This window comes from Aethina tumida, chromosome 1 (genome assembly GCF_024364675.1).
Source record: "Aethina tumida isolate Nest 87 chromosome 1, icAetTumi1.1, whole genome shotgun sequence".
Classification (NCBI taxonomy): Eukaryota; Metazoa; Arthropoda; class Insecta; order Coleoptera; family Nitidulidae; genus Aethina; species Aethina tumida.
This window is the reverse complement of record NC_065435.1, coordinates 42,347,837-43,484,299: the sequence shown is the minus strand read 5'-3', so window position 1 is coordinate 43,484,299 and position 1,136,463 is coordinate 42,347,837. Positions and strand designations below refer to the sequence as shown.

The 1,136,463-nt window shown below is 30.5% G+C and overlaps 64 protein-coding genes, 3 long non-coding RNA genes and 4 other non-coding genes across 124 annotated transcripts; 34 read left to right on the top strand and 37 right to left on the bottom strand.

Annotated features, from left to right (window-relative positions):
• Nucleotides 1–356: 356 nt before the first annotated feature.
• On the bottom strand, nucleotides 357–3,979 carry LOC109605171 (la-related protein 6). Its single transcript, XM_020021744.2, has one exon. The coding sequence runs from the start codon at nucleotides 3,771–3,773 to the stop codon at nucleotides 2,367–2,369; it is 1,407 nt and encodes a 468-aa protein (XP_019877303.1). The 5' UTR covers nucleotides 3,774–3,979; the 3' UTR covers nucleotides 357–2,366.
• Nucleotides 3,980–67,204: 63,225 nt separating this feature from the next.
• On the bottom strand, nucleotides 67,205–76,944 carry LOC109604625 (DAZ-associated protein 2). The gene is made up of 5 exons (XM_020021148.2): nucleotides 76,780–76,944; nucleotides 70,780–70,878; nucleotides 70,300–70,427; nucleotides 70,088–70,237; nucleotides 67,205–68,916 (listed from the first exon to the last, which is right to left on the bottom strand). The coding sequence occupies exons 1-5, from the start codon at nucleotides 76,793–76,795 to the stop codon at nucleotides 68,734–68,736; spliced, it is 576 nt and encodes a 191-aa protein (XP_019876707.2). The 5' UTR covers nucleotides 76,796–76,944; the 3' UTR covers nucleotides 67,205–68,733.
• A 3,344-nt stretch (nucleotides 76,945–80,288) lies between these two features.
• Nucleotides 80,289–81,021, top strand: LOC109604812 (NADH dehydrogenase [ubiquinone] 1 beta subcomplex subunit 9). Its single transcript, XM_020021349.2, has 3 exons — nucleotides 80,289–80,496; nucleotides 80,559–80,701; nucleotides 80,781–81,021. Exons 1-3 carry the CDS (start codon nucleotides 80,399–80,401, stop codon nucleotides 80,966–80,968), a joined length of 429 nt encoding a protein of 142 aa, XP_019876908.1. The 5' UTR covers nucleotides 80,289–80,398; the 3' UTR covers nucleotides 80,969–81,021.
• Nucleotides 81,022–81,944: 923 nt separating this feature from the next.
• On the bottom strand, nucleotides 81,945–87,373 carry LOC109604660 (uncharacterized). The gene is made up of 5 exons (XM_020021191.2): nucleotides 87,107–87,373; nucleotides 86,801–87,056; nucleotides 84,531–84,641; nucleotides 84,407–84,478; nucleotides 81,945–84,350 (listed from the first exon to the last, which is right to left on the bottom strand). Exons 2-5 carry the CDS (start codon nucleotides 86,921–86,923, stop codon nucleotides 82,023–82,025), a joined length of 2,634 nt encoding a protein of 877 aa, XP_019876750.2. The 5' UTR covers nucleotides 86,924–87,056; nucleotides 87,107–87,373; the 3' UTR covers nucleotides 81,945–82,022.
• A 4,152-nt stretch (nucleotides 87,374–91,525) lies between these two features.
• On the bottom strand, nucleotides 91,526–91,599 carry Trnat-agu (transfer RNA threonine (anticodon AGU)). Its single transcript has one exon. It is a non-coding gene; the product is annotated as a tRNA-Thr (tRNA).
• A 1,694-nt stretch (nucleotides 91,600–93,293) lies between these two features.
• Nucleotides 93,294–95,423, bottom strand: LOC109604772 (uncharacterized). Its single transcript, XM_020021310.2, has 8 exons — nucleotides 95,264–95,423; nucleotides 95,020–95,211; nucleotides 94,684–94,969; nucleotides 94,450–94,616; nucleotides 94,099–94,394; nucleotides 93,913–94,042; nucleotides 93,691–93,861; nucleotides 93,294–93,632 (listed from the first exon to the last, which is right to left on the bottom strand). Exons 1-8 carry the CDS (start codon nucleotides 95,366–95,368, stop codon nucleotides 93,396–93,398), a joined length of 1,584 nt encoding a protein of 527 aa, XP_019876869.1. The 5' UTR covers nucleotides 95,369–95,423; the 3' UTR covers nucleotides 93,294–93,395.
• Nucleotides 95,424–107,065: 11,642 nt separating this feature from the next.
• Nucleotides 107,066–228,153, top strand: LOC109604489 (orexin receptor type 2-like). Its single transcript, XM_049961819.1, has 7 exons — nucleotides 107,066–107,286; nucleotides 147,408–148,021; nucleotides 189,557–189,704; nucleotides 200,016–200,240; nucleotides 214,685–214,859; nucleotides 224,173–224,285; nucleotides 227,152–228,153. Exons 2-7 carry the CDS (start codon nucleotides 147,653–147,655, stop codon nucleotides 227,328–227,330), a joined length of 1,209 nt encoding a protein of 402 aa, XP_049817776.1. The 5' UTR covers nucleotides 107,066–107,286; nucleotides 147,408–147,652; the 3' UTR covers nucleotides 227,331–228,153.
• LOC109604526 (uncharacterized) lies at nucleotides 148,534–150,171 on the bottom strand. Its single transcript, XM_020021064.2, has 2 exons — nucleotides 150,045–150,171; nucleotides 148,534–149,987 (listed from the first exon to the last, which is right to left on the bottom strand). Exons 1-2 carry the CDS (start codon nucleotides 150,073–150,075, stop codon nucleotides 148,615–148,617), a joined length of 1,404 nt encoding a protein of 467 aa, XP_019876623.2. The 5' UTR covers nucleotides 150,076–150,171; the 3' UTR covers nucleotides 148,534–148,614.
• Nucleotides 178,386–178,819, bottom strand: LOC126264327 (uncharacterized). Its single transcript, XR_007547080.1, has 2 exons — nucleotides 178,709–178,819; nucleotides 178,386–178,645 (listed from the first exon to the last, which is right to left on the bottom strand). It is a non-coding gene; the product is annotated as an uncharacterized LOC126264327 (long non-coding RNA).
• Nucleotides 228,154–228,245: 92 nt separating the features above from the next.
• LOC109604573 (microtubule-actin cross-linking factor 1) lies at nucleotides 228,246–395,048 on the bottom strand. Of its 12 annotated transcripts, none has more exons than XM_049961749.1 (38): nucleotides 321,775–322,164; nucleotides 315,779–315,840; nucleotides 296,188–296,247; nucleotides 295,929–296,018; nucleotides 288,705–288,875; nucleotides 275,236–275,518; nucleotides 274,005–274,197; nucleotides 272,864–273,953; nucleotides 272,743–272,766; nucleotides 272,192–272,433; nucleotides 271,909–272,137; nucleotides 270,616–271,857; nucleotides 270,204–270,287; nucleotides 269,015–269,242; nucleotides 259,870–259,985; nucleotides 250,876–259,633; nucleotides 248,598–249,167; nucleotides 248,176–248,541; nucleotides 247,031–248,117; nucleotides 241,490–246,951; nucleotides 241,275–241,429; nucleotides 241,052–241,063; nucleotides 240,163–240,521; nucleotides 238,101–240,105; nucleotides 237,826–237,894; nucleotides 237,484–237,522; nucleotides 237,026–237,103; nucleotides 236,329–236,609; nucleotides 236,044–236,273; nucleotides 235,870–235,987; nucleotides 234,194–234,351; nucleotides 231,544–231,805; nucleotides 231,339–231,486; nucleotides 231,014–231,079; nucleotides 230,259–230,351; nucleotides 229,861–229,911; nucleotides 229,366–229,428; nucleotides 228,246–229,049 (listed from the first exon to the last, which is right to left on the bottom strand). In XM_049961749.1, the coding sequence occupies exons 1-38, from the start codon at nucleotides 321,908–321,910 to the stop codon at nucleotides 228,893–228,895; spliced, it is 24,837 nt and encodes an 8,278-aa protein (XP_049817706.1). In that variant the 5' UTR covers nucleotides 321,911–322,164; the 3' UTR covers nucleotides 228,246–228,892. The 12 variants fall into 12 exon arrangements, with proteins under 12 accessions (XP_049817706.1, XP_049817710.1, XP_049817742.1 ...); XM_049961753.1 differs by lacking the exon at nucleotides 234,194–234,351 and adding an exon at nucleotides 233,073–233,218; XM_049961785.1 differs by lacking the exons at nucleotides 241,052–241,063; nucleotides 272,743–272,766; nucleotides 321,775–322,164 and adding exons at nucleotides 383,342–383,465; nucleotides 394,570–395,048 and having other exon boundaries at nucleotides 259,090–259,633.
• Nucleotides 389,747–391,121, top strand: LOC109604581 (sperm flagellar protein 1). Its single transcript, XM_020021124.2, has 4 exons — nucleotides 389,747–389,864; nucleotides 389,920–390,279; nucleotides 390,340–390,488; nucleotides 390,545–391,121. Exons 1-4 carry the CDS (start codon nucleotides 389,771–389,773, stop codon nucleotides 391,031–391,033), a joined length of 1,092 nt encoding a protein of 363 aa, XP_019876683.2. The 5' UTR covers nucleotides 389,747–389,770; the 3' UTR covers nucleotides 391,034–391,121.
• Nucleotides 395,049–401,296: 6,248 nt separating the features above from the next.
• Trnam-cau (transfer RNA methionine (anticodon CAU)) lies at nucleotides 401,297–401,368 on the top strand. Its single transcript has one exon. It is a non-coding gene; the product is annotated as a tRNA-Met (tRNA).
• Nucleotides 401,369–402,915: 1,547 nt separating this feature from the next.
• LOC109604596 (protein Cep89 homolog) lies at nucleotides 402,916–405,393 on the bottom strand. 2 transcript variants are annotated; one of them, XM_049961739.1, is made up of 7 exons: nucleotides 405,332–405,393; nucleotides 404,521–405,177; nucleotides 403,948–404,447; nucleotides 403,720–403,900; nucleotides 403,504–403,671; nucleotides 403,218–403,449; nucleotides 402,916–403,161 (listed from the first exon to the last, which is right to left on the bottom strand). In XM_049961739.1, exons 2-7 carry the CDS (start codon nucleotides 405,114–405,116, stop codon nucleotides 402,946–402,948), a joined length of 1,893 nt encoding a protein of 630 aa, XP_049817696.1. In that variant the 5' UTR covers nucleotides 405,117–405,177; nucleotides 405,332–405,393; the 3' UTR covers nucleotides 402,916–402,945. The 2 variants fall into 2 exon arrangements, with proteins under 2 accessions (XP_049817696.1, XP_019876685.2); XM_020021126.2 differs by lacking the exon at nucleotides 405,332–405,393 and having other exon boundaries at nucleotides 404,521–405,237.
• Nucleotides 405,394–406,497: 1,104 nt separating this feature from the next.
• On the top strand, nucleotides 406,498–413,686 carry LOC109604610 (uncharacterized). The gene is made up of 14 exons (XM_049968179.1): nucleotides 406,498–406,646; nucleotides 407,220–407,455; nucleotides 407,589–407,715; nucleotides 407,774–407,895; nucleotides 407,949–408,147; nucleotides 408,197–408,397; nucleotides 408,452–408,766; nucleotides 410,109–410,306; nucleotides 410,359–410,664; nucleotides 412,255–412,481; nucleotides 412,534–412,657; nucleotides 412,709–413,017; nucleotides 413,074–413,265; nucleotides 413,321–413,686. The coding sequence occupies exons 1-14, from the start codon at nucleotides 406,643–406,645 to the stop codon at nucleotides 413,653–413,655; spliced, it is 2,895 nt and encodes a 964-aa protein (XP_049824136.1). The 5' UTR covers nucleotides 406,498–406,642; the 3' UTR covers nucleotides 413,656–413,686.
• On the top strand, nucleotides 410,092–410,734 carry LOC126264315 (chymotrypsinogen B-like). Its single transcript, XM_049961736.1, has 2 exons — nucleotides 410,092–410,306; nucleotides 410,359–410,734. Exons 1-2 carry the CDS (start codon nucleotides 410,288–410,290, stop codon nucleotides 410,685–410,687), a joined length of 348 nt encoding a protein of 115 aa, XP_049817693.1. The 5' UTR covers nucleotides 410,092–410,287; the 3' UTR covers nucleotides 410,688–410,734.
• Nucleotides 413,687–420,127: 6,441 nt separating the features above from the next.
• Nucleotides 420,128–438,644, top strand: LOC109604547 (sodium-dependent neutral amino acid transporter B(0)AT3). Of its 3 annotated transcripts, XM_049961393.1 has the most exons (11): nucleotides 420,128–420,653; nucleotides 427,609–427,841; nucleotides 429,096–429,317; nucleotides 429,379–429,489; nucleotides 430,381–430,622; nucleotides 432,049–432,193; nucleotides 432,253–432,454; nucleotides 432,842–433,164; nucleotides 433,431–433,631; nucleotides 433,870–433,957; nucleotides 436,759–436,890. In XM_049961393.1, exons 1-10 carry the CDS (start codon nucleotides 420,377–420,379, stop codon nucleotides 433,954–433,956), a joined length of 2,043 nt encoding a protein of 680 aa, XP_049817350.1. In that variant the 5' UTR covers nucleotides 420,128–420,376; the 3' UTR covers nucleotide 433,957; nucleotides 436,759–436,890. The 3 variants fall into 3 exon arrangements, with proteins under 3 accessions (XP_049817350.1, XP_019876642.1, XP_049817349.1); XM_020021083.2 differs by lacking the exon at nucleotides 433,870–433,957 and having other exon boundaries at nucleotides 436,759–438,644; XM_049961392.1 differs by lacking the exon at nucleotides 436,759–436,890 and having other exon boundaries at nucleotides 433,870–434,041.
• A 4,259-nt stretch (nucleotides 438,645–442,903) lies between these two features.
• On the top strand, nucleotides 442,904–447,059 carry LOC109604823 (fatty acid 2-hydroxylase). The gene is made up of 8 exons (XM_049961305.1): nucleotides 442,904–442,994; nucleotides 444,401–444,483; nucleotides 444,769–444,998; nucleotides 445,201–445,426; nucleotides 445,487–445,647; nucleotides 446,492–446,624; nucleotides 446,674–446,793; nucleotides 446,855–447,059. Exons 3-8 carry the CDS (start codon nucleotides 444,774–444,776, stop codon nucleotides 446,938–446,940), a joined length of 951 nt encoding a protein of 316 aa, XP_049817262.1. The 5' UTR covers nucleotides 442,904–442,994; nucleotides 444,401–444,483; nucleotides 444,769–444,773; the 3' UTR covers nucleotides 446,941–447,059.
• A 46-nt stretch (nucleotides 447,060–447,105) lies between these two features.
• Nucleotides 447,106–463,101, bottom strand: LOC109604846 (nucleosome assembly protein 1-like 1). Of its 4 annotated transcripts, none has more exons than XM_049961303.1 (4): nucleotides 463,037–463,101; nucleotides 458,486–458,559; nucleotides 447,783–448,235; nucleotides 447,108–447,731 (listed from the first exon to the last, which is right to left on the bottom strand). In XM_049961303.1, exons 3-4 carry the CDS (start codon nucleotides 448,227–448,229, stop codon nucleotides 447,255–447,257), a joined length of 924 nt encoding a protein of 307 aa, XP_049817260.1. In that variant the 5' UTR covers nucleotides 448,230–448,235; nucleotides 458,486–458,559; nucleotides 463,037–463,101; the 3' UTR covers nucleotides 447,108–447,254. The 4 variants fall into 4 exon arrangements, with proteins under 4 accessions (XP_019876953.2, XP_049817261.1, XP_049817260.1 ...); XM_049961302.1 differs by lacking the exon at nucleotides 463,037–463,101 and adding an exon at nucleotides 460,575–460,700; XM_020021394.2 differs by lacking the exons at nucleotides 458,486–458,559; nucleotides 463,037–463,101 and adding an exon at nucleotides 449,119–449,233 and having other exon boundaries at nucleotides 447,106–447,731.
• Nucleotides 463,102–463,512: 411 nt separating this feature from the next.
• LOC109595130 (V-type proton ATPase subunit G) lies at nucleotides 463,513–464,621 on the top strand. The gene is made up of 3 exons (XM_020010429.2): nucleotides 463,513–463,669; nucleotides 464,065–464,264; nucleotides 464,354–464,621. The coding sequence occupies exons 1-3, from the start codon at nucleotides 463,588–463,590 to the stop codon at nucleotides 464,420–464,422; spliced, it is 351 nt and encodes a 116-aa protein (XP_019865988.1). The 5' UTR covers nucleotides 463,513–463,587; the 3' UTR covers nucleotides 464,423–464,621.
• A 786-nt stretch (nucleotides 464,622–465,407) lies between these two features.
• Nucleotides 465,408–466,448, bottom strand: LOC109595128 (dolichol-phosphate mannosyltransferase subunit 1). Its single transcript, XM_020010425.2, has 3 exons — nucleotides 466,224–466,448; nucleotides 465,961–466,171; nucleotides 465,408–465,905 (listed from the first exon to the last, which is right to left on the bottom strand). The coding sequence occupies exons 1-3, from the start codon at nucleotides 466,442–466,444 to the stop codon at nucleotides 465,495–465,497; spliced, it is 843 nt and encodes a 280-aa protein (XP_019865984.1). The 5' UTR covers nucleotides 466,445–466,448; the 3' UTR covers nucleotides 465,408–465,494.
• Nucleotides 466,449–466,650: 202 nt separating this feature from the next.
• On the top strand, nucleotides 466,651–467,655 carry LOC109595129 (NF-kappa-B inhibitor-interacting Ras-like protein). The gene is made up of 3 exons (XM_020010426.2): nucleotides 466,651–466,790; nucleotides 466,845–467,111; nucleotides 467,167–467,655. The coding sequence occupies exons 1-3, from the start codon at nucleotides 466,692–466,694 to the stop codon at nucleotides 467,410–467,412; spliced, it is 612 nt and encodes a 203-aa protein (XP_019865985.1). The 5' UTR covers nucleotides 466,651–466,691; the 3' UTR covers nucleotides 467,413–467,655.
• Nucleotides 467,656–470,289: 2,634 nt separating this feature from the next.
• Nucleotides 470,290–473,843, top strand: LOC109595127 (G protein-activated inward rectifier potassium channel 3-like). The gene is made up of 5 exons (XM_020010424.2): nucleotides 470,290–470,519; nucleotides 470,574–470,857; nucleotides 471,857–472,065; nucleotides 472,507–472,745; nucleotides 473,169–473,843. The coding sequence occupies exons 1-5, from the start codon at nucleotides 470,413–470,415 to the stop codon at nucleotides 473,746–473,748; spliced, it is 1,419 nt and encodes a 472-aa protein (XP_019865983.2). The 5' UTR covers nucleotides 470,290–470,412; the 3' UTR covers nucleotides 473,749–473,843.
• Nucleotides 473,844–473,923: 80 nt separating this feature from the next.
• On the bottom strand, nucleotides 473,924–476,059 carry LOC109595097 (G protein-activated inward rectifier potassium channel 2-like). The gene is made up of 5 exons (XM_020010380.2): nucleotides 475,959–476,059; nucleotides 475,691–475,906; nucleotides 475,357–475,639; nucleotides 474,267–474,508; nucleotides 473,924–474,216 (listed from the first exon to the last, which is right to left on the bottom strand). The coding sequence occupies exons 1-5, from the start codon at nucleotides 476,057–476,059 to the stop codon at nucleotides 473,958–473,960; spliced, it is 1,101 nt and encodes a 366-aa protein (XP_019865939.1). The 3' UTR covers nucleotides 473,924–473,957.
• Nucleotides 476,060–478,297: 2,238 nt separating this feature from the next.
• Nucleotides 478,298–479,188, top strand: LOC109595111 (uncharacterized). Its single transcript, XR_002191288.2, has 3 exons — nucleotides 478,298–478,602; nucleotides 478,662–478,707; nucleotides 478,764–479,188. It is a non-coding gene; the product is annotated as an uncharacterized LOC109595111 (long non-coding RNA).
• Nucleotides 479,189–492,631: 13,443 nt separating this feature from the next.
• LOC109595098 (membrane-associated progesterone receptor component 2) lies at nucleotides 492,632–501,639 on the top strand. 11 transcript variants are annotated; one of them, XM_020010386.2, is made up of 3 exons: nucleotides 495,022–495,139; nucleotides 498,180–498,257; nucleotides 500,033–501,639. In XM_020010386.2, exon 3 carries the CDS (start codon nucleotides 500,041–500,043, stop codon nucleotides 500,488–500,490), a length of 450 nt encoding a protein of 149 aa, XP_019865945.2. In that variant the 5' UTR covers nucleotides 495,022–495,139; nucleotides 498,180–498,257; nucleotides 500,033–500,040; the 3' UTR covers nucleotides 500,491–501,639. The 11 variants fall into 11 exon arrangements, with proteins under 11 accessions (XP_019865941.2, XP_019865942.2, XP_019865940.2 ...); XM_020010382.2 differs by lacking the exons at nucleotides 495,022–495,139; nucleotides 498,180–498,257 and adding an exon at nucleotides 492,632–492,850; XM_020010383.2 differs by lacking the exons at nucleotides 495,022–495,139; nucleotides 498,180–498,257 and adding an exon at nucleotides 493,266–493,484.
• Nucleotides 501,640–508,389: 6,750 nt separating this feature from the next.
• On the bottom strand, nucleotides 508,390–711,461 carry LOC126266430 (uncharacterized). The gene is made up of 6 exons (XM_049970331.1): nucleotides 711,019–711,461; nucleotides 562,359–562,573; nucleotides 556,092–556,227; nucleotides 534,908–535,041; nucleotides 512,712–512,934; nucleotides 508,390–508,885 (listed from the first exon to the last, which is right to left on the bottom strand). The coding sequence occupies exons 1-6, from the start codon at nucleotides 711,074–711,076 to the stop codon at nucleotides 508,803–508,805; spliced, it is 849 nt and encodes a 282-aa protein (XP_049826288.1). The 5' UTR covers nucleotides 711,077–711,461; the 3' UTR covers nucleotides 508,390–508,802.
• On the top strand, nucleotides 537,445–537,524 carry Trnal-uag (transfer RNA leucine (anticodon UAG)). Its single transcript has one exon. It is a non-coding gene; the product is annotated as a tRNA-Leu (tRNA).
• On the top strand, nucleotides 549,953–550,883 carry LOC109595112 (uncharacterized). The gene is made up of 2 exons (XM_020010401.2): nucleotides 549,953–550,379; nucleotides 550,441–550,883. Exons 1-2 carry the CDS (start codon nucleotides 550,187–550,189, stop codon nucleotides 550,584–550,586), a joined length of 339 nt encoding a protein of 112 aa, XP_019865960.1. The 5' UTR covers nucleotides 549,953–550,186; the 3' UTR covers nucleotides 550,587–550,883.
• LOC126266431 (uncharacterized) lies at nucleotides 611,235–611,587 on the bottom strand. The gene is made up of 2 exons (XR_007548805.1): nucleotides 611,427–611,587; nucleotides 611,235–611,366 (listed from the first exon to the last, which is right to left on the bottom strand). It is a non-coding gene; the product is annotated as an uncharacterized LOC126266431 (long non-coding RNA).
• LOC109595132 (uncharacterized) lies at nucleotides 662,307–663,154 on the top strand. The gene is made up of 2 exons (XM_020010432.2): nucleotides 662,307–662,468; nucleotides 662,523–663,154. The coding sequence occupies exons 1-2, from the start codon at nucleotides 662,316–662,318 to the stop codon at nucleotides 663,045–663,047; spliced, it is 678 nt and encodes a 225-aa protein (XP_019865991.2). The 5' UTR covers nucleotides 662,307–662,315; the 3' UTR covers nucleotides 663,048–663,154.
• Nucleotides 663,648–717,026, bottom strand: LOC109595134 (uncharacterized). Of its 2 annotated transcripts, none has more exons than XM_020010433.2 (2): nucleotides 716,938–717,026; nucleotides 663,648–664,205 (listed from the first exon to the last, which is right to left on the bottom strand). In XM_020010433.2, exon 2 carries the CDS (start codon nucleotides 664,135–664,137, stop codon nucleotides 663,712–663,714), a length of 426 nt encoding a protein of 141 aa, XP_019865992.1. In that variant the 5' UTR covers nucleotides 664,138–664,205; nucleotides 716,938–717,026; the 3' UTR covers nucleotides 663,648–663,711. The 2 variants fall into 2 exon arrangements, with proteins under 2 accessions (XP_019865992.1, XP_049826291.1); XM_049970334.1 differs by lacking the exon at nucleotides 716,938–717,026 and adding an exon at nucleotides 683,491–683,502 and having other exon boundaries at nucleotides 663,648–664,223.
• LOC109595131 (uncharacterized) lies at nucleotides 703,841–705,079 on the top strand. 2 transcript variants are annotated; one of them, XM_020010431.2, is made up of 2 exons: nucleotides 703,841–704,050; nucleotides 704,180–705,079. In XM_020010431.2, exons 1-2 carry the CDS (start codon nucleotides 703,878–703,880, stop codon nucleotides 704,967–704,969), a joined length of 963 nt encoding a protein of 320 aa, XP_019865990.1. In that variant the 5' UTR covers nucleotides 703,841–703,877; the 3' UTR covers nucleotides 704,970–705,079. The 2 variants fall into 2 exon arrangements, with proteins under 2 accessions (XP_019865990.1, XP_019865989.1); XM_020010430.2 differs by having other exon boundaries at nucleotides 703,841–705,079.
• Nucleotides 713,156–713,986, bottom strand: LOC109595133 (membrane-associated progesterone receptor component 2-like). Its single transcript, XM_049970332.1, has one exon. The coding sequence runs from the start codon at nucleotides 713,742–713,744 to the stop codon at nucleotides 713,220–713,222; it is 525 nt and encodes a 174-aa protein (XP_049826289.1). The 5' UTR covers nucleotides 713,745–713,986; the 3' UTR covers nucleotides 713,156–713,219.
• Nucleotides 717,027–717,793: 767 nt separating the features above from the next.
• On the top strand, nucleotides 717,794–719,601 carry LOC109595095 (tRNA (adenine(37)-N6)-methyltransferase). 2 transcript variants are annotated; one of them, XM_049962225.1, is made up of 6 exons: nucleotides 717,794–717,943; nucleotides 718,006–718,320; nucleotides 718,371–718,618; nucleotides 718,705–718,948; nucleotides 719,022–719,220; nucleotides 719,272–719,601. In XM_049962225.1, exons 1-6 carry the CDS (start codon nucleotides 717,855–717,857, stop codon nucleotides 719,464–719,466), a joined length of 1,290 nt encoding a protein of 429 aa, XP_049818182.1. In that variant the 5' UTR covers nucleotides 717,794–717,854; the 3' UTR covers nucleotides 719,467–719,601. The 2 variants fall into 2 exon arrangements, with proteins under 2 accessions (XP_049818182.1, XP_019865937.2); XM_020010378.2 differs by having other exon boundaries at nucleotides 719,010–719,220.
• A 1,094-nt stretch (nucleotides 719,602–720,695) lies between these two features.
• LOC109595115 (rho guanine nucleotide exchange factor 18) lies at nucleotides 720,696–781,336 on the bottom strand. 2 transcript variants are annotated; one of them, XM_049962224.1, is made up of 26 exons: nucleotides 781,204–781,336; nucleotides 734,308–734,664; nucleotides 734,170–734,199; nucleotides 733,203–733,382; nucleotides 732,759–732,870; nucleotides 732,519–732,705; nucleotides 731,332–731,486; nucleotides 730,587–730,685; nucleotides 730,123–730,183; nucleotides 729,960–730,071; nucleotides 729,837–729,910; nucleotides 729,682–729,782; nucleotides 727,721–727,780; nucleotides 727,423–727,666; nucleotides 727,160–727,370; nucleotides 726,521–727,062; nucleotides 726,309–726,466; nucleotides 726,147–726,256; nucleotides 725,893–725,913; nucleotides 724,225–724,406; nucleotides 723,919–724,170; nucleotides 723,638–723,867; nucleotides 723,399–723,585; nucleotides 723,073–723,340; nucleotides 722,561–722,838; nucleotides 720,696–722,507 (listed from the first exon to the last, which is right to left on the bottom strand). In XM_049962224.1, the coding sequence occupies exons 1-26, from the start codon at nucleotides 781,247–781,249 to the stop codon at nucleotides 722,277–722,279; spliced, it is 4,488 nt and encodes a 1,495-aa protein (XP_049818181.1). In that variant the 5' UTR covers nucleotides 781,250–781,336; the 3' UTR covers nucleotides 720,696–722,276. The 2 variants fall into 2 exon arrangements, with proteins under 2 accessions (XP_049818181.1, XP_049818180.1); XM_049962223.1 differs by lacking the exon at nucleotides 781,204–781,336 and adding an exon at nucleotides 748,938–749,020 and having other exon boundaries at nucleotides 730,587–730,673.
• Nucleotides 778,711–784,162, top strand: LOC109595114 (uncharacterized protein C15orf61 homolog). 4 transcript variants are annotated; one of them, XM_020010404.2, is made up of 5 exons: nucleotides 779,218–779,349; nucleotides 779,398–779,474; nucleotides 781,782–781,917; nucleotides 783,715–783,898; nucleotides 783,960–784,162. In XM_020010404.2, exons 3-5 carry the CDS (start codon nucleotides 781,792–781,794, stop codon nucleotides 784,085–784,087), a joined length of 438 nt encoding a protein of 145 aa, XP_019865963.1. In that variant the 5' UTR covers nucleotides 779,218–779,349; nucleotides 779,398–779,474; nucleotides 781,782–781,791; the 3' UTR covers nucleotides 784,088–784,162. The 4 variants fall into 4 exon arrangements, with proteins under 4 accessions (XP_049818183.1, XP_019865963.1, XP_019865964.1 ...); XM_049962226.1 differs by lacking the exons at nucleotides 779,218–779,349; nucleotides 779,398–779,474 and adding an exon at nucleotides 778,711–778,729; XM_020010405.2 differs by lacking the exons at nucleotides 779,218–779,349; nucleotides 779,398–779,474 and adding an exon at nucleotides 781,206–781,338.
• Nucleotides 784,163–785,916: 1,754 nt separating this feature from the next.
• On the top strand, nucleotides 785,917–793,376 carry LOC109595125 (transcriptional regulator ATRX homolog). Of its 3 annotated transcripts, none has more exons than XM_049966957.1 (19): nucleotides 785,917–785,986; nucleotides 786,345–788,071; nucleotides 788,235–788,493; nucleotides 788,548–788,619; nucleotides 788,684–788,743; nucleotides 788,797–788,933; nucleotides 788,995–789,036; nucleotides 789,127–789,273; nucleotides 789,383–789,473; nucleotides 789,647–789,739; nucleotides 789,797–790,627; nucleotides 790,685–790,990; nucleotides 791,389–791,723; nucleotides 791,777–792,167; nucleotides 792,221–792,342; nucleotides 792,393–792,607; nucleotides 792,664–792,824; nucleotides 792,884–793,050; nucleotides 793,109–793,376. In XM_049966957.1, the coding sequence occupies exons 2-19, from the start codon at nucleotides 786,351–786,353 to the stop codon at nucleotides 793,164–793,166; spliced, it is 5,208 nt and encodes a 1,735-aa protein (XP_049822914.1). In that variant the 5' UTR covers nucleotides 785,917–785,986; nucleotides 786,345–786,350; the 3' UTR covers nucleotides 793,167–793,376. The 3 variants fall into 3 exon arrangements, with proteins under 3 accessions (XP_049822914.1, XP_019865982.2, XP_049822922.1); XM_020010423.2 differs by having other exon boundaries at nucleotides 785,929–786,021; XM_049966965.1 differs by lacking the exon at nucleotides 788,995–789,036 and having other exon boundaries at nucleotides 785,929–786,021.
• Nucleotides 793,377–796,351: 2,975 nt separating this feature from the next.
• On the bottom strand, nucleotides 796,352–799,676 carry LOC109595094 (potassium/sodium hyperpolarization-activated cyclic nucleotide-gated channel 1-like). The gene is made up of 10 exons (XM_020010377.2): nucleotides 799,538–799,676; nucleotides 798,539–798,602; nucleotides 798,246–798,487; nucleotides 797,966–798,193; nucleotides 797,750–797,915; nucleotides 797,525–797,661; nucleotides 797,305–797,474; nucleotides 797,046–797,251; nucleotides 796,777–796,986; nucleotides 796,352–796,730 (listed from the first exon to the last, which is right to left on the bottom strand). The coding sequence occupies exons 2-10, from the start codon at nucleotides 798,578–798,580 to the stop codon at nucleotides 796,461–796,463; spliced, it is 1,671 nt and encodes a 556-aa protein (XP_019865936.2). The 5' UTR covers nucleotides 798,581–798,602; nucleotides 799,538–799,676; the 3' UTR covers nucleotides 796,352–796,460.
• An 8-nt stretch (nucleotides 799,677–799,684) lies between these two features.
• On the top strand, nucleotides 799,685–800,701 carry LOC109595107 (vacuolar protein sorting-associated protein 28 homolog). The gene is made up of 4 exons (XM_020010398.2): nucleotides 799,685–799,833; nucleotides 799,894–799,954; nucleotides 800,011–800,206; nucleotides 800,259–800,701. Exons 1-4 carry the CDS (start codon nucleotides 799,824–799,826, stop codon nucleotides 800,628–800,630), a joined length of 639 nt encoding a protein of 212 aa, XP_019865957.2. The 5' UTR covers nucleotides 799,685–799,823; the 3' UTR covers nucleotides 800,631–800,701.
• Nucleotides 800,702–802,999: 2,298 nt separating this feature from the next.
• Nucleotides 803,000–815,824, top strand: LOC109595122 (inositol hexakisphosphate and diphosphoinositol-pentakisphosphate kinase). Of its 3 annotated transcripts, none has more exons than XM_020010415.2 (21): nucleotides 803,000–803,159; nucleotides 804,414–804,608; nucleotides 804,664–804,895; nucleotides 804,954–805,108; nucleotides 805,400–805,501; nucleotides 805,587–805,869; nucleotides 806,067–806,256; nucleotides 806,310–806,498; nucleotides 806,552–806,637; nucleotides 806,706–806,846; nucleotides 807,546–807,780; nucleotides 807,839–808,047; nucleotides 808,146–808,372; nucleotides 808,425–808,922; nucleotides 808,977–809,188; nucleotides 809,245–809,414; nucleotides 811,693–812,850; nucleotides 813,365–813,586; nucleotides 813,671–813,791; nucleotides 814,466–814,626; nucleotides 814,674–815,824. In XM_020010415.2, the coding sequence occupies exons 1-21, from the start codon at nucleotides 803,046–803,048 to the stop codon at nucleotides 815,627–815,629; spliced, it is 5,856 nt and encodes a 1,951-aa protein (XP_019865974.2). In that variant the 5' UTR covers nucleotides 803,000–803,045; the 3' UTR covers nucleotides 815,630–815,824. The 3 variants fall into 3 exon arrangements, with proteins under 3 accessions (XP_019865974.2, XP_019865972.2, XP_019865971.2); XM_020010413.2 differs by having other exon boundaries at nucleotides 803,001–803,159; nucleotides 806,709–806,846; nucleotides 813,356–813,586; XM_020010412.2 differs by having other exon boundaries at nucleotides 803,001–803,159; nucleotides 813,356–813,586.
• Nucleotides 815,825–816,263: 439 nt separating this feature from the next.
• Nucleotides 816,264–826,913, bottom strand: LOC109595123 (uncharacterized). Its single transcript, XM_020010421.2, has 9 exons — nucleotides 826,806–826,913; nucleotides 826,325–826,744; nucleotides 825,921–826,166; nucleotides 824,614–824,806; nucleotides 824,364–824,556; nucleotides 824,203–824,312; nucleotides 823,468–823,866; nucleotides 822,325–822,736; nucleotides 816,264–820,995 (listed from the first exon to the last, which is right to left on the bottom strand). Exons 2-9 carry the CDS (start codon nucleotides 826,525–826,527, stop codon nucleotides 819,530–819,532), a joined length of 3,222 nt encoding a protein of 1,073 aa, XP_019865980.2. The 5' UTR covers nucleotides 826,528–826,744; nucleotides 826,806–826,913; the 3' UTR covers nucleotides 816,264–819,529.
• Nucleotides 826,914–828,814: 1,901 nt separating this feature from the next.
• Nucleotides 828,815–829,854, top strand: LOC109595108 (uncharacterized). Its single transcript, XM_020010399.2, has 2 exons — nucleotides 828,815–829,083; nucleotides 829,132–829,854. Exons 1-2 carry the CDS (start codon nucleotides 828,864–828,866, stop codon nucleotides 829,731–829,733), a joined length of 822 nt encoding a protein of 273 aa, XP_019865958.1. The 5' UTR covers nucleotides 828,815–828,863; the 3' UTR covers nucleotides 829,734–829,854.
• A 3,265-nt stretch (nucleotides 829,855–833,119) lies between these two features.
• LOC109595103 (peroxisomal membrane protein PMP34) lies at nucleotides 833,120–834,899 on the top strand. 2 transcript variants are annotated; one of them, XM_049961341.1, is made up of 5 exons: nucleotides 833,120–833,233; nucleotides 833,473–833,630; nucleotides 833,715–833,775; nucleotides 833,829–833,898; nucleotides 833,967–834,899. In XM_049961341.1, exons 2-5 carry the CDS (start codon nucleotides 833,571–833,573, stop codon nucleotides 834,634–834,636), a joined length of 861 nt encoding a protein of 286 aa, XP_049817298.1. In that variant the 5' UTR covers nucleotides 833,120–833,233; nucleotides 833,473–833,570; the 3' UTR covers nucleotides 834,637–834,899. The 2 variants fall into 2 exon arrangements, with proteins under 2 accessions (XP_049817298.1, XP_019865953.2); XM_020010394.2 differs by having other exon boundaries at nucleotides 833,130–833,630.
• A 116-nt stretch (nucleotides 834,900–835,015) lies between these two features.
• On the bottom strand, nucleotides 835,016–836,883 carry LOC126264272 (uncharacterized). Its single transcript, XM_049961339.1, has 2 exons — nucleotides 836,571–836,883; nucleotides 835,016–835,940 (listed from the first exon to the last, which is right to left on the bottom strand). Exons 1-2 carry the CDS (start codon nucleotides 836,773–836,775, stop codon nucleotides 835,033–835,035), a joined length of 1,113 nt encoding a protein of 370 aa, XP_049817296.1. The 5' UTR covers nucleotides 836,776–836,883; the 3' UTR covers nucleotides 835,016–835,032.
• A 1,167-nt stretch (nucleotides 836,884–838,050) lies between these two features.
• Nucleotides 838,051–845,937, bottom strand: LOC109595136 (F-box/LRR-repeat protein 20). 6 transcript variants are annotated; one of them, XM_049967485.1, is made up of 9 exons: nucleotides 845,842–845,937; nucleotides 844,457–844,609; nucleotides 844,115–844,312; nucleotides 843,529–843,780; nucleotides 843,258–843,467; nucleotides 843,011–843,202; nucleotides 842,831–842,932; nucleotides 841,027–841,239; nucleotides 838,051–840,946 (listed from the first exon to the last, which is right to left on the bottom strand). In XM_049967485.1, the coding sequence occupies exons 1-9, from the start codon at nucleotides 845,911–845,913 to the stop codon at nucleotides 840,839–840,841; spliced, it is 1,500 nt and encodes a 499-aa protein (XP_049823442.1). In that variant the 5' UTR covers nucleotides 845,914–845,937; the 3' UTR covers nucleotides 838,051–840,838. The 6 variants fall into 6 exon arrangements, with proteins under 6 accessions (XP_049823442.1, XP_019865993.1, XP_049823453.1 ...); XM_020010434.2 differs by lacking the exon at nucleotides 845,842–845,937 and adding an exon at nucleotides 845,266–845,396; XM_049967496.1 differs by lacking the exon at nucleotides 845,842–845,937 and adding an exon at nucleotides 845,094–845,148.
• Nucleotides 845,938–848,916: 2,979 nt separating this feature from the next.
• Nucleotides 848,917–850,563, bottom strand: LOC126264234 (uncharacterized). The gene is made up of 6 exons (XM_049961100.1): nucleotides 850,443–850,563; nucleotides 850,216–850,389; nucleotides 850,035–850,160; nucleotides 849,370–849,543; nucleotides 849,234–849,316; nucleotides 848,917–849,183 (listed from the first exon to the last, which is right to left on the bottom strand). Exons 1-6 carry the CDS (start codon nucleotides 850,554–850,556, stop codon nucleotides 848,946–848,948), a joined length of 909 nt encoding a protein of 302 aa, XP_049817057.1. The 5' UTR covers nucleotides 850,557–850,563; the 3' UTR covers nucleotides 848,917–848,945.
• Nucleotides 849,713–849,795, bottom strand: Trnai-aau (transfer RNA isoleucine (anticodon AAU)). Its single transcript is given in 2 exon segments — nucleotides 849,713–849,746; nucleotides 849,758–849,795. It is a non-coding gene; the product is annotated as a tRNA-Leu (tRNA).
• A 57-nt stretch (nucleotides 850,564–850,620) lies between the features above and the next one.
• Nucleotides 850,621–854,153, top strand: LOC109595093 (coiled-coil domain-containing protein 113). 2 transcript variants are annotated; one of them, XM_049961097.1, is made up of 9 exons: nucleotides 850,621–850,799; nucleotides 850,849–850,974; nucleotides 851,028–851,226; nucleotides 853,062–853,190; nucleotides 853,247–853,479; nucleotides 853,531–853,730; nucleotides 853,790–853,885; nucleotides 853,946–854,019; nucleotides 854,077–854,153. In XM_049961097.1, exons 1-9 carry the CDS (start codon nucleotides 850,754–850,756, stop codon nucleotides 854,108–854,110), a joined length of 1,137 nt encoding a protein of 378 aa, XP_049817054.1. In that variant the 5' UTR covers nucleotides 850,621–850,753; the 3' UTR covers nucleotides 854,111–854,153. The 2 variants fall into 2 exon arrangements, with proteins under 2 accessions (XP_049817054.1, XP_049817053.1); XM_049961096.1 differs by having other exon boundaries at nucleotides 852,951–853,190.
• Nucleotides 851,403–852,307, bottom strand: LOC109595104 (AN1-type zinc finger protein 1). The gene is made up of 2 exons (XM_020010395.2): nucleotides 851,927–852,307; nucleotides 851,403–851,869 (listed from the first exon to the last, which is right to left on the bottom strand). Exons 1-2 carry the CDS (start codon nucleotides 852,305–852,307, stop codon nucleotides 851,444–851,446), a joined length of 807 nt encoding a protein of 268 aa, XP_019865954.2. The 3' UTR covers nucleotides 851,403–851,443.
• LOC109595105 (anaphase-promoting complex subunit 13) lies at nucleotides 852,307–852,651 on the bottom strand. Its single transcript, XM_020010396.2, has 2 exons — nucleotides 852,568–852,651; nucleotides 852,307–852,516 (listed from the first exon to the last, which is right to left on the bottom strand). The coding sequence occupies exon 2, from the start codon at nucleotides 852,514–852,516 to the stop codon at nucleotides 852,307–852,309; it is 210 nt and encodes a 69-aa protein (XP_019865955.1). The 5' UTR covers nucleotides 852,568–852,651.
• Nucleotides 854,154–855,732: 1,579 nt separating the features above from the next.
• LOC109595091 (ionotropic receptor 40a) lies at nucleotides 855,733–858,831 on the bottom strand. Its single transcript, XM_049970624.1, has 16 exons — nucleotides 858,678–858,831; nucleotides 858,422–858,535; nucleotides 858,253–858,347; nucleotides 858,104–858,199; nucleotides 857,913–858,049; nucleotides 857,698–857,863; nucleotides 857,543–857,646; nucleotides 857,407–857,494; nucleotides 857,192–857,350; nucleotides 856,974–857,136; nucleotides 856,783–856,911; nucleotides 856,632–856,732; nucleotides 856,422–856,584; nucleotides 856,273–856,369; nucleotides 855,986–856,218; nucleotides 855,733–855,932 (listed from the first exon to the last, which is right to left on the bottom strand). The coding sequence occupies exons 1-16, from the start codon at nucleotides 858,817–858,819 to the stop codon at nucleotides 855,733–855,735; spliced, it is 2,187 nt and encodes a 728-aa protein (XP_049826581.1). The 5' UTR covers nucleotides 858,820–858,831.
• An 895-nt stretch (nucleotides 858,832–859,726) lies between these two features.
• LOC109595090 (brachyurin) lies at nucleotides 859,727–861,121 on the bottom strand. Of its 2 annotated transcripts, none has more exons than XM_049970413.1 (7): nucleotides 861,060–861,121; nucleotides 860,891–860,994; nucleotides 860,760–860,837; nucleotides 860,539–860,636; nucleotides 860,322–860,488; nucleotides 859,915–860,192; nucleotides 859,727–859,855 (listed from the first exon to the last, which is right to left on the bottom strand). In XM_049970413.1, exons 2-7 carry the CDS (start codon nucleotides 860,930–860,932, stop codon nucleotides 859,748–859,750), a joined length of 771 nt encoding a protein of 256 aa, XP_049826370.1. In that variant the 5' UTR covers nucleotides 860,933–860,994; nucleotides 861,060–861,121; the 3' UTR covers nucleotides 859,727–859,747. The 2 variants fall into 2 exon arrangements, with proteins under 2 accessions (XP_049826370.1, XP_049826371.1); XM_049970414.1 differs by having other exon boundaries at nucleotides 860,891–860,980; nucleotides 861,060–861,087.
• Nucleotides 861,122–861,904: 783 nt separating this feature from the next.
• LOC126265718 (brachyurin-like) lies at nucleotides 861,905–862,975 on the bottom strand. The gene is made up of 6 exons (XM_049968122.1): nucleotides 862,934–862,975; nucleotides 862,791–862,880; nucleotides 862,629–862,732; nucleotides 862,406–862,572; nucleotides 862,080–862,351; nucleotides 861,905–862,022 (listed from the first exon to the last, which is right to left on the bottom strand). Exons 1-6 carry the CDS (start codon nucleotides 862,973–862,975, stop codon nucleotides 861,921–861,923), a joined length of 777 nt encoding a protein of 258 aa, XP_049824079.1. The 3' UTR covers nucleotides 861,905–861,920.
• Nucleotides 862,976–864,143: 1,168 nt separating this feature from the next.
• On the top strand, nucleotides 864,144–865,803 carry LOC109595106 (uncharacterized). Its single transcript, XM_020010397.2, has 2 exons — nucleotides 864,144–864,188; nucleotides 864,240–865,803. The coding sequence occupies exon 2, from the start codon at nucleotides 864,250–864,252 to the stop codon at nucleotides 865,609–865,611; it is 1,362 nt and encodes a 453-aa protein (XP_019865956.2). The 5' UTR covers nucleotides 864,144–864,188; nucleotides 864,240–864,249; the 3' UTR covers nucleotides 865,612–865,803.
• A 409-nt stretch (nucleotides 865,804–866,212) lies between these two features.
• On the top strand, nucleotides 866,213–866,845 carry LOC109595101 (protein JTB). Its single transcript, XM_020010391.2, has 3 exons — nucleotides 866,213–866,333; nucleotides 866,390–866,535; nucleotides 866,589–866,845. The coding sequence occupies exons 1-3, from the start codon at nucleotides 866,278–866,280 to the stop codon at nucleotides 866,843–866,845; spliced, it is 459 nt and encodes a 152-aa protein (XP_019865950.1). The 5' UTR covers nucleotides 866,213–866,277.
• A 2-nt stretch (nucleotides 866,846–866,847) lies between these two features.
• LOC109595100 (glutathione S-transferase C-terminal domain-containing protein homolog) lies at nucleotides 866,848–868,616 on the top strand. Its single transcript, XM_020010390.2, has 2 exons — nucleotides 866,848–868,003; nucleotides 868,059–868,616. Exons 1-2 carry the CDS (start codon nucleotides 866,848–866,850, stop codon nucleotides 868,598–868,600), a joined length of 1,698 nt encoding a protein of 565 aa, XP_019865949.1. The 3' UTR covers nucleotides 868,601–868,616.
• A 1,124-nt stretch (nucleotides 868,617–869,740) lies between these two features.
• On the top strand, nucleotides 869,741–993,911 carry LOC109595116 (thrombospondin type-1 domain-containing protein 4). Its single transcript, XM_020010407.2, has 14 exons — nucleotides 869,741–870,133; nucleotides 907,253–907,346; nucleotides 913,681–913,835; nucleotides 922,850–922,937; nucleotides 923,938–924,037; nucleotides 926,294–926,457; nucleotides 987,895–988,099; nucleotides 990,552–990,718; nucleotides 990,899–991,163; nucleotides 991,648–992,048; nucleotides 992,104–992,443; nucleotides 992,498–992,713; nucleotides 992,768–992,926; nucleotides 992,996–993,911. Exons 1-14 carry the CDS (start codon nucleotides 870,108–870,110, stop codon nucleotides 993,118–993,120), a joined length of 2,505 nt encoding a protein of 834 aa, XP_019865966.1. The 5' UTR covers nucleotides 869,741–870,107; the 3' UTR covers nucleotides 993,121–993,911.
• On the bottom strand, nucleotides 887,546–888,376 carry LOC109595120 (uncharacterized). Its single transcript, XM_020010410.2, has 2 exons — nucleotides 888,208–888,376; nucleotides 887,546–888,155 (listed from the first exon to the last, which is right to left on the bottom strand). The coding sequence occupies exons 1-2, from the start codon at nucleotides 888,328–888,330 to the stop codon at nucleotides 887,631–887,633; spliced, it is 648 nt and encodes a 215-aa protein (XP_019865969.2). The 5' UTR covers nucleotides 888,331–888,376; the 3' UTR covers nucleotides 887,546–887,630.
• Nucleotides 890,260–891,617, bottom strand: LOC109595118 (uncharacterized). Its single transcript, XM_020010409.2, has 2 exons — nucleotides 891,447–891,617; nucleotides 890,260–891,391 (listed from the first exon to the last, which is right to left on the bottom strand). The coding sequence occupies exons 1-2, from the start codon at nucleotides 891,576–891,578 to the stop codon at nucleotides 890,867–890,869; spliced, it is 657 nt and encodes a 218-aa protein (XP_019865968.1). The 5' UTR covers nucleotides 891,579–891,617; the 3' UTR covers nucleotides 890,260–890,866.
• LOC109595117 (gustatory and odorant receptor 22-like) lies at nucleotides 901,175–922,959 on the bottom strand. Of its 2 annotated transcripts, XM_020010408.2 has the most exons (7): nucleotides 922,829–922,959; nucleotides 905,040–905,225; nucleotides 904,585–904,890; nucleotides 904,297–904,534; nucleotides 903,423–903,768; nucleotides 902,628–902,986; nucleotides 901,175–901,831 (listed from the first exon to the last, which is right to left on the bottom strand). In XM_020010408.2, the coding sequence occupies exons 3-7, from the start codon at nucleotides 904,881–904,883 to the stop codon at nucleotides 901,688–901,690; spliced, it is 1,386 nt and encodes a 461-aa protein (XP_019865967.1). In that variant the 5' UTR covers nucleotides 904,884–904,890; nucleotides 905,040–905,225; nucleotides 922,829–922,959; the 3' UTR covers nucleotides 901,175–901,687. The 2 variants fall into 2 exon arrangements, with proteins under 2 accessions (XP_019865967.1, XP_049818024.1); XM_049962067.1 differs by lacking the exon at nucleotides 905,040–905,225 and having other exon boundaries at nucleotides 922,829–922,933.
• On the top strand, nucleotides 927,816–928,447 carry LOC109595121 (uncharacterized). Its single transcript, XM_020010411.2, has 2 exons — nucleotides 927,816–928,143; nucleotides 928,196–928,447. Exons 1-2 carry the CDS (start codon nucleotides 927,945–927,947, stop codon nucleotides 928,351–928,353), a joined length of 357 nt encoding a protein of 118 aa, XP_019865970.1. The 5' UTR covers nucleotides 927,816–927,944; the 3' UTR covers nucleotides 928,354–928,447.
• Nucleotides 993,912–994,807: 896 nt separating the features above from the next.
• On the bottom strand, nucleotides 994,808–998,053 carry LOC109595089 (protein regulator of cytokinesis 1-like). Its single transcript, XM_049961435.1, has 7 exons — nucleotides 997,887–998,053; nucleotides 997,297–997,635; nucleotides 996,528–997,238; nucleotides 996,197–996,473; nucleotides 995,910–996,126; nucleotides 995,394–995,509; nucleotides 994,808–995,264 (listed from the first exon to the last, which is right to left on the bottom strand). Exons 1-7 carry the CDS (start codon nucleotides 997,922–997,924, stop codon nucleotides 995,097–995,099), a joined length of 1,866 nt encoding a protein of 621 aa, XP_049817392.1. The 5' UTR covers nucleotides 997,925–998,053; the 3' UTR covers nucleotides 994,808–995,096.
• Nucleotides 998,054–998,884: 831 nt separating this feature from the next.
• Nucleotides 998,885–999,902, bottom strand: LOC109595088 (transmembrane reductase CYB561D2-like). The gene is made up of 3 exons (XM_020010372.2): nucleotides 999,542–999,902; nucleotides 999,299–999,491; nucleotides 998,885–999,241 (listed from the first exon to the last, which is right to left on the bottom strand). The coding sequence occupies exons 1-3, from the start codon at nucleotides 999,704–999,706 to the stop codon at nucleotides 998,934–998,936; spliced, it is 666 nt and encodes a 221-aa protein (XP_019865931.1). The 5' UTR covers nucleotides 999,707–999,902; the 3' UTR covers nucleotides 998,885–998,933.
• A 131-nt stretch (nucleotides 999,903–1,000,033) lies between these two features.
• LOC109595110 (transmembrane reductase CYB561D2) lies at nucleotides 1,000,034–1,001,575 on the bottom strand. The gene is made up of 3 exons (XM_020010400.2): nucleotides 1,001,213–1,001,575; nucleotides 1,000,744–1,000,945; nucleotides 1,000,034–1,000,379 (listed from the first exon to the last, which is right to left on the bottom strand). Exons 1-3 carry the CDS (start codon nucleotides 1,001,378–1,001,380, stop codon nucleotides 1,000,069–1,000,071), a joined length of 681 nt encoding a protein of 226 aa, XP_019865959.1. The 5' UTR covers nucleotides 1,001,381–1,001,575; the 3' UTR covers nucleotides 1,000,034–1,000,068.
• Nucleotides 1,001,576–1,001,727: 152 nt separating this feature from the next.
• Nucleotides 1,001,728–1,003,168, bottom strand: LOC109595087 (glycine receptor subunit beta). The gene is made up of 4 exons (XM_020010371.2): nucleotides 1,002,916–1,003,168; nucleotides 1,002,508–1,002,796; nucleotides 1,002,323–1,002,454; nucleotides 1,001,728–1,002,264 (listed from the first exon to the last, which is right to left on the bottom strand). The coding sequence occupies exons 1-4, from the start codon at nucleotides 1,003,087–1,003,089 to the stop codon at nucleotides 1,001,801–1,001,803; spliced, it is 1,059 nt and encodes a 352-aa protein (XP_019865930.2). The 5' UTR covers nucleotides 1,003,090–1,003,168; the 3' UTR covers nucleotides 1,001,728–1,001,800.
• An 802-nt stretch (nucleotides 1,003,169–1,003,970) lies between these two features.
• On the top strand, nucleotides 1,003,971–1,008,616 carry LOC109595137 (ankyrin repeat family A protein 2). Of its 2 annotated transcripts, XM_020010435.2 has the most exons (5): nucleotides 1,003,971–1,004,181; nucleotides 1,004,452–1,004,600; nucleotides 1,005,864–1,006,541; nucleotides 1,006,603–1,006,750; nucleotides 1,006,809–1,008,616. In XM_020010435.2, the coding sequence occupies exons 3-5, from the start codon at nucleotides 1,005,999–1,006,001 to the stop codon at nucleotides 1,006,859–1,006,861; spliced, it is 744 nt and encodes a 247-aa protein (XP_019865994.2). In that variant the 5' UTR covers nucleotides 1,003,971–1,004,181; nucleotides 1,004,452–1,004,600; nucleotides 1,005,864–1,005,998; the 3' UTR covers nucleotides 1,006,862–1,008,616. The 2 variants fall into 2 exon arrangements, 1 of the variants encoding a protein (XP_019865994.2); XR_007548835.1 differs by lacking the exons at nucleotides 1,003,971–1,004,181; nucleotides 1,004,452–1,004,600 and having other exon boundaries at nucleotides 1,005,992–1,006,541; nucleotides 1,006,809–1,007,180; nucleotides 1,007,574–1,008,616.
• LOC109595138 (peroxisomal membrane protein 11B) lies at nucleotides 1,004,825–1,005,849 on the bottom strand. The gene is made up of 3 exons (XM_020010437.2): nucleotides 1,005,721–1,005,849; nucleotides 1,005,552–1,005,661; nucleotides 1,004,825–1,005,499 (listed from the first exon to the last, which is right to left on the bottom strand). Exons 1-3 carry the CDS (start codon nucleotides 1,005,774–1,005,776, stop codon nucleotides 1,004,967–1,004,969), a joined length of 699 nt encoding a protein of 232 aa, XP_019865996.1. The 5' UTR covers nucleotides 1,005,777–1,005,849; the 3' UTR covers nucleotides 1,004,825–1,004,966.
• Nucleotides 1,008,617–1,010,075: 1,459 nt separating the features above from the next.
• LOC109595102 (membralin) lies at nucleotides 1,010,076–1,092,397 on the top strand. The gene is made up of 10 exons (XM_049966516.1): nucleotides 1,010,076–1,010,248; nucleotides 1,010,446–1,011,031; nucleotides 1,011,410–1,011,661; nucleotides 1,011,715–1,011,955; nucleotides 1,012,096–1,012,186; nucleotides 1,022,211–1,022,268; nucleotides 1,030,517–1,030,600; nucleotides 1,056,745–1,056,877; nucleotides 1,089,432–1,089,531; nucleotides 1,091,836–1,092,397. Exons 2-10 carry the CDS (start codon nucleotides 1,010,488–1,010,490, stop codon nucleotides 1,092,244–1,092,246), a joined length of 1,914 nt encoding a protein of 637 aa, XP_049822473.1. The 5' UTR covers nucleotides 1,010,076–1,010,248; nucleotides 1,010,446–1,010,487; the 3' UTR covers nucleotides 1,092,247–1,092,397.
• Nucleotides 1,017,586–1,018,385, bottom strand: LOC126265375 (uncharacterized). Its single transcript, XM_049966618.1, has 2 exons — nucleotides 1,018,323–1,018,385; nucleotides 1,017,586–1,018,261 (listed from the first exon to the last, which is right to left on the bottom strand). Exon 2 carries the CDS (start codon nucleotides 1,018,219–1,018,221, stop codon nucleotides 1,017,706–1,017,708), a length of 516 nt encoding a protein of 171 aa, XP_049822575.1. The 5' UTR covers nucleotides 1,018,222–1,018,261; nucleotides 1,018,323–1,018,385; the 3' UTR covers nucleotides 1,017,586–1,017,705.
• A 2,769-nt stretch (nucleotides 1,092,398–1,095,166) lies between the features above and the next one.
• Nucleotides 1,095,167–1,102,960, top strand: LOC109594353 (dentin sialophosphoprotein). Of its 6 annotated transcripts, none has more exons than XM_049966548.1 (10): nucleotides 1,095,167–1,095,238; nucleotides 1,098,146–1,098,292; nucleotides 1,098,491–1,098,643; nucleotides 1,099,095–1,099,247; nucleotides 1,099,701–1,099,853; nucleotides 1,100,304–1,100,456; nucleotides 1,101,503–1,101,933; nucleotides 1,102,065–1,102,329; nucleotides 1,102,569–1,102,696; nucleotides 1,102,750–1,102,960. In XM_049966548.1, exons 2-8 carry the CDS (start codon nucleotides 1,098,153–1,098,155, stop codon nucleotides 1,102,103–1,102,105), a joined length of 1,224 nt encoding a protein of 407 aa, XP_049822505.1. In that variant the 5' UTR covers nucleotides 1,095,167–1,095,238; nucleotides 1,098,146–1,098,152; the 3' UTR covers nucleotides 1,102,106–1,102,329; nucleotides 1,102,569–1,102,696; nucleotides 1,102,750–1,102,960. The 6 variants fall into 6 exon arrangements, with proteins under 6 accessions (XP_049822505.1, XP_049822509.1, XP_019865133.2 ...); XM_049966552.1 differs by lacking the exon at nucleotides 1,095,167–1,095,238 and adding an exon at nucleotides 1,096,644–1,096,687; XM_020009574.2 differs by lacking the exon at nucleotides 1,095,167–1,095,238 and adding an exon at nucleotides 1,097,412–1,097,498.
• A 4,933-nt stretch (nucleotides 1,102,961–1,107,893) lies between these two features.
• On the top strand, nucleotides 1,107,894–1,108,458 carry LOC109594330 (uncharacterized). Its single transcript, XM_049966623.1, has 2 exons — nucleotides 1,107,894–1,108,005; nucleotides 1,108,066–1,108,458. Exons 1-2 carry the CDS (start codon nucleotides 1,107,961–1,107,963, stop codon nucleotides 1,108,396–1,108,398), a joined length of 378 nt encoding a protein of 125 aa, XP_049822580.1. The 5' UTR covers nucleotides 1,107,894–1,107,960; the 3' UTR covers nucleotides 1,108,399–1,108,458.
• Nucleotides 1,108,459–1,136,463: the final 28,005 nt, after the last annotated feature.

The window sequence follows — 1,136,463 nt, the reverse complement described above, 5'->3', positions numbered from 1 at the left end:
TACATAAAATTGATTAGCTTCAATAAATGACAATTAACAAGTTCAGAACTTTCAGAATATTGCTGCAGAATCGCATACATGTACCGGTTTTATTTATCACACGAAGATTATTATACAACTATTCAAATTTAATGTCTTTATTACGTTCCTTGGCGGAAGTGAATTTTAACGACAAAGTAATAGTTCATTTTAATTACAAAAAAATTGTTTAAGTTGGCGAAGCAATTTATGGTCTAATTTGTTACATTCAACTTTCTGGTTGGGCTAAGCTGGCTGGTAAAAAGTTGATCTTACATAAGCATACTTACCCAGTTAAACGTATTATCTGCAGAAGTGGTTAAGAACAAAAACGAATATTATATATTCCCCAGAATTTATTGTAAAAATAACAAAGCAAATAAATAAACAGACATTCATTCACACACAAGTCTTTCTCAACACGAAATAAATAAGAGACAATAAATACATAACTATATACAAGAACAATTTTTCGAACGTTACACAAGTAAAAATTTCTAAAGTTTAAACTGGAAGAACATGGATTTTAGTTTGCTAACAGTAAAATGAACAATCTTGGTATAATTCCATTCAGAAAACTATAGATAAGATGAAGTGCAGCTGATAAATTGGAAGTACCAAGACTGTACATACTCCAAGGTAATGTAAAACTATGTAAACACATTTAAAATTAATATAAAACATCAAATACAATAAATAATGCATTTTAAACAGTTAATTACAAATTAATTATTCCTAATTACTTAAACATACCTACATAGCAAAAAATAAAACAGAAGCTGTTTCTAAAACAAAACAACTTAAAAAAAAAGAACATAAATTAGAGTAGTGGAAAAAGTAGGTGATTACTAATAATTAAAATTATTAACTATAGAAAGTTAAAAGATACATTATTGAAGAAGTAAAAGGAAAGCGGTTGAATATACAATAAAAGAAGTCCGTAAAACATTCTACACCATATAAACCCAATAATGCAATAATTAAAATTGCGGCATTTTCCAATGCAGTTAGATAAAACGACGACCGGAGCCGCACTCCATAAAACCTTCTCGATAATTAAATCAACATAATCCAATAAATGTCGCCGTCGCACGAAACAAAAGTGCTAAAATGTGCGTTTCGTCGTTTATCCAATGGAACGCGGTGAAATTTCCAATTTCACGTGGCGTTTGGGACGCATTAGCGGCGGCAAAAAGCGTATCAAACGCCTCCGATGCGGGATTTCTTTGTGTACGTACGTAAAAGAATAAAGAAAAAAAAGGAGGTTTCTAAAATTCGTCTGCATCATTATAAATTATTAATTGCGGAGCGGCACAAAATAAATTCGGTGAAAGTCGCGATAGGAAATCTGGGGCATGAGCTCAATCTGTTCGGCCCGAGGCAAGTTCAGCAGTCTTCAGGTCCTGTTATTGTATGTGTGTGTGTGGTTCTCTCACTACGAAAATCATTGAACCAAACTCTTCAAGGTTTCACGGGTATCCAGTTATATTAATTTAACGTCGTGAATCACCCGGTGATTTCCTTGCGAATTCGTCGGTTTTTTTTTTGCTTGTTGGTAGATCGTTAGATCGTGGCTAATTAGATTTTGGGGCACATAAATCGTGTGTGTGTGTGTTCTTAATTAAAATTTAGAAGCTCCCCAGGTGGAAAATGGAACACTTATCTGTAATTTACATCTTAATTAAGGCTAATTAATAATTTATAAAGTCGAGTTTAATAAACCCTCGCAACGGAGATTTGGGAGCATCCAAATTTCGAATTAATTTACTGCAAGGATAACCGTTAGAGGAAAGTTATTAACAATATCTCGACGATCTTTCTGCATTCAGTTAATGGCAATCATTAAAAATTGTTGAACCTTGATTGGCACAATGGTACATCAATACAAATAACCTTACATAATGAAAATGACATTGACTTTTTTCCTCGTACTTCCTAATTCGTAACAGGCCGATATACTGGGTGTTTTCAGGCACGACTCGAACCGTGGATTAAGTTATTGATCGTGTTTGTTTATGATTTGTTTCATTGTGTTTACATTTTGAATGGCATATTAAATAAATTAGCAATAAATGAGTCATAACGTACTTGTATTGATTTTTTAGCACTTTTACGATCGATAGGTAAAAGTATTGCATCAAGGTTTAAACGGTCATGTTTTATTTTAAGGACTACTTTTCTTGTTCACGACAAAACATAAGTACAAAAAAAGTATGAAACCCAACATTTTTTTACGTCAGGCTTATTGCGAACTTGTTATGGTAATAAAAAGAACTATTTCAATAATACATAATAATGAGCATGAATTACACTTATTCGATGATGTAACTGTGATCGTGTGCATAAATCTACTGAGCAATACCTGCCAGACTGCTTCTCTGTCTGAATCCCTTGCTGCCGTCCGGCCCTTTGGGCATCCTCAGCACGTTCTCGCCGGTTTGAAAGGCGGCGCTGTTGCTCCTGCTCCTGGGGTTGCTGTACTCGGACGACTGGCTGCCCGACGAGAACCTCCTGCTGAAGCTGTCGGTGCTGGACATGCTGCACGCGCTCATCCTCCTGGGCAAAAACAGGCTCGAGTCGCTGGAGTCTCTGCTGCCGTAAGACAGACGTCTCGGCATGTAGATGAAATTGGCCTCGGTGCTGGAGGCTGACAATCTTCTCTGCAGCCATGCGGCCGGCTCGATGTATCTGGATGGGAAATGGGCCGAAGAGCCACGGCGCATTTTGTTCCTGGGATCGAACTTTTTCATGTCCTCAGCTTCTGAGCTGCTCTGACAGGACGTGATGTACTCGGAGGACTCGTTCAGGTTCTTGTGCTGGCTGTTGTTGTTGTTGTTGTTGTTATTGTTGTTGTTGTTGTTGTTGGCCTTCTTGTTGTTAGCCTTCTTCTTCCTCTCTGGATGCGGGACGTTGTTGAGTTCGTGCACTTTCATACCTTCCACGGTAGTCTGCATCTGCATGGCGTTCCTCGCCGATTCGGAGTTGACGAATTCGACCAAGGCGCACACCATACCGGCCAAAGAAGGGTTCTTGTTGATGAACTGTCTGACGTCGGCCGGTACGGGGTTGCCGGGTCTCAGGATGCGGATGAGGGCGATCTCGCCGCAAGACCTGAACAACTCGGCCACGTTCTCTATGGTCGGCTTTTCGATGGGCATGTGCACGGCCACCACGGTCCTCGACGGGGTGGTTTCGTCGTACTGTGGCAGGGGATCGAGCCTACGCAGCTTCGTGCCGGCTTCGTTGATCTCCAATTTGGTGGACCTTTGCAGGGCGTGGGCCACCACTCTCCAGTCCTTGGTCAAGTGCTTGACTCTCTTGAAGCTGGAGATCAGCTTGAGGGACACGTAGCCCTCCTTGTTTCGCTTGACGTGTTTTAGGAGGAAGGCGTCCTTGGTGATGTTGGCGTCGGAGAAGTAGAATTCGACTTGTTGCACTATTTTGTCGGCCAGCTCTTCGGACGGTGGCGTGAACGGGGGCTCGGTAACTTCGGGGGTCACCTCGCAGCCTGAATCCTTGCCGCCACCCTGGGAGCCGGTGTCGGAGGAGCTGTCGGACAGATCGGCCATGTGGGCGCCCTCGTCCTCGTTCTCCTGCGGCGTCTCCGTCTTCGGGGTGTCGAACGACAGAGACACGTCGCTGTCGATGGACGAGATGCTGTCCCTCGTCTCCAACATTTTGGCGCTGAGTTCCGGCGTCATGTCTTTCGTTTCGATGTCGGCTTCGTTGATGGTGTCTTGCACTGGAGCGGGCATTTTGACGAAACTTATACAACTAATATCACAAATGTTATCACTAAAAATTTTCAGTCTTACTTTAAGGCACAAATCACTTGAATTTAGTTTAAAAAAAAAGATATATGGACGGAACAAATCGATGAACTATTTTTTTCTAAGATGGTACGCGTGTGAAAAACTGGGTCACACGTGTCGGTCAATTGCTACTGCCACAATACCTTGCAACCTAGCTTAGAGCATACTAAAGTCGCAGCGGCAGCGGACGCCGGTTATATAGAAGTCGCGGGCTTCGCCCCACCTTCCACCTAGAAGATAGCGTATCGCCGTGCCTTACTATATGTAAAATCGGGTGCTCCGGTGTCTTTTCACCTTTCGGAGTGTCACGGTCGTGGGTCTGACCTACCTCAACCGAACCGTGTTGTTTGTTGGCGCTGTGATTTGTATCGCGACTTTTCTGGTCGAGAACCCATTTTTTTTCGTATGTTGATCTGACGTGCGTTTGATTTGTTTACTCCAGTTATTTGGCATGTTCAGTGATTGATGGCTTTGGAATACTTGGCTGGTTGTTTCTTTTTTTGTGAGTTGTTATTAACAAATCAACAGTCACTTTGTAAACATTTGGCTGAGCTCATGCCGACTGGCTGACTGGCTGGAAAATTTCAATAATAGTGATTATAAAAGTAAACAAAAACAGGATTTAGAAAATTTTATTGCTTTATAAGAAAAGATAAAAAATGCTTTTAAAATTTTTATATAAAAGTCTAATTGTGCCAATTCGGTAATAAATACAATAACAAATAAATGATAAGTAAATAATAAATATTTGTAATCAGTTTTGATAATTCTCGATAAAATTCACAGTAATAAGTAGTAGTATTAGTAGTAAGTAGTATTATTCACGACTTCACATTAAAACTAGATTAAAGTTTTATTGCGGGAAAAAATTGGAACAAACATAAACAAATTGTCAATATTACTGTGCCATACAAAATTTCAATATAAGCTGTTTTGAATAATAAACTTCCACAAATATTTTATTTTAATAGGATAGTTTTCAATTTTAAATATAATATTTAAAAAATATAATAAAGGAACCACATTAATTCAAATTCTCAATCTATTGCCATAACGTCATTCTCATTTCATTTGTTTATAATTTTTTTCTAAAGTAATTTCAGACAATGAAGTTGTGCCATCTCAACCAAGAAACTAGAGATTTAGAGTGGAATCTAGTTCTTAGGAAGATTTCATATCACAATATGTATTTTAAACTATAGTTAATTGAATTCATCATTACATGTTGAGTGGAGTCCACACCAAAGGAAGATTTCAGACCATAATTTATATTTTAAGCAATAGTTGAACTCCACAAATCAGAGCTTTAATCTGAATCTATATCTGTTGCCACAAAGTAACTGTTTTCAGTTAGTTGTAGTTCACCTTTATCTTCATTTTTACATTAAAAGATGAAGTGATCTCATCTTCCTGATTAAACTGTGCAGGTTATTTAAGTTGGATGGGTTCTGGTTGTATATATTGGACCCGAAATTTATCTTCCAATTGTGAGACATGTATGTAATCCTCCAAGCTATTTTAATTATCAGTCTACTTCTTTTTTATTATTAAAAAATGAACAAGTACTAAATGATCTTTCAATTTACCAGACAAAGGGATTGTACCATACAATGGTCTCCATCTAGAAATTAGAGATGAAGAGTGGATTCCATTTCAAAGGAAGATTTTAGACTATAATTTATATTTTGAATAATAGTTAGTTTAATTAGTCATTTTATGTTCCAGAGACAACTTTCAAACTGCTACTTTATATATGAACTCCATTTTGAGTAAGGTTTGTAGCCTATATTAAATCAATACTTGATTCTGAATCTATATCTATTGCCACAACGTCATTATTTTCAGTTAGTTGTATTTCACCTTTATCTTCGTTTTTTACATCAAAAGAGGAAGTGTTCTTATCTTCCTGATAAGCAGATTATTTAAGTTAGATGAGTTATGCTTATTACTCCAATAAATTGAACCAGAAATTAACCTTCCAATCCAACTGGAACGACTAAAATTTCTATAGGAAATTCAGACAATGGGATTGTACCATACCATCATCTCCATCAAGATATTTGAGAACAATAGTCAGCTAAATTAATAATTACATGTTCCAGAGAAACAACTTTCAGCTGATACTTTATGTATGAACTCCATTTTGAGTAAGGTTTGAACCCTATATTAAACCAGAGTTTGAATCTACATCTATTGGCACAACATTATTGATTTCAGTTAGTTATAGTTTATCTTTATTTTCTTTTTTTTTCACATCACTCATCTTCCTGATAAAACTGTATAGATTATTTAAGTTAGATGAGTTCTGGTTGTTGTTCCAATATATTAATCTTTCCTTTAAGTCTTTAAGCTCTTTTAGTTGTTAGTCTATTTTTTTCTTTATTTATTAATAAATGAAAGAGTGCTAAATGATCTTTTAAATTTTGCCATCGAAACTGGAGCATCTAAAATTTTACAGCAATGTGAGACAATGATGTTGTACCATAGAATCCTCCCCACCAAGAAACTATAAATTTAGAGTGGATTCCATACCTAAAGAAGTTTTTAAACCATAATTTGTATTTTGAACAATAATTTGCTAAACTAATAACTCCAGAAAATCAACTTTCCTGTCAGCTTCTACTTTACGTATCTATTTGTTGTTTTTGAGTACGGTTTGAACCTTAATTTGATGATCATTACTTATTTTCCAAATTTTACTCCCTTTTCAATCAGAAAAGTTTTCAGCTAAATACTAAGTATTTTTTAATAGCCCTTTGGTACTACCCACTGTTCATCATTGTTAATTATAAAGATTATACGCAAAAACATTATATTTAATTGTTTTTTTATTTTTTTGTACATATAACATATTCAAAATTGTTGAGCATTTAATTCTTTACATGCCATTAAAATTAGGAATGCAAAATACGTAAAAATGTTAGTAAACAACTGCAAATTTTTCATGCTTCTAATCAGTTCAATAGTATATTTAATTAATTGAGATTTTAATTAGACCAATTAACATCTTAAACTTCCTACCTTTCAACAGGATACAGCTTTTTACTTTAAATGCCAAAAATAAGTCAAAAATAACTTTGAACTATATTTTAATTCTTTTTTTATCACCACTAGGAACTGCTTAAAAATAACTTACTTATTTAAATTAGACCTTAAAAGGCAATTTAAATATTTTTATTACAGCAAACACTTTATACATATTCATTCATGACATAAATTTATGATAATCAGAGTAAACATTTTCTTAAAAATGGCGAAGGAGCCAATTCAACTGATCATGAACTACGTTCATTACTTTTACGATTGTGTTACTTAATTGTCAAATAACCAATTGAATGTGTGTAATTTCCTTGTTGATCACTATAAAACGCTACATAACTTTATGCTGTGACGAACCCGGATTTTAACTTTCCAATCCGTTTACAGTGTTGCTTCTATTATAAAAAAATTAACCAATTAAGTAATTCTTAATTTTACTAGTGATTTAACCTTTCAATCAAATGCCTTTTACGAATTGTACACTTGTAAGTGTATGTAAATCGATTGCTTGCCATGCATTTTGACCTTAGCTAATTAACTAATAATAATTGGTCGTGTTGTTTACGAAACCAACAAATTACCCATACAAATAATACATATTCCAGATAAAAATTCTAATTTACCCCACGTGCTAATTAAAATACGGAAAATTAATCACTTCACCCGAAACACTATCTGGCGACTGGATTGTAAATCAAGCGATATGGATGGAACGTCTTATCATATGCGATGAAAGCACCCATTTAATCTATGATGATTTGACGAGCAATTTATAATAACTTATCGCCGCACAATATTAAACCTAATTGTGGGACTGACGAAAACAATCGTGACACGTGCATTCGGATATTTACGTTCAAAATAGCTAATTTTTTTATTTTGAACTAATTATCTTCAACTAACGCCATTAACGAGTTAAATTGTATATTGATTACGACCATTTTAAACGAATTGAATTCGTATTTCACGCCGCATTTCTTATCTACATATGAAAATTATCGATTGTATATTTGATTTTGCAATTATTCATATTGTAAACAACATTATTGTATAATAGTACAATTTGCTACAGTATGAATTAAAATGAGTTTCGTGTTATTTATTCTATGTCAAGATCATTATTTTCATTTTGCACCAGAATCTCAGGTATTATTAACCTGATTTTTTATGCAGATTAATGACAAAAAATTGTTTCATTATTTACGTCTAAAATTATATTTCACATTCTCGCTATTATTATGGAAAATATTGTTTCTTACAGACTAATTACTGGTAACAACAGGTGAATGTTTATTGTTTGAGCACAAAGAACTATCAAGTATGATCAATGCTTAACTGGAGAAATATGAAAATTAGCATTAATGAAAAATCTAAAATTTTAATTTGAGCTCAAACACGAATAGTGATATTTATGATTATTATACGCTCACGAATGATAATATCCTGTAATTACCAATAAACAAATCAGGTAATTAATTATGATTCAAAAAAATGGCTATAAATTATCATTAATTGTGTCAAAACTGTACAAAGACATACAGTCGAATGATAACTTTTCAACTGGAGTTGTCAAATACCATAAACTACAAAATATTATGAATATTTTGTGGTCCTGAATGAAAGGTAGAATATATTTTTTAAGTTTCAAAGAACATTTTTTTCTAATTTAACAATTATAGATATATTTAAGACATTTGATTATTTTAATTTTGAGAACATTTACTATATTTTTATTATGATCTTAGTCTCCAGGGCTTTAAATGTTGAATAAATGATTACATGTATTACCTTGTGAACATATATTGTTGTGTTTACTTTAATTTTAATTTAATAAACTGTTAAGTTTTTTTGTCCTGTTCCTGAGAATCTGGTAAAACATTCACATTAGGTGGATGTAATGAATCACTCATGCGTATACGTCAGAATCAAATTATCTGGTAATTTTTAATGCTTAATACTGCATTGTAAACTCGTAAACCTAAATATTTAAATTAAAAAGTTATTGATAAATTTACGGTGTTCATTATTCATAATTAAATATGTTTAATTTTTTAATAAATACTTAAGTGTTTGTTCATGAACTAACGACATTTTCGTAATTGAACTCAAAATATACGAAGATTCTTTTAAAAAAATTTATACAACTTATTTTTATATTTATAATATTTTAAATTAATTAATGTAAACTTAGGACATATAGTAAGTGTTTGTTCGAGTAAGTGACTGAATTCTCACTATTAGATTTTACTAGATTCCAAATTTGCATTAGCAAATTGTATATGTACGTGCGTGAGAGTTCTCTTGTGTTAAAGAAGGATGAACGAAGATGACCCCCAAAGTAAGCGATGGATGGTCAACATTCAATTGTTTGGAAAGAAGAAGAGATAAATATTAGATATTTGTTGTCTAAGAAATGTTTAAATAATGTTACAGTGACCATTATTACTTTAACTTTTTTGTTTCATTTTATATTCAACTATTTGGTAATTTGGCTTATTTATTTGTGGTATATTACAATTTCCTTCATACTTGTTGTTTACATTAGTTTACAGCAGAATATTGAAAGTATTTTTTACATATTTTTAAGGTAATTTTTAATTAGTTTTTTGTTTTTTAGTTTCATCTTTTACTCAACTATTTCATAATTTGTGTTATTTATTTATAGTATATTAGAAATTTCCCTCATATTTGTGGCTTACATCAGTTTACAGCAAATATATTGAAACTATTTTTTACGTAATTTTAAGACACAATAAATAAATAATAGTAGAACATCATTTGTTTTATTTAACCCTTCTGACAACATTATAACTTCTAACAAATGAATCAACATTTCACATTCTGTTAGAAATAGAAAAAATATAGGCACAATAAAACTTAATAATACATATAAGTGAATATAACGAATCACTCATACTCATGCTTCCAAAATAAATTTTACTCGTGAACCTAAAAAATTTAAATTACCATTAAAAGTTATTTATACAACTTACGGTTTTCATATTTCTAATTATGTGTGTTTCATTTTTAATTGTCCCTGCAAAATAAAAACACAAAGAGATAGATATTCGTGTTAGTTACCAATCATGTAATTAAAATGTTAACAATTCAAATTTTACATTTTTCAAGCATTCAACAGTTTTTCTAGAATTTTAGAAGGGGTGCTAAATCTGAATATTCGATGTTTTGAAGGGTGTAATATTTTTCTTTTTTGGTTTAATGTTATCTTTAACTATTTCGTTTTATTTGTATCATTCCATTGACGGGTACAATTTAATTCTACCAGCTAATTTATTTATACAACTAGTTTTTATACTAATAATTATACATTTTTAATTGTTTAATATATACTTATGACAGGTCTCAAACATTGATTCATGTATGTAGTCTAAATTCTCTCTACTCAATTCTAGTCGAAGCAAAAAATGAGTTTTATCCCATCGAGGGTAAAAGAAACAGAAATACAAGTCTATAAAAGTTGAAGGGGGCATTTAATTGTTATTAGAATTGCAGTTTTGGAGAGAAGAAGAGATAAATATTAGATATTTTTTGTTTGGGAAATATTTCAATAATGTCACTATCATAATTTTTAATTATTAGTACCTTCTTATATTCAACTATTGCACATATTTATGTCATTTATTAATGGCGTACTTGTGGCTTACATTAATTTGCAGCAAAAATATAATTTGGATGTGCTGAGAACGAACATCATAGTAATTTTGTTTTTCATTTATTTTTAGTTATATTTGCTATTTGAGAATGACACAAAGGTAAATCCAAATTTACCTAACAACTATTTAAATATATGATTTTCGAAAATTTCTACATTAAAACCTTGTTTTTGTTTTTTCCTTGAAGTTATCAAAATTCTTTTTAATTGGAAAATTTTATCAACAAAATTTTATTATCATCTCATAAATTTTCATTTTATGAAGGTGTTCGTTTACGTACCGCCAATAACATGGTTATTGTAGCTCCGTATACTGACGAAAACACGATTATTTCGCATAAATACAACGTTACATGTGAACGTAAATAAAAATATTTTCAAAAAAATTATTTATTTATTCGCTCATTGCGGTTATTTGTTCATAATCCATTCAAATAAGTTTTTTTTTCTCATTACAGTACCGTTTTTGTAAAAGTATTTGCTTCTTCACTCACACCCAGACAGCCATAAATTAATAAATTTCAAATCAAAACCATTTTGCATATTACATGTGTATGACTTCAATGCCACAATAAATTCTTTCTGAGTGATTTATAAAACTGTTGTTTTCTATTCATGTTGTAATTCTCATAAAGGCGGATTAAAGAAGATGTATGTGTGCTTAAGATCACTAAATTATTTTTGATAAATAACAGATTTTATTTAATGCAATAAAAATAAAACTTCAATGCCAAAAATCTTAGTTAATGATTTATAAAATTGTTGTTCCACTAAAATAGCTTAAAGATTTGATCTGTATTTTGTAGTTTTTTTTTTTTTGTAGATAACCGAAATTTTCCAGTTATTTACTGATAACAAATAATTACTTAATGTTTTGAACAATTTAGATTTTGCAGGTCTATTATTAATTACTTTTAAATATATTTAGCATTTATTAAAAAAAACCCATAAACGAATATTTTTAAATGACGCACTTCAAGTACATATTTGTGGGTGGTATTTTACCGAGTTTATTTATGGCTAACAATAGGATTATCTTTAAACCTTGGGGAGACACTCAAAAAAAATGCACTGCGTATCAAAAATCGCCCTTGAGTGCATTTAATACTATGTATTAATTTTAATCATTTTATCTAACAGTCAAGTACAATTATAATACGCCGGCATTATCATAAAATGAATTAAATATAAACGAATACATTTTTTATTAATTATTCTAATTCGGCTTGCATCATTTTAGACGTTATCAGAAAAAAGCACATTAGAGTTAATTAAATAGGTTTCGCAACGGTTAGGAAGCTTTACAAGACGATAATCAGTCTTATTCAACTTTAAAGGAAGCTGTATAAAGTTGCGTCGTGCAGGACACAGTTGTCACCTCACATTTTGTTTCATGTGAACAATACACCTGTGTCTGATGTAAAATTGATGTTAAATATAGAAATTGTTTATTATTTTTTTTTGGGCAGCAAAATAGCCTTAAAAAATGTAAATCGCATAAGTTGAAACGAAGCAATTGAAATTATTATGTAAAATAAGGACATTTTTACAAGAATTGCGATAATAATGGAATAATTGAACGAACTACGTCAGTTGTGACTAAAAATAAGTTTAAAATTTATTTCGTTAATTGCATAGTTTGATTATAATATATTATATGTCGCAATTATGTATTGTATGAGGACGTGTTTATATTTTTTAAATGGTAAACATTTTTCATGACGAAAACTTGTTTGTACGCAAATTTGTATTTTATATATGTAAAAATAAATTATTTATTTGTTTTAAGTGAAAATTTTTTTTTAGTCAATATTAATCTATATAAATTCAAATTGATTTTCAGATTAAAATGTGACAATTGAATGGATCTTCAAATTTCATTAAATCATTTAAAGTGATGAATTAAAAAAAATTAAAATAATTATTCAACAAAAATATTTTTATATATTTTCGACGTTTTTACAAATAAAATAAAAATTAATATTCATCCTTCGTTTCAAACGTCCCATTCTGAACCATCTTTTTATTGTTTTATTATAATATAAATAAATAAATTAATAAATATTTTATCAATTTTCTAAAATAATTGAATGAAAAATAATTGAGGAACAGCTGATGAAGTTGATCTGGAATGTTCTTCACTTTAGATGTTGATTATGATTGATCATAATATGAACGATCATAATATGAAAATGGCCTTAAAATGTTTAAAAAAAGTTTATATATCTTCACCGTAAACTAATGTGATAAAAATAAAATAAAATTGAAAAAATCTTTTTCTAATTAAAGAAAAAAGTAACAGAAAAGATTTCTGTTTTATTTGTAAAAAAATAAAAATTAAAATTGATGAAATTTGAAATATTTAATAATTTTTTTCAAGAAATTCAAATATTTTGAATCTAAACAAATTAAAAAAAAAATAAATTTTCTAAAAGAACGTGTATAAATCAGATTTTGAAACATTCATTTTTTAATGATTTAGTAAAAAATTAGAAACTATAACAATAAAATATATTGTTCTAATAATAAAAAATAATAGGAAAAATTTTTGTTTTTCTTGAAAAAATAAATATTAAAATTGGCGAAATTTAAAAAATACGTACATTGGTCAGTTTTTGAAAAAATAATTTTGAAAAATTTATTTTTAATGATTTAGTAAAAAATTGGAAAACTAACACAAAAAAATATCATCGAAATCAAAAATGTCGAGTTCAATTGTTTCTAATTGAGTTGGACTTAATAAATTTAATTTGGATAGGATTTTTATTAGACTACGTGAATAAATAACATTTAATTTAACCTTAATACTTTATATAATATCCTTTTTTTATAATTTTGGCACTAATTTAACCAATTTTTGAGTATACGATGTGACTATTTTCCTTAAAGCTTTTTGAGCTGTTGTGAAAAGTTCCTGGCTATGTAAATAAGTTTCCTGTATAATTAAAAAAAAGGAGAAGCCGATAGATATGAAAAATATTAGAAGAATATTAAAAGAAAATCAATAATTAGATCATTTTAATCTCAAACTACAATATACATTTATTGTTAACTGTGGAAATGGGACATGTTGGGATAAGTTCAAGGACTGCAAGAAGAAGGTTAGTGGATGGGGATTTGTTTGGCCGACAGAAAACCCCGCATTTTACTAAGAATGAGGAGACTTGATTTCGACCTGCTCAGGATCACGTTCACTGGATTACAGGAAGGTTGAAATGGGTAGTTTTTAATGATGACTCTAAATTTAGTTAATTAAAACGTGACGATCTTGCTTACGTTTGACGTAGAAGGACTACAGAGGAATATATTAAACTACAATTTGTTTCCATATGTCAAAGACACTTCACATCAATTCAAGAAACTTGGAGAACTATAAACATATCGTATATTCTGAAATTTGTTGTGTTTAAACTAACTAATTAAATATATGTAACATCTTATACAGGTTGGCCCTAAATTGAATGCACAAAGATTAACCACTTATTCTTGACCACAAAATCGACAGAGTCGACTCAATTTGTCTATATACCAATACGCTGGATGATTATTATGAAATATCTCAGAAACTAACAAAGGTAGAATATCGAAATTTTGTATAGTTATATAACTTTTTAAGTCTAACAAAAATAGGACTGAAATGATTTAAAAACTTTACTACAGGAGTGTTGGAGGAGATGAGGAGGAGCATCACAATATGAAATTTTAAAAGTTTTTCCCTAAAAATGATCCTCTTGTTGAACTTCGATAGTATGGACCAGTTCCAAGCAAAATCAATTTTGATCTTTCACCTCTTAATAACAAATATATTTAATTCAAACACCCTGTATATAAATATTAAAAAATTAAAATTGATTTTGTGAGACTTGTATCTCTCTTAGGAAGCACATTGGTATGAAGGCCTATTTTGAGGTCAAGGATATGTAGCTAATTTTTATGCATTCAAATTAAGGACAGTCTGCAGAATAATAATATTAGTTTTTGGGGTATAAAATAATATCAGAATATTAATATTAGCAGTCACATTAAATAAAATAATTATAGCTATAATATTTAATATTTTAAAAATGTTTCTGAATTACTACAACATACTAAACATTTTTTGACAAACAAATGATTAATTTTGCCACCTATTACATGCAAAATCACAGGATCCGACTAAATAGATACATGATAAACAAGTGCATTAATTGAAGAAGAAAAAAATAGAATACAGTATCATAACGGATCTGCAGAATCAGTGATGTAACACCTCAGGTTCTTTACATGACTCAATGTGTTATAACGATTTTCCCGCAATCAGCATAAATTTCTTAGGAAACTCATTCGAAAGTAAAACCGTAGCATTAAAACCATCAATAAAAATTTCAAGAATCGCACTACGAAATTTCGCCACGATACGATGAACCTTTCGTTTCGGCAGTTCATCGGCCTCTTATGTAAATCGATAACATCAATGGGTTTACACGAGCCGATCGTAGAAAAATATATGTATCACTGAAATTCCGAAAAAAAAACGCACATGGAATAAATTTATTGCAGGATGTCGCGGGGGAACTTTCTAATGCCAGTATGTGTATCGGGCACTGCGCCCGGCGTCTAGAGAAAGGGTTAGCTGAATGTTACGGGAAAAGTATGTCGCAATCGCAATTTGCCCGTGTTAATTATTGATTTTTGCTCTAATTGGACAGCAACTTGCATCCTTAATATACGAAACGTCGATATAATGGTGTGTGGCATTTTTCGAAAACACATGTGATCTTTGGAATTTTCTAAATTACTCGCAATTAAACTCTAAACAAAACTTCTAATTACCGATGCAATAATTATTATGTTTTTAACACACGTAATACACATATTTTCAATTACTGTAATTGTCAATTATGTAACTGACATTCTGTGATTAACTAAATATAAACCAGGAACAAGGAATCCGACGAACATGTAAAAATACATGCACTGTAATTTTTGATGAATAATGTAGGAAATGGAAAAAATTGTCTGTTATCTGAGCATCTCACAATCACCTGAAGTGAAGTGTTTTCATTAGTTTTAAAGCCGTGGTACACATTGGGGCTAATATTTTTTATTATTCGGATCATTAAATGATTATAAATATAATAGTTGGGATAAACAAAATCACCATGTGTTTAATTGCCAGAGAAATTTCTAGCACATCTAATACCACAACGGAATTTAATTTTTTACAGCCATCGCATTGGTTAAAAATAAATTCTCATGGGAATATTTTTGTATGCTTTAATTGCTTATTTATTAAATTGAATCGGCAAGGTTCTGGCCCGCGGTGAAACACTGTCACGACATTTCAAGATTGAACGGATGAAAGACATTATTGTTCGATTGTTTTAACAACACATTACCAGATTTTTCTGGATTAAGAAAAAAAAATGAGAATGGAAACTCATAAGTAAGTAATTCGATTTTCTCCTCCAGTCCTTCCCTTCTGAAACCGCAGGACGAGAAAAACCACCTGTCCACAAAGCGTCAATCACGAATAATCCAGATCAAAAGAATACATAAAGAATTAGAAATCCGTCTAGTTAATTCTGTCCCGGTCATTGGCTACTTTTTCTCTGACGCAATTAAATAAAACATGACATCGATTTGATTATTCTATTGTAATCAAATTACAATTTGCGAAAGGAGAGCGTTGACTTCATGAATCGATTTAATTTTTTTTTTCTATTTCACTGTGCCCAGTTAAGGAAGTATCATTTTGTGTGCTGTGTGATTTCTGTCATTACGGTCGAAAATTTTGAACGCAGATTACATGGAAATTGCCGCAAAGTCGGATTTAATAACGCGTCCGTTATTTTTTTTCTTAAAAGAAATTTAAATATTTTCAATGATGATTTGTTTTTTAGGTCGCTTAGTTGCATTCACTGGTGTCCTAAGGTGTATTTTTTATGCAGTGAAAAGAAGTTTACTTTTAGTAAATGTTAATGAATTTTCTTGTTTGTCCCAATTTTTGTAATTTGGTCAAAACTATTATATTTTTGACGGCTGAAACACAGTATGGTACATATGGGTCTGTAAAAATAGTATTTTTTATAGTTTTTCACTCTGATTTTTGTTTAATTCTAGAACAAATAATAAACCAACATTTTAAGACATTATATGTCCATGTAACTATGTAGCTATGTAGTTTTATGTGTCTTCTTTTCCATTTTTCTTACTTTCAAACATAAAGAATCACAGAAAAATAGATCAAAACTGATGATTTCTTCACTTGACTTTATAGAGGGCTGTATTATGGACCTTTGGAACCTATTAGTCATAACTTGAATAAGGTCATTTTACTGAAACAGTGTGAAACTTGTTTTTTTTTTTTACTTTTCTTTTTCTCCATCTCCATTTTAATGTATTATGTTTACAAGGAATATTTTTCAAATTCTCCGTCCAATGTCAAGATTAATATACCAATGAGTAAAATCAGAATATTATATACGTTCAATTCAGTCAGTAAGAAAATCTTTTGAATATTGCTGCTCTTACTGAAACAAGTAGAGCTACGTTAATTAAATCCTTTCCTTATAAATCTTGGCCTAAAAAAATTGAAAACTTATTAGAAGTACTGAAATTCAATAATTTATCACCGTTTTTCCAAAACTAACTTTCTGAAAATGGTGCAGAAAGGTAATGAACTTGTCCAGAAATTTAATGCAAAAGGTGCCAATCTTGGTAGTTATTTAAGGTTATTTTTTGGAAATAAGAACATTGACAATTATATAACAATTATTAAGAATACTACTTTCAAAATTGTAAGGCTTTAAGTGTCAATATGTACTTATAAATACATTTTATGCAGTCTTTTCTAGATTATTACTCTCCTGAAAATGGTGAACATTTTGTCATTCTTCTGGAAGAGTGAGAAACTTGTTTTATTAATTTTCTTTTTCTCCATCTTCATTTTTATGTATTAATTTCTGGTTTACAAGTAAGATCTTCCAAATTATTCCTCTTTCTTTGTCATCAAGCTTAATATTTCAGTAATTAAAATCAAAATATTTTATGCGTTCAATTCAGTCAGTGAGAAATTTTTTTGAATATTGCTGCTCTTATTGAAACAAGTACAGTTATGTTAATTAAATCTTTTTCTTATAAATCTTGGCCTAATAAAAAATTGAGTACTTATTATTAGCTCTGAAATTCAATAATTTATCACCGTCTTTCCAAAACCCTGAAACATTAAAGAATATTTATTTAAAAATACTATTTTTAAAACAATAAAACTATAAATGTCAATATGTATTTATAAATACATTTCCTGTAGTCTTATCTGGATTACCTTTCTCCTGAAAATGATGAACAAGGTGAACATGTTATTCTTCTGAAAGAGTGTGAAACTTGCTTTTTTATTTTTCTTTTTCTCTCTCTCTCAATATTTATGTATTAATTACTGGTTACAAGGAAGATTTTCCAAATTCACCCTCTTCATTGATCATCAAGATTAATGGGTAAAATTAGAGTATTATATACGTTCAATTCTGTCCATAAGAAAATTTTTTGAATGTTTTGAATCCTTTCCTTATAAATCTTGACTTAAAAAATCTGAAGACTTATTAGTACCTCTGAAATTCAATAACTTATCACCGTTTTTCCAAAACTCTTTCTGAAACATTAAAGAACACTTGTTTAAAAACCCTCAAATCCATCAGCTGATGTAGAAAGATGATGAATTTGTTTAGAACTTAAATGCAAAATATGTACGATCTTGATAATTATTTAAGGATGTTTTTTGGAAAAAAAACGTAATGAAAATTATATAAAAATTGTTAAGAACACTACTTTTAAAACTATAAGGCTAAAAGTGTCAATATGTACTTCTGAAGTTTGTCTAGACAATTTTTCTCCTTAAAATCATGACCAATATGAAGATCTTCACCGAAAATTTGTTTCCTATGGAAATAAAATGTCTGTACTAAAGGACAGTTAAATTTATTATAAGAAGTACAAAGAAAATCCCATTAAAAACTCTTCTTTTACAAACAAATATATGATTTCATATGCTGCAATTTGCATAAATGCTACTGTTTATGGAAAAATTTATTCTAGAAAATCTGGGTTTTGAATGCATATGCAAAATCAGAAAACTGGTGTAAGTGTGCGATTAGGTGTGACTTTTCGACGGGACGGCTTAATGAGCACCGTAAATAATAATTAAACACCTGGTTTCAGCCTTTATTAATCGATCTACTTAAAGCTTTCTCTCTGGGTCAATGCAAAATCATTTTTTTTTTCCATTGTTGTTTCCTTTTCTCGGGAAAAAAAATACAGCGAAATGCCTTTGTGTTTTCGTGTGAGGTGTGTATTACTTCATAGTGAAATTAAGAAGCGTTCATATTCCTATCGTTGTGGCAGCGGATTCTTCCAATTGAATATTTATCTATAAATTATAATAAACTTGGACGTTGATTAGTCTACTTTCTCCGTATATTATTGGATAGTGCTGGCGTCCCATAACCAAGTTGACCTGTCAAACATTCAAGTATATGAAGATCGACAACCACACCACACACACGGTCGTACGAAACGTCGTTTGGTGGGAATTGTTTTCTGTGTTCACAAAACTAATGTAGTATAATAAAATAACTACTGAAATGAAACAATGGTCCTAATGTCCAACACGTTGTTCCCCCTGGTTTACTTTTATTTGAACTTTAACTTCATTTTGACTTTAACAAGACGACTCGTATTATTTCTGGGCAAATTGCAGTGCGAGGCTTTTAATGCTTAATTATTTTTGTCTAAAACAATTTTAGCTTAATTAAATTTTAGAGCTATTCTGGTTATTTCGACGTTTGTCGAGAACTACTCCGCCAGTTATACATTCGAAGCAATCGTGCGGTGGTCTTGACTTTCCCGGTGAAATTATCTAGTAGACATGCACGCGACCAGAACAGCAGAACAGCACTTTCAAATACGTTCTCTTTCCCGTTTATTGGCCGATCTGTTATGCCACTTTGTTTTATTTAATTGCGAAATTGAAATGATAATGAAAAATTGTGTTTGAACGGCGATTCCACCATCCGACCCGTCCATGACTAACGGTACCCATTTTATTCAGTTATTGGCATCAATTGGAGCATTTTTTTCATTCGATTTCAGCTCAGAGATGCTTTTTTTTTTAATAATGCGAACCGTTAAGTCAATTTGGTGTGATGACAGTTTTTGGCAAAAAATTCTCTTTTAATTAACCTCGCCGGTTTAAATTCATTAAACTAATTAATTATATATTTCATGTTTTTAATTGAACTGTTATCGGCCGAAATGCAAGGTTACAAATTCAATCTGGTTAGGCTTGAACTAGATTATTTAGAAACGATTGTGCACAATGAGCGTCAAATAAAACATAAATAAAACGGTTATTTATTTTTAATAAAATTAAATTTCTACAATGCACAAATGGGGGACTTGATCCTACTTTTAATTTATTGCACTCTCTATTCGAACGTGCTTTCCAAATATGCGTTTATCTAAACGTGTAATAAATTTCATCTTGTACACCCAAACGTATCGTCCAACATTTGTTGTCACATGTTCAGTTCCTGTGATTAACATTTCAAGAGAAAATGCATAAATTTTATTATTCTAGAGAAGAAAAAGTTATTTTTTATGTGTTAATGTGGAAACGAAAAGAAGGTCAAGATAAAACTATACATTAAAGAGATTTAAAGTAAATTATGAATCATGTTGTTACCTACACAACTATAAATCATGATATTTAAATGAAACTACTAGACAAGTACGCGATTTCAGTAACCGACCGTTGCTGATGAAATTAGCACAAATCCTGCAAAAGTTAAAAGCGGGTTTTTGCCGTAAAAATGGATGTGTTACTATAAGAATGAAATCAACGTTTTCATCATCTTTATTGATGACGAAATTGGTGCAGATCGTGCGAATGCCATGAGCAAGATGTAACTGTAAAACATTTAACAAATGTATTACGGTTTTATTGTTTATAATCTTAAATAGACAATTCATGCATAGTTTTTGTACAATACCCAATTCTCAGAGAATTAGTCTAAGTCTGGAAATACCATGAGCAAAATGATAAAACTAATACAATGTTATTATAATTTTTGTTATCTGTAATCTTAAAAACACAATTCAATTATAATTTATATCTCCTGAAGAGATTAGTTAAAATCCTGCAAATCCCATAAGTAAGGTGAACTTGTAATACAAACTAATAAAATTATTAAATGTATTAAAATGCATTTTCATCTTATTTTTTCTTATAATTTTAAAACTATTTATTAATTAAATCCTGAACAAATTAATATTTGTGAATGAAATTTGGTGTACCATTTTAATGTAATTAATATAATTACTAAAGCTTGAGCTCTGTGTATAACATCCTATTTGATCAATAGTGCCATCATGTGGATAAGAAGAAGTTTTAAATCACATCCCATTGAAACGTTGGCAACATCAGTTCGAGTGTTATCTTGTTAAAACTGGCCTTGAGCATAAGATATGGCTCATAATACCCTGAATTAACACAAGGCAGGACCTGTTCCCCAAATTTTTATTCCCATTGTTTGAGCCACGTGCTGTTCTACAGATTATCCTATATACACTATAGCTCTTTGTAGAGTGACAAATTAAAAAGTATAATCATTTTATTAAAGTAATTAATTTAAATTAATTTTGTAATTATAAACTGTCTACACATTTCGTATCTTCCTTTACTTACGAATATCTTTATTTACATAGTCTTTATATAACATTTTATTTGGTATATTCAATATAGTTGATTTTATAATTTATATCTGTGTCCGACATCGTTCTCTAAAGCTAAAAATGACCATTTATCATATATCATTTCGAGGACGTTCCAATGTTAACAGAAGGAATACACTGGAAGGAGTTCTAAAATCAATTCTATTTATTGTTCAGTTCATTAAAAATTAATATTTTTAAATAATTGCTATATAAGCAATCTACAGACGACTCTAGATATCCAATATTTGAAATATATATTAAATAAATTTCAAATTTTGATAATTATTTGAATAATTATCAAAAAGTTATGAAACTAAAATAAAAAAATTTAATTAATAAATTAGTTAATGATTTCCAGATTATTTATTAACTGAAAATAAGTTCTTTGATAAAAAAATCAAATCTGTTTTTTGATTAGTTCATTAAAAAATTACTATTTTTAAATAATTTTTATATAAACAATTTACAGAGGACTCTAGAAATCCAATATTTGTAATATATATTAGATAATTGTTAAAATTTAATAATAGTCTGATTAATAATAATAATAATAATAATAATAATAATAATAATGAAAAATCTACAATTATATAGATAATTCTCAATGTTTAAATTTTCAAAACCCTCGTATTTTATTTTAAAGAAATCTTGAATAGTTAAAGAAAGTTAATATAAAAATTTTAACTAATAAATTAGTTAATGAACTAAATTAAATATGTTTTAATCAATTTCTTATTACTAGTACGTTTATAATTCTAAAATAAGTCTCAAGTTACAAAAAATATTTAATTTAGTTCATTAAAGGTGTGATGAATTTTTTATTAATTTATTATACAATTAATATTGGATAAAAATTTAAAATAATAATTAACTGAATAATTTTAAAAAAACTTTAATGTATATATTGCTTATTTTAAAGAGATCTTTCGTTGCTAAAGAAGATATAATATATTAAAAAATAATAATAATAAAAAGTTAATAATTATCTGAATGTTTATTTGATTAAGAAAGATTTAATTCTTTGTTTATTGTTTAGTTCATTTAAAAAATAATTAAATTTTATGTCATTTGTATGTATAAGTTCCGTAATGGTGAGGAGCAGAGTAAAATTGCAGTTGATTTAAATTTAACAGAAGGGATACACTGGAAGGAGTTTCTAAAAGTGGCAACATTCTGAAGAATCATATGCTTCCATTTGCCGAAGATAACATGAGTTTAAGGTGGTCATTTCAGCACGATAATGATCCGAAACTAAGTCTGAGTTATTTAAAGAATGGTTCGCTTCTCAAGAAGTACTAGGTTGTAAATAAAGGAAGGCTAAATATACTAAAGCTTTATTTTACAGTTGCTCTACTTATGTGCCTTGAATTTTTTTCAAATAATACCAAACAAAATCTACTTATATCACTTTTATCAAGACAAATGAAATTTTCTAAAGCTACTCTACATTTGAGCGATAGTGTACTTTTTTATCCCTTCTGACGAGTGAAACGTCTCTATCCCATTCACCATCGTAATTTGTTAATCATGGCATCATTCCAATCTTTGACGCTGATGTTTGTGGGTCAGTGGAAGCATCTAATGTGGGTGCTAACATGTAGCAATTGGTTGAGCCATTGCATTACGCCAAACAGCTGCCACACGATTTGACGACACATGGCGGTCTCTAAAAGCCAATAGTCGCAAGTATCCATATTGTCTTTCTGATCTCTTGGTACTCCAGGGCCTCTGACACGACCTTCTTTCGTTTCCACAGACTGTTCTAGCAGTTTAATGAATGAAATAAATAAAGTGTAAAATAAAAAAGAACCAAATTAGCTAAAATAGTGATGTACAAATTATTGACAAAAAGTTTGGTGATGAATTTGTACAGATCCTGTACAAAATATCAGCTGAAAAGGGTCAATATAACAAAGTTTCTATGATTTTTATATTCTGAAATCTTATATAACACACAATTTCGGTTTCGTTACGTGTTACAGGTGGTATCGATATAAATAATGCAAAAGTTAAAAGCTAGATAAAACTGCAAATCCTGCAAATAGATAAAAAGCCGTTAGAAATATCGTTTTTATTGCCTGCAATCTGAGTTACGCGACACATACGTAATTTTCGTACATGTCATTGTTTGCGTGGAACTCAGACAAGCCCGAGATATTAAATTCAGGTTAACCCGATACAGTTGCTTTATAAATATGGATAAACATTTTCGCCTGTGCACAAGTCGGAGTCGCGCGACTTAATTTATTTAAATAGAACGAAAATTCATAAGCGATTGTCCAACGATCGCAGAATTTTTTTTGGAGATTGTTCACCTGCGCACGTAGATGCCGTCGTGGTGGGTTGTTTGCAAGGGAAAAACGAAGACACGAATTTGAAATTGGTTAGGGACCGATTCACGTATAATTTGAGGAACATGTGCCGAGGCGGCGATGCGTTTGGTAACCTGCAGCACTCGGCGAAGGAGAAAAAAAAACGGTGCAAGAAACGAAACGGCAATTACCAAGCAGTCTGCAACGCGTGCTGGTCCGTCTGTGTATCCGTCTGTCGGTCGCCTCAAACCTTCGAATCCAGATCAAGGATGGCCAGGTGGGCCCGGCACCCACCAAGGATGATTAATTTATTAAAGTTGGTCCTAGCGATCGCAATTTGCCACCTAGTTATTTTTTTTTCCATGATCGGAACGCAAAGGAAGTCATCGGGATGACCAACGACGTGGGTGGTTTGGGGGTTTCACCCGCCAATGGTCCGTTCGCGGTGGTACGTGCGAAACGTGCACGTCGGTATTCGGCGAGACGATCCTTGTTGTCAAACGGCGTGTGTAAGGACCATGATACAATAATGAGAAAAGTGTCGTTGACTCGAGAAAGGCGACCGCTTTATTTAGGAACGAGGTGAACAGTACACCTCGTACTTGTCTGCTCGGTTTAATCTCATGGGTTCAGTTGAAGTGCCCAACCCAATTGTTGCTTAAAATCCGATTTTGTATGGACGATGTGTGGTTGTCGCGCCTTTTGATGATACCACATGACAAAAATTACGTCTGCCACATAATTGTTACCCAAATGCGAAAGGGGATCGATCCAACGAACCAATTTGCATTTCAGCTATGTGTGTGTGTCAAGTCACGGTTCGTTGATGTCACTAATAATGATTAACGTTGTATTTATGTCTTGATAATTGTTGAATGATAATTCAGATAAAAAACTACTTAAATCGGTAGTTTAATTGTCAGGAGAAGAAACCTAAATCAAATAATAATAATAAAAATTTTTTATTAAAGCATCTGAATCTCTTATAAGTAACCTGTTTCGTTGTCTTTTATTATTATGACCATTAAAAAAGCCTTGATTCATAATTACTTTTCATTAAAAATGTTATAATTTGATTTCTTTTTCTAATTATTTAAATTCATATTGTTTTACTTAGAATAACTGTTTATTTACTAAAAAGACTAATTGTAATTTGTAATATGGAATGTTTAAGGATGTATTAAAGTTTTATTATCTTATACCAACTTTAACATATTTAAAATAGTAAAGTAAAAGTTTGGAAAATACGAAAATTGGTAATCATCAGCACAATTATAATTTTTTGATAACGTAAACCTTGATAATTATATATTTTTTATAATTATAGGGATAATTATCAACTTTTGTTAATTATGCAATATATATATAATAAATATGGGATTTTTAGAGTTCCTTATATATAGGACATATAAATGAACTAAACAATAAACAATTAATTAAATCTTTCTTAATCAAATGAACATTCAGATAATTATTAAATTTTTAAATTAAATATCATATTTTAACATATTTATTATATTTTCTTTAGTTATGCAAAAAAAAAAATTATTTTTATCCAATGTTAATAATTAATAAGGAATGAATCATAAATTTAATGAATTAAATTAAATATTTTTGTAACCCGAGACTTATCTGATGAATAATAAAGAAACATCAAAGAACTATAGTCAGAGTTCTATATACAAATGACATACAAATTAATTTTTTTTTTATATGAATTAAACAATAAAGAAATAATTCAATCTTTCTTAATCAATGTATTATTCAGATAATTATTAACTTTTTCAGCTTCAGCAAGATCTTTTTTAAAATAACCAACATATATATTAGATATTATTTATGTATATCATTCATTTAATTATTTTTTTTATTATTTTTATCCAATATTAATTATAAAAATGGATTTATATAAAAAATAAGAAATTAATGAAGTAAATTTAATATTTTTTGTAACTAGACACTTATTTTAGAAGAAACATCAAAGAACAGAGTCCAATATACAAATGACATAAAAATTAATTATTTTTTAAATGAACTAACAATAAACAAAGAATTATATCTTTCTTAATCAATATTATTAACTTTTTATTATTATTATTTTTTTAATATATTATATCTTTTCTAGCAATGAAAGATCTCTTTAAAATAAGCAACATATACATTAAAATGTTTTTATAATCATTCAGTTAATTATTATTTTTTTATTTTTATCCAATATTAACACACTATAGGCGGGTAGTAAAATAGTCCAAACCAACTTGTTGAATGACAACAAAAAATAAGAGATAATTCTTTCAGTTCCGTATGTAAACCAATAGAGTAAAATCATCTCACCCCGCTTTCAAAGTAAGTACTTTCAAAAAGGTAAAAAATTAAATATTTTTGTAACTTAAGACGTATTTTAGAATTATAAACGTAATTTAGTTCATTAACTAATTTATTAATTAAGTTTTTTATATTAGCTTTCTTTAACTATTCAAGATTTTTTTAAAATAAAATACGAGGATTTTGAAAATTTAAACATTGAGAATTATCTATATAATCGTAGATTTTTCATTGTTATTAATTATTATTATTATTATTTAGATATTTATTAAATTTTAACAATTATCTAATATATATTACAAATATTGGATTTCTAGAGTCCCCTGTAAATTGTTTATATAGGAATTATTTAAAAATAGTAATTTTTTAATAAACTAAACTATAAACAAGATTGATTTTTTTACCAAAGAACTTATTTTCAGTCAAAAAATAATCTGGAAATCATAAGTTTTTGATAATCATTCAAATAATTATCAAAATTTGAAATTTATTTAATATATATTTTAAATATTGGATTTCTAGAGTCCTCTGTAGATTGTTTATATAGAAATTATTTAAAAATATTAACTTTTAATGAACTGAACAATAAACAGAATTGATTTTGGAACTCCTTCCAGTGTATTCCTTCTGTTAACATTGGAACGTGCTTGAAATGATTGATTTCAATTATTCTACAATTTGTATCGATAAATGGGCACCTGTAGGTATTTTTAGCTTTAAGGAACGATGTAGGACACAGAAATAAATTATAGATTTAACTATACTGAATATATGGATGGTTGCTTTACTTATGAATCCTGCTCGAAAGAAAATGTTATATAAAAACTATGTAAATAAAGATATTCGTATACAATACGAAAAGAGTTTGATGCATCTGAATCCTGAAAGAAACATTATGTAATACATACAATAGAGACAGTAAATCTTCCGCTATGAGACAGACATCTACTGTCTCTGTCATGCATGATGTCTCTCTCTAAATTCAGATGGGTCAAACGCTTTTCCTACTGTATATAGTAAAGGGAGATACGAAATGTTTAAACACTTAATGATTATAAAATTAATTTAAATTATAAGAATCGTTTCTTTACTAAAATGATTATATTTTTATTATAAAAAATTCCTCTCCCAATGGAACTTCTTGAAATATGTAATATTTTCGACAATTTCGTGGAATTTCTTATCTGCACCAAACAGGTACAGTCTAATTCTTCTTTCATCTGTGAAAAGAATAGTTTTTCAGTCTTCCATCCAGTGAACATGAAATCTTGCCCATTCCAATCGTTGTTGCTTCGCAATGGTCTTCGTGAAGCGTCCCCGTACTGTAACTGAAGAGATACGAGCTCCTGTAGCGTTTTCCAGCTGATCAGCCAGATGCCGGGAAGATAATAATAATAATAATAATAATAAACTACCATTAAAGTGGACCCATTTCAATGTATAAAAATTTAATATTCCTAACATTTGAACATGAGTTCACTCATTTGAATTGGTTAGGTGAAACACCCTGTAAATTATATGTATACATTTATATTAAATCAATAAACAATTACTGGACATTATGTACCCACAGCTGCGGTTTTCACGTTGTGCAACGTTAAACCATAGCTTCCTTACTTTTAATAAATTTACCATGCAAGTATTTTTTTGGATGGATCTTAGATCACCAACCGTTCAATAAATAATATAAATAAAGCATCTGATTGCGTTTTAATAATACAAATTTAAGAGGCCATGACCATTTACACCACGTTTATGTTTACATCATCCATATTAGGTTAAAAAAATCGTATTAAATCCCATAATGCACAACCTTGTATTCGCAAAATATAGTTTAATTGTAACCTTCAATTTTCGCTACACCTTTTTTGTTTTATGATTTATTCGCTCTATTCAAATTACGGCCGGCGATTTCTGACATTGAGATGTCTTATTATTAAACAATTTAGGCGGATTTTTAGGTTAATAAGTTTGTTTGTGGGAGATCCTTGATACACCAAATTGCAATTTCGGTATTTGCTATTAAAAAATACGTGTTACGTATCAAATTAAATAACAATTGACGTTCTAAGTGAATAAACGTGTTGGGTAACGTTTTGCTTCAAGTTGAGATCGTTGCATGGATGAAGATATTTCTTACTTGGCACCTTCACATTCCCCTTTTGAATTATTAAACAGTCATCTTTTATTAATTTTATGAATTGAATTAATTACAAGGAGTAACATCCATTTAAGTCACTTTTTGCCACCTTGAACTGGAAGATTTTGATCTAACTTTAATGTTGCAGTTGGCTCGGCTTCGCAATTAGTTTTTAATGTTAATATATGTTGTATGTTTGAATTTGTTGGTTTCAAATAATAAAAATTTGAACTTAATATGGGGTATTCCTTTGTTCATACTCAAAATTTGGGTTTGAAACTCAATTTAGTCCATATTTTACCAAATTTCGAGTAGTTCGAAAAACCCATGAAGGATATACGTCTGTGTAGGTTTTCCAGTATTAATCTTACGTATAAGATGACTTTAATCAATATGTACAATGAGCACTGATGACGTCAGCGGATACCTCGTGATGGACATATCTCCTAAAATACTCAACGTATTTAAGTGAAATAAAGGCCATTCTTTTTGTGATATCCATATTTAAACTTATATCTCTCTAGATGCAATAAAAGAGAGTGGCCCCCGAAAGGCCAACTTGCCAAATTCACTTGGCAAAAAAAACCCAACTCTTTAAACCACATCTGAAGTGCATCATCCCACAAATCGCATACCGTCGAAACAATAAGACTATAAAATTTAGTAACACAATTGAATTGAATAAATTTAGATACTATCACCTCGATTACAAAACTTTTATGGCATGACTAATAAACTGTAAACAAACCGACCAATCGAATTGTGTCAGATCCTTTTGAGACCAAAAATAAAAAAACTCTGTTGGCAAAAAAATCGACAGAGGAAATAATCACCAAGATATAATAGTGTAGTACTTTCACAAGCAACGACGTAGATCGCACACATACACAAAATCTAATCTGATTCGCTTCCGTCCTTGCAGCAAAATCAATTTTGATAGTTTCTCTTCGGGCCCACCGAACAAACATGTTTTCGTCCAGCATCCTATTTACAACGGCACGAAACGGATAAACAAATTTTTTTTTTTACACACACGAATTCGCACCGTTTTAGTCATGCACAGAGTTTAGAACGGATATGTTTTTTTTCTCTCTTGTACGGTTCGCATTTACCGAACTTGTAAATTGGATAATATTTCCGAAGATTGTAGATCAAGGGCAATGACTTAACTAACGTATTTAATAGGCTTGTAATAAATTAATTATGGCAACACGATTTTTTCCGTTGTGTTCGCTACAACAAGAGGAAATGGTTAAATTTTAATGCCAGCTGACCACGAATTAGTTACAGCGAGTCTTTTTGTGTTTCGGCACTGAGGAAAATATTCTAAAACTACCAATAAGTTCTGGGAATTCAGTTATCGTTGCTTAGCTTATTGTTAGTTTTATTTACAACTATCTGTGGTAAACATATTGTGGATAAGGCTCACGGATATATTATTTACGCATATCCAGTTATTTAAAACTAATTATACGCATAAATTAGCAGTTTTTTAAGATATTGAAGTCATATTTTTATATATGTTAATTATGTAGTAAATAGATAAATTCAAATCTTGACTCATGTGTTTAGTCATAGAAAATAATACCTAATTAAAAACATTGTGATAAGCACCATAAATATGAAGGACTAAGTATTTTTAAAAGCAATTTAGATTAGTTTTTTGAGAATTAATAGATTAAGGATATAACTTATTCAAAATGAAATCCATGAGATCAACATTTTATTTAACTGTAACACATATCAATTTAAACTAGTGTAGTTAATAAATGTTATATTAATCAAATTTCAATTAATTAATTAAAATTATTTATATTTTTTTTTTCATTATTCACCTAAAATAAGTCACTTAGATTAGAAAAAATGTTTAATTTAGTTCATCAAAGAAAATGATTTATTTAACATATGTATTTATATATAAACCAATAACTAAAAATTCGGTGTTTATGATAAATATTTGATAATTATAACTATGATCATCATAAATTTTTATATTTTCAAAATATTTATTTTGCTTATTTTGAAAAGTTGGAGAAGATATAATATAAAAAATATAAATGAATTCTTAAACTTCTTATATAACAAATTATAATTAGTCTCATTAAAATAAAAAAAAACAAGGTGATATTCTAAAAAATCATACATAAAATGAAACAGACATTTTTTTAACAAATACTACAGATATGATTAACCTCTTAATTAATTTGTACAGATCTCTATAAACAGGGCTCTAAACGTCCAATATTTATAATAAATAATAGATACTTTTTAAAAATTGATACTTCTCCGAGTTATTATCAAAAATATATAATTATACAAATTAATATTTACGTAAAATTAATTATTGAAAAAAAACAGTTCTCAGAAAACTCTCATTTTGCATATTTTAAAGAGATCTTGGAGAGTTATAGAAGGTATTACATAAAAAGACTTTAATGAATTCTTAAACTTTCTTTATTACAAATTATAATTAGTCTAGTCTTAATAAAAAGCAAGCTATTATTGTAAAATATTAGCAACAATAATATTATGAACTAAAATATGAATTTAAATTAAATAATTCATAAACAAAGAGAAAATTAAAAGTTTTTTTAATAATAGTATTATTGATCTAAAATGACTATTGAACAGAAAAAAAATATTTTAGTTTATTTACTAAATTCTGTTTATGAAAAATTTGTTTAATTTCTTATGAATTTGTCCATAGGTTTTTTATACAGGGCTCTAAACCAATATCTATTATTGAATAATTTTCAAATTCTGATAAATAATTAGTTATCTAAAAATAAGTCCTTTGTTGAAAAAAAAAATCAATGCAGTTAATTGTTTAGATTATTTAAACATTTTTCTTTTTTAAATAATTTGTATATAGGAAAAATACAGAGGTCTAAAAATTCAGTATTTGTAATATATATTAAATAATTTTCTAATTTTGATAATTATTTGAATGATTCTTAAAAACATATAATTATCTAAATTATTTATTGACTGAAAATAAGTCCTGTTGTGTTTATTGTTTGGTTCATTAAAAAATTACTATTTTTAAATAATTGCTATATAAACAATTTATAGAGGACTCTAGAAATCCAATATTTGTAAAATATATTAGATAATTGTTAAAATTGTCTGAATCATAATAATAATAATAATAATAATAACAATAATGAAAAATCTACAATTATATAGATAATTCTCAATGTTTAAATTTTCAAAACCCTCATATTTTATTTTAAAGCAATCTTGAATAGTTAAAGAAAACTAAACTAAAAATTAATAAGTCCCAAGTTACGAAAAATATTTAATTTAGTTCATTAAGGGTGTGAATAATTTTTTAATAATTTATTATACTCATCAGATATTTACAATTAATATTGAATAAAAATAAAAAAATAATAATTAACTGAATGATTATAAAAAAAACTTTAATGTATATGTTGCTTATTTTAAAGAGATCTTTCATTGCTAGAGAAGATAAAATATATTAAAAAATAATAATAATAAAAAGTTAATAATTATCTGAATGTTCATTTGATTAAGAAAGATTTAATTCTTTGTTTATTGTTTAGATCATTTAAAAAATAATTAATTTTTGTATATAAGACAGTTTTTTGATGTTTTTATATAAACACATCAGATATTTATAATTAATATGGATAAATGAAAATGGATAAAAATTAAAAAAAAAAAATAATTGAATGAATGATATACATAAAAAATATCTAATATATATGTTGGTTAGAGGACTCCAAAAATCCAATACATACAAATGAAAATTTCAAAAATGAGTCATAGTGTATATCAAGGCATGATGACTGGTCCTACATACGCAAGGAACATCGTTAAAGATATATTACCAAATTTTCCAACTGCTTTAGAAAAGAACTTATTAAAGTACTTTTAATTAAAAAATTCTAAAAGATACAATAACAATAAAGTCAATGGCAACGTGATTTTGATTTTTCTTTCAGTATCCTTAACTTTTGAACATGAGTTTACATGGCTGAAATACAAATATGTCAAAGCTTCAGGGACGAGTACTAGAAAATTCTTTACATTCTTCAGATATATGAAACATACAAATTAAACATTAATTTAAAATATTCATTTATTATTGTTTTCATCATAACATTTTGTATTTGATCTTGACCTCCAAAGGCTATTGGACATTGGAATTCTTCGATGTCGAAAAAAATTGACAAAACCTACAAGGAATTTGAATTTCCAATATCTGGAACTCAGCTATTTGTCTTCCATTCGAAATCAATTATATACCGTTGGATGCATTATTTACTCACCTTTCTCAATCGGAACGACCCATTAGGTAAACTGATAAATCGAAAAACACCAATTTGCCATTACCAGATGTTCGTAGTCTAACACCTACCTTAAAAAATACATTTTACGTGGTAAATTTGTTAAAAGTAGGAAGCCACATTTTAACGTTATACAACGCGAAAACCGCAATTGTGTGGAAAAATTTAAAGATGTCGTGTAATTGTTTATTGATTTGATACAATACGCGATGGAAAAAAAGTTACCTCAAGCTTTCACCCATTCAATTCTTATTGTACTAAAGCCGCGGCGAATATTAATTTTAATAAGGAAGAACACACTTTACATAATCGGCAAACACGAAAAAAAAAAAAAATGCAATTTGATGATGCATTCCGGTTTTGGTTGTTGCCATTGCCAATCCAGAGTATGCACCATTCTCCAAAAGTCAATAACATTAAATGCTTCAACCAGTTTCGAAACGATAATCTATTTTAATAACACAAATGCCAACTTGTTACTATATTTGTATTTGTCAGTAATTTTTCAGCATATATTTTATTGCAATAGCAGATTGTGTACGTGCACTTCTAATGGCTCGCTTGTCCGTTATAAATCAGTGGATACACATAAAACCACATTAAATAAAACTAATGGAATTTAATTGTTGCTAATCGCATTTGGTGCATGGTTACCAGTTAATAACGATTTTGAAATACCTGTTGCAGATCCTTAACTTTAATAGTCTCAGTTTCCTAAATTAACTGGAAAAATTTAATATGAACAAAAATGTACACGTGACGACATCCTTTAATTGTCCAGTCGTTTGTTTATTGATAAGCTTTTTTCGTGGCCAAAATTAAGAACATGGAAATGCATTATTTATGTTAAACACGCATGTCGAAGGCTTATTATGATACACGCGTTGATAATAATTTATTTTTTAAATTTTAATTAACGTGTTGATGGAAACCTTGTTTTGTACACTGACTCATGTTTATATTGTGTTCAAAATAAGTTAAGTTCACACGAAAGTAGTCAAAACTGTGTCACACACACACACACACACTATATTATTAATTAATGCACCTATTCATTCATTAGGTTCTAATGCGAGAACTCATTAATAACAAATAAAATGAGAATATATGTACAAGAACAAGTTTACTAACTTATATTAATTTTTTGCATTATTTAAACAAGTGGAACGAATTAATTAATCAAACAACTCAATCTTGGATTTATAAGTTGGCTAGTTAGTTACACAGTATTAAACATAAATTCTGGATTATTGTATTTTTAACCTCTTTAGAGGCATAATAACGAAGACATTTTATTATTATTTATATATATGAAAACACAAACACAATAAGGAATATTTGGAATTTGAATATATTTAATGGGCAAGAAAACTAGCTTGTATTATTTTTTAACATTATTTTAAAGTAGAACGAATTAATTAATCAAAAAACTCAATCTTAAATTCATAAGTCAATTAGTTATACAGTATTAGCCATAAAACCTGGATTATTGTATTTTTCTCATTAGAGACATAATAATATTTTATTAATATTTTCCTATATCAAAGATACACATCCAACAAGAAATACTTGAAATTTGTACATATTTGATGAACAAAAATCTAACTTATTTATTATTTTACATTAGTTAAATAGCAGAACGAGAGTTATAGAAGGTATTACATAAAAAGAGTTTAATGAATTCTTAAACTTTCTTTATTACAAATTATAATTAGTCTAGTCTTAATAAAAAGCAAGCTATTATTGTAAAATATTAGCAACAATAATATTATGAACTAAAATATGAATTTAAATTAAATAATTCATAAACAAAGAGAAAATTAAAAGTTTTTTTAATAAATAGTTCTTCATTACTGATCTAAAATGATTATTGAACAGAAAAAAATATTTTAGTTTATTTACTAAATTCTGTTTATGAAAAATTTGTTTAATTTCTTATGAATTTGTCCATAGGGTTTTTATACAGGGCTCTAAACCAATATCTATTATTGAATAATTTTCAAATTCTGATAAATAATTAGTTATCTAGAAATAAGTCCTTTGATAAAAAAATCAATGCTGTCTATTGTTTAGTTTATTTAAAAATTATTCTTTTTTTAATAATTTGTATATAAGAAATCCACAGAGGTCTAAAAATTCAGTATTTGTAATATATATTAAATAATTTTCAAATTTTGATAATTATTTTAATGATTCTTAAAAACATATAATTATCTAAATTATTTATTGACTGAAAATAAGTCCTGTTGTGTTTATTGTTTAGTTCATTAAAAAATTACTATTTTTAAATAATTGCTATATAAACAATTTATAGAGGACTCTAAAAAACCAATATTTGTAAAATATATTAGATAATTGTTAAAATTTAATAATTGTCTGAATCATAATAATAATAATAATAACAATAATAAAAAATCCACAATTATATAGATAATTATCAATGTTTAAATTTTCAAAACCCTAGTATTTCATTTTAAAGAAATCTTGAATAGTTAAAGAAAGCTAATATAAAAAAACTAATTAATAAATTAGTTAATGAACTAAATTAAATATGTTTTAATCAATTTCTTATTACTTGTACGTTTATAATTCTAAAATAAGTCCCAAGTTTCAAAAAATATTTAATTAATTAATGCACCTATTCATTCATTAGGTTCTAATGCGAGAACTCATTAATAACAAATAAAATGAGAATATATGTACAAGAACAAGTTTACTAACTTATATTAATTTTTTGCATTATTTAAACAAGTGGAACGAATTAATTAATCAAACAACTCAATCTTGGATTTATAAGTTGGCTAGTTAGTTAGGATTATTGTATTTTTAACCTCTTTAGAGGCATAATAACGAAGACACATTTTATTATTATTTATATATATGAAAACACAAATACAATAAGGAATATTTGGAATTTGAATATATTTAACGGGCAAGAAAACTAGCTTGTATTATTTTTTAACATTATTTAGAACGAATTAATTAATCAATCAAAGAACTCAATCTTAAATTAATAAGTCAATTAGTTATACAGTATTAGCCATAAAACCTGGATTATTGTATTTTTCTCATTAGAGACATAATAACAAATATATATTTTATTAATATTTTCCTATATCAAAGATACACATCCAACAAGAAATACTTGAAATTTGTACATATTTGATGAACAAAAATCTAACTTATTTATTATTTTACATTAGTTAAATGCAGAACGAATTAATTAATCAAACAATTAAATCTTGTATTCCCAAGTTAATTAGTTCTATAGTACTACCCATAAAACCTGGATTATTGTATTTTTAAACTCTTTAGAGACAACAAATATACTTTATTAATATTTGCCTACATCAAAGACAGACACAACAAGGAATACTTTAAACTTGATGTTTGAACATATTTGATGGACAAAAATCTAACTTATATTAATTACCTTACAGTATTTAAACAAGCAAAACGAATTAATTAATCAAACAATTCAATTATTGATTCACAAGTTAGTTAGTTAAATAGCATTAGCCATAAAACCTGGATTATTGTATTTTTAAATTCTTTAGAGATTTAATAACAAAGATACATTTTATTAATAATTTCCTATAACAAAGACATACTTTAATCAAGGAATGCTTGAAATTTGAACATATTTGATGGACAAAAATCTAATTTATATTAATTATTTTATATTATTTAAATAAGCGAAACGAATTAATTAATCAAACAATTCAATCTTGGATTCCCAAGATAATTAGTTCTATAGTACCACTCATAAAACCTGGATTATTGTATTTTTAAATTCTTTAGAGACATTATAACAAATATATATTTTATTAATATTTGCCTACATCAAAGACACATACAACAAGAAATACTTGAAATTTGAACATATTTGATAGACAAAAATCTAAATTATATTAATTATTTTACATTATTTAACTAAACAGAACGAATTAATTAATGAAATAATTCAATCTCGGAGTCGGAAGTTAGTTAATTATATAGTATTAGCCATAAAACCTGTATTAGTTTATTTTTAAACTCTTTAGAGACATAATAACAAAAGTATATTAATATTTTCCTATATCAAAGACACACATCCAACAAGAAATTTGAACATATTTAATGGACAAAAATCTAACTTATATTAATTATTTTACATTATTTAAATAAGTAGAACGAATTAATTAATCAAATAATTCAATCTTGTACCCGCAAGTCATTGAATCTGGATTATTGTATTTTTAAACTCTTTAAAGATACATTTTATTATTATTTTTATATATCAAAGACAACAAGGAATATTTGGAATTTGAATATATTTTCTGAATAACTATCAAATTAATTCAAATATTTTGTCCAAAGTTTTTTTTAATAGTAAACTAAACAATTATAAACAAATCTAATAAATATTTCTGTGTACTGTTATTACTGTATTTGACTCAATAATCAAATATTTAAATAAATTATAGAATGTAATTATAAAAATTCCGTATTAATGTCAATACCAAATGTTTCATTTGTTACGACAAATTTTTGCGATAATCCAAATAATAAAACAATAAGAAATGTGACACGGTTTATTAATGAACCAGTTCATTCATTACACTTTAAATACAAGTTCATTAAACCCACCATTTGCCACTATTAATATTAATAATAAATTTACTGTTACAAGATTATACGTGTATATGTAAAATTAAAACTGACTGTGCAATTTTTAAAATGGTTGAAAATTAAATTAATTAAAAAAAAAGCGTCATAAGATTTAATAACATATTTATTAGGTATAAGTTTTTGGTCGACTATATGCAATAAACTTTCGCTATTCCACTTTCCACATTAACTCATTAAAGTTTAAAACATGCTTAAGAGAATCGTAAAACATTTTGCAGAGGTTAAAAATGACATGTTTTAGAAAATGTGCAATTAGACAATTACTATTTTGTAAAGTGCTGCTGAAAATCTTATTGTACCCCGTATTGCGCAAACATAAACACCTGTATCGAATATAGGAGTAATACTTTCATGAATATTCTCGCTGTGCACTAAATGTAATTCTCGTCTGTAGGTATTTCTTATATCTCGATCATGTCAAGGTATTCTGGTGACTAAATCAATAAATCATTTTTTACTAATAGGCTCAATTGTAGAAACAACTGTTGAAAATCCACGCAAAAAAAAATAAAATAAATAAATAAAACCAAAAGCGTTCGTGGAAGAGTCTCAAAGTGACCTCGTTACGAATTTGACGTTGAAACATCGCCATCTTCCAAGAAGCATTGCAGCACGCCTCCGTTCAATTATCATTGTTTAATCAAAATCGTTACACTTAATTTCCCCGAACGTCGTTACTTAATTTCAGAAAAAAACCGTAAAATTTGTGTTCTGTAATGCATATGTACGTATTAAAGTTTAAGGTTGCCAATTTATTTTGGTTGACAACGAAGGTGCGGTTCGGTAGCTTCGAGGACCGAAACTTTCTAAAAATTGACAGTTTAAATGAAAAAAAAAAAAAAAACTGATTGAATACTCTTCCATGCTAGTCCAATTAGAATAATTAATATTGATTATAGGTGTAAAGGCAGAAGAAATTATTGCTGCAAACTGTAACCAACCCAGAATAGAAATGAAATGCAATTATAATTTATAATCTATTCAATTTAAAATTAATTTTTTTTTTTGTTGTAAATTGGTTGTCTTTGGTTGTTACGTGTATTTCCTGATAAAAAAATTGATTTAAATTGGATGCTGTAACCAAATTTGATATCTCCGTTTCTGAAATATCTCTTAAAAGTTTTTAAAAAATGATCATTGATTTGTGATTATCAATTTATAACAAAGATATAACGATATTTCTGGTAAATTTCGAGATATTTAAAATTGTCGTGTGTGAAAAAAAGATTAAACTAAATAATACATTTAAAAAAATAAGTAAAATTAATAACTTAAATTTAAAAATAAATAAAATTGGTTGTTTAAATTAATTAAAATCAATCAATCTTAAAAAATTCAACAATTGAATTAAAGAAAAGGGATTATTAGTGATTTAAAATTACAAAACTTAAAAAATTAAAATTAAAAAATAATAATAAAATTAGTAATTTAAATCCATAAAATTGAAATAAATTAAAATTAAACTTTTAATAATTAAAAACAAATTGGGCATTTAAACATATAAAACTTAAAAAACCATTCTTAAAAAATTAAAATTAAAAAAATAATAATAAGTTAGTAATTTAAATTTATATAATTTAAAAAATTAATATTGAGCAAATCTATTTATAAATTAATATTATATTTATAAATTAAAATTAAGCAATTGAATTTACAATACACAGTACACAATACAGTAATCAAAACTGAAAAATTTAAACCTAAAAAATTGAAAATATTATATATGAAAAATAAATTTAAATTCAAAAAATTAAAAAAAAAAAAATAAAATTAAACTTTTAAATTTAATAATTAAAAATGAAAATTAGTCATTTAAATTTAAAAAAAAAAATAATCTTAAAAAATTAAAATTAAAAAAATAATAAAATTAGTAATTTAAATTTATATAATTTAAAAAATTAATATTGAGCAAATCAATTTATAAATTAATATTAGTGATTTAAATTAATACAATTAAAATTAACCATTTCAATTCAAAGTATAAAATTAGTAATTTAATTTCATAAAATTTAAAAATTTAAAACTTAAAAATTAAAATTATTTAATTAAATTTAAAAAATTAATCATTTAAATTTAAAAAATATTTAAAAATTTTAAAATATTAAAATTAAAAATGAGTAATAAATTTAGTAATTTAAATTTATATAATTTAAATATATAAGACTTAAAAAAATTTAAATTTATAAATTAAAATTAGCGCATTTAAGTTTATGAAATTAAAATTAACCATTTAAATTTTAAAGATGTTATGTTCACAAAATTTAAAAAATCATACCTAAAAAATTAAAAAAAAAAAAATTAAATAAATTGAAAATTAGTGATTTACATTAACAAATAAAAAAATGGTTGCAATTTGATGGAAAAAGTTTGATAAATTTTAATTTAGAGATTCCTCTCAATAATCGAGCTCAAATTAAAAGTAATACTCAGTTTTGACATTATTATAAAACATTCAAAGTTCAACTATTTTTTAGCTTAACTATAAATCAACTAATTCAATTAAAAGAATACTTCAACAACACAAAAATTATAATAATAGTATTAAGTAATATAATTTATCTTAGTATAAATAATGCAAATTTGAGTGTTAACAGTTTACGATACCATGATTAATCAACGTGAGCGTTAACAATAAATACAATAATTATCTATTTATCAACACGCAAAATTACAGCACTTAATTTGTAAAACCCACAAAATATGCGTGTTTCGCTGTAATTTTTCGTCGGAAAGGTCGAATCGAATTATTATTCCAGCGATTAATTTACGGGCAACGCCTGTAGCATGTGCTAACCGACTTAAACGATTCACAGTTCATTATAAATCTATTCGGATATTAATAATAATTATTTCGCAGGTAAGGTCAGTCCCAAACAATGATTGTTTACATTTTCCATACCGGAAACGGGATAAGCCGACACGATTTTTCATTGAAATGAAAAAGTTCAAGGCGCAGACTGAAAACGAGTGAACTTCGTTAATGATAATAAGAGCCTTTATCACACTTTCTACATTTACGGACTGTAAGGTTACCAAGATATCAAAGGCTTTCAACCACTTGTTGATTGATTGCTGCGCTTTTTTTTTTAATTCGATTCGATCTTGTCCGGACGAAAACATTAAATTTTAAATTTATTTTTGGGTGAAAACCATCGAAAATAATTAAATAAATTGGCTGTTAGACGACACAATGTAACTTTTAGTGGAAATTTTAAAAATATTATAATTAACAAATTAAAGTTTAAAACTAATATATGTAGTTTTTGGTAATTATTATATTTGACTGACAAATTACTTTTATTTACATACGAAAACTCTATAGGCACGATGAGTCAGTCTTATTATGCTTGTTTAAAATTAGAAATTATTTCTATTCAACAATTCATGTATGGATGAATCATACAATTTTAATTACTAGTTAAAAAACGAGACTCAACATGGATTTTTATGTTACAAAACTTGATTATGGAAATTATTACTGATTTTGCAGCAGATTATTTATTTAACTTACTTAATTTGGAAATTTTTTGAATATAAACAACATATGCTTAATTAAAATTAATAAAAAATGTTCGATGATTTAAGAAATTAGATAGTTTTACGGACTTTGTTTTTGAAGAAAAGAATTATTTAAAATTTTAAATATAAAAATGACTGATATTCCAAGAAAATGATGAAATACGAAATTTTTTTCCAAAACTTTCAATTTGAAAACTTATCTTTTATATTTTATTGAGTTTAACAAATGGATTGAACTAACGTTTACGTGATTTTAAAATACGAAAAAAGGGAAACATTATTAATACAAAAAAATTAAAATTATTATTATAGAAAATATTAATATTAATAATTTAAATTTCAAAAATTATAGAATTTTATAGAATAAATATTTTATAAATTTTTAAATTTAAATTAAATATTTTATTTTTTTCAATTTTAAATTACATATTTCAATTATTTTTAAATTTAAATTTATTATTTTATAATTTTTTTTATTTAAATTAAATATTTTATTATTTTTTAAAATTTAAAATAAATAAATTCTAAACATCGGAAAATTAAAATTGTTACTGTTTTCAATTTTAAAAAATTACTTTAAAACATTAAATTTTATTACAAATCTGAATTTTCATTAAATATTTTCAGTTCTAATATTTTAATATTTTTTTATCTCTTTAAAATTAATTGCAATAAATCTGAAATTGAAATCTTATTTTGCTATTGAAAAATGTATTAATAATTAAAATTTTCGAAAATTATGAAATTTTATAAAATAAATATTTTATTTTAATTTTAAATTAAATATTATATTATATAACCTTTTTAATTTTATTGTATTATTTTTTTTTTTTTAATTTAATTATTTCAATTATTTTAATATAAACATAATTTTTTAAATTTTGAATTATAATGTTTTAATTTTCTTAATTTAAATTAAATATTTTATTTTTTAAAATTTAAATTAAATAAATAAATTATAAATATAATAAAATTAAAATTATTACTGTTTTCAATTTAATTAATTTAATTGTTTATTTTTTATTACTTTTGATTTTGAAAGATGACTTTAAAATATTAAACTTTAGGTATAAATTTTCATTAAATATTTTCAATTCTAATATTTTAATCATTTTTTGTTATCTCTTTAAAATATAAATAAATCACAGTAAACTGAAATTGAAATCTGAATTTACTTGTAAAAAATGTATTTAGTACTTTAAAATTTCAAAAATTATAGGAATTTATAGAATATTAATTTTTTTTTAGTTTAAATTAATATTTTAATTTTAAATATTATATTATATTTTCTTTTTTTTTATAATTGATATTAAATATTGTATTATTTTTTATTATTATTATATTTTTAAATTTATAAAATTAAAATTATTAATGTTTTCAATTCAAAATTGTATATTTTTATATAATTGCTTTTAATTTTGAAAAATTAACTTAAAACACACTTGAACTCATTAAATATTTTCAGTTTCAGTTGTTTTGTTACTTATTTAAAATTAATCGTAATAAAACTGAAATTGATTTGACAAAAAAAAATGAAAAGTTTACATCATTTCAAAATCTGATTTTGCTTGTGAAAAATGAATTAATAATATAAAATTTCAAATATCATTAAAATTTATATGATAAAAGCAAAAAATATAATAAACAAATGAAAATTAAAAGTATTATTGTTTTAAATATGTAATTGTATATTATTATATAACTCTTATTATTTAATGTTTTTAATGAATTTTTAATTAAATGAAAACATGAAATTTCATTAAGTATTTCCAGTTTTAATATAATTTATTATTGAATTGATAATTAATTTAAAAACTGAAATAATTTGCTTATTTTTAAAAATGGATAATACTATTTAAAAAAATAAAATTTTAAACTCTAATTTTTCAATTAAGTCTTTCAGTCTGAACATTTACTTGGTTATTTTTTTTTGCTTACAATTGCAATGTGATATTTAAAATTTAATATTGTAATGTAATATGTGGATTTACAATAAAAACATGTTTTCACCTTTAGGAAATTATGTTGAATGAACTACGAATGATGTACCAATTCGTAATAATATTTATAATCCATGTATATTTAGGGTGCGGTAACATGTTCGTTGAGCTGTTTTGCAACGTTCTTTATTAAACGTTTCAAAACTGTACGATACTGAAATTAATTGTAGAGTAGTACACGTGTGGATATACCATAAAAATATGTAAAATAAAATTGTTGAATCATGTAAATATCATACCGCGAAATGTGTTCGATCGCTACAGCCAACGTTTTATTGGGTCAAGAGCGACAACATGATAAGTGGGTACTTATGTGGCGGTTTTTTTTCTCTCAAATAAATCTGAATTGAATGAACAATCAAAACGTATAAATCTGTGTTACAGCCATTGGTGGTGTGACACTGATTTATCTTGCTTTCAGGCTACCGAAATGTGTCAGCTAACGCTACCGATATCGACTGACGTCTATTTTTTATTATTGATATAATTTTTTTTTTTTTTTTAATGTCTGTCGCCGATTTCCAATGGTACTACGCGACCGGACCGGGGAATCGCGTGCGCGACCGGACTTCTAGTCGGGCACGCGATCCTTTAAGAGGCCGATGGTTTCGGTCACTCATGACTTGTCACAATGCGTTTTATATTTAATTAATGGAAACCCAATGAACACTATAAACAATGGCAATCTGGTTGAACGAACTGGTCGTCGGACCCTGATCGGCTCTAATTGGCGTTAAAATAAAATTAAGGTTTTCACTGGCACTTAAGCTGGTATCGTGATTATCGATATTAATTAAGAGACACGTGAGACAAATTGCCGTTCGGCTTGTATAGACATACGTGGGAACATCAATTTTTATTTATTGTGTATCATGCACTCGGATATGTTTGTGTAGGTGTTGAACTGGTCTTAAAAATGCAATCAAGATTCTACAAGATTTGCAATCAGAAATTACAGATCGACCATTAATTTTCACGAAAATTTTGCGAATTATTCGAAAGAGCTATCGCTCTAATATAGAGTATCCAATTAAAAAACATAATCGTTTTAATTTAAATTAATTTTATAAGTATTAACTGTCTAAAAATGTCACATATCTTTATTTACATTTCACAGTTGATTTTTTGACATTGATCCTAAAGCCAAAAATGCCTAGAGATGTCCATTTATCGTTAAAAATTAAACAACAAATTGTAGAAAAGTTCCGGAATGATAAAAAACAGAGTCAATTTAAATTTAAACAAATGGATCATTTCGAGGACGATTTCCAATTTTAACAGAAGGAATACACTGGAAGGAGTTCCCAAAAATGGCAGAAACGCAGAGCAGCGTCGACTGAAGAGATGGGCAATGGAAAATAATTTTGTTTTCCGATGAAAGTCGGTTCCAATTATTCAAATCTGATGGCATTTCATGGGTGAGAAAACTAAATAATGAATAATTCCAAGTACACTAGACTTACTGTGGAGCATGGTGGATAAGTCGTTATGGTTTGGGGATTTTTTCTGAGTTTGTCATGGTTAAGATAAACGTGATAATGGGTCATTTCATTTATCGTGACATTCTGAAGAATCATATGCTTCCATTTGTCGAAAATATATCATAAGTTTAAGCTTGATAACGATCCGAAACAAAGTCCTTGAATTAATTTCAGTCTTATTTCCTCCAAGAAAACTATAATTTCAAATGAAATTTATACACTATCGGGCAAAATTACAACGACTTTGTTTTTGTTTCAATACTAAACAATATATACTTATGGAATTGATTTTTCTTCTATTAAATAATAAAACACACATATATAATGGCATAAAAAAAATAAAACCAGAAAATTAACAATTTTTATCGCCACAAAATTACAAAAATAAAAAAGAATAAATCCAATGTAAATGGCCTATTATTTAATATTTCATACAGTATCCCTTAAGGGTTATAATATCCTTACATCGTTTTGGCATAAACGAGATTATATTGGAAATTATTTCCTCCTCTATATTGTTCCAAACATTTTTGATTTGTTCAAACAAATTTGCTTTATTTGTGATGCAATTTACTCTAATCGTCTTATCATCAATCTTCCACAAGTTTTCTATTATATTAAAATCGGGAGACTGAGCTGCCCACTTTAAGACATTTATTTTTTGTTGATCTAACCATTCTTTAACAAGTTTGGCAATGTGTTTGGGATTATTTCATGCTGAAATATAAATTTTCCATTCACAATGGGATACACAAAACCATCCATTTTGCATCCTATTTTGTAAATCGGGCCTATACGGTAAACGAGAAGACAACCCCTAACCATAACACTGCCACCTCCATGTTTAATAGTTGTTGTAACATATTTTCGATGAAGTCAACTATCTTTATGACGATGAATAAATCATCACTTCCGAAAATACTAAACTTTGATACGTCCTAAAAGGGTACTTTTTTACAATTTTTTGCTACTCAGTTCCGATGCCTATGAGCATAAAAAAGTCTTGCATCTAGACTCTTTTTTGAAAGATAGGTTTCTTTACTGGACGTCTTCCTTGCTGCCCTACCTCCACTAACCGTCGCTAAATTGTCCTCGAACAACTTGATTTATCTCCTAAATCTCCTAAAACTTGAGTTGCGGACATCTTTGAATTATTTCTTAGAATTTTATTCGATGATATAATTCTCTGGAGGTTTTGCTCTTTCGCCCACCTCGTTTTCATTTTTTCACCCTTCCAGGTCGAGACCTTTTAATTGTTTTTGATACCACTTAATTTGATACAAGAGATTGTTCGCTTATAACTTAACTTAAACTTAACAACACTTTTATTTTTTAAATTCCCCACAAATGTTAACCACGAGGTATTGTCCTTAATGTAAACAGAATATTCAAATACGACCTTTTTTTTGGTTTTTAGAAATAATTGAATTAAAATAGTTTGAGCGTAAATAGATGTTTTACAATTTAGTCTTTAAAATTAGATAGTCGCTCTAATTTTGTCCAATACGATATATATCATGTATTATAATTGTCCTTAAAGTTTTATTTCGACTGATGATTAAAAATAATTTTAATAAGCAATAGATAGTAAATAATCGTCATAATTTTGTCCATTGAAATATAAAAAAGTATGCAATTTATTGCTTTAGATTGACCAGTAGCATAATAGACACAATAATAACAAACAAAACAAAATTATAAATACTGTCATCCAATTCAAGTAGTACTACTATTTTTAATATATTTTAAGTTACTATAATTATGGTCACTACTGTACATCTAAAATTTGTATATAGATTATTATTAGATTTTGTTACAATTTTTAAATAATAAATTATTTAGCAATAGAACAACATTAATAAGTTATTCTTATTTTCAATCTCAGCTTTTCTAAAAGAAAGGAATTCCAAAAAAAGAATGAATTTTGTAAATCGTATTAGTTACAAGTATTAAATAATACAATGTTTAGTTATCCAACAACTCTAAGAAAAAGCTGCTTGTATACTATCACAAAATGAGTTAGACGTCATTTATTTCCTAACTGGCGTAACATAATAATAAAAAAAAACCAATTAAAATTCACATCCTTATAATTAAGCTAATCCGAATTGTATCAATTATGTAAAATTCTTGGGTTTCCCTCTTACTCCACCATTAACATCACTCATCCATCTCGAGAGCGTTGCATTAGTGCAGCCTCATTTGATAATTTGACAAAAACTGTTGTCGCGAAACCGTTAATAGCGACATTCAGCTAATTAGCCGTCAAATTATTTTCTAGTCTATTAGTTAGAGTTTAATTAATTTATTTAAGTAATTGCTGTGCGTTTATTAATCGTAATCATTCATTATCCCAATACATCTTATACGTTTATGGATTTCTCTCATTACTATTCAAATTGGCATTAATTATACGTTGGGCAAGAGACATATTACAGCTTCGGATAATCCGTAATATGTTGCTACTGTCTTAAATTAAATATGCAACATTATCATTAAATTATTTCTATATTATGAAAATAAAAAATGATGTACTGGCATTTTAATAGTCGTTTCTCGTGTTGAAAAATGTGAGAAACACCATTGTGAACATCAAATGGATGTAATTTATTTGAAAACGAACAGCGATCCTTGTGGAAGATAAAAACTAATGTTCTTGAAATTGAAGAACACCATTATGACCGTGAATGTCAAACTGACCACATCATCTATAATAAATTATAACTGGTTGCTGTAATTGAGCTACATTTTGATGATCGGCAACAAAATACATGTTAATATTTGCAAATTACAGCTGTAAACTTGATGAAGATTTTTCTTGCATTAACCTTGACTTGATTTAAAAGTAAAATGTAATCTTCACCTTAATAATACGGTGGATGGGATCATTAAATAGTCGTGAAGATTAAACACTGTTGCAAGATACAATTAAAAGTGCAACGATTTGACTTCGAAGCCAATAACCCGGAGAATGTAATCGCTAATTTACGACCCACAATCCACCCGGACACCTTGATCACCACGAAACGCCAGAAATTTGAAATGCATGAATGAATCCCAATCGGAACGATCCGATCGGAATGGAAACACGTTGGCAGGACAGATTGAGTCACAGCCCATTGTAACTAGGAAACAGACGGTCGCAGACGTTGCTTATGAATAGGAATTGTGGCCTGAACGTGGTGGCGTCGCCTCGAACTTGATTCAACGGTTGGTTGGATGTGCTGCACTTGAGGATTTGAATAAGTTGTGCACGCGTCTCGCTAAACTGACCACACTAACGTGGGGTCAACGCTTGGTCTGGCTCGTGCTCCTTGTTTCGCCAACGAGCTATCGCTAATTGCCCACCAATTAACGACGAATGGGAACAATGGCCGGGCTGAATGGAGCTACAAAAATCCTGCTTTGGTTTGAACGTTTTCGAGGAGCTACATCTGGTGTACTCTTCTTTTGTTGTGCTAACGCACATGGAACAACTTCAACCCACGCAGGAAGTATTGATGAACTAGACACGTTTTTTTACAATGTTTTACAGTCTTTGGATGTTAATCAGTAGTTTTACACTATTAACATGTTTATAATGAAGTGTTGAAACGTGCTGATTCCCTTAACAACAAGAGATACAATGAATCGAAAATCATGGAAGATATTGAAAAAAATTTGCTGAATACTCTGAACGTTTTCTTTAAGGATGCAACGATTTGTTGCAATAAATTCAGTCCAGTAACAAGTCAATCTCGTTTTAATTCCTTTAAATCAAAATTTATTAAGTAAATAAAAATATTTTATTATTTTACAAACTAATCCCAATTGACCAGAGTAAAACCCAAAAATTGTTTAATAATTATTATTTTTTATTATAAAAATTCACATATTTCAAATAACACATTCAGTTGACACATTTTTATATCTCATATTTCTTGTCTTTATTACACAAGTCTAAAAAAATCACTTATTCGTGTTTTTAAATTTCTTAATTAATACTTAATTTCTTAATTAACACTTTTTATGTTTCATATTTTTTGTCTTTATTATACAAAGTTTTCTTTAGATATTTTCATTTCTAACATTAAACATTGTCAGATTTATGAAAATAAGTAATGAAAATGGATTAGAAATTTAATGGCCCAAATATTAATAAATATTAAAATAATTATATTAAAAAATTTTTTATTTTATTAAGCTTAATTAAATTTTTTAGTTGTAGCATTTAAAAATAGTTACAGTTTTAAAATCTGGCTTTGATTGTAAATATATATTAAGAAATTAAATTTTCAAATTTTTACAAAACCTTGATGTAAAAAAGTAATAAAAGAAAGATTAAAATTAATACTTTTAGAATATATTTAATAATAAAAGGAAAAATGTATAAAGATGTATTGTTTTAAGAATTTTTACTATAGAAATTATAAAATTTTAAGTAATACATTTAGTAGACATTTTTATGTTTCATATTTCTTGTTGTTATTACATCTAAAATTTCTTTAGATATTTTTATTTCTATCATTTGTCGTTGACTGACTTGTAAAAATAAGAAATGTTTATGGGGTTTTAAAATCTAATTTATAAAAATGGATTAGAAAATTAGTGGCCCAAATATTAATAAATATTAAAATAATTATATTTATGTTTCATATTTTTTGATTTCATTAAGCTTAATTAAAAAAATAATAAATATATATATAAAATATTAAATGTGTTATTTTAATGAATTTTATAAAATATTCTATACATTCGTATTTTTTTAATTTTACCATAGAATTTATAAGTTTTCAATTAATACTTTTAGTAGACATTTTTATGTTTCATATTTCTTGTCTCTATTACACAATATCTAAATTTTCTTTAAATATTTTCATTTCTAACATTTGTCACAGACAGATATATAAAAGTAAAAAATGTAAAATTTAAAGGGTTTTAAAGTCTAATTTATGAAAATGAATAGAAAATTAATGGCCCAAATATTTGTAAATATTAATATAATTAATATATTACTATATATTTATGTTTCATATTTCTTGATTTTATTAGATTAATTAAATAAATATTTTCAGTTCTAACATTTATAAATGGTGTTACTGTTCTAAAATCTGATTTTAATTGTAAAAATTGATTAAGAATATAAATTTTCGAATATTTGATGTAATAAAAAATTATTAAAGGAAAAATATATAAAATATTATTTGTATTATTTTAATGAATTTTATAAAAAAAATTCATAAATTCTTATTTTTAAGATTTAAATTAATAATTTTAGTAGATATTTTTATGCTTCATATTTCTTGTCGTTATTACACAAAATCTAAATTCTCTTTAAATATTTCCATTTATAAAATTTGACACTGATAGATTTTTAATAAATAAAAAATGTGAAATTGAGAGGGTTTAAAAATTTGTATTTATGCATATTTTTAAAATTTTAACATTTAAAAATTGATTTATTGTTTTACAACCCGCTTTTGGTTGTGAAAATTGATCAAGAATATAAATTTTCAAATATTTTGAGGACCTTAGTGTAATAAAAAATAATAAAAATAAAATATTAGATGCATAATTTTAATGAATTTGATAAAAAAAAAATTATATATTCGTATGTTTTTAATTTTTCTATAGAATTTATAAGATTTCAATTAATACTTTTAATACATATTTTTATGTTTATTATTTCTTGTCTTTATTACATAAGGTCCAAATTTTCTTTAAATATTTCCATTTCTAACCTTTGAAATTGATTTGTAAAAATAAGAAATGTAAAGTTTAGAGGAATTTAAAATCTGATTTAAGAAAATGTATTAGAAAATTTAAAAAAAATAACAGTTCTATTTTATGTTATTATATTTAAAAATGGATGTTTTAAAATCTGATTTTGATTGTGAAAATAGATTAAGAATATAAATTTTTAAATATTTAGAAAACCTTTAATTTTACTATTGAATTTATAATATTACAATTAATACTTTTAGTTGAGTCATTATTATCGTTCATATTTCTCGTCTTTATTACACAAAAACTAAATGTTCTTTAAAAATTTTCATTTCTAACATTTGACATTGAAGATTTTTAAAATGTTATTATTTTAATATTTCTTTAGTATTATAACTTTAAAACTCTAAAAGTTCGTTTTTAAAAATTGAGCTGACTTAGGAATTTAATTTTTCTTGTGAAATGAATAAAATTAATTATAAATAATTTAAATAGACACATTCGAGAAAAATAAAACCCACTGAACTATTAAACATTTATTTGACAACAATACGCACGATTTCGCCATCAAAACCCTGATCTAAACCGATCGAAATCCAGAAATTTTGCAACACCTTCAATAACTTCGCCTTGAACACCTAAATAAGGACCTGGAAAACAAACCCAAAACCGCCGGTTATCAAAATAAACGCCATTCATCGGCCAAACAAAACAATTTTATAAGGATATAAACGGTTCGAACAATGACTGGTTAACTTATCGAATATCCAATTTGTCTGAGCAATCACAGTAATTACCGAGCGATTTTGAAAGTTTGCGGATATCACCTTGTTCCAAATTCTAACTTTGCCGTCGTAAATAAGATGCTCACATTGTATGGTAATGTCACGAGCGGGATTATTAGCAAAATACTAGTTTGTGCGATTATATGCGTACAAATTAGGTGAAGTAAATTGTTGCCGTGACTGGTGATGTGATCGGCGTCATTCCTTGTCCCAATTATTAATTTTCGCCTCGGAAACTGCACCAACCTGTTGAATTATCCTAATTGAACCGTGAGCGGTTAACATCTGTAACTATCTATTTTGGTCAATCGCCGTAAGTACTTTTGTCCTGCAACCTGCATTTTCCCCGGTGCTATTTTTAGACGAACATGACATTATGGCATTGATATAATTACAATGGAAACAAACTAAGTGCACTATCACCATCATCTGACCTTAGAGCGGATCCAGGAAGAATGTTAAGATTTGCATATGGTGGTCACTCATTGTTTATATTAGTTATTTATATACATTATTTAATCGAATTATTTTTTTTTGATTCCAGAATACACCGTCAACGAAATGTTTTATTAATGAAATCGGGCCTGAACATGCTGACATGGTGTAAAAGTCACAAAGATTTGATACAGATGTATCAATCAATATTGGTGGCCTTAAAACGGCAAATCAGAGTTATGGTTTTAATTACCCATAAATTATAATTGCACACATCTCATGAAGCCGTCAGGTAATTTAAATGTTATGACCTTACTACTATTTTTGAATAACGCTATAAATTACATAAGTCAATTTAAAATTTTAATCACTGCCAGCGGTGATCGATTACGTGATATAATAGCTCCAATAATAACGATTTAGATCGATCATTGAACATTTGTTTTAATTATGACCATTATTTATTCATTAGATTCGATTCCATATCAGAATTGTCCTATTTCTATGTCTTCTGTTTCGTTGCAACAATTCCCATTGGTTGTTTATGTAAATTCTTATCGCTAAACGTTGACTGGAACCCAAAATGTTGTGGCACCTTGTCGGTACCAAATATGGCATACCAAATTTTTACTATATAGCTTTCAGTAATTAATAATTGTTGTCATAATTAGTTCTACAGTGTCCTACATTGTTTAATCATGTATAGGCAGTTAATTATTGTTGAAATATTTGCATGTTGGGCGTTCCGTTTCGTAATATGACAAATTTGTTTTCCTTTTGGCGAACACCTCTGCAATTAATTTTTGCATTGTCCTCAGAAACAATTAAATTTCATTAAAGAACCGACTCAATTAATCCTATTAGTGCAGAATTAACATATAACGTCTATAACATCTAATTTATCCGCGATCAATCAAAGCCAATTAAGATTATAATGGTGACAAGTCAATGGTATTATTTAGGGCACATTTTCTGACAATTCCTCCATTCCATTGGCCTTGGTCAAGTACCATATATTAATACGTACACATTTTTTTTTTAAACTTTAATTAAATCGGAAATGGAAGTAGATGACCTCCGGAAGTCGTACAAGGTTGCCGATTTATTAACATGAAAACGGCGCGGCGACCCTCACTTTAACTTATACAAACATCGATTTTACCATTTAAAAACCTTCGTGATTTTTCATTTTATTTTCTCGCCCGCAATGTCTGAGAAAACGGCCAATTACCGAGTGCGATCACACTTCGTCACGCGCTCGGACTGTGAAATGCTGGGAGCCCTGGGACACGGCACCGCAAGCTTTTAACCTCCACCTTTTTTTCGTTTGTTGATGTTTGTTGTTAATATTTTGTTTGGACGATTTTATTTATTTATTTTTTAATCGTTCAAGTACACTAATCAAGATTTATTGGACTATAATGGTGAAAATTGAAGGAATAAATAATGTGATAAGATATATACAAATATTAGTCGGATTTAGAAACATTTATTTTCTGTTGTTGTATAAAACAGTTAGTCGTATTATTTCTTTTCTTTTTCACCTGCACCGTTCACCTACATAATGACAAATTTGTGTTTTTTGGTTCATTCTAGATAATGCGCCGTCCAGAATGAACTACAAGCCCGATCGAGATTAATAATACTACATTAGAAAGGTGAGTAAATTATCCATCCAACGGTGCTTAATTCATTTCGATCGGAAGAAGAATAACTGAGTTATAGTTGTAGAAAGTTCAAATTTCATGGGATTTTTGACCATTTCCAGTCACTTTCGCCATTTAAGTAAATTTAGCAACAGATAATTCTATTATCCCTAATTTTAAACTTTTAATCGTTAGTTTATTTAATTATTTCAACCCCTAAGTGGACCTAAATGGGATAAAAATTGTAAATATTGTGATGAAAAGTAAAATATACAAATAAAAGTGTATAAAGAGCATTGTTCTTCCCTGAGGTTTTACCTCTTTGATTACATTTTATGGGAAAAGAAAACGAAATGAATGAATAAGAAATTAATCTTAATAATCGTTTTTGGACCTAGAAATTGAAAATAAGTATTTTGATATGAATATGAATGAATGAGTATTTATTGAGCACAAGTCACAAGCATATAAATGGACATAACTGGTACATTTATGTCCCAGAAGTTTATTAACGACCCTCTGGAATGCTCCCAAGTTTCATTCATTCAATAAAAATGAGTGCACAAAAACTAACAACATATTCTTGACATCAAAATATGCTTCCTAAGAAAGCTACAGGCCTTTAGAGGTTCTTCCAGTTGCTGTAATGCTCTTAGTAACTGATCTTACAAAATTCTAAATCAATTTTGATTTTTTATTATTAGTATACAGGTTGTTTAAATTACACATATTTATTTTTATATTAGAATATTCGATCTCCTCGAATTTATGAAAAAAACCTTCAAAATTGACTTTGCTTGAAAACGATGCATTCTATCGAAGTTCAACAAGAGGATTATGGTGTCAAAGTTAAAATAATCTTACGTATGAAAAAGTTAGGGGACTTTTAAGTTCTTCTTCACCTCTTCTAACACACCTATTGTAAAGCTTTTAAATTATTTCAAATATATTTTGTTAGAGCTAAAAAGTTATATAACTGTACAAAATTTCGTTATTCTATCTTCATTAGTTTCTGAGATATATCGTGATAACTTCACTCAGTAAGTAATCTTTGAAGACCTGTATCTCTCTTAGAAAGTATTTTGCTTAGGTGGTTAATTTTTCTGCACACAATTTAGGGAGACCCTGTATAATTTGATGCTTGAAAATTAATTTGAAATCTCCAGTTCAACTAAAATTGTTGGTAACATTCAAAATTTGTTTTTCAGGAAACAGATACCATTTAAATTCCATTTCAGTTGACCAATTTTCCTAGATTTATATGAATAAACAATATCCAGATTTAGAAGTGAATTCTCAGTCTTCTTCCTCGTACTGTCACAATGTTTGCATCTTTTATCCGATATTGGGCTACAAGAATTTCATGTGATTGAAACTAAGAATTAATGTAGATAGATAGAGTTCGGAAGACCAGAACACCTTGTTAACTTGACATTAAATTATCGTTTTCAATCAAATACCAATACATTTGCAATTATAAAATCAATTCACAAAATTTACAATAAAAATTGTTTTTTACTGAAAGTCTGTTGTTCTCTTATGCTGGAATCTTTAAAGACTCTCTTTGATTTTAAGGTCTGGTCACTAATATCTATTTCAAAAATTGGAAGTTCAGACAACCAAATCCAAAATTACAGACCAATATCCATCCTATCCAGTGTCGTTATTTCTAGAAAACGTTTGATAGGATTTACCACTCTATAATTCTCAACAAATTAAACTTTCTTGGATCTAACAATTCTATTATTCAACTCCTGTCCTGTCCTGAGAAAAATCAGAAGACAGAAAACACCTCTACGGGTACCGATCCCGAAGATCATAACCCGAAGAAAGACGCATATTCCAAGCTAACGCGGGTGAGTTGAACCAGAAGACATAAGGGTAGCGTAGATGCCAGCCCCCTGTCAACTGAGTTTGGAGAGAGCAAGACCAATCTGAGGAAGATACGAGATTTTCCTGTGGAAGGATTGGTCTTGCTGGGTTGGATCCATGATACACTGAATATAAGGTAGGATATTGCGCATGGTGGGCGGTGCTTATTTTAGCGCGAATACGTCACGCGTAGAGTAGGTTTTGAACTGAACAATATGATTTTGACCTATAATCTGCGAATTACTATGCCCTTTGGCAATTTTGTTTCAATAAGCATTATTAAAAGTAAATAGTTGAATATACATGTTAGCTTACGTCTTCACCTTCACCGATGGACCAATGCGACGTGCTCACATCTATTTAGACTAGTTTTGTTTTATAAACAAATCTGAAGTATTTGTTTACATTTAATAATCGGGGCAGTTCTTAAAAAAGAACCAGGCAGTCAAGCTTTAGATGTAGAGGGTTAAAGTACGTTTGTTGTAATAAAGCGTATTATTGTGAATTTAGTGTTTTAATCAAACTAAAAAGACAGATTAACAGTCGCTAATCTATCATACATATACTTATTTAACATATGTACGGTATTCTTTTCGGCGTTTTGTTTCTGTGTGTATTGTTTTTTACATAATTTCTGGATTAAATTTGTGTATTAAAGTGATAAAAATGCGGTGTGCTGTTGTAGGATGTAATTCTGACAACCAGTCTAAACGTAGTCCTATCGGAAACGTTAGATTTTTTAGATTTCCTAAAGACAATAATCTATGCAAAACGTGGTTACATCTCACAAAGAGAAAAGACAAAGTAAACACAAAAAACGCTGTAATGTGTTCCAAACATTTCTGTGAAACTGATTACAAAGTTATCTTAAAACATATCCTTCTGGGTTACACTCCTAAAAATTTTCGCGCACTGAAAGATGATGCTGTTCCTACGCAAAATTTACCCCAATCAGTTGTACAATCACCTTCAACTTCTGGAGCTGGAAAAAGAAGAAAAGTTGCGTACAAAAAAGAGAAACAGCACGTTTTATAAAGAACATGCTTGAGGCTGAAAACACGTAAGTTTTTGAAATATCAAATTGTGGTGGTGTGTTGCTTTGATTGTATGAGACTAGCTTATCTTTTTGCTTAACAGGGTTGGGGAAAGGGCAGCTCAGCCTGTAGTTAGTAATGATTGTAAGGTGGAGGAAAATTTAGATAATAATATGGTAGTGGAATCAAATATTACTTTGGAAAAGGGTAATGGTTTTTCTATAAATCATTTATCATATCATTTGCTTATGTGTTAAAAATTTTAGTGTTCAAACAAACGAAACATGGAAAAACTTAGATGACCTCGCACTTGAAAATGAACAACTTAAAAAACAACTTGCTGCAATTAAACGGGTTTTTAGTGAAAATGACGCTTTACAAAATTTGGCAGGGTTTGTTTGTTACAAGCTAAAAGATTCCACCTTACAAAGTCCAAGTCAATCATGGTCATGGATTGATCACCTCACTGAGGGTGGTTTATCAAAACCATCGTTAAGTTTTATGTCTCAAGTTGAAGAATTAAACAAAGTGTTTCTCGAAGTTAATGGTGAACTCATAGTAACCGAAAAACAGAATTTTATCCATGATCTTTTAATGAAAAGTAGTAAAATTGATTGTCCCATACAAGCAAAACAGCTTTTTTTTAGAACTAGAATGTTCTTCAGAATTAAGGAACTCAACAGGGCTTTAAGAGACAAATCAATCGGCAAAAGAAAATGGAAAAAAATTGTTTCGTAGATTCAAGTGTTAGGTTTTTATGTTTTTTGTTCTATGTTTACCTGTCAAAATGTATTAATAAAAATTTATATTTAAAACCATGGTTGGTTATCCTTATAAACTTTAATATTGTAATAAACTTTTAAGTAAAAATTTTTTTACGGCAACAGTAATGCATCTTATAGCACAGTTACGCTAAATTTTTTTATCTTTAATTTATAAAATATGGCATAACAAGCATTTTTTATATTAGATTTTTTTGTAAACTATGAAAATAAACACATTTCTGAGAATATTCGTATAAAATTCATATCTCCGTAATGCAAGTTACTCTACGCGTGACGTCATGCGCGCGGCCGACCTAAAATTGAACACGGGAGTATCCGGCACTGGGTTGGATCCGTTGGCTTCCCACTGCCACTGGATTGTGGAGCGGTACTGAGCCCCAGGACCACGACAAGGTGGATCCATCCTGGGGTTTATGTCTACTATATCATCTTCTTCATCAATGTGTAAAAACTCTACTAAAATTTGTTCTTTCTCTGATATAAAATTAAATAATAAATTTAATTACTGTTTTTTCTTTTCAATTTTGAATTATGTTTATAATTTCTGTTTAAATTTAGCTTCTGATTTTACATAATTTAAAACAACTTTATTGGTATTATTATTATTATCAAAAAATGTGAAACTTGGGTTAATGTAATTTATAGTTGACAAAAAAAAAATGAATAGGATGGGTGGTGATCAAAAATATGTAGAAGAAAGTGTCTACATTCAAATTCTAAACGTTGTAAAGCAGTGTAATGGTACAGTGTGTGCCCATCCATCAAGTTGCGCAATGTTTATTCAAATATAATAAATTCTCACTCTCAAACGTATTAATAACAAATCAAATAACATTAATTTAAGTATTTTAACGATAACTGAATTACATTTAAAATAACCATATAAACAGTTTTCATGGTTACCGTTTCGCATACGAACATATATATCTATGGCTAACATTATTATTTTATGTGGATCTTAAATAACATTTTGTGATATACCACGTAATTAAATAATCTTAGTTGCCGCACCGGTGGATTTTAATAACCCTATTTAATTGATATTCGAATTGTTAAAACGTGAGTGTATTGAACTTTTTTAAAACAATTCACGGTGCTTATTTTAAATGCCAATTAAGTTATAATTTTACGCTTTATAGTAACGTGCAATTAAACATTTATTATTTTGTTTTGAACCCGTTTGTGGTAATTAATGAAAATCCGGGTTATTTTATTAGAAAAATTGTTTATTCATGGTATTTACATTTAAATACCTTTTTGCATATTAATTTCGTCAATAAAAAGTAAATATGCATAAAAAAGTGTGTGTATAAGGATATAAAACAACGTGTATTTAGTTCACTTGCTGTTTATAACGAGTATGTCATTATACAGGGTGATAAGCATTTTGCGAAAAAAATTCCACGAGGGAAATATACTAATGGCAATATTAGTACCCTTACTTCCTTCCCTAGAGTGAAGCGGGGGATTCATATTTCCTACTCAAAGTTACTCCTTGCCTGAGAGATGGGAGTAGGGGTATTAATTTTAGTATTAGTATATTTCCCCTGGGGGTGCTTATGCCTCCAGACCCATTAACCTTTTAATTAAAAAAAAAAGCATCCAGGGTATACAAAAAAAAAAAAAATCTTGCTAGTTTAAAATGCAAGAAACCTAAATGATAAAGTGCGTGATTCAGTGATATTTGCGGTCTTTTTATGCACGCTTCACATTGACACACATTTTGAGATAATTCATGTGACAGTACTAGGTTGGCTATATTTCATTTAAAATGCAATGTTCAATCAAATATCACTCCACTCTTAATATTACTAATAAGTTACTATTGTTGCATTGACACAAATATGTAATATTTCCTGTCGTATTCATTAATCCGTTTGTACGTGATTTAAATGCTAATGCAAGAACGTTTATTTCCAATTTGAATTTTATGAAGTAAAATTAGTACATTCTGCAGCAGGTTTAGATTATGATATATATGTACCATTTTAAATTTTATGTTTGGTTGTTGTATGGTATTATCTTTCATTTTTTTTAAATTAATATTCAAATTACCTAGTTATAATGTAAAACTAGTATTTTTTAATCATTTCCATTTAAATATAATTCCTTAAGAAATAATTGAGGCAAAATGACACAATCACAATATGCATATATTCACATTATATCCTTTCAATCCTACAATAGTAAATTTCACTGTAAAAGTTTTTTAATAATATAAATATCAGTATAACAAAATAAAGGGCACATACCAACACATCTGTTGGTGATCCATTCTACATAAATCAATTGATTATTCAATTGATTTTCTATGTTAATTATTGACTAGTAAATATATTACAGACTGCAGCCAATGTTTTCTCATTTACTCTGTATAAACAAAGAAAATCTTAAATGGGCGAGGATTCAAATATAAATTAATATCAATTATTCACATAGAAGTGATTGTGAAATATATTTGATTATTAATTTATTCAAAAGTTAAATGTTGAAGTAGATGTTGAGACTCATTAAAAGTTATCTAACAGACCTAAAAATTTTATTCATAAAGTACCGATTGTATTTTATAATTTCTACGAAAATCGGAAAGTCGTCAATTGAACAACAAAATTCAAGGAAATTTAATTCACAAATTTTATATAACGTAATTAATATATAAAAAAGAATATTTGTACAAATAATACAATTTTCCCAAAAAATCGTCAACACCACTATCTTAACATATTTTATTGCCTATAGAAATAAGGCAAATTCATAATTTATTTACCTTTTAATAATTAAACAATGCAGTTAATGATGTTAAGAGTAAATATTTCAACAAAATATGAACTGATTTTCTCTGTATAAGTAAAGAAAATCTGGAACTCAAATATAAATTAATATCAAATATTCACATTGAAATTATTGCCAAATATATTTGATTATTAATTTAGTCAAAAGTTAAATGTTGAAGTAGAAGTTGAGACTCATTTAAAGCTATCTGAAACTTGTAACAGACTTAAAAATATCTTGTATAGAGTACTGATTGTATTTTATAGTTCGAAAGAAAATCGAAACGTCGTCAATTAAACAATAAATTTCAAAGAAAATTAACTCACAATTTAAATAAAAACGAATTTGAAATATTTTCTTAGACTGTTAAAATGTTATAAGTTCATGTCAGTTTTCTTCTGTTTATTTATACAAACTAAAAGAAAAACGTCATATTAACCAATATTTTTGGAAAAATTTTAATGTAATTAATATATAAAAAAGGATTTATGTGTGAACAATAAAATTTTCCCAAAAAATCGTCAATACCACTATCCTAAGAAATTTTATTGCCTATAGAAATTATTTCATTCATAATTTATTTATCTTTTAATTAACAAAAAACAGTGTAGTTAACAATGTTAGGAATAAATATTTCAACAAAATATAAACTGGTTTAACTTTATTGCACTCTAATTTTTGTATCAACGAATTACTTTATCAAAAAGCAATAGACAATAAAAAAATATAATAAAAATATAAATCATGTGTGGTAAAATATTTAAAATAATATAAATATAATATAATACTGGCATGAATACTCAGAAATAAACCCTACAATCCAAGATTATAAATGATACTTCATCAATAAAACACTTTTAATCGATATACGTATCGAAAATATTACCAAATAAAGCCAACACTTGATTGTTTATGTTAATTATATGTAATGTAATATGTAACAGGCTGCAACCAATGTTTCCTTTATTTACTGTGTACAGAGAAAATCAGATACTAAAATAGACAAGAATTCAAATAAGAAAATATTTATAAATTATTGCCAAATATATATTTTATAACTACTTCAATCAAAAGTAGCTAAAGAGAAATTCAGACACATGAAAAGCTCCCTAAAATTTATGACAGTCATCAAAATTTTGTAATAAAATGTTTAAATATTTAATTTTGCAAAGGTAAGTAGCCCTAAAAATAATAATTATTACAAGTAATTTGTTTGAAAACTCATATTTTGTTATTAAAATGATAGTTTTATTGGATTCTTGTGCACGCAAGACATGTTTACAACGTATTAGCTAATATATCATTGTTTTATCTCTTGTAAATTATTATGTGAGTCATTCCTAGTAAAACATATTTGCATGTATAATGTGACACCAATTATTCTAGTTAACAATTATTAAATTCATTACTATAATTTATGTGTGTACCTAGGCTATTTACTAAAACTTTAGAATAAAATTAACAGTTTTTATTATTTATTAATTCTCTGTAAAATTCCCCAGATTTAAATTTATTATTTTAACATTGTTAACAATTTTTTAAAGTATGTTAGAGATAATAATGAAAATAAAAAAAGTAATTTAATAATATATTAACATTACCACAGCTAGTAGATAATAATAAACGTTGCAGGCATAAAATCATAAGAGCGTCTAAGGTAAATTATTACAAGAAATTGATTAGTTGTCTTGTACAACAAACAATTGAATAATTATCAATCAAGGATCGTATAGCCTACTTCTCGAGATGATGACCTTTTTAAATACTGCCAAGTATACTTATACCCTATATGTACTAATATAGCTAAACTGATCGTTTAATTAATCAAATAAAAGGTTAAGCTGGAAATGGTTCACAGAAACAATTACTACGTAAAATAATCATTAGTGCCGGGCATGAAACTGAAGCCACATTGTTGGGATAAAACATTATTTTGATGGACTGAAATTAGATTGACATTATAAAAACTATTGATTAATCGAATAAAATGTTTCCTTGCCAAATAACATCCTTGAACTATTCGCTAAAAATTTGGCTAAATTGTTCCCATGTTATATATATTTTTTTTAATTAAAGATATCCTGTTACAAATTTATTATCAGTCCATGAATTTTACTAAAACATAATAAATTAGGCACGTGTTTAGAAAAAATAAATAAATGGGCAAATGCGAAATTTATTGACGTCGAATAAGGATACAACAACCGTCTAGTGCATGTAACAATTAAAGTAATGCTTATCGTTATAATGAATATACATAGACGTTCCACATTTCTGGAACGATAATTGATGCCATGAAAACGATCGAAACAATTAGACTATTGCTGTAATTACGGATGTAATTTGGGAAAGAGTTTACCAGTAATTATGTAAGGGGAATAAATCAGAATTTATTATCATAATGAACGTTTTATTGTTGTTTAAAGAATGAGGCCACTGACTTACTGTCCATTAAAGTCTATTTTTATTAGTAAAGCCATAAAATAATTTGCATATAAAATAAAAATACACTCAGTGACATATTATGTTGGTTTTGTTAATTAACTAAATAATAAATTAATAATTTAATGAAAAATTAATATTAAACGTGCAGTTATAAAATAAATAATATTTACATAGGCACGTTTAATTGTTGTTGTGCTAAAATGCACAACGTTTAACATTCACAACCGAATAAGCGAATCGGATATTGTCAGGAAACATTGAGTGTGTGTCAGCAAAATTTCCCACCGACAAAACTCGATTTGTCTTATCTGACCCAATTGTTCAATGCTCCTTCCGATTATGTCTTCCTGAAACGCAAGGATATCTGACAAGACACCTGAACAATCGGCACCGATGCATACGTGCAGTCTTGGGGGCCTTGTAGGTGACTTCCAGACAACTCGGAAGTAAATATATTCAATGTCGGTACTGATCGTTAACTATAAACTCGAATTCGAATGGTTTTATTGAGAATTCTTTAATTGATACGACGTTTATAGGTCACCGACGTATTATGATTTTTAATTAGCACTTTTATTATCGATTGAACCATTTTTAAATATTAAACATATTATGTAATTGTTTTTTACACTTGTACTTGTGTTTTGTATTTTTATAATTGTATGAATTATTCATCAACTTTATTCAATTTAATATGTAATTTTTTTATGCCTTCTATTCAACAAATTCACCATTATAATCAACAATTTGTTGTTAATGTTCAACAAACAAATTCATTTCACGAGAAGAAACAATTTTGGGTTCTTAGAACTAAGGAAAATATCAATCTCAGCTTTATTTTCGGTTACGTGTTTGGCATCATGATTTTCGTTCTCTCATAAAACATTATTTTTGAGAGGCAAAACGGCGAGGGAAACAAAAGAAAAGTTGGATAAATATTATGGGGCTAATGCTCCTTCAGATTACACCGTGAAATATTGGTTTCGAGAGTTTCATGGTGGCCGAAAACTCCACTGCCGATGAAGTCCGTAGCAACAGGCCCTCCGATGGGATTATCATGACATACTCTTAGTGGACCAGCTCGAAAAAGGAAAAACCATAAACAGCCAGTATTACTACGCATTATTGGAGCGATTGAAGTCCGAAATCAATGGGCCGGCACACATGAGCATCAATTTAAGGCTGCAATTGCTCCCCCATCCACCTTATTCGTCAGAGCTTCATCGGACTATTATCTCTTCCCAAACCTCAAAAGATGGGTCATCAATAAAAGCTCGCGAAGGACTATTTTGCAGACTTCCCGGAAAATTAATTTTTTAATTTTCGGACAAGATCAAAAATTGAAAAATCGCTGGAATAAGTGTATCGATCTGAAAGGACGCCCTCAAAGGCAATTATATTGAATAATAAAATCAAATTCTAAAAAAAAAAAAACATTTTTTCTATGCCAACCTACACACTTTTCAGCCCAACTGTTATAGTCATCAAAATCTTTTTAGACTAAGACTTCTTTAACGTACTGTTTCAACAGCTTTAATTTATTGTCAGACTGGCGAGAATTGTTGAAATTAACCATTTTTCCTCACACAACAATACAGTCAATAAATTGCGTACGAAGAAATAGTTGTCAATTTATGTACAATTCATTTGTTCAACGTTTTTACGAAACTCATTGCAAGAAACTTCTTTCTAATGGTTGATTTATCGCAGTTTATGACTAGCCTATTTCCAAACATGTTGCACATGGGCTTGGCATGAGATATTCCTTCTTCTTCAGTGGAAGATGTTTCAGGACGACCTTGACGTTGTTCATCTTCAATATATTCATTGTCACTTTTACACGGATGATACCAACAGCATGAGACTTACACCAGCTTCTCTAATATACACATTTTTTAATCCAAAAAATGTTTTAAATACAATGAAGACAAAACAAAAATAAGTTAGAAACAGCATAAATAACCTTTCAAATATTATAATATTTGTAGTTTAATACAAAAATGTTAAAATATATAAATGTTTCAATAAATTATTTACCAAAAATGTAAATTATTTTTTCCGGTACCTGATATTATAGTTCTCGGGTTACTTATAATTAATTACCATTGCCCATTGATCATTGTCGAAAGACGCATTCCTACTGGTCTACTTAAACGGCCTCGGACTCTTTTGCTATTGTAGATAAGGATATAAAACGTGCCACGAGGGTGAAAAAGAATTTTTCGACACTTCAAATTTGTTTATTAAGGAGACGCAAAAAGCATATCAAAACCTTCAAGCTCTTAAGTTTACCTCCAAATTTTTTCAAATGGAAATGGGTGTCGAATAATACTTAATTAAACAGGTATTTTAATTCCCTATACTTTACTGCTTAGTTTTTGAAAATCACTTCTTTAGAAAATTATTAGGTTTTGAAATACCAACAATATGTTTTGTGAAGGTTATTCTTGAATTTGTCAATATAAAGTTCTAACAATATAAATATTACATAACTGTCAATAATAACAAGTAAACAATGATCCATTCACCACAAAAAATCTCACACTTGAAAAGAAAGTCTAGTTTGACATTGCCCAAAGACATTTTCCAATTAGACCGTTTTAAGGGCTTCTAACTCTTTTCTCACTGGGGCTATAATCTTTTTATTAACACTATGTACCAGTGGTACAGACCCTGTGTATTACTGTTTATTTTTATTACATTTAATTTCGCTAGTTACATTTCACGTTTATTCTATGTTATTGTACAATCACCAAAAGATATGTAATTCATTAAATATAATTTAAAGTGAACACATTTTCATAAAAAATGTGTATATTAATGAATGAAATTATTAAATATAATTTAAAGTGAACACATTTTCATAAAAAATTTGTTGGACACATAATTCATTCACAATTTTTATTCTATAGTATATTAAAAAGCAAATTATCCATGGTCGAGTAAATTCAATAAACTAATAATGTATAACAGTTTTAAAGAATTAATAACCCGAAGATAATTTATGGCCTGGCTTCGTGCCAGCTTTTTCGTATAATTACTTTGCTAAATATGTCTACGGACTATTATAAATAATTGTATACAATTAGAGGAAAGTACGACCGCAATTAACCATCGTTGATTGAATTTAACACACAAATCAACCTCAGTTCTATTCGTTTATATCATTATTTTTGATTGAGCGGTTAAAATAAATAAAATAACTGTGCAAGTGTTTAATTCTGTGACGGTACATGAAATTAATATGTAGTATAAATTGTTAAAATAACATAGAAATTGATTTATTACAACACAAGTGAAAATTGTTCATATAATAACACAAAATTAGCTATTATAAGAGAAATAATTGAAATTGTTGCGTGATTACAAGATGATTCTATAGTTATAGTTCTGAACATTCTTGGCAAATTATAAGACGTATAAAATGTGAAAATAATTAAAATTGCAATTAGACAGAGATTGTTTAATAATGTCACAATGTAATTTTAGTACAAAAGAGCAGATACAAATCTCCTTGCTAACAATAAACGGTTAATTGTTTCCCTAAGACTATCATCCAATGATTGACAGGTCGGTGGTTTGTATTTCACGGCGATTTCAACATGTTTTGAATGGAATTAATTTCCTGTATGTTTTATAAAATGAAAATCTTGACATTGTTACTTGAAATTCACTTCCTAGGCAATGGTCATACTTCAGTTGGCACAAGGCTTTTAACACCATCTCTTCACGTTCACATAAGTAGGGTATACAAATTAGCATTTAATGGCTTAAAATGGTACTATTGTTAATCAGGAACTAATTGTATGGATTTATCGATAGTTTCCTATGTTAACCTCCGCAAGCTTTTCAACTCGGATTGTTGTTATTTTCGGTGGTCTTACAGGAAACGAACCGCAGCATCCTGTTTTCTATAATCAGATATGTTATTATCGATCCACGTGATTGCGACGTGGATAAATTTTCCAATTTAAACGCAGAAATTATGATTTTTGTTTGAGCCAATGCCAGTAAAAGGAACGAACAGGCGTAGTTCCTCAGACCATCAGGAGTGTTCCGATAAAACAAGAACGACCTTCGGACTATTAATCCATGTGAACGATTGACAGATTAGCACCGATGATATAATCAAGGTGAAGGTCGGAGAATTAAAAGTGTTGGCCTCCATTCCGGCACTGCACACCGCTAATCTTTTACACATGGGGTCGTTTACGTTAATTAGTCCAACTATGTCACTTTTGATCCGACGAATTTATTTATTTTATTGCAATTAGATCGATTGGACGGATTATTGATAGATAAAATAGAATCGGCCGTGACATTATGATGATAATTAATCGAAATGTAGCACAGGTTTCGTCTATGGTTTGAAGGCACAGAACGCTGCGTGCGATACTTACATATGAACGAGAAAAATTTTATAACAATTTCTAGTAATGCTGCAATTTAGCGTTTATTTAATTAGTCGTGGCCTGAAAAGAAATGCTTCATTAATTTATGACAAAAGCCATTATCTAATTTTATAATTTTCATTAGAAAAAGTACAAATACAATTTTAGTAAAGGACTAAGTAAATTTATACAAGTTAAACAAACATAAAATTGTTTACCATTTTTCTATATATTATAATAATAATACAATATACATAATAAATCTTGACATTTTACATATTTTAAATTACAGAAATGTAAATTATATTTTTTTGTGAAGTATATACTTATATTTATTTAATTAATATTTAGTGATTATAGACTTAGAAGGTAGTTAAAACTATAAACAAAGTTTCCTTTTACTTTATTTAAGCAAAAAAAAATGCCTGACAAGATTACAGTCAGTAAAATAAACAATAATTCCTGAAAATCATTGAGAAACAAAAGGTAATTTGGTCGAATAGAATAATATTGATATAAACTGAAATAAATGATAAAAAATATTCCTAAAATGTTTGGCTAAACTAAACAATAATTGTTATTGAGTATCAGAATTCGATTCTGAAAACTATTTTTATTTTTTTTAATTTACAAAAAAGAAAACAAGAAAAAAATTGATCATCAAGCTCAATTTGCCATTAAAATTTTAGAAAGTGGTCAAACATACTTTTCGACTCACTTTGCTTATATAAGTAAAATACAAAACATTTTTACTTTGAAATGCTTTTTTAATATTTTTCACTGTAAAACATTGTTTTTTCATTTGTTTATTATAACAATGAGGGTCAATTTATTCAAAACTTTGACAGATTTTTAATTAAAAATATGTACTAAAATCCCACCAATAAGGTACAGCATATGTTGTAGTTCACACAACCAAATAATAATACTAATGATATGGTATTAAATCGTTATAAATGACCTTTAGGGCAATTTAAATCACCATTATTTTATTCATATTTGAAACACTGCAAAATTAGGCGCCGTTGAGGTAGGCAACCATTGGCGCTCACAGGTAGATGTGTTGCCGGTCAGGCTTTCAACTTGGGTTTCAGAATTTTAATTGCGCACGCATACAATATGAATTAGTGTGGAAAGCGCACTGCACAGGCGCAGTAGGAACCCTGCATGTAAGGTGCTACATCGAAAATTTAAATTTTTTGAATTAATACATAACTTATCTACCTCTAATAGAAAAGCAGGTATTTTGAATTAAAAATATTAACGTTTAAATAAAAAACGCAAAACGATTTAGTCACAATATATATTTTCACAATAGATCTTTACAGTCTTACAATAGTAAATTTCATTGTAAAAGTTTTTAATATAACAAAAATATCAGTACAACAAAAAAAAAATGGCAAATACCAAGACATCTCATTGGTGTTCCATTCTACATAGATCCATTGTCTATATTCGATTGATTTTCTATATTAATGATTGACTAGTAAAAATATTATAAGCTGCAGACAATGTTTTTTTCTTTTACTCTGTATAAACAAAGAAAATCTGGAACTGAAATGAGCGAGGATTCAAATATAAATTAATATCAAATATTCACATAGAAATTATTGCCAAATATATTTGATTATTAATTTAATCAAAAGTTAAATGTTGAAGTAGAAGTTGAGACTCATTAAAAGCTATCTGAAACTTATAACAGACCTAAAAATTTCATGTATAGAGTACTGATTGTATTTTATAGTTCGAAAGAAAATCGAAACGTCGTCAATTAAACAATAAATTTCAAAGCAATTTAACTCGCAATTTAAATAAAAACGAATTTGAAATATTTTCTTAGGCTGTTAAAATGTTATAAGTTCATGTCAGTTTTCTTCTGTTTATTTATACAAACTAAAAGAAAAACGTCATAGTAACCAATATTTTTGGAAAAATTTTAATGTAATTAATATATAAAAAAGGATATTTGTGTCAACAATAAAATTTTCCCAAAAAATCGTCAATACCACTATCCTAACAAATTTTATTGCCTATAGAAATTATTTCATTCATAATTTATTTACTTTTAATAATTAACAAAAAACAGTGTAGTTAACAATGTTAAGAATAAATATTTCAACAAAATATAAACTGATTTAACTTTATTGCACTATATTTTTTGTATTAACGAATTACTTTATCAAAAAGCAATAGACAATAGAAAAATATAATAAAAATATAAATCATGTTTGGTAAAATATATAAAATAATATAATATTGACATGAAAACTGAGGTGTCTCAGAAAGAAAGTCTACAACCCAAGATTATAAATGATAGTTCTTCAGTAAAACACCTTTCAGTTAAACCTAACTAGGAAACCAATATCCAGAATTGTACTTGAATTTAATAATATTGTTGAGACTAATTTGTACAAGTCCAAATTTAAATTGATCGTTCAACAAAACAATATTTGACATGAGATCTGTATAATTGTAGCTCCGTACCTTTAAATTTTTGGGTTAACTGAATTCGTCAATTTTTAACTGGCACTTATCATAAATATCAAAACCATCAAACCTGCATTAGCTGGAAATAATGCACGAAACAAAAATCAACCTCCTTTGACACTTTGACTACAACAAAAGAAGAAACGAAAATATAAAGAACAAAGACTAGACGAGCACCCCGCCTTCGTGATTCAAAGAGGACAGTCCTAGAAAAATCGACGGAGGTTTTTGTTGTTTGTTAATATTTTTTGCATTTTTTTTATGTTTTTGAAGATCTAGTCGTCTAAATTAAAGAATTTCGTTTAGCCTAGAGTCCACGGGTGTCTCTACCAGAACGCGTAGCCGCCATCGGATCCGCCGGCGATGAAGCTGTTCTTCTTCTGGCCGAGGGCGACCGGGTGACCGGCCATGGCCGCGATCTGGGCGGCGGATGGGGGCACGCCGGGCGGAGCTGGAGGCAACACCTGTTGTGCGATGCCGTCGAAACGGGCCCCTGTGTCGTACGCATTCTAAAAATTAATAAACGTATATACACCACATACTTATACGAGACATATACATACATATATCTCCCCATGACAAATAACAGATAATTCTCAATGGGTAATATCATACATTTCATAGTTAATCAAAAAATGTTATTGACCTAATTTTTTCTAGTTTCTAATTTATTAAAACATTTTAAAAACATTTACTTGAAATCTTATAAACAATGTTTTACTACTCCAGAAAAGAATACTTAAAATTTCAAAAGGGTATTTTTGTTGTTTCTCATTGACCATGAAAGTGAAGCATCTAGTTTATCATTTTGCTCTTAAATATTCACAATTAGATGTTTCATTCTTATAAGAAAAAATTATATGATAAAATCTATTATACTTATTCATATCATTTACAATAGATTTATCACCTTACAGCAATTATAATGCACAAAATGCTGATTAATTCAAGCTACAGGTATCAAAGACATTCTGTGTGTATGATATATATCTTTGTCATCATATATAATAAATTAACTTAAATCGAAAACTTATGGAACGACATGAAATCTCGATTAAAACACCAAAATAACCATCAAATTTCGATTAATGGTGAATAAAAATGGCAATCCAACAAAATATTGACAATTTTTTAAGGATAAATTACTTAAAAATCTATATTTATTATGCTATTTCTGTGATCACCCACATTGAGTATTTATTTTGTTTAAGATTTATTCTAAGTAAAAATTATTTTTAGTTGGGTAGAAAATTAACAATAGTAGGAAGAATAACTATAATAATAACTACATGTTAAATAAAATTATATAAAACCATCTCTTTGATATTATGATCATTCTCAATTATCCGTTTTAGTTTTAAAGCTACATAAACTTTTAAAATGAACCAGATATAAGTATCATAAAATTTCAAATATTTTTCATTATAATGGACAAAGGTGGCTATTTATTTGAAATTTGATTTAACACTTAGACCAGCAAAAACAACAAATCACATTCAGTAAGTTTCTTACTTGGGTCTTATTAGAAATTCTTCTTATTAGAAATTATTATTATAGAATTTGACTTTGGTAAACATTTTTAACTTATTTTGTAGAAAATATTCAATTTATTGACTAATTTCATAGCAAAAACACAATACATACTTCATATCAATTTGTTGTTTACACATTGTAACTTACTGGGATCATAATAGTTGGTCTTATTTGAGCAGGTTGCATGGCATAAGAATAAGCTCCTAAGGATGGATAATACTGCATTGGAGCATAAGTAGGATACCCCAAGTATGCAGCAGGATAGCCAGCAGCGTACATAGTCCCCGGTGGATACATCTAAAGGAAGGAATAAAAAAAAGTTCAAAACGTAGTTAACATCTAATCGAACAGGAACTTACATGTTGACCGACAATTGTGGCGGGATGGGTCAAAGCTTGATCGTATGTCGGCGGAGGACCCTGAGGGTAGATTTGAGTCTGTCCTGGCAAGGTCATGTACGGGTTACCACCAGGCATTGCGGGCATCACTGAACAAATAAAAATAACGGCGAATTAATTTTATTGACATATTATAAAACGTTGTAAAATGTAACTGCTCAAAACACAGAATTATAAAAATAGACAATGCCAACGTCGATCTCAACGAATCTCTACACAAAGGCAATGGAATAATGTATAAATGTCACGGATGAAATAAAGCATCTTTATTTGAAATTTTAACAAACCTCAAATCCAACTCTTGTCGCCCACTAAAACTGACACAATTTTCCCCGTGCATCGCGAATCGATACACGTGTTCCGGCTTGCCCCCCATTCACCGATACATTTTTAACGTCGCAAGCGACAACAAATCGCACTTTTCAGACGGCACAAACTCACCTCCGTAGGGCTGGGGCGTGGGCACTTGGTTGGCCTGCGGCGGCGGCTGGGGCGTAAATGTCGGGGCGGACGACTGGGGCGGTACCGCGCCGCCAATTGCTGCAAAATTCAATTAAACACATACTTAGTCGTTATTTACACCATATTTACACTATAACTTGGTTGTTTATTTGTTTAAGGTGAAAAATAAATAAACCGAAAAAAATAAAACGAACCAATCTAAATAAAATTTAATTTAAAAACTTTGTTAAGTGATTAAGTATGGCGTTCGCAGCGGTGACGCACCGAAACGGGCATTGTTAACAAGTTTAGTTTCACTCGTAAAATAAAAATCAATTGGGTATTAAAAAAAAATTATACGAACTGTTGCATTATAGTTTATAGTTTCGTACTCGATTTTATTGAAAGATAAACTATTAGTTCGAGATATTTTTAGCAACCTTTAGAAACGGTTATGAATATTAAGTTTTAGTTACGAGTCTGAATTATATACTTGCTATTTTTGTACATTTTCAGTCAGGTACTCGGTCAAGTTACCACATTTTTACCCATCGAAATAAATTTAAAGCAGTACCTTTAGTTATATCTTCCTTTTAGATGATACAGACGAATTTCCATAACTCGAACCCTGATTTGTCAAAAAAATCTATTTATGAGTTATAAAATAAACTACAAAATAAGTGTGAATGTACCAGGTTCCCAAACAGTAGAGGTCATCGCCCATATCTCAGAAACTACTAATTGAAAAAGTGTAAAAAAATATTAATAAATCTAAACAATGTTTAAAAATATTTTTAACCTTAAGATAATCACTAGAGGTATTAATACCATTGACTCATCAGACAGACTCAAGTTTTCTACCAAATTTACCAGTTAAAGGTGTATTTAGGACCTTTGATTATTTATCTTGAAAACATATGCCATATTTTTACCACATTTTGCTTGTTTTGGTAACACATTAAGCATTGAAAAACAAAAATCAATAATCTTCCATATTTTTTACCTCTTATACATCAACTATTACAGTCAGTAATATGGCTATAAAATTAACATATTTTGTAATGTTTGTTCACCTTTTTAAAGATTTTTAAAAAATAATATTAGCTGTTCTAAATCATTAATTTAATACTGTCTGATTTGAATCATCAAAATTCATTGAACAGAATTAGGGATTTCCCCCAAATATTAGCTAGAATTTAGAGGCAAATATTTTGTTAAAATTGTTAATTCTCAATGCTGATGTTATTGCCAATCAATTTCATTCGAGTTATCGAAATTCCACTGTAACATTAAAAAATAAATGTGCATATTTTAAGTTAAAAATAATGACGCACACCAAAACAAATAAACTGACTTTACCTTATTAATTTTGGAAAAAATATACGTTTTTAATAAGTATTGTTCAGTGTGTTGCGTTTACATAAGTTTTAATCACCACATTATTAAAATAAAAAGGTCACCCTGCGAACAGACTAATTGCAAATTCTTTGTTGTAGCCATGATTGTTAAAAACCACTTTCCAATGCAAAAACGTTACTTTATTAGTATTAAAAATTTAATGTTTATCGATTTATAGATGGTAGAAAACTACACGCACAGAATTCACAATTGATACCATAAAATCTCTCTTAATTTTCTATTATGTGAAAGAACATTTAAAATAGTGACATTATTGTTTATGAATATAAACATTTAATTTAGAAAACATTCGCATAGCCCATCACAAGGAGTTTACGCAAACATCGTACTTTGCAGGTTTTTCAGTAATGTTTTAATTAAATAATGGTGGATTGCGTCAACTTCTTGAATCATTAGGCGAAGTATATTACAATTATTCCTAGGTCTATATTACATGTAGAATATTTTCTTACTTTATATTCATATTATGTTAGATTTAGCGCTATCTTAAGGCATGCAATGGATATATTGTGCAATCATAAAAATTCAAAAAATATCATACAAAAATCAATTTGATCTCATTATATTCACTATAGGATGACAAAATGATGATGCAATATGACTCTATATTTAGAATCGTGTTTTTTTTATGTAAATATGTGTATTTTCATCAGAATCTGTAAAATTTTCTAATGTAACAGACCAAAAATATAGGATTACATTGCATAACTTTAGAAATAAAGCTCCTACTCAAATATTTGTATAATATTTTAAAAAATCAAGATACATTATTAACCCAATATGCATAACAGTAAAAAATACAATTTTTACATAAGTATATAAAAATTACACAATATATCTTAGTAGAAATTGAAAAAGCATGCAAAATTAAAATAACACTAAAAGCATATTTCACCTTTTAATAATTCAAAATCAATTAAATTCGAAATATGCTTTTATCAATTTTTTTGTTTCAATTTAAATTAAACCAAAAACTAAAACTCATGCTAAAAAGAAAATAAAACCCAATTATGCTGTCAACAAACCCAACGTTAGGTATTTAAAAAAAATGATCATGGGTTTGTTAAACTATTAAATTTTTTTCTGTCATGCCAGTTTTTTATATCAAGCAATTACTTTCAATTTTGTTTCGAAAATAAAAAAAAATACCTTATCAAAAACATGTTCTACAGATTTTTCTTTAGTTTAAAAAACCTGTCGGAATAAAAAGAAAAATAAAATTGAAAATAGCTACATGCCCTATAAACTACAGCATGCTACAAGCCAGGACCACGACGTTTTAAATTAATTAAAGTACTAAAGGTTTTGTGTTTCGCACGAACGAAATGGGTTTTATAAAAAAGTAAAACGTGGCGGTCCCGCTCATTTCTATGATCTAGTGAAGTTTTATACTTAATCTAGATTAGTCACATATTAATAATAGTAAATCAAACATTGTAAATACAAAATTCCGTAGACCTGTGTTGCAATATACTGCCTACCTATTAAACTTCTTAAAAACACTCATCGTAAAACTGCCATTTAATAGGTAAGAATTTCAGTATTTTTGTTTGTTTGTTTGTAGACCCATTTTCACGAAATTTGCTTGCGTAGCCCGCGGCATTTTTTTTTTGTTCGAAGTATATCAACGTGTCGTGCAAATTTCGTGAAACAGAAAACTATAGTAAATATTAGCGACGTAGATGTGCTGCAGCAGTTTAGCCAACATATTTTGTAGCAAACACCGGGTGAATCCAGTAGGTATACCACCCTACGACCACACAAAAAAAAAATCGAAAAATATGTAACGGGCCGGCCGGAACCGTCCCACGTCGACAAGTGCAAAATTAATACATTGGTCACGTGTTACGCGGGAGCTGGAAGGTGGTTGCATTCGATCCGTTTTGTTGATGCAGCGCAGAACTCCTCGAACTTGTGTTGTGGCACGGGATCGCGGAAATCTGGCCCTGCCTCCCTGCCCGCACCCGCGCCCCTGTGCCGCCGGTAATCCATAATACTGCATTTCGGGGCAGCGCCTATTGATCCCGTCTCCGCCATCTGGGTCATTGGTTCACCCAAACAGACGAGAACGGCCAAAATTTTCGTTTGCACGCGCGTTTAACGGGTGAACACACGATTTTTTCGGCCTCCCCATGCGTCCCTGGGACGGACACGGCCGGAAATCGAAGCGGTGGGATTCCGAGGAGGAATTGTGTGGTCGAGAATACGAATTTCGATAACGTTCACACTTGTCAAAGGCTTAATAGATTTATTGGCACTGGTCGCGGCCGAGTTACATATTTTTCTCAACTTCATCATGCAGTGAATAGACCACAAAATGACTAAATGTTGGACCACTGAGAATTTTTTTACATCTTCAGCTACAGTAATTGGTACAACCCTGCATTCTACCGCAGTTGTATATACAATGGGGGGCTGGATATGGTGGTGGAACGTCGTGGTTTATAGTTACAGGTATCCAAGTTTGGACAATGCAATAGTTACAGTTAAGTTTTCGTAAGAACAAGTACCATTATTGTACAATGATATTCAACACCGTAACAGAACTAACTTATTTAGCCCGTTACCCGAAAATGTTACATTTAATGGAATAAAACCATAACTTAATTGAAAGTTGATCCTATAAATTGCAATAAAAAATTGGAAACTAACAATTCACTCAACTTTTTAAAATAAATGTTATCTAGACCATTAAACAACATTATTTATTCTGATGCGTGATAAATGTGAAGTATTCTAATCACACGACTTAATAAATTAATTAGTAACTGGGCAGGGCAATTAAAGAAATGTTAATAAAATACTTATCCACAATTAATAGAACTCACGGTGTGTTTCTAGTATGAAATTGAAGTAAAATATTCATTGTTTTTGTCCCACAATCAATAAAACAAATTAAATTGTCTGTTTTCTAAACAATAATGAAGTATTCTTTATAGCTACATGTTACAGGAGAACCATTGTTGAAAATCATCCAAAATCTATTGGAGAAACGTGCTGAACCGAAGCTTGATTATTATTATAACTACTTTTTTTGTTAGTACCAAATAAAACTTTACTGTCAGGTAATAAAACTGCTGTTTTATTTATGCACTTATTACCGTGTAATTACAGGAAAAACTTTATTATTCAGTTATCTAATCTAGGAATTCTTATCAAATGTATATTCGCCTTGAGATAACCCGCAGATGCATTTTTTATGGCTGATCAAAAATGTGCCCAAAAAATTTGACCATTAAAAAATGCACTTCATCGTAGAATTTATAAAAAAGTTGTTTTAAAACATAATTTGCCATATGTATTTATTTTTGGAGTTGATTAATTATTCTTCTGGGCATAAATTAATTCATTTTTTATTACTTATTGTAATGCACGTGGCATTTTATGTACTGCAATCTGAACACAAAAAAAAGTGTCATAAAGTATCTGAAATTAAAAAATAATAATTTCACACTTTAAATTTGAACAATACAAATTGCAGTTATGTTTGTTTTAAGAAACATTAAAATGTTTAAACGAATTTGCGCCTAATAATTAACTTATCTTTTGTATTACAAGTCGTTTGTTATAAATATATGCTATTTTTAACATTAACCTTTACTTTATTCATTGATTTGGTGGTTTTAAAATATTAATATAGTTATTATTTCGTGTTTTTCGATAGAATCTGGAATTTTGTGAACTGAGTAAACTAATTGACCTCCGTTTTTGCAGGTGGATTATTAAAAAATTGAATTTGTTCAGTTATGTGCCAAAAAAACAAAAATAAAAAAGAAAGAGAAAGCTCTTGATGTGAAATTATGGAATGAACAGATGTCCAAGACAAAAGTATATTTTCATACAGTGAAAGAGATTTTCTTTGTCGATAAAACACCGTTTCGTTATTGACTGTAACTATAACAAGATTATTGACATTGAATTTTTATCTGGCCAATTCTAATTGGATCCTGTTAAAAACAGATGACAATAAACGAGCAATGAATGCAGAGTTGTATTCAATCCCAACCAAAAAATCTAGTGAAGGTAAAATCGTTGAGCGGGAATATAACCAACAAGCATTATCAGCCACTGTATAAAACACATGAAAATAAATATGTACTGTTTTTTTTCTGAAGTCCGTATCCTTGGTTGGGTCGTCCTCCTCTATAGTTACGGCATTTAAACCAGGTGCTGGAAGTAACATATAATTTTTTATGATAAGAATTGCCCTATATTCGTTTTCCCTAACATATAGTATATAGGTAAAATATGTACTGCGGTATTTGCAATGTAGGACAAGGCTATCAAAAAAGACACAGGATAGACGAAGCTAAAACATCTAGGTTACCTGGATAAGACAGAGATAACCTAACTGTTGTATTGATTGGAACATCCTGCATTATATTATGCAATTTTTATGGATATCTCGCCCGAACTGCCCCCGCATATTAATTGACTGACTCCCGAATAACTCGAACTGGGCATATTCGCCGTGAAAAAAGGGGCAGCCTCACTTCCACTTTATTTTATTTTTTTTTTTTCTCTTTCGTTTTCAACAATTTTTAGCCACCATTTTATAATCGTACGCAGCAGAACACTTACCCTTTTTGTCGGTCATCTTTTGTTTCCGCACTTTACAACAATAAATTAACAACAAATGTTACGTGTGTCGAGTAATAACAAAACCACTACACTTACAAGTGAAATCTCACTTACACAAACGTCAAAATTTGTCACAATACTAAAGAAGGACGACCGTCGACCAACCAGAGAAGCCGCGGCGACGTTGCCGCGCCGGCCCGGATCTCCCACATCTTGCCAGCCTGCTAATCGCGGCATCCCGCGGTACTAAATTCACTGTATCCGAACGTCCATTGGATTTTTTAAAATAGCAAAGAGAAAATAATTATGTTTTTAAATTTATCCTATTTAAATCAATTATAAGTTATTTTTCGTGTCAAGAAGAATAGAGGGTCTCAAATATTGACGATTATCATTAATTATTACAAATGGTTTAAGTCTTCACACCATGGGTTAAATTTTATCTGATGACCTATATTCACTAATGGCACCACTCCATTATACATTTTTAAAAGTATTTTAATATGCAGTAAACTGTTTGTGAGTACTCCTTTATCAATATTTGATATTTTCAAATATTTTGATACCTCATTACATTAATAAAGAAATAAATTCAATAGAAGAATATTATGGTACAGTATAAATGTGTAAACAAATTAGTTTCGACAATCATTTTATAAATTTATTTTATGTATGAAGAAAAAATGTATCTCAAATATTATTGTTTCTGATTGATTTTCACAAATAATATAATAATTCTCACTACAAATTAAATTTTACCTGAGTCATATTCACTGAAATCACTGTACATTATACTTCTTAAAGATATTTTTTTAACAAGCAGTAAACTGTTTGCAAGTTTGTGTTTGTCACTATTTGATATTTTCCAATATTTTGACACTTCATTGTATTGTTTAACAAATGAAATAAATTCATTAGTAGAATACTATGACAGTAATATATAAACAAATCAGTTTCAACAATCATTTTATAAATTTATTCCACGTATTAGTTCCCACAAATAATATAAACACACAAAACGTTATACATCTTAAAGATATTTTAACAAGCAGTAAACTGTTTGTAAGTTTGAGTTACTTATTTGATATTTTCAGATATTTTAACACTGTTTGTTTAATAAAAGAAATAAATTCATTAGTAGAATATTGTGATAGAAATATATGAAGAAATCTGTTTCAACAATCATTTTATGAATTTATTCCATGTATGAAGAAGAATATCTCAAATATTATTGTTTCTGATTAGTTCTCACAAATAATTAATTATTCTCCCCACAAATCTTAAAGATATTTTAACAAGTAGTAAACTGTTTATAAGTTTGTGTTAGTCACTATTTGATATTTTCAGAAAGTTTAACACTCCATTACATTGCTTCATAAAAGAAATAAATTCATTAGTAGAATATTGTGATGAAATATATAAAAAAATCAATTATTTTATGAATTTATTCCATATATGAAGAAGAAAAATATGTTTCAAATATTATTGTTTCTAATTAGTTTTCACAAATAATATAATTATTTTCACCACCAAGTTAAATATTGTATGATACACTATATTCACTAAAGACACCACACATTATACGACTTTAAATAAAATTTAACAAGTAGTAAATTGTGTGTTCACTCTTAGATATTTTCAGATCTTTTGACACTTCATGAAGGATATTATGATATAGATATATATGAACAAATCAATTTCAACAATTATTTTATAAATTTATTCTTTGTATGAAGAAGAATAATGTGTCTCAAATATTATTGTTCTCACTAATCATATAATTATTCTCACCACAAGTTAAATTTTATCTGATACCCTATGTTCACTAAAGTCACCTCCTATTATAGGTCTTTAAAGCTATAAGCTGTTTGTCATTATTTGATATTTTCACATCTTTTGATACACACACACATGGTTAAACAAAATACGTAAATTCATTAGAAAGAATATGATATGATAGAAATATATGATCAAATCAGTTTCGACAATCATTTTATGAATTTATTTCCTGTGTGAAGAATATGTCTCAAATATTAGTGTTTGTGGTTAGTTGTCACAAATAATTTAATAATACTCACCACAAGTTAAATTTTATTTGATACCCTATTTTCACTAAAGACACCACCCATTATATTTTAACAAGCTGTAAACTGTTTGTGAGAACTAATTAGTCATAGTCATAGATATTTTCAGATCATTACAATGATTAACAGAAAATAAATAAATGCTTTAGAAGGATATTATGATAGAAATATATTAATAAATAATTTTCGACAATCATTTCAGAAATTTATTCTTTGTATGAAAAAGAATTTGCTTCAAATGCTATTGTTTTCCATTAGTTCTCACAAATATTATGATTATTCTCACCACAAGTTAAATTTTATCTGATACACTACATTCACCAATGACATCACCAATTATACGTCTATTGTATATTATATAGTCACTATTTGATATTTCCAGATATTTAACCTTCATTACATGATTTCACAAATGAAATAAATTCGATAAAGGATGTGTCTTTTGATTTTAAATAATACTATATTCAATTGATAACTTTAGACGACATAGAAAACAATTTTCATGGCATCCAAAAAAATTTAGTGTGAATGCTTGTTAAGGTAATGAAAATACAATAGTTATCAGTTTGATATTTATGTATAATAAATAATTTCTAGTAAAAAAAAAAATAATTACCTATGGTACAATTAATTTTTAATTATTATTAAAAATATTTTTGCAGGTTGAGAACCAAATTGGTGTCTTTAAACTTTTATTAAAACTGGTATTTGAGTTATTTAAGTATTTATTTTGTATTTTTCGCTATTGACGATCATTCTAACCGAATAAAAATAATTGAATTAGGTTTAAAGTATAACATATTTAATGTATTTAAAATTGAATTGAATACAAAAGGTGAGTATTATGTTTAGGATAACATTCACTTGGGATAAGGGTTGGTTTGTAACCCATTTTTTTAAACAATACAGGTTTGGTCCTTTGAAACCAGTTAGAATCCATTAAGACCAGTTTGCTTCCGGGACAAATATAATTTTTAATTAGATGACCAAGGGGTTTTGGCAAAATTTATCTTTAGAATTAAAACGACATAATATTATCCTGTGAATTTTAGTTTGAGGGCTATATTTTTTGAAAACTCACTCACTCACTAAATGACATGTTGTATACATTAATACAAATTAAATTTAATATATTTTGCTTTTTTAAAATTTTGTATTTATATATTTATTTCTATAATTTTTTTCTATATTGTAATTATCTATTTTGTCACTAATAAATAAATAAAGCAAATAAATTGGGTGGTTAGATACAACAATTTTGAACTGCTCACTATTATTTTTTCGCGGCAACGGCGTGAGAATCTCGCGCATGTCATTTGTTTCGACATTAAAAAAAAATAAATTGATTTATTTAAATTATGGATTATATCGTAAATATACAAATATATAAAGCAAGAGTGCATTCACTACTCAAAAAACACAAAAATTTACATGGAAAAAAATAAAAACAGCAAGTAAGTAAAGTCAACGGCCACTAGATGTCGAACCGTCCACCTTTGACAGCTGATACTTAGAAAAATAATAATCGTTCAAAAATGGCTAGCTTGCCAACGGGACTGGTGTCCCACACGAGAAAAGTGCAAAGCTTGTACAAAAGGGCCCTCCGCTCCTTAGAAAATTGGTATGACAGAAGGTACAGTCGTCGCAGTTCCATAATACGGAGAGGTTATGTCTTATGTAACTTGATTTTTTCAGAGAAGTTTACAGGTATCAGGCTGTATTAATGAGACAGAGATTCGACCAAAACAAAGATGTAAAAGACATGCGAATCGCTAAAGACCTGATCGAACAAGGTGAAACGGAACTATTCAAAACCCAACATTGGCATCCCAGAAAATGTAAGTAGCAATTTTGAATCACAGGTGCCATGAATTTTTATCTAACACTTGCGATTGTTTCGTAATATTATTATTTTAGTCCCCGAATCCCCTGGTGGTGTTGCTTATGGAAGAGAAGTGATTCCTCCAGATTGGGTTGTCGATTATTGGCATCCACTGGAAAAGGCCCAATACCCATCATACTTTGCTCGAAGAGAACAGAGGAAGAAGGAATATGTTAAAATGTGGGAAAAACTATATGGTAAATCCACTCCAACTGCCCATTAAATCTTATTGTTAATAGTGTAGAATGTATTAAAGAATATATTAATTTAAATCTTGATTGTTGTTTTATTATTTTTCTCATATGTTTAACTTATAGATGTAAAAATTAACCGCCTTATGGGTATCGGAATAAACGGAGTTAAGTAAGTTAACGGTTGCCTTTAAAGAGCGTTAATCATATTGAAGTGCTACAACAGCTCGGGAGGCGATTTTTGAAGAAGAGGAAGGTAGATTATATGGAACTGGAATGGTAAATTGGCTCTAAATATGATATTTTCATAAGAATGAAATCATTTTATGTTTAAAGCGGAAAAAGGTTTAGTTTGTGTATGTTTCTCTATACAATGATCCTCCGTTTTCCCATTGCATAAAATGTGTAACTTTGGTAGGCCAAAAATCATCAAATTTTCAGGCAAAATTCGATACTTTAGAAACACTGCCATTTTGTTAAATTTTATTTTTTTTTTCCCGCAATCGTGGGTAAAGATATAGATAATACCTTCTAGTTTAGAGGATCTTTTTTTATTTAGTATCTTAGAAGATAGCGAATAACTCGCTTAAAATTAAACATTTTCATTTGAAAATTTCACTGTATATTCATTATTTATATGCAAATGTATCCTCCAAACTTTAAAACTTTTGATGCAATAGTTTTCTTTAAAAAAAAAAAAACAAAAATCACCTTTTTTAGATATCACACTCGGTGTGTCCCTTAAGAATTGTACTTGAATCACTTTAAAATAAGCATAATCAAAGTTATCACCAAAAATAGTAATGAATAGCTTTAAGTGAATCATTTTCATAGTCTGAAAATCTGTATTAACCTACAGGACTATAATGAAACTAACTGACTTGGGACTTATCTATTTCTATGTAATGAAATCTTTGTAACTCCTTAAATTATTTTCTAAAATAATTGTTCAATTATTGTTTTTAACAATAATCAATTTCAGGGTGAAATGTTGGCAATAAAAAAACATTGAAAAGTAGTAATTTGTGTAATTCTGTTTATAATAATAAAGTTCAAATAGTGTTGTTAAAGTGTGTCTCCAACAGCTTATGCCATAAGATCTGCCAGATTACGGACTCGTAAAACCTTAGTCGTTGTTGTTGCAGGAGCTGGTGCTGCTGGAGCAACACTGGTTGGTTGACTAATGGTTGCGGGCACAGTCGCAGGTGTCGGATTAACACATATCACATTTGATTGGCTCACAGTCTGCTTCTGATTGACCTTAGCAGACTTTGGTAAAATAACTAGTTTCTGATTCGGACTCTTCGCCAGTTGTGTGGGATTCCATGATGAATTGTTAATGGTGGCTGTTGTAACTACGGGACCATTAGCAGACACTGCTTTAAGAACTGGAAAGGAACTTGCCGGCATAACATAATTTAAAACTTTATTGTTTTGCGTTGCCACTGATACGCGTGACTGTTGCGATGTATTTAAAAATGTTATGTTGTTTTGTGTTTGAACAGAAGTGCGTGGCTGTTGGTATGTGTTTGTAAGTGTAATGCGAGGCTGTTGAGAAGTATTTAACACAGCTTTATTATTTTGTATTTGAATAGAAATACGGGGCTGTAGGGAAGTATTTAATACAGGTTTATTGTTTTGTGTTTGTTCATAACTACGCGTCGGTTGGGATGTATTTATAAAAGATTTACCGTTTTTCGTTTGCACGATAATACGGTGCTGTTTCAATGGATTTGCAACAGTTTTGTGGTTTTGTGATTGCATAAGAGCTTGCGAATATTGATGAGTTAGATTGTTCTGAACTTGCGCAGAAGTGGTTGATATGCATAATGTATTTGTTTTGGTTGCGACAGCACTTGCTGGGACAGTTTGTGGAGTCTTGTGGTTTTGTGATTGTATAAGAGCATGCGAATATTGAAGTGTTAAATTGTTCTGAGCTTGCGCAGAAGTGGCTGGTATGCATAATGTATTTGTTTTGGTTGCGAGAGCACTTGCTGGGACTGTTTGGGCCGTTTTAGCCTGGAGATTCTGCGGATAAACAAGATCAATTGCTTCTTCAACCCACAAATTGAGTTTCTTCTTTTTGGTTACTTTTTGTTGTGGATAAACGAAACTTACATCGAAGGGTCCATTTCTAATCTCTACTGGAACCTTGTAAATATTTAGTTGACTTTTTATATTATTTAATTCAAAAGTTCTACTGTCTTTGTTGTAGGAAACATCATCTAATTTTGGAACCATTGGATCAGTACCCTTTTCAGAAGTTAGATTATATAACTTCTGTTTAATTAGTAAATCTTTTATAATTTTTATACTCGAACTTTTATGGTCAATTGGACTAAGAAAATCATGTTTTAATTTTATGTTTGGTTTAAAGTTGAAATCGTCACCGTTATCGGTTGTGGTAACTTGTGTCGCAGGTATGGCAGGCAACTCATTATTTGTCGCGGGAATATCAGATTGAGGTATATCGCATTCCTCTTTAGAAGACATGGAGTTGACCTGTGGACTTACATTCGTCTTGGTGGCAGGTGTTCCTGTATCCGAAACCTTATCTGGATCTTTAGTAAACATTCCAGTTTCTTCATTTAATATACGATTTGAATCCGTCTCAACAGTATTTTCTTCGTCAGAAACAACAACGACTGACAGGTCTTTGTCATTTTTATCCAGTGCTTTTGTAATTTCATCCGAAAGGGGTTCAAAATTTACGAATGCGTTGCTGTACTTCTTCCGTACATTTCGATCACGTAATATGTCCGGTAGTGACACATGCGGTAAATTTGTCATCATTTTATAAATCATGCAGTCCGAATCGACGTGTCTCTTCTTATTAAAGAGAGATTTGAAGCTCTTCTTACAGAACTGACATCTCATATGTGATCGTTGATGGCTTCTCAAATCTTTAGGTGTTGAAAATACTCCATTGCATATTTCACATTCCAAGATTCTCACTGACTTTTCCACATATGACACAGATGTATCCAATGAACTCGGCTCTGCTAATTTAATTTTCTTATTTACACTAGGTCCAGTATCAGAATTTTTTCGTTTAGGGGGTTGTTTATCTTGTTGGGGTTCTAATGCACTAGTTGCATCAGTCTTAGGTAAATTATTATCCGGTGTTAAGTTGGAGAGAGACGATTGTCTTTCAGATACGTTTAGTATCGGCTCGTCAATACCATTTACGTCTGTAGACTCTTCAATAGAATTGGAACAATTAGTTCTCAATTCCATCAGTTTATCGTAATCAGTTAGTTCTACCTCCACTATCGGGTCTATGTCAACATCTAAGCACATGGCAGGTAACTTTAATATAGGGTAAACTTCATATAATTGTTGAATAGATGGATGAATTTTAATTGAATAACCCTGTTGCTCTTCTGTTGTTACTGCGATATTTTCTGTTTCGTCCTAAAATAATATAAAATAAGTCACGGTTAATTGCAAACGTGCGTTAATCAAATTACCTCCAGCGGTGAACTTTCTATGTCTATCTCAGTTTTTATAACCACGGCGGGTTCTGGTGGTGGTGGTTCACTCTACAAAATGACAATTAAAATACAGAATTAAAAATATATATTTTATACTTACTTGAAGGGTTTTGTTATTCTTCTGACAATTATGGCGATACTTGTACACCCTTGTAACTATTTCTAAGCACTTTGGGCAGATTCTTTTAGATACGTGGTCAGTCTCTTTTATCTAAAATTAATGAAACCATAAGTTTAATAATGTATTCTACTGGTGTGCACACAATGAAAATTCAATATGAAATATATTAATAAACAGATATTTTGAACAAGTTGTTTTGGGGTTTGAATATTTTTATACAAGGTGTCATACATTGAGGTGACATACAAATATTCAACAGGTTTTTAGACCTTTTTCTTCTAAACCAAAATAATGAAATTATTTGGCAACCTAATATCTTGATTTTATTCTTATAGGAAATACATTAAAAATTGTAAAATAAAAATTTAAAAATACAGTCGAATTTTTTCATTTAGTATCTCAAAATTGGATGGATATGAATCTGGAACGTACTGTATCGAAGAAATTAATTATTATTTTGTTAGAAATAAATATAGTGACGGATATATTACACAAATATGAACATTTAAGCATTTGTCTTATGATGAATTATAGTTTACTCAAAAAAAATTATCAACATGAGTCTTTGTCTGGAATAAAATGTAATTTTTAGGTCTTGTTGTTCTACTTTTCCTAAACCAAATTATTAAATTATTTGACAACCCAATGTCTTGATTTTAATCCTATAGGAAATACATAAAAAATCGAATTCTTCGATTTAGTATCTTAAAATTTGATAGATATGAATCTGGAACGTACTGTACCGAACAAATTAATTAATATTTTGTTAGAAATAAGTAAAGAGATATTTATATTACACAATGAATGAGTTTGCTAGAAAAAATCTTAGAATAAATTGTTATTTTTAAGCCTTTTTGTTCTTTTTTCTCTAAACCAATTATTAATCCTATAGGAAATACATCAAAAATTGTAAACGAAATTTTAAAAATACAGTCGAATTTTTCCATTTATTATCTCAAAATTGGATGGATATGAATCTGAAACGGTACGTTCTAAGAAATTAATTAATATCTTGTTAGAAGTAAATAAAGTGATGGATATATTACACGAATATGCATTTTATTGATTAGATTTATTAAGGACTTCCATTTTTTTTTAAATCGTTGTTTGCTAGAAAAAATCTATCAACATAAATCTTTGTCTAGAATAAATTATGTCATTTTTTTGTTTTACTTTTCCTCTGAACCAAATTGTAAAATTATTTGACAGCCCAATATCTTGATTTTAAAATCCTATAAGAAATATGTAAAAAATTCTAAGCTGAAAATGTTAAGATGTTAAAATATCATCGAATTATTCGATTTAGTATCTTAAAATTGGATATGGATAAGGAACGTATTGTCCCGGACAAATTAATTAATATCATGTTAGAAATAAATCATAATAGCAATGGATATGTTATACAAATATGAACATTTAAGCATTTTATTGATTATATTCCACTTGTCTTGCAATAATATATATAATAAATGGTTTAAACTAAGAACTAAGCATTTGATTTTATTAAAAACAAAAAGAAGTCATGTTAAATTAGTGTTTGTGTAAATAAATTGCAATACTTTTACGAATTAGTTGGGGGCCTACGTATATAAGAATGTTTAACATTCCACCTGACAATGATTAATAATAATCGGGTGGAATTATTAAAGGATTGCTTTAGGCACTCTTCTTCGTAAAAATCCCCTTTAAAATTACTTTATTTGTCGCTGTAAACTGTTTTTAATTAACCAAAAAATCAATAGCATCGATTGTGTTATAAAACACTCATTGAAATATCTTTGTTGTATATTGACCCTGTAATATTTTTCCAATATACCCAAAAGATATTCCTACTTAAAACAAATAATAATTTAGAAGAAATAGCTAATATCATAGATAAATGTCTTTGAATATCTTATTTTAATGGAATGAACATTGATACACACAAACAGCTACGAACAATACTATTCAAATGAGTTAATTCGACAGCTGAACGTATTCGTTTACTAATTATTCGAGTCATTCACTTAACCTAACCTAATAGTTAAATACTTTTAACCAGACATGCGCATACACTGAGAGCATTGTAACCGCGACATCTATTTTCTAAAAAGTTTTTCTCACGTCGGTCATAGCTGCCGTTTCATTGGGCAAACGTCCCGGCTAAACTTATTCAGGGCCGTTAACATTTACGAAAATAACGCATGCGTACGGTAAACATCGAAGCGCAATCTATACCACTAAACAACACAAAAACATAAACAACTCACCTCAACTCCTGTCGCTTCTAAAATCATCACTTCAAGGCTTACTTGGACGGCGATCCTCCTGTCGAACACGTCCATTGTGTCGGCGTCCGCCAAACACAACCTGCACACGTTGGATTCCGACATTTTGCGCGAGGCGGGCACGTCCTTCTGCAAACCTCGCTCGTTGTTGTCTGCGAACTGAATGTGAGCGCCGGCGCTGTAGCCTTCAGCGTTGCCGACCTAGTTGCGTTCGCCGCGAACGAGGGATTATTCGAACCTGTTTTACACGTTTTTAATAGTGTCTGTTTGAATATTGTTATTACTTACCGCTATCATCGATTTCTTATTATATTAATGACAATAACAACACTGAACGTCGTAACATAACGCGCACAAAAGGTACGTTATTTAAAATGGCAACGTGACACTACCGATAACGAACGTTCGCTGACTAAGGAAAAGGCGGTTAAATATATTGCGATGGCGCTTATCGCTTTCGTTTTTTCATCTTAACCGCCTTGCGTTACTTGTTTAGGACGGTCCTAGAACACGACGTTATTACATTTTGTTGCATTACAATTTCACTGCACGTTTGTTAATTTGTCCATCCGAGTTGGTCGTGTCAAAGAATATAAGAATATTGATGAGTGTATGATGTCACCGTTATATACTTTCTAAACCTAAACTTGATTGCGCTTGCGTTAACTTTTATTTGAAGTGGGGGATTTTAGAAAGAGCGGGTTTTTCGTAATTTACTAAATTGTGTACTAAAATTTACATTTTAGCTTTATATTTAAATATTCGTTTTCCTTACAAATTATAAGTTGAAGTCCCCTCGTTTTTTAATCTATTTTTTTAAATATTCTAATCTTAGAAACTTGTAGGGATTTTTATGCGGTTATTACTAAAATATAGAGTAATTCACTAGGAAGGTTGGTGGGTAAACTTAAATTAATAAAATAAATTAAATAAATATTTTATGCAAATTACTTGGGTAATTATGTTGTTTGTGAATCAAATCGTGGAGGTTAGAGTGTCAGTGACACAAGATGAGACACTTATTAATATAAATTTTCTGTTTCGTACTGACAAGGTCGACTCACTTGAGTAACCGTATTGAACAAGAGCAATTTTCTTAAAGAAGCAACTTACCAATATATCGCCTTAATGGGGAAATCTGAAAATTTAATCTTAAGTTGATCTGAATGTACGATGTATCGTCCTTCCGGCGTTTCCTAGTAAAGGTGGCAAACACTGTAATCAAATGAAAATTCTCTTAATTCTCTTTGTTTTTTACCAAATTAGTAAACAAACATACGTCATACGGTGGAACAGGTACTCGCTTAGCCGATTGCAGCATTTCACGTAAAATTTCAAACAAGAGAATGCTTATTTGATTACACTGTTTGTCGACTTTACAGAAAATGACTACACTTTGTATTCCCCCTTTGTGCTAATATCTGAAATTTAGTTATCTCCGAAATATAGTAGTGAATGTTTACGTTCTCTCTTATTTATTAGCAGTTGTGTATTATAACTGGTACTATTCCTTATCATCCTAGTCCTAAAAATGTTCTTCCCTTGAAAATACCTAACCCATAAGAGTTGAAGGAGATACGCTCTGTATCTTATCAAATATATTAGACTCTAGTAATTAGAAAAGGTAACATGCGCCGCCATAATAAAAACAATGAAATAACCCTTATAGTCAATTGACCATCATCATCAGATTATATATTGACAGGTAGGGACTTAACTGAAGTCGCAATGTTGGTTTTACTAGACATTAGCAAAGCCTTCTATACCCTTGATGAAAAATACATTACTATCATCTATTTAAAATAGATAATTTTATATTACATAGGACTGGATCAAGATGCGATAACTTTCTTATCATTCAAGTTATTCAGTTCTATTATATTCAGGATATCAAAGTTAGGGGGAGATAACGAATGCACATATTCTTGTTTAATAATATGTGGGTGGCAACATTGCTTGTTTCTCTTTCTGTGCTTCCCCAATTTATTTATCATACAATAATTAAGAACTTTTTTAATTTGTAACATTACATATAGATATCATCATATACAATTCATCACTGAACTACTTGTGCTTTAATTTTATTAATTATTGTAATGGTGGGTGTTTGAGAAAAAATAAAATTGACCAAAAGTGCTTGAAAGTGTGCTTCTTCCAGGGTTAATAGCAAAGAAAAGCTAAATATTATATTTTCATTACGCTCTATATGTATAAAACTACAATAAATGTTAGCTCAAAACTTAAAGTTAAAATTGAATATTTTAGTAACAATATTAAACAAGACGTTTGTCGAGACAAGAAGTCAGGATCTTGTTTATATATATATATATTTATTATCGATACACACCAAGGTCGTTTGACTCATAATCAGACAACCGAGATACACGGAGAAGGTGCAGTGTGGTTCATGAGTTAAATATGTTAGGTTGTAACACTAGACTTTTAAAGATAAGAACTGGACGTCAGGCAGACTGTAACGCGTGCGCATTACGTGCTTTCTGATATCATGTGACGATTTAATTTTAATTTTTTTTATATAGTATATATGTATATTGTGTTTAGAAATTGGGTGAGTATGATTAGGGGGAGAGCCAAAAATTAAAGTAATTAAAATAAAGAAAGCCGTGTTACAAAGTGTGAAGGAATAGTATAAAGAGGTAAAAAACGATATTTATGACTGGGGGTCTTTAAGTATTTCTATCATATTTCTGTTAAATAATTCTTAAATTTTGCACTTATATACCAATGGTTCTATAATTAATATATTATCGTAACTTACATTACTTGGTACTTCCACTGGCTCCGGACGATAACGCCAAACGTTGGAACTGTGTTGCAAACACATTTAGGTTAGTCATTGGAACACATGATTCTTTCATGATTCAGCTTTTGCTTTGGAATGTATGTAACACAATATAAGCATTTTATTATTAATATAGAAACACATTTCGTAGTCTTTCCAAGACTTACATAGGGAAAAAATTTAATAAAAATATAAAACCCATCTTCCTTTCCTGACCTTCCAACTGCTGCTAGTTATTAGGTCAGTTTTTTTAAATCAGATGTATTTCAAGTATGACAGATTAATTCGAGTGTTAGGATATAGCTCATGTTAAGAGTCATAACATCTGTAGCCTTTCCAGTAGTTGTATTAGGAGATTAGAATGTGTTAATCTTTACAGGTTTAGTGGTGATGACAATATTACCTTTATTGACCCTGAGTTCCACATCTACTTTGGTGATATGTTGGATTTGAACACAATTTAGTTATGAGTATAACAGCCTGCACAGAAGAAATAATTTTGTCATCACAAATAATTATACCGGATGGTCTATTCTCCTTCAGTAGTGGTAAATGCGTTTTATGCATCCAGAGAATTTTTGAATCAAGCATTATATTTTTGAGTATCATTACATTATCATGAAATTACTGCACAGACAGTATGAAAAGTGTCTTCTCCATCTGAATTTTTAAAGAAACAACAGGCACGACAAAGACAGTAAAACTTTGTCCCGTGGTGGGAGTCCCCACACTCACAGATAATGTGCTCTGCTGGTGCGCGCTGGCACACAATATAAATTCATCTTTGTGAATGCATATACTAACTCTCCATATGCGTTGGCGTGTAGTTTGAGGTATATTGATAAGTAGGGATGAACTGGGTAACGCCCACATTTTCTTTAAACTGGGTATTCCCTTTGAAATCCTATATTGAGTCACTCCTCGTTGCATTATATACCGTATCAAAAATGATGAGCGTGTCTACTCGCATATTGAGACGGAACATCAATACCCCTTTGTAAACAAAAAGGAAAGATATACATGCAATTATGTGGGCGGGCCGAACTGACTGGAGGGGATCATTTGGTTTTGCTGCGTTTAGCATGCGGTTCGTCTCCGCAGACGTTGTTTTTAGTATATTTTATTTAATTTTTGGGATACATTTTTATTTTGAAAAAAGTAGTTTATTTTTAGAATACTTATTTTTGTTTTTGATATACCCTCAAAAAATATTTCATTTTACAGATTGAAAATTATACAAAGTTACGGAATTTAAATGGAGCATCCGAAGAACTCGAACTACATCCCTACGCATACGGAGAGTTACTAAATGCATTCGCAAAGATTAATTTAAATTGTGCGCCGGCGCGCACCAGCACGGCGCATTGTCTCTGAGAGTAGGGATTCTTACTACCGGGCAAAACTTTTCTCTCTTTGTCGTGCATCCATCTCTTACAACATCCAGACACGAAGAGCATTTTTCGTACTGTATAGTTCTAATACAAGGGCAAATATTGACGAGGTCCTGAGGTCCAGTATCACTCTTGCCAGTGATGGAAGCTAACGGATTTCAACACAATATCAATCTCTTCGCTCGAGCTCAGGTAGGCGGGAAAAGCACTTAGCACCTGCCTTGCCTTTCGTCCTTTGATCTCAGCTTTACCCATGTAAGTTTTCTGACGTTATTTTCCTCTTTGATTATGGTCATTTGGTCGGACTGGTGTCTTGAACTCCCTAAATATATTATAGCATTACATTTTCATATAAAGCTCCATTATGATTTGTAGATGAACTAAATAAACATTGATTAACATGACCCACTAGTTTCGAATTCTGAAAAAATAATAATTATACATTGTTTTTTGAATTAATCTGTAAAAATATTTTAGTTTCAATATGCTATAAAAAAAGTTTGGAAAAAAGATAGGCCCCGGCGAGATTCGAACTCACGATCTCCTGTTTACTAGACAGGCGCTTTAACCAACTAAGCCACGGCGCCTTGTGCAAGCAACTTGAATACATATGTATAAAAGTAACTTACTCCCTTCAAGTTGTCAATGGGGACAAAGGCAAAATTTTTTTATTTCCTTAAATAAAATATCTTGATTTCACTTATATTGGCAATGTCTTTTCTGTAGCACTCGAATCGGATTAAAATTTAAAGTTGTTACTCTTATTTACGTCTAAAAGTAAATAAATATATGTTAGAAGTGCTTCATGAGCACTTGAAAAAATATTGTCCCGGGAACAGGTTAACTTGGTTGCTGGATAATAGAAATAGCGGGGTGGGGGCGTGACAACTAGGACACTTGAGAGTCGGTTTCGACTAAATATTGTACATATATTATTAAATATATGTTTTAAAGGTGTTTTTGCTTGCCGTTAGAATATTTAATATTTACGAAGAAGTAGTTAGTGGATATGGGTTTGTTTGACCCAAGACCTTCACAAGATTTTGCTTAGGGCCACATTCACTGGATCACAGGACAGGGGGGACGAATAGTTTTTAGTGAGGAGTCTATATAAAAATGATGGTTCTGATTATGTTAAGCATCCTAAAGGGACAAAACGATACAAAAAAAATATTTCACACCCGCAGTGATGGTTACAGTACAATTATGCTATGGGGATGCTTCAATTCTTTTGGCGTAGACCCTTTTGAACTGATTTAAGTACAGGGATATATTAAACAACAAATTCAAAATTGTGACGAATTAATTAAAATACCAAAACTTCGTAGTTTTGTCTTGCCTATCTCAAACTCTAGTCATTAAACCTATAGGAAACGTGGGGGATCACGTTTGTAACCAGACTAGACATAAATATTTTACAAATTTAATTCATCACAATAGTATAGTATATTATATTGTCGTATATTCGAAACATGACCAAGTCTATCACACTGAGATTGGACAAAATTTTAGAATAAAAAGGATATTATACGGTGTTCATCATTCGTCATAGATTTCTATACAAAATAACTTTTGTCAATATTTGGTAAGTTGAGACAGAATGGGCACTAATGACGTCAGCAGATACTTCGAGCTTGACACCACGTGGAAATATAAGATAAATTGTATAATAGTGATAGAAATGGAAACATATATTTATTAAAATAAACATCAAGATTTCATATGATCGTTGAAGAAATTTTTAAAAAATTCCTCATATATAATAAAATAAGAGATTAAATTAATTTCTAATGTTAGACAAAGTTATTTTAAACAGATTGGGTACTAACTCTATTAAAATCTTTTTACAGTTTCCTATTTAGCCGCTCGTGTAGTTCCGAGTCGCAATATCAGATGGCACACGAAGAAGCGATTTGACTTCAAAATAACTATTTAATTAAATTTCAAGAATAATAAAAAGTTAATTATATAATAAATATATAAATTTTATATTATAAACTGTTAAAATAAAATTGTTACTTAATGAAATCTGGTTAACTTTCAAACATAAATGTGTAAATATAATCATGCAATTCTGAGAAAGCCGTAAAAATGCATATAAAAACGCGGCGTGAGTTTTGATAGTTATTGCCAGTTCGTTCAACAAATTAATTGTGAAGTATTGTGTTATGGCCGTACCGACTTTTGTGAAGGTTATGTGTTTATTAGTCAGGTTTTTAATTTATTATTATCGTGATACTTAAGAAGCTAATACAATTACGTTAATGAATTGCGTATGATAGTAATTTAACCAGTGTTATATTTGTTTATCAGAAATACAAACTAAATCCCATCAAAAATGTATTGAAATATTAACAGGGTTGCGAAAATGTCAGTATTAATCTTAGCACTTGCTTTCTGTTCTTGCATGCTTCGGTTGTTTATGCAATTTCTTCAAAACCTTAAGTTTATCTTTGTTGTTCTCCAGAGACTGCATCAGTTTAGCAATCTGTTCTTCAACAATCTTATTATTATGCTCAGATTTGCTTATAATATCCTTCAATATTGACTTGTACTTATCAAGTTGAGTGTGAGTGTTGTTCACCTCTTCTGCAAGCAATTTGCCTCTCTTAGCTTCTTCCTGCAAAAATAAAAGTTCAACAAATTTTTTAACATCAAGTTAATAAGAATGTTCTCACCGATATTGTGTTGGACATTTGCTTAATCATGTCAGACAATTCAGTTATGCTCTTCTCGTTAGCTTGTGCAGGTGGTACGCGCACTTCATACAACTTCTTCTGGTAAATTTCGAACCTCTTCTTAACCAGAGCCAATATTGCGTGGAATTTGTCATGTTCTTTTTGAGCTTCCTATAACGGAATAATAAATAGTTTATGAAAACGACACACGTTAAGGCTTACGCTAAGTTTCATCATATTCTTGACAATCGCGTCCGAAAGCTCACTTTGCATCTGGTTAACGATCATCTCATGTCTGTTCTGATATCTCTCCAGCAAAATACCTTTAGTGTATCTCAATAGTACCAAGAATCTGAAAGTAATTATAATTTTTAATGGCACAAATAAGTTTTGAATTCTTTTTCTGACCTTTCTATGAGTTGTTGCGGATAGACATCGACCAACTTGACCATGTTCTTCTTGGCTGGTACCTGTGCGGCCGCCTGTGCCCACAGCTGGTCGGACAATTTCTGACGGTCAGGTAGTTGCGGGGCCGAAGGCGAAAGGGTGGCACCCATCGGTGGTCCATGGGACACAATCGGGGGGCAAGTTTTGCTGGGAGGCGGACAGGTGGAGAACCGATCGTTTTGACGAGGGAAGGTTGTGGGAGCGTTGGGGTAAATCTTGTTCACCAAGCTGTCCAGGGCCTCGGTACGTTTCAACACCTGGAATTTATTCAAGTAACACCGGCATTATTATTAGGGGGCACGAAGGAGCTACCTGTTGTTGGGTTTTGATGACTTTTTCTTGTAGTACTTTCAGAAGCTCCGTCCTTCTCTCTTTGTCTTCCATGTTTGCGTAGCATGTGTATTCGTTTTTCTCTTGAAGGTCGGCGATCATGCTCTCCAGGCAGTTGTCGACGACCTCATTTTCGTCGACTTGTTCACCTAGAAATTGAGAATGTTTGTAACATCTTTTCATTTTTGATAGTTTGAAGGGTCTTGTCAAACACACCTTGCAATTCATTTCGAATGCTTTGTAATAAAACGTCGAAGAAGTTGACGCAGTTTTGTCGTTCCTGTGGGGTCTTTCTCTTGGACAAAACCTTTTGTATTGGAGCCAGGTCTCCACCCCCTTCGTTACTCATCCATTTGGGCTCGCATTCTGACAACGACAATCCCAAATAGGCGAATGCACCTTGGCCATTTTTCAATGTGCGAGACGCCACAATTGTGTTTCCTTGTTTCCTTTCCATAACGTCTTGTGGCGCTTGAAAGTCCACATCCTCGGACCAAGCTTCCTAAAAGCGATAATGTGACTATGTATTGCGTTGTTGAATTTAAAACTTACGTCGAGATCCTCCGGTATGGGCTGAAAGACGTCCATTGCACCAATAATGTCGACGTCTGTCGGTTTCTTAAGGAATTCCCCTTTTAGTTTTCCTTCTTGCATTTGTAATAACAGCTGGGCCAGATAAATATTCCGACATCGTTTCCTTTCTATGCCCACACATCGCTCGCTGCATAACTTGGTTAACCACTCCTAAAATAATAAGTTGATGAAACGTTGAAATATTTATGTTGTTTTAACTTACTGTTGCCAATGTTTGGAAATTTTCGTCTTTTAGCTTCTGATAGTACGTACTGACAAAGTCTAGGTAGAAAAGGAAGTCCTGGTCAAGTTTGATTTCTAAAGACATGTTGACTAATAATTTATAAATATTACTGAAATTTAATGGAAGTAATTTCACTGGCGTTCAGAAATGTCACCTAGACATTTGTGAAACCTGTCTGTTTGTTTGTTGCGAACGCATCGTCCGTCCACTATTAAAAACGTACGTGCATTTTACATTGTAAAAATGTTGGAGCTTTTAACAAAATTAATTGCACTAGTTCTTATCAGTAGATTAAAAAATCCGATGCAGAGGGGGAATTAACGAATTAAAGGATGAACTTGTTCAGTTAAATTAAATTAAACTTGTCACGTCTAGCAGCTCTCATGGTTGTATAATCCTGACCAGCTCTAATTAGTTTCTATGAATCTGCCCACGAGACCGTTAACCCATTAAATTTAATTTTTAGTAAATGCAAATCATGTTTAATGTTGAATATATTGCAAGTTTCATTTCAGACAGACACACTTAAACGGGATATGAAGACGAAGGGTTTGAAATGTTTCATATACATGTGTATTGTATTCAATGCTCAAACGTGCTCAATAAATTTCCAATTTCCTTTGTTTTGTAAACTTCCATTCTCGTTCCTATTGACAATTATGCCCTAACTAAATGTTATTTGATTTGTTAACATGTAAGATTTCGGTGTGGAATATTAATAAGTAACATGTGTCTCACGTGTGAATTGGCACGTACATGCACATTGATGAAATTGTATCACTAAAACAAAATTAACATTTGTTCTTCCTTGGCATTGACGACAATTTGTCGCTGCTAACTCAAACATCTCCGCCATATGGTCTTTATGTTTTCAGAATGTTAATGAAATGAAAGGTCCACTCATTAAAACAGTCCGGATCCGCCGACTTTAGACCCCATCAGAGACATGCTCCGTGCCAAAACATTTCGAATAATTCAACTTACTTGATACACACACACACTCAACAAAGAAAGTAACAGTGTTACATTTCTTGATACAATCCCGGCATAATGTAGCAATTTGATGTTATTATCTGGGACACACAGGAGTGTTTGCAGCTGTCAATCATAACTCGCACAAGTTTAAATTGAATTGTTCCATAATTTGGATATGAACTAGACCAAAATAATTCGGCAAGTAATGTGTACATGTCTGCAAAGTTCTTAGATTTTCTTTAATCCACCCGTGAAACTTCACCGACCGAACGGGACGTGTTGAATCTAATAACGTACGGTTTTCATTTGCTCCGGCTTCAGCTTTATTTTTTTCACACGTGACTTTAAGCAGAACATATTTTTGATGTGAAAAGTAATATTTCGCGTGCCTTTTAACTGGATCAACTGGCCCCGTTTTACCGCCACCAAGTTTCGGCTTTACAGACTTTACGACGATAATTTCCGTTAAAGACTTTTTTTTTCTAAACTCGTATCATCTGATTGTGTGGGAGCATAAATAAAAACCGGCCCGAAACGTTCGAAAGAAGTGCTTAATGTACCCCTTGGCAAGTTAAAAAAAAATAACTCGAAACTTTTTTATAATCAAGGGTGTGATAATTTTGATTGAAAACATAAATATGAACTACGTGATACAAAACTTGACGCCTTTTGGAAAAAAAGTTGTGACCGCCTCGGGCGCTTCTCAGTTTTCTTTTTATTTATTGTGTTTGGTTACCTTTCAGACTGGCAAGTTACCTCGTCTGTCTGATTTGTTGGGACCGTTCGCCCTCACCGATACAATCAATTTACGTGCATTCTTTTCACAATTTCGGTTGAATGCGAAGCTGTAAGTTTATGGGATTTCGGCGAGATAAGTTATATCCTCTGTACAGTTTTTATCGACAATTTCTTGCTTCATAGTTGTAAGGAAGTTGCATTAGTGAGATAAGTTTGCTGCCAAATGAAAGTTTAGATAGCGCACTAGCAAGTTTTTGGGTGAAGTTTAAAATTTATTGCACATTGAAAACAATTTGACTGGGACGTTAGGGTTTATTTAAACATATTGAGATCATCATTTCCTTTTTACTAAATTGCCATTTATACGCGAATGCTGTTCTCGACTTGAAATACCTGAAATACAGTTAAATTTCTGATACAAATTGTTTCGGAAATTAAACTGCTTTGATACGAAATAAGTTAACAATAGACTTGGGTCTGGTGATTTTGGAATTGAGTCCTTGGCATTTCGAGTGTTCCTGGCTGCGATTTTTTTTTGTTGAAATACTTAGCACAAGGGTCGTGGTTTTGTTTGCCTTTTTACATGTGTGTATACATTTTGTTCGGAAATAATTAAAGACTTCATAGGGTGGATAAACTGTAAGCATATTTTTTATGAAGTGAATTTGAAGGGGTGTTATATTGTTCAATAAAATTGTTCAGAGACTTACGGCATCAATTTTTGTGATATGGTTGTATTTTCAGGAAATTACTACCGTGAAATATGAATGTTTGCGTTTGCCAAACAATACACAAGTGGTTTAAACGAATCAAAGGGATTAAAAGGGACTCAAGAATTGTAAAATAATGGTTAAAAAACACTGAAATTTGGGCGATTTTAAAAATGTTATTGAGCTTGTTTGATTGTGGATTAAAACTGGAACAATAAAACTCTTAACTGTGATTTGATATACTCATTTGCACATAGATATACTGTAAAAAACATCCAGAAAGATATTTTCATAAAATTTTGGTATACAAGTGGGTGCCTATTGAAATAAGAAATCATTAAAATTTGAAGTCAATCGGAAGACGTAATATTTTTTATTCTTTTTTCTTCCTTAAGATATCTCTAACAAGCGTGTACTTAGATTTTGTTACAATTTATTTTATTTAGTAATTTATACTAAACGTTTAACATGCCTAGAGTATGAAGAAGAAATAATTTTACCCAATTAGCGAGTTTGATAGAGGTAGAATAGTGGGCCTGGATGAAGCAGGAATTTTGTTTCGAAAGTTTGTATTTGAGTATTGTTATATGATGTTGGCAGTCTTGGAGTGGAGAGGGCAGAAGAGATACAGCAAGAGGTTCCGGAAGACCCAGAGCTACAACAGAGCCACAAGACCCGTCGTCTTAGATTGTTGGCTCTAAGGGGCAGTATGAGGTCAACTCGGATGATTGCTGATGAATTTTTTGCCGATGAATGTAGGCTAATTGGTATTCGATTTGTTTACTTCCATATAAGGTCTTTTGGCTTAGGAATTTATCGCCTTTTTGGACTCACTTATACCAGCAAACCATAGGCTCCAACGCAGTGACTGATTGTGTTCTGCTTCCCTATATAAGAAGTAATAGGTTAATATTTTTCTAAAAAAAATATAGAATAAATCAATTTAATTTATTATTTCACCATACAATCAAATACGATATTGACCGGATAAATTGTTAAATTTACTGCGTATGTTGTTTATTCGTTTTATTTATTATTGTAGACGCTATCACTAGGACATTATAGGCTTCAATTGTGTGTAATGTGTGCTAAACATTAAAACAAATTAGACATAAAAATAAATGATGATTTAAAATTAGTCATTTTCTAAAAGAAAACCTTTACTTATTATTAACGCCATTTAATTTGGAATACAAAAGTTTGACATTTTCTTTGACATAATTCATCATTAACCCTCGTACAACAACACGATTTTTGTTTTTATGTAAAACAATAATTTCTCAATGTTTGTTTCCAATATGACACATAATTTTACCAACTAAAACACGAGTTTTATTGACATGAATTAAATTATGACTATAATAACTTACCATGTTAAAATCGATTTACCCGGTACAGCATTATCACAATGTTTGTATTTTTTGATTTATAAGTGGTACCACTAACGTTGGTTTATTCAAAATTAAATTCGGTTGTGCACACAGAAATTTATTTGTATTATTATCATGCCACTGTCCAATATTTTACTGTGTTTTGTAAATTCAAAATGTGCCAATACATAACTTTTAATATTTTCACGCCACAAGGACATCTGCATGAAAAATAATTGTGTGCAAAATGAACCGAAATGAGGCCCTAATATTTTACGAAAAAGACGGATGTACTTTAAGAGGTGTTATATTTCTAAATTAAATTGTTTAGTGGGTTACGACGGGACGTTTGTTCAGGAAATTTATGTCCGTGAAATGTGAATGTCAGTTTGTAAACAATACGTGGGTGTTTTAAATGAACCAAATAAAGTAAAAGAAATTTAACGAATTTTTTAAAATGGACAGTAATAGTAGTAATAACTGATGTGTAACGTAACGTATATAAACGGTCTGACAATGATTCTAATTTATTCTATTTAACCATTAAATTAGATAAGCTTTTGATCGAATAAATTAGTGAATTTACTGCATATATTGTTTATTGGCATTATTTATTATCATATTATGTTAGTACTAGGATATTTTAAGCTTTAATTTTGTTTGAATAGTTTGCAATAAACAATTTAATTATAATATCTATTTCACACATCAAAGTAAATTGAACATAAAATTAACTATTTTTAATTATCATTAAAGGTGCTTTATTATTTTTCTCAATGACTTTTTTATAGTGCTAACTCAAATATTTTATTAAATGTTGTAAATTTTGAAATTAACAAATTAAAATACTTGATTTAAGCTCCACCTCAGTCTATTACTAGGATTATAGAAATGATTCCCATCTCTGTAACTAGGATATTATAAGCATTAATTTGGTTTGTGTAGTTCGTGATAAATAATTTGACTATAATACCTATTTTACACATGAAAGCAAATCTATCTATAATCTTTGACTATATGTAAAGCTTTGTACAACAATATTTTAATATTTCTAAAAAGTTCAAGTTTAAGTGGTATGATTTAATTTAAAAATTTTTAATAACTCACCTATTTTATTAAACGATGTAAAATTAGAAATTAACTTGTTAAAATACTTATTTTAAACTTTAACTCAACTTATTATTGGGATTAGAGAGGAGATTCCCATCTATGTGACTAGGAGAATAAACTTTAATTATGTTTGTATAGTTTGTGATAAACAGTTTATTTGTAATGGCCATTTTACACATCAAAGTAAATCAATGCAATGTTTGATTGAACGTAATTTAGTATTAAATAACAAAATATTCTTAATTTTTAGGTAAAGGGATATTTTGGAAAGGTTCATTTTTAAAATTTTTAAAATATAAAGTTTCAGTTTTTGAGTAACTTGTTACTAAATATATTATTAAATGATGTAAAATTTATTTCAGGCTTCAATTCAACTTATTACAAGCATCATAGAAGTGGTTTCCACCACCATGAGTAGGATAATAAATTTAAATTATGTTTGTATAGTTTGTGATAAACAATCAAAGCAAATTGGTACAGTCCTTGATTATATGTAACGTATTATGTAGTTTAGAAAACAGGATTGAACGTGTTTTATTATTAAGCCCCAATATTATTCTTCGTACAGCAAAATGTTTTTAGTTATTTTTAAAGGGATGTTTACAGAAGGTTGATTTTTAAAATTAAGTTAAGTTGAGTGGTACTGATTTAAACATTCCTTTTGATTTTTAACTGAAATATTTTTTAAAATAATGTCCCGTTATTAAATATTTTATTAAATGATGTAACATTTGAAAGGAATATGTGAAAATACGTTTTTCAAGCTTCAATTCAGTCTTTAAGTTATTTTTCGTCCAGTAACTTTTTTTCACAGACATTTTTATATCTCGATCATATTTGTATTATTCACTGTGGCGCATTTTCGTATTCATCCGTTTAAATTTCGAAAGAAGGGAAAAGCTGACCATGTGCAAAAAATAAAAAGAAAAACACATACACACAATTCGCTTCCAGCATATCGGGGGGATTTGTAGCTTTACTATCGTAGAATAAAATGGTTTTTGTCTACATAGTTTGTCTGCCGGATCAAATTTTAGTCTTTACGGCGAACTTTTATTATAGAAATAAAATTCTTAATTTCCCCTTCGGTTTAATTTTCTAAACTCGTGTGTAGAAATGCAATTACGAGTGGGTATGCCGTCCGAATGTTAAAATAGGTTTCGCACATTGTTGTAACGATTTGTTTTACTTTTTAATTATTATTTTAATAATAAAACAGATACTGATTATTGTTTGTGTATTGTAGCGTAAAATTAAACATGGATCAGCGTTTATTGCAGTGTGTTAACATGCGGTGGAATGGAAATATATTTGTGTATTTCAATTTATTTATTTTTATTTTTCTAAGACAGTTATAATTTAAACTGAATTATTGTTTTCCAGGAAAAATAAACAATTAGAAATGTTAACAAAATTGCAATAACTCATTGGAAATATTAATAGTTTTGGTATGCACATGATAAATAAAACGAGGCGAAACATTACTTACTACACATTATAGTTTCTGACAAATAAAAGCATACTTAACTGTAGCACAAATGCGTCAACATATTTCTAATTGTATATTGTCAAGAAACTAATACTGTTTATTATAAAACAAATTATTAGTTTCGAAAATAGTTATGAATACATTAAGTAAATATAGTCTCTTACTGGGTGTCCCAAATTGTGTATTTTTTAAACATTGGTATTTCCAGACATTCTAAACATCAACTAACTCTGGTTTCGATTTTAAATAAGCAATTGATAATAAATATAGTGGTAGCCAAATGTATGGCATAATTTTAAGAAATGATTTATTGTTGTTAATCTCGTTTTATTGACAATTCGTCATACTGCTTTAATATATAATATATAAAGATTTTTTAAATTTCCCAGAAATGAATTCTGTTTTCTATAAACATTGAAGCATTGAGTCTGTAAAGATGTTTAATAAAAAGACTTCAAAAAATGTATCCTTCATTTTCATAGTAATGTCATAGTCTGATCAAGAATTGTCTCAGAAATCCAATAATGTGTAAAATACAGGGTATTCTAAATTCGAAAATGGAACCATTTCCGGTGAAACCGGAAGTGACCGAAAAGTAAAAAATATGCGAAAACTCTCCTTTCTTCATACCATTTACCTATACCAGATCTCATTTTAATATACCGAGTGTCCTAGAAGTTATGCCTTGTCTAATGGATTCGTTAACACCCGATATATGTATCTTATGGACTGACCTCCACCCATGTGGAATATAATGTTGTGAAGTGATGAAATCAAGTATAAATTGATTGGATCAGACTATTTTAAGTACCAAAAACCAACAGTTAAACACGGTGGTGGAAACATTATGGTGTGGGGATGTTATTCAGTATAAGGTACTGGTCCTATAGTACGAATTGAAGTCAAAATGGATCGTTTTGTCTATAAAGATATCTGGTAAATCATATGCGCCTCTTTGCGGAAAATAATTTGTATTCAGTTCAACAAGATAACGATCCAAAACACACATTTGGATTTTTAAAAAATTAGTTTTTAGATCAGATGGTGAATGTTCTCCTGTAGTCCACAGAGAGTCCGGAGGTAAATCTAAATGAACATCTGTGGCAGCATCCTAAATTAAAAAATTGACAGAAAACATCACCAACAAAGAGCATTTTATATTAGAAGAATAGGCAAATAGGTCGCAATCTTGTTGATTTGATGAAGAGGTGATGTGTAGAAGAACAAAGTGGTTATGCTACCAAATATTAAATAAATAAACTATTTCCAAATTTATTTCAAGTATTCAAGTTGTGTCGTGGATGGTTATATGTTAGTAAGACGGCGACATGGGAAAAGACGTGATCCTAGCTTTGCTGTGGAGAGTCATATTCATAACACTATAGGCAATATGACGTCCCAACAATGTGGATGACGTTTCTGAGTCTTATTTTTATCTCCACATAAGAAGAGATCTCGGACTAATTTTTCAGTAAGATAATGCCCATTCACATATTGCTAGGAATACATTAAACTTCCTAGAAGCTTTCCATATGAATTTACTGCCTTGGCCATTCAAATCTTCAGACATTTCCCCAATAGAACATGTGTGGGATATGATGGGGCGAATTTACAGCGCCCTCTTAATAAACTAAGAAGTCATATTTAGTTCGTGTGGGTTAAGATACCACAATCTATGCTTCTATGATTTTTGTCTAATTTTTTAATTATTATTATTATTCAAAATAAAAATCAATTTTTTACATCAGGTAGACTCATCAAATTTTTTATAAAAAGGCAATTTAAATAATAAAAAAACACATTTTACATACACGAAATATTCACGACTAAATATCTGGTCCAGAAATACTTCTGCTACCTAATATAGCCAAAGCCAACCAATTTGAGATACACGGTACATATTCAAATAAAATTGTTGTATGCATACGGTAATAATAATTAGTTCCGAAATTTGAATGTCATTCAATAATATTAATAGATTTTTCATTGATGATATGTAAATAGTTCTCCCGAAACACGTTCTAACCGTTTCCCCAGTGGCATTAATCGTGACGTCATTCGATTAAAAGTGCAATATTGGACTATTTTTAGTGAATAGCGAATTCGATATCGGACGTGGAATTTAAATGACTGCACGAGATTGTATCAGCGTAATATTGTTATTTAGTATAAACCCCATTTATGTGCTTATTTATTAGTTTCAATTCGCATTTTCCTGTTGGGTCAGATAACGAGATAAATGCTAATCCGTACTTGGACGGGCACCGTTAATGTTTCACCCAAATTTCCTGGACGGCACTTGTAAATGAATTGAAGGTTCCAAGCCTATTGACTGAATGGGAAATTTCGTTCCAATCCTTGGTTGTTAATAAATTGTGCTTGTTAAGGATCCCAATTGAGATCACCAGAAGCGAGATGAATACAGTTTAATAATGCAATAATGCGTTGGCTAAATCACGAGCCAGGTGTTAAAACTAATCGACCATGATTATCCTCATTAACATTGCATCATTAACAACAGTTGCCGCCCGTTTTGGTCAATATCAATGCGGAATTTTCTGGATTCAATAAAGGAACGACATCCGTGTTTGATACGGTTGCGTCGAAACTGTCTGTCATAAAGTTTTTTGTTTTTTTTGTTTTTTATTTTTTTTTTTGTTTTTTAATTTAGTGCATGCACGATGGCACCGTAAATTTCACGTAGCTTTTATGTACAATTTTGTGTAAGTGTGGAAACCAGTGAAATACGTAAAACCCTTCGACGGGCTTTTTACGTTAAATTTAACGTGTGGCTGGCTTTGAGGCTGGCTTTGAAGCTGGCTTGGATAGCTGCACATTGATGAAAACAGACGAACTTCGATAACTGGAATATGAGAAAGTATTGGATGGTCAAATAGTGGAGGTCGTTATCCACATTTCAGGAACTATTAATTCAATAGATGAGGAAAAAATGTGATTAATAAAAATGGGTGTGAAAAAAATGTGGGAAATATTTTTTAGTTTATTAGAAGGCTCTAGGAGGCCCAACCCACTGATTTATAAGAAAAATCAATTTCTTCTTTCTAATTTGGCAGTTTTTATTATAATCTTCTTGCTGCATCTGAAATAAAGTGGTGGTAACATTTTAAACACTGAAAAATATAAATCTCTATATCTTTAATTTGGTTGAAAAAAAGTAGACAAACGCATTAAAATAAATAATTTTTTAATCTGTTTCATACCATTTTACATTAACGTTTAAAGAAACTGTTATTATTTTATCAAAATTGGCAAATTTTGTGAAGTATGGAAATCAGTGAAATATGTAAAAATCTTCGACGGGTTTTTTACGTCAAATTTAATGTGTGGCTGGCTTTGAGGCAGGGTTGGAGAGCTGCACGTCAATGAATACGAACTCGAATAAGAAAAAGTATTGGATGCTCAAATAGTGAAGGTTGTCAGTCATCTACTAATCCATAAATATCATTAATAAAAGTGGACCTGAAAAAAGTGTTGAAAACATTTTTCAGTTTATTAGAAGGCCTCTACAAGGCCTAAACCACAGATTTATCAGTAAGATCAATTTTTCTTTCTAATTTGGCAATTTTTATTATAATATTTTTGTAGGATCTAAAATAAAATAGTGGTAACATTTTAAACACTGAAAAAGATTAAACTCTGTAACTTTAATTTGGTTGAAAAAATACATCAAAAGAGATAATTTTCTTTAATCTATCTTCTACATTTTATACCTTTTTTTACATTAACCGTTAAAGAGACTTTTATTATTTTATAAAAATTGACAAATTTTGCGAAATGTGGAAACCAGAGAATTACATAAAACTCTTTGATGCCCTTTTTATGTTAAATTTAATGTGTGGTTGGCTTTAAGAGCTCCACGTTAATGAATACAGGAGAATTTCGATAACTCGAATGAAAAAATATATTGGATGGTCAAATATTGGAGATCTCAGAAACTACTGAAAAAAATGTGGAAAATATTTTTTAGTTTATTAGAAGGCCTCTAGAAGACCTCTCTAATTTGGTAGTTTTTATTAAAATCGTTTTGTTACATCTAAAATAAAATTGTGGTAACATTTTAAACACTTAAAAATAAATAATAATAAAACTCATAACTTTAATTTAGTTGAAAAGAAGTCGACAAATGCTTCAAAAGAAATATTGTTCTTTAATCTGTCTTCTATATTTTATTCCTTTTTTAGATTAATTATTATTATTTTATAAAAATTATTTTAAAAAGATTTTGTGAGGTGTAGAAATCAGTGAAATATGTAAAAAATGGTGGTAATATTTTAAACACTGAAAAAGACAAAACTTAATTGTAAAAATTGACAAAATTGTGAAGTTAATTTTTTGTTGTTTTTCAAAGCCCTGTTAAAATTTGTTTCAAAAGAATATTAGCTGTTCTAAATTATTATTTAAGTACTGAATTCTTTCAGCCATCAATATTCATAGAACGGAATTAGGGACTTCCCCTAAAAAATTTACATATCGAATTTAATATCAAAAATATTATTCGAAATATCAAGACATCCAGTTGTTGTCAATTGTTGTATTATTACCAAACAATTTCATTCGAGTTATCGTTTGAGTTTGAATGATACATTAAAAAATAAATGTGAATATTTTAAATAAAAAATTAAGATACACAGTAAAATAAATAGACTTTTTTTGTCAAATCCTTTAATCATTAGGTAAAGTATATTACATTTTTTCCTAAGTTCTTCCATAGAATATAATCATATTATGATGATGATGTTATTTTAATGAATATATTGTGTAATCATAAAATTCAAAAAATATCAATTTGATCTGATTATATTTATTATAAGACGTAGAAATGATTGTAAATTTAGAATCGTGTTTTTAATGTAAATATGTAAAATTTTCTATTATAACAGAACAAAAATATAGGATTACATCGCATAACTTAGAAATAAAGCTCCTACTCAAATATTTGTATAATATTTTTATAAATCGAGATACATTATTAACCCAACATGCATAACAGTAAAAAATACATTTTGTACATAAGTTGAAGTTAGTGATTTTAATTTTTTTTTGTTGTCTTCGAAACTTCCCCCAAAGATTTCGTCAAAAGAATATTAAATATTTTAAATTTAGCCATCAGAATCCATAGAAAAAAAATGAGGTTTCGACTTTATTAACGAATATTTTGTGGGAATTCTCAAAAATAAAATTTATACGTTATTCCCACTCTTGACGCTATCGCCGACAAATTTGACTCGAACCTGCGAAAAGTTCGTGTGTATGTTGTGTGCAGTGGATTAGGAACGGTCGTAATGGTCAAGACGTCGTACAAAAATTGTTGCAACAAATATAAAGGGATCGTGATTTGCGCGGCGTTGTGCGGAACGCGTGGCACGAAGCTACCGATTCAGTGTTGTAGCGACACTGCGCTCGTTCAACAGGCTAGAGAAGCGAGAGGCGAGAGCTTCGTATATTGTGCCGACGCGTTTTGGAAGTTGTGCGAGGCACTTTTAGTGGCGCGAAACTTCCGACGACGCTCATTTCGAAAGCGCGTAGCCGGCTGATTATTTTCGAACGTGACCTGTTTCGTTAGGTTTGTGTCGTTCCTTCGACTTTCTGGTGAGTCTTGTTCATGTATACTTTTATTCTTAATTTTAATTTTTTTTTTTTCAAATGAGTTTAGGTCAGAAACTTAATGCGAAACGGCATGAGAAAATTTTAAATTTTAAATGCAAAATATACGTACGTGTAGCATAAAATGCGGTTTATTTTTATCTACAGAAACTTTTACGATCTATTCTTTGCTTGGTGTGTAGATAAATTTTATACTTATTGGTGAAGAAGATAAGCTTGTGATTTTATTGTTATTCATTGTTGTTGTTTTTCTTTACTTTGCGTAACAAAGTAACTAAATATTTAACTCAATGAATGGAACGTATATTCATATTTTTTAACCATTTAATTTTTTATAAATAAAAATATTTTGAGTTTAAGAAATGGTTTAATAATTGTTACTAAAAATCAATTACGTATTAATTCAGACAAATTAATTTTAATTTATATTATTTTCTAATAATTTTTTTGTAAATTTAAATTGATTTAATATAAAGTTTTTTTTGTTAAACTGTGGAAAAATCATAAATATTTTATTTTCATATAATGAAGTAGAATTAAAAAATAATCTTTAGCAGCTGGTGTATTTTTATTTTCATTAAATTAATTTAATAAAAAAATACAACATAACTTTGATTAATGATAGTTATAGCTTATATATTAACCAAAGATATTCATTTCTTACCAATAAAAAATCTAATGATTTTTTACCATATGTTATTTGTTTAGTATGAAGATAAATTATAAATAAATAAAACTATTGGTGAAGAAGATAAGCTTCCTGTTTTATTGTTACCTATTCTTATTTTTTTTTTATTTTGTGTTTATCTGTTTTAACATATAATTTCTATATTCTTTTAATTTTTTTTTTTATATTGTAAAAAATATTTTGTGATTAAATTTTTTAAATAATTTTTATTAATTGATTATGACATTTAGTTTTAATAAATAATTTTCTAATAATGTCTTTTTTAAGCAAAATTTAATTTTTTTTAATATCACCATTTAGAAAAATTCGAAAATTTTATGTTTTATTTTAATAAAACGAAAGAAATTATAAAAAAGAGTCCCAACAGCTGGTGCATTATTACTTTTATTAACTATTAATTTAATAAAAAATATACACAACATGACATTGATTTAACAATAATTATATTATATATTTTTTATATTAAATATAGTAATTTAAAGATTTGTATTAATTATTTCTTGCCATTAAAAAGAATCCACAGATTTATTTTATACATATTGGTAAAAAAGATGAACTTCTGATTTTATTTTTATCTATTCTTGTTTTTTTTTATGTTGACTAAAAGCTGACTAAATATTTAACTCACTGAATTATGGTATAAAATAATATGTTCTAACATTGTATAATTTCTATATTCATTCAACTATTAATTATTTTAAAATCAAAAAAATATTTTGTATTTAAAAAATTGTTTAATAATTTTTATTATTCAATAACCCAACTCAACTTCCAAAACCTTCACGATCTATTTTTATATCTATATATAAATTTTATATCTATTGATGAATAAGATAAATTGTTGATTTTATGATTTTCCATTCTTGTCTTCCTTTATGTTATATATTTATGGGTGTTTAACTTCAAGTTTTATAAAAAGATCTAATTTAAGATTCTATAAATTCTTTAACTATTTAATTTTATTAAACAATTTTCTAATGATTCATTTTTTAAGTCAAATTTAAATACATTTAATATTATTTTTAAATAAAAATAGGAAAAACTCAAAAATGTTATATTTTATTGTAGTATAATGAACTAAAATTATAAAAAAGTTGGGGTTACTAGATTTTACTAAAATAATGAACCGTTACTATATTTACTCATTAGTAAATATAGTAATGGTTCAACATAATTTTTAATTAATAATTATATTTTAAAATATTTTAAATATTTTTTAATATTAAGTATAAATATGAAATATAATATTAATAATTTATTTCTTTGTCTAATAAATCAACAGAAACTTTAATGATCTATTCTTTATTTGACATGTAGATAAGAAGATAAGCCTGTAATATTATTGTTATCGATTTTTGTTTCTCTTTGTGTCGTATCCGCCTAATTTATAAAAGGAGCTATTTAAAAATTTTTGTAATATGTACGTACTATTTATTTTTTTAAAATTTTAATAAATATTCATTTATTTATTTATTTTTTCGAAGAAGAAGTTGAAGTATGAAAAAGTCGAAAATATTAAGTTCATTTTCATATAATAAAATATAATTAAAAAAATAATTACCGACAGCTGCTGGCTTTTTATATTCATTAATCATTATTTTAATAACTGAAATGAAATAAATATAATGATTATCTAACATTACTTTTATTTCTTTCTCTAATAAATCAACAGAAACTTTTATGATCAATTCCTTATTTGGCATGATAAATTTTATATTATTTGGTGAAGAAGATATGCCTGTAATATTATTTTTGCCAATTTTTGTTTCTCTTTATGTCGTATCCCCCTCATTTGTAAAAAGATCTATTTTAAAATTCTATAATTTTTATAATACGTATGTACTATTAATTATTTAAAAATTTCAATAAATACTTTTTCTTTCTTCGAAGATAAAGATGAAGTAAGAAAAAGTCGAAAATGTTAAGTTCTCTTATTTTCATATAATGATATATAATTAAAATAATAATTACCAACAGTTGCTCGATCTTTTTTATTCATTAATCATTATTTTAATAATTAAAATGAAATAAATATAATAATTATCTGATGTTCACTTTGACTTACAATCGTAATTTCATTACTATTATTATTTTTTAATTGTTTTACACTCCCAAAATTATTTTGGTTCAAACAATTCTAAATCAATAAATTATTTATATAGTATTTTTATAAATAATATTAGGAGAAAACATAACTTTGTTTATATAAAATATTAAATTTAAAATATCAAAGTAAAATATTAACAACATATATAAATGAATGTGCATGTTGTTCTAAATTACAATAAACCTACATCACCCATTACTAAAAATGTGTATTTTATTATATGTATCCTCTTTAAATATTATAGAGCATTTTTTTACACAATGAAAATATAATAAAAAAAGAGATGAACATTTTTAGAGGTTGTTGGGAAATTTTGCATTTTTACTGTTAAAATTACGCAACGTCTAATTAACTAATTATCCCGTTTATTCTTTAGTTTATTCAGTTTTCTTATATATTCTCAACCGTTGATGAAAACAAAGTGAGATAGAAGTTTTCCGGTCAACATTTATTATTGAAACTTAAAATTTCGTTATAATAGGGTAAATAATAATTCCTGAATAGCCGAGTTAAATCTATGACTATATTTGGTACAAATATTTGTCTTTCATTTATTCGGCGCGGTTGCTAATTGCAAAATTGCAACTCTGCAACGTGATTTATTTACATAATAGATAAACCGAGTTAAAACTATCTTGGCTAACGGTTATACCGTCATACATCATTTTTCTTTGTGTCCAAAACTTTGCACTCACTCACAGTTCGCCAAGACAATGCACAATGTACGAAGAACCATCTAATTGTCCCCGCAACGTGTCATCTATTTTACGATAAATAACGGGAAAGATGTCATTTATTCATGCCCATAATTAATCATGACACCAACGAGGTTTGAACTCCGAATTCCGCATTTCGGAAAACAGATAGTCGCCGAATTAATAGCATTTTTTCAATTCAATTCCAAACCGATAAAGTCATGCTTGTTGGAGCGATTATGAAAATGATTTTTCCAATGGTCACAATTATTCAGAGATTTTCGTATAGATGGCGGCACGGGAGATTCGAATGAAATTTTTATCGGATGTGTTCGTTCGAGCTTTTCTCCTCTTAATTTATTTCGACTAAATTGGATCCTTAAAATTCGCCCATTAAATTGGTTTTATCATTGAATTTGTAAATTTACAAAATAAAAAGAACAACGTTTAAATGCTTTAATGCATTCAAAATAAAATATAATTGACACCTTTATAATCAATTTGAGCGACACTAATCTGTTTTTATTAATGCGAAATGGTAAATATAAAGCAATAATTATTGATAACGGGATTATATTGTGGATAAATATTTTTAGAGCTGAACAATGTTATATTATGACAAGTTTTTTGATGTATAGTAGTTGTGATTTTGAACGATTGTTTTGCACTTTCCTGAACAATAATATATCGGGTTTATGTGAATAATTCAACCTTGATGATAACGAAGATACGGATTTAATGGAAAAATGAGTTTTACTGCCATTATATTGCGAAATAAATTTTAATTTATTTTAGTTAATTTATTTTGCTGATAAATAATACAAAAAAATTATATTTTATATTTATATTTTAATGACTAGTAGAAAAAAAATGTATGAATACCACTAGGAAAAATTCTAGGTTATCTCAATAATTCAATCTGTAAAAAAATGTTTTATTCATTAATTATTATATATTAAGTTTTAATCTTTCTTAGTCCATTTTTCATCTTGTGCTCCGCATAAATGTCGGTGTGGTTATATTCAAATTTAAATTAATGTTGCTGAAGTAATTTTGTCAATTTAGTTCAGTAAAGTAAAAAGTATCATCGTTACACTAATATATAAACTTTGTATGGAATATTCATGGAAGTTTTGTGTTTTTAAGAATATAAATATATAAATAGACATATATGAAATTTTAAGGAAATAACATATATGTGAATTTATTTAAAGAAAATATTTTAGATGATTTTGTACAATTTTTATAGTTTTGTATTTTAAAGAATAAAAAATATGTTTAAATTCGATCGAATCGAAGTCAGTTTAGTTATTTTATAAAATCTTATGATTTAAATAAATATAAAATTATGCTTAATTATAATACTATATATCAAAATTGTTTTATTTATTGAAATTTTCCACTTATTTTTGGCTATAAAAAATTGAAAAAACGACATTTTTTTTTTCAAAATATTCTACTCTTCGGCGAATGTTTCGATAAAGTAAAAAAAATAAGATTTCTTAGAAAAAAATTAATTTTAAATTTGAAAAAATGCTGATTTTTGAGTTTTTTTACTTGAAATTTTTATGAAAAATTTTTTTTATACAAAATTTTTTTAATTATGTTAATAATTCTTTAAAAATTTTTTTCAACAACTTTGATCTGTTGATGGTAAAATAGAAATTTTTTAAAATGGAATATTAAAAATTTGATTTTTTTAAATCAAAATTTTTCGTAAATTTATAATAAAAAAATACAATATTTTAAAAAATTCATAAAAAATTCAAAAATTACAGAATTGACTTTTTTTTTTGAAGGCATTCTATTTTTTGATGAAAAGTTAGGTTTCTGTTTCTTTTTTGAAAATATTCTATTTTTGATGAGCTCTCTGAAAAAATGGGCATGCAGTATAAGAAAAATGATAAATATTTTTGTTATTGTTGTGTCAACTATGTATCTAATTAATGCAAAAAATTATAGCAACTTTTTTCTTTATAGTTTTTCATTGCCTTCTGTGAATTTAAATCGATTATTGATTAGAAGTCTTTTTTATTATAATTTTTTATAATCATTTATCATTGGTCGAAGTAAACCTGTAAAAAATATATAATTCAGCGTTACCAATACCGAGAGAAATAAGAAGAAATGTGTAAAAATTTACAACTAATTAAGTCAATCGTTTCTCGTAATATTATAAAATATGGAGAAACTTGTTCGAAAAACTCGGATGTCAAAAAACAATCCAATCTTATCGTCTACTGAAACTAAAGCCAACCTAGAGGAAATGTTACTTGCTGAAATTAGTTCAAGGTCTGTGAGAAGATGGTTAGTGGATGGGGGTTCGTTTGACGCCAGACTTATAAGAAAAACTTTGGTTTCTACCACAAATGTCAAAGTCCAATTTTTACTTTTTCAGCCACACATTCACTGGACCAGAAAACAATGGGGACGAGTAGTTTTTATTCCAAAATTGTGACGGATTGGTTAAAAGATCAACGCATCGATGTTTTGCCTTACCCGTTCCAATCTCCTGACGTCAACGTCAACCCTAAAAGGAACATGGGGGATCACGTTTATAACCAAATGCGACACATAAATTTTATAAATTTGAAGAAACTCATCACAATAATTCAATAATCTTGAATGGATATTGATTTGTCGTATATTCGGGAAATGGTCGAGTCTATGCCACAGAGATGGAACAAAATTTTAAAACAAAAAGGATATTATACAAAGTGTTTTTATGTTAAATATTAAAAATCCCTTTCAAAAGTTGTTATATATATGTTGTTTTACATTTTATAGAATAAGAGTAGAGTAGTTTTTAAAATACTGTATAATATAACAATAGTAAAAAGATATTTTTTTAACATTTCACATTAAAAAAAAGAAAAAATATGTACTTATTACATTAATTCTTCTAATGTGTCTGAAGTATGTTCGTGAAACCATTTCAGCACAATTTGAATTTTTTTAAGGTTGAACTAACATTATAATGTGAGTTATACTAATGTATATCTTGAGCCATGATAAAACGTTCGTACTATTCGAATACGTCACGCTTGAAATTACTCCAACAGATTACATTAAACGATCGCAACGTTGAAAGTTTGTTCCGCCAGAACATCTATTGTCAAATCCGAAAATCAAATATTCACTCTAATTTTTGTGTCGCACAAGAACTGTGTATCCCGCTGCCTGACGGCCGTATAAAAATATGGAAATTTTAAAATCGTAATGATTTCTGCGAAAAAAAGTTGCAATTTTCAACGCTCCAACATCGACCGAACCTGAATACAAACTAGAAAAACTCTAATAAACATAATGGCCGCGTTCCCTTTTGTATGTTTGTTCGTCTATTAGATGTCGCAACGCCCACACGGAACGATCATTTTTCTAGCTGTTACAACGAAACAAAAAACAAAAAAAAAAAAAAAAGAAAAATTTCGAATGCGTCGCGTTTACGCCGCGAACAACACGAATTCCATAATCGTTATTTAATGCGGGGAACCGAAGTCGGGACCGCGTGCAACGCAGAAATATGGAATATGGACCGCGTAATTGAAACGGTTCCGCGAGATTACGCTCATCACGTGCTGATGCCCCGCGAAATTAGGTGAATGTGGATGGTGCCCAAAACTGTTTGTTCTGTTTCATTGAAACGAATTACGCTAATGCAAAGTCGAAAGAGACGAATTTTTATCAAGTTGTCGCCGTTTTTGCGGTTAATTTGGCACATTTAAAACGTGTAAATTTAATTCCGTACGGGTCGTTTTAAAATGCAGTGATAATGGAGTTTGTTGTTCATTTGGATTTGTTCGTTAGCCGGAATGGTCGTCGTATTTTAAACTTAATTTATACGTACGCCATAAAATTTTACACATGCACGACTGTTATTTTTGTAGTTTTATTGCCCAAGTAGCGAAACCACTGCAGTTTAATTATTGATTTTTAACTGAATTCTAATCGATTTATCCGTAAAAATATTTTGGTCGTGGTTTCTATTCAATTTTGCATTAAAAAATACAATTAAGTTAATACAAATTAATAGAAAAATATATAAATAATATTTCAATATCAATTTTTAATAGAAAATCTAAAAATGTTATGGTAATCCTTTATTTTCGTTATAGATCCAATTTACAGTGGCCGATTTTTTATGCAATTTTTTTTGTGACAGAATCTATTGTTCTGTACGCTTTGTATTTTGTATTGTTATCAGAAATTAAACCAACACTGTACATAAAGATAATTTCATCAATTGAAGACACAAAAGGGAATTGTTAAAAGTGAATTACAATCGTTTATGTTTCATTTACATTTTTATCTCTAATATTCAAATATTTAAAAATTTACATGCATATATTTGTATAAATATTAAAAATTTATACAAATAAAATTTTTTAATAGGATTAACGTTCCCTTGTTACAGACAATTTTGTAAATATATTCAATAGATAAATGTTTTGGACTCATCTCTAATGAACTTTTACATTTTATGAACTATAAATGAATCCTCATTTTATTCCCAATTATCATGAAAATTATTGTTTCTCTGTTATGGTGGGTAGGGATTCCTTTGTCAATTAAATGATATTCGGAAATTTGTAAATATTTTACTGGGATTATTTACTTTTATATGATGACTATTTTTAATATAAAATTATAAAAAATTGTCTCTTACTAATGAACTACTTCTCTGTTCTATGGAGTTTGTCTATATTACTAAATATTATTTTTGAAAATAATTGTTTCCTATAATACTATTATAAATTCAAATATTATAAACAATAATAACTCATTTTCAATTACTTAAACCAATGTAGTTAATGTACGATCTTATGGAGTGGAATTACCGGAAATTCTTCTTTTAAAGTGGATAATTTTAATTATTTATAAAATTAGAGTATCATTATATTGCAACAAATGCACTGTTCAAAGAAATTAACGCACCACCTATAATTTAATTTAAAATATTTCGAAGTAAATTGATAAATTTTGTTAATTTAGCTCTTATCAAGGCAAATAGAGTTATATTAAATCCTCTCCACTTGTCTTGGTCTAATTAAAATCTGAAGACTTGTGGTTAGTAGCCCATCATATTCATATCTATTAAATTCAATTCAATTATGTAAAAAATGTTAAGAGTTTACTACTTCTACTATGTTTTAGATGTCTATATGTCCTTAAAACACATTTCTTGTACTTCCATCAAGATTAATTTCGTCCTAATTTAGAAGCTGAAAATAGAGAACAAGGTGAAAATTTTAACTAAAATTTAATTACTATGAAAATAAAGTGTCAGGATCATTGGGAAAAAGGGTATTCTACTAGGAGATTATTGCTGGCTAGTTTTAGAAACTACTTATAAGAGTACAATTAAAAATTGAGCACATACACTTTTGTCAGTAAAAACAGTGAACATAACTGACATTATTTTGTACTATTATGTCAAATTGAAAATAAAAACCGTTGAAATGTAAAAAAAGAAGGCGATATTGTTTTATTTGATTTAGTTTCAGTTATAGCACAAAATCAACGAAAAGCAGGATAATAGACTATTTCGGTTAATGGTCTGTATTTATCCAATGGCTCATACTAGATATACGTCTGTGGACTCAAAATGTTCGTAATGGAGGCCTGTATGCCACCATTTTATTTACCATTATAAATTTTTTATCTGTAACTTTTCTACTATTTTTAATGCTTACAAGTTAGAGAATATGGAATAAAGAGGAAAAAATAATTGTACTTTTCCTGCCTACTACACTGTTCCAAGAAATTAATTTACCACCTACAATTTAGTAAATAAATTTAAATAAACACCCTCTTATATGACTTTTAAATAGTGTGGTAAATTAGTACAATGGGTTAAACTAATTAATTTTCACTAGTTGTCAATGTGCAACGGCTACCTAGAAATTTAACACGCGATGAGAATAGCCAACAATACATGGAGACTGGTAACGATACTAGGAGATCTGGTCATGGTAGAAGTTGTGCTACAACTCCTGCCCAAGATGATTTTTTGAGACTTAAGTGTAAGACAATGGTTTGTGACTACAAGAAGTGTTCAGTCTCAGTTATAAAACGTAGAAGGGGTTCGAATAAGTATTGAAACTACTCGACAAAGTCTTAGGGAAGATAATTTGCAACCCCGAGTTCCTGTTCGAGACCCGACCCTAACCGTGCATCATTGGAAAGCCCGGCTAATTTTGTTAGAGAACATGTCAACTGGGTAGAAGCGGATTGGGAACGAGTTCTGTTTACAGATGAATCTAGATTTTGCCTGAACCACGATGGACGCGTTCGTGTGTTCCGATAGGCAAATCAAAGATATGTTCAAGTAGTTTCGTATATACCATCTTACTTGATGGAAGCTCAACTATAATGTGGGGAGGCATTTCTTTAACAGGTGGTAAATAATGGGAATCTAAATGCTGAACATGCAAGACCACATACAGCCCATGTTGTCCGAAATTATCTTGTTGACGTTGGAATTAATGCTATGGCCTGGGCAGCTCGCAGCTCAGACTTTTACCTAATGAAACATATCTGGGACATTCATGGGAGGCATTGAAGGGACCATCCTAACTGTCCGAATGAGCGTCTTCTACTCGAAATTTGAGATAATTTGATTCAAGATTTTGAGTATGAACAAGAGATGTGAGGCTGTCATTCGAAGTGGTGGAAATATCCCATATTAAGTTCAAACTTTTATTTTTATAAATTAATTTTTTCAGAAAAACAATATTCCGGAACAATTAAAAATAAAAACGTATTTTTAAATAAATATACAAAGAGTGTATACGTTTATTTTTCCCGTTTTTGTGATGTAATAGAAAAACATCATCTATAATATATAATACTTTAAATAACAAATACTTTTAAGCAAACTTACATTTTAGTGCTCTTTGTTTTTATATTGAGTTTTTCTTTTGTACAATAAATAGATTATTCACTCTTACATAATATTACTTTAATATAAACTCTCGTCTATAATGGACTAATTTTCACAGTGCCCCGGGGACCATTATAAGCGAGTTCTACGGTAATTCACTAAATTCCTAAACATTAGTCAAACATGAATAATTTCAAATAGTTTTTTACAATAACTCTCTACTCTCTAACGATATCAATTAAACCCGTCATGCCTCCTCTACAATCATATAGCCATATCATCGAGACAGGACACTAGAATTCAAATTAGTTTTAATTGCTGTTCCAAAACTTAGGATTACTTTATATTCTAATTACTCTCCTCAGACTTGGGACATATGAAATAAAACAAATTAAAACGATTCTCATAACTCATACATTCTCCATTAATATTGTCCTAGGTTCTCAATTAAGACCATCGTCAAGTTCGGAAATATTTTTACACATTGTTATTGCGTAAAACGTTCCGCAAACACTTTTACTACTTTTCACACATAATACGGGTATTTAGCTGCACTTTGTGCGGAACACAACCAGAACAAATATGTATTCGGTCACGATTTATGACTGGCAAAAAGTTCGTGTTGCCGTTACAAAAATATCGTTACTCCCCAGGTGAATTGACTTCCATTAAACCTGAATAAAATAACCATTTCCTTATGTTGGACGCATTGTTTCGCCATCGGAGTCATTCGCAATATGTGTCACGTTTTTCCAACTTTCTTAACTACGATCCCAAGTGGATGTAATCCACGTGATGATGCGAGCGACCGGATAGACTGATGGGATTACCGTAAATTATTAATCGGGCACTGAGTTATTGTTTAGTTTAGTTAAAATAGTGACCCTTTCTACGCATTAGATATTTATTTATACGGACTTCGTCCAACCGTTTATTGTTAGGCTGTTCATTTTATTTATAAAACGACGTTTATTGTGTTTGCTTTAATTTATTGAGTCGGGTTTTATAAACTACTGTTCAAAAGTTATGTATATTAAAAAATGTATGTGAAAATCTTTAGACTTTTAGATTTTTTTACTTAAAATGTGTGAACATACAGTAGTGGACATTTTGGTCATAACACTTTTATTTAATGTGAACTGTTAAAGTTCAGTTATTTGGATTTTTAGTAGAAACCAGAGTTTTCCCTGTAGATCTGGGGTCAAACGAACCCCCATCCAGTAATTATCGTTTTACTTCCACCAGGTTGATTTCAGTTGACGATCAGATTGGTTTATTCTTTGACATTCAAATTATTCAGTTACCGATTTTCTTTCAAGTTTTTCTACATATTTTTTCAGAGATAAATTTCTTAATAAAAATACGGGAAACGATTGAGTTATTTAGCCGTAAACTCTTAGCCATCTTTTCTTGTCGTTTTGTTAAAATTAGACCACTGAATTGTGTTCTGTTTTCAATTAAATAGTTTGGCATTTAAAATTGTTTAATATAAATAAATTACAATTATATGTTTTTGTCTGTATTAATGGCTCATTAAAATGATTGTAACACATTACCTCCTTTATGAGCTAATAGTCGTAAAAATTTAATGGTGAAACTATAAACAGATTAAGCGATCTTAAAAGCAGTAAAATATTGAACACCATTAAAAACCATTTATGTAACAAATTGTTTGTGGGTTTCAATAAAAACATTTTTTTTTAATGAAGTTTATAATTGAACCCCAACCACTTTAAGAAATTAAAGTAAAACTTCTCCTAATTGCAGATTATGTAACGGCGTCAGTATCTAATGGGTCAGAACTTCCGACGTGAATGTTTCTAATTATCAAAAATCTGATATTCAAATTAAAAAGTTTCAGCAGTAAAAAATTACACCCCACTCACAAAAAGTTGTTTTTTAAATCCGGTTTATAATAGTTTATCACCGGTTCCGAAAATTTAATATTTACATCTCCGAGAAACGATTCATATTTATTTCGACTCGTCGACAATTGTGGCTGCTTGTAAACATCCATTCAGCAATCCGTAACGGAAATTGTAACTGGACATTTAAATACGTCCTGGAACTGGTTTTGTTTTGTCGATGCAGAAAATACAGCCACGTAGGGATAATCTATAAAATAGACTTCCTCTATAAAATGGATTTGGACATAATTAATGGGCACGTGGTCCTAATTGGATTATCTGCAAATCCCTTCGTAAAACTATCCCAATTCGGAATATGTGTAACGTTTAAAAGTCACATGAGTAGGAGTCGGGCAAAAATAAAATGCCTCGGCCTTAGTGCCGGTTTAATTAATTTTTAATTTTGTCCGGGCATCGTCGGAGCTTCAAGCAGTATGAATTATTTATAGATATCTGTGTACGGATTAAATTCTGTTTATGTGAGAAGTAACAAAACGTGCAATTTTTAATTTATTCCAGGTGTTAATGTAAAATATAACTGCAGTCGGCGTAATTTCGTTCGAAAAACAGCTTATTTAAAATCAAATAGAATACTTGTAAAATATGGCTGCGTCATAAATTATTACACGAACATTTTGGCAAATCCAATTTAATGATAGCGAGAAAGATTTATTACGTGCATATACAAAATCTATGTTAAGTGCAGTTTATAAATTGATTTCAGGTCGTATCCATCGTGAATTTTTGTTGCGCACTTTACGATTGATTTATCGAAATACAAATTGATATTAATTGTTATTGTTTTAACGTAAAAATTGTTTCATACATAATCCGGCACTAGTTCGATTGACCAGTACGTAGCGTTTCCCACTGCGTTATTAATAGACAATCATTTTAAAAATGGACCGCTTAATTGTTTCAGAATCACTTTAGAAGCCGTCCGCACCGACAAAAAATAAAAGTGTCTCTTCGGATTGCTTTAAAAGTAAATCGAAACGGACAATGGTGCAGATAAAGCTTTTAATTAAAACCAGTTTTTTTTTTAAATATTTCCATTTATTTAAACGGCGAGTTGAGACGTGGAAAAAGGATATTGAAAAATGAAGTTAAATGAATTTTTTTAAACAAACGTAACGCAAATTACATTAAATTAAATGAAAAAATGAATCGCGTTGAAACGAATTAAGAAATGGAAAATGTTAATTGATGTCTTAAGATAGCCCACGTTTTTGAAATGTCGCCAGAAACATACATTTTTGTAAATTGGAGTAAGTAACTAATTTATTAGTCAGACAGTTAAAATTCACATTACAATGTATAAAAGTAATTAATTATCTTAAAACTAGGTTACAATCCAATCATTAAAATTATTATAAAAATATTCCTCTATTGAGTAAAAACACAATTCAACAAATAATCCTTAACAACGTTAGCAAATTTCTCGTGAGTCAGACACTTAACTGTAGAAGGCAATTTATTATAAAATTTTATTCCAAAAATATTGTAACTTAATCGTCAAGATTCTTAGTTGACCTGGATCATGGTCATGGATCGAACCACGTGTCGCTATTGACAATCAAAAATAGTAGCGGTCCAAGGACCGATCCCTGAGGAATTCCATTGGATATTCTTATTTTATTAGACGTTTCATTGTTGCAACGAACTCTTTTGACACGATTGCCCAGGTAGATACTAAGAGCTTAGTACTTTTGGGATGAAAACCGTAGTAAAATAATTTAAGCAACAAAATCTCATGTGATGCGCAATTAAAGGCCTTACTTAGGTCCAAAAATGAAGTCTTTGTTTTCAAATGTCTCAATAACATTAGCAACAACAATAGATGTTGTTTCAAACATAAAGACAGATCAAAAATCATGAACATTTAGATCCTATAACCTATATTAATTTCTGATTTGGCTTTTCAAATTATCCTTCTTTGTTTGTGATTGAGATTAATATTTCAATGAACAATATTGGAACAATTACATACGTTGAATTCGGTTATTTAATTTAAAATATTTCGAAGTATATTGATCAATTTTGTTAACTTAGTTCTTATCACTTGTCTTAGTCTAATAAAAATCTGAATACTTTTTGTTAGTATCCCATTATTTCAATATCCATTAAATTCAATTTAATAATGTGAAAAATGTTAAGAATTTACTACTTCTAAATCTACTATGCTTTAGATGTCAATACATCCGTAAAATACATTTCCTGTACTCCCATCAAGATTAATTTCGTCCTAATTTAGGAGCTGAAAATGGAGAACAAGGTGAACATTTTAACTAAAATTTAATTACTATGGAAATAAAGTGTCAGGATTATTGGAAAGAGGGTATTATACTAGGAGATTATTGCCGGACAGTTCTAGAAACCAATTATAAGAAGTACAATTAAGAATTGAGCACATACACTTTTGTCAGTAAAAACAGTGAACATAACAGACATTATTGTAATGTAGTTGACATTATTGAAATGTAAAAACAGAAGGAGACATTGTTTTATTTGATTTAATTTTAGTTAAAGCACAAAATATGCACAATGCAGGATAATAGACTATTTCGTTTAATGGACTGTATTTATCCTATGGTTCATACTAGATATACCTTTGTGGGCTCAAAATGTTCGTAAATGACGCCTGCTACCATCAAGTTATTATAAATTTTTATTACGTTTTCTATTATTTTTAATAATATAATAATATTCAGTTAAAATTTTTATTTTTTATGAACATCAAATTTTGTTAATTTTTAATTTAATTCATAAAAACAATATTTTTAAAGATTTTCGTAACAATTATAAATAAAAACTTATTTTTAAGTAAATATACAAAGAGTGTATACGTATATTTTTCCCATGTTCGGAAAATAAGTGCCATTTGCAGAACTATTACTTTTTACAAGTATTTCAGTCTAACTTTAAAAAACTATTAAGATTATCTAATTCTGCTGGAAATTTTACGCCTGGAACTTCCTGTTTCAGAAAATCCGTAAGTTAGTGATAATTTAGTTTATTTTTAATTAATTTAAAAGTTTTCCCTTACATTTTTATGTACTCTAAAAATAAATCTATTAATTCAGTTTCATTGTGTGCAGCGGAATAATGACAAATGTAATTTGATACGATCTACTTTTTTCGTAACGTCCGCGAGTTGATTCGTTAAACAAATGGAAACCTTAATGGTACACAAAAAACCTTTTAATTACAATTCAGATTTGTTTTCCTCAATATTCCGTTTTGTTTACTCAATTCATTTGCAATTGGTCCATTCCAATTCTTGGAACAAACATTTTACGTCTGAACTATTAATTGCGTGCGACGTTCATCCTTATTCGTTCCAATTATATTCGATGCACAATTTTTAAGTGAAACATTGGTGTGATGACGGCCCCATCGGCGTCTATTTGAGCCGACATGAATAATTTATGTTCCAAAAATTTTCTGTTTACGTTTCCGGAATTTTAATATTTCGCCGTCGTGCCGAAATAAAGCTGATATATAAAACAAACTGCATTAAGGAACTGTTTTTTTTTTTTTTTTTTTTGGAAAATTTGCTACACCAAAGGGAAAGTGTTTTTTAAACCGGTTCTGATTTAATCTATTTGATCATTGTGCTGCTTAGGCGGTCTCTGATAATCTGTCGTCGACGAAAAAAAAAAACCGACTAGATTTATTGTCTTACGAATTTCCTCGGGCGATAAAATCGGACTCTTTTCTTTTGCAATTCACCGTAACATGATTTGTGCCGTGGAAATTGCTGTAAACATTCTCAGACTTACTGAAAAATGTAATATAAAACGTCTGGGACAAGTATACGGTGGAATCCGGACAATTAATTAGATTCTTGTGGAAGTTGTATATATGTATATATCGAGAAATGAGTTTCTTTTGCTAAAATTTGTGCGGCAATTCGTTTTTGCAATATTCTATTGATGCCCCATAATTGAATTTGCTAACGGAAAGTTTTTGTTAAACAAATTCTTCATTACGAACAAGAACCTGAAACGGCATTTATTTATTAATACAGGAATGAAAATCCTACGGGCACACAATAAACGGCGAACACATTTAATTTCAATTTTAATTTACCCGTCTCGATAATTCAAGACTGTACGTGTTGCATTCGTGTTGTTGTATAACAAATAAAATTATTTGTTTTTCAGGAATTAATTAAACAGGACGAAGTTCAACGACGTATTTACAGACGACGAATATAAATTTACTATTCAGTTTAAATTAATTATAATTATAAATATGAATGCAGAAATTTATTTCTTATTTTTCTGTATTTGTAAAGGACGTTTAATTAATTTAAAATTTCGTATTATTAAAATAAAATAAAAGCACTTTAATTAGTTAGTTTTGAAATAAATATTTGATGATATTCTGGAATAAAAAAAAAATAGTTTTTAAATTAAATTTAAATTAATCATAAATATGAATACTGAAATGTTAAATATAAAATATTAACGATTCTTTTCTCTTACGTGAATTGTAATAATATTAATTTACTATTGTTGTTTTATAATATATATATTATAAAAACTTGTATATACTTACTCTATATATATATATATATATATATATATATATATATATATATATTATTATTAACATTAACACAACAACTTTTTTTATAAGTAAAACTTTTATTTATCCTACCTTGCATATGTCTTGACAACTTTATCTGTCCGTCTTTTAATAGTAGTTTCCAGTGAAAATATTTAATGAGGTGCATTCACCTAGTTAACAGTATATAATCTTAGTTATTAATTTTATATTTTTAGTTAAACTATTATCCAAAGTCATGGACAATCATGGACATATTAGTAAGAATGATATTTGTTAGAAATTATGCTTACAGTTGTCCTAAAGTTGTATTGAATGACTGACAAATAGCTGACTTACAGTTGATGAAATTTCAACTTAATTTGCAGATTCAAATATAACAACTGAATGGAACCGGAAATTTAATCAGCTGTAACTCAGTTATTTTTCATTTGATCGAAACGATTTTAGAATATTTGGATACGTAATTGAATTACCTTTCTAACAAAAATAACTCATCTTAGTCTTAGATTGCCCTTCATTCAAGGAGCTAGTTTAAGTAAAATAATTGAAAAATAGAAATATATTTGAGCCACGAATGAGAAAAAAATTAGTAGTGATAGGACTTTTTGCATTAAACGAAGTTGAATCAAAATTTGACTTATGACAATCAAAAATTTAAAACGAAGAATTTGAAAAATTAGTAATTTCTTTGAAATACACAAAAATCAAATAAAGTGCAAATTAAAAGAACTTTAAAAAAGTAGGTTATTGATTAATTAATTTTGAAAAAAAAATGGGACGTATCAAATAGGATATTATAACACATACAAAAAATGAGAAAAAATATTAATGATGGGAAATTAAAAAAAATATACAACTTCAAAAAAGGCTATATATAAAATAAATGACGTCTTCTTTTCGTCTTTTTTTTTGGTTGACTGAATAATTTTGAAAAATAATTCAGAGAAGTAGTAATTCAGAGAACTCAAATGTCTTCAGGGGGTGTGACATTCTCGTTATTCCATGGATGGTAATTAAGTTTTATTCTTGAATCAAAATAGGGATAATTTCCTCTTGTATATTGTCCACATGGTGAAGACATAATTATGTATTTACCAGTGGCGAAATTACATTGCGGAAGCTCACCCATATCTTATTTCATGAATTAATTCTCCTATTCAATATAACTGATAATTAATATGAATTAGCATGATGTAGGACGAAATTAGTTAGCATGTGTGTATACTCAAATGTATAATATTGTTAATAAACATACCTACGAGCGATAATATGCCAGATCTATCAGTTAATGAGCAAGACATGTTCGTTAATATGAAACTTTGATTGAAATGTATACTATATTAAGCATCTCGAATATAATTTACTGAAGCTTATTATTTGTTCAATCCGTCTTAATTAATTCAATCCTTAAATTTATACGAATAGAAAAGTTGCGTTAACTTGGAACTCGCTTTAATAAAGTTTCGAGTTTTGTAATTAATTAACGTTCAAAATAAATGTTAATTTAATAACCCAGATACACTTTATCAATTTTAAATACACAAACGAAAATATATCAAATTCGCATTTTATGAATAATTAACGGCCAAACTAATTTCGGCGCTAATTTACCTCCTTTTCCGTGAAAGACACGTAACTTGTTGACTTCCGCGTACTTCCGTCGAGTTTTATTAAGTTGTTTTGCCATACTTCGGTACATTAAGAAAGTTAATATAACGTTTTAACGTAAGATAAACGGCACCGAAAATCGCGTTGTGTTATAGATTAGTTTCCATTCTTAATAAAAATAAAGAAAGAGGTGGAAGAGCCGGAGTCTTAAAAGCGTTTAAACTTTTGAACAACCTTTTTCTCTGATAATCCGTTGGAAAGGTGATTTATGCGATTCTTTATACGTATATAAAAAAAATACTTGTCATCCATTGAGAGAGAAGTTGGTGCAGATCTTCAGTGTTTTCTTTGTTCGCGTGGAATTTTCGAACCTATAAATTTCAACAGGTGCGTTTAAAAGCTGTGCACCCCCGGAGAGTTCAACAGGAAATTATGGTTAACGCACTCACCAGCCGCAGACTTCAAGTGGATACTTAGTTTGGAAAGTTGCCGCAATGGATGGGATGCTACTCAGTGGGTTGAAGTTTTGTATTAATCTTGCGATAATAGGGTTTGTTGGCGAAGTTCGGGGCATAAAGAATGACAAAATTAATTTGGGAATTGGTATTAACTGCTATTCTCCGAAGGTATATAAATATACAGGCTTGAATTATTCGACTATTTTGTTTTTTTAATGCCGTGCAATTTAAAAACTATTTTCCTTTGTTCTAGAATAACGTGAAATAAATTAGCTATTTAAATTGGTTTTATTTATATATTATTTTTTAAATTAACCTTTATTATCTCAATGATATTGTAAATTAAATTGTCTATTATAGGACGAACAAAATTAATTTTTACTTTCATTGATCTCTGTGAATTTAAATCAATTAGTTCTTTTTTGCTTATTATAATTATTTAATTATTGGTCGAAGTAAAACTGAAAGAAAAATTATAATTCAATTATCATGACTGAAAGAAACAGGAATAGACAGCTAAGCATTTATAGTTAAATAAATCAGTCAATTTAGAGAAATTGGCTAAGTGGTAGCTCCCAAAAAAATTATCTGAGATCTAAAAACTTGAAACTAAATCGATGACTGGATAATTAGAATGTCAAATATCAATCAAATCTTATCGTTAATTGGAATTAAAGTCAACTTTGAGGAATGGGATTTGTTGAAATTAATTTAAGGACATTGAGAAGATGGTTAGTAGATGGGAGTTCGTTTTGACTCTAGGCCTACAAGAAAAACACTTACTAAATCCAATTTTATCTTGCAGGATCACATACACTGGACCACAGAGCAGTGGGGACGAATAGTTTCTTGATTTATGCCGGATGTGCTGATAAAAGGGTCGCGAACAATAAGCATTTTTATTTTTCTGTCCACGGCTCTGTTACTCTTGTGTTTTCTACCACTTTTGGCAACTCCTTTCAGTGTATTCCTTCTGTTAAAATTGGAAATCGTCTTCGAAATGATCGATTTGATTAAATGTAAATCAACTAAAATTTTACTCTGCTTTTCACCATTCTGAAACTTTTCTACAATTTGTTGTTTAATTTATTTTTATAAATGGGCACCTCTAGGTTCTCTGATTGCTTTACTCATGAATCCTGCTTAAAATGAAAAGGTATATAAAAACTATGTAAATATAGATGTATAGGTATATAAAAATTAGGTACGAAATGTTTAGACACATATAATACGTAATAATCGAAACATAATTCGTTATTATTCATGCAGCTCTAATAATAAATTTATTAAGTTGCTTCACGAAACAGCACTCTGTTTATTAGACAAGATTATAGAGCACTGACAACGAATTCGTGGATTTCATCGATGATTTACAGGCTTTCAACGATATAAAATCACGATTAATTCTCATACATTATTAATAGTGTTGTGTGCAAAATGGTACATTGACGGATAAATCAATATGAGTGTATGAATGTAATTTAGTTTTTCACTATCCGATAGTACTGTGTAAATAATAGTTTAATTACTGCTTGACTGACGCAGAATTTATCTAACAACTTGTTACTAATTAGTTAAATGGATTTGTTGGATTTACAGCTCACACATTTAATACTATTCAGTAAAATATTCGCTAATTGTTATGATCGATTTTACACAATTAGCCTAATTATCTAGTTTGCTTTTGTCAATGAATATATAAGAGAACTATTGTCCTAAGCCAGCCGAAATTGATAACGTAAATACGTTAAATAAATTTAATGTGTTTTATTATTAAATATTTACAATTCTGTTTTAGATACAAAAAGATTTGTTTATGTAAGTAAAATTGTGTGACACTGTCAGTTAATTATAATCATTTTGTTTACGAGTTCTTTTTGTAGGTAAAATTAATTTTTGTGTCAAAGTCACTGTTTATGTTATTTTTAGCTCTACTGAAAATTTACTGTAAACTGATATTGGAAGTTTAACAAGAACACTAAAATGAGTTTTATGCACCTGACAGCTTTCGTCTGACATTGCATAACCGTTTTGGTTTAAACGGAGCAAAGGAAACCACATTCATCTTAACTGGATTATGTATGCACTTTCCAACATATTAAATAATAACCAAAACATGCTGTTTCACAGTCAAATGAGCCTTGCCATTAAATCAAAATTACTTTATAAAAGTGCAAAGAAACTATAGCTACAGCTCATTAAACAAAGATGAAATTCGTTTGAACGATTTCGATTTTAAATCAACAAACTCGTTACTGTCCCTTGTTTTAAACATAAATTACGTTCCATCGAAAATTTATTGCAAACCGATCTTTAAAAGGGAATAAAAGAACAAAAAGCAGTTTCATGCATCTGACTGAGCTCCAACCTGAATTTGCATTTGCATATATTAGAGGCCGGATAGGAATAGCGGTTTGGCGTCACGGGAGCAGAGAAAATTACATTTTCTTATAATCAACTGCATCATTTTAATACAATTTGCTGTAACAAAATTTCTGAGTCGGTTATATAAACGGGCATCTGTTCACAGTTGCGTGTTATTATAGGTTTCTATATATGAAAGGTTAAAATGTTAAAATGTCGTTTCGTTTGATAAAAATAAATTTGTTCTGGTTATTTCATATCTTTAACCTTTGTAAAATATAAAATCGTTTATGTTAAAGAATTTAAGATAGAATTTCTTCTTTATTATTATTGTTATTACAATGTAAAACTGTGTTGTAACACAATAATGTTACTTTGTGGTGAGAATTTATGAACGTATCGATTCAGTTTTTATTAACAATAAGAGGTTGCTAATATATTTAGCTTATATTTCACTTAACATCTACAATTTTAGAAGTTATTAGTATTAACTTCATGACTGTAAGACAAAACACTAATTTATTAGAATGTTTAATATTTTAAACTTAAAGTAATGCTCCAAAATTTTAATTAATTCTTATGTGAAAGCCCCAATTTTTAAACCATGATTTGTGCACAGAAAATAGTTTGAAAAATGTGACGTTTACATTTAAAAACATTAGTAACATATCTGTATTCCATTAATCTATTTTTAAAATAAAACGCATTCACCAAAATTTTAAAAACATTAATAATTTTAGAGGTATTTCTTATTTTTTTATCTTCATATATTATTAAAAAGAAATTTTAACTGTACTCATTTATTTTAAAAAATTTCAATTTTATAGTCATTACTGTTAGGCAAAAGACGAATTTTTTTTATTCCATTTTAATATATATAAGGTGCGCATTCGCCATAATTTAAAATTAGAAATTTTGACCTAAAATTTTGTATATGGCAAAACCGTAATTTTTATAACAATTTATTAAAATATTCGTATTTTTGAGGAATGATTATTTTTATTAATTTATTCAATAACCTTACAATACAAATATTTATTGAAAATGAGATTTTTTAAATGTATAAATCATTCTAATTTATTCTAATCGATTTCATTCAATACAATCAATAATCAATATTTTTTATGTTTTTATGTAGTAAATTTTAAAAAAAAATTATATATAATATAAATATCTAAATAATGTTAAAATTATTACAATTTTAATTCGGTTATTTTTCTTAATTTTATTGTAATCATATTATAATTGACATATAAATCTAATATTTGGAGTTTTGGTTCATTTTTACCGTCAAAATATTAAAAAAATATTAGAAAACTCAAAATTCTTCTTCATTTTGTTTAATTAATTGTAATCCAATTAATATTAGTTTTTATATATTATTTATTATAAAAATACGTATAATATTTTAAATATTACAATTTTGAATTCATATAAAGAGAAAATTATAATTTTGTTGTAATTATAATTAAGTTATAAAATATTTGCAATCATCAAAATTTCAAAAAAATGATAGTTTTTTAGTTTTAGTGAATATATCGTTAGTCAAACAAGTTTATATTAAATAATTTAAAATTAATATTATTTTTTAATAGAGGTTTATTGTAAATCATTGCAATACATATTAATTGTTAATAATAATTTGGTTACTTAACTTATGTCTGATTTTGCATTTAAAATTTAGAAATTTACATTAAGGCTTTAATACAAAATATATTGAATATTGCTGTATTTAAATTATGTTTTCGTATTCGCCAAAACTTAAATAACGTCAGTATTTTGATATCAGTATTTTGATGATTGTGTTACGTATCAATAACTTTAAAAAGTAAAGTACTTATTCCAGAGGTTTTCTGTAGAAAATTATTAACAATATGTGAGTAGATATTATTTGCTTTTATACACAGATTTAAATTATATATATTTTGCTCATTATTTTTTTATATACAATATGTAGAATATTTTAATTTCCATAAAAGGTAAAATTTTGGTTTTATAGCACTCAAAATTTAATTATAAAACAGTTTTCATTCCCCAAAATTAAAAAAAAAAATGTGTCATGTTTTGGGTATTTGTTTAATTAATAAAAATTCAATCAGTACTGATTGTTTGTATAGTTATTCAAATGTTTGCATTACATTTTTTAATTAAATTAAAGTGTTAAATTTGTTCATAATTAAATTATAAAATAGTTCCAAAAATTGTAATTTTAATGAATGTGCGATAAGCTAATCAATAATATATCGACCAACATCAGTGCTTTTAAAAACATGAAAACTAATTAACTAATGAATGAATGTAATGAGTTGACCGTGAAAATACAAGGTCAAGAGCCTTGTCAGAGGCACAATGTCATTACCCCTTTCAATTAAACGACCATTAGGAAATCGGATTTGAAAATTATATCGAAACGAATGTAAAACACAGTTAAACGATGCGATCTAATTAAGTTTTTCGTCGGCGGGTCGAAATTTTCGCTCAGCAGATAATTCGGTCGGACGTTGATTGGTAATTACCAATTCAATTACATTGGTGGAAATTTCAGGCTGTCGAGTGCACTTCTAGAGACGCTACTTAAACGATTAAGGAAATTTGAAGCCGAATCAAAGCGGAGCCACTGTCTAAGCGTGCATAAGACGCTTTGCCAATTTATTCGAGCAGCAACCAAATAAGAATCCAACCTAATTATCCGGCGGCTACGTTTTTCAAATCTTATCGATCAAACGATGCGACAGCCACAATCTTATTTGGGGGCTTATTAATATTTTTCGGGGATCGAAAAGTCAAATAAATGTTTTTCAAACTGGATTCATAAATTTGGTGTGCCATGTCCTATCCTGTCGACGTTAATCTTTCACGAAAATAAAAAATAAACTTTTCCTCGTCCGTTTCGACGAGGTTAAGAGATAATTTCGTGTACAAAGTGGGGCATTATCATGTTGTCGTGACAAGGAAAAGCTGAATGAGAATTTATGACTCAATAAAACATAAACTACAAATTAAAATTCAAATAATGGTGATTTATGCGTATTTTGCTTAAAACTTGTGCCATAACAAAAGATTATCCATTTTTAATATTGCTTTATTAGGCGCACTCACAAATTGGCTGTTTTGATGAGGGGGAGAGAGGTAGATTAAGATTAATCGCTTAACGAGTGATTGAGTAAGGCCTAAAATTTATGGTTACCGACGTCAAGCATGATAAAATTTAAATTTATAAATACGGAAGCGAGATTTTATGACGAAAATGAACTGATACCGGTTCTAGAATTTCTTTATTGGCTCCTCGAATCCACCGGAAATTCTTGTCAATTTTAAATTCATTACGTGTTATTGTTGAATGGAGCGCTTTATCGAATTCTTATCTGGAAGCTTTATGTTTTTATTTCTTACCGGGTCGTTCAGATTTAATCGCAATTTTTATTTCGACTCTGCGTTTTAAAGAGCGGTACTGAGATCGTGTTGATAAATTTGTTACAATTTGTTACAATGTAACCTGGATAGCCATATTTGGATATGGGGTGATATCTTGAATAAGGCTACAACAGTTGCTTTTGAAACTGGTGCTGAAACAATATGGTATAGAATTCTTTAGAGCACATATTTCTTTTTAATTTTCGCTAATTGTCAATATGAGTGTGCCTAAGCGGTTATTTTAGTGGAAGAAGATCGGAGTTACCACAAAATAGCCGAAAGGTTTAGAGTATCTCATACATCCATTTCTTGTATGTTACAACGGTACATGGAGACTGGTGACCATACTAGGAGACCAGGTCAGGGTAGAAATCTGCTACAACTCCTGCTCAATAGTTTTTTGAGACTTTTAACTTTGGGACAACGGTTTGTAACAAGAAGTTTGCAGCCTCAGTTAAAAAACATAGAACGGCTTCAAATATGTATTGAAACTATTCGACAACGACTTAGGAAAGACAGCCTATATGTAGAACATATTTCGGACATTCTTGGGAGATGTTTAAGGGATCATCCTAACCCGAATAACTTAGAGGATGTCTTCAACTCGAAATTTGAGAGAATTTGGATCAAAATGAAATTCGAACCCAGATTTTGAGTATGAACAGAAGGTGTAAGGCTGTCATACTCCATATTAAGTTCACATTTTTATCTTTTATAAATATCAAATTTTATTAATTTTAAATTTTTTTAGAAAAACAATATATTTTATGATTTTTGTAACAATTATATGTAATATAAAGTAAAACCCTATTTGTAAATAAATATACAAAGAGTGTATACGTTTATTTTTCCCATTTTCACAAAATATTAATAATAATCAACTATTATTGGTGTGGTGCGTTAATTCCCTGAAGCAGAATATTTGAAATTTTGTATTATTCGTTTTTGTATACGACAATATATGTTTTATAACTAATTTAAAGTTTTCTTGTTGATGTAATTATGTTTAATTTATGCATTTATTATGTATTAAAACTTTTTTGATAATATACAGTATTGGTCATTGTTATAGCAACTTATTAAAGTAATATTTATTAAATAAATTTAATTTGGTTGAACAGTAAAGTTAACATTTCTTTTCTTTTTACGTCGGCCATTAGATTTACTAATATAAACATTACATAAAATTGAGAAAACCTATTTTTCACTCATGAAGCTGTTATCAACCAATCGTTCATTTGAGTTATCAAAACTTCGAGTTATCGAGATCTGACTCCATAAACATCGAGTGACATTGAAAACAGTAACCTACTAAACGAATTGTCTGATACCGTGACAAGCTTGCATAAAGAGGGTTTTCAGAATTGAAGATCAGATTTAGATAAAACTAAATTAAATGGCTAAAACCAACGTTTCATAAAGCACCTCGAACATTTGAACGTATCTCGGCCCGTAATTGACAATGAAAACGCTAAATCACAAAAAAACCTCGTGTTACTTGAAGTCCACATGGCCGGAATGCAAGCAATAACATTAAATCCACTTAATTTAATGTTCGGTTTCGGTGCAAAATGGCAGTGCTAAATGTTAGCACATATTTTTAGTTTAGTTTGTGTGAATGTAAAATATTTTAAACTACTTTATGTTTATTATCCTCCGATCGCTACGGGGGACAACATAATTAATAACATTAAGTGCATTAGTTACGGTTACGGTGATTTTTAAATGTTTGCGATTCACTTTTATTACAATTGTCAAATTGATAAAACCGAAAGAGTTTTTTAATTTAAACTCGTGCAAAGTTATGCTAAATAAAAATTCAAAATAAATGTTTTGAAAACTTCAAATCTGTAGACATTGGCCAGTTTAGATGTTTGCGATTATAAGTAAGTCGGTGGAATAACAAACTTTTAATGAAACAATCCCAGATGGAAATTAATTTACATATTTTTGAATTTCGAATGTAGCGGCTAATATTAAGCACCATTTGAAGGGCTTTTGATGTTGATTGTGAAGTCTTTGAAATGGGGGAGATAAATATTAAATGTTATGTTGGTTTGCAAATATATCTGTTAGTCTTCTGTAAGCTCATTAAACGCAAACAAATGAAATTATTCTAGCTACTGTACTCACATTCACATTTAATCACTATAATATATGATATAAACTTTATGTTATAATTTATGTCGGACCGGTAATAACCGTAATCTCAACACATGCAAAGCGAGAAACAAAGTTTATCGTGATTATGTTGAAATGAAATTATTCGTTGTGAAAGCTTTATTGCAGTCATTGAAACTTGAAAAAATATTTATGATTTTCAGTTATTTCACACGTCGACAATTCAGATCTGCCTGATATATTTACAACATTTATCAATTAAATTTTATTAAAACTAACTAAAATGAACTAATAAAATTATCGATCTTTAAACATTTTTATGTTAAAAATAATTTATTGGGGCCTATTTTAATATCGTGTTGAAAGTGACAATAACTGTCACATTTGTAAACGATTATAAAAAAATTCTCAATAAAATATTAAAATTTAAAAATATCTATAAAATAGAGAATGTAAATTTAAAATGTATTTTGTTTAAAAATATCTTTTTTTTACTTTTTTGTATGTGTACTGTAATTTATATATTATATACTTAAAACAAATAAATATTAAAATATTAGTAAAATACAATAAAAAATACAAAATATAAAACGTAACAATAAAATTAAACGAAAAAATATATTTAAAATATTAATTAATTAGACTTTGAACATTTGTTTTGTTTTTTTAGTCATGAATTTTCTGTAAAATTTTACTGATACTGATTTTCAAAATTTTGCTGTAAAATCCTGCGTCACTAAAAATTACTCATACTTCTGTCTTATAGTCCAGAGAATGGGATCCTAAGTAAGTCAAATCTAGGTTCATTTTATATAAATTGTAATATGTTTCTAGAACCTAAAACTTATTATTACTTGTTTTAAATTTTATGATATAATATGTATTAGAGTAGTAATAATTGTTGATGCTGATAGTTAAAACAAAAACCTCAACAAATGTAAAGCGAGAAACAAAGTTTATCGAGATTTTATCACAATAGAATTATTCCTGATGAGAGTTTTATTCATTGAAACTTGAAAAAATAATTGTGAATTTCAGCAATTTTACACGTCGACAATTCAAATATACTTGAAATATTTGCAACATTTATAAATATTATTAAAATTAATTCAATTGAACTGTTACTAATAAAATTATCGATCATTGAACTTTGAACTTTTTTACGTCAAAAATAATTTATTGTAGTCTATTTTAATGTCGTATTTATCACCACCTTATGAAATTCTTTCATAAAAAATTCTCGATAAAATATTAAAATTTAAAATATGTGTAAAATTAAGAATTAAAAATTTAAAATGAATTTTTTTATAAGAAATATTTTTATATGTTTTGTATTTATTCGTATATAAGAAAAAAGAATTACCATATCATTATTAAATATTAGAATCTAGTTTTTTTAATTTTGATAGGAAGTAATTAATAATGACATTTAAAACAGTAATTAATTGTACTTTCATCTTTAGTTTTTAAATAATTTTGAGTATTTTTAATTTTATTTTCTTATCCGAAATTGTCTCAGACTCAATTTCGGAGTACATATTTTCCGGACGTATATGTATATCTCAAAAACTACATTTTGCAAATTTATCATGTAGACTAAACTTTTTCAATTATTCAATTCAATTAAAAAAAGTAAAATTAAATTAACAGCAATTTTTAAATGAAAATGAAATTACTTTATAATCTCAATAATTAAAGACGTACAAATTCTAATACAAATATATAATGTTAAATAAATGTTAAAATGTCTATCTTAAATCATTTAAATAACTGTATACCATATTTTAGGGAAAAAATTAATGTTAATGTTCATTTTATATAGACTTGCTTTAAAAATATTTTTTAATTTTAGCTTATTGAAAATTACTTCGTTTGAAATTTATAATTATGTTGATTTTTTGTATAAATTATAACATCACAATGTCTTTCAACAGATTCAACATCAACGTCAACATAAATACAGACAAAATGAACGTTTGTGAGATTGATTGGGAGTCTTATTAATAAATTCGGCGACCTTTGAACTTAAAAACTTCCCGACACTGAAAAATAATTTGTTTGCTCCTTTTTAACATTTCGTTCCCGTAACATCCAGCTAACATACAAATTGAAGCCGGGAGTGCCCGGATCGAAAATGGTAATAAGCTTTTCGCTTGCGTATGACTCCCAAATCAATTTCGGCGTACCTAGCGAACTGCACGGGCCCATAAAAGGGATGTTATAAATTCGATGAAAGTATATCATCCTCCGGTGCGGATCCCCAAAACGAAACGTCAGCCGCACGAACGAATGAACGCGCCTAAATCAACCGGCGGGAACATTGGTTCTGCGGTGCCGGTGTCATACTAATGACACCCGGTCGTCGGGAATACCACTGTCTAATAAACTCCGACATTCAATTGTAAGTTGCCACTAGCGCGTCGGCAATAAATCCTGCCCCACGCCAACATGACTCGACGAACTAAAAACTAACAATCGACGTGTCACGTCCATGCAAATATTCGTTTAATTGCCGCCTAAGTGCTGCCGGGGGTCTTTATTAGTTTCAAAGACCGTCTGGATTACACCGCCGACCATAAGTCACATATATTAAAGCGACCTTCGGGATCAACAGGTGGTGCGACGTGGTCGGGGCAAGTGCACGTTGTTATTTGCCCCGGCTGTTCACATTTGTATCTTCGCATTATCCACCCCCGAAATAACGGTAACGAATGCTGTGTTAAGATAAATATTTTTCTTCCTTGAAATTATATTAATTTTCAGGACTGGATAATATTATTTTTATCTGTTTTTTCTAGCTTTTTGATGAAATTTGATATAATATTTCTAGATTATTTCAGAGTTAAATAAATAAAAGATGTAGGTCAAAAAAACTGAGATGACGAGGACCTCCCTATTAAAATTAAGAACGCATCTTTTAAAGATGTCTAGGAGCCAATTTTTCAGTGTTAGAAGTAGTCGATTTTTTGTGTACAGTATGGGACAAAATTAGAGCTTAGACTTTCTTTCTGTTTATATACTAAACTATATATATATATATATATATATATATATATATATAAATTATATTATTTATTAACGAAACATGTCACGTTAATGATGACATAAATAATAAATAAAATTAGAAAATTAATAATTTTTATCTCGACAAAATTAGAGCGAATCTTCATTAAAAATTAGAAAAAAGTAAATACAACGTAAATGGCCTAATATTTAATATTTCGTCCAGTGTCCCATATTGGCCATAAGATCTTTACGTCTTTTTGGCAAAGACGAGATTAGATTGGAAATTATTTTCTCGTCTATATTTTTCTAAACATTTTGTTCAAAGAAATTTGTTTTATTTGTGATGCACTTTGCTTTAATCTTCTTATCCACAAATTCCTACAATTTTTCTATTGGATTAAGATCAGGAGATTGAGATTTACTTTTTACTGTATTATAAAAATATCTAAATCTGTGTTACTTGATTTAACATCAACACTTTGTATAATATCTTTTTTATTTTATAATTTTAATTCATCCCTGTGGCTCAAGCTTCTTGAATTGCTGTGACCAATTTACTTAAATGTGTAAAATTTTTGTGCCTAATTTGGTTGTATATGTGATCCCCCATATTTTCTGTAGTTGTAAATAATTGATTTAAATTGACAGGGAGCAATGAAAGACCATAAAGTAAAAAGTTGCTATAATTTTGTTCGTTAAAAATTAAAAAATAGACAATTTTTTGAAAAATTAAATTAGATTGACCAATTGAAAAGAAAAAAAATAACAGAAAAAATAATAAATATGCGTTTAATTTAAGTGATATATCTCACATTTTTAATATATATTAGAAGTTAATTATGGTCACTACTGTTATGCCTACGTTACAAATTTTCAAATATAACTTTTATTAACTTCTTACGACATATTTGTCGATAAATTGGGTCGTACGACATTGAAAAATTCTAAAAGTAAATAAATTGATTCACAAGAAATAAGTAATTTGTTTATTTATTATTTTCATTTTATGAAAAATATTGTTAACATTACTGTTACAGAGATCTTATGATCTTTTTTTGGGTATAAATTAAGTTAGTCTTTTAACGGAAAATTTTAATAAAAAATCGATAAAACACATAAAATATTTTGACATAGGATACATTCATACCTCCGGCAATAAAAATTGAGAAGAATTTCCTGGGGAAATCCAAAAAATACACATTTACGCGCATAATATTTTACAATATTTTATGGACCAGTCTAGACGCACTTGAATGCACCGTAACATAAGAAAAATATATAGCATATTGATGTTTCATCTTAAATTTATTGGGTACAAGAAAAATATTCTTTAAAATACCTATAAATCTTTAACGTTGAGATTTTATAGTCTAATAATAAGTTTAGAATCGTATCCTCGTATCCATTCAGCTGCTTCTCGTCCTACAAAAAAAATGTATAAACTGATCCTCAACAGTTTCTGTGTTCACAGCCGTACCAACATAAAGTCAGTTTATTGCTTACATTATACGTTATATTTTTTTTCATGATCTGCCACCGGCATAAAAAGGCAGAAAGTATCGTGTATATTTATTAAAGTAATTGAAACGAATTGCCGACATTGTCACATGAATTAATTCCTCGCCTTCCCGTTATGGCACCTGAAACATGAAACTAACTGAATTTATGCCGGACGTTTAAAAATTAAATGTTGCAATATATCCCACCTACAATATTACGTTGGAACGTTGAAATAAAATAAACCACCCGTGTGTGTATGTGTGTGTTTTTATGTGTGCAATTCCAGTAGGCGAGCTTCTTGCAGTAAAAACACCCTTTCGTTTAATTTAAAACGTAAAAAACGTTCATGATTATTTCATTCGGATGAGGATCGGGTTAAGGCGAAAAAAATTGAGGTGTCCGCCATGCCTTCTGTCTGGCCGTGTGGACATACAAAACATCGTTGAATGTGCAGCTCAACGTACTATTAAATCATCTGTAATGCCTGTGTGCAATAAATTCGGCCAAATTGCTTGTGCTTAGATTTTTATTGGACGCCATTTATAATTTTACTCGGTGCCAACGGACGAAGAAGTAAGCCAACGATTAGTCCCGCCGCGTTGTCTTAATGTGATGCACACTGGCTTCGGTTTTGCTGGCTTGTTCACTAATAATTCAAAACGATTTTTGCTTGACAAATTAATTGTGCCGTTCCGTATCCTCATAACGCACATAATTGCCTTCAAGATTTCCAAACAACTACCCCAATTTGGCACAGACGAGTGTAATATTTCGTTTGTTATTCACAGTGAACGCTCCCAATGCCTCAGATATCCTTTCGCCCAATTATGTCGCCGTTTGTGCAATGAGGATAATTTACAGTTCCAGATAATTTACACATATCGGGAAAATTAATTATAGCGCGAAACAATTGCGGGTGGCGTACACAAAGGGCCGCATCGAATGTTAGTTTTCGGTGTGGGTAAGTAATTGTGACACACGAGAATCCTTGTATTGACAACTATTTCGCGAAAAGCTCCTCTACAAACTTCTAAATACCGTGCAAGGAAAACAGGCACCCAAACTGCTCCGGAATCCCGCCTTCAAAACTGGAATATTTAGTTACAACTTACCTGGTTGGTTCGTGCCGTCTACGGGAGATAAGGCCATCGGAAAATCAATAAGTTTCCATTAATTAAATCTTGTGAAACAAAATTTTTAATTACTTCTCCTTTGGCCGGACTAAAAAATTAATGTTTACAAATAAAACAGTTTTTATTATTTTATTTGTATTTTTAATTAAATTCCTTACAACTGAGGTAGGACCTATTGAATCGTACCCGATAATCGGGATGATTTATGTGATTTTATTTTGTACACTATACATTCTCGTGAAAATCAATGGACCGCCCCAGTGACCATTTCATTCATAAGCGTCTGAAACTAGTACGCAGGTTCTCTTCATGAATGAATCAGATGTTTAAATATGCCTATGTCTCGCCCACAAGGATCGATGATGGAGCTTTCACTTAAAAAAAAAACCTAAATATATTTCACACCGAATCCGAAAATATCTAATCGGTTTAAAAAACCTGAAGAGTAAAGTGAAAGTTATGAAAGGCATAAAGAGTTTTATGTATGTACATCGCTCATGGAGGAATTTGAAAGATTAACCTGTTTGAATTTGAGATCAAAGCACTTTAATAATTAACAATCCAGTCAAGTTTTGGGTGCATACACGAATTAATGTATTTACAGGAGGTAAATACTGAATTTTTTGGGTACATGTATTAATGTTGAAGTATTTTCTGAAAATTTCCATATTCATTTCCATTTCGCAGCTCGACATCTAGGAACTTAATCGATTTCAATTATTTTGAATTGAAGTCCTCCATTCACACGTGGGCTATCACCAATCGGATTTCGCTGTATCATCTGCCGTTTGTGTATTTTCAAATCAGGAGAAAAAATTTTCGTTACAACGTCACAGATTCGGCTTAATGTTGACAAAGGCATCGAATTCAAATCAGGACATTCTTTTTTAATATTTTTTTTGCTTAGAATACAATCAATATCGTACACCCACTTTCTCCTTTGATATAAGTTTCCATATAGTCGCAGTTTTAAGTACATCCTTCATGAAAAATTACCTTTTTGAATGTGAGATCAAAGCTCTTTAATAATTAACAATCCGGTCTACTCTTAAGTGCACACACGAATTAATTAATATATTTATAGCAAATAAACAGTGTTTTTTGGAATCTGTAATAATATAACCATAAAATTATTTCATGAAATTTCCAAACAACTCGACATCTAGGGACCTAATCCATTTCAATTCCGTTTATTTTGAACTGAAGTCCTCCACTCTCACGTGAGCTATCGCATGTTGTTGTGTGAGCTGCCATTTGTGTATTTATCAAATCACGAGATAATAAAATCTTCGTTACAACGTAACAGATCGGTTTAGTGTTGACTTAGGTACGGAATTCTAATAAAGAGATCTTTTTTAATTTTTTTTTCTGTGTCTAGTAAAACTAATATTATAGAAGCACATTTTCCTTTGGTGTAAGTGTTTACATTATCTAAATTTTATGTACATATTTCATGGAAGAATTTGAAAGATTAACCCGTTTAAATTGGAGATCAAAGCTCTTTAATAACTAACAATCTAGTCCAGTTTTTGGTGCACATATGAATTAATGTATTTATAGGAAATAACACTGAAATTTATTAGAGTGTGTAATATTGTAACCGTAAGTATCATTTTCATACTTATTTCCAGTTCATTTCAATCGAATTTTGTTGTGTCAGCTGCCATTTATGTATTTATCAAGTTTCGAGATAAAATCTTCGTTACAACGTAACAGATTCGACTTACTGTTGACAAAGGACAAATTCTAATCGGAACATCTTTGTTTAATTTTTTTCTCCGTGTCGAAGGAAACCAATATTGTATGCGCACGTTTTCCTTTGATGTAAGTTTCCATATTGTCTCAGTTTTATGTACATCCTTCATCGGGAAATTTACAAGATTAACCTGTCTGAATTTTGCATCAAAGTACTTTAATAATTAACAATCTAGTCCAGAAATAATGTATTTACAGGAAGTAAACAACGTAATTTTTAAACCTCTAATAATGTAACAGTAGGAGCATGAAAGTTTCGGTATCCATTTTCAATTCACAACTCCACTAGAAACCTAATCCTCTTCAATTTTATTTATTTTGTATTGGAGTAGTCTTCTCATCACCAGTTGGATTTTGTTGTATTAGTTGTCATTTGTGTATTTATCAAATTACACAAGAAAATCTTCGTGATAATGTAAAAGATTTGGCTTAGTGTATGGACTTTTTTAAATTTTTTAAGTCTACGTCGAATAAAACCTATATTTGATATGTTTCCACGTTGTCTCAATTTTATGTGCGTCTCTTATGAAGGAATTTGAATAACTAACCTGTTTGAATTTGAGATAAAAGCACTTTAATAATCAATAATACAGTCCAGTTCTAGATGCACATTCTAATTAATGTCTTTACAGAAAGTAAACACCTAAATTTTTTGAAACCTGTAATAATGTAACCGCAGATGTATTTCCTGAAAATTTCCATATTCATTTCCATTTCACACATCGACATCTAGGAACTTAATCGATTTCAATTCTGTTTATTTTGAATTGAAGTCCTCCACTCACACGTGAGCCATCACCATACGGATTTTGTTGTGTCAGCTGCCATTTGTGTATTTATCAAACCACGAGAGAAAATCTTCGTTACAACGTAACAGATTCGGCTTAGAGTTGACAAAGGCACCGAATTCAAATATACATCATTATTTAATATTTTTTTCTTTGTTTTGAATATAACCAATACTATAAACGCAGGTTTCCCTTTGATAAAAGTTTCTACATTGTCTCAGTTTTATGTAAGTACATCCTTCATGCAGGTATTTGGAGGACTAACATGTTTGAGTTTGAGATCAAAGCTCTTTAATAATTAACAAACCAGTCCAGTTTTAGGTGCACACAGGAATTAATGTATTTAGATGTAGTAAACACTATAATTTTCAAACCTGTAATAATGTAACACTAGAGTTATTTCCTGAAAATGTTCGTACTCATTTCCAGTTCACAACTCGACAACTAGAAACCTAATCCATTTCAATTTTGTTTATTTAAAATTGAAAGCTCAAACGTCAGCCATCACCAGTCTGATCTCGCTCTGCCATTTTGTGCATTTATCAAATCACCAGGGAAAATCCTCAGCTTAGTGTTGTCAAAGGCACCGAATTCGAATCGGCACATAATTTTATAATATTTTTTCTTTGCGTTGAATAAAACCAATATTATTCACGCACGTTTTCCTCCGATATAACTTCCCACATTGTCTCAACGTCTTCGTAAAAGTTTAATGTACTTCCCCTGTTATACAAAACTTGGAGACCGTTATACGGTTCATTAAAATCGCCTTTTATACTTCCAACAAGACGTGATGAAATTTAATCATTGAATCTGTCGCGTTCGGATTGAGACCGATAAATCCCCAGCGGATCCGTGATCCTTAAATGTTTTCGGGGGGGAATAAAAAGCACTCTTTAAAGATATTGTAGTCTGGAAATCGAACAATTTAACCCTTGATATTAAAAGGAACAGGAAAATAGTTCCTATTACTGTTTAATAATATTTAAATGTAAGTTCCATGGAGACTCGAAGGTCGCGTGAGTGTCACATTAAAATCGCCTCCTACTTACGACGGGATGTGATGAAATTTAATCATGGAATCTGTCGCGTTCGGACGGAGCACGATAAATCCCCTAGTGAATCCATGATGGTTAAATATTGTCAAGGAGAATAAAAAGCTCACGCTCAGTTGAGACAGATTGTAGTCTCGAAATCGGACGTTTTGATCCAACATATTGGCAAGGATGTATAATGTCTTTCTAACACAAACAAAAGTAAATTTACGTGATTTACTATCATTGCCGATTGGTTTAAAGTCTGTTTTATTGAATGGGTCTTACTCGAACACAAAATGAACAAGAGGGTGGAAAAATATATGTATAGCTCTGATGCGATAATAATCAACTGACGTTTATAATATCAAAGTTAATTTTGCTCTATTATACTTCGTAAATTGAATTTTGAAATTATGAAGTATTTATTTTCACTAAATATTAAAAGCACTAATTAACTTTGTAACAAAATATGTTTACACAAAATTATAATTTTAAGGTAATATTATCCAATTAAATTTTATAAATAAAATTAGATTTGAATATTTCCATTTACTAATTAATTCAATTAAATGAATCGTCGTCATAGTCGAATCATTCGTTTTGTGTTCTATATCTTTTTAATTAATTTTTATTTGAATAAATATTGCACTAATAATGGCCGTAATTTAATTTAGTTTATCGAATTTGTGACTGAAATATCACGGCAATTCGTCACGTGTGTCTGGGTAAATTCTACTGTCGGTTAATTAGGCCTTCATATTCAGTTAAGGTGGTTGGATGATGGAACGTATTGCTCGGAAAATGTGGGTTATGCAAAATTAACTTCTACATTATCTGAGTGATCTTCAAAGGACCCATTAATGGGCGGTCATACAGTCGAAATTACCTGAAATGCGTCCCGCAAGACCGGGTGTCGGGCACGAATTTATGCTGTACAAAATTTAAGTGTCACTTCCCTTTTATTTTTGATATTCGATAAGTTGAGACGGCATGCGGAAGGGAATTGTTGACGTGTACTGTACATTTCTACGGTTGAGTGTTTCCTTAGGAGACGAGCCAAAATATTGACTTTAGGCGAAACGTATAAGAGGGATTTCTTTCAGTCCAAAACAAGTATTGTTTGTTTCTTGACGCCATTTTTAAATTATTCGTTTTTTTTTTTTTTGTGAAAACATTTGTTGTGTTGGTGTAAACGTGTTGTTCCATCTAACATGTTACACTCGAAGTGTGTCGACTGATTAATTAACAGGTCAGACAATTTAATTAAATGTCCATGTAGCAGCATATAATCAAATACGTCGTAAGTCACATGTAGGTGCCTAAATTCAACATATAGATATAGTGAACTTGGTGTGGTTTTGGTTGTTGTAATGCCGATCTAATTACTCCTGTCTACCAGGAAGTTAATTAAGTCTAGGTATTAGTTTACTTTAAAACCATCATTGAATCAAGGAAGGACTCAAGCTTCTCAAGTTTACATGTTGCGGATCTGAACTGTATATTAGAGTTTCATTGATGACCTTCATGCACCAGATTGAGATAATTGAAATTTTGTTCATGTTGCTAGAACAAACCAAACTCAATTACACATAATTCTCAATGTTAATGTGGTGTTTGAAGCAGCGTCTTCAATTAGTGCCTTGAGCTAATTCCATTTCATATGATTTACTTATACTTGAAATTAATGTTAAAATGTTGGGTATAATCTAAAATTCTCATTGCCATTAAATTGTAGTTATTTTAACAATTTTTGGTCAAATTTATACACGTTAAATAGTTGGATCATAACTCTTTTATTTATTGTGACTGTTGAAATAATATTAATTTACAGTTGTTCTTTTATTTTATAAAAACTAGTATATTATTCTATATTTTTCTGAATTCAGCTTGACATAATATTGAAAAAGATTTTTTATGGTTAAATATGTATTATTAAATTTAACATATGATATATAATTTTGGCCCAAACATTGATGTTTGGTCTTTTAACTAATCCAACACAATTTTGGGGATTTGTGTGGGATCATTTTCATGTTGAATCATATTTATTAAGAGCATCATTTATTTAACACATGGAAGCTAAATGTTGCTTAATACAAGGGATATACCCCGTACATAAATTTAAGGGAGCCTACGCCAGAAGAATTTTAGCATGGCCATAGATAACATAATTGAACTGGCACCATGACTCTGTGGGTATAACCATGACTAATATTAGTCATCCTACCGAGCTAAAAATACACAAAAAGTTGATTATACCCACAGTGTCAATTCAATACAAGCAGAATCATATTTTTTTAACAAATTAGATTTAGACTCGTCAGAGACCAATATTCTGTGGTTCAGAGAATGGGAACCAGAGTGAAATTAGTACTTTCACATTTATTGTAGAAATCAGCGTTTTTCTTGTAGGTCTAAGGTCCAACGAACGTTTATCCACTATTTATCTTCACACAGTCCGTCAACTAATTTCAACAAGTCCCATTTCGTCCAAGTTGGCTTAGTTGGCTTTAATTTCAGTTGATGATAAGATTGCATTGTTTTTTTACATTCGTTTTAGATTTTCTTTCAAATTTTGGAACTGAACATTTTTGATAGCTACCAATCGACTAGTTTCTCTATATTTTTAATAATATGGGAAACGAATGACTTTATTTGCAGTAAATTCAAAATAATCTCTTCTTGTTTTTCTCTATTTTGGTAAAGGCAAATCATAATTTTTCTTTCTGTTTCACTTCGACCAAAGATTTTATAATAATATCAGGACCGTCAGTAAATGGTTAATTTAAATTCATGGAGAGTAATAAAAAAACATGAAGTAAAAAGTTGTTTTTTCCATTGAAAGATAAAAAAAGTACATAATTTTTTAAAGAATAAAATTAGATTGGCCAGTAGTACAGTAAACACAATAATAACTGGTACTGGCATTCAATTCAAATACTATCTTCATATTTTTAATATATTTTAATAAGTTTTTGTAATTTTGACTACTACTACACTCATTGAGGCATCGTGGCATCGATCTAATGACATTATCGACATATTCTTGTGGTATCTCATGCCACACGAACTATAATTTCCTTAAGCGTAGCCCCATCATATTCCACACATGTTCACTTGGGGAAAGGTCTGAAGATTTGGGTGACCAATGCAGTAAATTTATATGGGATGCTTCTAGGAAGTTTAATGTATTCCTGGAAATATGAAAACGGGCATTATCTCGCTGAAAAATTACTCCGAGATCTCTTCTTATGTAGGGATGAAAATAAGGCTCCAAATCGTTATCTACATGTCGCTGGGACGTCATAATGTCCTTAATGAAAACTGAAGGTGACCTGCTGCCATAAGCAATACCATTAAACCCACAGTGGCAAAAAATTCATCAGCAATGATCCGCATTAAACTTTTCCTTAAGGTCAATAATCTAAGACGACGGTCTTGTGGCTCTGTGGTAGCTCTGGATCTTCGGAAACAACACTTACATTTCTGTTCGAACGCTATTTCTCGAAACGAAATTTCTGCTGGACCACTATTCTAAGTCTAAAGTTGTTAAATTGGTTAAAATTATTTCTTCGTACTCTAGGCATGTCAAACGTTTAATATAAATTAATAAATAAAATAAATTGTTACAAAAACTAATTACATGCTTGTTTGAGATACCTTAAAGATATGAAGAAAGAAGAACATTGACTTGACAAATTTTAATCATTAGTTAGTATAATAGTCAGTGTCTATGTACAGAATCAAGTAGAATTAAAGTAGACTCCTTACTTTTGATCATGTTTACAAACTTAAATATCAAAATACATTATTTTCCCAACCTTGGATAATTTGAATAATAATAAAAACAAATGGCAAACAAATTTAGTTTCATGGAACAACATATTTCAGTTCCATGAAAATATTTATTTAATATAGTCATGAGCAGAATCTACCAGTGGACTAAAACAAAACCGTTTTATTGTAAATTTATCTAATAGAAAGATGCTTATTTTAAATGTGAGAGAAAACTTGTGTTGAAAACACAAACAAATTATCATAAATCTAACTGAAATCCATTGTTTCAGGTTCAGGGAGGCGAAAATTTGCAAACGGCTTAAGTGCAAATGCTGATATCCGAGTTCTCCGCGACTCGAGTTGATTAATTTAGCCGCGTGAATAGAGTTTGGATTCAGTGAAGAGACTATCCGAGGTAACGCCGCCGTCGCCGCGAAAACGGTTAAATTCGACAGAATGCACATGGAGTAAGTGATTCCGCCGGAAGCGGAATTCCTCAACTGCCCCGGGCTGCAACCCCCAATCAAACGCGGAAATGGAGGAGAACTACGTGACGTACGCCAACGACGGCAACGTCACCGACGACTACAACTACACCTTGTACAACAATTCCGAGTACAAAGACGAGGACTATTTGGCCTACATATTCCCCAGGCCGTGGATGTGGCCGTTGATATTCTTTCATTGCGTCGGTTTCGTCGTCGGCATCGTGGGCAACTGTCTGGTATGCGTGGCGGTTTACAGGAATCACAGCATGAGAACGGTGACGAACTATTTCATTGTTAATCTGGCGGTGGCCGATTTTCTCGTCATACTCTTCTGTCTGCCGCCCTCCGTTGTCTGGGACGTCACAAGCACCTGGTGGTTTGGCACTGCCATGTGCAAAATTGTTCTGTACTTACAGGTAAGTGTCGTTCCTTATAAAATCCTCTAGTGTATTGTCGAAATTAAATCAACCCACCACTCCCATCGGAACGATAAACGTGCAGATACAAGAAGGATAAAACATTATGAAACAAGTTTACATCAAATAAAGAACGATCTGAGAGCTGAACTTGCCTCGTACACTTCCGCCCGCTCTATTTTACTTCATCGCTTAACAACCCCCAGTTTAGATTACTGGTTGCGGAAACAAATTTCATTCTTAATATTTGCTCAAATTTGCTTTATAACCGAAAGTTAAATAGAATTGCTTGGATGTCCTTAGAACTTTACTGTTTACATTTCTTTCTAAGTAACTGGTTTAGTGGGTCAACGTTTAGAAATACTAAAACGTGAGGGGTTATGGGGACGAAAAGTTTACCGGGTTCAGCATTCGATAACTATTAAACTATAGTCGGAACGTTAATGTGGTAACTAAAATTGTTACGGAAATTAAACGGTCGTTGTAGTTGAGGAACAAAATAAAACAAACACTATGACAAAAACTTTATTGTATCAAAATTGCTGATAATAATGGGAAAAGCTGATAACATCACAATGAACATGCAAAAAAAGTTAAAATCTAATACGACCTTTTAATTTTTTGACAGTTTTATTAACATTTTCTTTTAAATTGTCATTGGCCTTGGATAACTCACGTTTGATGTTATCATTCACTTTATTTATTTCACGGGACACATTTTTCTTAAGCCTGTCGTTAGCCGCAGATGCAATTTTATCGATGTCCACATCTTCCGTTTTTTTCTGGAGCTCCTTTTGGCTTTCTGTGATTGTTACTAATTGGTGTTCAATTTCAGGCATTTTTTCAATAATAACAGTTTGAGATTGTTTTGTTACAATGACATCTTGATGTATCTCATCCAGCTTCAAATGGATTTTTTCTTGAGAAACTACAGCCTCCGTTTGGGAATCTTTGATTTCTTCTATAAGTTTAATTTGACTGTTGTTTGAAGCCGCAATTTCGGTATAAGAGTCCTTAATATTGAGTAATGTTTTGTCAATCGTTTCTAGAAGTTGTTGGTGCTTCTCCTCATTGTCTTTAATGAGACTGTCGTAGTAAGTTTGTCTTTCTAACTGGGCCTCCTCAAAGGCATTTTTGGACATTACGTATTCATTTACATTGGCCACATATTTGTCGGACATTTCTAACACATAGCTAATTTCGTGACCTTCATCTTCTTGCCAAGTGTTTTTTATATCGTCGGGGATTTCCCAGAAAAATAATCGCCGATGTCGGTACTTCTTGGTATTGGTGTCGTCATTTTTGTAAAATTTATTTTCATTCTCCAACACTACGCCTACTTTTGCGAAAATTTTGGCAGTCTTCCATTTAATTTCGTTGTCCGAAACAGTGCCACCCTTTCTTTGGCCAGTTGTTCCCAACTTCGATTGTCCCAACAATACACCTCTGGTCACTTCCTCCCTGTTCAGTTCTTTGCTCTCTTCGGTGTTCAAAAAATACGCAAACGATCGGTGTGACGCGTCCTTCGCCAACTTATACATGGCCCTTTTTTGGCCGCCATTGCAGGTCACCCTCTTGAACTGATCTTCGAAACACAGGAAAACGTCTATGGCGGACTGAATTAGTAGTTGACGAACGGTTTCCTTGTTATCGAAGTAGTAGTAGACTAGATTTGATAAAGCTATCGAGTTCTTTTTGTCCAACTTTTTTAGTACGTATATTTCTCCGCTGGTGACAGCCGATCCGATGCCTTTGCCATAAACTGGAATTGTTGATGCCAATAAGCTGAGCACTTTGCCGTGAATGGTGCCCTCTTTGTTAGGAACAGGTTTTTCCTCCAGAAGTTTATAGTAGAACATCAGATTTAACTCGAAGATCTCCACGAAATTGTAACAGAATTTTTTTAATAGTTCTTCCACCACATCTGCACATATTTCTTCTGTTGTTAACGATAGTACATTTTCTTCTGAAAAAAATAGTATTTACTTAATTTGAATTTTTTAAATAGATATATAATAAATACCTTCACTCTGTAATGTGTCAGTTTTATCCATGTTTACAGGCCAACGTAAAATAATTACGAACTAATAATATCTAGATAAATTGCACTGAATCCGACTCCTCCAACAACCGGTACACAATGAACTGTGATTTTTATATGCCACAGATACAATCACTTTTATTAATACTCGCAAACTGACGCCAACAAAAATAAAGTAGTTCCCCGTATTGACTCACTGTTCCTGCGGCGAACTCGGACGAGTTTTCACGAGTGTGAGTACTACTCAGTCGAAGCGAAGCGGAATATGCATAATAATTCTTATCTTTGTTGTTATATCCATTTAAAAGTTTAAATTTAGAAATATACAGTTTAAATAATTTTTGTTGCACTTCCAGGTACATGTTTTATTTATTTATGGAATGATTTTTACATTAAACAATGTGTAAACAAACGATAAGATTATAATAATCAGTAATAAGACAAAATTGATAAGTAACATACAGAATTGTAGATAAAACAGGTTTAGAATATTTTTGATGTGTTGTAGCTGTGTAAATCATACAAACCTTTTTCACACACTTTGCAAAAAGATAGTGAATAGTGAACCAAGGGAAAGAGATTATGTTTACAATTTGATCTACTAATGATTTGAAGGGAACCACGAACCCACCACAATGGTCTCGTAAATATTAAAGGTTTTAATAGGAACAATAGACACCAATGGATAAATTCTAATCAAGATTCAGCAAAATTCTAATCAAGTCCTGTACCCATTCACTTATTCAGCAGAGTCTTTGGTAGGTCAGTTGGGATAGAGAAACATCAACGTCTGATGAAGAAAAGGACAGTGGCAGTGTTTTAATCAGTAGGAACTAAACGATTCCATATTAAAAATAATCCTCTATCTAAATAAAAATTTCATAACTTTATTACTATATCCAGGTTTAATAAAAATAATCCACTTTATCTTGGTATTAATATAGAAAAGTTATTAGGGATTGTACCTCTATTGTCTTAAGAAAATAATTTGATGATGATCGGCTACTGACGATAATACGGATGATGATACTGATAATTATACTGATAATACAGGTGAAACTGATGATGCCTACTGTTGGACTCTTCAGTAAAAATATCCAAGTAAACTAAATGTTAAAAAAGTGATACTGTAACTACTCTTTGAAATGAATATTTAACTGTGTATTGTTGTCGTTGTCTTTTTTTAACTGACACTTAAAGCCCATATAAATAGTAATAAAATGAGAAATAAAAATTTGACATTATTTTTACTTGTATCCAGGTAATAATCCATTTTATATCTTGGTATTAACACTGAAAAGAGGTAAGGAATTGTACCTCTTTTGTCTTAAGAAAATAATTTGATAATTATTGACTTCTAACGATAAAACTGATGATGATACTGATGATGATGTTGAGGATTACTGATGATTGGACTTTTCAGAGAGAATATCCAAGAAAACTCCATGTTTAAAAAGTGATACTGTCAGTAATTTTTGAAATAAATATTTAACTAAGTATTGTTGTCGTTGTTTTTTTTTAACTGTCTCTCAATCCCCATATAAATAGTAATAAAGTGAAAAATTAATATTTGACAATCTTGTTACTTTTATCCAGGTTTGACAAAAATAATTACTTTATCTTGGTATTAATATTGAAAAGAGATAAGAAATTGTACCTCTTTTGTCTTAAGAAAATAATTTAATGATAATCTACTACTGACGATAATACTGATGTTACAGATTATGATGCTGATGAAACTGATGGTTACTACTGTCGGACTCTTCAGCGAGAATATCTAAGTAAACTCCATGTTAAAAAAAGTGATACTGTAACTACTTTTTGAAATACGTATTTAATTGAATACTCTTGTTGTTGATTTTCTTTTAACTGACATTCAGTGCCCATATAAATACGAATAAAAAAATATCATTCTATCTAAAAATTATTTTTAATTCTGCACAAAAATATTGTCTAGGGAGAGAAAGTCGTTGGCACCTAAATGTCAGAAAAACTAATTATGTTGATTAAATTAAGTGTTTCACAGGAAATTATTGTAATTGGATATTTATGAAGTTTTTTTAATGTTTAAATTATTCATCTAACTGTAAGTGTTATGCGTACAAATCGTAGTTATATAGGCAAAGAAATCCGTATGAAACGAAACAGGAGGTGCAAATGCATTTACAAATTCCATACATAAATCATACGTTTTCCGCGTGGATCTCCGGTGAATCGTATAATACAATCCGATAAGAATTTGAATGTCAGCAACGGATTGAAATGACAGTTCATCTGACTATGAAAATAATTTAAACTTAGCGCATTTGCATCGACGGCCGTACGGACCAGATCCACCAACAATAACAATGTACGTTGAAACCTTTATCGGTGGAGCCCACCATAAATTTTCGTGAGGCCAATTTAGCAACTAAATCTAATTTTACCGCACGCTCGTAAAACAAAAAAGAACCTTAAAAGGAACGACGCAGAGTGCATCTTTATTAATTTTTGTGGGGGGATTGTTTTGTCTTATTAAACTAGAATTACAGTCTCCCGCTACTTGGATATATGTGTGTGTGTGTGATCGCATTTTATTTATGTTGTAATTTATTCCGCAAGGTTCGGTATTAAATTTTATCTTCGGCTCAAAGTGAAATATTGTCTACACTGTCAATAGGGTTTTTATTCAGTGTATTTTTTTATAAAAGCGCTTTTCACCACACGTCTGCATATTCCGTTTTTTTCAATTAGTTCGTAATGCGTTTTTGAAAAAGCCCACAATATTGATTTATGAATGTCAGACCGTATATTCAACTTATGGCCGTCACAAATTGGACTGGCTACCCCATTGACTATTTTAGGAGTTTGTTTTTTAATAAACATTGGGTTGTATGGCCAAAGTTATGACCAAACATTTTATTAGTTTCCAAACTACCGATATGCAACCGTGGTAATAAAATTGGTGGTAGGGGGAAATTTTGATCAATAATAGTTTCAGATAATGCGGAAATGCTGATTCGATCAGCGGCGGTTTATCCTAAAGGAACTACAATTTGGCATTTAACGTGACGAAATAAATACATAAATAAACCCTCAATTGTAAGTAACATTAAATGATGTACCATTATGGAAACCTGGTTTCAAACCATTAAGTGGAGCCTTGCACGATCAGCAATGGTGGAATTACGCCCTATCAATAAAATGTCTCCATTTCCTCCCGGGTAGTATTTTACGACTTTTCTTTCTCATTTAAGATTCCATGCCCGGAAAAGAATTAATGCACTTGATCGCGTAAGTCAGATAAAGCGATCGAACAACCTATTAATTGCACCGACTGAAGTACTATTAATTATAGAAAAAGTCGACACACACTTAATTAAATCTAACGGTACACAGACAAAGTAAATAAAATAGGATTTCATTGGGATAATTTCAGGACTCATCAGCCGTTGAAATGTGCCCAGTAATAAATGGAATCTTTCTTTGTCTTAGTCTTATTCTGGCCAATTAAACATCAATGTGGTAAACGAATAAGGCTTTTCTTTTGCCTCTTTTAATAGCCCACGCTCTAAATGGAAAAAGATTAAGAATACGTCTTTAATCTATTAAATGTCCCACAACGTTCAACGTCACGCATCCGGCATCCGTTTAAAACATTAAAAAACGTATGCACTTTTATCTTTTCCACGTCCGTCACGACACACGATACTTTGCAGCATCATTGCGGCACACAAATCGTCGCATCTTAACTGCCGATCATTAATTGGCACGGCAGCGGTGCGGAATAAAACTTAACGCGTATTTAGTATTCCCCGTGCACCGTATCACCGACTAAATAAATTTTGAGCCGTAAAAACCTCCGGTAGTGTGCCGCGAAGTGAGCTTTCTAATCTCAAAGGATAAACATCACAGTTTATGGAATCAAATAGAGAAAATATCACTGGCCGCGATAAAAAGTGCATCAGTTTATTTGCGACGTTGATGTTCGAAGGAAATGTTTCCACATATTTTTACGCGTGGTCAACAAATGAAAATTTTACATTCGCCCTCGACGTCATGTGGTTGCAATGGCAAATAAAATTCGGATGGACATTTACTTTATTATTATGGTGCACTGGAAGTACTTCAATTTGAGGTTAGTAGTTTTTGGCAGTAAAATGTTTTAGTCCGTTAATGGATCAAAAATATGTATATTTTCGGATGCAACTGCCGGAATTAATGACAAAAGGAATTTCCGTCGAGACTTGAAGGATTTGATCCGACGTGAAATTTAATAATGTCCAAGACACGATCCTGTACGTCGTCGTAAACTGCATTGCGCATCTTTTGAAGTGGTATTTGCATTTCTTATGTTTTGTTGTTATGTTTTATTTTGACCAGTAATATTATTTGAATATTTGCAGCTAGATTTACAGATAGAGCATTTTAAATTTATTTTACATCTTATATAAAGTGATCGTAAAAAGTTGTCTTATTTTAGAAGCAAATGATTATTAATTAAAAATTAAAATTGTAATACTTTTATTACAATATCAGTAAGAAATTAAATCATAGGCAACTTAAAGTTTATTTTACAAAATAAATAAGAAATGTTTTTCCCACGTATAAAATGAAAAACTATTTTTTTTTAATATCAAGTAATTCCATCTCTGCTTCCTATTACAGCTTGTACCCTACGTGACATACTTTTTATCAGGTTATAGAGATGATTTTGATCTAAAGCGTCCCATAATTCTGGAAGAGGTTGTCTTAATTCTCTGTCAGTAGGAGCAAGCTGGTGAACAATTAATGATCTTCGAAGCATATCTCAGGCATGTTCTGAGATTCAGATCAGGCAACAAGGGTGATAAGGACGGACGATCAATTTGGTTGAGTTTCAGGACAATCCTAGATCTGTGTGGTCTAGTGTTGTCGTTTAAAAATCAAAACTTTGGTTCCAAATTCCATTGATAAAGTCCAATTTCGATTATCGATAATATTTAATGCACAAATTTTACTGGACATGCTATGGTCGCAGATGTAGAGCTTCGTTCTCCCTCTTTATTCTTTGTTTTGGGAGTCTCCAGACCTGTACACACCTATCACTAAATACTCCAAGTCTTCTTTCATCTGTAAACCTTACAGTATTCCACTCTTGTAATTCTGCTGCAATTGTCTTTCCTGGCAAGAAGATAATCTCGCTGCACGATGGACCGTTAATTGTTGAACAGTTAGAACCAAACTGAATATTTTAATATCGACTGAAACCCATTATGCGTTTTGAACCTCGTTGTTTCTTATCTAAGGTTTCATTGTTTTCATTTTTATGTTTTTATTCATAAATAAACAACAGATGCAGGGCATATAAAAATATATGGTTAAATTAATATTTTTGTCAAAATATGTTAATATGCTTAACATATTTCATGTTTTGTAAAATTTCCAATAAAAACCATTTTATGAATTTGAACATATTTTATTCTGTTCATTCTTAATTTATATCTCTATAGAAGTGGAGAATGTCTCAAAGAAGACTTTCTTCTGAAGGGTATTTGAACTAGTCTTAGAACCAGAAGACGTCTTCGACCCTTCTGTTGAACAGAGGACATCGGGTTAGACCAGTGAGCTTAAATACACATTATATCACTCGGAATATGGACCGTCCTCAAAGATACTCGAAACCACAAAAGAATGACAAGCTATAGATCAAGAAATTATTCGACTATGCCAGGGAGGGTGGAAGCTGTTTGTACAGAAAGGGGCCCAACCAAGTATTAACTGGAAAAATATAGTAGGAAATATTCTGTTCTTTTTTTTTTAAATTGTATTTAAATACTCAAGAAATTTGGTGATATTAGTTTTATTAGTGGTATTATATTACATTGTATTTATGAAAACTCAAATTGGTCATATAGTTGTTGCAATATAATGCCATTAGTATTCTGATAATCTGATGTAATTCAAATTATCCACTTCAAACGGCGAGCATGTATTTACCTGCAAAATTCAGAGAGGAAAACTAATTAGAGTCAATCGGAAAAAATTGCATATTACTATCCCCCAATGAATTTCAATTAAATAATCCGGTATCAAAAAACGGAAGAGAAATTAAAAAACTTGCCTCGTGTCCCGGAACATAAACAAGAAAATTTTCATTTAGTACTCGACTGCCTCTTGACAGTTTTTATTTGACTTGTAATTAGGAAAGTCATTTAACTCGGATTACGTTCTCAGGAACGGTTTTGGTAAATTGCCCGTAATCGGTTTCGGCGAAAACAAAATTTTTAATGGCCGATTCATCGATCTATTCATATTACATATGTCGTGTTTTTGTAAATATCGAAAACACACTCGGAAACTGATTAATACTTTTTTTCATACGCTGCGTGTTTGGCATTTTCAATGTTTATAAAATCGAAATAATAATGGGAAATTAATATAACAGTTGCAGTGGTATGAATTAATAATTATAACAACGAATAATTAATTGTATTTTGAATAATTTAACGCTAAGTTAATTTATATTATTGCAAATACTGTATAATAGAGGAATTAATTATTTAGTTGCTATCACATGTTAAATAAATATAAATGTTTATGTCCGATTTCCCTTCAAATTGCACAGTTCCCTATAATTGTGACTGAAAGTTGAAAATTAAGCTTTCGCATTTTCCACCCTAGTGGAACTGTCCGAAAACAATAAATTCACATCCCATACAAACAAATAGATTTCCCATAAAAAAACGTGTCGGGTAAATTGAATGTTGAGTGCGAGTTTATTCATTCGAAAAATTTAAATGGTCTCATATAAATCAGAAACGGAGAAAAACCTAATATGGATTTATTGTGCCCATTTATTAGTCTGATGTTTAATGAGATACTGCGGTCGACTATCAAAGTTGAATTATGAATAATGTAAAAGCCGATGAATCAACGCAAATCAGCCGAATGTAATCATAATTCGTCAGGTGTATTCATCAATTCGTACCGAAACAGATACATATGTATTCGAATAAATACATGTTTTCCAGGTAGAAGGACTAGGAATTACAATGTTTGTTTGCATGTTAATTTATAATCCCATTGATATTTAATTATGTTGTGCACAACTTATGGTATTATATTTTTTATCGACATTAACCTGTTCTTAGTGCCCCAGTTTACATTTATATAATTTCTGGCAAATTGTTACGGTCCATGTGTGACTAATGTGCGTTGCTGTAATCGGCTAATGTCCATTTTATGCAAAATCGCTAATCATTGTATTCAAATTATGCCAGATACATGTGTAAGCAACTAATATAAAATCCACCAATTATAATAATTTTAGAAGTAAATCTTCCATTTAGCACTTCATACAGGTACAGGTAGAGGAAATCAATCAGTGTTTCTAATTAAATACGGTGAAAGATACGGAATAGGAACAGCCGAGTGATCCAGAAAATTAGTTTTCTTTGGTGCACCTAAAAATATAAATTAAAAAGAGGTTTATGAAAGGAATAATATTTTTCCAATTGCGTCTATTCAGTTTCAGAACGTCGTAGAAATGTGATTTCCTATTATCAAATAGACAGATCCTTTTACAGTGGCGTAATGTGGAAATTGACCAAATTTCTTCGCAAGAAGGTTAATTAATTTGAAGTAAGCTTTTGTTTGAGTTAATTGTTTTGGCGAAAGTACGACAGATACTAATAGAAAATGTGTTAAAATTTAATAAGAAGAATATTGGGGGCCACAGAAGTATATTTATAGATATTATGAGAGACATTTTTGATTCCGGGGGAAAAACGGGAACATAAGTGAAGCAGAATCAAGAAAAAACTGCATATTAATAACTACACGTTCTTTCAAGCGATTCAAGACTAAAAATAATCTCAGAATGTTTATAACTCTAGGTGGTCAGTATTTTCAATTTATTTAACTTTTTACATATTTAATAGACGTAAAAATAAACAACTTTCTATTTATTCTAAAATTTTGATTTCTTTTAATTTAATTAATTATGAAATACCTGAAAAAAGATTCTCCTAAAGATTTTGCCGGTATAATTGCAATTTTGGAACATGGCAATCTGAGACAACAAGTTCATTTTGGACAAGACCAGACAGGGCAGTTTACTGATTACTTCTGTCAGACAAAGTTTCATATTATATACATCTACTATCAGAAGAACGTTGCATGAAGCTGTACTTACAGTTAGAAGACGTTCCCAACATCATCTATTAACCAAAGTTAGATAAAGGGATCATTTACTAATGTGACGAGAGATACTTGGGATTATTGCTTTTTAGAGATTGATAAATCATATGAGCTACTGAGCAGTGTAAGTTCTCCGTAATAATCCATATTAGGTGCTTCCACTGACTCACAAATATTGGCACCATGATCGAATGAGATGGTGAATGAGATAAAGATGTCATGTCTGACGAATCCCGGTTTCGTTCAGGGAAGATTGATGAATTTGTTTAGGAAACTGTACTTATTTACTATACTTATGTTGAAGGTATTCCAAATGCCAGATTTCAGCATGATAGCCACTTTGCAGTAATTTTAGAATATAATAGACTCTACAAATTCGAATAACATGAGACTCTTTGATCCAAAAACAGATTGATATGAATGAAAATTGCAGGTTATTAAATTCCCTAGATTCCATTCTAAATACATAAATAATATATATTAATAACATCAATCAAGTATGGTCATATGGGGAGAATGAACCATCCAATTTTTTTTCTTTTGAAAATTATGCTCCATTATGTAAATGTGAATGAAAGAAACATGATGTAATACGTTAAAACGGAGATTATTTGGGGAATGAGGAGATCAAACCCTGTTTTATGTCAGTGTATTCAAAAAAACTTTTTCATCGGAGACCTGCGTTAATGGCACATCGCCTCAAAACAAAAAAAAAAAGTAAATGTCGTTTAATCTGTATTTTAATGTGTATCAATCTAATCCTCGCCAAGTTAATCCTTTTAAAAAAAAAGCCGTGCAACACACTTCCGTTATGTTATGTTCTAGGTTTAATTTAAAACTTGTTCGAAATTTTAATTAAACGTTGACAGTAGATGTTTTTCATTTCGGCTGGACTTATGCAAATCCAGTGAATACATCCTTGCAAATGATATCAGTTTAATTGCCCTTTTCATTTTGTCATTAATTTCTATATTGGATTTTCTGCACCCTAATGGCGATAAATTAGCCAATAATTCGACCGGACTGTATTGAATAACAGTAAGAAATAATTTACAATGAAAGTTGGACAATAAATTTCGTGGATTAAGAAACAACGCCTAACAATCGATAATGTTGGCTAGGACCGTTTTCAGGAACTTGCTAACAATACTAACATTCCCGAATGACTGCCATTTGGTTTTCCGGACAACTAACTTTATTGACGACGAAATACTTGCCCTACATACTCCAGAAACTGCCCAAGACCCCAAGAATGCCATCATATTTGTCAATGGTCAATTTTTGCACGGCATCATATTTTAAATAAGGTTAATTTGGCTTAAAAAAAAAAACACATATTGTTGACCCCCGTTGAAGTCACCGATTTACAATGGAGCAGTTAAAACGGTTGACGGTCTATGTACTTTGGCAATTCATAGATCAAAATGACAAATGAGTTTTAATACAATTTCGGCTTGTGAATTAATTATATTTGCCTGTCAGATGTTGATGAGACAAGAATTGATTACAATTGATATGTGCGAGTGTGCAAAGGTGATACGACAATCAACATTTCAAATATTTGCGTTTCAGTCCTCAAATTATCCATTTACTTGAGATATTTCCACTCGTTAGTATTTTAAGTACCTAAAGTGCATTATGTGACTCTTTAGTAAAATATAATTTCCTTAGGCACGGTTACATTAACTGCTAATAAATAAACGGGCGAACCATATTAGATTTTCATTTCACACGTAAATTTCTGAGACCCGGTTAACTTTCAACAACACGATTAATAGCACGGACTAATTAACTAATGCACACTGCGCATATTAAGTTAGCACTTTCGCAGTTATGCAAATCAGCTGGTTTTTCTTCGGATGAAGATTGTTCTGTAAGGAAATACAGCCAGTTTGTTAATTGCGAGGAACACTAAGATTTAAAGTAAATTTCCAACACGGTTTGTTTGAAAAATGAAATGAGGTATTTTTGTCGAGGGAGGCGATAAATTAAAATGTCTTGTTTGTTTGAATTGTGGTTTTGTTTCTCTGGAGTAATTTTTTCATTTTACATAACTTGCTGATACCCAGACAGGTTTGAAATTATAGTCGATTCGATATATATTGTTTCCACATGAAGAGTCTACTCTACTCTAAGAAGATAATTTTAATGTTAAATATTATAAAAAAATATAGTGGAGTCGCACAAGTCCTCCCTTAATGGGCTAAATATAATATTAATAAATAATATTAATAAAACTTAAATAAGTTTAATTAATACTAAATAATACTGGCAAAATATCATTAGATAATAAAAATACCTTTCAAATGAGGTATCATAAGATGAACCTTTTTATTCAGTGTCAGTGCCCATATAGAACACTTTTGATTTTGTCAACTTTCTGGCAAATTTAATTAGATTGACAACATTTTAAAAGGTTTTTGTTTAAGATAGATATCTTCACCCATTCAAAAGATGTCAGATATTTTAAGACCTCTACTACAAAATCAATTTAAAAATTAGCCAGGAAGTTACTTTTTACACAAATTAAAAATGAGCATATAAATCGTTGGTAGCTTTGTTATTTTTTTGAATGCGATGAGGTATGTCTGAATCGATCAGCATTCAATTTGTGTGTCGCATTATGAGATTAATTTCCGAGGCAGAAAATGCGAGTTGTGAAATCGACTCTTAAATCATACGTAAACTTCGTTTCCTTCCAGACGAGATAATTCTCACAGAATCACGGTCTGGCTCCATTAGCACCGACGTTTTCTACAGATTTAAAAATATACAGTGCGTACAAAGGGAACAAACGAAACCGCACTGTATACCGGCAAATTTTAAACCATCATTTAACTGAGATCGGATTTAATTGTGCCGTTTGTCGGTTTAACTTTCGGCGTATTTATTTAACAAATACAAACGTACGGTCTACAGAAGTTTAAGTAAAACCCATTTCCGTTTAGTACAGTTTTACTGAAACTCGGATATTCCCAATTATGTAGTTATTGCTGTAGCGGGTGTAATAACGCGAAACAATAAAGTAGACGTTTTCAGATAACGCAATAATTTCAAATTATTTTATATTGTAAGTTCACTTATATGCAGGTTATCTGTGCAAGTAACATCGTTTAATTCACAGTAATTTGTTTAATTTTTGAGGATACAATCTCGGAAGGATATTATTATAGTTAATAAGACGGATAATTATGTTGGGTTGTATGGCTTTATTTGTTTGGAGAAGTTGTTTATGTGGGTGAAGTTTGTAGTGCCCCCCAGAAGTCCCGTAAGATTCCCTTTAATGTTGCTGCTGCTTGAAACTCTGTAGTTCTTAAGGCTGTATTACAGGTGTAACAGGATTCTGCGTCGATTCTTTTTAACAAGTAGTCATCCATCCAGTTTTTCGTAAATTACTTGTTGGTGTTTAGGGAATATTTCCTTTAATTTAACTGAATGTTTGAATGTCTTGAGTTATTGTATAGTTACATTATTGTTGCCATTTTTCCATTATTAGTTGTTCGTTGGAATTTAGTCTTTATGCTACATTTTTATGTCCCTATCATGGAAATTTCTTTGGCAAGGGTAGCAGTGATAATGATGTATGATGCGGTGCAGAGAAATATTACGTTAAGATTTTTCATAGTAACTTTATTCAAAAGATTTTTAATGAGTTGCTTAATTAGCTTTCTTGGATAGATTTGTTTATGTAATGAGCTTATTGAGTTTGTAATGATTAAACTTTTTAGTTGGTTTAAACAGAAAGTAAGTTAAGTTATTTTCGTCGTTTCTACTCGTTCTAATTATTCTGGAGCATCGGTGTTCAGTTGTATTAGTTTGTATTCATTATATTTGCTTATTATGACGTTAAATACGTTGATAATCTGAATGTAGTATTATTATGATATTTTTTTTTTTTAAATTTCAACTAATATGACCATTAGCTATTACTTTCTTGGAAAAGTAAATTGTCAGTGGTCTCCTAGTAAATTTAGTATATTGCTCAAGTCTCTTGGTGTGCCATACCAATAAATAACTGTTCACTAGTGTGGTTGATATTCTTGTTTCATTAAATACTGAGAAGTAAGTTTTGAATATCTTACATATCATGCATGGAGTTTACTGTTGGTTAACTTTCACAGTTGTTGCCACTTCTGGTGTAAGAGATGCATTATTTCGTTGTGTAGACAGTGTATATTGATTGGGTTTCATCTAGCTGGCTATTTCACTTGTCTTTTTTATTTTTTTCATTTCCTACATTAATTTCTTTATGTGTTTGAGCATAAGGTTTTTGGGAAGTAAGATAAGTAAATGACCATAAAACGTCTTTGTATTCTATGATCCCTGATGTAGCAAGGTCTAATTTATTGTGCACAGCTCCATAGTGTGTACCCCTAATTGTTGGCAGAGAGTAGGTCCCTATAGTGTCGTTAACTGTGAATGCTGAAACTGTTCCTTCTGGTCTTTTTAAATATGTAACCCAAGTAAATAAAACGTTTCATTATGCAGAACACAATTTTTTTTAGCACCTACAGTCGGGGAAGTATATTCTGACAGTAACATTTAGAACAATTACCCAGAAAAATGGGCGCATCCAATTATGCATTGAAAAAAAAAGGAGGACAAGAGAACAATATTAGATTTTCGTGTACGCCTAAAATCCTGAGCGCGGTTCATTTCCAACGACACGATTATTAACACGATCCAATTAAGCAATGCACGTGATTCGCAATATGAATCTGCACTTTTACGTTGATGTAAATCAGACGGTTGATGCAGACAGATGGAAATTCAGGTAATTTATTCGGTCGTTTCACGTTTGTTATTTAATTAATACACCGGCATTTCGATGATGCGATACGAGATTTAATCCTCGCTGCTAGTCAATTATTATGTGATCCGTAATTTTTGAATAAGTGTCTTAATTGGACAAATATCGCATCGAGATTAGGACTGAGGTAATGCAAGCTGCGAAATCGTCGCTTGAGTCGTACGTAAGCTTCGTTACACCCAGACGTCGGTATAATTCCCACTGGATGAGCACCAGACTGCATTAGTGTCGGGGGTCTCGCAGGGATTAGTTAGAACAAATTATTTCGACTAATTTTCGAATGCTCCAAGTATTTATTTGCCCGTTGAATTCGGTTCATAATTTAGTTTTCTAATAAACAGGACAAAAAGTTATTTTGTTCATGTTTGCCTTTCGATGTTATTGTTTGTTTAGCCCACGTTAGCATCGTTGTTGGTAATTAAGATGATACCGAGTGGGAGGCGACAATAAAAAGCCATTATGACGTTTTTTCTAATGTTTGATGTGGTAAATTTACTGTGAAAGATTATACGTACGAGGTATATAATTTATAACAGGAAAACGATCTTTTTACGGCAACTAAATAAAAAGGAGGATGGGTATAATTACGATAAATAAGCTTTTAATTTTATCCAGGATAGGTTCGGTGATTTAGTGTTTCAAGAATGTTATTAATTGCTTCAAATAACTGTTATAAATTTACGTTGCCAATATTACGGGATTTTTTTTTTAATATCAGACCAGTGAGAAATGCTTCATAAATTTCGTCAAGGCGACTTTTTAATAAAGACTTAATTAGAGGTTTTTGTCTGCGAAACAATACCAGCAAAGTAAAGTATTCTCTTTTGCGCCTTCATTTATACACTGGAGGCTTTTAATAAATTCGCAAAAGTTAAAATACACAAGTCGTAGTTTACTATTTCTCTTAAACACTCTGTTATTTACGGGTTCGCCGACAGTTAGAAAGGAAGTTAGTATTATGTTTTTCCCCAAACGTTGGGAAAATAGCTCAGTCTCAAGTTATCATTCTAGACTATTTCTCTCCTACACTTTATGTTATAATTAAGATAAAAGCCGGTGGGAGGTGACAATACAAACGTATTATCACGTTTCCTTTAATATTTACTAGTACAAACATGCTAAATCTGCTGTGAAAGATTATACGCATAATATGCCAAAAATAATTTAACTTGGGCAAACTTCAGGCGTTAGGAAGGGAGTTTACAAGTTATATTTTGCCGCATTTTAAAAGTTCTAAATGAGAAATGTTAAATGAAACAAATATTGATTTAATTTGGGATTATTTTGTTTTTACAGCAGCGTGCTGTAATTGGAATATGGCTTAGGGATACGAAAAAATGAAATGATCATTAGGACAATACACAAAATTAGTTGACAGCATTAATGAACAACATTAATTAATGACTTCCTCCAAACATATCCCTGCATTCTATGTAAAAATAATTATATACACATTCACTGGTTAAGCAGCGAATCGTTGTACCTTCCTTTCAATTATCCCTTTATTTATTCTCTTTCCTCGTTTTTATAAAGCACGCCGCATTTCTAATTAGAAAAAACACGCAGATTAATAAATCAACCTGATTACTAAATCATTAAGTATTCCGGAAGTTCCTTAAAAAAATTTGCACCCTCATCGTTTCCTTCCTGTTCGGTGTAAGTGAAATCGAGAATCGTTCTGAATTCAGTCGAGCGGCGACGAAGCCTTCCATGTAACTTTAATATCTTGATGGTAACACATACGGGAGAAGTTGCGACCCTTCCAATAAATGTTCATTTTGTGTTCACACACAACCCTTAAGAGATTTGGAAGACCTGCGTCTTTTTTTAATCAAATACTAGACTGAATTCGGGTAATATTATTGTTCCCCAGACATTCGCCATCCATTTGCGGTTACCATTAATTGCTTGTTGAATTTCAAATGTACGAAACGGTAAAAAAACTATTTCTTAAAATATTATTCGAACACTGCGTCTTCCAGTGTTGCTTTTTAATATCGTGACAGGAACTTTTTGCATGCTAGGAACTGTTGAGTATTTTTCAACGCACGAGGAAAGAAATGTTCATTTTCCCCAGCGAGGATTTCAAGTCACACGTCTTTTTTAATCAAACACTTTCTTGAATGCTAAAATTATTATTTTTATTCAAGACGCGTACGAGGAAAGTGTATGAATACATAACCTTATGGCAAGAAATGTCTGTATTCATACTTTAAAATACATGGATATTTAATTCTTATTTGCATAATTTTGTAGATTTTTCAAAATGATATTTTAATATTAAAGGTTTCGTCAAATCAAAGTGTCAAAGAGTCAAATTCATTATTATTTATTGGAAAAGGAATGCTTGGGAGGCGATGTACGACACAATTTTGTAGATACAGTTATATACAGTGGTTGTTAAAAATATGGAATATATTTTAATTTAATTAGATTTATTTGTATTTTTATATGATTTGTATGAGATTAATAAATTTAAATTTCTTAAAAAAATATTCCATACTTTTTTCCATCCCTGTATATATATTTGAGCCTTTGTAGGAATTGTTTTATTCGTATAAATTTTATTTAATTTTACATTGTTTTTCTTGTTGTCAGAACTTGTTTTAGTGCCATATTGTTGTTATTTAGTAACAGCCAACTTAAGTACATGATGCAAAATAAAATAAGGCAACAGATGCTCTTAATATGTTGTTACAAACTAATTATACTTATAAGATTATCTTAATAAGGGTTTCTGTTCAATTTAGAATTTGCAGACCTTGAGACTATTAAACAGGCAATTATCATCTTCCATTTTTCGAACTGTAAAATTCCCAAAGAAGCTTACCAAACTGTGAAGCGGGCAAGAAATTAACCGTAAAATAAAATGCCCCCAGAATGTGTGAATTGATAAAATAAATATAGGTGATAATCGACCATTAAACATTCACGATCGAATGAAAATTCTCGCAGTAAATTTTAAATTAGCCTAACGACTTTGTAACAAAAGTTATATTCAAATAAACCACTTTACATTCACCTGGTGCCTTTGCTAATGCCTTTTTGTCTGAAAAATGTATTTTATTGTCGTGAAATATTAGTGAGGGCTAGTGTCTCTCAAACGTAGTTGTAATATTTTAACTCTCTCATCGGATCTATAACATTGGTCTACAAATTTCAACTTTTGGAATGTAGAAATGTTCTCTTGCTTTTTTTGGGGTAATTCGGCTGCGTTGAACAACTAAACTATATAATTTTTTTGTCCATTTAGGCCATTCACGTAAATAATGGCAAATTGTGTTTTTCGATTTATTTTATTTGGAGCGACGTCGAGAATTAACAGCACGCATGATTGAGATAAATAATATTTCATTAGATAGCTGATTATAGCTGACGTTTCTATCGAAAGAAAAATAGCTGAGTTACAGCTGATGAAGCTGAAATGAAAAATCATAGAATTTTTTTACGATTTTTATATTCGTCTTTTGAGTATTTTTTTCAACAACAAATAAATAAAATAAGAAATTAGATTATAATAGAAAGTTGAAGAACCTATTGTATAAATTTGCTGTTAAATTTCGATATTTTTCATTCACTGAAGTTAATATTTCAGAATGATCCTTAAATTGTTACATTGTCTAAACGAGAATGTATTTAATGAATGTTTAAAGGCAGTTACTTCACTTAGAAGTATTCAAGGGAGTCAAGTTTTTAGGATAATACAAATGTTCTAATTACTTGAAAAGAATCAATACATTGTTACAAAAATTAAAGGCAATTGATGACAATGTTTCAATTAATACAGCATCATTTTAAGTCATATTGATTCCAAAATATTAAATTTCCATTTTCAAGTTCAAATAAGACAATTAAGATTAATTTTCTTTTCAATCATTTTTTTTTCTTTATAGTAAATCTAGGTGGTCAAAGCTATGAACAAGGTGAATACAGAGTTTCAGGAATGAGCAAATGATGATGAATTATCACTTTCTATTTTGTACACGATATGTTGAAAACATAAAATTTTACTCTTTATAAAGCTAAAATAGTTCAAGTGTAGGAGTAAATTTAAAATATTCCTTTATCCTTCTTCTAAAATAAAATTTTTATTTCTCATCCTATTTTCATGTACTTTATTAATATTTAAACAAAACAAGCATCATTAGATGCATAATTTGCCCATCTTTCTACTGAAATATTATTCATCTTGATCATGCTTGCCATTTATTCTGGACGCCACATTAAGTAAAATGATAACTGAAAAACAATAATTTGTCATATCTAGACGAATGGCCCCAATGGAAAAAAGTTTCTATATTTTTGTCGTAGACTAGTGTAATCTATTGCGATGTAACTTATGAAATCCAAAAAAACACAACGTCGGTTACATAAAAACTCTTTATAATGTTTTCGTCTAAACATCTAAATTTTAATAAACTTAAAATACTCTTTGAGCTGAAACCGTCTTGAGACATGGGAAATCATCAAACACGGTTTCAACAGTAAAATTTTTTACGTGTTTGAAGCATTCAAATTTTATGAGGGATAAATCTCACAAGGTCCCATAAAAAGATTGTAAACAATTCCTTTGCACATACAAATAAAAAGTCGCGTACGTATAATATTTGCGCTCGTTATTATTTACATTATGGATCCTTGCAGTGCTCAGTTTATTGGCATTCCTTTAAACTCCTGCACCATCACCGAAAACATCTCGTCGTTCTCGCTGATTTAGAGAACGAATGTTACGCCGGAATAAAAGTGTACGTCCGGTTAATGGCACACGTTGGAGGCTTGATTAAAGAACTTGCCGGCGGCCCGATGTGTGTGTGTGTGCGAATTAAATTTACAATCACGAAGATCGTTGATGGCCGCTGTAAAAGTTTAACGACCCTTCAACGACTTTTGCTTGTTTTATAATTTTCTTTTTTTTTTTTTTTTGGTTTTTGAATTGTCGACAAAATTTTGTCGGTTTAATTACTTTCTGCGTCTGTCGTCGGCGCTTAAACGTTTGTCATATTAAGTGCAGTTGCCATCGTGTGTTTATGATGTGGTTTATTTACAGCGCTAAATAGGCGTTCACGTTTGCGGCACTTAATAAAGCTCTCCCGCTGAACTTTTGTGCAATCCTTCATTTATTACGTCAGTTTATAATTAAATAATAGGGGAGCGAATAGGCAAATATGTTTTTATAGTTTAAGTTTATAAAAAACATATATAATAATAAGAGAATATGAAAAAATTCTTTCATTTAGTTTATTTATATGAATTAAATAAGGAAATTGAAATGTTTATTTACTCGAGGTTCATTTAAATATTGGTAATATTGTTTCTTCCTACAATTCCCAGAAATTACCAAATTATTAGTTTTTTGTATTACAAAAAAAATTATATTTTTATTATTAAAAATCTATCTATTAAAAATTATTTTGTACTGAAAACTTCGAACAAAATTTGTTTGAAAATTAGTAACCAGTTATCTATACAATATGAATGTGAATTGAATTTTAAAGTAATAAAATTTCAATTTAAAATAAAATGTTTAGTTCGGTCACGTTCAAATATTTTTTCAATCAAAATTCCTCGTAAAAATATTGTTTTTTGTACTTCATAGCAAAATTCATAACGTTTCAAATATTGGATATATTAGCACATTCTTTTAATAATTATTAACCACTAACTTTTTATGAATTGAAACGGAAACAATAAAATTTCATTTTACCACAAAAATATTCATGTAGTTGAAGGATATTTGTATATTGATTTTATCCAGATTGCCATAAATAACAATTTTATTTATATTTTATAGAAATATTTAGTGGATGATATTAGTTTTTTTTTAATAATTGACAATATTTTTGTTTTGTAAAATACAGTAGTAATCATTATTTTGTTTAATGTGAACTATTAAAATAACATAAATTTATTACTGTTGTTTTATAAAAACTCTACATTCTTCTATAAAATATTGAAGAATTGAAGCACAACCATAAGATAATTGAACACTGTATAGTTTTGTCCCTGTAAGATGCATCATTTTTATAGAAATCAAATTTAGACTCGTCACTAAAAACTATTGATCCCCACTGTTCTGTCGTCCATTGAATGTGATCCTAAGCAAGTCAAAATTGGATTTCACATTTTTAGTAGAAAAGTTTTTCTTGTAGGTCTAGGGTCACACAGACACCCACTCACTAACCATCTTCTCACAGTCTTTGAACTAATTTCGGTCCTATTTCCTTCAGGTTGGCCTTAATTTTAGTTGACGATAAGATTGGATTGTTTTTTGAGATTGGAATTATCCAGTTATCGATTTTCTTTCATGTTTTTGGAACTCAGACAAATTTTATTGTAGTTGTCATTTGTTTAGTTTCCTTAAATATTTTAATAATAATAAAGTCTTAGCTATCTCTTCTTGTTCTTCTCGGTCTTGGAAAAGTCCTCTAATAAATAACCGACTTAAATTCACAGAGAGCTTATAAAGACCATAAAGTAAAAAGTGTTCATTGAAAAATAAATTACTTGTAATATTGGTTTTAGTCAAAATTCCACAAAATAAAATATTTGTATTTCATAACAACATTTATATTAATATTATTTTGTTTGTTTAATTTCTCTGTTTATTTAAATTTATTATTTACCATACAAAAAAGAATTTTAATAAATTAAAACACATTTACCCTTGTTAAATAACAACATAATTAAAATAATGTAATTCTAAGAAAATTTCATTTAATTAAAACCATTTTAAACCATTCATTTATCGCTCCGCCAATTATGGAAATATATTTCTTTGCAAAGTGGGACGTTCCAATCAGTTTAACGTATAATTATGTTCGTACGTAATCTGTGAGGGGTGTTTTTCCCCACTTATCTTATTTTGCCATCAAGTCCCCACAAAAAACAGTTCTCAGCATCCCGCAGTTGTACATTGAAACGACGATATGCCTCAAAAGCCTTTTCGTTCTAAAATGTTTTTCTTAACCGTTTGAATTATTGGCCTCATTTCGTCCAAATGAAACATTTCACATTCAGAACGGATCCGCTATAATCTCGTTTATGTTGAAAAATAAAAAATAAAAAATACTGTTTGTGACGATCTAAACAAATTGATTTTGGCTGGTAAAGCTATATGAAAATTGAATATGGGATTCGTCGAGTTATTTTTATCGGGAATGCCCATCTGAAATCGAACGTCAGCTTAGGCGGCTTGCAATTTTCCCTGTCACGTCCCGTACCATTCGTATACACAAATTCCTAGATAATTGATGATAATTTACACCTTGCGGAACTCGTATATTTCTATTTGTGCATAATGAGATTGGAATTAATTAGATTGTTTTTACCATTGTGAAAGCGGCATTGATCTATGCAGTTTGTACCTATTTAGCAACACACTTAATTATAATCGGATCAGGGTTGTCATGTCAGCCGTGACAGAGACAGATTGGTGTGCTCTCGTAAACATTTGGTCAGAACATGCTGTTTAATAAAATATTTCCGAATAGCCACGTAAATAAATAAACACACATGATGCTGGAAACAAAAGTTATCTTGTGCTCCCTCACTTCCAGAATATAAATAGATGCTTTGTGAAACAACCTCTTGTATATGTTCTTATTTTCGTGAAACTTTCATTTTATGAGTGGTTGTGGTCTAATTATGTTATTTCTATCGGTTTTTATTGTTTGTAATAATCTAAAATATCACAAATATAATTTGGTGTGTACTTTTGTACAAAATATAATAAGATTTTAGTGATTGTTTGTTGAAGAATTTTTGTGGCATACATATGAAAAAGCTTTCAAGATTTACGCTTTAGAAATTTAACCCTACGTGATCCCTTTGTGAGCACTCGTACAATAGTCAACCAGTTGTTTGTAGAAGGAGCAAGGCTTCTTATTATGCGAAGTGTTCACCACAGAAGTCAGTCAGTGGAAGATTTGACACTCGGCTAGCTTTAGGATAAGACATGGAATAAGGTAGTAGTTATACTAACTCTTTTCTGTGACAGTGGAAAGCCGCTTCCATCCGAAGCGACTACGAACGATGAGGGTGGTGGGTTCTTGTGCGAAAAATTATCACAATCCTGATGAAAAATTTTTCAATAACCAGAAGGTCTACACGTAAGAAAAAGAGAAAAGCTAATGACCGTCGTTGAAAATTTGGTGAATGCGCAAAAGTACCGTTTTGTTGCATGAAGGTCTTGGAATAATTGGTTGTTAAAAGGACTTTGGCTGGAGGTTGATGTCAAAAAGTTCTTGTATCAAGGATGGGTAAATTTCAAAAAGACACTTTCAACGACCTTTGGTTATTGACGTTTCACTTGCCTAACCTAACCTTTTGGTCATTGCATACTTCTTTATTTGCTGCCTATTCTTAAGATAATACCAATCCACATATTTCGAAAATTACTTTACAGTGTAATAATATTCCGACGTAAATTTGTCAACAAAATGACATGACATCACAGACACACATTCAGCCCTCTTTTTAATCATTTATTACTTTTTATTACTATAAATTGTACATAAAAAATTAATGAAATCTGACCCCTGGATCTTTTTATAATTATTTTCGTAATATCTAAATCAACATCAATTTAAAGCACTGCTACTGTACTATTTTTTAATTATTTATTAATTGTTAAAACAACTTCATTAATCATAAAAAAATATTCAATTATTATTTAACTGTTTTCTCTAGTAAAACTAACACAAAGCACTTAGAGAAAACATTTTATCGACGAATACTTTTGTAAAACATCAAATACTGCAATGCAATTGTACTAAAAATAAAAGTTTGAAATTGAAGTAAATCCCAGAAAATAAGTTCCGATTGAAATGCCATTGCCAAATGCAAGTTGGGTTATTTAAAATCACAACAGGCAAAATTTGTTTGTTTGTTGCAATTTGTACTGTTACCTTTTGCATTATTAAATTAAATACAGAGTTGATAAATTCGTTGATTTTGACTGTGACGAGTATCTAAAGATAAACTTATTGAAATTATCCAGATATTTTATATTATTATAGCATATCAGGAATAAAATAAATAAAAATTTTACAAGAAATTAAATATTATTAAACAACGAGCCTTGGACATTTAAATAAGATTTTCTCTCTTCGGTCTGAAAAAGACTCGTAACAACAAAGTGAACCAATTACAGGGACACCCTGTACGTTGCACAATACTGAATAAAAACAAAAAGTCCCCACCCCACAGCAATTAATTTCAAGGAAAGCCAGATACATACGAAAATTTTCTTTCGTCCAAACAAAACATTACTTTAGAGTTAAAAAAAAAATCTACCCCGCGAAATCTTTTAGAGGCAAGATAAACCGTTCTGTTCGTGTCAGCGAAATTAAAATCAGACCTGTTTTGCATCGGCAAGCAACAAAGGAGAATTAAATGTTTTATTTGTAAATACGGTGCTTCGTTATTAGTCCGCCCCTCGTGTACATTGTTGTTGTAATTATAATTGCGCCGGAATTATGTTGTTATAATTTATTTTTTTTTTTTTTTTATTTTTCACGTCCACTTAGGTTCTCGATTATTATTAATAAAAACGGTTTGCTTGCTTTTTAATTCGGTTTTGGGAATAAAAAAAATTGCGTTTCACGAAAAGTTAACGGACCATTATATTCCATAAATTTCATTTATCTGAGTCCAGACGCCCGCATTATAAATCGCATTCCGGAAAAGTGAAGGTTTAATAAATTTTGTAATTGTGATTTATGTTGTTGGGAACGGTATTTTTGCGATCAGTCACTTACTGTTTACGAACAGATTTAACAAGTTGTACGTGCAATGTTGCCTTCAAGTAGGAAACAAGCAGAAGTGAACAATTAGAATTCCGATATAATGAAGCGAGACCTTTTATTCAGCCTACACAAAACGGCGTTTACAATTTTGAATGGCCACTTTGTTTTTATTGTGGCTCGTTTTTTGCGGTTTTGAATGTAAAAGACCCAGATATATTTAAATGCGGCTATTTTAATACAAAGAGTCGTTTAAATTAATTATCGTGCATTTGTTTTGGACGAGAATTTCAACCATTTATATAAGTCTTGTTCGTAACATTTTCAAAAAATAAAATATTGATTATTATTATTATTATTATTATTATTATTATTATTATTATTATTATTATTATTAAAATACTATGAATGTTTGATTTGGGTTTAATAGAGGGTAATTAAATTAATTATATCAGTTATATTTAGAAATTAGGCTTCTAGACTGATGATGTTAATTTGTATCAAGCTGGGGTTGTAATTTGTCACGGCAACATATTTGGTTAATGTCAAGTAAATTTGTAATTTACTTTATACGAAAATACTGATGTTGACATTTTATTAAGGCATTCTAAATTTATTATTAATCTAGTTTTAATATTAATTTTCAAACAAACCATTTTACACATAAATATATTATGTATATAATATTTGTTTTATATGCATTGTCAAATATAAACATAAATTGTTTTTGATCAGAGTGGTTTTGCAATATCATTAATCGTTTACAATGGCTGCTAATTAAAGATACAAAATTACAATAGTAACACTTTTCAATCACATACACGTATAAAATTTATTTTGAAATAGTCACAACAATGTTATTCACAGTATTTAATTAAATAAATGGTATCTAGTACAATTAATATTTAAAGACTTTTTTGGACTCACCCAGTATTTTCATAAATTAACAGCAAATTCTTTCATCTCGTTTTCATATAAATGTGTTGAAATTTGTTTCAGGAAGTTAATAAAAGTTTTATTTGCAAATCAAACTCTCACACCCCTTTAAAATCAACCATGTTTATGGAGTTGAACAGTTTTATGTTGTAAAATAAAATTTAATTAAATGTTCAGATTTTAAAATTTTAAGCTGGCTCAAAGAAATTATTTTAAATTATTCTTATTTCAGTACTGATAAAAGGGTGTATGTTTACATGTTTTGTAAAATCTTGTTGTATGTCATTTGTAAAAATGGTGGTGTCACCTGGGTTAAATACAGTGATGGTTAGAAGTATAGAATACTTTTGAAAAATTGATTATTTCTGTACCAAAGTACCAGAAACGAACAGTTAAACAAATGGATTGTTTCATCTATAAAGATATCTTGGAAAGTCATATGCTGCCCGTTACAGCAAATAATTTGCCTGTAACTTGTAAGTTTCAATCAGATAACACCCAGCCAGAAATCTAGGCATTTAAAAAATTGGTTTTTGTATCAAATTGGACTTCAATCTAATTGAAAATTTATAGCAGGATCTGGAATTAAAAATCCCAACAACTGACATTTGTAACAAGCTATGGGCAAACGTTCCTGCGGATGAGTAATTAGACGTGGCCCAGGAAATGTGATGGTTTGGGGATGCTTTTCTGGTAGTGAGCTTAGCCCTATATTAAATAATATGACAATGATCCAAAGACAAAAATAGTCAAACAATGGTTCCAGGACAATAAGGTTACAGTTTTGAAAGGGCCAGCACATAGTCCGGATCTTAACCTCACTGAGAACTTTTGGGACATGGTGGATAAGAAAGTTCGATCCAAATATAAAGAAAATTTCAAAAATTCGGAAGAATTATTTAGTGAAATTGTGTCAGGATGGAATTCTATTCCAAGGGAATACATTCATCACCTTAATAGCAGAAAAATAGATTATAAAATTAGCAGAAAAATAGGTTATAAAAAATAAGGGATGTGCCACCAAATATTAATATAAAATTAAAAAATATTTGTTTCTTTACTTCTGCTCCCCCATATTATGTTTATTATCATTTAAATTTATATTTGATGATGAGTGAAATTATTAATATATGTTTAAAACTTTATTTATTTTGTTCTTTTTATTGTTGACATAAAATTAATAATCATTTTATATTTTTATAAACGAAATATTACAAAATAAAAATATTTCTTCATGTATGCCCATGATCACTTTTTATTTGAAAGTATTTTAATGGAAAATTAATTTTTTTGATTACCACTGTATATATAACGTAATTAAAAATTTTGGATTGTGGTTGTTTTGCCGTAACATTAGATGTTGACAAATAGTGTATTAAGTAACAATTTTGTCCAATACTTTATCTTAAACTGAAAACAAAAATATATATTTTAATTAATATCTAATTTATATATATATATATATATATATATATATATATATATATATATATATATATATATATATATATATATATATATATATATATATATATATATATATATATATATTAATGTTTCAAGTTTTTTTGTTTTTACATATCTTGAATATACTGAGAAGAAATATTTAATAATTAAAATCTCACATCACTTTACAATGAATCATAGTTGAACAGTCTTATTTAAATAGCAGAATATGAAAAAAAAATATTTATATTTTTAAATTTTATTCTGGCACAAAGAAATAAATTTAAATTTTCAATTAGTTAAGTATTTTGAAGCGTTTATTTGATATTTAAAAAAATGGCGAATGCGTAACCAACTGTAAACGTCGAAATATAAATATAATACATTTTATTCTGGTACATAGAAATAAATTTAATTTTTTTGTCGAAATCACACTATCTCACTACTTCTAAATGTTCACGTATTTTATTATATTTTAATGGTTGCTTTAATTATTTCGCAAAAATGGTGAATGCGTTGTTAGCTATAAACTTTGTCAAATGTAAACACCGTGTAATTAGACAAGCTTATTTTAAAAGGAAAAAGAAAAACAATGAAACGACATTTTTATCACTAAATGTTTATTAAACTGAAAAGAGAAACATTGTTATATTGTATCATTATTTTTGTAAAAATGGCGAATGCGTTTATTTGACAAAAATGGTGGATGAGCATCATATTAATTTAATTAATTAAGGTGAATTTTGTCCCTTTGAGTATTGTGCATGTATTTTATCATATTATGTAAACGTGAACTTTGTTCCTTTGAGTATTGTGCATGTATTTTATCTAAACCTATCATATATAAAAGTCTTCTTTTGTTTGTAGTAATGGGACATTACATTACAATAACGTATCATTATTTTTGTAAAAATGGCGAATGCGAATTTCTGGCAAAAATGGCGGATGAGCATCATATTATTTAATTAATTCGGGTGAATTTTGTTCCTTTGAGTATTGTGCATGTATTTTATTTAAACCTCCCATATATGAAAGTCTTTTGTTTATAGTAATGGGACATATACTAATGTTTATCTAGTTTAATTATTTAAAAATAAATTTTATTCTTTGTTCATATATTCTAACTAAAACAAAAAGCAAAATATTTTTCAGAAACATATTCCAACATTAAAGTCTCGTTTTTGAACATAACGTGTTAATGTCCTGCGTTCATTATGCATCGTGGCTGATGTAAAAATCCCGTACGTACTGAAAGGCCTAATTAACGGACAATGCACAAATTCGCGCCGAATTAGTTACAATTGAAGAGATGCAAAATAATCTCATTTAACGGCGAACTTTTTGTTTCGCACGACGGCGTCTGGTTCGTTCGTATTACGCATAGAATTAATCATTCCAGTCTAGTCCGAATTAGATTTCGTCCAATTAACTGTGGTCAATTTTATTAGGTATCGACTGCGGTGTCCCTGTGCATTGTGTCGAACGAATTACACGAAACAGAACAAAAATAAACTTGAATTTGGCACGACGGGCCAGTGCCATGTGTGTGACGGGGTTGTTACCCCAATGTCGTTTAATGTTGTTTTTTTTTAAGTTTTTAATATTCATTTATTGCATTAATAAAGTTGAAAGGGTGGAGCGCAAGTTTGTCTTGACTTTAATTAAATGTGCGAATATTTTCCTTTTTTGTTTCGCGACACTAGGTCTTGTGAAGGCATCACCACAATAAAAATCTTCAAGCTGTTACTTATGTCGTAAAAACTTTTGTCGCGAAACTAAAGGGCGACGTCATCAGCCTTGTAACTTTCGCCAATGTTGATCTTAAACTCAATAACGCCACTTTGGAGATGTGTGACGACGTTTCACCCATTTAGTGCGTGGTGACAAGAATAGAACCACAGCGGACCCGGTTTGTTTAAGGTGTTTGTCTACGGCCTAAAAGGTAAATAGGAGCTATGTTTGAGATTCCTAATTCGAGCACCCCGGGCTTCCAGTGGTGCGGATTAATTTATTAAGGGCGACAGCTTTATTCCCGCCACCGTTACACAACATAATTTTTACATAAGGGTTGCGTGGCCCTTTTCTTTTCCGTTGCGTTTCGCGGCTCCTTCGCACTGTTGGGGGGGAATAGTAAGAATTGCGGGCGGGTTCGCCAGGGATTAGCATCTACAAGGTGAAAAGTAATTTACATGGCATATCAAGCTGGTTTTAAGAACTCTCCGAACTAATTAAGACGCGAATAGGAAGTTCATTATGCAAAGTATTGTGTTCAATAATTTAAAACTGGTAAATTAATTCGTGCCCTCGCTTATTGATTTATTTACTTTGCATTTTGTTTTTAGATCATAAAAGTTTTTTAATTTCCTGTGCTAGGCCGGGGTATAGGAAACAATTAAAAAATTTACATGTGAAATAGGCAATTCTAAAATTGTAAAAATCGTTGGTTGTTGAAAGTTGGGGATAAATTTCATTAAGCAACTGCACAATTTTGTTCAATTAAAATCGAATAAAAAAAAAATCTATTTGGTACGTTCGGCATTCAGGCGAGGAAAAACACGTCCGAATTATTTCAAAGTGGCTTTTCATTGCATTAAACTAAATAAAAATGGTAATCAGTTGTTAAATCATTTTGATGTTTTGTGTAATTTGTTGGACTCCTCTCGAATTAATAAATAAAAAATAAACGATGTTTTTTTACAAGATTCTTTCACAAAGGTTCTCAGGTTATCAAATCTCTTAGCAAATATTTCACTTAAAACGCCGTCAGAGCCTGAAAAAATATAAATTTATTTTGATATAGTTATAATAAGTATTTAATTAGTAAATTGCATACCTCAATCATTTTAAAGAGATCCCGTGAATTTTCTTTTGCTTGTTTTTTCTTCTTATTTTAGTCTTTTAGTAAATAGTTAACTGAAAACAGCATCAACAGTTTTAAATAGACCCCCTTTAGTCCCTTTATTCAGAAACATATAAAAATAAATTAATGATTTGATTTTAAAACCTGTATTTTTACCTAAATGAATTAGTTAAATTTAGTTAAAATTTAGTTGTGATGCTTAGTCAATCATTAGGATCTTAGAAATATTTTCAAAATTTTCCTTTTTAATTAGTTAAAAAGTTTACCTTTTAGATTTTTAATTTTTTGAAAAAAAAAAAAAAAAGAAAAAGCATATATTAATTATTTCCAAATGATCTTTATTCCATGAAACTAAATAACAAGAGAAATCAGTAGTTGTGGGCTTTTAATCTTAATTAAATTATTTTGGTATTTTGGGTAATTTGTTGATTTCCTGTCGAACTCTAAGGGGGATAAAAGAATCCCTTTGTGTCCTCCTCTTCCACGTTGACTCCCATGGACATTCGCAAATTCTACAATCCGAACATTTTTTCTTTTGAAGATCAGTAAAGAATTCTTCGGTAAAAGTCCCTATGTCGTCGGGAGGAGGGTCTCTCAACAAATATTTCACTGAAAACAGCGTCAGTGTCTGAAAAATTATAAATTTACCTTGGTATGGTTACAATAAGTGTTTGATTAGAAAACTACACACCTCAATCAGTTTACTGAGATCCTGAAGATCTTCTCCTGCTTGTTTCTTCTTTTTTTGTTCCATTTTACTGAAAATATACACTGAAAATTTTTCGCTTTTACTACTTTTGACGTCTGTGTCACATAAAAATAAACATTCGATTTGACATTTTAATTTTTAATTAAATTAACATATTTGACATATTTTTTTATTATTAAGTTATAATATTAGTATTAAGATATTTACTTCTAGTTTTATATCAACTCGTTTAATAAACCTATTTTTCATAGAGCACCAAATATAATAATGAAAGAAACTAATCTATGGAATGAACAAATAACGAATTAATTTAAAAACCGTTCATTAATAAATTCAAGTGTTCAACAACTCAGTAATATCCGGGCTAAATAAACGGTTCGTGGAATAATTCAAGCAAATTTTTGAGCGGACTGGCCCCACTTCTATTAATCACCCATTATTAAAGACGGAATTTAATCACAACCGGTCGCTAATAACTCGGATAAAAATTTAATAAGACTTAACTCCATCGTAGTGCTGATGAAACTGAACGACTAAAATAATTCCGCAGAGGAAATTGGATGATGACGAGCGTTGCAATTCGTTCTGCTTGCTTGTAATTTGATTTATTCATTTCTTTTTCGTCCGCGTTTCCTTGTGTGACCGGAGCCTCAGATTAAGATTTATAAAGTCGCATCACGAGTGACTTTAATTCTTGTCTCTTTTACTTATGTATGTATGCATGTGTGTTCTCTATTTTTATTTGTAGGAAACACCTGTTTACTTATTTATTTTTGTTTTCGTAGGGAAATACGAGATTATTGGTAATATTTTGAATCACATATATTATTTTGAACTCTACGAAATCAATGAAAAAAGGTGTGGTGAAGTTATTAATAATAATGGATACTAAATACTAAATAAAGAAAAACCAAATGTACGTAACGTTATTTTTTTTTTTTTTAATATTAATAAATACCCAACTAAACCCACTAATAAACAATTATATCACCATATTGTTATTATCAAACATATTGCGTAACTTAATAATAATATGGATATTTAATGTACCCTTTTATCAATGCAAATGAACATTTCCAAAGTTGTTCTACATATGAGATGAGCGACATTATATATTTCTCTGAAATGAGATGGACATACATATGGCAATTTTAATTTTGAAAGGGGTTTATAATGAATGGACGAATGAAATATAATGTTAATACCTGAACATATTTTAAATTGAACAAGTCAGTATACTGAAATAAATATTTGAAGTACCAAAGTAACCAAATTTCAATTGAAACGATTTTTTCTAAAAAAAAAAAAAAACGAACACGATAAAATCAAAAGTGGCCTGTTAAGCTGTTCGTAGGTGTCCCAATCATTTCCACAACACGGCTCCGAGCCGGCAAAAGAAAAATACGGTGCGGTCTCGAACCGCAAATATAAAACGCCGGGCTTTGTCAGAATAGTTTAGCAACTCCGCGGTTTTTCAGACAAAGGCGGCAGCAAAAGTGTTATCAGAAAATGCGGTTGCAAAAAGACTTTTTTACCGACGTCGAAATAATCCGTTAACCGCAGAGAAATGGCACGCCGAAGTATGAGTTACAGGCGTGCGTCAATTAGTAGTTTCGTTTCTTTGTTTTCAGCAGCTTTTATCTAATGGTTCTCGAGCATCAATCCATCCGTCCGGCTCTCCAGTTTGGAAAATACACCTGCGCAATTTTTTCACTGGAATAATCTCGATTTCGCTTTAAATTAATGACTTTTCTAGTCTCCCACCCACTCTCTCTCATCCTGATTCAGACAAATTGTATAATATTTTTTACCAAAAAGGCATATTTTTGATAGTCTCAGTCTGTAAATTTCTTTTAGACCTTAAGACGGTTATATTGATCAAATTAATTAGTACGCCTTATTTAATGAAGTGTTTTATACACAGTAATACAGTTGAGAATTGAAATTACAAAGGATCTAATATTTATTGTTCCCCGGATTAAATCTAAACTCTTAATTACTTCCCAGTATTCAGTTGAGAAAGCTTACTCAAATGTAAAATTGAGTACAAAACGTAGAAAAAATTAAATTAAATCTATTTAATTTGACGAACGTTTTTATTTGAACACAGTTATCGGTTACATTTTGACACCCCTATTATTTATTTTAATATAAGAATTACAAAAAGGTTTTAAATATCATTTGTAATTTTTATGAAATTTTTTAGTGCTGTAAATTGTTAAAATAATTTCAGTTTATGTAAAGAATTCTTTGAAATTTATTATCTTGAAAATTTCAGAAAATAATACTGAGTGTTTCCTATATACAGTTGTGGCCATAATTATGGGAACTTGTTAAAATATATTAAATTTATGAGCTGTACCACTTAAATTTGATGACCTATAATATTTTATCTATAATATTGTTTTTTCATGAAATTTTTATAAAAAAATTATTTTATACAATATGTCTATTTTTTCAGAAACCTCATCAAAAATAAAATATTTTCAAAAAAAAAAGAAATAGAAAGTTAACCTAACCTAACCTACTTTTTTTCAGAAAGTTCATCAAAAAGAGAATATTTTCAAAAAAAAAAAAGAAATTAAGAAATAATAATAATAATTTATCAATTTTTTATAAATTTTTGAAAATTTTGTAATTTTATAATAATTTAATAAAAAAATATTTATGTTAACTTATATTTATTATCGACTATATATTGTTCATTAAAACAAATAGAATTTTGTTATTAAAAATAAAAATTGTTAATTAATTGATTGTATGATATTGTTTATCGTTTATTTATTGTTATTTAAGTTTGAATTTTTTTTTCAAAATATTCTATTTTTGATAAGCTTTCTGAAAAAAGTAGGCATAGGGTATAAAAAAAATTCAAATTCAAAAGGACATAACGCCTAAAAATAGAACATTTTTTTTTTTATGATATAAGAGATGTTCAATTTTCAATAATTCATAAAACTTTTTGAAATAATAATATAAAAAAAATTGTTCATAAAAATTTCAACCAAAAACAGAAAAAATCAAAGAATTTTTTCAAATTTAAAACTAATTTTTCCCTAAGAAATCTTAATTTTCTCTTTAATGCACCGAAGAATATTTTGAAAAGAAAATGAAAAAATGTTTCTTTTTTCGATTTTTTATAGCCAAAAATAAGTGAAGCCGCGATTATAAACAATTACCAACATTTATAATTGGATATATGGAATCTCAAAAAAAATCCAATCTTATTGTCAACTGAAATTAAAGCCAAATTGGAAGAAATGGAACTTCCTGAAATTAATTCAAGGATTCAAGGAGAAGATAGTTAGTAAATATGGGTTCGTTTGTACCAAGACCTTCAAGAAAAACCTTGATTTCAACAAAAAATGTGAAGGTGGATTTTCACTTACTTATGATCATTCACTGGACCACGGAACAGTGGGAACGAGTGATTTTTAATTACGAGTTTAAATTTAATTTATGAAAAATGATGAACATGAAAACTGTCACAAACACAAATCCAAAATAGTGACCGATTGGTTAAAAGACCAAAGATCGATGCTTTGTCTTGCCTGTTCCAATCTCTAGACATCAACCTTGTAGAAAATACTATAATCAAACTCGGTTGACTTTTTCCGATCTAAATTCTAAATTATTCTCACGGAAAACTAATTTTAGATTTATGTGTCCGTGGATATTCTGATTTTTCTTAACCAAATAAAGAAATTGATCGAAATAAATTTTTCGACATTTCGACATATTTTATTTAAGAGCTTGATAAATTTTACATTTCACCTTAAACCGCTTATTATTCATTCTCAATACGAAAACGGTTGTAAAATATTATTCTAATTTACCATTTTCATGTGACATCAGCTAATACATGTATCTAAACATCGACAAGCAATCTCCCATCCAAATCTCAGGACTCAAATGAGCTTGTCTATCCGGCTAAAACACAATCCCATCCATTCGTTAGGAATGCGCGGATCATTTGCTAAATTCGTTCCTCTAGATTGTGTTTAGCCTATAAAACGCGAGCGACTTTTATTTTTAGAATTTTAAACCACTATTTCAGTAAGTTGGTGCTTTTAAAAAGAGAAGGTTCAACAATTAATTATGTTATTTAATCCCGAATGTAGTTAGTTTAAACAGATAGCCCTGTATTAACCAAAATGGCTGGTTGGTTTGTATCTAGACCGCATAATTTATCAAGGCAAATGACCTGCCTATCTATGCAAAAGATAATCTAATCTACTCGCATTTGCTAAACTTCCCGCCGACTATTTACCTGATGCCTTTAAGGTCCTAATTGGAAAGTGTCTTAATTTTTACAAGACGACGGGACCGAACGCAGATACCGGAGCCTTTGTTCCGGCCACGTCTGATAAAAATTCAGCCGGAACAGAAATCCTTATTGTAAGAGAAAAATGCTGTGCAAATCGTCTCGCAACGCCTTCTTTGTTTTCGTCCGAGTTCCTGGTATTTAATGTCGAAAACTCGACGAACAAACTTACAAAGTTTATCATTTACCAGCTTCCGTTTGAAATTATGTAATCGAGCCGTGTGAGGTATGCTGTTCATAAAGAATAACTGACACACTTGGCTCGTACAAATCAATTTCGCCGAACTGTGAAGAAAATGGAAGTAAATGACTCAACTCATTCCGGTCCGAATGAAACTGTGGAGTTCCCAAAGAGTTTTATAAACGTATGAAAGTCACGTGTGACAAATTTTCGCCCGGAGTTTTCTTTATACAGTCCTTGAGGTATTGTTTTTCAGTTGAATTCCTTTAATGGAAAATATAGATTCCTTTTATCACACAACGTGACGTGTTCGACGCTTTACCGCCTTTATTAAACGGATTTTGTGGCACCGTAAAGGAATCGGTTAGCTAATTAAATCAGAACAGTCGCCCGTTTTACATTCTTCATCGTTTTTACCTTCGACAATGGTTACGAAATCTAATAATTAAAGTCGTGCGGGGGAGTCGCGGACTGCGACTTTTTTTAATATTTATAAATTATTAAGGCAGATTACGGGGAGGGTTTTGTTAAAATTCTGCGGCAACTTCTCACATTATATGTTGTATAAAATCGTGCAGGCGGGACATTATCAGATTAAAATATTATGTTTAAAGCTTTACATGGATTATTTTATACAGCGGCAACTGTGAATGAAGCCAGCCGAGTCTTCATTGCCGGGCATCATTTGCCGAGATTAATCCTCCGGAATCGAAAGTTTTCAAATAAATATTCATGATAGAGACAATGCAATAAATTTTAATCATGCTCCGGATGAAGTTAATGTGTTGGGGGGTGGTAATAGAATTAATGCATTGCAAGTTGTAGACATGTTCTTTGTGTTATTAATTATAACTGCGAGAAACTTTGTCCGCCGCCGGATTAATTCGCAAAATTATGACACTGGCGGAAAATATTGCTGCATTAATTGGATTCTTCTTTCCTCTCTTTTACGAATGTATGTGACGCGTACAAAATGCGGTTTTGCCGTGTTCAATAATCGAATTATTTGCACCTATCGTCACATGGCGAAAAGTAATGAACCGAACACACGCCGACTCGAAATATGTTTCAAGTCAATGCACACTTCGCACGTACGCGGGTAATAAAAATGCAAAATTATTTAAAACAACGTCGACGCCGTCAAAGCCGACGCTCGATTCGCATAAAGTTAATTAAGTAAATAAAATTTTACATTGGATGATCACATATTTATGCTTCCACCCTGTGCACAAGATTTGTTTACAAATAATTATTTGTATTTTTAATCTGATTTTATTTATTGAAGTTTTTAATTTACAATTATCACAGTCTGTTTTATGAAATCGTGTGTAGGTGAATAAAATTTATTTATTAATAATTAGTATAGTATTAGTATTTATTAATTTCTAATATTAATGAAATTTAATGATACATACAATATTATTCTAATTATATTAAATGCTCATTTTACCAGTTAATATTCCACAATTCTGATAATTAGACATGCATTTATAAACAAATTAATATTGTTATTGGTATTTCCCACACAAAAACGTATGAAATTTATATTCGTATTAATATAATTAGAAAATATGAATAAATAGTAAAAATAAAAATAATGAAGTAAATTCTTTATTTATGACATTTCTGAAATATTTTATTTTTTTAGAGGATTTTTCAATTTTTTTGAGTCAACCAAAAAAAAAATGATTTTTTCAAAATACGTCAATAATTTTTTAAAATAGAATAGAATTTTATTTTTGAATGAAAAAATAAATTAAAAATTGTAATATATACTCGATAAAATCGTTGTGTTTTTCAAAAAAATTGTTAATTTATGTAGTTTCCACCTCTCCACCTCAATTTTTTACATTTTTACATATTAATCTTTTCTTCGGTCTATAGGCCCCTTCCTGTGCACACTTTATTTTTATTTTATTCACATTTTCCTATTTTAATTTTGTTTTTGTTTTATAAAAATATTATTATTAGTTTACTATTCCTTTTTAAATGGATTTTACAAAAAAATAAATAATTTGTGAAATTTTCGAAAAATTCTATCATGGTTCCACACTCACTTTTACAATATTTTTCTTAATTAAAAGCATTTTATTTTTCTTTTTCTAATTTAATTTTGTTTTTAAAAACATCGGTTTGCTATTTTGTAATAAATTTAACAAATTAATTTCCCTTTTTTTCAAGAGTTTCATTTTTAAAAGAATTTTTCAAAAAATAAAAAAATGGGTGTATCATAAAATTTTAAAAAATACATATTCATTTTTCTAATTTTTTCCTATTAAAATATTATTTTACTAAAATGGACTTCTTATGTAACAGTGTATGTATGTGGCCTCTTTCCTAAAATTAATTGCATTCTAGTTAATTATTGTTTTAATTAGTTAATGTATCATTTTTTATCACATTTTGTGATTAACCTCAGGTCAAAACGTTTAGTTTTAAATACATAATGTCCATTTGTAAATTAATATGTGGTTTATTTTTGTTTATAATAATTAATCTTTATTATTAATGACCCAAAGAATAATATCGAACAAATATATAATAACAATTGTTAATATTATTCAAATCATACTAAGTGCCCAATTTACTAGTTAATATTTTACATTAAACTCTAATAATTAGTCATGCATTTACAAAACATGGAATGTTGTCATTGTTATGTTTATGATTTATTGAATAAAATGTATTGTGTATAATTATTGAGCAAGGATATTTTTAGACAGCAAACCATAAAGCAACAAATACCATTGTGACAGGGAATTTTAATTATATAAAATATTTACTAATAAATCACGTTCCTAATTCGGGGTGTCATTTTGCTCTGTAGGTAACCAATATTTCGGTTCTGTATATATACTTCCAAGGCCGTTAATATATGGAATTCATTACGAAATTTAATTTCATAAATTTGCATGTTTTCAGAGGTCAACTTTGAAAATAACAAATGCACACTGGTCTGCAGTTATTTGTAAGGACAATAATGGAGGCTGTAATTTATGCACCCCAAAGTTGTCAACACATGCGTCTATAGGAAATTAGTGTCGTTAGGCTTTGACACCCACATAATGTGGATAAATGGATAAAAATGATATTCGTGTCCAACGCAATTTTTTTTTCCATTTTGCTACTAATTTTTTTTCAATACGGCTTTTCGAACACGCCACAATAGCTGCAAGGTATTTCCAGTCGAAAAATTAGGAATGTAATTACGTACAGGAGTTGCACAGGTGCCTGAAATATTTTGCTTATACAAATCTGGTTTTGATCCATACTTTCTGTTTGCTCAAAGTGAAACTATTTAATAATAATTTGTGAACGGAAGTTTTCCGCCACTATAGTTTTAATGTTGTACTTTTTGCATGAATTGCTGCACAAATGGGTAAAATATTTCCTCTTTATTGTGCTGGATAACAGTTACGAGTAGTTAGCAGTTTACAAATAGAGAAAAACTGACTTGATTGTAGCAAATTGCATTTTGATATATCTGTCCATTCCTGGAATATCTGCCAAAAGCCATACATTTCGATTTTTATTTATTTATTTAATGACAAACTTTTTTATTCCAAATAGCTAATGAATAGTTGAATTTCTCAAAAATTGACAAAACTAAACTTAATATTTCCAAAATTATGTAATTTGTGTCACATTAAATTGTCTTTAGCTAAAATGTTTGCTTCAAAAACTACATATCCTTTAAATTTCGAGAAAATGTATTTTATTTTACTTTATTTTTATCTTTTAAATGAAAACCATAACTGAAATTGTCTTTAAAATATCAGAAAAAATGTAATCTAATTTGTGATCTATTAATTTGTCTGTAATTAAGATAAAACGATATTTCATATAGAAAATAGTATTTTTCATAAATAACAAGGTTGACAGATTCCGAAAAAAATATATATTTAATTTTTTTCGTCAAATAAAGAATTCTACAGACATTTCTTTACGTAAGATAAGCTTTTTATCTCAAAATTATATGTCTCGTTATTTTGAGATGTGTACAACTTTTTTATTTTTTTTTATGAATTTCGATATAACATATTATGTACAATATTGAATTTTCTTTTAAAATGTCACATAAAACTAAAGCTTTCCAAAACTGTTATAATATATTAAATTATCTTTCATTAACATTGTTTACGTAAGATGAACTATTTAGTCATCTCCTTATGTTGAGATACGTATTTTTTTTATTTTAGATAGAAACCATAATTGACTTAGATTTTCAAATGTCATACAAATCTTAAGTTTTCTATAAAATTCCTAATTTGTGATATAAAACATTAAATTTTCTTTAAATTTCGAGATAATATATACAATATTTTTTCATCAAATTGAAATCATAATTGAATTTGCCTTTAAAATGTCACACAAAACTCAAGACTTCCATAAATTTTATGATATATTAAATTATATTTTATTAAAATTTTTTACGTGAGATGAGCTATTTATTCAAAAAAGGTATGTCTCTTTATTTTGGGATACGTACTTCAGGCAGAAACCATAATTGAATGAACTTTTCAAATATAATACAAAAATTTTGTGGTATATTAAATTATCTTTAATTAAGATATAACAATATTTCTGATCAATTTCGAGATATGTAATAAATATATATATATATATATATATATATATATATATATATATATATATTACAAATTATATATTTTTGGAAAGCTTTATGTTTTTACAATATTTTAAAGGCAAATTTCATTATAGATTTCATCTAAAATAAACAAAAAAAACATATTTTTTTAGTAGTAGTTTGTATTACATAAAGTTTTCGGCACTTTCGGATTTTTACTAATAAATTTGCCAAAGAACATTTTTCATAAATATTTCAGAGACTGTCACAGAAAGTTTTAACTTTTTATCAAACTAAATAATAATAATATTTAAAAAAGCTTTTCTGTCTGCCTCTTATATAGAGACCTATGAGAAACAATATGTTGAGATAAGTTGTTGCATATATTATTGTAAAATTTAGAGGTAAAATCCAGTTTACGATAAACAATGATTAAAAAACATTGAGGCGTGGTCACTTAAATCAGTTTCTCTCAATCTAATCAGATAATACTAAACAATTTGGGAAAATTTGTAGTTATTGAGATTGGATTAATTAATATTACCAATAAAAATTTAAAACGTAATTACGTAGACAATTTTAAAAACTCGACTGAACATCGCACTGTAAAATCGCTAAAAATTCATGGACCATTACTCAATAAATCGTTTTCCATTCAGACCATTAAAAAACATATAAAAGAACATACTCTCCATTGAACTGTGGCTTAATAACGTTACCGAATTGCATAATGTTCCTTACTTGCCTAGCGAATTTAGCGGGCGCGTTCGTACGAAAATATGGCAAGCGCGAAAAGCAAACACGTCAGATCCAACGTCGCGATCAATTTGCTTTATTGCCAGTTGTTGTGAATGAAGTGAAATATTGAAAGTTCAACTGATCATACTTACAGATCCAATCTGCAATACGTATTTACAATAGTGATTTGTCGGGTGCGAAATTCAATTCATGTTCGATGGTTTTATTTGAAGGATTATGGCGTTTTGCACCAATCGACGATAAAAGCTTGATGTCTGTGTGAAAATGACCATCGACTAAAAATGGAACTGAACAACGTTAGTCGGAAACTGCAGATAGAATTTCCCCGTTCAGTTTTAAACTTTCGCAGAACTACCATCCGAGTACATGGGTCACTTGCAACTTGCAGATGTCCTCGACCGAAACTTTAAAGCGTTAAGTATGTAATATTAATTTCGATGTGAGATTCTTAGTCCGGACCTTGATCAATACACTCCCGTTGCACTCAGACTCTCGTAATTGCATTGTTTCCATATGCGTCGCATGTTTACTGGAATATGACGGTGCAGCTATTAGAATAGTTTCGAATATTCGCTGTATCTTTGGATGGTAATTAAATTTTAAATTAGTTCCAGACAATGGAAGGTGGATATTTAATTGCGGTGCTTTATTGCAACATAATTTTTATGTGGGCAAATAAAAAGGCGTGGAGTTGAAATCCGATGCTTAATTTCATTGCCAGCATCCGCATTTAAATGTGTGATAAACAGATTCGAATCCAATTTAGTTCACTTTCCTGGAAACTAGTAATATGTATACTGTATTTTGTATTCGAACGTGACACTCGAAACTTTTCTGCGTTTGTGCCAGACAAATCTCGGCGTGCTTTCGATGGCAGTGGAAATTTTTATTTATCCTTAGATTGGGGGGAAAAGAAATGGAAGTCGCCCCAAATTTGTTTGTCGTGAAACACTTTCTAACTGTATTTATCCGTTTCAGAGTGTTTCGGTGACAGTGTCTATCTTAACGCTGACATTCATCTCGATCGACCGCTGGTATGCCATCTGTTTTCCGCTCAAGTTCAAATCGACCACGGGCCGGGCGAAAACCGCCATAGGGATAATCTGGATAGTGGCTCTGGCTTGCGGTAAGTACATCGGCTGACTGACTAGGCTCTGTTCGCGTCGCGTTCTGGCTTCCGAATATCTCTGTCCCTTCAGAATGTCCCGGTCTATCATGTCAGGAACTTTAACGCGGTTAATAATCTCGACCCGTGTCGGCATCGTGGAATTTTATCATCCCCGCACAATCTCTCTCACACACACATTCACACAACTTGTGACGCATTAATTATTCAAGCCCAACGTGTTCGTATTTATTTCGGAATATCCGTTTATACTTTTTAAAATCGAAGTGTCGGGGCAAAGTTTTATGGTCTCGAGGCAACCTGTTGCTCCCAGCCGGCACCAAAGGCAATATTTGAAGGCTTAACGACTAATCAAACTTCTAATTTAAGTACACATTAGCACAAGTTTTCGTTAACGGGCGTGGAAAACTTGGAAAACCAATTTATAACACACTATTTCTTTGATTACAACCAAACATCGACGCCAGCCTGGGCTGTATCAAGATTTCAAAGGAACAAAATCGCCACGTGTATCAAAATCAAATCGACCGCTGCAGCAAACATTGGATCCCGCTCACCCACTTCGCATTATTCCATCTGTCTAACAAATATTTCCGATGGAGTTCTCGTCGGTCCGTCAAGTTGATTGAAACGTGGAGAGTATGGAGATCCATTGTCCTAAATTTGTATACGCCGCGTATGTTTTATAAATGATGCTCCGGACGCCGGATTAGATGAAAGGCCGCTCGGACTGTATCGTTATGTATTTATGCATTTCGCATGAAAAGAACAACATTGCTCGGCTCATAAATCAGGGAAGCCTTTCGTTGCTTTCTTCAACAAAAATAAAAACGCCAGAAAAACATGTTACACGGACTCCTTTAAGGAAAATTAAAACTATAAACAATCTCGATGTAATAGTAATTATCGATTATTTTTTTATCTTGAGCAATTTGAGCCGGAGTTGTTGTCGCTCGCAAAGTTCTTCCAAAAAGAAAAGTTCATATCACATCACATAAAAAAACCTCTTAATAAAGTTGTTATTTAGTTTACTAATTCTCTTAAGCTGTGCTCGACATAAAGTAAAAAGTTATCTTTTTTAAAAATGTAGTTTAAGTAATATTCCATCTCGGATAAATTTATCCCATTAATGGTAACTAAATTTTCGTCATTAGGAACTTTTCGCTTGCCACATATTTATTTTAAGCTCTTTATACAGTCCATTTTTGCTCAAAATATTAAAATATACCTTGATTATTCAGGTGAATTGCAAATTTCCAGTCTAATAGAGTTTCTCAAAACTTTGTCACCAACTTTGGTTTACGTTTTTATTTCCAGCAACACAAAAGATAATAAAGGTGAATAATTTCCATTTATAATCGGACGGTTTTATTTAAATAGTGAATTCCATTATTCGAAAACAACTTTTTACAATACAGCTTAATTGGGTGATTACCGAACAAGGTTTGAAACCCTTTAATTTGACTTAAATTTATAAATGTTCTGCACTAACGTCATTAGAGTCCTAGTGAAGTTCATAAGCTTTGTCTGAGGAAGGAGGGAAAATTACTGCGAAAATTATCAAAGTTTTCACTTAACAGTCTCAAGTCCAATTACCTCAACTGAAAAAAGGTGTATATAAAATTATGTTCCATCGCATTTAACTAAACAATTAGCGCACGATCCTCGGGGATATTGCCATCTAACGTTAAATATAATTTTAATGGGATTTCTTAAATTAATATTCGAAAGTTTGATTCGAGTTTCGGGAGACGTGAGCCTCCTTTACGCTATCCTAATCGAATAACTGTCACTTACTAGCACTGGTTATGTGAGATTAATTCTGCTTTTTGATGAGTTCAAGGGAATTTTCAGTCAGTTTTATTTTCCCCCGAGATAATTTCCCCATTGTGCACGGACCCATTAATGAACTGTTATTAAAGCAATTGCCGAGTAAAAATAGAACATTAAACCCGACTAAATCTCGATGGCAATTTTGAGGCCATCTGTGTTACATAAATCGGAATATTTAGGCAAATGAAAGTTTGCAGTTTTAAGTTCGACGATAAAATCTATCGATCGACAGTTTAAACTACACTTAATCTTTGTAAATATTTCCGCAGCATGCAAACAACAACATAGTGGTGTGGCGTGGCGGATAATCTAGTTTCGGGGTTTTCATTCCGCAATTTCCGAACACATGTAAATGACAATTTGTGACCCACACATCCTATTATTCGAATTTAAGTGATATAAAACGAGGCCCGTATAACCATTACTATTCTTCTTTGTTTCTACTTCTGCGGCTAAAAGACCTAATGGCACGTTGATAAATAAAAGTGACCCGAATAATTCAATAATGGAGAGCGAAAACAACCGTGACTTATTGCTGCTACTTAACTTAACTGAATGCATAAATATACAATTTTAAAAAATGTTTTTAATAAATTAAATAAATGTTTTAATAAACAATATAATCCTCTGCAGAAATTAAACCATGGAATGGAAAGTTGTTTATTTTTATTGTCTATAAAATACATGAAAAGCAAAGCAAGAGTATAAAAGACCGGATTCTACGTACCCTTCATATGATAATAAGCCTTCACTCTTCTGTAAGTCACAAGTTGGAAATTACACGAAAGGTGACAAAAAGATCTAAAGCTAAAGTTCTTAACCTTCTTCAGACCACACTCTCCAACAAGTCCATACAGAATTTCGACTCCAGTTCTTCCTATTGGCAATTTCCACGAACTCTTCTCTTATAATAATTCGCCTTCTATGACACTCACTTAGATGTCTAAAATTTGTAAGACTCAATACTAGCGACATTTATGGTATAATGGAAATCTTCAAAATCTCTATCATTTTTTACCCTCATGTTGTAAGACTGTACCCAGTATATTCTGCTAAAATTGGACCTCTGAAGTTATATATTTTCTCTGTCAAAGCTTGGACAATTTTGTTGTTCTGTGAACCACTCCAATATTTGATGACGATTTTGCTGTCTGGAAAGAAGAACACACTGAAGACGGTAAGAGTATAAAAAACCGTATTCTACGTACCCTTCATATGATAAGAAGCCTTCACTCTTCCGTGAATCACTAATTGGCAATTGCACGAAGGGTCACAAAAGGATCTGAAGCAAAAGTTCTTCACCTTTTCCAGACCATACTTTCTAATAATTCCAGACAGAGTTTCGACTCCAGTTCCTCCTATTGACAATTTCCACGAACAAAAGTTCTTTCTCTTATAATAATTCGCCTTCTATGACACTCACTTAGATGTCTAAAATTTGTAAGACTTAGTACCAACGATATTTGAGATATAATGTGAAAGGAGTACTCAAAACAAACTTCAAAATATCAATCAATTTTTATTTTTATGTGGTACGACATAACACATTTTGCTAAAATTGGACCCCTGGATTTATATGTTCTATTTACTATGTTAGTGAATATTTTCAGTTAGATTACAGAAAACATTCACCTTATGTGTGTAATTTATAGTTTCCTCAAGTCTAGTTTATTTTGAATACTAAGTTGTATCAGACGAAAAGTGTCAGTATCAGATAAATGTACTGGATCATTATTATTTACAAAAAAAAGCATTTTATGTCTCCTGTCCGATACACGATGTTATATATCTATCCGAAAAACAGAATGATTTATTGTTGCGTATCCAAGATAAATTCCCAGTTAGTTTACTGGCACATGGAATCTCTTTATCGAGGTGTCCACAATAAAAACGAACCTATTTGAGCAAAACCTGATAAAACTTTCAATGAAATTTTTATTATCTAATAAATGCTGGAAAAACTGCTTTTTGCAGATATCAACCGCCCGGTTCCATTGAAACGTGTCTGGATGGAGTTAAAATTGGTAAAAGCAAAATTGCAATTGTAGACTGGTATAAAAAATAAATGGCGAAAACAATTTCAATTCTTGTATTAACATAAATTTAATTCGGGCACACTTATCAGAAGCGAGATATCAAAAAAGTTAAATTATAGGGAAACTCAATAATTCATGATTTTAAATTATAATTAAGAGGAAGTTTTAATGAAAAGCATGCAACTTATCCATAATTCAACACTTGCTGGGTGAAGTGTGGAAATTTTTGCATGATAAATGCTATACGATGAAATTTCACGATCAAACGTAATACCACAAGATGTACTTGTTAGTTTTAATTACTGAATAAATTTTGCTGCACAAAAATATGTTATAACGAAGTAGGGGATAATAAACAAAAGGAGGAAAAAGCTAAATTGTAATTTTATATTATGAAGTTTAAGTTATTTTAATAACAATTGAAATTTTAAGTGATGTCACTAACGCGAAGCTCTCGTCCCTCTAAGTTTTCAAAGAGGAGGTGGTTCATGTTCAGAAACATCACACACAATGATAATTGAATCAAGATTATGCGACGGCTTTTTATGAAAAAGATCGCAAACTCTTTGAGCGAAATGCTAACACAACTTAATTATTCCGTTAATTTTGACACGAAAAATCCACACTGCAACTGCATTTCCGCATTAAAGGGCTTTAAAAGTTTTGCCATCGCAAAAGTTGCGCTCCTCTCCTTAACTTAACCAAACTATTAAAATTTAATTTTTATTAACACTTACACTGAATAAAACTTTAATTAGTTCTAAATATTCTATTAAAGAAAGTAAATTAATACGAAAAGTCGACTTTGTGGTACTAACTGGGGTATCCCGTTATATTAATTTTCGCCAAAAATTATTCGCATCCATTCGGGAACTTTTCTGATTTATGTTGGCAATTTTCCACCGGGTTTTAACACTAATTTCTCAAAATGATCTCCAGCTTTAAATTAACATACAATCCTAACCGTTTAATTATTTACGAAGGCAGTTTTATAATGTGGCTTTTATCCACCAAATGAAATTAATAATTCAATCAACCGAACCCGCCCCGTCCGATGTACGTATTTAATTCCGGTGCACTAAAGGCACATTTCATTTGTCCAATCTCAGTTGCCATTAACACGTGACAATTAAACGAGTTGCCGGTTCCACTTTTGCCCGACTCGGTTTTATATCCCTGCAATATTGATAAAACCCCATTGTAATTAAAGTGAAAAGTAAAACGGGAGTTTCATGAGACGGAAAAAAACACCCCAAAAGAAACCCCCGCTGCTCTCTTTTAGCATGGACAATTGTCGACCGGAGGACAAGCAAACTGTTCAAATTGAACTTTGTTCTGTTTGTTTATTTGATCTCTCAGACAATTCTCTCTGGTATTGGATTTGCTCTTACACCGAACACAGTTCTTGATGAGTTTAACACGATAAAAATTTTTCCGTTATCTTTCAGTCCCGACTTCTCTGTAATAACGCCCCGTTTTTTTTTTTTTTTAATATTTGTGTATTGTTACTTTGAAATTATTGTTTTTTTCTCGGAGTCTTAAAGAATTAAATCCGTTGTTAACGAAGTGAGTCACGTAGCCGGCTGTTTTCATTAAAGTATCACCTATCAAAGTTAACTTAACGATTTCACGTTTAGTTGAGCTGTGTCCTTTCGCACCAATAAACGACTTAGTAAATTACAAATTAATTGTTTCCTTAAAATTATAAATTAGGTTGCCCCCTCCGGTGAGCAACTTAGTACTATATTCTTGTGATTACACCTATTTACCAAATTAATGGACCTTTATATTTTCATTTAAAACAACCCTTTGTAACAGACAAAAGGAAGATCGCTTTCTTACCGTGAACAAAGCAAACGTAATTTATAATTGGTGGCGACCGAAGTCGTGAATTACCTGCTCCACCACGCAAAATAAGATGTAACTCAGACGGCCACTTTTCTACCTATTTCACCAACAGATTTAAACAAAGGTCGAACGAACGGCACGATAGAAATGAGGCGGAAGACAACATAAACCTCCGGATTCAACTGCATTGTTCTGACACCTGACGAACAGAACGTTGCAAAAAACATATCCTCCTCCATAAACTTTAGTATCCAATGCGATGCAATATATTATGGCTCGTGAAAGAAACATTTCCCTTTATCCGCGGTCTTGTGTGCATCATGTGCAATTCCTAGGCGAGTTCTCTTAATCGTGGCCGGCGATGTAGTGCAATTTTTTTGATAAATGAAGGAGAACTTTTCGCATTTTAAAATCTCCCAGGCACCCGATGAAAAATGATCTTCGAGAATATCGTAATTAAACTTTATGCATGCAATTTATGTTACTTCATATTTATTAAAATCTAAACCATTCCGAATTCCGAAGTCGACATAACAGGCAGTTTCGTAAGGCACGACTGGGATCTATGAATCCATTAAAAATGGCTCGTTAAACATTAACGAACGGTTTTTGTTGTACTTACGTGGACGCGATCACAAAGAGTTAACTTTACATTCAATGAAATAGGAAAAGTTTTCGTTGAAAAGTACTTGGGGATTTTCCGGAGTGGACATGCCTTCAAACAATTTATGATGCGTATTGCTAATCAGAAACTAGTTCGAGGGAAAGTTTCATTAACTTCACAAACTGAATTGTGTACAGATGGCGAAATTCTGTTTCACTTGTTTTGAATGTTCAATCCAAAATTTCAAATTTGAGTGTGAGCCTTTATATTGTACATATCGAAATATAAGTCAGTTTAACTGGGATAAAAGGAAATCTCTGCAATAAATTTTGATGGAATTATTTTCGTACGGCTTTAGTGGGCGTATTTCAATACACGTTATTGTGCTGAGGGTACGGAAGCTATTTTCGGTCACTGGTAGTTACTTTCAACAGTCACGATTTGGTTGCAAAGTGTTAATGTAATAAATTATTTTATATCAAAACGGTCAGGTAATTTATGACCAGTTTGATTAACATCCCAATTCGTTTAAAGAAACACAACGACCCTTCTCAACAATGACCCTGTCTGGGGATGAGTTTCTATATCCTATTCAGGTGCGACGTACTTTCTGAATCGAAAACAACACAGGCCTTCATCCCGTTGTAATTTTAGAGGATTTTGTCGCCACACGAATACGTTTGTCATGACCACAGTCTGATGACCTCGTTAACTTTTGTAGAGACATTAACGCGTGTTTCGCCAAAATTAAAGCACTTTGTAAAGGGGCATGTTTCCTTAGTTTAAAATGGAGGGAACCGATTTCAGGGACTGTAACTAATTGGAATCTAATTTTAGGTACACTGGTAGTCAAAAGTAAGGAATAAATTTTAATATATTTTTCTTTCCAATAGATTTAATTATTATAGTAATTATAAATGTTTATATAATTTATAGTAATAATTAATTTTCTAGTAAAATACACTATCACTCATATATAGAGCAATATTGGAAATTTTCATTTGTATTGATAGAAGTGTACGTTTAAATATCCATATTATTGTCAGTTATGCTATATTTGAGTTATTAGTAGTTAGGTATTTATTAATATATATAATTAATATTTGATAAAAATTCAAAGGTCACAAGTAACTAAATTCTAAGCTAAAAAACCTTACGTACATTTAGCCTTCCTTTACTTAGATCCTAGTAGCATATCCACTATTTTTAATAACACCTTTTTTCATTGATTTAAGTAACTTTTCAATATCATCATTCGATATTTCTTTCCACTGATATTGAACTTCTTCGAGTTCATTCAAATTTGACAGTCTTTTTGCATGAATTTTCCTATCAATTTCATCCCAAAAGTTTTCAATTGGTCTCACTGGGCTTTGTACTGGCCAAGACACGTATTCTCTGAAAAGCAGAAGGTATCCCGTCTATCTTAACCAGAGAACCCATGCCAAACCCAGAAAAACATACCCAAACTATAACTCCTCCTCCACCATGCTTCACAGTAGGTTTAGTGTACTTGGGATTATACCTTTCATTAATTGGTCTTTCATCCCCATCTGTCTCTCTGCTCTATTTTTTGTGGAAATGAAGGGCTTGTTTGTTGATTTTCTACCACAGAGTCCAGCTTCTTTTAATCTTCGTTTTATGGTACTCACTGAAACACTAACTTTATTTCTTAATTTATGAGGGATGCGCTGTCCACAGCTGTTTTCTACCACTTCTGTTAATATTGGAAACCGTCCCCAAAGTGATCGAATTGTTTAAATTTAAATTGACTGTAATTTTAGTCTTCAATTTACCATTCCGAGACTTTTCTACAATTTGTTGTTTAATTTGTATAGATAATTAGACACCTCTGGGCATTTTTAGCTTTAAGGAACGATGTCAGACAGAAATAAATTATAAAATCAACTGTATTGAATATACGGTTTGATTGCTTTACTTATGAACCCTGCACAAAATAAAAGGTTAGATAAAAACTATGTAAATATAGATATCCGTGTATAAAATGAGGTATCAAATATTTAGACACTTAATAATTATAAAATTAATTTCAATTAAAAAGAATTGTTCTTTTAATAAAATTATTGTTTTTTAATTTGTTGCTCTATATGTGAACCATAGTGTACATTTAAATAAAAATGGAGATGGACATAAGTACGGAATAATATATATACATGACATGAATTTAGAAATAATTTATTTATTTGATTTGATTTGATAGCACAATTAACACAACACACATTAATAATCGATAAGATTGTGACACAGTTCCACAAGCATTTTTGTCCATCCTTCTTATTCATTGCCATAAATGTTCTTTGTTGGTGACGTTTTTCTGTTGAATTTTCAATTCCAGAGAGTACCACAGATTTTCTCTTAGATCAGAGAGAGTGAAGGTCGTGGAAGAAAATTCGTCATATTATCCAAAAACCAATTTTTACAAACTTGGATGTGTCTTTTGGATCATTATCTTGTTGAAATTTCCAAACTACAGATAAATTATTTTATTTTATATGATTTGTCAGATATCTATATAGATAAAACGTTCCATTTTATCTTCAATTCCTACTATGAGACCAGTACCAGATGCCGGAAAATATCCCCACAATAATTTTCCACCACCATATTTAACTGCTGGTTTTTAGAACTTAAAATCATTCCAACTGAGGCCAGTTACATATTGCCAACCATTTAATCCAAAGACTTGGATCACTCTTTAGTACTAAATTCCACATAGGTGAGTTCCAGTCCATATGATTTCTGGCAAACTCCTTAAAAAGTATTCAATTTTTTTTGTCCAACTCAAAAATAATAATAATAATGTAACGGCAAATAATATTGAAATACACAACCTGACAAAAATATTGACTATCTTTGAAAATTCAGTTCTTTTCCGATATTTTAAAGTGGCATAACGTATTTTCAATAAAACGAGTTTAATAAGAATAATCAATTTCTGAAAATTATTCCATACTTTTGACCACCACTGTACTTATGCCTCCAAATAAACCAGTATTTCAGGGGCGGTAGACTTAATTTTCCAATCGTCACGTATGTTCTCGTTCTTGTAAAGATTTTACGGCCGACAAATAAAGGGAAGTTTTTATTAGATTTATGCAAAGCATTTTATTGGTTTTGTATAAGTTCTTAGAACTTTTTATCACTCGCATTTTACTGGTTTTCGTACATTATCCGCTCAAACGTCTTTTGATATATTCAGAAGCCATAAAAAGATAATTTCATGCGAGCGATGATTTGGAAGAACTGTTCGTTAAACTCAAAACAATCGGGCACTAATGTAAATTGTGTTATTTTTTTGGTTGTTGCTTTATTAACACGGGGATGATTATCGTTGGCGCTCATTAAATCAAATTCAGTGAACCTATTTAACAATGACCGTCTGGGTTGAATTTCTATATCCAATTTGTGTATAGAAACGTAATTTGAAGTGGAGTCTGAATTGAAAACACTTCATTCCTTTGTGCCGTTGTAGTTTTGCCCCGACATGAATACGTTTGTTCCGACTTTAGTCTGATAGCCTCGTTAACTCCTGCAAAGATCGTTTAACGCCTGTAATGCTGATATCGAAGTGTTTATTTTTTTTTCGTGGGCGGCAGTTTATTAAAGGGAATAAAGTTAAATAAATGGCTTTAATAAAAATTTTCAATTTAAACTAATGCCACGGGGCTTCCGCCGGACAATCCGGGGACGGATCCAGACCGCCGTCGTTATTTCCATTTTTTAGGAACTCCTTTCAACGTTTGTTGGCCGTGACAGTTTCCGAAAATACTAGCGTTTTTTATACGCGATGCAAACGGGCTTTTAACTTTCCGTCAACTTTATTAGTGACTGGGACATTTCGAAACGTACCGCCCAGTTTTTATCTCTCGCCGCTGCCGTTGCAGAGGAACGGGCCATTTTTTTCTTGCGGGACAGTTTAATTATGTCCGACCATCGATATCCGCTGTGTGATTTTTTTGTTTTTTGCAGAGGTACCGGAAGGCATGTACTTAACGGCGAAAGCGTATCCGGATTTCCCCGACAAGATCTATTTCACGCAATGCCGTCCGACTTGGTCCGACGAAACGGATACAATATTTATGATCGTTAAAATGGCGGTGTTCTATTTGCTGCCGCTGCTTTTTATGTCCGTGGCGTATATTCAGATCATCCGTGTTCTGTGGAAGTCCGGGAATGTGCCGCATCAGGCAATGGGTAAGTGAACTATAATATGTATGTGAGTGTTTGCATGGATCCGGTAATGGATTTGCCGTCGTTCTTTTGCGCCGTTTGATGGTTCGCATTTACATGAAAACACTGGGTGCTACGCCACTCGTTTCCTGCGATGTGTGTCTGAGATGGATGACTGTTAAAGATGATGTTTCCAAACAATTTTCAGCGAACACTTATAATTCTATTTTTACTTTGCAATCCATCAGTTAATTTTTTTCTGTTATTAATTAATATTAACGATGGAGTGTGTTTCTTATTGGAAGGAATGTTTTGGTGAAGAAAAACCTAAGACAAATAATCCAATTCAAGTAGTATCAGCACCCTTGTTTTATTGAAACTAATGAATTGTCCTTTAGACATTATATTAAGACGACATCCACTTAACGTAATGGTGGAACGTTTGCAGTAATTTGTTTTCTAAAGTGTATTAAACTTCAGAAAATACTTGATAATATTTTAAATGTGTTCTTTTAATGATACCTTAATATAAATTCTAATGTAACACAATTACCTTTTCCAACGACTTCTGCTATAGGATCTTGAGGAGCATTTTCAACGTTTATTTTGGATTCTATAAATTTTCTTCATTAACATCGTCGGATAGCCATACTTATTTTCCATTTAAATCTGGTTAGTCAAGTCAGACAATCAGTCAATCAGTCCAAATTTAGTTGAACGAATCGTTGTAGCAATTTTGCTATAATTTACTTTTATTTAGAAACAGCTTCAGGACAAAGAAATTGCAACATCAAAAAGGGGGTGTTCAAATTTAATATTCTTTTGGTGAAACACAGAAACGATTAAAATTTGGTAATGTTTTGGTAAGCCCCCATAAATTTTGGAGGTTCTAAAACATGAAGTACATGTAGCTTCTATACTTCAAAAGAAAATAGACCACTTCATTGAATCAATGCCATGTCTTTTGAGGAGTGTTCAGATAATCTCGATAGACAAACATATTTTTAACTAAATTATACAAAAAAACCTAAAATCTTTGATATTTTGTTTTCAAATTGTAATCGTTTACTCCTTGCTATAATATCTATGTTTTAGCAAAACAATATTAAGTTTGAACACCTCTTATGTCTTTGTCACTGAGTATATTTTTTACTTTAATATTTATAAGAACTACCGTGTGATCTGTAAAATTTTGTTTAAAATTTCAATTTTAATGAATAATAGCTCAAAAACTCAATAATTAATAGAGCTATATATAATAGTGTAGTGGCCACTCTTATAGTAACTTATAATATTAAAATATGTACTGTAGTACTTAAATTAGATGCTAATACCTATACTGTTTATTGTCTTAATTTTGATTACTTTTTTATTTTTCAATGGACAAAATTATAACAACTTTTTACTTTATGTTCTCCGTGAATTTAAATCGATTCTTTACTTACTATAATTATTTTTTATTAATGGTTGAAGTAAAACTGTAAAAAAGTCATAATTCAGCGTTATCAAGACCAAGAGAAATAAAACCAGATGACTAAGAGTTAAGTTAAATAAGTCAATCGTTTCCCGTATTTATTAAAAAATTAAGACAAATTGGCTATCGAAAAAAATTGTCTCAATTCGAAAAACTTGAAAGAAAATTGATAACTGATACTATGAGGAGATGGTTAGTGGATGGGGGATTGTTTGATCCTAGACTAGAAAAAACTCTAATTTCTACTAAAAATCTGAGTCCAATTTTGACTTCTTAAGAATCACATTCACTGAACCACAAAACAAACAATGAAAACGAGTGATTTTTAGTGACTAGTCTAAATTTATTAATAAAAAAAAAGATTATGTAAACATCCTACAAAGACAAAACTACATAAAACGTTTGTTATACCCACAATTATGTACAGAGAAATATTAAACAACAATTTACTTTTATATATTGATAAGATATAATGCTCTTAATAAGTGTGTTTTAACATGAAAACGATACCAACACAAATCTAAAATTGTGACGTATTGGTTAAAAGTCCAAAGCATCGACGTTTTGCCTTGCCATAGGGGATCACGTTTATAACCAAATTAGACATAAATATTTTACAGATTTAAATGACATGTTTTTGAGACTAAAAACAACAACTAAATTTGAAAATATATATTTAAAAAAAATTGATTATACCTTCAATTGTTCAGATATATTAATTATCTCGAAATTTTCCAGAAATATTATATCTAAGGTAGTTTCACAAATTATCTCAAAATGTTAAAAATATTTTCAGGTAAGTATCTTACACTACTTAAAAAAGAGCCTAAAAACCTTCTTTACTGACTGCAGAAAAAAATTAAATAAAAAAAATTTTACAAATGACAGTTCCTATATATTTTAAAAGCGGTCAAAGATATTAAAATGTCCTATGAACTAAGAATAGTTTGTAACAGTCAAAATACACGAATTTAAGACACACTGTAAATCAAAATCCAATCCAAGTCCAATTTAACTAACTAAACATAGTTATACTTCCATATAAAATTGTATATTGTTTTAATATTAATGTATAATCTTAAAAATTAATAAACCATGTACTGAACACTTCCCAATGTTAATTGATAATTAATTGCTTTTTTATTGAGAGGGGAAAGTCAGAAGACAGAAAACCCCTCTCCGGGTACCGATCCCGAAGATCATAACCCAAAGCGAGACGCATATGTTCAGCATACGCGGATGAGCTGAACCAGATGACGTAAGGCTGGCGTAGATGCCACCCCCCTGTCAACTGAATTCTGAAAGAGCAAGACCAATCTCAGGAAGATACGAGATCTTCCTGGGGAAGGATTTGTCTTGCTGGGTTGGATCCGTTAGCTTCCCACTGCCACTGGTTTGTGGAGCGGTACTGAGCCCCAGGACCACGACAAGGTGGATCCATCCTGGGGATAATTAATTGCAATATATAAGTAACTTCTATCAGAAACATCTGGCATTAACAGCAGTGACCGGGATTACAATAAATCCCGGGCTGTTGAAACTGAAATCGCCACGGTAGTAACGAATGAAAATTCCCGTGTCATTAGCACATTCATTCACCTTGTTAATATTTTAAATCGTTCCCGATAATTTATTGAATCTATAAATTGCAAACCAGTGCAACCGGTACGTTGTAACAGTCGCCAGATAAAATCGCCATATTTCACTAGCATTTGGCTGCAATCGAGACCGATAAGTAAGTAATAATTGTCCATTGTTTCAATTTGACGGGGAATAATGTTCTATCCGGGTGTGATTGATATCTATTGCGGATCGATGAAAAAATTGCACTGGAGGAGAGTTTGACGGTGCTGAATTAGTGCAAGAACACGTAGATTTTTACGAGGCAAACGCAAATTCTAATAAAGTTCGTACGACGAATAAATATTTTGGATCGATTCATTTTTCGAATTTATTTAACGATGTGTTCAAAGCAATATGCTGGAAAGAAAGCACAAAGTTACGACGTCAGCAATTTTTCTATTAAAGGTAATAAATCCATCAAGATTTTCGGAGAATGTGGTGGAAAATTTTAAATTGGCGGTATTTTTTGAAGGAATTTAATAATCCCCGAAAACAGCTTTGAACTTTATTACACCCGTAATTAACCTTAAATGGATTATGGTTTCTTAAGAGGCTAATAATTTTTTTACTTTATTATAATTTTTGTTGCGCTCGAGCACATAAACTCATCTAATTGAATGCTTTATGATTTAAGGGTAAACACTTAAAAATGTTAAGGATAAAGGATACAAAATCTTAAAGTCTGCAGGTTAAATTTCAGGTTTATATCAACATTATTTGTATTAATTAATACTTGTGAAATTGTTTTTACAGATAATTAACGTCTGTACTTCATTTGAGATTTAATCCTTAATTAACAAGAATATTTAATCAGAATTTATCTTTAATTAATGGAAATCATGTTCGAAATAAGTGGAATAATAAATATAAGACAATTAACTCTAACTCTAACTATAATTTATTTTAAATTCTATATTTAATTAATTATAAATTATTTAATAATAATTTGCCTCTAAGTGATGTTATCAGTTTCAAACGAGTTTGCAACTTATAACACATAGATGCTGTGGTTCAATTTAAAATTTAAATTTGGTGTGTACACTCGTCCATATAACGACAAGAAATGATTAGATTCTGACCCAGATGGCGACAAGAAGTGTTTTTAAGCTACACATTTTTAGTCATATTAAATTCGTATAATGTCGACACAGTATTCGTTTCACATGTGTTGCGTTTAATGGGTTATTTCATTAATATCAAATATCGTTGCTGTGGGATGTTTCCTATTTTCCCTTATAAATTTATAGCCATATATAGCAAGATTTTCAAACTTCACTGATTGAGTAGGCGAGTCAATCAGTGTCTGAATTATTTTGAGAGTCCAACTCATGATTAATTTAAAAGCATGATACTGATCAATATTTTATATCCTTTTTTTTTGAATTTTTACTCTATTACTCCAAACTGTAGATGAAATGTGACCACCTATTCTATTTTCTAAGTCAGTGAATAAAATTATGACAATTTCTCTTCATTAAGATACAAGACCTTAAATTTTGAACAGGCAACTCTGGTTTATTGTGGAGGTCCAATTCACGATTAATTTAAAATTATGACACTTATCAATATGTTCTATACTTTTGCTTGAATTTTTAATCATTTAAGGTTTCTATTACCTCAAACTGTAGACCAGAAGTAGAAGAAATGTGACGACAGGATCTGTTTGGCCTATTCATTGAGTACCTATAATTATGGCAATTTCTTCCCTATTTTGTCTTCATTAAGATACAAGACCTTAAATTTTGAACAGACAACTCTTGTTTATTGTGGAGGTTCAATTCACGATAAATTTAAAATTATGATACTGATCAATATGTTCTAGACTTTTGTTAGAATTTATAGTCATTTAAGGATTCTATTACCCCAAACTGTAAACCAAAAGTAAATGAAATATGAGCAGTGGAGCTATTTGATCTATTTTCTAAGTCACTGAGTATATATAATTATGACAATTTTGACCATTTACTGTATTTATTAAGCCAAACTGTAGACCAAAAATAAATGACATTTGACCACTGTGTTTATTTGTTCTATTCCAAATTAATTCTGCAGTTTAATTTTTTCAGATTTATTTAACATTTTTTCCATTAACATATATTTTAAATTTTATGCTTTATTCAGATTTGTCACTGATTAATGTAATTAATTTTAAGGAGATAGTAATATATTATTAAACATATTATGATCAAAGGTTATATTAAAAACATTACTGAAACTTCTTATACTTTTCATATCTTTATACATTTTTATGATAAAATGATATTAGTAATAAAATTTGTGAATACATAATAAATTCATATAGCCTTTTCAACCATAAATATTTCATGTACCGAAGCAGCTCCTCAGATGACATATCACATATGAAAAACAGAATAAAGGCATCATTAACATTATTTATAGTATGGGAAACGAAGCTACTTAAGGCAAGTGGTTTAAAAAGAACGATACAATCGACATATCTCATAAAGGCGACCTGAGTGCAGTAAATTTCATATATCGTACTATTTCCGCATTGGAATCTCCTTTACAAGAATTCCGCACATGATTTAGTGGTCCATTAAATCAATACCCGAACAAGAACACACCGTCGCCAGATTTATTACGATCACGGAAATGGAAGCGATTCAGGGTGATGTTTTTCGGCCTTATTAAAAAAAGGAATTGAACCGCAGATAAAGGGACGAAAATCTGCGCGAGCTTTAACTTAATTATGTCTATTTATGTCTTGACTGCTTGTCGCAAAAACCCGTGAACGTTCTTGGTTCACAATAAAAAAATGAAACCGGAGTGATTTATCTGCTGGTTGTATGACGGATTCGAAGTGTTTTCCTCGAGTGCGTCATTCAAATAAGACATAATTATTTACTGTAACGTTAAATAAATACGTTTTTTCTCTTCAGCCCCGTAAACACGTCCGTGTAACCGATGGCGAAAGAAAAAGGCGACGTAGTTTTGTGTTTTATTCTTTTAATATCACCGTAACAGCTATTTCATAACAAAACCGAGTCGTATAAGGAAAGCGAAAGAGAAATGTTTAAATTTCGAGACCGACAAAGCCCTACGGATCAAAGGACCGCTTGCTTCTATCCAGCATTAGATTTGAAAGATAATTCGATATGGTCAATAAAATTTAGTGGTATATAATGTTGGAACGAAGCCAATTATTTTGGGATCGTTTTCACAAGCGAATAAAAAAATCTTTTCCATCATGTGCCAGATATAAATAAAGTAGTTGGGAATATTTGTTTTGTATTCCAATATATTTAAATATGTGCTGTAGTAATTCAGACTGGAATGAAACTGTCACGTAACTTTTGAATTTCCCCAGAATGATTACAAACTTTCTCGATTCCGTTTCTAAAACAAAATATTTTAATAACCAAGTGCTGTACATGTTCGCGTTTGAATAATACATACAATTAATTTGAATTTTGAGGCAACAAAGCGCCACGGATCAAAGAATTGAATACTTTGATCCCGCATCATATTCGATAGATAATACGTTGTGGTCAATAAAGTTCGACGAAGTGGATGGAACGCAATTATAGAAATCCGCTTTTATATCAGTCGCAAAAAATGTGCTTCATAATACATTTATGTATTATTAAACGGTAATCCGATTTTCGCTGAAAATCGCTTTTGAATGCATCATTATGAGCTGCATCCCATTTTAAAATAACTGGTAACGTTTGATGTCCAGAATTAGTACAGCAGCCGTCATTCCCTTCCTTCTATTGCGTAATTAAATCTTAATATGGTTCATTCAAATTTATTGCCATCTAAATAATTAATTCTTTATATGGACTGTTTTAAACAGGTCGAATGCAACTCAGGGGGAAATTGAAATAAACAAGGAAGTGTTTAATTAAATTTTCTGCTTGTGTCGCACCATCTGGAATCGTTTACAAGAAACTAATGAAATATTTTCGATTGATCCTGGTGTCAAGCGTAATTATTGTTTTATTAAACAGTTGTTTTCATTGACACAAGTTGTTTGGTTAACCTGAAAAGGTTCATGGATTTTTCATCATATTATATTTAGTCAAAAATTCTTTATTTTAGCCAAGATTCTTTTTTAATTATTAATTTTTGAATGTATTAACAAAATATAAAAAATATCTGAACTTATGCTCTATTTTTGAGTTTTTAGAAGAAAAATATTTATTTTTAAAATTTTCATTTTACATTTGTAGTTAAATTAGAATGAAGTGACCCATTTTAAATTCAAATACAGAACAGAACATAAATTATTATTATTATTCTTTTAATTCAAACGAGAACAATTTGAAAAAGTTAATAAATAAACAAAACAATTGGAAAAAGCACAATTTTTGATTGGGTTTAAAAGTCAAAATTAAGTTGAGAAAATTTGGATAAATCACCTGATCTAGTTTCAAAAAATAAAATAGAAGAACATATCGGTTAATGATGGGACTTGTTGGATTTAACGAAGGGTGAATTCAAGTTTCAATTGTAAAAAAAAATCAAAAATTAAAAATGGTCCCATTAATATATCTTTTTCGAAAATTTCAAAATTCTTATAAAACATAAATTTTTATTATTATTCAAAACAGAACAATTGGAAAAAGCACAATTTTTGATAGGGTTTAAAAGTCAAAATTAAGTTGAGAAAATTTGGATAAATCACCTGATCTAGTTTCAAAAAATAAAATAGAAGAACATATCGGTTAATGATGGGACTTGTTGGATTTAACGAAGGGTGAATTCAAGTTTCAATTGTAAAAAAAAATCAAAAATTAAAAAGGTAAAATTAATATATCTTTTTCGAAAATTTCAAAATTCTTATAAAACATAAATTTTTATTATTATTCAAAACAGAACAATTGGAAAAAGCACAATTTTTGATTGGGTTTAAAAGTCAAAATTAAGTTGAGAAAATATGGATAAATCGCCTGATCTAGTTTCAAAAAAATAAAATAGAAGAAAATATCGGTTAATGATGGGACTTGGATTAAACGAAGGGTTAATTAGATTTTCAATTGTAAAGAAAAATAAAAAAAAATCAAAATGCTTATAAAATAAATTATTATTATTATTACTATGATTTTTCATTCAAAAGGGAACAATTTAAAAAAGGTCCACTTTTTAATGAGTTTAAAAATCTGATGAAGATCTAGTTTCGAAATAAAATAGAATAAAAATTCTGTCAATGATGGATTGTTAGATTAAATGGAGGGACAATTAGAGATTGAATTGTAAAAAAAAAAAACAAAAATATATATATATTGTTTTTAAAAATTTCCTAGAGTATAAATTCAAATTTTATGTTTATTATGTTTCTTGAAACGCCTCTAAAACTTCCTTTTGATGAGAAAAAAACTTTATATGTAATTATAATTTTTTTACCACTTGAAAATTTTTGAAAATGGAACATTGTTATTATTACTATTCTCAAATTTCAGCTAATGGTTTCCTGAAAAATTTAAGATGTTTCGTTATTTGAGTTCATGTCTTAATTTTTCTCATATTTTGGACATTTAGTACGTCTATGAACAGTATAATTATATTTTGTTTTTGAGTTTTTATTTATTTGTGTTCTAAAATTATTTATATTTCGAATAAAATTGTATTTTCCAGAAAGAATTACCAAAAAATTAACTAGACTGTTTTGATTAAAAAATCATAATGTTTTCTCATCAAAAAAAAGCTTTTTAGGGGGCGTGGCAAGAAATTAAAAAAATATGCAATTTGCTAAAATTCTGAACTACAGTTCTTATTGAGTTGTTTAGTTGTTCCTTAAATATAATTTTAATAAATAAATACTTAAATAATAAAAAAAAACGAATTTAGACACTAGAAAATTTTATTAACAACCAATATTCAAATTAAAAATCAAGATGTATCAAATAAGTTACTCCCTACTATTTTTTTATTTTGAATGATTTTGTAAAAATATTTGAAAAATTGCACCCATACGAATTTTTTATGTTCATGAAAGTGGCGCCACTTTTTCGGCCTAGGATGATAATAAAAAATTATAAACTTTTAACAAAATTTGCTATTAAAAAAACATTACATTTAAATCATTTTTTTCTTCGAATTTTTATAAATATGTTACTGCAATTGGATCAATTTATATGTTTTATTGATTTATGTCATAAATTATTAAACTTAAGTAATAACTTTGAATATATATCGTATGATAAATTTCCGTAATACTTTAATCTCACCTCAAAATAACTTATACCTAGTTTGCCTCTAACACAATTTCAGCGTCGCGTACGCTATTTCTAAATTCCGGGTAACTTTAAAGATATTTCAGACTAAACAAAACTTTACCCAAAAATATACTTTCCCCCTTACGAAAGTTTACAACTGTAGTTCGGTCCAACCAAGTGTGTGTCATAAAATTAGATCAATATTTAACGATCTGGAAGGTGCAGTCTACTCTAAAAATAACAAAAACGTTTAGATATTAAAAGGTCAAAAAAGTCTGCTCCCTGCGGACATCGAAAGACACAATCAAAATCTTAAAAAAGCTTTACAGCCTGCCTCAAGTGTTTTTCTGGCTCAAAGTACAATAAATATTTATAACCTCTTTTAATAATACTTGGAAATAATATTTCGTTTACTGCCCGCTAAGCCGGCACAAAGTAAAAAAAAAATTCCGAGGCGGCAGATGTTTGAGTTCAACATTTACGACTCAATATGAATTTACGATATATTGAAAACTTTCATTTTCCGAAATAATCCGGCGTAAGTTAGTGGCGTTTTCAGCGAAACGGGCCACTGGGTTACGTCGCCGTACATCCTTCGACTCTTTAGCCCGGAGGTTTCCGTTCTACTGCGAAGCTCCTTTTGCGCGATAAATATTTTATTTTATGCGCCTTCGTTCGACGGATTTACAGTATTCCGTAGTCGCCGTATTTATATTATAATGCAATTATGTGCATCAATTTCCTGCCGGAACGCGTACGACGGGGAGGTTTGTTTGCATTAATTGCAGATACCGGAACGTGGATGGTCATAAATGCGAATTAATAATGTCAAACGGGTTGACATTAAAATAAAATATTTTGAGCCGTCCTGACAAGAAATTGATGACGAAAGTTTTGGCTTACCACTTCATCAAAACGTTTCCCGTGCAAATATGCAAAATAAATCAATAACCGGTGATCAATCAAACGTCTTTTCACAATTTACAACTAAACATAAATCACTTCAATCGTCATGTCGTCTCTCAGTTGCGTTCATAAAAAGTGCAATTTATTTGATTGTGCCTTGACTGCGAACATCCCTCCACCAAACACCAGATACTGATGGACATCCCCATTTTGCAGGGCCACTCCAGAAGAAATTAATTACATTACAGTAATTAAGCAATTGCTATAAACAATGAGATGTTCTCTTTTGAGGTTTCACCACTGTTGGAGCTTCCTCTCAACATACAGCTTCCACCGGTTTGTGATGAGGATGCACCCACTGATTAATTAATATTAATTTTTGTTACACACAAATTTAGAAGTGGTTGCTTTCGACGTATCCAGTGAAATTTCGCCAACAATGTGGTGATTTATTCGTTGACCTCGCTTCACCTATGCACACTAAACTAGGCGATAAATCAGATCAGTGGGTTTTCGATGTCACGTCGAACAATTAATCTACATATGGATTTATAGAAATTTATCATTTCCAACAGTGATCTAATAAAAGTGACATTTTTTAAATGATTCGACATAACTACATTTTAAATGTAAAATCGATGAAAATTTGCTTTAAATGTTAATTATAATTTCCCACAATCAAACAAAATATAAATTTGAATTTCAGCCCATAATTAGTTTGATTAATATCATACATTTAAAGCAATTAAATACCATAAAATTTAAATTAAATATAAATTATTCAAAAATAAATATAGGTAATACGACTGTATGCATGAAACAAATTGAATTTTTTGATATACACACATTTGAGCACAATTTATGACGCTTAAATGAAGTGTAAAAATTGGTTTATTGCTTTGGATATCAATAAATTTAATTTTATGATGAGTTCAACCGTGTATATATTTTATTTTGTGGAAAAACTCAACATCCAGTACTTCTTTAACTGTGTGTAACAAATAAATGAAATGACATGAAAGATTACAGCTGCTTTTTATTAAAGATATTTGTACAAACTACCTTTTTATACACGAGCATCATAAATCAATTCATCAATCATAACCAGAAATGGAGAAATATAGGATTTTATTGTGAAAGGTCAAAAACCGATTAATAGTTAGATACATCATGGTTTTGTGACTGCTGTACACTAAATTAAATCTTTATCGTACTTTACCATTTTTGATTTATTGCTTCGTGAATTTTATCTCAATTTATTTAATGTAGTGGTGTAATCCAGATTTTCTTGTTTAAATATCAACTATTTATTAGTTGCACAGGTTTTAAATTAAGCTTAATATGTGTACAGAATTGTTTTTCAATTGAAATTTGTTCGTTTTATTTGTCAAAAACCTGTTAAAATAGTTGTTAACTGCAACAGTAGCTCTATTTAATAAATATGCAGTTTTACTGCAACGCAAGGGAATTTAATTATGAGTTTCAAACTGGAAGTTAAATTTCGAGTTTGCAAATATGTGTTTTTACTCGTTTAACGGTTTTGTCGTTTTACCTTAAAAACACAGGTAACATTTCCATCAATTTCATACGTAACATTTTCGTATTGATTTGTTAATCTACACATAATGTTGTACCTTGGCTTTCGCTTTTTACAGCATTTCACCTCGTATCATAAATGTTGGAGGACGAGTTTGAAATGACCCTATAAGGTATTATAATGGTAAAATTTGTCTGAACCTTTGTATCGACGACCCAAATTTCGAGTATCGATTCAAATTATTTTATATTTCAATGAGCAATAGCTGCTTTTTATCGCGCTCATAGCGAAGAAAAGTGTTTCCAGTTTATTATACATTGGCGCCTCTGAAAGGACCCACTTTATAAAATGAAATTGCTACTTGTTTCCCAATTGTCAGATTATGTTTGTGAATATTTTATGTTTTAAGGCTTTTACTTTCTTTTTTTATGAATATGTTTTGGACTAATCTCGCTTGTTAAATTCTGTATGATAATCCTAAACTAATTGGGCTCGAACATATTTTAACCTCGTTTGTTTATTATAAAAAATGTTATTTGGTGATTGATTAAATAATGGACAAACATGGTTTGTTAAAGCACTGTGTCCTGGAAAATTTCATTTACGTTTTTGGTTCATGTATTACAGTGGTAGTCATTATTATAGCAACGTAATGTTAATAAATGTTATATATTTTAGACATAACTCTTTTATTTAATGTGAACTGTTAAAATAAATATTAATTACTATTGTTGTTTTATATAGTATTATAAAACCTATATTCTTATTCTATAAAATGTTACATACATTTTTCTGAATTGATCTGGACATAAAGATAATAAATTTAATTTTGAAAGGGATTTTTACTGATTAAATCTGTACTATTTAATTTAATATTAACACTTTGTCTAATATCCTTTTTGTTTTTATAATTTTGGTCCATATCAGTGGTATAGACTCGACAATTTTTTGAATATACGACAAGTTTTAAAACTGATCCTTCATGTTTTCTACAGGGTTGATGTCTGGAGATTGGGACGGGCAAAACAAAACATGGATACTTTGGTCTTTTAATCAATCCGTCACAATTTTGGATTTGTATTTGGGATCGTTTTCATGTTGAAACATAATTATTAACAGTGTCATTTCTTCAGTCTACGTAAGCAAATTATTGTTTAATATATCCCTGTACATAAATCTGTCTAAGGGGGCTAAAAGAATTAAAGCATCCACATAGCATAATTGAACAGCAACCACTATGGGTATAACAAACTTTTAGTGTAGTTTTGTCCCAGTAGGATGTTCAACATATGTTGAACCATAAATTCAATTTAAACCGTCACTAGAAACTACTCGTCTTCACTGTTTTGTCTAGTGGATGTCAAAATTGAACATTTTCACTGGACACATTTTTAGTAGAAACCAGGGTTTTTCTTGTATGTCTGGGGACAAACGAACCCCCTCCACTGACAGCTTCTCATAGTCCTTAAACCAGTTTCATCAAGTCCCATTTTTTCCCAGTTGACTTTGATTTCAGTTTACGATGTGATGACATAATTTTTTTATGCTCTATCTATCTTTTTTCCTATATTATATTCAAACAGTAATTAAAAAAGCTCAGCAACAAATTAATAAAACTTACTTAAACAGTTTCTTAAGTCAATAGAAGAAACGTTCTGCTTCTTCATAATAACACAAGATCATATATCACATAAAGTTATAAGGTGTTTATAACTTTATGTGATATTTGTTTGTAGGTAAAATTAATAAAGGCCATGAGACGATAAATATACCGAATTGGCCCCAGAAAGTAATCGGACTCATAATTTCAAGAAATAAGTACTAATAAGATACTTCGATAGTGCCAGTTTCAGGTCTTTATCGTCCCCCAAAACATATCCGGCATCTAGATCAATCGATTCACACAGTGCTGAGAAAATTATTTTTTCCTAATTTTCAGTATTTTTCGATTTACTCAGAAACGGTTATAGATAAAGACCTGAAACTCGCACTATCGAAGTATCTTATTAGTACTAAGATTATGAGCCCAATCTCTTTCTGGGGCCGATTCGGTATATTTGTCGTCTCATGGCCTTTACCCGAAAATAAAAAGGGATTTATGTATGAACATTATTTTCAGTTAATTATAACAATATTAAAAAAAATTTAAAAGCATAAATTGAAAAATAAATGCCCTGAAAATACGATCTTTAGTTTTAGGTACACGTAAATAAAAAAGGGGAATTAGGTACGCACATTATTTTCAGTTAATTATAATTTCATGGGAAATTATAAAAACAAACGGAGTGTGCGGCGACAATTGCCAAGGCACGGCGTGTAATTGTCGTCACCTTTTGTGTTAATTCATTTAATAAACCGTCGCCGACACGTAGGCACATAAATATTACCGGACATGAAATTTGAACTACCCTAATTATCAATTTATCGACCTACATTCCTGCACCAAAACCCTCCCCGTGTTTTTTTCTCCTGTTTACCCAAGGGAAACGGTTGAAACGGGTCTTTTCCAAGACCGCCTTCTTGTAATCACGTTCAACATGAATCTCTCGCTTTATCATTTAGTACACGTTTGTGCGTTCAGGGGGGTGTTTAATTAAGGGAAGATTTCCACATGCGTGGGTTTCCTTGTGAGAGTGTTTGCACGGAAAATTGGGAATTATCGTTTCCTGTGACATTTTTATGAGTCGAATTCATTCGCACCTGCGGACGTGTCAAACTGCGTTGAAAGTCGTGTGTGTTTGTTTTACAGACGTCAGCGGCAACCACCGTGGCGGCGGCCCCATGGTGAACACGTTCGCGATGAACATGAACACCAGCACTGAGGGACAGCTCAGGTCGCGTCGGAAGGCCGCCAAGATGCTCGTCTGCGTCGTCGTCATGTTCGCCATCTGCTTCCTGCCGGTGCACTTGCTCTCCGTGCTCAGGTAAGCGACCACCGTTGGGGATATTCATTACGTCCTGCAAGGATCGGTTACAAAAGCCACTCGGCGACACTCCAGCTCCCGCAGTTTCGTGCTGCGGATTATGAACGCGGCGCCATATTTTCATTATTTTTTTTTTTCTTAACTGGCTGGGGTATTGTACAGTTACACGGGGTGTTTAGTTTCATTGTCGGACCACTTGATGCGAGACTTCTAATTGTTCGGTGTACAGTCGCAAAATTATTAACAACCGGGACACTGAACGTTAACCTGGAGTACATTTAGTGACTGACTAAATCTGTGCCTTTAATTAAGGATCACATTTACTCGGATGTCTTTCGCCAACATTCTATTATGCTGTTTGAATAATGTAGTGTGTAATACTAGTGTTATTTTTAATATATTTGCCTTACATTTAAACCGACAAATAATAATAATTTTCATAAATCAAATGTTATCTGCATGACCCCGTGTAATTTTGATACGTGTAAAAAAGATGAATTATAGTTTTTCCTGCGCACAACGGCAACCATTTATTATCATGTCTCTTCAATGGTTGAACAGTAAATATGGCGGAAGAGTAAACACATCATAGACAGGAATATCAACTGACAAATTTGTCATATTTACATTCTGTCATCTTGTATGTGGAGAAAGTTTTTGCCGCATTATTTGACTTGGATGCTGAATAGATATTGTATACATCAGCATAGTCGGAGACAGACAGACAAATTTGTAATTGGATAGATACATTTACAAAAATAAAACTTAATTAACCAATATAAATGTTTGTGTCTTTGTATTTCAGGCAATATAATCAGTTTAATTGTTACTTCAATAGATTTTTAGTTTTAGTTTTTAAAATAAATATTAGGTACTGGAAAATGTACCGTAAAGTAAAAGATTTTCAAAAGCTAAATAGCAATAATACGTTCAGTGAATTAAAAGCCCTCTTTAATGAGGTGATCCCCATTCTTGTTTGAAAAAAAAAAAAATAGGGGATGCTACCTGGGAGGAGTGCTAACTTAATTTTATTCTGAAAAATTACGTTTCCCGTATTATTGAAAAATTTAGAAGAACTACTGAGATCATGGCTACGAAAAAAATTATGAGAGTTTGAAAAATTTGAAGGAAAATCAATAACTGAATAAGACATGCCAAAAGACAATCCAATCTTATCGTCAACTGAAATTAAAGCAGGACTTTATGAAATTAGTTCTAGGGCTGTCAGAAGTTTCTATCAAAATGTGAAAGTCGAGTTTTGACATTGACTGAACCACAAAACAGTGGAGACGAGTAGTTTTTATTGATGAGTCTAAATTTGGTTCAGTTTATGTTAACCATCCTACAGGAACAAATGTACACGAAGTTTATACCCACAATGAAACATGGTGGAGGTTGAATTATACCATGGGGATGTTTCAGTTCTTCTGGCGTAGGCCCCTTAAACTGATTTATGTACAGGGATATATTGAACAAGACTTTCCTTCCATATATTGAAGAAATAATGCTCTTAATAAATATGTTTCAACATGAAAACGATCTCAAAATGATTAAAAGATGAAAAAGTTGATGTTTTGCTTGTCGATAATGTTCAACAATGTTATCGAAAATGTCTGTTACATAAATTAAACTTCCTGCACATGAAGTGGATTTATTCTTTGACTTGGAGGTCTCCAAATTCTGACTCTCTATCTCTAAATACTCCAAATCTGCTTTCATTTGTAAACATCACAGTACTTCACTCCTCATTCCACAATTCTCTTTCCTGATACCAAGTTAATCCCAAGTTAATCTTACTCCACAATGGGCAGGCTGGGGTAGCCACCTTATGGGTCTATTTAAAACTATCCTTGAGCTTATATGACATCCTGTAATCAAAATCAGGTCTTGTCTAAGAAGTCAGCAGTTTCTTATTGGGTCCACTCATGCTTCTCTGATCAATAGTCTTCCAGATTAAATGTAACTCTTAGTCGACCTCCTGTAGGAGGATCTCGCAGACATCCTGTTTCTAGAAACCATTGATAGACCCTGCACACCACGGATTGGTCAACATTAAATGCAGCGACCACATCAGCTTGTTTTAAGTCAGTCTGAAGCATTCCTACAGCACGATGTCGTTCAGCTTCTGACAAATGACGTCTCTGCATGATTCTAAGAAAATACTATAGAAATTGGTTGTTAATTCTTGAACAAAGTTAAAATAAAACTGAATATTTAAATATTGACTGAAACCTATGATCCGTTTTTTCGACCTCGTTGTTTTTTGTCTAAGGTTTTATTATTTTCATTTTAACGTTTCTATTCACAAATAATCAACGTATGCAGGGCATATAAAAATGTGTGATTAAATTTATATTTTGGTCGAAATATAAATTTAATCATCATAAATAAGTAACTTTTTTCGATCAGTTTAAACTGGTCGTATATTTGGAAAATGGAGGAGTCTATACCATGAAGAGGGGCAAAATTATAAAACAAAAATGATATTATACAAATTATTAATCACATCTTCAATCATTAAAATTGTCTTTAAAAATGAAAGTTACTATGTTTATGTTCAGCTCAATTCAGAAAAATATACGTAACACTTTATAAAATAGTACACATTAAATAAAAAAGTTATGGCTAAAATATTTAATATTTTAAAGATTGCTGTAATAATGACCACCATTGTACATGTTCAGTTGGCCGTTGAAACGTTGGTGATTTTTGTTTATAGCCAAACAAATCTACTTACTTTACACATATCGCTTCCTTGACATGTGAAAATGCCGAATGGTGGCTCGTCGCAGTGTCACATCGTGGTGCAGAACTCCGATAGCGCGTCGCATCAACCGGTTTTATAAAGTTTTTATGCTTTGTCGGTGTGCGGAAAGCGCTTGATGTCAAAACGTCAACAGATTTATTAAAGTAAATAAGAAGAGGAGGGGGGCTGTAAAAATCCCCACACAAAGTAACCGCGATAATGATTTCATCTTAGGCAAAGTGCATAAGATTTACCACGTCATAAACTCGGAAAATATTTTGTAAAACTCCCACATTTCCTGTCAACGTTATTCCATTAGCGTTGCGTTGTCTCGTAAATCTTCATACGCGACTCCCGACACAATTTCGGAGTCGCAATATGTATGTGCAACTTTTCGCGACTAATGCAAGACATCTTACAAATGGACCGGGGAGTTCGTGTTCCTGTTATTAATAACAGAATGCCCTGATGTCATAAACTTCTTATAAGGATAGTGTGTTTTTGAATTTTACAGGTTGTAAGAAACGCAATTTCTTTTCAATTTATCATTGCCAAGCTTCTTATTCAAGGAAAGAGATAATGTTTCAGTCACATTGCATCATCATCTTTTAGTTAATAAAGTCCAAGTTTCAGTTAATAAAGTATGCATCTGTCTAGAGCTTCTTGAAAACTTATATACTCCAATGCAACCCGAGTTCTTAAGTACAAAAATCTATTTTCTGGTAAAACGATGATTAAAACAGGCATCTGGAAAGTCGTTTGTATCATGTTACTCGAATAGCAGCTAATATTTATTTCAACATCTAATTTTATTTTTCTTCAAGTAATGTTCATTCATTTAATATACAAATCATTCCAGTTTAATGTTGTTAAAGTCATACATTCACTGCACATATTTTCATGTTGATAATATATTTATTGCTCTATAATGCCACTGATATCCTGATTTTAGAGATGATTCAAATAACCACTTTTATCAGTTAATGAATCAGGAGTAATCTGGTAGATTACACTAAAAACCGTTCGAATATAAATTTGAACAAATCTGTATAACGGCATGCTGGTATTAATTGGACGCAAGAACTAAGTAAGTGAGATGTGGGAAGACTGCACTTCCAGTAATACAAACTAAAAGCAATTATTAGTTTGAAAGTTATGACCGGGATGCCCCATTAAAACAAAACAATGTTAATAGCCGATACAGGGACAGGTAACTTCTAATACAAATGTAAGTTGAACTTTTCGTAAATGTCATGTAAAGACATCATTTATCATTAATTATTCTCTGGAGTTTGGAACTGTCAGTATGATAATTTTATAGTCCCATCTCCCCCTGCGTTTTGTAATATTAATCATACATGAACGTGTCAAATTTCCTAGTTTAATAAAAGGTTAATTCGGTTTTCCAGGATGTACTTAAATAAGATGCGATAATTCATTTGACTTTCTTAAATATCTTTGTCGATATTGTGATTTAGCAGGAGGCGTTTAATTTTTCAACTGACTTGTTCCACGCTTTGTAAAATAAAGTGATATCCAGAGTCCAAATGATGTAATTTAAATCCTCTCAGAAATGGAAAATTAACTAATAATAAGGGAAAATTTAATTCCATGCTGAACAATATTTCTTAGATTATACTCAGTTATTTTCTTAGAAGTGCTTAAAAACAATAGTTTACAAGATCGTCAATTTTATTTGATCCTTAATTAAAATTAATTAAAATTTCAATTTAAATACGAAAATTAATTAGTAAGTGCTTGTATAAAATAAAATCACAACGACTAATTAGGGTTTTTTTGAATTAAAGAAATTGGATGTCGATCTTTTATAAAATTAAATTTTCACATGAGTCGAAGTAATTTATCAAATTCTGAAATTTTTACACAGTCATCCAGCTAATTGTCATGTTATCTACATCTCCCATATTAATCAAACATTAACCTTTGCCTAATTTACGCTATGCTAATTAATGTCCGTGTTATACACACAATACTACCATATAAAGATATTATTAACGACAATATAGGTATTGGAACAATACAATGTAACACATTGCCATTAATTGTGACTTTCAGATGACAAAGATTTATAGACGTCATCCCCAGTTAAAGTCAAAACACATTGTGTTTTTTAAAATTTAATTTAATTGTTATAAAAACCCCTTAATGCTGAAAACAGATAATCAAATTAACTTATTTCATGCTGCTTAACTTGTTTTTGTCGTCAAAGAAAAGTAAAACATTTATTAAGACATTTTAATTGCCTCATTTTTTTCGTTACCATCGCCCTAAAGGGGGTGTTTTTCCGCCAAGATGCACCGTTTAAAAAGGAAAAAAAATTATCCAGCATCATAATTACGTAATCTCAATCCCTTTAAAAAATGAGAAATATTGTTGCCAACGAGGTATCACTTTCCGCATCGCCATACTTTCATAAAGTGGATTATATTAAAAAGGAGGTAATAAATGTGTTACAGATAATTCCACTTTGCATTAACTAGTTATGGAAATTTCGCATTAACTTTGTTTATGACCCGGAAAAGTATAATTAAACGTATAGAAATTGCGTGACAAGTGAGTTTATACGGATTTTTATTCATACGAAATCCGTCACAAGTTCGCTCATATACTGTGACTATTTTTATTTAGTTAAACATACGCAGATGCACCGTATTATCCCACGTATTATGCATTTCCACATGCCGTCATGAATATTTCATAGCGAAAACGTTTGTAGACATCCGAATGAACTTTTTCTGCTCCAGTCAGTTTTATCAGCGTGTTTTTCGAGAATAATTACGGTTTTATTAAGGGACCGGCATTAAATGAGCAGTTTTCATTTTTAATTAAACTACGACAAAAACGGTTAATCACGTTAAATCCGTTCAAGTTGTTGCGTAAACATTGTGAAAATGATGTTCACACGTTCGACGTCAAAAAGGCGGAGAGATCGAGATTTCGTTTGAATAAATCTGGAACCGATCCGGCATGAAATATTCAGAGAGGCGTATTCGTATTTTCGAGAACTTCAAATAATTTCGATATGAGGTGCTGGTTGCACTGTATGGTTGTGTTTATGACGAAATGAAAATAGGCAACGGGTAAAAGGAACGAGCATCGATTTAACCGAGTGATACTTATTGTGTGTTTCGAATTGAATTTCGGGTTAAGCGACAACAGCAAAAAAATATTGCTCTTGAAAAGTACTTTGTGTGTGTCTCTCTTTCATGCAACTTTTGCATTACGAGTTGGCGCAACTTTACACTCGCATAACGAAAATATTTGTATATCGAATATTGTGTTTCGAACGTCGATAACTGTGGAAATTAAAAAACAGGCCCTTTAAAGTACGACGGACGTATTGTAAAGTGTGATTTTTCTTTATTTTCCCTTGCCGTTTTTATTGAATTTTTTTTGGACGTTTTAAATTTATCTCCTCTCAACAATGTAACGGATTATTGCTTCTGGAAGATACTAATCTTGCACAAAAAAAGCACGTTTTGGACGACTTTGATAAGAAAAATTTAAAATAGGACAACAATGAACTTAATTTTCCTTTTCCCCCTGAGACGTTTTAAAATGCAGAAGTTATCTTAAGATTTATATTTCTTACGGGATATTTTAAGATGTAGCTACAACCTGGAAAGCTGTCCAAAAATAAACATCAAACAGTCCTTTTTATGATAGTGACTAGAATATTGATTGCAATGTTTGTGTAGTTTTTCTTGTAATATCTGTTACACATTGTGCAACGTGAATAGCCGTTAGAACAAGGACTAGAACAGCAGCTTTGTTAGGTGTACTTAATTACTAATAGATCCAACAATGTTATTGGGATTCTGACATCACCCGGTCTTTAAACAGGAAGGACGTGGCGCTACATAGAAACAATGGCCTAGTAATTAGTCAAGTATTCAACCAAAATTACACGACACAATTTTGTTCTGCAACATTATCAATCCGGTCAAGTGAAAAATTTTCGATTTTCGTTCAGAACAAAGGTCACACAATGTGTAAATTAAATTTCCTGTGGGTTAAAGTAAATGTGCGGGGGTGGTTAATCTGTTTTGTTTAAATTAGCCTTTGAAACATGAGCGACAACACTATAAATCTGGCATTGTATTTATTTCCCACTTCTGGTTGGTGGTGCACGTTAATCGAAATTCGCCGGTTTAATTGAGACCAACACAACAAACGCAACGTCTTTCTAAATTTAGATACGCCATTAAAGTCCAATTGAGACTAATGTACGGAGATGAATTGAAATTATTTTTCTACGAATAACATATGTAGAGCAACAAATTAAAAAACATTTTACTAGAAGAATGATACTTCTTAATTTAAATTAATTTTAATTATTTACATAGTTTTTACATACCGTTTTATTTGGACCAGGGTTCATAAGTAAAACAACCAAACCGTATATCCAATACAATTGATTTTATAATTTATTCCTGTGTCCAACATCGTTTCCTAAAGCAAATAAGGCTTAGAGGTGTTTCTATATCAATACAAATAAAACCACAAATTGTAGAAAGGTTCCGGAACGGTAAAAATCAGAGTAAAATTGCAGTCGATTTAAATTTAAACAAATCGTTCGTTTTGAGAGTAACACAGCAGTGGACAGGAAAGTAAAAATGCTTGCTGTTCGCGACCCTTTTATCAACGCACCCCGCATAAATCAAGAAATAAACGAAGTCAGTGTGTCGGTGAGTACCACAAAACTAAAACTAAAAGAAACTGGTATCTATGGTAAAAAATCAGCAAAAAAACCTTCATTGCTGCAAAAAATAGAGCTTTTTGCAAGAGATCATATGAAATGGGCAGATGGGCTATGGAAAATAATTTTGTTTTCCGATGAAAGTCGGCTTCAATTATTCAAATCTTATGACAAATAGTGACATTCTGGAAAATCATGTGCTTAACGATCCGAAACACATATCTAAGTTAGTTAGAGAATGGAGTACGTGTAATGTACTTTGGCCAGCACAAAGCCCACACCTCAATCCAATTGAAAATCTTGGAGAACATTATACATCATTTATTTATATAGTTTTGAGATTGGTCAAGTAGTTCAGATGCTAACTTAGAAAGTGCTGTAAATTCATATACCGTGCAGGGAGTAGGTAACAGAAATCACAAAAATAAATTAACTTTAATTTTTTTTTTTTCATAAAGATGACACTTTTACGAAAAAAAAATAAGCTACTGAGAATGAAAATCGGGCGACAAACTATGAAGTTATGAATTTTAAAATGGTAGATCAAGATTCAGCGTTTTACTTTGGCATCTGAATTACTAGACCAATCTCAAAACTATAAGAAAGTTATAGAATGGTCATTTATCTTCAATTTGAATGTCTGTTTAGCCAAATCGGTCAATTAGATCTTGAGTTATACTCAAAAATGTCGGCGCAACTCGAAAAAAGGAGAATAAAAATTAAAAAACAAAATATTTTTTTGAGAATGCTTTCATAAAAAAAATTTAAGTATGATTCTGGAGTTTAGTAAGCCAAAATTTATGGAAAAATGATAACCTAGTTTTTAACAAATTTACAATCTTACAATCATTTCCATATTGTCATAATTTGTTATAGTTACACGATTGTTAAACAGCAATTGATTGAATTTTGTCAGATTTGTCATAACGTGACGCACATTAATATTCTCCCTCTCACATTGCTTATTTAATCTCGATGTCCATCATAAATATCCAGAGTTTTGATGGCCAGCTGTTCGAAGTCGATGGCGAAATCGTTAGGTTCTCCCCCGCCATCAAAAATAAGCTGGATTTGAACGGCGAAAAGAAGGAAGCGTTGCGTCTGCCCTTCAAGCCCGAAAATCTGAGCGAAGCCTTCGAATGGGCGAGCCGTCATTTGGATGAACCTCCGCAGGAGACTAGTTCAGAGGCAGGGGACGACAAGAAACAGGAAAAGGGACCGGAGGATGTCGCCTCCATGAACGTCAAGTTTCGTCGTTGTCTAGTCGTCAACGAAGAGTCGCTCATTAGTATGATAGATGCTGCGGCTCAGTTGGATAAGGATGAACTCCGCGAGCTACCTTGCAGAGACAAAGGAGAAACCGTGCTGGTTGAAACCGCCGAGAAAATTTTCTTTGAGAATTAAATTTCTTGTCAGATGTACCTCATCAAATAAACTCCTTTGATATGTATGTTTTTTTGTTTATTTATCTGTTGCGGAGGATTTAAAATTGTATCATTGGCAGTTAAAATGAATAATTTGTCTTTGCGTTGTGAACAGAATTAGTTCTCTTAATACGCTCAGTTTGACTTGACCATAATAAAACGGTTAAAGTTTCCCAAATCAATGAGACATAAAGCTATTGTAAAGTAAATCTACGCTCAAAACATTATGACTGGTTATTCGATAAATCTCCTTATAATCCTGCTTTTAGCTTGCATTGTCCATTAAGGGAAACTTTCTGATGTAAATGAGGTCATTACAACCGTGTAAGCCTTCACAATCCTAAACCGATGATTAAAGGCTTGCTCGGCCGCACGTACGTAGATAAATTGGATTTTTTCCTAACGTGATTAATTTTATTCTAGGTTGACGGTGAAACTGACCAACAGCGAAATGAATCAGGCCTTCTCACTGATCTCACACTGGTTATGTTATGCTAACAGCGCTGTTAATCCGATCATATACAACTTCATGAGCGGTAAGCAACTTTTAGTGTTATAAATAATATTTGCGGTACTTACAATAAAGACGTTTTAAATTTGGCCTATAAATAGGTAAGTACCAATAAATTTCTAATAGAAAATTTTAATAACCCTTAAACAAATTCCAATAATAATAAATAATAATAAGACAGTTTTACATTGTTATTTTTATTTTCTATTTAAGTGTTGTACATTAAATTCTATTAGAAAAAACTCTTCCATTTTTGGTCAACATCATTCGCAATTTGCTTATTGCTCTTGACAGATTACTTTGACCATTGCCGATGCAATGTCTGTATATAGTGAAGTAGTTGGTCAACACTCTAAGGCGATGCTCCTGGTCCAAATCCCCGCTGCGGAGTATCCATCTGTATAGAGTCAAAACTGTTGACTCGCGCAAGAAGTTTTCCGGTGACTGACGTACGTCACTTTTCTCCACGTGCGATTTATAAAGGCGCTGTTCACGTAGCAATAGATCTATTGTCCTAATTCCAGTACTACCTGAGTTGGAAATTAATGGTTTCTTGAAAGCCGAGAACGGAGCCTCGTCAGAAGAGTGGTCACAGTACTTATTAAATATCAATTTTGGTCCAAGCACCGTTGTCAATGGAGCAATAGGTTGGGCAGGCGTTTTTGTGCTGCACTCACCATCCTTACCAGGACTGATCTGATTGAAACTGGTCCTGAATGGGTTAACGAGACGTTCATACAGACTCATGACTCTGAATGACTGTGATCAACTTCCACCAGACTGAACTGCTAACTAAAATCAAATTGTATCCTAGCAACATATAATTTAACATATTGGTTCATTTGTTTTAAATAACTGAATAGTTTGCAAACAAATTCGGGTATTGAGGACTAGATGTAATACATTTTAAATTTTATGGTCCATATTTTTTCTATAATCTTTTTCACTACATCACCATTTGACTTTTACGTTAGCCAAACCATTTGTTCCACCCTAAACCATTTCAGTTACCTCAATTTTCTCTCCACCATTCGCAGTTATTCATTTCAGCATGTGTCTAACCCCATAGCCCATATATTCCGACTAACACTGTGTTGTTTTTGGTGGCAGGCAAGTTCCGCAAGGAATTCCGCCGGGCGTTCGACACTTGCTGCCAGAGGCGTGGCGCCAAACGTCGCACGGACGACTTCCATTGCAGCACTTTCTGCAGCCAAAAACAGCCGAACATAGCGCGCGGTGATTCCGCCCTGCAGTCGACACGGTCCGGTACCAGAACGGAATTCGGCGTGCAGCGCCTCAACACTTACACCGCCGGCTATCTCAACAGGAAGGCGACCAGAAACACTGTGGTCCAGGCTGAAATTTAAGCGTTTTCAGTAGCTCGGATGACGAAGATGCTTTTTAATTTGTTTGAAATGAAGATTTCGCTCATTGTACTTTCAATTGGCACAACTTCATCTAGTTCTACTCCGTGTCCCTCTGTCCAAGATTAGAGCTGAAATAAAAGGCACTAATTCATAAATTTGTAGTGTAAAATCATGCATACCACAAAATCTGTCATTCTTTGTTGCTACTAATTATTTCTAAACGTTTTCTTGATTAGTTCTTTGTCCAGCTCTATCTCCAATCATTCAGATGTGTAAAACTATGAATTGAAATAATTTGTTCAGAACGTGCTTACAGGGGAAATGATTTTTAAAGAATCAGGTATACGTATCCACGTGGATTTATTTTACCAAGCATGATTGATATGTTGGTAAGTGACATACGAAATTCACCTGTCTAAATAATAATTGCAATCTAAGTAAAATGTGCTTAAGAGGCGGAAACCATTTCTAGCATCTACCGGGAATGTCTATTTTTGCGAGTATTTTATTCTTATCCAGTTGCGCTATAAACATTTATGTAAGCCATAATGGTTGTATCATTATTTTTTACGGTTGGGGAGGAATAAATTTGAACGAAGTAATATCAAGAAGAAGATTTAGGATATCGATAAAAAACAATGGGTAATATATGATATATATATGATAAAATTTGAAGGTGAATCATGTCCGAAGACCATAAATTTATCTATGCATAATTAATAATCTGAACATCTTATTTCAGTCACAAAAACATGGATCTGAGATACACGTGATGGAAAAGCGCAAATTATTCACTTAGTTGAATTGCTTGTGTTGGTTGCCACGTGTCATCTCGCAGATTGTCTTTGTAAATATGTATAAAAACTCTCTCTCATATTCTTCTGACCCATTTCACATCCCCAATTCTTGTACATACTTGCGACAATCATTCATAATGTGTAAGACCGTTGATGTATGGTGTAAAAATTTTAAGAAATGTTACTATTAACAAATTCTAGTTAGACTCCTCTGTAAGACTGAATTTTATTTTGCCCCAGGTATTTTTCTATTATTATTATTATTGTTTTGTAAATATTTAAACGACATTTCACTCAAAGAACATGTAGTATTTGTAACTGTAACCAACAATGTAATCAATCCTGCAGTCTATTAAGTAATTGATGGTGTCCAATGTTTTGTGTTTCATCACCACATTAATGTAAGTGTTTGTTTAAATAAGAATTCTATAAATGAAATCAATGAAAATAATTCGTCAGTAGTGATTTCTTCTTGAAAATGTAAATGAAGGGGAATATTAACGCTAAATAAATGTTTCTGTGTTAAATATAACAATTTTCTTCACATAGTATAATCACATGGATCGATCATTTCAACAATGTGTATTGCTGTAAACAATAAATGTTTCCTAAATAAAACTATAATGTTATTGATGGTTTTATTTGCCATGATTATATTAAGTACTTCAGTAGAACCGACATTATTATAATATTATTATCATTTGTTATTTCTGTTTTCCTTTTCCAGGCAAATTCAGAAAAGAGTTTCACTCGTCGTTCGCCAAGTGCAGCACTCAAGATCACTCCGAATTTAACGGCACAAGAAACAGCACTTACATCTACAGATACACCACAAATCAAAGTTGCAGATCGAGAACCGAAATAATTCCCTTGAGCAGTGTACATTACAAGTCGAAGAATTATTAAATCAAAAGGTCATGTAAATGTTGATGGATGTTAATGGATGATTATTTCAAAAGTTTGGACCAATTCTAACAAATAAAATTAAATCACAACATATTTGGCTCATACTGTGTAAAAATATTTTGGAGATTCAATAGAAACGTCTTTAGAACAACCTATTTTTCTAATTACAAATGCAGAAATCTAATAGTTCCTACAACTTGTTTTTCCTTCTTGAAAGATATATAAGAGATATAATAAAGGATATTCAAAATTGTAAATTAAGCGTACTTATGTAGATAGTATTGATGTATATTTATGTAAAATGCACTGATATATTAAAATTTTTCCTTTTCAAAGTGTTTGGCTAGAATGTAAGTCAATTATCATGATGAATAAGAAAATCTACTAATTATTTGTATACAGAGATGGACAAAGTACTCAATAGAAGCACTTCAATCTGTAACTATTCAATACACACAAGTACTTTCCATACATCAATTGTAAAATTTTAGTATCAGTACTAGAAGTAGATAAAAAGTATTTGAAATATACAAATAGTACTTGGAGTTGTATTATCATTTAAACACGACTCTTGCAAAAGTGCTTTTAGATGAAGTAGTGACCAGCTCTGCTACTATATCACAATGTTGGTCTCAATTAAGTACTGTACAAACTTTCATGTTAGACTTAATTATTATTTGATTAAAGTAAGGCACAACTTAATTATAAGTGACAAAGGACTGTGTAGAAAAAGAAGAGAGGAAAATATCATATTTTTAAGGTTTTGTTGGATATGTGGACGGCAATGGTGATTTGTATAACTGTGCAATAAAAATATTTGATGAAACAATACATATATTATTTGACATGCCCTTGAACACAAATTACATACAATAAATTTGGAAGAACAAATGGGATCAAATTGAAACGACATCATATTAATAAAATTTAGTTTTTATTAAATAACAATTATAATATGTAGTTAAATAATACAAAAGCGTTACATATAAATTAAGTTCTTATAAAGCTGACCTTTTACACTGGCGAATATAAAAGATAAGCTAAATAACAATGGTAATCACACGTTTTCATCATCATCCTATATTCATTTTCATTAATATCAAAAGAAAATTGTATGAAGCGTTGTTAAGTGAATTAGTAAACTAAATAAAATAAAAATAAATGGTCCCTTTTAAACCAATTTACAAATCTATATAAATCAAAATCGAACAATTTAAAAATGTATCCATTAAATAAAACAGAATCTTCGATTTTGTAATATGGCAACTAATTACAAAAAAAAAATTATTCATAAAATCACACATATCTAAATAAAACCAAACCAATTTGGTATAATACTCGAAAAAAAATAAACTGGTGTGATTCATACAACTAATCGTGATTTACACAAATCGGCGTTGTCGAATGGGAACTGGCGATTTCCCATTCGACAAACGTACCCTCAATAAATTACTTTAATTTTTACAAAAATATGAACAATTTGAATCTGCATACAATAAAAGTTACAACGTAATGTCAGTCATTTGTAAATTGTGGAATAATAAGTTAAATGTTCAGGCAATTTATAACCTGAACGGCTCCCTGTGTTCGATGCTGGTTTTTCGCTTAGCACCCATCCTGGGAGTTTCACCGGCTGCCGTAGACTTCTTCAACAACCTAGAAACTGCAGTTGGTTGATCTAATGGTACGGGTGTGTTGGAGCCTGAAGGTGTTCTTGTCCTAAACATTAAACATGTTTAAACATCCGACATAATTGTTAATTTTAGTTCGATTGCTATTGCTGTAAGTGGACGTCAAGATAAGCCTGGTATTTAAACAGCAAGGCGCATTTACAAAGGCAAATTGCAACTGCTAGCACGGCCTATGTTGATTTTCTCCGGAAAATCAACATTCACCTGCCACTAATGAGATTATTGTTTTCTATATGTACAAATAATTAGCATTGATCCCACTTACGGCAATACAACGAATTAAACACACTACAACTCTTCACATCTAAGCTAATTAATACGGTTAAAGTTTACGGTTAATTTACCTAGACGCCGTCCTTAAATTGGGAGCATTTGGAATTGTCACTTGTCGGATTTTGCCAGCACTCCTAAAGTTAAAAACACACATACATGCCAGTTAGTTAGGTTACAAAATTAGAGTTTAGCATAATTACTATGGTACTCATACATTTCATAGATAAATTAATAAAAATATAATACAGCCACAAAAGTTGTCCACTGTTACTTGCAGTGGCATTCAATTTGAATTAGGAAGGCTTCAACAATTAGTAAATTATAGTTTTGTGTAGGTTTTAATACAATTCGACAATTTTCCATATAGAAAGAAACCTTCCCAACCTGTCATATGAGGCTAGAAAGCAAAACCGTTGCAAAAGAACGAAATTAACAACCACATAGAATCATACACAAATTCTGATCAACATCTACAGAAAAACAAATCGGAGAGTGAAACATGCAAAGTCCATTAAGAACAAATATGTGCTGCTAAACAGAACGTGCTAAGTAACTTCCCACTTTACCTAGAAATAGGTATTTTCGACTTGCTAGAGCGCGAAGCTGTTGACTTTGTTCTGTTAGTAGAAAAACACACAAAATGTTAGTAATAATTCGACAACACTTAAAACACACTAATAAATCTACAATTGTTAGTAAAACTTCAACTACGACTTTTGTGTGTAAATTTATTAATTTTTTGCACTTTGTTTGTTGATACTAGGTACGTATTAGACCACTTTAAAACAACATGCTATAACGAGGAAATTTATTAACCATGCATCTGGAAAGGATTTGATTCTTTGGGATTCAACAAAGAGGTCAACAAACAAAGTTTAGAATGCACTGAAATATAATTTATTTTGTTGTACACACAAATAGTAGACCACACACACTTGTCACATGCAGAAAACAATAGTTTTACCCAGATGAAAAGCTTATAGAACATGAGCTTGACGTAGAAGGTGATTCGGGGTCAGTGTCCCCGCTAGTTCCCTTGTACACAGGTATGCGAGACCTTTTATCAACATTTACCAATTAATAACTGTCTCTAAAATTTCGTAGAAAATGGGTTTGCCAAAAATTTTGTCAATCTTATATAGTTCGGTCAATAATATTTACAGATTTGTCAGTGGTTAGGCAAAAAACTACCACGTTTAAGTTTTTGGGTTAAATTTTGTTTATTTAACCGTACCCAATAGTAAACTGAAATTGAAAATACCTAATGATCTGGACAACAACCGTCTTCGTGTTTCAGTCTGAAAGGTACGTGTTTTTTCCTGCAAATTTTATTCAAATAATCGATAAGATTTTTATTTAGTTCAATTATTTGTTGAATTAGTACTATGTTTCTTGTCCAGTGTTGTTGGATATTATTTTTTGTGTAACTTGTTTTGTGGCACACCCTTTTTCATGCACTTTTCCAATCTACAAATCTACAACTACTTTTGGTTTTGATAAAACTGCCTTAGAGAATATTAATGGAGCAGTGGTCACTCTAAATATTTTAAACCGTTGACGAGAATCAAGAACGCAAAAATAGATAGAATGACCTAATTGAGGTTACTGTAATTTCAACTGTATTTTGTGTGAACCAGGAAAACCTGTGTATTCAAAAAACCATATGAATTACCACCACCAGAAGAATGAAAGATGATGATCATGAATGAAGTTATTTACCTGGTGCCAGTATTCGTCAGCCCCGTTAATGTCGGTATGCTTGATGCTCTGGGTATGCACGATGATCTACCGGGTCATTTAAGAAACGTGCGGAAAATTAGTAACATTAAAGTTGGATGGGCGCATTACTAAGGTTATTTAACAAATGAGAAATGTGAGATCTATAGAGAGAAGATGGACTAAAAAGCATTTCTCCTTTGTTGATTCATTATCAACTGTAGATTAATACTACTACATTCTTTGTGTTGTTGATTAGATTTGGTTTGGTTTTAATGTCCTAATCCATTCAGTACCGATTAATGTGTGTCTACGTCACGAAACTCACCTGGTAGCAGGACTGGCCGGAGAAATCAACCCTGAGGGTGTCCTGGAGCCGGCGCTACCGTTCAACGTTTTTCTCGCAGACGATACCGTGGAGCCTGTGCGTCCTGAGGTAGGTGTTCTTCTTGGAATTCTGCTTGGTGTCGCATCATCTAGCAAAAAACCGGATGTTAAGTCCAAGTCGCTTCTCCCTCTCAACCGGTCATTACCTGTGCTGTCGAGTGAAAGGTTGGAACCGTGCCTGGATGGGGGTTTACTTCCTGGTCGACTGCCTGTCCTGGAGGCGGGCCTGGAATTATTCTTGGAGCCGCCCGGTGTCAGCTGCGACCTATTGTAAGAAGGTCTCCTTGGCGTACGGAAGGCGCCGCTTTCGTTATCGGACAACGAATCCGGTGTGCCTGCTGATAATGAAGACTTGTGCGTTCTGTTCAAGCTACCCATTGGCACGGATCTCTGTGAACGTTCTCTGACCTAGGGGTTTTTGTCATTATTAGTTAAATTGTTGCTTCGACATGTTTTAAAATATTAGTTGGGTGCTAGGATTCGTGAAGCTTCAATTTGTGTTGATGCTCCACGAATGTACTACAAAACTGGAAACCTTCTTATTGTGGCACATAAAACTAAGTGAAAGTGCTAACACTAATTTGTGAATAAATTCTTTCCAAATAAAGGACAAACGTTTGTAACAATTTTGGATTTTTGACTTTGAGCCATGGTTACAAACGATTGTGGCCCTATCATTTATAAAAAATATAGGTCCATGTGTACTATTTGCTTTAAAGTGTTAGTTGCCATAGACGTATGTAAGAAGGTTTCTTTTGCAGATTAAACAAAAACAATCTATAAGCAGAAAACATCTTCTGGTCTCAAATACTTACCAAAATTGTCCTTACCTGATCCGGAGACGTTAATACGATCTTCAATAAAAATGTATGATAATTTTACGACATGTTTTTTTAATGAATTGGGTAATTTACTAATTTTACAGTTGAAAATAAAGGTAAAAAATAAATAACTAATGAAAATTTCGACTAGACTTGATTTGGTTCTTACCTTAGGGATACCTACCAAAGGAACTTGGGACAGATACAATAATTTGTGATGATCTTTCTCCGGACCAATAACAGCAACTGCATAAAATCAATCAAAAGTCCACCATTAAAATACCCAAATATTAACAATATTATTTGTGTATCGAAATGGTGCATCATTCATACTTGAAAGTTCGAAAGATAAATCAAAAAACTATGTATTAAAAGTGTAACTTAACATTTCAAGAGTTACAATTTAATACAAAGTTTAATGTATGGAACGATAATGATTTTGATGAATTTGCAGTAAAATCTGAAGAAGGAAAACACTCATGCTCATGCAAAGAAAACACTTGTATGTACAATTGTCTGGTGATGTTGTCAAACAAAAAAAAAAATACTTAACTAAGACTGTTATTTACACAAAAAACAAACAATAACTTATTTACACAGCGAGTGGATTGGTCTGCGTTTGTTGGACAACAAAATCAGTGTAATTGTACACAACAATCTGGCCACTAGTCAAGAAAAACATCACTCCAAAACACAATAAAAACCCCACACCGAGTGTGTATAAAGACGGACATAATACAGACACGTCATAACACTGTTCTCGATGAATTAGTGGACAACATCTTTGCAGTTCATCGAATCCAGGTTTTGAACAGGTCTGTCTTGAGGTATATCTGCGTGTGTGTATATATTACCAAATAGCAGGAGCTGGGGTTAACGTGACCAGTGTGAATCGTTGGAACAGCATTCGAACCGATGTGCAAGGGATACGCATTGCCACTTTCTCCTCTACTCCTTATTTGGTTTATTATCTTTTCCAGGTGCTCCATATGTTCATCGGCTGAACGTTTTCAATAAAAAACATGCGGAAAAAATTTGTTTAGGATATTCACAGAATGGTGTGTGTGTATGTGTTGTGTGTAAGAAATATGAGTAATCCTTGCTAACTGTGTAATATTTGTAAGAAAATGAAATGTAAGGAAACAAGATATCAAATTAAATACATTGGATGTTTTTAAATCCTTTAGAAATATTAAATACTCTTTTATATATATAGAACCTTGATCAATGAAATTAAGCACTGAACTAAGTAACTTTCTAAATAATTTTGCAAGCCGCAATAATAATAATGTGCAAATAAAAAGAAAGCCAAAAAATAAATGTGCTTGTGTTGAAAGCCAAAAGGGTGTGAGACTGTGTTTGGCGAATGATATGAGAACTCATGTACTACATACGGGGGATATTTTTAATAATAATTAACAGGTAGCCGCATAAAATGTAACCAAAAACATAAGTCGACAAATTATTCCTATATCTGGTTCTCCTGAGGTTAGTTTTAAAACGGTGGTCACTTACCTTTGGTGCCTGCGCATTACAAATAGATAAGACAAGTGCAAAAACATGCAGGTATACTTACTAGTGCATGGTCAAACTATAAATAGTACAACAAGCAGTTTCTACCATACGGGAACAATGCAGTCAAGTCAACTTCTTTTCAACAAGACAGACAGAGAAAAAATATACACAACACTAACCCAAAACATTCAGTTTTCGCTATGCTAAGTTGCCAATTGCCAAAGTTATGTTGAATTGTTTGTATATGTTTTTCTTTGCCATCGACATTACACCATTACAGTTAGGTTATTGAGCATGAATAGAAAACCATAATAACATAAATTGGGGGATCTTTAGCCTGCATTTATCTACGACACAGACGCAACTTCATGCAGGAGTTTCCGGATGTTATTATGGTTTGTGTCTAGACAGTGCTCGGTATATTTCGGGGGAGCTGCGTGCGCAGTCGATTAAGTAGTACCTTGGTGATCGGTCCCTGGGGAGTGCGCAGTGACGATTGCGAGGAACCGGAAGTGGGACTCGAGGCGACCGGCTTCGATTTGAAAGCAGTCATGGTCTGTGACACGCCGTCCGCGAGTATGAATTGCTCGCGGAGCTCTATGTTGGTGCGTCCCTTGGCTGTGAGTGTGAATGGGATTGTTGATTTCGGTGCGGGACGGGAACGGGACACGGTCGGGTAATCGAGAAGATTTCGAGAGAAAGAGGAAAAACAAACAAAACAAAATAAGCAAAATGTACTAATAAAAATACTATGCATGTCCACGGAGGAGTCGCAACGATGGAAACTACTACCATCCTTGTTGTTCTCCGCGTTTTCTTATAGTATTTTTGTTAAATTAATTTTGACACTTAGTTCTTAATTTAAAACTATGAAATAATTACTAATGAATAAAAACGATTATAGTGTCCCACAAGTCAGTACTGTATTATTTATAATGACGAATTCAATTCCAATTAACAAAAATACTATAGTGTAATAATAAATAAAACTACAAAAAACGTGAAAAATTAACTATACAACATAATCAGTAAAAACGTCACCACAAGGAAACAAAATTAGTCTGAACTGTGTTAATGTCATCACATGCACAAATAAATCGTTCATTTAATTTTATGTTACTGTGAAAATAATAATAAAAACAATAATCGACAAAAATCGGTGTAACACAGTCTGCAGACTTCAAACACAAAAACAAAACAAAACATGTTGTACCCCCGAGCGGGATTATTCACAGACTGATGTTTCACCAAATGTTTTGCGCATCTTACGGGAAAAATTAAAATTCGATAAACTAATTGCAAGTGCGGAACTGAAAAACCATCGTGCATAAATCTTACCGAGCGGACACCATGGCTCGTGCTGTTCCGGTATGTCGGGATGAGGTAACGGTAAAACTAAAGTGACTGCGTGTGCGCATTTCGTGTGTTAAATGATTACGTGAACAGCGGTGCAAAACAACGTACACATAGCCGCACATTGATTTAAACAAATATAAGGTAGAAACGAAAATAAGAACGGCAATAAAATAATTGCAAATAATTCGTATAATAAAACATAAAATTAAAATCGGGGATATTAGTTTTGTTAGGAAGAATGGAAGAAATTAAAATTCAATTAGTAAATGCGAATCAATAAAGCAATCGAACACGCAAGAAATATATTTTATGGTTGGTATGGTGTTGTTACATCTTCATATCTTTCTTGCATGTCACATATGAATATTACTGTCTTCTAGCAATATTAATAGGCAGACAAATTAAAAATTTCGATGATATCTGTAGTATGATACACATGAGTTATAAACAAGCAAAGCTGTGTGCTTTGACAACTCTCAGGAGACGCAGTTCAGTAGATATTAATACAATGAGTTAATGTTTTAGATGACATCGATCTCGTTTGGATAAGTTGTAGCTGGCATTTTAGTTTGCTTCGTTATTAATCTTTTTTACACCCTGTTAAGTTGTTTAATTATTATTAACCCCCTGTTCTTGTTATTGTTTGTGTGTGGTATTTTTTTTTATTTCTTTAACGGAGCGTAAATATACAGATGTTAATATTGTTATAAGCGGGTTCATCGACGAGTATATTTACACTCTGAGAGATGATTCGATATGTGAATGAAATCTGAAACTTACCTCTGCATGGATCGTTCTTCTGCAAGAACTCATCTAAAGCAACCCAACCTCCGCCTACACGTACCATCACGGTACTTCTCAAAATACGGACAAGGCGAAGTTTTTGACTTTCACCGAACTGAAACAACCAACATCATAAACTGATCCTGAACACATCAATATCAGTACACTTACTCTGTATTTTCCTTCTCCAACTTGCATAACCTTAAACCGTTGTCGACAGGTACACAACATGACCAGCCTCTTGACTTCGTCATGGATCTTTTGGGCGTCGGTGTCGGGTGCCTTTTCTTCCCAATCGGGCCTCAAGGCGGCGATGAACTTCTTCCAGTCGATCAAACCTCGGTTCTCGAAGTCGAACATGTCAGCCACGTGTTTCATTTCCAAACGTGACGTATCGAATTCTACAAAAGACAATGTAAACCGTTTGAACCCAAACTTATTAATATTTGAACTCACTGGTCTTAATGATGCCGTCAATGAAGTCTTCCCTTGGAATAAGCTCGTTGTTATCTTTATCCATCTTCCTGAACAGATCAGTGAGCCTGCTCTTCTTGTAGTTCATGAACTTGAGGAACCTCTTCCTCCAGTCGTCCCATGAGAAGTTATCTGCCTTCTCCTTCTCCTTCAAGTAAGCCAGATGGTCATGGAGCTCGCGTTGACGCTCCCACGACATCATCCACACGTGACGCCATTTGTCGTACAGGAATTTGACTCTTGGTGACCGGAATTCCGGTTCGCTACATCATAATTTTGTATGTTAAATATGAGTCACCATTGAAATGAAAGGAGATATTAAAGATAATAGACCACTAACCCTTCAAGTAAACATGCATGAGTTTTATTCAAACATGTTATACAGTTTGAAGTATAAAAGGTCTGAAGGGTTGTTAAACCTTACCCTAGTTATTTATTTATTTTTTAAACTGAAGATTTAAGATAAGTTAAATACAGAACAAAAATACTTCTACTATTATTAGGCTACAAATGTCATAAATCTATTAATTACTTTTCAAAAATTCTACGTACATATATTAACTACATTTTTAAATTAGTGTTTAGAGTATGTGTGAATGAAGTTTAACAAAAAAGATGTGCGATGTTAGTTATTTTGAAGTAACCATCCCCTATTTAGTAACTATGGAAAAAAATGTACCTTCCAGTAGGAGGGAACCTGGGCCCAATGTGGGGCAATGATGGGTCTGGGCTAAGTTCACGGCCTGGACTTGCACGACTGTGAAAAACAAATAATAGCCACATGCAGCACTCCGAGATATATAAACTACAGTAAATGAAACCAACTAAAAATCTAAATAGTAACGATATTTCTAAAAATGGAGGAAAAAAAATATACGAGTAATAAACTTTCGTTAATATTAAGATTTCTAGTTTAAATAAGTAACAATAAACTCCACCAGTTGTTAAAACACTGGAATTCTTAACAATTAAATGCAGATTAATTGTATATCAAGATACATACAACATTCAGAGCATTCGTAAAATCAGTTCATAACAAATTATAAATAATCTGCTTAGGTTGTTAAAACACATTCAACATTGATGAAAGATGAGTTTGTAAATTAGTAACAAACGTAAATGAAAAAATGAGCTAACCTTCCTCTTTGAGACAACAAATCTCTGGAACCTTTGAAGCTAAAATGATAAAACATAACATAAGCATAAGCTGAAACAAAGTCATCAGGGACAAAACAATTTCTTTATCTAAAAGTTTTATAATTGTACTTCTATCTAGGTGTGCAAAATGTGTAAAGAATACAGAGTTAGTAGAAAATCATAAAATTATTTACTTATTACCTTAGATCAACTCAATACATCAAGTACTGATGTTTAATTATTTTCTGTTGTCTAAAGTTAATGAGCTGATTTAAGGAAGATATATGTAGTGAAACTTTTAGATTGAAAAGAAAATTGGTGCTTGAGGATGGGAAGACATACCTTTGTTTTCTGCCAAGAGAGCCATAAGTGTCAGGAGATTGTTCGCGAATATCGTGCTGGGATCCACGACTAAGAGAATAGAGGGTGAAAAGACAAACACAAATATAAGTGACATGCCAAACACAAAGTGCAATGAACACAAAAATGAATAGTGTAATGTGTGTTTTAAGAATATAAATTCAATATAGCAATCACTAGTGCATCAACTTTTTCTATGAAATACAATCTATTATATTATCAAGCAAAAAACACACATGCAAAAAGGAAATACTTACATGGATCCTTTGCCCTTTCCAAACTTCTTGGGATCTTTAGGACCCTGAGCAGCTTTAACCTGTTTAGCTTTGCAAATCTTGTCGACCTCCGACTGGCGTTTTTGTGTATTTTCCATGAACTCCTTGTGGTGTTCGATGAGTTCTTCTGTAGCTGGGATGTTATCAGGCAATTCTTCCCTCTTGAGAGCGTTAAGAGTGTTCTCCAGACCCAAGAGCCATTTGATAAGTTCCTCTAGATTCTCATCCAAGTCACGCAGTGATTGCATATGTTGAGACAGTTTCTGGTGTCTGGCCAAAGCCCATTGGGATACTTCTTCCCATCTGGTTTGAATGACCTTGATCCAGTTTTTGATGGTGTTAATACTGTCTGGATGTGCCTTTGCCAATATTTGATGGGCCAAGTTCAATGTTTGGTCTTTGTCGACTTCCTTCTCACTGAGTTGTGCTCTGAATTCATCCAATACTCTCAGTTGCTCGTAAGCAGTGGCTTCGTCTTCCGGTGTATTGCCTACGAACCTAAGCTTATGTTCAGCTTCGGTAAGCCATTCGAGAATCATATGAACAGATTTGTGTAAACGTTCAGCTTCTCTGAGAGCGTCCTTCAGTTTGTCGGACTTGGCGTATGTAAGGGATGTGACACTTTCCCACAATTCGGAAAGTTCAATAATTTGAGCTTTAATGTGACTAGCATCGCTACTATTGGCCTTACGTTCCAATTCCTGTCCAGTTCTAGTTACAGATTCCATTTGTTCGTTACGTCTTTCAAGTTCACCTTCAAATACTCGGTGAAGATCAACAAGATGGTTCACTGTGTCCAAATCACCATGGACGGGAGTATCAGCAGATAAATCTTTTTGAGCCTTCTTCAGCCACTGCATAAGAGCCGCAATAGCGTCCTTGAACTGACCTGAGTACAATAAGGCTTCTTCCAGTTTTCTTTGTCTGTCAACGCTCTTATTGCACACCGCAGTCCATTTGTTTTTCAGTTCTGTCAGCATGTTTTTGATGGTTGGCTCATCCGTCTTTGGTGCCTTATCCTTGAGTTGTTTACCTGTTTTCATTACGTTATCGTAAGTACCTTGTTTAGCGGAAATGGCTCTCTGGAATTCCTGGTGTTTGGCCAGCCTGCTCTTAATCTTTTCTGGATCATTTCCGACAGTGTCGTTGACTAGATCATCCAGACTTTGTTCAGTATCGTCTAACCAGTTCATCAGACCAGACCAAGCATCATGGAATTCCTTGGCCTCCTTGTAACCAAGATCTAAGGCTCTTGTCCTTTCTGCAGTCTTGGAGGCAACGCGTTCCCATCTGTGTTGAACACTAATCAACAGATTTTTGATTAGAATTACATCTTGTTTTTGACTGAAGTATTTAAGGTGTGTTCCCTTCTTGTCCAAGTTCAACATGATCTCACGATGGGCGTTAACGTCCTTTTGGAAGACCTTGTGTTCTTCGATTTGGTGTTGAATGGAATCCAAAACTCTGGAAACGGGTTTGAGATTTGTAAGGACTTTCTCGGCGTTGGTAAGCCATTCCACAAATTCTTGAAGAGCTTCGTGGAACTCAGTGGCTTCTTTAAGAGCAATTTCCAATTTGATTTTCTTGTCATTGGCCCTTGCAGTCACTGAATCCCAGCGTTGTTTCAATGTGCGCAAATTGTGCTGCAAGTTTGATGCAGTATTTGGACTCTTCTTCAGATATTCTTGTCCCTGGGCTAAAACTGTTTCAACTTTGGGCCTGGTGTCTTCAATTTCATTGTACACTTCCATGAACCTCTCGAGTTGTTCGGAAGCGGTCTCAGGGAGGCCACCAACAGGTTTACTGGAGGCAATAATGCTGTCAACATCACCCAGCCAAGCCAGAAGGTCTTGAATTTCGGCGTTGAATCTCTGGGCGTCGTTAAGAGCATCTTCCAGCTCTCTCTGCCTATCGGCAGCTTTTTGCATGAGAGCTCTCCATTGAGTGTTAAGTGTGTTGAGTTTGTCCTGAGTGGCATGAGCCTCATCTAAAACATTGTAAGTAAAGTTAAATAGACAAATAAATTAATAACAATATTATTTACCTTCGCCGCTTTCGATAATCTGTCTACCAGCGTCATTAAGAGTGTCCACGCTGGTTTGATGGGCTTGGATGTCGTTGATCAACACTTTGAGCTTAGCAAGTTCGACTTCCAGCATTTGTGGATCGCCAACAATTGGTTTTAGCTCGTCCAATGTTCTGTCGGTCTTCTTGATCCAAACCAACAGTTCATTAAGAGCATGTTGGAATTGTCCAAGACGCAGGAGGGCATTTTCAAGTTGTCTTTGCCGTTCAACAATGCCGCGCAACAAATTATCCCATCGTCTGTTGACCGCTGCCAATGGTTCCTTAATTGCCGATGCTTGATCAGCCGTTGTTCTTTCAGTTAGTTCTTGAGCTTGCCTGTACGGAAAATGTGAATTAAAACAAGAAGAGGATTTCATAAAACAAATAAACAAGCAATGCTAACATTCCATAGTTGTTTGGTACCACAAACAAAAACCTTTAAAGCGCTGTTGAAAAAGCAAAATGAAATCAATTCAATTGTTTGCTTTTTTCTGCATCGTGCAAAATATTTATTTAAATAAACGTCGCAAGCAAATCTCAAATAGGCTGAAATAGCAATGAAAGCAGGGATGTTTTTGGATAAGGTTGGTGGACAAAACTGTTTATTGACAAAGTGTGAGGTATAAGCAAAAAGTATATGTCATACATACTAAATGCTTTAACCAACCAATCAAATTCTCTCGACGTAATTGAATTCATATATTAAATAATAAACACTATTTTATTTAATCCAGAAAAGAGAATTTGATTGAACACATTTTTTCATGCTGAATAACATATATTGGAAACAACAAATGACTGCATGCTGACGTATTGGTGGCGTTAAACACAAAATAGCAATGCAAATATTTATAAACTATTCTTGCCTTATAAGACTCCTGTACTCCGGGGGAAATGATAGAAAATAAAATAAAATTGGTTAGTAATTGCCATAATACTATTCACAGTATAAAGCACATATATAAGATTTTGAAATAAATATACTACTACATTTAATAAAAGAAAGAAAAACCAATGGCAAAAAAACTATTCTGGATAATAATAAATGAAAATCCCATTATAAATTTATTACTAAAATCATGTTCGTACCTATTTAGAGCTTCTACTTTAACCATCTGTGGATCAACCTCCGATTTAAATCTGCTCAGTTGATCAATTTGCTTCTTAACTTGGTCAATGTCTGAACCAAGAGGACCCATCTTTTCGAATTTATTTTCTGCTTTCTCCAAGAATGCCAACAGGTTCTGGAAAATATCATAGATGACTTTGAGACAACACAAAATAATTAGTTACAATAAGATTACCTGGAGTGTTTCATGGAATTCCATTGCTTTCTCCATGGCATCAATCAGATTCTCTTCGCGCTTGGCATATAAGGCAGTAATGTTGTCCCAAGCATTATCCAGGTCTTCAATGTGCTTCTTAACTTCCGGTTTGTCGGGTTCTCCGCACAACTGCATCAATTTCTTGCCGCTGCTTCGTACTTTGTCTACATCAGGTTTGGTCTGGTCAATTTCGTGTCTGATTTCTTGCAGTGCCACTTGTTGTTGTTGAATCTTCTTGGGCTCAACTGCTGGTGGTTCTTGGCTGATCAACGAGTCTTCGAGATCCTTCAGCGTGGCCATAATGGCATGCAACTCGGTCCAGAATTTCTGAGCCGCCTCCAAGGCATCGTTAAGAGATTTACCACGGTCTCCGGTGGCTTTTTGTACATCATCCCACAAGTTCTTCAGTTTGTCGAGTTTGCGTTTGATGTCCTTAATGGCAGGATCGGCGCGGTTGCCAGCCTTGTTGATGATATCATCGGCGGCACGTTTCACAGCAGCGTACGCTTGCTTTCGTTTGTCCAAGTCGCCAACGATAGCATCATTGTCATCGATTTGATCCCTGATTTTAGGAACGTGAGCGGATATTGGCTCCAAGTTGTTGACTTGATCAGCTGTGTTACTCAACGCACGAAGCATACCTTCAAGTTTATCGGAGAACTGAGAGCTATCCTGCAGGGCTTTTTCTAAGGCTTCCTGTCTTTCACGAAGTTCAAGTTTCAATGCAGAATACCTGGCGTTATCGCTGTCCAGTAATTCTTGTACTTTAACACCGTCATCGTCGTTGCACAGACGGATAAGAGCTTCACCAGTTTTGTTAAGCTTGTCTACTAGTGGTTTATGTTCATTGATGGACTGAATAAACATTTCGTTGCGGTCTTGTTGCTGAGCAATCAAGTCCGGTCTCAAACTGGGCATGGAGAGCATTGCGACTTGTTCTTCCATATCAGATAACCAATTAACCAAGCCGTTGTGGGTATCATGGAAATGATCAGCGAATTGTAACGCTTGTTCTAATATTCCCAATCTGTCGGAGCTTAAACCAGATACAGAGTCCATCGTTTCCCGCAAATCTTCCATTTTTTCTCTGATAAGTGAGGTGTCATCACTTGGAGGACTTTCCCTAAGCACTTTCTTGGCAGTGGCTAAAACATCGCGAACGCGACCTCTTTGACTAGAAATATCATCATTAAGTGCTTTATGTTCTTTAAGTTGGACACGAATAAGATCCGGTTCAGCTGATGGTTTATCGGCATCTCTAATTTGACTTTCAACTTCTCTGAACCAGTCCAGTAGTTCATCAATATCAGCAGTAACCTCAAGAGCACGTTGTTTTCCAAGAGTGATTCTTTCAGCACGTCTCTGAATTTGTTCGGCAATAGCATCAAACCGCCTATTGTCTCTCGAGACCAATCCTTCAATAGTTGCAGCACCTTCACCTGGACTGACTTGGCACAATTTTGGACCAACGATGTTAATGGTTTCCAAAACAGGTCTCAGTTCTTGCAATTCGATTTCAAGTTTAGCGATATCGGATTCCTTTGGATCACCAGATTGCAAAATAGATTCTGCTCCTTGCATCCAATCAACAAGATGGTTATGATTTTCATGGAATTTCTGTACTAACGGCAACATTGTTTGGGCTTGTTTCAAAAGATCAGCGCCACGTCCTGTGAGTTCATTGTATCTTCTTTGTAGAGAGTCGAGTTTATCTTTAAGCTGAAGCGCTTCATCTGAGGAGATGTGACGCATAAGATCTACACCAGCGTCAACTGTTCCATCGACATCCCCTTGGCGGTTAGCAATTTCTTCTGTAAGATCAGTTAGATGGTCCATTTGTTCCAAAAGTTTGTCTTTGTGGACAGCGAGGACGTTGTATCTATTTAATTTGTCGTGCATCTGATCCATCCAAGCGGCAAGATCTTGGTAAGTCAGTACAAGATGTCTAAGTCCTTGTCTTGAAGCAGCAAGAATTTCACCAATGTGTTCACTGGCTTCAACAAGAGCTCCATATCTGTCAGTCACTTCTTGCAGGTTGTCGGCAAGTATTACACCCTCATCTTCACCAACTAATCCCATAAGATTAGAGGCGATATCAGCTAGTTCGCTAAAGTCAGGCTTCTTATCCAAAATCTCATTGTGTAATTGGTCATGTTCACGAATTCTTCTCTGAATCTTTTCTTCGTCTGTTGGGATAATTTCCATATCTTTGACGGTCTTCTCTGTGCGATCCAGCCATTCTTGTAATGGAATCAATTTGTCTTGGAATTGCTTAGCAACACGCATAGCCTGTTCTAGATCCAATGTACGTTGTTGAGCACCTTGAGTGAGAGCATCAAAACGTCCCATCAGGTCCTTGAGTTGTTTTTCAATAGCCTTGCGCTCAGATGGTTCAGCTTCTTTAGCTATATCGTTGCCCATACCGAATAGAGACGACATTGAGCCTTGACGGTCCAAAAGCATTTTCTTCAAGAACTTCTGCTCTTGAAGTTGTGCTTTAACCACCTTGTAGTCGGAGGATGGTGGTTTTTGATTTGCCACTAGTTCTTCGGTGTCGGTCAACCATTTGGCCAGACCATCCAAAGCTTCTTGGAACTTGCCTGATTGTAATAGGGCAATGTCCAATTTTCTTTCGCGGTCATTGATTCTTTGTTTGAGGTCGTTCCATTGGTCATTCATTTTTTCTAAATCTTTCTCAAGGGCTGCTGTGTTAACTCCATGACCAGCAGATTGGACTAAGCCTTGACCAAGCCTGTTGCAAGCATCGATTTCCTTAGCCAGAGGTTCGATGGTCTTTGCTCTGAATTTTTTAAAGTCTTGTTGTTGCGTACGAATGTTGTCCACGTCTGAAGCCACTGGTTTCATCTTGCGGACTTGATTGTCTGCTTCACGGAGATCTTCCAAAGCATTGGAGTGATTTTGATAGAAGTCCTCCAATTTTTTGAGGGTATTTTCAAGATCTCTTTCGCGATTTTGTGCACGGTCATCCAACTTGGACAGTTGTTTCTTGAGTGTTTCGACTTGTTGCCGGGTTTGTTGAGTGTCAGGCGCGAAACCACTGTCAACTAATCGCTCACCATCGTTTATTGCGTCGTTAACAGCATCAGATGCCTTGCCGATTTTCTTGATAAATCTATCAACCTCATCAATTTGATCGCGTACGGTCTTAACATCGCGACCTGGTGGCTTCATGTTGTCAAGTTCTGTTTCAAGTCCAGATAAATCTGTAGTGAGACCCTTGACTTTGTCGTTAAATTGGGTGACTGCTGTAGCGGCAGATTGTAATTGAGAGCATCTGTCGTCTAGTTTACCTTGGAGTTCATCAATACGATCTCCCAAACCGTCAACTTCATCTTTGAGATGAGTTGCATCAATTCCGTTGTCAGCGGCCTCATGGACTAAGTCATCAGCTTGTTGTCTTACTGCTTGTAATGGTTTCTTCAGTTTAGCAGCTTCATCTCTAAGAGCCTTGATTCTGTCTAACAATTTTGGATCTTTGGCAGCTCCACCAAGGGCATCATGCGAAGCAAGTTTGTCCTCACAACGTTCCAGTCCGTGCTGAAGATCTCTCATATTTTCGTTGAAGTCAGCTAATTTTCTGGATTGATCTTCTAAAGCTTGAGTGCGCTCCAAAAGATCATTGTTCAATTTATCCCACCTTTCTTTAAGATCTTGTAATTCGTCCTTCACGTATTCCTTATCGATGTCGCAAGCAGATACGAATGAGTCTCCCAAAGTACGAGTATTCTCGTATTCTCCAGATTTCTTCCAAACCTCATTTCTAAAGTTTTGCAGTTCCTTAAGTTGTTTCTCAATATGTTTGCGTTGGAAGGATGATGGTTTAAGTGTATCCAATTTGTCTTCAGCCTGTCTTAACCAAGGTAAGAAAGCTTCAAGTACATTGTAATATTTGCGGCAATGTTCTTTACATGTTTGTAACCTGGTGTGTCTTTCAACGGCTTCCTTACGAAGTTTCTCCCATTGTTGGTTGATCTTGTCGATGTCACGTTGTAGAGATCTGACATCGGATTTGTGATTCTTCGCAAGTATATCGCGTCCTTTGTTAAGAAGCATAATAACTTCATGCTCCCTAGAAAGTACGTCTCTGTAGACAGGCTCATGCTGATTGACCTGTTGTTCCAGAACATCGCGATTGGCGGATACCAGCAGTTTTTCTGTGAGTGATCCAAGTTGGTCGGTGAGCCATCCTAATGTCTTGGCGCAAGAGGCTTCAAATTGTCTTCCATCGCGTAACGAACCTTCAAGTTCTGCCTTCTTGTGTTCTAATTTCTTTTCAAGTGCATTGTATTGACGTCTAACTTGATTAAGCTTATCTCTGATATCTCCATGGGATGCAGGGTCGCTCAACACTTCACACAAACTAGCACCCTTGCTTTCCAAATCGGCAAGAAGCGGTCTTTGACCTTCCAATTGCCTCTCCAGGTTTTCAACCTTGCGCAATTGTTCTTCGGGATCTTTGTCGGCTGGTAAATCATCCAATTCGTCAGAAATACCTTGAAGACCATCGCGGAGGCGGCTCAGTTGAGCATCAAATTCTCTGCTAGTGTCAGCGGCGGCACCCAAGGAGTCAGCACGTTCCTCCAGTTTGCTTAATAAATCAGCCCACCTTTGTTGGATGTTAGCAAGCTTGTTATTGATCTTTTGATGGTCAGGTGAGCCATTATCCAGATAAGACAAAACGGAGTCACCGACATTGATGAGATGTTGAAGTTGTGGTTGCTGAGTTCTAAATTCTTCGCGGAGTACTTGCACCTGTTGCACCTGGGATTGGACCATACGTGGATCACTGGAAATTGGTCCCAAAACGGTCAACATACGATCTTTAGCTGACAACCAGGAGGACAAGGAGTCATGGGTTTCGTGGAATTTGTTCATATCTTCCATGAATTTGATTCTGTTCTTTAGATGATCACTCAAACTCTTCCAGTGAGATACCACATCCTCCATTTCATCGTTAAGGTTATCTGCACCGATGGCACCTGGTTTACGCCTAAGTAAGTCTTTTACCTGGCTCTTAGTGGAGTCCAAAAGAGACTGTTTTTCATACATTTCTTCGAGAACTTGCTTGATTTGTTTGTTGAGTTTGTCAGCTTCGTCTTTAGTGGCTGGTACGACATCTTTGGGCAGTTGCCTTTGAACCTTGTCCAAGAATGCACTGAGTGTTCTGAGATTATCCAGGTATTTCTTGACTTCATCCCTGATTGAGTCAATTTCGGAATGGCGGTCGTTGATCTTGACACCTAATAAGCTGTAGCGATTGCTAATTTCAGACAGTTGTTGCTGAACAGGAGACATTTCTTCCAAATGGAATCCATCTTGGCTGCTTCTTCGGGACGAAAATCCGCTTGAGCCACCAGTGGACAATGGACTTAAGCCCTTGGTAGGGGATGGTGAACGACCATCTTGAGATGGACGGCGATCTAAAAGAAAATAATGTTTAGGTTAATAGCTTAAAGTCTTTATTTTATGTATTTTAGTTCAAAAAGCAAGATAACTTACTTGATGATGGGCGTTTAATTGGACTAAACGCTCCTCGTCTCCTAGATGGAGAATCTGGTCTATCACTTCGTACTAGATTATCGTAGGCATTTCCGATATCGTGGATTTTATCTATGGTAGGGGCATAGTCTCTGTAATCCTTAGAGATTGGTTTCAGTTCTTCGGCTTGCTTCTTCAGTGTGTCTAAGTCGACAGCGACAATATCCAAACGAGCAACTTTATTTTCCATTTTAGATAACCAATCCAGAACTTGTTCTCTTAACAATTCATACGCGTTCATTTGTTCTGATCTCAATTTGGATAATTTAGCTTTCTCATCCAGAATATTGTTAAGTTCTCTCCATTGATTCTCCATGGACTTGACCCTTTCTCTTACATTGGCAGTATCAGTAACATCCCGCTGACTAAGGAGATCTTTTCCTAGACGAACGGCGTCTTCGAATAATTGTTGTTTGCTGTCCCTGTGGGCCGCGATTGTGTTCATACGGCTGGCATATTCCTCAATGGACAGTTTAGAGAAGTCACGTGAATCGATCATCTCTATGATGCCATTGTACCAATTCTCGAATTCGGAAGCTTGGTTATTAAAGGATGTCAAATTGTGATTGGTTTCTTCCAAGAAAACACCACGTTTCTGGGTACGGTCGAACAGTTTTTCGAATCTGGATTTGACGTCATTAAGTTTGGATTCGATTTGTTTGGAGACTCTGGGGTTACTGGAGGAGCTGATCAGTTCACTTGCAGACAAGTAGACCGAGTCGATAGAGGAAATATGCGTATCAATGTCTGATTGGAAGACACGGTGTTCACGGAGTTGTTCGTCTAAACGTTCCTTTATCAAGGATGCGGGTCGCTGCATGTTCTTGAATGCATTCTCTGCGGAGTTCAACCAATCAATAAGACTGTCAAGAGCATCTTGTACGCCTTGAGACTGTACAAGAGCTGTGTCCAATTCCTGACATCTGTTGCTAAGGGCATCGCTGAGTTGTCTGTATTTGTTCTTCAGATCAATTACTGGTTGTTCGAGACGAGACATTTCTGAAGGCGACAGTTGTCCTTCCAATGATTTTAACAGGCAGTTGGTGGCCTAATTATAATTTAAAAATTAGTTCCAATATACATAAATAAATTTATTTAATACTTACGTCTTCAGCATTGTCGATGAGTCTTCCGTTAGCTACAAATTCATTATTGAGAGTTTTGGCTCTGTTTAATTGGTCCTCAACAGTTTTCGGATCACCAGCAATTTGTTCATTGAGCAGTTTGTGGGCTCTTGGTTCAGCATCTCTGAGCCATTGCTTGGCTTTGTCGAGAGCATCGGAGTACTCCCGTTGCATGCTTCCAACTCCAGAGAGACGGTCGGACAAGTTATTGGCACGACGAAGGAGGTCATTGTACTGTTTAGTTACTAGAGAAACGTCTTGTCTTACTGGTGAATCTTGAGAAGACAAAGGCTCGATGTTGTGCAAGCGCAGGTTGGCACGAGTGTTATTAAGAATAGTTAGATATTCCTGAAAACGTTAACGATGTAATATTTCGTTGAAAGTTAGGAAAAAATTAAACTTACTTTGCCCTTGTCGACAAGTTTTTGAGCAGACATGGTGATGAACCTAAGATCGGCTTGATGAGCGATGACATCGCCAACGAATTCTTTGACGCCATCAGCGCTGGAATCCAATCTTTGAAGGTCGCTAAGGGCCCGTTCTTTGTCTTCCAGAGTTCTGCGGGCTCTGCCCAACCATTCAGAAAAGATTTTCAGTTCGTCCCTCAATTTCGACAGTTCATCGTTAGCTGCCAATAATTTGGTGAGCAGTTTTTCAGTACGGTCCACTGCGCTTTCGTAGCGAGTTTTCAGGTTGCGCGAGCTCTTTTCCAAGGCGGAAACGTCGCTCTTGGATAAGATGTCGCCGGCTTTCAGCACCAATTGTCTGACTTGTTCACCGCAATGGGCGACTGGACTAGCATGTTGATCTAAATCGTCCCTGATCTGTTTCATGGTATTGATTTGATTCCTGAGCTCTTCTTCGACTTCGTGTATTACATCCTGGTTGGCAATGCGATTTTCCACGTCGGAAATCCATTCCAAAAGTTTAGCCAAAGTTTCGTCGCACAAACGGAACTTTTCTTCGACGGCTTGCTGCAAATTGCAAGAGTTTGATTATGTGCATGCAACGAACGAACAACTTGAAACATACGGACACTGACAACAGAACATACAAGCAATAAAAGAGTCACAGATGTTATGACCTGTTTAGTTTAATTAAAAATGATGTAACAAAAACGAATAGATGTATTAATTATGTTTCACATTTTAATATCCTATCAGACTTGATATACATATCAAAATCAATAATAATTTTAGGTTGTGTTGTCAAATGTTCGTAGACATATTTAGCATAAGCTAAAGGACCCTAAACCTAAACTTTCATGCATTCAAAGCACACACAATGATCATCGTCAACTGTTGTGTTAGTAAATAAAAACATTTTGATAATGTTACCTATATCAAATAGAAAAAAACCTGTAAACAAACTGATTTAAGGCGAAAACAATACAAACAAAATATCAGAAAAAACATTTGATTAATTGGTAATTTATAAATATTTTGTTGTAAAAAATTATAAGGTAGATCAATCACTTCAACAAAATATTTAAACACAACTCAAATAAAATCTTAAGTCTAAAGTTCTTGTTAATTTTACACCGTTATAAATTATGTATTAATAATCATTAATTTGAATTAATTGTTACAATATAACTAACTACCTATTTAATTAATTAATTAATTCCGTCAGGTTTCAAATTAATTAAAAAGTTGTAATTAAAAAAAAATCGATGGACTAACCGATTAGGTGGTTTAAAACTTTGAAACTCCATTATCAAACAATTTTTCTGAGACGTGTGAACGACAATGAAAATCTGACAAGCAGGGCAATGTGGTTAAGTGATATCAAGCTCTTCAAACTTCATCTCATCAGTCACGAAAACTTTTACTTTGCTGGCATGATAATGGAGTGGAAATTTTCCACTACCCACATTAGGTTTTTTATTTAAATGAAATGGAATCTCATAATTTTATTAAACAAGCACATACAATAACAAGCTAGCTGCATTTTTGATTAGCCTTCTTTTATCGCTCGCAATTTGGAATTATTGTATAAATGCAAAGTGAATGACATGCAAGATGTGATCATTCCCTGTTTTGTTGACTGAAACTGTGCGGAAATCCTAATCAAAGCTTAAGTTTCAGTTAACAAATCAGCGGAATATAATGCAAGCGACCAAAGATGGTGGACGATAAGGGGGGGTTCGTGCATGTCTGGCCCGTCATAATGCCTTTGTCGATGCACATTTTGTTCATCTCCGCCAAACAAATATGAAAAACTGTCCGGGCGAAGCTGCAAAAAATCACGGTCATAAGTGTCAGTTTATGAATATGTCGGCATGTAAGATGAGTTTTATTAGTCATTTATTAATTTTATTATTGATTATTACTTTATGTGAGAACAATGAAACTATCCATTTTAAAATTTGTCGAAAAAAACTGTCATAAGCACTCACAGGTACTGTCACTAAAGTGGAAATAACGTGTGTGCCAATCTTTGTTATACTTGTCTGTATGTATTCGGAAAAAACAATTTCAATAGTGCTGATGGTGCTTATGGGAAGTGTCAGTCATTGCGTACAATTCAAAATGGATAATAGAATGACAAACAAGCATGATTGAGCCATGCTGTAAGCTATCGAGCAATTAATTAAGTATAACATAAAAAGCGAACTATCTCAATGCAGAACCAAAACCTCTGCATTCTCTTAGTTAAATAAATAGTAACAAGCAGACTTACCCATTGCTCTGCTGGTAGTAACAAACCCCTTTCGAGTGATTTCAAGAAGTCAACGTTTTTCTTTTCAGCTTTGTCGTATATCTTTCCCTCGACGGGGTCGACGAGTTTCGCCTGTATGGCGTTCAGCAGTGGCAATACTTCACCCGTTTCAGTGTCTTTGACAACAGTGCTACTTGGGTCTATTAAATTGTTTTTAATGGCATCGCCCAGTGTGATCTTTTTCCTATTTATTATATCGGTGTTAACAAACGGATCAGTGAAACACCCAGTTGTCGGGTTATAGAAGTTATAAGTGATACCTTCGATCAAAGTGAAACTTCTATTGGGCGTAACTAACAACCCCGTATCTAATGCAGCCGGCAAGGTATGTAATTTGGACGTTGCAGTGTCCAAAATGTTGGCCTTATCGGCGTCAATGAGACCCTTCCTAAAGCCTTCGGGACATTTAATCAATTTCTTTTTGTTCGTGTCCTTAATCAGAACGGAATCAGGATCAATGAAACCTAAACTGATGGAATCCTTCAAGGTTAAAACTTCGTTGGATTGTGGTTCAGTGAATTTACCAGTGTTAAGGTCGAGGTGATTCTTTTCAATGGCTTGAGAGAAAGTCAACGGCTCGCGTAAATAAATCGGAACGGCTTGATCGTAAGTAACGACGACGGAGGCAATTTTTTCTTTTGGTGGATCGAAAACTAACATTTTAGACACTTGTAATTGGTTGTCTTGTATCGCGTTAGAAACTGGAATGAAGCGACCCGTCTGCCTATCTTTGGTAACAGCAATTTCCGGATTTAATAATTCAAACTTAATGGCTTCCTCTAAAGTACACTCGCGGGTGGTCTTTACTTCCGTGGCTTGAGTTGCGAACGATTTTTGTACGAATTCTTCCTCTAAGGGTTTATCAAGAGTTATTAAAAGTCCCTTCTTAAGAGCTTCGTCTAAATTGTAAGTTTTCTTTGATTTTGAATCTAAAACGCGACCTTTCTCGACGTCAATTTTACCTTGTTCGATGGCGGCAGGCAGAGATTTAATAGTATTGTTAGTTAAGTCCTTCAGAGCGGTAGTTTGAGGATCGATAAATTTAATTTTCAAAGCCTGTTTCAAATCATAGAACTCTCCATTTACTGGATCGGCGAATTTGCCAGAATCAGGACGGTAAAGAGCTTGTTTAACTGCTTCCTCAACCGTAAGAGGTGTACTGGCTGTTACAATCAATCCCTTATCTTTAGCAGCTTGGAGGTCAATGTTCTTACCGTGGGGGAATATGTAAATGCTTTCTTCTGGATTTATGATTTTCATTTCAATAGCTTCGGGTAATTTAACATATTTATTGGTTTGGGTATTTTTAATAATTGACGTAACAGGGTTAATAAGTTCATTTTCGCAAGCATCGTGAAGAGTAAATTTACGACCAGTGGCGGGGTGAATAAAAAGACCCTCATCGGGAATATACAGACCTAAAGATATAGCTTCATAAAGACCAAAGTTTGCAGTTTCAATATCTACAATAAGACCTCTGCTGAGAGCTTCAGTTAATTTAATTACTTCGTCAGTGTGAGGTACTTTGAAAGTACCAGTAAGTTTATCTATAATTCCCAATCTGCAAGTATCAGTGAGACTGTATAAGACACCTGTTTTCTTGTCGTAGTAGCAAGGCAAAAGAGGATTAATATTGAATTTGCGTACAGCTTCGTGCAAGGTAACTTTTCGATCAGTGGTGGTATCCAATATTTTACCGGTGTTTTCGTCATATAAACCTTGATGGATGGCGCGTTGTAATGAAAGTGCAGCTTTATTGTCTACCAAAATGCCCAAATCAAATGCTTTTTCAAGTGACACTTCATAGTTATCACCTTTGGAGAAGTCCCTAACTTGACCAGTATTACCATCAACATAGTTGTTTAGGATAGCATCAACGAGAGATATTTTTCTCCAAATTCCAACCCTGGTATCTTTCACGCTCACCGATTCTGCATCAATTAATTTAATTTCAATAGCTTCCATTAACGTCAAGTATAATCCGGTTTGTGGATCAAGGAACAACTGTGATTCCTTATCGTAAATTCCTTTAGCTAATGCCTCACTAATTGGAATTGGAGGACGTACTTCCACCAAGAGACCACGTTCAAAGGCTTCGTTGAAATCGATTGGTTCTTGTTCACTAATAACGACACCTTCGTTTGTATCAATTATACCTTCCAACACGGCTTGTTCGAATGTGACGATTTCTTCGTCGATGGTGACTAAAGTGGAGCCAGTATCTACGAAGCCTCGGTTTATCGCGCTTTCTGGTTTGAGACGTTCTTTGCTCTTAGGATTGAGGAACTTACCAGTCGATGGGTCATAGAAGCCTTTGAATACAGCCTCAGGCAGAGTGATTTGAGTTTTGTATGGAACGATGATACCTTTATCTTGTGCTTCGTACAAATTCATTTCTGTTTTGGAGCTTGGATCAAATGCCTGTCCCTTGACTGGATCAATGATTTTCAGTTTTATGGCGTCATTTAAGGTTATAATATCTCCAGATAATGGTTCTTTGACAGTTAAAATGTTTGGATTTATGACACCACCTTCTATGGCTTGAATCATGTTAACATTATTGTTATTAATCGTGAATTGACCTGTCTTTGGATCATATACATTTTGTGCTAAAGTTTCTTGGAGTGACCAAGGTAAGACCGTACTAAGAATGTATCCCTTGAGATACGCTTGATCTAATGGCAAAATAGGATTAGTGAGAATACCTTGTTCAGCATCGACTAATTTGGTCTGAATGGCTTCTTTAATTTCAACAATTCTTGCACGTTTATCGTCTTTAATTTTTGTTGTTTCAGGGTCAATTAATTTGCATTCAATAGCTTTTTGAAGAGTGATCTCATCACCTGTCATTGGATTTAATAATCTGCCTGTTTTCGGGTTGTAATAATTCAAAAGTATAGCTTGTAAAAGATTAAATACGATAGGTTTGGTTTTAATAAGATTCAGTTGCAAAGCTCTATCAAACGGTACTAGTTCTCCAGTAGCAGTATCTTTTAGTTTACCTTTATCAGGCAAGATAAGGTTAGTTTTAATAGCTTCTTCCAAAGGTACAAATGTGTTAGCTTTGGTGTCTTTAACTTCACTGATCTTGTCGTCAATAATTTGTCTATCTATAGCTTCAGAAACTGTGATCATTTGTTTGGTTAGACCGTCTGTAAATTTACCTGTTTGAGGATCATATTGACCTTTATGAATGACTGCTTGCAAAGAAATTGGACGAGGAATGCCTAAAACGTAACCTTGAATAAAGGCTTCTGGGAACTTGATAGTTTTCTGAGTAGCTGTGTTAACTATAAGGCCTCTTTGGGGATCTACAATTTGCTTGTCTACAGCCTCATAATAAGGTACCAACTGCATATTCTTAGGGTCTTTAATAGTAACAGATTTGGGATCTACAATATTTGATGTAATTGCTTTGATGAGAGGAAGTTTTTCTTCGTTACAAATAATTTCCACAGATTCTGGAACAAAGTTTTCAGAATCTACAATCTCGGTAAGTGTCAATGGTTGATATTTGGCTTTGGGAAGATCATCCTTGTGCACAATCCATCTTAGCTTAACAGCTTCAAAGAATGCGACCTTCTTACCAGTTCTAGGATCGACCATGTAACCGGTGTTACGTTCAATGAGATGTTTTCGTAAAGCATCATTTAAGGTGACATAACTGGGAGTCTTTTTGGATAAATCTTTGACATAAATAGAATCGGGATCAAATAAGTCTAAATCATAAATTAGTGTCTCAAATTTAATATATTCACCTGTTTTAGGATCGTAGAAGTTTCTGGTCTTAAGATCGAAATAACCCATTTCAGCCAATTTTTGAGGTGTAATATTTTTAGAAATAATAAGTCTTTCCGGTACATCAATGAGTACTACTGTATGATTGTCAAGAATTTGTATCATATTATCAAGAGAAATTCGTTTATTGTCCAAACCATCTTGAATGGTGTAAGGAAGAACTGATCCTTGATATTTGATGCTACATATTTTGGGTTCTATTCTACGATCACTAATTGCCTGTTTGATAGTATATGGAGTCAAATCTCTAGTTTGATCGATTGAAATTTCTACAGTTGGCGTTACCACTTTTGTAACCACACTAGTAGTAGTTGTTGTAATATTTCCAGTTTCTTTCTCAGGAGTTTTGTCTTTTCTCTTGGCGATCTGTTCTTTCACGGCATTAACAGCTGCCGCTCCAGCTACGACTGGCAATGCAAATGGCAAAGCTATGCCACCAACCACAGCGATAAGACCCTTCTTAGCAGCGTCTTTGAAGTCAATGTTTTTACCTGATTTCTTATCTTTAATCTGACCAGTTTTAGGATCAAGCAATCCCTTCTCGACAGCTGCTTGGACAGGTATTGGTTTTTGTGAATCAACATCATATACGACGGACTTGGGATCAATGATTTCCTTCTCTAAAGCTTCTTCGAAGGTTAATTTAGAAGTTTTATCATTAGGATTAATGAAAGTGCTTGTCTTTTCATCATAGATCGTGTCCACTTCACTAACCTTAATAACTTTTGTTTCTTGAGTTTCTGTGGTGGTGGTGGTGGTAGTTGTACCTGTAATAATTTCTTCCTCACGTGCCTCTTTGATTGGCATCTGTTCAGTGGTCCCTGAGTCAGTAGCTACGGTTTCAGGGAACTTCAGTTTTATATCTTTTACAACTGTGACATTCTTCGATTCATTTACTTCCACAATGCCTCGCTTCTCTGCCTCTTCGAGAGATATGATCTCGCCAGTATGGATGTTTTGTACCTCTTTGGAGTTTGTCATGATGTAGTCTGGTGAAATATTTATAGTGGTAGTGGTTACAATGTGGGTTGCGCCATTTTCTACGGTCGTAGTTGTTACAAATGGTAGAGCGTCTGTGAAATAAAATTGTTCAGAAGGATGTTTAATAATTAGTAAACCTCTTTCAACAGCTTCTGAAATAGGGAGTATGTCGCCATTTTTGGGGTTTGTGAATGTACTCTTGTCTAAATCTATTAATTTAGCTTCCAATGCTTCTTCCAGAGTTATCGACTCGGGACTAACGGGATAAGGCACTGACATAATAAAGTCTTTATCAATAGCCTCCTTAAGAGGAATGTTTTCTTTTGTTATTGGGTGGGTAATTTCCTTCTTATCTGCAACTACTAAACCTCGTTTAACGGCTACAGGGAATGTCATACCTGCTGGAGGAATGTTTTCTGGTCCAGATGGAATACTATCATCGAATATATTTTCTTTAACAGCGTGTTGCAGATTTACATTGCCTTTGGATGTTTCGACAGTAGATTTTTCATCGTCCACCACGCCCGTTTCCAAAGCCTTACCTAGTGTAACTACATCGCCAGATTTTTTAACTAGAGTACTTAATGGATCTACAATATCACAGACAATAGCCTCGCGGAGGCTCAAGTGAGCACCAGTTTCTGGATGGACTACTTTTTGACTCTCTGGATCTATAAGGCCCTGCTGGAATAACTCTGGAATGGAGAGACTACGATTTAAAGGCACCAACAACTCATTCGTACCCATAGGGTCAAGGATACCTCTGTTCATGGCTTCATTTATGTTAACCAAGTCACCTCTTTGCGGGTCTACAATTTTTCCTTTAGTTCCATCTACTTTATTACTATCTACAGCTTCTTGTAATGTTATAACTTCACCGTCTGGTGCAGTAAATATTTCTCTCTTTTCTAAAATGGTTGCCGTTTCTTTGTCGATCATGCCTTTTTCTACAGCATCCTTCGGTCTTACAGATTTCTTACGCAATTTTTGCAATACGACTTGCTTGGCTTCACGGTCTGGGCTGAGAGACTGAGCCCTGCCGAATTTCACTTGGAAAGACGGCTCCACTGTTATTCTGGCGCGTGTCTTATCTGCTTCCGAAGGCATGTCTTCGTCGTCAAGTGATATCGTATCGGTCTTCAGTGTCTTGATATGAACAGTTTCCGGTGAACCTAACACGGAAACAATGCCGAACTTAGCTGCATCTTGCAGTTTGATTTTTCTACCCGAGTTGTCTGTGTAGTCCCCGGTCACTGGGTCGACTATGTTCTTTTTGAAAGCTTCGTCTATTGTTATTTTTTGTCCAGTTGTTGGGTCTTTAACTAATACGAATGAGTGTTGAATTTTGTTTGCGACAACGGACGCCACCAGGTTAGCGGTTTCGTTGGTGTCCGTAAATGTAACTTGGGCAGTTGCAGGGTCGTAAATTACACCTGGTTTTATTTGAACCGGTTCTGAACTGTGTATTTCTGAAATTTTGAGTTCGGTGTACTGCGGTGGGTTTTTATCTATGACGTCAGATACTTCGACTTTGGCGGGTTGGCCGTCGAATTTGGTTACTTGTAAGAGTCTCTGGTTTGATTGATCTGTTTCCATGGCTTGTTCTGGGATGATGAGCTGTTTGGAAATGGCTTCCATCATTGAAATTTTCTTACCATCCGCTATGTAATGACCGGTAGGATCTAAGATTTTCTTTTCTAAAGCGCGAGTGATACTTATTTTACGTTTACTTATGGGATCGATAACTGAGGCAGATGATGGATTAATTATTTTAAGGTTAACACATTCCTCGAAGCTGGTGAGACGATCGGTACCCGGAATAATATACAGTCCAGTGACCGGATCGAAGATCTTAGTGGCTATAGCATCAGTCAAGGACCAGCCTTCAACTGGGAGTTCGTATACTTGTTTTTCTAAAGATGATTTTTCATTGGTAATGAAATCAATAGTAGCTGCAGATGGTCTAGGAAGCGGAGTTTCTTTCTTACTAACAATAGTGATTACGGTGGATGATGGGACTTTAGGAATGGCACCGGTGTTTATGGTAAGATCGGAACTTTCGGAATCGGGGGCTAGTTTGCCATCACTGATGGCTTGGACAATAGGAACGATTTCATTTGTTTCTGGGTCTCTAAACATTTGTGTTTCATTGTTAATAAGACCAGCTCTTAATGCGTCTGTATATGTAATAATATTGGTTTTAATTTGTTTATTAGTAACAGTGACATAGCGTTGCACTATAGTACCAGTGTTCTGTGTATTTACAATTATATTAAGCAAACTATTAAGCAAAGAGGCACCTTCGGGAGTAATTAAATTTTGTGCAATAGCATCATTAAGATATACTACTTTATGTGTTTTAATATCTATAAGATTACCCGTTTTTGTATCAATATATCCGCGGAACACGGCTTCGAGGACGGTAAGTTCTTCTTGATTTTCATAAATACCTATTTTCTGGGTCAAATACTCCAATACTTTCGGTTTTACCTCGCCAGATTGTACACCGTCAGTAAATGGAAGCAGTTTTCCGCTCTTTTTGTTAACCAACAAGCTACCGCCGTCTTTTTGGCTGATGAAACCTTTAGAAACCGCCGCGTTGAAACTAATGTGTTCTGATTTGTCTGGTGGTTGGAAGCCGTCTATATCAAATATTGATTTTACAACTATAGAATGGATGTATCCCCGACTGACGGCTTCCGGGATGCTGATAATTTCGCCAGTGACTGAGTTTCTAAATTTGCTATCGGGTAATATAATACCGTCGCGTAACGCTTCGTTTAAAGTGATAAGCTCGCTCTTCCTAAAATCGAAAATTGACCTAATTGAATCTGTATCTAGGACGCCGCGATTGGCAGCCTCGGGAAGCGTTAATTTTTCTTGATTCAATGGCGACAATATGTACCCTTGAGGGTCCATAAGATTGTCGTCCACGACTTCTTTGAGAGATTTTGGTTTTACTATTAGTTGCCTCCGTTTGGCTTCTAGGAACGAGATTTTTTCATGACCTAACACATATTTACCTAGTTTACAGTTAATAATACTTTTATCTAGTGCTTCCATCACAGTGACTTTGTTGTCGGTTTTAGGATCGACTATTTCACGAACGTCGCCGTCAAGTACGTTGCATTTAATGGCCGCGTCTACTTGATACTTATTACCGGTGTTCTTATCCACAATCCAACCCGTTCTTTCATCGATCAGACCTTGATTGATTGCATCAGAGAGCGGTACCGCGCTAGTCTGCAGTTTAACTTCCCTGTGCTGAAGGAGGTAGCCCTTCTTGATCGCCTCTTGTATGTCAATCAATTCGCCGCTTTCGAGTCTGTATGTGCCGTTATTCACATCGATTTTTCCATCTTCAATACCCTGACCGACCGATATGGTGTGAATTACCTTGGCACGTTTCTCGGATGGATCCATCGCCATTATCTCGGCTTCGTGGATGCCCCGTTGTATGGCCTCCAAAAGCGTCAGATTCCTGCCGTGCTCTTTCACCCCGCAGGGTCTTTGCAGGGCTTCCACAATCACAGTCTGTATGAGACCTTGACGGTGTGCCTCCTCAATGGTCAACTGAGTACCGTCAGGCTTAGCTATTATTTTACCGGTCCTGGTGTCCAGCACTCTAGACTCGATGGCCTCTTTAATGGTCATCCATTCGCCCGTGTACGGGTTCATGATGCCGGCCACTTCAAGCGGGTTCTCGGTGCCGATGCCCTCGTTCACCACGTGCACCCGCTTCAGCGATCTGATCTCGCTGAACTTCATCGTCTGACCCCATGGCTGGGGCTCGGGTGTGATTTGGGTGAGGGTGGTGTGCTTGTCCGGCGGACGACCGTTCGTAATTCGGTCCGTTTCGTCGTGTATCACGTTCGGACGGTCGTCCGTTATTTTAATTGTGGTGCCGTTTTCCGTTCGTGTCGACTTCGTTTGTGTGTACCTAATTTATTATAGAGACGGTTAGGAAGCTGGCGACGCGATGCGGCACGGAGATCGTGCCACATTTGTGGATTGAACCCGAAGGCCAGATCAAACTGTTGTTTTCTTTATCAGTATTGATTGATGATTTGGGTGTACGGATTTGATTATAAGCTCGGGCACGTTATCAGCTTCAATCAATATGATATATCGAAAACAAATATTTAACCTGGCAACATGAAGTAAATATAAACTTACTGTTTGCTGTAGTAAGTCGTTGTGGTGAATGTCGATGTGTGTTCATTGGCACTGCTCATATGGAATTCTGACCTGAAGGTTTTAAATGGCTGAGGCTCACATTGTTCCACGATCCTCTGCAAATGATCAAATAAAATTTATTAGTATTATAAAACTAGTAACAAAACAACAATTAATTTAAAGCAGTTATCAACGTTTAGAAATTATTCTTAACAAATCGGTATAACTAAAATATCGCGCGTATATAATTACATATAATTAAGTTACATAAGAGTGAGGAGATAAACAAAATTAATTATCATCATTCATTCCACTTCTGGATGGTCAAATTTGTATTATTCCAAATATTTTGGATACGTCTCTATTTCTGATCACCTTATCCGACCTTCAATAATTTACATTAAACAACTCAATTATTTTTACATGTTTTAGTTGTGTAAATGTACATATTATTTTATAATAAAATAAAAATAGTATTTAATAGTCAAATACATATAAATAAAATTTTGTTGTTGGACATATGAGTCATTCAAGAGAGTTTATATATTTTAAAAATTCCTATATTTTTGTTGCAAATTTTGTAATTATTGTACAAATAAATTCCACAATGTTATGACAGAAATTGTCAATATTTTAACCTTTGAATTTGAAATTTTGAACAAATATTTTTATGTGTACTATTATAAAATTATTTATACTAAATTTTGGTTAAATATAAAAAAATAACATTCATAAACAAATATTTATTTAATTTCATGTTTATTAATATGTTTTTATGATGGTTGTTACATAAATTTAATTTAAATAAATATAATAACTAGAAACAAGCTATAATTTATACTTAGAAAAATAATATTATAATTACGATTAATTATTGCTTGTAAGCACATAAAATTGTTATTTACAATTTTATAATAAATACCATAAATATGTATGTAAATACACGAAATAAAAAATATAAATGTTATTCAAGCCAGAACATTTTTTTAATAATATGTCTGAACAAGTAATTTTTAATAATTGTGTAAATCAAACTAGATGAAATAGAAGATTTTGTCATGAAAGAAACCATCAACATTTTCAAACATTTAATTTTAAACCAACAAATATTTTTTTTATTAATTTCATGTAAACCATATAATATTATTAAATATAAAAAACCTAATTTATCTTTCACAAACGAATGTTTTACAATGTTTATTATATAAATTTAATTTTAAAAAATATTATCATTGCTAATTAATCATTACTTGTGAGTACATAAAATTAAAATATATAAATACATTAAATAAAAAATGAAAATGTAAATGTAAATGTAAATTCAAGCTAGAACATTATTTTAATAATATTTCTGAACAAGTAATTTTTAGTAATTGTGTAAATCAAACTTTTTAAAAATATTTATTACCAATAGAATTGGTTGACAGGAGTATCAACATTTTACCTAAATAATTTTAAACCAACAACTAATATTTTTTACTAATTTCATTGAAATTATTTATACTATAATATTATTAAATATAAAAAAACTATTTTATCATTCACAAACGAATATTTATTCATGGTTGTTAATTAATATGTTTTATAATATTTTTTATATAAATTTAATTTAAATTAACTAGAAAGTGGCTATAATTTATATTTGAAAAAACAAAATAATTACTAATTAATCATTACTTAAGTATATAAAATTATTTACAATTTTATAATAAATACCATAAATATGTATGTAAATACATGAAATAAAAAATATAAATGTTATTCAAGCCAGAACATTATTAATTAATAACTAATAATATTTCTAAACAAATAATTTTTAGTAATTGTGTAAATCAAACTTTTAATAAATATTTTTTGCCAATAGATTTTGTTATGACAGAAAGTATCAACATTTTTAAAACATTTTACCTAAATGATTTTAAATCAATCAATATTTTTTTACTGGAAATTATTTATATATAATTATTATTAAATATAAAAAAAGAACAATTTTATCATTCACATATGAATTCATGATTATTAATGTTTTATTTTAATTAAACAGCTCCTGTTGCTGTGTTTTATTAACATTATTAATTAATAATTAATATTTCTGAACAAGTAATTTTTAATAATTGTGTAAATAAATATGTTTTACTAATAGAATTAAAGTAGTTAAAGGAAAAAATTAAGGTTATATAAAACACAATGTGTGTCTATCGGTTTATTTTCTTAATTATTTCAACAATCTCTATAAATTAGATGATATTCAACACATCAATTGGTACTTCTATCAAACACTTAATACTAATATCTCTCGAGAACGATTAAATCTCTTCAACACCATTAAGACAATAAAGAGAAGAGTTATTTCCGTGGATTCGCCTATGCAGACACCGGATATCGACTCGAGAAGTTCCCTAACCTAAGACAACTCCCATGTTATTGATTAGATGCGTCAAGAAATATAAATAGACCAGCTGATATTGAGCCGAAGTGATATAAAATCGTGTCTGTGCGAAATCGAACGTGTCACTCTTGAAACGCGTTGGTTACAAATTAATTATGCGTGGCGCCACAGAACTGGTTCCACGTGTGATCGATGTGGGATGCGCTTAAATAATTAATCGATTGGTGATCTACAGTGTTTGCCGTAAAATTGCCTGTGACGCCGAGATAATTTGGTTAATTTTTAAATAAAATATACTTATTGTGCCGGTCTATTTTTAAACATTACCAAACGTTAGTTGGTTAGTTAATAGCGTATCACAATACACATTTGATAAAACTGTATAACATCATGTTTATTTATGGGTATCTAAAAGACGATCTTGAAAATTAAACGCTATTCATAAATTTGTTTACAGAAAAATTTAAATAAATGCAAGGTTGGGAACCGAAATCCTTAAGGTTACCATCACAAATCATTCTAAATAAAAGTGTATTTGTTATTAGGCGAATTTTTATGCAACACCGTTCGCGGACGAGTTAACAATTTTAAAAGTTATTTCAGCTATGGTCAAACATTTTTATAAGTCAAGGTTAGCCGAATAAAATGTGTGTCCTCAAGATTCGTATCTATTAATATTAAAATTGATATTTGTGTGTGTGTGTGTGTGTGTTTGTGTGATGATGAAATTTCGTTGCGAAAAAAATATTTTTAGTTAATTATTAATTTTTACGGCTCCAATAAAAATAATCTGTCGTCGAGCTTAATTATTTACTTACAAATCCTTCACTGTTATGACTTTGGGTAACTGAATAAAGAAATATGCCAAACTTAAAACGTTTAATGCAAGACATGTTAAACAACTGAATTATTTGAAGTACCGAATAACAATAACTGAAATGTCTGAAAATTTATTTGGGCAATGATAAACAATATAAACAAGATTAGTTTTATTAAATATTTTAGTATTAACATTTGCTTGTCTCATCCGTGAGAGTTGACTTATTTTTAACTATGAGATGATGTTAATTAGTCAAGATTAGGAATACAAACACTTTAGATCATTGTTTACGTGCTTTTAGTAACGGTTATAACATAGTTATTTACACTTAGTCAAAGAATTGTTTAGTTTTATTGCCCCGGTTGGCGACAACAGCAAATAACAACTGTTTGAATATCGCTAATTTCAATTTTAAATTAACCAAACGAAAACGAGAATAAATTACATCAGGAAACGCCAAAACATTCAAATTTATTCGAAACGAAAACGAAACGCGCAGCTGCGTCTCCGGGCGCATCCGCCAAATTTCAAACAGGAAATTTTCGTCCAGATCAATCGGCGGTGTTAATTCGTCGTTGCAGGTGTTTTCCGCGAAACAATGCGATACCTGTCACCGTTTAAATATAGAAAAAGTCGAGAATGATTCGAAGTGTGTGCCGGCAAGGTTATGAAACGTATCGATTCGACGGTGGAAATGTGTCGGGAAAAACATGGCAAAAGACTAACCCTGTTAGCGTAGCCGAGCTCGTGGCTGAAGTCGTATCCGTTATCGCACATTTTCACTGATTAAAGAGAACCCAAGACAGAACTGACACGCCACCAGAATTAATTCAATTAACAAATGCGGACGATCGAAACACCGCCACGTACCGCGCAACGTTCATATAATATTATATGACGGCGGTGGGTAAAATTAATAAACAACAATAATACTATAACAACGAGATGTGCGGCTCTTATCGCATTTATCGCAACTTCTCGCGGCGCGACACCGACCAAAACTAAACGCAACAAAAATTCTAATCGTTTGACTAGTGGGACGGGACCGCGGACGGAACCGATTCGGTACGATCGCGCAGTCAGTCCCGGAATTGAATATGATTTAAAAAGCCGGTTTATTTTTAAACGCGAATACTTATTGTCGGTGAATTTAAAAATACACGCGGATTGATCCATTTCGTCTCCCGCTTGTCTCACCGATTGATGTTGGTGCGGGGTCGGTGCGTAGGGCCAGAAATAGGCACAGACATGCGAAAGATGTCACCTAGAATCACCGGAGCTGAATTATTAACCGATATTATGGAAGGACGAAAATAGCTTTTTTGTTTTGTAAATACGCCGCACAAAGTACGTGTCTGGAAAGGTTGTTTCAGAAAAATATATTGCGGTAATTATTTAAGACAGTAAACAAGCCGTGTTAGATACATAACCGTTTTCACTTTCCTTTGAACGGTATCACATTAACCCAGTTTCACAGCATATTATTATCATTATCGTTAGTGAAATGCAGTTTTTTAATTGGTGAAGGTGATTTAAACGGATTTTAATGGCATAAAGCAATATTCGTGTCTCTACCGAATTATTTCTAAATTTTTAATAAATCGTTCGAGATTTGATATATTTGTTTAATCTAAAAAAATGTAATTTGTTATGAAATTAATGACATAAATCAATATTGATATCTCTACTAAATATTATATTTCAAATCAATCAAAACACATAATTTTTCTTTACTAAATTATTAATAAAATGATTGATGATGATTACACCATTTTCTTTGAGTATGAAAATTATTGAATATATTTGATTTACTTGTTTAATCTAAAAATTCTTATAAAATTATTTGTATTTGTAATAAATATTTTCCTACATGATAAATAAATATTTTATATATGTTTACAGTTTTATTTTTATTATATTTTTATTTTTTATTGGCTGTTTAATTGTTAATAAGATATATATTTTTAAAACCAGATTATATCTTTCAAAATGTAGTTATTAAATTAAATTGGTTTAAACAAAGTTTAAGGACATTAATCTCTCAACTAAAAATCAAATTTGCAACTTCCTGTTTATTTTAAAAATGTGAAATTTCTTAAGAGAAACACCCTTATTTAAACAATTAAATAAATATTTACCTACATGTTAAATATGTTTGTCCAAATTTATTGATGGAATCATATTTATTTACTATACAATTGAAAATAAGATATATATTATAAAACAAAATTATATAATTTAGAATGCAAAATTACTAATTAGATTTACAGTCAAACAATAAAATTATTTTTTATAAAATTTTTAATAAGATTTGTAAGATTAAGATAATTTTGTATGTTATATTTTTTAATCTGAAAGTATAATTTATTACAAAATTATTTCTCATTTAAAAACATTTTGTTATAAATTCATATTAGTTAATGGAATTTTAATAACATAATGTATGTGCTAAATATTATATTTGCAGTCAAATAATAAATGCTTTTCTTACTAAAATTATGTATATGTTAGATATTTCTTTATATTTACAGAGAGATTAATTAATATTTATATATTATGATTTATTATTATAGTGTTGAAAAGGAACATATAATAGACTCAAATATGTATTTTTGTCTTATGACAATATGAGTAATTAGTGTAACAATAATTAGCAGTATATATGTTAATAAGACATATTTTGTAAAACCAAATTACATTTATTTTATAATACCGTTCTTAAATTAATTAGTCTGGTTTTAAATGAATATTAATGATATTTCTGTATATACTTAAAATTACTTTAGCAGTCAAATATTAAAATCTTTCTTAACCAAAACTATCAATGTTCAAATTAAAAGTGTTTAAATACATTAATCAGTTATTGATTTACTTATTTAATTTCTAATTTCATTTATTTTAAAATTAATTAAATTTCATTTCTTATAAAATTATAGTAAAAAGCATTTATTAGAACAAATGTAATAAGTAATTCAATTATTGAGGCACTTATATAAATTACTTATTTTACTATATGTTAGGTATTTCTAATATAAAAATAATATTTATCTTTAATGATAAAAGTGGTATAATAATAATTGAATATAAAAATATATTAATCTAATGATATGGGATAAGCTATAAATTACAAATTATTCCATAAAATCAAACAAATCTTATTAAATAAGGAAAAAAATGGTTAAAATGTAAAAAGAATTCTTTCATAGTTTCCAGACTTCTTATACCTAGCAATATTTAATAATTTAATATCTTTAAATTGCTCCAATCTGTGTTAATATTGGGCACCGAAGAGAGAGAGAACATTTTTCTGGTTTCGACGAACATAATTCATATTCATAACAACAAATCAAACATATTTCTCAATGTTAGTGTTTGTAGAACATGTGTAACTTTATACATTAATTGTGAGATATGCTTCGCAAAACCTAATGAATATCATATATTCTTAATATAAAGCACAAAAACTGGCTTTACTTATAGAGCCCCCCAGATAAGTTAACAAAATATTGACAAAATAATAAATGTATATAGCCGAGTGTGGCTAATATAAGTATATATAATCGAGTGTGGCTCAGAAGTAGATATTTACCGCACTTCCTTCCTGTGCAGACGGTTGCGACTGTAAGTAACCTTTGCGAATGGTGTGCACTCGATTAAAATTCCCGTTTCCAACGTAATAAAAACAAATTGCGGCCCACGTTAAAGAGCCAGATAAGGTGGCGCAGAACATAATTGAATCCATAATCAAGGACTGAGCCCACAGGAACGCCCACATGTCCAACCAGCCCCCTTAACCCCTCGACGTGTGTGTGAGTGTGTGAAATTTGTACATGCATATTGCGATATTTACGGAAACCCGTCGGAGACGTTTTGTAGGTTTTGGTTGTTGTTTTTTTTTTTTTCTTCACAGGCGGCATGTGTAAAACGGTTGAATGAAGTCATGGTGTGTAATGTAATACGACAGGTTCTTTTGATGACCTCCTGCTACGTCGCGTTGCGTCACTGATACCGAGAATATGTGTGAACCGACAACAATATTTAGATGGTGACAAGAATCATTTGCATTGCGAATGGCGACTGTATGTTAATTGGTTAATTGACGAACGGTGAACGGCATTGTTTGCCGCTGTATGTCATCGTTTTATTTAGGTATATTTAGTGCAATCTGTCTCGGGCGAAAAAAATAAATAACAGTTGCATGGGGCACACGTAAATTACAACTCGTTTTATCTTTGGAATATTTTTAGCGATCTGGACTTTATCATCTCCTAAATTATGGAGCAAAACAACATATATAGAAATGACATAACAGTTAGCACAGTTTTATTTTATAATTGGAACACCACCACATTTAATGATAGGGAACTAAATATATAAATATTGAATGTTGAAGATTGAACCGTACATATCAAAGAAATTCGAAAAGTACCGCAACACATAAAAAATAAAATTGAACTTTATCTTATCTCACACATATGAAATATTAATAATAAACACGATTAGATCAACTAGTATTTTCGAAAGTGTCTCTATTATAGTTGTGGGCAGCAATAATTCCATGTACAATTAATCTAAATAAATTTATGCCACCTTCAATAAATATTTCTATCGTCTGAGGTAATTTCCAAATAAAATCTAATAGAAAAATTGAAACCATTAATTCAAGTAATAAATTTCAACTAAAACCAGATGGAAATTGTCGCAAGGTCAGAAAGATAATGGGGTCAAATTTATGTGGATAAAAATGTCTATTAATAAATCAACATTCATTCAAAGGTACACATACGAAAGGCGAATTAATAATGAATGTTTTTTACATAGGATACTATTTCGTAACGTTTTGACGTAATGGATAAAACTATCGGTCTCCAACGAATTTCATTAATAGATCGTGATTTATCAACATAACAAGAACTATTTACAATTCTATTTAAAAAACGATTATTATTTAATAAAAATGTTGGCAATTAAAATAAATAGTTTTTTCATTATCCATTCAGACAATAATGTCTTACTGTGTTATCTGAGGAAAAATGCTAATTAACCACAAAATGTAGATTATATCATGTAACTAAATTACAGGTTATTGTAAAAAACTAATTAACAAAATTTCAACTTTTTAATGTGACTATGCAACACAGCTCCAGGCAGATTTTGACACAAATTAGATCATCATTTCGAAACCACAACAGCATGGTCTATTTTTTTTATATTTTTGACATAATATTACGAGAAATTTGCATCTTATGCAAAAGATGGACATAAATGTCAAGGCAGTCACAAAATTTATATCGGCCAGTCTCAAAACTTTTGGCTTAGAGGGTCTTGTGCCGTTCACGTCTAAAAATAGACTCGGCAATTGTGAATTTACATTTGGAATACATTTAGACCATTGAGCAATCGAGGTGTAAACATCGTGTGTGCTAGCAAATTGTGTTGTTTTCGTTTTTAATTAAAAACCGGCTCGTAATCTTAATTAATGGGAGCTGCTTGTTAACTATAAATTTGAAAATTATTCAGAATTTTAATTTGTCTGAAAAGTTCATCATATTTTAGATTTGTAAACAGGAAATTGCTTGGATCCCAATTAAACTACATATTTAATTTTTATAATTATTATAATTGCAAATAACCCATGTTAAATAATTAAAAATAAAAAATACACTCCAAAATAAAACTAAATATTTTCTTCGTTGATAACTTCTTTCATTTATTCATTAAAATAATATTAATAAAAAATAAAATTGGTTACATTTTTAGTTAAACATTTTATAGAGGACCAGTTCAGGTAAAAAATAAAGTACTAGCAATAAACTTTTATGAATTTACCTCGATATATATAATTTAGCTAATAATACCTTTAATACCTGGCAATAAATAACTCCCCCATAAAAGTTATTGACTTAAAAAACATAAACAAAACAAAAACGACTTACCAAAGTTACTATGTCACCAGGACAACGGTCAGCGATGTCCCTGAGCCGATCGTACAAGGAGTCCAACAGGAATTGATAGCGTGCGTTGAACTCGTCCAGCTCCTGCGCCACCTGATCCGCCCCCGTTGGGCTCTGTCCCCTGGCGTTGCGAAAGGCGGTGTTGGCGTCGAGCGACGGCTGGGCCTCGAGCAGAGCCTCGCGGAACCGCTGCAGGCCCTTGCTCCAGATCTGGCGGTGTTAGGGTTAGAGGTTAGGCGTGTCAATTGGTTAGTTCGGGTGAGTGCGTGAGTGGCATTGTTTTTTGATTTATTTAAATTTTTATGTATTTCGACATGAAAGCGACGAACTGTGTGTGTGATGATAAGATGACAGTGGTGTCGGGTGAGGAAACGAGTGGTGGGGTTTATTGAGAACTAAGGCACCAAAAACTTCTGAATTTACTAGAATAAGTCGAGAAAGTAGAAAGTATCTAGAAGATACTAAAAACAACAAACATCATCATCATTGGGATATGGGTATATTGGAACTGTTTCAAATTGGATACTCTGGAATACTAGGAATTTGTTTGAAATGAAAATGCTGATTATTTAGTGATGTAAGAACCAATTAAAAAAAACTATTTAACTAAAGTCAATTTATTACATACTAAGTTCTAAAATGGAAACAAAATGTAATCTTGCATCACTAAATTAAACCTTTCAATGTCTTATGTATAGAATGAAATATATACTTAATGTATGAACATAAAAAACCAGCCAATATGGAAACCAAAAAATTTGAAATTAAATCTTAAAACGCTTTCTTAAAATCAATCATTTCCATGAAGACTAGCCATCATGACATGAATTTAAATGAAAAACTATCTAACACAAATAAATTTGGAAAAATAGAAGAATAAGATAAAGAGAGCATATAAGCAGGGCTGGGAAGAATTTTGCATATTGAAAAAAAAACACTGCCACCACAGTAAATAGATTTAATAGATTACCATTTAGTAAAGTTATACACATTTAATGTGGCATGTTCGTAGCGATGTACAAAGTTAAATATATAAATAGACATTTAAAGCAACATCTATCTACGATACTACATCAGACATTCATACGTTCCAATCACACAAAACTAACAATAATCCTAGACTAAAACTAGACTTAAAACTAATGAGAGGTGATGAGTTCAGATTATTTACCTTGCCTTCCCTTATAAATCTACCGCCATTGACATTAACTTGTTCAATTTTGGGGGTACGTTCAGTTACTGTATTTAGTAGGTTCTGTAAAAATATAAAATATATGGAGGACAATTTTATAACAAATTACTTAAGTAGCAAAAAGTTTCTGAAAGAAAAAGGGGGGAGTGGAAGAAGAAGCCTCTGAGAAATGTCATTGGCAGAAACCAAGTTAAACAGTTAATAAATAGTTAAAGTTAAATCTTCTAAAGTTAAAATTAACAGGTTTTGTACAGCTTCATGAATCAACTTCTGATTAATTCAACTGCTAAACCAAATTTATGTTCAAAATTGAATCAATCCCAAAATTATTCATGTGGCTGCACTGAAATGAAATTAAATGAAGCATAAATGATAATACTACCACACTTACCCTTGTGGCGTCGAGCTGTTCTTTAGCTCTGTCTTTGATGGGTGCTAAGTTCTCCAATTTACCGTACTGTTCGTCCAGCCAACCGTCCTCAACTTGCTTGGCTTCTTGGTAGTTCTTCAGCAGGTCGTAGGCTTGAGTGCATCCACGGAGCCTATCCGCCAGCTGTGAGCATACGTTGCTCCACCTGCTGTTCAATTTCTGTACGTCCTTGTCCAATCTTTCGACATCGGCGTGAGGACCGCGTTGGTTCAGACGGGACTTCTCCGTGAGACGTCTGGTGTTGTCGAAGTCGTCGTTCAGTTGATCCATGGCGATTTGTTGTTGGCCAACAGCCGATTCCAGTTTCAACAGATTATCATGAACATTTTCCAAGCCCTTCTTGGTCTTTGGAAGCTCATCAAACATGGCAAGCTTGTGTTCGAATTCAGAGATGACGTGGGAGGCTTCTTCCATGCCGTTCAGCACAATTTCAATGCATTTCAAGCGTTCTACGTACAAATTGCTGGTATCCCAAATGTACTTCCATTTGTCCAAGACCTTTTCCAGGTCCTTTTTGTGCTGCGGCGTTTTGAGAGTGATCGACCTGAACGTGTCTTTGACTTGTTCAATTTCTGGTTCCAGATTTTGTAACCTCGATTCAAATTCCTTATGTTCTAAGACTAGATGCTGCAAGGTGTCGATGTCCCTTGGCAAATTGGCTGCTACACGCTTGTTGATTACTCTCTCGGCTTCATCTAAGGCCTGCTGCAAATTGGATATCTGAGTGTTGAACACGCGTGTCTGGTTCTTGCTTTCCTCTTCCGCACGCGCTCTCTTCTCGAATTCGTCGAAGAGGCGGTTGACTTCATCCATTTCCCTCTTCAATCTCCTGAGTTGTGGATCTGAGGGATCACCTTCAGCCATCAACTTGTCAGCGTCTTCATTCAGAGCTCTTCTGATGGCATTTCTTTGTTCGGCTCCGATGGCAATAAATTGTGGCAAGTCCCAGCTCTTCACGACCTTGATGGTGGCGAAGATCATGTTCTGACGCATGCGCAGTTGTTTCTTCTGCCACAGCGCAATGGATCTGTCATACTGACGTCTTAAACGGTCGACGGCGTCGAGAGCCTCTTTATCCGGTGGTGGAATTACGAAGCAGACTCCGGGCACTTGGGCTTCTACGCCCTTTTCGTTGTGTACGCGCCATTTAATGCGACCCGAGTTGTCGGTAAGGGAGCACTCTCTGTTCTTTTCGATTACAAACTGAAATAAATTAGTTAATAAGTGAGTCAGGAAACAGTATGTGAATCTTACATTGTTTTGTTTGTAATTGCAGATTGCGGTGACATTGAGTGGCCTTGTTACGGGTTGTCTGCGTTGTTTCAATGGAACAACTTCTTGAGCCCTGTTGCTCAACGTCTGCACTTGATCGCCGAAGCTGTTTAGTTCATCTCTTAAAGCTTGCATGCCTTGCAACAGTTTTTCGCCAACATCCAGAGTGAAATCACCTTGGCTGAAGTCATTGTTCATGATATCGTCTTTCCTAAAATAAAAAAAATGAGATTCTAGCACAAGTTGTTTGATTAAAAGTATTTACTCTTTAAGCCACTCTTCGGCAGTCTGTACATCTCTGTAGAACTGTTGGTAAACTCTGGTATTTTGAAGATGGGTTTCCAAACAGTGTGTCAACTGAAGAAGCCAAGCCCATTGGGCGTTTATAGCAGCTACGTGTTCTTCGATGGCTTTTGTAGCCGGGTGGTTTTGAAGAATGAGAGCTTCACCTCGTTCCAAAACTGCAGTTACTTGGATTTCTCGTTTCTCCAAATCATTCATTAAGTGCTAAAAATTAAATTATGATTAGTTCAGTAAATGGTTCTAATTAATGCATTAAACAATAGAGAACAAACAATACAAAACACAATTGAAGGATTAAAATAACAAATTTTGGGTGTGGTTAAGATATCAGTTGTGTACAAACGAAAAAGCACTAGACAAACGATTAGTTGTTAGGAAAATTTCATGTGAACACTTCAATTAGGAAGTAACTACAATTATTATTGTATTGCATGAAAAATTCCCAACGTCAACGTGAATTCGATTGAAAAACAGGATAGTGAACAAACAAGCACCGACAGAATTTTGCTTTACCTCTCCTCCGGAATTATATACTTGCTGTAATAAAAGAAAACGAAATAGAAAGTTACTAATTTGTTAGTAAAATTGAAAATAAAGTTAATAATATTCGATGTAAATGTTATGCCAAACTCACTTCAAAGTATTTTTCGATGGCGTTCACATTCATCTTGGTGTCGCTCCAGTCTCTGGTAACTTCAATTTCTTCTTTCTCGTTGAGCCACTGCAATTCGTTGGTGGCTGATTGAATGAAGTCCAGTAAGGTCTCCAAGTCGGTCATTCTGTTTGTAGAGAAGGTCAACAGTTCAGCGTAGATTTTCTGAAGCTGACCCAAGTGTTGATTGTACAAATTCAACTCCTCTCCGTTGAAATATTGCCTGGCCTTTGCGGCGGCATCCACCTTGGAGTGGAATTGATCGATTGTTCTGTGTTCGCGCTGATGAATGTCGCGTTCGGTTTGGACGGATGGTAGATCAGTACCATAGTCAGCCTTCTTCAGCTGCTTCAATTTATTCTTGCACCACTCGATGTGTTCCTGCAATGACCGGAAGTGCGGGTTGGTCTCAACATTCCTGGTTTCCTGCACGGTACGGATGTGTTTGGTGACAGTTCTCTCTTCCATGGGGAAGCTCATGTTCGCCAGCTGTCCCACAATCTTATTGTGCAACATGTGTCTGAGGCTAACCCACTTCTCGTGCAGCTTGTTCACCCTCCGGTCAAGTTCGCCAGCATTAGGATAGCGGCCGTTCTTGAGCGTGTTCACGTCCACCTTCAGGGACTGGATGTTCTGCTCGGTGATCGCCAGATCTTGGTCGATCTGATCGGCCAGTTTCTTCGCTTCGAGCGGGTGCAGTCGGTCGATTTTTCTCGCTTCGGTATCAATGTTCTTTTCGATCGTGTCTAGATTGATCTCGGTTTGCTTAATTTCCCTGTGGACTTTCTCGGCCAGTCGTTGGAGCTTCTCGAGCCGCTTGATCTCGTCGTTGATGTGGCCGTGTCTCTCGTCGTGGGCTCGCATCAGTCGCTGCCAGTTGCGCTCGATGTTCTCGATGTGGAGCTCGGGCTCGATGTCCACCTCGCCGACGCTCTTGAAGTACTTCTCCAAGTCGCGGAACATCTGGTGGCAATAGTTCTTGTCCCTTTGGCGTGGCGGCACCTCGTCGGTACGGAACCTGTCCGACTCGGCGGCCAGCTTCTTCATTTCGATCAGAGTCGGCGGGAAGTTCCTAAAACAGACGTTTGAAGCATTTCCTTGGACGGAATAAGGGACGTCTTACCTGTCTTGCATGAGTGTATATTTTTCGCGAATCCACACGTGCAACTTGGTGGCCACTTCTCTGTATTCGTGCACGCGCTCCTGTGCCTGGGGGTCGTAAAGGGGGTGAATTGTGGGCGGTTCGGGGAACACTTCGTGCAACGACGAAATGTAGGTGATGAGTGACTTCTCATCTGGTTCGTGAGTGTCAACATCTGAAAAATTGACAGATTAATTAATACGATTGTTGTGTTTGATGAATTGGGCTGAACGCCTAAGACAAATTAAGCCCGCTCAGCATGTAAATCAGTCCGTAAACGGACAATCGCCATTAATTCTATTACTTCATCTGACATAACAAGGGCGTATCCGCCGATATCCACCGTGCATTTCACGATGAAATCGGGGCCCGGGTCAGGGCTATGCCCACACCGAATGACATCACGTTGCGCCGTGAGAAAACATACGAAACTGCGATAACTATTGTTTTTAACGTTCCTTTCTTCTGGACAATTGCAGTGGCCGTGCCGCACGGCGATTATTATGCAATTATGATGTCGCAGTGCCATTACGGGATGTACGGTGGCACGTTCGGATGGTTGCGACCTTGCGGCAATTTATTATTTAAGGCGAGGATTACGTGTGCATGGGTTTCCGATGCGGAGTCGCATGGAAATTTCAATTCGTTCCGTCGGAAGTTCAACTGTATACCGGGGCTGACCCGGAGAAGAAAAAAACACTTACGACGCCGTCCCGGGCTTCAACCTACTTCTTGACGGGATAATGACGGGAATTATGTAAACTGGCATTTAAAATACGAAACTTGTGCACATGGTAAAAGTTAATTACACGTATATGTAAGTGCTTTACGTGCTAATTAGTTGTTAGCGCACAGCATAAATAAATAAACAGTAAAAAATGTTAAATCAATTAATTTACAGTTTTGTAGCAAACGTATAATTGAAGCTCTGGGTTTTTTATAGGCTTGGGACCACCGTAATTTATTTTTATATGATCAATTTGCTTCGTTATTTTCCAGAATGGAGGCTTAATTATTACACAAATTCATGTAATTGCGCAAAGGAAAAAGTACATATAAATCAACAAACAATTAAATTATATTTGCAAGATTTTATCAGACGAGATAATTTAATCTGATTATGATTAACCACGTCAAAAAGATTCACCTCAACATCTGTGCATCTCTATGCAATGATTATTCAAAATTATACGAATTACGTGGTGATGGTTACCTTCTGGATCCAAAAGCCTGGTGACACCGTATTCCTTCTCGGCGATGTAGAACACCTTCTCCATACGTTCCCTGGGGCGCTGGCTCTTCGCCTGTCTGAAGTCCAACAGATCGGGACGGTTGCGGTTGATGATGGCGCTGAAGGCGAGACCGTCGCGCCAGGATTTGGAGAAGTCCTTGACGGAGACGCCGGGATACTTGTGTGTCGTTTGCTTCGCCCATCGCAGCAGATAGTCCTTCGCCGAAACGTTCGGTTCCGTCTGGCCGACGATTATGTCGGAGATCTGCAAGACGAAGAACAGATTAATCGTCGATTCGCCAAGGGCGTAAAAAGGAGGTCGGCACAATTTTCGAAGCACACTTAATAGTAAAAGAATCGACCGTATCATGCGGTGATTTAATTGAAACACAGAACGGAAAATGCAGCTTTTTATTGCAGTTGCAATTATTTTAATGGCATGTGAGTTTTGCCGATTGTATCTTGGTACGTATTCACTGTACTTGAGAAAAATAATTGGCCCCGTCGCTGAGTGGAAGTTCTTGCGTTAAACGTGGCCAGAAGTAAAAATCTTATTGTGTTACAAAGACAATAATGAATCATATAAAAAATGGGACAACTACTTTTTCCGCCAGAATGCAATACAACAATTCCCCGGACTGGCAAAGTTGCGCCATCGCCAAATGGAATCTGCCTGGTGGGATCGCGGTAGCAAAACGAGATGCTGTTTAAATTGAATCTTAATAACGGATAATTAACAATACAAAGGCTGCCATTGTGAAGCCTACGGTCCACTGCCAATCAAACACAACATCTATACGAAATTTTCAAATCGTGACTGGAACTACGATCTGGTGCCATTTAATGGAACATCCATAGAATTATGGGGGATTAAAAAAAAAACTAATGGCGACAAAACAATGTTGTTTGGTAACGGTACACGGATTAATTGGCCGACTAACTTTTCGAAGATACACATTCCAATCGTCTCCGACTACGATAATTATCAGCTGAATGTCTGCACAAAGAAGAGTAATTCCAATATTGAATTCCACACTTAGTAATGTGTGAACGAAATGAATCGAAACACTTTTAGTCGTCGAATTTCCTGGGAATTTGTCTAGTTACTTTTTCGAATTAGGAATGCCGGACAACTATTTACTGTCTAATTAAAAGGCCACATGCTGGCCGGTTAATGCAGCCGTGACAACACACAATGATTTTTATTTAAGTTCGATTATTTCCGTGCTTTTGTTGGGGAAAATATTTAAAATACGCACAGTGAACAAACATCCCAAATCTTCCACAGTTGTTGCATTAAAAACAATGATGGGCATTTATTGAGATCTTATTACTTATTTGATGTCACTGTAATTAATTGCAATCTATAATTAAGTCGTGAGATGGACTACAACTTTTGCTTGTGTTGTTGAGGATAATTACCAATGATCATTGTGTTTCATTAGTTGGCCCGGTCGCCTTGTAGACAAAATAAACTGTTAGTAACTGTCGACTGTATAAATTAATAGGTTTAACAATTTCATGTACTCTTTACGCTTCAAAAAAATAATTAACTAGAACAAAGATATAAATCTTTACATGAATTAAGCGCATAATTTTGCCTTGAGGACCGTTACTGTCCACCATATTCCGTCGTCATTTTTACAGTATTTAATAGATAGATAAAGTGCAGTTATTTCTATAAAAACATTTAGATCGATAATTCTGCGATTTATGGTTGTCCATAAAAATACAGTTATTTAATCCATTGGCCAAAACTCAGTGAATTTTGCATCCTTCATCCGTTTCAGTAACACAGATAAAATGTCCATCCTTGGCTAATATTTTTAAAAGTCATTAATAAGTTCACGAGTGACCTCTTGAATATTTAACCTTTCTAGCAATGAAATGTCAAATGCAACGTCATGACTCATTTTCTTGCAATTTCTTTAACATTACAATCTAGTTGTTTTCTCGGAAACCTTATCGATTTGCTAAGTGTATCAAATTTCAAAACGTTAATCCTACTTCGACTTGCAGGCTTCCCATTTTAAACGCTTATTATCTTTAATTAAGAAAAATTACTAGGATTTAATTGGGAGTCTACGAACTCGTTAACAGGATGGTTTTAAACAATCTCATTGTAAGTGTAACAAGGCTTCAAACATCAAAACCGGCCACGCCAGAGGGAACGTTTAGTATTTACTCTTACACTTAAACAAATATTTTTATGCATGCAACAATTTTACTTTATATGACATTTTATTGGCCTGACTCATTTTAATAACGTACATAATTGTATAATGGTCGTATAATTTTACAGCAATTTTTGCTTTCAATATTTTCAAGGAAAGATTGCCAAGTTAAGAGAAAATATTTGTATCGTAAAACTGGTGATAATGGCCTGGGTAAACCTCCAGCAACCAATTTCTCGTTGTTGCACACATTTCAGTTCGGTTTAATTGGACTGATTCGAGCGAATTAACCCCATTACATATCTCAAGACATTCCTCCGTTGCAGATCTGCAATCGGCATTCCATCCCGGGGATATCCGGCTACTGAATTAGCATTTCCACTCGAATGACGCTCAAAAGTTTCACACCAACACGCGGGACAAACTGATTTACGAGTCGCTCGCCTTTTCAACATGAATTATGCGACTGCATTCTTCGCCCGTCGTTCATTTGTGAAACCGTTTAGTATTCTTCTGGTGCCCGTGTACAGTTACGTGCATGCGAGTATTCGCTCTTGGACACACATAAAACCCCGATTATGACTGACCCCACGTACCCGACACACAAATTAACGACTCCTGGATCTCGACAACGCGGCGGACGACGAGAGGACGTCGTGATCGGCAAAATCGTTAGCACACTTTCACTCAACCCATGCCCTTTTTCGTCTGGAGCACCGCGATCGTTTTGAGTTGTGTGGCGAATACGCGGTAAAAGGATGTGAACGTTGCGGCGAAACACCTTACCCATAGACGGATATCGTTGGAGCATAATGCGTACATCATAATCCTTATTTCGCATCATAATTGCGGCAGTTAGGTGCGCTTTTTTATATATGGAAATGGCGCATAATTGACGTTAACGCTTCTTAAGTTACTCGCCGGAATACGAATGGTTAAGCTGTTGTTTCCTTGATCAGCAGCCATTGCGCAATTTAATAATGAATATACAGGATATTCAAGAGTCATCATCTAATTTAAATGGCAACACAATAGAATACACTATATAATGAGATTACTTAACAAAAATCAATTATTAAAACAATGGTTTCATTAATGTTGATAATTTGAGAAGTTATCGACTGATAATTAAAAAAAAAATGAACTTATGAAATCATTAATAGATATTACATAAATTTATGTATAAAGGATATTCAGATATTAATTTAAAATATTAATTAAATAATGTAATATAAACGAAGAATTATTATACGAAATCATAATATAAATTATACAAATTTATATATAAAAATATTAAAATATTATTTTGGAATCCCACTTCTAAAATACAATATAAGTTGACAAAAATGAATGCTAGAAAACAGTAGTTATAAACGTTGATAATTTGGGAAATTGTCGATGAGTAATAATTGTTTATTATAGGAAATAATGAAATAAAATATACTAATTGATGTATAAAAATATTCAGGTATTAATTTAGAATACAACATAAATAAGTTAACTTAATACAAATCAAAACAATGGTTTTATCAATTTGAGAAGTTATTTATGAGTAATTAGAAAATTATTATAATTATAAAAATATTCAGGTATTAATTTAAAATTCGCCTTCTAGAATACAATATAAGTTCACTTAACAAAAATCAGTGCTAGAAAACAATAGTTTCATAGATGTTGTTAATTTGAGAAATTATCAATAAGTAATTAGAAAATTATTATAGGAAATTATAAAATAACTTATAAAAATTTATGTATAAAAATATTTAAGCATTAATTTAAAATCCCACTTCTAGAATACAATATAAATAAACTAACTTGACAAAAATAAATGCTTAAAACAATGGTTTCATCAATATTGTTAATTTGAGATGTTATCAATGATTAATTAGAAAATTATTATATTAAAACATACAATAAATTATACTATATTATATATTAATTTAGAATACAATATAAATAGGTTAATTTTTAGAATACAATATAAATAGGTTAACTTAATAAAAATCAATTTTTGAATCAATGATTTCATCAATTTGAGATATTACTTATGACTAATTAGAAAATTATTATATGAAATAAAATAAATTTTGCAAATTTATATATAAAAATATGCAGGTATTAATTTAGAATCCCACTTCTGGAATACAATATAAATAAATTAACCAAACGTCAATACTTAAAACAATAGTTTCTCAAATACATGTGTAATTAGAAAATTATTATAGAAAATTCTAAAATAAATTATACTAATTTATGTATAAAAATATTGAGATATTAATTTAGAATCCCACTTTTATAATACAATATAAATAAGTTAACTTAATAAAAATCGATGTTTAAAACAATAGTTTCATCTATTTGAGAAGTTATTTATGAATAATTAGAAAATTATTAAAAGAAATCATAAAATAAATTAAACAAATTTAATAATTAATTTAAAAAAATATGCAGTTATTAATTTAGAATACCCCTTCTAGAATATAATATAAATTCATTTAACAAAAATCAATGCTAAAAAACAATGGTTTCATAAACGTTGATAATTTGAGAAATTATCGAAAATTATTACATTGAAATCATAAAATAAATTATAGAAATTCATGTATAAAAATATTCAGGTATTAATTTAGAATCCCATTTTTAGAATACAAAATTAATAAGTTTGTTTAATTTGAAGAATTATCGATGAATAATTAGAAAATTACTATATGAACTAAATAAAAATATTCAAGTAATAATACAAAAAAAAAACGTCTAAAATATAAGTTAACAAAAGTCAATGCTTAAGACAATGGTTTCATTAATGTTGATAATTTGAAATGTTGGAAACATGTAATTGGAAAATTATTATAAAAAAATGTTCAGGTATTAATTTAAAATCTCGATTCTTCTTAAGCTTTTAAATAACCATTAAGCTACTATTTCTCATGTACACGTTTGAGATGAGTTTTTGAATCATTGTTAATATTTATAGATTGCTATGTCTAATTGATTATAAATGGATTTCCAACGCATAAGTAGAGAATGAGTCTATTAAACAATTATAGTCCATAGAGCAGAATATAATTCTATAAGTAAAAAAAAATAAAACTTATAATGGCCAAAAATGTAATTTTAAAGTAGTGTATGAACAGTTATATGCTATAAATATTTACTTTAATGTGTAAAGTTTGACAATAAAGAAAAGAACATGTATACATAAGTGTATAAATTACTTAAATTATAAAATATTAGAGCAGTAAAGTAACAAATTAGAAAAGTCGAACGAGATTGCAGTGCCAAAACAAACCGTTCAATTTCCAAATCAATTCAACATCACCATAAACTGGTATAATCACACATTAAAATCTTCTTTACCGTTAAAGGTGTAAACCAGAATGTCATGTTGATTTAAAAAATTAGATATGCGTAATATTCATTCATGTATAACTTCAAATTCACGGTATGTTTTATCTTTGACATTGACACAATTGCAGGCCTCTCCCTGTTGTTCCACGGAACATGTGTATACCCATAATGGGACACCAGACCTTTCCTAACTTAGTCCATGATATTTAATATTCAAGTAAACAAAACGAAACCAAGTAGGCAGCGTGAAAAAATTAAAGAATACCGTTGGCAACGTGTTATTTTTAAATAAATAAATAATTAATCGGGCCCATTGCATAATTATATTATGGGTGTTTGTTAGAACTGCGTCCCACCGTAAAAACTACGTCACATCCCTCAAATATTGATGCTGTAAATAATGTAATAAAGTGTAAACAGAAAATTTTCAATATCGTCACCTTGATCATATGTAAATGGTTGTACGGCGTTAAATAGCCACGAAGGCCCGATTTGGTTCAAAACCTTTAATTGCACGCGAAGGTTTTGGGGAAAAATTTGGCTATTGGCGAAGCCTTGATCTAGAAAAACAACGTGGGATGGAGCAAAATGGATCGAACCAAATATGAATTGTTTCAAGATACCATCTGAATATCGAGAAACGTAAACAACGACGGAAAACGATCGATACCAGCAGCACCTTGAGCGTATGTTAATTCCTTCGTTAAAACAGAGTACCACTTGCGTTGTGTCGCCCCGGATACGGGCCCGTCACGGTGCCGTGAGTTAGTTCATCCCTCCGGTGAAACAAAACTGACCTTGACTCGTTTGGCGCAAACTTCCTGAATGCTCGGAGCCACATCCTGGCTGCTGGTGATGCACTTGATCTGCGACTGTTTCATTAAATTCTCCTGCCGCGCTTGTTCCTCACCCCTCGTCAGGGTGGTGACTTTCCTCACGATTCGCGTGGTGATTCTCCTGTAGCCGTCCTCGTTCCTCTTGCTGGTCTTGGTCGACTCGAACGAGCTGCCCAAGACCTCGGTGGAGAGTCGCTTGTTGGTGTACACCGCTTGTAGGTTCTCCATCTCTTCGGGGTTGGAGAGGTTCGTTACGATCGGCGGCCCCAGTTTCGGGGTGGTACCTTGCACGAACAGTCTTTTCTGATTACCCTGGTTGTCATCCTTCACGAACCGATACATTATTGTTGGTGGTTAGTCGTTTTAATCGCAGTTAGCCCAGGGGTGGTTTGACTAAAGGAAGACTGGAAGGCGAAACCTGTGGATGGTACCGTCACACTGGACACTCGGCCGATCGCATCTCACAAACGGTTGATTGTTGTTAACAAGTTCGAAATTCGCGGTGGACGGCGGTTCACGTTTCGTTTCGTGTTTTAGCGGACGGGACAGGTGAGAGAGTTGCGTTGCTGGTTGCACGCCGGTGTACACTGACTGCTAGAGTCGCGGCTTGTTGTTGTTTAGAGGGAATTCGCCGTGTGTAGGTGAGTCAGGGCCGTACCGGTGGGTTTTCTAGCCCACTTTTCTCGCACATGCCGATCAATGTGATGCCGCGTGAAAATAATAATAATTGTGGCGATTCGCCCAGCTATTGCCTTTTTATGGGCCGTTGTGCAAGGAACGTGTCGACTTGGGCGTACTGTTTGTTTTGGTTATCGTCGTGCAGAGACGTAATAACACATATAAACAATTTCGTTTTCTTTTTTGTGTGTTGGGAAATGCCATAAAAATTATTATTTATACATAATTTTTTTGAAATCCATACGATTTTAATATTAACATTTTCAATGGCTTGTTTGCTCATTTTTGGACTTGGACATATTGAATACACTTATTTGGTGTACATATCTCTGACATTAATTAACAAAAATTTTATTGTAAAAAATTATGTATCCAAAAATATGTTAATTTATTGTAAATTATCAAATATCAAATATTATCAAATAATATTTAATTTTCAGAAATTTAAAATGCAATTTTTCCTATATTAAAAATCATATTTTAAAGATAAAAAACGATAAAATTTATTGAGTAAAAGAGATTTAGTCAGATTTTTCCATTAAAATTCATAAAATTCAACAATTTTTTGAAATTTACAAATAAAAATAGTTTCTAATAGTTTATTGTTTCATTTTTGAATTTGGTACACTTTTAAAACACTTATTTTGTGTATGTATGATGTTTATAAAAGATAATGCATCAAATAATATTTGATTTTTAGAAATTTAAAAGAGCAAAACTCTCGAAATATAAAGCTGTTAAAAATGCAAATTTTCCATTATTTAAAACATATTTTAAAGGTAAAAATAATAAAATTTATTGAGTAGTAAAAAGTTAGACAGATTGGTTTATTAAAATTTAAAAAATTCACATATTTTTTAGAAATATAATTTTTTAATGGTTTTTGTATTGTAACTTTTGTACATTTATGACATTATGTGTACATATTTGATATTAATTAAACAAAATTATGGGCTATCGTAAATTTGTTTGTAAAAGATAATGCGTGCAATATATATTTAATTTGCAGAAATTTAACATAAACACTAGAAATATAAACCTGTAAAAACATGCAAATTTTCCAGTATTAAAACATATTTTATAGACAAAAAATAATAAAATTCATTGAAAAGTGATTTGAGCAGATTTGTACATTAGTATTTATAAAATTCACACATTTTTTTTTAATTTAACAATTAAAAATATAGTTTTTAATATTTTACTCTCTCATTTTTGATCCTGGTAAATATTTAAGACATTTATTTTGTGTAATATACGTCTAATATTAATAAACTAAATTGTGGGCTATCAAAAAAGATGTTTGTAAAAGATATGTATCAAATAAGATTTAATTTTCAAAAATTTAACACAAGAAAACCTTAGAAATATAAACCTAGGAAAAAATGTAAATACTCCAGAATTAAAAATATATTTTAAATACAAAAAATGGTAAAATTTATTGAAAAAAAGTGATTTGAGCAGATTTGTATATCAGTATTTATAAAATTTCACATTTTTTGTAATTTAACAATTAAAAATATAGTTTTTAATATTTTACAGACTCATTTTTGATCCTGGTAAATATTTAAGACACTTATTTCTTGTATATACGTCCAACCTTAATTAACAAAAATTGAGGGCTATCAAAAAAGATGTTTGTAAAAGATAATGTATCATATAATATTTAATTTTCAAAAATTTAACACATGAAAATATTTGAAATATAAACCTAGCATAAAATGTAAATTTTCCAGTTTTAAAAACATATTTTAAATACAAATTGATCAAATTTATTAAATAAAATTAATTTGGGCAGATTTATACATTAGTATTTATAAAATTCATATATTTTTTGAAATTTAGCAATTAAACATATAGTTTTCAATATTTTATTGTCTCACTTTTTATCCCTAGTAAATGTTTAAGACACTTATTTTGTGTACATAAGTCTAATTCTATATCAAAAAAGATGTTTGTAAAAGTATTAAATTATATTTAATTTTCACACACACTAAGTATATAAACCTATTTTTTCCAGCATTAAAAATATATAAATTATTGGATAGATTTGGCAGAATTGTTCATTAGTATTTATAAAATTCGCACTTGTTCAAGTTTAGGAATAAGAATATAGATCCCAATAATTAATTTTCTCATTTTTGTCCTTGGGAAACATTTAAGGCAATTATTATGTGTACGTATGTTTGATATTAATTAACTAAATTTGTTGGCTATTAAAAATTTTGTTTGTAAAAGAAATTCAACATAACAAAACACTTGAAAAATAAAACTGTCAATAAATAAGAATTAAATACAAAAAACAATAACTTTTTATTTTAAAAAATAATATTTAATTTACATACAATATTTGCAGTAAAAAACATTTCATCACACACATATTTTAAAGACGAAAAACAATAAAATTTATTGGTACATATAGTCGTAGTCATAATTTAACAGCAACAAAAGAAATTTTCATTATCAAGACAATACAATGGTGTATGTAAAGTCTCCCATGAATCATCCAAACAAAAAATTTCAAAAGAAAACTGACAAATAACAATATTGCACCTTGACAGTTTAAAAATATAACTTATTCAGTGATAAAAGTGAGGAATTGCAAAACAGCTTTTTTTTCGTAGGTGATTCGTAGTTTCGTGCCGCAAGTGATGATGCCAGTGGATGGTAATTCGGCGATGTGGTAGCGCTTTGTTAACCATCTGTGACCGGTCTGCAAGGTGCACTCTAAATGACCCTATTGTTGTTGGTTAAAGCACTTGCTACGTATACACCATATCGCACAAACTATTATCCCCATTTCAATTTTTCTACTTCGAAACGGTAAATGTTCAAGCTCCTCTCGGAGTACCTCCACGTAATTAATTGGTCCATCCAAGATTAGATAAAAACCCAATCCCCAAACCGTGGCGCAACGTCACAGGGCCTCCGTCTTGGACTTTAAATTGCAAATTAAAGAGGAAACTAATTAAAAACACAGATCTTAATTGTTATTTTGCACGTCACGTTCTGAATTACAAACAGCCCAGCAGCTAAATTTATACCGCAAGTGTACTTAAACATGACAACACAATGGGCTTGGAATATGAAGATTTATCGTTCACACAGGAAACGTAAAAAAAAAATGAAAACTATACACACGAAACGGATCCATTTCCAAAGTTACGGAGACCCGAACGTAAGGCTGGACGCGAAACCCGTGCCCGGCCGAAAGGATCAGTTGCACGTCATAATGCACAGTCCAACATTCGATGCAAATCGACTATTTAATTAATATTCGATTAGTGGGTTTTTCGCCTGGGCATATTTTAAAGCGGACTGTTTCTGGATTGCCTTATATGTAATTATGTTCACCAGCCTATATCCGGTGCGCACGGGAGTTTCCTGCCCGACAGGTGACATACCGCCGTTCCAATACGCATTTTAAGCTCTCCTTCGCCTTCGGGCGGAACGAAAAAACGTCCATTTCGTTCGGTATTTACAGAAACAAGCGACAAGAACGGATATGAAATCACCTCTATAAATACCCGAACGATTGGAACCGAGAAAAAAGGGTTGACGCCCAAACAAAAGGACTGAGAATCCAGATGAACGTGGCTAATTTGCAATTGCATGATTTCACTTTCCCGTGTGAATTCAGGCCCGAAGAAAGGGCGCCGAAGCTTCCGATACGTCGACGGCGAACCGTGATGGACACGTTTCCTACGTGTGCCGATCTCGCCTGACATATGCGTCCGACTATTTTTCGGCGCCCACGTTATCTAAACACAGGTATTCGCGCGAGAAGAAATAGCGTTGCCGTGAGATCACTGCCATGACATCATCTCGTACATTCGGCTACGGGGACAATGGGATTTATGTTGTGTATGCGGCAGCATTTTCGGCACGTTAATTAGACGATGTTAATTGCCTTCCATCTGGACGGATCTGTGCTCCAGTTTGTGTTTAGTGGCCTTGTAAATATGAACAATATGCTTAACAGTACATTCATTTTTTGGTCACAAACCGGCTGTTTCGAGTGTATCGAAATGGCTAATGCAGTTAACGTAGGTGAGGAAAAACATCTGTATCAAGCATAAATTATTGTATTTTTTTCCATCTCGCTCAGGCTGCGGTTTAATGAATTATGAATGTGGATTTATCGAAAGAAAAAGTAATTAGACACAACCGTGGGAGTTCACATATGCGACGGACTCAAGGATAAATACACTTTTTGTTATCCTTTCGAATTAGCTTAATTTTATTCATTAAAACCCGTGACTGCAACAACAAAATTAACAGTCCCATCTAACAGTTTCATAAAAAACAATTACGGTTAATTTCTGGAGCAGATAATCAACGCAATTAGTATACACACAGAAAAAAAACGACGATTAAAACACGGCCGCAGATAATTGATGTTATTTACTAATCCCCGCACACAAAAGCCCGGGAATCCTATTAAAATCGAACGATTAAGGCTGCAGAGTGGATGCCAGTCATCATCATCTCCGATCGGCCAACAATAACAAACTGGTTTAATTTAAATCGAACGGCAAATCGGAAATACTTTCGTGCGACTCGTGTAAGTAGGATGGCACGAAATCTCGATCTCACGAAAAAGTCGACGGTGCACACGGGTCGTCGTGGTATTCGTAACATTAAATGATTTACCGTTTAATACCCGAAAACCAGCTTTTGCCCCGCTAATATTCAGCAGATAACCGTACCAATTTGAACTTTTTTTTACTCATTAACTGCTGTCTGGGTGACGCAAACACGATTGGCAAAATTTTCGAGTTCAGGTTTTCGTTCGGCGCAGGATGTTGCTCAAATTAAGCAGTTTCCGAAATGTTCGGTTGCACAACAATGGGACCGAGGTTTAATGGTATGTTGCGAATTGTGGTGAATTGTTTTATTGTCCCAGAATGTTTCTTTTAATTTGCACATGATAAATCTGTTTAGCAGGCTTTCTACGGCAAACCGTCAACCTCACAACTCAACGACGGTTCACCGATAAATCGCGTAATTAAACAACAAAATTGTGTTATTAAATTCTATCAAAAGTTACATAACAGACATCGAATTATTTTCGAAATGACCATATGGTTGTGCGGCGTGTGTGTAGGCACATTTTCCAGAATATTGATACGGTTGCTTAATATTTTCGCCAAAATAATGTCATGCCGTATCTCCACCGATTCCATATATGGGTCGCGATGTTAAAATCGGCGTGGGCCTATCCGCTTAACATTCGATCAAGAGAGATGAGGCCCCTGATAATTGTGTTGATGACGATCGACATTTAATAATTGAATTAGCACGACGTTTTCGGCCACGAATCGATTTGTTTTGCAATCTCGAATGTCAACGATAATTGAGAAAACAATCTGTTTTAAACCGGTGTTTAAATTTTATAAATCCGTCGAGTGAGGAACGTCGATCTGGTCGTATGGTCGTACTTTCGTTTTTTTTTTTATTATTATTATTGGTGAACAATCACAGGTTTATGTCACAATGGCGCATTGTTATTTATTTTTTTGAATAACTCAATTGTCGGCCTTTCAACGATTCACTGTAAATGGTATTTGTACGTACGAACGGACGACAATCGTTTACCGAGACCAATTTTAATAAGGTTGTCGAGTCAGCGCCTCAACTGAAGACATTTACGTTCAGCTTCCTGGCCGTTTTGCAACAAGTCTTTGACTATCGTATTTTTTTTACAATATCCGTTTTGCAATTGTGTAGGTGTGACCGACAGTTTGCAACAATTTTTTACTCGCTAATAAATTAACATTGTAAGTCAATTACTTTAATTGCCCTTGTTTTTCTACGAAATCAATTAAGTTGCTTACTTAAATTATGCACCTTCCTGTTTTATTGGTTAATGAGGATTTCGATTTCCTCTCGGCGTTTAAATACTCATAGTTAATGTAAATGCATGCGCCATCTCTTAACTAATAGGAAAACTATATGAAGATTACTTTCCATTGAGGCCAATGACCGCAGCGCACTGTACTCGAAATTCATAATCTCAACCGTAGTGTGGCGCTAAAGCTACATTGTAACCGGGTACTTTTTACAGAGGTAAGTGGTGGTTCTTACCTTACGAGCCTATTTTGTTAGCATTAAAATAGAAAAATAGGAAATCGCATTAAAAGTGGTGATTTAACTTTAACATGCTAACAATTTTGCCACTAAATAAAAACATAAATCAAATGCACTTTTTTTACTGCATTAAATCACTAAACCCAACATGTAAAGTGTTTTGATGTTTATGTGTAAGTGTGAACTGGTCTGGTTTAGATTTAGTGATTTGTCCGTACGTTCCAAAGGTTTTCAAAAGCTCGAAGCTAAAATTTCTTAGCAAAGGCTCCAATTGGGTGAAATTAAAAGTATGCGCCTTTGGTTTCTGACATAACTTATAGACACTTACCTGGAAGTGGAGGATGATTGTCCATATTAGACCTAATATGAGCTTCGGGTTGCCGTCTACAATATCTTCTGATCTAATATTGACTAATTTTATTCTTTTGAACCGTAAGAAATTCAATACGGTATCTATGTTGTGGAGCATGTGGAACCTCATTTGACCCCTCTCCCTTGGCTGTAACAAAGAAAAAAAACGAATGAATAATTGTTTGTTATTGCAAATATTAGATAAACAACGTTAATTACTGTAAATACAGGTTATATAATTTTTACTTTCTTCGAAACCTTTATATAATTCTGTAAAGAGTAAAAATAGCTATTCACGTAAAATCGAATAATCACGTAAGTACATGCAATCTGAAATTTAACTTTTGTAGAAAGTTGCAAGTAGAAAAATGTGTGCACAATATTAGTAATCAGTAATATAAGCTAGCTCAAAACAAATACACTCATTTAAATTTCGTACTCCTTGAATTCCAATGTCAAGAATGTTTATTGCTTTTTTCTGTTTTTGTTGTGTCTACAATGCATCTCATCAATCTAATTTTATTCTTTAAAAAAATACTTTTTTATTTTTCAATAAGCAATTATTCATTGCTCTCTGTGAATTTAAATTGATTATTTACGAGCGGTCTTTTGTTTATTATAATTATTTAACCATTGATCGAGGTAAAACTGTTAAAAAAATTCAGGGAGAGTTTACGGCTAAATAAGTCAATCGTTTCGTGCATTATTAAAAAAATTATAGAAACTGACCAAGAAACTGACTTTGGATAATTCGAATGTTAAAAAACAGATCAATCTTATCGTCAAATGAAATTGAAGCCAACCTGGAGGAAACGGGACTTGCTAAAATTAGTTCAAGAACTGTGAGAAGGTGGTTCCAGAACTACAAGAAACATTTTGATTTAATTTAAAAACGTGAAAGTTCGATTTTGATTTCTATAGGAACACATACATTGGACCACAAAACAATGGGGCCTAGTTTTTAGTGACAAGTCTATATTTAATTTATAAAAAAATGATGGTTCTGCTTATGTTAAACGTCTTATAAGGACAAAACTACACAAAAAGTTTGTTATAATCACAGTGAAACATGGTGGGGGTTCAATTATGCTATGGGGATGATCAGTTCTTCTGGTAAGGACCTCCTTAGACTGATTTATGTACAGGGATATATTAAACAACAATGTGAAAACGATCCTAAACACGAACTCGAAATTGTAATTAACTGGTTAAAACACCAAAGTGTCATTGTTTTGTGTTGTCCGTTCAAATCTTCAGACATTAACCCTATAAAAAACATGAGGAATCACGTTTATAACCAAATTTGACATAAAAATTTGACAAATTGTTAAATTTGTGTTAATTTTAAATTAAATAACAGATTTAATCATTAAAAATCCCTTTCAAAATTAAAATTAATTAGTTAACTATTTATAGAATAAGAATATAGTGGTTTTTATAATAATATAAATAAATTAATTAAGAAATATATCAAATGTCATGAATATTTCAGAAACGGTTATAAAGATGTGGTTTGAGGCAATCAACGTTTAAGATAAATGTGTTCTTGACACTTAAGTCAATTTTTTCTCTATATGGTATGGAAATATTCATAACAACTAAAAACAACCAATTTAGAACACCCTGCATATTATGAAAATTAAGAGCTGATAAAATAAATGTACAATTAAGGTTTATAATTACAGTCATAATTGTAAAGTTTTTGTAATACATAGTATATATTAAAATTGTTATTATACAGGTGTAAATGTATTTATAATTTACAGTCAGTGGGTTAAACTAAAATGGACCTGATCATATATGTCTAAAATTAATTTAACTTTTTATGACCCAATCCATTGTTTTCCCAACACACTGCTTTTATATTAAAATTCGATTAGCAACAATTACGAAAAGTGTGTGAATGGACCACTCCCCCGTAAAAAATAAGTAATCCGATTAGTGTAACCGTTAACGTTTCTAATCCGAAACCATCTCCATAAAAAACCGGCACTTAAACAAAATAATAATGATAAAAAGGCACCAATTTCTTCGGATGATTCATGGCGATGTTTCCCAATAGTACACGTACGTATCTTTGCCAACAACGAAGCACCTTGGCCGTTTCAAAACAACGAGATTTCGTGCTAATTAATTTGTCAGTAAAATTTCGAGAAACGTGCCATAATAAGACTTCGAATTCCTATGGACGAATATGGAATCTATTAGTTTACGATTTCGCAACCGTCGACGAGGTAAATAATACGCAGGGTCGTATTCCGTTCGGGCACGTAAAAATCCTGTTGCAATTAACTTCAGCAATGTAAACAACGTTTTATTATTGAATGTTTCAACTAGCATGTGCTGCAGCTGGAAATAATTTAATGAGGCGGGTTTTCGCAAACAAATTATATTCTGATTATGCACACAACATCAACATAAAATTAATATTGGATAAAGTACGCATCAGAAATTAAAATGTCAGGTAGATTAGAGAATTACTTCCTCGATCATTTTTCGGTTCGTTTAATAAAGATTCATAATTAATGACCATAAATCAATTTCGCTTGTTGTTATTAACTAAAAAAGTCCGTTGGGCAGTTTCGTCACGAAACTATTAAACTGTAGTTTGGTGAATGCGCAATAAAATCTAATGGACTTTTAATACTTAACATGTGTGAAATACGCAATTAAACACGAAAATTTTAAAAGTTCTGAAATCACTCTATGTAAACTTCGTGAGAAATCACATATAGATATTTTAATGTCAATCTCAACAAATAAAGAACCTCATTAACCCATTAAAATTGCTGATATAGGTACTTCCCTGTAATAAAATCATAGAAAACAAACGGACCCATTACATCTGCACACTTACATCTATCGTTTATTGCTGTAATTAAGCTTTTATTTCTAAACGCTCATTTCCTGTACAATATACCAATCGCCATTTCGTCGCAACCATAGATTTTCAACTCGAGGCGAACGAAAAAGAAAAAACTGTCGCAAATCACGACACAGTGGTTATTTTAATTAAAAGATCCGTAGCTTAGACAAATGGTAATACAGTGTATAATTGGTTTTCGTTTCCTGTAGCGGTTTTACAAACTGACTCACTGATGTGTTCAATGAATATCTTATTTTAGATCGGATCGGTAAATAATTCATCTCGCATTCTAGAATATTAAGTTAATGGTGTTTTTGCGAACGACCAGTAGGCATGCAGAGCGATTTTATTAATCTAATGGGTCCATGGGCGTAACGACTGCATATTATCGATCGATAATTATCCTATTAGGGGTAATAAATAGCAGTTGACCTAGATACATGTTTAATAGATTGGATAAACTACCCATTTTTAAGGATTAGAAAATATTGCGTTTAAATATCTTAACGATTGGTTCAGGTTAACACCATTAGATATAATAGTGGAACACAAAGAGCCCAATTTTTAAGCAAAACAACACGACGAAATTGTTTGATACGTGTGTTATTTTGCGTCTGAGCAGTTTATAAGAAATAATTAAACAGGAACAGGAAAATTGAACATTCACACACTAATTTTTCAAGAAAAAACATGATGAAGATGATGGATGTATCAAAATTAGCACCACTTTAAAGGTGTGCATGAAAATGTTCCAAGATTTCTAGAGTAAATAAATCTCTTGACGACTGGTTTAAGTCTCCATCAGTGGAGTTTAGAAAAAACAGTGGATGTAATCAATCTGTCAAAAGATCATGATGTATTATAGACATAATTGAAGATTAACACACTAATTTTTCAGGAAAGAACAGGATGAAGATGATAGATATATCAAAATTAGCACCACCTTAAAGGTGTCCATGAAAATGTTCCAAGACTTCTAGACCAAATCTCTTGACGACGGGTTTAAGTCTCCATCAGTGGAGTTTAGAAGAAACAGTGGAACACAAGAAGAGCAATATTTAATAAAAATAAGGTAGAAGTAATCAATCTGTCACACGATCATGATGTATTATAGACATAATGGAAGATTAACACACTAATTTTTCACGAAAGAAGAGGATGAAGATGATAGATATATCAAAATTAGCACCATTTTAAAGGTGTCAATGAAAATGTTCCAAGATTTCTAGACCAAATCTCTTGACGACGGGTTTAAGTCTCCAACAGTGGAGTTTAGAAGAAACAATGGAACACAAGAAGAGCAATATTTAACAAAAATAAGGTAGAAGTAATCAATATGTCAAAAGATCATGATGTATTATAGACATAATGAAAGATTAACACACTAATTTTTCAGGAAAGAACAGGATGAAGATGACAGATATATCAAAATTAGCACCACTTTAAAGGTGTCCATGAAAATGTTCCAAGATTTCTGGACCAAATCTCTTGACGATTGGTTTAAGCTTCCCTCAGTGAAGTTTAGAAGAAACCGTGGAAGACAAAGAGTGTACATGTAGATATAGTGGAACACTAACACACTAATTTTTCAAGAAATAACGGGATGAAGATGATGGATGCATCAAAATTATCACCTATTCAAAGGTGTCCATGAGGATGTTGCAAGACTTTCTGCCTTCCAAACACCTAACTACACCATAATAGTTAATTGTTTAGATACGAGTTATTAATAAAGCACTTGCATCTGTTCATGAAAGCGTAATCTGAACGTTTAAGAAAGTATCTTCACCCAACAATAATGTATAGAAACCAACTAATCTTGTGGCATTAGATAATAGCCGTGTTCACACTGAAATCCGTTTTCCATTAGACAGACGACACGTGTCGAACGGCGGAAACAGTTTTTCTAAGTTAAAACGATAGCACGCGACACAGTTAGCGATTAAAAAAAAAACAAACCAAAAAGCTCAATTAAAAAGAAAGCACACAATCGTAAAATAAGAGCTAACGGACACATCTTACTTACGCACACGGTAAGTTACTTAAGTCGACCGGCCATAAGTGCTGCCCGCGCTCGCCGTTGCACGCCTTTTATATTTATTTATTTATTTATTTACTTGTAACCGTATTATCGACACGTAAAGTAGAAAACGAGAAACGAGCCGTTTTTCGATTCGATCTCGCCACTCGGATACAATGCACAGCATTCATTCATGAAATATTCCCAGGCGTCGTCATTCATTCAAGACAGATTTAGTTCAGCGTGACCATGTCCTTGATGGAGTTTCTACTTTCTTAGCATAATAATAATACGCGCCGTAATGTGTACGAACATGGGCGGGACACTAAAATTATATTTAAATTGGTCAAATGTGATTAAGCTGCCTCGCGTTTTTGTTGGGGCGGAAACCGAAGGTTTCTGTTAGATGTGAAGAGGTTGATGGGGGAAAAGCTTCGTGGAAACACTTACGACAATTGATATGCAGGTCACAACGCATTTTTTCTTTACAACTGAACCACACGGAAGAGAAGGAATAACTCTCTTGTTAATACTTTCGTCATTGTTCAGCTTGTCGAAATTGACAGGGCGTTTATGTCACCACCAACTGTCACTTTGCAGAATGTTGGTTGTGTCTAATATATAGGTGGAGCAGAAAATGGAGAAAATTAATTACTTTAATTATTGGTCATATTTATAAAAAATCGAAACACGTTACTTTTTTCCCATATTTTTAAATTAAAAGGGGGATGTTGTGACACATCATTTAAAAGGTCTCTTCAGTCTCTATTTAAAAATGAAAATCAACTTTTTTTTATTTATTAACATGCTCAATAAATAAAATAATGAATTTACTCCGTTTGACTGTTCCACACTGCATAGAAAATATATATATAATGCGTAAACAATAGTCATGCGTTATTTACGCATAGTAAACGTGATTGTCAACAGGGCCCTATTTAATACACAAATAATATTTTTTGGAGAAATATTAAAAAATTATTTGGTTCTCAATAATTTAACATAAAAATGAACATTATAGTTGGTTTTATTTACCGTAATTGAAAATTAAATAAATATATAACCGGAATGGCACTATATTTTTTATGTTTGAATGTTATCCTAACAAAATTTAAGTATGAATCTTGTGCTTATCATGCAACTAAATTTATTTATGTTACTTCGTACCTAGTTTGAATAGAATATAGATTTACTTCAAGAAATTGACATTTATTATAAAACAGGGGTTGCTGATTAATGATTATAATCTGAACAGTTATAATAATATAATAATATCAATGCCTTTATAATTATAAAGTGACAATAATATTAAGATTGATGAAGAAAGTATGTGTTCCTCCAAAACTTTTTCTAAGAAACCTTCAGAAATAGCAATTTTTCAAAGAAAAAACCCAACGCAAAATCATCATATTTTCTAATTAAAAAAAGAAGATTAAAAATCTCAGAATATTTGTTAAAAAAATGTTTATTATATCCTAAATATTTTGATAAAAAGATTTTTATTCGTCTAAAATACAACGTTGACTTTTCTATCATTGTTTAAATTGAATTTTTAGAAAACTTCAGAATTAATTAAATCATTTTTCACTTTATTTCTTCTTCAACAATGTCAAATCTCATTAAAATAAGAAAAATACGAGTTTTGAACATGTAGAAATTGATATTTTAGTTAGTTTTTAGAATATATTATATTTAATACTTACAAGTTAGAGAGTGGTCATAAATATAAATAAATATGTAACTGGAATGGCACGATATTCTTTATGATTGTTACCCTGGCAAAATTTAAGTATGAAGAAGGTATCGAGATGAACGAACCCTTCCAAACATGACCAATGGAAATAAGAAAAAAAAACGTTATCCATCAGCTACTTCATATCTAGTTTGAATGGAGTATAGATTCATTTCAAGAAATTGACATTTATCATAAAACAGGGTTTGTTGATGACGATAATATTGATAATGATCTGTGCAGTTATTATCATATCAATTTCTTGATAACTGTCAAGTCACAATAATATCAAGATTGATGAAGAAATTTTGTGCTCCTCCAAAAATATTTCTAAGAAACCTCCAGAAATAGCAATTTTTCAAACAAAAAAAACCCAAATCTTCCTTTATCACTATTTGTTATTTGTATTATTTTATTTATATTTGATAATATTAATATTTAAGTTGAATTTTTAGAAAACTTCAAAATTAATTAAGTCATTTTTCATTTTATTCCTTCTTTAACAATTTTAAATCTCTTTAAAATAAGAAATATACAAGTTTTGAACATATAATTTTTAGAATTTATTATAATTAATACTTACAAGTTGTTCGCCAGTTAGAACTTCCAAGAGGGTGATCAAGTTGTGTCCATCTCTTAAGTCCTCAAATAGATCCGAAATATTTCGTCTAGCCTGAAAACAAACAGTCAAATATTAAACAAGATCCAAATTCAACAAAATCATGAAAAACCATGCAAAAACAAACAAATACGTCAAAATTTCACTATCAATAAAAACAAGTAGGAACAAATCCATAAAAAAATTTCAAAAAACATCCATGCTTAATCACACCGAAACTTACAGATGGGGGACAGCATGGAGAATTGTTGACCATAACACATACATGAATGCATGTGTAGTTCTGAAAAAGAGAACAATCCCTGATGAGAATTTAATTGACGTCAATTCCGAAAATTCGTGTAACAACAAAAAAAAAAAACGGGGTGACACAAATCCATATCTAACGTGAGTTGCAAAACGATCGTGCGTTGTTTGTCTGGCGGCAATTCAAAGAGGCAGCGAATCGCTACGCCTCCAAACCAAATTACAGTTTTCATCTTAATCGCTCGGTCGTAGTACAAACAGCGTTCATTTATTTTTCCCCGTTGCTGAATCGCAAAATGATCGGGTCCGCGTAATTCGTATGGACGCAGCACCATTCAAGAAACGGAAGAATGTGTGCTAATGCATTCATTAATGCAACCGTTTTATTGCGGAGCCTGTTGGAATTGCACGCACGAAGCGATGCATGAAACACTTAGCGAGAGACACCGCAACCTAATTTTGCGGGCTCGTGTGATCCAGCCGAAAAAATTGAAGCGCAGCTAAACGGGAAGTTTAAGGCGAAATTTCTATTAGAAATCCAATAAAACCGGCGGTCGCGTTAAAAATGTTGCGAGTGTGAAGGTTTTAATGTGTGTGGTCAGTTTGAGTGTGAGAATATGAAAGGATGTTGATGTGTTGCACGTGCTGATTAATCTAACACACGTGAAGGCACCACGAGAATAACTCCGTTCCACCTGCTGTTTAAGAAAGCAAACACTCAACAGGACTGTTTACAATGTGTTTACATCGGAATGTTTTGATAGCGTGGCGCAGGTTCAGTCACACTCAAGTGGAAAATATAGATTTGATGAGGTTTAATCGGTACGGTTTCAGGCCGCGACTCCACCGACTGTTATCTCAATTCGGATTGAGGAATGCAAAGAGAGGAGCGCGATGGAAGTGGACGTTGAACGGTGGACAATAAGTCGGCGTTGAGTGAATAATTGTGGCTTAAACGCCTTTTTTAAAAACCGAGCCGTTACAGACAAGTGGGAGATCGGGCAAGACCTCCATGTATGAGCAATCAGGTTAGCCAGTCCAAGAGAACAACGGATAATGGTATTCGTGGCTCGAAAGACGGACGGCACTTCTTTGGATGATCGTAAATATCCTTCATGCTCGTTAAACAACAATTAAATCGGCACACTTTGATCCACATCTGATTGCCGGTAATGGAAGACCACAATTGGCGAAGAACTGGAATGGCCATCATCCAGGATCGTTGTTTTAATCGAAACGTCCGGGTACGTTTCGTTTCGAATAGGTTTCTTCTGTTAATGAAGATGAAATAGACTGTATTAACAATAAAATTGTTCAACCTGAATCGCCGGTGCAATTAAAACGAAATTATATGTTAATTTTCTACCTTTTAGCGATAATATGAACTGATTTAATTAAAAGGAGAAACCCACCGAAGAGCAATTAAAATTCTCGGACAAGCTGATTGACAAAGTTTACCGCCAACGGTGGCTCCCACAAAAACGTCTTTGAAACCACGGCATGGGAATTCGACACGTCAGCTTCCTAGTTCAGACCATTTCCTACATGTCCATTTATCGGCAATCACACCTGCGTGTGGACATACACGAAGAAAAACTCTTTTGATTCATGCCTGACGTGTCTCATTAATTCTCGCTTCGCATTTTTTTTTTTTTTTGTTTTTGCGAATTTTATGCCATATTCGTAGACGGCCGCGTCATACATACACACACGGTGGAAGCAAATCGGTAACGGCATTGGCCTTTGGGAGGTTACGACGAGTTATAGTTAGACGGGGACATTATTTTTAGCGGCGCATTGTTAATGCTGTCAAGATACACGCACCGCTCCAGACACCGGTTACAAAAATAAGATCCTTGGTCCACATACTCGATTTTCGGCAGTCGCACAGATACTGTTGAACATCGAGATCGAATCGTTGTGATTGACTGGGACTTCCATTAAGATAATATACTATATCAGAAGATTCTTTAAACAGGAATAATTTTAAATAAATAATTGAAGATTTGAGTCTGGTCATGATTTAATTCTTTATTTTGTTCTAATAGCAATTTCGGTAGGCACATACTTTTTCTTCTTGATCAAAACAAAACAAAATTTGGTAACTTGAATTTGTATATAATAAAAAACATAATTTTAAATAAATATTAAGGAATTTTCACAGAATTATAAATGCAAGGAATGAATCACTCTTTTACTTCGAAGTTTGAAGAATTAGTCAAAAATTATTTATAATTAACCTCGTTATTTCAAATGAGTCACCCTCTATATATTTATATTTTTTAATTGCTCAAATTCTGAGTAAAATGGAAATATCATATCTTGTACTTAAAGTTTAATGGTCAATAGTTTTCAACTTCAAATGTTGAAAAATTAAGTCATTTTTTTAAAAATATTTTTGATTGTTCCATATTGGAGAAGAAACACACATTCATTTGAACCGATTATCAAAAAGTATTTAATATTGATAACGATTTTCATAATTATTCTGATATTCAGAATTTGATAACTATCAATATTGTATTTCCTCAAAATTCTTAAAAAATCTTTAAAATCAGCAGTTTTTCACAAAATCGTAAATCAAATTTATCATATTTATTAGTACAAGAGATGAAATTCTGAATATTTATGTAAAAAAATAATATCCTAAAATAGCTTAAAAAATACTTTTATTCATCTAAAATGAAATTTTTTCGCCATTACTTTGGAAACATGAAAATATATACTTAAATTTTAATGGTCAATAGTTTTCAATTTCTAATACTAAAACATTTTATAAAAATTGTATCATTTATATCTTGACAAAAAACAAGGACAAATTAGGCCTTTCCTAAAAAATGAAAAGTTAACATAATTAAAGTGTCACCCACCCCAAACATTAAAAAAAAGTAGTGTAAATTCATCAAATTTTAATGAAACTATAGACATTATAATTTCAAAAATCAATAGAAACGTTCGATTTTTGCTTGTAAATCATTTTTTTTTTGTTTCAATTGTGAGAAAATGTCAGATTTAGATGCAGTCTTTACAAACAGAATAGCTTTAAACACGTTGAATATTTCAGGAGATATATGGTAAATTATTAAAATTTGGCTAGACTTGGAGTATCTACTGACGTCATCAGTGCCTCTTACTAGTATTGTTCCATGTGGTTAAGTGAAGATTAATAGTTAATATTTGTTATTTATTTATAATGGCAAAGAAAATGTATTGAAGCATCTTTGTAAATCTTCGTAAATATGGCTAAACTTTAAATGTAACAAGAGGTCAAGAAATAATATTTAATTATTGTATTATTTAAAAAATACAGTGTAAATACATTAATTTTTAGTAAAATTATGGACATTAGGAACAAAAGTTAATAGATACTTCGATTTATGTAAGTCATATTTTTTTTTAATCCAAAATATGTGCCTATGAATATAAAGTGTGAAAAAAATATTTCATTTCAATATGTTGAATATTTCGGGAGATATAAATTATTAAAACTTAGCACATGACTAGACTTGGATCTGATAGTATCTATTGACGTTATCAGTGCCTCTTACTAGTATTGTATGCGATTAAGTGAAGATTAATAGTTAATACTCAGTAGCGCTGTAAAATAGGATAATTTTTTGCATATACATTTATTTAAATCTATAAAAAATGCAATTGCAAAGAAAATATTTTGAAACATCTTTCTTCATGAATCTGGCTAAATTTTAAATGTAACAAGAGGTCAAGGAATAATATCTATCTATAATATTTAATCTATTAATTAATTTAAAAAATACAGTGTAAATTCATCAATTTTTTATGTAATTTTACAGACAAAAAAGTTAATAAAAACATTCGATTTGTACCTGTAAATCATCAGATTTTTATAATTAAAAATACGTAGCTATAGAAATAACAAAAAATATTTAATTTTTCTATTAGTTCAGTACAGACAGGAGTCATTAATTTCAGTATGTTGAATTTCTTTGGGAGATATAAATTATTAAAATTTAGCACATGGCTAAGACTTGGACATTAGAGTATCTAGTGACGTAATCAGTGCCTCTTATTAGTATTATTCTGTGTGATTAAGTGAAGACTAATATTTTGTTATATAAAATGTTTACTTAATCTTATATTTAAAGGAAAGGAAATATTATTTACTAATCCCGAAATATTTATATAATACAGTTAAGTAACAAATTTACACAAAATAAATTCTAACATTCGCTGAAGTACATGAGCACTGATGACCTCAACAGTTGGACACAGACTCCCGAGTACGTGGTCTATTTTAGAATAGAACAAAAATCAACGATAAGTTAAATAAACATCTTTCAATTAGAGAAACAAAAACGAGTATTTCCTGATTGCTCATGGAACTTGAATACCAATAAAATTCGAAATAATGACCTGCATCAACCGTTCGACTTCTAACGAAATAGGTCAAGATTTAAAACAAATAAGTGATATATAGGCGAAGCGAATTCAATTGGAACTGTGGCGTAAAATTGCCACATAATAGTTGGAAATGGAATGGAAAAGGTTCGCCACAGTAAATAAAACGTTTTGTCGTAAATAAAGGTTGCATAAATATAAATCACATATCGGGCACAAATCCTTATTAATTAACAGCGATTTTACAATTATGCATGCAGATTAGCCGCATAAATATAAACGTAACAAGTACGCGGACAATTTATAGGATAATTTACACGTAAACTCGGTGCATAAATGTCGGCGAGGCGATGCCGGCCGGCACAAGGCTCCTGGATCAGAAATTATCTGTCCTAAATACCGTTGTGAACGATGGAGAAAAATGGCCGATGCATGTTTACACAATGTTTCTGCGAACGAATTATGCATTCCCATTAATTAATAATAAAATCGCGACCTGAATAGCGACCGCTCGTTTTTCGTTATTTCAGCACGCGACAAAAATTCGGAATTATTTAGTTAAGTGGATAATAAACCAGAAGGTTGGCTCTTTGTTGCGCTGACATAATCATAACACAACCTTTAAATCGCCATAAATCGTTCGCGCCATTAGTTTAATTGGGTGTAAATTCAAACTGATTGGTTTGGAAACGGCCGCTCATTTTTAGCACCAAATCTCCAACGTTAACGATTTACATTAAAAACGATTAATTGACAAAAAGTCACATGCACGACTTGTAATCACCCATAAACGCAAATTTGTGACGTGACACAATGGCTGGGAAATCTAAGGAGTAACTAAACAATACGGTGATTCGTGATGTGTAGTCGACCTAAATCTGCTAAGTGCGAACATGACCCCAGCCATCGAATGTTGCAAGTAATTGAGTATTCAAAACTACAGGTCCGATAACGATCTACAAATATACCGGCTGTGCACAGACAAAAAAATAAAACACGATTACAACAGATTTACATCAAAAAGCACACGGCAACATACCTTCATGTATCTCCAATGCTGCGAAGCATGAAAAAATGACAAAACAACAATTAGAAATATGGTGGTTGATTAATTTGTTCCTTCAATTTATTATTGTGTTCTTGTGAAACAAGACCGGGATCCGCGTCCGGCACAAAAGAATACAAATTGATGTTTATTGTGGCTACGAACAAATGTTTAATTGTGTGTTTCGCCAAATGAATCGTGCCCCAGATAATTTGCCATGGGCATAATTAAATCCATCGGCGATTGTTACATCTCAAACTACAGTCGAACTTCGGTCACTCGAAGTTCTGATGATTGGAACAAAATATTTGGTACTAAATTCAATGAAAAATTGAATTTTTGGAAGGAATTCCTAATTCTGTTTGATGGATTTTGATTTACTGTATAATAATAATATAATAATTTTTTTTGGTGTGGTTATTTGAGTCTGCCTAATATAAGGGTATAAATAAAATAAGACAGATAAAGATATAAACTAAAGACAACTCTTTCTTCTAATGCTAAATTTACCTACTTTTGTCCAACTAAATTGGGGTTATAAAGTTTAATCTATTACATTGTTTAATGATTATGATTAAATCTAAACATTCTATTAAAAAATCAAATAGTGTGTTTAGATTTTCACATATTTTACAATTTTTATGCGGGTTACTTTCCCTTCTCTAGCGTTCTTCTAAAGTTTTTCAAAAATTATTATTGGCCCCTAAAATATTTGCTTAATATTATAAGTATAAGTACACCGCATATTTCAAGTTCAAAATAAGTAAAAAATGGTCAAAAATATAAAAAATTATTTAAAAATGTCTTTTTAGAATCTCCTTTGTTACATTCGCCAGATTTTTAAGGTGTGAAAAGTCTCCTTTCTTTCTCTTCTTTGTTTATGTATTTTAGTGTGTGTGTAAGTTTTGAAAAAATGATAAATATCCAATAATCAACTAGCTCGAAAATTGATAATCCTAAAAGAATATATGATATTAAATTTGATTTGTCAAAGTTTTGGATGGATTTCTTGATAACGTTATTAAAAGTTCGACAGATTTTGATAACTGATTGAGTCATAGATTATATTCTTTTGAAAAAATCTTTGAAAGGATTGAAAAATATAAAAAAAGTTTAATGTGGTTGAGTCTCTCTAATATATGAAGAGGGTATTAAATAAAGACAGATAAAGATAAATTGAAGAAAACTAGTTATTTTGATGCTAAATTTATTGGCATATAAATTGATTATAATAATTTTGTTAAACAACCAAATAGTACTTCTACATTTTCACTATTTTACAATTTTTATGTGTTTGTTACTTTCCTTTCTCAAATTTCTATTAGTTTAAAAAATTATTATTTATCATTAAAATATTTGCTTAATATTATAAGTATTTTTACACCGAATAGTTCAAAAACTAGTAAAAAATGGTCAAAGAAATAAACAACCATTTAAAAATGTCTTTAATGTGTAAAGAGGTTAATAAGTCAAAGTTTTGGAGGGAATCCTTGATACTGTTGTTAACCATTCGATAGATTTTGAGATATTGTATTTAAATAATAATTAAGAATAACTTATATTCTTTTGAAAAAATTTTGAAAGGTCTTTGAAATATATAAAGAAAGTTTGGTGTAGTTATTTAAGTCTTTCTGACATATGGAAAGGGTATAAAATAAATATGGAAAAATATAAACTAAAGAAAACTCTTTTGATGCAAAATATTTTAATTTTAAAAAGTATTCCTAACAGCAAATAAAAAAGTATAAAATACAGAAGATAGATCTAAGATCTATAGATAAGTTAGTTAGAAAAATTGATTTTTCTAATGATGCAGTAGATACTTGACAAGTCAACATTTTGTGTGGCAAGTCACGGTACGACTAATCGAAGTTCGACTGTATCACAATCGACGAGGGAAAATTAAACAATTACGTTCGATCCTTGTTTTTATGCAATTACAGTGTTTACATATGCAAATGTACTTGTTCCATGCAAAATTAATAACTTAATAGAAGTGGCCACTTAAACCGTCACCTAGGTACGACCAATATTCCGGTGATCAGCAAACCGTGATAATGACCCGTAATGTTCGATCAATTAGTGCCAATGCGGTGAGTCGATGGTCATAAACACCGATCCAGGCAGGCCTAGCCTAGAATATTAATTAAACAATTGGCAAACGGTCTGGTGACTCTGCGAAGAAAATGGGAGTGGCTGCCGTAACAGGGTCGTACCGAAATTTGCTCTCCGAGTACTGATTTTATTAATTTCCAGGTCTAAGAATAAGTATGACATCGGCCGGAATGCGAGATCGTTAAATTCTTGCTCATTGACGGAATGGCATTTTCGAAGGGGACAATTTAAATTTAAATTGGTTTTGGTCGCATTTACATATAATTACAATAGGATGAAAACAGTAGCGGCAGAACAATGCGAACGAAATGACGAAACGACGAAAGACGATCATTTTGGTGGGCGATAAAAATAAAATAGAGTCACTTTTTATTCAAGAAGCATTACTTAAACAGCGTTAATATTCCATCTCGTAAACATCGCTTTCCTTGACACCAAAATTAATCATCCACTCCGATAAATCATCGGGCCCGTTCTTCAATTGGAAACACCTTTAACCCAATTTTGGGTTGGGGGAGGCACACTTGTGTGCCATCCGTACAAATTGAGGCGATCACGGAACGGTGTAACATGCGAAATCGGTTAAAAATGCGAAGACGGCACGGCACGGTGTCGTGAAGTTGATTAAATAAATCTTCGCCATAAAGGGGCATACAATTAAAGGCCGGACCTTGGAAATTTTCGGTGCGTTAAGTAATGGAAAATTGTGTAAACGTATTGTCGACGGAATGACACGAAATTCGATGGCGAAAATAGAAATCATACGAAAAACGATCATAATAAATGAAACCTGTGATGGTATCGTTGAATAATTAATAACGTGTAGGTAAAGGAGAACGAACAAATTTGAGAAGCAGGCACATTTAAATGTTAAAAATAGTCTTTAGGACACTCCGTGTCGGAGCGTACTTCTCAATTGTTCAGACAAGCAAAGAAAAAATGGACTTAAACACATAAACTTTTTGACATAACCATCACCAAATTAATAATAGGTAATTAAGTTTTATTATACTTGCGGTTTGTTTTCTTTTGGCAAACATTTACCTGCAACAGAAAAAGACAATTAGGAAAATATTCAAGTACGTATATTAATAATTAACATAAAACAAAATTTTCTGTCTAACCGTTTTAGTACTACTGCACTCTTCAATATTTATTGATTATTTATTATCATCAATTGTAAAAACTAGAAAACACACAACAACATAATTGAAGAAATCAAAATTTCCTTTGTAACAGATGTTACAAAAATTCAAATTCAAAAGCTATATATAATAAATAGAAAAAATAGTCTAAAAAAATTTGATGGAAAAATATAAAATAAAATTCAAACACGATTTCACCAAAGGTTATGGAAATATGAGAAAGGAATAATTGTTGAAATTTAAATTTGGTGAGCTCCAAGGGAAATTAATTTTTATTTAAATTTTCTTCATTATTGAACGAATTCTAATTGCTCCCAAATTTTGATTGTTTTAGAAACATCTTGTACATAACTATGTTACATATTTTTTTCTTACATTGTATTTAAAACATTTTGGATAAAAATGTAAATTTACTTTATGATAAAGTAACTTTGTCGGTTTAAAGAGACAACGAATACATTGAAAATGGACAACGTCAAGGTCGTCCTGCAACCTGAACCAACAAATAAAATAAGAAAATCTCCTGCAAAATCCTCGTGGAACATGTTTGAAAATAGACCAGATGTTAAAATGTGATAAATTTTATGAAAGGAACAGATGGATTTCGAAAAATTAAGTGAAGTTAATAAAATTAGGCGTTTGACAATGTCCAATTCTTTCCTTGCATGTAACGCAAATCAGCTTTTTGTTGATCATATAGTTATAAGCGACGAAATTGGGTATTCTGTCCAATCTAGACAGAAACTTGAAACTGTAAAAACATGGTGGAACTTTTACAAAATTGTAAAATATTATTTAAAATTGACTTTAACAACTTTTCTTTGTAATAAAATTTTACTGTTGATATTAGTAAGTTCTTAAAAAATGATAAAAATACAATAATTAAGTGACTCGAAATCAGAGAATTTATCAGTTTCAAAGTTATTAGTCTTTCCAAAACCTGATAAAAAAGTATAAAATATAGAAGATAAGTGAAATAAATCTCTTCCTTTTGATACTAAATTTATTGGCTTGAAACTGATAAACATAGTGGAACAGTAGTCAACAATTATACTATTATTTGGTGTCAATTAAAAAATCAAACAAACTTTGTGGTTTCAGCTACCCACAACTGTGTACAGTGAAAACAAACAAAACCTAAAAGAAGTGACGAACTAAACGAACCAAAAGATCAAATCCAAACAAACGCCATTAATCACCGATCCAAAAGAGCGTTTCAAAGAATCAAATGGAACCCGAACAGTATTTAAGACAATGATTCAGCACGCATTTTCTAAATAGATCCCCGTGACCGCGCTAATTCTAATACGAAACGGTCACAGCCAGTTGTCGCTAAGCATCCATTGTCCGCTGGCACAATAAGCAATAAAACTAATTGCATGTGACACAAGACGCCGGCTAAAAATCCGGCGACTGAAAATTCGGCGCCTGCATTCGGTGCAACCGTTTTGGCCACCGTCCAATAAGGCGCACCCAATCCTTTGGATGCGAGTCACAAATTCACGGTTTTATTGCCACGACAAACAGGGAAATCACCGATGGCCGTCATCAATTATTCATGAGCGAGAGATTCGGCCAAGCCCGAATCGCTGATAAGAACTCAGAGATGGGTTAACTCATCGGTGTCTTGTTTTTATTTTAAATTTTTTAACTACATAGATTATAGTTTATAGTTTTATAATATTTGCTTGGGTGAAGAGTTCCTGTTGGAATAAAATATTTTTTAGTAAATATTTGGTTGTGATTATACACTCAGTGATATAAAATTTATAGATCCGGCGATTCATTTTTAACAAACTTTGTTGTGTACTTTTTTCTATGTGGAGATAAAAAATGATTAAATTTTGAAGGTTTTTTGTGCCATATAGTTTTTGTGTGTCAAATACATACAATGAAGCATTTATTCCACTTTTGAAGTGCTTAAAGGGTTCTTTCATACATTTCAAATGCCATTAGTCATCTAATTTAGTTTGATTATTGGCTTAAAAGAGGTTGTACATTTGTTTATTGAAACTGTCAATCGCATAAACCTGAGTCGAAGCACTGTCTGGAATTATTGGAAAGAGTAGTCCGAACGTGTGTCGAGTTCAGAATGTGTTTAACGTAGAATCTCGTCTTTTGGACTTTTGAAACATCGTCGACAAGGTTTGGAGTAATGCAGAGAACGACAGTTTTAGAATGTGGAATGGAATGAGGTCGTCTTCAGTGATGAGTTCCAATTATGTCTGGCCGTGTACGTGTCAGAAGACACTGCAGAGAAAGGCGAAATCCCTTTTGTACGTTGAACAACTGGAGAGTTTGGGGCGTCAACGTATAATATAATCTTTAATTTTCATTGGTGGCAAAACTCCATTTGCTGCCTTCTTCTAGGAACCTTCAAAGTCCTGTTTTCCAATAGGATAATGTTCGATCTCATAAGGTTGCTTTGGATTGTTTGAAACACCTGGAACGTCATAGACAAGAGACAGATTTTTGTGGTTCCTCAGAGTTAAGTATAAATGAAACGGAATGGAAGTTGATCATCCCATTATATCAATGCCAAGGCAAACGAATAAGTGTCTGGATCATCGAGGACAGCTTTATTAGTTTAAAGAAATGATCCACGTCTATATGCAATAAAAATTTGGCATACCCCACATCTAATAAGAAGGCGACGTGTGTCTGGCAACTATTTGGGATCGATAGCGAGCCGGTGTGCATGCGGGACGAGCAAACGGCACAGATATGGATAACAGTGCAAATATGACGTCAGTATTGGAATGTATTGACGGATGCTGCGTTCGTAGAAAAGCGCTAATAAAGAGCCGCGGAACACGGAAAGTACAAAGGCTGACCGTATGAATAATGAAACAGATGAACAGATAAAGGCTTCGTGCCTCGGCATTTATAAATGGCAATTATCGTACCAAACTCAATTACGGAACAATTTCTGATACAGGTAAACAAAATAGATCGTTTATCGGACCACAAAAAAAAAGAGAAACAATAACAAAAACAAAATGAACCGATTATAAATTGCCGAACAATGAGAAACAGAAAGTGTTATTTAAAATAAAAAATCACCTCAGTTGCCTCATTCCTTTGACCTAAAAAGATCGTTTGTCAACATCGAAACGAAAAGAACCAGAATAATGTGGGCATAGTTAATATTTAATGCATGATATATGGTAAGCGCTCGCCAAAAAAGGAGCGAAATCTAATAGACATTATACCAACATGTACCCACAAAGTTAATATATTCCCACAGTAACTGATCACAAGTGTGCTCGAAGAGGAAAAAAATAAACAGTTCTAAAACGTCTCAAGTGTTCGAGATAAGAATAAGTGAAAGCGAGAAGTTTATGTCGACAAACCAACATTCTATGTAATTACTCGAAATTAAATTGTTCCTTTTTATGATATTTTCAGTTGTTTTAAGTAAAACAATAAATGCAAGGTTCGTAGACAATGGTATACTGTAATAGACATCAGACTACAAAAGCCCACATGAATAATCTCCGATAATGCAACATTACCATTGTAAAATATAGTGCAATATTCTAATAAGAGATAACCAGTAGATACAAATGTTTTTACGATGTACTACGGCCATTAAATCATTCAAATTTAACCCAGGAATTCACTTTAATAGTTAAACAAACTGATAATTTACTATATACACCTGAATATTGCGTTTGAACCGATAAAATTTATCAATAGCAAAATTTCTATTAGTTTTACTATCATATGAAATTTTATTATAGTCCTTCTGAGTTTGAGTGATTAGTTAGATATTAAAATTATAGATAAAAATCAACGACAAATTATTATTACGTATTATACAATATATATTATCCACCACAAAAATAGAAACATATAAATTTTTAATAACAAATCATAAAAATTATGTCATAAATATTTTTATGGCGTTAATTATTTTATGAGATAAAAATAACAATTAAAGTAACCAAATTAAAATAAATTAAATAGTGTAAATAAAAAAATATTATTATTATTTTTTAAATACTTAATTACAATTTAAATCTTAATAATTTAATAATAAAATGAAAAATTTTCTTCTTCAATCAATTAATTGATTTAAAATAACGAATGATTTCTGAACAATTAAATTATAATGAATTAATTAATACTTTTTAACATTTTAAGATTTTTTTTAATAAACAGGGTGAGTCTCTTTAATGTATGTGACTTTTTCTAATTATAAATTAATCATAATTCCAATGCGAACACGATTATTTTAAGGTTGAATTGGTTTGAATTCTAGATATAAACATTTTTTCTTTCTACCTCAATAATTAGTTACTGAAAAGGTCCTTTAATCAATAAATTAATTAAAGACAACAAAAGCAAAAATTACAATCTAAATATTAATCACTTAATAATAATAAAATATAATTTTCATAAAAAAATATATTATTATTATTACATATTTCTTATTGAAAAATTAAGTTTGTAAAAATAATTCAAAAAAGATCTCAATTTAATTTTGAGGCACAAATACGAGTGTAGAACTAACTTTCTAACAATAAATTCTTAAATATTAACAATACAAATTATATCATAAAGGCTTTTATGGCATTCCTTATTTTATGGAATTAAAATGTAAAGTACAAATCATTAAATGTCACTAAAACAACACTGCATTATATGAAGTATAATTATAATACAATAAAAAATTAACATAAACTCAACCATATATATTAATAAAATTTATTTATTTAAAATAGAAACAGTTTAAATTTGATTATGCAATTATTATTGTTGTACCCATAGTCTATTAATTTATGTAAAAATAAATGTATCCCAAAATATAAATTAATGTTGTGTTACATAGCGAAGTAAAAAAAATTAAATAAAAACAATAATTATGTCATAGAATTAATCTTACGACATTCCTAAGTTTACTTGATTAGATATACAAATTCGAGATAAAAATGATTAAATTTCACAACGTGATAATATTTTAAAAAATTATTAATTTTTAACTACATTCTAAATAATAATTATTTGTTAATTAAAAATGTAACTAGAAGGTTGTTTCTGCAATTTATTTATAGCATTTCAATATCTTATTATTTTAAGTAAAAATTCAATTCAACCTTCAATTTACAACACATTAAATTTTCAGAAACTACACAACAGTAATAATGACTTTTCTATAATTATTAATCACTGCATTTTATAGTGCTAATTTCATTTAGTTAATGATCATCAAAAATGTATTCTTCTACATAACAAACGTTCCAGAAAAGAAATATGCAAATTCATAATCTAATAATTCATTTTTTCATATCACTGTGGAGATTTTAATCATTTTAATTGTCTTTGCAAGATTTATTATTGAGGTTACTGCAAGTGTAGATTATGTTTGGCATTTTTCCGCGGGATTTCAATATTATGAAAGGATCTTAACTAAAGCGAAACATTGTAACACGTTTTACAGTTTCAAAACGGTCGCCATTCTCGTTACAAAATATAATGTTTCACATATTCTGTTGGTCAAAACATCTCCGTTGCACATGTCATCTAAAAATATCTTAAATATTACGGAATTGCTAGTTTTCAAGAACAACTGACTAATAAACGTTCTTGTAACAAAGGATGTGGTTTAAAGAAATGACACGTCTTAATATACGTACATTACTCCTAAATGGACAATTAAAAGAGTCATGGACGGAGTCGCGAAATTATTTTAAACATTTACTCATTCCATGTCTCGTATGTGTTTATGTTTACTTTCCAGGGAACTATAATTAGTGATGTCATTGACATGGTAGCAGAAAATTCGAAAATCTGTCCAGACCTGAAGCCTATTACAACAAACCTTGCCTTCCTGTTGCCGTTTTAAAAATAGATCCATTCAGTTCGGAGATTGGGCCAGCGACATTTCACAACCTCGCGACTGTGATAAAACGTTGTGATGTCAGCTTGACATTCAGATTCGTGCGGAAATTGTGGAATGTGAATTATTGGCGACATTGGCGTTCTTAACATTTCGTAAAAATGTTGTGATACCCGAGGCTAAGACACGGGTAAAATGATACCGTACGTGGTATGTGATGGGATATTTAAGAAAAAGACAATATTTATCATGCACAGCATTCCATTTAGCTTTAATAAGATAAACACTATAATTTTGTTGCCTTTTTTTTTCTTCGGAACATCCTCCACAACAGATTAAACAAAACGGTTATTTGTAAGAGCCATCGGCTAAATGTTTCACCTGAGAATTTCCAATTTCTGTTGATGACGTAGGCGACTTGACCATTGTTTATCTATGAATCACACTGATTCATCTGTTTAACAAAACGTCAACGCCATATTCGGTCATTAACAATAACTCTTTCGGATCGGTATTCCGTTATTGATATCGAAAGCGAATATGGTAAACAAAGTAGTCACAAAGGATAATTTTACTAAACAATGGCGATTGTCTCCTGGTTTTATCACTTTTACCATTCAATCGATTATGGAATATGTTTCAATAAAACTTTATCAAAAAAAAAAACAATGAGAAAACAATTACCTACAGCAGAAGGATTAAGTAATTATGAATTAGTATATCTCAAATAATTGTTAACCGTAGGTTTAAGCATTAATTATTATATTAATCGTCAAGACAAGAATTATAATTTCTATAATTTATGTGAACCTTTCCAGTTTTAAATTATTCATTATTCTAGTTCCAACATGATTATTTCAAGAATGAATTGGCTATTAAAAAAATTACGATATTCTAAAAAAATCATTAACCAATAGCTTGTGCATTAATTATTTAGATTTTTCCCCTATTTTAAAAATCAGGATAAAAATAAGAATTTCTATAATTTACGTGATTCTTTCCAATTATAAATTAATCATTATTTTAAAATTGAATTTGTTATTCTAGACAGCAGAAAATTTCCTTCCTTACTCGGTCATTGGTTATTGAAAATATCCTTTAATCAGTTTATTAATTAAAGATGATTCTGCATGTTATAATTATAAAAAATTAGAATATTCTAAAAATAGTCAAATTATTTTAATTTTTTCTCTTCTTTTTTAATCAACAGGATAAGAATCAAAGTTTTTATAATATTTGACTCTTCCCAATTGTAAATCAATCATCCAGTTCCAATATGATTATTTTAAGTCTTTTGATCTGTTAATTAATTAAAGATGACAAAAGCAAATTTAGGCTTCTACATGATTAAATTTTAACGAATTAAGATATTCTGAAAAAATAATAGGCAAATTATTTTAATGATTTATCTTCTCTTTTAATCAACAGAATAAAAATCAAAGATTCTATGATTTATGTGACTTTCCAATTATAAACTATTCATCGATGAATATTTTAAAATTGAATTGAAGAAAATTTTTTCTCTACCTACTAGTTATTTAATTGATTAATCAATTAAATTTGAAAGAAGCAACTATTCTCTCTCTCTAACTTATTAAAATATTATTAATCAAAAATTTCAGCATTAATTATTTTGAATTTTCTTTCAGCAATAATCAGGATTCATTAATATAAACTCGATTTTAAGATTAAATTAGCCATCTAAACAAAAAATTTTCTATTTCTGTGTTTGGAGATTGGAAAGCTTTTTTAGTTAATTAAATAATTAATTAATAACATGTGACCGAAACAATTGCTTTTTATTATAGTATCTGCTTAATTAAATTGAATATTTCCAATAATCTAATCAATGATTAATTAATATAAATATCAATTATTTCAAACTGTCTCCCATCAATTGTAGATCATCAAGATAAAAATGGGAATTCTTTTTTTTATTAGTTCAAATACGATAATTTTAAGATTCCAGAGTGTACCTCACTGCACCAAAGCAAAAGAAAAAAATTGCCTCGATGACTGAGACGATCCTCTCTTCGTACTCCATAAAATTTCAATTCACCTTTTAAAACCGATAAAGGTCGTCTGAAAGATTGTTTGTTGTTCATCGGCGGGTTTCATTATGATCCGCGACCTTTAGTCTTCGGCACACGGTAATTGGTTACGCCATTTAGCTCGGTCGGAAGACAATGCCGGAGGAATCGTGTGAAAAATATATGGGTAACTGTTTGTGTTGTTCCCTTATTATATTCTAATCCGCGGAACTTCTTTTGCATCACGGGATCCGTTACGTTTTGTGCTTGGTTATTTTTATTAAAGCCGGCCCCGGCTGCACGTTACCAATGGTCACATAATAATAAAAACGCTACATAAAATCAATGACACACTTAAAATATTTATTAAATCGCGCCCGATAATTTGAATATCATTCATTTGTAGACTATTTTGCATAATAAGAACGTTATAACGTTGCTTGCACCTTTCTACATTCGAAATGTAATCGTAAAACATGCCTAGGCTGAAGTGTTAATGATCATTTCGCTGCCCACTGTTCTTTTATAGATTAGATTGCGTTAATACACTTTATAGACCACTCAGTTGTTTACTGTAAATTACTATGGAGAATTTCAAATTTAATGCTTTAAACAGTTACGGATTAAATTATTAGTGTCAAAACTATCAAGCTTATCGGTCTAACAAATCTTTGTCTCTAACACACTTATCAAAGATTTGTTACAAACCATGTCAATCACAATTTTTAGACTAAACTTATACCTAACATAAATTAATAATTATGTAAAAGAAACAGAAGGACTTTCCATTTTACTTTTCTCAAATTAAGATTAGAATTACGTATACGTAAGAAAACAGAAGTGATGTTTATGTACAAATCATTTCACAAAATTTAAAAATATGTATATAAATATTTATTTTTAATAAAAACACTTTAAAATACATGTGTGGCAAAGATTTCATAGTATCTAACTGAAAGAAATAATTTTATATTATTGAAAAACTTTGGCAATGGACAAAGACAACCAAGAATTAACATAAGAAAACAAAAGTGATGTTTGTGTACAAATCATACCACAAAATTGAAATATATGTCTATAAATATTTATTATTGATGAAAACAAATTAAAATACATGTGTGGCAAAGATTTCATAGTATCTAACTGAAAGAAATAATTTTATATTATTGAAAAACTTTGGCAATGGACAAAGACAACCAACAATTAACGTAAGAAAACAAAAGTGGTGTTTGTATACAAATCATTCCACAAAATTGAAATATATGTCTATAAATATTTATTTTTGATGAAAACAAATTAAAATACAAGTTTGGCAAAGATTTCATAGAATCTAACTGAAAAAAAAATAATTTTTTATTATCGCGAGACTTTGACAATGGACAAAGACAACCAACAATTAACGTAAGAAAAAAGAAGTGATGATTTTGTACAAATCATTCCACAAAATTTAAAAATATGTCTACAAATATTTATTTTTGATGAAAACAAATTAAAATACAAGTTTGGCAAAGATTTCATAGAATTGAACTCAAAAAAAAAAATATTTTTTTATTATCGAGAGACTTTGACAATGGACAAAGATGACCAACAATTAACGTAAGAAAACAGAAATGTTGATTTTGTACAAATCATTCCACAAAATTTAAATATATGTCTATAAATATTTATTTTTGATGAAAACAAATTAAAATACATGTTTGGCAAAGATTTCATAGTATCTAACTGAAAAAAAAAAAATAATTTTATATTATTGAGAAACTTTGGCAATAGACAAATATAATCAATAATTCAAGTAATAATTCAGAAGTGATGTTTGTGTACAAAATCATTCCACAATATTCAAAAATATGAATATAAATATTTATTTTTAATGAAATCAAATTACAGTACAAGTTTAGCAAATATTTCATATAATATAAATGAAAAACAATAAATTTATTTTAGCGAAAATCTTTGACATTGGACAAAGGCAATTTACAATAAAAAAAGAGGACTGAAATGATGATCGTATACAAATTATTCCACAAAATTTGAAAATGGCTGTATTCAATGATAAAATATTCTAATACCAAGATAAAATAAGTTTTTAACTGAAGAAATAAATGTGATGTTACCAAGAAACTTGCTGGTCAAAGACAACTTCCAATTAGAGAATCCAGAAGGAAGTGATGATGTAGAAATAAAACAGATACAACACTTCGCTGGTAGCTGCGATCGCAACAATTGAATTTATATTGGATCATTAGGGAAGTTAAGAATTTAAGGTGACAATAAAACGACAATCGATTATTCATTGTCGCAATAAACAATCGTATGGGATCCATGCGTCTTCCAGCATGTCTCCGCGTATTTCATTAATATATCACTGTAACACTTAACCATACCCATATAAGTAAGTATAACAGTAATTTATTGCGAATCGCAGCATTCGGTTAATGATAAAAATGATTCGTTTGGTTCGAGTGCACGGCACACAGGATTGGTCGATATTAATTAAAAGGCATTTTTCCAACTTTGTCGGTACACCTCTGCAAAGGTCGTCTAGCCCCGTCCATTAATAAGATAGATTATCTTTAAATTGTATCTTTGTTCGGTCTTGATTTATTTACATGTGTCGGAGCATTTTTCGCGACGTGATGTAACCATCAATGGAACAAGGGGGAATTACCAATAATTTACGAGTGCGGATAATCACGGTCAATTTTAAATCACGCCGTGCTGAAATTGCCCGCAGTTTTTTCCACATGCCACGAACATCGAGTACTGTTTTCTTATTAAAGTCTGCGAGCTTGAAATTTACTCGAAACAACCGTAACTAGTTTCAGCAACATTAAACATCCTGGCCGGCCGTTCGAGTGTCAAATCAATATTTAGAAATGCGTTATTAAACCGATAAGTTCTAATCTCAATCATCGACGTTTCGTAAATAACAACACGAACAAGTGCCAGTAGTGACTCATTAAATCAAAAATTCTCGGTACGCCGCTGAACAAAAGAGAGAAATTCCTCCTTACCTTTTTGAGATGTTTGTTGACCCATTTCGTGAAGGTTTTCTTTTGGACAGCGTCTCGCTCATCTGGAAAAAAACAACGAAAACGAAAACGTATTAAAAATTTCATGTTAATGGCGGGTACATTGTGCAACGAAAAATTATTAATTGCACGTATGCGACGCTAATGGGCCGCACTGTGCTGATGAATTCTTTTTTTTTTTTAATAAGTCGCCCATAATAATGCGACATTTCGGTAGGTTAATTAACGGTGTCGGATTGCATAAACATTAAATTTATGTTAATTTCTAGGGTTTCCAAAGTGTGTGTGTGTCTTAAACTGTGTCTTGCGACTTCGAATCGTAACATTTTCATCTTGCCACATTCCATGTTTCATAAGTGACATTAAAGATACGTTTTAACACTAAACGATAAACATTTACACGTAAACATTTACAATTAAAACTTAATTAAATTTATAAAAAATCACATAAAATATTCATTACACCGGTTTACAAATTTCAACTTTTGAAATATAGAAAATGTGTTTTTTTCGGTCAGTTAAGTGCACTGAACATTTACGTAGATAATGGAAACTTTTGTTTTGTCCGATTAAGATTAATAAGTAAATAAATATTTTGTTAGAAAGGTAAATTATACGTCCAACGGTGCCTAAGTTATTTAGATAGGAAGAAAAATAATAATAGCTGTAGAAAGTTCAATTTTCATACATTTTAGCCACTTGAGTAATTTTTTTCAACAATAAATACTTTCAATATCTCTGGTTTTACACGTTAAAATCTAAATATGGATATTTTTCATTCAAAAAAAAGTGTAAACTGATGAAACTGAAATTCCTTGTAATTTCAATTTTATAGGTGTTATGTTTATTAAATAGTATCAGATTCCTGAAATTTTAGATATTATCAAAAAGTTCAATTAAATAATAATGTATCTAATAAATCCTGAACGTTAGGAGCATTTCAGGGAGTCGTAAACAAGTTTTTGAACAAATAAAATGTTCCAATTACGTCGAAAAGCTACAAAAATATGGCACAAACATTTAATTTTGATTTCCAATTTCACAGGAGACAATTAAGTTTTATTTTTTCTTCAGTCATTTGGTTTTTCTCCCAGAAAATCTAGGTGTTCAAAGCGACGAACAAAGTGAAAAGTTTCACCTGCACATGGCTGAAATTGAAAGAGGATATCAAAGCTTCAGGGACGAACAAATGATGGTAGACAATCCCTGGTTTCTTATCCGAGAAAATCCGACAGACAGAAAACGTAAAAGTTCAAGTAAAAGCTCTTTACAAATGGATCAAACATAGAAATATGAATAGTCGTTTAGTTTTCTTTTCATCGTAACATTTTCATTTAGTCTACCAAAGCTTGAAATCCATGATTTATTTGTTGCTGAAAAAAATACCCAAATGACTAGTGCCTGAAAATGGACAAAAATTGTATGAAATTTAACTTTATACATCTATAACTCCGACAAATTTCTTCCGATCAATTTTATAACACAAATTTGCCAAAATCTAAATAAAAAAATAGTAATAACAATGACTTTCGTGTTCTGCACACATATATAAGACAGTTTCTATAATTTCGCTGTAAACTAGTGTAATACACAACAATTCATTAAATAAATGTCAGTTCATAGAAAATATGTTAGTGTGCAAAGAAACACGCAAAAATTGTTAATAAATTAACATAAATTTGCATGAAAAACACCTGTTGCAATAAATTTAGATTAAATATTATTCGCATACAAACATTCATTTTTTTCAGTCAAATAGTTTTCTGAAAAGTGAAAATAATGTTCTCAAAATAAAATTTCGTTTGTTTTAATGTTATTTCCATGTTACACAAACAACATTTATAAACGTTTATTTTATTTAAAAAAATATTTATACGTAAATATGTATATTTTTACCTTTTTTCAATTAATTTTAATTATAGTTTATTATTAAAATTGACCATTTGAATATTTATACAACAGGTCTAGTTTAATACCGTAGACACGTTTTGTAAAAAGAGGCGATCAATCATTGATACAGTAACACATAATTTTAGCACAGTTCCATTAATTTCATTGTCACTGCACGTCACGAATACAATCACATCGAAAATTAGACGTGGGTGTAAAAAGCCTTATGTAAAACACTTACAGATTGCATTTCCTTGAAAGTAATTAAATGGAAATTAAAATTCTGAATGGCTGATTTTATTGATTTTTTTTTTAATTAGTTCCTAGATTAAGCAACTCTCGAGTATGGTATAAATTTAAGGCCCCATTTGAAAATGTTAATATGGTATATTACGACATGTTTCATATACTGCACATAATGACATCAATTTTCATTATCTAAATGAGCGCGTTTTAATAACTAACTGTTTTGCTTAATGCCCAACTGGATTTGTGCGTAAGAGTCTTTAAGTACAGCTCAAGTACTAAATTCGATGCGAGATACGGGCCGAACAAGACATCTTTGTGAACTCGCGCTAAGTGGACTGAAAATAATTCGGCCCCGCCGCATTTGGCGGTGGCAGAGTTCTCATAGTATTAGCACGAATTAGTATTTTTGTCATGACAAACTCCTTTAGACGACAACAATTACGGACTGACATAAATTTCAAAGCGCCTTATTCTATTATAAATAATTGTTCAATTACTTCGTAATATTATATCATTGTTCATTATCGTGTGAAACTGGTATCTTATAAAAAGGTTTAACGTTACATTATACAATTACGACATACTGTTACAGGAACGTATCAATATTTTATTGATGCATTGTATGCTGATCAGCTGTTGTACATAATTGGGATCGACGTCTCAGTCGATCTTATGTTAGAAAATCGGAAGAAACCCACTCGAAAATTACAAAAAAGTTTAACAAAAAATTCAAATACCCTTCACCGCATGTCGAAGCTGTAATTAAATACGCAAGAGCGTCAATAGAACACGATTTGTAAAAATGTACGCTTATCAAACACTAACTGATGTGCGAAGATATAATAAATGTGTGCATAAGTAATATTTGTAGACGTTGGTCACCATCGAAAATAAACATTACACCGTTTGATAGGAGGTGTAAGAATTTTACAGCAGTTATTCCAACTTAATTTACTCGTTTTTATTTATTGGTCAATTGTCTGTGGTTTAAATGAATTAATTTAACATTTGTGCAGTATTATAATATATTAACAATTTACATACCTTTATATTTTTTTAACTGAAATTTAATTTTAAATATATTCAATATTATAAATTATATTATGTATACAAGATGCTTATAAAACAGGTAGCCAATATTTTGGAGTTATCTAAATAATTATTTTTCCACTGAAGAAAACCAAGCCCGTAAATTTAAATTCAAAAATTTTTGGTCCAATTAAATTTACTATATATTATCCAAAATACATGGTAACAATTCAATGTAATACACTTTAATTTTGACTAATACAGCCGGTTTTGAATCATTTTAATTTAATGTTTGAAGAAAGTAAAAGTGAACTTTAAAATTGGAATATCCCAGAAACGTATGTGATGATTAATATTAATCAAGAGTACCTTTTTTTAAATTGTGCAATGAATATGAAAAGCTTAATAGTTTTAGACAGTAGTGGCGTAAAAAATAAGGCAAAAGAAAAGGGAGAACCCCCCAGGATCTACGCTACTGTGACATTATGGTAAAAGTTATTGCTTGGGACTGTAGGTATATATTTCAGTATAATACATACCAAATTTAAAGACGATTGAACCAAAAGTTACCGAAATATGAGAAAAAAACAATTTTTGATATTTAAATGTGAAGGGTAGTATTTTCTTCCAGGAGAAAGTTTAGAAAAAAAAAAATATTTAGATTATTTTCATTATTGGACCTGTTCTTAACTGTTCTAAAATTTTCATCACCCATTGTAGACACACCTTGTATATATTAAACATATAACAAATGGATATTAAAAAAAAATAAAATCTTCCAATATTTTTCTTAAGAATTTTGTCAATAATTTAAATGTAAATATATAAACAATATCAAATTTCTTGTATATATGATTACATTCAGTCTTACTTTTGTAATATTTTACCTTGAATATATGATTATAAAAGGAAAGAAAACTTAACATAACGGTTGTGCAGTTTAATAATATTTTTTATATGAAATTTAGTGGTAAAAACAACAATTTATGTCATATTATTATATTATTAAGTAATTGTATTATATATTTGTAATATTTTATATTTAAACTCATATAAAGTCAAGAATGTATGAATGAATCCAAAAGAAATTTTTAAAAAATGGTCTTGTGATACTTCATTTGAAAGGTATTTTCATTCTCTACTCAATTGCATTTTGTTGACTAAAATTTGGTGAGTAGGTACTGAGTAGATATTTGTTGCTAAAAAATTTGAAGTTTTCAGGAATGGTCTATTTACGACCCCATAGGTAAATTCTGAAAATTAAAAACGGTATGCTTTTACTCTTGACAATCCCAAATATTTTTATCAATAATTGTACTGAGACACCTCTATATCAATATAAATAAAATAAATATTAGGATGTTTATTTTAGAGCTTTACATGTGTAATATTCGGCCTTGAATGTATGTTAAAAAAGTAACGAGATCATGGAAAATTTGAGTAATGAATTCTTATAGAATTGTAAAGGCAAACAAGATCAAATTTTTCACACAAACATAAATAATAACAAATCAATCGAACTTTTCTAATTTAAACAATTCAAATAATCTCCATGGAATGTCCCCGAATTATTATTATAAACTGTGTGATTAACGAATAGTAGCTAATGTGTTTTCAACGACAGATCGAAGGCCATATTAGGTAAAACAATTGGTGGGATGTCGAATCGTTTAGCTGGAAAACTATAAACTGGATATATTTATGAAATGTGATCGCACTTGCGTGGTATTTCAGACGGGCATAAAGATATTTAAATTGTAAATACTAAACTGGTCTTCAGGAGATACACATTCTGATATTAAAAACCAAATGTTCAAGTGTTTGGATAACGATCTATTGCCCAAGACCCGCTTTTAGAACTATTTACAACAAAATGCACCAACAAGACCATCTATTATTCTTATAAAAGTCTTCGATGATGTACGAACGGTTCCTGTTGTGAATATGATTATTTTTGGAACGAAGTCTAGCGTCTGATTGTTCAAAATCGAGATGAAAGTAAAAGTGTTTCTGTCTCTTTCACAGATTTACATATTAAACGTGGGCATTGACAAAAAACGTTACAACGTTTACACTATCAGTAGATAAAATAAATGTAACTTTTTTGCGTTCCTTCAACCGCGACCAATGATGATAAACTGCTACGGATAAGATAAAAAACCTATTTATTAAAAATTTACCACAAGTATTTTATCTCGTGGCAAAAAATGGAATTCAAGGAAATTAAAGGCTTTTAAAATTCTCTTGAAAAAGTAGAACCAACGGTTATCGTTTGGCGAAAATTTAATCCTACCGATGACCAGGCTTGAATGCCAGGTAGTTTTTACGGCTTCTAAAGGCGATTTGACATTTAAATACAAGTGCAGCTAGTTATTGATCAATAACGTCATAAAATCATCAAGTACAACGGATAATTGTCCATTTATTTAAACGACGCACAATTCCGTGCGACGACTAAAAACTGTGTCAAATCATAATTTTATGTTTACATTTTTTTATTGCGACGAAATGTGCTACATTTTTTCCTCTAATATTACAAAATTATTTTAATAGCAACATATAAACATTTAGTTGCGTCATTTCAATTTGCGAAATGCCGCAAATATTATATCGGATCGTAAACGCAACATTCACCGTTCATGCAAAATTGAAATTACTCTCGTTTTTTGTATGATAAGCTCCGAAAAACGGTTAGCATACAAACCAAACGTGTTAACATCGAGAAAACCGGACACACTCCATGCTTAGGAAAAATTAGAAACCCTCCACCGTACCTGATGTAGCCTGTATAAATAATTCCCAAATAGTACCTTTGAACTTGGTCAAATTCTCTTCGTATCCCTGGGGCGGCACGTCCTGTCTCCTGTACTTTTCCGGCGGTCCGTCGTTGACCGTTTCGCGGGGATCGAACCCCAATTTGTTCTTGTAGTAGTGTTGCGGCAACATTTTTTTATTTCATATATTTTCCTTTCACTCAAAACATTGGTACGTACACAGAACTGAACTCACTAACGTATGTGTGTGTATTTTTATATGTATTTTTTTTTTGGGGGGGTGGGTTAGGTTTAGTCGCGTTACTTCGTTACTAGGGGGGTTAGATTAATTAAGTCCTATATTTGAGCCTTCTCGAGGAATGTATTCGTTTTCGATGGGGGGTCGGGGGTTGGCTTTTACATGTACTAAGTAGCTGCTTCGATTAGCTATAAACAAGAAACAAAAACATTAGAGTCTGAAAGCTAATTTTAATATTGAATGACTGGTCAGTGTTGTGTTGTTCCATCAAAATGGGGGATTAAGTTGTACGTTGACTGCATTACAAGGGTTGTTATGATAATTGTATTTGATCGTAACAGGTAAATCGCCGACGTCCTTACGATAATTGACTAATTTAAATCCGAATTAACTGCGACGTCGGTATTGACGTTGGGCGCCAATTTACAAACAGCCATGAGAAATGCAAATGGACAATTTTTCATCAAAATAAACTATACTTCGACGATATCAGCTCTTTTAGTGACAAAACAAACTGAAAAGTAATATAAATGAAATGGTACCGCGTTTCCGGTTGATCTTCTTATCTTAAAAACTTATTCTTAGATAAAAGATGTATAAATATTTATATTTTCATCATCTTCAAGGTTTGTCCAAACCTGTTTCTCACGAATATTGAGGTGTTTATATAAAGGTTTATCATTTATTACTTGCGAAACGCGATTTTCCCCAATACGTCCTTTTTTAAAGCAAAAGGAAAAACAAATATCATTCACCTTTTGCACTCATTGTGAGACCCGTAAAAAGTCTCCACTAATAAACATGTTTACAAAATGTAATCGTAACTTTTGATTTCTATTAATTACATTTTTATCAATTTTAACGTTATAGCCATAAAAAAAAATTAAAAACTACTGTTATTTTTTAAACTGATTGTGACTTTTAAATTTCCTAAATATATAAAGAAAGTTTAGTAATTTGGAGATGAAATTTTTAGGTATATAATTTCCATGATAACCAAAGACTTTCCAGCAATTAATAATAATGGTTGTCGTTAAAGACATGAATAATTAATTCATTCGTATTAACTAATCTTCAAGAAACTATAAAACCTAACTAAAAATGAGGAAACACAATTTGGTTTAATTTGCACTTCTCATATCAGGTTGAAATATTTCCTGGTTGGTTGGGAAGAAAATATTAAGTATATATAATTGGGAGTAAAGTATAAAGTTTAATTGGAAAATGGAAACAGATGAAATATTTTCCAAGTCTTACTAAATAAAAACATTGTCACAAAGTCGAAGCGTTTGAACACAACGAAGTCAAAAGACTGAAATTAAATAAGTAGAAAAATCTGACACTTGATTGTAAAAATCCTCAGTTTCTAGTACCTTGCAAGATAAAAACACCATCGTAGTAGCAAAATTTTCTGATCACCAACGAACAACACAACACAGATTCGTTTCGAATAATAATAAAACTTTTTAAAAAAATGAAATGATGTAGCAGAAGATATTTGGTAGAGAGCGATGATCACTTACAGCGCTATAATAATTACAGATGATATGGCACACAATGTAAACAAGTGAAGAGAGCCGTAGAGAGAGAAAATACAAACGAGCGTCGCGCGCGACCGATCGACTTCCACTGGAGGAACCAACTGACAATCGTCCAAGAAACAATTGCCGAACGCATGGTACATGGGCGGCTGATCCTGGCCGCCTGGCCGGCTATGGTAGTAGCGATAGCAGTCGCCCGTCTACGTCACCAAGTAGGTGAGAGATCCGAACGAAAAATGTTTATTTTGTTTGGGCCGGTGACACAGTCGCGCACAAGAGTACCAATGGGTTGGACGGGGGGACTTTAGGGCACGATTGTTTCGACAAGTGAGCGCGTGATGTATCATTGACTTGTCAGATTCACGGGACGTATATGGGTCTGTAAGAAGTGGGTCAGCGGCGACACAAAATTTATAAATGTACCCGAGATCGAAAAACGAAATTGTAATTGTTTTGTTGGCCAAGGAAGGTTGCATTTATATGGAAATGGCATTTTTGTCTTGCATTTAAAATAAATAACTCGACGTAATTAATAGCAAAATCTCGATTCTTGGATTATTGTCGCTTATCAAGGATTTATTCGTTTTCATTTTTGTTTTTCATTGAAATATTGGTTTAATAATATTTTATTCTTTGTACTTTTTATACTGTGTCTACTAGAAGAAGGCTACTTTAAGATGTCTTTATTATTAAGTTGTTGAATGAAGCTCTGTGGTGCATTTGATGGATTATCTACCTGTTAAATCAAATTTTAGATAGATCGTCACCTTTATGATGGAAAAATAGAAAATATGACAATTTTTTTCTTGAACTGATAAGAAATTTAACAAAACTAACACATATTCATTGTCTCTTGAAGCTTGTCAAAAATAAATTTACAATATTATTGAAAACTTTAGTTGTCATAAATTTTTAATCTATTAAATATCAGTATTAATTTAGTATTTATTTATCAAAATTAAAATACGTGTGTCGTTGATTTGTTTTTCATATATTTTTGTTCAAAAATTTAAAAATTAATTAGGTAGTTTAAGTAGAGAAGAATTGTTAAAAAATATAATTTTATTCACATTCATAAAATAGTCTGTAATGCAGTTTTAGTACAGGCTGTTAAAATAATTTTTTAATAAATATTTATTATTAGAAGAATAAAAATTGTTATTTTTTTGTTGTATATCTAATAAACACATTTTATTCCGGTAATAAATGTTTTATATTTATTTTTTGTTTTTTTTTTTTGTTTTTAGGAGCTTTAAGTACTAAAGTACGATGTTTTTTATGTATTTTTTAATCTTAATCTTAATAGTTGAAAGTGAAATATTTTAGAATTTCGTATTTATAATTACTAGAACATTAAACAAATTTTATTCCAGTTTTATTACATTTTCAGTTTATTACTTAGTATGTAACTAGTTTTTAATGCTTCTGGTTCAGTTCAAGGAGTACTTCAATTTCTAAACTTATCGTTCATTCTTTTCTGCAAAAAGTAAATATTAAAAAAATATTTTTATGAAAATGTAAAAGTGTATTTTTAACAAAAATGTATTCTGTTCAAAAAATGTTAATATTTATTATTTTATTACGTATATAAACATAGTTAAGTACTTATATCATGTTTTTTTTAAACAAATTTTAGTTGACTAGAAGTGACATTAAAACTTACTTATATTTAATAAAAGATGAAATAATTCAGTTTTAACTTCTCATCAGTTTTGATATAAATTAAGTAGCTAATAAAATCATGTAAGTACTTAATCATAATATGTTGTTAGATATTATAATATATTCATACATTTTTTTTGTTTATAAATTAACTAAAAATGTAATTTTTAAAAAATTTTTATTTGCCTTTAGTAGTCAGTAAAATCAGACATGTAAGTGCTTAAAATCATATTATGTTGGTTTTATAATTATTTTTTTTTTCATAAATATTTAAAATTAGTTAAAAATTCATTTAGCAAAAAATTGTATAATTAACAGTTTTTCTTTAGTTTTGGCACAGATTAAGTAGCCAATAAAATCAGACATATTAATTATATAATTAACATTTTTTACTTTTCATTAGTTTTAGTACAGATTAAATAGTTAATAAAATCAGACATGTAAGTACTTCATTATAATACGTTTTTATATATGTTTCGCTTACAAATTTCAGAAGTTGACTTAAAAATTCTGAAGTTACATTTAGTGAAAAATTATATAATTAACATTTTTTACTTTTCACTAGTTTTAGTACAGATTAAGTAGTCAATAAAATCAGACATGTAAGTACTTAATCATAATATGTTCTTATATATTTTATTGGTTACAAATTTTAGAAATTGACTAGAAATTTAAATATTTAAAAATTGTGTACTTACATTTAATAAAAAATTAATTAATTACTATTTATTAATTTTGGTATAGATTAAGTACTCAGACAAAATCAGACAAGTATTTATATTAAAATATTAAATCTAATCATATCATATTTATCTTTTTATTAGATAATATAACATCATTATTTATATGTATCACAAATAAAAAATCTTGTCATGTAAATTTATCTATAATTTGAATTATGGTATAATAAAATTCTAAAATTATCAAAATCCTGCAATTTAAATAAGCAATTAAATTGCTAGTTTTACTAAAAAATAGATTTCAAATAATGAAAGTAACTTTTTCTTCCTTGTTATTGTATATGATTATTCTAGTTCCATTCCAGCAATTAAAATTTGTTTAAATATATGTACATTTAAAACAACCGTTCTTTATCTGATCATCAAACACCACACGAAACTTGCAATTATACTGCATAACATCTCTGCATTACTTTTAAACAATGATAATAGAATTCTCAGAACCATAAATTCAAGTACATCTCAATTTTAATTCGAAATCAACGATAAAAAAAATGCACATTAATTTTCATTGTTTTCATCCTTGACTTTAACGGTTTAATGCAAACAACGGAGCTAATTTTAACCGATTTAAAACATGCAATTTCGCATCTTCCACCTTGGAATCGCAAGAGGACAATCACTGACGGTGCCGTAAAACCGACTTGTGACATAAATTTTAATTATAAACCCTTTGATCTGTTTGTTGACAGACTACGTCTGCCAGCTTTATCGTTACATAAAGCGCTCTAATGGTTTATGGTATATCCCAAACCCAATTTACCCCGATAACAGCCATAATTTATCTCGCGAAACGTTTAATTTGAATCGATGTACGTTATTAAAGGCGAGTCACGTACGTATTGCCTTTTAGCCACTGCTATATCGGTACCAGAAAGTTGATTAGCTGGTATTCTCATGGGACATACGTGCTCTCGACTCGGAATAAGAACCCAATCCCATGGGACGGCCGTGTTAGATATTACAAGCGAAATCTAATTGCGGCCGCACAATAAATCAGCGATCCCAAATAAAAAAAAATAAACGGCAACAACTAACTAACTGGCGGTCGTACCGTTTAATTTTATTGTATGGGATTGTGGGTTTTGTCAATTGTGTAATTTTCGGTTTCATTGTGATCGGTATATAAGACAAGGACGGCGGATTTGTGAAGAATTACACGGTTCATGTTTTCGCCGCATGGAATTACCGATTTTGCTACCATAACAGACTAAGGTCGTGTGGCGTGTTTTAATTAAATTTCCTTCTATAATTAGATAGATTTCGTATGAAAAAGGCTATATTAATAATTTCATTTCCCCCATATTCGTATTCATGTTATTCATATTTTACAGGTATGTACATATATTAACCTGATATCTTTGCCGGGCAATGACAATAAGCGATTGGAAGAAAGCCTTGATTGTAACTGTGAGTAATAAATCTATATATACCATAGGAAATAAATGCCTACTGGACGTGACATGAATGCTAAAACGTTCAATGGTAAAATAGGTGAATGCACTTAACGAGATAAAAAGTCGGATCGTATTACTGGCCGCTGTTAATCATACGTGCGTTTGTAGGAGGATTTCTTTCATTTCAGACAAATTATTGCATTACACTGTTTATAGTTTAGTAAACACACTGATTTTTAAGTCACCAAGTCGATAAGGTTTTAATAAAAATATGACAGATTGATTTATCAGCAATCAAAATTTAATTTTCCATAGTTTACACAATGATACATCAACATTAAAGGATTAAAATTATAAAAAATATGGACTACGTTTAAAAACAAATGATGTTTTTATACACAATTATTTTTTAAACAGAAACTGACAATCTATCCAAAATTAATTAGGGTAATGAGGTACATGAGTACTAAAATTGGTACTCTTCCCCCTGTCCTTAAATAAGATAGTGGGAAAACAAATATTTTTTTATTTCTTATTACACATTTGAATATAAATAATATAAAAATACCAAGAATTTTCAAAAATATATATTTTTGTAATTAATAAGTGATAGCAATGTGCTAAAAAATATTTTTTTATTTGTCCTATCGAGAAATTCAAGTTGGATCAAAATTCATTACCTTAAAGTAACTTAACCTAACCTAATCTAACATAACACAATATAACCTAACCGGACTTGGTCTAACTTTTTTGAAACTTCCTCGAAGAAAAAAAAACATAAAAAGATGTTTCACGCAAATCCTAGAAATTTTTATCTGCCAAATTCAAATATACAGTAAAAAATAAGAGTACCTATTTAAGTTACCCTTCCTCAACCTAAAGGGTGAGCGTAGTAACTAACTTTAGTATTAATGTCTTTCATCAACTAACAATAATTTTAAATATAAATAAGATTTTCTGAAAAACACATTTTTTAACTCATAAGAGATAATAATATACTAAAAAATCTTCTCATTTCTTCTATCGTGAAATTCAAATAGATACACTTCTCAATTGAAACGCGGATTAAAAACTAGATTAAAGTCGAAATTCTATTTTCTGTAGTAATTTTAGTTGAAACTGATGAAGCAAGGGGACTAAATAACTTAACCTAATCTAATCTAACCTGACTTAATTTTTGGAGAAGAAGTCTAATTTTCTCGAGTAAAGCATAAAAAAATTTTTTTAGACATTTTTATCAGCCAAATTCGAATATAAAGTAAAATATAAGAGTACCTATGTAAGATTTCATATAAGAGTACCTATGTAAGATTTCAGAGTTACCCCTTCAGCACCTGCAGGGGGTGCGTAGTGGTTAACTTTAGTATTAATGTCTTTAATTAGTATTATTGATTAAATTTTGACTGAGGATATATTTTTAGAGTACTTATTAGTCGAGAAATTGGGAACCTCCAAATAAAAAAATAATCAAGTTTGTTGAACGCATAATTTATTTAATATCAAATCAAATTTCGACTTTAATAACTTAATCAGTACAATATTTTATTACTGAAATTTGAATATTGCCAATTTTTGTTGCATAACTAAAGTTTATGCATACATTTTGACTCTATTATAAATACAAAATCAATTCTTATAAATGTACAATATTTAGATGCAACAAAACGTGATCGGTGCTTTGATAAACCATTTAAGGACATTAAAAAAACTAGTTTTATGCGAAAATTATTATAAAATCCAAGTGACATTTAGAGATAATGTGAAGCGTTTTAATTTTTGTGTTTCGGGTTTCGATTAAAAAATTATAAACATCGGTGATAAAAAAAAATCAATCACGTCCAACGACAAATCGACGGCCCGTAAAGCTCGCACATAACGTGAAATTCCCAATAACCGTTAAAAAAAATTGATCTAATTTCGTACCAAAACAGCACAATAACAATAATTTAATTATGTTTATCGAAAGCGATACGCGCAACATTCCACAATTTCACTCCTCAATCAGACGAAATTAATTAACTTGATGTCCATATAAAGCACGATTTGTAATAAATGTATTATGTAATGCGGTACGAAACCTGGCAAGCAAAACCGACAATTGATTAACCGTTCATATTCCGTTTAATTATGATTTTTTTAATGCACGCCATCGATCACACAAGATATCGACATACGCGCCATTTAATGCATATCGCTCAATTACAGACCGAAGGTTGTAAATGATATTGATTTATAAAATCATTAAGTTTAATAGTTATTAATATTTATAAACAATATTAATTGGGCCTTTAGTAGAACACTTCTAGAGATAGCGCCAATTGAGAGGTCACAATAATAATTCCTGATTCATGTTATGGGTTTCAGTTAATTGATTTTAATAATATGCATATCTATAGAAGGTAAATATGTCTAATCTGATTCTTAAAATTACCGAGTATTTATCATTTTATATGAAATCAGGTATTTCACATAAATTATATGAATTTTTTGAAGTGGATAAAATTATGTTCACTTTTATTTTAGCCTTAATAAACATTATTAAATTCTAACTTGAAATTTTTTATTTAGATGTACAACTGCCAATGTACTTGTCTTTATTGGCATTTTATTTATATTGAGGTTACTCTGTAATTTGTTAATACAAAATTCTAACTATATTACTATTAAATAACTGTCAATGATGACAAACATTTTGACAAGACACTACAGTGGTACACTTATCTAAAAAATCTTACATCTCAAAATAAGATCCAATTTAATATTGACCTCTGGGTTCAAAAAGCATTCTTAACAACTTCAACAACCTTTAGAGCTCTTCTCTAATTGAAACTACAACTTTTTTATTAACACTTTTACATCAGGAATGTGCCCCCAACTTGATATGATAAAAATAATATATCTAACTCATTCAAAAATGGATTATTATGATAAGGTAAAAATTTGTTACATATTATTGAAAACAAAAATATCTAATCTAACTCTTGGTACTTATAATTTTTTATAATATCAGTAACATAAATATTACGAATTTGTTAGATTACTGTAGGTACATTTTCGATGAATTCTTACTAGCTTAAGCAAAATTTAATAATTTTAATAAATTTAACATTTTTAAGATAAACAATATTTTTCTTATGCATTTCATTGGAAAATATAAAAATATATAATTATAATTTACATCACGTTTAGTATATATGTTAGTGTAGCATTGCATATAAAACTATTTAATATAGAATTTATTAAAATACTTCCTATATTTTTAATAGACTATTACAAATTAAATAAAAAGTTTATTGATTTGCAAAAATAAGTTTCTCTGAGTGAATCACAAAGTCATTTAATCTATAAAAGTAATTTTGCTAATACAATATTCAGAATAAAAGTTTGTTAACAATAAACAATTATAACTAAATAAAAAAAATATATTGACTCACTTTTATAAATGAATTTTTTTTCAAATAATATCAATACATATTTTATCATAGAATATAAAATTTACTACTTTATATAAAGCTGTTGACAATTATAAATAAATTAATCCTCATCCATTGTATTCAATGTAAAAACACAAAATTAATCCTTGATTACTATAATTAATCTAAATTTTACTATGTTTCATAAAATGAAGTATTTTACTGTATTTGTTGTATAGCATAAAATTTACTTAACATACTTTACTTACTTCTTTATTAATATTAATATTTAAAGTCCTATTAAATATAAGAAACTTCAGAATTTATTAAAACATAAATTATAACTAAATCAATCAATCAGTCAATATTATTAATAGATAAGAAAAATTCTTAACACACATTTTATAACTATATTATTTAACACATTTGATAATACATAAATTAATCCTCACTCCATGTATTCAAATAACAAAAACATATAAATTTTACTTTAACATTTTAACGTGTGCAAAAAATCCTACAATTTTTTTAATGAAGTTTTATTAATTTTATTTTATTGACTTGTAAAGTCAGAAATAAAAGAAAATATACAATTTATTAAAATAAACAGTCAATAAATTATAACTAATTAAATAAAAAAATATTATTTTACTTTTGTGGATGAATTACAATATTATTTAATAGAATATTCATAAAATACAGTTTTAACATAGAATATAAACTAAATTATTTAACACTGTAGACAATTATATATAAATTATTTATTGTTCATTGGATTTAATTTACAAAATACATAAAAAACAATATTAAACTACATATCTGTAAAAGAATAATAATAAAAAATAACATTGAATCCAAGGAGGTTCGTCCAAAACATGTACGACATTATGATGCCTCTTATTATTCTCTCCTTGTTAATACTGTTTATTTTTAACAATAAATTATTGCTTACCTATACTTAATACCGCGTTATTACTAATTTATGAATTTTTATGTTAATCATATTTGCTTAATTAATTATGAAAAAAGATGTTGACATCCTTAATGTCCGTGTTTACAGAGTCATCTTTATGGACCTCCATTACATTTCGCGCATAAAAATTCCCGTGAGAATTGTTGCAAAATCGGCATTATGAATTGTAACAAGTAAAAAAAAAATGATAAATTTTTATTAATGACATTATCGAACAAAAACAACATTTACGAACAGGTGTGTTGAAATTGAATCGACATAAACAAGCCATACAAAACACACTGGTCTTTCGGCAGGTGAAATAACTGGATAATTATGTTTTTGAGTGAAACACCAATAAACCTTCATCGATAAATTTCCGGACCATATGTGCAGTCGTGACGTACCAGCTAGATAACAATTTTGTAGTTATTTGGTATAGTAAAACCCACGTTGTTGTGACGTTACACTATGTTACCAATATGGCCGATTACTTTCTACATACATATGTAATAATCTGACGAGACCCGATACCGACTAGGTAGGTGTTTATATTATTTGCCATGTTTACTTTTGTTGGTATTTCAAAAAGCGATCCGGTGGGCGTATCTTGGTTGGATTTTAAGAAACGGGTATTCGGATATTATTTATTATTGCCAAATTTTTCACGCCCATGCCTTATATTTTGTGGCCTGGTTCTCAAGAACGCGATATTAATTTTAATGCGGTGTAAAAAATGGAGGTGATCGAGATGGATCTGTTTGCAACACACAATTGAGAAATGTTTACGTATGACTAGCCGGCAGACCATCGCAGAGCTGCAACTGTAACTCTTCCACAGTTAACGACACCATTGTCTTAAAAAGATCCGGAACACAAAATCGGGCTTTAATGGACAACAAATGTGGGAGTGTTTGCTCAATGTGTTATCCGTAATTCCTGTAATTTGGAAACAGCAAATCCACCGATGGCTCCGGCCATATGTACCAGTATCTTATTTAAAACATTCCACGAAACGATTAAACCGTTGCACCAGCGACGATTTTATTCGTTTGTTTCGTCTCTTTGCATTACATCATCATTGATCTAGAAGTGAGCAATGCAGTTCTTGGAAATGCCCCGGCGCAGCTTATTAATGAACGTGTGTGGTATTGTTATCAACGACTCGAACAAAACTCATTGATCCGATGATCGTGGGCCGTTACTAAAAAATCGTATTATTAATAGCGAACCGTATTTTTTCAACGGACCAAATTTGGTCGATGCCAAACGTGTCCGCGGACAAGATACGTGTACAATATCAATATTCATTCGTTCCGCGTAAAAAATTCTAGAACGTGGTCAACTGACTGGCCATTTTCACTGTTTATAACTAGTTTGACGACCCAATGTGGTCGTACATAACACCATATAAATGGCGTGGAGCGTGTTTCACGATTTTAAACACTTTTAAAAAACAAAAGTGGTCATTATGAATTCACAATTTTCGTTACATCATTTACAAGCTCGTTCTTCTCTGGGTTTTTGTGTAATAGGGAATAAACAATGAGGATGAGCAAATCCTTTTAGGTTCTTCGGCATGTAGGAGGAAGCAATCTTTAGCAACTGTTTCTTTATTACTAAAACATATTGTACACACCAGGAGGAGACAAAACACAAGGTCTAAATTATTCAATTCTTCATCTATGTGGAAGAAAGACTTTTAATCAAGATCAAGTGTGTCTTCCAAAATAATTAAGTAGTTAAGTTCAAAGCATAGTAATAAATATAATAAATATATCTAATGATTGTTTAATTTTCAGAAATATTGAAACATGGTATGCCAAATCTTGCAGTTCTTCTTGGATAATGCGACTAAAAATTAATTAATAAACCAGTTCTTTTCTGTCATCTCATAACTCATCAAAACATAAATTAAAATTTATTCTATGAAAAAATATATTAGACTTAGCTATGATCTTCAAAACTGAAACTTAGGTAACTCTTATTTTTTGCTTATTAACTGTTTCTTCAGGAATTCTTACTTGCTTGAAAAAGCAACAGAAAATAATACCCATAAATCATCTAAAATATACTGTAACTTTTTTACTATGAATATTTATTACACTTAGCACTGATTTTCGTCCTCATTTCAGACAAAGAAATTAATATTTATTAAACAATAGTGTTTCTGCAAGAACTAATTTCTTAAAATATCTTCAAGCCTTTAAAGAATTGTGTATCATCGTATTTATAACTTATGAATATCATTGAATCACATTTAAATATAGATCAGAAACTGAATGATTTTGATACTAAAAATTTCTTTGCTAAACGCGAAGAAACTCGCAACATTTTTCAATTATCCTCTAAAATTAAAATCGATAAATGAAACGACCTGATCAAATCATTTTACTTTTCTCATCTTAAGTAAATACTGTTTCTTCAAGTATTCAAACAAGAAGTAGATTGTTGAAATACTCTATAATTTATGAATATCCTTGAAACTCATTTAAATATAAATCAAAAATTGAATGAGTGCTAAAAATTTTGGAGATGTATCTTTGTTAGACGAGGAGGAAAAAAGGAAAAAACACTGGCAACATTTTTCAATTATTCCTCTATGTAGAAGAGTTAAATTTCTGTTCTTTTGATCAAACGTCTTAAAATTAATTGAGGATGCTTCTTACTGAATATTATGAAACTTTAAATTATTTTTAAATGTTTCTTCAAAGAGATAAGTCTAAAATTGATGAAAGACTCATAAATCATAAAAAAATATACAATTTCCTCCTAGGGAACTTTGGAAAACCAATTAGTATTTGTATTACCATTACAGATTAATACATACTGAAATAATCAAAAATTGATTAGTGGAAAGACCTGAACAAATCATTATACTTTTTTCATCTTAAGCAAATACTGTTTCTTCAAGTATTCAAACAAGAAGTGGTTTATTGAAATACTTTCAATTCTTTATAATTTATGAATATCCTTGAATCACATTTAAATATAAATCAGAAATTGAATGAGTGCTAAAATTTTGGTGATGTATCTATGCTAGACGATAAGAAATAAGGAACAAAAGCTGGCAACATTTTTCAATTATTCATCTATGTGGAAGAGTTAAACTTCTGACCTTTTAATCAAATGTATCTCAAAAGTTAATTGAGAATGTTCTTAATCGAATATTAAGAAACTTTGAATACTTTTTAGTCATTTCTTCAAAGAGTTATGTTAAGTATAAAATTGAGGAAACATTCATAAATCATCAAAAAGATTTATTATACAATTTCCTGTTAGAAAATTTTGGAAACCAAGCTGTTTTTTTATTATCATAACAGATCAACACAGATAAATAGATACTGAAATAATCAGAAATCGATAAAAGAAACGACCTGAGCAAATCATTTTAATTTTCTCATCTTAAGCAAATACTGTTTCTTCAAGTATTCAAGAAAGAAGTGGTTTGTTGTAATATCTTCAAGTCATCTTGTCTTTAATTTATGAACATCCTTGAATCACTTTTAACATAAATCAAAAATAAGTGAATAATGAATACTTTTGGTTCTAAAAATTGTTAATTAAAAATTAATTGAGGATGTTTTTTATTGAATATTATGGAAATTTAAATGATTTCTGAATACTTGAAGATAACATTTATGTAAAAACTCATAAATCTTCGAAAAGATGGTACAATATCCTACAAGAAAAATTTGTACACCATGTTTAACTCATCAACAAATAAATATAAATAAAACAACCGGAGCAAATTCTTTTATTTTTCCCATATTAAGCAAACAGCGTTCAATATTATGTCGTCAAAAACTCGTACCAAAACGAATTCTTCGAAATACCGTCAAGGCTTTAAACGGGTATAATTAGCGAACATCCTTGAATCAGATTTAAAAATAAATCACAAATTGAATAATACACCCCCGTCACTATACTTATTCAATTAGCATACCCAATTAAAGTGATTAACCCCGGGCAGACCCCGATCGGCGTACCTAATGCGAACCGGCATAAATAACAATTAAATCTATGTAGGTAATAATTTTCCGCGACAATTAAAGGCGAGAGCGCCAAGGCGACACACAGGGGACCCGTCGACGAGGAGGCCGCGAGGTCCCACGGACTCGTGTGTGGGCAGTAGAGCGGCCCGTTGCAAGACCATGGGCACGTACCAACGCCGACACGTTCGATTCGCGACCCATTTATGGGCCTTATGCGGCCACTGGACCAAACACGTCACCGGGGTACGAGAGGATCATCGATTTCGGTGCCCTAAATCGCCGGCGGAAACCGAGAGCGGAGGACCGTTTCCACGCGGAAAGCCTCTTAATTGTTGTTTACGCCTCGCGATCGGCCTGAGGACGGACATTTTAATGGCGCATGTAAATCAGCGGTCGATTTTGAATTATTGACGGTCGGTTTTTATGATGAATTGTGATTAGTCATCGGATTGCATTGGGATTAGTTGACGGTTTTACCAAATATGTACAGGACTCGACTAAGTATGAGACCGCTACCGCGGCAACTTTCTCCCATCGAAAATTCGTAATAACGTCATTTCGTTGGGAGTTTGCAGATTCGAACGAGTACCTTATCGATGTGATGCGTACTTAATGGATCTAGTCGCTACTGGAGCTAATGGTCTTAATTAATTTCTTGCATTCGTGTGATAAAATAATTTACTATATACCTAGACATCACGGGTGATTAATCACGTTTTAATAGTCACGCATACGTTAACTGTAAAGATATTACCCGCAGCCATTTGTATGAAATACCGATATAATTTTTTTTTTTCGAAGGCGATTTTAAGAGGTTATTGAAACAGCCGGCCTGTTTTGGTGTTAGCACTAATCGTTGATTACAGAGCGGAATTAATTCAGGTAGGTATTATTTATCGTAAATATGATATATTTAATTGCTCAATATCGAGATGAAATTTTATACTTATTTTGTAAACAGGTCGATGACTTGTTCTTTCGGTGGCTAATAATGTAGAAAACTATCCCATTCACTCACAATGGAAAGAGGATGATTTCGTACCAGTAATTTATATGTAACTGTTTTAAGACAAATTATTTTAGAATGGAAGCGTTGAAGAAACAGATTGTGTGCCATTAAAATAATGTTATATTGTATAATTTCACAGCTATTTTGGCAGCCACCTTAAAATTTTATTCCAATAAAAAAGAATGCAGAGGATTTCTAATTTTTAAATATTTGTACACATTATTATACTTCAAATTAAGATTTTTGTTATTAATTTTTGTCCAGAAGAGACAAAAAAATATTTTATTGAAATTATAACAATTTGTTAAAATATAAAACCAAAATTCAGTTTTTTTTTCAATAGCTTTCAGGAAAATATTAAAAATCATACCAAAAATAGACTTCGGCTGACTTTTAACGTCAGAAGGAGATGGTATGCAAAAAGGTGCCTCATTAGATTAATGTCTAGAAGACATTGAAAAAATAGATTGTGTTAAAATAATTTTTAAAACTGATAAAATATTTTAGAGATATTAAAATTGTTCAGTCAAACATGAGAAAATTAAAATATTTTATTTGAAAAGATACAATTTATTATGAAAAAATATGTTACGCAATAAAATATATGAATTTTTATTTTCTCATTTTTATAAATTTTTTATGTGCTTTATTTTGTATTTTAAATTAAGATTTAAGCTTCAAATTCTTGTCAACACACCTACATAGAAAAGTGTGACACTATATTTAAAACAATTCAGAAACGTTAAAACATGGGATCAATTGATTTCAGACAAATAATGAAAAACATCAAAAATCAAATAAGAACTTTTATTTTTCCATTCTTATACATTGAGTAAAAAAAAAGTTATTTAAATTGACATTTTCATATTATATTTTCTAATTTTTTGAGTTTTCTATCATTTCCCAACACACATAAAAAGTAAATTGAAAAGCATTAATAATTTATTTAAGTTGTGAAAATTTTAAATGTGAAAAAAGAATATATTTCTATATTTTTATGATTTGCTGATAATTCATGATTATTTCATATTATTCCAATAAAAATTCAGTAATTTTATATTTGATTTTTTTAACAGAATATAAGCAATTGATGTTACTGAAATTAATATAAAAAATAATTAATAATAATATATTTTTTAATTTTTAAATATTTTAATCTATTTCATACCTTAAATTAATGTTTAAAGTAGAAAATATTTAAAGTTTTAAAAACCTTTAAATATTTAAAAAATCTACTTTTTTATTTTTAATGAAATTAAATTATTTTTCTTAATTAAAAAAAATTGCTTAAATATTTCCTTGTATATCTCAAATTTTGTAGAATTATTGATTATTAATTTTAAAGAAGACATGTAAAACTTATATTACAAAAAATAAATATCTTATTTAAAATAGATTTAAAGTTTTCTAACAAAACAACTAAACAGTTATAAAACATCATCCCTCTAACAACATTTAACATGATCCTGCTATAGGGTTTCTTTTATTTGATTATAATGTCTAGTAAATTATAAAAAAATAATATAATTTATTTAGATCTTTTAATCCTATTCCGATAGTAAAGTAAATTAACGATGTGCGTTTAAAAACTTGTTTAATCGTTAATTTAAGAACTTGTTTAAATTAAAAATCATAATTTATACATTAACATCAATATTTATTAACACAATATAAATATGTATGTACCATTTGAAAATCCTCATCTAACGAAATGATTATCGAAAACAATAACAACTGATCATGGGGCTAAATTATATTTTTCCTACATGATCCGTTTAATTATTTATATTAATTACAGCAATTTTAAAAATTAATTATTTCAGATTTCCCAATAAGTAAATATTTATCAATTAACACTGTCACAGCCTATTTATATAATTGTCGCAATAATAATTCATTAAGCAGTTATAATGGTTATGAATTCTTAGAACCAAAATAAAATAATAATAAAACCAATAAATCAGATAAGACCATAACATAAATAGAACCGACAAAAGCGTAGTTTGTTTAAAACAGAACTCACAATTAACCGCCTTAATTATTTTATCACCATTTTTTATAGCCTTTATCGTTACCCACTACTTTCAACGTTTCGAAACACAAGATTTAGGTATTAAACTAGAAATCGCTTTCAATTAAACAATTGTTCACGTGGGCCGATCGATGAATGCAATAAAACCGTAATTGCCCAACAATTAACAACAATTTGTCGTAATCACGCCCAAAAAATTAAAGCAACATCGAATCGAGAAAGAATCGGGAAATCGATAAATCTACGATTGTGACCCAAATTCACACATCCTCCATGTGGTTACGATAGTGTGTGCCAAACATTGCCGGCACCCATGTACACAAATTTATAAACCGATGCCAAGGGGAAAAAAACGAGGAAATGACACGGTGTTTATTGTCGTAGGAATTTTTATTTTTGGTACGGTGTGCTCCTTGGAGTTCGTCTAGTTCTAATTTGGGAACGGGGGGCCGGTGATTCGGGTCTTGGAAACGGATCGGTAACGTGCCCCCGGTATATCAGGTGACTGGAACGATGTATGATAAATTCCAATTAGTTATGAGTGCATAAAAAGTGTGAAAGCAGAAACGGAAGCCGGTCATTAAGATTGTTTGTGTACGTGTGTATGCCGGCCATGTTTTGTGTTTGCGAAAGATTTTGCGTTAATGCGGCAAAAATTTCCTCGATTATGGGAGTTTGTTAACGAACGGGTTATTAAATGATTAGATAACGTGCTGATAGAAATGAAGTAACGTACTGAGTACACATATAAAATAGAAAATATCGATTCAGCCGTCCAAGTTTAATAAAATATGGAGTATATATATATACACTCTTTCATATGATGAAAAATATATATTAGATTTTTAAGGTTGCTACCAGAGGGCAAATTATTTTACTTATTTATTTATTTTATTTGAGAAGCTACAATTTATAATGAAAAAAACAAATATAAATTACACAATAAAATATATAAACTTATATATACATTATATTTTCTAATTTTTAAATTATTTCAACATCTACATAGAAAAGTGACACACACAGTATTATAATTTATCTAAATTGTAAAAATTTAAAACTGAAAATGGTTTTAAAAGGAATAAAACTAACAATTTTTTATAATTAGAAACATTTCAGAGATGTTAAAATATGGGAAGTACATAACAAAATTTTCAGTTTTTTCAATGGGTTTCAGAAAAATAATAAAAAAAAAAATATACCAAAAAAAGACTTTGGCAGACTTTCAATGTCAGGAGGAGGTGTCATGCAATGAGATACCTCATTAGATTAATATCTAGGAGACATTGAAGAAATAGCTTGTATGTCATTAAAATAATGTTATATTGTATCATTTCACAGGTATTTTGTCAGCCAGCTTAATATTTTACTCCTAAAAAATAGAATGTAGGAGATTTCTAATTTTTAAATATTTTTATGCTTTATCATATTTCAAATTAAAATGTTTGCTTTAAGTTTTTCTCTAAAAATATATGTGGGATAAAACTACCAACTGTACGATTAAAAATATATTTAAGAGATGTTGAAACTTTTCAGTAAAACATTAAAAATCAAATGTGAAAATTTATGTTTTTCCTATTTTATTTGAGAAGCTTCAATTTTTTATAAAAAAATATATATTAAACAATAAATTATATGAACTTTTAACTTTAATTTTATATATTTTCTAATTTTTATATATTTTTTATGTGCCATTATACTTTAAATTAAGATTTAAGCTTCGAATTTTTGTCAGCACACCTGCATACAATGCGAGACTGAGACTGAAAAGCATTATAATTTATTTAAATTGTAAAAATTTACAATTGAAAAAGAATTTAAAAGGAATAAAACTAACAAATTATAATAATTGGAAACATATTTCAGAGATGTTAATACATGGGAAGTATATAACAGGGAGAGCCAAAATTTTCAGTTTTTTTTTTCAATTGGTTTCAGAAAAATATTAAAAAATATACAAAAAATAAACTAATAAAAAATAAAATAATTTTATATTGTATGATTTCAAATGTATTTTGGCAGACACTTTAAAATTTTACTAGAAGATTTTTAATTTTTAAATATTTTTATGCTTTATCATACTTCAAAATTTTTGCATTAAATTTTTGTCCTTGGAAGGCTAAAAAAATATATTTTATTGAAATTATAATAGTTTAAAATTGTAAAAAGATTTAAAAGGGATAAAACTTTATTTGAGAAGCTACAATGTATTATGAAAAAAATATATTACACAATAAAATATATGAACTTTTCTTTTTGATTAATATAATAACATTATATTTTCTAATTTTTAATAATTTTTTATTGTTATTATACTTTAAATTAAAATTTAAGCTTCGAATTTTTGTCACACATCTACATAGAAAAGTCAGATACTGAAAAGTATTATAATTTATTTAAATTATAAAAAATTAAAACTGAAAAAGGATTTAAAAGGAATAAAACTAACAATTTTTATAATTGGAAACATATTTCAGATATGTTAAAATATGGGAAGTATATAACAATGGGCCCCAGGAATCTAATCAAAAACATACCGAAAATGGACTTTCAACATCAGGAAGAGGTGGCATGCAATGGGTACCTCCTTAGATTAATGACCAGGAGTCAATGAGTATCTGGATCATCATGGAGGTCCAACTCATTATTGATTTAAAAGAATAATGCTGGTAAATATGATCATCATCTAATAATACTTCAAACAGTAGGCCAGAGATCAATGGAACCTGACCACTGAAACTACATATTCCATTTTCCATGTCACTGAATACATTTTGTAGCTTTTTGCCGGATGCCACACGGACATAAAATCCTGCACCACCACAAAGCAACGCTCGAAATAAATCACGTCTGTTCCTAGTTCCTAGTTCGTTAAAATCGTAATGTAGTGCAGAAGTTGGGCGTCAGCGTTTATAAATCAAAGACGTCCCCGCACGTTACTAATTAACTCGTTGCTCCGTCGAGACAACGATCCGGGAATCGGCTAATTAAGCTAATTTTTACGGTAAACCGCCAGAAATATCGGCCAGAAATCAAGATCTCATCCGTCACTCGTTATCAACGGCGATGTTTTCGCACTAATTACAGTTTACACTGCGCTAACCCTCGTGTGAATTCGTCGTGGTGCCTTGCGAACTTCATAAGTGAGACGCATTGTGACCTCTCTCGCATAACGCCTGCCTTTATGCCGAGTGTCGATTTTTATCTGCTTACGAATATGTAAATTTTATTGAATAAACCGGACGACCTTGAAATACCGAGCCTGTATTTTTCAATAAATTTTCGTCCACCCCTTGAACAAACACGTTCGCGGGAACGGCGTACCCGCCACTCTCTAACCAGACAAACGTGTTATCAATGCGAACGTCGGTGGCGGAATACGAATCGGCGTCCGGTCCAGGATGCGACCCCTGTGGTACACAGGGTGTGGGTTTCTGTTTTATTTTGTGAATGCCCGCACTTACGGTTATATCGTGTTTGTTGTGTTCTCTGAGGCTATAATAATTCAAGTTATTAACCAGCTGAATATAATTATAATCACAAGATATCGTATATTAATTAATTAATTCGCTAATAACTGCAATATTTATTGGAATTACCTGGATAAATAGCACTGTCTAACAGTGAATAAACGTCGATTTGAATAACAAATTTGGCGTTAATGTGTTACGCTATTAAAAATCAAATTTAAGCAACATGTGGTGCTTTTTGTTATTTGTGTGTAACACACACACACACACACAAGTTGTTATTCAATCGTAAAATTGAATTATCATATTGGAGATATGTGGGATAGGTCACATTGGTGGAAATGAAGTAATTAAAAAAGAGAAAAAGGACGTTTTGAAACCGCAACAACACTGACAGTCATCTGGTGAATTTTGTAATTCGAAACCGAATATGTTTGAGGTATTGGTTGGACATGAATTGTTGTATGATGAACGGCGACCTGTTCAAAAATACACATGTTTAAGTCTCTTAAATGTTTTTATAATTTTTCTTCTTTAAAATGAAATTCGAGCTACAAATTTTGATCTAGATTGTAAAGATTAAATAATTTATTAATCAATATATAAAAACATTTACTAAAAAATAAGCATGATTAGAATTTAATCAATGAAAAAAAAACAATAATTTTTTTATCGTTCTAATTCTATTTTATTTTTTTATAATTCAGTATGATTAAAGATATTTAAGTTTAGGCTATAAAAAATATATCGTTATATAACACAATGTTGTAAATCAATATTTTATATAATAAATTAATTTTTTATAATCTTACCTCTATTTTTTATTTTGATGATAAAATGTTTATTTTTAGAATAAATGACTTAATGATGATCTAATTTATGAGAATTATTTAGAAAGTCACATTTTAAAGAATTTATTTAGATAATTTTAATCTCATTAGAGATGGAACATAATTAAAAGGAAACGTATTGGATATTCATGAGGAAATTCTTGGAATCAGTAAATCAATTTAAATATGATTATCCGATGGCGACATTAATTGGCAAAAGAACAAATCAGAAAGTCGCATTGATATTTTTGAAACAGGCTAGCATAAAATCTGTGCCACAATAACATTTACTTTGTATGACCTAATCTAACTTTATAGAGATTGATTACACCACACAACGTAAATAACATTGTTTATTTTTAATTTGTATCATAAAAATTACAATGTTCAATTAGGTATCCTCATGTGACACTTTTTTTTTGAGCAGGTCGCAGCCACCATAATTGACAAAAATCCTTCGGCGGTGTCGCAACCGAAGCCCACGGTACCAATAAATTAACCAATGGAAAGAAACATTCGGCACGGCTTACTCACAACCGTTCGCCTACTAGGATACGAACCTTAACCTAACCTGCTTAGATCGTAGTAAAAACAACAGTCTGAGCACTGGCGCAGCATTCCAGGGCATTTTTCCGCCGTCGAATCGCACACAGCTGATTTTTACAACACTGCACACAGTTTCCGCAACACACGCACAGTTGTCAATCGTACGTTGAGCATGGCACGCCGTTTCAACTCACCATATGCACATTTTTCGCAACAATTCAACTCCATTTAGCCCACGTATTAGTCCAACATGTTCACTTGCGTTCCAACATTCAGATTCGATTCGACTAAGCTACCTGGGCGACGTTGCCTGCTCGATTATCTACGTTCAAATATGAGAATAACCGTACTTCGTACAATTTTAGATTGTAGTCCCAACGCATAGAGGCTGTGTACGGACGATTTTGTGCGGCTCTTCAGTCTCTAACTGCATGAACCACGCATTTGTAAGGTCTATTAAACAAATGTGTGAATAGATTTGATACAATCTAATTAACCTATTTGCGTATGATAAGATATACATAAACTAGTCACGTCTATTTTAAAGATGAAAGCTTTTGAATATATAGTTTCAGAGTTTGCCAAACCATTAGTTTCCTGCCCTGTTCCTTATTACTAATGAACTGTGTGTAAAGCATTATTGGAGAAACTTCAACATTTTTTCATTGATGAAAACAGAAGATATGAATCAAAATTGTTGACAGTCAGTGATAGATGTTTTGATTGAGTACCTATTGTTAGGAGATTATAAAAAGTCCAGAGTACATCACATAATTATCATAGATAAACACTAACATTTCTTTAATTTCCAGATTGCTAGAAAAAGATAAATGGATGATGGACCTAGCATCTTCGAAAATCATAATAGACTGAGGAAGAAGTATTATAGTATAAAACTAAACCATCCAAAACTTAATATCATCAAGAGTCTAGTAAGTGAAGTGATTCTGTTTAATTTCAAAAGTGCTTCGAAAACACAACTGGATGATGATCATAATATCATGTTGGGGATGAGAGAACATGATGATAGATGACTCTTATTATCAATAGTCAGTCACTCAATTGGTACTTTCTAATCTTAAAGGGACTGAAGGTAAATGGCAGATAATAATAACTTCTGTCTACAATCTAAAATTGTCACATTAATAACGTAGTGACTGAATTCTCTTTAATTTTAAATTCACTTGAAGCAGGTAAGAGTGATGAAGAAGCAGGAGCACATAGTATCAGGAACATAATATCATCAATAGTGATTAATCTTCTCCTTTATGAGACAAAATAATCCAAATTAAGTAGTATCCTAATACTTCCGCAATACTTACTAGTTGTTGTTTATAAAATAAGTAAAATGTCTAAAATTTATAACAATAATAATGTTTAATTGAATAGATTACCATAAATATAGATTCTCAATTTTTAGATGGCTAATCCACACCATTTATTAAATTAATATGTAGCTTTCTAGGATATTATTATAGAGAACAGATCAGAGACGATTAACTCCAGTTAATAAGTGTTAATTAAACCATAATGTAATATTCACGGCAATAAAGATAAATTATGACGCGACTGGATAAAACGTAAAATGACGGTCCAACAAACAATACAATAAAACAACCGAACCGCATTGGAACGGATACCACAAAACTTGCCGCGAATTCCAATACCCAATAAGCTGGTAATCCAACCGGATCGATTTGGCAACGGGGCAAATGGTAGTGGTCACAGCGCAGCCGCAGCCGGCTTATGTAACACCGCTGAGCCGGCTAACATTATCTTCGTACTTTTAGATGTTTACGATACAGTCAAAGGAGCCGTGAATGCAGTTATGTGACGGCCGGGGGATCTTCCTAATATTATGGGGCATTTGTCCGTGAATTGAGCCGTAAACAGCCGGTGGATAATGTTGACGATTGACAGTTTGGTGGCAACCGTATTTTTTTTAACTGTTTTAGTTTTATCGGGTCGGTTATCGGCAAGGACACGAAGGCGGATATCCTTTCGGTTCAAACGTTTCACTGCTTCCTATTCCACATGTCTGGGATTTTTGTTGCTTTTCTCTTTTCCTTAATTAACAGTTGCTGAAGTTTCAATTCGGTTTATTACAACTATAAATATGTCTTAGTTTTAAAATAAAACAAAGGTTTAATGCACATACGTCATTGCCATATATTTGTGGTATGCTAAGAATAAATACATAACTTCCAAACATTCTGATGTTGTACATTTGTACATTAGTAATATAATATATATACACGTTCAAATGATCATACAAGAATTTACTTGCAAAACAAATTGCTGCTTCCTGAGGTGCATCTGTTTATTTGTAAAACATTCCAAACTTACTGATGCTATCGTTTATGTATATCTAGACTAAACAGTTTGCCAATTCAAGGAACACTGCACCATGCAATTTGTGCATGTTTATTGTTCGAGAACACACGTTGGAAACCCTACAGACTTACATTATAGCCTTTGAGATCGAGTCCATACCTAAAACAAAAGATAAAATTATTTTTAGTGCTACTTAAATTAGACATGTATCATTATTAGTGATAATTAATTAATGATTAGTCTATTGTGTATATCATTACTAAAAATATGTATGCAAAAATAAAAATTTTATATAAATTCAAATTATATCAACTGTGTTATTTGAAGAGTAGAAGTTTTTATTTATAATTACAATTATTATTAATAATAATAAAATAATTTATTATTTAACTATTAATTTATTAAAAACGCCGATGTATTAAAAATAGAGTCAAGGAATTATCTTATTGGAGATATAAATACATTATTGAATCAATGCTACAAAAATGTGTTAAATTTAAAAGTTCTAAGTTACAACATTAATATCATTTTTATGTAATAAAATTATAGTATCTAACAGTATAAAATTTGTGGCCATATATATAAAAAAACAAAATTAAAAATTATAAATATTGACAAATTGTTTAATATAATTAAAAAATCAATGAATTCTATTTTTATTGAAGATACAAGTTCATTTTTGAATCAATACCACGAAGTTTAATCTGCATAAAAACTTCATTTTTCAATCTTTTACCTTCTAATTTGTTGTAACTTTTTTTTTCTTTCAATAATTGAAATTTTAGTTGATAACAACACATTAAGTTAGGGCTGCTAGTCGTGGATTGGAAGAAAGAAATTTGAATGGGCAACTCTATTGAGAATCTCTGGGCAAATGTAGAATAAAAAATCAAAAAATAAAAAATATTTACGAATTATTTCTATATACTATAGATACGAGTATATTTTTGAATCAATACCACGAAGATGTGAAAAAGTGATAAAAAACAATGAATTATCTAAAATATATAGTATATGTCCAATAAACCTATACAAAAATTTCATTTTTTTAATGAATTTATTCAATTTATTCCAATTTTCTCTTTCAAAAAATGGAATTTTTATTGATAACACCACAGGTCTTTCTGTTAGGGCTGCTAGAAGTGGATTGGAAGAAAGAAATTTGAATGGGCAACTCTACTGAGAATCTCTGAGCAGATGTAAAAATGAAAAATAAATAAATAAAAAATATATACGAATCATTTAATAAAGATACAGATGCTATTCCCTTCTTATTACAGATACAAGCATATTCTTGAATCCAATACCACGAAGATGTGCAAAAGTGATAAAAAACAATGAATTATCTAAAATATATAGTATTTCCAATAAACCTAAATAAAAATTTCATTTTTTCTTTCAACAAGTCGATTTTTTGTTGGTAACACCACAGGTCTTTCTGTTGGGGCTGCTAGTCGTGGATTAGAAGAAAGAAATTTGAATGGGCAACTCTACTGGAATCTCTCAGCAGATGTAAAAATGAAAAATAAAAAAATAAAAAATATATACGAATTTTTTTAAATGTATTTATTTAATTTATAACAATTTTTTGTTTCAAAAAATGGAATTTTTCTTGACAAAATCACAGGTTAGGGATGAATTGGAAGAAAGAAATTTGAATGGACAACTCTATTAAGAATTTTTGGTAAGATAAAAATAAACTTAAAAAAAAAATAAAAATATTAACGAATTATTCAATATAATTACAATGAATTATTTTTATATTGGAGATGTAAGTACATCCTGAGGTAAATGAGAGGTAATAAATGCAATATATATTCTAAAATACATTTGTCTTTTTTTTATTTATATATTCTCCAAATTATTGGGAGAATTATTGTCTTTTCCTACTTATTCTGAGTTCTTAATGGGTACCAGTTTCACAAGGTTTGAGGCCAAGTTAGGTACTATCAAGACACACCAAAAGAACCTCAATGTTCCAAATTTCACAGTATGAATGTAAAGATGGTTATCTCGTCAAAAAACATTCTTAAGCCAACGCCTCGAGGCTTATCGAAACCACTCCAAACCGTACCGATCTAGTTCTAGTCATCCGAAATTGCCGAAGACCGGCGCCGTCAAAGGCCGCCTCCGCGGCTCGCGAGCCGCCGGCACGGGGCCATCGGCGGCACCGCGCACCAGAGGCCATCGACCTTGAGATTGGCGCGTTCTGGGGGGCGACCCGCACCGCCGAATGTGTTGCCGTCGAGGACCGCGGCCCGGATCCGAAACGTCTTGCCCGAGTGGCATCGATTGCCACCGCATTTTGGACCGCCGGCTCGCTTCCTGCTCTTCAGACTTCGGGGACGAAGCTCCTCGTGTTCCGAAACCAAATAAGACCTCTCGCAGTAATCACGTTGTGTTAGAAAAATGCAGGAAGAAATTCATTTACGGTGACAACCCGTGAGAGATACACCTTATAGAAAGAAATTGTGTGCAAGTACCGTTGCCTTCAAGTACTGCTTAAGGCATGAGTAAATTCTGCATAAAATAATGGCGCTTTCTAATAAAACACTTCACACCGTGGCTGATGTACGAGGAAGCTCGCGGTACGGCCGCGGCCTTCCACGTGAGCACCATCGGGAAAATTGTGTTGCCGGTTCTTCGAAATCGGCCGAGCTGAATACAAAGGATCTATTTTTATATTTGCGCCGCCTAAGGATATCACATTCTAATATATAATCAGATCAACGCAACAGCTGAGTCCACAAGGCATCGACATTCCTCTCGTGCTTATATGGTCGATTTCATGAAGGAAAAAACTCTAATTTCTATGCGATCCATAACAGGAAATATTATTTGATTTGAGCACACCGCTTACATATGTATGGACACATTAGCCGGCCACGGCATTAGCCCAATATTGATGATTGCAATTAATTATAATTAACACGGATCCCCTGTCGCGATTGTTTAATGTTTAATGGATCGTAAGCCACCAACCAACCCATGTTTTTCTAACGATCAACCGATTATATTAACAGTAAACGTAACGGTTTCTTAGTTTTTAACTTAAAAATTTTCAATTCACGTCCAAAACGACTTTTAAAACGAGTAACACGGCCTGATGGCACATGCATGGTGGTACCGTATGGGTGTACATTTTATTCGATTTAGTCGATTTTCGAGACGCACATCTTCGGGCCGTATCTGGACGAGCTCAGTGCCGACGTGCGTGTGGTCAAATTACGGTTAACCGGGTGCACCTACGTGATATTTTGGATACACGAGTTTGCAAGGTAAGAAGGAACTGATAACTTATCGAAACCCTTCAAAACTTAAACCTACTTATGCACTTCTATCGTCAGATGTGTGTTTCTAATTTCGTTGCTTATTCATTTTATTAAATAAAAATATTCTGCTGATTTTATGGCGAAAAAACATTGGTTATTTTAGTTGAAGAAAATAATAAAACTGTACAAATTATGTTTTAATGAGATTTTTAAGTTTCTCCTTAGCCATTAACATAATTTATGTTATTAACTTAACATTTTAAAACGTTTTCCCAGTATTATTTAAAGTTTTCTAATTTTATTTGTTTAACTCGTTGAGGATAAATTATTTTTTGAAATTTTCCTGCACACAACATAATAAATTCGACGGTGGGTGTCACCCTGAATGCCGCAGTTTTACTTAATTATATACATGTTTTTCAACTGAACATTAAAATAAAAATGGGTTAAAGCAATTATTATTTTGTCATTGACACTCGATCAAACTTAAACGACTAATAAAGTAAACCGTACGAATACACCGTGTACAATTAACGTAGGCACTTGTGGTGTGTGTGTGTTTTTTTAAATGACACTGTCACGATAATTTCGGTCGAAATGTTGCCATTTTAGGTGGGACGCCGTAAATTTTGTTATTAAATGGTGTGTTTTGCTTTTTTGCCGAAACCAATGTGGGCCGTTATTGCTAATTGAAGTATTTTGTATGGAAGAGATAAAATGTTTATGCATGTATGTTAAACAACCTGACGACATATCGAATGTGTTTAGATGTTAATTAGGGCGCGGCTTTATGGGGAACACATGCAAAACTATTTTTCTGTTTCCGATTCATTATTATTTTAATAAAATGATTGTTTGCAGGTAGGTATGACAGAATAATTTAATATATAATTCTACATTGTTTTTAATGTGGTATTACGTATCACAAGATTTTACATTAAAAAAGTAGTTGATGGGTTCTATTAACTGGTACTGGTCAATTTTAGACACAATTTTTTGGCCAAATTGAGATTGACAATATTTTGCATAATTGGAGTATTACAAAATTAGTGGTTTCATCAAAAAGATAGAACACGATATTACCCATATGGTATTGGGCAATTAGACACATGTCAACTTTATGACAAAATTTAGTTCAATTGAAAATTTTTAGTTAGTTGAAGAATCCAAGATTACGTTTCCCATCTAAAAAAAGTTAATAATATCCATATGGTACATGGCAATTTCATGTGTCACATGTCAAATTTATGGAACACTTTAAATAGCTTAGCTAGGATTTTAGCTTAGTTTTTAGTTAATATCGATATCGAAATATTATCAGAAGAGGATACTTATCTTGGTTAGAGTCTAAATTAATTTTTAGTAATAGTTTGATAATTATTTTTTATATAAAATTACACAAATATTTTTGATCACAAGAGTAAATATAAGAAAATAATTTAGTACATAATTTTAAACAATTTAGCTTTACTTTTATTGTAATATAAAATTTATTAATTATTTATTTTTAAATATAGATTTTTAATTACCAGTAAATATGGAAAATTAAATTACTAATTTTTTTTTAAATCCTTATGCATTTCTTAAATAAATTTTACTTTTAAATTTATTATTTGTTTTTAATTACTACCCATATAACATTTTTATTATTCCTTAGAAGATGAAGAACAGAAAATGGTACCTTTTTAATTTATTTTTAACAAAATTTCATTTCCGGTTTCCCCGGAAGTGACATGAACTTTGCTATTTTCAATGAAACTCTGTGTATTTTTGGATTTTTAATTCTATATGTAATTGCAAAAAAAAATTGTTACACTATGAGGGTACTTATTACTATTTTGGTCAGCGTCTAAATTAATTTTTTATAAATAGATTTATAATTATTTTTTTTATATGAGATTAAACAAATAATTTTGATAATAACCAGACACAAATATTTTTGATAATTTACTACATAATTCTAAATAATTCTGTTTTGTTTTTATTATAATAAAATACTTAATAATTATTTCTTTTAAATAAAAAGTTTTTTAATTACCACTAAATGTGAAAAATTAAATTACTACATTTTTTTAAATCTTTATGCATTTCTTAAATAAATTCTATTTATAAATTTATTATTTGTTTTTAATTACTACCATAACATTTTTGATTGCCAGTGTGAAAATATAATTTACCATAAAATTCTATAAACTTATTGTTTTTACCATTTAAGTTGCATTTTTTATTCATTTTTATAGTTTAATACTTATTATTACTTACTTTATATTATTTCGAACAATTTGATTCACAATTATCAAGTTGCAAATACAAAAACAACAAAATAATATAATCATTATATAAAATATTTACATTATGATTAAATACAACAATTAAATAATTTTATTTAAACACAAATTTAGAGAAAATTAAATACAATACTAATTTCCCAATAAAAGATTTTAAAACATGCAGCGCCATATATTAGCCAGTAGCTCAACCACACAAGCCGGTATAGTAGGTTGCTCCTACCAATTAACCCAACGACAGGACCGTACTGAGGGTATTTCTTGTGAAAACTTATCACGGTCGGATTATTTTTCACTGCCGTGCTCAAATTGAACGTCACCTGTACGGCACTTGTTCCGGTGTTCGACGAACCACGGTTAATTCACATAATAAATTTCGCCTTCAATCGAATTGACCATTTAAATAAGTGGTGCCATTAAGCGATTTAATTCAGGTGTAAAATTAATGTTCAGAACGTTGCATACGAAATCGCAAATTCAAGGCTGGAACCGTGCGATTTTTCTAAGAAAAAAATCGCTGCAATAAATTTTACACCGGTTGTGAGGACGGACGTTCATTTTTTTTTCTAATTATAGGTTTGACTTCATGAATCGTTTATTAATTAAAACGAACGCCCCTTGACTTGATGAATTGCAAATAACTGGTTTTTAATTGCAAATGTTATTTATTGTTTTTTCTTGCGGTTGCGAATCTCTCAAAATAATATTATTGGACGATGACGGTTGACATACCGATAATTACCGATTCGTTTTCATAAATAAGTGACCGCCGATATTTTAATAAATTTATTAGAAAATTACAAGAAAAAAACACCGTCCACGATCTCCACCCATTTAATTAAAGCGGCCACAAAACTAACAGAACAAAAACGAAATTTGTTTACACACACACACACACACAAGCATCAAATTAATTAATGGCTAGCGACTTTTTGTAACGACCTTGCGGCCTTGGTGCCCAAATAGTCCGCTAATAGATACGACTTTAAATAGAAATAAATTTTGCACAATCATCCGACCGCAGGTCCAATAATACGTTTTGTTCGATAGCACATGCAAATAGATCGGTCGCTCGTTACCCGAGCTCCGATCCGTTTCTTTTGCCCTCATCGCCATTTGAATAATGGAATGCATCTTGCAACCAGTCGATTAACTTGTCAGTCGCGTTTCCCGACGATGTCAGGATGAAAATTGAATGTTCACTTTTTTTAGTTTTGTTTTTTTGCTTCATCGTTGTCGGCGATTTTATTGTGTGGGCTTTAAGTACGTTCATCCTCCGAGCGAAGCCGGAAAGGATTACGGCGAAAGAACAGTTTCGATTAGATTGTTGTTATCCTCTGATTACGATGCATTCTTTTGTAATACTGTGCCAAAGCGCAAGAAGAAATTTAAATTAAAGAACACTATGAATTTTAACATGCCAACTATTATTTTATACGTTAATCTTCATTTTATTATGTAGTTGTGGTCATTATTTGTTATATTATGGACTTTATACAGATGTATCAGCATCGAAGCCGACGGTCCAAATATCCGACAAAATTACTCCGGTGTATCAGAATTGTGCCCATGTTTTTTGACTTGATTTAATTGATTAAATTACTAAGGAGTATGTTACTATTTTTTAAAATTTCTCCTTTTGTGAACTGAAATACAATATAAAACATTTAATCAAAAAAATTAATTATAGAATATTATATAGACTGTTTTCTTATAAATTTAAATTAATTTTTTTATTAGTTAATAAATATTAATTAATTATAAATACATAATTTATTATTCTATTATTTTTACTGAACATATTTTAATAAGATTCACAAAACACTTACTTTTAAAAAATATTAAATTAATAAGAAATTGGATGGTAAATTTTCAAAAAGTAGAAATACTTACTATCCAATTTGTTATACAGTGAGATTCATCCAACTTATTATGTAATTAAAATCATGATCATCAAAAGTGTTAGAACGTTTTATAAAAATATTGTAAAATTATATTAAGTCATTCATATAGTTAAAATTCATAAAACATTTTTTAAAACGTTAATAAAATAAGAAGAATTCAATTTTCAACGAAACACTGTATATTTTGTGATTTTTTAAAACTTCATGTAATTGTAAATAAAATGTTTATACCATGACGTAAACCTAAATCGAATAGTTTTGGAGTTATTAATTTTTTCCGCGTTAACCAAGACCCATCCTATAAAAAGCCATTATTAGTTCTTCCAAATTGTATACAGGGTGTTCGTTTTTATGGTTTATTTTATATCATGTATATTTTAGCATATTAAAAATTGAACATTAAAAAGCTTTCGATTAGTATAAACTTTTTTTATGTAATTCTCTACGAATAATAACAGTGATGTAAATGATTTAAGATGCACATAATCAAATGTAAATAACGAACACCCCGTATAAAATTTAGAAGCACAAATAATGGCTCCTTATAAAATGATCCTTGGTTAAGGTGTATGCCAAAAATGAACTTTCCTGCATCAAAATTAGTAACTTTATAGACATTTTAGTTAGACCAAAAATAAATTTGGAAAACAATTATTAACTCCAAAACTATTTTATTTAGGTCATTTGGGAACATTTTATTTGCATGTAGAATTAAAAAATTCAAAAATATACGGGGTGTTTTAGTGAAAATAACAAAGTTCATGGCACTTCCGAGGAAACAGGAAAAGAAATTTTGATAAAAATAAATTAGAAACGTAGTTCAAATCAAGATATAATGGCTATAAAAATTCAAATCCGTATCATTTTCTGTTCTCCAACTTCTAATAAATTAGTTGGGTTGGGGTGAATCATCCTGTATATTATATATTTATGATATTTCTTATCTTAATAGCTAAAATATTTTGAGAATCTTAACTGTATGAATATCATTTTATAATATTTTATAAAACTCTCCTTGAAATATAAATAAAATTAAAATATTAATGACAATTATTTATAATAATAAGAAATTGGATGATAGTAAATATTGGGAGAGCAGAAATATTTTTCTAAAACCAACAACCGTCGGATAAGTGAAAATGTAGTCTGTCTTAAATTAAATAAATTTATTTCGTGCAGCACAACTACAAATCCACTTATTAATGATTGAATAGTTTTATGTAATGGTATTTTATTTATAATTAGATCCAATAATAAAACCTATTACCTTAAATAATCCAATAAATTAATTCCATACTTACAAATCTATAAATACATGTTTACATGACATACCTGCAAATAAAATATTTATTATTATTCTTTTATAAACAAAATCATGGTTATTCTGGGAGATGATTGCCCAATTATTAATGTGCAATAATTAGAAATAAATCTTGGAATTTTTATCATTATCAATTGCCATTAAATTACTTTAACCAAAATACAAAATATTTGTATCATCATCAAAAGAGAACCGAACTAAATGAGCCGTGTCATATATTATTTATTGTTAACCATTTCGTCATAAGTATGTGATAAGTTATAATTTAAATAAAAACTTATAAAAACCAAATAGTAAATACATTGCGCAGGGTTAAGTGTTTCCTAATTTAGATAATGAGCTAATTTAATATGCTGTCCGAATGGTATAAATAAAATTAATTACAACGCACCGTCCCAAAAAAATTAACATTAATTAAAAATTTATATTCACGGATTAAAAAAAAAAAATACACACATACGTCCATAAATTATGAAATTTATCGTTCGAATTGTAAAAACCTACGACTCCAGTAAACTTATGTCCAGCAAAACACATTTCGAATTGAAAACAATTCGGGTAAATTGATTTCAATGCGAATGGCATAGGACATAAAGCACGCATATCAACAACTATTGTTGATATAAAATCCCCGATGTGTTCGTATCGGTTTTGGCTTTTATGGTTTTGTTTACCGTGCTTGCGGAATAATGTGAGATCTTGTGTGTGTGTTACGTAAGTGCGCTCGATAAATAATTCTAGTTCGGTCTGGCCGTCCGGCCTTTGCAGAATGCTAACGTCTAAACGTGGAATTTGATACATTTTAATATCGCGACGGTTAAAATCGCGGCTCCGCTTGGAACTGTATTAATTTCCATATTTGGCGGACGAGCGTTAATATGAAATTATAATGGGGCAAATTATTGAAATGTCTGCGGGATATATAAACGTGAACTTCCTCTGGTAGTCATCGTAAATACGTTTTTGTGCCAGATCAATACGGCTAATTAATATGTAGGCACGATAGAAAAAACAGATCAGGTTTGCTAATTTAATCGAATTATGTGACAAAAAAATTCTCATGAATTGTGAAAATTTTTTAAACAAAGGTTAATTTGAATTTATTATTTATTATTATTACTATAAATTCTATAAACCAAAAATATTGCGATTTTATTTAATATTTACCAAATTATTATTAATTATACCCTTTTTTGTGTGTATCTATAAAAGATATAGTTTGTTAATATTAAATATAATTTTTCCCACATTTCAAATGGTGAAATCATAAAATTATTCGGTTTGTAATTATATTAATTTCCATAATTGGTGGATGAACTTTATAAAATTATATACATATATAATATTTATTTAAAATAAGGAAGTCATTGACAAAGATACAAATTACCTAATTTATCACACATTATGTGAAAAAATTTCAATTAACTATAATTAAAATAATTAATCATTTTTTTTTTCTTAGTGTATCTTTAAAAAGTACAGTTTGTTAATATTAATTTATTCATTTTTAAGGTTATAAAATTGAGCTTTATTGAGTTATATTGAAGAAAATTTTAATCTGATAAAATCGTTATATATATTTAAAATAAAGACGCAATTTATAAACATATAAGCTAGCTAATTTAACAAACTCATGTCATAAACAAAAAGTAATAATTAATTGTCTTGAATTGCAAAAAATTTATAAACAAAAGTTAATTCGATATAATTATTTATATATTATTTACCAAATTATTATCTTAATTCATATTTGGATTAATTATTATAAAAATAATTTATTAAATCCCTTTTTTCCCAGTGTATTTTTTAAAGATTTTTTTTGTTAATAATAATATCAATTTTACTACATTTAAAATAAGGACGTCATAAAATTATTTGGCTTGTAACATAATTGGTGGATGAACTTTATTAAATTAAATTCAAGAAAATTTTAATTTGATAGCAAATTTAACAAAATCATGTGAAAAACAAGAAGTAATACATTATTTTCTTAAATTGCAAAAATTTTATAAACAAAAGTTAATTTGATATCATTATTTATAAATTATTTACCAAATTGTTATCTTAATTCTAAATTTGGATTAATCATTATTAAAATAATTTATTAAATCTTTTTTTTTCCTTGTACCTTTAAAAGATATAGTTTATTAATATTAAATATAAATTTTGTTACATTTAGAATAAAAAAAAAAATCAAAAAATCGTTTGACTTGTAGTTAGGTTAATTTCCATAATTATGGAGCTTTATAAAATTATATTCAAGAAAAGTTTAATCTAATAACACTATTAAATTTATTTAATTAAAAACAGGTTAATTTGACTTTAATATTTATATATTATTTAGTAAATTATTACATTAAAATAATTTATTAAACCCTCGATTTCTTTATTTTTCAGTATATATGTCAATATTTAACATACATTTCAAATAGGAAAACCATAAAATTATCTAGTTCGCAATTGTATTAATTTCCATAATTGGTGGATGAACTTTATAAAATTATATTCAAGAATATTTTATTCTAATGAGACATTTAATTAAAATCAAGACACAATTGATAAACATATAAGTTAATTAATTTTACTAAATTATATGGCATAGAAGTTTAATATTCTTGAATTGCAAACATTTTGATTGATCTTATTTACTTAAATATTATTATTCCTAAACTATAACATATAAAATGATAGATTATTATTGAAGTAATTTAATATATAGTTTTTCAATGTATTTTTATATTTTATACATTAATATTAAAAGTAAACTTCGTTACATTTTAATCACTTGGTCTAAAATTGCATAAATTTCCACAATTGGTGGAGGAGCTTAATAAAATTATAAGACCAATTAATACAATTAATTAAAATAAAGACGCAATTGACAAACAAACAAGTTAGCTAATTTAACAAAATTGTATGACACACAAGTAATTATGGAATTAAATTGTCCTTTGCTTTGATTATTGGAGGTGTCAATGTGACATTGGAATTTGCCAACAAATTCGTTGTATTGAATATTAATTTTATTCCTTATTCTAATTTAAAAATTGACTGTTATTAGGACATCAAAATAATTTATTAAATCCTCTCAGAATAATATATTAATATGGGAATTATAAAGCTATTTGACTTGAAATCGTATTAGTTAATTTCCATATGTAGTGGATGAACGTTGATATAAAATATACTAATCAAAGTTTTGATTTAATAAAAAATATTATAGTTAATTAACAAACGCACGATTGACAAATAAACAACACTGTTAATTTAACAAAACTGTATAACTCATTTCTCACGACACTTTCTCTATTCTTACAAATTGCACTTGGTTTTCATTGTTAAAGGAGTAAATAAATGCGGAATTTCTAACTGGAGATTATATTGTTTAATTATTTTTTTTAAATTATTATCCTAATTAAAAATTTGACTGTTATATTATCAAATATAAAAGTAGCCCATTAAATTATAGATGTTACTATTAACCGTAAATTTTGTTACATTTTAGTGCGGAAATCATAAAATCACTTGGCTCGAAATTGTACTAATTTATGCTTAATAAAAGTTTGATTTATCTGTAGGATTTATGAGGCTATTAGTAACAGGCTTTATAAATGTGCATTTCTCCTAAATGTGATAAAAATATATTCGTAAATAATCATGAGAAATATATAATTAAAATGTGGATATATTCATTATCAAGTTTGGTAATTTATTATTATTATATGACAAATAACAAACATTTGCTTAATTTAATTTTAATTGAGTCTTTGCGATTATAGAATAATTAAAGGCTTCATATGGTGTTTCTTAAAAGAAGATAATATAGATTTTATTATTTTTATATTACAATTTGGTAATTAACAATAATGTAGACATACATGTTTTCAAATTGATGGAAACACATTTTTGCATAAAATTCAAAGAACGAAAACGTGAAAAAAAATTATACCAAAATCATAGGTGTAAATTATTTCAACTGACAAGTTTAAAGTGTTAAATTAGATAACTCCTAAAACATTTTAATGGAAAATGAAATGCTTTCAAATATCAGCGAAAAAATGCGGTCCGTAAAGAATCCCACCATCCTATGAGCAGCCGAATCCCAGCAAGTTTTCACGAAAACAATAAAAAGTGGTGCCGCTTCCGAAGGCACTTGACAACGGAGTACCGGACACGACGAGCCGGTCGTAAACGTGAAGGAACCACTCGCGTGTCGCGTGGAACGAGAGAAAGGAACGGACGCGGCAACGTCGTCGATGCATCCGCAGAAGTTGGCAAGGTCAAGGACCGTGATAGAAAGAAAGGAGCCGGTGCTTCCTTTCCACGGTGCATCGGACCAGCTGTAAGAGATGCACCGCGGTAACAGTTAATTGTTTGTTCCACCTGTGGAAGTAAACCACTGTCGCTTTCGGACGGATAATGGGCCCTCTCTTCGTGGCGTCGCCACGGTTCACGGGAAAATGCTGGGGCTTTTAAATTTTTCGACTCGTTTCTTTCGCCGTTGTTCCCACGTCGTGGTCGGTGCTATGAGAAATGGTTGCCACTAGACGGTTTGTCGATTTGATCGATTGTCCCATTGTCTGGGCTTTGATTGGTGTTTCAATCAGACGAGATGGGTTCTTGATTAATCAAATTTATCTGTATTGAACGTCCAGTTAGACACTCAATAAAATGTGGACCTGTTATCAACCAAAATTCGTCTCAAGTTGATATTTAATTTATAATGAATATTAATTTATTCGTTATTATAATACTATTTTTGACAACTCAGAGAAGGAATTAACTTAAAACAAGAGAATAAGACATATCTATTTTAATTAAATAAAATCTTTATCTTACAATTGTAAAAGGGCTACTAAATATGTTATACGTAAATTAACTTTTAGAGAAATATTACTATTTGACAGTGATTAATTTAATTATGTTATAAAATATGTTGTTATTTAATATTAAATTTCATTATTAAAAAATAGTAATAATAAACAAATATTTTTTTAATTTAATAATTATATTTTTACATTTTATATAATAATTAATATTCTTAATATATATCTTAATTAAAATATTTAAAAAAAAATAATTTCGTTGTATATTTACAAAAATTCTTAATCATTGTTTCTCGTTTTAAAATAATTAAAAACACATAAAAAAAACTATGATAATTAATGTATTATTTATTTTAAGCTATTTTTTTTTAAATAAATTTAATAAAAATTTAATTTAATAAAAATATATAATATAATTATACAGTGTGGTCCTATAAAGCATGTCTTAACACTAACATCATGCTAAAATAATTAAAAATCTGTAATTATTATCAGTTTGGAATATTGCTAAAACTATAATAATTAATTTATTATTTATTTCAAAATTATTATTTTTAATTAAATTTCAAAGATAAATTTGGAATCACAACTTAATCCTGTTTTCAAAACAAATGTACAGTGTGGTCTTAAAAAGTATGTCTTAACACAAACCTCATGGTAAAATAATTAAAAATTTGTAATTATTATCAATCTAGAATATTGCTAAAATTTGATAATTAATTTATTACTTATTAAAAAAATATATTAAATTTTAATACTAAATTTGTTATTATAGTTTAATCCTGTTTTTAAAGAAAATAGAAATATATAATTATACAGTGTGGTCCTAAAAAGTATGTCTTAACACTAATTTCATGTTAAAATAATTAAAAATTGTAATTTGGAATATTGCTAAAACTATAATTAATTTATTATTTATTTTAATTCAATTTTAATGCTAAATTTGTTATTACAACTTAAGCATGTTTTTAAAATAAATTGAAATATATAATTATACAGTGTGGTCCTAAAAGGTATGTCTTAACACTAACCTCATGCTAAAATAACTAATTATTATTATTTGTAATTATTATCAATTTGGAATATTGCAAAATTTTTCTTAATTAATTAATCTTTTATTTATTTAATTTTTCTAATTAAATTTCAATGTTAATTTTTTTATTACAACTTAACCTTGTTTTTGAAGAAAATAGGAATATATAGTGTGGTCCTAAAAAGTACGTATTAACACTAACACTGTTAAAATAATTAAAAAAATCAATTTAGAATATTGTTAAAACTATAAAAATAACATTTCAAAATAAGTAATATATATTTTGAAATGTTATTTTATTATTATTTATTTAGTTTCAATCATAAACTTAATCTCCTTTAAAAAAATAGAAATATATAATTATACAGTGTCCTAAAAGTAAGCCATTGCTCATGTCAAAATAATTAAAAACTTGTAATTATTATCAATGGTAAAACTATAATAATTAATTTATTATTTATTTTTGTTAGTGTAATAATTGTGTTAAAGATATACAGAGTAATCGTGAAAAGTACGGATGGTTTTACAACCTCACTGTATATTTCAACTTATTAAAAATAAAGTAGGATCAAAGAAATTAAAATTCCGCATAGTACATGAGTATGAATTTCTAGAATAATGAATAAAATTAAATGCCAGTTACAAATAAAATTATGAATGATAGTAAACCTGTATTATAATATAAAAAAATTAATCAACTTTTACGTCCGTTCTCAATAAAACCAACGGCCACATCGAAGCTATGGCTGATCAAAATGGGTTTGGCCGTCTTAGTTTACTAATAATAAAAAATTGTCACGTTTTCACTTTTCGGTGACTCCCCAATTGACGGTATTCATCACGTAATGCCGCCGTTTCCTTTCCACGAACCACGTTAGTCACCGAACAAACCCCAAGGAAGCATTAATTACTCGCACTTTACGCAACAAGACTACGCTTCTTTACACATTTCAGTGCAAGCCTTCCTAGAAAGCCAGTTTTTCATGACCAAGATCTCCTGGGAGATCATATTTTAACGTGGGAACAGAACTATACCGCTGCAGTATTGCCGGAGACGAGCAATTTAATGAAAGAAAAAAAAAGAAACGCGACGCTCGACAATTACACAAAACGAGCCCGGTTTGCGACGAAAACGACGGTACTGTTCGCCGCTGTTATTTACGGAGTGCACAACAGGAATTTAATAATATTTTGTTTGAGATTGTGGCGGATGCGTGGGTTTCGCAGTTCGTTCGCTTAGTTCGTTCTAGAGATGGGTTAACTCGATGTTGAGACATGGGGTTAACTCGAGTCGTGGTTAATTCGAGTCAATTCCAATCAGGATTATTACTAACTCGAGTTCTTATGAGTGTACACTTTTAATTTACTGGTAATTCTCTACAGGGTTACAGAAACTGCTTATAACACGAAAACTCTTTGACATTAATATTTCTTAGGTTTAAATTAACATCTTGTATTAAAAATACTGAAAGTAGCTACTTATATTGATACAATATAAAAATCATATTCCATCCCAATAATGCATAAACTTAAAAGACATAATATATAGTGGTGGCCATAATTATAGTAACTTATTAAAATATATTAAAAATATGAGCCATACTCTTTGAATTGGATGTCAGTATATATAATGTTTATTGTTTTTTTCTGTTATTGTTGTGTTTTGATATGCAACTGGTCAATCTAATATTATTCTTTAAAAAATTTCGTACATTTTTATCTTTCAATGGACTAAATAAAGTATACTTTTAACTTTATGGTCTTTAATTGTTCTCTGTAGATTTTAATCGATTATTTATTAGCGGTCTTCTATTTATTATAATTATTTTATTGTTGGTAAAACTGTTAGAAAAATTATAATTCAACGTTGTTTAAACCCAGAGGAACCAGAAGAGATGGCTAAATAAGTTAATCGTGTTCAAGGACTCTGAGAAGATGGGTCAGTGGTTAGATGTTCGTGTCACCCCAAACCTACAAGAAAAACCCTGGTTTCTACTAAAATGTGTCCAATTTCGACATGTTTAGGAACACATTCACTGGACCACAGTGAAAAGTGACGAGTCTAAATTTAATGTATAAAAAAACTTATTCTTCTGAAGTAAGCCCTCTTAGACTAATTTATGCACAGGGATATATTAAACAACAATTTGCAATAAATTGAAGAAATTATGCTATTAATAAATGTGTTTTAACATGAAAATTACCTCAAACACAAATTCAAAAATGTGAAGAATTAGTTAAAAGAACAAAACATCGATAATTTGTCTCGTTCGTCCTAATCTCCTTATTTATTAGGGACTCAATTATGGTGTGGGGAGGCATATCTTTAACAGCATATACCGTCTTGGGGGTGATAAATAATGGCAACCTCAATACTGAACGTTCCATTTGGACACTCTAGAAGAACATGTCCTGTCATGTGCCCCTTTATAGGCCCAAATTTTTTACTAATGCCAACCACATACAGCCCATGTTGCTATGGTCTAGCCAGCTCGCAGTCCAGACCTTAACCCAATAAAACGTATTTGAGACATTCTTAGGAGACGTTTAAGGGACCATCGTAACCGTCCAAATAACTTAGAGAATGTGGAGAGTCTTGTGCTGGAAATTCGGGAGAATTTGAGCCAAAATGGAATTCGAACCCAGATTTTGAGTATAAACAGAAGATGTAAGGCTATTATTCGTAGTAGAGGTGGAAACTGGCCAAGTGGTAACTACAAAAAAAATTGTATGACTTAGAAAAACTTGAAAGAAAATAGATAAATGGATAATTCTTATCGTCAACTGAAATTAAAGCCAACGTGGAGTAAATGGGTCATGCTGAAATCAGTTCAAGGACTGTGAGAAGATGGGTCAGTGGTTGGATGTTCGTGTCACCCCAAACCTGCAAAAAAAAGAAACCCTGGTTTCTACTAAAATGTGTTCAATTTTGACATATTTAGGAACACATTCACTGGACCACAGTGGGGACGAAAAGTTTTTAATGACGAGTCTAAATTTAATGTATAAAAAAATTATGTTTCTACTTATTCTTCTGAAGTAAGATCCTCTTAGACTAATTTATGTATAGGGATATATTAAACAACAATTTGCAATAAACTGAAGAAATTATGCTATTAATAAATGTGTTTCAACACGAAAACTATCCCAAACACAAATTCAAAAATGTGAAGAATTAGTTAAAAGAACAAAGCATCGTTCGTCCTAATTTCCTTATTTATTGGGGGCTCAATTATGGTGTGGGGAGGCATTTCTTTAACAGCATGTACCATCTTGGGAGTGATAAATAATGGCAACCTCAATATTGAACATTTTGTGCATTCTGTCGTGCCATATGCCCCTTTATAGGTCCAAATTTTTTACTAATGCAGGATAACGCACAACCACATACATACAACCACCCATGTTGTTTGAAATTATCTTGCTGACGTTGGGATTAATGCTATGGTGTGTCCAGCTAGCAGTCCAGACCTTAACTCAATAGAACGTATTTGAGACACTCTTGAGAGACGTTTAAGGGACCATCCTAATCATTCAATTTAGACCAAAATAAAATTCTAACCTAAATTTTGACTATGGACAGGAGATGTGAGGCTGTTATTCGTAGAAGAGGTGGAAACATCCCATATTAAGTTCAAATTTTTATTTTTTATAAACATTTTTTTTTTAATTTTTTCAATAAATATACAAAGAGAAAATATTAAAAATAATCAATTATTACTGGTATGGTGGGTTAATTTCTTGGTACAGCGTAGTTCACATTAAATACAAGAGTTGTATCTAATATATTTAAAGTTGCTATAATAATGATAACAATGCTGTAGGTAAAACAATTAATTATTAAAAACTTGTATAGAATTAATATTTTACTAAGATCAGGTGTTAAGCCTCATTAAAATATTAATTAATACTCTTTCAAAATAATGTTGTCCTTTCCGGACACCTAATATCAACTCAGTGATCCATTCTACTCAAAATTTCACACCAACGACTCAAACAAACACAATTCAGAGTGATCCTGCCAACTCTGAGCTGGCCCACCTCTAGTCCATTCCCCAACAACCGTTACGGCGACTTTAGATGCGTTTAAGACCCCCTGCCAAGATCACGTAAAAACAACGCATACATTAGCAATTAATAGTATAATTAGCGGGCTCCAATAAGGCACCCATCCAAACGGTGCAACTTTGTATCGTCGGCAAAGTGCATGTGCGCTCGTTATAAAAGTGCATTCTAGCGAAAACGATACTCGGGCCGTACGAACAATTAAAAAATAAGGGAGCAATTAGGATAATTGAAAAAAAAAATCGCCTTCTTAGAACGTTCATGCTTTCACGATTCCTTTTTCGCAATTAATATAATTTCGAGGCGGCGCGCGTACGACGTGCCGCGCTAGCGAAAAGGAAAAAAATAATAATAAATAACCGCCGGGAATCTAGAACATTTGAAATTATTAAATCATCGCTTAATTAGTCGGAGGAACCGTTTACCAGCGATGCATTTTATTGCCGGGCAAATGGATAATTATCGACACGCGCGATTTATAGGTTTGTTAAAAACACTGTTTCCGAGACAAGGTCTACTTCGTATCACACAGGATATGCAGATTCCAGATAGAATCGTACGCGAACTGGGTCGACGGGGCAATTAAAACGAATTTAAAACAAAAAAAAAAATACTTCTCGTATACGTATCATTATTTGGTTCGATGTGAGAAAATTGTCGGTCCATTCAATACGTTCGTTAATATCCCATTTAATCATTGGCACACACCTTAATTTTTTTTTCTTCCTTTCATTTAATCTATAAATTATCGTGTTTGTTACGTTCGAGTTCAATCAATAGGCGTTTTTTTGTCTATTAAATTTGTAACAACAACGGCGTCTTGTTAACTGGCCAAATCGTGGCTATTAATAGAATAATGGATTGATTACAGTAAACTAGTTTACAGAACTAATTACAATAATTTAATTATTGATATGTATAATTAATGAAGCATATTTTGTAGATACATACTGCTTGTTGATTTATCTCAGTTTATGGATAGATAGTGTTTAATATTATTACAGTAAAAGAAATAATTAATAAGATATTTTAACTTATCTTAATGTTATACCATATAATATACATATTCAATAAGTTAAAGAGAGGCTAATGGAATACAAATGAGTATGTGGAAGGGAATTGATGAATGAACTGTAATTAACATTGAATGGATATTTGTAGATTTATCATTTCTAAATTACTATAATAAATTGTACGTCTTATTAATTTTTTTATTTATTTTTAACAATTATAATATTTTTTTACAATTTTATATATGTTATCAAACATGTGAATATTTTATATTTAAAAACTTAATAAATATATCTAGAAAACAAAATTATTCAATCATTATTTAATCCTTTATTGGATTTTTTATTTTTATTTATTTTTTAAGTATGTCAAATATTATAAATTTTTCTGATTACTTTTATTTAAAATAATAATCGAGTTACATTAAGTAACACATTAGATGATTTTAATATTATAATATGTTTTGAAATATTTTTTTTATAATTGTAAATAGTTGTATTAGTTTATAAAAATTAAGCTTCAAAATATTTAAGATAAATAAATTTAAATATTCAATTTCAACATTCTTAAACATTTTTAAAATACAGATTTAATAATAATGTATATTATATTTTAGTTTCAGTCTTTATATTAATTAATTTTATTTAAAATAATAATCTAGATATTTAGGATAAAAAATTAAATCTTTAACTTTTAATATTTTTTTAAGATTTTTAAAATTACAGATCATTTTACTATTATAATATTATTATTAACATTATATTAATTTAATATCTAATCTGAAATTAATTAGTTTTATTTAAAATATAATCAAGATACTTAATAAAGAAATTTAAATATTCAATTTTAACATTTTTAAAATAAAGATCTAATATTATTTTATTATTATTTTTTTTAATGTTTATTATTATCATTATTATTAATTAATTGTATCACTTTATTAAAATTAATTCAGATAAGATATTAATTAGTTTTATTTAAAATAATCATCAAATTACTTAAATTAAAAAAAATTGATCAATTTCAACATTTGATTAATATTTTTTGAACTAATAGTATATTTGATTATTATTTTTTAAATATGTTTATTGTTTAGTATTTTGATTACTGTTAAGAACAAGAATAAATTACATTTATTTATTAAATTTTGCCTTCTGATAAGATATTAATTTTATTTAAAATGATAATCGGATTACATAATATAAAAAAATAAATGCTTTATTTCAATACTTTTTTAACATTTTTAAAATTACAGTTCATTTTAATAATTTAATACGTTTTTAAATATTTATTATAATTCTAATTATCATTATAATTAATTGGTTTAATTAATTTATTAAAATTAAGCTTAAACTTTTGTATTAATTAATTTTATCTAATTATCATTATAATTAATTGGTTGTATTAGTTTAAAATTAAGCTTCAGATTTGATATTAATTAGTTTAATTTAAAATAATAAATATTTTTTATTTTTTTGTTATTCTTAATTATTATTTTATTATTTGTTAATATTAAAAATATTTTTATGTTTAATTTCTACATCTTCTTTTACATTATAATTTTAATATTTTAATATATTTATAATATAATAACAATAAGTACAAAACTTCATGTTCATTAATTAAAACAACAATAAAAATATTTTTATTCAATAAAATTTATAACAATATAATTATATTATAATATGTTAATAAAAATGTGTAAAAAAAATTATTTTCTTTTACAATTAATTATTTATTAAATTAGTTTTCTTTCAGGTTTAATAATTTTTATGGAAATATTACTATTATCTAACAAAATTAATTTCATAATATTAAATTGTTGCATTAGATTACAACATAGTTACAATAATATAATTTCCTTAATTAAAAAAAATAAAAATAAATATTTTTATATACACACTACTATAGGAAATTACTTACTTACGTTTTGATTAAAATACTTAAAGGAGGTTCTCGATTACTTAACAGATATGATTTCAAAATTTCTAAATGACTTAATTTTAATAATGTATTAATTAAATTAGTTTCAGAACATAAATTGGTTGTTTACATACAATTTTAATTGGTTTCGATTTATTTCATTAGTATTAGATATTGTCAAAAAACCATTTTAAGTTAGTTAATTTAATCAAACCTTAAAGGTATGTGTCATAACCTTCACAAACAATTTAATAGATTAGATATTAGATTTCTCATAAATGTTTTATCATGTCTAAAAAACTATATTTTGGCAACGTTATCAATTTCCTTGAATCCAAATGGAAACTTTAATGTTTTCGTCAACGTTCCGACTCTCTATTCCTAAAAAAAACTCAAATATCTGCCCGTTATTGCGCAGCGGCCTCTTCGCCCAGTTTCCGGAACGTCCCCACCGACGAACGTATCTCGTCCAATTTATCAAAACCGCATGCACGCCAGAAATTCCGGGAAATAAAACATAATGCGACGTGGAAAAAGAAAAAGTGCACGCAGGTGTACACGGAGAGCGATCGCATGGGAAGCAATAACGAAGTGCACGCTGCCATTCGGTCCACAATTAAAATGCTCGATCATCGTGGTTCGTATGTAGCGAGTTTCTGCCCGATTTACGACGCCAACGTGCCGGAGACGGGCTGAAATCGTTCGCGGCCAATTATCACGGAACCGGCCCGTCCCGATTGGTTTCGACGTCGAGTGCTGCTCCAGTTCGGAGTGGCTCAATCGCCGCGACCGGCACGGGGAGGAAACGTCGAACGGAACACGGACGGGGCCACACCGAAGCTTGTTTGGTCTAGACTCCGGAGGGACAACGGTCGACGGCGATCGATCAGTCTGTGCGAAGGACTGGATATGAACCAAATCAAACTTTTGTTGAGTAGAGTTAACCGGATTGGAAATTTGCGTAAACCGGTTTCTGGCTCAATCCGAATTGTCAGGATAGAGATGAGATGCATTGAGAAATTTTGGGTCGAATTGATATTGCAGACATTAAGTTTCATATAAAAACAATATGCTGAAAGATTAGCATTTATTACTTTAAAGACTACAAGAAAATATTGAGACAACCACCATTCCAAATACACATTAACTCTATAAATGATTTTAGCAATTAAGCTCGTTACGATACCTACGCAAACATATTAATGGCAGGTAATAAAGATTATTTGTATATAATATGGTTTTTATATTGTACTAATAAAACAAGCTATTTCCAGTTTTTCTATATAAAATGACTCACTCAGCCTGAGAAACTTATACAAGATAATTATTTACGTCTGTGCCAAATCTAACACTTTTGAATTGGTGTAATTATGCTGTGGGGATTTATTAAATTCTTCTGGCTAGCTCACAGTCCAGATTTTAACCCAATAGAACATATCTAGGACATTCTTGGGAGACGTTTAAGGGACCATCCTAACCGTCCGAATAACTTAGAGGATATGGAGCGTCTTCTACTAGAAATTTGGGAGAATTTGGACCAAAATGATATTCGAACTCAGATTTTGAGTATGAGCAGAAGATCAAATTTTGTTAATTTCTTCTAAATAATATTTTGTAAGATTTTTTGTAACAATTATAAATAAAAACCTATTTTTGAATAAATATACAAAGAATGTATTATACTATAGTGTAACAAAAATTCAACGATTCAACCAAATAACATAGGAATTAATAAATTACATAAAGAAACTCAACTGATCAACTCGAGTGAGTAAATTCTAGTACTTAAGTGACTCGAATTAACCACAATTCAAGGTACAACATCGAGTCACCTCATCTATATAAAGAACAACTGAAGACTCATCCACTACTCTTCGTCGAGACACATTTTACGACTTCATCTGACGAAAGACCGCTTCCCCACATTCAGAACTTTCGCGTAACGAATCGTGCATCTGGCAAAAAGCACGTTAGTACACCTAATGGCGTAATGTAACATGTGCAGCGATTAAATGTTCTTGTGCAAATCCGCCGTGAGGAGCGCAACAAATTAATTTGCGGTCGATGTTTGCATATGTTTATCGGACGATTGGGATAGCGGGGCACCGTGATCGTTTGAGTCTCCATCGGAGCACGGTGCCCTGAACTCGAAAACGGTCGTCTTCCTCACTGAAATCTGATTATGGCCAGGTGGCTGTCGGTTTTAAATGTCGCCACTTCGATTATTTTACGGTGGTCGGTCTCGCATACCGCGACTCGCTTAGCGTTTCGCTGATTTGTCGGAAATGTTGTGGATTTAGCGGAAATGGACAGTTTTGCCTTATTGGACCGTTTTGTTTTGAACAGAAAATATAAAATACAAGGTATATCTGTTAGATACAAAGTGACAGATAAAGAACTGAAACAGTTTGTCTATGTTAAAGGTTAAAGAAACGAATACAAATTAAAAAACAGCTCAAAAATATTTATTAACAATAATTTCATTTTTACCACATAATATATTAAAAAAAGTTTAATGGATGTTTCATATATTTTTCATTGTGGGTATAACAAACTTTTTGTGTAGTTTCATCCCTGTACCCTGTACAACCATAATTTTTTTATAAATTAAATTTAGACTCGTCACAAAAAACTATTCGTCCCACTGCTCTGCGATTAGGTCAATTTGACCTTAATCACAGATGTATTCAAATTTTTAGCAAAAACCACAATCATTTAACTTTATTATTCTTTAAATGGTTAAGATCAAAAAATGTCTTAAAAAGTAGTTTCTAGGAATTACTTTTAATATTTCCAAAAATGGTATTATTGGCATAATTAAAAATCTATTTTATAATTCAATAAAACACTTCCATAAAAATTTATTGGCCAATTTATTTTGTACATATTAATTAAGATAAACCACTTTAAATATTTTACATCCTGTATAAAATTAATTTGCTTTTATTTTTAAAGGAAAAGTTTTTTTAACTTGTACTTAAAAATGGTACAAAACATTTCTTATATACAAATATATAAAAATTATTTTAATTAATAAACGATATTGACTTCTATTTAATATCCATTATTTGTTAAAATTGCTACAATTTTAATAAATACCACCAAAAAATAAAAAACTCCATTATATTAATCACAGTAATAAACAAAAGGAAATTTCAAAAACTAAATGAATCTATTAACAAATACTTATATACTAATATACTCATAATTAACTATAATTACCATATATTACCTTTTAAATTGGACCATTTTTAGACGATGATAAAAACACCCAATTATAAAAATTACGAAAAATTATGAGAATTTGTATACATATGCATTTAATTATGACTGTTTCCTAATAGTCTGAACTACAATTAATTAAATTACGGCTAATTTAATATTATTCATAAACCTACAATAAAAAACGCTTAACTTGTGTTAATATATGAACGTAAAATTAACTGGCAGCAATTGCGTGGTTGCATATGTGCCCTATTTGAAACAATTGAGATAAATTACAACTAAAAACTAGATATAACTTGACTATAGTAAATACTCCATTTTAAATTTTATATAATATATAATAATTGTATTTAAATTTAATACTTTTAGTATATCAAAGATTATTTTATTAGTTTAATACGATGATTGATTACAAAAATTATTAGATTATTAGATATCTTTATTAGTACATTTTCAAAAGAATTATATAAAATATCTCGTTATTAATTTAAATAATCGAACAAGACACTTTGTGTAAAATATATAATTAAGCTAGTATATTTTTTCCGCTTATTAACTTACTAAAAACTTATTTTATACAATGTATAACACGCAATTTTTTTCAAACTAGTTGAAATAACTTAAAATAATGGTTATAATTATTAAAAACACCGTATATTTAAAATTCTCATAATGGTTCAATATTCGAAAGTTATCCAAAAACATGTGTAATAAAAAAATTAATAATGTAATGTTTCGTGTAACGTGCCAGTTTACAAACACCACTTCTAGCCAGTTTTATTACAAGCAATCGGAAATGAAACGTCTACTTTGACACAATCTTGTTACGAGTTGGAAACGGAGTGGGCAAAAAAGAGCCATCAAACTCACCCAGATTACTCGGGATAATTTCTTATGAACGTACCTGGAAACAAAGTTGGAACATTAAAGAATTCGTTTTTAACAAAATTAATTGCTTTATAAATGTAGCTTCCTGGACTAGAACAATTGTAGTAGAAAATAAAAATCTTCCCACAGATCTCTCTCTCTCTGTCTCTGAGAAACTGCTTCCGTTTCGATGCTATTAAATTATTACATTACTTTTCGGCTCATGTTCAAGGACTCAAAAAAAATAAAATAAATACCAGATTATGGACTGAATCAGTGTGTTGATGGTACATAAATTTTGGTCACCAGATAACTCGTTTTCGGAATAATTTCGCATAAACAATTACGTTCGTGTTAAAAATATAAATCGTTCAGAAATGTAAGCGTAAGTCAGTTGACCACGTTATGATGTCACTTATGTTAATAGTACATAATTAAGATCATCTAGGAATAGCAATAAAAGTGTTTTTGGACCGAGGTTCCATGTCACAACACTATTAGTATTAATATTAGGAATTTTTTTTTTACGAAGACCTTTTATTAACAAATTTTACGTGCTGACTAATAGTGCTTTTGTATAAATCGTTTGGTCAATTCGAATGCAATATCAAATGTTCAAGGACGTTTATGATAAATAAACCGACGGCAAAAATTGAGGAGTATCAAATTTAAATTTATCTTTTTATATCAATATTTAATGATGTAATTAAGTTGAGAATATATATAAAAAAACTATAAATTTAGACTCGTTACTTAAAGGCTACTCGCTACTTCTGTGTTCCAGTGAGTGTTATTCAAAGCAATTCAAAATAAGACGCTCATATTTTAGTAGAAACCAGGGTTTTTCTTGTAGGTCTGGGGTCAAACGAACCCCCACCCACTAACCATCTTCCCTCACAGTCCTTGAACTAATTTCAGTCCCATTTCCTCCAGATTGTCTTTAATTTTACCCATTTTCTTTCAAATTTTCAGAATTTAGACAAATTTTTTCGTAGCTATCACTTAACCAGTTTCTCTATATTTTGATGAAAGTAATAATTGCTATAATTATGATCAATACTGTATGCATTAATTAAGCTTTTATTTAGTATATGTGCTAAAAATGTTACTGAACAATTATTTATTGTTGAACTAAAAAGGACAGAAATCCATTAAATATTGTATGAAAAATTTTACAAATGTAACTCAGTCACTTTTCTTCCAATTGAAACTAATTACAGTATCGGACAAAATTAGATCTACTTTCCTTTTGTTTAAATACTAAACAATAAATAATAAAACACATATATAAATTATGTTATTTATTGGCGAAACATGTCACGTTAACGATGACATAAAAAAAAAATAAAACTAGACAGACAATTAACAATTTTTATCACGATACAATTAGAACAACTCCTAATAAAAATTAAAAAAATTAAATCCAACATAAATGGCATAATATTTAATATTTCGTCCATAATCCTTTATTGGCTATAACATTTACACAACACTTTGGCATATACGATATTTGACTGAAAATTATTTCCTCGTCAATATTGTTCCAAAAATTATTGATTTCAAACAAATTTGCTTTATTTGTTATGCAATCTGCTGAATTAAGGTCGAGGTATTGAGCTGGCTACTTTAGAACATGATTTATTTATAATATTTAAGATAATCGCTCTAATTTTGTCCGATACTGTAGGTACCGTTGATGACTTACTCAGTTTTCTAACGAAATGTTATTCATCTAGATTGAACTTTCGTTTATTCTGGATGACTCATTAAGTAAAACGATAAACCAAAAATTAACCAAATTATCTAGATCAATGGACTACAAATAAAACTTACAAGTACATAAAGATTCTAAATGTTTGCTATGAACTAAGATAATTGATTGATTCAGATTCACCGATCATTAATTATGTACAGGTTGCATTTATAATTCCATCATTAATATTTATTGTAAAAATCCTGTTCTTATTCATAAAAAAAAATAAAAGAATGTTGTTAGACAATTTCAGGTGACCTATTTCGTAATATTCAAATTAACATTAGTTGCAAGATTTGGCTATAACCTTGCCTCGTTTTGTTCTACATACATGTTCCATCGAAAACGATTACTCTAATAGAACAATAGATAAATTCAGTATTGGTGACAACACTAGTTTTATTGCAGAGTAACCACGAGACAACAATGCTTTGTCGGAACGAACAATTAACAATATGGTACACGAAAGTACACTTAAATCAACAAATTATTTTTTTATTTTTACCATTTTGTGCACGTATATCGTCGACGATCCGAAATGATCGGGGGGATTTTTGCAACGTGTGTATTGCATCCTTCAAAAACAATTGGGAGCTTTATGAGTGTCTAAATTGGGGGCAATTTGAAGGCAATTTAAGCACAAACTGTGTCGGAATTGTATCCCGCAGATCTGCTAATCAAACAGTTTACGGGCAGTACACATGCAATAAATATATTCCGCATAAAAGTGATTCATTAATTTTAATCGGACGATCGCGAGCTGCGATTGGTACGAAATTGATTTTAATTCGAAAAAAGCCAATTTAGCATAAAAACAGGCCGCCGTCACAGATAAATTTTACATGTGCATTTGATAAGAGCCGCGTGTTGCCAAGGAAAATGGAAAACACGTATACACCTTATAAACAATTTACGCCATTAGTCGACCTACCGTTAAATCCCTACATCGCAAGTAAATAAACAATTACACATTAAAACATTGCATTACATTTTGCTTACTTATAATAATTTCAAACGGAGTAGCAACAATCTCGTGCGAATCAACGGTAATGCCCATTCGGCATGAATGTTCGCGTGAGCGTCATTTTTAATTGTTCTATCGCTCACGTGGTGCTTTAGTTAAATTAAATTTTCGACGGGATTTATAATAATTTGTAATGCCGCCAGATTACTTGTCCCTGACGTGCAATGACTGGCACGACAATCTACAAGCAGATTACGTTGGGTCGTTACAGAAAATTTGTTTTGTTTAATGTACCGCAAATAACTAAATTTTGTCACAGCACTCGATGTTCTTTTTTCTGTGCATATTTAATACAAGGTAATTTTTTCACACAAAATTGTATTTTACTACTATGTAATTTTTTAATTTAAAGTTGTCCCAGAAAATATAAATACATATATTTAAGAAAATATAATAAAAATGAACCATTTTGAAATATTACTAACACTGCATAACCGCCTAAATATATAAACCTAATTTGGTACAGTTGAAGATACTTAAATTTTTATTATTTTTTAAAAATATTTATGTCTAGTATATAAATATACAGAAAAATATAGTTAAACTGTTAAGAGTTTAAGAATGCTATAATAATTATGATATTTATTTACAACACAACACAAACAATATAAAACTATAATTAACAAGATAAAACGCGATCCCGAAATTAACTCTAGTTACCTAAGTGATTACATGTTGTTTAATGCACTGTATATCGTTCCATTTTCTAAATAATTTAATTAATTAACACATGTGAAACATATAAAAATTAGACCAAAAAAACTTAATTTTTTTGTACAAAATTTTACTTTCAAATTAGAAATAAGCAAATACCTATAATCAAAATTCAATTTTTTATCGGGGGAAGTTATGTTAGAGAAAGAAATTACTATGAGAAATCGAAAAAAAAAAATACCGAACCGAAAATAATATTTTAAACAAACTTAGTTTGAAAACTCGAATTAATATTAAAAAGAGGGGTTCTTAATTATGATTTCAAAATTATTATTTCTTGTAAAGTATTTATTATTTAAGATATTTGAAAATTTAAATTGGAATTCCCCTTTGAGATTTCAAGGTTGTCCCCTTTAATCTAGAATGAGTATATTTTAATTAAGGGTATTTTTTAAAATGTAGTTGCTACTGGACATGAAAGCTTCAAATTTCTAAAATTATTATTTATAAAATATATTAATCTGTAAAATATATTTATAACTTTTTTAATTTAAAATTTTTATACCAAATTTGACATTTTGTAAAATTTTTTAGTATTTCAGAAAATGTAAAAAATATCTAAATTGGTGTGGTGGAAATTTAAAATAGAATTAAAATGGGAGACTTCAAAGTTGCCCCCTCCACTGTAGAATGAATAAATTAATATTATATTAATAGTATTTTTTAAAATGTACTTATTATTGGACATATTTGAAAGCTCCATGTCTCAAAAAAGTCACTATGTATACAATATATTAATCTACACAATAGATTTTTACCTTTTTTTTTAATTAAAAATTTTTATACCAAAATTTTAGATTTTGTTTGATATTTTGTAATATTTTTTAATATCCCAGAAAATTTAAAAAATACCTAAATTTCGTGTTGAATGAGTAAATTTTAATTATGGGTATTTTTTAATATACTTATTCTGAACATGATGGATTCACGTCTAAAAATCACTCTGAATAAAACATATTAATTATAAAATATATTCATATCTTCTTTATAATTCAAAATTTTTATACCAAAATTTTAGATTCTGTTTGACATTTTGTAATATTTTTTAATATCTGAGGAAATGTAAAAATACCTAAATTTCTTGTGGTAAAAAATAAAAAAAAAAATAAAATTAAAGTTCCTATTTGAGATTTTAAAATTACTGGATATATCTGAAAGTTTCTCGTCTCAAAAATAAAATATATTTGTATAACTATTTTTTTTAATGCATAAAACTTTTTGTAACATTTTTAATATCAAAAAAAAATGCAAAAAATAATGAAAAAATGTGTGAGATAAAAATTAAAAAAAAAAAACAAAATTCTTGTTGATTTTATAAATAAATAATAAACTGTTATTTATACTTTATTTAAAAAATTCAAAGCTGATTTAATTGGACATTTTAATTTTTTTTATGTATATTTTATTGTAATCTCGACTTATTTTTGTCAGTGTTTAGTAGCACTTTCTCTTTAAAGAAAAAACAGAACCTATACCTCTTAAAACAAACAACAACAAGGTGAAATTTAATTTAGGGCCTCTCAACTATTATTCAATAGAACGCTTATGTAAATAATTAATTAGAATCTTTACGCCTAGGAAGTGTAAATAATAAAATTCGAAGTGCTTTGCAAATAGTCTTGGACGTGGACTTATTATTGTTTGTACAGCAACAGAACATTATAAAACTTTTATGGTAAATTAATTTCGTAACATTATGACATTATGAGTGTCCATTTCAAATCATTAACGACGCAAAAATAAATCAAACTTTATGATCCTTTTTTAAAACAATAAAATAAAAACTACAAAGATAATTTTCCAGAGTTGTTATTTAGAAATAAAACTAAAGTTTAAGCGACATTTAATGTATGCCTGAAAGGAAACTATCCGTAGGAAATGTCGCTGGGAAATATACATTTTTCACGTGGTCGTTTCTCTCGCAGGCCCCCAACCTATACTTACACGCCAGTCCGTAAAACCATAAAACAATACACGAACACAGAGAACCTTTGTAGGTGAACGTCTCGACAATGAAAAGGCAGATCCCACTAATTATTTTATGATTGCACAGTACACGCCAAACAAAAACCGACCTAATGCAATTCCAGGTGCAATACGAACGGATGAATATTCAATATTTGAAATTGTCTGTTTGTGGGCACGGGAAATTGCGAAATTACCCATTTAAAACCGTCCGGCGGTAGGCAGCCATAAAAATGAAACGCGTACGCGAAACTGGAAGCCGATTTATTTGGCGGCACACACTCGCTCGGTTTATTAGACGGATTAAACGGGTAAGTCGGTAGTAAATCAAACTAATCTCTAAAGTGCCGTACACGATATGCATTCGTAATTTCACCGGAAATGCAAGCCGCGAATGTTGTTGAGCCGGCAACAATATTTTTTTTCTCATCAGATCGTAAACAATAATTATGCAGAAATATTACGCACAATGCAACATTAACAATAAGTATGTTGCGGCATTAGTTTCCATTACAGCTCTTCTGAATTGTTATGTGATAAACATTAATAGCATGTGTGTGGTCATCTATACAAATGTTAAATAACATTTTTCTGAGCCTTTATTAAGCACTCCTACAACAAATAGGAAAATTATAAATAGAAATAAAAGAAATATTTTAATTCAAAGTTTCTTCTTTTAATTTACTCTCAAAAGTATTATTAGTATATTTTCAAAAAATATGTAATACCATAAATTATTTATTACCATTACGATTACAAACCTATCTTCTATATACAGGATGTCATTTAACTAACTGCGATTTAACCAAACTTACCTTATTCAAAAATTAAGTGAAATATGAGTGTCAAATTTAAGATTTTATTTTCGATTTTATTAAATAACTTCTATATAAATGAATCTTTCTGAGCAATTTTTTTGTTACAAAAGCTAAATTATTATCACTATTTTGTTATTAACTAAAGGAAATACCCCGTACGACATTTATACGTATTTTATAACAGTCGTAACATTTTTATTTTTCGAAATACATAATTTTTTATAAAAATATTGTTTGTTCAGTCGTTCGACTAGAAAAAGGTACAACCTTATAAATATATTTTGGCGTGATCATTTTGGAGAATATTTTAAAATGAGTTTTTATCTCGAAAAGTCAAATTTTTATCATTATTTTGATGTAGCTTGAAATGGATACCTTTTACACTTCCTTTAAAACCATAACTTCCTTGTTTCTTGAAATATCTTAATATTCTATAAAAATATTGTTTGTTAAATTTTTTTAAGAAAAAAGATAACTTACAAACATCTCTCAGAGTGACTATTTTCGAGATATTTGTAATTAAAATATTCGATTTAACGAGTTAAAATTATACATTTTTACAAATTTCTTAGTTGACTATTATTTTCTGTCATTCAAGTTTATCAGAAAATGAATATTTGTCTAGCAATTTTGTTGTTAGAAAGTCGATTTAGTGAAAATATTACAACAACGCACAATTTTCAACTGCTACATCGAATTTTAAATGTATTTTAAGTAATAAGAAAAATTGTATAATCTATTTATCAAAAACACGGTTATATCTTTTAGTCAAAAATATTCTATTAAATCTTAAATTATATTATAATAATTATTAATAATTTAATCCATACATGGAACAAAATATTTTTACCCAAAATTGATTGTTTAATTGAAATATCTTTATCAAAAGAAATAAAAACTAGAAACAACTGGATAAATTATCAAATATAAATTTCATCTGTAAATAATTGACTACAAAAATTTATGGACCACATCTTGTAAAAAATATTCAACAATAATTTATATTATTGATATTCGTAGATGACACAAAATTATATTGTTTAATTGAAGACAACATATTTTGACCAACACAGAGAAATAATTGTTTAAACCATCACATATAAATTTTACTTCTTAAAATCTGACGAGCATCATTAGTAATATTTTTACCTTAAATATATTTTAAACGTTAAGAAATACATACATATTTTTTAGACCTCGCTGTATATAATATGTGCAATATAATAATATATATTATTTATTATGTTTAGAAACTTCACCTATTTTCAGCCATAAATAATTGAAAAATTGAGTTTTAGAGAGCACTTTAAAGAGTATTTTTTGATCGAGTAAAAAAAATGATCATTTCTTAGAGAAAAATTAATTTTAAATTTGAAAAGGAGCCGATCTTTGAAGCCGAAATTTTATTTTTTCCCCAAAAAAGGCAGCATATTTAAAAAAAAAAAAAACAATTTTTTATGAATTTTTGAAAATTTAATTATAAAATTTAACGTTTTATATCAAAAAATCAATATTTTTTCATATTTTTTTATTAAATGTTCTATTTTTAGACGTGATGGAGTCTTGGTCAATACAAACAAAAATTTTAAATTTGAACAATACTGATTTTTGAGGTTTTTTCCTGAAAGTTCAACAAAATAGAATATTTTCAAAAAAAAAAGAAATAGAAAAATTTTTTAAATTTTCAAAAATTCCTAAAAATTTGAAAAATTACGTTAATCGTATATTTTTTTTAATTTTAAAGTTAATTTTTATCTAGGAAATCTTAATTTTTTTTACTCGATCAAAATATATACTATAATGTGCCGAAAAAACAATATGAAAAAATGTTAAGGTGGACTCACGAATCTAAACAATTACCGACACAAAATTATATTGTTGAATTGACAAGCATAAAGAAACAATTCGTTAAACTCATCTGTTTCTTAAAATCTGACAAACATCATTAATAATATGTGTTAAATTTTATATAATAATTTATATTATTCACTATATATTTTTTGTCAAACATAGAAAATAAATTTTTAATATTTGAGCTTATAAAATCTGTCATCTTCATCTTTTTATAAAGAATCATTAAAAACAATACTATTTACTTTAAATACACTTTAATGGAAAAAATTATACGACGATATTTTTATTTATTTATTATAAAAATAATGTTTCTTAATTCTTTTAAATTATTATAATATATTATTGGATCCACATAAAACAACACATTACCATTGAGAATATTATTTTTCCTCACGCACGTAGAACTAATTCGATAAATCATGAAACACACAAATCTTAAAATATCCCATTGTGTTTTGGTCTCTTTCGGCCAACATTCACAAAATCAATAAATTTAATTGGATATAAATTTATTAGACAGAATCAATAGTCGAATAGTGGCAACCGACCGATCGGCCACTCACGGCCACGACTAAATTACAGTCGGACTCTGACAGCCAGAAGTCCATCACATCACGCTCGTCTAATTTTAAAGCAATAATATGTATAATTATATTATTAATATGTATACAGCTACTGAATTCACTCAGATTTTTTTCAATGATGAATTACGACTCGAATCGTGGATACACGCAATAAAATAAACCAGTATTTTCCATTCTGGTTGCATTTCCTGCACTGTTAAATTACGGGTTACGATAATAAAAAAAAAACCGTAGGTGACCGACTATTCAAATTTCGACTGATTTAATGTGCTTAATATTTGTTTACTAAATCACTTTTAAGTGCAATGACTCAAGTTTTAACGACCGCATAAAACCGGCGGGCCAAATTACTCGCGACGTTATGAATAGGCACAATTCTTCAGCCAATCAACTCCTTTAGTACTGATTGCGATTATTATTGCTCTCAATGATGTTTAACTCGGCTCGTGTCGTTGTAATCACCGCGGCGATTTGTTTTAATTATTATTACGTATGGGCCTGTGCATCGACTGTCCAATTTCGACCGACCTCGTTGGATGATTAATTATTTGGATTTTAATTAATTTTTTTTGTGTTCAGCGCGCATAAAGGATGCTGGAATGTGATTATATGGTATAATTCGAGCCAAGTAAACAGAATGTTTGTGGCAATAAATTTATGAATCAAACAGAGATAAGAACGTTTTGATGTGACTTGTCAACGCTTTTTTTATAATACACCATGAATTTTTTCTTATAAAAACATAATGATTTATTAACAATGACTTTGGATGCCTTTATCTAGCTCCTCCTTTGAACTTAACTGCTCAGAAAAAGTCTATAGAAATTTTCAGTTGTCTTGATAAGATTAAGAGTCAAAAGTAGAGCAACTATAAAATAAAACAACCTTACATACATTTGGCCTCCTTTTATTTAGTATTTAGTAGGATATCCATTATTTTTAATAACTTTTAAACACCTTTTTTCATCGAGTAGTTTTTCAATCTAATCATTCGTTATTTTTTCCCACTGATTTTGAACATTTTAATTTGACAGTTTTTTTGCATGGAGTTTTCGAACAATTTCATCCTAAAGGTTTTCAATTGGATTGAGGTCTGGGCTTTGTGCTGGCCAAGACATTACAAGTACTCCTTGAGGAGCGAACTATTCTTTAACTAACTTGAACGTGCGTTTTGGATGGTTATCGTGCTGGAAGGTCCACTTTAAACTCTTGTTATCTTCGGCCAATGGAAGCATATGATTCTCCAGAATGTCACGATAAACGAAACGATGGATTATCCCATTTATCTTAACCAGTGGGCCCATGGCAAACCCAGAAATACGTCCTCCACTGTACTTTCCAATAGGTCTTGTATACTTGTGATTATACCATTCATTAATTGGTTTTCTCATCCATGATATGCCATCAGATTTGAATAATTGGAACTGACTTTCATCGGAAAACAAAATTGTTTTCCATTGTCCATCAGTCTGCTTTATTTTATGCAGAAATGAAGGGTTTCTTTGCTAATTTTCTACCATCGAGACCAGCTTCTTTTAGTCTTCGTTTTATGGTACTCACCGACACACTGACTGAAAAAAGAGTTGTGACCAGCAAGCATTTTTATTTTTCTGTCCACGGCTTAGTCTTCAGCGTTTTCTACCACTTTTGGGAACTCCTTCCAGTGAATTTCTTCTGTTAAAATTGGGAATCGTCTTCGAAATGTTCGATTTGTTTAAATTTAAATTGGCTGCAATTTTACTCTGCTTTTCACCATTCCGGAACTTATCCACAATTTGTTGTTTAATTTGTATCGATAACTGGATACCTCTAGATATTTTTAACATTTAAATAAATTATAAAATCAAATATACGGTTTAGTTGCTTTACTTATGAACCCTGCTCAAAATAAAAAGTTATATAAAAACTATGTAAATAAACATATCCATATATAAAGGGAGGTACGAAATGTTTAGACACTTAATAATTATAAAATTAATTTAAATTAAGAATAGTTCTTTTAATAAAATGATTACGTCTTTTAATTTGTTGCTGTACATATGAGCAATAGTGTATATCAAATTAGAATGCTCCTCAATTGCCCACTTGCATCAACAACTTCAAATTCAGCCCATCAACATGTTAACACATGATAAAATATGAGAAAAGTTCCGATTAATTATTCAAACCTTACAATATGCGACATTAATAACCATGACTCCAATCCAGCACGTGCGGCTTATTAGCGCCTCAAAAGGAAACCAATAAAAAAAATAAACGATCTAAGGTGATTAATCGCGGAATAGTAAAGAGCATCTTCAATTTGCCCGTGTCCAAGAGAGTGACGACCGTCCATCAAGATGGTACGGCCTATAATTTTCTAGGAGCCCGTGGCCGGATAGCGTCTACCCAATAAGGAAACACCCTGCAGTTATGCAGATCACGGTTGTACGCGTGAAAACGTCACAAGTGGTACCTTTGGCGTTGCGCCGGCCACTTCCAGCACAATAACCTTTGGTCCGAGACGATAATCGAAAATTGTCGTGTCGATACAGGCACTTGGTGCTAATTTGACGTTCGTCGTACCACGCATAAGGACGACGGTGAAGGTTACACGTTGATTCGCACGTAATTCGAGTTTGATGTGTTCGGGATGAAAGTGACAGCAAATGTGTCTTCATTTCATCAATTTTAATTGATTCGTTCGTTTATTTATGCGGTAGTCATTCAATTGCTGCTTTTGCCTAGACATATGGAAATGTTTAAACGCCGACCATATTTGGAGCGAAAGAAATTGAAGGAGCTTCTCATATTCCCAACGTACTTATTACACAGATCAATCATAATCTCGACAGTTTTCTCAAAATAAAAACAGATTAGTCATTATTTGCCATTCATACGCACGCAAGCGTTATCTTGATGGATCAATCCACACATGCTGCATCTGTGCTTCGTTACAGTTTTTACTGATGAAGGCATTTTGCAGTGGATGAAGACCATAAAAACCATCATCAATACCTGCTATTCGTAGCACAGCACGGTCCGCACTGTCCAAGGCAAGAACGGATAGTGGTTGTTCCCTGGTCCATTCTTGCAACGTCGGATCCTTGTCAAACTCCATGCTTCAGTTCATCGTCTGTCCCTGGAAAAAAAATGCAAACAATGTTGTAAACCAAATTGAAACATAAGTGATGATTAAGTGATGTAAGAGCACTTGAACGACCGATAGAGGCTCGTGGGCAGGCTGAGAATTACAGGGTAAAACGATGGAAGAAGTCAACGGCATAGATACGGATCAATTCAGCCTTAAGTGAAACTATAAGTGTGGAATATAAATCGCCACGCCGTGAACTACAATAGATCTTAATATTAATAACAATGCCCATGTAGTAAACATAAAATTAATAATCGATGCGTATTCACGATTGTATTCCACACAAGGAATGCCTTAATGATCTTGAACCTGCTCTATTCAATAACAGTGTTTTCAACATAGTTGTACGCTTCCAGACATTGTGATAAATTGTATTTATTCTAATACAACGATACGATCTATTTTCTAGGTGGCATAAATAAATCGGGCATCCGTACGATTCCTGATGCGACAATGCTTTCTTATTTTGCACCGGCTATATTTGGATGCTATTCATCCAGCTGGGCGACACGTTCCAATCAAGCAAAACGATTCCAAGAGTTATTTTTACCCTAAAGTGCACATTGACAAAGGAACAAACGGGTGAACTTCTCAAAGACAATACTTTTAACCAGATAGAAGAGACATCAATTCGCCAATGTTTTAACTAATTGAAAATAAATCTCTTAAACAGATTAATGGCCCATTATTTAAGTTAAAACGCTGTTCTATTTTTAAAAAAATTTTGCAAGGTCTGAGTTATGACTGTATATGCAAATTCAAATACAAACAAGCATTTCATTATTATAGACAGTGGTAGTTATCTATTATCATTACGGTTTTTGTTTATCTGTTGCATATTGAAAGGGACCGTTCAACTTTTATCTTGTTTTCGCTTACGTGTGTTTAAAACAATGTTTTCCAAATATTTGGGTCGATAAATTACCGTACATGTGAAAACATTGGAGGAGTTTACTTTTCTTGCGTTATTAAAATTGTTATGGAGATAAACTGGTCCTAAAATCATAAGTTACCACGGAGTTCTGCTAAGTTTGTTTATAATTCTTTTTGAATTTATTCGCGGATGTTTTAAAAATAGACGAGTTTCAATAAAACGTGCTTAAGCAAATGGAACGTGGAAAAATTATAAGGATGGAGGAAACGGTCGAATTACTTTGAAAACAACATGACTTTTCACAGTATTTTTCCTGTGTACAAAAAATGAGATAAATTTTAGAATTCTGAATCATTTTATTTGATATCTTGTAAAACATATATCCATTAAATCAATGACATTAAATAAATATTCCATATTTAATGATGACAAACAGATACATATTTTTAATCATTGAGAAGATGGCGATAAACGAATTTTTATCAAATGTTTACACAAACTATTGTACATCATATTTGTTTATACAAGGTGTTTCTAAAATGGATGGCCAAAATTTGGGGCCAGCTAAAACACGTCTAATAATGAAAGACAATCTAAAAATCATTCATCTCTCAAATTTTAACCAACTATTTAAGAAACACCTCGTATAACTGGAAATTTATATACTACTATTTGTAGATAACAATTTGTTGCAATTTGCAATGTTGACTTTTAAATACATTAAACTTAAACTTATTCAATATTTATTTGTGTGTTTCATTTATATATTTAACTGCGTGCATAATTGGACTAATTAATTTCTATGACTTAATAGTAATAATAAAAACACATTTAAATAAAATATGTACATATAAGAGTTACCTTGATCTTAATGATTTTCTTATTATATCTAATTGATTAAGACGTGTAATTGTTACACAAACCAGGAACTGTTAAGAACCATTACATTTTCTTACCCAGCACCATAAATACATCAATACCATATTAAGCAAGTATCTATTAACCGACGGGATTACGTTTTTTAATCCGGGATCCGCTGATTTTGTCATCAATCAAGACCACAATGAAATATCCCATAGAAAGCGTATCCTTTTGAATTTAGCAACTTTTAGTTTGGCTAATAGAAAACAGGTAGCGGAATTTATTAAACATTATTTAACCATGAAGAAAAATTCGTAACATGGATTAGCAACTGGTACATACTTTATCGATGATTGGTTTCGCCATGCTCTGTTAAAATGCAAATGAAGCAATGACTATTTAGTACTTACAGGTGTAGATAGCCACTTGAATAAATTATTAACTATCGACTTAACCATAAAACTTGATCCCACCCAAAAAGAAAACTAACAATCGATAGAGTAAATATTTGAAGATGGGGCATTTTATGGACGATAAAAGGGTGCAGTAATGTTCATTAATGCAACAAAAACGAGATCCGATGACATGTGCAAATAACCGAAGGAAAATATGTGTTTGTTTTAGGTAAGACGATGACAATCAATTCAAGAATGTCAAGAGGAAGTTACAGATGGGGAAAACATGTGACTGCCGTTATTAAACTGAGTATCCGGGATAATTTGCAATCTCATACCTCGGGAATGTGATCCTTTCTTGCGTATTTCAATCCACGTTTCGATTGGCAATTAAAATTTGTATAAAAATATACAATCTATCGCCGGCTCTAGATTTAATACGACCACAAACATGCCAATCCAAATACATGACGTTACTTCAGAGGCGCCGCTCTTAAAATCGATATCCTCTTGGATACACATCTCTAAGTACACTTACATGTGAAGGCATTATTAATTTGGAATAAGCTTCTTATGAAATTAAGTGTATATCTTGCCCAACTTAACATATGACTGTGATGTTAGAACTGTTATTCTACCACATATTTTTCTTAACGAGCAACTTTTAACATTAAATATTAATAAAAAATAAAGTGAAAAAGCATAAACATGCGATAATTTCAAAATCGATATGCTGTGGACATGACTGCGTAGTGAAAAGATCAAATTACCCAACAATAAATGGGTTATTCCAAGCTTCGTATAACGTATTATAACGGATAACGACAATAAATCTGAAAAAAAAAATGATCTGTGTGATAAATCACATAAAGTACCTATAATTAAGGCCGGAGAATAATTAAAATGAAAAATTTTTCTCATCACAATAATAATACCTCTTTGAATAAAACCGTGATTTTCCAGCAAACATCTATATCAAACAAAAAAAAAAACTCTTTCAGATATTCAAAGGCATCTAATTATAACACATTAGAAAAACACTTCATCCATAGTATCATTATTTATCTGTTGGATTCTGCCTTAATTAATACAAACGTGCTGACGTCCAACCATAATGAGCTGCCACTGGGAACTGATGTCGAATTAAGACGATAGTAATTTCATTTTCTGCTAATAGCCAAGTAAAACTGCCGCCTGTCAATGCGTTAATCAGGTAATAGGAATAATCCAACTGGTTTTGCTCTCGAACTCGCCATTAGAATGACTAACTAGTTTTTTTTCTTATGTGTGGAATATTATTATTATTGACGAGTTCAGATATCATTTCCTACGTACGCCGAAGACCGCAAAGTTTTGTGAATAACCCGCGGACATCCGACTCAACTAGTGCCAGTTGTGTCCGACGCAAGGCATTGAATGACGGTTTATCTTAATCACGTCTCTACACAATTAACCTCTTAGGAGGCATTCATTTATTATTTAGCCTGTGGTCAAACCTGACCTGTCGCAATTTGTTTTCGTTAGACACTTGTACATGTAAATAAAACTTCATGATTCATGTGTTAGCACGTGGTGAAATATACCTAGGAAATGATGGTTTGAAATTTGAAAACTGTATTTTAATTATGGTATCTGTGATGTTTAATGACTAATCACCATTAGAGTTTAGGTTTTACATACTTAAAAGAAACAATTATATAATCTTGTTGTTAGCTATATTTGAGTTCTAACAAAAACAATTCTTAATATATTTTGTATTAACTTCTTGGTCTCCAGTTCAAGTTCAAATTGCTCCTCCAACTAGTTTGACAAGGAAAGTACAATTGGACATTCAATATTGAATGGGTGATCAACAGAGTCTTGTAAATTATTGGCAAGCAGGATTTCCAACTTTTACAAAGTGGGTACTACCTCCAAAGATTGGAAGAGACCTTGCTTAATTCTATTTAGCAGGTCCTTCACTGTGTATTCACCAATTATTCTTGCATGTTCATTAGAGACGTCTCCTTTGTGCTACACCACTTGCTCTGAATGAAATAACTATCACTAATTGCCTGGTCTTACTCCATATGTAAAAGATGATGACAAATCACAAACTATGAATCGTGGTACACAAGTTTACTAGATCCTGTTTCGCTAGAAAACGTGAGTTACAGCACGCTTTTTAATGAAACAGGATCTTGTCAACATGTACCGCGATCCATATTTTGTAATTTCAAAATATCCGTTATATATGGAATGAGAACAGACCCTTACAGATAGCTACAGCACCCGGACAAGTAATATTGTAAACCAGTATACTGGATAGTTAATTTCTACATTCTATACAGCAGGTTCTTCAGTATTTCCTTGTCAATTGTGAATTATTCCGGCATAGTTATTGGTGAAGTTTTTCCCAGACATACTCCGGATGAAGTGACTGTTCATAAGTACCTGTTCTTAGTCATGTATCACGGATGGTTCCAATTCGCTGATTATGAAAAGAGGTACCAGAGTTTGCCAGACCTTGTTTTCTTCTGTAAACGTTAGTTACAACACCACGATTTTCAATGAAACTAAATCTGGAAAACTTGTACCACGTTCCATAACTTGATATTTGAAAATATCCGCTACAGATGGTGAGAACAGACACTTACAGGACAATTACTCACCCTGAGCAAGTAATATTATAAGCCACTATACAGGTCTATTAATTTCCTCATTGTATCCAGCAAGTTCTTCAATATTTCTTTATCAATTGTGAAGTTTCTGGCATAGTTATTAGCGATGTCTTTCCCAGAAATTACTTACTCCGGATGAAGGTATTGTTTGTAAATACCTGGTCCTAGGCAAGTATCACGGATGGTTTCAAATCGCTGATTATGAAAAGAGGTCCTTGAGTTTGCCAAACCTTGATACTCTGAAAAACGTCAATTACAACAACACGATTTTCTATGAAGAAAAATTTGGCAAACTTGTACCACGTTCCATAACTTGCCATATGAAATCCGCTGCATTTAGTGAGAACAGACAATTACTCCACCGGAGCAAGTGATACTGTAAATCAGTATAGAGGCCTGTTTCAATGTCCTGATTCTATTCAGCAAGTTCTTCAGTATTCCTTTACCAACTGTGACGCACATTATTTGAGTAACAACACATTTTTGAACGAAACGGGATCTGGAAAACATATTTGCTTCATGAATTATGCTTTATAGATGAAATGACAGTGAGCACTTACTGACAGTAGTCCTTTAAAACCTTCAAAATCATAAATTTCATCTAATATCGAATTTTGAGGACTATGGCTGAGCAACTTCAGTACTGTTTCGGCCACTGTATAGAGAAAATGTTAAGAATTTCTGTTACTGGAACTGCAATACGAGATATTAAGGCTGTTTAGAAAACAAGGCGTTTGTCATACCTGCATCGAAGCGATCGTGGTTGAAGAGCTTCTTATGGGCGTAATTCTTGGCTCATCCATCTAACTCAATACAATTTTTGAGGACCGTTGTTCACTTGGTAAAACATCATGTGAACAAAAAATGCTTGTCGGCGAATGATTTAATAGTTGTCAAGGTAACATTCATTCTTTTTTAATCTCCATACACCCTTGATTAGTTCGTTCAATTTTTATTTACTATAAATCTATAAAAAATATAGATTACATAAATCATATATAACTTCCTGTGAAATACTAGACTCGGCTTTTTCGAATAAATATTGCACAACAGGAAAAGATAAAATTTAAAAATGTCACTTTTAGATAATTTATATATTCTGATATGGGCACATTAGCAAACAATATTGGATGAACGGAAAACTTGATCATAAAAACAGGACCAACAGGATCTAATAGTTGTTGCTAGTAAATATATAAAACATATTTGTACAACTTAGGACGTTTTATTTGCTCTGAATGAATGACCACCTAATTAACATTAATTTGTTTTTTTACTATTTAATACTGATTAATTATATCATATTTCAATTTATAATACATGCACAATCAATACAATTGAAAGGAACAATACAATAGCATTTATGTGACTATAATCAACGAAAATTAATGAAATCTGAAATATATGAGACGTCTTTAGTTTCTAAAAGTATAATAATAGTTACCTTGACAACATCAAATCATTAATTGCCAAAAAATTTTGAACGACATAAATTTTTACAAAATGGACAACGATTACGAAGAGTTATATAGATGGGTAGATGAGCAAGCAATTTCGCGACCTAAGAAGCGACTCAATCGCGACTTCGCCGATGCAGGTATGAATGAGCGAACTCCTGACATATCAAACATCCTTAATGTCTTGTATTGCAGTCCCGGTAGCGCAAATTTTAAAGACCTACTTTCCTAAAATGGTGGAGATGCACAACTACAGTCCTCAGAACTCGGTGCAGATGAAAATGATGAACTGGAAAGTTTTGAACAAGAAGGTTTTAACGAAAATTGGACTCCCTTTAAGCAATGACACAATAGAGAATCTAGCCAACGCTACGCCTGGTACCATTAACAGATTGTTGATGGATATCAAAAAGAAAATTGACCTGGCCAATCCAAACTTGCAAAAAGGCGGCAGTGACTCACAACTTAATACAGAGGAAGATGTTATTTTTGAAACGGAAAGCGAAGAGTTTTCTGATGATGCCACTCTCTCTACGGATTCCAGTGATGATAGAGGTACTCTCTTTAAATTATTACTTTTTTCCTTATACTTTATTCTAACATGAATGTCATTAGACGAAGAATGTGGCACTATAATTTTGATGATGGACACTGATGTGGACAAGATGAACGAAGATCTCATCATGATCAGTGAACAAGCATATCATAAAATGAAGAAGGAGGCGAAGGATTTGGATAACGAAATTGAAAAATTAAAAAACAAAGTAAAACAAGCCTCCATTAACGGTTATATTGAAAAAATCATGATAAATTTTTTCAGAAACAACATTTACAGAAGCTCATTGCAGTCAAAGATGACAGAATAAAACATTTGAATCGCCAACTGGAGTTCGTGAACGCCCAAACAGACATGACAACTGCATCGAGTTATTTTCCACCATTGTCTCCGGAAATTTCTCCGAAATCGACACCAGAACACTCTCCGATACGTACACCGACACAATCACCAGAATCGACGCCACTATCGACACCAAAATCGACACCAAAATCGACACCAAAATTAACTCCAAACACATCCCCCAAAACGACACCATACCCAACTCCTTCGACATCCAAGGAGACTATTTCGAAATTATCCGTACCGAAAACGACACCTGAGGAAAGGTCGCCACCAACGACTCCGGAATCGACGCCCAGAACGTCACCCATGTCAACACCATCAGTGACTCCGAAAACGGTAAAGAAATTCTCACCGACAATAATGAAGGCACCGAGGAAGAATCTGTCGCGAAAGAAGTTGCTGCTGTAAATGTCCCGAACTCAATATTTTTATATAATTCTTTACATAATTTTCTTAAATTGACTTTAAAAAAATAAATTTCATTTCTGGTTCGAAACATTATTTTTTAAATTATTGGTAAATAATAAAGTCAAAATTTAAAAAGAATTTTATGATTTTTGAAAACGATTCTAGTGAATATCTAATTTTTTATTCGGAACACATCTTCACATTTTATAAAATTTTTTTGATAGTTACTAACTTTTCTTATAATGAATATGTAAAAAAATCATCATTACAATGAAATTGTTGTATAACTCGATTTTACTTAAATAAATGGTGGTAAATGTTGTACACTCTTTATTTAGGTTAATTAGTTAATTAATTTGTTTTAAATTTTTTTATGAAAATTAATGATAAAATAAAACATCACGCAGATTATGGATAGAAAATTAAATTCAATAATAAGTAAATTTGTATTATTAATTTTTAGCAAAACTCACAAACAATAAAGAAAATATATACAAATAATATTTTATGATTTAAAAAATTCTTCATGATTTTTTTTATTTAAAATACATGTACAATAGTGGACATTATCTTAGTAACTTTTTAAAATGTTAAATACTTTAACCATAAGTATATTATTTAATCTGAATTATTAAAATAATATAAGTTTCATATAGTTATTATAAAAACTAATATATTCTTACTTTATAAAATGTTACATATATTTTTCTGTATTAAATTGGATATAAATATAGCAACTTTAATTTTGAATGGGATTTCCAATGATTAAAATTGTTATTTGTTGACAAATAATAAAGTCACAACTTAAAATGAATTTTATGATTTTTAGAAAAGTTTCTAGTGAAATATATAATTTTTGATTCGAAACATATCTTTCTGTTTCTAGAAGTTTTTTGGTAGTAAATCATTAATTTATATCAAAAATTTTCTAATGACTTCTAATTGATCATTGATAAATAGAACAGTAATAACATTTTACTTACAATGAATATTAAAAAAAAATAATTGCAATAAAATTATTTATAATTTAGGTATAATTAATTCATCATATTTTTAAAAAATTAATTATGAAGTAAAATATTTTTTCATTTTAAGCGTCACGCAGATTATAAAATATTACACATATTATTCTGTATTATGCTTGACATAAATATAGCAACCTTAATTTTGAAAGGGATTTTCAATGATTAAATTTGTGTTATTTATTTCAACGTTAACATTTTGTATAATATCTTTTTTGTTTTATAATTTTGGCCAATCCCATGACATAGACTGGATCAAGTCTATATTCCTTCTACCTCTTAATTTGCTGTGATGAATTTATTTAAATCTGTGAAATTTTTATGTCTAATTCTCCCTGTTTGCTTTGGTGCTTTAACCATTCCGCCACAATTTGATTTGGATTTGTGTTTGTGTGTTTGGAATCGTTTTCATTTCTTCAATATATAGAAGCAAATTATTGTTTAATATATCCCCAAAGTTTCATTGTGGGTTCTTCTGTAGTTTTGTCCCTATACAATGTTTAACATACACAGAATCTACTCCACTATTCTATGGTCTAGTAAATGTGATCCTAAGCAGGGTTTTTCTTAGGTCTGGGATCAAACAAACTCCCATCTACTAACCATTTTCTCACAGTCCTTGAACTAATTTCAGCAAGTTCCAATTCTTCCAGATTGGTTTTAATTTCAGTTGGTGATGGGATTGAATTGTTTTTTGATGTTCGAATTATCCAGTTATAGATTTTCTTTCATGTTTTTCGATCTCACACATTTTTTTTCGTAGATACCACTTGGCCAGTTGCTCTTAATTTTGTGATATTACGGGAAACGATTAATTTATTTAGACGTAAACTATTAGACATCTCTTCTTGTTTCTCTTGGTCTTGGTAACGCTGAATTATAATTTTTCTTACAATTTTACTTCGACCAATGACTAAATAACTAGATCTCTGTTAAGTAATCAATTTAAATTTACAAAGAGCAATGAAAGACCAGTAAAAAGTTGCTATAATTTTATCCATTGAAAATAAGAAAGGTGTGCAATTTTTTAAAGAATGAAATTAGATTGACAGTTTCATAGTAGACACAACAATAACAGAAAATACAATAACTATTCTAGGTATTCAATTCAAGTAGTACAGCTCATATTTTTAATATATTTTAATAAGATTCTATAATTATGGCCACCACTGTAAGTGGCAAAAATTTTCAAAGAAATTTTTAAAAGTAACTGATTCATTTATAATGAAAATAGAGAGTTTCAACATTTTATAATGAAATAAACTTTATAAACATTTTCTTTAATTCATATTATAAATATAAACCTAAAATTTTTTAATGGTACTAATAAAATATTGTTATTTCTTTATTAATACAAAATGTGACTTTAATTATTGATAAATAAATAATTAAAATATGTCTACAAATGACATTTTGCAATGACTGACTATTAAAAAATAATTAAATAATTGCAATAAAATTACTTTTGTTTCAAACATAACATTTCTTATACATAAATGACGGATATTTACATTGCTGAGTGACATTTTAGAATGAATATTAAAAAAATAATTGTAATAAAATTGTTATATGTATACATAAATAAATGATGGTAAAAGGTTAATTAACTAATTAATTTATATCGAAGATTTGTTAATATATTTAGATATTTTTACTTAAACCAACTAAGTTTAAATATTTGAAATAAATCTAAAAAGTTTTTGGTAAATTTTCACATGAAAAATGACTATTATGTAAATAGTGACGTTACACAAATTTTTAGGGGGTAACTAACTTTATAATAATAAAATAATACACAATAAAAGTAAATTTAATTTTAAATGCAAATAGTATTGAAATACAAAAAATCATTAACACGTTTTAAATGTTCGTCCATTTAAGGTTTTTTAATTTAGTATATTTAAAATGTCAAACAAGTATTAAAATGAGAAAAGAACCTTTTCCTACAACAAAACGTGAAATGTTTTATTCGAATGTTATGTTTATAAAAATCGTTATCACAATTTAGATAAAGATTCTCTCGACAGGCAAAATTATCTATTTAATGATAGATTTATCTTGGTGAAAATTGTGTAATAAATATAAATTTGCTCACATTTAATTACGGTACACATACGAATTAAATTTCGTTACAATTCGAAGACATTCCGATTCTGTTCCGATAAGACTCGAAAATCGAATGTCGTCCAAACATGTAAATATAACCCCAGATTCTAAACATAAACAATTTTCGACATGTTTGCGTCGATCATTCACTTGCTCGAACAAACCCAACAAAAACCGTTTCACCACTGATAAGCGGTAACAGTGTTATAGGTCAGAAAAAACAGATTGGCAATACAGCGACATTTAGCCGCGTTATTAATAACGCTCGCACCGAAACTGAATGAAATCGGCGCAGATTTAAAATTAGCCACGAAAAGATGCACATGATTCACACGCCAAACGAAAAAACTAATAAAAACAGTGCGTCGTGTCGTTTGTGTGGAAAAATTCCGGTTTTTGGATACTTACACGCATCAACGTTGGCCGTGACACTGGCAGAACGACATAGCCCCTCTTTTCGAAAAATCCCACCGAAAAACCGCAGTGTAAACAAAACGTCGGATCGCGGCACTTTCGATTCGGACGAGCGACAAAAAAAAAATGCACCGGCCGTCACGTACGGAAGATGCGACGACGTCCAGAACCACACGCCGAGCAGCAAACTGACGACGACGGCGGAAACTGCGGCCGCAGAGGGTTGTCGAAACGAACGCACACAGGGGTGAATCACTCGGCACCGTTTTGGAGGTTAGGAATAAAAATCAATAAGCGAAACTGGCACATTGGCATCGTCCGGCGTTGTCCAAGCGTTCCGATCGTCTCGTGCTTCTCGTGCGTTCGGCTCGGTACTCGAATTTGTTTGTTTCATTCACCGGTACCGATTTTTTTTGGTCGGCATTCGACGGTCCGATCGGCAAGTTCAATTGTTTATGAGTGGCGGAGCGGTGTCGGACGCATAGCCCACTGCGTTAGAGCAAGACTGGCGAGTTGCATGCGATGTTGCCGCGCGCCGGAACGACAGTCCTACCACCGCGATAAACCAGTTGACACCGTCCATCGGGAGGGAGTACGGTTTTGTTTGTTTCGTTTGGCTCATGGTGTTCTTTCGGCGGGGTTGTTTTCGCTTCGGTGGGGTGTCATAAGTTAATTTATAATTCATGTGCGAAATAAAATATTCCGAGATACAGTTTTTCCGCTGATATGTCGTAAAATATCGTAGAGGGGTCTTATAAAATTTATTCAGTGCTTAATTTTCCAGAAGAAATATTTCTAAGGGCAATAGTTTCCGAGAAAAGTTGTGCAATAGTATAGTTAAGTCTACTGATAAAATCAAGCTTGTAGTAGTAATAAAATAAATAAAATATTTATCAACTAATAATCTTACACCTGATTTTTTATAATAATTTTAATTACGTCATATAGAAACAAATCTCCAATTATCATTATTACTATTAAATGTTACAAAATATTACACATAAGTAAAGTAATTAGATTAAAAAACATTTTATAAGCTTAAAACATACAATATCCTGTTACGATTAAAAAAATTTTCTTATCACCTTAAAAGGTATGACGTAAAATATCACAATTATAATATATTCCAGTTTTTATCATACAAAATTACTAAAGGATGGTACAAAATTATTTGTTATTTTGACAGACAAAAAAAACTAAAAATATTTACATAAGACTTATATTTGATTATTAAATTAATTCATATGATTGATATTATTAATAAAGTAGATTATTTAACCTTACCTGGATGTACTATTAATCAAAATTATTTGTAATATTAAATTTATAAAATTAATTATTATTTATTAATTAGTAATTAAGTCATAAGGTTTTTGAATTTTAATAATAAAAAATTAACATACATACAAATAATTCTCTAGTCAATTTTATTTGAGATTATCTTTCTTTTGGTATCACGTGGGATATTGAGTTTATGTATTAAAAAAATATATGTTGTAAACTACTGATTTTTCGTTAATATAATACAATTTATTTACTGCTTAATCTAGTAAAATAAATTAATCCAATAATTTTTAATTAATTAATTTATTTAATAAAATATATCATTATATATTATCCCTCTAGCTTGAATGGCAAATAATTATAAAAGTTTTTATTTTTAAATTTAATGTCTATAAGTAATAATGTAAATTTATTGGATAAAATTCCAATAAAATTATTATTCCAATTCCTTAATTTGTACATTCAACACTTTTTAATGAATAATTTTAAATTTTTCTGTCATTAAAATTTGAAAATACGTATGAAAATGAAATAAATGAATTAAGAAAATACAGTGTAACTGAGTAAACTTAAACCTAAAATACTCATGTACAGAAGATAAAACATAATATTTTTTATCACATTCAAAAAATCTATTAATATAGTTATTATTAAAATTAATCTAGTCTATTGAATTTATCCTTATCTCTATTTTGTTATCACATCTAGGACATCCTAAGTTTATGTATGTGAAATTTATTTTTCGTGAACATGTTGTAAACTACTGATTTTTTATTAAATCTTTATATAATTTATTTATTACTTAATTTAGCATAATAAATGTTCTAAAAAAATAACACCAATAGTTTTTGTGATATTATTAAATGAAAGATATTATTATATATTATTCCTCTCGTTTGAATGACAAATATAGTCAAATTATAAAATTAAATTTTATTTTTAAATTTAATATATGGATATTACCTATAGAGGTAATAATGTAAAGTTATTGAATACAAATTCTATTAAAAAAAGTTTATTTGTATATTCAACACTTTGAAAAAAAAAGAATATTTATTTGTAATATATAATATTAAATTTTTCTCTCATTAAATTTTGATCTGTTAATATAATTACTATTAAAATTAATCCAGTCTATTGAATTTGAGATTACCTTTATTTTGTATCATAACTGGAACATTAAAAATTTATGTATGTGAAAAAATATTATTGAAATTTGTTTTTTTTTGAACATCCTGAACTACTGAATTTTTATTAAAATAAGAATTTATACAATTTATTTATAGCTTAATTCTGTGCGATACATGTTCTAAAAGAAAAAATAGGACCAATAGTTTCTGAGATATTATTAAATAAAATATATCCCTTTAGCTTGAGTAACAAATATAATCAAAGTATAAAATTAATTTTTATTTTTATATATATATTATCAATCTAGTCTATTTGATTTAAGATTATTTTTATTTTGTTATCCCGTCTAGAACATCCATGTATGTGAAAAAATATTATTGAAATTTGTTTTTCGTGAACTTTTATTAAAATAAATTATTATAAAATTTATTTACTGCTTAATTCTGCACAATAAATGTTTTTAAGTTCTATATCTATAAATAATAATATAAATTTTTATATAAAATTCTAATAACAAAAGTTATTATTCATTATTCCAAAATCTTAATTTGTCTAATATATTCAACATTTTGAGAAATAAAGAACATTTATTTGCTTATAATTTTATAACTTTGTCTAATTGGATTTTGAAAATATGTATTAAGAAATTTCACTGAACAAAGCTTAAAATATTAATATTTTCTTACAATTTAAAGAAAATAAAATATAATTACAATATTTACAATACTTGAATCATTTTTGAATATTTAACAGATACCGAATTTTTTTTAAATAACACTAATTTTGTTAAATAACCTAACCTGTACCCACTTAATAGAAATAACTTTATTATTAAAATTGAAAAAAATGTAGAGTTAAATTGTTATTTAAAATATATTATAACAGAATAAAATAATAAAAAGAAAAAATATACGAATATTTTTCAATAATTTTTTAGATGCAAACTACATTTTAATTACAATTTTTAGAAACAAATTTATAAAGATTATAGTGTTTCTCTCCTACGTAACAACAATTGAAATTACGGATCAAATTAGAATTTACATTGCAATGACGAATAATCATTTCAAAATGGACTTTATAAACAACAAATTGATGCAATTTCATATTTAAATTGGCTATGGCAAACACAAACAAATTTCATATCATTGTCTTTACCTACGACGTTATTAATGAGCCTTTATGTATCCTCTGTTAACAATTCCCATCACATTGAATTCGTAACAAATTGTTGGAAACACATAAGTTGCAAGTGTCTCTTATTTTATTTTAAGAATTTTATCCACATTCTCGGTTCCCACTGGTGGTACGACGAACAATAGTGGAATATTAAAACGACGTTGTTTTTAAAACGAAATCAAATTTCTTTCATATGCGATTAATCAATTTAAATCAATAATAATGAAACGCTTGATCATTGTTCAATGCCTAATCAATACAAAACAAGTTTTTATTCTATAAATGAATAATTACAGTTGATGAAAGAATAATGAAGAGTTCACAACAGACGTGGTCTTAATTCCCATCTCGGGTGCAGCAAAATTTCCAGTCGGACTTTCTAACATCATAATAGTAATCCATTCATTCACTCATAGCAATAATCTTGCAGTCCATAATTTAGCATGCACGTCTTCATTTTATAGGTTATTGACTGGACGGTGGTATAAAATTGTTTGTTTTCGAAATATGACTCTTTACGATTGAAATTCATATTCAATGCGCACATACGCAAATAACATTGTAGGTTTTATTCGTATGAAACTGGTTAAATTTAAATAACCGACGATTACATAAACAACATATTCAGGTAATACATTTAACCGGAATGTAAAAGCCAAGAATGGTAATAGAATTCATTTTAATACAGAATTTTGTGTGGGTGGAATTGATGCAATTTATTTTATTATTCAATTAGACGACGTGGTTATTTCACATTGTAAACATGGAACCGATAGAATTTTTGTTCACACCTTGAGTTTAAAATGTTAAATATGTGAACCTCGAACTGTTCCATGTGCCTTGGGCGATATTGATATTTAAATTTTTAAGCTGTTTTCATGGTACTCAGCAAAAATATGGTAATTAATTAGGTGGGGGGTATATTTTGAGCACACCCCGTACGACATCTCAACCCTCAACCCAACCGAGGGCCGGTTAAAGGTTGTTTACCCCCGAACGCATGCCACATCCAGAAATGAGGGTCAGTATGTCGCTGCGAACCCCCGGTTAAAATACGTCAGTATTACGTCATGTGCTACTAAAATTTGGGGGTTAAAAATCACACATGTTCTATTATTTAACGACCTGTCACTAATTAGTCGAGCAAACATTGCGAAGAATATGTTTGTAAAGTAAATTTGTTACCAACAATTTTTATTAATTAAATCGTTCATATAATAATCGTTGGTACAGTTGATAACAGCAAATTGCTTTCAATCTTAATAACTTCGTCCTTTCAGATTACTAACGTTGTGATTTGATGTACGTTTTACTTTTTCTAAAAATAGTCCATGAACGACAATAGGTAATAATTTAGTCATATGCAGTCTTCAATTAATTAATACCGTATAAACTGTCGGCTAGCCTTTATTAAAATTGTGGCGCCGTTCTGCTCACAAATTGCCATCGCATCCACCAATTATTTTAAACTAGAAATTTCCACCGGTGTTCGAGCGTCAAATAATATAATGATCTAATGTGGTGGTCATTTCTAAAAATGCACATATTAAATTATCAACGAGGGAGTGGATGTCGTTTTTACCTGACATTAAAATGTTTTACTGTTAGTACAGGGTCAAATATATTTACATAACTATTTACAATAATAAATTTCACTGGTTTAGGTCACAGGACGCACGTTTTCGTTGTATGTCAATATATCATTGTAACCATGCATTGCGTTCATTTTTCACAAGCACTATGTGTTTGTCAATTATATTTTGCCATAAAATTTAAGTACATATTTTATGTAAATTAAAAAATATAATTATTTGTCTTTTTATGTAATACATTAGACAAATATTTATAAATCAATAAGATAATATATTCGTTGATATATTTTAATAGCAACTACTAATCATTAATTAATTACTTTTTCAGTTATTTTACTTCAATCAAAATAATAAATTATAATATTTGACATTTATTTTCGGGTCCTAACATGTGACACAATATAAATGCCTACTTGAATAGATAAAAAGACATTAATTTAAATGAAGTTGTTCCAAAAACACGTTCACATATAAGTAGTTTCGCAAAAATGTCAGATTGTTTACTTTAAACTGGTACATAACAATTGATACATAAATTATATATTTAAATAATCGTTTTGTTTTTATCTACTTAAAAACGTTTTCATTAAAATCGAAAATAAATTTGATGGTATTTGATATGTGAAAGATGACCTCCCGTTTTTAAATGTAGTAATTTGTTATTCAAAAAAATTTTTAAATATAAATTAACATATTGTAATTAATTACTCTGCAGTAGAATATCAGAAAATTATTTATGATCTTGTTTTGTGTGACACAGATTCGTAAAAATTAAAATTCAAATATTAATCATTTTTTAAAATTGATTAATTCGCTTGCGTATCAGCCCAATTGGTGTATTAATCTTGTAACACACAGACAGAAATTTTTATTAATTAATAAAAATGTAAATGAATATTTAATGAAATATCATTTGGATATCCCAATTTTAATATTACTGTCTAATACTGAAATATGTGGCGACATCTAATGGAATTTGGTGAAATGTTGAAAAGCTACCTTGGTGGTAGCACAGAATAACCATAACCGGATTGAACTTGCATCTATCCGAAAATTTCCCGGGATTTATACATATGTGAAATGAGATTACTGAGAGCGACTATCAGTAAGTCACACTTGGATATAATGCAAGAATAATTATGTTTAATAAACGTATATATTTATACTTTGATATAATGTGATAACCAAAAATAATGTGCGCCTGCGATCACACAACCCACTATACATGAATTAACGTGCTGTACCACCCAAACTTATTACCTATGTCAGAATTATAAAAAGCATAACTTTTTGTTTATTTTTTTTTATAAATGGTAAAAACTCTACAGGCACTCTTTTAAGTAATATGAACTGCTCACCTCAGAAAACTATATCACTAAATAAATTCGAAATAATATGTGTAATATTTTAATATATATTTTAAATGGAAACATAATCAAATTTTTCGTTAAAATGTTAAAAGATGATTTTCACAATCCATGATTTGTTACTGAATTATTTGTTTATCAGGAAATGTATAAGCAACAATTAACAAGAGCAGAGTGGCGCAGTGGAAGCGTGCTGGGCCCATAACCCAGAGGTCCGTGGATCGAAACCACGCTCTGCTAATAACTTTTTTTGATCATTATTTATTAATTTTATAAATACCTTTTTAGCAGTGTAATTAATTATAACGAAATAAACTGTTTACAAGTTATATTGAAAAAAGTTTCTTAGACTTAATGAATTTAGCAATCGGCAATTTTTAAAAAGTATACATACATAAAATTTAGTTCACTGTGCTCCATGAGCATCGATGATTGCTTAGCAATCCCTCAGCATACTTTTTGTGAGGTCATTCAAGTCATCTTAGGATATACTGTCCCAGCTTGGCTAAATTACAACTCGAAGCTTTGGATGATGTATATCCCATATACAGTATGAAAAGAGTTTGATCCATCTGAATCCTGAAAGAGACATCATCTACAGTAGAGACTGTATATCTCCCACTATGGGACAGACCTCTACTGTTTCTGTCCTGCATGATGTCTCTTTCTAAATTCAGACGGGTCAAATGCTTTTCCTACACTGTATACTCGGTATGGTTTAGGTCAGATGACAACAGAGGAAGTTTTCAATACTTAGTGTTTCGAGTCACAATTTCTGAGCAATGGGAATAATCATTTTCGATAATAAAAACGAAATTAGCAACTTGAAATTTTGGTAGTATACCATTCACAATGTCTGTTGAATACATTGTTATCACACCTTGACAATTTTGTACGGTTATTATAACAAATTCCTCCTCATACCATACGGAATCCGCCTTAAATGGTCAAAATTCTCGAACTTTTCGACTATTTTGTGGAACATCTTGTCTAGACTAAAGGCAAACTCGGCTCTGTACAGCCTGTATACACTGTATAATATCTGAAAAGTACAGATTTCCAATCGTTTATTCAGTTAACATGAGACTTTGCCCATTCCAGTCATTGTTGTTCATGGTGATGAAAGGAAATCTACATTTGTCAAGCGAACTACGAACTTTGTAACTGACTACCTGCGAAGACACTGTAGGTTCTGTCTACCTGCTCTCAATCGAAAATATCTTCATTTGCGGTAGTTTTGCTTGATTTACCACTTTTTGGCCATTCTAAAGTGGAGCCAGTTTAATAAACTTGAGTATAAATGATTTGACTGACCCCAGATACCAACATTCTAATTCCAATACTCCTCTCTACTCTGTAATTAAATTACGTTTAAACAATTATCAGATCAAATTTTAATTCATAAAATTCATTCATTCTGAACATAAGTTTATATGTTTCCAAAACGCATATTGAAAATTTATGAGGCTAAATGGGCTCCATAAACTATAATTATAATGAAAAATTGTTAAATTATACTTTTCAGCCAATGTACTACGGATCATTTAATCTGCACATCCAAATTCAAACTACCTTATTATCATAACAAATAAACATCCATCAAAATGATTTGCTGTATGGCGAACAACCTCTCTAAATTAATATATTGATTACATTTTGTGGTAATAATAGAGATGTCATCTGCAATACGAGCCTGTTATAATGTACATAACGGTATACATTGTAATAACGTTTATTCTGTTCGTAATTAATTTTATTACACTCTCAAGCAAATAAAACAACATATATAAATAATAAATCTGTATATATTAACCACCTTACTTATGCTTATTTCTATATAACACGTAATGAGGTACTGGAACCATTTTACCGTTCTTCAATTTATTGTTTACTTCTTCGTGTTCCCTGATGATCTGGTGAAGTCGTTCTATTTCTTCTTCGTGTTCGCATTTCATGTTTTCGATAGTCATTTCTTGGTCTTGTATTCTTTGTTCCACCGAAGAAAATTCGTGCCATGCACATTTTTGTACGTCCTAGAAATACTGAACGGTGTTAAACTTATCGTACCGACTTAATAATGGTTACATACTTTCAGTTGTGTTCTTAACGAGTCCATTTTGTTAGCCATGTCGCTGCCAATTTTTTTCACCGCTTTATTCTCGAGTTGTCGTTGATTCAAAGCATTTAATAATGTCTCTTGTTCTGCAACCATGTCTTTGGCAAACAACATGGCTTTATGTAATTGCTTTTTGCACGCACTTCTAGATAGTTTCACTTCATTAAGGGTGTGCTCCAGTTCCAAGTACCTCGTCTCATGCTTCCTGAGTAAAAAACAATACAATCAGCTGGATATTTAATACTTGTCTTCGACCTACTTTATATGTTTCTCCAGATGAGCAATTTTTGATTCCAAATCATCTTTAAATTTTGCTAGAGATTTCACCTTTTTTTCTAATTCGTAAATCAGTGTGGATTTGCTTTCTAGGACCTCCTTCATTTTGCTTTTTTCTGCCTCGTATTGAACCTTCAATTCTTCATACCATCTGTAAAACCTCTTATTAGAACTATGAAATTAATCTAGGATAAAACACCTTTTGCACTCGTTGACACTGGCAGTATGAACTGATATAGGTATATAGTTATGCCTTTCGTTCTTTAAATCTTCTTGTGAATCCGTTAACGCCTTGTTTTTCTCCCTGGTCATTGTTAGTTCACTGCGAACACGGTAATATTGTTCCTGAGCCACATTATAATCCCTTTTCAGTTGTTCCACTACAAATAAACGTTAGATTTGATTTTAACAGCTAAATTGCAATTACCTTTGTGTTCGTAACATTTAATAACCTCTTCAACTTTATCTTGTTTCAAGGCACATTTTTTAATTAAAATATCATTTTGTTCCCGCACGGATTTCAGTTCCGACTTGAGATTAATAATTTGTTGCTGCAGTTTAACGCTACATTCATCGTCCTCAGTGAGTCTCATATGTAACGCCTCGTTTTCCCTGATTATTTCCTTCAATCGACCCGTAAAGTCCGACATTTCTATTTCATATTTGGAAATTAACTCTTCCTTTTCAGTGACGACATCCTGATAAGCGTCCAATAGGGGACCAAGCGTATGAGAATGCACGCTTCCCCAAGCTATTGGGGTGTGTTTGTGGTTTCGGTGACTCTCGGAAATAATCGTGCCTAGTACAATTGGAGAGCTGGGTGAGGTCTCCAAGACTGAACTGCACGTCATTGGAAGGGATGGCATAGGAACTTTTAAATTGTTCTTTCGCAACAACTCTTGATATCTCTCCAAATGCATATTTAATCTAAAAAATAATTAGTAGAAAATAATTAGTTGTTAGAACTAATAATAAAGACTAACTTCTATAATTTTATTACCTATAAACGACGTTCTTTAACATATTTAAGTCTTCACTTAGTTCTTTTTTGTCGTTGGTTAACAGGCCATTTTCTTGATTGAGTTTCTCGACTGATTGCTTTAATTCATCGCAGTCGTCGCAATGTTTGGGGGCTCCCAATTGTTCCTTAGCATCTTCGAAATTCTTTAAAAGCTCCCCATATTGTATCTTAATAATTTCATTCTCTTTAACAAGGTTGTGATTTAATCCCTGAAGCGATCCAATTTTCTCCTTCAATTTGGTAATCTTCTTCACCGACAGTCCTTCTAATTCGTTGAATTTCGCCACAATATCTTCGTTTTCTTTGGACAACCTCTGAATTTCTTTGTGCAGGTGTTTCTTATTAGCCTTTGTGTTTTCAGAATCGGGAATTTCCAATATGATTTCGGCGAATCTGTCGTCGTTGGGCTTTTGTCGGCAACGTCGGGAATTAAAGTTAGCGCTGTAGGTCCTTTTGATGCTCTCCTCTTGCTTCTTGTGTATCGGAACTTCCACCCTCTTTCTTCTGGGTTTGGTCGGCGGGTCGTTCATTTTATCCGAACACGCCGTGGTTACAATATGGAAAATTGGAAGCATTGAATTTGATTGGATTTGATTATTGTCATATTTTTTTATTTTGTAGCGATTCAGTGATTATCTAAAACATTTTTAGTCATTAGAAGTTGAAATGCATGATTTCAATGTAATTTCGTTATTTTTTGGCATATATTTAAATTTTTTATAATGTGTTTACGTGGCGGAGTAAAATCAATAAAACATTCATTGAAATTCTACTACTTCAAGTGACTTACCTAATATTTACGTATTTCATAGAGCAATATTGACATAACAAAACAATTAAAATCGATAAACGTCAAGATGTGCAATTTATTTGACACTAACATGTTTACAAACAAAAACTTTATGTTTACCGCTGATGCCATGGTTACGGGAAAAGGGGCGTTATCTATGAATCAACGTCCAAAACTCATTGTAGACACAGATGGCGCATGGAGTACAATGTAGTAGAGTTCTTTTTTTTCTCCTACCTACATATATACTATGTTGTATTACATAATTAATAAAAATATCAAAAATGGTCAGATTTTTATGTTACAATTTTTGTGTTAGCTATTTTTTTTTAATTATTAACAGCAACATATTTATCCAAGTTCTATAAGAAAATTATTATATAATACAATAATAATTAATAATAATAATTAAAGCCAGTATTACTTCAATAATATTAATGAAATAGAGCCATTAAATACTATTTACTAATTATTGATTATCTGTATTATTCTCATCATTTGTCATTTTTATCAAACATTAGTTAGTAATTGCCACACTATTAGATAATTTTGGTATATGTACTTGCGTTAATTGATAACAAAAAAAAAATAATTACTGGAAAACTTAGGTAAAAAGTTATGTAATATTCAATTTGTTTTCAAAATACATTTTTCAAATTTCTTATTGAATAAATACATTCAATTTTAAACAGACATTATAAATATAAGTAATAATATAGTTTGTTTTCTTATTATACATAATTAATTTTATATTTTATTGTTTCAGGTATCAAAGGATTTATTGGTCACCATTATAAAAAATGTACACAAAATAAACTACAATTAAGTACTAATTACTGGAGTTTTATTTTAATTTACGTAAATGCTAATACATTCTTCTAGTTATAGGAAACATTTTTTGAATTTTATTCTATTTTTCAAAATTTTATATTACGTCGGTTGCGTCCCTGAGTGTAATTATTCACAAATGGAAAACAAATTGTGACATAAGTATAAAATACAATGTATTGTCACAAAAATTTAATATTTTACAGATAAATTTGTTGACTATAACGTTGGCAAGTCGTTTGAATCCGTTACTTCATTAGTTCATAATTGTGTTACAAATTCATAATGAAATTATGTATTTAAAACACGAACTGTTATTTATATATTTGCACTAGATAATTAACAATATGTAGATAAAAATTATAACAATAGTATAAATAATGGGTTCTATTATTATTATCAATTTTTTAAGTTGAACTGCGTGCGAACTGTTGTGTCGAACGTTCAACATTTTTATGCTAACCATTGCCAGTGATTATTGAAATGGGTAAGAATTTTGCGACATATGTGTTGATTTTTGTCAATCATATAATTTTTAATGCCTTTTTTATGCATGATTTTTATAATAATCATCGAAATTTAAAACATTATGTCAAGATATTGACTATAACATATTGGGATTTAAATTATTTGTATTCAACTTAAAGAATTTTTCTGATTTTATTCTCATTCTTCGATATACGGTATAGATGATATATTGAAAAAAATACCTGTGTAGATAGCATTGTTCGCAATACGGATTTTTATAACTAAAAAAAGACTAATAATGTAACAAAGTGTTTTTCCTAATCATTGTTTTGTAGGTTTTTATTACCATCCATAATATATTTATTGCTCTATTGTTATATGCAATGTAAATTAATTGTTTTTTCGAAATTTAGTGTACGGCGAACTTTATCTCATTTGGTTTGCGCAAGGACCGCAAATAAAAAATAAATTAGAGTTAAATGATAAAACTAATGCGTTTTTAAATAAATATAAAATGAATGAAGTAAATTGTATATTTGCAAGAAAATAACCTTAACTGTTATATCTTTTGTAATAAGACGATTAACTTTAGGTCTTCTGCGATCCATAATGGCCCTTTCGGGCATCCTGAACATCTTCATGCCCATGACAATGGCCATAGATCCGGCGTGTGACTTTTACCAGGATATGGCAGCTGGTCAAGTCTACTATATCTATAACCAAGAATATCCCAACTCCTACGGTCCATCAACATCTTGCAGATGGATGGCCTACAGTCCAGTCGGTACCAGAATTGTCATTTCTTGCGAAGACATTACTTTGCCGAGTGTAAGATTTTTTTTTAAATAAATATTATGGTTCAATGAACCCTTTTACACCAAAATAAAATACACTTGAATGATTATTCAAGTGGTTTGTTGTGACTGCAGATTTTATCACGTAAATTTTGTCAAATAAACAGACCCAAAACTGTGCCGGAGACCGCCTGTCCATTTCACAATCCGGAGACCCTAACTTCTCTGACGCCAGAAATTACTGCGGCCAAGGTAGCGTCACTCTTGTGTCTACCAGCAACTCGCTGGTTGTAGGTAATATTATTTCACATGTTAAAAAATAAACTGAACAATGATACGAAATGTTTTCCAGGATTGTTTTCCACCTGGAACACGGCGGGAGGCAGATTCGTGTGCTCTTTAACGTCAATTGATGATGGCTCGTCTACAACGACCCCAAGACCAAATCAGTGCGACTGTGGTTGGAAACAACAGGTACCATTGCGATTATTTAATACGTATTCCCTCTGTTACTTGTCGATTTTAAGACTCGTATAGTTGGTGGACACGAAACCGGCGTAAATGAATATCCATCCATGGCGGGACTTATAGACTTGAGCAATAGGAATTTGTACTGTGGATCATCTATCATATCGGATAAATACGTCTTGACTGCAGCTCATTGTCTCTACAACAGGCAGGCGTCCAGTGTTGGGGTTCTAGTCGGAGATCACAACGTCTCTTCAGGTAAGTCCGCATCATCATGAAGCAATGTTTTGATATTTAATGATTTCAGGAGCCGAGACTGATCATTCGTATCTGTATTCTAGTGTGAGATTAATAATACATCAAAGTTACGACCCCGATAATCAAATTAACGATATCGGCCTTGTTCAAACTACGAAAATTATGTCTTTCAGTCTTTACGTCGGACCTGTGTGCCTGCCCTTCAGATACACCAGCACAAGTTTTGCAGGAAATACTGTAACTGCTTTAGGTCAGTCCAATCTTTACTGTTTGTTCATTTAATATTAACTACCCTGTTGGATAGGATGGGGACAATTGGAATTCTCCGGCCCAAAATCGGATACGTTGCAAGAGGTCGACCTTAACGTCATCACCAACTCGGCATGTCAGTCGCAAATGCCCAACAATATAATAACCAACGGACAGATTTGTACTTACGCACCTGGAAAAGATGCCTGCCAGTACGATTCAGGCGGTCCCTTGCTTTGGATGGACGGCGCAGTCAGGAGGTTGCAACTGTTGGGGATTCTGTCGTATGGTATTGGATGCGCCACCACCAACCCCGGTGTCAATACTAGGGTTACTTCGTATCTGACCTGGATTGTGAGCCAAACAAATGGTAAATAGACTAAATAAATTATAATATAAATGTCCTCAGGGTTGACATAAGGGGACATTTTTTCCTCAGTAAGAATTTTTTATTGGGGAGATTCAGTGACTGATCTTTTCTTCTTTTTCAGACGCCAATTATTGCATAAAATAAACGGAAACGGAAATTTATTTTTGTTATTATTTTATAAATAATAACCTTATGGAACTATTGTATTGTTTTATTTTCTAATTATTACTTCCTGTATAATTTATAAAAAACATTCAAATTATTTGTAAGTAGAAAAAGCCAGCGTTAACAATGTTCCAAACAAATTCAAATTAGCAATTCTATATATGAAAATCCATGTACTAACAAATGTAATTATTCATATGCTCTGTTCATTATTCATAAGATTGCCACAATATTTGGTAAAAATATCGTTCTTTATTTAAATTGAAAATAACAAACGACTTTGAAGATTAGTTCAAGTGTACTGAAAAAAAGTTTTAAAACACTTTTGTAATTTAAGCATTGGACTATTTTATTATGTTCCCTACAAATTTAACAATAATTATTCAATTTGTATGTATTACTTTGGGTTGCTTGTACGAACTAAATTTAGTTCCATATAACAAATATTTAATTTCGGACAAGGATTATTACCATTCATCTACATGCAAATGGACAGCCAGAAGTTATGCAGGAACCAGGATTCGTGTTCTGTGCAATTTGCATTTGAAATCAGTAAGTAGTTTAATTTTCTGCTCTGATTATCTTCATTAATAATTTGTAGACAAAATTTTGCGAAGGTGAGCATCTCGCTGCATCACCTCGTGGCAATGTATATAAAAGTGGTGTAATTTACTGCGGTAAACAATCTGTTACCATGAACACTGAAGCGAACGTTTTCGAAGCTTGTACGTATAATTTAAATACACTGTAAAATACTGACGCATTTCAAGTATTTATGACTAGATTCTCCAAAGCTGGAACACTAAAATGTTCTTTACAAGCATATAGAATTCCCCAGAAGTGCAACTGCGGGATTCCCACATATCAGGTGAACAATAACAACAAATATTTTATCACTTACACCAGTTTAATGTGTTTCAGCCTAAAATTGTTAACGGTAATGATGCAAATACAAAAGAGTTTCCCTTTATGGCGGGTTGGGTTCAACACTACGATTCACCTTATCCAACCATCGTGGCTGGGGCCACGATTATTTCCAAACGTTACGTTCTTACTGCCGCACATGTTCTTCATAAAAGAAATTATTCAGAATTTGCTCTAATTGTTGGAAGTGTTGCCTTATCGAGTCTGTTACGTTTTTGAATTCGTGCCATTGATTAATTATAACATTTTACAGTTGAGGACGACCGTTCTAATTTATATAAACCGAATAAAATTATAATTCATGAGCTCTATAATGACAAAACCTATCACAATGACATAGCACTAGTACAAACCGAAAAGCCGTTCCAATTCGGTGATTTGGTGTTCCCGATATGTTTACCATTTTTACAGAGACAACTCGACTACAACAAGATGTACGTGACCGCTTTGGGTGAGCAAACATTGAAGAAAACTACACGATTAATTAAACAATTCGAATTCAGGTTGGGGATTGACGTTGTTCACCGGCCCGAAAGCAGACACCCTCCAAAAAGTCACGTTGCAAGTTGTCAATAACACGTACTGTCAAAAAAGTCACAACGTTGAGGTCCCACCAACAGAAATTTGTACGTATAGTAGTGGAAAGGACACGTGTACTTTTGACTCAGGTGGTCCTTTGGCCTGGTTCGATAGTCACAATAGAAGATGGAAATTAGTGGGTATACCATCTAGTGGTATTGGTTGTGCCACCACTCTACCATCAATTAATACCAGGGTCACTTCGTATCTGCCCTGGATTAGGATCAACAGTAAGGGTGCGTATCTAGATTGATATTCATTGACCTTAATAATACTTGTAAAATAAATTTCAGATGCAGAATATTGTGCTTTGTATTAACCACATTTTCAAGGAACATTTTTATGTGTGCAGTATTTTTCGCAACATTCTTTTTTAGACATAAATTATTTGATAGACAACATTCTTTTTTTAGACATAAATTATATGATAAATTAATATTGACCTTTAAAAATTCACAGTCTTGAAGTTGTTTAATTAAAATTATCCTATTCAAATACTATTTTATTTATTCAACCTAATTAACTTTTTCGTGCAATTTAAAATTTAGTAGTAGTAATTGACAGTAAATTGTAGTTATTTTACTTTACAGTTGACGGGAATGGTTCTAATTTATATAAAGCAAGTCGAATTATAATTCATCATTTCAAACCATCATCATTTCAAACTATTGACAATGACATAGCAGTAGTACAAGCTAAAAAACCTTTCCAATTTGGTGATTTAGCGTCCCTAATACGTTTACCATTTTTATTAAGACAATGTGGCTATGGCTAGACGTATGTGCAAGGGGCACTTCGTAACTGTTCTGGATTAGGGTGAACAGTAAAGGTGTACCAGGTGAGCAAGTTTAAAATGTCGTTTTCTTTATGAAAAGTAAGCAACTATGGGCAATATATTCCATTCCAAACAAGATCTCATATTTCATTGAAATCCATTCAGTTTTAAGGTATTGTTCAGCCAGTGCGTGTGCCATCGATAAAAAAATCATGTTTTAGAGTTTAGAGAGATTTTAGCCATTTTTTGATCAATGGATGGTTCAAATTGATCATTTCTTGTCGGGAACGGACGTAATACACTACCCCTTTCTGATTCCATCACCCATTCCATCTTCCCAAATCAATCTGGTTTTGCATTTAATGTTGAAGGTTCTCCTGGAGTTACCAATGATTTTTTAACCCTTTGAATCCTTCCCATGGCTTTTAGGCGATTGTAAATAGATTCCTGAGTGAATTTCAACTACTCCGCCATCATTTAATGTGTTTGTACATCGCCTTCGTCCAATAATGCTTGTAATTCATCTTCTTTCAACATCTTTGGTTGATTTTCACAAGCTTAAACAAGAAAATTATAAAATGTCGCAAATGCTGTTTATTTGGCTTCACAATCGACGTGTTTACCAAGGAAAATAAGCAGGGTACTAACTCGTAAACAACTAAATGAATATGACGTTTTGTAGCTGTATAAATTGCTAAGAAAACAGCCACAGCTCTTTCAAAGCGTTCTTCATATACTTCAATAGGTTTTATGTAGCAGCTCTTGATAATAAAACGACATTTTAAACTTGCGCACCTAGTACATCGTGTTGATGCCGATTGACCTTAATATTTACTGCTTAATAAATTTCAGATGCAGAATATTGTATACTTTGTATTAACGGCCTTTTCAAGGAACATTTATAACTGTGCAGTATTTGTGGCAATTATTTTTGTCAAAATAAACATTTTTATATTAACAATCTTTATAGTTGTTTAATCAAAATAATCCTGTTCAAATACTATTTTATGTATTCAACCAAATTAACTGTTTCGTACAATTTAAATTTTAGTAGTTACTCTGACAATAAATTGGTCGTTCGCAATGTATAATTTGCCAATTTTTATACTTACATTTGTTTTTATAACATTTTGTGGTATATGTGACATTTTAGAAACCTCTTATATATATACATTTAGTCATAAGGATTTCATCTACAATCCCCGACCTATAATTTTTAAAAGTCATCCGGGCACCAGGATGCTCTTAAGGTGCAAAATCAACTTGAGTGCAGTAAGTATTTCTACTACAGCGTTATTTGTTTTAAAGATACCTATTTTTTCAGTCCGCCTTTTGCGAAAATGAATCTCTTGTGATATCTCCTACGGGATCCATAAGCCACAGTTCAGTACACTACTGCGGCAACAAATCATTCAGAAAAAGAAGTCAAAGCAATTTCATCGAAGTTGGTAATTTAGCTTTGCATTTATGAATGCTGGTGTATATTTAGATATTTTTAGCATTTTCTTCAACGTCAAACGGAACGTTTCGTTGTAAGATTAAAGCTTATTATCCAAATAAAAAGCTTCAATGCGGAAACGGGCAATATAAGGTGGACACGTTCAAGGATCCTATTAAAGGTGGCACCAATGTGAAGCTGAAAGATTTCCCTTTTATGGCAGGTTTGATCGACACGTCCAAGAGTAACAGTTCTATTTTCGCCGGAGCCACAATCATATCAAGTAAATACCTCATTACAGCAAAGCATGTTTTTGAAAGTTCTGTATTAGAAAATCTGAAGATTATTGTTGGAACATGTACGTTCGAAGGTACGTTGCTTTTGTTAATTTTTGTTACTGTATTAGTTGATATGTATGTGTTACAGGGGGTGACTTATCCAGATTCCCTATTTACACACCCATTAAAACATTTTTCTTCGAAAATTGTACGGACACAAATGATATAGCTTTAGTAAAAATAAATGGGACGTTTAAGTTTGATGATCTGGTGTATCCAGCATGTATACCATTTTCCCATAAGCACAACGATTTTAACAATGAAAATTTAATTGCTTTAGGTGCGTAAATTAATATTTTTTTAAATTTGCAGTAGTAATATACGATATATTTTAGGGTGGGGTTCCGAGTCCCTTAGTGGTCCCACCTCTAAGCAGTTGAAAATGATTTCACTACCAGTTGTTAATAACACCTACTGTAAAATGAAACATGAAAAAACACAATACGACAAAATTGATGACACTATATTGTGTACGTTTGGGAAAGGAGATGTGGACACGTGCGTGGGAGATTCTGGGGGTCCATTATTTTGGCTTGATAAAACGATAGGCAAGTGGTATTTGGTCGGGATTACTTCTGAAGGCGTCGGCTGCGGTTCTGACCTTCCAAGTATTAATGTTAGAATTACGGCATATTTGAAATGGATAAAAAATATTGTGATTAACAATTAATTTGTGTCCGTATTAATAAAAAATACTATAATAATAATAGAGGTGTCATTTTTAATATATGTCTGTGACACATCCAATGTTACTTAACTGGGTCTCTACGACGTTACATCAAAACCTACTCATTATTATTTTACAATACCATCTATATTTCACGGAGAGTAAAATATTGATAAAACAGTTCGCAGACATTTTGCAGATGTCACTGCTGTATGAAAACTTGGCCCAGCTACAGTTTTCAGGCTCCGGCATAAAATCAATAGCCCACCCCCATAAACAGAAGGCAGCACTGGGTTACGTGGGTTTTAATCCTCATAAATTTGAAGTAATATTCAGTTAATTGAAATTTGTATACACTGGAGTAGTCAAATGTTTACACTTTTATAAGGATTAATTGGAATTTACGTCTCCCGAAACATTATCAGACTGTAAAATTTTTATGCACGTCCCTCGGCCGTAAAAATTACAAAACAATTAATTACTCGGCGTTTGCGGAAGTCAAGTCGGAGGGAATAATTCATTTTTAAATTAATTCTGTGACCGCAACAACATTTATGTGTTGAACAATTAATTTCAAATGAGCATCAGAGTCGGCCCACACGGGATTTGTGGCGAAACAACTTAATAAACTGATGAATGCGACGGAATTAAATGTGGAAAGTCCCACCGATACTGTTCTAGAAAGGCAATCGTTCAAATGGGGGGTACGATTCCCCTCCGGAATCTTTGTACTCGAATCTCCTGCATAATTCTACTGTACATCACATCGGCCCACGTACAGGTCCGTCCTTCCTCCGCCGTAGCTCGAGCGGGTCGTGCAATCGCGTCTACCGCCAACATCGATCGGTGGCAGGTTTTTGGGGGCGTTATTGTCTGACGTCACTGTGACGACTGGAAATGCGTCCGTGCAACCCCCTCAGCCCCACCACATAGCCGGTGCGACAGACGGCCGTCACCGGTTTAAACCCTCAGACTGTTCTCAATCTGAACTATTTTCAGAAATATATCGATCGGTCTTATTTATAATATGTACGGCAATTGTCTGCACTTTAAATTGTTTATTGTTTTCTATTTATAATTCTGTTTTTTGTCCGGTTCCCCCGCAATGACATTAACTTTAATATATATATATATATATATATATATATATATATATATATATATATATATATATATATATTATATAATATAATTTTAAAAATTCATAACCATTTTAATTGATTTAAATTTGGAGGGTGCTCAAGTGGAATAAAAACAAAATTAAGTTGAAGAAGTTCTAACAGCTAAATCAATTTTCAATATAAAAATAAATAATAATAATATAAATTAATTACAATAATTAACTTATATTAGTTTTTGCAAAAATATTAAATAAACAGAACAATTTTGTCAATATTTTAATAATTTTAAAAAATAACAAATTCTAAAGAATTTTTAGTTGATTTAACAGTTTTAACATTTATAATATTATTGAACCAGATATTAAACTGGATAAATATTTTAAGGATTAATATGTATTTATTATATATATCATCAATCAAAATAAACAAAGCAATTTTTGAAAAATTATTTAATTTTATAACTTAATATCTTTGAAATATTTTATTATTATTATTTTTAAAAATCAAAATAAACAAAGCAATTTTTCAAAAATTATTTAATTTTATAACTTAATATCTTTTAAATATTTTATTATTATAATTATTAAAAATAATAAACTAACTTTAAAGAATTTTTTGTTGATTTTAATTTAGATGTTCTGACAGCTACAAAATAATATAAAAATATTGAACCAGATATTAAACTGTTAAAATTAAAATTAAAAAGTTCAAAAACAATTTTCAATATTAATATTTAATTTTATTAATTAAAATCTTTGAAATATTAGAAGGAATATAAGAAAAAGCAATTTAATATTGTTTAAGTATTTTTATAAATAATAAGTAGACCCTCAAGAAATTTTAAGTGGTTTAAATCGTATTAGTTTAAGTAAAATTAATAAATAATAAGGTTTTAAAATTTTAAAAAATAATATATATTAATAAATAAATTATTAATTTATTTAAATTTGGAGTGGACTCTGGTAATTCTGACAGTTAAAAATAGAAATATTCAGTCAAACATTGACTGGAGAATAAAAATAATTTTCAAATGAGGAAGCCATCAAATGAGTTGAATCATCATCTATTAAATACATATTTATTATACAGTGAGGTAGTAAGAAAGCCCCCTACCCTTGATAGATCTTATAAGCATAACCGACACTAAATAAGGAAATCAGATACTAAAACTGTCTTCTGTTGTATAAATATTGACACTAATACCTATTTTTTGTAGGAAATTTAGAGGTTTATTTAACACATTAAATGAATTGTTTATAACTCTGTAAAGATGAGGTATTACAAAACCACCCTGTTAAAAAATCGCAAATTTAGCCAAATTTACTGTCTACATGTTTTATATATATATTTTTTTGAATATTAAATTCGTTAATTAAAATCCTTGAAATATTAGTTTAATAAGTAAATAAATAAATATTCTTAATAAATTTTAAATTTTATTAAATTTTAAAATGATTACAAATGATAATGACACCCTCAAGAATTTTTAATAACTTTTAATTGATTTAAATCTGGAGGGGAGTCTCAAAATATATTAAATTTTTGAATAAAAAATTTTAAAAAATTAATAGTTTTGCAATACTTAATTATTCAAATTTTGATACTGTTACTTAAAGAATAACAGAAACAAAACAAAAATAAACTACCCCAAAAGGAGTATGTTTACTACATTATTAAAATGAATGGTCCACAGGATAAAAAAACAAATCCATATACACGTACGCCTAATCAATCAAAAAAAAAGGGGGAAAGAAAAACAATGCGAGATTTGAATGGCCATTGTCATATGTCGTACTCGTCAGAAAAGCGTAAACAAAAACCACCTGAACGGTTGACGAAACGCTGGCTGGGACGAGTGGAAAATTCCACGTGCGTGAGTAAGTGGTGGAACCTTAACCCGAATACGAGTCCGGATATACGCAAACGCTTGTTCGATGTCTGGGTCCGGGAAAGCCGAAAAACCGTCGAAAGGTCCCGACCGCCTTTGTCGCCGGATCAATAACGTCAACGTTTCACACATGGCACTATTCGATTCGGCGAACGGGCTTTCTGACTGAAAGCGGGGAAAGCAGTTTCGGCAACCGGTGGCGGTTGTAAATTTTCGCCCGAGTAAATTGAAAGCTGACCCTGCCTGTGCCTTCACGGATGGGGTGTAGCAAGGAAATCGATTTTTGCAAAGTGGGGTGCAAACACCGACTGCCATTCCAGCATCCTAGAATCAATCTTGGACGGCTCCGTCGTCCACACAAAAAAAAAACTTTTTCGCTCATTTGCTTGACGTCACTCTTCTGTGATTGATCGAAGTTGATTGCGATGTGAAATATTTGCATGAGTGGGAGTGTATTTGTGTTCGACAAGTTCTATCTTAGACAAATAAAAAGTTGATAAACCTTCAAAATGTCATTTTACGATAATCAGAAATGGACTACTACACTATACTACTAATAATAAACATTTTTATTGATTTTTTACTTCATCGTAAAATTTGTTTGTTATTTAACAACAAGTAAACTTTTTATTATTGAAAGTGATAAGGCAAACATGGAAGTACGAATTAATTAATCATTGATAAAATATTTTACAATAGAATTGAACTTTCAGGGATAAAAAAACGTCACTGAAAATTCCTAAAATTTATTTTAAAATTTCTAATATTCAATATAAATGAATTAACATTGAATTATAGAATAAAATTCCCGCTAAATTTGTGTGTTTCAATTTTGTAATTATCTTTTAAAACATTAAAAATAAAATATGTAGGGAGGTGTTAAGACGCATAAAAATGAAAAAGAGTATAGAAAAAAAAAAAATGTATGAAACAAAATTATAATAAATAGAAATTACAATATAAAAATTTTTCGTGTAAAACTATTATTAGATCTCCGTATACAAATATATACCGGGTTATCATATATTTAATTTTTATACACATATTTTCTTTTAATCAGAGCTTCAGACAACATAAAAAAATACTGATGTGGACCAGGAATCAGCGATACCATCAGAGCTTTTGTTAAAATGAAATTAAAAATTGCCAAAGAAGAATTTCACGTGATATACAAGTTCAACTTATAACAATGACAATCCAAGAATCTTTTATTTCTTCACAATTTACATTGTCCACCAATTTTAAGCAGATCTTATAATTCTATTATAAACCAGAAAACAACGATACTATCAGAGCTTTTGACAAAATAAAATTAAAAATTGACAAAGAAGAATTTCAGATGAAATACGAATTAAACTTACGACACTGACAGTACAAGAATCTTTTTTTTCATTATAATATTCATTGTCTACCAATTTTAAACAGACTTTTAAATCCTGATATGGACCAGGAATCATTGATAGTATCAAAGCTTTTAATAACATGAAAATAAAAATTGTTAAAAAGAATTTCATGTGATACACGAATTAAACTTATAACAATTACAATCTAACAATATTTTCTACCTTCATAATCTCCATTGTCTACTAATTCAGCGATACTATCCAGAGCTTTTGTTAAAATGAAAATAAAAATTGTTAATGAAGAATCTCACGTGATATACAACTTCTAACAATAACAGTCAATGAATCATTTCTTTCTTCACAATTTATATTATCCACCAATTTTAAGCAGATTTTAGAATTCTGTTATGGACCAGAAAGCAGCGATACTATCAGAACTTTTGATAAAATAAAATTAAAAGTAGTTAAAGATGAATTTCAGGTGATACGCGAATTAAACTTATGGCAATGACCATCCAAGAATCTTTTTTTTTTACAGTCTCCATTGCCTACCAATTTTAATCAGACTTTTAAATCCTGATATGGACCAGGAATCATCGATAATATCAGAGCTTTTGGCAATCTAACAATATTTTCTTTCTTCATAATCTTCATTGTCTACCAATTTTAAAATAAAAATTATTAAAGAAGAATTTCACTTTATAGACAAATTAAACAGTCCAAGAATCTTTTCTTTCTTCACAGACTCCATTGTGTACCAATTCTAAATATTCATATAATTAAACTTGAACGAGATTTTCTGCATAATGCAAATAAACTACACCAAAAGGAGTATATTTACTATATTATTAAAATGAATGGTTCACAGGATAAAAAAACAAATCCATATACATGTACGCCTAATCAATCAAAAAAAGGGGGAAAGAAAAACAATGCGAGATTTGATTTTAAAATATAAAATGTCAAAGAAGAATCTTACTTTATAGATAAATTAAACAGTCTAAGAATCTTTTCTTTCTTCACAGACTCCATTGTGTAGCAATTCTAAATATTCATATAATTAAATTTGAACAAGATTTTCTGCATAATGCATTTACAGATATTAAGGACCTATTATCCTAATACAAAGCTTAAAAACATATTAAATATTTTATGCATAATGTTAAGAAATGTCAAGAAGACTTATAACACGAATAATTATCGAAGAAGTACATAATAAAAACAAAAATTTCATCTATATTTCCATTTATATTTAAATAAAACTTGAAATTCAAATTTAATGACTGTAGATATTGCAAGATTTTCAGGAAATGTTACCCCTTCAATAGTCAATGAGAAAATAGGTCAATACGTGGATGAGAAATATTTGCAGTTATTACAATATCCTCCCTTCCCAGAATTCTCCTCCATCCATTTTAAGTTATAAAATTATTTATCAAGTCTTAGTAAATCAATTTGCTTCGATAGTATCCACGTCACATCAATTAACTTCAATGGAACGGAACAAATACGAGACTCATTGATGAAAATAAAGAGGGCAGCGATTCGTTGCATCACATATTAATCGGTGTATTTTTTTTGTGACTGACCACAACACGCAATCCATTGTTAGTGCACGGGAATGCACATGGTGCATAATTACACCCCCGTTAGGATGAAGGTCAGTCGTAATCATAACCTAACCTTAGGAGAACGGAGTCGAGCCTCCAAGAGGCACGATACAGACACCGAGCCTCAAAACTCACTTCCCCACCACGCACAGTGTGACGAATGGGAGGCAAAATGTTTCCATTCCGACTCCTCCATCGAACGAAAGTATATTTAACTGGACACGCATGTGGAAAAAGTGGTGGAATATTACCAACGGAGGCACCATTTAATGTTCTTTAAATAAAGATGCCGTCCGCAATCGATAATCGTTTCATGTGCCATTCGCAGTAACGATATTGTATTGTCGGGGGGTATCAAATGATGCGGTGTGGGTGTAATGGGAATCGGTGCTGGGTTTCTCCTCAACGTGCGTCGTTTCTGCATTTGCGTCGTTCCGAACAGGCGTCTCGACGATTCACCTCAACGCGACTCGATTCAGTGTCCTGCGAGCCTCGTGGTTAACAACAGGCCAATCCACCCCGTGTTTTCAGAGCATAAGGGCGAGAGTCCCTTGCAACCACATGCTACGTTATTGATTCGTCGAACCGACAGAATTATAACCTATATATGCAATGGGTTAAGAGGTTATAGCACTCAGGAATTGAAACGATTTACTCACGATTTAAAGTGCTCTGATTACGACGTCTGTCTTCGGAAAGTGTTCTTCCAATTATTGAAACATTTAGTGATCAACAAGTTTGAGATATATTTAAGGAAAAACGATGGCAGGAAAGGCACCCGAATTGTCCAGGAACGGTCACGAGCTGGCTCCGCTGAATAACGCAAGGAACGGTCCGGAAACCGGTAAACCTGGTGTGACTATTGTCCTTCAGGGTCCGAGGGGTTCGATCATTTCACGTGGTAGCAACCAGGCTGATGGGGATCCCGACAGGGCAGCATGGTCCGGAAAAATGCAATTCTTCTTGTCAATTATCGGTTATTCCGTCGGTTTGGGCAACATCTGGAGGTTCCCTTATCTTTGCCAACAAAACGGAGGAGGTAATACAATCTTTGCTCTGATAATAATACTGTTATGTAATGTTAGTATTTTTTGAAAATTAGTTAGCTTGATTATAAACTGAAGCACTGAGTTATTTGTTTATATCATAGTTTATAGAGTATAAACAATGACACATTGAAAAACTAGCGGCAGAAATTAAAAAATTATATTAACTATTACATTTTATAAAAATACATTTTTAAAAATTAACTTTTCTAATACATAACGTATATCAAAATAAAAATTATATATATAAAATATACTTAAATAAATTATTTAATTTTTGCCGACGGTAAGTATATTTTGAATTGATATGAATATTTTTCTATTTTTTAACCTTATATGAAGTTCCATCAAGTTTAATAAGAAAAAATATTATTATTATTATATTATATTTTTAATCAAGTTTTCTTCATTTTACGATAAATTTACGTTCTTTTTTTGAAAATTTAATAAATATTAATTAAAATAAATATATATTATATATTTTTCTTCATTTTATAATAAATTTTCTACCTCTAAAAATGTTTTATGCTTTCTAAGTGTTATATTTTTTTGAAAAGTAATTTCCTATCTCTAAAAGTAATAAATGCTATTAAGTGGTCTTTTTTTGAAAAATTTGTATTTTTAATTACAATATTTAAAGAAATATATATTTTATACATTTTACAATAAATTTCCTTTTTATAAAAATAATAAATTCTTTTTAAGTGTGTTTTTTTTTGAAAATTTGTTATTATTAATTACAATATTTAAAATAATATATATTTCTTCATTTCATAATATTTTTTTTACCTCTTTTACTATAAATTTCCTACCTCTAAAAATGATAAATAATTTTTAAGTGTTCTTTTCTATGAAAAATTATTATTTTTAATCACATTGTTTAAAAATATATATATTTTTTCATTTTAAAAACAATTTCGTATTTAAAAAAAATGACAAATACTTGTTGTTGTTTTCTTTTTTGAAAATTTATTTAATTACAATATTTCAAATAATATATATTTTTCTTAATTTTATAACAAGACTTTCTACCTCTAAAAATGTTATATGCTTTTTAAGTATTATATTTATTGAAAAATATACATTTTTAATTACAACATTTAAAAAATATATACTTTTCTTCATTTTATTATAAATTTACTACCTCTAAAAATTATAATACTTTTTAAATGTCTTTTATATTATTAGAAAAAATATTATTTTTAGTTATAATGTTTTAAAAAATATATATTTTTCTTTATTTTACAATAAATTTTCTACCTCTAAAAATGGTAAAAGTTTTTAAGGGTTCTTTTTTTGAAAAATTATTAAATTATTAAATTAAATTACATCAATTTTGTTATAAAAACCGTATTTCAAAATATATATTATTTTAAATTGTATTCATATATTTTTGCATATTTAATTTAAAATTGAATTTTTTAACATTTTTCATAAACTATTTATTTTTACAGATTAATTAAATTTATTTTTTATGAAAATTCATGTAACAACCGTTAGATATCTTGTAACATGTACATTATTCTCAATGACTCAAACAAATCGATTTGATTAAATATTTTTTAGATTAATTAAGGTATTATTGACATCTCAAGTCGTTACTCCAGTTCTTATAAAATTTATCGTTTGTTTAATGACACATAAATCCATATACTCTTTAGGGCTTCCTAATGTCAACACGATGGAGATAAATATCGTTGTTTACATTGTTGACGTTTACTTTATTAATGATGTTCTCAATACAAACAACATCCCAAACAGAGAGAACAAAACAAACGGAATATGTAAATATTGAAACGCGTAGTTTCTTGACTGAAACGGGATTAAGTCATTATTTAAGGATCTGTTTATTAAAATTTACGTACATAAACCTAATTTTGGTGCGAAATGATCTAATTAAATTTTGGGTGATGTATGAATGAAATTAAATTTTTGATATTTTAAAATGATGAAGTTTCGTTAAATATTGAAATTCAGGTTCGCGGGATGTCTCAAATTGTTTTCAGCTTTTACGAGTATTTTCAGACCAGATCATTTTTTTATATAACGTTCATTATCGCAAACTGCATTTTGATATGTCTGACCCTTTCTGAAATATCTTCGAAAACTGACACTTTTCTGATAACTTATTTATTTAATTTATTTTTCTAACAAACGATAAAAGCTTTTTTCGCAGTACAAGATATTATACTTATTTTTGTAATTTTGAAATATGTACAAATATTTTATTACAAATGAAATATGTGCTGTATTTGCACTCAAAATGTCGGAAAAGTTCAAGAATTACAGAAATTTATAATTTGTGGTATAATAAATTATTTTAAGATGAGATACAACATTTGAAAAATAATATTTTTCGTACTATTTATGGTAAATTACCGTTTGCAGTGGTCAAAGTGATAAAAAATTAGTACTTTATAATATTAAAATTTAGTTTCGTTTTAATTTGATACATCATCCAAAAGTTAATTAAATTATTTCATGCTAAATTTAAGTTTGTGTACGTAAGTTTAATAAACAGAACTTTAATAATGTAATAATATAATGTACCGTATATAAACTAGTAATTTTTGGCAGTAATTATTTTAATATTGCGCAATGTATTTTAATATTTTATACAATAAATATTCTAAAAGTCACAACACTTCAGTTGTTGCTTGATTTGTCTGTAAAAATATTTGTATGCTGACAAACTGAAAAATTAAATAACATAACTGTGATACGGCACACCTATATTAAAGCAAGTTAGTTCACACACAATTCATTTATTATCTACCGGTTACTGAAACTATGAGCAAGAAACACAAACAAACTGAGAACGCATATCGCCGAAGTTCGAACTAGTTAAAACAGGAGGAATGAGCAACACACATAAATTATTCAGGATTTAAACAAAGTTGCAGGCGAATTAAATTCGCATTAAAATTCTATTTATAGCCGACACTTTATTTCGATGCGTCCTACTTTCCCCATAAGCTCGTTTGTGATAACCGAAAATAAAAGAAACTGAATGTGACATCAATTACGGACGAATCCATATTAATTTAATCTTTCCAGTGATTTTCTCCCTCAGCCGTGACATTTGAACCGAGAAAATAATAAATGTATATCCCCAATTAACCTAGATAGAAGGAAAATTTCAGCCGGTCAGGGGTTATAAAACAAGTCTTAACATAGGTTTTTCCCCGAAGGGAATTGCGAACGGTTCCATTATGCGGAGCTACTTCGACGTATCAAATTTTATCGGGTTCCAATTAAATGCATTCGTGCTTAATATGAAACTAAATATAACCTGGTTTTAATTGGAAATTTAATTGGCGCATAAAGCGGATCAAATTTAAATTGCAAAAATAGTGTTTGTGAATGAAACGGTCATAGAGGAAATAAATAAAAAAAAAAACATGTTTTGATGCGTGATTTCGTGTCGCAATTATAATTAAGCTTTCGGATCATTAATTCGTGAAGCTCGTTAGCGTTCCAGTGAATATTTTTACGTAATCGATATCAATTTGATATTGAATCTCATGTTTAATTTGGCCGTTTAAATCGATAACGGTCTGTTGAATGTCAAGGAAAAGGGTGTAATTAATTTATTTTTAACCCTGGAAATAGTTTTTATTTAAATTGTGGCCGTGAAATGATTTGTGTTAATAAAAATCGATTAACAATAAAAAACTGAATCATCAACAGAAGAATATTCATGTACTAATAAACAACAATATGTAAATAAGAATTCAAAGATTTCAAATTATTATTACGCAACAAATAAATCTCGTTATATGATGTTTCATTTCCGATACACATCCGAATGAAATTTACAACAGTAAAACGTCGAAACATGTCGATTCAAAAACTGAATTTCACATTTTGACGTTCATAAAAATAAAATGAATCTACCCTCGTGACCCAGTTTGTACTAGACACAGACATTAGTTGTATTGATTAAAAGGATGAGCAGTTTAATGTCGCTGGTAATAAAAACTTAAAAAGCTACAACGTAAAAGCTTTTAGCTGATAAAAATTTAAATTGTGTGTCGATAAATTACATTAAAAAGTATCGTATTTGTTTAGGTTTCCCTCCCTAATATTATTTATCTATATTTGGGTCATTGTATGCCAAATCCACGACTTTTCAACCCTACGATTTTGAATTATGCCAAAATTTTTAAGCTTGTGTGCCAATTTTATTTCTTTTGTATTTGAATTATTTAAAACATCACTAAATTCCTTGGAAAATTAATAATTACTAACAAAAATATAGAATATTAAAGGTTACATTTTTCCAGTCAGTACATTGTTGGTCCTCCTTTGCTTTACGAACAGCTTCCACCCTCCTTGGCATATTCAAAATTAGTTAACGAATAAATTCTTGATTTATGGTTCATCATTCTTCTTTAAGTGTGTCAGCAAGCTTCTCCTAATTTTGAGGTTGATATTTTCTAGTGTAAATTTGTTTTTAAAGGCGGTCCCACACATGTTAAATTGGACTGAAGTCTGGTAGACGTGGGGGCTGGCTCCCATGCAACTTCCAGCGTCCAACGTCTGTCAAATAAAACTTTCTTCATTCGTTCTGTCCTATCTTGGAACAAATGTTTTCGAACTAAAAATAGCACTTACAGCTGAAAATTTTATAACCGTCATTCTGCAAACTGATTTAAAAATTCATCAGCTGTGGAAAGGTCATAAATTTAAAATCAATACAAACCAGAGTCGGAGACGTATTTGGCAGAGTACTACAACATATAAATATTTCGACGAAATCTAAGGGGGTCGATTTGGTATGGACTACCTCATATATACTTTTTTCTCTCTATCAACAAAAGTTTTTGTTTGTTTCGTTTGTTTGCCGTGTTATTTCGGGATGACTTTGAATTCAATAAGAACCAAATGTAAATATGGAAAAAAATGTCCTAAACTTTAACTGAACTTAAATTGCAAAAGTTTTGTGAAAACGTAACATGTGGAAGGGTTTCCAGTAGTTATTATGAACACTTTTATAACTTTAAACACACCCAAGCAACTCGGAAAATTAGTGTGTTGTACTTTTGCGGGAGAATTATTCACAATAAAATCACTAACGTGACACGCGTCTAAGAATAGCGGCACCGCATTTTAAGTCTACATCAATATATTGTATACTTTGGGGTGTGAATTTCACCCTTAAAATAAACATTTAATCCTTACACAATTTGGAAGCGCCATTAAAAGTTTTCAGGTAAAATTTTGCACCCTTTTACCGTTAAACTTTTAAATTAATTTGAAAACTGGGTCATTTTTATTAAATATTCTGACGTTAACTTGACGCTCCCACTAATTTATTTAACTTGTGACACGAAGAGCACCTGTTTAAGTGTATTATTTATAATTCATCGTTCCTCCGCCGCCACCACATTGTGTATCGACAAAAGGGCCCAGCATCCGTTCTATTGATCAATCGTCACGTGTCTTGACCGACGACCTTGGACATACAGGTCTTTTATTCATTAGATCTGCCGTTTATGCTCTCCTCCGTCTAATTAAGTGGATACGGCTCGCGATTTAAGGGTCGGAGAAGAGGCATGTATACAAGTGACTAACGAAGATGTCTCTTTTGCTTTGGGGGGAAGGCGACATCGAGAACTTACAAGGCTGTTATAATCGGAACGTGACGATCGGATCTTAAAAGCTTTTCCGAGTAAAAATGGGACACTTGGAGTGGCGTTTTAGTGTTTACTTTGCCCGCTGCTTACGTCTCAGTTGTAACAACACTTAATACTTATGCATGTCATTTCTAATGAAATTTTCCCAGGCAACAACACGTTTTTAATGTTCAGCCAAGATTTATTTTTACTTAAATTTACATGTTTATTATGCAAAAAATATTTAATAAAATAAGTGTGAATAATTATTATTATTCTTACGTATAAGAAACTTACTGCTTTCATTTATATTAATGTATAGTGGAGGTCAAAAGTATGGGGTAAATCTTAATTTATTTTTTGTTTCCTTAAATTTGTTTATGTATTTTTTATGTTAAATAAAAACAAATATCTCTATCGCTTATATGTATGCTAGAGCAACAAATTTTAACATAATCACATTACTGAAAAGATGACTCTTTTCAATTTAAATTAATTTTTAAATTTAATAGAAAACAATTTTGTTTTCCGATGAAAGTTGGTACAAATTATTCAGATATGATGACATTTCAATTAATAAAAGGTATAATCCCAAGTATACTAGTCCTAATGTGAAGCATGGTGGAGGAGGCATTATGGTTTGGGTCTGTTTTTCTGAGTTTGGTATGGGCCCGCTGGTTAAGATAGACGGGATAATGGATCATTTTGTTTATCGCGGCATTCTGGACAATCATATGCTTCCATTTGCCAAAGATAAGATGAGTTTAAGGTGGATCATACAACAGGATAACAATCCGAAGGACACGTCTGTTGTTGTTATCAAACATACTGCATAACGGACAATAATATGGATATTTAAACATACACTTTTACCAAATGATGTTTAATGAAAACTGAATTCATTTCTTGTTTTTAAAAAGAATTTCATTTTTTTGTCATCGTCAAAATTGTAAATAATATTAAAATATTGACCATCCTATAAATATCAGTTCTGTTACGGTATAGAGAATTTTCACTAAACCAATAATGACAAAACTAATCAAATTCCTAAAATTGTTCCTTACTTTTGACCGCCACCATAAATATGTTTCTAATGTAGTTTAATTTTAAACTAAAATGGTGAATGCGCCGGTAATTCCTATTAACACAAGAGAAGACAATCCTTATCAAAAACAAAAAGGATTGTCAATAAAATTTCATTAGTTCCTCATTCCTCAATATCTGCAACAATTTGTATCAAAACAATTCCCTTACTTTACCTTCAAAACTATTCCCCGTTTCAATTAAATTAAACCGATAGTATAATTAAATTGTTTCAATTTATTTCCAGGTGCGTTTCTGATTCCGTTCGCTGTGATGTTGATATTGGAAGGAATTCCGCTATTCCTAATCGAATTGGGAATCGGTCAGAAAATGCGGCTGGGCTCCCTGGGGGTCTGGAATACCATACACCCCTGGCTGGGGGGCATCGGAATCTCCTCCTGTCTGGTTACGTTCTTTGTGGCGTTGTACTACAATGTGATTATTACATGGTGTTTTTACTACTTTTTCAACAGTTTCCAGGTGAGTGTTTAGATAATTTTTATGTAACATGTACGTATTAAAATCGATGTAAAAGCTCCACTCTAACATAACATGATAAACATGGTGATATCCGTAAAAAGATAATGTTCAATTTGGTAATGGTACATTGTTGTTGTTATGTTATCCTTGCCACTTAACTAATATTTACAAAACGAATAGTAGTTTTTTATTCGATTACGTGAATTTCCGTTTGTACAAAATAAATACACAAGTCTCATTAATAATAACTCATAATAATGGATCTGAATGCTTCTGATAGCAGCTCGGAAGCTTTCAAGTCGAGATATTGAATTTGTCTTTTAATATCCATTAGTTTGAAAGCACGTTTAAACGTATTCCAAAACAACTGCAATCATTCAATCGGTGCTTTCATTAAAATCAATCAATAGCGTGGATATCTTAATATTCCAGCACTGTAGGAAATTTGTGCCTGTCTGTGCTCGAATGAGATGAACGCATCACAAAGGGTTTAACAATAGAAACTTGGCTTTGCCGTGCAACATACATGAGCGGTTGTAGTTGAATGTACACGTGCGTAAATATGTAACCCCTCTAACGGAAACTGGGGTCATTGTTTATACAATTAGGGCCTTGTAAGCTGTTTAATAGAAACCGGCGCATCCGCCATTGTCAATAGATTTGACCAATTAAACATCGTGTTGACTTCCAAGCTCTATTGTAATTAAATGCTTTGTAACATATAGTTTGATGTACCCGTGCCTTAAATATAAATTAAGTTTGCGATTGCGATTAAAACAGACTTCTCCTTGTTCCCTCTTATTGTATTACGTAAGTCTATGGATTGCCTTTGTAACGATTTCCATGGGTAATTGTGATCAAGACTGTTCAAAAGCTTTCTTTCGTCGTCAGAACATCCTTTGTAACATGTCGAAGCAAGTTACTTCCGAGAATCCGAACAATAATACAACAAAACGTTTTATCTTACAACATTACATAAAGCTGACATTTTTAATTACAACTTAACGTTCCACCGGTAAATGGTATTCACCGAAGGGGCTTCTGCATTTGATACTGTCAGATAAACTCGATCGGGAAGATGCTTTTGCGTTGCAATTATGCTCGAGGTAATTTGATGTGCACGTGCCCGAACATTTAACGGTTACCGTTACGAAACTGGGTTAGCCGAATCGGGACCGCGCATCCACCACAATCGATAAACGTTTTAATTGAAACAAGGGCGGCATTGCAAAATTCAATTGTCTATTGTTTCAGTATCCGTTACCGTGGGAACACTGTCCTCGCATAAACGGCACCGTGGTTACGGAATGCGACAAGTCTTCGGCGACAGCGTACTACTGGTACCGCGTCACCTTGGATGCCTCCCCGTCCATCGAAGATCCGGGCATGCCGAAATGGTGGATAGTACTGTGCCTCCTCCTGTCCTGGGTCGTCGTCTTCTTCATCGTGATGAAGGGCATTCAAAGCTCCGGAAAGGTAAGTCTGACGTCACGATGCGATTGTAAAAGTTTGCCGGCATTTTCGTTCGTTGTTCCAGGTCGTGTACTTCACGTCGATGTTCCCGTATATCGTGCTAACAATATTCTTTGTGCGCGGGATCACCCTGCCTGGCGCCGGAGCCGGCGTTACTCACATGTTAACGCCGAAGGTAAATATGAAGCTTTTATTAAATTCTTTCCGTTTCCGTTTTCTTCGAGGTGCGCCGTAGCCGGCTTTAAAAATCTGTCGTCACAATGAGCTTTGTAAATCTTTTACGGCATGTATTTATATTCAAATTGGTATTTAATGATGAAAAATCTAATGGACGATAAAGCAGCGGCGTTAAATTCAATATTCCAGCTTTATTCCACCGACTTTACATCCAGTGAATAGCAATTGGGCCGGCCCGGAGTTCAAGGTCTGCAAAGCGACGTTCCATAATTGAAAGATCGCTGATTTAATTTTCCTGGAAAATATTAAAGAAATGACTTAAATTATTTACAAGCAAAGCTTATTTAAAACTTTGAAGCGCATTTAAGACTGTCGATCAATAGCTTTAATCACGGGAAACACGGAAAATTTTATTGCGATCCAAACAAATTCAATTAAGTCAACGTCTTGTACGAGACAAAAAAGAAATAAATTAGTTAATTAACGTTCGGCCAATAATTCATTTCCCTCACTAAAATTCTTTTAATCTCACCAAATATTCGTAGCAGCAAAAATGAATTTCTTTTGTACGAGATTTTGGAACATTACCAAGAGATTATTGATTAAACTTCTTTACGGCGAATTAAAAAACTTGGTCTTTGACGTATTGCACAAAACCACAGCGTGTCAACAGTCACGTAAGACGTTTTATTAAAATGCGTTTAAAGCAAAGCAATTTTAATCGTTTACCAGTTAATTATAAACCAAATTAAAACGTACAAGCTTCACTGGCACGTTTAACAAACTAATCCCGTTTTTACCGACCGCCACCACACACATTAACAAATTCTATGCATTTAAATGCAATAAATATGTGAATAATTAATTTTAATTTGCCTCAATTTCCCAGGTGGAAAAGCTGTTGGATCCGAAGGTGTGGCTGGACGCGGCCACCCAGGTCTTTTACTCCTTCGGTCTGGCTTTCGGATCGCTGATCGCCTTCGGCAGTTACAACACGCCGAAGAACAATTGCGTACGCGATGTGATTCTGGTGTCCGTGTGCAACGCTATCACGGCCATTTACGCCAGCGTTGTGATCTTCGCCATCCTCGGTTTCAAGGCCGTGAGCAACGTCAATAAATGCATTGAAGAGTGAGTAATAATGATCATTATTTAAATTAATTTTGAGCTTAGTCGATAGATGGAAGTAACTCTAACTATGGAAGTTTGAGCAAACATGGTGCTTATTATCTCGTGGTGTAATGTTTATTTGTTTGGCTGAATGGAACGTTTCAGCTTTAGTTTATAATTAATTTTGTTTTGTCTGTTGGCGAATAATGTTTTGTGTTTGTTTAAAGTGGAATTCAAATACATCCCATTCAAGTCTTCCATTAGTTAGCTATGTAATTATAACTTTTTGCAATTAAAACTTTCGGTTAATTATAAGCAAAATTACTAATTATAAATGGCATCCTGGTTTCGAAACATCAAACAATAGCTTTGAACATTACCTTTTTTTACTAAATTTGTTATTAGTTTCAAATTCCATTCGACTTTTGTCTTGTTTCATTTGAATTGAAGAGATTATTTTCCTATGAACAAAGCAGGTTCACTGGTAAGACAACAATAATAACTGTCTTGTTTTTATTTACAAATATGCCTTTAATATAACTACAGTCAAAATGTCCAGGGAACAACCAAATATTTTTAAATTATTTCAATAAAACCAAAAAAACAAATGTGAATTAATAAAAAGAAGTATTTTTTACTAATTAAATAAAAAATATATTGAAAGATGATTTTACAAACCCTTCAAAAATAAAATAATAACACCTACCAAATATCCAAATATTTATTATTATGTTATTTATAATAATTATGCTCCTCGGTTGTTTACGACGTTTACTACATCGATTTGATATACTCAATATCAGCCTGTCGAGTAGGTTTTGGTCCAGATTTCGCCATACCTTCTGTATCGCCAAAATTATTTGCTGGTGGCCTCCATAATGGTTTTGGCGACTCAAAAGTCTTCTTTTTATAGCATCCTATACATTTTCTATTGAATTAAGGATTGGATATATTTGTATATTTTTTGCATTAAAAAAAAAAGTTAAATTATATTCTAATTTAATTTAATTCGGTTTTTCTGAATGTTTTCTAGACACTTTGACTCATTAAAACTTACTAATGAATTCTTGTGATGAAACCACAAAACCTGACTACAGTAACTAAAGTAACTAAGAGTTCAATAATTTGAAATTTTCAACGATTTTCAATAAAAAATATTGCGTTTTAATTTAAAAAAGCCATTAATTGTTTTTGTTGATATTTATCTTGCATAAATTACTATAATATCTTTCGTTTTATCGGTAATGATGTTGGTTATTCATATTACATAGACACATTAATTTAGCGACCCTTTCCGGTCACGGAAATATTCAATTTGTATTTTACGAATTCATCATGTTTTCTAACTCGCAAAAGAAACCAATTACATATCTTTAATATTCAAGGTTACCGCTTTTATTTGCCGGCAATCGATTCAACATTTACATATACCATCATTTTTTTCCAGCAATAAAATCCTACTTATGAATAACGCCATAATTTCCAAAATGGATCCGTCAAAGGTGTCCGATGAAATTTACGAAAACGCCATATCCAAAGTCAACTCCACCCTCGGAATAAGACCGTGTTCTTTGGCCCGGGAACTTGATGCGGTACGTATTGAAACCACCCACAAGTCTTCCACGACTTTATCGCGACGTTTTCCCAACAGGCTGCCGAAGGAACAGGTCTGGCTTTCATTGTCTTCACTCAAGCCATTGTTGAACTGCCCGGTGCACCATTTTGGGCCGTCATCTTCTTCATGATGCTTCTCTCTCTGGGCATCGGGTCACAAATTGGCATTTTAGAGGGGATGCTTTGCACCGTCTTCGACATCGAGATTTTCAAACGGATAAGCAAGCAGTACGTCACAGGTAAGTCGTAATTTTTAATGGGCATTGATTTATTTTGGTTAATCCGTTAAAAATTTAATTGCATTATAACCTTTAATTTTAATGAAACATGAATGAATGAACATTCATTTAAAATTAACAAAAATATTAATTAGTAAGGTATCAAAGAAGCTGAGCAAATTCTTTGATGATTTTCTATTCGAGGTCGGCGAACTTGATAAAAGGAAACTTCCAGACAGGCAAAAAACCAATTATCTTTGCATCAGCCATCTGATTCTGCCATAATAAACTGAAATTGTGCCGAGGCTTATTCACTGCCTTTCGTGTAAATATCAATACCTTAAATAAAAGACCCTATTAAAGAAATTCGATCTTAAAGCACGGAATATATTTATATTTTTTTTACAGCTACTGTCTGCATAATCTGCTTCAGCGTCGGAATAATATTCACGACGGGAGCAGGAGAATATTGGCTTAGCATGTTTGATTCCTTTGCCGGAACGATTGGTTTGGTTGTGGTGGCTCTCCTTGAAATGATATCGGTCGTTTATGTATACGGACACGAGAAGTTTACCAAAGACATCCAGGAAATGACTGGTGTGAAACCAGGACTATATTGGCAAATTTCCTGGCGGTATTTGGCACCTGGTATTATGGTTGTTATCCTCGTATCCTCTATTATTTCCATGTCCATTAATCACCCTTCGTACGCCGCTTGGAGCGCAGAAAAGGTAAGATTACGTTATGTTTATTGGCAATTCAGTGTTGTATACACTTTAACACCTGTGACATGATAAAAATACCTGTACCCTGTAACTTACATTCTATAGATAGATTTTAACCTGAGTTTACGTTTGTTATTGATCAAGCTGTGTAACCAAACAATGATAGGAATTCTCCCCTGTTTGCTTTAAGGTTCAAGGTCAAGGCGAAACGATCCATAAAGCAAATTAAGCGTAATAATTTGGAAAATTGTTAAAGTCATGCTATTTTCCAGGGTGACGTGGTGAATACGCCGTACCCCGGTTGGGTGCTGGCCATTGCCATATCTATGGTGCTGGCCGGCATCCTGCCGATTCCGATAGTGTTCCTGCTGAGACGGTACCAGTGCTTGAAGATGGACATCAACATACACGAGGGATCGATAAGGAGAATCGATACGACCGTCTCAACGAAAGAAATGATCACGGACGTCGACGTAAGTGCCCATTATTTTGAGCCTATCTATGTAAATATTACCTACAACTTGTGTTCTCGTGATGCACAATTCTAATAACGTCTATATCTTGGTAAATATTGACGAGCAGATACACTTTATTCCGTTATCAGTTCAAAGAAGTACCAAGGTCGAAATTTTGTCAAGGTACAAAAATCCTGGAAATAGACGTTTTTGTAATAACCCAGTGTGGTTAAGTAAAATTGTTGTTATTGGCTAGGAACAATTGACAAGTCCAGATGGGCCGTGTCTCACCGCTACCAACACGCTCAAAAATAAATTCACTATCGGCGATTTTGAAGTTTAATGTAAGTGGAAATTGTTAGTGTGCTGGATCGAACTTGAAGACTTAGGAAGAATTACTTATAGCTGTGCATGATCACTGTTGCATGGTTTGTTGGAATTACGGCGTTTCCGGTTTTACATACCGCATTGTATACGTCATTTGCATGAACTAGCTGAATGTGTAGCTTTTTATAGAGGGTGTTGCCAAACTATTATTATCATTTTAGGCGAGATGAGTTACGTTAGATAATCGTTCCCGTACATTATTTTAAATATATAGATATAATTAATCAACTAAAAAAATTCAAGGGATCAAATAAGATAAGTTATCGCAAAAAAATCACCTTTCAATAAAGATAACATACCTGTTTATTTACAAATTCATAGAAATGTAGTTTAAAAAATGCTCTTTGGCACGTATTCATTCTTTATGAATATCATAATAAACAAATATGATTTAAAAAATAAATGAATTATGTCACATATAGATATTTGGATAAATAAATTGTCTTACTTTTCTTGCAATATAATTTATGTTCTTAGTAGTTTTATTTTTCAGTACTTTACTATTTTGAGTACGTAGTTAGTACAATAAGTTGCATGGAAATGAAATGAAATATTTATTTGAGAATGTTATTTCTTTTTTAGTTTTAGAACAACTATTACATTAGTATTAATATACTTTATTAATAAAAAGCTTATAGATCAATCATACATTCTTTTAACTAATGCCATAAAATAAAATTAGTACTTGAATTTTAATTATATTAATATATAACTGAAGTTTTATTAATATGTTTTTAAATTATCTCAAATTTAGTATGTGTAAAATTAATCACAATTTAAAAATAAATTAAAATTGTTTTAATTGTGAACGTAGAAAAAAATGCAATTACAGTGTTCCAACACAAATTCGAAATTATGTTAAAAATATTTTAACTTAAATTTTTTAACTTCTTATATAAAAGTTATTTTTTATTCCTGATTTTAAAAATAATTATTGTTTGATTGATAAATGTATTGGGACTATGCTTAAACTATTACTCATAATTAATCATATCTAAAATTAGTGAGATAAGAAAATAGAAAACGTGGATTCTGAGGTCCATTTTAACAAATATTTGTTTTTTGTTGAACGGTTTCACTTTTGTGAAGTCTGATAAAAGACGAATTACTGACTTAAAAGAGATATATTATGGGATTATTTGGAATGTCTGGAATTGTTGGAGAGTATGGTCTGAAGGAGGTGGTGAATAACGCCTTCGGACATTAAGTTTTCGAGATCATTTGTGCCACTGCCTATCAATGGTTTGCAGAAGGAGGAAGACTTGTATACATGAAGTGTTTGCCATAAAATCTTGTTCTTTGGACTCTCTCTTACCGTTTCTATTTTGTCCTTCCTCTCGCATTATGATACAGAGACTAGAGTGGTATACAGTATGGTAGCTCTGGGATCTTGAACTGAGTAAAGTAGTCTTCAGTGATGTATTCGGGTTTACGTGCATCGGGGAGAAAGACAAAGTCAACAATTTCTTGTGGCTGTTTTAGCTAAGGATAGTGCTCTACCCTATGGGAAGGGTTACTTCCGGGGGTTAATTATATTAATATAGAACTAAACTTTTATTTATATACTTTTAAATTATCTCAAATTTTAGTACGTGTACAATTAATCACGATTTAAAAATAAATTTTAAGATTATTTTAAGTATGCACGTAGAAAAAAATGTAATTACAGTGTTCCAACACAAATACGAAATTAGGCTAAAATATTTTAACTTAAGTTTTTTGGTAACTTGTTACATGAAAGATATTTTCCATTCTTGATATTAAAAATAATTGTTATTTAATTTATAATTAAGTTGGGACTAAACTTAAATTGTTACGTATAATTAATCATACCTAAATTTAATGAGATAAGAAATTAGAAAACATGGATCTTAAAGTCTAATTTGGATAAATATTTGTTTGTTTGTTGAATGGTTTCACTTTTGTGAAGACTGATAAAATACGAATTACTGATTTAAAAGAGACACATTATCCAATCATTTGGAATTGAAGCAATGTCTGGAATTGTTGGAGAGCATGATCTGAAGAAGGTGGTCGCCTTAGAACATTTGCAGAAGGAGGAAGACTTCAACACATGAAGTGTTTGTCATAGAATCTTGTCCTTTGAACTCTATTACCGTCTCTATTTTGTCCTTTCTCTCACATTTTGATATTGTCGTCAGAGATTGGAGTATATGGTATAGAATATGGTAGCTCTGAGAGCTTAAATTGAATGAAGTAGTATTCAGTGATGTGTTCGGATTTAGTTGCATACATTATGGTTGGATACGTGCACCGGAGTGAAGGACAAAGTCAACTATTTCTTGTGGGGAGGACTGTAAATTGAATATCCAGGAAATTGGGAATGCCATTTACTGTTAGCTTAGGATGGTCTTTGACCTTATGTTGGAAGGGTTACATCCGAGTGTTTCCAAAATTCATATGTAAATTTGTTGCCATGGCTAGTAAGATCTCTTCACTTATCACCGATTAAACACATTGGAACATCATAGACCGAAGAATTGTCACTTGAAGAAATTGACCAACACATTGGATCAAAGGCCAAGGCCAGATTATTTAGTGGGAAAAAAAATCAATACATCCAGAATTTTTCCACACATTCGAAAATATACAGTATAAATTAATGAAATGAGACCACAGGATCTACGTGTTCCATTTTTTATGTCCCTGAGTTGTTTTTTTTTTTCAGAACATCGAACAACAATGCTTAAACCCAAACATTGTTGATTCCAAGTTATTTAAACTCATGCATTTACAGATTGATTTCGACGAGTGTGGCCTGGGGGCGTTCCACGACGTGGACGACAGCAGCGACGACGACGACGGGCCGCAGCTGAACACCAGCCTCGGTCGCAGCTTCCGTGCGGAGCACGCATGCCATTATTGAAAGAGATGTCTTTATTAATCTCGTGGAAGATGCCAATTCCACACGACAATATGTGATACGACACGTAGGTTTTTATTCGTGGTGATTTATATTGTTGATTGAGTTTACCGGGGTGGGTCATGAATGTAAGTTTTGTTTTGTTTTCTTGGCGCTTCATGAAGTCTGTAACCGTAAATTTAATGGCTATTAAACCATATTGTGCTGGTTTTGTCGTTTATAGAAAGGTTGATTTCGATTTATGTTTTAATGTGTGTGTTGTAAATGATGATGGTAAATAAATAGTTATGTAAAAAAGGTAATTTAAATTTAATAAATATGGAACTGGAACCCGTATCTCAACTGTTATATGTAGAAAATATAGCTGGTAAAATAATATAAATAATTAAACTAGAAATAATACAGTAGAAAGGAGTAAGTAGGAAAATATAATAATTAATGATAATTAATTTTCGAATTTTATCTTTCTTTAAACAGAACTGGCAAACAAAAATTTTATAAAACTGTTAAAATTGAATAAACCAGTATCATTTTTAGTTCCAGTAAAAAATGTGATACAATTCTATTAAACTGTTATAGAGATCTTGTGATTTTCTATAGGAGTTCGACAAAAAAAATTCAGGCACTAAATGAATTTTCTGTGAATATACATTGTAAGTTTATACAATTTTTAGTGCCTTTACAAATCAAATGCGTTCGTTAAATATATTAGGGTCCCAGGTTTTTTATATTTTTCGCAGACTGTTAAAATCTATTGCTGAAAAACAGGGTACAGATTTTTCTAAATTTATCCGAAACTTAAACATATTGTTGCACACCAACTTTTATTTAAAGATTGCACTCTCAATAACCGAGTCAATTTTTTAAGGACATCTCTTGTACAATAATATCCTGTTGTTAAATTTAGGTTAGTTGTTGTACACAATTTAAATGTAATCTAAATGATGTAAATAGTGTATATAAATATTTATTTTATTTAGCATTGAGACTACATAAAATGTATTAAAATAAAACGTTATAAACGTATGTTAATATTAAATTTTATAGTATAGTGCCAAAAAGTTGTAAATTTCCGTACGATGGTGAGATAAAATTTAAACAGATAATATTAGTAATACAACAGAATGATTTTCGGTGTTATAGTTTCAGCAGAAAAGTCTCACAGTGCGGAAGTAACCAGTTGCATGAATAAGTGTTCCTTTAATGTGCTTTCCTATTAGTCACTTTCGTTTAATATTATATATTTAGGTGATATAATTACAACTTTGGCTCAATACTATACACAAGGAATTGCACACCAAATTAATAAATAACAGCGGATTTATGATAAAATCTGGTGGTATTTTGTTGTGCAATTTATAATTTTGATAGTAAAAATGAAATTGTATGACAACTGTCCACTAAACCAAAGAAAATTGTTACCTAGTTATACAAAAGAACTATATCAACGTGATCAAATTGTTTCTTTAGATATTTATTTATTGTTTTGTCTATTTCTTGTGTTTCCATATATTTAGGCGTAGTCCTGTGATTTTGCGGTTATTCATTAATTCGGTGTGATACAATCCATAGTTTTAAGAAGATGATAAGCTTGTTGATATTAGCTATAGTGAGGCAGCCTTACACTAGGTTGTTGATAGGCCAATTATCTGAACGAGAAAACAATAATTAATATTAAAATCACATAAATGTAGTGTCCATTCTCATTTACATTTTTCTTTTGATTATTTCCCTGTCGGTGAATAAACTTTATACTTTTCTATCATTTGTATTAATGTTTCTGTTCGTTTACTGACACATCATACACCCTTAGGTCCCATTTTTTATAAAATTACGTGCCTATATTAGAATCCGTGTTTTCGAAAAGTACAGTGTTCAATATGGTGGCCGCAATTTAAGTAAAAATTCGCAACTATGAATTGTAATTAAATTTCATGTAGTGTGAAAGTTGTTTCGTTCCGAGATTAGTCAACAGTTCTTTTGACGTCTGTATGTAGAACTAATTGTCACACTACCGTTCAAACTATTAAATCAAAAATGATAATAATTAATTTAGGATGTATATTGATATATAATAATTATACGATATTTTAAAAAGATAAATTAGTTTGACATTTTTGATTATTCAAAGTTGTTTCCTGATTTATCTTTCAAAAATAAAACATTTGCTGTTTATATTTAAGAATTTTGTCAATATTCCATCTGTTCGATATACATTCCTTCACTGTTTTCATTCCTTCACTGTATTTGACGAAAAATTTATGTGTTGTTATATTATAAATGTTGATAATAGAGCACTTTTTATTTACGAGCACATTTTATTACTTGGCTCAAAATAAAATAATTTGGAAGGACTGATACTATTATTTATGAAATTCATTTTATGGAAGCAAATTTAGTATCAGTATTTTCTAAACAATTTTATTCTGAAATTTCTTATACAATTTAGTGTATCACTAATCATTTAAAATAATAAATAAGTACAATACAACCTATTTGCTCAGAAAATAGAAAATGATATTTTCTGATTGTGAAAGATAATTTAATAAATATACAAATTATGGATAATTTGGAAAAATTCAATCATATAATATAATCCTCCATTTTATTTTAAGTTCAAGAGTAAAAAATTATGCCGAATGAAATACCTCTTTAGAATTCCAAATATATATTACCTATATTATAATTATATGAATATGCTTTAAATTTGTTGTATGTTTGTGATGTGATTATATTTTTCCAAAAAACGCTTAATTATACAATTTGCTTAGCTCGAAGATAAAAAACAATATTTTAGATCAAATAAATTATATAAAAGTGGTTCAGTAGCTAATTTTTAAGGATTAGTTGTTCCTGTTATATAATGTGATTTTTATTATTTAATATATTTAAAAATAGGTTGTAATATCATGAATAAACGAAGTAAGACTGTGTCAAGGTTAAGAATTGTCTTTAAATTCTTAAGTATCAGGAGAGGAAATTGTGTATTTAGAAATAATAAAATTTGCAAAATATTTTGAGTTTCATTTAATTTGTTTTGCATATTTTTTTAGTATCCCAATTATATGCTCAGTGACATAGAAAATAGAACACATAGATTCATTGTAGAGTTTGGGAGTAATAAAGAGTAATAAATGGTTAAAGATTCAGACGAAAATATTGAATTACTAATCAGTATCATTTTTTTAAATTGGTAATGCGTTGAACCTTCACGATGATCCAGACACACTGACTCGCCTTGACATTGATCTAATGAAGTAATTAATTTCATCCTGAGGTACTTCAACTTATGCCATCTCTACTTGACTACTGAATTTCAAGGTGTCCTCCATATGATGGTCCATACATGTAAAATTAATGATAAGACCTATCATCTTTCTAGCCATGGCAACAAATATACATAGTTGTAAACACTCTAAGATAACCCCTGCATTGTAAATTGTTAAAAAAATTATCATATAAAATATAATTTTTTCCTTGAATATACAATATTGGACAAAATTAGAGCCACTTTGAAGAAATGTTATCGCGACAAAAGTAGAGCGACACTTCATAAAAATTAAAAAAAAAAAAATTAAAAAATTGAAATAAGAATTTTAAAAATATTTTATATTCAAATAATTTTTTAATGACTTCCCATAATATCCTATAGGAGTGGGCATAATTATAGCAACATATTAAAACATATTAAATATGATCTTTAAATGATGTTTGTAACCAAATTTACAAAAGAAATTTAAAAGAATCACAGCAATTCAAAAAGCTTGAGGGAATATAAACTTGTCATATATTTGGAAAGTTGTCAAATCTATGCTATACGAAGTGTTAGTGTTAAATCGAATAACATAAATTTAATTATTAAAAATCCTTGCTATATTTATGTCTAGCTCAATTTAGAAAAATATATGTTACATTTTATGAAATAGGAATGTAGTTTTTAATAAAATTTGTTAACAATAGTAAATTAATTAATATTTTAACAGTTCACATTAAAGGAACGAGTAATGGCTAACACTTTAAAAAGTCGCTTTAATAATGGCCACTAATGTACATAAATAAACAAACTAAAGATCAAAATAGTTTATCAAAAATTAAACAGACTGATTAACTAAATAATCGCTCTGTTGATGAAATCAATTAGAATCAAAAACACTAATAAATAATTCACGTAAATTTGGTGTTGAAGCAACAAAAACTTGTCCAGCTTGACTTGTCGCACAAAGAAATGAAATATTCATTTCTATCAAACAACCCTAGTTTTCCAGATTCGCCCGTCTCTGATCGAACAGTCGTGCGTGCATTAAATAAATTCCATTTCAGCGAGCTGCGTCTTGGAGGGGGGTGGTGGCGGCGATGGTATATTTGTTTTAACGTAATTGGATTTTATTCGATCTCCTGATGGAATTTATCGCACCTTCTTAATGGATGTAATAACCAAATAATTTACCGTATTGTTTTATTGACGGCGGAATTAGATCATCTCTGTTATTGTTGTGTTTGTGGTTAATTATTTTACCAATATAAACTGTGCTAACTAGGAACCTTCACTTTTGCTCTCGACTGTCACGCTTATCTGCTTAATGGTAATCAAGCATATTACGGCCTCCACTTTCTGTCCCGTTTTGCTTTGACAATTATTTTGTCTTTGCCTAATAACTAAACATAACCAACATACTTGACGTGTAAAATAGTATATTTTTCAAATAATAAAAAGTAAATACAACAACTCAACATTTGATTGATTTATTGATAAACGTTGTTTAAATATTTTTATCATTTGTGCGTGCGCCACTTTAATTTAGGAAAAGGTATATTTCACATTGACGTTACGAGCACTATAAATAGATTATTTTCTAAACACGCTGTAAAAATTAATTGCAATTGGAGTTTTTTTGTTATATGTACACACGACAACAAGGTTACTTTACACTTATTGAATCAGTCACCTTGATTACGTTAGGAAAATTGGTCTGGAATTTTGCGGGCAGTGTAGCAAATGGTCCGACACAATGGAAGCGCACGCCATTCTCGTGTACCCGGCGGGAAATATTGTGCTTCAAAGTTCGTCAGTTCGGTATTGACAACCAAGCGAAAAAATACGTAATTATCGGTGAGAAGTAACAGGTACAAACGACAGCGGAACGGAATTTTTGAAATGGCATTCATGAATTTCGTACGCTCATTTATGGATTTGGTTCGTTGTTTTACTCAGTAAATGCACACAAGGGTGAGTTAATAATTAATCACGCAATTATTTGATAGATAATAAACTTCGATCAAGAATTAATAACAATATTTCTCTATAGTAATAGTTTTAGTGTACTATAGAGGTTCGAATTTAAGTTTATCAATCGCATAAACTTAAAATTTTACAATGCATTAAAAAACGAGTCAAATTCTATCAACTTGTTGAAGCCTTGAAAATAATTATCATATTTTGTTTTAACTAATTAACTTTTAACTAATTGTAAGGATGATATAAATTAAATAATTTGCAATTTTAGATGACAATCTTTTTACACTTTGTAATAGTTCAAATATTTTAAGTGTCACACCTTTTTAAAAATAATTTTAATAGTTATTTAATCTGATCTGATACATTATTATAAGTGGTATATTATTTTTTTCTTATTCTGACCCACTCATTCACTCATTATATTTTTTTAATTTTAAATAAACACAAGTTTTATGTAATAACCTCATAATTTGACTATTTACTATTTGATTTGTTTTCAATTGATTGACTGCATTTAACCGATAGTGTATTTGCATACAGTGTGATTAGCAGACTAATCTAAGCACGTTTTATATTTTCCTAAGATATCTATTCTACTTATGTGAACAGCATAAAAATTTTCAAATTTAATACTTGGTCATCTTATTTTTTATCATATATTATCAATTTCACATTGATAAAAATCATAATATAACAATAGTATGGTTGTAAATACCTTCAAAATGAAATAAATACGTATCGTTAACCAAACATTGCTATCTACCCTTTTTGAAAAGATAACTAATTTCTATAAAACTTTATTGAGTGTTAACTAGCAATGAGATAAGTCTAATTGTGAGTGTTGTGTCAAAAAATATTCTGGATAACGAGTTTGGTATGGTATACATTTTTTTTAACATTTTAAGATAATAAACAAAATTAAATTATAAAAATTATGTTGGTTTAGAAAAAAATATATATTTTTAATTAAAACATTTTCTTAGAAAAAGTTCTTTAATTTTATTTTAAATAAAATAATAAAAATAAAAAATTTCTTGAATAAAATTTGTGTAAATAAAAATATTTTGTCGTAATAATTAGTGCCAGTTAATAAAATATTGTAATCATTTATTTCATTTTAATTATTAGTAATTTAATGAAAATTGTCACTACACTGTATTGTATACATTTGGTTACAAATTATTATTCGACTATTGTGACACAAAAAAATTATTTTTGTATATTTAATTTTAAATTAGATCCAATTATTTCACAATTCATTAAATGAAATTCATACTTACTCATCAAATTACCAGATAAGATCCGATAAAATTATGTCAATTTTTGTTGCATAATTGAAAAATTTTTGAGGATGTGACAAAATGAACAGATACAAAGGTGTACACATAATTTAATTGTTTAAACAGTCTAATTAGTGTATTTCTTTATCTATTTTACAGTGCGCCATTGCTTGGCATTTGTTTAATTAACCAATATGAAACACATGCAATTGTTTTTTGGTCACAGTAAACTTTACTGTATTATTAAATTAAGCAAGTTTTTCCATTTATATTACACACGGGGATTGACTCGTAGAAAAAATGGGAAATTAATTATTGTTTGTTTTAAACATTAAGTAAATCACACTATAATCGTAAACACATTAATAAATTTAATCGATCCAATATGGCAGGCTTCAATAAATTATTCACATATCGTTTCAAAATGCCCAATGACTATTGTTGCGTATTAACATAAGGCCTGGACGTTATTTCGCTCGTCTCCTCCTTCTGCTCTGGAAGTTTAAACAATCATTTTTTCATGTTGCGTGACAATCCATCAGATCGAAATCCATGTACTTCCGATAATTGGTTACGCGAAAATCAATAGGGGAGTTCAAGAAATGATTTGTGTTGTCCTACATTTGTGGACACCAACATTTAGATTCTGATGAAGATTGTATCGATTCACGTGTCCACGTCCGTTTCACCGCTCAATTTAATTATCTGATACATTATTTTATTTACTTAACATTACCTGACCGGTTACGTCAATAACTCAATGTTTAGACCAATCTATCAAACTCCATTTGAAAAATGGCCCATGATAATCGATGAGCGTATTTTGCCACCGCAAGTTTATTCGAATTCAAACAGACAGTTAAATAATCCTTGGTTGGGCATATGTCTTGTAGTATTGGTGAGTTTCTCAACTCTGATTTCAATTTATGTATTTTTATTTTTATATCAATGTACCCCAATAAAATTACTTTACCTAACTTTATTTTTTTTTATGTCGCAGGAGAATTTAAAAAATAGTAATCTTCGTCCTTGATCCAGTTTCCCCCGTCTTACATGATAAACGGAAATTGTGGGGTTCGAAGGGTAAATAGACAGACATTAATCGATTAGTCCAATGCACTTTGAAATGTAAACATTGTCACATAAAGAAAAATTATCAATTATTAAATGTTCCGATAAAACCATACCTTTGCATGACATGGGACTTTTTGTAATTACACGATACCGTCTCATTAAGTTTTTACTGGTCTTCCTTTTTCAAACATTAATCGAGTGCCAAAGCATGCAATGAACCAGTTATGGAAATACAATTTAATCAATTAATTTACAGCATGTCCGGACCGGACTAACAGTTATTAACGATTTCAGAAGTCATGGGGGTGAAAAAAGATTTTAACGTCAAGTACGATAGCGTGGACTACAACGTGTACGCGTTCCTGAACAACCACCCGGGCGGCATTAACTATGTCAAACCGTACAAGGACAAGGAAATTTCCAAGAGAATGAAGGAAACGCACCACTCGGCCGCAGCTTACTATTTAATGCAGGAGTACCGAAAGGGGGGAAGGAATAATCTCCCAGAAAATGAAAATTTAGAGGTATATCAGGTTTTTTGTAAACACGTGGCGGATGCGCCAGTTTCATTTTTATCTTGATGGATCTGTAATATTAGTCATATAATAAAAAATATTATATTATAATATATTGGTTAGATTACAACGAAGCAAAATAATGTGCCATAGATAATTTAAATTTGCCTAGCCACTTTATTTTGTTTACAATTAATTATGAATGTTGTAGAAATTGGTGGATTGGAACAAGCCTATGTTGAGTCAAGTAACGGGTCTTGGGGAAAAATACAAACAATGGGTAATTTCTCCGGTAGATAGGGAATTACGCTTGTTTGAAAGTAACATTTTAGAATGGTTGACAATAACACCCTGGTATGTGGTACCAATAGTGTGGATTCCAATTATAATATACTTGGGACATTACGGTATAAATGTCTATCAATCTCACACAAACGGTACACCCGTCACATATCAAAGAAAGTCATTTTTATTTATGACTTATGTTTTATTTTTAGATTATGCCCTGTTAATGCCAGCAATACTAGTAACATTAGGTATAATTGCGTGGACTTTGGTCGAGTATTCTCTACACAGATGGGTCTTTCATATGGAGCCGTCGGGAAAACATAAAGCCACGATATTTTTTCATTTTGCAATACATGGACTTCATCATAAAGTAAGTTTTGTTCACTTTTTAGTTTAACGTACTGTGACAGTGGACTGTGACTATCCTTTGTTTACTCTTGATATGGATAAGTTTTCTCAAGGCATTTAAATGTACAAATACACTTACATCTTTACTAAACAAGAAAATACTAAAATGATTCCGTTAATAACCTTATATTGTTATATGGGGTGCTCTAGTATTAATAAAAGGATAACGTAAATTATTCATTAAATTTAAAATTCATCTTAACCTACTTACCTAATGCAAATAAAGGCCATTAAAAATTTAAACATTATTAAAAATTAAGGAATATTAACCTAATGAATTATAAAAGTGATTCAGATAAGCAATTTATTAGAAAATCATTAACTATATAATCCTGCTAAAGGCAAGCTTATTCAGTTTGTTGAAAAACTACCGTAAATAAAAAATGTTAAATATAACAAGCATGTATGTTAAAAGAAGTGTAGTAAATTGTCACATTAAGATTAAACAAGATTACATTGATTTTATAATAACGAACCCTGACTTTTTAAATGAGTTAATATTTTCATTTAAAATATATTAAGTGTTTAATCAAATACCTTATGACCAATTAAATTACAATATGAATCACTGTTATTGTTATGAATAGAAGTTACGAAGCAAATAAACTGTTCAAATATAAAATCAATATATCGACATTCCATAAAATAAATATTAAATAAATTATAAGTTGCATTAACTAATCGAGTGTATGGTAAAATTTTGTCCACACAATTTGACGTATGTTTGTATTGTGCTGTCCATGGTTATTAACTGTTTTTTGTCTATTTAGTTGATAATGAAAAACATCATCAATAAACAATTTTAGGTGCCCTTCGACTCGAGACGATTGGTATTTCCGCCATTTCCAGCGGCAGTTTTGGCGTTTTTAATTTATAAACTTTTCTCAATTGTTGTTCCTGAATCCAGCATTATTTTGGTGATGTCTGGGGGACTTACAGGTAAGACATGTATTTAAGTAACGTGCACGGTATTAATTCGTAATTTTAGGGTATGTAATTTACGACATGATTCATTTTTATCTGCACTATGGTGCACCGAGCGAGATGAGTTATTTTTATCAGCTGAAACGGTACCACAATCAACACCATTTTGCACATCATGACAGTGGTAAGTTGTAATAAATTCACAAAAAAATAATAAATTTATAATACTTATTTTTATATTTTAGGTTTCGGAATAAGCAGTATGTTTTGGGACAAAGTATTTGGAACTGCCATAAAATTACGAAACTTAGCACTAGGAATAAAATGGTGAAAGACTAATGTTGTCTCATCGCCTCTGTTCGTTTGTTGTGTGACTTGTACAGTTATTTATTACATATTTTTTAAAATTTATAAGTTTTTTAAAATAAAAAGATTATATGTGTTACAAGCTTTTATGTGTTATTCACATATTCCCCATACTTAGATAGAAAACATGTTGTAAAGCACCTATTTCTTTATTAAATTTGACCTGTTACAATTTTAAAAAATTATTATGGAAAATTATATTTTAACATTACAGTCAAGTGATTTAAATTCAAAATAAAAATTATACCGGACAATATTTGTTTATCACCATACTTCAAGTCAAGCAACAGGTTTAGCATCATCAGCAGAAGCATCCTCCTCATCAGTGTCATCACCAAAGTCGTAGAACATAACCTCGTCGGTCATTTCACCGGTGAAGAACAGGACCGCTTTAGGAATAATGCTATCCTTAAAATATAGACCTAAAGCAAAATCATTTTTCATTGCTAATTTAATGTGCTTGGCGTCAGAATCTTCAGGTAACTGGGGCGGCGTGAAGAAATGGAAAAACGATGCCTGTTTTACAGTTACCGTAACGAACTTAGTGGTGTTACCAACTTTCTCCCTTTTTTTAATATATTTGATGGTCAAAGCTTTGGTTGGGAACCAGTCAATGATGCATCCCTCAGATTTGTAGAGCTCTAAAGGCTTAGTGGTGTCGTCTGGATTTTCCGGAGTTTTATAGAAATATGTTTTCGTAAGAACTTTATTGGAAAAGAAGTCGTTGTCATCAAAATGGTATTCAAGAACAAAGCACTAAAAAATAACAAGCTATAGTCAAAATTGTGATACTAATACAAAACTCACCTTTGGATTTTCCTTTGTGACTACTTTTACATCAGTCAAATGTTTCAATATTAACTCATCGTGATTTTGCACCAGGTCGCAGAGTATCCCCGTATTACGAAAGATACAAAGCCAAAAACACGGAATGCCACTCTTCTTGATGCCAAATTTTTGTCGGTAATACAAGTACGTGCAATAATCTTCACAGCCTTGACGTAGTGCATGGTCAGTCTCGTCGTTGGAAGGTTTATAAGCACCATTTACAATGGCTGCCCTTTTGTCAAACATATCTTCCTTAGCCTCAGATCCAGATTCGACTTTTTGATCACTTGCTTCGTCGCCAGTTTCATTCGTAGCCAACTTTTTAAGAGCTTTTATGCATGACTCGACATCTTCGTCCACCTTAAACTTGTCACATTTGTGTTCCCGTTGTTTACACCTTTCGGTATGGTTCTCCTTACTACACATTTTTAGCTAAAATAAAATATAATAAATAATACATATTATACAGCAACAAAATTGATTTCAGTACACAACTTAAAATAATTAAAAACAAATTTTGCGTTTTTTTCTTCAGTTTTTAATTTGATGAACTAGAATTTTGATAGATTGTACATCACAAAATAATTTAATTTTTTGTCATTATAGGAAAACAAATTATTAATATCATAAGTTGTATACTTACTAAAAAATGTTGAAAAAAACGACAGAAGAAATGTGACACTTTCAAAACATTCTATTATACTGGTTACTATGGAATAATAATTCTATTGTTAATTTGTTTTGTTCTAAAGAGTTTTGTAAATTTTTTTAGATTAGATTTAATTAAAAAATAAATTTGATATAAACATTAGTTATTTCCAATAAGAAATAGTCAATTCTCAAAAAAGAGTAATGATCTCAACATGAGGATCACTTAACGTGATTAGAACTGTAGAGTGTGAGGGGGGGGGGAGTGTTCTAAACGCTGAATTCAATATGCATAGTGAACAAAAATGAAATAATAATAACCAGCCAGACGCTATATGATTTTGGACATTGCATTTTTGAAATTTCTTAACATGTTAAGACTTTGACATGAATGAAAAACAATATCAAATTAATTTAAAGACCTAAACAGCAGAAATTAGGAAAACCGTACATTGTAATTGAGTCAGATAAAAATTTTGTCTAACAATAATATATTAATATTATATTGGAAAAATAAAAATAACTTTAAATTGTAAAAAGTCAAATGTGACAAGTAAAATCTAAAAGTCAGACAAAACCTAAAGATACAAATTATTATTCAATGAACTGTAGCTATGTACAAATTAACTTGAAATATTAATACAAAAAAGTGTAAAAATATCCATACCTTAATGATTTTCACCACGAGCCTAAATTCTGGGACGTGCACAAATAAGCAGTTGAAACCGGAAAGAACATTGACACTATGTAACATCCGCTTGTCAATTATTTATGTCAGTTAATAACAAACATCCAAAATAATTATATTATTAATATTACATTACTGTAGGTAAATAATGGACTAAATAAAACAATAATAACTGAGTATTCAAAAAAATTAAATTGCAGTATACTACAATGAAATCGTCGCAATGATATTGACACTGTTTGGTCAACAGAGGTCGCCTGCTGTTAGTAGCAGGACAGAACTTCAGATCAGATATAAGGTAAGAGCAGGTCAGAGGTTGTCGGCAGTAATACAGTGCGTGTCTTTTGAATTGGATAATTTGAATTTCTTAGATTAAATAGATTTAATATATATGTTTTATTTCATACAGTAATATTATTTGAATATTTGAGTTTTAGAGGATCAGTATTTTAAATTTATTTTACTTTTTGTATATTTAAAGAGATAAAAATAAACATTTTTAATTTCAAAAAACGGATTTTGTGGATTTGAATATATTCTATTCGAATCATTTTTAATTAAAAATCTGTTGTTTAGCACCTTGAAATCTCTCAAAGAAGACTTAAAGAAGAGAATATAAATTCTTTTCAAAATTAGTTTGTATGATTAGCGTGATTTATTACGTAAATACATTTTTTGAAAATGTGTTCCTTAATATTCTGGATATTTTTTATTTTAGAACTGTATGGCCATTCAGTAAGCCAACTTTTTCGGGTCTAAGACGATTTTAGAGTGCTCGTTTTCGTTCACTGCGTTCGGCACGTATCGGTTTGATCGTTTAGAAGCTATCGGTCGTCAAAGTTATACAAATTTAAGAAAAAATTCCTTTTTACATCTAACTTTTATAACTCTTAGATAAGTAAATATTATAAAATGCCCAAGATATATTTTCATAGGAAATTAAACGTTTTACAAAATTCCTGTGGTTGATTTTAATAGTTTTTTTAATAAATATTTTAAATTTATCCATTTAAGTCATAAATTTTGTAATGTTCTTAAAAATTTGAGTTTATTTAAATACAGTTTCTAAGTTATGCCGTATCTTTTGTTTTGGAATATATTTTCTTCCATTCAATGTTTTCATTTCTTTTCATAATTTTGTTTTTATTACAATTTATTATCGTGATTTAATACAACAGATTTATTTACAAATAAAAAAATATTTTTCTCTTTTTGTAAAGCTTTCAATTTCCTACAAGATATATAATTAGAAATTTTCTGTTCGATCAATTAATGACGAGTATGGATTTTTCCATATGGAAAACTGAGATAAAAAGGACCTTGCTATTAAAATTAACAGCTCATCTTTGAAGAACATTTTTTAAAGGTGCCTAGGAACCAATTTTTCAGTGTCGGAAAACAAAAATATATATAGAAATTATTAAAATTATTTATTTTTATTTAAGCTTCTTCTGTCGGTCTTACAGTGTTTATATTAATTGATGTATTTACAATAAGAATATTCTGAATATTACTATATGTAGAGTTAGTTTTTATCCTAGTATTTAGTCACTTTGTAGTACTATTTTGTTTTATTTTACTTTTATTTTATATTATTAGTAATAAAGTACTTTGAATAATTTCTCCTTTTTCTTAAGCTTTAAACTTATGTAATATACATAAATTAACAAACGTTTTATGGAAATTAGTTTCTTAAAACAACATTTTTATTAAGAACAATTCAAATAATTCATTCTGAGTTTGAAAATAGGTCTGAATAATTATAAATTATTTACATTATAAAATTATTTTTAATAACAAAAATATCAACGACTGTGAATTTCGCGATTTATATATTAATTTCAAATTATATATCAAAAACAATGTTGGGAATTCGCACCGAATTTCATATTTCCAAGTTTATGTAATTGGTATAAGAACACTTCTTTACTTCGCGGTTGATTTAAACATGTGATTCCGATTCAGAAATCGAACCGTGCCGAGTCCAAAGGTGCCGAACGTGTCTAACGAAAATAATAAGTTTACAGGAAGCCGGTTTGCTGAATGGCCATACTGGTCCATATTGATATGGGGTGGTATTTTTCTAGGAGATAGAACGGTGCGCTACATCTGCGATCGTAGTTTAGGCAACAAATATTACCGATAATATGAAGTTTATTAGTATTGAAAACGAATATATGTTACTTCTTTTGCAATAAACAGGCTGTATTGTTCATTAGTATTCCTATTAAAATTATAATTAATAAATTTATTTGATGCATATTGTTTTATTTATATTTATTTATTAAATGTCACAACATAGCATTATTTTGGTTTTTGCCGAATATAGTGTGACTCATCCTAAACTGCAACATCCCCGTACCTTTTTTATTTATAACTCGTTTTTAATGAATAATTATACAAGAATACTTTAAGTTATAAATGGCACCATCTATTTATTTTTTTTTTTTTTTTTCAATTGGACCGTAGAATAAATGTATGTTGTAAATGAAAATATCACTATCACTTAACGTATTATTTTTCAGATTAATGCTTGTTAAATGTTTTAATAGTGTATAATTAGGTGTGTGTAGTGTATTAAGTCACTAATTGATATTCTCAGATATCTTTGACACTTTTTTCTGTTGAAATATTTTCATTAAATAATGCGATTTTCAACTTTAGTCCATGTAGCAGCAATATTTCTTTATGAGAATTGGTATGTACCAATTCTGAAAGTTGTTAAATTTAATGGACAACTTGTGAGGCTTGTGATCTTGTTGGTACTAATAATTTAACTGTCTGTGAGGAGAACTGTTAAGTAACTGAAGAAATAAAATCATAAGAATAATCAGATTTTTAACTTTAGTCCAAATAATAACCAATATTTCTTTATAGAAATTGGTATGTACCAATTTTGAAGGTTGTTAAATTCAATGGAAAACTTGTGTTTGTTTAAACTTAATATTACATCCTTCCTATTCAACTAAACTATGGAATAAAGTGTCAAAAATGTCTGAGATATCCTTATTCCATGCATTAGTTACACAGAAAAAATAAATTTAGAAGAATAATGAGATTTTCAACTCTGATTCAAATAATATCAAATATTACTTTATGAAAATTGGTGTGTACCAATTTCCAAGATTGTTGAATTCAATAAAAAACTTTTTTTTGTTTAAATTGAAAATAACATCCTTCTAATTCAACTAGACTATAGAATAAAAATATCTGAGAATGTTCCTACTAATATATCATCAAAAGTGTAGAACTGAATGGTATCATTAGTAAATTAACTTATCAGACAAAATTGGGTTTATGGTCTTGTTGGTTCTAAAAATTATACTGTTTGTGAGGAAACCTGATATGTTAAATCACTAATTAATATTCTCAGGTAATTTTGTTACTTCCATGTATTGGTTACACAGAAAAAATAAATTTACAAAAATGATGAGGTTTTCAACTCTGGTTCAAATAATATCAATTATTTCTTTATGAAAATTGGTATGTACCAATTTTGAAGGTAGTTAAATTCAATGTAAAACTTGTTTTTGTTTAAATTGAACATAACATCGCTCTAATTCAACCAAATTATAGAATAAAGTGTCAAAAATATCTGAGAATGTTCGTATTAAAATATCATCAAAAGTGTAGAACTGAATAGTTTCATTAGTAAATTAACTTATCAGACAAAATTGGATTTGTGGTCATGTTGGTTCTAAAAATTAAGCTGTTTGTGAAAAATACTGATATGTTAAATCACTAATTAATATTTTCAGGTAATTTTGTTACTTTATTCCATGTATTGGTTACACAGAAAAAATAAATTTAGAACAATAATGAGGTTTTCAACTCTGGTTCAAATAATATCAAATATTTCTTTATGAAAATTGGTATGTACCAATTTTGAAGGTTGTTAAATTCAATGTAAAACTTGTTTTTGTTTAAATTGAAAATAACATCCTTCTAATTCAACTAAACTATAGAATAAAGTGTTAAAAATATCTGAGAATATTCTTGTTAAAATCTCTTCAAGATTGTATAATTGAGTGGTATTAATTGTAAATTAACATATCAGATAAAATTGGATTTGTGGTCTAAAAATTAAGCTGTTTGTGAAGAAAACTGATATGTTAAATCACTAATTCATATTCTCAGGTAATTTTGTTACCTTATTCCACGTATTGGTTACACAGAAAAAATAAATTTAGAAGAATAATGAGATTTTCAACTCTGTTTCAAATAATATCAAATATTTCTTTATGAAAATTGGTATGTACCAATTTTCAAGATTGTTGAATTCAATAAATTTTTTTTCTAAATTGAAAATAACATCCTTCTAATTCTATTAAACTATAGAATAAAGTGTCAAAAATATCTGAGAATGTTCCTGTTAAAATCTCTTTAAGAGTGTATAATTGAGTGGTATTAATTGTAAATTAACATATCAGATAAAATTGGATTTGTGATCTTGTTGGTTCTAAAAATTAAGCTGTTTGTGAAGAAAACTGATATGTTAAATCACTAATTCATATTCTCAGATAATTTATTTACCTTATTCCACGTATTGGTTACACAGAAAAATAAATTTAGAAGAATAATGAGATTTTCAACTTTGTTTCAAATAATATCAAATATTTCTTTATGAAAATTGGTATGTACCAATTTTCAAGATTGTTGAATTCAATAAAAAACTTTGTTTTTTTAAAATTGAAAATAGCATCCTTCTAATTCAACTAAACTATAGAATAAGGTGTCAAAAATATCTGAGAACGTCCCTGTTAAAATCTCTTTAAGAGTGTATAATTAAGTGGTATTAATTATAAATTAACATATCAGATAAAATTGAATTTGCAGTCTTGTTGGTTCTAAAAATTAAACTATTTGTGAAGAAAACTGATATGTTAAATCACTAATTCATATTCTCAGGTAATTTTGTTACCTTATTCCACGTATTGGTTACACAGAAAAAATAAATTTAGAAGAATAATGAGATTTTCAACTCTGTTTCAAATAATATCAAATATTTCTTTATGAAAATTGGTGTGTACCAATTTTCACGATTGTTGAATTCAATAATTTTTTTTTTTAATTGAAAATAACATCCTTCTAATTCTATTAAACTATAGAATAAAGTGTTAAAAATATCTGAGAATGTTCCTGTTAAAATCTCTTTAAGAGTGTATAATTGAGTGGTATTAATTGTAAATTAACATATCAGCTAAAATTGGATTGTGGTCTTGTTGGTTCTAAAAATTAAGCTGTTTGTGAAGAAAACTGATATGTTAAATCACTAATTCATATTCTCAGATAATTTAGTTACCTTATTCCATTTATTGGTTACACAGAAAAAATAAATTTAGAAGAATAATGAGATTTTCAACTCTGTTTCAAATAATATCAAATATTTCTTTATGAAAATTGGTATGTACCAATTTTGAAGGTTGTTAAATTCAATGTAAAACTTGTTTTTGTTTAAATTGAAAATAACATCCTTCTAATTCAACTAAACTATAGAATAAAGTGTTAAAAATATCTGAGAATATTCTTGTTAAAATCTCTTCAAGATTGTATAATTGAGTGGTATTAATTGTAAATTAACATATCAGATAAAATTGGATTTGTGGTCTAAAAATTAAGCTGTTTGTGAAGAAAACTGATATGTTAAATCACTAATTCATATTCTCAGGTAATTTTGTTACCTTATTCCACGTATTGGTTACACAGAAAAAATAAATTTAGAAGAATAATGAGATTTTCAACTCTGTTTCAAATAATATCAAATATTTCTTTATGAAAATTGGTATGTACCAATTTTCAAGATTGTTGAATTCAATAAATTTTTTTTCTAAATTGAAAATAACATCCTTCTAATTCAATTAAACTATAGAATACAGTGTCAAAAATATCTGAGAATGTTCCTGTTAAAATCTCTTTAAGAGTGTATAATTGAGTGGTATTAATTGTAAATTAACATATCAGATAAAATTGGATTTGTGATCTTGTTGGTTCTAAAAATTAAGCTGTTTGTGAAGAAAACTGATATGTTAAATCACTAATTCATATTCTCAGATAATTTATTTACCTTATTCCACGTATTGGTTACACAGAAAAATAAATTTAGAAGAATAATGAGATTTTCAACTTTGTTTCAAATAATATCAAATATTTCTTTATGAAAATTGGTATGTACCAATTTTCAAGATTGTTGAATTCAATAAAAAACTTTGTTTTTTTAAAATTGAAAATAGCATCCTTCTAATTCAACTAAACTATAGAATAAGGTGTCAAAAATATCTGAGAACGTCCCTGTTAAAATCTCTTTAAGAGTGTATAATTAAGTGGTATTAATTATAAATTAACATATCAGATAAAATTGAATTTGCAGTCTTGTTGGTTCTAAAAATTAAACTATTTGTGAAGAAAACTGATATGTTAAATCACTAATTCATATTCTCAGGTAATTTTGTTACCTTATTCCACGTATTGGTTACACAGAAAAAATAAATTTAGAAGAATAATGAGATTTTCAACTCTGTTTCAAATAATATCAAATATTTCTTTATGAAAATTGGTGTGTACCAATTTTCACGATTGTTGAATTCAATAATTTTTTTTTTAATTGAAAATAACATCCTTCTAATTCTATTAAACTATAGAATAAAGTGTCAAAAATATCTGAGAATGTTCCTGTTAAAATCTCTTTAAGAGTGTATAATTGAGTGGTATTAATTGTAAATTAACATATCAGCTAAAATTGGATTGTGGTCTTGTTGGTTCTAAAAATTAAGCTGTTTGTGAAGAAAACTGATATGTTAAATCACTAATTCATATTCTCAGATAATTTAGTTAACTTATTCCATTTATTGGTTACACAGAAAAAATAAATTTAGAAGAATAATGAGATTTTCAACTCTGTTTCAAATAATATCAAATATTTCTTTATGAAAATTGGTATGTACCAATTTTCAAGATTGTTGAATTCAATAAAAAACTTTGTTTTTTTTTAAAATTGAAAATAACATCCTTCTAATTCAATTAAACTATATAATAAAGTGTCAAAAATATCTGAGAATGTCCCTGTTAAAATCTCTTTAAGAGTGTATAATTGAGTGGTATTAATTGTAAATTAACATATCAGCTAAAATTGGATTGTGGTCTTGTTGGTTCTAAAAATTAAGCTGTTTGTGAAGAAAACTGATATATTAAATCACTAATGCATATTCTCAGATAATTTAGTTACCTTATTCCATTTATTGGTTACACAGAAAAAATAAATTTAGAACAATAATGAGGTTTTCAACTCTGTTTCAAATAATATCAAATATTTCTTTAAGAAAATTGGTATGTACCAATTTTGAAGGTTGTTTAATTCAATGTAAAACTTGTTTTTGTTTAAATTGAAAATAACATCCTTTTAATTCAACTAAACTATAGAATAAAGTGTCAAAAATATCTGAGAACGTCCCTGTTAAAATCTCTTTAAGAGTGTATAATTAAGTGGTATTAATTATAAATTAACATATCAGATAAAATTGAATTTGCGGTCTTGTTGGTTCTAAAAATTAAACTGTTTGTGAAGAAAACTGATATGTTAAATCACTAATTCATATTCTCAGATAATTTAGTTACCTTATTCCATTTATTGGTTACACAGAAAAAATAAATTCAGAACAATAATGAGGTTTTCAACTCTGGTTCAAATAATATCAAATATTACTTTATGAAAATTGGTATGTAGCAATTTAGAAAGTTTTTGAATTCAATGTAAAACTTGTTTTTGTTTAAATTAAAAATAACATTCTTCTAGTTCAACTAAACTATAGAATTGTCAAAAATATCTGAGAATTTTCCTGTTAAAATCTCTTTAAGAGTAGATAATTGTGTGGTATTAATTGTAAATTAACGACACAGACAAAATTGAATTTGTGATCTTGTTGATACTAATAATTTAATTGTTTGTGAGAACTAATGTGTTAAGTCACTAATTGATAAGAATGGTGATTGATAACATATTTTTTATAAACGTTTTATCCGTAAAAAATCAACTTGAATTAACATTTGACTTTATTCTTGACCTACAACTCATCAAAACCGAGTCACAAATAAGAAAGTTACGGGGGTGTACCCATCATAAACGAACCAACCACGCTCTATTTTCAGATAACACAATTAAACACGCAACCAACATTAATTGCATCAGGCGACCGACCAAAAACTCACTTGCCCCTCGAAAGAATCGAGCACAATTCGGCGACTATCCGAGTAATGTTTAAAGATTATGGAGGATAAAAGAAATGAAAAAATAAAATATTTAATTTAAAAATAAAAAATTGTTAATTTAAATTAAAAAATATTATATTAATTTAAATGAAATAAAATATTCAATTTAAAATTAAAAATATGAATTATTAAATTTGTGTGAATTAAAATATATAATATAGAATTAAAAAATATAAAAAAATATAATAATTTCAATGTTGCCACATTTATATAATTTAAAATTTAAAAATAAAATATTTAATTTAACCAAAATAAAATAAAATATTCAATTTGAATTAAAAATATAAATTATCAAATTTAAATTGCAAATATTAAAATATTTAATTTAAAAATAAAAAAAAAATATTAAATTTAAACTTAAATAAATTAAAAAAAGAATCACATTTAAATTAAATTAAAGGAAAAAAAATAAATTATTTAATTTTAAATAATAAATGAAACAAAATATTCAATTTAAAACTATTATTAAATTTGAATGAATTAAAATATTTAATTTAGTATATTAAACTATAATAAAATTTTTAATTGAGATTTTAAAAAATTAAAATATTTTATTTAAAATAAGAAAATTATAAAATACCTTATTTAAATTAAGAAAAATTAAAATATGTATTTTATTTAGATTAAAAAGTAGAATATAATAAATTTAAATATAAATTAAAAAAAATAAAATAATTATTTAAAATTAAAATATATATATATATATATATATATATATATATATATATATATATATATATATATATATATAAAACATTTTACTTGAATTAAAAATAAATTAAATATTTTGTTTAGATTAAAAAAATAAATTTTTAATCTAATTTATATTAATAAAATTAAATATTTAATTCAAAATTAAAGAATGAAAAATGACTGAAATATCAGAAAATGAGTATATAAATTAAAGAAAATTGTAATTTGTTCTGTCTAGAGCAAATACCTTAAAATCGACTGACTCGATCAAAAACTGATTGTTGATTCGTTGTTAAAAAAAACCCAAATAATGTAATGAAATACTTACTTTGCATTGCCAGTTACCAGGTTAACTAGTTTCGTTCTAATAAATATAATTATTATTTATTACCTTTAATGCTCTTTCCCTGTTGCCTTATCGTCTCTCCAATGTGTGGTTGGGTCGTTACAGTCCAGGTCCAAGGCCTTAACAAAAACATTTTTTAACCATTCAATTAACGGGGAAATAAACAACAAATCTTCCTTGAATGTTTTAACTAAAGAAGGGACAATGGCAGCAATTTAATAATACAACTAAAAAATAAAATATTTTGAAAATACTTTTTATCTAAATATTTCTTAAAAATGTTTCAAATGTTGAAATTAAAAGAATAATAACATAACTTAATAGAAATAAACCAGAGACACGAATTTTTAACGAAATAGATACTTTATTTCAGTAATTGTAAAGCATTGTTCATTCAATAGTTAAAACGATGTAGGTCGATTATTTATCTGAAAAATTATGAAATTAAAATAATAATACAAAAATAAAAAGAAATAGTAGTAAATTTATCAAAAAAAAGTAGTACAAAGTAGTACAAAGTACCCACGAATGTTTAATGGAATAAATATTTTATTTTAGTAATTTAAAAAAATTCTTTCATTAGTTTAAACAATAAAGTCAAATATTTATTTCATATGTGTTATAATTAAAAAAGAATAAAAGTAAATTTATTTAAATAATGTGAAGAAATACAATTTAGTAATTGAAATAAAACTGTTTATCTCAAAAGATTTAAAATTAAGAAAATAATAAAAATAATCGAAAGAAATAAAAGTAAATTCATATTTAAAGAAGGGTTGCAGTAGGTTTACTTAAATATTACTATACAATTATTTTTTAAATAATTAATTAATAAAATATTTTATACTCATTTCGATTAAAATAATTAAGAAATAAAATAAAATAATTTGAATAAAAACAATTAATAAACTATTTAAAATGAACAAAAATATTCATCAATCAAATCTTAAAAGTGTAAAATAATAAAATAAAAAGAAATTTAATACATTTATTAAAATATGTAAAGTATTAAATTGTGTTATGAAATTATAATGAAATATATACACTTATTTATTTTAATTATTGTAAAAAATTCTTCTTTTAATGGTTCAAACTAAATTCAAAAATAAATATTTAAATATTAAACTGAAATTTTTAAATGAATTTGAACTAATTAAAGTCTATATTGTTCAATATAAACTCGATTATTTTAATTTGAGGAAAAACATGAAAATATTAAATTATTTTAATAATTAAATTAATGTTGAATTATTTTCTTAATTGATTTTTCATTCACTGTTAAGTTACTTAAATAATTATAATAAGCATAAATATTTAAAGAAGGGTTACAGTAGGTTTACTTAAACGTTGAAATATTTTATTCTTATTTAACTAAAATAATTAACAAATAAATAAAAAATAATTTGGATAAAAACATAAGGTTTAACAAGAAAAATGTAGAAAAGTAAAATAATTTAAACTCATTTTAAAATAAAATTTAAATAAATAAACAAAAACAGTGAATAAAATATTTCAAAATTAACTTTAAATAAAGTAATTTAAAAATTAATTAAAGATGTTTAAAATTAAAGTAATTTATATTTATTGTAAAATAAAATTTAATTAAATAAACAGAAATAGTGAATAAAATATTTCGACAATAAGTTTAAATAAAGTAATTTAAAGAGTTAGAAAACGTGGAAAATTTAAATAATTTTGACTTGTTTTAAAATAAAATTTAAATAAATAAATACATTAAATAAAATATTTCCGCAATATGTTTAAATAAAACAATTTACAAATTAAGTAAACTCGTAGAAAATTAAAATAAATTAGACTTTTTTAATATAAAATTTAAATAAACAAAAAAAACAGTGAATAAAGTATTTCAACAATAAGTTTAAATAAAGTAATTTAAAAATTAAAAATAACATGTAAAAAATTAAATAAATAATTTAAAAATTAAGAAAACATGTAGAAAATTATTTTAAAATAAAATTTAAACAAATAAACAAAAACGGTAAATAAAATATTTCAACAATAAGTTTAAATAATTTTAAAAATTATTAAAATGTTGAAAATTGAAATAGTATATATAGACTTTGATGATTTAAAGATTACGTAAACAATTGGTTTTTAATGAAAGTAAACCTACCTTCGAAATCTGTATGTAGAAAATTCATTAGGGCATTAGACAAAACACGATTAACCATAAGAATCACTGCACAAAACAACCCAACCGCACCACCACCCATTTACTGGGGAGGCGGGAGCGCGCACCACCACCCATCCGATCGATACTAGAGTCGATAATAGACTGACCGGTTGATGGTGTGTCACTCTGCGGGGGTGGTGGGAGTATCACCTCATGCTAGTGATTGGTCAACATACGAGTTTATGTAATTACAAGCACATCGCGAATATATTCAACTGAAATTCAATTTTTCCACTCAAATTTCTGATTTATTTATTAACAAATCTTACAGATTGTTTTATAATAATCGTTTAAACATTGTAATAATTAATGAATATAATTAAATTCACATGTTGATGAAGTGCAGTAAAAGTCACGTGGTTCTAATTGATAAATTTTAAATTAAAATATGATAATTTATAAAAACATTATTAATACAAGAATACTTTTTTCTCTAATAATTTAAATATAATTAAAAATTTACTACTGATAATTACATGTAAATATTTCAATAAACAAAGATTATAGGAAATAAATTAATTTTTGCTTTTTACTATCGACTATTCCAATTATTCCAAATTTTCATAAAATCATATCATATTTTTATAGTTACTGGACTGTCTTTTTCCAGAATAAACGGAGTAATGAAAATATATAAAAAGAAAATTTATTACTTAAATGGATAAATTTAAAATATTTATTAAAAAACTATTAAAATCAGTACACATTCGATTAATCAACCATAGGAGACTTGTTTTGTAAAACGTTTAATTTCCTACGAAAATATATCTTCTAAACGGTAAGAGCTATGAAAAAATTGAAATTTTCTATACGATCAAGTTATGTAAGACATTGATTGCGAGAAGAATCTTCTTATTAAAATTAAAAGCTCATATTTGGGGTGTCTACGAACCAATTTTTCTGTATCAGAAGTTAAAAAACAAAAATAATGGATTGTCTGTGTAGTCGAACCGGAAGGGTACTTTTAAAGGAATTTAAAGAAGAATCAGAAAATTATACCTTACAATATTAAAACATGCTGATAGGTTCAATTTTTCATTAATAATTTGTGTAACCATAGAAAGTGATTTCCAAAATCACACATGAAAAAGTGGTATGTGAATTTTTTTTTAACAGTTTTATATAAAATTCATTTGTTTCAGCCGATTATGAAACATTTGATGAACACACAACTAATAGTGTCTTTATTTATGTTGTTGTCCCAGTTATCTTATTCATGATACATATTTATAATGAATTATTTTTATATATCATTTAAACTTAACGGAGCAAACATGGGTCGTGCGAAACATTTCACTTCAGAAAGGCTCATATTCTTTAATACTGAAATCAAAAGAAAAATTCTTCATTCATTGAAAATGCATTAAATTATTCTATATGTGTCATTGTTCCAAATTTAAGGAAACAACCTTAACGAATGAAGTTATCTTCATTATCTTGTTTAGTGATGAAATAAAAATAAATGTTTATGAATCTGATAGAAAACATTACGTTAGATGAGAAAAAAATGAAGTATTTAATTCTGAAAATACAATAGATACTATGAAGCACGGCAGAAATACTAAAATGTAGTTTTTTTCTTCTAGTGTGTACGTTATACTGAATAAAAAAGCATTTATAAGGAAATATTAAAAATAATTATGTTTACTATGGCAAGATGAATATGGTAGAAGAATAATGATCCAAAACACAGAACTCAAATAGTAAAGCAATGGTTCGTAAAAAATATAATATAATAGGTTTTCGTTTAATATTTAAATTAAACACAATATATGTTTTTCAAAATATCTATATATAATACTAATATTTGGAATCAGTTCAATCAAATAAATACTATAAGTTTATTTTCACTTTTAGTTTTTATTAACCTGAACTAAATTGTTATTATTACCACTGAACCAGTCACGATCATTGAGATATTTTATTAATAAATTAAATATAAATTTTTCACTTATTTTTCATATATTCCATTTCTATTATGATAAAAGTAAATTTATGAAATGTTTTTATTAAAACAGTTTTTAACATTTACTTATTCTGTTTCTATAAAATTATTTCTAATAGTTAGATTAAATATATTATGTATTTGAAATATGAACGTGCATACACTACATTTGTTTTAAATAATTTCGAATTTAATGTACTGTGAACAATATTGACATTAACAAGACGCTTATTTAATTAACACAATTGTCATTGAAATCAAATTCATAGTACTTCTCTCAGAATTAATTTATTGTATAAGATTATTTTAATAATTATATAATATGTTTTTACAATTAATTTAAACATAAATAAATATTTATTGTTTATTATATTATTATCATTGTTTATTTTATAATTGTAGTTATATTATTAATTTCATATAATTATATTGAAACAAAAATGTTCTATACTCACACCGAATCCATAATTTTATCCTAATAATGCAAGGTCGTCAAATAATGCCGACCACAAATCTTATTTAACACGCTTTGAACGTAAATATAAAATTGAAAAAAAAACAATACTAAAAACTGCATACGAATCCACGGCAGTCGCGTTTCGATTCGGAAACCGATACGCACCGAACGTAGTGAACGAAAACGAGCACTCTAAAATCGTCATAGACCCGAAAAAGTGGGTTTACTGAATGGCCACACTGGCACTACCCATGTTACGTTGTCGTGTTAAAATGGTTGCATATATAGCACAGAAATGCAACTAAATACTAAACTTAAAAATCTATATATTCATATTCATTATTTAAAAATAAACATGCATATTATACAGATAACATAAATATATTAATGAAATATTTATAATTATTAAATTTATGTTACGCAGATAGGATGTGGCGCCATCTTAACATTGAGAATACACATTTTACAACCGATCATATGACTGGACTAAATTTTTCAGTCTGGTAAGAATTTCGTCAAACGCAGGATTGTGTTTTTGAAAGTGAGTCGAGATGGCAAGCCAGACCCAAGGAATCCAACAGCTTCTAGCTGCAGAAAAACGTGCAGCTGAAAAGGTGTCCGATGCCCGCAAACGTAAGTAACATTAAATCCTATTTTTCTATTAAAAATCGATGGCACTTTGTTTTTGGGTGTAGCATACCAAATCACGAGTTATGTTTTGGTCTCGTGAACTGATCACCACATATTAATTAACATTAATTTTCGGTTATTTTTTATTAAAGCCTTGCTTGATTTGTTGCTTAAATGGATTATTAATCCTGTATATTAAAATTTTTCACATGGAACAGGATAAATTTCTTCAAGATTGAAATAAAAAAAAAAAACGCGAACTATATTATTCGCTACTATTATTAACTACTTGAATGTTTTTAATTTTCTTTAATGTAATTTTCGGATTTAATTAATAAATAATAATATATCACGAGACGAAACACCTTAGTTGAATTTTTTTGTTTCATTAATTCAAGGTAAAGCAAGGAGGCTTAAGCAGGCCAAGGAAGAAGCTCAAGAGGAAATCGAGAAGTACCGCAAAGATCGTGAACGTCAGTTCCGCGAATTCGAAGCAAAACACATGGGATCCAGGGAGGATGTTGCCTCTAAAATTGAGCAAGATACCAAGCTGCGCATCGCAGACATGAACAAGGCTGTAATCAGTCAAAAGGCTCCTGTAAGTCCGCCTAAATTTGTCCTTTATTTATTGGCTTATTATGTAATTGTCCACATCATGTGACTGATTATTGATATTGTTTCTTACAGGTTATAAAGGAGGTCCTTTCTCTTGTTTATGATATCAAGCCAGAGATCCACAAGAACTACCGCGCATAAATTGTTCAGTATTTCAGTACACGTTATTACTTAAATTGGTATATGTGGTTAGTTGTCATTCCATTTGTTCTGTAATTTAAAACAAAGTTTTTTAGATATTCGTTATACTCACGCAAAAAAAGAAATGCAATACTATTACTACTTACTAAACTTTATTGTAATGGATTGTAATATTGTGAATAAAAGAACTTAATGTTTATGTATTGTTTATTAGAAATAAAGTATATTGTTGTTCCCTTAAAGTTATTGCTGTATATTTTGAAACTTTCTTAAATGAAGAACATATTTATTATTAATTTTTCCATCTCATTTACTTCCAAAAATTAGTTAGTAAGCTTAGTAAACAAGATACATTTTTAATAATACTATTAGCTATAATAAGATAAATAAGATAAAATTAATTCTTCTTAAACAATAAACGATAATTTCAAGCACAACGTAATATATACGTTTAGAGTTTTTTTTATTAAAATGCCTACCCAAATGAAAGTGTTCAGACACTTCTTGAATTAATTGTGATGCGTTTAATTCACGTCACTATTCAGCAATATCCAATACAAATGCAGGAGCACTAAAATCAATTATGAAATGGTAATAAAGTATGAGAGAGCAAATAAAAATGGAATCAGCTGCTCCGAAAATTGTTTATCAAAGTATGCGTTACAAAATTTAAGGGGACCTCTAAGGAAATGATCAAAAATGACTTTTAGTTAAAGATTACAGTCTAACTAATTAAATGGCTTGCAAAACTAAAAAAATTAAATATAAAATAAAACAATTGTATATATTTTGATTCAAAAAAAGTATAAAAGCAAACAACTAGCAGTCTTTAGACGAATTATTTTTTAGAACTATGGTTGTCTACAAATATTTGAAAAAAATACATATATCATCAAGATATTTAAATCAGTGAAACCTGATTATTTTAAATTTTATTAAATGATAGATGTATTAATATTGATATTTTTAATTACATTTATACACATTTTAAATAATAACTTTTATTAAAATATACTTATTTTACAAAATAAATGCAATGAAAATAAAATAAAATGAATATTTGGAATAAGACTTAAGTTGTAGCAAATAAATACAGAAGTGCCTTGGCAAATTGGAATATTTCAGAACCACCCAGTTTTGATTCACCATAAACCCTATCCACAAAGGTAATAGGAACTTCACCAACAGTATAGTTAAATTGCCTTGCCCTAATAATCATTTCCATTTGGAAAACGTATCCTTTAGATACGCAATTATTTATTATCTTCTCCAGTACATCTTTTCGATACAACCTGAAAGAACCAGTTAGGTCTGAAGCTCCAGGACGAAGAAGTAACTGAGTCAGGAAGTTTGCACCTCTTGAGATCAGCTTTCTTTTGAAATCCCATCCATACACGCCTCCAGTACCAACGTACCGCGTACCAGAAACAATATCAAAGTCGTTTTGGATTTGCTTTTCTATCATTTCAGGCATAAATTTTGGCTAAAAATATATTAGATTAAAAATTGAAACAGTTCTTAGTGAATATATTTCTTACATGATGACTAAGATCAGCGTCCATAATAAATATGAAGTTGCCTGTGGAATATTTGATGCCATGAATGTAAGCCGTACCTAATCCCAACTTCTTTTCTCTGGGTTTTAGGACAATTTTGTCTTTTCCATAAATTTTCTGAAGTTCTTGGGCTGCTTCCAAAGTTCCGTCTGGACTTCCATCATCAATGATAATTATTTCAAAAGGATAACCACTACAAAAAACAATTTTATATGTATAAAAGTGTTGTAATTTAAAAGTTGTACCTCTTTGTCATGTGTTTTACAATAAGCCATGTGATGATGGGTAAATTCTCGACTTCATTGTATGTAGGCAAAAGAATGGAATATTTATTTTCAACGTTTTTACTTTTGCTGACCATTTTGTTATTCCGAATTGTCAACGTCAAATCTTGTTGATAAGATACCTCTAGGTTAAGAAACAGGGCTACCAAGATAGCCGACAAAACAACCACAAATTTTATCATTCGTTCATTACTTTTTACTATTTCTTCTTTGATAGTTTGCTCTTTATAAAATTTTAAATTAAATTTTAATTATTGCCGCTAAATTGCTTACATAATAATAATAGGCCCTCGTATTTTTTAATTTCGTCACAGTTGTCAATCTTTGACAATGAACCTGATTATTGAGGTTAAAATAGTTTGACGTTTACATTGTTTACATGCAAAATTACATTCAAGATTTACCACTTATATATGATAATATATAAAAATGGGGAAAACAGCTAAAGTTGTAGTGTGTGGCATGAAAGGTGTTGGTAAAACCACAATTTTGGAACAAGTAATATATGGACATGTAACTGACCAAAATGTAAGTTAGTCATCAAATACAAAATAATATTTTTACATTATATATTGTTTCTAGAATTATATTCCTACTATTGAAGATATATATGTAGCCAATGTTGAAACTGATAAAGGAACCAAAGAGAAACTAAGGTTTTATGATACGGCAGGAATAGACCACTCTCAAATTAGTACTGCAAATGGAATGACTAATCAACAATTACCTCGACATTACCTAGTTTTAGCTGATGCCTTTATTTTAATATATGATACAGAAAAGAATAATTCTTTGGATGTATTAGTGTCCTTAAAGAAAGATATTGATAAGAATAAAGATAAAAAGGAAGTAGGTATACAAATCCTTACAATTGACACATTTATTAAGAAAATATTTGTTTTAGGTTACAATAATAGTGATAGCAAACAAAACCAAAGAGACAGAAAATAAGGAATTTGATTCTACTATAAGCAAGGCCTCAGCATGGTGCAATAGAGAGAAGATTAGACATTTTACTGCTTCTGCTATTCATAGATCAAGTCTATATGAACCATTTGTATACTTAGGTAGTAAGCTAAATCCTCCACCAAGTAAAAGTACTTTTACACCTTTATCTATGGGTAGGAAGGTTTTAAAAGATTCAGGATAAATTGCATTAGAAACCAGTGTTAACATTTTAGATAATTTTATTAAATTAATTTGTGTTTAGAAAAATAAGCTCAACTGTTTTTACATATTTGGTTACAACCTATTTGAATCTCTGTTAATTTTTTTAGTAATTAATGACATTCTTATGTGATATTTATATAAAACTTATTTATAGTAAAATTTTTGATATAATAATGCTATTAACTTTTTGTGGCAATTGTACTTAATAAATTATCTCCATTTATGTTTGTTTAATCATTTAAATCCCTTCCTATATTTAACAAATTTTATTGTTTACTATATATAAAATTAATATATGAAAACAAATTTATTTCTACAGTACTGTTTTAGTTTTAATCTATTGGGTAAGCTGTTCTTAACAGAGTTTTTGGCATAAATTTTACTCTGGTTATAAAGAAATTAGCTAAACCACCATTAGGATTAGGATTTTGCAATATGTTAGAATCTGAATTAAATATAATTACTTAAATATATCAAATTATAGGATAAAAATGATTTTATCTTCTGAAATTATTCTGTAGGGAAATGTTTCTAGAAGAAGCTAATTATGTAGGGGTTGTGACTTTAATTTAAAATTTAAACGGATTTTCAGATGATCCAGCGACACAGTTACGTTAGTATCCATATATCCAGAAAATTCGATGGATGTATCTTGTTCTGTACTGCGAAATTCGGTCCCTTAAATCTGACGTCTTGCCTAAGAATCCAATCCAACCTTTGGAACTTATGATTATGAGCCATAACCATCAACCCACATATTCAGCAAACCATTATTGGCAGTGGAATCTCGTCATACCACCCACGTTGAGGAAGCGGTCATCGTTGTTCTCTTTACAAGACATGGTCTGAATTCACAATAAGGAACAAACAATCCGAATGGATGTCGATAAGGTCTGAGACACGACACATAGGAATTGGCTAAGTAATATAGAAAAGTAAAAAATATTGCACGCAAATATAAATTAATTCTTTCCTTCTTTTTGATTTGTGTGGTATTTGCATCTTAATATATCAGGCTTGCTCCTAATTTATCTAACGTATTCATCTTAATTTGGTATTTGCAGCTGTAAAAGTTTTTATATTTATAATCCATTTGTAACTTTTTTCATTTAATTATTCAATGTATTTTATAGAGATTTAATAAAATTATTTAAGCTGTTCGTAAAATATTCTGTTGTCCGTATATTTTCTCTCTCACTATATTTGCCCTATAAGGACCCTGAGCCAGGATAATCCTCTATTTTACCCAATTATATACTTCTGTTTAGTTAAGCTACTCTGATGTAGATGGTGGAAGTATTCACAGTACCTCAAATACTTCTATAGACGTATTCGCAATATCTTCTAGAATTATGTTATACAAGAAATTATTCCAATGTAACGCTTACATTACCTAAGAGAATTTAATTTTTTCAGTTTACGAATTTATTTTTATAAAAAATAATTTTAATGTGTTATAATTTAAAAAATAGTTAATCAATTTATTTCAAAAAAACAATATACAATACGATTTTTTTGTTACTACTTTTAAAAGTTAATTATTAGTTTATTAAATAGAAATGTGTGAATAATTTTGTTGTATATTTACATTATTTTTAAATTCAATTGCATGTTATGTTAGTAGCAAATCTAACTTTGAAATAAACATGTTTATAACTACAGTTAAAGAAACTTAATTTACAATTCTTATAAAACCATTGTAAACTGTATAAAACTTTGTAACAGTGTTTGTTTATTTAGAATGCACATTTGAACTACATATGCATGCTTTTAACAAAAACAATAATTCCATTTGAACTCAATAAAATTCCAATGACACGCCGCGTAGAATGAATAAATAAAAATAACTAGATGGACGTTTAATCACAATCAAAAAGATAATATCAACGGATGGCAATTTAGTAAATATTCCATTATTTCAATTTTGGGCAGGGATAAAGGGCAAAAATCGTGCAATTTAGATGATTAGACCATTAGAAAAACGTGAGTCTAATATCTCAGTTTCCCTACAACGATAATCGTTCAACATAAACGCTGTTCTCGACTTGCTTTACCAGCATTAGTTTTAATAGGTCGTTTATACTTTTTTTTATCTACATCACCGTGAGTATCGAGGGACAGGGATTCCATCTTACAAATCACTTCCGTAATGATCACAATTAAATTTTAAGCCCAATTGCCTCTACTATCGGATTTCCCTAATATGGTACAAGTCAATTTGCCAGATCAATTAAAATCGGCTATTAGGGGTGGGATTTACTTAATATGCTCCCATAACCGGAAGGTGAACGTAATGAATTAAATTTTCTAAAGCGGTTTTATCAGATTTTAGAAGTTGTGTTGCAGTAAATTACTTCAGCTCACACAAAACCGTGTGTAAAAAACGTTATATAATAGTGTAATTTTAGGGTCATATAAAGCTTTGTTGTAAAAATAATTTATTGTTGCAAATATCCAATTTTTCATAAATATCGTATATTAAGTTAGGTCGAGTCTCAAAGATTTTCAAACACAGTTTTTAATAACCATAGTTGCACAAAAGATCATTCTCATTTATTAAGAAGTATACAATGAAAATTCTTCTTTTCAGCTCATAGTTAATAAATCTTTTCACTTGTTGCGCTATTGTTTGTGTTTAAATATCCTGTCTAATAAAAATATTTTTTTAAAGGGATGTTTACCATCAACTTTTGTGTCATTCATTATCGGATAGGGGCAAGAGAAATACCTGGATTTTCTTGTCACTCCCACAAATTACTCGCCTTATCTACATTTAATATTTGCACGCTTTATCGTTGCGTGATAAACATCTAATACACGAGCTGTATGTTTTCTTTTAAAATGTCAGCCATAATATGAACGGATGTCCGAGAGAAAAGTGCTGTTGTTGTCGTTGTCGGCACTTTCTGGGTTTTGTAGCGAAAATGTAAACAGGGGGATAGTTAAAACGATGTGCTAAAAATGTAAATGCGGTAGAAAAATGTCACGGAGTTTGGAGAATATCTGCATCGACAATGCGACCGAGTTCGGGAGCACGCATAGTTTTCCTTTTTATTTGAGCAAGCGCACGGCCAGAAGAAGATCCAGGTAATTTGTGACCGTTCATTCGGTTAATTCGTTAATTCGAAATTGATTTTTCAGTCAGTTGCATCGATCGTGCAGATTGGTGCGGCGTCTGGTAAGGAAAAGTGGCAAATCTTCCATATATCAGGAAAAGAATGAGACCAGGGCGCTCAGATATTTTATGGATCTGTCCAATACCCTCATAAACAGTCAATGGAAGTGGACGTTGTTCTTCATGTCTTTGGGATTTGTACTAACTTGGTTTATATTTGCTTGTCTCTGGATGATTATATCTTTGGATAATGCTGATTTCGATCAGACTGACGCTGAACCATGTCTCAGTGGCATTGTGGGGTTTGCTGGTAAGCGTCCTAGACTATTTGAGGTGCTTTTTCTAAATAAAAAATAATTTTGTGTTGACTAACTAATTATACATAGCTATCATTAATGAGTTTATTGCTGTACTTAATTTTATTACCCTTTATATTTTTATAGCAGTAATCTAAATTACATGACATAACATAAAATTTTATAAATTTAAAAAAGTATAATTTTCATTATTAATACCATTTTAAATAAAATTTCTTTCTTGGTAAAATAGGGGATTATAATTTGTTATGAGAAAAAATAATGTTACAACTTTGATTTAAGAATTATATTTTTTTTATAACATAAATAGTTAATTTTATTAACAGAATATTAATTAAACTAATTTTCTATCTATATGGAATTTTGGAAAACGTTATGGATAATTTTGTATTAAGGTTTAAGGGTTGGGTTCGCAGAAGGAATTTAATTAATAATAGTATGTCAAGGGAACGATACGTTGTATTTTGTGCCTTGACACAATGAAGATATAAAATTTGCATTTTACACATACAACGCGAACGCCCGTCATCGAAAAATAGAATGATCCAACGAGTTTTATGATAAAAGCTGAATATAATCTCGAATGTTTTCAGGTTATCTATTCACAAAAATTGGATGCTTTTTATAAAATCATTACACAAATTAATACTGTTGTGTGTAATATTTTTTTTTAAATGCAGCTTTTTAACTCAATGAACAATTATCTAAATTTCAGTGAGGTTAATTAAAATTTAATTATTAAGCTATTCAAACAAGTGGATAATCCAATTATTCTTTACTATTTTGTTACTGACAACAATTTATTTATTTAAAATGAATTTTGTTTTTCTCTATTTATTTATTTTATATTTGTATCCTTTTGTACTTCAGTTAGGTGTATTTCTAAATAACGATATGATTTAATGCACAACTTCATTCCAACACTAATCGTTCCCTCAATGATTTAACCAGTTATCTGAAAATCGATGGCAATTAAGACGTGTAACTTTCAGGCTATCTACTATTCAGCATAGAAACCCAGACGAGCATAGGTTACGGATCCCGTTTCATAAACCATTACTGTCCGGAAGCGATATTTCTGATGTGCCTCCAAATCGGCACGGGAGTCTGTATCTGCGGCAGTTTAATTTGCATTGTCTACGCGAAGATGATCGGCCCCAATCGGTTGCATTCCACGAATTGTTTCAGTAAACACGCCGTGGTGAGTAAATACCGTCAACGATCGAATCTATCTATTAATTGTTGATATGCCAGTTAACCTCTCTGATTATATTTGGACAAATGCCTGTCCGTGCTTTACTGATTTGTCTAATTGATAACTTCATTTTACAATATGGTTAATACGTTGTAAAATTCAACAACATCAACGTAATTAAGAACAGTTGACTTCAAAGCTAGCAAACTATTTTGCGTGTAAGAGATAAATTATAATTTAAAAAATTCCAGGACTGTTGGTTTAGTAGTCTTCTAATATTAATGTTTCAGCACTCTTTAATTCTATGACAAACAAACGGTATAATTCCCATTTAAGCATTATCGCACACTTAAATAAATTGCTGGCTAGAAGTCGACATTTATTGTCAGCGCCCATGATAAATAATGCACACAAAAAGAGGCACATACATATATTTTTTGTTGTTAGATAAACCAGAGAGATGGTGTTTTATGTCTGATATTCAGGATCCGCGATTCGGGAGCAAGATACGAATGCCTGACGAAAGTAACGGCTTATTTGGTGCAGAGAAGGAAGGAAGAAGTTTGCCTGAAATCCATAAAACTGGATCCGGTCGGAATATTGATATGGCCCGTTGAAGTTGTCCACAGGATAAATGAGACCAGTCCATTCTGGGACCTCTCGGCCAAAGATCTAATAATAAAAAGGTACATAATCCAAGGCTGGTGAAATATTATTTTTCATTTTATTGATATGTGCTATAACTTCTTAGTTCTGAATGTTATGTCTATTGTTTTGACTCGCCTTAGGATATTCGGACGGGTTTTTATTGCGTCCCGTCCTTGTTTTTGGCACTGTAAAAAGCTTATCGCAAAAAAATTTAATTGAATTCGACAGTTATTGGACTTTTTAGGCTCATGTTCACTTCTTGTCAACTGAACCTTTTGTGTTTTCATATCTAATTTATATGTCCAATATTTCAAACACCCCTACGATTAAAAATTCAGAGGCTCCAGCCACAAAAAATTGTTTGAAACAGAAGGAATTTTGCAATTTACATGTCTTATTTTCTGAAAAAATCTATCCCAATGACTAAACTAAAGTTTTTTATCCTGTAAATGTTTTTTCAGGTTTGAGATAATCATAGAAATGGAAGGAACCTCATCGTCAACGTCCCGCCCCTCCAAAACCATAACGTCTTACCTCAGCAGGGAAATACTTTGGGGACACAGATTTGTGCCGTGCATCCAGTGGGACCGCGACAAACGAAGTTACGTGGTGAAAAGGAGTGCCTTTAACAAAACTGAAGAAGTGGTGACTCCGCTGTGTAGTGCGCAAAGATTACAAGAAGTGTACGACGAACTGAACGTATGCAAAAACCAGGAATTCAGCTTGCCATCATCACCAGTTGCCAGTAACAGGACGACAAGTGATTATGGAAGTCTCAGTCCCACCACAACGTTATCTCCAGTTACGGTCCACGTGGATGAGCCGTCCAAATTTAGGAAGCTGTTCAAGGTCACTCCGGCATCTTCGTCGTCCTCCTCTTCGGAAGGAGAAGAGGCGGAGTTCACCTGTGAAGGCTTGTGCACCAAAGATCTGTCTTGTGATGATTTGTACAAAAGTTTAGAACAGTTTGTCATTCAAAGAGGCAACAACAAGGAGGTTATTGATAAACATCACTTGAAATACAATGAAACTGCATTTTAATATTGTATAATCACAGCTAGTACTTTCTGGGAAAGCAATTTACGTTATTGTTGTAAATATTATTTATTTTATATGCATAGTCATTGTTGTCAAATCGTTGTAACTTATAAAACTAATATAGTAAGTTTTTTTTAAATGTAGCACAAAATCTTTTCAAAATATGCATAAGTTCAACAGGTATTAAAGCACACCAAATGATAAACTCTTTGTTATTCAGTATATGTTATATTTGCTGTTTGGGATTCGAACTGTTTCAGTTGCTTGGCACTACATAAAGGTGTGTCAAATGGAATAATCGTCTTAAAAGATTTATAGTCTACAATCCACTTGTTGGAGTGTTCATTGAAACTGACACAGGGACAAAATCTGTAGCCCCAGAAAATGTCCGTCCTTATATATGAGGTTCGGTTTTGAGACACTTGCCCAGTTATCATTGAACTACCTTCTGCCACAGCCACTATTTCGTATCTAAAAAATATGATTTATTAATAGGAATTTATTAATAAATTGGTCATTACTGTTTGGTGGCCAGGTCTTCAGGGCTAAATTCCCATAAGGGACTGTCTTCGTCAATGGTGTGCACTATTTCCAGTGGGAATATCAGAAGACCATAAGGCTGAACTTTCATTTGTTTAAGGGCGAACGATTTATTTTCGTCTTTGTCTATGAAATATAGGTAAATTGTTGTGCCACACCAAATTTTACTGGTGAAATCGTTTATTCGAAATATAAAGCACAGTTTGCCGTCTCTTAAACAAACCTGAAAAGTGAATAAAATTTTATTAATGCACAAAGCCATCCCCAAAGCGTTGTTGTTGCGTGCTTTATTAATATTTACTCACGGACAAAAGTATTATAATTACAACAAACAAGTGATGGTATGAATAATTTCAAATTAAATAACTGCAATGTAATGCATTCAAACTGAAATAAATGGAATAAATGATCAAGTTAAAAACGTACACCTATTTGTACTGATAACTTGTCAACAAACAATTGATAAATTACGTTTTACAATTAGGTTAAATAAATAAATGGCATAGGATATGAGCAAATTGTCCATATTTTCAGGTAAATATATTCAGATGTTCCGTAGTCACACAAATGAATTATGCCATTTTATATTACATCACAAACTGGAAACATTTATTTTTATTTTCTGTCAACAATGTTTTATAAAAACGTCCATTAAAATGATGAAAAACATGATTCACATTGAAAATTATCCCCTTACTTTTCCGTATTTAAAGGAAAATAATGATGGAATCAATTATTTAACTTGATATCCAACAGCCAATTAAATTCGAACGTATTGTCACAAGGTGAAGAAAATCCTCTTACACAGCTATTTACTTTCAGTTTTTTCCCGCTGATATTACACCATAAAAAGTTATATCTGACATTTTCTTTATTGAAGTTTACTACATGCATGATTTCACACCCCAATTTATGTTTATGCATGGTATTTCAGTAGGTGCGGATCGCAAGTTTACAATCTAAATATCAATCTTTATTAAGTCTTACATACAAATTTTAGAGTAATAAATAATGATTACACCACCACGAAACAAACGAAACGGGACGGGGTTTTATTAAAAGTATACTTACCACAGCACTTTTACTGAAAATACAGTGCAGTACTTTTTTTACGGGCATAGTGATCTTCACATAAACAGCACTGACTAAAATGCCCTGAAGAGCGATGTTGCAAAGCGCCTGGAACACATGAATCAACCACACTTCCTTGCAACTTTCAGTGGGATACCGGTATCCGTATCCTATAGACGTAATCGATTCAATACTCAATAATAAATATCCCGTGAAAGTTTTAGTATTGACCACACACGGTTCTTTATTGTCCGGCTCAAAATCACCACTGACATGGGCGAGCCTAAACGAAATAACAATCAGCAATTTAAACCGACCTAATAAATTAACTTACCACATCCACAAAAAACTAAAAAATATGTACGTAACTAGATTTACAATTCCGACAGTCAGTAATATCCATCTCCATCTAGTTGTCAATAACGTATATCCGATGTCTCTTGCATATTCATGCAAGGGTTTGTGTGTACGAAATTTGAGGAAAATGTTTATGCGACCGTAATGTTTGATTACTCGAGCCGTGTCATTAATTTCAACCAACGTTTCTTCGCTGAAATGTTAAAGGTGTGAGGGAAAAAAATATTGGATGTTAAAGTCTTTACCTACTACTGCGGTTGTTAAGTTTTCGTAAGGATCTGGCACTTTCGAAATCATTGAAGTCTATTTCGGAATATTCGTCTAAGGCGCTGTCATAGCGTAGCATTTTCACCGTGTCAACATTTAAACTGATTAATTACGATAATTTATTAATTGCAAAAAACTCACACGATAAGATTTGTTTAAGTGTAATTGAGATTGTTTTATAAATCTCACCTTCGTGATTTAATTAAATAACAAAACTCTCAATGCAGATAGATATGAATTAAAATAATGCGATTAAAGCAAATCACTGATAGTATCGTAAGTACTTCAATGTAAAAAAATGTCCTTAATGTATTCAAGATAGACGTTTCATGGGAAAATACTTTTGCTTTAAAAACACCAAGGTAGACGAAAGTACATTAAAGTGGACTATAAATGTTGTATTAACCAGTTGTCAAGATTATATGACTTATACATACTATCACACAACATTTGGAACAAATAATCCTTTAAATTCAGTGTAATGCACTTGAAATTAGCATTAACAGCTTTATAATGCACTTACTCAGCAATTGCATCAGAGACTGAACTCACAAAACTCAATTATGTAAAGATTATATCGTATCAAATGTAATACAGCATCCACTTCGGAGAAGTTAACGAAACACCCTACAGTTTAAGTCGCATTTGCATACTCTGGAATCATGGGTCATCTGCTATTGACCCCCTTTGGAAAGTTATGAGAGGGAGGAACCGAAGTGCAACAAGACAATAAGGGAAATGGAACATGGAATTGGCCAAAGAGCGTGACGTAACAAATGTATTCGGACAGTTCGGAAATATTTCGAAAGCGAGAAATATATGTACATATATGACAGTGGAGTTCCTTTTAATATATGTAAAAGGGCTAAAGTTATTCGTTCGCGAACAACTTTTCTTTCACGTTCTGAGTAAATTCAAATCTGTTGTGTTTGAATTGTTTAATATCTGGAAAGATTAAAAATAACAAGCAAGGTACGAAATGTTAAATTCGTAATATTTACCAGACGACCAATATTGGAACTGGAATATTCAACAGATGGTAATTGTAATTCATTTACATATATTTTTTTTCTTTTTGCCCTGGAGACACCATAAAACAACATTATTTGAACATTTTTGCAAGTATTTTTTTTATTTGTTCTTGAAACATCTGCCTTAATGTATTCTCGTGTCACGAAATATATTTCATAATATAAATGTGCTACCAGACCAGTCAATTGTGGACCAATTTCATGGTTGTCAGTTATATCGATTTTAAGTCATTTTAAAATGTATGCATAATTTATATGCCGATATTTTTTGGATTTACTTCATACATTTATGGCATCTGTTAAATTTACAATATTATTCGTCTCCACTCGAGTGAGCCGCACATTTGACAGATTTATTTAGTGGGTGTTTGTTTGGTGAATATATGTATGTACACAGACATACGAAAGTTTTTACTGATGATAAAATTTAATTATATTTTTCATAGATAGTGAAATTGTTTTTAAAAACAACAAACATTTTTTTAATATCACGAGACTTGTTAAATTATTATAAAAATAAATAAATTTTGTTAATCTATACAGTTTAAAAATCTTATTGATTTATTTTGTAGTATTTTACTTTTTACAGAAATAAGCTTATTAAAGATTGCCCACGTAATTGTTGTACCTTTTTGATGTTGCAAAAATAATGACACTCCTCGTGGACGTTTAAATATTGCTGCGTTGTAAAAAGGACTATTAAGCATGAGTAATTTTAACACATTATTATTACTGTTTGGACTGCCAGTGGTTTGTTGTATCATTTACAAGTTTGCATGTAGATTACGCATACGTAGACCACAACGTACTATAGTAAGTAAAATTGGTAAAATATATAAAATTTTAATATATTGTAATTTTTTAGAAGATAATTTTATTATTTTTCAAAGTCCTTTAAAAAAATTTCAAAGAAATATGTGTCTGAATTTATCAAGATTCTAATATCGAAATTAGAAATCCTTTCAAAAATTGAATCTATAAATTTACTACCAAATAAATGTAACGATAAAATAATGTCGGTGATATTACATTGGCCTATGTTTATTGAAACAATTACCAAATGACAACATTCTGTATATACAACATATAGTGGTTGTCATTATTATAGCTACTTTTTAAAATGTTAATTATTTTAACCATAACATATACAAGCAAATTGTTGTTTAATATATCCTTGTACATAAATCAGTCTAAAGAGGCCTATGCCAGAAAATGTTTATCTTGATTAAATCATATTGTTACAATTATGGCCACTACCGTATGTTGAGAACAATAAAAGGCAAAATTGTACATCTAACATATAACCAAAAAATACGTCCGCGTTGGTACTTCATCCAAAAATGTACCTGTTAAAAGTTTAAACTTTATACTTTCAATAACCAATAAGATGCTTATTGGTTAATAAAAGTAATAATTTTAGTAAATTATTATGTTTCAACACCGTGACAGTCGTCTGTAACTTTTGTGTGTTTGTGCTGTAAATAGATTTCAGTGATGTATAACATAAAAGTGTATTTATTAATTGCGGCGATTTTTATTTTTTGGATCGCGTACAGAATTGCACGTAGATTACGTATTCCGAGGCCACGAAGTAAGTTAAAAAATTAAAATTTGTATAAATATTTTTTTTGATACATTTTATCTGTTTAGTTCGTGCAAATGATCTACAAATAATATTTCGGACTTTGCTGCAATAGTAAGAATATGAAATTTATTATTTAGTTATGCTTAATTAATTATTTATAATTTTAGTCCAACTGGAGATGGTGCCCAACAACGATAAGGATAATTTGACCCACCCATCGAGTTAGTTTTTCAAGTTATTATGCAGTTGTGTGCGTTCTGTGGTTAATATAAGTATAAATACATTAATTAATGTATTTTGCTTTATAGTTAACCACATTTTAAATAAATAAATGAACATATTATCATCAAAATTCAATCTAAAATTTTGTATAATTTCTAATGTATTCATTTTTGTTCTTTGTCAGTGTTAATAAATATGTTTGTACATTTTAAAACTTAGGGGTGGTATAAACAAATTGCAAGACAGTCGTTCAAAGTGAACCGAACTCAAATCAGATAACCTAACCTCAATCTCAGTTAGTATTGTTTGTTACTTTTACTATCTTTTAAAAATTGTCTATATAAATAAATTATTAACAGACTATAACGATTTTTCAAGTTTAATTGATCCTGTCTTACACCATACAATGCCTTTAACGGGAGTTAATCCGTATATCATTCATGGACAGCAGCAAGCTGTTTTGGATGACATCCACTATAATTGTGTCTAATGGAAGATGAAGATCAATCCTCAGAAATGCAGGACTGCAAAAAAGACGAATACACTTCCCATCATATTGTTATTGATGACTGTGAAATTGGTTGGTCAAAATCCATTAAATATGTGGGAGTTTGTCCTGACTCAAAGTTGAGTTGGAAAATTCTTATTGATATTTCAGAAATAAGAAACGTATCGTAGGTAACTTGTAGAGCTATCGCTGATAAGACTCATAGCAAGGAGTTCTCATCTCATCTGTTTGGAGTTAGGCTGCCCAAAGTCACATCTTGAAACTCAGTAGGGTGGAAAACTTAATTATTTTATGTTCATTAGTATATTTTTGATACTGTTAAAAGGATTAGATAACGTTAATTAGATAATGTTCACTGAGTAAGTGTTAATAAAATGTTTTAATTATTATTGATTTATTATTAATAATTTTAACGTAACAGGTGCTTTTCAACAAGAGGATTAATTTAATTAATTTCTATTTACTTGTTTACAAACGTGTAATTTAGTTAATAAATTAACGTATTTTTTACTGTAAATTGTTGATTTATCACCTTTATTCATACTTTAATGAGAAAGTATAAGTATTTTAATCAGGGTACAATAATCAATAATATTATTGTAGCACATTTATTTTACAATAAATTATATATAACATCGTGACATTTTAAAAACTAATTCACACCAAAATCCTTTCATAGCAGGAAGCTTAAATTAAACGTGGTGATATATTCGTAAGATTTTCTTGCATTAGAATAAGTATCCAATAAATTTTCCGAAGTGACATATCATAAAAAAACCTTAATTCGAGGATTTAAACGAAAATTTGCGAATGCATCTGTTTAAGAAGATGTAAAATACAAAGAAACCGATAAAACGCATGATAAGATAAGGGTGGAGAAAAACCCTTACATCTTTATTACATTCTACGATACAACATGTATAATAGCAAAATAAAATCATTTCTGTTTTTAACATACATGTCTCATGTAATTTACATGTAAAATTAACAGCAGTGTAAATCCTTCTTTAGCTGTCAATATTAGATGGCATTGATCCCCTTGAACGGCAAAGGTTGCTCTCCGGCAAATTGTGTATTTTGTTAAAGTCGGCACTCTTCTGGGATACTGCATTTCAACAGGAAATAGGGAGACATTGTCAACTGGAAACAGTAAAATTTACATAATGCCCTTGCGACACCCTGTGACATGTACATGAAGTCCAAAGTGAAAAATGATACTCTCATCAGTGGCCAACTGGTGGAGTATAAGATGTTATGGGGGGGATGTTACCGGTGTAGCAGTAAGAGCGTCTGTTCAGCACAACAGTTAAAATTTTAAGGGTTTTGTCCTGCTTACTACTTACCGGGGCATGCAAATTTTATAGATGCTTTAAGGCTTCATGCTTGTTGAATATCGATGTGGTTAAAATTTTCACAAATCACAACCGTGCTAATGTTACACGTTTCAGGTGGCTGGAACCAGGAACTTTTTCAGTGGTTGCGAATTAACAAGTGACTCATTCTGAAGTACCAATAACCAGCTAGGCAGGGAAGTTCATTGTATTGTCATAATAATGGCGAGGGGTGAGCACCAACGCAGAAATCATCTTCACGGAAAATAACCCGGTGCATAAAATCTTTTTGTAGTAAATTTATGAAGTATGAACGCTATTAGTTTTGCACCTAACTACTCATATGCAAAATGCAATTAAATTTTCATCCGAAGTGCTATAAACACCATTGTATCCGGACATTTTTTACACAATGCAAGGAGTATGTAAGTGTCATCAGCAAACAGCAACCACTCGGGAGATTAATTCCTAGTAGATGGCGTGACAATCCCCAGGACAAATAGCTGACAAGCATTCTACAGATCCTTGCCGGAACGAAAGCCCCAGGATAATACTGACTTTTTCAATCTTTCGTCTCAGGCATTCGTTCAAATTTACTTTTACCTGTGTTATTGACTTTTAGAAAATTCTCACACGGGTTTTCCCCACCAAATCTCTATTACCTGTCTTATCAATATCAATCTTTATATTTACGGTCATTTTTTACGTTTTTTGCTTCAATTATAGGAAGTTTTCCTTGCTTTTTATTAGTTTACGACCAATGTACACATTGAACGGTGGTATTATGTAGAAAGTTGGAACGTTTAAACTTAATAAACAGTAATGTGATAATCTCGGCAGTACACACAATATAAAATATGATGTAGGCATTATTAGTCCGGACTCGTAGACTTATACTGTAAAATTTTTGACGTGATATCGTATTCTTTGGAGCTGCGGAGTATGATCGAAATTGAATGGTGCTAAATTGCATTATTTTGCTCATATGCACATGGTTTAAATAAAATTCACTGAACCGCGTTATTCTGTTTTAGGTCGTATGAGATTGCTCCTTTTTTACGAGCGTTAAGTTTTTAGTTGTAACCGCAGATGTATCGTGTACTATATAAAAATGAATTTTCCACCATCGGATTTACATTTACATTTAGAGATTTTGTGGTCGGATGTGTCTCTCCACAGATCGAAAGCTTTTTCGTTATTGTTCGTCTGGATGATATAATTTATTATTAATTAGTAGATTCGCTCATTGTTTAGAAGTTTATTTCAATTATTTATTCATTTCTGTTGGCTTCGAAGCAAAAGTGGGTCAAGTCTAAAAATTAGAATCTACTACTTATTTATAATGAGTTTGCATAAGAAAGTTTAAGTTTAAATTTATTGCCATTGAATCTCTTAGACAAAATAGATTTAAAAATATTTTCAATATATACTTTTCCAAGAAATTAACGTATCACCTATAATTTTTAAATAAAATTTTCTATTTAATTAAATACCACCTTATTTGGTGGAGGCTCAATATTTTCCTGACAATAGGACATATCTGTGGCATTTTTGGGAGACGTTGAAGGGACCATCTTAACCATCCGAATAACTTAGAGGATGTGGAAAGTCTTCTACTCGAAATTTGGACTAAAATGAAGTTCAAACCTAGAGTTTGTGTATGAACAGAAGATGTGAGGCTGTCATTCGTAGTAGTGGTGGAAATACACATATTGCGTTCAAATTTTTATTTTTTAGGAATATCAAAATTTGTTAATTTTATTTTTTTTAGAAAAAAAATATTTTTTTTTAGATTTTTTGTAACAATTATAAATAAAAACCTATTTTTAAATAAGAGTCTATACGTTTATTTTTTCCATTTTCAGAAAATATTAATAATAATGAATTATGTTATTATTGGTGTGGTGCCTTAATTTCTTGGGACAGTGTATTTTATTTTGCCCAAAAATATTATTTGAATATCTGGTCAATATGTTAAATTTAAATTACTTTTTGTGTATATTAAAGGCATAAAATCAAACAACATTCCATTTATTATAAAGTTTTTATTTATCATAAACTTATTTTGTGGATTTGAAAACATTTTATTCGAATCATTCTTAATTTATCTGTTATTTAGCATCGTAAAATATCTCAAAGAAGATTTTCTTCTGTAATTGCAATTTTGTATCATGGCAATCTGATTCAACAAGTGAAGTCTTCAAAGACAAATTTACAGTTGAAACCACCAGCCTCAACATTCGAGGGAGCTTACTAATGCTCTTAGAGATGATGAGATCGTTCACTAATTTTATATTTCAAGGGAGGTGGAAGTAAAGTAAAGGGTAGACCCACCAAGTACTGATTGGAAAAATGTAAGGGTTATTATTCTATTTATTTTTTAATTTTGATTGATTTTGTTTTATTAAAACATTTGATGATATTAGTTTTATTACTGATTTGATAATATATTTATTTTATTTTTCTAATAATTCAAATTATCCACTTGAATTTAATTTTACGTTTTACAAATTTGAGGTAAATGAATTTGAAACACCACTGCTTTGAGTCCCTCAAATATTTAACGTCACTCAACGTTTAATTTGGCAAAGCCCTATTAGAAAAAAAACCTAATACACTTTTGCAGTTTGACGTACGCACGTTAATAAAAAAGCAGATGGTTTTCGCACTAAAGAATGTAGTTAAGGTATTTGGAGGGAACGCTCTTTATATATAATTTATCTAGATCGTAACGGTGATGGTTGCTCCGTTATTCCTGGGTCGCAAATTCGGAGAGACGTTTTTGACCCTGCACGCACATTTCGTCTTATTTGTACGCACATTCGATGAGACATTTATGAATTCGTTTCCTCGAGACAGCGATGAACCTTAATCCGACTAAAGCTGCACGTACTCTTAATTAATAATGGAGCTTTTAATAAACTTCAATATAACGGCGTGGTTTGCAAACAAAATGGTTTATTGGCGTAAAAACCCTTGTAACAAAATTAGTACCGAACCAATATCTCATTGACGACACCAAATTAACATCGGTCCTTTTGTTCGCCTATGGCAACTGTTGTTGGTGTATCAATAACACACAATTTCATTTAAATTTCCTAATACCAAGCAGTAATTTATTGTTTAATAATGCAGCGTTGTGACTTCATTTTATCTCGTTATCTGTTTCGCGTCGCTAACGTTTATTAATAGGCCAATACATCAGACCAACCATGCACACTTAGCATCATTCATTTGGTGAAATTTAACAATTAATATCGTTATTATCATATTGTTACACTACATGCAGTGATTTCCATACATTAGCGCGATTCCACCCACCATTTTGGATGTTGGACTGTTGCCTAGTAATTATTGAAGAAGAACAATGGTGGAAAATGAGGAATTCATGTAGGAAATCACGGTAAATTTAAACCATATAATTGCAAATTGTGTGGAAAACTTATTTTCGGGAAATTTTAAACAATTAATTAAAGTTTAAATTTAAATTCTAAAAGGTCGTGGATTTTTTGGTGTGAAATATATTATTAGAGCTCTGTCAATTTAATGTACAAATGTCCAAACATTCATTAGTAATACATACATACAATACATACACACGTACAATCCTCGCACTGAATTGTAAACAAAGTATTGGAAATGGGATTTTTGTGTTTAATTTTAACGGTAATCATTTCAAAAATGCTAGTACAATATTTATCTGTATTCGGATCTTTTAGTTTTTGCCCATTTCACATTAAAGCCTAATTACTTTTTTGCAAAAGTTGTGGGACACCTGCGACGAAAGTAATGTAAAAAAAGGGAAAACAAAGTTTGCACAAAACCCCAAACTGAAATTGCAGACCATAATCCAATAGGATTACACATATTCAGCGAATTAAAAACTAACCACTCTTAACTTTTCTAATTTATATTATACGTGGAAAACCCTTGCGTTTATTTCGTTTGCGGGAAAGTTTTGCCGAGTTGAATAAAATGCTTGAAAGTCTCAATACATTCGCCATTATCACATTTAAACCGGAATAAAGCACTTAAAAGGGCATTCGGATGTGCAATTATCAAGTTTTAGCGAAATCCTGGATGGGGTTTCATGCAGGATGCGTATTAGGATATCACGCAAGGATTAACGTTCAGAACACCCCATTCTCTTCAAATAGTGTCGCGATAAATGTTGAACGAGTTTTATATTACGCCCCCGTTAATTGGTTTTGTTTTAAAGGTGTTATTTCCTTAAACAACCCCGCGAGTCTGTGAACTGCACATTTTAATAGAACAACCGGAACGAATGTATTTTATTAAAAGATTTAATTGAACACTCGGGGCGACGAAAGTAGACCGAATTCAGTGAATCAATTCCGTTCCCATTCACGCTTATCAGGAAATACAATTTGGTGGATTGGAACACAATTTATGTGATTCAGTTTAAAACCTAACAATAATTACTGCCGTGTTATCTACGTACAAATGATTCAAGAGCTGCAAAAGTCTATTAAGCTGTAGCTTGTGTAATCCGCTAATTTTATCTCTGTAGAAAATTATGTGTAGCCAAATTACATATTCCAATCTGGTTGAATGCCACAAATATATGTAGGTCTGTTAGCAAATCTGTTACTAGTGGGGGTAGTACATACGCGTAATTTTCCGTACATATTAAATGATTTGGTTTTGGAAACTGGGTCCCCGGTAACGTTGATGTTAAATCCTCTTCAACATTAGACCGTAAAGCATTCACTCTAACCTTGCGGCTTCAACCGTATTAATGTCGTTTCATTACAGAGCTAATACTGCTCTGCGCTGTCAGACACTCCAGAAGTCATAAAACCACTTTAGATTAGATTTTCATTTCGTTTATTATCCGATTGCAGTGTTAACACATTTAACTTACTCAAACAATGCCGACACACACTGGCGAACAATAGAATTTAAAAAAAATATGTGTAGTAATGGCCTTTATTATGGCGACTTTTTAAAATGTTAAATATTTTAGATGTAACTCTTTTATTTTATGTGACTGTTAAAATAATATTAATTTACCATTTTTGTTTGATACAGTATTATAAACATTACTATATTTTTCTGAAGTGTAAAAAGATTTTTAACGATTAAATGTATGTGTTATTTAATTTAACGTTAAGACTTTGTATAATATCTTTTATGTTTTATAATTTTGGTCCTTTTCCATGGCATACTCGACCGAATATACGATAAGTCTATTTTACTTTAAGCTTCTTGAGTTGCTGTGATGAGTACATTTAAAATTCGTAAAATTTTCATGTCGAATTCGGTTATAAAAGTGATTTATGATATTTTCTATAGGGTTAATATCTGGAGATTAGGATGGACAAGACAAAACATTTACGTTACCCATCATCCCTCACAATTTTGGATTTGTGTTTGGCATCGTTTTCATGTTGAAACAGATTTATTAATAGCATCCTTTCTTAAATATGTGGAAGCAAATTGTTATTTAATATATTCCTGAACATAAATCAGTCTAAGGGGTCTACGCCAGAAAAATTGAAGCATCCCCAGTGAGTATAATAAACTTTTTGTGTAGTTTTGTCCCTGTAGGATATTTAATGTAGGCAGAACCATATTTTTTATATAAATTAAATTTAGTTTTACTGCTAAAATCTAATCATTGCACTAAAAAAAGTTTATAAACTGATCGAAAAAAGTTAAGCATATTGTCTTATTTTAGGACCAAATGATTATTTATTAAAAATTAAAATTGTAATAGTAGAATTGTAATAAAATAAATCAATAAGAAATTAAGCTAAAGGCGACTTAAAATTTATTTTACAAAATAAACAAGAAGTTTTTTTCCCACATAAAATATGAAAAATAGATCATTTTTTAATATCGAATAATTCCGCCTTTGATTCCAGGTATAGCTTGTACCCTACGTGACATACTTCTTATCAGGTGATCCAGATGATTTTGATTCAAATCGTCCCATCTTTTTTGAAGAAGTTGTCTTAATTCTTTGACAGTATGAGCACGGGACTGGTGAGCAATTAATGATCTTCCAAGCATATCCCAGGCATATTCTAAGTGGTTGGGAACAACCCTAGCACTGTGCAGTTTAACGTTGTTGTCCAAAAATCGAAAATTTGGTTCCAAATTCCATCGAAAATGTTCTGCAATATTATCGGTAATGTCTGTCGGTTATCGGTCGCAGAGATCCGTTCTTCCACCTAAAAAAATACCACCCCATACCATTACGGACTCACCTTGGTATGCGTGAGCTTCCTGCATATAATGTGGATTTATTCTTTGACTTGGGGGTCTTCAGACTCATATTAATAAGTAATAAAATAAATTCTCCTAATTTGTCAAGATCATTAAGACAACTAATAATTTGATTAAAAGGTGTCATATGTATTTATTTATTAATAAGATCAAACTATCTACACAAAAATTAAATAAATAAAAACAAAAACATTCTTTGTAAAAATTAAGTTTAATTAAACCTAAACAAGTGTGTATTATGTAAATCCTGTACAGTTTCATGTTTTCTGGATATCAAAAACACATTTAAATCTTCCATAAGACTCCATAAAATATTCTAATGAAGGTAATTCACGTTTACATAAAAACGCACTAAAACTAATTTAATTTACATATAAAATGGCAGGTACATGATAAAATAATAGGGGATCGTAGGTAAGAAACTACGCCCGTAAACGTTATTTAAAAACTGTAACATTTATTATTCATAGGTCTTATCGAGGTTTTCTTTTTGCACCGTTCCAATACGATGCAAAAAAATATCAATCATCTTTAATTCGTTTCAAGAAATAATCCAGTCGCATATCTTGAAAAGCTCTTTAGGTTGGCGAAAGCCTTTTACACTGCGACGTTGGATTCGTGGAAAATTTCTCATCTGTTTCACACATTTTACTTGTACTTTTGCTTAAATTAAATTGCCATTACGCAGACAAAATTCAACTCCGTCATACATAACATTCGATTTAACCGACGAAAATAACACCTGCAGAAACGTCTTTTCATTGAATTATTCAAAACTCTTCCAGATACCGCAAACCGGGATGTATTGCTTAAGAAAATTAAGGAGATTTTAACGGAGGCTTTTCGACGTTTTTGTAATTAAAAATTTATCATAACAAATAGACAAATGTGTATTTCCGTGCCACTCAAGTCGGATTAAAAGTTTTTCATTGCCAGTATCAAGCACAGCAAGTAAACATTGGACCTCTAAACTAAAATTCCCCTTTAAAAATGCATCCACCTAGTAAGGTGAATTTGAGAGTAAGGTAAACAACTGCAAATACTTGACCAGACCCACTGAATTACGAATCAGATGCATTATGTAACTTTAATTCCAGTTGGCTGGTTACCTTATTGCACGTTTGTGACCAGAATAACTTATGTGATAGACATAGGGCAGTTTAAAAATAATTTAGTTTTAAATTTACACATTTTATAAGGCCGGGCCCACTTGGAACTATCCTCGAGAAGGTCGTATGTTTCGCCCGCAAAATTGCCGAAACGTTTTCCACAATCTTTTCCGAGAGGGCCATAAATTTCTTGATTTCGCCCGACGCTCACTCGGCGATTAATTATTATTATCAATTAGCGCACGGTAGTTGCATGTCAAGTCGACGACCCGGACTTCCTCAGCGAGCGCAAAAACGGTCAAAATTGGGCAATTATATCAATAGCATTGTAGCTTTGCGTGCGAAAAATACTCGCAATTTAGCCCCGACGACCAATTTCCCTAACGGCTCCCACAATTAAAGACCCGGTTATCTGGAATAAAAAAATGTGCGAACACTCGTAACGAAAAGTGCATCAATTTTCCGGTCAGTGCGAATCAGTAAATGCATCGCATCAATTTAAGCAAAGTGAAATAACCCGCGCTTGGCATAATCAAGAACCACAATAATCCTGTAATCACGGCGGAATATCGGCCAATGGTGGAACACCTAGTGTGTAATACAGTCCGGTATGTCCGAAGGCACTTTGGACAACGTCGGCCTCATTACATCACAAAATTGCTTTAATTAACAGAGCTTCCCTTTGTCTCCTCGAGTCCCGGTACATTTTCTTACTTTGGACTATCAATTTAGTCACTGCAATTGTGCAATAATTAGAATCTGGTGGAATACTTGCCAAAGTATACTTGCAGGTCCCGTTTTAATTTATGTGTTTTTAGTTAGGCCATTATTTATCTTAGTTGCTGAACAGTGGTGTCTTTAAAGTAAATTGGGCGCAGCCAATTTTTATTTAATATCTATATCTACCACATTTTGTAACTGGTCTTTATTTCACAGAGTCGTAAGTAAGTCAAAACGATTGTCTGTTTGAGGTCTAATTAAAAATTAAAAACACTGTTGGGTAAATTGGAGAAACTTTTTAAAACAGGTCTTTACTTCATATTGCTTTCTTTAGTTTTACTTTCGAACGGAACGAATTATTAAAAGAAACTTTCGATAAGGATATTCAATTTGATTCCGACTTCCTCAATATTTTGCATTTGAGATTTCTGGATAAATTATTGATGGCATAGTTAAAAGTTTGTTCAAAGCTGAATCGTATGATAAAGTATACAGTTGTCTTAGCTGTAAAAGGAGTATATATTACATTAAAATGATAAAATGAAGTTAATTTAAAGAATGTATTTATTAATTAATATTCTTACCAGTAGACTGGTAAATACCACTGGTAAATCTTAACTTCATTAACTTTTTTTAGAGTAATTAGGATGCGTTGGACACGAAAATAGAATATATATATATATATATATATATATATATATATATATATATATATATATATATATATTCTTTTTTCCAATTGTGTCATTCGTCTAATTAATGGTAAATTTGTGTGTTTTAGTTTATCATTCTTTTTAAAGCGTCGTCCAGAACTGGCGGCAAGCTTAATTAAGATGAATATGTTAAGTTTTATGCAATTTTTCAAGATTTTCAACTACACAGTGTGTTTTATGAAGTGGATAATTTAAATTAGTTCAAAAATCGTATCATATCCATTATTTTTAATAATTTCGAAACACCTTTTGAACTTCTTCGTTGATTTCACATTTGAAAATCTTTTTACATGAATTTTCACATCAATTTCATCTCACAGGTTTTCAATTGAATTAAGTTCTGGGTTTTGTATATATACATATACTGGCACTGAAAAATTGGTTCCTAGGCACCGTTAATTTTAATAGGAAGATATGTACAGAAAATTTCTATTTGTTTTTTTTGTGCCCTACAAAAAAGGTATCTTACAATTTTTTTATAACTCCTACCGTTTAGGAGATATCGGAGGTCAGAAATTTCTTTTTTACTTCTAAATTTAAGATAAAATTTCTTATGAACAAAGGAATTCAATTTGTTAAAATTAATAAATTTACAAGAATAAAAACAATTTTTTATTATTTTTTTATATAAAGTGGGGTCGTGAAAAGTTTCTTCCCCTATGATAAATTTTAAATTGCACAAGATATCAACCTCAAACAAAACTATGTAAAATGTTGTTCATCTAATAAACTTGTTACAAATTGATAGGTGTTAAATTACCCAGTACCGTATTGTCAATTATTTTTATAACAGTAATAACAGTTATTTATTACAATTATTATTTGGTATCTTTAAACCACTGGTAATTGTTCAGTAAAACAATTAGAAATGTATCTTTTTCATTTTGCATTAGGTCCCCGGTTCTACGTCTTACACGGTGATCCAGGACGTGGACCAGCTGGAGAAGGCGGTCAGCAAGCTCGAGATAACCGGAGTAGGCGGCATATGGGAGACGATCAGACTGAGATGCGAGGCCAGCTTGTTCTGATTGAACCTGCCAACAGTCTGGAGGTGCAGGTCAAACCCGACATGCCTCAACCGGCATCTGTACTGCTCATGAGATCCAGCATAATGGGTAAATAAACATTTATAATGCGATTAATTAACAGTGAGTATGTGGTTAAAATTTTTCAGATAAGTTGTATAAAATGTAATTTTAAATACTTATCGTCTAGTGCTGTCAATGACCAATAACCCTGTATATCGGCTGCTATGGTATCAGTTTCCATTGAATATAAACAAACATTGTTTTATTTACGTATATTATACCCAACAAATCATAGATTAACAAAAATATCCAGTCAATCTCTCCACAAGTTCATATGGATTTATTGAAAAATAATTTTCATGTCAAAATCGGATTGTGCGGCATTTTCCCAGCAACCTTTTTAATAAAATGGTGTTGAATGAATTTGCTAACCAGGTGTTCTGTAAATTTATCTGTGCGCATCGTAATTTGTTTAAAAAAAAAAATGCATGTATGTACAAAATACAAATTAGACTAAAAGGAATTAGTTTTCAATTAGAGTATTCACACACACTTTTATCAGCGCACCACTAAAGTGCAATTGAATTTGCCCGGCACAAAAACCATTTTCCCGGAGCCCGGAGTATTTTTTTGCGCGAACCGTATCCCGATTTTACAGTGAGCTAAATAATTTAGCAGGTTTTCTGTCACAGGGCTGTTAATAATGAATCAACTCCGACGCTTACAAATCTGCTGTCCTACACATTTCGCTAATTAAATTTGTATCAAATTTTGAATAATACCGTTGTGTGTCTACTTTTTAATTATTTAAGGCGCGACTACCGGAATCGTGTTCGTTCGGTCTGTTAAGAGAAATACATATTAATATTAATTGGGTTTTTGGTGGTTCGGTATAAATTTGCCGGGTTAATTGAATTTTTGTTTTCTTTTTTCCAGCATGGGATCGCTCACAGTTTATGGGTACACATAAATATCTACAAATTCCTGTGAGATTTTCAATGTTTACTTAAGTAAGATCGTTCCGGCACATGTTTCCGTGTATCGGGACTGCAAAACGCAAACACTGTACTTATTAGGAACCCTTCTGTTTTATCAGAACGAAATTTAATTAGGTTTTTTCTCCAATCGCAGCATTCGGCCGAATGGAAATACTGATGTAAATAATGTTTCTTAAAAAGTTTTAAATGGTTTAGGGCCTATATCGCATCCAGAGAGTGCTTTTATAAATCAAAGAAAATATTTCTCAAGAAAACTTTGCTAAATGCGTGTTCAAGTCTAGCCTTACTGTAATATTTCACATCATCCAGTTTTATTATTTTTTGCATCACCGATCCAACTGATAAATAGTACGACAGCGCAATTTAATAAGTCGTAAAGTTTAGTTTATAGTCTATTATCTACTCTAATATCACTTCTCCATGTGTTTTCTGACACAAACAAGGTTCTTATGCCAATTTGGCCACACAACAAGAAAATAATTCACTGGGATTACCGTCATTTTACTACCCACTGGTTTGCCGCTTGCTGTATTTATTTTATTGCATTATATTTGGATTATGATCCCACGGATATGTAAGTTTACATAAAACATTTCCTGGATTATTTGCTGAAATATATAGTATGATATAAATTATTTATAATTATAATGAATACAGCAAACATTTAGAAATGTTCTTTTACATATACACTGTTTCAATTAATTAACGCACCACCTATAATTTTGTAAATATAAATATTTAAAAAGTGTATATTTTTATTTTTCAAATTTTCAGAAAATTATAATAATCAATTATTATTGGTGTGTATTAATTTCTTGGAGCAGTGTACATTAAAGTTTAAATGTTCAAAGAAATTTTGTTAAGTGTCCTTAATATATTTACTATACTTTACATAAATATATTTTTTTCAAATTTCAGTCAAAGTACCAGCGAATTAAAAATAAGACCAACAATTAACAAAAGATTAGACAGTGAGGTTATAAAATACATGGAAATGTTGATTATTTCATTTTCATAAAAACACCTACTATGTTTTCCATTTAAACAAAAAAAATCACGTTAGTAAGTTTGTTTAAACAAAAACCTAACGTTTCCAAGCAACAATATTTTGATGTAACTAAGCAAACAACCTTACTAAATTCTTTTCCGAGATGCAGTAACACCGATCAGTCCAATATTTTTACTCCCGTTTTTTTTTTTCATTTTTGTTGAACTTGTAAGTTTTTTACTCACTTTACCTTCGAAATGCTGCTGTTTAAGAAGAAACCAGCTATTAGTCGTGGGGTACAACCAAAATCCAAATTCACGAAATGGGGAAGTCCAGTCGCAGACATCATATGAACGGATGGACTCGGAACTTTAAGGATCGTGAGGTTAGTACTCTATTATTTGATAATACGTTTTATTTATTGAATTAGTTTTAAACCAGATCACGATTTGGCACTTTGACCTAAAGCGTAATGCGTATGCTTCTTTAACTTTAAAGGCTTTTAAAATCATTTAATGCCACTTTCGCGGATCCGCACAAAATCTGGAATTAGTTTGAAAGTTTTATCGCAAAGGGGGCTATTAACGCAAATAAACTTCTCCATGGCAATTGATATTTGCATAATAAACACTTGTTCCCATAGATAAGTTGTTTATTTAATATTTTAGAAAATGCCTACTATATTTTTAGCATAATTTTCTAATAAATCGTGTAGGTTTGTTTAAACAAAAACGAGACGTTTAAAAACAAAATTCTTGTATCCAAGTAAACGCCATTTCTCATTTAGTATTCGACATGGAGTAATATCGATCGGTTCATTATTTCTTTACTCCATTTTTTGGCTTATTTTGTTGAACATATAAGTTTTTTATTCGCTTTACTTTAGAAATGTGCTTCCGTAGAAGAAATCTGATATTAGTTCACTCAAGAATCATGGGGTGCGACCAAAATTCCGAATGTAAATGTTCCGCACTCAGGCATCAACATCATCAGCAATTCAGAACTGTGCGGTCCGTGAGGTTGGTAGTTTCCTTGGTTAGAATATTTTATTTTTATGTATTTTTTAAGTTTTAATCCTTGCTTTGGTTATGTGAATGTTAAATGGGGATTCCCATACGCTTTACATGACTCTAAAACTTTACATGAATTTAAATTATAAAGGTAGTTACTTGAATTAGTTCGAAACCTAGTTATATAGTAACACGGAAATGTTGATTATTTCATTTATTTGCCAGAACTTATTAAGATTTAAGAAATCAAGTTACATGAAAAAAGTTACCAAGCAAAATTAATTTATGGTATCCAAGTAAACAAAACTTCTGAATTCATTTCCAGCATGTAGTAATTTCATTCAGTTCAGTATTTTTTCGGCCTTTATTTTTTTCTTAATTTGTTGAATACTTTGAATATTTTACTCGTTCTACTTCCAAAATGTGCTTCCTAGGAGAAAATCTGCTGTTAGCTCAAACAATAATGGGTTACTATGAACATCTGCTTGGAATCTACTCGAATTTAGGTATGGACGATTTTTAATCTATTAAGAGATGTATTATATTTTTCAATCCATATTTTCTTCAGTTAAATTTACTTAAACTCTAAACGCTTGTTAAGTTATTAAGAACATTTATTCCCAATCTTTGGTTACATGACCGACATCCATCAATTGTCAGAATCTCCTAAAATTTGATAAAATCAAGTCAGTTTGTATAAACAAAAGCATTTCGTAATCATGTGTTCCTATAGCAACCAGGAAAATTGATTTTCAATTGTCATGAACCCCAAAAATTTGATAAAATCAAGTCAGTTTGTTTAAACAAAAACATTTCGTAACCATGTAAAATTGATGTATCTAAGTAAACGTTTTCTAAATTCATTTTCAATATGCATTAGTTTGAAATCGGTCCTCCATTTCGTTAGTCCAGTTTTTATTATTTGGTTGAACGTATAAGTTTTTTATCTACTCTACTTTAAAAATGTGCTTCCGAAGAAGAAATCTGGTGTTAGTTCGCTCAAAATTCATGGGGCACCACCAAAATCTGAATTGAAGCTACTCGTCTCTTGAAATGATTGATGCCCAAATTAAATTTCTAAGGATTAAGAGGTGCGTACTATTTAGAAGTATTAGATAAGAGGCTTTTATAATTTTTAGTTATATTGCTTAATTATATTATATTTCCTGAATTAGTACTGGATTCTTTTTTTGATTTATAAAAGCTAACTTTTTATTTTATGTATTATATACACACATTCATTTATTTCCAATCCGTAGATACCGATGTAATTATAGCAACCACAGAAATGTTTATCAGTTGTCGGAACCCCATAAAATTTAATAAAATCAAATCAGTTTGTTTAAACAAAAACATTTTGTAACCATGTGTTCTTATAGCAACCACGTAAAAATGTTGATTTTCAATTGTCATAACCCCCTAAAATTTGATAAAATCAAGTTTGTTTGTTTAAACAAAAACATTTCATAACCATATAAAATTGATGTATCTAAGTAAACGTTTTCTAAATTCATTTTCAATATGCATTAGTTTGAAATCGGTCCTCCATTTCGTTAGTCCAGTTTTTTTTATTTGGTTGAACGTATAAGTTTTTTACCTACTCTACTTTAAAAATGTGCTTCCGAAGAAAAAAATGTGGTGTTAGTTCGTTCAAAATTCATGAGGTACCACCAAAATCTGTATGGAAACTATTCGTCTATTGAAATGATTGATGCCCAAATTAAATTTCTAAGGATTAAGAGGTGCGTACTATTTAGAAGTATTAGATAAAGAGGCTTTTATGATTTTTAGTTATATTGCTTAATTATTGATAAAATTTCTATAAACCTACTTTAAGAAACAAAGACAATTTTTCAATTTTCATTACATTAGAACAAAAATATATTAACCTTTATATTTGATTGTGGTTTGCATTTATACTAGTTTTCCTGAATTAGTAGTGGATTCTTTTTTTGATTTATAAAAGCTAACTTTTCGTTTTATGTATTATATACACACATTCATTTATTTCCAATCCGTGGATACCGATATATTTATAGCAACCACAGAAATGTTTATCAGTTGTCGGAACCCCATAAAATTTAATAAATTCAAGTCAGTTTGTTTAAACAAAAACATTTCGTAACCATGTGTCCTTATAGCAACCACGGAAATGTTGATTTTCAATTGTCATAACCCCTAAAATTTGATAAAATCAAGTCAGTTTGTTTAAACAAAAACATTTCGTAACCATGTAAAATTGATGTATCTAAGTAAACGTTTTCTAAATTCATTTTCAATATGCATTAGTTTGAAATCGGTCCTCCATTTCGTTAGTCCAGTTTTTTTTATTTGGTTAAACGTATAAGTTTTTTACCTACTCTACTTTAAAAATGTGCTTCCGAAGAAAAAAATGTGGTGTTAGTTCGTTCAAAATTCATGGGTTACCACCAAAATCTGTATGGAAGCTATTCGTCTCCTGAAATGATTGATGCCCAAATTAAATTTCTAAGGATTAAGAGGTGCGTACTATTTAGAAGTATTAGATAAAGAGGCTTTTATGATTTTTTGTTATATTGCTTAATTATTTGATAAAATTTCTATAAACCTACTTTAAGAAACAAAGACAATTTTTCAATTTTCATTACATTAGAACAAAAATATATTAACCTTTATATTTGATTGTGGTTTGCATTTATACTAGTTTTCCTGAATTAGTAGTGGATTCTTTTTTTGATTTATAAAAGCTAACTTTTCGTTTTATGTATTATGTACACACATTCATTTATTTCCAATCCGTGGATACCGATGTATTTATAGCAACCACAGAAATGTTTATCAGTTGTCGGAACCCCATAAAATTTAATTAAATTCAAGTCAGTTTGTTTAAACAAAAACATTTCGTAACCATGTGTCCTTATAGCAACCACGGAAATGTTGATTTTCAATTGTCATAACCCCTAAAATTTGATAAAATCAAGTCAGTTTGTTTAAACAAAAACATTTCGTAACCATGTAAAATTGATGTATCTAAGTAAACGTTTTCTAAATTCATTTTCAATATGCATTAGTTTGAAATCGGTCCTCCATTTCGTTAGTCCAGTTTTTTTTATTTGGTTAAACGTATAAGTTTTTTACCTACTCTACTTTAAAAATGTGCTTCCGAAGAAAAAAATGTGGTGTTAGTTCGTTCAAAATTCATGAGGTACCACCAAAATCTGTATGGAAACTATTCGTCTATTGAAATGATTGATGCCCAAATTAAATTTCTAAGGATTAAGAGGTGCGTACTATTTAGAAGTATTAGATAAAGAGGCTTTTATGATTTTTAGTTATATTGCTTAATTATTGATAAAATTTCTATAAACCTACTTTAAGAAACAAAGACAATTTTTCAATTTTCATTACATTAGAACAAAAATATATTAACCTTTATATTTGATTGTGGTTTGCATTTATACTAGTTTTCCTGAATTAGTAGTGGATTCTTTTTTTGATTTATAAAAGCTAACTTTTTATTTTATGTATTATATACACACATTCATTTATTTCCAATCCGTAGATACCGATGTAATTATAGCAACCACAGAAATGTTTATCAGTTGTCGGAACCCCATAAAATTTAATAAATTCAAGTCAGTTTGTTTAAACAAAAACATTTCGTAACCATGTGTCCTTATAGCAACCACGGAAATGTTGATTTTCAATTGTCATAACCCCTAAAATTTGATAAAATCAAGTCAGTTTGTTTAAACAAAAACATTTCGTAACCATGTAAAATTGATGTATCTAAGTAAACGTTTTCTAAATTCATTTTCAATATGCATTAGTTTGAAATCGGTCCTCCATTTCGTTAGTCCAGTTTTTTTTATTTGGTTAAACGTATAAGTTTTTTACCTACTCTACTTTAAAAATGTGCTTCCGAAGAAAAAAATGTGGTGTTAGTTCGTTCAAAATTCATGGGTTACCACCAAAATCTGTATGGAAGCTATTCGTCTCCTGAAATGATTGATGCCCAAATTAAATTTCTAAGGATTAAGAGGTGCGTACTATTTAGAAGTATTAGATAAAGAGGCTTTTATAATTTTTTGTTATATTGCTTAATTATTTGATAAAATTTCTATAAACCTACTTTAAGAAACAAAGACAATTTTTCAATTTTCATTACATTAGAACAAAAATATATTAACCTTTATATTTGATTGTGGTTTGCATTTATACTAGTTTTCCTGAATTAGTAGTGGATTCTTTTTTTGATTTATAAAAGCTAACTTTTTGTTTTATGTATTATATACACACATTCAATTATTTCCAATCCGTAGATACCGATGTATTTATAGCAATCACAGAAATGTTTATCAGTTGTCGGAACCCCATAAAATTTAATAAAATCAAATCAGTTTGTTTAAACAAAAACATTTTGTAACCATGTGTTCTTATAGCAACCAGGGAAATGTTGATTTTCAATTGTCATAAACCTCTAAAATTTGATAAAATCAAGTCAGTTTGTTTAAACAAAAACATTTCGTAACCATATAAAATTGATGTATCTAAGTAAACGTTTTCTAAATTCATTTTCAATATGCATTAGTTTGAAATCGGTCCTCCATTTCGTTAGTCCAGTTTTTTTTATTTGGTTGAACGTATAAGTTTTTTACCCACTCTACTTTAAAAATGTGCTTCCGAAGAAAAAAATGTGGTGTTAGTTCGTTCAAAATTCATGAGGTACCACCAAAATCTGTATGGAAGCTATTCGTCTCTTGAAATGATTGACGCCCAAATTAAATTTCTAAGGATTAAGAGGTGCGTACTATTTAGAAGTATTAGATAAAGAGGCTTTTATGATTTTTAGTTATATTGCTTAATTATTTGATAAAATTTCTATAAACCTACTTTAAGAAACAAAGACAATTTTTCAATTTTCATTACATTAGAACAAAAATATATTAACCTTTACATTTGATTGTGGTTTGCATTTATACTAGTTTTCCTGAATTAGTACTGGATTCTTTTTTGATTTATAGAAGCTAACTTTTTATTTTATGTATCATATTCACACATTCATTTATTTCCAATCCGTAGATACCGATGTATTTATAGCAACCACAGAAATGTTTATCAGTTGTCGGAACCCCATAAAATTTAATAAAATCAAGTTTGTTTGTTTAAACAAAAACATTTCGTAACCATGTAAAGTTGATGTATCTAAGTAAACGTTTTCTAAATTCATTTTCAATATGCATTAGTTTGAAATCGGTCCTCCATTTCGTTAGTTCAGTTTTTTTTTATTTGGGTGAACGTATAAGTTTTTTACCAACTCTACTTTAAAAAATGTGCTTCCGAAGAAAAAAATGTGGTGTTAGTTCGTCCAAAATTCATGGGGTACCACCAAAATCTGAATGGGAGCTACTCGTCTCTTGAAATGATTGATGCCCAAATTAAATTTCTAAGGATTAAGAGGTGCGTACTATTTAGAAGTATTAGATAAGAGGTTTTTACGTTTTTTAGTTATATTATTTGGTAACATTTCTATAAACCTACTTTAAGGAACCAAAATAATTTTCCCATTTCCATTATATTGGAACAAACATATATTAACCTTTATATTTGATTGTGGTTTGCATTTATACTAGTTTTCCTTAATTAGTACTGGATTTGTTCGAGTTATAACCTAGTGCGTAGACTTTTTATTTTATGTAGAATACAAATTCATTTATTTTCAATCCTTAGAGACCGATGTTTTTATAGCAACCACAGAAATGTTTATCAATTGTCGGAATCCCATAAAATTTGATAAAATCAAGTCAGTTTGTTTAAACAAAAGCATTTCGTAACCATGTGTTCTTATAGCAACCACGGAAATGTTGATTTTCAATTGTCAAAATCCCAAAAATTTGGTAAAATCAAGTTAGTTTGTTTAAACAAAAGCATTTCGTAACTATGTAAAAATTAAATTGATGTATCTACGTAAACGTTTTCTAAATTCATTTTCAATATGCATTAGTTTGAATCGGTCCTAAGTTTCGTTAGTCCAGTTTTTTATTTGGTTGAACGTATAAGTTTTTTACCTACCTTACTTTAAAAATGTGCTTCCGAAGAAGAAATCAGGTGTTTGACCAAAGTTTCCAGGAAATCTACTCGTATTTTGAAATGACTGATCTTCAAATTAAAGCTATCTGGATTAAGAGGTGTGTAATGTTTAGAAATCTTTAAAAAAGACCTATGTTTCTTAGTTTTCTTACTATTTTTCTTAATAAAATGTCATCAATATTAGTACTTTGATGTGCATACCAAAATTATTAATATATTTTTTGTTTAAATTAAAATATATTTTAAACAATTTATAGTAATCAAGTAGTCAAGTAACTAAACATGCCAAAATTTTAATCAATTGAACATTCCGTTTTTCCTTAAAGCTGAAAAACTTTTGCTTAACCGCAGTATGGCCCCGATCATAAATCTAATATTAACTCATCTAAGAACTTGTATCTCCAACCAAAATCCGAACGTAACCTCCATAATAACCAAATCGACCACCTTGCAGTGCAAATATGTAATCCTAAATATGGTTGTTGTAGTGTTCCTGATGGCCTTAAGTGTCACACTTAGGTATTGGCAAGACCAGAGTATTCAAGCACCACAACTGAGCAGGAGGATGAGGCGACGAGACTTCGTCCTGACAGAGTTGAACGAATACAATGGTGTACGCCGAAAACGGATTTTGGTCGCGGTCGCCGGCGATGTGTTCGATGTCACCGACGATTCAGAGCTGTATGGACCGAACGGTTTGTACAAATCGTTCGGAGGAAGAGACGCCTCCAGGGCACTGGTCACCTCGAACCCTCACAACGTTTGGCTCGACCGGTACGACGATCTGAGGGACCTGTCCACCTCTCAGATGAACGACTTAACGGAATGGAGGCGGGAGTTTGGCGACAGCTTTGAATGTGTCGGGAAACTCATCAGACCAACGGAGCCCCGTACGAGCTACTCAGACGAAGAATCTGACACGTCAGAGTCGGAAGACGACGATTGAAGGGAGTGGTAAAAATTTATATGTTCATAGAAAATTTCCAGTGTGATGATCCTTGAACGCAAAATTTTTGGTATTCATACATACACCTACAGCACTGTTGTATACAATATATATATAATTTTTCGGTTTCTATAATTCTGGGAAAATTATATATAAAGTCACTATGTATCCTACTAGATTTAGTTCCGTTTCTCGTTGTATTCCATTAATATGGCCGCTCAGAACAATCTTTGTTAACATTTAGACAAAACATGCCATTTATATATATCCATAATTTGTGTTACTACCTGTACCATCATCATTAACCATCAGATAGTGCATTTCGTTCCTTTGCTAATTATAATATATCAGTTCTGTCTTTATAATAGTATAATAGTATATTCATATGTATGTATTTATAATAGTGAATGCCTGTTGAAACTAAATATATATCCCCCGGACTTAGACTCATAATTAGATTACTTGTTCTATGGGAACAGTATTCTAGTTGACACTTTTTACTATATTAGTAAATGTTTCTTGATGAGAAAGATCATGTTCACAAATTGCTTAACTTTCTTCTGTTTTTCCATATTTGTTAGTACTGAAAATAGACCCTTATAGAGAGTATTCTGCTTAGAATAGAATAGTTCCGTATTCCGTATGATAGATATTATAGATAGGTATTTAGATATAGTCCAGTTTGTTGTCACAGTTCTGTGTTAATAGTATAGTATAGTATAGTATAGTATAGAATAGTATAGTATAGTATAGTATAGTATAGTATAGTATAGTATAATTTTTTTATAATTAACAATAGATAGTATATGAATGTTGTATATTGATTGTATATCATAGTTATATTTTTCTGGTGGTATATAACTATAGATATACATAACTTTGGCTTACTACCAGAAATTCGATGTATTAATATAAATGTCTTTATTTTTTACTTATACTTTATTAATGATTTATACATTTATTATACTTAATTAAAAAGAATTTATATATACATCAATAATTTCAATTAACATTGTCATAACGGTAGTGTATAATCTAATGTAGTAAAGTACTGCGTCTATAATATATACAAAGCATTGGGTGATGATCGGTGATTAATAAATACTTAGATGTACTTATGTTTACCGTTAATAAATATGTTATTACAAATGGTTTATTTTTTATACAAACATTTTTCAGCAATACTTTCTATACATGAGGGTAAGTATGTAAGTAGGTGAACTAATAAAAAAAAAAGTTGGGAATAAAGCAAAAAATGTGTTTATTTCGTGCAATTCTCCAAATTAGCTTGTCTGGTGGGTATAGTTGAGGTTTACAATACACTGACAAATCCACAAAGAGGCATATTTTAATTTAGAATGCATGAAATGAAAGGCAATTACACTTGTGCCTATTTTCACAAACATTTGTATGTGTTTGCATATCAGGCCTCCCAACTGCAAAACGCGACAAGTCATACATTTTTGGAATTTCAGTTCTGTATACCATTTTATTTGTTTTGTCACGTGCCTACAAATATCTACGTTCTATTTGATTAAATAAAATCGGGCTTCTGATCCAAAGTATAAAGCAAGTCACATGTTTAATATTTGTAAAATATTTTAAACATTTATACAGTGGGGTCGTAAAGTCTCCTCTCCCTGGTTAAATATTAAAGACACTAAAACTGTACTATATTATGCGAATATTCAGCTGAAATATTTTTTGGAAGTATATATTTAAAAGATGCTTGGAAACTTGGCACACGACAATTTTATGTTAAAATTTAGTTGGATTGACATTTTACAGGATTTTTATTCGAGGACGACGTTGAATTTTGTAGTAGTGAATAATTGTTTTTATTAGAATGAATAGTTTTATTGCACTATTGACATGCTATAAAATTGTGAAAAAAAGATTCAGTAGAATTTTATACTACTAGTAAAATACTATTATTAAAATAAAATAAAAAATCAAACATTCACTATTATTCAAAAAAAAAAAACAATGGGTAATAAATTAAAAAAATAGTACATGAAAATAAAACTATTAAATTATTTTTATATACAGAGAGGTCATAATGTTACCCTGGAAACTTTTGAATGAAACAATATTGACATCAAATATAAATTCTGTAAAATATTGATTCAAATAAGTGTGCCATAAATGTCATTTTTTAATATAGTAATTTAATATTTTCTATGTGAAAAGAAACTAAATTTAAATATATAGAGAGTGTGAGATAATTTTTTGAGAAATATGTATTTCATTTTAATCTTGAATAAATTTAATGTATATTTGATACCAATTGAATTGAATACTTTAAATTTTCTATACTATTATATATAAAAATAAATCAGTAATTTTATTAAATTTTGCATAAAAATTAACTTTTATCATTTTTTAGTGTAATTTCAGATTTTTATTTTACGAATTAAAAATTATATTCTTAATCTGATTAATAAATGTTGATGTTTGAACTGTTTTTTTAAATTGTAATACTAAATTATTAAATTATATAAATTATAAATTAAATTATAATAATATATTTACTTAGATAATATTGTTCAATTACAATATAAAATAAACTGTCAGATTAATTTATGTATACCAATCGAAAACAATGAATACAATGCTAAATATCAATAATTAATATTTTACATTAAATTACAAAAGATATAGAATTTATTCTGAAAATTGATACTGAAAAGTAAGAGTTTTGTATATGTATTTTGGAATATGTGTTTATTTGACGGTCACAGGTGTGACAGTATGTATTTTATTCATTTCGGTAAATCGAAGGTTTTTCATTAAAAGCATGTCTCAGTTTTTAACATGCCAAAGAAGAAATTAAATTTCAGATACCATGTTCGGAGAACATAAAACACCATATCGTGGGCCACAGTGGTACAGGAATTTTAAGAATGTAACAAAAACTAAATACTTTTTTTAGTTCACGTTTATTTATATTTGTATTGTGTATTATTATTTTATCATTAATATAAATACACACATTTTTTTCAGGCTAATTTATGTATGGTATACAGGTAGTATTTTGGCCTTAATTATAATTCATCATCCACTACCGTCGATGCTACAATGGGTTAAAGAAATTATGCCCAAAATCTGAGCAAGTTACCATTCGATCTTTAATATTTTTATAGTTGTTATCGCTTCGAGGAAATTTCCGTAATTTGTCTGCACAATTTCCAACAAATAAATCCTTATTATCAGGGTGAAATACTAGTAGTTTCCATGTTAAACGCAGTATTCCGTGTAATCGCTAAACAATAAAAACCAGAATGATTTAATCTGAGGACCGCAACAAAGTCGAATTAATCAAAGCGGCGGTTGACATGTCTGTTGACTGATATGCCATGTCGTCATGCGAAACTGTGCCCAACTCCACGCATAATGCCTCGAATTATGTCCAATTATGCACGGCTTTATCGGCAGCATAAAAACTTTCTTTCGTGCTGACAACGATGACGGCCGGCTCCACTCCCGAGAATTAACCGGCGATTTACTAGATAATCGACGTTTGTTCGAATTATATTTACAAAATTGGCCATGCATACTTAACCCCATTGATAAATCAGAAATTGCTCAATCTTCATCAGATTCATTAATTCATTTCTTAATTTTGTTTCAAGATGATTAATATGTAGGGATTAATTTTATGGTTTATTAAAATTTTTAATTGTTGAAATGAATTTTCTCTGTCGTTTTAATCATAACTTTTTAAACCACTTTCATAGAGCAACCGACAAAAGATATTTCATTCGAAGCTTGCTGCACTTATTACTTATCGCTCTGACCTACATTGTTACGACTTGGAAAAACCGAAAACGAGATTTGTCGTAATAAACTTAATAGTGTTATTTAATAAATCCCTTCATAAAAATCTTGTCACTGACACTTATTTTTAAGTAGTACAAGCGAATTTACTTTAGCGCCATCCAAGAGCAAAAAACGTATTGTAAGACGTAAAGCAGGTTTAAAATTGAGCGAAATAAAATTTGTCTGAGAGTCGGCGACAAAAAACTCTTCTTACGTGACGTCCTAGAAAGTACAATTGTTTTCAGTACTTTTGTGGGAACACACTGATGTCATTTATATAAATAAAAAGTTGTTATTTTCATTTTATTTTATAGTTCAAATATTATTTTCATATCTTTCCGTTTCATCCAGCTTTTATGTAACTCAGACAAAACCAATTTAATTGTAACATTTTTTAGCCTTATAATGGTTTTCCATACAATGAATTAAAATTTATGACAATTATGATAAATAATTAGTTTTATGCGTTATTTATAGAACCACTAAAAGTTTTACTATTATAAGACACTTAAATTATTATAATCATTAAAGTTTTATGTATTAACATTACCGGATTTTATCTATTACCGTTTTCATTCTGTCGTCTGAAAACCATATTTTGTGGAAAGTTTGCAGCGTTTACAACTTAACGTTTTGACCTACATAACATCTAACAAGAAATAAAAACAAGATTGATAGAAATAAATAAATTTAATTAAAACTCTTCAATAAAGTTTCACTACTTGTTTTCGTAACTTAAGCTAGAAAAAGGAATTACAAAAGAAATGTACAAAAATGAAAAAATTCACTTACCTTTTGCGTTCTAGTATCCAGAACATGTTCAAGGAATCAAATTTCTGGTTACGTATAAATTTATTTTCCATTTATTTCCTAGTCATTAATAATTTCATATTTACATAACAAATACGATTTTTTTTGAAGTATCAATAAAGGTTTTTGCACTTAGTTCGTTGAAATTCTAAAATGTGTGCCATTTAGTTATTGTTTCCGACTATATTTATAAATTGTCGGGGTCGCCGCACACTGTAAATTACGTGTTTCTACGTCGTAACAAAACAGAAATATGATAATGCAATTCGGCGGGGCCTGATTCCCGCAAATTGGATTTCGCACTGGCCATAATTTAAAAGAAACTGACCCTGTTTGTATTTTGCTACGCTCAGAGCCCGGATAGTCGCCCTGATTAGAATCGGTTTACTTTCTTATTCAATTCCCTGATTTAGTGCGGCGAAAGTATCATCCTCGAAAACTCCCCGTTGTTAATCGAATCGGAAATACGGACTCCGTCGGGAAAAACCTGTCGCCATGGTAACTCATAAATCACTATCTTGTTTTTAATTAAATCGCAATTAGCGGAAGTATTCTCTCATTATGAATTTCAGTTCTTCGGCGTTAAGAAAATCCCACCGATTCGACCTGGAATTTATTTAGTTAGAATAAACGAAATTGTGCCCGCTTCATTTATATAAGTCAACGTCAATTTAATTGCTTCAGTAATAATAATAATATTAATTTAAAATGTGACTTAGTAAGTAATTGTATGAAATACAAACATTAAAACTGGATTGGGATTCTGAGGAAAATATTATTTTATCTGCTTTAAATTGAAAATTTTAGACACAGTAGTGCTTTTATAGTGAACACAATGAAAATACCATTATTAACTTTTGGTGCCTCCAATAAAAATGACACTTAAATTAAAACAATCAATTTCGAACCAAAGTAAATATTCCTTTACTGATACTTTAATGTCAATGAAGTGTTGCGACATAATATTATCCTAATTATAATATAGTTTGACCGTTAAGATTTATTTACAAAATTATATTCTTAATACACTGGGAGGCGATTATTTACATACAGTTCATAATGAAAGAACCTGAAAGGCAAACAACCTGTACAATTAGTCTATAGTAGTAAATTAACACTAAAAATCAAGGGAACAAATTATAACGGCCTCATACACAAGAATATTTACATGTTTTCTTAATAGAATGTGTTTTTATTCATTGTAATATCATACCTATTTTACTTAAAAAAATAATTTGGGAACAATACGAAGAAACGGCTTGAATTACAGAAAAACTCAAATTCAAGCAAGGAAATATTTTTACCGGCATATATCTGGATAAAAATATTGTTTCTTTTTATCCTTAGTTATTTTTGTATCTTCTTTATATACGATACGTATTTCAGTTTGTATAAACTGGGTAAATCCATTTTTAAAATATTTTTAAATTGTTTTTTTACCTATAAAAGTGGGAAATTCAAACAAGAGTTACATTTTTTTGCTTTACCATACTAAAAGACTATTTCGGAAGGATTTAGTGAATTTTGAGGAAAGTTACATTCGGCTATTTTAATGATGTTTTAGTATCATTTAAAGTTTGTACATCTACTTTTGAAGAATACTATAGAATTTAATTATTGGGGTGGAATTTAATTATTGGGGTGGAAATACAAAAAACTGTAATTAATAAAGTAATATTTTTTTAATTTCTTAAATGTTATTAAAATAACTTGACCTGAAGCTTTCAAAGCTTTAATTTCGTATGTTGTGTAAAAAAGCAGAAACGTTTACAATTTAAAAAAATAATTCTACAACGTTATTCAAAAATTATTTATAAATATACGATAAACTAATTTTTGACAATGTTTCGATAACAAAAGCTAAATCAAATAGTTTCTGGCGAACTAGTATTTTTGAATTTGAAAATATTTACACCCAAATATTGAAAGTATTGTATATATTTATAAACGTATATATAGTTTGAAGTATAATGTTAAGAATTTAATTATTAAGGTGGCAATATTCGTTGGTCGTGACATAAGAAATGGCCAGACAACAATCAATAATTTTCTTCTTTTTTGTATACCTATTCCTGAAAAGCTTTGATTTGTTGTATGTTGTATATAAAAATTAGGAGTATTAAAACAAAATGATTAGTCAAAATAATTTGAAAATTATTTAGTGATAGTTAAACAATAAATTAGTTTGTTAATTTACTTTGAACAAAATTTCATTTCCGGTTTCGCTGGAAGCTGGAAATGACTATATCATTTTTTCCAAAAATTTTTCCAATATTGAATCTAGAAAGTGCATTTTAGGGGATATACTTAGGATCATCCTATTAGAAGCCCTTATTAGTACTTCCAAATTACGTTAAATGTAATTTAACTTTATGTTTCTTAAAACATCAATACCTTTGTTATTTTCAGAGAAACTTCATTATGTTTCAACATAAGTAAATTGAATATTAAAAAAATTCTATTGGTATACATTTACCATACAAAAAATGAGTGTTAACAGAGATGAATAAAGTTATTGATGTTTTCAGATGGACAAAATTAAACGTAAATAACGAACACCTGTATAAAATTTGGGGGTACTAATAATGGCTTCTTATAGAATGGTTATTGGATAATATGTATGCAAAAAATTAACTTTCCAGCATCAACATTGGTGGCTTTACAGCGTTTTACCATCAGACCATCAATCTAACATTTTGGAAAAAAAATTAGTTACTCAAAAATTATTATGTTGTAGTCATTTTATTTGCAATTATTAAGAGAATAATAAAATATGTAGAGTGCTTCACTGAAAATAAATAAATAAATAGATGATATTACTTCTGTCAAAACTGGAAATTGCATTTTACAATAAATTAGAAAAATAGATCAAGTAAGATTATAATTGCCATAAAATTTACAAATTAATAACTTTTTCCCTTGTCCATAAACTTGTAATGAATAAGCTAGGTGAATTACCTGATGTAGTATTTAAAAATAATTTTATATAATTATTAAGGTGGAAGCATTCTTTAGACTAACATAAAAATGACAATTAATAAATCAACATATCTTTTTGTATATTTCTTAAAAATATTGAAAATAATTCAAATATTGAAATGACTTGACTCAAAACTTTCAACGCTCTAATTTGTTTTATGTTGTGTATAAGAAAACAGAAATGTAAAAACAAATTAATTCATCAAAATACAATACAATAATAAAATTTCCCGCCAGTTAGTATTTAAAAAGTTGAAACAATTTACACCCCAATATTGAAAATATAACGTATAAGTATATAAACGTTATTTACTATATCTAGATATTTGTTTGTTTGTAAAATTCCCACATGGATGCAATCAGAGACATTCTTTAAGGATAAATATCTGGTAAAAATTGAAGAACCTCCTATTGATAGTGTACACGACCGTTTCGACTCATTTCCTCGACTACAACTGCAAAGGAAATCAATTTTACTCATATCCACGCCAACCCACACGGAAGCAGTCTTCACAGTTCGTCGTCTCGATAAAAAACCAAATCGCACCGAGCGATATCGACGGTGCATTTGCTTGATAAAAAAAAATAGAAAATAAAAAAACGATGGGGGGACCAAAAAATTACGACGCCGTTTCCCGCACACTTATTCACTTCACTGGTGTCACAGTAAATCGTTTCGAACACTAAAACTCAGTTAAAGTTAACTAGCAGCCTCTTGTCGTAAACATCAGCGCGGCCATGGCACAGAGTATGGCGCCCCACGATGATGATGTGGCACTTTTTCCACCTGTAAAATCAGAAAAAAAAATAATAAATTATACGGGTCCGTTGACGCGGCAGTAAAATTTTGTGAAATGGAAACGGTAATAAAAGTGAACCTGTCCGAATTGAAATTATTTTGAACAAGTTTGGTTTTATTGATGTGGATATTTGATTTGAACCTCAAACTTCACCGGCGGGAATTATAATGTACCCGTGCATGTAACGTACGTATAAATGCCAAAGGAACAACCCGACGTGTTACTATAAATAATACACTTGCTATTGAATACACAATCCTCACATCTTTTCAGCTAGAAAATAAATAAATGTGGGTTTTGAAACAATTAATTTGTCTCTTGCACAATTAAAGAATGAACTCAATATTTTTTGGAATAAAAATATCAAGACGAGTCTTATTTATTTTCTTAAAATACATCAACAAGGGATCGTTTATGAATATCCTTAATTAGAGATGCTTGAGCGGCTCAGTCTGAAACATATTTCAAATTAAATTGGAATTTACTGAAGATGCATCTGTATTTGGTGGAGTGCACAGCTTTACCTTAATATTGTATCAATTATTTTTCTGTTTTTATAATTGCATCTAGTTGTAACTAAATACTGTTTCATAAGACGATTACTGGAAGAAAAAGCTCGACTTATCATTTATTTCCACTGAAAGCTCGTCGACTGTTCTTTAATTAAACATCCTGGAATATCAAATAAAGTTAATATTTATTTATGACCTTTAACAAAATATAATAAATGACCATAAAATCGGCCATAAAACATGTTTGGTAAAAGTAGGTATTACATTTTATATAACCCCGGTTCCTGTATTATATTTGAGAAATATAAGCGAGTTAGCAGATGCGTTTTGTTTGATGTTCTTCATATTCGTCCGCGCCAACGGTATATTTCATTGCCAAAACCTTTTTATTGTGTTATTCGCCGTGTAAATAAGTGATGGCAGTTTTTGGCTTTCTTTATGATCGTCATTTATTAAATAAGAACTTCAGTCCATCACTTATCGGTATCAACAAATGGCCGAAGTTAATCTGAGGAAGATGATAAAAGTTTAACAATCCATAAAATCTATATTAGATTTGGCAGATAAATTTATCCAATCGTTCGATTTAAACTGAGATCGACGTAATAAAATTAATGCTATTATGGTCGAATAAACTGTAACAAAGGAGCAGGCCGACGTGTATTTATTAAAACCCAGTGTGAGAATCCCCACGTTTTGAAATACTCAGTAATAAGATCTCGTGCTAGTTATAAGTTCCTGCATGCTCCCCCGAACTCGTCCAAATTGTACAGAGCCGTTACCACTTCTTGGATGCAGCAGATGTTCCTAATCTAAAATACATGTTCTAGGCCCCGGGTTTTTTTTATTATAACAAGGAAACGGAAGCGCAAACAACCCACGGGTTTAATGTATGGCATATTAGCTTCCGAGGAGTTCCTTAATTGTGAAATGATAAATTTTAGTTGGAATCGCAGTTTCCTGCCGTCTAAATGTTGTGGTCGATTGTTTATTTCGGTGATTTATTTTACGGGGTGTCCCAAATTTGTTGATTCAGATCAGAGAGTGAAAAACTGTCTTGTGTGGCCACAGCTTAATTTCATTGGAACTGTGGTTGCCTCAATCATGTATTTTGAAACCTGAATGTGCTTGAAAGAATTGACATCAAAAAAATATTAGCAAATATTTATTGGCAAACGGTAAACACTTTTCGCAGACACTTTTTTACGTTGTATAAGATATTCACTATAAATATGAGAAAAATCAATTTTTAAAATTTAAATTTGAGGGGTTGCTTTACTTTAGGAAAACTAGAAAAAAAATTATTCATATTTTCTTATTATTATTATTGGATGTATTCTACCTGATTTCAAATTTTGATCATTTTAATGTGTTTACACTGTTAATGTATATGAATTTACTATTGTTGAATTTGTTGTATTACATATATTTTTCTGAAATGGACATAAATTTGGTATATTTTGAAAGGGATTTTTTATGATTAAATCTGTAATATTTAATCTAACACTAACACTAACTAACATTTTATATAACATCCTTTTTGTTTTATAATTTTGGCACAGAGTCGACTTTTTTCCGAATATACGACAAATCTATAATCTTTCAGGTTTCTTGAATTTTTATGTCGAATTATGTTATAAACGTGCCTCATTTTCTACAGAGTTGATGTCTGGAAATTTGGAGAGCTAAAACAAAACAGTAATTGTTTAAAATCACGGTTCCCCTATTTTTGTTTATAAAAAATAGTAAAAACAATATTCTTTCATATATATTTTTTTCAAAATATTTTCTTTGGCGCATTAAAGAATATGTTTTTATCAAGCAAATAAAAATAAAATTTCTCAGATTTGTGGATAACTTAATTTTTAAATTTTTTATCAGGTTTTAAAATTTTAACAATTTTTATTAAAATGGGGTTTCACGTTTTATACCATAAAAAATAAAAAAAAAACAATATTATTTCATCTTTTCTCCCAAAATGTTCTATTTTTTGATGCGATAAAGAACTTGTCTTGGTCAATTGAAAAAATCAAAATATCAAGATAAATAATATAAAAAACTGATTTTTGAGGTTGTTACTTGAAATTTTTATGAAAAATTTCATCAAAAATAGACTATTTTCAAAATAAATAAATAAATAAATTAATAGAAATCTAAACTATTCTAACCTAACCTATCGTAACCTTAAAAAAATTTCAGTGACAATTTTTAAAATGTTTATGAATTTTTGAAAATTGTGTAATTTTTATTACATTAGTTTCACTTTAACCAATGATTAAATAATTATAATAAGAAAAAGGCTCCTAGTAAATGTACGACCACAAAGTAAAATGTACTCAATTTTTTAAAGATGAAGATTACTTTTTTATTTTTTTTATCTGATCTGGAAATATTCGTAATAGACAAATTAAACCATTTTAAGACACTCTGTGTATCAAATAATATTATAAATAAAATATTACTTTCTTTAAAATATAAATATATAAAAAGATCAACTGTGTATGATAATAACACAATACTTTAAACATAATATATAACACCCGGAATTCAGAAATACATTTTCCGTAAAATATTTCATGGTATTTTATGGAGAATCGTAAAATACTAAAATAAAGTTATTTTACGGCTAAAATAAAATAAATATTCGAAAATAAATATAAAGGTGGAAGAATTGTATTGGGTAAATCTCATAGTGGAGTAACAGTAATTTAATGTAAACTGGTAACCATATTGATTCAACACTAAATTTAAAAGAACCAAACGTAATGTTTTTAAATCTCCTTTATTCTCTAGTTTCTGAATAAAACAGTGATTTTTCAGGCCACGTTCAATGTAATTGTAGATTTGCTGCACAACAAAGTTTCCTCTTATTTTCGTTGTTTCAATTGACAATAAAAACGGTACAAATATAGATTTTTAAATTCGAAATTACAAAGTCCAACATCTAATCCCCACATATAATAGTTTCGAATGGCATATCTCGGACATGGCCTTCTTTATTACACAACTATAAACCTCAATACGCCCCCTTAAAGCGATTTATGTCTTTCGGACAAAATCTCTCGACTGTAATTTAATTTCGTTCCCACAATAAATGTCGAAATTCACGTGGAACTTATTCATTAGAAATTGATTGCCCATTATAAAAATTTGTCACGCACAGGATATAAAAAGTGCGACGCCGGAAAATTGGCCGACCTCAATGTAATGCGCATTAAAATCAATTTCGACGCCCGCTAACTAAACGTGCAAATTTGCTTTTTAATGACGTTAATTAATCGCATTATAAATGTTTATTTACCGTTTATGCTGGGTCCCATGAGCAGTACGGATGCCGGTTGAGGCGTGTCGGGCTTGACCTGCACCTCCAGACTGTTGGCACGGTACAACCGGAACAAGCTGGCCTCGCATCTCAGTCTGATCGCCTCCCACATGCCGCCCACTCCGGTCAGCTCGAGCCTGCTGGTCGCCTTCTCCAGCTGGTCCACGTCCTGGGTCACCGTGTAAGACGTAGAACCGGGGACCTGAAGCAAAATGAAAGGGATACATTTCTAATTGTTTTATTGAATAATTATCAGTGATTTAAGGATAAGATGGTTGCCAAATAATAATTATAAATATACAGTGATAACTGTTATTACTGTTATAAAAATAGTTGACAGTACGGTACTAGGCAATTTAACGCCTATCAATTTGTCAAAAGTTTATTAGATAAGCAACATTTTATATAGTTTTATTTGATATTCTTGAACTATTTTGAGAAATTTAAATTTAATACAAAAGAAATTTTCTCTTAAATTTAGAAGTAAAAAAAGAAAATTGTGTTAAATTCTTCAAATTTTGATAACCGATATCTCCTCAACCGTAAGAGTTATGAAAAAATTGTAAGATACCTTTTGTAGAATATTCAATTTCTTATAAGAAATATAAATAGAAATTTTCGATACAATTAAGTAATGATGAAATATGTATTGCCATATGGAATTGAAGAAAAAAATAGAAAACTGATATGACCTCAAGAATAAATTTTCTAAAATTCGTCTGTTATATAAATTTGTTTGTTTAAAAAATACGCCAATTAAAAATCAAAATTTAAGAAATTTTATTAAATATTACCACGTTATTGCTTACTAATATTTTTAATAAAATTTAGAGAAAATCAATCAATAAAGTAAAATTATTTTCTTTTCAATAATTTTATTTCGTTAGTTTTACCATATTAACTTATTATTTATTATCATGATCAGAATATCTTCAAATTAAAAGCTATTAAAGTAACTTAATGGAATACTAAAAAAATTGAATATACAGAGTGATTCACCTAACTTTAAGTAGTTTAGGAGTATGGGAAAAGGTATTGATTTGAAATTTTTATAACAATTATAATTTACTATAAAATATGGAATATTGAAATGAAATATAAATTTAATCTCCTGTTTAGCCGAAAGTGACATCAATTTTTTTATTTTCAATGGAACATCCTGTATATTTTGGAATTTTTAAATTACGTATGATTAAAAAATGGTTGTACAATGTCTTATACTTAAATTCAATATTAATTGATTATTAATTTTTTTTTAATTTTAACAGATTTATGGTCTAAAAATGTCTGTAAAAACTAACCATTTTGATGGTGAAACTTTTATGTTTGGCATATATGTTAAGCAAGAGACGTCCTACAAGAAGCCATTACTCATACTTCCAAATTTTATAAGTGTTTGCTATTTACGTTTAATTTTATGTGTCTTAAAACATCAAGAATAACAAATTTTTGATTGGTATAAACATTGTTGTCGAAAGTCGATGTCACTTTCGGCAAAACTGGAAATGATATTCTATTGAAAATAAGTTAGAAAAATAGTCAAGTTAATTGGTATAAAAATCTCAAATCAATATCTTTTTCCATACTCCATCGAATAAGTTATATTCAGGCATTTAATTTGTTATATTCATGCAGATGTGTTAAGAATCAAACTTTGTATTTGTATTAAAACTTGAAAATTAAAATATTTTAATGTCCCATTCGAATTTTTGATTACTCAAATAAATTGCTTTTATAAAATTAAAATTATGAATACACGAACTTTATTTTTATAGCACATAAATATTTTATTATTAATATAATATATAATATACAACTAATTGGAAGTTTGGATTCATATTGTATGTATACCGTAAAATAATTAATATTTGTACAAGGTACATGTTTTTATTTTTCCATTGTTTTATCTACAAATGTAAAAGTAATAACAGATAAAAAAACTAGTTAGTTTAAATTTGAAAATATCGTAAAACTGCCGTAAAAATATATCAATGTTTAATAAAACTAATTGTACATATGAAAATTACACCTTCTTTCAGTAAATTGTTGCATAGCATAAAACCGAGCTGGAACTGCCATAGAATAAATTTTCGCAATTACTCTTTATCGCCTAATGAACCATTAAAAGGACTGCGTTTAACAACTGTAACTGTGTTTAACATTTTATATTGTAATTAACAACAAACATAAATTTAAAATGTGCGCGTTCAAAGTGAATTTGTAAAAATGTTCTTTAAGCAACTAAACAATGTTGATTACGGTCGATCGAACGTGAAACAATCCAATAGCCTAATGGAAAATTAATGAGATTCCATTTACCGATGTGCAGCACTAAAGGGGTGTATTGTCTGTATAAAATTCATCGCAATTCGGACGAAAATATGCTGCAACGTTTAATTAAAATATAAAAAAAATACAATTTTAATACGTTCAAGCAATTTCATGTATGCTACCTCAAATATGTGAGTGAGATGCTTCTCGTCTGTTGTTTGTACACTAAATTTGAGAAATAACTGTTGAATATTTTGTTAGTAAATTCAAATTTTATTTAATTTTATTTTATGTGCGACAAATACTTAATCTCTTGAATTACATTAATTGTAGCACTGGAAATTATTTGAATTTTAATAAATTTACGCAAAAGCAACATTGTATTTTCATATTTTAATTGCTCCAAATTGCCTACAGATAATGCTTTCAAGTTAAAAATAAATTTGTGCTTAATTACAAGTTGGTAAATGGTGAATAATTAAGCTTTTTTGTATAACCGAGAGAATTTAAAGAAACACGGGATGGGCACTAATACACTGACATTGTTGCAATAGCTGCATTAAACCAGCATCCATTTACTTAATAGTTATGTAGGTGGCGAAACTGCGCCATTCGCACCTTAAATAATAATCTTGTGTACTATTATTTAGTCCAATGGCGAGAACTACTATAGAATATATTGTAGTAAGTACAAAGTAACCAGTGCGATGATCGTTCTGTTTTATTCAATAATTTCGCCATTCTTTGACAACGCCGCAGTTACAAATAGTTCCATTGCAAGTTCTTCCTTTAAAAGCGTTTTCACTTCAAACTTTGCCATGAATTTTCCAGTGTCCCGCAAAGATTAACGAAGATGGAAAATTAATTTCGGTAATTATTATTTGTCGTGCACTTTTTGCTGTCATAAAACGTGCACGTTTCAAGGAAATTTACTGAAAAAAAAACGCAATAAAACATTGACTAGTGTACAAAGCGTAACACAACGACAAATGACAAATTAATGGAATTGAATTTAGCAGTGAAGCTCGTGCAAATTAATCTTTATTAAGTTTAGATAAAAAGCGACATTTTATTGTTGCCTGTGTTTAATTGATTAAAACATGTAGGTCAGTTAGTGCAATTCTAAATTGTTATAAATTAATTGATTGAAACCCTTTTAAATAAATATTTTTGTGCAGACCAATGCAATAGCAGAAACCTTTTGGAATATATTGTGGAAAGTACAAAGTAAGTCGAGTCTTTTTAGCATAGCAATGCTCGTTCCATTTTATTCCACACTTCCACAATTCAACTATTCTAATATTGACAATACCTGAGGTACAAACAATTCTTTAGGATATTTTTCCGTGCGTCTCTACTTACCTTAAAAGCATTCCTCTACAGCATTGCCCCTTCAATTTGGTATCTATTTACGTGTAATTTTGCGAATAATGTTCGCTGTAGATTGTCATGGTGCAGAAAATATGCGTTTGATAAAAAATTACAAGTGTTACATTGAAAATACCGAACAAGTTTCAAGAGGTTTAATTAAATATTGTTCTTTGTTGGATTTTAGTAAGTTGTTTTATAAAACGGCACTTTGCTGCCGAGTAGTTTTTACGAAGTTTGGAAATTAATTTTGGCAAGTACCCTTTGACTACAGCTTTAATGGAATTTATTAAGTAAATTTGGGGAAACGTTATAATAAATATCATTGTACTAACTACAAATTATTTTTTAAGAATTTATTAAATAATTCAGTTTGTGACCCACTCTTAACTTTTTACAGTTGTTTTATTCTTGTTGTAAAATTTTAATATTTTTACTTCATTGTATAAAAGGACTTAATTCAAAGTTTAAGTAAGCATATAAAAGTATTAACAATATTTTTAATAGAAAGAATTTATTCTTAGTAGGATTTTTATTATTTTATTCAATAATTCACATTCAGCGGATAGAAAGAAACATTCCACTCGAGAGAAAATGGAAATAATAATTAACATGAAAAATCAAGATCTAAATATTCTGACGGCTCTAAAAGTTTTAGTTGCTCTACAATGTTATTTATTAATAAATATGAAGCAAAACATTTATCTCAAAATATAATAAGAAAACGTCATCTCCTTTTATAGACAGACACACTGGAAGAATCAGTAAACGAAATTCTTTCTTGTGTTCTTGGTAAATAAAAAATGAATTAATTGAGTCAAACAATATTAGTGTGTAGATATCTATTGAATGAACAAATCTAACAAGAATGTATTTCAGTAAAGAAACCATTAGTAACTAAAAAGAATATTCGAATAAGCACAAATATATATATATATATATATATATATATATATATATATATATTAATTATCCCTTAAAATTTTGGCAAATAATATTTTGGAGTGAGCACAAAAACGCTTTGGAGGAAATGTTATGGTTTGGTGTTCCTTTTCTTAACATGGTACGGGATTATTACATAAAATTATTGGTAATATGGATTGTTCATGTACAGAAAATTCATGAGAGATATAATAGAACCATTTGCCAATGATAATTTATCAGTTACATGGATATCAATGAGTGTTTGGATCATCGAGGAAAACCAACATTTAATTGATTCAAAAATATAATACTGATCGATATGTTGAATGTTTTTGCCTGAATTTTTAATAATTCACTTAATATTTTTCCATCAACTTAAATCCAATTAAAAATTTATGGAACGACATAAAGTTTCGAGTGTGTAGTGTAATTTTTTTAAATAAAATATAAAATATTTTGATTGCATTTAATTAGAGGTATGTCTTCCCTAATTAAACATTATATAGTATGAAAATTTCTGTAGCTATGAAAATGTCTTTAATTAAGATAATTTTACTAACAATTAAAGTAATTATATTTTTATACAATAAACGTATTGACAAATGTTTTCTTTGTCTAACTATTACATTAATAATCCAATAAACACTGGTTTAATTCAAATTGCGATCGTACTAATTATAATTAAGGGCGAATTCGTGTTGAAATCCTATTTATCCTAAGGATATTGTACCTATAGAAACAGTCCCTATTGAAATTTGAGTACAAGGTATGTCATGTGGTTCCAGTGTATTGTAAAGGCTTTACCTGGTCAACTGAATACTCTTCTAATGCATGTTTTATTAATGCATTACATGATGATGAAGTAACAACATATGTATAACGCAAACTGATTACCAGTTAATACATACAACACGAACTCCGTTTATTTTGTAATAATTGCCGATAATTAACAGCATGTTCAGCCAATCAATTAATTAGCGCTTCCAAAGTTGCGTATATAACACCATAATTGACAATAATTGTCGATGATCGACCTTTATTCTGTGCATTATTTTCTGGATTATGGCATCATTATGATGGATATATGTACTCTCCATATTTACGGGCGTGCTTGTTCTAATCAAATACACAATGGAAGGCTAAATTCGGAAAATTGGTTTAATTTGCCAGTAAATTATTGTTAAAATTGATCCCTAATTATCTTATATGCCATCTACACTTTCGACATAATTAAAGTAGCCTCCATTGTTCTAAGGACAAAGGTGTCGAGTGACATTGCACCACGAAACGTGTTCTTAAAAGTGGTCCCAATTTTAGAAACCTGAAAATTTTACACGTAATTATGGGTGGATGGGACGGAATGCAGGCAAAACATACCTTCATTTATCAATGTAACGTTCCAATTATATTGCGAAATTAGAATAGGCCTTCCGGGCACCGAAATATTCCGGCATGACGATTCGCGAAACGAAAATTGGAAATTTGATATTATCACAGGAGGCAATTCCGTGCAACTGGATCGAACAAAATCGAAACATGGACGATGCACACACTCGAACACTTCGATATTCGTATTTATGGTCGGAACTAAATGGTTTGAGGAGATGTGCTCGATTAATTCGGTGTTTGTTATGTTCCAATAATCCGGACCTATATTTATGCTAAGTTTACGCTTTGATACGTGTTCCGTTCCGATTTTTAATTTTTATTTTTAAACAAGACTAAAACTATATGTACCGTTGGCGTTGTTGTTTGTGTTAGTTTTTACATTTTTACGTTTTCGCTTGGCTTGAACGTACGGAATTAACGATACGTTTGCCCCTATCATTATCGTGTAATTTATATGTTAATTGCTTTATTGCATCTACAAACGCATTGTCGTTTGTACACAAAACCTTAGGGAAATCAAAATATTATTGTTTAAACGTAAAACAATTATTTAAACGCAATTATGACTTGTTATTCAAATCAATTTTATTAAAGGGTCGCCGTTTGACTTCGATTCGATTAAAGAGTTGCTCGTTCAGTGTTGCTCGTCGACACAAAATTTCAATTGTATCAAAAATAGAGTACTTAGATCCACTACTTAGTATTAACAAAATTTGATGTCCAAATGAGGGCACAAATTGATTAGATTTTGAAGGTTCTTTGTCATCTGTTTGTTGTTTAAAGGATTGCCTTAAAAGGGACAGGACAGTCGGATGAACCGGAGGCTGGGGTTGTTGGAGAGCGTGCTCTGAAGAAGGTCGAGGGTTTGACGAAGACGACGACATTTCATTTTGAACATTTTTCTTATCATCTCCAGTTTGTACAAGTTTCTTCTCACACAGCAACATCCTTGTCAAAGATTGCTCTAGAGAGCAACAACTTTGGCATGTCGAGTTCAGAATTTGAGTGTTCATTTTCATTAGACATAATTTGACGGCCCAGGAAATTGTGCGACATCATTTGCTACCGTATGTTAGGATCATTCAAAATCCAGTTTTTCATAAATATTATGCTCAACCTTATATTGTAAGAGTCACTAGGGTATTTCCAATATTTTAATGGTTTCCAGTCTTCGGTCTTGAGACACCACAGATAGGAGACCTCAAAATTCAGCCTTCCCTCCACTTTGGCGGGCCTTCAGCAACAAGTATATTAGAGGTGGCATGAAATGGGGTACCTCAGGACAAATTGAGCATTAGATCAATACCAAGGCGAGTCAAACCCAATATATAATTGGTTTAAAAATATAATATTGATCAATAACATATATTTAATATGTTTGTCTGAATTTTTAACAATTTACTATTTTCTATTATCTTAAACTGACATCAAAAATCACTGAAATCCGACTAGTGTCTCTATGTCACAAAGTATATTTCAATGTGAATACGAACAAGGAATTAGATTTCAAAGAACTTATTTTCTTAGTGGTGTTTTATGGAGATACAAACGGGAATAAAAAGATTTTATACTCATATTTTCATATTCGTACAAAACACGGCTATTACCCTTAGTAATTTTGCAGTCGACAGCTTCGACAATCTACCTGGAAAAATTGCGCACACGAAATTAGAAAAAGCTTATTCTTTTCCCATCGCATTCTCCCTGAATGCGTCCGGAATGGAAGAGTTCACTCCTGCATATTATTTCTCAAGAAGGCTATGAATATCTAGAAAGTACTTAGCTTGAAAGCTTTATCATCTACGCGAGATGATATCTGTGCGAATGGAACATTTAAATCCCATTCGTTCCGCATGCGTCTATAATATTTTCCGATTTTACAATATAATCTCTTTCACACCTTATGGTTTATTGGAATAATGTGATAATGTAGGGACCAGATTGGCGGTAAATCTAAAAGTTTAGAAATAATGCCAGAATTTAACTAGTAACTACGTACTTTATTCACACTATTGCGTTTATTAGCCACGTTCTTTGCTTACTACGTCGTACGTTTGTTTAATGGAACGAAAAATTACTAAAAACTCTTACATTCGGATTCTCCATCTTCTGAGGGTGCTCAGATTTTATTATACATTTAAACAAACTGAATTCCATTGAACATTTTATTCAGATTTTAGTACTAAACGGATATTAATTTTTACACGAAAATAAAGCTTTGATGCTCTGAAAATATTGAACTATTGTTGGGCTAGTTAATTCTCATAAAATCCCAGTTAACATTAAAACAATGCAAGTCCAAAAACAATTGAAGAAAAATTAAATTGACTAATCGACAAAAAATAGTTTTTTTCTAGAGGTGATTATTATCGTTATTTTTTATTGTTTCGTATGAAATAAACAAATAAACGGAATATATTTTATTATAAATTATGTATAAATAAATATAAATTTTGGTTTTGTATTTAGACATGAAAATATTTCATTGAGGTTAAATATACTAAAGGTTATTTCCCCCAAAATTCGATTATTGCCACGAAGACTCTATAATAAAGTTTAAATAAACGTATTCGAATGGATGTTTCAGGTTTGCCGGCAGGAGTTGGATCCTCAGACTCTCATCTGTGTCAACATCGCGCGTTCTCCGTCTTTGAGGGATGTTTACCGGGCGGGATTAAGACTCTGCGGTCATGTCAACAAACAAGTGTCCAAACATAACCAGACCCGCTTAACTAGTCGGTTTTTAAGGTTAACCTCTGAATCTTGTTCAATGGAATCTCTGGTAACTGGGGTGGCACCCTTTGAATCTGGAACTGGACGGGGACTTCGACGTGGATAAGGTCCGGTCTTGAACCCAGCAAATACTTCTAATTAGTTTAAAACCGGCACAGACCGTACGAATCAAAAGCAATTAGGAGCTTGGATAGTGGGAATTAAAGTTCAGATTCGGCTTCCCGTTGGGCCAAATTGCGGTAATATTCAATTATTAAGTGCGAACCCTTACTTACGAATGTTCCAGTTTTGTTTCTTTGCGAAAGTGTATCAGTAAGTTTATCGTAATAATTTGTTGGTTTGCCAAATAATTCATGTGTCTGCGGCGTCTATTTTTTTTGTTATGTATGTTATGTGTAAAATATACTGTATAAACTACTGTAAATTCATATATTATGGAAGTTCTAAATTACATTTAACAAAGGTGTTAAAAAATAATGTAAAATAAGGGGCAAAAGAAAAAACCAAAGAGAGTAAAGAAAATCTTAATAAATAAAATGAGAGGTTAAGGTGATATACAGCAATTTTTCTTTCATTTGGGTCACCCATCAAGCAAAAAATATATTTTAGTTTTTCAATGATTGTACTTAAATTATTGTCCTGAGTGAAGGACAATCCCAATTGAAATGAGTTTTATTTCGTATTTAAATAAGAAAATTGATTTAAAATTTTGTTAAATGTAACTCATCCATTTTTCGTTTGATAGATATGATCTTAGTACTGTTGTACATCTTTATCTGGATCATCCTTTACTCTGGACCCCAATTTGAACACAGTTACAATTTAGAATATATACTATCGTTCAAATGTAGAGAAACATAATAATACTTTCTAAAGTTGCATATGAGCAATAGTGTAGATTAAATTCATTTAATTTATATAAATTTTCTCCCTTCTATATGAATTATTCTACTGTTTTCTGCCAAGAAAAATATGACCGTCTTTCCTCTTCCATATTTATGTAGTACTATATATTACGGGAGTTCGTACACGTGGATAAAAAATTTCCCTCTTTATTTTAGGTCCATGTTTAGTTAGTGACTTGCATTAATTATTTTCGTTAACGGCCCGCCATATAAAATTTCCCGATAAACTTTTATTCCCCGGTTTATGTTTGCGGCGGCGACATAAGAATATTATCAAAGGTTTTATTTTTCTGCTCTTGTTTATGCAACTATAAAGTTCGGGAGCTTTATTGCCGTCACGGTGCCACAAAAAAACTGGAACTGTACAATCAGAAAAAAATTACCCATTATATGTCGCTGGTTGGAAGGCAAAAGAGGATGGGGTGTCAATATTTTTTAAATGAAGTATTTGTTTTTTAAATGAATTTCAGCCATTTTATGTACCAGCCAAGGTGTCATTACTAGTGTGATTATTTTATTGTCGAATAATGTAACCAATAAATGATGTTTGGATAAAACGCCCTTCGATTATAATATGGATATGCAGAGGCATCGAAGCCATTTGCCTAATGTCAAAGTAATTGATACTGCTACTACCATAAAGTACACGTCCCAAAGATATGTTGTCAGATAAAATTACATGTAGATTACAGATATTGCCCGAAACTAAGTGAAGCATAAAATTGAAAAGGATATATCCTACGTTGAATTGAATGATGGGACAGACAATTTTGTTAAGTATTTTTGCATGGCGTTTTATTCCATTATAATGTAACGATTTCCTACTCGTAGAAATTTATGGAGACATTTATGACGACCGAAATTATTACCAGAAATTTCCACTCTAAGATTAATTTTAATTAATTTTCATCAATTTTATTATTGTATCGTAAAACTTTAATAACGAAATTACAAATAACAATTATGTAAAATTTCATTTTAATTACGTCATTATAAAATTTCATATATGAAGAATTTTCGATGTTCGCTACAAGCAATAAAAGCAGCAATTTCAATAAAGGCATCCGGAGTATTAAAATCCCGATTGTGCATTGTCATTAATTAACAATCCTGAAATTTGGGTGCAACCATGATTTCACGCGGGTAGTTTTTAAATTGATTCACGTATTGCTCGATTTTATGCTAAGCCCTTACGTATCTCGAGGCGAAGAAGTAAAATGGAACGACAGAAAAACTTAATTGAGAACGTTTGATTTTGCCAGCCTTTGTTGATTGGAAAAATAGGAAGAAGATGCCTGTCCTTACAGATAATGAATGAGCGCCAGTAACAAGTTCGGGCGATTGTGATGGATTAGTACAAATGTAATTCGGGTTCCGGCCGTAAAATATCTAAAAATAGGCGAATTCGTTTTGATTATTGCCACTAAAAAGCAAAGTGGCCATAAAATCTTGACAGTGATTTTTGTAATAATCATTTAATAAATTGTTTCCATCGTGAAAGTTAGGGCGCCCATTTATTAGTTCGCTCATGGTTTTGAATTAAGTTTTTGTCTTGGAACATTGGCCTTGGATGCTGGAAACTATTTAGCGAATTTGAAACGTTTGAAGTTATAAACGTACATTGTATTTGTATTTCATTCGGCATTTATCTTGTCAAAATAAATAAACACTTGGAAATTCCCAATTAACTTGCTCCCGAAGGAGGTGACGGTCCCAGATGAGGTAAATATTTTATTATAGATTAAGAAATTCAATTTCCACAAGGACAATAAAAAATTCACGTTTAATTCAATTAGAAATCCGTTTTGAAAACAAAACTGTCCAATCAATACCGCTAAAGGACCTCGGAGAGAAATATTATCTATTTTTAAAAACATCCCCTCCTATTGTTTAGTAATTTATGTGCCATGGTTCCGTATTGTGAGCTCTTTATAGGACCGTTCCTTGTATTGTTCACGATGTCCAGCGGCGGAAGCGACAGACGTAAAAAACCCCGAACGGCTGCAGAAATTAGCTTGATATTGACGGGACCTGCCAACTCGGCAATTTACTTTCGCTTTTTAATATCGCTTTATTTTTCTGTTTTTTTTTATTTTTTTTTTTCGTACGTCAGCCCGCCTCATTATTTCTCTAGTGTCCCTTTGTATCCGCGTGCTGTTCGAATATAAAATTCGCACTTTTCCTTCTATGACTTCGTTGCACGAAAAGATTCCATTGTATTTTATAAATATTTCGTTCGAGGGTTATCATTGCGACATAATAAACTCCTTCAGGCACTAAATATATCAAATATTCATATTCAAAACAAGCGAGGCTGAGAGTCGAGCAAGTGACTTAATATTTAAATTTAAATTCACATTTTTTAAAAATATCACAGACGGTAAGTGAATATTTTAGTAATTTGGCGACCTTAAAATATTAAAATTTAGCAAATGGATACTTTTGTTGTTAAAGTTTCTGAACAATTTTTAATCAAACTGATGATTTTTAAAAAAAGTATTCCCGCGTCGATGGAAAGTTGCCACCTTAAAATATTTATGTGTTTCTGCATTTCAAATAAAAAAACATATTTAAAAATCGCAGTGTGCAGATATACGGGCACTAAATATATCAAATATTCATGATCAAAAGGAGATTGAGAAATTTATAACAGAAAACACAGTCAACAAAGGAAAATACTCTATATTCCTTGTAATAATCTAATTTTTAAAAGTTCCAAAAAAGTCCGATTATTGAAAAATTATTTTATTATTTATTTAATTATACAAAAAATAAGTCATTTTTTTGTATATAATATTAATTACATATTTATTTAAATTAAATTTCACAGAAGAATTATTAAATTACTAAATTCTCAATATTTCAAATATTTTAAATAGAAAATGACTTTAACGAATTTAAAAAATTTTATATCGAAAATATAAATATGTTTACTAAATTTTATTGTTTATTATAAAATGTAAATATTATTAGTCTCTTCTACAAAATTCAATTACTGAAAAATTCTAATGTTATTTAGAAAATATACAAAAAATAAAAATGATTAAATTATTTCTTGTATACAAGGTTACAATTTATCTGAAAAAGTTTTTACCACATAGTGTATAATAAAATAAATTTAATTTTTGTACATCGTTGGAAAATATTAAATTATTTGTAATTGATAAATATTTAGTATTAAAAAAATAACACATACGCATAATTGTTTATAATTTTTTAGATTCTTTAGATTCTCTTCTTTAGATTCTTTAGATTCTTTAGATTCTTTAGATTCTTTAGATTCTTTAGATTCTTTAGATTCTTTAGATTCTTTAGATTCTTTAGATTCTTTAGATTCTTTAGATTCTTTAGATTCTTTAGATTCTTTAGATTCTTTAGATTCTTTAGATTCTTTAGATTCTTTAGATTCTTTAGATTCTTTAGATTCTTTAGATTCTTTAGATTCTTTAGATTCTTTAGATTCTTTAGATTCTTTAGATTCTTTAGATTCTTTAGATTCTTTAGATTCTTTAGATTCTTTAGATTCTTTAGATTCTTTAGATTCTTTAGATTCTTTAGATTCTTTAGATTCTTTAGATTCTTTAGATTCTTTAGATTCTTTAGATTCTTTAGATTCTTTAGGTTTTTAGATTCTACTTAGATAATTATTATAATCAAATGTATTTTATAAACTATATTTATATTTTAAGTTACAGACGTTTAGTTTATAATTCTTAAATTATTTAAATTTGTATTTCTTGAAAATTTTTGTTATTTTATCACTCAGAATTTTTATGAAACTTAAATTGAAAATATTTTTTTATATTAAAACACTCAAAGTAAAATAATATTAACTATCACATAAATTGAGATTTTTTACGTACATATAAAACATCAAATTACTAAATATATATAAAATTAAATCTATTAAAAATACGAAATATTAAAACAATGTATATTTAAATTTTTTAATAATTTAACTGAAATGATTTTCAGAAAGTACAAACCTTTTTTAGGAACTTTTTTACCATAAAATATTTATTTTTTCAAATAAAAAAATATTTAAAAATCACAATTTACAGCGACAAATCACAATTAAAAGTGCCAATATGACAACGTACACAGTTTGTTAAACACACATTAAAGTTTATAAAGACCGCTATCAAATATACATCAAAAAAACGTAAATTTGTGTAAACATGGGGCTTTTAAATAATTGTCCGTGAGGTGAACCATGCCAAAAAAATAACCTGAATCTCATGTACGGATTAAAGTATCCATATTTATCATCCAGTCGGCATTAATCCAGGAACGTGGATCGTGAATCGTAAAAGGTGGTTCAGCCATAAAATTAACACGGCGATTTTAAAAAAAAGAGCAGCTCTCAACTTAAAAAGTGTAATTTAATTACACTTCTCTGGACGGTTAATGGTGCAGGAAACCAGTTAAATGAACACAAATTGAATAATAATTATACAAAGTGGTGTCAACTTCAACCACAAGTGCCCTTCGGGGAAGCTGACGTAGTGGAGAGCTAATTACGGCCGTATGTACAAATCCTGTATCGCTTCACGATCATTTGAAGTTTATGAACGGCTACAAATTTAATTCATTTATTGTCCTGTTCGGATCGCTGGACGATTGTAGAGAGGCCACGCAATAAAACATAATTCGATTCGATTAATTACAGGTCAAAGAGTGGGACGGCTAAATCGAGAGAAACACTGTGACCGTTAATGTTAAAGTTGTTAAGTCCGATGACTGCTCAAAATTAATCTATGTACAATGGAGATATGTGACAGCCGACCGGACTGCTCGTGTTACGTGTGAATGCACAATTAATGTTAATTATTTAGACCTTTTTTTAATATTAAATTCATTTTGGGCTCGACGTGCATTCGTCGGGTCAGTTTGCGTCGGCAATCTAGATTTTAATTAAATGTGAACCGATTTCACAGAAAATAAATAAACGGGTGTGTTTAATGAAAGTGATAATCAAGTGAAAGAAGCTGTTTTTTAGTTGGAAAAAAGGCACAATAAAAAAACGAAATAAATAGATTTGTGTAATTTAGCATTCTAATTAATCTTCGATAAATAAATGAGGTAAGTTAAATACGAATTTACCAAATAACCTTTTTTCTAGAGTGGTTTTGTAACAAATTCATTTCGTGGCGTCAGTTAAATTGGTGTAAACCATGATTTTAATTTAAAATCACTGGTCGGATCACAATCGATTTAGTTAAATTCAGATATCCAAATAACGATTCTATTTAAAAAAAAAAAACATAGGATGAAACATACCGTGTGATTCACCTCAATGATTCATTAGAGGTTTATAAAAAAACTAAACGAAATATTAATTTGCAATAAATATTAATTTTGAATATTTTCTATTCTACTCTACTATCAGAAGCTCTTAATATTATTCCAAAATATTAAACAGGGTGTTTGATATTACCGTTTACTTTTTACTTCTTTAAATGTTATTAACATTCTTATTCCGTGATATTATCAGACGCGAAATTTTATTCTTTATTGATATGTTATGGTATACATTTTTGCTAAAATATCAATAAAGGATGAAATTCTGCACATAATGATACGAAAATGGTGGTTCAATTTGAAAGGTTAAACAAGTAAACGGAAGTAACAAACATCCTGTAAAATATTTATGTTTAGATTATATAAAACTATATCAATAGGGAATAAAATTCTGCATCAAATGGTGTGCATTTTATAATGGTTCCATTTAAAATAATATTATAGAGACTTAAAGTAGAAAATTGAACGTAAATAGACACTATATTGTAATGTTTCTACTAAAAATTAATTTTACAACACGATTGTCGGTAATAATAAAAATAATTCTGTAAAAACGTGAAATATCTCAAAAACAAAAGAAGATAAAAAAACGATTCAAACTGCATTAAGTCCAGAATATTACGTAGAATTTAAAAATGCAACCGTATTTATGGAGTGCTAGTAGATAAAGTTAATCAGAGTATTTCACTATTTAATTAAATGCATACTTATTATATTATTTAATAATAATAATTCTAATTTAAATAAAAAGTAGTATACTTAATAATAATAATAATAATAATGATCTGAAAGAATAAACAACTGTATCAAATTTCTGAATTTACTTAAAATAAGTAGAATAAAACCTTGTTTTGAGGAATAATTACTTAAACGAAACTATATTTTCCTTTGTTTAATTAATTAGTATCGTTAAAATTGTATACAATATGAGTTCAAAAATTAATTATTTTAAGAAGAAAGTTAAAAAAATTAAATAATTGAATGAAATTGTAAATATTTTATATAATAAACGGATCACCCAGTATATTTAATCACATTTGTACTTTTATATAATATATGATAATATAATATATTATTTATTATATCTTGAAGAAGAAAATAATAAACATTTTCATCAACTTTTAAATTTACAAAAATGTAGAGCAAAACATAATCTCGTTTTGAGAAATAATTACATAAAAAATGTAGTTTTTCTTTGTTTAATTAATTAGTATGGTTAAATTTGTTTATAATCTAAGTTCCATAATTGATGTATTCATTAATTATTTTAAAAACAAATTTATGAAAAATTAAATAAGTGAATAAATTTTTAAATATTTTATATAATAAACGAATTACCCAGTATATTTAATTAAATGTGTATGTTTATATATAAGTAATAATATAAACAATATATTATTTGTTGTATATTGTTTATATTGTATAATTTGAATCAAAATAACATACAAGTTTTAAATTTACTAAAAGAAATAAAATAACCTCGTTTTGTGAAATAATTACATAGACAAAATTGTAGTATATTTAATTAATTAATATAGTTAAATTTATACACAAACTGAGTTCAAAAATTGATGTATTCATTATTTTAACAACAAGGTTGAAAAAAATGAAATAATTGAATAAATTTTTAAATATTTTATATAATAAATGGATCATCCAGTATTTTTAATTAAATGTGTAATTTTGTACTGTATAAATAATATAAAAAATAATAATTTAAACAATATATTTTTTATTATATACCTTGAAAGAAAATAACATACAACTTTTAAATTAACTAAATAATGTAAAAAAAAACAACTACAATTGTAGTTTTTATTTATTTAATTAATTAACATCGTTAAATTTGTATACAATCTAAGTTCAAAAATTGATGTATTCATTAAAATTTTAAGGACAAAATTAGAAAAAATGAATCATTCAGTATATTCAATTAAATGTGTATTTTTACATTGTATAACAATAAATAATATAAAAAATAATAATTTAAATAATATATTGTATATCTTGAATACTTTTACTGAAAAAAGTGAAATAATATAAACAAAATTGTAGTTTTTATTATTTAATTAATATCGTTAATTTGTATATATGAGTATGAGTTTTAAAATGAATTTACTAAAAAATAACCTTTGTTTGAGAACAAATATTTGGAAAAAATTTGAATTGAATCAATTTTTGAACGTTTTATTTAATAAACGCATTAGTAATTAAAACAATTATTTTCGATAAACTGCGTAGGTTAAAATTGAATTAATTTCATGCTGCGTTTATTCATTCGCGCCTATTTTATGCAGAAGCAAACAAAAAAGAACCAGTTAAACATTTTACGAATTGATAACTTTTTAAAATTTATAATGTGAACAACGTGCGAATTTATGTGCAAGTTATTTGCCAGTAAAGTCGGTTTACGCGCATAAAAATGCGTTTACGCCCAAACAACAACAAAAAAATCATATAATAAACGAACGTTCATGCCACGAATCGAAGTTTTCGGATTAATAAATGTGTGTTCCATTTAACGTTCCGGTATCGATAGATAAATGGCGTTCTGAGGTGCAAAAAACCGGCGGCCAACATCATGAAATATATTAGTTATTAAACATCCACCGTCAGAATTATAAATTTAGCACTTTAAAAAAAAAAAAAAAAAAACGTCGGCCGCAGCGAAAACACTGACAATGATAAATAACAGTGAAAATGGCAAATGTAAAAGTATCCGCGGAACGAACACCGAGTTAGATCTCCATTACAATCCGAATTGATTGCGTGAGCCAAAGGAACAACCGAAAAAATTCAATTATATCGGAACTCTTTTCGATGCGCCACATATACCGTACGAAAAATGCTCTTCGTGTCTGGATGTTGTAAGAGATGGATGCACGACAAAGAGAGAAAAGTTTTGCCCGGTAGTAAGAATCCCTACTCTCAGAGACAATGCGCCGTGCTGGTGCGCGCCGGCGCACAATGTAAATTAATCTTTGCGAATGCATTTAGTAACTCTCCGTATGCGTGGGGATGTAGTTCGAGTTCTTCGGATGCTCCATTTAAATTCCGTAACTTTGTTTACTTTTCAATCTGTAAAATGAAATATTTTTTGAGGGTATATCAAAAACAAAAATAAGTATTCTAAAAATAAACTACTTTTTTCAAAATAAAAATGTATCCCAAAAATTAAATAAAATATACTAAAAACAACGTCTGCGGAGACGAACCGCATGCTAAACGCAGCAAAACCAAATGATCCCCTCCAGTCAGTTCGGCCCGCCCACATAATTACATGTATATCTTTCCTTTTTGTTTACAAAGGGGTATTGATGTTCCGTCTCAATATGCGAGTAGACACGCTCATCATTTTTGATACGGTATATGTATATACATATCCTGCAGGCCGCCTATCATCAACTTAATTTGCATCAACACCAGTGGTTACATGCCGCGTGCCCGTCTCATTTGCGGCCAGTTTCCGTGTCGTATCAATTTAATTAGCTTATTCAGCTTCATAAATATAGATTTCTTTTTGAAGCGGCGCAACGCAAAAGATAATCTTGTTACGTGTACGAATGTGCGGCGTGTTTTCTGCGTTTGACAATCTGTATGCAAATGGGGCCGGGGGTAATGTGTCAAAAGCATTTTGGGGCGTCAAAATTTCATTGTCGGGCATCAAAAGTATTAATTGTGCGGTCAGAATTTCACCAACCGGCAAGGTCATTCATTGTTTAGACCTTTATTCATGTACTGGAGCGCATTTTCTAAGTTTACTTCACATTTTATTTTCCACTCGACAGAATTTCTCGTTTTTAATGATGTTAAAATACTTTGTGGGATTTAATGTTTTCGCATGTTATTCATTTCAATAATCATTCCGTTAGTTGCGCATAGTTACAAAACAAAGTATTGCAACTGTTACATCAAAGTAATTTTACTTATTTGCAGTGGGTTCTGAGGAAGTCGAGTTCAAATGGCCTCGGTGTATTGTTTGCATTCTTTAATAACGCAGTTGTACCATATTTGTAGACGTAAAGAAGAAAAATTATGTAGAATTATAAAACTAATTAAATTTCATGCAAAAGAAATAAAGTTAAAATGGAAATATAACAGTTTTGTTATAATCTGAATTTATTTATTATAACATACATATTTTTAATATTCTTAAAATAAACTGATCGTAAAAAGTTAAGCACGTTATTTTGGAATTAAATGATTATTTATTAAAAATTAAAATTGTAATTATAGAATTGTAATAAAAGAAATAAATATTAATGAGAAAAAAAACCAAAGGCAACTTAAAATTTATTTTACAAAATAAATAAGAAATTTTGTTCCACATATAAAATGAAAAATACACGATTGTTTTAAATTAAATTACGCCTCTGCTTCCTATTACAGCTTGTACCCTACGTATCATACTTTCTGCCAGTTCATCCAGATGATTTTGATCCAAAGCGTACCATAATTCTGGAAGAATTTGTCTTAATTCTCTGGCTGGTGAGCAATAAATGATATTCCAAGCATATCCCAGACATATTCTATGCAATTCAGATCAGGCAACAAGACTACCTCCTAGAAAAATACCACCTCACACCATTACAGACCCAATTTGGCATGCGTGAACTTCTTGCGCATAACATGGATTTATTATTTGACTTGGAAGTCTCCAAACTCGAACTGGCTTATCATTAAATATTCTAAATCTGCTTTCATTTGTAAATATCACCATATTCCATTCTTCATGTCTTTTTCCTGAACCTTCTACAGCACGATATCGGTCAGTTTCTGATAAATGACGTATCTGCATGCTTTTAAGAAAATGCAGTAGAAATTGGTTGTTAATTCTTGAACAGAGTTAAAATCAACCTGAATATTTAAATATCGACTGAAACCTATGATACGGTTTTTGGACTTCGTTGTTTTTTGTGTAAAGTTATAATATATTATTTTCATTTTTAGGTTTTTATTCACAAATAATCATACACATTGAAAATGTATGATTAAATTTATATTTTGGTCGAAATATGTTAATATGCTCAACTTTTTTCAGTTAGTTTATATTAAAAATATGAGCTTTAGTACTTAAATTGGATGCCAGTAAAATATCGTCAACTGAAATTAGATCCACCCTGGAGGAAATGGGAATTGCTGAAATTTGCTGTTACAGGATTTACCAGATCAGAAACTGACTTAAATGAAATATCTTAAAAATTTCGTGATAATGTGTGTGGATTATCAAATTTTCCAAAATATATAATTTGTGATATAATAATTTTGATCCACATACGACAATATTAAAAATTTCGAAATATATTCTGAAATTACATATTTTTGTAAAACATTTTTGACATGAACATCTGAAAAAAAAAACAAAGTAATTATTATTATATTTTCAGTTCAGTTCTTAGGTCAGTTTTTTTCTAACTCGCCTCGAAATAGTTATAATAATCAAAGTTTTGGGACACCCTGTACAAAAATCTTATGATAATTGTAGAAAACTTTAATTAATACATTATTTTAATAATAGATAATAGTATACTAGACTGAATTCCTTAAAAAATTATTTAACTTTTTTGTAAAAGATAAATAATAACATTAAACAATAAAGCAAGAATTGTTTTATACTTTTGCAAGCGAATTTTATTTAGTATAAATTATACGAGTGTTTTTATCAGTGAGAAAACAAAAATAATCACATTGCACCAAATATAATCGTTTCAAACCGTTAAAATTAAAATTTAATTTGTAAAATCTATATTTGGCTCAATTTTAGGTATGTGTTCAACACATTTTATTTCATAAACGTGCAGTTCAAAAACTAATTAAATTGTATTTTTAAAATCGGACGCGAAAAAAGTAAATTGCGTTTAAAAATTACTTGCAGCTTTAAATTTTGTTTTATTAACTAACTTTAAATTTAAATTTCTATAGTCATAGTTTAGAAATAATAAATAGCATTTAGTTTGTTTAATTTTAATTAATATATTATCACTGTAACCAAAAATAAATAAATACTTTGTCCAATTATATTTGAAATTAATTAATGCGTCTAATTAACGGAAAATACTGATGATACATAATGAGAAAAACAAACATAAAAATGCTTTTCATATCCGTGTCCGCTGATGGAATTTTTTTAACGAACTACGTAACATGGATTCGTAACAATAACGATAACTATTTAAATTTTAATTCAGAGGTTAGAGGAAATTAATTAAGATTTGTAATTAAATAAACTGAATTACAATTTATTTTATTAGCACAATAGGAGGAAGGAACCGTGTATTTGCTAATTAAATAACGAATGCAGTTCTATTTACATAAGATTCAAGTTGTAATTAACACTAACTGTAATTTAGATCCAACTGTATTTCTATGCTCTAAATATAATTAAGGAGCTTATTGATATATTGATAGCATAAATTCGACATAAAAATTCTTTTCAAGGCAAAACTGTTAAAATAAACTAAATTCAGTTCAAATTTGGATTTGGATTTTTTTGTCATATAACTAATAAAAAAATTTTAACATTTTTTTTCATATAATAGAAAATAAATTATTTTTAATAATTTATATCAAATTTTATTTCTTTATATATAATTATGTACTTCATCGATACAAATTCGATTGGATAAATTTACTCGACATACAAAATATTTTCAATGTAAAATTGTCCAAGTAAACTGAATAAAATTCAATTTGAGGATATTTTACTCATATTATTTCCCTTAATAGCCAAAAAAAATATGAATATAATCTTTTTCATATGATAAAATATTTTAAATAATTTATATACAATTTTATCTCTATATCCCTAAGTACTTCATCGATAAATTGATTGGACCAATTTATTCGACAAAAAATTTTTTCAGTGTAAAATTATCTAAATAAACTAAATCCAATTCAATTTGAGAATACTTTATATAAATTCTTGCCCTCGCTAATAAAAATAAAATAAATTGTTATTATTGTTCATTCAGTGATAAACTGATGGGGCAAATTTATTCGGCATAAAAATCCTTTTCACTGCAACTTCGCATTGTACTTAAAAAATGAAAAAGCGTTGACACGGCTTCAAAACCGTAAAAAAACAGTGCCGTAAAACGGCAAAGCCCTTTGAAAATATACCGTCTAGTCGGCGGACACGTACACTAGTGTTCCTTTTCCTGTTAAATCACTGATAAACGTCACATTTCGGACACATTTCTCTGAGTGCTCGATCAAATTAGCACGCAGAGACGATTTATTATCGCCGACGGGGCGAACCCCCGTTTATTTTGATCAATCACTTACCTTTTGGTCATTGACGTACCACGTCAGATTGGCGGCGGGGAAGGATGGTGGCGCTAGACAGTCGGCGATGAGGGGACCGCCGTGTTCCAATCCCGCTTTATCGACTGTCACATTCGGAACCCCCACAGGGACAACTGCAAAAAAAAACAACAACAACACGTGAGCTGCCAACTGAACAGTCAATCCCCACAACGGTCGTTTTATCCCAAAACCATGTATATGTAAGTCGTTCAATCAATCCGGGCACACCGTTTTCGGTTTGCCTAATTTTTGATTCCGGCGATTTGGCGCATTAGTTTTAAAAGGGTCACGCCGTTCGACGTGTTACTGTACCAAGACTAACGTATATTTTATATTTGTTCTAGGTTTTATGGAGGAACGTTATGAGTAAACCACTTTGTCCACATTCAAAAGTAAATAAAGCTCGTAACAATTGCAGTTTGCGCTCCCCTGAGTTAAAACTGATACTCAAATAACTCCATCGAGGAGTAAGGATAAACAAACATATGGCATTACTTATACGGCATCAAAAAACGGTAAATAGAGATCGTTCTTCAAAATCAATTTCGGGTGTAACAAGTTCGTCGTATGGAGTCGCGCCGATACCCGGACACATTTGTTTCGCATTCCCTTCAGCCAAGACAAACAGGGATCTGCGTAAGACCGGGCAGGACAAGCGCAACATCCCCTCGCGTCTGTTTTTCCAAAGCCCCGCCGATAAAAACCGCAACTCCGGCGATATCGTCGCGCTGCGATCTCTATGATAAACAACCCGGACGATATATCAAACCGGAGGTCTCAGTTATGTCTGCGCTCGGCCGCGACCCCGTAATATATACCCTGGTGGCGTTATGAAAGATGATTGGGGGGACGATCTTTAACAAGTGGCCCAGAACTCGGTGCTCCAGATGGGAAGTGGCGGTAATTTGTGGAAATATCCGATACTGCAACACGGCTATGTTTCATTGTATTATGGAACTTTGTTCGACGAGTGGGATGTAGGAAATGTGTGGGTGTAACTAATTTTGAGCAAGGATTGAGATGGTTAATTTAATTTAAGATCAAACACTCAATTTCTCATGCTAATTTTAATGGAATTGAAAAGTAACATGTTACATAAGAGAAAATGTATGATTACATTACAGTAACATTTTATTGTATGCAACAGATTTTTATTTATATGTAACATATGAAATGTAAGTGACCATGAATGAACTATATGCTAACATGAAACTCCCATATAAAAAATTGATAATGGATCCAAATGTCTTCAGAAAGACTTTATGATGGAAAATACAACAATTTAGATAACAAAATAAAAATTTCAAAGCATTCTTGTTTTTTTTTATATGCATACCATGAATATTTTCATGATACTGTTCTTATTTGACAACACTACTTTTTATGTTATAAGATAACAATAAATTTTTGGTCATATGACATAAAAAGTGGTCATGGATGGACTACATGCTAAAATTTGGAACTTAAACTTCGAATAAATAAAAAATAATAAAAACAAATATTATTTTTAATTTTTTTTTTTATAAAATAGAATATTGAGAAAGGGTCCAAATATCTTCAGAAACACCTTACGACAGAAACAAAAATTTTAATGACAAAATAAAAATTTCACAGTACTCTTGCTTTTTTATAGTCCACAGCATTAATATTTTAATATAAGAATTTCATGATACTGTTCTTATGTGACAGCTCTACTTTTTATGTCATAATAATACAATAGACTTTTGGTCCTATATGACATATAAAAAGTAAGTGATCATGGACGAAGAATACCTAAAATATGGAACTAAAATTTCGAATAAATAAAATTACTTGAAACAAATTTTATTTTTAATCTTTTTTTTCAAAATAGAAAACTGAGAAAGGCCTTATGATGGACTACACAATAATTTCACAGTACTCCTATTTTTCTTATAAAAGTTCACACCATGAATATTTTAATAAATACTTTATGACACTGTTCTTATTTGACAGTACTACTTTTTATGTCATAAAATAATAGTAGATTTTTGGTCATATAGGACATATGAATATCATGGATGAACTATATGGAACATGGAACTTGGAATAAATAAAATTACTTGAAGCAAATTTTATTTTTTATCTTTTTTCAAAATAAAAAATTGAGAAAGATTCCAAATATCTTCAGAAAGGCCTTATGATGGAAAACACAATAATTTGAACGACAAAATAAAATTTTTAAAGTACTCTTGTTTTACTAATAAGAGTTCACAACATGAATATACCAGTACTTTATGTCACTGTATTTTAATATAAGTACTTTATGACAATACTACTTTTTGCCTTATATATAAATGTCTTTAAAAAGGCTGTAGGATGAAAAACACAATAATTTGGATGATCGAATAAAAATTTTCTTAGTACTTTTGTTCTTCTCATAAAGGTTCACACCAAGTATATTCTGATATTAGTACTGTACGTTCTAATACTATTCTTAATTGGCAGTACCACCACTTGTACCATAAAGTACTAAAAAATTATCCTTTACGTTCGAAGGCAGCGTGGCCGAGCGGTCTAAGGCGCTGGTTTTAGGCACCAGTTCGAAAGAGCGTGGGTTCGAATCCCACCGCTGTCAAATTTTTTTAAATTTTTGACTAAATCATGTACATATAATTTTTTTAATAAAATTCAAAATATATTAACATATTGACATTTTTAAATCATCAGAAAAATGAATCAATTTTAAAAATAAATTAATGTGGGTGTAAATTTCCAACGATTTTTCTTATTTTATTTTATTTAAAAAATACATCATATTTTTTAATTTTATTCATTTATTTATTTACTAATCTACATAACAGTCTAATTTATTGGATAAACAATAATCTGAAAAAAAAACGAGATAATGTTAATTAATTAATAACAGAAATTATTAGGCCAGAAAAAAACAATTTGTTATTTTTATTTATTTATTTATTTGTTGTCCTTACAGGACTGCAAAACAGAAACAAGTGATAATTTATTCCCCCATTTGCATATGATGGTGACCCCTGTCCTCAACACCAAATTTATTCTAGCTGTCATAACGTTGAAGGTTCAAGAATGTCTGGCATTTATTCCGGGGTCTGCAAATTCAATCCTCGAAAGCATGAACCCACAATCCATCCTTTCGTGACCAATTTTCTTAAAAAACACATTGAAATTCCCTACTCGCACCCAAGTATGACAAATTAAATTCTTCAGCTAAGTTGCGCAGATTAGGTACGTATGTAACGATCCCCGGCAAACGAATTTGATAGTGTAACAAGTTAAATCGTGGCGTCGTCGACAATACCATAAAACTATCAAATTACATTACGGCACAGCTGCATAAATAAAATATAATTGTCGGTGGCAAGTTAAACTAAAACAAAAGAACATGAAGCTTGTCGGGTGGGTGTAAACCTGCACCATACCATAAATTTAAGGCGATGCTCGCAGACAATAATTGGATGAGAACGAATGGAATTTATGTTCGTATTAATGTTATCAAAGGTGATTTGTTTATTGTGAGAGGGTGTAAGTTGGTGGATGCCGGTTCAACGCTAAATTAGTTTTAGTTTTGGCCCGAACCCATATTTCAACTTCTATTTACTGTCTTAAGTGTCAACTTAACGTGTTTTATGGGAAAATAATAGGTGGGAAAAGGCGATGTTTTTAAGGGATGTATTATCTCCCCAACAATTCCTTCAGGATAATCACAGCATTCCGCTTTTTTCTCTCATTTGTCAATTGTTGTAAAACAAGATTATAATCTTAAGTAATATTTGTTGAGGTTGTATCATAATATAGTGGCCATAATTGTAGCAACTTATATTTCATATTTTTAATATATTTTAATCTTTTTTCTATTCTTGTTGTGTCTAAATTTATTCTTAAAAAGAATACGTACTTTTTGTTTTCAATTGACACAGTTATAGCAACTTTTTAATTTATGGTCTTTAATTGATTTCTGTGAATTTTGCTTATCTTAATTATTTAATTAATCGTTGGTCGAAGTGAAATAGAAAAATTATAATTAAAATATAAAGTACTATAATAATGACCACTACTGCAAATGTACTAAATGTATATATAGTTAAATTTGAGAATAACGTATTTCAATGTTTTCCCTCATTAATAATAATAAAATATATAATTTCAATGATAAAATATATTGTTCTTAGTAAAAAAACTTCAATAAAATATGTCTCAAATATGACTTCTTTGTTGTTAAAAGCTTTTCTGTCTCTTTAAAATAAAAGCAATTTTACTTTATAAATAAAATTTTGTTTATGTTCTTTATGTCTTTTTCCTGACTTAACAATGTGATACAAACGTAATATTTAATACACATGTTTCCCTATAAAAAATGTACTTCCTGAAATGACAGAAAGAATAAATCTATTTTGTGAAAAGATAATACGATAATATAAAAAAGTGTGACACGCCACTGGTTTATGCAATTTCTGAAGTATTTTCCAAGTTATATGATTTTCCCTCATTCTTTCTATTTCCACAATTTAGCTATATGCTATTATGACTTCCGAATGTCGTATTAGGAAATTGTTTGTTTCTTAACTTTCTGTTACATATTCAAGGACCGAATATTTTATGAAAACCGCCGAGAATATTGGCAAAAAAAAAAAAAACAAAAGAGAAATATGGTTTGGGGGGGAAAATACGAAAATACTCAATTAGGAAAAGTAATCTCTTGTATGCATAATCTGACAGTAACAATAAGAATTTGGAGAAAGGGAAAAAAATACAATTTATGCTACACTATAAAATTCTCTACTACAATGAGTTATCTGCACACATACAGGATTAATATGTTGAAAGGAAGATTGATTACTCGAATAAACATTAGATTACACAATTAGGAAAATGTAGCAATTATGTAAATGTAGATATCAAACCTAATTTAATATGACAGGAATTTCATACATCATTCAGCTAAATGTGATGAGCAATTTAGATCCAGGAACGTTTATAGGAAATTATATGTGATAGTCAGAAGTGTAAACCGCTCAACGAACAAATTAATCCGATTATTTCGACTACAGATGCAATTTTTTTCCGTGCCCATTTTACATGCACGGGCACAATCCCGTTTACCTTTCTCTCTGTACAATTAAGAAGCAAATAAAAAAAAGTTGCCGGCGCTTTTCCCGCACGCAAAATTAATACGATCGTATTTTAATTTTTGATTGCAAAACTGCAGACAATCCGAAAAGTATATTTGTAGAACCGAGCAAATGCATTATTAAATTTTTTTCATCAAACGAATATCATCTTTTACACAATCTGGTATCTGCCGCATTAGCAATTCAGATTAACCGGGACTCTTGCACACTCCACAAAATTTATCTCGACAATTTTTTATGTTTTTTTTTTGACGAAATTTTGTACGGCGCAATTCCTGTTTCTTAATTTACATTCCATTAACGGGCCGGTACCACTTTAGATTTTCGGACACGATTGCCCGTACAATTGTCGGACAATTAATAAACCGGATATTTTATGGGGCATTACACCGACGTTTAAATTTTGCCATTGTTCCCGGTTCGGAAAAAGCTGGTTTTAGATAATAATTGGACGTTCGAGCGGAATGTTGTGCTAATTCGATTTAGGGATCTATTTTCTATTACTGTCCTATCTTTGTTGCATGACACAAAGGGACGGCGAATGGTGTATAACTGGAGGCACAAACGAAAAACCAATGTTAAAAAAAGCGAACCCGTTCTTTGGGAAATGGCTAATCAATTTTTATGAGGGCTTTACAACGAGCGGGATTGTTACCTGCGATATTTCCCTGGAATTTATGAGCTAGCTAATTGAGTATTCATTAAATTTCTTTTATTTACCTATTTGTTCGGAAGTTTTCATTAAAATGCCGCGCCTGAATGGCCAATAACAATTTGGCTATCTCTTGAACCAAAAATATTCCGTTACGCCGTACGCCGTTGTCGCATAACACTAAATTATGCTTAACGCCTTGCGATGTTGCGGAGTATTAATGTCAGGGACGTGTACATTTTTGTGTGTTTGAGTTTTCTTTTTTTTTCTGTTCTGGCTTTTGTTTACGCCGGCCCCTTTTAGATGGAACCTTCAACGAGGACCGTAAAAACATCCCGGCAACTACAAGTAAAAATTTATTCAAAGTCGTTTCTACTCAAAGGGAACTTGCTTGGTAAATTAAGTTTGCAAGGGTTTTTAGTTCCGTTATTTTCTGAAAGTTTTCGTGAGCGAAATTTCAAAATGACCATTTTTCAGATGATTAAATTTTCAAAACGTGATAAATTAATTTTGTATTACAAATGGTTAATTGATTTTGAACAAAGTTAATAATTGCAAACCAAATAAAATAATAATAGTTGCGATATACCTTTATTCAAATAACTATATTATTTGATTTGTATTTTGCGGGACATGATTGGTTTTATTGTTTCCTCGATTAATGTCAATATCGTTTTTAAAATAACCGATTTTAAACATTTAGAATATTGTTCCTATCTATCTATAAATATTTATTGTCGTTTATCATGTGAAACAAATTAGCAGTGTTTTACACAACGTAATTTATTTACAACAATTAATTGTATCATCAATAAAAAATTGTGTTAATTTATTAATGGTACAATTGTAATAAATTGTAAATTGCGTATATTAATGCATGAGTGCATGCAACTAATTTAAAAATAAATGCATGATAAATGACATGCAATGGTAATATAAAACAACTTTACTTTTGCAGTAGCAATTTACAATGTTGTATTTAATTAAGATAAATCGTGGAAATGTTCGATCAATAAAAATTTCTTTGATTACATTTCTTTAATTGCTAATATTCTTTTGTACCCACTTTATTAGTATTAAATAATTAAATGTACTATCGCGTTCATAAGTGGTCTGCCACTTCAATGACGTCAGGCCGTAAACGGCCACATTCTGTATTACCGTGCACAGCCGAGACGGCAGTACAGTATACAGTACATAATATTACTGTCACATTAATTCTAGACAATATTTACTAATGTTTAATTCATTTTTTCTACATTAATTATAAATTTAAACAAAAATTAACATTTAATAATTCAGATTGTTGCACACGTAATATGAATTATCAAAAAAAAAAAAAAAAAAGAAATCAAAAATAAAACATTTAAATGTATAAATTATTATTTATTTTTTTGTTATTCTGTTTATAATTATAACGTGATTATATTAAGCTATAGTACGTATTGAATAACATACATACATACATACATTAATAATAATAACAATGGCACAAAAGTTTTATTACTTTTTCAGTTTTCAAATATGTACAGTCTCGGGCAAAATTAGAGCGACTGTATTAAATATTTAATAAAATGTTTAAAAACTAAATTATAAAACATTTATTTATGTCCACTACATTATTTATCTTAGTTCATTTATGTCTTACATATTTTTCACGTTCTGTAGAAGAGAAACTGTTTCTATTCAATTATTTTTAAAAACCAAAAAAAAAAAAAACAAAAAAAATTGTACATGACAAAATTAAAGTGACTCAAGTATTTTTCTGTCGTACATGAATATTATGTTCAACATTTGTTGGTGGATTTAAAAAATAAAATTAATGTGGCTTATAATTTATATATATTATAAGTTATAAGCGAAAAGTTTCTTGTACCAAAACAAGTGGTAATAAAAACAATTAAAAGATTTTTTTTATTAAATTTTACAAAAAATAAAAAAAATAAAATATTTTAACATTCTTAATAAGACAAGTGTTTTACCCATTTTTTTTAACTTTTTATTTTTATTATATTAATTTATAGAGTATTCTCTCTGTAAAGTAAAAGAGTAAAAAAGTGGCAAAAGTACACTTTTTTCACTCTATTTTTTAATAAATTTTACAAAATATAAAAATAAAATAAATTTATTAATTAGCAACTTCCATATTATTTTAATATTCTTAATAGGACAAGTGTTTTATCGACTTAACTTTTTATTTTTATTACTCTAGTTTATAGAGAAAATGTATAAACATTCTTTTAAATATATACAGAAAATTTAATTACGTATCCAATGATACTAAAATCATTTCGATTGAATGAAAAATACCTGAGTTGCAGCTATTCCAAGTTTCATTCAGTTGTCATATTTGAATCTGGAAATTGAGTTGGAATTTCACAGCCATCTGTAACTCGACTATTTTTCATTTGATTGAAACGATTTTAGTACGGATGTATACGTAATTGAATTACCTTTTTAACGAAATATGATTCTTATCGATCTGTATTACCATTCACTCAGCACCCCAGATTAAAATAAAATATCGTATGAAAAGTAATATAGAAGAACAATTGAAAAAAGAATGTTAACTGCTCAGTTTTTGAACTATATTAAAAAATAAACGACATATTTTTAAAAAAATCGTATTATTCTTCATGTTGACTATAAGTAATCAATTTAAATATTATACAGATCATCTCAGTGGAAATGAAAATTTTGAATCTAATTGGAGAAACCAACGTAGTAATTAATTCTAATTAACACAAAGTAGAGCCGCAATGCCTCCACTATAAAGATTTTACTGTAATAAATTATTACATAGATTAATACCAATAAAAGTCAGTTTGGAAACAGAAGGCTGCTTGGTAATTCTTTTAGCGGCGCAAAAAATATTTAATGGACTCATTTACCAAGTCAAGTTTTATTATAGAAATGTATTACAAAGTTTAAAGTAGTGGCACAAAAAAGTGGTCTTTTAATCAGCAGCATGCTAATTTCCATTATAGTGTGTGTTGCCTACTGCCTGTGCACTATTTGCATACCAACGACCATTAGTTTTCCTATTCTTTCGCGATACCAGATAACTTAAAAGCATTTTATATGACTTTTTAATGTTATTTTAATATGCGCCAAGAGCTACCGGTGTGCATGAGTTGGTGTGTTGATCTGGAAATTTAATTTAGAGAATAATCCGGTTTATAATGGGCCGACACGAGACGTGAGTGTTCGCTTAATTCTTTGTAATTCGGCCTCTGTAGTTCTTTCCAAAAATTGCTCTTTTTATCGTGTAAATTCAACATTAACAAGATTTTAAATTGCAGTGGTGTGGATTAGGGAAGAAAAAACAGTTTATATTTCCGCAGGGATGATAATTTATGAAACACCCGAAGAACAAATGTACCTGTTAGTCCTCGTTCCCAAAGTTCCGCCTAAAATTGATTGCTTAAGGATATTAACAGGATATTTCTTCTTAATAAATGACGACCACTTCCCAGTTTCTGACGTCTCGCGCATAGCAAATAGAACTTGGGACACTTTCTTACTTTGAACCATATTAATATTACAAAAGTAGTAAGTTCAGGAAAGTTATTGAGAGCTCAAATCTGTTTTGTTTCCTGTCTTCTAAACTTTCATTAAAAGCAAGTAATAAATATATTAAAGTTATTTGCACTTTTGCCCCGAAATTATCTTGAAACTATTTGTAATGAACTTGGCGACTTGTTCTCCACGAACTTATTTCAAAATTCATACTCAGTGAATATTAGAAAATGAGTTCAGTTAAGTTTGTTATAATTAATAGGATGAAACAAGTTTGTTTAAACTCCAACGATCCAAGCACAATAAAAATTATGTTCGCTTTTATTGAGTTTGTAAATTTAACACTGTCCATCGATGTTTAATTTTGATATCAACTTTCCCGCAAACTTTACAGGAACATCCAGTTTAAATCAGATTCGTTTGTTGCGCTGAGGATGATTTTCCGGTTTTGCAACTTTTGTCAATTATAGTTAGTAAAGTTAATTATGAACAAATCACAGTGGTAGAAAAAGCGAATCATGATTTTGATATGTATTCAATGCTTGTTTCTATTTTATTTACTCATTATAAATTAAAAGTTTACTAGCAATTTATAAATTGTAAAATAATCGGAGCGTGTTGCCTAAGAATTTAAATTGAATAAATAATGAGTTTCGGAATGGAACATGCACGTCATTAGAATAATTAATAAAACCGTTTCTTGTACACAAAACAATTAATTGGAGGTGTGCTAAATGAATGTAGTTGTAAACACTTGTACGAGCAGTCTAGACATCAACCACTGACGAAGTGAAATTGGTTACAAGTTCCTGCAAATTCTAATCTAACTTCGTTATATTAACAGGACCCCTAATTTATTTGATAGATAAGAGAAACGCAATTCACTAACAGTGTGTATGTCTTGGAATTTATTCAAATTTGAAACTTACTGACTTTTTAAATGTATCTTTATATTCAGTTGCTCGTACAGCAATCATTATCTATACTCCATTCAAACTAGGTATGGAGTAGTTATGTGATGACCACGTGATTGCAGATAATTAATGGACGACATGCTTCTTATAAGTCAGTTCGGAAGGGTTGACTCAAGTGGTTGCCTACTTCAACTTAAATTTAATCATTCCTATCACATATTTATTTAATTCATTATTCAAATGTTCATTTTGTGCTAAATTATTGTGTACAAAAAATATATTTTTAATGCTTGTCTAAAATATTATTTATTTACACCTTTATTTTTAAATATAGATTATTTATTTCACTCCGTACCTTATGTGAATACACTACAGTATTGTCTCTTATACCTTTTTTATATATTAATTAAATTTTGGTAGCAATATTCAGTCTGTTCATTATTTTCATCTCCTAAATTAAGACGAAAGAATTGTAAATAAGAGTAAAGGAAATATATTTAAGGATATGTACCTTATATATTTGAAGATTCTTTAACATTTTTCTGAAAAACGATATTGGAATATAGGCTAACATTTAATCTTCATTAATTCTTTCTTATAGACTAAATACAGGGTGATTCACCTAACTTATTTATTAGATGTCTATGGACAACAAAAATGGTTCAATTAGAAAATGTTAAAGCAATTATAACTTGAACTACTTTCCTAATTATTCCTAAGCTTCACAAAATTCTTCATAAAATTCTAATGAATATGTTTTGATCTTGTTTATTGAGACACTGACCTCAGTGACTCTATCAAGTGCCTTCAATTAAATCTGTTTTCTCTAATTCTGATTCATGAAAAATTAAAAAATATGACAATAATTGTCATAAGTAAAAAGCATAATGATTTGAAATATTATTCCCTGTAATTAAAAAAAGAATTCCTTTAAAAGTACCGTTTTTACATACAATATTAGCCTTTATAGTGCATTAAATAAATTAGAAGTACAAGCATGAATATTTTTGGTCATATTTCAAAATTAATTTAAAAACAAATTATGCAATTAATAAACGTCCCTTCCTTTTTACATATTGACCAAGACGAAGTTGAATGAATCAAAAAGTTGTGAAAAATAGTTTCGTCCTCGACCCACGTCATTAGTTTCCCCCGGATTAAACATTTAGACGGACGATCAAAATTAAAAACTCTTGGTGACGTGGCACATTAATGAAATATTACGAATGTAACAATGCAAATGGGCAATTGTTTGTGCCATTAACATAACAAAACCGACTTATTCTTTATGAAATCGATCCGTAAAGACAGTCGCGTAGGAACAATAAAAACGTGGAACGGGTCGACGGTTTATTGGAGCATGGAAAATCGCATCTATCATTTTCACGCAATGCCCTACACAGGCTCACTTTTGACAGGATTCAGCTTACGGGTTATGCAACCATACCGAACAAATCGAGGCTGGCCGCGACCAACATTAAATTACTCGAACAAATGATTGTGACACTGGCGTTCGTAAATTATGTATACTGGGGGCCCTTTTGTTGTGTTCTGCGTTAGGCGTTCGCGGCGACATAAAGAAGCGCCGATCACCTAATTACAGGCCGGACTTTATATTTAATTTTCGGCCGGAATTTTATCGTCCGCTTTATTGGCGGTCAGTATAAAAAGCTTTTTTTCTCCGGCTCCGGAACCTTTGCACCATCCATTGCACGCCATTATTCTCCGCTAAAGCTGAACGGTCGTTTTGCTCGCGCTGCCCGTAGGTCGGGGGATTTTAAAATGAACCTTCGGACATACAAATAATCAATAAATTTATGGAGAGATCAAAAAGATATTGTCTGTGTGTGCATTTTTTTATTTTGAAAATGTATCAATCATCACGGACTTTCATGACTATTTATCGGCGTGGAAATTTAAATTTTAATGAAAAGCAAAGACCAGAACAGATTGTGGTCAATATTAATTATTATTGTGGAAAAAGGTGGGGAATGAGACGTACACTTTTTCCAACAGTGGGGAATTTATTACATTATTTTTCAGATGTAAAATTTTTGAAAATTTAGAAAAGAAATATTTTTTGTGATCCTTATCAAAGGTATTTACAGAGTATATATTCGTGACTTTTCGTTCGCGATTATTTATAATAAAGGAATTGGACCCAATTAACAAAAATGGCGAATGCGTTTATTGTTTTTTAAAAATGGTGAATGCGCATATAAATATTTTACATTAAATATTTTATTCTCTAAAAACAAAAATAATAAAATAAAATTACTAAACAATCAATAAAATAAATTACGTTATAATTGTGAACAAGAAGGAAAATTTAAAATATTTAATATTTTTTATTAATAAAACATTAAAAAAATCAATAGTTTGATGGATTTTAATTTTTCGAAAATTAAGTTATGAAAATCATTACTAAATATCATTGTACTCTTACTCTTATTGAATTTTAAATTTTAATAAAACTAAAAAAGAGATTAATTAATTAGAGTTAATACTAATAGTTTTTCTTGGAAGCGGCTTAACACGTACTGTTCCAAAAATGGTGGTTGCGCACCCGACATTAATATTACATATTTGTTTCACCACCTGTCAACAAAAATAATAAATCAATAATCAATATTAATTATAAATAAATAACAAATTATGAAGCATTCAGTTAATAAATTAAAGTGGTCGTCTTACAAATAAGAAAGGAGATTTAAAATATTTTTTATTTAATATTATTAAAAATGGTGGATGTAAAAAATATGATTTTTATATGGTATTAATTTTTTGCATTAAAACTAAATAATATTTGAAAAATTAAGCATAAACAATTAAAAATAACAATTTAAAATTTAACAAATTTTTAATATTTGAATTATTTAAATATAAAAGAATTAAAATACTTAATTTAAATTTGTAATATTTGAAATATTAAGCTTGGAAAATAATATTTAATTAAAAAAACCAAAATATTTAATTTAAATTTAAAATATTTGAATTAAGCTTAAAAATTAAAAATAAACAATTTAATTTAAATTTAGAAATTTGAAATATTTAGTTTAAAAAAATTAAAAATAAGCAATTTAATTAAAATAATTAAAATATTTAATTTAAATTTATATCTGAAAATTTAATCTCAAAAATTAATAATGTATAAAATGTATAAAATGTTTAATTTAAATTAATAATTTATTAAGCTTAAATATATTTAGAATAATCAGTTCATTAAAAAAAAATAAATTATTTAAATTAAAAAATAATAATAAAATGTTTAATTTCATTTATATTTAAAATATTTATATTATATTTATTTATTTTTATTTTTTTTATTTAAAAATAATAATGATAATAAAATATTTAGTTTAAATTTATAATTGAAATATTTATCTTATTTTATTATATTATATTTATATATAATTTTTTGTAAATTTGTCAGATACGATTATAAAAAAATATATTTGTCTTACCTTATTTGTGTTTATTGTAAATAATATTAGTTGAACCATTTCTAAGCTCCACACAAACGAGGGATAGACACAATTAGTATTCTTAAAAATATTTTGAAAATATAAGAAATGAAAAATGTGTTTCCTTACACTGATCAAAGGAATATTGTCATAGTATAGATATTTTTGAAAATATATCAAACATTACTAACTTTTTTAATAATAATATAAATTGCAATTTATATTTTAAATAAATAATATATTTAAATATTAAATTATAAATATATTTTTTGTGTACAAAATTTTTAAAATTGAATATTTATGGTGCAGTATCTGTAAATAAATAATTAAAATTAATCTGATAAATATTGATGAAGATTTAAAATATTTATTTGTGCCACTAACGTTTTTGTAAATAGTTTTATGAATATTAAACTAAACTTTATATACTTTTTGACAGTTTTCAGATGTAAATATAAAATTATTTTAAAATTGAACTTATTTATTTTTAAATAGTCTGGTTTATGGAATATTCACAATTAGTATTTTTTTAAATTCCTTTAAAAAATTAAAATAGTATTTGTTCTATAAATGAATTAAATTTCATATGTACCTTGAAATAAGAAATATTTTTTAGTTGTTTTATAGTAATGAAATAAAACAAGAAAAACTTTCAAAACAATTATTTTTCCTCAAATATATTTTTAATTATCTTTAATACCTTTAGTGTACTTAATTTTCGTATTTAGATAGCGCAGATATTCAAGAACAAAACAAATATTAGTTTAATAAAGAAAATTTTATTATATAGAACAAATAAAGACGGAATTAATTAACATACATTTCGATTCTACTTATTGTTTTATTGCTAAACGTGCGAATGCAGGCTTTTAAAACGAGTTAATGGCGAACCATTCGAATAAACAGACAGGAGCCGCAATAAAATATTATTGTAGGTGCCTAGAAAGGATTTCGCTGTTTGATAACACTAAACACCGGAAATTATCAAAACATGCACCGTATAATTAAGTAGGTAAGCCGCAAAATCCAATTATTTAAATATTTAGATTTAAGAGTACCCGCACATGCTGCCATGTTATTAACTCATCCGACTGTTCTTGCGAGTTTATGTATGCAGAAATATGCACTGTGCCACGGTCTGCAGCCGCTAAATTATTATGGCGGCCGCACCATCGAATTATGCTGTCTGCGTCCGACGGACGCCTCTAATTTCTGAACGAAAGTATTAATTACGTTAGCTAATTGAATGTGTCACTCAACCGCGTCAAATATTATTCTGTCCGGGTGGAAAATTAAGTTGTGGCCGAAATTGTTCCGCCACACAGCGGGATAACCGATATTTAACACGTGTGATTCAGTTACTCCGTTGACGTTTATCTGCGATTTTATTTTTCAGTTTCCGATATGATGATTGCTAGTTTACGAGTGTCGCCTTTTTTTTCGCCGTGTGACTTTGATGAAAATGCCTGGCGACAAAATACATTATTTGTCGATTGTCGTTTTGATGTTGCCCCGGACGATCGAATGTTTAAATCAAATAAATCAAAATTCTAGTTACACGTACGACGTCGAAGTGCTCGAAAATGGATTTTATCGCAAACGCCCTGGTCGCATTTGCCGAACGGAAGAGGGTAGGAATCACATCTGATCCTCCGCTCTTCTTTATGATGATTTGGGCGACGGTCGTGTGCGTAGTACATTGTCTTTTCATGCTGTACTTTGACAGACACGTCCGCGAGGACAGGTTCGAGCACAGTAGGATGTTAATGTTCCACAGTGAGTATTATTTAATGATTATTACAGCGTTTGGTAATTCGGCGTTTTGCACATTTCACAGATTTGGATGAGAACGAAAGATGGGAGGACGACATGTACCCTAACCTAAACGTCAACAACATGGACCGTCAAGAAGAATTATACTTGTTGAACATATCTCCCAGCGATTATATTAGACGTCACATAGGCGAACAACAGTTTAGATAATTGCGCCAACCAAATCTATTTGTAAGTGCTTATGTGAGTACTATGCCACTTAATTACTTCTTGCAATGGACTTCTACCGAAATTGATGTGTAACTTATATATTTTTTTTTTGCTTGTACTCGCATGAGCGCATTTTCACAATTTATTTTACTACTGAAAATAATTTTTCATTCCAAATCATGTTTAATCCATTTTTATTCTAAATCACCTGTTAACTTCAATGATAATTTTTAAGTAAATACACGAGCACTTTGTCAAAATACCTATATAATTATATAATATACGTGTATTATATTATTTTATGCTTAATTAATTTTGGTACCTATCTAAGCCATGTATAAATTGAGGTGGAGTTGTTCTATTGAATACAATTAAAATTTAGTTAATTGATTGATAACGGTGAGTATGAGGTTACATGCGAAAAGGTTATAAGTCAACCTACCTTTTTTTATTATTGCATGTAATGATACAAATCATATACATACTAAAGAGTTAAATAATGAAGGTATGTAAAAAAGACATAGACAGATTGACCCATAGGTTATTTGTATGTAGTGGTCAGAATATTTGATATTTGAGTATTTTTAATGGACAAAAAACTTGAATATATTATTTTGAATATAATATCTTACAATCGTTGTCTATGGTTAAAGTATCAAAGACAAAATAAAATTTTAAAAGAAAGGTGTTAAGCAAATCGAAATATCAGGGTTTTTAGCTTTGCAATAAAACACTTATATTTAAAATAATCTACCCAGAGTGCAATTATCTTTTTAATTTTTAAAATTTAAGTATGATAGCTGAATGTGTACCATTAGAAATATCGTCAAAGAAAGTAAGGCGCAAACTAGTTGGTACCGGGTTAAAAAGTTATAAACCATCAAAGAAGTTGCTGAAAAAAACATGGTTTGAGCTATGAAGGACTGGAAGAAGGTGGTTTGAAGTAACGATTGAACATATTATTTAGTGATGATGGTATTTCTCATATTCGATTCCCAAAGGTGAACGTTTAAATAAAAAATGTATTAATCAAATTGTAAAATATACTCCTGGACAAAAAGTCTGGAAACCTTGTTGTTTAAAATAGCAAATAAACAATAATTATAAAAATAATAATAAACTACACTGTATACTTAGTTTTGCAAGAGAGCATTTTCATATTAAAGGCCAGCGAAAGGTGGCATTTTCGCGGAAGATAATATGCCACTAAGATAGTTGTTCCAACAGGACAAGGTTCCCAAGCATTTTTCCAAGTACATAAAAGATTGATTGGACAGGCAAAAATATAAATTTTGCCATGGCCTTCACAATCACAGGATCTAAACTTTATAGATTATTATCAATTAGAAAGGACTATAAGGCAGCACAAAAAAGACAGAACTTCAAATGGAATGACATAAAATGCCTCCTGAATTTACCAGAAAATTGGTTGCTTTCATAAATGCTACTAAATGTATTTGGATTATTATTCGAAAATTAAATTATTTAATAAGGTTTCCAAACTTACGTTCAAATAAATAAGTTTAATATGGTAAAATTATATTTTACTTTATAATATCTTAATAAAAGTAAATACAATTTCTAGAAGTATTTTTATTAATCCCTTATAAGATTCTTCTTCGTATAAACCATCAAGTATGCTTCAAAATTGATGAAATGAAGAAGTCATTCTTTAGTGAAAAAGTTTATATTTTGAACTGTTCAACTCAACGGTCAAACCTCAATACTATTGGGAAAGACGTAAATTAGGGTAAGCAAAAGAAATTACAAAACTGACTTAACTGAGGTATGTTGAAAAATTAAATCTATGAAAATAAATGTTTAGCAGACACAAAAGCGAAAGGTTTTCATAATAAATATTAATATTTCATGATTTATTTTGTCCTGTAAACAATTTTTGTATAATAAATTCAATTTATTTAAGTATTTTGTCGGTTATTTATCCCTTTACGAAATAATTAATAAAATACTATTTTATAAGGCATATTAACCCAACTGAAAAACATGAAGGAGGATTGGTGAAGTGTTTTTATATTGATACGATGTCTCACAGAGAAAAATGGATAAGTTTATGTAAAGGCATATTTTAAGGAATAACCTATACCCTATATTTATTTGAAGAAGTACTCATAAAACACATTTTTCAAAATGATACTTCAAAATTGGATAGGAAGTGAAGATTTCCTCAAATCAAAGTTTTGATCTCAATGCCATATATCAGTGACAACAAATATGTTTACAATAGTATTAACCATAAAAATTTGACATTTGAAAACAAAGCGATTATCATAGGTCACTGGTCATTGTCAAAAACCCTGATAACTGGTCAATTTTAACGGTTTCTAACTTTTCTGGCATTGAAACTACAATTTTTTATTAATTTATGTTGATCTGCGATAAAATATAAAGATGATAAGATAAATTTTATAGTGTTCAAATTAGTAACAGATTTAAATTTTTTGTTATATTTACAAGATGAGGTAAAGAAAAAAGATTTCGAGTTTTATATTTTACCTGTTGCCACCACTTGATAAGAGATAAGGTAAAACATATGCCATAATGAAATTTATGGCCAATATTCTCTACATAAATAATCAAATGTTTAATCTTTAATTGGTTAATTAGAAAGAAGAATTGATTTTTCTGAGGAGATATTGATATTAGTCACTAAGGACCACCTAAGAAACTTCAACAGTTTGACCACCCAGTACATATTTTAATTAAAACAATATAACTGTTGATTGTGTGCAAATATGTTACAAAAAATTCTAATTTCAATTATATTTTTATCCCGTCGATGCAACAATTTTCAGTTAATGTTTTATTTAAAATTTAATTACGCAGCGTTCAACGTGTAGAACCAGTAAATACGTCCGACTGCAGCGTTTAACGATCTCAGTTTAAAACTGGCGGATTAACTAGAAATTTACTACGGCGTCCGTCTAATTTTTTTTAATGTGATTAATTGTTATCGATTTAGTGTTTAGTGCCAACTTAAACAATTTGCTAAACCACAGTGCCATTAAGATCCGTGTGTTGTGTTTGGGAAATACGGCAACATTAAATTGATTATAAGACGCGAGCTGCATAGGAGATGAGGAAAAAGGTCACTTAATAGTTTGAGGTACAACGCCGTTGTTTGTATGCCCAACTATCATCAGACTCTACGCCATAAACCGCCGAATCCCGAACAAAGCGAAAGCAATTGTTCATTATTCAAGCAGAAACGTGGACAGACGTTGACTTGACGTCCTCCTTTATTTCTTCATCGCATACAACTTGTATATAAATGTCTGTTTTGTGCTGGGGAATATCTTTTTTACTGTGTCAGAAGATCTTAATCGTCGTAATTAATCATTTTTATAAGTAACAAAAAATCAAAATGTTCCTATTTATTTGACACTCGGTCCCATTATTGATATCATTATACACGGTGTCAAATTACAATTAACATTTCATAAAATCAACAATTTAACGAAATAAAGGAACTGTATGAAATTCAATTTAATTTTTAGATTATTCAGTTGTGTTATTTCAATTTTTCATTAATTTAATATCAATATTTTACAGGCATGTTATACTGAATAATTGATAAAATTAACTTTCCAATTTTAATGATGAAAAACAAATTTATTAAAATTATTTAAATCAATGTTTTTAAATATTAAATTATTCTGTCGCACTGATTATTATATTGTAATGGGATTTTATATTTATGAGGATTTTTATTAAAATAACTTAAATTCCGTTATAAATTATTTTATTTTATACCTTTGTATTTTTAATTTATAATTTTTCCTTTGTATTCCATAAAATAACTAGAAAGAATAATTTATAAAATTAATGTACAGATAATTTATGTAAAAACTGCTTTCATTTAAGTGGATGTGACATTTTACTTTACATTTTTTTAATCAAATTTGAAATAATATTAAAAATATGAACTAAAATTAAATGATATAAATTTTTAAAACTCCTCATTACATTGTACTGTATTAACTGTGTTAGTTTCTAACGTGATGAAATTATTTTTTGGTAATCACTACAGCAACCTGATATTGAAATGCGGTTTTCATAATTCGTTTCAATATAATTAATACCATTAATTCTACAAATCTCAACTATGGATTGGGCGTCAACAAAATTTACACAAATAATTTGCTAATTTTGAGAATACTTTATTAAGGCATAATTCTCCTAATTACATTGCAACATTTTTGTCTAATAAATGAATGATTTATAAAATTAATTTTCCGTTGTTAATGATGAAAAACAATTTTAATTAAATTGTTTAAATCAATAGTTATGAATATAAAGGTATTTTGTCTCACAGATTATTAAATTGTATTTCGAAATTCATATTGTGATGATTTTTGTAAAATCAGTTGTAATTTAATTAGCTACATATATTCTAATTTATTTCATATATTAAAATAACATTATATCTGTGTTGCGAATTATGATTGCACAAAAAATATTTGCAATTTATAAAATTATTTATATATACAATAGTGGCCATAATTACAGCTACTTTTTACTTTTAGGTCTTTCTTTGTTCTATGTGAATTTAATTCTATTATTTACTAGCAATTTTTTGTTCATTATAAATATTTGATTATTGATCGAAGTGAGGTAAAGAAAAATTAAAATTTATTGTTACCACGGCTAAATAAGTTAATTATTGATTAAGTTCTTAAGTTACAAGTTTTATAAAATCTGGACAAGTGATGTTTACAAAAAAGATTATCTGAGTTTGAAATCTTGAAAGAAAATCGGTAACCGGATAATTCAAATGATAAGAAACAATCCAATATTATCGTTAACTAAAGTGAAAAAATATTTTATTATATAAAAATTGTTAAATTTGCAAAAATTCATAAAAATAAAATTGGGAAATTAAGTTATCGACAATTTGTTTTTGCAAATGTGTCATTTTTGATGAACTTTTTGAAAAAAAATAGGCATATAGTATAAAAAAAAATTCTTAAAAATATCAAGCAAAAATCGAAAAAATAAACATATTTTCAAATTTAAAATAAATTTTTCTCTATGCAATCTTAATTATTTTATTTGACAAAAACATATTCTTTAATGCGCCGAAGAAGGGAATATTTTGAAAAAACAAAAAATGAAAGAATATTGTTTTTTCGATTTTTTATAGCCAAAAATAGGTGGAGTCACGATTCTAAACATTTTATAAAATAATAATATACTAGTTTTAATAATACCGTTAAAAACAACACCAATGGTAAATTAATATTATTTTTTTAAAACATTGTTATAATAATAACCACTACATTGGGGTGGATGTTTGTTATCTGTATAACAAAATAACATACATAAATAATTATGGTATTAGAATGAAATAAAATGTAACGCCAATCATTTTAAAAATAGACGACTATTTCAAGATAAAGACCATGGTTCTTTTCATCAAACTCAAATTTATGGAAGCAATTTTTTTCGACAATAATTCGATATAAGTAGAAGGGATTGGAGACTCACCTGCGACCGTCATTGGGGCCGACATAACTTCAGTATGGAACAGGGGAGCATCTGCGGACACTTCACACTGAAATAGTCCAGACATCGGTCTCCCGACTGACAATAATGTCACATTATGCGCGTTCGATACGGACACCTGCAGAAAAAAAAATTAGCATTTATTTTCATGGTCTAAAACAAAAAGAAATTTATACTCTAAGTCTCTATACATTATGTTTCAGACATCATTTTCTAAACAGAAAATTCGATTCCGTTTGTTTTATGTTATGGAATAAAATTCGAGGTAATAATATTTCTACTGTTAAATGATTTAACAAAACATTTGGTTCTTGTAGCCGTTTCCATCAATCATGCCAATCAATCAATGTCATAATCATTGCGGGTATAACTGTATAAATAATAGGTAAGACACGAATGTTTCCATTTTAGTTTCGTTATAACCGTTTATGACACAAAGTATTTTCCTATACAATGTTTATTTCCCTTCTTTAACAGAATATAAATTAAATATACTTATAATGCATTTAGGACATTAACCTTGACAATGTACCATAAATTACTTTCATTTTGTGTTTGGTAATTTAAATTTAAAAGGCAGTCTACAATGTATAAACAGCAGCTTTTTACAATTCCTGCTAAGTGCAATCTAATTCGATGGAATGGTTTAATAATTTATCTTTCTCATTTCCTATTAATACAGACAATTTATTTCGAGTGTTTAATTTAAGACTTCAAAATCATTTATATTCATTCTTTAGTAAAGTACCTGCTTTTGGCTGCTTTAACAACTTTCGCGAAGTTTGTAGTGTAAAACTTTTTACTCGATACAACGAATAATACATATATAATTGAGTTTATAAGCTCCCAACACTGTAATAAGAAAAGACGTTTGAATATTTCAGAGCTTATATTGTGTAATATCACGAAAATGGAATAATCTGTGGAAAGCTATACTGCTGAAGTCTAAGTGGAATCTAATCATTCAGATTTTAACCAACTATTGTTGTACACATAAAGATTCGACATGCTTTTTATTTATTGTTAGTGACACTCGAGATTAGTTACAAGCCGATTTATTGTCTTATGTTAAGACTTTAATCTTTAATTATGAGTAATATTTCTATTGTAGGACAAACGTAATTTGCAGCAATGAAATCAATATTTAACATACGACGGTTTTACGATTAAATAATATGTTTATTCAATTTCCATTCCAATTTGTAGCATTCAATTCAAATCCAATTTGCGGGAATACTCGATCACCTGCCGTTTATACAGAATTTTTGAATCGTCCAGTGCTGAATCCGCAACTCTCAATGAAATGAAACCAAATTTAATTATAACCATTTATTTGCTAATAAAGCTACAGTGGCACAAGGTAATGTAGCTAGAATATCACAGATCAAACACTTTAATTAACGCACCGTCCTTGTTCAACACTGATCAGTGATCGCACATGGAAAACGTATAGCAGAAACCACTACACACCTAGTGTTTAATGTCGAATGACAGTGTGAAGGAGTGAATCACATTAAGCTTCGATACCTGCAATGAGTTTGCTTTAATTAACTACCTACTGTTATTTACAGACACTGTATACTACTCCATCTAGACAAACACTCTCAAGTACTTCTACTAACACAATATAAAGTTCTGACTGGAAACACGTCGAAAGACAGAACCCACAATTCAAGTACGTGTGCAGCGAATACGTTCTTCGCAGTCAGGTTTCCATCACTACAGACGAATTAGATGGTAAATAAAGTATACATTGTATCTTGAATCTGTATGTTCAAGTTGTCTTTTGATGTTTCAAGTTCAATTTACTTTCTAATTCATTGGTGGATACTAAATTGAAAGGCGATTAATTGGAACGTAGTAAATTGAAATAGATTTTTAAATTAATTGGAGATGGAGAAACCTAGAAAATATTGAGTTTAGTTTCTATCTATTAGTTTCAAGTCAAGTCAACTCTTACATTCAAAATGTTTTCAATCAATTTTTTTAAATTATATTTATTTGTCAGTCAATAATTATTTTTATAAAATCATCATCAATTCATCAGTAATTAATTAAAAGAAAAAGTTTTTCATAAATGATTTGAAATTTAAATTTACCAATTTTTCAATTTTAGATAAAGGACAAATTTTGAATACTTTGAATTAAGACATATGTTTCAATCTGAATATTATTAAATTAAAGTACAAAGTATTTTATAATTTAATTGAAATTCTTTCACAAAAAAATTGTTTTTTTTTTCTCAAGGAACAATTTCTGCCTTCTGCTAAAAATTATTTTTATACATTTATGTCATAGAATATTTTTGTTCTCAAGGACAAATTTTAAATAATGATGTTAATTATTCATATAAATTATAATTAAGATAAATATATTTTACAAATTATTTAGAGTTTAAATTTATATTAAATTAAATTTTGAGAATTTTAACAGATATGAATTATTTTTATAAATTTATACAACAATAATGATGCATATTTCAATATGAATATTATTAAATTAAGATAAAAAATAATTTATAGATTATTTGAGATTTAAAATTAATATTTTTTTTTTTTAATTTTGTCAACGAATTTTGGAATTTTTTGTCAAAGACCAGTTTTGAACTCTGTCAATAATCGTTTCTACAAATTTAGGTCATAATTATGAGAATATTGCAAAAGTGAAAATTTTTTCTCAGAGACAAATCTTGAATAGACTCATTAATTATTTTTATAAATTTGTATAATAATGATTGCACATTTCAATATGAATATTTTTAAATTAATATAAAAAGTATTTTATAGATTATTTGCCATAATTATGACAATATTTCAATATTAATATTATTAAATTAAGATAAAATTATTCGAAATTTAAATCCAAAGTTTTTTTCCTTAGGAACAAACTTTATTATGTTTAAATTAAGTGAATATAAAAACATTTTTGGATTTTCAATTAAATAAATAAGTGTTAAATATAGCAAAAAACAGATTTGAAACTTACCATAATTAGTTTTATAATTTTCTAAGTAATAGTTACGAAGTGAAGATTTATTATGAATGTCCAAGTGTAAAATAGCAAAAAAAGAACACCACAACTACTTTCAGCACAACATTTACTTAAATTTAAAAAGGGAATTACTTAAAAATACATAAAAACATTGTAAAAATTCCTATAAATTTAGTCTAGAAAATACATTATAAGAGCAATAACAATTTCAGTAGTAGCACTATATAAATTTAAGCATGGGACTGAAGAAGCGTACAGTTGGTCTACACGTGGAGTCGCAGTTACATTATGTGCTACAAATAAAAACATTAACATTGATCATTGTTTAAGTTCAAAATCATTATTACCTGCCTGATCATTTAGTCTATCCTGAGATACTTTGGCGTGGTAGAACACAATAAGACATACAACAGTGGCCACAAAAACGGCAACACTAAAGACCAAGGCGGTTGGTATTTGTACAATTATAGGTTGGTTGAAGTAAGCCCATATGTGAGTAATGCATTCCATTGTGCATAGACTGTATGAACGGGAATATTTAAGTTTAATTTGCAATTGATTGATTAACAAGTTATTTACGTTCGCATATTTTGACAGTTTTAATGAAAAATATGACAGCTCAATTTTTAATTTGGTAAAAAAATCAGTTTGTTGAAATAAATGGATGAGTTTAAAGTGTCAAAAATTAGTCATAATATTATTCATTTGTACAGTGAAATTGTGCGAGACATTATATTTATTTCACAGGGAAATGATAATATTCCGTGATAAATTACATCACTTGGAAGTTCATTCGTACGGAATTATAAGAGGTCCTTAACAATAACATTTATAGTGTAAGTCTCGCTCTTAAGACAATCAAAAAAGAGCAATGCTAATAATTTTCTGAGTCACGTAATAAAATATTACGACGGATATTATAAAATAGAATAGTGAATATAAAATAGGCTGCTTTACGTGACTTTACTTGAACCGGCGTTATCTTTAACTTTAAGCATTTTTGTATTCCTGCGGTAAAACGGATTGCAGATATTTCCCCGTGACCACCGGATGTCCTCTTTTGTAAAACCGTCCGGTGATGTGGTATAAAAATTTCACGAAAAATATTGCAATTTAATCAAATTGTTGCACCGACTTTTTTCTGCGCAATCGAACAATTCTTCAATGTACCATAAAAGTCAACAACGGCTCACGCGGTCCGTAACACTTGACAAACGGGTCAAAATAAATTATTTATTCGGCCCAGTGAAAAATCAGTGTTTCTCTTTAAAATTTTATGTGTCGAAGAAACCCATATCCACTTATTTCAACAACAAGTCATGTGCACAATGAACATGAAATGCAGTTTTCGAAACTCATTTTTCTTGTGCTCGCTCCAGTCACGTATCTTTGAAATTGTAGGTCGATTCTTAAATATGTCGATGGTTAGGCATTACTTCAAGTGCATATGATACAAAATTCCGTATACTGTAAATTGAATACTTGCTTGTATTTTTTTTTTCTTTCTTCGTGCCGTCGTTTCACTGTCTCCTAACAATTTTATAGCAGTGTAGCAACAAGGAGGATGTTAGAACACAAATAATATTTTTGACGACAATATTTGTTTTAATGTTTATGTATTTTAGACAAGGTTTTCAAATAATTACAGAAGCTTTCTTACATAGATAGTGAATTATGTAGTTCTACACTTATTTTTAGAAAAACTTTACTTACACAAATGATACATAAACATTGATTTTTTGGTTTAAGAAATAAATATATGTTATATGAGTTATAATATTTCTTAATACACTGTTTTAAGAAATTAATGCACCACGCCAAAAATAATTGATTGTTATTAATATTTTCTGAAAACGGGAAAAATAAATGTATACACACTTTGTATATTTATTTAAAAATAGGTTTTTATATAAAATTGTTACAAAAAGACCTAAAAAAACATAATTTTTCTAAAAAAAATAAAAAAAAAATGTTTATAAAAATAAAAATTTAAACTTAATATGGAATATTTCCACTTCTACTATGAATAGCAGTCTCACATCCTCTGTTCATAATTAAAATCTGGTCCAGATTCTCCCAAATTTCTAGTAGAAGACGATCCATATTGTCTAAGTTATTCAGACGGTTAGAATAATCCCTTAAACGCCTCCCAAGGATGTTCCAGATTTGTTCTGTTGAGTTAAGGTCTGGACTACGTGCTGACCAATCAATAGTATTAATCTCAACGTAAGCAAAATAATTTCGGGCAATGTACGCGGTCGTGAATTATCCTGCATTAGTAACCTATTAAAGGGGCATATGATATGTTTTCTATAACGTCCAAAATGTGACGATCAGCATTAAGGTTACCATTACTTATCACCATCAAGTCGGTACGTGATGTTAAAGAAATGCCTCTCCACACCATAATTGAGCTCCCACCAATTAAGGGGTATTTACAAAGTTACAAAATTATAGGTGGTGCTTTAATTTCTTGGAACAGTATAGTTACTGACATCCAATTCAAGTGATACAAATATTTTAATAAGTTGCTATAATTATGGCCACTATTGTAATAATACTTGAAAGCTAAATGTGACATTAATTTTTTTTCTAAATTTAATTCTGAAGAGGGAGTGAGTTTTGTTGTTGACAATAATTGGTGATTGTAACAGTAAATGAAAATAATTTTAAAGAAAGTTATGATATTTTGAAGACAAACGTTAGTAAAGTAATTTACTTTTTGCAGTACCTGATACTTGACGGTGTCATTGACTTTTCTCGTATGTGTTTTTATTAGCAAAAAAAACAGTCAATTTCTGGTAAATTCGAGGAAACGACTATAACTTACTTGGAAAAATCACACGTAAATCAATAGGTTGGACAGAGTTAAATGATGGACAAAATCGGCTTTGAGAGGCTTCAGCTGGCTTCGACTCCGGTACGGAATTAAAGGAGAAACAAAGAAAATTAAAAGAAAAAAGACGATTCTTTAAGGAATTCATTAATAATAGCAATCCAGTAGCTTTAATACAACTAAATCAGAGGTTTTCTACCAGATTTCATTTGCTTTTTACAGCATTATTACGCCAAGATTAATTCCTTTCTTTTCATTTAAAACGTCGCAGTAAAACTCGGAACAAAAAAACAAGCCCCCCATCTTAATTAACACAACTTAATATTAAAACTTACCGGCCGAAAACATTAATTAAAAGCCGACTCGGTTGGAACCGCAACCGAACGCGATCGATAGTTTTGATAATTCATTTATTTACTCACGTCCACATGGAGTCCGGAGAGGGTGAAGACCCGTGTCGGCGGTGCCTCCTTGGGCACATACCTGTAGAACTCGTCGCCGTCCCTGTACCACTTGACCGAATAAAGGGGGGCCTCTTCGAGATCGTATTCACAGCCCAGGGTGACCGAATGTCCCACCCTGACCGCCCTCGGGACATTCAGCTGCATCCCCTTGAGACTCTTGCTGCTGCATATCCCTGGAAAAACGGACACAACTTTAAACTAATATACTTGTAACTATTTAAAGGACTATCGGATATTAGTCCTGAAGTTTATTTAATTTACGTCACCCACACACCACTAACATGAATAAAGAACTCTATTTTGAGCAGCTGCTGCTCATAATTTGGTTTTATAATTTGATGCACAGTTAAAATTTTATTACTTCTTTTTATAATTTTTTCAACGAAATAAATTAGACGTTAATGCAATTTTATATTAATTAAAATTTTAAATTCCACTAAGATTACTGATTTTGTTATGTTCATGGAACTACTTATATACTCTCTGAAAAAAAAAACGTATTATCGGTTTGACGATCATGCGTGTACTTAGTTTTTGTCACAATTTGTTTTATTTAATAATATATACTAAACATTTAACATACCTAGAGTAAAAAGAAGAAAATATTTTAACCAATTAGGTGAGTATGATAGAGGTAGAACAGTGGGTCCGTATGAGGCAGGAATTTCGTTTAGAGAAATGTTACGGCATTTGGACAGAAATGTGAGTATTATGATATGTATTATGATGGAAGAGCCAGAGCCACAAGACCGCCGTCTTAGATTATTAGATCTAAAGGACAGGATGTGTGAAACGAGGTAGATCAGTAACAGGTCTTTTGGCCTACGGAGTTATGGCCTCCTTTTGGCCTCACCTCTAACAGGAAACCAGAGGCGCCAATAGAGTGACTGGAATATGGAACGTCAAGAGTGGAATGAAGAATGAAATCACATTGTGTTGTTATAAATCAAGCTTTTGCTTAGGTATGGGGTGCTCTTGCTTATGATAGCAGGTCTCCTTTATTTTTCATTAGAGGCAATATGACGTCATCAGACTAATTTTTCAGTAAGATAATGGGTCCCCACATTGCCAAGAATACATTAAACTTTCTAGAAGCTTCTCATGTCTATTTACTGTCTTAGCCACCCAGATCTCCAGATCTTTCCCCAGTCGAATATATGGATATGATGGGGAGACGAACTCTTAATGAACTAAGATATCAAATATAGTTCGTCTGGGATGATATACCACATTATATACAGTAGTACATACTTTTTTATTTAATGTGATCTGGAATAATATTAATTCATTATTGTTATTCCTAATCTATAAAATGCTATTAGATCTTTTAAAATTAAATAAAAATGGAATAAGAATAGAAAATACTCAACGAACAATGAAAAAAATGAATATTAAACTTATACATTAAAATATTTATGAAACCGATGAAAAAGTACAAAATATAAAATTTATACGAATTAAAATATTGTAGAACACTTTTTATACATTTATTGAATATACAGACTACAAATGAAGAGAGAAATTTGTATTAAACATTATGAAAAATTAATAAAATAATTATAAATATTTAAGGTATTAAATATTAAGTATTTTAAGAAGCATAATAAACTTTATTAGTAATAAATAGCAATTGTAAAAAAGACAAAAGAAATCTCAACTATTAAAAATTCATATTGTTTAAAATTCAAGATTTTACAACTTGCTAGATTATATTTTGTTCTCAATTAAAAAGCGTTCATTAATTTGAAAAAAAAATATATATATGCAAAGTTTTCCTCTACTTTTCTTGATAATTAGTTCGTATGTTCTTTGTAAATTAGTTTTAAGTAGAATTAAGAAAATATTGATGAACAATGGAAAAAGAAATGTTAAGCTTGCTCGTTAAAAACTTTATAATGCCTAAAACAGACAAAAACACTAAAAATAAAATCTATATAAATTGTTACATTACTTTTAATAAATTACGCGAGTGTGCAGCTCTATAAATATAACTAAATATAAGTTTAGTGGGAATAAATCAATAAAATATTAAAAATGATGGACGTATGGTCGAGAAGTTTTATCTCTGAAATTATTATCTCTGGAGTGCATTTACGTTGGCCGACAAAAAAAAGTGGCGTCAAAAACTCTTAATTTATACCGTGCTGAACTATGTAATCAGAAAATTAATAGCGCCGTGCTTTACTGACAATAACTCAGAGGTTAATTGAAGGTCCTCGAAAAGTTCTAGCCGCATTCTCCCGAGACTTTTACTGCTGCATATCCTTGGAACAACAAACAAACTGAAACTGCGGACTCCATTACCATTTTCGAGTGTGTTTTCGTGTATGATGGTACAAAGACTCGGGCGATGTCTTCCCGATAGAATATATTCGGATCAGTTGCAATTTACATTTCGACTTTTATATAGTTTTCGCCCCCTCGGATACGTGTTATTTTTCTACGCGGTGATGTTTTTAATGTCGTCACGGGGACGAACACGCGTTCACATTTACACCGTCACATATGTAGATATTATATTATATCGAACATTAAACAATGATGATAAGACAAAGTATTACGGCCCGATGCGAACATGGAAATGGTCGGTCAAATTGGCCATTATGAGAATGTGCACGGCGGTAATTCAATAGAATGTAAACGATAAGATCCGTACAATGATTTAGTTCACAGATCAGTAAACATGAAGCCATTCCAGTGTCTATGCCTAATCAGCTATTTTACTAGTAAATTAATGGAACACACAAAGTTTGTTTTCGAAGTTGAAACCTGCGCGCCAACGGATCCATCAATTCCTTCTCAAAATCCTCGGCATAACTTTTGCCCATACCATAACATTAATTAGACATTGTTTCATATTCCAATACAATATCCGAAACTTTTGTTGGCCAACATTTGCGTAATAACATCGTGAAAACCAATTACATATTTACAAATTTAACGGCGACGTAAAATTCAACGTCCTATTGTCAATGGTATTATTGGTATGCGACATCAGGCCGCGGTCCAAATTTAATTGTATTTATTTACATACAGACAATGGGACAGTCAGTTTAAGTCAAATAATACTAAAACTTTAGGGTTGTTTGGCGGTCATTGAGAGGAAAACACACAAAACATGGAACTACATCTGAATCCCAAATTTCATATAGATTTGCCGCGTATTCAATGAAATCTGCGTGAACTGTGTAGTAATGATTAACTTTTCATCCGTACTGCGCAAAAACATAAATTTTAGATGCCGGAAAAGTGATTTACATTTTTAACTTTTAACTTCAAAATAACTTTTATTTAACAAAGGAATCACCATAACAATCAACCATTTTTTGTCGAGATACTACAAGTAACTAAACAAAAAATCAACTTCAGTTTTCATTGAAATTAAGCTTCACACAAATAATATTATTAGTCGACATATTTGCGCATCCACCAAAATTTGAACAAGAAGTTTTGAGTGTAGTTTAAATAAAAATTATATTTCAGTATGTAATTTTCTTTTGTTATCAAAAGTATTAAAAACTTATATACTTAATTACAAAAGTCAAATTAAATGATATAACCACATTTGTTAATTATTAAGTTTCAATATTTATTATAAATTACAATCATTATAAATTCAACCCTCGAAATTAATTATTATATTTTTGAGTTAAGTAGAATTTATATCAATATTATAATTATACCATATTAATTTATATTATTAATATTGCCAAAGACCTAATTGTTATCCAACTTAATTTATAAGGAATCCATTTGTTCAACTCATATGTCTTGGTAAAAATGTATGCTTAAATATCCATATTATTGTCATTTATACGTATAATGCGGAAATATAATTGTTTATTAATGGGTTTACTTACGTATTTATTAATATTTGGAAAACAAAAATTTTAAAAGTAGAGCAACTATAAAAAAAACACCCTTACTTACACTTAGCCTTCTTTTATTTAGTATCTAGTAGCATATCCATAATTTATAATAACTTCTGAACACCTTTTTTTCATTGATTTCAGTAGTTTTTTAGTATAAACGTTGGATATTTCTTTATACTGATTTTGAATTTTTGAGTTCATTCAAATTTAACAGACTTTCATGCATGGATTATCCGATCAATTTCATCGCAAAGGTTTTCAATTAGATTGAGTTCTGTGAACCATTCTTTAACTATCTTAGACGTGTCATTCGGATTGTTAAAATGCTGGAAAGTCTATCTTCGGCAAGTGGAAGCATATGATTCTTCAGAATGTCATGATAAACCAAACGATCCACTATCTTAACCACCGGGTCCATACCAAACCCAGAAAAAATCCCCAAACCATAACACCTGCTCCATCATACTTCATAGTAGATCTAGTGTACTTCTCACCCATGAAATGTTATCAGATTTGAATAATTGGAATCGATTTTCATCGAAAAACAAAATGTAATGTCGTTGCTCGAGTTTCTAACATACAGACAAGTTTCTTTTAGTCTTCGATTTATGGTACTCACCCACACATTGACTTATTTTCTGATATACGAGAATGCCATGATCCAGAACTTTTCCTCTAAACATTTTTAGCTTTAAGGAACGATGTCGGACTCAACTTACTTATGAATCCTGCTCGAAATAAAAAGTTAAAAACTATGTAAAAAAGATATCCGTATGTACTACAGTGAGGTACAAAATGTTTGGACACTTAATAATTATAAATTTAATTTAAATTTAAAAAAAATCGTTCTTCTAATAAAATGATTATGTTTTTAATTTGTTGCTCCACATTTGAGCTGCTTCATTTGTTTTAAGGTAACTCAAATATGTACAAAATACAATACATAAATATTCCATTTTTAACACAAAAAAAATTTTAAATACAATGTAATAAAAAACAAATAACATAGCAAGAAAGAACATAAAAAAGCTTTTAAATACTAAACACAGTTTAACGCAAAAATGTTAAAATTTTACACAAAAATTTATATAAATGCATCATGAACCAATAACGTAAATTCCGGTACCTTAAATTACAAATGGACAATAAAATTAAATAAAAAAAAAAATTGACGACGGCTGACCTGCGTTTAATATTTTACGGATAAATTCGGATTACATTCAGTGGCCATTTTTACTATCGAAGTTCGATACACCGTTGAATAAAATATTGGGACTGGTCCCGCTTGTCAACCATCATGTTATGTGCAATTGAATTATACAAACTGTAAGTGATTTACGTGAACGAAATTTTGATTTGGGGCAATTCGTGACATTTCGAAGGCCCATCCAAGATTTCAAACCATACTAGGTGTCTTATGTGAACAAATTTATTAACTAACAAACTAATCAATATTTAGTTAGCCTTTATTTTACATTGCTTTGTAATTTGTTGTGAGTAAGATAAAAAAGGAGAATATTAAATTGCCAAAGCTTAAAAAAGTGGGCAGTTAAGCTTAATGAGAGAACTTTAACATAAGCAGAGAGCAACCTCATTTGGTCACAAAGAATATCAGACAAATGAGCTTAAGAAAATCAACAATATAGTAAAATATTTTAAATTGCCTCTATGCTTCCACTCTTTGCGCATCCACCAAAATTTAAACCCGGATTTAGTGTAAGGTTTAAATAGAAAATTGTATTTCACAATATAATTATGTTTTGAAATTGTTATCAAAAGTACTTAATACTTATATATAATTAACTTTAATACAAAAATTATATGATATTGCCACATGAGTTATTGAATTTCAGTATTTATTAAAATAACAGTCATTTCAGGCCTCGAAATTAATTATCAAATTTTACTGTTAATTAGATTTTATACCATAAATAGTTTTATATTCATTATTTATCGACGAAAGTGTGCACACATGGACAACCGATATTTTTTTTTTTTTGTTTTTTTTTTTGAAAGTATAGAAATAAAGATGAACTCGATTCGACCAAATCCGGTCACTGAAGAATCATCTGAAATTTGAAAAAAGTCAATTTTTTTATTATTTTCAACAATTTCAATTAAATGAAAACTTTGGATTGGTCCTGAATTTTGCACCCTTCTTTTAAAATTTAAAATAATAATTACTTTAATTACTACACTACTTAAGATTAATCTAATTACAGTGTAGTTTTTTTAAAGAAATAATTTGCGCATTCACCAAAATTATAATTATTACAAAAGGAGCAATGAACACGGTATAACTGAAAATTATATTATAAAATATTTATATTAAAACTAATTTATGTACTTAACCAACTTTAATTATAAAATAAAAATTGATATAACCATTTAAAATGATAAAAAAGACAAATTATCATATTTCTCGACACGACACACATTTAGAATTTGCATAAATATTATAATTATGTCATAAAAATTTATATTATATTATTAATATCTAACAGGACAGTGACATGTTTTGTCCCCTATAGAATGAATATATTTAATAATAGGCTTCCGAAGAATTTAATAACTTCAACCATATTAAATTAATCAAGCTTTGAAAATTCACATTGTACTTCGATGTCATAAAGTTTTTATTATTAACGAGTGTATTGTTGGATTTAAATCAATATTAAATTACATTAGTCTACTTTTATGTATATGAATTTAATAATGGAAGCATCAATATTTACAAACTAATTTAAGGTCAAATAAAAGTAAAAATTGTCCATTAATGTCTAATTTAAACAGGATAATCTACATTTTTTTATATAGTTATGTGGTTATGCGTCATGTGTTGGTTTAATAGCAAAACCGCAACGATGTTTATAAATACAAATTTTAATGTAAGCTAATAAAATTTTACCTTTCGTATTTATCCCGCTAAACGTAAATGAAATGCTTATCTCGAGTTCAGGTTGATTACGACCAATAAAAAACCATGGTGTAATATTAAATTTTCTTTAATCCACCATTCAGTTTGTAATTGAAAATAAAACGAGAAAACGACATGGTGTATCAAATTGTGTGTTGCTAGTGTAGTTTAAATAAATAGGTCCGTTATTAAAAATTATAATTACCAAACCGAAAGCAATTAAAATGCTCGCAAGCCTCAAACATATTTATACTTGTTTCCATTATCAAAATGATCTTTTCAAATTAAAATTTAATGAAACCGTTTGTTCGTTTTCGCAGCACTTCGCACAATTGAATAAAAAAAAAGCGTGATGATATATTTCGAACAATTTCTTTGATGGTCCATAATTAGGTTAGGAATGTATGAAGGCAGCAAGCCAATGGGAACCTTCGTTAATAATTGCAGCGATTACTTATTTAGGACCTTGTGGTTTCTCAGTTTCTCAAATTGCCTGCTTTTGCAGCAGTTCAAAGTAATAAGTTTGATTAAGGTAGCATGTAAATATGTAACGGGACCCATGCAAACGTCAAATGAAATATTAAATGTGGGACTGTTTCAATAGTAAGCCGGAGAACTTGGAGGCGACTTACAAAAGGAAAAAAAAAATAACTGTATCATTCATTTTCATGTTTGGCCAAACGGAATTATTGAATTTCTCTTTTGATTACACAAGGAAATTGTGGCAATTACCTGAAAACTGGACTGTGAGTTTTTGATGACAAAAAAGTTGATGGGAATATCAATTTGTGTTTAACATTAACGAATTAAATCCAGTTTAAACAGCCTTTGATTGATTAACACTGCAATTAAAATGACCATCATAAATTTCGTAATTCAATAAAACAACTAATTTATGAGTAAATATTTAATAACAGTAATTTGTACTTAAACAGAAAATAATTTATATAATTATAAGACTTTATTTTAAATAGCACCGAGTTTTTAAATCAATTTCAAACAAACAAAAAAATGTTGTTATTTAATTGAAACAAATATCATCAATTGATTTATTGCAACTCTACAAATGCGACAGTACTAATTTAATAAATTTATACTGAAAATGGCATTTGTTACATGAGCGGATGTTTGGAATGAAACATTGCCAAGCTGACAAAGTTAAAATGCTATTTATCAATCGAATTAAAATTTCTAGTATGATTTATTGAATAAAGTTAAACATATGATGTTTCAAAAATTGAAATAATAGTTTTATACATCATAATTTATAATCATAAAAATAATCAAAACAGAACTGCACGAAAAATTTATGTTCCATCTTAACGTTTTTCGTTGTAAATTTAATTTGACCTAAGTTTTGCTACTGTCGGATGGACGGTTACGCGTAAACTTTACGAATATTTCTCAATAAAAGAACGTCGACATCTTCAAAGTTTTTGAACTTATTAACGTATTTAATAACCTTCTAAATATCAATTTTATTAACTCGAAATGGCTTAATTATAAAACCATAAAATCCTCAATGATCACTTTTTAAGTTTCTTAATTTTATTTCCCATTTTAAATTTAAAAATGTCTAAATTATTATTAATATATAATTAGATAAAATATTGTATTATATTTCATAATTATTTTTATTACTTTTTTACAAAATAAATCGACAATTTAAAAGCTGCTTTTAAATAATTATTGGAATAATCAGCTTACATTTACCAAATTTAGAAAATATTATATTAATGTTTACCAAATTCGATTCTAATTTTCAATCCATATTTGCTAATTAGTTTGTTCATTGTTGAGAAATGTTTACACCATAATTAACTCTTTTGATTTATTTTAAGCATGTAAACCATAAGCTTGTATTAATAATAATATTTGTACCAAATTAAAAAGTAAAACAATTTAATACGTAAATAACCCCCAGGATTACTAATGCGGTTCTATTATGCGCTAAACGCAATGTTGAAAACATTTAAATTTATGCTAGGAAAATGTGTACATGCATAAAATTAACAATCTAATGAAGGTAAATAAGAATTCTTTTTGGGAAATTAATTATAAAAGGCCTTTAGTAGTATGACAACATATATTGGTTTAAAAATAATTCATATCCTACTTTGAAACTATAGAATGAAAAAGTTTTGCAATTAGGTCAACTTAATTTACGTTCCGAAAGTTAATTAATAATATACTGTTTATGATATGATTACTAATTAAAACTTGTGCATAGGTCTTTTATTATCTTAAATAAAATATAAATAAAATATTTAATATTATTATTTATTATGATTTTAATATAAGAATCAGTAATTAATATAATTAATCATTCATATTATGATTTAAGAAATTAACGCATCACACCAATGATAATGGAATATTATTACTATTTTCTAAAAACGAGAAAAATAAACGTATACTCTCTTTATTATTTACTTAAAAATAGTTTTTTTATTAAAATATTAACAAAATTTGATGTTTATAAAAAATTTAAATTTGATCTTAATATTAAGTATTTCCACCTCTACTACGAATAACAGACTCACACCTGTTTCTTACTTAAAATCTGGTTAATTTAGTCCCAAATTTCTATTAGAAGAGACTCCACATATTTTTATAATAATTCGGATGACTTGAACAAAAAAATCATAATTATTTTCCTAATTTTATATTTTTTAAACAGTTTGTTTATTGCAGGAAAAATATTTAAATGTTAAGTGACTGAAATCGATAAAAATGCATGAAAACTGTTAAAATTATTAATGTAACTAATTAGGTACTGTGGGATGAACAATTTACACACCTCTCTAACAAAATATTATTTATCTCAATCGGGCTTGCCATTAATTCCAGACACGTAAATAAAATGGTAAACGAATTACTCTGAAAAAAAAAAGAAAGAAAAAATTCTATATTTCAAAAGTTGAAATTTATAAACCAGTGTAATTTATTGTCAAAGCGCAAGAAAGCTATAAATATTGTACAATAAATATATACGCGAAATAATCCAGAAATACTCGGGCTCAAACCCAAATGAAATATTGTCGTTGTGTTTGTTTTTGCGGGTATAAATTTCTCAATTACATCGTTAAATATTTAAAACCGGCACATTTCACGCTTTTTATATTTTAATAAGGAATCTTTTATACAGCCCGAATTGCACGCCGCAACAAAATAGTAGCGCGAGTTCCAAAAGTGAATTTGGAACGTTTCATGCAATGCAAAAATAAAAAAAATTCTTTATTCAGCCTTTTGTCGGACCGAAACTTAATAACTTCTCGTTCTCTTTTCAATGACGAAAATTGTGAGACTTACGTCGACCTTTTATAACTACCAGTGACTTTACATGACAATAGATTTAAATTTACCTTACGGAGATCAAGTTGTTTGAGCCGACAAACAAACGAATCCAAAATGGTGACAAATGAACGTCAGCATTTGATGGAAATTCGTAACGAATGATATTCAAATGTGTGTTTAAATGAAATGGGACTGTTTTTCCAAGTCTCTCGCCATATTATTATGTCTTCATGGTTTATTTATACGTATTGCGAAGTTTAATTTTGAGCCAACATAAATCATAACTATTATTTTCTTATTATGACCGGTGCAACAAAGAATTTGCTTCAGCCACACTAAATCAAAGTCGATTTCTATTTTCTGTTGGACGCAAGCCTCAATTTGTTTCCTCTCGGTGTTGATAATAACTTAAACTGCTATTTATATTTTTCTTCTCAGCGTTTCCGTTAAAAATTACACATAAATCAAATTGTTAATATATAACGCACGGATGTGATTTATTCGGCTTCCACCTGAAGAAAATCAAGGATTAAATCATGGAAACAACACAATAATTCACTGGCGCAAGAAAATATGAACTTGTTTGGAATACCAATCTGGAGATGTGTGAGAGGGCTTCAGAGAACAGTTCTCTCGCAAAGTAACGCGAGACTTTTTCTTATCTTGCCGTGTATTTGTTTGTTAAGCCCCTAATTTATTGCCCCCGAAACAAAAATAACCCGACCGCCGCAACGTAGTATTTTTATGAGTGAATCAATTTATAAAAGTGCACGTTGAACGCAGAACAGACAGATTTGTTTTGTGAACTGTAAATATTTTCATTCATGACTTTCGACGTGCAGAACGAAATCGATTCATTTATAATGAACGAAATTCCTATTTCCCGGCCATACGGATTTAATATGCAAGCTGTACTAAAAACGGAAATAACAAAATTATCCGCCGAGGAATAAGGACCCGTCGAACGAACGAACAAAATAAAAAATTAATTGAAAAATCTGTCTAACGCCTGAGGCGGCGGCTCGATTGCTATGACCTGATTGTCCGAGAAATTGAAACTCAATGTTGGCAAATATTTTATGGAAAAGAACCGGCGTTTTAATACAGGCCCCGGTTCACGGCATCGAGGGGCACAATCTTGCAATAAATAAGATTTCGTGTAGCAAGTTTTGACTTTTTAAATTAAATTTGCATTTTAGGATATTGAATAAATCGTTACGATTCAATTCGGTTCAACTGCACTGTGTGGAATTCCGAATGCACGACCGTCTCTAATAATGGTTATTTTTCAGATAAAACGAAGGGTGTGTAGCTTGAATTTTAAAACGGAATTCTCGCGTTTGCTATATTTTATCTCGTTTGCCAGAAAAACTTATTAAGATCCGATTCGAACAATAAGTCATCAGACAGTTCACATTTCACGTCACTATTATCAACATTCTTTAGAATGTTTTCTTTTGATGATAAAAATAAATTAGTATATTATCGCAAAAAAATATTTTACACCACCAAGTTTCAGGTAATTTACAGTAGTGGTCACTATTTTAACATTTTAAAATGTTAAATTGCTAAAATAATGTTAATTTACTATTGCAGTTTTATACAGCTACTATAAAATGTTATAGACATAAATAAATATAGTAACTATTACTTAAATGGATTTTTAATTATTAAATCTGTATTATTTGGTATAATACATTGTATTGTATTTATTAAAAAGGTATTTTATTTTATATTTTTGGAACATGTGGCATAGTCGACCATTTTCCAATTACATGACAAGAATTAATATATTTTATAAAGTTGCTATTATTATATGTATTTGTAAATATACGCAAAATTAAAAATTTAATCCAGTATTAATAAAAAAATTGACTATACATGATAAGTCAAGATTCTCTCAACAACAACAATAACGAAAGTTGGTTAATAATTATGGTCACTACTGTACATTACCTGAAACTTAGTGGTATGAAATATTTTTTTGTCGTAACACACTAATTTATTTTTATCACCAAACATTTTAAGGAATGTTGATAATAGAATATATTTTTAATATATTTTAATAAATTTCTATTATTATGGCCACTATTTTAATACCAGAATAATGAACTAGTTTGTCAGAAAACTAATAGTCAGTAATAATAAAAAAATTGAAAATATTTTTATATTTCAAGCACATTTTCCCAAATTTTTATCATATACATAATTTATTAATCAATTAAAAATTAAATAAAAAATTGATATTAAAAATGTAACATTTTAAGTTTACTAAAATTTAAAACAACATCAATAATTCAATTGAGAATAAAAATTTAGAAAAAAATAAACAAAAAAGTTAAAAATTCAATTTGGCTTAAAATATTTTATACAGACAAATATAAACTAAATAATTAGTTTTGAAAATTGAATATTTTTCCAATAATATAGTTAAAAAATTGAAATTACATTATATATACTTTTTCCAGAACTCTCAAAAATAAAAAAAGACAATAATAAAAATGTTTATAATGTTTCGTCTATTCAGATTTAAATGAACACCATAAAAAGTAAATAAAAAGTTAAAAACGCAATTTTAATTAAAATATTTAATTAAATTAAATTATATTTATTTTTCAAATAATATAGTGAAAAAATTGAAATTACATTAGAGATACTTTTTCCAGAACTGTCAAAAATAAAAAAAACAATAATAAAAATGTCTGTAATGTTTCAGTCTATTCAGATTAAAGCAACACCACAAAAAGTAAATAAAAACTTAAAAATGCAATTTTAATTAAAATATTTAATTAAATTAAAAATAATTAATAAAATTTGTAAATACAAAATTCCAACTAAAAGTTTTTCTGAAAAGCAAAAATGTTAAATTAATAATTAATTTAAAAATTTACAAATATTGTTTATTAAATAAAAAATTATTAATTAGTAAATAAAAGTAAATAAAATATATAATAAATTAGAAATAATATTATTATGTATCATTATCAACCAATTAAAAAAGTAATTTAAATTAAAAATCAAAAGAGTACTCAATAAATTTGATAAATGACTTTTAAGACGAATTAAAAATAATATATATAAGTTCTGCGTGTCCCATTTTAGTGCCATAAATAAAAAATCTCAATAAATAAAATATGCGTTGTAAATACTAATGGTGTGACACCTGCAAACAATTTCAGTGATTTCTCCAATGGCCGGGTCACACAAATAATCACTGCCAATAATTTAGTATGCAGTGCCGGTATTGACGGAAAATTAACCAACGCTGAATTAGTAATATATCTAAAACTGAACGCTCCCATTGGTTAGCGCAAACAATGTCTCCCCTAGAATGTTCTGCAAACACGTGAATAGGTACCGTTTAGAATCGCTCGATGAATAGATAAGTCTCCTTGTTTAGACAATAAATAACACATTCTGCTATGTCATAATAACTATATCTTCGATTAAGTAAATAGACGGTTAATTGTAAGAACATATGCACAGAACATCGTGTTTGAACACAGCAATGGTCTCGTTACATCGGTAAATAGCTACACGGCGGACTTAAATTAGTATGCTGATTCGGACAACGACAATTTAATCCGCCGCCGTGTGTTAGCCACCCAGTCTTATTATATGTTTTCATTCTTTAAAAAAGATAACGTACAACGTCGCCAGTTAACTGATTCAATTTGCGCAATAACGACAATTTAATTTCGGTAACACCATTTATTCATGAAGTGTAAAAAATAAAGCCGTTTTGGAAGCCCAGTAAACAAACTGAACTTCTGTTGAATACAAAATAGGAAAGATATTAGCATTTTCATGAGTGGCCCACTATTTTTTTGTCGGGGGTAGCATGAGAGCATAATAGAATTATTTACGTGAGCCGCCCGACTTGAACGTCATCTGTAATATCAATTTGAAAGGAATGATTAAATGTTTTTGCGTTCCGTGGACACTACCAGTGGCAAATCCACACAGTTTGATTTAATTTAAAATGTTTTCAGGAGATATTAATAAGAAATTAGAAACATAATTTCCAGCAGAATAATATCTAGCATATAAGCACTGAAAATTGAAGAAAGAAATTGTAATACCAAGAAAAGAATGTTCAAATTTAATATTGTTTCGGTAAAACACAGATGTTATAGCAAGGGGTAAACGATTAAAGGTATTTTAACATTACTAAACATCGCTATTTGATCCAACCAAACAGTATAATTTTTTAAAATAACAAAAAAAACATAAAATTTTTGAATAAAATTTGAAAATAAAAATGAGTTTACATGAGAAAATCTATATCAAACATTAACAAATTTTAATCGTTTACTCCTTGCTATAACATCTATGTTTTACCAAAAGAAATTTGAACACCCTCTTCTTGTGTGGTCAGTGAGTATATATGGCTATAAATTGTAATTAGATTCATCTGTGAACAAATGACGTTAAGACATTTTGAAACATTATTCCATCAGGTTTACCAGCTTGAAGACATCATTCCAAGAAATTGATTGGATAGAACCTCTTTCTAACGGTTGATTAATCACAGTTCAGTGATTCGACTATTTCCAAACATGCACGAGAAATATCTCTATTAAGCAATAGCTTAATTCATAGAGTCAGTTTTCAGGCCGACCTTGACAGTGTTCATTTTTAATGTATGAAGCAAATTTGCATGACTTATGCCACTTGAATTCATAATTTTAAACCCAGAAAATGCTTTAAATTCAATGAAAAAAGAAAATAAAATAAAGTTAGAAAGATCATAAATAAACTTTCAAATAATATTTTCAATTTAATTCAACAATTTTAAAGCAAGTGTTTCTGGAAACTTATAATTAATTATTTTGTGACAAGTAGCAGGAAAGTATAATTAAATTATTGACACAAAACTGAGTTAAACTTTATTAAATGCTTTCGAGTAAATATAAACTTTAAATCTGTTATATGAGCACAGTAAACGTCAAGTTTTACGTATAAACGATGTTATATTCCTTTTGTAAAAATCATTGAACACTTCGTTTTAATACTTAACTTCATTATATTCATAATCTGTCCCTCAAATATCTGTTATTTTCTTTTCCGTTACTTCGTACTGATCATTATATAACTTCTTCCTCCTTGTTACGATGTTCTTTGTATGTTAATTTATGTATAAATTACTGTTGAATTTCATTTTCATTCCTATTTTTGGAAGCAATTTAAAGTATTTTCCGACGTGGAAATGTTTTTAATATAACGCCGGTCGAGAACGTTAACTTTTTGGTTGAATAAAGTCGAAAATTTAAGACCGGCAACAGCTTCTTTTGTGGTAAATCCCAATTCAATTAGATTTCAACGAAACAAAACAATTAATTACCGGCGTCGTTCATCGCAGTAAAAATGCGCACTATTGTTGGCATCGAGATTTTCCTATCCTTTTTCGGAGTCTCGGACCGTCAATTTATCTTGCTTAGGTCAGTTGTCTGACCGATATCAGTTTTACCACCTTATAATGCAGCAAAGTTTAAAGCGCAAAAACAGACAAAGTAAACAGTAAAATATTTATGGCTTCTAAACATTTTATTTTACATCAAAGAATGTCGTAGCCGATATGTGTCACTGTATTTATCCCACGACGACGAGAATGTGGGGCAGTAAAATTTGTATTAAAATTTAATGTATTTTAACATTACTAAACATCGCTATTTGATCCAACCAAACAGTATAATTTTTTAAAATAACAAAAAAAACATAAAATTTTTGAATAAAATTTGAAAATAAAAATGAGTTTACATGAGAAAATCTATATCAAACATTAACAAATTTTAATCGTTTACTCCTTGCTATAACATCTATGTTTTACCAAAAGAAATTTGAACACCCTCTTCTTGTGTGGTCAGTGAGTATATATGGCTATAAATTGTAATTAGATTCATCTGTGAACAAATGACGTTAAGACATTTTGAAACATTATTCCATCAGGTTTACCAGCTTGAAGACATCATTCCAAGAAATTGATTGGATAGAACCTCTTTCTAACGGTTGATTAATCACAGTTCAGTGATTCGACTATTTCCAAACATGCACGAGAAATATCTCTATTAAGCAATAGCTTAATTCATAGAGTCAGTTTTCAGGCCGACCTTGACAGTGTTCATTTTTAATGTATGAAGCAAATTTGCATGACTTATGCCACTTGAATTCATAATTTTAAACCCAGAAAATGCTTTAAATTCAATGAAAAAAGAAAATAAAATAAAGTTAGAAAGATCATAAATAAACTTTCAAATAATATTTTCAATTTAATTCAACAATTTTAAAGCAAGTGTTTCTGGAAACTTATAATTAATTATTTTGTGACAAGTAGCAGGAAAGTATAATTAAATTATTGACACAAAACTGAGTTAAACTTTATTAAATGCTTTCGAGTAAATATAAACTTTAAATCTGTTATATGAGCACAGTAAACGTCAAGTTTTACGTATAAACGATGTTATATTCCTTTTGTAAAAATCATTGAACACTTCGTTTTAATACTTAACTTCATTATATTCATAATCTGTCCCTCAAATATCTGTTATTTTCTTTTCCGTTACTTCGTACTGATCATTATATAACTTCTTCCTCCTTGTTACGATGTTCTTTGTATGTTAATTTATGTATAAATTACTGTTGAATTTCATTTTCATTCCTATTTTTGGAAGCAATTTAAAGTATTTTCCGACGTGGAAATGTTTTTAATATAACGCCGGTCGAGAACGTTAACTTTTTGGTTGAATAAAGTCGAAAATTTAAGACCGGCAACAGCTTCTTTTGTGGTAAATCCCAATTCAATTAGATTTCAACGAAACAAAACAATTAATTACCGGCGTCGTTCATCGCAGTAAAAATGCGCACTATTGTTGGCATCGAGATTTTCCTATCCTTTTTCGGAGTCTCGGACCGTCAATTTATCTTGCTTAGGTCAGTTGTCTGACCGATATCAGTTTTACCACCTTATAATGCAGCAAAGTTTAAAGCGCAAAAACAGACAAAGTAAACAGTAAAATATTTATGGCTTCTAAACATTTTATTTTACATCAAAGAATGTCGTAGCCGATATGTGTCACTGTATTTATCCCACGACGACGAGAATGTGGGGCAGTAAAATTTGTATTAAAATTTAATGCCGAATTATTACGGCTTTTTTGATACACTTTTATGGAGTTTATCTTAACTCCAGCTGAAAATAAAACTGAAAAGACTATCGTAGTAAAGAAACTCATTATTTATGTATACCGAACGCTGATAAAAGTAAAATGCAATAAAAAAGTGATTAAAAGCCTCAACAACGAGGCACTAATCAACTTTTCGATAGTTTCATTATATCGTTCCCTTCATATTAACAGAGATACTGTTTAACGAGTATATTCCCGAAAATACTTACCAACTTAATCGACTTCTGTTACATATAAAGCAATGAATAAAATTTCAAGACAAAGAGACTTACTGTAATCGAAATGAGTGTTCTAGTTCAACTACTTTATGTGGTTCGTTTCCCCAATATAGTTTAAACACAGTTCCGCATTACACAATGTAAATTCTTTCGATTTTACACATAGTGGAAATGGAAATTACAGTTGTAACAGAAGGCAAATTTAAATTGGAATTCAACGTTTAATTGATCCGGATCAAATAATTCACAATACTAAAATATAATCAATTACATTGTGTGTAATCCTTTAAAAAAATAAAAGTATTATCATCCAATATTTAAACATTGGTCGTAAATAAACGTGAAAAGTTTCATTCATTTTAACACACCTCCACGAAAACTATCAGCGATATGAATAAGTTGAGTACAAATACGAACTTTTCGAACAGTAATTCGGATTTATATTTCATAAGTTCGCCGCTGTAACTATGGTTTAAGCTTTTTCGTAATCGCCTTACACTGTAACCATTCGATGATATAAATTTGGTATTTCGCACATACAGCCGAATGAAATTCCAATTTTAGAGGAGGCGAAACTGAAATTGTGTCATCCAAACGGACCACAAAATTTGTATCGTTTCTACTGCAATTTAGTCAGTTAATCGTAATCGAAATGTTACAAACTGAAACTGAATATTCGGTGTATACGGGGTAATTGTTTATATGTTCAGTTGTTAGCTTACAATGGAGTCCGGGGGATTGTCATAATTAGCACAATGTAAGTAAAGACTCCACTGTATACGCATCTACATCTTTAGGTTAAAATAATATCAACATGTAAGAGGAAATTACTGTAATTTTAATTTACATTTTATTTACATACAATTTTTCTTAACATAATTTATTAATAAAAGGCATAGTGTACTCACAAATTTAGCAGGGGAATCCCCTAATAAAATGTGTTCCTGATATAAAGCATTTTGAGAATTATTTATTAACAAAAGGAAAAGCAAAGCAACACTCACAAGTTTTTGCATGGAAATCCCTAAATAATATGTATTCATTATAATTTTCCTTGTACATATTTTTAAATAAATACTACTTAAAGTTTTCTAAAAATGGTTTATTAAAAATGGAGATCCATATTTTTTTACGGGAATCCCCTAATAAAATGTGTTCCTTATAAGAGTTCCATTGTAATTATCTGTTTTAATAATTCATCAAATAATTGTACGGGGTGTTGTATTTTTAATTAAATAGTAGTACATAGTAGTATAATTTAATAAAACAATAGCCGTAAATTTGTAGTTTCTCTTGCAATTTCATTAGTTAATAGTAATCGAAATGTTACAAACTGAAACTGGATATTTAACGTATACGGGGTAATTATTTATGCATATATGTTAGTTGAACTCGCTTACAACATACTGCAGGGAATTGCCAAAATTAGTGCAATACAAGTGATATTTTATAAGCACCAATAATTTATGTTAAAAATAAAATCGACGTGTAAGAGTAAATAAATTATTTATATTATAAAGAGTACAAAAATTTGAATTTAACAATGAGGTATTTCAAAAATAATGATTTAAATATTATTTACTGACAAAAATATGGAAAATCCTCATTTTTTTAAGAGGATAATAATAATATTCGTTCATTATAAATAATATGTAAATTTATTTTATTTTATATATATAAACGTCATTACTATTCTGAATATTATTTATTAGCAAAGTGTATGGAATTTTACAACTCTTTTATAAGAGAGTCACACAATAAAATGAGTTTATTACAAGTGAATTTCATTGTACATATTTGTTTTAATAACCCATCAAATAGATAAATGTAATGTTGTATTTTTAATCAAATAGTAGATTGTATATAGTATGATTTAATAATACAAATGTCATAATTTTGTATATTTTCTGTTGTAATTTAATCAGCTTATTACGATGAAAATGTTACAAATTAAAACTGAACATTCGACGTATATTTACCACTACAGTCAAAGTTAAAAATAATATTAATATATAAGAGTAAATATAATTTACTTATATTATAAAGAACACAAGAAAATAAGATTGACAATAAGATATTTCTAAAATAATAGTACTACAGTATTCTGAATTTCATTTATTAAAAAATTATGAAATTTTCACAGAGGAATCCCCAAATAATACATTCAAAAACCTTAAATTTTATTTTATTTAAATGTTATTAATCAATTTATAATATTATTTAATAACAAAAGGTGAGAAATACTTATAATTTTTTGCAGGCGAATCCCTCAATGTGAACACAAGAATATAAGTTTGACTATTACGTATTTCAAAAATAATAATTTAAAGAGATTCTGAAGATTACCTATTGATAAGGATATAGTATATTTTTGTAAAAGAAATTCCAAATAATTAATTACAAATAATTTAATAAAAATATCATAAAACTATTTATAATATTATTTATTAACAAACGGTATAAAATTCTTATATTTTTTTCTGGAGGGGAATACCTCAAGTGAACACAAGATGTAAGTTTGTTTATGAGATGTTTAAAAAATAATTATTTAAATTATTCTGAAGATTATTTATCGATAAAGATATAGAATAGAATTGATTTTTAAATTATTCTGAATATTACATGTCAACAAAGGATATGAAATGCTCACAATTTTTGTAAGGAAATCCCCTAATAAAACGTGTTCTTTACAAGTAAGTTCTATTGTATTTATTTGTTTTAATAACTTATTAAAAAATTGTACATAATGTTGTATTTTCAATTAAATAGTAAATTGTATATAGTACAATTTAATAATACAATTGCCATAAATTTGATTACAATACAATAAAAATGAAACCCTAATAAATCTGTCAGTTTCAGATGATGTGTTCATTGCAGATCAATGAACCACACCAGACTTGTATACGGAAATAACATATGGAATACAATGTAATCAATTTCTTTATTGCTAGGCATAAAACTGTAACATCAGATCAAATTATTAGTTGCCTTTGAAAAAGGAAATGTACCTGAGCGTGAAAATTTCGAACAATGAATCCGTCTTTACGGAAACTTGAATACAAATATGAAGAATGAATGTATTAATTCATTCTTATAATTAAACGAACGGCTCAATATAATTAAAAATGCGCGTTAAATCCAAATCAAATAATATTTAATATTGTCTCAATGGCAGGATATAAATTTATAGTATCACATTCAAAGTCAGCTTATTAATCGCTTCACAATTACGTGTCCAACATTGAAACTCCGATTGTGCCTTGGCGTGAAAGGCCCCATTCATGGCAAAATACACTCGCATACACACACACATACCCACCTCGATGAAGCTTTCGACACTGTGAGTATGCAGAGTACAAATATTGAAGAACTTTTCAAACTATAATTCGGATTTATGTTTCATAAGTTTCTCGGTGTAACTATGGTTTAAGGCCTTTCGTAATCGCCTTATACTATAACCCTTCGATGAAATAAATTTAATATTTCGTCGTGGCGTCAAGTGAAATTCCAATTTTAACAGTACAAACTGGAACGGGGATTATTACCACAGCGTTTGTTTGTTTTTGCTGCAATATAGTTTGTTTAGCGTAACTAAAATAAATTGTGGCCATAAATTCGTTCAACCTTATAGTATCGTACAACAATTTTCGGCAACGAATAAATATGCACGTTGTTTTTGTTACAACCGAACTAATCTAGTTAATCCGGCAAACTGGAAAACTTATTATAACTTATTTGATTTAAAATAAGTTTCAGTTGAATGAAGTCACTAAAACCGGATGCCCGGAAGAAGCCATATGTTCTCTAAAATGGGAGTCAATTATCCTAAGTGGGATGGGGAACAAATGTGGGCTTCCCCAACGGAGAACCCTTACAACAACAAAGATAAAGTTAAGTGGCAGCTTTTTAGATAAAGAATCCTCTACGAATGTTGACAATTACAGCGATTGCCGACAAACCTTTACTCAATAAATGAACTGAATTGTTTTGTTGTTTCCTGCTCATTTCGAATTCTTTAAGTGTTATCCTCTAAATTTCAGACGATTTATTGTACTGATCAGTTCCACGAAACGAACGGAACAAGATGCGGTAGCGTTTATCGTGCAAATGCGATCTCTAATTCCATCCGATCGCCCCGGGTGATCACCGAAATAATAACACGTTATTTATTTGGTAAACAGAACCATTCGATATTCAATAAAAACATTTATTAACGTGTGTAAACAAAAAAATGTTATGATTGACGTGGTGCTCGAGAGAGCTTTCCGGGATTTCGGCTTAAGCTCCCGGTGTCCTTAAGTGCAAAGTAAAAAAAAAATCACAGTTACGTTTTGTGTATTAAATGATTTTCGCCTTGATGCAACTATTGGGAAACGTAAAGCATTCTCCATTCAGTCAGATTAAAGAAATAAAATCACAAATGTGGAAGGAATGAACACAAAAAATATTAAGGGTTTGAGGTATAAAAAATCTTTTCAGAAAAATGGTTTTGTGTTGAGTTGCTAAGTCACTTATTCGTAGGGTAAACATATAATACGGAAAGCTGGCGAAAGGATAAGAAATAAAAGCATTTTTCCGTGGAGTGCTTATATTTCTTATAGTAATTTAGAAATATTTTTCCTGCCTTGAGCACGTTCCAACACATATTGATATCCTATGTCTGTTTTGTTAAAATATATATATATACTCCGGTTGTGGGTATTGTTTTTCCGTGTAATGGAATTCAGGAAATGCAACGTCACATAACGATTTCGTAATGCATAATAAATATGGAGCCCCTAATAAACATATATTCCTAACAATTCAATAAATCACGATGAAAAATGACCGTAATAATATACATTTTCAAGAAAATGAGACATATTCGTGAATGGAATTGAATATCAGATTGGAACGCGTTTCCCATGCAGAAGTTTTCCCTGATTTCAAATTACCGACGATAAGATCTAATGGCAAAAAGTCACATTATTTAGTTTTTTTTTTTTACATATTTCTATGCAAGTTCAAGTTTCCTATCGAGCGGTGCAAGGTGGAAAATAATGATAGTCGCACAAGTGGTTGTTACCGGAAATTACATAGGACTTAATCAGGCTTTTAACCCGGAGTTTTAATAGAATTAGACGTTCGTTTTGTTTTCCTTGTATTGTGTTTTTGGTACTTTTTCATCTAATTACACGTTTTCGAGGACGGTTAAGTTAAATGGGGGTAATATAATATTTGCAAAGTACATTTTAATAATGTGCTTGATCGCCGATCGACTGGGAAACTATTTATCACTTTTAATCTAATTACTCGTTTTTAGTTGAGTGGGGGTAATATGTTTGCAAAGTAAATTTTAATAATGTGCATTATCATTGATTGAATTGGCTTTTGAAAACTGTCTATTCGTTAATATATCAGTTTCAATTAATTTAATTGTTGCCTGGGGCTTAATATTTTTAGAGAACATTGAAAAACGTCGATATTTATTTTATCGGGCGGTTGTTCAACAAAACTGAAAGTATTAAATTTATCGTTGTAATTTGTTCCAAACTAAATGCTAATTTTTTGCTTTGGACAATTCTGTAATTGTATTATGCATATGAAATGAATTTGTAAAACAAATTTATATCCATGACATGCAGAAAACAGAAATCATCCATTAAACAATTAAATGTAGTTATGGATTATGATATTAATTAATACTGAAATATTTGCAAAACCAAATCGTATTACAATATAAATTGGAATTGCTAGCTGAAAGAAAACGACACTACTTCCACCGAGTTATAAAAGAGGTTAATTAACCGGGTTAATCACTGCTAAGAAAATCAAAAGGAATATTAATATTCTCGTTAAACATAACATTTTCCACAGAAGACATAATTAGCTCAATGTTATATTTAAACTGTTGGCAATTACAATGAAATCAGTCCTTGGAAGTGTTTCTCTCGTTTATTTTAGTGAATTCTTGTGAAGGTTGGGTAAAATTCCTTTCGTTCATTAATACTCTCTTTACAATTTATAAACATTAAATATTGCTTAATTTATTATTTGTGAATCAGTTCCCACCTTTAAATATTGAATGTGCCTTGTGCCTTTTTCATTAAGTTGCTTTTGTTGGGAAGATTTTCGAATTTAACACGCAACTTCAAATTTTCAAACTGCCTTTTATTGAAATATATTTAAGTATAAGAGTAAGGTGTTAAAAAGATATAGCATTAATGTTAAAATTAACGATAAACATTAATTACTAATTGAATAATGTTTTCAGAGTTTTTTGTACAATGTTTATCATCCAATTTTATGTAGTTTAAAAGCATTTGGAATCTTGGTTATTTATATTATATTTAAGAGTTAGCAATTACAATGATATCAAGTGTTTCTTTCAATTATTTTAGTGTATTCTGGTTGTGAAAAAATCTCCTAATCAGTTCAAACCTTTAGAAATTCAAAGTTCCTTGTGTATTTTTTATTGGAAAGATTTGCGAATTTAACAAAAGTATTATTTGTGAATCAGTTCCTATTTTTAAACATTCCTTGTGCCTTTTTTATGTACTTGTTAGTCAATTTTTGAAGGAACATTTTCGAATTTAACACACGACTTTTCACTCAAAAGATTCATAATAGCCTCTTATATTGGATTCCACCTTTGACATTGCTGTCTTTTATTAAGTATAAGAGTAAGTAACATGAAATATTTAGAAACATATTTTAAAGCATATTATTCTGATCCACGTATCTTTTCCTAGTCATATTATTCGAAGACTTCTTTGTTAATATTTTTTATTTACTTTTTCAGTCACAACTATGTAACATAAAACATTTAATAACGATCTAAATGTAATTTTATTAAAAAGGTACAATTTTACATCATCAGTATTAAAATTAATAGACATAATTTAATCACCAACTAAATATTTTTTCCTAGATTAGTGTGGATTATGTATGTTTGATATCATGTTATTTAAAACTTTGATTAGTTTAAGGGTCCACGACAGTATCCTTGATATGCAAACATTAAATAATATTTTATAATATAAACTATGGTTTTGACATTCCTTTTAAATAAGAGATGCAGTAGTTATTATGTTTTAAATTATTAATTCACTTGTTTGCAAACAGATGTTAAAATATTGTTCTACAACAGTTTCCACAGAAAACATAATTAGCTCTATGTTAAATTTAAACTGTAGGCAACTACAAAGAAGTTCTTAGAGGGGTTCTCTGGTTTATTTTAGTGAATTCTGGTTGGGTAAAAATCTTCTAATCTCTTCGTTCATTAATACTCTCTTTAAAGTTTATAACTTTAAATATTGCTTAATGTATTATTAATGAATCAGTTCCCACCTTGAAACACTGAAAGTTCCTGGTGCCTTTTTCATTAACTTGTTAGCCGTTTTTTTTTTTGCGGGAAGTTTTTCGAATTTAATGCACAACCTTATCTAATTTTCGCGAATCATTGTAATCACGTTTGATAAAATTACAATTAATTTAAATATTCCTCAAAAGTCAGGCGGTTTTATTGATTTGTCTTCCGAGAAGTTCCGTTAATGAACCTTATGGGAAATGATGGAAGCCAAGAATATTAAATTAGATGTTATCTTGTGGATATTAATTTAATTAATTTCTTCTAATACGACAAGTTTGATTAAGAGCAAGCGTTCAGCTCCATCCAACCTGGTATCTGCCGTAAAGTTAACACAGTTTGCCAACATTTAGATATAGGTACATATTAATCTCGAAAATGTTAACGTAACGCCGGAGTTAGAAAATTATACAATTTTCGTTAGTGTGTCGCATAAAACAGCAGGAAGGTACTAAAACGAATTCTCCATCCGCTGCACCTCTAAATTTATATATACGTATATTTTTATTATTCCTCGAGATTCATGCTGAATTATACAGTGTTTAATGTTCGCTAAGTGCAATAAAAAATGAAGGTGTGCAGACAAGAACTTGCGGGTGAGCTATGGTAACTGGCGCCGTAAAATAAGAAGTCGCGCCAAAATGTAAGATGAACACACACGATATTGAATTCGTGCGACCGGTGAACTACGTAAGACCGTAGTCACGTCCGTCACATAAATTATTCCCGAAGCAGCGGCCGTAATTGTAAATAAAAATTCTTAATCCGGTTCGAAACAACAACTTCTTGAAGTAATGACACAATTTGTTTAGGTATTCTAACGAGAGTTTTTGCCATTAAAGGAAGCAAAGAAGAAAAAAAAAACGTCAGCGGAGTCTCCTGCCATTTTTTTTTCTTTTAAGTATTAAGTGGGAAGCCTACGGAATTCATAATACGAAACAAAGTGTTATGCTCACGTAACTTTTTTCAATTTAATTTGATGTCCGTAACTTTTTTTAGACAAAATCAACTTCATAGTTGAGGGGAGTCGTCGTCGGCCTGCGGGCAACCAGACAAATTAGTTTAATAAACGTAACTAGTTGCGGTTTATCGCACGCGCTACAGTTTCATATTTCATTGACTTTTCCTGACCCATTTTTCTCTAATGATACTTTAGAAAACAAAAAAAAAACTGGCACTGAAAAATAGAAGTCGTTATTATAGTCAGTGACCCAGACCCAGCACTTAGATTTTATTGATTTTTAGTGTGCAGTTTGGGGTAATAAAGATTAATAAATGGTGCCTCAAATATATTGAATGTATTGATTAGCATTACTAATTTGTTAAATCTAATGAGATGAGACTTTCCTGATATATTTCATTCTTTGTCACATGTATTTTATGCTGAAGAGAAGCCAGTCTGTGAAGAAGGAAATAAATCTTTATTCTAAATAATTCTAGAGACCTTGCTGACCATGACAATAAATTCAAATCTGATTATAATGACTTAAATAAAAAAATATTCACTTTAAATAAAAAATTAAAATATTTAATTAATATAATTAAAAAAATAATAGTAAAATATGGTAATTAATTTAAATTAAAGAAAAAATTATATTTAATTTAAAATAAAAATAAACAAAATAAAATATTTAATTTAAAGTAAAAAAATATATTAAAATTTATATTTTAAATTAAAAAAATAAATATTTAATTTAAAGTTAAAAAGGAAATAAAAAAAATATTTATAATAATATATAATAATTAATTTATGTAATTTAAATTTAAAAAAATTAAAATATATTAATTTAAAATAACATAATACTGATAATAAAATATTTAATTTAAATTGAACTGCAAAATAAAATATTTATTTTAAATTAAAAAATATATATTAAAATGTCTTTTTTAAATTAAAAAAAATACTCAATTTAAATAAAAAAATAAAATATTTAATTTAGAATTAAAAAATAACAAATTAAAATAAAAAAATAATAATAAATAATTTAGTATGTAAAAAAATAATAAAATATTTAATTTAAATAAAAAAAATAATAGTAAAATATGGTAATTAACTTAAATTAAAGAAAAAATTTTATTTAATTTAAAATAAAAATAAACAAAATGAAATATTTAATTTAAAGTAAAAAAATATATATTAAAATCTCTATTTTAAATTAAAAAAAAATAAAATTTTCTATTTAAATAAAAAATTAAAATATTTAGTTTAAATAATAAAAAAATAAAATATTTAATTTAAAATTAAAAAGAAAATAAAAAAATGTTTATAATAATATATAATAATTAATATATATATATATATATATATATATATATATAAAATAAAATATATTAATTTAAAATAAAATAATATTAATAATAAAATATTTATTTTAAATTCGACAATAAAATAAAATAATTAATTTAAAAAATCCTGTCAATCTTTGTTAACGATTTTGCATTATAAAAGGAAATACAAATTGAAGATGGAAAGTAAAATGTGGAAAAAACTGGATCATACTGTCCAACAATTCGAGGCAGTGTTTCAACTACGACTCATCCGATTGGTAATTTCCAAAAAAGTCCCTCCTCTTTTAAGCCAATAATCCACTTTCTATCAAACTTAGATAACTTACATTTGCACGGCTAATGGCATTTGAAATGAATGAAGGGATTCCTTTAAACAGAACAAAAGTGTAATGAATACTAAACTGTGTCGGTATTATCCGAAATAAATACGTACAAAAATTGTACAAGAAAAAGCTCTTCAATAAATAACCTTTTAAAATGTAATCAGTGGACCTATGAGTTCTATTTTCTGAATTTATAAGTCTATTTATTACAAGACGAAAACGAACAGTTACCGTAACGTATAACTGGGCAAAAACAAAATGAATCAATGATAATCTGTGCACATTAGTGAGTATGTCTGTAATCTTAAAATGATTGTACGATAAAAGTGGTCGTTTTCGCATACTGCGAGCCGGAACGCAAATAAACACACAAATTCCATTACATCAAATGAATGTCCAAACTTTTAAAGAACAGTTTTCCAGTTTATACGTACGTAAAACAGACAGTTGCTGAAAAGATGGGCACTCCGAACAAATATAATTACTTCCAACAAAAGTATCTGTTCTGTGTGTGTGCACATTGTTTCTTTGTTGTTGTAAACAGAGTAATTTTCAGTTAATATTAAGGAAATGTATAACCGTGTAACCGAGCGCTGAACAAAAGTAAAGTATAAAGAGCAATGGAACAAGGAGAAACGTTTGTAACCTCTGCATCTGAAAGTTAAAGTTATCCTGCATTAGTTGAACAGTTGTAACAAAAACATGAGCAAATAAATATCAATCCTTGTTTATAATGTCAATGTAAACATATTTATTTAAAGACGTAATTAAAGCCACTTGCTAGCGAAAACCGTACCATCGGTAAGATCTAAAGCAAACGTTTCGGTAAACAAGATCCCACTTTGCCGAACTAAATTGAGAGATCATGAGCAATGAAATTATAAGCTATAATAAAACCGCGTGGCGAAATGAACTTGATGAGCAACCTTTAAAATTTATTCGACGGAAACGGGGCACCTGCCCCTTCCCGTATATTTCAATCCCGTCTCAGCCCCTCCGTTTTCAGATAAGTAGTGGGAGTTTAACAACCCAAATTGATAAATGCAGATCCTTTTGATCTCCTTTGAAATGGGCCTAAAACCGATACGGTTAAGATAACTTAGTCCTTTCTTTTGTACTTTGCATTTAATAACGGCTGATTTAGGATGAATTGTCGAACAATACTTGACGAAGACTCCCGGCAGCAGGTTTGCGATTCCCGCTGACGCAGGACGACTTTACTTTCGCATTGTTTTATTGTTTAAGTAGATTGGGTAATTTTCAGTTAATTTCGCGTGAATATATCACTTTGATAGTCTGAAACAATGACGGCATAAAGGGGCAATAAAATAAGGCACTTTGGAACGACGACTGCATTCCATCTCGACGTTGTAACTCATATTTATACTTAATCTGTGAAATGTGAGGGGTGCTTTTAACAGTTCCAGAGGTAGAAAAATTATTTTGGTCGATATACATAATGTTTCTTAAACAACGTGATGACAGGGCCCAAAAAATATTTTGTCACTTTATACTTCTGTTTAAAATTTTGTTGTAATTAATTCTGAAAAAAATGATGTAACTGTTAAGAAACATTTTACACGAAATAATGGTCATTTGAATAAGATAAACTCATGCAATATGAATTATTTACATTCATTTTTAGATCTAGAATTGACTAAGAGGTGTATTTGTACATAATCGCTCACATGTAGATCAACAAATTAAAAACATAACTTTATTAAAAGAAAGATTCTTTTTAATTTAAATTAATTTTATAATTATTAAGTGTTTAAACATTTCATATTTTCCTTTATATATGGATATCTTTATTTACATAGTTTTTATATAACTTTTTATTTCGAACATAAACCTTGTTTATGCAACATCAGTAACCAAACCATATATTCAATACAATTGAATTGATGGCATTTCATGAGAGAGAAGACCAATTAATGAAATATATAATCCCAAATACACTAGATCTACTGTAAGCTGGAGGAGGCGTTATGGTTTGGAGATGTTTTTCTGGGTTTGGCATGGGTCCGCTGGTCAAGATAGACAAGATAATGTATCGTTTCGTTTATCGTGAAATTTTGGAGAATTATAAGTCTAAGTTATTTAAAGAACGGTTTGCTTCTTGTAATGTCTTGGTCAGCACAAAGTCCAGACTTCAATCCAATTGAAAACCTTTGGGACGAAATTGATCAGAAAACACATGAAAAAAGACTGTCAAATTTAAATAAACTCTACGAATTTCATCATCAGTGGAAAGAAATATTGAACGATTTTATTGAAGTGTTACTGAAAAAAAAGTGTTTAGAAGTTATGAAAAATAATGGATATAAAAAAAGTAAAATAATTTTAAAATACTGCTCGTCTAGAGCTGTAAATATTCAAGTTATAACGACAATAATCAAAATATCGTATTGTAAACAAATGAAATATATAACGACGGTAATAAGTAACTTGAAAAACGATAGGTAATTACTATTTACTTGTTACTAGAGAGGTAATTGTCCAATCCATGGGTGTTCAACATCGACATTGTTGTCTCGTATTTCAGTACATTTATATGTGCGAGTAACTGAAAAATTTTACATTGAACATTTTTTAAAGCTTTTTATTTAAATCAACATATGTTTTCCTGTTCATTTTGTCTGACGATTTCTTTGTTAATATTGTTTAATTACTTTCAAAGTGATATCACACACAAATATTTAATAAAATAAATTACCATAATAAACAATTTAAATCAAACTCTTAAAAAGATATAGTTTTCTACAATTACTGTGGAAATTACTGGACATATTTTAACTATTAACTAAATAATTTTTTCAATAATTTGTACAAGACATCTATTGCTAATTTTTTAAAATAAATTATTGCATCTGCAAATTTCATTTAATGACGATAAACTTAATACTTAAAGCTATTATAATTTGATGATTAATAATGAATGCTTTCCTACGTTCAGACATTTTTTTATCTATAGCATTTAATATAATATGTACAAAAAATTTTACCGTTATTACCCTTAATTAATAAAACAAAACAATCCTTTATCAATTTAAATAGTGTACTTTTATAATGAACTAAAACAATATAGCGCGAATTTCGGCTTAATTATAATTAAATTACAGTAAAAGCAGAAAAAAAAAACATCAAAGAGTTGCGTTAAAGAAAACATAAATACTTTTCTTTCTGGTTTGAGTTTCAAAAAGACGCCTTGAGCAAAAATTGCTTTGTGCGAATTTTGCTTTGACTTCTTAATTAATCGATTTCGAATCGACATCCACTTCTTAAAAACGTCATTATCGTGACATTTAGAAAAATTCCTCGAGTATTTTTAGTTAACCGTCGAATTGTTTTGTTTTATTTAGTTTTGAGGCGCCAGAATCCATTTAACTTATTTCGGTGAAGTGAATTTAATTTGGCTTCTTTGAAGTGCGCCTTCACCTAGTTATTATAATTTTCCCCCGGTTATCTGACAATAATACATTATAGATTCCGCCTAACTTTTGTGTAAATTAATGGATTAATGTTTGTGTTAGCGTTCCAAAGGCAGAAATGCCATTGGACACAGGAATCGAGTATTTGTACACGGCATAGACTGTATTAAATTTGCTTTATGGATGTCATTTACAGTTATCAACTTGTTGGGTAATTTGTAAATGTCAACTTTGCTACTGATCCTGTGCAACTGAGCATAACCAATTACAAACTCTACAGAACAATATTTTGGCAGAGACTCGAGGCAAAACAAGATTAATATGTATATATAAATATATATATTAATTTTTAATAACAATGTTATAGTTGAACGAACCCCGACCGTAAACCTCAAAAAACTTAATTCCCTGTGAAGAGCCGACCGGATCCCATTTTCGACCTTTGTGCAGTTTATTCCACCATTAAAAATATGTTAAGCCTACTTTAACGCAAAAGTTAAAATCTATTGTGCTTTTGTATCCATATTTCAATGGGAGGGCTGTATCTCCTGGCATAAGCGGATTTGGACCATTAAGGCTCGGGCGAGACCGGCGCTAAAATTTCCAAATATTGATGTAAATAACGGGGTGTATTTCACGCCAGCTAAATTGATATCAGATTTACGAACAGATGTTTAAACTGGACCGGTTGTTCTGTTGGATGTTTAACTTTTACAGGCAATAAAATAATGTAAACACGCATTGGAATACAATCATACGAATGGAGTTATCGTCATTCGGTCCGAATGGCCATTGGAATTATGGTTAACGGGCCTGTGAATATCTATCGGATACTGCCATAGTTTTCAATTATGGTGAATTTAATTATTTTTCTTTATTCGATCATTCATTTAAGTTCACGGTCCGGCTTCGAAACGGGAAAAGCTCGTACCGATTTATTTTGTAATTGTGTTTCTTCGGCAATCATTTCCCTTTGGCTTTTGTTATGTTGATTGTTGGCCACGATCACAAAGGACTGTTAATTAAATTAGCCGATTCATGAATGAAAAAATTCGACGTAACATGTTCGAAAAATTAATTATTCCGCTTTTACTAATTAGTTTCATATTCTCTGATACGTGTTCGTTTTTTCCATAAAAATAAATTGCTAATTGTGCGAATTTGAAAGGAATCTTGGCGTCTGGAAGGAGTGAAGTAGTTGGATGTTTAAGTAAAAGATAATGTGTCAGGTTTCGAATGGGTCTCTCGCTTGCAGCGATCTGGCGATGAGGCAGGTCTCGGTTCGGCTTCGTTTGGTCCGTTCAGAGTTTCAACTAAACGTCCAATTCAGTCACAATATTTCTGTGTTCAGACCGTTCGAAAACAGCTAAATATGTGCCACACACAAACTTTGACAAAGCGTCCTTATCTTTGCTTCGCGTACACGACGAGTGAAAACTTCATATCACACGGCGTATTGACAATGTTTTCTTATCTTGTTAAGGACCAATCTCAATGTCAGCGGAAAAATATTAATGGATCTTTGTTTGGCTCAAGCAGTTTTTCCGTATCTTAAACACTAATTTTCCTTTTATATAACGGCAAAAAGGTAAATAAATGGTTTGTTTTAGTTGTGTGCTGGTTTAATTTTTTATTTGGCTGCGGCACAATGTTTTTCAATTAATAGATAAACGTTTCACCCCATAAATAAAGAACCTTTTCAATCATTTAAAACATTTAATTCCCCGAACGACGGTGTCAAAAAGCAAATTAAATGAACGATTCAATAATAGCGACGAATTTTTTTATCTGACCTAAAGGGAAGCAGTTGATAAAATTGGCAGGAGATTTAAATATCAATCGCAAGTTTAACGCTGTGTTCTTTTTAGTTACTTAATCAATTCAGAAGTTCATTACAGTAAAAGCTCCTTATTCGCACTTCCTACACTCGCGTTTTCACTATTCGCGGATTAAAAAAATGCGACCCAATTTCTGTATTCACGACTAAAGATTTTGATGTTTAATAAATGTTTAAATATTATGAATGCGTGAATTAAGTTTTTTGTTCGCATCCACCATTTTTACAACTGTTGTTAAAAATGGCGAATGCGCTACCAATCCAATAATTAGTTACTATTAAACAAATTCTGAGATTAAGTTGATTATATTAAAAGTAATTTATTTTATCCACTGTTAGATCCATTTTTAACAGGTACTATTTATTTTTTTTTAATTAAACAGTAAAGTAACCTTTAAAATATTATAAAAAATATGATTTTGATGTTTAATAAATGTTTAAATATCGTGAATGTGCAAACAAATTGTATAATTACAACTACATCCAAAAGGCAATTAATTTTATGTTTTCAAATATTTTATCCTAATTTATTTGAATGTTTTAATTAAGTTTTTTGTTTCGCATCCACCATTTTTACAACTGTTGTTAAAAATGGCGAATGCGCTACCAATCCAATAATTAATTAGTTACTATTAAACAAATTCTGAGAATAAGTTGATTATATTAAAAGTAATTTATTTTATCCACTGTTAGATCCATTTTTAACAGGTACTATTTAATTTTTTTAATTAATCAGTAAAGTAATCTTTAAAATATTATAAAAAATATGATTTTGATGTTTAATAAATGTTTAAATATCGTGAATGCGCAAACAAATTATATAATTACAACTACATTCAAAAGGCAATTAATTTTATGTTTTCAAATATCTTATCCTAATTCATTTGAATATATTAATTATGGTTTTTGTTTCGCATCCACCATTTTTACAACTGTTGTTAAAAATGGCGAATGCGCTACCAATCCAATAATTAGTTACTATTAAACAAATTCTGAGATTAAGTTGATTATATTAAAAGTAATTTATTTTATCCACTGTTAGATCCATTTTTAACAGGTACTATTTATTTTTTTTTAATTAAACAGTAAAGTAACCTTTAAAATATTATAAAAAATATGATTTTGATGTTTAATAAATGTTTAAATATCGTGAATGTGCAAACAAATTGTATAATTACAACTACATCCAAAAGGCAATTAATTTTATGTTTTCAAATATTTTATCCTAATTTATTTGAATGTTTTAATTAAGTTTTTTGTTTCGCATCCACCATTTTTACAACTGTTGTTAAAAATGGCGAATGCGCTACCAATTCAATAATTAGTTACTATTAAACAAATTCTGAGAATAAGTTGATTATATTAAAAGTAATTTATTTTATCCACTATTAGATCCATTTTTAACAGGTACTATTTAATTTTTTTAATTAATCAGTAAAGTAATCTTTAAAATATTATAAAAAATATGATTTTGATGTTTAATAAATGTTTAAATATCGTGAATGTGCCAAACAAATTGTATAATTACAACTACATCCAAAAGGCAATTAATTTTATGTTTTCAAATATCTTATCCTAATTCATTTGAATATTTTAATTAAGTTTTTTGTTTCGCATCCACCATTATTACAACTATTCCAAAAGTATAGTATAATATCGATGCTGTATTTTTTCGACCTTTGAATAAGCTGTCTTCGCCGCGTTCGGAGAATTTAAACAAACAGTTCCTTCCTTTGGTAAGAGCCGCATTGCGTATGCATTTACAGTTTCATCAGTTGCAAAAATTGTGATCGATTAATAAAAAAATCCGAGGATAAAATAAGGTCGTCTGTAGCTTCAACTTCACTCTCACCTAAAATTATTCGTAATACAGCAACAGAAAAAATGGAAGTGGCGTTATCATTATGGATCGAAATGAAAATTGATCCGTGTATGAAACAAAGTCTTATTTTTAAGAGGCAAATTGCTAAAGCTTCTGCTGAATGTATAATGTTTTTCAAAGGGAGAAATTTCAAAAAAAAAGACGGTATGAATTTTAAATCACTAAACTCATTCAATTAAAATCTGTTAGGTAACCACAATTAATTAATATTTTGAATTTGGTTTGTAGTATTAAAAAACAATTTAAAATATAATACCCACCTCTGTACTATGTTGAATCATGTAAATACAGAACTAGGTTGACTAAACTTTAAATTTCCAATAAAGTTGTAAATGCATTTCGATATTTTCCACGTATCGAACGGGCTTTGAATTACAATTCGGCAAAGAAGAATTCACTTTAAATATTTAACATGTTACACAAAATAGTTTGTATTCAAATTCGTATGAAATGTAAACACAAACCTTCTTATTATGTTTGTGGCATAAATATATTAGGTATCGGAAAATGTAATTTACATTTTTGGTTCATGATTTACTTGAATAAATATTTATATTATGCTTTAACATTAACATTAATTATACACCCCGTATTCGTTGATTATTTGTGAATAGCAAAGTTAAAATGAAAACAATAAAACAAAAAACGAGGCCGAAAAATCACATTATAGACTTTAGTCGATATTTAAATATTCAGTTTGATTTTAATTCTGTTGAAGAATTAACAACCTTAACCTAATTACTGCCTTTTCTTAAAATCATGCAGAGACGTCATTTGTCAAGAGCTGAATGTCATCGTGCTGCAGTAACGCTTCAGGCTGGCTCAAGACAAGTTGATGTGCCCCCTGCATTTAATGTTGACCAATCCGTATCGTGCGAGATCGGCCTAGAGAAGTCCGACCAAGAGTTACATCTGTCGGGGAAGATTATTAATAAAATGAGCACGAGCGGACCCAATAAGAAACTGCACACTTCTCAGACAAGATCAGATTTTAGCTACTGGACGTCATATATGCCCAAGGACAGTTTTAAATCGGTTAAATAATGCAGGACTCCATTGCAGGAGATCCGTAAGGCTACGTCTCCAGCCTGTCCATCGTGTAACGAGATTAGGCCGGTGTCAGGAAAGAGAATTGCAGTTCTAGAGTATTTAGTGTCAGTACGAGTTTGGAGACCTCAAACTTAAAGAATAAACTCACATTATGTCCAGGAATTTCATGCATACTAAGATGCTGCTACCGCAGCCTGTCAGTGAAATTTATACAACGGATATTATGAATGACATTGTTGAACATTATTGACGGAGTTTGGAACCAAATTTTCGATTTTTGGACAACTCTAGACTGCGTAGAGCTAGGATTGTCCTCAAACACTTAAAAAATATCCAAATTGAACGTCTGCCTTTACCAGCCTTGTCATCTGATTGAATAGCATAAAAGGGGCCTGGTATATCCTTGGAAGATCATTGCTCATCAGTCTCATGCTCCTACTGTCAGAGATATAAGACTACTTCTTCCAGAATTATGGGACACTCTAGATCAAAATCATCGTGATGACCTGATAAGAAGTATACCACGTAGGATACAAGCTTTATTAGGGAGTAAAATCAAAATTACTTGATATTAAAAAATGGTGTATTTTTCATTTTATATGTGAAAACAAAATTTCTTATTTATTTTGTAAAATAAATTTAAAGTTTGGCTTAATTTATTATTGATATTTATTTCTTTTATTACAATTCTAATATTATAACTTTAATTTAATAATAAATAATCATGCTTAACTCTTGTCGATCAGTTTATTATTTAAGCTTTTTACGACGATTTTGGACATAGGTCAGTCTTTGAAATGCCATCAATCAATCATCATAAAGAGACTCAAATCAAATCAGACTTGTATTGGTTATATAGCTACCACAAAAAGTAGTAGATTATGACGAATCTCGTCAGTTTGAACAACGAGCTCACACTAGTAAACTTGAAGGTACAGTAATAAAAAAATCTTAATCCAATAGAAATTTTGAATTGATCGTGGAATTACCTATATTGATTATCTACTAAGGAGGTCTGATGAGGTGGTCAAGACGGATATTGATCTTTTCTTCACTTTCAGAAACCCAAATGGTTTTCATGATGGCATGAATTCGTTTGCAGAACATTGGCAAAAAATATATTTTATAATGAACAAAAATTAATTTAAAGTTAAAGATAAAAATGTAAATTACTTTTTGTTGATACCCAATATTACTTCACAAACCAGAGTGATACAATAATAAATCAAACACACGTGTCGATTAAAATATAGGCGACACAGAATTGTTTAGACAAAAATTAAAATTTACTTTTGTTTGTTGTCCCCGCAGTAATTTATAGCAGCCTTGCTGGTAAAATATTAATGGTAATTTTATTCCCTTATGCCACAAATTCATTATGTAAATTCCAGAGTGGCATCCTTAATGCTCTAATTTGAATCTAAACTAATTTTTGTTCTGTGAACTCGGTAAGTTTTAAACGGATTTATTTATCTGTGCGTGCTAACGCAAGTCTAATACGCGCCTTCAAATGAGAAAATAAAAACACATCATTATTCTGCTTCAAACTTATTACAGTTGTTCACGTACCTGTCACACACATTTCGAACAATTAACTTAACTCACCTGAAACAGAAACAAGTTAAATTATTTTAATTGAATTCGATAGTTTTGTAATTATTTTTAAATCAGCCAAGACTGGCGGATTCCACATCCGTACACAACAAAGGTAAACAAAATCCTTGTCAATTACAGAACTTGCAGGATGTCTAACGGAACCTTTTATATAAAGTCTAAAGCCTATTAAATTTAATAACAGGATAGATTTTAATTTTATTAAGCAATGATTAAATTCAACATAAAGGGAAATTTTGGGTAAGAAATGAGAAGGAGTCGCCTAGGGTAACGCGCGGAATGATACCAAGAGAAATTACTACAAAGAAAAAATTAAATTGTGCAAGATAAAAGAAAAACAGAGGAACCAATTACGGACAAAGCTCAATCCGTCTTTGAGCACGATGTTAAAATATAAATATTAGTAAATCGATGATGTCCAAGTAGAAAAGTAGGTTGGAGGAATATTTTCGAAATTAACGAATAAAAAGGAAATGAGACGTGAACAAAAAAATATATATGAACGGTGAAATATACGTACATCAATGTTTTTATATTTGTCGCAAATATTTCACTGCACTGTTCTTATCGCAGTGAAAAACATTTCAGTCTCGTACGAGTGTAAAATTCAGTCTTTAGAACAAACAGACTTATTCCGAGATTCTAACAATGCATACACTTCGCGCTAAAAATGTCACCCAATACCAGCGATCCCATTCAGAATTCCAATGAGCTGTAAACTTGGTGCATTTCTCCGTAGTAAGCAAAATAAATGAAGTCCAATAAATCAAGCAGCTGGTTTATTTTTATTTTTTTTTTTTAAGCACGGGATTTCTGTCAACTGCAAGTTGGAGTGCCCGATTTGATGGATGGGTGCTTGAGCGTCGTTTTTCGCCACATTAAGTGTGCGTGGGGAGAAACGAAAGCCTTTCATTTAGGTGGAAAAAACATATTTGGAAGTAATATGCGACCCACAAGTAAACACCAAATTCCAACAATAATTTATATTGGTTATCGTTTTATGTTTGTTCGTATGTGCCAAGCATCGAGATGACAATTTTATGCCGCGGGTCAAAGACCCTAAAATTAATGTCAAAAATGTAATTCAGACCTTCTTCCATTTTTTGTGAATTGTGGACAAAAAAATTAATTTAAAATGATGAAATTCAATGCTGAACATTAAAATAAATAAATAATGTATTTGTCGTCATATACTTCAAACGAGCAATGTTTCTGTGAAATATTATATTTAATATTTATGAACTAAATATAAATAAAAATAACAACAATAATATCCATACAGTATTTAAATATTTCAATTTTTCAAATGTACAACTTTTCTCTCACATTTTTTCAGGGTAAATCATTATTTCAGAAGACATTCGAAGAATATTATTTTCATTATAACACTTTTCTTTCATATCCGAATTTGATCTACCAAGGTCTAAAATGATTGAACTGAAGGAACTAGTGATCAAAACTTGAGATATTGGAATTAGTTGTTGAAAAAAATTATAAAATTGCGTAAAATTTGTATTTTACACAGCTGTAACTCAGTTATTTTTCTTCTGATCGACTCAAATTTGGTGCTGTTGGATGCAACATTTCCAACGTGATATCTCCATTTATTCTGGATGAGGCATAATATTAAAATGATAAACCAAAAACATGAATTTACCATTATCTATGAATGGTCCAAACGAATATATATACGATAATAGTAATGATTATAGAAACTATATTAAAAATATGTGCTGTACTACTTTCATGCCGGTACGTTTAATGTTTATTTGTTTTATGTTATTGTCAATCAGATTTTTTTCTTTTTTTCTCATTGGACAAAATTATAGCTGCTACAAAATAAACACACATTAACTAACTTTTTGTTGTTATCAGTTAATTCAACTTCATGAATAATATTCTAAAGTTTAGAGTAAGCCTTCCTCAATCGTATTGTCAGGATGGATGTATCATTCTGCGGTTTACCAATTTTGATATGCCAAATCGATTTCCAACAACACTACACTCTATAAAACATTCATTGTCTTACACATACAGCATCACTCAAACGTAGAGTAACGAATTTTCATTTGTACGTTTAAATAAATATATTATTGTCAATTATGCAGTATGTTTTATAACAACAATAAGGCAATATAATTGTTTATTAGTGGGTGTAGTTAGATTTATTAATATTTGAAAAAAATTCAAGGGCCAAAAGTAGCATATTCATTATTTTTAATAATTTTTAAACACTTTATTTAATTAGCTTCTCAATTATTCGATATTTCTTTCCTCTGATTTTGAACTTTTTCGTAGAGTTCCTTCAAATAATTTCATCATAACTAATATATTTGTATAGTTCTGAAAAGTTTTCTGTTTTACTCTGTATATCTTTGAAAATCTCACAGACATCCCCGCTTTCACCATAAACCTTTGTACCAGCCACTTCTCCCAGCAACTTTAATCTAGGTGCATCAGGAGCTGTTGCCGTTTGATTAACGCAGTTTAATGTAATTTATAATCAATCCAAACCCGAAGTTCCAGTGCTTTGCCGAAAAAGTTTCGTGGCATTTTAATCTCTCTCGAGTTTACACGGTATTCTAGATAAGAAGTTATATTTTGGAACTTAAAAATGTAGGCATAATTCTCTAAATAAGTTATTCATTCGCCAACTACTGCACACTTAAATCTCTCCCGGATAATGTTGAATACAAGTTAATGGCGGCGCTTAAAAAAGTTTCAACTTTATAATATCTTAAGTAATGTAGAGGGAGGCCGTCAGAAGTCTCTAAAAAGAAGATATTACACGATTAAAACGGCATTTGAAGCGTGCCGGCGGGTTTTTAAATTAGTTCCCTGTAATAAAGTCAGCGAACTGAACTTGGAATGTTTTATTCTAATAAACTACCGAAAAATCTTAATTTTTTAAATTCTTAATGATGATAAATCTAATACTTAAACATTCGTATTTCTTATAAACGAAATTTTATCAAATATGTTATTTTTGTTGCCTGAAAAAGGATTATATTTACCCATTTGTTACTCATCCATATTTATGTGTGTTTGATACAGTTATAAAAGTAAACACATATAGATGCTAGAATTTATTATGTACATAATAATATAAAGCATAAAAAGCTGGATAAAATACTGTGTTTTTAAAGGAAGATAAAAAGTACATAATATAAATATTCATGAAGTATTTTATATTGAATTTTAGTTTTTAAAAGGTTTCAATAACATTTCTGTTTACACAATTTATTTTCATATATATTTTAAATTGTTTTACCTGTCAAAGCTGTCAAAGTTGTTTATAATAGGACCGTAAAATAAAATTAAAAAAAGCAAAATATAAATCATTTTTTATAAAAAATCATTTAATTACTTAAATTTGATAAAATAATCGACCATTATATATTTTGGTTCGGGTAATTAATTTAAAACAATTGACGTGATTTTTTTCAATCGTCTAATGAACGTAAACAAAAAAGGGGGATCAAAGTTCGTGATGGTATTTTAAAGGGTGGATCATAGAGTATTTTATGTTTTATGATCTGATTAATTCCCTCTTGAGCGGTGCTCATGGCTCAGTGGCAATTGGGATTCAACAAAAACCTTAATTGCCATATTTACATCATCTTCCCGGCCCATAAATTACATTAGAAATTATAGTCGTGTCACAATTAGTTCGAGTAATTAGTCTTCGCCACGAAATTGGCTCATAAATTTTTTTTCGGGCCGCCCGTCTTCATGATATTTATTACGCGAGTTATTTATAATTTATGAAAAACATTAACTTGGGCGTGATTAAATGAATTTTTAACAGTGTTATTTTGTTAACGTGTTCGGAATGCCGGGCCATTTTCGTTTTTAATTCCGCAACGTTTTATTTATTAAACGTCCCGATAAATTCGGTATTATTTTCAACTTTCGCATCGGCATTTTAATCTCGAAATGCGAAATAATATGAAATATCAATGGATGTTGGTGTGCATAATGAAAATTTAATAAATACACGTTAAATTACAAAAACATCTGTGCCAATTCAATTTTATAATAAATTAACTATACTAAATATATTATAAAACATTGTTCACCGCAAATTTGGTGCCATGCAAACATATAATGTGACCATAAAAGCGTTTCGGTAGAATACTTGAATTGTTGGGGGTATTTAGCGAAATTATTTTATAATTTACATTTATAAAACTAGTGTTTACAGCAAATTACTCATGAATTAGGGTGGCTTAAAAACGTGCATTGCGGTAGTGGGGCCTAGATTATATTTAATTTAACTCTAATTACGGATACATTCAAAAGTGGTTGTTTTATAAGCAAATATCCATTCCGGGTGGTTTCTCTGTGTAAGGTTCTATACGCTACAATAAGTAGAAAACAAGTGCTTTGATAATTGGAGTTTGCAACTCTCCGTTTTCTATGAGCTCGTATGTATGAATTGGGGATATGTATAGGAGCAGAAGACGGCCACTTGCGGTTATGGGCCAAGACTATTCTTGAGACAAATATTTCAAATGAAACTTCAATGTAAACAGTAATCTAATAGTCTAAATTTAATTTAAATCATAATTAAAATCTTTGCCTTTGAATCATTGTAAATTGTTGTTCGAATTTTAATTTAAAAGAACCCTTCATTTAATATTTCATTTTATAAAACGAACAAAATGTTATATTATGCGTAATTTCAACGTTACAATGTTTTTATAGTATTTTATGCTAATTAAATTTGTTTATTATATTATTATAAACTGAAAGAATCATTTATTGCGGCACAACATTTATCGATTAATTTCACCTATTTTGTAACAAATATTTGTTGAATTTTCAATTTCAAATAATTAAGCCATTATTTCTGGACGGAATGTAATAAAACCCATGATGCATTGTTTAAAAATAATGTCAATTTTGGTATTGTAATCACGTTATTGTAGAATTATAAACATTTATGTATTTTTCTGCATTTCTCCTGAATATATTATAAAATATTTCAATATTGAATATTATATCATTATATTAAAATTTAATAAATAAAATTGAGTAATTGAGCATAAAATTTAATATGCATTGATATTTTTATCTTTGCAGATATATTAATTAGTTATTTTTCTCTATTTATTAAAATCCGTTTTTGTATAGTTGCCAACAAAATGTAGAGATGCCATGTAAATTAAAATATTTGATTTTAATAGGTATTATATTGTGTTAAATATGAAATTAAGACCTCATAAAGTAAAAGTTAAAAGTCCACAGGTTAATTTGGATCGTTTCGTTTATCGTGACTTTCTGGAGAATCATATGCTTCCATTTGTCGAAGATAACATGAGTTTAAGGTAGACTTTCCAGCACGATAACGATCCGAAACACACCTCTAAATTAGTTAAAGAATTATTAGCTTCTCAAGGAATATGTATAATGTCTTGGCAAGCACAAAGTCCACACCTCAATCCAATTGAAATCCTTTGGAATGAAATTAATAGGCAAATTCATTCAAAAATATTGTCAAATCAAAACTCTACGAAGAAGTTCAAAAACAGAGGAATGAAATATGGAACGATTTTGTTGAATAGCTACTGAAATCAATGAAAAAAATGTGTAAATTTATGAAAAATAATGGATTTGCTACTAGATACTAAACAAAGGAAGGCAAATACACTTAAAGTTTTTTTTATTTCATAGTTGTTTTACTTTTAACCTTAGAATTTTTTAAAATATTAGTAGATACCTAACTAAACCCACTAATAAACATATTGCCATATTGTTATTATCAAATATACTGTATAACAGACAATAATATGGACATTTAAACGTACATTTTTATCAAGACAAATGAATAACAGTTGTTCTACATATCAGCGATAGTGTATATCCATGAAGATAAAATAAATGACAAGTAAAAGTTGGTTGAGTAGTGTTTATGTAAACTTCTAAATTTAATATTTATAAAGTGATATTATATTAGGTGGAAGTTTGTTGGCGACATATAGTTTCAAGCTTTTAAGCTTTTAAAAGTAAGTGCAGCCATTTGAACAGTTGCCTCTTTAATAATAATACGAAACTTTGTTGTAATTAGGCATTTTAATGTCTGTAAGTCATAAACCGAATGTATAAACATGTATATGTAACACAATCAAAGTTTTAAAGAGTCTAGAATTGTTGCAAATCGATTCGGCCATAGCAGAGTTGGTAAACCACGGAATTGCGGATCCATCCTGATAATGAAACTATAAACGGTTGTTCAATTAAAACGAAATTAGTTTTTTTTTATGCGTTCATTTTAAAACCGACATTCCGAATTTTCAATTGTGCGCGGCGGAAATGAGTGTCGGAATCGGTTTAAATCGTTCTTGAAACGAATGCGGTTTACATCGGGGTCGGAGTGGGCGATAAAACTGTTAGAAAATGCATGTTTAAGCATATTTTATAACAATCGAACGTTCCGACCGTCGAATAAAATAAATCGCGTATTTTGTCACTTCAATTAATTGACTTCGACGACGTCGGCGAGAAAAAAAAAATATATAATAATAATAATAGTAATAAAATAGTCGGGGGAAAATGGAAGTAAGTCGCTGAAAAATTGCCCCATTCACGTGAACCGAACAGTCCATCCGGCGAAGTAAATTCCGTCGTGATCCGTACAATATCCATGTAAAAATTTTCGACGGCGCGTCTCCATTCGAATATTGCTACATAACCGCGCGACTCAGCACTTCCTCGATAAGAAAAATGAACGCTTTAAACCCTGTTGAACACGGATCGCGGGAGATCGGGAATGACGTACGAGGAATAACATCCACGACGATCCGGTTCGGCTTAAAAAGGTCCTGCGGAAAGTCGGCGTATTTTTTTTTTTAAAAGGGATCCCCGATGCAACGGAACGATAAAAGCTGTCGCATCGCCTGCGAAATGAAATAGTCAGTATCAATTTGGTTCCGAAGGGACGGGGATAAATTGTTCTATACAGGCCGGCGTGCTCAAAATTCATCACCAACTTTTGACGCAATATCCTGCGCGAAAAAAATTGTAAAAAAGTGTATAAGTTCATATTTTCATTAATCGCATTTCTGCATTTAACGAATATTTCGCATGATAAAACAGGAACTTTACCATCGGCTTTTCGATATTAATTCATGTCCATTTTAGCGTTGGCCCAGTTATTATTAGTTGGGTGCATAGTTCACTATCCGAAACTTTCAGAATTACCTGACATACATGTGGAATTATCGACTGGATGCCCATGGAGGATCGTAAATTCTTGTAATGCAAGGCTAGTAGTTATTCCAATGAATAGATTATATGAAAGTTTGGAGCGGAAAAGTTAATGTCGTTTAATTGATCCCATAAAAATATTTAAAAAAAAATGTGGCCAGTGACGGGATTGTTCGTGTGAAAAACCGATTATCAGCTTTTTAAAATAAACTGAACAATTGGATTGTGTCACGAATTACGAGTGACAATGCAAGTCATAGAAATTATCCGAATGCAAACAGATTATTCTGTGTTTTGAAACGACTTATATGCGGCCACAAAATCATTTTGTTCATTTTAAATCAATGTCTTTTTAATCTTCTATAAAAATTGTTAATAATCTAGATAATTATAATTATAATTTTTTTAAATAATTCAAAAAACATTATAAAAAATAATAAATAGCTAAATTTTTAATTTTCTTTATTACAATTTATAATTTGTCTGATTAATAAATGAAAACTGCTATACCAAATATAAAGAAGGTCCCCTCAAGTATTCTCAGAAGTCAATTATATTCGCTGTATTAACTTAGTTAGCCAACGTTCATTAAATTTAATTTTGAAAATATTTATCAGTGATATTAAAAAAATTTGATAATCATAATTTGTAAATTTAGAATAAAATTATCTGATTTTAATAGAAAAATCACGAAAAAAAAAATAAATAAAACAAATAAAGGACATGATAAAAAAAACAACAATTAACAATAATTACATTTTGGACACAACAAAAGTCAATTTTGAAACAACATTAGACAATTAGGCCAAATTTTGTTTAAAATAATATGTTGTAAAAATTTATAAAATTAACTAAAATTCATGACTTACATTCTATTGAAAATGTGAGAAAAATCCCAAAAAGTTAAACTAAAAATAATTCAATTTTTGGACAAAAATTAGAAAAAAAATTCTAACAAATATCAGCTGTAGGACAAAATTAATCGGATTAAAATTAAAAAATTAGGTCAAATTTTGTTTAAAATAATGTATTGTAAATATACACAATATTTGTTAAATTTGACTAAAAGTCATGAAAATTCAGGTCTTATATTCGATTGAAAATGTGAGGAACTTTCCAAAAAGTAAATGTGGCACAACGTTAGCTGAATGTCAAAAATGTTAGGTTAACAATAATTAGATTTTTGGACAAAAATACGAAAAATTTTAGTAAATATCAATTTTGGAACAAAACTAATTGGATTAATCTTAAAAAATTAAGTTAAAATTTTGTTTAAAATAATATAATGAAAAAATTAACTAACAATAGCGAATTTTTCCTGAAAATAATAAAAATTCAGGTCTTATAGTTTATTGAAAGTAATAAAAATTTGAAAATACAGGAATCAGGACCATTTTTTGATTCGTTCAAAACTGATTTAATTTATGGAAAAATTCTTCATTTTTCTTTGTAAAGATAATTTGAAAATTTCATCTAATAATATAGGTCAATTTTTTATGTAAATTGTACAAAAATCCTTAAATATACTAAGCAAATCTGGAATCAGTAATCGCCAGTAAGTTTTGGGAAATCATCAAAATTCATTTAAACTAGAAAATGTCAAGATTTTCTGTAAAAAGATAGAGAAAAAGAGAAATATTTCAAAAAGTGCAAATTTTATAACAAAATTAGTTTTTTTATAAAATTCAAAGAAATATATGAATTATTCACAAAACGAGAAAAGCATTATAAATTTAAGGAAGAATAAAAAGGTTAAAATCATTTTTAAAAAATTATCAAAAATTGTAAAAAATGACAAATTTCACCAAACTTTTTATTTAATTTATGTATTTTTTTAAATATCAAATGTATTTTGGTCTGTTTTGGACAACCGCTCTTTGTGAGTATTTTCTGAAAGAATTTTGAGAATATAAAAAAATGTTGATGTCTTGATATAATTGTCAATGATATTTATCAAGGTATAAACAACATGATACTGATCAAGATAATTATCAGTAACAATTATCAATGATAATGATCAGTGTACCCTGCTTTGAACAGATTCTGAATTGTTCTCTTATTTCACTTACTTTTAATCACATTTGTTCATATAAAAATTTTCTATTTTTACTTTGATCCCCATCTCTCGGGCAGTACCGCTCCACAAGCCAGTGGTGGCGGGAAGCCAACGGATCAACTGCAAGCCCAATCCTCACCCAGGGAGGTTCTAGGACCTTCCTCAGATTGGGCTTGTTCTTCCGGGAACCAGTTGACAGGGGGCTGGCATCTTTGTCAGTCCCGTCTTCTGGTTCAACTTCACCCGTGTATGTATATACACGCCCTTTCCCCCATATGTGCTAGCACATGTGGTTTCCAATTGGTTATGATCTCCGGATCGGTGCCCGGAGGGGGGTTTACACTTTCCCCTCTCTGTCCCCAAAAAAAAAAAAAAAAAAACTTCCCACAGATACCCACATGTTTTTATCGTATTACTGATTTTGAAGATTTTCACGATAAATGTAATATTATAATAATTAAAGAAAACAGAATGAACAAATAAATAATATTTATGAATAACATTTGAAAAGGGCAAAACTATTTTAAAATGTCACCTCAAAATAAAGTTCCACAAAATGGTTGGCGAATGAGTATCCAAGTGATATTTGATCAGTCGGTTATTCAAACACTTTTTAATTTTCACCGACCCAGTATATAAACACAACATTGGCATGAATGTAATTTTGACAAAGTAGTGATAGAAAACTTTGTATGTAAAGTATGTAATACGAGAATGGTTATTTTAGTATCGAATAATTCAGTTTAATATTCCCTGTAATGGCGTATGCACACGAAATACGAGCACTGTTTCTCGTATGTCGATGACTGCAAGCATTAAGTAAATATGAAAGCTAATTTCCACCATGCACTTACTCATACACACACACATATGAAATTTATACATTTACCATAGCCAAAGTTCTATATTAATTAACGATACTGTTCAACAAACATCTTGATTACATTTCCGAATCACTGCAACCTCTTCCACACCCGAAATTCTCATACGTACTAGGATGTAGATTTAATTTCACAATCATGTACCATCACGTTCGAAGTAATTGGTGGCGGGTGAGTTTAAACTTCTCGGCTCGCTTGAGACAAATCCAAGAAGTATCCATTAAAAATACGCCACACGAAATTCGCACAGCCTTGTATATTTGTGTAATGAACCGGCAAGGGAACTACTTAATTAAAACCGAAGTGATGCTTTTAAAGAATTATTATTCGCAGAAACTTTTCGCGGAAACTTGTTTTTAAATTGAGAGCAAACAGAAAAATAATGTCCCGTTGTTGTCTTCTTGATTAAAAAGCAACAAAAAGCAGTATCGCCCTGAGTTCTTCGTCTTTCGGATCCATTATATTTTATATTCGACCTTTTGCTCCAATATCATTTATCAGGGTTCTAATCAATCGGGAGACCAAATGGAAACTAAAAGTATTAACGCTCAACTTTTCCATTATTTACTCCGACACTTGATCCAATGCTTGGCAATATTCAGCAAATGTAAATATCAGTGTCTACCTCTAAATACGAGATGTATAATTTATCAAGATATTCTTTTAAACGAAAGCTAAACGAAAATAAATAAGAGTGTCTCGTAATGCGTTATGTATAATTTATAAAGTTATCCTTGTTTGTAAATGACATAACAAACTTTTACAGAATACCAAATGTATAAAGGTTTTGTTTCAACTATAAAATGATAATAAAATACTCCCATACAAAAACACTAAAATAGGAAAACAAGCAAACAACTAAAATTGGCGTTGCTTTTATGAAATCAACATCCCTACAAATGTGTTGGTTGTTGTCAAAGGGCAAAAATTAAATTAAATTAACTACCAACATTTACAATAAATTATGCACAACGCAAAATAACAAACAAACAAATCAATGATCACGGATGAGTTCCGTAATAATTTAATGGAAATTCCGTCCAATCTACGCGACAGTGTCCTTTTTTGGGGTGATAGCGACAAGCCTGCATATTATTTATGATCGTTCATTTATTATTCGTTGCCGCGGCAAAAAATCTTAAATAGGAAGCCGCACAACGGTATAAAGAAGATGTGTGCCATTATTTATTGAGCGAATCGTGCTACAAATATTTCATGAAGATTAATGTCCACACGAAACAAAAACATTTCCCGGCACTTTAATGCATCATTATATAATATTTTTTGCTACGTTTGTCCGTCAGCATTCGCACCCACATGGAGGTTTTGAAACGGTCGGTTTTTCAGCTGACCGCAAACCAAATGTAATGCATCGGACAATTATTTCCTATGTTTAAAACTGGCCGTTGATTGAAACACTTCAAAAGTTGTCAACCTAAGGTTTATTAATTCAAAAAATACATGTAAATAATATACATACACATGTGCATGAAATTAAATGTTGACAGTCGGCGTAAGGATTTCATAAATCGACCGTCGAAAAAAGCTCTAGAAGCTGAAATGAAAAATATTTTATAAAAGTGTTTTATTGTAAAACGTCAATTTTTCAACGTACCGACTTTTTAAGCGTCTGGTTCATTTTCATCTTCGTCTTCCAGTAAATGTTTACAAAAGATAATGCCGATCTTATATGCCACGAAAAATACACCCAATCGCATAATGAATAACCAGAATTCCATCATGAAATGTTCTGGTGACACGAACTATGATTTCTGATTTAAAGTTTATTTTCAAAACCTTAGTTACCGTTTAGTAATTTTATTTTTTAATAAATTAACCTAAATTTATTTCTTTTATTTAAGTTAAGTTTAGTTTATAATTTATAAATTAATGGTGCATTTAATAAAACATGTTCTTATTACAATATTATTTTATCTTTTAAAAAGATGTTAAGTTAAACATTGAAAAAGATTTAATTCTACAATTTTAATTTCGTTAAACAATGGTCGATGAACTTAATATCAAAAGAAGGAACTTTCTCTTTCGACTTTTATATCTTTATTACAGTTAGAGAGATTAATATGACCATTTTATAAATTTCACTATTTTTGATGATTTATTTGCCATTTCAAGGATTTTCTCAAAAAAGTATCAGCTACTTTAAATTATTATTTCAGTGCAGCGCAGTCATCGAAATCCATTGAATTAGGTATTATTAGTTATATGTAATTCTCACTATTGACCAACCAATTAAGAATGTGAGAAAAATACTCAAAATAAATAAATTTTACCATAAAATTAGCCTCTTCTAATAATTAAAAAATGTTGAAAATTGCTAAATTAAATTAAAAATGTTAATTCTAGGTCCAAATTGGCTAGATTAAAAACAAAAATAACATTTGGCAGTTAAATTTTCCAAATTGAATTACCAAATTTCGTCTTTGTTTATTTTTAAATTCATGAAAATTCAAGATATTTTAAATTTTAATGAGAAAATATATGAAAATTTCAGAAATCAGACAATTTTCTTCAAAAACTAATTTAATTCTTAGGAAAAATTAAATTTTCCTAATTGAAGGCTTTAGAAAATTAGAAAAATTGAAATTATAGACAAAATTACGTCTTTGTTAATTTCTAAACTCAGTTCTATTGAAACTATTGAAAAAATATTTGAAAATTTCAAAAATCAAACAATTTTGAGACAATTTTTGTCAAAAACTCATTTAATTTTTAGGAAAAATTAAATTTTCCTAATTGTATTGCCTGGCAAATTTGGAAAATTAGAAAATTTAGAATTTAAGACCAAATTTCGTTATTATTACTTTTTAAATTCATAAAAATTTTCAAATTTCATCTTTGTTAATTTTTAAATTCATGAAAATTCAGCTAATATATCTTAAATTTTATTGAAAAAAATTTCAGAAATCTGACAATTTTGGAACAATGTGAAAACTAATTTAATTTTCAAGAAAAATTAATTGAATTGAAAGGCAAATTTGGAAATTTATAAAAATTAAAACTATAAACCAAATTTCGTCTTTGTTAATTTTTAAATCCATAAAAATTCAGCTAAATTTTTTAAATGTATAAAAAAAATATTTTAAAATTCCAGAAATTTAATTTTTAGGACAAATTCATATTTTTCGTTTTTCTATAAATAATAAAAATTGAAAAATTTCAGCTAATATATGTTAATTTACACAAAAATCCTTAAATATCCTAACATATCTTGAATTTGATGTTACCAATAAGTTTTGAAATATGACTAAAATTATTTAAATTACAAAATGTCAAGATTAGAAATTTTCTGAGAAAAAATTAAGAGAGAGGGAGAATATTCCAAAATGCGTAAATTTTAGAAGCAAATTAGTTGCTGGGATTCCTTCCAAAAATTGGCCTTATCGAATTGTCAGTCCTGATGCAATTGCCAAACAATTTCTTTCATTCGAGTTATCAAAACATCGAGTTGTTGATGTTCTCCTGTAATTGTGTTGGTGTAAAAAATGAAAAAGGTTGTTTAAAAAAGATCATTTTAAAAACATGGTATCCTCTAAAAACACAATAAATATATCTCTTTATAAACCCCAAATTCACAATTTTAAATTTGTGCGGAAAAAAATTCACCAATAAATATTTAATATATATATATATATATATATATATATATATATAAAATATTTTTTTATTAATAAAAATCGATTGATTATAACTTAAGTACGAACTATATCGTGGGAGGGAATGAAAAAAGACATAAATATTAGCGGCATCCGCTATCTTAAAAATATATTCGAGTCCTAATGTCCTCTGACAGTAATAAATAATTCCACCTTTTCTTTATCCCTCCATTTCATTGAAAAGAAAACAAGCGCATAAATGGAGTATCTGGCCGCTGATTTCGGACGTTTATTATCAATTTGCTATGTGAGCGATGTATAATTTGATAAAATTCATTTATATGTGACAGAGTATGAATAATTTACTGTGATGGCAATGTCCGGCTCCGTGTGATTGATGTCCGTATCAGTCGTGCTGAAAGTTTGAAATATTAGGTTCCTGTGTTGAGACAATATTGTCAGGATCTAATCATGAGTCTTCGATGCGTGGATGAATTTAGATATCGGTCAGCTATCGGCAACTGACAAGAAGTATTATTGCCTTAATGGATTTATATACGTTTTCCGCCACATAAAAATAACTTATATTACCACCATCAAATTGAATTGATTGCCCTCCTCGGTTTTTCTGTTTTTTTTTTTTTCATTACAGGTGTGCAAAATATCAATTAATGTTTTCCGGGATCCGTTGGAACATTGCGAAGTGAAAATTAGTCGCTGGTTGTCATTACTCTAACCGTCAGCATCCATGACGTTAAATTACCCGTTTTGCGTTATCCCATATAAATTCTTCAGCTGGAAATTTATCCTACGTAGTGAGTGTTGACATGTCAAACTCGTTGAAACTTTGAAATACGTGAAATAATTGAAATGCGACTTCAGCAATTCCATGAGTATTAAGTTAAAACATTTTACTGTGTACACTGTCTCGGGCCATTGGTGTAATTAAATGATGTGTTTGAACAATGAACTTACTTTGTGTTTGTACAGTTTTGTCCGTGTTTATAAGTGTTTGCGGTTCAGTCAGTTCCATAAACTTTTTAGCCGTATATTATAAGCTCTTCTAGTTAGGTTTTTTTGACATATTCGGTAATTTTATGAAATGTTAAGTTCCCTTTAATAGATTGTAAAAAGATGAGATTTCACTGCGTGCTGGCTTAGTTCAGAAGTTAATTTAGACAATTATGTAAATTCTTCGACCAGGAAATTCATTCTGCAAAGCAAGTGTTTATGTGTCAAACTCATTGAAAGTTACGTAAAATAATTGGAATACGGCTTTGGCAATTTCATGAGTATTAAGTTGGAATACTGTCTGGAGACACTAGTGTAATTAAAGGATTGTGTTTGACTAATAAACTTAGTTCATGTCGTCTGTATTTATAAGTGTATGTGAATCGGTCCTTCAACTAATTCAAAAGTTTTTAATTAAGTTAAGCAATTGTTTTGCGTGACAGGAAACGACAGTCAAAACAGTCGTAAATCGCTAAATCAAATATATACAGTAAAGGCGGATAATTTTTGAATATAATAAGATAAAAACCATAATTAAAATTTTAATTTGCCAATTTAAAATGTTAATGTTACCCATATGGGGTAATATTAGCATCTTCTTAAAGGTGGGTTTATGATACCTCAGAAGAAAGGCATAATAATAAAAAACATTTAATTCCATTTTTCAATATTTGTTTTTTTAAATAGGTATTAAAAGTCAATATTTACACAACACAGATTTAATATCTTGTTTATTTCCAAATTGTTGAATAGCTGATTATGCTTATAATATTTATTAGGGGGAATTTTTTATGACCTGACTGTATATATATATAAATAATGATAATAATAATTTTTATACAAATTTATTTTATTTGATTAGTATAAAGCAATATCATAATTTTTAATTTACCTTTCACATTTTAATTAATTGTTAAAACTAATTAAGATAAAAATTAGTTAATAAATAAGCAAAAATATTTTCTATTACATTATAATTAATAAAATCCACTAAATTTATTTTAATACTTAAACAAAAAATGAATTTTTTAAATATTAATTTTCTGTCAAAGGAATGATTAATTGACTAATTAATATTAATTTCAATATTGAAGTTTACAGAATCATATCAATATTACATACGTTAATGTGGACTCATGTCTACCAATTACTAATTAATAAAAAAATTTACATTTGCCATTATTGACTTTTAATTAATTGAATGTTGACCCTAAAGAAAAACGAAAGATTGTATTAAATTTATGTTACTTTACAGCTTTTATATCCAGTTTCACTTAAGTTACACACAGTGTTTTTTTAATTTATAATGAACGCCTCTAGTAGTTAAAAAACATCAAATTAAAACAATTTACCAAAATAGTTATTGTGGATATTGTCAATAACAACGTGCCTTAATGCGCAGAAACTGATTAAAATTTAATAATGTTATACAGTGTTTTTAAAATTATGATTTATAAAAAATGTAATTAAAAATACTTGTAAAACTAAAGTATACAGTATTATTTAATCATGTATAGAATATTAAAAGTGCACATTATTTCACTTCCAATATAAAGTTTCATTATGATCCGTCGCAACGAAATAAATAATATATCAAATGTTTCAACTTTGGAGTTTTATAACTATAAAAGTAAAGACGTTTCATTTAATTAATTTTTTAGTGAATCTTCCTTATTTGATGTTGTTATAATTTATAAACACCTAGGATATTTACTCGAACATGTAGTTTTTAAATAAATATGGGTTTATTTAAACTTAATTAAAAATGTCATGAATATTTTCTAAGCAATTTAACAGGTGTTGCATAAATATTTAATAAAAATTCCTTTTATCTTTAATCTTACAATCAGTATAATCAACTTGAATTACTACGTGTTTCTTGTAAACGATTTGACACCCTGAAAACTGTATAATAGGCGGCTTAATAGGGCCCATTAGATCATTTCATTACCTTGATGAGAAATGTCTTTGTCTTTGTGAAATTCCGATAATAAATGTTAACCAAACGTGATTAACGTGATTATATGCAAGCAAGGGATTAACTATACAGAGTGATTCACGACATAATATGACAGGCGTGTTTACATTCGAATCGTATTTATTTTGTAAATTAGTTATATAGAGCTGTCTATTTTTATGTTCTATTTCTTTTGATGTGTCGATATACGAAAATTGGGCTATAGAGGCAAAAAGCGTATTTATACACACATAAAGTTTCATTGATATAAACCTATTGTGAAACGTCCAAAAAGGATCGATGTTCTGATTTATTAAATAGCCATAACAATGCTTTTAGGTATCCTTTGATATGTTCCCCTATATTTTAAATAAATAATTTATAAACTGGATCTCATCGATGCCATTTGTATCTGTCTTTCATCATTGAAAATTATATATGCGACAATAAAGAAAAGGCAACGGAACGTGAGATATATTAGTGGATACATAAAAATTTATCATGTGATTGGAGCCAAAACGAAGTTTTCCTTTCCCTTCTTTTGACACTTTTCCTTATCCTAACCACGTACTCTTTTCCAATTTAGATATGACGAGGAAATAAATTGAATGCGAAACACAAAAGTCCTGCGGTGTGTGTTACGTTTCGACTGTAATTTTCATGAAATTGACAGAACTAGTAATTTAATATTTAGATTTTCTTGGAAATTATAATTCAAGGGTGTGTCCGAGTTCGCATAAATATACACAGCTGCATACAAAATAGAATACACAGATCCAGTTATCTTATTTTATGGATTTTTGGTGATGAATGGTTTAAAATGCAGGTAAAAGTATTGGATATATTGCTCAGTATATTTTCTAATCTAAAAATAATTAGTTTTATATGATATAACATGTATTGTCATCGATCTAATGAGTTGGTGGTCAATTTCCTCCTTATGCAGCTCATTCCATGCCACTTTTCTTGACAACGAAGGTCTCCCAATGTCTGCCTATGATGCCCCACATGTGTTCACTATGTGATAAGGCCGGAGATATTGCTGCCAATGACAATAAATTTACATTGAAATGTTGGAAATACTCTAAAATAACTCTCGCAACATGAGGTCGGACATTATCCTGTTGGAAAACTGATTTCTAACACGTACCCAACCATAATACATGGCAAACAAAACCGAAACTCATGATTGAAGACGCATCCCAAAGCTATTATCCTCGTCAACATCCTAATCTTTGGCGTGGGAGCAAATTGAGGAAGGAAGAAACCTTATTTTTTCTGTAAGCCACTGGTTGGCAATTCCAAGAGTGTTCAGAAACCGATTTTACAGAGCTAAAGGTAAAGCAATGTGTTCCTCCCACAGGTTGTTCAATACCTTTTTCAGACCACACTCTCCAACAATTTCAGACAATACATGGACTATGGTACATCCGATTGTCACAAATGAGTCCTGCCTCTTTTAAGCAAATAATTCGCCCTTCATCGAACTTATTATAACACACCTACATAAGTGAAAGTAAGTGAAATGTTTGAAAGAATCTTTTAGAGACCACAGAAGTGAGGTGAATACTAAACTGTCTGAGTACACACACCAAATATTGCTAAAACTAAACCACTGGAGCTGTGTGATCTATTTTCTGTGCCACTGACAATGAGTATAACACTGTTAAGCCGGACAACGGACAAGTTAATTTCATTGCGTTATGCATGTTCAGTAGTAAACAAACAGCAGATTAAAATAAATTAATTACGTACAATAAGAACACTAAATAAGAGCAATTTGTCAATCAGACGCTGCTAAAACACACGTATGAATGGGTTTAATCTCTCACATTGTCGTAGTCAAATGAGGTAACATATGGTCAGGCGAAGCCAAAGTATTCAGAATACATGAATAATATCAACTATGTAATTAATGATGTTATTATCAGATTTTATGTCTATTTCGCCCATTACCTGGGTTAATTGTTCTACAAATATGTGCTCGTTTTAAACAAAGATTAATTGCTTCGTCGCGGTTATTACGTTGTTAGCCCGATTTGAAATCCGCCCCGGCAGAATTAAAGCATTAGCCTACGATGTTAGTTTTATCTGGTGTTGGTCATCTATTAGTGTACACCGAAATTTATCGCCCACACGGGCCCGGTATTTTTCATCACTATTTAATATCTCGCGTAATCAATTAAGACGGCAACATCGCCGCGTCTTCTTAATTCCAAAATTAATATGGTTATTAAAATTCATATCCTGAAACAATTTAAAGGAAAACTGAAAATTATACCATTATTTCGGTGTCCTGGCAAAGGCACCGTGACTATTCCGGTGAAACATGTGACAGTTTTGAAATTTGTTTTTGGTCCCTTTCCGTTTTATCTATTGTGTCTTACTGGAAACCGTCCTGGAACTAAACGCCCTCAAAGGCACAAAACCTGCCGCCTTTCAGATTTTCGGTTTATTTAAAGCGCACTTTACGAAACTTTTACCGAGCCGTAACTTACTTATAAAAGGAATGTGTATGAATTTTATTAAGCCGGAATCTACATCGAAATTTAGACTTTGTGCCGGCTTAACAATTATTTACGTACTCGCCCAAAATTTATACTTGTTTCTATTATTTTAAACAACTTAATTATTAAATCTTAAAAATTCGCTACAATAGAGGGCTCAAAAGTATTATTTTTAAAAATTGTCAGTTCGACACTCTTGAAATTAATTTGGTGCTTCAAATTTTATATAATAATTATTCCTTTATGTTAATTATAGTTATAAACTTCTAACAAAATATTAAATTTTATATTTTTTATGTGTTCAAAAACATGTTAGTGATATATTGAAGTGAGTGAACTTAAAATAAAATAAGAAATAACTGATAGCAGAAACTTTGAAAGTATTTTTCAACTTTTAATGGTCTTTCCATAAAAAAATAAAACAAAAATAAAAAAAAACATTGATACTTGAGTTATCACAACAAATTCGTTTTTGTTTACAAAGTTTTAAATGTCATTCTCTCTAATGGAACTGTTGCTTTTGAACATGAAAAGAAATTTGTGCCAACTTTGTTAAAACTAGTTTATAAAAAAGTTAAATATTCAAACAATTTACTGTGTATATTAAATATCGTATTTAAATTTTATATTATAGTTTCATTCATTTATCACATTTCATAAAAATAATTTTAATTTTTTATTTACATTAAAAATTCATTATTTTTAAATAATTTATATAAAGAACTTAAGTACTTTCAAATTTCTAATCAACTCATTGCTATAAATTTATTCACTGGAAATTGATAAGGTAACTAGTTTTTCAAAGAATAATTTGAATTTTATTTAAAATAATAAAAAATAGCAATTGTCACAAAACAAATTAAGTAAATTATTTATTTTTATATTACGATTATATTATACAAAATTTTATAAAACAAATTGGTGACTATGATTTCCCAATTAATAAAATAAAAATACGTAAAAATAATGGATTAAATAGCGTATTTACATTTAATTTTGGCAATATATATTATTTAACAGAAATGTTCAAATCAATGAATATGCTGTATTGGCCAGTTTTAATTCTAAATAACTGTGTATATGTTAAATCTACAAATCATGCATCATACGTTTCTATATCACAGAATTAAAGTAAAGGGCTTTATTTGCTGCACTTCGCAATTTATCTAAACGTGCTCTGGACTTTAGCATCTATTTATAATAACAGGTTTGAATGCATAAAATTTAATGGGTAATAAATATATTTTAATACTGCATGTACACGTTATATGCGATATATATTTTATAATTTTTACAATGGATGTTTATTGCTGAAATTTATGAACGTTTTAAAATTTTAAATTGCCTTATATTAGACTTTTTACATTGCATTTCTAGTTATGCTTTTAATAAAATTTAATCTTACATGCATTGCAGATAAATTATGTACTGTCCGTATTTTAATCGTTGATTGCTGCTTACACCAATGTGCGAACAATTATTGAGTATTCATAAATGCAATTAAACTAATGTGTGATAATTCAACTGTATTAATATCAATTAACTATTGAACTATTAGTGCAATGTGCGGAATAATAGACTTACCAGAACCACATCAGGTACATGCACTATAAGTTAACTGCTGTTAATTATATTTCCCACAATATATTGAACGAGAAAAACAACAAACCAATTATTTAAAAACATGCACGAGTGTTGGCAGTAAACATATTTATACTCCTTCATTATTTATTCAAATCTATATGTATTTTAAATAGGAATGATTTCATAAAGCTTTATTAGTAATAAAGCCAACACTTTGTAGCACTTTGTTCACAAAAAGTTTATGCTTTTGCTTTAATTAAAACTCAACTTTGTATTACTTAACGAGACGCAAACCAAGTATAATTTCACATTGAAAAACTTACTTGTCTAAATAATTAACGACATTTTGTAATTACCAAAACAAAACTGCCGAGATTTATTTAAAATGTACCAATAAAAAATTAGTAAAAACATACGTGATGATATTTTAATTAACCGCGTCAGTCCCAGGCGTGAATCAGTATCCAAACGTCAACTTTCAATAACGCAAAACGTGTTCCCCGTTTATTAAGTTTCCCCAACAAGTTTATAAGAAAAGTTCCCGAATGGCAAAGCTAACCGAAATATTATTTATATCATATGGATATTGACAAAGCGCTCAAACTTCCCCCCGGGTCGATATACAAAAGTTCTGAACGTGGACACAAATAAAGTACTTAATACTGTTCGCCAACCTTTTACTGTATTTAACTTTGTGTTTTATTTAAACGCGTCTCAAAACAAAACCGCACCGATGGAATCCAACTTGAGCCAGATTATCGCTTTAGATAAATTCGTAAGTAACAAAGACACGCGGATTATTCGGAAGTGTATTAAATATTAAGTCTAATTAAAGAAAGGCGTTAGACGTTTTTTTTTTTGCACATCCCTTGAGGTTGGATCTCGTTTTAAATTGAACGAAGAGGCGTGTTTTTTTTTTTTCGAGGGAGATTTTTAGATTAAATTTGCGATTAATAAATGTTCAGAATTTGTCGTGATTCGTTGAGAGTTTTATGTTTTCATCTAATTTATTATATGAAATTTTTTTTTTTTTTGCTTTTTTAATGAACGAATAAAGAATTAAGCGCATCCGCCATTTTTCTAACATATCAATTTGTCATTCACCGTTTGTTTGATAGAACACGTGAATACACAATTTATTTAAAAAACTTGATGAATAAAAAATTAAAAAGATTTATAACAACAATGTCAGGCGCGTTCACCATTTTAATGTTATTCATCGACTGTTCAAAGGAATTCAGCAAATCATTAAAAAAGAAATACTTTTAATTCGATTATTTTCTTAAATATTCGCAATGAGTGAATGAAAAATAAAGAACTGCTGTTGGAAATTTGTTTTATTGAAATTGAAAATAGTAAATATTTAATTTAATTTCATCAAAACCGTCATTATTTTTATTTTTTACAGAAAATATTATGCAATTATTTAAAAAAAAACAAAAAAAAACATGAAACTGGTCGCATTAACCATTTTTCTAAAAAAGCAATCTGTTAATCACCTATTATCCAAAGGCATTCCAATAGATTAAAATAAAAGTATTTTTATTTCCTTAAAATTTCGATTATTTCTTTAAATATTCGCAATGACTGAATGAAAAATAATGAACTACTATTCAAGATTTATTTTATTGAAATAGAAAGTATACTGAGATAAATTTTAATATTTATTTTATGTATACCTACGTGTATAAATAACAAATTTAATTTTTTCAAGCCATCATTATTTTTTATATTTACAAAGATTGTTATGAAATTATTTTTAAAAATATGGAACCAAACTATTCGCATCCACCATTTTTCTAAAAAGCAATCTGTTAATCACATACATAATTATATAAATGAATATCAAATGATTAAAATAAAAATTCTTTTATTTCCTTAAAATTTCAATTATTTTCTTAAATATATGACAAGACTGAATGAAAAATATAAAAATCAGAGATTTATTTTATTGAAGCAAAAATTATTTGTACATACTGAAATAAACTTTGATATTTATTGTGTACATAAAATAGTAAATATTTAATTATCTCATAACAATCATTATTTCTTAATTGTACCGGTTTTTTTAGGATATTTCTAAAAATATGACTAACCAGCAATATGTTACTTACTAATCATTCAAAGAAATTTATCAAATAAAATACTAATAAAATAAAAATAGTTTTATATCCTTAAAATTTCGATTATTTTCTTAAATTCCGCAATGACTGACAGCAAAATAAAGAACTTCCGTCAGATGTATTTTATTAAAACGAAAATATTTGTATATATTGAGATAAATTTTGATATTTTTAGTGTACGTAAGATGGTAAATATTTAATTTAATTTTTTTTCTACCATTATTTTTATTTTTACAGAGAATGTTATTAAAATAATTTAAAAATTCTAAAACCAAACTAGGCGCATCCACCATTTTTGTAAATAAGTAATTAATTACATTAAGTGCGTCTTTTAAGTTAAAGTTTCTCAACAACGTCGTAATTAAACGGCGTTTTGCTGCATGAAATATTTTAATTTTTATCACTAGTCACGTAGCTGCGCAAGTAATCCATGGAAAGATGGAATAGCGCCAGAGGTTGCAGGAATAGAATTTCGAATGTGCCAACAGAAATTTCATTAAAAACAATTCACTTCGGCTCATAATTTGAAATTGAGTTCATTAATTTCCACCGAAAGAGAATGGAAATGATTTATTACAAAAATTCCTGTCCATTTTAATTATCCAGCGAGTGCGAGAAACAAAATTATTAAGGCAATATAATGGTGCCTCGTGCAACGCATTTAGACAAGAAGTGAGCAGAGGAAGATGAAGGAGGAGAACGGAATAGGAGGAGGAGGTCGCGGGCACCGAGAAACGGGGGGAATGTGGCCAGAACATTGAGATGCTGTTAAAACGGAAGGACATGAGGCCCCCAAAGGCCCCAACCCCATTGTCTCGGCGTCTTCTTGCATATTCATGATTTGGCGCCTAGTTTCTTGTGCACTGAAACGGCCGTCCGACTTGAAGTAACTGCGATTTCGTTATGCAATTATACGCCGACTGGCATTGCACTGATTTATTAAACACGTCACCTCCGACTAATGGGTATTCAAATCTACGCATCTAGGACGTTTGCAAATGGCCAAAATTAACACTACGTACATTCATTTGAGTCGAATTAAGCCCTTCAAGAAATGTTAAATACCTTGCATAATTTATTTCCATTGTAATATTTTTTTAAGAAACTTTTAAACAAATTGCGTTCGTGTTGGCGAAGGTAAGTTTAAAGGGGTTAATATGTTTCAATTTGGGTTTAGTTAACTTCAGATTTATTTGTTTTTAGTGATGCCGAGATTATTACTGTCACAATAATTCAAGCAATTTGTCCAAGAACAACATCCCTTTATTAAAATTTAACAGGGCAGTTTACGCCACGGGAAAGTTCGTCGAAATAAATTATCTAGGAACAAAAACATTTTGTCATTTGTCTAAATTTATATTTAAAAGTTACTCACGACAGAATAAGTACAAACAAAAAATATTACAATGGAATAATCCATAATTTATGCCTGAGTACCATTTTAATATATCATCAATAAATAAATTTTTAAATTATCAATTTAAAATGAAAAAGATATAAAAATGTATAAATATAATAAAATATAACTTATATGGTATTTTTCTTAGAGAATGCGAAAATCTTTCTATTTTTGTGTCTTTCAACAAGATTTTTAAAAATATTTATTAAAATCTTCATTTATTTATGTGTTTTCGATTTAATTTTGTGATAAATATTGTATAAAGTAAACAATAAATACATCAAATATTTACTTCAAAATTTAATAGATTTTCCTTTTACTTAATAGTAATAATTTATAATTTAATAATTATTAATAATTTATTTGTACAAAAAATATTTTGTCACCATGATTTGACAAAGAACAATTTAATAGGGCAATTTACAGTATAAAAAATATTCTGAAGATAAATTATCTAGTAACAAAAACTATATCTAACCCCACTTTTCGAAATTATATTTAAATTTTCATAAAAGGACAAAAATAAAGAAAAATTATTATAGTAAAATAATGAATTATATGAACACTTACCTAAAAATACATAAACACTTTTTAAAATGTATTATATATTTTATTTATATGATTATTTATCTAAATGTATTAAATAATGAAATAAAAAATCTAATATTCAAACATAAATTCTTAATATAGCAAACGCTAGTTAATTTTTTATTTGTTTGTAGAAAAAAAATCTCCGTCTTAATAGTCGAGATTATTACCTTCATAATGATTCAAGTAATTTGTCCAAGAACAATATCACTTTATTAAAATTTAACAGAGTAATTTACACTACGAGAAACTTCGTCGACATAAATTATGTAATAGAAAAAAAATATTATATAACGTCATTTGTCTAAATTATACTTTGAATAAATAAAAATTACAGTACTATAATCCATATTTGGAATAAAATTTATAATATATATATTTTTATTATTCTTAAATGAGTTACTTATTCAATTTTTACTAGAAAAATAATTGAGTAATCTTAATAATTTTATTAAAATAATTATATTTAAACAGAAAAAAAATATATTACAAAGAAACAATGCATATTAAAACAGATTTTTTAATAGATCTATTAAAATTTTATTCAAACATTAATTAAAACCAAAAAACAAAATTTTAAAGCATAAAAATCCAAATCTTAAACTCATAATATAATTACAACTATGAAACTAAGTTAACATTATTCATTTATTTGTGTTTGTGTTTTAAATTCTAAAACAACAAAATCCAAAGAGTTTTCATACTTTTGAAGGAAACTTCTTTCTTAATTATTAATTAATTAATTAAACCATCATAGTTCTATCAAATTTTAATAAAGTAGTTTACAACACGAGAATTACGTCGAATAAATTCATCATTTGTCTAAATTTATAATTAAAACTTATTCATAGCAGAATGAAACCAATTAATAATGTATACGAAAACAAACTTTTGATATATATTAATAATTTTTATTATCATTTTTTATTATTATTTCTATTCAATTAAATTTTATTAAATAATTAATTGAATGTGACTTCGTAATATAATTATAAGTAACGAATTAAGGTAATATTATTTATATGTGCCTGTGTGTGTTTTAAATATTGAAACAAAAAATCTATTCCAATGAGTGTTTAACTTTTCAAAGGGTATTATTTTTTTAATTATTAATATTAATATCAATTAAGCCTGTGAGCTTCTATCAAATTTTAACGAAATAGTTTACAACAGGGGAATTGCGTCATTTGTATAAACTTTTGTTTAAAAGTTATTTATAACAGAATAAAATCAAACAAAAACTATTACAATGAAATAATGTATAATACATTCGTGAACATGGTTATTTTTTAGATGAATTAATTACAATGCTGATACTTTTGTCCACAACAAATGTACATACCCAAAATCCGACACATTTTATTAACCACGCAACCGAATAATCAAAAACAGCCATAAAGCACAAACAATTGTACGACCTGACACACTTTTTTTCAAACGGCAGTTTTCATTGTAAATAATTCCGGAACTGGCTCCGCTAAATGTATCAGTCCCCATTATCGACGGGCCGAATATAAAATTTAATGCATCGGAATGATCCCCGGCGGTATCGGCAATTCTAAATCCGTGCCGGTGCGGTTTGCCAGATTGATATGTCAACCGGATCGGCTCGATCCACTTGTCGAATTGTTTTGGCGAATTCGCTTGTTCTACAACGGTTTTCCGATGGATTTCGCCGGCCGTAATTCAATCACGATCCGATGCCGTACTGTCTTGTTAACGTTTTCCATCTCGCAACGACAATTTCGGACGTTATGTCAACGGACAACATTTCCGCGACGCATCTCAATCAGCCTAATTGTTTCCCAGTGTGTCTATGTGTGCGTGTAACTTTCGGCACATTTCTTAAATTAACCTCTCGTCGTCAAGCCGAATAATCGAGGCGGTCCCGGTGGAAAATGAGTAGATGTAATTTTTAGCGTGGTAATCCGAATGCACCTTATCATAATAATATCAAATATCTTGAGGGATTGTTGTCATAATTAATTAGAGATACCGCACAACAATACATCCTCACGGGATGCCTTATCCGGATGGGCCGCCTCTCCTAATAACCGTGTTAGTGCTCAATCAACTTGAAATGACTCCCCCGTACTTATTCCTATGCGATTCTCGTTCGCAGTCAAGCACCGAGATTGAATCGTTAAAGCGGCGAGGCTGCGAGGCTGCGGAGCGAACCGCCGAACAAGTCGGTGATGTAGCTGCCGTAACTTTTGGGAGCTCGCTGACATAATACGTGACACCGTTGCGGCGAACTGTGGCATTAATCAAATGCAACACCCGCTAAAATATAACTCCCCTGGTTCTTTTCTATGCGACTGAACAAATTGCACGATATATGCACTATGGCCCTTCGAATTTTAAATGTTTATTATTTTTCGGTCGCAACTGCCATTTTTTTTTTGTGACTCCAGAACACCTAAACAAAATTTTTTGTCATAAATACCAGTAAAATGTGAATAGTAATAATTATTATTATTCAGGATAGCTAAATGATTTCTTGTGGAGTCGGTTACAATATTTTTAATTGGCTGATTCCAAAAATTATATCAAATTTCGTTTATCACATCTAGTTTTTAACAGGTTAATTGATTTTACTTCTGATAAATGGCATAAGCAAAGAAATAAAAATATCTTTTGACTTAAAATACCAAATATTACAGCAGGACATTAAAATTACAGAAAATCAATAGATCAAGGGTGATGGAATTAGCTATGTGATGGTCAGCTACTGTTAAAGACTTCAACGAGATTGTCCATGGTATAAAGACTCCTAAAAAATCTTATGGGGGAAGTAATAAATTAATATTTAGAATTTTGCACCTAAAAATTGCTTAGGAACAGTAGAGAAATAGTATAGTATAAAAATAGACTGTGGTTTGAGTTAAACAATAATCATTGTACAATTTTTCAGTATTAATTTATTTACCTTACTCCAAACCTAGTTTGACTGGAATATAGATGGATTTTCACGAATATTTATCAAATAAATCAATCAAATATTTTCATAATTATCATAATTTAAAATATTTACACATACATACATAGCACATTATTAATATTAACTAAATGAATTATTTAGCAGCGTTAGTTTGCCTTTACAAAGTTGAAAATATTAAAAGATTAATTTCAAAAATAAATATTAAATTTAATCACTATTATTTATTTATACAGAAAATTACGTTCATTTTACATATTATTTAATATAATGTTTTACATCCTGAAACATTTTAGTTTTAAGTCGTTTTAAAAGGTTTTATATTGTTTATTTTAATACCATTAGTTTTTTAACTGAAAAAAATATTAAAAAATATTAAAAATATTAAATTTAATATTGTAATTTCCATTCTAGATCAAATTTAATGATACATCACAAATAATATCATAGAATATAATTTCTCGTGACAGGTTTGTTATTTTAAAAATATACAGTAATGCAATAATTTTCCTACATCGCAAATAAAGAATTGATGGTATGAATACACGCATTAAAAACTTAAAATATAATTTTTAAAATGTATAGTTATTAATATCAGAATAAACAAACATTGAAAATATTAAAGCATTCATTTCAGAAATAAATATTTTATAATTTAAATCTAATATTAAAAATATATTTATAAATAATATATCTACAAATATTACATTTAATAAGCATTATATATATATTATTTGTTTTAATGTATGTATACGTCATTTCAAAAGGCTTTTATTGTTTATGTATATAATTTTGATTCAAACTCAATTAAATTTTAAAAAATATACATATATACATAATAATAATAATAATACTAATATTGAAAAAGTCATAAATATTAGTACATATTATTTATTATCATTAATGTGAACAAATAAATTATAGTTCAATTAATATTTATGGTTTACAATTTGAACTCCATAATCCGTGAATAACATTACAAATATAAAATTTACAATATACAATATATGATAAACATAAATTAATTGTACCATCATGTAGTTTATATATAACTATATATGATCATTATTCGAGATTAATTTTATGTGATGATGTATATTATTTCATTATCTGCCAATGAAGCAACCTCATTACTAGTTGATTCGGTAACAATTGGATGCGAATTTTATGCATTTACAACCATTATAAATGGATTCAAATATTCTATTTGATGCTAAATTCGATGCGTATATAAATGTTATTATATTTTGAAATATTAATTATCAGTTGTATTAATCAGGTTAAAAATGATCTGTGACTGATGGGCTCAGCCAAACAATTTCAGCATTGAATATTAAAGAAGACGCCCGAAAAGTTCATACACAGAATCAATAAAATCAGAATTTTTATATCCTACATAGTACGTGAGAATATATTTAATACAAAATATTCATAACCCAAAATCCATTTGTTTTTCCTATTATCGTTTCGTATTTTTACGTATTTTTTATGGTGTAAATCAGATACATATTTCAAGTATTAAAAGTCCTTTTTATGGCCGATTTTATAACCCATCTGTTAGTTCATGATATCAGAATAGACCGTTAAGGTGAAAGTTTATTGTAATCGGACCGAATGGGAAACCGTCTCATGCATATCAATTATACCAACGCTCCCCTAAAAATTCCCATATTAATACACCAACGTATTAACGAATAATCCCTTAATCGTTTTTTATAACGAAAAATTTTCAAGCAAAAATTTACTAGATAGAAAACAGTGAGAATAAACTAGAAACAACAATAAAAGTGTTAAACTGGAAACTGCGAAGATTTGAAAGGAAATTAGAAGCGTGGCTTTCAGTGTTCTAGATTTTAAACCTTTCGGGTTTCGGTAGAATTAATGTTACCGCAAAGTGAGCCTGATATATAGCGGAGGGGTCGGCCGATACTTTAAAATACTTATTGGAATCAATACTCTCTGATATTTTCAGTGTCTTCCACTGGTAAACAATATGATTCATTTCAGCCGATGACCCGATTCTAATCAATATGCTGTTTAGGAATCCAATTGACTGCGCTACTTACTTACTATTCTCTGTAGTCCGACTTACCTGAAACATGAAGGAAATGTCAATAATACAATTTTTCAATTTCCCCTTTTATAAATTGTCCTCCAAAGGATTCGTTTAAACAACAAATATTCCATGTATCAAGTGCACTACTTTTTAAATAAAATTTTATATATGTATATCAAAATATAAAATAAAGTATTGACAAGTTATATTTTTTGGATTTCTTCTAAGTTATTAAATGTATTGAATTAAAAGTATAGTGGTGGCCAAAAAAATGACAAAAAATTTAAAATTAAACATTTTGTAAGATATATTTTTTACAAAATAAATAAGAAATTTTGTTCCCACATATAAAATAACAATACACCATTTTTTTTTAAAATCGAGTAATTCCGCCTAAGCTTCCTATTACAGCTTTTACCCTAAAGCACAAAAAATATCAAATTTAGATGAATTGAAGATTCGTAAATCAATGCGCACCATATACAGACAGTTTGACGAACAAAGGATCTAACAAAATATTAACAATTTGTTTAAACAATTATTTCATAAATACATATTTTTTAAATGTGTCCTGTTTCTCTAACCAGCCACAATACGTATTTATTTTGTTTAAGGTTTAATTTAAGTAGAAAAAAATGTAATATAACCATTTTAAATCGAATATAAAATATGTCGATTGCATTTAATTGGAGGTATGCGTCAACAATAAATAGAAATGTGTGCTATTTCTTTGACCATCACTGTAAAAGTAACATGAAAAATAAAATATGTCATATTTTCTGTAATATCTAATGGTTCTGAATTAAATGTATAAAAATACATAATAACAACTTGTAAGTACTATTATAAACTGAAGTTACGACATATTTATTTTAAACTCTATTTTATTACAAACAGTAAAAACTGCCTCTGGATTTTCATCACAAGTGCTATCACTTGTTTTCTTTAATATTACTGTTATTTCAAATGCAGTGAAAACGTTATGAAAACATTACCTTTTATGTAAAGTATAGTAACAGAAATATCGTATACCCAATAAAAAATTTTTATGACATTCATCCCGATCATCCGAATTTTGTCGGAATATTTTGGTAAAAAAGAGTTCATCGGTTACAAAAAAGTCTATTTTGGAGTAACCGTGAAATCAAGGTAGGGAAATTAGAATATAAATCCAAAGTTTTCGTAGGATGTCGGTGTCCAATTTGTTCTAGCTGCACACCTCGATTGGTATACAATGCCAAAGCCGAATATGCAAAATGAAATCCGCAAAACTTTAGTCGAATTCTCTGCTTCTCTTATAATTCAATTTGATAAAAACTAAGCCATTCCGTAACTTATTTTAACCAACTTAATATAAAGCCAAAGGAAAACCTGCTGAACTGACTTTTCCTATGAATATAGTTCTTGGAGCTAATAAAACTTTTAAATCGAATTTCTCTTTGAATCCCAACGAAGTTTGAGATTAATGAACAGTCACCACGTTTATTGTTTACATAAGGATTATACGTATGTGTATGTGCAGGTGTGGTTTTAACTATTTGAATCTATAATTAATATGTTACGTGCCCGAAGTGAATCCAGGTTTATTTATTACAAACATATCCTTATCACGCACTCGTTGATAATTGCCCAATTATGTGAGAATTTGACAAACGTTTTAAAGTAGCAACCCCTATAATCACCCAGGACATAAAGCAGATGACCCAAAATAAATGACGGAGTTTACTCAACGTCCAAACAGAAGGACATTTCGGTTAGGAAGGTGGACAAACGTAGATTGTGCAACATCCATCAGCAGCATAAATGATTATTTGTTGGGCTGAGGGAAATTTGCATTAGTTGATGAGCAACCCGATTTCGCTTTCGTTAAGGAACGCCATCGAGTTTGGGTCCATTCAATTTGTTTCTGTTTATAGTTCGGCTTACTATATAATTATAGTTGCATTTAAGTCCATGAATACCTCGACCACAATTTAATCACTTCATCCACTTTAACACTATTGGCGTTTCAGGAACTGGAACAAAACTGATTTACCGTCCAACAGAGTATACCAGAAGTACGTGGCAATGTTTAATGTAATTTTTGCCTTCTTATTCGCATGCCGTTTGTTCGATTCGCTGTATGAAAAATGCCTCATCATAAACTTTTATGTCTCTATTAAAACGCCATTTGGTTTTATGCGTTTTTAATTGCTTTATTTATAGGGTAACTTGTTTTCCAAATGAATTTATTTAGTGTCCGGAAAACTTACATCGTTATTGGAACTTTCGACATCAATGTCGAAAGCACCGTATACTCCCAGGAAATTGTTAAATGTGTGACTACGACTCAGTTTAACAACACACTGCTTTCCTTATATAGTTAAATGAGCTTTCTTTGAAGCGCGGCGCAGCAATTTAAACGGCAAAGAAATCAACGTGCACGGTTCATAATGCACGTTCAAAAACTAAATTTGAATACAAGTTAGGACGAACTTCGACAAAGGATTTTTTAATTGCAAATCTATTCTGTTCATTTTTAAGGGCATGGATATTGTAGTTTTAAACATCTTTCATACAAAGGATTTTAAATATTTCACGATCATTTCAAAAACTTTGTTCACAGAAAAATCTTCAATACGTTGGTCCAAAAGGAAAATATTTAACAAGGCTTTATGAGAAACTACTATAACTACCATACTTTTTAATATTCTTTTAGATATACCGTTTCTTTAGATGTGAATTAATAAGTTAAAAATAAAACATTCATTTAAGAAATGTCTGTATAATATTTATAAATTTTAATACTTTTATGTATGACTTTTGTTATTAAAAAGTTTTTGACTTTTCCCATAAAAATTATGTAAACTATCGCTCATATGTAAAACAACTTTACAAATTTTCATTTTTCTTGATAAAAGTGTACGTTTAACTATCCATATTATTATCAGTTAAGCAGTATGTTTGGTAACAACAATACGGCAATAAACTTGTTTATTAGTTGGTTTAGTAAGGTATTTATTAATATTTTATAAAATTCAAGGGTCAAAAGTAAAGCAAAAATAAAACAACCTTACGTACATTTAGTCTTCCATTATTTAGTGTCTAGTAGCATATTTGTATATTAATAACTTCTAAACATATTTTTTTTTATTAATTCCAGTAGCTTTTAAATATATAATCGATATTTCTTCTTTCATGCCAAAGGTATTCAACTGGATTGAGGTCTGAACTTTGTGATGGCCAAGACATTACACATACTCTTTAAACTCATGTTATCTTCATCAAATGGATGATTCTCTCACGATAATCGAAACAGTCCATTATCCCGTCTATATTAACCAGCGGGCCCATGTCAAAGCCAAAAAAACATCCTCAAACAATAATACCTCATCCACCATGCTTCCCAATAAGTCTAGTGTACTTTAGATTATACCTTTCATTAATTGGTCTTCTCACCCACGAAATGCCGTCAGTTTTGAACAACTGAAACAAACTTTCAACGAAAAGCAAAATTGTTTTCCATTGTAAAAAATTGTCTGACTGCTCTAGTTTTTGCAGAAATGAAGATCTTCTTTGTTGATTTTCTACCATAGAGACCAGTTTCATTTAGTCTTCATTTTATGGGATTCACAGACATGAATAAATGTTTACTAATTGTTTCCTTATTGTAACCTTATACAATGTAGAAACTTGTTTATAAAATATATTTTTAATATAGAATTTATGACCACAATGCTTTTAAGGGTAATTTAATAAGCACTTTAGTTTTATCCCGAAAGTAATAGGGAAATTTTGTTATACAGCAACATTTTAATTTACCTATATTAAATATTTAACTTTCATTAAAAATCTATTAGACCCTTTCTTATACCAATTTTAATTAATTAACTAAAAAGCTTCAGCAGGTTACATGCTTGAAAAATTTACGCTTCAACAGCAACATGTTATCATTATTTTTAATTAAAGAATTATCAATGATAGTATTGCATAAGTAATTTATAATTAAAAGTGTAGTCTCCAAAACGTGATGGTGGCCCTAAATTATTAATAATGTAATGTATTTATACGTGCAAAATGCTCCAATTTATGGCAAATCATAAATTTATTATGTCTTTTCATCAATTATACATGACAAATGTTTTCGTTCATGATTATTAATGCGATTATGCAAATATGCATACATAATGGAAGGAATCAGTCGCCCATTTATACAAACCCCATAATAATTAAAATACGCAGTTACACAAATTTTCGAACAAATAAAAACGTAGATATAACGTGATGTATACGTAACTATAAATAACTAAAGATGGATGCAGCATAATCCCAACAGTGTAATATTATAGATTACCATGATAGAACTTCTCAACTTCATGATTGAATTTTAAACTGGGGAAGTGATAAATTGTGTAGGTTACATTGTCAGGTCTTATCTAGGTAACAAGAAATAATAAAATTTCTATAGTATAATAAATCATGTGGGATATACATCACGGACACTTTTTAGATTTACAGTATACAAAGCAAATCAGTCAATATAAGGCACATCGAATAATCCCTAGGTACAAATTTCGTGCCGTAATTGTGACGTAATTTCCACACAAAGGCTCAAAATCGATATTATGAAAATTTAAGAAAGAATATTTTCGGACCGGCTCCCGTATCGAGTGGTTCGAGCCGTTTTTCTCCGCGATAAATTCCAGCCAAACATTGTGTTAGAAGCGGTTTTAATACGTCTGAAATTCGACCTAATAATGGTCCTCTCAGCTGTTTAAGATAAAGGTCGAAAACGCTTTGTCGAGTATTTTTATTAAGTGTTTACCGCTCTTTACGACTTGTCTCTCCTCGACTTTTATGCAATGCCACTCTTTAACGTTTTTATCGCGTTACATTAGAAGCTAATGAAACATTATTCGCTGCCAGGAAATATCCATGTAATTCCTCTGTTGGTTAAGAATGAAAGCGCGGTTGACAGCCCGGAAAATACCCCTTTATGTAAATTTAACGTCAATTCAATGTATATGTTTTGTTAGTTTTTTCTCTTTATTTTGATTCGTTGGAATGAATGTCGCAGTTTTACAGGTTCACAGTGATAAACTGAAAGGTCTGTATAAAAAAAATTTACGAGTCATTATCGTAAAATATATGGTTTATGGCATTTTCGATTTCTGGAGATTTTATACGTAATAAAATCACACATTTTTGCGTTGTTTTATTTACCTTTTCGTCACAGGTTAATTAATCCTGCTTAGCTTAAAGGATTATTTCAATTTTAACTATTAACTAACAATTGATTTATTGGATAATATTACTTAATCGTCCTGTCCAATTAACAGTAATATTTTATCATGTTAACTCTGACAGTACTGTGACGTCCACGTCATAAATAATCAATTTTAATTTAAGAACATAAGCCTACAACATGTTTACTTGTACAACATAATTTAAACTAAAACTTTGTTGCGTTGGTGTTCTCAAACAGATAGCTTTCAAATAATTGACCGAACAATTAGAAAACTTATCATTTATGAGAGTTTCATTTGATTATCTCTTTTATGTATTGAGTGTTAAATATTGAATATTTTTCAATCCTTCTACCCAAGTGGAACTCTCATGTAATTGGTATGATTACAACATTACTTCATCGGCATGTTTAATTATACTAAATTGAACTGAAACCTAATTATGTTAAAGTTCTCTAATAATGAACCAAACAACAAAATTTATATCCCTTATACACAGGTCGTATATAATCATTATATATTAAAAAGTATTTTATTTATATTACATAACATAATAACATATATAATATATAACATAACCAAAAATTCAGAAGTAAATGAAATACTATATATTTATTTTTCAGTGGACAAAACTATTATAAAATTATAATAACATTTTACTTTATTGTCTTTCATTGCTCTCTGTGAATTTAATTCGATTATTTACGAGCGACTGTTTGCTTATTATCATAATAATTTAATCTTTGATCGAAGTAATAGTGTAAGAAAATTCAGTTTGTATTCGAAAATCTTTAGAGAAAATGATTTACTGGATAATTCGAATATCAAAAAACATTATCATTATATTTCGATACTGATTATTAAAAACTTAATTTAATAATTGCCTAATCGTTTTGTTAAATTAGTACTGTACTACCACGGAACGTGTTAACTGCGTCATTACTTCATGTAAATCGTAGCTAATCAATTTTAAATTAAGAAAATTAAATACATGATGTAGAATATGTTTACTTGTAGTACATAATTGAAACTAAAACTTGGTTATGCTGGCGTTGCCAGACAGTTAGATGACACCCTAATAATTAACCAAACAATTATAAAACCAGCCATTTAAGCTAGCAGTAGACAAAAGACACGACTTGATTAATGTCTTTAATAATTATAATTTTGATTTATGTCATTATTTTTCATATGGAGTTTTACAGACACAGTTAAGAATAATTTATGCATGAAACATAGTTAGAAGTAACGATATCAGAAGTACAAGTAAGTTTTAAACAACTTGTCGTTTTTATCTAGTAAAACGGTTAATTTCTAGGAGTCACAATAAATCATGACAAACTATTCGGAATTTTTAGGCGACAGCGAAAAGGAATAAAACCAGACGTAATAAAGTTTTATGCGTTTAACGAGTTATTCTAGTAAAAGCCATAGAATATCTACTTTTACATAAAACTTCGGCATTATATTAGTGTAGAAAACTGGTGTTCTCCGACGTTAAAAAGAAAATCTTTTTAACCCGGTTACCCTGATATATGCTTTCTCCTTTATCGCACTCGAGATTCCGAATATAACGAGCGATACCTGAGATAGGTCCCTTTCCACCGAACTCCGGGATTGCGTTTTGCAGGGGAATGACCCAAACAAATACCCATTCCGGAAGTTAAGTGAAACTTGATAGTTTAAAATGAGGAAACGAAGTAGTCTACTTGAAACGTTTTAGCCGACTTAGATGTTCCATCGCTATTTTTAGCCTTTGTTCTTTTGATATTGGATTCGGAGTCTATCATTTTAACAAACACTGGCTCGTATAATGTATTTACTGTCCCTGCTACGCGATAAGATCGCCGAGTGGCTGCATCCAACTAACAACGTCATCGGTCCGCACTTTTATTAGCAACTTGCATTCACTGTGCAAACGTTTTGCGTTTTATCGCGATCGTTTTCATGTGAGAAAACTATATAATTCCAATTATCGCTTGTTTGCTCCGTTTTCGTGTTTTCGAATGTAGGTTTTTATTGCCTGCAATTATTCGGAAAATTAAAGGAAATTTATTGTTTCCGAAACGTCAGAAGTCACCATTAAAAAAATGTTAAAATGTTGCTCTACTATTAAAAGAATTGACGTCTTGTAGAGTTTCTACAATTTTCACAGGCGCATAAAGAAGTTATCTTAGTCATATGGCAGAACTTACCATAAAAATCTTCCTTAAGTGAAAACATTTTTAAGTACTGTTTCACCAGGTGTACCAGCTTTAACCCTTTATTCAGGACGGCTTAGAACTGTTGTAATGCAAACTCGAAATGTAGAAAATCAGCAACATAAAAGAGCATAAAAAACTTTCATATAATATAAACATGTTAAAATATAACATATAAATTTGTTCAAATAAATCATAAACCAAAAACTTAAATTACTTTTCCCAGTATCTAATACATCTTGTAGAAATTCTGGAATATTTCAGTGAGAAATGGAGCTGAAACTACCTTCAAAAATTGAAAAAAAAATTGCCTTGAAGATTTATATTCCGGAAAGCAAACCTACCAACCACATAACAGTTGTTTTGGTTAATAAAAATAGCAAGCTGAAAATTAATTCATACATACTATTCATTATCGTGAAATATGAATCGTAATTCGATTTTAGCCGGAGCCTAATAATCCTGAATCCATTTGGACTAGGTAGTTTATTAATAGATGTCGACCAATTGTATCGCGGGGATCGACAATTTTCGAGATAACAGCCCTAAATCAATAACTTTGTTAACAAATGTATGAAATATTTCGTTAATAAAACCGGACGGATCAGAGTGGCTTCCAAATTGAATCCTGTAAAAGTAATATCCTGAATTTTAATCCATTCTTTGGACCGTCATGATTTATGTCGAACGTTATGGACCACAAATTTTCTTTTATACGCTTTAGAATCGTGTGTATTGAATATTCGAAATTTTATTTTGTCATCTACTGAACTAGAATGCATGTTACCTAGGATTTACTGCTTGATTTTTTCCTCTTTGCTGCGACATTTTGTCAGGGGAAAGATCAATCAGCGATTACAGAATTTCCGTTTCCGACGAAACGAATTTCTAAAAAAAAAATCGTACAGTGAATATTTATAAATTCAGATTTATTCAAAAATTCATAATGTTTTAATTCCGCCATCAATTTCAATTTGCGACTGGGTTTAAAATAAATCTAAATTTAAAAGAATTCGTAAAAGTTTACTCGAGACGGGCAAAACTTATGAGGTATCATTAGTTACAATAAAGTCGTAAAAGAGGTTACGTGTGCTATACGTTAGTCTCACAACAATACTGAGAACCCTTGAAAACCTTATAAAGTATCTTAATAGCAGTTTAAACTATCCATGACCGTGGAAAAACTGTTATAAATTATGAAAAAAAAAATAAAACAATTAAGTGTGTTTTACCATTGTAATTTCTTTAACATGAAACAGTAACTCTTAAATTTTAAACCACTTTTGATTACTTTGGGCTTATTTATATTGGATCAGGTTTGAATAGATATTGGTTTATTATTTTTTATTCATATACATTAATTGAGTACGTTTAAAAATGAAATTGTTTAATTTAAATGTCCAATCACAGAAACAGCATACATTTAAAAAATATATAATTATTAATAAATATGTAGAGCAACTCTAGAAATTTTCATTTGTATTGATACATGTATATCCAACTTAAACTCTTATTATTTAAAAACTTATTATTTTCCAGAATGTCACGATAAACAAAACGATCCATTATCCCATCTATCTTAACCAGCCTATACCATGCCAGACCTAGAAAAACCTCCCCAACCTATAACGCCTCCTCCAGTTATATAAAAACTATGTAAATAAAGATATCCGTATATGAAGAGAGGTACGAAATGTTTAAACACTTAGTAATAATAAAATTAATTTAAATTAAAATGAATCGTTCTTTTAATAAAATGAATATTTTTTTTATTTGACACATATGGGAGCTAAAGGAAATATATACCTTAAAAAATTTATTAATATTTCTTTACTATTCTATCAGATATACTGACATTGTATGACTCAATTAATTTATGTTTTAGTTGCCTAGGAGACAAGAGGGATTTCGTTTAGTGATTCTTCCAATTTGTCCGTCTATAAAAGTAGTTGTTTTCTGTTCGAGTAGTATTGTTCCATATTCGTTAATAACATTGTAAACCATTTTACAGGAGCATCTTAAGCTTTTAGCAACGTCAGTAATATTTAGACCTTGATTTTTCATGTAATTATTATTTCACTTTTTCCTGGAGTTCAATATTTCTTTGTTCCCACTGAAAGTGAGTTATTTAATAAAATAATGTAAATTCTCTTAAGAATAAATTCTTACTATTAAGAATAATATTAACCAGTGCCACAAAACGTAAATAATTGAATGTGGTATTTCTTTCGCTAACCACATTAAAGTAATGTATATTTTTAAAGTAATATCACTGTCGTTTTTAATATGTGTGACAATAAAGATAAAAAAATAGTATTAATTGAATATCCAATTTCTATTTAATCTGAATGTTTAAAATGTTATTTATAAACAACAGTCCACAGTCAAATTAAAAAAAAAAAGTTAAAATAACCTTTTAAAATAGATTTCGTTAATGGAATTTAAAGAGAGCTCCCGCAAACATTAAACACAGCAACATTTCACATAAACACGTAGTCAATAAAAACATTTTGAAAAAACAAATTTAGGCAGAAACAAAATAATGGTACACGTTTTAAAAATGTGAAAAATTGTACGTGAAATTTTCGACACAGTTTTTATTTAATGTATACAATTTCGTGTTGATGCTACGGTAGATGACATGAGCAAAAAAATTGAAAAAAATGAATTTTTCTCATATTTAGTTCATTCTGCAATATTAAAATGTAAGTAACAGAAGACCCACAAAGGAATAAAAGTTACAGCCGTAGATCAGATATAATAAAATATAATATTATATGGTACGTAATCAGGAGTAGTGTTCCCCAGTATGTTATTAACATCGCGTTTAATAAAATTTGTGCGTGTCGCCGGTTCTGCAGGCATGAAAGAAGACGTCCGCGAACCAGCATATTCCATTAATACGTCATGAAACTGTGGAATTGCGGCGGTTTGTTTCATTCGTGTTTCCCGTCAGGTAAAACGCGGCCTCAAAATTTTATAAAGCAACAGAAAAAAAAAACGAAACGAAAAGTATCATTCCGCCGGTGAGTATTGTTGGGGAAAAGTTTAAGTAGTAAAATACTTTCCACTTCAAGGCGATGCCGATTGTGGTGTTTCGTGTGCCTAATATAGATTTTAGTGCGATTGCCGCAAAAGAACACGAGAAGTTGCCGAAGTTTCGGAAGGCTCGAAGGGAGGAACGGCTAAGCCCCAACAAAGTCCCGCCGTACCTACGAAAGATGCGGTTCACTTGCTTACTTGTTACGTTTCTCAAGCAAAACACCCGCTTAAGACTCGATAAAAATTAATGAGTTGGAGAAATCCGGTTGCCTTTCAGTCCCTACATGTGCATCGGATTTCTTTGTATTGGTTCCAATCTGTTACTGTTGCGGTCGCAACTACAAATTTATTGTTTGTCCACTTCTAAAATCCACTACCCTTGCGGACGGGTTGAAACCAGTTTTACAATTAGTTTCGGGAACGTGCAATAAGAAAGCGGGGGAGTATAAAAATAAATCTTTATCATTTAATAGATTCATCCATCATTTCTCGGATGCCGGATTGGAATTGGCCAAACTAAAGACTAAAATCGATGCCGTCGATAAGAAAATCTTGTTACCCTTGTAAAACCGGAGACTACTTAATGTGAGCCACCGAAATGTATTCCGGGCTTATCGTTGAACAAGCCCAAAACTTGTGCGTAACAATTGCGTGCTTTTTTGTGGGGAAAGATAAACATGAGAAATTATAATAGGCAACCCGAAAAAAGCATGTAACGCGACAAAATATGTATAATTTTTACGGGATTACCCCGGTTCGAGGTCAGGTTTCCACTGGTTTACGCTATTTATTTGTCACACGTAATGTGTGCTAAGAAGCCGAAATAAAGGCGGAACGCATCCCAGAAGTGTTTCGTGTTATCTCTAATGTGGGGCCCGTTTATGTGGGTTTTAGGGCGTACAAAACTTACGGGTAACGGCATCCAGGCTGTTGCCACCGCAAAATATGGGGACAATTTTTAAAAACTAAGCAGTATTTAAGACCTGAACTCGCCCCTCGATTTACATATTGTAGAAAACGGAAAAATTCAGACGGGAGACTTCATCGATTTTATTTTTAAACGTGCGGATACTTAAAATTCCATTAAAAAAATTTTTCCACATCATTATTGGCTGGCGTGTCCCCCTGATTTAAGTGTGAAGTTTTAATGTAGCCGGTGAGCTTTTATCTTAAATTATTCATATTCCAAACGACAATTTCATTTGCTACTTTATCATCCGAAATTGGCGTAGAAGTTATTCAGAAGTTTCGTACTCATTGAATCATTAAAGACTTATTACATTTTGCCACGTTCTCACTTCACGGGAATGGGTCGTCTATACAAACCTAATTTTATTTTGGGGTGGATCTAATGTGGCATTAATTACATTTGCCAGCATTCACAATCTAATTTTACGATTATTTGTATTTTATCTCAGGCTTTATTGTCACTGTTTCATAATTTATAAGTAGATAAATTTTATTTTATACGTAGTGGTGGCCAAAAAATAATCCCACATTGAAATTTAATGTTAATTAAGAAATGAACATTTCTGATTAAATGCTATCAAAATATTTTATATTTTATTTTTTCTGCAATTATTTTTGTATCATCAAAATAATTTATATTAAATGAATTCTTAAACAAAACAAATGCGCAATGTGGCTGCTCACTGAAGTAGCTCACACAATTTGTTGGGTACCCTTTGTTCCTTATAACCACCTGTAAACGGCGAAGGATAAATTCAACGAGATATCGGCAACGGTCGTTTGAAATTAAATTAATAACTACAATTTATCTAAATTGGTTTTTGGTGATTTCAGGTTGTTGTATAAGTTTTCAATTGGATTTAGATCCGGACTTTAGGTTGGGCAGTCAGCAACTTCAATATGATTACCTTTTGACTGATTTTGAACAAATTTGGATGCATGTTTCTGATCATTCATAAAAATCTATGTAATTGGTAAAGTATCGTTGTAAAATGATTATATTACATTTCTCATGGTATTTCTTTACATGAAATAGTACATGTTATCAATAATTTTCTGTAATGATCCAATATTCTACAAAAGAACTCCAAACCACATTTCTTCCACCATATTTCCAAAGCAGTTGATTTTTTGTTAAAACGTTTTCTTATTGTATTTTCAATTAAATTTTTATTTCATATTCCTTAATAACATTGTAAACCATTTTTCTGGAACATCTTTAGTTTTTAGCGAAGTCAGAAATATTCAGATCTTGTTTCATTTTAATTATTATTCCCTATTCCATGGAGTGCAATGTTTCTTTCTTTTCACCAAAAATGAGTAAACCAATAAGAAAAGAAAAATCCTACTAAGAAAAAATTCTTACTATTAAGGGTATTTAAAGAAGTTTTAAACGTATATTTGAATTTCTATTTCTTTGACCAATGTGAGTTGAATAAAGGGCACCTGAATAATATCTATGGGATGTTGAACAGAATGAACTCAATGAGTCTTGTCTTGTCCATATATGAGGAGATACCACAGAGAAGAACGAAATCTACATTTCAATCCCGTTTCTGACTATTTCCAACATCTGAAATAAATTTTTTGCCATGACTAACAAGATCTTTTTGGAATTGTCATGTGTAGGAAGTCAAAGACATGAGAATTCAACATGCGATCCTACCTCCACAGACTTTTCAATACGAAATTGACCTCTTCATTAGATTATAGCCAAGAGAAGTCATTGAGTATCTGGATTATCATGGAGATCAAATTCATTATTAATTTAAAAAATCAATACATTCAAAATTTTATATTTGAACTTGTAATTATTTACTACTCTATTACCCCAAACTGTACACCTAGATCAATGAAATCTGACCAGTGAAAATACAAGTTCTATTTTCTACGTCACTGAGCAAATTTTGTAAGATAAATTATGACAAATGTTTTATCTACTTATCAATATAAAACAATTTCAAACTACACTGCACAACTACATCAGTAAACTTATTCTAAATATAAACTAAATGTTTTGGGTCACTTGTCAGAAGTTATGCACATTCACATTTATCTAGCAAAATATTAAATTTGCGGAAATAAACAGGGTCATTCGTAATTTTTCCCTGATATTACCACAGTCCATAAAGTTTTACTGATAGTAATTTCTTTATACGACATAAAAATTTTCATAACATAACTGAAATGACTGGCGCTTCCATTTTATTTGTTTAAAATGAACTTCATTCAACAATGAACAATTTTACTTTTGTAATATTAGCGCTTTAAATTAATCACCCGCCTGGCAATATTTCTTATTTTGCAACGTTGCAGCTGGATCTACCCTTGTTAATATTTCAACAACTAAATGTACAAAAGTTTGTCATAAATGCGACACATATACATAATTACACTGCTTTAAACAACGTGCATTTAGTGGCAAAATAGTAAAACGTGTCGTACATATTGTACATGAGTGTTTATAACTAATGTTACAAACTCTGACGTTGATGAATCATCATAAGTTTACCAGTATTAATTATTAACAAGAAAACCCTTTTTGCAATCTACTTAATATTAATGTTTATGCCGATGCTAGCTAGCTTCGCATTGCATATGTAATAAACTTTAACGATTTGAGTTTAAAAATGTGTTCTATTTTTTCATTCAGTTGTTTGCTTGGAGCATTATAACCGAGGAAAATCATCCGATTGCAGGTAATGCAAGTTACGTGGGCGCACACATAAATTTCCATAATTGTTTCCTGCAGCCGCGAATAATCCAAGTAATTATGAATTCGTATTTTGATACGGTTTCGTCGAATTTGATGCTGGTGTTAAATTGATCCCGGCAATTAGAGATAAAGTAAACCGTTCATTTTCCCACACATCATCCAAATATCTCAATAATTCAAAATTAATCGTCGGGCGAAACACATGGAGACAGGGCTGGTTGATTAACTTCGACGTTCCACCAGAATTATCCAAGTCATGACGCCACCCGACCAAGATTATCAACGGATCACCATCCTAATAAATATTCATATTTTATCAACATATTTTTACATATGTTTTTTTACATGATTTAATCTCATTATTTAACAAATTGTTTAATTTTAACGTAATTGAAATTGGTTTGTTTTATAAAATAAATTATGTAAATCCAACATCACAATAAAAATTAAATGCGAACGTTTTAAATAGGCTCAATTTTATTTTACCATTATTCAATACAAACGTACATTTAGTTAAAATATATTTTAATCACATTAGAATGTGAAATGCGGAACAGAACAAAAATACATTGTAAAATACAATTTAACTACAATTTGCATAATATTTTTAACGTTATTCAATAAAATAGTCGCTAAAAATTACAATTTGGTTGATATGAGAAATTAAGATTCCCCATTTGATTTGTCAGAATCCATTTGAAATAAAACTGAGTTTTAAAACCTTTCAATATAGATTCAAGCTCGAGTCCCCGCAAGAAACTAAATAGATTTAGTTTTTCATTATGTTCGAAGCAATAAAGTACCGCAAGTAACTACCACTAGTGTACTAAAACCACGATAAAATCTATTTTTATAAACCGAACTGCAATGTTTCCAAATGGATAGATATAACATTTACATAAAATTTTCTCAGCTAATTCAAACGTTTAATGGAATTATTCATTTGCATATTCAATATTCCCGAATATACCGAATTATCTGAATTGCACTAAATATTATGGCACCTATAAAATTCGCTAAGTGCTATTCGAAACTTATTTTATTGTCGGTTATATAAATTCAGGCGGTATTCAGTTAGATTTGGCTGATGGACCTTATCGCTATGCAAAATCGTAATTTACAAGTTTATGTTGAATTGAGTAAATAGCTAAATTCGGTAAATAGAGAATTTATGTCCCTGCAATGGTTGCCCGCAGCACTTTAATAATTTTCAAGCACTAATGATTGAGTTAATTAAAAGCATCATAGATAACATACGTAAGTATACAACCGTCAGTAATTAGATACAGTTAAATATAATATTTTAAATAAAAATATATGTTATATATTCCCCCTTGAATTATAAATTTATTCCAATATTATTTAATTATTGAGTTTTTAATAATGTTATTAATTACTGAATTGGTTTTGATTCCATTAATTAGTTGAAAAAAAACTGAACTAATTAATGTTTAGTATAAAAATATATATGGGATATGTATTATGTTGGACTTTAATTTCAAATTTTTCGTCTGCAAAAAAAAAAACAAAAAAAAAAAGAAAACTCATTGTTTAATTGTTCAAATTCATTTTTGACTATTTTTTTAACTTCCAACACTGAAAAATTGATTCCTAGACATGTTTCAAAAATGCTCTCCAAAGATGACTTCTTAATTTTAATAGGGAGGTCTTCCTCACCTCAATTATCCATTTTTTCTTCAGCCCATGGCAAAATCCATATCTCGTCATAAGATAATAAAAAAAATTTCTATATATAATTTTTCGGTGTTAAAAAAAATACTCGATTTTTAGGCCCACTCTAATATATATATATATATATATATATATATATATATATATATATATATATTATTATATTTTTCACCATTTTTAATATTAATTTTTTTAATACACGTTTATTATTCATTTAATGCAAAAATCTATTAATTTTTCTTTGTGTGGTTGACAGTATATTTTTAGTTTACATATTATAATTGTGTTTAAATTGGAGACCACAGAGGACAGCAATCCAGATCGAAATGAATGATATTTCATCGGAAAGGTAATTCAATTACGCGTGCAACGGTACTAAAATCTTTTCGATAGAATAAAAAAAACTGAGTTACACCTGATGAAATTTCAAACGAATTTCGAGATTCAAATATGACAAGTGAATGGAACATGAAATTTTATCCAGCTGTAACTCAACTATTTTTCATTCAATCGAAATAAATTTAGTACCGCTACCCACTTAATTGAATTATGTTTCTAATGAAATATGACTCATGTCAATCGGGATTGCCCTTCACTCAGGGCGGTAATTTAAGTGCAATCATGATTTGAAAAAGTGAAAAATACAGATAAATAGGTGAATAGTTAAATAATAGAAAAAATTGAAGAAATATTTTCACTATTAATTGATGCCATAAAAATAAAAATAATTTGAGAAAAAATTAATCAAACTAAGAATAAATGAAAATAACAAAATTTTGAAAAGGACCAAATTAAACGCAAATCACGAACACCCTGTATAAAGATTGAGTGTACTAATAATGGCTCCTTATAAGATGGTCGGTCTTTGGTATACCTGTATGTACAAAAATGAACTTTTCAGCTTCAAATTGGGTATATTTAAAGGCATTTTAAGAAGAAGAAAGAAAAGATTAATAACTGTAAATTATTGAATAGGATATGATACAGCCATTTCATTTAGAATTACATGTACAATTTAAAAATTCAAAAATATTTTGTTTGTTTTGTTAGTTGTTCCATTGAAATCACCAAAATTCGTGAATTTATATGGACGTATTTTTTGTGAAATTAATTTTTTACAAAACGTAAATTGAAACATAATTGTAAGTTCATTAAAAAATTGATCTAATTATTTGAAGAAATTAAATATGTGAAGTTAATAATTTTTAATAATATTTAAAGAAAAATATTTTCAAAAATGAACATATTTTGTAGTATACTATAACATATTAAAATTTCAGCAAATGACGCGGTTTTAAGAGTGATTTGGTCCAGAATATCCCATATTACATACATATTTAATTTTATAAAACCGGAACATAAATTAAATCATTTTTAGCTGAAGCAAGGGAGTATTAATTTATTTTAAACCATATAATAATTAAAAACTGCTGTAATGGACTTTGAAAGATTAATTAAGTTAAGAATTTTCAATGTGTCAGACACAGTACGCATTGTATAAACGTTTTTTGAATATTATTTCAAAGGGAAACAAATAATAAACTTCTCCCAACCTAAAATCAAACTTATTAATGAAACAAAATCTAATTCAATAAAGCAAAAAATAAACAATACAGCAAACTAAATAACACAAACCAAACAAATAATATCTTTAACAGACTGAATTTAGTATTTCGTAATGTTTTACTTGCTATAAAATTCACAATAACTGTTTATTTAATATTTAAACTTAAAACCCCTTTAAAACAAATATCAGAAAGGAAATTCAGGTGCAAATTCATGTATATATCACTGAGATAACGACGATATAAATTAATAAAACGAATTTATTTTACCTAAGCCCGAACAGAATTGAGTTCATTTTTATGATGCAGATAAAGTTAATATACTTCTGTGGCATAATAATTAATATTACGTGCGCGCCATTTACTTGGTGTTATTTCAGGACGATTCTATGAATTTTCAGCGAAATCACGCATATATCATAAGGTTTACCATAAAATCTTTGTGCGATGTGAAATATGTAAGAATAATTAAACGCAAACTGTCCCATATCGCAGTAAATTTAACGAACGTATTATTTTAATGACAAGGATTTTTTTGAATACAAATGTTTTGTACGAAATTTTATCGAAATCGGTCAAGGCGTGTCGGATATTTTATCGTGTTTCCATGCATATTTTGCGTGCATAATGTATATAATATTCTGAAGAAAACGTTTCTGAGACATACTTGCGTATATTCGTTCCCTTTTCCTATTTATATTCAATTAATATTGTAACGTGAAATTATTATTAAATTACAGGCAGCTATTTACATAAAAACATAGCAATTTTGCAAAGTACAAATGTATAAATTATTGTTGTGTCAGGATGTTCATATTAAACAAACCGTTAATAAAACTAATATTTTATTAATATTTGTATTTTAAAACATCATTTTTGGTATTAAAATTTGCAATACGCACGTACATATGTTAAATTGAACATGCACACGTATCCGTTGCACTTTTATTTATGTATATACAAATTAAAAACAATAAAATATTAACAAAAATGTCTGTTTCGTATGGTAAATCCCCTGCGCCGGCCAATCGGATCGTTTATCAAACATAAAATAGTTTCACAAGCAAATCGCGGCGTAAAAATTAACGAGGAACAAACAAAAATTCGTAGAACGTCAGAAGAAACGTTCAGCACCGAATACCGTGGGGCGGAATAACAGATTCCATAAGTCCGACCCCTTAAGTGAAAAAGGATGCGACGCAGGAGGGATGAGACAACTAAAACCGGGAATTCGAGTGGTAAATTTTTAGGCGTTTGCGGCGAACAAGCAGCGGTGAACAATTTGAAATATGACCGTAATCTGCGACACTTTCTAGAATGCTCAAGAATTCCGGCTACGACGACTCAGAAATCTGCACACTGTTTTTGTTTAACTTAATAGAGACATCAAGACGTATTTAGAGTGGCGGAACGGATTCGAGACGTTGCGACCGCACAATTTGGATTGCGCAGATGTTCTTGTGCGGGGTTAACTTTAATCCTTGCACTTTTAAAACTTACGTTCTTCCTCCGCGTGGTTCGAAAGTTTATGTCGGTGGGCACAAAAAAGGAACGTTCGAATTCGGACGTGAATAATTTCGTTCCGGATATCGGCGATATTGGGGTGGAGGGTGAGGTCGTAAAAAAGTCTTAAAAAAGTTGAATTTTTCTTAGTTCAATTCATAAGCAAACACTCAATAAATGTTGTTTGAGTTGTTTGTATGAAACGTCAAGAGTTTTGCTTCGTGAATCGTGCACGAGTGGACTAGGACAAAAGTGTATCGGGGCAATTAGCTAAATGCACTAATATTAGATGTTACCGTGGCAATCCTTGCAAAGTGAGGATTAAACTTGTAGTTACTATCTTTAAAAATAATCCAAACACTAATCCCGCTCTAAGACGGCAATTTATCATCGCGAAACACAACACTTTAATACATAACAGAAATCTCCTGGCTCATTTATAATAAGGGACCTCGTACGGAACATGAGCCCAACATCACGGAACAAAACTCTTCGCAAGTCGGTTAAAGTTTTTATTAATTGTCCTTTATTTTAACGCCTAATTAATTAATGACTAAGTTAATCCTGTTCGGGTTCATTCATATTTAAAGGTGGTTGTTAACGTTGATAGTTCCAGTGAAAAAATAATGAGAGCCGATTACGACTGACTTAACTTCAACCATTACTTTGTGCCCGTACAATTTCAATTTTAAATCCGGCTGTAAGTCATTGAGGGCAATGTTCAGGAATTATTCATTGTATTTTATTTAAACGAACGAAAAAAAAAAAGACGCAAACAACTATTTTACTTGGAACTGCTGGAAAGTCCTTTATTTATGTTTATACATTTGTGCCGCTCTGTTATCTTAAAAGATTATGCTGACGGTTTCGTGAAATGGAAGCCGCGAACAAACTCCAGCCAGTCGCGTTGCATTTAGTTTTAAAAAATGTACATAATCATTAATCTTCTTCTTGCCTTGAAAAGGGTTGGCCAATTTTTTATAAATTTGCTGAATAACGCTCCTGTTATTGAGCATAAAAGAATGGGAGCTGTTCCATTTTTCTTCATTATTGGCCATCAGCAAGTACAAGGGCAATTCAATAAGTCAAGTGTCTGAACCAAGTAATTTACGAATTTGTATTAACTGAAACAATTCCGGAGGCCGCCTTAAAAATCCGGGCTAATCTCAGTCAAAATATTGCGTCATCAACAAAAAAAAGGCGCTTCGAAAGAGATTAAAAACGCCCGTTAATTTATTACCATTATAAATAATGAATTTTTGGTAACTGACAAGTATTATAAAAGTCATTATTTCAAATTTATTTTAAGACTAGGAAATTTGAAAACTTTTCATTGACATCATGTTATTACCGATGGCAAAAGACGAGGAACATAATGAGATTTTTGTTCATCTGTGCATGAAGCTCCTGTCAATTTTCGTCAAAATAAAATAGCCAATGCAACGTAATAATTTTTTGGTTAGGGTTGTAATTAGATGACAATGCCCTTGTTTCCTTTGTTATCCTTTGAAAAACTAAAACATGAACTAGTTTATAGATAATTTAGATATAGTTATACCGCTATTAAAATGTAAATGCCTTATAAAAGTAATACAATATTATAAATTATGCAAATTTACCAATTTTCAATACACATTGTAAATTATATTAATTGGCCACACAAGCATAAATTGAATATAGGAAAATAAAAATAAATTGCACGTAAGGCAAATTTATAAATTACACAGTATAATACAAAAAACAAAAATTAACAAATAACATATTCGTCATTATTTACATCTCAAAGGGTTTTTTTAAAGAGAAATACCAAAGCACTGAATGTTAATCGGGTTCTATAAAAATAACATGAAATTCAACAACTAAAATTTTATTAAAAACCTGATAAATTTATTAAAAAAGATATATTTGTATATATAAATTCTATTGGTGAAAGATTAAAAAATATAAAATTTTTTTCAATTTAAGATTTTTGATTTAATTCGTAAAATACTAAAATATTTAAAAATATATGGGATTGAATTGATATATTATTATATGAAATTTTCTTGTTATTAATGTATATGATAACAATCATTTTATATTGCCAGTTTCAAATATTTAATATTTTCTATATAATTTAAACGATATACTATACACTAAATCTAAAATAGATGGTCAAAATTTGGGAGGCTGAACACGTCCAATAATGAAGAAATTTCAACATTATTTTTCTAAAATTTTATCTGAAGAAAATACAACACAAATTTAAATTTTCACCGTATTTAATAATTTTATTATACAAATTTTAAACGTGAAAAAATAATTATAATTATCTTCCATTTAAAATTTTTGATTTTTGTCGTATAATATTAAAATATTTAAAAAATATGGACTTGAATTTACATATTATTTTAAAAAAAATTCTTGTTTTTAATATTTAACACTTCAAATTTAAATTTCATCCACCGTATTTTGTAGTAGTGAATATTTTTTTTTATAATTAATGATATTATTATTTTAATGTCAAACTACAACACTTTATTGGTGAAAGATTAAAATGTAAAAAAAGGATAATTTTTTTAAATATTTTTGACACTTAGGTTGTAAAATATTTCACAAAATATGGGCTTAAATTATAATTTATAATAAATTTTTTATTGTCAGTTTCTTCTGTCAATTGTAATTTTCCCTAATATTACAATATACGTACAATATTAATTTAAACGATATAACAATATTTATTATACACGATGTTTCTAAAATTGATTGTCAAAATTTGGGAGGCAGAACACGTTCAATAATTAAGAAATACTTTTTATAAATTTTATCTGAAGAAAATACAACACTTCATATTTAAATTTGGTGTGTAATATCCTAAAATACATACCTACAATTCACTCTAATAAACTTATTCCAATAATGTTACAATATTCCCCTTTCTCTTGTCCTCATTTCAAAACTATCAAACTTTTCATATTCTTTACATACTTTAGAAAAGAAAAAGTTTTAATGTTTGAAGAAATTTAAAGTGATTCCCATACAATACAAATTCAAATATATATGATAATTTACTTGTGATTAGTTAAGATAATTAAAGAATTATTATTGTAATATACATAATTTTCTACCAATATGGTCACTCTATTGAATTATTATTTGATAAATTAGGGGTTTAAATTTCTATTTATGGTGGAGCACCGAAGAAGACACAGACAAAAATAGTAATACACTCGATTCTAATTTAATCGAGTAAATTAAATAAGAAACATCGGCGTAAATTCTGCCGATGGCACAAGGCGAAGTACGAAAACACGAAACCTAAAAGTGCAATTTCGAAACGTTTCAAACGTCTGTTGATCACCAATGAACCGAATATATCTTCAAAATTGATAAAACCAATAATAAATACAATTAATAATACAGCCTTTGCCTTAATTAATTTTACGGCAATTCGATGAAAGCATGTCACAACTTCAATTATTCATTTCCATTCAATTTCCATTGGGCCGCAGTGGCAATTAATTATTTCTGTAAAAGTGGATTTGGCTCATAATCCGGCGTCCCGAAGTACACAAGATTTGAGATTATTTAGGAGGGGACACAAAAGGAAAAACGCGTGAAAAAGATAAATCGAAGCAAATTAAATTAAACGATTGTTTGTTCAAAATAAGGCATTCGGTTCGGGATTTAACGTCTGCCCGGGAACGTTCATTTTATTTTTCGACGGAGCCTTTTTTTGCTGTTGTTGTAGGTGAAATTCGACAAGCAAAATGTGCTTTCATCAATGCGCGCAATGTGGTAGGGGAAAACTAAATTAATAAGTCGGAAATAAAACTTTCCCGTTTTTGTGTTGTGGTATTGTGGAAGTTTTTTCTTTTTGACGTGTCGTCTCTCAATCTGTGTATGTGTGTGGGACGGGGCGGGGGTGTTGAGGATTCCCGTGGCAAAATATGCATGTAAATAGTTTAAATGGCGAATGTGCGAGTGGGAAAATTAATTTGCGTTCACGTGTTGACGGATAATTAATAAATATTTTAGATTCGCGTATGAGATTCTTCGCGGTTACGCCGAAATTAGATGCGCGTTGAAAAACCTAATTTAATAACAAGTTTGTTATACACCAACACCTAGCCATTCCATGATTTATACACTACATGCATAGTTAACTAGCAAATTTGCATCCCTTCCAAATAATGTCAAAGTAAAGGTAACTGAATTAAAATTTATTGTGTTAAATGTGTAACAAACATTGACCGGGCAGCCAGGCATTTTCGACATTGTTTTGGTCGGGACACGATGAGCTGTTTAGGCGGTTTGACAATTAGACAGCGAACACACGCGAAGGGTGAATAATTATTTTTGGCTTTTAATTATATCTGTCTTGTACTACGGTAATTGTAAAGAATGTTCACGTCACACTTTGTGCCATTATCAAAAACTGTTTTGGTGTGTCTGTTTATTAAATTAATATGGTCCGTCTCTTTTATATACACGTGCATCATTCTGTTTGCTCCAACACAAAATTCTATGTTTATAATTAGTTTTTTTACTCAGTTTTGCTTTAATAGTTGACACAATTAATTGTTTGTTTTATATAATTTTAGACCAGTCTGTGGACAAAATTTAAGCTTTTCTTCACAAAAAATAATACACTCAGATCTATGAATAATTTACGTTAAGTTTTGTTAGACCACAAATTTAAGTAAATTAATTTAATTCATGAAAATTTCTCAAATTAATTATTAATGAATTTTGTAATATACTGAGTCAAAAAATCATTAATAGTTTTGTGTTTTCAATATTTATTGTAACACATAAAATTTACATTTTTTATATTCTTTTATTTATTTTTGGCATTCAAAATTTTTTGTTTAGTAAAGTGAAATAATTTTTATATTTTTTAAATCTCAAAATATCAAATTAAATTATGAAAAGAACAAATTAATTAAAAAAAAAAATAATAAATTTTATATAATTTATTTTTTTCTTACATACTTTAATAAGGTAAAAAATATTGAAAATTATGAATAATTTATGTTATTTTTTAGGTCGCAAATTTAAATAAATTGATTTATTTCAAGAAAATTTAGCAATTTAATTAAGAATTAATTTAATAGCATATTAAAATGGGAGGAATAAATCAGTAGAAGGAATTAAATTGTGTTTTTAAAATTTATTATAACACATACAATTTATTATTTAGTATTTGATTGAGACTCAAAGGGAGCTTCAAAATTTAAAATGAAAAGTTCACTCATACACCGTATAGTCGAGATATTTATCTATAAAACTATTATATATTTTTGCCATTTTCCATTTTTTACGTAATAAAAAACAGTTTAGTTCTAAAGAGAGGGTGAAAACTGAGATTGATCTTCCAAGAACACAGTAGTCTTTTTTTCTCACAGCATAAATTTACTTGTAGAACGTTGGCAAAAAAATTATTACAGTGATTATTTTGTTAAATAAAAGTTACTTTAGTTACACAGAGTTGTTATATTAAAGTCACATTAAAAACTTAAATTACTCTTTCCTAACAGAAAAAATATTGGCAATAAAAAATGTAAATAAGTTGTATTGTCCTCATAGGTCATAAATTCAAGTAAATCGATGTTTGTGAAAACGAATTAAATTAATTATGAATATACTATGGTAATTTTGAAACAATAGATGAATAAAGGGAATTAAATTTTGTCACTAAAATTTATTTTACACCCAATAAAATCGGGCCGCAGTTTATTAATGTAAACCGTAACTAGACACATTAACATTAACATCATTTAACAAAAATACGTAATGAAACATAATTATAAAATATTAAAATTAAATACTATCATTTTACCATTTAATTATTCAGTATGAATAACCAAAATTTATAATTAAATTAGATCGTAGTGAAACTATGTTCGATTTAGGCTTTGTGTGTTTAAACTTTAGACTGCAAAAAATTGTGCTGAACGATGTGAAACATCATAAACGTACTGTTTACTAATTATCACACCACATAAAAAAAATATAATAAACAGTTAAACCCTTTGTGTGTAAAGGAAAACCGCATAAAACAAAAAATATCTCGATATAAAATACAGGTTCCTGGTTCTATAATGAAAATTTTTATACCAGAAAAATAAACTCCACTATAAAATAAATTATATGAAACCCCAATCATAATGCCGGTTTACGTTCTTTTGTCCCGTCGTTATATATTTTAACAGTTCTCGGAATTATGGTTGGAAGTTTGGTTGAATATAATCCCTCCACGTCGCCGAAAAAAAAAATAGACTGCGTAAACAAGATTTTCTGTTTCATTAAATTCGAGGGTTTATATCCCCCCCGACTTGGACCAGGGAATTGATCGATTGAGTGATACTTTTTGCCAGTCCCTTGTTATTTAAATTCTTCCGTTTCCTTAAAAAGCACGTCGTTTTAGAAAACAAATCACTTTGGGGGGCGTTAATATGGTTCCGGTTAAAAAGTCATTATTAAATAAAACGATCAAGTCGGTTTTTATTGCTTTCCGCAAGTATTTATCGGTAGTCCATCGATGGAAAGTGTCATAAAAATTTAACGAATTCCAAAATCAACCGGCCAAATTCGTTTTATAATTGTACACAATAACAAAGTGTTAATTAACGTTGAAATACCAGGAAACCACTTCCACATGAAGTGGTTTGAAAAAGGCTTTCGGTGGAAAAACATGCGCGTGTTAATTAAACAATTTCTATTAAAGACGGAAGTTTATTTTGCAAATTGATTTTTGTTTTGAGAAGTTCGGCGTCGAAGGGGCAAAACACCGAAAGGAAAACAAAACGTAAACCCACAACACGGGAAAACCGGGGGAATCGATGGATTTGACAAAACCGAATTAAAGTACACACACGGTATTTTTAAATAATTAGTGGGAAAATATGTTATACCATTTAACTGGTCGTACACGCGGAAATGCGTGCTCCGCGTAGCAAAAAATTTTTGATCTAATTTAAATGAAAAACAAACGGAAAATTCAAACCTGAATTATAATTTAAATAATTAATTTAGCATTGAATGGTATGCGGGACCTCAATAAATGCGGAATAATCACGTTGACTCAGTTTCACATAAACACGAAAATAAATAAAATCGAATTATCTCGCGATGGTAGAATGGCTGTTTAATTTACCAGGTTTTAATCAATGTTTTTGCAGAGGGAAAAATAAAACGGGATGAAGAACGGTGATTTGCAGCGTGAAATTCCAATTTTACGGATAATTGAATAAGGAAGCGATAAGAACTTAATAAAAAATATCAGAGTCTTGCCAAAGCTTTTTTATGTACAAATTCATCTGCACTTTTGGGATTGCCGCTAAATTAACTGGTTGGGGGGGACCTTGGACAGACCGGAAATGTCTTTAAAGCGGTCAATTGACATTAATGAACGCCACCAAAAAACTGTGCACATTTACCCATTTTATCTACTATAAAACTTACACCGGTATTTATGATCTCCGTTGATGGCAATATTCATTAGTTCAGTAACGTTAATAAAAAATCGATTAATTTCGTTTCACGAATATATTAAGGGTCCATCTAGTTTTAGGGATAAATCCATCTGCACTGTTTAAAAAGTTATTGAAAAATCAATTGTGCTAATTTAGTTTGATGAATAAATTAAGCTTTCACCTAGTTTCCATAACAAAATATCAAAGTCTTGCCAAAGCTCTTTTATGAACAAATTCATCTGCATCTTTGGGATTGATGTTAAATTAACTGTTTCCATAAAACATATTAAAGTTTTGCCAAAAATTTTTTTAGGGATAAATTCATCTGCACTTTTTGAAAAGTTATTAAAAAATCAGTTGGGTTAATTTGATTTGATGAATAAATTAAGCTTTTTATATTTTGTATAAAAAATATGAAAGTCTTGCCAAATCTTTTTTATGGACAAATTCGTTTAACCTTTTGGGATTGGTGTTAAATTAACTAAGTTTTCATAAAAAATATTAAATTTTTGCCAAATCTTCTTAGAAATAAATTCATCTATACTTTTCAGAAAGTTGTTAAAAAATCAGTTGTATTAATTTGATTTGGTAAATAAATTAAGTTTTCACCTAGTTTCCATAAAAAAAATCAAAGTCTTGTCAAAGCTCTTTTATGGAAAGATTCATCTGCGTCTTTCGGATTGATGTTAAATTAACTGAGTTTCCATAAAAAATATTAAAGTTTTGCAAAAACTTTTTTAGGGATATCTGCACTTTTTGTAAAGTTATTAAAAAATCAGGTGTGTTAATTTGATTTAATGAATAAATTAAGCTTTCACCTAGTTTCCATAAAAATATAAAAAGTCTTGCCAAAGCTCATTTATGGACAAATTCATGTGCATCTTTGGGATTGATGTTAAATTACCCGAGTTTCCATAAAAGATATTAATGTTTTGTCAAAGTTTTTTATCTACACTTTCTGGAAAGTTTTAAAAAAAGCAGTTGTGTTAATTTAATTTGACGAATAAATTAAGCTTTCACCTAGTTTGCATAAAAAATATGGACAAATTCATCTGTACTTTTTGAAACGTTTATCCGATTGTGTTAATTAGATTTGACGAGCATATTAAAGATCCGCCTAGTCCCCATAAAAAGCTTTTTTATGAACAAATTCTTTTGCACTTTTGGGATTGGTGTTAAATTAACTGAACGAACAGAACGGACTGGAAATATTTCTAAAACGATCAATGCACATTAACGAAGACCACCGCCAAAAAAGTGCGCACATTTACGCAATTCATCATCTGTAAAACTTATACAGGTATTTATAATCCCCGCCGATGGACAACCTCGCCGTCGTTCAGTTAAGTAACGTTAATAAAAAAATCCGATTGTGCTAATTCGGTTTGACGAGTGCATTAAAAATCCATCTGGCTCCCAATTACGTCGTTATCACGCCGAACCGGGGAGGTTAGGTCCAAAAGGTATTATCAAGTTGTTAGCCAAACAAAATATTAACCTGTGTCTGGGGCGTAATTAAATTTCTGAACGCGTATTCAAACCCGCCGAATTGGTGATTAATAGAGATTGATATGCTTGTCAGGAGGTACTTGTGGCCAAAACAAACTTTTCCATTTTAATTAGCGGACCCGCCAATGAAAACTTTTTCCCAAATTCAATGAACATTATCATTAAATTCCTTTTTTTTTTAATACCTGAGTCTCTCAATCAATGCACGGGCATCCTGAAGGTTTAATCTCGCGGACAGCGTTCCACCTGTGCGCTTTTTTTGTCGGACTGTATGGGCAACTATTACGACAAAATAATATATATGAAAATTCGCCGCAAGTGACACTAATCCGGTAAATGTTATGAAATATTCGCATTGTATGCATGTAGAGTAATTTATGGTGTTATTCAAACAGTACATTAGCAAATAAATATTTGATTTCATTTGTATTTGTAATTCCGACGGGTCCTACGGATTTTAGCGTTACGTTTATCCTGGGAATGATTAATTGTTTCATACACATACATGCGATTAACTTTATAGGGTTGTAGTGAATTTACTTTTGTTTTGCCATCATGTCAGAAACATAATCATTTAGTAACACTCATGAATATTTTATTTATACTTATAACTTGAAATAACTAATGGGTTTATTGCCAGCTACTAAATCCACTTTAACAATATTGTTTCGAGCATAATTAAACTAAATGTAACGAAATTCGGTACTCCAACATTGCCAAACTGTACTCCATTAAATGGCTAATGAATTGTTTACAATGGATATATAAATTATGTTGCTGAAACTCTATAATAATTTTCATTTCAAAAATATCCTACGCCAAATTATGGATGAAAATTATTTATAAATATGTATGTAATTCCACTACAAATTTGTATTATACTATTTAATTTAGTAGAAAAGTTGAAAAATAGAATAATAAACAATTTAATATTTTATAAAACAAATTCATTTAACCATAATTTAAAACAAATAAAATTATTTACAATGCAATTTATAGTAAATATTTGTTAATTTATTTTTAGAAGAAATAAAACAAATTCAAATAAGCATAATTTAAAACAAATAAAACAATTTATGGTTAAAGATATTTTTTAAAAATATATGAATTATTTATAACGAAATAATTTTTATTAAACAATTTACCATTAACAATTTATTACATAAATACATAAAATTAAAGTCATATTTTTGAAACATACGTTAATAGTTCATAAGATATGAAATAAACATCAGTAAGAAAATGGGTGAGTGAATTTGTAGTAGTAAAATCACACGCAAAACTTGGTCGAGTTATAAACAGTTCTTCTGTACTGTGCATTAATCTAATTCACGTTACGTATATAGCACATAAAACAAACAATATTTCCACAAAACTGAGGCGAACTATAAAATAATTTATAGACAACTACCTCGAATTTCGTTTTTGGGCATAAAGATGCGAAAAGCCGTTCGCTTTTTTTATGAGATACTCATGAATTTGATATCGACTTTCTTTTATATCCTCCATGCTTGTATAATGTAATCAGGCATGCCGAGTTTGTTCCGAAATATCCGATATATTTGGATAACGTGATCTACTTAAGCGAGCTTATAAATATTAATACGATGCAATTACATTAACAATATTGTACACGGCGTTCCATTAAAAACATTTATCCCCACATAAAAGTTTAAAGTAGCATAACTTTCATAAATAATTTTTATTCTAAAAAATGACAATAATTATTGAGTTTAGTCAGTATCTAAAATGTTTATTGTTTTAGTGATCAACCTAATATTATTCTTTGAAAAATTGCTGCTCTTTTATTTTTCAATGGACAAAATAATAACTAACTAATAACTTTTTACTTTATGATTTTTCTGCTTCCTGTAAATTTAAATCGATTATTTATTGGTAGTATTTTGCTTATTATAATTATAATTATTTAATCACTAGTCGAAGTTAATCCTTAAGAAAAATTATAACTCTGCATCACCAAAACCGATAAAAACAAGAAGAATTGACTAAAATTTTATGGCTAAATAAGTCATTAGTTTCCTATATTATTAAATTTAGAGAAACTGACTTTGAGTGGTACTTCAAAAAACTTGAAAGATAATTCAAATGTCAAAAAAATCATTCTTCTTATCGTCAAGCGAAATTAAAGTCAACCTGAAGAAAATGAAACTTGCTGAAATTAGTTCAAGGACTGTGAAGAAGATGGTTAATGCTTTCTACTAAAAATGTGAAAGTCCAATTTTGACTTGATTAGAATCACATTCACTGGACTTGGAGAGTTATAACTAAAATATTTAATATTTTAAATTTATGACTACAATAATAACCACTACTGTATATTATTAAAATTATTTTTGATTATTTTTTAATATAAAAACGATTTAAATTGAATGTATATTATTTTTTTGTTTGATTTCTTTTTAAAATATCAGACAGAAAAGTTTATATCCCAAGATAAATTATATACATAGACAAAACATAATTAAAACACATTTCAAATAAAACATGAGAAGTTTTTAGTCAAAAGTCTAAATTTAATTGCCTTATATTTGGAAACCGGTTGAGTCTATGCCACGGGGATGGGCCAAAAGTGTAAAGAAAAAAGATTATTATCCCATTCAAAATTAAAGTTGCTATATTTATATCCAGCTCAATTCAGAAAATATATATAACTTTTTATAGAATAAGAATATAGTAGTTTTTATAATACACATACTTTTCTGAAAATTAAATAAAATTGTAATATTGTTAAAATTATTTAAACTGATTCTTGATTCATTATTACTTTTAAACCGACAAAAACAAAATTATGAGACTTTTCATTTTGAAATTGTTTTGAATTGAATGTAGATTATTTTTTTGTTTGTTTTCTTTTTAAAATATCAGACAGGAAAGTTTATATCCCAAAATAAATTGTGTACATAGAGACAACATAATTAAAACACATTTCGAATAAAATATATTACATTACTACAAATGAGTATAATGTATGTTTTTGCTTCTTTCATCTCCAACAATATAAAATATCTTTCTGTACAAAGACCTGTAATGTTGTTTTTAGTTTATTAAATGATTTTTGTGATATAAAGGGAACATGCTTTCCACACCTTTTTGTGGGACATGAAAAAACTCCAGACGCATGATGACCACAAAACATCGAATATAAGCGGCTTAGTGGAAAGATATTTTTTAATATAATCCTAAAATTTAATTAATATACATGCAAATTTTAATTATTTTGATAATATAATATTCTTATAATAATTATAATAATAAAATTATTAAATAAAATGTCTGAAGGAAATTTAATGTGGTATTTGAGGAAAACACATACGAAATAAATCAAAATGTAAAATTTACTGTAACACGTTATGCGAATCCGATGAAGTGGAAAACCGAATGAATGTCTAGATATAACAATTTCCCAAAATATCATCTTGACACTTTACAAATGTATAATGTAGTCTCCGCGGACGCGCGCTCCTTCTTGGTATATATTTACATGTCAAAACATGTTACAGTGTCACTTTGGTAAAATTAATAAAATGAGCAAATCATGTACCTTCTCGAATTAACCTTTCTAACACTAATGAAATTTTAATTACACACGTCATCATATAATGGCCATATAATCCTCTAGAAATGATTCGTATAATTTAACGACACTCTTCGGCCTCTCGTTTCCATGTGGAAAACACGGATCCGCCGACTGCACTACATTTACACAATGTCACGAAGTTTGTCACTGTGGAAAGTTTAAGGTATTTCGGACGGCCGATAAATCTGCGGAGATCGACAATTCGGAAAGAGATTATTGCGGTTCAATTAAAATTCTAATTCTGGACCATTAACATCGATTTTCCAAACCCTCGATACCCCTTACGTATTATTATACGAGTGTGTGTGTGTGTGTTATTTAGGTCACTTAAATTGGCACTTATATTTGATCATTAAATTAATGCGACATTTAACATCCGCACAATCCAATTATTTAACTACACATTTTCTTAATGGCTCACTAAAATCCAACGCCAAAATATTTCCGGGAAACAAACACAGTTTTATTCGGCAAAACGCATGGTAATAAACTTTTACATGATTTTTCACAAAGGTCACATGCATGGTATATGTTACGACCTTTTGTCACACGTCTGCATTCCGTATCATTTCGCAGATAAAGACCAAAGCTTTCAAGTTTAATTACAGGGAAACGCCTGTAAGCATGGAATAGATAAGGTAGGAAATACACTAATATGATTAGAAGAAAATCATAATCCCTAATGCTATTAGGCAAAGTATTTCAACGAACACAATTAAAGTTAGCTGTTCCTCCATGGATCGGTGCATGCGAGTTTGTTGCCGCAGCGAACCCCGCCATACCCCCAAGTCATCCCCTCACTGAAACTCGAAAGTAAAACAACACAGCAATGCTGCAGGTTTCTATTTGCTCGAATAATGGGCCATTGCTTTAGCATATAATAAGGTGAAAAACTTCCCCTGTATCGAAATTGTTGCGGGAATGTTCGGGGAAAGTTCGTAAAATTGTAGGAAAACTTGCGCATCTTGAACATAACATAAAACGTTTAAACTCGAATTTAAGTAGATCATTTGTATCAATAACAACGTTCGAAACACTGATGTAAAAACTTTCAATTTACTCTTCAATAAGTATCTAATCTTGGTGACAAGTATACTAAGTTCTATGGGTTAAAGGGTCTTTACTATATTACGTCTATGATTAAATCAGGAAATCAAGGAGTTTATTCAACAAAAAAAATTAACTTGGAAACCAGTTGGTTATAGCAACCATCAAAATATAAATTATATGAAAGACGTGGCCACAACTCAATGCGAGATAGTGCAAGGAAAATGAAAATGAAACTTAGGACGGGCGCCATTTACTTATTGGTGACCGCCATAAGTTGCGCTATCGCCGGACCAACTAAAAAAATATCATCAACGGGTTCACCACCTTCCAACGTTAAAGATGATATGAAAAATGTGAGTAGACTAATGAATGACATATTGATACTGACAATTAATGTTATTAATCAGGTAATAGCCATGATCCCCAAGGAAAGATTCTTTGAACTTGCCAACAAACATTTAAAGTACGATGTGGGCTTTCAAGCAGCCATTAAGTACTTTAACAGTTTAGAATGGCAAAGGATTTCGGATATAATAAGAAAAAATCCCGACTGGCAGAAGTTCAAACAATTTCTGACAAACTTAGGCATTGACATAAATAAGTACTTGAAATGCTTGGAGGCGTTTTTGGAGCAGGCCGAAGTTCCTCAAGACGTACCAGAAGACGCGCAGAGAGACCTGAAGCCGTTCCTAGCCGATCTGGAGGAGAGCCTGCCCGTTGCTAAAATCCTTGCCAAAATAAACGAGAGAATTATGAACAATCCACAATTCCATGTCATGTACGATGAACTGTCCAGTCCCGAATCACGTGCTTTGGTCGAAAATGTCCGTGCCATACCGGAATTTGTTCAGATGATCGCCTCGTTGAACGACATGGGCATCCAAGTCGACGACATTATAAGTGCATTCTACGTCTTCCTTGGCTGGGAATAATTTATTATTTCTAAACCACACAAATCACGACATTCTAATATACATGTAAACCTTTTGGTTTCTCTGCCTAGAAATTGTGTTAGTCAAATAAATTCTTAACGTTTGAATACTGCCTATTATTAATGAACGAAAAGGAATCAGAAGTACTAGCATATTGATTTATTTATTTGTCCCATTACAATAATTTGATTGGGGCAATATTTGTTATTGAAACATGAAAATTAAGTTGCGCTCATCATTATTTAAATGGGGATACTTTATAGTCTTTCATTCTTATGTATTATTAATCCATTTAGGGAATTACATTAATTTAATTAAAGACAAATTAATTTTTTCGAGTCGTCCCGTTTTTATGTTAATTAATTCAAGTCCGTTCCAAGCTTTTTGCAAATGGAACCTTCTTAGATCAGTATTCTTTTGTCACATACTTTATTTTCCATCATTAATTCGCGCCAAAAGCCTGACGCCTTGTCTGATGTTGGGTATATTTTATTCATTACAACTTCTGAAAGAAATTCAAATTAAAAAACACTGGCCCGCACATAGTCTAGTTATTAATTAAATTTACGCCTTTGCAGTTATATTAATAAAACAACTTTTTATATCTATATATATTTATATTTATATATTTTTACGTAATGAATAAATTTGATGTCAGTACATATTACTTGTGCCTGTGCGCCATTTCCAGAATGGCCGCCTTCCTAAGACAAAGCTTGGCCAAATCCTCCATATCAACTTGGACTTTTTCTAAAATTTTCCTGTTGGTTTTGAACGTTTTTATAACTTGATTGGCCTTCTCATAACCCTTGGCTAGATGTTTAATGGTCATGTCCCATTTCTCGATTAGCGCCTTCAACGACTGATGCTGCGTTTCAGTGCGGTCCCTCGGGCAAATTCCATCGTTGACGTGTCGATGGTAAATCGCCATGGCCTTATCAAACTTACGTATAATTTCAGGACTAAGATGGTAAGTGTTGTTTTTAAGTATCTCCTCCAAAGCTGGATGGTTGGTGCAGAGCTGGTTGATGTTCCTGCTCAGTCTGGTTATTTTTCTATTGTAGTGCGCCAAGTTGATGTGGTCGTTCATTTTCGCTCTGGCTATCGCCTCATCCAACTTACCCTCAATGGGTTCCGTTCTTGTGAAAATCTCGAGTCCTGGGAACATGTTTAATTCTTATGTAAATGAACTTATAATTTGGAGCTTATGACATTTGGATATTTGACATTCGGACGACTTTTCGTGGCAACATTGACACTTTTAGTGCAACAATGGCGGCATCACGGAAGTTAACAGTGAGGCAATTTTGTATTCGTTTTTATGATTATTGAGCACATGTTACAGGATTATCCTCGTATGTCCTTTTCACGCGTTACGACTATTTTGCGGCTGAATATTTTATAACATTGTTGTTATTACCCTACATTAGTGTTGCACCAATGCGTAAATTTTACAGTAGACACTTGATTAAATTATTTAAAGTTTTACGCTCTTGTGTACAACTGCTAAAATAACTGTGTCATATAACCGCCAACTGTTTACCGCAGTTTTATGCATAGATAACGAGATTTTCTTCGCAGTCACGACAACTTTACGTTCTGCCATGAAATTAGTGCTTGCGGAGGGTATTTGTTTTATTTGTTATCGGGGATAATAAGATAATTGTATCCAATTTCACGATCATTAGAAGTTTTCGAAATAACAAAACCATTAAAAGAAATTTACATTCATTTTACATACAGTGGTGGCCACAAAAATAGCACACATTATTATTTATTGTTAATGGGAAATGCACACCTCTAATTAAGTATAAACAAAATATTATATATTTTATTTATTACATTCTTTCTACAATTATTTATTTTGTATCTTAAATAATTTATACATAACTTACATTATTATTATCTTGCACAAAAATATTTCTGTATTATTACCAATAATTTTCTGTAAGGACCCTATACTATACCAAGAAAAGGAACTCCAAAAACCATAACGTTTCCTCCACTTTGTTTCAAAGTTTTTGTAATGTGTCTATGATCCAAATTTTTATTTGGAGGTCGACAAATGTAGCTTCTAGTCTTATTCTGTTGAACTCCACGCCAAGGATTATAATTAATATTAATTATTAATATATCTACTTTAGTCTGCTTCTAATATTTTAATTCGTCTGATTCTATAGATTTCGATTACTGATTCTTCCAATTAGTTTGTCTATAAAGGGAGTTTTTTGTTTAAACGTTTCCTTTTTGTATTTTCAATTGAATGTATTTCATAGTTTTTAATAAACTATTTTTCGATAGAGCATCTTAAGTTTTTAACAATGTCTGCAATATTTGTTTAAACCTAGATGTTTCTTGTTAATTATTATTATTATTCCTCTTCTCTGGAGTGCCATATTTCTTTCTTCTCACTGAAAGTAAGTAATTCAATAAAATAATATAAACCTTACTAAAAATAAATTCTTACCATTAAGACTATGGTTAAATAATAACATTTCTCTGGCCAACCAAATCAGAACCACTATGCATTTAAAGTAACATCTCCATCGTTTTTAGAATGTGTAACAAAAAAAGCAAAAAAAAAAATGGACAAAAGTCCTTTTATAAAATGTTAAATTTTAAATCCTGTGCTATTTCTTGAACATAGTTTTTTGTATTTTAAAACAGTTTCAATCTCTAATTTAATGAGGAAAAAACACACTAAATTATATTAATAACCATAATTATTCAAACACGAAAATTGCAAAATTGTACAGCATAAATTACATTGCATAATATTATTATGTAAATTAAATTTACTGATTTCAAACAGTACACAATGATAATTGAATAAAAGTTGCAGTGTGTGTGCGCGTACCGATTTTGTAAATATTTATACACGTTTGAGCCAAGTTACATAAATTCACCATATCCCAGTAAAGATGCGCCCGTCAGTATCCATGTTAAAAACTTAATAAACGTGTGCACTGCAGCAGCACTAATGCACTAATTGTAAATATAACGCCGTATAGGACTTTAAATTTCAAGATACATGATCGTTTTGAAAATGTACGAGTTTATTTTATTGTTTAGTTGAAAGATAACAAGTGCTCTAGACGGAACATCGCGTTTAATTTTGAAACAGAAACTTGCTCCTAATTATATCAGCTAAACAAGTTTCGTTACAAGAAAGCGACTGTATCAAGCAGACAGCTAAATTGTCTTAAGCTCGTATTGAAACATATTTAGTCCTTTTATGTCGCAGACTTATGGCAATTACTTTGGATTGTCTCCAATTAAATTATTTGTCAAAAATTGTTTAATGGAAAATTTATGCGGATATAACATCAGTGTTTAAACGTTACAGCTTTTGAGAAAAAAGTGTTTCGTGAAAGTCAATAACTTCCAATTTAGTTTACGGTTTATTTCCCTCATATCACTAAGATATATTCCGCCGTAGTTCGAGCAACTTTTATACGATATTTTGCTTTTGCACGGTCGTACACAGTTTCTGAAACTGTCTCGATAAATCACACGGAATTATAGAAAAATTTATAAATACACTTTTGTAACAATAACTTCGTTCTTCGCCTGACACGCTGAACCCTCTTTTTATGACATCAAACGGATTTATTCTGCAGTTTTTGGCCTGCCAACCTGCCTAAATTTGTTCACTGTTTTACAGGGCCGAACCGTCGATAGCACACACAAAAATGTTTGCCGAAGATGCCCCGTACTAATGGACACTTGCGTTCCAAATGCTTTATAACATACAAATAAAAATATAGTGCGGCAATAAATCAGCGGAAAACAGGACGAGCTTAAAATATTAAGTTCCGTTTCAACACAAATTACACGACCATTAAAATTTAGAAGAGTTGCCAAGAATCACAACAAGACATAACATTCAAACTGGGTTTGAAATAAGACATTCGAATATTGAGAAACTAATCATTGGTTCATTTTAAGCTTAGTCTGGTCCTGTACGATCGCACAGAAAATAGAAGGACTGTCAGAAATGGAACACAATAGTCCCAGTGGGAGAACTGATGAAACCTTCTGATAAGTCTTAATCTTATATTCACATATTCCATTGTAAACAGTGCTTTCATAAAAAGATAATAAAATAGATGAAATATCAAGTATTTCGCTTCTAGATGTTTTACCATACGAATTGAGGTATCAATATAAAATTTCAGTTATGTGAAAACTGTTTCAGTATATACGTTTTTGTTACACTGTGCAGTACATAAAATAATATGTTTAATACACTTTGTTATTATTTCAAGAAGATTACGTATTGCATAATAATCTGTATTATACGTTAAGGGACAGGAAAATTTTTATCCCTTGTTCAATCTCCCTTTTGTGATATTTAAATGATGCGTTCAAGATTACTTCAACTATACTTTTAAAAAATATATACCTATAAAATATGTAAATAATAAAAGCTCAGTCAGGCAAGGTAAATCTCTCAAAAAATATGTGTAAGCTCTTTCAGTAGCTTCATGATGATATATTGAATTTCGTTTTTCCTTTATTATTTGATATTGAATTTAATTTAAGAAAAGTTTCTAATTGAATTCAATGAACACTTATTTGAAGAAGGTCTAGCACCTCGACGGTAATGAAAGTAATTTTCGTAGAAAAATTATCCGGGATAATTTGTGGAGTGTTTACTTTTAATCAAATTGAAATAGTCGGCAAACTGTCTTAGCCGACCTCAAAGCAGTTGTACCCAAATTACCGGAAAAATTTAACTGAGGCGTCTCATCCTGCTTCCGTGCCGGATGTAAGGGCGTATTGCGGACAATTAAGTTTTATAATTACACAACAGGAATTCGCCGGTTTTCCGTGGATTAATATAATTGAAGGAAACTTTAATCTGGACTGCCAATAATTCTCCTTGCCCGAGATAATTGTCTAGGTGAGGTAGCGATTGTAAACATGGCAATTTTCAGGGCTGGAAAGGCGCTTGAAAATTCAATTTAAACGTCCGAACAAAATTGAACTTTGCCGTTTAATAAACAGGAAAAAATGCAATAATAGATGTGGCCAACGTGGGGATGGAATGCCAATGTTGACCAACTTTTATAATTTACACACACCAACAACAATGGCCGCGGATGGCGTGAAAATTCTTCGTGCCACCCCCACTTAGAGAAATCATCGTACAGTAAATAGCATTTTCTTAAATCCGCTATTGTAAAGTACAGATAGATAATTTTCCCTTGAATTTCCATTTAAATCGTCGCACAATTCCGGGGATGAGTTTTTCCCCAAATCTAAACATTTCCATATAAGTATTCGGCTCCGATTTTAAAATATTTCTAGTGGAAAATACGGGAGTGTGCCCGTAAAGAAAATCTTGGCGTAGAGCGTACATAAACCACGCCGAATTCCAAACGTATTTAAATTTACATCTAGATACAACGTATTTACCATAAGTCGAATGATTCGTTACACTCAACTTCGATCTTATCTTTGCATATCTGATGGATTCGAGACATACTGAAGTACTCGCTTATAATACACATCATTTCTCAAATTGCCATAAAAAGAAACTGTTCCAAAGTAACATTGGAATTTATGGCAACGGTATCGAGTTTAGTAATGAGCTTAGCCCCATAAATTCGAACACTTTACTTTATTTGAAAGATGCTTCGACAATTTTCTTTCATTATATAACACTTGAGAATTACACTGTAACCTACTTTGGAAACTTTATTTAATGTAATTTGAGAGGCAATAAACGTTTTCATAATTGTGTTTTAGTGGTTAAATTAATTTTAAGGATGTCTGCGAAGAATATTTTTTCGATAGCGGAGTTATTAAATCATATTAATTACAAACTTGCTACTTGGCCGGAGTAATTACAAAGTTTATGAAATTTTGTAACTGTAAGGTCACGTTCTTTTTATTACCGACAAATTAATTAGCCTTTAAGGAGCCCTTTTTATATATTTATATATTTTTTTCATCAAACTCCAATTTGAACCTCATCACAGCTTTTTCCAAGGCTTAGTAAAGTTTTCAAAGATATTCATAAAAATTTATATTAAATTTAATTATTTTTATTGTAATAATTCTGAGGGGTTTTCAGGGGATACAACACAACTAAAAATTATAAATAATTTATTTATTGTACATAAAAATGTCTAACCCGCTTATGTATCACCGGCTTTTATTTTTTAGCTTACATTTATGACTAATTATTATCACAACTTTCTAATAGTAAATAAATACAATTATAAACTTACTTTCTAGCTGGATCTTATTTTTTAGCTTACATTTCTAACTAAGAAATTATTATCACAACTTTTGTGGTAAATATATACAATTATAAATTAACTTTCTAGTGTCTAAAATAGACTTTAAAAACTAAAAACAATTTCTTATCATTTCCTAAAAAATATTGCATAGTAATTATTCATACAAAAATCAGACAAAATCAAATGTTATTTTAGGTATTTTAAAATTTGCAAAAGATCAGTTTCTGAGAATTTTTCTCCAAAACTTTTCAACAACACTACATGCAACTCCACTGAAATCCATCACTGCAAGGAAATATATTAATATTATTAATTATTATTTAGTTTTCTTGTGACAAATCAGTACACTATGAAAATTAAAAACTATAAACTTAAAAAATGATACTTATAGTATATTAATCTTAAACCTAACTTAAATTTAAAATTTAAAATAATTATCACAACTTTCATAAAAATTGAGGTTACTTCTTTTCAGAAAATTTCAGTTACTGAATATTTCCCTGAGAAAATTTTTTACAACATTCAGTTGTGCTTGGACACTCAATAAAGGATGGAAATTGAAAAATTTTATTAACACACCGTGCCAATATTCTGACCGTTTAGAACGTTACAAATAACGAACTCCGCCTCGTCGTTCACGTCTCCATTTGGAAACTCTACCTCCTCGCGATTAACGGCGATGAAAAGGGCTTTGGTGCTTTCAGGAACTTTCATGGGAATCTCGTGGTAGACGCATTTCTCCAGTTCGTGGCGAAAATCGCCGAACATACAAAATTTCTGGTCCAGCAAGGCGGCCTGCGGAAGCAGATTAAACACAGTAAACAGGTGATCCCAGATGGCCTCATCGCCGTAGAGGGTCACGCATTTTTGCCGCCACAAAGGCACGTGGGCATCGTTGAGTTTGCCCCTCAGCAAGGAAAGTCTTCGTGGGTATTTCAGTTTTAGGCAGATCATTTTCGTGAATTCAGCCACGAAGCAGTTGGCAGTACTTTTGATGTCTATGAAACATACATATTTGCCGGGGTCTAAACGTTTCCTTTTCTGATAGGGCACTATCACCCACTCCAAGTTGTCCTGGCATAATTTGAAGGGCGCAGTTATCGGTAGAACTTTACTTTGGTTGGCTAGTAAACGGATCGCTTCTTCGCATATATATTTCACAGAGTCCAAGACCAAATAGTCATTGGTCATGGCCTCTTTTAAGACTTCATTTACTGAAGCCATGTCTGATTCGAAAACGTTTTCTCTCTTGTCAATGTGTATAGATGTTTTGCTATGAAACAAATATTGTTTTCTCAGCTGGCTGTTAGTTTAAGGGAGTTTTACTTACAATTGTTCACACGAATTCGTCCGGCAAGATTATATTGTTCCGTTTATTCCTGCACTCACCGCTCTAAAGGAAACACTATATGATGCTACTGTAAACCCGAACAAATCAATTTGAACGATCTAAATTGTCAACTGACCAGTCAATCAAATATATATTTGATTTTTTGAATGTTAATTCAAACTCAATTAATTGAGTCTGAACAATTCAGACACCCTCACAGACTGCAACGTTGCCGGTTCACCATAAAGTATATTACTATAGACAACCACGAATGCACAAAATAATTAATTACCTATTTATTATTATTATTATATTGATGAATTGGGGACAAATAATTATTTAATTTACTAGTACTACACTTCTAAATAGACTTATTAATTTATTTTTAGTTATTTAATAACCCAGATACTTTTTATTTATTATTTTATTCAAATGTTTATTAAAAGTGATTTGTTAATGTTTCCCATAATAATTTTCAATTCATTTCGCATTTCAACACAAGACTCAACTTTTAATTCTGTCGGAAAGTGAAGTTACTAAAGCCCGAGGCACTAAACAAATATTTGAAACCCACATGGGTCGATACTTGCCGAAGTTGTATGATTACTATTATTTAGTAATAATTGTAATAACATATGAAATTATAAAATCCTTTATTTTGAAATTGAATATTTAAATGCATGATTACAGCAAAACGTTATTTAAACTGTAGTTAAATATGGTAAAGCCTGCCATTAAAAATAATTTTACTAATTTTGTATTGAAAAAATTAAATGACGTGAATCATGCTTAACTTCAGTTAATGTTTTTGATTTAACTGTATTTAAAATTTATGAAAACAACATATTATTATTCATATTTAACGTAATATGGGCCAATTTAAATCCACAAATTGCCAATTACAGTTTGGTTTATTTAAATTGCATACCTAATGTTTTAAAATTGTAAAACGTCCCAATTTTAATTTAAAAACCGTTAATTCCATATTAACAATGGCTTCAATTTTTATTGAAACTATTCATAATCACTGCACTGGTTCGATTATGAAGATTTAATAACCTAGGTTTTCCATTTAAACAACAGTTCTTTGTTTCTCGCCTTAAATTCTTATTAAGTTGAATTTTAATTATCAGATATGAAATCCATTAACCTTCAAAATTAATTAAACCAAGGAAAAAATTAAATTTAATCTATTTCAAGTGAGAGAATTAATAGATTTCCCTCCGTTAACTAAAACCATTGTCGATTTGTACGTAAACGTTAATTAATTCGGTTGTGATTCAAAATTCACCACAAAAATATTTTAAAATTCAATCCACTTTCCCCACAAATCGTCGAGAATAAAATCCTTAATCACGATTTAATTACGAAAGCAACTCTAATAAATTCTCGATTATTCACTTCGGCTAATTAGGATTCAGTTAAGAAACACTCAAAATGAGTAATGGGGGGCAATTCAGGATTTTCATTTAATAAATTTATTTGCGCTAATTCGGGCGCTAAAACTAATTTGGGTTGGATGTGGAGCGCACCTTAAACGGGGGAAGAAGAATGCGGACCGGGAAAAAAAAACAATAAACATGTACAAGAAAGTTAGTCTAATTAGATTTCGTATATTAAGTGGCGGAAAATTTGTTGTAGCCACCCTGGGAGGGCAATATCTTAGAATTAACCCACTTTTAATTCCGGATTAAGAAATATTAATTGACTTCTTACATTATCATAATGGAAAAACGCTCTTACATACAAATTGGCTCCTTTGGCACATGAGCTCAGCTCTGGCAAATGTAAATGTTAATTAATTTCGAAGTCGAGTCTTTTTTACTTCACTTATTAAAAGAACTCTCAATGCCATAAATATCAATTATAGCCGGGATAAAATGCAGTTTATGCAACGATTTTACTTAGTATTTTCGTGCCAGGTTAAGTTGGTTCAATTCGTGTCGTCTCCATCAACGACGGCGAAGCGGTAAATAATTTGTTAAAAAATTTATTGGACGCCGCGAATAATTTTACTCGGCGTCCGTTAATAAAGCGCTGCTTCTGTTTCGTTTTTAATTGCAGTATAATAAGCGCATTTGCAAATTCAGACGGAACGTCAAATTTTCTTTGTTCGCATCGCCTGCATGTGGCGCGCAATCATCTCCGATCTTGATTATTCGTTTACACATGAAGGGCGAATATTACCGGCATAATTTGCAGATCCGCTGAAATGCTGAATTCGCCAGCGGAATGTTTATTTGTATAAAAAGAGGCATATTTGTAGTGCAACATGGCCGAGGGGCGTGAAAGGGGGAGAGACAAAATGCGGATGCTGAATGTCGCCTTTTCCATGCACGATCTCGTGAAAAACGGAACTACCGCTCCGGCGTTTGTTAGTCGCTTATGGCAATGGAGTATAACAAGTGTAATTTACATTTCGACTTTTCGGATTCAATTTATACTAGGAGATTTCGCACGCGTGTTGCTTTTTTCTTCGTCGGTTTCTCCTGCATTCTTATTCCTTTGTTCGGCTTCCGCGGGGCGAAAGAGTCTAATTTTTGAAAACCGGAAACAATCCCGAACTGTTTATGGCAGTTTCAAACTTTGCGTTTTGATCATGTCAGTTTGAATTACTAACACAAGATTATTCGGCGAACTCCTTCTGTATAATTGTTTTTGTAATGTTAAAAAAAATATATTCTGACGGTCTTGTTTATTAAATTACATTAAATTTGGCGACAAACTACTTAATTTTTTTACCGCGTGATTGTTATAAATGTTTACGGATAACAAGGCCAAAAAGTAATTTAATAAAACTAGTTAAAGCTGCAAAGTCAATACTTGAATGTCTCGAATTCTAATTAAGCAAAGAACTTCCTCTGAATTACATTTTCGAGTTAATTTCCTTCGAACATGATCGGAATGGCAAATAATGCGAATTAAGGTTTTTTTACGTTATTAATTAAACCATTCTTTATCAAATTTTCATATTACTATGCTGTTATTTATACAATCAAAATGTCTTTGTCGAGTATTTCCAGACCAGCTAGACAAAGGGAAAAGTTCCGAGTACCAAAGCTCAATTTTTTAAAAGGTTTCAAATGGAAATTATAATTGAATTTGCCTTTGAAACGTTGGAAAAAATGTAAATTATCTGTAGTTGACATATAAAAATATTTGTGATAAATTCGAGATATTTTATATTGATATCTTAACCATTGATAGTTTGTTTGAAAATTAGCAATTAAAACTTTGTTTCTAACATAAATAAACGAAATTATCATTTACGCCCTCTTTGATTCATAGAGGACAATATTAAATATCTTGAAATATACCAGATACACACTCCCTCATATTTAGAGCAGAATTTTTCGTTTGTCTTAATAAAAGTGTATATTTAAATATCCATATTATCAGTTATGCAGTATGTTTGATAACAATAATACGGCAATATAATTGTTTATTAGGGGGTTTTGTTAGGCATTTATTAATATTTAAAAAAGGGACAAAAGTAGAGCAACTATAAAATAAAACAACCTTACGTACATTTACCCTTCCTTTATTTAATATCATTGTTTCTAATAACTTCTTAACAAATTTTTTCATTGATTTCAGTAGTTTTTCAATATAATCTTTCGATATTTCTTTCCACCACGGTGTTTCAAAGTTTTTGTGATGTATCTAGGGTACAAACTATTATTTGGAGAATGACAAATTCTACTAAACTCGAATTCATGACTCCAAAGAACTCTTCGTCAAAATTCTGGAGTATAATTTATATATTTTTGAGCAAACTTGTTCAAATATTCTTTTTTGATACCAATGGTTGACAGTTGACAGTTTTGTTGATTCAGTTTTAGGCTCATTGTTCTAATAGACACCCTGATATGACTCAATTAATTATATCTGTGAAAGAGTCTTTTAGGACGTTAATAACATTGTAAACCATTTTTCGGAAGCACCTTAAGTTTTTGCAGTGTCAGCAATGTCAGCCTTGAGGTTTCATGTTAATTATTATTCCCCTCTTCTCTGGAGTGTAATGTTCCTTTCTTCTCACTGAAAGTATTGTTAAACACACAATATGCCACAGATATTTAAATGAGCTATCTACTCCTTTGGCCAACCAAATCAGACTAATATCTCCGTCGTTTTTAAGGTCTGTGACAAAAAAAGTATAAAATATTGAAATATATTTTTTATGTTGAATGAACAAAATTTTATTTAATATGTCGTTTTCAAAATTTCAATTATGTGGTACTTCTCTGGCCACCATTGTTGCTAATTCAGTTTTTCTCCATCTGGTCTTGAAATACTCGTAACAGCCAGAGACATCCAATTAGGGACACCCCGTACATACTTTAATCCTACTAAAGAGGAGAATTCCGTTATTTGGTCGGACATTTTTAATTTATACACCATAATACATTTTTTAACGCACCGAACAAGGTAAAATACTTCGGATTTTAATTTGGAATTAAATCAGTGTAGCGAAACGCAATCTCTGAATAATCCACACTGACGAATGAATTAATTTTTGTCTAAATGTCTGAGAAAAATACATTATAACCGGCGCCCCAAATTTATTTTGAGCAAACAGGTAAAATTGTACAAATCTCATAAATTAATTTTGGTTTGCTTCGAAACGTTTCACAATAATCTTAAATGATCGTTTTAATTTAACATTTCACGTAAATAATCGAAAATGTAGCAGAAAAAATTTACGGTATTCATTTCAGGATTTCATATTCACGTCACACATAATGGCTGCTGCAGTTCCGTCGAATAAGATAGATGCAATTCGTTAAAATTACCGAAATAAAATGAATAAGGCAAAATATACATCCAGTATTTTAATAACGTGAGCTGAAAAAGTTTTTCACTAGAATCACCGCAGAAGGTAATGACAATTTTTACTGTAATATTTTATTATATGACGTTCATTACGTTCGAATTGTTTTATTTTAATAAAAAATTTTACTACGTAAGCGAAAATGGATTTGTCGGATACGGAAACGAAATTAATCTAAAGTAAATTATGTTGTGCGCCATGAAACCGAATTGAATTGTGTGAGATGCATAAATAAAGTAATAAAATACAATTGTATGCAATTGAATAACGTATTAAATAAATGTAATGTTATACATTGTCTACATTGTGTACGAAATTTGTTATACTATTTTTTACTGAATCGCATTCGACATATAAAAAAGATACTTCATTAGTTACCACTGTCGGAAATTTGAACATGAATAGAATTCGTATTATTTTTTATCGAATCCATTGTACTCGACATAAAAAAATCACATTAGTTCTTATTGCCGGAGCAACTTGAATAGAGTCACACATTCAGCTGAAACAATCGTTCCCTCTTTTAATCTTAATAATGCCACTCCGTAGCTGTGCAACGCGTCTTAAATATGCGTCTCACATAATTCAATCCAATTTCAATGTTCTCTTCGGCACGGATCGTAATTTACTTTTGATCAATTTCGTCAATGCATCAGACATTCGAATGCACGGCTCAATATTTCATGTGAAATATTACAATAAATCTACGATGCAAATTTATTCCATTAAATACATGCTTCTTGATACTGTCTTAAATTATTATTGTCACTTTCGGATGAGTTATGGACTTTATCCGGTACATTACGCAATTGGTCTACGTGTAAATATTATTTTGAATTTTAGATGTTGAATATGAAGGTACACTGCTACTGTTTATATTTGTACTCCGCTATTTGTTTATTATAAGATATACAGAGATAAATTTTAATTAATTAAAATTTGTAAGAATATTTATAAATATATTGTGTATATATAACTATATATACAATGGTGGACATTCTTATAGAAACTTTTTAAATGTTAAATTCTATTGTAAATGTTAAAATTCTATTGTATAATCTCTTTAATTGATCTGGGCATAAATACAGGGTGTTTTATAACTTATCAGAATTTTTTTAACCAGATATGCACTTCTAAATAATAAGTCTGGTAGTAAATAATCGATTTAAATTCACGGAGGGCAATGATGACCATGTCCATGTAGGCAATTTTTTAGAGAATAAAATTAGATTGACCAGTTGCATAGTAAACACAACAATAATAGAAAAACAATAATCACTGACATTCAATTGAAGTAGTTCAGCTCATATTTTTGATATATTTTAATAAATTTATGGCCACCAGTGTATATAATTTTAACGAACTATGATATTTTTTGATAAAATGAATTTTTAAATGTGTACAAATTTTATTTAAAACTTCTTTCATATTTCTTATAATAAAATAAATAATAAACAGGTCAAAATATAACCAATAACTCAGCACACGTGTCTGGTGGAACACCCGAAATAATTATTAACGTCCTGAATTAGAATATAATAACGGTAAACCATTTCTCGTTGGATAGGATTAGATTCATCTTCAACTATATTGTCTCCGACTATCTATATCCAATCTCTTTGATGTGAGTGAATCTTGGCAAAACTATCTCGCATAGATTTCGACAGTAATCAAATGTTGGAGGTATGGTTGCCAGTTAAGCGTTAAGGATTACAAACTTTCCCGGAATAATTCGATTTCCCGGGATAACGCTGTTCAAACAATAAACCGTGATGCATTGCAAAAACATGTTTGGAATTGGTTTAATATATGATTGATTTAATTACATTAAGTTCGGATTGATTTATTTAATTATATTAAAATAACAACGTACACATGCAAAAACAATCATATAATTTTGTAAAATTTTCGTTAATTGGTTCAAGTTTAAAATTAATTGGATCAATATATAATTTCAATAATAACGTCAGTTATTATTGAAAGCTGAGTATTTCAAGTTTCAAGCAATTTTTGACAAATTTTAGTCACTTTCACCATTTATGTATCTTTTATTTTCTATAATAATTAATTTCAAAATCTCATTTTGTTTATAAATATTTAATTACAAACATTTTAAGACCCAACAGTTCAAGATCAAATAATAATATTCATTTTCACTTGAGACATTTAATTGCTGTTTTTTTTACGAGAAGATCTGCCCAATAAAGAAGTGAAAATCCAAGTAGAAGATTTTGCAAAGTTCAAATGGATGAAACATAAAAATATAGCAGTACAATTTAGTTCGTTTATTTTTCTTATCCAATCTTGATTTATCAAGAATTGAAATCCTTATAATTGAATAGACGCGGGATTTAAAATTAATGGTATTGAAGTTATTTGTTAAAAAAATTATTCAAAGACTGAAACTGATCAAAAATTGTACATAATTTCAATTTTCTACAACCGTAACTCAATGATGATTTTCGTGTTTATCACAGCCGAGTTATCCTAAACATAATTATGTGTAAGAATGTTTATATATTCCTGCTTTAAACTAGTTTATTTAATATTACATATTAATACCACACCAAACTTTAATTTAATATTAAAATAATTTGGGCACAACATAAAACACCTAGTATGTAAATTTAAAACTCGAAAGCAGCCCAGCTTTGAAGTCTCTTAACCAAAACAAATTATGTGCCAAATTTCAGCTTTTGCGTCAATACGCCGCTTGCATTAAATAAAATCGTGTTTTATTTTTAATCGTTTTTAATTTAATTCCCCGGAAAATCCATGAACGTGAGTGCAAAAGAAGCAAATAGAAGTGAATAAAAGCACCATTGAGGGCAATCACGGAGGTGAGCTTTTTCAGTTTCCCGTGGGAATAAAACTATTAAATTTCACTTTGTATAATTTTTCACAATCAGATTTTTAATGCAATTTGTTATATTGACGTTCTCCTCTTATAAATTAGTTGCTCTTTCTTCGCATCATTGCCAGATTGAGATTCAATAAGACGTAATTAAATTAAGGACAAGCCTTTTAATAAACAGCGACGTTGTCCCTTCAACGTTTTACATCGGAAATCAAAACTTTCGGGACTGCGTTTAAATTAAGAACTTTGTAATTAATGTGTTGCAATTAATTTTACAAATTTCTTAAGCAACCCTGTTTTATTATTTACATTAGAGTTCTGACTGGGAGGGGGATTTTTTCACCGGCATTTTCTGTTCACAAATGTCACTTTAAATGGCAAACACAAATTTTTGATTGAAGGTTTGTTTGCATTGTTTATCTTTTAACATGGATAATTTAATTTGCTATATTAAATAGATTTAAAAATAATTTTAATTTTGTAAATAAATTCTTTCTATTTAACCTTTGAAACACCCTCGTATATGATTTTAAAAAACGTTTTTACAAAATTTTTCTGTTATTTTAAATATGGTATACCGATTTTGGTAAATCGGTACAACAGGCTGTCCGGACCTAATATAACATATCTTGAACATTCTTGGGACACGTTTAAGGGACCATCCTAACTGTCCGAATAACTTGAACGGTCTTCTACACGAAATTTGGGAGAATTTAGACCAAAATGAAATTTGAACCCAGATTTTGAGTATGAACTGAAGATGTCAGACTGTCATCAGTAGAAGAGGTGGAAATACCTCACATTAGGTTCAAATTTTTATTTTTTGTAAACAACAAATTTTGTTAATTTTAATTTTATTAGAAAAATCATATTTTTAATATAAATATACAAGGAGTGTATAATCTATTTTCCCGTTTCCAGAAAATATTAATAATAAACAATTATAGTTGGAGCAGTGTATATGTGTTTAGATCAATAATATTATTTGAATATTTGCACCTCTAGACGGTCAGTGGGTTAAATTTAAATTATATTATAAAAGATCTGTTGTTGATTCAAATTGGTATTCTGATTATTGAAATAATTCAAATTATCTAATTCAAAAGACGTGTATAGTATAACACAGTTTTTAAAATGTAATTAATAAGATGAAAGATAAAACTTAAAAATGAAAACGTTAAAATGAAATAATAAATAATTTTGAGAATACATTTCAAAACAATAGTTTTAATCCTGTCTAATTACGTTTAAGTTTAGTAGTGTGCTTTTCTTTAAATAATTTAAACTTAAGCTCTAATTTTCACGCTTTATTGCTGCACCTCTGCTGGTTTGAGTATTAAGCGGAATTTACGAAAGCTTCTGCCATGGTTACATTAATATGAAAAACATAATTCGCCGCTATTTTGTCAGAATTTCCAAACAATACGCCATGTCTAATTAACTTAAAATTTATGGATGAGTTCTTCATTAGGTAATTATGAACTATTTTGTTAGTTTTTCGTAAAACATAAAATTAGTTCATTGTACAATATACGTGAAAATAAACAGTGTTATATGAATAATTGCCATCAAACAGCATTAATGAATGTACCTATTGTTTTATGAATATAAAACCGACCTATAATACATCTACATAAAATTTATTTTAATCATTTTAATGCCTGACACAGTATAGTAACTTTTAATTACCACATATGGAAAATTAGCATGTTTAAAAGCAATTATGGTGTACATTATGCCGATGTCCACACTGATTTAAATGTGCCGTTAATAACGAATAATATAACATAATATAATAAACCCATATTGCATATTTTATTACACCCTCACACATTTAACAGTAAAATTGACCTACTTCAACAAATATAGTAATTAAACTGATTATTAATGAAAATATGACATCGAACGATGAAATGAACGTAAGCACTTATCATCTAGTTGATTTGCACCCATAAATGTCTGTCACCGGCTGAATTATGGCCAACGCATTAAATTATTTTGATAATTTAATTGTAGCTATTTGATACCCACTCGCCCTTTGGTAAACTTGTGCAATCCGAATTGTTCAATCAAATTGAAACAAACACCTATCAACCAATGAAAAAACAACCCGAACGTAAAAATTCTAATTAAACATTCCCTTTGTGATTACACACAATAAGGAAACAACCAAAAGAACAATGTTTTCGTCCTGAAAATCGATTCATTTCGAAACACGCATCACAATGCATGTTTAATACATATACTTAATGAATATAGTTATTTGTATATTGTACTAAAAAAATAAACAACCCTTTGTGTTGCAACATACAAATTACAAAGTTCCGTAATATAAATAAAAACGAAACATAAATATTTTATAAACAGGATAGTTTGTTTTAATTTTAAACACACAGTAAATGTTTTGTGTGTGTGTGGTGAAAATGTTTTTTTTTTTAAACGTTCCATTTCAAACCGGAAATACTCATTATAATATCCGTAAGGGAGTTGAAAACAGAATTTAACTTTTTGATATACCTGTCCTGGAATTTTTTGAATTATGACTTTCTGTCGCCCCAAAGAAACTTGTACCACTATGAACCTTGTACATAAAGACAACATCGACTTTCACCATGCACACAAGATTTTCTCAGACAAAATTTCTGTAACTTATCGTAAAAATAAAATCGAGTCGATACGCCAAATTGCTCAAGTTGTTCCAAGTCAATCGGCTTTTACTTCGAAAACTTTCTAGCCGTAACCAAATAGTTTTACCTTCATACAAAACTATTGTAATAAATACAAAAGAACAAAAACATCCGTCGAACATTTATAAAAGCAAATCCATTAATTATTTTTTCGTCGATTGTGTACCGATAGATTTTTGGCGATTACAATTTCACGGTGCTAAATCCCAATTCATTTCAACGCAAGTGCCGTTTTATAATTACCCCCACGCCGCAACCATAATTCGGATTCATTTCGTAAAAAAAAAAAGTTCACGTTAAGCATTTTCCCCAACTGTTTTAAATTCAAATAAGTATGTACACAAGATACCGCATATCAAATTGTTATTATCTACGAAAATAGCACTAGAAGCCAAGATATAAAATGACACTGAAGTGCAAATGAAAACTACGGGAATTTTAACATTATACGGGCCCGAATTGCCCCTTAAATATATTTACATCCCACCTAAATGAATTTTATGCATAGTGAAGCTGCTGAAAATCAAGATAAATCCACTGAATAGGGTAATTTTATCATAATTATGGTTACATGCATGATTTTATAATTCGCCATAAATAATACCGATGTTGTGTTTTTAAATTTTAATTAATTTTCATAACAATGCCACAAGTTTATTTTAAAAATCTTGAATACTGTTTTTTAATTAAAGCCAGGCTCATCTTTCCGTGAAGCAAACAAAATAATAAGCCGTTTCTTACTTTTGATTTAACAAGAAAAATACGAACAACTGATTTCAGCAGGATTATTTAATTTCGTTAATTACCGTGTTGAACCGTGGGAGGTAAATGAAGTTTTCAGTGAAAATGATTGTAGTTCGTATAATTTCTACTTACACTAAAACTTTCAAGCAATTACAAGTGTTATTGAAATGCTTCTATTTTACCCTTAATGATTCAATTATAAGGCGACACTAACTAAATCTCTCAATTATATAGAAACGGAACACAAAGATCCGATGATTGTCGAACAGGTGGAATTGGCGTTTGGGGTGCCATTGTACATGGTAGTCGGTTACCTTTAGTTTTCTTTAGAGATATTTTGATAACCCCGTGTTACAGGAAATTATGGATCCCCATTTCCTGCCTTACACGAAGACCCCAAAATTCAAATGTAAATTAGTTGCCAGGGCCAGCAACATTTCCTGACTCATCACCGATTAAACACGTGTGGGACGTCACAGACAGGAAACTTCAAAATTCCACACAATCTCCACAGACTCCCCCTACAGCATCAAGTAAAGGTGGCATGGTGTGAAGTACCACAGGACGAAATTAACCAGTTCATTAGATCAATGCCAAGGCGAATCAATGAGTCTCTGGATCATAGTGGAGGCCCAACTCATTATTAGTTTAAAGAAATGATGCTGATCAATATATTGAATATTTTTGTCTGAATTTTTAATCATTTGCTACCCTCTATTACCTCAAACCGTACATCGAAAATCAATAAAAAGTAACCACTCGATCCGTGTGTTTCACTTTATACATCACCGAGTATATTAGACACAATAAAAAAAAAAACATATTTAGGTAAATTTTTATGTAAATCTCGAGATCAAATACTGTAGTAACTTTTTTTTAATCATAGCTAAACCAACGCGATGCCACTTAAAATTTTTTAAGAGGATTTTGTTTAGCTTGCTTGAAATTTCGAAAAGTTTCCAATAAAACTCGGTTTAGCCTTATTAGATTACAGAAACGATGCCGCTGCTCTCATTTCAGCGGGTGTATTTTCGGATTCTTTAAAGTGTTAATTTATTATTCACCGATACGGCTTCAAAAATACCGTGAAAGTTTAAACAGGCAAATCTAATTAAACAGCGAAACTGTTTGAATTGTTGAATGTTTAATTTGTGTGAATAATTGTAAGCAAATATTGATTTACACTATAAATTGATTTTGTTGTAGAAGACAAATAAGTTAAGTCGATTGTTTCACGTAAATTTTGGGCTTAATTCAATACGTAAATGTTTCAGCTAAATAAACATTTTCCCTGTAAGTCTGCTTTGTTTTAAAAAAATATATATTTCTGCTTTAACGTTGACTCATTTACTTGTTTGACTCGCGTAATTTTATTTAAGCTTACATATCTATTTTTATCTTTCACATTCGAAACATCAAGAGATATATCATATTTTTCAAACTAGATTTAGTTTTATTTTTCTATGTGACTCATGTGAATCAAAAGAAATACAATAAACTAAACAATACTTATGGTATTCCTAAAGCTAAAAAAATCAATTAATTAAACTTCTTGGCTAAATAAGCTTTCAAGTATTAATATTATTTTACTTTTTAGTGAAGCAAACTTGTATTAATCAAACAGAAAAAATAAAGCTCATACCACTAAATTAAGAAAATGATGAGTATGTTCAAATTTTTAAAGCTACTTCCCTGATAATGATTTTTTAAACTAAAAAATTAAATTATCCCAGTTTTGAGTACTTTATGTAAATGAAATCAAAACATTAATTAGTTTACTTCTTTAAATTGTGAATAATTTTAACAAAACATGAAATTCTAACCATTTAATTTATTTTCCTCCATAACGACAATCTAATTAAATATAAAAAGTTATTCGTAAAAGCCTAAATATATTCTTAAGTAAGTCGTTAAAAATTTAATTACTTCTTATGTTTTGGCATTAATAATTGAAAATTCCACAAATAACCACTTTATAAGTAAATGAAAGCTTTGCAAAAAATTGAGTTAAAATTATTCTCGTTTAAGATAAATTGAAATAGCTTAAAGGAGTTATAAAAAGTAATCTAATCGATTAGACTTTTAAATAAACATTTTGTCTATAAAAGTACAATTTTTATTTTAAAAAAATATATATTTCTGCTTTAACGTTGACTTATTAATTGTGTGACTCAAATAATTTCTTTATTGAATAATTTTTTTATTGAATTTTTTTTTCTGTTTTCTTCATTTTTTATATTGTAGGATGTTGAAACTTAATGCATGAGAATTAAAATAAACAAAGAACAGTTATTTTTAAAGCTAAAAAAATCAATTAATACATAATAAAAATTATCAATAACTTCTGGATTAAATAAGTTTTGTATTTAATTTTAATTTTATTTCACTTTTTAATGGAACAAACTTCTATTCAAACTGAAAGTATAAAGCTCATACCACTAAATTAAGAAAATTAAGAGTATTTTCAGATTTTTAAAATTAAAATCTCCCAGTTTTTATAACTTTATATAAATGTAATCAAATCATTAATTAGTTTCCTTATTTTTTAATTTATTTTCCTCCATAATTAAGTATAAAAAAGTTATTGTTAAAGGCCTAAGTATATTCTTAGGTAAGCTATTAAAAATTACTTCTTATGTTTCGTTATTAATAATCGTGAAATTTCCATAAATTGCCACTTTATAAGTAAATGAAGGCTCTGCAAAAAAATGAATTAAAATTATTCTCGTTTAAGATAAATCGGAATAGCTTAAAGAAGTTATAAAAAGTAATCTAATCGATTAGGCTTTTAAATTAAAACGAAGAAAAAGTTACATGTTGATTGTTAAATTTTATATTACCTCTTTTCATCAAATATTATAATAGTCTGGTTGTATATTTGGTACAGAGAGTTTTTTGTTAACAATCCAAATAATAAATAAGTAAATAAAGGGCAATTGTACAATATATTACTTAAGTGACGTAGGATGATGAATTATAATATGAATCCAGTGTAAAAATTGTTTTCGTGTTTTATCAGTCGTGAATGTTTAATTTTGCAAAATCACTCTTTACTTTTTACTCTGCGTCTGCTTGTGTGCGGACCGGCATTATAAAGAAAACAATAAAAACTGAGTAAACCCATTAAAAACAAGTAACGCTTATTAAACTTTTAAATAACATTCATCCTCGCAAAAAGCATTCAGGCATTCGGACAAAGGCACAAGATTTGTCAAAGAGCTAAACCACATAATACTAGAAAACACGAGCAACTCGAGAAATTTAAATGAAAACCGCACAAAATCTAATAATTCAGGGCCCATTATCGGACTTTTGTTTGTGAAAAAGGCCAAACTGGAAAGATGTCACTGCATTTGCATGTTTCAAATAAAAGGGCCGACAATCTGGTAATCCGGAGCCACAATGGAATTAAAATAAAGGTGTTCATTAATCTTAATATCGAGCCTTTCGTTTTGTTCGTGAGCCCGTTTTTACTAATGCTCCCTTAATTTGCAACTCGTAAGGTGTCGGACTATTTACACAACCTTGTTCATTAATCATTTTTTTTTTCTTAATATTCAACGTTTCGATTGTGTTTTCACGTGTCAAATACAGGTTGCCGTATTATTGATGTTGTTGACGAAATGTGGAGTAATTTCGTTTTAAATTAATACCCGAACGTGGTCTTATTTAATATTTTTTTTACAGGCGGTGTTTGTGATTTGTTTGCGATAAATCACTGCATAATTTTATTGTCACGCGTAAATCGTTTATGCTCCATTGAAATGTTATAACTCCGGAGCGGCGGAATCATTGGTATTATACTACATCGACAAATCAACGTAAGACAATAAAAATCCGCGTGAAATTGTGGCGGTTGGGGAAATAATCATAATTTCCATAATAATCCTCTTGAAAAACGAAATGCGCCATTCCGTTTTCGCTAATCCACGTTCACCAACCTGATGTAAATCAAGTTTAACACTTCTGAAAATAAATCATAATTTATATTCTAAAGTTGGTTATCCCCAGGGTGTAAATATCTACTTTTCCCCTTATTTATTTCTACTTGCTGGATATGCCGTATAAATCTTAATTTACTGTTCTAATGAGATATTTAAATCTCATTCATTTCCAAGGTTTATGTGGGAGATAAAATTTCAGTTTAACGTAGTAGAAATTCTCCGATAAACTATTTTATAATACATTCGGTTTTATTATCAAAAAGTAACACAAAATAGCATTTTTCGCCTTAGGAATATGGGGTTTTATATAATTTATGTACTGGCTACTTTTTTTGTTTCACAATAAATGTATTAGATTTTTAAATTACGTTTCTTAAATTAAAATTGTATAAAAATATAGCTAAATTCACATGTCTTCGACACTCTGCACAGATGCCCGGAGTGCCGAGGTGTCCGGAGCAGTAGTATTTGAAAATAGGTAAGAATTGTTATTTACTATAAATTCAATGAAAAGAGTCATAAAACAAAATGAATATGTAAATACAGAGACAAACAGAAGAAATTACTAAAAGTTTATAACTAAATAAGTAATTTGTTCCCGTATTATTAAAAAAAAAATAGATAAACTGATCAAGTGGTACGAAAAAATTTGTCTCAGTTCGAAAATGAATAACTGGATAATTCGAAAAGAATCAAATCTTATTGTCAATTGACATTGAAGCCAACCTGGACAAAATGGGACTTGCTGAAATCATTTGAAGGGCTGTGAGAGATGGTTAGTGGAAGAAGGTTCCTTCGATTTCAGAGTTAGAAGGAAAATCCTGGTTTCTACTAAAATATAAAAGTCCAATTTTGACTGAAAAAGAAATTATACAAAGCGTTAATGTTAAATTAAATAACACAGATTTAATCATTAAAAATCTCTTTCAAAATTGTTGTTGCTATATTTATAACTAATATATTGTATTTAACAACAATTTTCCTTTGTCTCGATAAAATTGTACGTTCAAACATCCATATTGTCAGTTATGCTATATGTTTGATTACAACAATACGACAATGTAATTGTTTATTAATTCATTTCATTGATTTCAGTGGCTTTTCAATATAATCGTTAGAAATTGCCTTCCACCGATTAGGAAGTTCTTCGTAGAGTTCAATCAAATTTGACAGTGTTTTTCGTATACTTATGGTGGTGGTAGGTCCACCTTAAACTCATGTTATCTTCGCCAAATTCTCCAGCATGTCACGAGAAACGAAAAGATGCATTATCCCGTCTATCTTAACCCATGCCAAACCCAAAAAACGTCCCCAAACTATAGCACCTCCTCCACCATACTTCACAGTAGATTTAGTATACTTGGAATTATATCTTCCATTAATTGGTCTTCTCACCCATGGAATGCCATCAGATTTAAATAATTGGAACCGACTTTCATCGGAAAATAAAATTGTTGGGAGGGTACGAAATGTTTAGACATTTAATAATTATAAAATTATTTTAAAATAATGATTATGATTTTTAATTTGTACATTAGACACATATGTGATCAACTGAAACTTCTCTTTTAGTTTGTTTATATATAGTACAACTACTTCAATCGCTTTCCTGTTCCTTTCATTTTATTTTTAAGTGTGTTGAAAATCCAAGCAAGAGAGAACGTTAAAGTGGGTATGTAATAACTGCTTGTTCAGATAGAAAAATTCTTGTTTATACTATTGTCAGTATGTATTAATTTCACGCCCGAATTACGGAAGGAAAATCCTGAAAATGCCCGGATTATTGCAGCGTCTGGGATAGCGTATGTCCAGACTACTTCATTTCCATAAGAAAGATGAAACAATTTTTTGAGAAAGCAGTGGAGTTTTTCAAATAAAAAAACAAATTAGCTAATATTCTCACTGAACTTAAATAAAATACATAATCTCTTATGCCGATTTATCTCATGAATATAAAACAAAAATTCTCAAATATACATTAAAACACACATCTAAACAGACTACTGCATTTCCATGAGAAAGGTTTAACAATTTTTTAAGAAAGCAGTGGAATATTTAATTTTTTTCAAATAAAAAAACAGGTTCGCTGGTACTCAGTGAACTTAAATAATATACGTAATCTCTTATGCGGATTTTTCTCGTATCTCTTGAACATACAAAAAAATAGCAAAAAAATTAAAACATACACATCTCAAAGTATAAAAAGCGAAAAAATCAAATCCGAGCAAGTAAAGGAATAATGATAAATTGCGACGAAAAAAATTAATCTCACTTAAGATAAATTAAAATCGTTCGGGCAAATTATAATAAAAAAAATAATCCCCACGGTACAGCATAAACATTGAACGAACGAATACGTCGTTGTGCACAAAAAAATTGCTTATTCGGTCTGATGACATTTTTGGGTCCAATAATAATTTATCCCAAAAATGTATGATAATTTCGTTAATGAGAATAGTCTGACGTATAGTTTGCGATTCCTGAGGCGAGTAATTTTAGTTTTGATGATTATTCATGACCTTCTTGAATTAAAATCAATTTGGTATAAGAACTAACAAGTTATAAATTATTCAAACGTTCTGTTGAATCCTCCAGCCCCTAAATTAGTATCAAATATTCAGCAATACTGGGTAAATTGAGCCTAAAATATGAATACACGGTCTGAGGAATTATGATTTAATTAATTAGCGCAATAAATAGTAAATTTATTGGGGTCACATTTAAAAACAACGAATTTACACTGTTTGTACGCGGATTTGTTCCAATAATATCTTTATTAAGTTATTTAAGTTGGCTAAACACGAGTTTTGTATGTGTTGCAGTTAAATTTCTTGTATTATTTGCATTATAAATAATTTTATGAACGTAATAAAACTTGTGATAGGAAAATACACCAATTTAGTTGGCGAAGTTCTCCAGCAAATGTAGACTAAAGCTTGGTAAGTAAATAAGATGTGAAAAAGTTTTAAGACTCAAAATCTGAATAAATTTAGAAAACACAGAAAACTACTTTGTAAATGTGTAAAACTTCGAACCACCTTCTCCTAAATCGAGAGATAAGGTCTCATTTAACTAAAACTTTTTGCAAATTCCATTCTCCCAATATTAAAAATGAAATCCGACAATATGAAATTGTGTTATTAGTTTCGGAATTATCGCTCACACAAAAACGGATGAAAATTGAAAAACACAAAATATAAATTCCATTCGAACACATAACGAAGGTGGCATTATAATAAATATTAAGCCTTACATATAATTAAATTCGACATGTACTACATGTCGCTACACTCAAAAAAACATGTACAAAACAAAACATGCAATTCGTGCCTCGCGACACTAAATTCGTATCAAAAATCAAAAGTAATTAAAAGTTTTCCCTTGCGTAATTTAATCGACTACCTGCTTACATTAAAAGTGCGCATTCAAAGCGGTTATCTTGCGTTTTTAATTAAACGGCAAAGGCCCATTTGTAATGCGTCCGTACAGCAGTGGCCAACGAAAAAAGGGAAAATAGATGAAAAAAGTATGAAAAAATTCGCACCCGTTATTCATTTCGCCATATCTAACGGTTTTTTACGCTGGCGTCAAGTACGCACACAGACAGACACACACACGGTAGATTTGTGGACGTGAAAGGGTTGAAGTGTAGCGCGGAAAAAGTCCGCTGATAAGTGAAAAGGATATTATCGAGTCGAATTATTGACTGTGCCAAAGGTAAAAAGTGGCTATGAATAAATTTCGACTGTAATTGGTTTCTATCTAGTTTTTTCGTTCATTTCTTTTCAAAAGGGGCAATAAATACGTTTTTTTTTTTAGGGTTTATATGATTTTTATTACATGCTGTAGTATTTTGTTTTTCTTCTAATTCACATGAAAAAGACGGAGCCGATAAATTAAATTTTATATTATTGGGGTTATATTAAATTTAGATTTTACTTATATTTTATTTTTAAAATCGTTTTAAAAATGTGTGTTACTAAAAAAATGAAGACTTATTGGATCCGTAAAAGAATTACACATTGCGGCATTACAACAAATATTTATTAATAATAACTTTTTCTTTTAGTTAGCTATTTTTTTAATTACTTTAAGTTTAGATATATAAATAAATATAGAATTATTTTAATGCCAAATCTTGTGTATTACTTGAAAAAATAAAATAATAATATATTTTTGACAAAAATAAATTAAATTTCATAAGTGAGTTTACGATGTTGAAAATTTTGTTATGCTACCTAAAATTCAAATATAAAACGGTGTCATAAATTCAATAAAATCAATAATTAATTAATTAATTAAATATATATTAATTATAATAATATCTCAGTAATTTTAAATTAATTTTAGAAAATTTAAAGAATTTGTGACACTTTTAATAATCAACTTTTATAAATTTCTGTAGAGTAAATCTATTTTTTATGATTTTATTATAGTACAGTATTATTTTTCTATCACCATTAAAATAAGAGTAAATTTAATTTCATAAGCTCATAAAAATATTTAATTGAATCACCCAAACAACTTTAATTAAATAAAATATTTTATTTTAATTATTATTTTTATTAATTTTTCTACCATTAATTAAATTTATATAATTAAAATATAAATATTATATATAAAAAATTTTAAAAATGTGTGTTATCGAAAGAAAATTATAATTCATTTTATATTATTAATATATTAAATTTATATTGAAATATGGTATATTGATTTATATTTTCAAATTATCAAAATCTAAAAATGAAATTATATGGTAAACAAAAAACTATTTTTCCACAAATATTTACAAAAGTTAAGTTATCAGTTAGTTTTTTAATTAAATTAATATTTAAGTTTAAACATGTAAAATTCAAGTTGGAACTGAGCGAATGTTTTAAAAATACGTTACATAAAAGAAAAATAAAATTTTTATGAATATATAAACAGTAAATTTATTTATTTAAATGAGGCTCTCAAATAATTTTAATTCAGCATTGAGATACGACGTTACAAATATACTTTAGGAAAATATTTTACTATTATATCATATATAAGTTAATTATTGTTTTTATTACTTTTTATATTACTATCAAATTCAAATATCTAAAATATAATAATCTAGAATAATTGGGACCCTAAAAGTTTTAGAAATGTGTGTTATTTCATAAATATTTAATAATTTTTAATAAATGTGTAAAAAAAAATAAATTTAAAATTCTTAAAATTCAAATAAAAGAATGAAAAACATAAATTAAATTTTTCATTTTTAAAAGCTGGAGATTATTTTATATAATACAATCTTCAAAATCCAAACAAAAATAAATATTTTTTTTATTTTTTAATATTTATTTTTTTTTATTACTATTAACTTTAAATATATAAAATACAAGATTATTAAAAGTGTGTGTTGTTCAAAACAAATATAATTTTAATAAATTTTTGAGGAGTAAATTTAATTTTTTAAGTGAGTTGTTAATAATTCTTTATTATCATTAAATTTTTCTAAAATTCATGTAGAAAAATTGACTAAAAATAAAAATTTAATAAATCTTTGAATAATATTGAATTTAATATTTTAGATAGGATTCGAATTATTGTAATTCAATGTGTATAACATTCAAAATTATAATTTTTCCTTTAAAACATCCATTACTCCAATATTTATACATACTTAATTTTAATCCATGAGAATTTATTGCATGTTATAAAATAATTTAATTAATTTTAAACATATAATACGATTATCTAGATACGATTTTAATATAAACTAATTAAATTTTGATAACCAACAATGAAACTTAATTTTACTCGTACCATAAAAAGATAATTATATATAAATGAAGACAATTCAATTTTAATTTAAATGCTCAAAAGTGGGAAGAATAGGGACCCCAGTATAGCTAACACCCGATATATTATACTTAATAAGTAAAAAGGTCAAACCCACTGGCCGCAATTTGAAATTAATTACATGAAAAGGGACTAATAAAATTCAAGAGTACACAATTACTCTACACCCTTTTTCGGTCCTCCTGGATGACATCGGTGTTCCAAATGAGTCTTTGGTAAAAAACAGAAACAAAAAGCACTTCCTCCTCATCATTCACCGAAATAAGTAAAATTTTGTTTTAATTCCGCTTCCGAGATAAATTATGAAATTAGAACTATAAATTGGGGCACCATTGTCTGCTTTGCTAGTGTGTGTATGCGAAGATTGATTGTTTTGATGGGGTGCAAGGCTTTCATACAAACTTTCCGACAACCGCAAAATGGTTTCGAGCGTAAAAAATAGTGTGTCAACAAATTTTCCTTTAACGCCGAAGTAAAAAAACTAATCAAACAATCAACCGAGTTGATGGAATATAAATACCTCTCCAGCATTCATGACGGCCGTAACGAATGTTGTACAATAAAAAATGTCATTTGAAATTTTAAATGGCTCTGTGCATTAAAACGTTGCAGTAGTTTTCGAGTTTTAGTGCTGCGTTAAGGGACTGATTACTACGATCATTTGTTTATACGGGCGGTCCGCTATTATGACACTATCGAAAAACCAAAATGCTAAAATGTTTATCAATGTTGTTTTTCGTGTGCATAATTTTAATGTGTAAAGTGAGTTTGATCATTTTGATATCCAATGCGGTGTTCGCAAATTGCTAAATTAATTTAAAATGGCAATTAATTGATACAAAAAAAATATGAAATAATTGAAAAAGTCAATTAAAAAGTTCCAGTCAAATTGTTTTTTGTCATTAGTAAAGGTTGACTTATTTTTAGTTTGTATCAATTTTTAATTACAGAATGGGAGAGTTTTGTAAAAATGTTAGGTAACATAAAAAGTTGATTAATTAAAAAATTTCAGCCAAATGTTTTTTTAGTATTAGAAAAGTATGACTTATTTTAAGCTTGTATCAATTTTTAATTGTAAAATGAAATAATTTTGTAATAACATTAGGTGAAAAAATCAAAAATATGTTTCAATCTTTGTTAATTCCAAAATATAAATATAATATTTTATATTATATTATTATTATTATTTCAAAAAGTTTATTAAAAAGTTTTAGTCACATTTCAATAGAATGATTTATTTTGGCTTGTATCAATTTTTAATTATAAAATGAGAGAATTTTAGAATATTAAGTGATATCAAACATTCGGTTTAATTTAATTCGACAAAATCAAATAAAAGAATTTAATTTACATACCAAAAATTATGAACATTCTTTAATTAGTTTTTTCTTAAATTATACTGAAAAAATATTGTTTAAATTTTATTTTAAAATGTTATTATTAAAAATATCAAATCAAAATCTATTAACGAATCTAAAAAATAATGGAACTTTTAATTTCTTGGGCTAAATCAAATTTTATTAAAATTTTATTTAAAAAAAAACCTGTATAAAATACAGTTATGAAAAGTTTCTCCTAAATCGACGGTTCCTTATTTACCAAAAATTTGCAAATATAATTTGAACAGGGGAAAAAGTGGCTTCAACTAAAAATTTTAATTAATTGATTTAAAAATATGATTATAAATTAAGAGATTTCCTGGTTTTTAAATTGTTGAATATGAACATTTAAATACATGATTTTATTTGTGAATATGCAAATTTAGAAAACAAACTAAACCCACAATTTTAAACGATTATATACAAATGTTAAAAAACAATTTTTGGATTATATAGATTTGTTAGGGTGATTTATCCATTAAATTTCAATTATAAAATACAAAAAAATATTATTTTTTAATTGTACAAACGTTTCCACAATAAATAAAATGTATATTTTGTGTTAAACATATTATTTAAAATCCACAACATTAAATAAAAATTTTATTATAATTTTTAGATTATTTAAATTAGTTATGGTGACTCCCCCTATAAATTTAAATGTTAAAATACGAAAACGTGTTATTTTTTATCATTAAAAAAGTTTTCGGCTATAGATAAAATCCGCACTAATTAGCATTCCAAAACATTTTTAATTAAAGTTTTCTTTAAGAACGGCGCAATATTCGATACAGTTGTTGGAAGTTTATCCGAGATCAATCCAAGACAAGACCGAATCCCCTAACGTTTCTTTATTTGCCAGAAAGTTGCAGTAAATTTTAAATGGAGTTTGCGAAAAAGTTGCTGCTTGTTATTCATAATACACAAAGCGGGGGCCTAAACCCGTTTACTGCATATCTTCCCTTTTCTCGGCCAAAGGGGCCACCTTTCCGGGAATACTTGATGAATTGCTGTGGCCGCAGGCATTTTTTAATAAGCAATTCATGCATTTTATATAGCAAAACATGAGCAGAATAAACGACGGTATAGATAATAAATGATTAGGCTGGATCACGGCGTTCTCCCCGCGTTTATCTTCCGACCTAGTCACGTGAAATATGATTTGTGCGAGTCGCCACGTAAAAATCTGGTTATGCTGTACTAGTTGCATTTTAATTATTTATTTTTACGAGGTGGAACTTTGCCACGCAAAACTTATGTGTTTTATCATGTTTTTTTTATCGGTTCCTTTCGATTACACTGCTTTACAGATTTTAAGTAATTTCGTACACATGCTCAATAACAAAAATATTCTGTGGGATTCGAGAGTCTTAAAGTTATGCAAATCGTAGTACCTACCAAATATTGATCGGTCACAGAGGTATTTTTTATGAGAATTTGCCCTATTTTATTTTATTTTTTTTTTATTTATAGAGGAAAATCTATTATAAACAAAAACATAGAAACACAAACGATTATACGACTTCATAACTATAGTTGTTAAACAACTATGAAAAATTGGTTGTAAAAATGCTATTTTTTAATTATAATTTCTGTGAATATTAAAGCTCTTTTAAAATTGTCATAGTTAAAGAGAAATTAAATGTTTTTAAATTTTCGTATATATTTTCTCTGCAATTAAATAAAAATGTGACTACAATGCAATCAAAAATAGTTTTTTTATAAAGCAATGTGTGCAACCATGTACTCTAATTTTCATATACAGTAGTGGCCAGAGAAATAGCACATTTAGAAAATGCACACCTCTAATTAAATGCAACAAAAATATTTTATATTTTATTTAAAATAATTACACTACAATTAATTTTGTACCTAAATCAAAATAATTTCTACTTAAATTAAATCTTTCACACATTTCAAAAATATATTTTTACTAAATAATTTATACATAACTTAAAAATAATAAAAAAAATTATTAATATTATGTTACCCTCAGTCCATTATAATCGCCCATAAATTTGATGGTTTTTGGGGTTTTAATCGCGTCTTCATATATTTCAGCAAGGTTTAAATAGAATTTAGATCAGGACTTTCCACTGGTTAATCAAGAACTTCAATATGATCAACTTTCTACCAATTTTCAACAACTTTAGGCCTTCGAATCATTATCATACATAAAACCCCACGTAAATTATCAAGAGCAAGTGGTACCAATACACCTCTCATGATATCATCACCATTTTATTAATAATTTTCTATAATGGTCCTATACTATGCTAAGAATACCAAACTATAAAGGCTCCTCCACCATTTTTTAAAAGTTTTTGTAATGTAATCTAGTATGCAAACTTTTATTTGGAGGTCGACGTTTTCGTTTACCCTCTGATTATATGTTAGTCTATTGAACTGGAATTCATCACTTCAAAATATTCTTTGCCATAGTTCTGGAGTTAAACAACAATAATTGTATATTATTAATATTTTCTGTCCGATGCCATAACATTAATCCCAACGTCAGCAAAACAATTTCGGACAATTTGGTCCTGTAAAAGGGGTATATGACACGAATATGTTTTGTTAGGTCGTTTTCTTATTGTATTTTTGAATGAGTGTGTTGTTTCATATATGTTAATAACGATGTAAACCATTTTTGAGGATCATCTTACGCTTTCAGCGACGTCAGAAATATTTAGACTTTGAATTTCATGTTAATTATTATTGTCCTATTCTTTGGAGAGCAATGTTTCGTTCTTCCCACTGAAAATGAGTTACTCAATAAAATAATATAAATATAATAAATAAGATTATTAACTAGTACCACAAAAAGTAAATTTATTTGTATAAACTACTTCTCTGGCCAACCAAATCAAACTAATATATGTGTTTAATATCTCCATCCTTTTTTGTGAAATATCTTACAAAAACTTTTGGTTAAAACGGGTACCAACTTAAAAAATCTATTAACATTTTCTACAAAAAATTTTAACATAAATATTTTTTCTTTTTTTTTAACTAATTTTCCCTTTTAATTAGTTTACGCATTTTGGTCATCGTTTTTTGTCGAATAAAATATACTTTAGTATATAAAACTAAATAAAATCCAAGTCTGAAATATGTTTTAATAAATTTACCATTGTAAATGTTTCAAATTAAAATCTGTTTCCATTTAAATAATACATCAAAACTAACAAACACTGAAATTCGTAAAACGCATAAAACGTTACAAATACATACAAATTGATTCTATAATTAAAAAATATGTTATTGAATAATGTTTGTAAAGTAACAGTAAATAAAATAATTCAAAATAGATTGTAACCTGTAAGTAGGCTACAATATGTATTAAGTAATTAATATTCAGTTTGGTTAAACGAGCATTGTTATTCAAAAACACGGGAGAGAGAGGATAAACTGCCAGTTAATTAATCTGAAACACATCCATTGTCATTCTCAAAAGGGCCATTGTAAAGTTTGTGTCATTTCAGGGTAACATTTAATGCGTCCCATTCAAGTCCCAACGACCAGCCCATCAACGACACGGCTGGAACAATCCTGAAAATTTCACGGGATATCTAATTAAACATAATTAGGATCTAACGAATTGCAGTCCATTACGTTCGCCTGACGATTTTATTGCACACTCAGGAAAGTACTGTGAAAAAAGGATCACGAGTTGCTGACTTAATTGTAGCGTGACAGGATAACGCATTCGCGGAAGCACACGGCCAATTATGGGTGCAAAAAGAAAAACGGAAACCCTCAGATTCTACAAGTCACTTCCCCTTTTCCTTGTTCTTTATGCATGAAAATTATCATTGTTTTCGCGAATGGAGGTAAAAGTAAAAAAAAAACGCGATCGCAATTAGAAAATAAAGCTGTCAAAGAACGGACAAGTCATAACTTTTCATGTCGGTGTAATTAGAATTTCTATTTGACATGTAATTTTCGTAATATTTCATTCGTTAAAGTTATGCAAATTTTAAAATGTATTACTTTTAACTGAAATGTATTCACATCACGATAATAAATTTATGTCAAATAAGTTTCCAGCGATAAATTAGTCCAATTCATTTCCACTTGCATACGCAAAACTTCAAAGTAAACTTTAAGCTGAGAACATTTGAAACATTTATGAGCTACACTAAAATGTATTAATTTCATAGTTAGCCGAAGGAAAACGCTTTACAAAATTACATTTACTACATATTACATACTATAAATAATCATGAACAATAATTCAAACTCAAATAAATTAACAATAACTCAGTATTAATAAATACAATTTAGATATAATCAACTAATAAAACATTTTATTGAATTATTACACGTTCCACGTGTATATTTAAATATAGGTTTTAACTAATAAATTAAATACTGTTACTGCAAACCATTATTTATTTCAACAATGGGAACTTTTCTCTTAAGTAAATACTCCACAATCACGATAAGACTATTTAATGAAGTGCATTCCTTGGAATAAATTAATGTAATTTATTTCCTTAGCAATTTCATTTCTTATTAATACGCTTCTAAATGTAATTTTAAACTTCTCAGTGAATTATGTTGGACCTGAAGAATATTAAAATAGTCAGGGTGCACGATTTATTACTTAGTGCAAATAAATAAATTACAATATTATAAAACATTTTCCACATAAACTTGAAATAATTCACAATAATTTTTATTTATACATTTGCTTTCATACCAACGACATTTTATTCAAATTCATATTTTTTAACAAAAATTTAAATAATGTTATTAATAATTGATCGATTAGAAAAATATATAAAATAATTGTAAATACATCAGTTATTTAAAATAAAATAAATTGTGTACATTAAATTCTAAATACTTAAAATTATCTAAAAGCCCAAATTTATAATACACGTCTTTTTTTATTCAAATAAGAATACTTTTGCATTATCAAATTAAAATATTTTTAATTTATAATTTTTAAATATTCTATATAAATTGAAGGAATACTTAAATAGAAAAAACATAGTAAAAGAAAATGAAAAAAAGCCCTAAAAAATAATTAATATTTTTTTTACTTAAGGACACATCAAATTTAGATATCAATTATTATTATTAAAAGTGGTCACAAGTATTTAATGTAGAATATTTAAAATTCAGAATTTAGAAATAAAAAGAAACTATTCATAATAATTAAGATTTTTTCAAAAAATTTATTCAACTTGAACAATAGATTATGTCCAATATACATAAAAATTATATATTATATTATATGAACAATTAAAAAAAGGGTTCTGCGAAAAATATTCAAAATGAAAGTTAAATTTTGAAATAATATATAAGATTATCTGAAAAAAAAATGATAACCTCTGTAAATATGAAAAATTTAATAATATAATATATAATTTTTTATTTGAACAAGAAGAAAAGGGAAAAAAGTCAGAAACAGAAATATTATGGTATTTTATTAATCTAGATTATTCACATAAATATTTTTTATTGAACAATACATACTTTTGTAATATTTTTAAGGATCAAAATCGGCCATAGCAAATAAAGACGAAAATTTATCACATGTAAAATATATATTTTTTAATTTAAATCAGAAGAAACAGACAAAACTGTCAGAAATATGGTTTTTAAATTGTTAAGTGTATATTTATTGAACAACAAATGAGAAAGAAAATAATAATAAAAAAACTCAGTAAATCAACTGAAAAAGAAATAATATTTTTTTTTTAATTAAGAAAACTTTCAATCACATATGGGTATATAAAAATATATTTAATAAATATGAATCAATAGTTTTGCACAATACAGACATGCTTGAATAAAATGAATTTAAAACCAGTCATGTCGAAATTTACACAAAACAGTTTAATGAAAAATTTTATCAACATTTTTTATAATTTTACTATTTTTCAATACTGTGAAATTTTGGGTTGGTTACAAAAAGTTGTAAAAAATAGAGAGCACATCAATAAAAAAGATACTAAAGTAAATAAAAAATAATATATTTTTTCTGTGAAGTAAAATATTTAAAAGTGTTTAACAAAAACTGGAATTAAAATCAGTAAAAAGAAGAAACAAGTCATAAGGATAATATTATTTTCAATTAAGTTTATTATTTTATTCAAATTGAACAATAAACAAGATCACTCAAAATAAAATTTTATGAAAAACATAAAAATAAAAATCAATATTTCAAACAAATTTCTTAATTATCATAAAATTACTTGAAGAAAAAAAACCTATTATCTGTAAACTATCCTTTATGAAAAATTTAATTTACTTTATTTAAAATAATTTGAATTTTATGATTTTGTAGAATATTCAAAGGTGTTTGAAGACTGGGATTAAACTAAGAAAAAAGAAACAAATCATAAAAAAAATAATTAATATTTGTTCGAATATTTTATATACGTTGAATTATAACTAATGTTTAAAATATATAAAATATATTTATAGTAAATTAAACAAAAAAATAATATTAAAAATAAAAAACAACTTTTCAAATAACATATATATGTTTTAATTATAACATACATAAAATTATCCGAAGAAAAAGTGATAACCTCTATAAAACATGCAACTATTTAACTATATAAATGAAAAATTTTAATATTATATAAAAATTTTACACCTGAGCAAAAAAAAATGTATAATATAAAACCAACATTCTCTCGTGTTTTGATACATATTATGTACATAATATAAACACTCGTGAAAACAAGACTTAATTAAATTACATAAAATACTCACGCCAAAGTAAATTTATTGCGTCTAGTTAGGCGAACGGGGGAAATAAAAAATACATAAATGCTGGAAGCGTGTAAAATCTGCGTATTTTTTCTGATAGCTTTGCCGTGTAAGCCCGCTATTGTCTTGGTTCGACGTCACGCACTGACTCCTACATTAAAAGTGGAAATGTAGCTGTAGCTTTACATATATATCAATGGAGAGCAGGGAGTCCGATTGAGAGAGGATTTACTCTGCTTGAAATTAGCAATTTAAATTTAACGTCGACATTAAATGCGACTATCTGCGCATTAACAGAACAAAAGATGAATTTAACATAAAATATTTATCAAGCATGATTTATTAACGGGGATATTAGGTGTTGGCGTTCCTTTGTAAGCTGCAATAATTTTATCTGAACGTTGGGCTTAGGCACCAAATGCTTGGCACTTCATGTAATAATAAAGCTTATAGTGTTCCAAACATGCGATCAAGGGAAATATTTCATACCTTATTTGCCGACGTTTGCACACACTGTTAAATATTACTCACTTTACGGCAGGACGCGTCGATATCCTTAAATGAATCCTTTAAAATTAAATCAGTGCCTTCATTTTTTTATATTCCTTTTTTACTGATTCAACAATATTTCACATGATGTACGTGTTTAATATGAATGTGGTTCCATTCGAGGATGCATCACTTTCATATGAGATTTCCATCGATTTCCAACTTTTATTATAAAATCCATGTAACAAGATAAATACACGTGAACCATTTTCCAGGAACATTTATTTGAATTTTCAATTATCTTCTGGGTCAGTGTTTTCATAAAAGATTTCAATTTGACCTCAGACTCGCAATCTGAATATCTTTTATGTGGAATTTTGCTAAACCCAATTTATTTGCATATTCTTGCGGCTGAGATTATAAAGTGGTCTATTATAATTTATTAAACTTGCGAAATGTGCATAATATGTTGAGTGTGTCAATTTTATCAGTTTTATTATGCGCTCGTTTGCTGGCGGTATTATTTTAAAATGTTCGAGTTAATTGTATTGGATCGACGGTCTGACATATTTTTCGATACGCAGAAAAATATTTGCCAATCCAAATAAAAAATACAATTTTATTTACTGTGTCCAAATAATTTTTGGCCCAAAGAATGGAATTTGTCTGGATGTTGTTCCAATATATCAGGGAAAAAAGAGTTTTGTCAATATCAAGATATGCTTTTATGAGCTTTTTTATCATATAAATTGAGAAACTGGCTTTGGAGAAAACAACGTCAATTCATATATAGAAAGACATATGTAAGTATTTATTACGTTGGCACTTCCAAATGTAATTTTCATATCTTGCAATTACTCGTATTTGAATTTGATGATTACAATTATTGCACTTGGTAACTAAACTAACTTTGTTATTTTAATGGTTATATTTGAGTACAAAACGATGAAACTATTTTGCTTAAACTCTGGGGTTAGAACAAACCTTTCTACTACAACAAGTCTCATTGTTTTAATACTAATAAAACTCGAAATGGGTATATTTATCTAGACCGTAGCTAAAGATAACTTTTGTAATAAAATTTATTACGCAATTATTTCGCTCCAGCATTATGAGTTTTTGGCAAGAGTGGCAGTTTAAATTCTATGGATGATAAGTTTTAACATTTGTAATTTCTCAAATAAATTAATTGTGCACGCCACAATATTTACGTTCTGATATTTACAGTCGGCCTTCTTCAAATATGCCTTTAATAAATCAACAATCGATTTGTGAGAAGGTTATGGATTTGGAATGTGAACATTTGTAAAGTTAAGGGCGAACACGTTTTATTTGATAGACCATGAGTTGATATGAACTTTACTATTAAATTACAAGTTATTAATAGCAAACTTCCTAAGACAATAGTCCTGTGCAAACTTCGCTATTAAATTATACGTTGCCAATAACCCTCCGGTTGTAAATAAGTTTGTGAACAGTGAAAAAATATCGTTAAATTATCGACCTGAAGACCCGGAGACACAAAACTTTCAACAAATACTTCCATGAATAATAATGTATGGTATAATTGTTTTGAAACGGATGTGTTTTTTATATCTATTCCTATATGGACTTTGTTTTAAGTTGGTTTTAAGAAATTATTGGAAAGACCAGTAAAATTTACTAGTTACTCTCTTATAAAAAAACAAGATAAATATCTCAGAGCTACAACAAATTAATGAATATAATTAAAAATTAAATAAAAAAATAAAATTATTCATTTTAATTTATTAAGTTCAAAAATTTAGCTTAAAAAATTTAAATTAATCAATTAAATTTAAAGAATGTGTAATTATTAATTTTAATTTATGAAATTTTAAAAAATGAGAGTTAAGATTCATCGATTAATGTTTAAAAAAATTAAAATTAGTAATTCAAATTTATAAAATTTAAAAAATAACCTAACAATATTAATTTATATAAATTTTAAAAATTAAATTTAACCAATTAAACCTAAAAATATATAATTATTAATTTTAATTAACAAAATTCAATTAACAAATTAAAAAAAATAGCCGCAAAGTTAAAATTCAATAAACAAGATGAATAAAAATAATGATTTAAATTTATAAAAAATAAGCTAAAAATTTTAATTTTTCAATTAAATTTGTGAAATAATATTGAAATTGTCTTTTTAAATTTATGAAATATAAAAAATTGAACTTAAAAAATTAACCATTTAAACTGTATAATATATAATTATTAATTTTCGTTAAATTTTAAAAGATTAAATAAAAAAAAAATAAGATTTATAAAAAATTAAAAATTAAGCTCATAATATTAAAATTAACCAGCTAAATTAAAAAATAAATAATTAAATTTATTGATTTTAAACAATTTAGTTTATCTAAAGAAAAAATAATGACTTGAAGAAAATAATACTTATTATAATATTGAATAAAATTAAAATTAACCAATTAAACCTAAAAATATATATATAATTATTAATTTTAATTAATGAAATTAAACAAAAATAAGCTTCAAAGTTAAGATAACCAATTAAGATTTAAAAAAATTAAAATTAGTGATTTAAATTTATAAAATTTAAAAAACAAGCTAAAATTTATGAAACTTAAAAAATTAACCCAATAAACTATATAATTATTAATTTTCGTTTAATTTTAAAAGATCAAGATTAAAAAATTAAGATTCACCAATTAAATTTAAAAAATACATAAAATTAGTGATTTAAATTTATAAAAATTTAAAATTTAAGCTCAAAATATTAAAATTAATGAACTAAATAAGTAAATTAATAAAAATTAAAATAAATAAATAAAATTATTAATTTTAAATCAATATCAAATTTAGTTTATGTAAAGAAACTTGAGAAAAACAATATTTGGTAGGTAAATTGAATAAAATTAAAATTAACCAAAAAAAAAATAAAATGATTAATTTTAATTTATAAAATTTAAAAAAATTAGCTTAAAAAATTACAATTAACAAATTAATTATAAAAAAATATAATTATTAATTTTAATTTATTAAATTTAAAAATGTTAAGCTTTAAAAAATAACAACTAAATTTATTTAAAAAAATAGATTTATTAATTCTATTCTAATTATAATTTAAATTAATTTCAAAAATGTGCAAAAAAACTCCATGTGGAGTAAATCGGAAATGAGAAATTTTTTATTCAATATTGTTTTGAAACAGTACACAAATATTTAGATGTTACATGAGTGAATAAAAGGTGTTCTTATCTTATAGGTACATAAAATGACATTTGTCAAAAATTTAATTTTAAATGTCAGAGTTGACAATATATTGAAATATTGAAAATAATCACTTTAACATTTCGTCTTCAATTAATTTTGTCAATAAATTAATACTTGGTGGTTATAAAGTATATGTGTATAACAGAAAGAAGAAACATAATTATTTCATCTGACTTCTGCCAACTTAGTAATGTGAAGTTTTATTTTATATAACATTCAAAATCGCATTACATTATTTAAATGATTGCCTTGACGACGCCATAATATTTTTGTTGTAAAAAAAGAATAGCGTTACTATTTTCATTCATTCATTTAAATCGACCATAAAATGTTTGTTAAATAAGCAAGCGTGGAATTAAACAACTAAATTCAAATCAAAGTAATCAGGAAAAAAGTTGTAATTTTATGTTGCCATATAAATATTTGTCATTAACGTCCCGAACAGCATCACGGTAACATCGCTCCGATAAAAGTCGTCCCGTCTTGAGCCAAAATGCTGCTGTACGCGTGGGGAGCCAACCGTTATGGGCAACTCGGCCTGGGCTACAAGTCCGAAGTGGTAATCCAGCCGAGAGTGGTAGACATGTCAACCACGAACCTGAAGGCGGACAATATTGTCTCGATCGCCGGCGGGACCAGCCACACCTTGATCCTGGACAAAAACGGGTATGTTTATTGTTGCGGCGTTAATACAGACGGCCAGTTAGGTTTGCCCGACGATCATCTCCACTTCACCGAGATTGACATTTTGAAGGACTTTCAAATTTCAAAAATTTCCTGCGGCGGCGATTTCAGCTCGGCGATATTGAAATGCGGCAAGCAGTTCGTGTGGGGCAACAACCGTTTCGCCCAGTTGGGGCTGTCTAAGAACATAATCTCCACGGGAATCCCGTCATGGCTCCAGCTGTCACCGCGACTGGCAACTGGGTTCCGTCAAGTCAGTTGCGGCTACCGTCACACTGCCATGATAACGCAGGACCGCGGCCTTTTGGTGGCCGGCACCGGTAGCAAGGGCCAACTTGGCATAGGTGACAATTACGACGACAACGGGTACATGACCATTTCCAGAATTCCGGAATTGGCTAACGTAATATCCATCGCAAGCGGCCAGTACCACACCATATGTCTGAAAGAGGACGGCAACGTTTTCGGATGGGGCGAGAACAAATACGGTCAAATCGGCATAGATCCAAAATTCACCAACATCTATCTCCCGGCAAAAGTGCTGACCAACAATACATTGACCAAATTGTGTGCCGGATGGACGCACAGCGCCGCTTTGACCAAACACGGGGACGTCTACACCTGGGGCCGGAACAACTCTGGTCAACTGGGATCACCAAGGGTTCATCCACATAAGCCCGAAAGAATTCCATTGACCAACATCACTGATTTAAGCATTGGGTCTGATCACAACATGGCTATAACGGAGGACAAGAGCCTGTACGTCTGGGGCTGCAACGACACCGGATCCTGCGGCACCGGGGACTTCAACCACGTTATGAGACCCACCAAAATTTTGAGTCAACACAAAGTTAAATATGCATTTGCTTGCATGAATAGTTCCTTTGCTGTAGTTGAATAGTTATCTATCTTCATTCAATGATTAATTCATTTATTCAGTTATACATTAATTCAGTGATTATGAAGTTTTGATTGTTCTGGTTGCAATAATAAAGTTGTGGATAAATTAAATAGAGTGCATTTTTAATGAAAGTACTAAAAATTGTTCATTATACAACTATAATAATTTTTCATCATTATAACAGCCAAAATGTTCACACAAAACAAAGTAAATTAACTTCCATAATTGTACACACACACTTCTAATTAAAATCTTTTGCTGCATTCCTGCTCTTATAAAGTTTAGATGCCGTTTACTTTGGGTCGCTTTAGATGGGACTCCAGGCGGTCCTCGAGAGTCCTAACACAAACATACACGTCCCTTAACGAGGAAAGATCGTTAAAAAGAATGCGATATAGGCGCAAATGGGGTTACCGTATTTGCCAAGGAACCGTTTAAATTCCAATCCCTGATAGTTTACTTTCAACACTTCGCAAGTAAGTGGCTTGTGTAAGATAAAAGCTTACTGCAAATATTATTTAACTATAAGGAATGTGTATACTTTTAATTTGATTTAACTTTTTAGGTTACAAATCCAAAGAAGTGTTCGATGAAGCGGAATACAAAAATTAAATGCAACCGATGATTGGGAACCAATGAAAATATGTAGTGAAAGCCGCTTACTGGGTATTGAGGATTACTATAAAATCAAGACCATTATGCTATTACATACCTGGTTCGGCACATCAAATAATCCAATAATAGAGATTAAAACGTACCGAATATTACACGATAACAGCGGTATGCAGTTATTTTCTAAAATTAATCTACACGTGAATTGTAAGTAGTATAAATATTTTATAAAAAACATATTTTAAATGTTAAAATACAAATTTAAGATGACCAATGAGGATGCAGTCTTTAAAAGTGTAATTTGCGACAATCCACACCGTTGAAAAAGATCAAACAGAACCGCAGCTAGTAATTGGGAATCAACAAAACTAATACCAGTGGAAACCGTCCATTCGATATTGAGGATGACTGTAAAATCAAGAGTATTACGTTGTTACACACGTATTGGATTTGGCCACCAATTAATAGAAACATAGACATTAAAACGTGCACAATGTTAAACCATAGCTGCGGCTTGCAGATACTTTCCAATATGAAACAACTCGTAAATTGTAAGCAGTAGATCAAACTAGGTGGTTTGACTTTATGAAAGCCAATTTTAAGTATAAAAATATTAATTTAAAGTGACCAATACTTCTTAAATTGATTTAACATTTCAGTGACCAGAATTAAATTTTACAGCAATCCACTCCGATGGAAAAGAACAAACAAAACCCCAACTAGTAAATGGGAACCAACATAACTGTTACCAGGGGAAACAGTTCATTCGATATTGAGGATGACCGTAATATCAAGAGTATTATGTTGTTGCATACGTACTAGATTTGCTCACCAACTAATACAAACATTGAGATTGAAATGTGCACAATTTTAAGCGATAACTACAGTTTGCAATTACTTCCCGGTGTGTAACAACACGTAAATTGGAAGCAGCAGCTCAAACTTGATGAACATAAATTTTAATGGATTTAAAATAACGAGACTTTTAACACTTCTTAATTTGGTTTTACATTTTAGTGTTTACAACAATACAGTTACAATCTAGTTATATTGATGAAAAACGAGAATTAAAACAATAACTCGTAATTGGGAACCAACAAACCTAATAGCAGTAGAAACCGTTCATTCGGTGTTGAGAATGACTGTAAAATCAAGAGTAGGATTGGCTCACCAACTAATACGACAATACAACATATGAAAGGAAATTTTAAGGGTAAAAATATGAATTTAAAGTGACCAATGAGTACTTCTTAATTTGATTTACCAACAGAAACTGTTACCAACTATTCATTCGGTACTGAAGATGAGAGTAAAATCAAGAGTATTTTCATGCTGCATATTTACTCGATTGGCTCACCAACTAATACAAACATAGTGGAACAGCACCTAATTCGTAATTATCAAATGGGCTTAGTTGGCTTTATGAAATCGTATTTTTAAGATAAAAGTACCAATTAAAAATAAGCAACGAGTACATTTAACAGTTCTTACAAAAGTACTACATTGATACATACGTACGGCATTGGCCCACCAAGTAATATAACAACATACGAAAGCAAATTTTAAGAGTAAAAATATGAATTTAAAGTGACCAATGGGTATTTTTGACACTTCTTAATTTGATTTAATATTTTAGTTACAAAATTATACTTTACAATAATCCACACGGATGGAGAAGAACAAACAAGACAGTAACTATGAGGTGGGAACCCACAAAACTGTTACAAGAGGAAACCGTTCATTCGATATTGAGGATGACACTAAAATCAAGAGTATTATCTTGTTGCATACGTACTGGATTTGCTCACCAACTAATACAAACATAGTGATTGAAATGTGCACAATGTTAAACGGTAACTGCTGTTTGTTATTACTTTCCAGTATGGAACAGCACGTAAATTATAGGCAATAGATCAAACGAGATTAGTTAACTTTAGGAAATTAATGATCAAATTACGATTTTAAAACAATCAACGGGTGCTTTTGACACTTCTTAATTTGATTTAATATTTCAGCGTTCAAAATTAAATTTTACGTCAATTCACACCGGTAAAAAAGAAGAAACAAGACGACAACTAGTAATTGGGAACCAATAAAACTAATACTAGTGGAAATTCACGGGTACCACTTTGATACGATTGGATCACCAACTAATATATGGAAGCAAATTTTAAAGGTAAAAATACGAATTTAAAGTGACCAGTGAGTACATTTAACACTTTTTAATTTGATTTAACATTTCAGTGTTGAAAAGTACAAACAAAACCGCAACTGGTAATTAGGAATTAACGAAACTAATGCCTTTCAAAAACCATTTATTCAGTATGGAAGATTACTATAAAATCAAGGGTATTATAGCATTACATACGTACTGGATTGGCTCACCAACTAATACAAACATGAAGATTAAAACGTGCACAATGTTAAACGATAACTGCGGTTTGCTTTCTGGCATGAATCGACAGGCAAATGAAAATACCTCATCAAGCGAGATTATTTGATCTTATGAAAAGCAATTTTTAAAGGTAAAAATGCAAATTTAAAGTAACCAATTAGTAACTTTAACACTTTTTAATTTGATTGGACGTTTCAGTGTTCATAATTAAATTTTACGACAATTCACACCGGTAGAAAAGAAGAAACAAGATGACAACTAATAATTGGAAACCAATAAAACTGATACTAGTGGAAACCGTTCATTCAGAATTATGAATGACTGTACCACTTTGATGTGATTAGCTGGATTGGATCACCAACTAATATATATAGGCAAATTTTAAAGGTAAAAATATGAATTTAAAATAACCAGACTTTTGATTTAACATTTCAGTGTTCGAAATTATATTTTATGACAATCTACACCAGAGAATAATAAAGAAAACCACAATTAGTAAATGAGAACTAACAAAACAATTACCAGGAGAAACCGTCGATTCGATATTAGAGGATGACCGTAAAATCAAGAGTATTATGTTGTTGCATACATACTGGATTCGTTCACCAAGTAATACAAACATAGAGATTGAAATGTGCACAATGTTAAACGATAACTGCAGTTTGCAATTACTTTGCCTTATGGAACAGCACGTAAATTGTAAGTAATAGATCAAACGGGGTTAGTTGGCTTTATGAAAACACATTTTAATGGTAAAAATACCAGTACTTTAATACTTTTTAATTTAATTTAACGTTTCAGTGTTCAATGTTCATTCGGTATTGAGAGTGATCGTAAAATCAAGAGCATTATGTAGTTGCACACGCACTGGATTGGCTCACCAACTAATACATAAAGATTGAAATGTGCACAATGTTAAGCGATAACTACAGTTTGCCATTACTTTCAGCTATGGAACAGCACCTAAATTGTAATAATCAAATGGGCTTAGTTGGCTTTATGAAAACACATTTTATTGGTAAAAATACCGATTTAAAATAATCAACGAGTTTTTTAACACCACTTAATTTGATTTAACAGCGTTCAGAATTAAATTTTACGGTAACACATCCCGATGGAAAAAAGAAATAAAACCACAACTAGTAATTGGGAACTAACAAAACTGATACCAATGAAAACCGTTTATACGATATTGAGGATGACTATAAAATCAAGAAACGACGCGTAAATTGTAAGCAGCAGATCAAACAAGGTTATTTGGCTTTATAAAAGCGCTTCTTAATTTGATGTAACATTTCAGTGTTCAAATTTTACGACAAATCGCACTCGTTGAAAAGTACAAACAAAACCGCAACTGGTAATTAGGAATTAACGAAACTAATGCCTTTCAAAAACCATTTATTCAGCATGGAAGATTACTATAAAATCAAGGGTATTATAGCATTACATACGTACTGGATTGGCTCACCAACTAATACAAACATGAAGATTAAAACGTGCACAATGTTAAACGATAACTGCGGTTTGCTGTCTGGCATGAATCTACGGGCAAATGAAAATACCTCATCAAGCGAGATTATTTGATATTGTGAAAAGTAAATTTTAAAGTAACCAATTAGTAACTTTAACACTTCTTAATTTGATTGGACGTTTCAGTGTTCATAATTAAATTCTACGACAATCCATATCGATGGAAAAGAACAAACAAAACCGCAACTAAATTGGGAACCAACAAAACTAATACCAGTGGCAACCGTTCGTTCGGTATTGGGGATGACCGTAAAATCAAGAAGAGTATTATGTTGTTACGTACTGGATTGGCTCACCACCTAATACAAACATTAAATGTTAAATTAACTAAGGAAGTAAAAACAGCAAATTTTTAGAGTCAAACTTAAGGTAACCAGTGAGTACTTTCGACACCTTTTAATTTGACTTAATATTCCAAAGTTCAGAATTGAATTTTATAGTAATCTGACCGATGGGAAACAACAAACAAAACCGCAACAAACGATTGGGAACCAAGAGAAAATAATAGCAGGGAAAGCTGTTTATTCAGTATCGAGGATTACTGTGAAATCAAGACCATTACGTTATTACATACCTACTAGATTGGCACACCAAGTAATCCAATCACAGAGATTAAAACGCACACAATGTCAAACGATAACTGCGGTATGCATCAACACGTAAATTGAAGGTAGTACATCAACCAGGATTATTTGGGTCCATAAAATGTCAGTTTTATACGTAAAAATGCAAACTTACATTTGATTTAAATGTAAATAGTGTCTTAATCAAAAATTGTAAAAAATAAGTGTTAGGTAATGGATGCACAGAATTGTTTTTAAATTGAATTTAGATTTGTTTATTATCGATTGTTGTTTTTTTATTTTTTATTTTTATATATATAATATATATATGTATATATATATATATATACAGCTACAATTTTTATTAAAAATTATATTTATATTTTAAAAACTTAGATATTGAGTTTCTTAAGCAGTTGTTAATAATATAAAAAGAAAATTTAATAAATATTATCTTAATAAATTTTCTTAATATTATTAGTCTTAGTAGTATTTGCAAATTTATGTTTCAGGCTGGAAAGTAGTAAAAAAAAACAATGATTTTATAATTTGTTGTAATAAACTTTATAAAAAAATCTAAACAATTTTTTCACTTCTTTATATTTAAGTAATTTTCAATAACACACATTTTTAAAACTAAAGAATTAAATTAGTAACATATATATTAATTATTTATTATTTATTTGTACAAAATATATATTTTCATCACCCCAAGTATTTACAAATATATTTAAAAAATTCTGTCTAATATTGTTAATATAAAAAAATTACGTCAATTACCAACAGTTTTTTTTAGGCAGAAAATTAATAAATTAATTTAATTTTTTAATTTTTTTTGTTGGAGTTGCACCTTATATAAATAAATATATAGTTAATTAAAAAAAAATCATATAAATAAATTTATATTCAACAAAAATATATCAATAAGTATATTAATAAAATGACGTACTTTGAAATAGCAGCATAGCAAAAATGAGGAGCGCCGGCGATTTCATCTTGTCCCACATGCAGGCCCCACAAGTAATCACATGTCACTGGCACTTGAAATAAAAACGGTTAAAAATCCAAAAGGCGAAACCACCAACAACCAACACAAAACGAACCACTCGCTCCAATAAAATTGATCAATTGAGACAAATGTGTGTTAAAGTCCGGACAGTTTGGCCGCATCAGTTTTGAATCTTTCAGGTTATGGCGCGTAGATGCGCGAGCTTTCAGCTACAGGACCTGTGTGACCATGCTCTAGCAGCGGCGTTGTTATACTAACCAACGCAAGGGTGTTTAAACTGACTGGATGATTGGTGCAAAGTTGAGGTACGCAAAACTGACATCGGCGCATGGGGGGTGCACCAGGAAAATTGCAGGAAAATACACCTATTCACCTGCTGATAGCGGCACTGATTAGGGGAGACCACTGATGCATGTCCACTACTCTCATCTCTTTGTAATAATCAATATGTTACTTGTACCAAATTATTAATTAGTACATTTTAAACAATGATTAAATTATTACTCGGCGGAATATACAATTTTCCTCTGTAACTTGGAATTATCAGTAAATAAAGTGGTTTTGCAGGGAATTGTAATGTTTTCTTTATGAGCATTTTAGATATAATGACTCTTATTATAGTGAATTTATAAAATGTTAATTTTTTAGCCATAAATCTTTTGTTTAATGTGAACTTTTAAAATAATATTAATTGATTATTATTATTTTATAAAGTTTTATAAAAACAAAAATAAATTATAAAATGTTACATATATTTTTTTGAATTGAGCTGCACATCAATATAGGAAGTTTAATTTTAAATGTATTTTAATGATTAAATCTGTGTTAATTAATTTAATATTAACACTTTGTATAATATCCTTTCTGTTTTATAATTTTGGCCCATCTCCCCATCCCCATCCATTCCGAATATTCGACAAGTGTATCTTACTTCAAGCTTCTTGAATTGCTGTGATGAGTTCATTTAAATTTATAAATTTTTTATTTCGAATTTGTTTATAAACGTGATTCTCCAATCCGTCTGTAGTTTTGTTCTTGTAAGCAGAACTATTATTTTTTTATAAATTAAATTTAGATTCTTTACTAAAAATTAATTACTCATCATTACTGTTAACTGTTGTCCAGTGAATGTGACTCTAAGCTAGTCAAAATTGGACTTTCACATTTTTAATAGAAACCAACTTCTTCCACTAATCATCATAATTGACGATAAGATTAGATTGTTTTTGTGGCATACGAATTATTCAGTTTTCGATTTTCTTTCAAGTATTTCAAACTTATATAATATGCAAAATAATTGATTTAAATTCACAGAGTGCGATGAAAAAGAGTAAAAGATTACTATAATTTTGTACATTAACAAATAAAAATATACGCAATTATATATTTCAGATAAAAATTAAAAAATTAACCAAACAATCCTTAACATTCAATATCTTAAAATGGTATTGTATATGTTTCACAACTCTAACTTTAATTAAATGGGCTGTATACCAACCTTTTAAAATACTCCTTTCCTGAAATATTGACCAGTTTATCTTTAGAAGACTAATTAACATTCGGAGAATGTGTGCTTTTGTACTGGCTTATAGTTTTAATCACAAATTTTACTTTCTGGTAATTTATTAGTACTTACATGTTTTATTAATAATGAATTATTTAAAAAAATAAAATCAACAATAATAAAAAACGCTGCTAATGAATTATAATTTATATTATATTATATGACATGTTAACTTCATATGGGATAATCAGATTATAAAGAAAATTGTAAAATTTTGTTGAAATAGGGTCTATACTACATGAATGGTGTTTGTAGATGACAGCTGACATGCGCTTTATTGTACACAATCAAATTTCCTATTCAAACATGTAACATGCTCAATAGATTGATTTTTATAATGTACTATACTAATACGAGCTTATGGCTTCAGCAAAGCTGGCTTATAATAAAATATTTCATTTATTTTGCAGATTATTCCTTTGGTTACTTACTATCTCTTTCCAGGGTGCACATTTTTAATATTTCTTCCAATTTTAACTTGCTAGAAAAAAGTGATAAAGAAAACTAACACAATTAATGGATGATATTTTTATTGATTGTTATGTAAAAATGGAATGTGTTTGTAAATCAATTGAAATCAATAGTCGTCTTCTGTATAATTTGTGGGATCTTCTCGGGGCTTCAACAGTCTCCCCACCAAATAGTAAGTGTCTTTGAATTGCATACCCCAATCCTTCACGTCGTCCATCTGATTGATATCGAAATCATCCAGATCATCATACTCGCCGTCTTTAATATTGAGACTATTGAACGTTGCTAATCCACGCGTCGCATCCCTTCCTGCAAAAGACGCATACGGCCCCGTCGGCCCGTACAAGTTAGTTGCTGCGGTGACGTCGAAAACTTGGCCATCTACTGCGACTAAAATTCGTCCATCCTTCTGTGTACCGTCGTAACGTCTTAGTTCTTGTAATGTAAAATCCTGTTTCTTGATTCTCCTTCTGTGTGATTTTCGAGTGGCGATTATGTGACATAGAATTTTGTAGACTATCACCATTATTAATATTGCCAAGGCGATATTTACCGGAACCGAATTGGAAAACATACTTGCAAATATTGATCCTGATACTTTTTCACATGTAACTTCTAATTCCTCTTCCATATGCTATCGCCTTCTTGTTTACTGTGCAACTACCTTGCTTGATTTAAACTGATCTAAAACGTCTTAGTTGGGTGAAAATGGGGTGAATGAGGGAACAAAAAATGCAGATGATTATGACATTGTCAATAGATGTTTGAAGTTTGGCATTTTATTGTCTACCTGCCAATAATAATAAATGTAAACCATGTAAACTTTTCAATTTTTTTAAATGCTATCTGTAATTTTATAATAATATCCTTTTAAGATTCAATTCATGGAGAAGGAAATTTCGTTCAAACTAATACATATTAAATTCTAAATTATTTACTTATAAAAAGTTTGTAGAAAAAATTATTTTATATAAATATTATTATTAAATTGTGAATAGATGTTTCCTATACTTATTTTTAGATTTAATATATATGGAAAATAATAATGATGAAGAAAATTGAAACAAAAAGTTTCTTCATCAATGGCTATTGATTTTTATTAGATAAAAAATAAATAACAGTTAATTAATGTACAATACAAGTAAAGAATTTCTATACAACAGATTATTTTCATATTAAAATTAATGAATATACATTTAAAATGTGGTAAAATAATAATTAAAATTTAATTCGACATACAATGTGTTCAGATTACTTATCTATATATTAAAATAAAAGGAACCTCTGAGAATACAGTAGTAGCCATAGAACGGGCACAAATTAATATTTTAACTTTAATTAAATGCAATCAAAATATTTTTGTACCTAAATCAAAATGATGTCTAATTACATCTTATACAAAATAACTGTGAAATGTGACTGGTCAAGAAATAGCACACTTCTGAAAAATATATATTTATTAAATAATTTATTCACAACATTAAACAAAACTGTTAATATTTTGATTGGTACCCTTTGTTCGTTATAACAATCTGTAAACGGTGAGGCAAAGATTGAATGAAATATTTATTGACAATGGTCGTTTGAAATTAAATTTCACTACTCTTCAATCAATAACCACAATTCATCAAAATTTGATGCATTTTGGTGTTTTAATCGAGATTACATGTCGTTCCACAACTTTTCAATTGTATTTAAATCCGGACTTGAGATTCTCAACATTGTTATCTTTTAACCAACTCTAAAAAACTCCATACATACATGCTTCAGATAATTATCATGGATAAAAATCCATGTAATTGGTAAATTATCGTTGGCAAAATATTTATTCCATTACATCTCTCATGATATCTCTATATACAATACATTTTACTAATAACTTTTTAATGGTCCCATGCCATGCCAAGAAAAAGACACATCAAATCAAAACTTTTACTCCACCGTGTTTCAAAGTAGTTGTAGTGTATTTGGGATCCAAATTTTTATTAGGAGAACGATAAATTATTTTTTACCACCTGATTTTGTTCTATTGAATATGGATTCATCACGTCAAAATACCCTTCGCCAAAATTCTGGAGGGTAATTTATATATTTTTAGGCGAACTTTAAGTCTTGGTCAAATATTCTTAAAAAAGATAACCGTTTTTTTATTGAAATATATTCTTGCAAGTTTTGCTTATTCAGCCGACATCTGATTGTTCTACACTCTGATATTGTATGACCCAATTAATTCATTTTTTATTTACCTGGAGGACAAGAAACGAAGTCGTTTACTGATTTTTCTAATTTATCTGTCCTGTCCATAAAAGGATTTTTTTGTTAAGACATTTTCTTATAGTATTTTCAATCCAATCATATTTGTTAATAAGCATTGTAAACCGTTTTTCGAAAGTTTTTAGAGATATCAGCAATATTTAGACCATGACGTTTAATATCATAATCATCAACTATTAAGAGTACTGTTAAATGCATACACAAAACATACATCTATTCGAATGTACTATTTTTTGGCCTACCATATAACACTAATATGTGTGATAAAGTAATATATCAGTCATTTTTATGATGTATGGCAAAAAAGGCAAAAAACGTTTAGGATGTTGAAATATATTTTTTATATTGAGTGGACAAAATATGAATTAAATTCTTTTTATGAAATATCTTACAAAATTTTGTGCTCTATGTTTCTCCACAGTATATAGGGAATATTCATCTAGTATGTATCTTATTAAAAAAATATTACATTATAATGTTATGATTATATTATTATATTATTTTTTAACAAAATGTGTTATAGGAACTGTTTGTGGTGGTTTTATTCATACAAAATGTACAATAATATTTAGATATTAATTAAAATTAATAATAATTATTAATTTTTTTTGACCAGAATTTAATTATTTTATTATTGTTATTTATTACAGATATATTATAATAATTGGCCAAGATTTCCACGACAATACATGAATAAATAAGATGATAACCTTTTAAAATTTTGTGGTGTACATTTCTAAACTAAATCCTGCAATTGATCAAAACATATTCAGCAGTGTCACTTTGGTAAATTAATTTTTAACGCCTGCTACTCACCTGTTATATGTATTATAATAAGAAGAATATTTTATATATTTTACAATTATTAATTTATACTTAACAGGTTTAAAAGTCAACAAGCTTTGGTTGTGTACAATAAAAATATCAGTCTCAACAAACTTACCAAAAATATCTTCCGATTTTCCTAAAATCTTAGATTGAAGTGGCATAAATCAGTCAGAGAATGTATAAAACATCGCACAACACATTGATACAATCAACACAATAAAGAAATCAGTGAAAATAAGGGAAAAAACAAGTTAAACAGCGGACGCGTCTCTTCGCAACAAAATCTGTTAAAACTGCATTTGGTCACCGTTGACCAATAAGAATGCAGCATAGTAATAGCTCCGATTCCTGGAAACGAAGGACGTTTGACCTATTTAATGTGTAAGTGTTTAACTAAATACAATACAGACTTCGTTAATAAAGAAAAAGACAAAATGTTAAATTGGTGAGTTTTTTAAATTATTATAGATATTAGATATTGGAAAAGTATGTTTTAACTTTTATTCAACAAAATCATCTCTCTATATTAAATAAAAGTACTACAAATTCTTCTCCTGAGTTCTGAAACTGAAGAGGCCAACCTGAATTGTGACTTCCTGTTCAGAATCAAATCATTTATAGTGTTTTATAGTTTGATGACAGACCTATTTCTAGAAATACCTTGACGTCCATAGTCATTGCTAGTTTAAAACTGACAAAACATAAATCGTATGATCACTTACAGCATCTTCTCCAATCACACTGCAGATGTGACATGCCGCTTCTGTTGCTTTAAACTAAACAAATTGAACACCTGAATACGCCATTTTTAAACAAACAAAATGCTTTAGATACAGTATAGGAAAAAAATCAAATAACATATATTGAAACATATATACAGTTTAATACAAAAATGTTGAAATATAAAAATATGGAAAATAAATCAGTACATATGACTACATCTACAAATATTAATATTCAAAAGTTACAAAAATTATTTTTTTATTATAATATTATATTATTTTTAAATTATGAGCGTTCGATTCCTTTAAAGCGCCTCAATTAATCCTGTTAAAAATTATCTTTCCAAATTTTATGGGCGACTTATTTTTAATTCTTTTTAATTCTTGGAGATGTAGCATTACCATTTCAGTATTTACTATATCTGCGTAATGGTTTATATTGGATTTACCATCAACCACCCATTTACCACTAACCAGTAATGTTACGTTCTTTGTTTCTTTTTATATCTGAATATTTACTTCGACCAATAAGCTTGCATATTAAAATTTTACTTTAAAAGTTTTTTGATAGTTTATTTTTTATGTGATGGTTAAACTTATTTCAGTTTCAGCAGGAAACTGTGATTTACGTTACCGCTGCAAGAAAGAGATAGAAATAGAAAAACTGTTCTATGATAGGTGGTCGAAGTAGTTCTATTCCATTATTTTCCTTGTTTTATTAATATGTCATAATTATTATTCGTATATGAATTTTTAGCCTCTCAAGGCAAATAGATTCATCGGCGTGAATTCTCAAAAATAAAAATCTAATTAAATATTCAATAAGAAATTTTTTATCGAAGTAGTTCTAGTGTATCACCAACTGTGGCATCATTGCATTGTCTAAATAATGGATTAATTTGTTTATTCTTTTTACAATGTCTCAATCCCCCGCAGAAACCTCAAAGGACCCAGCTTTTTTACAAAAACAATTAGAAATTGCCCGCAGAGAGATCCACAACTTAAGGTATAACCCATTAATTCGTTCTTTATTTTATACAATTTCATCTTAACCTCCAAAAATTTTAGACAGCAGATAATTTCTCTGAATCATGTTCACAAAAAAGAATGCGACAGTATTTATCAAAAATTAAAGGACTGGCAATGTTTAACATGCAGAGCCCGACAAAGTACACATGTCACTACTGACTCGAATGATGAATCTCAATATGATTTCAAATACAACTACATAGGACACATAATAACGCAGTTCCCTGAGAAACGGGGCACGCCGAGACAGCCTGGAATATGTCCTGATATGGTTGCCAAATTGGTTTTAAACAATGAAGTTTTTACTAATCCCAAACATGCCCTGGAAGGTCTTCAAGAATTCTCACATATGTGGTATGTTTATTGACTTAAAGTATATACTTTTCTCATTTACTTTCCTGTAGGATTCTATTTCATTTTCACTGTAATGATTCGAATCATGTTAGAGCAAAAGTAGCCCCACCCCGACTTAATGGAATAAGAACAGGAGTGTTTGCTACCAGATCACCTCACAGACCATGTCCAATTGGACTGTCTTTGGTTAAAATTGACAGAGTAATGGAGAATGTGATATATTTCAGTGGTGTAGATATGATAAATGAAACTCCAGTATTGGATATTAAACCATATATTCCACAGTATGATAATCCAGGTATTTATTATGTTACAGAACATTTAGTATTCTATAGTTTATCATTGTTGTTGAATGTTTATACAACTTTTATTACCCATTTAAAGGTTTAACAAATATGCATCTACCTGAAACTAATGAAAGTGAAGATAGTCAGTCTGAGTCTACAACAGACAATACAGATAATTTCATTGAGGTAGACACTAGAAATGTTCCCAGTACAAGCAATTTTTCAGATGTTGTAACAGGTGTAGATGCTTTAAATATAAATGGTAGAGTGCTTGATGGTGAAGAAAATGAACAAACAGATGCAATAATGAATTTAAATATTAGTGAACCTTTCTTTACAAGGTAGTATTTTTTGTGTAGCCACTATTATTATGGACATTTCTAATTCAATTGGCTGTCATAGGTCAACTTCTAGGATTGGTGAAAGGGAAGCTCCAGATGGTGAAGAAGAAGAAAATCCAAGAACAATTCCAATAAATTCCACTGTACCAATTCCAAACACTCCAGATGGAGAAGTAAGAGTAGCTTCTTGGGTTAATCAAGCCCCTGTGTCTAGATTAAATGTCATGTTTAAAGAGAGGGCATTGTATCAGTTGTCCCAACTGGGATCAGAGGTAATACATTGAAAAAAAATAATATGTGAATATTTATTATATATTTTTAAGGGTGAAGAGAAAAAGACTACAATAACAAATGTATTGAGGGAAGATCCTAGGTCAATCTATTTGAGGGAACGCTGGGGTAGTCACTGTTATGTGTTTAGAATAGCAGATCTTTGCGTTTCTTGCAAATTCAATGACACAAATCACTCTGTTACTGTTTATCAAGTTTTTGAAAATGAAGCCCCGAATAATGATTAAGCCAACCTATCTAAATTATTTGTTCTTAATATTGTTGTTCATACTATGTATGAAGCTGCTTTTTATATTTCTCATTAGAGTGCAATAAACATTTATTGTAGAAATTTTCTCGTAAAAATAAATGTTCAGACGTAATATTGTTTTTTTATTAGAAATAAGCACAAGTTAACTGTTTTATACACTTTATTCAAATATATTTACAATAAATATAGAGTTTTATTTACATGCATACCAATTTGTTTAAAAGAAATATTGTTAAAAATATTGGAATACTTATGTAACCTAAAATATTGTTAAAAACAAGTGTCATTGATATAAGGAATGTAATGTAAAAAGTTAATACTATAAATAAATACTGCTTAAACCTATATTAAATACAAAAATCTATAATACAAAATTAAAATACATATTGTTCTAAAAAAAATTCCATTTAATTTACGTACATTATTTATATACAAAAGATTGAATAAATATCTAATATAAACAGAAATGATCTGTTTAAGTACATTTTCAATATTTTTTTGGATTTGCAAAAAATTACTGAAAATATTCAAGGCAAGGTTGCATTTCTTATAAGACAGTCAAACAACAGATGAAAAGGTCAAAAACAGTTTTTATAAATACTATTATTCAGTCAAACACACATTATAAACGATTTATTGCGATTGAGGAATATTTAGTTATTAGAGAATTTTTATTAAAAATAATCCAATTATTTTAAGTCGACTTTATCGATAGTTTGGATTACTTTTAAAAGAAAATTAAACGAGAGCATTTAGAGAAGTTAAAGAGGCTATCTTTATAGTGACAACAAAATCTTGACCACAAAAATTACTCGTGCATTTTTATTATTAAGATTATTACGGGCAGATTACTTGTCTAACGTTGTCATTGCACAAAGAATTAAATATATTCTAAATTATTCTTATCGAGAGAGTGATTAATATCAAATTTCATCACTGACTAAAATGATTAGTTTACATATAGCAATTTTTAAATGTCCAGATTTTGGTCATCACACATAACATTCTTCAACTAAACATACATTTATTATATGTAACAACTCTGCTAATATTTAATTCTGAATATTTAAACAATCATAAGCGCTATTTTAATATTATATTATGTTGACGAATTTTCTTCGTAAGAAATGAAAGGAAATGTTAAACTAGATTTCCTAATTTTAAATTTGGTTATATTTAAAAATATTTGGCACATACGCCTACAGATTTTTTAAATGTCACCCACTTTATTAATATTTTTATAGCCAAAGTCATGTATTGTTGATCGTAAGAACTCAATTTCATTTTACGTTCTTGAATTATAGTATATTTTTTATAAATAGTTCCAAAAAATGTACATATTCGATATTGTACAAATCAGACTCCTAATTTTGCTCTTTAAAAACTACACCTATGAAAGATTACAATAAATTTTGGTTTGAAAGTTAGACAAATAGATCTTATAAAAATATTTCATTTGAACTACTTATAAATCCTGAAGAGACAAAAATAGTAGGCCATTCTTACATTCCCAACAAAATCACAATTATACAGAGAGACTAAAGCAACAATCGCCTAAAATCCAATAAAATTTCTACAGTTTTGAATCAGAATTTAAAATTGAACTTACGTTTAACATTTTCTGCCACATTTTATCACCATCTCAACAATTAGCCAATGTATTATTATCATAGGTAGTATTCAACTCTGTATAGCTATGTATATTTTGTCAGGAACACTTCTATAAACAACTATTAACAATTAATAACAACAGTGTATATTTTTGGATTAACCTTTATAAATATGCTCATACAAAGTATTCACTGTAAAAAGAATATTTTATATTCTCATAGCTTTGTGGTTTATTAATTATTATCTTTCCATTAAATATACTTATAAGTAGTATTTCAGTGTCTTTTAAGAATTATTGGGGAGACAACGCCATTAACAAATGAATTACTTTGTATGAACATATACAACTATATTTATTATATTTAATTATATACAAAAATGATTTAAACGAATTGTATAGAGCTACTTGATTTTTTCTAAAATGACGAAATAATATCTAACTATATTGTATTGTCACAAGATTTGAGTACATTATGTAAGAATACTGATTTATTTATTTATATATAAGTATGTATATAATATAGGAAGACGAAAGAAAAAAATTGTTTTCTTCAGAATAATTCGCACACAGTTGCTTATTTTTAAAACACAGGTATCCTCTAATAATTGTATTCACAGAATGTGATAAAATAGAACAATCACAGGTTAGAAACTTTATACATTTCACATTTGCGGACTGTTACTTCTCGGATAGTAATATATATTAATTCCATTGTTCAAAATTAAGCCAGAGAGTTTAAGAAGCTATAACAGACATAATAAATATAAAAACAATACATTTTTGTCCTTAGTGTAAATTTGTATAGTACAAACCCATTATATATTATAGTTTTTATGATTCAACTTTTAAGGGTTGGGTAATAAATATTTTAAATAATTCGTTGGCATATTCATCTGTAAAATATGAGTATTCGAATATAAAGAAAACAATAAATAATCGCGTTGAACAATTAAGTCTGAATATCGCCCATCACAATATAATTTAAAACAAAGCGTACAATTACACAAGTCCCCAACCCCAAAAATGAGCAATATCTCGCTTCACATCGAAACGAAACATCCTGCAAAAATAACCCCCTTGAAAACGCAAACGGAAAACTAGAACAGATCCCTAAATACGCATCATTAGACTTTGGAGTGGATCATCGAACGTATAAAGCAGCCCAGGGTCTTGCGTCAGAAGTATATTACTTCCTCGTCAGCCGGAGGCTGTTGCTCCGCACCCCGCACCTTGAACTTGTCCGGCAGCTTGGGGTAAGTGTGTGTGCGGGTGGCCTTGGCGCCCGGCGGGCTTCTGCACTGGGCGGCCCCCGTCATCGTGGTCGGGGGCGCCGAGTTTGGCGGCGACGCCTGCATCATCGCCGGACTGGAGCCGGTGCGACTGTGCGAGTGCGACATGGTGGGTGTCTGCAATAATCAACGTAAGACAAAGCTCCATTAAAAGGTAATCCTGTACGTACGGTATCCCCAGATGGTGGACTGAAACTGTCCGACCCGAGCCGTTGATAGCCACTGGTGCTCGTCCTGCGAACCTTCTCGTCCTGGCTCAATTTCAGGGGGAGCATTTGCTGAGTGCCGCCGCCGCCTGCTACGGCAGAAGAAACAACGTTAGTGGTGCTCATCGCGCCTGAGCTTAGTCGTGATGCCAGCTTCAACGGTATCTGCTGCTTGACAGGTTGCGTCACCTTCTGCTGATTTGTGGTGCTGATCAGATTTAATGGTAACTTGGACATGCTGCCTGCAATACACCAAGAGAAAGGAAGAGGTGAACAAAAAAAAATAAACAAAATAAAAACTAATTAAAATGTGAAACACAGAAAAATAAACTGATATATTAAATAAATGGAAAAAAATCTGTAATTACAAGGGCTAAATACATTTGCAATGATTTCCAATATATTTACGACGCCTGGTTAGGTTTCTAGAATTAGATGCATTCGATTGAGTAAGTTTTATAGACAAATAACTTTACCTTTTGCCCATTTGGGGTCTTTCCGCCTTTCTGCTGTCGACATCGAATGTGACAACGAGCTGGCGCTGACGGCGGAGGCGGCCGATGAAGTGTCCGATTGTGGACTACTTTCCTCAGAACTGTCCTTGCTACTATCCTCCAACTGACCAGTAACAGGAATGGCGGTGTTAGGAGAGATCAGTAGTCCCTGACTGGTCAATACCTCCATTTTCCTATACAATTGTTCACGTTGTTGGGTGATGTCTTTTTGTTCCGCCCTCAGTTGTTCCTAGTAGAATAATTGGTATTGTTGTAAAATGTACACAATATAATTTTGATTAATTTACCTCAAGTCTGTGTATTTCAGCCCTTTTCTCCTCGAGATCTTTAGCCTCCTGTTCTCTGGTAGCAGCCCATGCGGCCTTCTCACCGCTGAGCTTGTCCTGCAAGTTTCTCAATTCCTCCAATTGCTGATTATGTCTGTACTGCTTCGAATCTGCCCCTCCCCTCAACGTCACTATTTGCGCTTGTAAACTATAGAAAAATACTATTAGTTGAAGCCAAGATTAATGTTGAAATACCTTACTTTTCGTTTGTCGTCATCAGTTGTGATATAATACACAGAAGTGTGTACACATAATGAGATAACTGTATGGCGGCATATTGTTGCTCTCGGCCCAAAGTCAGCAAAGCAGCACCCGACGCACCGTCAGCTGCCAAATTTAAGTGTTGCTGTGACACATCAGTGTTGTTTATGGTATTGCCATTGGTTAAAGGCCCTCCACTTATCACACAGTTCCTATAAGGCAGCCGTTCCTAAAAATATACGTCAATGATCGTGCAGGTTGGTCATTTTCGTATACTTACAAATAGTCTCGAATCCCCAGGCTTGATGTTGTCCAAGTCTGGCGTTCCAGTTGGTGTACCGGATGATTGTAGTTTTTTGCCTAGCAATTTCAGAGGGCCCTGATTGCAGTTGTCGAAGCCGCCGAATGTTTCCGCCCGTTTCGGCAGGATCGGAGACACGTAAGCGTCACTCTGGTGCTCTCCTGCGGAACTGACGCTCCGCGACAGATTTGTACCCGTCGTGTAGAGAGAACTAGCCAGCTGACTAACCTCCTACAATTATTCTTTGAGTATGCGCGACAGAGCGGGCGACAAATTGTTACTTACTTGTACAGCGGTGAGTACCTCCTTCCACATTTGTCCTGTGTCGGCGTTTTCGCTGACTAAATGCCGATAGGAGGGCGGTGATGGGGGATGATCCAAGCCCGCAGCCGCCAATAAACGCAACTGCAACGACATCTTCTCCTCCAACAGCAATGCCTGTTCGACATCCTTTTGCCTTAGTAAACCTAAAAAACAAACCACGTTAAATGGATGTCGAGTTGCCAACACATTCAAGGCAAACTATCGACTTATTAATACTCGTTTTCAATGTTTTGCATCGACATTTTAAAATCCATGCAGTTAGTCATGCACGCTAGAATAAAATGTTTTATAATTTTACTTGTGATATTCATTTTGACTGTTTGGTTAATGAATACACCCAATTTTAATTTTTATAAAAACACCATAAAACCACTACCCAATATTACATGCAATTTTAAAAACTAAATGTTATACAATTATTTATTCAAACCTATATACATTTGTGACTAAAATAATAAGAGTGCAGATGTCTAAGAAACTGTTTCCCATCACATCTAAATATATTTATTTTCTACGAGTGTAGTGTAGATCTGTCTTTTTATGTAGATTCAATTCCAATGATCATCCTATAGTTACAGTAACAATTAATTTTAGTTGATTATTTGGATTCGATTATGAACTGTTTCTTCTCACTGACCTCTAATTTCTTGAGGTATAGTGCTCTACACTCTTGTTATTTTGACCAGCTCTGCACATTATTTGGTTTTAATATTTATATAATGTATAAAGAGAAATGTGTGATTTGTGGAAATTTATCTGATAAAATATCCCATGACACTATCTAAATATGCAGTAACCTAAGAATGTAAAATAACATTTTTTAATTAAATTAAATTAAATAAAGCTATTAACGAACTGATTATTTACGTTAAAAATAAATATAATAGAAACACCTAAGTTACACTAATAATGTTTTAATATTAATTACAAACAACTGATAATTTAATGCCCTACCAATTAGATTAAAACAGAAATAATCAAAACACAACTGCAGATATTTCCCTGTTAAGCATAAAAGTAATCTGAAATTTCTATGGTTATTGTGTATAAATGAAACTCAACACTTTTATAGTCATCAGGGCAAGTTAGTGAGCTCAAGCGGACCCGACTCACCAAAATATATATAAAAAACAATCTAAAACAATGCAGACCAACAAAAAACCGCTTCTACGACTCACGACGTCGCCTCATAATGTCTTTTTAGAATCATTCTGACCTAAAATAATTCAAATTGTAGTGAAAAGGGACCGAACAAGTTTCGATATTAAAAAGAACGAGTGAAAATGCTAAAAAATCGAATAAAGAAATATGTTTACGGAAGATATTCAAATGCAAAAACGATAATTTTAAAAATGTGACTGTGAAAAACTTCCAAAAACAATGTTGTCAGAAAAATACTACAAAATAGCTTAAGTAATTTGTTTCACTCGTTAAGCTGACAATATTATCCTGGTACTTTCAAACATCAAACAATGTTCATATTTAATAAGTGTAACTTCCGTCAAAAAATTAATCAAAAGCGTACTACTAATTAGAAAAAGATCTTCTGCAATAATCAAATATACAATAAATTAAAAAATCTAAACGGCATTTTCCATGCATTTTCTCATGTATACTTTACGAAGTTACCTTCAATGTCCATATCTGCATCTGTGAGGGTACGGTGCAATACAAAAATATTTACACTAACGAATTTTCTTGATGTTAATTGATTAAAGAGGAATTATTAAGGATAGTGATAAGTATTAGAGGGTACTAAATCTATGTACAGGGTTGGTCTGCATGCGTAGAACTTTTTACATAACAATTTTATTTTCTTGTCGTTGTATTAGTCAGGTTAGAGGTTTTACTGGAAGATAAAATTATTTGCGTAATGTACTCACCTACGAGATGTCGTACTTGATTCTGTTTGGCATTTATGATAGTCTGTCGTTCCTCGGAGCTTAACGCTATGCTGTCCTCATCATCTTCAGGACATGACTGAACAGCTTCTCTGTAATTAACATTTTTATTCCCTCATTCATTTCATTTAAACTTATAAATACCTTATTGCTTGTATCCAAACTTGCTTATCCTTTGGTTTATGCACCTTCAGTTCAAACATTTCAGGATCGGCGGGATTTGAAGAAATTAAGTAGATTCCCCTGGAATCCTGTCCTGCTTTTTCTCTCACTAAAAGTTTCTGCAGTGATACTACGCCAGCCTGCAAACGAAAAACTGGTCGAATCCAAAATCTAAAGCGCGTTATCAAACATACCTTATTGTCTGGAGTGAAAAACGAGTACTTCTGAGAATTTTCCTGTAGAAAAAATAACACGTCCGACAGAACGATAACGAGCACCACCTGCATTTTGCCCCTGCCCTGCATCAACATCGCCACGCCTTCGAATCTAAGGGACCGGTTGCCTTGCAGGATGTCCGACTTCTTGAATTTGTGACCGCGATGCACGGTATACGATTTGGCATCGATCTTATTGTAGATTTCCAACTTTCTGTCTTCCTTCTCCTTTTCAGCCACCTGAGCGTCCACCTCGACAAGTATCTCTTTCACCAAGGTCAGCGCCTTTTGTAAAGCCTCTTGTTCCTGGCGGTTCTCCTTGCTGGTCTTGATGAGCGGTTCGATCAGCAGTGGATACTTGGTCAGACGTTGAGTTACGAATAAGATGCACTCGGGTATACCCTTCTTTTTAAGCAACGGATTCGTCTGACAGTGACGGACGAACTCACCAAATCTGGCGTCGTTTTGAAGGTAGTACTTATAAGTTTCCACGGCGTCCCTGTGTCGACTGCAGAATTCACCTGAAATTATTTACAACATTTAGTTGTAGTAGATTTAATTACTTAATTCTATCAAAGTATTGTGGATCTTAGTAGTTATTGTATTAGAATCTTTTACCATAGGCGGATTTTAATTTAGCCGCATGGGTGTTGGAAAACGCCTCCAACAGGATGTCCGCAATAGACGTGACGACCGGCTTTTCCCTCTGCCTTTGCCTCAATTTGGACAACAAACCCAAATGCAATTCGGTTAGATCCATCAGCCTTGGAAACATCCTTTCCAAACTCGGACCCAGTTGAAAGTACTTTTGTAGTCCATCAACGAAAACCTTAAAATCAACTTGTTAAACCAAGTAAATGCGGCGGCACATTTTTACTCACCTTTTGCATCACCAGCAACGTCATACAATGATGCTTTTCGGTGAGTATGAACTCGTATATGTGCTCCTGCCTCTTGACTTCCTTTTCTTTCAATTTGCGGGCAATCTCTTTGCCCACGTGGGGCGTCCAGGAGTCCGGCTCTGTCTCGTGCAACCCTAAACTAAAGTCTGAACAGAGCTCGGTGGCTGTCAGAGGTGAATCCGACAAAAACTCCAACGGGACAAGAGGCACGTCATCCGAAAAGCTACAATTAATTAAGTTTAATTTGTGGGCAAAGCACTGATGTTGGGAGACTTACTTTGTGGCATCGTGGTGTCCGTGGTGGGAGTCTGTATCTTTGTCATCACATAGTATTTGGCTGAAATGATTTATATGTTAACTGAAAGTCTTGTATACGCGTCCTGGCCTTAGTAAGCTTCAGGCCCGTAAGAGTTTGAAAATGTAACGAAAAAAACGTCTGACATGTGATATTACACTGTAATGTTCGTGGTTGTGACAGAAACGGCATAGAAGTACAGAAGTAAGTAGACATGCGGAAGCTAGAAGCTTATATACGCCCTGGCTAAAATGCATACTAAAAAAAAAATAGACAGACAAATCAAAAGTTTGTCGTAAAAACATACGAAACCAAAAAGCCACAAAAAAAATGAAAACAACGTTGAGTCCTTGAGGCGTCCTCGACGTAAACAAAAACGCTTTATTAATCAAACCGACATCAAAGTTACAGTACAAAAAAACGTTTATTACATGTAAAATATGTAAACAAGACAGCTCAAATAGTGAGAAAATAGAGAAAAGATGTGATAGATAAAAATGCTTTTAGGATCCAGGTGAGGGAAGGGGACTTACTTCACTCCGAGTTTGGTTGCAACCCTGCGCCATGGAGAGTAGCATAGCTGACTCCTCCTATATTATGGGAGGTGCGCGGGGAACAGGCAACATATTAGCCTCTAGGTACAACATGTGTGTGTGCCTTAACGTAAAACACAACACGGAACGCATTCTACGAGTTAGGGACTCGATATTTTCTCTATTTTATTCATTCTTTTGACCCTACCGTTTTGAGCAAACAGCAAATTTTGACTGGTGTCTTTGAGCATGGAGTCTGAACACAAATGTAGTGTAATTTTGTATGAATATTAAGTACGTAGAATGCGTTGTTATGGGCTCACAAGCCATGTATAATATCGTGTGCCAATAAATCCCGCACTTTCGTGTGTATGCCGAAAAATATACTCCAAAACGAAATCGTTGAGGTGTAAATAAACCAAAGAATTTGTATCGAGCTGATTCACCGTTACGAATTCTTTTAGGTACACAAAACATCATTTGATAATAACACATTTATACAGTGGAATAAAATCACACAACAAAAATAAACACAAAACAAATAAAAAGCATACAGAAATCCTCACGCTGATTAACACGAACATGTGTAAACTAAGTAACGAATTTGGCACTTAAAATATACAATGCCGGAAATATAATTGTGGAGTTACTTAATTTACAAACGAAGCGTCTAAACCTAACACACACAACAGTATCGGGTGGTAGAAACGCAAAATAAATAGACACATTCTGTGTGCTACAAAGCAAAGCTAAACAAATCCACTAAGAGAGTGTTCTTTAAGCCAGGCTGAGGACAGAAAAAAGAAGGAAGGAGACAAAGTCGTATAATATCATGTGTAACATGTAAAACGGGTATACAGAGAAACAGTTTTATACATTTATAATAAGATTGTATCAGTATAAACATTTGGTCGTCAGCTAATTTGGAGCACAACTATTAAGTAAGAGTTAAGTCTAATTTAAAAGGATAAACAACAAACATATTATTATGTAAGTGTGTTTAATTAAGTGAATACCATTTGGTGTGAATGTACGTATATATTTGACAAAACTAAAACCAAAAATAATCTGTGTAACATTGTTGATCCTTCCAATTAACAGAAACACATAATTGAGAAGACTATCAAGTATTAAAGTATGCAGGTCTTAAGACGAGATCCAGTATAACTTTAGAGATTTCTTTACGACATGCCATATTCGCCAACACTACTAAAAAATCTAACTGAAAATATATCGGCCTAAACAACAAAATACACGAATTGTTCTACATAAATAAAACAGTTAACATTTAAATTTTGATTGCGGTTTACCCAGTAAGTTCGTCGGACTGTATTATTCTTGTACACGGTTACTTTCATACAAGTTTATCGAAAAATAAAAATGTATCGTGTCTAAATCACCGCAACTCACCTGTTAGACGTTGTTTGCGAGCCCAACGATCCTGAACCTCGTTTGGACATGTTTTTGGCGTTCGTAAGGGGTGCAGCGAATCCAGACATTTTTGCAGCATTCTGTAAAAGTACCTCCATGGATTTTCGTTCAAAATTTTTAATTTTAGGACGTACCTTTGAACTTTTGTGCTTGATACATTCTAATATATTGTCTTTACACGTGTTTTGATGTACAGTCGTGCCACAAGCTGAAACATTGCAATGTAATTTTGTTAAACTTAGTGGGTTGTCACTTACATTCACAATAAAGGGCAGGCTTATTGCTTAGATGTTTGTTACAAACATCACAAATTTGTGTGGAACCATAACTGGCCGACACCCACTGATGAGAGATTTTCTTGTTTTTATCCTGAAAGCAACGTCTTTTGAGTGAGCCTTCGCAGGTACCTATCACACTAACCTTCTTTTTTCTGAAGAAAAGGCTTCCTCGCTTCCGTCGCTTTTCAGAGTGACGAATGTCGCTGAAAAATTAACAAATTAGATAATGCTAGTGTCAATTTCATCACAATTATCTAACACAGGTATGGTTCATCTAACTTAGATGAATTCGTGATTCTTCTAATGTTTTTCTATTCTTGCAATTCTGATCTAGATTCTAATAATAAAATGACATTGTATAGACAAGTTTCAATAATTGTTTTGTAGGAAAAAACGAGTCGAGTGAAAATCAAAAAATAGTGCTATTAAGACGAAATTATTAAATATTCATGCCCGTGCAAAGAAGCATTCACATGAAATCCATCGAAAATTACACCCTTCACATCTAATTGACACGACATCTAAAAATTCAAGCCTTATTTTTGGATAAAGAGTGTAATTTTATAATCTACCCAGATGTAAATGCAACTTTTCATCTTTACTTACTGGTGCAGGTGCGCGATGGAATGGTCCGTGTGGCCGGAACGGCTACCCTCCTCTTCGGTTTCGCTTTCCGTTCCACTGGGTCGGCCCCTACACACCAAGCTAAGCACATGCACTACATTTGCTAACTAGCTAATAATTGTTTTGTTTTATATCTTAGAAAACATATTGTAACCACCACGTAAGCTTCTTACTTCGAATTACAATTTTATGGTATTTGGTTTGGCAATAAAATGTTATATCGGAATTTTTCGAATGCGCTACGTGTTGCTTACATAAATATAATTTAGGAATACGAATGTGCTTATAATGTATAATTTTAATAAAATATATTTACAAGAAAAAAATCGCCAAAACAACTTGATTATAAGAGATATTAAAATGATTTAATATCATGCCAAAAACTGACAAAACTGTAGATTATATGTGCATGTGATTGAAGCGAAGCTAAAATACCTGAGAGGTTTCCATAAAATCAAAACAAAAATGCAACTCATAACAAGAAATCAATACTTGCAAGGGTGTAAGAATTATTTATTAACTGTGACATTACGAAACGTAATACAGGAGAAAAGAATCTTAAAAATCTTTTAAAAAAATAACCGAACAGAAACCTTCCCATTAAGTGATCAAAATAACAAAAAGCGATACAAAACAGGTAACGTCTGTTAAAGTTTAACAAACATACCCGTGGAAAGTGATTCGCGTACAACACAAACATAATTATTATTCAATTTAGCAAACTTACATAGGTACCGTCGGTTGAGCCCCCACAGGCTCCGGTGCCAAATCTCTGACTGCGATGATCGAAGGCGTCGAAATCGACTTCTGTAACGGAAGCCTCTGTGGAAGCAACCTGAGTTGTTCGGCCTCACGTTTCGCCTTAATTTTGTTGAAGTCATTCTGAAATTAAATCAAAAAATGGTCAAAGATTTTCAATATTCAGATATTCATTGTAGTACATCACTTTGAAACTATTTGGGCTGAGCACAGATAACTAGGAAGATAACTTCGTTAACAGTTAATCGATTATCCAATAAGTTGACTTCGTTAATCGGTTGAAACGATGAAGATGTAATGTAGGTAAGTAATAGGCTTTAAAAAATTAGTATATTGTGGAGTTAATCCAATTACTTTACTTCTAAAGTTACCCAACATTAAAAAGTAACCAAAGATTTAATATTTACTTCTACAGTGTGCCTTACTTAAATTTTCACCATTTTTTGGTAGGGTATATTAGACCTCAGTTAGGGGGGTGTCAATCTTATTTAAATGGTGTCAAGTCCTCCCCCCTGATAACTTTTAAATTGAACAAGATATCGATCTCAAATTAAAATTTGACAAAAAGATAACCCATTACCATATGGACACTACTCAACCATTTTTTATGGAAATAGTAGTCCTGTGATACCTCATTTGAAAGGTCTATTCAAGGCTATTTTCTGGTTATCGTATTAGAAGTTACAGAGTTATGAGATTTGAAACTAATCAGGCTTCAAAATCTAAACTATGTGGGTTTATTTCCAAAAAAATTATATTTAATCAAACAGTAGATATTCCAGGTCAATATTGAAACAATTTAAAAGATAAAACAGAATGTAACAAGAACCTTTTAAATTTTTTTATTCCTTCAGTACACTGTAAGTAATCATAAATATTTCATGGATTCTAAAAGAAAAACTATTTACTAACCAATAATCAATAAACAATGGTAAATACAATATAAGGCACATTTTTATCTTATATTTAGTACATTTTTCTTTATTATATGGTTTTATGTTCTTCCCGATAAGAATAGTGAACTCACTAACTCAGAAAGGTTTACTTAATAGCTTAACCTATTAACCAAAACATTAGTTAATTCGTTAAAAACAGAATAATGGATTAACTGCTATCTGCTCAACTCCAGTGATGTCCAGCAATCAATAAACTCACCTGGAGGTCGGCCTCGTTGAGTGAATGGGTGCTGGCCCCTCCGCCTGAGCCCCGGGTGCCACGATGTCGTACCACGATGGGAGCATCGGGTCCCAACAGCCTGACGGTGCTGCCGTCCACGTTGTCTATGAGCGAGGACTCGTCAGCTTCGGATTCCATGCTGCTCAGCGATATACTGCAAAACGTCCTGAACATTAGTTAAGGCGTATCAAACGCGGACAATGTCCCGTAAATCTTTACCTCCTTTGACGTGTGTGCTTCATCACTTTGTCCTTGTTGCCGGTCAGGTCCTCCAATGCGGTCCAGGACCTCCTCCTTTGGGTTTCCGGCTGGCACAACCAATCTTGGGCACCTGCAACGCGAATAAACATCCAATACTATTTTACGCACACGTCGATTCGTCGACGTGGGGTGATAAATGGCGTGCGGTCAAAATAGAAAACCCCAACGCGGTTAACGTCGGTCCTACCTGTGGAGCTTGTTTACAATCGATGACCGATCGCATGTGCCAAGATAGTTAATGACATCGCGGAGTCTTCATCAAACTTAAAACGATTGAGGTAGACTCGACGGTCGCCGGTTACATTTTCGTTAATTAAATGAAAATTAAGTGGACGTAACAAGATCTCGTCATCGATTTTATCTTTACGTAATACGATTAGGGAATTAAAAAGGAAATATTACCGCTGCCTTTTCTGCTTGGCGGCTGATGAAGGGGCGAGGACCCCAACGAGCCGCCGAGTATCTCGCTGTCCAGGGGTGCCTCGTTAAGGACTGGACAGCTTGCGCTGAGCCGTGCGACCTGTGCCAGCAACGGGTTGAGGGCGAACGCCGCAAAATCCCTCGAGTTTGGTGCATATGCATCTAAAAAATCAATGATTTCAAGTTAGTCGGTTGTTCTGCCTGTTTGTCTTTGATATTAGCCTGCTTAACATTACACTTAGATTTTTTGGTTAATTTAAACGTTTTGGAGATGTTTTAATAATTTTTAGGTTCCCTATGACATGCAATTTGTTCCTTTTGTTAAAGGGTATCCTTGAAAATATTTCAGCTGTTTACTGAGCCATCCAATGACTGTACTTTGTGAATATGTTAAACTGGAGTCACCAATTAAATTAAATTATTTATTGCCACTTTCATGGGTATAAAACACTAAATTCTCTAGAATGTTGTTGTTCTATCATATATCTAGATAGCAACAAATAAAGAAACTCTAACACTGTAGAACACCAAACATGAGCAGTTTCTAAATAGTCACAGATAAAAACTATAAAACTAAATTCTATGACAAAATAATAAAAAAGGATAATGTTAAGCGGACCTAAACTACTTTTGCATTAAATAAGTGTTTGAAATGAATCTATTTTCAGTGAGGTTCTAAACTTGGGACTTTGTATCACTTCAAGAGTAACATATACTACAAGTAAGATCACTAGAGTAGGTCTTAATAGAAAATAGTTGAACATTAACAATAGTTTTAGTAGAGAAGATGTTAAAAAACAGTTAATAGCTTAGAAATTGAACAGATTTCCATTAGTGACATTAGTGTGTAAGACCTATGCTTAATCTTCCTTAAAACAGCTTCATGCAAAGGCAAATCCGACAACATAAATATGCATGGATCCAGTGAACGTTTCGATTAAGGACTTACAGAAATTGTAATCCACAAAAAAGTTCAAATCTGAAACATTTAAGCACGCTGTAAGTCTAGAACCTTCTTACGTGTGGGTGGGACGTCATCAGACGCGTGTGTCGTGACGGAATTGAGGGAAAACAAAAAAGTACTCACTGTGCACGGTGACGTTCCTCATGTGCTGCACGGTCTCGTGCAGATCCCTCACCTGCTGCAGGCTGTCCTCGAGCACCGGATAGGTCTTGTTGGCGGGCGAGTGGGGCGTCACGCTGATGGTGGGCAGCGGCGCCGGTCCGCCGCCCCCACCGCCCGGTCGCGGCAGCATGTCAGCGGCTGCGGCCGCCGCGGTCGTCGTCGCAGTGGCCGAGGGCGCAGCGCCGCCTCGGGCCGCCGCCCCCCCTATCGGTCCGACGGGCGGCGCTGGCTCGCCGCCTCCGCCCACCGGGTAGTCGGTGATCACGTCCTCCTCGCTGTCCGCTTCACCCTCGCCCGATCCGCTTTCACCACATTCATCTACAAATAAATGACAATGTTAATAATTTTGGTTTGCTCAAACGGTTTTGTAAAAAATGCATTGCTCTATGCACAATTATATTTAGGAATGGCGGCACGTAATGTCCAAGGTGAGTTAAATTTAATTTTACAAAACAAATTCTTTATATAAACAGATGGAATCAACGTAAACAATACGTCTTATCTGAGGCATTTTTACTAATTCGATTACCTATGATGACATAAAAATCTATTATAATACAAATATTTATTGGTGAACAAATTTATGTAACTTTAAGTGTGTAATAAAATGTAAATATTTCTCGCCTTGTCCAAGGAGTATTTTTATAGAGTGTGTATACTATTATTATTTTATCAAAAATAACTTTTTAGAGAATATGAATATATATTGCATCCTAAATTTGTTTGTTTTGGCTGAATTAAGTTTGTCCAAACAAGGTTTCAGTGTCCAGACCACATTTTTTCTAAAAACTCCACCAAAAACATAAAGAATTCTCATAATATTTGGCAGATTTATAAAATATCCTCTTTGGTACCTTTTTTCGTCTGAATTTATTTTGTCCTCTGATAAAAACTTTCATTAAGCTCTTCCAAAACCAAAAATTTCTTCTAAATTTCTGCACCTTTTACAAATTTCTTAATTCAAATAGAAGATGCTTAAAATATTTTTACATTCAATTTGATGATATTTAGTGGTGCCTATGCAATTGAAATTTTTTTTAAATTAAGTTTTAAATAAGGATAACTAAGAAATGAATGAAATATTTTAATATTAAACAACCATTTATGATAAAACTTGGATTTCTTTTAACAGTTTTAGACACGTCCATTTATTCTCCAATTTCTAGATACCAATTCATTAAACAATTTTTAAAAGCAACAATTTCTATTTTTTTCAAAATTTTCCAGAAACTTTTAGTACTACCAACATATAAAAAATTTTTGATTACAAACATATGCAGGTTATATAAAATAAAATAACCTAACTCAAAAATAAACATGCTGTCAGCCCTGGCACTGAAAAATTGGTACTTGTAATAGACAATAAATTGGACAATAAATTATACAACATATTGTGCAATAAATTCGTGTGCGTAAAATAGTTATTAAAGTTGGAAACAACACAAAGATTTTATTTTTTAGAGGATAAGCTGTTAACGATAATTTAAAATGCTATAAAGAAGTCAACTTACATAGTATTGAATTTTCAGCTCTATTTTTGGTATTAATAATTTGATTTGAACATTCATTAAATATTTAGTAAAGGTTTAACAAACATATCTGTTTAATAAAATATATTGTGCTCCAATGTTTTATGGATGACAATTTTAATTTTATACCCAAATTGACATATTTTTGGTAAACATGACTTATTTCGACACTTTAGGGACAAATTCAATTATAATTTCCTTCTCAGACAAGTGTTACATCGAAATATATCAGTCATTTTTCAGAAAGAAGTTTATTATTCTACATAAAAAGTGTCTAAAGAAAACTTTTACCATGAGAGAAAATAAATTCCAACAAAAAAGTTAATAAGCTTACAAAACAGCTATATTTTCGATGTATATCTCTTAAACAGCCAAAGATATCAAAATGCTGTTTATGGCAATAAACGTTTAAAAAAAAACTGAGCACTGACAATTTTTCTGTATTTTAACAGAGAATGCCTAAAACAACTAAACTAACTAAATTACCCCTTTATATTTCTTTGATGTTTCAGATCAACTAAGGCACAACATTTTAATCTTTGTTGACTCTGAACTGATTATTATTCTGAAACTACTAAAACTTTTAAGCTATAAAAACAAAGCTTATTTTATACTAATTATTATAATAATCTTAAAGATTCCATCTTATTTGGTACCAACTAAAATAGCTACAATAAAAACAGTAGTATTTACATCTAATTTATTATCCTAAATATTATCGTACATTAGTCACTATTCTTTTCTAAAAATACAAGAATTAAGTTTACCAAGTGTATATTTAAAAGCTCGTAAAATAAGCAATTCTTTCACCAATTCAGTTAAATATATACTATTGCGTTTATTTTCGTTCTGTTAGTTCATTTTAAGATTGTTCCTTATTACAATGTTCATATGGAAATTTACAATTCAATTTCACGACGAAGTTAAACAAGTCCCGTTTTAAAAAACTTTCATAACATATTATGCAAAGGCCCTTATATAAATTCAGCGCTTATCCTTGGGAGACAATTACTCGGGCCCGATTATCGGCAGTGGTGTTTTGGGGAAACGGCGGACAAACTGCGATGGTGCACCGTAATAAGGGTACGAGGGTCGACTGCAAAACGTTCAATTTCGACGGTTCGGCCTTTGATGGCGTGAGTCGTCCGTTTCGTGCGATTAACATAACACTACACAACACAACGTTTGAATTTGCGTTGCAGAGGAACGTGGTGCGAACCGACAGGCCTTTGTTCGGGCACGGTCTCGTTGCAGAACAGAAGTTGCGGAAAGTTTCGGGGGCGAGTTTTGCGAGGTGGCACGGCCGCAGATCGATACGGTCGTAACATGAAACGCGCCTTAAAATTTTCAGGAACCCAAGAAAAAGTTGTATTTTGTGGGGATGTAAACGATTCGCCGGCGAACGGGGACGGCAAATACACACAAAGAGCTTGTCAAGGATAATAAAGATGTAAAGTGCCTCGAAACCGAGAGCCCTTTGTCGAAAACAGTGGGAAGTTTTGGAAATTCGATAGTAGTTTTAATTAACAAGTCGCGTTTGAACGGGGATAAGCGAACACAAAATATAGGATATTGCGAAATTGGAGGTCTATTAAATTTGCATTATCTCTGAAAATAGCATTAAACGATGACTAAAATTAATGTTTGCTGAAACATTATCGTTTTCATATTTTTTATTTATTGTGAAAAGAAAAAGAGAATAAACACATTAAATGTTAAATGATGGATAAAATAGTATTGCTATCTATGAAAAATACCATTAAATGTTCATTAAAATTAATATTGAATGTTTTTGTATTGTGTTTTTTATTAGCAATAGGGAGAAAAAAATATTTTTTATAAAATAATCCCCATGAGATTCATATACACTTAAACTAACATTACCATCAACAAAAATAATATGAAATGATGGCTAAAATTACTCTTTTTCTTTGAAACAATTCTTGCTTTTGTGATTCTTATTTTGTCATAGAAAGAAAAAATATATTTTTTTTAGAAAATAACACCAATAAAATTCGTCTACCATTAAATTAACCTTGACATCTATGAAAATAACATTAAACGTCCATTAAAATTAATATTTTTATTGAAGTAATTATTGATTTTGTGTTTATTATTTAATGTAAGATGAAAAAATATTTTTTTAGAAAAAAATCCCCAAAAAATTCATCTACACTTAAACTAACATTACCACCAACTAAAATAATATTAAATGATGACTAAATTACTATATTTCTTTGAAACAATTCTTGTTTTTGTGTTTCTTATTTATCACAGAAGGAAGAAATATAATTTTTTAAAAAATAATACCCTTAAATTAACATTGCCATCTATGAAAATAAAATTAAGTGACCATTAAAATTATTATTTTTATTGAAACAATTCTTGTTTTTGTGTTTCTTATTTATTATAGAAAGAAAAAATATATTTATTAGAAAATAATTCCAATGAAATTCGTCTATCCTTAAATTAGCATTGCCATCAATGAAAATAAAATTAAGTGACCATTAAAATTAATATTTTTATTGAAATAATTGTCGACTTTTTGTTTATTATTTGCTGTAGGAAGAAAAAATATTTTTTTAGAAATCAATCCCCTCAAAATTCATCTGCACTTAAACTAACATTACCACCAACAAAAATAATATTAAATGATGACTAAAATTACTATTTTTCTTTGAAACAATTCTTGTTTTTGTGTTTTTTATTTATCACAGAAGGAAAAAAATATATTTTTTTAGAAAATAATTCCAATGAAATTCGTCTACCCTTAAATTAGCATTGTCATCTATGAAAATAACATTAAATGAACATTAAAATTAATATTTTTATTGAAACAATTGTCCATTTTGTGTTTCTTATGTGCTGTAGGAAGAAAAAATACTTTTTTAGAAAACAATCCTCTCAAAATTCATCTACACTTAAACTAACTTTACCATCAACAAAAATAATAATAAATGATGACTAAACTTACTGTGTTTCTTTGAAACAATTCTTGTTTTTGTGTTTCTTATTTATCACAGAAAGAAAAAATATATTTTTTTAGAAAATAATTCCAATAAAATTCTTCTACCCTTAAATTAGCCTTGTCATCTATGAAAATAACATTAAATGACCATTAAAATTAATGTTTTTATTGAAACAATAGTCCATTCTATCTATGTTTCTTGTTTGCTATAGGAAGAAAAAATATTTTTTTAGAAAACAATCCCCTCAAAATACATCTACACTTAAACTAACATTACCACCAAAAAAATGATATTAAATGATGGCTTTTTGAAGCAATTCTTGTTTTTGTGTTTCTTATTTACCATAGAAAGAAAAAATATTTTTTTAGAAAATAATTCCAATGAAATTCTCGTTTACCTTTAAATTAGCTTTCCCATCTATGAAAATATCAATAAATGACCATTAAAATTAATAGTTTTTTTGATACAATCATCGATTTTGTGCTTCTTATTTTTCTTTGAAAGAAAAATATATTTTTTTATAAAATAATTTCAATAAAATTTGTCTACCCTTAAATTAGCATTGCCATCTATGAAACTATCATTAAATGTGCACCAAACTTAATATTTTTATTGAAACAATCGTCGATTTTGTGTTTCTTATTTGTTGTAAGAAGAAAATATATTTTTATAGAAAACAATCCCCACAAAATTCATTTACACTTAAACTAGCATTACCACCAACAAAAGTAATAAATAGTAAATGGTGTTGTTTTGTGTTTCTTATTTTTCTTTGAAAGAAAAATATATATTTTTTTGAAAATAATTCATCTACCCTTAAATTAGCATTGCCCATAAAAAACATTATTTTAGTAAAATTAAAGGTAAATTTAATAAAACTGTTTTCAAAAATGACTCCGTTTTAATAAACAAGAAACAATAATTTTAGTGTTCATTTAATGTCACTTAAGAAGCAAAAAATACTAGATTTAAAGTATCACTTAATTTTCAAATAGAAACCCGACAAATTCTCAGTTTAACCAACAAATTTACGAGAGACAATCAATTAGTCCACACATCAGAATTCCAATTTTGTGATCTGGTAACGTTAACTTAATAGACATCAGTAACTGGTTGATTTCTCAGAGCCGTGCGGATGGCACATTCAACAGCCGTTTTCCAAAGACAATATCATGTGTGTTTGTGTGTGTTTATTATGTGTGTGTGTACGTATGAATGCGAGTGAGCCCGCGGCAATTAAGGCAACAATTAAAACGGCCATTGAATCGCGGCTTACGGGGTCCCACACACACGACACACATGCTCGCTCGGCTGGTTAGATAAGACGCGCGAGATCCAATTTACTTTCTATTGTTTCCCATTAAACGACACACACACATTCGTGGCGAAGTAAAAGCGCCCCCGTGCCGTACGTGTTCGGCACGTCGGTGTGTGAGAGAATCGGTTTTTTGAAACCGCTTGCTCGGAACGCGACTGTGGGAATGCGAAGCCCGCGATAGCGACACACACACACACGGCTTACGAGGAAGCGAAGTTTGGTGGCCCGAATTCCACATTCCGAACAATGGGACAATGGTGCGATACCGAGCGATTTTTTAACTGGCGGTGTTATTTTTGCATGGGGGGATGCTGGGCTGGCGCTGACACTTTTGTCCAACGTGGCCCCGACAATCGATCTCGGATGGGCCGGCAAAACAATGCCGAAAACCGCCCCGCGAGGGTCGCGTGCGATTTTTCTCGGTTGGTGGCTTCGATAATAAATTGAATCGATTATAAATAACTTAATTTTTTACGGGGTATTGTAAATGGAAAAGGAACATTGGGTTATTCATTATCATTCAAGGATCAGTATCATGACGTTTACAAGATCGTCGGAAGCAAGGTGTCAGAGATACCTACAAGATATTCTAAAGCAATGCTTGAACTATGTTAGTACCAATTAGTATCAAATGCAGTACTTATTAATATGTTTGCAAGCTCCAAGTCGAAAGCAAGGTATCAGAAATAGAAAAGGCGATAGATAAAAACGATGCTTGAACTAGTACCATTTAGTATTAAATGGAAATATGTATGGCTGCAGCTCCAAGTCAGAAATAAAGGGATCACCGTACCAGCTATTAATATTTGTTAATATATTTGGAAGCTCCAAGTCGGAAGTAAAATGGCGCAAGTCACTCTAAAATGATGCTTGAACTAGTACCAACTAGTATTAAATGTTAGTACCTATTATCAAGTCTGTAAGCTTCAAGTCGAAAGCAAGGTGTCAGAAATAGGAAAAACTATCTAAAACGATGCTTGAACTAGTACCAACTAGTATTAAATAAAAATATGTATGGCTGCAGCTCCAAGTCAGAAATAAAAGGATAACTGTACCAGCTATTAATATTTGTTAATATATTTGGAAGCTCCAAGTCGGAAGCAAGATGGAGCAAGTCACTCTAAAATAATGCTTGAAATAGAACCAACTAGTATCAAATGTTAGTACTTATTATCAAGTCTGCAAGCTTCAATTCGAAAGTAAGGTGTCAGAAATAGGAAAATCTATCTAAAATGATGATTGAACTAGTACCAATTAGTATTAAATAAAATTATGTATGACTACAGCTCCAAGTCAGAAATAAAAGGATAATTGTACCAGCTATTAATATTTGTTAATATATTTGGAAGCTCCAAGTCGAAAGCAAGGTTTCTGAAATAGGAAAGGCTATCTAAATCGATGCTTGAACTAGTACCAACTAGTATTAAATAAAAATATGTATGGCTGCAGCTCCAAGTCAGTAATAAAAGGATCACTGTACCAGCTATTAATATTTGTTAATATATTTGGAAGCTTCATGTCGGAAGCAAGATGGAGCAAGTCACTCTAAAATGATGCTTGAACCAGTACCAACTAGTATCAAATGTTAGTACCTATTACCAAGTCTGCAAGCTTCAAGTCGAAAGCAAGGTGTCAGAAATAGGAAAAGCTATCTAAAACGATGCTTAAACTAGTACCAACTAGTACCAAATAAAAATATGTATGGCTGCAGCTCCAAGTCAGAAATAAAGGGATCACTGTACCAGCTATTAATATTTGTTAATATATTTGGAAGCTTCAAGTCGGAAGCAAGATGGAGCAAGTCACTCTAAAATGATGCTTGAACCAGTACCAACTAGTATCAAATGTTAGTACCTATTACCAAGTCTGCAAGCTTCAAGTCGAAAGCAAGGTGTCAGAAATAGGAAAAACTATCTAAAACGATGCTTGAACTAGTACCAACAAGCATTAAATAAAAATATGTATGGCTGCAGCTCCAAGTCAGAAATAAAAGGATCACTGTACCAACTATTAATATTTGTTAATATATTTGGAAGCTCCAAGTCGGAAGCAAGATGGAGCAAGTCACTCTAAAATGATGCTTGAACTAGTACCAACTAGTATCAAATGTTAGTTCCTATTATCAAGTGTGCAAGCTTCAAGTCGAAAGCAAGATGTCAGAAATAGGAAAGGCTATCTAAAACGATGCTTGAATTAGTACCAACTAGTATTAAATAAAAATAAAGTCAGAAATAAAAGGATCACTGTACCAGCTATTAATATTTGTTAATATATTTGGAAGTTCCAAGTCGGAAGCAAGATGGAGCTAGTCACTCTAAAATGATGCTTGAAATAGAACCAACTAGTATCAAATGTTAGTACCTACTAGTATCAAGTCTGCAAGCTTCAATTCGAAAGTAAGGTGTCAGAAATAGGAAAAGCTATCTAAAACGATGCTTAAACTAGTACCAACTAGTATTAAATAAAAATATGTATGGCTGCAGCTCCAAGTCAGAAATAAAAGGATCACTGTACCAGCTATTAATATTTGATAATATATATGGAAGCTCCCAGTCGGAAGAAAGATGGAGCAAGTCATTCTAAAATGATGCTTGAACTAGTACCAATTAGTAGTATTTATTGTTGTCTGTAAGATCTAAATCGGAAACAGGATGTCGCAAATGGGTAAAACAAGCTAAGACGATGCTTGAAGTAGTACCAACAGCACTGTAAAATGATACTTGAACTAGTACCAACTAAAATTAAATACTAGTATCATATCTGCAAATCCACCTTGGAAGCAGAGTGTCAGAAAGGGACAAAGCACTCCAAAAAAATATTTAAAGTAGTAGCAAGTACTAGTACTTATTATCAAGTGTGCAAGCTCCAAATGGAAAGCACTTATATTATAATGTGTGCTTCAATTATCAAGCACCCAATAAATAAGTGGGTCTTTTAAGAACTAATCACTTTAAAACAATAATATTAAATAATCATGTTTTAAAAAACAGGTAGTCACGTTTATATATTAAATTTAATTATGGAGTTTTTTGTTGGGAAAACATATATTAATTATAATTGTAAATTGAATTTAATAATTACGGGCACATCTGTTGACTTGAACGAATATTTGCCCTAATCCAATCTGCATTTATGAATAGGTTTATTCAACTATAAACTATTTGCACTGCACGAAATTAATATTACTAATGAACAAATACCAACGAAATATAAACAACTAGTAATATGTATCGCATACAAGCTCTACACAACTAAATTCATAAAGCTTAATTCAATGTTGAAGTGCTTGATGCTTATGAACAGTAATTTAAGCATTTTAAAAATATGTTAAAGAGTCCGTACAAATTGCTTGAAGCACGTTTAAAAGTGTTTGAAGACCTCTAATTATGCACGCAAAGCACCGAAAGCACAAAGCATAATTGTCGAGGGCTTTGGGTGACACAATTTAAAAAAAAAAGTAATTTGAGGCACCTGAAGTGCTTTCAAGCATTTTGCTGAAAGCATTGCCCTCTTCTACGTTTTGTGCCTCTTTATAACGTGCCGCCGCATAAATCTGCGGCTCAAAATAAACCGAATTTATCTTGATGTCGTAACATTTAAATGCCTTTTTATGAATTTAAAACTGCAATTTTGGCAAAATTAAATATTATCTGACAAAAAATTTTAAAAATAAAAAACGCTTAGTACTTGTGGAATGTGGGTAAAAACTAAAACTTAGGAACTAATTATATGTATTTAATTTATTTAAAAGACATTTTTCGTGAAAATTGCGTCAATGAATAAAATTACAAATTGACACTAAATCACGTTTAATCAAGTCTTATCACTTTTTTATAGTAAACAATTTACTTAATCTACATTTTATGCCCCGTTTTATTTCATTGGTGGAAAATATGGTGTAAATAGAATTGAAAAAATACCAAGTTCTACGTCAACAGATTGTTGATAATTTTCTGTGTTTGAAAGTATAAATAAAACATAAAATACACGTATTATGTGAATTACCTAAAAAAATTTTATTGTTAAAAAATATCTAACAAACATATTATTTTCTTAAAGAAAGATTGGGAATTATAAAAATATTTAATTCAAAAAATAATATAAACGTTCCCACTGTTTATCATTAATATTATTTCAACTTTTAATTTTCTGACTTAAAACAAATTTTGAATTATTTTTATAGCCTTGTATTTATTAATAAATATTTGATTTTTGTATTTGTTGAAATAAGTAGTATTGAAATTTTTAGGAAACGACCCCAAAGAGGACAAGCAAAATCACCTTTAGGCATAATCTAGTTGATTGTACAGAATGGTCTTCATACAGACCTGATCTCAAGCCTATTGAAAACATTTGAAAAAATATAAATAATGAGTATCAATTTCAAGAATATTAATTAATTATATAATGAGGTTTAAGAGACCTATTTGATTTTGTTGAATCAATAGCACAAAAATATGTTGTTTTTAATTATGTGCTCCAAAATATCGACACATTTTGTGTTTATTTTGAATTTATAATTAGTTTACATTGGACATTTTCACTACTTTGTAAATTGGCCAATTTAAGCGTTCCTTGGAGTACTTTTTTATTAAAATAAAATGCCTAACAGTTTTATGACGCTTTTGTCTGGTGGCACATTGTAAAGACATTTTGCAGACACGTCCATTCAGGGAGCCAGATAAAACTATTCTAAAACTTTTGAACACATTTGTTTGCTATCTCCCGAAAAGGTCAACTCTCTTAACCCCGGACCAGTTTTGCATTACAATGTAAAATGGATAGACCCCGCATTTCCTCATGAGTATTTTGCAGGATGATCGGATCGAATCGACAAATAACTGATAATCCTTTTGCCGGCATCGCAGGATGCGTGGCTCGTTACTTCGACCTTTAGCGAGGGAAAAAAATTGCCCGGGTTATGTGGGTCATGTGACTCGACGTTCTCTGTTGTTGACCTATAACCTTCGTGCACCGGAGCCCTCGGATTAGCCGTTTCCAGCCCCTCCGGTCCGTGCACGTAATATGGTCGGCAGCCTGTTGCGGATTCAATTCGGCCCGCGTATCGGGCCCCGACAATTATCGGGGCCCGATTGGATTTTGGGGGGATTTGCAGTCGGAGCCCGTAAATTTCATTGTGTTTCGGAAAACGTTGGATACAGTTATGGAATCCTTGATTATGATAGGGGGTTTATCAATGTTGCTGTACCAATAATTGCCGTGCCCCACATATCAATTAGCGGCAATAAATGCTTCCGCCAGCATCTTTGGACGATCACATCAATAAACGGCCGGTCAAGTGAACAAATCAATTCAAACAACGTTAGTAAATGGGTCAGCGTCGGGATTTTGGTTACAATGCCGTTCCGCGGACCTATTCATATACGCAGAAGTGTGCGTGAAAGCGTGTGGGAAAAATTCAATTTTGTACGTGATGGGACCATTTCCTTTCGATATTGTGTGTGGAATTCTTCTAAATAAGGGGGTTTATGTGTCACGCCTACTTTAACGCCACTCTGACCTATTTATCTCGAAGCCTGCGACATAATTTAAAAAAGATTTTATGAAAAAGTGTCCCCACGAAAATTTTACGCCATCAATATTACTCTGATACACCTGTTGTGCGGCACGAATGTCCTTGCAACCTTCTTATCGTCTCTGTACCATTTTCTTTTTAATTGAATAATATGCAGTAAAAGCAGGCAATAAAAAAACTACTAGCAATTTATAATTTTAATTATTTTTTTATTGAAATTTATAATATTAATTTCAATTACATATTTGTTTAAGTACAGGGGTTATTAGTTATATTTTTACTACCCTATTATTTATTTTATTATAAAAGGTACAAAAAAAGTTTCAATTACAATTTTTATATTAGTACTTTAAAAATTCATTTGCGTGTAAGTTATTTTTTAATATTAAATATATTTTATTGTTAAAACTATACAGTGAAGATATAAAAAGTCGCCCCTTATAACTTCGAATAAAAACTATAAATAATATTCAGTTTTATTTATCATAACAGAAGTCAGCTTCCTTTTAAATGTTGATTGTGGTCATAATAGTCATCAGAGAAGGGACACTATTACCTCATAACCTCATATCATTATATATATTTATCTTTTACAATTTTGGCAACATTCAACTTGCCTGATAAAAATAGTAAGTGACATCCAATAGGGTATGAAATAATAAATAAGTTAATTAGTTAGTTTTCCTAATTTTTTATATTCTGGCTGAACAATTGACTATCATACAGAGAGTCTCATTTAAAATATAAAGTTCCATTTTCTGTCGACTTCTGAATAGAAAAAAATGTCGACTTCGAATAAAAATCATGTAAAGTTGTTAATCTAACTATATATTACCATAGACTTGACCACATTACTCAGTACCATATGTACACTGTCAACTATTTTTTATAAAATAGAAAGGATGGAAAGGATACTTTGTTTAAAAGGTATTTTCATTACACATATTTATCTTTAAATTTTGGAGACATTCAAATTGCCCGACTAAAACAGTGACATCCAATAGAGTTAAATAAGTTAATTACTTATATTAATTTTTATGAAAATTTCTTACATTCCGGCTGAATAATTGTAATAATAATAATTTATATTTATAAAAAGTGTGTTGTTTTATACTAAAAAAATGATTCAGAAGTCTCACTAAAATATATAAATATACAGTGAGAGCTTAAAAAGTTCCATTCTCTGTCAACTGGAAAAAAATGTCGACTTCAAATAAAAACTATGTAAAGTTGGCATACGTGCAACTAAATTTTACTATAAACTTAACCAAGTTTCTCAGTACCATATGGACACTATCAACTACTTTTTTTATAAAATAGAAAGGGTAGACTTGTGGTACTTCGTTTAAGAGGTATTTTTATTAAACATATTCTACAATATTTGAGACATTCAACTTGTCCGACTAAAATAGTAAGTGCCATCCAGTAAGATATAAAACAATAAATAAGTTAATTACTTATGTTATGTTTTATGAAAATTTCTTACATTCCGGCTGAACAATTGACAATTTCTTTTATATTTGTAAAAAGTGTGTCGTATTATTGATCTACTAAAAAAGTTCCATTCTCTATCGACTTCTGAATAGAAAAAAATGTCAATTTCGAATAAAAACCATGAAAAGTTATTAATCTAACTATATTTTACTATAAACTTGACCAAATTGCTCAGTACCATATGGACACTATCAATTATTTTTTATAAAATAGAAAGAGTCATTGAAAATATATAAATATACAGTGAAGCCTAAAAAGTTACATTCTCTGTCAACTTCTGAATGGACAAAACGTCGACTTTGAATAAAAACTGGGTAAAGTTATCAATCAATATCAATACACTAAATACTAAAACTAAATTTAACCATAAACTTGACCAAATCCTTCAGTACCATATGAACATTATCAATTACTTTTTACAAAATAGAAATGTTGGTTTTAAAAGGTATTTTTATTCCCTATTCAATGCTATTTTATTGACTAATATACAGGGAGTAGTTATAACAAAACAAACAAAAGGGATGGTCAAAATATAACCAATAACTTTTTAAAGGAATCAAAAAGTTCACAAAGAAATTATCACATTTAAAATATAATTGTCCTAAATTCGTGTTATATTTACGTCGATATTAATTTTATTTCTCATGTTCAACGTTTGTTCTATCTGCCAATCCCAATTAGTAATCTGTATGTCATTAATTAATAGAATAAATTGTGTAATTGCAACCTAATTTTATTTTGGCAAAGAAATTAGCATTGCTATAGAAATATTGACACTTACATACGTACAACAACGTGGCAAGCAATCCTTTAATTTATTCTTGCCTATTACACAATATTGATTAATATAAAAGAATTTCGAATAGAATGTATATTGTGTACGTGATAACGATCACTCCGTTCATTTCTTCGATCAATTTGAGGCAACAAATAGAAACACGTTGGAAAATCAATATCCAACAAATGTACTAATAATAATTAAATTATTAATAAATACACCAGTTATCAATTTAATTTGAATTCATTAAACCACTTTGATAAAGTGGCAAAGTCTTCGCAAACCGACTTAAAATAATTAAACTTCCTCCATTTATCTTAATTAAAGAGGATCTTTTAATAATTATTAAAGGAAAAAAGTTCCTCTTCCACCGCAAACTTTTTTGAATAATTCCCCGTCTAGAAGGAAATGCTAAATTTTACAGCAAAGCACTCGAGTACATCAGACCGTAAATATTCCATTCCTCTTCATGATAATTTGCGAACTGTTGTACGGAAAGAATTGATGAACGTAAACATTACTTTATGGCCTTGATGATTCTTTACACTTTCTTGAGCTCGCTCTAACTGAACACGACCATAAACAAGACGTTTCTGTTTAACACTCAAAAAAAAATAACAATAAATAAGTAAAACGGTGTAATCTAAAGTCTGCAAGTAATGTAATTTAGTATTACCATTTCACCCCTTATTTTCTCGTGCACCTCAAACACGTTAATAACCGTAAAACCTTATGCCCCAACATAAATGTCGCGTAATGGCTCAGAAGCATCCAGACCATGTAATGACTGCACCACTCGAGTTTACTGCCGAGCAACGAACCAATTTTCCGGCAAGACTCTCGTCGCCGCCCGATAAGAAAACTCAAACGGCCGCACAGACTTCCACACGGCACTCGAACGAAAGCGAAGCCCCAAAGAAAACCGACGACGAATCAGGACGCGAGGAAACGGTGTGTGCGACTTTACCTTTGATTAAACACTTGAAGCCCATGACGGAAAGTACCGCACGCTTGATCCGAACACAGCACTGACATCCACCGAATACGACGGAAACAAGGGTCATCCCCAATCGCACATTGTCGCGCACGTCCGAACAACAAAGCCCGCGCCGGAAAAGCTCAAGAAACCCAGCGCCACGGTCGTACCGGCGCACCGGGTACTGCGTGCGATGGTACCGAACGAACGCGTGGCACGCTCCAGCCGTCACGGTCGGTTTCGCGTCGTCGGCCGCGATCTCGGAGCCAACTGCAATTGTTTTCTTTCGGTTATCGCGTCTTGCCCGCCACTGGACGCGGTACGGTCGGAGTGGGCCGAAGAAAGGGAGCGGACGGTCGGAAGATGGATGAAGAAGTAATGTGAAAAATGAATAAATAAAACCGGGCATCCGCATTGGATCCGTCAGTCAACATCCGTCGGTGCGGAAGAAGCGGTTTGTTTTAATCTACCTCTTTATCTCCGTACCAGATTGCACGCAAAGGAAGCAATTAGTCGCCGATGAATGCTGGAAACGTCCATTATTAGACCACGCATGGATTGCTCTCTCGTCTCGGGCGAAAATTGGGACGAATTATTCGCGAGCCTTTTTCAACGGTTTCAAAATGAAGCACAAAGAAATGTTACGTAAGCAACGGGGCATTTTCACTGTCACGCTCGATAATACTAGAATTGGCAATTTCCTTCGGGCATTCAAGCCGGTTAAATCAATTTATGTTGTCGTTCTAATCGTAATAAATTGCTTAAGGTTCAATAAAAATTGTACCAATCATTTCAGTCTGTGCGCTAAAAAGAAATCTGTGTAAATTATGAGAAATATAACTAATCCAACCGATAATTTAATTAAAAATCTTCTTATTGGACCCATGTAATGAAAGAGTTACGAAAGTATGAGAAGTATCATGGTTACAAAACTAGAAAAACATTATTTTAATAAGAAATAATAATAATAGTTAGGAAAAATATAGATTACTCATGACAAATCATTTTCCAAGACAAAACCTATTAATGGTAACGAAGCTTTACAGCTAAGGAAGTATCAAAGTAAGTTATTTTCTTAAAAATCAGTTTTATAGTAAGTAAGCTGTAATAATAATTTAACTACCTGAAAATCTGTGGTAATAAAATTATTTTTGCAGTATAGTAAAGTGTAAGTGAAGTAATTAGAACTATTATGTACAATGAAAATAACTTTTCCGTGACAAAAAGTGTTTAATGGTAAATAAGGAAACTGTATAGCTAGAGGAGTACCAAACTAATTGTTTCTAGATATTCGATTTCAGAGTTATTCTCTAGAAAATCTATGGTAATAAATTTATTTTGGTACATAATATAGTGGAGTGTAAGTGTAGTAATTAGTACTAGTATTTGGACTGAAAATAAGTTTTCCATGAGAAAAATGTTTGACAGGAAGGAAGCAGTATTGACGACAATCTAACTACCTGTTTCTAGATATTACATTTCAAAAATTATTTTCTAGAAAATTTGTGGTAATAAAATTATTTTCACAATATAGTAAAGTGTAAGTGAAGTAATTAGAACTATTATGTATAATGAAAATAACTTTCCCGTGACAAAAAATGTTTAACGGTAAATAAGGAAGCTATATAGCTAGAGGAGTACCAAACTAATTGTTTCTAGATATTCGATTTCAGAGTTATTCTCTAGAAAATCTATGGTAATAAATTTATTTTGGTACACAATATAGTGAAGTGTAAGTGTAGTAATTAGTACTATTATTTGGACTGAAAATAAGTTTTCCATGAGAAAAATGTTTTACAGTAATTACAGTATAGACCACAATCTAACTACCTATTTCTAGATATTACATTTCAAAAGTTATTTTCTAGAAAATCTGTGGTAATAAAATTATTTTCGCAGTATAGTAAAGTGTAAGTGAAGTAATTAGTACTATTATTTACAATGGAAATAAATTTTCTGTAACAAATATATTCAGCTAGAGGAGTACCAAAGTAATTATTTCTAGACATTCGATTTCAGAGTTATATTATGGTGAAGTGTAAATGAAGTAATTAGTAATACTATTTGGAAAATAATGTTACCATGAGTAAAATTTCAATGCTTCAGTTCTCCTGAAAATAATATTATAATAAAATTATTTTGATACGAACTTTAAGAACAAAATTATAAATTACATTAGAATGAAGTAAAATATAAATGAAGTAATTAATTAGTATTACCATCTTAAATGAAAATAAATCAATTAATAATTTTTACTTGACAGAAAGATTTAAAGCTGTACAGCAAAAGGAGTACCAAAGTAATTATTTCTGGATACCCCAATTGAATATTAATGAAGTAATTAATACTACTATTTGCAAAGAAACTAATTCATTAATTGCTAGTGAAACATAGATTATTTATGTAAAATGATTTTTCCATGACATAAATGTTTAAAGGCTAAGCTATAATTAAAAGAGTAAAAGGAGTATTAAGTAATTATTTCAAGACACTTTAAAGTTATTCCCTGGAAAATCTATAGTAATGAATTTATTATTATTACGTGGTTTTTGAGTCAAATTATAAATTGAATGTGTTGAACGAACTTTGAAGTAAAACATGAATGAGATAATAATACTACAATTTACAATTCTATAATTGTAAAGGAATAGAATGATTATTTATGCAAAATCATTTTTCCATGTCTAATTGTAAGAGGCTCATAACAAAATAATCATTTCAATGCTCGACTTCAAAGCTATTACCCAGAAAATCTACGATAATATTTTGATATGATGTTTAATAATAAAATTAGAAATTGAATTGGTAAAATTTTGAATTAAAGTATTAATTAGCACTAGTATTTTTAATGAAACTAATATTTATTGTCAAAGAAAATGAAGATTATTTATTCACAGTGTCAAAGTAATTATTTCAAAATGCTCAACTTCAAAGTTACTCCCCAGAAAATCTAAGGAAATTAACGTAGGTGTAATAAAATTGTAAATTGAATTTGTTTAAACGAACGGAACTTAATACTATCCTTTGTAATTAGTCTTGTCAGTACCTTTATTTTCAGGAAAAATTAAGATTATTTATGCAAAATATTTCTTCTATGAAGACATGTATCTAATATAATTAAAAAGATTAATAGACGTTCAAAGTAAATACTTTAAAATACACGACTTCAAAGTTATTTTCTAGGCAATCTTTGGTAATGAAATTATTTTTATACGAGGTTGTGGAGTAAAATTATAAATTGAATTTATATAAACGAACTTTGATGTAAAATATGAATAGGGTAATTAGTGCTACAATTTAAAATGAAAATTACCCTATAATTGGAAGGAAAAAGGAAAATTATACATGCAAAATCATTTTTCCATGTCTAATTGTAAGGGGGCTTATAATTAAAAGGGTTAGAGCAGCAACAAAATAATCATTTCAAGATGCTCGACTTCAAAGCCATTATGTAGAAAACCTACGATAATTTTGATACGAGGTTTTGGAGTAAAATTAGAAATTCAAAGGAAGTAAAACATGAATGGAATTAAAATAACTCGATAATTGTTGGGAAAATTAAAGATTATTTGTGCAAAATCATTTTTCCATGACTGAAATGATTTCCCCCGTCCGTTCGTTGAACCATTTATTAATATTATGAGTCAAATCCGCATTTAAAATTCAAATAATGTAAACAACAGTGTTGTAACACAAGAAATGAAAGGAGGAACAGTTTTATAATTTGAGCGATTCCTCTTAAGTGCACACGGCCAGTGGAAATAAAATGTCATTCGTCGATTTCACAGCTGGCAGTATTACGATACGGCTGAATTTATGTGCAGGAAAGTATAAATAATCAATTGCACGGATTGACCGGAGAAATCTTATTTCGATTTTATGGCGCGTAAATTTAGTAAAAGTGAAAAAATCTGGACCGATCAGGCTAGACGGTGAGGCAAAAACAAAAACAAAAAACAAATGCATAAAATAGTGGGCAACATTAAGCTCTTTCTTCCATGTGGTTCTTTTATCCGATTCGTTTTTTAGCTGTTGCGAATAGTTACCGGAATGCGATAGAAACTGATCGTTTTAATTACACGTTTTCTATCGGCAATTTTGAAATGTAGAATTTTTTAGACACCTGCCATTAAAAATGTTGCCAAAGAATATTTTATGGTTGGTCACTGGTCTTGGAAAAATTTCTAATTTTACCTATAATGATTTAATATTAAATTCAGTGATTCTGAAATACTATAATTATTGAAATTATGCGTGCAATTTGCATTTCAATTCTAAATAAATAAATATACATTAGTGGCACACTTTTCACTCATACAAATATAATCCTAATTTGTCAGTCGTTAATACAAGAAATGAAATATCATAACGAAATATTTTGTTTGTCGTAGACTGGGAAAAAAAAATGTCTTACTAGGAAGTTGGAATGACATATAATATATTATTATATATGATATTATGAATCAAATGTTACTCAAAATAGAGAAAACTTATACTCCTACATACTGAAAGAAATGTGTCCATTGTTTCAATTATTTCGGCAAAACAACGATCCCATACAAACGAGTATTAACACTTAAGAACTGGTTTAGGGATAGATAATAGGGTTAATTACGTTGATTGATCTACATTCAGCCTTGATATCGACATCATTTAAACTTTTAGAGGGATAAAGAGTAAAATTGCCAAATCAGAAATCAGAATAGCAGTTTTAGACCTGAAATTCCATTCTCTTGAAAGATGCCAAGAGACCTTATTGAATCAATGAGACGAAAATATGCTGAGAAAAAGAAATTTACGTAGATTTTAATCATATGCCTTCCAAATTATTGTCTCTTTTTCTTTTTTATTTAATTTGATCTTGAATAATTCATTTTAACAGCACATTTTACTGTTTTTACGTTGGTAAGTTTAAATGTTTCAAAAGTATTATTTTTATATATACCAGAAAGGTGGGATTAGGTAATTTACGTTTTTAAGAGAATAATCACCATTATAATCATACAAATTTTGCCACGTTTAGGAATTAAAGATAACATCAACCACAGTTTCCGATGTAACATTTCTTTTCCGTTTCTGTTGACATTGGCCTTGAATTATCGTGAAGAAGCAGAAGACTTTTTCCATTTTACAAAAGAAGCTCATGTTTGAGTAAGTTTTTCATGAATTTGATCAATCTGAGACCACTAGTCACATTGAACAATTTGGCGTATTGGTGGATTCTCAGTCATTAAAATCTTTCTTGTCTTGGTCCACCACGTTTGTCAGCTTAAATTCATTGTCCATACTGGAGAAAATTGACAATGGTCAGACGCTTAATTTTGTTATTGTATTTGTCCTGACGAAATTTATTGCTTGAAGACTCTTTTTAATGGTTAATATATTACTGTTTCATGACAGGCATATTTCCAAACATGTTACAAGGAAATTTGGCACGAAATATTGCTTAATTTCATCGTTGGTACATCTTTCAGGACAACTTTGACATCTCTAGTGCATTCATTGTAACATTCTAACATCAAACCAAAATCGGGAGCCTTCATTTCTAAAGCATCTTCTTCAAATAAATTTTTACGAATAATAGCACTTGAATGCACAATGTTTAATCCCAAAAAATACAGTGTATGATAAAAATAAACAGAGTAGTTAGGAAGACCATAAAACACTTAATATATTATACAATAATTTATTTAAATAAATAAACAAAAATGAAAATAATTTTTTCCGGTATCTAATATTTAAAAATTATAAGTTGTCGAACAATGTTATGGTATTTGAGTAAATATTCATTAGCAACAAACATGGAACTTATCAGTCGATACTGAGTCATGTGAAAAAAATTTATAAATTGTTAATAATAAATGAGTGGGGGCTTCACTCAAAAAAATACAGTTCAATAATCAATCAAAGTAAAATAAAGTGAAACAGAAAAATCGTACACACCTGTAGCAAAATAATCAGTGTCCGTTCTATTTTCGCTTGTCGTAAAACACGGCTTGACAATGGGAGCAAACACTTCTGCCCGATCCGATCAGCCAACACATAAATACTTTAAATTTAAACGTGCGCGTATGATTAACGTCTCCATTTGTTTAAATCGCTCCCGAAAATTATTTTTAAACGTCGCTTTTTCGAGCGACTTAATTATTTGTTGGCACTGTTTTCTTGCAAATAAAATTAAAAATATGTAAACGTTATTGTTTCTAATAAGTCGGAAACTTCGTATATTAGTCACGGATGATTCGTTATCCGTTTGCGTATTTATAATATTGCAGATAGTGTTACAACTGACGCAAAGTGTCTGACCAAAATCCGTCGCAAATTTAAATATTTGTATACAGTTCAGCTTTTACTCGGTTTCGTTACGGCAGTTATCGCACGACGATTTTTTTAATTGAGTAATAAAATTGTTTAATATAATTGGTGACCTTCTGATTAATGCATTGTTTAGGACGCAAAAACTGCAATTAACTGAACACACGTTTGACATATCGGAGTAAATTGGCAATTTCATTTTTGATAAGCATACTTTTTATTTATTTTGTCGTTAATAGCTTTTGTTTTGTCTTGAGACACTTATTAAGTCTTTATGCTTTTTTAATTATCATAATCATAAAACTGTTAACTCAAAAATATAAAAATTAAGGGTTATTTTAATCTTAAATGGGCCAAAAGTATCAGCCTCAGCTTCCCTTTAAAATCCTTTTAAATGTTTTTTTTTTTACGCATATTTAACAGATCATTCTATCAACTAAATTTTAATTTTCCTTAAACTCTTGATTAGTGATAGCTGACATATGATATTGGCCATTATTATCTTGTGTAATCTTGCTTTTACCAGGACAGTGTTTCCATAAATTCTTATTACAGGAGGGTCTAAATTACTTTACAATACCATCATATATTTTTGTTTCTACATATGTCCTTCACAAATGTATAATTGACCTACTTCATCAGCAACCATGAAGTCTCATAGCATAATATTGCCTTCTTCCTGTTTTCATGTTGGACACAATATATTCTGGAAGGTATTCCTAAGGTATGCCAGACATAAGAAGTTCATGAATTTTATGCAAATGTAAAACAAAGCTTTTCTGAAAATTAAACTTGTCAGACCACACTACATTTGGCCAGTCTTCTTCTGTGAAGCCTAGTCCAAACAAGACACACATTGCTCTTAGAAAATCTTTGTTTCTTCGAGCCATACGTCCTTTTCCTTCCTAATCTTCCTCCTGTTTTATAAAGGTTTGCAATGCCCAGTAAGAGTGGTCGATAGTTTTAGCAATTTCAGTTTAGGATTTGCTTATTTTTTAAGACACAGAAATTACATACTAAAAACTAGGGATGACGTACACTATGAGTGTTTGAAATAGACTTTCCAAAAACAAGATTTACATAAACGTCGCATATATATAAAAGTTTATCCTAGCAAGGTGACTAATGATGTGTTGTCAAACATTCTAAAACTCGAATAGATAATATTTTTGAAGTATTGCCGGATGCAGTTGTTTACGTCTATCAAAAATCCCGAATGGAAAAACAATCAAAAACTGATACGCGAACGTTCGTAGGCAGACATCAAGCCGCTAGACTATGATGTATCCTCATTCATTCATGTCCTTTAAATAGAATGGCGAGAGAAAAAAAACGTCAGTTTATTTTAAAACATAATCCAATGTCGGTTTTTCAGAGAAATGTTTTGTTAGCAGACGCACCAAAAACAATGGGCGGTTGGACAAAATCCATGAGGAAGTATTTATAGATAAAATTTCGGCGACCACGCAAACAAAAATATGAAAACAATGTGGTGACGAAAATATTTGCATTGTGAGTCTCACTGATTTTCGGTTAATTTCATGGGAAAAACAATAAACCGGCCAGATATAGAAACAGGATATATTGAACGTATAATAAATTCATTGGTGACGGACATCGACACCAACCTTCAGAAACTAGACGGTAATTTGCAGTTGAAACTAGGTCGAAACCATTTTAATATTTTAAATAATTAGGGTTGACAGTTATCGGGATAGTTATGCATTGATAATTATCAAGATCAACCAATATATCTTATGTTTTCTCAAATTAAAATAACTAAAAATATACCTAGAAAAGGGTATGTTCTGAGGCTTTTTGTACTTCTTATCTAAAACGAGTTTCTCGTATAACTGTCCAGCAATAATCACCTCTTTCCATAATAGCTTACTTCCACAGTAATTCAATTTTGGCAAAAAAGCTAATTTGGTACATCATCTTCAGCCTTTTCAGAACAACAGCCTTAAATGTCAACTAAGATTATTTTTTTCACAATTTCAACATATTTATGCAGCAGCTTTAGAATTATATGATCTTTAAAGAAAAGTTCAATGTTAGAAAGACAAATTCAGAAAAACGATGCTAAAGCCTTCAGTTTTTTATTAGCAACATTCAGTACTTCCTCTGACTCCTCTAGCTGGCCAAATTGAACTTAAATAATATTCTAAACTTGCTCTATGAAATGATAATCTGAATTTTGAAAATCTGGCAAACCAGTTATTTTTGTAAGAAAATATAAAATAAGAAGAAATTGATATGTCTAAAAAATCAAGTTTATATTTAATTTAGTCTAATTTACAGCATAAAAAAGAAACTGCACGAAAAGCAGTATAAACTGTTTTAGTAAAATGACCATATTTATCCTTTGGGAGGCACTAGATACACATCTGTGGACTTAAAATATTCATAAAAGGGTCCTCCAAGAAATCAAGTAGTGAAAGCATTAATTTTGCTTTGTTTTCTGTAAATGACAATGCTTCAAATTTAGAGAATAAGGAAAAGAAGACGAAAAAATTACTTATTTTTCATATTCGATTACACATAATCATCTAACTAACATAGTTATGGAGTTATATAATGTATTTGAGATTTAGACTATAAAAAATTTAAAAATATGGCCTCTTGTCAAACACTGCAGATAACTTAGAAAGAATCAATAACATTTTAAAATTCTGAGCAAAATTTCACAACTGAAAACTTTTTGCTAGATCTTTTTTTTTTCATATAAAATGGTGATATTATTCAAAATATTTTTTTGTATTGATTTTTTAGCCGTTTCTTGTATATTGTTGCAACCCCCTAAATTAGGATGAGAGTAAAATAAACGAGAATGTAAGGAATATATTTTTAAGGTCATATTGACATCTACAGCATGGTGGTCTTAAAAGCAGTAAATTCCAATTTTTACATAATTATCCACTCTCTTATTTCCAAAAAACCATGAACAACAGCCTTAAATGTCAACCAAGATTAATTTTTTCACATTTTCAACATCTTTATGCAGCAGCTTATGGATTATATGGCCTTTAAAGAAAAGTTCAATGTTAGAAAGACAAATTCAGAAAAATGATGATAAATATTGGAATGCAGGGCTACTAACATCTAAAGTCTTCAGTTTTTTATTACACTAAGATTTATGTGCAGATTATTTAACGTAACTTTACTTGGTTGAATAAGAGCTAGATTAGCAACATTCATGTATTTCCTCGAACTCTTCTTGCTGGCCAAATAATAAACTTGCTCTTTGAAATGGTAATATGAATTTTGAAAACCTGTAAGAAAATATAAAAATAAAAAGAAACTGACATGTAAAAAAATCAAGTTTTTATTTAATTTAGTCTAATTTACAGCATCAAATAGAAAATGTTCTAAAAGAAGTATAAAACATTGTTTTAGTAAAATATATTTATCCTCTGGGAGGCAGTATATGCACGTCTGTGGGCTTAAAATGTCCATAAAAGGGTGCTCCACGATATGGAGTAGTAAAAGCATTAATTTTGCTTTGTTTTGTGTAATTGTTAACGCTTGAAAGTTAGAGAATATGGAAAAGAAGACGAAAAAATTGCTCTTTTTTCATATTCGATTAGACATAATCATCTAACTTAACTAAATGGAGTTATATAATGTTTTGGAACACTAGGTACACAAAATTTTGCCACTGAAAACTGAAACACTGAAAATATTTTTTTTTTTTGATGATTTTTTAGATTTATAGCCTGTTTTTTATTAATGAAACCGTTTATTTTAAACATTTATTGTTACAAACTTAAGATTTATTTATAGTTTATCTATACATTCTTTAACAAGGTCCAATAAGTGAAATCATAGTCCTGAATAAATCATAAACCGATAATTAACTGAATATTTTGATAATCATTTAACATTTATGATGAATATCGGACTTTTAAAACCATATAAATAATTCAGAATGTCACTTCTGACATAATGAGCCACGCCAATCGAATTATAGTTAAAATAGAATATCCTGCAAACGAAAAAAATGTGGACGAGCGCCAAAAATATGATTTATTATGTCCATCAACTAATTGACAAATGCAAAGCCGGAATGTTTGTTGGTAACATTTTTTCTCTCGTTTTTCACGTGAAACTCGATTGGTATCAACATCCAGGATATGTTTATAAACGTTCGTTCGCGGAATAAAATTAATTAATCACTTACACGTTTTGTTCTGTTATTGACTTAGTGGTACGGATGAGTTGGTCTTACCTGAAACCAAAAAAAACAACAAAGATATTAGATTACGAGGACGTAAATTTATATTGATTTCATGCAGCGGTGTTTTAATTAAAAAATTACATTGTCTACACACACACATACACGGGTTCGACCCCGCCAGTTCATCGACAACACATTCCCCAAAATTTATTAATAGAATTATCTACCGAAAACAATCAAGACCACTTTGTGTACGATATCGGAACACACGAAATGCGGCTGTTGATGCCCGCATGGCCGCACAAACATGTACCTGTTTGTTTAGTCAGATTTTCAAGGAAACTTTTGAACTGAAACACGGGACTGTCTGTTAATTTCGAAACGTGCCGATAACGCCGCAGGAAAGTGGATGTCAATATTACAATTGGCGAAAGAAAGGATGACGGTTTGATAAGTTACACGAGTAAAATGGAAAGTGTATTTTAATGTGTGGCGTCGTTTCGAGTGCATTCTTTATTTACGCGCCGCAATTAATAAGTTAATTGCCACTTGAACCGGCCATGGAGTGTTGGCAGACGTGCAACGTCTCCTTCATCATCTTCACTAAGAGCACACAAGCAAAATCATTGAAACTGATCATTGTTCGAAGGTAAAAACATTACGTTTTGTTAATGACGTTTAATTAAGGCACGAAGAGAAAGGAGGCGTAATTCACAAATAAGCAAATAAGAAGATAAAAATCTTGAATGGCCCTATTAACCTACAATATTATTCGATCACATCTAATTTTCGTCAGTTTTTACCGCTACATAACAAGGCAGATAGGACAGAGCCATTCTCACGGAAAGTAGAGTCATGTAAGTTATGGGAATCAGATTCTATTATTCGTTGGAACAATTGGAAATTCTTGCCACATTTAACAACGGGTTCGTTGGTGCATTGTGCGGTGTAAAAAATCTAATATAACGCCGGCAGTGGCGTTTTAGAAAACGAAGTTTTGTTTGTATAATGCGGATTCGATTTGGAACATACTGGGTCACTTGGTTCGACGTTCTCCCAAGCAAAAAATAATCGTTGGGAAAGTCGGAGGATTATTTAATTTTACACAAAATTCACAAAATAAATAAAAAATAAATGGGTTTTATATAATTTATTGCGAAACCGGAACTAGTCATTCATTTTAAAATTTATTATGTGTTTTATATATTATACAAAGTCAAACTTTTTTATGTTCTAAAAGGTTAAATATTCACAATTTTATACTTTTTTTTTTTAATAATTCACTCATTTTCATGATTAGACTTAAATTATTTAGTATTTATTTTTAATAATGTTGATATTTACTATTCTTTTTTCCTACTTAACAATTCACAATTCATTTATTTTTTGTAATTTGATTTAATAATTAATTAATTCCAAATGAAATTTAACTATTTTTGCCAAGTAAGATTAAATTTTTATATTTTTAAAAGTTTAATAAAAATTGTCATATCAACCATTTTCATTTTTCTTGATAATTTTCACGAAAAATAGTGTCAAAATATAAACTGATTTATTTCTTGTAGTCTGATTTAAAATTGTGAATAAATATTAAAAAATATAAATTTGTGAGAACCCCTATTTTTAATTTAATAATTAATTAATATTAAATAGTTGAAAACAATTTTTGCCAACTTTTTATATATTTTTAAAGTTAATAAATTGTCATATGAACTATTTTTATTTTTCCTGCTAATTTTCACCAAAAATACTATCAAAATATTTCTTTACATTAATATATTTTTTATAATTTCATTTACAATTGTGAATAAATATTACAAAATATATATTTCAATTTTTAGTTTAATAATTAATTAATTTTAAATAGAATTTAACACATTTTTTCCCAAATAAGTTCCAACTTTTTATATTTTTTAAAGGTTAGTAGATTGTCATGTCACACTAACATTATTTTTCCCAATAATTTTCTTCAAAAATTCTATATTAAACTTCTATTTTTAGTTTAATAATTAATTAATTTTAAATAGATAATAAGATCCTCATCTGCACTATTTTTATTTTTCCTAATAATCTTCACCAAAAATAGTACCAAAATATTTTAACAAACCCACGATGGTTGCGTAATTCAGTTATTTTGGCGGCGCGACGTATAATTCAACGTAAAAGCCCTTTTGTGAGCGACAAAATGGTACGATGCATTAAGCGCAATTGCACCGTTTCACAAAACGTTCGGAACCGTGATTATATAAAAAAAAAAATACTGTTTAACCTTCCTTCCATCATCGGTTACGCAATACGGGGACAAAACTGTACACAAAGAGACAGCAACAAATAAAAACTAAATAGGTGTTTGAGCAAACGTGACAAGATTATTTGAATGATTAATCGCTGCATTCTACTTAATCCAGTTACGTCGATTAAATCTAAACATTAGTAAAGCCAGATTAGTGGAACAGAAACAAAAACCGTCGGTGACATTAGGTACTGGAAAAGTGATTTACGTTTTTGGTTCATGATCGATTTGAATGAATTTTCATTTCAATTTTTGTATTAAACTGTGTATATTAATTGAAAGCTCTTTTTATGCTCTTTCTAGCTATGTTGTAGTTAGAACATTTTTTGGGCTATAAGTACTGTAATTCGTACAAATTTGTTTCAAAAAACGATATAAAAGTGACAGTGAATGCATTGAAGATACTAAGGTCTTCATAAAAGCTGTACCAATGAAGAAATTAACCAAAATCTTCATCTATCATGTTTGAAAATAGCCCAGTCAATAAATTGACCATTATAAAACGGTTTGAACAATGATGTTCCTCAGAAAGTTTGACAAATGGATTCCACATGAGGATAACAAAATTAGACGTTTGACAATTGCCTTGCAAGCAATGCAAATAAACCTTTTATTGATCGTATTGTTGTTATATGCGATAGCGAATGGGTCAATTCTCTCTAGTTTGGGCATTGGATTAAAGCTGTTGGAACAATACTTAAAGACTGTCTTAACCCAAGAAAGATTTTGAATTATAGAAAAGACGTTTTGCTTCTTCATGACCAAGCAAGACTACATGAGACTCGAAGGACCATGTGTAGTCCAGATAATAATATTTGCTTTGTATATTAAAATACAAATTAATAATAATAATACACAGTGAATACTACAATTTATTTCGGTACTATAAAAAATAATATAAGAAGTAGGCAAAGACTCACTTTTTTCCAAGACATAAGTTTGGAAACTCCTTAAATTTCATCTATTTTGACCATCTACCAGTATTGTTTAGGTTCCCATTGTAGTATGTGAATTAAAAATATTTTTATTCATGGCAAAGCGAAAGCAAATCTCAGTGACTTTACAAAAATAACTGTAGACTTTAGAAATGGGGTATGTCATGCAAATGAATTTCTGTTACTCTACACATCAAGGGGCCATACCCAAAATTGTGAATAAATTTGACACTTGTGGATCTGTTGCTGATTGTACTAGAGTAGGCAGACCTCGGAGTATGGATATAATTTATGATAGGAGCATAAAGGGTATATCCCAGAAAAATCCCACATAGACAGCCTGTTATATTCATCAAGAATTCCTGCAGGGTAATGTATAAAATTTATCCGTCAAGAGTGTGCAAAGAAGACTGCGGGAAATGGGACTGTTTGGAAGAAACCAATACCAATAACATACTGTTAAACACGAAGGAGACAATATTATGGTATGGGGCTGTTTCAACCGATATGGCGTTGGCCCGTTGGTGCATATTACCCAAAAATTGAATCGATTTGTTTATGGAACCATATCACTACCTTTCCCGGTGGATAATATGCCACTAAGATGGTTTTTTCAACAGGGCAATGATCCCAAGCATGCTTCCAGCTATATAAAAGAATGGTTCGAACAAGAAAAGGTACAAGTTTTGTCATGGCATTCACAATCAGTGGATCTAAACCCTATAGAACATCTTTGGCATCATTTAGAAAGGAATATTCGGCAGCACACAATAAAAAATAAGACAGAGTTACTGAAAAGTCTTCAAATGGAATGGTACAAAATATCCTCAGAATTTACCAGAAAATTGGTTGATCCATAAACAAGTGCAGTGGTTATACAAGCTGATGGTTATGCAACAAAATATTAATGTTTCTATTAGTTTTTGGTTTATTATTCGAAACTTAAGTTATTCAATAAGCTTTCCAAACTTATGTCCAAATAAAAAAGTTTACTATTTATTTTTATCACAGTCCTCTGAAGAGGAGGTCAAAAGTGAGGTTGACCATTTACTCAGTTCCAAGAGCATAGAACGTTGACGAAAATTTGGCGGTTATAATGGTGATTATTTCTTTGAACAGAAATTATTTTAAAGTTAAACGATAAAAAAACGTAAACCACTTTTTCCGGTACATAATATAAGCATTATCGGTTAGTTCGTCACAACAAAACAAACCTCTTTCCCTCAAGTCCACCAAATTCACTAACTGTTTCCAGTAATTTTCATTTTCGAACAGGCTTTTAACACCTTTCCGCATCGCACTCACATAATCCTCACACGCGCCACCACTAGAACTAAAAGAAACGGGAAAAATATTAGTGTCGGTTCCCTTGCGGTGACCATTATCATCACATTCAATTCCATTGAAATCCGCAAGCTTAATCGGTTAGTTAGCACAGCGACAAGACGGGTTCTGAAAAACTAAAGAAACGTTTTCGCCAGTCGTTCCCCATCAAACTGCGGGTCCAGTAATAAACGAAAACACAGCCAGCACACGTGAGCCGCAGCTAAACTAATAACAAATTACACCTGTACAAAAGTGTCGTTGTTAAACGGAGGCAGGAAAGGGCACCACTTACGCAGACAATTACCTGATATCGTCGCCGGACAATTTTGAACACCTTTTAACTGTTATCACCTCCGCAGTAACCTTCCGCAGTTTCGTTGCGTCGTCGCCGACTGGAAACTTTGACGACGAAATTCGCGGTTTCGATAAATGCACAGCGTCACATGAACATCGCCACGCGTTAATTACCAATTACGGAGCGTTACCGACCGTTTCTGGATGCAATAACTTTGATTTCGGTGTGTGTGTGTGTTTGAACACACGGTGTGTGTGTGTGTGTGTGTTGTGTGTCATCGGGACCGGTGTGCGACCCATTCAACCGATAGGCATGCAAATTTCGGTCCGTTATCGGCAAAACTGACTGTCAATATTCCTAACTCTCGGTTGTTTGCTTTCGCGTGATTCGCACTCTTTCATTTAGAATTCGCTTTCGCACCGTTCGTTTTTTTTGTTTGTTTTTTGATGCAGCGTTTGAATACAAATTGAATTGATTTGGACACGGCGTTAAAAAACGTTGTGAAAAAACTACTACCCTAGACGTAATTAGAGCGGTGATAAAAAGGGATTCGTAGATATTGAAAATGGGTGGCGTCCCTCTCGAGGTCTTCTATTCATTAAACGAATAATGGGTTTTTAATTACGTCTGGATCGGGGAAAATAGGTGGATCGGAATATGTAATCAGTGTTTAAAGCCAATCAATGGACGTGCTGATGAATATGGAGGCTGATTAACGTCCCAGATAACTGTCAGGGTGTTATATATAAAAGTTAGCACACGATCAATTTTAATTACCCTAGCGGATTGTTCTAATAATATAATAATAAATCTTGGGAAAGGATTTGGATGGAATTCATTTTAAATCGTCTATATTATTTTCACTGTTTTTACCGTATTTTAAACCTTTTGTTTTATGTTTCATATTTTATAATTAAAAAATATTGTATGTGAGTTAACTTTTATTATTAAGTTTTTGTAAAGATTTTAATTAATATTCCATATTAAATTAATAAAATAGCTTACTGCAATTTTATGCATTATTTTACTTAATTAAATTTCATAACAATTTTGTGAATATACTTTATAGTGCATTTGAAAATGGTCCAAAAAAAAGTTTACTGGATATTATATTTTTAAATTCATTTTAATTAATAATTTTTCCACTTAACGAGATATAAATATATATTCTATATTTTTCTATTATAAATTACGTAAAAATCTGTATTTGAAATTTGAATTTGTTAAAATTTAATTAATGCAAATTTTTATACAATATTTTCTATCTTTTATTTTTATTTTAAATATTTTTAATATTTCTCTTAAAAATGGTAAAATGTAGAATAGGAAAATTTAGGAAGTTCGATGGTTTTTCATCGCATAATTTAATAACTTTACACTAAAAACAATTCTAAAAATATAAAAGTGTATTTAATAATATTTCAATGAAGTCAAAATTCAAATATTTTGTAAATCAATTCAATATAATTGTTTTCAGTTTAATTTTAAGGTATTTTATTCATTTTGGCATACGTTAATATATATTCATATTTTATTTCTTAAAAATCTTCTTTAAAAAATGAAAAATGTCAATGTTATTTACTAAAAAATATAGTTTTTCATGTATTTTTCTTTTAAACGACTTGACTGACACTATTTCAATTAAATAATATTCCAATGTTTTTAGTCATAATTTTTTATTGAAAATTTATTTTTAATGATTACAAGAATATTTTATTTTTAACAATTCTGAAAATATAACAGCTTAATTTAATTTAAATAACTTGATTATCTATCAAAAACTTAAAAGAATTTGTAAAAACATAAAAAACCATAAGCTTGTAAAGAATTTGTAAAATATAAATTTAATTTTTACTATAAACAACAATAAATAATTATAAGAATTTGTTCAATAATTCAAAAATTTAAAGTTTATTATTCGATATAAAATTCGATACAAAAAGGCCACAATTTAAATATTTTTAGTAGTAGACATTTGTTCAATATTATATAAGAAATAAGTTTTGGTCATAAAATTTTTTATTTTTAATTTAAGACTTTATCCATTTCAGTATAAAAAACTTGATATGACTGATAATATTTCTATTAAAAAGTATTCTAATGTTTTTGTCATATAATTCATAATTTTTTATTGAAAGTTTATTTTAATTTAGATTCTTGATTATCTATTATAAACCTTAAAGAATTTCTAAAAACCAAAAGTAAGTTTCTAAAGTATTTGCGAAATATAAATTTAATTTTTAATATAAACAACAATAAATAAATAATTTTAAACAACATGACTGATAATATTTCTATTAAAAAGTATTCCAATGTTTTTTGTCATATAATTCATAATTTTTTATTGAAAATTAATTTCTAAAGATTCTAAAATTTTTCATACCTTTCACTTTTATTTTAAATGGTTTAACTGATATTTTTATTAAAATTATTCCAATATTTTTAGCCATATAATTAATTATTTTTCATTTATTTCTAACAATATAATATCAATATTTTATTTTTAACAATGCACAATAATCAATTAAAGTTAACCTTTAATAATTTAAAAACTGGTGGATTTAAATGCTTTTTCTAAAATCTCCATTAAAAAATGTTTACTAAAGAAATCTTCTATAATAATTCGAGTAAAATAAAATATTTTTACACTTACATACTGAATATATTCTAATTCAATAAACACCATTTTTTTTTTAATTATTAATACAATATTTTATAATATATTTATGGTATTTGGTATATGGTAAATCAGTAAAAACAATATTTTTAGTCGTTTAAATAATCAATTTTATTGAATATATAGTTTTAGTTATTACAATAATTATTATAATTTAAGTAATCTTGATTATCCATTAAAAAACCTGTAAAGGTCAAAATTTAGAAAATATTTTTCAGTCATATGTGTCAATATATGTAAAGAATTTGTATAATAGTAGTTTATTTTTGATTTTTTTATTTTACATACTCAGTTACTTACTCAGTTAATTAATTAATAACCTTAAGATTATTTGAATTAATAAAAAATTACAATTCTATTTTACAGATTATTCCTTATTTAATTTAAATATTTTGATTACATATAAAAAATTTTTAAAAATTTGTGATATCTTACATTTAATATTAATTAAATACAGTTTTAATCAATTTTAAACGATCCATTTTTTACATTTTAAAAAGGGAGTTTATTAAATAATTAAAAATTAATTAAATTTTTAATAAATTTCAATTCAATCTGTCCGTCACAATCCATAATAAAGGTCATTCATTAAGGACATCTGAATTTCGGAAATTAATAGGATGCATTCCGACTAATTTGCAATTATAATGCGAAAGCCCGCACCCGAAATTAGCAGCCGACCCCGAAAATGTGCGCGCCCCAAGTGGAATTTATCCGACCGGATCGATCGAACGCCATCCCCGTGTCACGGCTAGTTTTTCTTTTTCATTCCTGTTCCCGTTACGATTTCAACAACGCGCCGGAATCTGGAAATCGAAAACGGCAATGCATCGGAACGTCGACGTCGATGTAGTCGTCGTCGTGGCCGTCGCGACGTTGCGAAACCCGTCGCCGGCGACCTTGTACCGGCGGTTCCGTTTTCCCGGTGCCGCGTGCGCCCGCCGAAAGACACCGGCTGCTGCCGTGGCCGACGAATTTTCCGACCGCGTTCTTGACCCATTTATTTTCGGGGCCCGGCGCGGCCCGCTCTCCTCGCAACTGACTCGAACGCACCCGCCCCCCCGGGCCGCGACCACGTGCTGCCGCTGCCGTTGCCGCTGCCACCGCCTCGAAATTTCGCCGGGGTCGTGGACTTTTTAAAGCCTTTGTGCAAACTGTATTTAACGCGCGGCGGCGGCGAAAAGGCAATTTTGCATGTTTAACTTTGTTAAAGTTCCACCCTTCAAAGAAACGGCGCATAATTAATAAAGAACTTTGCGAGAGGCATTACAAAGCATATTTATTTCGCAAAAATTTATATTAAAAATAGATATAACTTTTAACCTTGGCATAATTGACTTTTAACAAATATTAAATGGCAACCGAAAAACTCATTTGCAACTTTTAAGACATTATTAAAGGATCTCTCTCTCTCTCTCTCTACGAGAAATTTTCTTTTGCCCATTAAAAATAATAATGCTATTTTGAATTATCAAAGGAGTCGAGTTAATGAGATTAAGTTATTACAAATTGAAACAGTTGAATTTTCGGTGTGATGGAAGATTAAAATGAAAAGGAATCAATTTATTTTAAGACCAACAATAATAAAACTTCAAAAAGTACAAAATACCAGTTTAAGTTAAGATAACTGTATATTTTTCTGCTTAATGTTTGTAAGAACGCGTGCACGGAACACTTTAAAAACATACAAACGGTAAAAATATAATGAACAATTCTATTAAAAAATGTATTAAGCTATAAACTGCAATAAAATAGTTGTCAGAATTCATTTTAAGTCGCACATTGTATCCCAAATTGATCGTCTTCAACTGTTTATATTATTTCCAGTCTAAATAGAGAAAACATGACCAGATCTTAATTTTTTAAAACATTTTATTATCTCTGGCATTTTCTGTCGGATACTCAGACTATTAATTGTTCATATTTAAATATTTCTTTGTTTGTTTATTTATTTATTTATTTATTGATAAACAGTACAAAATGGTACAAGCATATTTGTATGCCACATTCCTCAAAAATAAAATGTCTCCTAAAAATTTCGAGATAATATATGCAACTTTTTATTTCCCATGAAAAACATATTTGAATCTGCCTTTAAAATTTTAAGAAAAAATTATGTTTTTCAAAAAATTTCTAACTGAGAGATACTTCTGACGACATTTAATATTGTTGTATATGAAATAAAGACAAAAATTGTCACAAAATTACTTATTTTTAAACATACGTTAATAATAAGTTTGTCAAATATCACATTTGGTAGGCTTAACATTTCGATATATTAAATAAGTTCTAAAATATAACTACATATCTAGTAAACTTAGGTAGATAGAGATATTAAAAATTTTTCTCTTTGAAAATAGTATTTTACAGAGGTGATGTTAAAACTATCAAATATGATATTCTCTTAACATTGATATCTTGTTACAAAATTAGTAATATCACAAGTTTTGTATTAATGTCTGTATATATAAAAATTTATTTTTGAAAAGATAAACAGAATAAAGTATATATTATATATCTCGAAATTCATCATAAATGTCGTCACATCTTAGAGAGAATTTAATATATCATATACAAAATGTATAAAAATTAGTATTTGAAAAGATAAATAAAAAGTATACATTATATATCTCAAGATTCACCATAAATATTGCCATATCTTAGAGATAATCTAAGATATCTCTCTCTCTCTCTATATATATATATATATATATATATATATATATATATATATATATATATATATATTAAATATATTATTATAATATATGACAAGGATATATATCAAAATATGTCAGAATACTTAAGACTTTTAAAATTTAGAATTTTTTATTTTTATTATTATTTTTCACACAATATCTCAAAAAAATATGTTTCCTAAAAATTTTGAGAGTATATATGTAACTTTTCTATTTTTCATGGAAACTACATTTCAATCTGCCTTTAAAATGTTAGAAAAAATAAATAAAAATATAATACTTATGATATCTGAAATTATACAGTATATCTGAAGATATACAAATTTTTCTGATAAAGACAAAAAACGTCGCATAATTACTATATTATTTTAAAAAAATGAATAAAATAAATTATATGAAATATATAATTTTTTTAATTATTTTTAAATCATTTTCAATTGTGTCGATTTGAAATAAACATTATAACATATTTCTAAATTTTTAGGAGATACATTGATTTTTGAGGTAACTTATTTTACGTATAAAAATGCCTGTTGAATTTTTTTTATCAATGGTCAAAAATCAGAATCTGTCACAGATACCAAAATATACTTTGCGGGAACTAAAAAAACATTGAATTGTGGACACTTGGCTTTTTATTCTTTTTTGCCTCTTTTGTCAAAGACCCTATACATTTGATGGCATAAACAATGAATAAATTAAACGATAAGTAATTATAGGTAATCAACCTTCCAATGCTGCACAGCTAATTTGTTAGATTGTAGGTTGAATTGTTGGACAAACATTTTCAATTATTAAAAAACTTTCTTTCTACAAGAACATTCTATGACGGTCATTTATTAAATGATAATCAAATAGGTAAAAAACAACACAAACTACAAAATATTTAATGTGACTCAAAACTTGGGTAACTTTTTTTATCGTTTAAGTCAAAATTTACTGATTAAGTTTGTAAGGATCATTGAACTGCAAGTCACTTTTGTTTTTTACCCTTTTAATTATCTTAAACTCGTTACCTAATGTGTTTCTGATTAGTAAATAAAAAAAACCGGAAAACAATTCGACGCCATTCAAATAAGTTTAACGTTTGATATTGCCGAAATATTTTTCGTGCCTTGGTAGACTCGTAATTTCAACGAATCACACAGACAGATAATAAACATACAAAACTCAAGAGCTCTTTGAATCCCATACGAACGGCTATTGTTAACAAACGTCGACAAACAACATAATATAATCTAAATTTAGTACAATTTAAACTCGTGTAATACTAATTGGAGAATAGTCAGAAACATGCGACTTGAGTGTCTTCAATTATTTCCAGACGGAACGTAATCCTTTCCAGTGACAAATCCGTACTCTCTTGGGTTCTGTAAGTATATTGCTCTGGTAAATTGGTGCCGGCGGCCACTCATAATGGCAAATCTATTATTATTACTTTACCTAGGTTAAATCAATAATCGGTCGTATGTGAGGCTTCTTGAATGGTCATTACATGACATTTAAAATAAAGATTTTTCATTTAGACGCATTTTATGGGCGTGCGTTGGCATTGTGCACATACAAATAAGTGCCATAAAACAGATTTTAATATTCTACACATCAGAAACGAACTACCGGAATAAATAATAAAATTCACATAGTTAAACCACTAAAACTGTAAACAATAGACTAAACATTTAACGGTACCGTCCTATTGTAATAGGTGTAATATTAAATATTATCAGAGTGGCGCTGATAAAACCCACCGCGTACAGTTACTGACACTGTGAAGTGTTACACGGACTAAATAAACACCGAGTGAATCGTCCGATCGGAATGGAAACAATCCAAACCACACGGAAATCGAATCAAACAAAGAAATAATTACAAAAAAAAAATCGTCGTTGCCGTTACAAGACACCGGAGACTATTTTTTCATAATGCTGCTGCGATAGGAAGTGCCCAAACCGCATAAAAAACGAATTTATTATGAAAAAAACACGTGAATAGCATCAAAGAACAAGGAACGTTTAATCGTAATTGCCTTTCTACGTCGGAACAATTAGCGGGGCTGTTCCTTGAGACTAGAAAGAAGAGACAAAAATTAATATGCCATAGATTAAATTTAAACTGTCGATGATTGTTTTATATCCTTGGATCCGACTTCAAAAGAAGCTTTTAAGTCTAAATCAAACAGAGACGGGAAATTTAATGAAAAATTTTCAAACAATACAACAGACCGGGCACGGATATGACTAGAAACTAGATTTTATCATTTTCGTCGTCGCCATTGCAGGGCACCGGTCTAAAATTAATGAAGAAAAGCAACGGAGCATTATTTTAATTGAAGACCGAAGCGCGAACACTAATTAAGTGAGAACAATTCTATAAATCCATTATTAATAGCGGAAAATGAAGGTATTGTAATTAAGGACTAATTGAAATTGAATCAATTTACAACGTCTGTGCTGGTGGCGGTGGTAATTTGTGCTCAAAACATTTTCTAGAAGCCCTTTGTGTCAATACAAAATTTATTTTTAACCGGGTGTTCAAAACGCTTAAAAATTAATTCGCACACAACGGACGGAAGTAAATAATTGTCACATTTACGTGGTGGTAAAATTCAACAACCTCAACACACATTTGCTGTAATTTGTTATGAACCAACTGTTAAAACGACATGTGCAAAAATCACACGGAACCAATCAAACAAAATCGTGAACACTGCAGAACATTAAAAATGCATGGCCCGGCGGTGGCGAGGCGGAGGGCGGCCCCCCGCCGGGCACCACCGCCGGACCACAAGAAATAAAAACAAAGCGCAACAGTTAACAACTCTACAAACAGCGAAGCGGGGCGGCCACACAGGAAAAAAATCGGCAAACTAGTAAAATGAATAAATAAATAAATAAGCAAAAAATAAATTAAAACGGCCCCGGACCAAGGTCCGGACAATGGGGTTCGGGGCGGCCAGCGCAAAAGCTCACCATCCAGTGCACACACAGACACATAAAATACCTGTTGTACTAAGCCGGAATGCGTTGACGTAGAGCCTCGCTAAGCTCCGGTTGTACTGAGGATGCCTTGCCTGGGACGTCGCGACGTCCGATCGATCAGCGACGCAGGCGCCCCTGCACAAATCAAGGTCCGCTCTGTGATAATGCCGAGAGATTAAGGTGATATCCGCTACGGGTGGTCATAGTTTAAACTGAGACACACCCCAGCGGTCCATGGGCGAGACGCCGCCGCCGATGCCGGTGCCGCCGCCGACGTCGCCGCGGCGATCGTCTTTTCGTCTCTTTCACCTGATCCGCCGCCGATTGACCACTATTGTGCGGCACACGACCAATTATTATCGAACTTTATACACCCCATTTTATTTGATAACATATATTATTTTTATTTATCAAATAAAATGAGTATTTATTTGATAAATAAAATTATTAATAACTAAAATATGTGAAAATAATCAGTAGTAAAAATAAAAATGTTTGAAAACTTACTGTGTAGGAATGTACAGAGGTGTTATAAATATCTTACAATATTGTAATCAATTTTGATTTTTTAATAATATAATTTAAAACAATCTTAAATGTTTTTGCATTTTTAAATTTATAAATATAAAAGATATATAAAAATTATAGAAGTCGCTTACTTGAATATTTAGAAAAAAATATTTTTTAATTCTTATTTTATTATTTTATTTCAATTTTGTTTTAGATAAGAAAAAACTAAAATATTATTTAGACCATCAATTTGCCCATTTAAAAAAATGCATATTAGGTGTATATTCCAAAGATGTGGAGTATTTCAATTTAACAAAAAAATCTCTCAATTCTGTTTTGAACAAAAAAAAACTAAAATATTTAGTCTATCAATTTGCCTATTAAAATAATACACATTTTTTTTATCTATCATTTCAATTCTTTGCAATTTCCTTTTTTTAGTAGATTTCTTTAAAATATCATTTTTAAGAATTAATGTTAATAATTACAGAAAAAGTATTAAGGTTTTATCGTTTTCTATTTAGTATATTCGTTTTTTTTTAGATTAAACGTCTGAATTTTGTGATTCCCAACAAAATTCTTAAAAAAGCAATAAATAAATAATAAAGAAGGGTGTTACAAATATTTTAAAAAATTGTATTAAATTATTTTTTTACTAAAATAATTTAAAAATTAAATATTTGATTTTCATTTTTATAAAAAAATAATGATATCGAATATTTGATCAGGTGATAACTTGAATCTGTCAAATTGTACAAAAAATTAAAATCTTAAAAATATATAAAAAAAATCACACAGTTACAAATAATCTTAGTCCAAAGATGTAATTTTGATGACTATTTCAATTTAACAAAAAATATATTTCAATTCAGTCTTAAGAATTTGCCTATTTAAAAATATACATATTTTTTATCTATCAATTCTTAGCAATTTTTTTTAGTAGACTGATTAAAATATCATTTTAATTTCAGTATTTACAGAAAAAGTAGGAATCGTTTTATATGTCGTAATATTCGTTACAGAAAAGTGTTAAATATTTTTAAAAAATGTGTGAAATATTTTAATAAAATAATTTAAAAAATAAATGTTGGATTTTAATTTTTTATGTCAACATTTATTTCAATTTTGTTTTGAACAAGAAAGTACTAAAATATTAGTCCATGAATTGGCCTATTTTTTTTTTGTCATAAATATATATTTTTTAATTCATCATTTCAATTCGTCGAGTTTTTCAATTTTTAGAAAAAATTATTTCAGTTCTGCTTTGAACAAGAAAAAAAACATACTTTTAATTCATCAATTGGTCCACATTTTTTAAATATATATTTTTTATCCATTATTTAGATTCGAAATCCTCAAGATTTCAATTTTTAGAAAAAATTATTACAGTTCTGCTTTTAACAAGAAAAAACTAAAACATTTCATTTTATTTCAATTTTTAAATCAATTGACCCATTAAAAATATAAATTTTTTATCTATTATTTGAATACTTTGCAAATGTTTTTTTGGAAAAGTTCTCTAATTTACTTTTTAACAGATTTCTCAAAAAAATCATCTGAGAGAGTTAATATCAATATTTCTAGAAAAGAACAAAGTTTTAATTTTGTCAAGATTCGTAACAAAAATTTTCACAATTGTTTCTTTTCCTATCCATTTATTTTAGCCACTAATTTTGAGTTGAGTTTAATTATTTCAAGTAAAGTAATATAATAAGTATTAAAAAAAATAAATATGTTTGAATATAATGTTTTTGGTAAATAAACAAGCAAATTTTAACTTCATAATTGATATTTAAGAAAAATTATTTATTATTTTGTGTTCCTGATTTTCTCAAGAAATTTAAATATTTATATATTTTCTTATATACTCATAAATAAATAATTTCTAAACTAATCAAATAAGTTAGTAATACTAGATAATTTGTAAAGAAAAATAAATTTAAACGTTACTTTAGTCGTAAATAAATTTATATATAAATATATTCCAATACAATCACCTTTAAATACTAAAATTCCATATTACTTCAAATGCAAATTAGTTCTACGATAATTAGTCACACAACTGGGACTTTTTCCTGGTTATAATAATAAAAGAACTTTCAGAAACTGACATTTATAACCCAATAAAAAATCAAAGAAATATTAAAATTAAATTAACGGTTTGCCCTTCGATTTATATTTGGATATTTCGATCGTCCCGTCATTGTTCCACGAACATATTTTCCTCAACATTTCTCAGCAAGTTCGTGTATACATAATTGAAATCTGTATGAAAATACATTTAAATAAAATCGATAAATTATACAACATTGATTGACCTGCATACCTGCAAATTTCCTCGACACGTTCTTTTGATTAAGCAGATTAAAATAAAAAACAAACTGCATGGAAATACGTTTATATAAAATCAATAAATTATACAGCACTGATTGACCTGCATACTGCAAATTTCATCGACACGTTCCTTTGATTAAACAGATTAAAATAAAATGAAATTAAAAAAAAAAAACTGGAAACAGCTAGTCCGACAAGATATGAACATTGTTAGAAATGCATTGAACTTTAACATAACAGTTAAAACGCAATTGGGTTCATTTCGTAGGAGACAGTGCAGCAAATTACATGTAATTTTCATTGAAATCGTCCCGTTTAGCCTAGGTCAGTTCTATGGCCTTGCCACTTAACCTTTTATTTATTTATAGTGTCTGCGTTCCAAGTTAGTTTATTGTTAGTTGGAGTAGCGCAAGTTTCTCTCGTACCTGATTTGGTCTTGCCGTTGTTATTATGGACAGATGAAAATGCTGATTGGTTTGATAAATAAGAAAGTGGACTGACTAACTCCTATGTAAACTGTGGCATAAATACTGGCTTGTTGTAAGATTATTAATGTCATAATGTTATAAACATTTTCTTATGTAACATAAACACCAGTTCATGACAGCAAAATAACTACTCATAAATAAACTAGAATATTTTAAATTAATGCATGCCTGACCCAAATCCCAACTTCCACATACCCGACCGTCTACGTGAAACTTTCTTTGACAATTTACCAATGAAACCATAAAAAAACAACATCTCTTTGTAACATTAAATCTTAAAATAGTTTTACCAAATATTATGTAGCACCGGTCGGACGTAAATAGAAGTTTAAATATTTATGCAGAATGTAAAGTTGTAGGTAGCTAATAGTTACTAGATAATTGCGTCAATTCCAATCAAAAACCACACACACACGCGAGAATATTCAAAAACGTAAATTTATGCGAAAACTCGTGACGGTTTATTTATAAAATCCCATGAAAAAAATCAGAGTGATTTGTTCAGAATTGGGATCAATCAATTTTATTTCCAGGAAAACAATAATAATGGGCAAATAACTCTGGAGATTTTCACAAGTTACAGGAACAAGTGCGGACTCAAAATGTTAGTAAAAGAAACCATTTATTTAGTCTGGAATGCTTGACAATTGGAATATATGAGAAACTACCATCCATTATGTTATGTGCAGTGATAAAATGTATGTGTACAATTTTTGAATAAAAAGTAAATTCCCATTAAGAATAACGTTTTTATGGACCTGTATGTGCCTCCATGTACTCAAATTTACATAAATATGATTTTTGGCAGAATTCTAAAGAGAAGATCAAAACTGAGATTTATCTCTTCTTCAATTCCAGGAACCCAGAACATTTTTGTCACGTAATAAATTTGTTTTTAGAATTTTGGCAAAAAATTGTTGATTATTTTGTTAAATAAAAGTTACTTTAAAGAAAGTTATGTCATTTTAAAGGTGAAATTTAAAAATACAAATGACTTTTTCTGGTGTCTAATATTTTAGGGGTTAGGAATTTTGTTCTTTGGTGATCTTTGAAAAACCATTGTTTCAATGGTTCAATACTTTTTTCATATCAGAAACTACACACACACGCCAGACATTCAAAAACATAAATTTATGTGAAAACTCGTGACGATTTATTTATAGAATCTCATGAAATATGTCCAATTGAATTGTTCAAAATTGAAATCAATCAGCTGCATTAAGATTGTGACAAATATCTACACAAATAAGTAAAGAAGAATGGTAAATTTTCTGGGATATTTAATGCTTCAAAATAATATATAATATTTTGATAACGGTTAGATGTTAAAAAAATGTAAATTTTCATTAAGAATAAAGATGCCTGGCAGAATTCTAAAGAGGGGAAGAGGTTCCAGGAACCCAAAAATAATTCTGATGAATAAAAAAAATATATCATTTTAAGTTAACCCTTAAAATGTAAAAATAGTTTTTTTAGTATCTAATACTTCAGGGTTAATATATATATATAATGTTAATAACATACAAAAAAAATGTTGACAAGCTTTATTAATTAGAAATAAAGTTTGAGTTTCTGATGTTTCCACAAATCAAGAACATCGTTGATTTTGCGTGGAAAACTATATTAAAATGAAATATTATAATCTAAGTAAAAAAAATCAGTTTTTCAGAATAAAATCATTAAAAATATTTTAGAATTATTCAATTGTTGTCCAGAAATTCTCATTAAGTATAACGTTTTAAAGACCAATATGTACTTCAATTTACATAAATTTTTGGTACAATTCTAAAGAGGGGAAGAAGTTCCAGGAACCCAAATTAATTTTCTCGTGGCATAAATTCGTCTGTAGAATTTTGATAAAAATTGATGAAATAAAAGTCATTTTAAGTTAATTACTTTTTTAGTACCTAATACTTCAGGGGCTAATTAAAAGAATATATCATACACATATTAACATTTCCAATTTTTTTCCTGAATAAGGGGCGAAATTCATGAAGTTATTCATTGATATAATGAATTTCATGTTGTGTATTTTTCAACAAATTTTATTTAGTAATTATTAATTTTTGTAACTTACCCCCATGTTTAGGAAACACGCTGTATACAAAAGTTCATTTTCACGTGAACATTCAAAAACGTACGTTTACAAGAAAACTCGTGACGGTCTATTTATAGAATCCCATGAAAAATTTCGAATGATTTGTCCGGAATCGAGATCAATCAATTTCGGTTTCCAGGAAAATAAAATAATACCGCGATTAATTGACACGGGAAAAGCCTCGTGATCTAAACGAAATTTTCTCCACCGGAAAGTATATAATTTCTACGTCTGTTTTTTATTAGATTAACCCCTATTAACGTCAATTATCCTAGATATTTGACGGTTTAAGGGCGTAGAACAAAAAAAAAAAAAAGAAACCGAACGTTCAGTTATATATATATAGCGGTTCGAAATAAAGGAACGGCGATCGATGCACACTTAAACTTTCACGTTGAAAAACGCAAAGGAGAAAAACGATAATTTAATTGGACTTTTAACACGGGTTTAAAGAGATTTTATCGTTGCGATTGGTCGCGCCGACTCGATCGGAACGATTCATTTTTTCAGTCGAGACAAAAACGTAACGGGCTGCACCGAATCGAATAAATCGTTGCGATAATTGATTATTGAAAAGTCAACATGTGCATGACGATGAATATAAATTAAACAGTTTTCCCCGGTTCGAAAACATGCTGCACAAACGTGGGTCAGAAAGGTAAACACCGAGAGAGTTCGAATCAAATCGGAAAATTGCTACGGGAAAATGTGCGTAATAAATTCCGACTATTGTAAGCAATTTAAAATTATAATTGCAGTTTCTGTTTTCGAAAACAAATGACTTTTTTTCGTTCTATTATTAAAGTCGAACGGAAATGATGAATTTTACCTAGAAATATTTGCGCCAGCAAATTAAATATTGCAGAACTGGCTCGTTCAGTGGAATACGGACTAGTTTAGTTGGTTTAAAAATTGCAAAATTAAACACGTTAGCGCCCGATGAGGCGGCAACCAAATGAGCATCACCGAAGGGCGGTTATATTAAAATATTTCACCCTGCACTTTAAGTAATTTCATTCATTCGACAACGTTTAACTAGAAAAATATTTCTCTATTTACATTATTACTTAACATTTCTCGTTTATTTTTAATTATTTTTACTTATACAATAAATCAAATATGCAGTTAAAAGATAATGTAAAAAGTTGACTATGTATTATTAAATAATTATCTGACATTTGAAAGAGGAATTGTCAATTATTCTCCGCTCAAACATTGAAGTTCAAATAAAAATTGACTTTTAACTGATCTGCACAATTTAACATGCGATTTCTCAAGGTACCGTTTAATTTTTCTAGTAATATTATTCAATGTTTTCATTTTAAGGACTTGTTCGTCTGGATTTGTTTCTACTTTTTAACAGTACTTACTTTGTTGTTATGGATTAAGCTGATGACATATTTGTGAGTATCAAAACTATACATACATTTTCATTTTTATAATAATTATAATTAATTGAAACCTTACAAGAGTAAAAAAATTCATGTTCTGAAATATTTTTATAATTATTATAATATATGTACACAAGAAAATTAGACCTATTTTCTGTGAAGCCCAAAAAATATCTGTCTGAGGCTTCTTCAAGTTTGCAACAACAGTTTATAAACGTTTCTTGAGGTGTTAGCAAGGAAATTTTTAAAAAGTAAATAACATTTGAATTTCTTAAAAGAGAAAGAAGAGTTCTAAACTAACTTTATGAAGTTATTTTACTGTAAAAATAACATTGTCAAGCTTTATCAATTAGAAATCAAATGTTTTAGGGTTTCTGATACGTTTTTGCAAGATATTCCTACAAATCAAGAAGGTAATATCGTTGATTTTACCTGTAAAATGAAATATTAAAAATAAATATTTCAAAAAAATCTTAGTTTTACAGAAAAAAATCATTGAAAAATATTTTATAACTCTTCTTTTATTGGCTACAACTCAAAATTTATTTTACAATTTCTGAAATCTTAAATTTTATAATTGTTACAAGATATATACACAAGAAAATTAGATCTATTTTGTGTAAAGACCAAAAAATATCTATCTGAGGCTTCCTCAAATTTATCACAACTGTTTATTAATGATTCTTGGGAAGTTAGAAAGGAAGTTTTTAACATTTAAAGTTCTAAAAAGAGATAGAAGAGTTCTAAACTTATAAAAATTTGAAAACTAACTTTACGAAGCTATTTTTTTGTAAAAATAATATTGACAAGCTTCATTAGTCAGAAACCAAGTGTTTTAGAGTTTCTGATTTGTTTTTCAAAAATATTCCTACAAATCAAGAAGGTAACATCGTTGATTTTGTTTGAAAAACAAGGTTAAATACTATTTAATACTTTAAATTTCCAAAAAATCTTAGTTTTACAGAAAAGTTCTTAGGAGTTCTTAGAGTTTATTTTAAAAAGAATCTAATTTTTAGGAACTGAAGAGTATGTCCAACAAGTTTTTACTGTCTAGGTATCAATCTTACATTTAAAATTGGTATACTATATAATTACAAATTAATTATAGTGTTAAGCAGGTTTAAAGGGGCCTTAAGATTGATTTTTAATGCTTATGTGGTAACTACATTTTAATAACAACAGAATCATTTCAGCGTAATTCCTAAACACCATGAAGAAATTAGATCTCAGAATGAAACAAAACATTTTACACAATTAATTTGAGTTTCATAATAATTAAAATTATAAAATCACAACTTGCATCAGCAGTTAGTTGTTCCACAATAATTAAGTGATATTACGAATTAAAAAATGAAAATCATTTTGCTGAATTTAAGAATGCTCAACACTGAAGTATGTAGGAAATTCAATGGAACAACCGTAATATTAATATAAATGGAAACAATACTTTTCATAACTGTATTACGACGCCCGCTTTGAATTATGTAAATCCTGTCGGCAAAGAACAGTTTTAGTTATAATAAAATTTTAAAATAATTAAAATTTTGTTCCGTAATGAGTGCAGTTGCTTTAGACACTTTCTAAACGTAAACTTTATGTCGGCTTAAGACAGTTTGGGGGGTTAAAAATTTTATGTAATGTAACTCGTATCGAAAAATGGCAATTGATAAACAAAAATAGGTGAACAACAAACATTAAGTCGATGCGCTCGTATAAATGTTAGATTATTTCTGTAACTCACCGGAAGAAACAGGAAGCAAAAGTTGTTGTTCCACTAACTTCTCCATTATTTTTATCGTTCCTAACCTAACTTTGCACCAGAACACCTACAACACTTTTACCCACGGATCGTGCTTTTACCTGTATAGTCAGTCAGGTAAATATTTATCGATATCTCGTCCAGAAATTCTCGACAATCGAGCTGGTCCCTCGCACACTCAAGAAAAATTACAGTTTCTTCAATAAAAATTGTTCAATAGATGCACAGAACGCGACGGAGGAACGATAACACAGTTTTCGTCACGTAAATCACATAGTTCGCCGCGGTCTCACGTAAAACACAAGCAATTTTCAACACTTACGAACTAGTTTTCTTAAGGAGTGCCTATGTTTTGACACTTGTTACACTGTCGGCCATATTTCTTTGGCCGCGTGACGTCATACAACAATTGTATCGAGGCTATTGTTGTTTGAAAACTGTTCACGATGTCGAAGGCCCGCGTCTGGTATGGAATTCCAGGCGAACGCAGATGTTGTGCTTTAGCATTCCTCCTCGAATGAGACCATGTTCTGTAACACATGTTCCGCAATGTTTTTCAGGTATTAAACGATGTCGAGGCTCCAGACAGTCCGGAGATTGTTCACCATGACTTCGGCGAAGCCCACTTCCTCCGAGGTGCTGACCTGCTACATCAGACAGTGCAACGAGCCGCCGTGGACCTCGTATTTTGTCAAAGTATGATACTAATTGACGTGTTTTCCTAAATATTACTTAAAATTTAATTAACAATTAATTCAACTCATTTTAAATTTTTATAGAAATGTCGAATCTATAAATATTAATTTATTTAATAATATATATTATATATTGGGGCTTTTAAATACTGTAGTTAATTTGAACAACTCTCAACGAAGTTTCTATACATTGATATCCAAAAGCAATATTTCTTAATTTATTTACTTTTTTACACTACTGTTTTGATCAAAATACTAAAAAAATAATACAATTTACTAATTAACATGCTTTCTTAACTATTGCTAAAAATTTAATCAACATAATTAATTTAGTTCATTATTTAATAATATAATATATATTGGAGCTTTTAAACACGTTTATTAATTTGAACAATTCTCAACAAAGTTTCTATACATTGCTCTCCAAAAGCAACATTTTTTTTAATTTATATATTTTTTACACTACTGTATAGATAAAAATACAAAAAAATTAATACAATAAATTAATTGACATGCTTTTCTAAATATTGCTTAAAATTTAATCAACATTATTAATTTAATTCATTTTCAATTTTTATAATAATATAAGTTGAATTTATTAAAATTTAATTTATTTTATTTATTTAATAGTATACACTATATAGTAGAGCTGTTAAATACTTTTTTTAATCTGCACAACTCTCAACAAAGTTTTTATTCACTGCCTCATATTTTGCAAAATATATGCTCTCTTTGTTTCACTATTAAATTTTGCAAAATACACTTCTCTTTATTTATTTATTTATTTTTTTGCACTATATAAATGAAAATAACAATTAATAACAATAATATTTCCTCATTATAATTTACATTCTTTTAATATTTCCTAATGGAGTTTTCTGACAAATCATTCAACAAAAATCAGTAAGCATGCCTGGATGAAATCTAGGTAAAAAGTATTAACAATGTTCATCACAAATTTTTTTAAAAAAGAGACAGTAAAAAATAGAAAGAAAATTTTGATACAGTATACTTAAATCATCAAATTCATATTTTATTTAAAGAAAAATTTCATTGTAAGTTCAGTATTATTACAAGAACCACAGCATCTCAATTTTTAAGAATAATTCATTTCTCTTTATTTATTTATTTAAAATATAGTATCAAAAAATTGTCACTATTAATACTAATATTTCCTCATTGTAATTTCAATGCCTTCAATATTTTTAATGCAGTTTTTTGCAAATCACTCAACAAATTTCAGCAAGTATGTCTGTAAAATACATTGACAATGTTCACCACAAGTATTTTTAAAAATGTGACAGTAAAAAATAGAAATAAGATATTGATACAGCCTCATTAAATCATTATATTGATAATATTTTATTTGAAGAAAAATTTCGTTTCAGTTCATTGATATTACAAGAACCAGAACGTCTTAATTTTTAAAAATACTTTATTTCTCTTTGTTTATTTATTTGTTGCACTATATAGTCAACATATGGTACCAAAAATTACACAATTAATATTAATATTTCCTCATTGTAATTTCCATTTTTTAGAATTTTTTGGTAAATCGCCCAAAAAAAAGCAGTATGTCTTTAAAAAGCATTAACAATGTTCACCACATTTTTTAAAAAAATGTGACAGTAAAAAACTATATTGATACAGACATATTGATAACATTTTATCTGAAGGAAAATTTTGTCGCTATTCAGTGATATTCCAAGAACAACAACGTCTCAGTTTTTAACAATAATTTATTATCATCATACTCTAGCATTAAACATTGATTAATTGAAAATTTTCGATTTTTTAGTACAGCAGCATTGTAGACGATCAGTGGGGTGAGTCGCACTTTAACTGGAAAGTGGGCAATTCGAATTATCACATTTTGCGCACCGGATGTTGGCCCTACATTAAATACCATTGTTCGAAACGACCCGAAGCCAATCTCAAGATTGAGGATTTATTTTTCCGTTTGTTAAAGGCAGTGCACTTAGGTAAACAATATTTGTTTTTGTGTTTAAATTGTAATCTGCAATTCAATTAAATTTTTTTTAGGAATTCCCTGTTTGATGTACGGTTTGGCCGCTATAGTTTTCATCACTCACACGGAGGAAGTTATCACTCCAAAGGGGAAAGTTATGATTTACTTTTTATTGCCCGAAGACAAAGGTTCTCAATTTTAGTTTACATGAGGTACATTTTGTCTCAAGCTGTTTATGTACAATAGTTATATAAATAAATAAATAATTTACAAATAACTTAACTTTCTTCAAAACTAAATCATTTAGGTAAGTAAGTTAATTTTGATAAATTAAATTAATAAATCTAGTTATTTATAATTTTAAAAATTTAATTTTTCCCTACAGTTTGTTGATAATCTACAATATTTGGCTCCGAATAAATTTGTAGACTATAAACACTTGATACAAGTGCACATAAATATTTATTTTTTGATGAAATGGGAAATGATCTTTATTTGTTCTACCAGTCAAATGGATTTTGACTATTTTTAGAAGATTCTGGTTCTAGTACGCTGGTTGGAAGTGAAGAACCAAAACAACTAGATAATATATGGACCTTTTGATTCTTTTTTGATGGAAGCATCTTCTCAACCCGGCGTCGTCTACAATTTCAACAATTCAAATTCGTTATATATATCCTTCGATATTCTGTCGTAACAGTAGTGTGTTTTTCTAAAAATATAAATTTGTTACTGTCGGGGAATTACCGATGTACATGAAGCTGAGCACACCATATACGCTAAAAACCATCGATGGAAATATAATAAATTGTCCCTTAACAATCCTAGAGGTGTACTTTTTTATTTTTTATACTGGCTCACTGTCCAGTGTGGGATTAGATTCTGGTCCAATATCCGGTAAACGTTATTTTCGGTTCTGGTGTCTGTATTTCCAACAAGCGGATCCTATAAATATATTTATTTTTATTTATTTACTTTTTTGTATAACATTGTTGTTTGTGTTTATTATTCATTAGAATATAAAAACAATGAATAGTTTATATTCTCATAAAAAAACATGAGAGGTCATCGATTTTACAGTCCATTATTATTGATTTTAAAAAATCTACTGAGAGGCGGCACCGTAGGTAATTCTCATTGCTGCCACCTTTATGGGCCGATTCGCAATTGTATTGATTTTCTGCTACAACGGTAGTTTAATAGTTAATCAAACATAAAATAAATAGGGTAAGTGGTGTATTTTAATAAAAACATTGATCACATTTCCATTTGATTTTCTTCGCAGAACGTAAATCAGCCCGAGTCATTAAAAACATATTTAACGAAAAAAATGTTTTTGTGAGAGAAATTAATTTTTTTAGTAAAAAAATTTACAAAATTAAATGTTTTAAAGCCATCCCTTATTAAAAACTTAATACATCTCTGTCCTCGTTAGTAACTTTTGCCAATTAAGTTGCCCTCACTTTTCTTGTACCGTTCTTTTATTTTTGAAAATGCCAACTATTAATTTATTAATGAAAGCACAATAAATTCATCACGGCAAAGTGAATGTATTTTGTTTTGTTTAATTTATACGATCAAAAATAAAGAAAAAGTTCAGTCAAATCGTTCTCTGTCACAGAATGAGATTTCGAGTTAATGGAAATTTACTCCGGTGATTCCTAGTGTATGTCTGCTTCCCTATTTTCCTGCAGCATCACAATCTTTACTCCCAGTTTATCTGCCATTCCGCATCGACAGGACCTCCGCAAGGAGCTGTGCAATCGTAGATCTAATCGAGTTTGCATCTAACAACAGTTCCAGCTTGATTATTCGGTGAGAAATCATTGTTTTCTTTGTGTTTTTTTTTTCATTTTTAATGCGGACAAACAATGTTGCAGTTTGAGCATTGTGAATTATATAAAATTAATTAAGTAAATCAATGTATCAAAACTTATATATTTATGATTTCAAAAAATCTAGTAACTTATTTTTTAATTTAGTAATATATTTAATGTTTTGTTTACAACCGAATTATGTTGGCACTACTCAATTCAATATGGCTGCTTGAAGATGCTTTATGTTTGTGACATTTGAATCGTGATTTATATGTAACTGAAATGTAAGTGTCGGTGATTTCCCTGATCATTTTACTGAGTAAGTTAGTCAGATTCATTTTAATATTTCATTTGTTGCATTCATTGTCGCAAGACAATACTTCTAAAATGACCGCGTTTGCCCCACTACTATTTGCATCTTGTAGCCCTTATTACCGTTACAATTATGAGTTAATAGAAACTTTTTTTGAAAAAAATGTTTGTCACTTATCATATTGTTAATGTACAAATGTAAAATCATTGGAGTCTTCAAGAATTAACTTATAATTCACGGAATAGTAGTGAGGCATTTCGTATAAGGCGGGAAAAAGTTAAAAAAAAAAATTGTTATTGTGTCATTATTCATAATAAATATATTTTCAGATTACAATGTCCCAAGCAGAAGCACTCTTAGGAGTGGCAAATAAGTTTAATCAGATCACTGAAATTCTAACAGAAACAAATATTGTGAAAAAAATACAATCTGTCTATGAAGCAAATGATGAAAATGTACCTAATGATGTTTTGATTGCCACTAAAACAATTGTAGATAAATTATTTGATCAAGTTGATAATGTAAAAGAAATATTTTATCAAATATATAATGAACTATCGCAAGAAAAATGTGTTAACAAAAATAAGTGTAGTGATAATGATTCTGACACATCGCCGCAAGAAGATTTGGAAAGTACTGACGTAATTGAAGCTTCTCTTAATGAAGTTGAACCCAGTATTAATGAAAATATTGAAAAGGATAACATAACTCAAGACAACTCAGTTATATTTGTTCAGGAAGGAGACTTAGACAAAAGCAAAGGTTCATTGGAAAGTACTGAAGCAAATATTGAAAAACAATTAGAGGACACACACAGTTCAAATTCACAACCAACAAAAGATAGTACTAATATAATACAATCAGAAGATAGTGAGACAGCCAAAAATACTGATACAAATTCCTTGGAAGAACCATTACAGAGTACACAGGATACAGAATTAAAATCTACAGAAACTGATGAACAGGTTCAACCACAAGATACAGATGTGTGTAAAGAAAATGAAAATGTAACAATACAAGATTCATCAGTGGATAAATCTGATGTAAATATGCAAGATGATTCCTTACAGAGCTCACAACACAATTATGAAGAATCTGAAACTGCAAACACTGATGGTCCACAAAATACAGGAACAGGTACAACAAAGGAAAGCACTGATGAGACTACAAAAACTGCTGCACCTGAGGAAGATACTAAAAAATATATTTCATTGGTTCCTTTAATTAAATTAGTGGATATTAACAAATTACTGATTCCATCAACCACTGAGTTGCCATCGCCAAAGGTTAAAAAAAGTGTTACTTTTGACTCAACTGTAATAGTTCTAACCGATTCTGAAGAAGGTTCACCTAAAAAATCTCAGAAATTGAGTGATTGTGAATCAGATAGAAGTGAAACCTATAAGAGAAGTCGCGGTGGTTTAAGAACCAGGGAGTCTCTGAGAAGTGAGAATACTGAAGCCACAAAAGAAACATCAGAAAAGTTGGAATCTAGTGATGATGATTGTGTGTCTAAACCTAAGAAGAAAAATTCTCAAAGGAAATCTGCAGGAAAAAAAAGTACTTCAAACAGTAATTCAAAACCAGCATTAGATTCCAGTGATGAAGAAAGCAAAAAGAACAGGGTTAATTTAGATTCCAATAGTTCAGAAAAATATGATGCAACAGAAGTGTCCTCAAATTCAGATGTTGAAATGATAACGGACACTGTGGAACAACCTCCAACAACTGAAAAAGGTACAAATGAATTGGACAAAAATGAGTCTGATGCAGAAGTGAATAATAAAAAAGTCTCACATAGTTCCTCTGTAAAAGCAAAAACCTCTGGCATTAAGAAACATAGTATTTCAAAGAAAAGTCTGATTAATGAGTTTGACTCATCTGACTCGGATAGTAGTGACTCAGATAATCCTAAAAGTAATGTGAGGAGAAAAGCAACAAAGGAAAAGAAGTCTGTTCATCCAAATGGTCAACTGTATATTCCTTTACCAAGAATATCTTGTTGTAAACTCCAGGAAATTTATGAAAAAAATAAAGAAATACAGGAAATTAAAAGGTTAGAGTTGTATGAATTGTAAATTGTGTTGTACATTCTTCACATCTAAATAATTTTATTTATTTTTGTACAACAATTAACCACTGTTAATATTGTCTAAAACAAATTATTTAGAGTGATATGCGACTTCCGTATACAAAAGTTAACAATACACTTTTTTCAGACTGACAAACATGAAGTCACTCAAAACAAAGAGGAGCAGAGCTCAAAAAAATTCATCCTCTCCAAAGTCATCCGATTCTGATGGTCCGACGCTCAAAAAGCAAAAGAAAACGCCAGCAAGTAATTCGGCGGACCTTTCCGAAAATGATGAACATTCATCATTTGAGGACATTGTTAAAGACAATGATAAAAATGATGAAATAAATACCAGCAAAGATAATGAAGTAATTGAAGCGGAAACTGAAGAACCAGTTGCCACAGTAAGTGGATATAGCTATGATATTAAACATGCATAATACAAGATTTAATTACAGGGTAGTGCTGATTTCTTAAGCGATGCTGATTCTAATGAAAACTCTGATACTGAGGCCAAAAACAAGAAAAAGGTATTAATACATTAAGATAATGTTTTATTTGATATGAGTCTCTATTTTTTTTAAATAATTTTAGAAGAAACAAGACAAGGAGTCAAAGAAAGACGATAAAAAAGAGAAAAAGAAGGATTCTGAGGTTGTAGAATTAGCCTATAACGTGACTAAGTGACATTTACAATTAATTTTCAGGATGAGGTCAGTGATTCTGACAAAAAGAGCAAGAAGAAATGGCGAAATGACAAGTTACTTGTAGGAAAATTATCCAGCTCAGATTCAGAAGACAACTATCAAAAGTACTTGGACAAGAAGAATAAAGATACTTCTAGGTATGTTTTAATCATTTTATACTTTCACAATTATAATCTGTAATATTTTATCTTGGAACAGTGACAGTGAAAATAATACCTTCAAAGTTAAGAAAATTCAAAGGTAACTCACAAATTTAACTTTAATGTTTGTTTGTTGTTATCTTCTAGAAATGTATTTTATTTTAAAACATTATTGAACTTAATTTTACAGCAAAAAACAGAGGAAAAGGGTCAATATTGTAACTGATTCCGACTCTGATAATGAAAAGAAAAGCAGTGGAGATGAATTCCAAGCTAAGAGTGACTCTAGCAGTTCAGAAGAAAGTAAGAAGAGTGAAGAAGAGGAAGAGAAAGAAAAGTAATTTATGTTTATGATAGTCGTTTTAGTTGCTTGTTTAGTGAAATTTAACAAATTAATTTTCTTATTCATTGTTTATGGGGTCTGAATTTTTTTTATTTGCATTTAGGCCTAAACCCAAGAGGAAGCGTATTAAGAGGACTAAAGGAAGTAGCAGCGACGAAGAAGAAGATAAATCTACTAGAAAACAGATTAGAAAGGTGTGACAAATCAGACTAATCTAACTTCTATGTTGGTTTCTGTACAATTTTAAATAATTTAGTAGAGTGGCTATGTGGTGTACTGTCTTATTATTTGGTGTTTCTTCGTTATTTATATGCTTATGCAAAATAAATTACCATAGCTACCACTATATAGAAGGGCTTTTTTGTAGGTAATGGGAAAAGATTCTCTCTCAGATAAGACCAAGAAAGCGGAAGCCGATGAGAAGGAACGTAAGGCTCGTATTGCAGAGAAACAGAAAAAGGTAAGTAAAAAATAACGCCCTCATATTTCGCCTATTTAACGCATTTTAACGTTTTAGTACAACATGATATTCGAGAGCAAAGATCACAACGCCATTGTCGAGAAGGTGGTCTTGGACTTCGACGAGAAAACAAACGAGGAAATGTTGACTGTTGACTCTAAATTGGTTAAGAAGTTAAAACCGCATCAGGCCAGCGGTATTAAATTTATGTGGGATGCTTGTTTCGAAAGTATCAACAGAGCCCAGACTACCAAAGGCTCCGGATGTATACTGGCCCATTGCATGGGTCTCGGTAAAACGTTGCAAGTTATCACATTATCGCACACTTTATTGGTAAACAGCGAACAAACTAATGTGCACAAGGTTATGGTCGTGTGCCCGGTGAACACGGTTCTAAATTGGAAGAGCGAATACAAGAAATGGCTCACCAAAGACGTTGAATTTGAAGTTTACGAGCTGGTCTCCTGCAAACAAAACTACGAACGCATGTACAAAGTCACCGATTGGCACAAGAACGGTGGCGTTCTTATCATCGGCTACAACATGTTCCGAATGTTGAGCAATCCTAGCAACAAGAGGCTCAGCAAGAAGTTGCGTACCGCATTCCAGGAGGGACTGGTTGACCCAGGTCCAGATTTAGTTGTGTGCGACGAGGGACATTTATTGAAAAACGAGAAGACCAATCTGAGTATCTCCATGAATCGAATTAAAACGCAGAGAAGAATCGTTCTTACAGGCACACCTTTGCAGAACAATCTCAGAGAATATTGGTGCATGGTCCAATTTGTCAAACCCAATCTGTTGGGTACTTACAAGGAGTATTTGAATCGATTCGTAAATCCCATTACTAACGGACAATATACAGATTCCACTCAACACGACATTCAGGTTTGTCACTTACAATTTATTAAACTCTCAGAAATTATTGATGTCTTTTTATACTAGGTGATGAGAAGAAGAGCTCATGTCTTGCACAAAATGTTAGATGGTATTGTACAACGGCGGGATTACGCTGTGTTAGAACCGTACCTTCCACCAAAACACGAATATGTCTTATTCGTGACATTGACCGAAACACAAGTTAAGATGTACCAACACTACATGACTCACTTTGGACAAAAGTCAAACGGCAGTGGCAGAACATCCTTTTTGTTTAACGACTTCCAACAGCTTCAAAGAATTTGCACTCACCCAAGAGTTTTATTGGACAAGAGCATTGAAGACAAAGAGAAGAAGGAGAAAAATTTCCTGGTAATATATTCTTTACGCAAATAATATTAAAACATTTTTAAAAAGTTTATTAATATACTTAAATCTATCATTTTACTTATTTTAAATAATTAAAGATAAGACAAGGATATTAAACTAACATAAATAATACTTTAAATTACAACAAAAATAAAAATTAATTTCTCAGTGGTTATAAAATGACAAATAAAATCCTAATAATTTTCATTTGATAAATTACAACAATATGTATTTTGAAGATGGCCAGCATCTTAAGGATTTTTAGACGAATTTTGAGGGAATACAAATTTCGATTTGGATTTAACTAACTTCTGATAATTATTAGGTCATTTTAATGAGGCATAAATATCAAGATAATAGTGAGCCAAGCCCGAGTTCAAACTGTACAAATTTCAATGTAGGATGACGAAGAATCCGAAGGATCCCTTAAAGACTTCATCGACGACGGCAGCGATAAAGACTCGTCCAGCTCCGATAGCGAAGCCGGTTCTTCGGGTTCGAAATCGGGTAAGTCGGGCGACGAGGCACCTTTGCGCAAGCGCACCACTCGTCTTCAAAGAGCCCAGCGTCGCGACAACAACGAACCGGAATCGGATGAGGAAATAGAGTCCGAAGCCAAGAAGGAGTGGTGGCAGGAGTACTGCGACGGCGACCAACTGGAAGATCTTAACAATAGCGGCAAAATGTTCCTTTTGTTTGAAATATTGAAAGAATGCGAGCAGATCGGCGACAAGATGTAAGTTTGTAATGTCCTGATGATTGAAACAAATTTTTACACGTTCATTTCAGTTTGATATTCTCCCAATCATTGTACACTCTGAACTGCATCGAGTTCTTTTTGAACAAAATTGACGAAGCCACCCAATCCGGAAATACTGAGGCGGTTGGTGGACATACCGGATCTTGGTCGCTTGGCCTCGACTACTTCCGGTTGGACGGTTCCTCAAGCTGCGACAATCGTGCCAATTGGTGTGACCAGTTTAATTCTCCCTCTAACACAAGAGCAAGATTGTTCTTGATTTCCACAAAAGCAGGAGGTCTGGGTATTAACCTGACGGCTGCGAACAGAGTTATAATATTTGATGTATCCTGGAACCCCTCTCACGACACTCAGAGTATATACAGAGTATACCGTTTCGGTCAGACCAAACCCTGTTATGTGTACAGGTTTGTTACATATGTAAGTGCTAGTAGTTTTAACGAAAATTGATTATTTATTGATGAACATTGTAGGGTACCATGGAGATGAAGATATATGAAAGACAAGTGACAAAACAGGCAATATCAAAGAGAGTAATAGACGAACAGCAAATTGATAGACACTACAACCAGAACGACCTTCAAGAATTATACCAGTAATATTGATAATATTTTTGAAAAAATCAAACTTAATTTTAAATTTCAGAATGGATTTGACACCAACTGAGAGACCAACACCCCTTGTACCTAAAGACGTTTTGTTAGGTGAAATGCTTCAGACGTATTCCTCACACATTTACAAGTATCATGAACATCAGTCTTTGTTGGAAAACAAGGAAGAAGAAACATTGAACGAGGAGGAGAGAAAAGCAGCTTGGGAAGAATTCGAAAACGAGAAGGTTAACAAGATGAAGAACTTCGGTGAGTTTACAAATTTCTTGATGTTTGCTTTTCTTTACAAAAAACTCATTTTCTAGTTAATCAACAAGCTCAAGGTTTTTCACGGGATGCCGTAGTCATGGCTTTATCCAACATTGTGAGACGTGATAATCCAACATGGTCAGACACACAAGTTAACGCCATTGTTCCTGCTCTTATGCAGCAATTACAAGTTCAAATGCAAGCCGGAGACATAACAGTAAGTGTTTTTTTAAAATTTGTATGTAATTATCTTCCAACATGCACATTTCTTTGCAGATGTATCAAAGAGTACAACGTGAGATTAACCTCATAAAAATGCAAGAAGCTCAAAAGTTGCGAGAACAGTATTATCGACAACAAATGATGTTCCGCATGATTCGGTCACAACAGCAACAGCAAAACATGATGGGTAATATGAATATTGATACGAATCAACTTTTTAAGTAAGTCAAATGGAACAAAATTGTTTTAATCATTGTACTAATATGGTCTACTTTGTAGTATACTGAGGCAAGGAGCAACCAACACTAGTTCAAATGAAGTCATAGAACTAAATTAAGGATCCTCCAACTCAAGATTTATGTGAATGCGTGTATTTATTTAATTTTTTTTTGTATATACCAAAAATCTATTTTTTTGATTTGGAATTAAAATTGATTTAAAACTTTTATATCTACACATTTCATTTATTAATCAGCCTGCAAACTTGTATTTTGTAAATACATTTGTATCGACTGTTATTTCAATATATTGTATTCCAAACATCCTAGCAACATGTAGTTTTATTTAATGGTAACTGTGCATAACATTTTTTTATGTTCGTTGATCAAATTTTGACCTAATATACTATTGAAAGTATTACTTGTAGTGTTACAAGTAGTGTAATAACATTTTCTTAAATTAAATTGATGGAGAAATAAATAATAAAAATTTTTAGTTGTCTTGCTTATATTATTTATATTGTTTTAAATGATCATAGCTGGATAATTATATTATATATTTTTTACATAACACTGTAATTGTTTGAGTAAGATTTGATTTTATTATAGTAGATTCTTAAATTTAAATTATTTATGCATCATAAAATAGACAAATAACGTAAATATAATATTAAAAACCTATAGTACATAACATAATATTAACAAATATAATTATAGCAAAATATTTATTTTAAATGTTAAACAAAAAATTGAAGTTGAAAAAACTTATATCATTCCCTTTTTGTTCGTCACAATATTAGCCAGCAAATCTCCTTTTTGATTAGGATACTGTTGATCAAATAGAAATTAAAATGTTTTACTTAACATAATTTTTAACCATTTGATTCATATACATGATCTTTACTATAGGTCCCACAACATATAAAATTAATGAATAATAGTTCAAACAATTATTATACGTATGTCGGGTTTGATACTATAAAATGAGATATTACAATGTAAAAATTCCAATTTAATCAAAATTATTCACAATCCGCATACAGTTGCATAAAATCATTCTGTTATCGATGAGCGTATCGAACTGTCGGGTGTTGCGCGCTTCCCTTAAATTAATTTGGTGGTGTGGTTCGGTTTAGTGCAGTTCACGTGTGCCGTTAATTTTTGGATATACTAAGGGCTTTAGTAAGTGACTTTATTTTTCTATAAAATAATTTTCCACAAAATTTTTTAATTATTTTATTTAAAATTTTGTTTAATTCAAGTTAATTTAAGTTTTATTTATATAATTAAATTAAATCATTTTTTTTTAATGTGATACTTCGAACAATCTTTTAATTTTTATAAATTTTTATAACGTTTCACATCATATGGTTAATTTTTTTATTGCATATTTAAAATATTTTTACTGTTAGACAATCGTGGAACATTTACCACTTATATTTCGATTAAATTAATAGAATAATAAAATATGTGTGACAATGTGAAACAATTTTCGTGAAAGACTCGACCCATCTAGACTGAGATGATTAACCATTGGAGAAATAATAAGGCAACAGGGAAAGGGCAATAAAGGTACTAATTATTTTATTTATTCATTAAACAATGATATTGATTAATTTCTTTTAATGATCTCAGGTAGGTCCACAACGAGACTAGTTAACCAGGCAATTGGCAACGCAAAGTGAGTTTTTAAACATTACTTTGGGTAACTTCTTCATCAAGACCAAAAGTAATAACATGATCAGTTTTTTATCTTGTCAGTCAATTATTTTATGTATTTGCTATAGCTACTACAAATTATTATTCGTTGAATGATCGAATTAACTTTTTGAATCATTTGCCGTGAATTAATTTAATTATTTTTTATTGTAATCAGTCAAAAATAACCTTAATATTTCAATTTTTCCCATTATATTTATTCTTTTTCCACTATTACAAGTTATTATAATTTATTAAGTAAATCGTTGTAACTACTATTAAACAAATAGTGTGAATTAAATGTTCCATTTTTGATGTAAATGTACTATCGCTTACAGAATTGCATTACCACTTTCAATTCAGTATCGCTTGGCACACTACTCACTTCCCCCACCACGAATACGATTTGACCGTCTCGTACCGTCGTGCGTCGCGCCGAGCAAACCAAGCAGAATGATCCCCTCCACAAATATCGGTCGTGAGCAACGACGAACACTGCAAGCGAAAATGAACCTTGAGGTGGTAATGCAATTCTGTAACCGATAGTACATACAGTGTAACAGAAATTAGTCTTAAAGAAATGAAACTTATTGGATTTAGGGAATATTTGGAGTTAAATATTTTTTCAATTTATTGTTCCTTATTTGTTCGTCATGTTAGTGACCAACAAATTCCCTTCTTATTCCTTTTTTGTTTGACAAAAAATTCCTATTTTGTTCAGGTTAAGGCTTAACTCTCAACATACCAATATCAAATTCACAATGGAATTGGTGAATAAGAACCAAATACGTTTTTTGGATATCCTAGTAAAAAGGGTGGGTGAACATTTAGACCATACAGTATATCAAAAACTTACACACACTGATTGGTATCTACATAAATTATTTAACATATTCCTTTTTGTTCGTCACATTATTGGCCAACATATTCTTTTTGTTAGCCATAGTAGTCCCCAGTATAAATGTTCATTAAATTAATTAATTAATTATGCTGCAGTTATTCAGCAACGTATTATTATATTTCAAAATAATTATTATATATCTAGGTTTTAGGAAATTGTATTTTTGTGTATCCACTACTGATAGACTTAATATTGTCCTTTTTATGTTTAACATCCTAACAAATTTTCGTTGTAAATGCACCGACAAGCTTCCCCAGTAACTGAAATCGTATTTTAATTGTAAGATCTTGTCACAGGATATTCAAAACTCTATTCTTTAGGAAACACGATTTTAGATTTTGTCCCATCTGATGAAGCACGAATTGCAGAAAGAAGTGGCATTATAAAATATTTATTTGTTATTACATTGTATTTATATTTTTCAATATACAATTCTGAATATAATTTTCCAGAGGTATATACTATTAAATATTTATTGTATTGTTGTAATGTAATGTATCAATTCAAAACTATTTTGAAAAAAAAAATAGTAAAAAAAATAATAAGATTTTAACCATCTAATTGGATTAAATTAGGCTGAAAAAGGGATCAGACAAAATCAGATTATTCGGCCTTTTTTTTTGTTTATAATAAAATTTTGAAGTAGTCTATTTTATGTGAGGACCACCCTAGTAAATAAATATTTATGGCAAAATTGATTAAATATCTTATTTGAAAATGTTTCTTATTTCTTGGTTAATCAACCTACAAAATAGTATAATATAAACTAATGTATATGAGAAAAATTTCTAAGTATCCTTCTAGGAACTAATAGTTAATGATCAATATCATATAACATTTTTCTTTGCGCCAGTTCGCTCTTATTATGTTCATCGAGCATAAATGCGGTTTCCATTCTGTCAGCAGCAATATTTTGAATGTTTGATAACAAATCTGGATACGGATATATGGCTTTAACAAAGTCTTTCTTATCCAAAGTGTAGATTTCTGAGATCTCTATTGAAATTACAGATGCAATTCTCAGTGTATCTTTGTATAACAAAGACACTTCACCAAAATGATCTCCATCTTTTAAATGACAAATCTGGAAACAAATTTTAACAAATAATAGTTAATGGTGTTACGTGTACCTCTTTTCCGGATTTCGTATAAACTGCAACTGTTCCTGTTGATATAAAATACATGCACTTCCCTGGAGTGCCCGCTCTTATTATTACATCATTTGTAAGGAACACTTGTATTTGTAGACAGGATATAATCCGTACCAACAAATTCATTGGCAGATTTCTGAAGAACGAAACATTCTCAACCAATTTCTTGCAAGCGTGCATATTTATTTCCTAGAAATTCGACCAGTATTTATTATTAATTGTATGTTGTTAGGTTAATTTAATTTCACTTGTTTAAGTTGACCAGAAATGGTATTCAAAATTTCGTCTTCTCGAAAATATCTTCTTTGGAATCTAAACTCATAATAAGTGTAAATTCTATTCCTTATGTAAGATGGCAGTTGCTTGTGTCTCATATATTCCTCAAGCTCATGTTCCAAAGCCAAGTATCTGCTTCTCGACGAAGTTGACACTTTAATGCTTTCCATGAAACAAGCTAGGGATATATTAGAGTTAAATATCGTGTAACACTATCTTTCATTTTAATACCCAGAACAAAAATAAAGAAAAGTCTGGACAAATACCAACTGATACAAATAAATAAATTCTCCAATTGATTAGCAGGTTCAGCTTTGCCGTATCCTGCAGTGTATAGAACGATGGAAGCCTGATAAATACCACTAACATAAATATATGCTGGAACTGTGGCATTGACTCTTCTGAAAGTTGAAACTTTTAGTTTCTTTATTTGTTGATTTTTATTACTTACGATCTATATACCAAGCCTATGTAGTGACTTACTGATCTTTTTACAAAAATTAAATAGCAGCATAGCAAATGGACATATAATATCATGTAGATAATGATTATTGTTTTCAAATATACATGATGTTTCACTTCGAAAAACTAAAAAATTGTTTTCTATTAAAAATATTTGGCTTATTCTTAAAATTGAGGAATAAATTAAATTTGTCACATCATATAAAGCTTGTACCTCGAGAATTCTCTTGTAGTATCCATGGAATGTAAAAAGCAATGGTAATTTAAGTAAATATAATAATATCAATAAACCCCTGTGCTTTGGTGTTATATAATATTCGGCGGGAATCTGTATGGGGACAACCGATATAAAAAAGAGTACATCAGTTTTCAACTTATGCCTAAAAATTAGTTGGAATCAGGTACTGTTTTGTCAATTTGAGTATCTTACAAGAAAATCTTTTTCGATGAAAACACAATCTCTTGCGCAATGTCATCGTAGTATCCAGTTATCAAACCAACTAGAATGTTTGTCAGGAGGAGGGCTTCAATGAATATTCTAATGAAAATCCAAGAGAATGAGCTGACAAAAACGTTGTCATACATGAACGGTAAATCAATTGCGTGCAGGAATAAGTCCAATAAGATCAAAATGATAATAAATATTTCCCAACACAATCTGAAAGGAATTTATGTTTAATTACCAATAACGTTATAATTAAAATAGGTGCCTTAAGATGCTTTGGGGATGTAATTTATGGGGATATTGGGTCAGTTGCCGCTCCTGTTCTTTCAGGAAGGCTCCGAAGCTACGCAAGTTACTGGTGTTGACTTTACATTTTTCGGACACCACAATCAATCTTGACAATTTCCTGCGAATTCGGGCGCACAATGAATCGCCGGGGAATAGTTTGAGAACCACATCTACATCGGTGGCGGTTTGTACGATGCAGTCGTGGCCGTAGGCTGAAAACTGTAATTATTTTAATAGAGGACTGTTGTAAGTATGCATATTTAATCTTACCGCGGTGCTTTTCGTTTCACTCGACATTACGTAGCTCGACATTGATTTTCTGGCTCTTCTGATACTAGAAATATGTATATGTATTTCGGTTACTATTTCATTTAATAATTATAAACATTTTTGGAAATATCTAATATTTTTTTAACATTTTGTTTTAGACATTTCTTAATTTAAAACAACTAATATTAATTAATATTATTTTTCTATTTCACTAATTATGTATATTTTAAGTGGCAACACAGAAACCGACTAAACATTAAAAGCAAATGGACCGCGCATTTATTAATTCGATTCTTATTGGTAAAACGTTATCATGCAACCGCCGCCCAAAAGGCGTCAGCATTGTTGCTGATACAGTAAACCATTCGATGTCTAGGTAACGTTTAGTGGGGTATAAATGAATCAATATGAATACAGAGGGGACTCACCTCTGTGCATCCAAACAAGAAAATGCATGACTTGTGTATCTTTTATATGATTATATATTTTCAGGGTAGCAACCTGGGGAATCCCCTGCTAGAAATGAGTTCACGGTTACATCGAGTGGGTATACAGTTGAACCTGTTCTTTGAGGATTTATCTGAATCTTGCTCACCTACTCCTTTACATCAAATGTGTGGAAGTAATCAAGGACCAAACTTCTTAATAGGTACGTCTACCAATTTATTTATAGAATTATTAATTATAAATGTCTGAAAAGCTTCGAGGAGGCTATTTAATAGGTAGTCCTATTCGAAGAATCAACTACCAGAAACCGTCAGATACGTGGATACTACATCTGACTGTTTTCAGTCCTTTTAGTTAAGCTAAAATTTTTCAATCTGTAAAATTAGGGATGTTATAATGGCACAACAGTATATACTAATAAATGTCGGTCTATTTGCTAGAAGGGAATTACACATGATTGATTGCAGACACATTTACGACTTGATTTGCAAATTATTACATCTTTTACAAAAATAATAAAATCGGTTCTGTAAATATTAATTATTATCTTACCTGTTGGCATACGGTGTGTAGAAGTAAAACTATTTTGGGAAGAAGGTTAAATCTTGTTTGAAGGATAGTCTGAAATGACTGTTCGAAAACTTTGATGAGCATGTCAGATAACAATTGACGCCAACTTTGTGATCGTCCCCCGTAAATCCACTTGAATGTCGCGCCATCTGTCCTCGTTAATCTCATCGTTAAGTGTCAAGTTGATGTCAACAAATATTTTTATTGTATGAGTAAGAGTGGGATTATTATTAATTATTTTAATTAATCGTGCATGTTTCATTAAAAAATGACTCAAGGTAAGATTGCTAATTTACAAGAAGCAGCTAAAAAATACTTAAACAATTTGCAACTTTCAGAAAATCGTCCAGAACTCTTTGAAGAAGTCAAGTTGTATCAAAACGCAAGGGAACGTGATAAGTATTGCTATTAATTCCTTTGTTAATTCGCATTTTATGCATGCCGTATAATTGTAGGTACGACAATTTAGCAGATTTATATGCAGTCATCAACACACTGCAACAACTTGAAAAGGCATACATTCGGGACTGTGTTACTCCAAAGGAATACACAGGAGCATGTAGCAAATTGTTAGTGCAATACAAAGCTGCCTTTCGTCAAGTAAGAGGCGATGAGTTTCCTACAGTGGATGCATTTGTTAAGAAGTATCGAGTGAGTTGTTCACTTATTAATTTTTACAAGTACTGTAACAGTTATGTTTCAGCTTGATTGTCCTGCTGCATTAGAGAGAATCAAAGAAGACAGGCCCATTACTATTAAAGATGATAAAGGCAACACAAGTAAATGTATTGCAGATATTGTTTCTCTTTTTATTACCATAATGGATAAGCTACGACTAGACATTAGAGCCATGGATGATCTCCATCCAGAGTTACGGGATTTAGTAGACACAATGAACAGGCTAAGCATAATTCCATCTGATTTTGAAGGCAAGCAGAAAGTTGCAGAGTGGCTGGCAACACTCAACTCAATGCAAGCATCTGATGAACTGTCAGAATCCCAAATTCGTCAATTGTTGTTTGATTTAGAAAGTTCTTACAGTGCTTTTAACAAATTGTTGCACAATTCTTCATGAATATATTTTATACCTATTTTATTTAAAATGCAAAATTTAAATATTCATATAATAAAAATATGTTAATCAACTATTGCTTTTTTTCATATTATTTGCGAATCGTTTGGTTCAACCTGAATTAAAAAATCATCATTCAAGCCATTATGACCGAATTACGACGAATATTGTTCGAATAAAAGTAATTACTCCACGGAAACCTTTAAAACTATAAAAGAATTTCCAGATATGCGTCAGTCGGCACTATGAGGTTTAATGTGGCGGATTAATAATTATTTGTGTTGGATAAAGTCGCTAGAATAATGTTAATTTGTTATATTTTGTCCCAGTGATTTATAATTGTACTAAAACCTTTCATGTAAACTATAATGAATCCTTATCTTATGAAATTTGGCACATACGATTGTACGTCATATTATTTTCATCATATTCGTGATCGTACTGTGAATATATTTAATGTGGTGAGTTATTATTATAAATTAGTCATTAAAAACAATAATTTAGACATATCCTATGAGTCTTTTATTAAATATTATCACCAATCTAACAAGTTTTAAAATTTAGGAAGATTTGACTAGTAACAATAATATGATAATTATATCACGGCATTAATATTTTATGTAATTAAATTATAAACATTAGTAATCACATTATAATGTAATGATCATATATAGCAATTAATTTCAACCAATTTTAAAACGTACGTAGTTATATTTTTGTACTTGATGGTAATTATAGATCTTTAAATATATTTGTTTTAAGTTAAAATTTTCTGAAATTATAGCTCAGTGTCTCAAATAGATTTAATTCAACTATTAGTACATAAAAAACAAATGACTTAAACTCTGCTGCTAACTATAGCAATGATCAATAACTTAATTTACTTTTGGTCCTTATAACAAGAATATATATGAGACGAGAAAATCTTTAGTACGATTTTAATTTAAATCTTTTCAACAAATAGTGTTAATTATACACATATATATTTGATATTTTTTCATGATATTGATGTTGTATATGTATAGGGTACCCCACTTCAAATCGGATAGTTTGAAAATATTTGTTTTCTGACCTATATGATTGTTTATATTTATCCATACTTTAGAAAACAAGCATCCAAATAATGTTTCACTAACAGCAAATTCTTACTAGGAAATAAATAAATATTTTTATACTGTCTGATTGAATTGTACTAGAAACCATATAAATTCTAAAATGATGTAATAAAGGTTTTCTTATAAATAACTTATTTATAACTATTTCTTTATTATATTCATGAGTATATTTTAAGATTTAAGAATATATTTTAATTTCTTTGTAAATAAAGCATTTTAATTTGTCGTGGTGTTTTCATTAGTTCATCTTCGACATTCTTACTTTTTTAATGCCTTTTATATACGTAAATTTTGAAACAATCCGTGTTTAAAGTGTTAATGAAATAAAATGTTTGCGTTGAAAATTTAAATTTGGGTTAAAAAAGAAGAAATGTTCCCTCCTTGTTTTTTTTGTCTTGTTGCCAACATAAAATCTGCTTCACGCAGTAATAAACAGGTGATCTGTTTCACCTTGTAGAGTTTAAAAATATATCATAAACAAAAAGAGAATATATTAACATACAATACGAAACCTTAATGACTTAAGAGGGAAATATTTGATGGTGACGTTGGATAACGATCGATATTTTCTGACCTGCTCAAACCCTCTCAGCTGAGAGATGAAAATAATTTAATAAAGTGAATAAGAAGAGGTTACATGGTCCAGTCAGGATTTTTCTGATCAATTTTTAATTTCAGGCATCTCATTCAGTCAGAGATGATTCAGTTATGTCTTATACAGAATTGGAAACTGGATATCAGGGTCTTCGTAAAGCTACAAGACCAACACAATTTTATGTTGGAACTGTAAGTTGCAAACAGTTGGGACTCTTTATCTATTTTGTTTAAAATTTTCAGTTCCGCGGAATTATTATTTATTTTAAGTTAGCTAAATCGCAATAAAGATGGATTCTCGCCCGTTTGATGTACATTGTGTTCCTGCTGTTATCATTGAGGATGTTGATAATCCATTGCTTTCTTCTCTCTGGCCTCTGGTATATTGTTTGACTGCTAGCATAGATAACTAACCTTAATCTTCATTTCAAACTATTAACACCGCTTGCTTGAATTATGCATTAGAATATTCCAAATTATCACATGCAACTGCTTACACACCGTATACAAAATTGGTATGTAATCACTATGACAAACAAAAACAAGATAATACTAAGACAAATATTTAATCTAATCATCAAATCTAATTAATAGATGCTCTTAATTTTTAATATTGTTTTGTAACCTTGAGTTAGTGGATTTGGTTCTGTTCATACAGTAATTAAATTGCATTAATTGTTATTGAAATTGTGCGAAATTGTCAGCAACAATGGAATGGAGTTGGTTAAAGGACTGGTGGCGTTTGAAAAAATGGAGGAAAAACAGGAAAATGAGTGATCAATCGATGATCTGCTACTGTGATGAGTGTTTGCAGAATGAAGATGTGGGTTTGCCCTGTTTTATTTTACATTTTTTTAGTTGAAAGGTTACTTATTTGTCAAATATAACTTTTCGTTAATGTAAATTATTTTTAAAAATTAATATATTTTTTAATAGGATAACACCAAAGAAAATTACTAAAAAAATAATTTCAATTTGTTGGGTGACAAAAATTGTGGCAAAATTGTGGTGCACTTGTAAAAACGAAAATAAACAATTTTATAAAATTAAAAAAAAAAAAAATAAATTAAGAATAGGCAACCCGGAAACTATAGTATAAATATATTTTTTAGTTTAAACTAGTTAATATTTAAAAGTGACTGCGGATCGGTATTTTCAAAAATAAGTTGGACAAATATTTATAGAACTTATTTGATTTGCTAATAATTTTTTCTTACGTTGTCTCCGATTATTAGAGGCATCATACCCGTTTACAAATTAAACTTTACAGGAACCGTGTATATTTGGACGACGAAATGTAAATATAATCTGTAGTTAATTAAGTGGTGACACGTGCCTCGCATGAAAATACACTCCACCTTTTTCACTACACCACATTGACTGCTGTTCCAGCGTGCCATACAAAATGTGTCGATGTTCTGATCTGTTTGCTTGCATATTTCCAAAATAACATGAATATTCATTGATATCACCGCACGCACTTTTTGGTGTCCTTGACATAAAAGCTGATAAATCGGTTTTGTTTATTTGTTAACAGTTAATATTTTAACATAAGGAAATTCCGTATGGTTTATGTGTGCGTTCACAACAAACATGTTTTATATCGGCGGCAATTGTTACGAAAATCATTGTTCTTTCGACGAGGAATTCAGCCATTGGGTAGTATACATTGTTTGCATATTGAATCAATCCTGGCTTCATCTGAGCTCTATTCGAACTGATTTTAGTGCACATACATTCATTGATAATCGAATAAATATTATGTATTTTCTTAGTATTTTTTTGTACGAACATATATACACAATTGAGCATTCGTTGAATTAATATTCATAATAAATTAATAATATTTTTGTATTATCTGTGCGGTGCAATATTCGTTCTTTACTCGAAAACATAAGTGGATTTTATTTAATGTTTATTGAAGTAATAAAAATCATCATTGTGTAAATTAAATATAAAAGGGTGGTTGTCAATAATACACTAAGTTCATCATCACCATCATTCTCAATTTAATATGTCATGTTGTTTAATAAATGAAGGCGTAATTAACATTAAAATGCGTTAAAAATTATTTTAGGGCGACTTGGAATTATGCGACCCCGTCGACGTGCTAGGCTCCCAAGACATGGAGGATGGGGGCAAGGTGGTGATAGTGGGGGTCTGCGCAATGGCCAAGAAGTCGCAGAGCAAACCCATGAAGGAGATACTCACCAGATTGCAGGAGTTTGAGTACATCAAAGTCACAGTATTTCCAGAAGAAGTCATACTACAGGCGAGTGACGTTCCCTACATTCAATTGCTTAGCTAACGCCGGTATACGTTTATAGAAACCGGTGGAAGAATGGCCGGTGTGCGACTGCCTAATATCATTTCACTCAAAGGGTTTTCCCCTGGACAAAGCCATATCCTACGCCCAACTCCACAATCCCTACGTCATCAATAATCTGCACATGCAGTACGACATACAAGACCGCAGAAAAGTGTACGCCCTTTTAGAAGCGGAGGGCATCGAAATTCCTAGGTATGCAGTATTAGACAGGGATAGTGCGGATCCGAAACGTAAGTTACAACCTTTCGCTATTTACGACTATTCATTTAATTATTTAACGCGATGAAGACCACGAATTAGTTGAGTCCGAGGACCATGTCGAAGTCAATGGGGTGGTGTTCAATAAACCGTTTGTGGAAAAGCCGGTTTCCGCTGAAGACCACAACATCTACATCTATTATCCCACATCCGCTGGCGGGGGGAGTCAAAGGTTATTTAGAAAGGTATAAATTTAATAAGTAGACATAACACTTTAATAACTGCAGTTTTGAAGAATACAGTTGCCCCTTCAAATATTTCTGTATAGAAACAAAACTGTATTCTTCAAGCCGCATTTTATTTATTGTTGTTGGAACAAATAAGATTTATTTCCGATTTTTGTACATATTTATTTTCGTTATTATTGGATTAAGTCGCATGCTTTGTCGTTTTTGTTTATGTCCTTTCAGAGTAACTGTGTACAGATGTGCGCAAATAAATCTGAAATGTAATTAAAGGGTTTCTATTATTCCCAGATCGGTAGCAGGAGCAGCGTTTATTCGCCGGAGTCCAGAGTACGAAAGACCGGCAGCTTCATTTACGAAGACTTCATGCCGACTGATGGGACTGACGTTAAGGTAAAACAAACGTGCGATTTTAAGATAACTAAAAGACCCGGCCATAATTACACAGTAGCACAAAAGCAAACGAAATTTGATTTAGGTATACACAGTGGGTCCGGATTATGCTCATGCGGAGGCACGTAAGTCACCAGCCTTAGATGGAAAAGTGGAGCGGGACCGGGAGGGTAAAGAGATACGTTATCCGGTGATTCTTAGCAATGCCGAGAAACTGATCTCGCGGAAGGTATGTCTGGCGTTCAAACAAGCTGTTTGTGGTTTTGACTTGCTGCGGGCCAACGGCAAGTCCTTCGTCTGTGACGTCAACGGGTTCAGCTTCGTTAAAAACTCTAACAAGTATTACGATGATTGCGCTAAGATATTAGGTAATGTTGCTACTGTTGAAATGCTCATACTGGGTGATTCATGTTCGTGGTTCATAAAAGTTTCTGGGGACTTCAGTTTTACATGTTAAATCAATATCATAGTTAATCTCAGAAGTTTCAAACCGTTCCCCAGGAATTATTAAAACACAACGGACGTGAAACACCCTGTATAACTTACCAATAATGTGATATTTTAGGTAATATGATATTGAGGGAATTGGCGCCAACGTTGCACATTCCCTGGTCGGTGCCTTTTCAATTGGACGACCCTCCAATTGTACCCACCACTTTTGGTAAAATGATGGAGTTGCGATGTGTGGTGGGAGTTATCAGACACGGTGACAGGACGCCTAAGCAAAAGATGAAGGTGGAAGTTCGTCATCCGAAGTGAGTAATTTGTAAATTTGCATATGCCTTTGGTAAGTCGAAAACGATTTCAGATTCTTTGAAATATTTGAAAAATACGACGGTTACAAGCACGGCCATGTGAAATTGAAACGCCCCAAACAGCTGCAGGAGATTTTGGACATCGCCAGGGCACTGTTGGCCGAAATACAACAGCACGAGGCGGATCCTGAAATTGAGGAGAAGCAGGGCAAACTCGAACAACTTAAAAGCGTTTTAGAAATGTAGGTTTTTTAAAAGAATATACGTTTCGGTAGCAATTCAATTGAATATTTAGGTACGGACATTTTTCCGGAATAAACCGCAAGGTGCAGATGAAGTACCAACCTAAAGGACGACCTCGAGGTTCAAGTTCCGATGATGGTAAGACTAAGGACAAACAACAAGTAATCGAAACTGTACTAAATAAGATACAATAATGTCTCTTTCAGTAGACAAGCCGGCCGAGCCGTCGCTGGTCCTCATCCTCAAGTGGGGTGGGGAATTGACTCCGGCCGGGCGGATCCAGGCGGAGGAGCTGGGTCGCATATTCCGCTGCATGTATCCCGGCGGACAAGGTAGACATTTTGCCGGTTGGTATTCAGCTTCTTATTTAACTCCCAGACGTTCTTAGTTTTTAGCAAAATGCCGATCCGAGAGTTGTTCATTTTTTAGTTTGACGGCTACTGTTTTTATTTCGTTTGGTTCTGTTCGACCTTTTGAATTAGTTTTCATTTGCTGATATCTGTATGTATATTTGATTATTTGACATTTTGGTTTGTTTTCCGACGGCACCAATTTCAGGGCTTTTTTCTACGTGCTGTTCACGATGTCAAAGCACTGTTGCTTGTCACTATTCTGAGCTTAAGAAAAAAGCACTGATTCCAATAAGTATGTGCACAGTAGATTTGATGTTAAAATGTAATTTATACCTATAGTCCGGAATCTACCTATCTCTTAACGTGGTTTAATTAAACTATTTGAATGAATTGGCTGAGATTTTTTTCTTTCAAAAGTAGTCTTAACTTAACTTAATTTTTATACAAAATTTTTATACAAATTGTGCACTAACAAATATACGGAATACACTCGAGTTTTTGTCCGCTTACACAATTATTTTGCAGTTAACAAAAGTTTGATCTTGTAGGGCATAAATGGATAGAATTCATTACATCTGAGACAAGGCTTAAAAATAGCCTTAAAAGCGTTTGATAAACTCTTTGGTGGAAATATTGCGAAAATATATTTTAAGAAATCTTAAACTTTGAGATAATTATTATTGTTTTTATTAGGAGAATATGCAGGTGCGCAAGGTTTGGGCCTCTTAAGATTGCATTCAACCTTTAGACACGACCTAAAAATATATGCTTCCGATGAAGGGAGAGTGCAAATGACTGCTGCGGCATTTGCAAAAGGTCTCCTGGCTTTGGAGGGCGAACTCACTCCCATATTGGTACAAATGGTTAAAAGTGCCAATACCAATGGACTTCTCGACAACGATTGTGATAGCAGTAAATATCAAAACATGTGAGTAAAGTAAAATATCAGATTTAAGTTGATTTTACTCTATTCTCTCTTTTATTAGGTGCAAATCCAGGCTACATGAACTTATGCAGTTGGATAAAGACTTTACTCCCACTGAACGAGAAAAGATTAATCCCTGCAACTCCTCCAGCATAAGTGATGCGTTGGATTTTGTTAAAAATCCTGTAAAATGTTGCAAACACGTTCACGAATTGATTAAGAATCTTATGGAAATAGTGCAGGTTAAAAAAGAAGATCAAAAAACGAAAGGTAATTGATGTATCAACTTGAAAATTAAATGGTTAACCAAAAAAACTATTTATTGACCACATCAGTAGTGTTTCAAATTTAATCTTCTGCATTTGTAGACGCCATATTATATCATGGAGAGACTTGGGAGTTGATGGGTAGAAGATGGGGTAAAATAGAAAAGGATTTCTTCACTAAAAACAAAACCTTCGATATTAGTAAAATACCCGACATTTACGACTGCATTAAGTATGATTTACAACACAATCAGCATACTCTACAATTCGAACAAGCCGAAGAATTATACATGTATGCCAAATATTTAGCTGACATCGTTATACCACAAGTAAGACGTCAATATTAACACTTATAAGAATATGACACAAATGTGATTTAAGGAGTACGGCCTGACGGCCCAAGAAAAGCTAACAATCGGGCAAGGTATTTGTACTCCGTTGTTGAAAAAAATAAAAGCCGACCTTCAAAGGAACATCGAAGAGCTGGGCGAAGAGACAGTGAACCGATTGAATCCTCGATACTCTCACGGCGTCTCGAGCCCTGGAAGGCACGTACGAACTCGTCTTTACTTCACCAGCGAAAGTCACATACACTCTTTAATAACCGTTTTGAGGCACGGTGGCCTTTTGGATATCAAGAAGGACGAGCAGTGGAGAAGAGCCATGGAGTACGTCTCGATGGTCTCTGAGTTGAACTACATGTCCCAGATAGTCATCATGTTATACGAAGATCCAACCAAGGATCCGTGCAGCGAAGAACGATTTCACATCGAATTACATTTCAGCCCCGGCGTCAATTGTTGCGTACAAAAGAATTTGCCTCCCGGCCCTGGTTTCAGGCCGCATTCCAGAAACGAATCTGTTGCTAGTAAAAACCCAGTAAGATTTAATAATACATTAACGGGTGTTACGTTTGAACTGCGTGTTTTACAGAGTTCCAACACATCGGTAACGGCCACCCCAGACGAGGTGAAGAGCCAGTGTTCACCTAGGATAGAGGAAGAAGGGGAGATGTCCCTGGATGAAGAGAAATTCTTAGTAGAACCTAAGGATTCCCCTACAAACTCGGACGGTTCCCCACCTACGTCACCCCAGGCACCGTCCTATCGACAATATTTAAAAACCAGCGATCCCATCCCCATAGGGTATACCATTTTATTAAAATTAATTACTGAGGTGTTCATTGTTGAGGTGTTTGTAGAAGTTCACACACAGTGTGCGGACATGAAGCTATGCATTTAGCGAAGTGTTTGAACGAAGAGCTTGCAAATCAGAAGGCGGAGGCTGGTAGACGGTCCAATCGGGCAGTTAGTCCAGATCCTGAGCCACGTTCGAGGAGTTACGATCACAAGAGTCCGGCGAAAGGAAAAGGTAAAATTACACTGCTGTCCCGTTTATTTGATTTGAACCCTTTTCTTCACCACCCCCTGATATATCACTTCTAGTTCTTTTACGTTTTACACAGTAGTTGTGGTTTTTATCCATTGAGAATCCCCCCCGTGAATTACAAGAAGTACTTTAAGACAGTGGTTTCTATGAACTAGAAGATGTTAAAGATTAATACCTCCCAGTTTTTGGTTGACAGATTTTTCTCATAAATGCATGTTCTTTAAAATTAATACACTAATTTATTTGGGCAGCTGAAAAATTGCATCAAAGTCTGGACGCTGTTAATAGCCAAGGTACGCAAAAAAAAAATTGGAACCTTTGGGAAAGTGATATTGTTATATACACAGCAACCATGTACTTATTATTTTGTTTTGACGGATTTTTTCGTTTATTTATTCTTTACGATCATAATTACAGTTTTTTGTTTTCAAATCAGTGTCAGTCTGTTGTTATTGTTAGTTTAAATTATTTGCACATTGTGTGTGGATAGCAGTATCACTACACGTCGTATTCCTTTTATTATTCCACCCCATACCTCACCCCCAAGTCGACTGTAATTATTTCGTTTTGTTTTTCTGTTTAGTTTATTTACATTTATGGAGTTACAGGATTTATTTAAACCGTACCACTAGTATATTCAACTTGATTTTGATACTCGGTAGTTTATTTTCCACATCTTCGCTTTTTTACTACGACGGAGTATGTAGAACGATGTTCGGTTCGTGTACATAGCGTGTTAATTATTTAATGGAAGTATTTGTTTGAAGTACTGTAGCCGAACATGGGTGTCTGCTTGCAAAAGCTGGATGTGACAAAGTTTCTACAGATGGAGGATGGGGCAGTGCTTGTAAATATCAAACATTTCCTGCAAAAATTTATTATACGTTTGGTTGTGATAAGTAACGTTGATTTTTAATTTTGGTATGTACATTTTGTATACAAAATTTTTGCAATATTTTTAGTTTCAAATTTGAATTTTTGATCGTACTTGATTAATCTAGAGCATTTGATACGACTGTATACATCATTTACGTTTATTTTTCTAACAAAAATTTTACCAAGTCAATTAAACGAAACGTTTTTGATGTGTATCGTTAAGTAATAATTATATTGTATTAATAATATTTATTTACAAATTCTTTTACTGATGATGTAGAAACTTTGGCTTCGCTTGGCATGAGCAAAGTCAAGTTGATGTTCCAATACTCATCTGTCTGGTAGTCCCGTGCGATATGGTGACCCAAATTATATTTGTCCACCGAAATACATCCCACCCTTAGGTTTATGCACATAAACACATAGGGTCCGATATATTTCCGGCTTTATTCATGCTCTTTTCCTTCCCACCATCCTCTCTAAGATTATCCGCCGAAAAGGGTTTTCTGCACATCATTTATTAAAGTTATTGTGCCAAGTATAAACATTACAAATGGTGTGCAAAAAATCTTTTATGCTATAGGTCCTAGGTCTCTGCTTCGCTTCGTTGTGGTGGTTTTGCATCTCTTTTATGATTTGAGATTGGTGTTTTTCTTATAATTTTCCATTAACAATCTAAATTTTTTCGAATTTTTCTTAGAATTACATTTGGAAGTGCTGAATTGTTTAAGAATAAGAATTATTCCTTAAAATACTTCAATATAATAAACATAATTAAGATTTATACATAAAATACTTGAACAATTCAGCCAAAAAGTAGTTTGTTACATTAATTATTTAGTTTGGGCTGGAAAAACATATTAATTAAGTTAAAGATATAAATTATTATGTAGCAATCTACTGGCAATTTTTTCCTTGAATTGATTTTTTAATTGAAAACGTATAACCAATAATTGTTAATTTTTTATCATTGTAAAATGATCGTTGTAGTCTTTGTTATTACTAAATTTGAAAGTATTCATTCATTATATGTTAATTAAATTTGTAAGTTTGAGGAAAAAACTACCGTGAATGTTTGTAGTATTTTAGAGAATATAAGTAATACTGCAAGTTTCACATCTTTGGCACCCGAATCTTTTTGGTATCTGTAATTCGTTAATATAATTACTGTGATGGTAGAAAGTTTACTGACTTAATTCTTTTATTTTCTTTTCCTGTGTCCTCTCTGCTTGGCTGTCCTTGGTCTCTATGTGTGTTTCTATCATATTTTACTAATCTCGCCTCTCGATGTTGCCACACATGCACTTACTAACACGAAACTCTCTCACTGGTTTTTTGTGTTTGTTTATTTTTTCTATATAAAAATGTATCAACGGGTGAATAGAGTCGCCCTCTTCGACCACAGATCATTCTCTTACTCCCACCAACACTCCCGTTACCCCTCCCATTGAAATACCCGTCCGTACCTTAACGTTTGAGACAAAAGCGGAATTAATGAACGATGAAAACACGTTCTTGCCTATTGGCTTCGAAAAAGGTGAATTGAGTCCAATAGATGGATCATTAGAGAATCAGAGCGATACAGATTCATGTAACGTTAGAGATGAGATTAAAACTGAAAGAAAAATGGGAGGTTCCAGACCTCAGAGCGCGACCAACGAGTTGCCTCTGACTGAGTTGAATCTGGCTTTGTTCACGTGCGAGTTTGAAACCAAAAGCTTTAGCAAAATGAGCACGAACGAATTGCCATTGTCTGATATAAGGTTCGGGCCTAAGGGCTTGTGCAAACAGGGAACCATTGACAGTCAAAACGATGACGTTTCAATGGAAGTAAACTGGGAGACAGATGTTAAAGAGATTGAGGATAGGCAGCCAAAGAGGCTGAAGGATAAAATTCAGCAGAGATCGTTCTCCGATCCGAACATCCTCGATAAAGATTGGATGAGCTTGTCGAATAAGAGTTTCCTTTTGGAAAAGTACAGTCAGAGCTTGCTTCACAATAGTGCCAGTAGAGAAAGTAGTTGCAATAGGTCGCCGAACAGCCTCAGTCCCATAGAGCCGCCACATTTCCCACACAGCTTTTACCCTTCCGAGCATGGTCCCCCCGTTCCGGATCAGTGTTGTACGCTTTGTTCATCCGCCCCCACGTCCAACCTGCTTTCGTTCTTCACGGCGGCGCCGGGGGCGTGTTGCGAGACGGTGCAGCTGATGCGCCCGCCCGGCGTCGCGGCTCGCTCTCTCTCACACCCCCCGGTACTCGTGACCGCCTCCTCTGCCCACCCTTACCAAAACTACCACCCTTGCATGTCCGATGTAGAGTGCGGAGGGGGCAGCGCAGCAGCCACAGGTCGGCGCCATCGACACAGTATTGCCGGACAGATGAGCTATTTCAAGATGCTAGGTTTCGGTTGCGGAGGTCCGCTAGGTATCAAGAAACTCATCGGCGGCAGCACCAATTCACTGTTCTCGACGGCCGTGATTTCGGGGAGCAGCAGCGCACCCAACCTCAGGGATATGATCACCAGCACGGCTAGTGCATCTGGTAAGTTGGTTACCTAACTAAATCACATACGTGTTCTTAAATATGTACAAACGATGCTACCTAGAAATGCCTGAAAGACGGTTTTGTCATTTTATTGAATATAAAAATAATAATAACCATCCCTTCGTGTTGTTATGTTCTGATAAATTTTAAATGGATTTCGTTGCTTTACAGAATTATTCAGTAATTTTCGTTTAAAATATGTGGAGCCTATTCCATTTTAAGTTGACCAATGCACTTTGATCATTATTTTATATTTTATAAATTGTGATTTCATCTTTGTTTTTAAAGAAAAAACCAATTTTTTACATTTTTTTCTTTCAAGCACGTAATTTATTTAAAAACTAAACATAATTGTGTAAATAAAATATTAAGTTTATGGGGTTATATTAAAAAAATGTAATAGGCCGCAGTCAGAAAAATTCAACCTGTCGAATAGTCAATTAAAAAAAATCATTTGTACAAACTAATCATTTTGGAGTTTAGAAAAAATACTATATTTCAGCAATTGAAGGTTTTGGAGGAGTGCCGCCGATAAGGCCTCTGGAGACGCTGCACAACGCGCTGTCGCTCCGTCAGATCGACGCGTTTCTCGACCACATGACGGCCGCACCGTTGTTCAGAACGCCGTCGTCGACGCCACCCAAGTACCCGTCGACGCCGCTGCCCACTCCCACCCAATGTTCATCCGGATTGTCGTCCTCCAGCTCGCAAAAATTGCAATCGCCCAGTAACAGTAAGTGATCACATCCACAAACCTGGCTTGATATGAAGTTTTTCACCGTTTTATCATTTTTTGTTTTTGTTTTATTATTATTAGGCGTGGGTTGGAGCGGACCTCCTAGTTTTGTTTCTAATAGCGGCCCCTCATCACCAGGATATTCTGAAACTAATTCGAAAGAGAGCAGCGAGATGTCGTCGAGCGTTATTAGCGGAGATGGGTACTTAAAACAAATATGATTAGTAAAACGTATCTATAGAATTTTTGGTTGTAAATAAAGGTTGTTTCTAGTATAACAGGCTAGTGAACCATTTGGTTGTCATACAGATGATCAAACGGCATATACGATAATTTTGCTTCGTTGGATATTTAAAAGATATCGTTTAAATTATTTGCAACTATGTTATGAACAATTAGAATTTCAAATATTTTAGAATAAACTTAGAGTTAGACAAATACCTTACCATTATATATTTTTATTTTCATTTCACCTACTTCCTATTATCTGCTCTCCTATTGCATGGCGTTTTGCACTGCCAATGCCAAAAGCACAATTATTACTTGTTGAAAATGTAAGTACCTTGTTGTTAAAGGCATTACAAAGTTAATAAATATTATTGTCATCTCATTTGAAAATTACATTTAATTTTTTTATATTTAATAATATTTTGGCGTAGTAAACCTGTGCTTACTAACAATTACAACTTATACAAATCACACTTTATGCTTACAATACACTACATGATTATATGCAAATGTAGTTGCTGCATGCTTATCAATTATTTATCAAAATATGAATTTTTAAAGCTATTTTAATACTAATGTTTCTGAAAATACTAAAACAACTTGCTTTAGATTGTACGAGGCATGAATTTAATCAAAATTTATTAATAGGTTGACAATGGACAAAATAACTAGTATCTTCCCAACCGCACCTGGCCTGGATCAAGATCTGGGAAGTGTTGGAGGAATGTTATTAGACATGGACAGAGAAATATCGGGCTCCATGGAGTTTTCCGAATATTATGCCAGTATTCATAAGCCCTTGTATAGAGGTAAACTGGATTTATTTGACCGACTTGCCTTGATATCTGTTTTATAGGTGAGAGTGGTGATGTGACACCTATTTCAGGAGGTTCAGAGGTGGAGTTCAATACAAACGACGCTACGGCTGGTTCTACTGCCGACTATGATGTCACCGTGACGGAAGAAATGGAGCAGTCTTTCGCAATGGGAGATGACGAAACCTTTGACATACCAGATAGTCAAGAGTGTAGCGGTTATCCAGAAAATAATCAAGTCGTAATGACGAACTGCCCAAAGGCTATCATGAATATTTGCGTGAACGCGTTGCAAAATGATAAATTGTCAAAGAATGCTGAGCAATCTGATAAATTATTAGCCTCGAACAATTTGTTGGGCCAGTTGGATTTAAAAAAGTGTGCCATTTATGACAAGGACGTTAAAAATTTAGCGTCTTTGGGATCAGATAAATGGAGCACTAGCAAGGAACGGTTTTTGGAAGGAAAGAAAATTAATTATGTAAAGGCAGACAACGTCGACTACGGTAAAAATCTTAACATAGGTGCTGAGAAAAAGGTGGATAAGGATAACAAAGATTTCAATTTACTCAAACAGAATCCTGGTACAGTATTAATTAAAGAAGGTTTTATTGAACCGCCCAGAATGTCAAGAATTTCCAGGAGTTTTCATGGAAAGTCTCCCACTAGCAATAGCTATTTAGACATATCTAACAATTCACCCAGAAGAGCAAGTGATAGCGTTTCTATGACTAACTGCAATGCAAATCCTGGTAATGCTCTTAGTAAAATTGAACCGAAACCACAAAGGCCAGTATTTACAAGTCAGCTCTCGCAACCATGTGGAAGTACAAATCCAAACAAGGGTACTAGTTTCCGTAAAACATCTTTAACGGATGGTCTGCCTAAACATCCAAGATTTACTACAGTTAGAGTTGACGAAGCTGAACATGCAGCCAGTATGGGTCTTTTCATGAAGGCCAGGGACACCGAAAGCGAAGATTCTCTTCAAAATTAACATGTAACGAACTTACACATTATTACTTAATTGATATACATTTGGAGTTATTAAAATTAAATCTGTCCGTAGAAATTAATATTTACGAAATATACAAGTATTATAATATACATGGATAATTAAATCATTGTTCCTTGACAGCTGTCGAACAGTATTTTTGTAAATGATTAATAAAAGTTGTTCAGAGAATAAAAATTTTGTTTCATTTATATTTGGGAGTACTAATAATGGCTCCTTATAGAATCCTTGATTAACATGTATGCCAAAAATGAATTTCCCAGCTTCAAAATTTGTGGCTTTATTTTTGGAAAAATTTAAAAATCCAAAGATATACAGGGTGTCCCCCTGAAAATAATATCTTTTTGTTTTCCATAAACTTCTAATGAATAAGTTACTTGAATATACATTTATATTGCATGTTTTCATTATATGAAATTGGTCAATTTAATTTTAATAATAAAAAATATATACTAATTTTTGAAAATCTAAAACAAAATAAAATAAATATTTTTTTGAAAGTTAAAAAACTAAATTACATAATATAAATTAAATACTTCCCTTATAGTTTTACTATTACAATACATAATTTATATATTTGTTAGTTACACAATAAAAATATAAATAAAACAATGACTTAAACAAGAGGTACGAATATATTTATTCTTATATGGATACAAATAGTATACACCAAAACATCCAAACTAAGCTACAATCTGTTCAATTCACCTTTAAAATAAATTTGTACTTCATAAAATAACAGCTCGTTCTTACATGTTTTAACAGTGCAAAAATACTACCGTTTATTACGACCAAACTTTCCTCTTTCTTAAAAATGAGCTTACCAATATTCAGACTTTTTGTCAGTAATTTATATACAGTCAGTTTGAAATAATTTACATATGATCTATCTGACCCTATGGTGTGAACACAAAATTTGATAGATCCAATGCAAAGTCAAAAATTATTTTAATCATGACAAAGCGTTTTGCCCTACTGACTTTAAGAACATTTAAATTGTTAAAATAAAGAGATCAATAGAAATAAAATTGTTTCAGTGAGCCATATTGCTGTTTAACTATAAACATGAGTTCCATAACTTGGCAAGACAAAATTAGATGGAAAACAGCAACATGACAAAAATGTGTATCTAACACGATCGTATTAAGAGTAAGCGATAAATGTGATGCATATAATTTTTAAGCAGCTACTACAGATATCACTATAGCTGCCACTGTTCTCTAAAACGATTTATGAATACTTCAGTAGCGGAAGTTTTGATTTATTGAATACCTTGTTCAGGATGATGTTGCTACTAGCAGGCCAATTAACGTACCATGAAATTTAGTTTAAAACAAACAAGTTGGAAGCACAAGAAATAAACCCTACTATTATTGTTGTATGGCTTATTTGTGATAGCAAGGAAATGAATTACTGAAGTATTCATAAATGAATATCCAAAGCGAAAAGTAATTTGAGAAGCAGAAAAGAAAGATGGGTTAGTAAATCAATTTACACGTTGTTTTTTATTCTAAAAGCTATGGTGTAAAAAGCTAGGCACAGGTTAATAGGCATAGGGTAATCATCAACCCTCAATGATCAGTGCACGAGCTCCACAGATTTGAAGTTACCACATACAATGATTTATAAAGCGCGCAAATAACATTTTTGCAAAAATTGTAAGAAACAAAATACAATGATCAAAATGTTAAAACTGATAACTTCAAATTCATCACTTTTTGACAGTCAAAATTTTGTAGAGCTAATTAAAAAAATAGCTATGTACAACTTCTCAATAATAGAGTAATAGTTTAAAATACATTTCAAAGTCCTTTTACTAGATTATATAGTTGGAATCGGAATTTAAAAATACAGTTAACATGTTATTGTTTGCATATCTCTGTAATTATAAAGAGATGCCAAATGGTACTTTGAATTTTTTACAATGTAAGTTACTCTATTAAAAATGCACAACACAAATTCTGGTGACAACGATAAAAAACAATTTGCAGGTTTTGGGAACTTATAAATAACATAGATTTTATCTGATGATTATTTTTTTTAATTAAATATAAAATATAAATCTATCACGACCAAAATACAACTTTTGCAATGGTAAATAAAATTTTGCAGAATTTTGATTAGAAAATAACACAGAAAATTTGTTACTTATCCTGGGATCACACTCATTCAAACATATAACATTTTTCATAAATTTTTAATCAAAAATATTAAATTTATCATAAATATTAAACAAAAGCTCTAGTGCCTCTCTTTATCAAATATTTTTTATCACAGATATTTTGTAAAAATTTGAAATTTTAAAATTTGTAAAACCTACCTATTGTTTAAAATAAAATTACCATTAAAACAATTTTAAAATCACTTAATTCAATCATAAGTTACTAACACTAAATTATATCAACACCATATTTCAATCTTTTTAGTACCCGCCATCATAATAATTGAGATAAAAAACATTTTATTTGATTAAGTAACATTTCGAAACCAACATTTGACAATACTTAATTCTATTTTGATATTTAAGTTTGGATTTGTTGATAAATAGGCATTTTTAAATATTTTCTTTTAAATAATTCAAATGTAGTATATACAGCATATTTTTAAACTAGTTGCCATTTGTTACATGACTGCATGGAGCTTGCCTGAAAATTTTTTTGTGTAATTATTTGTTTACTTTATTTATACCAATGTTAAAAATACCGGCTTTCTAAAAACTACATACTTCAGAATCATGAACTATTATTTCATACCTACAGGCATAATCCAGTGTAACTGTAAATATGAAATAACTGCACAATTCTGAAGTACTCTCCAAGATAAAGAATTAAGAAAAAATACTTAAAATTGATGTAGTCTCTTGTATTTATTTTATTTCCTCATACTCACGCAGATTTAAGAACCGTGTCTGTTTATCTCATCCTGACATTATTGATCAGGTGTATACTATTTCAAACTAATCAAATACACACGTACTCAGGAAATGTTAATATTTTTTATTCCTTACTTGCTGACATTTTTGGACAGTTATGAACTCTTTCAAACTGATCAAATATGGCAATAAATAAGGAATAAATATTCACATACTTAAGAACTATGTATATTCTTAAATCCATTACCTTACATTTTTGTAAACTATTTCAAACTGATCAAATATGACAATGCAAAAGTAACAGGTATATACGGTTCACAAATACATTTCAAGGTGTGAGGAAATACAATATTATCGAATTATATGAATGAGATCATTGAGATTGAGAGATATTATGACTTTTCTTAATAACAATATAAGAAATATGAATATTCCCTTACTTAATTATTTCATAAACAGGCACATACTAAATACCAAGTAAGAATCATTTCCCATTGACGACTTGTCATTTATTACCAATTTCTAGTACCTCCTTTCTTCAACCCAAGAAACAAATTTTTAATTTGTTTCCCAATATTTCAAGAGGCATGAGATACGAGTAAATAATGACAACTCCTCATTGAGACAATATAAAGCCAGATATTGTCTACCTGAATTAAATGAAACGTGAAACGACACTAGCAAAAATTTAACAATACACATTATTAATAACATTAATAACCCTTATTATATGTAACTTGTACGTAATATTTTATATTTAAATTAGAAACACATAAATTATTGAAAACTAAGATGCTGAATACAAAAAGTACTGATTCAATTGTTATGAGTATATTATATTTAATTATGAGGTCATGTGTCGATAAAATTACGCAAATGGATATTGTCAATGTATATCCAACATATAAGAACCTTATTTGAAGATAACTTTCAAACAAGCACACAATGCAGCCAGAATAATTATGAAGCCGACTTAAAATATGGTATTGTCACAATTTAAACTGCCCTGGCTAGTTAATGTTATTGTAGCTTTGCTCGATCAACACGCAGTTGTCATCGACGAGCGAATTTTCATTCTGCACAGCAAATTCCGGTGCTTCTAAATTGTTATCGCCGTTAATTTCATAATTTTGAATAAAATGTAGATCGTGAGGAAGCTCATCCGTTCTAATAGGCTGTCCGTTCAATAAGCAATCCCCATTGTTGATGTTATAACTGAAGGTGTCGGTTTCGGTGTTCAGGGGCGTCGAAGGATAAGATCGGGAGCTGGAACTCATTTGCTCCGGCTTGAGAACTTGATTGAATGGTAATGGGGTGTTGGGAACTGAACGAGATGGATTGCATTTCGGTTGGAAACTGATCATGTCGATGCTTTGCGACCGAACTATGTTACGGGGGCATGGATTTTGCAACTGGTTGTTGAAAGTCGGATAGTCCTGCAGATCCAAGTTGTTGTTTACGATATTCAAGCCGAACTCCGGCAGAGTCGGATTGTTAACGGACATTTCTATGTTGCATAAGATTAAATTATTGTTGTCGCACTGGGTGTCGTCGAAACCTTCTATTATTTGCTTAACTTGAGAATCTGACTCTTGTATGGTGTTGACTTCATTGAAGTCATTCTGTTTCGGCATCTGGGCAATGAACTGACTGTCCAAAGGAAAACTGGATTTGAGTGACATCATCTGATTAATTGGGACTGATTGGGATCTATAGGACATTTCAGATAAATCGTTTGAAATTTGATTTGTAAGCAAGAGACTAACTTCATTTGAAATATCCGGCTGGAGGTTTAAGCTTTGAGTTTTAAGATAATTAGGTTTGTAGGTGCCCTTTGTTAACAAGCCTGGCAATAACATGGGACTGGGAGGAGCTGACATTGGCATGCAATCCTTGCCGTAAAGTTGATTAAAATTATCTCTGTTATCTGGTAACTCCAGAGTAAGTTCCTTTTTAATTTTGATCGGTTTACCGGACAGACTGAGACCTGCGTTCTGATGTGCATTGTTTTTAGTACGCGGAACCGGAGTGTTTCGCGGGCTAACGAATGGACTTGCATTAGTGCTAGAACATTTCGACTGCAACCCGTTGGGACTTTGGGGACCCGGAGAAATTGGCATGAAACTGAAGAGCTTCCGGCGAGTATTGGGACTTGGTGGTACTGCTTCCTCGTGAGGCCTTGTGTCAAAACTCACCCTACGTCGCGCCTGACCGATGGCAGTCGGTAATGTCTGTGGCACTTGGTTAACGTAAACCGTCGACGGATTCTGGTGAAGGGGCAGCTGCACCTGGTTGATGAACTTGTCGTCCTGAATCAGGTCGATTTTGTCCATAATACCGCTCTTGTTGTCTATTATGCCGTTCTGCAGAATGTGTCGCAAGTGAGACAGTTTTGTGTCGTCAGTCGATTCGTTCTGTGTGTTGTTGTTGCTAAAATATTTAGACAGCTCCTCGTCGTGTTGACTGTTATTTGTACCTAAAACGGGATTAATACGTTAATATTTATCGGAAGCTGAATAATAAGTTCTTACAACTGTCGACATTTTGCCATTACTTACCATCATATTTCCAGCTACACATAAAAACTGTCAGGCAAACTTGTCAATGGAGAAAAAGACAAAAGAAACACGAAATTTTTGTCAAGGAAACAAAATTGATGTATCATAACAAGTCAAATAAATTCTGCTTAATTTTATTATGATCGTCTCTGAATTAACCGACAACATTATCTCGTGGATGACGAAGCTAGAAAAGGATTCTGCAAAAATTGAAACAGTTAATCAACCAATTGAGAGACAGTTACACAAGCCTGGCCCAGACATCTTCACAAATTTTGTAAATCGCGTGGAAGGATTTGGCACTTGGGTAGAAAATAACATTGCTGACATGCCGAAAGATCAAATTGGTAAGAGAAACCCATGCGACGGACCTTCCTCCATCACGACCGACGACAATGGAATGAACAAACATTTAAAACACCAAAGCACTTTTAAAAGTTTCATAGTTGAATCAAAGCCTTGTGACCTCGATGCTCCCAGCACAAGTGGCTATAATAAAAACCGTATTCAAGTAAAAAAGAAAAACCTATTTAAAGGTTTCATGAACACCACCGTCGGTATAACGGGGAAGGCTGTTTCTAAGATGATGAAAATGGTTGGTAAACCATTTGAAAAACCACCGGCCCTGACTTATCCGGGGGCAACTGTCGCCCCGTGGGATGGATATCCGGATCAAGAAAAACTTAAGCTTCGGTGTCTGAGCTTGTCCAGCGACAAGAGGACTTTCCTTCGCAATCCTCCTAGAGCAGTCGATTTTCCTTTCGACTACCAACAATCTTATCCGAAAGCCTTGGCTGCCATGGAGCAAGATCCAAAGTTAGTTAAAATGCAGCATCGTTTGGTTCCTAAAGTTTTGCCAGAGGAAGTCTTCTGGAGAAACTACTTTTATCGCGTAAGTCTAATTTGCGACATTGACGCATTAACTTTGAAAGATGGTGCGGGGATTTCAAGATTCACCAGGTATTCAGAAGTGTTTGAAGATGATTGTCCAGAGAAAGAAGAAACTGACGAAGGAAATGCCGCCATCAATGCTGATGCAGTTGAAGAATCGAATTAATGTTGCCAGTTAAATTTAAAAAAAAATCGATAACTACCATTTACATTAAAATTATGTGTATGTAATTGTATTCAATATATACAGTTTTTGAGGATTTTTATTGTTTAATTGGAGAGAGAACTAATTTAGCATTTTTCTTTAAAAAATTTATTTGTGTACAAAATATTAAATTTCAATTTCAAGATCTTACCTAAATAGTCGTCCATCTCGCCCTTCTCTATATTGCTGATGCTGTTGAGGCGCTCGCGCGGAAGTGGCAGATCCTCACCGTCCCCGTCGTCTTCGTCTACCGCAGCTTCGGCCGGCCGGCTGCCGGCACGCTCCTTAAACCTATCGGCAATCACGCCGTCGCCTTCTTCCGCCTTTCCCCTTTGAGATCTGTTATGGTCGTCAGTGGGCGGGGGGCGGGACGCGACTGAGGTCGCGGCGCCCGCACCCACCACCAGCTGGCGGTTGTACGATGTAATATCACATAGTTCGATTTTGGGCTGGATGGCTTTGTACTTTGGATTCTTGGCACAGCCGCCGGTAGCCGCGCCTACCGACGACTGCTTTCGGCCGCCCGTCGCCACCGGCTGTTGCTGCAGCTTTGCAATCGGAACCTGGGTTTAAAAGTACAATAAGATTATTAAATTTGTTACAAAGATTTATTTACTAAGCTTCAACTAATTAATCAATTTTCGTATAAGGCAAAATTTAAATATGGTACTTAATATTTGAAATATTATACAGAATGTTCCCTTTTTTTTTTTAATTATAATTTTGCGTCATGTCATATTTAACTAAGTAAAATCCACAGTAAAAATAAATAAAAATACTACTTAAATAATATGAGTAATTATTAATAATATATAATAATATAATATATTTTTAAATGATACTAGTCCTTGTCTAATTAGTTTGAAATTGTTCAAAAGTACTGATGCTGAGCTTCAGTCAGTTTCTAATAAAGATTCTGTGACAAAACATTTTATTAAAAACAACTATTCTTATAAACAAAGAAGTACTATTATTTCAAACCAAATTTCTGTAAGTTGTTGTCTCTTCAAATTAATCACTTTATCCAAAATCTATACTTTACAATAAACTACCTTAAAAACTGGCAGTACATCAATTAAAATTTGCAGATCTCAAGAAAAATATGTTTTTACATTTACAATCAAAAAGTTATATAAATAATAGCCAAAAAATCGATATTTGTTTAAATGTAATACACACAGTTGAGTAACTTTCCAACTGGCCACCGAGTGTGCTGACGTCAAGTTACTACTAAACTCCGCCCATCTGCGCAGTGCCCGTTAGATTTGCCAAGCGAACGCAAAAAAGGACGTACCTTCCCGATCAAGGCCAGCCCACCGTTCCCGTCCGGCATGTGGTGGCCGAGGCCGACCGGCGACTGTTTGTGTTCCGCTGTGCCACCGCCCGGCCTCTGGAAACTATTGAATTCAGGTAACGATGCTCTTTGAGTATAATCTAGTAGCGATTTATCACAGACTGGTTTGCCCGGCGCGACGGAGGGCGACAGGGCGGGCGGACTGAGCGAGGACGGCACGCCCCCACCGTCCGCCGGTGCCGGTCCCGACCCCGCGCCTCCGCGGTCCGCCGCCGTCACAGCCAACATTGATGATAGTGATGTCGTGGTCGTCGTGTCGGGCGTCACGTTGGGCGCGCTCTGGGCCCGCGCCTTCTTGCCGCCCGACGGCCGCTGTTGCTGCTGGTCCGATTTTGGTGACTGGAAAAATAACACATTTTTATTATTAATGATAATAATAATATTAAAAACAACAAACCGAGACCAAAACATTAGGAAATCGTATTATTCTGGTGTGATTGATTAAATAAAAAGGAAATAATAAACTAGAATGATAACTGTATTATAATTAGCCAATATTTTATCTGTCTTGTTTAGTAGAGTATATTTTTATAAACATGTTAATTAGTTGCTGCGATAACCAAAACAATTAAGTTTTTATGTAATTATTTTACATTGATATCACTAAAGATTATTATGCAATACAATAACAATTGTATAGAAAATATATGGAACTATAATTAGTAGACAACTAACCTGATTTTTTCTTTTCCTCTCTTTATTAAACTCATTCTTTTGCTGAATTTTCCTTTGAAGTTGCATCTGCATTTCACGGTGTTTGTTATCAACTTTCCCGTTGGTCTCTTCTGCATCAACATCATTGTTAAACTGACTGTGACAATAATATGAGTATTTACCTTTAATCTGAGAGTCCGCCTGAGTAAGTTTATAGGCAAATTCTGTCCCTTCACAGATGGAAAAGTTAAGAAGTAAATATAGTGCCAAATTGTGCAAAGATTTAAATTCCCGACTCAGCTGTTGTTTGGCCCACTCCTTTACTATTTGCCAAGCGGATTGATAGCTTGAATGGGTAAACGGCGCCTCTGTTGACTGAAAATTAAATAAATTAATCTCATTGTAATTCTAAAACAAAAAATATAAAATTACCATTGGTTTGTCTGACAAATCTGGCAAAACTGGTGGTTTCAGCTTCATACATCTTCGTAAACCAGAGTAACAGTACCTTGACTTTCCTCTAGTACCTAATCTCCTGGCTCTAACATTTGGATACACTTGCTTCATGGCTTTGCCAAAATCAGCTTGAGACAGCGGCTTAAATTTATTTTCATCACAGAATCGACTGAAAAAAATTTTTTTCATAAAAATATTTATTTAGTTAGAAGCATATCGAATTTTAAGCTAATTCGAATATTGTTGAGATTTGTGAAATTATTATCTTATGCAATTGTTATAGGTATATTCTAAAATACTTGGAAAAATTAGCTCTAGATTATTCCCAACTAAATAAACTAACCAACCTACTCAGAAATCTTATTCAATGAACCCTATTCACTAAATAAATTGCGAAATATTCTCACTTATTTATTATCTTTTGATTTCAATGTGTGTTGTGAATAATCAAAATATTTTATTCTTAGCAGTTTTTCTAATAAATTATTTAAATTTCATGTTTAAGAGAATTTTAAAAGTTCTTAACAATTTGTTTAGTTCATATTCTTTTATATAACACAATCCCTTAAGACTACAAAATTTATGTGTATTTCTAAAAGCAACATTTTATTTTTTGGTGTAAAATAACATAATAACTTATTTAAAAATTATTCATAGTCTTACAAGAATAAGATTTATGAAATCAACTTAACAGATGTTTTAACACAGAAAGGCCAATAAGAATTAATTTTGACAACAGTATTGTTAAGTTAAATTATATTATATTGTATCTATGTCCAATAATTAATGATTAACTTTAAATGATTCAAATCAGTAGAAAAAATGAGTTATTTATATATTCATTAATATTATTTATTTACTAATAATCATATTTAGTTTTTTTGTTAAATTTTTTTTCTAGTAAAATAGGTTTTTAAAGAAGACATAATTTATTTTAAAACCCCAACAGAATAATAATTTAATTTCTCAAAGACAACTATTACCTATAAAGGTAGTAAAGTGAAACTTGTTCTTGCTATCTTATATGAATAGTAAGTGAAAATGGAAGTAATATTTCACAATACCTATAAAATATCACTAGAATTTTCTATAATTTAATATAATTTGACGTAAATAAATACAACAATTATTGTGTTACTTAAATACTGTTATCTAAATTGAAAGCAATTTTTATCAATCCTTAATCTTGAATCTGTTTGTTATTTGAATTGAATGTTCTTGTTTATTTATGTAATTAAAAATGGTTTTTTAAATAACTGAGATATTAGAGAAAAATGACTTACTGATATTCATCGTACACTTCTTGTTTTGGCAAAGATGTATCAGGATCCTCTTCCAAATGTGTTTTAATCCAAGATATAGTACGGTATATTTCTGATCTGCTACCCAGTGGATTCAGAGGTTGTCGAAATGGATCCACAACATTTGTAATTTCAGAAGGAAACTTTAAGTTTAATACATATTTCTCAAGCGGACTGAGTGTTTTAATTTGTTCCAAGATTCCTTGAATTTTTTGTTTTGAATTTTCACTACAACAAAATTAAGGGTTTAAACACAGTTGTTTTATAAAACACATGTTGGGTCATAAATTTTGTTTACACCTTAGAGCAGATGGCGAAGTTTCCGCGATACACAGATAACATTGTTTGGATAAGTTAAAAATACATCTTATAAGATCAAGACTAACCTAATTGTAATTATAAGAGGACTATTTTCCTGATTTTGTGCCTCTGTTCCATTAACAGTGTTTGGGTCGTTGTTACCGGCATTTTCAATGCTTTCACTACTATCCATGGGAATTTCTACATTGCCATTGTTTAAACTATCTGTCCTTTCTACAGTTGTACCCACAGATTGTTGGCATTTTGAGGACCATTGTTCATTTTCCATTATTACCAGCGGTTTTTTACTAATTTTTAGTGGTTTTTGGCAAGAACTACACTGATTTTGAACACTTTTCCAGCCAGAACGGGCTGAGGAGACCGGAACATTTTATTGTCAACTCAAATCAGCTGGTCTCCAATGGACGAAGGCCTGTTCATTTCAATTGGATTTATTAATAAAGTAGCGTAGTGACGTAAGGAGGATTCGTGCATGTGGCGCCCCGCTATACCAACATAAAAAAATAAAGTCATATATCTATTTCGACTATTTTACCTATATCGTACCTTAGTCATAACAAGAAATGATCAGTAATTGCAAATATAGACAAACCATTTCACTCACATACGTATTATCAGGTTTATCCAGACATTTGCCACTCTTCTGGAGCCCTCTAAGTTGGCTCACTGCAGAATGGAACACTTGGCCTACTGCAAGTAAATATTTCGCAACTACTATCAGGCTACTTACTACCTACTGTATTACAAATTATAACAATTTAATTATTTTAACATATCAAATTAATAGAACTAATGATGTTGTGTTGCGCTTAATTAGGCTCGTAAAATTATACAAGTACCGCAAATACGTATCTAGACATAAAAAATTCAACTATTAAATTTTAAATTAAACTTTAAATTACCTTAAAACATAAATAAGAACTTTTATTTAAAATATGCTACAATTCAATTATATTATATAATATTGTTCCATGTATTTGCTATTATTTAAAAAAGTAATTTTTGAAATTTTAAAGTCCAAGTATATTTCAATACAACCATGACATATTAACTTTTGTAAATACGCTTTTGGTTTTACATTCAAGGCATATGAATTATTGGATAAATTAACATGGTAAGTTTTTTCATACTGTACAAATTACTAAAGGATGTAGGATTGTAAGTAAATGATTTTTGTACTTGTCAGTTTTTCACATTATATTCTAATTTTCAACAGAGTCAATGTTAATATTTCAAGATATATCAAACTTCATATATATTCATAGTAAAAAGGTATATATAATAACTATGAGTAACATTTAAATTAGACCTTACGCTCAGTATAGAAAACATAGGTGTTGATATTTTTCTTTATTAAAATATTATTATTGCATACACTTTAAATACTAAAATTATTATTTATACTTTTATAATTAATTGACATTTATATATCTGTGTTTCTGTAAAAACTAATAATTGTTCACTATTTGATTTTATCTGTCCAGAAGTACCCTATAAATAAATTTGATAGAACTATTTTTATCAGATTTGATTTTAATGAATTATTATTCATACATAAAAAATGTTTGAATAAATAAACTTATTAATTTAAATTAAATTTTTATTATGTTTTGTAACAAAATTATCTAACTTTAAATTTCAAGTAAGACCACAAATATCATGGACAAAGTTAGAGAATGTGCTTTATATAAAAATAGTTGAAATAATTTCAATAAAACAGTAATTATGAGACAAAAAATTGATGCCTTCAAATTTGTTCACTAATGAAGTAAAAGTTGGTTATTAGTATATTAACTTTACCAATAATTTTGTTTCATTATATAAAGGGTAATTTCTTGTGGAAAAATTCTGTATTATGTAGATTTCATTCGCAGAAGAGAATGCAGTGACGAACAGATGTAACATTAAGAATAATATTCCAAAAATAAAAATTTTTAATTAATAATCATATCAAATCAAACACTGCTCTCACTCAAAATTTGGGTAAACATAAACAATTTAATCACGCAATTATTTCATTAGATAATCAAACTTATCAAATATAATGAAGTCCTTGATTAAAATTAAATTTTCTTATCTACAACAATAATATTTGCGCAGTTTAAATTAGTTATAAAAATATTTGTTTAATTATATTCACTGTTAAATTATTAAAATATAAAAATTATATCAATATATTATTAAAAATAATAAATTAAGTGATCGTATATTTAAAAATTTACTAGACATCTACATTTTCATAATAAATGTTTTATAAACAATTATAACAGTTATGTTAATATATAATGTTTAGAAGACAAAAATGAACATTTAAAAGTGAAATCTAATATTATAAGATTTACCTAATAATAATGAAGAGACAAAATCCATAGTTTAAACGGCATTTAGATTTTTCGTTACTTACCCTCCTAATTGCATAATAATGCTGTTAATATTTATAAAAATTGTTGTAAAATATATACATTTACTTTTCAAAACGAAATCAACGAACAATAGATGTATACTAAACTGTCAAAAAAACAAAAAAATTGACATTTCATAAAATATCAAATAAATTCACTTCAATTTTTCGTGTCCGAATTAACCGACAACAATATACAGCGAATGGCGAAACTTGAAGGCGACTCATCTAAAAACGAAAGCAATAAACTAATTGACAGGAGGCTATACAAGCCTAGTCCCGATATTTTCACAAATTACGTAAATCGAGCAGAAGGATTTGGCACATGGGTAGAAAATAATATCGCCGACATACCGAAGGATGAAATAGGCAGAAGAAACCAATGGTACACACTTCCTTCTCCTTTGAACACCGATGATAAAGGTATGAATAAATATAGAAAAAACCAAACTACTTTTAGAAATTTTACAGTTACATCAAAAACTTCAAAGAATAGTAGTCCCTGCAGTAGTAGATGCAATAGAAATCATACTCAACCAAGAAGGAAAAACTTATTTAAAGGTTTTGTGAAGACCACTGTTGGTATAACAGGGAAGGCTGTTTATAAGATGATGAAAATTATTGGAAAACCATTTCAAAAAACAACTGGCTTAACACATCTTCCAGGGGCAACTGTCGCCCCATTGGTTGAATATACAAGCCCAGAAAGATTTGAGAATGGACATTCATGCTTGTCAAGCGACAATAGAAATTTCCTATACAATTCTCCCACAGCACTGGAATTTCCATTTAACTATGAACAATTTTATCAGAATGCACTGGCTGCTATGGAGCAGGATCCTCAGTTAGTTAAAATACATCATGATTTGATCTCCAAAGATTTGCCAGAGGAAGTTTTCTGGAGAACTTACTGTTATAGCGTGAATTTAATTAGCGACGTTAAAGCATTAACTTTGAATGATGTTTTGAGTTCAAGATATGAGAATCTATCACATGTTTCAGAAAATAAGTATTCAGAGAGAAAAGTAAATGTTGAAGGAAATACCGCAATTAATGTTGACGCAGTTGATTAATTATATTAATTTTCTCAGTAAAATTATACAAAAAAAATTATATATACATATATATATATTTCTAAATGATTTACATTAAAATTATGTGTACGTTACTTATTGTATTCAATATACAAGTTTTTGAAAATTTTGATTTTATTTAAAAAAATTATTTTGTCAAGACTGAACTAGATTAGAGGAAATTAATCTTATAAAACCAAACTAATCTAATTGAGATAGTAAAAGGTATATTTTCCTGATTTTTTGCGTCTCTTCCATTCCAAGTTTTTAGAAAAATCACAATGCTTTCACTACAATCCAATTTTTATATTGTTATGGTTTAAATTATTTGACTATTCTGCAGTTATGCCTAAATTGATATCTATACAGTACACAAACAGTTTGATCCATCTGAATCCTAAAAGAGACATCATGTGCAATACAGTAAGTCTCCCACTATGGGACCGACTTCTACTGTCTCTGTCATGCATGATGTCTCTCTCTAAATTCAGACGGGTCAAGGTCTTTTCCTACTGTATATCAGTTGTAACCAACAGTTCTTAACTTAACATTTAGTAACCTTTGGCAGGAACACTCCAGTTTTGAACAGTTTTTCAGTAAGATCAGACTATGGAAAACATTTTTTTCTAAACTTAAACTCGAACCGTCTGTTTATTTGAATTTAACTTGTTAAGATAGTAACGAGAGAAGTATTAGAACCTTTAGTGCTCCTCACAAACAAACATAGAAAACCTACATAGAAAACTTACAGAGAAAATTTAAGAAGTACCAACCCAATGTTATAAAAAAGAAACATTACTGGATTCAAGGATAAGTGACGGATTGCCAAATGTAACAACACACGATGTTGCCATTTAATTTTAACACAGATACCTTTTTTATGTTATTCTTAAAGAGCGGCAAATCTTACAATATTCAAATTTTATTATTATAGATTAGGTTCCGTTTATACAAAAATAAAACAATTATATATTTGATATAAACTTTATTATACATACATGATAAAAACACAGAAATTAAAAAATACATACTATACAGTGTATATCTTGTATGACAGAGACAGCAAAAGTCTGTCTCATAGTGGGAGTCTTACTGTCTCTATTGCACATGATGTCTCTTTTAGGATTCAGATGGATCAAACTCTGTTCGTACTGTATACACATATATAGATATTATTGTTTTACAAAACAACACTTTCTTTGTTGTCCTTTAAACATATTAACTAAATGTATTATGTAAAATTTAAATTTACTTCCATAATCTCATATTTTAAAATTTATCTGTAAGTTTATTTTGTTGACAAGTGGGAAAGGTAAAAATTATATTTATAATAATTTAAAATTATTTTGAATTTTGACTTTTATAATATGGATTAAAAGTAATTAAATTAAATATGCCACAGTAAAAATTAACCAATGTACTTAAACGTAATTTCATAATTTGAAATATAGTTTTTATGTTTTTATTAGTTTAGTTCAAATTCATTGTAACTAATTTGAATGTTATTAAATTGGATTTGGTTTGACATATATCGATATTATCAATGTTTAACCAAATAATACTTAATTATTCTTATCATTTTTAAGTGTATATTTTAAAATTTGTCTAAGAATTTGTATTCCAGACAACAAGGAATAAAATATTCAGACAAATATTTTAAATTAATTTGACTTAAGGAAAATACACTTAAATTTAATTTTATATAGTTCAAAATAATTGCTAATTTTGGTAAGAATCAGACGCATCCTCTGACTTTCCTCAGTTTTTCAATATTGTTCATCAAAGTGACTTTGTAAATATGTGTTGTGGTGTTTTAGGTTTCTTAAGACTGATTTTTGTGATTTTAACGAAGGATTTTATGAAAATTTGGGTATGTTTTGTTGGGAATTTTTAATCATTTATAAATACCCAATAAATAAAACAAAAACAATAAATAATTTTTACTATATGCAATTTATGGTTTTTATATTTATAATTATATATTTTTAATCATGAAAGAATTTTATAGATTCTTTTCCAATCAAAATTCGATTTTTGCATTTGTCCCCGTAAGAGTGAAAGAGAAAGGAATACATAAGTGTAATTTTATATTTTAAATGTGAATCAGGGATTTTATGAATTATGGTTATGTTTTACTTAGATTAGATTATATTATTATTAATTATTATATTTGTTTAGAAATCAATTTATTGGTTCCTAGATAAAAAATACTTTTCAATGATGAGGTTATAATTTTAATAAGTAAGTCCTCTTCATCTCAATTTTTCATTTGTTCTTCAGTCCCATATGGCAAAATTGTTGCAATTACTTGATCGTACATTTTTACATTTTTTGATAAATAATTTAAAAAAAAATACTTTTTTTTTTCTAAATTTTATATCTCGTGGATAAGTAAATATTATAAAATGACCAACATATATTTTCGTAGGAAATTAGAAAGGTTTGTGGTTAATCGATTACTCCATTAACTATTTAGAAGATATTCGCATTTCTTAGAATTGCGATTTTAGACAGGAAAAGGGGAAAATTTACGTATTTTGATATTTGAGATGCATTTATAGGTGCGAGGTTTTGCAGTGACAGTTATTATTTGTCTCTTTTAGTATAATTTAATATTCATATATAAATTATGTCATTTATATTAATAATAAATTAATTAAAATATATATGTACTACACTGAGATTGTTTATTATATTTGTTTATGATTGTTTATGATGATAATATTAGTTTATGATTCATCAATATTAATATAATTTAAAACATGAATATTTTGTACGGTGAACATATTGATAGTAACAAGACCTTACTTAATTAACACAGTTGTGTTTGAAATCAAAATCATAGTATTTTTCTATAAGATTATTTTAATAATTATATAATGTATTTTTACAATTAATTTAATAATAAATAAATATTTATTGTTTATTATATTATTATCATTGTTTATTTTTTACTTGTAGTTATATTACTACTTTCATATAATTATATTGAAACAAACTATTTATCCTAATAATGCATACTCTTCGCAGGTAAATATAAAACTGAAAAAAAACTAATACTAAAAACTGCATGGATCCTCGGCCGTCGCGGTTCGATTCGGAAGCCGATACGTGCCGAACATAATAAACGAAAACGAGCACTCCAAAATCGAAAAAGTCGATTTGCTGACCAGCTGTTGTCTCTCCGCAAACAAAATACCTACACACAAAAAGCATTATTTTATTTTGACTGTTTTATGTGTATGTTCTCCCACATTTATTATGACTATGTATTATTATATTTATCCTTAAATCTGATCGTTTCTTTAAGTCTTTTAAGTTGTATCCCTGCAACATGAAACACTTGGCCTACTGCAATTATTTCTGTCACTTTAGCAGAAGCCTACTAGTCCACAAACCAAAATAAATAAATTATTTTAATTTATTCTAAGATTTTAATATATCTAATATATAATATATATGTAATATTAAAAAAAGGAAGTGGTGTTGTGGTTAGTTATGTTAGTAAAAATTTACAATGTTATGTATATCGGCAAACTTGTATATAAACACGGATCATGCAACAATATTTTTTTTAATTTAATTTACATCTAAATGAAGCTGAAAAAGAAATTATTATATCTAAGATATGATTATAGAAATAAAATTTAATTTTTCTATTATCGTCTGAGATTGTGTTTATTATTATTTAACTACTGATTTTTTAAACAACTAAGTAAACTTTGTACTTTGTCATCAGGCGATAATTTACACCGACGTTCAGTTTTAATTACCATTTGCTTATTGACATTAATATAGTAAAATTTAATTGTAAAGAATGAATACTGTTTAGTGAAAATGGGGAAGAACAATCTATTCAATTATGAAACATTAGTGCATGCAACGGCAGGAGCTGCAGTAAGTAAATATCCTTGTAGTTTTACTATCATATACATACATATCATATATGTATATATATTTATATAAAAATTTGTTTTCAAGGGAAGTATTCTTGCTTCTGCATGTATTTATCCTTTGGATATACTTAAGTTTCGAATGCAAAGTAAGTTTTGATAATATTCCTTTTAATTTAAATAAAATTATATTTGATTGTAGCTAATGAATCAACTTTATTGGATAAATCAACATTGCAAGCTTTATATTATTTACTACAAGAAGAAGGAATGTAAGTAAATACATTGTTTTTGTTATTCTTAAAAATAACTAAATAAAGATAATACCATAATTTTTCAGTAAATCATGGTACAAAGGAATCAAGCCAGTATTAACATCTCAAGGTATATCAAACTTCATATATTTTTATACATTTAATGGATTGAAAACAGTTCTCCCTAAAAACTGTGAAATAACATCAAAAGTAGACCTTGCTCTAAGTATAGCAGCTGGTATAATAAATGTAGCTTTAACAACACCTTTAAATGTTGTGAATAACAGACTGAAGGATAACTCTGAGAAATGCTATTCAGGACTTTTAGATGGTATGCTGCATATTGCAAGTACTGAGGGTGTTGATAGCTTGTGGTCTGGATTTGGAGCGTCATTATTGTTAGTAGCAAATCCCGCCATACACTTTACAGTTTATGAAACTTTGAAAAGGAGAGTTAATGTAAAGTCAGCTACTACTTTTTTCTTATTGGGTGCTATATCAAAATCAGTTGCTACTGTAGTGACATATCCTCTCCAGTTGGTGCAAACAAGGCAGAGATTAAACAAAAAGCAAAATGTGCACACATTGGCATTGTTATTGTCAATTATTAAAAGGAATGGTCCAGGAGCACTGTATCAAGGTTTGGAATCCAAATTGATACAAACAGTATTGGGTGCTGCTATTATGTTTATGACATATGAAAAAATCGCTCAATATGTTCTTATGTTGCTGTTAAGCAAAAGAAATAAGATCTAAAAACTGTACTGATATTATGAGACTGTAGTCTCATAGGAACGTTTCACTTCACAAAATGCCAAAATATTGCCAAAATGTACAAACACTTTTTGCCAAATTTTTGTTTGTTAAAATGCATTATTATTAATGGATGGTGTAAGCACCTTAAACATTGTTATGTTGTTGTTATTCTTTTTATCTAAATTAACATTGAAATCTGTTATGTTTTTATTTGATCAAAATGTTTGTATTTTTGTAAAGTCAATAAAAGAAATTGTTCACTATTAGTCTTTTTATCCTATAAGTAATTATGAGGTTACAATAGATATTCTCATCAAATCTCATTGTACTTTTAACATTATTTAAACATGAAAAACGTTTGAATAAATGAACTCGTTAATTTAAACTGAATATTTATTATATGTTGTAACAAAATAATTTCTTCCTAAGTAATTGCCTAAACTTAGGCACCAAATAAAAATACAGAGAACCTCTAATTGAACTGCTGCTGTAATGTAACATGGAGGAATACAGATTAACTCTTGAGTCGACATGCGTGTTAAATAATGGTGGTGCCCTAAAGCTAGTAACAGTCTTGTCGAAAGTCAATTCGAAAAAGTAGTTTATGTAAAAGTAGTGTCTTTGAAATGATGTCAGTAAGAAACAAACAGTTATCATAAGACAAAAAATTAATAGTAGTCTTATTTCTTCAAATTTGTTTGCCAAGGAAGTATTAATTTGGTTTTTCGTTGTCTTACAAATCTTTAACAAAAGAAGGATTACAGAAAATATCAGCAGCGGTAGCGGAATCACAATTTTAAATATCAGTAACAACTTCTGCATAATTTCCCCGTAGAAATTATCTACTATACCGCATATTGTGTAGTTTTGGTCTATGCTTAATGTGGTAGACAAAGTAAAACTTGGTATGCTTAAAGAAATGCAAATAAACCAAGTGAAAATCGACGGAAACACGACAGATACATCATTGCGACGTTTCCTGTAGTCTATGTGAACAGATCTGTTGCTGTTCTCATTTTTTGTGACCAGGCATTCGTCCGAATCGTCTCGACAGGACGTCAGTGGGTTATTCTCTTGCTGAACTTCGTACTTGTGGAGATTCCACAATGAAATTATATGGAAATTTAGACATATAATGAGATAAGTTATTAGAGCGTTTGTCAAGATTTCCATTCCACTAAATAGCTGGCAGTTTTCCGTGGAGAAGGTCCATGATTTATTCTGGATTATATAGATTTCGATCACTGTCACGTAAAAAAGAATGCAATCGACGACGGACAGTTGAAGTACCAGAGATAATGTTCCTAAAATAAAAAAAAAAAACTTATTAACAATTATTTCATGTTAATTTTACAATTTTACAAGCACTTCACTCAAATTTGAGTGAATATAAAAGGTCTATGTTGTCACTAATAGCTAATTGGATGAAAAGTTTATAATTTTATTTTTTTTTACCTATTATAATAATGATTATAATAAATAGTTAAAATTTGACGAATTATAAAAACTGCATTTAGTATATGAATGCGTTATTAAAAACATTCCTGTTTAAAAAAGTGATTCAAATGTATTCATAAATAAGTGATTAAAATTAGAAGCGTTATTTTAATAGTAAGGAGGGAGAAACTTCGGGAAATACCTGACCATTTAGAAATAGCAATGGTTTTATTTATTTATAAGAACAAATGTGCCTGTTTATTAATTTATTTTTCTTATAGCGCCATTTTATTAATTACCACTACATTCAATAATAGAAATATGCAAATTACAACAGATAACTCATTTAAATTCTATACTGCTTCTATATTCACTAACAACAAATGCGGTTTCCGTTTCGTCGTTTAATCAGTGAATACATAATTTGAATAATACACATTCATATCAATTATTTGAATACGATTTTGTAAAAAATTAATAATATACGTTATATTTACCATTTCTTCGGCTCCTTAATATAGCAATAGCATAGATCAGGTTTGTCACGCTTCCAAAGAAAGCAAATACAAAGTAAAACTGAACAAACCACTGCGGCACGGTATTGGCAATATGATTTTCAAATGTTGAATTGCTTTCGTTCCAGTATCCCTCGTTCAAACTGAAATTGGTGGTTTCGAAGGACGTGCCGTTGAAATTTTCCATACTATACACTTCCGACGTTACGTGATGCAGGGGAACGTTTTCAAAAGCATTTTACAAACTGGCGCGACCATAAAGAACCCGAGCGCATTTGTTAAGCAAGAATAAAAAGTGTTGTGCCGAAGGAAGGGGACAAGATCCTCACGCATTTAGTCTGTCTGTGAGACGTAATTTATACCCGCGGTTATTCCTGGCATTTCTTCTACACCACTTGATCTCCGAAGTACCGAAGTCAGGGGCGTGCGGTACTGGTTTCGAGGGTCACGAACTTCTAAACGGGACTGCATATTTATTATGCAGTCATGAAAGGTTTTACCTTTGTGTTGGAATGGTATCGAGAAAATTGTATTCGATTGTCTATCAGAATATATTTAATTTGCATTTCCTCCATAAAATATACTCATTGTCTGCAGTTGGATACTAGTTTTAAGATTAACAAGTTTAATTTTTAAATTTTCAATACCATAATATAATTTAAGAGAATTTTTATTATAAAGAGTACAAATAATTAAATTAAAATCTTTGAAGACGTCGAATTTGTCCAAATTACCAAATAGAAAGGACCGATAAATAAAATACATATCTTATAAGATTCAAATTAATCTCCCAAGAGTACTTTATGATCTAATTTCAATTTTTCATATTATATTATGTTTCTGTCAGGAAGCGCTACTGCTGTTAATCTTCCTATTTTTATTGGACGATGCACTCGGCCTAATAAAAGTAAAAACACTGTCAACAACACGTGTGTGCAACATCTTAGGCTGTTACTTATGTTTCTCAATGCAATTATCTGTATGAACTAGCAGTTTAGTTGAATAGTTATTTGAACAATAACGTTTACTTAGATATATTCAGTTTATTGAGTAATACATCTGTTTAATATTAATTATTTTATTTAACAAGTAACCTTTTGTTTTATTGAGACGTTGAGTGTTGTTGTCGTCATAATTATATTAAATTACCATATACTATTTCTTTTTGTTGCAGAAGAATAAAAGCTAGACAATAGTTTACACATATGTGTTTATTAAAATTACATGTACATTTTAAAATTCCTAACAGCATTGTGCTCAGTCTTTTATAAATCATATAACATATCTATAAATACTAGAAAAAGAGAACTTATTTGCTAGAATAAAATTTAAAAAATCAGGAATACCCTGTGTATATATTTCAAATAAATAATTTTAAGTCAAATAAGAAATAACAGTAAATCACTTACCTGTACTGGGAAACCAAAAAGGAATACTAATAATCATAATAATACAAAGCAAATAAAAATAAACTAAGATTTATTATGAAAATATAAAATAACCTGAAAATAACTACAAAATATATACAGAGGGTATTATATACATCAGATCCGTCACAACAAAACAGTTTACATCAGTAAGAAAACAATGAAGCATTTATTTTTCAAAAATTTAATTTTTTGCTTCATGCATAAAAACTATAATCAACATTTTATATAAAAATGATGATAGTCTTTATCCATCAATAGTAACATTGTCAAAATGTTTAATTTTTGTATCACAGGCATTTTGAGGCATACCAATTAAGAGGAACAGCTGCAAATAAAATAGATTTGGTGAAGTAGTTGGGAAATATCGACAGAAAACCACAAATATAATTTCTTATTATAAAACATCGCGTGCTAATGAGAAAATTCTAAATTCGATGACATTACGAAATACATACCTAGAAATAATCAGACTTGACTCGTAAAGTTTACGTTAAATTTTATGAAGATATGTATCGCCAAATGATATTTTAAATTTGAACCAATTTTTAATTTAGTAAACATGTGATAACCATAAGACAAAAATATATTTAGCGATTTTCTGTGCTATATCCCGAGAAGAAAACTCTAAACAAATACGATAAATGTGTCTACATCAATACATCGTACATATATAGTTCTACAATAGGAATATAGAAGTGTAGTTTAACAACTATATGTAATAATATTGAAAAAGACCTATAAACTTATCATTAAGGATATTATTAAAACAGCTTCGATCCTATCACCTTATCGACAGTAACCACAATTCTTAATTGAAAAATAGTTACGATCGACCATCTTTAATACATACAATTATCTACAACCAACATCAGCATCTTCAATCAAAAATATATAAATAGAAAGAACAATGGTTAAACTTGATATACACAGTTACATAATACTCGACGATATACAAAGCAAATGAGTACAATATTCGCAACAAATTAATCAAAACCAAATAAGCACAAATACCACCCAAACATGAACTTTTGGTTTTGGCTCGACACATATGGTATATTTTTTAATAAATAAAAATTAAATGCAATGGTTTGTAGAAAATCGCAATATATGATAATAAATTATATCACATTCATCTAGTTTGTCAACATTCTTAAATCTCCTCTCCCAAAAATCACTTTGATTAAATAACAAATTTATATATTTGGTCACAATAAAAAAATGGCACTTATACTATCCAAGTTGTTCATTGACTTTTATCTTGTGACTTGTTAGATTTGCTAATTCTTCAATTTCCAAGCACAAAGTTAATTGTAACCAATCAAATTAATGAAATAATTAAATTAATAACACGATAATGCAATTTGATTAACATAATATTTATCCAGATTATTGACTTTGCAAAAATATTAATTTGATAAATATATTTTTATAATTATAATATATTCAATATATATACTTTAAAATATGTAAATACAATTCTTTACTTTTTTTTATAAATAGCCCCTCATGGCCCCAATGTTTCTGCCAGCTGCATTTATATATATTTTCGAGATACTAACGAAAATGTTAAAAAACTTTTTGAGCATGTTATTTAGCAATTTAATCATTTTAAGTACGTAAGTTTTTAAACATTTCATTTTAAAGACTCTTTTTATATAAAATAATTGAAAATTTCTACTTCGAATTTCTATTGAGTTTAGAAAACGCGTCTCTATTTACTATCACAATGTTATGCACTGTCCTCCAAATGTGTATGGAATTTTTTGAATCCCTTTTTATTATCCTTTGGCCGAAATAATTGATTTTTCAACATTTAAGATATGAGACTAATTTAAAAATTTATCATTCAGAGCTCTTACTGAGTATTTACTTAGCTAAAGTTTATTAAATGACTAAAGTGTGTGCATTTGCACATTCCTCGTGATGTAACATTATTAAACAAACTCTGCATTCAATACAGATACTAGGTTTATTTAAATAATATTGACTAGAAATTGTATTATTATTTAGGATTATATCCACTGATAAATAATAATTAGTGTACCAATCCTGAAGCTGAAATTAATAAATAACAGTACAGCTTCAAAATAGTTTAAATTTAATAAAGACAAAAATTAATAAACATATAATAATAGAGTTATACACAAATTGTTCGATTTTTTGTGTGTCATTTATTCTATTTAGCCCCTCTTAATTAGGAATATTTAGTCTATAAAACTGGCATTGATAAATTAGTTTAACATAATTAGCCATTGCATACACTAAGTTGTTACTAATTTTTAGTTTAGTTTTATTTGTTTAAATGTAAAAAAACTGAGTATAGATTAAATTAAGAAAAAAAACTTACAACTGGTTTCATATTTTAAAGATCTTAATCTAATGTTTGAACTGTGTTGGAGATTTCACGACGTAACTGTATTCATGATTGATGAACATTGAAATATTGCACTTTAGTCATTTCAGTTATAACAAACAAGCAATTATCATCATCTTTGGTTTGGTGTACTTCTTAAACAAGTGAATTTAAGCTCTGATTACGGCAAGCACGAGCTCACGCATATTTTCTTTTTATACATACAAAAATAATTTTCTCTATGTCCAAACCTAGGTTCGCGGATTGATCATATCATAAATGTTTCCAACGTCCGGTCTTCATACAGTTTAAACGAAAGGTAAATTTGCTTAAAGAGTCTCGAGGACGACGGCGACGTTTACGTCCCTACATGTACTGCAATGGTGTCTACATGTTTGCTGAAGCACGCTGAACACATACCAACTGGTTACGGTGGCATTTCAATTGGGTCCGACGGGGCCGTTTTCTCATATTATCACGCAACAGCGGCAGTAGCGCTGGCGCGAGCCGCCCGCACTGGGCGGCGGCGTTATGGGCGCGAAATATGCGTGCACCTTGATGTTCGGCAAATGATTCTAGAATATACACGTCGGTTAGTAGAATGGGCATTTACAAACAAATAAAAAACAAAGATGATGACAACTTGTTAACTCACTCTGAGTCTTCTGATGCCTATCCGGGTGATCAGCTGGCAGTCGTAGAGTTCGACACGTTGCAAGTTGTGGCAGGAGGTGAGGTGCTCCAGCGAAGCGTCTGTGACCAACGGACAGTTGTCCAACTCTAAGACGGTAAGATTTTCGGCGGCGCACGGCGACATTGAAAGGTGTCTTATGCCCTCGTCGGTGATGAGTTCGCAGTGCGAAAGTGTCTAAAATAATGGCATATTTTTATTGGTGGGCTAATCAAAACTATTTTACTATTATTTATTCACTGACGCCATAAGAAGTTTCCTTTCCTGATAACTATTAAATAGGACATAGCGACCTTTGTAAAATGGAAACGATATTCTCTATTGAATGGTATTTTGCTGATAGTGATTCAATTAAGGTGTTAAATTTACAAAGAAGAAAATATATTTCTATGTTATTAAAATATTCGATATACTAAAAATAGCTATTGCACTTTTTACTTTGTATAGCCTCGTTGAATGTAGGAACGATTTAATTGTTTAAAGTGTTACAGAGTAAATTGATGGACAAATTTAAAAAAGAAAATCCTGATCATCCAACTAAAACTAAATGGTAATCTGTACACAGTATGTTTTTGGATTATTTCAAAAATCATATCCATTGCACTATATTGCAATAAATATATTATCAAAATAAATGTTAATAAACAATGTAATCTCCTGCATAAATTATACAAAATTGCATAAACAGCAGAGTTTTTAAACCAGTAATAATTAATTACCAAATTCCTTGAGAAATTAAAGGAAAACTAAACAGAATATTAACAGCGATATTTTTCCAATAAGACTTGATTGATGCTCCTCTTACTCTACAGATTCTACCCTGCTTGGCGTACACAAAATTAGCGAATTAATAAATTTTTCATCCACAGTCATTATTCTCTAAGAGATTTAGGAAGCTCCTCCAAATTTTGAGAATGGTTGTTTTTGAGTGTAAATTTGTCTCATATGTATTGTATTGTTGTATCCAAATAATGTCATGATTTTGCAAAGGTAAATTAATCTGGCTCATTGAGATGGGGCATTCAATTCATTTTTCCCTGTTTAAGATGGGCAACTCTAAAAAAATTCCACCTCATACAGTTACCAACGATATCTGTCACCATGTTCATGCCATGTGTAAATTCAGAGTGATATAAATGTGAATATTGTTTATTTTTATGTCTAGTGAATATATAAAAAATAAACTAATCTGATCATCTAGAGCAGCAATTATTTAAATTAATATTACTGGTCAAAATAATATATTGAAAATATTTCTAGAACTTTTTAAGAAGAAATATGCATTAAGATAATATAAATATTGATTTTACCAAATATCCAATTGTATATAATATTAACCAATTGAGTTATATTTATAGAAATTAATAACATTTCAATGGCAATCTTTTTAAAGATGATTAACAGACACACTGGTGGTCCAGATAATTAAAAATGATGCTTTGAATAGTATAAACTCATTAAGCAATTTTGTAGACAATATTTATGTCGTCATTTCTATAACAAACTCTATATCCTGTATACAATACTAGTATATTTTCAAATTAACCTTATATATCTATCATCAATTATCTTTTTCATGACTTAAATTATTTAATATATTTGAATTTAATCAGTGATTGACTTTATATGTAAATATAATATGTTTCAAATATATAAACATTATTGCAAAAACATAGTTGAAATAAAGTAATTGACTAATATGTGTTCAATTAGAATAAAAAGTATACACATAGCATTTTCAATAAAGTATGAATAAATAAATACTTACTAATTTATCTATTCTAGGACATCCCATTGCTAGGTGAATTAGTGTAACATCTGTTATTAGAACACATTCATCAAGATCTAATTTCTCTAAAAATCGACAATTCTGAAAAAAACAAACATTTATTAGGGCGTTAATTTATCTAAATTACAACAGTGTATTTGACAAGTAAATGATATTCACCTTAGCTAAGGCCTGAAAGGCGGCATCGGTGAACTGCGAACAACCAGCTACTTCTAGCGTGGACAATAAATGGCACTGTTGTGCTAGAGCTATGAGGGCAGTGTCAGTTAAGGCCGAGCAACCCGACAAACAGAGATAGTGCAATTTCGGACACTTCTCCGCCAAACATTGGACTGCTTCGTCTCTGATATTCTATAATTTAATTGAATAAAGTAAACGTGAACAGACCTTTATGTGTAGCGCATACATTACAACCGAACAGATTGACTATTTCGAGTTGCTGGCAAAATTGGGCTAGGCACATTATGGCCCTGGATGTGATCTGCTTGCAGCCCTTACTAATGAAACTCTTGAGACGGGGGCAGCCTCTGGCCAACGCCTCCACGCCGTTCTCCGTTATGTTGCAGCACCAACTGACGTTTATGTGAGTCATGTTCGGACAACCATCGCTTATTGCCTACAAAATTAACGACACACCATTAAATATGTCACCCATTACTTTGTGTATAGTTACCCACCTTTAACGACGAATCGGTGATGGAAACGCAGCTATCCAAGTTGAGTTTTTGCAATTTCGAACAGTGCTTGGAGAGAGCGGTGCACGTCGCGTCCGTCAATCGTTTGCAACCGTTGAGGTTGAGGTCTTCCACGTTGGGGCAGAGGGCCGCCAACGTCTTCATCGATCCGTCCGCCATGGACTGGCAACCTCTCAGCGAGAGCTGCCGCAAGAAACCACCGCATCTTCGGGATATGTTTTCTATTATTGGACCCTGAAAACAAAGTATATAACATATTTATTATATTATATATAATCAGAAATACGTGGTGAAACATTCTTATCAGTGAATGTTTCAGTGTTTGTCCAATTAGAATTAAGTTCGCTTGGTTTAAATATAACCAAATGTGCCAGATAATATTTGCTGGAAATATTTGAATAAACAAAATAATACCAGACAAATACCATGGGATATTTTTTATCAATGCAATTTTATAATGGAAATAGTAAATCATATAATTTAGGGATTGTGTGAGACCAATATTATTGTTATTAATTAATTATACAGTCTCAATGGATATTTAAAAGGTTTACACAAAGAAATTTACCTCAACATCCCTCTGAAAGTCAAAAAGATCTATTCGTTGCCAGTTGGAACCATCTAGTGCCAATATGTTCCAGGACTTGGAGACTTGGGCACAGCGGCACAATGACACTACATCCAGATAAGAGAAAATTCGCAAAAGAAGTTCCTTGGGTAGTTTCTTGTTGATTGGAGCTTCATCCTCGTTAAATACTTTGTTCAACTGCAACAACAATTGTTTCATTTAAGCGACTAATCCCAACTAAGTTTCAAATAAGCCAATGTCTACATAAATATTATGATCCAAGGTGGAAAACACACAAAACACAACCATACAATCAAATACAGATAGAAAAACTATACAAACCTGTTGTTTGACAGAGTCTACAGCCATTTGAGAGCAATTTTCTTTCACCGATTGCCTACTGTGCTTGTTTTTACCACGCCACCAGTGGCGATGCTTGTCTGTGTTATTGGCATCTAGTTCTTTAGTTGTCTCTTGATGGGACGTGTGTGAAGACTATCATGCAAAACAAAACTATTCAACTAAACAAATCATAGAACTAATTACAAGGATAGTACGAAGAGGTCGGTGTCTGTTGTTACATGCAATGTGTATGTGCAATAATTGAAAAGCATAATATTAAAGAGTTGAATCAAAGTGCCTGACTGTTTTAAATGGAAAAATAATTTGTGGTGACTGTGTGTTGAAATTATATTGTGATGTGTAAGCGTGCATTAAAAGTGACAGTTTGTTGATAAAATGTGGAATCAGACGGCGGGTTGTGAATTTTACTTTGATAACAAATCATTTGAACTGTAATAAAAAGTGCACTTTTATGACTACATTTAAGACGTAGAAATGTCAGTCAACGGCCGACATGTTTGGTACGAATAGTAACGAGCACAACAAAGAACAAAGAAATTAAAAATAATAATTAGAATTTCGCACTGAGCAACATTTCACACACATCGAATATGCACTTGTAACAAGTTAGACGCACATTAACAGAGAAACATACAAGAATAAGCGAGTATCGGAGCGTGAATCTAAACACGTATTTTTAGCTTGACGTTTGCACACAATCAGCTGTTTTACTTCAAAACTGAACATCAATAAAAACAATCAAATGAACTACGGAAACCAGATTGGCGAAATCGCAAACGGGGACTCACCTCCAATTTATTTCTACCCGCATAAATCATATTATAACAGGACGAAATTTGCGAATAATCAACCGCTTTTTATCCACAATTCACCTCAGAGCCATGCACTTTCGACAAATTGTTTGGAACTGTTAGTACGTTGGCCTTGGTTGGGGCATCTGGCGCGGCCAATGGAAGCACGCGGATTTGTTTATGAGCCACACGATTGGCTGCGGCGCATTCAAAACAAAAACAACCCCAACGCACACCGTCTACTAGACGAGACACGGAGAGGTCGACGTACAGAAAATACATCGGGCTCGCCACAAAAAGTTCTTTTGTCTCGTTTCGTATGTACCGTTTATGGTGTATAAATCGCCAAGTTCGATACCCTATCCCCCCAAATGTGCCTCCGCTTCCCGTCCTGTTATTTTTATCGATGTATTCCGATTTATGGTCGACGCGCACAGTTACTTAATTAGCGCGCAAAAACGATCGCACTTTGCTCTATTTCGGGATCAGATCCATTGCACTGGCTTGGTAGCCGTGATTTTCACCAGGGGAAATTCGCTAGTTCTTAAATTTTAACGTTTCACTTGTTCTCACCTGTTTTCTGTTGTCCAAGTGTTGGAATTTACTTGAATATTTCCCCAGTCCACGGATGTTCCTATTAGCCATTCTGTCTCTGTATGAGAATATTTAGTGAATGCAACTTTACATGTCACACTTCAAGAGAATTCTTCTGTGTACTTGAGCAAGTTGTTAAACTACTAGGAAATTTTATACATTTATATCAACAACTAGCCGTATAGCAATATTTGTTTAACAAATAATGACTAACAGAATGAAACTTAAAACGTTTACTCGCAGGATACAGATTATCATTGCTAAGCAAAAGAATTATTAACACTGATATGTATAGTTCAAGCTCTCATAACAGTAAAAAGTACGCCATAAAACATCTAAAAATAAAATGGTTAAAATAATAATATAGTAAAATATAACGGGAGCGTTATAGGGGTAGGTGACAAACGTTTTATTAATTTATATTCTATATGAATTTTTAATAATAGAAGTTATAAAAATACTTTTTCCAATTTTACACTTTCCAATTAAGTGAAAAATATTTAGTTTACGAAAAAAAATAGTCTGTCTTAAAAATGTAAGACCTTATTTTTTATTAAATTTCCTTTTTATGTTCACAGAACAGTGACTATAACAGATATAAGTACGGTTATTACGTTTTAATAATCAATACAAGGATAATAATGTATAACTGTTGATAAATAAAAAATAATTTTGTACAATAAAGATATATATCAGATATTATAATATTAAATAAGATTAAAAAATATACTTTCATGCTTTGTTACTTACTTCCTTTGTTACTAGTTTGTGAGTTTATACAGAGATCATGTAAAACTATGTTGATTATGAGACGAAAAACAAAGAATATTTTAAAATAAAAACAATTTTAAAGCAAATATCTCGGTGGTGACAACAGAAATAGCACACATTACTATCTTAAAGCTGATTAGTAAACCTCTAATTAACTATATTTAAAATAATTACGCTACATTCTTTCTGCCATTATTTATTTTATTTCTAAATCAAAATAATTTCCACTTAAATTAAATTTTAAACAAAGTAAGTGCGAAATGAAATGTCACAGAAATGGCACACTTTTGAAAAATATATATTTGCAAAATAATTTATGCATAACTTTAAACAAAATTGTTAATATTTTGTTGAATACTCTTTCCTGGTTATAATCACCTGTAAATGGTGAGGCAAAGATTCAATGAAATATCTCCAATGGTCGTTTGAAATTAAATTTCACGACCCTTCAATTAATAAAAACAATTTATTAAAATTTGATGCTTTTTGGTGTTTTAATCAAGATTACATGTCATTCTACAAGTTTTCAATTGTATTTAAATAAGCACTTTACGCTGGCCAATCGAGAATTTCAACATTTTTATCTATTAATCAGGTTTGAACAACTTTGGAGGCATAAAAATCTATGTAATTGATAAATTAACATCTTTCATGATGTCTCTATATACCAAAAAGTCCATTTTACTAATAATTTTTTGTACCATAACAAGGAAAGGAACCCCAAACCAAAACTTTTCTACCTTTATTAGAAACATAGTATTTGTATTATCTCTGGGATTCAAACTTTTATTAAAATAACGATGAATGCATGTTTTCCATCTGATTTTGTTCTACTGAACATATAATTAAATATTTTTTTGTACTTTTAGCTTTGTTAGAATATTCTTTCCATTCTTATAATTGGTTCCCTTACTGAAATATATCCTTGCAAGTTTTGTTCATTCAGTCAACGTCTGATTGTTCTCCTAGACACATTGATATTGTATGACTCAATTAATTCATTTTTTTATTTACCTAGAAAACAAGAAAGAATGTCGTTTACTGATTTTTCAAATTTGTTTGTCAATAAAAGGTGTCGTAATTGTAACCAATTTTTTGTGGCTTAAGCTTATAGTAACGTCAACAATACTTAGTCCTTATTTTTTCATATTAATTAATATTTCCCTTTTTTTCTACAGTGAAATGTTTCTTTCTTCCCACTGGGAGTGTATTATTTAATCAAATAATATAAATCCTACTAAGAATAAATTCTAAATATAAAGAGTATTCTTAAATACATACACGTAAATATATTTTGAATGTACTATTCTTTTGGCCAATCAAATCAGACTAATATATGTGTTTAAAGTAATATCTCCGACGTTTATAAGATATGTAACAAACAAAAGTCTATATTATTGAAATGTATTTTTTATACCAACTGGACAGAATTTAAATTAAACCCTTTTATTTTCAAATGTTTGATTTTAAAATTTATGCTAATTCTCTGGCCAGATCTGTTGTTGATACATAAGGAACTGTAAAATAATCGTCGTCAGCCAACTTTATGACACCACCAATTAAATTCTTTCCATACACACAAAATATCTATCTAAAGTGAATCTCATAAATGAATCAGTTTCATTTGTTCCTTCCCAAACCTAGTCATCATCTTCGTACAACAATTACGCTAAATTATTTACCACTCGAGGCACACAATCAGTAATCTCTTCTTTTGTCATATCATTCCTGGACAAATATTCATTTAATTTTTCTTTCATATCGGTTCTACAAAGAGCCAGTTCTAATAAAATTTCACTAGCAAATTGCAGCCAAGACCAGAAGGTTCATCCCTTGAGTTTTATGTAGATCTTGAATTTTGTCGAATTTTCTATTATTATTGCTGAACATACGAAAAATCTACTTTTTATGAAGACATCCACTCCCTCTTATTAAACAATAAATGATACGTAATTTTCGCAGTATCGACCTCTTCCAAAAGAGTTTCATCAAACATTACATATATTATATTTTTTATACCGACTGGACAAAATTTGAATTAAATCCTCTTAAGAAATATGTTACAAAATGTTTGATTTTGTGCTGCTTTTCTCTGACCACCACGGTTCTACATAAATTACAAAATTTTCTTCACTTCTTCTAAATTGAAATTGATATACTCAACATTAACTAATAGTAATTATCAAAAATTTTAAAATTAGATACATATTTTAATTAAAGTTTTAACAATTTTGTTTAATGTTTTAGATATTTAGGAGGTGGAATTTTATCTGTTCAAATTTTATTATCAAATATTTCCACAAAAAGTACATTTAATTTTTGTTATTTCCTGTGCTCTTCACGTCGTGGGGTTTGATCGATGTTTTCCCAACGTTCACAATTGCCCGAACCGGCAGTCCCGTTCCTATATGACAACTTTCAGGAAAATACGTCCCATCAGCTGGATCGTGTTCACATGTCGCAACATTCGAACACTTGGCCATGAAATCCGGATACAAAACCGACCGATTCTGGTCTCGATAAGATTCTCTGTATGATGAATTCATTCCGCTGAAATTGAATGTGTTCGTGTTGAATAAAAATTAAGTATTTGCACTCACTTGTTTGGGACTCTGGGCATTGCCCTAGACAATAATATCTGAGGCGAGTCACGTTTGGGTGGCGTTAATTCTCCATCAAAACCCTGCGGTAAATTTTGTCTTTGTCAACTTAAAAATTGATTGTATGATGTTTTACCTTGTATGTGCCGAATGCGCTGTAAAATGTTATGATGTCTTGGGAAGCTTGTTTCAATTCTTTTAATGAATATGTCGGATATTTTAATCTATTCTCCGTTACGTATATGTCCAAATGTTTCACTACTCCCGAATTGTTAAGAATTATTTCATTCTCTGAAGATGAATTTTTAATCTGCAAATATTAATTATTTTTAGTGAGAAAGTATTTAAAATAATCGATAAAAATGTAAATATTTTATGCATGCATATAAAATGGGTGAACGCGCCGGGTTAAAAAATATAATTATCTATTGTGTATGCAAATGCATGTTTGATAAAAGAAAAAAAAATGAAAAATAGGAGGGCTCGTGTGGGATTTGAACCCACGACCTTCAACTATCTCAAAGAATTAGCGTGACGCTCTTACCAACTAAGCTAACGAGCCGTTGGGCAAGCGTTGTTATAAATTGATAATATAATTCAAATATGACGTCATTTCTAAATTTGTATGTATAACGATTTTGTCATAAAAATACATATTTAAAAAAAATGTTGATACTGAATTGTTCTCTGAGTATTGTTTATAACTAATTTTCAATTTAAATTTGTTAAATTTCTTGGTGTTATCTGAGTTGCCTACTTATACATGATTTTTATGAAAAAATATTGTGATAGATAACTCACATTTCTTCTCGGACTTTTAACTGTTACTTCCATTTTTGGAATGATAATCTTCTGATTGTTTCTTCTATAATTATCTTTCATTTCTGATAATTGAATCTTTCTTATCGGAGGTGGGTTTAAAATTAACTATAAAACAACTTGAAGTAGTTTGTGTACAATCATTTTATGAAAATACAAATACTTTTTCTTCCTTAAGCCTGCCACATGGATTTAATTGTTGTATCTTATTGTTATTTTGCAGGGGATCGCTAATAATTGCTTTTTGGTAATAGTTTGTGCTGTATGTAGTTTTGAATCCATCTTCTTTTATCTGTTCATTTCCTTTTAACAGTTGAGGGCAGAATGTTTTAATATGCTGCAATTTTAATAAAAAATAATTGTAGGAAAATATTATATTCATTTTCTTACACCAATCGAACCGATTGAGGCACTTGGTATGAAGTCATGTGCACGTTTAGTAGAAGTTCTCCATTCGTTGTTTTTGGCACATTTTACAGGTATAAAATCCTGCGATAAACTCATTGTGAAATTAAATAAACTAGTTTCAGTATCGTTTAACTGCGAACGAAATACAATGACCACCAACTAAAATGTGTCTATTGTTTGATCAATCACATCATGGTGAGCGTATTATTTGTATTTTAATAGTATGACAGTGACAGATTTCTGTTAATTTAAATTTTTTACACATTTTTGTGGTCCCGAATTTATTTATAAAAATGGACGGTTTAATGGAACTGAGGTCAAATTCTGAAATAATTAGAGGTACTGTATGTCATAGTTATCAAGTGTGGTAAAAATCGTTTGATTTTAGATGAATGGACTGAACAAGATTATAAAGCTTACTTGAAAGATTTAGAAGCTGGATTGAAATTTTTAATATTGGAAAATAAGGTTTTCTACAAGTATTTGGAGCGCATCGAGTCGTCAGCCATGCCAAGTAAACACTTAATAATAATTAATTCAACTTATTTATCTACATATGTTCATTAGTTATTGACAAGAACTTGGAAGCGATCCAAAGTAGGGCTTCGAAAAGATATACCACCCATACGGTGACACAAAAGACTAGCTTACCGAGTTCGGTGTCCTCAAGAGTGTCAGTACTTTCAGACATGTCACAACCTTTTGTTATGTCTGATATCATGTCTTTGTTGTCCACCGCTACATCAGACTCGTTTGGACATAGAAGGTGAGCATTAATAAAAAAATAAAATGATTTATAATAAGATAAAATGTCTCAAAAATTTAACTGATTTTCAAGATTTTTTGTTGAAAAATATTAACTTATGCTTCCCTTATGTTCCCATTTCAACTATATAATTTTTAGGTGTTTTTAAATATTTATTCTTGAAGACAAAATAATAATTACAAAATATTGAAAGTATTTATTTATTTAAATGAACAGTCTAATTTAACTCTAATTGCAAACATGATTCATCTACATATTCCAAAATTAAATTGTCTCCATCCATCAAAAGTTCCTCCTTTAATAAATCTTCCATAATGCATGACATAGAGTTTGATACTATTTGGCCTGTATCTTTTCTAAATAGTCTTAACTTTTTTTCCGTGGCTATGTTATTATTATTTTGAACATTACATTCTTTTGCAATAGCATCAGTAACTCTACCTAAAGTCCATGTGTTGGAAACAAATACTGGTGATGTTTTTGACCCATATGATTCTGGTAGTTGTATATTAAAATAAATTCGATTTGAAGTGGGAATTATTTTTAAACCAGTGGCTCTGTTTTTTATTTTCATTAGTTGGATCTTATTAGCCAGTTGCCTTTGCTTCTCCCTCTTTTTAACATTGGTTAAATTTATTTCAATCTAAAATATACAAACAAATATATCCTTGTACTTTCTGTAGAAATGTATTATATTTACCTGTTTATCAACAGCCGCCTTTGCTTTTTCAAAATCCCTGACCGGCTTAGCATATTTTTCTTTTTCAGCAGCCAATGCTTCCTCATCGATGTTTCCACAATTTACAATATGCCTGTGTTTAATACAGAAGTGCTTGTTGCATTTCTCACAAATTAAGGGGACTATACTGGTTATATTACAATCTGGCTGGGAACATTTAAAAACATCAGTAATTTTTGTTACCTCATCCTCAGTTAGTTGTTTGCTGCCAACACAAGTCTGTACATGAATATTGAAGTGTTCCTTGCAAAACACTTTGCCACATTTACAATTTAGAGAAAGGAAATCCAACTGTTTGCAATTAGGTTCGGCGCATTGTTTGCCAAGTTGTGGCAGCTCCATTATTGGTGCTCACTTAAAGCACTCAATAATATATCTGACCACTTTTGCTCTTGCTCTTTGAGAGTCAAATGAATATCACCGGAGTCAGCTTCTGGATCGGCCAGTTCATAAGCAGGAACGTTGATGTCGTCTTCGGGCAACTTATCACCTCTCCACTGATCGGTGATCAAATCGACGTAATAACCTTCAATAGCCACCACACTGTCCATCTAAAACTAACAATTTAACAAAATATTTAACCCAATTGATGTCGTTCAAACCTCCAAATTGTGTATTAATAGTGGCAGATATTGTTTAGAGACAAGAGATGAATGACAACACGATTTTGAGGTTATGTTATACTAGTTTACGGAAACGTTTGGCGCTAAATTTAAATATGTGATTTTTGTATATTATTATTTTTGTACTAAACTAAAATCTTTGTCCAGTTTTAGAATATATAAAAAACTTGCTAAGTGTTATTTCAATTTTCCATTTTCAATTGCTAGAGCAATTTCTCTATCTGAAACTTAATAATTGTCTTTAAATTTCTGTCCATTGCATTACAACCATTTATTTTTGCTTTAATTAATATAACAATGAGTATCTATTTATACAAATATTACATAATATAAGCAAAACACTATAATATTATAATTTTAAGAGTTCTTGTGGCATTTTTCAAAACTGAAATAGTAATATCCCTCATGGAGGACTCCCAACGCGCCTTCCAACGTTACAAAAAAGAATCCACAAAGACTTTGTTCAACCACAGAGCTGAATATGAGGAAAGTAAACTAAATATGGCTGAACTTCTCGACGCTTACAATTTATTCGAGCAAGCAGTGGTAATAGACGGCGTAGATCCTTTAACTCAAAGAATTCCTGCAGAAAAGTTTTTAAAGTGAGTTATTATAATTAACTAAATAATTTACATTTAATGAAAATCTTCAATTTTAGGTATATGAATGAATGGATTAAGTTAGCACAATTCATTACTCAAAAACTGATTCTTCACATCAACAATGAAGCGATGACGTTTAAGAAAGTGAGGCTTGCTTTGGGTACCAGGAAGCAACTGGCCCAGAACATTCATGCCGTCGATTTCGATCAGCTGAACATACAAAACAAGAATTTGTTGGCAAAAATTGATTTTAAAACAAAACATGTAAAGGAGTTGAAGAAACTGAACGGCAACTATTTCTATTCGGTTAATTAACAAGTGTCACAATTTTTGCTTCCAGGTTGGGCGAATGTTATTCTGCATTCCCAAAGACATTGGTTGCAAAGTCAAATTTCGGATATGTCTTCAATAAAACAATTAATAAACGAAGGCAACACTAGAATTGAACAACTAGAAAAGGAAGCTGAAGTTGTGGAAGAAGAAATAGAGCAGGCCAAACAGAATTACCAAAAATATAAGAATTTAAAGCAAAATTTTTGCGTAATTTCTTTCATAAAGAAATTATTTGGCAATAATTAACCGCATTTATTGAATTACAGGTTCCAGATACGATGAAATACGTAACGATTAAAGCAGAATTGTACGATCTTGAGAAGAATTTAAAGAAAGCTGAAAGACAAAGGAAAATTTTGAATGTAGGTCAACAGATTTGTGAATACACTGCGTAAGTATACATTAATGAATATTCGTTGTAGATTGCTTTGGATGCAAGTACAACACAAATGAAACATTTGTGCAAGACTAACAAAGTTCGTTCTGAGTGGTTTCAGTACGTTAATCAATTAATAATCCCATTGTGAATGTTTTAAAAGTTTAAATGTTTCAGATATGACAAGGGCAGTTCTTATATGCTACTGTAATTTTTTTACATATGCTTTTACAAAATAAAATTTATTAAATAATTGCGGTTTTGTTGGTATCGAATGAGGAACTTTTAACATATATATAGCTATATGTTATGTAGTGTTTAATGGGCTAATAAGCTATTATAATACCTGTTTTATTTTAATGTCTCATTACTAATAAATACTCTATAATGTATCTTATAATAATCCATTTGACGTTAGTTTCCTGCATTTCAGACGCTACTTCTTGTGTTCAAATAAATAATTCTCAAATACACAAAAAATTTCAAGATTATCTATTATATAAAATATATAATTTTAATTGGAAAGGTGTGGAATTTGATTTGGTGAAAGAAAATATTCCACATTTGTGCTCATCAGTGTTGGAAGAATACCTTTGGAAAGAATACATCAGAACACTGAATATTCTAGAATGTGGCATACAATCTTTGGATAAATATTTGTTCATGTTTGCAAGGATAGATTCCTTAAACATCAATAGAAACAATATATCCAAAATAGAATCCTTTACTTTTGTGGGCGAAGTTAAGACTATTAATTTAAATGATAACAATATTCTGTTTGTTGAAAATAAGGCATTTGCTGGAGATAAGATTGAAGATATACTATTGGTTAACAATAAATTAAAAATAATGGACGAAAATATATTTGCTGGCACTCGTTTATTCTCAATAAATATTAGCAAGAATCTGTTAAACAATGTGGGAGATTTTAATTTTTTATATGAAACTGGTGCTACTGTAGGGTTGAGTTATAACAATATATCCACATTAGAGTCGCATACTTTTATCACAAATCAATATTACATTTTAATAGACTTAAGTCACAATAATATTGAAAAAATTCCTGACGATATTTTCGTTAATAAAACTATATCAAAATTGAATTTGGAATATAATCGACTTGTTACCCTCCCTGCACCAAAATCAGATAGATTGATTTATCTTCTTTTAGAAGGAAACAATATTGACATTGGCAACATGCGTGAGCTGCAAAGAGATAAGAACATCAAGTTTTCCATGCCAGAGAATGGTTTGCTCACTGGTTTATTTCCTCAGAATAATGGATGCAAAAAACACATTAAATTATATTTAGTTATTATGTTATTGAACTTTTTTCCGAATGTTATTAATCACCTATAAGTTTTCCTTACAATTAGATTCATTAGAGTAGTATATTTTTATCATAAATCAACATTAGAATTTAATAGACTTAGGTCACAATAATATTAAGAAAATTCTTGACGGTATTTTGGTTAATAAAACTATATCAATATTGAATTTGGAATATAATCAACTTGTTACTCTGTCTGCATCAGAAGCAGAAAGATCATCTTCTCTTAGAAGGAAACAATATTGACTTTGCCACTAGTTTATTTCGTCAGAATTATGAATGCAAAAAACATTAAATTGTATCTAGTTATTGAACCGAGTAATTAATTACCTTTAAACCCTCTTTACAATTAGATTGAAGGATTATTGGGTAATTTATTGTCACATTATACACAAAATTTTAGTAGAAAGGAAAAAAATAGGGACTTAACTAGTATTAATTTATATATAATATTGTTTATTTAGAAGTTGTTGTCACAATATAATCTAATCCTGTCTATATTTTTATTCTAAATATTCTAAAGTATCTACAATAGCATCGTGCATTTGATTTCTATAATGCCTTTTTATAGCAAAAATTATATTTTGTATTTTCCACCGAATATTTTTAGATAATCTCTGAATAGGTTTCACATGCTTTTTTGTAATCTTGCTGTATGTTGCATAGTGTTTAAACACTATTATTTCAAATAAAAGTACGAGTCCTGAAATAACACCAATAACTATTAATTTATACCGTACCCTTACACACACATACCTGAAATGGCAATTCCAATACACAATAAATAAAAAGCTCCTTGAAGCATTTTAAGACTTATTGGTTTGAGTTTCTCATTATCTTCACTTATTTTAGCACTCCTCCTGCTTTCCTTTTGCACACTTGGAATTACTTTGTCTTCAGTTTCGTGTCCCTCCTTTTGTTTACCCAGTTTTTCATATTCGTTTTCCGTTAGTTTACTAATTATCCCAGCTTCAAATATAGCCATCAATCTAAAATTTAACAAACATTTTAATCATTTTGATTATATTTTGTTGCAACCATACATTTTGTTCACTTCATCAATGTAGGGACAACCTAGTTGAAATGCGATTGCTGAATAAGCCGTGTTGAGCTTCTCACTCAAATGGAAATTGCTGGGTCCTAGAATTATAATGTGTTATATTTTTAGACGGAAATAAAGAGAAACGCTAACCAAAATTCTGAATGTCAAAGAACAAAGTCTCTCGTCCAGCAATTATTGCATTTTTGGTGGAGTCCCTTACAAGAAGCACGCCTTCCTCCACGGAGTCCACCACGAAGTTTACCTGTCGGGTGTTCATCAATTTCCATAATCTACCATAAATGCCAGTTCCGTTCTAAAACCCACAATGAATATTTTGATTATGAATTATTGTTTGAATACCTCGAGTAAACTGTAAGAGGAACTGTGCAGTTCAACATAGAGGTTGTAGTCTTTTTCAATCATTGCCGTTTCTAATTGTGCCAAGTTATTTATTGCTCTTTCTAAAAATAATTGTTAATAACCAATTGTTGGGTTGTAAAACAGTTAATACCTCTTCCGGGTTTTGCTAATAACGAGGTCAAATTTGCGGAATACATATCGATAATAACGTAAGTAGCACAAATCGATAATAGTATTATAAAAAACCTCGCTTTATGACTAGAACTGGGCTCTTTTCCACCTATAATTAGTTCAATAAAGAGTTTAACGAGATCATTTACAATGACAAAGCACAATACATACTGCTTTGCTTGAGTAGGATAGTGATAGTATACCAAGAACAATCAAAAAGTAGCCTTCCATGCGACGGTATTTTAAATCTAGGTTGCCAGGCGTTTGGTAAAGCAATTATCACGTACAAAACAGGTCCAACGATCATAAACGTTACTCCAATGGCGGGCCAAACCTACAAAGATCCATTTTATGACCCGCCCTTCACAGATTTATAATTAAAAAGTGACCTGCCAATGAAAGGGTCTAAGAAGTGCCACGGCTTCGTTGAGCTTACTGGGTGCATGAGTGACGAAAGCTCCACTATCCGCCAAAGTTATAAATGAAAATTCGACAAAATTCAATCTTTCGTAGGTAAGTGCCACGTCGCCGAGAAAGAATTCGGCCTCCTGTAATGAAAACGTTTTTAAATTTTTTAATTTAAATTGTGAGCACAAAGCTTTACCCGTTTCCAAATGAGACCTAGAACGCCGTTCAGCTCGCCATTTTCGGCAGTGCCCTGAGATTTTTCGGGGGGATCGAAATATCGAAATCTGCGAAAAATTCGTTAGATTTTGTGAATAATTCGGTGATCTGCTTACCTGAAGTTTAATTTTTGTGATAAAAGGGTTAATATACGATGATCTCTTCCGTTGACGTCCACTATGCTTCCGTTTTCATATTGAACAAAATACCATGGAGGTTTCTGGAAAAGTGAATGAATGAAATGTCTAAAAATTTATTAGTTTTATTTTACATTTAAAACTGGTATTGAGAAGACTTTGCCTTTGAAGTCTTTGAAAACTCGTTTGTTTTTTGGCACTGTTGGATGGTAGAAGAGTCCTGTACCTTCCAACCACCAGTTGATCATTTCTAGATGATGTTCTCTGTGCGACGATACTTGATTAAAGTATAACCTAAATCTACAAATACTGGTTGTATTTTAAAATTATATATTTTGTTTGAACTTACGTATCGTTTCTTGGGTTTGTTATAACTAAAATTTTCATAGCATAGTGGATGTTTCTTACAAAATATCTATTGAATGTATTTCTTCCATAGTAAAAAATATATATTACATCCCTTCTAATAAGATTTCTCGAGTATATCTAGAAGCACATTATTATTAACAACATCATTAACAGGTGTTAACAATTTCAAACCTCTAATAAAAAATGTTCGTAAAACTTGGGGTTTGTAAAAATAACAGTCATAGATTTTAAATTGTTCTCAACCTGGTACGTTAAAAATGTAAAATACTAAAAAGGAATTATTTATAGTTAAGAGAAGTTACTTGATTAGTGTTATGAACCTTATCTTGATGGTCAATGTTACTCATATTAAATAATCTGTATAATATTTCATTTGTTGAAAATTTATTAGTTATAATATCCAAAAAATCAGAATCTAAAATATAAAACATATAAAAACGGAAAAGTTACTTAATTCGCCTTTAAATACAATACAAACAATTATTTTACCAATGTTTATATCATAACAAATAGTTATTTCATTGGATGGATAAGCTTTAACCATATCAAATACAGCGGTCGGTAAATCTCCACCATATGTATCTCTTAATTCTATTGTATTATCTAAAATGATATCAATCAGGATTAACGAGATGAAGTAACTATCAAAAAATAAAAAAATATGTTTTGTATTATTTAAAATGATATCAATCAGGATTAACGAGATGAAATCACTATCAAAAGATAAAAAAATATGTTTACTTACATTTTTTATTTTTAAACAAGGAAAAATCAGTTTTAGCAGCGCAGATAGCAACCAAAAAGCACAGATATTTCATTGTGTCTAACTTAAATTTCACAATATTTGAAGTAGCTGTAATTTGAACTTGATACGTTTGGCATATCATGCAATATGTCTAAATATGATAAGCGTTCATTTTCCTTTCAACGTATATTAATTATTACAACCCCATTTGATCATCAAAAGAGTACATAAACATGAAAGGTTTGTACAAGCTTATTATTTTTTTTATTAAATTATGGTAACTTATTAAAATGTGTTAATAATATAAGCTGCACTACTTGAATTGAATACCTATAATGTTTATTGTGTACTTTTTTCAGTGGACAAAACTGTAGCAACTTTTTACTTTGTGGTCGTCATTACTTGATCGTACAGAAAGTTTCTATTTACATTTCTTCTAGGAAATTGAACGCTCTACAAAAAAGATATCTTCATAACCCTTACCTAATAAGATTTCGAAGTTTACTCCTCTTTTTCTCCTTTACTTTTAAATTTTATAACTCGTAGATAAATAAATATTATTTTTTGTACTTACGATCAAGTGGTGAGATATGGATTTTGCCATATGGAAAACATTTTTTAAAGGTGTATAGGAACTAATTTTTCAGTGTCGGAAGTTAAAAAAATAGTCGATTTTTTTGGCCCACCCTAATGGGCATGCTTCAATTCTTCTGACATAGGTCTTCTTACACTTATTTATATACAGGGATATACTAAACAACAATTTGGTTCCACACATTGAAGAAATTATGCTTTTTATAGAATAAGAATATGTATAGTAGTTTTTATGATACTGTATAAAACAACAATAGAACATTAATATTATTTAATAGTTCACATTAAATAAAAGAGTTATGACTAAAATAGTTGACATAACTATGACCACCACAGTATGTAAGTATGTGCATAAACAAACTGTGAATAATATTCAGAACATTTTGTAATATGATATTTAATTGTTTTAGTCAACACTTATATTATAATTAGTCATGAATAAATGAAACAATTAATATATGTTTATTGTTTATTATTTAACTTAAATGTGTAGATAACCATAACAAATACGAAGTCAGTCTAGTATAAACAGATGGAAAACCAGCGCTACACGCAAAGTCATTGCCAAAAGATGCGATTCCAACCTAAATAAAAAAATAAATAAATAAATAACTCAATTGACAAGTTAAGAAGTTTCTTTTACTTGTGTTCCATTAACCATCAGTGGTCCTCCATTATCTCCCAAGCATATACCTTTCCCCAAAGTGCCAATTGTACACATTTGGCTCGTACTTAGGCCGAAGAAGTATGATATTTCACACATAAGCAAAGGGATAATAACCACTTCCATTTTCCTCAAAACAGGACTGTGAACTAAAGTAGTATCATTGTCCCTTCCCCAACCAGCTACCAGACCCAGTTGCTCGTCGTAGCTGTTGAAAATGTCGCCAGCTGTTGGAAGAGGTGCCAAGGCTATGCTAGCTGTTTCATAAGATAGTTAAGATAAAATATACATACTTTGGGGCTACAAAAAATTGAAAACATCTTTACATACAATTAAGATTTCGAAATATTATCTTATTTTTTTCACTATAATTATAATTAACTTACCGGATAGGGGAACGCCAGCAGGTAAGTTTATCAGAGCAATATCATTATGCCTGGTTGTTGCGTTGTACTCTTCATGGATAACAAAGTCATTCGATGTTAACACAACTTGACTATCCTCATCTTCATCTATATTGTGAGCTCCCAAAGTTATTTCAACTTCGCTCGCTCTAAAAATTATATTCTGCAAATTGTTATTTTTCAAATCGACAATATATACCCGTCTACACATTTTGCGGCAGTGAGCACTACATTTTCTTTCACTAGCGAACCACCACAGACTATTGAAATATCATTAATTTCTGTCTTGATTACCGCCTGAAAATAGTCGTATACATTTAAAATTTAATTAAAATTATTTTATTTTTTTAAAACTGAACTGAGCTGAATTTTTATATAACTTATTGATAATTGCTTAACAAATATGTTTTATTGACTTACCATGAAAGGCAGGGAATGAGGCTCAACTTCATCACCACCAACAATTTTTAAAGAATTTGCCTTAGTGCCAATAGTAGACTGAAAATTTACGTTATTAACAAACCTAGAAATAGTTATGTCGATTTTCTTACCAATAGTATCAACACTAATGCAATCGCAAGTAAGTGTTTCATAGTGTCCGGTGTTAGAAACAATGTAAGTATTTACACTTCTGAACTAAACTACATAACGCAAACTAAATATATACACGTGCATGTTGATAAAATGTATATCTCAAAGTGTAATAAAATCTCTACTTACGTTTATCAAGTATATATTTTGTTGATTATTTGTTGATTACACACTTAAGATGCTCCTTTTCTTGATTATCAAAACAAAAATAATTGCATGGGTTAATTAACAAGACTTCCAAATACACGCTGCAAAATATTCATAAACATTAAAATTTTTGACGTAACTATCCAATAAAAATGATTAAACTTTTAATTTGTAATTATGTTATGATAAGCGAAGTCGATTTATAAATCTTATTTTCCGCAGTTGTTTACTACTGTTTAGTGTGAGATAAAACTAAAATAATAACATGAATGAGATAAATTGAAAAAACTAATAAAAAATGTAATTTTTTTCGATGTGAAGTAGCAAAATTTATTGAAATCTTTTCTTCAGATTGTTATGAGGAAATATACCAGAAAGTCTTAGTTACAGCGATTATTGAACAAATTTTAATAAAATCTAAATTTTTTTACTGCTTATTTATAAATTGTATATATGTATGACTCTCAATGAGATTAATATTTCTGAATAATTAAAATAATCAAAATACGTGAAAATTTTCTGTTAATTTTAATCACATGGTTTTAATTGTTAAATATTATTATTATTATGAACTTTCAACTATTTCAATGTTTATGGATAAATAGATTAACCATCTTAATTTATTTTTATAAATAATATAGATATATCCACCTATATTTGTTTATGTTTATTTGAAAAGATTAAATATTTATAAGTGGACCATTTCTAATTAAATATTAAATTAAATGTCTTTAAAACGGTTAACATTATTATCAAAAATTTATTGAACTGATGTAAGAAAGAAAATTTCTTGTAAAATACAAACATAAATAAAACAAATATTGTAATTAACAAATTATATTTTTAAAGGTGTGCATTTATCCAAGTAACATATTTCGAAACACGTGTGAAAACAGCTGGCAATCCTGATTCGCAGAGCGAATTTCCAAACGATACGATTCCAATCTGGAAAATAAACATAAACAGATCCATCCAAACAAACTACATAAACGCCACCCCTACCTGAAAACCATTCAAAACCAACGGGCCGCCGCTGTCTCCTTGACAGCTTGTGTTTATGTCCGGTCCATACGTGCAGAGATTCGTTGGTCTTAGATAGTAGCCGTACGAAAATTTACACACGTTGTTGGGAATCACCATTAGGTCAGCCTCACGCAGCACCGGACTTATTGCGGTAGCCAGATCCGAGTCCTTACCCCAGCCCGTTACTTTCGCCTCTTGATAGATGTAATTGTTCCATTCGTCTGTTGCCAATCTGATGGTGCTGATGATTTCTAAGAAACAGAACAAGTCATTGTAGCACTAGGTGATAATTTAGTTTTGGTTACCGCTTAATGGTACATCTTCAGGCAGATGTATAAGGGCGATGTCGTTTCTCAGAGTTTGGCGATCCCAGTCTTCGTGAACGGTGAAATTAGTAGACATAATTTTGATTTGGGAATCTTCTTCCTGACGAATATTGTGGGCCCCCAGGACAACGGTGGCCGATGGTATGCTGTAATATCAAACAAAATTATGTAACAGAATTTATGGTAGTTTGAAAAACTATACCCAAATACACAATGAGCTGCAGTGAGTACAGTTCTGGTATCTATTAAAGAACCACCACAAAAAGTCGCAGGATGTCCATGTGAATCTGACAAGAAAATTGCCACCTGAAATGTGAAATCGTTAATATTAATAATACAAATTTTGTTAAAATGATTAGTATACTTGATATGGCACTGAGTGTGGAACAACTTCATTTCCTCCTATCACTTTCCCATCAATTTCAGGTGACGTTGTTGAACTTTCATGTTGAGCCTGCAAATGATATAACAATATTAAATAATTCAAATTAAATTATTACTTGTTACTTTAACTAAGAGAAATAAACACGAAAATATAAAGAAAATCATTTTGAAGAATGAAAACTGAATGAAGTTCTGGATAATGAAATTTTAGAACTGTTATAGTATTTATAGTAAAAATAGTAATTGATAAGAACTTTATAAATTATGCATTTATTTATGTGTGACTATGCACTTCAGAGGCGGCGATCATTTTTTTTTTTTTCATATTCATATTGTCTTCAGTATATAAAATATTAAAATTGGAAAAATTATAGTAAACCAAAATAGGTACTTAAATAAGATCTAGATAAGATATCTACCCTCTCTATAATAAGATATCTACTTGAATTAGATACTAGTACTTTTTTTGTTACTGTTATTTCTATTATGCCACTGATCAATCTAATATTATTTTTTAAAAAATGGTGTACTTTTTGTCTTTATTCAACTGTAAGAAAAATATAATTCAAACTTACCAAGAGATAAGTCAATCGTTTCCAGTATTATTAAAAAAATTAGAAAACTGGTCAAGTGGCAGCTACAAAAAAAGTAAAGTTCGAAAAACTTGAAAGAAAATAACTGTATATTTCGAATATCATCTGCTAAAATTAAAGCCAATCTACAGGAAATGGGACTTGCTAGAATTGGTTCAAGGTTTGTGAGTGGATGAGGGTTCGTTTGACCTCAGACAAAATCATGGTTTTTACTAAAAATATCCAATTTTGACTTGCATATAACTAATATTTGTCGGTATTTTTTTTCAATATTCATCCTTTATTTAATATTATAAAAAACTATAATTTAATAACCTTTTCGACACCTCTGGGTACCGGAAATTGTAAAACAACCAAATATTCCTGAGTCGGAAAATTTACTTATCTATGTGATAATTATTTGTTAAAATGCTGGACTAGGTAACTAGGACAATTAATAATTTATTTAAATATAAATATATTATATAGATAAGTGTAATTTTCACAAAATTAATAACACATTTGGGTGATAAACATATCATAAACATATGAATAGGATTAACTACTGTTGTTGTTATATTATAATAAAACACAATATATACAAATATAACTTAATTCGATGTTTTACCCGATTAAAAAGATAATATGACATTGTTTATTAAAAATAAACTGATAAATATAGTGTTGAACTATGATACATTGACAATAATATATTATTGAAAAATGTCACATTGACAATTTTGAAAAGTTTTAGAGGCTTACGTCCGGAACCGTTATTTTAAATTTATAGTAGAAATTTTACAAAGGTATGTTATAATACACAATATTAACCTATTAATAACACATCTCACGTGCAGCATCCAAAAGATGAGTACAAAGGTATCGAACCCTATCTTGACTGTAAATACATTCGTCAATAAGTTCCTGATTTATTATCGGCTCATCGATAAAATTGTGCCCGACAATGAATTATTTACAAAGGCCAAAAAAGAACTGATTGATGTTATGCACTCTATGAGTGGTCTGCTCGAAGAACAATACATAGAAATTTTCATAGCTCATGATATCATATTCTATTATAACGAATTGATAGAAATGGGTCCGGCGGATTTGTCTTTTAAAAGCTTGTGCTTCCTCGAATCTGTCACTGAACTCCCAAATGATGAAACCATAATTAAAAAATTAGCTGAAGAATGTGTAAAACATGATGTGTACGGAAATTGCCTGAAACAGTTGGAGTTTGCAAAAGAGAGACGATTATTTTTTGAAACCACACTGTTCCATGTGATATCGAACCTACTGAAACTTCAGAGTTACAAAATTGCTGATTGTGATGGAGATTATTATTTGTTGGGTTGGTTGGTGACACGACTGGACGAGTTGCCTCTCACCGACGTAAGGAAATCTTGGATTGTATGTATGATGCTGACTTTAACCAAGGATAATCCGAGGGGTTTAGAGGAGTTTGGCAAAATGAATGGCATCGCTCCAAGTATGATTGACTTAGCACATTATGTTTTTGCCGACATTTCCGATTTGTTTTATTTAAATGTTATATTCAATTTGTTAGAGGCGGTGTTACCGTACCATGAGAACAAGAAGTGTTTTGTAAGAGAACATGGCGTGCAATACTTGTTGTCTCTTGTTGAGGGCCACCAATACGACAGTTATATTGCTTTGAAAATTTTTAACGTCGCATTATGCGGACAAGAAGGAATCGAAGTGTGCAAAGAGGTTTTCGAGTACACCGGTTTGGAAATATTCTTTTCTTTCTTCATGATGCCGTTTGATGAAACTCTTTTGGAAGGGGTTGATTACTGCGAAAGAGACTTTGATTTTTATATGTTACATATCATTTATTGTTTAATAAGAGCGAGTAGATGCCTTAATAAAAAGAAGATTTTTCGTATGTTCAGCAATAGTAAGAGAAAATTCGACAAAATTCTAGATCTACACAAAAAGTATATAGAATTATTAAAACTCACAAGGGATGAATCCTTCTGGTCTTGCCTGCAATTTGCTAGTGGAATTTTATTAGAACTGGCTCTTTGTAGAAGCGATATTAAAGAAAAATTAAATGAATATTTGTCCAGGAATGATATGACAAAAGAAGACATTACTGATTGTGTACCACGACTGGTGAATAATTTGGCACAAATGTCGTACGAAGATGATGACTGGGTTAGGGAGGAACAAATGAGACTGATTCATTTATGGGATTCGCTTTAGTTAGATATTTTATGTGCGTATGTATGGAAAGAATTTAATTGGTGGTGTCATAGAATTGACTGACGATGATTCTCTTGCTGTTTCTCATACATCAACAACATATGTAAAAGTACATTGTAATCAATATTTTTGTTATTGCAAAAAATTATTGGTATATAAGTAAATGTGACGAATAAAATACATACAACAATAAAAAAAATCTTGTTTTAATAAGTATATTTAGAAATTATATGCAGGGCATTTTTCATCAAATCGATAAGTAGATGTTACTCTTCTTTGAGAGGTAATTTTTCAGACATTTTTTACATATATTTCGTAAAATATAATTTTTTTGATATTACAAAATATACCTAAAAATTATAAAAATTAAATCGTCTCCATCAGCTGCGCCATCTGTTATGTGCCATATATACAATAACATGGGAATTACAGAAATTTATATTAATAAAATATATACTTTACTTAAAACAATCGTTTTTGTTGAATTAAATTATATAACACAGTAATAACTTTATGAAGCATTTAAAAAGTACTTGTAAAAATTAATTAATCATTGAATTATTTAATTCAATTCTGTTTGAATGCAGATTACTGTACCACTCGAAAACTTAGGTTAAGTTCCAACACAGATGATTTTGTAAATATGGTAAACATCTTCCTTCAAACATGATTGAATCGTGTCCCAAAAGGCGTATGCTTCTAGGAATCACAGCTTTAGGGGTGTAAGTAAAAACTGAAATAAAAACGTGTTCACAGTACATAACCTACTCATATACAGGTTAACAGTTGTCGTTTTAATATGGGAATCGCATTGGACTGACACAACTACTCATATTAGAAGGAAGAGTTTCATTGTTGAACAGAACTCGACGTGTTTCGAAAAAGAGAGTTACGAGGTTATTAAGGATTGCGAGCCTTGTTCAGGTATGTACTTTATTTTTATTAAAAATGTCACATTACAAATGTCTTTGTTTTAGCTTTCGAAATAGCAAGCAAGAGCATAGGAGTGTGCATACATACGCATTTTAAAGAAGTACTGAAGTGTGCAAATGGTGAAACAGTTACCAGGAGTTGTGATCGAGCAGCATATTATGATGAACAAGCCTTTTGGAGGTTTGAAGGTTTGATGTTCTTAGCTAGTTTAATCTCAACATTCTGTGTTGTTGCTCGGAAAAAGGTGTTAAATAAAAGAATGTTACAAAGAGTGCAAAGACAAATAGCAAACAGTGTATAAAAATGGACAAATTATTTATTAATGTCTACCAAAAGGACAACCAGTATTTTATTGATATTGAAACTTATGTGACCCTATTTATTTTTGCCCTGTCTGAGTCACCTAATATACAGCTTAAAGTGAAACATCAAGTGAACAAGCCTAACAAACCTCTTTTGAAAATTACATTGAACAATGTGGCTCATGAAGTTATACAAGATTTTCCTGAAATGGCAAGTTATTGTACCTGGCCTGCAGTACTAAGTAACAATAGTATAATATCAGGATTGTGCTCAACTGCTAGGTACATTGTAAAAAATAGTAACTTGAACGATGTAAAGAAATTATTAGGTTTTCGTGAAGCCTGTTTAATGGCATGTTCTGAAAGTTCTGTTTGGACTAGGTATTGTGAAATTGACATTATTAACACTGTAACTGATTTTTGGATGAACATTTCAAGCTACTTTGATGACAATGTACTTACTCTTCCTGCCAACATATGCAGATTTGAATATCACATGAAACAACCTGTTAGAATGCATAACGTGTATAAAGTCGCCAGAATTAGCAATAAGGATGCTTCAATAGAGAGTTCTACACCCATAAATGAACTAAATTTAAGCCATTGTTTTGGGGAAGGCCCCTTTATGACTTTAGCTGATGTAATATTGTACCCATGTTTCAATATATTTTTTTCCATTTGTCCACTGGGAGAATTACAGCAAGAAATTCCGGAAATTTGTAAATGGTTTACCATGATGAATGAAAAAATGTCAGAAGTAGATGCTAAAGTGAGTGTTGCTGCTGAATTTCGTGACTTAAACATTGCTAAGATTGTTCAACCGGAATTTCCACAACACAGTTTGTACACAGCGGATCCAAATAGGTACAGACCCGAAAAAAGAATTTTCACAAAGCAAAAGGATATTGATAATTCACTTAAGTCATTGGAGAACTTGGAGGGCGGCTTCACAAATAATATTTCACCGTACGGTCATGAAATTATATTCAACTGGAGCGAAATTCCACTGGACGCAAACCCCGTTGGGGGAGCCTTACCGGAAAAAAGGGCCGGCAGGAAATGTGAACAGCTAGAAAATTTGGCTAAAGCTGTTGTAAAAATTGCCCAGGATAAAAAATATAAGATCGTCGACTTTTGCAGTGGAAGTGGTCATTTGGGTAGTCTTTTCTGTTTGTCATTTGCATTAACATTTTAACGATTGCATATTTACAGGTATACTGATGGCTTATCTCCTGCCTAAGTGCACCGTAATTCTGGTGGAAAACAAGGAAAAATCCCTGGAACGGGCAATCGACCGCATAGGAAAACTAAATTTGACCAACGTCCAAATTGTACAGTCGAATTTGGACTATTTTACAGGCAGTTTCGACATAGGCGTAGCGCTCCATGCTTGTGGTGTGGCGACGGACTTGGTCATACAGAAATGCATCAACACCCGTGCACACTTCGTCGTTTGTCCCTGTTGTTATGGGGGCATAAGAGACTGTCATGTGCTCAAGTATCCCAGAAGTGACAGGTTCAAGTCCCTGGACCTGGAATATAAAAATTATCTGAGTCTGGCCCATGCTGCTGACCAAACACATGACAAAGACAACGTCAAAACGAGTCAGGGGTACAAATGCATGGACGTGGTGGACACAGACAGGAGGTTGTATGCTGAGAGTTGTGGTTATCAAATGCATTTAGGGAAGTTACAACCTGTGAGTTGTACCAATAAAAATAATTTGTTAGTTGGTATATTTAATAATAAATAAAATTATTTTTAATATATACGAAATCGTTTTTTTATTATTCATTTTTTTTTATAAATATTTCTTGTTCAGTTGTTAATTAAAATAATTTAGAAAAAAATCATTACACATTCCATTTAAAGTGTAATTTAACACCAACGTCAAGTCAAATAATCAAACTAAATAGGATAATTCGCAATAACATTTTAAATTTCAAACTGATTGACAAGATATGCATTGACTAATAAATTATTAAAAATAATTAGAAATCAATGAATAATGTATAGATAAAGCCAGAAGAGTTGGTTATAATTATCGCCACAGTAAAATAACGTTATCATCATTTGGCGTCAAAGTAATAATAAAAGACACATAATGCAATAATTTAATCTGAGACGATTATAATTTTTATTCGGGTCACGTGGAACCTGTCGCTTGGTAAATATTAAAACGCCCGAATTTGTTTACATTTCCTTGTTGATTTAGTGTTGATGTCTCAACATGTGCCATAATTAAATTTTTTTTCCGTTAGTGCATACGATGAATATGTATGCAATTCGGCAATCATCCGGTGGCCAATTAAATAAACAAACAAATTTTGTATGTGTTGAGGTCAAGATTTAATGCTTGCCAGAAATATTGGAACCATATGAAATTCATATTGTTTATTGAACGCAGCATTTATTTAAGTGCTTATTTTAATTTATAGGCAATAAATTTTTTGAATGGATTATTTGTTGCACTGGTTTAATTTTTCTTCGGGTTCTGCATAATATTCATATAATATTATATCATTATAAATTGAATTACAATTAGAAGAAATAATTTTTGTTAATAAAATTAATTTTAACATCATGTGGATTAAACCAGCAGCAAAATTTCTGAAAGAAACCATCGTTTCAAACATTTAATTGTGAGCTAAGTTATGTTTTGATTATGTTATGATTTTGGTTAACGACTATTGACCAAAAATCTGTAAAACAAGCGTCCAACAGCAATGGTCCATAATCGGTTTTATTAAGTCAGCTTGATAATCCACGAAAACCGAATCCGTAGGCCTATTCATGTCGAAATCTAACATGGATAAATGAACATCAGACCGTAAACATCGCTATATCCACGCGCTTAGTCGCTTCCCGCTCTTCGTGCCGCCAATACGAACTCACGGAACCCATGCACAACTCACCATGTGACTTGCGGGTTTGAATTTTTTACCAATTTCCATGCACTTCTAGCGCCGCATGAATTATTTATCACGGAATGTAATTGTTAATGATGTTAAGAAGCGAATTAATTATTGACATTGTCTTGGTCCGGATTGAATTTCGACGATCAGAATGTCCGATTCGCGTGTTTTGAATCTTGATCGCGGACTGCTCGATCTTGGTCGTTACCAATTTGATTTTTGAACTTTTAATTATGTGTGGTGAATTTGCGGACGCGGGATTTATTTGTGCGTACACGCGTTCGACAGTGTTGATATTGTGATTTGTGTGTTGGTTTGTTGGGTAGCAAATAATTTACGAACAAGATGATTTTACGTTTGAACATACTCAGGTGAGCGATCAGACTTATGTTAAATGTTAATTAGACTTTGTTACGGCGACGAAAATATTACTTTCCGCAGTTTTATTACTCAGTTTCTTGTATTTGCTTTAGATGTATCGTCAGTGGTTTATTTCCTTGTTTCTTGTTTTTGTTTAAATTAATAAATTAGCTAATTTTATTGCGTGGACCCATAAAAAATTTAAATGGCCTGTAATGTTGATGAATAATTTATTTTTTAGCTTTATGTTCCGACCAAGATGTTGGACATAAAATATATTTTGCAAATTAGGATATAAATAAACTTAACGTCCCAAAAAATAGGTATATTTGAGAGGAAACATGTATCACGTCAGTTATTTTAATCGTTTCCTTAATTTGAATAAAAAAATGCATTTTCTAATTTCATACACACATAAAACTAATCGTTGATATAAATTATTTTTAGTATTAATTAAAAATTGAGCATCAATTACTTTTGATTAATTAAAATTTTTGTTTCAAATCAGTGTCGTTCACAACACAACAGGAATCGACAATAACGGAAGCTCTATTGGATTATGTACATATGTGTAACATGTAACACGAAACTTGGATTAAATGAATTTTTAATCGAATGACAAATATTACCTGAGACCACAAATGCCACCGCAAACTAAATACGTGGGAAGCAATTATAATATAGAATAACATATATTATTACAACATTGACCACATAGATAAAAATGTGTTTTAGATTCAGGTCGATAATTATAAACAATATTTTAAATGTTGTCACCGATCACATGGAATTTAAATAAAATGGTACCTGAATTGAGAAAGTGGTGTTATCATATTTGGGTCAGTAGTCGTAGGAACCCTTTTAGTTTTTATTAATTGTAAAATTAGTTCATTTATTCGAATTAACATGTATCTTATCGGAGTCCACGCCTATTAATAACCCATTGAGTTGGAAAGCACCTTGTAAAGTGGTTAGTTCTATTTTAATAGTTGATCCTGTGCATTTAAACCCGAGTAAGTCTTAAGATAATCCATATAAACCCTCTAATAAGGCATTAAATGGGAAAGAGTTACTTAAGCCTGTTGGAGGCAATTAAATGTAAAATATAAGGAAATTTAAATCTGAAGAATGCCAAATTACCTTGAGTGGATGATACTAAATTAGTTATAACTAATTGAGTTTTCAAAATTTTACTTAGACTTTGAACGTAATTATTGCATTCGGTGCGTGATTGAACTTAACATAAAAACTCGTCCAAATCAAACCCATCATATTGGACATGTGCTTCATAATTGCCGAGATCTACCATAATTGCGGGTTACAAGTTTGATTGATAAGGTGTTGACGAGGGACATTAAGAAAACGAAAATTACATGCCTGTACCGGAATATAATTAAGCGTATTTCGTAATTATTAATTATTTAAATATTAAACGCCATATGGAACTGCAAGTTTAGGTAGGCTGAACGTGACAAATTTAAATATTTTTATTGAATGAACTACTTGTTTTGAAATTGTCACTGATATCTCGGCTATGTTATGTAAATGGGCAGCGAACACAGAATACTAAACTAGACGTGAAACATTTAAATTGCTATTCGACATTAAAATATTGCTAAATTAAATTTAGGAGCTTTGAACAATTTTGACCCACACGGAACTAATTTAGGACCGAGACACTAAAGGGGGATTAACATTTAACTTAGTAAGTGACAGAAATAAGCCGAGACAACAGAGAAGTCTCCTGTCAGTGTTTGTATTATTGAAAGTTAATATTGCAAGCAATTTAAAAATCCTTGGACGTTCATACCCTAAAGGCACAAATACCGACACAGGTATAATTGGAATTCGCATTAATACAAATGCGTTATTGCAGGAAATGCGTATCATCTGAATAAAATGACGGTATCATCAGTGATCCAGATAAATGTTATTTCCAATAAAATGTTTGATTTAAAATAAATCTTTCACGAGTCAATTTATCGTTTCGATGAATGATATCGCAGTTTTCGATCTTCGGTGGCATTATTTTGATATGGCAGCTCGTATCTAAATTTAAAACGGTGTGGTTGGCCAGTTTAGTAAATTGGACGCTGCAATTCCAATCTTTCAATCATTATTCAAAGAGATAAAAGTCTCATCTTTGTTGATTGGACCGAAATATTTTTATCAATTTTGGACGCTTTATTTTTTCAATCGACAACGTTGTGATAATTAATTGGAACATTGCCGTTGTTTTTTCCAATCGAAGAAAATTTGATACATCTTATCAAACACATTATAATGAATGATAACGAATTTTACAAACAAGTTATGCAAATTCTGCTTGAAAGTTATTAAAGGTAAAATATTACGTCTAATATATTCTTGTTGAAACATGACACCGTTTCACAATATTTAAATACACAATTATATTATAATTTACAAAAAATACAAGCATTTTCTTGTCAAAACTCAAATGTTAATTGGGATTATTCCCCGTATTTATCTCCACATTAATCAATAAATATGTGTTAGAATTAATCTAAGAAATTTCAGTCAGATTGAAGCATTGATATGTTAATGATATCTTTAACTTTATAGAAAAACAGTACTAATCAGAGCTTTCACAGACCAAATTTATTCGAAAATTAAATGTCGGGCACTCCTTTTGGTCGTGAATTAAGTGGTAACGTGCCAAGATAAAAAAGCACAAAACAACATTACATAGGAATGAAGAAGTTATAAATATATATATCGTGTAGGGCACTTGTAGCATTTTACTTATAATAAAAATGAAAATGGTTTTACAGTTATATTAATAACTATAATCATAAATATGCATGTGGCATGTAGGGCATCCAGAAGTAGCAGATAAATTCATTGTAATTGCTATGTGTGCACAACAATTAACTGTTAAGAGCAAATTTATCACAAAATTCGCCTTCATTTAATCAATGACATAATCTCTGTTTTACATAGTCGTGGCTAGAAATAAATCTGATTTAATTCATGGTAACAGTATCTAACAACCAAATTGAATTAGTACGTCGCCATTAAAAAATTTAGTGGACAATTTTAATTATAACACTGTTTCCTCGTGTGCTTTGTTTGAGTTGTTCATTGTGTGACAACAAACATCGGAACCCCTCAGTATCAGGGGGGATAAAATCCATTGTTGGTTTCCGGGGATGAACCGACTGTATCATTAACTGCAAACCAAAGTGTACCCAACACATTGTCAAGTATTTGTAATTGTACACTCCGATTTAGAATACCGGAAGGACGACAACAGCTGTCACTGAATATTACAGTGAAATCCGAGGATGTGTGCCTTTTTTATTCGTACAATCGCCTTATGCCCAGATTTAGATAAAAATCCTTTGATTAACGAGTCTAAAGCCGGACTACAGCGATGACAATGGTTAAATAGGCATTTTACAGTTCTAATGGCGTTGAGGTGTTGATTTTATCAGGTAAACAGAATAAAATTGTCGACCCAGAACTTGAATGTCGTCCGTTGAGCCTACAACTAGTCCAATTTGAATTATTTAGTTGTACGTATTAGAATATCTCGGGGTCGTTAGGGAATAATGACTTTTGGTAAGTGAATAGTGAGCTTTTGTTTGGAAACCAAAAGAGAACTGAACTGAAACATCTGTCGAAAGTGTTTCCTCACTATTGGGAAAAATTTTGATCCGACATGACCCGTGTAAAAAATTCATGCTCCTGGCCACAGAATCCAGTTATCCGAAGCGAGATTCTATGTACTGATTAACAATAATTAAAATAATTGTTAATAAAAGATCTACACCTACAAGCTTTGGGAGTTAATATGGTTAATTCGCTCCAAACCATGGCTAACAAACCATATAAATTTGCTATTCATCAATAAAGCATATCAAATGCGCGGCACTGTATGATAATAATGAAACGTCACTTTGCTTCGTTTAAAGATCTCAGTTCATTTATTATTCGTCAATTGATCATTCATGGAAAACAATGCGCGAGCTTGTAGTCTGCTTAATTATCAAAGGACTCGACCAGGATGTCCGATGTCGGTGCAATCTTTAATTGAAACTAAACGGAACGATAAATAATAAACGGTTTTTCAAATTGATTTCCTAAACGTGTTGCAACATCAATCATAATTGACGGCCACATCAATTCACAATTAACAATTGAATGCCAACAGGTTGTCTAGGTCAAGAGATGCAGCTTTTGATCAATCGGAGAAAGTTTAATTATGTTATATCAATTTCTTTGTCTTTTCACCAAACTCTCGGCAACAGGTTTTGAGGGAACAATCAAATTAATATTTTTTTAGAACAGGTATAACAAAAATAAATCAATTTACTTAACATGAATGACTTTTAATAACAGTGCAGGTTTCCCAGTTTAATTATAACATCTTTTGACCCAACATGACCGGTTGCTAATATTACATATTACGGTCGATAGACTTTTGATGACTTTATAACGTGCACAATTTGTTTACTTTACATCAGCTGTATGTATCAATTAACAACCGATATTAAATAGCGATTATATCAATCAGAAAATCTTTACACACAAATAAATAATATGGTAGTGAGCACATGTCAAACACTTCAATATAACAAACGGACCCGAGAATGTGTTAATACACACCTCCATTCTAATGTATTCAAATCAAATATTTTTATTGACTAATAATTTCATTATAAATAGCCCATTTGCATACGAATAAGTGTCCGAATTTATTTTCATCTCGCTGAATAACTATTATTATTTTTTTATCGTGCCATTACTATGCTCGTGCAGTCGACTTTGGACGCCCAGTGCATTAATTTACACAAAATTGTCATAATGGCTTAATTTATTCGGAGACTCCACATATTCGTGGTTTATTGTGTCTGTGTTATGGCAGATATGTCGCTTCAAATGGTTAATAAACAGTTACTTAAATAAGTCGCTTTCAAAATTTCATTTTCAGGAAACAACTGCATTAACTGTTATAATTAACTTTTTAATATATTAAAATACAAATTATATATTACACAAATTAAAGCTGTCTATTATTTTATATTTTAAAATATTTTATAACAATTATATCGATGATCAACTATTTTTTTTTCAAATATCTCTTTGGCGCATTAAAGAACATGTTCTGATCGAGTAAAAAAAAAAATTTCGTAGAGAAAAATTCATTTTAAATTCGAAAAAATGACGTAATTTTTCAATTTTTGATGAATTTTTGAGAAGTTAACAATTTTCATTAAATCGGGGTTTCACGTTTTATATCATAAAAAATCAAAAAATTAATATTTTTTCAAATATTTTTTTAAATTTTTTAGGCGTGATGAAGAACTTGTCTTGGTCAAAAGAAAAAAATCAAAATCTGAGAGAAAAATTAATTTTAAATTTGAAGAATACTGATTTTTGACGTTTTTATGAAAAATTTTTTTTATATTGCGTACCCATTTTTTCAAAAAGTTTATCAAAAAGAAAAAAAATTGTCAATAAAGTAATTTTGTAATTTTTATTAAATTTAATAAAAAAATATTTATATATTTTTCATAATTTCTCAATTTTTGTTTTTAAAATACTCTTTACCCTATTATTAGTAATAATTAATAATAATTTAAGACAAATATTTACTGAAAAAAAAGTTTTTAATATTCCGCTTTAAAAAAATTCTATTATACCGTCAACAGATAAAATTATATTTATTATTTACTGAATTTACTCAAAATTTAAGAGATATCCGTTGGTACTATTTTTTTCTATTAATATAATATATTTTTGAAATTTTATGATAAAACTTTATTAAAAAAAAAAATAGATTTTTGTTATCATAAATATTTGAAAATCTTATTATTGTTAAAATATTTACAAATTTGAAAAAAAAAGTGAATTTTGAGTTTAAAAATTTTCTTTCAATTGTCCAAAAAAAGAAATTAAAAAATTATGTTATCGATATTTTTTTGAAAATGTGACATTTTTAATGAACTTTTTGAAAAAAAAAATTGGCATATTTTTCATAAAAATTTCAAACAAAAAAGAGTATTGTATAAATTTAAAATTAATTTTTATCTAAAAAATCTTATTTTTTTTCTCTTTATCAAAACATATTGTTTCAGTAAAATTTTGACTTGCTTAGGATCATTTCATTGTATTTAATTTATAAAAAAAATGATGGTTCTGTTTACGTTAGATTACAAACAACAAATTAAACAAAAAATGTATAAAACAAGTAGAGTAACTTAATATTATTTTAACAGTTCGTATTAAATAAAATAGTTGCTATAATAATGACCACTAGTGCATATGAGGAGGTGTTCTGTTGTTTACTTTATAAGAAGTAAATTCACTAGAAGAATGCTAAACTTGCTTTTAACTTTGAAAAATTCTAAATTTAATGTGAAACTTATTTTTTTATAAAATACATTTTAATATTTTTTTTTTAATCTAAGAAATGGGCCACACTGTAAATAAATATATTATAGTTTCTCCTCTTTGTTTTGAAAACAACAGTGAGTGCGATAGCAACAAAGGTCAGACGAAAACCTCATCGAAGAACAATTGTATCGAAGCCCCTTTCCAAGTAAAACTGAATAAAACGAAATTTCTCAACAATGTGTGACACACCATTTAGTACAAGAATTATTTGTAACTATTCCATTAGTGGACTTACACTTTCCTGCATACCACTTCGAATAAAAAGTTTTGTAATGTCCGTGTCCGACAATTTTAGTGTTGTATAAAATGTCATTTGTTTATGCACGCCTAAATTGTGGTGTTACCTAATGTCGTTATAAAACTTAATGTTTCATTGTCTGGCCGTACGTACGGACAGGTGTTGCACTATCAAATTTCAATTTTTCCATGTTCCGGTGTCATCTGCCGAAATGAAAGCGGCTGATTTATATTAAAGTAACAGCAATTAACGCAAAACGCCAATTGAGAATATGATAACCGCATACCTACGCCCACCGAAAGGCTGATTTACGGACGTAAATTAGGCCTGTTCAATAACCTGCAACTGCACAAAACGAACTTTATAAAAATGTCACATACACGTGTATTTTTTATATTTCAATTACAGTTTTAAAGGTTCAAACGTGCCGACAAGTGGCACTCGGTCGTGGCTACAATTAGGAGAGAAATCTTGAACGCTAAAAAGCAATTTGTCATTCTAACTGTTTAACTACCCTTATATGATATTCATTAAGATAAATAGCCGGTTTTAATTGTTGCTATCTCTATATTAATACCATTGTAAGTATAGTAATTTATGATGGTGGAACGAGTGCTTTGGCTATTCACTCTTTTCAACTGCAATCGGAAGTGGGATAAATCACTGGTGTGTTTATGTGTATTTTATTGACAGAGTTATTGCACTCATTTTACGATATTTCAGAATTTTTGCTAGGAAATTGCTTAGACATACGTTGTGGAAACGTTTCCGGATTAGTAAATAAAAAGTCATGTGGGTCAGATGTAATTTTGTATAATTGAATTTTACAGTAAAATTTAATTGACGCGTTTCTCGGCAAAACCTCATTAGTCTTAAATTAAAATACATATACATTAGACAATAAAATCTATTTAAGTTGTTTATTTATTAGTTAAACTTTTAAATATATACGAAAATTTTATGATTTTTTGACTATTTTTAGTATTTTTACTGTTTAATTATGTTTGTTTTAAGTTAAACTTATAAATTATATTAACTGAAATTAAGTTGTAATTATTAAATAATTATTTCTTTTTATGATTTTTATTTTGTTCCTTATTTAAAAATATTTATACATTAAACTTTGTGGTTTTGGACAGGTAATTAAACTATAAAAACATTTTCTTTTATTCAATATTTTTTTAATTTTTAATTTCAGAGTCATATAATAATAAGTTATAATGATTAGTTAATAAATATAATTAATAGTTTTTTATATTTATTATTTTTATCTAATATTATATTAATTATTATCTGATTCCACCAAAATAATAAAAAAAATATTGTGTTATATAAAGTTCTTCATTAAGTGAATTATTTAATAATCACCAACTTCCAATGATTATGACTTAATATATTTACTTTCATTAGTTATCATCAACAATATACATAATACAAATAAATTTTTGGAATTTTTGTTTTCATAAATTCTTCATTAAATGAGTTCACTAATAATCATCTTTTAATAATTAAACTAAAAAAAAATGATTAGAATTTTTGTTTCTATAAATTTTTCATTAAATGAGTCTCATAATAGTAAATTTCCAATTATTATGTTTTTTTATGCACTATATTATATTTTGCTATTTTATATGATTATATTATTAATTATAAATTATCATATTTAATTTGTTGTATATATTTATACAATATATTATTATTTAATATTACATTAATTAAGTTCTTATTACAACTGAGTTATGATTATTCAAAAAAGTGAGGCAACGTGACCCATTAAAAACGAAAACAATGTTGAAATATTTGTTAGATATTATCCAAAAAAGTCAAATAGTAAAAAAAAACGAAAATAGATTTTTGGAATTTTTGTTTTCATAAATTCTTCTTTAAATGAGTTCCTTAATAATTATCTTTTTCTAATTATGGTTTTATATACTGTATATTTTATTTTTCTATTTTATATGGTTGTTTAATAATTACTAATTATCCTGTTTATTTTTTGCCAATATTATTTTATTATGTAGTATTATATTAATTATTATCTGATTGTAATTATGTATAAAATTAAGCAGTGTGGTTCCCCAAAATAAAAGGAATGAAAACAATTTTGATTAGAATTTTTGTTTCCACAAATACTTCTTTCCATTAACACTAATGATTATGGTATTATAAGCTAAATTTTACTACATTTTATGATTCTTTCATTATTTATTATTTAATACTATGTTAATTATAATCTGATTACAATGAGGCCTTGATATTATCCAAAAAATTAAATAATGTGACTCACCAAAATTAAAGAGAAAAAAACAATGTTTATTGAAATTTTTGTTTTCATAAATTCTTCATTATTCTATTTTTTATGATTGTTTAATATTTATTAATTATCATATTTATTTATTATTTTATTATTTAATATTATATTGATTATTATCTGATTTTAATCAGTCCAAAATATTATGCCAAAAAAGGTAAGTGATGTGATGTGACTCAAAAGAAATAAAAAAAGGTGTTGGAATTTTTGTTTCCATAAATTCTTCATGAAATGAGTCATATTATAATTACATTTTTTATGATTTTTATAAAATAAATGCTCTAAATTATCTTTTTTTCATTTTAAATGATTGTTTAATAGTTTTTTTTTTATTTTTTATGAGTAAAAAATAACTTTTAAACATGAAAATTTTTATTTATAAGATATGAATATTTGAGGCGAGATGAAATGAATTTGAAATTGGCTGAAATAACTCACAAATTTATTTTTTACACTTCTAAAAATCACAGAAAAATCTAAAAATAAAAAAAAAAAAAATAATTTCAATTAATATTATGTTGCGATGTTTATTTATAAACAGTTTATAGTATTTATAGTTTGATAAGTTCAGAAGGTCGCCATCAAAATAATTAAACATCCAAACTGATTAATTTCCTGTTTTCTAAAACACGGCACTCACAAGTAGATCTATTTATAGTGATGTCCATCCTTATTATTAATTTAAGCGAAATTCTTTGACAATAACGATTTGTCCAATGACCCCACCATTCATTTGCAGCAGACTGAAAATGTTTTAATTTCCGTGAACGTCTAATTTATTTTATTGTTATTTAATGGAATTAAAGTCTCATATCTGAAATGTTGTATAACTCCACTCGTGTAAGCGACTCTCGCGGTGGTAATTCAATTGTGAAATTTTCGCCGGACAAAGTTCAAATAAAGATCGGGTTTGGTGCGGGGGCTTTTCTTCGGTGTTAATTATTTTAAATAACAACGTCAACACTCGAGTGTCCCGGTAACGTTTCAATTAAGCAGCAAAGTGCATCAGCGAAAAACGTTTCATGTGGTGCATGTGTAATATTTGAGGTTTCACACGAGCAGTCGTTCCGAAAACCATAAAAACAAATCTGTTTAGGTTTTCGCTCGTAAATATGTTGGGCGAGCTTTTAAAGCGGCGGTTGTTTCCTAGTTTGTTTTGTTTTAATTTCGTGCGTGTCTGAGCAATGACATCAAAGTTATTTGTTGAGGAAGCTATTGCCTTTATTGAATTTTTCGACACTTAAACTTCAAAGGGTACTTTCGACTGTGGGCAAACGCTGAAAAGTAAACTGTATCGTTGGCCAAGGGCACGTGTACAGACGAACGGAAATTTCGGACAAAGATCCTCCGTGCGTTTTGTGGCGACGAATAAATTTATCACTAACGCAAATAAAACCGAGTGTAATTGATCAATTTGGTTTCATTATATCAATTAACATTAGCATTTAGACTAATTGCAACGGTGTGCGCATTAAATATTGTGATTTAATCATTTCCTTTAATTGTATTAGCATCACAAATCACCGCGAATTTTATTCAATATGCAAATAAATCTTGTGATTGTCCGCCATATGTCATCATATATTACTTGTAATCGAGTCCAATTATTATGTTACGTTGTAATTGATTGCTATTTAAACGGGAAATTGCAGGTCAATAAACATTATGTCGTCACGGAAAAATTAACTGAATTTCGAGTTACATTGAAAAAAATGCTTTTTGTATTGTAATTAATTGGCATCAATTAATGTGAGTCATAGGTTCCGAGTAAATTGCCGCCTAAAAATAAATGTTACCGACCAGAAATTGAGAGTGCATCGACAAATCGGAGCGTTGCAAAATCTCGTACATACATTCGAAATTGATATAGTATTTAGACCACCCCACACATTGCTCATTCATATTGTCGAAGATAAAAAATCGTCACGATAACCCGTGACCTAAACGTCTTCGTAGAATTCCATTTCGAGACTGCACCAGCTGTCCAACCAACAATTAGTCCTATTCATCATATTCACCATTCTGGTCTTGCGGATAATTGTTTATACAATTAAACAGTTCAAACTGGAATTCACTTACAATTAGAGAATCGGTCGGTCATCCGATACCATTAACTATAAAACTAAATGCGTCTGTAATGTTAGATGTCGGCAGGTTCTCCGTTTTCAAAACGTCGCTCTAGTATTTCATGAATTAATGCACCACTCGAATGCGTCGTCGTTGTTTATGAAGTTAACATTTTTAACGCAGATCTAAACGGAGCCCGAATTTATTTTCGTTCTTGCATTCTTTTACGTTCGTCCTGATCTTGAACTTGGCTGCGTCCATTAAAATAGCAAAACACCAATGAACCCGTTAGTTAACTGGGGGCCGAATTCGATAGGATAATGATGGTGAAATTTATGTGTGCTAGTGCATATCTCACGTATTTTAATTGCGAGACGTGAAATGCAACTCTTGTGTAGATGTAAACACACTCGGACGGTGCACGATCGAATCTCGGCGAGAAGACAAATAGCCCGTCAAATTCACCAACAATGGCCAGACGTTCCGATCAAGTGCCAGTCATTATATAAATCACACATAAAAGAGATGATGTGCGAGATTCCGTATTAATGACTCCTTAAAACGTAATTGATACGCTACTTCATTCATTGGCGTAGCAAAAGGATGAACTGTTTTTGGGGAATCGTCCATAAATGTCTTCTGGAAGATTAAGCAAGACTACAATAAAAAAATTACATAGTAACAGAACCAGTTTTATATTAAAATCAAGAATAATAAAAGGAAACGATTCGATTCTGTTAGTTACTTGATATTTTGAAGGGTCTAAAATCTGGTAATCCATAAACTGTTTCTTTTTAGACCAAAAAAACTTTTCTTGTGACTTTGCGGTTGGGTTTTTGAAGAAATTAAGAGTATTTGCCCTAGTGGGTCATTAACCAGTCTAGACAATTCCTTGTGGATCTTTTGAGAAACCTGGAGATTAATAATTTAACCAGATTAATATCTACAACCATAGTATTAACAAATGTGAAGTGAATAATTTGAGTTTCCTAGATTAAATAGATTTAAAAATATCTACAATATGTGTTATTTTGACCAGTAATATTATATGGATATTTTCAGCTCCAAAAGGCCAATATATTAAATTTATTCTATTTGTTATACTCTGTTCCAAGAAATTAACGCACCACACCAATAATATATATTTGGGGAATCGTCCACAAATGTCTTCTGGAAGATTAAACAAGACTACAATAAAAAAAATTACATAATAACAGTACCAGTTTTATATTAAAATCAAGAATAATAAAAGGAAACGATTCGATTCTGTTAGTTACTTGATATTTTGAAGGAACTGAAATCTGGTACTCCATAAACTGTTTCTTTTTAGACTAAAAAAACTTTTCTTGTGACTTTGAGGTTAGGTTTTTGAAGAAATTAAGAGTATTTGCCTTAGTGGGTTATTAACCAGTCTAGAAAATTCCTTGTGGACCTTTTCAGAAACCTGGAGATTAATAATTTAGCCAGATTAATATCTAAAACCATAGTATTAACAAATGTGAAGTGACTAATTTGAATTTCCTAGATAAAATAGATTTAAAAATATCTACAATATGTTTTATTTTGACCAGTAATATTATATGGATATTTTCAGCTCCAGATTGCCAATATATTAAATTTATTTTATTTGTTATACTCTGTTCCAAGAAATTAACGCACCACACCAATAATATAAATTTAAAAATAGGTTTTTTATCCATAACTGTTACAAAAATCTTAAATAATAGTTAAAATAAATAAATAAATAAAAAGTAACAAAATTTGATGTTTATAAAAAATAAAAAATTGAACTTAATATGGAGTATTTTCACCTCTACTACGAATTATAGCCTCACATCTTTTGTTTATGCTCAAAATCTGGGTTCGAATTTCACTTTGGTCCAAATTTTCCCAAATTTCGAGTAGAAGACGCTCCACATCCTTTAAGTTATTTGGACCGTTAGGATGGTCCCTTAAACGTTTCCCACATGTTCTATTGGGTTAAGGTCTTGACTGTGAGCTGGTCAGGCCATAGCATTAATCCCAACGTTACCAAGATAATTTCTAACAACATGGGTTGTATGTATTCATGCATTATCCTGAATTGGTAAAAAATTTGGACCTATAAAAGGGGACTGGTGATAATTAAATGTTAAATTTAAAAACAATAGAAGGAAATCTATTTTAATTCAAATTCACTCATTGAATTTTGGTAATTTCTTCATATTTTGAAGGGATTGTTGCCTTCTGTACAAAAAGAAATTTCCTACCTGGGTTTACAAAGAAATTGAGTACGTTTAGAAAATAGTGGAAAAACCTATTTGTTCTCCAACAACAAAACCCACAAGTTTAATTTCTAGCGTGTTGGTGTGCGCCAATGGGTCACTAACCGACCTAACCAACTGACTGTGGATCTTTTGTTGTGGCGTTTTGAGACACATTAGGTTAAATTAATTTGAAACCATAACATCACCTAATCACATCCAAAATCCAGATTGTCGGTCATTATATTGTACATCTCATCAGAAAGTGTTTTCTCCTTTGTCATCCAGACAGTAGTGAGTTTGTCTTATTTTTAGAGGCACCTATTGTGCGGGTTAATTTTAAAAGAATCGCGTGGAAAGGACTCAGCTTTTAGAACATCACGTTTCCCGTGCTCTTTTATTGGCCATCAGGTTTATTAATAGCGTTAAAACCCGTTAATTGACGAATCGCTGTCTCCGAAATGAGTTTCGGAGATAATCTATTTTCCTACATGACCCCAATTCGGAGATTTATTTCTTGACAATTTTTAACTTTATTATTTAACATGGTTGTGACCAGTTTTACAATTTATGTGCTACCATTTAAACGTGAAATTGGACACAATGCCTATAATAAACCGATTGGTCGTCCGTAAACTGGTATTTTCTTTTTTATTATCTTGACATGTGTACCTTAATCAAACAAAGTACCCGAAATTTATTTAGACCACCCCGGTACATTAGAAACTCGAGAGTTCTAAGGTAACTGTAAATTTATTACCTTAAATAGTATAAATACACACCTACAGGCTGCGTTGGCCACTTATCGGAACTCATTTAACGTTTTCACTATTACAACTTTATCAAGTGTTTGCGTTGTTGACTTTCGGAATTTCTTCTTCAGTCTTTTTGCGTTTGTCTGTAGTAAAATAATTGGAACAGATAAATGCTGATGAGCACGAAGATCGTCCTTCCGATAACGGCTTGCTGTGTCTTTTCTTCAGTTTTGTAATTGCGCCGGCGATTTCTCAAAAGCCCAGAAGAGACTGGATAAGTATAATTAGATACGTCGAACACTTGGCCAACAAATAATTTATTGTTTTTAAATTGAAAGTAACTGATGGCATTACGAACTGATAAATCAAAATTGTTTAACTATGACGCAGCCTATTTGTCCAAATATAAGTAAAAACACGAGTGCAGCCAACACATTCAAGTCACACATTCCTCTGTATTTCATCAATCTTATCACCATCCTTCCTACCAGCTAATTGAACAGAATAACAAACTACTTATGTAATTCATAAAAAAAATCTTTTAACACTGCCATTAAAACATGTGTTAGTGTGTTTATAAATATGAAATGAAATATCGGTATCGATATAACTAAAGTTATTTTCAAATGCATTCACGATATCGAGGTCATGTGTATCTGTGTGTTCAATATGTTTGGATTCGTGTCCAAGAATGAATATTTCATGTGAATGTGATGCATTTTCATCAACAAAAAAAAAAGAGAACATTCCGAAATCCAATTAAAACAAAATAAATAAACAACAACGCACCCATTGACCTAATGGATATCAAATGCAGGTGTAGATTTATTACGGGCTTAATAAAAAATAATTTAAATGTCTCTCAGCGTTTCTGGAATGATTACGTTTCTTGCGTAGCAGAGCACATAACTAATTGCTGATGTTATTTATTACGAGCTACTGCTGTTAACGCCACTGGTTTAAATGAAGTGAATCCTTTTCATCCGTTTGCGTGTGGGATTTCATCTATGATAACATCACTTTTCTTCGTAGCGTATCACCAATTTTTAAGACATTCCATTTGAATAGTTAAATGAATTAAACATAAAAGTATACTTATAATAATTTACAGCTTGTGTTAACTTAGTTTTTTATCAGCAGCTTTTTTATGATAAAACAATCTTAAACAGTTTAATGAATTTTCTACAACTAATTAAAATAACCTTTAAAAAAAAAGAAATATGTCACTGAAATAAAGGATTTGGGGTTTTAAAACATACAAATTTATAAATAAAAATTAAATCATAGAACAAAACATTTGTGAAAGTTTGACAATAGTAATAATTAATCATTAAAGGAAGTGAGTAAGTAAGAAGACAAAGGCAAAAACAGGATAAGGGTGTTAAAACTGTTTGACCCCTATTCAATTAGTTTAATTTAATGGTTATAGGATATGGGTCAAATCACTTGTGGCTGTCGGCACAAAACGATTCGTTAAAAACGCTGCCCCATTGTTGCACTTAAAAACTCAATTAAATAGAACAAATGATTTCGTACCCGACTGGATGGGTAAATTATATAAAATTTATATCAGTTCAGAGCGCACAGCCTCCACAATGGCTTTTAAATTAAAGCTTGCAGTGCTCTCCTGCGAGCTTCCTGCTGTTTCGACCGGATCATGTTATTTTCTAGCTGCCGGTTTTCAATGTCGGCGATTCAGTCTCGACATTATATACAATTTTTTTTTCTTTGCTTTACCCGTCGAACCTCGTGGGCGTCGCACTTTGTGGGTCTCTCGCATCGTGAAAGGGGCACCATCACGAAATCATTTTTCTCGGTCTCCCTTGTCAACGGTGCCGCTTTTGCCGGTCATGAGTTATGAATTTTGTAATTCGTGGGATTTCGATGGGTTGTCGCACACTGGTTCATTGTTTTTCGTACGTCTGTAATGATACCAAAATCAATATGGCAGTCAATCAAGAATTTAGTATATTGAAATTAACTGTTAATTAATTAAATTTGGTCAAACACTTCTTGATGATAGACTTGAGATCCATTTTAAAGTTCGGTGAAACATAAGCTGAAGTCCAATGTGGATGGTACTGCAATATATTCGTGTCGTTCTTCCAACCTCCATCGTTGAAATATTTGACCGAAATTTAAATGGTCACCTCCAATTTTGATGAACCAGCCCTTGGGAATTATTACCATCATCTATCAAATAAGTGATTAAGATAATTTGTTAAAATTAATTTATTTAACTTACATTTTTCATTTGGTTGCCAATGGAATCATTTGTAGTTTGTAGTTCTGTGACAAGATTTTATTATTTTAGAAGTAATTGCTAATTATATTTAGTCAAACTACTCTTGTTAATAGACTTGAGATCATCTTAGGTGTCAGATGGAACATAGTCTGGATCCCAATGTGGATAATACCGCAATATATTCGTGTCGTTCTTCCAATCGTCATCCTTGAAATATTTGATCGCAGCTTGAAAAACTTATTCGAATTTTAATTGGTCACCTCCAATTTTGTTGAACTATCCCTTGGGAATTAGTGCCATTATCTATCAAATAAGTGAATAAGATAATTTGTTAAAATTAATTTATTTAACTTACATTTTTCATTTGGTTACCAATGGAATCATTTGTAGTTTGTAGTTCTATGGCAAGATTTTAGTAGTTTAGAAATAATTGCTAATTATATTTAGTCAAACTACTCTTGTTGATAGACTTGAGATCATCTCTGGTGTCAGCTGAAACACAGTCTGGAGTCCAATGTGGATAATACTACAACATATTCGTGTCGTTCTTCCAATCCTCATCCTTGAAATATTTGATCGCAGGTTAAAACACTTAATCGAATTTTAATTAGTCACCTCCAATTTTGTTGAACTATCCCTTGGGAATTAGTGCCATTATCTATCAAATCAGTGATTAAGATAATTTGTTAAAATTAATTTATTTAACTTACATTTTTCATTTGATTGCCAATGGAATCATTTATAGTTTGTAGTTCTGTTACAAGGTTTTAGTATTTTTGAAGTAATTGCTAATTATATTTAGTCAAACTACTCTTGTTGATAGAGTTGAGATCATCTTAGGTGTTAGATGGAACATAGTCTGGAGCCTAATGTGGATAATAGTGTAATATATTCGTGTCGTTCTTCCAATCCTCATCCTTGAAATATTTGATGGCAGCATGAAACACTTCATCGAATTTTAATTGGTCACCGCCACTGAGGTCATTGGGAATTAGTGCCATTTTAATCGTATACAAGAATTAAATACTAACAGAATTTAGTACTTAAAACTTAAATAGAATTTCTTTGGTATCCAATAATTGATAACTTATCCATTTTAATTGAATTAAATTTAACAAAATTGGGACAAACCAAAAGATGGGAATGTGTCAAAAAAATAGGTTTATTATTGTAAATTCAATACATGTATAATATAATGGCAGAGTTTAGTTCCTAACACACAAATGGAGTTAGTGCCATCCAAGAAATACGTAGATGGCGTTAATAATTTCGTTGACTTGTATGCCCATTTCAATCAGCGACTGCACAATCTTCTTAAATTCCGGAACCTTGTAACTGGTTTCAAGTGCCTTACGGGATTCCGGGCTGGACAGTTTCTCAAACATCTTCTCGTACTCCGGCGTAATCATGATGGTGCTCTCGAGTTTGTCGAAAATTTCGGTGGTCGGCATGGCTTTCCTCAAATCTTCGATGAAAGGCTTGAGATCCTTTTTAGCATCGGACGGAACGTCGTCCGGAGTCTTGACGTTGACAATGAACGACACCAAATTGTCAATGTAATTGTCCAAGTCAATGCCGGCATCCTCCAGCAAATTCTTCAAGCTAATCCAGTGCGGATGGTTCAGCAATATATCCGTGTTGTTCTTCCATTCCTCGCCTTTGAAATATTTGATCGCAGCCTGAAAGCCTTCGTCGTTTTTTAAATGTTCATTTGCAATTTTGTCGAACTGGTCCTTGGGTATTACTGCCATTATCTGTTAAACAAGTGATCAGGATTATTTGCCAAAAATAATTCATTTAACTTACATTTTCCATTTGATTTTTAATAGAGTTATTTGGAGTTTGTAATTCTGGAGTTAAAGTTACTTCGGCAAAGGCGGTGCCACAAGCAATTACGAAAATATACACGCATTCGCCTTTAATGTCCATTGTACAAAATTAGAACGTATTCGATTCGAATTCAACCGTTAATGTTATATTAGTTTTGAACGTTTCTATGACTAGTACTTTCTTGTTTCAAACAAACTCACTTGATTCCAAAAAATTGTTTGTATTGAAAATTTGTTTTAAACACATTACCATGTTTTTAACATGAAACAACTGAAAAAACGCTTACTTTTTGTTCTTTCTTACTATGGCATTAATTTGTTTAAAAAAATTGTTGTTATTGAAAATTTGTTTTAAACACGTTACCATGTTTTTAATATGAAAACAACTGAAAAAAATCGTTTACTTTTTCATCTCATTGTTACTACGGCATCAACTTACTTGTTTAAAAAAAATTTGGTATTGAAAATTTGTTTCAAACACGTTACCATGTTTTTAACATGAAACAACTGAAAAAAATCGTTTACTTTTTGATCTCACTGTTACTATGGCATCAATTTGTTTAAAAAAATTGTTGGCATTGAAAATTTGTTTTAAACACGTTACTATGGCATCAACTTACTTGATTAAAAAAATTGTTGCTATTGAAAATTTGTTTTAAACACGTTACCATGATTTTAACATGAAACAACTGAAAAAAATCGTTTACTTTTTGATCTCATTGTTACTATGGCATCAATTTGTTTAAAAAAATTGTTGGTATTGAAAATTTGTTTTAAACACGTTACCATGTTTTTAACATGAAACAACTGAAAAAAATCGTTTACTTTTTGATCTCAGTGTTACTATGGCATCAACTTACTTGTTTAAAAAAATTGTTCGTATTGAAAATTTGTTTTAAACACGTTACCATGATTTTAACATGAAACAAGTGAAAAAAATCGTTTACTTTTTGATCTTATTGTTACTATGGCATCAACTTACTTGTTTAAAAAAATTGTTGGTATTGAAAATTTGTTTTAAACACGTTACCATGTTTTTAACATGAAACAATTGAAAGAAATCGCTTACTTTTTGTTCTCACTGTTACTATGGCATCAATTTGTTTAAAAAAATTGTTCGTATTGAAAATTTGTTTTAAACACGTTACCATGTTTTTAACATGAAACAACTGAAAAAAATCGTTTACTTTTTGATCTCATTGTTACTATGGCATCAACTTACTTGTTTAAAAAAATTGTTGGTATTGAAAATTTGTTTTAAACACGTTACCATGTTTTTAACATGAAACAACTGAAAAAAATCGTTTACTTTTTGTTCTCACTGTTACTATGGCATCAACTTGTTTTAAACATTGCAGTAATTTGTTTTGTGAACTTGATTCCAGAAAATTTATAATCGGCTTTTGTTTGCAGTCGTTACTACAGTAATAAACAAAAAATGTTGAGATCAAAAAAACTTTCATATAAACAATTTTTTACACATTTAAATTCTATCTACTAATTTTACAAGATTTATAATATGTAGTTATTAGTTTTAAATGTTACCATGAGTAATATATTTTTTTATTTTAAACAACATTCTTGAAAGTTGTTTGTATTGAATAGAAACATACAATTGAATACATATTTTTTTATATTGAACTGTTTTTAGCATGAAGTAGTAACTAACTTGCTTCCAAACAAAAATTGATGGAATATTGTTTATTTTTTATTCTCACTGTTACTATTGCAGTTCTTTTATGAAAATGTTTTAAACATAGTAATTGGTTGTTCGTTACTATAGTGATAAACAAAAATTATGTTTAAAACAAAAGAATCTAGTACTATAAACAATTTTTTTACATAGATTTTAAATTTAATTCAAATCTAAATTTTATAACTTTGTATTGTGTGTTTATTTGTAATAAAAAATACTTACCTTTTTCATAATAATTTAATCACTATATATATATATATATATATATATATATATATATATATATATATATATATATTAGTACAATTTTGTAATTGAAATAAAATACAATAATTGCAGAATTTATTATGTTTTATTGAAGAAATGTATGATTGTACAGTATTACATTACAGTATAATATATATATTTTTTTACATACAATTTATTGGTAGTGGGCCTAATATACAATAAAGTCTAATAATGGTTTTGCTCCTGTTAAGACAGACATTACATTCTAACAATAGTAACAAACCTTAAAAACTAGAAAACTATTGAGCAATTGCCCTCTTCTAAAGAATACGTCAGTATATGGACTCACAACTGTTTCGTAAATCACTTAAAATTTTTTTTGGTAAATGTCCTAAGATGTTGATGTTAGTAGTATATGATTCTGATGTTATATCATGTATATAAATATATCAAAAGTTGTAAACTTAAAACGATAAAATAAACCTCTAGTAACTAAAGTGCATTTGCCGACTAGCATATAAGTTCTCAATTCTGAAATCCTGATTTAACCACTTAGTAAATTTGTTGGTAGAGTGCCGAAAGAAATCGTACATAGTATTGCCGTTCTTGTAAGGTTCAAGTAAAACATGCAAATAAAAGCAACAAATCATGAAACAAAAAATGTTCAAGGAATCAATAACATAATAATGTAATGTCTGACCTAATTGCTGAACTATTCCCATCCTAGGAATACGTACAAGGCGTTAATAATTTCCTTGACTTGGATGCCCATATCGTCTAGTGCGTCGACCATGAACTTAAATTCCGGTATGGCGCGTGCCTTCTCGACCATCGCATGGGACTTCTCGCTCGCCAATTTCTCGTAAATCTCATGGAAATGAGGGTTGTTCATAATTCTCTCGTTTAATTTGGCCAAAATCTTGGCCGTCGGCATGTGCTTCTCCAAGTCGGCCAGGAAGGGCTTCAGATCTTTCTTGGCATCGTCGGGCAGGTCCCCGGGAACGTCGGCTTTCTCCAGAAACGCTTCGATGCAACGCAAATAGACCTCCATATCGACCCCGATGGCGGACAGGAAAGCTTTGAACTCTATCCAGTCCGGGTTCGCTTTAATCCGTTCGACCGCTTTCGTCCACTGGTCGCCTTTGAAGAATCTAAGCGCAGCTTGGAAACCCGTGTCGTTTTTCGCGTGCTCGAAGGCCAGCTCGTGGAACTTCTCCTTCGGTATCATGGCGAAAATCTGCGAAACAATCAGGTTTCGGGATTGAATGTAAAATTAGATGGGGCTCCCTTACCGTCTTCATGTCCTCCTTGAAGGCGTCCTCCTTGTTCGGGCGCAAGCTGGTTGCTTTCGTCGTGGAGTGGGCTGCAAAACCATTACTAAACGCACATGCCAAAATATAAATCGATAAAATAAATCTCTTCATATTTTGGCCCTTACAATTTTTTCGTTCTACTAGCGAACAGTTTCCAAAAAGTATTTGACCAGAATGTTTGCTCGTCTCTATAATTACAACTCGGTTGTTGACTCGTTGCCCAGGTTGATTGTTTTGTTTCGTGATGAAATTGTTTTAATTTGTTGTTGTCATGGGGATCCGGCTACTTGATTTATTTGGAAGTTTTCGTTGTTATGGTTTCCCATTTTTTTGTCATGATGGTCAGCATACTAGTTTTTTTCATAGGCAGTTATTTTGGGCAATTGTTTAAACATATTGTTGTCATGGTGATCCGAAAACTTCATTTATTTGGATGTTTTCTTCGTTGTTATGGTTTCCCATTTTTTTGTCATGATGGTCAGCATACTAGTTTTTTCATAGGCAGATATTTTGGGCAATTGTTTCAACATATTGTTGTCATGGTGCTCCGGAAGCTTCATTTATTTGGATGTTTTCTTCGTTGTTATGGTTTCCAATTAATTTGTCATGATGGTCAGCATACTAGTTTTTTTCATAGGCAGATATTTTGGGCAATTGTTTCAACATATTGTTGTCATGGTGATCCGAAAACTTCATTTATTTGGATGTTTTCTTCGTTGTTATGGTTTCCCATTTTTTTGTCATGATGGTCAGCATACTAGTTTTTTTCATAGGCAGATATTTTGGGCAATTGTTTCAACATATTGTTGTCATGGTGATCCGAAAACTTCATTTATTTGGATGTTTTCTTCGTTGTTATGGTTTCCCATTTTTTTGTCATAATGGTCAGCATACTAGTTTTTTTCATGGGCAGATATTTTTGGCAATTGTTTCAACATATTTTTGTCATGGTGCTCCGGAAGCTTCATTTATTTGGATGTTTTCTTCGTTGTTATGGTTTCCCATTTTTTTGTCATGATGGTCAGCATACTAGTTTTTTTCATAGGCAGATATTTTGGGCAATTGTTTCAACATATTGTTGTCATGGTGATCCGAAAACTTCATTTATTTGGATGTTTTCTTCGTTGTTATGGTTTCCCATTTTTTTGTCATAATGGTCAGCATACTAGTTTTTTTCATAGGCAGATATTTTGGGCAATTGTTTCAACATATTGTTGTCATGGTGATCCGAAAACTTCATTTATTTGGATGTTTTCTTCGTTGTTATGGTTTCCCATTTTTTTGTCATAATGGTCAGCATACTAGTTTTTTTCATGGGCAGATATTTTTGGCAATTGTTTCAACATATTTTTGTCATGGTGCTCCGGAAGCTTCATTTATTTGGATGTTTTCTTCGTTGTTATGGTTTCCCATTTTTTTGTCATGATGGTCAGCATACTAGTTTTTTTCATAGGCAGATATTTTGGGCAATTGTTTAAACATATTGTTGTCATGGTGATCCGAAAACTTCATTTATTTGGATGTTTTCTTCGTTGTTATGGTTTCCCATTTTTTTGTCATAATGGTCAGCATACTAGTTTGTTTCATAGGCAGAAATTTTCGGCAATTGTTTCAACATATAGTTGTCATGGTGATCCGGATGTTTGATTTATTTGTTTCTTAACAGCAACCATAGACTGACGAAGCAGTTGCTTCAACTACTGTGCGAGTACGGATTTGTCATAGATTGAAACGATAAGTGTTGTAGTGTTCCGTTCCGTGTTACATAAACGATTACAACAATAGATTAAGTTGCATACAATGTTCCGTTTGCATTTGGAAAAAATGCGGCAGCAATATAAATGTCGGCGCTTATTCATCTGCAAAATGCCGCTTTGGAATTCAGCGGGAGTGCGTAGTTATGATTTTTACTTCTCGTGAATGAAAATTTATTAGTTGTTGCGAACAATAGATTTTATTACGTTGCTTCATTTCCAGAATAAATTATGATAGACCATTACGAATGGAGATTGTCGGTTATTAAGCCCTGTGACAAGTTAATTCGTTGATTCTGCCGGGGAAATTCCGGCTGTCCCAAATGAAAAATTATGCTACAAATTAAATAAATGAATTTTATAAGCTCGTTTAATTAGTTCAATATTTATCTCTCTTAATTACAAGGCTATAGTAAATAAATTTCATAATTGTGCATTAATTTGGACCTAATTTGACGTTTGAAAAATGAAACGAATGCTTAAGAAGACTTAACGTCAGATACGGGCAAGTTATCTTAATTTAAGAAATAATCCCATTCGATGATATTATGGATTATATCGGGATTAATTAAAAAAACTATAAGGAATTTTTGATAAATAACACTCGCTCCACTTAAACAGTAATTAAATTTTACCATTCATATTATAAATTAATTAAATAAAGATTATTTGCTTCTGTAGATTTTTTAATCAGATTTAATGGCAAATATTGTCCAGACACCCAACTAAGATCCAAAGTGTTTATCCAAAAATATTACAGCATTTTTACAGCTCAAAAAGACCACTATATTCTCTCCCCTTTAATTTATATACCAGTGTAATCATAATTACATCGTGACGTTTTAATTTATATAATTTTCGAATTTAGTTCCATTATCTCCGTTAATTCCCCCTCACATTAATTTTGTAATCAAAACGTCTTTTTAAATGCCCCAACGATGACTTTATTTAACCCTTTAACACACTAAATGCTGATACAAACTTGCACAAAATTGTTGACATGTGAACGTTTTTATATTCTATTAATAATAGTTATGATTTATTAAATGGTCATAAATTTTACTATAGGGTCACAAATCACATAAATGTCTTGCATTAAACGATACGTCCATTTAGTAAAGATAACACGAGAACCCAAACAATGTACATAATACAAATTTAAAAGTCCATAAAAAGACTGGTTTAAGTAAGATAACAGTTTTATACCTCCCACAATTGCTGGTAGTAAAATCGCTACAAGTTGTACAATTTGTTGCTTTAGCGAAATTAGGAAACTTATTTTCGAACCATGTCGTAAATAAATGAAACAATAAATAATTGAATTTGAACGTGGAGAAGTTAAAGGGCATTTGCTTATTTTCCTTACATCGCCCCCTGTATCGGATCTTTGTTTGAGATAAGTAGTGGGTTTTCATTAAACGTGCACAGGGAAAGTTCGTAGGGGTGAATAAAAATGTAATAAAGATCCCGCGTTCGGATTTAGCCAAAGGCAATATGACCGTCATATTACAAGGGATTAGAAGCATAAATATTGCGGAAAGAATCTAATATCATTATTTCTACGGTCGGAAAAACATATTCTAAGGAGATTATGTATACATGGGATTGTTTACTGCTTAATCCGGATTGTTTACAACATCTTTCGTTGCATGCTTGTAATTACTCACAGTTTTACTGCCATTGGAAATGATGAATACGGAAATAACTCTGCTGAAACGGACAAATTTATTAAGATGCGTTCAGTTCAATGGATTGTAAGAAAGTTCATGGGGCCACAGTTCCCTGACATTTATAAAAATGTCTGGAGAATTTGTCGACCTTTTCCATTGCATTATGAGGTAGTCCATTCGATGGCTGACAGTCTCGATATTCCGTCTAACAATCCAAATTAAGTTATAATTTACCATTGTTTCAGTCCGTTGTGCAAACGTGACGGAAAAGTAAACAATCGTGAACAATTAATTAACCGGGCTCAATTAATTTTTGTCGGCAATCCGACGTCCACCCACAACTGTACGTTATCGAAAAGGAGGATGTCGAATTCACCTCGTGGCCAAGATAAATTACACAGTATACAAAACACGTTTTGTTTTACTCAAATCACCCACAATTTTGTTTTGGATTAACATAAACGTTTACAAGTTGCTCAATTCATTAATAAATATTAGGTACCGCCAAAAGTAATTTACATTTTCAACGTTTTACTTAACTTTCTTTAAAATAACTTGTGTATGACAAATTCCATTTAACCAACAATTTTTGCCAAAGTTTAACAAGCATATTCTTGCAACGATACAATATTCAGATATTGGGATTCATGAAATGAGGTACTTATCTTCCTGGAGAAATATCTGGACTGTGGAGGATGATGCAGAATGTACCATTTAACATTTTGAAGTTTCCTTTAAGTTTCTAACTCGACATGTGGTCTTACATTGTCGTGAAGGAACAGAACGCCTTTATAATTAACCGTAGGAGGTAGTCTTTGAGGAAATGTTTCATTAACTCAATTTGTCAGCTATAGTTAGTTCCATTGATCGTTTGGCCTTTTGGTAGGTAGTCAATACGTATAATTCCATACAAAATCCTCCATACATTTAGTATATACAAAGATTTTGGGTAAAGAAGGTATTGAAGAAGGAGGTACTGTTCCACCAGGTTTAACAGCTTCAACTGATTGCCCAGAGTGGCGAGACTTGTTGTAATCATTCCATTTAACAATATTTTGATGAAATGAATTAATTACATTACACAATTTGGTAAGAAGTATAACTTAATTTCTTCATTGGTACAGAATTTTTACAACAAAACCATTAGAATCAACAATTTCTTGCCACATTTTGAAAGCAAATTTATGTCACAACATAAAAACTGGGTTATGGAAATTAGAGAAATTGGGACCTTCAAAGAGAAATATCTGGACTATGGTGGATGATTTAGGATTTCCCATTTATCATTTTGAAGCTTCCTGGATCTAAAAAAGGTGGTCTTTGAATATCCCATTCAACATCCTCCTGTAACTAAAAAAGGTGGATTTTGAGTAAAATTTTCATGAACTTGGTTAATTTGTGAGCAGTAGACATTTACTGTGATCATTTGGCTTCTTGGTAGATAGTGAACATGTAAAATTCCACACCTAATTAACCATACAGTAATCAATATTTTGAATGAAGAATTTTTCGCAGTGGTACTGTTTCACCAAACTTAATAACTTCAGGTCATTGCCCAGACTTACGAAAATTGTCGATTCCTTCGTTAGCACAGGTTTCAGGACGACTTCAACCTTGTCCATCTTCAACACCCTCTTTGCCACTTCATCACTTACATCTTCCAGAAAAGTTAAATATAAATAAAAATTTATTCAAACAAATCGTGAACCAAAAACGTAAGTGATTTTACAGTATTGCCAATCAATAATTCTTTTAGTACCCATCCATCCGCAAAATGAGACTCGCAACATTCCTTTCGCTTTCCATTTGATTGCGACCATAGAAGGTAGCACCAATTAGTGAATAATATTCCCGCGACGCTAATGAAAAACATCCGCAATTTATAAAGCCGCGATGGCGCCAAGGAAGAACATATCGTATCATGTCGAGTGTGAGGGAATGCATCGCGAAGCCGCCTCCTTTATGCAAGCGCACGTGTTCGTATCGGCACGTGGTACCACTCATTTATGGGTCATATTCTGCACGATGAATGTCAATGGACACTTATGAGTCTATGGGTCATTTACAGAACACACCAGTTTTTAATATATGTGATACACTGCGGTCTTGTATAGGTCTTACGCACCGTACCATTCAATTTTCTGTTTAATGTGGTACTGCCGGACCACCCAGCAAAATCTGGAAAGTATCGAAATTTGTGTGACCCTAACATTGCTCACAGAAACATTCCGGTTGCAACATCACCTACAACTCTGTCACTCAACGTAACAAATAATGTGCCAAATTTCATGCTTTAGCTGTGCCAATGTATTAATTTAATGTAAATTGTGCTAATTATTTCTGTGGCACATTTGCTTTGCATCTCTCTTCGTATCATAAAATAATTATCGACAACACATGTAGCAACTAGTAACGTAATTCCATTGCAGTTCAATGACTTTTGTACGTACCACCTAATGAAGTTCTTATTGTTCCCATGAAATGCACTAAATCTAATAATAACTAGGTAGTAATAAAATTTAATATGGGTTGGTGGAGTGTTGTATTTATTTTAATTAGAAAATTTGTAATTAGTTGCTGCACTGCGGGAGGTTTCTTGTAACTCTTGTAGATTACGGTAATAGTTTACTAGGAAACAGGTAAAATCTAGATGATAACATCGAAGCCCGTTTAAATGGATTTTTGCAGTGGATAATTCTAATTAAAAATTTTGTGTCGTATACTGAAGAATTTGTTTACATTGTCAGTATCTTTATAGTTGGTAATTATAAAAACAAATGTTGCATTAATACGAATTGATCTTTCATGTCTTCCTAATTGTATAATATATATTATAAATCTTCGCCTTTTACTGATAACCTACAAATGCACTACTAGTACTGGATTGATAATGGGAAAAAATATGAATGAACTCATAACTGTTTTTATCGAATTCTAATTACGTATATAAATTAAAAATGTTTCTCCATCATTTGTGATTTTTGTCATGTTTCAAGATTAACTCGTTCTTATGTCCTATTTTTAATTTTTTCTTAATACTATATGATTAGTTAAGATAACATGCATTTCCAGCTAATACACAATTTCATGCCAATTTATTTCTAATTGTATGTAACTGTACATTCACAGTTTATTTCTGTACTGGAAATAAGGACAATAGTTTATTTTTTTGTTCATTTCATTTGTTCCCTGAAAATTACCTCCGCCGTCTTGTTGAAACAATGATATATGCCCAATAAAAATGTCATAAGTTTAAACATCAAAAAGGCTGTCGGTAATATTAATTAAGTTATTAAATTTTGATATATGGGTTGCCACCCATGGTCGCCAGTGACCCCCACATACAAACGAAAATTTAATTACACGTTCTCGGTGATCACCATTCAATAATCGTTATGTTTATGTAAATTTTCAATTGCAGAATTAATTATTCACCATTGATTGTCAGGAAGATGCTTATTAAACTGCCTAAATCATATTTATTTTCTTTCCCTCTTTATATACATAAGTCGTTCCAATTCTTTGCAAAAACTTAGAATTGCATCTGGCTACTCGGAATCCGAAGCACGCCTTCAAATACTACAAAGAATTCGACCTACATCTTGCACCCAAACAAAATACTACATCTATACATGTGTACGAAGAAGTCGGATATTTAATTTAACGCAGTGCTATTTAAACATGATCGCGAATCAGAAATGCCCGTTTGCCACGAAAACAAACAATCAATCAGTGCACGAAAACTTTTTGCATACCGGCACGGTTCGAATCATTTTAAAACGTTCCCAATGATTTAACCCGATAGGGTCGTTAAACTAATAACAAACGAAATTTATGTTCATTGTTTTTGTTTCCGGAACGGCCCGCTTAAACGTTGCATCAGCGACAGTCCAACATCTATCTATACATGCACAAATTAACGATCCGATTTACAGCTTTATTCGCTCGTTGTTTATAAATTTTGTGGACAAGCCTATTACGGGATTATCGGGAAATGCATGAACTGTGATTGTTACAGACATTGATGTATTTGTATGTAGATGATTGAAAGACATGTAACATAGTAAAATAAGCGCGGATATCGAAGGAGTGGAAAGCAACAATAGGAAATTTGTAGGTGTTATTGAAATTGTACGACAAATTTCAATCTTATATTAAATAAGAGCCGAACCAAAGGGAGAAGTAAGTAGGCATCATGTGGGAACTTGTGGCAGACCAACAAATTTCATGATTTTTGTGCCTAGTTACTGACATTCGTCCACCCAGCAAAAGCAGAATTATTTGTCTTTGGTGTGTAATAATAGAAATCTGGTAATAGTTTTTCTACAATATATTGAAAGTTCAAACAGTATAAACTGTATTAACTTTACATTTTTATATTATTAACCTTTAGTTACTTAATGATCTTCCTCTTAAGTAGCATCTTTCAACGTTCTTCAGCTTCAAATGTTTTTTATATTACTTCTCAAATATTGTTATTTACAACAAATTTTCACACATTAGAGATGAAAAATTGAAAGATAGCCAAAATAATTCTCTTCTAACATCGACAAAGACAAATTGGTCTTTTACTTTTAGAATATTTCTACTATGGCAATTTTTTACAATAATTGAATTACAATATATCAGCTGCTTCTTCTTAAGAAGTATCTTTCAACGTTTACCAACTTTAAGAAAGAAAAGAAAACGTTAAAATCCTCCAATTTTGAATATTTTTTTTTTTTTTTTCATTTTTCCAAATTTTGTTGCTGATACATTTATACGATATTGAATATATACATGTATTAATTAAATTATTCAAGTAACTCATCATTGGTATTTGTAATTTAATATTTAATATCTACAATCATTTAATACTTTCTTTACTACTCATAAGAGGTGTTTTTCAAAGTTAGTCAAAATAGTATTCTTCTAACTTCAACAAAGGTAACCGTAGACTTCAAGCTTAAGCTTCAAGTTTGATCCTTTAATTTTAAAATATTGCTATTATTACAATTTTTTACAATAATTGAACTACAATCTCAATACAATAAGAATCAGCTGATATTCTTCTTAAGAAATAAATATCTTTCAACGTTTTCCAATTTTAAGAAAGAAAAGGAATGTTTCTCCAGTTTCAAATATTTCGTTTTTACTTTCCAAATATTATTGCTTATGCAGTTTTTTACAAGATATTGAATATTAAGATGTATTAATTCAATATTTCAAGACATCATTGGTATTTGTAATTTTCAAACATTTAATATGTACAATCATTTAATTCTTTCTTTGCTACTTCCAAAAGATGTCTCTCAAAGTTAGTCAAAATAATTTTCTTTCAAGTTCAATAAAGACCACCTTAATTTTTCAAGCTTAACCTTTAAAAGTTTGGCTGTTTACTTTTAAAATATTGCTACTATTGAAGTTTTTTACAATACATTGAAAAATATAATAGTAGCTGCTTCTTCTTAAGAAGTATCTTTGAATGTTTGCCAACTTTCTTAACTACTCATAAGAAGTGTTTTTCAATGTCAGTCAAGAAAGACAACCGTAGACTTCAAGCTGAAGCTTCAAGTTTGGTCCTTTACTTTTAAAATATTACTACTATTGCAATTTTTTCCAATAATTTAACTACAATAACAATATAATACTTTTTACGAAGTATCTTTCAACGTTTGCCAATTTTACGAAAGAAAAGGAATGTTAAAGTCCTTCAGTTTCAAATATTTCTTTTCTACTGTTCAAATATTGTTGCTTATGCAGTTTTTTACAAGATATTGAGTATTAAGATGTATTAATTCAATATTTCAAGTCATCATTGGTATTTGTAATTTTCAAACATTTAATATGTACAATCATTTAATTCTTTCTTTGTTACTTCTATAAGATATCTTTCAAAATTAGCCAAAATAATTTTATTTCAAGTTCAATAAAGACAACCTTCAAGTTCTTTAAAAGTTTGCCCTGCAGCTTCAAATGATTCTTTTCTACTTTTCAAATATTTCTGCTGATGCAGTTTTTTACAAGATATTGAATATATATAAAAGTATTAATTCAATCATTTAATACTTTCTTTGCTACTTATAAGAGGTGTGTTTCAAAGTTAGCCAAAATAATTTTCTAACAAATAATTAATAAAGACAACCTTAGTCTTCTTAAAAATTATCTTTCAATGTTTGTCATCTTAAAAAAAGAAAAAGAAAATTTAAGTCGCTCAGCTTCAAATGATTCTTTTCTTCTTTTCAAATATGTTGCATTGGTGCACTTTTTTAAAAAATATTGGATATATAAATACACCACTTCTATCGTTTAAATAATTTATTGGTACTTTAAGTAAGTGACATTTTTGGCAACGAACTGTATAATTGCTTTCCTTCTTACTCTAAAAAAAGGTGCCTTCCAATAAAATTTTCGTTTAATATTCATACAGTCTTAACTTCAAACTACACTAGCAACTTGTTAAGGAGCCAATTTCCACCGTAGTTTATCTCGAGATTCAGCTGATGATTATAGGTTGGTTGGTGTACGTTTCCTGCTACCGATGTAAAACAAAGGAATTATGCATAGGTTCGCGTTGCATCTAAATTACACCGTCGAACAATTACAATATATCAATTGGCCCATTCATCATCAGATCACATTTCAGCGCCGTCACGTCCGAGAATGAATGTCGGAACCCTATAGCATCCACACCCGTCCAGTTGATTAGTTCGCCACATATGTAGACAATTAGGTGTCGGCGATAGGAATACATGCAAATAGAAGTGCAATGCGTGCAACAATGTGTCTTGAAGCGGTCGGTATGTTGATTAGTTTTTCAGCTTTTGAGTGCCGTCGTCGCGTTTCCAGCGGCGAGGAGCTCCTTAGTCGCCGCCCTGTGGGCCGCTATCGTGGCGTTGCGGCTCAGCGTTAATTTGAACTGCATCAGCATCACCAAGTACGTCGCCATCGATGTTACTGTCTAAAAAAAATAATCGAAATATTATTGATTAACGCACGAAAAAGAAAAAAAAAATGTGCACGTGATTGACCTCCTTTGCCATCATTGTGTATTGTTGCAACGTGAAATTGTCCGAATGATTAATGATGAAAATGTGACATTTGCTTTAACACTGTTCACTTTTAGTGCGCCGCGAAGGGGTCCTAAGGTCATTGGAACTCGGTTCACGTTCGTGTAACACAAAAGTGCATTGTTTTTCATTGCATTGCAGTCGGCTTTTTTATAGTTTGCCAATCAATGGGAAATGCATCGATGGTTGTTGTCTTCTTAATCTTTGTTGTTCTTTTCGACCGTTTCCTTTGATAGTGACTGACCCAATTTGGTAATCAAATCTGGTGTTTCGTCCACTAGGTTTAAGTGTGTGTCAAGTAATTAAGAAGATAAGTGGGTTTAAGCATTTTTAGCTTAACCAATAAATGGACATACGTCAATGGTTGCTTGATTAGGCCTTGGCTTTTGTTATTGCTTTTTTGAGTATTTCCTTTGACTCAATTTGACAGAAAAAAATCTTAAATAAAAGAGTTAGAAACAGAAATATGAGATCATTCTAGACATTTTTCAACTCTTCAATCTCTTCAACTTTCAAAAACATTTCCTTTGATGACGATATACTCAGTTTGGCAACAAAATGTGTATATTATGCTTCTCCAATAGGTTCATGAGTAAAAGACCAATCAAATGGAGCAGATAAGAGTGTTCTAAATATGTTTACCTATGTTTACTGTAATTTTAAAACTTTAGCAAAACGTGTACTCACCGAAGAAATCAATTTCCTGTTGATATTAGCATAACCATTCAGGTTCATGGTAGGAGGATTCTTATCAATGGCGGTAAGAAACATGTTCACCTCGTTCCTGGTCTTGTGATCGACCAAAGTGAGATTGACGTTCAGGAGCCTCTCACGAAATTCTGGTCCCATTTTTCGCGATGCGTGATGCGCCTCATTGCAGATGATGTAGAGTAAAGACATGCAATAAAAAGCTATCAGAAATAGACCCGCTTCTTTAAAAGACAGTCCGTGATCCATTATTTCAGTTAAGGATCCGTAACTGGCCACAATTGTCGTTAGGAGGATTAATATGCAGTACATGCCATACATTCCGCTGTATGCCTTACCTACAACATTAAATATGGTATAAATCAATTTGTAATTAGGGAGTGAAAAAATTAATGGTCGATACATTTGGGACAAATTGATCCGATTACTAATGCTCGTTTTGTAAAGCAATTTATGTATGACACATTACAATGGGTTCTTAGACGAAACGGCATATAAATACATTATTAACCAAGGATAGTAACGTAAGATTAGTGGAATTACTGTTTAAATAGGATTTCTGTCTTGGTAGTTCTGGTAAATTAGTTTCATTGTTAAACGTATGCATTCATTGTTACCATACAAAACAAAGGTATAATTTATAGTCGCTTGTGCCCAGATCATATCAACAATTTACCTTAAAAAGGTAAAAGTGTCAAATTATGTAGGTCTAAAAAAGGCAACGGATTATCGGGGCGCAGAGGAACAAAGACCAATTTACATAAAGGCACTCACCGAGCTGTTGCATCATATGGGACAAATCGACCCATAAATCTCTGTACTCCCCCAATCGACTGGCCGGGTCGTCTGAATTGAGCGCCTCGTGAAGACTATCGGCCAGCCAATTGGCCACTCTGCCCTTGGCCGTGCAGTTTATGTACCACAGGGTGCACAGGCAGTTCAGCATCGCCAGGATGTGGTAGTACCCGAATGTATGCCATAGAAGCATGTCGGGCTGAAGATAGTACTGAGCCAGCATGATTGCTATGCCCAGGACCCAGGAAAAAATGCACAGAGAGTATGTTATTAGTGTCAGGTTCTTGAAGATTATCGGCTGGCCTATTACTTTGAAGTATTTGTACTAGAACAGATAATCGGTTGCGAATTAGGTGGTCTCGGAGTTACACGAATCGGATATTGGCATTTGCATATTTATTGGACACGATTTTCTTACTCTCTTCCAACTATTTTAGACAATAATGACGTATTAGTTACTGGTTTTTATTCGTAAAATTTGCCCCTAACAAAATTTGTTATAAGAACATTAAAGTTGCAATTAAAGCAGTAGCTTAATACTTTAATTAACATGCTTAATTCCATTTTAATTGTTTCATAATTAAGTAATTTCACAGTTAAACTTTAATCGTTATTTAACAGAATAACCTTGTAAACATGATCCACGTTTAAAGTATCCATTTTAATTATCGTGTACAAGTTCAATGGATTTATTTTAAATATTGCTGCAATGATAAATAGGTTTACAGAAAAATTATTCAAATTCAATGTTGCATATAATTAATGACCTAGATCCTTATCGCAAACGCGTAATAACAGTACTGATAGATGACCCTTATTTGTAATTGTCACTCAGTTATTTATGTCTACCAACCTGAAATCTTGTCCACATATTTTTGAATTTCGCCACCTCATGTCCGTTCGTCCATGCGGCGATTGGTAACAAAAAGTGCGGCACCAAAATGCTCAAAAAAATAATGCTGTAAATGTACTCATCAAATCGTTTCTTGCCATGCAAAATCAAATTGAGCCTCTCCCTAAACACGATCGAAACGAAAATGGTTTCGGTCAGGTAAATGAATATGGCCCACATTGACGTTGGCGAAAACCATCTGAAACCGTGATTTACAACTAAAGAAACTACGTGTAGTCTAAAGCGTACTTAAAAGACGTTCTCTGCAGGTTGCCTTTAGGGTTTCTTTCAATCGGCATCACGCCCATAATTTGAAACAGCACCAGCAGACTCTTCGTGGTGTGATAGAAATTGTCATAATGGTCCAGAACGTCGCTTTCAGGATTATTCCTGTCGTTCGCTTCTGGAGTAACGGCCACGTCCACGATTTGGCTTTGCCTCAAGTTTTGGTTGATGTTCTGGGTGGTTCTCTGATGGGGATTCCGTGCACGGAAGAAATTGTTCTCCTGCGGATACGGAGTGTCGCCGTGCCTCACAAATGTCTCCATGATTGCCCTAGAAGAAAATACAGGTGTTAAATCTAGTTATCCGCACTGGGAATTAATTGATGGAGATCGTTTTTGGTCGGCACAAAAGGGCCGCCCGTCTATCGTGCCACGTATCCCCATACCATTTAATTACGCAGACAACCAATTTATACTCACAAGAACCGTGGATTAATTGAAACAAATGACGATCATTTTCCCATCGTCTTTTGATTTGGGACCCCAGGTGCGTCCCGACACCTATGCACACCACGGCCACTTTAGACCGTGTACCGATTATAAGAAATTCGGTAATTTGTTACGTTTGACAACGTTGCGTGCTCACAGCCATTACGAGAGGTGTTCCTGAAAAATTCAACCCGATTAATTATTTTCAATATTCGACGATCCGGACCCGTAATCAATCATACCGGTAATTAGTGTGGCATTTTATTCGGTACGCGCCCCGCCCGCCGTCGTTTTATAGGAAGCAATTTGCCATCTGAGAATTTTTAATTTTTCGCGGCGCAGCGTCTCTATTATTCGAGATCAACTGGTAATTATGTGCGGTTTCGCTGAGACAGAAATTACTGATGGTGTACCCTCAATCCCGAACCGTAAATGGATTCATTTTTATTACACCAGAAAATTTACATGTTTACTACTATTTTTAATAGAACAATAAATGTGGAATTGAAAAGTTTATTGCATGCCATTAAAATATATTCTCTCTGTTAATCATATGCTTATACATGGAATATTTAATTTTGCCACTTATACAACTATATAAACAAAATCGTAAACAGGAAAATGATTTGCAACACATAGTTGCACATAACAGTAAAAAATACATCATAATACACTTAAAAATGAAACGATCAAAGTTATAAAAGATAATTGCCCAGGCAGATGATTTTTTTAGTTGAAAATCCTGTATAAAATACCTTTCTCAAATGTATACTGTTTATGATATATTTTTTATTAAATGAGTTATAATAAAAATTAATCTGCCAGTGAAAAAGTTATTTAATTTGTAAGATTTAATATTATATAGTGTGCTCCATAAATTTTGTATTTTTTTTTCTGAACTTTTTTTTCAATTATAAAGTATGAACATATATATTGTAGACAAAATGTTATGTTTTTTGGCTCCAGAAATGTACAAAAAATGTTGTGCGGACTCATAATTCTTTGGAAAAATTAAAAATCACATTCTTCTTATAAATTAATTTTAGTCTGCCAATAATAGCTTATTTTTCAACAATATTGGAATATTATACTAATAATTCTATATTATATTTATAGTAATACTCTTTACTTACTCTTACTCTTAAAACTTATAATCTTAAAAAGAATACAATTTTTAGTTGATGCATAATTTTTTATGATAATTGGACTAATCCCATTTCAGGGGTGCTTAATCCATTTATTTTCAATAAAAAATTTGTTACTATGATTTCTTCAATTTTCATGTCTAAAAAATTACCCTGTAGATTTTAGTTTTGGGCCAAAAAGGGTAAAATTTTGTATATAAGTACATATTATGATGCTTTTTAATTGAAAAAAGTTTGCCATTCGAGAGGGCCACACTGTATATAATGATGATAATAATAATAATATTTCTATGATAAAAAAATAGTTTTATGTTAGTAGAATGTCAAAATAAATAATGTTTATTTGAAAGAGGAGTTATAATGAATTTTTTCTATATTATTTTAAAAAACTCCTAATTGATGGAGGTGAATAAAAATTCATTTGTTCTGTATTGTGTGTATTATGATTCCAGCTTGTTTTACTATTATTTAAAGCATTTTATTGTCAGATATTTTATGTGTGCTTTTTATGGTTATGGGGGCTCGCAGTAATAAAATAAAAATTAAATATAATTACGTAGTTCATACATTTTTAAAACAACTGTCGCCCTCTATTGTCGAAATTCAGATATTATTATTTGAGGTTAATGTTAAATATTCAAATTTTAAAATCATACAAATAATTAATGGTTGCAACAAATAAATAATGTGTAGCATAATGTGCATACTTTATAGATGTTACTTGTAATGTTATTAACTTACAAATGATTGAGTTGTGGACCACAACATCTTGAAATGTGTAACTGACAAGAGGGACGCTGCTTACATTTGATACCTTAGTTACGGCTAATGTAACTTGACCATTTCATAAACTAGCTGAATAACTAGTAATGTAACTAAACTGTTAGTAGCTATTTTCATACAGAACACAATTTCGTCTTCAGTGATCTAATTAGCTAACGAGACAGGCAAGTTTGTTTATTAGTCCATGAAATTAATATTTTCGAAAACATCCATAATAATTTAATGTAGTTTTGTAAGTATTAACAGTTATAAAATACTAAAATATTTGTTTTGCAGGTTGATAGCTGTTCTAAGTTTGGCCGATCTTTGCCTGGCGCAGAAAGACGATGGGCAACATAAAAGAGTCAGAAAGGGGAAATATCCACTTCAAGTAAGTATATTTGTGTATGTTTTGACTTAATGCTTTACATGTGATAAGAGTTGTTGATTACAAACAGGCGGTACGTTTAAGTGTGCACTTAACACATTCTATGATCATAGGGAAGTGTGAATTGGTGCGCGTGTAGTACCTACTTATTGTCTTTATAATTATTTATTTTGGCCTTGCATTTTGTTGCATTAAACAATAATAGAACTGTAATTAATCATTCTTCTGATGCAAACTGATAATAATATATAATCAAGCACCATTATAAATTTAAACCGGTTTCATTCAAACCCAAACACTTCATAAATCTAATAAATTAACAACGTAACAACAATTCTTATTAATACTATAAATATATTATGGACGGCCACAAATTCCCATAAATTTAAATTGAAACTTATATGATAGAAGACATTCCTGGTCTCATTTACCGATTGTTTGTTTTGTTAATGGCAATAAATCTTACGTGAATTTTTCTCATCAAAAAAGCCAAATTGGTTTCACAGCATGAACGTAATATTCATGTTAACAGGACCTTAAAACACAAGTTTATTTTTATAAATTGGTCTATGTCAACGAGAATTTACGGACAAACGACAGATTTATATCTTGTGCGGTTTAAATTTGCATTTATTTGATTTACCGATAATATTAATATTTACCCATTTTTTTCCATGGGCCAAGCTCGATTAGGCAGTTGGTATTTACATATAATAACGATTTTTTGTTGTCCTAAGAAATTCTTGACGCCTTATTTTTGACTGGATGGGTATGGGAACTGGCTATATTTTTATCTAATTGATCTTAATGGGAGATTACATGCTTCAAATATGTTTTCTGAGAATCCTGATCAAAAACGTTTATGACAACTTACTGAATATATTTCTAACAATAAATGCACAGAAAATAAAGAAAATGATGTTTCTAATTAGTTTTAAGAATGGCTACCTGTTGGTGAGAGTTTTAAATCATTTAGAAACATTATTGGGGCCCTTTTCTGTTTCTTATATAGTAAGAGAAGACATGTTTTATGTTCAATACGCATGTAGAAATTATAATTCAATACTTGCAACATATTTGTAACTATAAATACAAAGGAAGAAACTATAGACATGAGAAAATAGTGAAAATTAATGTATTTAATGGTACAACAAACAGAAAATTTTTCATAATATTTTTGATGTGTAATACTATAACTATAATACATATACAAAAGAAGACTAAAATGGTATCTCCAGTTTAGAAAAACTACTTGATGGTAATAATATTCAATAGACAATTTTTTTGAACACACAAAAGTATAATTCAGTACTTAATTTTTAAAACGACTATTGGATCTGATTGGATTTTGGACAAATACCTAATGATAACTGTTTTTAATCGTTTTGTGGCATTTTTCTGAATATTTGGATGAAGACAGTTGTTTCAGGTCTTGTAAACATTTGATAATTTGACTTATTGGACATTTATTTATGACAAAAAAAGTAGATTAAAGAGAATATGGTGAAAAAGAAATTTCTAATTAGTTTATAAAGATCTACTTGATGGTATTATTTAAAAACTTTGGGGACATATATTTTTTTATGAATATTTATTTTATATTTTGTAGACATATTGAAACCACCTTCTAAAACATGTTGGAAGTATTTTTAAGACTGAAGCATATACTAGAGAAAATAAAAAAAAGAAAAACTAATTGATGGTAACAATTTTCAATAGATTTAAGTTTGATCGAATGGCAAAGACAAATAAGATACATGCTTAAAACTCGATTTTTAATTAGTTGTAAGAAAAACTGGTTGATGCTAACAATTATTAATCGTTTGGGCTCATGCATTGAAAGCATTGTTCTGAATGTTTTGTATGAAGATAACTTCCTTGTAGTTCGTTTTTTAAACTAGTTAAAACACTAATGCAATATAATTACCCATTAAGGTACAGAACCTACAGGCAATTCGCAGGATGTAACTACTAATCATTGAACGTCAATAATGGCCGGTTAATCCACAAGAACTTCATAACGAACATTAAATTTCATTAATATATAGGTTATAACATCCAGTGAACAGCTAACGAGCCCCGGACAGCATTATATTCGAATGGCCGCTCTCTGGATTTTCTCTATGTGCAGTAATTGCAGCAGGGCGCCGCTTAAAGAAAATAATGCAGGAAGGCGCATATTTCTACTGTTGTATTCTATTAGATAAGATTGTATCTCCGAGATATAATAAATTCAAATGCACGTATTTCAGTTATTTTATTCAGTAGCGGTACCACAACATTTTATATTGCTCAACTACACGGTGTTAGAAATTATTGAACGATTATTGGATTACATTCTGACCAGGCTTGTGTGTGTGCGCAAAAAAATACTTGACGTCAGCTATATCTTAAACTAGAACGGAGCATTAAAAAAACGGTCGGCATTTCAATATTTTAATTAATAAAATATCAGATGCTCATAGAAATTTGATGTGTTATCTGTTGACATGGTCAATTACAAACGTCCTTTACTATTTAAATTATCAGATATACTTTCTAGATATGTCTCAGCCTTAACGAAATATTTTTTTGTGTGCGATTGGCATGTTTACAAGCCTTAAGTCGTAATGCTACAAGTTTCTGAATATTATAACATTCACAAGGCTATTATAAAAATTCTCCATAGATATGCATCCTCATAACTTTCGATTTGTCATCTGATAACCGTCCGGAGATAATCCTTAAAAACGCAGTTCAGCAACGTATCCCGTACATTTTTCTAGCGGCTCACATCAGTCACGGTAAAAAGACGGCACTATTTATCAGAGAATGAGCTCTACATATGTTGGCCGGTGGTAAAAATGTTGCGGAATGAACTTTATAAGCATTAAACAAAGAAATAAATCAAGCGGTTGGAAATTATGCGTCTATCTGGTAAATAATCTGAAGGGATCACGGCATTTTGTGGGGACGTATTGTACCATTCGTTAAGCATAAATAATGGTTGTCTTGTGCCGTGAATTGTTATTGCCATATATCGGAATTGTTAGGTATTCATCAACCGGAGAGGAAAGTTCGATAACACAAAGCTGGAAGTCGGTGGAATGTCGCTGGAATAAGCAAAATGTTTATTTATCACTAATGAATCAATCACATCACTTGGAGAACTACATTGCCAATAAGAAAGGTAAACAAGTCGCTGGTTATGTACCTTTCACGTTCTGGCATTTTATTATCCGTTTAAGATGGGTATTTTCAATGTATCAACGGTCACCAAATTGGCTCTTATATATTCATAATTCAGTAAGGATTAATTACATATTTTTTAATTATCTTTCATTGTAGAACTGCGAAATTATACTTATTATAATAATAGTTTTGAAGGGCACACCTACAGTTTTATTTTTTTGTAGTTTTAAATACGGGATGATTCGCCTAACTTATTCATTAGAAGTTTATGAAGAACGGAAAAAGATATTGATTTGAAATTTTTATAGCAGTTATAACATAACTTGAACTACTTTCCTAATTTATTGTGAAAAAAAAGTTCATTTCCGATATGGCCGGACATTAACACTATTATCTTCAATGGAGCACCCCGAATATTTTTGTATTTTTAAATTATGCATTTACTTTCAATTTCTCATAATTATCAACTTCAATGTTGCTAATCCAGCTTTAACTAAAGCAGGGCAGCTCGAAACTCTTTTTCTATAATTAAAGAACCTCATTTCCAAAAGCTAATTAAGAAATATTAAGAATTTGTTTAGGAATTAAATGAATGTGATCGTAAGACATTGTTTAATTTAGATGAAACTGACGGAAATGTAGTTTTAAGAATATATTAACACCTATAGTTTTATAAATTCCTCCTAATTTAGGGGCTAAAAATGGTGAACATTGTGAACAATTTCATCAAAATTGGAAAAAATATATTATATAAAATTATTAAATCATAATCTTATAATCTAAATTCAATAGTTTTTGAGTTATTAGGTTTTTTCCAAAAAGTTTGACAGATTGGTGGTCTAATTAACATGTCTGTCCAATTTTGATAGTGGAAAGTTCATTTTTGGCATACACATTAACCGAGGATCATTCTAAAAGGAGCCTCCAAATTTTATACATGCTGCATACGTTTTGTGCATCTTAAAATATCAACAACTGTTATTTTCAACGAACCACCATGTATGTTTTTTTCATAATTAAATTGAATATTAAAAAAAATATTAAGATTTTCCCAAAAATGTAATAATAAAGTTACACCCTGTACGTTTGTGAGTAACAATAATGGCTATTTATAGGTTGGTTACCGTATATATCAAAAATTATGTTTCCAACATCAAAATCATTTTAGTTGAACCATTAATACGACATAATTAAAAAAAAATAACTCAAAAACTATTGGGTTTATATTAGGTTAGGAAATTACAAGTAACATACAAAAATATACAGTAGCCAAATCTGAATTAAAATTAAATAGAAAAGTAGTTTAAGTCAAGTTATAATTGCTAAAAAATTTTAAATCAATACCTCTTTTTAGTTCTTCACAATCTTTTGGACAACAATTTTTTGCCAATGTTCTACAAGCAAATTCATGCACATTAGGAAACATTCTGGGTTGTCAGAACAGAAGAAAATATTAACCTCATCTTAAATTTCCTCTTTAGAGTTAAATCAATTTTTATATAAAAAGTAGGACAATATTAATATTGTGATATGCACATGAAGAAATATTTAGACTAGTGATGGATGAAATTGAATATTTTGAGTGTTTTGCAATGTTTTTTTCTATTGACTAAAGAAACTATTTTGAGTAAGTTTTTCATGAACTTGGTCAGTCTGTCAGCAGTACACGTGTAGTTGTCAGAATGTTTTATTGGTCTTATTTTAAGTACTATTTCACCAGATTTACCAGCTTCAAATCATTGTTCATTTTTCGTCACATCATAGCAAGGTGGAAATTGGCAATTTCTTTCAGGACGAGCTTTATGTTGTTCATCTTCAATTATTCATTACCTCTTTTAAACCGACGAAATTAAAATCTTTATCAATTACAGCCCAAACTCCAAAATTATTTTTGCTTTAAGCTACCTTTTGAATAATATAAATTTACTTGAAGTATAGAACTTCATACACTATTCTTTCTTTTTTCAAAAAGAAAAAGTTATTACAATCTAGGAATTAAATAATTAGTTAGTTAGTTAGTTATTATAAATAACATAAAAAGCTTTAAAATACTATAGACAGTCTATAAATAAATAATATAATAAACATGCTAAAATATACTAAAATTTATTCAAATAAATCATAAATCAAAAACGTCAATCACTTTTTCGTGTACCTAATATATCAGAGACAAAATTGCAAATCAAATTATCACTGGTGTCGTAACGCAAACATAAAATTTAATAGTATTTTTATACCTACATCCGACTTTAATTGTTAGTCTAAATACCAAAATTCTAATATTGAGAAACATTCATCTTGGATTCCCATTTCACAATAGAACTGCATGTATCTGGCAAATGCCCAACCTAAATACTAAACGAGTTGAAAATGTGGCCATTATCATAACAAATTCCAAATTAAATGCTCCCACACAAATATAATTTTCAACAACACAATGATCACAATTCGTTAATTGATTTTATAAAAATTGTATTTTGCGTGTTGAAATAATTATATAAATAAATTATTTATGTATGCAGAAAAAAAATGCTGATAAATCACTACCCAAACCCCATATGGTCAAAATGTTTGCGGCAAGAGCACATTGTCAGGTTTAAGTGATGGAAAACTTGATTAAGCGCATTAATTCGCACCTATTTGGTAGCTAACCCTTGCATAAACAATAAATTATACTAAAATTAAATTAACCTATCATCGTAAATTCTCGTAGCCAGTGTTTCTTGTTTGCATAATATTTGCATATCGTATGGGCAATTGCTTGGCTTATAGAGACTTTTAATAATATTTTAATAATAATATAAATCAAAGTGATGGTCGTGGTTTTATTAAAACTGTAAACTGAAGTATGTTTTACATAATTTGTATCAACATATGGTTTATCCTCTGCAATTTTAAATTATGCGAGCTACTTAATTACGGACAATTTGCCAACATAGGCGGCAATCAAGGAAAAACTGTAACACCAGCATCTCACAAGATAAACATCGACACTGACCGTCTTTTTCCTTTTGCCATCGCGTAGTTCGCCTCCCCCATTTTTATTAACGCACGCCATCCAGACGCCGGGGGTCGGCAATTAGACATAAATCCACGCAAACGCACCCCAAACAAATTTTTATCGAAAATAACCAACTCATTTTTTGTTTGTTTGTTTGTTCGGCAGGTCCATAGCATGTACAGGAACGAGATATCAAAGAAAACACCAAAGAAGATCGGAGAGTGGTCGAGTTGGAGCCCGTGGAGTCCGTGTTCGAGGAGCTGCGGGGGTGGCATCACGCAACAGACTCGCCACTGCATCACCAGGCCCGCTGACTCCAGGTACACGCCGACACCTAATTTTTTTCAGCGTGTTCTCTCTTTTCTGAAACTGATTTACCGATTCTCGTCTTTATTGGAGCTGAAAATCACCTGTTTTGTATGCGACTGTTCCGTCGTCGCGAATGTGAGAAGAAGTTATTTGTACGGTGACATGGAATGCTGTAGTCTGGCAATAAAATCTATGGCAGTCCCATTCTAATTAATCACGTTTAATTCCTAGTAACGATACGAATTGACCTTGCTCTAATTTACATTCCAGACAAAGAATTCCTTCCTTGTACAAGTACAGTCGCTGGAGCAGCAATTATAGAGAGGATAGAAATTGTTGACATTGTAATTGAGTTACAAAGTTCAAGTTGAATTTTTTAAAATCAATATGTATTTTATTTTATAATTATGATATTTTAAATTTGAACGTTTAAAATTACTTTTTCCAGCACATAATATAAAAAATATACCATACAGTGGTGGCTATAATTATAACAAATTATTAAAATATATGGAAAATATGAAATGTACTATTTGATCGATTATTTACTAACGGTTTTTTGCTTATTATAATTATTTAATCACTGGTCTAAGTGAAACTATAAGAAAAATTATAATTCAGTTAACAAGACCATAAAAAACAAGAAGAGATGGCGAAAAGTTTAAGGCTAAATACAATAAGTCTATCGTTTACAGTCTTATTAAAAAAATTGGAGAAATTGGCCAAGTAATAGTTCGAAAATCTTGAAAGAAAATCTATAACTGAATAATTCGATCTTAACGTCAACTCAATATTCGTAACATTTTGTAGAGTAAGTAGTTTTTATATTTCTACATAAATTAACAACAGTAAATATATATTTAAAATAATTAAACTTAAATAAAATAATTGTAGGTAATATATTTTAACATTTTAAAAAGTTCCTATATTGATATCCACTACTGTATATGTGGTACACTCTTGGACAAAAGTTTGGAAACCCTAAAATTCAAATTGTTTATTATTCGAATAGTTAATAAACAATAAATGATTTCCTATATGATTAATTAATAAAAATGCTTCTAGAAATTGTATTTTCTTTTATTAAGATATTAGAATGTAGAAAAGAATTTTAGACAAAATGGAACTTTTTTATTTGGACATAAGTTTGGAAACCTTATTAGATAATTTAATTTTCGAATAATAAACCAAAAACATTTAGAAACATTAATATTTTGTTGCATAACCATCGGCTTATATGATATGAGTCAACCATTTTTCTGGTAAATTTTGGGGGTATTTTTTGCCATTCCATTTTCAACCTTTTCGGTAGCTCTGTCTTATTGTTGTGGAACGATCCACAACAGATCCACAAATATCAAATTTATTCACATTTTTGAATATGTAGGTGCAGAAAGTCTACAATTTGTATTCGTAAGACTAATGGAATTTGCTTTCGTGGTGCCATGATTAAACCTAATATTTTTAATTTGCACAATACAATAAGAAGCTAAACAATACTACTAGATTGTCAAAATAAATGAAATTTAAAAGTTTCCAAACTGGGTCTTTGTCTATTTCTTATAATATTTTTTATAATACCGAAATAAACTGCAGTATACACTGTGTATTATTATTGTTATTATTATTTTGTGTTTTATTATACAAAGCCTTTATTTTAATATTATTTTTTATAATAATTATTATTTGATATTGGTAATAATAAATCTAAAATATAAATTAATAATTAATATCTACAGATACAGATTCTAGTTATTTATTATATTTACCACTTGATGTGCAGTTAGCTTTGATACTGAGTGTAGTTGATGGTGGAAAATGTGGTGATTTAAATTAATTTATGGCCGGTTCGGTTTATACTAATGTATTAACTTCTATGAACTTATTTGCGAATGCCTATTTACTCATTTGAAATCGATAGCCCATAAATAACACAATATGTTTACAACTATTTATAGACGGGAATTGGTTTATTTAATTGTACTTGCGTAAAATTTTCTAGGCGCCACAATGTACATAAAATTTATTAATATAGATTTTAAATGAAATTAAATTACATAAAATTCTTTGTCTGATTACGCTGTTATTTCATATTATTAATTAAAATGTGTACTGACACAATTGATCCGACTTTCAATGGGGGGAAAAACGTTATTAAATAAACTCAACGTAGCGTAATTGAGTTATTATACAAAATTGCGTACGTTCTAGTTAATTATTTAATCAATAACTAGTTAGCCGATTCGGTAAAAAATTTAATTTAGTGGCTAATTGCATATTGTTTCGTGCAAACAACCCGGAGCAAATACTATTAAATATCAAATTAACCCACGTAATTACAGCATCAGACACCACTAGGAATGGACGCGTTTAATATTATTCTAATTTACGGTTTGCAATAATTATGCCAATTTAAAGTGACCATTCCGGAATTAAAACACAAAATATACGTTACATTATCATCAAATCGGGGATTATGAAGATCTAAACACTGAAGTACAACACTGGACATCATAAAAATTCAAAGCAAGTGTTTAATTAAGTGGCGCCTGGCTTGTTTTATCCTCTCACTAGGTATCTACTAACAAGCCTCCGAAGGAAACGACACACTGTTTTCATTCATAGCCATAAAACATTACGAATTCCCCAATGTCTGCATCAATTAGGAGGAAACAGCCATCATTTTATGTTTCGAGAGCATAATTTGAATTATGCATTTGGCCATTAATAATTCATATGTTTGGTTTTAGTCTAGGGCACCTTAAAATTAATTAACTTTCCAACGGGTGTATCGTACTTTCGAAGCCAGTCAATACATACCAATCTACGGACTGGATTTTTTATTTTTAAATTCGTTCGTTCACATCTAAAAATGTTTTTACGGCCCATAAAGTTCGCTTAAAAATATTTAAGTGCCGCTTAAAACAATAAAAAATTAAATATTATGACGATTGATTTTATGTACATTTTATGTACGGTTCATTTAATTCAATTTGGCATTCGCGGTCCTTTAAGTTTTATTTGCATTTTTATTAGGCCCACAGTTTTATTGCCAATTTAATTTGTCATGTGTCTTGCAATGATTAGTCTTTTTTTGTCGCTTGTTTAATTGGCGGCAAGTGATATTTTATTATGTGCTCGTGTGTCTTGAAACATTAATGTGGCAAATCCGACACTTTTTTGTTGGCTTGTCGATGGAATTATGTTGGATCTTACAAAGCGTACAATGTAACTGTTTGTCTCTTGCCGATAAATTTTAGTTGGCACTTTCAACTGTTAAAACCAAGACACATTATCTAATGTCTGACATATTGGTTTCCAACTGAATTGGGTAATTTATCTAAGCCTTATTAATATTTAAATTGACATGTAAACAACTTTATCATCCTTTATGAATTTTCATTAAAAAATTACCAGGCATGGTATTTTGGTTATTATTGATGGTTTGCTTTCAATTTACCTGGTACTTTTATGGTAATAAATCAATTATGGGCTACCTAGGATATACATCTTATTTAAAATGTGAGCTTTGAAAGCTTGATGAACTGTTCGATGACATAATCTAGACAATTTACTTTGAAACATGAAACGGAATGTGACCGTTCATTATTCATTTGTTATACAAAATGTGTCGGATTTAAAATAACAGGATTTCTTAAAGCATAAAAATTTCCATTTCTTTATACAATTTGATACATTGAGATTACTTCTTGGATAGGAGATGTTAAATCTCACACCGTAGTGCACGATTACACAAGAACAAACATTAATTACTAAAATTATGGGCAATAAATGAACCGAAAACATTTAAAACTAGATAATTGGAAAAGTTCTGATTGAAATAGCTGCACTATCAAGTGTTTTAATCTGTAACGACCTGTTATTTGGGCGGCTAGGAAATGTTTGATTTATAAACTGTGATGAGGGTACTCATTAGGCAATCATCGCTCTTTTAAAGATACAGAAATCTACACTATAATCTGCTTCCAGGCAGCCAACAACATTTCTAGACATATTATAATAAATGTTGACTTCGGTATAATGATATGTTTGTAAAGTGTTGGCGGAGTACCACGATGTACCATCTAAAATACACTCTAATGCAATGTTAAGTTGATGCATTTACAAGCACTTCAACTACTGCCATTTTTTACAAAACAACATTGGTGTCGAAAAATTCACTTACACATGTTGTCGGGGCATTGCAAGTTGTTTATAAAATTTGAAAATATAGGTCGAAAGATTGAAAGAGAAAATGTTCCTAGATGATAAGTAAATGAAGGTGTTTTAGTTTCACATATCTAAACATAAATAATTATTTATTTATGTCATTAGTATTATTCTTAAAAGTGAGTTGTAAAGATACTTATTACAGGTGTAGGTGTTAAGTTTTTATAAGTATCTTTATTTCTTTTTATTATTAGTTATCTGACCTGATTAAAAATTTTGTGACTTTGTCTTAGAAGGAAGCAGAAGTATTATTCTTGAAAGTAAATAATAAAACTCCTTCGTGTTTAATTACATAAACTGATGTCATAAATAACTGATGAATATACAGAAATCAATGTTTTTGTAAATATTTTTTATCTAAATTAATTAAAAAAGAGGTATGATATTGTCTTAAAAAGAAGGAGTATTATTATATTATTAATAAAAATAATAAAAATCCTTCATGTCTAATTGATGAATATACAGAAGTCAAAGTTTTTATAAATATTTTTTATCTAAAATAATTAAAAATTATTATTATATTGTCTTAAGAAGAAGCAGAAGTATTATTCTTGAAAGTAAATAATAAAAAACCTTCATGTCTAGTTACATAAGTTGGTATTTTAAATAATAACTGAAGAATATACAGAAGAAAAAATTTTTAATTTGTCTAAATTAATTAAAAATTTTGTGACATTGTCTTAAAAGGAAAGAGAAGTATTATTCTTGAAAGTGAATAATAAAAATCTTTCATGTTTAGTTACATATGCTGATGTCATAAATAAATGATGAATATACAGAAGTCAAAGTTTTTATAAAAATATTTCATCTAAATTAATTAAAAAAATTGTGACATTGTCTTAAAAGGAAGCAGAAGTATTATTCTTGAAAGTAAATAACAAAAATCCTTCATGTCTAGTTACATAAGCTGATATCATAAATAATAACTGATGAATATATAGAAGACAAAGTTTTTATAAATATTTTTTGTCGAAATTAATTAAAAATTTTGTGACATTTTTTTAAAAGGAAAAAGAAGTATTATTCCTTAAAGTGAATAATAAAAATCTTTCATGTCTAATTACACAAATTGATGTTATAAATAACTAATAAATATACAGAAGACAAAGTTTTTATAAATATTTTTTGTCTAAATTAATTAAAATTTGTGTGACATTGTCTTAAAAGGAAAGAAAAGTATTATTCTTGAAAGTGAATAATAAAAATCCTTCATGTCTTGTTACATAAGCTGATGACATAAATAATTGATGAATATACAGAACTCAAAGTTTTTATAAAAATTCTTCATCAAAATGAATTAAAAAAATTGTGATATTGTCTTGAAAGGAATCAGACGTATTATTCTTGAAAGTAAATAATAAAAATGTTCATGTCTAGTTACATAAACTGATGTCATAAATAATTGATGAATATACAGAAGACAAAGCTTTTATAAATATTTTTTATCTAAATCAGTTAAAAATTTGTGATATTGTCTAAAAAAGAAGGAGAAGTATTGTTCTTGAAAGTAAATAATAAAAATTCTACATAAACTGTCATAAACAATTAATGAATACATAGAAATCAAAGTTTTTATAAAAATTGTTCATCTAAATCAATTAAAAACCTTCTGACATTGTTTTAAAAAGATGAAAGAATAGAAATTCTAGGAAGAAAGGATGAAATATGGTTTACGTTCAGACTCTCAAGAGCTTAAAGTTATAGTAAATTGTCTTTACTTAAACCATCTAAAAATCTTTTGATGTTTTAAAAAGAGGGAGGATCCTGTAAGTGCGTCGTAAAGATAATTCATGGCTAAGACCCGAGATTGTGTCATTAATAATTAATGAACATAAAGAACGCATAGTTTGTATTACTAATGCTGATGCTTCTTAGAAGCGAATTCGACATGTTTCATGTTTAGATAAAACCGTTCCAGTCACGTTGCATTTCTGTAAAACTGGAGCACATACACGGAATGTTGGACACTGGTTATGGATTTCCATCCATATTGCCGACGTCTGTAAACTCGTCAATCGACGTCTTAATTTGTTTAAATCATTACAATCTGATTTACGACGCGGTCATGCAAAATCAACTTTTCTCATGCTCGTTACTCGACCGTGGCACTTGTACCAACTCCAATCGCGAACACATACAAGCGAAATACATTTAGTAGTGAAATAGTAGGCGATAAAATAATAAATTAACTTTATCTAATTTAGATGTCCGACTGAACACATTCTGGCCGGTAATTATGTGTAAACGTGATATAATAACATATCAGATGTGATTTATCGGATATCACATGTTGGTCATGTATGCGGATTGCGGGGCAAGTGTTCTCGCGGACCGTCCAAACTGTGTGGGCGTCAATTCACTTTTCCATACCGTCCGTCATCGTGGATCGCAGCTGCGACGGCCGCACCGTCACCTTTATTAAGGCGCTGATCAGTCTTTGCGGCCAAACAAAACGGATAATCTATTTATTGTGTATCGCTCTCGATAATCCCATCTGAAATTTTTTCAAGATGACATCGTGCAAGTGGAAAAGGGGATCAACATCGGCATTTGACAACGTGCTGATTTAATGCTTCATTGTTCCGGGGCAGTGAAGTGGTCAGGGCGTGAGATCACGTCACTTCCTCTACCGTGCACGCTCCTACCTTTTTACCACACAACAATATCACAAATATCGCCGATCGGTTCATCCACCTAATATACACTCCTGCACAAAAGTTTGGAAACCCTAAAATTCAATGTTTATTATTCGAATAGTTAATAAACAATGTATAATTGTATAGTTGATTAATAAAAATGCTTCTAGAAATTGTATTTTCTTTTATTAAGATACTAAAAAGTAGAATTTTATACAAATTTGAACTTTTTTATTTGGACATAAGTTGGGAACCTTATTAAATAATTTAATTTTCGAATAATAAACCGAAAAACATTTAGAAGCGTTAATATTTTGTTGTATGACTGCTGCACGCCTTTTGTTCATCGAGTCAACGAATTTTTTGGTAAATTCTGGAGTTATTTTTTGCCATTCCATTTGCAACCTCTTCAGTAGTTCTGTCTTATTTTTTATTATGTGCTGCCGTATATTTATTTTTAAATAATTCCAAAAATGTTCTATAGGGTTTGGATCCGGTGATTGTGAAGGCCATGACAAAACTTCTACATTCTTTATTCGAATCAGTCTTTTATGTACTTGGAAGCATGCTTGGGATCATTGTCCTGTTGAAACAACATCCTAGTGGCATATTATCCACCGCGAAAGGGGGCATATGGTCCTTTAATATGTTTCCTTAAACAAATCGATCCATTCTTTCGGTAGTATGGACTAACGGGCTAACGCCAAATAGATTGAAACAGTCCCATGCCTCATACTTTGCCTACTTCGTGTTTATCTGTTGATATCGGTATTTTCTATGGAACCATTTGCCTATTGGTCGCTTTACAAATATCTTACCATCATTTTCAAATAAATTAAACTTACTTTCATCACTAAATAACACCAGTCCCCACTTTTTGTTGGACCAGGAAAGATGCTCTCTTGCAAAACTAAGCTTGTTCTTTTTATTTTTATCTGATATAAGGGGTTCCTTTGTGAGTATTCTTCCAAACAGTCCCATTTCCTGCAGCCGTCTTTGCACAGTCTTGGTGGATATTTTATCCATTACCCTGCAGTAATTCTTGATGGGTACCACTGGCTGATGGCTCCTTTATTTAAGTGTAGAATTTCAGAAAATTAAAGGCCGTTGGGATTTGCTTTCGCTTTGACATGATTAAGACTAAACAATACTGGTAGATAGTCAAAATAAATGATTTAAGGGGTTTCAAAACTTATGTCCTGGTAGAAACTGGGCCTTTGTCTACTTATAATATTTTTTATAAAATCAAAATAGACTGCAGTACACACTGCGTATAATTATTTTGTATTTCAATATATAGAGCGTTTATTTTAATATTATTTTTATAATTATTGTTTATTTGTATTTTAAGGTTTCCAAACTTTTGTCCGGGAGTGTAAATAAAATAACGAATCTGGAAATTGCGTGCTTATTTAAGGCAATCCGATACAATAACAAACAATTACGACCTATTTGTTGTTAAACGCAAAGTTTATTTACAAATGATAATTATTTAACATAACGACTAATTAAAATCACATATTTAATTTTATCTATAGATTATGGAAGTTTTATTACGACGTTGTGAAATGGCGAGCTTTGGCGGATGTAATAAAGCAAATTTAATATCTATGTTTATTGGTTTTTAACAAAATAAATTGATATTGTAGGAAACAAACTTTTAAAGTCGTAAATTAATTTTATTGGAATATCTCGGCTCGTTGTGATAATAAACAGTTTATATTTGTTGGATTTTTTCGCACATTAAATTACTCAATGTATGATTTATTGACTTCGCCACTGTTGCATATAATTTATCTTGTAGGTACTAATTCGCAGATAATCTTGTTTTTAATTACCGTAAATATAGTAAAAATTCTACGCCTGCTATATATGGTGGTAAAGTTTCTTGCACCGTGTGTAATTAACACATTTTTAATACCATTGATTTATAATTACAAACAGTAGATAAACTATCAAGGGGAATCAGAATACCTGCATAACAAGTTTGTGTTCATTACGGCTAATTGAAGAATTAGTATTGCTTGGATTTCAATTAGGACGTCGGAAAGAGAACAAAAAAAGGCTCCACTCTTCAACCCCGCGTCCCACTTAATGGCCACTAATTGGATGCAATTTAAAAAAATGTGTGGACTTACGTGTTTTCTTGTTCGTTTTAGGTTTTCCAAAAGACTGAGACGTCGACGACAATACCAAAGTAACGAGTGCATAGGTGTCTACAAAAGGATTCATCTTTGTAACAGACAGGTACGTGTCGATTGTATTATTGGAAATGATGTCAGAATGCATTTATTATTCACTAAAAATTAATGATACCCGGTTTGGTTCCATTAATTGAATCATCATTAGCCATGAAACCGAATTTGTCACGCTCATTGTCTCAATGTTAGCGGTGTTGCAAGTGACTCCGAATAATGTGCAGTGAATTAATTGGCTATTCTCGTCAAAAATGTTACAATGAAAGCTCAAAGTGTGAACTCCGTTCGGAATTCGTAAATATTTAAAAGCAATTGCTCAATGAAGCAGCTTGTTTTATTTTTCCACATTCACATGCAATAAAATCGGACCGACGATAATAAAAATACATTTTCAATTACGATGGTTTTTCATTCGTGAAACATAATTAGGATTTTTACAGCGCATTTGCACGAGGCGTGAAATTCTTGCATCTATTTCGATCCCTATCCAGTTTGGCGGTCTATAAAAATATATTCAATATCCGCCAAGTTTAAGATATCATCTGTGAAGTTACTGTAAACAGTTTACGAGATTTCTTTGGGCAGATTAATCATTTACAAACTACTGTCGGAATAAAACGAGCTCATTAAGTACAAAAATAAATCTCGATTGTCAAAATAAGAAAGCAAAATAAATCCGATGAAATTACGGGGGACTGTTACAAAGTAGCGTTTTGATTAATCCGTTTGCACACTCTTTAACCGCATCATACGTCTCATCTGTCGGTCGTGACTTTTGACTCCGCTCCACTTTTTTCCTGCGGCCGATTTAGATTTATGACGTTTCCGATTTCACTCGGTCATTGTTGGCGGAGACCCGGAATTGGAATTGGATGTCTAATCTTCGATTTCGCAAGCCAGGTCGGGTCGAGCGTGTCATTAAATCGTAATATAAACTTGACACAGAGTGGCTACCAACTAATTCCTCGGCCCACCCATGCATTGTTTCCGATCGAAGATTACCGCGATGCAACAACCGCCGACCTTGATTTGATTTTCGTTTGTTACAGGATTGCATCGGCGGTCGCGACTTTCGTTACGAACAATGCGCCGCCTTCAACAATAGGAAATTCAAGGGGAATGTTTACCACTGGGAGCCGTTCCTTCAAGGTATGTATGTTAGATCTGGATCTGGAATTTCATCTATTGGTCATTAAGTGATTTATTATTTATCTACCAAATGGGATATTTTTCTTGTGTCCGGGTCTTTTGTTTGTTCGATGAAAAGATGGGGAACGATGGGAGTTTCTGGAGTTACTCTGTCATAAATTTTAACCTATTACGGCAACTTCCTTAAATAAAACTGAATTAAATTTTTGTACAAAATAATTCTCATCGTAAAAAAATGTAAGAAAATGAAATAAGAAATATTAAATTTTGCTACATAACGTGTTTTGGACAATTAATTATGAAAAAACTATTTTATTAATTTATGGATGGTGGCTCTTATGGTAAGTTTCTTAAATAAAATTAGAATCAAAAATAGAATATTAGTAAAATTATAAAACAAAGAAAAAACATATAAACATATCTCTATGTTTTGGATAATTAAATATGAAAAAAATATATTATTAGATTGTCGATGGCGTTTCTTATGGTAAGAGTCTTAATTAAAATAAGATTACATTATTGAAATAAAAAAAAAAAACAAAAAAATGATTCTTAATAATATATATTCTTAAAAATATATATTGCATTGTGGTTGGAGTTTCTAATGGTAATATTCTTAAAAAAAATTAGATTACAATACAAAAAATATATAATAAAGAAAAAACATAGAAATAACACAGAAAAAAATATGTTTTGAACTACCAAAGAAAAAAAAATGTTTTATTACATTGTAGATGGTGTTTAATATGGTAACTTTCTTAAATAAAATTAGAATTAAAAATAGAATATTAGTAAAAATATAAAACAAAAAAATAACGTATATCTGAAAAAATATGTTTCGGACAATCCAGCGCCAAAAAAATATTTTATTATATTGCGATTATATGTGATTTCTAATGGTAACTTTCTTAAATAAAATTAGAATTAAAAATAGAATATTAATAAAAATATAAAACAAGGAAAAAACATATATATCTTGGTGCTTCTTATGGTAATTTTCTTAAATAAATTTAAATTTTCTTAAATAAAATTAAATATAAAGCAAAAAAAAAAAATATAAATATGTTTTTTGCATAATTCAAAAAAAAAATAAATAATGAATTATTTTATTTCTAATGAAAAAATTACCTTAACTAAAGTAATTAAATTAAATTATGTCTCCGAACAACGAAAATAATAAAATAACAAAGAAATAAACAGAAACGTTACTTAAATAAAATATATTAATGGAAAATAAACCAAAATTCTTAATTATCTTCAACGTTCTTCTCAAGTAGCACCTAAATATAGATTACATCCATTAGCGTCTGAGTAACATGGGTTGCCTGCCTTCAGGCGTTCTCGTGTTCCCGCAAGCTTTACCCCGCTGATGATGATCGTTGGTGTTTTAATTAAAGCGACATTTGATAAAACCTGCCACTTAGTCGGGGGGATTAAGTGCACACATACCTGACTTATTGCCAATTATGTTGTTAGGATTAAACAGTTTATAATTCGTTTACTACATGTTTAAGTTTTGTATTTTATTAACTCGGAATGAGCCAGTCATCGTTGGTAATTCATGAAAATTAAATATACAAAAACCGCAACGAATTTTGTACATATTTTATTTTAGATTTTATTGGCGTAACTACACTTATGTTTATTTATATAAATAAATAATTGTGGGCTTTTTAATGTTTCGCTATCTTGGGAGTATGTTAAATAATTTTCTAAACATTTATAATCGTAAAATTGAATTATTGGTACTTTTTTTTGAATTATATTATTGTTATAAATCTTCACGAACATAATTCGTTTTGTAATAAACACTTCTAACTATTATTTATTTGGATATTTTATGTAAAAATATTAATTTTATATATTCTTTTGACGATTTCAAACGGTAATAAACATTTATAGTGTTTTAAATATTATTAGCAGTTTTAAACATTAACAATGTTTTATTTAAATATTCAAACCTTTTAAAGGAACAATAAAACTTGGGATTTACAGCTATCTTTAATTTTATTGCAATATGTATGATTTTTTTTTATATGAATAAGACAAGCACATTTCACAATTAATTAAATTCCTTTTGTAACATCATTTAATATTTCATTTCATCTCTGACCAAATAAACCAAGTGTTTAATTAAAAATGACACCAACCTTGGTAAAATTACAATTACATTGATACTATATAAATTGTAGACGTATAAAAGAATTTTAATTAAAGTTAATGATTGAATTAATGGTGCCGAACAATTATTTCCAGCACCGGACGAATGTGCATTGAATTGTCGACCTATGGGGATGAGTTTCTACGCGACTCTGAACAAAACTGTGATTGATGGTACTAGTTGTGCTCGCCCCACGACATCAATGGGCGCACCGGCACCAAGAGGCACCAAAGGTGTTTGCATTGACGGCTATTGCAAGGTAAGTGCCCGTGATGCCTTTATTACGATTACCATAAATAAGTTTATTAAACGACCGAGCTTTATAACGTCGGATCGATAATTTAAACACCAAGAGTTACTTTGTCTCTTAGTACCACTAAACTCCAGTCAAAACTGTTGATGCCACGTCTTCTGGTTGACACGTTGCAAATAGTTACGCTGGGATGTTTATTGATGGTTACTCAGTGGCAAATTGGCCACTTCACTTACAATTAGATATGTATTCAACGATTTTCTAATTTATCCATTATGAACGTGCAGCAGGAACTTTTCACTGACAGCGTATTACCGATTATAAACACAAAGCTATGTGTTAAACGTAATTATGTCTTCCACACAATAAATAATACTTAATGCATGCTAATATACATACTGCATTAACAGACATGTAATTTATTTTCTTTGTGGTATTTTGCTGATTAAATAAATTACAACGTATTACAATATAAAACCATTTTATACTGGACAATTATAAAAGTAAATGCGGTACCTGATTGATCCTTGAAGAAATAAACAATTATTATCAGTTATTAAAATGCGACAGCAAACTATTTATATAATGGATAGATGATTTGGAGTATGATTTTTATTGGGCAACTTCAGGAATTTTTATTAAGGGTCACGTAACATTGAGGCATACGAAATGCGATTTAAATTGAGACATTATTAAAGAGATTTTATTAGAAAAATCTGACCCGGAATTTTTATTGATGTTAAGCGAATATGATCGTGTATTTAACGAGTAACTAGAATAATTTATATAATCACTGGCACTATTTTAAGGCAAGCAGAAAATTATTGTTTAAATCGATTGTGACGTGAATTTTTGATCCGATTATGCCTTTGGTATTTATAATATGGTTTCAACAATTCCATAATGTGGCAAGACGAACTGGTGAATAAATAATGTTATTAACAAATTCCACACATTGTTATTTGTGTTATTACGTTTTTGTTTCGAAAACTTGAGCGTTACGGAAACGGTGTCTGACATTTTCAGATTATCTCACACGTTGCTTTTAATATTCACGAAGAAGTACATAAATAAATATCGCATCGATTATAGACAGTTAGATAGTCGTAAATCACTGGAGGCTCAACGATAAACGATTGATACCGCATGTAGAAACAATAGCCTGGTAGTACCGCTTATCAATTTATTTTATCAATCGCCCTGGCCTCTAACTCATAAGATTGCTGCGGACAGCCATTGCGCAATTGCTGTTATAAATACTATCTTGATAAAATTTTTGCAAATCGGAAATGGTAAGTTGGCCGTTTGTATGGTAATGTGGGTGGTTCCGTTCGCCGGGTGTGAAATCTTCTACGACCGAATGGATGCCAAGATTGGTCCATTGTTGAAATTTGACTTATATGGCACATGTCACTTCTGTCACTTAAAAAAACAATTTTATAAAACTACGTTACTCCTGGCTCAACATCGTTCACTCCCATTCACTCCGGAACATGGAGTCGCTTTCGAAATTATGTGAGTTTTTGTACACGCGCAAAGTGGTCGAAATATATTCTAATCCGCCGTTGATTTTCGTCATAATTTGGTCGATCGTCATCTGCTGCGCCTATTGCTTCTTGTTGTTGTACATCGACGCGTGCTTCGACGAGGAAGACCAACTCCAGGTGATCCAGGCACCTCCAGCACAAAGAAGTGAGTACCAACGATCGCGGCCATACAGTATTCTATCTTTCGCAATTCTTAGATGTCCTTCCTGGCTTCGATGACATGCCAAACATGAACACGCCCGATTACGCCACCAGCATCGATACGCAGAGCATTCCAACATCCGATTACGAAGAAGGATTGGACCAGCTATTGAACCAATCCCCGAGCGAATATATCAGAGACCACTATTATTAACCTATACACCATTTTTAGTCAAATGTCTTTACTTTACAAGTTTTTTTGTCACCTAATTACTATAGAGAAACATAATTAAATATTTAGCATCGTCCAGATTTTTCCTTCACTTTCGACCCTTCCACGTACTGCGGCAATAAATTTAATCCAACTAAATTATAAATAGAGGACCCTGAGCAAGTAATTGAGTGGTTTATTTCTTGTGGCCGAACAAATGGATCCCATGAGCTACTGCGGCGCAATTGCAATCGTAAATATGCTGCAAGTGTGATGAACGTACCAAACTCGAGTGCATTACGTTCCAGGGACGTCAAGGATTTATTAATTTCATAAATTTAACTTTAATAAAAAAAAACGTTTTAATTTAAATGTATGTTTCGCATGTGGACTCGACCCTTGTTCAAAGTTGAACGATACTCCTGCCGTTGTGCCATAAATGTAATTTTTGCGGGCCACGGCTAGAAAATTATTGAATATTTTATTCATTTTTCAGCCTTGATCATATACATAATTACTGTTGGTGGAAATGTCAATTGTGGCGATATCTGTATGAAATAATATCTAAACAATGATATAAATAAGATATATTCCGGACACTCCTGTATAAAACATTAATATTCAGTAAAAAAAAGGCCGATGTTGTAAATTGAAACTTGATACGCTCGAATAATAGATTCTAATGGTATATCACGAATTAAAACGGCATAAACAATTTAATTCTCAATTAAATCGTGAATAAATCAATCGAGGGGCCACCAGTGGAGTCTATTTTATAAATTGGTCGTAAATTCTTCAGAATATTAATTAATTAGGAGCTTACCAATAAAAACCTTCGCGAACCGTTTAAATGACGATTATTGTAATTATATGTAACTTCGTCGATTTAAATTACCATTGTTTTATGGAAATGTGGGAAACATTCCTGGGAACATCCTGAATACGTTAACATTTACGGCACTTCGTTTGTATGTTGTGAGAGCTGCTCCTTCAGGATCCATGGCAAACGCGTCCCATATAATTGGCGCCTAATTAAGTAATTAATTAGTAGATCCCGTGCTGATTTCAGTAATGAATATGTTAATATATTGGCAGTGCACTGTTAACCAGACTTGTGTGTGTGTTGACACACTGATTTGTAACGGGTTGATTGAATGACCATTTAAACATTGTTACGACTCGTATCTAACAAGTTCCGTGTTGTCTGTTTATTTATTTTCAATATAATTAATGGGATCAATTTAGCCAATATTGACATTAATCTCATTGTCTTGATTGATGCTGGTGCCCTATATTTTCTGTGCACACACAACTGCAATTAGCTCCTCCAGGTTGTTTTGACAGGGCTGTGTGCGATGTTGATGAAAGCAGAAACCGAACAATAGGTAAACCGTAAATACCACAATGTGTCGCACCTGAGTCCTTCAAAATTCGAACCACCATTGAAACGGGAAAGATGATACTACATATATTAATATATTATGTTAGTTTTTATTCGTGTACATAAAGTTTCGTGTTAGGCGCACCCTCGGGACTCACGCTCACGCATTTTTCACGGCGTCCGGGTGGTGTGGAATAAAGCAATAACAAAAAGATATAAACACAATTAATAGTGACACTTATACACTACTAACAATCAAACACCACCTATAATTGAATCATTTTTTATCTGACCGTCTCTGCGTTTCGCCCCGTTATGCTTTATTTTATGTGTTAGATTGGTGAATGGCGTTGCTGCCTAGAAAGTGTGTTTTATGATTCTGTAATTGTAGCTATATAGCTTTCAGGGAGGATTTATTATCATTGTTAAGTACGTGTTTTATAATGTGATGCCTTAAACGTTTGACTTTTTACACGCGTTCATTACTTTGATTGTCTCATAAAACTGGCAATGATACGTCCATTAATTTACTCCTTTATATCCGCATGCAATTTTTTAATAATACGAACAAATTCACGGGCAATTTCAGTGTGCATCAACGATAATTTGCCAGTTCTGTAATAACGTGGCGCCAGCTATTCCGACTGGATATCAGGTGTTGATCGTTGCTAAATACCGTAAAAATCGTACGAAATTGCACGGTACACGTTCACACAATTTCCCAAATTGGTAAATTACGTTAATTAAGCTAAATAGGTTGCGATTTCATGTTCGCCAATCGGCGATCAGTCTAGACAGATCTTTAAGATACAAAGCCAGATGTAGGTGATTTGATTGTTTCGGTCTTGTTGGGCTGGTCAGTTATGGAAATCGGCTTAATTAAATCATTAAGATAACACAATATTCATTAGGCGGTTATAAAACTCCCAAGAATTTGACCAAGGAATTTATGCACTGGTTGGTTAATGAAGGCAGATCCCATTTCTATTCTGACCATTTTTTCTAAATTAAATTTGTCAGAATGTTTTTTAATAAATAATTTACATTGGCCAGTTTGAACAACATCTTATCCAAATGGCAACTAGTGAATATTTTTCCCGAGTTATGGTTCTTAAAGTTAAATGAGCTGTTTCCTATAAGATGACTGTGTACTATACACTTCACTTGATATTAAATGTGAAGTACGTACATAAAATATTTACTGAAAGTGCTACTTTAGTTTAAAGGCGATTCGCATGAAGCATCGTCACGATACACGATGTTTCATGTTCCGTGGTTTTTCAGGGGAAGTGTAATGTTAAATATTTCTGAAATTATTAACTTTTAATCTAATCGAAAGGCTGTAATTTCTTGTTTTATTATGTAAAAACACAAGTTACATTACATCTGGCTTTTCTCAAGTAATTTGTTAAGATATTTTAAAAAACAAAAATATTCGTGATGTTCCATTAGAAATGGCGTGGATCACGTTACTTCCATTAAAAAATTTATTTTAATTTTAAAGTGACTTAATATATCACATTTTATTCCAAAATAAAGGAATAAAAAAAGGATAAAAATGCTGAAAAAGAATTTATTGTTAAAAATTTATTTTTGACAAATTATTGAAACTTTGCAGTAGTTATTATTTATCTAATTCTCTGGTTTTTTATACCATTAATTTGTTGACGAATTATGACTAACTGAACGAAAAAATGTATGAAAAAAGTACATTTTGTCTCAAAAATTTAATAGAAGTAGTTCATGCAGCAACATAATTATTCATTATTTATTAAAATATAAAATTATAATTAATTACATTAAAAAATAATTTTTAATTTACTGTTAAATAATTATTTTTCAACTAATTGTTGGAACTTTACAGTATACAATATATTAATATTTCAAGTTCGTCTAATTCTTCTTTTTTATTCAATTTATTATTTAATTTGAAAATCTAAAAAATGTTTTGGACTATTTTTAATTGATTTTCATATTTTTTAATTTTTAATTTTCTTCAAAAAATATTAATCTTATTTAGAATTTTAAGTATCATTCAAAATTGTAAAAATATACGGATATTTCAACTTATACAACAGTTAAAAATTTAATATCACTTTTCCCAAAAAGTATATTTTTATTTTCAAAAATTAAAAATTAGGTAATATCTAATATAAAGTGAAATAATTTTTATTAAAAAAATATTTTTAGAAATTTGGCTAATTTTTGCTGATTTTTTTCAATTAATTTGTTGAGAAATTTTTTAAAAATTAACATGAAATATTTTAAACGATGTTTAAAATACCTAATATAACATCTGAGCTAATAACGAAAAATGTTATAATCTGTTTTTGATGGTCATTTAAATTTGGCATATTTAAAGATAAAATATCAATAACCCAAAACTATACACAACCATTTTACTCAGACATTTATAAAATGTAAAAATAAATTGGGCTTAAATAAAAAAAATCTCACTTCAATGTGACATTTTAATTCAAAAGAATAATTTAAAAATGCCTGTTTTTCATGTAGAAAGCACATTGTTTTTCAATATAGCTAAATTAAAAGGAAAGATTTTTATTCAAAAATAATAAATTTGATTTCTAAAAATTTTGATTTAACGTAAAAAAATAAATAAAATTAATTACATTTCGTCCAATTGTTGAAACATTGCAGTAAAAGAGTAATTTATTCAACACGTATTACGTTTGTTAGTGTTTAATTAGTTTATTAACATAGATAAAATCTATGAAATTTATTCTCAAAAATCTAATAAAAGTGGTTCATGGCACAACATAATGATTATCCATTAAATTATAAACTTCTGTATCGACCTGGAAGGCCAAATAATTACGTGGCTATACAACGTAAATGGAGACTTGATTTCTTAAAAAATATCCACATTTCAAGCAACATACTGTTGTCCTGTAACTGTCGAACATATCAAGCATTTGCACCATTACAAGAAGACCTCGTTGTCGTTCATTTTTTTTTTATTTCTCCAGTGCATTTGCATGGACAACATGCCATAGAACGCAAGTTATGATAGTAAATATGCAGAACTAAGTAAACACAGGTTTCAAGATCTTCGCGTAGCCAGACCATTTTCGCCGAGACCACGTGAACCCGAAGACCGCGGTCAAAGACCAAGTGTATGTTCCAGTTTGTACAGGCCGAGATATTATAAGAATCATCTTCCCTCACCCTTTTATATTCATACGCCGGATCAGATTTACTGGCCGGGCAAACATGTCACAATGGCCGTGGCGCAGACACCCCATTACCTTCGCACGTCCGACACGTATGTGTGACATAATGTCGTGAATAAGATCTGGAAGTCCGTGTCCGTGAATAAAATTGAACGCTCATTAATAACACGGACTGTCGTGGCATAGAGAGTATATACAGATTGTGGGTTTGTCCTTTGATGTTGGCGCCTTGCCGCAACGCGAAATGATAATTGAAATGTTCCGCCAGGCGCCTAATGCATTGCCACTATCGAAAAGTCACTGTGTTACTTCGTACTGTCTTCATACGTACGCGTACGTTCCTCTGCACTTGTAAAGCTCTCGAACCTCGCAGGCTGCTTGTTAATTTCTAACGCCTCAATAACATTAGTTTACACGTGAAACGTGGTAATAAACTTCTCCCTAGTAAATTTTACATAGAATACGAATATGGCTAGTTAGTTAGTTAATTAGTTAGTTAGGGGACTATTTTTGAAATACAGCCAAAAATATTAAAAAATGGACTACGTGGTGGCACATGGTGGCCGGTAAAAATGATATTCTTATGATATTTTAGTCGGATTTTTTAAACAAAGTATAAAAAAGATAGACGGACTTCATAACTATGATAGTTCAATAACTAGTATTAATCGAATATGAATATGTAATTTTTTTTTCTTATGATATTTTCCATATATTCTGTCTTTCAAATAATAATAATAATTGAAAACTGATCAAAAACTACACTTTCTTCATTTAATTGTATAGAAGGCTCTTTCACGAACATGTTCAGTCCATGGTCCGTACATCCAGTACTTCATATAGCATATGATAAATACAGCCATTTTACTGAAACATTATCTTATACTGCTTGTGGTACATTTCCTTTATGTTGTGTTGTAACTGAAACTGATTTTTTATTCGTTTTAATTTCTTCGTATTTTATTTCTTTTTTATACAGTAATTACTAATATGTAAGATAATTTTACCAAATTGTCCATTTTTATATTATATATACTTATGTTCCACTTGGTCAGTAAGAAAAGTATTCAAACTAACCTTATGAATATTGCTAATCCAGCTCTTACCAAAACAAATAGAGTTATGTTAAATTTTCTTCTCCATGAAAATCTCTCCCTGAAAAACTGAAAAGTCTAGATGTTGGTAGCATTTCAATATTTTGTCATCGTTTTTCAAAAACTCTCTTTCTGAAATTAAAAAACTTCAATTCTAAAAGATAAATTCAAGAATTTGATCTGGAATTAAATGGAAGTGAACATAAAACTGTATGTTGTTCATGGTTATTTTGATAATTATGTAAAATTATTAATAATTTACTACAAACAAAACTACTATGATATTGGTTTAATATATTTTTAAAAATAAATTCAAGTCATTCTCATCTAAATTCCTCCTAATTTAGGAGCTCAAAATTGTGAACATTTTCATCAAAATTGGAAAAAATATATTTTTGAATCTGTAAATTCTATATGTAATTGTAAATAAAATGGCTAAATCATATTCTAAATTCAATAGTTTTTAAGTTACTAATTTTTTTCCAAAAAATTTGGCAGATTGTTCAGCTGAAATGTCTATAAAGCCATCAATTTTGATGCAGGAAAGTTTATTTTTGGCATATATGTTAATCGAAAATCATCTTATAAAAAGTCATTATTGGAACCAAATTTCGTTATTCGCTTTTAATTTTATGGAAAAAAGATTAAAAAAAAAATAAATTTGCCTCAATTTCTCAAACTCTAGCTCTATCCAAAGCATGTAGAGCTAATGTAAAACTTCTTCATGGCAATCTATCTTTAAAAAACTGAAAACTTTAGAAGTTAATAACCCAATATTTTGTCATCGTTTTTCATAAACTCTCTTTCTAACCTCATTTCCAAAAGCTAATGAAGAATAAGAAATAATTTCTTCAATTAAATGAAATTGACCATGAGATTGTTGTTCATGATTATTTTGAATAAATATGTAAAAATTATTAATATATTACTACGACTAAAATTACTATGATATAAGTGTTAATATATCGTTAAAATGCATGTCTGTCACTTTCGTCTAAATTCCTCCTGATTTAGGAGCTGAAAATGGTGAACACTGTGAATATTTTCTTGAAAATTGGCAAAAATATATTTTTGGATTTGTAAATTCTATATGTAATTGCAAATAAAATGGATATATCTTATTTTAAATTCTAAATTCAATAGTTTTTGTGTTATTCATTTATTTCTAAAAATTTTGACAAATTAGTGGTTTAACTAAAATGTCTGTAAAACCACCAATTTTGATGCTGGAAAGTTCATTTTTGCCATATACGTTAATCGAGGACCATCCTATAAGGAGCCATTAAAGGAACTCCCAAATTTTATACAGGGCGTTCATTATTTCCTTTTAATTGTATGAAAAAAGAAAAAATAATTTTATATTCAATTTCTCATAGTTATCAAACTATTCTAATTACGAAGTGATACAGTTTAAAATATTAGAAAATAGAACAAATTCCCATAAAAAATACCACTTTTACAGACCAATATTAAAATGCAATTTCCATAAACAGTATTTTTATTTGGATATTTTAAAAACGGATGCCAACTATACCACTCCAATTAGACACGTGGTTCTGAGGAAAACTTGCGCGACTTTCCATTAAAATAATAACAAAAAGAAATCGATCGTTGCGGTGTTAACAAAGGCCGTTAGCATAAATTTCACATCAGCATTATTATGCATTTTATGGAGGTATACGGTCGCATTGCATTGCTGAATAAACGTCTTTCTAAATATTCAGAGGATGCATTTATTCGAAATAAGCACGCGAAACAGGAAAAACTGGGATACTCCCGACTCGGCCGCATAGTTTATTGCGTACTTCTGTCATTACTGCCGGTCTTTCATAAAAGAAAGTAAACGTAAATAAACAACTGAAAAGTAAAAAAAAAAATCGCCGCTTTGGAACACGGATTTGTGATTGTTACCGTCGTAAAATCATAAAAAAAAATCGTTTATTTGTTCGTAATTTGTAATTACCACTGGCTGGTATCGGATGCATTTGAGAGATCATCCTTGAGCCGGATTATTAGGATTAATGGAAGAATTTTCCATCTAAATCCGATTTTTTTTATCAACAGACGATTCTGTGTGGGCTGCAAGTAATTAACTGAACATCAAAGAAAAATAATTAGAATATTTTGTCAGATCTCTGTTTAATGGCCGTTTCTAGGAATCGAGTAAGTAGCAATTATGTGATTAAAGCATCTATTATGTGTGCACATTGCATAATTCATGCTTAGGTTTTTTTTTCTCTAACAAGACCATCAAATAAATATTAAGTAGTTTTATTAATTAATTTCGCGGCTGTGCGAGCGGAAAAGCCAGAACGAAAGTTTGCGCGTATCTGTCAGATTTTTTCTTTATTTGCTTTGATGCTGCGGAAAAGAGGATACGCATTAATGTTGCTGCCTTCGGATTATCTCAATTTATCCCGGCAATTTACCGACTTTTTCCAATTTCAATATAATTTACGAGACAGCTTCTATTAACACTTGAAACAAATTGGTCTAATTGCCAGATAGTTAACCGCTATTATCTACAGGGAAATAATGTATTAAACTGCAATTTAGCACAATATAATTACATTCCAGTCAATTTTTAGACCTTATAATTATTTTCTAATTAATTTTAATTTACATTAGTTGAGTGAATTTAAAATTACATGGTGCATTCTCAACGCACAGTTAGGTAGAGTAACAGATTAATCACGATCATAGATAGTTATTAAAATATTTTTCGATTATTACACAATAAAAATGTGCTTTACTTCTGTAACGAACGTATTAAATTGCAAAACACTTGAATAAAGTAAATGTGTTGAAATGGTGGCAATGCGACATGTAATACGGTATTTAGAATTCATTAAGACATTGAAGAACTGAGTTTAGATTGTATTGAATAACTCGGGGTGACACTAATAGTTTTGAGTTCTAGTTTTAGTTCGGAACAGAATAATTAATAACGCTAGCCACTTTGATCGCCTATTGGATTTCTTGAGTTGAATATTTTCTCTGTCTTATTATTTACTAACACGTAAAATCGGCTCGTGCATTTATCGCATTAATCATGATTTGTTTCACATTTACATATCGATAACTAATAATTATGATACTTGATTATAGCTGTTGAATTACAAATATAAACGTTATGAATTAATCAGTAAGAAATGTACATCCGACTTTTACAATCGGCATATTAATTTAATAAACAACAATTTATTACACATTTGTAAAACAATTAATAATCACGACAACGTGGATGTTACGGTTATGAATGTTGAGTATTATGTTTGTTTATTTTTGACTTTTATGGAGCGAGTAAAGTCCTAGTAATATTACTAAGAACCTTTCAGTCATTCTGGATGTTTCAGTTGGATAAAAGTCTCACAGAAACATATTTGAGAGCGTTTTAAATATTTTAACTTTCTTTTAATATTGTGGTGTAAATATTGGACTGTGGGTTTTGATATATCAAATATTCAGTTCAATTAATTATTGCTCAAAATATTTTCTCTCTTTTGGAATGTTTGTTTTTACAAATTTTAATAATAAGAGATATGTAATAAATCTTGTAAAGTTCTCTGGGGTAAATATAAAGTCAACTCGTATAAGATATTACCACATTAATTATGATTTATGTCAGATTTAGATATCTATGTGTAATAAATAATTTTGATACTTTATTAGAGCCAATGAATTATAAATACAAAAGCTGTGAATTAATCAGCAGAAGTGTACAAACTAATTTAAAAATCATTAATTTATTACACATTAGTAAAACAATTAATTATCTTGATAATGTAAAAAGTACAGTGATAATAGATTTGTTTCAGTTATCCATTTTTGTCTTCTATAAGCAACATAATTCTTAACAACCTTTCAGTTATTCCAGATGTTTCAGTTAGATAAAAATCAAACAGAATTTTTATCATTAAGGTTAATTTTGTGTTTGTTTTGAAAAATATATATTCTGTATATTTAAATTTGTTACCTGACATAAAATTGTCTTATCTTAAATTTATCCATTAATCATGTTTTGATTCACATTTACATATTGAGTAATAATTATGATGGTAGACATTGAGTTATAAATAAATATAAACGTTATAAATTAATCAACGAGAAATAACTGATGCTTATTTGTTTTGCAATAGACAAATTAATTTAATAGTCAAGTATTTATTACACCTCTGTAAAACATCTAATAATCAAAATATTTTGTATGTTACAGCTAGAAGTGACGAGTTTGTTATAGTTGTTCATTTTTGATTTTTATGAATAGAAAGATGCTCTGGCAATGCTCCTAACAACCTTTCAGTCATTCAGGATGTTTCAGTTGGATAAAAATTGCACAGAAACGTATTTGAGAGCATTTCAAATAATTTATTTTCCTGTTTAAAAATGTCGTTTTGGTATTGGAAGGTTTTACCTTCTGAAGTGTTTGTGTTCTTAAAATTTTTAATAACTAAATACTTAAAACTGCCTTATTATATATTTTATATTTATCACACTAATCATGATTTAGTTTGCATTTGCATATTGAGATTATAAATATAAATGTTATAAATTTATCAATAGGAAATATACATAATTTAAATGGTCACATATTTATTACACATCTGTAAAAGATTTAAAAACCATAATAATGTTTATAATACAGTTAGAAGTGTTGACATTTATTGCTATTTTTGTTATAGTTGCTCATTTTCAACTTGGTGAATAGTAAGAAGCTCTGGCAATGCTCCTAACAGCCTTTCAGTGATTCAGGATGTTTCAGTTAGATAAAGATCGCACAGAAACGTATTTGAGAGCATTTCAAAACATTTATCTTTATCAATAATAACGCGGTTCAGATAATTTACATTTAAAAAACCACCAATTTAATTTTTTAATCTCCAATGTTCAGATTATAATTCTGTAAAACTACGTTTAAACGTTCAGTTTTTACATTTCCAAATGGTTGTCGGCCTTTTTACGTGCTTAAAAAGTTTAATAACATGAGAGATATAATAAAATTTTCAATATTTTATGTCATTGCAAAATTTCCCGGTGTACTGTTCTGTTAAAACCTTTGCGAAAGCTGCGAACAGTTTCACGTAGCAGATTGTAAATGAATGTGGCACTGCATTTACTACAGTCAACATAGCATTAATAATTCCTGCTGCACATCACGACTCAAACATGAAATGCACGTTATTTTATTTTTATTCTCTTTTTTTGCATACACTCAAAACGCATCTATTTAATTACAATTTGCATATTACAGTGTTTCGCCGCCTAATTATAAATGTGTAACATCTATTTTTATCGTCGCGAAGTGACTTGCACATACCCGATATCCATTAGCACGATATTGAGGTTGATTCAATGCGCCGGAGTTTATTAGCTAATTTAATTCTCTTGTAGTGCCCAAACGTGAATTCATTAGCAATGATATATGAATTCGGGTGGCGTTCAAACAAAAATAAAACTGAACGGAATCGGAATCTTGAGGTTTCGCGTGCGGAGATGACCATTATTCATTCGACGGTCCTTTTTTTTTGGTTGGAGAAAAATATTCGACAAATTTTATTCAATTGGTATTCGTTACAAAGTTTCATCTTTTGAATTGTAAGGAGAAAACGTTTTCTATTTGAAGATTTTGTACATGATTTTTTTCTGTTTACTGGAAATAAATTATGGAAACAAACAAATGAATGTGGCAAATTAGTATTTTGTTACTAAATATACAAATAAAACTTTCATTGAGTGACTCATTATTTATAATTAACTGGTAAGTAAACAAATAATGTTGTTTAATTACCTTTATTTAGATACCGGAAAAGTAATTTACGTTTTTGGTTCATGATTTTTCAGAATAAACTTTTATTTTAATATGTTTGTTGTGTCAAAGCTTTGAATGTGCTCTTTCTAATTATGCTATTTCTTTTTTCCTGTGTTGTATTTAAAACATTTTTTAGATTTAAAATGTGTGCTCTTGAGTGCTCAAATTCTTAAATATTTATTCCATTACAGGATTCTTTACTCTATAGAAAAGACGTTCTGCTTTTTTAGTCTAGATATTTCTCTATGTGACTTTATTTATTGTCATTGATCAATTTTTTACATAGAGAAAGTTTAATTCTGAAAAAGAGAAGGCTGATCTTTTCTTCAGCTTCATGAACCCAAAATTTTTCTCTTGTGGAATGAGTTATATCATTTTCTAAACTAAAATTATTGATTTCATGAAAATAATATACAGTAGTGTCCATAATTATAGCTTCATATTAAAATATATTAAAAATATGAGCTGTATTACTCGAATTGGATGCCAGTACCTATAATATTTATAGTTTTTTGTTATTTTATTCTTTGAAAAAATTGTATTTTTTATTTTTCAATGGATAAAATTACATTAACTTTATACTTTATGGTCTTTCATTGCTGTCTGTAAATTTAAATCTCTTATTATTATTATTATCAGCAACTGAAATTAAAACCAACGTGGGGGAAATGGGATTTGCTGAAATTAGTTCAGGGACTATAAGAAGCTGTTATTGGATGGGGGTTCTTTTCCATATATTGAAGAAATGATGCTCTTAATAAATGTGTTTCAACATGTAAACAGAAATTTAAGTATGAAAGGTTGATTAGAAGATCAAAGCATATTTTCTTATTCCAATCTCCAGACAATAAAATGATCAATAAAAATTCTTTTCAAAATTAAAGTTGCTATATTAGTGTTCAGCTCAATTCATGTTTCTATAGTACAGTATAAAACAGTAAATTTATATTATTTTGAGAGTTCACATTAAATAAAAGAGTTGTGGCAAAATATTATACTGTATGTAGTTAAATATTATATCCTTCTATTTTTTAAATTAAACAATTGTGTATTTCATTTGTGTGTTTCAAATTGAATATTGTAATATTTCAATTAAAATTCCCAGTTAGTTCAAGTTTTTTGTTAAATTTTCAATGATAAATATTTGTAATCGTTTTGTGGAAAGCTCCAAGACACACATACAAACACACGTAAGAAACGACCTTGTCCTATCTATTGAGAAATGCTGCTCAAAAATTAAAGATGCAGCGAATTACGTCAGTGGCAATGTTGTCTGCCGAATAACACGTTCAATATAGATCTACTGGTGATTTATGCCAATATTTATTATGTTACATGTGCTCGGTACGTTCCAAGGCCCGCGATAAAATTTCTGTTGTGGCCGGCCCTGAAAAAAAAGCGTAAAACAGTATTAATAGATGGTGTTTGTTTTATTTGAAAATTGGATTACACTTTTAAAAATGAAAGTGACTGCTAATCAATTCGCAATTGGATAACAAGAGTTTATGCTTGATGTTAAACTTCATTAATTGCACCAGCAACGAATAATTAAATCTTAGTTTTGAATGATTCCATGATTTGGTTGCTGAAAATAAAGTTTTGCGACCCTGACACTGCATTAAAGCATATTTTATTAACAATTTTAATTACCAATAAATGTGAACATAAACGATTTTCTTGCACTTTTACTACTTCGCGTGCTGTTAGTATGATTTATTTTCAATGTAAATTTTTTAACCGTTTACGGGTGTTTACTTAGTATAAATTAACTGTTTGCATACACATTCTTACCATACTTTAAAACTTTTGCATCATCTACTTAAAATTAGCAACCGACAGCAATTAATTATAATGCTATGTTATAATAGAAAATGTAAAACATCATATCTGTTTACACGGGGTATTTCAAGATATCCATTAATAATATCCAAATGATATTTTCAATTTATAAACTCGTGACCCCAATAATACCAGCAAAATTACAAAAAAAAGTACTGCTATAAAATAAATTCCATATTCAATAATCGATTTCCGATGTATTTTTGATGATCTAAAATCAAACGTGTGATTAAGTACAATCACGTTTTATAAATCACTGGCTATTTTAAATCATTGACTGCATTTTAACAAATGATGTGTACAAATTAAGTAAAATGTGGCTTTAAAGATGCAACTGGCATGACACTGTCGCCAATAAAATATTAGTGATGGTAATTTTATTGAGTTGTCCAGGTATTCACGTAAATCTGATTGATAGGTATTCCATTTAAAGATCACCGATTCATTTGCATCAATTTTTTACACATAATAAATCAATGGTTTAACAACAATGGATCCTTTATGAATATAAATATCGGATTTATCACGGTGCCAATAATTTTCTTCACTTTTACTTCTGCCTACGTAAAGGAGACAGAAAAATTCTCTATTATATTCATTGACTTTGTAGATTAAATTAGGTGTCGGGAAAAGTAATTTAGGTTTTTAATTTTGATTTAACGCGACCACAAATTCAGGGCACGAGAAGAAATTCTGTGTATTTGTAACTAAGGAAAAGATTAAACTCAATTTTGACCTCATTTTCAGAATTAAATCGTTTATTACGAACAAAATTGGACAATAATTGCCACGAGGACAAATATCTGAACTAATTAGACAACTAGTATTGTCATAAAGAATCAGAAGATCTTTTCTTTTGACGAAAGAAGTTCATGAAATCTTTCTTGGATGAGTTTCAATCATTTATCTAAACCAGGGAGAATTGTAATCAACTCATTTTCTTTACGTGCAAGGAAAGAGTTGATAATTGTCTACCAATTTTGTGATGCTCACTTAATTTATGTGAAATCCATTAAGTCCAACTCTTTGATGAAATTCATTGCATGAAATCTCATTTTAACGGTTAGTTCATCACAATTTAATGACTGGCCTAGTTCCAAATATGTTGTACGAGCTTTGGCACGAGATACTGCTTAATTTCTTCGTTGCTACGGATTTCAGGAGGACTTTGATGTTATTCATCTTCAATACATCCACATTTAAACAGATAAAATCAAAATTATGGGACCAAAAGTATTTAGGGGGAGTATAAAAAAGCTTTTAAACAATACACACAGTTTAATACATAAATGTTAAGTATGCTGTAAAAATTTGTTCAAATAAATCATGAACCAAAATCGTAAATTACTTTTTCCGATACGTAAATTACGTGCTGACTAATAGAAGCTTTTTTATTATCAAATAGATCACTCTCGTTCAACTATAATTGGTAATTTTAACACCGTTCAAAATTTCCGTTTTTATTAGACGGTTCCGTGATATTCTCCGCTGTCGACCTTAAAATGAGGTATTTTTGCAATTTACATATGCATGTTTTCCTCTCGTTGGTATGCATATTTGTCCCGTTCACGAACAATACCCCGTTGTTCTGTTTTGTTTATTGGCCGAATCTGTCAATTTTGAGACCCACTTAGAATATAAATATTACCAAATAATAACTCGTCCACTGTGCTCATGTTTTCTTTTTGTGTGTGATTCCGGTTCAGCGATGTGATGAGCCTGACACACGTTCCCAAAGTGTCAAGTCGCCGTACAATCGGAGAAAGTTACGTCAATTTGTTTACACACACTTGGGCCCACAAATGCTCTTTTTTAACATTTTTTGTTCACAGTATTTGTTAAATTAATATATAACTTTAATTACTGGACAATAGAAAACTAAATGAATATATCTAAACAAAATTTAATTAATAATATAATTTTATAATATATTATTATGCGTTAACAAAAAGTAGGTCGACACTAAAGTTTAAAAGTTTATGGTTTAATTGTGTTATATTAATTAATTATTTCAAATTAAGTTATATGTACCGACAATAGTAAAAATTAAATTTATTTTTTTTTTATGACACATTAATTAAGCGTTAAAAAGTCATTTTTATTAGAAATTTATACTGTTACTAAAAAGTCAATTGATTTACTAAAAAATTCGTGGTTGTAACACATTTCTGTATTAAGGTAAGATTCGAATCTACAATTGTGGAATACAAAATCATCTTTGTGGATCTATGCGGCAGTGTATAAATGCATTTTTTAATTTAATTTTGTATATGATATTTTAAGTTAAGTTATTTTTATTAAATTCACTAATAAAAAATTATTCAAATTACAATTAAAATTATTTTTATCATATACTCCTTCATTAGCTTTAATTTATTTATTAAAAATGTGTTGCTCCACCAGAATTAATGTGATTAAATCAGTGCAAAAGTTCATAATTAATATAATTTTTGTTTAATATTAATTAAATGTAAATTAAATTAAATTATTGTTTTTTGAATAAAAAATTATGTTTTAATTTATTTAATATTGCGTTAATTAATTAAATAAAGTGTTTAAATATATTTATTTTTAGTAAAAATTTCTGTAATATTGATGGTAATTAATTAACACACTCTATCATATATAGAACAACTTTAGAAATTTTCATTTGCCTTGACAAAAGTATACATTTAAATATCCATATTATTGTCAGTTATGTAGCATGTCTGATAACAAGAATACGGCAATATAATTGTTTATTAGAGGGTTTAGTTAAATATTTATTAATATTTGAAAAAATTCAAAGGTCAAAAGTAAACAACCTTTCGTACACCTATTTTTTCATTGACTTCAGTAGATTTTCAATATAATGGTTCGATATTTCTTTTCACTGTATTTGTCGGTCTTTTTGCATGGATTTTCAATTGATTTGAGGTCTGGACTTCGTGCTGGCCAATACATTACACGTATTCCTATTCTTAACTAACGTATTTCTGCTGTTTTCAGCAGACTTTTGTCCACCTTAAACTCATGTTATCTTCAAATGATTCTCCAGAATGTCACGATAAACGAAACGACTCATTTTCCCATCTGTCTTAACCAGCCAAACCCACAAAAACATCCCCAAACTATAAGATCTCCTTCACAGTAAGTTTAGTGTAGTTGGGATTACACCTTTCATTAATTGGTCTTCTCACCCATGAAATGCCATCAGATTTGAATAATTGGAACCGACTTTCATCTTAAAACAAAAATTATTTTAAATTAAAAAGATTCGTTCTTTTAATAAAATTATTATGTTTTACAATTTGTTGCTCTACATATGAGCGATGTAATTTTATAACTGAATTAAAATTCTTGACTTCTGAACGTTAGTCTAGTTGTGATTGTCAATCCGGCTACACTATAATCTGCTCAAAGCGGCCCGGTTAGAAAGGAAGATCGATTTAACCAGACATCAAGAGAATCTAATTTTACCATGTTATAATTATTGTTTAATTATCGTTTGGAATTCGCCTATTAATTAAATTATTATGAATCAAACCTAACGGAAGTGTACTACTACTGATTTATCATTTTTAATTACCGCTTTGACCGTTCAAGAGGCGATTTATTCAAATGTCAATCGAAATTAACCGCGATGCAGTTCGAAAAAAAGTCGAACACGATAATTTCCCTGTTAATACTAATTTAAAATAGTAAGATTGCATTAAGGATAACGCGAACAACAGTCTTAATTGAAACTGATATATTGCAATAGGGAGTTTAATTTAAAAAACATGGAAATGAGCGTATGTGACTCAAGTTACGGGTCCCGGTGGTGATCGTTATCAAAGCGGGTCGTCGCTGTTTTTGGATATATCACAAAAACCGTTCGCACTAAAGCCCGATGATACATACCTTGATGATTCAAGAAGTCAACGTTAGTCACGAAATATCTATGCGGTTGCGGTTATAAAAATCACTATCTTTCTTAATACAATTATTTTCACTTTTTAGCACCCATAAAACCCAACAAGAAAACGGAAAGTGTACGCCTTAAACTCGCCGCCTCCCTAACGTAACACGAAAACTTGTATATCTGCCGTCGTGGACTATCTCAATAAAGTTTCCCATCTCCGGCGTTTTTACTGGACACAAAACTTATTCCGGATATTGGTGTTATCGCCTAGGAAAAATTTTACAGACGTATTTTAAGCGGTTTGCCGGCTAATTAATGAAGCCGTAAGCCAACGCGAAATCTGAAAATGAACCAGTGAACATATCAGATTGTATTTATTTACCATTAATAGCTGTGCCCATTCATCGTACACTCATGGTTTAGAAAATCTGATAATGCCGCTCGAGCACAAGATATTTTATGCAATACGAACTGAAATAAGATATCCATTTAAAAGAGTTAATCATAGATATTTCCGTGCATTCAAATAATGTCAATTATTTAAATTGTATGCACTGAAAACGCGACTTCCTCAAAGCTGCACAACATCGCTCGTGACTGAATAATTTACGTTGTTTGCACGGCTCAAATGTTGTAAAATTGTTCGCTAAGTGGATTTGTCCTGAACTAAAGTGATACTGATGATTATGATTATGCTCTTATTTATAGCGGGAAATTGTACACTTCATTCTTTTTTATTGGCTCTAATGGTTTCATGAACGTATTTTCCGGGTCGCGAATTCGTGCGATATTGCCCAAATAATTGGAATTTATTCGTCGTGGAACGATTGATCGAAACGGTTGGAAAGTGTTATCAAACAAAACATCACTTAGGTCTTCCAATTAGGGGCGTGTGTAAAAGTGAAGAATTTATCCGGACTGGTCTCGTTACAAATTAAATGCAATCAAGACAATTAACTGCACTGGGATTATTCTAATTTTAAGGAAATAAGTGCATTTAACGAGTTCATTGTATAATACAATTAGAACACTTAAAACCTAAATTTATTACTGCGGTAAGGCAATATGTTGTGACTATCAAACCACAACTAACTTAAATCGTAATGATAATAAATACATTTCTGAGCGGCGAACAATGCGTTTAATGTCCAATTGAAATCTTTGTCAGGTATTTTTATTTATTAAACAGTTGCTACATTTTATATATGTACGCAGACATTACATTTCGGTTGACTAGTTTCATTAAATGGTCTAGTTGCACTTTTGTCACATTTCCGTTCGCTGGTACTGAAATTTATAACGTTCACAATGCCGTTGTCGGGCGGAAAGATGGATTACAGTTAATAGTTTGGTTGTTAATTTAGTTTATTGTCATATTTTTTTTTTTAATTGTTATTCTCATCCCGTATTCATTTTTTATTTTATTTTATAGTTTGAAGTACTCTATAAAATTAAGACACTCGTATGTCTTTTTAAGGAACTTTTAATGTTTTTTCTTTATGTGGGGGAATGATGTTACACACACCTGGTACCGAGTACCAAGGTTGTGTGGGATTAGTCAGGAGAGCCTACTCTCTAAACCCCTAAATGTACTACCCGTCTGTCGGGTCAAAACACCTCTTAAAACTTTGTAGCAATCAGATTCAGGAAACATCATAAAAACGAGAATAAATAGTGTAAAAGGGAATGGTCTAGGGATTTAAAGTGCTAGAATTTCCTGATCCCTCTCTTTTTCTCAGTTGTGTCTCAAATAAGTTGGACTTTCTTCTTTCCAAACAAAATAACAGTCTTCTAAATGAACCTACTGGAAAGTTAAGCTACTGTTTCAATTCAAAATAATTTCGATTTAAAATAATTGTGTATTCTTAAAATAAAAAGCTCATGATGGATGGCGGTTCGTAACCTACAATCAGTGATGTCACCATCGAGACGAATGAGGAAATGGACAACAATGTTGAAAAATAAATCGAATAATATAAAATCCAAAGCCAGCAGCTGATTCCATTTGAAAATTATATATAGAGAACGGTATGGTGAATCCATAGAAAAACGAATTTAACAGTCCAAAAGGAATCAAAGAATAGATTATCCTGTTATTACGTTATCGGAATTTATCACATTACTGGAGTGTCGTCCCATCATGAGACACCTCTGTAATTAGGCACATTAGCTCCACCAATCTGTGTCCTTCTTACGCCGTTGCGTCGGTTCTGGTATTTAAAAGAATTGGTAATTGTTTAGAATTACGGTTACACCTATTTTCAGCCATAAAAAATCGAAAAATAGAGCTATCGACAAATTTTTTTCAATTTATGCTCTTCGGCGCATTAAAAAAATATGCTGATTTTTGCGGTTTTTGCTTGAAATTTTTATGAAAAATATGTTTGTACTATACGCCTATTTTTTTCAAAATGTTCATCAATTTTTCATTTTTATATGAATTTTTAAAAATTAACAATTTTTATTAAAATGAGGTTTTACGTTTTCATAAAAAATCAATATTTTTCCATATATATTTTTTAAATGTTCAATTTTTTGGCCTGATGAAGAACTTGTCTTGGTCAATTGAAACAAATCAAAATTTCTTAAAGAAAAATTAATTTGAATTTGAATTTTGACGTTTTTCCTTGAAATTTTGCAATTTTTTTGAAATTTAATAAAAAATATGTACATTTTTGATTTAAGTTTATATTTTAAATATATTTTTGAAATTTTATGATCTTGATAAGTATTTGAAAATATTATTATTGTTAAAATATTTACAAATTTGGAAACAAAAAGTTTGAATTAACAAATGTATTTTTGAGTTATGAAACTTAAGCATATTTTTTATTTTAAACATTTTTTTAAACTGATCTGTACAAACTTAGATAGCCGAGCCATTTTCTAATGTTTTGTATAACAAGAGTTTAAAACTTTTTAAGTGGTTTATATATAGAGTATATGTAGATATAAAAAGTTTTTAATGAACCATTTTATGGTATATAAATTTGACAGAGGTAAACTATACTATACTATTAAGTTTTTTCATAAATTTAGATAGTTTAGAACTTCTTAAATAGTACACAACTGAGACAAGCTTTTTTATTTTAAACAGTTTAAAACTTTCTAAGCTGTTGTATATAAATATAAAACATTTTAAGACAATTTAGAATTTCTTAAATAGGTCTATATAAAATTTTAAACATAAATAATATATTTAATATATATTAAAAAAGCTTTATGAACAGTTATGAATGTAACTAAAATAATTGCGAAGCTTTTAAAGCAATTTAGTACCTAATTTGAAACAGTCTGCATAAAGGACGGTTATGAAACACCCCAATGAATTTTTTATAAATTTTAGACACATTAGAGTTGCTTGAAGATTTGTGACACTGCTGCGAAATTTAATTATTAATTTTGATTAGTTAAAAATAAAAACGTGAACAATTAAGACAATTTAGAAGTTTTATATTTTAATTTATTTGATATTTTATTAATAATTGTGAAAGGAATTTCAATATTCAATAATTAGGCCAGAGAAAGCATGAACAAAACAACATTTATCTAATTGATTATTTTTCTCCGAAGAATCGACAAGAACACGGGTTGAGCAAAAAAAGAAAAAAAATGCCAAAGTTCAGATGCAGTTTCAGGTTAAATTCTTGACGATTTTTTACTAGCTGCATCTCTAGGTATCCGGTAAAAATGAACAACGTGCTCCGATCATTTCGAACCATTTGCCCTCTAAGCTGTCTAATTTACTGCATCCGAGCGCACCAGATCCGTGCGATCGCCTCGTGGATTTGAATTCTTTCACACCGCAACTGCGACCCGTTCGGACGCGTTCACCGGCTTTGGCTGCGATCAAACGTTCAATGGGGCCCGAAAGCGAACAAATGGCCGCACAATGAAACGACCCGACCGATACCAAATTGTCTACAGATTTAATCCCGTCCTTCTATTTCATTTACATTCGGTTATTTATCGTTATTTACTTTTACTTTCTGGGATGTTAATGCGCCCGAACAATAACAATGTATTTTTAAAGTATTTATAGAGTGGCGAGGAGAATATAATCATTTAAATGGGACTGAATAATTTAGCAGTTTTAAAAATATAATGGCGGGTCTCTTCCAGGGATCCAACAAAGGCGATATGTTTGTTTCGATGTAAATGCGGCACAAAGCAGGAAATGCCTCACTTTTATATCAATGTTCTTAAATATTTTACACTATAATTATAAATTTTATTTTGTATTTTTCTATGACATTCCAACGTACACGTTTAAACGTAAGTAAAAAGATTTCTGATGATTTAAAAATAGTTTTTGTTTGGAAACAAAAATGTGTCAGCAACAAAAATAATGCTTGAAAGGATCTGGAAACAGAGACAAGAGAGACAGATTACTACACCTGAAATGTTTCATAATTTAAATATAGTTTTTGTTTGGATGAATTTTTTAGAAATAAATATTTTTATTGATAAATACCTTAATGAGAACAGAAATGAGTAAAATAATGATGATGAACTGATGATTTAACATCATTTGTTATTTCCTAAATTAGAAGAATTTAATATGTAGAATTATTACAACAAAATTTGAATGTAAATAAAAGTTTATTGTGTCAAGAAATACAAATATGTAAGCAATGAAAGAATGCTGGAAAGAATCTAGTCTCAAAGACAATTTACTGCACTTGACCTGATTCATAATTTAAATATATATTTTAATAAAACATTTTAGAAAATCAAGTCTTATATTAAAAAAATCATTAAAAATGTACAGAAATGAGGGAAACAATGTGATTATGAATCTTTACTATTAATCAGATTCATAATTTATAAAAATTTGTTATTTGTAAGAGACTTGCAGGAGTACAAGAGTATAATAAAAAATTACAACAAACATTTGAATAGAAATAAAAGTTTTTGGTTCTAGAAATAAAAATATGTAAGTAATAAACATAATGCTTGAAAGAATCTGGTATCAGAGACAATTTACTGCACTTGACCTGGATCATAATTTAATTATATATTTGAGCAAAACTTATTAGAAAAACCAGACTTTTATTAAAAATACATTGAAATATATATATTTGAATAAAACTTTTTATAAAATCAAGATTTTCATTAAAAAAGTTCATTGTGAAATTGAGAATAGAAATAAGTGAAATAATCTGATATGAATCTTTACTATTAATTAGATTCATAATTTATAAACGGTTGTTATTTATGAGAGAATAGCTAGAATACAATAATTTAACAGAAAATTACAACAAATATTTGAATGTAAATAAAGGATTGTTTTGTTTAGAAACAAAAATATGTAAAGCAATAAAATAATGCTTGAAAGAATCTTGTATCAGAAATAATTTACTGGACTTGACCCTGATTCATAATTAAAGTAAATATTTGAATAAAATTTTTTAAAAAATCAAGATTTTCATTAAAAAATTCATCAAAAAAAGTACAAAAAGTTCATTGTAAAATTGAGAATAAAAATAAGTGAAAGAATCTGATTTTGAATCTTTACTATTAATTAGATTCATAATTTATAGACGGTTGTTATTTATAAAAGAATAGCTAGAATACAATAATTTAACAGAAAATTACAACAAACATTTGAATGTAAATAAAAGATTGTTTTGTTTAGAAACAAAAATATGCAAAGCAATAAATAATGCTTGAAAGAATCTGGTATCAGAAATAATTTACTGGACTTGACTCTGATTCATAATTAAAGTAAATATTTGAATAAAACTTTTTAGAAAATCAAGACTTTTATTAAAAAATATAATAAAAATGTACAAAAAGTACGTTGTGGGTGAGAATAGAAATAAGACAATATATGTTGTGCTTGAGAATAAATAATAATAAATAAAATCTAGTTATAAATCTTATTTTATATATAAACGGTTGTAACTTGTCAGAGAATTGGTAGAAAACAATTAAATAGAAATTACTACGAACATTTGAGTATAAATAAAAGTTTATTGTCAAGAGACAAAAATACGTCAGCATTGAAAATAATGCTTGAAAGGATCTGGAATCAGAAACAATTTACTACACTTGACCTGGATCATAATTTAATTATATATTTGAGCAAAACTTAATAGAAAATCCAGTCTTTATTAAAAATATATTGATATATGTACAAAAAGTATATTGAGCATGATAATAGAAAAGAGTGGAATAATCTGAATATAAATCACTGTTAATAATTAGACTCATGATTTAAAAATAGTTTGTTTGCAATAGAATTGTTAAAAACAAGAATTTAATAGAAAAATTACATCAAAATTTGAACATAAATATTTACTAAGCCAGGAATCAAACATGTGTAAGCAATCAAATAATGCTTGAATGAATCTTGATTTAAAAATAGTATCTCTTTACAAAAAATACATTAAATATTTATGAAAATACATTGTACGAATAAAAATTACTATTATTGATTAGATAGAGACGTAAGTAGTTTTTGTTTGAAAAGGAGGTTCTAAAAATAGTTAGTACGGAACCAAAAATGGACAGGTAACGTTTGAAAGGGTTCGACATGAAAAACCCAAGTACTTTTATCTTGATCCACATCCCATAAAATTTAAATAAACCATCAGAACGGCAAAACTGTTTAATTAAAAATAAGCAATCAACAACACGTACTAGCCAGTAAAATGTGAAAATCACAGACCGAAAATAATGAAAATCGGCGACGTACCATAAACAAAAGGTCGGGGCGCCGCTCACGGACACCTGCGACCCGCGGGTTCGCGTAAAACCTGCGGCATCGTGCCTCACCACCGACCCTACACGCCGTACGGCAACGGCAACGGGTAACGAGAGCCGCCGCTGCCACGGCGATCCGGAGCGTCGGTTCCTCCTGGTCCTCCGACCTAGGGCAGCGCGTGCACCAGAGAGAACCCGGTTCGACGCAATGAGAATTCAGTGCTTGTCGCGCCTCACTCTGGTACAGTAGACCGTACGGAACGAAGCATCCAGCATCTGCAGTGACTCGCGGCGGCCGAACTGTACGTGGAAACGCGCGCGAGGTTTTCCCCAAAAACGGGCAACGTGCTTTCTGAAGTTGCGGGCTTCGTGCGACGGTTTGTTTGTTGATTGTGGTCCGATTTACAGTTTGTTTTAAGGGGATTATTCGTAAGGCATTAACACATTTTCAAAAATTGTTATTTTTTTTTGTCCATTGGCAACTATATTTTTAAAATTTTTATCAGTCTTTTTTTTTTGTCTGGTTATCTCACTAATTATGCAGTTAATTAGTAATTATTGTTTTTATATTATCTAAATTATTGCGTGCATGTGCATTTTATTGTAAAAATTATTTTATATAATTTAATTATTATACATTATTTTATCATTATTTAATTAATAATTATAAATCATGAGCTGTTCAATATTTAACTAACAAAATAAAATACATAATCAAATTATTTATTATAAAAAATGTTATATTTTCTTTTACATATTTAGGAATAGCAGGAAAAATGTATTTTTTGTTTATAATTAATTTAAAATTTAATTTATTTCTAAATTCCAAAGAAGGATGTTTTAAAAGTTAATAAAATATTAAAATACCATTTTCTAGTAATTTTTTTTAATTCATTTTGTTCAACATTTTATAATTTTATTTAATAATCTTCAGATAAATATGTTATTATGTATTGTTAAACAAATTAAATTAGATAATCTAAATATTTATTATAAAAAATATTCAATATTTTCAAATTCCAAACTACCATAGAATGTTCTAAAAGTTGATATATTATTAAAACACCATTTTCTATTAAATTTTTTATGAATTTATTTTTCTGTACAATATTTTATAATTATTTAATTGATAATTACAAATTAAATAAAGTTTTAACAATTTTCAGATAAATAAGTCATTGTAAACTATTAAGTATTTAATTAAAAAATTAAAATATGTAATCTAAATATTCATTATAAACATATATTTTCGTTTATATATTTTTGATAGAAGTAGACATGTTTTTTGTTTGCAATTAATTAGTTTCCAATTTAAAATTCAATTTATTTCCAAATTCCAAATTAGGATGTTTTAAAAGTTGATAAAATATTAAAATACCATTTTCCAAGTTTTTTGAATTCATTCTTTTATTCAAAATTTTATAATTATTTTAATTAATAATCATAAATTAAATTTTTAATGTTCAGATTATTATGATCTGTTAAATATTTAATTGATAAATTAAAATAAATAATCTAAATATTTGTTATAAAAAATATATTTTCTTAGATATTTTTGCAGGAAAAATGTATTTTTGGCTTGAGATTTATTTCTAATTAAAAATTCAATTTACGTCTAAATTCTAATCTGGGATGTTCTAAAAGTTGATAAAACAATAAAATATTATTTTCTAATAAATTTTTTTGAATATATTCCTTTGTTCAATATTTTATACTTATATTAATTAATAATTATAAATTAATTAAATTTATTCTTGTGTGCAATATTTTATATTTTTTTAATTAATAATTGTAAATAAAATAAAATTTTAATAATTATAATGAACTGTTAAATATGTAATTAACAACAAATAAATAATCTAAATGTATTTTTTGCTCGTAATTAATTAATTTCTAATTTAAAATTCAATTTATTCCCAAATTTCAAACTTTTAACACATGATAAAATATTAAAATATCATTTCCTAACAAATTTTATGAATTTATTCTTAAAAGAGCATATTCACGTCACGTTTGATAAATTGCAACCAAAACACGTTGGATCAAATTGAATTTGTAAATCCTCAAAACAAGGTAAATGTTTTGGTAAAACGTGCATCGTGAATTATTTGGGGGGTTTAATCAAACACTGCATACTATTCATTTGTATCGAGTGAATATTAAACGAGACTACAAATCTGTTCATTAAAACTGCATAGTTTAGTTAGCAACTTTTGATTGATATTATATTAATTTAAAATTATTTTAAAAGTTTACTTATGCAACTGAATATAACCTGCGCATCCTCCATTTCTTTAAATATAGCCTGCAATGTTTAATGAAACGGCTTGAACTAAATGATATAACGTCGATAGTATTTTTTTTATATAATGATTAATTTTTTAAGCCATTAAATGGAAATGTTAGTAAACTATTAGTATCTATGCTATGAGTACTTAAAATTCCAAGGATAGTATTGACTAATTTTAAGTAATAACTTTAAATTCTCAACAAAATCATTAAGTTATTGAGTCGTTAACCCATAAATAATATTTTCCTCGCCATTTAATAATATAAAGAGCGTTATCATATTCATAAAGTATGTTTGTGTTTGTTATCAGTAATCTATTCCCGGAAAATATTTTTATTAACCCGACACACCAAATTGTAGGTTATAACTGGACATTTAACTAAAAAATTTGAATACAATAAGAGCTTATTTGGTCTAATGAACAGAAAACGTGGGCGATAGTATATTGTTTATATCAATTACATGTTTTGCTATTTGACTATTGGACGCTTAATGCTATTTTCGATAAGCGGATTGTGCATGGTTTTTTCTAATCTAAGATCCGTTGGTCTCGTGCAGTCATTTGTTGCGCCAGGTCAGTAAAACATTGATTGCGACATGAATTAATTAATTCAGCCACCGTTTTAATTTATTGCATTGCAGTTTTGTGTTTGCCGTGACGTTGAAACGGAATTAACAGGCTCCTGAAAACAAACTGTAATTAAACGAAGGAACAACATTCATTTATTGGTGCCAGATCAAAAAGGCATTTAGATTATTAAAACTGATACGGAACAACAAAAATAAATTCATCGGGATAGATGAATAAACTTTATAGTTGCACTAAAAATAAATCTCATTCATGGATCCATGTTTATTTCGAGAGGAATTTTACTACAAAGAAAACTTGACCTAACGCCAATACGTTTTGGTAGTTTACTGTGTCCGAGAGGATAAAATTGGCGGGGCCAAAAATATGGAAAAACTTTTCATGAACTATGTAATTTAAGTATTTTCTTGTATTAGTTTCGTATATGGGGACTGCGGCCCGGCATAAAACTTTTATACGTGCAATTTTAATATCGTCTGATAAAATTGCCATTAAGAAAGTTCGTTTTATCGTAAAATTAGAAACTGTGATTTTACGAAACGTTAATAAGTTGTAGTGAATTAGTTTCTATTCAAATGATAATTTTCTAATAAGGCGTTGTAAATACAATAGTTTAGTGAAATTTAAATCACGATAATATTGTCTGTTGTACGAAATACGCTGCAACGACAATACCTTTTAATGTACATTTGTTTTTTAGTGATTAAATCATTTTAAATATACCTATTGTCATGAAATTCAATACTAATATTATAATCAGATATGGCGGTGGAAATGTCCATTATAACTCGATTAATTTAATATCGAAAACCCATACTTCATTAGAATTAGCGTTCGTAATAATACTAAAAATAGATTTAATAATTTCATTGATAAAAAATTTTACTCCGTCCGTAATTTATTCAATAATTATCCAAATGTGTGTTGAATTGATAATCATCAATAAATTATTAGTAATAATGAAATACTCTACATATCAGGTTCCTTAAAATGATATTTAAATTAAAAAATTTGCAATGTAAATTTTATTGTAACACTATTTGTATAATGGTATTTAGAGTTATTCCTATAAATCAAACATCAGCTGCGGTCAATACTGATATCAAATAACTTGTCATATACTCAGGATTGAGGTCAAATTCTGGCGTAAAATTACACAAAAAATTTTCAACTGCACAATAGATTTTCCTTTCGACATGTACACCGTGCATTCGGTTGTAAACGAATTACGAATTAATTTGCCTAATATTTAACTTCCGAGCCGAAATTTTTTGTCACTTGGACTTTTTAAATTTTCGTCCTGAGATAAAACTTCGTGAAAGCGTGATTAAAAATTCAAATGTCGCCAACTTTTCAGATAAATATTTCCAAGCTGGGAGATGTGAGAGTGCAAATTAATATCGTTTTGCAAAAAATTTAAATATTAACGTAGCTTAGGCTTCGACTGGGGGGCAGTTGTCATGCTTTATATCGAGTATTTGTTTTTTTGGTGGTGGTAGTCTATAAAATGTCAGGAAGGCAGGCAAAGCACACCCTGTCGCTGACCTTTTTAATGTGCAAGCATAATATGATGTCGCGTTACCCTTTACTTTTTTCCTCAAATGCAGAGTGCGATAATAACGAAACAATCAAGTAAAAATAGTTTTTTATTGGTGTTTCGTTGTTAAAAAATTTTCCCTCCGCGTTTCGTGATCAATTTCTAAATTGCGAAATTCGATGGTAAATTATGCATTAATAATAAATAAGTAAACACATCATTGTATAATTTTCCATAAATATTTGTTATAACAATAAACAAACTAAATCGATAATGAAACGAAAATCCTCTGTTTAATAAACATATTATCTACACAATAAATGTGAATAAATTTCAATAAAACCTTCCTAGACAGTTTCAAATAAATTTATAATCAAAATGTTTACGGAAAATAACAATGTTTAAACAATGTCCAAGTCCATATTTTTGGTGTAAATATTTAAAATATATCTGAATATACATTTCTGAATATATAATAAATATTAATTTCTGTAGAAAAGTAATAAATTTAAAATATGAATTAATTATTTTAAAATTATTGAATTAAATAAGAAAAACAAAAAAATATATGTGGGACTAAATAAATATTTTACCAGTTCTGACAAATTTGTTTGATTTCACATTTTATTTGAATTAAGCTTTAAAAAAATAATCATTATGTCTCTGAATATTTTTATTAAATTTTATCGAATGAAGTAATCAGGGAATAATATAATATTCTTTTTTATCCCAGTCATCAATTTATTATAGTATTTTTAAATATATCATTCATGAGTCTGTATGGGATCGTCTTATCTCCAGGGCATCGTATTTTAGCAGTGACCCGACTTTAACAAGATGGGGAATATAAATATTTTCTTGACAACCATTGCGGATACTAAAATATTATTTACATTTTAATAACTTTTTGCTCAACTAAAACAATCACGGACAGTGGTATTTTGGGGAGTGAAAAATGACCATGAAGAACCAAAATTGGTCAAGTACAGAGAAAAACAAATACTAAGTATAATTAAATTACTAATATTTATAATTAGAAGATATAACTTCTGATTGGTGCTTATTGTATTTATTGTTTTTGTACGTAAGTACCTTATTAATTGTAATTAAATATTATCTCGTTTCGAGGAAATGTGCACATCAAATATTACCGATTTTGGGAATCAGAATAATAATTAGGGGTTATTGATAAATTTTTCAAAAATTTAATCCTAAGGTCAACATCAAAGTGGAAACGAACATAAATAGTCGAGATAGTAATTTGTATTTGTTATAAATTAATTATTGGCAAATTTTACGAGCATCTGTTTGATTGCATAAACCTAATTAATTTAAATTAAACTGAAATTATTAAACGCCGGGGTCATGAAATCACAAGTTTTAATGTGCTAAACAAACATGTTTGCAACAGTATTGAACCACCGTACAATAAAAGATTGATGATAATCTACTTGAAAAACAATAATGTAAGAATTGTAAACAGTGACAGATAAACAAACAGTTACACAATACGTGTACGATTAACAAGTGCAAATTTTAAAATTTTCACTCACACGAAATTGGGTCAAATTTTCGGAAAAATTATTCATTACGTTGTGTCATCGTAATCATTTATACAGTCATAACACTGTCATGGACCACAATCAACGAAACTCGTCTAATTTTTACAGTGATGATCGTAGATTGATGTGTTTTTAATGTGATTTAATAAAGATTATTTGAAAGTTCCAATGACAATTTAATCACAGCCAGAAATGTGGGTGTCCAGTTTTACGATTCTTCTCGTCTTTTATTTGGTAAGTTGAATTTTTTATCATTAGCTAGTGTTGGTTGTTTTATAGGTGCTTTTAAAATTACGCAATCCAAAATGTGGATCCGTTAGGATTGTTTAAACAAATTTAAATATTTATGTACAGGGTGTTTCCTAAATGGCGAATAAGTTCGTCACGTCCAGTGTATAAAAATAATCCTTAGACATAGGAGATATAATTTTGGCATACACTAAACATCGGTATGTAATTAAAAATTATTTAATCAATGTTTAAATTAATCAATCAATTAATATATAAATTATTTCTAAGCTTATAACATTATTTTTTGACTCCTTATTTTCTCAAACAACTATTTCTGAAAGTTTTTTATGGGGGTGAAAAATAAAACTGGCTCCATGGTGATGGAGAGCTTATCCGCCGTTTAAGAAATACCCTGTATGTTAATATTTTAGTCGAAAGCTCTATTCGCTATTATAATCCAGTCTGTTCTTTTTTTTTAATAATTGCCGAATAACCGAATAACAGTAAGTGGACGAACCTCCAGGACTGTATGTAAAACGCCAATAAATATTTATTAAATCTCCAGCGTGTAAAGTTTACATAATCCGAGCTATAAAATTTAATTTTGTGATACAGTGCATGATTTATTACGGCATGGTGGTGATTTAGCGTGTTTTTATTGCAAAATTTATTGGTTAACGGCCATTAAGTAGCTGTTCGGTTATTGTACAATTATCGGTTTAAAATTGTATTAGATCTTTGCATGTTGCGCCACGTTTAATAATCGGCAACCACGATTTTTATCACACATGCATGAAACGAGATTAAATTACCTAAAATATCTCATCTATAAAAAAAAGTTACAAAATGAACAAACTGAGACGTAAATATTTTCGTAAATCAATTAAGTTAATTATAATATTAATAATAATGCTTCCACGACTTCGTTGGTAAAGATGAAATTTTAATTAAAGAGATTTGTATGCGTTGCGCCATGTTTAATCCAGTTTGTTTACTTCAGTTTGTTCATTATTTTAAAACTAACAAAGTAAGTGATTGAGTGAAATATTAATTCAGTCACTCAAAACTATTGTTTGTTTTCGTGAGGTTTTTGTGTGACATAAGAAAACATTCTAAACTTCGTTCAATGTTAGAAGGGCGGCCTTATTGTAAAATAAAAAATATTGATTAAATTAGTTGTTTTTGTTGTCACTTGTACAGTACAGAAAGTTTTCCTAAAATTTTAAACTAGTAAATTACAGCAAAAATATTTTCTCATATGTATATTCATATTGATTTTGGGCCATTCGTCTAGATAATAGCAAATTTGTGTTTTTTGATTTATCGTGTTACTTAATGCACCGTCCAGAATAAACGGCTAACCCGATCGAAGTGAATAATATTTCGTTAGGTGAGTAAATTATGCATCCAACGGTACCTAATTTGCTTCGATCGAAACAAAAATAAACGAGTTGGAGCTATAGAAAGTTCAAATTTCGTGCTATTTTTGACCATTTCAAACACTCCATTTAAGTAATATTTTCAAAAACATACAACTCCATTATTTCATGTTTTATATTTTTAATCGCTGGTTTATTCAATTACAAACATTTTACGCTTTGGTAGATCAAGATCGAATAAGACATAAAAATGTTATGACGGAAATAAAAATAAACGAATACTTACTTATATTTACTGCTACATTTCTATTTGTTTCACACATTTGAGATGTGTAGAGACTTGATCTTTTACGTTTTCTATCGATCATATCTCCCCGTATAAGAAACCAATGATAGTTCATCATTTGCTCGTCGCTGAAACTTTGATATCTACTTTATATTTCAGTTATAAGTATGGTGAAATCGTATCTTTAGTTCATCATTTTGATCACCTACTTTTACTGAAAAAAATAAACAATAAAAATATTTTGTTAATATCAGACATTTGTTTTTCAGGAAGCACAGATTTATTAACTTCATTAATAATAAACATTAATGTTTTTTTAGATTTATTTTTAAACTATAATTTGTTTCAACAAAATATGTTTCAGTTTACGTTTCAGGATATTTGAAAAATAATCGAAATTATGTAATTATGCATTAACAGTTGATTTTTTCAAGATATTTTCCTTTGTTTCACTAAAAAATCGAAAAATAACTGAAATAATGTAATTATGCCAAATGAGACTAAAACAATCGTTTTTTAACAAAACAGATCAAAAGTGGTCGTTTTCTAAAACATTAAAATTCTGAATTCATCAAACACGATCATAAACTATTGAAGAATATTAAATTAACCCGTATTCGATTTTTAATAAAAACCTTTATAGCAATATTTTAACTAAACCACTAAAACCACTTTTGATTAATACATTAATTCAATAATTAAAACGCTAATTTGAAATTGGCCAGTTTTTGAGTATTTTATCGTCTGATTATAAAGCCAATTTTTTTTAATTAAATCTTCATCAAGCCGGAACATAAATTATTGGGCGTACAGTTACCGATAATTTGCCTAGCGCGTTACTTCAGCATACATAATCGACCGTCGACACCGGTACGTGTGAATTTGCATTGGAAAAATCGTAATAAACGACTTGGAAGTATGTGCATATGAAGAGTGGATGCCGGCGTAATTTAGCGCATTTGTCATTTGAGGATAATTGCTGTGGCACACCTAACACTGCACGGATTACCATGTAAATGTGCAATAACACTCTGTAAACAAGGCAGTATTAACTGGAAAAGTGTTAATAACTATTATTACTATTAATTATTGGCTCGAGAAGCTTAATTTTTTTTTTCAGTTGGAGCTTTAAAGCTCCGTTAATGTGTGAAGTTGGGTCGCTGTTTTAACTGAGCGGCTTATTAACTTCTCTAAACTAACATTTGTTCTTAATATACTTGTGGTGCATGTGAGTAGCGTTTTATGGTATTTCATTCCACTTAAAAGTAAACCGTTGCGTTAATTAGAAGATACTTTGTGTTGTTTAAAGACCTCTTAAATTGATACAGACAAAATTTGTACAACTAGCAAAAAAATTAATTATACTTATCAAGATTTATTTTATTAACAGATAAATTGTAAGTATGAATATAGTGGTGGCCAAATAGTGAAGTTGTGGCCATATTTCAAAAATTCCTGAAAAAACATGGAAAATATTTAAGCTTTTAAAATGATTGCTAGAAGAGTCTCTGATATGTCTTCTATATTTTATACGATTTTTATATTAGTTTATACAATACAACTTTGTAATGTTAATGTTTTTGATAACTTTCAGTGTTCTTTCAAAGATTTTTTCAAAAAATATAAGCTATTTTCATATTCTTTATCATATTCTTCTTGTAACATATCTCTTAAAATAAAGTAGTGATAAAATATTAAATATTGAGGAAGGTAAAAGTCTTGATTTGTCTAATAGAAGTCTTAGTCTTTAGACTATCTTCTATATTTTATTTATTTATTTTGTTACTTACTGCATTCATTAGATAGAGTAGTATGAGCACTTTATAAAATTAACAAATAATGTTATGTTAATTATTTTATTATCTTTCAAGATATTCTAGTTATCAAAGTTGGATATTGCCAACCAATAATATTATGTGAATTATCAAAACTTCGAAGTTTGAGTATTTTTAATATTTTATATTAATATTGTTTAAACATTATCTTTCAACATTTTTCTTTAAATTTAAGTCTATAAAAATATGTGTAACATAAATTGTGTGTGTTTAAAAAAATGACATATACCATATTATATATAATAAAATAAAACTCTGAAACTTCAATTTGGCAGAACAGAAATTGATATATTTAGCATAAAAAGAAAGAGCCTCTGATCTGTCTTCTATATTTTATACGATGTTCCATTTGCAAATACAATACAATTTTGTAATGTTATCCTCCTTAATTTCCAAAGTTCTTTCAAAGATTTTTTCAAAAGAATATATTCTATTGTCATATTCTTTATCATATTCTTCTTGTCATATTTCTTAAAATAAAGTTGTGATAAAATATTATCTATTGAGAAAAATAAAACTCTATGGCCTTGGTTTGGTTTAATAGAAGTCGATAAATATAAAAAGAAAAAGTTTTCTTCTATATATTATTTATTAGTTTATTTATTTTGTTACTGCATTCATTAGATAGAGTAATATGAGCACTATAAAATTAACAAATATTCTTATGTGACTTATTTTATTGTCTTTCAAGATATTCTGGTTATCAAAGTTGTGTTACCAAAATTATTTGAATTATCAAAGCTTTGAAGTTTGAGTATTTTTAATGTGTTATATCAATATTGCTTAAACGTTATCTCTTTTTCATCATTTTGATCACCTAGTTTTACTGAAAAAATCAACAATAAAAATAGCCATTTATTTTTCAGGAAGCACCGATTTATTAATTTCATTAATAATAAATAATAATATTTTTTATATTCATTTTTAAACTATAATTGGTTTCAGCAAACTATATTTCAGTTTATATGTTTCAGGATATTTTTCTTTAATTAAGCTTCGATTTTTGAGTATTTTTAATGTTTTATATCAATGTTGTGCTGTTTTTCCTTAAATTTAAATCTACAAACATATGAGTAACATAAATGAAGTGTGTGGTTAAAAAAAATGACACGGGACACTGAATATTCATGCAAAAATAATTTTATGACGTTTCCATACAAAACTATTGCAATTTCTCATATTTTCATAAAAATTATTCAAATAGTGCCAGCAATATATTTCTGGCGCTACATTTTTCATTTTTATACACCGAAATGATTGTGGACAATTTACCAGCAGAGAAATGGCTACATTTAATGTTTCAAATACCTATATTTTTCACAAAATCATAAAAGGCATTTATATTTTGTAGCCAAAAATTCACCGACAAACGGTAAACATAAAAATGGATTATTTATAAAGCGCACCATAAATAAAACGGCGCGATAATAATATTTGGAAAAATTCACAGTTATTTAGGTCAAATTTAATATTGTGAATCAATCAAGAACGAACCGAAAAAAAAAACAAGGCAATTTTAAAAAGTGCCATAAAACTCGCCATAGTTAATTTTAGGACGCGCAATTTGGCGCTCGCATTTTCATAGGGCCTTATTCAAGGAACAGACACGGCAATATAAATTCTGAAGGTCCATTTTTCATTTTTATGCATCGAAATGATTGTGTACAATTTTGGCGGCGGAGAAACGGCGATATTTAATGTCCCAAATACCGATTCACGGATCCATAGGAGACATTTTTATTTTCGCCGCAAAATGGTCCACTGACAAACGGACGGCATTAAAATGCGGGGCCTTTTAAACATTTCACAATAAATAAAATTATATAGACAACGGACAAGTGTGTTTGTTTCACGACAGTTCCGCCATTGTTTTCGGCGGTGCAGCCGATGAATTTTTCGATCGAAAACATGTACCGAAATCCGAATAATTTATGTGTTAAGTATCACGCCTACTAGTTTAATATATGCAGGTATGAAAATTGTATAATGGCATTTAAAAACGTTTAAAATTGCCGGTGTATTTATTACGAAGATATGCCTAAATTCTTTTGATATCAAATTTGAATACATCAATAAATTTTAAATAAATTACGCTGTTTAGTATTTATTATTGGTCATAAACATGGGCACCACCTTAGCTTTTAATGACTCTTTTAAGCCAGCATCCAAAATTATATATCAAAAAAAGGTCGAACTGTCGATTAATTGTTTGATCACATGTATTTGTGATGCGGCGCACTAAAATTTTAAATTCTCTCAAATCACACATATTAACTACTTACTTAACTTACTTATAAAAACAAGCCAGCGAAACGCCGTGTTTACTTTGATTTATTTTATGGTGTGAAAATCACTTAATCACACGTTTGCTTAAATAATTATAATACTCATGCAGTTTTTGCATATTTTGTAACTGGATTTGATGGTAACTTTGAAGATGGTTTAATTAAGCTGCCATTTAAGTTAATGGCGGCAGGAATACATAATATTTTACGGTCTGAATATCTAATTTATTTGGATAATTATCCTGAATTAGCATTTAGAAGGTATCTCACAGTGCCGATGCCAAAACGGTTTCGCTTTATGACGTTTTAATGACTTCATATTAAATATATTAGATTTTACATATTGATTGTTTCTAACTGTCGATGGCACGCAGAAACATATGTCAACGGTCCGTCTGGAAATTAGGGAGAATTGCCTGGCTCTATTGTTAGCAAAGTGCGTATTAACATCCACTCCGGCACCAACTGCACTTCATCACACGCGGCTGAAAGAACGCATTAATGCTGCATTCGAAAAGAAAATAAAAAACGTGTCTTCTCATATCGTGTTAAAAGGTTTACTTCAACATGATCCACTGCACCGCACCCATTGTTTCCAACCCGACAGTTAAGGGATGAATTTCGTCATGTATGATGACATTACTCGCATTGTTCCAGTTTCTCCAGACAAATTAAAAAAAATTAAAAGTGTTACGTCTAGCTTCTTACTTGTCTGCCATGTGCTTCTTACTCATCTTAAATTAGTGGTGTGTTGTTAAATAATAGCGTTTTTATTGTTTTATCTGGTCGGACTTTGCTTGCGTTTCTATATTAGGTAATGTCATAGTTTCGTATATTAGTCATTAATTTAATTTAATGGCTTTTTGACCTTATAGGAATGCAACAATTCGCTTAAAAATTGTACAAGTCGGACGTCTATTCTGGCACCGAAAGGGACATACGAATATTACAACTGTAAAAAGCACAACTAGTTTCATTAAATATTAAAATTATTAAAGATAAATGGTTCCCCATACATTTTTTTACTATCTCCGTAATTATTAATGAAGCAATTAACATATTTTAGCCTACTGTCTTACGGTATATCAATGGTGCAGTGATAATATTAATTTTCTCAGTTGTTTAGCATAAAATCTATTGATAAAAATTAATTTGGTACACGGTTCTTGCGTTTAAAACTTGTCAAATCGCTTTATATCCGTTTATAGTTATATTCGATGCATGGCATTAACATATTCGTTTTGCAATAAACGTTAAAATTTATGGGAGGTCTTGTACGTTAAAGTCGTGGTATAATTCGTTTTAATTCATTATAATATAATTGTGAATTATAGCTTGTCAAAAAGAATTGTGGATGTTCGTTTATTGAGTTAAAATTCTCTTGTTATGGGTTGGAGAATAAATATTTGCCTGATTTTCGTACATGAATAGGTTATTTGCAAACATTTGGTTAAATATAACATTGAAGAATTGGGCTATGTCAATAATTTTAAACAGAAAATAATGTTGAGTAAATGCATTCTAAAAACACGATTTGTCATAATTGATTGAATTAATTGTTTTCTTTTATATTCTGAATTGAAATATCATTTCAAATAAATTTTACCAGTCATTCGGTTCTTGATTTGATATTTGATTCAGAAAGGTGCTCTCAAATCAAAGGAATAATTTCTGTATCACTTTCCATGGAATTAAAACACTTAACACTGTCCATTGTTGTATAAATATTTTCACTTTCAATCACGTATACTAAAGTAATTGTTGGTTACTTATAACATTAAATAGTTTAGTTATGTCAATAATTTTAAACAGAAAATAATATTGAATAAATGCATTCTAATAACACGATTTGTCATAATTGATTTATTACTTAGTATATTTTATATTCATATATATGAATTATGATTTCAAGAATATTGTACCAGTTCTTCATTTGATATTTAATTCAGAAAGGTGTTCTTACATCTAAAAAGTATTCCTGTATCACTTATCATGACATTAAAATATTTTCACTTTCAACTGCATGTAATAAATTACTTTCTTAGTTAAATACAAAATTGGAAAAATGGACAATGTTAATAGATTTAAACATACGATAATGTTGCGTGAATACCTTCTAAAAACACGATTTGTCATAATTTATTGATTATTATATTTTGTAATCAAATTTTGAATATTATTTCAAAAACATTTTACCAGTGAATCGATTTGAAATTTAATTAAGAAAAGTTCTTCTGGAACAAAGAAGTATTTCCTGCATCAGTTTACATGGAAGTAAAGTTCTTAACATTGTCCACTGTTGTATAAATATTTTCACTTTCAACAACGTATAATAAACTAATTGTTCATTAAATGTAACATAGAAGAAATGGGCTATGTCAATAATTTTAAACGAAAGATAATGTTGAGTAAATGTGTTACAAAAACAGGATTTGTCACAATTGATTTATTACTTATTGTCTTTTATAATTAAATTTACAAAATCGTTTCAAGAACATGATGTCAGTTATTTGGCTCTTCATTTATTATTTATTTCAGAAAGATGCTCTTAAAGAGGTATATCCTATGTTAAGTGTCCATTTTTACATGAATATTTTCATTTTAAACTTCATACAATAAATTAATTGGTGGTTAAGTATAACATAACAACAAATAAATTCTAAAAACACGATTCGTCATCATTGATTTATTACTTATTGTCTTTTATAATCACATTTGAAATATCATTTGAAGAACATTCTATGTATCATTAGGTTGCTGATTTGATATTTAATGCAGAAAGGTGCTCTTAAATCAAAGAAGTATTTCCTGTATCACTCCTCGTGGAATCTAAACACTTAACAGTGTCCATTGTTGCATGAATATTTTCACTTTCAACCACGTATAATAAATTAATTGTTAAGTAGATCGTCTACAATTTGTCTTCCAACATGCACTTCAAAGTTATGTTATGTCCCATAAATCTTTCGATATGAAAAGATCCATAAATTATATTCTCTGTAAATATGTGCTAGATTATAATACGGCACAGATTGCAGCTATTATTATGTCTGTTGTGTATTTTTAATAAATATTAGTAATAACGGTTACAAATTTTAAACAGTTGGATTTTAAATAATGGTTCGCACCTTTCATTTATTTATTACATTTTATGTTAATACAAAAGATGGCTTTTAATCAATTGCATGTGATCATATGCATAACATTTACATTAAATTTAGTTTATGTTATTTTAATGTGCATATTTTACTCACGGTTAGTGTAAAGAAGTCATTAAAGTTGTTATTTATTGAATGTTTCAATATTTCATTAACATGGCGATGACGTTTATTAGAATAGCGCAATGTAAAGTGTTTTAAATGTACTATGTAAAGTATTACTTGAGATTTTTTTAACAAACGTAACCATGTGTGAATGCACACATTAAATTGCCATCTAAGTCACTCTTTTGAGCACTTTTAAGACGCACGCAAATCGTACCGAAACGTCGCATTTCCTGAACGTTGTAAATCACTGTCGTGTGGCAACATAAATATACTTGTAAATGTTTATTTTGACTAATGGCATTCGAAACAACTTGTGACAAAAAAAAAAAAAAAAAGAAATCACAATCCTCGAAGCATTTGCCACTGAATATTTGCAGCGTATTTAAGAGATTTCAATTTTTTATCACAGAGAAAAGTTCGTGTAGGAACTCCATGCTTCCGGCCTTCACGTAGCGGTTTTTACTATTGCAACTGAAGAAGTAAAAAAAAAAATGGAAAGAAATTGAAACGAAACCGAGAAGTCAAAGTTTACGAGATACTCTTTATTCGTCTTCCTTTGCCACGGTTGAGCAACCAACTTTCGTAATTTATCTAAGAAATAATATAATAAAACTAGCTATCACTAGCATTCCTCCTAGCAGACTTTTATAATGTGTCATAATAATAGGCTACAAACTAGTTGAAGAGGTTCTGTTTAATTAGTTGAAATAACAATAGTGATGCGTTAAATCTTGTTATAAGCATTTCGTCATAACTGTAAGCATTTCGGATGTCTTAGAAAGATACCAATTTATTATGTGCACGTTATTTAAAATTCCATACGAAATTATAGAAAACATCATGACCTTCGTGCAGCAAACCGAAGACAAAACAAAATGAGTTTATGCCCGTTCTCTAAGTGAGCAATAAAAATTCGAAATAAAACGATGTTGCATCCTACGGTTGAAAATGCGAGGTTATTTTTAATCAAATTAATGAAGAGCACTTTTATTTGCATCATCACCTATCCTTCAATCTAATTTACTTCACACTGTGAGTTTGTGCGGCGTTAAAAACATGCACACCGACAAACCCAGCTCACATATCGAGTAATTACTTCAAATAAAACAACAATTGTATTGTAAGTCAAAACGGAATAAGCAGGTGAAAAAGATACGTTTCATTTTCATTTTTTTGCTGAATAAATCACATCGATTAACATTTGTTAGAAAACCTGTAACGACTGGATAACATTTATGCAAAAGACAGTCATAAATAATGTATAACCTTATAAATCACCGCGAAAGCAAACAAAAATATGGGGAACAAAAAAAAAAAATAAAATGGTCTTGCGATTGTTTATTGTTGCTGGAGCATTGCATTCTGCATTCAGCGGCTAATTAAATAGAAAAACCATTGTTGATTTCTGGTCTTTATCTTTGTGATTTACTCAAAGGCTGACGGACACTTCAATCAAGCTGCGCAATTATTTCAACATGCGGTCGATGTCAAACGAATTTCCGCGTATTATTTTTCCTTTTCTCGTATCCATTTCCATAAGGAGCGACCTTTCCGACTGCGAGATCACTGCATTTTTTTTATGAATTGCAAATGTTGATTCGATTAACATAATTTTCTGCGTCAGCGAATCGCTAAACAGATTAACAGGAATACGCTTGTAATGGCTCAAATAAATATTTAATCGGAGGCACTGACACCACATCACTTTAATTATTGTTTTCTTGTATGTCTGACAGTGAAATTATCGAAAAAGGAACAGCACATTTGAAAGTTGATGTAAATTAAGGTGTTCATGTATATCATTTTTTTTATAATCCTGGCTAAAAGAATCGTGGATTATGTACAACTGTTAAATATTAAATGAAGATAATTAATAAATAGAAATTTTAATTGCTTCTCCAAATATGTAAGAACAGTAAAAATTTCGGCCAAATAAGGCGTTTCTTAATAATGTCAAAACTGAAAATTAATTTTTACGAAATTGGTTATAAGACGCAAGAAACAGAGACAATAATTACAAAAGAAAAAGAGACTAAATAGAATTGTAATAACTTTTTACTTCAGTTGAATGAATATATTACTGTAATACTTATTTTTAAGTTCTGGATTTGTTGATATTTATCACAGAAAAATAACTTAATAATTAGTTAAATATTAATTAATGCCTTTATAATTATCGATTGATGATTTTATCAGGATTTTTATATCCTCTTCAAAATTCTTGAAAAAAATAGGAGTTTATATAAAATTTACAAATCAAATAATACACGTTTAATTATTAGAATTATTTAATTTTTTCATTACATTATAAGTTTATTATTAAAGATTATTTTAATTAGATTTTATCTAGAAAGTACTTTAAATATGTAAGAGCTCATTAAAGCAATGGGATAAGTTTAAATATAAAAAATATAATTATCCAATATTTATTTTAAGGATGTTGTGAAAACGTAATTTGTTAATGGATAAACTTAATTTAATTAAAAGTATTGGGTCCCGGAAAAAGTAATTTAAGTTTTTAACTTTAAAATAACTTTTATTCAACAAAATAATCATTATTATAATCAGGATTCATGTCACGAGAAAAAAGTTCTGGGTTCTTGAAACTCAAGAAAGGAACCTCAGATTTATCGATTTCCTCAAAATTAAATCATTTATTAAAATGACGTGGAGGAACAGCCACATGGAGAAATGTCTGAACTATACGATGGATGAGGTAGAATTTCTCAGTTAACATTTTAAATCTCAACAATTTCTTTCGTCGCAATATGAGGCTCATTTAAGATCATCAGTAATGAAATTAAAAACTGACCTCATTTTGAACTCAAATAATCAATCCAACCTAACCTATACGTGTGATCAGGTAGAAGTTTCCATTTAACATAAGCTTCCTTTGAGGCTCTAATGCGAATGGTCTTGTTTTGTTAAGAAGAAGGAAAATGCCTTTTCTCTTGACTAAAAAAAGTCTTCTTTGAGTATGTTTTTAATCAACTTTGGCAATTTTGACTTCTTGATCAAAATCTTGATTGACTTAAGACTTTTTAAAATATAATTCCGACTTCCAATACATTATTCAAAACGGTGAGAATTGTCGTAATCGGTCCATATTCCATCAATATCTACAATAAAATTCTGTTATCCTTATATGGAATTCATTTATCCAAATTTTTAATAATGTTCATAGCATGAAGCCTCTTTCTAATGATTTACTTATCTCAGTTAAGAACTAATCTAGTTCCAAATACATTCATTGCCAATGTTAAACAAATTTCAAGACTTCTCAACCCAAAAAAACTTCAAATTGAACGTGACAAAAAAATAAATAGTACAATTAGAAAGAGCATAAAAGAAACTTCAAACTAATATTGTATGTTATATAGAATTTAATATAAAAATATTAAAATATAGTAAGAAATATTATTTATGTAAATCTTTACTTTTTCAGTATTTAATTTAATGTTAGTTAATAAACATTTCAAAATAAAAAAGGAATCAAAATGGGAAACCCGTTCGTCTATATTGTTTTAAGTATGAAAAATCTTCGTATTTTTTTATTAAATTTTAAATAAATCAATTTAACGTCTTCCAAAAGTGGTAGGAAATTCAATAAATCATAAAACCGTGATGCGTGGGTGAAAATTTAGTAACATATGACATCCGACTCCAATAATAAAAAACCAAATGTGAAAGTAAAATTTTAGTAGGGGATTTTTTATTTTTTCACACATTTGCCTAGTAAAATTTTTCCAGCAAGATTTATGAGGCTGGGATTTCAGAAAATTAATTGAAATAATGTAGCTGGTGTTAATTGATCCAATTCGATTCAAGTGGCCTCTTACATTGTCGCATAAAGACGTTTATGCATCTTCTGGCATTCGACCCAATTCCAAATAAAAATAATACACCCGGCTATTAAACTTTAATAACCTATAAAACACGGCATATTTGAAATTTACTATTTTCGTACTCCCAATTTATTATTTAATTTAAAAGTTTCGTGCGACATAAAATAACTTCTTACATGGTCGTGCCCATAAATCCTGACAATAAACACTTTTATCTATTTTTAAATAATACACCGAACGGGAATAAATCACCCGACCAATTTTCCGATGGAAATCCACTGAAAACTCTAGTTAATAATGTAAGTGATTTAGGTCCGTCGTGGGAGCCGGCCCAATTTCTCCGACACAATACACATTAGGAAGTCTCCCGATGAAGATTACCCGGACATTTATTTCTATTAACTTTCCGTTAAATTCGTAAACAAATCGATCGATAATTGCAATTCAAATGGCAAACAAAAATCGCCTTTCATCCGGACGAAAAGTTACAGCTTCGCCGGACGAAGAGAAAAAACAACCATCGCCGAAGTGTACTTATTGTCGAGTGGCAGATTTGTTCGCATCGGGAATACAATTGCGACGTGCAACATCTATTCATACTTTAAAATATTGGCAGATCTCCAATAAATATTGTCTAAGAGCTTTACGCGTTCGTCTATGAGGCCATTTGGATTTACGGATTTATATTTCACTTGTCTCCCCCAATCACTTCGTTCGAGTGTCTATGGGGTTAAGATGACGGCCGCTAAACATCTAATTTAAAATTTCTGTGTATCGACGAGGAACTGTTTAATAACCACGTTCATTCACGGTGCCGAGACAATTTTACGCAACAAATTCTACACCTAATTCTCGGTTTACGTACTGTCGGTATGCTATTAGTAATTTCGTCAGAAACCTTACACCATTATTAATACCCTGGAGGACTTATTAACTTCCATAAAAGGAACTACGGTTGTTTTATAAGATGTATAAAGTGACAATTTCCTGAAAATAATATTTGCAAAATATGCGCTGATTTATATCTTATAATTGCACGTTTGACGGACAGACCTTATTTTCCGCGGTGCAACTGTAAATTGATGGTGATTTTAGTCGTGTTTTGATCTAGTTTTAGACCGTTCTCAAGGCAATTTGTTCGGTGGTGCATTTTTTTCCTGAAGTCAAATGACCTGGTGAAGCCCGTAACTGCACCGAGGTTGTCCAGGGTTCACTCATATTCAAAACATTCGATTTTAAAAATTTAAAAAACTTTAGAACTAAAACGACTTCGATCTAACTTGTTTGTAACTAAACTTAATACACCCCGGCATTGTTCAGGAATAATAAGCGGCAGTTTAGAACGGATCCTCTCTTCTGCTTCATCTCATTAAAGTGGCAGATGATGTATGGATCAACCATAAAAGTACGATAATTTACACACCACTCCGCGTCCCCGCGTGATTTATACAATTTAGCAGCTCCATTGTTTAATATTATAATCCCACGATTCTAATTCACCCATTATAAATCTCAATTCCGTCAGAAGTTGTGGCCCATTAACCATCTTCGCTGGTTCAGTGGTAGCTGGAAGCACCGTGAAATAAATAAATGATAAACGTCAGACGGTGCATAAGTGGCGAGCCGTTCTAAAGAAGGTTAATATAAAACACGTCGCATCGCAAATATGCTGATAATCATGACCGATGGGACAGTTCGCGGTTGAGTTCTATTGACACACCTAACTTGAACCTTATTCAACTGCAAGTCATCCGGACCAACTGGTTAATCCGTGCCAAAGTTATGTCCTGTTGAGAATCTGTTTTAATGAAGTGGTGAAGTCACAATGGCGGACGTCTTTTTTTTTTTTAATCGAGGGAAAACGACTTATTTCAACCGCAGTAAATTATGTTTGTAAATTATTGCTTGCGGTACCGAGATTAGACTAGCTATTGTGCAAGGAAACAATTAAATTGAAAATAAAATAATGCGATTAAATGGCGTTTTTTATTTTCCGTGTAAATTTAATATGAAAGACATTATCTGCCTTAACTGTGCAAGTTTTTTTTTAGTGAGCTAAGAAAAGATTGCCTCTTGTTTTAATTAAGTACGTTCAAGTTTATTTCTTTTATGTTGTGCCATTCTTACAAGATTAAAAAATCATTTTAAAGGCTTGCCTTTGTCAGACGTATAAAGGGGGTAAATAAGTAATCTGGGGGCGAAAAGTGAGCAATTAAACTAGAAAATTAAATATATACTCGTTTAAGGTGGAAACAATGCCTTACAGACAAACAAGAATTTGACGCACTTTAGAAAAAGTATGACGTAAAACAAATCCATAATAAAATTAAAAGTCAACCCCGTCCTAACCAAACCTCAATTTTTAACTTAACTTTGAGAAATAAACCCTTCTTTACTTAAAAAATTGTACAATGACAACAATAAATAATAGTTACATGGAGAAATATCTGGATTATATGATGGATAAGGTACTTTAAACTTTCCATTTATCATTTCAAAGCTTCGTTTGAGTCTCTAATGCGACAGAATACATTTTCTGTTGACTAAAGAAGCTCTTCTTTGAGTAAGTTTTTCATCAATGTGAGCACTTTTGGTTTTTTTTTTTAGGTTTTTATGCTCATCATCTTATCTCTGGGCTTAAGATTTTCTTGAATTGAACTCCTAATTTTGTTATCCTCACTAAATTTATGTGGACTCAATTTGTCCTACTAATAATAATTAGTAATAATTATTAAATAATTAACTTCTTTCTAGTGGTAGAAACATCGAAATTCAATGACATATACAGAATTCCTTATTCTAGTTGAGTTATTCTTCATGAATATCGAATTAAAAATAAAGAAGGTATAGAAACTACACCACCTTGATTAAGATAAATGATTCATTTGACATTTTGGTGTTTAGCAAATTTGCCGTACAGACAAACAAGAAATAAAAATTAAAAAATTGTACAATGACAAAAATAAATAAAAGTCACATGGAGAAATGTCTGGATTATATGATGGATGAGATAGAACTTTCCATTTAATATTTTGAAGCTTCATTTGAGTCTCTAATGCCGCAGAATGTTGACTAAAAAAGCTCTTTGAATAAATTCTTCATCAATGTGGGCAGTTTTGGCTTCTTGATAGTTATCAAAATCTCTTGGCTTAAGACTTTTTAACTTTAACAGTTTCAGTCCATTGTTCACACGGGGAAGAGTTGAACTCCTAATTTTGTTATCCTCACTAAATTTATGTGGAATCCGTTTGTCCAACTTGCTGACGAAATTAGCTGCATAAAGCTTCTTTCTAGTGGTAGAAGCATCAGAATTTAATATACATATACAGTTTCTTATTCTAATTGAGTTATTCTCCATGAAAGAAGCTTAATTTAACTTCTTAGTGTTTAGCAAATTTTACAGTAACTAAAATCCCATTGATAATATAGATATCAAGAATGTGATCCAGATAATTTGTTCATATTTACATGTATGTAAATGAGTGGGAATCGAACTATATGTAAAGTGTAACCAACAGCGATGTGTTTACTCAACATATTTCCCATTCAAATAACATCGCCATTAAACAAAGACCACCAGAAGCTTTATGTCTCACTGTTACTATCAACTATGAATAAATTAGGAATAAAACATTTCGATCTGGCAAAGATACAGTGTAGAGAGCAGACACCCCGCCGTTTTCCATACCAAACTCGAAAACAGTATCACTCAATTAAACGCTATGAACAAGATTTATCGGCGGTTAAAATTACTTCCCACATATCAATAGGTGATGTTTTAAAAGTGACCGGAGGAATATTTGACCCACAAGGGCGTGTTCGGCTTGATCGATACAAATTAAAGTTGTATGAGAGCTGAAAGTGATGATGATGGAGGCAGTATCTCACAGGAAGATGTTTATAGGCTACTCCTACGACCTACCAGCACGCGATGTCATTTTTGTCTTCGACGTGGAACCTTGGAAAACCGTAAAAATTTTATGGCTTATCACTACAACCGTAAATCGATCGGGATCCGTTTCAGAATTATCTTTTATTTTCCGACCGGCCGCATTTTAAATAACGACATGGAGCCAATTAAAAGTTTGTAATGCAAAAAAATAAAAATAATGAAACAAACACGACTCGAGGGCGTAAAGGTAAAAGGCAAGTTTGTTGCAGCTTGTTGCATACATAGTCGAGTGCGGACGCGAACTCCGCAAATTGAAAATATAATCGTGAAAGATGGGTTATTTTGAGACAAGTATGTATCATTTATCCCCCCAGTTAAGTACGTAACTAAAGTAGCGCACTTACAGTAGCGCCAGACTTATCATACCACGTATCTTGACATTTTAACAACGTGAAACTGAATGTGTTAAATTATCTAGACGTTACGTTGTGGCATCGTGTTCAATTTAATAAATACATTCTGCCCGCTAATTTAATTACGTACGTGCATTAGATGCCTGAAATCAATTATTTACGTAATTTCGCGGTTTAAAAATGATTTTGCGTGGGACCACGATCAGACCGTACATTATGTATATCGAAACCAGATGGAAACGTTTATTTAATTGTAAATAATTAAGAAAATAACATTGCTATAATAATAAATTTAACTTCAATTACCTGCTGGTATTTCCTGCAATAAATAAATCAATACAATACAATTATTAAGTCATTTATTCATAAATATTGATGAGATATGATCCGTCCGTAAAATAATTCGTATTGTTGGAAAAATATTCGTATTGAATATTGGTTTTTTTCCCACATTCAAATTGTCGTAAATATAGATAGAAATACACTTTTGACAGATACTGGAATATTTTTATTATAAATGAATTCTAAATTTCGAAGTAGTCATTCGAAAAATTTATAAACATGTCTATCATTATTCGACAATGAAATTCTTCCATTTATTTAAATTAGTTTTACTTTTCTCTCTCCTCTTCGGGATTAAGAATATTTAAACTTTTATAGTCCATATATATAAATCAATGAATTTTCAAATAATTTAAACTGTATTCTACATAAAATCAATAATATTTTAAATACAAGTATTCCTTACAGAGAGTGAATTTGTTATTATTATACTTGTATTTCTTGTTAATAACTAAAAATGTATTTTTCTAAAAAATTAGTTACAAATATTTATTTTTATTTATTTAAATTTATTAATATTGATTGAAAAAAATAATATAAGTAATATATTTTTTTTATAAGGATGAAATGCACTGTAGCAACATATTTACTGTATATATTTGAGTTAAAAACATTAGTTTTTATTAATTTAAAATTAATTTTAAAAAATGTAATTAATTTAAATAACTATCTTTCTTTATATAAAGTAGAATTTCACATATTTAATAATAATTAATATTATCACTAATAATGCTTATTATTATTGAATATTATTATTGTTAATTTATTATAATTTCTGTAATATATTTATATAGTATATAATATAAATTAATAAATAGTTAATTATTAGTAATTATTTTTTATACATATTTGATTTATATTACCTTTTTATTCATTTTTATTATTATTTTATTAATATAAATTGAGAAAATAATAATTTAAGCCATATATTTTATTTGTAAGAGCAACACTACAATATACTTACTGTTACATCTCTTATTAATAAACAAGCATATTAAAAAAATAAATAAATATATGATTACAATTATTATTTAATTAATAATATTTATTTATGTATTAATATTATTAATTTATATTGTTGTTATTATTAACTAATTATTATTTATTATTTTTTTATATTTGGTTTAAAAGTATTGATTTTTTAATTTCTATTTTAATTTTATTACTATAAATTTGATTAAAATTATTACTAATTATTATTTAATATTTTTTATACATATTTGATTTAAAAGTATTAATTTTTTAAATTTTTATCTTAATTTTAATCCTATAAATATCTCTTATTAATAAATAAGCATACCTTAAAAAATATTTATATTTAGTTATAATTATTATTATTTAATTAAAATAATCTTTATTATTGTTGTTAATTTGTTATAATTAATGTACATAATATATGTATAATACAATACTATACTTATTTGATTTAAACATATTATTTTTTTTTTTAATTTTATTTTAATTTTATTACTATAAATTAAGAAAATCTTATTAATAAATAAGCATATTTTAAAAAATATTTATCCTTAATTATAATTATTATTATGTAATTAAAATAATTATTTATTATTATTATTGTCATTGTAAACTAATTATTATTTATTTATTTTATACATATTTGATTTAAAAGTATTGTTTTTGTAATTTTCATTTTAATTTTATTACTATAAAATAAGAAACTAAAAACATAAATTATATTTATTCTAATATCTCTTATAATAAATAGCATATTTATATTTAAATATTAATTAATTATTATTATTGAATTAAAATATTTTTTTATTATTTTATTTAATTTGTTAATAATTAATGTACATATGTGTATAACATAATAAATAATATAATTATATTATTTTTATTAACTAATTAATATTTTTTATAAATATTTGATTTAATATCATTGATTTTTATTAATCTCTATTTTAAAATTAATAATATAAATAAAAAAATAATAACATAAGTAATACACTTTCTTTATAAAACTAAAAACTTGTTAAGATATATGTAATTATTGTTATACTCATTTATTTATTCATTATTTAAAACATTAGTTTAAAACATTAGTCTATTAATTTTTATTTTAGATTAAAAAAATATATTTAAATTTAAACAATTCTTATTCTCTTTTAACATTAATTACCTCTTTTATAGTATTGTTAATTAATTTTAATTTTAAAATATTTCATCTTCTAACATTCTTTCAAGTCTTATAGACTAAGAAACAAAACCGTAACAATCTGCATGTAAACATTTGAAAAATTTATTTCCTTCAAAAAGTCGTAATTATGTTTTAACAAACACCGTAGATTTCATAATGATAAACAAACACAAAAGGTACTATTGGAGTACATAAATGGCCTAAGGACTGTGCTCGCATGAAAGCAAATACCTTAAATAAATTAAATATTTGATGTGGACTTCCGCTTCATTGTGTACAGTTGCGATATCGTGCGGGTGGTCAGGGAAATAAAAAGGCAATAACCAAAATGGAGACGGCGTATGTGGGGGTGCTGCATCATCAAAATTGAATTTCGTGGCGATATTAAGAGCAGGTTGTTTTTTTTTTTTTCTTGTGTTCGTAGGCAAGAAAGATTGCCCTAATTTACCGCCGCATCGCTCATTTATTTATTTCGCCGCGTTTATGGTTTTGGACGGCAAAAAAAAAGGCATATTAAAAATTGATCCGACATAGCCAATCGGAAGCGACGAGGCAGACATTCTCATGTCCCACAATTTTTATCGAAGACCATATGGCTCTTGTGTAAAGCTTTATCTAAATTATCCTAGTCACTTTGTACATTCATTTATTTAATTGCTTATAAGTTGTAGTTTAGCTCTCGCATAGTCCATCAGCCGACGAATAATATTTTGCATTTGTCGGTAAACCGTTGCTACACTCGTGAACTGGTGGATTTAATGGTTCCCGGACATTTCGATTCATCTCGGCAAGCAGTACGGGTAATCTTATCGGTTTAACCAGTTTGTACATTATTGGCATTTATTACAATTCACCTCTTTACTCACTATAAATAGAAATACAATGATTTTATGTGTGCCGTGACATTAAAGTCCGTTAGGCAAACAAAATTTACTTAGCAAATTAATATTCATGCATACTGATACTCGACAAGCAAGCACTTCACTATATTATGTTTTCTTATAAAAGAATTGTATCCTGAACGAGGCTCATTACTTCACAATAAGAATTATTGAGTAGCTAATGGCGCGAGTGACATTCCCACACTCAATGGGATTTAAATATCAAACAAGAAAAGTGTTAATGGTTTTACATTACGGTGTAATTATAATTTGCATATTTTTATACGCTTCCCCGGAATGAAAAATGGCGTTGTTGCATCTGAATAATGGTTCCTTGATGGTTCGACCATATCTTTTGCATACGGTTAACAGAACAATTTAACGATAGGATCGGCCTTTTTAGATAGACGCAGCCTATAATCCGTCCCATCAATTTCTCAAACTCGGCAGTCTTTAGAAACAAAACAAAAAACAAGACCTAAATAAGGAAGTGTCAGACGCCAGTTACAAAAGTGATCTCATTATTCGGTGCACGTACGAGTGGGCACACTTACAAATTACACATATCTTAAAACTTCAAACGATTATATTAACTGAGTACCTTGACCCAGTGAAAATCAAATGGTTTAATTTGGGATAGGCAGTTTTGATTTTGGCCTGACGAGTGTGTGTGTGTGTGTTCGGTCTGCGCTCATTATAAAGAGGTTAAAATTTCAATTGAACATTAATTCTAAATCACAGTTGTCATGGATAGTTGCTCTAAATTGTAATAGATCTATTTATTCTAATTATTTGCCAGTCTGCAACATGTAAATTCTTATGGGTTTAATCAATGTTTATCTGTTTAGAGAACCATGGGCAATTGTGGAGCTTTCCAATAGTAAAGTGTAATTACGAATAAATAGTATAAGTTATGGATTTTGCTGTTCCAAATTGCGATTTTAAACAAGAAGTGAAACTGTTAAGTAACCTAAATCAATTGAACACAATATACATGGAGTGGCTGTATGTTTATTTTTGTTTAGATAAATTTAATACGTGAATAAAAGTTAATCAATATTCGTAAATCAGTAGAACTTTTATTTATTGACTTACTCAATTTATTTATAGTTATAATTCAACCCACATAAATATTTTAGATATTTATACCAATAAAGCGCCTACACATTCGTAATAATTTCAATGAATAAAAATCTTGGTACTCGTACAAGTGTAGAGTACATTAACACGAATTTATCTCAAGTAATACTATAATTTATTTCACTTTCTTTAGTAAATTTGAAATTCTTTATATATAAGTAAATAATCAATCAATTAACACACAATATTGAGGAAACAAAGTGAAATATAAGAAGATAAATAATGCCATCAATCTGTTACAACAACGTTTAAAAAAGTCAACAAGACCGTCCGAAATGATTTACAATCGGAAAATTGTTTATATTTGAACGAAAAATATTGTGAGGTGTGATGTAACACTGTAAATTTAATTTGGTGGAGGTCAAGATCAAATAATGTGCCTCAAGGATGTAAAATTAACTCAAATAATGTATTTATATGTTTTATCTTAAGTGCCTGGTCCAGATGGACAATATTTATAAATGTTTATAGATTTTGTCATGTTCTTGATAGATTTTTAGTGCTTTAATCTGGCCGTGGGCTTATATCTCAATATGTAAATCTTATGCTGTAAGTTTTAAAGTTTATAGATATTTGATCATGAATTACAATATTTTATGCTTCCAAACTTGAAACCCGACTCGATCCCGGTCTTAAAATCTGATCAATATGTTTAAATCGGAAATGTCTCACTCTCTAAAATTTAATCTGCAGAGTTACATTTAGTTACACATTTAATGATTCATTTCATTAAACGTATTTTTCATATGAAAATAAAAGATACGGCTTATTCTCATTTTAAAGTATATGTTTTATATATGTATGTTTCAAAGAATTTGTTCAAATTTTTAATAGAATATTAAAATATTGAAATCTGCGGTCCAGATTCTTATGAATATTTTGTGTTTATTGAATATATGTATAATTTAAAATGCAAATCTCATTAAGTATTTAAATTTTTGGTAACAATTTCAATTAGTCCATTAGGAATTGTTGGCTTGTTCATATTGTTTAATGAAGGCAAAGTAATTAATAATTAATCCACACAGGACGAAATTTTTGTTTGCAAAAATATAGATACATATTACATTGTTCCTAGAAATTAACGCACCACCCATAATTTTGTAAATAAATTTTTCTATTTAAGAAAATAGTACATTGTTTGTATTAACTTTGAAACAGCCTCGTACAAGACTTTTAAAAAGTGTGTAAACGTTTTTACAATATGTTTAGTTTTTTTGTTATTTGAAATACACCGATTCTGGTTTATTACAAACTTTAACATTTTTTATCTCGTTTTCTATTGCACTAAAAAGTTTACATAATTACAATCAGATAATAATTAGTAATATAATACTACATAATAAAATAATATATGCAAAAAATAAATTAAATAATTAATAATTATTAAACAACCATATAAAACGGAAAATAAAATATATGAGTCACATTGCTTCACTTTTTTGAATAATCATGGTCTGGTTTTAATAAGAATATAATTAATATAATATTAAATAATAATATAATAATATACAACAAATTAAATATAATAATTTATAATTAATAAATAATCATATATAATAGTAAAATATAATATAGAGTATAAAAAGCCATAATCATTAGAAATTTATTATTATATAATAAATACCATTTAATGAATAATTTATAGAAACAAAAATTTCAATCATTTTTTTTTAGTTTTTTTGAGGAGTCACATTGACTCTTTTTTGGATATCTTAGCCTCATTGTAATGACATAATAATCAATGTAGAATAAAATAATAAATAAATATAAAAATGGAAAAATAAAATATACAATATATAAAACCATAATTATTAATTAATGAAGAATTTATGAAAACAAAAATTCCAACATTTTATTTTCATTTTTTTTATTGCTTGACTTTTTTTATAATATAAAACAAATATTTCAACAGTGTTTTCGTTTTTTCTTCTAATTTTAGTGGGCCATATTGCTTCACTTTTTTGAATAATCATGGCCTGATTGTAATAATAATATAATTAATATAATATGAAATAATAATATAATATATATAACAAATTAAATATGATAATTTATAATTAATAAAAAATCATATATAGTAGCAAAATATAATAAAAACCATTTGAAGAATAATTTATAGAAACAAAAATTCCAATCATTTTTTTTTTTTTAGTTTTTTTTGAGGAGTCAAATTGATTGACTCTTTTTTGGATAAAATAATATAACCTCATTATAATGAGATAATAATCAATGTAAGGTTATAGAATAAAATAATGAATATAATAAAGTAAGTATGTAAGTATGACAATTAATAATTTTTAAACAATCATATAAAATAGAAAAATAATGCATACAGCATACAAAACCATAATTATTAAAAGATTATTGTTAGGGGACACATTTAATGAAGAATTTATGAAAACAAATTTTTTTTCGTTTTTTTTATTGCTGCTTTTTTGGATAATATCTAACAAATATTTCATATATTCAACAAATATTAGGAAGATGGTATAATTATGGCCACTACTGTAGGTTAAGCTGCATCTTTTCTTTATATAACGAGGGCATATTTTTAGCCATCCAGTGTACTTAGATAAGATGAAAATATGTATAACGTGAATTTTTCCGCTTGTGCAAGCGTGAAATTACGGGAATAAACGTAACTAAACGATGCATTAACCTGAACATTTACAATTAATTATGATCTCAGTTTGTTCACATACACAACAAGACACCAAAACAGTACACATACCATACCGTATAGTGTACGAGCCGCCGGACCGGAAACTGCCTAGTAAACAAATAATAAAATTTTACGTGTAGCAAAATAAATCCGATTCGATATCAATTAAAAGCCACCTTGTAACCGTGTAATATAGGCGAAACGGCGATTATTAAAATTACAGTTACAATATCCCCAAGCCACGAGCTTGTCGTTTTGTGCGTGTAATCGCCACACGAACAAAACAAAAGCCGCTGCTTACACGGCTATCGAGAAATGTTCTTTTCACACATTGCCCGTGCAAAATATCGTAATGCCTTCATTATATCGAAGCCGCACCGACACGAAACCCACACGTTATCAACGCCGAAAATCGCGTCGAGATATCGATCTAATCGATCCCGGGGTAATTTGATACCGCCTTGATATTATCGTTTTTCCGTACACGAATCGTATTGTTTTATTAATCCCAAAATGTATGATTATAGGTTGGAGGTACGAAGAAAAAAATTTACAAGGGTTAACGGATGTTTATTGGCTTGTTTATTAACAAGATGTGCTATAAATAGGTTCGCAGAAAGAGAAGATCAACAGCCAAAATCAGTTTTATAAAGTCATAAACACATATCAAGGAAATTTTAAGGGGAAATATGCTGCCACATTGAATATACACTATCGATCATATGTAGAGCAACAAATTAAAAAAACGATTCTTTTTAATTTAAATTATTTTAATTATTAAGTGTCTAAACATTTCGTATCTCCCTTTATATACAAATATCTTATTCATTTCATGGTTTATTTTGAGCAGGGTTCATAAGTAAAGCAATCAAACCGTATTTTCAATACAGTTCATTTAATAATTATTATTTATATGTCCGACATCGTTCCTTAAAGTTAAAAATGTATAGAGGTGTCCATTAATCAATACAAATTAAACAACAATTTATAAAAAAGTTCCGGAATGGTGAAAAGCAGAGTAAAATTGTAGTCGATTTAAATTTAAATAAATCGATCATTTCGAGGACAATTTCCAAATATAACAGACGGGGACACTGGAAGTAGTTCCCAAAAGTGGTAGAACAAGCCAAACTCTCATTTCTGTGGACAGAAAAATAAAAATGCTTGCCATTAGCGTAGGTTTGTACCATAGAACGAGGACTAAAAGAAGCTGGTCTCTATGGTAGAAAATCAACAATGAAGCCCTTCATTTCTGCAATAAATAGAGCAGAGAGATTACTTTTTACAAAAAAACATGAGAACTGGACAATGGGCATTGGAAAACAATTTTGTTTTCCGATGAAAGTTGGTTCCAATTATTCAAATCTTATGGCATTTCATGGGTGAGAAGACCAATTAATGATAGGTATAATCCCAAGTGCACTAGACATACTGTGAAGATCTTTTTCTGGGTTTGACAAGGATAATGGATCATTTCGTTTATCGGGACATTCTGAAGAATAATATACTAAACATGAGTTTAAGGTGGACCTTCCAGCACTATAATGATCCGAAATACATGTTAGTTAAAGAATGGTGCACACTCCTCAAGGAGTGTGATCTCTTGGCCAGCACAAAGTCCAGACCTCAATTCAACTGAAAACTTTTGGGATGAAACTGATCGGAAAATCCATGCAAAAATTGTCAAATTTGAATGAACTCTACGAAGAAGTTATTAAAATATTAATATTAATAAATACCTAACTAATCCACTAATTAACAATTATTTTGTCGTATTGTTGTTATCAAACATACTACATAACTAACAATAATATGGATATGTATTTAAACGTACACTTTATGAGCAACAGTATTATTTGTTATTATTTGCTTGTAAACGGGAACTTCTTTTTTTTTAATTAATTTTAAATTTAAAAGGAAAAATAGTAATATTAAATATTTAGATCAGGTATGTATATTTTTCATGAAAATATATTTACTTATTAATAAATTTGAATACTGTAAATATTTTGCTCAATTTTAATTTGAAATATTTGAAAAAATTTAATATATATTTTTAGTCAATATAAAATGCATAACATTGAATAAAAATATTTTGCTTATTAAAAATAAATTATTTAGTAAATGTTATCATATTACAGGCACTAAATAATCAAAATAATAAAGAAAAATAAAACTCAATCTTCTCAAAAATTATAAAGCAAAAATTATATTATTCAAAGTTGTTGAATTAAATAACATGGATTTAATTATTAAAACTCTGTTAAAATTTAAGTTGCTATATTTATGCCAATTCAGAAAAGTATATATTTTACGGAATAAGAATAGAGTAATTTTTTCTACTTTATAAGACAACAGTAGATATTATTGTAATTTGTTTAAAATTATTTTAACAACAGTTTAAATTAAATAAAGTTATGGCTAAAATATTTGCCACTACTGCATATTTAAATTATTATACTTTCATGATACTCTTCTTTAGTTAGTTAATTAGCAGGAAATACTTGAGCAAACCTTGAAATTACAATATTTATTTGTTCTTTTAAATAATATTATTGATTATATAGATAAACGATGCATTAAATTTGTAATCGATTTATAATTGTTAACGCCATATTATTATTGTTTATATTTCTTTCTATTAATGAGGTCATAGAAAATTATATACAATTATCGGTGCATGTAATGCGTTATACTAAAAATAATCCTGTAAAATTGAAAGATCGAAATAATCACATACGAGAAACAAAAATAGTTTTTAGACACATCAGTGTCGGTACTGAGGTGTACTAATCCAATTTAATTCGACGTTATCTGAAACTTGAAGGTTTATCTTAAGAATCTGTCGCTAAATAATTAGTGACAATGTCGACAGTCCCACCCAATCTTGAATAGATGAGGATAATTAGTAACATACCTAACAAGACAACTACCATTTTTTTCTGTCGGCGTTTAAACCAAGAATGCCGATGTAAAATAAAAACCATGAAGTTTTTATCGGCATACTCCTGTTATCGCAGCAATTTTGTGTGTGCTTAAATTTAAAACGCTATTATTAGAAGAAAAAAATAATAATATTTTATTGTCAATAAATTACAAAAGTAGATACACTTAAATAGTTATTACAAAACGTTAAACGAAACGGTGAATCTTATAGTTATACTTATCAGTTGAGTCGGCTTAACATTTTTAAGTGGTCTCTTGTTTAATTAGTTATTCAAATTGTTAATTAGTGTTAAAACACTATCGGAATCTATTTATTATCAGGACCGTTTTCAATGTAATGAAGATTTACAACGTTCCCAATTTACCAACGAAACATAACATAAAAATGCCTCCAAGACACCACTTATTTAATCATTACAGATTACATAGTTTTATTACACACACACGCGAGCTGATCGTAACTTGCAAAAATTATTGTTTATTGTTGCATCTGGAAAAACCATAAAACACGACGTTGCAAATCAAATTGATCGTACTGGTTTTATATGGTTTAATGTATTTAAAAGATATATGAGAGCATAATAGGCTTCAATAAAGACATTCCATTTAAATTTATGCCATATTTATCACCATCGTTCGGACAGATTTATGCATATTCAATTTCCCTCGTCGTGCCAAAGATAAAGTTAAGATGCTTTTCGATGGGGAAATTAACCTCGAAATCGATGTGGAAAAAGAGATCGGCTACGAACGCGTGTTTCCCCAAATTGATTAATGGCACCCAACGTATTGTTGTACAATATTTTTTTGATTAATTGCTTGTTAATTAATAAATATGTTTTGGTACGACAAAAGAGAAAGTATCTGGAGTTTTTGACGGTGCCTAATTGAAATCGAAAATTACTCGGACGGGTTGCTTCAATTTTTTATGCCATTGTGCGTGATTCGTTGTTGATATTTGTTTATTCACATTTTGAGTATTTGACTTCGGGCGGCGGGCTCCTAATGATGCCGTGACGTAAGAGCCGTTCTTTTTTATAATTAATTTTATGTGGAAGCATTTCGGGAATACTTTCCATGCATTAAACATTTAAATTTAGATTTACGCATTACGATAGGTTACGGAAATAAACATAAATCTGGTTTAAAAAGAGGGGAATTAGTAAACACCATAAAAATAAATAGAGACATTAGCACCTTAACGAAGCGACGTTAGATTTAAAATCGACGAATCATGTTGATGCGATCAAGTGATATTTGATGGAAGCACATGAAAATTAAAATGCGTGTACTAGTTACAAGGTTAACTGAAGCTGACATTCTATTTCTTGTTAGCGTCCTCATGAATGAAAATCTATTTTTAAAATCTTATAAATACGACATTGCCGATCTTCAAACAATCATCAATCTTAGATTAATTCCGTGTCAAGTGTTCATTTATGAATTATGGAATTAGTGAGATATTCCGTGGACTAAAATTACATCCAGTGCGTGCACCTGTCATGTCTTATTGCAGGAACTAATTTATTTTTAAACGGGTTGCTTAAAAGGAAATTCATATCTGTCTCCCATGCGTCATCTGTGCTCAAGTTGACACAGTTATTCCAAATGTACCGAGTGCCATTTCGTACTCGCACTAACTAACAGAGCAATATTTTTGCATCAATTAGCTGTAATCGCAATTTAATTAATGTATTTAACATAAATATTTACCCGTTATGTTTGTACACATAAATGAATCGCCTTTATCTTATTATCCTGAGCTCGTTTCACCTTTATCTATTGCCCGTGATCTGGCCCAACAGTTTCGACAATTATCTTAAATCAGATAAAGATGTGGATCATTTTGTTCCGATAATGACACCAAATAGGCGGGCTCCGGTGCAAATAAACTGTATGTTTACGGTTTTGGAGGCAGCTAATTGTCAATAAAAATTCGTAGCGGCACGTTGGAACGACCACTGCCTCTTTATCTGATCGGTGAAGTATCAATGATAAATTAACACATGTTGGTCTTGATTATTTATGGCTTATCGACCACACAGTGGTACATTTGTTAAATTTTAAACCGTCCTGATTCCGATTTTATTGTTTCAGAGTGTGAACTCCTACGGCGTCGTCGGAGCCATCGACGTCGACTTGGCCCAGCAATGTTCCGTGTGTCAACAGACCCCCTGCAAAACTTTGAACGGCATTTACACAAGGCCGGACCTACCGGACGGCTACTCGCGGGTGACCGAAATACCTCAGGGTGCATGTCGCATATTGATACAACAACTGAAACACACCAGGAACTTCCTAGGCAAGTGGGAACGCCGTTGAATTAACAACGAATATCGCGGTCATGGGCCATTAGCCGGCCGCAGATTGGACTAAATGAAATTGCCAACTAAAAAATGCAACACTATCATCTTAATTCAAACAAATGGGGGCTATTACACCCGGGCACACATTACTTCCTGGTTACGGGCGCGCGATACTCTGCTGCCGTGAAGCGGGATCAAGTTAAATGCACCATAAATAAGTGCAAATTACTTAGCAGGGAAGTTTCCCGTGCACTTAAACAGGCCGCACAAAGCCCCCACGCCTCCGGTCGCCTTAAGGAATCTCGAACGCGAACTGACAAATTGGTTCTCGTGTGTTTATAATTCAGGCGAATTAATTAAATTACACAAAGGATTAATGCGGTGGCGGAAAAAGAGGCGACTTTGGGTCCAGTGAAGTTGTCTAAACTAACTAGTCTCACCCTATTTAAATCTTAGCTCTTTTAACCTACTACTAGCTACTTAATTTCTATAGTTTTTAACTATAAAATTAACGGTGGGGCAAATTTGAGTGCGGTTTTCTAATAAACATCAAGTTGCAGTAAACCTTACACTGTAAAAGGAAACGCATAATATGATCAATTGCAGCTGATTTGTGGGCATCGCTTAATAAAAATTAGAGTACTCGACTATAAATCAAATGTAATGATGATGTATTCGCCCTGTGAATGCAGTTTATAATGAAAAATTGTAACTTATTACTTAGTGCGGGTTTATGACCGGTGTGACAGTAAATTACAATAGTCAACAATAAATAACGTTAATTTATATTGTTTTATGAAAACTTTATACGTCATAAACATGTTAATTAATATGGTTTTATGGGAAATTTTAATTGACAAGTCTAGACTTTATGCCAGTCGTGTGCCAAGTTTCAGCAAGAATTTTTCTTAATCCGGAGCCTCAAATTAACGCGATTCATCGGCAAAAAAAGTTCTTATAGTGTTATAAATTTGTGAAGTTGGCAAAATTAATGTTGTGAGTCAATTAATTGTTGATTAATGAATATTAACAAAGAATTTAGATTACACTGTATTGATATAATTTACTGACAAAGTACATCCATAAATTAATTTAACATTTTTTTCTGTATCTGAAGATAAAACTGGCTAATAAATACGAATTACGATATTTTATGCTAGTCGAGTAGCAAGTTTCTTAATTGGACATCTTAAATGAAGGCAATTCATCGAAAAAATGGTTTCTGGGGCATAAGTACACTTTTATTTGGTATGATAACAACATTTTGATGATAATGATAAATTCTTTGATTAATGGAGTTCATTAACTAATGAGTTAAATAAATATAAATTTATAAATTAAACCAAATTTGTTTACAGTGATATAAAATTTCATCTATAAGTTAATTTATTATTAATTAATAAGATTAGAATTTTCAAAACAGTTTTTTTTTTTAATTTAATATATAACATATTTAGTTTATTGGAAAAAAATGGGAAATCTAATCTATCGTTATGCAACTCGGATTACACTTAAGGACTTGCCTATTGGTTTTCAATATTGTTGAATAGATTTGAGAAATAAATAAGAATTACTTTGTTTTACTGTCCTGAATTATAACTCTAAAATATATAATAACAAAATTACAAAAATTCGATATATATAGCAAAAATAGTTACATCTGTTTATCTCCTAGTTATTCAAATATACATTTAAATACAAAATGTTTAATCTAAATACGTTTACATATTATAGTTTTACATTTTATGCGTGACAAATACATTTTATTAACGACTTTCACAAGTACAGGCTATAAATGTCGACAAAGCATGAGTGTCCAATAATTTAATGGACCCAATTAGCCCTATCGCATTATTGTTAAGTTATAAAATTTATATTCCGAGTTAAATATTTGCCCTTAAAATAAACCGTAAATGTTGCAGTGCCACTATTGAAACTATATAGCGTGTGTTTTATTCACAATGCAGGTACTGTCTACGTAAGAAAAAGCCGTCTGGCAATTTTACACCTCCTAGACTCTCTTGCCAAGTGGCGTAAAATGAGCATAAGGAAATACTTGCAACCAGTCTCGTTTAAATCCGGTGTAAGAAAGGTGGCTACATTAAAATGAAGTAAACGACACCTATGTTTATAAATCTGGTGCCAAACACTGCTTATAGTAAATTGCAAACACATTAAATCATTCAGAGCCACGCTATTTCAATTGCTGCGATTTTAGATATGCCATGAATTCTGGCGCCGAAATTATTATTGGATCATTCCGAATGATGGAGTCATTTTTAATTTTAAATAGTCATTTATTCATTTATTTTCAAGCATGCCCGGATTACAAATCAACCGCAATCACGTGTAAAAGCCCCAGCAATCTGAAGACGTTGACTTCGGATAAATTTAAATAAAAACTGCGAGTTCTAGATTGAAACGAGATTAACTGGCGTTTCGTTACAGCTGTAAGATATCTGAACGGCACCTTCCTTCTTAACGGAGACTGGAAAGTGAGCAACAGCCGAAGTTTCCAAGCTGCCGGCACTAGATTTAATTACATCAAACAGGATGGCAACTCCTTGGAAACAGTCAGTTCATCAGGACCATTGACCACCAGTATTGAAATTATGGTAAGTTGCCTTCCTTCACGCGCCAATTTGCATTTAAGTTAAGCCGTTGCTTAATTGTTTTAAGTTTAATTAGATTAAGACGTGTGAGGGATTACTAGTTTAACCCTGGTAGAATGAATGATGCAATAGACACTTCGGGCGAAGTTTATAGGAATTACCATTATCTTGTTTACGTTTCAGGTTGTTCACTATCAAGCCAATCCGGGTATCAAGTATAGTTATTCAATTCCTGACATGGATTTCCCGAAAATTGCCCCGCCCCTAGTTAAGAAACCTTACGACGGGGGTTTGGAACCGAAAAGGTTGGAACCGTCATCTTTTAACACACTGAATCAAAAAGACGAGGCCAGACCGTTGCATACGTCTCATAGGAGGCCGAGATTGAGAAGGAAGTTTGCTTGGAAGATTACTGGCGTGTCGCCTTGTACCAAGACATGCGGAGGCGGTAAGTACATTAAAAGTAACGCGTAGAACGGATTCTGCTTGGCGTGAAATTGAAAATTATATTGAGCATCTGCTCCATTGACGATAATTACGATTAGTTTATCGATAATGTTGACACGATCATTGCAAGTTATTGTTAGCGAATTGCAAAAATTTCGAAGGTTGACTTCATCTCGGCAATAACATAAACATACAGTGCAATAAATGAACTGTAATCGTAAAATTTATTGAGGCCGAATTATTCCTTTACTAATTTTGTATTGTTAAATGTTATTGTTGGTGCGTCATTCTTCAATTGTTATCATATAATTGATCGTAAAATCCAAAAGTAACAATAAGCCACATAATTTTTATGCTTCCAGTCATCAGCCATAAAGCTTGTTTATTTATGTAGGGGTGTGTCCCAACACACAACACCGTTTATCAACTACTGAAAATAGAACAATCAATAAAAATATCAATTTAATCTTCTAATTGTTATGCAGGTATCCAAACGCCTTTGCTAACATGCGTAAGGGAACATTCCCAAGTCCCAGTCATTGACAAAAGGTGCTCCCACGTGGAAAAACCTCGTACTCCCCCCATCCAATGCAACATCGACCCTTGCCCAGCAACAGCAAGATGGATGGGCGGTTATTGGGGTCAATGCAGTGTCACTTGCGGTGAAGGCGTCGAAGAGTTCATCCACGAGTGTCGGCAGGATGTCGGGAATGGACGGAGCGTTTTAGTTAACGAAGCGGCTTGCCCTAAAAGACCCAACGCGGAAACGAGGGCTTGTAATAGGGCACCATGCGAGAACATAAACGATAACGAACTTCCGAAAACCGAAGGCGATCCCACTTTCAGAAGTGGCAGGCGCGAATGGACCGTTGGAATCTGGTCGGCTGTAAGTCAACGCCAACATAATTTCGTGTACGTGTACAATTTATTTTTGCTTCCAGTGTTCGGTTACTTGCGGCACTGGCCACAGGGTCCGACCCGTGACTTGTCCCAGTGGTCTGTGTCACCCCGCAGATCGGCCTTTGCACGCCGAGTATTGCGATATGGGTGAATGTGTCGCTCCTCGGCCGAGCATTCCATCCAGATCTCATTCCTTGGAAAGAAAACACGACCAAACTAATTGGATGTTGTCGGAATGGTCGCAGTGCTCGGAAAACTGCGGCACCGGCACGCAGACCCGGTTGGCCATTTGTCCGGATGGAAACTGCGACGAGAAAAAGAAACCAGAATTAACCAGAGCCTGTTCCAGTGAAAAGCAATGCAGTGGTGAATGGTTTACAGGTAAAACATTGCATTAAAATATGACGACAAAATTTCCACAACTGGATATTCTAGGGCCGTGGGGAACATGCAGTGACTCCTGTTCAGGTCCAGCCAAACAGAAGAGGGAAGTTTATTGTATTGTAAAGATAAGAGGTCAGCCACACATCACCAACGAAATGACTTGCACCTCGCACTTGAAACCTCACTCAGAACAACACTGCGATGGAAGATGCCCTGCCCGTTGGTTTAGTGGTGACTGGGGACAATGCGAAGGAAACTGCCCAACAGGTATTACAATTAAACAATTGTATTGTGACCGTTTTTATCCGGGATGTTCCTTAGGTACTCAAAGGCGAAGAGTAACTTGTATGGAAGCAAATGGAGTTACCTCAAATTCGTGTGTAGAAGATGACATACCTATTGGAAAGAGACCTTGCGCCTGCCAAAATCGAGAAGATCACCGAGACAGGTACAGACCTGCTCAAGACGAACCCTCAGATCGTAAGTGACTGTTCCCTTTTAATTATGTTTAACGTGATGGTTTGCTTTAACATTCGATTTTTTTTTTAGGATCTTGTAAAGACAAAATCCATAACTGCCATTTAGCGGTGAGGGCCAGGCTTTGCCAATACCCCTACTACACAAGCCATTGCTGCGTGTCGTGCAAGACTGCGCAGCAAGACCTTTTGGTGTAAATCTGTGATTGGGAATGAAAATTGTAATCGTAGTCAAATATATTGAAATTCAAGTACTGACTAAGACAGAATGAAATCAATAACTATTAATAATTTACTAGAAAATTGTATGGGCGCGTGTGAATGTAAAATAACGTGTGGATGAACTTTTTTTATTATTTAACAGATTCAATATAATTAAACATTTACTGTTCACTACCTTACCTTGCTGTACTCTCTTGAAATGACCATTAGGATTAACGTAACGTGTTTTAATTTACAGTAAATAGCTGTAGAAACTTTAATGTATCGAATTTATTTCCTTCAAATTCATATAATAAATCGATGTTAAAATTAGATAATTTATGTAATCAACAATATGCTGATAATATGACTATAAAATCAATGCACATTTTTATTATTTTGATCAATATATAACATGGAACTTTGTAACATTTGGCAAATTGGGCACTAATGTCATATTAATTTGTCAATAAATTCTTTCTATTTATAGATGACTGTGATTGTTTCTATACTAATTTTAAATGACAAAATATGTGCGAGTCTACTTATATACGCATAGTGTACTTCGCTTAAAAAAGCACTGCCAAATTTATTTAAATTTTACCTAAAAATTAAGTTGTGCTCCCTGTAGCGCACCCTTGCCAAATGTATTCTTTTGTAATTTGTTTAAATTAGCAGGCACTGTACAATTGGTAAGCTAGTTATACGAAAATAAGTATTACGTTAGCTTGTATCTATTTATTAGAATAAATACAAAATAAATGTTTCACATCCTAGAATATTGTTTTATTCCGAATAAATAACGTTTCTTTTAGGGACATACAACTGTTGAAGAAACAAATACAGATCAAAATACCACATAAACTATTCTAAAAAAATATTTTTTAATGTTTTTATCTGATTGATCGTAAACTCCTTAAAATTTTAAATAATGTGGACTCGGGGGTTGTAAGTAAAACACAGTAAGTAATAAGAATTTGCTATAATATATTAAGCCAGGGGTGAACATTGTTGTAAATCAGTGATGGGCTACGTATTCCGCTGATGTTAATCCTCAAACAGAAGAAATTAGATTGCAATAATAAAAATATACGAATTATTTATAACAATTCTCGTGGTTATAATAAAGGTGTAGATATATTTTTTGCTTTTCGGGATGTTTGCATCAATGCTTCTATAAATGGCACATACTTATAAATATAGCAAAAATCTTTATCTTTAGATGAGGCCTTCTATAAACAACAACAAACTAAATAAATCATATCTAAATCAATGCTTAAATTTTATCTTAAATAAATGAGACATTTAAAACCATCCACGTTAATGAATGAGATAATAAGTAAAAATTACTCTCATCAAAAGTACATAAAATGATAAGAGTAATAATGTTTATTTAAAAATAAAGTAATACTAATATGTACATATATTATAAGAATAAACTATGACACAAAACTTGTTTTTTACGAGATATGTATATTTCTATTTGTGTATAGTAAACATATGAATAAATTGCACCATAATTATTTGCAACAAATATGTCTATTAAACTTAACTCACATTAAGAGAACTTTCTAATAATAAGAAAACTATATTTTATATAATATAATTCTAACATAAAAATACCTCTTTTTAAATACTGAAAAATTTATAAAACAGATGTTTTTAATAAAAATAAAAAATAAAATAAATTTAAAATCGAGTAACTTTATTGTCAATTTTACATGTGTTGGTACAATAAAATACATTTAACAATACCGAATTACTGGAACAGCATTTTATACATCGTAATTATTATGAGAATAAATTATTCAATAATTTCAATAGGGTAAAACAAAAGAATAAAATATTTAACATACAATAATATTAAAACGAAATAAAATTAAACTAGTGGTGTTCAACACCTAGTCTGAATAAATAACATTAAGTTTGTAAAAAAATTGGCCGAGGGAAATTTCTTGACAACTTTTGGGAGTTCATTGAGGCTTACAATTTGGACGTTTTTGGAATGTTTGTGGAGTGTCTGGCGTCACTACGATGCTCGGCACTTTTTGCTCGACAAATAGATTTTTTGCGGGAAGCGTGAAATCCATGGTATTGGAGTTCAAAGTACTCCGGGCGTTTTTTCTCTGTGACAGCTCCAGCTACAAAAAAAAATTAAAAAATATTAATAAACGTCCGTCGTACCTAAAAAACATATTTAATAAATGCAACTCTTTCAACGTATTCAATAAAAACAACATTTTTTGCAACCAATAAACTTTGCAACTCACCTGGAATTGTTCATAATCATTCTGGTTGTCTTTGTTTTCTTTGTCTTCCGTGGATCTTTTTCTCCGAATTTCTTTACCTAGTGAAATACGACTAGAAACAACTTTCTTGGGGCCTCCTGCTCGACAGAAAAATGATAATTAGATTATATTTATATTCAGGAACGATTATATTTTTTAACTAGTAATCATCCATGAACTTACGAAAGTAGCAAACAATTTTCAAGGTAAAAGAAGGAAAATGAAATGAAATCATACTGTGAAATTTTATTAAAAAAATATACCTTATACAAATATTTAACAACTACAAATAGATATATAAGTACTCACATAAACTTCACAGAAAAATAATTGTAAGAATTAATAATTTAATTTTAAAATATACGTTCAATATGAACGTATAAGTAACTAGCTGGGAAAATACATAAAAATGTATCATCAGATACTCAAAGATACAACTATCCTGCTAGAGCCTAAGCGAGTCCATAATAAATGTAAGGTTCCCTACAGGGCACTTACTTTTCACGGAGGGAGAGGCGGTCTTTGTGTTGACACGTGATTTCTTTTTTGTTTCAGATGATGCTTTCGTCAACTTGCACTTGGATGCATTCTCCGGTGTTAACTGAGTTAAAGCAGGCAAGAGTGACGTTGATGATAGCTGTCTAGGGCTCCTACCTGGTGTTCCCACCGATTTGTCCCTGCTCATTTTTCGGGCGCTCAAGCGTTCTTTCCTTTCCTATAAACAGACGTGTGAATATTTCATGTTGAGTAACGGGTGTAGAATTATAAATAAATAATATAATTACATTTTCTTGTTGATTATGAATAGCCATAATCATTTCATCAATTGTTTGGCCCCAAGTATAGAACGTCTTGCCCGTCCTCTCAAAGAAACTGGTCGCTTTCTCGCGCAACTCACTCTCTAGAAGTGTAATCTTCTTTTGAAGTTTGTTGCGTTCTCTTTCTTCCTGTAATAACGTGCCACCTCGATTTTTGTAACGATTTGGAGAATCAGTGCTCTTCTCCAATTCACCGACCTCCGCCCATAAATGTTTATAATCTTCGATGCGTTTTAATAGGACTCTTAAACAAGTAAAGTTTTAATTAAACAAGTTTTGTCTAAAAATTAGTACTCACTTGTTATCTTCATAATATCTCTTCCATATCTGAAGTTCAAGTTCGAATTGTTCTATTAGTTCATCTGTATAAAAGTCTTCGTTTAGGCACGTAAATTCTATTTTCTCTTTATGACACTTATTCAATAGCAAAAATAATTCAGTTTTGTATTTTTTGATTAACACTTTAATGTTTTCCATCCTTATCGCCTCGAGTCGTTTGATCTCTACTTTTAAGGCATCTAAAACTTCTACTGACTTTTCTTTATTATTATCAACGAATGTCTTCCGTTGCTCAACATCCACATCCATAATGCTCCAAAGCTTGTTAATTTTGTTCCAACTACCATTTATGTCGTCCAGCATGTGTTCTTTACAATTTACTAGTTTTTTATAAAAATTATCTAGTTGCTTCATATTATTATTTGTTACGCGAAACTTAGAGTCATCCCCATCTACAACTTCGCGTTCAAAGCTGCCGGAAGGCCTCAGCTTCAACTCTTCCATGAGCTTTAGAATTTCGTCTTTAGTCTTAAAGTATTTCTCTTCCCGTTCAAATGTTTCACGTTCTAAATGCTCGACGTGTGCCCTCAAGTCGAGCATTTGTTCAGGTTTTGGCAACAGACTGCCCGGAAAGATTTTCGGATTTTGACCCAACTTATCGCACAGTGCAAGCTCTTTCGATTGCAACTGAGCAAGTTCCTCCTTACGCTTATTCCATAATGATTCGAATCTAAGAGAACAAGAATTAGCAACATGAATAAGATAATTAATTTAGGCTTATTACTCACTCCTCAACTTTATTCGTTAACAACTTCTTTTCTTCATACAAAGAATGATTATTTTCTCCTATGACAGGTATTTCCATACGAAGCTCCCTGCATATGCGCTGCAACTTGGACAGGAGTTCTTCTACGTCGGAAAGGGCCTTGGCATGAAGATGTTCCATATCCCCCAGTAATTCACCTGCACATCTCTCAAATTCTTTTTTGTAAATATCCACCCATTCATTGTAGATGTGGGAATCACTGCTTAATTCCATAACATGCTCAACCCAGTTGAGGTAACTCTTCTGTATGTTAACGGACAGATAATTCCATAGATCCTCTGCCCATTGCACACCTTTTATTCTGTAATTGAAAGGAAAATTATTTAATTATTAATTCAAGAACTTCTGGATTTACTGTGTACTATTGCTTTAAAAAAAACGATGGGTAAAAATAACATAAAAAATGTGTTAATATTAGAAAACGACAATAATTTTTGAGAAGTTACACATTACTACCAGTAGTTTTAACAATTGATCATTGTAGAAAATTATATTTCTAGGTAAACCTTTGTCAAAATATTTGAATTGTCGAAGACGAGAATTATTGCTTACGTATTGATGTGTAGATCCTTCAAATCACAAAACTTCATGTTTAAAATCGTTTAAAAAGTTTTTTTATTCTTAAAACCTAAAATTAATTTATTTTTCTTTTAGTGGGTACGTTAGTTGCACATTGATTTTCGGGCCGAACTTGATGAAATGACACGCACACTGAAATTTGTGCAAGTGTCCAACGTACGTTAAATGACACTGTACAGGATGTCACATAATTGATGTCTTAAAGATTGTGCAGACATTTCTTTCTAATACTTCTGAAGTTCGTTGAGCCTAAAGGAGTCCAATGAGAAGACACTTTTCTTGCTTCAGTTCAAGTAATGTCACAAGCCCCACGAGCAAGTGGAGGGACACGTGCGATTGATCAGTGACGAATGTAACCATGCATAATTAATATTTTATATGTGTCATCAGTTTCCTTATCCGATTTGGTCTTTTGAGAGCAATTGATGATAAAAGAAGTCATGTATAATATAAAATCCACTCACGAAATGCATGATTACAAATGTTTCACAGACTGTTTGTTATTCACAATTTTTTTTATCTTATTATCTATACGCACTGGAGCTCACGTAAAGATAGTATTTAATCTTTTGTATTTAAAATTTTTTTCTATTAAGAGGGTTCAAGTGTAATTTATACGAAATAATTAATTGTTTCATCTATTTTTAGAAATAATGTCCATGTTAGGAAGGTTATGCTTTTTTCAGTCGTTCAAAGATCATAGAAATTAAACTTGAATTTTTAATTATTCATATTAGTTCTGTCTAGATAATAAAATACTTCCACAGAAAATGTATACCTAAAAGAATTAAAATAAAGCAGCCACAGAGAAAAAGAAGAATATCTATTATTTAAGTTAAAATAGATCAATAATTTTAAATCATATGAGATTATATACTATTATTAATATTATTGTAGTATAAAACTTTTTAAAAATTTAATAAAATTGTTTCACAACATAGTGTATAATTTTAATTAAAAAACCAAAAATAAAAAAAAAATCATTTATTACTAAGAAAAATAAATAAATACATTCGATTGTCATTTAAATATAGCATTCTTTATTTGAAAGAAGAGCGATTTAAAAGCTTCGAGAAGACTGTAAACCGTCAAGATTCCAATAACCCACACCATGGCTGTTCTGGTTTCGTCCTGTGTGTACATTTTAATCGATCCTTTGTACAAACCAAGCGCCAACGAAGCCATTCCGATGCTGTATGAGGCGATCCCCAAAAAATTGTGGAAGAACTTGATCCATACCGGACGGATAAAGGATTTAAAATGTATGGCGTTTGCTGCTGCCACACCGCCAAAAGTAGCTACCAGGCCCAATATCCAGGAAACGAGACCTGTTGTTTTAAATAATCGTTGACTTTGATGGTGTCTTATGTTTAATTAATCATTACCTGTTATTGCGTGATTGGATTTGAAATGTGTGCTCTTCTGGTAAATCTTCAGTGATATTCCGATGGTAACGCAAATGATGGCACACCCCATTAAAACACCGTGTATGTATCCGTGAAATTTTCGTTTTAGGGATACTGTAATAAAACTCGATTTTGCGAAAACCACAATTGCCTCAGCCATGAAGAAGGCGTACTAAAATGTTAATTGTTATATTTTTTAATTAAATATGCATCTTTACTTACCCCTAGTGTGCATAAAATAATGTGCCATGTTCCAATGTTGTTTATGTCGAGATTGACTATAACTGTGCTTAAAATAACTGTTACAATCACTGCAACACACTGTTGGAATAGGACATGTGACATCCAAAGACATCTTTGGGTTAATGTTACATCTGTTTGAGCCATGTCTAATAAAATTTCGGGTTTGTGCTGCTCATTTATATTAAGAGATAAGTGACACGATACAATCTACTAAATAGTCGATTGTTGTGAGAGTTTTGCATAAATTAATCAGATAACAGAAATTTTCTGAATTCTAGTATTACACAAGTATTAAGAATGATCCTACTTTTAAGTTTATATTATGTACTGATTTACTATGATAATATCAGACATATAAATAACATTTATAAATTAAAGGAATTAAATATAAGTTGTTGCACAAAGATAGTAAATATATCGTCATTTCCGGAAATCAGGTTCTTCAGGGAAAATTATTAAAAACAAGTGTCGTATTTTTTCTTATTTATTAATTTTATACCTAAAAATTATGAGGAACTAAAAATATCTTTGATTTGGTTATAACACGACTTCAACGCAGCAATTAAACTCCAAAATACAGCAATTCCCAAACACCATATCGCAGCTCTTTCCGCGTCTTTCGACGAAAATTGTCCGAGGATGCCGTAATTGATGCCGTACCCCAGACTCACCGCACCAATGACGTAACCAGCAATGCCTAGCAAGTTGTGGATGAATTTGAAAAACACTGGACGCATTATGAACTTTAGTTTTTGAGCATTCGCGGAGATAAATCCCAAGATTACGGAAAGCAAAACTAAAATCCACGAAATCAAACCTGTGGAAAATTAATTGAGTGAGTAAGTTGATCTTTCAAGTATTTTTGTTGATAGAAAATTTTAACCATGACGAAATGTATTGTTCTCTTACGGATATTTTTGATATTTTTAATAACACTCACTGATAATTAACCATTGTTCAAAATTAAGGTACTTAAAAAACAAAATGTATGTAAATTTTATGTGTTTATAGGAAATAAATAAATTAGTCAGCTTTCATTTTAGATTAAATTTAATTAATAGTTGATAAGCCTTCGACTTTGTCTCTGGATATGCAACTTTTTAAACAATATTTGATATAGATTAAAAATGTCTGAGTTTAATAATTAGTGCAAACTCAAAATAACAAACAAACAAATTTACCTGTTAACCCATGATTAGTGGAGAAATGTTTTGCACCCGGTGGCTCCGCTTGAATCAACAAACTGATTCCTACTGTTACAGAAACGGCGCTAAGTAACAAGACGGTGCCATGAATCCAGTACTTTTTCGTCCTGTCGATGTTCTGACTCCAGAGATTATCGCCCCAGAAAAGTATGACTGCTTCAGCCATTAGAGGAACGTACTGGAAATAATATGCCCGTTTAATACTAATAAATAAAAATAATCAATAATAATTTGATATAAAATATAGTACAAAGGAAAATTATAGTTACTATATTTTTTATAGAAATTATTTAATAAAAATATCAAATAAATTTATTTTCTGACCATATTTTCCTGCAATATATTATGTAAAACAAATTCTTTATTTTTTGGTTTATTACTATTAAATTAAAGTTTGTGGGTAAATTATGTATAATTCTCGAATTTCATATTTAAGTAAACTTACCGCAATTGTGCACAATATAATATGCCATGTAAAATTCTCGTTCAGTTCATAATGTTTAAAAACTATCCATAAAATAAAAACGGTTAACACTGCCACTATTTGATGAAATATCACATTAAATAACCAAGAGATCCTTTGTAAGACAGAAATTTCATTTGTTTTCACCATGTTTGTATGCCCCAGCTACAATATTTTATTCGATGTCGGTATTGTGGAGAATTGGCGAGTTTCCTCAAACCCACATCTTTTTATTTAAATGGTTATCACCTACCTGCATCTAAAAACGTGCATATCAGATAAAGCTCACACGTCTGGAGTTAAATTTAAATCCTCTATCTCACACGTACCATAACTTCGATTCCCACAAACAATGCTTAATTAAAAAACACATTTCTATCTGTTGGTTGAATAGGTCATATCGTAAGTTTCAAGTGTTGGATAAAAATCTTCTTTGGAAAAGTTTTCACATTTAATTTTTTTACCAATAGGACGTGTGTATAGGTAAGTTGCACAAATTATACACATGTTCTTTATTTGGTTAAATGTAATAGATAAATATGTACAAATAATATTTTAAACTTTAGAAAATTATTTTACATATATTGATCCATACATTGAAATGAAAAATGTGTAGAAACAAGGAACAGAAATTTTTGTTAACATTTCCAACCAGTAAACAGATTTTGGGTACTCTTTTCTGCAAGCTCTCTTCTTCAAGTGGTATATGTCTTCTTCAGCATTACAAAAACTATCAACTATCAAAGATTCTAGCATACTTAAAACTGAGAACAATAAAGAAACACCAGTAAAAATATCTAGGGCCTTAAAATAGGACACTGGTTGCAGAACACACGTGGACATATAATAAAAATACAAAGTAACTCCGAAAGAAATAAAATTTAAATTTAACCTGGATGTTCTGTTGTTAACATCAAACCAAAGCGTTAAATAGTTTATAAGACTAATTAGTACACATGGTGTTATAGAGCAAATTAAATAGTGCAAATTTTGACGTTCTATAGCTATTTGAATTACTGCAATACTAAAATTTCCTACAATAAATATAACAGATTACTTTTCTTGTAGTATTTAGATAAAAATACAACTTACCAGAAGGTCTTATGTCGTGCTTAAGATATGTGGTAATATTGATTATTCTAAATTCATTTGAAATAGTGTCAGTGAAGTATTCAACAGCGTATTTATCCCAGATGAAAGAGACTTCTTCTTCAGGAAAGCGATCTATTAAAATCAAATATTAAGTTCTCCTCTATAACGACATGTTACATACTTACACGAACCAAATTTTAATTCACAGAACTGTGTGTCGTAAGGGAAGTTATTAAAGTTGGTCGTGCATTTTGTTGCAATTTTGACTTTTTCACTTAATAGGACATCTCCTTCGTCCCCAAACCCTCTCCAGAACATAGTGTCTTCGTTGTTGCACATGGTATTTCTACCTTCCGTATTGGTAACTTTTGGTTTCCAGATTTGGCCAGCGACAGCCATTTTTCTCGTTCTTACATTGGCGCCCAGTCTTGGGTCTCTCCACTTTTGATTTAGCAGTCCTGATATTTCGACATTCTAAAATTATGGAAAACAATATCACAGAGTAAATTTTAAATTAAATTAAATAAATTACTCATAATTTTCGATCCCTAGTAAGGGATATATCAATATATATATTATTAAAAAACACTTACCATGTTTTTAATGTCATCGATGTTAAATTCTTCAAGAGAAAACGATAGTGTCACGTAAGTTGTAAAAACATCTTGAATTAATGGTCTTCCCATTTCCGGCAATTTTTCACCACCCCGCAATGATAAAGCAGTACCCATCAACATAAAACAATCAACGAATTTCTTTTTGTTCATGGTGCAAATTATTCTCGATCAGTTATCAGATCAGAAAGAAATAGACTTAAATAAAGAATTGTTAGATGATATGTATGGAAGTAAGACATGGTAAAATCATTAAAAATTGTTAGGCAACGTCTGATACGAGGGTAGCACTAAATGTTCTGTAAAAATAATCATAAATTATTAATAACTTTCTTTGTAATTATAAATAAGTACAAGTTAAAAATAAATTTTTTTTCATCAAAAAAAAAAAAAAAATCTATAATTTCAGATTCTGACACATTCTATTAGGGATATTGAATTATTTCGAAAGTTATGGTACCTGTTTATTATGATTGGGAAATGATTTAGCCTTATCAAACAATTTTGAATGTCTCAAGTTTAGTAAATAAATAAACAAAAATTTGCTATTGTTACAAAACTAGCTCACCTGATTTTTTTCAGTGAACTAATTAACAGCTATTTCACAAAATTTTAGAAACAAATAAACAATAATTGTTATGGAGAAACAAAATTTAATTTTTTTTTTTATTTTAAACTGTTGCTATCGTTACTACTGTTTAATTAATTAATTAATGGACAGCCTCCTCGCAGAATAAAAAAAATAAACAAGCTTTTTCATAACAACAAAAACAATCGCACCCCTAAATTAAAAAAAAATAATGATCATAGTTACTTACTAAACAAGTTGGAAAAAAAACGCATCGAATAACAATATTTTCGATAAACAATAATTGTCATACAGAAACAAAATTCAAACCTTTTGTTTTTGCACAGCCTTCTCGCAAAATAAAAAAAATAAACAAGCTTTGTCACAGCAACAAAAACAATCGCATCACAAAATTAAAAAAAAAAGAATGATCATAGTTACATAGTAAACAACTTCGAAAAAATATCGCATCGAATGGCAATATTTTCGATGGATACCCACCCTTATCTTTAATTAACACAAAGAGCCTACTTAAAAAAAATTAAAAAATAAACAAAAATTGTTATGGATACGCCAAAAATTTTAGTATAAATAGCAGGAATTTCTGCGAACAAATTCATTTTACTCTGAACATCCAGACGATGAACACCTCTCAAGAATGAAGAACTAGCAATAAGGTAGGACATTTTAAATATTTATTCAATTATACATTTATTTAGGTAGTAGTTTCCAAACTATTTTTAATATGTTTAAAAAATATGTATGTAATGTATTTAAATATTTTTCAAAATTTACGTAAAGTCTCACCCCTTATATCAAAATTGTTTATATTGAACATAATAAGATAAGTAATTTAAATACAATATACGTTCCGAATTATTTTAGTTAAGTAAAATAAACTTTTTTATTTTTCTGAAAATATTGGAAACAATTAATAATGGTTTCAGTTCAGTGACGTCGGAGGCTTCGGTCCTTCGGAAACCTGCCTTTTTTACGATCTGGAGATAAGAGAATCCGTGTTATAAGTGAATAGGAACTCCAAAGACATCAGTGCGAAAATAAATATTACCAGCTGCGGGATTCCAGTTTATCGAAGGTAGGACATTTTCAATATTTGTCTAATGATTCATTAAATTCTTATTTAATAACAGTTCTGTCATGAAAGTGACGATGATAGCAAAGATATTTTGGCAAAAAGTGCTTTCTAATGCATATGTAATTCTATAAAAAATCATAATTAGTATTCTTAAACTCATTTTTTTTACCGAAATACTTTTAATTTTTCTAAATTTGAGTAAAAGGCATAGTAAGAAAACACAATTGAGAACAAAATTTATATTATAAAATACAAATTTTTACTGTCCCATAAAAAATATAATCAATGTTTGTACTTTCTTATCAATACAAATTATTGCACAGTAAAAAAATCCTATAAATAAACTAAGTTACATAATACATAAATTTAGGCTGGTGTTAATTTTTTCTTTGGATCCAATAAGACCAATAAACCAGCCAAAGATGAAATAGTCCCTAAAATACCAATGGTACCTGGAGAAAATTTGATATGTCCTAAAGCTGTCAGTGGAATAAAGAAGTCACATCCATTTTTAATAGTATCAATCAAGACATTCTTATTGCTGTGTATAACTATTAAACTTTTTAATACTGCAGAGTAGACATCATTAATATTATGTATACCATTTTTAGGAAGAATTGATGACTTTTGTTCATTAAGTAGACAAGATATTTCATAAAAATCTCTAACCAAATTCATAGTTATCGAATATAACCAATATTTGTTTGAAATCTGGCTCCATTTCTCTGTCGTTACATTACATACATCTGCTCTTCCCAACCACAGAATATGATCAGCCAATAAAAACAAAGAATTACATATCTTGCTCAATATTAAAGTGTAACGAACTGCAGAGTCGTCCTGTTGGAAAAGCGGTAATGTTCCATATATTGCATCAATGCTTCTCCCAAATCTCAACACTACAAAAATAAAGATTTTTATAACAAGTATTTTACATAATTAGTAACATACATTTTCTGAATGTACTAAGTTGATACTCTAAATTCTTTATTCCGGTGACACCTTCCTTTTTTTGTTGTTGCAATCGATGCCACAGAAACCGGCTCAAGTATTGCAATAATCTAAAAGGGCAAAATATTTATTAGGTTAAGTTTTTTTGACAACATAACATTATAGTTACCTGGCGATTTTGTCTCTTCCAGCCGTTTGATTATTAAGCTTAATAAGCTGCTCCATGTTGTGACGGTCAGGAAAGCTCCAAATTAAAAACAAAACAGCAATATTATCTACATTTTTACCAAATTTTGTTTTGAATACAATCAGGTGTTTGTGAAATGGAAAATGCGAATATGACACGAGCGAGAGTGAGACAGAACTGTCCAAATGTCAATTGTTGAACTCTGTTCAGCAGTCCGTCAAATGTATCAAGTTCAAAGTTAAACTGAATTGTCGTGAAACATGGACGACGAGTATTATGATTCGTCCAATGAGGAAAAGGACATCAAACCCATTATTTCATCACCTACGTCGTATTCGGAACCGTTAAGCCTACATCAGGAATTGGAAAGGGGTCCCAAAAAGTGGTCGCCAAGTTCCCTACAAGATTCCAACAGAAAAAGCGCGTTCCAACCCTATAAACAGAGCTACACATTCAACACAGTCCTCACAAACCTTCAAAGAGGCAATACTCAAGCAGAAACTCCTCTGCCACAACCCACAGAGGTGAATTTGTACACCAGGGCAGGCCAGGGTGAAATCACAGAAGAGGACCTTAAATTAGAGGATATCGACAAGTGTGATAGCAATGGATTGACATTACTCCATTGGGCTTGTGCATATGGTCAATTTAATACTGTTGAGTTGCTGTTGCATCATGACACTGAAGTTAATAAATTGGGACCAGATGAAGAGACCCCCTTGATCTTGGCAGCCAATGGAGGCCATCATGAAGTTGTAAGGCTATTACTAAGATATGGAGCAGATGTGAACCATGTTGATCATGTAAGTAATATTGATTATGTAATAAACATAAATGATTTACTATACTTCAATTTACTTGTAGCTATGTAATACAGCTTTAATGTATGCGGCTCGTGGAAATCATCCTCATACATGTCAAGAATTATTATTACATGGTGCAGATTTTGCAGTAGTTAACTTCAATGATGATACAGCACATGTTATTGCCATTGAAAATAACAGTAATTTAGGTAATTTAGAATTTTATTTTTAAAACATAAATTTCATATATATTTTTTTTTGTTTCAGCCCAAGCTGTGATTGAAAATTTCATTATAACGAGATTAGAAATTGGTATTTGAAGATGCTGTGAAAAATTTGAGACTGAAAAGAACCCAAGAAAACATGATTCGAAATTATCACCTGATGGCAAAGAGATGAAGTTTAAGGATACAAAATTTGATAAGTAATGTACTCTCACGATATTTTCAATTGGTGAAATATTTTTACAATTAGTGACACAATTTTTAAATTTTTAGTAGTATATACTACAAAATTATTTGTAAGTTATAATTTGAATTCCAATGCTGATTATTTTCTGAATAATGGAAACTGTGTATTCCTTATTGACAGTCATTAAATCATTCCATAATGTGAGGTTGTTGATAATGCTTTACTGAGGTCACTAAGTAACACTATTCTGCAGTGCGGTTTGCAGCATACTTATAAATAGGGATTGTGGCAAAAAAAGTTGACACAGAATGCTAATTAATGTATCAAAGGACAACCACTAATTTATTTGTGAAATCTTTTTGATACATGAATAATTAGTTTGTCTGCTTTTTTTATTACTGACATGTTTATCAGTTTGCTGCGAATCAAGCTGCAAGAAAAGTGTTATTTACTGATCGAAGAAAATTATTATCAACTAGTTCACATTATGGAATTGAGGTAATGAACAATTGTACAAAGCTATTCCATAAAATTTGTTGTCCAAAGAATTCATAAATTCCAAATTGACAGTGTCATTTACATCATTCCATAAGGTGAGGTAGTTGGTAAGACTTTACTGAGGTCACTAAGTAGCACTATTCTGCAGTGCGGTTTGCAGCATACTTATAAATAGGGATTGTGGCAAAAAATTGACACAGAATGCTGGTTCATGTATCAAAGGACAATCACTAATTTATTTGTGAAATCTTTTTGATACATGAATAATTAGTTTGTCTGCTTTTTTTATTACTGACATGTTTATCAGTTTGCTGCGAATCAAGCTGCAAGAAAAGTGTTATTTACTGGCTGAAGAAAATTCTTTTCATCCACTTCACTATGTGGAATTGAGAAAATGAACAATTGTAGAAAGTTATTCCATAGTTTGTATTACAGGTCAAAAAAATTTTTTTTAAATTTCACGTTGTCTAGTTTTTTAATCAATGGAATTTGTGAATTTTTCAAATTAAGTAAATGTAACCTGTCATAAATATAGTTTCCATTATTACACTTAAAATATTTATTAAGCAACATGCTAAAAATCAGCAATTTAATTAAAACACAAGGAAAATAGTTATTACAATTAGATTGGTAGCTGGCATATATTTACTGTAGTAAGGGAACAATATTTGATTATAACGAGAATATCAGGGAACTAATAAAATTTGTAGTGGGATAGGGAATTACTGATATGAATAATTGCTCATATCGTACAAAACTTCGAAACATGAGCGAAAGGAAGGTCAATGAATGATTAATGTAATAGAAAATATTTCCTAGCTCCATTCTTGACCGCACGGGATCTAAAACTTTCTCAGTATGCTCAAATAGTTCTGCTTTGTCATCTAAGATGTGGTTAATTATTCCATCAGTAACTTCCTCTCGCACTACAATTTTATTACTTCTTCTGAAATTCTCATTGTGATCACTTATCCGATGTCTTGCTATAGAAAATGCATGTCAACTATCGAGTCTAATTGGATTTACAAATATCCTAAATCAATTTTTGTTAAATTTTAAAATGGTCACAATACAAAAATTGTAAAAATATCACGGGAGTACAAAACAATATATGTTGTTGAAATATTTTATGTAAGAATTACAATAAATATAAATTATGTATTATATATTAGTTTTTATTTATTAAAACTTAACTAGAACTAGAATATGAAATATTCGACTATACTAAATTGTAATACACAGTAATTGTAATTTTGTCTGGAATATGCTGGTAATAAATGATATGAAATTAAAAATATAATTACATTTTTAATTAATTAAATTTACATAAATAGATGGTGACTAAAATTGTTAATGTATGTACACTTCACGAAAAAATACAGAATTGAATGTTAGCAGTTCCAAAATGGTGAATCAATTTGTAGATATAGAAACTAACAACCAGAAATAACTATGCGCACCATTGTGCTATGTTCGATCAAAACTGATACCCCGGAATGTCAAAGAGCTGTACTAAAATGAATAGACGCAATAACTTTTTCACAGATATCAAGGCGTGATACAACTCAATATGAGTCGTTCAGTTATCAATTATTCTTGTTTTAGTTTAGTTTAGTTTTGTGTCAAATTTGACCCAACAATACCAGTAAGTATATAAGACAATATCTCAATTTCTAACAAATGTTGAATTGGCAGAATAACCTTTTATCCGATAATGTAAGACTGTGAACCATCCCCAGGATAGGTCCACCTTGTGGTCCTGGGATTCAGTACCACTCCACAAGCCAGTGTCAGTGGGAATCTAACGGATCCAACTGCAATTCCAGTCCTTTCCCAGGAAGATGTCCGATCTTCCTCGATTGGTCTTGTTCTTTCCGAACCCAGTTGACTGGGGGCTGCCATCTTAGCCTTCCTTACGTCTTCTGGTTCAGTAAACCCATGTATGCCTCGCATACATGTCTTGTCATTCCTACATGAATTTTCATGTGTCTGACATACATACATCTTTGGATCCGTACTCGGAGAAGGGTTTTTAAAATTTCCCCTCTTTGTTCCAAAAAAAAACTGAACCATGAATTCAGTAGTTTGAGAAATGCAAAACTGAAAAGTGAGCATTCTGAATTGGAGAATGTTGATGAAAGGTAATGAAAATGAGACTTGAATAAGCAGAGGTGCTAATAAGTCGATTTGAAGCCAGAAAATGGGGTACTAAAAGCTATCGTTCATAATTTCTATGAGGTTTTTATTGTAAAAATGATTATTTCATAAATTCATTTCATAATTTTTAATGTTCACCTCATTTTTGCTGTATTATTTTTCTTACGGACCAATAATTGTTTAAATTCTATTTCTATATTATAATAAATATTTTTTACTTATATGATTTTGGTGTTTTATTTATAGAATATATTCTTTTATTATGGCTAAGTCCAACATAAACAACAGAGTCCAATAGACCCAACAATGCTAGTTGTATAATTCACCCAACAACTCAAAAACGCAGAAGTAGGCAATTCAGTTACACAGGTACAGTATGGGTTGCGGGGTCAGATAAATTTCAGGAGTAGTTGCATATTTTGGTCAGATGGCGCTCGAAAGAAAATATGCCTTTCACAATCAGCTGTCACTGTCAACACTGTCAAAATTGAGATTTAAAGGTTCATAAACTGTGCTTTACACGAAAAATGGCATTTTTATGAATACAAGAATGTTCACAACCAGACATTAACTATGAGAATAAATACTCAACAATATGTAATTAATTTTTAAATACTACATGCAGATTATTTAGCTGAAAGGTAATATTTACTTTCAATATGTCATAGATTTTATTTTTTTCTATATTTGATTAAATTTATAACAATTTTCACATCCTATTAAGTTGTTAAAAAATACAAAACTAAGAAAAACTCTTTCAATACCGCGGAAATCATTTTTTTCTATTAAATTCTTAGGTTATACTAATCAGGAAGTAATAACCACAGTTATTTTTCAGAATGAACCCACTTGTACATACAGCATAGGATAAACTAATATAATGTCTGGAAATGCAGCTAACCCCCCAGAGGGTGCAAACCCTGAAAATAACCATGTGGTAAATGGTCCAATAATAAACACCAACTGGTTTCGCAACAACAACCAAAATCCTCTTTTTAATATGAGAGATAGACTATTCCACACATTGTTTTTCCAAGCAGCTGTTGCTTATGCCAGGACATTTCCTAGGCCTGTCAGGCGTTTTATAGAGTTTGTTATACTGATGAAAGCAGTTTGTGCATTTTTTGTGTTAGTGTATATTCATATTGCGTTTTCAAAGACTCCAACAACATGTTTAAAACATGTGCAAGATTCGTGGCCTCGAGATGGTGTGCTCAGAATAGAAGTGGTCAGAACCTATGGGAAGGAATACACACTTGACATGAGTTATGCTAAAGAAGAAAGGTTGAGACAGCAGGAAAAAGTGGAAGACATAGGCACAGTACTGACTATGTTGGCTAGGGACAATTTTGTCAGCATAGAACCTTCTACAGTGGAAGGTGTTAGCAAAGAGACTGAACCTCTCAATGATACAGATTATAATAGTAAGTGTTTAATTTCAAATAACATTTATAGTTAATAAACAAAACTTAATAGTATGGGAACTAACAGTTACAACTAATAATAGATAATTTTAAATTGCATTCAAAAATTTCTTTGATAAATATTAATAAACTTATATTTCATTATTGTTTAGATTTAATTATTTTGTGTGTCAGTAGTACAAGTTATACTAAACAAACATTATATAATTGTAATTTTATATGCTTGGCATAAAAATGATCTAAATGTTAATTTGTGTATTTTTTGTTTAGTTTGCAAAATTCATATTGAGTCAAGCATATGTGAAGTAATTTTAATTAATAATAATTGTCATTTATTAATAAAATAATAATGTAATTTTCTATGTATTAAATTTTCAGATTTCACCAATAATGACCTGAAATCTAAGTCCAGTGTAGCACCAAATCCTTTGTTGAATCTTAGTCACATGTCATCAACTGTTTGGGATGGCATGCATTTATTAACGGAGTACCGTTCAACAGCTTCCGATGTTACCGCGTATCCCGATGGAATTAATGCCAGCGAAACAAAAGATCCACAAAATGCGGAGACTTTACTTCTCAGCAATGAGGAGGTAATTTCAGAGCCTTCTAAAGAAACAGTACCTCAAGGTATATTTGATTAGCAATAAAGATTATATTTTCTTTCAACAAGTTTATTTTAGCGTGGGAAGATGAGTATATAGTTGAATACTCATTGGAATATGGTCTTTTGAGGCTGGATAGGAAAAGTCGAGAAAAGTTAAAGGTTCCTGTCAGGCTGGTGATTTTGGATCCAGACACTGACCAGTGTTTTGGAGACTCGGCCAGTAGGATTATATTAGATGAGTTCCTGGGATACGACGATTTACTGATGGCCTCTGTAAAAGCATTGGCAGAGAAGGAGAACAATAAGGGCTATCTTAGGTAATAATAAGGAATGCTGTTTTATAGTTATAAACTAAATTAAAACATTAAAAATCACAACAATTAAAATTATTAATTTCTTTGTATATTATTAAATTTTACTATAAATTTTCTAATAATTTGAATGTGTTTGTTTTCAGGAATGTGGTGTCTGGAGAACATTATCGCTTTGTCAGTATGTGGATGGCAAGAACATCATATGTTGCTGCCTTCTTTATTATGATTGTATTTGTAAGTTGATTTAATTATCAATATGTTTTTAATAACTGGGTTGCTGGTGGACTAAACGTACTAATGGCATTGGTTACATTGAAGAAAGTATATTTCTTCCAAAATGTCTAAAACTTTTATAAACTAGAAATGAAATGAAAGAAAGAAAGATTAAAATGATATTGATAACATTTGATGTTACATCTGACCGCAATATAGGAATGGAACCTATATTTTATACAAAAAAAGATTTTATATATTGTATATAAAAAGATTTATTAGTTACATGATCTACTAATCCGCTTTTATTATTAAGCAGTTACGTTTAATTAACAACTTTGTTAGGATTTCAATACTCAAATCTGATTAAAATGTTTAAAATAATCATTTATTTCTTTTTAGTTTTCTATTAATCTGATAAATATCATTATTTATTTATTTAAATATTTTTTAATTAAATTTTAAATTCTTGAGTGTGATTTATTAATATTTTTGTTAATAAATGTTGAATTGATGTTTGAGCTTATTAGACGATATTTTCATTGATTGATTAATATATAAAATAATATGTAGGTGGTACTTGAAGATCTGAAGGATTCAAGATTAATATACTTTTTACTATGAATAAAATACTCGTAAAGTTTTTATTGTAACAGAAAAATAATGAAATAATTATCTGTATTGTTCCTTTTTATGTATCAGTTTATTTATTAATATCTAAAATGTGTAGTGCTAAATATAGGAAGTGTATAAATCATAGGAAACCAATAACGAATAAGATATTCATCAAAAAAGTTACATGACACCATTTTCATCCACAACATTCAATTATTACTTCCCTATACCATTTTCTTTAGTACAAAACCCATGTAAAAAATCAAATTTCCTATAATATAACATAACGACGTTATGTAATGATGAACGATGTAACCGAGGGAATGCCTGAGATGTTGCTTCTTTTAGATCGTGACTACGCTCGCAGTAACAAGTGCTAAATGATCTAGGACGAGGCACTGGATGCCGCCTACTTTCTTTTCAAAATTACACGACTCGTTAAACTAATTTGTATGAAATTCTACACATGCCCAATCGAATATTATATCTCGAACGTTACGTAAGAATATTCGGATGGGTTGTTACTGAAAAACAGGGCGTTACTCGCTACACTTGGATGATTATTTTGGAACCGTATTATTATAGTTTAATGGCATTTTCATTGGTTTCTAAACATAACTCGCGGTTCTTAATTGTTATCAATTAATGATGTGTTAAATATGTTTTCTGGTTTCATACTGTGAAACTATTGGCTACCGGAAAAAGTAATTTATGATTTTGGTTTATAATTTATTTTAAAACATATTTGTATTATATTTTTATATTTTTGCACTAAATTGTATATATTATTTGAAACCTTTTCTATGCTCATTCCGACTATGCCTTTTATTTATTCCTTTATTGTATTTACAATATTTTTTGAGTTGAAAATAGTGTATTCAAGTCCCATCGACTTGAAAAGTGACAATGAAGATCAATAACATTCTCTTCTTTTATGAGAAGAATGAGTTGATTACGATACATTCTTGCCGGACTGGGATAAAGCTGGTAAACCTGGTGGAACAGAAGTTTAGAAGTCTTAATCCAAGAATGGTGGACTGTTGGAGGAAATTGACATTTTGACTACTTACCAAGAGGCCGAACAATTAATGTAAATATCCACTTCTCGTACTTATTAACTATCTCATCCACCATATGGACTAGATATTTTTCCATGTGTCTATTATTTATTTTTGTTATTGTTCAGTTTTTTACATAATAAACGGTTTAATATTGTGAAAGTTAATTAATGTTTTCCTCAGTTTCAATAATCATAGAATGGTTTTGCTTGTAGAACGTGGTTTAAACATTGTTGATTTTAAGTGATTATTTTGTTAAATAAAAGTTATATTAAATAAATTGATGTTAGTTAGTTAGTAAAGACGTTGAAAACTTAATTTACTTTTACAGGTGTCTAATATATTGAGACAATTATTTAAATAATATAGACAAGTCGATGGATAAATTTCAACATTTACATATTAGACACGGTTTAAGATGTTAGCATTAAAAATTTTCTACTATACACATAAATTGTACAAACAGAGAACATTCAGTTATGTTTTTTCGTGCCGAAATTCAATATCCAATTATAATGTTTTGCTATATTAGTTGGTTTTTTCGTTTCTCAAAAGCCAGACGACAACAGACCTCGGGGTGCAGAAATCATCTTGCGCTGCTCTTATTTATTTCCTATTTCGCACATACAAAACATAATAACCCGCCCCCCGGGATCCGCCAACGCGGAAAATATCCGATTTCCTTTCGTTGGCGCGGCGGATGCCGACAAGTTATTAGGACGCGAAGGAGTGCCGCGACTTGGGTTTTTGCCGTGCTTTTACGTCCCAACGCTTCCGTAAATTAGTCCGTCGGATGAGTTTTCAAACGGGATGTCTTAATTGGGAGATTTCTTGGAAATGAACCTTCTCAATTTACGGTCATTAACACTCGTGGTGGACCATTTTTTTTTCATAACTACTTACTATACAATTAGCTATCTGATCGGTTCTGTTAATTGTGTCTGGGTGCATCGGATTGCTGATTAAATTTAAATGGAAATGCTATTTAATTGAGGTGGAAATACTGCGACTCATAATTGTTATTTTACTAAAATTGATTACTTAATTGTGTTTAATAAAATTTATCAGTGGAAAACACCGTGCATAAAATTAATGTAGAAACTTTTCAGATGAGATAATTCAGTTTCAGTTACTGTCAAAGGATTTCTAATTGTTTCTTGTCTGATTCCGGAGCAGACTTTTTACTTTCGATCATCTGTCCTTTTATTATTGTTAAACTAATTAACACAACTTTAATTCGTGCCGGGAAAGTAGAAAATATGTTCGCCCCGTCCACGGGTGTAAGCCGATTTGGGTCAGGAACGCAACCGCCTCACGGCCGAGGCCGAATTTCAGCCAACCTGTAACACTAACCATCTCAACAGGGTACGTCGCACCTCACCACAATACGTGCCTTTCGTCGCCGCTCCCCCGACAAAATATGAAAGACAACCCGGAAACCGTCTTCTCCGGTCGGCCGTCCTCCCGACGGGAACGAGCGCCGCGGCGGTGCTAATCAGCAGCGCACGATCGTGTTACGGCGAACCGGGGGGACATAAATCAGCGGTGCCTCCGCGCGACGTCGGCTCCTCGGCGGCGGGTTAACAGGGTCCCGGTGGCCTACTTGCTCGTAATTATGTCACCTATCGTATGACGACGCCCGCCGCCTCCGGTTCTTGGGTAACGCCGACGGGGCCGTGACGCTTTGTCTACCTTCAACTGTGCGACGTTAAGCGACGCCTTTCGCCGCCGCGTGCATGTTTTCACACCGGAAGTGTCTCGTTGACTAATTAAATGGGACGTCACCCCTTAAATTAATCGGGTCAGAAAAATAAAATTGAACAAAGATTTAATTGCCGGCCGTCAATAAGACCCGATGCGAATTATTAAAAAAGGAAAAACACATTTGTAGTTCCCACTAATTTGAACCCGCAGATAATTTTCCATTCGTCCGGAATCCTCATTACGAAAATACACGTCCTTACGCGTCTGCACATGTCGCCTGTCAGAGTTCCATCCGCACAATATGAGCAAAATAAATAAAAAAGCTGCCACTCCATAAAATGAGTCGGACGAAAAAGATTCCGTCGGGTGACGGGGGCGATTCATCGATAAAAATAATAATTTTCGCCTGGCATCATTCAAGTTGTGTCAATATAATGTGCGCTGATCAATCATGTGACGGGGATCTAGTTTGTGTTCGGAACGCTAGATACGGACAAATTAATTCAGTAACGTCGACATTATAAACATGCGTTTTCATGAAGGCGACGCCGATGGTTCAATTTTTATCGGGATGGATTTTGTTAACTTGTTTACATCGGGTTTTATTTATGAACATCGGAAACTGTCACTTTGCATAACGTGAGTTTCCCTACCGGATGGATAAATTTGATTTGTTTGCTCGTCTTAAATTATAATCTTTCTTGGCGGGCAACAACTCAATGAACTATATAATTGCATTTTTCACTATTTCCCTATCACATACAGTCACAACTACAGTCTGAACCTATAACCTGCGGATGTTTAAGTAACACTTGTTTTACTAGTTGCAGAATGATAGATACTATCTCCTACATTTTTTATTAATATATTCATTTTTTTAATCGTTTACCTAGATTATCAACTTCACTTCTTCTGAATTAAACTGCCAAAGACAAAAATAAATAATAGACACATGGAAAAATATCTGATGGATGGACTAGATGATGGGGTGAGGTAGAAAATCTTTCTTTAAGTCTCTAATAAGACAGTGGTAGCTCTAGCATGAACCTAAATTTGCAAGTAAAAAATTCTTCTTGCCATCAGGTTTATCAGCTTCAATACAGTGTCCAGTCCGACGAGAAACGTCCTAATCAGCCTATTTGTCGTCGCATGTAATAATGTGATCAATAAAAGGCTCATATGCGTTGCGTGCAACGAGAAAATTGGCAATTGTCAAACGCCTAACTTTGTTATCATCACTTAATTTATGTGGAATCAATTTGTCCAACTTTTTCATGAAATTCTTTGCACGAAGCTTCTTTCTAACGGTTGATTCATTGGAGCTTAATGATTGGGTCATTTCTAAATATTTTATACTCGATTTATATATATCATGAATTTTTATACTTATTTTGACACATTTTGCTGCCATAATTATAGCAACTTAATTAATCTTAAAAATATGAGGTGTACTACTTGAATTGCGTGATAATTACCAAGACCGAAAGAAACAAGAAGAGGTGGTTAAGAGTTCAATTATGTCCCGTATTATTAAAAAATTTAGAGATACTGGCCATGTGGTAGCTACGAAAAAATTTGCCTGAGTTCGAAAAACTTGAAAGAAAATCGATAACTGGATAATTCGAATGTCAAAAAACAATTCAATCTTATCATTAATTGAAATTAAAGCCAACCTGGAGGAACTGAGACTCGCCAAAATTAATTCAAGGTGTTTTAACAGGAATACAACCTCAAATACAAATCCAAAATTGTAAAGGATCTGTTAAAAGACAGAGTATCGATGTTTTTTCTTGCCCTCTCCAGAAAAACTATCGAGTCTATGTCACGGAAGTGGTTCAGAATTATAAAACACAGTATATTATAAAAGTGTTAATGTTAAATTAAATAATAATCATTTAAGATCCCTTTTAAAATTAAAGTTGCTATATTTATGTCCAGCTCAATTTAGAAAAAACCATTCCACACCAATTATTAAAAATGTACAAGATAGTGTTACTTATTTATTAACACTAGGAAATACATCTAGTCATTAAATAAAAGGAGTTAAAAGTTGTAAAACATTTATTGGTTTAGACACATCACATAAATTTGACGGTGTAAAAGTATAAATTCGCATTTGGCACTAAATTAATAAGTGGGAGGCTCTCGCATGAAAGAAATTGATTACTGATAATAAACATCTAAATTGTTATCACCTCCACTATTCGGCTGGTGAATTTTTAAAGAAGTTTTCGAAAAATTCTCAATTTCCACGCAAAGGGGCACCTTCATTTTAATAACGTTCGTGGCGCATTTAATTATTGCCAGACATTCAGACATCATGTCCTCCTCTTCGGGACTGAAAGCGTAGTCCTGCTGATAGTCACTTTGATAACCGACAGCTCCTTCAACATCCTGGACCATATCCCAACATAAAAATGCGCTCATAATCGCCGTGAATAGGCTGTTTTTTGGCAGTACTTTGTACAGGACCATATCGAAGTATGTCCGCTGTTTGGACGATAGTTCGGACCATTTAACGAATAGTTGTTGTACAACCGGATTGTTGCTCAGGATGTGTATCATACAATTGAACACTTCAGATTTCAAGCAGCGGAAGTCTTCTGGGGTGGAGCTAGACATGTTCCTTGGTTTGCTAGTCCTCAGATACGGGCCAAATATGCTTGAGCCGGTCGGCATGACTGGATAAAAAGAACGACGACTTTTTTCTGCTGTCAGTCTGTCAAATATTTAATGTTTAGTTTGATGTTTAAACCGTTTTTTGTAAAAAATTGACTTACTGTTATATTATTTTGTTTTTTATGCAGTACTGTTCAATTTGGTATTATAATTTTATCATTATTGCAATATTTTACTGAGAAATAAGGGGACTAGAACTATATCGTTTCATTTTAATTTTAATAATTACATAATACTTAGTTACGATTATTAAACAAACTTTTGTAGTACGTTCATTTTTTGTGAAATGAATACTCATTACATTTATTAAGTTGGCTCATTTGGGTATTATCAAAATAGTTTGCTTCCATTGTGAACTTTAAGCAAATTAAAATCCAATGCCGTTAATTCCTTTTGGGAAATTTAATCCTTTTCCTTGTTATTTTATTATTGACAATTATGAAAATCTATACAACTGATAATTATACACACATATTGACATTTATCCAACCAGCCATTTTACGGAGGATAATAAGAATGATATATATTTCAAAACTTTTTTCGGGCCTATAACAAATAATTTAGATGATTCCCAAGTGAAAAAACCAGTTTGGTGAATAACGGACACTAATACATATACGGTTTTTAAACGAGATAAAATAATACTAATAAATCATCTCTGGAAAAGGTTATTTTGACCGACTCAAAGTCCATACATCCATAAGTTCCACGAAAACTTCAACGACAAATATCCCGTTCTATCCGCAAATACATTTCTGACGAATCAGAGGGATTTAACCCAAAAGGTTCCCGTGCTAGTCGCCCACATTATGTGGTATGTGTGTGTTTAAATGTTTCTGCCTTTGTTACAGAGAGAAAATTGGATATATGTAAAGTGGTTTGATAAAAAAAGTGGTTAGTATTAAAATAGAAGTCGACACTCTTATTTTATTTTATTTCTTATTACTGCCACGGCTTAACAATATACGCCGTTCATTTGTGCCCCAGTTAATTGAACTATAGGGAGAAGATTGTCGTGTGATCGTTCAATAGTGACGTAAAATATGTGCCAGAAGGACGTAACAAGATCCTTAGTGGTATGACCAAAGTCGTTCCGGAACAAACAACTATTTTAATTATCTCGCATTTCGGCAAAACCTGTGTCAGGATAAACAGCAAACAAGAATACATTAAAAGGCATTTACGCTCCCCATATCACATGCGGATATTGAATAATACAAAGCCCCGCAACTTCGTACAGGCATTGTCGTTTCGTTGCCGACAGTCAATCGGCTTATATTTAGCAGTCGCATTCCTCGATCGGAACGCCGTTGTGTAACTAATTAGAAACGGCGGAGACGGCAGCGGCGAAATCGGTGACGGCTATCACCTGCGATAGACACGTGTGTGCGGGAGCGCGGGCATTGCCTACCCGCCACGAACATTCATGCAAAGCCAGTCGGGAGCGGCGGCGGCGGCCTCGGGGGGCGGCGTCTAAGATGCAGCGAGGGCGGCCGCGTGTCGAACGGCTCTCGTGGCACCTCCAACGCTCGGCCCCTCGTCGCCACGGTGTGCGAAAATTAATAACCATTTTTTTGACGGGACTGTGCTGAACTCGAATCGACCGGTCTATTCTGGTCACCATATTATAAGATCATGGGAATGAGTAAATATATTGCTCCACAAGTAATTTTAAGGGACTCTATTTGAAATGATGAAATGTCCAAATTATATTTGATTCAATTGTAAGCAAGACGCTAGTTTAATATTCTTTAAAAAATACCTTAAATTCATAACATGGTTTATATACATTGAAGAATAAAAATCATAACCAAAATGTTGGTATAGTTATAAGCAGCAGATTTGCATGAAATTCTTAATAAAATATCTTAAATTCATAACATAATTTTTTCTAGTAATAATTTTTTTTCCATCGAAAAATAAAATTATTACTAGAATGGACTATTTGAAATGGTATGAACCTAAATTATAATTGGTATAATTGTAATTAAAACAGAATATACCTCTGTTCCATCGAAAAATAAAATTTATGACCAGAATGGACTTCTCTATTTGAAATGGTATGAACTCAAATTATAATTGGTATAATTATAAGCAAGATTTTTGTTTAAAATTCTTTAAAAAATACTCTAAAACATAACTTCTGTTCCGTCGAATAATAAAAATCATGATTAGAATGGACTTCTCTCTTTTAAATGATAGAAGTCCAAATTATAATTGGATTAATTGTAAACAAGATATTTGCTTAAATTTTTAAAAAATACCCTAAATTCATAATATGGTTTAGATCCATCGAAGAATAAAAATCATAATCAAAGTGAACTCGTCTATATAAAATGGTATAAGCTCAAATTATAGTTGGTATAGCTGTCAGCAAGAGGTTTGCATTAAATTCTTAGAAAAATATTTCAAATTCATAACATACTTCTATTCCATCGAAAAATAAACATTATGACCAGAATGGACTTCTCTCTTTGAAATGGTATAAGTCCAAATCATAATTAGTTTACTTATAAGTAAAATACTTGCTAAATATATAACATGGTTTAGTTTCATTGGAGAATAAAAATCATAATGGAATGGATTTGTCTATTTAAAATGGTATAAGCCCAATTTAACATATAATTGGTATAGTTGTAAGCAAGAGATTTGCATAAAATTCTTAAAAAAAATATTTTAACATACTATATAACATACTTCTGTTTCGTCGTATAATAAAAAGCATGACTAGAATAGACTTCTCTCTTTGAAAAGGTATAAGTCCAAATTATAATTGGTTTAATTGTAAATAAGATACTTGCTTAAAATTCTTTAAAAAATGTCCCATAATACGACATACTTCTGTTCTGTCGAATAATAAAAATCATGACTAGAATGGACTTCTCTCTTTGAAATGGTATGAGCCCAAAATATAATTGGTATAATTGTAAGCAAGATTTTTGCTTAAAAGTCTTTAAACCCTAAAACACAACATACTTCTGTTCCGTCGAATAATAAAAATCGTGACTAGTATGGATTTCACTATTTGAAATGGTATAAGTCCAAATTATAATTGGTATAATTGTAAGCAAGATACTTGCTTAAAATTCATTAAAAATACCCTAAATTCATAACATGGTTTAGTTTCATTGAAGAATAAAAATCATAATATGAATGGATTTGTCTATTTAAATTGGTATAAGCCCAAATTAACATATAATTGGTATAGTTGTAAGTAAAAAAAATGCATAAAATTCTTAAAAAAATATTTTTAAGTCATAACACAGAAAATAAAATTTATGCCCATAATCGACTTCTCTTTTTAAAATGGTATGAACTCAAATTACAATTGGTATAATTGTAAGCAAGACTTTTGTTTAAAATTCTTTGAAAAATACCCTAAAACGTAACTTACTTCTGTTCCGTCGAATAATAAAAAGCATGACTACAATGGACTTCTCTCTTTGAAATGGTATAAGTCCAAATTGTAATTGGTTTAATTGTAATGAAGATCCTTGCATAAAATTCTTTAAAAAATATTCTAAAACACAACATAATTCTGTTCCGTCGAATAATAAAAATAATGACTAGAATGGATATCTCTTAGTTTCATCAAAGAATAAAAATAATGATCAAGCCTGAATTATATTTTGTCTAACTGTAAAGAATTTTGATAAAAGATCAAAGACCAAACACAAGACTGATATATTTGTGTGCAAAATACTGGTCACCCCACGAGTATCTTTAGTGCAGTAACCCGGTTATGCCATAACTCCGATATCCGTCATTTAAATGCACGCGGATCAGAGAGCCGTCTTCGGGGTTGCGTGGTGTCCACCTCAGTACGTGCACATCTGGTCCGTGTGTGTTTTGCCCCCGTCCCTCAATGTATAAATACGTCCTGCGACCGACTCCGGACTGTTGGGATTTGCGTTTGATGTACGGTCCGGCTACATGTATGTGATTTTTTCCTTTTATTCATATTTTTTTATTTTTATATTTTGTTGCAGACCGTCTCCGTGTCCATGCTGCTGCGGTACTCGCATCATCAGATATTCGTGTTCATCGGTGAGTCCTTTTGATTTATGGCGGCTCACGCGCGGGCCACTGGGACCGCCACGGCTGGCTCGCATCCGTTCGACGGACAAAGTCCGATCGGATGCGAAATGCCGTGCCGGTTTCATCCTTCGATGAGTCCTAAATGACTGTAAATTATTGTTGAAGCTGAAAATGAAGTAGCGGACTGGCTGAATTACCGTACCCGTGTTTCATTGCATAAATAAAACCCGGTTCAGGTTAAATTTTAGTACAAAAAAAGCCTGTTAATTTTCGCAAAAAATTCCTTTTAATAATGGCTGTTTTTGTTATCTTAGTTTTTTTTATGTCTTGAAATAATGTAACAAACAACAACCATGAAATTTCAATCTTTGTTGAAAAAGTATAATTTACATCATTATGATTGACTGAGACTTTCATCGTCATAATTATAATTGTGATTCATTGTCAGGAAATTTAAATTAAGGTTACTATAGAAATTTTTTTACAATTTTTACACAGGGTGTCTCAAAATTAATTTTTTATTTTCAAAAATAAATTGAAGTTAGGTTTTGTACATTATTTTGTCATGATTTAAAGAAGGAACCTCAGATATCTATAGTTTTTCCAGTTTTTCTATAGATTGTCTTATTTTTATTTGAATCATTAAAAAAATAATGAAATGAATGGGTTTTCTTAATCAAGAAATTTCAGTCTTTATTGAAAAAGTATAATTTACATCATTATGTTTGACTGAAACTTTCATCGCCGTAATTATTATTTAATTTCTTGACGTTTCCATTAATTTAATCTCTAATCGTTTTCAGGCGAATGATAGTCTTAATGATCATTGAGAATCATTGTCAGGAAATATAAATTAAGGACACGATAGAAATGTTTTTACAATTTAAACACAGGATGCCCCACATCTAATGGTCAAGTCATTTTTTTTTTAATTTCAATAATAATAAATTGCTGCTATAGAAATATATATTTTTTTAAGAAATTGATAAAAGAAATATTTTTGAGTTAGATGTTGATTTTGGTGTCTTATTTCGATTTGAACAATTATATTGAAAAAAAAAATAAATGAGATAAAATAGTTTTTCATATTCAAGAAATTAGGTTTTAATTATAATTTTGTCGTAGATTAAATGCGACTCCCTGTATAATACGTTATGATTCCTATGTCTCCAGTTTCGGTGTTTTATGTCTTTAAATTAATATTTGGAAAAATAAGTGATGAAAGGATGAAAGAGAGTTTCCTTAATTTAAAAAAATAGTTTTTGACCATTATTTTGTTATAAATTAAAGGCAACACCTCGTACAATATGTTACGATTCAGATGTCTACTGTTTTACACTTTTTATACAGGGTGGCTTATAACTAATGGTCAAGTTCAAATTTTATTTTCAATTGAATTAAATTACTTCCATTTAAATCAATTTTTTGGGGAAAAATAGGAAAGGAGTTTTCTTAATTTAGAAAACTAGTTTTTGATTATTATTTTGTTGAAATTAAAGGCTACACTTCGTACAACACGTACACGGTATTTTAAAACTAATGCTCAAGTTAAAGTTATTTACATAATATGAGTCGAAATAAATTATTTCTGTTTAAACTAATTAAAGAAATTATGAACCGGATATTTTTAATTACAGAAATTAAATTTTGATAATTATTTTGTTGTTGTGAAGAGAATATGCATGTACTAATTGAAAGCATATTTTAATTAATTAATTAATGCATTTTAAATAAAATAATATTTACTACAGTGAAATAATTATTTTGAAATGGGTGTTTTTAAGTTTGTGCTGTGAAGAGAAAAAAATAATTTTAACAAAGTTCTCTCACGTTACTTTGAGCAGAACTACCATAAATACATTTGTTTACAGTTCTCTGTGACATCAACAATTTTAATTTGAACCAGTAAACTATTTTTTCTACTTTCTTTGTACCTTAATATCTTGTAGTAGTAAATTTGTCATTAAATTAAATAAAAATGGTCTTGTTTATATAAATTTTATTTAATTTTTTATGCTATTCTTGGTATCTGTTCCAAGATTTAAACGAATTTATTTTACAATTGTAATGAGATACCTTTTGTTAGCATGCAAATAATAAAACATTTAAGTTAACAATAGAAAAATAATGACTGAAACGAGTTATACTTTAGATTCATTGCAGCAAGCTGAAATAAACAAGCAGCTTTAAAATTGTCGAGATTTTAAAATCTGCAGTAATTACCGTACATTCGAAAGCTTTCAAATCATATTTATAAAATAATAATGACATCCTACAATGTGTATTAAATTCAGTTACAATTCAACTTGAAATAAACACTTTAAATTAATTTTAACAAAGAAAGAAGCCGTTAAATAAGTGTAAGTAAAGAGTACATTTTAAGTTATGAAAATTATTAGCAAAAGTGAGTTTGTCATGAAGTGAAAAATCTCGGACGCGATTTTTCCACGGAATCCGCCGGATCGGTCGACAGGTCTAATACATGAAAATCTCGGGAACAGTCTGGCCACAGGCCGGCAAACAGCTGCCAGAACTGCCCAATGTTGACCGAAACCATGTAGCGCGCGGCGAAGGGTGCGAGGGGGCTTGGGGCTTTACACGAGAAAATTCATCCGCCTCTATCCGCATATCCATCACTCACACTCCCTTTTCCTTTGCCTCTGCCTCTGCCTTGCTCGTCTTATTGGAAATATAATACAAGATATATGTATAAGACCTTCTTATAGAGATCGAATTTTTATCTTTGCTTGATACCTTGTCGAATCTTTCATTCTTAAACTTTATGATAACAAGGGTGGGATTACGTTTGGTGATTTTTTTTCCTCCTTTTGCTTCTATGTGTTGCCGCGATTTGTATTTCCACGGTTATTTTAATATTTCTAACGTACGTAACTCTCTCTAGTAAATTTTTGCTATTTAGGTTCGTGTATTTGTGTAAGTAAACGAAATACTGAATTAACAACAAAAAATTCAACAACACTGGTTTATAAATTTTAGTTTTTGAAATACACACATTTTTTCTTATATGTTTTTAGGTGTTTTTAGGATAATATTTTGGTTCTCTTAACATGACGATCAATGATACATAATTTGTTTGAATCGGAAGATAAGTAACCGAAAAATTTCATATAACGTTTGTTAATTTTACCATTTTCAACAATAAATAATTTCAATATTCCAATTTTTATATTTTTTATCAATAGTTCATTCAGTTAAAAATATTTTAAATCATAGCAGACCAGTATAAAAATGAAAATGTTGTGATGGAAAGAACACAAAGGTAGTAAGTGTCATAATTCAAATTCACTGTTATTTCATTTATGCGGATAGTATATTTAAATGTTTCCTGAAAAATAAATTTCCGATATTATCAAAAAATTCAGTTGAAGTAGGTATTTCAAAAATGGTCATTACATTATACAACGAGAGTGTATTTGATGAATGTTTGAACACAAAGCATTTTAGGAAATCGTTAACAAATTTTTCGTGTCAACAATGCATTGCAATAAAAATAAAACATAGACATATTTAATATCGATTTCCAGGATTAAATGAGACAATTAAGATTCATTTTCTCTTCAGGTTTTATTACTAGAAAATCTAGGTGGTCAATGAATAAAGTATAAGGTTTCACCAACAAATGATGAATGAATTCAGTAATTTCCTAGATTAAACAGATTCAGAAATAATGAGACAATTAAGATTCATTTTCTCTTCAGTCATTTGGTTTTATTTCTAGAAAATCTAGGTGGTTAAAGCAATAAATAAAATGTGAGGTTGAATGAATGAATGAATTTCTTAGATTAAGTAGGGATAAAAATATTTTCAATATATTTTATTTATTTGGCAATTTAAGGATTAAGGAGGAAGTTGTTGGTAGAGTAAGAGAAGACTGACCAACTACTGATTGGAAAACTGTAGCGGTTAATATTCTACTTATCTTTTAATTTTAATTGATTTAGTCTCCCAAGAAATTTAGTTTCATTTTCAGTTTTATTACTGGTTTGTTGTTGATACAGTTTTGTTTAATTTATGCAGAAGATTACATTGTTTATTAATACTTATTTTGATATATTTTTCAATATAAAATGCTATTGGTATTCTGACTTATTAAATAATTCAAATTATCTCAAAAGATGTAGTGAAAAGTGTAGAAAGAAGAAATCAAAGATTCTGGGACAAACAAATGTTGATAGATTATTTGAGTAGATCCAACAGACAGAAAACTCAAAAGTTCAAGTCGAAGCTTTTTCACGTGAATCATACTCAACAACTCTGTTAATTAATAGTGTTATTAAAATAAGAAAATAGATTTTAATTTAAAATCTTTATTCAAATTTTTCTAAATGACATGTGAAATTGTTTGATATAACCGTAAAAATTAATTTCGAATTTCACAAAGACTTATAAAATTAATTTCTCTGATAAATAATTTAGACTGAGATAATATATTAAATTGACCATTATACGTAAACACCCCGTGTGGATTCTGCACTCGAACTGTAGACATAAAAATTATCAATAGAAATAAAATTCTCTCTGCTTTTATAAACTTTCTTAAGGTAATATAATTTTATGAAATATTGTTTATCGAAACGTTCAAAGACAGCAGCAATGACATCCGTATTTTTGAAGATTACATTGTTTATTAACACTTATTTTGATATATTTTTCATTATAAAATGCCATTGGTATTCATTCTGATTTATTAAATAATTCAAATTATCTCAAAAGATGTAGTGAAAAGTGCAGAAAGATGAAATCAAAGATTCTGGGACAAACAAATGTTGGTAGACTATATTATTTGAGTAGATCCAACAGACAGAAAACTCAAAAGTTCAAGTCGAAGCTTTTTCAATTGAATCATAAATATAGAAGTAAATATAAATGGCAAAAGAGAGTGAAACTTGTGAAAAACTGTTACTTTTGTTCGTATAGAAAAGAATTAGGTACCATTGGATTTTATTTTTCCTTCTAAAAAGATATTAATCACATTAAGTAAATCGATAAATCGAAAAACACTAATTTACTATTATATAGCCTAATAAAAAAATGAATATAATTTTTTTGTTCAGTACACCAGAATGATCCTGAAAATATGTAAAAGAAAATATCAGTATTTTTGCTGTAAACCGGTGTAATCCTAATTTAAAAGAACCCGGCACTGAAACGGATTTATATTCGTAGTTATCATTTCACATGAACGGTGAAAACGAAACAGCCGAATGATTGTAGTATTTCAGGCTTCCGATAAGAGAGAAGGTAAAATGAGACCCTTGCGGTCGGTTCTTTTATTTAGTTAAGTCGCGGTGGTCGTTTTTCGATGGCATAATGATCCCAAAGAAGAAAGTGTTTGTTGTCTATGAATCAACTTTAAGGATCCTCGTCCTTTTTTCATAATTAGTGCCGAAGTTTCGAAGACACTTCGGTAATGATAAAAGTTTGCGCTCTCGGAGAAAGCACAGCGGCCCCGATATGCATAAATTGTTAGAAAAAAGATTGATGAACAAGTTAAATGAAGACAAAATGACGAGCGGAGAGCAACACAAAAAACTTTTTTTCGGCTAATCAATAAAGCCCTTGAGGTGAACACCGTACACGGTTTATTGCAAACGTTTGCTTTTTTCGTATCGGCTCACTAGTCGTTTTATTTTCAGCCCGGCTTCGGTTCTTGCTTGCGCCAGTCATTTGTGAAACATACTTTTATATATGATCACGCGAAAAAAGTGAAATAAAAAGACAGCCCTGTTTTTATGACGTTTTGATTAACACTTTATGCATAAATGGAGGTGTGGAATTTTGTGACAAGCCGGAACAAAAAGAAACACCATCATCAACTATAACATTTTTCCGGCCGATTGAACATTGAACGGGGTTCGTTATGGCCGGTGCTAAAAATGTAATTAGAAATTGTATGTACGGCACGTTTATTTTCAATTGAAGATGTGTCAATTTAGCTGAATCACCAATAGTAGCATATTAAACACATCGTTAACATTTGACAGTAGCGCACAAAACATTTAAACGAGCGCCACGCTATCGATCACACATGGGGCGTATGCAATCGAGATGAACTATTAAAATTTTGTATTTAATAAAACGGCTCGCATTGAATTCAATAAACTGGATCGTATAGGTAGTGCTGTACACTCACACACACACCCACATACAGACAGAGGCACACAAAAGGGACAGTAAATGTGCCCTGATTTGCATTTAGAAAGGAGCGAACGGATGTGAGCATAAACGGGCCAAATCGAAACGTTTTTCATCTGAACATGGGCTGTCCCGTTGTTTCTGTTATTGCTTTTTTTTGATTTCGGACCGTCACGCCAAAAACTTCGCACTTCCGGACCGACGAATTTTCCTTTAAAGCTTCCTTGACACACCTTTTTGTATCGGCGTGTTAAATCTGTCGTCGGGTATTTTAGTAGACGTTTTATTTAGTAATAAAGATTTTCAGATTGGAATCTGTAAATTATTTTCGGGTCAATACTTTACTGTTATGTATTTAAGAAAACGTTAAGCAATTGAGGTAAAAACATATTGTTTTAAGTATATTTTCCTATAACTTGTATATTTTGCCATTTTATAAGCCACTAAGTTTTTAATTAGTAGTTAGTGTAACATTGCCTTAAATGATGCTACTTTTCTCACTAATTTAACATAGGAGTATTTAAACTTTTTGGTAAATATTTTTTATTTTTACTTTTTAATTTAATGTGAACTGTTAAAATAATATTAATTTACTATTGTTGTTTTATACAGTATTATAAAAACTTCTATATTCTTAGTCTACAGAATGTTACGTATATTTTTCTTAATTAAACTGGACATAAATATAGCAACCTTAATTTTGAAAGGTATTTTTAATGATTAAATCTGTGTTATTCAATTTAACATTAAGACTTTGTATAATATCCTTTTTGTTTTATAATTTGGTCCTATCTCATTAAAAACTACTCCCGACTGTTCTGTGGTCCAGCGAATGTGATCCTAAGCTAGTTAAAATTGGGAGGGCTTTTCTTGTAGGTCTAGGGTCACACGAACCCCCATTCATTAACCATATTCTCAGAGTCTTTGAAGTAATTTCAGTAAGTCCCATTTTCTCCAAGTTGGTTTTAATTTGAGTTGACGATAAGATTTGATTGTTTATTGACATTCGAATTATCCAGTTATCGGTTTCAAGTTTTTAGAGCTCGTATAAATTTTTTCGTTGATACCATTTGCCCAGTTTCTCTAATTTTTTCAATAACAAGAGAAACGATTGACTTATTTAACCGTATACTCTTAGCCACCTCCTTTTGTTATTATTATTATTATATAAGTTGTTATAATTATTGTGAATTTTCATTCATTATTAAAAGACACATTATAAAAATGAAATTGTTTGATGCGACTAAAAGTAAACATAGACCTTCTCAAAGAGTTTTGAAGTTTAGAAGCACAGTAAAAATATTTGATATGATATTAGAAAAACATGTTAAATTAATGGAAGGAGTTTTGTCATTTTTACAGTTTTTAAAAATTAATTTTTTCCTTGCTTATTATATTTAATAACTTATTCTGTACTGGTGATTCTATTTGTATAATAATCCTTTTATAATTTTTTAATAAAAGAAAGTATAAACGTGTTAACAACTCTGTTAATTAATAGTGTTATTAAAATAAGAGAATAGATTTTAATTTAAAATCTTTATTAAAATTTTTCTAAATGGCATGTGAAATTGTTTGATATAACCGTAAAAATTAATTTCGAATTTCACAAAGACTTATAAAATTAATTTCTCTGATAAATAATTTAGACTGAGATAATATACTAAATTGACCATTATACGTAAACACCCTGTGTGGATTTTGTACTAGAACTGCAGACATAAAAATTTTATCAATAGAAATAAAATTCTCTCTGCTTTTATAAACTTTCTTAAGGTAATATAATTTTATGAAATATTGTTTATCGAAACGATCAAAGACAGCAGCAATGACATCCGTATGTTTGAAATTACACATTTTATTTAAGCAATATCGCAGAAAGAGTTGTTACGTTTTTACATAAGCGAAAACTTCGTAGAAATTTCCCAAGACATCCGTGACATCAGGCATTTTCCCAATTACATTGATTTATTTGTGCAATGAAACATGAATTTCTCCACGACCTATGTTTGCTCAATTTCAAGTACAACAGTGAGACAAACTTACGGTCCGGGAACTGTTTTTGTTCAAACATTCAATATTACGAATTTATTTGTTTCAGTGGACCTCCTTCAGATGCTCGAGCAAAACGTTTCTGTTAGTTTTCCGGCCGCCCCTTTGTTGACGGTCATTTTGGCTTTAGTGGGTGAGTGATTTTTTACTTTTGTACTGCCCTACCCGTTGTCGGGCCCTCGGACCCGTTCCGTTCTTTGTGACGGAGAGGTCGGACTGAAGGCGATGTTTTGTGTTGTTCGGTTTTTGTTTTATTTCCGTTTTAAATATTGCCCACCCCCCCTCGAAATACTGAATTAGCTGCGAGTAACTCCGGTAAATTTCGAACGAAAATCCGATGGGATGAGGTTAAACAAAAAGCATACAAAAAATACAAAGGAATTAAAGCAAGGAAACGTTTGTTCTTTTCGTAATTTAATTGGTAACAGGTAAGATAATTCTACGAGATGTTCTTGCAGGGTTTCCAGGTTTCATAATCGGTCGTTGCCAACTTGACATTGATATTTTTTTCCGTTTCCGAGAATTTATATTAGAGAGCAAAAATGTGCATTTGTATGTCATGAAATAATCCACGTACTCGTCGAATCTATAAACCGCGATTTTTTATCCGTAAACTTTCCTTTTAATGTTATTAGACTTATGGAACGGGTAACGCGCAGCTTCCCGTTAATATTTAATTCCCGTTCGAGGCCCCGGTCCATTAGTGCTTATTTAAATTTCGCCAACTTTTTACCGGGATTCCTATTTCCGCTTTATTTAATCTATAATCTTAATAAGCCGTTTATTATGGGCGAAATTTTTCGCCTGCCTTCTCTAATTGCCCCGTTTTGTTTTACTCGGCGACGACCCAAAAGGTGGCCCTTCGTAAGGGGTAGCGACCGGTTCGGTTAGTAGATGCAAAGTTAATTTAAATCCGGAAACGTTTATTCCCCTAAAAAAACATCTCTGGCTTAAGGGTGTCAAAATGCTTTACATTCATTTTTTTTCGAGCCGTTCAATAAGCCGAAACTCATTTACGGATTATTAAATCTGTGAGCATGTTTCATTTCGAATTGGCGTGTCCATTTTCGTTATTATGTTAATTTTGAGAGTGTTCAAGTATGTTGTTTTCTGAGATTTAATTGTCTTGTCAAAAATCAAAACTTTATTGCTAGTCCATCTTTTGTAAATTTGGCAGATTTCTGATTTGAGAAAATACATAACATTTTTCAAAAATTTTCAAACAAAAACATCTGTTTTTATAGCACTTCCCGTGGATAAGAAGTATACATATTCGTACTACAAAAAAGTTAAAGACATGATGAATAATGAACATTTTTGACATAACATGCCATTGTTGTTATTTGTTGAGCCACCCGGCCAATTATTTTAAATATCCGGATTCCCCGGATAATGGTATGGATTCTGGTGGACATTTTATATGGTTAGAACTTTTATTAAAAGAAAGAGCAAGCCGAATATTTTTTATTCGTATGGTTTTATTGCAATAAATAAGGTAAATAATTAGAAAAGAAAAGCACTTTCTAAACAATATGACTTAAGAATATTAAACTAACTGAAGACTAAATTATAATGAATGGGGAAAAATGATTTGAATTTTTAAAATATATTTATTTAATTTTGGCTAATATTCCATATAATAATTTAAATTTAAATGACTTTATTTTGATTAATAGAGAACAGAAAAAACAAAAATAGATAAAATTAAATATGAGATAATTGATACCACAAGATATTTCTTAAAAACTTCGTAATAATCCCAAATTTATAGGGAATCAAAAATAAATTAAAGAATATTTTTTTAAATTATTTTGGATAATAATCTGTATACTAATTAATAATATAAAAAACCAAAAATAGATAAAATTATTCTCAGAAAATTTGATAGTCACAAATTTATAGGAAATTATAAAAATAAAATATGGATAAAGAAGAAGAATATTTTTTTAAATTTAAATTTAATTTATTGAAATATGTTTTAAAAAATATACAGTGAGAACATAAAAAATTTCCTCATTATAAGCAAAACAAAATGAGATACTAAAATTTTTTTGTTGTGTACAGGAAATTATAAAAATAAAATATGGAGAGAAGAAGAATATTTTTTTAAATTTAAATTTAATATATTGAAATATTGTTTTAAAAAGTATACAGTGAGAACATAAATAATTCCCTCATTATAAGCAAAACATAATGAGATACTAAAACTTTTTTTGTTGTGTAACACATATTTTTGAAACAATATGGCATTTTTAGTAATAACCACATAATAGTTTTTTGGAAGTTTTTTAACGCCCACTTATCTAAACTAAAACTAAATGCTTAATTGAAATTGAATAGGTAATAATGAAGACAAATCATTTGTAGGACATATAAAATATTTAATTTTGGATAATAATCTGTATAATAACTAAGAACGGATAAAATCAAAAATAGGTAAATAATAATAATAATAATAATAATAAAAATATGATAACAATCACAAATTTAGGGAATCATTAAAGTAAATTATTATTTTAAATTTAATTGATTATTATTGTTGGGGGATATGCTAATATACAGTGAGAGACATAACTAACAATTCAGGAGTAAATGAGATAAATAATTGTCTTTTGTAGGAATGTCGAATTTTTTAGTAATAAACATTGCTAAATTTAATTAAATTGACAATATTTTACATGATTTTTACTCGAGGCCTATATTTAGCTCCATTCAAAACTTTTCAGGGGTCCGTTTCTTTGAAACCATTGTATATAGAGAATAAATTCATGGTTATGGGTGACGCATAAAATGTTCTCAAATTCAATGATTTTTTTCATTAAAAGGCTTCTTTATTTACTAATTTTATTGATTTAAAAAAAATCAAACACCCGGGAATATTTTATAGCACAACCCTTTATAAAAAATGGTTTCGCCTGAGCAATATTTATAGTGTTGTGATTGTACTGAAAAATATTTTCAAATATACATAGGTCTCTAGTTTCAATTCTAATTCCACCCTTTGGTATGACCTACATTTAAAATTCTAAAATTTTAGCGATGTGGGAAACGGATGACACAAAAACTAAATATACATAGAAACTTCTCCAAATTTCATTAGTTTTCGAAGTACTGCCTAGACGTAGGTTGGGGACCACCCCGTATAAATTCATGACAACAATCGAGCGGTCCGTTTGAAACGTAACAAATGGGTTATAATTAACACTTCACCCAATAAACAGTACTTTTATGTTTTACTAGTTGCACATTTAATAATGAAATAAGTGAACAGCCGAGCCGCTTTTATACCACGCATCGGAAAAATGTTTTCGCGGCATTTATTTCCGATCAAATAAACGCGAATCCGTAGAAAAACGGTGTCTTAAAATGGGAATTCGAGAATGTAATTTTCATGGAAATAAACATGTATGGAGGGCGCATAATGGAGCCTTACCCAATTTATAAATCAATTGTAACCGATACGCGGGGACAAACAATAAAAATAACGCTTTGTACAGCTTCGCGGCAACAATTGCCGCTCGGCGCAGAAGTCATACGAGATTCGGGCCCCGATGTCTGCACACAATGGTGTCAAAAAATGCGACAAAAATTTTTTAAATTGCCCGTTTTCAATGTACATTGTGCCGGTTTATTTTTGGCCGCGGCCGCCGATAATAAAACATCATGGCGGTTTATGCGTAAGCCGTTTCGAAAATAAATTCGCTCACACAATTACTCCTAATCGGGAAAGGTGGACGTTTTATTTTTTAATTGCGGTCCTTAATTAAAATTCGAACTGGCCAAACGGGACCGTTAATTAAAATGCATATTTTCACGCGGGTGCCGAAATTTTTAACGGCCATTCAATTTTCTTTCTGTACATCTAAATTGAATGGGCCTTAAATAAATACATGGGGGGTGGTTCATGGCGAATTCTTTGAAATTTTGATGAGGTATAGTAATACCCCACTAAATAAATAGTGGTCATAATAATAGCAACTTTAATTGCTCTCTGTATATCATAATTATTTAATCGTTGGTCGAGGTAAAACTAGGAAAAATTGTAATTTAGTTTAACGTTAAATAGGTCGTTTCCCATAAAATAAAAAAATTACAGAAACTGGCCAAGATGTAGCTACGAAAAATTTTCAAAAGTTCAAAAAACATGAAGGACAACCAATAAACGAATAATTTGAATGTCAAAGAACAATCCAATCTTATCATCAACTGAAATATATAATAAAACAAAATATATTTTGTAATTTGTTTGTCTATACAAAAATTAACAACAGGAAAAAAGGGTATTTGGTCAAATTTTCACTAAGTTATAATTATTTGATGATATAAAATTCATGTTTGTGCACAGAGATATTTAGTGGGGTACATTGGGAACAAAAATCCACGGTGACAAAAACACCGTAAACCAATTGGCAAACGAAATTTCGAATTATTTGGTTCACTGTACGGCACGGATTGTGACCGTGCTCCGTCAGGGGCCGCCATAGGTCTGGGAATCAGCGTTTTCTTGGGCGACGAAATGGGTTAATGGAGCAATTTACATACATTGGAGAAATTAAACTGTTTCTGCAATATCGTTGCGCCCATCGTTTGGCGTTTCGCCCATAACTCCAGTCCGGCTCGTTGTGCGATAAATTAAAATGTTATTGTTTAATCAGCCCGAATGATACGGGCGTAAAATTGAAAAAGTTGCGGCTTCTGAGAGTTTTAGAATTTCTTTTATGGAAGTCGGGATCGAATATTTCAAGTATATTCTTGGAAACCATAATAAAGCTTTTACATTGCTTTGGATATTTTTATTAAGGTCTTAATTAAACCTGCCAACAGTCATTTGTGAACATTCATTCCTATGGATTCTGTGACATATAAATTTAATTGAATTTTGGAAACATTATGTTCTTTTACGTTGGACATATCTTTTTTACTAAAGCTGCTATTTTTATATTTAATTATCTCGTACGTTTTCCATTCTAATATATTACATACCTTTAGTGATTAAGTAATGAATAATACATTATGAAAGATTATTGAAAGATGTTTTTTTATAATTGTTTTAATTCACATTTGTTTACATAAACATAGACAAAATCGATAAACAACTTCTTTATTAGTTAATTAAAGAAAAAATAGAACGAAAATTATTCATGTAAAACGTACGTAAATCGTAATTTGGGTTTGGTTTCATTTTTTTTCTGCAATTTTATCAAAACATAGGTAAAAACTAATAAAGGCAAAAGCTAATAAAGTTTGGTAATTTATTTGCGCCATATTGAAATTTAAACATCATTTATCATCATCAGAAAAAGCAAATCTCTTTTAATAAATATTTATTGTACGTATATTATTTTTGATGTAACTTTTATTAAAATTTTTAATGTTTATTCATTTTTTCATCAGTTAACACGATAAAAAAATTAAAAAAAGTCACTTAATTGTTTTCGTAAATCGTAAATTTAACAAAATATCAATAGGAAAAGTCACACCGAAGCATAAATCATCGGGACCCGCTGCCAAAATTTTAAACGAACGGTACGAAAAATCGAATGAAAATAAACCGAGAAAAGAACATTAATTCATAGATTGCAATTTGATGAAGTACCCGTTCGGAATATAAATTATGAAAGAATGGAAGGCCACCGGCATAAAATCAAAAAATATTCGATGACAAAGAACATTATCCACACAATCGACAAAACCGTGTGGGAACGAGGAACGGCGTTGTCGCCGCCTCCGCCTCCGCACGACCGCCATAAATCACGGTGTCGACGGCGGCGTCGGCGTCGGCCCCGGCTGCGGCACTTGTTGCGGGTGGCGCAACTGGTGACGGGAAACGGGCGGCGGTGGCGGCGGCGGCGGCTACGGCGGCACCGTCGACGTCGGAAGGCGCAACAGGCGATGCGGGGGACCTGCAGATCAACAAGTATGACCTGGTGCGCGCGTACACAGACCCCGACCGTCTGCCGACAACCAGTTGATACTCCAACTTTCGCACCGTGGAGATACAGTATCTTATGTCAAACTGTTGTATCATCTTCAACGAATGAACAAGATATAAGAAACTAATTGTTTCTTATGAAATTATTTAATTAAACAACTTACTTACATTTTCTTAATTAACTTCCAATATTTCATATTTTTTTTTTATTTAGTTCGGAATTGTAGTTGTTGTGAATGATTTTTTATATTCGAGTACATATTAAGATGTTAATAATCCTTGTCAATCATTGAAAACTTAATATTTGGTATATATGAACTTTAAACAACATTCCATGAAACGTGTGATTTCTATTGTAAATTGTGAGAACAAGAAGTTGTAAGGACGCTCTTAATATTACATTTTCAAGTTAAATATTGTAATATTACGTAAAATTTGATATTAAATTACACTATACATACACATGTTTTATGTTTACGTCTTATTTCTTAGCTCTTATTAACATTTCCTGCAATTTAATATTTGATACGATAATAAAACTGAAAATAATATCCCCATAAATTTAATGAAGTTTGATTGTATTGTTAATTAAAATAATTTAGCGTACTTTATCTTTCTTAAAGTCACTATAAAATCAATGCTAATTAAGTTACATAAAAAGCGGAACTTATTTTGCGTGCTTAAAAATAATAATCATATGTAAGTACAAGTAAATGACATGTTAACTCGTAATAAAAATATTAACATATTATAAACACAATTTTTAGTAATACCATAAATTATATCCAAGACATTTATGCCTTTTTAAAGACCTAATTAAAAAATGATGAATTAAAAATGTTATTAAGTTATAAGTGTACATTTATTTATCTGATAATATTTGTTTATTCAAAGAAGTAATTGGGAATATATAATTATTATTATTAATTATGATTAATTGAAACATTTGAAGTAAAATTTTATTCTTATTTGACAATTTTTACTTACTAATTCACTAATTAGAAATATGGAAATGATTATTATTAAGTAATTAGAGGATCAATAATTATAATGTTTTTTTTAAAAGTAAAGTAATCTTTAAGTTAATATAAATTTTATTTAATAAAACCGTCTAAAAAATATGCAAGAAAAGATTTTGAAAACTTTAGATTAAAACTTGAAAACATCTGATATAAAATTTTATAATTTTTTCTTAAAAACAGTCAGAAATATGGAATTATTGATTATTATTAAGTCTTGGATTAAAACATGATTAAAATTTTTGACAGTTTAATCTTAATTATATTAAGAAATATAGAAATGACTATTATTAATTAGCGGATCAATAATTATAATGTTTATTTAGAGTAAAATAATCTTTAACTTAATATAAATTCATTTTTATTTAACAAAACAGTCCAGAAAATATGCGAAAAGTTCTTGAAAGCCTTAGATTAAAATTTGATTAAAATATTTGAAAATTTATTCTTAATTACATTTAGAAATATAGAAATGACTATTATTGATTAGCCGATCAATAATTATAGTGTTTATTTAAAATAATCCTTAAGTTAATATAAGTCCGTCAAAACAGTCTAGAAAATATGCAAGAAAAGTTTTTGAAAGCTTTAGTTTAAAACTTGATGAAAACATTGTAAAATATAAAACATATAAAATTTTATTTTTATTTTACAATTATTTCACAGTCAGAAATATGGATATGATTATTATTAATTAGCGGACCAGTAATTAAAATGTTTATTTAAAGTAAAATCATTAAATTTATAAATAGGTATTTATTTAAACAAAAAACTGTTTAGAAAATATGTATGGAAAGCTTTTGAAAGCTTTAGATTAAAACTTGATTACAACATTTGATATAAAATTTTATTCTTATTTGACAGTTTATTCTTGATAAAAGTGAATGTTTTTAATTAACGGATTTTTACTTTAAATAAATGTTATTATTAGTAATCAAAATTACCTGTTTATTTATAAAATATATATCCAGGAAATATGCATGAAAAGTTTTAGATGAAAACATTATTATTTTTGAATGGCAAAAGTATATACATGATAATTCTTAATTTTTTAATAATAACAATATTTATTAAAAAAATGTATTATTGAGTGTAAATATGTAAGTGTAATATGTGTGGAAAAAGTTTTAAATTAAAAATTGATTAAAGTATTTGATATAACATATTATTTTTATTAAAACATTATGAAGAAAGAAAAAAGTATTTACTCCTGAAATTACTTTATTTTTTATATATTTAAAGGTAATTTTTAGAAACTTAATGTTTTAATATTTTACTGTGTCTTAAACAGACTTTTAAAATCTATATTATAAAAATTAACTACAAGAAAACAACACAAAGCAAAAATATATCCGAATCTGATATTATAATTTAATTTTAAGTATTATATACATATACATATACAAAAATTGTTCTTATTCCTTTAAAACACAAAGCAGGGTTCCTTTTTATTTCCTCCACAGTGTGCCCATCCCACACAATGGCTTTTCGCGTTTTATGTCGACCGCTAATCTTTTTTAACGCTCCTTTTTCTTTTCGGTATAGCGATTTTATTCGCCCCCGGGGCGTTTCGTCGGCTGATTAAATTTTTAAAACGCACTTGATTAAAAACATTAAACATTTAGGTTATCAAAACTACTAGTGGTGGTGGCCGGCGACGGAATTCTTTATTTCGATTCCGTTCCAAGTTTCATATGTGACGGGAGAAGCAACAATCTCGGGGAAACTTTAAAGTTTAATTAATCATAACTTTGTAGCGAGATGCGAATTCAAACGATTTCCTTCGGTGGTTTCGATTTGTCGTCGGTCTACAGTACAGGTAAATTCAATTAAAGTCGTATCGAAGATTTTATATTGTTAGACAACATTAACAGTTTACCGTTGGGAACAATAACCCTTGTTGTTTCCACCGAACGTAACCGTAATTGGCACAACCGTCCGAATTAACACGGCACAGGCTGCCAGGCGTGATAAAAACGGGGCGCAACGTTAATATCCGTAATGCGTGGGATTCATGTGCATATGTGCGGGTATTAACCGGGACCTGCGGAAAATGGGTGGCCGGCAAGTCGACGGAGCGCCGTAACAGGTTTCTGAGCCATTAGGTCTCAGATGTGCATTAAGCGACTCTTGGCTCATCGGGTTTCTATAATCGAATCATGCCATTCAAATTGCTTCAATGGGCCGGCTCTCTTGCTCGTCGTGTCGTGCCTCCGCCACCGCCGACCGCCCCGCCGTCGCCCCGTTGTCGCCTCCTTCGTCCCGCCACGCGGATCCGTCGGGTGGAGGTGCTCTCCTCGTTTGCCGCATTCGCGAGCACACTCCGCCATTATACACTTAATTCGCCACAGAATAATACTCCGGAATTGTTCCGTCGTTATGCGACACGGTCTCGGAATCGTCGAGCAACTGTTTTGTCCCCATACACGTCCGGAGTGCGAAATTAACCGACTGCCACACGTTGCCGCACTCCGAACTGAATGTCTTTTATATTGGTTATGACTTATGCTTGTTCTCGGTGCTGTGACGTGTTGCGATTCAATTGTTATAGTCACGATAACTTTATGTGTTGTATTTATTGTTGTATTTAATCACATCGACAGCATTTATACTATTATTTGTATTAAAATGTATATATCGAAATTGTGCACTAATATTGTGAAATGTGTGTGGGTTTAGATATGTTACATGTATATGTTTATCTGCGTTTATGTATGTTGTTATACGCAAATATGTAAACTACTAATAGGACAATTACAGGACAAGCTTATTACAACAATATCGAGTGGTATCTTATTTCATATCTGTTAATTGCTCCAAATAACTATAAACCTATTTGTGATTAACAGAGTTTGTAGATTAAACATGTATTTGTTAAAATGGTGGATGCACTGCACTTCCCACAACAATGTAACCTTCTAATAAATCATTATTTTTAGTTTTAAATACACAATAAAGAGCTCTCTGTTATTAAATTTATAATTTTAGAGAAATAAATGTTTGGTTTAATTGCCAATAATAAAAATTACAAGTAGTACATAATTGTTTCAATTCATACAAAACTTTTAGTTAGTAATAATAAGATTACTTGATTAACAAATAACCTATTTGTCTAATTTTAAAATATCTTGAATATTGTGATATAAATAACAACTAACGACGAACAACTGATATATGATATATATTATATGACTATTTAAGTGTTGATTAAAATCAGTTGTATAAGAAGTAACTTAAACCATTATTTCATTGTATTAATAATTGTAGTGTATTCAATAGATTTCAGTCGACTGATCAGTAATAAGTTAGTCGTTAGTCGAGTAAGGATATGTTGAAATAAATAAGTTATTTCCAACTCTAGTTAATATTCATTTATATACAAAATTAGTACTACATAATAAAAACCAGTCAGATGTTCATTTCTTACATACAAAGTTAAGTTGAATTATATTTTTTTCTAATAGTCCGGTAACGTATATTAGGGTGAGTAAAAAAAATCGACTCCCGACACTGAAAAAATTCGTTCCTAGATACTCCATATCTCAACATTACTTGATCGTGCAGAAAATTCCTATTTACATTACAGAAATTTTTGTTACATTCTTCAAACTTTGACTTTGACCGATATTTTCTAAACAGTAAGTGTTATGAAAAAATTGTAAGATATCTTTTTTGTGGAGCGTTCAATTTCCTATAAAAAATGTAAATATAAATTATCTCTACGATCAAGTAATGGCGAGTTATGGATTTTGTTATATGGGACTGAAGAAAAATGGAAAAGAGCTGGAGAGCATTTTTTAAAAATTAAAAAAAAATAGCCGATTTTATTGGCCCACTCTAGGAATATACGTATTTTATAGACATTAAAGAAAAACCTCTATTGTCCATTTCTAGTGGTTCTTTTTAAATATGGTATTGAGAAAATTTATCAATAAAAATCAATGCTATTTGCACTAACCATTTACAATATAATAAATAATAAATAATAAATAAATAATCAACATTTAAAGGGTTAACATTGTAACGATTTTTTTAAAATCGATTTGAATATAGAGATAAGGTTGCTGTTATAATTTATGGTATATGTACTATCAATTTTGGTGTGTTGCGCATCCACCATTTTTTACACTTCTTTAAATTTCTAAAATATGTGGACATCGCAGTTCTGAAGTATATCTTGAAGCATTTAAATGTTAATTTTTTTTTCATATTTACGTAACCTTTGGTTCAACAGTAGTGTCATTTAGTTTGTCTATAAATCATTGTAATAAAATTTTTTCTTAATGATGGAAACATAGATATTACGAGATTGTTCTCTTTATCTCGCCCTACTTTCTACACCACTGAATATTTTTCACATTCTTTGCATAATTTATAAGGAAATAATGCATTTCAGATATTATTTTCTTTCTTTTAAGTATAATTTATTTTTTATAATATATTTAATTACCTTCATAAAACTTTGGTATTGGGAAAATTGATCAATAAAAATCAAGAGTTTTTTGCACTAATCATTTACAATGTAATAAATAATGAACATTTTTCGTCAACATTTTAACAATTTTAACAATTTTTTTAAAATCGTCTTGAATATAGAGATAAGATTCCCGCTATAATTTATGGTGGATGCGTAATCAATATTGGTGTTGAGCGCATCCACCATTTTTTACACTCATTTAAATTTCTAAAATATATGGACAAAATTTGGACATGGCAGTTTTGAAGTTTATCTTGAAACATTTAAATGTTATTTTTTTTTCATATTTACATAATCTTTGGTCCAACAGTAGTGTAATTTAGTTTGTCTATAAATCATTGTAATAAAATTTTTCTTTAATGATAGAAGCATAGATTCTACGAGATTCTTCTCTTTATCTCGCCCTATTTTTTACACCAGTGAATATTTTTTACATTATTTGCATAATTTATGAGAAAATAATGAATTTCTGATATTATATCCTTTTTTTTACGTATAATGAATTGAAATGTGTAAGCACGAAATATTTTCTTAAGTCTATTTTGTTGTAACTAGTTTAGTACTAAAATAAATTTAGAAGAATCTACTTTCGACTTAATGGAAGGTAATAAATTATCAATTGTACGTTTTTCATTGTGGGAATATTTTTGTAAAAAAATATTAGTGCCAATACAAATATAAACGCAGCGAATTAAACACAATAAAACACCTAATAAGTTTTAGAGGTTATTAAAACAACCGAATCATTTGCGCTAATACACATTCCAATTACCCCACTGGTAATTACATTTGCAGGTGATGTGTTCATTGACCGTCACCGTCACCGGCAAATATAATAATAATATCGGTCCAAAATGACCGGTTAGATCCACTTAAAAGCGTAAACGAAATTAAGCGATCGTTAACGCACAACTTTCCGAATTCCATTTTAATCTGCATCAAAGTGCACGGCTATTCGTAGTGGGATAATGAATTTTTGAACGCGCCCTAATCCATCCCATTGCAATGGTGGACGCATACGGATTACCTGTGTATCGCATCGATTAATATATGTTTGAAATTAATACGGAACACCAATTTCCGCTATTGACATTCGCTTTGTATACATATTTAATTAGTTCGGCACAGTGTGCCGTTGTTGATCTCTGTATACCCCTTTGTTTATTTGCGTTTTGCACGCCTGGAAAAATCGCAACATCGAAAACATTGATTTTGTCCGAATGTCACGATGAAATTTATAAAAAAATGACGGTGGTTAATATCTATTGGTTGTTGTTTTATTTAAGTTTCTTATACTCGGTGACGTACATAGATCCAGTGGTCCAGTTTTAACAAAATTTGGTGTATATATGCTCATTATCTAAGTAATTTTGGTACTGGACAAATTATTTTCTTGAAACTCTTGAAGACTTAATTGCCAGTGAGATGACAAAGCTCAGTTTTCCAACAGGATAATGCCCGTCTTTGTATTGCGAGAGTTCCTTTGAAGTCTTTCCAACATACCGATGTAAGTTTATTGTCATGGCCAGCAAGATCTCCGGACTTATCTACGTTACATGAGTGTGATATTAATAGACTTCGAAATTCAGCTCTCCTTTCTTGTTTATTATTAGTTTAAAAAGAATAATACTGGATGAAATATATTCAATATGTTTGTCTGAATTTTTAATCATTTTCTATTCTGTATTACTCCAAATTGTACCCCTAAAAAATCAATGAAAATTGGCCACTGGATTTACATGTTCTATTTTCTATGTCACCGAGTATATTAAGAACTTAAATGCATATAGGAAAGGCGACGTGCGACAGCGAAAAAGGCCACCAAGTTTTCCATTCATGAAAAGGACCTTGGCACGATGCAATGTCACGCCCTGTCACCGCGAAAGTCGAGATCCCATTGGAATTAAGCGAAAATAAATGGGAAATGATGTTCTGTCGGCCGGTGGATGGAAAAATTCACGCGACCGACGCCGAAAACCCTCTTAATAGGTATACCAAAGCCGAAAAGATTCCCCAGTTGTCAGATGATACACGCAATTTTATTTTACTTTAACGGTTCACGCATATTATTTGATCGGTGGCGTTACGGATTTAATTTAAGTGGTTAGATAAGAGTGTTCCGCGGCAACATAATCCAACGGTATATTTTGCACGTAATTCGCAAAATGCAAAACTAATTGATAAGTCCTGTAAAGTCCCGAAGAACAATTTACCAGGAAGCCCCAGACAAATTGAATATTCATGCCCGTTTCAAATCGTAACCGGATCCGATCGTTTTTAAGGGTCTCACATTTTCCCTGTCGCGGTACATTTTATGTTCCCGACTCGAATCGTTTTCTATTTATTTTAATTATTTCCCCTACATTTATTCAAATTCGGGATTGTCTTTTTTACACGGGAAATTTATATTTATGATTTTATAAACATACCAAAGAAATTAATTGTCGATTAATTTTTTTTTCTAGCAATTTAAACTTGTGTCCTAAAGACAAATATTAGTACAAATTAGTATTTTTCATATAAATATGTAATTGATAAATGTCTATATTTTACATACATGTTATTGACAATAAAATTATTTTGTTAATGAACAATGTATGTCTTATCACTTCCTATTTTGATTATTTGATTACTTGATTTTTGATATAAACATATAATTGACAATTGTCAATATTTTAAACACAAGTTATTGACAATAAAATAATTGTTGTTTGAACCAATTTGATTAATAAATAATGTATGTCTTATAAGTTTTCTTATTTTCAATATCGTTTTTTACTTAATTGATTTTTACAAGAAATATTCAATGTACAAATTACTATTTTTGGTATAAATGCATAATTAACAAATGTCCATATTTTACACACAAGTTATTGACAATTAAATAATTATTGTCTTAAACAATTTCTTTAATGAACGATGTGTGTCTTATAAGTTTACCCATTTTGAATATCGTTTTTTACTTAATTGATTTTTACAAGAAATATTCAATGTACAAATTACTATTTTTGGTATAAATGCATAATTATCAAATGTCCATATTTTACACACAAGTTATTGACAATTAAATAATTATTGTCTTAAACAATTTCTTTAATGAACAATGTGTGTTTTATAAGTTTACCTATTTTGAATATCGTTTTTTACTTAATTGATTTTTACAAAAAATATGCTATGTACAAATTACTATTTTTGGTATAAATATATAATTAACAAATGTCCATATTTTACACATAAGTTATTGACAATAAAATAATTCTTGTTTGAAATAATTTCATTAATGAACAAATGTGTGTCTTATAAGTTATTGACAATAAAATAATTATTGTTCAAACTAATTTCATTAATAAACAATGTGTGTCTTATAAGTTTTCCTATTTTGAATTCGTTTTTTACTTAATTATATTTTACAAGAGATAATATATTCAAAGTATAAATTATTATTTTTGGTATAAATATATAATAGACGATTGACAATAATTATTGTTCAAACCAATTTTATTAATGAACAATGTGTGTCTTATAAGTTTTCCTATTTTGAATTCGTTTTTTACTTAATTATATTTTACAAGAGATATTCAAAGTACAAATTATTATTTTTGGTATAAATATATAATAGACAATTGTCAATATTTTACACACAAGTTATTGACAATAAAATAATTATTGTTCAAACCAATTTCATTCATGAACAGTGTATGTTTTATAAGTTTTCCTATTTTGAATTCGTTTTTTTACTTAATTGTTTTTTACAAGAAATATTCAAATTACTACTTTTGGTATAAATATATTACTGATAATTGTCAATATTTTACTCAAAAGTTATTGACAATAAAATAATTATTATTCAAACTAATTTCATTAATGAACAGTGTATGTTTTATAAGTTTTCCTATTTTGAATTCGTTTTTTACGTATTTGTATTTTACAAGAGATAACATATTCAAAGTATAAATTGCTATTCTTGGTATAAATATATAATAGACAATTGACAATAATTATTGTTCAAACCAATTTCATTAATGAACATTGTATGTCTTATAAGTTTTCCTATTTTGCATTCGTTTTTTACTTAATTATATTTTACAAGACATATTCAATGTACAAATTATTATTTTCGGTATAAATATGTAATTGATAATGAGCTATATTCTACACACAAGTTATTTACAATAAAATAATTATTGTTTGAACCAATTTCATTAATGAACAATGTGTGACAAAAGCATTTCAATTTTAGAAATAGTTTTTTTATTATTTCATTGTTTTTAAAAAGAAATATTCAACATTTAATATAAATATATAATTGACAATAGTCAGTATTTTATAATACAAAGTAATTATTGTCATTAAACTAATTATTTAGTATGAATCAATTTTTTCCCATTTGAAACATTGATTGTTATTTACAAAAATATTTAAAATACGGATTATCATTGTTAATTAAAATTAATTGATATCAAAAATAAATGATTTTAGAATTAACATTATTTGGATTGTTTTCCCATTTCAATTAATTAATGTATACATTTATATATGTATCTATGTATGGATGTGTGTATCATATGAATCCGTTATTTCATACTCTGATAAATTTGAACGTTTGTTTCGACGTTGGAGTAACGAGCCGTTCCAACGTTAAAAATAATTGAATTTTCCGCGCGAAAAGATGCAATGCAAACAACGTCGCCGTGAAAATATTTCGTAGATAATTTAATATGTTCGCGGTTGCAGTTTACATAAATTGGCGGCTGGCCCGTGCGCTGTTTGCCGCGAACAAATTTGGCTCACCTCGGAATTAGCCTGGCATTTCCGGGACGGGGGACGGCCCCACACCGTCATATGTGACGTCGCAAACTACATTACACTGTCAGAAAGAGATTTTATTCCTCTAGAGAGCCCGATAATTTTTCCTTCCTTTAGTTTCATAAAGTAGAGCGGCTCGAGACGTCGCGCGTTGAAAGGCAAAAAGGACGTGGCCACACACTGTTCCGAATATAAAAAATGCAAACCTCCAAAGTACCCGTCTGATAACCTCTAAATATTTTCTTGCGTTCTTCACTTTGTTGTTGTTGCGGTGCTAATTTAATATTGTTTCGTTTTAACCTAAATTATAGTCAACGGAAAAAGTAATTTACGTTTTTGATTCATCATTTGTTGAAGTAAATGTTAACATTTTTGTAGTAAACTATGTAGTTTATTGAAATGCTCTTTCTAACTATGCTGTTTATTTTTTTCCTGCGTACTTGTTGGGTTTAAAATTTGTTTAAGAGTTTAAAAATCCCTCTAGGGAAGATGCAGTAAGTGCAGAAGACTTACGATTTTGATTTAGTTGATTTAAAAGTGTTAATGAATGTATTGAAGATGAACTACGTCAAGGTTCTCCTAAAACCTGTACTAATAAGGAAATTAAGCAATATCTCCAATCCTCGTGCAACATGTTTGGAAAAAAGCCAGTCATTGAATAGTGATAAATCAGCCATTATAAAGATGAGTCACACAGTGAAATTCATTAAAAAATTGAACAAATTGATTCCATATAAATTAAACTAGTGTAACAAAATTAGGTGATTGACAATTACCAATTCTCTCCTTGCACGCAACGCAAATGAATCTTTTATTGAACGTCCTGTTACATACAATGAAAAATGGGTTAATTACAACAATCCTCTTCAGTCTGGAAGATGGGTTGAAGGTGGTAAATATAATAGAATAGTGTGTAAAATTTTTATATAATAAAAGGTTTAATTCTGCAGAGGACGTCAAACTAAGGTTGATCTTTCATTCAGTTTGAAGAACTCAGTCATGAATGTGTTTGTAGAACGTGGGCAAAAAGTTCCTGATTACATTGATGATAATTTTGTTGGATAAAAGTTACTTTAAAGTTAAACGTAAATTACTTTTTCCGGTTCCTAATACAAGTTTCCGTTTAACTGAATCTTGTAACTCGACACGGAACATTTTTCGGCACATGTTTATGTAGGTAGAAAGTTTGCGCATTAAAACCCCTTTATAATCTCGCATCGGATGAATAAAAATCTGAAAATATTTGCCTTGTTAAATATAAAATAACAAATTTTATTTAAAAAGGAAGCATTAAACGGGGCATAAATGAATTTCCATTTAACATCTGGAAATTTTCAAGTTGTTGATTATCGGTTAAATCTCTGGGAATTTAGCGAAAAAAAAAGGAGAAGAAAAAGATATCAAAGTGGTCGTTCCGAAGTATGCCGTGAATGAGAAAATAATATTCGAAACGACCCGCGATCTTTCGTTTCGATAAAGTGTGCGAAGGGTGCGAGGCCAGGAGTGGGGCGGGCGGTCTCGCGTCTTATGTGAATGTATTTTTAATTTTATTCGTGGGGTCGTGGCGGAATGGAGTCGGGGATCGGGGGATCGCGGGACCGGGGGACCGGGTCTCTGCCATCTCGCGACATTATGAATACGAAATCTTTTTGTCGACGTCTCGCTCATAATAATAACCGAGAGAGCAGCTTTATTTTTCTGTAAAACAATAATTGAATCGGTTTGAGGCACAACAAACAAGCGGGGGGAGGACGAGGAGTTGGGGGGGGTCAGTCGACTGTTGGGGGAGGCAGTCGGATAACAATTCCGAGGATTTAAGCACCTTAATATTCTCGTTTAAATTTAAAAATGTACAATAGATATAAAATCCACACGCCCTTATTGCTCCAATTATTTTTATGATAAGAGAGGTTTCTTGTAATTTGCCTCTCGACCTGCTCCTCTTAATTTCAATGACTGTGATTTTGTCAAGGGATATTTCTCAATTAAACGAAATTTTATTTTTGATAAAAGAAAATCTCTATTTAATAGTCGGAAGTATAGCCATACATTTTAAGTAGATAAGAATGAAATTATAATTATTTGCTTGTCTGCGAAGAATTTAAGTCATTTTTATGTTCTTTTACAATTTTTTACAAATAAAATTCTACGTTGCAATCTTGCACAAAATGTATTTTCAGGTAACACCGGCCTCTTTTTTCCTTTCCTAAATTTAATTATAGGATATTATAAGACAAATATTTTATTGATTTATACTAAAAATATAAGGTTTCTTTTTCAATTATATTTGAGACAAATATTTTGTTGATTTATTTGTTTTATCTGAAAATATAAGGATGCCTTTCCAATTATTCGTAAGACAAATATTTTGTTGTTTAACTTTTCCTATTTGAAAGTATAGGGGTTCTTTTAGAGTTATTTATAAAACAAATATTTTGTTGATTTTCTTTTCATATCTGATATTATATGATTACTTCTATAATATAATTAAATTAAATATTTTGTTGATTTATTCCTTTCATACATAACATACATTTACAATTTAATTATAAAAGAAAGAATTTGTTGTTTTATTTATTATCTACTGCTACTACTTCTTCATTAAAATATAGATTTTTTACAAGTAATTACTGTGTTGATTTACTTATTTATTTTCTGTGAAAGTACAAGATTTCTTTTAAATTTATTTAAATTAAAAGTGTCATTTTAATTTATTTATTACATCTGAGACTACAGAATTTATTTTACAATCTTTTATAAGATACACACACACACATATATGTATATATATATAAACATATATATATATATATATATATATATATATATATGTTTATATATATATATATGTATATATATATATGTATATATATATATATATATATATATATATATATATACATATACATATATAAACATATGTATATTAATTTTCTTGTTCTACCTGAAAATATAGATTTTTTTACAAATTATTAATAAAACACATTTTTATTGATTTATTTACTTATTTATTTCCTCCGTTTCCATTACAATCCTTTAAAAGATAAATATATTTTTTAACTTTCTTGTTCGACCTCAAAATATAGAATTTTTTTACAAATATTTATAAGACAAATTTGTGTTGATTTATTTATTTATTTCCTCTGAAAGTACAAGATTTCCTTTTAATTTATTTATGGAATAGTATTATTTTGATTTACTTATTCACTCTGAAAATTCAGGATTTATTTCACAATAATTTATAAGATAAATATTTATTTTTTAACTTTCTTGTTCGGCCTCAGAATATAGAATTTTTTTAAAAATATTTGTAAGACAAATTTGTGTTGATTTATTTATTTATTTTCTCTGAAAGTACAAGATTTTCTTTTAATTTATTTATAAGTATTACTTTGATATACTTATTCACTCTGAAAATACAGTATTCATTTTACAATAATTTATAAGATAAATATATATTTTTTAACTTTCTTGTTCGGCCTCAAAATATAGAATTTTTTTAAAAATATTTATAAGAGAAATTTGTGTTGATTTATTTATTTATTTTTTCTGAAAGTACAAGATTTCCTTTTAATTTATTTATAGAATAAGTATTATTTTGATTTACTTATTCACTCTGAAAATACAGGATTTATTTTACTGTATTTTATAAGATAAATATATATTTTTTAATTTTCTGGTTCCACCTCAAAATTTAGATCTTTTACAAATATTTATAAGACAAATTTGTGTCGATTTACTTATTTATTTCCTCTGAAAGATTTTCTTTTAATTTATTTATAGGATAAATTTTATTTTGATTTACTTATTCCATCTGAAAATACAGGATTTATTTAACAATCATTTGTAAGATAAATATATATTTATTAATTTTCTTGTTCTATTAGTAAATATAGATTTTTTATAAATATTTATAAGACTAATTTGTAATGATTTATTTTCTTGTTCTACTTGAAAATATAGACTTTTTACAAATATTTATGACACAAATTTGGGTTGATTTATTTAATTATTATCTCCGAAAGTACAAGATTGATTTCCTTTAAATTTTTCAATTTTCAATTTCTTGTTCCACTTGATAATATAAATTTTTTACAAATAGAAGAAAAATTTGTGTGTATTTATTTATCTGAAAATACAAAAATTATTTTAAGGTATTATTTTGATTTATTTATTCGTTCTAAAAATACAGGATTTATTTTACAAAAATTTATAAGATAAATATATATTTTTTAATTTTCTTGTTTCACTTGAGAATATATATTTCTCACAAATACTTTTAAGACAAATTTGTGTTGATTTACTTATTTATCTTCTCTGAAAGTACTTATTCAATTTGATAATATTGCATTTATTTTGAAATAATTCAGATAATGTAGGATTTATGGTATTTAAGATTGTTTATAAGACAATATATTTTATTTATATTCTTACTTCTATTCAAAAAATGGTTTTCTATTTCACTTACTTACGAGACAAATATTTTATTGAGTTACTTGTTTAGTCTAAAAATTGATTAATTTTAATATCATTTGTTCTTTAATACGAAATATCAAATGTTTAATCATCAATCAAATGATTGTTTAAATTAAACAAACGAAAAGTATAGATAAAAATGATTATTTTTATAATTCTCACATTTTCTGTGAGAAGTTTTGATTTGATGAAATCAATTGGCTTGAAACGAAATGGTTACTCTGAAACTCTTTTGTTGTCTAGTCTAATAATCACACGTAGTAGTAAAACAAGTGATTTCCATAAAACGGTATGCCATTATATTCGTAGTAAACGTAACCCATTTGTGTTCAGTTCGTGCGTTCCTCTCTTAATTAATACTTGGAATATCCCGTTTAACAACTACGTGAAACCAATAGTTTGCCCCCATTAGCAACCAACCGACGGTCATACTAGGAAAAAAAGTCGCTCGACTTAATTAACCCAAATAATATCGAGATCATTATCGACACTCCATTTAGAAATGAGCGTCGCGCGTATAACCGCATTTTTTTCCCGATAGATTCTGCGGCTCTATTAATAGTCCGGCCACCCTATCGGCTGACGGTGACGCTACTTTGTCATGCGAGTTTGACCGATGTCTCTATCACTCATCGCGTTCGACGTGTCATTTTTAAAATGACCGCGAACAACCGGCATTATCACTAATTAATCAACCATATCCGGATGAAATTTCATATCGATGCGTGTTTGTTTTTGAGCAATATTGGGTTACATAACGGCCTGTTCATTAAACCGATGTCGTCGTTATTATTCTGCGGTCCATTCACGGCCCTAACCCTTTTATTACTGGCGCTAATGTTCCGGGACTGTTGGAAAAGTGCACGGGTCATCCGGAATCGGGGGATTAAGTAATTTGAGACTGCTATAATTATTTACATAAATTTACCGAATTGAGTGCGAGGATGGTGCTTTCAGTAAATTAGTTTTAAACTTACTGTTAATTTGCCCGATTTTATTTGCAGGTGTCAAATTTATCTAAAAGCTTTTCCGTTTACGTTTTAGTGATTTTCAGCTAGTCGCACACAATTATTGTTATTAAATCGTGTGTCGCACTGGGTGTACCTGGAGGAGGGATCTTGATTAATAGAACTTATGGACACAACAATGGAGCCTTATAAAAATAAATAAGCTAACCAACGTAATACATAGGGATGTAAGGCAGGATGCGGAACAAATTAGATTTAAAGCAGACAATAATATGTTAACAAGGAGCGCATTCCGTAGGAAAGATAAACTCGGCTGCGCTAAATTACCAAGTGAGCCGTAGTGCATTTTATTTTATATTATAAGCAACGACAAAAATAGCGAAATAAATAAAAAAGTTGCAGCCGGGCAAAAGTTTCCCCCAAGTCGTAAGAAAAGTTGAAAGTTTAGTAGTCGACAATATTTTGCAGGCTCAAACGAAAAAACAAATAGACAAAAACAAAGGGGAAATTGTAAAGGATGAGCCAGGTTGTTTTCCACTAATATAATTAAGTTTCTTTAAATTACGAGGTTCACAACTCGCGGAATTTTTTCACGATTCCATATTTTCAGCGTTCGCAGGCGCAAACTTAAATAAAATTTAATTCGAAAAGTACGAAATTCCGGCGTCCGGCGCTCCCCGGCAACGGTGCACAAATTATTTAAGTTTTTTTTTTTTTGTTTGTTTTTTATACGGCCGCGCCGGAAAAAAAGGAACGAGCGAAATGGAAATTAAAATTTCCGATTTAACCGGGGATTTCGACTCGATAATAAAAATACCGCGACCGCTAATTACTCGCGCAATCTGACCCCGTTTAATTTCCCGATTGTTGCGGCACCAACAGCTCTCGACGGATCCGCGGGTCCGGACGCTTGAAAAATCCCGGCTCCGGCAGCCCTCACTTCACTTTATCGGCCTTAAAATGTAGTAATAAGTAGGTGAGTTAATTAAATTTTTAAGACGAAACACCCCGATTTAAATTTAAATACGCAACAATCCCGACGATTCTCCGGGGCCGGGGCGCCTAATGAGCACGGTCGGGTTCGTTCTTCGGGCACTCGTAATGTTTATGAGCCCGGAGCGTCTCGTACCTTCTACAACGGTTAATTGTGATTGGTAGTTTCGTTTGACTGTTTATTCGCGCTAGTTATTTGTTAGGATTAGGGACTGCGAGTTTTTAATAGTTAATTAGCCGAGAGTAAATAAACTGGGAATCGATTCGTTGTTGTTGATCAAACCGGCCCCCCTTCGCAGCCTCGCCGCTCCGTGCGCCCCATCGGCGTGGCTGCGACGACGACGGCGTGCCCACGATTCCCTGGGTCTTTTCTTTTCGCCATTAATGCTGCGCGAAAGGTTCCGAACGAACGGGACTTTTAAAAACTTAATCCCGTAAAATGGGTTACGTGCAATTGTTCCTATAGCACTCGGCAAACAGACGAAATTACAAAATTAATTCGAGAATAAATAATAAAGCTGCGGGCGTATTCATACTTACGAAATATTTTGTTTCCTTTCTTGTTTTACTTCTTCTTTCGTACTATAAGGCCGAAAAATAGTTAAAATTATTTATAAAATATGTTAATTTTTTGATAGATTATTTGGTGATCTTAACCAAATTTATATTATATAAATTATTAATGTATTTCTTTCATCAAAATATTTTATTTTAATTTATTATTTAAAGCAATTAACATTATTACAACATCGATTATTAATTTTTACCTTCATATAAAGCAAATGCTTTTAACTTGTTGTATTATTTATTAATTAACAAATGCATTTTAATTTTATATGCAAAAAGTATTTCGAAACCAATTTATTTTTATAATATACAAGGTCCGTTGGCGAGAAATTTTTATTTATTTAGACAAACTCAACCTTTAAACTTTTATTAAATAAATAAAGACTTCCATTTATAACAATTTGTGTCAGAGAAAAATTATTGTTGCTATATCAAATTTTATTTTTGAACTTTATCTTTATAGTGTAAATTTTGGTGATAAATTGCATTATGTAAAATAAAATGTGTTTTTTAATAAAATTATTATTTTTTGTTAATTACAATATTCAAATTATTTTTTCCATTAAAATATTTCGTTATTTTTATTCACTATTTAAAATTGTTGAAGCAGTAACGAAGCATAACATACAGAGTGTCGCAAATTGGTCGAGTGAAATGTTCAGTGATGTTTTTTTGTTTTTTAAATCTACGAAGACTAAAATTTGACAGAATTAAAAAAAAAACGTTTTTATTTAATCACTTTTTTGATAAATTTCTGCAGGCACTTTTTATGTAGCAATAGAATAAATATACTAAAAAAATATCTCTAAAATATTTCGAGATAATATGTGTAAATTTTTATATTTCAAATGGAAATAATAATTTAATTTTCCTTTAAATATTTCAAAAAAAATGTCAAACATTCCAAAAATATGCAATTTGTTAATTATTAAATTATCTTTAGTCAAGAAATGATATTTCAGAATTTCGAGATATTTAATATTTCAATGAAATATGTGCAAAATAGTATTTTTCATATATGATGAAATGTGATATCGAAGAAAAATATTATTAACGTGTTTTATAAAATTTAAAAATATAAATAAAAAAATTCACGCCCTCTATGTTTTATAAACAGCAATATTATCTCGAAATTTGCCGCAAATAACGAAGAATAACAAACAGAGTGTTGCGAATTGGATTTTAAAAATAACCTTTTTTCATTTTTTTTTTAAATTAAAACTTTTTACAGGCACTTTTTATGTAACATAAGATAAGATGTCAAGCTTTTATATTTCAAATGGAAGTAATAATTTAACCTATTTTAACCATTGATAATTAGTTTGAATGTCAATATTTCTGTGATATAATTTAAAAATATATTAAATCAAATTAGCAATTGCACCTTCTATTCTTCATAAACAGCAATATTATCTCGAAATTTACTGTAAATATCGTTATATCTTAACTAAAGATAATTTAATATTTCACGAAGTACATGTTATTGTAAGGCACGATTTTTTTTATATAATTTTAAAAGCAAATTATGCTATTTATTAAATAAATAAGTTATTACACATTTTGGAAATCTGTCGAATGTCGGAATTCGTAGATATCTCAGAAACTATCGGAGATATAAAAATCATTTTCGGCAATTAATGTTAATTAAAAATTTTAAGTTCTGGAGTTTAAGTCAATTTATGTCTCTCCTGTTTGGAAGTACTTGATATATCTAGATTTAGTGAATTTGGGACACTATGTAGGTTTAAATTTTTTATGATTTTTTGAAAACATCAAAATATAATAGTAGCTTTACTACGTTTTTACTTATTATAATATATAATTTAAAAAAGTAACAATCTAACACATATAATTATGATGTTTTTTTAGGTATAAAAGTCAAGTCAAATTCAATTGAAAAATTTTCTTCCATTTTAGCAGTAATGTTGATTTAGAATTTTAGTGTTAATTTTAAAAATTTTTTAATTGTTTTAATACTTATTTAAATGTGTAATCTCACAGTCAATGCTTTTTAAATATTTTTAAATAGTTTAAAATTATTTCTATAAAAAAATTGTGTGCCAGAGGAAAGTTTTTTTCCAACAATTATCAGATTTAATTTTTAGCTTTATCTTTATTTTCTGTAAAAGTTTTTATGTTAAAAAATTACGTTATATAAAATAAAATTTGTTGTTAATAAAATTATTTTTTTGTAGTTACTGCATTTATTAATTTATTTATTTATTCAATTAAAATATTTATTTTTTATTTATTAAATAAATTGTTTAAAATATTGCTAAAACATGTCGGAGACAAAAAAATGATGGGCAAATTTTTATTCATCTGTTGAATATAAGTTGTTTTATGCCACAAATATTGTATAAATATTTACATAAGTAAGACGGAACGGAATGTACAAAAAAGAGAAAAAAAAAACATATAACAAAAATAGGGGAAAAGATACAGAAATAAAAAGGCGTGCTTGCCAAATGCAAACGGCAAATCTCCCATTTAACACATTTATTTGTCTTAATAAAGCAACATCCGTTTCCCTTGCGTACGCCCGAGTGAATTTTATTTTTCCTAAATCCAAGAAAGCCTCCTCATGTTCGAGAGGTGAATTGAATATATTTATGTCAGACTGTGGGCCCGCTTTTGCGGGATGCTCCGTGTAATTTTTCAGGACAGGCAACATTAATTGCAAAGAACAATTTATGCGGCAGGATAAATTGCTTGTCTTTGGTAGGAACGTGGGCAAACTTGAAAGGATACACTGCTGACTGTCTTAGAAGTCTGCCTCTTTCTCTTCCACTATATTAATGATTCAGCGCTTAAATCAACAATATGCTGGGCGCAAATATTGTTTATTAAATTACGTTTCAGTTTGTTTTGCCGTGGATCTTATCGTGCCGGGAAGTGCCATATCTCGTGTAACGGTCGATTAATAATCCTGTCGTTTCTTCCAACGACGAATGAGAATTTGATCAGATCCACGTGTTTTATTCGTTTTTTTCTGATTTTTAACTGATTTTAATTGTTTATTGTTCGTTTCTTTTGCAGGGATGGAAGCAATTATGTCTGAGTTCTTCAACGACACCACTACGGCTTTTTACATCATTTTAATCGTGTGGTGTGCTGATCAGTATGACGCCGTGTGTTGTCATACCGCTATAACTAAACGACATTGGTTAAGGTAAGTCTGCATTTTTAAATCACACAGACTTGTCCTTATTTAGTGAAGGCCACAATTTATTTAATTAAAAGCAGAAAGCTGCAACTGAAATGTGCATTTAAGTTTGTGGTAATATTATAACCACATTTTACATTACGTCGTGGCGTTTAATCAATTTTCCACTACGACTATGATCGAAGTATGTGAAGTCATTAACAAAAAACTAAATTTAATATTCAGCAAATAATCGTCTCGACTTCGATTTTCCCATCAATCGAGCAACCAAAAATGTGAAGCTCATTAATGAATCTGACTTGTTAATTGAAACTCAAATTGAAAATTAAACCCATAACCGCCTGTCAATGAAACGATAAGATTTTTTGTCTGCTATTTTAGTGTCGTTGTGATTTGTGTTGACAGAAAATTAATTATAATCCCGAAACCAGTGTTTGGGAACTGAACGGCGCGCGGTTAGATAAAGATTTGCCGAAGATGGATTAATACTTAAATAACTAAAAGGGGGCAATTTATTATTTTAATGAATTATTTAGCAAAGATTCCCCTGCTCCTTTAAGGGTGAAGCGATTTGACTTGTTTAAAGTTACATGATTACGAAGTAGTAAATGTTCAACAACTTTCGAAGTGATTTGTGTACTCAGTAACATAGAAAATAGAACACACAGAATCAGTGGTCCAATTTCAACAACATTTGGTGTTTACTCTTAGACTCAGTTCAGGGTTCATTTTACTTTTGTTGTATTTAAATAATTCTTTCATTCATTTCAAATTCTACTGATATAAAGGAGTCCAAATTTTATCCATTTTTGTGAATTAGATATGGAATAAATTATTGTCTTAAAAGATGTTCTTGCCAATTGGATGAACCGGAGTCTAAACACTGGAAAACTAAAAAAGAACGGAGAACTGGTCCCTGCGCCACTTGTGCAATGGCCAACCAACATTTTACCGAGGAAGAAAGGCTTTTTACCATACGAAGTGTCTTCAGTTGTTTCCATTTTTCTTAGTTCTTTTTTTTTGCAACATCATCAAAATCGTGTTTTTCAACTGGATGAAGCCTGACTTCTTTTTGTGAGGGTTACTTTGGTATGCTTCCAACATTCCTATAAAATATTCCTGCCATGACCAATCAGATTTCTGGACTTTTCACCAGTTAAACATGTGTGAAATGTCTTAGATAGTAGACTTCAAAATTCAGCCCTTCCTTCACAGAATTTGATGGACTTTCAGCGTTAAGTAGAGGACGAAATTAATCATCTTATTGGATCAATATCAAAACGAGTCAACGAGTGTCTGGATCAGCATGGAGGTCCATCTTATAATTAGTTTAAATTTGTATTTGACCCTCGGATCTCTGGGTTCTCAGTATCACTGAGTGTATTTTATTTTTTAGAGCAAAGCTTTGTTTATTTAATATTTTAATTCAGTGAGTTGTTGGTGTGACTACTTATAAATTTCCTGATTGACGATAGCGTTCTTATATCATTACGGCCGTTCAGTAAACCAACTTTTAAAATCGGACGGAGTAATAAAAAGGCTAAGCCTATTTAATTGCCCGCCCCAGAACATAAAACCATCCCGTTCACCGTAAATCGAGCAATCTACAACGAAAATTCCGGGAATATTTTCCATTTCGACCGTTGTACACTGATGGGGCATATAATTTAGGGTTCGCCACCGATGCAGTACGTTAATGGATTACGCGAAGTGATATGCGATTCACGCGCCCGCGACCTCGTCTGGGATTTATCGGAGATTTTTGGGTAATCCCTTTCGGAAAATTATTCGAAACGTTTGATCTCCGGTCTCGTTTGATCAGGACCCACAAATACACCGCGGGGTTTTGTTTTCGCCGTGCTCCGCCACCCTGCCCCTAAATCTCTCTTTCGTTTAATGGTATTGAATTGATTCATGCCGATACGCAACATTTTTAGGCGCACCCAACACCTACCCCTCCTCCTCCAGAATATTTTCATGTTGGTAGGTTTTTGTTCGTGAGTCCGACAACAGAATTTCTATAATCCTTTCAGTCATCCCAGACATGTAATGGTTTTTGTGTATTCAAATTATGAAATATAGATTAAAACGCACTCAGATATTTATTAAGTTTGCATTAGGATTTTATAATTTTTTGTATGGACGAATTGTGTTGAATTTTTTGGAAAAAAATCAAAATTCCTCTTGGTTTCTTAAAAGTTAATCATCACATTTAAAAACCACAACAAATGATTTTTCAATAAGGAAATTATAGCAACATTTTACTTTATAGTTTCTCATAGCTGTCTCTGAATTGAAATCAATTTTAAACTAGCAGTCTTTACAGGAAGATGGTTAAGAGTTTACGGCTAAATGTTTTCCCGTATTATTAAAAAATTTGGAGAAACTGACCAAGTGGTAGATACGAAAACGTTTTGTCTGAGTTCGAAAAACTTGAAAGAAAATCAATCCAATTTTAGCATCAACTGAAATTAAAGCCAACTTGGAGGAAATTAGTCCAAGGATTATCAGAAGATGGTTAGTGGGTGGGGGTTCGTTTGACCTCAGACCTGGTTTTTACTAAAAATGTGTCCAATTTTGACATGCATAGGATCACATTAACTGAACAGAACAGAGGGGACGAGTAGTTTCTTAATGACGAATCTAAATTTAATTTATGCTAAGATCACATTAAAGAAAAAAGTTATGTCTAAAATATTTAACATGAAAAAGTTCCTATAATAATGACCACTACTGTACATTAATGAAATGAATATTATTGAGGGTGTTATAAAAAATATATTTTTCGACGATAAGTATGAAATACAATAACATTTAAATTCATTTTATCAATTATTGCTTTTTTACTTTTTATTTCTCCTGAATTTTCTAAAAGAACGCCAATTATATTCATTTGCTTGTAAATTATCATTGTCGCCTTTGAATATAACAATTAAGTGATCATTGAAATTAATATTTTTCATCGAAAAAATGGTTCTTTTATATTTTTTATTCCCAATAAAATTCATTTGTGTCTAAATTAACATTTAATTTTTAAAAATTGAATGTAGAAAAAACAACGCCAATAATATTCATTTATTGGTACGGATTAGATAAATATTATTGGGGTGTTACTTTTTTATATTATTTTTTTTTTAAATTAAATTAGTATACAGTTTTAAGGAAAATCTATGAATATTTATTGAAAAAGAAAAAAAATGATGATATTAGAGAAATAATTCAATATAACAAAATTTGTAACTTATTTCAAATTTATTATTAATTTTATTTATACTAATATGTATGGAGTATTTTCACCAGGTGCGTTAATGATCTTTTGACAACGTCACCTTATATTTAAAATTATTGTTGTTATGACATCCTGATTAATGTCCTTTCAAATTTCTATGTTATTTTCCTTAGGTTGGTTTAAAGTGTTTGTTTGAAGAGTTCTTATTTGCCTTCCCATATGGTCCCATAGTTGTTCAGATTTAAGTCAGGACTTCTAGCTGGCCAGTTCTGCCGAATATTTACCTCGTCAAGGGCTTTTAGGATTTCCCTTATATACCTATTAGACACTAAACTTCCACTATTAATGCAACCAATTCCGTATGTGTTTGCAAACTAATGCCATCCCAAACCATTACCGATTATCCACCAAAAGTAAATGTTTCAGCTATATTATATATAACGTTACGTTCTCTTGGTCGTCTATAAACTCTTCTACGACGATCATCACTATTTAAAGAAAATCTATACTAACCAGTAAACAATAATGACTCCACTCAGCTTCTTCCCAATGAAGATACTCTCGAGTGAAATTCAGTAGATCTCTACATGTGTTGCAGTCAACCTGTTACATCGGGGTACGGGGTTATATTCCTTCAGTCTTCTCCTTATTGTATTCTGACTTATTCTTACATTATAAATCAATGAAAACTGTTGCTGCTGAAAAGTACTGGTTCTAAACATTTGCCTAAACGCTTGGATTCTTAAATATCGGTCTTGTTGTGTTTCAGGTCTTCTTTCATTGGTATCCGTTTCGTAAAATCGTTTAAACACTTTTGAAATCGATGATTGTGTCAGATTTGTCGATTTGATCTCATTTTGGCTTTTTCCTTCTTCTTAAACGCATAAGTTTCTTTTGAAATTTTGCGTTTAAGAAGAATTTATTTCCTCTGTTGTTCATTTGAAAGATTTTAAAAAGTAATAGTTAATCGTAAAATACTCTCACAAGTGGAATACTCATTGTTTTAAAATTACAAGAAATGTTGATGTTTAGTTTTTACTCTTTACCAACAAAAACTGGTAACTATAAAAACTAAATTTTGGGATACATACCGTATGCCTAAGTGTCAAAGGTAATAATTTAATTTTTACAGACCGTTTAAAATTTTATGATAAAAAATGTATTTAACTTTATTAAATATTCTATAATTTATCGGCGCAGTTTATATACATTTTTAGTAACGACAAACATGCAACATACAAGTATTAATAACTCCAACAAAATATTAATGATCCAATATTGTTGTTTTTAAAGATTTTGTATAAAGTTAACACCAATTAATTTTAAATTTTTAATTTTCTCGACAAGTTCACGACAAAAAATTAATCGAAATAATCAATTCATGTCTGCCATAGTACAATATCACTAACAAAATTTATTTACATCAGTAATTCAACAAAGATGCGTGCATACAATGTAAAATATTAATTTATGAATGAGCCCGTTCCGGAGATCAATAGAAAATTATAAGATCATAAATAACATGGGGGTGGCTATAATAAACGAGCGGCGCTCCGTGGCTTATTATTTTCGACCAGAGGCCGCAAACGGCCGGACCGTGTGCGAAGGGCATGAGCGGCACCGGGAGAGCGAACGTCGCCCGGAAAATTGATGGCCTCGCACGTCTCAGATTTAATACAGTCACGCCGCCGTCATCTAGAAAATTTGACACCGGGAATATGAGATACGCATTAATCGAATAAAGATGCCACAAAGGAGCAAAGGAGCGATACGCGAGCCGCAAGCCGTACATTCCCCTCCGACCCTGCGGCTCCGTGGCCCCGTTCCGGAACAATTCCATTTGCCGAAAGTCCGAAAATCCTACCTTTGATCCTTAATTAATTGTTTTTCGCGTTTCATTTTTTTTTTCTTTTTGTTTATGTAGTTTTGCGACATTTGGTCGGTTGCCGTGGACGTTTGTTTTATGTCGTCGCATCTTTGATGTCGTCCTCGGACAATATTCCAAGACACAAATGAATGAAACGTTTGACTGGTAGTGCGTGCATTTTTTCTCGCAAACGATGACTTTTATAAAGTTATTATATGGCTGACGTTAAGGGAGGGTCCGAAAGGAGAGAGCCGGACAAAGAACCGAAAAAATACCTGTTAACAACATCAGAGAAAACAGTGGGTTATGGGAGGTCATTTGATATAGGGTAAAGAGCTTGTACCAATTTGCTGCATCCTTTGTTGATCTTGTCGAGACTATTATGACATGTGCCACTAAAAAGGCGAACTTAAGGAGCCTAAGTAGACAAAAAGGACACTGAAAGGACCGTCTTAAAAACCTTTTTATCTATGTTGTGCCTTTGCTTATGATTTTACTAAAATACTTTTTACTCAATACTATTTTTGGACATTTTAATTAATGTGGTAGTCATTGACTTTTTGTAATTTCAAATAAATCCACCGATTTTTCAGAGTGCTTTTTATTTTACTTAAATCTACACTGAGTAAGGCATTCCCTATCAACTTGAGCTTTTGATAAACCGAATCATTGTTTCAAGTTTCTTTGATATTACGCCATAACTTTATGAATATTTTATCATATTAAGTATATTTTTTCTCAAAATTTTGCTTTTTTCTCGTACCTTTGAAAAAAAAACTTAATAAAAGTTTTTACAAGTATTTATTTTTCCCTTCATTTTTGGGAGCTTGAATCAAATAATTGTGTAAAGTGACTACACATTAGGCATTATCTATTCAATTTAAATTTTAAGTGTCCTTAGATATTAAAATTAATATTTTTTATTAGTATTTATTATGTTATTGACAACAACACTGTTTATGAAGAAACTGATTTCTTATGAACATTTTTAAATACAAGTTACAGTTCGATAACTCGAACCTTAACAGAAGTTACAAAATATATGATGTACTGAGTGGTCAAATAGTAGAAAAAGTGCTTCTCATAAAACAAATGGAAAATGTTTATAGGCTTTTAAGATGTCTACCATGGATTCATTTAGATATTTCATTATTTATTTGCCATATTTTTTATTACAATTTTATTACTATATTTTTTAAAATAACATGTTAAACATTGAGCAATAAAAAACTATGTAATTTCAGATAAATTTAAGAGAAGATATCACAAAATTTTGAAAATCAAAAGAAATATATTTTTCTAACGATTTTTATTTAAAATTGAATTTAGTTTTATTAAGCTTGAATTTAATTATTGTTTTAAGACTTTGTAGTACATATTCTTGCTGTAATTAATTAATATTTAAAGGAAGAAGCTTTTGAAAAAAATATAGTAATGGTTGCATTTAATAATAATAGACCACTTTCTGGTAGTTCTTTAAAAAATAGTGATAAAAGTCTCCACAGATATTAAAATTAATATTTTTTATTAGTATTTATTAAATTATTGAAAAAAACATGAAGAAATTGATTTCTTATGAACATTTACAAATACAATCGATGTTCAAAAAGTTACAAAATAAATATGAATGTGGCCAAATAGTGAAGAAAGTGACCTTCAAAAAACATGGAGAATGTTTTTAGGTTTTTACGATGAGTCTGACCACTGACTTATCAAGAAATTTTTTTCTTTCTAATTTACTAATTAAAAATCAATTTAAAATATTTGATTATTTATTTGTCATATTTTTTATTACAATTTAATTCTGATATAAATAGCATGTCAAACATTGAACAAGATAAAACTCTGTAACTTCAGATAAACTTATAAATAAATAAAATATATTTCAAAATCTTGAAAAATAAAAGAAATATATTTTCCAACTGGTTTCCATTTACTCCAAATTATAATTTAATTATTGTTTTAAGATTTTACATTATTCTTGGTGTAAATAAATAAATAAAACTTAAATGAAGAAGCATTTGAAAAAATTAATAATATATTTAATAATAATCCTCTGTGTGGTAGTTTTTTGAAAAATAATGATAAAATGTAAAATATGTTATATTAAAATAACTATAAATAATTCACTTCATATTGTTTTAACGATCTCTATATCTGAATATATCAGAAAATTAATTTAATTATTGAAGTTATTTTTAAATTAATTCCATCGAGTCATTCCATTTTCATGCATACAAATACATATATCTGCTATAAATAACAAGTTTTTTTTTTTTTTGATAAATGTAGTTTTGATATTTTTATTCGTGCGGGGGTGAATCCATCGTGGCAATTATTATGTATATTGAATAGTGCAACATAATGGCGAAGGAGGCAGATATGAACGGTAAATTGAAAGGCGTGTGGTTCCCCCAGGTCCTTTGTCGGGCGCCCATCAAAAGCCACGACGTTTTTTCACCGCGACGTGTTTACCCCGTCCGGGTAATGGCGGTCTTTGAGTGTTTGCCAATCAGTATTTCCTCTATTTTATCCGCACAAACCAAACAAATTACAACAGCATTCGGCGCTTTATCTATGTGTTTTGTGTGTGTGTGTGTGTGTGTGTGGCGGGAATTACGTCCCATTGATGCTCATTAGCTAATGATAGATGGCGTTCTTCTCTCCATAAATTACACTTAATCATTGACAAGGACAAGAGGGCCTGATGGTTGGCGCCCGGCTGACGCGTAAACTGACCCCCGCTCCGTGTCCCCCCCGCACGTCCCAGTTTCGCCGCCCCCGGTGCGGCGGTGGCGGCGACGGGGTGAGCGGCACGCCCAACCGGATCAAGTGTACACGTGAATCGTAACTAGCGACTACGTAATTATGGTGGCCTTGTATGTGTGCGTGTGTGTGTGTGTGGAGGATATACAATTGCCCCGAATTTGTCTTTGGATACTGTAACCGTGCGTAATTGATATTTTCCGTTGGCGGTCCCATAAATTACGGGGTTAAATATACTGCCTCCCCATTTACACTGATTGCCTCGACACGATAGCCGTACAACTTGTCATTGTTATTTTATAATTTCCCATTTAAAATTACACACGATTCATGCGATTAATTAACAAAGACGTGAACAAGCCTGGGAGATTTTATTATGTCGTATTAATCAATAACTTGAAAAGTCAGAAATTGTGACTAAGAATCTGGATGGTATCACAGTTAATGAACATTCATTCATAAAATTTCTGGGGTGCGGGATTCTAAATATGTGGGTTAATTAAAATAAAGTGGGAACATTTATCGACGTAATTAAATTAGAACGATTAAATTTCCACCGTGCTTATAGAACTGGTGCGAAAAAAAAAGTTATTCGGTAAGAGAATTTCAGTGCCGGCTTCAATAAAAAATCATCGAGACACTGAAAAGTGTTGGAACGTGCGGACGAATAAGGCAACCCTACTAATTACGCACTGTGGGTGAATTTTCAAGGGCAATAAATTCACATTTTACGATATTTAACACTTGATTTGATGTTCAATGAATTCGTCTGTGATAAATTTAAATCATTATGGATATGATTTTGATACGTGTTAAAAATGGGGCTAAAAACTGCATTTATTAAAAAATTAGGGTTATTTGTATAAAATAAGTAACTTTAATTATAATGAATTGTATTACAAAATAGTCTGTTATTATTTAATCCTTTAAGATGATTTTCCACAAAATTACCAAATACAATAAAAGTCAGTAATGAATTATCTTAATATTCACAGCTATTAATTGCTTAATAATTGTATAAATTTGATTTATTGCTTTATAATTATTTTACCTCATTTCCTGTTCAATTAATTCGTAGAAGATAAATTTGAATTATATCAATATAATTTTAATAGTTGAACACAACAATCTCTTACATATGTATTAAAATATTTTTTCTTAAAATTATACGGGTCATTTAAACAAATTCAGTTATTTTCATTATAATTTACACTTGAATTTCCTTAAAACCAGTCTTTTCTAAATTGATAGAATTATTTGAATTTAATTTCTTAACTCTATACATTTTTTATAATCAGTGAAAGTTTCTTATTCAAAACGATTACTGTTTTTTCAACTTTATTAATGTTGTTCCTTAAATAACTTTCTTTCTCTAATGTTTAATACACATCAAAGATATTTTCTAATTTTTACGACTTTAACACGAATATTTTATTATATTACGTCGTAAAGTGATTTTTTACAAACTTATCAAATACATTGAAAGGCATAAATAAATTATTTCAATATTCTTAACTTTTTTATTCGTCTGGAATAAATTTGAATTATTACTGATATTATTTTAATGATTCAATACAATAATGTAGCTTAAATATATAATAAAATGTACCACACATTTTGTTTCTTAAAAATATAAAGGTTATTAAAAAAATCAATTGTTTTAATTGAAATTTATATTGAAATTTACTTAAACAAACATAAATGAATTACCTAAATATCGTCTTATATATTGTATGTTAGGGTGGGGCCAAAAAAATCGACTACTATTTCTTTTAACTTCCGATACTGAAAAATTGGTTCCCAGACATCTTTAGAAAATTTTAATGGGAAGGTTCTCCTCATCTCAGTTTAACAATTTTCCTTCAGTTCCATATGGCAAAATCCATATCTCGTCATTACCTGATCGTACACAAAATTTCTATTTACATTCCTTGTAGGAAATTTAACGCTCTACAAGAAAGGTAGTTTACCTTTTTTTCATAACTCTTATCATTTAGAAGATATCGTAGGTCAAAGTTTCAAGAATTTAACCAAAATTTCTTTTTTAATTCTAAATTTTATAACTCATAAATAAATAAATATTACATACATAATTATACATGGAACAGAAGAAAAAATGGAAAACTGAGATGAAGAGGATCTTTCTATTAGAAATAAAGAGCGTTTTTAATTTTTCAGTTTCGAATTAAAAAAAAAATAGACGATTATTAAGATATTCTTCCATTTCTACTAAATGGTTTTATAAAATGAAAAAAAATTGAATTTTGTTTTAATTGTACACATTTTTTAAATTAACAGAAAAGTACCCAAAATTATTATAATTTTTTTTTCACTAATTTTTATAATGAGAGAAATTTTAATCTTTAGAGTTTTTTTTTAAATTACAATTTTTCCCTAAAATTTTCATCTATTGGTTTATAAAAACCTGAAGACTACTGGAATAATATTGAGTACGACTTTTAGGATTACAGGCGTCAAATAATACCCAACATACGGCACATTAGTTTTTAACAATTAGGCTAGGTAATGCGAATATTACGCAATACAATATGGACTAATTATTATAGATGTGCAAATGGTTGTAAACAATGCATAATTAACCCAAAGCATCCCTTAACTCTGCATTAAATACGGTTGAACACCTCGTTAATTATTTGATTATGACTGTGCAATCAAAATTTTAACACGTCCAACAACAAGTTTTTTTACGAACGGACCCTTTGAGCGTGGAACAACGTGTACGGGGGTGTGTTTCGGTATGTCACGGTGCGTCGATGGCGGCTGTGCCGGCGGGCGGGCCCTAGGCCCCGTAACCCGGGCCGTTCGGGTGTACGTTTCAACGGCTCTTATTAATCTCTGTCCTCCGCGACAATCATGCAAATTCGGTGCCGTTCCTCGGCCCATTAGCTGACACCGCCGTCCCGATAATCACTCTTGCGCGTCCCGGCGCCGCCTGCCCGCCTGCCACCAACGCGACGTCGACGTCGTCGGCTACGATGCGACGACACTGTGAAACTTTTCCATTTCGCCGAACACGTTTTTCTGCTAATAACTAAATCCCCCGGAATATATTAAGAATATTGTGTTGTGTGGACCTGAATAAAGTAATCGCATTATAAACACGCCGCCCCGCTCGCTACTCGCTGTTTTACTCTTTCCGATGGTTATTAATATTTTTTTTTAATTTTTGGTCCAAGCCTTGCGCATATATTAAACCTTTTATAATATTATTGATTACAAATTAATAATTCTAAAAACACGAAACAGTGACAATTTGATAATATTTAGGAATTTTTCAACTAAAATTCGTCTGACACTTATTTTTTATTTTCCCAATTTTTTTGTATTTCCATGTAATGATATTATATGGTATTAAATCAATAAAGGTTAATAAAGTATTTAAAATTGAGAAACATGTTGTTAAGGTTATCATAATATAATTAAAAATATTAATCAGACAAATACTTTTGTTTGTTCTAGTGTTGTAATTTATTAATTTAAATTATTAACTAGATTAATATAAATATATTTATTTCACATATTTTAAAAATAAATCATCGCATTCTACAATTGTTTGCGTATTTATAAAATAATGTGTATTTTAAAAATGATGAATGTTGCGCATTAAATTTGTTATTATTAATTATTTTGTGTTACCATTTGATATTAATAATGGTTAATAAAACATGTAAAAATGAAAAATATCTTATTTATTCTAGTATTGTAATTTATTAATTTATATTTTTAATTAGATTATTATAATTATATTTCACCCACGTATTTTAAAAATAAATTATGACAGGTTATACAATTCATACATTTCATACAAATACATTATTTGCTCAACTGTTGTAATTGTTTAATTTATAATTTTAAATAGAATATTATATATTAGATTTATTTCACAATATTTAAAAGTAAATCCTCACATTCTACAATTATTTAAATATTTATAAAATAATCTGAGTTTAAAAAAATGGTGGATCTGCAATTGATGATATTAAATCAGCTTAAAAAGTAAAAACGAAAAATTATTAATTAATTATAAGTTTCTTTTAATATATTTAAGTTATTAACCACATATGTATCCTATTTGTCCTAGTGTTGTAATTTATTAATTTATATTTTCAATTATTATTATTATATTATTATAATTATATTTCACCCACATATTTTAACAATTATTTGAATGTTTATAAAATAATTTGTATTTTAATAATAGTATATAGTATAGTATAATATTTTGTGTTTATATTTGTTGATATTAAATCAATAATGCTTCATAAAACTTGTAAAAATAAGAAATATATTAATTCTAAGGTTATAATAGTCCATTTAATTAATTAACCATACAAATACACTATATATTCCAGTGTTATAATTTATTATTTTATAATTTTAATTAGAATATTACATATTAGATTTATCCCGCAATATTAGAAGTAAATTATCACATCCTACAATTATTTGAATAATTATAAAATAATCTGTGTTTAAAAAAATGGTGGATGATCTGCAATTAATTTTTTATTCTCAATTAATCTATGCTTACAGTTGATGATATTAAATGAGTAATGCTTAATAAAACATGTAAAAATGAAAAATATATTTATCCCAAGTTTATTATAATATAATTAATTTATTAACCACACAAATATCCTATTTGTTGTAAATTCCTAGTGTTGTAATTTATTAATTTATATTTTTAACTTTTTTCTCAATTATTTTGTTTGTAGTTGATGATAGTAAATCAATAATGCTTAATAAAGCATGTAAAAATAAGAAATATATTAATTCTAAGTTTGTCATAATCCATTTAATTAATTAACCATACAAATACACTGTTTACCCCAGTGTTATAATTTATTAATTTATAATTTTAATTAGAATATTATATATTAGATTTATTCCAGAATATTTAAATACATACATCCTACCATTATTTGAATATAAAATAATCTGCATTTCAAAAAATGGTGGATGCTCTGAAATTAATTTTTTTATTAGCATTATTTATATTAGTTTATGCTACAATTGATGATATTAAATCAGTAATGCTTAATAAAATATGTAAAAATTATTAACCACACAAATATCCTATTTGTCCTAGTGTTGTAATTTATTAATTTATATTTTTAATTAGTTTATTATAATTATATTTCATCCAATAATGTTTTATAAAACATAAAAAAATGAAAAATATGTTAATTCTAAGGTTATCATAATATAATCAATTTATTAACCACATAAATATAGTATTTATCGTAGTGTCGTAATTTATTAATTAATAGATTATATATATTTATCACATATATTTTAAAAATAAGTCATCAAATTTTACAATTATCCGAATATTTATAAAATAATTTGTATTTAAAAATGGTGAATGCTCATATTTAATTTGTTATTCCCAATTTTGTGATTACAGTTGATTATATTAAATCAATATGTTAAATAAATATGTTAAAATTAGAAATATATTAATTAAGGTTAATTGATTAACCATATAAGTACACTATTTGTCCCAGTGTTGTAATTTATTAATTTGTATTGTTAATTGGAATATTACGTACAATTATTTGAATATTTATAAAATAATATGTATGTTAAAAAAGGTGAAAGCTCTGGATGTAATTTAGTACATACGAAATAAGAAAATATATATTAATTGTATTTAATATAATTATATTATTATACAACATAATATTATATTTAACTGTATGTATTTTAAAATGGCGAATTCTTTATATTTAACATACTTAAATATTTTTATCTTGGTTCATGCTTTTGATTTTTAGTCATATAGACAATATGCAAAAATAATATTGTTAATATATTTATGACTATCATAATATGTATATTACAAATAATCTCGTTAAATAACTGTTGAATAAATTATTTTAGTAATTTAGTAGATATAGTTTATCTGAGATATTATTAATAAAAAATTTTCCTAGTGAAATAAAAAAATTAAACTTCATTGATTAAAAAATACTGGAAAATTAATCCAACAAAATCGCTTAATTTCCTAGAAGACAATTTCATGGAGGGCGAGACGTGACGGAATTCGGACCGCGATGATGAGGGGCGGTTAAACCAGGAACATTTGTTTGGACGGGGTGGTGCGAAATGACCGCGGCTAAATTGTGGCGATTTTACGAGCCGGCCGTGTGCTTTTGCGGCGAATTGCGGTCAATATGATGGACCATGGACGATGCAGTTTGTTAAGTACCCGATTCCGTCATTAACGCCCTTATCGTGCGTCCGGTCGTAAAACACCGGAACCCCCGACGACGTGTCCGTTACCCGCGTCACAATGCAAACACCGGTTTTTTTTTTTTAGTTTTCCCCAATTTCAATTAGAGCGAAATTGGGTGTGCAATCGTATGGCGGTGTCGATTGGCCCGTACAAACACAATTGGCAACGACTTAATTTTAATAAAGCCGCCGGAATGTTCGGTTCACGTCGCACACTTTGTCCGCACAATTTCCTTTGTCGTCTCGCAAAATTGTGTTTGGCGAGGTCGTCCGAATTAACGTCATTAACTACGGGGAAAAAGGTTTTGCATATCATTTTCGCGGAAGAGTTTTTGTCTTCTGTGTATGCATGTGTGTGTGTGTGTGTGTATAGGGGGGTGTGCAACGCGGAAAATAAAAATTAACCGTTTTTCTGGACGTCGCCCGCCGTCATTAACGCAAGCTGCCCGCCCATCTCAAAATTTCATTTCGAATTATTCAGCGCCATGTACTCGTGAAATTCAACGTAATGCCCTTTCCCTTTGTTGCTGCCGTATTCCATTGTGAGGATGGATTTTTTTTGTTGTACTGTATCGTTTTCGGGTCGACGTCGTATTCGCCTTTTGTTTTTCTCAATGTTTATTGTTTTTGGTTTTGTGTTATGTTATTTTCAGTCGGCGTTCCTTGCGTGCTCGAAATAGCACAAATAATTCAACGTAAACTACTAAAATTGAAACATTGTTTAAGAAAAGTCTAATTATTAAGATCCGTTATTTAGATAACTTTTTAGAAAAAGTATATTTTTTTTTAAATTATATATTAAAACAATTTTGAAAAAATATTATGATAATTTTCATTTAACATAATGTATTTGATATGTTTTTTTTTCTTGATTATTAAAAGTAATATTTGTTTCTGTAGAATACAATACAATATACAATACTTTAAGTTTTTGAGAACATTTACCAAAGTCAAAGAAAGTCACAGTATTAAAATCTAAAATGGTATATCGTATATACAAGAAAATATACTGTAAATAATGATAACGATATAAAAAAATTAAAAACTACACTAATTGACTAATTTCGCGAGTTTTCTATTTTCTTTTGATAACTTTGATGAGATTTAATGTTAAAGAGTTTTCACTTAATATAAGGATATTGATCTTTTTTTCTTGATTATTAAATTTAATATTGCTGTCAAAAATGTATATTTTTAATTTCTGAAGAGATTATTTATTTTTATAGTTTTAAGAGCCAATTCTACTTACGAAATTATTAAAAATGTTTTATCGGAATTCATAGTAAGTAAAACCAATTTGGGTTACTTGTGTGTTTTTTAATGTGTCATACAATTTAGATTGGTCAAAGCCTTAAAGTCTAAAATCGTCAATAACTACAAAAAATACATAATGACAATGGTATCAAAAAATTTACATCTCAAAATTTGTTTACTTGAGTTTAGTTAATGGTTACTTCACACTAACTTCATAAGTTGCTATAATTTAATATTATTTATTTTAACAATAATGAGATATTGAAAATTGATGTAAAATCTGAAAATTGTTAAAAGTGCTTAAATGTAGAAGAGGGAACAACTGATGTTGATTTGGTGATGATAGATGACATAGTTTCAAAGTTACTGTTTTGGACAGTCGGCATCTTTGAATCTTTGTTTCTTACTACATTTAAACAGCTGTTTCTAGTATTACTTAAAAATGATAATAAAAAGCAATACCTTTTCCATTTCATGAGAAAATATAAAAATTAATCCAAACGATATTATTTAATTACTGAAATATATTCATTTTATTATCAGATCTAAATATTTTTATAAAATAATTTAGGTAATATTGTTGAAGAATATTTTAAGTTCTACAATTTAGATAATTATTTTATATTTATTATTTTAATTATATTATTATACTGATTTAAATTAATTTTGATTTTATTATGGAAATTAATTTAAATTAAATTTTATATTGTTGCTCAATTTTAAATTAAATATAATATTTTTTTTATTTAAATTAAATATTTTATTATTTTTTAAATTTAAATTAAATAATCTATCTTTTCATTAATTTTAAATGAATTATGTTATATATTTTTCTAATTTACATTAAATAAATATATTTTTTTTCCTAATTTTAAATGAATATATTAATTGTATATATATTTTTTATTTAATTTAAATTCATTTTTATTGTTTTTTATTTTAAATTAAATAATCTATTTTTTCATTAATTTTATTATATATTTTTTTAATTTACATTAAATAAATATATTTTTTTTCTAATTTTAAATAAATATATTAATTGTTTTAAATTTAATTTGTGAGTACAATAATTCGTGGCACTTATTTGAGAGGTTTAGGTCTCTTATGAGATCAATCGAATGTGTCTGTACTATCTTCTGGTAGTGCAGGAAAAGTGCTGAAGAATAGGTGTTATTGTTGAATCTATTAGGATATATCTATTTTTCCTATTAATATATAATATAATATAGATGAAGAATATGTTAAATTTTACAATTTAAATAAATATTTTATGTTCATTATTTCAATATTTTCCTATTTTTAAATTAAATATGTTTATTATTTTCAATTTTAACTAATTTATGTTATATAATTAATATTATTGATAAATTTTGGATAATTTTTGAGTAAAAAAATTAGGCACACACTTTTTAGTGGTTCAGGTGTCTTATGAGATCAACCGGTGTATCTGTACCATTTTCTGGCAGTGCAGAAAAAGTGCGGATATCCCCATTTATGCCCATTTTTCCTCTTAATATAATACCTTTGATATTTACGAGACTAAAATAGCAGTTATTGTGATGGTTTCGTGGTTCCCAAAACTTCACGCATTTTTTACATATTAAATGTGGAGCCTAAGATTTATTTTGGTCTACCAAGTGGATGCCAAGTACTAGATAAGTACTGCCTTGGCCAACGCCAAAAATTTCTACAAAGTAATTTACTCATATAATATACGGGAGAGAGGAGTAAGACAGTAATTACCTGCCCTGTGTAACATATACAAGCTACAGAAAAGATATTTAATATAATAAGTAAGCTTTTTCTACAATCCCAATAACTTTAGAATCAGAAACGACTGTTTTTTATTAAGTTAGTTTAGTCAGTTCGACTAAGAAATCCATGAAGGAAGCGTACATAATTACTTAATGAAATTGCGTGCGGTTTTAATATATTTTCGACAACAATCTATGTTAATATCATCAATTAGCAAAGTTGTATTAAAACCGCGCCGTTACTGAAGCTAGTGCACAAAAGGTAATTGCGTTAAATTCGCGTACGATTGTCGGAGACAACAGCTAGACAAAACCAGTTGAATGCAACTATAAAACGTAAACGGCGTTATAAAGAGATCGGCAGTGCATAATGGGCGGGCGTAGCGAAATTGTGGTGCGAGAGGAGCGGTGTGCGAACCGGGCGAAACGGGCGAACGAGGTTTGAAGAGGCCACGGGATCGGATGTGCGGCAATAAATATAATCCCTTCTAACTCCATCTCGAGGGCAAACAACGCGCACTTCATTAGACCCGAGATGATCCCCAGGTTATGGTGTTTATGGACAAACACATCCCGACGGTGTCACGTCCGCCGCTAACGCTCTGATTGCTTTCGTCTTGGTGGGTCTGGCGGCGGGTCGGCCGAGGTGCCCGTCGCACACGGCCATACGGCGCTACGCCCACACGAACGGCAAACTCGTACCGTCCAGGATATCGTCAAATCCGACGTGTTATTTTTTCTTTCTTTCTTATTTTTACGGTGTTTGTCGCAGTTGTGACTATTTGCCGGCTCTGTCCCGGATTTCGTGACTGATTGCACGATCCGGGGTCCATCAAACCGCCTATATCGCTAAATGGCACGATAAAAACGCTTATTGAAATAAGGTCGGGTTTTTAATAGATCTGTGATGTGATAAAATAACGTCGTTGACAATAGAACGTTTAATGTTGTTTGTGGCTTTTGGAGTTCAATAGAAGAGTAAAATGGAACGTGTTATAAATGTAGTTCAATAAAATTGTAGCCGTCGATAAATCAAATTTCGTTATTTTTTATAAATAAAACTTTCATTTATCCTTTTGCAATTAGAAATTCTAAAAATTATTTTCACAATTTCTTTTACATAGTTTTGAGGTAATTTGGTACCCTAAAATCTTAATAATTTTTGTCTCATTTTAGTTGACTCAGATGAGTTACATTTAATTAGAAAGGGAATTCAATTAAGCATATTGCTATTTTCGTTTTGGTCAAATAAATTGCTGAATTAAAGCTGATAAAATATGAAGTTCTATTCAATTATCATATTTGATTCTGGAACATGATCAATCTTAAGTTTAACACGAAATTTAATTTTTGAAAAAATAAACGTTTGAATCCTTTGTATATTTATTTCAAACTTGATTTTTATTTATAATTTTTACAAAAAGCTTAGAAAATATTGTTTTTTTTTTTAATTAAAAATTAACAAAATTTGAACACCTGTTCTACGAATGACAGTTCCACATCTTCAGTTCATACTCAAAATCTGGTTTCGAAATTTGGTCTAAATTCTCCCAAATTTGGAGTAGAAGACGCTCCACATCTTCTAAGTTATTTCTACGGTTAGGATGATCCCTTAAACGTCTCCCAAGAATGTCCCAGATGTGTTCTATTGAGTTAAGGTCTGGACTGCTAGCTGTCCAGGCCATAGCATTAATCACAACGTCAGCAAGATAATTTTAGACAACATGGGCTGTATATGATCGTCCTTCATTATTAAAAACTTTGGACCTATGAAAGGGGCATATGGTTCTTCTACGATGTTCAAATTATCTCCACCAAGTTAGTACGTGCCGATAGAAAAATAATAATAAATAAAGAAAATTATTTCTGGGTATTTTAATGCTGAGTACAAAAAAAAAACTAATGCTTTTCTAGTTTGAGCCCTTTACCTAGTTAAAAGTTTTCAATTTCACCTTTTTAAATTGTGATTTCATTTAAAGTAGCATCGTAAGTAAAAGACAGTCCTGACCGAGATGAGTTATATTTCATTAGGAAAGTAATTCAATTAGGCGTTCAACGGTACTAAATTTGTTTCGATTGAATGAAAAGTGCCTGAGTTACAGATAGTGGAATAAGTTCCATTCAATTGTTATATTTGAATCTGAGATTTGATCAATTTTAAGATTTTCCATAGATACAAATTTATTGTTTGTCGTAGTTGTAGTAATTGTCATTTTAATTGTTTATTTTTGTTTCCAACTCATAAAAATCTCAACGTGTATAATGAAAAGTGAAAGAGATGAAGAAAAAGTTGAACTAAGAAAACTAGTTTTCCTTCACTTTTTTGTACATTATTTTCGTTCTATGTTTTTACATCGAGTTCCAATAAGTTTACTTTGATATATATTAAACTTACATGTATTCAATTTCTTTGATTTATCGTTATTTATAACCCTCGTTTACAATTTTAGAGACAGAACATTACTTTATTACGTCTTAGAGAGTTTTGAATGCGTAAATGTGAACACTAATTATTTCTTCTTTCTGCCATCTTGATCTGTTTTTTGCAATTGAATAAACTTTTGATTATTTCAAATTATTTATAGTCAGAAAAAACTATTAAAAGCATGGAATTCTTTCATCAGCCATTAATTTACGGTAACCAAAGTAAAATCATAAATAGGAAAGCCCAAATATACTGTTATTTAGGTGAATAGCTCAAATGGAGAAAGAAAATGAGTACGATTTTCCTGTTCAACGGATTCAAATTCAAAAAGAATGTAGGAGAAAGTTTCTATACGTCTGCCGTAAATGAGTGTAATATGTTTTTTGTGAGGACTTCCACCCACGCTTGACTTGTACTGATATATTTTTATTAAAAAGGGGAGTGCAACCAAGTACATATATATCAATTATGTAATTTCTAAAGTAAATGAATTAGGAAAAATATAATTTTCAGGTAGGTTTACAAAATTTTGAGAACGAGAACCAATAATTTACGTGACACACAACCGAGAAAGGCACTTTATTGTGCATATTAACTATGTTAATTACTCCAAAGATAAGCTGATATAGCCGGAGTAAATCTGAGTTTACTGTAGATCGTCAGGTTACAGATTACTCTAAATGGAATTGCTTTAGATCACACATTATGTTATAATTGTGATTATCCACTAACGGTTCAACAGATTGTTTTCATTGTTTGCTAATGTCAAAGTGTCTAATAATTTTGTTTATTATTGTACAAATATGTGTCCAAAAAGTGCTCCGTAAATAGTGAAAGTAAACCTCAGTTTTTAATTTGTTTCTTTTGTATCTACAAATTTGGTTAATTGTCAAGAAAAGTTGTTCAATTAAAAATAAACAAAGATAAATAAATATTGTATTGTCCATTGAAATTTTAATTGCGATTAGAGGTTCACAGTTAATCGGATTAATTTCGTGTTATCGATCATGGTACGTCGAAAAACCACTGGAGTATTTGCCGTAAAAGAGGGCACTCCGCCGAGCTGCTATCTTTGCTTATCGGGTGTATTAGTGGCTGAGTGTTGGCCGTGGGGCATCAAAATTGAATTTTCGGCGATACCGAATATCGATAGCACAGTCATACTGGAAAAGTGTTTACTCTATAAAGTATTAACAGAAGGGGTTGCTAGATGCTCCCCGGGGAGGTCCCGGTGACTTTGGTTATTTTATGACGAGTATATTGAATATTTTCCTTTATTCTTTTCTATAAGGTTTCATCGATAAAGCGCACGGCTCGGAACAAGAGGCTGCTCGATGTGGTTTGGATTTTTCAACGGCCGTAGGTAAACAGAGCGCAGATTAATACTTCTTTTACCGAAATGTTTTCAATAATAAATAATTTTTGCTGTACACGAGCACGTCTGGAAACGCCCCCACGAAAAATATTGTTTACGCCATGCATTTGATGTTAAAAAGAGCTTAGTATTTCAACATGTGAGCAATACGTTGTTGAAAACTCGGGAACGGAATACAAATACGGCGGGGGCGCATTATTTGAAGTCGATATTCTTTTCATTCCGCATAATAACTAGAGGCCGACCATAATGCGTAAATCTGTCTCTTTACATATTATTAGGCTCAGGGAGCAACAGCGAACAGTACAAATGTATTATTTTCATTTGATACGAAAAAGATCCCTTGCCGACACACACACGCATACACAGAGAGACACACAGAGAGGGAGCGCACACACACGTCTCATGTGAAAGTAGAAAAATATGTTTTCCATTGTAATGTGAACCCGTCGTGATTTAAATACGCTTTTGACGCGGAATCCCCGGTCCCATTGTCCAAGATGTGTTCTTTGAGGCGCGTATCTAATCTGCCGGATCCTTATTCTTCTGAGAATTGTTACATATCGCGGAATATGACCGGGGAGTCGGAGATCAGAGGGACGAGCGACGCCCGTTTCGTCGCCACCCTCCCTCTTCGTGCTAACGTGGAATCCGTCACCATTTCGTCCGAGTCCGAAAACAAGATTACTGCGAGGAATTGGCGGAATTTTTATTTGACATAGTTTGGACTCCCCGCGTCCGATTGTCAGGAATTTGAATTATAAATATATTTAGTATTGGATCTCGGCGCCGACCGACCCTCACTTATTCCTGTAAATTTATATTCATGTGTTTCATAGAAAGTAATAATCGGGTCGATGTAATGCCTGTGTTATAATTACTTTTTTAATTACGTCATTGCATATATTAATCTATTCGTTTTAAATGTTGATCAACAATTTTCTGACGCCATCAAAACAAAATGCGTAACATGTTTTGAATACAGTAATCATTTATTGCTTTTTTAAATATTTAAAAGCATATTTATATTGCGTTGTTTAGCTTTCATATAGCTTTTAATTACTATTTTATATAATTTTACCAATAACAAGTTTTGTGAAACCCGATTTATCAAAAATACTTTGAATTGAAATTATTTTACCACACACTTTATAAAATTGAGTGTTTATTTTTATCATATACGTATATCAACGTTTAATAAAATATACTATTAAAATTTAAAAAATATTGTTTTTTATTTCTGATTTTTTTGAAAATTTATTACTTATTATATATACTCAGTGACCTCTGAATTTTGGTATACAGTCAGATAAAAATATAAGTATCATAACCTCCACAAATACTCATTGACTCTCTAATGAGGTGGTCAGTTTCGTCCTAAGTTATCTCATTCTATGCCACTTCTTCTTGACGCTGAAGATCTACCAAGATCTGTGGATGGAGGGCCAAAATTTCCTGTCTATGATATACCACAGGTATTTGGAGATCATTCCGAAGATCTTACTGACCACATCAAAATGTTGGAAACACTCCAAAGTAATCCCGACAATATTTGGTCGTGTTGGAAAATTGAATTTTGAGTGGCCTGAAGATACTAAGGCAGCAAATTGAGTTGCTAGATGTATTCCTGGGTGATCAAATTACCTTTTGACATCGTTCATGGTGAAACAGAACTGCACTGAAGACATTTAACTTCACATTCCAAAGCTATCCTCTTCTTGATGACTCCAATTTTTGTTTAATTGTGAGAGAAAGCTCAAACTGGGGACATTAAGAGAAAAGTCCTTCTTCAGTAAACCACTGATCGACGAGTGGTCACAAAGGGACCTCATAGAATTTCTTTTCTTTCTTTCTTTGGTACTCTGATTTCGAGTATTTTTCACAAAGAAAAGTCTTGTTTCTTTTAAGCCAATTATTCGTCTTTTATCAACCTCATTTTGATGATTAACTAAATAATCTTTTAATTTTAAACACAAAAACTGTAATAATTGGATCTATCTGTTCTATTTTATATCTTTGAGTATACCCACAATTATTATTTGAACCTATTTATCATTAACTGAAGTTGTTTATTTATTTATTTTTTGTAATAATTTTTGTCACCTTATTTAAAGTATTATTTCTCCGAACTAAGGAACATATTTCTCAACATTGATATTTAAATTAACTATTTTGTTTTTTTTATATAATTGTTGTAATTCTATTAATGAAAAAAATTTTAATATTTTAATAAATATTTGAAATTGTTTAAAAAATGTTCCATTTTTCTTAGTTAATTCAAATCAAATGTTCCAAGTCCATAAATTATTTTATAGTTCCATAAGAATGAAATATATAGGCAGTAAAAGAACATACTTATTGTAAGTATTTTTAGAATAGAAATGTTATGAGATAATAAAAAGTTTACTTTTATGAAATAATAATTTCTAACAACAATATTAGATTGTAGGACGATGTTAACTTCATCATTTTCAACTTTGTACACGTCTTATTTATTTACACAAAACATTAATTGTTCATAATTATGAAAAATGAAGAATTATGTGTAAGTACATTTCTTAAACCATTTAGATACAAGTTTCTCAATAACAATAGAATAACATTTTTTCATTAAAAAAAAAAACAAAATTCTAGTTACATCAAATCAAACGTATAAATATCTTATAGTCCCATAAGAATAAAATATATAGCCTGTAAAAAGAACAATCTTATTGTTAGTATTTTTAGAATAGAATGTTACGAGGTTGTAAAAGGTTTAATTTTATGAAATAATCGTACAATAATAAATTTAAACAATAATATTGAACAGTGGCAAAATTAAATGATGTTCTATTGTATTTTTACTTGAAAATAGTTTTAACGTTCACCTTATATTGTTAAACAATAATTTACGAGAAATACATTCTTCAGTTACGGAATTATCCTTTATTCCTGGAATAAAGTGAAAATGTTACCTTATTACAGGCACGGGAGCGAATCACAGACCATACAAATTGCCCTTATTAATTTAATACGCTCATAAATATAATGAGGAATTTAATTTCGCATAATTTCGAAAATTTAAAACAATGCCTCCGGGCTTTATCTTCATTATAAATTAAATTAAAGGTTCCAAGATGTAATTAGACAGAAAAATGCCGACGGCCCGGTCACATTCGGCATTTTCTGGTGACAATGGGCTCCAGAAATGGTTTAATAATTTGATTCTGCAAATAAGAGCATCTTAATCTTCTGTCGTCTGTTTGTTTGTATACCACTTTTAAAAGTATTCATTCGAACGCCCGAAATTAAATATTAACAAGCGTATTTTAATAAATTTATCGGTATGAAAAGGTGGAGGAGCGGTTTAATCAAAACGAAACAATAATAAATTTAATGCCACGATATTGTGGACCGAATAAAAACGGAGCACAGCGGCAAACCGTGCCGGATATATTTTTCTAAATTTGTGTCTCAGAAGCTTAAAGAAGTTACATAGCACATAACAGGCACCGGCACTTAATAAATCGCTGTAACTTTATTGGGTGCCACGGTTAGCGACGGGAAAGAAGTAACGTGTGGAGACCCCATATATCAAGGAGGCAGCCGGCTTAGAGCAAACAAAAATCGCGGCGGCGGCTTGTAAAGTGTTTTTCCAGAACATTATGGTAAACAAAGTCAACAAGTGAGCAGCTTCCGCAGCGAGCAGCCCCAAGCACCGAGAAGAACGCTTTCACCCTCCCGCCGGGGGATCCCTCGCGCCGATATCAAAAACGCTGCCTCCAAATTGTTCGAATGGGTCCGGAGCTTTTTTTCTTTCCTTTTACTAACACTTTTTTCCTTCCGTATTATTGCTACACTAAAATAAACAACTTTGTAGCGAACTGTTATTGCAGTTTTGATTAATAACAAATCAGATTTTATTTTATAATGGTTTATTAACATTGTACAGGGCTGAATTTTATTAACAACTTTAACAGTAGATTTAATTTTCTACTAGAACTGTGAAAGTTCAATTTTCACTTGGTTGGGATCATATTCACTGGACCACAGAATAGTGGGAACGAGTAGTTTTTAGTGAGTGAATTTATTTTATAAAAAATTATGGTTCTGCTTATGTTAAATGTCGTACAGAGACAAAACTACACAAAAAGTTTGTTATACCCACAGTGAAACATGATGGTGATTCAATTATGCTAAGGGGATGCTTCAGTTCTTCCTTAGACTGATTTATGTACAGTCATATATATTAAATAACAATTTGCTTCCATATATTCAAGAAATTATGCTCATAATAATAAATGGGTTTCAACATGAAAACTATGTCAAAAACAAATACAAAGATGTGACGGACGTTTGGATAAAAGACCAAAGCATCTATTTTTTGTTTTATCCGTCCCAATTTCCAGACATCAATCCTATAAATAATATGGGGAATCTCGTTTAAAATTTTACAAACTAAAATGAATTCATAACAGCAATTCAAGAAGCTTGATGAGACCTCAAAATTAAACATGAAATCCAGATATTCCTCCATGTGACTATTACTATTTTTTGTCAGTTTTTTATTTAATTTTGAAGAGGAGCTTAAAGCTTAGGTCGACCTTTCTTAAAATCCAAGAATTTAGGATTTTGTTGGCATGGTTTGTATTTACTGGTAGAATATCAATATTAAACAATATAAATATACATTATTTTATTCGGTATCTAATATACACACAACCACACTGATATGGAATCAACTAATAATTAAGAGAAACAGTATTTCATAAGGAAAAAAGTATTTTTAAAATAAAAAGGTGTTTATCCAAACCAGTTTTATTACAAAACTATTCAAAATAAATTTCATATAGAGCAAATAACAAAAATGTGAATTTATCAGAAAATAAATTTTACGGTAAATTAGAATTTAAGAAAAAATAAAAGGTTTTTGCTAATCTAATAATCAGCAGCAATGCAAGCAGGAATTTGACGTAGCTTGCTTTCTATTAAATTATTAATATCTTTTTGGGGAACACTTCCTCATTCTTCTAAAGCTGTTGCTCGTTCTGTGTTGCCAGGGATATTAACTTTATTATTTTAACGTTATCCCATAAGTGCTCAATGGGATTAAAACCTGGCGAACAAGAAGGCCACTCTAAGTCTGTCACACCCATTTCCAAACAATTTTTGACACTTCTACTGGTATGTGGAGGAGCATTATTCTGCATAAATAGAAAAGAATCCCCGAAAGCACCTTTCTAGAGGCTTACAGGTTGTAACATTAAGTTCACATACCTTTGATCGGTTAGTGATTATCTATAGAAATCAAATGAATCAACGGAACCTAAATTGTCTTCCACGACCTCTTAAAACCCGACCGCTTATGTGGCCAACTTTATTTTGCGCTTATAGTTATGGAATTCTTCTACTAAATAATTTTCGAGTGACTAAGTCTTTTCATAACACTTTCGACCGAAACACTAACACCTGTAGCTTGTAGCAGGCAACTTGCCTTTGAACCTCAGGATGGGATTTTCTGGGATTTCTTTTTGATATTTGAGATAAAAAACGGTCCCGGCCTTTTGGTGACTCTTCTACGACTTCTCCTGGGCTTATTTTTTAGATTTCCTATCTCCAGAATCATTGAATTCCACTTTGGACTTTTGTTACCCCACATAAGACATTTGAAATAAAATTGCGAAAATAAATTCATTTGACTACTATTACACATGGGAACAGTGAAATTAACACTGCAGGAACAAATCTTATCACGTATTTATATTTTTTTATCAAAAAAACATTCGCTTTTTACTCACGACTAATTTTTTTTTATGAAAAACCATTCTTTAGTGTGAATACTGAGTGACTCCATAGAAGTTTCGTTGTGTATACTACAACTATATTTTTTATTGTTTTTTCTGACATTTTAAAGAAACTCAACTATGTTTTATTGAAGCTTTCTAGAATTACATAAAAAAGTGCATGAAGAAACTTTTTACTTCTTCCAATTAATGTTTTTTCTTATGCGACACTTAATATCAGTCCAAACATCCATTTGCCTCCAAATTTCACACCAAATGAGTAACAAACGTTATTCAAATTGATCCTGCCAACTCGATTTGGTTAACTGGGTTCGACACCGGTTTACATAAATGTTCAACCTGGTTGACTCGATTAAAGAAAAATCGAAATTGGCCCATCTCTAGCCAGGATGTGAACGCATTTTAAGAACACCCAGTATAATTTTCTTTGTATGAACTGATAAAATTGCGCATTTGCACAAATCGAAACAAACCAATCTTGTTTCACCAAAATCTACGAAATGGAATGAGAAAAATGCTACAATAACAATCATTTACATCCATGTTCAAATAAATGGTTCCGTTCTAGGATTTATGATGATTGTTCCCTCGTACAAGTATTTAGATGTAACCGCAACGATAGCATTTTCGTGAAAAAAAAAAAAAAAATAATGCGTTTTCATTAAAATGCAGCACGTAAATTATTAGCATTTTCAGTTAGCAACATTTCCACGCCGCACCAAAACAGAATACCGTTCGCATTTCCGTTCCGAACCGGGGCAGACCGTTTAAATAATCGTAAAATTTTCGATTGCTTGCAGTATCTTGTATGAAAATCGGCTTAATCCGCGTCCCGGACCAAATGCCAAACCAATAACGTTCGGTTTGAGGTAACGTATGAGCTTTTAATGAATTTCGCTCGCGCGCCACAGTGCCCAATTAAAAAACCATAGTCCCGGACTCTCGTATCGGAATTGGCTTATAACTTTGGACATTTCCGGACAATTCCGGGCGGACGGTAATTGTTTTAATTGGCCCCCGGTTCCGCGTCTAAAACCGAATGTCTTTTATGGGCTCTCTCAGCCGGCTGCCGGGCTGCCTGCCTCGGCGGCTGGATATAACGCACCGGCAAATGTTTACGGCGTATCGCCGCGGTCGGTAATCGAAATGCCGTGTAATTCCCCTGCATAAAGATAAATGGTGCAGCCGTTCACCTAACCGCGGGGTGTGACGCCGGAGGCTTCGCAGTGCGTTGCCTTTCTAAAGAAAACTCCAATCGAATTTAACTAGATGATGTACATGGAAACAGACTTCGATAATATATAAATCAAACTGTCACGGGCTCTTGAAATAATGTAGGTCTTTATCAGGAAATATCGTTTATTGCCTCCCACTCTCCCTATTCTTTTTATTAGTTTTTTATTCAATTAAACCGTAAATTTTAGTGGGTAACAGTAAATTAAACTTAACTGGATTATCGATTTATTCGGCGCATCCACCATTTTCTTAATATTTAATCATTTATTTATTTATGCTGGACTAACAATATAAAAAATACTAAAATCGAAATTAAAAATTATAAAATTAATTATATTAATCAATATTGTAATCTTTAAAATTACAGTTGTGATAAAATTAATATTTACGTTAAAAAATTAGTGTTAAAATTAAAAATATTGATCTACAATTTAAAAAAAAAAAAAAAAAAAAATGACTGAGAAAAAGGAGGATATTTTTTAAGTAATTTGTGTGTATGGAATTCATATTTACAGTGTGCTATTGTGCTATGAGATCTAATTCTTTTTATGCCACACACAAAAAACAGAATACTCCTTCGGAAATCAAAACATTTCAAATAAACCATTAGTTGATCCAAATGACATTCTACTCTGAATAAAGATGGTACTGTTTTTAAATATTTGTTTTTTCTAAAAAATCACATAGTTTATTAGAAAAAGAATCTACACTTTAGTAATCTTTCAAATGTATTAAAGATGGTTTCCTACAGACAAATTGTTACTGAATTATCGAAAAATTATTGTGAATTAGGTGCACGGATGTCACTCAAAATGTATCATTTACATTCATATTTTGACTTCTTTCTACAAAATGTGGGTGCGATGAGCAATGAACAAGGAGAACGTGCTCATCAAGATTTAATGGAAGTTATCAAGGATTTTGGGACTAAAATATGCTGGGAGATTATTGCTACACTTTAATTCGTGAAACTGACCTAGACAAATATAAACGATATTCACATTTGAAATTTCCTTTACTTGTGAATAATTTACAATTTTTCATTAAAAACATACGAAAACAATGATATTTTAAATTTCGCAAAACTGACTGATAAAGAAGAAACAGTTACAGGTTCGAATTCGGTGCACCAAATTACCAAACACTGTTACGACAGCAAAATTACTATTGTCAATCTGAAATTATTAAATTAATAAATCTAAGTTGCTCCAACAAATTATATTCAAATTTATATAAAACAAGAAAGTACAAATTAATAAAAATGCTGAATAAAATTTCTTCTTTTTGTAACTTCAACATTTTTTTTCTGAATAATAAGTTTAATAATAAATTTTGCCAGGTTACATGCTCAATTACTGTTAATTAATATTAGTAATTAATTTCAAATGAATATTTTATAGTTAATTTTGTAATGTTATTAAATGATTGGAAATTATAAATAATATGAAACAAAAATCATAAAACGAAAATTTGAAATTACAATTATGAAAAAATATTACATTTATAAAATTATAATTATTAAATTAAACTTCAAATAAAGTGTAAAATAAAAATAATATTTTTATAAATGACAACTATAGTTTGTTAAAGTTTTTGGCATTTATTTTTCTCATATTATTTTATTATAATGGAATAATTTGCATAATTTCATATAAGCGCATCCACCATTTTTGCACATTCATCATTTATTTATTAAATTAAAATAACACAGTAATAAAATTTTTACTTATCATTAATTTAATCTCTAAAATTACAATAAGTCGAAAATTTATTTAAATTAAATATATAATTATATATAGTTATGGTAAAATTTCAATTGTAAAATTTTTACGACAGTAACAAATTATTACTGTGAATCTGAAATTAAAGAATTATAAATATAAGTAATTATAATAAATAAGTTGCATATGTATTTATACTTTATATTCGAATTGAAAAGTAAAATGGTTAATTAAAATTAGAAACATGTTGAATGAAATAAATTTTTCTGTAATTGGAATAATTTTTTTCTGTACATTTACAGTGCTGCAGCATTAAAGTAGATATTCATTGGTTTAATAGTAAATTTTGCCAGGTTAATTTGATAATCAATTAAATTTGCATAGCCAAAAGTTAGTTATAATATTAGTTATTACTGTTAATTAATATTAGTAATTAATTTGTAGTGAATTTTTGGTAGTTAACTTTGTAATATTATTAAACAAATTAAAATTATAAATATAAACATAAATCATAAAGTAATAATAATAAAATATTTCGTTGGCAAAAATGATCCTTTAGGCGTAAAAGTTATGCCATTTATTTTTGCCATTTTATGTTATTATACATTTTAAACAATAGAGGGGTAACGTATGTAACTTCATATTTAAAGTACTTGCATTTGTATTTTAAAGTTCATATATTTTGTAAATTTAACAGTTTTTTTTTTTAATAAATTAATGACTTATTTATATAAAATCAATGAAATATTCAATGAAAGACATATTTTTTTGTTTGATCGTTTATTCCTGTTTCACATTTTAAAAGTTGTTTATTTATTTAAAAGTGGAACAATGTTTTTGTTTATTAAAGTATATTTGTACAATAAGTTAGTAATAATATACAGTGAGGTCGTAAAATGTCTTACATGATCTGATAGTACCCCACTGTATACAGTTACAAAATTAACTTTTGCAAATAGATTAAAAAAATGTATTTTGTAAGATAATTTTTTACATTGCTTTCTTCTACATTTTAAATTTCTTATTATTAGCCACATTTAATACAATGTTTATTTTTATAACCATATAAAGTACCTAAAATGCTATTATAAAGTGTACGGTTGCTAAATTAGCAATTTTTTTTCTGATTATTTTGAATAAAAATAAAAGTGGAGCAATTAAGTAAATGTAACCCTTGCATGCAGTAAAGCTGCACTTTACTTAAGAACGACACCGACAAACTGCCAAATAGATGTTAAATTCGCCGTACGAGAAAAAAAGGTCGGAACATATTTAATTTACCGGAACACATGTACTTTTTGCCGGGGGACAAATCGACGCCGAAACGGCGGTCCGGGGGGCGGGGGGCGCATGTTCGGCCGCGAACTGTCACCCAACATAGATGGGATCGGCGGCGCGAGATGAACGCCGGAACGGGACACGGCCTAAAACAAAACGCGACAGAACTGGGGGGCCCCGCAACGCAGCCGGAACATGTCCGAAACACGTGCACAGTCGGCTCACGTGACCGGACCACGTGACCAGAAGCGACACCCTTTTCAACATAATGGGGCCGAAGTCAGTTTCAGGTGGACGCTGAAAACTATTATTCAGTCCGTAACATTGATGTAATTCCCCGAATGGAAAATGCTTTCAGCTAAATTATGTTCCCGGATTTTTTTTCCTCGTCCCCGTCTGTCTCGTGTGTGCATACGGCGAACGCTTTGACGTGACCCACGCATCATTAATTTTTTCCTTCTTTTAGGACTGTTTGTTCCGATTGTCGAGACATTCGTCGTATCTGTGTATCTCTAATAACTCGATGAAGCTTTTAAAAGCATCTACATAAATTCGTTTACTCGGTATTACATTCAATAAAATGAACGGGGAACGGGTGAAACGATAAATAACGTGAATGTGCCCGGTTAGTTTTCTCATTAATTACTTACTAATTGTATGACCTTATGTATAATCTGAAATAAAAGCAGCATATGCATATGTATTTTGGTTTTTAACTGTTCTGGCATAAGCTCCCTTAGACTGATTTATTTAAATAATAATTCGCCTATCGTCTATCTCCATATACAGATATCAACCCTATAGAAAGAATGAAGGATCACATTTTATAGAAGAATATAGTAGTTTTTATAAGACAGTATAAAAATCAATAGTAAATTAATATTATTCCTAAAAATATTTGGATTTACACAGTTATTTCTGCTGGTGAATGCTATGGCCAAAAGGTATAAAGGTGGTTTCATTAGGTATGAGAAGGTCGGTCGAATCATGGGTAATTCCAGGAATATTCAATTGGTTTTTAATTAAAACTATAACATTATGACCTCTGAAAATATATTTTTTGTTAGAACTAAATGAAATTAGCCTTTATCTCAAACTAGATCGTACAGATGAAACCTGATGACAGTTTTCTCTTAATTAGTTCTCCAAAAATTAAACGAATTTTGTTTTCCATTATAATTATTATGAATATGTGACACAGAAAGTAATCCGTACACAGGGTAGTTTCAATCTCTATTAAAACATGTGACTAAATTACGGTGGTATTGCCGATGAGAATGTTTATGTAACAACAGAACCACAGCATCTAAAGAATGGATTGGCCTGAAATGAAACCCCGTAGAGGATGTTTGAGATATGCCAGGATAACAGAAATCGCCCCAATCCACCTACCACCTCCGTTTAAGTAGCCTAAGGCCTCGGGCATTAATGGGAAAGTCTTCCTCAAGAATTCATCACGAATTTTCCACTGAACATGCCACCGATATGTCTTTCATGCACATTATTAAATTATTAATTAACTTATTTCGTTCTATAACGAGTTTTTGGTTTAACATTTAATCAATGTTCGTCGATTATGTGAAAAGTGTATACTAAAAATAAATTTTGTTACAGATTTTTCTACCTCTACCACTTCACATTTTATGCATACCACTACAGATTTAATGGACAATACAGCAGTTTAGCCCTTGTAACTTCTTGGTTATTTATCCAGGTACGTATGTCAGAAATTACATTAGCTTTATGCTATTTGTTATGTTGTGTTCCTGGAAGACTTTCATATCACTAATAATACAACCATCATAACAAAAATATGTGTTCACTCCGCTTATGTAAATATTGAAGCTGAAACGACAAAAATAGACAAAAATGTTGAAAACTTAAATCAAATTCCGCTGTTATAAACGTACCGGGAAAAGTTTCTCCGTTATTTGGACATTATTTGCAAATATATTTGAATAGCGAATGGTTTGTTTACACTAAATAAATTGTATGCGATTGTATTTGGGAGGAAAATACGGTTTCCCTTTTTTTTAACTAAACAGCATCAATTAGCTTGTAAACTCCGATATTAAAATACTTTTCTTCAGCAAACAAAGAAACTTTGCCGTTATCAAACATGTTTCACAGACCCTGCCACCAGCTGCGAATGTTATTTGAGTCTCTGGCTGTGACAATTGCCTGATATCGTCACATTTTAAATAGAAACTGAACGGTATCAGATTTTTTGTGGGACTTATTTCAATAACCCTGAGCAGTATCGATTAAACTGGGAATATGATTTTGTGTCGGGTGGACACATTGAATTGATTGGTAAATTAACTCCCGTTGTTGTTTTCCACTTTTAATACAAGAAAGTAATTTGAAATATAAGGAAAACACCGGCGTCTGACGTGGATTCACTGGAAGTGCAAGAGATTTTTGAGTTTTATTAGAACATCATTTTTTTTCACCGAAAACTCATTTAAAATTGTAAACTTTTATCGTTTTACGACTTCTCGAATAACTTGCAATGAAAATAATTGGACGTGTTTTATTTATGCCCTTAACTTTATCGCGAATTTTTCTCGTCAAGAGTTTTCAGAGGTTTCCCCTTAGTCGGGAGTCTAATTTTTAAAATGCTCGATGTAGGCATTGGTAAAAAGCGCCTCATTCTCTCTCTCAAATTTATTTATTTTTTAAATAAATTAACTTCATCGGTCTTCTTTGACGAAAGTTTTAAAGCAGTTTTGCTTCCAACAGCAGGAAATTATTTCAGTCAGTGATCGGCACAGACGAGATATAAATTAAGGTGCTACATTCCACTTGCTTTTCTTACTCTACATCAAACATATTCCCTATATAAATTTAAAATGTATCAAGAACTTTTTCCAATTATAGTCTAATACAGCATCTCAATCTCCGCAGCATAAAATATTTTACATTTTATTTAGTATTAATAAAATGTTGCTTTTAATTTATTTTTTGCCGACTTTTATTTAAAACTCTAACAAGATTTATTACCAGCCAGTCGCCTTTTAAATTACAGTGTAACTTGAAATGATATTGAAAAATAAAAATGTTAAATATTTCACGTGTGGTAGCACATTATTAAGTTAGGCTTGCTGTAATTTTGCATTTTCAAAAAAGGGCCAGTAATTATGTTTTACTAAATGTCAGGTTCTGATCAAAATTCGTTTATCTTGTTTTATGAAACTGGATAAAAACGAAAACTACGGAAAATGTAAAAAATATCGGGCGATATTGCATTAAGCCCAATTGATGTTTTCACTTTGTACATTTCGTAAATACGCCAGTGTGTGTTTATGCAATTTTTAATTTTTTTTTACCTCCCATAGTTTTTAAAATATTTTCACAAAATCTACTTATTAAATAAATACTGGGATTTAATAAATATCCTTTTAATTGGTAAGTTTGAACAACTATTGATTATTTATTTTAATATATGATGTAATTTTTAAATTAGTTTTCATTTTAGTTTTTAAAATAGTTTTACCAAATCCGTTTGATAAAGGTACAGTAATTTTATAAAAATCCTTTGTTATTGGAAAGTATAATTTATTATTAATAATAGACAAAACAATTTGTGAAATTAATGAAAATATTTTGTGTAAACATATATTTTATTTGTTTATTGTCGTATTCATTATAACAAGGTAGTTTAATTGAGAAAGTATATATAAATATTATTGTATTAACTTTTATTATATAAAAATTACAAAATTTTTTTTTTGATATATTATTATAAGATACTATTAATAATCAACGGTTAATACGGAAAAACATAAAATTTAATGAAATTTATGACATTTATAAAATGTCATATTGTTGTCAATTTATATTGACATTAAAACCTTTTACATTAACTAACCGAAAAATTTTGATGGTTGTATTCTCCTTCTACGTCAGTGCATAAAACTACTGGACACTCCGCATGTCAAGCTACGACAGTTTTGTATAGTAATACGAAACGTCACGAATGTTTTCAGGTTAATTAACATATGGTCATTAATTTCAGCATTCTATGGTGTACTTTTTCCATCATTACGAGCTCCCAGTGATCCTACAGCAGGCCCACTTCCAGCGATTCCTCATCCACACCCAACAGACGCGGGCCAGAGCTCCGGCTCAGCCTCAGCAAGCACCTGCCAGAAGAACCCGGTTAACTCAATTCTTCACCGCGGTGCGTCCCTCCGTGACCACCCAGACCTCCACTACGGTGAGTCAGGTGAGCACGTCCACTTCGACGGTCACCACCACCACCTCCACCGTGGGAACCACCGCCCAGCCGCCCACCTCCATCCAAACGACCCAAACACACATGACCACCATGGAGTCGACCGAATCTCAGACTTCGAACAGAGAGACGGTCGTGGCGGCCAGTCAGACCGGCGATCCCCGTCAGCCGTCCGGTGCCTCCGACGCATAGTTGTGTCCTCAGGAATTTGACGTAAAGTTGCACCATGAGATCCAGTGGGTTGTACCATTATTGTTGCTTTAGAATAAATTGTGTATATATAACATATTTTGATTTTCCATAGGTGGATGTAGAAGATTATAATAAATCATTATTAATAAAACGTGGTGTTTTGTCAATCATCCCAGTTTCAGGTTTTCCGCAATCAAAAGTCAGTTGAAGGTAAGTAAAATTGAATAATTTTAGATGGTACCTATGAACATCTAAGCTCTTTTATCAATCATTAAAATTTCAGTCTTCATATACATTTAAAAGTCAGTTGAAGGTACGTAACACGAAATCCAATTGGGTGGTCATTTGTTTTCTCACCTGTCAACATCTGAAGTTCTTTTTCTAACATACTGCAAGAAGTTATTAAGATGAATTAATGAACCAATATGCTTGTTACATAAAAATACTACTATGAAAAGAGGGAGATACTAAGCGTCACAAGTACCTGCTTAAGAACCAGGTTAACTCAATTGTTCACTGCGCTGCGTCTCTCATGACCATCCAGATGTCCACTACATCTGGTTCTTCTGATGTATAGTTGTGAAATTGACATAAAATTGTACCATGAGATACAATGTAGTATTTTGATTTTGGTTATAATAAACCATTATTAATAAAACATGTTAGTTTTTCACTCATCCCAATTTCAGCCTTTCTACAGTTAAAAGTCAGTTGGAGGTAAGTAAGATGAAATCCTTTTGATTGATCACTTCATTTCCCACCAAAAAGTCCTAAAAACAAACTCTGCAAGAGGTTATTAAAATGAATTAATGAAGGTATATCCTTGTAACATAAAAATGCAGTACATCATTGTAAAAATCGTGGAAGAAGAAAAGAGGGAGAGACTTTAATGAAATTAAGTGGCATTTTTGCACCAGAAACGAAATTAAAGATAGCGAATAACGAAGAGATTAAGGAGAGCGGCGAGTGTACAAAGCGTCAGGTATAAAGGAAGAGGATATCGAGCGTGCAACCATATAAGTAGTAAAGCCGGCGGGTGTTTTGGGTAATTATGTGTTTCAAAGGAAGACAAGCGAGCATCGTAACGCCATCTACCAAGCTCGGTAATTAGAAATCGGTCTGGAGTCGGCTGCTCCTTGTGTGCAACTTACTTTCTTATAATTTATATTGCCCCAGCTTCGTGTTTTTCGCTTTCTGCCAGCTCTCCCCCGTGTCCTTAATAATAAGACGTGTCCTACAGGTAAGCCATCACGAGTCGCCGGTTAAATTGACAAATACGCTCCACAATATTTTTGTCAATTTAGGATTGTTAATTACGATTAATTTCTTTAGTTCATTAATGCAAATCCTCTTTCTAAAATGGATTTATGTCACTGTTAAAGCAAGGTTGAATTTAATGGCTCGCAAAGGATACTAATCAGTTTTAAAGGTACACTCGCTATCTTCATCAAAGATTTCAAGGCAATAAAAAATTAACAAAACTAATCAGCAGCAATTAAGTCTAATAAAATACCAATAAAGGGTTTATTAAATATTTTAAACATCAGACGTGAGATATCAACGTATATTATTAATGCACTTTTGTGCAACATGCTATTTTATTCCCTTAAATCCTGCAACAATAGATAATCCCGGAACACGTAGCAAGTCTGAGACTTAATTCCTCATTTTATTAACTTTCAGGAAAGCGTAAGTAAAATTAATTTTTAAACCTTAACTTTATTGTATCGTTAAATATGATTTTACTCGTAAAAATTCCGTATATTCCAGGAAAAGCGCATTGTAAGACGGTTTATGTTGATGACAAGATAAACCCATTCATGCCACCCAGTGGGGACTTCACTGCATTTTTATTTCTTTGAATGATTATTCTGGCGGGTTGCTGACATTGTGAGCTCAAAGAAAATTTACGTACTAACTTGCTACATGAAAACTTTTATTGCAATTATTTTTTAATTTGATATGGTTTCTGAAGGTTTACGTATATTTTTCACGTTAGCAGGTTTATATAGTTCGAAGCAGATCAAAGAATAATTGAGCTTTCCACAAAACGTGGATGCTTTATCAAGATACAATATATTATTTGTAAAAATAACCAACAAATAACCAGTTTACTGGTATTTTCCAGACACATTAATACATCTAAAGGAGCAAAAAATTTTATTTTTCAAAACGGCTTAATTAATTATGAACAAACGCAATATTTAATGATGTTTGTAACTTCAGGTCCTCTTCAAAAGATTAAAATACTTTGCTCCGTTGCTAATTCCATAATGATATATTAAATCAGTACGGCTGTGGTGTATTCTAATTAACAAACCCCTAGAAATATGAAATACATCAATCCGAAAGTCTCTGTGATGCAGTACTAAAAACACTAAGAAATCTTATTAATAGAGAACAGTGGACCAATTCCCCCTGGCCCTGGTCCACAAACGCACATAAATCAAAACCGGACTGGTCTACTGTGAGTGAGAAACGTTGCCCTTTGACAGATATCCTCGTGTTGTTCTATCCTCGCCTCGAGGAATACGTTGGGGTTGGGGGACTCGGGCGCAAAGGTCGAGTGCTAAAACACAATTTCAAAATTATGCGGTTTGGGTTTAATTAATAAAACTCGACTAAACGCACAAATAAACATCTCCAGGTTCGGTACTCATTTACAGATTTTCTTTGTGCACAACTTTCCCGGACGTACTCGCTATTCACATTCACCACTGGTGAACACATACTACACATACTTTTCAGGGACTTCAATTAATAATACCAACTATGACTCTCATTTATCACTAAAAAACAAAACATTGTAAATTAATATTTAATAATCAAAAAATGACAGACATTGGTACCACTACAAATTAATAGAGGGGGTAAGTCGCGTCGTTGCACATCAAAGACAATAATCACAAGATTGAAATTCATCGAATCTACAAAACCTAGTATTATCTCCCCTGGTGAAATATGAAGAAGTAGCCCAGCTACCGTAGCGACGGTGAGTAGCCCTTAAAACCATTTTTATTTCAGCTCAATTTTTAACCTAAATAATTAGACAAGTCTTGTCATCAAATTTTGCTCGTACTTCTGATGGGAATCATTCGTATTAGCTCGGGACACAAGCTATGGACTCCAGAAAAAATTATCCCCCGACAGTTAAGGGATCTACTAATTTTGCTAACATTGAGTCCAAAATTTGAATTGTTTAATTAATGATGAAAGTTTGCTTTTGTCTTCAATGTTAGCAAAAATGGTACATACATACTTAGCTATGGAGGATATTTTTCTTGACCTTTGCTAACTGATAGTAAGGGTTGTAGTCATTTTAACTTTGGGAGGCTTTGTATTCCAACATGACCCTATCCCTACTCCGTGTAAGTCAAATAAATCATTCACATTCACCACTGGTGATGTTACTACACATATATTTCAGGGACTTTAATATATGATAAAACATTAAACTACAATTAATAATACGAATTATAACTCTCATTTATCTTTAAAAAACAAAATATTGTAAATTAATATTTAATAATCAAAAAATGACAGACATTGATACCATTACAAATTAATAGAGGGGGTAAGTCGCGTCGTTGCACATCAAAGGCAATAATTACAAGACTGATATTCGTCGAATCTACAAAAGTTAGTGTTATCTCACCTGATGAGTTACAAACAAGTAACTCAGCTAACGTAGCGACTGTGAGTAGCTCTAAAAACCATTTTTATTCCAGGTCAATTTTTAACCTAAATAATTAGACAAGTATTGTCATCAAATTTTGCTCGTACCCGACAGTTAAGGGATCTACTAATTTTGCTAACATTGAGTCCAAAAATTGAATTATTTAATTAATGATGAAAATTTGCTTCTGTCTTCAATGTTAGCAAAAATGGTTCATACATACTTAGCTATGGAGAATAGTTTTCTTGGTCTTTGTTAACTGATAGGAAGAGTTGTAGTCATTTTAACTTGGGGGGCTTTGTACCTCAATATGACCCTTATCCCTACTCCGTGTACGTCATATAAATTATTATTATTATTATTATTATCGATTAAACGCACAAATAAATATCTCCACATTCGGTATTCATTTATAGATTTTCTTTGATTACAACTTTCCCGGACGTACTCGTTATTCACATTCACCAGTGGTGATGTTACTACATATACATTTTAGGGACTTTAATATTTAGATAAAACATTAAACTACAATTAATAATATCACTATAACTCTCATTTATCACTAAAAAACAAAACATTGTAAATTAATATTTAATAATCAAAAAATGACAGACATTGATACCACTACAAATTAATAGACGGAGTAAGTCGCGTCGTTGCACATCAAAAGCAATAATCACAAGACTAATATTAATCGAATCTACAAAAGTTAGCATTATCTCACCTGGTGAGATACGAACAAGTAACTCAGCTAACGTAGCGAGGGTGAGTAGCTCTTAAAACCATTTTTATTCCAGCTCAATTTTTAACCTAAATAATTAGACAAGTATTGTCATCAAATTTTGCTCATACTTATGATGGAAATCATATGTATTAGCTCGGGACACAAGCTATGGACCCCAGAAAAAATTATCCCCCGACAGTTAAGGGATCTACTAATTTTGCTAACATTGATTTCAAAATTTGAATTGTTTAATTAATGATGAAAATTTGCTTCTGTCTTCAATGTTAGCAAAAATGGTACATACATACTTAGCTTTGGAGAATGTTTTTCTTGGCCTTTGCTAACTGATAGGAAGGGTTGTAGTCATTTTAACTTTGGGAGGCTTTGTACTCCAACATGACCCTAATCCCTACTTCGTGTAAGTCATATAAATCATTATTATTATTATTATCATCGACTAAACGCACAAATAAACATCTCCACTTTCGATATTCATTTATAGATTTTCTTTGGGTACAACTTTCCCGGACGTACTCGTTATTCACATTCACCAGTGGTAATGTTACTACACATACATTATAGGGACTTTAATACCTAGATAAAACATTAAACTACAATTAATAATACCAACTGTAATTCTCATTTATTATTAAAAAACAAAACATTGTAAATTCATATTTAATAATCAAAAAATGACAGACATTGATACCACTACAAATTAATAGACGGGGTAAGTCGCGTCGTTGCACATCAAAAGCAATAATCACAAGACTAATATAAGTCGAATCTACAAAAGTTAGTATTATCTCACCTGGTGGGATACGAACAAGTAACTCAGCTAACTTAGCGAGGGTGAGTAGCTCTCAGAAACCATTTTTATTCCAGCTCAATTTTTAACCTAAATAATTAGACAAGTATTGTCATCAAATTTTGCTCGTACGGAAATCATACGTATTAAGCTCGGGACACAAGCTATGGACACCAGAAAAAATTATGCCCCTACAGTTAAGGGATCTACTAATTTTGCTAACATTGATTCCAAAATTTGAATTTTTCAATTAATGATAAAAATTTGCTTCTGTTTCCAATGTTAGCAAAAATGGTACATGTATCCTTAGCTAGGAGGGACAATTTTCTTGACCTTTGCTAACTGATAGTAAGAGTTATAGTCATTTTAACTTTGGGAAGCTTTGTACTCCAATATGACCCTAATTTCTACTCCATGAAAATCATATAAATCACAAGCCCTCGAATGTTGGACCCTTTGCTAATAAATTCCTGGAGCCTGGGAAAATGATACGTTCTATAAAGAATTTATAATATATTTTCCTAATTGACAGCGAGAGTTACTAATATCATACGAACGGGAAAAAAATGTCATGATTTGGAATAAAAACGTGAAAATGTTGATGACAATATTTGGCATAAATTACTGTTTGTTTAATTCAATTCGTGTTACAATTATTATAAACTCTAAACCTTTTTTTTATTAACATCAGGTCAGACATGAGTTCAGGCGACAGCTCTGAGTTCAACTCTTGTGATGAAGCCGATATGCCTATAATTACTCAATTTGTAACTGTACCAACTATCAAGAAGGATACTTCTACTTTGTTGGGTAACACTGAGAAAACTAACAGTGGAAGGTAAACGTTTAACATCAATAATTGGACAAGTATTGTCATCAACTTGTTCTCTGGAATTAGTTCCAGATACATCAATAATAACGTGAAAATGTTGATGACAATATTTGTTATAAGTTAAGTAACACATTCCTGATTTTTCAAAGCAATTCTGATTACAATTATTTAAAATTCTAAAGCTTTCTTTTTAATTAACATCAGATCAATTAATATGAGTTCGGACGATAGCTTTGAACTCGAATCATGTGATGAAGCCGAGAAGACTGAATCAACTGAATCAGTAGATGCAGGAGTCATTACTAAGGAGGATGCCTCCACCTTGTTGAGCCATGCTAAGAAAACTAAAAGTGAAAGGTAAACTTCAATAGATGGACAAGCATTGTCATTAACTTCTTCTCGTTTAAACGTTGGTTAATCAGTTGGTGTTAGCTAGGAATACAAATTATGCTCTCAAGAAAAAATTATTCTGAGGCAGTTAAGGGTTGTACCAATTTTGGTAAATTTGATTGATCTGTTTAGTTAATTATATACGTTCCTGTCTTGTCAAAAAAATGATACATAATTTGTATTGACTTCATAATTTGTTTTGCTAGCTGATAGCGATGATTGCGATCATTTGAGTTTAACGACATTGGGAGGATTTGGGCTGCAATATGTCTGGAATTAGTCCCATATACACCAATAATAACGTGAAAATGTTGATGACAATATTTGCCACAAGTTAAGTGACACATTCCTGATTTTTCAACGCAATTCTGATTATAATTATTTAAAATTCTAAAGCTTTCTTTTTAATTAACATCAGATCAATTAATACGAGTTCGGACGACAGCTTTGAACTCGAATCGTGTGATGAAGCCGAGAAGACTGAATCAACTGAATCAGTAGATGCAGGAGTCATTACTAAGGAGGATGCTCCCATCTTGTTGAGCCATGCTAAGAAAACTAAAAATGAAAGGTAAACTTCAATAGATGGATAAGTAATGTCATTAACTTCTTCTCGTTTAAACGTTGGTTAATCAGTTGGTGTTAGCTAGGAATACAAATTATGCTCTCAAGAAAAAATTATTTTGAGGCAGTTAAGGGTTGTACCAATTTTTTGCTAAATTTGATTGATCTGTTTAGTTAATTATTTACGTTCCTGTCCTGTCAAAAAATATGATACATAATTTGCATTGACTTCATAATTTGTTTTGCTAGCTGATAGCGATGATTGCGATCATTTGAACTAAGGACATTGGGAGTATTTGGGCTGAAATATGTCTGGAATTAGTCCCAGATACACCAATAATAACGTGAACATGTTGATGACAATATTTGCCACAAGTTAAGTGACACATTCCTGATTTTTCAACGCAATTCTGATTATAATTATTTAAAATTCTAAAGCTTTCTTTTTAATTAACATCAGCTCAATTAATATGAGTTCGGACGACAGCTTTGAACTCGAATCGTGTGATGAAGTCGAGAAGACTGAATCAACTGAATCAGTAGATGGAGGAGTCATTACTAAGGAGGATGCCTCCACCTTGTTGAGCCATGCTAAGAAAACTAAAAATGAAAGGTAAACTTCAATAGATGGACAAGTAATGTCATTAACTTCTTCTCGTTTAAACGTTGGTTAATCAGTTGGTGTTAGCTAGGAATACAAATTATGCTCTCAAGAAAAAAATATTTTGAGGCAGTTAAGGGTTGTACCAATTTTGGTAAATTTGATTGATCTGTTTAGTTAATTATATACGTTCCTGTCTTGTCAAAAAAATGATACATAATTTGTATTGACTTCATAATTTGTTTTGCTAGCTGATAGCGATGATTGCGATCATTTGAACTAAGAACATTGGGAGTATTTGGGCTGCAATATGTCTGGAATTAGTCCCAGATACACCAATAATAACGTGAACATGTTGATGACAATATTTGCCACAAGTTAAGTGACACATTCCTGATTTTTCAACGCAATTCTGATTATAATTATTTAAAATTCTAAAGCTTTCTTTTTAATTAACATCAGCTCAATTAATATGAGTTCGGACGACAGCTTTGAACTCGAATCGTGTGATGAAGTCGAGAAGACTGAATCAACTGAATCAGTAGATGGAGGAGTCATTACTAAGGAGGATGCCTCCACCTTGTTGAGCCATGCTAAGAAAACTAAAAATGAAAGGTAAACTTCAATAGATGGACAAGTAATGTCATTAACTTCTTCTCGTTTAAACGTTGGTTAATCAGTTGGTGTTAGCTAGGAATACAAATTATGCTCTCAAGAAAAAATTATTTTGAGGCAGTTAAGGGTTGTACCAATTTTTTGCTAAATTTGATTGATCTGTTTAGTTAATTATTTACGTTCCTGTCCTGTCAAAAAAAAATGATACATAATTTGCATTGACTTCATAATTTGTTTTGCTAGCTGATAGCGATGATTGCGATCATTTGAACTTAAGGACATTGGGAGGCTTTGGTCTGCAATATGTCTAGAATTAGTCCCATATACGCCAATAATAACGTGAAAATGTTGATGACAATATTTGCCACAAGTTAAGTGACACATTCCTGATTTTTCAACGCAATTCTGATTATAATTATTTAAAATTCTAAAGCTTTCTTTTTAATTAACATCAGATCACTTAATATAAGTTCGGACGACATCTTTGAATTCGAATCATGTGATGAAGCCGAGAAGACTGAATCAACTGAATCAATAGATGCAGGAGTCATTAGTAAGAAGGATGCTTCCACCTTGTTGGGCAATGCTGAGAAAACTAAAAGTGAAAGGTATACTTCAATAAATGGACAAGTATTGTCATTAACTTATTCACTTTTAAACGTTGGTTAATCAGTTGGTGTTAGCTAGGAATACAAATTATGTTCTCAAAAAAAAATTATTCTGATGCAGTTAAGGGTTGTACCAATTTTGGTAAATTTGATTGATCTCTTTAGTTAATTATATACGTTCCTGTCTTATCAAAAAAATGATACATAATTTGTGTTGACTTCATAGTTGATAGTAATGATTGCGATCATTTGAGCTTGACGACATTGGGAGGCTTTGGTCTGCAATATGTCTGGAATTAGTCCCAGATACGCCAATAATAACGTGAAAATGTTGATGACAATATTTGCTACAAGTTAAGTAACACATTCCTGATTTTTCAACGCAATTCTGAATATAATTATTTAAAATTCTAAAGCTTTTTTTTTAATTAACATCAGATCACTTAACATGAGTTTAGACGACAGCTCTGAATACGAAACATATGATGAAGATGAATCTCCTGAATCTAGTGAAACGATAGTTGCAGCAGCTACCAGTGAGAACACCATTTCTACTTTGTCGGATAATGCAACTTCTAGTGGTTCTACTCTCATCGAGGCAAACTCAGTTTCAACATTTGCAATTAACAATGCGATTTATTTTCCGATGGATACTGACTATTTTCATAATTTATTTGAAATTGGTGATGGTGGTACGACAAGTAATGCTAGCAGCACGTATATTTATGTTCCAATATTTGCTGATGTCGGGGATGTAGCTTCAATACCAAGCGATGATGAATTTATACTGTTGGATACTTTAGAAGACTCGTTCGCTGTAAATGTTTCTCTAGCAACAAACCCAGATGACACAGATGATTCATCATCTGGTAAGTTTTATAAACAACAATACCAAATCCAATACACATGCTACAACTAAAAATACAGGCAATAACTAACTTAGTATAATGGTGTATCACACCTAAAATAATATAATAAAATATTAACATACTTCTTTCAGATGATTCAGATGATTCAGATGATGCACCAACGTCTCAGTAAATTTAATGTATTCCTTCGATAAATACCAGAATGCTTGCAATTCGAAAAATCTACAGCCTTCCTTTTGTAACAAAAAGAAAGTAGTTATAAGTTGGATTTAAATGTTTCAACTGGTATTATCGATAAATTGTGACCTTTACAGTTTTACAGTGTTCATTTCATTAATTTTGCAAATGTTGTGGATGTCTGTGATTACAGAACCCTACCCTATTGTATTTGTTAAGGTAAGCATGCTTTTTTTGGAAATATTATTTTATACCCATATGTTATTCAACATTTTCGTGCATTGTTATTGCTCATTCTCAATTTATGGAGGATTCAAGTAAAAAATTAATTCGATATGAGGCAGCAGGGTAAACTATTCCAAAGTTTAACAACTAGTAACAATATTAATTTAGTAATTCACAACTTAAATTATAGTGAAGTTTTTATCATACTTGTTATATATTTATTATTTTTTTAGAGTGAGTTCAACACTGAAATTATTACGGATGTAATTGGATTTCTACAGGTTACCATAATTCCTGGCCAGTCCCAATTCGTAATATTCAAACTTTAGCAGGAGAGGTTTAAATACATGTTCACGTGTTGGTATGTAATATAGTAAATTCAAATATCTCTTTCCTTAATTTATTATTTACTAGATATATGAGCACATCATGGAAATCAAAAACAACCAGCAGGAACACGTAACTACTTGTCAAAGTTGTACGTTCAGTGTATTCAGGTGGAAATATCGTATCAAGAAAAAATACATTTGGTTTGGAAGAAAATTTATTTGATGGTACTATATTAACAGATACATTTACACTGGGTTTTGTTAATAAAAGTGTTACATTCTAATAAATTATTAACTTCTTAAATAAGGTTTTTTAATTTTAAAGTCATGATGTTGCTGAAGTGTGAAAACCTCTGACCCTGAAAAAATAAAACCACTACACAGTATCTAATATTATTTAATTTAACATTATTAAAGATCTGATGATCATAAAAATAATGAACTGGTTATTAATTAGAGAAGTGAATTAGAAAGACAAAGAACTTGTTTAAAATGCTTTCTATTAACATACATAAATAAAGAGCAGCCGCTCAGTCAATTTTTACCGCACCCAGAATATCAATTTTTTTCCCAACGAAGTAATGTCATGCCACGATACCAATCAAAAATAATGTTTGTGATATATTATCCTTATATAGAGGCGGTATTAAAGGAAGTGTACAACCGCGTCCTGGCTCGGGAAGTATTGACGACGGTATCGTCAATCAGTAATTTTGCTAGTTCGTTGACTGGAAATGTTATTCTTCGGTCAGTGAGCCGGAAGGCCTGCATTTGCCGATAATGCACACATCAATTCGGTGGAGGAGTTGACTGGCTTTCGGCATCTCGCTCCATCCCCGACGCAACGCCGAGCCAAACTCTCCCCACGATGTGGATCCCGTTACTTTTCTAATGCTGTCGAGTTACTGTATTAATGTGTTAAGTGGTTTTCCTTTGGTTTGTTTTATTAGCTGCGGAACGGGGAGCCACACGAAATACCCGCTATATAATCTCTTCATACTAATCGACTATGGTCTGACGAATTCCTTCGAGCTTTATTGGATGTTAGGTAATACTTTTTTTTACTATTTCTGTCTATTGAATCACATCGATGTAGTTGGCTATCGTTTTTTTTTGCCGCACGTCCTTTTGTTACATTTAGGTCATACAAAATTCTGATGCAACGCAAATTTCCGCCGATCAATTTCGCGCTAGTTTTTCAATAGAGCAAGAAAAAAAAGGCCGAAACGGAAAATTTAAAAGAATGAATAAAAGTGGAGCAAGTGCGCGTAACGGCAGAAGTAAAAAGAATGAATTCATCGTGTTCATAAAATGGCAGTTCCGCGTACAATTTTATTTTTTATTTGTTTACATATTTTTATTTTTTTGCTGTTTACTTTCAACCGATCAACAATCTATGCCGATATCGTTCCATAATTTCATCACTGTTGGGAATAAATGCGGAGCCGAAATTGCATCGGAACATATGCCCTCCACAATAAATGGAGAGTAGTGGAATCTATCTCCGCAGACATTTGATTTACATTTATTTTAGGCGGGCGTGAGCGCATCGTCGCGGCACGTCTGAAAGAGATTGTGTGAAACCGTGAAACATAGGAGTGAGCTTTGTTTGAATAGAATGTTGAGGTGTTTCCGGCCCCCGAGTGCTTCTTCCGGTTACAAGGATCAATTACATGATCGACTTGTTTGCTTTACCATTACTTGATGAAATCTATACCAATTTCTGTAGACTGTGCTCTCTCTGCTTTTGTCATCCATTTCTAAAATGAAATTTTCTCTGCCTGCACTGCTTTTACCTTATATAATAATTTCCTGTTGACTTGGCCGGCCTTTTGTTTGTTTTTTATTTTGTTGTAGGTGTGCATACAAACGTTCCTTTCATATGCCTTATTGGTTTGGAAAACATAACGATCTGGCCCAGTTGTTCATTTGCATGGGTTCTTCAAATGACTTTCTATTCCACGGCACAATGAAAATTACCGTTTTTATTAAACACAAGGAAACGGTTTCCATGTTAAATCGAACGTCAGCACGGGTTCGGAAGCATTTTTCATGGCGAAAACCCGTGTAAGTAAGTTATATTATTCCAATTTGTAATTAATTTCCTGTCAGGATGTTGCGACGACCCTTAAAGCAGCGTCGCGTAGTCGAGGTATCCCTCGCAGGGACCTTAAAAAGAATTAATAGTGGCGACGCCATTTTGCGTGGCAAACATGTCCATGGCCAGCACTGATAGTCTCAACGGTGACAATTTGGGTGGCAATATCCGGTTAACGCTGCCATTTCATCAGCCCGCTGTGGGATATTGATCGATCTCGCATTTCATTACGTGCTCACTTACCCATTGTGCACCGCTGCTCATCCTTTTTCTCTTCTTCCCTTCTTGCATGCCATCCAACAGCCTCTATCTACCTGCTCGGCCAAGTTTTAAACTTTTCCGCAGAATGTGTACTGTTACGGCAGTTAACTTGGGATTTAGTGTATCGTTTCTTATAACAACTGAAGTTTTAAAGTTATGTCAATATTTTTAGGACAGAGCGTAATTCCACGCCTCGCTTCCCTAACTACTCTGCATTGTTTATATATTAATGATGTATGGGGTAACTGCAACCATTCTTTGAACATATATCTGGGTTAGTGTAGCTGCATAACTGTTCGTTCTGTATGTATAGCATGAAGCTTTTAACAAAGTATATTTCACTATTAAAATTTAGACCATAGTTCACACGTTATATATTACTCTTCTATTATCTACCAACAACAATCCTAATGATATTTCTCAATATAATTTATTTTACACAAATACTTTATAGTAATTATCATGTTGAAGGAAGGAATTTATATTAATAATCAATAAGACAATAACTTCGAGTGAGAGAAAAATCCTTTTCGGTCGTTTTGTTTTAATATAGTGCATCTTTCAAAAATAAAATTAAAATACTCGTTGTTTCCTCATGATTTTCTAAAGCTTCTTTTAATTGCTCATTACAGGAATCAGTTGTGAACAGTTAGATAAATAATTGCGTCTTTGTTTTGTCTACAAATAAAAGATTTTTGTACTATTTTATGCACTTAACTAGTGAATTAAAACTACGTAGCAGTAATATTATAGTTGAATGAAAACATTTAGCCATTTAAGGCTTGCTTTGATACGAGTTAAAAATTGTTTTAGTCCTGCCTTTTGGTTTAATTTACTTTATCGTGCAGACTGTAGACAATCCAATTTCTATAAGTAATCAATGAATATTAGAGAGGTGGGTGAAAGTTTTAAAGGGACATTTAACACTGCGCCGCAAAAGCAAACTGAAATTCCAAGCAGCGGAGGCAGAGCATCTTTAAATAATACATTGTTCCTGAGATTGAGACAAATGGAGCAAAGAGAGATTAAACACACTGCAGAATGGAAGAGAGTAGGCTAGATGTGTTGGCATTAAAGATAGAAAAAGAAGGTAAACACTAGAAGCAGGCCAGGATGAATGACAAATAAACCGGCAAATCCCATGAATTACAAAGGAGTGTCTCCGGTTACTGCAATTTGGCTCAGGTTCCTACTTTTCTTTAGTTTGCTTAAAACCTAAAGGAAATTAAAGTGGAAATTACAGATGTATTTGAACTTTTTTTCTTTTCGCTGGAATAAGTTATTTGAGAACGTCTAATTTTTAAAACATTTTTGTCTTATTTATCGCGCATATATTTACCTTGCTTGAAACGAGAAAACTCCAAAGAACGCTCTTTTCAAAATATTTATTTACCTCTGCTTCCAATTTTAAATGGAACATTTTACGTTCCGTTTTCATTTAACTTCATCTTAATTATGTTTTTCGCCTATAACAACGCAACATATATATATATATATATATAAAAAAATACATATATCTTTTCAAATGAGTCTTAAAAGGATATTAACATAATTTATGAAATTTTAAATGTATGTTTTAATGCAAAGGTTCTCCCATTACTTAAAATTGCGTTATTAAACAAGATTTTTGTTTTTGTACTTTATATATTTATATATTTTTATTTCAGTTTAAGTAAATAAGGTTACCTCTACTCTATAAAATATTTTTATTAAGAAACACTTAGGGGTGCGTTAAATTACATTGGCTGTTAATATTACTTATATACAAACTTATTGTGTGATTTGTGTAATGTGTAATTTACAGAATATTGTCAATTAAAAGCTACTTCATGTTTTAATACAATGGACACTGTTCCAAGAAATCAACTCACCATCAATAATTTTGTAAATAGTACATTTTTTGTATTAACTTTGGGACACTCTCGTATATGACTTTTAAAAAGTGTGTAAAGGTTTTTACAAGATGTTTAGGTTTTTTGTTATTTGAAATACACTGTTTCGTTAGGACTGATTATCATCCCCATTTTATTTTTAATTTCAATGGCACCCTAGAAATTTAACTGAGTGTACCCAAACTGTTGTTTTAGTGGAAGAAGATTGGCAAAGTGGTCGAACGGTTTAGTGCATCCCATACATACTTTTGCCGTATTTTGCAACAGTACATCAAGACGGATGACCATACTAGAAGACCAGATCAGGGTAGAAATCGTGGTACAACTCCTGCTCAACATCGTTTTTTGAGATTATGAGACTATGATTTGTGACTACAAGAAGTTTACAGACTCAGAAAATGTAGAAAGGGTAGGGGAAGATAATGTGCAACCCCGTGTTCCTTCTCGAGGTCCAACATTAACCATGAATCGTCGCAGAGCCCGAACATATCTGGGATATTCTTGGCAGACGTTTAAGGGACCATCCTAACCGTTCAAATAATTTAGAGGTTGTAGAGCGTCTTCTACTCGAAATTTGGAAGAATTTGGACCAAAATAAAATTTGAAGGCAGATTTTGAGTATGAATAGAAGATATGAGGCTGTCATTCGTAGTAGAGGTGGAAATAACCCATATTAAGTTCAAATTTCTATTTTTTATAAACATCAATTTTTTTTTAGAAAAAACAATATTTTTTGAGATTTTTGTAACAATTATAAATACAAACCTATTTTTAAATAAATACACAAAAAGTGTATACGTTTATTTTTCCCGTCCTTAGAAAATATTAATAGTCAATTATTATTGGTATGGTGCATTGATTTCTTGAAACACGGTACATAATTTGCAATGGACAAAATATGTTCACAATAATTAATTACATAAAAGTCTGACATAATTGATGATTATGTTAATCTAATTGTCAATGTCCAACCTTCAGAGCACGATATTATTCTGTTGTGTTTATTTTTGAATTATTTTTTTATGAACGCCAGCAGTTACAAGGAATGGCAACAATAATCATCCGAAGTTCGGAGGGCGTTGAGTTCGAGGTAGGTGGTGAGGTCGCGAAGTGGTCCACCATCGTGAAAAACAAGTTGGATGATTTGCAGAAGAACAAAGAGGAAGAGCGGGAGCTGAACATGTCCAACGTCACATCTCGTACCATGTGCAAGATCCTCCAGTGGATCAACTACCACAAAGACGAATCGCCGCACGAGTACGATCAGGACGTGAGACAAGACAACAGCGTTCCCCGCTGGGACTCGTTTTTCTTGAACGTCGAACCGTTGATGCTGTGCGAACTGATAATGGCCTCCGAGTTTTTGGGAATGAACGTACTTCTCGACATGAGCTGCCGCACCATGGCGAACTGGCTGAAGGGCAAGAAGCCGGAGCAGATTCGTCGGCTGCTCAAAATAGAGAACGACATGCCATGGGAATAACACTGGATCGAAATTATATGTGTACTAGTCATTTATTTTTTGTCGTAATAAATTAAAATTTGTCAGAAACTTGTCGTTGAAGGGGCACGGGAGAAAGGTAAAAAAATTACATAAGCAACAATGAAAAAGGGTGAGTATTAGTGAAGTTCACGTTTTAATATTCTCAAATTCTCGCATCGGCGTCGTATCTGATTATCGCAGTTCCTGAGAGCGCACTTCAATCGAATCCATACAGTATCGAATAACGGATTCCTTGTACGCTCCGAGGAGGACGGAGGACGAGGAGGCGGCGCCGTTGCCGGCGCCGCGAACGGAGCCGCGCTAGCGGTGTCAGCTCTGTCCGACGCCGCGGCACTGTATCAAAACCGAAAAGTGCGACACACTCTGCACTCCGGAACAGGGTTTAACGGGGGTAAATCAGGACGTGTGAAGGATCCGGGAATGCGGGACACTCCGGAATGCGGATTATATATGTCGTTTTATATTCAGCACTGTTGCCTCTGGCCTGTCGATATGAGACAATGCATAAAAATATTTCGCTCCCGCCCGGAATAACATATGAGTGTCGGTAGCAGTTTATCTGTCAAGGGCGCGGGGATTAATGCCCCATATGCGTATGCCACTTTCCATGAATATTTTATCGCTGAAATTAGAACTTTTTCTCGTATTTTTTTAACATTAAATTCAATTTTCCATATTCAACCCAAATATATGTACTTTTCACTCTTTCTCTCACTTGTTTATTTTGTTCGGTTATTTTTAACGGGGAAATGCAAGTCTAAAAATATATCTATTGTGTTATACAATAGGTTGTTTCTTTAACCGAGTCAAATGGAAAAGGAAAGTAATTTGTTCTTTTTCAATTGTGTAAGTATTAAAATATCCTGTATTTGATCTATGAACCAATAATATTAATGGACAATTTAAGAGTTTGGTAATGCTGAAATAAATAAACAAATAAAAAAAATATGATGAAATAAAAAATGATAAAACAATCCATTTTTATAAAATGAAAATGAATAAATGAATTTAAAATAAAACTAAAATTGAATTTTCCTCGTTAACCTGCTTTTTTGCAACGTTTTCCCGAGATTTTATTTATTGAAAACGGGCAGGATGACGAAATAATAGAGTGCAATTAAGTACTACTAACAATATGTATGAAGTTTCGTGTAATGAAACGTTTTTGGCGTGGATTTTTTTTTTAATCCAATCACTGCACACACAGAACTCAAAACTAATTAATCAATTGAAGTCAATATAATCTGCTTGTTGCTTAATCTCCTTTCATTTAATATTGGAATTACGTACGCCCACTTAATCTGTATGTGGGCGATTTAAACGTATGTCTGAAATTGATCCTACTAATTGCATACATACAATTACATGTCTTTTTATTTGTGTATATAAAAAGGAACAAATCGGAACCACAATTGTGGGGAGCTCCATTATAAATCCGGCGGTTCAAAGACATCAAAGATATCAATTTGTTATGCTGTATGGATAATCGTCGATATCAACAATAGATCGGATTGGGTCTGTTGCCAATTTGTCCCTGTTAAGAAACACGGGAACGGGAATAAATTATGGAAGCGGTTCGACGCGTTTGCATGTTCGAACACGTCCTTACCTTCAAGAATACAGGTGTGAAATACATGCAAACGCAATATTATCGTCTTGTCTTGTTAGAATCACTGACACAATGGTGGTGATAAAGTAATATTTCCTCTAATTGTTCACGGTAATAAATTTATTTACAGTTGGGGGTGGACTAATAGATTTTGCTTGTCATTAATCTGCGTTAATATTTGATGGACATTCGGTCTGGTAATTTAATCTAAATTTGAACAACTATTTAATGTACATAATGATACATCTATTAATGTATGTATAATCGTTATTTACAACCAAGAACGATCAAGAACAATGTTGTTGTTTTAAGACGTGCAAAAATTGAAAACTAATAAACAAAAAGGATGAGTAGCAGTATGCAAACGAATCGTTAAATCAAAATGCCCATTAAACGAAATGGGATTTACGTTAACTCAATTGCTTAAAGGAATTTCTGTATCACGCCTTTCCGCCCGAACTTTGATGAATGTTTCTAAAGTTTAGAGCCTGACCGCCGGATACTGCCTAATCTTGCTAAAACGCCCAGCTTACCAGATCATGATGGAGCAAATTAAATATCTAATTTGCTAATACCAGACATCGATCTGGGCAGCGGAAGGCAGCTGGATACCTCAGACGTTTGTGTAAATTGGACAATAACCCACATTCAGATTAAGTTAAAGCACAACGGTCATCCCCAAATTAAATTAAACAATCACGTCCGACAATGACAAATACTAAGAAGGTAATTGAATGTTCACGAAAAACTTTTCGGTCGGTCACATTGATTACACTGCGTTAATCTATTTGATCAAACATTTGTCCTTCAAAATCAAAAGTTTTAATAAACAATGAAATCTCTTGCATAAAAAATACAATTTTTAAGTCAGTAATTAAACTAATATTATCAAATTCCTTAAAAATTAATAAAACAAAATTATAAAAAAAATAATATTAACAAATATATTTTTCTAATCAGTACTTGATCCCCTCGTACTCTATGAACAGCTTCCACCCTTCTTAGCATACTCAAATTTAATGAAAGCATAAATTCTTGATCCATAACTTTCCATTCTTCTCTAAGATCACTAGAAGCTCCTCCAAATTTTAAGACTGGTGGTTTCGAGAGTAAATTTATAAACCACACAGTGAGGTCAGGCAATATCATCATCAAAATCTAAATTAAATTCTTAAACAAATGGAATATCAATTTATTAAATGACTAAGTCATGATATCGACGAGTATTCATAGTTTCTCAGTTCAATATGAGCAGCCCCGTGTGTGTTTCTAAATAAGTTCCACCCCATACTGTTACTGAACAGCTTTCAAACAATTGGAGCCATGTTTTGCTCGTGACACCTCTCTCCATGTTCACACCATGTCCAAATACGGCTATCCGATTGATATAATGTACACCTAGACTCATTTGCGAACAAACAATTACGTCCTTCGGCTGCAGTCGAGGGGCGGTGATCGTTGACCCATGTTCTGCGGACAACCCGATGCTTCCTGTTTAACAGGGGGTGTCGAAAACATCTTCTGGCTTTAAGACCAGCTTCATGTAACCTCTCTCTGATGCGAGATAGAGTTACTTAGTCGGTATGTATGGAATATGTGATTTCTTCTACCAGAAATAATCAAAAAACATTTGTATCTTCTTATCCTATCTCGACTTATTACAGTTATTGAGATGTTATACATTTGAGCTACTTTTTGTTAATTCAGATTGTCATGTTCCAAAATTAAAATTATCATTTTCAGATGTAAGTCTTCTCTGAGTCATTTTACGGTGCTAAATAACAGATAAATTAAGAATGAACCGAATAAAATGTGTACAAATCCATAAAATACGTAATTTTTTTTTGTAAATTTGAATTTTATATTATTCTATTTAATCGAGGAAATTCAAATTATCCACAATAATGTATTAAAATAAAGGTTTTATCAGAAACTGATCGAAAAAAAAACTTTATTCACCCTGTGTATGTTGATTATTTGTGAATAAAAACAATAAAATCTTAGACAAAAAACAGTCGAAAAAACCTATTATGAGTTTCAGTCGATATTTAAATATTCATTTTGATTTTAACTCTGTTTAAAAATTAATAACCAATTTCTACTGCTTTTTCTTAAAATGCAGAGACGTAGTTTATCAGAAGCTGACCAACATCGTGGTGTAGGAATGCCTCAGTGTGGTTCAAGACAAGTTGATGTTGACCAATCCGTAGTGTGCAGACTCTATCAAAGGTTTCTAGAGGTTGGACATAGGCGAGAGGTCTAGAGAAGGTCGTCTAAGAGTTATATATGACCAGGAAGACAGATTATTAATCAGAGGAGCACGGGCAGACCCAAAAAGAAATTTCACACATCTCAGACAGGATCTGATTTTGGCTACTGGACGTCATATAAGTCCAAGAACAATTTTAAATCGGTTAAGTGATACAAGACTTCTTTGCAGGAGAGCCACAAGGCGACTACCCCTTCAACCTGCCCAGCGTGCAGCGAGATTACTTTGGTGAGATGAAGGAGAATTGTGTCATGAAGAGTGGAAGGAATACTTTGATGTTTACAGATGAATGCAGGTTTAGAGTCTGGAGATCTTCAAATCAAAGAATACCTAGGTGGGTCCATAATAGTATGGGGTAGTATTTTTCTAGGAGGTAGAATGGAGCTCTACATCTGTTAAAGTAGCATGACCGGTGAAATTTATGCAACAGACATTATCGATAACGTTGTTGAACATTTTCGGGGCAATTTGGAGCCAATTTTAGACGACAACTTTAGACCGCATAGTTGTCGTCAACTACTTAGAAAATTTTCAAATTGAGCGTTTGCCCTTACCAGCTTTGTCGCCTTATCCAAATTGCATAGAAGATCACAGGGATATGCTTGGAAAATTATTCATTGCTCACCAGCTCCGTTCTCATTCTGCCAGAGAATTAAGACAACTTCTTCCAGAACTATGGGACGGACTGGATCAAAATCATCTGGATGACCTGATACCCACGTAGGTGGGCTGTTATAGGAAGCAGAGGCGAAATTTCTCTATACTAAAAATAATGGTGTATTTTTCATTTCATATGTGGGAACAAAATTTTTTATGTATTTTGTAAAATAAATTTTGTTTATTTCTTTCATTCAAGTCGTGCAAATAATCTTTTTCAGGATTTTGAGGTCAAGGAATCTAGTTTCCGTGTGTTCCACATAAGAAGTTCCACACAATATAGGAATTTCGATGTGAAATATTGATTTAATTTAAATCGGACTAACATCTTGCACCTTATCCAAATTTAATAATCCCTTATCTGGCTCAATACCAATATGAATTATTACACCTTCCAATAATAAACATAAACATCATCATTCTTAATTAGATTCGATAAGGATGAATGTGGTGACACATTTATAGTTACAATTCTATTACAATTTTAATTTTTATTAAATAATCATTTAGTTCTAAAATAAGGCAATTTGCTTAACTTTTTGCCATCAGTTTCCTAAATAATAATCTTATTTCCAACTTTAATAAATTAAGCAAACTACAATTTAATTTCGACCAGCCACGATTATTATAGTTGGCAGTAAAGACTTGAAGAAAAAAAAGCGGCAATGTTTAGTGGATATTATTAAATAACAGCGAAAACAATAAGAATATTAAGTTGCCTGCAGGTGTTAACGACGTAACGGCTCCTGTGGCAATTGGTGATTGATGTTGGTAGGCCGCGTTGAGTCGATAACGTGGAGATGATGGATAGTCCCGATTCTGCCGTTGCTCGTCCGCCTCTCCCACATTTTTAATCCTTGCACATCCCGACCCCGTGCCGCACGTCGATCCTCACACACGTTCCCCCACACCCCACCACGGAAAACACACCGCAAAATCCACGTACGTTTTCGTGAATTTCGAACGGAACGCATCGAAACGTACGCCGCATGAAACGCCGCATCACACCGTCTGGCCAGGGCGTGAAAATGAAATCGCACTTAAAAAATATTAATTGTACGTGATTTAATAAAGCAAAAGTTAAGTAGAATAAAGTGATATGATTATCTTATCCAGGGGAGGATATAATTAGGAGGGCAGCGTGAAGCGTGTGCACACCGAAAGGAGCCCGACACAAAAGCAATCTAGAAACTACAACCACCGCCAGCTCTTTCAATTTTCCCATTTAAATTCATAAAAAGGGACGGATCGCTGATACGTTTCATGTTTTTCCTGTTTGTATGTCGGCGTTTCGTTCGCTTTTTTTTTTCTACTACAAGGATATATAATCAACGCGATATTCTAAATTTATTGTTTTTGCAGGAAATCATGCCGTGTCGCGAATTAACAAGGTAACAGTCAATCGTAATGATAAATCAATTTCAGTTGCATTTTAATTAGTCACGTTTTTCTGTTATGGACTTACAACTTCTATAATAAGACTAGGGATTATAAAATCGTTAATAATTAAACAAGTGGCACAATAATTTTCAGAAAATAATTATAAAACAATTTGATCTAATTAGTAAAAGAAATAATGAAGTTATATCGCCAAAACATATTATTAGTAATATTTGTACTTCATTGTACATATTATTATTCCATCAAACTTTGTACGGAACTATATTGAATCCAACGGTTTTTTGTTTAGTTTTTTTTTTACTTTCTTTTTACTTATTTCAATTTGCTGTTTAGTTTAACAGTACGGTTCAGTCGACGCTTTCGTCAATTAACTCCATTGGAACAGGGACTTAGGAAAGGAGGTATTATATTAGAGAAATTACTGGAGGAGTTAATCGGTCTGTGTCTATTGTGGTCGAGTGTTGACGTGTGTGACCTGCAGAAATGTATGAGGGTCGTGCCGGAGGCTTTGGGCGACCCAGAGGTACTACAGAAAGGTAAGATCGATACTACTATTTGCTTTTAGTTACCTCCATAGGTTACAAAACGTGTGGCAGCTGCTTGTAATTAATAATACAGTGGGTCTGCCAATTGTCAGAGTTTTTGGTCTCTACACCCGCATTTTATACTTTCCCTAGGTCTCAAAAATTGGAAAGGTGCCATAATCAGATGAATTGAGAAGGTGAATAGGATAGAGTATTTATGTTTGTTCGGGTTTGTAGGTCGACGTTAATTGGAATTATTTCCAATTTCGTGAGTACGAGTAGATAGTATCTTCAGAGGTCTGATCTGGTTTCAGTCTCTTTGACATTTGATGGTCAATTTTTACAATTGAATGGACTAAAATTTTATCCTAGTTTGGTTTAGGAATGAGATTTAATCCAGCGCAGTCTGGTGTGTGGCTCTAAAGTGGGAGTAATGATTTGAGAGACTATTTCTTATGGACTTTCTCCCAACATATCCATGATTGAGCATGTGTGGAATATGGTAGGAGGAAGAAAAATATTTTCAGACAATTAGAGGCTATAAAGCAATTTATGTACCAAATTTAGAACAACCTGATCTTCAACATGAGTGTGAAAATTTACGACATGAATCATACACTATTTATCCAATTGGGTAGAATTCCAACTGAAATGAATGTTTAATAAAATATGATTTTAGTTACAGTGAACATGTACATCAAATGTTATTAATAAATATAATATTTTTCTAGGTGTTATTAATAATTATTATGTTTAAATAAAGTTTGTAGTTGATTTAATAAAATACATAGCATACTGGACATATTTACATTAATCAATAATAATTAATTGACAAAATCATTGTTATACACCATCTTTCTTTTTTGGTTCTTGTTGCTTTGATCTATGTCGCAAGCATCAAGAAAAGCAAGCAAGAAGACATCCAAAAACATTTCCATACACAGAACTAGACAGACTTTTGTGAATTTATTTGAAATTGTTTCCTTAAATTATACACTTCAGTTCATCTCCAAGTTGGATCTACAAGTTGTTATACAATTTCTTCCGTCCTTATTTTTTTTTATTTTTTTTTTTTTTTTGTGATTTCATAGATTATTATATCCGTGAGTTAGTTTTATTGCCTCAAGTCTACATAGTGGCACTTTTTGGTGAATAAAGACGTCATCAAAAGTATAATTATCATTTAAATTAAAGAGTCTATTAGAATATGTTTGTAATATTATGGTGGTATGGAAGAAAATGTGTGCAAAATAGCAAACATTTAGTTTTGAGGGTGGAATTATTTGTCGTATAAAATATTTCTATAGAATTCATATAATGTAATTGGGCAGCTTTCGCCGTATCTCCCAATTCAGCAATTGAATTCGTTCCATGTTCCAGTTAGGAAAAATCGTTTGCCATAATGCGCCTTTTATTCGACTACCTTTGACAGTGATGTTATCGTATATTACCTCTCTAATTGGGTATCATATATATATATATATATATATATATATATATATATATATATATATATATATATATATACATAGTGTATATATATAGTATATAGTATATATTTATGTGTATTATATTATATATAAATAGATGTTGCGACAACGTCAAACCCTCTATTCCATTTTCGTTCGTTCATATCTCTTAATTTATTTATGACGTATCGAAAACTTCGGAATTGTAAGTCATATTTATTATTGGGTACTCGAGAAAAAAAAATTGCTTGTTACACACCGTATTACTTAACGAGCTACTTTACAATTATTATTCGGCATTATAAATATTTACGAATCGTAATATAAGTAATATAAAATAGTATTTAAGGAAAAGAATGAATCTTAACGAAGCTCGAGTGTATCATATAATGTTGAAGCAACTGTTACCAATTCCTGCAATCAATGAATTACCAATGGCAACAATACAAACTTAATCCTAGCATAGTACCTTGATTAAGCCGATTATATATAATTACAATAATTAGTAAAACTAATTGCTATGTACATCGATGAGGACTTTAGAATGGATCTTTAGCTTAGGGAACAGTTTGCAATATTTAGAGGCGGGAATTACGTATAATTGTAATTATAGTACTGGCTTTTGGACAGCAAATAACATACCGATATTTTCCATTGTCTGTATCGCACAGAGATCAAAACAATCCTTTGAAAATTTAATTAGCAGTTAATATTATCCCCTCAAGGGAAACTGTGATCAAACGGCGATATCCATAGGTGGAGAGATACTAAGTAAATTAAGTTATCGGATGTTGGTACGATAATTTAGTGGAAATCATTTCTGGAAAAATAACCATGCCTTTAACGTTTCGTTAAAATTTTTACAAACACTACGTCAGTTTTAATTACTATAAAAATATATCCGTCAATAATCACATAATTATCTGAAATTTCATAGAATAAAAAAATATTACCGTAACCTAAACGTTGATTTATCCAACGCTGAAAAATAAATCATATTTACTGCATATTTTCTAAAGCAATAACTGATAATTAAAACGTTAATTGCTAAAGAGAATACAGAGTAGATTCAATAATATCACCATTACAGATTCAGTGATAAACATTATGGCTTGAGTAAATTTTAAATGAAAAGTATTCGGTCGATAAAAGAACACCTAAATATAAAAATTACGTAGTTTTCTTAACAAAATCGTTTAAGGGGCGCTAAGCGTCGATAAAATCGTTTAAGCGTCGAGACGTGTCCATAAAAAAGTTTATAATCTGCTGCAAAAAATATTTAATATAATATTTCACCCCTAAATGTCAACTTAATTAAACACTTTATATTTTAATAACAACAATCGAAACTTGCATAACAAACGTTCGAATTGTAAATGCAACCAAAATATTTGACTGTGACAAATGCAAAAAATAAGATAATAATACCCCAATGAAAAATTTATTAGCGACATCTGTTTTATATTTATAGGCTATTAAACATTAATAATGGTAAATTGTTTTGCTTTACCATAGGTCATAAAGTTAATTATGCAAAACCCAACTTTTAATAAAACATAATAAATTTAGAGGGATGAATTTTAATTGAACAAAACCGTAGGTGAACTGAATTTATTGTTATTTGGTTGAATTTAATTCCAACGTGTAATGCGAGCTTCACTTTAATAACATGTTAGTTAATTTGTTCTATAATATAAAATAGGTTGAAGTGTGTTAGTTGACTTCCGATAAAATATTCATGTAGTGATATAATTGCCACGGATACAATGTGCCCATAATAAATTTTAATGGAACCCATATTTTGATATTTTATGATCAAATTTTTTTACCTAACTTCCCCCTAACTTTATATAACTTGCAACGATTATTACACTTTAAGAAACTTTTGCCGAAATATGAAATTAGTAACTTGGCTCATTAAAACTTCAGGAATACATTGAATAATACGAATCTACTTATTGGAAACATGCTCATTATAATTTAATACAGCTATTTAACTCGAAGGCAAAAAGTTCCAATATAAAATATTTAATATCTATATAATGTGATACATTTATATGTTGTTACGAATTTTACCAGTGTTGTCCGTTGCACGGTGGAGTAGCTGCAGTTCACTTGTCAGCTACGTGTATTCTCAAGCAATAACATCCCTCAATATGTGTTAATTACCCAAGAATACACGTGACCAACCAAGTCTTTTCTTGAAGACGTCCATCCTTTGTAAACTATTTTAACGGTGAAGTAAAACCAAGGGCCAATTAATATCTCCTTGAGTCAGTTAAGTTGAGACATCCGAACGTCACTTACCTCCAACCAAGAGTGTTAAGAGTATTCCGTAATCACACACAATCAAGTCACGCACTTCCGCAGATCACCGAGCACCGTTGGTGCACTTCTTCGATACAAAACTGCCGGCCATCGTTTGCCTCGGGGCTGCGTGAATGACACTGACCTAGCACCCGCAAACCTGCGCAGCAAAGGGCGAAAAGTGGCCACGCCTACCGATGCGCGTGACAACGCACGTCACCGCATTGTTACGGCTCGCCCCCGTAGCGAAGATTTGTTTACCAAATAACAACAACGAGTTTAAAGAGGAATTGAAACTGACAATAACGTAAAGTAAGTTTTCAAATTAATAAATGCCGGATGTATGAAGTTATGGTGCTCGGGACACAAGTAATATTTAATAAAACAGTAGGAAATAAGGACGGGGTGTGATGTATTAGACCGTGATTAAAACTATTGTGAAATTCCTTTAAAGGTAGCAATCGGCCTCCCCTTCAGCGAAAATAACAGGAAGGTAGGAAACAAAGGTGCGGGGTTAAGAATACGGTATGTACGCGTGGAGGCAACACGCCAAATATTAACTTGAATAACATTGTTTCCGCAGCCGCGCTACGTACATCGCGGAGTAACTAATAGAATGGAAACTTTGTTAGATGCTTGTAGAGGATTACAACATCTCCTGTTAGTAGTAATTAGTGTAGAGACTGAAAGATACAGAATTAATACTTTGATTATGTAGTCTGTATCTCTTAATTGAACTAATTTATGTTGAATTTAACTTATTCGAACTGTTAGAAATCCTACGCCAAAGTTACATGTATTAGTTTTGGTTATGTATCTCTCATCTGATTACAATATGCATTCGAGCAGAAATATATCAATTTCATAACTTCGGCGTTATGCGTCTGTTCAGATTGTGAAACGTTTACGTTCCTTTGTGTTGGCCCGATGCAAGCCTGTCATACATACAACTACACTAAACATTTAGATTTGTTTTTAAAATGGATAATAAAATAAAACACATTCGGGATTAATCTCGCTCAAAAATCCTTATTCAAACGAACTTTTATTATGTGCCTTGGCTGAAGGTAGTACTGCTACGAGACGCACGTCGAATAAACTTTTTCATTATTGGATGCATGCTTCTCATGTATTGTGATAAACTAAATTAAATTTCTCTAAATATGCAGAAAAGTAAATTGAAGTAAATATGATCGTAAGATGTTCAGTCACATTTCATTTTCGTTACGTTCTGTACAAATTATAATAATGTGGATTTGCTCATTTTTCGTTTTCGCAAATAAATAAATAAGCGAAGAACGTACATTTCAAGTGTGACACATTTGCATACAGCATTAGGGGTACGTGTGAACATTATACGACGATAATTGTGAACGCGGTTAAATTACCATTTAAAATTAAACCACTTCGCTAAATCCGTCCGAACGAATTAAAAATTCATGTGGAAAATTTCATAAAAGGCCATTTTATTGGGTAATACGTTAAATTGTTTCGTTGGCATTAACTCGAGGCAAATAATAAAATAAAACCTGACACAAGACGGGAATAAACGCTCAAGTTAATTCAAGATGTCTAAGATGAAAATTTAAAATTTGAAACACTAAACTGTTGCACAGATAAATGAGGTTTCTAATGGTGATAAGGGGGGAAAAGACGGAATGCAGGGGATGGAAATTCCTGCAGACCCGGCCTACTTTTCATAAAATTGATGTAATGTAATTTAAATGACTTCATCGTTCAGCTTGTTTCCTTTTTTACGAGCGTTTGCTTAAATCGGAACGACATATTCAGCGGCAACAGATTTATTTATCGCCATTGTTGTTTTTGCCCGATAATAACTCATTACAATTTAAAGAGAAATAAAGGGTGATCGGAAATTAGTGAATTTACCTCAACATTGTTGTAAAATTTTGATTACGATCATTAACATAATCAATATAAATATATAAATTTATAAATAAAAAGTGGTTATGTAAAACAATTTAATCCGAATAAATCCTATGTATATTCAATATTTTGTAATATTAATATTTTACGTAATTGTTTATTAAAATCATTTCAATAAATTTATAATAGTGAATCATTTTCGAGAGTAGTTTATGAATATTTGAAAATAAAAATAATATGTTAATTAAATTTAATTAATTATCTTACAAACCACTATTAATTAACTTTATAATGTAATTTAATGCTGAAATCGCATAAATTAGAAAACTCAAATTGTTTGTACAGTATGAAATCCAGAATCTTTCCGTTTCGTTAATTAAAATATTTTTATTTGATTTTATTTCTTCATGATGTTGGACGTATATTTATGTTTAGAGTTACTGAAAAACGTAAATATTTTATAACGCAAAGAGGTATCATAAATTTTTATATTAATACACAAAATGTCCATCATCAAAACACAATTTTTAAATTAAATTTCTTATGATATTCGGTGTTAATTTTGTTATTAAATTTATGTCAATTATATTAATAAATAAACTTAAACAATTTGATAGCCTTATACTTTTATTATTGTTCATTAAAACTACCTTTTATATTACATTAAAAAATATAAAATTACGCAGTAAAAAGTGAGTAATTGATGTAATATTGATAAAAGTACCTGCAGAATAATATCACAAAGGTATTAGTAGTATAACAAGGAGGGTGGGAGAGACGGGGGATGAAATATAATAATTTAATAAATATTGAATTGTGTTTTAACTGTGTGAGAGGGAATTACGGGTGAAATTAAAATTTGGAGTCCTACCCTGAAAATAGGAGCGTAATCCAGGCAGGTCAGGCCGAATTAGCAGTCATCAAAGAGATCCGGCGTCCCCACCTTAAAGCTCGACTTTGGAGAACTGAACCGCCACGCTTTATATGCCTTTAAAATATATTATTTTTTTGCTCTCCGTTTTAAATGAATTTTAATTTGAGCTTTGTAATGTAATGGAAAAAGCATTTTTGACAAGGACCATTACAGCCAAGGACGTCCACGGAATATTGAGGACTGGATACGGGCAACGGGCCTAATCGAAATTAAACGATTACTCTGGGATGTCGATGCTGCCCCGCTGGCTTTTCGAGTGTTTAATAATTTCTAGGTAAGCAGACACTTTATGTTTCCCTTTAGACAACAATAATGAGAATTTTGTACAGCGACAGTTAATGATTTAATCCAATTTACTGGATAGGTAATATCTCCTTCGGTGGCATATCAATCAACGTCTCCAATTTACGAACGCTTTGACCTTAATTGTATATTAACCCGTACTAAATTGCCGTACATCTAAATATATCATTTACACACACCCAACGACATATTGAAACGAATGAATTTCTGATTACGATCCGGTCACCGGCGTGATAAATTTTTACAAAATTTAAAATCTGTATATTGAACCGTTTTACGAGTGCAAACTACACAGGTACAATAGACATACTATGGTTAAAAGCTAAAACTAATTAAATTAAAATCAAAGCCCGAGGCGTGCAGTAATAAACTCGAAAAACATATTTATTGTGTGTATGAAATTTGTACAGTACGAATAAATTGTTTGATGAACAGTTATAAAATAATCGCATACAGTGGCAAAGCGTTACTCTGCACAATTTAAATAATATGTCGATAAATATTAATTACCGCACACGAACAAAATGTGTTATTATGATGACGTGTCGCGACCGGTCGCGGGACACAAAAGCCGCTTAATCCTTTTAAAATCGCAAAATCCTTACGATCGTAGTGCATCCGCAAACTGATTTATTAGTTTGCGAATAACACTTTCAATTGCTGAACTCCGTCACAGTGTATGGCCGGCCGGGCCATCCGTTATTGATGGCATTTGAAGAGGATATGAAGTAGTAAAATGTAATTTATTTCGATTTCACGTGACATTTTTCTTCAGCTTGATATGATTGAGTGCCCTACCATTCAGGACTCGTAAATAAAATTCCACCAAAACTTTATTGATTCATCCTAAAGGAACGTAAATATATAACCTTATAGAATGCATAGTCATCTCGGGTTTATACATGTGTACACGAATTATATGTCAACGTAAAACATCCTATGTACTCCGAATAATGGGCGTCTGGACCGAATAAAGATGACGTAAAACTACTAGGTGGTAATAAATAAATAAAATCAAAGTAAATTGGGGCGGGGGTGGGTTCGGTAAATTTGTTATATACAAGTCGGCAGTTGTTGCGATCAGCAATGTAAATTAGAACAATAGCTGGTAAATGAATAAGGCTAATTATGAAAACACAGGTTCGTTACTGGCCCATTCAGTCGTGGAGTGTGCGGCGGCAGGAAAGGGGTTCGCTCGCCGGAGTTTCTGCCTCCATTGGCCGACCAACCTTGGAAACCCGAAAGTCGACTGATTTAACGTTAGATAATTGGGTCGACAGAGGTGTATGTCGTGATTATGCGGACATGGAAATACCTCAATTACCTCGATATTGTCTAACAGGACCCCAGATTTATACATCAAATATTTTGGCATTAATCGTACCTTTGATACAGTAATTGACTTTACTTTAATTATTGCTTGCGACTCGACTCCCCGCAAATTGTATCGAGGGGCGGTTTCGCGGTGCTGTGGGTGGGTTTCTTGGATTTGGGAAATCTTACAATTAGATTCCTGTGTGTGTGTATAACGATAAACACACCAACATTAATTACTCAACTCAACACCCTCACTGCTTCTCACATTAATAAATTTTCGGTATGGAATAGTTGTAGAGAAATATGTTTACTAAAATTTTATACGAAGTGTTTTCTCATTCGCCAAAACAAATTTGTTAAAAATCACTAAGCAATAACGATGCAATACTTTAATATATATACAGTGGCGACCATAATTATAATAACTTATTAAGATATATTAAAAATATGAACTGGACTACTTGAATTGAATGCCAGTACCCATAGGGTTTATTATTTTTTCTGTTATTTTATTCTTTAAAAACTAGCATATCTTTTTATCTTTTAATATTACAATTTTTTTACTTTATGATCTTTTATTATTCTCTATGAATTTAAATCCATCATTTACTCACACTCTTTTGCTTATTATTTAATCATTGGCCGAAGTGAAACTGTAAGAAAAAATATAATTCAGCGTTACAAGGGCCAGAGAGACAAGAAGGTTAAGAGTTTACGGATAAGTAAGTCAATCGTTTCTAGTATTATTAAATAATTTAGAGAATCTGGCCAAGTAGTAGCTAAGAAAAAATATGTCTGAGTTCGAACAACTTGAAATAAAATCGACAAGTGGATTATTCGAATGTTAAAAAACAATCCAATCTCATCGTCAACTGAAATTAAAGCTGATCTGGAGGAATTGGAACTTGCTGAAATTAGTTAGAACTGTGATAAGGTTCGTTTGAACCCAAACCTACAAGAAAAACCTTGTTTCTGCTAAAAATATCCACTTTTGAAATGCTTAGGAGTACATTCACTGTACCACAGAGCAGTGGGACAGTGGGGACGAGTAGTTTTTAGTGACGAAGTAAAAAACTACACAGTTGATTATACCTACAGTGAAACATCGTGATGGTTCAATTATGCTTCAATTCTTCCGGCATAGGTCCTCTTTAACTGATTTATGCAAAAGGATATATTAAAAAACAATTTGCTTCCACATATTGAAGAAATAATGCTCTTAGTAAATATATTTCAACATGAACATGATTCCAAACACAAATTTAATAATTAAAAATTGCTTTAGATATTATGTCCAACTGAATTCAGAAAAATATATTCAACATTTTATAGAATAAAGTACAGAAGTTTTTATAACACTGTATAAAAGAACATTAGTAAATTAATATTATTTTAACAGCTCACATTAAATAAAAGTTTTATGGCTAAAATATTTAACATTTTAAATAGTTACTATAATAATGTCCACTACTGTACTTATATAATTTGATAAATACTAAATATTTATTTATGTATTTAATTAATTCTAAGTTTATTAAGCTTAAAATGATAAGCACTAAGCACTAACTATTGGATGATAAAGACCTAATAAATATATAAAATGGAAGAGTTAGGAGAAAATAGATAAAATATAATATAAGTAAGTATTAAATTTCCAACATGTAGTTTCATTTATAATTTTGTAGACAATAACAAGAGCAGTTTCAAGATAAAAATGCCGAGTCATATTTATGCAACAAGATGTTTTAGTATGCAACATTTAGTTGATTTCAAATCAAAATTCCGGTATTTAATTTAAACGAAAAACTTCACCATTTATCTTCCACTTTACCAAATGACATGATCCTTTCCAGCGGCAGCGAGCTCGTCTCATACCAGACTTCCAGTCTGCACTCGGCCCTGCGACAAAGATAATCCCGCATGATTGTAATGAGGGCAGCGTCTACAGTCGGTCGCATTTTCCAGATTCCACCGGAGACGTCCCACCAATTATTATATTCCATGTTTATTTCAGGGTATAAAGTTGTCGGGAAAACGGAGGAATATTGTGGCGCTCTTAAATATGATGGAGTGCAATGGAGATTCGGCTTGCATCGGAATGGATGAATAAGAATATTGTGCAATAAATTTCGGCAGGGTCCAAAGGGTCGATGCGACTCCCGCGAATGCCGTCTGTTTATATGCAAGATGTGTGATCATAAAATGTTTATTGCAGTTAGTTTGCCGCTTTTATTTTTATTAAGTTTATGGGGAAAACTTTTGGAACTCCGACTTAAGCATTCCAGCCGACCGAATGGAGTGAATGTTGTTCAAAAATCCCGCATTTATTATTTAATTTTAACATTTTTCCACTTTTATTTCTTTTAATCCCGACAAAGACATTTTAATATGCGCAAGATTTTTTGTCCATTTTGATGAAATGTTGCCACAGTAAGTAAGTTCCTTTTTTTAATATTCCTAATTTATAGGTGTTAATTTTCGTGATAAAAGGAAAGTAGAGCCGAATAAAACGGGGACAAAGAAACACGGAAGCCTCTCTTCAAACTTAGTTTTATATGGGTGAATATTCCCAGCGGATGTAGAAACGTGCTAATTAATTTTGTGGAATTCCATTTATCTGGAGAATTTAATAAAATAATAAGACTGTTTGTTCAGCTTCCGTTTACATGCTGGGTGAATAGCCCGAAATTTTCGAATTCTGTTCACAAATAACCCATTCGATATTTGAATTTTCTATGTGCCATCGGGACGAAAATTAAAACTATCGAGGGGTGCCTAATATTATCGCTGAGGGGGGCACGGACATGTTCCGTGTTGGAGGTTTAAGTTAATGAAAAATGCCATCCAGGCCTGGATGAAGTTATAATTGAGACTATAAAAATGTTACTTGAACACTAGTATTAAGTAAGTATTTAATTATTTTCAAAAGCATTTTATTGACTTGAACGACATAAACAATATTATTGTAATAATGGCAGACTTTGGAGGCTTTAAAAATGATTTTATTGCAGTTGTACAAGAGAGCATGTTTTAGATTTATGTAAATATGGATTTGAAATGAATATCAGCTTTTATAACTTTTTTTACAGTAGACACAAACACAACCTTTAGCCATGTCATTGGGGCTTTTATGTAGTTGTAAATCCTTTTGGTCGAATGAAATTACCTGTTCGAAAAATCATCATTCGATGTTTTTATGGCAAAATCACATACATGTTTACCTTTTTAATTGGGTTTGTTATGCCGCATTAAAGTAATTTTATTATTTTCATAGAATTTTAAGTTTTCCTTTTATCATATATTTTTACTGGGTAAAACACTATTAATTCATTAGCACTGGAAACTTAATTGTTTATTATTGGGCAACCACAAATTTAGCAGCCACACTGCCAAAATTAATTAAACGCAAACAATTATTTTTACTGTAATGTTTCATTACGACACTGTTTATGTTTAATTAATATATTTATTTGAATAAATGAGGGAAAATCAACTACAGCACTGTTACTGTTAAATAAATATATTATTAACAATGAGCACAGCCCACATTAACTCAATAAAATAGTTTGTAAAATATTTAAATACCACCATTTAATAATATATTATTAATTACGTCAAATATATTTAATAATTTCTATTTAATATCATTAGGGTTGTAATGAAATGAATACCAATTGTCGTTAATTATAAATAAATAATTTTCAAAATTTAAAATTAATTAGTTTTAAAAATTAAATTTAATTATTTTTGAAGTATTTAAAACTCGTGGCAACAATTTATTAATCACGAGAACTAAAATGATTCATATAACGACATTCGGAATTGGTTAAATGGCGTAAGTAAAAACCGGGCTGCCGTAAATGTCTCGTAAAAGTTAACAATATTTACAAAACGGGTAGCTGCGGTCCGTAAGCCCAAGAAATTGGTTAAATCTGAAAATTCACGCAAACTTCGTTATCTGTAAGCGTAAAGATATCGTCTCTAAATTCACGTCACCGGTTTAGTCACTTACTGAAATTAACTTGCACAAAATCTTCTTAAACCAATTTACTTGCAAATTCCGAACTTTTTGGTTTTATATCGGGAATTGTAATGACGTTTGTTTAATGGATGACTCGTGTTTGTGTCGATAAATAAAATAAACATTTTTTGGCGGCCCAACGAACACTTTTCACGTCGTAAATCGTCAAATATATTGGATGGCGAAACTAATATTTATATATATATATATATAGTGAACACTGAATTTTAGGGCCATTAAACGAAACATACACGGAGACTTAAGCCGGCGGATTACCGTGAAAAACATAAATCAAAATAACATTTCGGGTTGCACTAAATCTAATTTCGCGCTGAATTGCCTCTGCAACCCTTTGAAAATTATCGTCATAGTAAATTAAAATGCATTGTGGGGTATTTGTGCCTTTATTGGATTGAAATTTTTGCGCAATTCCATGTGGACGTTTAAATTAACAATATTTTTAAACAAAATTTTTGCGGCGCCATACAAAGTTCACGCGATGCGTTTGTAAATTACGGAAAAAAGAAGAGAGGAAAAAAATTGCGACGTCGCAGAGTGGATTTTAAAGTGGAAAACGGATTCGTGCGGTGTGAGAATATAGTTCTGCAGAAAGAGGCATGAGATGCATAAAATTTTAAATTTTATAAACTGTTGCTCTTTATGTGATGTATGCCATACGATTACTACAAATGTGAATGTGTATAGCATTCTGAATTTTACTGGCACTGACACTCTATTTTACTTCCTAGTAACTTATTTATTCACTTTCCAAGGAATAACAGCAATTCGCAGTTGATCTAGAAAATGGAAGCGACGACGAGCGAGGGGGGCATCCTTCACTCATCATCCCCAACCAGCTTGTCCATGAATCATTGTGCCGCTAATTTTAAAAATTTGCCCTCGTGACAAGCAAAGGTGGCGGCTTGTTCCTGTGCGTCCGGCAAGTGGGTAAATTAATTGAAACGGACCGGGTTCGGTTACAACGTCACCGTGCACATTAGATCGTGATTGTGTTGTCGGCGTGGCGTCGGAGTGCACACATAAATTCATCAAAAATTTCCAACTTGCCGCCGAAAATGTGGCGAACTACACTAGACAATAAATTAATCATAATTTGCATGTAAATGGAATTAGGCAGCGAGAAACGGGGCAATAACATAAAAAGTGCTGTGCAAGCAAACTTCGCTGCACAGTTGTCATTCACGTGTCACATTGGATGGGCGCGGTTCGTCACTGGTGATATTCATCATTTTGGATTGACGGCCGCACCTTCTCAATGTTTACCGAATACTGACACACATTATGGACAACACTGTCAAAATATTGTACTTGCTTCGTTTTACATATTAAATTTGTCCGAGGGTCTTTGCCAGTGCAAATATTTTTGCTTGTCTGTGTACACTGCCGATACGCCGATCAAAACCGACACGGCGGTCGATGTAACACAATTTTAATTGCGAATAAATAAATTACTATTGCTAATTAGCCAGATTGAATTTAACCTCTAGTTAACAAGTTGCTAATTAAAATGAGGCAAACATAACATACTAATAATCCCTTTAATGCCTGTAAAATTATTTAAAATATTTGAACTTGTAGGGCTTACATTTCAAACGGTCCGCTTGTAATTAGCGTAATTTTGCACGTAATGTTTTTTTACCTTTATATTAAATGTAAAATGCATTTAATTTGTTACTTCAAATTACATTTTCAATATTAACATTAGTACAAAAATTTAAGCTGTCCCATTCGTAGATAATATTTCAAACACAAATTTATATATAATAATAATTTATTTATATATGCAATAAATAGAATACTAAATAAATGTCAGCTAGCACTCAGCAAAATAATAAAATCGTGTATGTAATATAAAGTTTTAAATTATTTAAGAAATATTTTATTTAAAAAAAATGTTAAAATTCCACTTCAAATTACAAATTTGATATTTAGACTTAATTTTCTCCATTTCTATTCAATTATTACGGTAAATTACTCTTCTTATAGAAACAGAATACTTAATTTAATTAATACAAAATATATTAGTAAAACATGAAATAATTTTATTTTTTTCGAGAATATTTCAACATACATAAGCTTAAAATATTTTATAGACATACATTTTTTAAATTTAGGTTAACCCCTTCATTAGTAGCATATTAAAAAAATAATTTGAAATGATAATTTGACCATTATTTTTGTTCATTTCTATTAATTTGTTACATACGTACACTAGTAAAAAATAATCTTGTTTTGTATATCTACAAAGTATTTTAACAGACTTAAAAATTTTCTTTATTTTTTTATATTAAATTACCTTTTCATTCTTCAGTAACAAGTATAAGAGAATAAATTGATTTCATTCCTCTCATACATAATATTTCAACACATACAAATTTCGTAATTAAAATTATGATTACTTCAGTGATAATTCAGGAAAAAGTCACAAGTTTGATATTTCGACTTATTTTTAGTAATTTATATTCACTATTACACTGTATACTTTTCATGGTAGTATAAAAAGTAATATAATTATTTAAATTTAATGATACTAGTAACAAACAAATTTATTTTACTGCATATACAACTTAATAATATGTAATATATTTTTTTCGTTTAATTTTTTTATAATAAAATTGACACGTGTAAAAGAATAAATTGATTTTGTTTCTTTCATAGAGTATCTTTCAACAAATACAAATTTTGTAACTAATATTATGAATACTGAATAATGAATACTTGTTGATAGTTCGACTTATTTTTAGTAATTTCTCTTCATTGTTACACACAGTGAAGAGAAATATTAGTGTAAAAATTAATTAATTAATTTAAATTTAAGGATACTAATAACAAATAAGTTTATTTTGTACTCTCCTACATAATATTTTGATAAATGATGATGATATGATAAATTGATAAATTCAAGTAATGATCACAATTTTGATAGTTTGACATAATTTTGTTAATTTCTATTTATTGTTGCATACTGAATATTTTTCATGGTAGTATAATAATCAATTTAATTTAATTAATCTAAAATTTATTTACACTAGTTTTATTTCTTTCATAGGTAATATTCCAATACATTTTGAAATTAAAATTATGAATACTTGAATGATAAATCTAAATAGTCACAACCTTGTTTGATTGTTTTTTTTTCTATTCATTTGTAAATTATTCAATAATATAATATAATATCAACTCAATGAATTTAGAATATATTTACTCGAGCGAAAAATAAGCTGAATATATCTTTCCATGGAGAATATTTTAACAGGTATAAACTCTGAAATATTCGACAGTAAGATATTTTTCTGAATTTTTCAGCAATATTAACAATATGCACAATTATTGAGTTAAAAGGAATGCCATCCATTCCGCAAGTAGACGGCACATTCCAATTATCGAAAGGGACAAACTGGTAAGCCATCCGACGGTCCAATAACAAAATAGACTGGAGAGAGTTCGTGTAATATCTTTGATTAGATCGTGCACGCGACCGGCGCATTTACTTAGCTAATTGTTGTGGGATGCCTGCAACCTGTATTTTACACATCCCGAAATTATTTACGCTTTCATCCAACCCATCTTCCGGCTCATTATGAAACCGAGCTGACGTACGCCCGCCGACCCGAACAACACATCGAACTTTGCAATTCTAATCCAATTAAATTGATTAAAATTTATCCGAGATATTTTGCCGCGATTAACATTATTTTACTTTACAATTACTAATGACCGATGACCATTAATTGATTAATCTTTGTTCATTTTATAATTAACAACAATTCCGATTGGGATCTGTTTATTTGAATTTTTAAATTAGACATGAAACACAATAAATAAAATTACCAGGATAATGATGTAATAAAAAGTGATATATTTATTTTCGGTTCACGTGTAGGTGGCCACTACCTTTTTTTTCTGCCCACACGCCCTTTTTGAAACAAAATTTGATAGCCAAATCACAAGTGATGTTTCAACTGTAACCGTTTCAACATTGATTGAACGCGACATAGAGCTTATAACGTTTTTGAGTTCGTTAATCTAATTAAATATCATCAAGAGCAAGAACATTAAGTTATTTATCTCATATTCAAACATCAGCAAGTTTAATTGTTTAACTACGTATCCTGAGTAAATATCTTTTGGCAGGATCTGCTACCTGCCCGTCTAATGTACACAAATTTGATCCACCAAAGCCAGGAAGTTAACGAATTACATTGTATTAATAAAATATTATTAAGTGATTTATTAGGTGGCAATAAGCTGATAAGTTGGCCATTTGATACGCCCCATTGTCTCTTAAAACTTAATGATGATGAACAAATGGAAAAGGGTAAAATGATATATTAAATATGAATAAGTTAAGGAACACCGAATAGCAAAAGTAGCATGATGTACCTACAACGTAAAATATCACGGACCGTTGAATATTCCGCATAAACAGTTCGTATCTGTGGCCCGAGGTTAAAATGCATAAATTAGATTTTCTAAACTTGAGTAAATACCTTCGGAATTGTTTTTATTTTAACAACTCTGTTTACTGTACATTAAAATTTACTTCAGTTTGTGTTTCAATTTTACATATTCTACTTATTTGACTACGAAGCGATGGAATATAAAAGGGAGGGAGAATCGTCACTCTTTAATGTCATTTTGAATTATTTATGAGAATTATTTTCAACTAGATGTCGTTCATTGCTCATGAATACGTTCACTGTAATTATCATTTTTGCCCAATTTCTTTCCGGCTCTGCGAATAATTCGACGGTTACACGAACGAACAATATTGTTTGAAAACCATCCGTTGATAGTTGTCCCAGAATGAAATCTGGCCACCGATACGTAAGAGAGCGACTAAACTCGGGACGAAAGTAAAGTTGGTGAAGTTTCGTCGGCGGAAAAATGGGACAGCTCGCGAAAGATAAACTGCACCACTTGCGGAATAATAAGCAAAGTGAAACAATAAAAATATTTGGCGGGACCGGGTGGGGTGATGGGTTGGCGAAGCCGATCAGGAAAGTTGGCCGGCAAAAGTTTCCGTACATCCAGAAAGAACGGAAAGAAGATGTTTATGTTCATTCTTAAACGACTTGGAGTACTTAGTGGGGCTTTTCTAATTTTCAGACGGCAAGTCGGCCGTTGCGTTTCAAAGTTCGGCCGGGAAACAGGAGCCTCGGTTCGTGTTCGCCGGGGACGGCGTGATCTATGGGAATACAACATGCGGTGACAAATGAAGAAATGTTGCGGGGAGATTACGCCAAGCCGTTACACGCGGGTTTTGTAGGTTACCGGATATCAAACAAATAAACAACATTTAGCACCTTTATTGCGGTTTTTGGGTCCATTAACTTTTTTCCATTTTCATCGGGAATCGACATTTAAATTCGGCGTGGCGATTTATTAATCACTTCACGTTTTGTTTGTCGCGTGCAATTTACTTCGGTCTCATTAACTGAAAATCTCGCTTGAAAATAAATAAGACGAATGTGTGTTGGCAGGAAGATGACGATGTTAAATCTTAATACAACAAATTATATTATCAGGTATTTTATTTTTTTATTGTAAGACGGAAATTGAAATTATTTAAGAATTAAGAAAGAATTTTCCTCAAAAAAAAAAAAAAAAATAATAACACCAAGACAAGACAAAAATCTTATCTTACCTCCTCCTGGCAAACACAAAGTTCCCGCCGTCGTCTCGCACAGAAGCTGACTGCGTACAAAGTCCCTTCGATTAATTTTCGGACTTGGCCACTAAGGTAGGTAACACAAAATCGTCAAAGTCCAACACGCATTGAACTGTCTTCGATTGCACCCGGTTGCACAAACAGATCACCGACGCAGCTGTTGTTTTGATGCAATCGCAAAGCGAAGTGGCTATGGTTAAAACATCGGCTGCGTCAATTGAGCTGACCTGCGCAGCAGTGATAAGACGATGGCTCCGCCCACCGATGCGCGATAACCACGTTGAACACGTCAAGAAAATTGTTGCGGTTAAGTCTTGACTTACCCCCGTAAGTGCGGAAGTTTCAATCGCATTTTTTTTTTTTTGCCTAGTTTCAAATTTACATTACTGCCGGCTTAGAACAAAATGTGCAAAAGTGGATGGTTTATAATTTTAAATCGGTCCGCATTTTATGACGTACGTTTCGCATTTTTACACCGTTACGCCGTCTTGCTAGTAAATATCTATCAAAGAAACGCTCACATCAAGGGAGAACATCATTTCCGCATTTAATTACCGCATGACTAGAGCAGATAATACGGTATAAAGAAAAACTGATTTGATTCTTTTATATCAACCATGAAAATAAATCTTTATAAATCCATTAGAAGTAGGTACATTGCCGGAGTGCTGGCGGCCGTTTTCAGCATCAAAGCTTGAAATTATATCTGTTAGTTTATAATTCACTCCGGTAATATATATGTAGTTTAGTAAATAACCGGTGTTTTTTGACGTCAAATAGTGTTTGTGCCGTGTTTGTTCATTTCAAGTTCGTTATGATTTCGTGTGTTCGCTAGTTGAGTATACACACACACACACTCCGTATACTCCGACAACGCAAAACGCTCTAATCATTCGGAATTCGGAATGTTTAGTATAATAATGTCGATGGATTGATTTATCGTGAAAGTTGCATTCCCGACCAATGGAAATAAACATATTTAACTGTAGCACGGTGCCAACTTTTTATTTACAGCCTCAAAATCCCACGGATGCCCATAAATACATAAACCAGTGAAAACAATTGTTTATTGCGTGTTTATGATTCATAAATAGCTCGTGGAACAGCACTCCGGATTTTAGGTAAAATCCGAATCCCGGCATAAATACAAAATATGACGTTTCCTTGGAGTTTTTCTCCGGCACGAAATATATATGTATATATATATATATGGACTGCTCGCAGGAAACAGTTCGTTAATGTTATCCTTGTTTGCAAAGTGAACCCAGATGCTCCCTAAGTTGTATGTCTTCCCCCGGGATACTGCAAGTAACATCTACAATCCTGCAAATTCTGGCTGGCTTCAAGGTAAATATCGATTGTCTTTTCGAATTTAGTCTGGCTGTGGCCACTTTTACCCCAGTTACACGGAATTCGTGGGCTGATTAAAACGTTGCGCCATTGTATAAAAATGGTCATTTGGGAGGCACTTTATTGCCGTGCCAACACTTCCCTTTACTTTTCAACATCAACAAGGCGCGGTGCATCCGAACGGGGCCAATCTAATAAAGACCCCGCATTAAACGGCAATAATAAAAGCTTTATTAACGAAAAAATAAAAAAAAAAAATGTAAATATAGGTGAAATAAATCATACGGGGAACACACCAAATCAAATTGTATTTTAATTTTATTTTTGAATATAAATTTAAAATTACAAGTTTCACATTTATAAGCTGAAGTTTAATTTGGTGAATGCAGTTGTAGAGAGCTGACAATGGAATTAACGATGAAAATATAAATTGGGGTTTTGATTGAACTTTGTCAAATATTCATAAAATGAAATACCTTCCTATTATCACCGCGGATTTATTGGGAGAAATTCAAATATGTGTAAAAAAACTTCTAGTTTCACATCATAATAAATTACACTTAAATTTTGATAGTTTTATTATAAATGTCTTAAATATTTTTTTAAAAATACAAACATATTTTAGAATAAACATAATAAGAAAAAAAATTTGTAAAATAATATATTAAATTTAAAAAAAATTGAATTGTACCTTTTTTATTGATTTTATTTTAAACATCTAAAATTTTATTTTTTAAAAATAAATATTTTTTAAACAATTTTCAGATACTACTACTCCTTGAAAGAATTTTCCTGCCACAAAAGTGAATTGATAAATTATATGTTGCGTTTTTGGATAATGTCCAGTGAGAAATGGTGAAACAGATTTTGTTTTTAAACATGACATTTCTTAAGGTTAATATACAGATGTCATTGACAGTTAGAATTTTGTACAAATAAATGAGAGAGTAACTTTAAAATTAAAATAACTTTCAATCATATAAATTAATTGTTGCATATTCACCCCAAAAAAGCCCATATTTGAAAACTGATTTTACTTTACCATTGCTCATTGGACATTGTCCAAAGAGGCATTCCTATTGGTGATTTTAACTACCTCTACTTCTTTTGCTGTTGAAGCTACCGCTATAAATCGAAGTTTATCAATAATAAAAAAATTACTTTTTCTTGAATTATTGACGAAAAACATTATTATTAATAATACTTATTAAAATAAAGGAATATATAAAATATTTATAATAATTATTTTTTAATTTTTCTTGTGTTTATTTTGACAATTTTTACATTATTTATGCACATTTTATTACAAAAAAGGTCTCAGTGAATTATTTTATTTGTGTCAAATTTTGAATATTTAAATTTAAGAATTATTGCAATTGAATTAGAAATATTCTTTTATTACTAAATACCATATTATACCATATGTGTGGGTAAAAAGAGTCATTACAAGACATATTAAAAAGTACTTTCTTATTGTAATTGTTAATTAAATTTAACGATGTAATTTCAAATAACGACATCTTCATCAAATTAATCTTGGATTAATATTCAGTGTACTTTTGTGCTACAACTGTACACAGTGTAATTTAATTATACACAATTTGTACACGAACCATATAAATGGTTTGCAAATTTTTGTAGTTTATACTAGTTTTTATTATTATTATTTTGAATTGAATATTCATTATATAAAGATTAGAAACCGAAATTTACCAATAATTAGATAATCTTTCTTGTGTTTTGTTTTTTATTAAAAAATGTTTATTAAACATTAATTTTGTTACGTGAAAATAACATTAATTAAAACATAATACACAAATTTATATTAAAATAAAGGAATTTATAAAATATATCTAAAACTTAATTAGTGTCCAATGTTTTATTGGTTTATATTATCTATTTTTACAATATTTGTGTATAATTTATTATTATACAATAAATAAATAAAAATTTATATTTTATCAATTTTATATTATATTTTATTTATAAATTAATTGTATATTTGTTCATAATTTGGGATATTTAAATTTTCTAATTATTGTTTCAACTTTATAAGAAATATTCTATCTATCGTAAATTTTAAATAAAAACACAATACGTAAATCTGTATTAAAATAAAGGAATTTATAGAATATATCGAAAAATTAATTATTTTCCAATTTTTCGTCGATTCATTTTAATAATTTTAACAATATTTCTGCATATTTTGTTACAAAAAAAAGAAAAAATTAAATTTTTAAATTAGTTATTGTATTCGTTAGAATATTTAAACAAATCGTTAATACCATATTTAGTAATATGTAT

Excerpts from the sequence above, each read along its gene's own strand:
- LOC109605171 (XM_020021744.2), bottom strand. The coding sequence starts at position 3,773 with ATGCCCGCTCCAGTGCAAGACACCATCAACGAAGCCGACATCGAAACG.
- LOC109604625 (XM_020021148.2), bottom strand. Across the intron at positions 70,428-70,779 it reads CACGCCCCAGCCCTACGGAG|TGATGCCCGCAATGCCTGGT; the intron begins GTGAGTTTGTGC and ends TTATTTGTTCAG. Across the intron at positions 68,917-70,087 it reads GACCAACTATTATGATCCCA|AATGCGTACGACACAGGGGC; the intron begins GTAAGTTACAAT and ends ATTAATTTTTAG.
- LOC109604812 (XM_020021349.2), top strand. The coding sequence starts at position 80,399 with ATGGCTAGCTTGCCAACGGGACTGGTGTCCCACACGAGAAAAGTGCAA. Across the intron at positions 80,497-80,558 it reads GAAAATTGGTATGACAGAAG|AGAAGTTTACAGGTATCAGG; the intron begins GTACAGTCGTCG and ends TGATTTTTTCAG. Across the intron at positions 80,702-80,780 it reads ACATTGGCATCCCAGAAAAT|TCCCCGAATCCCCTGGTGGT; the intron begins GTAAGTAGCAAT and ends TTATTATTTTAG.
- LOC109604660 (XM_020021191.2), bottom strand. The coding sequence starts at position 86,923 with ATGTCGGAATCCAACGTGTGCAGGTTGTGTTTGGCGGACGCCGACACA. Across the intron at positions 84,642-86,800 it reads TAGAAGCGACAGGAGTTGAG|ATAAAAGAGACTGACCACGT; the intron begins GTGAGTTGTTTA and ends CATTAATTTTAG. Across the intron at positions 84,351-84,406 it reads TAGAAAGTTCACCGCTGGAG|GACGAAACAGAAAATATCGC; the intron begins GTAATTTGATTA and ends ATATTATTTTAG.
- LOC109604772 (XM_020021310.2), bottom strand. The coding sequence starts at position 95,368 with ATGTCTTTAGAAATCAAACTTGACCAGGACTTCCTTTTCTACCTAGAC. Across the intron at positions 95,212-95,263 it reads ATTTCCAAACATTGGCAACA|GAGTGGTTAACCAAGTTATG; the intron begins GTAAGTTAAAAC and ends TTATTATTTTAG. Across the intron at positions 94,970-95,019 it reads CCATACCGGAGGATCTCGAC|GAAGCTTGGTCCGAGGATGT; the intron begins GTAAGTTTTAAA and ends TATCGCTTTTAG.
- LOC109604489 (XM_049961819.1), top strand. The coding sequence starts at position 147,653 with ATGGAGGAGAACTACGTGACGTACGCCAACGACGGCAACGTCACCGAC. Across the intron at positions 148,022-189,556 it reads AAATTGTTCTGTACTTACAG|AGTGTTTCGGTGACAGTGTC; the intron begins GTAAGTGTCGTT and ends TATCCGTTTCAG. Across the intron at positions 189,705-200,015 it reads GATAGTGGCTCTGGCTTGCG|AGGTACCGGAAGGCATGTAC; the intron begins GTAAGTACATCG and ends TGTTTTTTGCAG.
- LOC109604526 (XM_020021064.2), bottom strand. The coding sequence starts at position 150,075 with ATGGATAAAACTGACACATTACAGAGTGAAG. Across the intron at positions 149,988-150,044 it reads TGACACATTACAGAGTGAAG|AAGAAAATGTACTATCGTTA; the intron begins GTATTTATTATA and ends TATTTTTTTCAG.
- LOC109604573 (XM_049961749.1), bottom strand. The coding sequence starts at position 321,910 with ATGTTGCCGCAACACTACTACAAGAACAAATTGGGGTTCGATCCCCGC. Across the intron at positions 272,767-272,863 it reads CCATCGAAAAATACTTTGAA|CAAGTATATAATTCCGGAGG; the intron begins GTGAGTTTGGCA and ends CTTTTATTACAG. Across the intron at positions 259,634-259,869 it reads ACGACTTACTACAGCAAACA|GTACACACAAACGAAGTCGA; the intron begins GTAAGTTTATAT and ends ATAATAAATTAG.
- LOC109604581 (XM_020021124.2), top strand. The coding sequence starts at position 389,771 with ATGGACAACGATTACGAAGAGTTATATAGATGGGTAGATGAGCAAGCA. Across the intron at positions 389,865-389,919 it reads TCGCGACTTCGCCGATGCAG|TCCCGGTAGCGCAAATTTTA; the intron begins GTATGAATGAGC and ends CTTGTATTGCAG. Across the intron at positions 390,280-390,339 it reads GGATTCCAGTGATGATAGAG|ACGAAGAATGTGGCACTATA; the intron begins GTACTCTCTTTA and ends GAATGTCATTAG.
- LOC109604596 (XM_049961739.1), bottom strand. The coding sequence starts at position 405,116 with ATGCTTCCAATTTTCCATATTGTAACCACGGCGTGTTCGGATAAAATG. Across the intron at positions 403,901-403,947 it reads TAAATGTTACGAACACAAAG|TGGAACAACTGAAAAGGGAT; the intron begins GTAATTGCAATT and ends GTTTATTTGTAG. Across the intron at positions 403,162-403,217 it reads CGTTAAGAACACAACTGAAA|GACGTACAAAAATGTGCATG; the intron begins GTATGTAACCAT and ends CAGTATTTCTAG.
- LOC109604610 (XM_049968179.1), top strand. Across the intron at positions 407,896-407,948 it reads ACTGTGGTTGGAAACAACAG|ACTCGTATAGTTGGTGGACA; the intron begins GTACCATTGCGA and ends GTCGATTTTAAG. Across the intron at positions 408,398-408,451 it reads AAATACTGTAACTGCTTTAG|GATGGGGACAATTGGAATTC; the intron begins GTCAGTCCAATC and ends CCTGTTGGATAG.
- LOC109604547 (XM_020021083.2), top strand. The coding sequence starts at position 420,377 with ATGGCAGGAAAGGCACCCGAATTGTCCAGGAACGGTCACGAGCTGGCT. Across the intron at positions 429,318-429,378 it reads GCATTCAAAGCTCCGGAAAG|GTCGTGTACTTCACGTCGAT; the intron begins GTAAGTCTGACG and ends TCGTTGTTCCAG. Across the intron at positions 429,490-430,380 it reads CTCACATGTTAACGCCGAAG|GTGGAAAAGCTGTTGGATCC; the intron begins GTAAATATGAAG and ends TCAATTTCCCAG.
- LOC109604823 (XM_049961305.1), top strand. The coding sequence starts at position 444,774 with ATGGGGGTGAAAAAAGATTTTAACGTCAAGTACGATAGCGTGGACTAC. Across the intron at positions 444,999-445,200 it reads CAGAAAATGAAAATTTAGAG|AAATTGGTGGATTGGAACAA; the intron begins GTATATCAGGTT and ends TGAATGTTGTAG. Across the intron at positions 446,625-446,673 it reads GATGTCTGGGGGACTTACAG|GGTATGTAATTTACGACATG; the intron begins GTAAGACATGTA and ends TCGTAATTTTAG.
- LOC109604846 (XM_020021394.2), bottom strand. The coding sequence starts at position 449,205 with ATGTTACATAGTGTCAATGTTCTTTCCGGTTTCAACTGCTTATTTGTG. Across the intron at positions 448,236-449,118 it reads TCGTGGTGAAAATCATTAAG|CTAAAAATGTGTAGTAAGGA; the intron begins GTATGGATATTT and ends ATTTTATTTTAG. Across the intron at positions 447,732-447,782 it reads TCACAAAGGAAAATCCAAAG|TGCTTTGTTCTTGAATACCA; the intron begins GTGAGTTTTGTA and ends GTTATTTTTTAG.
- LOC109595130 (XM_020010429.2), top strand. The coding sequence starts at position 463,588 with ATGGCAAGCCAGACCCAAGGAATCCAACAGCTTCTAGCTGCAGAAAAA. Across the intron at positions 463,670-464,064 it reads GGTGTCCGATGCCCGCAAAC|GTAAAGCAAGGAGGCTTAAG; the intron begins GTAAGTAACATT and ends CATTAATTCAAG. Across the intron at positions 464,265-464,353 it reads TAATCAGTCAAAAGGCTCCT|GTTATAAAGGAGGTCCTTTC; the intron begins GTAAGTCCGCCT and ends TGTTTCTTACAG.
- LOC109595128 (XM_020010425.2), bottom strand. The coding sequence starts at position 466,444 with ATGATAAAATTTGTGGTTGTTTTGTCGGCTATCTTGGTAGCCCTGTTT. Across the intron at positions 466,172-466,223 it reads GTAAAACACATGACAAAGAG|TGGTTATCCTTTTGAAATAA; the intron begins GTACAACTTTTA and ends TGTTTTTTGTAG. Across the intron at positions 465,906-465,960 it reads ACGCTGATCTTAGTCATCAT|CCAAAATTTATGCCTGAAAT; the intron begins GTAAGAAATATA and ends ATATATTTTTAG.
- LOC109595129 (XM_020010426.2), top strand. The coding sequence starts at position 466,692 with ATGGGGAAAACAGCTAAAGTTGTAGTGTGTGGCATGAAAGGTGTTGGT. Across the intron at positions 466,791-466,844 it reads GACATGTAACTGACCAAAAT|AATTATATTCCTACTATTGA; the intron begins GTAAGTTAGTCA and ends TATTGTTTCTAG. Across the intron at positions 467,112-467,166 it reads AGAATAAAGATAAAAAGGAA|GTTACAATAATAGTGATAGC; the intron begins GTAGGTATACAA and ends TATTTGTTTTAG.
- LOC109595127 (XM_020010424.2), top strand. The coding sequence starts at position 470,413 with ATGTCACGGAGTTTGGAGAATATCTGCATCGACAATGCGACCGAGTTC. Across the intron at positions 470,520-470,573 it reads ACGGCCAGAAGAAGATCCAG|TCAGTTGCATCGATCGTGCA; the intron begins GTAATTTGTGAC and ends TTGATTTTTCAG. Across the intron at positions 470,858-471,856 it reads TGGCATTGTGGGGTTTGCTG|GCTATCTACTATTCAGCATA; the intron begins GTAAGCGTCCTA and ends TGTAACTTTCAG.
- LOC109595097 (XM_020010380.2), bottom strand. The coding sequence starts at position 476,059 with ATGCTACGCTATGACAGCGCCTTAGACGAATATTCCGAAATAGACTTC. Across the intron at positions 475,907-475,958 it reads CTTAACAACCGCAGTAGTAG|CGAAGAAACGTTGGTTGAAA; the intron begins GTAAAGACTTTA and ends TTAACATTTCAG. Across the intron at positions 474,509-475,356 it reads TTTTCAGTAAAAGTGCTGTG|GTTTGTTTAAGAGACGGCAA; the intron begins GTAAGTATACTT and ends TTCACTTTTCAG.
- LOC109595098 (XM_020010381.2), top strand. The coding sequence starts at position 493,897 with ATGTGCTTCCTAGGAGAAAATCTGCTGTTAGCTCAAACAATAATGGGT. Across the intron at positions 493,982-500,032 it reads TGGAATCTACTCGAATTTAG|TGTTCCTGATGGCCTTAAGT; the intron begins GTATGGACGATT and ends TGGTTGTTGTAG.
- LOC109595112 (XM_020010401.2), top strand. The coding sequence starts at position 550,187 with ATGGATTTTATCGCAAACGCCCTGGTCGCATTTGCCGAACGGAAGAGG. Across the intron at positions 550,380-550,440 it reads TAGGATGTTAATGTTCCACA|ATTTGGATGAGAACGAAAGA; the intron begins GTGAGTATTATT and ends CACATTTCACAG.
- LOC109595132 (XM_020010432.2), top strand. The coding sequence starts at position 662,316 with ATGCGAGATAGTGCAAGGAAAATGAAAATGAAACTTAGGACGGGCGCC. Across the intron at positions 662,469-662,522 it reads TTAAAGATGATATGAAAAAT|GTAATAGCCATGATCCCCAA; the intron begins GTGAGTAGACTA and ends GTTATTAATCAG.
- LOC109595134 (XM_049970334.1), bottom strand. The coding sequence starts at position 664,215 with ATGTTCCCAGGACTCGAGATTTTCACAAGAACGGAACCCATTGAGGGT.
- LOC109595131 (XM_020010430.2), top strand. The coding sequence starts at position 703,878 with ATGCTGCTGTACGCGTGGGGAGCCAACCGTTATGGGCAACTCGGCCTG.
- LOC126266430 (XM_049970331.1), bottom strand. The coding sequence starts at position 711,076 with ATGTGGGACAAGATGAAATCGCCGGCGCTCCTCATTTTTGCTATGCTG. Across the intron at positions 556,228-562,358 it reads TCTCCGGACTCCATGTGGAC|GTGTCCGTATCGAACGCGCA; the intron begins GTGAGTAAATAA and ends TTTTTTCTGCAG. Across the intron at positions 535,042-556,091 it reads GGCCCCAATGACGGTCGCAG|TTGTCCCTGTGGGGGTTCCG; the intron begins GTGAGTCTCCAA and ends TTTTTTTTGCAG.
- LOC109595133 (XM_049970332.1), bottom strand. The coding sequence starts at position 713,744 with ATGGAAGAGGAATTAGAAGTTACATGTGAAAAAGTATCAGGATCAATA.
- LOC109595095 (XM_020010378.2), top strand. The coding sequence starts at position 717,855 with ATGTCTCAATCCCCCGCAGAAACCTCAAAGGACCCAGCTTTTTTACAA. Across the intron at positions 717,944-718,005 it reads AGAGAGATCCACAACTTAAG|ACAGCAGATAATTTCTCTGA; the intron begins GTATAACCCATT and ends CAAAAATTTTAG. Across the intron at positions 719,221-719,271 it reads TGTCCCAACTGGGATCAGAG|GGTGAAGAGAAAAAGACTAC; the intron begins GTAATACATTGA and ends TATATTTTTAAG.
- LOC109595115 (XM_049962224.1), bottom strand. The coding sequence starts at position 781,249 with ATGGAGAAGTTAGTGGAACAACAACTTTTGCTTCCTGTTTCTTCCG. Across the intron at positions 724,171-724,224 it reads AGGTACTCACCGCTGTACAA|GAGGTTAGTCAGCTGGCTAG; the intron begins GTAAGTAACAAT and ends GAATAATTGTAG. Across the intron at positions 723,868-723,918 it reads CTGGGGATTCGAGACTATTT|GAACGGCTGCCTTATAGGAA; the intron begins GTAAGTATACGA and ends GTATATTTTTAG.
- LOC109595114 (XM_049962226.1), top strand. The coding sequence starts at position 781,792 with ATGTCGAGGCTCCAGACAGTCCGGAGATTGTTCACCATGACTTCGGCG. Across the intron at positions 781,918-783,714 it reads GGACCTCGTATTTTGTCAAA|TACAGCAGCATTGTAGACGA; the intron begins GTATGATACTAA and ends TCGATTTTTTAG. Across the intron at positions 783,899-783,959 it reads GTTAAAGGCAGTGCACTTAG|GAATTCCCTGTTTGATGTAC; the intron begins GTAAACAATATT and ends AATTTTTTTTAG.
- LOC109595125 (XM_049966957.1), top strand. The coding sequence starts at position 786,351 with ATGTCCCAAGCAGAAGCACTCTTAGGAGTGGCAAATAAGTTTAATCAG. Across the intron at positions 789,740-789,796 it reads TTGCAGAGAAACAGAAAAAG|TACAACATGATATTCGAGAG; the intron begins GTAAGTAAAAAA and ends TTAACGTTTTAG. Across the intron at positions 792,825-792,883 it reads TGCAAGCCGGAGACATAACA|ATGTATCAAAGAGTACAACG; the intron begins GTAAGTGTTTTT and ends ATTTCTTTGCAG.
- LOC109595094 (XM_020010377.2), bottom strand. The coding sequence starts at position 798,580 with ATGTCGAGCTACGTAATGTCGAGTGAAACGAAAAGCACCGCG. Across the intron at positions 798,194-798,245 it reads CATCCCCAAAGCATCTTAAG|ATTGTGTTGGGAAATATTTA; the intron begins GCACCTATTTTA and ends AATTCCTTTCAG. Across the intron at positions 796,987-797,045 it reads TTTCTGGTCAACTTAAACAA|GAAATAAATATGCACGCTTG; the intron begins GTGAAATTAAAT and ends TCGAATTTCTAG.
- LOC109595107 (XM_020010398.2), top strand. Across the intron at positions 799,955-800,010 it reads AACGCAAGGGAACGTGATAA|GTACGACAATTTAGCAGATT; the intron begins GTATTGCTATTA and ends GTATAATTGTAG. Across the intron at positions 800,207-800,258 it reads CATTTGTTAAGAAGTATCGA|CTTGATTGTCCTGCTGCATT; the intron begins GTGAGTTGTTCA and ends GTTATGTTTCAG.
- LOC109595122 (XM_020010412.2), top strand. The coding sequence starts at position 803,046 with ATGGAATGGAGTTGGTTAAAGGACTGGTGGCGTTTGAAAAAATGGAGG. Across the intron at positions 806,847-807,545 it reads ACAAGGTAGACATTTTGCCG|GAGAATATGCAGGTGCGCAA; the intron begins GTTGGTATTCAG and ends TGTTTTTATTAG. Across the intron at positions 808,923-808,976 it reads CTGTTGCTAGTAAAAACCCA|AGTTCCAACACATCGGTAAC; the intron begins GTAAGATTTAAT and ends CGTGTTTTACAG.
- LOC109595123 (XM_020010421.2), bottom strand. The coding sequence starts at position 826,527 with ATGGAAAATGAACAATGGTCCTCAAAATGCCAACAATCTGTGGGTACA. Across the intron at positions 824,807-825,920 it reads GAAGTGTACGATGAATATCA|TCGATTCTGTGATGAAAATA; the intron begins GTAAGTCATTTT and ends AATTTTTTTCAG. Across the intron at positions 820,996-822,324 it reads CGAGATGGACGACTATTTAG|GTACAAATAACAGTCAACAC; the intron begins GTAAGATCTTGA and ends ATCCCGTTTTAG.
- LOC109595108 (XM_020010399.2), top strand. The coding sequence starts at position 828,864 with ATGGCGAAACTTGAAGGCGACTCATCTAAAAACGAAAGCAATAAACTA. Across the intron at positions 829,084-829,131 it reads TTTGAACACCGATGATAAAG|TTACATCAAAAACTTCAAAG; the intron begins GTATGAATAAAT and ends GAAATTTTACAG.
- LOC109595103 (XM_049961341.1), top strand. The coding sequence starts at position 833,571 with ATGGGGAAGAACAATCTATTCAATTATGAAACATTAGTGCATGCAACG. Across the intron at positions 833,631-833,714 it reads ATGCAACGGCAGGAGCTGCA|GGAAGTATTCTTGCTTCTGC; the intron begins GTAAGTAAATAT and ends TTTGTTTTCAAG. Across the intron at positions 833,899-833,966 it reads TTACTACAAGAAGAAGGAAT|TAAATCATGGTACAAAGGAA; the intron begins GTAAGTAAATAC and ends ATAATTTTTCAG.
- LOC126264272 (XM_049961339.1), bottom strand. The coding sequence starts at position 836,775 with ATGGAAAATTTCAACGGCACGTCCTTCGAAACCACCAATTTCAGTTTG. Across the intron at positions 835,941-836,570 it reads ATTAAGGAGCCGAAGAAATG|GAACATTATCTCTGGTACTT; the intron begins GTAAATATAACG and ends TTTTTATTTTAG.
- LOC109595136 (XM_049967485.1), bottom strand. The coding sequence starts at position 845,913 with ATGGCTAATAGGAACATCCGTGGACTGGGGAAATATTCAAGTAAATTC. Across the intron at positions 844,313-844,456 it reads TAGACTCTGTCAAACAACAG|TTGAACAAAGTATTTAACGA; the intron begins GTTTGTATAGTT and ends TTGTTGTTGCAG. Across the intron at positions 843,468-843,528 it reads TCACCGATTCGTCGTTAAAG|GCAATAAGCGATGGTTGTCC; the intron begins GTGGGTAACTAT and ends TTAATTTTGTAG.
- LOC126264234 (XM_049961100.1), bottom strand. The coding sequence starts at position 850,556 with ATGAGTTTATCGCAGGATTTTATACCTGTAAAATGTGCCAAAAACAAC. Across the intron at positions 849,544-850,034 it reads TTAAAAGTCCGAGAAGAAAT|ATTAAAAATTCATCTTCAGA; the intron begins GTGAGTTATCTA and ends TAATATTTGCAG. Across the intron at positions 849,317-849,369 it reads GCGCATTCGGCACATACAAG|GGTTTTGATGGAGAATTAAC; the intron begins GTAAAACATCAT and ends AATTTACCGCAG.
- LOC109595093 (XM_049961096.1), top strand. The coding sequence starts at position 850,754 with ATGGACGGTTTAATGGAACTGAGGTCAAATTCTGAAATAATTAGAG. Across the intron at positions 853,191-853,246 it reads CCTGCAGAAAAGTTTTTAAA|GTATATGAATGAATGGATTA; the intron begins GTGAGTTATTAT and ends CTTCAATTTTAG. Across the intron at positions 854,020-854,076 it reads GTTCGTTCTGAGTGGTTTCA|ATATGACAAGGGCAGTTCTT; the intron begins GTACGTTAATCA and ends TAAATGTTTCAG.
- LOC109595104 (XM_020010395.2), bottom strand. The coding sequence starts at position 852,307 with ATGGAGCTGCCACAACTTGGCAAACAATGCGCCGAACCTAATTGCAAA. Across the intron at positions 851,870-851,926 it reads AGGCGGCTGTTGATAAACAG|ATTGAAATAAATTTAACCAA; the intron begins GTAAATATAATA and ends TGTATATTTTAG.
- LOC109595105 (XM_020010396.2), bottom strand. The coding sequence starts at position 852,516 with ATGGACAGTGTGGTGGCTATTGAAGGTTATTACGTCGATTTGATCACC.
- LOC109595091 (XM_049970624.1), bottom strand. The coding sequence starts at position 858,819 with ATGATATGCCAAACGTATCAAGTTCAAATTACAGCTACTTCAAATATT. Across the intron at positions 856,733-856,782 it reads ATTAGCAAAACCCGGAAGAG|AAAGAGCAATAAATAACTTG; the intron begins GTATTAACTGTT and ends AATTATTTTTAG. Across the intron at positions 855,933-855,985 it reads TATTGGAATTGCCATTTCAG|GACTCGTACTTTTATTTGAA; the intron begins GTATGTGTGTGT and ends GTGTTATTTCAG.
- LOC109595090 (XM_049970413.1), bottom strand. The coding sequence starts at position 860,932 with ATGAAACACTTACTTGCGATTGCATTAGTGTTGATACTATTG. Across the intron at positions 860,838-860,890 it reads CATTAGTGTTGATACTATTG|TCTACTATTGGCACTAAGGC; the intron begins GTAAGAAAATCG and ends GTAAATTTTCAG. Across the intron at positions 860,489-860,538 it reads GCCGCAAAATGTGTAGACGG|AGCGAGCGAAGTTGAAATAA; the intron begins GTATATATTGTC and ends TATAATTTTTAG.
- LOC126265718 (XM_049968122.1), bottom strand. The coding sequence starts at position 862,975 with ATGATTTTCTTTATATTTTCGTGTTTATTTCTCTTAGTTAAA. Across the intron at positions 862,352-862,405 it reads TGAAGATGTACCATTAAGCG|AAATCATCAGCACCATCAGA; the intron begins GTAACCAAAACT and ends TCTGTTTCTTAG. Across the intron at positions 862,023-862,079 it reads TGGTTTTGAATGGTTTTCAG|ATTGGAATCGTATCGTTTGG; the intron begins GTAGGGGTGGCG and ends TTTATTTTCCAG.
- LOC109595106 (XM_020010397.2), top strand. The coding sequence starts at position 864,250 with ATGAGTACAAAGGTATCGAACCCTATCTTGACTGTAAATACATTCGTC.
- LOC109595101 (XM_020010391.2), top strand. The coding sequence starts at position 866,278 with ATGATTGAATCGTGTCCCAAAAGGCGTATGCTTCTAGGAATCACAGCT. Across the intron at positions 866,334-866,389 it reads GGAATCACAGCTTTAGGGGT|GTTAACAGTTGTCGTTTTAA; the intron begins GTAAGTAAAAAC and ends ACTCATATACAG. Across the intron at positions 866,536-866,588 it reads GGATTGCGAGCCTTGTTCAG|CTTTCGAAATAGCAAGCAAG; the intron begins GTATGTACTTTA and ends TCTTTGTTTTAG.
- LOC109595100 (XM_020010390.2), top strand. The coding sequence starts at position 866,848 with ATGGACAAATTATTTATTAATGTCTACCAAAAGGACAACCAGTATTTT. Across the intron at positions 868,004-868,058 it reads CAGTGGAAGTGGTCATTTGG|GTATACTGATGGCTTATCTC; the intron begins GTAGTCTTTTCT and ends GCATATTTACAG.
- LOC109595116 (XM_020010407.2), top strand. The coding sequence starts at position 870,108 with ATGATTTTACGTTTGAACATACTCAG. Across the intron at positions 907,347-913,680 it reads AGGGGAAATATCCACTTCAA|GTCCATAGCATGTACAGGAA; the intron begins GTAAGTATATTT and ends TTTGTTCGGCAG. Across the intron at positions 992,049-992,103 it reads CCGTTGGAATCTGGTCGGCT|TGTTCGGTTACTTGCGGCAC; the intron begins GTAAGTCAACGC and ends TTTTGCTTCCAG.
- LOC109595120 (XM_020010410.2), bottom strand. The coding sequence starts at position 888,330 with ATGGACATTAAAGGCGAATGCGTGTATATTTTCGTAATTGCTTGTGGC. Across the intron at positions 888,156-888,207 it reads TTAAAAATCAAATGGAAAAT|ATAATGGCAGTAATACCCAA; the intron begins GTAAGTTAAATG and ends CTTGTTTAACAG.
- LOC109595118 (XM_020010409.2), bottom strand. The coding sequence starts at position 891,578 with ATGAAGAGATTTATTTTATCGATTTATATTTTGGCATGTGCGTTTAGT. Across the intron at positions 891,392-891,446 it reads TCAAGGAGGACATGAAGACG|ATTTTCGCCATGATACCGAA; the intron begins GTAAGGGAGCCC and ends ATTGTTTCGCAG.
- LOC109595117 (XM_020010408.2), bottom strand. The coding sequence starts at position 904,883 with ATGGAGACATTTGTGAGGCACGGCGACACTCCGTATCCGCAGGAGAAC. Across the intron at positions 903,769-904,296 it reads ATATGTGGACAAGATTTCAG|TACAAATACTTCAAAGTAAT; the intron begins GTTGGTAGACAT and ends TATCTGTTCTAG. Across the intron at positions 901,832-902,627 it reads ACAGGAAATTGATTTCTTCG|ACAGTAACATCGATGGCGAC; the intron begins GTGAGTACACGT and ends TATTTTTTTTAG.
- LOC109595121 (XM_020010411.2), top strand. The coding sequence starts at position 927,945 with ATGGAGTCGCTTTCGAAATTATGTGAGTTTTTGTACACGCGCAAAGTG. Across the intron at positions 928,144-928,195 it reads GGCACCTCCAGCACAAAGAA|ATGTCCTTCCTGGCTTCGAT; the intron begins GTGAGTACCAAC and ends CGCAATTCTTAG.
- LOC109595089 (XM_049961435.1), bottom strand. The coding sequence starts at position 997,924 with ATGAAGTTTTGTGATTTGAAGGATCTACACATCAATAC. Across the intron at positions 996,474-996,527 it reads AGATATTATGAAGATAACAA|AGTCCTATTAAAACGCATCG; the intron begins GTGAGTACTAAT and ends TACTTGTTTAAG. Across the intron at positions 995,510-995,909 it reads CGCCTCTCCCTCCGTGAAAA|GAGGCCCCAAGAAAGTTGTT; the intron begins GTAAGTGCCCTG and ends TCTGTCGAGCAG.
- LOC109595088 (XM_020010372.2), bottom strand. The coding sequence starts at position 999,706 with ATGGCTCAAACAGATGTAACATTAACCCAAAGATGTCTTTGGATGTCA. Across the intron at positions 999,492-999,541 it reads TTATTTTATGCACACTAGGG|TACGCCTTCTTCATGGCTGA; the intron begins GTAAGTAAAGAT and ends TTAACATTTTAG. Across the intron at positions 999,242-999,298 it reads ATCCAATCACGCAATAACAG|GTCTCGTTTCCTGGATATTG; the intron begins GTAATGATTAAT and ends TTAAAACAACAG.
- LOC109595110 (XM_020010400.2), bottom strand. The coding sequence starts at position 1,001,380 with ATGGTGAAAACAAATGAAATTTCTGTCTTACAAAGGATCTCTTGGTTA. Across the intron at positions 1,000,946-1,001,212 it reads TTATATTGTGCACAATTGCG|TACGTTCCTCTAATGGCTGA; the intron begins GTAAGTTTACTT and ends TATTATTTCCAG. Across the intron at positions 1,000,380-1,000,743 it reads CACTAATCATGGGTTAACAG|GTTTGATTTCGTGGATTTTA; the intron begins GTAAATTTGTTT and ends AATTTTCCACAG.
- LOC109595087 (XM_020010371.2), bottom strand. The coding sequence starts at position 1,003,089 with ATGAACAAAAAGAAATTCGTTGATTGTTTTATGTTGATGGGTACTGCT. Across the intron at positions 1,002,455-1,002,507 it reads TGAATTAAAATTTGGTTCGT|ATCGCTTTCCTGAAGAAGAA; the intron begins GTAAGTATGTAA and ends TGATTTTAATAG. Across the intron at positions 1,002,265-1,002,322 it reads GCACGACATAAGACCTTCTG|GAAATTTTAGTATTGCAGTA; the intron begins GTAAGTTGTATT and ends TATTTATTGTAG.
- LOC109595138 (XM_020010437.2), bottom strand. The coding sequence starts at position 1,005,776 with ATGGAGCAGCTTATTAAGCTTAATAATCAAACGGCTGGAAGAGACAAA. Across the intron at positions 1,005,662-1,005,720 it reads GGAAGAGACAAAATCGCCAG|ATTATTGCAATACTTGAGCC; the intron begins GTAACTATAATG and ends TTGCCCTTTTAG. Across the intron at positions 1,005,500-1,005,551 it reads ACTTAGTACATTCAGAAAAT|TGTTGAGATTTGGGAGAAGC; the intron begins GTATGTTACTAA and ends TTATTTTTGTAG.
- LOC109595137 (XM_020010435.2), top strand. The coding sequence starts at position 1,005,999 with ATGGACGACGAGTATTATGATTCGTCCAATGAGGAAAAGGACATCAAA. Across the intron at positions 1,006,542-1,006,602 it reads ATGTGAACCATGTTGATCAT|CTATGTAATACAGCTTTAAT; the intron begins GTAAGTAATATT and ends ATTTACTTGTAG. Across the intron at positions 1,006,751-1,006,808 it reads TGAAAATAACAGTAATTTAG|CCCAAGCTGTGATTGAAAAT; the intron begins GTAATTTAGAAT and ends TTTTTGTTTCAG.
- LOC109595102 (XM_049966516.1), top strand. The coding sequence starts at position 1,010,488 with ATGTCTGGAAATGCAGCTAACCCCCCAGAGGGTGCAAACCCTGAAAAT. Across the intron at positions 1,011,662-1,011,714 it reads TAAAGAAACAGTACCTCAAG|CGTGGGAAGATGAGTATATA; the intron begins GTATATTTGATT and ends AGTTTATTTTAG. Across the intron at positions 1,089,532-1,091,835 it reads CTTCTTGGTTATTTATCCAG|CATTCTATGGTGTACTTTTT; the intron begins GTACGTATGTCA and ends CATTAATTTCAG.
- LOC126265375 (XM_049966618.1), bottom strand. The coding sequence starts at position 1,018,221 with ATGCCGACCGGCTCAAGCATATTTGGCCCGTATCTGAGGACTAGCAAA.
- LOC109594353 (XM_049966548.1), top strand. The coding sequence starts at position 1,098,153 with ATGAGTTCAGGCGACAGCTCTGAGTTCAACTCTTGTGATGAAGCCGAT. Across the intron at positions 1,098,644-1,099,094 it reads AAGAAAACTAAAAGTGAAAG|ATCAATTAATACGAGTTCGG; the intron begins GTAAACTTCAAT and ends AATTAACATCAG. Across the intron at positions 1,100,457-1,101,502 it reads AAGAAAACTAAAAATGAAAG|ATCACTTAACATGAGTTTAG; the intron begins GTAAACTTCAAT and ends AATTAACATCAG.
- LOC109594330 (XM_049966623.1), top strand. The coding sequence starts at position 1,107,961 with ATGGCAACAATAATCATCCGAAGTTCGGAGGGCGTTGAGTTCGAG. Across the intron at positions 1,108,006-1,108,065 it reads CGGAGGGCGTTGAGTTCGAG|AAGAACAAAGAGGAAGAGCG; the intron begins GTAGGTGGTGAG and ends GATGATTTGCAG.